At 45.7% G+C, this 1,030,842-nt stretch overlaps 1 protein-coding gene across 1 annotated transcript; it reads right to left on the bottom strand.

Moving 5' to 3' along the window:
• Nucleotides 1–46,935: 46,935 nt before the first annotated feature.
• Nucleotides 46,936–890,435, bottom strand: CDKL4 (cyclin dependent kinase like 4). The gene is made up of 10 exons (XM_078662902.1): nt 890,151–890,435; nt 754,330–754,564; nt 652,044–652,165; nt 453,225–453,297; nt 327,130–327,220; nt 236,722–236,922; nt 236,211–236,299; nt 160,091–160,147; nt 98,612–98,746; nt 46,936–49,074 (listed from the first exon to the last, which is right to left on the bottom strand). The coding sequence occupies exons 2-10, from the start codon at nt 754,495–754,497 to the stop codon at nt 48,973–48,975; spliced, it is 1,038 nt and encodes a 345-aa protein (XP_078519028.1). The 5' UTR covers nt 754,498–754,564; nt 890,151–890,435; the 3' UTR covers nt 46,936–48,972.
• Nucleotides 890,436–1,030,842: the final 140,407 nt, after the last annotated feature.

The following is a 1,030,842-nucleotide window of genomic DNA, read 5'->3' on the forward strand; positions in this document are numbered from 1 at the left end:
TCGGATGATGTGTTGCAGATCCCGGTAGTTGGCTGGGTCCCCCCAGTTGGAGAACTGTTTTGGGAGAAGATCGAAAACAAGAAAGAATTTGGTCCCTCTTATCGAGCTCCAGTTCCAGTGCTTGGTGTAAAGGGCACAAGAACAGTCATTTTACCACCACTTCCAGGTCGTAAGGAAAACAGGTATATCTCCATTGACAATGTCAAGATACACAGAGTGGCCAATTATTCTCAGTATGACACCGGCGGTCTCATGTCCTTCGATTTTGAGAAATTCTGTTTTGGTCCCGGCTTCAAATCCTGTGCCTGATATTGCCCTCGAGATGCCTGCAATTTCTAGACCTTTATTGAGTACTCTGCCTGGCACTCAACTTGATGAAACTGACTACACTTACCCAACTGACTTATCGATGCCTGATTTACAAACTCGCTTGGCCACAGAATCCAGATTTTCATTTGACACTGTTTAACACACATCAAGAAAGCCTTCAAGGATTACTGTTTATGCAAGACTGTTTAAAAAAAATTTTTTAATTCCCCCTTGGACCTATATTTGGCTGGTGCTTTTTTCGATTTACCTTTTTATGTCAATTGGTTTTGTGTTTTATTTTTTCCGTCTCGTCAATGGGCACTATGTCGAGGAGGGAACATGCATTCGACATATCAATGGAATATTGGCACCCCATTCCTCATCACACAGATTGAAGAGAGACTTGGCTTTTGTTAACATCACTGCTTGGCCTGTCCTAGATGGGATTGTATGGGATGCTGTTAAATTTCAAATCCATGGCCCCACTGAGGTTATAAATGTCCCTAATGTGCTTAGAGGTAACATGGGGGATGTAGTTAAACAAAATATACGTTCTGATGACTGGGATGTTCAGGCCGTAGAAGCATTGTTTTCTGATTTGAAATATTATGCTGCCTTTGATGCTGAAGATTTGTATTTAGAATCTGCTAATTACGGTGATTTATACTGTTACCAACATTTTGGCAATCACTATCTGCATAACACTAATAGCAGGAGATACACTGTGAATTATACACAATGGGAGCATTGTCCGGCTCCTATACAAGGCAGTTCTGCTTCCTTTTTGAAAAAGTTCACTTATTTTACTGATTTTAATCAGTCGAATCCCAATGCATTTTATTTTAAAATGACTGAAAATTCCACATCCAAAGTTAGACTTACTGATACTAAATTATTGTACTCAAAGTCCTTTCTAGACCAGCTAGCTGTTGGAGGCTACGAGTTGTGGAAGGAAACGGTTGACCTTAAATCTGTTTTGGGTTCTAAAAGTTGGCAGGTGCATGGCACTGAGGCTTTACACCGTGCATGTCTCATCCCGAATCATATGTTGTTTTTTAATTCTACAATTTCACAGACAACATGCTTTGGATTGGCTACCTCTAAAAAAATTAAATGCTTCTTCTTTCCCTGATTTGGACGAATATTCTGGTTGGGGTAATACTACAACATTTTCAATCAGAGAGTTGCAAAATCTATTGCTAAATTCTTCTTTTAACATATCCAGTTTGGATCCCAATGGCTGATTGCTCTGGCACAGGAGTGCTGACTCATGCCACCATCGTTTTCTGGGTTTGGCTCAAGGCTTTACACAGGTCAGGGTGGATCCCCGTTTTGAAAGTGACCATTCTGTGACTACTTATTCTGTAGGCAAATTGTGTCAGAATTGGCTCTAACATTCTACCTTGGCGTCAGTTAAACAGCATTTATCTAACTGACTGACGATGTTGATCTGAATGATTTCATCAGAGGCCCGGCTAGCGGTAAATCTAAAAGATGGATATATGCTGTTTATAACGAATTCTGGAAAACTTCCCAGATTTAGGCTGCTACCCGCCTTAGGGCTATAGATCAGGCTAATTTAGAAAAAGTGCTAGCAGTTGTAGATAATAGCATTAACACGCTTTCTTCCCGCATTTACACATTGGATAATATTGTGTCATCTGTTGTTGATATTGTGCAAGATGAAGTGTCTGTATTGTACCATGGTCAGAATCAATTGCGTTCTATTATGCAGTTTGCATGGACTCTAAAGACGCTTAAGGCAGGAAAAGTGCCATGGCATTACATGAATACCTCTTCCCTGTTTGCCCCGTTTAATTTGACTAACAAGCGGCGTTTACTTTCGATGAAAGATGCCTCTTTTTCCGATAAGAGAACCTTTTTTTTTCTTTTTTTCTTTTTAATTTTAAATTTTATTGCAAGCAAAGACAGATACAAAGTTCAAAATGCAAAGGAATAGATCAACATGACAAAGAGCAAAAGCGAAAGAAACAAGATAAGTTACAATTTATCATGTGCTCACATCTAAAACAAACAAAAAGGAAAGGTCTGTTTTGTTAGTATAATAAAAAGGTTGCTAATTTCTCAGTTCTTCCTGTATCCATTGATGAATTGGATCCCATATTTTCCCCCCCATTAGTCTTTTAATGCGACCTTTCACGGCATAGATTGCCTGTTCTATGTTATATATCGCTAGGAGCCGAGCCCTCCAGATGTGAAATTGTAACGGTTCTGGACTAGTCCATTCCTGAGTAATACAGGCATGATATATTGACATGCATATAAATAAGAGTTTCTTTTGATCTTCAGGAATATTGATAGAGGAGGTACCTAGCATAACAATCTCAGCTGTAAGACTAATGTTACGTTTAAAAATTAAAGACATAAAGATCTGTATCTGGTTTAGTACAGATGTGAGCCTCGGGCAGAAAAAAAACATGTGTGTTGCATCCGCAGCTTCTAACGAGCATCTCTTACATGCAATACCTGTGGATGCTCCCCATTTGAAATTTTTTTCAGGGGTATAATATAAATCATAAAGAACCATATAATGCTGAGTACGGGATCTCCCCGTAAGTAAAATAGAGTTAGCCAACGTAATGGATTCGTCTATCAATACATTTGTCGCCCCCAGTTTTTCTGCCCATCGGTCTTGAACTGTAGTTAAGTCATCTGAATATGATGTAATCAATAAGTTATAAAGGAATCCTATCTTTCTTTTAATGTAGAGGGATTCAATCAAGGGTATTTTCTGAAGCCCTAATCGTAGCTCTGGGGATAGAGTATTAAAGTAGCTGTGTAGTTAAAAGTATTTGAAGTAGTCTAGAGGCGAAATATTGAACTTGGCCTGAAGCGTCGAAAAAGAAATCATTTCATCATTATGCCAGAGATCGCTAATAGAGTTAATTCCTTGTTTACCCGATTTTAACATAATTTGATCTCTAAATATATCGGGCAATAGATGTTTAGATGAGAGGGGGGTATATCTCGAGATTTTCGGGATCCCTAGATGTCGCTTGATAATCTTCCATGCCCGATAAGCTGCTATTACAATCTTAAATTTTGTTTTCTTGAAATAACTAGGTTCAATATTTTTTAAAAAGCAACCTCGAGCTTCTGACCCTAAAGAAAATTCGTAAATGGAGGGGAAATGTGCTTCATGAATTGGAGCTTTGATGCCAATAATTAAAAGATTGATGAACTGCAAAATTGAAGCTAAATAATAAAATAAAAAATGTGGTGTGCTCCATCCTCCTCTGTCCTTGGGGAGAGTAAGTTTTTTAAAAGCACTGCGATGGCGTTTGTATCCCCATAGGAATCTTCCCGCCATTCTCTCCAGCTGTTTAAAGAATTCTATAGGAAACTCAAGGGGTATGGTTTGAAAAAGATATAAAAATCGCGGAACTATTAACATTTTTAGTACATTGTTTCTGCCATGTAATGATAGGTGTAAGTGATTTATCCGTTCCAGAGTAGCATTTGCCTTTTTAATAATAGGGATAAAATTAAGCTTGGGTATGTCAGAAATTGGAGTTGTAATTTTAATTCCTAGATATATTGCGGTGGGTACTATGTTAAGGTGTGTCGGTGGGTTTCGACCTATGAATAGAATTTGCGTTTTTGAGGAGTTTAATTTGTAGCCTGAGAAGGTACCGAACTCTTCCGCTATCTCTTCAATTTTTGGGATTGCCTTAACGATATCAGTGGTAGTCACTACCACATCATCAGCATATGCTAATGCTCTGTAAGACATCCCTGCTACCTCCACCGGTTTTATATCTACCTCTTGGTTAAGTTTATTAAGGTATATATCAATATAGATAGAAAACAATAGTGGAGATGATGGGCACCCTTGACGGGTACCATGAAAAATGGAAAATGGACTAGACTTATAGGACCCAATTTTGATGTGTGAAGATGGTGTTAAATATAAAGTTTTCAGAGCCTTAATCATTTTTGGACCAAATCCTTTCAAAGCCAATATATCCCATAGGTATGGCCAAGCCACCCTGTCGAATGCCTTCTCGGCATCCAACAGGGTGATTCCAGTAGGTACATTAGCAGTTTGGGCCCCGTCCATCAGAGCAATTAATCTTCGAACATGATCCGCAGTATCTCTGTTAGGGATAAACCCATGTTGCCATCGTGAAACGATAGAGGATATCACTGTTGACATACGGGTGGCTAATATTTTGGAAAAAACCTTGCTATCAGCATTTATTAAGGAGATCGGTCTGAAGGATGCTGGTCTCAAGGGAGGCTTATCCTTCTTAAGAAAAGCCATCAGAATGGATTGACTCCATGAAGGAGGTGGAGACCCTTTCTGAGCTTCCTGAAATGTAAGTAGTAAATCTTCTTTCATAGCGTGTCTAAACAATCTAAAAAATTCAAGAGGAATACCATCTGGGCCCATGGCTTTTCCCCTGGCCAGAGAAAGTAACGCTGATTCAATTTCATCCCATGTAATATCCTTTTCAAGAGAATTTGATTGTACATCATTTAGTTTTGTGATATTACTTTGTCCTATAAAATTTAACAATATATCGTGAGAGTATACCATATTGTCAGTTTTGTATAGTTGAGAGTAGAATTGCCGGAATACCTCAAGAATTTGATCTGGATCTTCATGGAGCTGACCTGCCTCATCTTGTATCGCATTGATAGAGTTTGAGATTTCTTTCTCCCTGGTTCTTTTAGCAAGTATCCTTCCAGAATTTTCACCCATTTCATAGATCTGAGAACGAAAGGTAGCAATTTGTTCCGCTAATTTAACTGAAAATATTTCATATACCCAGGCCTTGTGAATGTCTAGTATAGTTTTAATTTGTTCAGTATCTTGATGTTTAGAAATAGCTATAGCACGTTTTTCCTCCCATTCTCGTACTAGATTAAAGTTCTGTTCTATTTTCTCTTTGATAATTTTTTGCTTTTTAATTGAATAGGAAAGTGTTTCCCCCCGGACCCCTGCTTTAAAAGCATCCCAAACTATCTGGGTAGGAGTACTGCTTCTATTAAAACAAAGAAAGTCTTTTATCCAACTAGTCATTGTTTCTATATATGATGGATCTGCGAGTAATTTCCGATCAAATGACCAGGATCTTAGAGTTGAGGATGAGCCAGTTACTACTATCGGGACTTCTATTAGTATTGGGTTGTGATCGGAAATTATTCGTGGAAATATTTTAAATAGTGTATTATTTATAAGCCTACTATTCAGAAAAAAATAATCTATTCGTACAAATTTCTGGTGGGGATTAGAAAAAAAAGTGGATCCAGGTGAGGAAGGATCTTTCATAAATCCCACGTCTTTTAAACCATATTCTGTTATTAGCCCTTTAAGTGCATTATACGTCCTTTTTTTATGCCTGGGTATATACAGTCGGTAGATATGTCAAACCCTCCTGCAAGATGCAGGTTCAAGTCTCCGCAAAAAATAAGCGAAGCTGGCCAATCTGCTAATTCTAGACTGAGATAATCTAAAATCTCAGGATCATCTGAATTTGGGGCGTACACTGAACAAATTGTCCATAATTTAGCATTTATCTCAAGCTCGACTATTGCCCATCTTCCATACTGGTCTACTTTAGAGCGTTTTAAGAGCCCTCGTCCATATCTCATAAGGATTGCCACGCCTTTTGTGGTGGTACCTTGTTTGGTACACACTAATAGTTGCAAACCAAAATCCTTAAACATGCTTTTATCGTTCCATCTTATATGCGTTTCTTGTAGACACAGTCTGTCTATATTCATGCTCTGTAAAATCTGATTACAGATCCCCCTTTTTTTCCTGTTATTCATTCCACACACATTCCAGGAACAAATTCTAAATTTACCCATCATCATCATTTATACAGTTTTCTTTTTGGTCCACCTGTATACATCCAAGTTTTCTAAGACAGTGCTCATTTATATGCAACTTCCAATTTTTAAATTCACCCCCTTCAAAAAACATATAATAGAAAGCAATTATGGAGCCACAATCCAATAGCCTAACAATTTTTTTCACTATTTTTGCTTGCACCCGTCACCCACCCTGGTTTCCCCCCCACCCCTTTCCCCCTTGACCCCATCCCAATTTGGGCATAAGGACTAGTAGTCCCTAGTGTTGATGATGTGAGAAGCATCTCTTGTCTTGCCACCCCGCCCGTGCATCCCTCCTGTCTTAGACTCTTACTATAAGTCCTATTCAAAAGAGAAGAAGAGAGAAGAAAAATTTCTTAATTTTAGTCAGTAAATGATGAGTTATTTGGTTAAGTGCCATTCCATCAATAAAAGTATATGAGTGTTAACACAGAGAAGATAAAGTCAGATGTATTTTGCAAATATTTAAAGTCACAATGAAGCCAAGAGTTCTTTAGCAGCCCCCTCCGAGGTCAAAAAGTATGATTTTTCTTTAAAGATTTTTTTGAGTTTAGAAGGATTCAGAAGGAAGGCCTGAGCACCTTTAGCTTGAAAGGCAGGTATTAGTTGTCGAAACTGCCATCGTTGTTCTACTGTGGCATGACAGTAGTCAGTTCGAACAAAGAACTCCACTCCTCTCCCCCTTCTTTTCCTATCTGGCCTGGCCAAGTCATAAAGAGCCTCTCTTGCCAAAAAGTTGTTCAGGGATATCAGGATCGCCCTTGGCTTCAGATTAGTACCATTTCTGGTATTTTTTGAAATGGAAATCGATGTGCGCGTTGAATTTCTAGATCCCATTTCCATTGTATAAGTTCTGGGAAGGCTTCTGAAAATAAATCAATTACATATTGTCTTATATTGCCACCTTCATTTCCCTCCGGAATACCCAGTATTCGGAGGTTATTTCTGCGTGATCTGTTCTCCAAATCCACCAGTTTCCAATTTATCTCGTCTCTCAACCTTACCAATGATGAAATTTGGGTGTGTTGATTTACCATTGAATCTTCTATCGCCGAGATTCTCCCCTCAGCCTCAGTCACTCTTGTAGATGTCTCATTACAGGATTTAGCGGCTTTTCTAAGATTATTTTGAAGTCGTCGAATAGCACCCTGCGTGCGAAGGTTTTCAGCCCTTGTCTCTTCCCGATGCTGAATCATGAGCTGAGAGAGCGTATCTAATGTAGTACCGGTCGCTTGTGATTGCGTGGTATCTTGAGGGTGGGGGTTCTGTAATACGGTCAAATTTGAGTCAGAGGAAACAGAACCTGTGTGAGCTGTAATAGACATAAAATCATTGACAGCGCCGTCCAGTCTTTGTTGAGGGAGATCCTCATCCTGATCCTCAGATTGCTCTATATATTCTTCCTCTTCGCCCCCCTCCCTTCCCAGTGAATCAAATGGGTCATGCTCTGAACCCAAACTCTTGGAGCTCAAATCATCTCTCCATCCACCATCTGCCGCCTGTATGTCAGACTCTAGTGCCACTGACAAGTCAGTCATAGAATAGAAATTGCCCGCAGAATCCAATGATTCAGCATCTTCACCAATCGGTAGGGATTCTGGTGCTCCTTGTGTCTCCTGCGCTGGTTGCGCTGGTTGCGCATACTCAATTAAATCCTCAGATATCTGAAGGGATGGCGGGATTAGATTTTGACTTTCCTTTAATCCAGTTTTTGATCCCCCTTTACCACTCCCAGTGACGCTTTCTTTGTTTCGATCAGTATCAGAAAATGTCTTTAACCTCTCTTTTGCAGTTAGGGCAGTTTTCTTCGTAATGTTTTTTGAGCCAATAGTTCCCGGTTCTTGTGTTTTACTGTTATTTTTCTTCTGAGAAAACATATCCAGAATCTTGGGAATAGCCCCCTGCCTACAAGTCCCAGAATCCCCCATTAATGCGCGGGTATTATTGTTAGTGGTAATTTCAGCAGAGGGTGTTTGAGATAGTGAAACTGTAAAAGAGCAGGGCACAGAATCAGAGTTATGAAATACCTGTTGTGAGTTCTGGGGAGGAGGGGTCATAAGAGAATCAGGGTTATCAGCATTAGTACTATTCTGTGCAATCTGGGCATTATCCACCGTCTGAGCTCCATCCTGTGCTGCCGTAGTAGCCCTCGTTTTAGGCTTGTTTTGTGTTTTGAGAACCGTTGCAGGATTCTTTGGTGCCATTTCTCCGGTAGCAGCTTCGTTAATAGCGCCGTTAATGTTGCCTCTGCGCCTTCTGTGTACTCGAGAATGCGTGTGAGAGGCAATGGTTTGCTGCAGGTTAGGGCAGTCCGTGACGTTAGCTGCCGATAAGAGAACCTGATGAGAAAGTCAAGAAAGAAAAGGAAACCAGTACTCCGGTTAAACAAATCAGTTTTTCATGCTAAGTGCTACAGATGTGGAAAAGATGTACATTTGGCCAATGATAGGTTTTGTCCAGCTAGCAAAGCAGTGTGCAACAACTGTAAAGAAAAGGGGCCATTTTGCAACTGTTTATAAGGCCAGGTTGAGCAAGAAGGATGTCAAGGAAATTAATTGCATGTATTGTAACAACGATGAACTGCGAGAGAATTTGGATTGTGGACAAATTGTGTTGCAAGTCATGGGGTGCAAAACCAACACTTCTGTGAATGAAGTGGTAATTGAGGGAGGCTTTACCAATGTGTTCTTTGATTCTGGTGCTAAAATCACCATTGTTTCTAAAGAATATTTCACGAAAAATCTCTTGCGTAAAGTTAAGATCAGACCATGTGCCTATGGTGAGGAGCCCATTAAAAAGTTTGGGTACTTCTGGGGTGTTTTGGAGTATAAAGACAGATTTACTAATGCTAAAGTTTATGTTTCGCAGAAGGGTGACAGCATTCTAAGCTGGTTTCACCAGAGAGATTTGGGCGTCATATTAGATCTCAACAGTTTCCACCTAAAGGAAGATTTTCTTGGGGTCATTGAAGAGGTTGAGGGGACACAGTGGTTGGTTTCGGTTGTGACTGCCGCAAGGCGGATGGTACTCTGCGTTTGTGTGTGGATTTGAGGGAGATAAGCAAATGTATAATTGGGGACAGGTATTCGTCGGGCAAGATTTCCAACATGCTTATGTCATTGCAGGGAGCCAAAGTTTTCTCCAGCATAGACCTTAAGTCTGCATACAAAAGATAAGACTTGATGAGTCATCCAAGGATCTTACTGCGTTCACCACTCCATTCAGGGTTTTCAGATTGTTCTGACTGCCTTTTGGGTTGGTATCAGCTGCCTCTGTTTTTCAGAGGGCCTTGGAAAAGGTGTTGAAGGGACTTGATAGAGTGAGGATATACCAGGACGACGTCTTGGTCTTTGGCAAGAACTATATGATGTGAGGGTGCATCAGGTTTTAAGAAGGTTGGATGGCAGTAATCTCACCATCAGGTTAGATAAGTGCAAGTTTTGCAGAAATTCCATTGACTACCGAGGTCATACTGTTACAGGAGAAGGTGTGATGTCGGGCGGAGACTGGTGTTCCAGACAGCAGTGCCCGTTCCCCAGGAGCGAAGACGGAGCCCCTCTCTTTCCCAAAGATACAGCCTTCCCAGTGTCACCACATAACACACAAGAGGAATGCAAATATCTTCAGAAAATGAAGAAACCTAGGAGGATCATCAGAAAAAGTTCCAAAACAGCCAAAAAGGAGAAGGTCCAGTCGAGTTAGAGATGAGATCTCTATATAACAAATGACAAGAAATAAACAACCACAATTACTTTGGTTACCTACTTCTAGAACATATACAACACCCTCTAGATTCAACCAAAACCCTTCAGTTGTGGATATCCCACACTTACTTGTTTTCATGACTGGGTGATGATTATATAGATGATCCGGGAATATCTTCAATAGAAGGTCTCTTGTAAAATGAAAAATAAGGCTGATGGGATTTATCGTTCCTTAATTCAGTACACGACCAAAAATACAATTATAGAGCATACGTCTGGTCGAATTGGTAATAGGCAGTCTATTAAAGTAAAGGTAACTCTAGAAGTCGCTGAGAGGCATTTGGTAATGAGAGTAACTGAGTCTCCAAGCTCTAAACCATGTCCACGTGTAATGAAATAAAAAGGAACAGCTGGTGGTTGCGTAATGGCAGGAAGACAGCGAGCCTTGCATCAACGCGGTTTCGCGCTGATGAACACCTTCAGGAATCGGGGTTAGGGGGTACAGGCAGCAGGGAGGAAAAGGCAACGCGTCCTCGCGTTTGCAAATTAATAAATAATGCACGAGGGGTCTTAAAAGGTCAAACCAAATGCGAAAAGCTGAAATTAACATTGCAGCACGTCCTCGCGCTGATTGATACAATTAAGTCAGGAGTCAGTATGCAGAAAGAAAACCCAGTATAAGCTTAAAGTTGCAGCGCGTCCTCGCGCTGTTGAAAAAGAAAAAAGCGGAGTCAGCGGGTTAAAGAGAAAACCTGCCTAGACTTGTAGCGCTACTTCGCGCTCAGAAGTAAGCATCAATTAAGCAGGGATTAGAGAGATTCCCAGGCAGCAGGATGCTAAAGAGACAAAGCACCAAAATACAGGAATAGTCTGTAACTGGTGTATTCCAAACCAAGGAGCAGAACAGGAATAACACAAGGAAAGCCAAGCACTGAAACACAGTAGCTGGAGGCTTACGAACCTCCCCATCACCTGACCAGTCCTGGAGCAGTAAGGGACAGCACACACCCCACCTCCCTTGCTGAGCATTCTGGGATATGTAGTTTAAACACGGTACAGGTAGCTTGAGTCCTAACAGTTCTCCCCCCTAAAGACCTCCTCACAGGTCTGGGTTTGGAGCGATGTAGTGCATGAAAGTGTCTGACTAACAAAGGTGCATGAACGTTCTCGGCGGGTTCCCATGTTCTGTCCTCTGGAGCATATCCCACCCAATCTATCAGATACTGCAATCTACCTCTATGTCTTCGTGAATCAACAATACGTCTGACTTCATACTCCAACTCTCCTTCTACATTAACGTTCAGGCATGAGGGTGGATTGTAAGGTTTTAATAGAGAAGTATGGAAAACTGGGTGTATTTGCATTTCTGGTGGGAGTCTCAGTTTTATCGCCACAGGATTGACAACCTGAGTGATGGTGAAGAGGCCTAGATATCTGGGTTGTAGTTTGCGCGGCCCGTCTAGCCGGAGATTTCTGGAGGCTAACCAAACCTGATCTCCCACCTTGTAACTAGGAGCAGGGCGTCTGCGTTTGTCAGCTTGAAGCTTCATATTTTCTTTAGCTTCAAGTAATTCATGTCTGGCCTGCTCTCAAATAGATAGGAGATGTGCATGATGGTGTGCAACGGCTGGCGTGTGTGAAACAGAAGGGGGTAAATTCAAAGGGAGGAATTTGGGATGATATCCTGCCGTAAAAAAAAGGCGATATCTTGAAGGCTGAGTGTGTGGTGTTATTATATGCGAACTCGGCCAAGGGTAAGGCTTGGACCCAATCACCTGTGATGGTACTGATTAAGCATCTTAGGAAATGTTCAAGCGTCTGATTCGTTCTCTACGTTTGGCCGTCTGTTTGCGGATGCTAGGCCATAGAGAGACGATGATCTATGTGGAGGGCTTTACCTAAACCTTGCCAGAACTTGGAGATAAACTGGGGGCCCCTATCAGATACAATTATGGAGGACAATCCATGAAGATGAACGATGTTCTGTATGAATGCGTCTGTGAGTTCTATGGCTGTGGGCAGTTTTCTAAGGGGAACAAAATGAGCCATTTTTGACAACAAGTCTACCACCACTAGTATAGTGGTATACCCTCGAGTCGTGGGTAGGTCTGTAATGAAATGTAATGGATGACCAAGGGCTGTTGGGCACAGGTAAAGGTTGTAATAGGCCAGTGTAGGAAGGTGGATACCTGACTATGGTTACCCCAGATTTTTTGCCTTGTGTTTAGCTGGTTTTCGACTTAGTTGGCCTGGGATCCTGCTAATCAGGGTCCCAGGCTATCAGCTCTCTCTTTAAAATGCACTCCATGTACCCTAGGTGCATAACTAAATTGGTATTGGACACCTTATCAGCCCCTGTACAGTGTACTATAGGTACCCAGGGCATAGGTGCATCCAAGGCCTACCAGGGGCTGCAGCATATCTTTTGCCACCCCTGGCTGGCCATCCAAACTGACACAACTGGTTGATCACTCAGCTGGGGCAAGGTTGTGTAATCACCCCTTGCTTAGCTCTAGTATACCTATGTCTAAACCTATATATTGACACATATGCACCTATAAGTCACTCCTATGGCAGGCCTTAACAATCCTGGAGGCAGAGTGTTTGGTTTTATGTGAGATGGTGCTCTAGCATGAGCTGAGCCTTTCTGCAGAGTTCGGAACCATTTCTTTACTGCTGTTCCAGGGTATTGCCATACTATATACTCTTAAGTGCATTATAATCCTCGCGGTTATTGCTAACTTTGGTTTGGCTTTATCAAAACATGTCGTGTAAGGTGTCATACACTTTGGAATACTACCCCCTCGCCAGTTCTGGCGACCGGGGTAGCATTCCACCCTTCTAGAGGGAGAAGACATGTTACTTTACTTAAAACGCGGTTAATCCTAACCAGAGCCGCAGCATCACAAAATGGATGCTGCTGCCCCGACACAAGTTTGGCCTCCTGATGCTGACCGAAACCTGGCAGGGGAGGCTTGGACAAAGAGTTTCCTGTCACAGGGAGGTGCTACACCACCTTAGACAGGAGATAGTGGATTGGAGCAGGGAAGGTTGAAAGAAACAAGACACTTCCTGGGGCACACAAGGTGTCCCATGCAAAATCCAGTCAAACCGGTTCTGGGGCACTCCAGCCCCAGCTCTGGCACGAAACTGCACAAAGGGAAAGGGGTATAACCACCCCCTTCCTGGGTCCCACCCATAGGAGGGACCTAGCAGGTAATCCATCCCCTTGATTTGGAATAAAGGTAGGAGCTGTGCTAGTGCACATCAGATTATCCTGACTGAAACTTTGATACAGAACTCTGGACCCTTCGACATCCCACCCGACGTGGAAAACTGAAGAATCTCCCTTGTGGTCAAGGAGTGACCTCCCTGTGCAAACAGGCGCCATCCAGCGCCCAACGGTTTGCTTTGTTGCAGTTCCCGCCGGAACTCGAGCGACAGAGATCGACAAGACCAGCTCCCCTCAACTTTTAACAGCCCGATCCACAGTCCCAGCGAATCTGAGACCCGTGGAGGCGACGTGAAGCGTGGAGCCGGCGATCTTGGAAAAACTACGAAGTGCTGACCGTGCATCTCCCGAGGCTCCCTCAAAGCTGTGCATTGGGGTTTGAGAAGCCTCAGCCCCGAGCAGCTTTTGCACTGAAGATCTCCCCTCCACACTCACCGAGTGCTGCGTGGGGCCCTTTTGCATTTTCCTGCTCAAAGCGTTGGTCCGGTCACGTTGGCTAGTGGCCCCAATACCGACGATCCTTTGAATTTACACTGCTAGTCTGGTTGCTCCAGACTGGCCCTCGCTCCCCTGAAAAGGAGCAATCTATCTGACCTTGCTGGTCCGAACAAGAAGCGATCTACCAATCCTGCGTGGGTTGCACTTGCCAAGGCTTGTTAACTCCGATCCAGAAGCCGACACCGCCGACAGCGAGAGCCTTCGTGGGACAGCTTGTGATCCACTCCTGGACATCCTTGATGCCCCAGAGTCCACGTGGCAGCGGAGACAAACTTCCCTTCAAGCACCTGATTGCGCCCGACATTGCCTGGTTCCTTCCTGGTTCCTTCCTGGTCACTGGCTAGTGACCCAGACTCTGTCCCCTCTGCTTTCAGGTACTCTACATCTTCGATCCACCCTTGGATCCAACCGGACTCTTCTCTACTGGCCGCCTGCTGCATCTTCATCTCCAGGCTCCATAGATCTACACGACGAAACCCGACACACTTTGGCACCTATGCACCCGCTTCCTGTGGGTGAGGTAACGATCTAACACCGGTGCTCCTGTAGTGGTTTACACCTCTAGTGTCTAAGTTTAAAGTGTGGTAATTCTATTCCAGTCGGAAGACTCCTAAAACTGTAACTCGATAACTTTTACGCACCGTTGACTTTGCATTGGTGCATGCGTGTGCTTTTAGCGCTGCACCCGATTCTCGCGGACTACTCCCGTCCTAACTGCTGTTAGTCCAGTGTAGTCCCAGCGATTCCCAAGGCCCCAGGCCTTACCACAGTTCGAAAGGTGATACTTATACCACTTTTTTGATATATGGTTTGAGTGGCCACCGGCCTCATCCATGATTGTGAAACTTTCATATGTTATACTGTGCTTTTGTTTAAACGCTTGTGCTTCTATACTCATAAAGAGTACAGGGGATTATTTTAGTAATAAATACATATATTTTTATAATATATAACTTGTGTGGTGTTCTTTCATTTGATATTACAGGATTGCATATGGTAAAACAGCTGGCTTCACATGCCCTCTTGAGTTAAGCCTTTAGGCTGCTTAGTCCATGCTACCATTAGGATAGCTTGTCTTTTAAGGTTGACTTACAACCACCACCATAAGGGATTGTTTGGACTGATACAAGGTGCCCCCAGAATTGGAGACATCATACATCAGGCCAACTTCTCACATTGGGTGCAGCGGTGCGGATTTGAGCTTGCTGTTGTATTGAATGAAATGAAATGAAATGAAAGAAAACTTGTACTGCGCAACTAAAACCCGAAGGCATCAAGGCGCCTATCAAAGTAATTTATAACGAAGGCAAAACAAAAACTACAGGTAGGCTTTCTCGAATAGCCAAGTCTTCAGGGCCTTTCTATTACCATTGCAATCTTTTTATCAAATTGAAAGATCACAATAAGTACCATAGGTACATATAAACAAAGCTTACATATTTAAGTTCTACTGAACTTAGTAGTTGTAGATTAAAGGGCTTAGCACACCCTGCCTACAACTCACTAGCAAGGTACAGTAGGAAAACACTTAGTGTAGGTAAGTGCATCACGTACACCTCACTAGAGTCATGCCTGACACAGGTGAGCAACCCATTGCTCTACCTGTGGAAGGTGACCTTACCAAGGCACCCTCCAGCTATGACAAACTCAGCCATAGGGACTTGAGTGCCTTGTGCACTGCAAGGAGACTGAAAAAGGGTCACAACCCTACCATTCCTGTCCTGATAGCCATCCTAGAGAAGGATGATCTTGAGAAAGCTAGTGCAGTTCCTTCAGGTAGTTCAGGAGAAGGAGTGAATCTCCCAGATACTGAGAACACCACCCCAGAAGCAGAAGATGAGGAGGTGGACCCTGAATCAGAAGGTGAAGAGTCAGATCATGATCAAGGGGATAACCAGGTACCAATTGGGAGGCTTAGCCAAACCAACTTGGACCTACATGGAAATGGAGAGAGCCAGCATCTCCCCAGATTCCAAAGCAGAATACTCCCAGGCAATAGAAGAGAGAGATCTCCTTCCAGGGAATCTCACCTTTCTAGTGCCTCAAGGGAATCTCAAAGGGGAATGACTTCCCCCCTGAGAAAAGAGCATAAGGCCAGGATGAGAGCTGTCAAACACAGATAGAGAGGGAAGAGATAGCCCTGGCCCAAGCTAAACTTGCTTTAGCAAGGGAACAAAGACTTTGTGGGGAGATACCCACTGGTGGCAGCATAATTCCTAAAGAGAAAGACAGGTCCTTTGATAATAGAAACCTGACAAAGATTGTGCCCCCCTACAAGGAAGGGGATGACATCCACAAATGGATGACTGCTCTGGAGAGAGCATGCATGGTACAGCAGGTTCCTCAAGAACAGTGGGCAGCAATTTTATGGTACTCCTTTTCTGAGAAAGGGAGAGATAAGCTCCTCACTGTTAGACCCGAGGATGCTAAAAACTACACAGTCCTGAAGAGTGCTCTTATTGATGGGTTTGGCTTAACCACTGAGCAATACAGGTTGTTGTTCAGAGATACCCAAAAAGCTCAGACTCAGGACTGGACTGATTTTGTAGATTGTGCTACTAAGGCTCTGGAAGGTTGGCTACTTGGCAGCAAAGTACATGACTATACAGGATTGTATAATTTGATTATGAGGGAGCAGATCCTTAGTAATTTTCAAAACCAGCTTTTGCACCAGCACTTGGTGGACTCGGATCTGGCCTCTCCACAAGAATTGGGTAAGAGGGCAGACAAATGGGTCAGAACCAGGATTAGGCCTAAGAATCAGGGTAATGACCAAATGAAGGATACTTCCATGGCTCAAGAGAAAGGTGGGGATAAATCAAAAGAAAAGTCTCCCCAAGGGCCCCAAAACTCCAAGGATGGGGGTGGGTCCCAAAACACTTCCTCAATCCCAAAGAAACCTTATTGCCATGCCTGTAAACAGGCTGGCCACTGGAAAACAGATAGCTGTTGTCCAAAGAATAGCAACAAAGAAAATATACCTCCAAGTAAAGCTCCAACACCTCCTGTTACTATTAGTAGTAATCCCCCAGGTGGTGGGAGCACCCCCAAGAATTTGGCTGGGTTTACTTTTGGAACTCAGGTGGACTCTGGTCTAACCAGGTCCCCAACTATAGCTACTCTTGTCTGTGAAAATGGCATGGGGTTTGCCAACTTCACTGATTGCCCAAACACTTTGAGCAAATACAGACAGGAGCCCCTCATCAATGGTCAAAAAGTTGAGGCCTATAGAGACACAGGGGCTAGTATCACTATGGTGACTGAGAATCTAGTCCCCTCAAGGCAACTTTTACCTGGTGCCACATATCAGGTGACTAATATTGATGGAGTGCAGAAAAATCATCCCATGGCAGTAGTAAATCTCAGCTGGGGAGGTGCCACTGGCCCAAAGAGAGTGGCAGTGTCAACAAACTTGCCTGTAGATTGTCTACTTGTGAATGATTTAGAAATCTCAGCCTTGGCTGAGATAGAACAAGAAACCCATTCTAAAATGGTAAATGTCAATGGAAAGGTTAGTGGGGCTGTGATGGCCACAGCCCCAATCCAAGATGCCCTTCCTGAAAAGGTTTGTAGGGCTGTGCAAGACTCAGCCCCATCTTCAGCAGACTCCCTTCCTAAACAGATTAGCAGGGCTGTGATGGTAACAGCCCATACCCAAACTCAGTCCCTTCCTGAAAAGGTTGGTGGGGCTGTGATGGCCACCGCCCAAACTCAAACTGATTCATGTGTTGTGAAGCCTGAAACTATGGATCACTCTACACAAACAGAGAGCATTGAGGAGGAAGAGAAATCTCCCTCCCACCAGACATTAGGAAAGGATCAGCCTCCTCAGGGAACTGATCTTACCCCTTGTGAAGAAACTGCCCCAGAGGTAGTCAGGCTTAGCCTGGCAGAGCCCCTGATGTCAGTGGACCCTTCCAAGGTGGGACCCAGTCTGGAGCAGGTAACCTGCCCCTCTCTACCCTGCCTCAGTCAGCCCAGGGCTACAGAGGTCAAGGAGGTCAGTGAGCCCCAAAGGGCCCCCTGTCAAATAAAACACCCCCATCAGCAGATTAGGGACACCAAAGCTAGCAGCCCTAGCAAGGTAAAAACTTTAAAAATTCCTGAGGGATCCCCCTTACAACTAGTTAGGGACCTCCCCCAAATGGACACTGTTGGGCACAGCCAAACCTGGGACCCCAAGGCCCCAAACCTGACCTATCCCTCCAGTAAGCCAACAGAAGGGACCCAGCCTCCAGCTGTAGGTAGCCAGCAGTTGACCCTGAGAGCACAGTGCAACTCAGTCATGGAAAGAAAGGCATCCATGGTGGATAGTGATTGGAGGAAGTTGAGCCCTACATTAGTGGAGCCTCACTTCAGTACTCCATCTCAACACCAGCCTTTTACTTTGCCAAAACTTACCACAGGTAGTGATTCCCTATGGTGGAGACCCTCTGATACCCCTAGTTCAAGTTCAAGTTCAAGTTCGGGAATTTGTATAGCGCACTACTCACCCAGAGGGTCTCAAGGCGCTTGTGGGAGGGGGGTGCATTACTTATCCAAAATCCATGTTTTTAGTTGCTTTCTGAAGGAGAAGTGGTTCTGTGTGAGGCGGAGGTGGGTGGGGAGAGAATTCCAGGTTTTGGCCGCTAAGTAGGAGAAGGATTTTCCCCCCATGGTGGATCTATGGATGCGCGGAATTGCGGCGAGGGCTAGATTGGACGATCGTAGTTGGCGGGAGGGGGTGTAGAAGGACATTCGCGTGTTGAGGCATTCTGGTCCTAGGTCGTAAAGGGCTTTGTGTGCGTGGGTGAGGAGACGGAACGTTATTCTCTTGTTGACGGGGAGCCAATGGAGGTCTTTCAGGTGGCCGGAAATGTGAGCTTGCCGAGGGATGTCCAGAATGAGTCTGGCTGAGGCGTTTTGGATGCGTTGGAGTTTTTTCTGTAGTTTGGCTGTGGTTCCGGCGTAAAGGGTGTTTCCGTAGTCTAGTCGGCTTGTGACCAGTGCGTGAGTGACCGTCTTTCTTGTTTCGGTGGGGATCCATCGGAAGATTTTTTTGAGCATGCGTAGAATGTTGAAGCATGATGATGAGACGGCGTTGACTTGTCTGGTCATCGAGAGGGAGGAGTCCAGAATGAAGCCCAGGTTACGTGCGTGGTCCGTTGGTTTGGGTGCGGTTCCCAGGGCCGGTGGCCACCATGAGTCGTCCCAGGCAGAGGGGGATGGCCCTAAGATGAGGACTTCCATTTTGTCCGAGTTTAGTTTTAAACGGCTGTTCTTCATCCACTCGGCTACTTCTTTCATTCCTTCGTGTAAGTTGGTTTTGGTGGTGTTTGGGTCTTTGGTGAGGGAGAGGATCAGCTGGGTGTCGTCTGCGTAGGAGATGATGTTGAGGTTGTGTTGGCGCGCGATGGATGCGAGGGGGCTCATGTATACGTTGAAGAGGGTGGGGCTGAGTGATGATCCTTGTGGTACGCCGCAGATGACTTCGGTGGCCTCTGATCTAAAAGGGGATGCGGAATCTTTGGGTTCTTCCGGCGAGGAACGAGATGATCCAGTCTAATGCTTTTCCTTGTATTCCGACGTTGCTGAGGCGTTGTATGAGGGTGCTATGACAGACTGTGTCGAAGGCTGCGGAGAGGTCAAGTAGGATGAGGGCAGATGTTTCTCCGTTGTCCAGTAGGGTTCGAATGTCGTCTGTTGCTGCGATGAGGGCGGTTTCGGTGCTGTGTTTGGCTCGGAATCCGGACTGCGAGGGGTCGAGGGATTTGTTGGATTCAAGGAAGGCGGCGAGCTGACTATTGACGGCTTTCTCAATGACTTTAGCAGGAAATGGGAGGAGCGAGATGGGGCGGTAGTTCTTAAGTTCAGTGGGGTCTGCTGTGGGTTTCTTCAGAAGGGCGCTGAGTTCGGCATGTTTCCAGCTTTCCGGGAAGGTGGCGGAGTTGAAGGAACAGTTGATGACATCGCGGAGATGTGGTGCGATGATGGAGTCTGCTTTGTTGAAAATGTTGTGGGGGAATGGGTCGGTTGGCGATCCTGAGTGGATTGAGTTCATCAGGCGAGTGGTGTCTTTGGTGGTGATTGGGTTCCAGGTGCAAAGGTTGTTAGAGTGCGGTTTTGGTTCGGAGGTGGGTGGGGTGGACTGGTCTTAGGACTGGTTTTCAAAGCTGTTGTGTATTTCGGCGATTTTGTTGTGGAAGAATGAGGATAGAGAGTCGCAGAGGTGTTGGGAGGGGGTGATGTCGTTGGTACCGGTGGAGGGGTTGGTAAATTCTTTGACGATGTTGAATAGTTCCTTGCTGTTTTGGGCGTTGTTGTCGAGTCGATCCTTGAATGCTGATTTCTTGGTGGATCGGATCAGTTGATGGTGTTTGCGAGTGGCGTTCTTGAAGGTGGCCAGGTTGTCAGTGGTTGGGTTTTTTCTCCAGGCTTTCTCGAGAGTACGACAGAGCTTCTTGGATTTCTTAAGGTCATCGTTGAACCAGGGGGCTTTTTTGCTACCTTGCTTGATTGGATGGTTTTTCAAGGGTGCTAGTTCGTCGGCGCTGTGGGTCAACCATTGTGTGAGGTTGGTGGCTGCTTGGTTTGGGTTCGATGATTTGGTAGGGGGGTTTTGGTGAAGCGATGTGAAGAGCTGGTCGGTGGTGATATTGTTCCAATTTCTTCGAGGAATAGGTTGTGGGGGGTTGTGGGTCGTGGTCTTTTTGTAGTTGAAGTGAACGCAGCTGTGGTCCGTCCAATGGAGAGCTGTGGTGTGAAGGAAGGAGATGTGCTTGCTGGAAGTGAAGATAGGGTCGAGCGTGTGTCCTGCCAAGTGAGTGGGGGTGTCAACAAGTTGTTTGAGTCCAAGATTGGCCAGGTTGTCCAGAAGGGTGGTGGTGTTGCTGTCGTTTTTCTTTTCCAGGTGGAAGTTGAGGTCTCCCAGTAGAATGTAGTCCTCGGAGGGGAGGGCATGTGGGCTGATGAAGTCAGTAATGTCTTCGCTGAATTGTGTGCGGGGTCCTGGAGGTCTGTAGATGAGGGTGCCTCTGAGTGTGGTTTTGGGGTCGGTGTGAATCTGGAAGTGAAGGTGTTCGGCGGTAGAGAGGTGGTCGTCGGAGCTGGTCGTGATGCGGATGGTGTTCTTATGGACGATGGCGATGCCTCCTCCAGTTTGGTTGGTGCGATCTTTTCGGATTATCTTGTAGGCGTCCGGGATGGCTATGGCGATGTCGGGCGCTGATGAGGCGTTCATCCAGGTTTCTGTAAGGAAGGCGACGTCTGGCGATGTAGTGTCGAGTAGGTTCCAGAGTTCAATGGAGTGTCTGTGGACCGAGCGGGTGTTGAGCAGGATGCACTTTAGGTGGTTAGTGACGGAGTTCTGTTTGGAGTGTGTGGATTTGGTGTGGTTCCTGATGCAGTTGAACTTGCAGAAGTGGCAGGTGAAGGGTCCATGGGTGTGTCCTGGGGCAGCTTGGTAGCATTGTGGTGTGCGGCCGGGGTTAAGGGCTGAGAGGGTTGCGTCGTCGTACGTGATGCGGGTGGAGTGGGATTTGCGGGGGCCAGGGGGTCTGGCCCTGGGCGCGGTCCAGGCGCGGACGGGCATAGACGGGCTTACCTTTGGCGCACCTTCGGCGCGCATGGGGCGCGACCGCTGCGCGTGAACGCTGCGCGCAAAGGCATCTGCCATATGTGGATAGTGGAGGGGGGAGGGGGGATCAGCTGGGAGGTGGGAGCGGGGGCGGAGAGCCGGGCTGGGGGTCACAACAACAACAGCAAAATGGCTGCAAGCCAAAAGGCGACCAGGACAAGATTGGGGCACAGGTAGGGCAAATGGCGGTCAAAATACCACTGAAAACGGAACAATCAGGCACAAATCGGCAGTCAGGCACAGGCAGCAATGTGCAATTAATAATTAAACAATGCACAGATTGGCGGCACCGCGGGGCTAATCAATTGAAGGCAGAGGTAGCAATGCACAATTAATTAATAAACAACAATGCGCAGTCTCGAATTCGGTAATGGCAATGCGATGCCTCCAGGTCACAGAACAGAGACGAGTGCAGCAGTAGCAGTGTGAGCTGCGCTACGATACCAGGTCAGGGCTGGGAGCAGCATAGGGAGCAACCGCCTTCGAGGCTCTCAGGACGGTCACCTAGGGTGAGGGATTGCTTCGTGGACCATGAGACAGGGGGAACCATGCTAGTGCAGGTACGCCCTTATATGGCCACTTAGGCAATATAGGCTTACCTGGTCAAGGATAGCCTTATCTCCTTTCGTTTGGGGGGGGGTTATGTAGGAAGGTGGATACCTGACTATGGTTATGTAGGAAGGTGGATACCTGACTATGGTTACCCCAGATTTTTTGCGTTGTGTTTAGCTGGTTTTCGACTTAGTTGGCCTGGGATCCTGCTAATCAGGGCCCCAGGCTATCTGCTCTCTCTTTAAAATGGACTCCATGTACCCTAGGTGCATAACTAAATTGGTATTGGACACCTTATCAGCCCCTGTACAGTGTATTATAGGTACCTAGGGCATAGGTGCATCCAAGGCCTACCAGGGGCTGCAGCATATATTTTACCACCCCTGGCTGGCCATCCAAACTGACACAACTGGCTGATCACTCAGCTGGGGCAAGGTCGTGTAATCACCCCTTGCTTAGCTCTAGTATACCTATGTCTAAACCTATATCTGGACACATACGCACCTATAAGTCACTCCTATGGCAGGCCTTAACAAGCCTGGAGGCAGAGTGCTTGGTTTTATGTGAGATGGTGCTCTAGCATGAGCTGAGCCTGTCTGCAGATTTCGGAACCATTTCCTTACTGCTGTTTCAGGGTATTGCCATACCATATACTCTTAAGTGCATTATAATCCTCGCGGTTATTGCTAACTTTGGTTTGGCTTTATCAAAACATGTCGTGTAAGGTGTCATATACTTTGGAATACAACCCCCTCGCCAGTTCTGGCGACGGGGGTAGCATTCCACCCTTCTAGAGGGAGAAGACATGTTACTTTACTTAAAACGCGGTTAATCCTAACCAGAGCCTCAGCATCACAAAATGGATGCTGCTGCCCCGACACAAGTCTGGCCTCCTGCTGCTGACCGAAACCTGGCAGGGGAGGCTTGGACAAAGAGTTTCCTGTCACAGGGAGGTGCTACACCACCCCAGACAGGAGATAGTGGATTGGAGCAGGGAGGGTTGAAAGAAACTAGACACTGCCTGGGGCACACAAGGTGTCCAATGCAAAATCCAGTCAAACTGGTTCTGGGGTACTCCAGCCCCAGCTCTGGCGTGAAACTGGACAAAGGGAAAGGGGTGTAACCACCCCCTTCCTGGGTCCCACCCATAGGAGGGACCTAACAGGTAATCCAGCCCCTTGATTTGGAATAAAGGGAGGAGCTGTGCTAGTGCACAACAGATTATCCTGACTGAAACTTTGATACAGAACTCTGAACCCTTCCACATCCCACTCAACGTGGAAAACTGAAGAATCTCCCTTGTGGCCAAGGAGTGACCACCCTGTGCAAACAGGCACCATCCAGCGCCCAACGGTTTGCTTTGTTGCAGTTCCCGCCGAACTCAAGCAACAGAGATCAACAAGACCAGCTCCCCTCGACTTCTAACAGCCCGATCCACAGTCCCAGCGAATCTGAGACCCGTGGAGGCGACGTGAAGTGTGGAGCCGGCCATCTTGGAAAAACAATGAAGTGCTGACCGTGCAGCTCCCGAGGCTCCCTCGAAGCTGTGCATTGGGGTTTGAGAAGCCTCAGGCCGGAGCAGCTTTTGCACCGACGATCTCCTCTTCACCCTCACCGAGTGCTGCGTGGGGCCATTTTGCATTTTCCTGCTCGACGCGTTGGTCCGGTCACTTGCCCATTGACTAGTGGCCCCAATACCGACGATCCTTTGAATTTACACTGCTAGTCTGGTTGCTCCACACTGGCCCTCGCTCCCCTGAAAAGGAGCAATCTATCTGACCTTGCTGGTCCGAACAAGAAGCGATCTTCCAATCCTGCGTGGGTTGCACTTGCCAAGGCTTGTTAACTCCGATTCGGAAGCCGACACCGCCGACAGCGAGAGCCTTCGTGGGACAGCTCGTGATCCACTCCTGGACATCCTCGATGCCCCAGAGTCCACGTGGCAGCGGAGACAAACTTCCCGTCAAGCACCTGATTGCGCCCGACATTGCCTGGTTCCTTCCTGGTCACTGGCTAGTGACCCAGACTCTGTCCCCTCTGCTTTCAGGTACTCTGCATCTTCGATCCACCCTTGGATCCAACCGGACTCTTCTCTACTGGCCGCCTGCAGCATCTTCATCTCCAGGCTCCACAGATCTACACGACGAAACCCGACACACTTTGGCACCTAGGCACCCGCTTCCTGTGGGTGAGGTAACGATCTAACACCGGTGCTCCTGTAGTGGTTTACACCTCTAGTGTCTAAGTTTAAAGTGTGGTAATTCTATTCCAGTCGGAAGACTCCTAAAACTGTAACTCGATAACTTTTACGCACCATTGACTTTGCATTGGTGCATGCGGGTGCTTTTAGCGCTGCGCCAGATTCCCGCGGGCTACTCCCGTCCTAACTGCTGTTAGTCCAGTGTAGTCCCAGCGATTCCCAAGGCCCCAGGCCTTACCACAGTTCGAAAGGTGATACTTGTACCACTTTTTTGATATATGGTTTGAGTGGCCACCGGCCTCATCCGTAATTGTGCAACTTTCATATGTTATACTGTGCTTTTGTTTAGTAAAGAGTACAGGGGATTATTCTAGTAATAAATACATTTATTTTTATAATATATAACTTGTGTGGTGTCCTTTCATTTGATATTGCAGGATTGCATATGGTAAAACAGCTGGCTTCACATGCCCTCTTGAGTTAAGCCTTTAGGATGCTTAGTCCATGCTACCATTAGGATAGCTTGTCTTTTAAGGTTAACTTACAACCACCACCATAAGGGATTGTTTGGACTGATACAAGGTGCCCCCAGAATTGGAGACATCATACATCAGGCCAACTTCTCACAGCCAGCAGGAGCACAGTGTAATGTCTTCTGCCGGGCACAGGTCGGACAGGATTTGACATAATCAGCGATATCTTGGGTCATGCCTTTCCACCCGAACCATCTTTGACAAATTTGTATTATCTTCGCTTCTCCTTTCCTTATCGAACTCCAGGACGGAAATAGATCACAAAATCATACTCACAGAAAAAGGTTACCCATCTCATCTGCCTAGGTGTAAGAGCTCTGGCTGTCCTGAAATATTGTAGATTTCTATGGTCGGAATAGATGGTGATGACATGCGGTGACCCTTGACCCTTGAAAAGCCATTTTGATGGATAGGCTTTCTCTCTCCCTAATTGTGTAATTTTGTTTGGCCTGTGAAAGGGTCTTAGAAAAATAGGCTACCGGATGGAGAGTTCCAGTGTTATGGTCCCGCTGTGATAATACTCCCCCTACAGTGTATTGTGAGGCATCTGCTTCTACATAGTAGGGCTGTGTCTCATCAGCATGATGAATAATGGAGAAGGAGGCAGAGCTGTTTTTTAGGGCTTGAAAAGCTTTTTCGGCAGTTTGATCCCACTCAAACTTCACTCCTTTCCTCAGGAGTCTAGTGATAGGAGTGATAAGTTCAGAGAAATGACTGATGAACCTTCTTTAAAAGTTTGCGAATCCTAAGAACGATTGCACCTCCTTTACAGTGGTAGGACTAGCCCAGTTGGTAATGGCAGACACCTTGGCAGGATCCATATGTATTCCTTCTGGGAAGATAACAAAACCCAGAAAGGCTACCTTACGAGTATGGAAAAGACATTTATCCAATTTAGCAAACAGATGATTTTCTTGCAACCGCCTTAGTATCAAACTTACATGTTCCACATGTTCTTTCTTGTTCTGGGAGTAAATCAAGATATCGTCTATATAGACTATGACGAACACGTCCAGGTACTCTCAAGATTTCATTAATGAAGAACTGAAAGGCCGCCGGAGCGTTACATAATCCAAACGGCATGACGCAATACCCATAAAGGCCAAACTTGGTGCGAAATGCCATCTTCCACTCATCTCCTTTTCTGACTCTGATCAAGTGGTAGGCTCCTCTCAGATCAAGTTTTGTAAAATGGTGGCCTTTCTAACCTGATCTAAGAGATTGGAAATGAGAGGAAGATGGTACTTATTCTGGATGGTCACCTTGTTTAAGGCGCGATAATCCAGACATGCTCTCAGTCCTCCTTCGCTCTTGGGACTAAAATAAATAGGGGAGGAGACAGGGGAGGTAGAGTGTCTTATGAACCCCTTCTTTAACATATCTTGGAGATATTCAGACAGGTACTTGGTCTCTGGTTCCGTGAGAGAATATACTCTACTAACAGGTAGATCTGAGCCAGGCACCAGATCAATTCTGCAATCATAGGACCTGTGGGTTGGCAGGGCCATGGCTTTGACTTCGTCAAAGACCTCTGAAAACTGTTGGTATTCCTCGGGTAGCAGAGAGCTGTCAGTTGTTGAGAGGGTACAATAAACAGGAGATTGCCAGTGGGTAATTTCTCGATAACAATGAGTCATACAATAAGGAGAACGTAAAGTTTGCATCCTAGAGACCCAGTCTATTTGAGGGTTATGTCTCTGGTGCCATGGAACTCCTAGAATAGCTCAGAAAATGGGGGTATCAATCAAGTCAAATACGATAACCTCTGAATGTCCATTATCACACATCATGATAATGTCGGGAGTTTGGTACGTAATCATGCCAGGTGACAATTCCGACCCATCCGCAGCCCTTACCTTTTCAGGATATTTTTTCGGAACAAATTCTAGTCCCAGAGCCCTAGCAACGGCTATGTCTAAAACATTTCCAGTAGCTCCGGGATCTAGTTAAATAGCCATAGTTTGTCTCAGCTGAGACGGTAGAAGGAACACCACATTGATAGAAAAATGTTTTGGTACCGGAGCGAAGGTATTGGCCAAATATTGAGCGGTCTTCGAACCCAGAAGACTTGGAAGAGCGACCTCAGTACTCCCCAAGTCAGTTAGTTTTCCGACTGCACCGCCATGCCAGTTCTCCCTGTAGATATCTTCAGAGGAACCTTAGGTTTGGCAGGGCACTCTCTAGCAAAATGGCCTCCCTTACCGCAGTACAGACAGAGGTTCAATTTTCTGCGTTTTTCTCTTTCCGCACTGGACAGTGGTCCTCTAATCCCTCCTATCTGCATAGGTTCACTTGTGTCCCTAGCCTCTTTCTTTTCACTTCTGGATAGAAACAGTCGGGAGTAATCTCCTTTGGTTTTTTCTCCTTTTCTTTCAGCTAGACAGTGATCTAATTTAACTAAATCCATGAAGGCAGAGCCGCCTTCAGAGGGTTCCACGATCTGCGAGAGAATGTCTTTGAGCTCATCTTTAAGTCCCCTATAAAACAAGGAAGTCCTCTTATCTTTAGGCCAGTGGGTCTCCGTGACCAAACGATTAAAGGTAGTATTATATGTCAATAAGTCTTTGGACCCTTGTTTGAGGTTCAACAATTCATTGTCACTGGCCTGCATGTAGGAATGCCTAGCAAAAAGACTCCTCGTCCTATCCTTGAACAGAGCCAAATTGTACAAAATGGGGTCATCGTTTTCCACCAGAGGCACCGCCCAAAGAGCAGCATTGCCACTTAGATAAGAAATAATGAAAGCTACTTTTGCGGCGTCATCCAGAAACGAGGCTTCTCTGCTTAGAAACTGCAGGTGGCACTGATTCATGAACACTCCATGTCTACTACTGTCCCCATTGAATCTTTCTGGCATGGCAAGAGGGGTTTGCGGAGGTGTGACAACGGTGACATTAACAGGTGAAGAAGTAGACTCTGAGGGTACAGAAGTAGAGGCAGGGGAAGGGACCTGAAAATGTGCAGGCTGTATGTAACTACGTTTATGTTTAGGATTAGTGTCTGTGACTCTAACCTCCAATTGTTTTTGTGTCTTCAATACATTTATCTCGAATACTAGACGTTGGTTTTCGCCTCTCACCAACTTAAGTTCAGTTTGCAAATTAACCACAGCAGTAGCTAACTCCCTCATCGTGGTTTCTGTGGTCTCGGCCGAAATAGCCTCATCCATGATGGCTGTGACGGATATCCCTCTTCGCTCAGGGGGAATAATTTCCGTGGGCTTGGCTTTCTGTCCGGCGGAGACTGGTGTCCCAGACAGCAGTACCCGTTCCCCAGGAGCGAGGACGAGGCCCCTCCCTTTCTCAAAGATACAGCCTTCCGGGTGTCACTACATAACACACAAGAGGAAAGCAAATATCTTCAGAAAATGAAGAGACCTAGTAGGATCATCAGAAAGAGTTCCAAAGCAGCCAAAAAGGAGAAGGTTCAGTCGAGTTAGAGGTGAGATCTCTATATAACAAATGACAAGAAATAAACAAACACAACTACTTTGGTTACCTACTTCTAGAACATATACAACACCCTCTAGATTCAATCCAAAACCCTTCAGTTGTGTGCTATCCCACACTTACTTGTTTTCATGACAGGGTGATGATTATAAAGATAATCTGGGTATATCTTCAATAGAAGGTCTCTTGTAAAATGAAAAATAAGGCTGATGGGATTTATCGTTCCTTAATTCAGTACACGACCAAAAATACAACTATAGAGCATACGTCCGCTCGAATTGGTAATAGGCAGTCTATTAAAGTAAAGGCAACTCTGGAAGTTGCTGAGAGGCAATTGTTAATGAGAGTAACTGAGTCTTCAAGCTCTAAACCATGTCCACGTGTAATGAAATAAACAGCTGGTGGTTAGGTAATGTCAGGAAGACAGCGAGCCTTGCATCAACGTGGTTTTGCACTGATGAACACCCTTCAGGAATCAGGGTTACGGGGTACAGGCAGCAGGGAGGAAAAGACAACGCGTCCTTGCGCTTGCAAATTAATAAATAATGCACGAGGGGTCTTAAAAGGTCAAGCCAAACGCGAAAAGCTGAAATTAAAGTTGCAGCGCGTCCTCGCGCTGAGGATACAATTAAGTTAGGAGTCATAGTGCCCACACCATCAGTGCTTACTTCGCCCTGCGCGCATACACTTACATACCAAGGATACCATGAGACATATTTGTGGGAAAGCAGTGGTGCAGGTTTATTTGCGTACAACACAGGTACTGATAGGTGGGTCATCTTACAGGCGATCCAATGCAGCAGCCTCTCGCTGACCCGCATGCCCAAGGAGCCATCTTGCACGGCGAGTCGATGCTCAGACGGTGCAGTACATTATCACTTTATTTTGTTAGACTCCCGCCCCCCCTGTCAGGGCGGGAGATGAGGCACACCCCCGGTCGGTTCAGGCCCCCCGACCACCCGAAGGACTAACGGGGCGCCGACGCTGTTTCCTGGAACCCCCTCGGCTCCAGGTTCTTGGCTCGGGCACCCTACTGTGCCAGGCAGAGGTATTTAGACTGTATCCTTCTGCCGCAGAGGTACCCCTACTGTCCATCTGCTTCCAGATCGCCCTGTACTCCGCCACAGCTCTGGAGGAGGCTTCCGTCGATGACAGAGCCCCCCACCCACCTATCTACTTTATGACACTGTTTCGTGCACCTCTATCATAGTCCCCTTTTGTTTCATGCACATCTATCATAGTCCCCTTTGCCACACCACTATGGAGATATCTTAAAACGTTCTTAGGACACGCCCTTAGTTCCATAAGCCACACCTCTATTGAGGATTGCGTAGACACGCCCTTAGTCGCAGAAGCCGCACCTGAGATGTGTAGGTACAGGTAGAAAAGACACTTTTGTACACAGGGTGCTGTACTTGTTTGAGCCTCAAAGTGCCTTATTACATCTGGATACCCAGTTGTCGCATGGTAACGCCCCATCTGCACCTGCACGCACTTACTTATGCTACAAGGGTAGGTCCCACTCACACAGGACTGGTTACCACAACATTGCTCTTGCCACCTTGGGACCTGAAAAAACCCATAATCTGAATGACCCATAATCCACTGACTCAGGGCGCCCTCTTAATATGTACCTGGGCCAGGGCCCTCCACCTCTTGTGAAACCTGCAGTTTGAATTTAAGCTGTTTGGCATTAGCTGTCAATATCTACAAGAGGGGCCGCCATCCTCGCTTGGTCCCTGCTTCTCTGTTGCATTCTGCATGTTATTTGCAAGATTTTATTGGATGCTAATGGAAGACCGGTGATATTGCTCCCAGGAACCAAAGAGATGGGTATGACAGGCATAACGTTAATGCCTGCAGTGAAAAGCCATCATGTATCAACAGATGACTGATTAAATTAGTATTTGTTATAGTTTTACTTGCAGCTCATAAAGAATCCTTCTAACGTACCACCGTGGACTATGAAGGATATGGGACACCTGTACCTTGCGACCCTCGCCGTCACATGAACACTATGTATACTGCTGTGATTACCCACTTACGCAATGTATTGTACTTGTATAATGTGCATGTTACTAAAAGCGCTCTACCATCCTGTAATGGGAAGAGTAGTGCTATAAGGAATGAATAGTGCTTCATCAAACGTTATTTGGGTAAGTACAAGGACCGCGAGAGATATCTGGCAATCTTACAGTGCCTGTACTTATATGTGGGATGAACAAAGTCAAGGCATGACTATCCTAAGTCACTGCCATTTTGCTGCAGTATTATCCTTGTACCTGTGTTTAGTACTTTTTTGTAACATGTAACCGTAGTGCGGGCACGGCATGGTAGTCATCATGGCAATGCATTTCCGTCAATCCTCCTTCCCGTGTAATGTTGTAAATACGGTATAGTTGCTAGAGGCCTTTCAAGTGCCATGACCTTGCCTTCATGCGCTATCCTTCCCCTCAGGGAATATGAGGGTGTTATATCAAGATGTCATATTAGTACACCTTTCTTACTATCTGCTTAATGAACAAGCGTAAGCTGGTTACGGCCAGTGCCTATTTGCCTTACTGTATCTGGTGCTGGAAAACCCGTGATATGCGACCACGCAAGCGAAGCATTATGGAAGTCACCCTGTGATCAGGATTAATTACTTGCTGCGTGAACACAGTAGCCGAAACAATTATGACAGTGCGTGTCCTGGCTAAACACTGCAAGGTCATTACCTGAATGGTTATAGCATTGCCTGGCAGATACACCTAACAGGTGGTGGTACTCCTATCCCTTGTAACCCCTGCCGTCTCATGTAACCCCTCATGTATACTGCTGTAATTACCCACTTACGCAATGTATGTCCATGTATCGTGTGCATGTTACCTCCAAGCGCACCCCATCCTGCCTTGGAAAGAGTGGTGCAGTCCCTGTGAAGTATTTGCCATTTATTGCAGTATTATCCTTGCACCTGTGTGTGGTACTCTTTTGTATTTGGCGTGATCTGAAAGAACAAAATTTACTTGTTGTGCACACTTTGGTTTGTGTTCCAACTGCCTCGCACGTCCCTCCAACTGCCCATGCTGTTTTACATTCGTCTGTTTTCAAAGACCAACACATACATGAATTTGTGTCATTTACAATGCCAATTGCTCTAAATTTTTGCAAAGGCGGGACCGTTGCATTGTAATGCGTGTTATCTCTTCTCCTATTTGGAAGACATCAAAATTGTAACTGTTGGGTAAATCCCCCCTGATCAGCCATCCTTGCCTGAAGATTGCTTCAAAGGAGTGAATCACCATCCTCCGCTCGACCTCCCTGGAGGACAGAAAGGATGGCAGTTAAAAACCCCTTCCTATCCCCCGAGTGATTTATGCTCCGGAAACTGGACTCCGAACACGGGCACGTCACCCTGGTAGAAGTAGCCGAATGTCTACATCCCGCAGATGTCACGCGCCGCACCATACTTTCGGCTGCTGCACATTTTCCTGTTCCTTGGGCAATGTGCTTCCTAACGAACGCGACAAGGGGGAATGTCCGTCCTACTTGTTACGTTGCTTACCCGGAAATGAAAGCGTTGACACCAATCCCCATGCTTCGCTGTTCATGCTGCGTACACATCCTTTGCCAGCAGCAGGAATCAGCAGAAAACTGTGTAAAACATGGGGACCTCTACAGGATGTAAGAGGAGGGGCCGCCGGGGACTGCTAAGTACCAGACTGAAATCTGGAGTAGCTACCGCATGCTCTCGACGCCTGCTCTCATCAGATGGCACCCACATACTGGAATTCCACCAACGCAAGTTGCATTGTTGGTCCCTTTCGCATAGCGTGCTCGGACCTCCTGCATGGCCAATGCTTGTTTCTAATTCGTTCATACTGAAACTGTGTGTGCGCGCCTGGTGTCAGCAACTACGAGCGCAAGGTATTGCTCCTTCCTGAACATGGTACACATAGATGTGCTCCTAATGCCGATGTGTTATACTCCATAATATTTACAATAAGGTGTATTGGATGCCCGTCCTTTTGTTACAGAGTATCCTGACTGCTTCTACCTCATGCACTTACAGCCATCTGAAGTTTGTCACTTCACCCCTGCTACCCATCAGGCCCTACTTACAGAACTTAATGGTCGGCAGAGGTGAACCTGAGGCATTCCTGAAAACCAATCAAGATATAACATCCTTGACTATGAATGTGTTATTATTTCGTAGTGCTTGCAGCGTCTTGGCCGGGAGCAATAGACCCGCCATACTCGTATAATCAAATAACACGTGTCCCGAACGTATGCCTCCGCCACGCATTGTTTAATCTCATATCAACGATATTCTTGTGAGGGAAGAACCCCCACCCTGAACTTAGCTTAACTGTGTGCTAAGGCACATGCCGCAAAAGTACGTAGGAGAGCTGAGTAGTCGTCGCAACACACTGTTGTAGCAAGAGTGGGCACCTGATTATGAGCTGCCGAGGGATGCGTAGCGTCGAACTACTCGAGCGTTGTTCCCATTTCTCAACAAAACCTGTGCCACTTGGGGGACACAAGCCGCACTGTTTGCTACCTCATGCACGTGTTTGCATTGCTATGTGCACAATGTCAGCGCTGCTTAGTGTGGCCAGTGGGGGGCAGTGGGGGGCAGGATGCATCATGGGGAAAGCTCACTGCTTCGCGGACTGATCCAACGAAGCCCCATATAAAGGGGGCGGGGCTGCTGCCGGGGGTCTTTAAAGTGCGGACACCCTCTGGGTATGTGGTAAAAGTGCAAATCTATGTGGAGGGGTGGTAAGGGGCAGCGGCTCCACCACCCGTAAGACTGCCGAAAGTGAAAGCCCGAGTTAACATTTGCCGAGTTCGTCGTTGGACTCGGGAGCTGGACCGATGTATCGTCATCTGCTTTACCTCAGCACCAAAAGCGTTCTTGCAATGTGTTTGAGAATCGTGTCCATGCTGGCCAACGTGCATTCTTAAAATACATATTTGATCGTTGTGCATAACTGGAACCTTATAGCTCCGTCACTCTGCACATGTACAGAAGCAAGACCACCTATGACGCGGTTCGTGCTGGCTGCGTCATGACGCTTTCCTCCCCAATTTAAGCCATGTTGCACAGCGGCTTGTGCTTCCTTGCAATTTGTTTAAACACAAGACAAGGTCCGCAACGGCGGTTTTCAGTCCGACTACCGCCAGTAACAGTACGCAAGCTTTAAGAAAAGCAAAGGTGCGACTGGTGGCATGTTCCACTTTATTCCGGGAAACAGTAGTCTTTCCACAACTACTTCTCGTTTTCCGTGTAGCAATAATAATTTATTCAGGACTCCAATCCATAATTTCACTTTTATAAGCCCTTAATATAACACGTTTTATTATTCCTGTTCAAAAGACATATTGACACGAAAAGGAGCCACTCCAGGGTACAAAACTGTTGTTTTGATCCCTGCACCAGCCTAACAAAACCGCCAAAGAGAGGGGCCGGAAGGCTGCGCACGGCGTGCCGTACCTTGCGAGCGGGATTCTCGTGCTCCAATACAAATGGCTGCATCGAGCATTGCAAGTCTATGTCCGTCATTGGATTTATCCGACCGAACCTGCATCGAGCATTGCCAGTCTGTGTCTGTCCTTGGATTGATCGGACCGAGCCGCGTGAATTTCGCTTTAATGAAATAACGCTTTAAACCACTTAGTAATTTGTTGTGCGCATGCTTAGCGGCTTGTGGCACTACCTTCCTCATACCGTTCAGACCATTGATGTTGCCGCTTTCCCTCGCGACGCATAGCCTGTATATTGGTGGTGCCAAGGACGGTTGGTTAAAAAGGCATAACATTAGAACCCCTTTAACCATTCACTAATCTAATGCTGGGTGCGTGTTCCGAGCAGGTTTGCGCGAATTCATAAAGGGGTATTTCGGGGCCTTCGTGTAGGTCTTTTGAAAACCTTACATTTTCGCAAGAATTGCAGACAATTGCACATCGACCTTTCTGCTCCAAAGATGATTGCCAAATTGTACATGACATATTTCAAAAACATTAACACCGTGATCTGTCTACGATAAGCTTGACAGGAAAGAAGTCGTGCCTGATGTTCATGCCATGTTTGCATGATGTGTGCGCCGTCTCTCTTATTGCGTGATGAGTTGTGCATGAAGCTTAGAGGACGCACCATATTGCGTTGGGACTTCCAGGTTTACCCTATTAACTCCTAATTCGCTCAAACTCCGCTTCGAGGTCGACTACTCTGGCTGCGAGGCTGCACTATGTGTTCTGCAATGGGACACAAGATTACCGCGTGGGTGCAAGGTAGAGAAGCGTAACCGTTACCGCAGTGTATAGCGCCTTAACACCTAACAGCCGCCGAGGAACACTGTTGGGGCGACAATGAATGGTCTATGATGCAGTGCGTGGTAATAATGGACACGGTTCTCCTCATCTTAAATACGACGAAAGACTCTCTGATTAAACCTCTATCTAAGACTGAGGCATGTCGCAAAGAAATATTTCAATTTTACATTGCCCTACGTGCCTGCTTTGACGCACTATTTAATTTATGGACTGTTAAGTGCTTGGCGAGAAGGCAATTTAGTCCCGAGCAATTCCCGCACTGCACGCAAACCCCCCTTCGGCCCTAGGGGCACGGGGGCGCACAGGGCTCAACCTAGCACCCGCTACGGTACCTGCGGATACGCCTCCCTTACCATTAGCCACGGGGAGGTGAGTGATTTGCCCCGACCAAATATACAGCGCGCAATCACCCGCTGGGGGGAGGGTCTGTCTGGGCCTTGCAGGCCTGTGTGCATGAAACACATTCCGTTCTAGGTAGCCACTGCAACTGGAGAACAATTTATTTGCCCAGAATAACAGGAGGATTTTAACCGATGCCGAGACTCGAACCGGCTTCTCAGTTCCGAGGACGGCAGATCGGGTCGTATGCAGACGACCATCCCCGGGGAACCAAGCTGACAATAAACCGCATTTGTAAGGCGCACAATCACCCGCAAAGGGTCTCTAGGCGCTGGTGGAAGAATCTCGCAGCTCCCATCGTGGGGCTCGAACTCCCGAACCTGCTATTCAGGGTCTTGCTACGGGACACTCGATCACTACTTACCCCCGCTCTTCCCGCGCCTCATAGTCACAACCGCCCCAGGCGCCCAGACGACAATACCCGGGGGACCAAGCTGCCCATAACCCCATACGTAAAGCGCGCAATCCCGCAAAAGGTCTTTAGGCGCTGGGGGAAGAATCTATCTGGGCCTTCCAGGCCCGTGTACGTGAAACACATTTTGTTCTAGGTAGCCATGGCAACAAGCTGACAATAATAACCATATCTGTAAAGCGCACAATCCCCCGCCAAGGGGCTGGTGGAATAATCATGCCGCGCCCATCATGCCGCTCGAACTCCCGAACCTATTAAGGGTCTTGCTACGGGACACTGGATCGCTACTTAACCCCGCTCTAAGGGACACTGGATCTCTACTTCGCCCCGCTCTTCCCGCGCCTCGTGGTCACAAACCGCCCCAGACGACAATACCCGGGGACACATTCATATTTTGGGCGCGTGGAGATTCAGTCATTTGCCCGACTCATAAGATGTTGAGCCAAGACTACAAACGCGGTCCCCAGCTGCAGAGTGCGCAGCTCTGGCGATAGTGCCACGTGCTCTCCCTCTATGCGCTGTGGGAAGAATCTATCCCCGCGCTGGTGGAAGTTCGCTCGCTACCTACCCCCCCTCTTCCCGTGCCTCATTGTCGCAAACCGCCCCAGGCGCCCAGACGACAATACCAAGGGGACGAAGCCGACACTAATCATCCCATGTAGAGCGCGCAATCACCCGCCAAGGGTCTCTGGCGCTAGGGGAACAATCTATCCGCGCGCTGGTGAAAATTTTTTGTAGCGCCCATCGTGGGGCTCGAACTCCCGACCCTGTGGTTAGGAGACGACGCTTTCTTTTATCTCCATCCAATTAAGTCAAAACTAATGCCATGCAACTAAACTCCCCTTTTGCCCCGGCCCCAGCCGACAATAATACTCCACATGTAAAGCGCGCAATCACCCGCAAAGGGTCTCTAGGCGCTGGGGGGAAGAATCTATCCGCGCCCCTCGTGGGGCTCGAACTCGTGACCCTCCTATTACGAGTCTTGCTACGGGGCACTGATCGCTACACACCCCCGCTCTTCCCGCGCCTCATGGTCACAACCCACCATGACCATACCCGCGGCCCACGACCCGCCGCCGCAGCCCCCCCCCGTGGTCAACACCACAGGGCCCAATCAACCTGGGCATGTCCAGGGATCAGGCCGGGGGGAGACTAGGTGGATGCTGCCCCATACCTTAGATCCTACGGCGACGCTCGATATAGAGCTGTTACAGCGCATTAAAGCGCAGAGCAGCCACGGCGCGGGAGAGAAAGGCCGAGCCTAGCTGCTGGCCAGGTATATACCTTGGAAGCGCCCTCCCCCGTCCACAACGAGCCCTCCCCATTGGCTGATGGCCGGGGGGGGCGGCACCGGGGGGCGCGCTGCAGGCTGCGCTCGCCAGATGTGTGGGACTAGGGCGCTGTCCCCCCATACTCCCCTTCGTGTCGTGGTGCCAGCGGCAGTATGCAGAAAGAAAACCCTGTATAAGCTTAAAGTTGCAGTGCGTCCTCGCGCTGTTGAAAAAGAAAAAAGCGGAGTCAGGAGGTTAAAGAGAAAACCTGCCTAGACTCGTAGCGCTACTTCGCGCTCAAAAGTAAGCATCAATTAAGCAGGGATTAGAGAGATTCCCAGGCAGCAGGATGCTAAAGAGACAAAGCACCAAAATACAGGAATAGGCTGTAACTGGGATATGCCAAACCAAAGAGCAGAACAGGAATAACGCAGGGAAAGCCAAGCACTGAAACACAGTAGCTGGAGGCTTAAGAACCTCCCCACCACCTGACCAGTCCTGGAGCAGTATGGGACAGCACACAACCCACCTCCCTTGCTGAGCATTCTGGGATATGTAGTTTAAACACAGTACAGGTAGCTCAAGTCCTAACATGTGATTCCTAAAAAGGAGCTAGTGAACACTATACAAAATTCGAAGTCTCCGTGTAATAGGGATGAATTAACGAGGTTTCTCGGCATAGCGGAGTATTACAACAAGTTTGTGAGAGGTTTTGCTAGTTTGTGTGAGAACATGAGAAAACTTCTCAGGAAAGGAGTGCAGTTTATCTGGACAGAAGCTTCGCAAAGGCCTATCAGTTTTCATTACGGATGCTAGCATCAAGGGATTGGGTGCTGTTCTTCAACAAGAGGTTCAAGGTGATGAGAGGGTCATTTTACTTCTCTAATGCAGTCTTCGAGGTGCTGAGCTCCATTACTCTGTCATCGAGAGGGAGGCGCTTGCTATTCATTGGGCTACCAGAAAATTGAAGAATTGGTTGTGGGGCCATACATTTGAAATTCGAACAGATCACAAACCTCTATGTGATTTTTTTTTTTTAAAAAGGCATTGACTCAATGTCCAGTAGGATCACTAGGTGGGTAGTGTCCTTACAGGAGTATGATTTTGACATCAAGTACTTACTGGGTGTAAAGAATAAGATTGCTGATGCTTTATCTAGACTTGTGGAGGTGAGGAGGAAAAGATTTTCCGTTGTGAGAAGGACAAGGAAGGGGTTTGCGAGATAGAGGCCTATGGCTTTACAGAGTCTACATGGAAAGATGCTATGTGGCTCGATAAAGAAATGCAAGCAGTGTGAGAAGTTAGCCTGGCATATGATGTCCACTAGTTCTAGTGGGCACCTTGCACCAGTCTAATCGACCCTTATTGATGGTGGTTGTAAAGTCAACCTTATAGACAAGCTATTCTAGTGGTAGCATGGACCAGCAGTCATAGGCTAAGACTTCAGAGAGCATGTGAAGCAAGCTGTTTTACCAATTATAATCCCTTGAATACCAAATGAAAGGACACCACACAAAATATATATGTATTTATTCTAAACACAACCCCTCTGTACTCTTTATGAGGTCAGAGGTAAAAGCACAATACAAGTTACTTAATTAGCATAAGATAAGTTGCACAATATACAGAATGCCCTAGCGGACTCACAAACCATATACTAAAATAGTGGTATAAGAACCACAACAGAAATAGTAAGTAGGCCTAGGGAATCGCTGGGGCTACACTAAACATCCAAAGATTAGGAAATAGGAGACCCACGGGAGACGCGTGCAGTGTCTAAATACAGTCGCGAATTACCTTTGACTTATAATTGGAAACGTAAATGTTACAAAGTTACTGTTTAAGGGCACTTCCGGATGGACTACGACAAAACCCCTTTAGACTAGGACACTTCAAGAGTCAAGAGCCTCCAGAGCACCGGAGTACTCGTGTTACCTCACCCAGGGAAGCCGGGTGCATAGGTGCCTTTTGGTGTCGGGTTTCGTCAATGTTTTCTATGGAGATCTGCAAACAAGTGCTGCAGGCGACCAGAGGGAAAGGTGTCCGGGTAGATCCAAGGGTGGATTGAAGATCTGAAGAACCTGAAAGCAGAGGGGACAGAGTCTGGGTCACTAGCCAGAGACCAGGAAGGTACCAGGAAGGAACCAGGCGATGTTGTGTTGATCTCAGGTGAAAAGGTGAAGCTTGTCTCTGTAGCCACGAGGACCAGGGGGTGTCGACGACAACCAGGAGCTGGATTCGAGTTGGCCCACAAAGTATCTAGTTGACTGCAGTATCGGTATCCGGATTGGACCCAACAAGCTTTGGCAAATGCAATCCACGCAGGAAGTGAAGATTGGGTTCGGTGCAGACCAGCAAGGTCTGTGGAGCTTTTCCTTTGCAGGGAAGCTGGAGCAAACCTGGAGCAACCAGGAAAGCAGTTTGGTTTTAAAAGAAAGTCTTCAGAGGGCTCACTAGCCAACTGACTAGCAACCAGGAAGACGAGTCAAGCTGAAATGCAAGAGCAGGCCCCACGCGGTACTCGTGGAGTGTGGAGGGCTGAGCTTCAGTGCAAATGGTGCTCGGGTCTGGGGCTTCTCGTACCCCAATGCACAACTTCAAGTTACCTCAGGAGTCAATGCAGTTAGCAAAATGCAGGATGTCCAGGGTGTCCTATTCCACGTCTCTTGTGGCCGCCACGGGTCTCAGCTTTGCTGTGGATGTGGGTCGGAGTCAGAGAAGTCTGGAAGTCCAGTTTCTGTGTCGCTGAGTCTTCGGGTTCCGGCGGGAGCGTCGACAAAGCAGACCGGCAAGTTACTGGTGGTGCCTGTTTGCACAGGGTGGTCACTCCTTGACCACAAGGGAGATGTCTTCCATCTTGTAGTCAGAATAGATTGTCGAAGGTCCAAGAGTTCTTTATCAAAGTTTCGTTCCAGGATAATCTAAAGTCCTGGGGACACAGCTCCTATACTTATACTAAGCTAAGGGGCTGGATTACCTGCTAGGTCCCTCCTATGGGTGGACCTGGGAAGGGGGTATTACACCCCTTTCCCTTTGTCCAGTTTCGCGCCAGAGCGGGGCTGGAGTGCCCCAGCAACTGGTTTGAACTGGACTATGCATGGAGCACCTTGTGTGCCCCAGGCAGTGTCTGAAAAAGCATCTGTGATGCAGCTCTCCCTGCCCCAATACACATAACCCCGTCTGGGGAGGTGCTGGCACCTCCCTGGACAGGAAACCGGATGTATGTCATTACATCGCATACTAATACCATGCATGCCATTACAACGCAGGTATTACTACGCAATGTCAATGACATCGCACTCCATTACATTGCATACTTTTACCACGAGTATGCCTTTACCACGCATGCCACTACAACGCAAAGGCATGCGTGGTAAAGCTATACTCGTGGTAAAAGTATGCAAGGTAAGTGACAACCCTACCCCTACACCTACACAACACACTACTCCCACCCCTACACTACCCTAACCCAAAAACACTACCACACTACACTACCCACACTACTCCCACCCCTACACTACCCTAAACCCTAAAACACTACTACGCTACCCACACTACTCCCACCCCTACACTACCCCAACCCAAAAACACTACCACACTAATACACTACCCACACTACTCCCACCCCTACACTACCCTAAACCCTAAAACACTACTACGCTACCCACACTACTCCCACCCCTACACTACCCTAAACCCTAAAACACTACTACGCTACCCACACTACTCCCACCCCTACACTACCCCTAACCCAAAAACACTACCACACTACTCCCACCCCTACACTACCCTAAAACACTACTACGCTACCCACACTACTTCCACCCCTACACTACCCCAACCCAAAAACAATAAAACACTACTACGCTACCCACACTACTCCCACCCCTACACTAATACACTACAATAAACAAACACTACAACACTACACTACCCTAAAACCTAAATCACTACACCACATAAACATTACACTACCCTCCCTAATACACTACACTAAACAAACGCAATACCACAACACACACTAAAACGTTTAAAAAAAACACTACATTTAAACTACCCTAAACCCTAGGAAAGTAACCCCCACCCCATGCACAAACCCCCTTACCTCTCTCCTCTCCAGCATCGCCGTCGGATCCTGCTTCCTCCTTCCTGCTTGCTTTACGTCGTTGTGAGGAAACAGCCTAAGTTTCCTCACAACGACGTGGATAGCCGCCCCCGCCGCCATTACACATTACATCGCATGCATTGTAAAAGCACATGCGATGTAATGGTATGCTTGGTTTTACCACGCGTTGTAACATCGCATGCGTTGTAATGCATGCGATGTAAAAGCAACGCGTGGTAAAACCCGTGTTGTAATGGTTGTTCCCCCAGGAAACCTATTGTCCAGGCCGCCCTTGCTGGAGTTTCCCCACGCAACAGGAGGTCAAACTCGTGTGTGTGGCAGCAGCATCCATTTTGTGATGCTGATTCTCTGTTTTACTTTAACCGGGGTTAACAGTAACTACATGTCTTCTCCCTCTAGAAGGGTGGATTGCTACCCCCGCCGCCAGGACTGGTGGGGGGGGGGTTAGTATTCCAAAGTGTTTGACACCTTACACAACACGTTTTGATAAAGCCAAACCAAAGTTAGCATTAACCGCGAGGTGTATAATGCACTTAAAGAGTATATGGTATGGCTATATCATAGAACAGCTATAACGAGATGGTTCCGAAAGCTGCCGAGGGGCTCAGCTCATGCTAGGGTACCCTCTCACACAAAACCAAGCACTCTGCCTCCAGGATCAATAAGGCCTGCCATAGGAGTGACTTATAGGTTACTATGTGTCTATATATAAGGTAGATATAGATATACTATATCTAAGTAAGGGGTGATTACACCACCTTACCCAAACTGAGTGATCAGCCTGTGGTGTCAGTTTAGAGGGCCAGCCAGGGGTGGCATAATACATGCTGCAGCCCCTGGTAGGCCTTGGATGCACCTATGCCCTGGGTACCTATAGTACACTATACAGGGGCTCACAAAGGTGACTCAATACCCAATCTGGTATGTACCTAAAGTACATGGAGTTCATTTTAGAGGGAGAGCAGATAGCCTGAGGCCCTGAATAGCAGGATCCCAGGCCAACTAAGTCGAAAACCAGCAAAACACTAGGCAAAAAGTTGGGGTAACCATATAGTCAAGTATACACCTTTCTACACACAGCACTTGTGAATTTGAGTTGTGGTTGTCGATCAAGACCAAATGATGCCACTGGGAAGTATTGGCATGCGAGGAATGAATTGTCTGTGCCAAATGTTCTTTTGTTCAGGGGCACAAGATTAATTCCACCAATTTCTTTGAGAGAAGGTCTTATCAGTCTAGCACACTCAGGTCATCAAGGAATGGCTGGGCATGAACCTACAGGTGGAAAGGGAAATTAGGGAGTGCTTTCAGTGTGCTATGAGTGAGAAGACTGCCAATACCAATACGCAACCCACCGTAATTAGAGAACACCCTGTTTAGCCTTGACAAGAGGTGGCGTTAAACATTTTGGGTCCCATACATGGGGGTGGAGGAGAATCATACGTAATGGTACTCATAGACATGTTCTCTAGGTGGCCGGGGGTGAAGATTACAACGGTAATTGAGACCAAACATGTTGTGAATTTCGTGAAAGAATTGTTTGGGAGAGAGGGCCTACCCAGTGTGTTGCTGACTGTTGGACTTGGCCCTTTTTGCAGGGTCATCCCTGAACTTTTTGCCTTCCTCCTGTATTTTTCTGACCTGGTGTTGGCTCTGTGCACTTTACCACTGCTGATCAGTGCTAAAATGCATATGCTCTCCCTATTGTAAATTGATGAATGGATTAGTGATTCCATTATTGGCTTGTTTGGTTTACTTGTCAGACCCTAGTACACTGCACTGAGTGTGCCCAGGGCTTGTAAATTCAAATGCTGCTGGTGGGCTTGCAGCACTGGTTGTGCCACCCACAGAGGCAGCCTTGTAGAATGTGTCCAAGGCCTGCCATTGCAGAGCCTGTGTGCAGTCTGGGATTGCCATGTTGACTGGGCAAGTGCACCCACTTGCCAGTCCCTAAATCTCCCTTTTCTTCATACCAGACACCCATATGGTAGGCCCATGGTCAGGGTGCATTGTAAGTATAAGGTAGGACATGCCCTAGTGTGTGTGGCATGTCCTAATAGTGAATTACATTCATTTTCGTATTTCACTATTGTAAGGCTACTGTTCTCCATAGGCCAGAATGGGCAGTTAGATTATTACATCTTATAATCCTAACTGACTCAGAGAACACGTGGGAAATTCGAGTTTAGTATGCCTGAACTCAGAATGATAAAATACATCTTTTAGTGAAGTTGATTTTAACATTCTGTGTTTGAAAATACCACTTTTATAAAGTAGGTATTTTCTTGTCTAACTAGCCAAGCCTGCTTCTGCTAGGTCGTGTATTCCTTGTCTGAAGTTTGAGTGACAGGGCTGGGGGAGTCCAAGAGATAGGGTTAGTCCGCCCAGTGGTGAATAGAGAGATCTGCACCTAGATGGGAGGGAGGAGTTGCACCTGGGACCTGAATAGGACTGTGCCTGCCCCCCACAGTGCTGGCTCCACCTCCTGTGGTGCGCCTGGAGTCTCTGCCCTGCACTGTGAAAGGAAAGAAGGAGTCATGTAAACAGAGTGCTCCAGAACTGGTTTGGACTAGGCAAAGGCCCCTCTGCCCTCAGAGGACAAAGGATTTTGGGGAATAAATATTGGGAACCTGATCCGAACAGATTAGATCACTTTTGGACTACAAGAAGAAACCTCTACTGAGGAGAGGAACCTGAGGAAACTGAGGAGCGACTATTCCTAAGCTGAAGTGCTGCTTAAGGGATTGGCCTGCAGTGGTTGCCTGACTGCCAAAGAGAGGAGAAAGAACTTTGTGTGCTTTACTTTCCACTTGTGAAGGTTCTCCAAGCGCTTGGAAAAGAGCTTGCCTCCTGCTGAAGTCTCAGGGACAACAGACTTCAACCCCAGCTCCCCAGAGTTCTTTGGAAGTGCCTGCTGCTGTTTTGGGCCTTCTGAGGGACTGCGTGTTGCAAGGAGCGGGAAGCGCAACTCAACGAGGAAGAAGCGTGTCACCGTCGCTGCTGCTGCCGTCCAATCTCTGAACAAGGGTGTCGCCGCTGGAGCTGTCGTATTGCACCGTATCGAGAGAAGCGTCTTGCAACGAAGAGGAAGCGTGTCGCCGTCGCTGCTGCTGCCGTCGGATTTCTGAACTAGGGTGTCGCCGCTGTAGCTGTCGTATTGCACTGCATCGAGGGAAGTGTCTCGCAACGAGGAAGAAGCGTTTCGCCGTCGCTGCTGCTGCCATCGTATTTCTGAACAAGGGTGTCACTGCAGTAGCTGTTGTATTGTACCACATCAAGGAAAGCGCCTCGCATCCCCGGAGAAGCGCGCCGCCGTCAGAGCTGCTGACGTCGCATTTCTGAACAAGGATGTCGCCGCTGTAGTTGTCGCATCGTGGGAAGCTTCTTGCAAACGTCGGAGAAGAGTATTGCAGCTGAAGCTGCTGCCGTCGCATCGCTGAACAAGGGTGTCGCCGCTGCAGCTAATGCATCAAATCGAGACTTCTTGCATCATCGGAGAAGCATGCCGCATTGGGAAGATCTTCACGTCTTTATTTCTTTGCACCGGAACTTTGCCGCATTTTACATTACCTGTTGTGGAAGCGCAACGCATCGTAAGGTACATTGACGTAAAGTGTGACATCTTAAGAAATGAACTGAACTGAGCTAAAATTCCCATCTTAAAGTAACAGTAATATGTATTTTTGATGTTTATGGTCTTGTGGTAAATCTATATAAAGTATACTTATTTTTTATATAAAACCTTGTGTGGTGTCCATCTGTAGTGTTGTCACTGGGTTACTGTATGTGGTCACAAATGCTTTACACACTGCCTCTGAGATAAGCCTGTCTGCTTGTGCCAAGCTACCAAGGGGATGAGCAGGGGTTATTTTAGGAGTGTACCCTGACTAGAGGCAAGGGTCCCTATTTGTCACAAGTACCTACCTGTGCCAACTAGAGACCCCCAAATCTAACACTGACAGACAACGGTGTGCAATTGGTGTCAAATGAAATGGAACAGTTCTTGAAATCCAGTGGTGTGAAGCACAAAAGGTGTTCCCTTTATTACCCGGAAACCAATGGCTTGGTAGAAAGGTTTAATCGCAGTTTGAAGGAGATGGTTGCCATGGCCAAAGCTTGGGGTGTGAATAGGAGAGAGGAGGTGTACAAGAAAGTTGAGGGCTCTAGAGTCTCCCCTCATGCTGTTACTGGAAAATCTCCGTTTGAGTTATTTAAAGGGAGGCAACCCAGTACTTTGGTAGCTCCACCTTGGGTTAATGACTTGATTCCACAGCCAGTCATGGTGGATAATGGGGCAAATAGGAGACTCAAGGAGAGAAACAAAATAGAAGCTTGCAAGGAGAGTTTTGACATAAAGGAAAGTGTGAAAGTGCCTAAAGTCAAAGTGGGTGATGTGGTCCAGATAAAAAAAACCTTCTAACTTAGGTAACTCATCTGGGTTCTTGTAACCCATGAGGGGAGTGAAAGTTTTTTTGAATGCTGTAAAGACTGAGGACTCTCATATATGGAATCTAAATAGAGTGGTGGTTTTTAAGGAAAGTGTTGCGAAGAAAACAGCTGAGAACCTGGCTGCTTCAAAACTCCATTCTTGTGTGAAACCAAGGTCAGAAAGTCATTTGAGAAAGTCTTCCAGAGAGGGGAAGATTCCTGGTTATTTCAAAGACTATGTTATGATGTAATCCTCTGGGTGTGATGTAGCTTACATCTTTTGTTTTGCATACAGTGTTGTTTTGTGTATCTTTGTTTTATTATATGGAGTGGAGGTGTGTGGCATCCTGTAGGTTGCTCCATACTTAAGGCGGCTTAGGGGATGCCATGGAGATAGAATGTGAGGCATCTCACAGGACATCCTCTTAGTGACAGTTACTGTGAAGCTGCTGTCGTGGGTGGATGAGACCTTTTACTATTGTCTTCAATAAACTTCATCTTGGATTTTCCATTTGCTTTTAAGAGGTTCCCGGAATTCACTTTATTTCAAGGTGGTGCTTCAAACAAGTTCAGCCCTTCTCCCTAAAGTGGTATCCTCTTTACATTTGGACTCTGATATGGCTTTGCCTACCTTTCCCCTGGCTCCTGTGTCTGATGAAGAGGTATGCTTGAGTTCCCTTGATGTCCATTGTGCACTTTCTGTGCATTTGCAATGCACTGCTGTGTTTCACAAATCTGGGCTTTATCTCCCATGGTTTGGTGTAGAGTGGTCACTAGCCTTCTCTCTCTACTTTGTCCAGTTGGATTAAGTGGGCCATTTCTCATTCTTATTCCTTGGCTGGCTAACCTGTCCCGGAGTCTTTCCCTGGGAAGTCTAAGAGGGGTGTTTTTGCTTCCTGGGCAGTGTTTAAGGGGTCTTCAATTCAAGATGTTTGCTTTGCGGCCACTTGGTCTTGCCCCACACATTTATGACTCAATACCATTTGCAGTTGGGTGGCGATTTATCCTCTGGTTTTGGTTCTGCTGTTTTGAGTCCTGTGGGTTCCTCCTGCACTGTAATGTTTATTTGGGTCATTGCATTAAATTCACCTGTTTTTGTTTCGAAATCAGTTCTGTGGCTTGGATACGCACTCATACGTTAGGAGTGTGAAAGGAAGACGGGCGAGGAGCTAATACCCAGTTACTTACTTGAATTGTTCATTACTCTGAGTCCATGTCTTCCTCAGCACAGTCCTGAGTTCTCCCCCACCTCTCCCTGTGTTTACCTGATTTCTTTCCAGGCTTAATTATTTCAGGAAGTCCTTCCCAGGAAGTGATGTATTTGTACTCATATGTATGGGGGCCATCTTGGATTGAGAAGGAAAAGTCAAGTTTGGTAATTAGGTTCTGCATGAATTGAGATAAACTCATACATAGGGACCGTGACAATAGAAGACATGGACTCAGAAGAATAACATTTATGGTAAGTAACCAGGCATTACACCCCAAGACATTCCAGACTGAGAAAACAAGTGGCTGCACTGCTGATTATGGAACAGATCCCTAACAGAACGAAGATGTTGGAAAATGTGGTGAAACAGAAGCAAGTCAGAATCGAATGAGAGAATGCATAAACCTATCATTGAATGAGGAGAGCTACACTGAAAGCAGAATAGATGGGGACTGGAGAGAAACAATGCGTTTAATGGCTATGGGGTGCATGGGTTTACGGTGGCACAGAAAAAGTTGTATATTTGGAGAATGGGGGTGTAGTCAGTCAGGGTAATAGGGTGAAAGGTTGAAAGCAAAGCTAGGGGTGGTTTAAGAACTGATAGGGAGCAAGGGGGAAATGTGCGGAGGTGGGATAGAAATCACTATATTAATGTAAGGGGTCACTGTGTCATCTTCCCATCTGTTATACCAATTATGTTGCATTAATGCACTAGCCCTCGGAGGCGTGGTCATTGTGCCCAATTCCTTCATTGATGCTTACAAACTTTATAAACTAGCAGCGCTGTGACTGGCACATTACAGAGAAGACTTTGCAATCATTTCCATTTGAAATATTTATTGATCGAGTATCTAAGCCTTTACAGCATTGTTCGATGTATTGTTTTACAGTTTCCAACTGATATGTAGGAGGTTTGTCCAGTAGCCAGGATTGCAGATAAATAGAACTTTTGTATTCACTCTAATGTCTAGTCATACATATATATTTTTTTAAATATATGTTTTTTATTTTTAAACAAATCAAACCATCGATACTTAGGCATAAAATCACATTAGTTATGCATTTCGTTACACACATGTTTACAGTTACAGCAGTTCTTGAGTTTTTTCTATGTCTAGTCATATTTTTAATACCAGTGTTTAAATATTTCCTCTGGAATTAGTATGGATTTCCCTTACTGACTTTTTCTCTTCTAGATGATTGCAGCAAAGTGTTTTATAGAGCTATCCTGTCCCCATATGCTGCTCTTTTTTGAAGAGTAAACAAGGAGGTCCTCTTGCACATAGTGTCTCCTTACAGAACAAACATATTTAAAAAAAGAAACAAAAGAAAAGCTAACCATTCACCATTGTTACCTCGTGTGTTCGTACTGCAGCATAGATGAATATTATAATGTTGCAACATTACAATTTTCTTGGTCTCAGGTGGTAACCTTAAGGGATCAATTATTGCTACTCAGGCAAACAGTGCACAGTAACTAAAACTCACATCTACTACCCTTAATGTACAACACAACAGGGCATTTCTTTACACAGAGGACAGGTCAGCATAATCGATTGTATGTCATTTCATACCATCTACAAGGTCATGAATGTGGCAAGCAAACAAAAGGGAAATATGGAAGATGCATTTAAATACATTGGGTGTATCAGTACTGCAGATGAGGTCAATGCATTCCAATGGGGCACTCTACTTCTTGAAGAAGGGATTATTAGATGGGACTTTGTAGAGGAGGCTCAGGAGTAACGTTACATAATCCCACCAGCAGGAGCAGGGAATGCACTCTCTCTTTCCCCCTGCGCTGCAAGGTGTCTTGCTGCATTGTGTTGCGTGAAAGTGTTGCTAAATGTGGCCCCAGATGTTTTTTGTTGTATTATATGTCTTTGGAATAATAACATGATCTTTCTGACGATTAAGAAATGTCATTCACACGATTCTGTATCTGTATCTGATAATTGGGGTTATAACAATGATGGTGAAACATTTAAAGTTCAACACCTTTTTCTGAGGACTTTGCTTAAAAGAAGAGAGACGGTGGACTGTGCCAAGCACAAGCCTAGGAACAACAATTAGCAGAAGCATAAGTAGTTTCAATATCCAACAAAGTGATGATTCTTGACATCTTATGATATGTTAACAGCGATAAAAGACCAATCTGTTGGATTTAGGATGTTGATCAGTGCAAAAAGGCAGTTTAGAGGTCTGTACTGCAAGAGAAAGGGAGCAATCAATCAATACTGACCCAGTGCTGCGGGGCAAATCGTGACTAATGCTATGCTAACGTGTGACCACAGCCACAGACTTATATGAAGCCTAGTCTGTAATGGAATGTCCTTTAAAAGCATCCCAAAAAGGTTTGTGGTCCCAGGGTGGTGATTTATTTTTGAGCATGCCTGAATATGCGCTTCAACAACAGTTCTCTTTTCATTTGAAGTTCAGACATTCAGTTTTTCTGTTGCCCCCCCCCCCCCCCCATTTGACCCACTTAGCAGGTCCTTTGTTGGGGCTCTATGCTACATGTTTCTCATGACCATTTTTGCAGAACTGCATCCAATGCTAATTTTGTTCTTAGTTTTTAAATAGTTCCTAACAGATGATGTACAGCGAGGGAGCCCAGTTTCAAGTTGAAGTAGGTCTTACATAAAACATTTTTTATCTGTCCATAAATGATTCGGTTGAAGTATTAGATAAGGCCTGTTCGGTCTCCACCTTTCTGTTTTCTGGTCATGAAACAACTTCTGACTGTAGCAGTCACCACCTCGGTTTCTGCATCTGGACTGCGCATGATTCGAACATGACATTTCGGAAACATCTGAGTAAAGATCCATGAATTCCTTCTGGATGCATAATGTGCTCCCTAAATGTTTGGGAGATGATCGAACTTCTGCTGGCGGACTGGCTTCTTCCCTTCAGGTGCTGGAGAGGTGGTATTCCCCGGAAGCTGTGGCAATAGCTGATTCTAGGATACGGTTAAACACATGGTAAATACACATTTGCAACAGCATTTTTATTATCAGCAATAGCAGAGGAACACACACATAAAACAGAGATAGACGTGTAGCATTACTGTAGGCAGATTCTCAACAGCAGATCGGTGTTCCACCTTTGACATTACAGACCATGGAGACAAACACTGAACCATTGGTTGTTTCTGAGAATAAAAAAGTTTTAACACATTCCATCATCTTGACTGTTTTTCATGATAGCACTTACAAGTCATTTGTCAGAAATCTTAATGGCAAAGGATGGCAGGATTACTCTCCTGGGATGTAAACACTATTTCTGGAAGAGTGAAGAACAAATATGTCAACTCCAAAGGACATGAAATATCAGAATTTATGACTACAAAAGACCTTCAGGTTAACTTGAGTTCCCCTAATGTGTCTGAAACTTGGCTCTGCCTAAGGAGGAAAAATCCGCACTGTACAACATTGCCAAAGACCAGAAAACAATGTTTTTAAAAACACCGTGATGTTTGACCCTTGACCCGGTAACTCCACTACCGCACGGCCCCCGTGTGCCCGGATTCTGCTGCCGCTGCCTGCTTGGCCCTCTTGCTGCTGCCTCTCCTTAGGGCCCCTGCTCTCCAGGCTTGCCCTCACTCTCCCCCGCTCCGCTTTCCTGCTCTTTTCAACCCCCCCTCTGCTCCCCGCCGCTGCTCTCCTGCGGCCCCGCCCCCTTCTCCTGTCTCCCGCTCCCCATTCGCCGCCCCGCTCCCGCCTCCCAGCTGCTTCTCCCTCCCACTTCGCCATAAATGGCAGAGACTGTGCGTACGCCAAAGGCAAGCCCGTCTACGCCCGTCCACGCCTGGACCACGCCCAGCGCCAAAACCCCTGGACCCCGCCAGAGCCAGCCAACCCGACTGAGCTACGATGCTGCCACCCTCCACGCACTCAACACCGGCCGACATCCAGCCTGCTACCAAGCCACCCTGAAACACACACACGGAGCCTTCACCTGCCACGCCTGCTACTTCACCTGCACTCGGTCCTGCACCGCACCAGCCAAAACAGCCGCCAACAACAACCACCTCAAGTGCATCCTGCTCAACACCCGCTCCATCCACAGGCACGCCGTCGAACTATGGGACCTCCTTGACAAAACGGCACCAGACGTCGCCTTCTTCACGGAAACCTGGATGAACGCCTCCTCAGCCCCCGACATCGCCATTGCCATCCCGGACGGCTACAATATCATCCGGGGGAGGCATCGCCATCGCCCACAGAAACACTATCCGCATCACGACCAACACCGACGACACCCTTGCCACCGCAGAGCACCTGCACTTCCAGATTCACACCGACCCCAAGACCACTCTCAGAGTAATCCTCATCTACAGACCGCCGGGACCACGCTCACCCTTCAGCGAGGCCATCGCAGACTTCATCAGCCCGCTCGCCCTCGCCTCCCCCGACTACATCCTCCTAGGAGACCTCAACTTCCACCTGGAGAACGACCAGGACAACAACACCACCGCCCTACTAGACAACCTCGCCCACCTCAGATTCAAGCAACTGGTCAACACCCCCACCCATTACGCCGGCCACACGCTCGACCCCGTCTTCTCCTCCAGCAACCACATCTCCTTCAGCCACACCACCGAACTCCACTGGACCGACCACAGCTGCGTACACTTCAACTTCAGGAAAACAACGACCCACCACCGCCCTCAACAAACCCCCCGAAGATGCTGGAGCAAGATAACCACCGACCGACTCACCACCTCCTTGAGCCTAAACCCTCCCACCAACACCACGGACCCCAACGAAGGAGCCCGCAACCTCACACAGTGGATCACCAACTGCGCCGACACCCTTGCTCCACTGAAAAACCCTCCCAGCAACCTCAACAGCAAGAAAGCCGCGTGGTTCACCAACGATCTCAAAGACTCCAAGAAATCCTGCCGTGACCTCGAGAAAGCCTGACGCCACAACCAGTCAACGGATAACATGACAGCCCTCAAGAACGCCACCCGCAAACACCACCAGCTGATCCGCACCACCAAAAGGTCATCCTTCAGAGAACGACTGGACAACAACACCCACAACAGCAAGGAACTCTTCAACGTCGTGAAAGAGATCTCCAACCCCAACGCCAGCAACAACGACATCACGCCTTCTCAAGAACTCTGCAACTCTCTGGCCACCTTTTTTCACCGTAATATCGTCGACATACACGACAGCTTCGGCGCTCAGAACTCGTACCCCACCACCGAACCTACACCCCCCACCACCACCCTGTGCGCCTGGACTCAGGTCAGCACGGAAGATACCACCCACACGATGAACACCATCCACTCTGGCTCCCCAGCCGATCCCTGCCCACACCACATCTTCAACAAAGCTGACTCCATCATCGCACCCAAACTTCGGGACATCATCAACAACTCCTTCATATCCGCCACCTTCCCGGAGAGCTGGAAGCACGCAGAGATCAGCGCCCTCCTGAAGAAACCCACCGCAGACCCCTCAGACCTCAAGAACTTCCGCCCCATCTCGCTCCTCCCCTTCCCTGCAAAAGTCATCGAGAAAACCATCAACAAACAGCTGACAGCCTTCCTGGAGACGAACGGCTCCCTCGACCCATCGCAGTCCGGATTCCGAGCGAACCACAGCACCGAGACCGCCCTCATCGCGGCCACCGACGACATCCGGACCCTGCTGAACAACGGCGAAACCGGCGCCCTCATCCTACTCGACCTTTCGGCTGTGTTCGACACGGTCTGCCACCGCACCCTGACAACCCGCCTCCGCCACGCCGGGATCCAAGGAAATCCCTGGAATGGATCACCTCCTTCCTCTCCGACAGAACCCAAAGAGTCCGTCTCCCGCCCTTCCTCGCAGAAGCCACCAAGATCATCTGCGGCATACCTCAAGGCTCCTCGCTCAGCCCCACCCTCTTCAACATCTACATGAGCCCCCTCGCAGCCATCGCACGCAAGCACAACCTCAACATCATCTCCTACGCTGACGATACACAACTGATCCTCTCCCTCACCAACGACCCCACCTCCGCCAGAGCCAGCTTCCAGGACGGAATGAAAGACATCGCAGACTGGATGAAGCTCAGCCGCCTGAAACTGACCTCAGACAAGAAGGAAGTCCTCATCCTCGGCCCATCCATCTCCACCTGGGACGACTCCTGGTGGCCCCCTGCTCTGGGCCCCCCACCCAAGCCCACGGACCAAGCACGCAACCTGGGCTTCATCCTTGACTCCTCCCTCTCGATGGCCAGGCAAGTTAACGCCGTTACCTCCTCCTGCTTCAACACACTCCGCATGCTCCGTAAGATCTTCCGCTGGATCCCCACTGGAACCAGGAAAACGGTCACCCAGGCCCTCGTCACCAGCCGTCTGGACTACGGGAACGCCCTCTACGCTGGGACCACCGCCAAACTACAGAAAAGACTCCAGTGCATCCAGAACGCCTCAGCACGACTCGTCTTGGACATCCCCCGACACAGCCACATCTCTGCCCACCTGAGGGACCTGCACTGGCTCCCCGTCAGCAAGAGGATCAGGTTCAGACTCCTCACCCATGCACACAAGGCTCTCCACGACTTGGACCCCGAATACCTTAACAACCGCCTCACGTTCTACACGCCAACCCGCCAGCTCCGCTCCGCCAGCCTCGCCCTCGCCACCATCCCACGGATCCACAGAACCACCACCGGAGGAAGATCCTTCACCTACCAAGACCTGGAACACCCTCCCCACCCACCTACGACTCACCCAGGACCATCTCTCCTTCAGGAAGCAACTAAAGACCTGGCTTTTCGAGCAGTAGCAGCCCCCCCCCCCCCCCCCCCAGCGCCTTAAGACCCTAGCGGGTGAGTAGCGCGCTTTAAAAATTCTATAGATTGATTGATTGCATACTTTGGCACTATAAAGACACGTTTTAAATCTTGGGTCAGTTGCTCAAGGCCCTACTTTTCACAGGGACCCCTGGTAAAATTAATTGAGACAGCTCTCCAGAAAGTTATTGGCATCGATTCACCAAAGTGCTTGGGGTAGCGGAAGTAATATCATCCAAAGGTTCACTCACTGATGACATCACAGTGATATCCCATTATGTTTTGACCCTGGTGATGTTAGCGAAGGTCCTGACACATGGCCTTTAACATAATGGAATTAAGGTGGTGATACAGCTGAACAAAAAAAACAACAGTATATAAAAGAGTAAACATTAAGAGCAAGATAAATGAAATATGTAACAGGTTTCTAAAGCAGATTCAAATTATGTATATATCTATACATATATACATTATAATGACTGACAGCTCCAGCTCGTAATCACTGCCTCATTTGCATACCAGCCCGTGAACAAGAAGCATGTTAGCTTCGAAACGCGTCGGGCGTTTTTAATGGGAATTCAGGAATACTGACTTGCTGGAATAAAGGACGCTTTTAAAATACAGAGAAGTCCGGCTTGTCATTGTGTGCGTTCCAAGCAAGTGGCACACCCTTTTTTTTGAAGTATTACGGCCAGTCCATGGTCGTGGAATTGCACCGTCACAGGATGAATGTGAGCTGCCTTGAGATACCCGAACCTCAAACCGGCAGAATGACAAGACAGAACAGCTGAATTGGGTCGTCTTTCTCCCAATACCCACTGGAGGGTGAGAAGCAAAATCAGTTAAATGGATGCAAAAAAGCAGGCAGACCCAACCAGAGGGAGAAAACACACGAATAGGAACTCGAAGTTCCAGAATGCTTTTCCGCAATGCACCTGGGCAAGCCCACCAGGGGGCGGGAAAAAGCTATTATAATGACTGACGGCTCCAGCTCTTAATCACTGCCGGATTTGCATACCAGCCCGTGAACAAGAAGCATGTTAGCTTCGAAACGCGTTGGGCGTTTTTAAGGGGAATTCAGGAATGCTGACCTGCTGGAATAAAGGACGCTTTAAAAATACAGAGGAGTCCGGCTTGTCATTGTGTGCGTTCCAAGCAAGTGGCACACCCTTTTTTTGAAGTATTACGGACAGTCCATGGTCGTGGAATTGCACCGTCACAGGAAGAATGTGAGCTGCCTTGAGATACCTGAACCTCAAACTGGCAGAATGACAAGACAGAACAGCTGAATTGGGTTGTCTTTCTCCCAATACCCACTGGAGGGTGAGAAGCAAAATCAATGAAATGGATGCAAAAAAGCAGGCAGACCCAACCAGAGGGAGAAAACACACGAGTAGGAACTCGAAGTTCCAGAATGCTTTTCCACAATGCACTCGAGCAAGCCCACCAGCGGGCGGGAAAAAGCAATTATAATGACTGACGGCTCCAGCTCGTAATCACTGCCTCATTTGCATAGCAGCCCGTGAACAAGAAGCATGTTAGATTCGAAACACGTCGGGGGTTTTTAATGGGAATTCAGGAATACTCACTTGCTGGAATAAAGGACGCTTTTAATATACAGAGGAGTCCAGCTTGTAATTGTGTGCATTCCAAGCAAGTGGCACACCCTTTTTTTGAAGTATTACGGCCAGTCCATGGTCGTGGAATTGCACCGTCACAGGACGAATGTGTGCTGCCTGGAGATACCCGAACCTCAAACCGGCAGAATAACAAGACAGAACAGCTGAATTGGGTTGTCTTTCTCCCAATACCCACTGGAGGGTGAGAAGCAAAGTCAATGAAATGGATGCAAAAAAGCAGGCAGACCCAACCAGAGGGAGAAAACACACGAGTAGGAACTCGAAGTTCCAAAATGCTTTTCCACAATGCACCTGAGCAAGCCCACCAGGGGGCGGGAAAATCAATTATAATGACTGACGGCTCCAGCTCGTAATCACTGCCTCATTTGCATACCAGCCCGTGAACAAGAAGCATGTTAGCTTCGAAACGCGTCGGGCGTTTTTAATGGGAATTCAGGAATACTGACCTGCTGGAATAAAGGACGCTTTTAAAATACAGAGGAGTCCGGCTTGTCACTGTGTGCGTTCCAAGCAAGTGGCACACCCTTTTTTTTATATATATATACATATATACATATATTCACACACATTACCTACTGGCGGTCGCCAGTAGGTAGTTATAGTTAGGACCTAGCTACCATAGGAAATCCGCAACATTCTATTGGGAATAACTTTGGCGCCGGTTGAGGAATTTGCGTGTAATTTTCCAAAATTTAGGCCAGCTCTGCTCCGCTCCTTCCCTGAAAGTTTTGGGGGGATTCGTGAAGTGGGGGCCGAGAAAAAAGGGGGGTCCCAAAACGTGTTTTCCCCATGTTAATTTCCATAGGTCGAATTGACAAGGCTACAGCCCGAACCGCTGAACGGAATTACAACAAACATTGCAAAACTATAGGGACTGGTACGCAGATGTGCATTTACTATATTTGGTGAAAATTGCTCCAGTGGTTTTTTTGAAAATTAACTTCAAATACACATATATAGCTATAGGCGCGCTCCGAGCGCTCACCGGTATGTGTACCGGGGAGCGCACCCGGCGCGCTACGGGAGTGCGCGAGCGGAAAGCTGATTGGCTCTCGAATGTCTGTCAACATTCTAAACAGTCCGGAGAGTCCTCCATCTTGTGTCTCGGTAGAAGCGCTCACAGTGTCCTTCCTGCTCCCTGTGGTCTGCTGAGGGATTGAACCTCCCATAACCTGCGCATCATTTGAAGCACAAGCCTCCCCACCGCAGCGGACTCGCTGGTGTGAGCGTGTCTTGCAATCGGCAAGACTCGACATCGCTCCCAGCTGGAGTCCACTGGGTTGAGGCTTCAAGGCGGGTCATAGCGTAAAGGGCACCGACCGGGGGACTGCGAGGACCAGCATTCCTCAGTCAGCCCAGCTGGTGCCTCTTCCCCCGGCGGCCACGCCCACCGCCCACCGCCTCCCGGTTTGATTACTTTTCGCGACACCCGCTTCGCGGGTGCCGCTCACTGTGTCCTTCCTGTTCCCTGTGATCTGCTGAGGGATTGAACCTCCCATAACCTGCGCATCGTTTGAAGCACAAGCCTCCCCACCGCAGCGGACTCGCTGGTGTGAGCGTGTCTTGCAATCGGCAAGACTCGACATCGCTCCCAGCTGGAGTCCACTGGGTTGAGGCTTCAAGGCGGGTCATAGCGTAAAGGGCACCGACCGGGGGACTGCGAGGACCAGCATTCCACAGTCAGCCCAGCTGGTGCCTCTTCCCCCGGCGGCCACGCCCACCGCCTCCCGGCTTGATTACTTTTCGCGACACCCGCTTCGCGGGTGCCGCTTACAGTGTCCTTCCTGCTGCCTGTGGTCTGCTGAGGGATTGAACCTACCATAACCTGCGCATCGTTTGAAGCACAAGCCTCCCCACCGCAGCGGACTCGCTGGTGTGAGCGTGTCTTGCAATCGGCAAGACTCGACATCGCTCCCAGCTGGAGTCCACTAGGTTGAGGCTTCAAGGCGGGTCATAGCGTAAAGGGCACCGACCGGGGGACTGCGAGGACCAGCATTCCACAGTCAGCCCAGCTGGTGCCTCTTCCCCCGGCGGCCACGCCCACCGCCCACCGCCTCCCGGCTTGATTACTTTTCGCGACACCCGCTTCGCGGGTGCCGCTCACTGTGTCCTTCCTGCTCCCTGTGGTCTGCTGAGGGATTGAACCTCCCATAACCTGCGCATCGTTTGAAGCACAAGCCTCCCCACCGCAGCGGACTCGCTGGTGTGAGCGTGTCTTGCAATCGGCAAGACTCGACATCGCTCCCAGCTGGAGTCCACTGGGTTGAGGCTTCAAGGCGGGTCATAGCGTAAAGGGCACCGACCGGGGGACTGCGAGGACCAGCATTCCACAGTCAGCCCAGCTGGTGCCTCTTCCCCCGGCGGCCACGCCCACCGCCCACCGCCTCCCGGCTTGATTACTTTTCGCGACACCCGCTTCGCGGGTGCCGCTCACAGTGTCCTTCCTGCTCCCTGTGGTCTGCTGAGGGATTGAACCTCCCATAACCTGCGCATCATTTGAAGCACAAGCCTCCCCACCGCAGCGGACTCGCTGGTGTGAGCGTGTCTTGCAATCGGCAAGACTCGACATCGCTCCCAGCTGGAGCCCACTGGGTTGAGGCTTCAAGGCGGGTCATAGCGTAAAGGGCACCGACCGGGGGACTGCGAGGACCAGCATTCCACAGTCAGCCCAGCTGGTGCCTCTTCCCCCGGCGGCCACACCCACCGCCTATACGTATTTTACTGTCATCACTTCCTCCGTGACGCGGGACGCGCGCGGGACGGAGCTCGGGGCGAAGCCCGGGCAAAGGGCGGGCCCTCTACGGCCCTCAAAGGCCAGATAAGGCTCGGCTTGGCCGATCCCTGAACGTGTTCCATCTTGTACCTGGGATCAGATATACCATACGTTCTGTCTTACCGCCCCTGAAATGTCTACACCTGCTGACGACGACCTTCCATCTAGGGTAGGTGTTTCTTTTTTGGGCCCCCTGGATAAATACTTCACAAGAGCTATAGCTGAAGTTGACAGAGATTTGGCCCTGGCAGAGCGCAGAGCTGCTCGCAGGCTCTCTATTGAGCAACTCAAAAATACTGCATTAGACTCTTCTCTCAAAGTTATCCCTGACTTGCATTTGCACAACGCTTCCCGGGAAAACCCCGACGCTGATCTGTTTAACATGGAAAATATTCCCTTAATTTTTCAGGTCAGCTCGACCCCTAAAAATCATATATCCACTGCCAGCCAACTTGATTTATCCATCTCCAGCACTAATCAAACTATCGACCTCATTGACCTTGTCACCCCTAAAACTCTTAAAGCCCCTGAGCCTGCCAGTTCAAGCACCACAGAGGCACAAATGCCCCTGGATGTCGAACAGTTACTACCAACCCAAATACCTTCTTCGCAACAAAAGGGCCCAAAGATATCGACTGTAAAACATTTCCCAAAACAAAAACAGCAACTTATTCGCTCACCCCCGAAAAAACGTAGGAAAAGAGGATTGGGAAATATAGATACCTTCGCCCGCAAACAAATGCCTTCCAAGGACTTACATAGGAAAGAACTACTTCAAATAGTGGAAGGGGCACCAAACGTACCTGATAAAACACTCCCCTCTCATACCCCACCTCCCATAAAAGTTTTTGTTGATGCGATGGAGCACTTATTGAAAGCTTTACTACTCCCAATAGCTGAGAGAGTAAAGAGATTAGGCGATCAACTGGATACCCTTATTAAAGGTCCAAATGTAAAAATCACAACTAGTAAGGTTCAATTTACTTCATTAAACACAAAGGAGGTAGTGAAACCATCTGAAGAGGTTAATACTATACCCATACCTACACCAAAAATTCCCACTATACAACCCTCTTCAGCAAAATTGAACTTAGTAAACAAAATTCCTGTCGCCCCAGAAAAACTGCCTTCAAATCGACAGCCCTACTCTGTTCAAATAAATTCGCTTATGGAATCAGCCAAAAAGGGGTTTAAAAATCCCGCATGGGATAAGAAAAAGGCTGATTTCAACTCCAAAAGACCTACACGCGAAAGAAATGTGAATTTACCCCTGGCTGCTTCACACAATGTCATTGTTCTAACAGGGGTTTTGCCCTTACCATCAGGAATGTATGAACACCATACTAGTTTAAAGAATAAAGTCATTTTTTGGCTAAAAAACAACAGGCCATTGCCACCTCACATTAATGGCGACATCATTATGGTGCGAAGAACTAACTGGGTCGGTATACGTCCCAAAGATATAGAGGGGTACGTAGTAATTATTACCTTTAAAGACCCTAGAACCATCGCGCACATAAGGGACTGGTTTTCAGGCTTAAACAGAGGCCCGATTACACCTAAAGAGGTATCATACTTCTATCCTGAAGCACTAATGTCTAGAAAGCCGAATGCCCCTAAACCGCATAATGACCATTTTTCCATCCAACGGCACCGAAGATTATCTTATAACTCTTATCCTTCTAGGCATGGTATGATGGAAAACATACTTCTTCCACCTCCTAGATACGACCTTGCTGGTTATGGTCAATATCTTCCACCTAAAACTCCCACTTGGAACCTCCCTTGCTACAATTACTACGAATCGCTTGGTGGTCTGGACGAAAATGAATGACTTTCCTCATCTGGCATATCCTCCAACGTACCACCCACAAATGGATCTTTAGGGTGTAGTAAGCGAGGAGAAAGGAGGCTTGTAAGGGATGTTAGTACTACCGTCCCAACAACCATGTTTCCCCTCGTTCAACAGCCAAATACCACAATCAATTCCTCTATCCAGCTGGAAAATCAGAAACCATCTTCCAACCTACAGATACTTAGCTGGAATGTGGCTGGCATCTCCTCAAAAATTATTCAACCGGGATGGCTGGACGTGGTAACCCCCTGCTCAGTTCTGTGTTTTCAGGAAACCTGGGCGCAGACCCCGATACATCTATTGGGCTACCAGACCTTCCACTCGCCAGCGATAGAGAGCAAGCAAGGTAGACCTAGGGGGGGCTTGACTATATATGATAGTGTGAGCTTAGGATTGAGGATCCGGAAGCACCTACTTAGGGATTCCTATCAAATAATCCTCATTGAAATGGGCCCTTCCTTGAGCCTATTAATAATTAATTTCTATAATAATATGCCCCCAGAGGGGATGGAGAAAGTATTATATGACTTGTTCAATGTCATTGTTTCGATTAAAGAATGGTGTGGGGGTGAGTGTGCGACTGCTTTTATGGGTGATTTTAACTGCCATATTTGCCAAAAAACTCCAAGAGGCCTATGTGATTTTTCTCCCATACAGGAAAATGAATTTGATGATGATATCTCAAATCACTTCCTACATACCAAAACAGGGGAGGTTTTAAACAACTTTATGGCTTCTTTTAATTTAGCTTTTGCAAACGATATTTGCTCTCCACCGAGACCTTTTATACCTTCTTTCCATGGAAGAGGAGCAAATTCTATTATTGACTTTGTTCTTTTTTCAAGGACGCATGCTTCCCTAATATTTTCCTGGGATACCCTTGATCACCTATATGGTGACCATTATCCCTTGACTCTATCTATTGTGTTATCACCTCCCACATGTTCCCACAAAACTCCTCCAATAATATATGAGCAACCTATTAAAATAGGAGCATTAAATGGCTATACCCTAAAATGGGAAAAAATCAATCCATCTAGCCTTCTTAAAAATCTTCTAATGCAGAGGTGGGAGGAGGTACACACATGTTTGTCCCTGACTGAACAGCCCAAAGTGATCCTTGAAGCTTTCCTGAAAATACAGGAAAGTTTAAAAAAGCTACTCACCCGCCAGTTCAAACCAGGTCCTATTACCCCTAAAGGGTGGTTTGATAAAGCCTGCACCAGAGCACAAAAATTATTGAAGAAGGCCTTACATTCGAGCCCAAAGCTACCCATGGAGATCCGTGAGGCTAGACTTCAATATCGCCTAGCTATAAAAAACAGGAAAAGATCTCTGAAGGCGGAAGCTTGGCAGACTTTGTTGACAACCTGTGGGAACCGTGACTCCTCAGCATTTTGGAAATTTGTAAATGCCCCACTGCCATGGGTAAAAATGCCTGAGAGGAACTTGGATCTTGCCATTGATGGAGATACCTGGGCTGCCTACTTTCAAAAACTATATAGTAGACCTATTTCTCTCAATACTTTTCCATCGGATTCTATTCCTTCCTCAATTTCTACCACAATGGTCTCGAGAAAGGGCACTTCTAGCATTGTTTTTACGTGTGAGGAGGTTATGCTTGCAATAAGGGAGAGCCCCTCTGGGAAGGCACCTGGGCCAGATGCCATCCCAGCGGATGTTTTCAAGGCAGAATTAGACTTCTGGGCCCCAGTCTTAACCTCTGCCTTGAACTCACCAAATGCGTACGGCCAAATACCAACTTGGACAGAGGCCATTGTGATACCCATATACAAAAAAGGAGACAGGCATTTACCATCTTGCTATCGGCCTATCTCCTTGCTTGACTCTTTAATGAAGGTCGCGGGGCGTATAATTCTAAAACGTTTACAAAACTGGTCTGAGGAGGATGATGTTCTTTCAAGACTACAATATGGTTTTCGAACTGGAAGGGGCACAGTTGAACAGAGTCTTAATTTACATCTCCTTATGTCCAAATATGTGGAGGTAAAAAGGGGCAGCCTCTATGTAACTTATATAGATCTAACCTCCGCTTTTGATTGCGTGGTCCATGAACAGTTATGGGAAGTTCTTGAGCATCTCGGGATAAATCCATCTATCCTCGATTTTATCAAAAATTTGTACAGAGATGCGGGGGCCAGGGTGCGGTTTGGACCGAGGGGGGAGTGCTCTCCCAGGTTTACCATCACCAGAGGGGTGAGGCAGGGGTGCATCTTAGCCCCCCTGCTTTTTTCTCTCTATATAAACGCTATCGGGGATCACTTGAAAAACATCGAATGTGACTACCCGAAAGTGGGAGGACATGCCGTACCGATTTTGTTGTATGCCGACGATGCGGCTATTTTATCCCAAACAAGACTGGGGCTACAAAGAGCAGTCACCGTTTTTTCTAATTTTATGCATAAAAGGGGTCTGAAAGTAAATATTGGCAAGACTTTTTCCATGGTATGCAGTAAGGGTTCAAAGAAAATCCAATGTCCCATATTCATAGAAGGACAAAAAATAGACACAGTTGATAATTTTCCGTATTTGGGCATCTGCGTCCACAGAAAGGTGATATGGCAGTCTGCCGTTAAAGCTAGGAAACTTGCTTTTGTTAGAGCAATTGGGGCGCTTCGAGACTTTGCCAGCAAAATTGGGGGAGACCAGTAAAGCAGCTTATCATTATTTATAAAGCGAAATGTGTCTCAACAGCAATCTATGGGGCTGGTCTGTGGGGGATCGAAAACATATCATCCATCCAAGTAGTAGAAAACCATTTCTTAAGGTATTTACTAGCGATACCAAAATCAACATCTGTTTACATGACCCACACAGAGCTAGGCCTACCCTACATTTCAGATGTAATTAAAGTTGAGCCACTTCTCTTGTGGCATAAAATTTGGTCGACCACGGAGGCTGCACTAAATCGAGAAGTAATTTTGGACATTCTTAAGCTGGAAGGGGTAAAACACACGAAATGGCTGGCATACGTGAAAAGTGTGTTTTGCGAAATTGGGCGCCCAGAGTTTTATACCGACCCTATGTCTTTGGAGAACATTTCTAGGAAAACCTTGAGAAAGAACTTAATGGATCATCTGGAAGCCAAGAGGTGGGCTATTCAAAAACTAAATAAAACAACCCTGGACTTCCAAATGATTACCTTAAATAAGGGTCTCCAACTGTATCTTTCCACAGATTTTTCTTATTTTTCTAGAATGCTTCTCACCAGATTCAGATTGGGCTCCTTTTTCCGCCTAATAACATTCCCTTCTTGTAACAATTGGTCTCGAAATCTGTCCCCCTGTCCTTGTGATGACCTTTCTCCTCAATCGAACATTCATTCCATATTATTCTGTACATATTATGTAGTTCCTAGGAAATCCTTATTGAGACCTCTCCTGAAAAGTTGGGGTTTGAGGTCCTGTAGAGATGCCTTTGTTCGGTTACAACAGTTGGAGGATAAGGATGTCATTTGCACCATGGAACAGTTTTTGAAATTGCTGCTTAAATTTAGGAAATCTCTACGCTAGCCCATGTACGTTTGTGCTTTTAAATCTTTGGCTGTTTCTAACCTTTTAACGTAGTCTATATGAAAGAGGTTTTTATATTCCTGTTTTTTTATGATGACTGTGTTTTTACTTATTTGACTGCAGAGTTATTTTTAACAAAATGTAATGATTGCTTTTATGATATCCTTTGTGAATATCGAATAAAGCCTATTTGATTTGATTTGATTTGCTTATATATATGTGGTCTATTTTTTGCCAGTAGAGACAGTGAAATAGTATGAGCAGAGACACACATACTGCATGCAGAGACAGACATGGTAGATTACATGTAACATCCTGGTCATGTGCCTAAGGTCACACTGTGAGTCAAGCTCAATTTTAAATGGATCTGGGTGAATAAGTTGCTTAAATGATGTGTTTAAAAATATGGAAATACATGTTTTCTTAAAGTCAGTTAGGCTTTAGCATATGTACCAGTAGGTAATCGTAGGCAGCATGTCTGTTAGGCCTCTTACTTCACAAATAGGCTCTAAGCTGTGCAATCAAGATCCAGGGTGTGCTGTTGAAATGAAAAAGGAATGTTATGTCTTGCTTATATATATGTGGTCTATTTTTTGCCAGTAGAGACAGTGAAATACTATGAGTAGAGACACACATATTGCATGCAGAGACAGACATGGTAGATTACATGTAACATCCTGGTCATGTGCCTAAGATCACACTGTGAGTCAAGTTCGATTTTAAATGGATCTGGGTGAATAATTTGCTTAGTTGATATGTTAAAAAATATGGAAATACATGTTTTCTTAAAGTCAGTTAGGCCTTAGCATATGTACTAGTAGGGAATCTTAGGCAGCATGTCTGTTAGGCCTCTTACTTCACAAATAGGCTCTAAGTTGTGCAATCAAGATCCAGGGTGTGCCGTTGAAATGAAAAAGGAATGCTATGTCTTGCTTATATATATGTGGTCTGTTTTTTGCCAGTAGAGACAGTCAAATAGTATGAGCAGAGACACACATACTGCATGCAGAGACAGACATGGTAGATTACATGTAACATCCTGGTCATGTGCCTAAGATCACACTGTGAGTCAAGCTCGATTTTAAATGGATCTGGGTGAATAATTTGCTTAGTTGATGTGTTTAAAAATATGGAAATACATGTATTCTTAAAGTCAGTTAGGCTTTAGCATATGTACTAGTAGGGAATCTTATGCAGCATGTCTGTTAGGCCTCTTACTTCACAAATAGGCTCTAAGCTGTACAATAAAGATCCAGGGTGTGCCGTTTAAATGAAAAAGGAATGGTATGTCTTGCTTATATATATGTGGTCTGTTTTTTGCCAGTAGAGACAGTGAAATAGTATGAGCAGAGACACACATATTGCATGCAGAGACAGCCATGGTAGATTACATGTAACATCCTGGTCATGTGCCTAAGATCACACTGTGAGTCAAGCTAGATTTTAAAAGGATCTGGGTGAATAATTTGATGAGAGTTAGAGAGATGGAAACTGTGAGGAGACACAGGTGACATTATTGAAAAATGTGAAATATAATTCCTTATTTCATACAGCCACTCAGTGTGATCCTTGTCAAAAATGTTAAAGCCATACTTTTTACCATGAAACATTTACCAGAGTGAGATGAGACACATGCAAACAGACAAATGACACACAGAAAGAGAGAGAGATGGGGCAGGCACAGAGTGACATAAGACACAGGCACAGAGTGAGATGGTGCAGGCAGAGAGTAAGATTAATAATGAAACTGTACTGCACTGTTACTGTGACACAGTTGCTGTGGTATAAAGTAACTTATGTTGTAAACTAGTGTTTATATCGTTTACTTATTGTAATTGCTATGTAGTATGTTTGTAGTGGTCTATAATATGTTATTTTTTCTTTACCACAGATTGTAATCATCTATAGAAAGATAAAAGAATATGCCGTCAAAGGAAAGACGTCAAAAGAAATATAAACAGGATTTAAAGTCCAAGAAAACAGAAATACAAAACTCATCCAAAACACAATCTTCAGTGAAAAAAAATAATGCTCCTGGTAAGCAAACTAAGGACTTTTTAAGGAAATTATTGAAATGTCAAAAAAAAGGTGTTTCAAAGAAGAATAAGGCATCACTAAGTAGAAAGAAAAAACTGTGCCCCTCCAAAAATGTTAGACCTGTAGAAGGAGATGATATTGTCTATAGCAATAGAAGGAGAAATCAATTTATTGAAATGCGTAGACGAATGTTTTATAACAGAATAGTTTCAAATTTATTAAAAAATGTAAAGCTGTATCAAAAAAAGACTGCTTTTTAGAAGAAAAAAAAAGCATAGTGAAGACTGTGGATGAAGCATTTAAAGTGAAAAATAAATTATTTTGTGTAGTAATCAATAGAATTCGTACACTAGATAAGGTAATCAATGTGTTCAAATCAAAATGTAAGTGGAAAAGAGTAATTAATCGGACTAATTTTTGTGGTGTTTTTTCTGGAGAATGGAAGCATAGTTCAAGTTGTGAGCCATTTTTTAATGAAGAAAGTTACTTTCAGGATAATGATTTTGTGCATGCAGTTGACACCAGTGGTCGAGCATATGAGGTGAAGGACGGTTGTCCGGTTGAAAAAGAAAAGATTGTGCCTAGAAATACAGAAGAGGTGTTAGCTGATGAAGTTTTAGGGAGATGTCCCAAGGCTCCAGTGTATACTTGGAATTGTAGTAGAATTTGTAGTGTGCAACAGGATTCAATTGATTTGTTTCGCAGTTTCTTACGGACATATTCTAAGAAAAGTCTAAAACAAAAAATTCAAATTTTGCAAGAGTTAGATCCTTGTAGAGTGAGAGAAAAAACAGGTTTGCATGGACATTCACTGGCTTGTCTTTCAAGAAAAGTATGTCAGAGTGTTTTTCCCCATTTTAGGATGTTAGCAGTGCATCATAATAAAGTGAGGAAATTAGTGAGAAGGTTGTATTATGCAAAAAGTCCAGCACTTAAGCTAAAACAGTTAAACAGTGCTCTTTTGCATGGAACTGAATTAGATGTGAAGAACATTTGTAAAGAAATTGAGTTTTGTTACTTTGGTGAAAAAGAGGACAGTGCAGAAACTGATACAGTAATAGAAGGTAATGTGGAAGAGAATGTAGAGATTTCAAGTACAGAACAATTTGACCATGAAATTACAAAGTTTAAGGTCAATTCAAGTGAAAGGCCTAATTTTACTTGTGTGTGTTGTCGACGAACTCATTATAAGAATCAGACTAGATTAGTTGATTTATATGTAAAAAGTGAAATGGAAAATAATAATGAGTGGAAGGGTTTTGCAACTTATTTGTTGGTAGAAAATTGTTTTGATTTGGGTTCTGATCAACGTATTTGTAAATATTGTTATAATAAATTAAATGAAAACAGAATGCCTGCTAGAGCTGTTCATAATAATATGGAGTTGGTAGACATTCCTTCTAAATTGATGGATTTAAATACCTATGAGTCTATTCTGATTCAATGTGTGCATCCTTTTCAGGCTATTGTTCGCATGGAGCCTAAGACAGGGAAATTGCCTCCTTCAGATTTACAGAGAGGATTAAAGGGAAGAGTTGTTTATTTGCCTCTAGATTTTAAGAAAAATATTGATACAATTGGTGTAGAAAAAGTAGAAGAGGAACCTCTGGTTATTCTAGTTAATGGTGTTCCGACAAAGAGTAAGAACATCTGGCAAGAATTAGTGGATGTTAGGAAAGTCAAAAAGGCACCGTTGTATTTGGTAAACAATAATCACTACTACAAAAATGTATATGTAGGAGAAGAGGAAACAACTGTAGAAGAGGACAGTGATTTCTCAGCTGGGCAAATTGGAAAAGTTGATGTCTCTAGAAGTGAAGAAATTAATGAACATTATAGTGTTCATCCATTGCATTCCAAAGAAGTAATGGGGAATGCTATTGACTTGTTTCAAATGAAAGAAGCAAAAGGTAGTCCCATTAGTATATGGGAAGAAAGTTTGGAAGCTCGTTGTTTTCCACAGTTATTTCCAACAGGTCAAGGTGGACGATATGACGACCGACCTGTTCAAATTCCTGCATCTGACTACCGGACTTCAAGATTATATGCAGAAGATCCAAGGTTTTGTCAATGCATTCCATATTTGTTCCATCTACTGTTTGAGAGTGACTTGTCTGGACTTTCTTATGCAGTGAACCATATACTGACAAGTGGAGTACATCTACAAAATGTTTCGGCAAGGGACTTTATGGATAAAGTGAAACTGCAAGACAGTGTTTTGGAATCTCAGCTAATTAATCTCATGGCATGTCAGCGTGGTACTAACGAGTATTGGTACCGTCGTCATGGGGAATTGAAATGTATGCTAAGAAACTTAGGAACTCCTACATGGTTCCTCACTCTTAGCTGTGCTGAGTATGCTTGGGAAGACTTACTTCAATTTCTACGAGAGGCAAATAAAAATATTGAAAATATTGAATACAAGACACCTGGAGAACTGTGCTCTTTGGATCCAGTTAATGTATGCAGGTATTTCAATCATAGGTTTGAAGCTATGATGTCTTTTATTACAAACAAAAAAAATCCTCCGCTTGGAGAGGTTTTGGATTTCTTTTGGAGAAAGGAGTATCAAGCAAGAGGTGCTCCTCACATACATATGCTGCTATGGATTGAAGATGCACCAAAATTTGGAACAGATTCAGATGAGAAAGTGATGAGTTTCACTGAGCAGTATTCTACATGTGCGGTTCCGAAAAGTACAGAAGAAAACAATTTAAGACATCAAGTTTTACACTTTCAAACCCATCGTTGTGGAAAATACTGTCGTCAAAAATACAAATCCAAGGACAAGTTCTACACAAAATGTCGTTTTGCATTTCCACGTCCAGTAACATCGATAGGAAGAGTGAACAATTTGATGTCTTCTCTGCGACATACTGTAACAAGAAAATCACCTAAAAATACATACAACCTAAGAAGAAATGAAGAATCGAAATACATAAATGACTACAACCCAGTCATTTTGTCCATGTGGAATGCTAACATGGATATTCAATATGTTGCTGATACCTCTATTGCTGTGGCTCGATATGTGACGTCTTACATCACAAAGTCAGAAAAGACGTAACTGAAGGAAATGTGGGAGGAAATTTCACATGAAAAGAGTCTAAGCAAGAAATTATACAGTTACAGTCTGAAGATGTTGTCGCATCGAGAAATTGGAGCATATGAATGTTCTGATCGGTTATCATCAGCAAGTCTATATGCCAAATCTAGAACCATCATTTGGGTGAGTCTAGGTCTTGCTGCAACACGAAACCGAGTTTTGAAATCTGTACAAGAAATAGAGTATTTGGCGGAGAAAGAACCAAACAGTACAGATATTTTGAAGACAAACATGTTGGATACATACTATCCAAATAGAAGTATTTCAGGGAAAACAAGTGGTCCCAAGCATAAAGAAAGTAGTTTTAGCAAAATAGTATATAGACCACAATGGGCTACTATATAGTATGTAAAATCCCTTGCCCAGCCGGGCAGGGTATCTTTATTCAAGTAGTGATCTGTCTAGATGTAGGAATAAAACAGGTAACCAGAGACATCAAGGTTACTGTAAGGCACAGTCCTGTGTCATACACAAAGGAAGAAGTAAAGAGGACAGTGAGTACAGACAATATCAGGCAAACAAAGTGAGCTAGCAGGCCACTGACATAAATTGAAATCAACAGTGTAACCTGGAGTTAGACAACCATACTCTAATGCAATAAATTTCAAATATGGGACACTCTTAAAGCAGTCGACGGACGTTTCGATCCCAAGCTCAATTATAAAGGGATCATCTTCAGGACTTTTACAATTAAAGCTTGTGCCTGAATATAACCTTTTAACATAAAACCGCCAGAATTGTATCTGTTATTGAGGTTTTTCGGTCTTCAATGATTAAGGCAATAACACGATATCCATGTTTGGAGGTGGTCAGCAGGATTGACCAGAACGCGCCATCGCTGCACACGAAGCCACCGGTACCTCGAGGAGACCTTTAATTGTCGGGCCCTTAAGGAGGATACCAGAGTCGCTTTCCGAATTGCAGTATGAACTATTTCTACTGCAGCTAAACTTACCGGAATCTGTAATTTAAAAAGAGGGAGATCAGAATTTATTGTTAGTGGGTCCCAGTCAATACCCACCACACATGAACACAATTACCAACACCCTATATAGAAGCTAATTTTTTGTACAGAAAATCCACTTTAAGCGCAAAAGACCGGGACTAATGGTACAAATCCCGAGGGATTATTTTCCAAGTCCAACCCGGACTCAAAATTGGCGCCAAAACCAGAACTACATCCTTGCTGTGCGTAATTGGAGTCCAGCTCGGAATCCCACCTCCAAACATGGATATCGTGTTATTGCCTTAATCATTGAAGACCGAAAAACCTCAATAACAGATACAATTCTGGCGGTTTTATGTTAAAAGGTTATATTCAGGCACAAGCTTTAATTGTAAAAGTCCTGAAGATGATCCCTTTATAATTGAGCTTGGGATCGAAACGTCCGTCGACTGCTTTAAGAGTGTCCCATATTTGAAATTTATTGCATTAGAGTATGGTTGTCTAACTCCAGGTTACACTGTTGATTTCAATTTATGTCAGTGGCCTGCTAGCTCACTTTGTTTGCCTGATATTGTCTGTACTCACTGTCCTCTTTACTTCTTCCTTTGTGTATGGCACAGGACTGTGCCTTACAGTAACCTTGATGTCTTTGGTTACCTGTTTTATTCCTACATCTAGACAGATCACTACTTGAATAAAGATACCCTGCCCGGCTGGGCAAGGGATTTTACATACTATATAGTAGCCCATTGTGGTCTATATACTATTTTGCTAAAACTACTTTCTTTATGCTTGGGACCACTTGTTTTCCCTGAAATAATTGATACCCATGGTCCTAGGCCATTTATTGGGTTCCCCTTGTTTTCTATAAAATATCCAAATAGAAGTAGTCATCTTGAGAACATTTGTCTGTATGAAGTTCTGCAAACCTATACTTTTAAGAGGAACGTCACAGAAGATATCAATAAAGGTGTATATGCTGTAATTGGATGTGAAGGCTGTCTGGTGAAACAAAGAAAGGCCATTTGATTAATCATTGAAAATTGAGTTGTGAATCTCCAGACAAAAGAGAATTTTATTACTTAGCTCTTTTGCAACTCTTTAAGCCTTGGCGTATAGAAGAGGAACTACTTGGAGATTTTCTTACTTATGAAGATTCGTTCAATGCAACCAAGGATACCATAGAATGTCCTGTTTTTTTAAAATTATCTGCAAATGTTGAACGAGGAAATACAGCAATAAGTTACAATTGCAGCAGAGATTGCTAGAGACAGTTCTCAAGACAGTCAGAGTTCTGCTTCATTGAGTCAGGATCCACTAGGAGGACCAATTATACAAAATGAAGCTGCCACTGCCATGGATGAAGTTGAAAGAGCCATGGAACAAGCTCAGGAGGATGTAGTTAACTTAGAAGATTTGGAAAAAGAACTAAACTTTGAGCAGAGACAAATATATGACGAAGTCACAGAACAGATTGAGCATGGTTTATCTCATGAGAAAAAAGAGTGCTCATGTACATCATTTATACCTGTCCGACTGTACGTGAGTTGAGAAGCAGGAACTGGAAAAAGTTTTCTGATTAAAGCAATTGCAACTTATCTGCAGAAAAGAACGGAGTCATCGCTGTCTTGTGTTGTTACCGCTCCTACTGGGTTGGCAGCACATAACATTAAAGGGATTACTTTACATCGCTTATTGATGCTGCCAGTAGAGCATAATAATAAATTACAATACCACAAGCTAACTGGAGATGCTTGTTGTGAAGTTTCCCGAGTCTTGAAGAAAATGAAACTTCTTATCATTGATGAGGTAAGCATGGTATCAAATGTAATGCTTGCTTTTGTGCATTTAAGAGTGCAAGAAATTCTTAAAACAGAGTATGATATGTTATTTACTGCAGCTAACTCCAGTGAAAGGACAACCAGTGTTTAAAATGCTTACACATGAAGATACCAGGAAGTGCCTAGGAAGCATTGGAAATGTTAACATATGGTTAAATTTCAAATATGCAGAACTGCTACAAAATATGCGACAGGCAAAGGATGAAGATTATAAAAATATTCTACAAGATGTAAGAATTGGAAAATTAAGTGAGCATGGGAAAGCAGCTTTACATGCACGATTAATTTCAAATTTGTTTCCAAACGAAAACATTCTCCCAGAGAATATTTTTAAGAAAATTCCTGAAAACAAATCTGTCATATGCTTGATGCCAACTCTTTAGATATCGGCCGTCCATGAGGGCTAGGTCCGTGGTGCCTCATTGTTAGGGAAGCAGGGGCCGCAGCGGGGCTTAAGGGAACGGTTCCCTCGGCTCACCTGGTAGATGCAGGCCCCCACCGAGGATCAGATCGGAAGGCAAAACCGTAGGGCATGGCCCCCTGCCGTGGTGCAGCAGGATTGCCTAATCCGAAGCATGAAATGGTTTTCAGCGTCTCGAACGGGAAGACCATGCAGAGGCGGAGGGGTCTTCCGTAGATAGGCCATCAGGGGATGGCCGTCGATGGTGACGTCGTAGGTGCAGAAATACCGAGCAGGTCCAGCCCTTCCTGAAGATCGGTGATGTGACGCCGTTTGTTCTGAAGGTCAAAGTTGAGCCTGAAAGGGTAAGTCCAACGGTATCTAATGTGGTCGACCCGCAGTTTGGCAGTCACCGGCCTGAGCAGTTGCCTCCGTGCTAGCGTTGCTGGTGCCACATCCTGGAAAATGCTGCATGAGAAGTTCTGAAAGGAGACTGTGTCCTTAGCTCGTGCTGCCTGCAGGATCGCCTCTTTGGTCTTGTAGGAGTGGAATTTCGCTAAGATATCGCGGGGTCGCTTTCTCCCACCCTGCTGCTGGGGACCCACTCAGTGGACTCTGTTTAATTTAATCTTGAGAGACTGGGGGGCGAATATTTCTGAGAATAGGCCCACTATGAAGGCCTCAAGGTCCGGCCCCTCTGCCCCCTCCTCCAGGTCCCGGATGCGGAGATTCTCCCGACGGGCCCTGTTCTCAAGGTCCTCCGCCTTAAGCTGCGCCTGGGAAAGGTGCTCCTTGAGCGATTTGACATCCCCCTGTAGTTCCAGGACACGACGCTCCTCTTCACGATGGTGCTCCTCAAGGTCAAGGACCCTCGTGCCCACTGAGTCCACATCCTGTTGTAATGAGGTGAGGTGTTCCGAAAGGTCTGACCGGAGTAGGTCGATGGAGGATTTAATATCTTGAGCAATGTCTTTAGGTAGGTCCGTCTTGAACTCTTTGAACATGGACAGAAGGTCCGCTTTTGTGAGCGCCATCCTTGCCACACCAGGATCACCTTGTAGTGCTTTACTCTCGGAGGAGGAAGAAAAAAATTCTGAGACCTTGCTGGACTTCTTTGTCGTCGATTTCGTAGGAGGCATAGGGCAATGCCCCACTAGGGCGCGATTTAGGTCGCTAAAGCGCAAGAACAGGTAGTTGCTGTTGGTAGGAGCCGATGTTTGAGGTGCCAATCGCCAATCCCCACTCGGTGTCCGCCCCCCCACCTCGCTTCAAGGAAGTGGGGCGGTGAGGCCGCCGATCAGGTATGTCCCCAGGTGCCCTCACATCACAGAGGAGCCAGGTCTGCGGGGGGGACCATCATGCCCGGACCCACAGGGCAAGTTGGAAGGCGGGGGGCTTCGTAGGTGCCACAGGTGACAGCACCAGCATTAGCGTGGAAGGCAGCATCAGGCACCCTCAGGAGAAAGGTTTCGGGACATCAGCAGCGATAGCAGCCAAGCAGGGGGCAGTGCAGGAGTCTGGGCGGGCAGCCTGCTGAATCGTAGCTGTTCTCAGCGCCCAGCGCGGTGCGTCCAGAAGTTTTCCGCTGCCATGTTAGGGTCAGGCACACATGGCAGGCCGCCGTTTCAGGGTGCAGAGACTCCCTTCTCCGTTGTCCCACCTTCAATCTTGCTTTCGCCGTAGGGGCTCCCATCCGTGTCCTCAGTGTCACCGTCGGGTCTCAGGGGAGTCAGACGTAGCGAGTTCAGCTGTTAAGCGGCCGCCATTTCGGGGATAGCCGCCGGCGGGTGCTGCGCTGGAGCCGGAGTTCTGGAGGCGCTCTTCCCCTGTGTCCAGTGGGCTAGAAAGCGCACTTGTTTGTGCCGCTATGCCTCAGCCCTCCATAAATCCACCCGAGTGGTCCGTGGATGCACTGTACCGCCAGAAAGAGCCGCCAGAGTCGAGCGCAGACCGGGAGCCGACACAGATCACGTCTGTTCGGCCATCTTGCCCGGCCACGCCCCCCCACTATTCCTTTTTACCTACTACTGTCTCAGCTGTATAGCGAATTGGTAAATTATGATCCTGAACAATGAAGTATATGATGTATTGATGTCACCTGGAATTTTATGTCAAATCCAATAAAGTTTGTAAAAAAAAAAGAATGGCTTTCTAATGCTTATAGTGGTTCGGACTATAACAACGGACATTTTTTCGAGCTAGGGCCTACAAAATATTTTAATTTGTACATTTTTAAGTCTTTTAGAAATGTTTAGACTTTTTAAAAAATTTTTTTAGTTAAAGAAATGTTTATAACACTTTGTGCGTAGCAATGTCTAGTTTAGAATGTTATTACACTTATAGGTTACATATGTTGTCCAGTCGATAGAGGAGTGGGTGTTATATTCCATATAGGTACCTTATAGAGGTGCAGGTAACATCACAGCATTTCATCTATATTTTTCCCTACATTACATACATAGTGGTTCTTAGGCACTGACCTTTTACCTAGATATGACACTGCATTCAGAACGCAGGTTTTTCCCTAGTTTGAATCTCATACATTATACATGAGGCTTCTTGGAAGCACAGCAAGATAACACCAGGACTGACATCTCCTGTATAATATCTCTGTATAAATTTCAGGGCCGATGTCATCCTTTAGGCCGACACAGACCTATGGGTATATATACATCATGTCTTGCTTAGAAAGACAGAGGAGACCAAGACTTCCCGGCTGACACATTGACCAGAGACGCTGGGATTCCTGCATGCAGAAGCTAGAAAAAAGAGGCGAGATGGCAGCAAGGGATAATTAACGGCGCACTACCCGGCTGTACACTATATTTGAAAACACAAAGTCACTGTTGCCCACCTCCTAGGTCCACTGTCAATAAACCCCACCACTATATTGCAAAAAGAGAGCACAAAGAGGCAACACAAATGAAAAAAGCACAAATGCTAAGCAAAACAGATCTAGCCAGACTCTTCAATGACGATTGTCAAATCTTTTAATAGTTGCTTGAATCACAAAAGCGTAGTGCAGTGCAGATGCAGCCAGCGCGTTTCACCCTAAATAGGGCTTCCTCTGGGCAGTAAAAAACTGTACTGTACCCTGTAATGTACTCTGAGATGTACGTAGATGGTAGAGAAGTCAGTGAAAACTCAAATTGATGAAGTTATTTCCCAGATTGCGACAATCAATTTCATTTCCTGTTCGTCAAATCCAAATAAGCGATAAGGTGATCACTGTGATAAGTAGAACATCTATAGGTTTGTCATCTTAATGCAAAGTGCACCATGAGCACATTTTGAAGGACGCAGTGTCTCTCGATCCCGCCACTGAAGTAATAGCTAAAGCAGCCGCAGCATATCACACGGCTCTTTAAGATAGCCATGTGATACGCTATCTGGGAATTAACTTAATCAATTTGACAATCGTCAGTGAAGAGTCCGAATAGATCTTCTTTGCTTAGCATGTGTGCTTTTTAGGTCTCGCGACCTATCGATGCGCGCAAGCGCATCGAGCGGAGCGAGAATTCAAGTAGCCAAAATCCTCGTCAAACCAAGGGCTTTCTGCTGCGGTTTTGTTTAAGTTCACGTGAATCACGTGATCAAACAAGCACGCGCATCAGCCTCCCTCCCTCCTAATTGCATTTTTTTAACGGCCGCCGCACAGCACATCAAAGGGCTTCACCCAGCGTGCGCTCTGCGGCTTCTCGGCTTCTCCTCCCCTAATTATTCATGGCTCAGTTTCCCGGCGCACGCATTTGTTCACATTTTTTTCGCCGCTCTCCCCACTCGGCCCCCTCCCCTGCCCGCCGTGTCGCATTTCTCCTCCCCCCTCCCCTTCCCTGCCTTCCATTCCCTCTTGTTTTAATTTATGTTCCTTCGTCCACACTAATTTTTACTATTATTTATAAGTATTTAGTTTTGCAGCACAATATCATTGGTGCAACAAGGATATTGTGCTGCAAAACTAAATACTTATAAGGTCCCACAAGCGAGACCTATTGGCAATGCCAATGCTTGTTTACATTTGTGTTGCCTCTCTGTGCTCTCTTTTTACATGCAGAAGCTCCAGCTAGCAGTGGTCTTACATCCCTCGTGGGGTATCAAACTCAAGACCAGGATGGGGTCCCACATTCTCTCATTCTCAGGTAATGGGGTGGACTAAATCCTAGAGGGATTCTTGGCATAACACCTCCATAGATGCTAGGTACATTTTAGGTACATCTAGTTAGGGAGGCATCGTAGGAGTACGCACTTATTATTATGTATTCTATGTACTTTTATATATTAATGATTACTGCAAGATGGTAGAGCTATACCATCCCTTTACTTTTGTAGTATATATATTCATGATTACTGCAAGATGGTAGAGCTAAACCATCCTTTTACTTTTGTAGTATTGCTAATCATATATCTCTGCTACTGTCTAATGGTTGTTGCAGCTCATCTAGTCTACAATAGAAAAACAACTGTTCAATAAATCCTTATTGAAATGCTCATTCTGTGTATCTCTGAGACAGAACTAAGTGAGCACGAGTGACTGAGCGAAAAGTAGTATTTTGTTTCCACGATCCTGGAGGATCAGGCTTATCATGTTCTGAGGTTGCCAAGATCTATTCTCTCCTCTGTAAGAGGAGATTCTTGTGGCACTGTGAGCTAGCTAACACAAACAGGCTAACGTATCCGGTGGGGGTGCTCGGAACCAGTCTGCCACCAAACCCACAGTTTATATTATCCAAAACGTGCAGATCCTGTATAGGGTATATAGGAACTACATGAAAGTACAAGTGTACATGGAAGCCATCTGAAGTATATGTACTGGACACTGTTCATTACGAGCTCACCAGCTACATGATGACTTTACTGAAACCTGTGGTGTTTGGTATCAAACACCTGGTCTTAATAAATCGATACTGATTCCAGTGGGGGATTGTTAGATCTGGGGGTCTCTCATTGGCAGAGGTAAGTACCTTAGACCAAGTAGGGACCCTTGCTTCTGGTCAGGGTGAAGAATTACACACAGTAGATAACCCCTGCTCACCCTCTAGGTAGCTTGGCACGAGCAGACAGGCTTATCCCTAAGGCAATGTGTATAATAGTTGCACTTAACACGAACAATGACCCCCCTTCCACCACAAACTGAGACCACACAGGTAAGTATATTTATAAAAATATATATCTTTATCTAGTTTCAGCAGAAAAATAAAACAGTTGCACGATAATCACTTCTTCAGGAATATGTTGCACTTAATCTTAATGGTTGCAGTTGTCAGTAGGAAGTTTTTATATCCTAAATTGTCTCAAGTCTCTTAAATCAGCATCTAAAAATGATGCCACTGATTTATGTCCAATTGGCTCTAAAAACTAGCAAACCAAGCTATGCCAGCAGGTAAATTATCAACAAGAATCAGCCCACAAAGCCAGGGGCCCCAAGCGCTGCAAGCGCGCCTCACCGATTATGTTGGGGACTCCTTTTTGGGCCGCTTCGCACAGCCTTGCACCCCCGATGACCTCAGGCGCACCGCGCCGAGCAGAGCACACTCGTTCTCAGCCCCGGCCGGTCCCCTCTGCTCTCCCGCCCGCTCTCGACAATCCAACGAGCGGCGGGGGAGTTGGTGCAGCACACCTCGGGGGACGACCGCCAGGGGTGCGGGACACACTCGGACTCCCTCGGCGAGGACGGGTCGGACGGCTGACTCGGCTGTCGGCTCCTCGCTGGGTTTGCTTCGGCCACGGCTTCTCGGCGGCTCCAAGGCTGCGGGCCAATCCGGTCGCGGCACTTCAGTCGAGCCTCCACCAGTACCCGGGAGTCAGCCAATGGCAGTGCGGCTCCCGGGGCAGACCTACGATGACGCGACCTGGACAATCCAATCCCTGCCCTGCCTCGATGATGACGCTACGGCGCACGGGCCAATCCCGTCGCGGCGTCAGTGAGGGGGCTCGACTCGGGGGACCAATGGGAGCGCGGCGGCTTCGGTCTCCGCTACCGCAGCTCCTAATCACAAAGGCAACTTGCAGAGGATGTTTCTGGCCCCGGGCCGCGACGGTGATTTGGCAGCAAGGGATTATTGGGGCCGTAGATCGCGGGCAGCCCGTTTCCTCACCAGCAGATCGACAGGGGGGGTCCTAGACACAGGAAAACACCACGGGCCTTTCCTCACCCCTGAATCTGTGCCGATGAACACAGCGATCGTTCCACACAGCTTGGCAGTTAGAAAACACACGCTTGGGCAGACCACCACACGATCTCCTCAGCAGTTCTTGGCAAAGCTTAGGAACCTTTAACCCTGGGTTCCAAACAGGAGGCCAGCTCTTCTCAGGCCCTTGGAGATTCAGTTCAGGAGACACAGCACACAGCACAGTCTCTGTAGTTTCAAGCAGGCAGGGTCACAGCACACAGCAAAGTCCCTTTCTTCTTCTCAGCTTGCAGTTGAACAGCAGAACAGGTCAGCCCTTAGAGCACACAGCAAGGCAATCTTCCTTCAGTTCTCCAGCAGTCCTTCTTCCAGCAGAGGTTCCTCTTGATTGTAGAATCTAATTCTCTGTAGTCAGGGGTCCTTCTCTTATACCCCAAAAAGTCTTTGAAGTACTTTGAAGTCCTTTGAAGTCTTTGTGCAAGTGGGCCCTGAGCCCGGTCTAAACCAGTTCTGGGTGTTGCTGGAGCACTGGGGTTTTCCTGGCTTCCTTCTTCCTCTCAGTATCAGGGACAGAGGTGACAGTCGCCCAGCAGGGAGGTGGAGCCAGCATTGTGGTCAGGCAGGCACAGCCCTTCACTATCAGGTGCTATCTCCTCTCACTTCCCTGGCAGCAGATGCTGCCTTTCATCCACGGGCTGACTCAAGACAACCTCCTGGGTGCTCTGCAGCCCCTGTCACACTCAGGCCAGACAGTCAATCCACAAACAGGCCCAGGCACACAGAAAGGTTAGACAAGAGAACAGCCACTTTCTAAAAGTACTATTCTCAAACACAGAACTTAAGAACAACCTTTACTAAAAGATGTGTTATTAAATTCTGAGTTCAGGGATATCAATCACTTATGTCCCATCTTGTTCCTTTGAGAAGATAGGCTGGTATCCATTGGGACCAGCCTCCCCCATGTTATTCTATGGAGCAAGATAACCTTACAGCAGTGAGCACACAAAATGGCTGCTGCTCACTACCAGAGCATGTGACCTGCACTAGTACATGCTCTACCTTACCCATACACTGCACCCTGCCCAGGGGGGTACCTTGAGCCTTCCATAGGGGTGACTGATGTGCACAGACAGGGAAGGGTTAGGCCCAGCCAGTGGGGACACTGGCCAGGCGGACATGGCAGTCCACTGACTGCACACAGGTCCTGCGCTGGCAGGCCTGAGACACCATTTTAGGGCTACTCATGTGGGTGGCGCAATCTGCGCTGCAGGCCCACTAGTAGCATCTGTCATCACCAGCCCTGGCACACACAGTGCACTTTACTAGGGACTTCATGGTGAAACAAATATGCCAATCAGGTATACCCAATCAATATGACAATTTACATAGGGAGCACTTACACTCTGGCACTGATCAGCAGTGGCAGGGTGTCCAAAGCATCTAAACCAGCAAAAACAAAATCCAGCACAGCATCAAAAATACATGAGTCAGAGGCAAAAAGATGGGGGAAAACCACGCCAAGGGTGGCAGGACTAACAGGGATTTATTTAAATATGCACCCAAAGGACACCTTAGAGGTGCCCCCTGATCACCTACCAGCCTCTTAGTGTGCTGGCTGACTAGTATCCTCCAGACTGCCACCACAGACGTTTCTGATATCCTGCAAGTGAGAGCCCATGCTCTGTGAGGCCTGAAACAATGCTTGCTCCAGGGGGACGTGTTCTCACCTCCTCCAGCAGGATGGCTAGTGAAACTGCATACCAAGGCCAGGAACTGAAAAGACCTTGCCACCGTTGATACGCGACCCAGGCTGACCCAGACTTGGGAGATGCCCCCCTTGCCCTGAAGCCCATTTGGCTCCAGGACAGGTGGGAAATTCCACTATCTTGATTTTAGTGGAATAAGGAACTCTGGGATAGGGTTTTGCCCACTCCCTACCGGAAGTACATGTAAATGTAAATGTAAATTGATACTTGTATAGCGCACTACTCACCCGCAAGGGTCTCAAGGCACTTGTACGAATACCGCTGTGGAACCCATCCTGGCTTTCCCTGTGGTCATATAGGGGGCGCAGTACCATAAAGGGTATGTAGCTCATTGGCTACTACCCTTCACTCCCCTTAATACCCCAAAATATGGTATTTAGGTGGTATCTGACACCAAGAACTCAGATTCACTTGACAAAGAAGGACAAAGAGCTTGAGAGGCGAGAACTGTGGACTACCAGTGGACTTTGGTGCCAAGCCCTGCCTGCGCCTGTCCCAACAATCATGACAAACTGACTCGTCCTGCAGCTGTGCATCCTCCAAAAGCATCAGAGGGGCTCAGAATTTTGCCAAGCTGTCAGCAGCTTCCTTGAAGTGGAGGAGCCACTTTCCTGCAACCTGCAGGCAACGTTTGGTTCACCGTTCTGCTGATTACCAGCCCCTCCAATGCAGTAGCCATCAAGGAGGTCACCATGCAACACGAGCTTAGATCCATATCCATAGTGTGAAGATGCCAGGACCCCCAATAACTACCCTGCACCAATGTAATCCTTGTAACCCAATAAAGGTTGTCTGGACTGTCTACATAGTGTACCTAATTTTGGTAGGAGTAAACAGAATACCGCTGTAAGAAACTGACTCTACATATATTACACCAAAATGAGGTATAGTGTGTATAGTGTCCAAGTGTCCCCAGAGGTAGGCAGAGGTTAACGTTAGATAGAACCTTACTCTCTAATAGTGTTAGCTTGGTCGAGCAGTAAGGCAGTCTCAGAGGACAGTGTTAAGCATTTGATGTACACACTCAGTCAGCAAATGAATTCACACACTCAAGAACTGAACTCTAGGCCAATTATTTTTGTATAAAAATATACTGCTGTTTATTTTTAGAACCAAGCAAGCCTGCCACAAGTAAACAAATACTTTTCAGTAATAAGTTACTGGATATATAACAGTTTGAAAATGCAATAGAAATTGTACGTTGTTTGATTTACAGGGGAGCAGTAGTATGCAACACTTAGCAAATGCAGTACATTGAAATGAATAGGCTTTTAAAGTAAATTAAAGGTAAGTTACATTTTTATTGTTACTTTTCTAACTCAGTGCTGGATACCTAGATTAAACACTGTGACATTTCCTGAAAAAAGGTAAGAAATTATGTTTTCGTTAATAAGTGATTTTTAAAGAATATTTTCAGAATTCAAAACTCCACACTTAGAAACTTTTTGGAGCAGTACATTTAAATGAATAGGCTTTTATAGTAAATTGCAGGTAAGTTACTTTTCACATTACTCTTCCAACTCAGTGCTGGATACCTAGATTCAGCACTGGGATATTTCCTGCAAACAGGTGAGTAAATACATTTTGGGTGTCTGTGCGATTTTTAAGGAATATTTTTAGATTTCAAAACTTCACACTTAAAAACTTTTTGGAGAAAAAGTGTCAATTTTATCCTATGGAAGAAGAACAGGTTAACGGTTCACAGGTAAGTAATCGACTGTGGAAGTTAAGGTTCTGGGGTTAGACTCAGGGGTCTCCAAGGGTCTGTGATGCACTGTTGTTACACCCTCAGCGGCACTAGGGCGGCCGGGTGCAGAGTGTTGAGGCCCAATGTTATCCAATGGGGGATAGGGGGCTCTGGTTGGTGGCTGCTGGCAAGCAGGCCACTGGGTTGTGGGAGCAAAGCAACTAGGGTTAAGGTCAGGGCCAATGGGGAAACAAAGTAGTACAAAAGGTGCACCCTCAGCGGCCGGGTGCAGAGTGCTGTTTCGACATCGGGCACCCTGTTGTTTTCTATGGAGAACCTCTGGTTTGCAAAAGCACTGCAGGCAGGGAGACGAAGGACTTCTGGGTGTGACCACCACTTGGAGAGGTAAGTTGGGAAGTTAAGGGCTGGCTAGGCACCGTCGATTTGGGCACACAAGGCCATGGGGCGTTGGGTGCAGGGGTGCCTTTTTGGGTCGGATCTTCTTACCAGCTCCTGGTCGGGGTAAGGGGGGCCTTCTGGATTTGGGCCGCAGGCGTCGGCTGGAGGCTTAAGGCAGGTCAGGGGCCACCGGACCTTGGGTTAGGATCACTGGGGTTACCACCTCGTGGTGTTTTTCCACTCAAGCTCGGGCCGGGTTCAGCAGGTGCAGAGTGGGCTGGATTCGCTGACTCTGGCTGGCACCAGAAGCCTCAATTTGAACAAATCTGGTTTCAAGGAAGATGCAGTCTTTAGAAGTGAAGGCAGGCAGGGTCCTCCGTGTTTCTTGAGGTTGCTGGCTGCTGGACACACCAAGATTTCGCAGGAGCAGGTTTGAGGGCAGACAGGCCTGTAGGGCTGGGGCCAAGTCAGTGGGCATCGTCCTCTTGTTAGCTCTGCACGGCTCTTCGGTCCTTCTTCTGATCTTCTTTTCTTGTTGTTTCTGTATCTGAGGAATCAAGGTTCAGGGTGCCCCCTAAATACTAAATTTAGTGGCGTTACAGGTAGGTAAAGGGCAGGGACTAATGGGTCCCTTCCCTGGGGTGGGTACAACCCCTATTGTGCCACTCTCCAGTGGGAGGGGGGCATGAGCCTGTCCCTGGTTGGCTGTGTCCCCCATCCTCAAGATGGCAGGAACTCAAGGTTGTGCTTCACCTCGCCTACCCCACCTGAGAGGTGGAGTTGGCAGAGGTGGGCACACCTCTCTACCTCACTTGTTTTTCCCGCCAGTTCTCCTGCCCAAAGTGGGGGGTAGAACCAGTGGGGGCAAGTTGCTGAAAGCAGCACATGGTCTGGAGAGGCTCACAAAGGCGGCATGCCTTTAATCTTCTCCTCCGTGAACCCTGCCATCCAGGGGGAGGAGGCTTGGCACCTCGCCCCAGGATGTGCATTGTTTCAGGCCCCCGAGAGCAGCAGCTCTTGAACCAGGGGTCCGGAAACATGTCTGGTGGTAGCAGCCTAGGCAGCCACTGAGTCAGGTCACTAGAAGTTGGTTGAGTTACAGGGGGCATCTGTAAGATGCCCTCTGCTGTGCATTTTACATTACAACCCACTCTGGCATCAGTGTGGGTTTAATGTGCTGAGAAGTTTGATACCAAACTTCCCAGTCTTCAGTGTGGCCATTATGGTGTTGTGGAGTTCGTAATGACAAACTCCCAGCACCATATACTCTTAATGGCAACACTGCACTTACAGTGCCCAGGAATGGGCTTGGGCACTGTAGGGGTACAGGGCTCATGCACCTATACCCTCACCACTGGCATAGGCCACCCAGCTAGAGGGGTGACTGATGTATGCCAGGGCAGTGGTTTGTGGGCATGGCCCACAGGGATGTGTTTCAACATTAGTAGGGGACGGGATGCACACCAATACTTAACATTGCAACATTTTTAAACCATTATTTTCTCTGTTTCCATTTTTTAGCGTGCAGACTTCTCAAGTGCAATGCCCAAACGCACTTTTGTGAACACAACACCATTTTGGAGCGTCATTTCGCGCCAATCCGTCGCACAGTGTCATAATGCCTTCTGGTACATTTTCCAACAAGTATACCATATTTTATTCCAACTGGTCATCCTTCTTCCTTAGTCCATTACTAATCTTTCCACATATTAGCGTATTCCTCAAACGGAGTGTTCATGCCATTTGTCCAGATTTCTAATGTTCCCACTGTGTCCATCCAGACCTCTCAATGAAAACACGAATAAAGCATTCTTCGTTCAGGACAGTGTTTATTTGTTTAAAAAACCCAATGCATTTCGTGCATAATTGCACTTCTTCAGGGGGTCACTATAAATACAAAAACAGTAACAATAATCAGTTTGTGGAATTATTATCTTTACACGTGTACACAAAACAAACACTAACATCTCTTTACAACAAACTCCTCTTGATACTCTATCAGGTATCCAGTATTGGCCCCTCGATTATCAAACTGCAGGTAAACAACCCTCGCTGCCTCCTCTGAATATATACACTTTTGTGCTTGCTGGTTGCATTTTATAATCATACCATAGTTGTAACAATCATTATCATCATTTTAACTTTATTTCGGTTTGTTAATGAACCATAAAAGTACATTACAATTAGAGAAAAAATACATTTACAACTCATCCAATGCATAGTTAGATCTCATTTTGCATATTTGCAATAATCAGTTGACGTGCGGTTTATAATATGACAATTAAAAAATAACAATAAAATACAGACGCTAAAAATTTCCTTTAGGACACAATAAAAAACTAGTTATTACTAAGACAGAGCCGTCTACCCACAATAAGCGGGTTACTACAAACGGATCAGTCTTCGTCTAGTTAACCACATCGAAAACAAGAATTTAGCAATAGCAGTAACTATCAATGCATTAGTGTCGGTTTTTAAAATTCTAAAATAGTCTATGTAGTTCCTCAGTCCTAGATTGACACATAACTGTATAATCCATTTTTTCCTGCTGGCAGAATAAGCAGGGCAAAACAAGATTACATGGATTAAAGATTCATTCGGATCATTACAACCTGGACAAGGACGAGCTAAACCCGATTTCCATTTATCAGAATAGGAATAGAGGGGTAGTGTACCATATCTGAATTGGAGAAACAATTTTTTTGCTAAGACAGGTTCTATGGCATCTAATTCCTTCTCAAAACTATAAACATTTTTGAAGTCCAAAAAACTGTCAGTGAGACTAGAGGGCCTGGCTGATCGAAGGACCTCTTCAAGGTTATGATGTTTTATAGACTCAGCCAGGGTTCTCTTTGAGATAGATTTGCATGTGTCCTCCGGATTAGACCAGAGATTCTCCATGCCAATCTTGGACGCCTGCCCCCTTATAAAGGATAACCACTTTATCCTCCCTACACCCGGGCGAGCCATGACAATTTTTAGTTCTTCTCTATAACACTCAAGCTCTGGGACACTCCACAATCTACGCCAATAAATAAGCGGGCGTGAGGCAATTACTTCTGCAATTGGTCTCAGATTTGTATCCAACCTTAGTGGGACTAGGGGGGTGTTAGTAGGTAAGGAGAGCAGCTGTCTAATAAATTTATTCTCTGTTATACTAATCTCGTTCGCTGGACAATGGCCCCAGAGTTCTGCCCCATATAGGGTGGAGTATCTGGTTTGTACCTTATATATTTCCAGCGGTACACTGACTAGCTTGTGAACACAGGATTTCTGTACTTTAAAAATACCCCCCATAGACTGAGAAAGGGTTAGATTAGCCTTAGTCATTTGGGTTTCCCAACTCATTCTATCATTTAAGGTCAGGCCTAGATAGGTAAAATTATTTACCCTTTCCAGGGCTCGTCCATCCATAGTTGGACAAGGGCAATTAGTTGTAGTGCCATTAAACACCATGTACTTAGTTTTGTCTATGTTAATTACCAGATTCCTGTCCCTACAGAATTTGGTAAATTGATCTAACACCCGCTGCATCTCCATAGATGTTTTTGAGAGCAGCAGGGTGTCATCCGCAAACATGAGTGCAGGAAATTTACCACCAGCTAGGTTAGGGGCATCACTGTTTTGTACACTAGTTAAATCATCAACGAGGCCGTTTAGAAAGAGGGAAAATAGCGTAGGGGCCAGTACGCATCCCTGCCTAACTCCCTTCTCAATGGGAAAATCTCTTGTTAGCTGGCCGTTTTTGCCATAGCGAACCTTTGCATAGGTTCCATCATGGAGTCTTTTGAATTGGAGACATAGGTAGGGTGGTATCCCCATTGTTGTTAATATGCTCCAAAGTTGGTTTCTGTCCACCATGTCAAATGCGGATTTTAGGTCCACAAATGTCAGGTAGAGGGTCCCCCCTTCCATCACCACATAACAATCATTATTCTGGGCTGCCGTTTAACATTTCTCTGCTTCCCAACATTCTCGAGGGATTTGCTATAAACTTCTCATGCTGATAAACCCATTTTAAAGCATTTAATGTGTGTTGTTTTATCGCGCGTCTGCCGAGCCTTTGAACTCCATTAGTCTGCCTAAATGCTGATAACTCCCTTGTGGTCGCATGACCTCTATCATTCTGCCGAACACATTTTTTAACCAGAACTCATATCTAAAAGCATATGGTGTTAGTTATTTATCGTGCATTTGCAAACCTCTAAACTAGATTAATCAGCTCAAATCCTGGAATAATTACGCTCTGTTTCACATACCTGCGCTGAACTTTATACAAAGCACCTCCCATATCTCTGACGGCTGAAACTCTTGACGATCACTGACCCTGGATCCTCCCGCCTTAAAACCTTCCTAATTAGCCCGCCCACTACTCACTTCAATTTAGAAAGCGAGCTCTTTCTGGGCATTTAGGCAGACTAATGGAGTTCAAAGGCTCGGCAGACGCGCGATAAAACAACACACATTAAATGCTTTAAAAATGGGTTTATCAGCATGAGAAGTTTATAGCAAATCCCTCGAGAATGTTGGGAAGCAGAGAAATGTTAAACGGCAGCCCAGAATAATGATTGTTACAACTATGGTATGATTATAAAATGCAACCAGCAAGCACAAAAGTGTATATATTCAGAGGAGGCAGCGAGGGTTGTTTACCTGCAGTTTGATAATCGAGGGGCCAATACTGGATACTTGATAGAGTATCATGAGGAGTTTGTTGTAAAGAGATGTTAGTGTTTGTTTTGTGTACACGTGTAAAGATAATAATTCCACAAACTGATTATTGTTACTGTTTTTGTATTTATAGTGACCCCTGAAGAAGTGCAATTATGCACAAAATGCATTGGGTTTTTTAAACAAATAAACACTGTCCTGAACGAAGAATGCTTTATTCGTGTTTTCATTGAGAGGTCTGGATGGACACGGTGGGAACATTAGAAATCTGGACAAATGGCATGAGCACTCCGTTTGAGGAATACGCTAATATGTGGAAAGATTAGTAATGGACTAAGGAAGAAGGATGACCAGTTGGAATAAAATATGGTATACTTGTTGGAAAATGTGCCAGAAGGCATTATGACGCTGTGCGACGGATTGGCGCGAAATTACGCTCCAAAATGGTGTTGTGTTCACAAAAGTGCGTTTGGGCATTGCACTTGAGAAGTCTGCACGCTAAAAAATGGAAACAGAGAAAATAATGGTTTAAAAATGTTGACAATGTTAAGTATTGGTGTGCATCCCGTCCCCTACTAATGTTGAAACACAAATAATGTCCTACTCGGGATTGCACCCGTTTGATCTGAGACATCACCAAAAGACAAGAAAAGATCGCAGTATTCTCTCATTCGGTCTTAACATCGTGATTCAGGAAGGATAGAGTCAATTTGATTTAAACAAGAATATTTTTATAATACAAATCAAACTTGGAGGTCACGTAGTTTGCAGATTGGCAGTATATGCTTTGTGCGGCATTATGGGATGTGTAGTTCGTGAGCACAAGGGAACAGGTAGCCAGTAACCGTAACCCAGAAAGAGCGCGCTTTTTAAATTGAAGTGAGTAGTGGGCTGGCTAATTAGGAAGGTTTTAAGGTGGGAGGATCCAGGGTCAGTGATCGTCAAGAGTTTCAGCCGTCAGAGATATGGGAGGTGCTTTGTATAAAGTTCAGCGCAGGTATGTGAAACAGAGCGTAATGATTCCAGGATTTGAGCTGATTAATCTAGTTTAGAGGTTTGCAAATGCATGATAAATAACTAACACCATATGCTTTTAGATATGAGTTCTGGTTAAAAAATGTGTTCGGCAGAATGATAGAGGTCATGCGACCACAAGGGAGTTATCAGCATTTAGGCAGACTAATGGAGTTCAAAGGCTCGGCAGACGCGCGATAAAACAACACACATTAAATGCTTTACACATGGGTTTATCAGCATGAGAAGTTTATAGCAAATCCCTCGAGAATGTTGGGAAGCAGAGAAATGTTAAACGGCAGCCCAGAATAATGATTGTTACAACTATGGTATGATTATAAAATGCAACCAGCAAGCACAAAAGTGTATATATTCAGAGGAGGCAGCGAGGGTTGTTTACCTGCAGTTTGATAATCGAGGGGCCAATACTGGATACCTGATAGAGTATCAAGAGGAGTTTGTTGTAAAGAGATGTTAGTGTTTGTTTTGTGTACACGTGTAAAGATAATAATTCCACAAACTGATTATTGTTACTGTTTTTGTATTTATAGTGACCCCTGAAGAAGTGCAATTATGCACGAAATGCATTGGGTTTTTTAAACAAATAATCACTGTCCTGATCGAAGAATGCTTTATTCGTGTTTTCATTGAGAGGTCTGGATGGACACGGTGGGAACATTAGAAATCTGGACAAATGGCATGAACACTCCGTTTGAGGAATACGCTAATATGTGGAAAGATTAGTAATGGACTAAGGAAGAAGGATGACCAGTTGGAATAAAATATGGTATACTTGTTGGAAAATGTGCCAGAGGGCATTATGACGCTGTCCACAGGGATGTGTGCCATGTCGACTCTTCACTTTGTTCTGCACCAAGAGACGCAGCCTACAAAGGCAGTGTGAGAGTGTCAGGGTACAGGGCCTCTAGGGGTGGCACAATACGTGCTGCAGCCCCTAATGGTAGAGCCTGCTGCAAAGAGTAGCACCCCCAAACTGATTGGAGCATCTAACAATTGGGACAAGTGGGGTAGTGGTAAAGCAGTAGAAATGAGTGTGGGAGCTTGATGTGGCTATGGTATAGTTATGCAGTGTCCAGCATCGTGCAAACAGATGGTAGGGTCACTTTGTCTACGCAATTGTGTGTCTCAGTGTGTTGCTGCCTTGCCCCTGGTGTGGGGAGCTGCTGCTATACTGGAATGCAGGGATCTGAATACCGAGGTGAGGGAGACATCGCCTTGGGGTGTAGTACACAATGTTTTGGGCTACAGGAGGCTGCAGCTGTCTGTGACGTCACCAGTGGTGGGGTCTGGGAGCCTTTGCGTGAGGCTTCTGTCATTGTGGAGTTGTTGTCCGAGGAGAAGCTAAAAGTTCTTGTTTCCTCCTCAGAGGAACTGACACTTTCCCCCTAGGATGCCGCCATCCTCAGAGCCCGGCACTAGTCCTCAACCAGCTGTTTTATGGCCAGCGGCTGGATAGTCAGGGGCTCAGATGGGGAGCCCATCTGGGTCTTCTGCACCTCTGATGTCAATTCAGGGAAATGCGGGGGGCTCCTCTCCGTCGACACAAGAGCCTCCCCATGATGTTTAGGAACCCAGTCCCAGGTAGGCTGGTAAAGAAGAGAGATTTGCCGTCCACCAAGATTTTGAGGCGGGTTGGAAACAACAGAGAGTACTGGATACTTAGTTGAAGGGATGCTCCTTCACCACCAGGAAGAAGGCACACTGGTGCTCAAAGCTTGGGTGTAGTCCGGGAACCTTACTGTGGCATTTCACAAGCCATAGCTGCATGGCCTGTCTAGCCGCCATCAGAATGGCATTGCCATCCTTGAAGTGGAGGACTTTGGTCAGCATTTGGAGCTGTGGCGCTTCCGGGATAGAGCTGCGTGCAGGCACCATATGAGCTCTCTCCAGTGAGAAGAATTGTGTGAGGCTGAAGAACGGGTCAAAAGATTTCTAAGTATCTAAGAAGGCCAATGGGTCCCGGCCCTCTACTCTCTACAGTAGTCCCAGGATCCTAATGTTACTTCTGTGGGAGCACCCCTCCGCGTCCTCCGCTCTCACATTGAGAATCCTCACTATATCCTGGAGATCTCGAATGGTCAGGTGATTGGCAGAGGATTGTGGTTACAGTTTGGCTAGTACATTCTCTCCCTCTGTAACCCTGTTTGTGAGCTTGCAATGCTCGGCGCAAAGTAAGACCAATCGCACCATCATGGTGCTGATCCTGTTCTCTGTGGAGATTGGAATTGTTTGATAGCTGTAAGGATCTTGTCCAACTTGTCATCTGTGGGCACCGAGAAGGGTTGCGTGTCCTCAGGCACTGAAGTCTCTGGCACCAGTGTTAGTGGAATTACTGTGTCAGGCACCTGGGAGGTTGCAGCTAACCTCAAGTGACTCATTTTAGGAGGGGACAGCAGTAGTAGCTAAAATCCAGCCTGAAGGAGAGTGGATCTGTCAGTGGCTAGCCTGCCTGGTAAGGCATACCACATCAACAGCTGGATGAAACAGGCATCATGTCGCTGCCGTGGCCTTTAGTGACAGCAGAGCATGGAAGGAAAGGTAAAGTTTGCTCCATGGGTCCCATGGGCAGCAGAGATCAGGTGAGGGTAATATTGGAGATCGCCTTGCCCCGCAATTCAATGCAAGTACAGGAAGGCCAGCAGATGGAGAAACCCTGATATTCTTGGCGGAGTAATGAGTGCCCAGTGCGACACCCAACGGGTGATTTGCTTTGGCCCCCAGCATAGCCCCCCAGAGAGGGTCAGAGACAGGGTCCTCCCCCCTGCAGGGGGAATCTGAAGCCAGTGGCGGTACCCCAGCTCAGGGAGACAGGGGCACACGGGATGCTGGGAGTCTTTCACACTTTCCTCCTGGGAGGGGTGAACTCCAGCCCAGTCACATCTCCTACTTGGGTCTTAAGCTTGTGATTCCCCGTGGGGCCCAAGCTCTGCTCATTTGGGCTACTCGGTTTCAGTGGGGAGGGACAGGGTGGCGGGCATCACCTTGCCTCCAATGATGCATTCCAGGGCCAAGGCCAGGAGACACATGGTGCCTCGGGTGCTCGATATGCGGCCCGCCTGCTCAGGAGCCCTGCGAGTTCTCAGTTCTCACTCAAGGAGCAAAGATCCACATGGCCCTTGCTTTGCAGCACAAATATTTATCCCCCCCGCCTGGGAAGCGCAGTAGGTCTGCAATGCCAGCATCTCAGCCACCGTGTCTTCCGGGCCGGGACCTCTGGGCAAGCAACGGTCACAGCAGTCACCAGCTGCATCGATCTAGGCCCTCAAAAGGCCATCAGGTGGCAGGATGGTATCCCCTACCATCAAGGGTACAGCCAGCAAGGCAGCAGCTCTTGATGCCAGACTCCTGAACCCTGTTGCGTTGGATGCTCGGGTCAAAAACATGGAGCTCTAGCTAGGAGCAATCTCCATGTTAGCTGGCTGTGCCACGCTCCCCTGTACATGTAGCTTTTATAAACATAAATGGCAATGATATGTTTATCGATCCACTGAGCAAGCATATTATACTATTCCCAAACATGTTTAGGAGTTTGCTCGGGTGAGTTTAGAAGACAGTAATTTAAATACTGCGAAGGAATGGAGTGACTGGCTGTATAGTCTAACAGGGTACACTGATCTGTTTGTGTTTGTTTGTGTAAGGGTGGTTGTAGAGTACATGGGAATATGCAAGCTAAAGCTTTGATTCAGCTTCAGGGAGGAATAAACCCCTACAACCTGGTGTTCCCATATTCAGACAGGAGTGAAAGCAGATTCAAGAATACCTTTAGTCATTCATTCTGGAGAAGGCTACCTAGCAGCTAGAAATAAGGCAGAGCTGTGGAAAAAAATATTGTATACAGAGTACTGTGAAAAGTCTAGAAAACAATCTGGTAGCCTACCTGTCCCATTCTTAACCATCTTCAGCTCCAATGGCGATAGAAGCACAGCCTGATCACTGGAGTGATGAAGAATTGTTAAAGAGCTGATTTATAGAGATTTGTAGTGCTGAATGGAGGTACAGGGAGGAGGTAAGACCCTAGGGAAGTAGGGTAGCAGTCGGTCTTGCTCTCCCTGCAAGTACTGTCTGGTTATAACCCTCTCTTGTGCAGTTCTTAAGATATACATTTATCAATTATTGTTATCATACTGAGTCTCATTGTGCAAGTGCAGGTGAGCACAGTGAGCAAGCAGCAGCTAGATTCAGCCCCTAAAGCTGAAAATGGTTCAAGATACAGTTACAGTTAACAATCTGGGAGACAAAGTGAAAATATCCTACAGCTCAAAATCTAGCAATTATTTATGTTTTGAACACAGTCCAAATATTTCAAGAACAAAGTTGTAAGGCAAATGTTTGGTGAGGTGAGAGTCAGTATTCTTAGGTCTCTGCTTTTCAGGTCTGAGAGCAAGATTGAAGGTAGAGAAAACAACAAGATTTGTAAGAATTCCAATTTTTGCCCACGTTTTCTGAACTTAAAAAATGATCAAATAGAGTTTCATTGAAGCACTGATTTGGGATCTGGTCCAGAGAGAACTAGTGGGGTGTCATTCGAGCCTGACACTTATTTATCCCTTTAAAGTATTGGGGGCACCAGTCCATGCAAGATCTCTGTGACTTAAGGGCTGCATTATGCGCCAAAAGAGGGGGCCTGTAATATTTGTGATGCCTGGTGTATGTCAGTGCTGATGAATGCCCAAACTTGCAGCCTGAGTTTCTAGGATATTTGCAATCTGCAGTGGAAATTTGCTCTCTGTAGACCGAATATGTGAGATCTCTGTGATTCTTCTTTGCGGGAACTTCTCCTATGCAGTCTTTGTAATCTGAAGGATATGGCTTCTGAAAAATCATGAGACATTTAGAACATTTCTTATAGCTGTTTTGTGTGAAGTTTTAGCCTGTGTAATTCGTGTAACCTAAGGGACAGCTCTGAAGACCAGAACCTGTAAGATCTCTTAAACATTAGGGACAGTTAGCTGAGGCTGTAGGATATCTGCACCCAAAGGGAAAGTGTGTCTGTGGAACCTTAACCAATATTTGGATCTCTATAACCTTAAATATTGCTGCTCTCCAACGTTTGTGTGAGAAGTTGCCCTGGTATATGATGTCCACTATTCTAGTGGGCACCTTGCACCAGTCCAAACGACCCTTATTGATGGTAGGTTGTAAAGTCAACCTTATAGAAAGCTATCCTAGTGGTAGCTGTGGAGAGCAGCCTTCAGGCTAAGACTTAGAGGCGAGTTAAGAAGGTTTTACCAATTATAATCTCTTGAATGACCAAATGAAAGCACATCACACAAGGTATATATCAAATATTTATGTATTTAATCTAAACACAACCCCTCTGGGCGGCCAGTAGTCGGTGGTATAGGTAAGTGCTTTAAAATATATATATTTCTCACCCCTTCCCTCCGTCCCTCCCCTCACCTCACCACGCTAGCACTAGATCCACATCTGAGTTGTCGGAGTGGATGGTGGGCAACTGCTGGAGTAAGTTTCTGCCACTGTCTGGATTAATCATTTTGACAAGTGTGGAATTGACCTTTAAATTTGTGTGTGGGAATAAGGAAGCAAATAAGTGAATGGTCAGTCTAGAGTAGAGGATTTGGTGGATCACAGAAAAATTGTGAAGTGTCCGTAAACATGAGGTCTACAGTGTGGCCCATGATATTACTTGGCCCATTGACTTAACATAGACCCAATATTTCTAGATCAGAACAATAGTTGGATAGCTTCTATGTTCAGGGGGTCTTCCCCATAGTAATTAAAATCTCACAACAGTAGAAACTGTTGAGTTGAAAGTGCATGAGGTACTATGTATTTAAGTAGGCATTGGCTAAAGTTCCTTTTTGGGCCGGCAGGGCGATAGACTATCGCACCTTTCCAGCAGAGGTTGGGCGAAAACCTAATTTAAAAATACAATATGATGGCCTTTTAATTAAATCAATGAGTCTTGAAAACAATGCGGGCTATCAAGGGGAGCCAACAGAGTTTGACCTGGATGTGTGATGTTGTCATATTTCTTCAGGCCATGGATACGTTGTGTACCTGGTGCAGGATGCCCTGGTTGGGGAAGGGGCAGTGTGGAGCCTGGGAGGCTACGGGGCAGTCAAACAACTTTGTCAAAATCAGGTCTAGACCCCAATAAATGATCTATTTTACTTCGATAGGATAGTTTAAACATTCCCTGATAGCACTTTTTGATACAGTATTGACCTTTTACTTCTTGGTAAGGTGGGTATTATACATTACTCCTAAGATTTTAACCTTTATTTGAGTAACAATCTGACAATTGTATAACATAAATGACTCATAATATTTTGGTAGTTTATTTAAGGCAGCCTTGTATCACTTCTGTTCTGTTTGGATTTAATGCTTGCCAATTGTGGTCCATCCTCAGATTAGTGACCTTCTATTGGTTTTACTATGAGCTTGAAAAATAACTGTGTCATCCGTGTAATTGTGCAATCCTACACCTATGGATTTTAAATGTTTATGCAAAGATTGCATGTATAAGTATGAAAGGCTAAAGGTGATTCTGGTTTTAAACCACATGTGATTAAAATAGATTTTGCTTAGCTTGTTGGATTCGACACCTTAAAATGAAACTTTTAATGACGTGGTCAGACGGATTATGCACCTTTTGAAGTCTTTTTACTTGTATCATATCAATGGTATTGAAAGGTCTAGCATCACTACAAGCATCACTACAAGAGAGATGTGACTTTTTCAAAAGGCTCTAGAAAAGAGTGTACAAGGGATATCCTAGTATTTTGTTTGGAACAAAAGCCTGACAGGCAATCTCCTAGGCATCACATATGTTCTATTTTGGCCCTTAGTTGTAAAGATAGTACGTTTCAATATTTTTAGTGAAACATGACACCTTCGCAAAGACCTGTAACTGGCCAGATCCTCTGGATAGAGGTTATTTTTTGCAAGTGTGTACAAATCCAAACTTTTTTTAAAGGCGTTATGTATATTACTTGGTAGGAGAATACATTATTTCTTGCGTCCTAAGATTGTGACTCTTCCTTTTTGTATTCAGCTTTATATTCATCGGTAATGTTTTTCCTAATTTATTCTATTGTGTTTGCCAATTTGCGTAGGATTTTGTGTAGAATATTTGTGACATTCCTCTGCTGGGAACAATGTTCTGGCTATGGTTTATCAGGCAGTTCAACTTTATATAAAAAAATATAAATTCTTTGACATTGTGATACATTCGGAAAAGTATTATTTCTCAGTCTGTAGGATTTTTCCTTATAATTCTTCCGTCACTTTAGTCTTTTCAGTTCTGATGATGGATATTTTATGTCTTTTTTTGCCATTTTGCTAATTTCAGACTTCAACCTATAAAGTTTGAGGCTGAACCACTTCTGATAAGGTGGCTTTTTCAGAGGAGGTTTATTTTTCAAGCTAACAGCTCCTCAAATATAGTTTCTAATCTTTCAATAACTTCCTCTGTTAGCTGTTCTAAATGTTTCAGGAAAGTGTTATTGAACCACAAGAGGCAAGGTGGGAACATGAGTAAACTTATTTACACATTTTTTTGTAATATTTGATCATGGTTAATCCAGGCTGGTGTTCTCCTGGAATTCTCAGGACCATGAAATTAGAAATTATCTAACCTGTCTTGTATTGTAGAGGTAATTTTTCTCTGTACATTATTTTTCTCTAGTACTCCGACTAGAATGTGGCCACCTCGGCATGTAGGATGTGAAATCAGTTCTTTGTACTCCATAGCCTGCAGATATTTTAGAAAAGATTAGGTTAGAGCAGAAGTCTGCAAAATGTTTCGTACTGAGCCCCCTAAACAAAAAAAGTTGAAGTCAGTCCCCTACTTTATGGCAAGAGTTGGAGGAGTAATATGATCAAGGCCGAGCACAGGGGGTGGGTCTTATGAGTGATCAGAGGTACTTTTTCTATAGCTCATAATTCATATCAAATGTAAGGCTTATAAAAAGAGCACATTCATCCTATAGAAACAACCTGGCCAAAAACACTGCTCCCATAATTGGTGTGATTTTAACCTATCAGACTCCTGGGTCCTAATGCAACTGCACCTGGTGCTAATGATAGCAGCTGCTCTGAGTAGCAAGCTGTTTCCTATGCCTTTTTCACCCTTTCCCTACCATGCCTAGCTAGGGCTCCAATCTTGAAACAGGCTCTTGATCCCTTTCAGAAAACAATAGGTTCCAGTTGTTGCCCTCCTCTGTGCAAGAAGGGAGCTCTATGCCCGAATACAAGCAAGAAAAATGTGCCTCCATGCACCTTTTATAAAGTAAGACAATCATAACTGATGTAGTGGACCCCTTGGATGCCTGGGGACCAGTGCCACTGCACCTGATTCACTAATGATAGCTACTGCCTCGCAAAGTGGGCTGTTTCTGCTACTGTTAAAAATAATGGTCCCTCTATCACCTCAACTTCCTCCCACCAACTCCAAGCTAAGGTGTCTCCTCTGCTTTAATTTCCCCTCATCGTGGGTCATTGCTAGAGGCCCAAAGCAACACTTGCACAGCAAGAGTGCACTAGGCCCTGATGCAAACAAATAGGGATAGTAACACTGTCATAAATGGGATTACGATAGCCCCTCACACCACTGGGCAATGGTGCCACTGTACGTCCAGCACCAATGATCGCTACAGCCCTGTCTACTCTGCTCACTCCACTCCAATGGGCCATCACTCCTAGCTAGGCCTCAGTTCCAAAACAGGCTGTCTGCCACTTTGTGTAAATACAAAAGGGGATAAAAACACCACATTTTGCCACTGTTGCTTGGGCCCCTTTGCTGCACAGTAAGGGTGACTTGAGCCCTAATGCTTGCAAGGAAAATGTGCCCCATTTCTCTTTTTTATTGCAAATCATCTATAATTGGAGTGAACTGCCCCCTCAAACTCCTGACCCCAGTGTCACTGCTATAAATAAACAAAGAGACCGAGCTCAGAGCTGCTCTCTAGAAAACCCAGTCATCAGGATATTTGAAAAGAAGTCTCCTTGATTAGGAACCCATTTGGTTTTTAGAAAAAACATCACCCACCAACCTAGTTGGTGGCATGCTTCATCATTGGATTCCCACTGAGGAAGCCGAGTGCCTTCTAGGTGTGCTTCGACACCTGATTACAGCGGAGCTGTTTTTTCTCTGTCATTTATGTGAATAGTGAATACCGTGAATGTGGAAGGCTAAAACTACCTCTAGGGCAGTGGTTCCCAAACGTTTGACTCCTGAGGACTCCTACTGAGTCACGACTGGAAGTCAGGGACCCCAAGCAATTTGTATGATATAAATTTCAAACATTAAAACAATAATTCGAAAAAAATAAACATGTGTGCACAATAAACAAATATTCAAATTACTAAGGATTTTAGTATTTTATATTGAAAGAATTTGCAAAAAAACAAACATTTTAATGGAAAGGTTGGTGCTGCATCTCTGTGACTAACTTTTAAATGGTTGGTTTGATTTCGCAGTGCGAGGCTCCTGCTCCTGCCAGGGCCAGACTGGGAACCCAAATCAGCCTTGGCAAATATTTTCAGACCAGTCCCTATACGGTGCACACCAGGTGCAGTGAGTGGGCCTGACCACTACGAAGGGGGCTTTGGGAAGCTCTCCCCCAAGAAAATGAAGGAAACAATGGTGCATTCTACAACACATTTATCATTATAAATTGAATTGTATTAGTTTTTAAAGAATAGTAAATGATGACCTTACTATACACCAGGATACAACAATCTTTGTTGGTGTTCTTCAATGAATCCCTTATCCCCCTACAACAGTGCCTCTCGTCTCTCCATAGCCTCTCTGTCACATGTATTTCTTTAGTTTTATAGCATGTTTCATACCATTGTAAGATGTCAGAGCACTTTACATAACACATATAGAAACAATGAATCATACGTGTAAATAAGTGTATAGAAAATCTTACATTAGGCAGAGGGGACTACAAGGTGTCGGATTCACATGCCATTCATACTGGTAGGCATTTTTAAAGATTGCTTGGTCTGGAGAAGCACACACTCAGGATTCGAAACATAACACAGTGGTTAGCATTGACTTTAACAATAAAAATGTATTTCACCCAAGTAAACCTTTTTAGCTTTTTTAGCAGCATCTGGATAATGAAAGACTGGGGAAAAACATAAGTTACTACCTTGTACCATGCAGTTTGCAAGCAGGTCTTTCATGACAGTTTATAGGTCACTGTGCTAGATTACGATGGTCACTTATGAACTGCACAGTAACAAAAGACTCTCTGTGACAAAAGCAGTAACCTATGCCCATAAAATACTGTTTTTTAAAATGCATGGTACACGTTCTTTGCAGTAGGCATATTAACCCTCTGTGCTACATTAGATAACTCAAAGCTGCCACTGGACAAAATATCATCTCTCTCCAGCAGGTACATTAATCACTGGTGTTATCTTGACACTTTTATTGTTGCTCAAAAACTGCTTATCATACAAGGAACTTTGCAGTCCTTTTGAAAGTGCTGCATGAGGATCCCATGGGAATGTGTCACGGACCCCTGGGGGTCCATGGACCACAGTTTGGGAAACACTGCTCTAGGGTACCAAATTCTTTATTATACTATCCCTGGGAAAGGGTTTAACAATAGTTACTTGGACGTGAATGAGAGAATTGATCTCACGTCTCCTAAAAGGCATGTGAGAGTAGTGATTCGAGTGAGGTGGTCTACATGTTTCTGCCAATAGGTTTCAAATTGATTGGTTCAGAGTAAAACGTGATCCCATGTGAACTATGGACACAAGCTAAGGTGAGCATAGAAGTGTCAGGTGCGTGACTTACGGATTTCATAGTCAGATTTTCTATTCTTAAAACACGAGCATTTCTCCTGATATAGATCCCGGCAGGAGGTGGTACCTATTGTCACACTTGCATCAAGGTCAGCCCCATGTGGGTATACCTATTAGTACCTCTCTTCCAGGGTCTCGGTGAAAGGGACCTGCTGCAATAATGCTAATAATGGATCTAAAAAAAAAGAAAGACCCAATATATCAACCTGTTCCTCAGGCCATCACTAGGAGGAAGCTGTCTCTGTCCTTTCGTAAAGTGAAAAATTAGCTCCCACATAGTGCTCCCTCCTATGGGCCATTTCTGTGATTGTATCCATGGATCTCATTCCTTTACTTTTTTCCTGGGCCATTACTTTGAGGTCCCAGGGGTCCAGACTACGAGGGTTCTGCCTCTCAATGTGAAAAGCTAATGGTGTAAAACCGTAAATAATCAAACAAATTCCAAGTAAATCTAATTAAGAACTGCACTGAGGGCATGAACCTGTTTTGACATGTTCCATAATTTCTGTATAATGCAGCATTTTCTTGACGCTTTTTGGTGCTTCAAACATGTAGACAGTTGGTCGTTGGTTTTGGGTTATCCAATACATGAGAGCTCTGTAGCGGGTTTAGGAATTGCAAGCAAGAATATTTTGAAATAATTTCCAAGGTAGAACCTAGAATTTACCTGCAAATGTTCTTTGTTTTATTACACGTTTAACGAGGTGATATAGCTAGTCTACAAAGTCCAATAATCGCAGGAACAGCGAGGAGCACGATGCCAAAATAATATATATATTTGCATCTAAATGAGGTTTTATTAACTTTTAACATAGAAGAAAAAAAGATATAACATTCCAATTTAAGTTTACGTGCATACTTATTTTTAACGTTTCCTGTGGCAGCAGAACTAACTCTATTGTTAATTAAAATTATGGTGGTCTCACAATATTCTTGTATTTGTAACAAAATATGCTGAGGACAGATGCCAAACAGATTAGATAAGGAGGGTGTAAAAGCTAATTAATAGATGCATGGAATTTCACAGGCAATATGTGTAATATAGGTGATCGCTATGGTCCCAGAATATTTAAATAAAATTTGAATGCATTCGCCGTACCTGAAGACGTCTCCTGTTTTTCCCTTCATGCCGTGTCTTCCTTTTTTCAGGTTCATCACGATGAGCATCAAAGTAGGGGTTCTCCAGGAGTAGCTCACAGCTCGTCCGCTCATCAGGGTCCATCCTCAGACAGCCCTGAAAAGACAAATGCAGTGGGGAGAATGGTTAATGAGGTGAGTTTCCTTTCAATACTATGGCAGAACAGATCTCCCTATGCAAACCCACAGCTTTGCTGGAGGCAGAACCTTAGAAAAATGATAGTGCACAGATTAGGTCTTCTTAGTAAATCAAAGAATACCTTAGCTGCATAAGCCGAATTTTTCAAGATGGAAGGGATATTCAAAGAGATAACCAGGCACATGCATCAAAGGATTTTGCGATCGCAAACGGTGCGAATCGCAAAAATCGGCCGTTTGTGATTGCAAAATCTGGTTTTGGAATGCATGAAGGGTGAAGGCCCTCGCAATTTAAGAATTCGCAAATATTTGCGAATTCTTAAATTGCGAGGGCCTTGACCCTTCATGCATTCCAAATGAGGAATGTGCCTGATTAAGAAATCGCAATTTATTTCGCGATTTCTTGATGCATTGCATTTTGCAATTCCTTAATTGCGATTCCTTATTTTTCGCAATTAAGGAATCGCAAAATGGGGGGCGTGGCTTGGCGCCGTGGGCGATGGCGGCGCCTGAGTGAAGCTCCGACGCGGCACCGGGGGACTCACCTTACAGCACCCTCTGTTCCTGCATTGGAAGTCCGGTCCAGCCGTCTGACAGCCTACGCCATGTTCCGTGACTGATGAGGCGTTCCTGTTTTGGCGGAAAGCGGAGTTCTCCGCAGTTTTACTTCTGGGGACGCTCCGGTGCTCGCAGCCGCCATCTTGTGGATCCCGTCACGGAGCATCCTTCTCCTGCAGGCGAGTGCGCATTTCTTTAATCTCTTCACCTGCGAACCGCTACAATCCTGAATTCACTTCTGCTACCCTCATGAAGTTGCAGCCTGCTTCAATATTTCAGAGGTGATGCGCACCTAAGACTGAATATCATTTCCCACAGCGCGACCGCCATTTTGAGCACCCCAGAGTACTTTTGGCTCTATACTGATATGCTGACTCCGCTTTCCCTGCGCATTGTGGGTTTCTTGGCAAAATGTAATGTTTCTTAGCCACTTTTTGGAAGATTCTCACTTCTCTACACCATCGTTCTATTGATAAGTGGAGGCGGTAGATTACTTGCTGCCCCCATCAGCAGAGACTTTTCCATGCGACGTACTTCCACGCTGTAGAGGCTTCCTTCCTGGCTATTCTCAATTTACTGGTGATTTTGTCGCAACTTATTGCAGGCTTTGTTTTTTGGATGTTCCTCCTGCTTCAGCTGGCTGCGCTTCTTATATGACACAATTAACTATGCAACTACACCATACAAATATGTATTCTCGGTATTGGCAACATTGACTGGGCTGAATTATCCATTCAATGTTCTTATTGGATATTCCAGCTTCCACTCCTCCCTCATATTAATTGTGCTTGACGCATTATAAATGACCTGAATTACAAGCAGATATACTAGCCACACAAAGTATCTTTTTATTTCTGCTGTCACATTGCGTCTCTTGTGCGTTTCTCAGCTTCTTCGTATGGGACGACAAAAACACATGTCTCGCTTCTCCTCCAAATCTGCCACAAAGGTGGCTTTTGTAAAGAACTCTAAAGTGTTTTCAGCTCTCTCTCAATTAGAGGATTCCCTCGCACCATCGGGCTCGGAGGTAGCCATGGATTCGTCCTCTCAGCCATCCTCAGGGAAAGCAACTGTTAAACGGCTAAAGACACATCCACCTTCGCCGCCCAAGTCATCATCCCCAGTTTCTATGGATCTCTTACTGGAGGAAATCCGATCATTCCGTCCTTTTCTCGAGGAAATTAGGTCGCTACGCCCCTTCATGGAGGATACCAATGCCAAACTTCAAGTTCTAACAGACAATTGGTCCCAAATTGAAACCAGAGTTTCTTCGGTGGAGCAATCCGTCGCATCCTTTCAAGAATCTCAAACCACAGTCACACATCTGTCTTCGCAGGTGGGTGCTCTTCAGAAGCAGGTGGAGGAGTTAGAAAATAGAGGCAGGCGCAATAATCTCCGCATTTACGGCCTGGCGGAAGGTCTTGAGGGGTCTGACCCGCCTGCTTTCTTCAAATCCTTCCTCCCTAAATTGCTCCACTTGCCAGAGGATACATCCCTCAACATCCAACGCGCACACCGTCTAGGCCGCTTACCTACGTCACTCTCCATGTCACAAAGGCCAAGAGGTGTAATTCTTTACTTCTTGGAATACACTGATCTTTTGAAAGTTCTAGCAGCGGCCAAGGCTCTTCCTAAATTGACGTGGTCTGATTCTCCGTTGTTCTTCGCTCAGGACTATGCTAAAGCGACTGCTAATCGCAGGAAAGCCTTCCTAAGCATGAGAGAGGTTCTTCGCTCTATGGGTGCTCGATATGGCTTATACCATCCTTGTTTGTTCAAAGTCACCTATAACAACAAAACCACCACCTATGAAGATCCAGTGAGATTGCAAAGCTTCATTAATGCGCACCACACCTCTGCCATGGATGCCTCTGGTCCTTCGTCCTCTTCCCCTGGTTGACTTTTATTACTATTTTGATGCCTCTTTTTCTTGCTTATTTGAATGTTCCATTGTTTCGCATTGCAATGTTGCTGTTTGCTACACACCTCTGGCTGATAGCTGTTTCCATTAGCTAGCTTCGATGCCAGTCCTACGTTCTGCTATAATGATTACTCCCTTTATGTACTTCCCCGCCTGTTTTGAGTGTTTTATTCTCGTGATGTTCTCCCACAAGATGTGTTTCATGGTCCTTGTATAGATACGGTCCTATGTAACACTTTATTCTTTTTCCCCGCCTATGTTTCCGCAGGAATCCTTTGTTGTCTGATGACGTCTTCCCAGTTCCTTGCCCGGCCGACCTCAATTGTGTTGCCTTGCCTACCTGGCCCCTTCCTCCCCTCAACTCCTTCTCGTATTTCTCTTTTGTAGGTATGTTTTCCCCCTGTTTTTTGTATCTCCTTTGTTTTTTGATCTTGTCCCCTTCCCCTTCCCCGATCAATCGTTTTCCATTCCTGCATAATGATGATGATTTTCTTTTTTCAGGTTGTATTTCTTTTCTCCTCAGATTCGAGCATTTATTCTCTTCACTCTTCCATCCATCTATCTCCGATGCTTCTCTTCTCTTTGTTTTCTACCCTTTAATCATGGGTTTTTTCCTTCTTCTTGTATTTCTTTTCCTTGCATATTGCTTCTTTCTTGTTCAATTCGTTCTTCTTCTTCTCCTTACATTTCTGATTATTTCCTTTTCTTTCTCTGATTTCTTCTTCTTCTTGTTTTATATTTTGGATTTATTCATGTACCAAGTTACTGCTTTATTGTATATATTATGTCTTTGAATATCGTTTCCTGGAATGTTAAGGGTATTAACTCCCCGGTTAAAAGACAGCGCATTTTGTCTCACCTAGCCAAATTAAATATTGACATTGCATTTCTTCAAGAAACTCACCTTACAGACACGGAATCTGAGAAACCTAAGAGAGGTTGGGTAGGTGACGTCTTTTACTCACAGGGTGATGGTAAACGTAATGGTGTTGCCATCTTATGCCGCAAGTCACTCCCTCTCACACTCATTTCTCAAGCCTCAGATACTAATGGCAGATGGAATCATGTCAAATTATCACTTAGAGGTGTTCCAATCTCCCTCCTTAATGTCTATGGTCCCACAAACGGTGAACCCCTTTTTTGGGCTGAATTTTCTCCCTGTATTACCCAATTCATGGATGATAATTTCATCCTTGCAGGAGACTATAATCACCCTCTTGATCCTTTTCTGGACAGGAAATCTGATGCCTCCTATATTCCCACAAAACCACACAAACTATTTACTCAAGCCATTTTGCAACATAAACTCATTGACTCATGGCGTTTATGTAACCCGACTTTACAAGAGTTTACTTTTTATTCACCCCATCATCGCTCCCAATCGCGTCTTGATTACATTTTTGTTTCCCATGCACTCTCTCAAACGCTTCAGGCGGCAGAAATTGGTCCGATTTTGCTTTCCGACCATGCCCCTGTGGTAGTCAGTCTTGAGGTTTTACCCAAAATTGATGGCCCTAAAAGGTGGCGTTTTAATAATGCCCTCCTTCTGGACCCCAAGTTTTCCACTTCTTTCTCTAACTTTTTTGATGAATTTTCTCTTTTTAATGATATCCCACCCATTTCACGACATACCCTCTGGGACACCTTTAAAGCAGCTGCACGCGATTTTATTATCAGATTTGTTGCCAACAAACGAAAAGCTGCTCGCCATTATACCAAGAACCTCCTTCATGACATTTAAAGATTGGAACACGCCTATTTTACCTCACATTCTTCGGATAGTTTGACATCTCTGGTCGCTGCCAAAATCAAATTTAATGAAAAGTCTACTGAAGATGCTTCTCTATATTTGCTTAAATCCAGTGCTAAATTTTATGGTGGTAGGAACAAAGCTGGCAAGATTCTTGCTAATTACTTGAAAGTCAAGCATAACAAAGTGAATATTGAATCGATTTATGATGATGATGCACATTTACAACACAAGGATGCTGACATTCTTACTACTTTCTCTCATTTCTATGAGACCCTATACACCTCAGACACCTCCTCTTCTCCTCAATCTCTTGCTCACTTTTTCTCTACCATTCAAACCCCTCCCTCTTTTCCTCTTGACCTTTCTTCCTTAGAATCTGATGTTTCGCAAAACGAATTGCTCGCTGCCCTTCAACGTTTAAAACTCAACAAGGCCCCCGGCCCTGATGGTTTTACTGTTGAGTTCTATCTTCACTTTTCAAAATTACTTATTCCAAAACTCCATTTTCTTCTCCACTCCTTTGCTGAATCTGGCTCTTCTTCCGGTACTTTCTCGGATGCACATATTTGTTTAATTCCTAAACCCGGGAGAGACGCCCAGTATTGTAAGAATTACAGACCTATTTCCCTAGTCAATATAGACTACAACATTTTTGCTAAATCACTGGCGATTAGATTAGATCACTTACTTCCTGACCTTTTAGGGGATGAACAATCTGGCTTTGTTAAGGGGCGTTACATTACTGACAACACAAGACTTTTATTTAACATTTTAACAAAATCCTCCCGTCTCCAATACCCCCTCGCAGCAATAGCCTTAGACGCTGAGAAGGCGTTTGATAGGGTAGAATGGCCTTACCTCTTCCATACTCTTAATTGGTTCGGGTTTGGCCCCAAATGTATCTCCTTAATTTCCTTATTATACTCCCATCCACGAGCTGCAGTTTTTGCCAATGGCCAAACTTCTCCTTATTTTCATCTTGGTAGAGGTGTCCGTCAAGGTTGCCCTCTTTCACCTTTTTTATTCAACCTGGCCCTAGAACCCTTTTTGTCCAAACTTCGCCAAAATCCTGATATTCACGGATTTCAGACTAAGGATCTTTCCATTAAGCTTGCTGCGTATGCAGACGACATTTTACTTTTCATTTCGAACCCTACTGTTTCTATTCCCGCTTTTTTAGCGGAAGTACAGCACTATTCCTCCATATCTGGCTATAAATTAAACCATGATAAGTGTGAAATTCTGCCATTGACAAAGTTCACCTTTAAGAATGACTTCAGTGCCTCTAATTTCACCTGGAGTTCTTCTCATATCAAATATTTAGGACTGCACATTACCCCCTCCATCCCGGATACTGTTTCCTTATGCTTAACCAAATGTATTCAGAAACTATCTGACCTCACGGCTAAGTGGCACCCTCTTTATCTGTCCTGGTGGGGTCGCTTAGATACTATCAAAATGATGTTATCCCCTGTTGTTCTCTATACTCTCTCCAATATCCCCATCGCCATTCCAGCTAAGTTCATAAAAAAAAAAATTCAGTTTTATCTTCCTTTTTGTGGCATAAGAATAAACCCAGAATGTCTCTTGCCAGACTTACTCGTCCGGCTTCTGAAGGTGGTGTTAATTTTCCGAATTTCCTAGCCTATCACAGAGCTTTTTTGCTGCGTCAATCCTCCTTTTGGTTACAAGATCCTGATTCCTCTTGCCCATTGTGGACTAAGGTGGAGCGCCTTTTTCTATCACCTTTCTCTTTCGCTGAATGTATCTCCTTTTCACGTAAACCCTCCTCAATTTTCACTCCTATACATAAATTCACTCTCAAGCTTCTCTTATCCTCTCGTCCCCCTCCTCCTGTCTGTGTTACTGATTTCCTTTCTTCCACCATTTGGCATAATTAATACCTTTTAATCCGAGGCAAACCTATTTTCTGGAAATCCTGGAGAGCCAAGGGTTTGCTTTGGATCTCACAATTGTTTTCACAATCCACTTTCTTGCCTTTTCATGCTCTTCGCTCCACTTTTGACTTACCCCTCTCTTCTGCTTCCCAATATCTCCTCCTTAAAGCATCGGTTATGGAGGTCTACAATCAACTCCCCAAATCACACCCTACTCCATCTTCCCCTGATCCTACTTCTCAACTCCATTCTACTCTACTTACCCTCCCAAAAGCTTCTGTCCTATACAAACGCTTTCACACACACACTCTTCCCAGACTCAAAAGTACAGTCGAGGAGCACTGGGAAAATGACCTTTCCTTGTCTTGGCCAACTTCTTTTTGGGATAAAATCTGGACGAAGATCCGTAAAACCTCCAGAGCTGCTTCTCTGACGCAAACTATATTCTTTATTTACAATCGTTTATTGCATACTCCTTCCACCCTTCATAAACGTTTCCCTACTACACCAGACACATGTTGGTCATGCTCTTCCCCTAATGCTACTTTGTTTCACATGCTGTTTCTTTGTAAAAAGGTACATGCCTTCTGGTTACAAGTCTGGGCTCAAATTAATGTTATTTTCTCCACCAGCATTCCATTTTCACATGCACGAATCTTTCTGGGAAGTCTCTCCCCTTGTTGGGATCAGATTGACTTAAATGTCCGTATTGTTGACTTATTATTAGCAGTTGCTTTTCAACAAATTACTGTCAACTGGAAGTCTACGTCTAATATCACTTTCAAAGCTTGGTGGTATAATGTTTGCCACAACCACAGACTTGATAATGCTTTTGTTTTTCCTATACAGTTGGCAGCTAAACGTGCTGAGTTATGGCTTCCAATTACGTTATATTTGGATAATTGTAAAACCCGTGCCTCTCGTCCACGACCTGATCAGCAGGAGGTTTCTAAACCCCCTTGATACCCTTTCCATTTCCTCATGTTCGGCTAAACTGTTTTACTGCACAACTCTAATTGCATTTGTTTCTATTATTCATATACTACGATATTTACTTTTTACTTATTGATACTCATGATTAATCCATTATGTTTTGACTTGTTAATATTTTATTGCATTGTTTTCTTTCCTTCTTCCCAATTAATCATCATCTGCTCCCCTTTTCCTTCTTTTGTTTTTCCCCACAATATTATGTTCCTATTTTGAATTATTACCTTGTATTCCCTTTAATAAACTTATTTTGAACTTTAAAAAAAAGGAATCGCAAAATGCAATATTGATGCATGTGCCTGATGGAGTACTAAAATAAGACAAGAATCCCTTCAGAATTCTAGGAGGAAATTATTGCACTGTATCAGTAAGGTCAAGAAAATTCACCCAGATAGGTGCTCTCCTCGTCTACACAACAGGACATATTTTAACACAAATATAGTACAATGTTCTTGTTCACCTATTAGAGTGCTTAGGCAGCGTTAGTGATCTGTTGTGCATGCCCAGCTCTAGTGTTGCATTCACATTGCTCTTTACTGAACTAACGCTGTCCGCCACGACACTCATAATGCAGCCCACTGTATACTAGATATCAGGAATTGGGTTACTGGTTGACTGGGGTGTGGTCAAGCAGCAACCACAACCCTAGTCAGGGTAAAGTACAAGCAAACCCCAGATTAACCTGTGCTCACCCCCTGGTAGCTTGGCACAATCAGTCAGGTTTAACTTGAAGGCAACACCACACAAAAATATGTCCCACACCAGGTTTAGAAAAACAGGGTGACTTTTTAATTAATAAAACAAGACCAAAACAACAAAAATGCAATCAGTAGAACCAGAGGTATTGAATATCAAACTTTTTAAAGTAAAATAGCGTCAAGAAGCAAAAAGTGCCATTAGGGATATCTGGTCGCATTGGACCAGGACAAATTCACAAATCAAGGCCGAATCTGACAGAGAACAAGCTAGCTACAGGGACCATGTTAGGCCCACTCAACAAAGAACCTTAAATCCTGGTTGAGGAGCGTTGAGTGGATCTGAGTCAAGAAGCATTGCACAGTCAAAGCAATGTGTCGGTTTCGAGATGCGGCAAAGCTGCGGTGCCAGGTCCTGTTAGTCGTCGTTGAGGATCCTGTTGATAGGTCTTGTAATGTGAAGTCCGAACAATGAGGAGGTGGCGCACCGCAGAGGTGATGCTTTGGTTCCCAGGAGATGCGAGTCTATAATGAGTAGGCCATCGTTGTTGGTGAGCTGCTGGTGACGAGGGATGCGGAGACATGGGTCTGAGATGCGCTGCACTGGTTTCGAAGATGCGAGGTTGATGCAGACCTTCCGAGCCAGGCCGTATCCATGCAGCAGGGGCGATGCTTCGGTTCTGCTTGAAGATGAGCCACTTAGCTGAATAGATGTGTCAGTTTGGCTTAGGGATGCACCATGTTACAATGTGTAAACTTATGTATTGATCTACTTGATGTTATTCCCCTCTACTTCCTCGCTATTTATAATGGAACATTCCTCCACTATGCCCCCCCCTGTTATCTCACCATGGTATTCCACTGTTCTCTGGAGGCTACCTTAGAATGTTCAGGTGAGGCAGTTGTTGGGCTGTTGGTGGAGAAAGGAGACCGGTAATAAAGAGTTTGACTTACCTACATGAAGGTTTCATCATTTCATTACCTACATGAAGGCTTCATCATTTCATCACACCACTCAGCAGAGAAGATGCATCTGTTCAGATGGTAAGCACCTTAGTCCCACTTCCAAGGTTCCAGGGATGGAGAGGTATCACTTGAAGGGTAGACTCACCGATGGCAGAGTCCAGGTGCAATTGAAAAGTTGTTGGAAGCCTGTTATGTCCCTGAGGCTTCAGATCAGGAGACCAGCCATCTAGCCCTTGGAGTAACTCTGAGTTCTTGGTTCAGAGATGCAGATCCAGTCATTGTCACCCAGGCAAGAGAGCAGCAGGTCAGCAAAGCAGGAGTCCAGCAGTGTAGTAGTCCAGAAGAGTGGCAACCGTTTCAGCAGCACAAAAGTCTTTCTTCGTGGCAGAGTATCCACAGGCCCAGAAGTGTACTGAGGTGGTGGTGTCTGAGGTCCAGTACTGATACCCATCAATGCCTTTGAAGTAGGGGAAACTTCAAAGAGATACATTTGAAGTGCACAGATGTCCTCCCTTCCTGCCTTGGCTCCAGACTCCCTGCTCCTGAAAAACGTTTTCGCTACCATTTACAAAGGATAAGGGGTACCCTGGGGACCTCTTTCTGTTTGTGACTGTCTTACCACCTACCTGAAGTAGGTGGTAAACTGCAATTTTTTGAAACCGCATTCAGGCCGCAAAACAACAGTACATCCCCCTGTGACTCACTATTAGGAAGGGATGACATGCCCATTCCTAATAGTGAGTCGCAAACCCTATTTTGCGAGTTGGTAATAGGTTACTGACTTGCAAAATAGGGTTTGTACATAGAAACATGCATGTTATTGGTTGCAAACAGGCGAATGGGCTGTTTGAGACCTGTAAAATGAATCATACACCTGGCCCTCTGTCTCTAGTGTAGCCAGAAAACTCTCAAGCATGTCAAGTTGCACACAAATGAACTTAAGGATGTCCATTTTATTAGCCACAGAGGTGACCTACATGTAGACTCTGAAAGCTTCCCACATCATAGAGAATCTTGGGATTGACACGCTATAGACATTGATGAACACTGTGATGGACAAGCTTATTTTGAAGCTGAAACTAAAGTCCCGCAGGGCATCCAACAGGAATCATAAAGTGCAGCACCTTCTGGCAAACTCAGATATTCAATCCTCAGCACCACTGGTGAGTGGTCATTCATTGTAAAGGAGAAGCATTCAATGTCCAGCACCCATACTGCTCTATCTCTTGATATGAGCCACAAATCACTGCAAGAGTGGGAGTCGTGTGCGGTCGAGTAGTATGAAAACACGCTTTCATCACCCTTTTGAATTTTCCACACACCCACCAGCCCATCCATACTAACTCTTCTTTAAAGCACCTTTGGCACATTAGACTGGCCAGACCATGCACTGATTCATATTATCTATGGTGGGGTCTAATGCAACGTTAAAATACCCATTTCAAATGATACCACCAGTGTTATGGTCCTAACAGATATCCATAATGTGTTTAAAAGTAAAACAGCACATCGAAGACTGCATCTCTAAACCTTTTGAAGTACCTCGGAAACTTCAATCAGTTGACGTTAGCTATCATATACTGTCACAGTCACCTCTCCCTTACACATATATTGTATTAGCCTGCACATTTTACTCCACATCACTAAGAAAATATGGTTCATCTCGCTCAGTCGAGCACTGGGCTGTTTGATGCTCCTCATTCTGTTTCTTTAGTTGGTTGTGATAAACTTAGCAGCTTCCTTGGGGTTGGAGCTGAAATGCATACGTCCATCAACTTTCAGTCTTTAGTGCAATCGGCACAACATAGCATATTTAATGTTCAGGGACTGAAACTCTTTTCTATGTCCATAAAGGCATGTCTGCCTTTCTGTACGGCAGCAGTGAAACCCAGAAACAAGAATAATGTTAGTGCTTGATACTAATGTCATCCCTTCGCACTAGTCAACAGCAATTTTGGATCTCGTCTCTTTAATTGAAAAAGCAGGCAATCATGGGTCTTGATATTGCATCTAGGGGTGCAGAGGATTGACTGCCCTATGTACTCACTTACTCATGAATATTTATGAAAAAAGGGATTTTCCCATAACCTCTGCAAGCACTGCTTGAACAAAGGCCACTGGTTTACCTAGTTCTGTGATCTCAGGCAATCCAATGATTTGAATATGATTGTTAAGTGAACATGCCTCAGGTGCCTCATTCCTTGCCTGCATAACCACCCAGACCTTTGGTATGCACTGTAAAGAACTGCAGGAGAATGACTTTGACCTCTAAGGGCCTCATTATGATTTCGGGCAGAAAGCCTCCGACTGACAGTGAGATTCTCCTAGACTGTGCAGGAACCCATCCGCCTGACTCGCTCAGAAACAATTCTGACCGATTATGATGCTTGTGGTCGGAAGGGGAACCATTCGGTCATTTGATATTGGTTCCGACTGGCAATCGGAGAATCCGAGTCAGTCGGAGATGATTCGTACACCTCTACGGACCGCATTTCCGACCGATCTATTAAGATGTCGGATTCTGACAGCCTTTCCAACTTGGTCTGTCCAACACCAAAGTGCTGTTGAAAACTGACTTTTGGGGCCTCTAGCAGACCCCACTTCATCCTGAGTCCTCTGGTTTGGGGTCGAGGGGGTACCCAAGGGACCCCCTGTAAAACCATGCACTGTGTGGCAGGCACAATTGGTTGACCGCCATAGAATGCCAGGTTTTCCACAGACACCCCTTTTCCCCATAGGAGCCTGTGTTGTCGGTCGGAACACAGGATCCGATTGAAGTCAATGGGAGTCCTTCTGAATGGTGTTCGGAAGGAATGTATGTCATTACATCGCATACCAATATCACACGTGCCATTATAACGTGGGTATTACTACGCAATGTCAATGACAACGACATGCCATTACATTGCAAACTTTAACCACAACTATGCCTTTACCACGCATGCCATTACAACACAAAGGCATGCGTGGTAAAGCTGTACTTGTGTATAAAGTTTGACAGGTAAGTGACTCTACCCTAAACACTAATATAGTACCCCAGCGCAACCCTCCCCCTACCCCCAGTCCAATCCCTACAATAACACTACACTACCCTGCACGACCCCCCGACAGTACCCTAAAACACTACCCTACACAACAACACTACCCTAAACCCTAAAACACTACATTACACTACCCTAAACCCTAGAACACTACACAAACACTACAACACTACCCTAAACCCTAAAACCCTACACTACACAAACACTACCCTAAACCCTAAAACACTACACTGCACTATCCTAAACCCTAAAACACTACACTACACAAACACTATAACACTACCCTAAACCCTAAAACACTGCACAAACACTACAACACTACCCTAAACCCTAAAACACTACATTACACAAACACTACAACACTACCCTAAACCCTAAAACACTACACTACAACATTACCCTAAACCCTAAAACACTACACTACACAAACACTACAACACTACCCTAAAACACTACACTACAACACTACCCTAAACCATAAAACGCTATACTACACAAACACTACAACACTACACTAAACCCTAAAACACTACACTACAACACCACCCTAAACCCTAAAACACGACGCTACACAAACACTACAACACTACCCTAAACCACTACCCACACTACTCCCACCCCTACACCACCCCTAGACCTAAAACACTATGACACTACAAAACTACCCTAAACCCTAAAACACTACATTACACAAACACTACAAGACTACCCTAAACCCTAAAACACTACACTACAACATTACCCTAAACCCTAAAACACTACACTACACAAACACTACAACACTACCCTAAAACACTACACTACAACACTACCCTAAACCATAAAACGCTATACTACACAAACACTACAACACTACACTAAACCCTAAAACACTACACTACAACACTACCCTAAACCCTAAAACACGACGCTACACAAACACTACAACACTACCCTAAACCACTACCCACACTACTCCCACCCCTACACCACCCCTAGACCTAAAACACTATGACATTACAACACTACCCTAAACCACCCACTACCCACACTACTCCCACCCCTACACTACCCCTAACCCTAAAACACTACAACACTACCCTAAACCACCCACTACCCACACTACTCCCACCCCAAGCACAACCACCTTTACCTCTCTTTCCTCGTGGTTCCTCTCCTGCGTCGTTGTCTCTGCTCCCGGTTCCAACTTCCTGCTTCACCTTTGAGGGGCGGTGCACGTTGTTGTGAGGAAACGGAATAGCCCCAGTTTCCTCACAACGAGGTGGATCGGCATTACATCGCATGTGTTGTAACAGTGCATGCGATGTAATGGTACGCGTAGTAATGGCTACGCATAGTTACATCGCATGCGTTATACGGCATGCGATGTAATGCCACTGCGGAGTAAAATCCGTGTTGTTATTGCTGTTTCCCGTTCGGAAGCATCGTAATAGGTTGTGCGGAACCGGCAATCGCGAGTCGGTCGGAAACAAATCCGACAAGGATTCAGGTGAAAAGATTCCACCTGATATCATAATAAGGCCCTTAGTCAGTAGCAGCCTACATTTTATTCTGATCCAAGCCTATTTTCACTACACTGGATTCACTTTGTCCTTTGCAGGCTCTCTTCTGTTTAACTGTCAGCCTGTCCTGCTTCTCTTCTGTTTCCTCCATAGCGCTGCAGGTATTATAATATTTCATGGAGTGTCAGGCCAACAGCCTATACATTGCATCCTCCAATTCAGAGTATCACATGCACCATTCCCACAGTTGGAATCATGCAATTCTTAACAGTTGCAAGTGCTCACCAGCTAGCTTTATAGCATCTTTCAAGATTTCATGCAGTCTTGTCTGTCTAAAAGTACTGAGGTTCAGAATCTGCAGTTTTACTGCTCTGGGCTGCCTGACTCAGGGCTTCCATGACATATCATCGATGTAACAAATATTGTGATACGAAGCTATATAGAGAAAAATATTGAGGACCAAAAATTCTGATTTTACCTACTTGCTATTTAAAGTACGAGAATAGCATGAAGAAAAATATAATGAAAATAAATCTATATATAGTCACTGAAAAAAACTGAGGTTTCAGGGATGTTACAGTTAGGAATTCGCATTTTAAAAAACCTTAGAAATTCATAGAAAAACCAATGTCATGAGTGATGTGATATGTGACATCATCAGCAGTGCATTGCGAGGGTGCAAGTTATAGTTAGCTAGGCTAACCATAAAAGCTGGATTTCTCTGGTTTGTGCCAGTGAAATGTCAGCCTAACTATAATGTACCTGTAACCTTTGTTTTTTTCCTATGAATTTCTAAGGTTTTTTGAAAAATTTAAATTCCTAACTATAACATCCCTGAAATCTCAGTTTTTTTTCAGAGAATTTCCAAGACTTTTAAATGCTAATTCCTACCTATAACGTCCCTGACACCAAGTGAATTTCCAAGATATTTTAAACATTTGTATTTATTAAAAGAAGTTTGTAACTGTTTTTCTTTTTTTATATGATTTTCATATGTATTTCTAAAAACTTCGAAAATAACGATAATCAATTGAAAAAAATATAACATAGGTGGTTAAAAATGTATAGTGTTATTTATTTGAATAATTAACATTTTTACTAAATTGTAATATTGTTCTAATTGTTTTTTTTGAAAAATATGTTTATTGCAAAGTCATAGAAAGGCACAGGTTCTCATGGCTGTTCAGTCCACTCAGAAATAAGATCATTGACATGTAAGTTTTCAGGATAATACACAGCCATCTAGGCCCACATCCCGGGGGCTGGGCGGCGCAAAATTAGAGCATGTGTCAAGAAAAACTTTTAGCCATGTATTAAGGATACTTATACAGCATTGTATTCGCTGATTTTTACAAAGTTCTCTCCTTCCGATGTCCTTTATATAATCTCACTCCCATCTCTCTGGATAGGCATTTTTTCTCTGATGTTTATAACAAAACACTGTTTCAACATAGAACAAAAAACAAAAAACAAACCTCCCGTGCGTGGAATATTGTTCTAATTGTTACTAATTTTGTACAGTGTGATATTATATGACAGAATTATGAACAGAAAAAGAAAATGTGTATATAATATTTCTAGGTAATCTTTTTTACTGTTTTTTGTTAAATTAAGTTTTGTTTGATTGCTTTCAATAGTATAAAAGATGTTTTATTGTCTCACTATTATAAATATTTTCTATATATCTTTTTTTGTTTACAAAAAGGGTGACGCACTGATCGCAAACCTACGCGGTGGGTGCACGAATCTGTTATACGCATGTTAGTCTAAAATTAATATTTAGAACAAATTAATATATTTTTTTCACAAAAGAGGTTTATTACTGGTTGTAAAAGAATAGTATTATAGAAGTTATAAATTTGTTTTGAAATGTTTTAAACAGACTTTTAAGGACGCAACAGTATCACAAACCAATTGCGATCTTCGCATTCGGAGCACAAATCTGTTATACGAATGTAAGTCTAAAATACGTACTTACACTGAAATATTATATTTTTAAACAAAGAGGTTTATTATTGAACATAAAAAATCAGTATTGGTGTCAATTTTATGTACGTGGCACCATCGCTCACCGGTCGCGAAGAAGTCGCGAACCATGCCGACATGTATTTACGGAATCGCGTAGGGGTCGTGACTCCTGCATAATTTTAAAAATTATGAAATATCAATGTTGCAAGTTTAGATATCTGAATTGCTTAAAGACTTTCCTCTAGAATAGTTTCAAACACAAATTACTAATAGCAATTTATACTTTGAAATGAAATTTTGCACATTTTACGAGTGAGTGCCGTATTCGCGATGGGTAGGCGAATCCCACGTGACTTCATGACACATGGAAAGAAAGCTTGTTATTGGTTAAAAAGCTTTTCATTCCCTTAGAGGGAGGATCCAACACCTGTTCTATTCCTCTTATTTTGGGTGTGTCTGCATGTGTAGACTACTTTTTTGTAGGCTCTACTAAATTCTTTATATTTTTGGGTGTTTTGACTAACTAATAACCAAAAATGGCAACGTTACATCCAGAAGACCAGCAGGAGGAGATTGAATACATTGAAGAGCTGGTGAAAAAATGAAAGGAGAGCATTGTTTGGGCCTTTTCCCCCATGCCCGAGGGAGAAAAAAGGTGAATTCGCAAAAAATCACCTGAACCATATGCCACAAAGTCGTCTCCAGAGGATTAGAGAAGAAATATTATTGTGGCACATCATCAATGCGGAAATATCTAGAGATGATACACCCAACTTGTCTTGCGCAGGAAGTGATGGCTTGGGAGAAGAGGGAGAAAGCTGCAGCAGATCTTGAAAATCAACCTTCAACATTAGCTGGAGCTGTTTTTACCACTCCTCAACCCTGGATATTCCCTGAACATGCCGATGCAGGAATACACTGCAGAAAGTGTTTAACAACTCTCTGCATTGGTGAACTTTCCATTGATGCCATCATCAATCTGTTCAAAACTCACGTGTTAATGTTTTTTTGGGGGGGGGACTTTGAACCTTGTGTTTCTTTGTAGTTTAGAAACACTAAAGTTGCACTTATTAAGTTTGTTTTCACTTTTAAAAAAGTCATTAACATCACAAAAATACAAACATTGTTAGAAAATACAAAAAGCCCCTCAAAATAGTTTTTTAGAAAAAAGTTTCTTACGGAACCACCTATACTGGTTAAAAATAGAGCAATTGTGTGTGATGAATATAAGAATAGTGCCTGGATGATTGAATGACTGCATAGGTAGTATGTCTGTAAATGCATGAGTGTAAGGATACTGCCTGAGCGAATAGTTGAGTACAGGGGTATTGCATGTGTTATTGCATGAGTGCATGTATAGTACCTGGATAAATGAATGAGTGTATGGATAGTGCCTTGGTGATTGGATGAGTGCATGGGTAGTACCTGGGTGAATGAATGCACATATGGATTGTGCCAGGATGATTGAATGAGTGAATGGGTAGTTCCTGGGTGATTAGATGAGTGCATGAGTATTGTCTGAGTGAATGCATGAATGTTTGGGTACTGTGTGAGTAAATGGTTGAGTTGAAGGATATTGTCTGAGAGCCTCAATGAGTGCTTGGGTAGTTCCTGGGTGATTCAATGAGTCCATGGGTAGTGCCTGAGTTATTGGATAAGTGGAAGGGTATTGCCTGGCTCATTGGGTGAGTGCATGGATAGTGTCTGTGCGGATGAATAATGGGTACTGCCTCACTGATTGCATGACTGCATGGAAAGTGCCTGAGTGAATTGATGAGTGCATGGGTAGTTGTTGGATGATGAATGAGTGAGTGCAATGGCACTGCCTGGGTGATTCCATGAGTGCATGGATATTACCTGGGTGAATGAATGAGTGTATGGGTAGTGCCTGTGTGATTGGATGAGTGAATTCATAGTTCCTGGGAGATTGGATTCGTGCAAGATAAGTGCATGGGTGATTTAATGAGTGCATGGATAGTACCTGGATGAATGAATGAGAGTATGGGTAGTATTGCGTTTGAAAAGCTTTATTCGAGGTATATACTCATAAAAGCACAACATACATTTAAAATACATCACAATTAAATATTTGAATCACATTTATACAAGTACATATTTCTAAAACAGTTGTGCAAGCTTAATCAGTATACAAATTAACACACATTTAAAACAGGTAGTATATGGGTGATTAGATGAGTGCATGGGTAGTGCCTGGGGGATTGATGAGTGCATTAGTACTGTCTGAGTGAATGCATGAGTGCATGAGTACTGCATAAGTGAACGGTTGAGTTGAAGGATAGTGTCTAAGTGATTCAATGAGTGGATAGGTAGTGCCTGAGTGATTGGATGAGTGCATGGGTGGTGCCTGAGTGAATGAATAAGGGGAAGGGTAGTTCCTGGCATATTGGGTAGTGCATGGGTAGTATCTGTGTGATTGGATGAATGCATGGGTAGTGCCTCAATGATTGCATGATTTAATGTACAGTGCTAGAGTTGATGCATCAGTGCATGGATAGTTGCTGGATGAAAGGGTGAGTGCAATAGCAGTGCCTGGGTGATTGCGTCAGTGCATGGATAATACCTGGGTGAGTCAATTAGTGTATGGGCAGGGCCTAGGTGATTGGCTGAGTGTATACATAGTGCCAGAGAGGTTGGATGAGTGCTAGAGCAGTACCCGGGTTATTTCATGAGTGCATGGCTAGTACCTGGATGAATACATGAGAGTATGATTAGTGCCTGGGTGATTGGATGAGTGCTAGAGCAGTACCTGGGTTATTCCATGAGTGCATGGCTAGTACCTGGATGAAATCATGAGAGTATGAGTAGTTCCTGGAAGATTAGAGGAGGGCATGGGTAGTTCCTGGGAGATTAGATGAATGCCAAACTACTGCCTGAGGGAATGTATGAGTGTGTGGGTACTGCATGAGTGAATGGTTCAGTTGAATGATAGTGCCTGGGTGATTGGATAAGTGCATGGCTACTGTCTTGACAACTGTTTAAGTCCATGCACAGTGCATGAGTAAATGTATGAGTATATGGGTAGTGCCTTGGTGAATAGTTGAGTACAGGGGTATAGCTTTGGTGATTGCATGAATGTATGGATAGTTCCTGGGTGAATGAAGGAGTGTATGGGTTGTCCCTGGGTGATTGTATGAGTGCATGCATAGTGTCTGTTAAGTTGCATTAGTGCATGGGTGGTCCCTGGGTAATTCCATGAGTGCATAGGTAGTGCCTGGTTGAACAAAGCAGTGAATGGGTAATGCCTGGGTGAATGGAAAAGTGCAAGAGTAGTGTCTGGGTGAGGGAATGAGTACATTAGTAATATCTGGATAACTGGATGGCTGTATGTATAGTGACTGAATGAATACATTAGTGCAATTATAGTGTTTGAATGATTGGATAAGTGCATGGGTTGTGCTGCATACAATGCATGGGTAGTGCCTGGGTGATTGCATGAGTGCATGAGTACTGCCTGAGTGAATGCATGAGTGCATGGGTAGTGACTAAGTAAATGATTGAGTGCAAACATAGTGCCTGAGTGATGGGATGACTGCATGGGTAGTGCATGAATAAATGGATTAGTGCAAGGGTAGTGCATGGCTCATCTAGTGAGTGCATGGGTAGTGCCTGGGTGATTGGATAAGTGCATGGCTACTGTCTTGACAACTGTTTAAGTCCATGCACAGTGCATAAGTAAATGTATGAGTACATGGGTAGTGCCTTAGTGAATAGTTGAGTACAGGGGTATAGCTTTGATGATTGCATGAATGTATGGATAGTTCCTGGGTGAATGAAGGAGTGTATGGGTTGTCCCTGGGTGATTGTATGAGTGCATGCATAATGTCTGTTAAGTTGCATTAGTGCATGGGTGGTCCCTGGGTAATTCCATGAGTGCATAGGTAGTACCTGGGTGAACAGAGCAGTGAATGGGTAATGCCTGGGTGAATGGAAAAGTGCAAGAGTAGTGTCTGGGTGAGGGAATGAGTACATTAGTAATATCTGGATAACTGGATGGCTGTATGTATAGTGCCCGAATGAATAAATTAGTGCAATTATAGTGTTTGAATGATTGGATAAGTGCATGGGTTGTGCTGCATACAATAGATTCTATCCTTGTATGCTCATGATGAGCTGAGCTCGTCATGGCATACAGTGCTCGGGTGCTCATGACGAGCTCAGCTTTGCATGAGCCTCACCCACGGGGAGCGCTGGCGCTCCCCCCGTGGGTGCCCGATCTAATTCTTTTTTACGGGGAAGGCAGGGGAAGACCTTTCCCTGCCTCCCACCCCCCAAATGGGCCTGCGTCATCAATGATGTCAGCGCGCGAGGCGCGCTGATGTCATTGGCGGTTCCCTTTCTCCTCCGACGCGCAGGGAATCCATTTGCTTCCTGCGTGTCGGAGGAGAAACAGGTACGTTTGGGGGCTGGAGAGGGGGGGATTTAAACTAAAGAGGCATTGGGGGAAAGGGAAGGGTTTTCCTTTCCCTCAATGCCTCTTTTGAGCATTGCTGCTGCACGATCATGTGATCGTGCAGCAGGAATGCCCACTAGATGCCAGGGATTTTTTTTTTGGGGGGGGGGGGGAAATTGACAGTGTTTGTTTGTTCGGGGAGCTGCCCCTTGGGCAAGGGTCGCTCCGACTTTTGGGGGCAATTTCTTTGACTTTGTCTGTCCCCCGGGGGGGGGGCAGAATTTCATTAATTTTACGAAAATCGTCGCACTGGGGCAATGAGCAGGGGAGTGGCCCCTTGGGCAATGGTCACTACCCTTCTTTGGTGCATATATTTTGCCTTGCCATTTTGGTATGCCCATGATGTTAAGTTTTAGTTGGTGTAGCTCACTTCAGCACCCCAGTTCAGACATGGCCATATGCAAATTAGTCTGACCCTATGCCTCATGGGAACAGTCCAGCCCGATCTGCCAAGCCATATCTTCCCTGGCCCAGAAACAACCATAATGGGACCGGTTACTGGCTAATCAACTGTTATCAGCCAGGTTAGCTTGAGTCCAGTGGCAAAGTGAGCAAGGGACCCACGTCTGCCAACTTAGGGCAATCAAAGCGCACAGGGTCAGTCTGATTTGCATATGGCCATGTCTGAACTGGGGTGGTGAAGGAGCTAAACAATGATGATGGGTTAAACCTAGATCAGTTGACTGGGGATGAGTGTTACATTTGCTCAAGCGCTCCGTCCATCATCCCCTTTGATATCACCTTGAAGGGCAGTTCTGCTGGTTTTTTTTTTGTAGGGCCACTAGGGCACCGGGGTTTATTTTTATGTTGGGGATCTGCCCCTTGGACATGGGTTGTTCCCCTTTATGGGAGGATGATTGTGGCATTATCTGCCCTCTTTGAGTGGCAGAGTAGCAGTATGTGTTTAGTCCCATCTGTCCCTAAGGGGGGCAGAAGCCACTAGACACCAGAGTTTTTAACTTTTTGTTTTGGTGGGGGTGGCCTCAAGGGCAAGGGTTGCTCCCCTGTTAATTCTATACTGTTAGGCCCACCTACCCCTTAGCTTGGCAGGTGGACTGGTGCATTTTTTGTATATGTGATTATAATGTTTTTTTCTTCTTTTTAAATCTAGTGTAAAGCTTTTGATTCCTGTTTGCGGTTTCAACAGTGGGTGTTCTGCAGTTTTGTTTAGTTGCATTTTTTAGGTAAGAAACACATTTTTGTTGTATGTACTCCAAATGTGTAATATTGCAATGTATGAATTATTTGTTTTGTAAGTGGTGTCCTAGTGGCATTTAGTTAGTGTTTTGAGCATGACAATAGTTGTGATGTGTTTTGCATTGTCTTATGTGTATTTTGTTTTCTCTTTCTTTTTTAGTGGGATATTGTTGATCCATACTGTGTCTGTGCAGAGTATGTGGTGGTGAGTTTAGCTGCTCCTGGCAAGTGAGTGGTATTGTTTTGCAGTGTATTGGTATTTTTGATAAAGGTGAATTTTGTTCATTGCTTATGTTACATAGTGTTTGTTGTTGTTGACTTGTGCGACAAGTTACCTTTATTAGCAATCATTATGGCTAGCCGTAGAATGACTGCTCAGCAGGTGGTTGGTATGCTTCTTGAACCTTCCTCTGAGCCGGATTATGACACTGACAGTGTGTCTGAGGGAGAGGAGGGAGGGGAAGATTCTGGCAGTGAGTTTTCCCTCCACATGGAATCATCGGATGACTACTGGAAGTGCTCGACTCTGGGTTGATCCTAACATGGTGCAGCCGGTGTTGCCTGCCTTTAGCGGTGATGCAGGGTGTAGAGTGGATTGTGAAAGTTTTTAGCCTATACAGTATTTTTAGTTATTTATGGATGATGTATTTTTGGGTGAGATTGTTGAGCAGACTAATTTCTATGCTGAACAGTTTTTGAGGGACGACAGTGACAAACTTAGGCCCCACTCTAGAGCTTCTGGTGGACTCACACAAATCTGGAAGAGCTGAAGAAGTTTTTGGGTTTGACTTTATTGATGAGTTTGGTAAGGAAGCCGAACCTGGCTTCATATTGGTCTTCCAGTCCCTTGATGGCAACAGCCATATTTCCAGCTGTTATGACTCTTGATCGGTATTTACTTTTGCTAGGCATGTTGCATTTTGTGGATAATTCTTTGGCGTTGCCACGTAGTCACCCTGACTGTGACCGTCTTTTTAAGATTCGGCCTGTTCTTGATCACTTTGTTGATCAATTTTCAGAGATTTACATTCCAGGGAAAGAAATATCTATTGATGAGTCTTTGGTTTTGTTCAAGGGTCGTTTGGTTTTTAGGCAGTACATCCCTAGCAAGAGGGCACGCTATGGAATTAAACTGTATATGTTGTCTGAGAGTAAGACAGAATATGTTTTTAATTTTCGTGTGTACACTGGTAGAGATTCCACTATTGACCCCCCTGGTTGTCCATCCACTTTTGGAGTTTCAGAGAAAATTGTGTGGGATCTTGCTAGAAGACTGTTCAACAGAGGCCACCATTTGTACCTTGATAACTTCTACACTGCTGTGCAATTGTTTAAGGAATTGTTTAAAGTGGACACTTTTGCATGTGGCACAAACCGCTCTAACCGCAAAGGTTTTCCGAAAGAGCTTGTTTGCAAAAAACTTCAGAGGGGTCAGTGCAGTTCCATGCGTAGTAAAGAACTACTAGCTGTGAAATTTATGGACAGGAGGGATGAGTACATGTTGACTACCATCCATGATGAGAGTACTTCACATGTGCCTGTTTGGGGTCAGGTTGCTGATGTGCACAAACCTGTGTGCATTCTGGACTACAATAAGCACATGGGTGGTGTTGACAGAGTAGATCAGAGGTTGGAAACTTACACTGCTATTCAGAAGGCTTATGTTTGGTATAAGAAGTTGGCCATCCATTTTTTCAACTTAGCAACTTTTAATGCTTTTATTGTGTTCAAGGAGTGTTCTCCTGCGTCCAAGTTGACATTTCTTCAGTTTCATCACTCTGTGATATCTAGCCTTGTTGTTGTGGAACAAGTAAGTGTTCCTAGATTTGAAGTGGTGGAGGATGTGGCTCAATTGAAAGATTGCCACTTCCTGATTACATTCCTCTCACATCTACAAAGACTTTCCCGCTAGGAGATGTCTGTTAACGTAGAGGTTTGCGGAAGGAGACTCGTCTTTTCTGCCCTGGGTGTCCTTCTAACCGTGGGCTGTGTGTGCCTGCTTGTTATAGAGCTTACCACACACAAAATAATTTTTGGGAGCATCCATGAGTGGTAAAATGAACTGCCTGGTCTGTATTTTTTAAAATTTGTATTTTGTTTTAAGGTTGGCGTTAGTGCAATGTATTTATTTTCAGATTGTGTGTTACTAGATTTGTATCTATTTGCAAAATAGCTTTTTTTGTTTCGTAAAAAAAAAAATTCAAAATGTGATGGCGGTGTGTGTAGGCTGGCGCTTGGCTGGCGGTGTGCGTGGACTGGCGATTGGCTGGCGGTGTGTGTAAAAGAAAGTGTATGAATTCCTTTCTGCTCATAAAACAGGGAACCTGGGTACTAAATAGTCTATTTGAGAGGCTCTATAACACCTACATACATAACACATGACTGCCTGTGCAACCGAATGACAGAGCAGATTTGAGAAGATGTGTACAAGAAAGTGTATGTATTCCTTTCTGTTCATAATACAGGGCATATGGGTACAGAGTTATACAGTTTAATACGTCTGCCAACATGTCTTAATCCTCAATTTCTTTTACTACTTTTGTTAGAGACTCAGGAAATGCACATATTAGTATGCACAACCCATTTCAATCTTCATTTCAGTACTATAAAACAAACATCACATTTCTCTAATGTTTTGCTTGCTTTATAAATAATGCATTACAAACTTAAAAATGTTGGGTGGAGGGAAGCAAGATGGCGGCAGGCTAGGTTAGGATGCTGCAGCAGCTCAATGGTGTGATCCAGTGACCTCCTCCCAATGTATATGAGTGCCTACCTTTGGTGACCCTAGAGATGATTATAACTGTACTGAACCTGTTACTTGACAACAGAGAGGAAAAGATTAGCTACTGTGAAATTGTTTAGGAAGCTGCTTCGGAAACAGTGGCTTTTACCTGCTGGCAGATCAGGCGTGCTCTGAGCTCCGGGTGTAATCTGGTTGCGAGCAGAGGGGATCTTCAACTGCTCAGCTGCTAGAGCAACAGTATGGTGGTCCTGAAAGAATGAAGCCAAAGAGGGCCCGATGACCCGGGCTAAAGCAGGAGGAAAGAATTCATTAGCAGATACCCATCCATCGGGAAATGCAAGCATCATACCGGTGAAACCCCGAAGGCTGGAGGATGGTGCTGCTGAAGTGGGAGGAGGGGTGACTCGACTGCCCGGACGGCGAGGCCAGAATCCGACCCGGAAGGATCTCCCGGGAAAAGCATCGCCCCAGCATCACCCAGCCAGTCCAACTATCGTGGAGCTGCTAGTTGGAGCAAAAGAGCCGGGAGAAACAAACCAAGCAGGGAAATCCTATTGAAAGTGAAACAACAGGAGATCTAATGCAGGACGGGATGGGAGCAGCGAAAGACGATCTGCCCATGTAAGATAATCAGGTAATGAAGGTAACAGAGGCAATGGTGGTGGTAGGGGAGGATGCCTTGGCTATACCTGATGCCCCAAAAATAACGAATGGTGCCGAAACGGCAGTAATGGAGGACGTAATGGAGACAGTAGGGACCTGGGGGAACACGTTGAGAAGGGTATAATGGATGCTACAAATGCTACGGAGGGAACACACGATGAGGAGATGGGGCAAGATGGGGACGAGCAGTCCAGGGACATAAGTGACAAGCGTTATCAGTGTGATGGGAATCTCAAGCAGGTAACATTGGCTCACTCGAGCAAAGTTGATTCTAGACCAGATCAAACCATCTATAAGTTCAATAAGCTCCACGCTAAAGGGAAAAACAACACTAACAGCAGCAATGATGGGTGATCCGCCTCATGTGCGGTCCAAACAATTTGCGCGGAAAATCCATCAGGGGAAGGAAATTGACAATGAGACGACGGAATATTACTATTCACTGTCTGAGGGCACAGAATCATTGGTGGGATTGGCTCCCTCAACAAGTGGTAGTGAATTAGAAGACGAGAGTGACAGCCCTCACGATACTAGTGGAAGAGATTCCGCTGCAACGCTACGGAGGCCGGTGAAATCGGTAGTCAGCTCAGCCCGAATAAAAGGGGGAGAACAAGACCTAAACTGGGACTACTCATCCTCTAATCAATTGGTGGGAGACAAAACCGGATCTCCCTCTAATATGGAATCAGTGACCATGGCAACCTTGGATGCAATACTACAATCAGTTATGACACATCGGGGTGAGTCTAGACAGGATAATAAGCGCTCCCAAGCTGCTGTTCGGAAAACCCAAGGCTCTGTTTGCAAAATAGCCAGAGTATGCAGTGAAATTTCGGATCGCTTAACAGATCTCGAGACAAGAACTGGTAATATAGAGACTGAAATGATGGCAACGCAGCAGCAGGCCACTTCCCATGAGGCTAGACTTGTAGATATACAGTGGAAGCTTGAAGACCAGGAAAACCAACAACGAAGAAACAATCTGCGGTTCCTGGGTATCCCTGAAGACAAAGGGGATACGGATATTCAACGCTATATGGTTGACCTGTTATGTAAGGCATTCCCCGAGACTGAAGGTTGGAACTGGGCTCAGGAAGTCCAATGAGAACACCGGGTCCCAATAGCTCAGAAGCAGTAGGCAGGTGCTGATGCAAGACCTCGTGCAGTGCTCGTCTTTTTTGGAAACTATCTCCTTCGACAGATCTTTTTTGAAAAGGCCAGACCAGATCGCAAACGACAGGTGGAGGATGTTGAATTTTTTACAAGACCTGATTTATGTCATGTGACTGTTGAGAGACGATGGAGGTTATGACAGATGATTAACCCTTTTCCAGAAAAAGGAGCTCAGGCATACCTCCTGAATCTGGCAAAACTAAAAGTTATAATTGGGGATAGGGTCCGTTTTTTCACTTCAGAAATAAAGCAAAATAATTTTTGGATGAGCTAAGTAGGAAAGGTTAGGATGGCTAGGCCAGATTTAGGTACTATGTCAGGGAATGGGGTAGGGTACAGGGCTGTGGTATAAATGGTGTCTAATTCAAGAAATGGGTACAAAACTGAGATTTTTAGATTTTTTCAGGATGTATTGATTAAAAGACTGTGTAAAAATCGGGGGGGGGGACACTAGGATCATGCCAAGAGCCGTGTCATCACTACTAGACTAAGGTCTAGTGGCTTCCATGGGTGTGGTGAGGGATGGGAAGGGTGGGAGGGGGAGGATGGATGGGGGGAAGGTGAGGGCAGGGAAGAAAAGCCAATCTAGTTACATGGAATTGAGCAGAACTAGAATTAAATAAAAGGAAAGAATAAATAAAAGTTGGAATGGTAGGTTACTGAGATGGTTCATTTTGGTAGTAAAGAATGAATACATTACGGATTTGCTCAGTTAATGTTGCAGGCTTAAACGACAGAGCAAAAGTATTTGAAATCCTGCGATTTATAGCCCCGGAAATTATCTGTTTACAGGAGACTCACATTCAGTGGAATAATAGGGGTGTCCTCCAGATAACAGGATATGATCTGGCAGTGTGCTCAACATAGACTTCCATGATAAGAGGAGTAGCAATATTTATTAAACGGCAAGCGGGCATTATCGAACGGACTCTGTCAGATAATGGGGTAGATGGGCTATTATAACGTTAAGCACAGGAGTGACTATAGGGGTAATTTATGCTTCTAATCAGGACGATCCAGAGTTTTGGGATGAGCTAGAGCTGGAGCTTGCTACATGGCCAACCCCACTAATAGTATGTGGTGATTTTAATCTTCATTCTGAGAGCTCAAATGTGGTGGGGCAGAAATATAAGGGAAGAAAGCCGCGGGTCAATCGGGCTGTAAATAGTCTTAAATCTAGCCATGGCCTGGTAGATGTGTGGGCAGCCAAGAAGAGTCTAGATCCAGGGTATACTTATTTCTCATGCCCACATCAAAAATATGTTCGTTTAGACTATTTTCTGGTCTCAGCCAACCTGTTGGGGTAAGCAGAGATTAAAAAACTGCCACAAATCTTTTCAGCAAACACAACAATGATGGACAGAATGTGGATCAATGTCACACATTCACCCCAGTCCAAAGATCTGGGCCCAAATCCATCGTTTTTCCACTCCACACCACCCTGGGTTAGACAATGGCGATATGCAAATCAGCGCTGACCCTGTGCCCCATGGGAACAGTCCAGTCCGAACTACAAAAGCCATGTCCTTCCCAGAACGGAAACAAGCATCCAAGGACCGGCCCGGTTTCGAGGTAACACCTCTCATCAGCCCGGCTAGCTTGATTCCAGTGGTGTGGAGTGCCTGGGACTCACGTCTGAGCATCCCCAGTACACTTAGAGCGGTAACTGCAAACACAACAATGATGGACAGAATGTGGATCAATGTCACACATTCACCCCAGTCCAAAGATCTGGGCCCAAATCCATCGTTTTTCCACTCCACACCACCCTGGGTTAGACAATGGCGATATGCAAATCAGCGCTGACCCTGTGCCCCATGGGAACAGTCCAGTCCGAACTACAAAAGCCATGTCCTTCCCAGAACGGAAACAAGCATCCGAGGACCGGCCCGGTTTCGAGGTAACACCTCTCATCAGCCCGGCTAGCTTGATTCCAGTGGTGTGGAGTGCCTGGGACTCACGTCTGAGCATCCCCAGTACACTTGGGCCGGTCCTCGGATGCTTGTTTCCGTTCTGGGAAGGACATGGCTTTTGTAGTTCGGACTGGACTGTTCCCATGGGGCACAGGGTCAGCGCTGATTTGCATATCGCCATTGTCTAACCCAGGGTGGTGTGGAGTGGAAAAACGATGGATTTGGGCCCAGATCTTTGGACTGGGGTGAATGTGTGACATTGATCCACATTCTGTCCATCATTGTTGTGTTTGCAGTTACCGCTCTAAGTATACTGGGGATGCTCAGACGTGAGTCCCAGGCACTCCACACCACTGGAATCAAGCTAGCCGGGCTGAAGAGAGGTGTTACCTCGAAACCGGGCCGGTCCTCGGATGCTTGTTTCCGTTCTGGGAAGGACATGGCTTTTGTAGTTCGGACTGGACTGTTCCCATGGGGCACAGGGTCAGCGCTGATTTGCATATCGCCATTGTCTAACCCAGGGTGGTGTGGAGTGGAAAAACGATGGATTTGGGCCCAGATCTTTGGACTGGGGTGAATGTGTGACATTGATCCACATTCTGTCCATCATTGTTGTGTTTGCAGTTACAAATCTTTTCAGATCACAATCCACTTGTGCTCAAAATAACACGCCAGGGCCTGGAAAGCGAACCCCGCTCTTGGTAGTTCGATAGGAAATTGTTGACTGATGAAGATTTTATAAAGTATATTAAAAATTGGACTAGAGGATTTTTTTTAGATAAACCAATATAGTGCTTCCCGTACGACTGTGTGGGATACATATAAAGGATGTTTAAGGGGGAGATAATAAGCTATGTAGGCCAACAGCAGAAAATACGGAGGAATCAGCTCTCCTCCCTTATGACTCGTTTGGCACGGTTAAAGACAGAACATACTAAATTACTATCTCAGGGGGAGGGTGGTAGCTCAATGGCAGTCAAGAATAAGATAATTATTGGTAAATCAGAGATAAACAATCTTTTTCAAACGCAAGTAGCCCAGGCATACCAAACATATCGTAGAGATATATATGAATAAGGGGAAACGACGGCAGACTCTTGGCCCTTAGGACTAGACAAAAGGCTACTTAGAATAATATAACGGAAATTAAAAACTCAGAGGGGGCAAATGGAAACTTCTTCTGCCAAGATAATGGAGGTTTTCAAACCGTTTGATAGTAAGCTATATCAACATAATCCCACCGATATACGGAAGGGGAATATCCACAGTTTAGTCAATTAGATCCAGCCATATGCTTGGAGCTAGAAGAGATTACGCTGAAGGCAACTGTGTTAACTTTAAACTCACTCTCCTCAGGGAAAGCTGTTGGTCCAGATAAAATTCCACTAGAGCTATATAAAATACTTCAAAGCGATCTGGCCGTACTGCTTCAGGATCTTTTTTTAGATGTTCAATATCGAGGGATCCCGCCTAAGTCATGGAAGGAAACCGCTCTAATAATATTTCATAAGAAGGGGAAACCACTGTCACTACCAGACTCATATTGTCCCATTTCATTGATAAATTCAGATACAAAGATATATTCAATAGTTCTAGCAACTTGGCTCCAGAGAGTCATAGCCAGTTTGGTCTCACTTTGGCAGCATGGTTTTGCACCAGGTAGGGGAACAACGTTTCATACCAGATGGGTATCTTCCTGCTGGATATAGCCACGGCTGGGGGGATGGACTGGCTGTGATTCTCTTGGATGCCAAGAAGGCTTTCGATAGAGTGATGTGGCAGTATTTGTGGGGGGCCTTAGTGGAGAGAGGGTTAGGCCCTTAAATGATCACAGCAATTCAGGTGATGTATCACAAACCGTATGCTAGGTTACAGATGATGGGAATGGCATCAGACCCGGTAGAGGTGGCAAGTAGCACTAGGCAGGGATGCCCATGCTACCCAATTCTCTTCGCCTTATATCTAGATCCATTTATTAATCAGATAATTCTGAATTCTGTGATTGAACCCTATAAAACTAATGATATGAGACAAAAATACTTGCATACGCGGATTATATCGCTGTGGTTACATCAAATCCAGTAACAGCAATAATAGAAATTGAGAGAACGGCGGGGAAATTCGGGAGCAGGTCAGGCTACTGCTTAAATAAAGGAAAGACCTAGATAATTTGTACAAGACAGAGTAATCTACAAGATCAGCGTTAGACGGATACTGCAACATATTTGGGGATAAAGATAGGACCTGATCTGGATACTTTATGGGCAAATAATATTGATCTAGTGTTGTAGGAGGCTACCTCTGCGCTCGGATGGCTGGATAAATTGCATTTAAGGTTAGTGGGTAGAGTAAATGTATTAAAAATGAAGATCTTCCCTAAAATACTATACCTATTTCGAGCTATCCCCTTAGAATTACCTGCTAGCACATTTCAGAAAATGAATTCGATCTTCTCAAATTTTATTTGGAACTATCAAAAAAGAATATATGATGATACAACGCGATCATGTTGATCGCGGTATCTTACAACGCGGGTTTTACAACGCAAGTCGAGGGCGCTGGACTCAGGAACAGTATGATTTACTATTCCAACACCAGTCTATATACATTAGGGAAGGTGTTGGATAGTAAATTGTACTATTCCTTAGCTTGCAGCGCCCTCCAGCGTAAGTTGTTGAGACGACTTGCATTGTAAACCAGCTTTGTAAAGTGCCCGCGGTGAAACTCCCGCATGGTAAAGGTCATCTCCCATCAAAAAACAAGACGTACCTTGAGGATATTAACCCTGCCACAAGAGAAAGGTGGCTGGGCTGCTCCAAATTTATATTTTTATTATTTGGCAACTTTTTTGCAACAAATGGGGGACCTGTTGGGAGCGGATAGCTCTGTGAGGGAGGATGGCTTACCATCTATATATAAACTAGCTGTTGGGGAGGAAGCAGCAGGGCTCTTTCTTAGGCAGCTTGAGCCGAGCTATTATAAAAAAGTTTGCTCCAAGTGTTTGAAGGCAGCTAGAAGAGTATGGATTAAAATAAGTAAGATTATGAAAATCCGCACGTGTAATAGATATACCCCACTGTGGGGAACCTCGATTTTCCCAGCTGAGCTTTCAGATGGTATGGCCAGAGAGTGGGCGCAGGCTGGTATACATCGGGTTTTGAACCTATTCAATGATAATTCAGAAATATTGCCCTTTTCAGAACTGGTTTGAAAATTTGGGATTAATAATAGATCATATTTTAAATATATCCAAATAAGGGGGTGTTTAATGAATCTAGCTGTCAGACAGGAAAACTTCCAAGCATTACCACTAATGGACAAGGTTTATCTGGGAGATGGGAGGGTTGGGGAGTTTTATAAAATACTAATGGAAACAATACCCGATGATCTAGATAAAACTGAGATAAGATGGATGTCAAAACTAGGGGATGATGATATAGATCTAGATATGTCATTAAAACTGAGTGAGAAAATATTTCTGGCTGCAAACCTTCTAGCACAGCACTATAAAACCCTATTTAATTTGTACTATACTCCAGCACAACTTTTTGTTGGGAGAAACAAGATGATGATCAGTGCCCTAGATGTCACCATAGCCCTGCGGATGTCATTCATATGTTTTATGCGTGCAAGTCCTTGATCCCTTTAAAAAAGGGCATAGAAAAATGTCTGCAAGAATCGCTTAACTGTGCGATCGAGATCAGCTCTCCGATGATGCCATTAGGATACGATAGTCGAATTGGGCTAGTATCAGCACAACGGGACTTTGTTTTTGTTACAATAGCAGTTGCAAGATTACTAATAGCTACAGCTTGGAAAGACTCAGAACCAACGATATATACTGCCTGGCTTCATCTCCTATTGAGTATACACGCTCTGGAAATGGCTCTCTATAAGAATAAGGATCATCGGGCCAGAATGAAAGGGGATAAGATCTGGGCACCTATGACAAACTGGCTTAAAAAAAGTCACGGGGCTGCAGAACAGAATAGGAACTAGGTAATATAAGATTGTATTTGTAAGAAAAAAGGAAAATAATGTAATGTGATTGTCTTTTTTCTTTCTTTTTCTTTTAAAGTTTATTCATGAATTTTTATGGGGAAAAATGGTAATATTGTAATATAATGTAAGAAATGACTTTGGAAGTGTAAAGCGTAATTTCAATTTTTTAAACCACAGTTAACTTGCAAACCTTCACCCATTCTGCTCAGTCCTAGTTTCCATAGTAACAGTTTCTGCAACATTCAACTGTACTGGCAGGTCACAAATTCAGCACACTAGGTTACACATTTTTCTGTAACCAATCAGAAAGATTCTTTTTCTACAAAGTAACATGCATCCTATTTTTGATTACACAATGTTTATGAACACCCAATCAGTTATCTGCTTTTTAAAAAACAGCATCTTAACCACCATTTTAGATGCCTATTATTGTACCAACTGACTTACTCAGCTACAGATGTTTTTGATGCCTTCCACTCATCCCTTCAAAATCCTAACAGTATGGATTGTAGGACACAGCTATGTTGTTTTCCGGGGCAAAAGGTATGCTGAACACAGAGGTATTGACAAAGACCTAGGTTTGTAAAATTTGTATATTAAATGGTTTGCATAGAGAGGATTAAAGTGGCACTAATTGATGCCTTTAGCTAAAACCTTTTTCCATCTTGAATCCCCTGACCTCATGATTGTGCACTGTGATCGCAATGACCTAGGCCCTTTGACTGGGGTGGGATTGGAAATGATAATGAAGGATACCTTTGCACAACTGATGAAGCTTTTCCCTCACACAGTCTTCGTATGCTCTAATATATGCCAAAGACAGAAATGGAAGTCGTCAAACCAATTCTGTCCACAGATTGAGAAGGCTAGGAAGAAAGTTAATAAAGCGGTTTCTGCTTTCCTCAGAGACCATAACATTGGCTCTATCTATAACACCAATATATGTTTTGACATGCACAACATCTACAGAACTGAGGGAGTTCATTTCACAGATGAAGGGAACAGAGTCTTTCTCAACAACCTTAAGCTGTGCAACCACACTTTCATGTAGCTGCAACAAAGCCAACAAAGTCATAAATAGCTCTTCTTAGAGCCACGCTGTAACCCAACAGTTAAAGTTATATATTTGTTTTCATATATGTACTATTTTTTATTTAATTCACGAGCCCATCGCGAATCTGCAAAACAAAAGCACAAAATCCATGTACTACAATACATACATATAACCTTTCAACTTTATCTTTGAATTTAATTTTAAATATTATATCAAACTCTCATGATTTTAATGTAATTAAGAAGTTCAGTCTCACTACCTCTATAAAAAAGTCCTCAACTGTAGCACTACCTTCAGAATTAGATACTATTTAATTATTTATTTAGGATGGATCTGCGAATCCACCTCAACGTTACACATGGGGCCGCGCTGAGAGCCGCGATAGAATTGCGACTTCTACCACAAGAGAAAAAAAAAGAATACCCCCAGTTCCCTTTGGCCATTTTAACCCCATCCCCCATGACGTCCCCATTTCATTTGTAAAAACTTACATTTAAGGAGAGGGGCCATTTGGCCCCCCTCCTAAGGCCGATTATGGCCCTGAGGACCCCATCTGCTGGGACAGACCATTCCTTTAAAAAAAAGGAAAAGGGTGAGGGGCCAAGCGGCCCCCCTCCCAGCCATTTTCTGCACCGAGGACCCCATCCCTTGGGCATGGCCATCTTTAAAAGGACCGTGGAGGTGCCTGAAAGCCCCCGCTGTACAGGCCTGCTCCTACCTCCTGCAAAGGCCGGCATTGCTTTTTACCCACAGGGAGCTGCTGAGGTATAAAGCAAAGTGCTCCACTGTGAACAAGTGAGAGCAAAATGCTCTCACTTGTTCACAGTGGAGCACTTGTTTGCTAAGGGATAGCGGGAGCAGTGCTCCTGCCATCCCATAGCACGCTGCAATGTCCTGGGGGTGGGCACCATGTCACATTGCTGGAGCCCGCCCTGGGAGGTGATGTTCCCCTGTGATGTATTCCTATAGGTTCTGTATCGATCCCCCTAATCCTGACCATGTTCTGGTTAATAATTAACTAGCAGCCATCCCACGGTGCAAAAAAACGTTATCTGATTAAGCCACACCACGGCACAGGAACGCGTTATCTGATTAGGTCATAACGCTTGCCATCTAATTAGGCAAGCACTATTCCTTCAGCCCCTGATAAGGCATACGGAGTTCTCAAAACAAATCAAACCTATGACAACCTGGGAAAATCCCTGCGGCCATTGTTTTTATTTCACCAAGAACTTCAGTAAAGAATGTGCTAACGACCAGTTCGTATGACATCCTTATTGACGTATCTATGTCCATCCTTACGTCAATCTCGGCACCTTACAGGTATAAATATTACCGACATTGCCTTAAGCAAACACACGCGGTGGTGACGAGATCGGAGCAGCGAGACTTGCCGAAGAGGCCAGCACAGAGCGGACCCCGCTGGCGCTGCCCCGCCTTCCTGATGCGCTGAGAACGAGACGCTGCTTTTCTCCTGCCGAGAAATCCAGCTCCGGCGCTTCCAAGCAGCCCTCGCAGGCAGCTGGAATATCGAGACCAAAGACGAGAGATACCAGCCCTCAACCATTCTAGATCTCAGGTACAGAACTGAATAACCCCTTACAGAGAATTCTTGAATCAGTCACTTGGCAAAACAAACTTAACTTAAACTGCTACTTATCTACTCCCGCCCACGTATTAGGCTTAGGTCAGGTACACCGGGGTAGGCGTAGTTAGAAGCACCAGTTGAGTACGATTAGTCAAATGTATATATGTATGTATATATTTTATCCATTTTAAATATCTTATGGCTTAGAAACCATATCAATGCTTTTACAGTATTATTTTATACTCCTGCTTTTATTGTATGCACTTTACTTAACCATAAGTATTGCAATAATATCAATTCATTTCTCTTGTACGAGAAAAGAGACTGATCAATAAATAACATCTTTTATTGAACACGCCCGTCTCTTCCTTTTCTCTACAATCTGGTGAAACTAACAATGCACTGAACTGACTGAGTAAAATAAGTTGTCTTTTGTTTTCACACGACTCTAGAGATACACTCTTGATTAGGGGAGAGCAAAGTTGTCATGTTCTATGGTTGTCAGAAACTAAATCCCTTCTTGTCTATCCAGGGAGGTTAAACTCCTCCTTGCCTATTCGAGAAAGTTTCTAGTGAACTCTGAGCTAGCTGGCAAACCCAAAACTTTAAGTCTAATATCGTCAGTAGAAGACCTAGTTAACCTCCGTCCTAGGTCTATACTATTGAAGGTATTATTCCAATGCGCAGAGCCTATTGGGATAATAGGAACTACACTACATGGCGCCCAACGTTTGGAAAGGCGATAAAACTAACGCAAGACATTAGAGTAACTCAGTCGTGCTTTTTCACACAGAACCCCTTTTTTCCCATAATACTCCAAAGACGTCTGGAGTGGGTGAAAGGTCATATCCGCCAAACCTCGCAGGAGGAGACTCCTATGTATGGTTCTTGGTTTAGTCAACGTTGAAGGATACATTGTTCCAAAATATTGTGCATCTAATCTTTGTTTCCATAAGAAACCTGATCTGCAAACAAACGGAATAACCTTCCGGACAGTACAATGTCAGACAGTGAAGGTGAAAGAGAGGCAGCTAGAATAGCAGCTGAACTCGTAGCAGCTGATAATACTATGCAAGAAGCAGACCCGGATATAATACTCATCCCGGTCAACAAAAGGAAATCTGTAATTTTAAAACTTATAGAAAATGGACTGACACCGTCACTGCACAGTCATATTCGTAATAGAGGCACACGAATATCGGCAGACAGAGGTATTCTATTCATGGATAAACTTTCCAGCAGCTAATGCTGTAACAAAGGTCTTCCACTATTACAAAACAGAGGAACCTCCTGATGAGTACATTCCTTTCGAGGAGGTGGAAGTACCACTCAAATTCCAAGAGCACCTGCTCTTGTTTGATGGCGCCCTAAAACATAATAATCACATCACCAGGCTCGGTCCACTAGGTAGACCAGGAGCAACGTGGCCGGTCCTAGCCGGATACACACCACATCCAGACATTGAAGAAATGCCTGCAGCAGCTCTTTTAATACAATTAAAACAATTAATAAAAGTACATAGACAATTAGTCCAATATGTAATGCGGACTTCAACAATCCAACCAGCAATCAAAATTCCACAGCTGACCCCTCATCAGGGGAACACAAATAAAATTACACCACAGAACATACAGTCCTGTCTAGGTAAAGTACCCGCAAAACGGGAACAAATACCTTTCTGGCTAGCACAAAAAATCACTCAAATAGAGGCGGTGTTTCCAGACACCACCCCTGTTGAGAAACACAGGATTCTGACTATCTGTCTTCCAATGGGAATCGCACCACACGTGGAGGACTGTGATACTTGGGGTACAGTCTTTGCTTCCATCTACACAAAAACACATGGTGTACCATCCATGTCAGTAATACCAGATGTGCTAAAACAAATTCAAGATGAATATGGTCCAGAACCCGCTTTAACTCTTGGTATGAAATTACTGAAAGACTTCAAGCAGGTCTCGGCTATATTATTAGCCAACATAAAGGGAGAAGCAGCAAACGTGGCGATCCGCCAAAGGTTAAAAGAAACAGATATAGCAGACCAACCAACTGAAATTACCAGAATCATAGAAAAATCCTATGAAGAACTAGGAAGAGATAGCCTGGGTGGAATACCGGTGAAACCTCAACTAATTGAAAGTCCAGAAAAAATATTTATTAAAAATAATTTAACAACACAAAAAAAGAGCTGGGAAGGAAATAAACAATCCTATCCTAAAGAAAAAAGATTCCAGACCAGAGGAAGGTCTCCTCGGCGGAGAGAAAGATCTCCTGACCAAGGACGCAAGTCTCCCCAAATGGAGCCCTCTGTGAAAAAATACAACCTTAGAAATAGGGATAATATAAAGAAACCTGATAGATATCAAGATAATGATACACGTCCCTCTCAATCTTTTCAGACTTCCTCGCAGAAATCGGAAAGAAGAGGACGATCAGAACACAGGGAAGAGCACGTCAAGTCCAAAGACAAGGAACCTGCTCATCCAAATAAAAAATTACAATTTCCAAAAAAGAAGGTAGCCAGCATTAAAGTAATCAATAATGCCGAGAATACTGAGGACACAACTGAAAAACGGAGAATGGGCTCAGACAATGCTAGACAGCGCAGCAGAAATGAGCATAGCTCGCAAAGTCCTTATGAATCATCTGGAGACAGTGGACACAAATGAATATATTCAAGTGGAAACTGCAGACACCAGAGTTAGCAAACCTCACAAAATATATGAAATAACATTACGTATAGAGGGGGATGAGACTAGAAAAATAAGGGGTCTATTTTGGGATAATCTCTCCCAGGGCTATGACATCCTTCTAGCTGAACGAGACTGGCCACCCGAGTTTGTCAGGGAGTGCCCTCATGGCGAAGAAATAATTATGCCTGCCTTCTCAAATCATATTCCAATTCATAAAAAATATACACTTGCAAGAAAGTGGGCAGTAGCTCTAGCTCCTGCTTTATATAAAAATCATGTAGGATGGGATAAGGACTCTCCCCCTCTTAAAATCACAACCTACTGCACAGAGGCAGTACCCAATTAAGCAAGAAGCTAAAAAACAGGTAAAAGAGATCCTAGATCAACTTGAATACCAGGGGGTGATTGAAACTTGCACCTCACAAATGAACAACCCTTTGTTTCCTGTCTCCAAACCAGACAACTCATATCGCCTAGTTTTGGATAACAGACACCTTAACTCATGTTGCAAAACTTTTGCAGTGCAAAACTCGCATAGTGCTGCACTAATGAATAACATAGTGCGCAAAAAATACAAAACAACATTAGACATCTCTAATGGATTCTTTTGTCAAAATATAGCACCAGAGAGCAGATATTTGACTGCGTTCTCGGTAAATGGCTCGCAAAAAAGTTTCTGCCGTTTACCCCAGGGGCACAAGAACAGCCCAGGATTATTCTCAGCGAGAGTAACAGAATTACTACAAACATATGATGACGAGGCATTATCTTATGTCGACGACATTTACCTAACAGATGATGACTTTGATACTCACTTGAAGAGAGTGAACACCATAATACTTGGGTTCGCAGCAGAGGGTTACAAATTCAACTTTAAAAAGTCTAGAATTACCCATCTAACAGTCCTGTTTTTAGGATATGAATTATCAAGTGAAGGCAAAAGCCTGGCTGACAATTTCCTAGAGAAATGTGCTGTACTCCAAGCACCTAGAACACTAAAAAACCTACAATCAATTCTAGGCTTCCTAAATTTCGGAAGAACATACATTGCAAATTACGCAGAAAGGGTAAAACCCCTTTATGATCTAATAAAACCAGATTTTAAAAGAATCAATTGGACTCAAAAACACACAGAAATTTTGAGATCTTTACAAACAGACATGTTAATTAAAACAAAATTAGAAACACGTGATAACACACGCAATCTTGTGATTCGAGTCATCCCAGGAAGATGCGGATTCACATACCTGACCTCTAATGAGGGAGAAAAGGTACCAATTGCATATAAATCACACTTGTACACAAAAGCTGAAATGAAATTTAGTCCAACGGAAAAAATTCTGACCGCGGTACAGACTGCTGTAAGAAAAGGAGCAGGCCCTAGCACAAGGTAAACGAATAATCATCGTGACACCGATACCAGCCCTGGAGGCGGTAACAAAGGCAAGCATTCCGAATGCTAAAGCACTCCATCCAAGGTGGATACAGTGGGCTAATTCTCTTGCTGCAACAGACGTGGTATACGAATTTGATCCCAACTTAAAAACGCAAGAATTTCTCCAATACGAATTCGAATGTCCTCCGCCGACCGAAATTCTGCCTCTAGAACATTACGGCTGTATAATATATACAGACGGATCAGCACAACCCGCAGTGGGGGGTAAACAAGCTTACAGTGCTGCGCGCGCGATTGTTAAAGGTCGCTGGCACGAAGGGAAATTTAAACCAGCGGTCACTAAAACACAATCTCTAGGAGATTGTACAGCTCAGCGAGCTGAACTACTGGCATTCAAGATGGCGCTTGAAAATACCGATCGAGAATTCCCCACACTCATAGTGTGCGATTCGTATTATTGCGTTCAGTCTTACAATGAATACTTGCAGATCTGGCTTCAGAATGGTTTTAAGGATGCAAAAGGAGGCACAATCAAGCATAAAATGCTCTGGGAACAAGTAGTTCTTTTACAAAAAGAACTACCAAAGACTCACGTGATACATACACTGAGTCATTAACGTGATGGCGTTCACGTTGCAGGGAATTCATTGGCTGATGAGGCCGCGAAGGCAGCTGTGCAAACGGCTTCCGTAGCTGCCATCACACGGTCAAAAACAAAAATAGACAGCGATATATTACAAGCTGTCAGCGCTACAGAAAAAGATTCGATAGAAACACTCCCGAAAGGCTTTCCAGTGAAGTACTCATACATAACTGATGCAAACAATGTTCCGTTTGCTCGAATCCCTGGAGTGGGGGATAGGGCAATTCCAAACATGGAACATAGGTTAGGACTAATCATAGCGGCACACGAAGGGCTTGCTTCTGTACATGCTGGCGCCTCAGCCACAGTATCGTTATTAAAACAGAGATACTGGTGGCCACAAATGAGAAGACAAACACGGAACTATGTTCTAGAATGTGAAATATGTCAAAAAATGAAAGTATCAACAGTGAGACGACCAGCGCAGACGCCCCTTCTAATCTCGGATAAACCATTAGCCTGTGTTTACCTGGACCACTGTGGTCCCTTACAAAGGGATGGTAACTATAAATATATCTTGGTTGCAGTGGATTCATGCACGAGATTCATATGGATGTGGCCCCAGCGATCGGCTGACGCCAGAACTGTTATAAAAGATTTGCGAGTCTTTATCGGCACATACGCAATTGGCATGCTACATTCTGACCAGGGTCCTGCTTTTAGCTCTAGAGCTTATAAGGAGGCCATGACCAGCATGGGCATTGCATTGCGGTATTCTTGTCCATTTCATCCTGAGGGAAACGGAATTGTAGAAAGAAAAAACCGTGACATAAAGCAATCTATAACAGCGAAGGTATTAGGTTCGGGAGCTGGGTGGGTCAAACATCTAATAAGTGTCCAACGTAGTCTAAACAACCTGCCAAGAAATTCTCTGAGGGGATTCAGTCCGTACGAATTATTGTTTGGGACTAGAATGATGGTCTTAGATCTTGACAGTCAGACTTCAGTGGTTAAAGAAAAAAGCTTTGATATCAAAGATCGTTTGGCTATTTTACAGGACTTAAACGAAACAAGGAAAGACCTGAGCAACATAAAGTTGAAACAACAGCCAACAACCACTGAAGAAAAACCACCTGTCCCAGCAAGACCTGTCTGGATTCCAAAAGTCGGGGATCTAGTCAGAGAAAAGATCGCGGTAAAGAAGGAATTTGGGCCTTCTTACAGAAAAGCAGTTCCTGTCTTGTCAATCAACGGAACAAGATCAGTAGTACTACCGCCCCTTGCTGGTAAAAAGGAGAACAGACTTGTATCAATCGACCTGGTAAAACCACAATCATGTGGCCGATAACAAACAGTAGGCCAAGTGGACTCCCGATAAGTAGTAGAACACCAAGGTTTGCTACAAACACAGAGGTTCAATCTAAGAGGCTACTCACATTTGAAATGCCTACAGAACAACAACAAGGACTATGCAACAATGCTATGGAACTTAAACCTCTAAAAACCCAAATTAAAACATTTAGCAGAAACACACCAATCTACAATGAAGTAACAAATGACTATGCTGCTGCAACAAAACACACTAATAAAGCAAACAGTAATCCTGAAGCAATTGGAACAATAGACAGAACGGCATCCGGCTACTTCATCAACTTCAATGATTCATCTGAAGATCTGAGCGAATCAAAGAAACAGACATCAACAAAAACCTTTAAAGATAAAGCTAAGGAACTTTTTCAACATCTGAAAGAAACCTATCTAATTTCTCCATGGATTGAATTCTGGGTGGCCTTAGGTGCACTTATCCTCATACTTTGGCTCATCATGGTACTATGTTTGGGACATTTCATTGAGGGAAAATATGTTAAAATGGACACAGCAAGCCAGAAAATCAACTTGGTCCTCAAACCACACACAACTTCACACGTCGAGAAAAGAGAACTTTCTTCAGTCAACTTCACAGCCAATCCTATACCCGGTGGGGTAGCATGGGACAATACCGATTATGAAATCTTTGGTCCGGTTGAAATCCTGAAGTATCCACATCAAATTAAGATCTCATTGAGTGACTTTGTAAAACCAAGCACATTTGCTGATGATTGGGACTTTGAAAGTATTAATGATATGATGTCTGACCTAGTGATGTCTGCTAAATTTACAAAACATGATTATTTGCAGGGTTCGTCTAATTATGATAAGATGTTCTGCTATAATCACTTTAGTAACCATTATCTGCATAAATCTGCACAACCTAGAAATGTTTTAAATTATAATCAATGGGAACACTGTGCAACCCCTCCGAAAGGTAGCTCAAGAACTTTTTATGACAAATATTCATATTTTTCAGGGTTCAACACAAGTAATGCAGAAACATTTTATTTCAAATTGTCAAACAGGACAGGTACGAAGACCATGCTTACAAACACTAAATTGATATATTCAGACTCATTTTTTGAACAAATGAATACATTTGGGTTTGATTACTGGGACAAAAATGTTGAAGTAAAAAGTGTTTGGGGTACAAAAGAATGGCAAGTACAAGGTATAGAATCATTGTTTAGAGCCTGCATGATCCCAGAACAAATTATATTTTTAAATGACACTATTCAACAAACTACCTGTCTTGGCCTAGCCAAAATCAAAGATTTAAACAAACCGTCTATTCCAAAGCCAACAATGAACAGTAATAGCTCTACAGATGAGGAGATAGACATAAACAATATATTAAGCCAAAACAGAACACATCCTGATTGGAAACAATGGTTGATCTGGCCCACAGATACTAATAACTGTCAAGACAGATTCCTGAACAAAATACAGGGGTTCACATTGACCAGGCCAGACCCTAGATATTCCCAAAGACAACACCCAGGGATAATTACCACGTACAGTGTGGGCAAACTCTGCCTTCAATGGCTACAAACATCCACACTGGCAGAAATTAAGCAACACCTAACTTTACTTACTGATGGTGCTGACTTGCGTGATTTCATTATGGGACCGCGCAAACAGCGTCAAAAACGCTTCATAGCAGCCTCTGTATATGCAGCTTATAACGAAGCATGGAAAATAACTCAAATTGAAACATCAGAGAGAATACAGGAAATTGACCGTATTAATTTGGAAAAATCACTTTCTGTAGTGGACAATGGGTTAATGACTCTGTCCTCCAGAATATACTCTTTGGACAGCATTGTGTCTTCAGCAATCGACATAATATCGCAAGACTTACTGTTGTTACAACACGGCCAGTCCCAATTGCGTTCTATTGTACAGCTAGGCTGGACGTTACAAAATCTGCGTTCAGGCTATGTGCCTTGGCGTTTAATCAACACAACGTCACTATTCAATATCTTTAACCTTACTGATAAACAAATCAGTATGGCACAGAAGGGTGCTGATTATACAATCCTGAGCATTGAGAAACTCGAGAGATTACCATTGATAATGTCAGAACGACCTGTCAGTGAATGGATAATACATGGGATAATTATTATTCCAATGTCTACTTTCAGGTTTCAATACTGCCAAAAATATATACAGGCTGGCATGTACGAAAAATTGGGAAAAGGGTACTTTAAGTCAACATGGAACTTGCCCTATTCACATGCATGTGTCAGTAATAAAGGCCAGAAAGTGTTTCTTAGTGGCAATAATTGTGCGATGTCACTAAGCGGTACACTTCTGTGTAATGGTATTAGTTTACACGGAGCCTGTGAAGGGTCCTCAAATAACCTTTCATGCCACCAGCTAGGCACACCTGCAACACAAATAGAACCATTCTTTAGGAGACTATCGAACGGGAGTTACATTGTAATTGTAGACCGCAGATGTTGTAGTTTGCTGCCCGGAATACCTTATCTCATAACTGCGACTGCGAAGGTCATGTGCTGTGAACGAGTATTGTTCCCCAGCGCAATGCCAGACAGGGAGGCAAGGTTATGGCCGAATTTGAAAATTGCTTCTATTCGAATTGATACTTTAAGCAGAATGAAAACAGTGCTCCTTCAGACGCCGACCCAGCTCACGTCATCAAAAGAAACGTATGATCTCCAAGTTGCAAGGACAACGGCAGAGATTCATTCATTGTTATCAACTAATGCCCCCATACATTTCGCAGAAATCCTGAACGAAATCTTAAATATTTCTAATACCAGTGGAGTCTCAAATGTATTTAAGACAGTGTTTTCGGGGGCTTTAACACCATTTAAAGCCATTCTGGGTATTTTTCCAGACTTCATCCATTCCATCTTTGGTGGACTTCCTCTCCTTTTGGGACTAGTGGCAGGAATCCTATTTTTTATCCTGTTATTTCGCTATGGCAAACCGTGTCACAGACAAAACACCTGCGACAAGGGAAGAAACAATCCTAGCCATTGGATACCGGGACCGGATATCTAAAATCCTTGGACTATCCCGGCTTAGAGACCTGAACATGACTTGGTTTCTTTCTTTTAGACCAATGTGGCAAAGATGTGTTTTACCTGTATTAAGGTGCTTGCTATGCGGAGAAGAATGCGTGTTGGACACCTGTCTGACGCTACAATCGGATGCGCCAATGGATGCAGAAACTTTGTTGGGTCCGGTCACGGCTCATGCATTGTGGTGTCCCCAGCAGCTACCAATCCTGATGACGGCATTCGTGGAAACTTCACCACTACGATTGAGGGGTAGTGAGGTTCAAGATGACAGCAGCATCAATCAGGTACGACCTTCTGTCAGCTATGCTGATCAAAACATCAATGGAGGCAATCATGCTCATGAATGCATGGTGACCACTTTTTCCGAGTTAGTGGAACTTTCACAGGAAGCTGTTGACAGCTTTTTCGACAGTCTAAATGATATGATGTTCTCACCAGAGCAGAAATAATGACTTTTGAGCAAGCTAGCACGCGGCGTTCCAACCACCATGAATTTGGCCTTCAACTTTAATGATAAAGTAACATGAACAATTTTTCTCCAGTCTACGGACAGCAGATTTTTTCAAAACCCCCAAAATATTTTTATGGTTTTTCGGGACACTTATCTTCTGCTTAAAGTAGAAACTATTCTTAGAGAAATAATTTTCTATTTTAGGAACTTTAGAGACATTAGCTGTCTTCTGGCATGTTCATGGATATTTTCATTTGTGATGAAATGGTCTCGCATTTTTTCTTCTGTATTAAGAGCCATTTCATGTGTTATTTTCATATCTTATTAATAATGATGTATAAATATGCGTGATTAATTTAGCATTCCTCTACTGCTTATGTGCATATAGTGCATATGATTATATTTTTCTCGTGTATTACATAATTTCGAAATACATATGGATGTATTTTGGGGTGGTACGGTATACACATACGTCACTGTATATTTACTATGCCTAGATTTGTAAACATGGACATAGTCTGCGTGGAGTGGGTGTGATGTATTCCTATAGGTTCTGTATCGATCCCCCTAATCCTGACCATGTTCTGGTTAATAATTAACTAGCAGCCATCCCACGGTGCAAAAAACCGTTATCTGATTAAGCCACACCACGGCACAGGAACGCGTTATCTGATTAGGTCATAACGCTTGCCATCTAATTAGGCAAGCACTATTGCTTCAGCCCCTGATAAGGCATACGGAGTTCTCAAAACAAATCAAACCTATGACAACCTGGGAAAATCCCTGCGGCCATTGTTTTTATTTCACCAAGAACTTCAGTAAAGAATGTGCTAACGACCAGTTCGTATGACATCCTTATTGACGTATCTATGTCCATCCTTACGTCAATCTCGGCACCTTACAGGTATAAATATTACCGACATTGCCTTAAGCAAACACACGCGGTGGTGACGAGATCGGAGCAGCGAGACTTGCCGAAGAGGCCAGCACAGAGCGGACCCTGCTGGCGCTGCCCCGCCTTCCTGACGCGCTGAGAACGAGACACTGCTTTTCTCCTGCCGAGAAATCCAGCTCCGGCGCTTCCAAGCAGCCCTCGCAGGCAGCTGGAATATCGAGACCAAAGACGAGAGATACCAGCCCTCAACCATTCTAGATCTCAGGTACAGAACTGAATAACCCCTTACAGAGAATTCTTGAATCAGTCACTTGGCAAAACAAACTTAACTTAAACTGCTACTTATCTACTCCCGCCCACGTATTAGGCTTAGGTCAGGTACACCGGGGTAGGCGTAGTTAGAAGCACCAGTTGAGTACGATTAGTCAAATGTATATATGTATGTATCTATTTTATCCATTTTAAATATCTTATGGCTTAGAAACCATATCAATGCTTTTACAGTATTATTTTATACTCCTGCTTTTATTGTATGCACTTTACTTAACCATAAGTATTGCAATAATATCGATTCATTTCTCTTGTACGAGAAAAGAGACTGATCAATAAATAACATCTTTTATTGAACACGCCCGTCTCTTCCTTTTCTCTACAATCTGGTGAAACTAAGAATGCACTGAACTGACTGAGTAAAATAAGTTGTCTTTTGTTTTCACACGACTCTAGAGATACACTCTTGATTAGGGGAGAGAAAAGTTGTCATGTTCTATGGTTGTCAGAAACTAAATCCCTTCTTGTTTATCCAGGGAGGTTAAACTCCTCCTTGCCTATTCGAGAAAGTTTCTAGTGAACTCTGAGCTAGCTGGCAAACCCAAAACTTTAAGTCTAATATCGTCAGTAGAAGACCTAGTTAACCTCCGTCCTAGGTCTATACTATTGAAGGTATTATTCCAATGCGCAGAGCCTATTGGGATAATAGGAACTACACTACACCCCGGGGCCATTTACATCTCCATGAGCCCTCCAACACTATTAAAGCCCCGGGGAGGTGGTGGTTCCTGGGGTCAGTGGTCTGCAACAGACCCTGTTTTTAGTTAATCTGTGCCCCATGGAGGTGGTGGTCTCCAGGGTATTGTGGGGGCCTCAAGCCCCCCCACATTATATTTTAAAAGTTAGCCCTGGGAAGGTGGCGGTCTCCAGGGCTGCAGGGGTCCATCAGGCCACCACATTGAATGATGAAAGCCCTGGGGAGGTGGTGATCCTTGGGGCTGTGGAGGCCAACTCGGGCCCGCATCTTTTTCACTCATTGCCCCTGGGACCTGGCCCACCCGGGGGCTAAAATGAAATTAAGTGTGGGAGCCCGCGCTTCATTTAAAAAAAATGTTCTGTGTGATTCACGCACCCAGCGGCAATCCCGCCAAAAATTTTTACAGAATGCTTTTTTGGGCCCTGGGGGTCAGGATGTTTCTATCCTGCCCCCTTTTCTTGTTTTTAATGTTTTTTAAACCTTTTTTCTTGTGACTCGGTTCAACCAAGTCACAAGATGGCTACCACCATTTCCTGGTTGGAACTGCTGGCAACCAATCAGATGTCAATCATGAGATTGGGAGGGTTTGCTGATCCTTTGTGTCCCTAGATATACAATTTGCAATTTCTTTAAATTTCTTAGGAACTACTGAACGGATTTACACCATTTAACAAAAACAACACTTTCTGAACCAAGAGCAACCTTTTTCCTCCAAATTTAGTGTAATTCCGTTCAGCAGCTCAGGCTGTTGCCTTGTCTAAATTTTCCTATGGAAATGAACATAGAGAAAATGCGTTTTGGGACCCCCCTTTTTTCTTGCCCCCCGCTTGACGAATCACCCAGAAACTTTCAACACAGCAGCTGAAGTGAGCGGGCCATTAGTTTTGAAAATTTCTTGAAGATTCGTCACAAGGCGACAAAGATATTGGCAAATCAAAAAACGCTTTTCCTATTTAAACTAGGTCCTAACTATATCTACCTACTGCCAACAAAAAGTAGGTAACATATCTATATCTATCTATCTATCTATCTATCTATCTATCTATCTATCTATCTATCTATCTATCTATCTATCTATCTATCTATCTATACATAGCAAGGGGACAGCGTTCCCCGTAACTGGAAATAATATCTTGGTCTATTTGAATTTCCTAAGAGAGCGTGTTTACTTGGTTTATGCAGCAAAAAAAAACGATATATATATATATATATTCTCGGGCACAAGATTTTAAATAAATAACATCTTGCCTGATACTGCGGGGTCTGTGTCTCCTTCATCGGAGGGTGCGGTAGCTCGAGTCTTCTTGATATATATATATATTCACTGAAAAAAGTATAGGTTTCAAGCAGGTTATAGTTAGGAATTATCATTTAAAAAACCTTATAAATTCACTAAAAAAACATAGGTTTCAGGCACGTTATAGTTAGGAATTAGCATTTAAAAAACCTTAGAAATTCACTGAAAAAAACATAGGTTTCAGGGGTGTTATAGTTAGCTGGACATTTCTCTCATACAAAACCATTGAAATTACCCCGTTATAGTTAGTTCAGCTAACTATAACTTGCGCGCTCGCAATGCACTGCTGATGACGTCCCATATTACATCACTCATGACATGGTCAGTCACATTACTCATGACATCACTGATTACATCTCAAATGACATCACTGATGACTGATTACAATATTTTGAGTACAGACTGCTCGAACCACGCATCGTCGCAGGGTGAGCACACGCTGAGCACCACACGTACCACTTACTCAGTGCACTATAAATAATCGCCACGTAGCCTTATTAAGGCAAAATTCAGTTGCCAAAAGACATTCTTACCAGTCTGTTCTGCCTGAACTACGCATCATCGCAGGCTCTACACAAACCGCCCCTACCTCAGTGTACCATAACTCATAAACCCTTTACAATAGAATCTTCTGTGTATTATTTCACATATAGTGCTCCTACTTTTGTACAGCAGAAGTCATAAACCGTTTACGATTGAATATCTGTGTATCATATCATGGCTACTAATCTACTTGTTACCAACAGCAACGTAATAAAATGGAGTCGAGCACACGTGCCCGTACCCACTTCAACTATCTATCTGTGTCTGTGTATTTATTATGTTTATAAAATTCTGCTCCTGTGCCCTACCACATTATATTGTGCTATAAATAGCGTATGCAACCATCTTACCTTTGACAGTAAGTGTGGGCTATTCCTCCTTTTTTTAATTTTTTATTTTTAGCATATTTATATAGTGCAAAATCAACCCAAAACTATATCAGCAATTTACATGAGCACCGTATTTACAGTACATTTTCAGGCACGCGTAGATTACGTCATTACAATAACAGGATGTCGACGCAACTCCAAGCCTCGAACACTGATTTGCAGCACCAAGTTCGACAGTATACCTAAATGACTATATACGTATATATATTATCTGCCTTTCATGTGCCAAAAACTGCAACTGAAACCTTTAACAGCCCTTTATTACTACAGCTACAACACTCCACTGAATGTACAACAAAACTTCATAATCGCAGAAATGCGTCATGTCCACCATCTTTTGTGTATGCAACTATGAATGAATATAGAGTCAGTGATACCCCGTACCTTCCATGTTGGCCATGTTGTGGAACTTTACAGATATAATGACATATTTGCGTTTAAGACCCGGGACCTCGCGCAGCACTGCCATATGTCAGTCCAACCCATTCCGCTTACGCTTCCAGGAAACCACAACAACGCTACATGGCCCAGATTTACATTGTACTGATTTCTTAGTTCCAGGTCTAGTTGTCAGCACGGCACACACACACTCCCTCATGCCTGGTATAAACCCACACCACACCCATCCAGCACATGCGTCACTACACACGTGACCCTACCAATAAAAAAGATGGGGCGCACATGCTCTACGCCGTTTTGGAGTTGCTCCCATCGCAATCGCTGTGATGGCCCATCCTAGTGGTTCGGACACCTCATGTGAGCCTGAATCACCGAGTACAAGGACCCACCACTACGTGCGTGGCCTCTTTGGTCACTGAGTTAGTGGTACCGCAAAGACTGAGCGGGTGAGGAACCTGTGATGAAGATAGGTGCATGAGCATGTCCTTTCCCATAATGATATCAAGACTCGGCACCATATGTCAGACTTCTTAGTGGCAGAGCGGAACTGGATGTTGTAGAAGGTGTCCTGTCCAAAAAAGGTGAGCAATGAGGCCTGGGTGTGCATCGGAGGGAGTCGATGGGGTGCAGCAGACTGAATACAAAAAGGTGACGCAGCGATTTAGGCATACGCAGTCCTATATACCATATCTTATTGCATTTGTATATTTTTTTCCAATAGCAGGAACGTTTTTATAATCGGTCAAATGTCCAACGCTCGTGATCATCGAATCCACGTTTATCACTTTGCACCACTTGCTTTCACAACAGAATAAAAACATAACTACTATAGTAATTTTTCAAAAATCGAAGCCTATTAAACAAGTTGGAACTGTACAAATAGTTGTATTTTTAATGCAGGAGGGAAGGTGTGTGAAAGGGTGATGTAATTCTACTCCATATTAAGATAGTAACAATTACCAATCATAACATCTTTCTTTTACTATCTTTTAGATATAGAGCCCAGGGTGCATTATGTCCCGACACGTGGTGAAAAACACACTGGTGACAAAAAGGTAAGCTGCGAATATTCTTTTCAGTTACTCTCTCACTTCCTCTCTCCTGTGATAAAGAAATGACATACAATGTTAACTTTCTTTTTATCTTACAAGTTGTGTTTCACAAATTAGCGTCCCCCACCCCCCAAACACCTCCAAAGCTCAACGTTCGTGCATTCTGCGATGATGCGTGGCCATCGTAACAACGTCTAAGAAGGCTGCTTTGACACGTGGTGCACCCTCTTTGAATCACGCCAATGGCACAAGGTGAGCAAAGAAGCTTGTTTCCGAAACAATGACAAGTCATCTGTGGACACAGAGAGTGAGTAGTGTGCCGCTTCACTGCGTAGGAATGTACAATTACCTCCGAGCAGTGAGAATAGATAGGTTACAACAGTCTGAGGGGCAGAATTACAAGCCCCTTGCGCCACTTTTGTGTCACTTTTAACATGGGAAAAGTGGCGTGAGGAGCTTGTAAATCTGCCCCTGAGTGCGCAAGAAAAAGCACTCACCTCCGAACTCTGGGAGTCAATGGGGTGCAACAGTCTGGGTACAAAGTATTGAGAACTTGCCGCTATGCAGTGGGAGTGCATGGGATATAGTACTTTGAAAGAAAAACAGCACACAGACACCTCATTACAGTAAAAGTTGATGAAATACAGTATCCTGTCTTTACAAAGACATAAAGTAAAATTATACGTGTGCATTTGTAAATACTCTACCATTACTAATTCTATACTATCTTTCAGATCACTAAACTAGAGGGTGCACTATTAACTGGCACGTTCTTGGACACACAACGGAGGCAAAAAGGTGAGCTACGAAGATCTTCTCCAGTAGTAACTGCTTCACCTATAACTTTCTCTCTCTCACAGTTTTAATGTCGTTTTTCTCTCTTTTTCTCCCTCACTCTCACTCACATTGTTTCTCTTTCTCTTTTAAAGTTATAGACACTGCTGTCCACTCTGCTGATGAAAAAATCAAGGCTGAATTAAAGTCTGCAGTGCAGAACCAAAGCTGAGTTCAAGTTGTGAACTCTGTTGGTCACAGTGTTTACACAAGGTAAGCAGAGCGGCCTAGATACACAATGCCTCCAATTAAATGCTTTAGAAATAAAGGGGCTTATTTACAAGCCCCTTGCGCCACTTTTGCGTCACTTTTAACATGGGAAAAGTAATGAAAAAGTGGCGCAAGGGGCTTGTAAATAAGCCCCAAAGAATATTGTCCTGCATAATGACTTGATCTCTCACCTAATTCTATCTCATCTCTGAATCATTTTAAAGACCTGTTGGTCCATACTGTAAATCTGACGCAGTAGGCACTTCCGTACAGACACCTCTTGAACCGGGCCTATAAGAGAGGTGGAATGTATCAGGCACACTGCAGACGTGCAAATTTACAAATATTGCCAAGTATTACCTTAACTTGTAATCTTTGACCTCCTTCAGTCACATCGATCGAATTTTAAAAACTTTTTTTCATTTTTGTTTTGCAGATTACCTACCCTACTTCTATTGGAGTTCATTTCACATTTTGTTTATTATATTGTTATCTTAAAGTTACGTTTCTAGTTATTTATTGTTGTTTTAATAAAAGTTAATAAAAAAAAGTATATACGTATGATATTTATAACTAGAAGTATAATACTGAGGCTAACTCTTTACCAGCTCTTTACCACAGTCTATAGCTACGACTAACGGTTCCTATGGAAAACTTTTAAAACTCCAGCACAGTAACTGTTACGATTAGCAACATTGTGTGTTGAACTTCTAACCTCTGTGCTCACTTAAGTGTTCCATGAACTGTTACTATGGTAACAGGTAGTAAGCAGTTTGGGGGTAGGGTTGAAAGGTACTGGCTGTACAGAAATCATTATATTTACCCAGGATCCTCTACATGACAGAAAGGAAAGCAAACTAAGACAGAACACTGTGTAGCAGATTTACAAGCCCCTTGCACCACTTTTGTGTCACTTTCCCCATCTTAAAAGTGACTCAATAGTAACGCAATGAACTTGTAAATCTGCCCCTATGCACATTACGAGCAAAAGAAGTACATAACTCTTTCAATTCTTTATCGATCACAATTAGACAGTGTTGCTTCACGATTCACAATGCACTTCAATAAATACTTCGTGCCTATTTAAATGGGAGACGGGATTGTCGACATTACAAAACTCATGAGCATATTTACAAAGACGGCGTTAAAAGTCTTGTCGCTTTAAAGGCAGCAAAACACAACAAAAACGGCGAAAATGGACTTCAAAATCCTTTGTTATCTTACCGAAGATTTTTTCAACATTGCTGTTTGCTATGCAAGAGTGAAAGCCACCCACGGGGCTATAAAATAAATGGTTGGGGGGCTCCAAGGCCCCCCCTTGCAAAATTAGACATGGGGGCCTCAATGACCCCCCCAAGCCCTGGGGATCACCACCCCCGTTGCTTTCTGTATTGTGGGAGGGGGGCTGCGTGGCCCCCCCACCAGCAGCCCTCGAGGGCCCTGGAGACCGCCACCCCGCAGGGCTGCCTCCTGCACTGTCCTGTGGTGCCTACCCCCCGAACATTGCTGTTTGCTATCAGAGGGCGGGAGTCTCGCGGCTCCCGCCCTCCCATAGCAAACTTGGTTTGGATTTTGAAAGAGAGAGCAGGGAAATATGTTCTCTCTTTCAAAATCCAAACTAGATTGCTTTTCCACATGCATGTTTGCAGCTCCCCATGTGGAAAAGCAATGCCGGCTCCCGAAGGACGTCGGAGGATGGGGTCCCCTGGGATATTAGAAATTACTGATAGGGGCTATTTTTTTACGGTAAAATTAGAAGTCACGCGCGCAGCGCTCAGTGCGGCTCCCAGGTGTGCATGCGTTGGATGCACGACTCATAATCTGTAGGGTGCGCAACTCCAGCGCGTTTGGTACACAACGTCTACACGTTTGGGAGCCGGCATTGCTTTTCCACATGGGTAGCTGCTAACATGCAGCTCCCCATGTGGAAAAGAAATCTAGTTTGGATTTCAGAGAGCAGGTTTCCCTGCTCTCTCTTTTGAAATCCAAACCAATTTTGCTATGGGAGGGCCCTCCCATTGCAAACAGCAGTGTCCCGGGAGTGCGCACCCCGGGACACTGCAGGAGCCGGCTCTGGGGGGTGGCGGTCCCCAGGGCCCTCGAGTGCTCCAGGAGGGGGGCCTCGCAGCCCCCCTCCCACAATACATAAAGCCCCGGGGGACGGTGGTCCCTGGGGCTTAAGGGCCTTGGAGCCCCCCCAACCTATTTTTTTGTAGCCCGGGGGTGACAGTCCCCGAGGCTGGGGGGCCCCTCTGGGCCCCCCATAAAATTTAATAATTTTGCCCCCAGGATTTGGGTCCTCGGGGCTAATTATAAAAAAAGCTCAGTTTTATTAACTTTTTATTTTTACGGCAGAGTCCGCGCACACTCCGCGCATCTGCCAGGTTTAAAAAGCAGGTCTAGAGGGTCCAAGTATTTCTACCCTGCACCCTTACTACGTGTTCCACACTTGTTCCACTGACTTCTTCAGCCTCGCTTCTACACAAAATGCCGCGAGGCTCCCGCCCTACCATAGCAAACAGCAGTGTCCCGGGGGTGGGCACCCCGGGACACTGCAGGAGCCGGCCCTGGGGGGTGGCGGTCCCCAGGGCCTCTACAAGGCTCCAAGAAGGGGGCCGTGCGGCCCCTCTCCAACATTTGTAAAAAGCCCCGGGGGTGGTGGTCCCCGGGGCTGGGGGGGCCAGAGAGCCCCCCACCCATTTTGAAATAGCCCCGGGGGTGGCAGTCCCTGGGGCTGGGGGGGCCTGAGAGCCCCCCAACCTATTAAAGTAAGCCCCGGGGGATGGCGGTCTCTGGGGCTGGGGGGGGCCTCAGAGCCCCCCACCCATTTTGAAATAGCCCCGGGGGTGGTGGTCCCCGGGGCTGGGGGGCCTCAGAGCCCCCCTTTACAAAAAGTCCATTTCCCCCATGATTGGGCCCCCGGGGCAAAAAAAATGCTATTTATTTTTATCGGCAGGGTACGCGTACCATGCGTGCACCCAGCGTCCTTGTGGGACCCCCTGAGCAGGCCTAGGGGTTCAGGGTGTTTCTACCCTGCCCCCTATGCGCCTTTTGCGCACTTGTTTTTCAGTTTACTTGTGCCTCGGTTCTACCGAGGCACAAGATGGCTGCTAACACTTCCTGGTTTGGTGTGTTGACAGACAGTTAACAGCCAATTGGCATGCAGCTCGTGCTCATAATGGTACGCGTATAATCCTCGGACGGTACGCCTACGGTACAACTTCGCAAATTTCTCTATGATTTTACTTTTGATTTTTTCAGGAACTACTGAACAGATTTACACCATTTAACAAAAAGCACAATCTACGAACCAAAATCTATGGAAAAGTATTTAACAAAAAAGGAATGAACTTTAAAAAAAATCATGTTTAGAGAAATATATAAGCTAAAAAAGGTAAATATATTTAATAACTAAAAATAAAAGGGATATATAACTTCAATTAAATTAAATATTAAAACAAATATAAATATACTAATGAAAAAAGATATACTATCAATCAATCAATCAATAAAACCTTGAGAGGCTTAGTTAGTTAGTTATTTAATTTGTAATGCGCAACAGCTAACCACAATAGGGTTTCCCGGCGCAAGGTATAGAGATGTTGGAGGTTTACAGATAGTCATGATGGTTATTTATTGAAAAGCCAGATTTTTAAAGCTTTTCAAACTGTACGTAGTTTGGTTCGTTGCGCAGAGTTGTGGGTATTTGATTCCATGTTGTGGGCCTAAGTGGGAAAAAGCTTTGCCCCCCCATCCTAACTCGTTTGACTTTCGGTACGATGAATCTCCCGTGGGTGCTGGAGCGGAGATTGCGAGAAGGTATGTATGGGTTGACGAGGTGTTGAAGATAACGGGGAGCACAATTGTTCTTGATTTTGTGCATGAAGCACAGAGCTTTGAATTTGATTCTGTTCTCTATTTTGAGCCAATGTAGTTTATGTCTGTGAATTGTGATAGAGGAGGTTCTACGGACTTTACTCAGGAGTCTGATTGCAGCGTTTTGAACTAATTGCAGTCTATGGATGGCAGATTTATGTGCTCCTAGGTATAGGCTGTTTCCATAGTCAAGTCTGGGTGTTATTAGTGCATTGACTACTGTTTTTCTGGTAGACTCAGGTAGCATCCAGCAGATTTTTTTTAACCATTTGATAATGGTGAAACAGGTAGCTGCAACTTTGATGGATTGTGGGCGCATGCTGAGTGAGTCGTCAATTAGAAAGCCTAGATTTTTAACTTGGGATGCTGGGGTGGGGAGGCAGCCCAATTCAGGGGGCCAATGTGTGGGGTTCCACAATTCTTTTTCTTTTCCTAGGACTAAGACCTCAGTTTTTTTGCCGTTAAATTTAAGGAACTTTTTGCTGCATCCAGTGAGCTATGTTGGTGAGCCCAGTTTTAAGGTTTGAGGGGTCGTTGTTGTGAGAGGATAGTGAAAAAATGATTTGGGAATCATCGGCGAATGAGAAGAGAGAGAGTCCTGACTTTTCTGCGACTTCTGCCAAAGGGGTGACATATAGGTTGAACAGTAGGGGGCTCAGGATAGAGCCCTGAAGAACTCCATGGTTAAAAGAAAGTGTTTCTGAATAGACAGAGTGTGAAAAAACTTGAAAGGTACGTTGATCAAGGAAGGAGGTGAGCCAATGGAGAGTGGAATCCCTAATGCCTAGAGAGTTTAGTGTGTTTAGGAGGACTACATGGGATATGGTATCAAAAGCAGCACTCAAGTCTAACAAAATGAGCGCTACAGTGTAAAACATACATATTTAATCAAAATAAATTAAAAACAATAAAATATAATTAATAGGTTATTCAAATTAAATAAAAATGCATTACTAAAACTAATAGTTCTTAAAAAGGAAAACACAAAGGAAACAAAAAAATATTAAATTAAAATAAATACAAACTTTGAAACAAATTACCAAATATATTTGAAAATCGTAAAACATACAGGTTTAAAAGAATCTTATAGGGAAGACAAACAATATTCACAAAAATATATAAATAAAACCATACAAACAGAAATAGAAATGCATGCAACTTGAAAACAAAGTGAAACATACATACAATTATAACTCCAAGCTAATAAACAATTTTTTTTTTTTTTAAATACCATTATAACTTGATTCAAACAAAAATGTAAAAAATACACACATCAAAGAATGTAAAACGTACTACTCAGAATCCACCCTAAGCAACTGTAAGAAATAAAATTTGCTTTTGGACGGTCCACTTTTATATTCCCACTCCTATCTAGGCAACAGTAGAAAAGTTTTGGACTTTGAAAGGGTCAGATTTACTATTCCCACTCCAAGTTGACCAACACTAATAAAAGTGTTGGAACTTTGGAGGGATCATACTGACTACTGCAACTCTAAGTTTGTAACAGTAGGAAAAATGGCATACTTTGGATGGAGCAGATTTACCATTTCTACTCCAAAATGAGCAAACAGTAGGGAAAGTGTTGTTCTGAGAATCTTGCACTCATTGGCCATGCTGTACCTGTTTTCGTTAGTGAATCAGAAAAAAAATCATCAATATAAAAACTATCTGTTATGTCAGTTTTTGTTTTAGATTCTTTTTGGTGGGTGGGCCCTAAGACTGAGGTTAAGTGAAATGTTGCTTGTACAATATATATGTTCTTTGCTGTGAGGAAATACCAGAGTAGTGGTGAGTTGCAGGAGATACATGTGGCATGTTAGCTTGCCCTTAGTAGACAGCTGAGGGGGCAAAAGAGGGCACAAAGTGCATATTCAAAATAAAACTAGGAATAATAAAGGTATAATACAATCATGTTTTCCACCACTCGTTGTTACCATGACTTGTAAGTTGTAATGACTACACAAGGAGAGAGTCACCTGAAAACGAAATGGAAAAAATTATGTTTATTTGGATGCAGAGCTGCAGGGGGGTACTGCAACACAGCCATAGGTAAACTGCCAACTGATGCCGAACAGAATGGTAGAACCATTACAATATACTGCATTCTACATTCCAACAGCAATCTCGATCCCAGCACACGCTCACGCTAGGACCTGAGGAGATTACTGTTGGATGCTACATTTACCTTTTCCTAAAACAAGCTATATTAAAAACTGTAAACAAGTCAAACTATAATTCAAAACAATATACTCCAGAACAATTAACAGAAACTAAAATAAATTGTACAGTGAACTGTATGATATAAAAAAATGAAGAGAAGATGAGACACCATAAGAACAGAATAACAACAATATGAGTCATTCCCTGAACCTTACAGGCAACCTTAAACATCGCCCACTCCTATGAAGTACACTTTCAGCCTTCTCGTCCACACCCTCACATATTTTTCCCTTTCTTTCATCAGAATACTATGTCCAGGACTCCATATAACTGGAGTTCTCACAGGAACACTTGAACTCTTTTGAGTCAGATCCATGAATAGATTTGACCAAACCTTCCCATATGGCACCACTTACCTTCACAGTGTTGCCACATACTTTATCCACCAAATATGGTCCATTGAACTTACTACCACTTCTGTGTACAAAAATAGCTTTCTTAATGAAAACAGCTTCACTACCATGCATTTACTTAACACGATTGCGACAATCAAAATGCATTTTTTGTTTTAACCTCTCCGCTTCTACATTGCCTCTTGCTTCAGCATCACACACACTGGTATCTATTCCAAACTTGACCCATTTGCTCATCCACCCCAGGCAAATATTTGTGGCTGGCTTCCTCCCTCTCAACATCTCAAAAAGAGAAACCTGGGTAGTGGACTGCAGAGTAATACGGTAAAACCACAACATAAATCTTACTGCATTCACCACAACACACTTGTTGTTAACAGCCCAAGGGACACAATGGACAAGCACATGGTTCATTTGTTCCACTTGGCCATTGGTTTGAGGGTGATACAGGGCATCTTTAAATGTTTAACATCACTAGATTTAAAAAAAACTTTAACCACATCATTGGTAAATTGAATGCCATTGTCAGAGATCAATATCGAGGGACACCTTCCTTGAGAAAAAGCTCTCTGAGAAAATCCACTACTGCATTGACACTGGGTTCAGAAACAAATTTAACTTCAGGCCTCTTCCAGTACAAATCGACTGCTACCAAAACAAAGCAGAATCGGCTCAGCAATCTGTTAACGGGATCTACTAGATTAACGTCTATCTTCTCCCAAGCCCTTTCAGGATACTCAATGTGTTGTAAAGGCGGTTTCCTCACCACCAATATTTTGTCAGAAGACAAACACACCACACAAATACCCACAAATGATTCAACATCTTTATCCATAGAGGGCCACCATAGAGTTTGTTTCAAAAGTTTCATAGTGAAGGTGACGCCCATATTTCCTCATGACCCATTTTAATGAACTTCAACATCAATCAGACAGATGGTAATAACTTATCACTCCTAAGAAGAAATCCATCATCAATCGATAGCTCATCAGCCACTTTCTAAAATGGTTGACACATACTGGAAACTGATTTTTCTCTAGGCCAACCCTTTGAAACCCAACCAATGACAGTTTTCATGACTTCACCCAAAGCCATTTCATCTCTCCATTCATGCTCCATCACAGCACACATTCCTTCCAAATCCGAAGAAGCAATAAAATAATTCTCTTCAGTATCATCTACACCATCCATATCATCATCTGTAATAGCAAACCATGACAAAAAATCAGCATGTACATTCATGCCCCCTTTGATATAGACAATGTCAAAATGAAACTGTAACAATTTGGAAGATAGTCTGGAAATTCTAGGTGTCTGTTCTTTAATCTTTTCTCCAGACAAAATTGGCCACAAGCGATTTATGATCAGTTTTCATAGTAAACTTTGTACCCCATACATGGGTGGATGGACCACCAACATGCTAATAACTCTTTTTCTATTGTAGAATACTGCATTTTAGTCTCCCTCAATACTCTAGATGCATAACTGACCGTATATTCTACTGCCATTTTTGCTGAGTTAGTACAGCACCTAAACCATAACCGCATGCATCCACCATGATACAACACAGTAACTTGGGATCAAACGGTTTCAACACCTTTGAACCGGCAAACTGTTTTTTAACCTTTTCAAAAGCATTGAGACACGAGTCAGCCCAAACAAAAACAACACTTTTTTTAGCAATTTTTTAAAGGTGCAATGTGAGAAGCATATTCAGGAAAACAATTCACACATTCCCATAAAAGATTTAAGAACACCTTTATCCTTGGGAGCTTGTACTTCATTATAGCGTTGACCAGACCAGGTCTAGACTCAATGCCTTAACCAGAGATGACATGTCCCAAATATTCAATTCTATTTTTGCAAAACTTACATTTGTCAATCTTAAGTATAATGCCCTATTCTTGAAGAATCAACAACACCCGCTCCAGAATAGTCACATGTTCTTCTTTAGTTTTACTGTTTACTAGAACGTCGTCTTGGAAGACGACTCCAACATTTCTAAACAATTGGTACATTATTCTTTGGAAGACAGAAGCTGCCGATGCAAGTCCGAACGGGATTCTGCAATATTGAAAAGTGCCCATTGGTGATACAAAAGCTGTGTAATGTCTAGAGTCAGGATCTAATACTACTTGGGGGTAAGCTGATGCAAGATTCAACTTGCTGAACCAGTTAGCACCTGACACAGCAGCCAACAAATCAGAAATTTTTGGAAGAGTATGTGAGTCAATCCAAATGGCTCTGTTTAGGTTGCGTAAGTCTACACAGACCCTGAGTTCACCATTTTTCGTGCGAGCTATCACAAGAGTGGACAACCATAAGGAAGATTCAATTGGTTTGATTATTCCAGAGTCACACAAAGTTTTATTAGTTCCTTATCCAAATCGAGAATCCTGCGTATTTTGTGTTTCACAGGAATTGACCACTCCTTCCCTTTGATCTTATGTTGAAAACCCTGGATTAACCTAATTCCTCCAGAGAACAATCTAGGAAATTTAGTGCATAGATTTTCAATCATACTACAATCATCAGTGATACTACCAACATCTACTATAGAAACTTGTTCACTGGTACCTGGATTCAAAATCATCTTAAATAGACCCTGGTGAAACCATCCCAGGATACACTGATCTTTAACTGTAACATGCACCTTCCCAAAAATCTTCCTTCCCTTGAAGATTAATACATCTTCAAAAAACCCAGACAGGTCAATGTGGTGTACTTCATATGACACGGGGGCACGGTCAGGTGGTCCAAGCGAGGCCACAACTCATTGAATAATTCCTTTGTCAGCATGATTATTCATGCCCCTGAATCAATCAGTAGTTTAATTGATTTATCACCAATTGATATGTCGCATAGGGATCCACACAAAGCGACGGATCTCCTGATGCAACCATATCATTGCTAACTACTAATACGATGTCCTGTAAATCTTCTTGTAGTTTTTCGAAATGATATTTTCAATATTTTCATCTCTTAAATTGGCTACGACAGAATTATTTCTATTATACTGTCTTCCTTCACTCTGACACACCTTGGCAAAATGCCCTAATTTGTTGCAAATTCTATATGTAACATTTTTTGCTGGACATAGTTTCCCACTCCTAAAATGTGACATAGTACCACATCTAAAGCATATATTAGATTGTTTAAAAAACTTGTCGGATCTCATGTTTTCTTTAAATTGTGAATTGCTAGAGATTTTGGACTTTTGTTGAACTACATTCACAGTTTCAGTTTTCCATACTTCCAATTCCTTCACGGATAACTGCAAAGTTTCTATGCTTTTAGCAATGCGTAACATTTCCTTGAGTGACTGGTTGGCCAATTACAAAAAATGTTGCTGAATAGTCTTGTTGGAGCAATGACAAATAAATTGGTATCTAACCAACTGATCAGTAAAATTTTCAAAGTGACATTCTGCAACCAATCTCCTTGGAGCAGATACATAAATATCAACACTTTCTCCTGACATTTCCTTTCTCATGAGAAATGTGTGTCACAACAAGACAATGCAAGGTTGCACTTCAAAACGTTTTTCTAATTTTTAAACACATTTTGTGTAATCTTCCAGCTGTTTGCCTTGTAAATGTTCAATGTTTGGTAAATGCTTGAAAATGGCATGACCCTCAAATCCCAAAGAATGCAATAACAAAAAGGTTTTCAGGTCAGGTCAGGACAAAATCTTGAGGCTCCAATGGTCCCTAAATATGTTTTAAATGCGTCAAACAGTTTTTTATTTAACACACTGGTGGTTTGCACAGAGATTCTAAAAATGAAGGAAGATTCACAGACTGCATATTTTTGACTGGCACATGCAAATATTGAACAAAATACAACACAATGCTAAATATTACTATGATAACAGAGTCACACAAGATGTTAAAAACAAAAAATAAATATAGTCTATTGTACAATGGTCATAAGCTGTGAACATCGGCGTGACTTTGTGAAAGACACAGGAAACAGGCAGCATCAGAGGATACTGCACGATGTGATCTTTAAAATGTTTATAAGCCGTGCACATCAGCGTGACTTTGTGCGCAGAAAAATGTGGCAAGCAGAATAATGCTGAGTTGGAAAACAAAGCAACCTACAGCTGTGTGCATTGACAAAATAACAGCTGAGGGGGCAAAAGAGGGCACAAAGTGCATATTCAAAATAAAACTAGGAGTAATAAAGGAATAATACTATCATGTTTTCCACCACTCTTTCTTAACATGACTTATAAGTGACTCCACAAGGAGAGAAAACTAAGTGGAGAAAATTATGTTTATTGGGATACAGAGCTGCCGGGGGAACTGCAACCCAGCCGAAGGCAAACAGCCAACTGCTGCCGAACAGAATGGTAGACCCATTACAATATTCTGCATTCTACATTCCAACAGCAATCTCAGTTCCAACACATACTCATACTAGGACCGGATGGGAATACTGTTGAGATGCTACATAACTCTAAGCATTCCAGTTGTCCACACCTCCCTAATGTACAAAATATTTTTGTGGGAAAGGTAGGATGCACGAAAAAAATGATTTCTTGAACTCTTCCTCTTCCTTACCTTCATGAAATTCATTGCCGTTGACTGCACATTCGGGAACTTTTCTTCTAGTGTCTCCTACAAAAAAACACAAATAATGCCTTCTTCATAATAACTCCACTTGCATTGATAACACATATAGAGCAGACCACAAACTGAATTACATTAGTCTTGGGAAGTAGAAGGGGCTTCAGTCACTCAAGTCAAGTGCAGAAGGATAAAAGTGGAGTTTGCCCCTAAACTCTCTTTCTCTTTTCCCTTTCCATCCATTCCAGTATTTTCTTGTCACTCATTTTCTCTCCTGTCTCACCCCACTACATTACATGCCCATTTTACTCACCTGTGTATCCACTATGAATGGAACAATGTTTTTTTTTCTGAATATGAATGAATTGGAAAATTGTTCACACCTCCTACTCTTTAGCAACACTGTCAAAATATCACTGTGGCCAAGAATAGACCCCTTCCTTTTTGAACGGATAACCCTTTCATGAGATTGCAGAGGGACAAAGCGAGGAACTGCATTTAAAACTCATAAATGTTTGAACCATGGCTTTTCCGTGGTCACTCCCTGATATCTTCCATACACAGAAAGAAAGTCATAAATCCTGTCCTAAGACCAGGGCTGGCTTCAAATTGTGAAGATAAGGTCCTGCCCAGGATGGATGCATCCACAATCTATTGGCACCTTTTATGTTGCTCCCTGGATCCTGGCCTAATCCATAGCTGAAACGGAGATACAAAAAAAGTAGCTAGCATGGCCCAGGAAGTTCTGAAGCAGGGGTTTTCACCTCCTTTATTTTGATGCTAACATCATCACACTGAATAAACGAAACATCCCCTCCAGGGAGGGGAGAAACCATGACCTACAACACAGCACACAAAGGCACAACAGTACTGAACATGCCAATATTTTTGAAGAGGAAAGTGGGAGCTATTGAAACAACTATTTGCAATGAAATAGGTCTGGCATTTGCGAGATTTACAGATATTGGGGTTGTAAACATAAAAGCGGCACCATGCTGAAACATAAATCGAAGCACCTGTGTATATAAAAGTTATACACATAGCGGCCCTTGAAGCGGGTGCCATGGTGATAAAGATATAAACATGACAGAGGGCGCCATGCTAAAACATGAAGCACGTTGCCCTTGCACAGAAAAGTTATGCATGTGTGGCCAGTTAAGCGGGTGGCGTAGTGAATCACTAGCAGGAAATACAAAAAGTAGTCCCTAAAGTATCATATAAACAGTTAGGGCTTGATTCTGAGTTTTGGTGGTCCTGGTGGGGGTGGCACGCCACCAACCCACTCCAGGACTGCCAACACTCACCAATGCCAGCCAGATTACAAGTAATTTTATGGTCTGGCAGGCGGGCAGCAAGGGGGTCCTGTTTAAAAGCTCATTGTGAGCCTTAAACAGCACTGCGGTGTGACCTCCAGTGCAAGTTCCTGCACATGAAGGAATGCACCACGTTGTGTATTCCTTCCTGTGCAATGGCAGTCCGACCACCAAAGTCCTAATCGGGTGGTCGGACTGCCGGTACGGTGGTGGCTGGACTGCCACCACAGCGCCCTGCGAGTCTCATAATTAGAGCCTTAACAATGTAAGTAAATTGTAGTTGGTCTGTGCTCCTCAGCATGAAACTGAAATGATGTATCGTGAGTACCAACCAATAAAGAGCCACAAAAGAAGAGCAATGCAGGAGGGAACCAATGGCAAGCAGCAGGCGGTATTATACTCCGTATAGTGATTACAGTAGGTCTAGAAGACACCGCATGCGTGCTGCCTAGGATTGACCTAAAAAAGGGGGTACTAGATGTGCAGAGCTCTTGGGATTACACATCTCTGGAGCAAGACACTCTTGCATTGGTGTCTCTTTTATCTGGTCAGTGTAAATCGCCTTTTGTCACATGAAAGGTTCCTGATCTGGATTTTTTTTGAGTCCTGACAATTTTAATTTTTTTTAATCTGATGCAGTGAACATATAAAAATGATTGCTCTTACCATCAAATGCATCTCTAAGATGAAGTATTTAATGTGTGATGATCAAGTGTACTTTTAAAATGTAAGACAATCCCTCTTGAACTACAGGGCGAGCACTCCATAGGAGGAATAATACACAAAAAAACAACAGTATGAGGTGAGGGAGTGGTACTTTATGGGGGTGGAGACAAAGCCCACTTTACGTAAATGTTAAAGGATTGGAAATAATGGATTCCAGACAACTAGACTGTCAAGGCAGACCTACAAAAAACAAAACCAAGGCCGGAGTAGGCTGATAACACCATGTACAGGTGCGTTGAGAAATCTAAAACTGTTGTTATTGTGGAAATTATATAACTGAACTGCATTCTGTGGCCTATCATCCCGCACCCTTAAGCAGAGAGCCCAACAACAAAGCACCTCCCTGCTTCCTGGACCATTGAGTATTTAGGTAATATCTAACTAAGACTTACAGCGTCATACAGTTAATGCAATTGCATGTTTCTCTGGAGTTTTAGTTTAACACTGGTATCATCTGGCTGTTTCCATGCTCCCCGCCCAACCCCGACCCCCCTGTGCACCCCAGAAGATGATGATCGGAGTCACCGTTTTGAAAACAAGGCTGCCCAGCAGGAAACAATCAATTTGCATTGCAGGGGGGCACTAAAAGGTGAGGAGGCAAGAGGGGTCGAGGGAAAGAATTGGAAGTTCTTCTGATTTATGGGCAGCTGCTTAGCCTCTGAGATGGGTAGGGTCAGGAACCCCTGGGACACTCATGAGGCTAAACCGAATACTAGCAACAAAACAGGGGGTGAACACACAGAAAACCGAACGTACCCAGAAAATTACATTAAAGTTGAAGATGAAATACCTAATGCAGCAGCTAACCTCGGGCCACTTGTACTGCTTGCCCGACATGCTGGGGGCTTAGGAGGCTCCCGCCCCTGGGCTGGCATCAGTGGTTGAGAAGGAAAGGTGTGCTGAGGCCTGGCAGGGGGTCCTCCAGGCCAGACCTGCTCACACACACTGGGCGCCCGGCAGTGGGATGAGGTGCTTGATGACAGGGAAAGGGATGATCATGACAGAGTAGATCCCGGCTCCGCCATCCAACTGCTGACACACAGAGGGCGGGATACTCCTGGCTCACAACTTGCTCCTCCTCTGGGATAGGGCAAGCAGAGACATGAGGAGCCAAGGACGAGCAGACCCTGTTACAGACGGGGAAGGAAAGCAGGCACACTCCTCGAAGCCGGTCATTCTGGGGACACAGGCTTTCCACCTGCAGTGATGAGAGAAGTACCTCGAAAATTCTTATTACGAGAGACTTTTCTGGGTAAACAAGCAGGTTTTCAGGGTTTTCAGTGACACTTCTGAAAAGCCATGAAACATTGTAACTATGAAAGTGGGCGCCATGCTAAAATATTAAGCGTGCGCCCGCGCACATAAATGTTATTCACATGGTGGTCCATGAAGCGGGCGCCATGGTAATAAAAAAATAATCATGAAAGCGGCCAACGTGCTAATAAATCAAGCACGGGGGCTGTGTATATTAAAGTTATGCTCATGACGGCCCGTGAAGTGGGCGAAATGGCTAGCAGGAAATACAAGAAGTAGTCCCTAAAAGACCATATCAACACTTACATTGTAAGTAAACTGAAGTTGGTCAGTTCTCTATGGTTTAAAACGGATATGATGTATCAGGAGCACCAACCGATGAGGAGCCATGAAAGAAGAGCAATGCAGGAGTGAACCAATGGGAAGGAGCAGGCGGGATTACACTCCGTATAGTGATTACAGCAGGTCTTGCAGACAGCTCATATGTGCTGCCTAGGCTCGGCCTCAAAGAAATAGAGAGAATGTATCGTCCCTATTGACTTCTATTGAAATAGAGGCAATTGCAGGTGGGAGGAAGTTAAAATAAACCCTTTTGGCTTAAAAAACTGTGAGTCTCTTGACTGCATCCAGTCTATCACATCCCTCCGAAAGTTAGGGGTGAGGCAATGTGAGACGGCAAGTGCTGTTGTCTCAGATATAGTGTGAGATATGCTCAATGCTGTAGGGCTACAGAATGGCAGATGGCATGCTAGGCAGGCAAAATAGTCTATAATTGGCACAGAGAGTTAAAGGAGGTTGTGCGTGTTTGGGCTGGAAGGAATAACTTACAGGAGAAAGCGCAGTTATGCAGTAGAAAGAAAATTAGCACTCCACACACTTGAGAAGAGTATAGATAAGTTATGTCTGGATTTTTTCATACTAAGTTCTCTTTGATTGCAGCAGGTGTCTATTCATATGGGCTCACAAATAGATCCTGTAGAAGCTGAGTGGTGAGGTAATAGCAGACAATTGTGCATAGGCACACACACAACTAGTTCAATGGCCAGTGCATAGACTGTCAACACCAAAGCTTATGCAGCAATGTGCAGAGATCAAGGGTGGTTTTTGCACTTCCGCCTGTCATGACACTGCCAACTCCTGCCGGCAGTGAGGTTTGGCACAGGAGGTCATGGCGAGCACAGGTAGGGTGATCAAGCAAGCTAGTGGAGCCTTGCAAGGTAAGATACATGAGGGCTGTGGCCACCTCATTTCCAGTATTACATCCTTCCCCCGGTATTCACTCCTAAATACGTTTAGGGTAATGTTTTGTGCTTAGAGAGTAATTTGGAGTCCAGGGAACAAAAAGCAAAGTCATAATACTAATTTTTATACACAATCTAAATGCACTATTTTGTACTGCCTCCTTATGATACCTGTTAAATGATGCAATGCCAGGACCAAGCACAACTGGTCAAAGCTTTGATCCACTTAACATTTCCTTTGTGGTCATCATCATGCTAACAGTGGTCTCCTAAAATTACGTCTGTTTCTCATGGAGGTCCTGCGGTGCAACAAAAGCTCATCGTACAATGATTAAAAAACTGGATAGAGCTAGAATAAGGTTATCACAATGTAGAGCGCGAGAGACAGTGAGACAAGTTGCACTCTACCAGCTTCAGTAGTTACACACAAAATCAACAGGAATTAACAATAAGATAGAACGAAGAAAGAAATTGTATCCAATCATAGGAGGGGATGTTCTGCCTCAACCTCTTGGCTATCCAGAGATATTGGATTAGATGTCTCAGTCACTTATCATGACATGCTTCATCAGTCAGTCAAAAAATACTTTATTCGGTTTCAAACATAAACCACAAAAGTATACAAAAAACATGCAAATTGGTCCAAGAAAGCAACAGATTATATAATTAAAAAGGACCAAGGATTGACAATAAACAATACACAAGGTCAAGTTAAAAGTGATATAAATATGTTTTTACATTAAAAAAAAAAACATTTCATAATTAAATTTTAATAACAATCATATCTATACAACCTGTTAAAAAAAAAAAAGTTGCGTGCATTATGATGTTACTTTGCCCAATTAATTTTTTTGCTTAATCTTGTTACAATTGTCAAAAATTTAGCAATATTGTAAATTTCCCAGACACTTGGTAATAACTAAGGGCGGTGAAGTGTTTACAAAAGAACATAAAATGGGCAGTGTCCATAAGGGAAAGCCCGTCACAATTACATAGCCCCAGATCATTTGAGTTTGTCCAGCCAGGGCGGCCACTGATCAGTAGGTGGATTTTATTCAGCCGGAATTTAGTTAGAAGAAATCTGTGGTTTGAGATGTTTAGCACTTTTAAGTAGAGTTCCAGCTGACACCCTGACGTCACAATCAACTGGTGCGTTCTTACTGTGGGCTTTACCAATTCCAAATATTCTCTGTCCATGCTTCATCATTGGCACCTATCCATACCCTGGTAGGATGATACCACCAGGGCAGACTCAACCAAAGATGAAATGGGAGTTCATTAGTTAAATAAAACTGGTTAAGCAGGGATCCAGAAGAAATGTATATGGTTAATAATACCTACAGGTATACCCAAGAGATTTTCTTTATTTATAGGGTAACTGGGGTATGGATAGAAAGTTTTTTTTTATTATTGAAAGAAAATAATTGTTCAATTAAACCGCCTGTGTCGGCAGCGGTCTGCAAGACAACACTAGGTATTCCCATGGTGCTCGTTCTTTGAGGAAATCAAAAATACAGGAAACCGGTCAGGAAGAAGACAGAGACAGGTGAGAGCCTTAGGCCTCATGAGTGTGCATGGTGTGCATACGTAGAAATGCAGGAATACATATAACAAGCCCTGACAAAGGCCCCAGGCACAGGGGGTTTAATACCAACTAACAGAGATCAAATGGGGAGAGAGGTACAAACACAAGTAGCAATTTATTCTCCAGTGAGAACAAAACATAATTCTTCCTCTGACAGAACTGCATCCTGACGGAACTGAGCACTAAGCTTGTGTTCCTCAGAAGTGACTGGAAGCTGGCCCTAAACGTGTTACTAGATCACAGTGGCCCAACAGATAAAGCCAACCATGCTGATAAGGCGGTCATGAGACATGCTTTCAGACCAAGTATTGCTGGATGACTGGCGCCTTCTCAATCCAATGGAGAAGACATACCTGTCTTTCCCCTGTGCACACCACCCAATCCAGGCTCAACTATTTCCTCATCTCCCAATACCCCCACTGGTTGAGGATGCTACTATTCTCAAAAGTGCACTCTCAGACCACTCTCTTACAAGCTTACTGATTAACCTGGGACTGACACATCCAATCGGTAAGCCCTGGTGCCTTAATACCTCCTACTACAAAATGCCAGAGAAGAAAACACTCCTCCATCTCAAATTCTAACTAGACCCTAATGCGAGATCAGTCGCATTTGCACAGATGCTGTGGGCAGCGGCAAAACCACCAATTAGGGGGCAAATAATCAGGCGTGATAAAACTCAACATAACAAACAGAGGGTAATCCAACATACTTCCCTTGAACTGTTGATTCACCCTTCCGATGCCACAGGGAGATGTCTGAAAAAGGTGAAAGAGGACCTCAATGCTCTCTTCACCTCCATAGCGGAGTACGTGCTACACAGACTTAGGTACCGCCATTACTAAAAGGGTGAGAAAGCCGTACGGTTGCTCTCAGTGCAACTCAGACAGCAGGAAGCAGCGACAGCGAGCCCAGCCATTAGGAACCAGGCTGACCAAATCATCAGACACCTCCAGGTGATAGAGGACAAGTTTGCAAAGTACTATAAAGACCTCTACGCCATTAATATCCCCAATGATGAGGGTCAAATAAACATGTTCTTCCGAGGCCTTCATCGCCCCCACATCTTAGTGAGCAAGGCCGGTCACTTCTCTCTGGCAAGATCACCAAGGAAGAGTGTGCGCAAGCTATCTCTAACTCACTTTACCACAAGGTACTGGGGAAGATGACTTCCCTGCAGAGTTCTACAAATGGGCAAAACCCGACATAGTAGACTACCTATAAGAAAGCAAACCAGCTGGGTGGTCTGGGGCAGATTGCTAATAAAGCCCAAATTACGGTATTCCCCAAATGAAATTAAATTAAATGAATTTGTACTTGTAAAGCGCACTGCTGCCCCAGCAACGGGGCGTCCTGGCGCTGTACTCATACCGCTGTGGAACCCTTCCTGGTTTTTCCCAGTGAAATATCCACTCCTGGGCACCCCCAAGGTGAAGCCAGGCATCCCAGCGCTGTTGGGGCTGTTGTGGAGATTAAGCAAGCTATTGCCCAGAGTTGCAGAGTGGGACCCATGATTAGAATGGGCACCGAGGCGAGAATTATCAGGTCCGGGGAAATGGAGCTCAAGACCCGCCGAGGAGGGAATTGAACCCTGGTCCCGGGCCAGACCTCTGCATCAGGGTCTGCCGCTCTAACCATTGAGCCACACTTCTCCAGTTAAGGATCCAATGTTCTGTGGCAGCTACCAGCCACCCTCCCTCCTTAACCGAGACATCAAGATTCTGGCCAGCATGCTCAAGACCCACCTTAAACAGGTTATCCCTATACTCATCCAACCTATGTAGGTGAGGTTTGTCTCGGAACAAATGTCCTGTAAATATCTCAACTGTCTGGCCCACATTCTTTGGCTCGCCAAAGACATGCTGAAAAAGGCCCTGTCCTTCCACGCCAAAAAGATGTCCAACTTCATAAAATGGGGATACCTCATTGTGGCCCTCAGCAAATTCAGTCTGGGAGACGGCTTCATCACCAGGGTACAGTCTTAGTGTGACTCCCCTACAGCGCAAGTGAACTGTGCGGGCTTCCTATTAGCCCTATTCCGGTGAGGTGCAGGAAATGATAGGGGTACCATGTTTCCCCGCAACTCCTACTTTCTCTCGAGGCCTTAGCCTCAGCCATACATAAATAGGTGAACATAACAGGTATACCCACGCCGGGAGGCCCTTTATACATGTTCCTTGACATGGACGGCATCTTGCCCTTTATACCTGTTCCTTTACATGGACAGCATCTTGCTGACAATTACTGTTCTCCACAGCTCCCTCCCAGCTCTTCTGAGACTTTTTGCAGAGTTTGGAGCAATAGCAAGTTACAAGGTCAACTGGTGCAAGAGTGAAGCCCTACCTCTCTCCAAGATCACGATGAAAGATGCCATGCAGGGTGATCAGGTTCACTGGAAGCCGTCCCATCTCAAATACCAGCATGTCTATGTCACCAGGGGCATGGAACGCTTGACACTTGATAATCTTGAACCCCTCATTGAGTGTGCTTGGGCAGATTATGCTAAATGGATAAACCTCAATCTCTTGCTTTGGGGAAGGAGTGAACTGTCAAAATGGTAACCCTCCCCAGATTCACATATATTTTGAGTATGCTTCCGCTTCCTATCCCCTCTCACTATTACATTTTATGGATAAAGACAACAAAGGCTTAATATGGGGCACCACAAAACTGTGGCAATGTACGTACTGATTGCCCACAGGAAAAACAGCAGTCTTAGCCTCCCTTTACTCGAACACTACATCTTAGCACTACACCTTGCACAACTTACCTACAAGTAGCAGCACAGTCCCTCCCCTCCCCTCTGGGTCCTGATTCAAAGGTATTTCTCCGGTATCCCATCAGGGCTGCAGATGCTCTATGCACATGGTGTGACCCTGACACGACTGCGAAACCTATGATCCAGGCAATGGTTTTCTACTGGAAGCATTGCCACCAGCCCCTCTAAAAAATGCTTACTTACACAATGGACCACCCCCTTTGACAGAACGCCAGCATCCACACTGGAGGAGCTTTGCCCGTCTGGCTGCTATGGTGACAGGCAGACATCATGTCTCTCTCCAAGGCATTGCCCACGACTCCTTAAATTCTTAGTGGAACTGAGAGAGGAATTTGACCTCACTCTCAGTCAGAAATGGAGATCAATCAATCAGTCAGAGATTTGTAGAGCACTGTTAGAAATGGGGGTCTCTAATTGGCAGTGGCTGGCCACAGTCCAAGTAGGGACCCTTCTTCCTAAGTTGGAGTAAGGGGGCTAAACCCGTTGATAACCCCTGCTCAACCCTGTGGTAACGTAGCACGAGCAGCTAGGCTTATCTCAGAGGCAGTGTGTACAGCATTTATGATCATACACAGTAACACAGTGAAGGACACTACAAAGGGACACCACACAAGTAGTTATAAAAAATAAGTATCTTTATATATAGACTTAACACAAGACCAATAACGGTAAAAAGCCACAATACTGAAAAATGGGGGGACTCTTGAAAAGCTGGAAAAAGAGTTCAAAGGGTTTAAATAGGAGTTCAGTTCAAAGCAGGGGTCTCTGTGACCCTTTTACATACAAAGTACCTGGATTTCGTAGCAAAACAGACAAAATGTCGCAAACAAGCTGTAGCGATGATTTTCCCCATGCTAGGCCGGCAATGCATTGAATCCTTGCCGCAAGGGAGGATGATGCACTGGGCTGCTGGTGCGTGCGGGACAAAGCGACAGATTTCTTCTCGCTAGGCCAGCGATGCGTTGAATCCTTGCCGCAAGGGAGGATGATGCGCTGATCCTGTTGCGTGTGCGATTTTGTTGTGAAGAAAGAAAATGGCACCCCGCGAGGGAGCGATGATCCGGGTGCGATGCGAGGAAAATGGCAGCCGCCTGGCGGCCGCTCTGCGATGTCGTGATGCGATCATCTCGATGCGATGATCCGGGGTTAGCGAGCCTTCGAAAAGCCCGCAAACGTCCGATGCGATGATCTCCGGGGATAGCGAGCACTTTGTGGCCCGCAAGCGTGCGATGCGATGATTGTTGGTTTGCGAGTGCTCGGCGGCAGCAGCGCTTGGATTTTTCTTACGTTCTTCAGCTGCGGTGGCTCGCAAACAGCGTTAGCGACGATTTTCTCTTCTCTGTAGTAGAACTAGAGGCCCTGGAACTCACAGGGGCTTCACCTGCAGATAGAAATCCTCGCTGGGAGGAATCAGGAGGCTGGTGGGGGAGTCAGATGTGCCTGTGACTCCAGCAGGAGGCTAGCTCTCTTCTAGCCCTTGGGTGATTGCTTAGCAAAAATAAAATTCTCTCAAAGTCCGTTTCCCTCTTCTTCCAAGTCCAAGGGGAATTACTGCAGGCCAATCCAAGAAATAGCGCACAAGGACAGTCCTGCAGATTCCTTCAGTAACACGGCTAGAGGTTCTTCTTCACATCCAGGAGCAATACAAAGATCAGGGGGTTGGGCACAGATATTTATACTCCAAAAGTCTTTGTTCTCAAAAGTCTCTAGTCACTGAACCCAGCCAGAACCAGTTCTGCTCAGGCCTGGAGCACTTTGTTTACCAGTCTGCATCCTTCCTTTCAGAAAGAGGGGGTCTGCCATCAGACGCACAGTAGGAGGTGGAGCCAGCATTCACCTTGCCAGGCACAGCCCTATTCATGTCAAGGAGCTACCCCTCCCCAGTACTCAATGCAGATCTCTCTATTCAAGCCAGGTCTGACTTAGCCTGCCTTGCCCCTCTAAACCCAGACAGTCAATACACATAACAGCGGAGCAAACTGGAAGGCTTAGGCAAGAAAATACCTACTTTCTAAAAGTGGTATTTTCAAACACAGAATATTAATACCAACTTTGCTAAAAGATGTATTTTATTATTCTGAGCTCAGGCATACTAAACTCGAATTCCTACCATGTTCCCTGAGTCAGATAGGACTATAAGATGTAATAGTCAGTCTGCCCATTCTAGCCTATGGAGAACAGGTAGCCTTGCAGCAGTGAAAAACAAAATGAAGGGTAATTCACTACCAGGACATGCCACACATATCAAGCCATGTCCTGCCTTACACACACAATGCACCTACCATAGGGGTGACTGACATGATGCTAAGGGAAGGTTCAGGGGCTGGGAAGTGTGGGCACTTCACAGCCAAGATGGCAGTTCTGGACTGCACGCAGGCACCGCAGTGGCAGGTCTGAGGTACACTTTACAAGCGGCTTCTGTGGGTGGCGCAAACCAGCGCTGCAAGCCCACCAGCAGCATTTGGGTTACCAGCGCTGGGCACACACAGGCCACACTACTAGGGACTAACAGGTAAACCAAATAAGCCAATCAGGGATATACCAATTCACAGTCATATTTACACAGGGAGCATTTGCGCTGTGGCACTGAATGGCAGTGGCACAGTGCCCAGAGCATCTAACACCAGCAAAAACAGAGGAGACAACAGCGAAAAATGGAAGGGAGACCAACGCCAATTGTGCCAGGTCTAACAAGCACGCTAATCACCCCTAGGGGTATCCAGGCACTAGTGTGAGGATGGTCTATTCGAGATATTTGTACCTCTGCCACTACAAGGTGGGTGAGACCATATGGGTCCTGTCGGCCTCCCCAATAGTTTACTACATCCACTATTGGGGCCATTAAGGGGTAATGTCTCCTTTACAACATGTTAATTTGGTAGAAGTACTCCTTGCCCCAGATGCAGAGACTGTGAACCACATAGCAGGAGAGGATTGCAGATTGACTAGTCAGAGGGTGACTAGGTCAAGGATTTGGAGAATCTGGACTGCAGGGTGAGGGAGTCCAGGATGAAGTTCTGTCTTTTCAAGACAGTTCATGAATGGTCCTGGACTCCAGTGCAACTGGAATGAGTGGGGCTATTGCACCACTCATGGTGTTGGTGAAGCCGACAACCTGGTTGTGACACATTGCACGTCCTATATGACAGTCCAGAAATCTTGCACCTCTGAGCCATGGTAGGAGACACACTAAGCAAGAAAGTCTCTCTCCCTTCCCTGATGTCCCATTAAGTAATATTGCTGCATGACACTTCTGACATCCCTATGCTAACACACCACAATCACCGATTCCTCATTACAGCACTGACCACAGCCAAACTTTGCATCCTCCGCCACTGGCATTTCCTGCACACACCCACATATGAGGAATGGTTAACGAAGATGTTTAAAATGCCCTCGTACAAAAGGCTCATCTACACACCGTCAGATCAACTTGAGACCTACCTGAAGGTGTGGCTCCAGTTCCTGAATGCCAACCCATGTCTCAATCCGCACATGAGGGGCCCATCCCCATATCAGCACCACACTGCGACATCCCCCTCTGTGATTTTTTCTTACGCTCTTCACCTGCGGCGGCTCGCAAACGGCATTAGCGACGATTTTCAGCTCTCTCTTCTCTGTAGTAGAACTAGAGGCCCTGGAACACACAGGGGCTCACCTGCAGATAGAAATCCTCGCTGGGAGGAATCAGGAGGCTGGTGGGGGAGTCAGATGTGCCTGTGATTCCAGCAAGAGTCTAGCTCTCTTCTAGCCCTTGGGTGATTGCTTAGCAAAACAAAAGTCTCTAAAAAGTCCCTTTCCCTCTTCTTCCAAGTCCAAGGGGAACTACTGCAGGCCAATCCAAGAAACAGCACACAAACACAAGGACAGTCCTCTCCTGCAGATTCCTTCAGTAACACGGACAGAGCTTCTTCTTGACATCCAGGAGCAATACCAATTGTAGGGGTTTGAGCACAGATATTTATACCCCAAAAGTCATTGTTCTCAAAAGTCTCTAGTCACTGAAACCAGCCAGAACCAGTTCTGCTCAGGCCTGGAGCACTTTGTTTACCAGGCTGCATCCTTCCTTTCAGAAAGAGGGGGTCTGACATCAGACGTACAGTAGGAGGTGAAGCCAGCATTCACCTTGCCAGGCACAGCCCTATTCAGGTCAAGGAGCTACCCCTCCCCAGTACTCAATGCAGATCTCTCTATTCAACCCAGGTCTGACTCAGCCTGCCTTGCCCCTCTAAACCCAGACAGTCAATACACATAACAGCAGAGCACACTGGAAGGCTTAGGCAAGAAAATACCTACTTTCTAAAAGTGGAATTTTTAAACACAGAATATTAAAACCAGCTTTGCTAAAAGATGTATTTTATTATTCTGAGCTCAGGCATACCAAACTTGAATTTCTACAATTTTCCCTGTGACAGTTAGGACTATAAGAGGTAATAGCCAGTCTGCCCATTCTAGCCTATGTAGAACAGATAGCCTTGCAGCAGTGAAAAACAAAATGGAGGGTAATTCGCTACCAGGACATGCTACACATATCAAGCCATGTCCTGCCTTACACACACAATGCACCTACCATAGGGGTGACTGACATGATGCTAAGGGAAGGTTCAGGGGCTGGGCAGGTCTGAGGTACACTTTACAAGCTGCTTCTGTGGGTGGCGCAAACCAGTGCTGCAGGCCCACCAGCAGCATTTGGGTTAACAGCCCATGGCACACACAGGCCACACAACTAGGGACTTACAGGTAACCCAAATAAGCCAATCAGGGATATACCAATTCACAATCATATTTACACAGGGAGCATTTGTGCTGTGGCACTGAATGGCAGTGGCACAGCGCCCAGAGCATCTAATGCCAGTAAAAACAGAGGAGACAACAGCGAAAAATGGAAGGGAGACCCACGCCAATGGTGCCAGGTCTAACACTCTGGAGGCCCCATATATCTAAAATGCTTTTGAACCATAAACATGTGACCAGAGTAGTAAGCAGAGAACATCTCTCCTCGTATAGTAGGCCAGTTGCCCCTGTGCTTGCAGTTTATGAAGCAAAGGCAGTTAGCTCGGCCATGTATGGAGCCGAGCTATGGGGGTTTGAAAATGTGGATGAAATAAGTAGGTCTGAGCACATATTTCTGAGGGATTTGGTAATGCTTCCCCGCAACACCCCTTTAACACCATTAATGTATGACATGGGTAGGTATCCGTTTAGAGCTATTGCCAGGTTACGACCATTGCTTTTTTGGGCTCGCCTGCGGCGCACTGAAGAGCTTATCTACTATGCTGCAGCTCTAACAGAGGCAATACATCTGGATGTAAACTATAAGGTCAAGTGGCTATCATAAGTGAAGAAAGCTATGATGCAACTTGACCTTAGAGGCTCATGGGACAGCCAGACTCCCCCTAGTAAAGTGGAACTCAAGAGATATTATTGGGATTGGATTGACAGGCAAGAACTATGCAAGCCAATGTTGGGCAGACTGACAGAGGAGTTCTTCCTGTTTAAACAAACTAGAAGCTTGGAGCGCTACCTAGATGTGATCCAGGTCCCACGAGCTAGGTCTCTTTATATCCAGTTTAGATACGGCACGCTTCCTGTTAACACCCGAAAGGCAAAGTGGCGTACAGCCGAGAACATGACAGAGAGTCGCCCGTGCTGTGGAGGTCCAATGGAGTGTGTTGCCCATGTCTTGTTTGCTTGCCCTGCTTATAACAAATGTAGGAGGAAATGGTTAAAACCAATATGTAGTGACATGGGCACCCGCGATTACCGTTCTGCCATGCGTATTTTAAAATCGGATTCCAGTGTCCTTTTTTCATGCGGAGTGGCAAAGTTTCTAGGCCAAGCCTTGCAAATCAGGATCAGAGCCCTACGAGGTGTGATTTTAATGTAGATATTTATGACTCATTACTTGCGACTAAAATCATATACCATCTAAACACTGTCAACTATATAGATAGCACTTGTACTTTATACATTGTTTACTGAGATGGATTACGCCCCATTATGTATATAGTGTCCCAGACTTAAGCTTTTTATGAAATTTGTTTTATGTTTTTAAATCAAATATGTTGCTATTCATTTTATGTCAAGATTTTTAACGACCATCTGCACAGTACTGCAAGATTTTATCCTAAAATTTAGCAAATATTGTTTTATTGCATAGATGCAATTTGAAGCTTTTATGATCATAAAAGCTACATGCTGACGAATAAAGCTATTTGAAGTGGCTGCAAATCAAGGCGGCCTGTTTCCGGCGTGAGGAATTTTGATATTATGGCAGTGGCAGCACGGACCTGGGGCTCACTGGAGGGCCGAGATGTTAATGCAAGGAGAATTATGGCGAAGTAATAAAGTTGAACATGGGACCCATCGAAGGGGAGGAATTGAGGACTGCCGCTACCAGCATGCTGTTCACTGGAGAACACATGATTTAGAAGGGCAAAAGAAGCGAGAGTCCAACCCGGATGTCACAACTTGCCATTCCCTAGGAATAAGGTGCAGGTGTGCACCGAAACGCGTCAGGGACATAAATTGCGGGCCCGTGACGCCACTGCATTGCCAATAAAGTTCTGTGAACAACTTCCCCACGGAGTGCGTTTTTTAAAGCTCGGAGGCTTTGGGAAACATATATATATATATATATATATATATTTGCAAAGTGATCCTTCACCACAATGCGCTCAGCTGCGGGTGCTCTACAAAGGGGTCGGATCCTGGCCCATTCGAACAAGTTTTCCAATCATGCGGCACACAGGTAAGGTCGTTTTTCACAAATTGTCTTTATTTACTCCTCGCTCAGACCAACGCGTTTCAGTCTAGCATAGGCTTTGTTCACGGTGAGTGAGCTTACTTCTATGTCTACTATTTATCCCAGTTAACCATTAGGAAGCCTCCTGGGAATGGTAGTTAGTCAGTTTGTATATTACATAATACATGATTTCTAATACATTTAGAACGCCACTGATAAAATTAATCAACTGTGTAAGATGTTTACGTTTCACAGATTACTTTACAGATTGATTTTGTCAAATTATCAAGTGCTACTTAGCTCGCGCTGCCTCATGTCGAATGCATAAATATCGCTTGAACTAATCGTTATGAGCTTAACAATCACTATAATGAGGGTGATATCTGGGTATAGTACCCGTAGGAAATCAATCTATGTACCATCATTAATTCATGCCCACATTTGAAGCGCTTCGTTACATTGATATAGCACCCCAAAATGAATTGCAGCAAATTGTTACAGTTCACAGTTTAAAGGTATAGTACCCTTTTAAGTTCATAATCACCTACTCAATTGTATTCAGTTCAATTCAGTTCAGCTCATTTGCAATAAATGTTTATGTTATTCAAGATGTACGTAAAGTTCCTCATCAAAGTTCATCCCCCTCGGTACCTTCGTTTTGAGTCTGATAATGAGTTTAGATTCAATTTGCCGTAGTTTCCGCAGTCTGTTCCCTCCTCGTTCATCTACATCAAGTATGAAGATGCCATAATATGACATCACTCTCCAATCGCTGTTTTGACAACTGGCCATGTGCTTGGCGGTAGCATATGACATGTCTTTATTTTTCACCGCTCGTATATGTTCTAGAATCCGCTTCTTGAGCGCACATGTTGTGCTTCCAATATATTTGGATCCACATTTGCATTGTACAACATACACGACATGAGTTGATGCACATGATATTTTTCCTACTATTGTCGTTTGTTTTCCATTTGGTTCTTCATAAGAGGTTTTATTTAGGCCAAATTTACATGCCTTGCAGACATTACACCGGTGGAATCCATTTCGTTGATCTGTCAGCCAATTGTTCTTGTTAATCAATTGTTTCCCTTTAAAATGGCTCTGTACTAAGCAATTTTTTAGTGATGTTGTTTTTCTATAACTAATCAGTGGTCCTTTTCCTGCCAACTTCCCTATATCTGGGTCCCCTGATATAAGATGCCAGTACTTTTGGATTTTGTTTCTTATAATGCCACTCTCCTTGCTGTACGTCATGACAAAACGGGGTGGTCCTTGACTCTCGTCCTCTTTCACTTGTGGGGCTAGTGTCATTGTTCTAGTTCTTAAGTCCACTCTCTTTTTGCAATTCTTCAATGTTTTCTCACTGTACCCTCTAGATTTTAAACGTGCTGTTGTCTCCATGATTTTTGTTTCTGCATCACTTTCTTTAGTGCAGTTTTGTTTCATGCGAATGAACTCGCCATATGGTATGCTGGACATGAGGGGTTGAGGATGAAAGCTAGTACCATGCAATATACTGTTGGTTGCTGTTTTTTTTGTTTTTTATTTTTCCTTTTCCTAAAGAGGGTGGTTTGTATTTGATCATCTTCGATAAATATTGTGAGGTCCAAAAAGTCAATTTTCTTTTTGTTGATGGTATGTGTAAACTGCAAGCCCACGTTATTGCTGTTAAGTCTGGAGAAATAAGTGTTGAATTCCAATTTTGTTCCATTCCAAATTACAAATAGGTCGTCGATATAACGAACCCATAAGATAATTTTGTCAAGATCTTCATGATTGATGGGATCCCAGGCTATTGTCTTCTCCCACCAACCCATGGTGATATTGGCGTAATTTGGTGAAAATGACATGCCCATAGATGTACCGCACTCTTGCTTATACAGTTGATGATTGAATATAAAAACGTTATTAGTGAGACACAAATTGATCATTTGCAGTAGCATTTCCGTGTGTTTTTTCTCCTCTACATTCCGTTGCTTAAGGAAGTAAGAACATGCTTTGAGTCCTATATTGTGTCTTATAGACGTGTATAATGACACGGCATCAATTGTTATCAATAGATAGTTATTGTTCCATGCGATGTTTTGCAAAATTCTCAAGAAATCTCCAGAATCTTTAATGTAGGAGCTCATGCTTTTAGCAATTGGTGCAAGAAAAACGTCTACATATAATGAAACATTTTCATATAAGCTTTCACATGAGGAGACAATCGGCCTCCCAGGTGGATCAATTAATGTTTTGTGAATTTTGGGCATAAAATAAATAGTTGGAATTAATGGAAAATCAGTTTTCAGAAATTTTTTCTCTTCTTCACTTAGTAATCCTTCCATTTGCCATGTATCGATTAACCGATTTAGTTGTAACGTCATCTGGTTTATTGGATCTGTCTGTAGTTTGCTGTAATTCATAGTATTTTCTGACTGACGATTTGCCTCTTTTAGATAGTCCTCTGTATTCATTAGGACAATATTCCCGACCTTGTCAGCTGGCTTGATAATTAAGTTGCTATCTTCATTCAATGTTTTAATAGCATTGCGTTCTCCTGTAGTCAGATTTTCCCTGCATCGTTCTTTAGTTTTTACATTGGTTAATTTTTCCAATTCTTCAATTACTGCTTCCGAGAACATCTCGATGCGATTGCCAGGTGATAGGGTGGGACAGAATCTTGATTTCTTTTTTAATCCGCTGTTAACCCTTTTGTCAGTCTTTATTTCTAGATCTTCTGGTAGTTGAGTTCCAGATGTTTCCGCTGTCGCTGGTTCGTACAATAGTCCATATATTTGCCAATTCGATTTACTTCCAGATGATTCGTCGGTTTCCAATCTCGGGACTTGTTTGGTTTGTCGAGCATGAAATTTAGCCAGTTTGTGCTTGCGTATATATTTATACAAATCAATTCTCACTTCAGTAGGGTTGAAGTGTTTCTCAGGACAGAATGATAGACCTTTATTAAGCAATGATTGTTCTTCTTTTGTTAGAACATGATTGGAGAGATTGATTATCAGGTTTTCTATTTTCTTTTCCTTAGGTAGTATGCTCCTTTTTTCTTTTTCCTTTTTTCTTTTTTAAATGTATTAGAAATCATGTATTATGTAATATACAAACTGACGAACTACCATTCCCAGGAGGCTTCCTAATGGTTAACTGGGATAAATAGTAGACATAGAAGTAAGCTCACTCACCGTGAACAAAGCCTATGCTAGGCTGAAACGCGTTGGTCTGAGCGAGGAGTAAATAAAGACAATTTGTGAAAAACTACCTTACCTGTGTTCCGCATCCTTTAAAAAAAAAAAAAATATATATATATATATATATATATATATATATATATATTACCTACTGGCGGTCGCCAGTAGGTATATATAGTTAGGATTTTTTCTCTATGGGATTTTTGAAAATTCTATGTCTAATAACTTTGGCGTTTGTGGACGGAATTGGCTGAAATTTTCAGGAAAATGGCACATTTTGTTTCTGAGCAGCCCCTGAAAATTGGGGGGGGGTTCGTCCAGGGGGGGTCGAGAAAAAAGGGGGGTCCCAAAACGTGTTTTTAACATTGAGTTTTCCATAGGGCGGTTGGCCTCACTTTTAGCCCGAACGGCTGAATGGATTTGCACGAAACTTGGCAAAATTGTAGGGACTGGTAGCCCGATGTGCCTTTTGTAGGTCTCAATATATGTGCTACAGTGGATTTTGAGAAATTAACGTTTAAAAAAAGATATATATCTGTAACAGCGGACCGGGCAGCGCTCCAGTACGCGTACTTTTCGCGCAACGGAGCTTTGTGAAGCGAAGCTGATTGGTTCTCCGGCGTCTGTAAACATTCCAAACAGTCCGTAGCGGGCGCCATCTTGTCTCTCGGTAGGATCGAGAGACAAGAGGAGGCCAAAGCGAAGGGGCAAATGACCATAAGGGGGCATAGTAGATCCTCGCTGACCCCCTAGGTTTGATGTGGAGGTTTTAAAAGGGCCCCGCGGGGCAAAAAAAAAAATAATAATAATAATCGAACGGCTGAATGGATTTGCACGAAACTTGATAAAATATTAGGGACTGGTAGCCCGATGTGCCTTTGCTAGGTCTCAATATATGTGCTCCAGTGGATTTTGAGAAATTAACGTTCAAAAAAAGATATATATCTGTAACAGCGCTCCGCTTCGCGTAACGGAGGTTTGCGAAGCTGATTGGTCATTCTGTCACTGGGCTATAGTTGGGCTACATCTGGCTGATATTTGGGCTACATTTGTTTTTTTTGTCTCTGGCGGCCATCTTTGGGCTACATTGGGCTACATTGGGCTTCATTGGGCTTCATTGGGCTACATTGGGCTACATTTGGGCTCCAACATATATATAGGCCAATGTAGCCCAATATATATTTTTCAAAGTTAATTTTCGTAAAAACCACTGGAGCATATATCTTGAGACATAGCAAAGGCACATCGGGCTACCAGTCCCTACAATTTTGCCAAGTTTCGTGGAAATCCATTCAGCCGTTCGAGCTAAAAGTGAGTCCAACCGCCCTATGGAAATGAAGGAAATGAATGGGTAATTTGTAATTAGCAAATAGCTCATCGCAAACTAGGAATGGTAAAGAATCGCTATTTATTCCTTAAAGTTCGCTATTTAGGAAATGCAAAAAACTTTGATGATACATATGGCGGTTCATCTCTAACAAGATAAGAAGCATAGGGATAGATTTATGATGACTGGCGCATCACCAGGGATGTGTTAGTCATTCTGTGCCGCTGTTCCGTCACCTATGGTGTGCTGCATTTACAATGCGGCGCATCATGGGGCAAAAACAGCACAGATGCGTGATGTATCTGTGCCGTAAAGGTGGCGCATTGCTGGAGTTGTATCGCAAGTGTGATGAAGCTCCAGCAAGTGTCGGGGGTGCCCCTGTCGCAGGGTTTCTGTTCTCACACAGAACTGTGGACAGAGGATTGGAACCTCGGCGAATTAGGGTGTCCCAAAACTCACCTTAGTAATCAAAAACCCCTTAGAAAGCTAGGTACAGTGTCACATTGGATATAACAAACTCTCAATGTTTAGACAATCCAGAATATGAACTTATAGTACCTCAGGATACGTGGAACTCATGAACAGTCGGTCGTTATATATTTCTTAGAAACCAGAACATGGAGTTAAGAAGAACACATGTGTATTTGAAATGTTTATTTACTAATGCCGTCTTCTCAGGCGTAGTATCTTAGATAATACAAGTACACATATTATCAGTAGCAAAATTACCAGCATAGTTACTAGTACATAAAAAGCGAATGGTGACAGTATGTTAACATGCTGTAAATGAATAAGAGTTAGCAACACTTATAAGCAGCCACGGGCCGTGGAGGGAGTTACGGTGGGGCAGGGAGGGGGGAGGGGGAGGGGCAGGGTGGAGAGGGCTCCACCCTGCTCCTCCCCCTCCCCGCCTCCCTGCCGCACCGTAACTCCCTCCACGGCCCGCGGCTGCTTATATCTCACCCTCCCTAATACACATATTATATTATTTGCTAAGAAGGTCTGTTTGTGTTGGTTTAGGGCGTGCCCATACTTTAGTGTCTTAGATTTGAAGGAATCACATCAGCATACACCAGCTCTCTCTTCATGTGAACCGCATCAACTGTTGTGTATGTGTGTTCGGCAAAGCAATATAAAACCCGCCTCATGCCCAGAATTGGCAGAAGCTGCACTTATGTTATGAGTATGAAGTCGTGGAGATCAGACCTCATAACAATTCTGTATCGTGTTGTTCTTGAAACTTCAGCACTCGCTGTACAGATATAGTTTAACAAGCAAAGCAGATAGTAGAGCAATAACATATTATTCTCATGTAAACCACGATGAACTACTAGGTTGAAAGCTAAAGCAACAACTAAGTGTCGTGTGCAGAAGTTGCAAAAAAGGAAAAATGGCGTTTAAACCGGTAATGAGCCCATGCTAACTTAACACGGTGTAAAGATATCCAGGACCTAGATGACACCTCCCCATGATCCGGAAACGAACTGAATAAGATAATAGAAGTGCCATCTCATGAGAGCAGATTGCAACTTTATATGTGGACGGTCCGCAAGGTAAAACATTAAAAACTAGGAAAATTTAATGCTAAAGAAAAATAAAACAGCCAAGTACTTTATCGAGTCTTAAGCCAATAGGCAAGCTAAATAATAAAAACTTGACAAATAAGTCAATGAATTGTCAATGAAATGCTAGTACTCAGCATATCAAACATGAAAAAGGTCTATGACATAACTGTGTATGCAAAATAAGCTGCAACAGCCTCCAATAGGAAGTCACCGTCTTCATCCGAAAAGAGTTCAGCTATCCAATTTAAAAGCGGAAAAGAACATACGTGCCCTCCCAGCACCGGATCCTCTATCACCATCAGAGGACAGCTCGGTGGGTTTTCAAGAAAGCTCTGTTCCAAGAAAGACTGTGTTGCCGCCAGTAAATTCCAGGGACCAATTAGTCCATGCATCAATGCCACAGCCATAATCCTTTCGCCAGGACAAACCAACTCGTGAGTAATGATAGGAGTCATCAGCTGATTAAAGTCGACGTCAGGAGAAACCGGTCCGCAGAGACACAAATCAATGGCCCAATCGAAATCACAGGTCAGGCAGTGAAATACAGGCTGGACACAGGTGAAGTAGGAGAATCGAAAAGATAATCCATATGCCGTGCTTAATATCGCCAACGGCATTGTGCCATAATATTCTAGCATGCGATTGCGGAACAGTGTCAGCAGCTGCAGGGCGGGAGCTTGCACAGGAGGGACATCCATATTTAAAAATGTAAAAAAGCACAAGAGCGTCCGCTGGTAATGCAAGTAAAAATGGGAATCCACGAAGCAGAGTGGAAAAAATAGAATGAAAGAAAGCAGGGATGACTCCAAAGATTTTCTCAAATGAAGTCACGAGACCACTGGTAACAACTTTAAAAAAGTGCGCCAGGGCCTTTGTGGAGGACGCGTCAAAGATAGTCCGAACCATGTCGCAGAAATGCAAAGGCGAATCAGTATTTAAAAGGGTCTGCACCTCTGTACGGGTGTTCGCTATGTGAAGCACGAAAGTTTCACGGGCCGAACTCAAGGCCACCTCTCTCTGAGACAAAAGAGCTCTTATTCTTGCCATGCCGTTGAAATGTGCTCCCAAGGTTGGTATTTGTGGCCAGATTGAAAACTCCCTATGTTCATGTGTGGGAGGAAATAGAACATTTCTGCAGCAAATAACCCGTTCACTTACTGTTACGATAAAAGGAATACTTTTAATTAACCCAGAACAATCTTCATTATTGAGCATCAAATAACTACCATTTTCCAACAACTTGAACGTGGGGATGATAGCAGGAACTGGCGTGCCTTGCAACACGCAAGCCATATTTGGTCGGTGTTTGTTGCATGAACCGTGTAACTGTATGTGCCTACACATTAGTGAATGATCTGGCGTCTCAGTGCATTCCTCTCCATTCAGATAAACTTCTTGATCATCTTTGAAACATCTGTATGTGTATGGAAGCGACCAGACCTCATGAAGAAAAGCACTACCTAAAGGTTCATAACGACCTATTGGTATATATTTCATACAATTTGAAAACTTATATAAAGCAAAAGGCAGCGTTATTAAACCGTGGATAAGGCACGTTGCCAAAAAACCCGCAATCCTCTGCTGATGATGTCACTGAGCATGTCATGAATGATGTAATATGTGACATCATCAGCAGTGGATTACGGGTAATAGTATCTCTAGTTTACTCCCCTATAGCTGTCTTTCTTTTAACATAAGTGTCTGTTTCCTTCCCTTATACTTACTGTTTTTAAAAAAAAAAAAAAATTTTTGGTTCACTTCCGGTTCGCGTACCGGCGAGCGAACTGGGAAGCGAACTACGAGAAATAGAGGTTGGCACAGTTCCAAATATTGTACCAATTTTTTAATACCGGGGAGGTAGTTCTGAAAAGAACTTTTTTTTTAATTGTTTTTGTTGTTTTATATTTTTTTTATTATTTTTCTGAACATTTTTTTACTTTTTTTGAATTTTTCTGAACAGTTTTATATTTTTTGGGGTTTTTCTTGCAGGGGGCAATGAAAACGATTCATTGTAAAGGGCTCAACAGGAGCAACAAAACAAAAAAAAAGTATTTATTATTTGGGGCGTTTCGTACAAACTTGCATATGATAGTCAATAGCTCTGTTGATCAGAGTGATGCTTCTTTCTCCGTAGCAAATGAATCCATTGCAATGTACGCAGACGTGTTTTACTTCATGAAATCTCGTTTGAATATTTGGCACCATCTCCCTGCCCTCTGGTCCCGTTACTTCCGGTACAACAGATCTTCTGGCCATAATAGGGAGATTATCTAGGTCGTTACGAAACTGTGCAGCACTGTAGTTGTTAGGATGCCACCTAGTCATATGGCGATGCATTGTGGAGTTTCCGAAACTGTATTTTTTGTCGGTCCCTCTGGACAGTCTATCTTGACATATAAGGCAAGTTACGTATCTTGCATTTACTTTTTTCTGACCTTTGGGAATTTTAAAAAATTGCCAAATGAAGTTTTCTTTCCGGTGAGACGTCCTGGGCTCCTCAGGCAAAAAGTGCCTCTCTTCGTGCTCGTCGTCCTGTTCTTCTTCTTCCTCTTCTTGCTGAATTATAACTTGAGCAGGTGGTCCACTCTTCCTTGGATGTGGTGGAGGTGGTGGGGAAGCACCAGCTGAAGCTACTAAAGAAGCCATTGCTCACTGGTAACAAAGGGTCTTTCTCTCACAAAGATGAAAGTCAGAGTGAGGAAAGAAGGAGGGGTTTTCATCATTTGGGAAAAACAATAGTTCTCAACCAATGAAAAGTGTTCATTTTAGATTATATGACCTAGTCTTACATCATTAGGAAACCAAAAGCGAAATGAACCAATGAAAAGTGTTATTACCAAGTCACATGACCTGCTGTGTTTACGTTAAGCGCTTTGCAGGGCCTCCAGGTTTGCTTCCAGAAACCTGTGCTTTGTGACTCGGTAAGCGTACCAGTTCGCTAACGTAGCACGTCATATGACGTATCACGCGACAACGCGAAACGTCATGCGGACGGGAGGCGTCACGATGTTGTTTTCTAACGCGGCAGTTGCGGTAAAGAAACGTTTACCGGCTCGCGGTCTATTTCGCGGCATCAAGGTCAGCTAACGGGAAGCTTCCCGATTCGCGAAGCGGGAACGAAGAAAAAAAAATATTAAATTTTTTTTTATTAATAAACATATAAAATATATTTTTGGATTTAAAGAAGAATACATTTTACAGCTACAGATATTAGCTGTTAAAAAACTAATGAAATTCACTGAAAAAACCATAGGTTATAGACCATATATAGTTAGGAATTAGCATTTACAAAACCTTGAAAATTCACTGAAAAAACCATAGGTTATAGACCATATATAGTTAGGAATTAGCATTTAGAAAACCTTATTTTACTCACACAAAACCATTGAAATTCCATATATAGTTAGTTGCACTAACTATATATCGCGCACCCGCAATCCACTGCTGATGATGTCACATATTACATCATTCATGACATGGTCAGTGACATCACTGATGACATCACTGATGACATCTCAAATGACATCACTGATGACATCACTGATGACATCTCAAATGACATCACTGATGACATCATGACACACCAATACCAGTTACTACATACGCACTCACTGATTCCTACGTCTACACACACATTCACTCATTCACCCATACAATCACTCATACATACAGTCACTCATTATTACAACACTATCATATGCACTCATACACCTATGCAGACAGTCACACACTGCCACTCATCCATGGAGTTACTCACACACCAAGTCAGTCCTGTAAAGAATCAATCACACTTCCATTTCTTCATCTATACAGTTAAACACAGAACACCATACTTCAGTGACATCACTGATGACATCACTAATGACATCACTGATGACATCATGACACACCAATACCAGTTACTACATACGCACTCACTGATTCGTACGTCTACACACACATTCACTCATTCACCCATACAATTACTCATACATACAGTCAGTTATTATTAGAACACTATCATATGCACTCATACACCTAGTCAGTCCTGTGAAGAATCAATCACACTTCGATTTCCTCATCTATAGTTAAACACAGAACACCATACTTTTCACACATATACTAACACATACTTACTCTCTTATACAATCACTGATACAAGTACACATTGATATGCACAGCGTCACACACCTCCCAGCCAGCCACACACACTCAGTCTTCCATCCATCCAGTCATTCTTCAATATGTAAAACGTATTTAAACTTTACAAAAACACACAGACACTAGATGATGTCATCAGTGATGTCATCAGTGATGTCACTGACCATGTCATGAATGATGTAATATGTGACATCATCAGCAGTGGATTGCGGGTGCGCGATATATAGTTAGCGCAACTAACTATATATGGAATTTCAATGGTTTTGTGTGAGTAAAATAAGGTTTTCTAAATGCTAATTCCTAACTATATATGGTCTATAACCTATGGTTTTTTCAGTGAATATATATATATATATATATATATATATGTTAGAATCGGCTGGTCTCTAGTTGGCAGAGGTATACACTTCTGACAAATAGGGACCCACCTCCTCTAGTCAGGGCAAGGGGATCGCACCTCAGATAACCCCTGCTCACCCCCTTGGTAGCTTGGCAGAGCAGACAGGCTTATCTCAGAGGCAGTGTGTTAAGCATTTATGACCACATACAGTAATAAAGTGAATACACCACAAAGGGACACAACACAGAAGGTATTATAAAAATAAGGATGTTTATATAAGGCTTAGCACAAGACTAAATCATGACAAAAATATACCACAATCTCAATAAATACTCTTTGGAAGGAAAAATAATAGTTCAGGTAAAGTCTCTTCTTAGTGAACAGTTCTTTAGCAACAAAAGTAACTCTTCTTCTTTAAAGTACAGTTCTTGGCAACGATGTAACCCCAACAGGAGTCACACGACGTCGAGGCAAAGCTAATCCAAAGGTTTGGCGTCGACCGCGAGGAGCGCTATGTCGAGCCCGGAGTCGAAACAGACCCCCCCAAACACAGTACCTTGGAAAATGAAGAAAACAATGATCCACGGAGTCGAGATGTACCGGCGTCGAGTCGTCGGCGTCGATCCGGCCTCGGAGTCGGGGCGATCTGCAGCGGCGTCGACAGGTGTCAAACTGGAGCAGCGCTCACGGTGACGAAGCAGGATACGGCATCGTCGTCGATGTCGTTGTTGCAAGAGTGAGCAGCGCTCACGGCGTTGAGAAGGGCTGCGACGTCGAGGCGATCAGCAGCGGCGTCGCTACTGGCGTCGATCGGGCCCAGCGGCTGGCGTCGGAGGTGCGGGACACTGGAGCCGTTACTCACGATGTCGAGCTGGAATCGGCAGCGTCCGACGACGTCGAGATTGCTGGTTTCTTTCAGATGCGCTGGACTCCCAAGTTCCAGCAGCAGGCAACTTTAGCAGATGATGAAGTCCTTTAACCCTGTGACGTCAACAGGAGGCTGTACAAAAGGGGGTGGTGATGGACGGAGCATCTGAACCAATCAAACACTCACACCCAGTCAAAAGATCTGGGTTTGGTCCATCACCGTTCTTTAGCCCACACTGCCACCCCAGTTCAGACATGGCTATATGCAAATCAGTCTGACCATGTGCCTCATGGGAACAGTCCAGCCCGAACTGCCAAGCCATGCCTTCCCTGGACCGGAAACAAGCTTCCGAGGACCGGTTTCTGGCATTCCAGCCGTCTTCAGCCCGGCTTGCTTGAATCCAGTGGCAAAGTGAGCAAGGGACTCACGTCTGAGCATACCCTGCCACACTTATGGCGGCCAAAGCAGTACAAAAGGGGGTGGTGATGGATGGAGCATCTGAACCAAAGTGCCGAAAGGGGGATCCCAAAACGGGTTTTCCCCATGTTAATTTCCATAGGGACCTTTAGACACGGCTACAGCCCGAACGGCTGAATGGAATTACACCAAACTTGGCAAAATGGTAGGGCCTGGTATGCAGATGTGCCTTTGCTATGTTTGGTGAGAATCCCTCCAGTAGTTCTTGAGAAAATTTAAGTTGAAATTTTTCAAATGGCATTTTCTGTCAGGATCTGTCAAGTTCCTTGACCTTTTCCTAGTACCTCCCCTGGCCTTGGTGTACTTTGCTGATTCATATTGGCCCTTACTATTGCTAGTTCATGCCATATTGCATTAATGTATGCACCTTTGTTTTCTGAGAACAATGCATGCAATCCTATTGACACTGGTATGCTATTCATGTATTGACCAATGCTTGTTTTGTATCTGGTTTGCTCGTTCATTCATTTGGGCCAATGCATGTTTTGAGTTTAATGCTGCTAAGAACCTTTTGTTCCTTCGCAGCCACCGTAGTTGCTTTTGGGCCTATAAAAAGGGCCACACCCTAGGAACCTTGCAGATTATTCTGGAGTGTTCTGAAGACTTGACTTCTCCCTGCGCTGCTCCTCGAGGCGCCGGTCATCTGCTGTGGACTTCGTTTCCTGTTTCCTGCAATTTGGTGGTTTCCTACCACAGAGTTTCATAAAAAGAAGTCACAGGTAGGATCCATCCTTTTTTCTTTCGCCCGCATCGAGGAAGAAGGAAGAGGCCTTTAACCTGCGTGTTTTGGTGCAGGCTCGATTTCCGAAGACTTTCATTTGGCGTGTTTTGGTGCAAGGATTCAGTCCTTGCTGGCACTTGGTTAAGAGCGGATGTCTTTCAGCTGAAAGCTCCGAGTTTGGTCATATTTCATTTGTTAAACTGTCAAAGAATTACGAGGCTCATTTCAGCTCCGAGTTTGGTCATATTTCATGTGTTAAACTGTCAAAGAATTACGAGGCACGTTTTAATCGCAAATGACTAGAGATTTTCCTTTTGAGAGCGATTACTGAAGCAATGCATTTGTGAACATTCATTTATCGAGCTTTCATCTGGCAATAGCGAAGTTCTTGTTTTACTGATATTCATTCCCTACGAATAATCTTGGCACTCAGAGTTGGGCAAAGGGTAATTTTACGAGAAGTACTTTTTGTGACAAATTATCCAAATACAGAATAAATTATCTTTTAGGGTCTTTCTGTAATTAGAGTCATTAGAATACTAACTACAATTGTTATGTGATATATTTAATTATGTGTAGTAGATCTGATAATCTATATAGTAGATCTGAATTGCAAGAGTCTACTTTGAATGCTTTTCCTCTTAATTCTGAATAGAAGAATATCACTAGGAAAAGAATATATATTCTTATGTTTAACCAAAACTTTTATTTCAGGTATTCAGAGTTTAGTGTCAAGAATCCCAACATAGTCATAACAGTGGATTGTCGCTCCTGAGTTCCAGTTTTTTGTGTTTATCTCGTTCCAGATCTCCCTCCCCGCAGTACCCTTCCTTACCTCCCCTCGTCTAGCCACTTCGATCCCCTGCGGAACTCATAGTGCAGGGTGGGAGCTGCTGGAAGGTGGGCTTTTGGGTACTGCTCCTGAGGAACAAAAAAACTGCGAACCTTAAGATTAGGTTCCTGACAGAATAATGCGCCCAAGAATTCAGTTCCTCCCGAGCAGTACTCAAAAAATGGCCACCATGAATGATCTTTGTGCAATGATGACAAATCTCCAGAAGGAGCTTACGGCTAGCCGTCAAGAAACTGCAGCCTTAGCTGGTAAAGTTATCCAATTACAAACACGATTGGATTCTGGTCATACCACAAATCCTTCTCAAACTAACGTAACAGGTTCCTCTTCGTCAATTTCTGTATCTGTACCTACACCTGTTCCCCTTGCCCCACCTGAGAGATTTGCTGGGGAACCAAATAAATTCCAGACCTTTTTGACGCAAGTACAATTGCATTTTATGGTTAAACCAGCTTCTTTTCCTGATGCTCAATCTCGTATAGCTATCCTAATTTCCTATCTTAGTGGGGATGCAGCAATGTGGGCAGTCATTTGGTTCAAGCTGATGATCCTTTGCTTTATAATTGGACCAACTTTAAACGTGAATTTGAGAAGATTTTTTATAGAAGAACTATTACTGGATCTGCTGATAGAGAATTACTTGAGCTGAAACAGGGGAATAAAGATCTTGTTCATTATCTCACTCAATTTAACCGCCTGGTAGCAGAAACTGATTGGCCCGAGGAAAAAAGGGGGCATTATACTATCAAGGTCTTAGGGATGAACTTAAGGATCTCATTGCTCCTATAGATCCTCAACCCCGGTCTTGCGCAGATTTAATAGCCCTTAGTTTACGATTGGATCACCGGGTTGCGGATCGCAAGGGTGATAAAAGAAAAACTGATGTTAGGATTTTTACAAGAGCAAAAGAAAAATCACACCAAGACGGTGGAGAACCCATGGAAGTTGGTAGTTTAAGGAAACCGTTAACCACAGAGGAAAAGGACAATAGAAGAAAAAGCGGTCTATGCCTTTATTGTGGGAAAAAAGGTCACTTTGTCAGAGACTGTCTTCTTAAGCCAAAAGGTTCCTGGCCCCGCGATAAAGCTGTTAATAAATCGGAAAACTAGGAAATTTGAGATTGGATCAGGAGGCTTTTTCGAGTTCTTTTTTCTCTCCTGCACAGTCAATTGCTAATACTTTACAGTTAACTGTACCACACTTAATTCTTAACGTTCAGATCAAGTTAACTGAACAGAAAAGTCTGTTTGTAGCGGCCATGATAGACTCAGGGGCTACCGGGAATTTTATTGATACCCAGTTTGCTAAAGAAAGAGACATACCGGTTCTAGAAAAAACTAAACCTGAACTAGTGTATGCTGTTGATGGGACTCAATTAACATCAGGAATGATAACCCACTGCACTAGTACTCTTCTTATGACTTGTGACACGAATGGCAAAAAACATCAAGAAAGTATTTCTTTTGAAGTGATTGACGCACCGCAATTTGGAATAATTCTGGGTATACCCTGGTTAAACTTACACAACCCGACAATAGACTGGGTAAACCGAGCTGTCGATTTCTCTTCTCTGTGGTGCCAACAGGAGTGTTTTTGTTCAAACAAAATATCTAGAGATACTCCAAGTGCCTTATTACATAGTGCTTCAGCTCTTTTTGTATCCACTGCTGCTGAAAAAGATATCGAGTTACCATCTATTTATGAATCCTTTGCTGATGTCTTCAGCGAGCAGAGCGCTGAAAGTCTACCTCCTCATAGGGATTATGACTGTGCTATCGATCTAGTACCTGGGGCTAAGATTCCTTGCAGCAGGATTTACGCTCTTACCGAACAAGAAAACCAACATCTCCGAGAATATTTGGATACGTTTTAAAAAAATGGTTTTATTAGACCCTCCAAGTCTCCAGCTGCCTCGCCTCTTTTTTTGTGCCAAAAAGTAGTGGAGAATTACGCACTTGCATAGACTACCGAGCGCTCAATAATATCACCATTAAGAATCGGTATCCACTACCGTTAATACCTGCTCTTTTGGACCAAGTAAGATCAGCCACTATCTATACCAAACTTGACTTGCGAGGAGCCTACCACTTAGTCCGCATAAGATCTGGCGATGAGTGGAAGACGGCCTTTCGAACTCGTTTTGGCTTGTTCGAATATTGTGTAATGCCCTTTGGCTTATGCAATGCCCCAGCCGCTTTTCAATTTTTCATAAATGACGTCCTCAGAGATTATCTAGATAGATTTGTCATTGCTTATATTGATGATCTTCTAATTTTTTCATCTTCTACGGAAGAGCATGTACAACATGTTAAAACCATTTTATCTACTCTAAGAACACATGGTTTATTTTGCAAACTGTCAAAATGTGAGTTTCATACTAAAAAGGTGGAATTTCTGGGTTTCATTCTTTCACCAACTGGTATGACTATGGCTCCCAGAAAGATCCAAGCAGTAATGGAGTGGCCCACTCCATCTTCCGTGAAAGACATCCAACGATTCCTAGGATTTGCTCATTTTTACCGCCGATTCATTAAAGACTTTTCTACCTTGGCTACTCCCTTAACCCATCTTTTGAGGAAGAATGTGAAGTTCACTTGGACTCCGGAAGCAGAACAATCGTTCCAAAATCTTAAAAGAACTTTTACACAAGCTCCCGTCCTATGACACCCTGACACTGAAAAACCCTTCATAGTAGAAGCCGATGCTTCTGACTATGCCATTGGAGCAATTTTGTCGCAAAAATACGTAGTAAGCAACGAGTTACATCCGATTGCTTTTCTTTTAAAGAAATTTCTACCTGCAGAAGTCAATTATACAGTAGCTGAAAAAGAACTCCTAGCTATTCGGCACGCTTTCAAAGAATGGCGTCATTATTTACTTGGGGCTAAGCATACTATAACTGTTTATACGGACCATCGGAATTTACAATTTTTACACTGCGCAAAAGCTTTGACTCCCAGACAACTTCGCTGGACAATGTTTTTCGCAGAATTCGATTTTGTGATTACCTTTAGACCAGGGATCAAGAACAATAAAGCTGACTCATTATCACGGTGCGACATAAAACCTGATGAAACACCTCTTACCCTCAGACCTACGAACATGCTATCTAGTAACCAGGTTGTTGGGGCCACTATGTCTGATATTTTCTTTGAACAAATAAGAAAAGCTATGCCAATACCAAAATTGTTGTCATGGGTACAGGAAGAGCCTAATAGATCCATCCATCAACATTTGCCCTTTCACTCAAATTTACTATATGTACCAACTAAACATCTAAAAACGCAGGTTTTGCAGTGGTGTCATACAAGGCAATTAGCTGGCCATCCAGGAATTGCAAAAACCAAAGAATTAGTACGAAGGAATTTCTGGTGGCCAACCTGGAGAAAAGATGTAACCTCTTTTATACAACTGTGTGACATTTGTGCCCAAGCTAAAACGGAACATGGAGGTAGAAAGGGTTTGTTACTTCCCCTTCCTACTCCAGCCGAGGTTTAAGAAGACATAGCTATGGATTTTATCACCGATTTACCAGAAGATCAGGGAATGACAACTGTTTTAGTTGTAGTCGATCGTCTATCTAAGATGGCACACTTTATAGCTTGTAAAAAACTTCCTACTGCTTCTCAACTCATACAAATCCTTTTACATCATGTAGTACGATTACACGGTTTACCACGATCTATTACTACAGATCGTGGACCACAGTTTATCGCACAAGTGTGGAAGAACTGGTGTGTTTCCTTGAATATCAAAAGCAATACATCCACAAGTTTCCATCCCGAAACAGATGGACAAACGAACAGGTTAACCAAATTCTGAAACAGTATTTAAGGTGTTACCTTTTCAAGAAACAAGGTTCCTGGACGAGTTTCTTATGGGAAGCAGAATTTGCATACAACAACTTGCAAAACTCATCAACAGGAATGTCCCCGTTTTTTGCTGTCTATGGTCGACACCCACATTTCTCACCTCTATTACTGACTCAATCAAAAATAAACACACCTTCTTTGGATACACATTTCCAGGAAATGAGAAGGGTCACAAAACCTTTACAGAAAAACTTAATGAAAGCCAAAGCTTCGTATAAGAAATTTGCGGATAGAAAAAGAAAGAAAGCCCCAGAGTATCAACCAGGAGACATGGTTTGGCTTTCTACCAAAAACTTTCAGTTTAGGAGAAGTTATAAATTCCACCCAAAGTTCATCGGACCTTATAAAATAGAACTATGTGTAAATCCAGTAACTTATAAATTGCGTCTTCCAAAGACTATGAGAATCTATCCAGTGTTTCATACCTCTCTCTTGAAACCTGCGTCCTCCAAAAAGAGACCTCTTCCACCTGCAATACTCGTGAACAATCAAGAAGAGTTCGAGGTTCGCTGCATTAAGGATAGCAAACGAATCAGAGGGAAGTTATGGTACCTTTTGTCCTGGAAACGCTATGGACCTGAGGAAGACTCTTGGGTTTCTCAGGAAAACGTTCATGCTCCCCGTTTAATACGACAATTTCATGCACGTCACCCAGATGCCATGACTTAAATGCTCCTTGAGAGGGGTGTCTCCATTTTTGTTGGGGGGTACTGTCAGGATCTGTCCAGTTCCATGTCCTTTTCCTAGTACCTCCTCTGGCCTTGGTGTACTTTGCTGATTCATATTGGGCCTTACTATTGCTAGTTCATGCCATATTGCATTAATGTATGCACCTTTGTTTTCTGAGAACAATGCATGCAATCCTATTGACACTGGTACGCTATTCATGTATTGACCAATGCTTGTTTTGTATCTGGTTTGCTCGTTCATTCATTTGGGCCAATGCTTGTTTTGAGTTTAATGCTGCTAAGAACCTTGTGTTCCTTCGCAGCCACCGTAGTTGCTTTTGGGCCTATAAAAAGGGCCACACCCTAGGAACCTTGCGGATTATTCTGGAGTGTTCTGAAGACTTGACTTCTCCCTGCGCTGCTCCTCGAGGCTCCGGTCATCTGCTGTGGACTTCGTTTCCTGTTTCCTGCAATTTGGTGGTTTCCTACCACAGAGTTTCGTAAAAAGAAGTCACAGGTAGGATCCATCCTTTTTTCTTTCGCCCGCATCGAGGAAGAAGGAAGAGGCCTTTAACCTGCGTGTTTTGGTGCAGGCTCGATTTCCGAAGACTTTCATATGGCGTGTTTTGGTGCAAGGAATCAGTCCTTGCTGGTGCTTGGTTAAGAGCGGATGTCTTTCAGCTGGAAGCTCCGAGTTTGGTCATATTTCATTTGTTAAACTGTCAAAGAATTACGAGGCTCATTTCAGCTCCGAGTTTGGTCATATTTCATGTGTTAAACTGTCAAAGAATTACGAAGCACATTTTAATCGCAAATGACTAGAGATTTTCCTTATGAGAGAGATTACTGAAGCAATGCATTTGTGAACATTCATTTATCGAGCTTTCATCTGGCAATAGCTAAGTTCTTGTTTTACTGATATTCATTCCCTACGAATAATCTTGGCACTCAGAGTTGGGCAAAGGTTCATTTTACGAAAGTACTTTTTGTGACAAATGATCCAAATACAGAACAAATTATCTTTTAGGTTCTTTCTGTAATTAGAGTTATTAGAATTCTAACTACAATTGTTATGTGATATATTTAATTATGTGTAGTAGATCTGATAATCTATATAGTAGATCTTAATTGCAAGAGTCTACTTTGAATACTTTTCCTCTTAATTCTGAATAGAAGAATATCACTAGGAAAAGAATATATATTCTTATGTTTAACCAAAACGTTTATTTCAGGTATTCAGAGTTTAGTGTCAAGAATCCCAACATAGTCATAACAGTGGATCGTCGCTCCTGAGTTCCAGTTTTTTGTGTTTATCTCGTTCCAGATCTCCCTCCCCGCAGTACCCTCCCTTACCTCCCCTTGTCTAGCCACTTCAATCCCTGCGGAACTCATAGTGCAGGGTCGGAGCTGCTGGAAGGTGGGCTTTTGGGTACTGCTCCTGAGGAACAAAAAAACTGCGAACCTTAAGATTAGGTTCCTGACATTTTCTATGGGACCTTTAGACACTGCTACAGCCTGAACGGCTGAACAGAAGTACACCAAACTTGGCAAAATGGTAGGGACAGGTATGCAGTAGTGCCTTTTCTATATTTGGTGAAAATCCCTCCAGTAGTTGTTGAGAAAATTGAATTTGAGCAAATTATATATCTATATGCGCTCACCGTACGCGCACTGTACGCGTACGGTATGCGTACCGTACGCATACGTGCGCGTACCCTTACGTGCGCGAGCGAGTTTCTGATTGGCTGGCAGTGGACTGTCAACATTCTAAACTGTCCAAACCAGGAAGTGTTGGCCACCATCTTGTTTTTCAGGAGAACTGAGGCACAAGAGAGCCCAAAACAAGAGTGGAAAACACGGAAAGGGGGCATGGTAGAGACCCCCCAACCCTCTAGCCCTTCTCAGGGGGTCCCAAAAGGACCCCAAAGGGCAAAAAAAAAACCCCCCGAAAAAATCGCGGGGTACACGCACCGTACGCGTACGGTACGCGTACCGTGCGCGTACACCGCGATTTTAAAAAAATATAAATTTTGCACTTGGTGGTCCTTCTGGGACCCCCTGAGAATGGCTAGGGGGTCAGGGGGTCTCTACCCTGCCCCCTTTTCGCGTTTTCCACTCTTGTTTTGTGCTCTCTCTTCTCCTGAGAAACAAGATGGCTGCTCAGGTGGTCCCAGAAGGATAATAACATATATAAACGATATCCGCTAATAGAATTAGCATTTACAAAACCTTTGAAATTTATTGAAAAAAAATATAGGTTTCACGCCTGATATAGTTAGGAATTAGCATTTAAAAAACCTTGCAAATTCACTGAAAAAAACATAGGTTTCAGGCCTTATATAGTTAGGAATTAGCATGTAAAAAAACTTGCAAATTCACTTAAAAAACCATAGGTTTCAGGCCTTATAGAGTTAGGAATTAGCATTTAAAAAACCATTGAAATTGCTTGAAAAAAAATATAGGTTTCACGCCTGATATAGTTAGGAATTAGCATTTAAAAAACCTTGCAAATTCACTGAAAAAACCATATGTTTCAGGCCGTATATAGTTAGGAATTAGCATTTAAAAAACCTTGCAAATTCACTTAAAAAAAACATAGGTTTCAGGCCTTATATAGTTAGGAATTAGCATTTTAAAAACCTTGCAAATTCACTTAAAAAACCATAGGTTTCAGGCCTTATAGAGTTAGGAATTAGCATTTAAAAAACCATTGAAATTGCTCCAATATAGTTAGTTGTACTAACTATATTTCGCGCACCCGCAATCCACTGCTGATGATGTCACTTTTTACATCATTCATGACATGGTCAGTGACATCACTGATGACATCACTGATGACATCTTAAATGACATCACTGATGATATCACTGATGACATCTCATTTGACATCACTGATCACATCACTGATGATATCATTCATGTGATAATACGATGCACCTCCTCACACTCTAATATAACCTTTGATACACCCAGTGGTAAATACAGACTACCATTCTTGAAACCATTGACACACCAATACCAGTTACTACATACGCACTCACTGATTCCTAGGTCTACAAACACATTCACTCATTCACCCATAGAATCACTCATACATACAGTCACTCATCAATACAACACTATCATATGCACTCATACACCTATACAGACACTCACACACTGCCACTCATCCATGGAGTTACTCATACACCTAGTCAGTCATGCAAAGAATCAATCACACTTCCATTTCCTCAGCTATACAGTTATACACACAACACCTTACTTATTCAAACATATACTAACACATACTTACTCTCTTATACAATCCCTGATACAAGTACACAATTATCCATACAGCCAGTCGCACATTCACTGGCTCTCATGTATAGTCATTTATATATGCCAACTCTCACATGCACTGTGTTTTACATATGTACTTACTTGAACATGTAGCACTGAGATATCCATTCACTCACCAACACACCCATGCACACAGTGAACCACCCATGTAGCTGTTTCTACATGCACTCTTGAACTCACACACCTAGTGAATCAACTGCTCACACATCTATGCACAGAGTCACACACCTCCCAGCTACCCACACACACACTCAGTCTCCCATTCAAATACTTGGGCAACCAATCAATAACCCATATAGCCACTCATATAGCTACTGATCAACACACGCAGCAGCTTACACAACAACAGACATACTGATGCACACATTCAGACAGTTTAGTCACTAACCCATGCATTTAGTAAGACACATTTAATCACTCACTCATACAGTCAGTCACGCACCTACTAAATCCTTCATCCAGACACTTATACATCCACTCATTCTTCAATATGTAAAACATATTTAAACTTTACAGAAACACACAGTCATTGGATGATGTCATCAGTGATGTCATCAGTGATGTCAAATGAGATGTCATCAGTGATGTCATCAGTGATGTCATTTGAGATGTCATCAGTGATGTCATCAGTGATGTCACTGACCATGTCATGAATGATGTAATATGTGACATCATCAGCAGTGGATTGCGGGTGCGCGAAATATAGTTAGTACAACTAACTATATAGGAGCAATTTCAATGGTTTTTTAAATGCTAATTCCTAACTATATAAGGCCTGAAACCTATGGTTTTTTAAGTAAATATATATATATGTGTATATATTACCTACTGGCGGTCGCCAGTAGGTAGTTATAGTTAGGACCTATTATCCATAGGAAATCCGCAACATTCTATTTGGAATAACTTTGGCGCCGGTTGATGAATCTGCGTGAAATTTTCCAAACTTTTGGCCAGCTCAGTTCTGCTTCTTCCCTGAATGTTTGGGGGTGATTGGTCAAGCGGGGGGCCGAGAAAAAAGGGGGTCCCAAAATGTGTTTTCCCCATGCCATTTCCCGTAGGACCTTTAGCCGCAGCTACAGCCCGAACTGCTGAACGGATTTATACCAAATTTGGCAAAGAGGTAGTCCTTGGTTCAGACTCGTGCCTTTTGCTTATTTGGTGGTAATCCGTTCACTAGTTCCTGAGAAAATGACAGTTAAAGTCATTTATTTATCTATGGGCGCGGTGGATCCGTGGATAGTCCACGTACCCTAAGCACAGCCTGCACACACCCTGCCGTGCACGAGCTGCATGCTGATTTGCTGTCAACAGCCAAAATCAGAAAGTGTTGTCAGCCATCTTGTGCCTCGGTAGAACCGAGGCACAATAAACCCAAAACAAACACCGCAAAATGCAAAAAGGGGGCAGGGTAGACACACCCTGACACCTTAGGCCTGCTCAGGTGTTCCACAAGGACCCCCAGAGCCCCCCCCCAAAACAAAATTCAAAAAATTGCGGGATGCGCGTAGGATCCGCGCATCCTAGCGATATAAAAAAAAAGAAACAAAGTCTCCCGTGGTAAATATGTTAATTTGCCCCCGGGGGGCCAAATCCCGGGGGCAATATTGAAAACATAGTGTGGGGGGGCCCAATCCCCCCACGCCACCCCGGGGACCGCCACCCCCTGGGGCTCTAATTTAATATATGTGGGGGGCTCACGGGCCACCCCGCAGCCCCAGTGACAGCCACGCCCCGGGGCTTCTTCAAAATGGGTGGGGGTCTCTCAGGCCCCCAGCCCTGGGGACCACCCCCCGGGGCTTGATTATAATGTATGTGGGGGCTCACGGGGCAGCCACAGTTCCAGGGACCGCCACCCCCGGGGCTCGATTATAATGTATGCGGGGGGCTCACGGGGCCCCCCCAGCCCCAGGGACCACCACCCCCGGGGCTATTTTGAAATGGGTGGGGGGCTCTCAGACCCCCCGCCCCGGGGACCGCCACCCCCAGGACAAGAATTTACGCGGCCCCCTTCCCATAAAAATTTTGAAAAAATGTGTATTTGGGGGTCAGGCCCTGGGGGATTGGGTCCCCAGGGCCCAAAAAAAGTATAAGGAAGGGGGGCCACATAGCCCCCGTTTCAATTTTTTTTTTTTTAAAAGACGCGATCGTCCCTAGGCTTCGCCCCCTCCTTGCAACACTCTGCAAACGCGCCCCCTGGCGCTTTTGCAGAGTGGGAACGAACTCCCCTTGAATACTGGGAGTCCCTGGGGGACAATTAGCCCACCAGGAACCTCCAGAATGCGCATGGGGGCTGTGTTGCAGAGAGGTGTCCTGAGGCCACGCCCCTTTTTACACCTCTCTGCAACGCAGCTCTGTGGCGCTTACTGGAGCTGCCTGGTGGGCTAGTTGGCCGCCAGGGTACCTCAGGATTCAAGGGGACTTAATCCCCCAGCTTAAAACGTGCCACGGGGTGCGTTTGCACAGTGGTGAAGGTAGGGGGCAGGGCCTGAGGTGGTATGTGTGCAAACACGCCCTGTGGTGCGTTTTAAGTTGGGGAAATAATTAATCTTCAATCCAGAGGTCCCCTGGGGGCCAGCTAGCCCACCAGGTACCTCCACTAAGCACCAAGGAGCTGTGTTGCAGAGTGTTGTAAAAAGGGGCATGGCCTCTGAACACCTCTCTGCAACGCAGCTCCCTGGCGCATACTGGAGGTACCTGATGGGCTTGTAAAACTGAGTACGCGGTGTATGTGCTGGAGTGTCCCTGTGGTTTACGCTACATTGGTAGTACGAAATTACCAGTACACAAGAGGAAGGATACTCCAGCACTTGAGGGCCATTACCAACGGCGACACCGCGTACCCACTGGCCAGGCATTTCGAGGAAGTGCATAACCAGAATCCCGAGGGCTTGAGGTATTTTGCAATCAACACAGTTCCTCCGTTGAGGAGAGGGGGTGACCGTGAGGCACTCATACGCAAACTGGAGACAAGACACATAATACTGTTCGATTGCAAAATCCCCAATGGTATGAACTCAAGTGAAGACTATTTTACCTGTTTATAGCTGTTGTGGTTGTTGTTTTATAACATATCAATATATTGCTGCTCTTCCAACCTATTTAATGTTTTTTTAATACCTTTTTTTACACTTTATGAATTATTTCTGACACTTTTTTATACACTTGGTTATTTTTAGTGTGCTGACATGTATTTATAAGTATTTATTTGCGGAGTTTGCACAGTTAAGTGTATTTAAATTACGGTTTGCATATTGAATTAAGCCCACTTGGGCTATATTTTCCCAGTAATTTGCAATAATATGGATGGTTAGGACTTAGCAATTGTTTAAGGATAACAATATCCAAATGGGTCCCCTTGCAATTGATTTTTGGCCTTTCACCAAATCCGATAGGTGAGCAAGAATTATGTTTAGTTAATGACCGATTTGAAATGATTAGGGCATGTACATAGAAAGAATGTTTTTGTAAAAATCAATATTTCTACATTTACTAATTTTTAAACATAGGTTTTGTACATGCTTTTACACATTTTTTATGGTCTTAATATTCTTGCACCTTGACACTGGTTAACATTGTATTTTTCATGTATGATGAAATTGTTCTATACTGTGTATTCAAATGGGAAAGATTGTTTTAACCGCAAATAGGGAGACGATAGTCTGTCCTCTATGCTCATGATTACTTTTCAGCACGCTGGCACTTTAAAAAGGTCACCTTACCTTCTTAGCGTTTGTCATGTGATCAAGGCCCTTCGCGGGCTGAAACGCGTCATGGTTGACTTGGTGTTTGGGCTTTAATAAATAACACTTGCACCAGTACTGGGTTCGTCTCGTCTCTGCTGAATTGCACCATTGAAGACGTTGTATGCCTCATATATATATATATATATATATATATATATATATATATATATATATATATATATGTATAGATAAAATACTTATTTAAATATCAAACCAAACCACATTCACTGAATGATGTCATGAGTGATGTCACCAGTGATGTCATTTGAGATGTCATCAGGGATGTCACTGACCATGTCATGAATAATGTAATATGTGACATCATCAGCAGTGGATTGCGGGCGCGCAAGTTATAGTTAGTACAACTAACTATAACGGGGGAATTTCAATGGTTTTGTACGAGTGAAATGTCCAACTAACTATAACACCCCTAAAACCTTTGGTTTTTTCAGTGAATATATATATATATATATATATTGAGATCAGGCATCCTAGATTTGTCAGGACAGTCCCATCTTTTCACCACTGGTCTAGGCAAATTTTTGTAAATTTAGCTCATAACCTGGTTTTCAGAGAGGATCCCCTGAGGCAAGTTCTAATGTCTTCCAGTGCAGAATTAATTAACATCCCTTGTCAGAGAGCAATTTAACACAAACGCCTAAGCAGAACACTAATTGTAAAGTAGCAAACAGAGCAGAAGCACTGGGCAATATTTAATACATTTGTTAGACCTGTCCATCTCAGGGTGGTCTTCCCTTAACATTTTTGCGGGCCTTAGGAGTCTGAGCACTTTACAACTGCTAATCAGTGATAAAGTGCATGTGCTTCTTCCCTAAACATGTGTATAATTGGTGAATATCTGATTGATCTATTTAATGTACTTGTAAGTCCCTTGTAAGGTGGTATACCATAATCCCAGGGCCTGTAAACAAAATGCTACTAGTGGGCAGCACTGAATGTGCCACCCACAGAAGTAGCCTTTGAAACCGGTCTCAGGCCTGCCACTCTAGGGCCTGTGTGTGCAGTTTACTGCCATTTCAACTTGGCATTTAAAACTACCTCCCGAGCCTCAAACTCACCCCTAAGGTAGGCTGTAGGTAGCCGTAGGGTAGGGTGCTATATAAGTTAAAGGCAGGATGAGTACTTTTTGCATGTCCTGATAGTGACAAACAGCCTTTATGCTGTAATTCCTGATCAGAGAGGAGTAGCTTTTTCATATGTTTGGGGTGGTATTGATAAATCCTATTTACTGGTAAAGTTGGAGTTAATATTACCATTTTAAAAATGCCACTTTTAGAAGGCAGACACCCACAATACAGGAAGGATAGGTGTGTCTTACTACCCATCTCCATGCATCTGCATTCAGATGGCATTGCCTGGGCAGGTTGAAGGGGAGGTGCTAACAGTTTACTTGAATAGGTAGTGTCCTGTCCCTACACAAAGGGCTGATTTACTGCACAAAGATAGCCTGGCAGACATGACTGGGCTGAAAGGGGAACCTGTGTACTTCAAAGAAGTTACCTCCTACATCAAAGGCTCTTTCGTGTAAAAGTACTGGCTCTCTGTCCCCTAAAATAAGATAACTGCTGGACCTTGAACTGAACCTCTGTCAGAGGGACTTCTATGCTGCTTAAAGGTCTCATCTTTGGACTGCAGACTTGGAAGGCCTGCTTTTCTCTTGTGTTGCCCTGTTGCCTCCTGCTCTCTGACTCTGCTGAAGGAAATCTGGACTCTGGTTTCACTCCAAGTGATCTCCAAGGGCTTTGTGGCTGAGTTTTAAGCAACAGGAGGTTGCTTGAGACTCAGGGAAATCAAAGTCTCTACACCTGCTCCTGTGCCTGGCTCACTGGAAGCGGCCCAGATACTTACAACACAGATTTTGATGCATCTCCTGTCTGAGTGTAGCAGAACCAGTTCATCGACCTGGTGCTGGAGTAAAATCTGCTCATTGCATAGAAACCAGTGCTTTGCCTCCAGGGATTGATGCATCAGACAGCATATTGCCACAGCTGCAGCTTGGTGAGATCAACAAACCCCCTCGACTGCGTGGCAGAAAGCGGAGCATCACTCTACTGTTCTCACCTCCTGCACCCTTCTTTGGAACTGACGCATCACCCTCACTGCGTGGAAATCAACACATCTTGCTGGTTGTGGCCAGTAAAGGTACTTTGTTCACCGGGACCTGCATGGGATCTGTATCTGTCCTGTGCTTCCACGAGGTCGGTCTGACTTTTCCCTGGTCCAGCACAACCTAAAGTAACCTTTTTAGCACTACTTGCTTCTAAGCACTTTACTGTATTTATTCTTTTACAATTCAACATATCAACTTCCATACATTTGATTTTTGTCATTTTGATCCTGCTTTGTTTATAACAAGGGTCTTCAAAGTCAGTCCCGGAGGGCTGGATCCATGACAGATTTTTAAGACAACTTCATTTATCTAAATGTGGGTATGCAAAAACTCTATGCAATCAACGGGAGAGTAAGGGTTTAAGAGGCCACTCTTCTACCCCTGTTTAACAAATTACAACAACAAAAGAGTGCCTATTAATGTGAATTCACAAGTGACAGTGTCCCTACCTACTGGAAAACACAATATGGAAAGAAATATGCTTATGTATAAGGTCAACAGACTGAAAAAGGAGGAAAGAAAAAACTAATTTCTTAGAAGAACCCTCACTCACCCTAGTGGTGTCACTACTAGGGTGAGTGAGGGTTCTTCTAAGAAATGAGTTTATTGTGTTTTCCAGTAGGTAGGGACACTGTCACTTGTGAATTCACATTAATAGACACTCTGGCATGTATCTGGCCCTCCAGGACCGACTTTGGAGAACTGTGGTTTATAATATAATTATCTATTTTTATAAACCTGTGTGGAGTCTTTTTGTGTTGTAGTCATTGTGTTACTGTGTGTTTGTGTGTGTTGCACAAATACTTTACACATTGCCTCTTTAGATAAGCCCGACTGCTCTGTGCCAAGCTACCAGAGGGTGAGCACAGGTTATATTTTACTGTGTATCTAGCTCACCCTGCCTAGGATTGTGGCTTCTTTTTGGACAGGGTCCATACCTTTGAAAAACAGAAACCCAATTTCTAACAAAAATGGAAAGACAGGCCAGGTCCTATAGGGGTGTGTGTATCAGGTGGATATTGCATGTGGCCTCTTACCAGCTTCCCACACTGTGTACTGTTTACTCTCTCTCTCAAGCAGTTGTGTTCCTATTATCTTCCTTAAGCTCTGGCATTGGCCAGAGAAACATCAATTTCTCTGAATGAAAGCACTGTGAATAGTGGGGATTCACAAGCACAGTGACCTACCACAGAACATGTATTTCCATTGCATCAGCAGAAACCTTCTTCATTCTTACCAGGGGTTACAGCTATGGCACATGCCAAGAAGAGTAAAAGCAAGGCTCTCCTCAAAGTCAGCTTCATGAAACCCAAGGATTAACATGAAATAAATCAAAACTTTACAATTGGACACTATACCGCTGCTGCAACCTTGGTTGTGTTGCTGTATTGCAGGAGGACCCAGGACTCCATTGGGGAGTGGGAAGGGGTGTACTATGACAACTCTCCATGAGTCTGGTGGCTTCTCACATGGGTGCTGACACTGTCCCACCCTAGATGTTTACTCTGTGTCTCCAGCCTGCCCTAATGGTCCCTTCTCAGCAGGTGCCATGAAATCCCCTTGTCTTCACATACTGTCTACTTGACTTGTGGATCCTGGCATTTCTTTTACTGCGGCACAGGCTATTGCTACAAACAAGCAATTCATAGGAACAATGAAAAGTGATTTACTTTTAGGAAGATGTTCAAATACATTTATATAAATATCAAATTTGGTTTTTGTGCACAATTCAAATGTTAAGTCCATTTTTGTTGTATGGTGGACTTGACGCTTAAGCCTTCATAACTTTTTCCCACTAGATATCCAGGCCAAAGTTGTGCCCTTTTTCCCCCTCACTTGGTATTTTAAAAGTATCCAGGGTTTGTGGATTCTCCTGGAGGACACTGAAAAACAGCAAAAATATAGGAAAGTTTGCGTTTTTTTTTAAATGGGAAAAAAGGACTGTGCAGAAAATTTTATTTTTTTCTAAATATGGTATCACCAAACGCTTTGATGTGATAAGATCCCCATCTTCCCAGCGTTCATGGATAAGCAGAGTTGTAAACGAAAAACTGTGTTTTTACCACAGATTTTGCATTCCTATTTTTTGTGGTTTCAACCTACTTAAGGCTAGTTTCATCTCTTTTAAGAGTGAGGCCACTAGATCACCAATGTCGCCCTTCAAGGGGGTGTCTATATCTCGATCCATAACCTGTTCCCTGGTAGGGTTACTTTGTTGAGGTTGGCTCACAGATTGTGGGGACTCCTCTATTATATCACCTACTATAATCTCTTCCTCCTCGCCTGCATCTTTTGACATGAGAATCAGATATTTATTTGGTGATTACAATTTCTTTAGCGATGATGAAGACATTTCTTTGAGCGAACCGGCCTCCAGGACAGGCTTCTCTTGGATTTTGAAAAAAGTGCGCAGTGAGGGATAACCTTTAGATTTGAACCCTTCTTTTGCTGCTCTTTTTTTGCCATTTTTGCAGCTCTAATAGAAACAACCGCTGCAATAGCTGCTGTGGGTTTCTGTGCTCTCTGTTTCCTACTGCTGTGTTTAGCTGTTCCACTAACCTGCGATGTACCCAAATCCTCTTCTTGCTCCTGATAAGATTCAGCAGCTTCGCCTGACTGAGCAGTGACCTGATCCCCTAGGGGTGCCAAGACCGACTTCTGGGCGCTTTTAAGGACACTTGACGTCCCAACTTGATCGTGATCGATATAGTTATAGCTTCTATTTTCACAGGGCAACGGTGATGTGGGTAGCTTCGGGATTGATTGACCCCTTCTCTTGCCTCAACCCTTTTTCTTGCTTGAATTCATGCATGCAGTGACTCTTACCACATTATCACAGTTTATAGGCAGTCTGAAAGAATCGATATGATAATTGTTGTTCAGTGTGAGAGACCTTAGAACCCCATGCAGACAAGATAGTTTAGAGGGTCTATGGGGGGTCCCATAAAGCTTTGTCTAGTTGTGGCCCCACGTAGTTGTTTAAAATTACATGGTTTCTGCCCAAAAATCCCCTAAATTGGAACTTACTTGTCTAATGCCACCTCCACTAAGAGGATACTTTGGAGCTTCGCCCTCCTTGGGCTGATTCACCCTGTCCTGTAGCAGCTTTTTATGTTTTCCTTGCTTTCTGTGCTACTGCTTGCTTGCCAGTGAGAGCGTGCAGTAACCTTCAGCCGCCACAGAGCTTGCCAGCTTGCCCACAGTCTCCCCGTAGTATCCGCCCAGAAGCTCAATGTTGAGCTCAGCCACCACAGCCGCGGCAGCCCAGCAGGGGCTCCTCCTTACACTCCTCCACTGCGGACCTCGCTGATGCCGAAGTCGGCGTCGTATTCCTGCGGCAGTTTCCACCGCTGTAACCGCCCTTGTCTCCCCGGTATGTAGAGAACCGAAAGCCCGTATAAACTACTCGAAAATGATCCGTTGCAGTGCTGTGCTGCAAAACGATTGCGGCGCCCGCAACCTAGTCGTTCAGTCCGACTGCCATTTTCTCCCCCCGTTTGCAAAGTCAGAGAAAAATCAGGAAAAAATCCAGGCAACCTGTGAGGCCCTAGAAACTAAGTTTAATGCATTAATAGACAGAGTGGTGGTGGTTGAAGATGCCCTGGAACAAATCAGGGATGAAGTCTGGCTATGCCAAGGGGATATAGACAAGGTATCACTCTCGGAGAGATACCTTAGAGATAAAATGGAGACCTTAGAAAATAATTCTAGGAGAAATAACTTACTACTATTAAATATTCCCGAAGCTCAAGAAGGCCAGAATATAAAGTCCTTCGTAGTTAATCTCCTGAAAGGCTTTGTCCCTGACATGGATGAAATAGATTTGGATGAAGACATCCAAAGTATCCCTAGAGACCCATTCAGGCTCAATAGAGACAGGAACAATCCCTGCAGAGTTTTTGTTAACTTTAAATCTTACTCAATAAAGAATGTACTTTGATAAGGCTCTGAGCTCTGGAACTTTAACAATAGATAGATATAACTACAAAATCCGTTCAGATATATCTAAAGCAACAGCTGCTAGGCAATGGGCCTTAGGAAAATTCTTGCAAGACCTCAGGGCCGAAGGGGCAACTGTTCAGATGACGTTCCCAGCCCTCTTACGCATATTGTGGTGTAACACAACTTACAACATCAGAGACCCGTAAGAAGTGGAACTACTCCTGAAACGTATGAAAACACAGGGATAAGTAGCACTATGGGGCCTAGCTGCGTTAACTACATTTTTTCTACGATTGAGGTTCTCAAAATGGGCAACTAGGATTGCCCAAATGACATTGGGGAGGGTTCTCCAGGGTGGGGGTAAACACAACGCTGTTTTTCTTTTTTTAAATGCACACTGTAGTTTTTTTTGGGTGGGGAGCATTTAGGAAAAATTAAAAAAAATATATATATATTTGTCCGATATGTAAATGGTATAGCAAACAGGGCTAGAGCAAAAAATAGGAGAAAAGAATACAGGTCTAACGGGTGATTTAAAAACAGTTTAATGGAACGTGAACAGGTTAAGAACTAGGGCGAGGCGTCACAAAATGTTCGAGTACCTCAAATGGTTGAACAGTGATATAATTATATTACAAGAAACTCATCTCCTCAGTGATGAGTGGTTTGAGGTTATAAAATATCAGAAATGGATTGGAGAGACAGTATGCTATACTATGACTGTTTCGGATTCCGGATGATGTATATGCTTTTATGATGTAAGAATCGAATAAAGCTTTATGAAACGGACAGTATGCACAAACCAAACTTGTAACATTAAGGGTGTCTCTCTTATAATAAAAAAATCTCCCCATCTTACCTTGGTAGGACAAACCGTAGATATAAGAGGAAGATGGGTTATAGCAAATATAAAAGTTAGAGATGTGGCATTGTCCGTGGTGGGATATTATGGCCCCAACACAGATGACCCTGTACCGCTCCAATCCTTGTATTCGCTTTTACTATTATTATCTACACCAATTTCACTAGGCGGTGAATTCAATAATTTGTTAGACCCCAAACAAGATAGACATCCTCCTGGCAGAGTTTTAAATCTCCCTAGAATGCGAGAATGTCTGAATAGGCTTAAAGATGACTTGGGCCTAGTTGATATTTGGAAAGTTAGAGGAGATCAAATCAATAAATTCATCTATAGGAACAATAAATATGGTCACGTGTCAAGAATAGATTTTTTCTTAGTTGATAAACTTTTAAGCAATAAAACTAGGAGCGTTCATCATCAGCCGGCTCACCTCTCAGATCATTAGCTGGTCCAACTAAATATAGGGCTGGAGCCAGTGCAGGGAGAGAAAAGGTGGACTTTAGATCAAACACTCCTGCTGGATCAACAAATTATTGATAACATAAGATTAATGACAGAAAATTATTTTAAAGAAAATGGTGAGGGGGAGACCTCTATTACGGTAGTGTGGGATGCATATAAAGCGGTTCTTAAACTTACACTAACTAGTATAGCGATAGGAATAAACAAACAGGAAAGGCTTAAAATTTCAGAATTAGAGGCTGAATTATTAAGAATACAACTGAGGCTAGATGCTACAACCCTAGAAAAAGACCAAAAGACTCTAAAATGCGACATTTTGAAAAAGAAACAAGAGTTGACTTTAGACTTGGAGGAAAAGATAAGAAAGAGATGGCAAACCAGCTCCCTAGCGAATTACGAATTTGGTGAGAATAGCGGTAAACTCCTAGCTTGGAAACATAAAACCGAGGGTAATAGAAACAAAATAACAGCTATCCACAAGGGCGATAGTGGACAGATAGTAAAAGACAGAGCAGGCATGGAAGAAGCTTTCAAACTTTTTTCCAGTCACTGTATGAGCAGGATCTATCACCCTCACCTATAGCTGTGGATTCTTACTTAAATAAGTCACAACTTCTGAAGCTAGATGTAGACTCTTGCAGAACATTAAATGCAGCTATCACTCTGAAGGAGGTAATGAAGGTAATTAACACCTTTGCCGTGGTGCTAATTCCCCCGCAGCGCTGGGGGGAGGGGGGCACGTGCAGCGCCACGGTGCTCGTGACGGGCTCGGCTCATCACGCTGCACGATGGTGACCACGCCCATTTAATGGAACGCTCAGCACAGCGGGTGAATTAGCCCTGCGTGCGAGCGCTGCGTGTGTCATGACGTGCTCAGCTCATCATGAGCACACGGCCACCGTGCCTCATGAGGAGCTGAGCTCGTCATGGTCACGGAAGGGGTTAATAACTTGAAAAGAAGTAAGGCAGCTGGGCCTGATGTGCTCTAATGAGCTCTGCTTAGCCCTGAAAGACCACTTAGCACCTAAACTAACTAATCTTTTCAACTCCATTTTTCTGAAGGGCTGTTCAATCCCCAAATCTTGGAATGACGCTATGATCAGCCTGATCTTAAAACCTGGCAAAGATCTTCTTACTGTGAGTCATATAGGCTAATCTCCCTTCTCAACACATGCCACAAAGATCTTTTCTCAAATTCTAGCAAAAAGACTTGGCTCCCTTTCTGGCAAACTTATACATGACGATCAGAAGGGCTTTATTAGGGGTAGACAGTTACACGATCTTACCCATCAACTGATCGGAGCCATTGACATTGCAGCCCATGACAAGGTCCCCCTGGTGATATTTACCTTTGACGCAGCCAAAGCTTTTGACCGCGTTACTTGGTCATACCTACAAAAAGTTATTCTACATAGTAACTTAGGTCAACATTTTTCTAGGGTAATTAAAAATATCTACTCTGCTTCTTCGGGTGAAATACTCATCAATTGAAGCACATCTAACAGCTTTCAAATTAAAAGATATATATCAGAAACAATGGTTCCCGTGGCACATTAGTTGTATAATTAATCAATACAACAATCGTTAATCAATAACATATAAGGAGGGTTCTGAAGAGGATGTCCAAAAGTGAAAGAAACTCTACACAATAAGATATTTAATCAGCATTTATATTTCATTTGTTTCAAACCATCATTTGAACTTTTTCAATCAAAATTGCATTTATGCACATATAGGGGCCGAATCTGATCCTGGATTTTTATTTTCTATACAAATAGGATTTGTATTTTTTTCCATACAAATTGTAAAAGTCCCTTCCAACCCGTGTAGTACGATTCGTACGGGAAAAATACATACAGATCAGCCCGATCCTTACAAATCGGATCGGGAAAAGCTGTACGACACGGACTTGTAGAAAAGACCATACAATTTGTAAAAAGGCTGTCCAACCCGTCAAGTACGATTCGTACCGGGTTGTCAGCATACAATTTGTATGGAAAATGGCCTGTATATGGGGAATGACTCGTACCGAGCAACAAAGCAAACCCCTATACGCTTCGTACCCTGGTATGACTCGTTCTGGGGGTATGACTCATACCGGGGTACAGGTCGTATAGGGGTATGAGGCGTATAGGGGTCCCCCCACATGCGAGGCGTGTGTATGGTGCGTACTCCAACATCGCGCATGCACGCACCGTACGTACGCGATTTTGGGGTACGGTGTGTACGTGCGCGATTTTGGGGTACGGTGCGTACATACGTGATTTTGGGGTACATACACGATTTTGGGGTACGGTGCATAAGTATGCGATTTTGGGGTACATACGTGATTTTGGGGTATGGTGCGTACATACGCGATTTTGGGGTACATACGTGATTTTGGGGTACGGTGCATACATACGCGATTTTGGGGTACATACGCGATTTTGGGGTACGGTGCGTACATACGCGATTTTGGGGTCCGTGCTTATACGGTGCGTACACGACCAGTACCCCTTCATCACGAATGTACGCACCGTACCCCACTTTCCGTGTCATCCATACACACCGTACATACGCACCGTACCCCTGTATTCATGGGGTGTACGACGCGTACATGAGGGGTCTGTCTCGTACTGTTTTCGGGGCGTACAAGGTTTTTCCGGCACTTTTTGGCTCTTGTAAAAAAAGAGCCGTACCGAGTGCCGTTTGTACGAATCGTACTTGCCGGGTTGTAAACTGCTGCCGGAAATACATGGGAAAGTCGCGTACAGAGCAATCCGAATCGGAATCGCTTGTATATACGAGTTGTATGGTCTTTTTTACAATTTGTATGGAGTGCGTCTATTTGTACGGATCGTACTTCCTAGGTTGTAGGGGCCTTCTTACAAGTACGAGTTGTATGGGGAAAACGCTCCATACCACGATTTGTACAGCGTTTTTCCAGGATCGGAATTGGCCCCATAGTGTTTTGAGTACAAAAGTGCAGAAGTGACCCAAAGTGTATCAGAAGAACCAAACAACAACATAAATTAACATTTACAAAGTGAATTATATAGGGTTTCTAAGGGGATTATTATACAAGGAAATTAGAAAACGACCATTTATTAGATGAAAATGACAAGAATATATGTCCCAGTGACTATCATGAATCCTAGCCGCTGTTTGTAGGGTTCGTTTTCTAGGGGTGTCGACGGCGTTTCGACCCAGTTAGTATGGTGGGTCTCGTCAGGACTATATAAAACACTATATGTGCATAAATGCAATTTTGATTGAAAAAGTTCAAATGATGGTTTGAAAAAAATGAAATATAAATGCTGATTAAATATCTTATTGTGTAGAGTTTCTTTCACTTTTGGACATCCTCTTCAAAACCCTCCTTATATGTTATTGATTAACGATTGTTATATTGATTAATTATACAACTAATGTGCCACGGGAACCATTGTTTCTGATATATAGTGTATGCCCTGGTTCTCTTGTGAGTAGGGTCTCCTTGTCTCTGTTATGGTTCAAATTAAAAGAGGCACCAGACAGGGGTGCCACTCTCCCCCCACCTCTTCTATATATAGAGCCTCTGGCAAATGTGATCAGGTCCACTAGAGAAATTTCCCCCTTCAGTTTTAACAGTTGGAATTTAAAAGTGGCACTATATGCTGACAATTTAATGATCTATTCTAGTAATTTAGATGAGTCATTTAACATTATAGTCAGCTTACTAACTTAGGGGCCGATTAGGATTGCGGTTTTTCTGCATCCTCCGGGCCGGCGGAAGTGTCCGCTGGCCCAGAGGATGCGGAAAAACCGCTGCGGAGTCTTCAAAGATTAGGATGGCTGGGGGGTCAGGAAGTCCGTCTGCAGCTTTTCGTCCGTCCGACCGCGGCGGAAAAGCTCTAACATGGCTGGCGGTGTCTATCAGACACCGCCAGGCATATTAGGATGGTGTTAAAAACATGCTTTTCCGCGGCGGCTTTTCCACCGTGGAAAAGCATACAGACTTTCACTTCGGGGGCCCGTTGCGGGCCCTCTGGCTGAAGGGGGGGTGGGGGGTGCACATGGGGGGTACCTATGGTACTCCCCTGCATTTGCGTGCACACAGCAGCAGGCACTGCGCGGTGCCTGCCGCTTTGTGCATGCAAATGCGATGCATGCATTTTTAACCTTGCGGCGGGTGCAGCTTGAAGCTGCACCCGCCGCAATGTTAAAGATAGAGGATGTGACCGCCACCCTGGCGGTCACATCCTAATCTGCTCGGAGGGAACGCCGCAGCCCCTGCGGACGTTCCCTCCTCCTCAGGGGTCGCGGACGGACTCAAGTCCGTCCGCGATCCTAATCGGCCCCATAATTTGGGGAAATCTCTGGCTATCAAATAAACCAGCCAAAAACTGAGGTTATGCATTGGAATATACGGAAATCGCCCAGGTAAATTTAGAGCTAAAAGCTACAGAGATGAGGAAACTACTAAAGTCATGTAACTGTCTATCCCTCACTTTTTTGGGAGAGCTAATGTGGTAAAAATGGCCATCCTACCAAAGTTCACTTTTGTTTTTAATACGATCCCTCTGGAGTTCAGTTCGCATGACATAAAAAGGATACAGAGTGAAATAAATAATTTTATTTGGTAGTCTAAAAGTCCTAGGATAGGCTGGAAGAAACTAAGCTAGAAGAACGTCCGAGGAGGGATAGCAAGTCGGATCTCATGATGTATTATAAAGCATTTCATTTTAAAAACATAAGACATCTTTTTAGAGCTCATGAGTTTTATCCCGCCTATTGGAAAGCAGTACCTATTCAGGATCACTGCCTCTACAAGTTCGGCCACCAAAAGTACTTCAAAAAAATTAGATTAATGGTGCCAAGATCTGCATTTAAACTGTGGTCAGAGATAAGGAAACAATGGTGGTTTCCGTATTATAGCCCCCAAGCACCGATATGGAATTCCCCAGGTACCCCTGAATGTCTGAAAGACTCATTAGCACTTCCGCTGAAAAGGGTTGGTATCGCCAAGTGGGGGGATCTCTTGGACAATGGTAATTTAAAATCATGGGACGAGTTACTGGAAAGAACCAAGAATGCAATATCCAGGTTCAAATTTGACCAGCTGACCAACTGGTCAAAAGGTCAAACGTTATGGCCAGACTACACTGGGAAGTTAGAGGGTGAATTTCAGAAAAATCCTATGTGGAAGGAAGTTGCACCCCGGAAAGTATTTGGAAGAAGACCTTTTAGGCTCAAGACCTGCAACAATCTTGGCTAGTATCCTGCACTTGTTTATGGCACATTATAATTTCTACACCTCTCAGGAAAAATCATTTGTTTACTTTGCACAGATCGTACTGGACGTCTGAAAAGTTGTCAAAAATGAATAGGCAGATGACGAAAAAATGTCCTAAATGTGGTGAGAGGGAAGCAAATGATATCCACATGTTTTACTCATGCCATCACCTTGATATATTTTGGGGCGAAATTGGTAAGATCATTGACAAATGTTTAAACACATCTATCAAAGTAAGCGCTTTTATTATTATCTTTGGCTCTTTGGATATCGAATAATCCAGCATAATCTTAACAAAATATCAGAAATATCTCCTATTTACTCTAGTATTGCTAGCTAGACGCAAGATTTGTATAAATTGGATTCTTCCTTCTGCCCCTTTGGTAGACGACTGGGTTCGATCAGTAGATACATTTAGGAATATGGATAGATCTGGAGGGGAATGTAAGCGCACAAAGCACTGGGATCTTTGGGAAAAATATAGGTGGTAGGGTAGGAAGGGACGTCCAATTATTTAACCAAGGCGATTTCAATCCAAACGAGTTTCATCTGGGGTGGAACAGTGTTACCTTAACTCATGGATATTGTTGGCTAATGCATGGCTCTCACCTCATCTCCGAGAGTGTCTGCTCTGAGGTGACCCTGTTGCTAAACAACAAAGTTAGCATAAATGAGAAAAAACAAAAAAACTACTTGAGGCTATAATTTTCTGAAAACTAGACAAAATTCTGAAACAGTAACAGGCCATTTGTGTCATGGTTTTCCCAGATAAGCTACTCGTTTGAATAAAAAAAAAAATAAGATAAGTAGGAGTAAATACTAAATTGTAGACAAAGTTTTGATCTGTAGTTTTTTGCCCTACTGGAGTTACAAAAGTGATATACCCTTAGGTCCATTAGAACCTTCTGGTTCTAGGTCGCGCCAGGACGCCCCTTTGCTGGGGCAGCTGTGCGCGTAATAAATCCGGTTAACAGGTATGTATAGTGTTTGCTGGTTGTCCCAAAATATTTGATACCCAAAGCCAAAATCTGAGTTGCAGCTTGTAATGACTTTTCATTGTGTGCTAACCATGCAGAAATTAATATTTTAAATTAACTGAATTTAATGAAAAATGGGTATGAAGGAAAAATAGGCGTCTTGGAATATGCAGAAGATACAGAGATTAGGAACAGCAGTTATCTGTACGCTTCTAAATTTGGAGTTACCTATACAATTCTGATTTCTCAAATGTGTTCTTTCTTGCACTCTGACTTATATGTGGAAGCCAAAAATGGAAAGAAATCCAATTGACAAAAACAAATGTTCTACTATTCTGTGTCCCCACACCTGGAATAACCTACCCCTGCACATCAGAGCTTCCGCCTCAGTTATTGATTTCTGCTAGAAACCTAAGAACTGCTCTTCACCTTGCCCCAAAATTGGCTCAGCCCATACAGCTCCTGTCTCACCACCAGGATACATTAATGGGCGACTTGAGCGCTACACAAATACACTTAACATAATATACCTTCTCCTGATAGAAACCAGCGCCCCACTTGTGTGGTGGGCCTAGCAACCACTACACAAAAACACCGAAATTAGGACATGAAGACATAACATTTTCGGCATAAATAATTACCATTTTTGGTGTTGTGTGTACCTGAAGAAATTGGACACAGGCTTGGCCAGCACCCAGAGAAACCTACCATTTCTGAAAAGTAGACACCTAAGGTAGTCCAGGGTGATGTGGCTTACATGGCTCTCCGTATCATTCCATAACCACAATGCCATTCAAATATGAACTTTATCTAAATTCACACTTTTTTTCTCTCACATTTCTATGATGGAAAGTTCCAGACTCTGTGGGATCTACATAATTCCTACCTTCCAGCATTCCCACACTTGAATGAATAAATTGTTATATGTAAATGACTACATTTATGATACTGGAACCTAGAAGTGAGTCAAACCGCTCCTTCTCAGTGAAAAGCGATCTCTTAGAACAAGTAAACTATTTTGATTACTTGGGAATCCATTTTGATAAAAAAAATGTCATGGACATAGCATAGGGAAAGAGCGGCCGCAATTCTGAATCAGGAAGCCATCGCAGTTATTAGGTGCAAACAAAGAATGGGGGGGGAAGACTCTTTGCATTATGCATGTGTATAGAGAAACAGCTGTTACAGCCGCGATATATGGAGTTGAAATTTGGGGCTACACAGATTTCTCTGCTATTCAAAAAAATTGAGAACAGAATCAAATGTTATTGCCCGAATCCCAGTTATTTACTGCGTACGCCTACAGAAAAATAGTTTAGCTGGCATATAATTGGCCACTATAAGGGAGGTGCTCATTACCCAGGCCTGCCTCAAATTCCTTGGTGGAAGCATTTTTGTAGTACCTCAAAGCAGCTGAATCTTGACATTATTTGTGAGGATCCCACAGTGATTAGTGGGGAAACAATAAATAAGGTAAAGGATGCCTATTAGCAATTAAGAATCAAGTGATGCTTGAGTTAAGTAAGAAGAGGATCCTGGTAGAGAGGAATCTAAAGCATAAATCTAATGTTGGTTTTGAACCCTATTTGGATGACATCTACCCTGTGACACAGTGTTCTTTATAAAATAACATTCCACATGGGGATCTTCACTTTGAAGCACCAGGGGATTGATGCAGTAGGTGATTGTGATGAAATTGAGACCATTACCCACTATATTCTATTTTGTCCAAATATAGTGAGTATGTGCATGTAATAGCTTGCTCCTTTATTTTATACTTATTACGTTTCCAATTAAATGGGCACCTTAGTTCTCTATTACAGAACGGATTACCCAGGGATTTACCATGCAGTTTTTGTGTCCATTGGAGGGCTCAGATATTGGCTGGGAAATGAGATTGTGACTGAATTTATATGCATAGTGTTATAAGTACCTTGTATCAATTGTGTATGTATTTTAATGTCTTTGTTAGGGCAAATGGTGAGTACAATAAGTAATGAATGAATAGTGAATTATTTGTAAAGCGCACAGGTGCTTCCGAAGAAGTGCCAAGTCACTGCTACCCGATAATAAAAGTATCCCACTTCTGTGGCTGGGCCTAGTGCTGGAGACAGGAACAGATCAAACCAGGACCATTTGAGGACCATATTGGCCCACTGACATACACCACACAATGAAGTTAGTGCAGTGCATGTCAACTGGTTTTCCACCGCACTATAGTGGTTACGCTGTATCTATCTCAGTTTCACTTTGTTCCTCATGCACCAGTAAAATCCAGTGGTAGTTTACTTTTATTAGTATCCCTTTGATCAGCATGTACAATACACAGAATGTGTTTTGAACACTAAAGCCTTACACATAATGTCTCTGCATGGCATACGCTGGATCATAAGGTTAAAGAATGGGGAAGAAATAATGGCATATGTTGAGGCCCTGTTGGGCAGTCTGCTTGACTGAAGTAAAATCAGTCGCATCAGATTGGTGCCTCTGAAAGGTGGTGGTCTTGATCAGAGTGTGTTACATGCTGGTCTCAACTCTGATTCCCACGTAAGATGAGTATTTGTGAGTGGCATTTGGGCAAAGGACCCTGAAAGAACAGCGGTGCAAACGTCCAGTCAAACTGGTTGTTGATTTTTAGAATGATGAGAAATTAAATTAATTTGTTGACGCAATAATACACATATAACACAACCTGTTAACAAAAGGTTTACATTGTGTTCACCAACAAATTGCTACGGCACGAAGTGCACTATATTTTAGAATGTTTTGTTAGTCGGTTATTCTGGATTGCTGATAATACCGCAAATAGCAGTGCGTGTTCACGCGTGCACTGTGCAAAGTGTTCCAGCATCAAATGTCCTTGGGGACACCCCCTTAAGGTGCTATAGCTGTGAAGTGACATGGAGTAATGTGTGACTTACACATTTGGCTGTTATGTTTTTTGCCAAAAACACTTTGTATTCTGGAAATTGCAGTTGGACGTTCGCCATTTTATGCCTAGATTTAAAAGTTGAAAAAATAACAAAATAATAGTCTATAAACAAGGCACTGGGAGAAGGCGGCACTCATGACTTAGGGTCATTTCGTAAGGACTGAGGTGCACGTCATAATCGCAAACGTTCTGCATGGGAGCCTGCTGCCTCCATAGCAATATTACCTCTTTAAACCTTTCTAAACAAGCACACTTGAGCCCTACTACCTCTTTAATCCACCCCAGTCAGGCAAATCACAACCACACTCACAGCAACAGCAGAATTGCCTCAAAGCTTTCACTACCACACACCAGTGCCATCTTCACATCACTACCTCATGAATGCACACCAGTTAAACATATTCATATTACACGTACACAACATACAAAATAAGAAAAACAAAATTACAGCATACCAATTACAACACTAACACAACATAGCAACAACACACCACACAATACAACAAAACATTGCAATCAGATGACTACACAAAACACAACAATAACTACACTACAACACACAACAGTAAAAAAACTACAACAGTAACACACCACAACACTAAGAACATAAAAAACATCCAACACCCCAACTCCTAACAGTAACAATGTGTGCACCCAGGTGTTGCAGTGTCTAGCAGTCTTGAGTAGGTGTAAGGCCTTCCGTGCTGTCCCGGTCTTTAAATAGATTAAGTTATTTCTCCTCAATGCTGTTTCCAGATTGGCTGGATCCCTCAATCTCATCTGTACATCTAGATAAAGAAGGCAGCATTCCTGCCTATGCAGGGCTGGCAAACGTGGATGTGTAATGACCGGTTACTTACCAGTAATATTCATTTATTCATTACTCCGAGTCGTAGACCTCCCCGTCACAGTCCTTAATGCATGAGCAGTAGCTCATCCCATAGAACTTCCAAGCAAAACTCCCATAGCCCATCCCTACCCTCCAGGCCACTCCCACATTCTGTGGCTCATAACCCCTGAACCACTGTACAGCATCCTGTACCCCCAAGCACAAGAAGCCGAACAGGGAGGGGGGGTGGGAACCAGGACTATGACGGGGAGGTCTATGACTCGGAGTAAGTCGTTAGACCTCCCCGTCACATTCCTTAATGCTTGAGCAGATACCAAAGCAAGGATCGGCTTCACCATAGAGCAGGAAACAGACTTTAACAGCATGAGCAGAAAGTCACCCCACCTGAACAGAATGCAACACAGCGTCGACGATAACGGAACATAAAGGTATGCTGACACCAAGTAGCAGCCCTGCAGGTCTCAGTCAGACACGGCCCCTGAAAACAAGCCCAGGATGGAGCCACACCCAGAGTGGATCCCCCTTGCAACGACCCAGGCACCAGCACCCCACTAGCCACACATGCTGCCCCCAGGGCTCACCCCAGCCCCCGACTGAGAGTCACACCGGAAGGCATCAGACCCTGGCCCGCCAGGCAAAAGGCCACAAAAAGAGAAGCCACCACACGAAAAGGTGTAGTACGAACCAAGGACACCTCAAGAGCCCGCTCAACATCCAAAGAGTGCAGTCGCACCTCATCCCTGAAAGAGGAGCAGGACAGAACTCAGGCAGAACCAGATCCTCCAAGTAGTCAAACCAGGAGGGACCTTAGGAACAAAGCAAGGATCAGACCGGAGAATGACCCGATCCATAAAGAAATGCCAAAAAAGTGCTAAGAACAAGCAAGGAGCCCTAAACCCCAACCCTCCGGGCTGAGGTAATGGCAACAAGAAATACCACCTTGATCGGCAGAAACCGCAGAGGCAACTCCGCCAGAGGTTCAAAGGGAGCAGACCGTAGAGGCCTCAGCACCAAAGGAAGATCCCAACCTGGACTAAAGTACTTAATCTGGGGACTCAATGAGGAAACAACACCGCAACAACTGGGACACCAAAGGAACAACAGGCTCAAAGGCCAGACCCCGAAAGGCCCACACCGCCACACACTGAGCCCGCAAGGAGGACACAGCTAGACCAAAGTCAAAGCAAACCTTCAGGAATCAAAGACACGCACAGGATCCACCACCATGGCAGACCATCCCCTATCCATGCACCAACCCTGAAAGACACCCAATGCCGAGCACAGGACACAAGAGTCGAAGGGCGTTGTGACTGCTGGAGAACAGAGCCACATCAGGAGAACACACCAGAGCCACGAGGTTCATCCTCTCAAAAGCCAACCCTCCAGATGCAAGCATACTAGACAATCCCTGGACAGAGGAGGATACGACAGGGGACCAGGAACCACTGGAAACGGCCAGCCAGGGCCCACCGCCAACCTCAACAACAGAGGGGACCAAGGCCTCCGGCTGCAAGCAAGCGCCACCGGGATTACAGAAGCCCAGCCCGAAGTGACCTCCAGGAGGACACTCGGAATCAAGGCAATCGGAGGAAAGGCATACAGCAAGCCACCCCACCAAAAGGACAGTGCATCCACTCTCCAAACTGAGTCCGACCGAACCAGAGAGCAAAACCTCACCATCATCCCCCAAACACCACCGGCGTCAAGCACATGACTGACCGGAAGGGAAAAACCCCGCGTTAGGCGACCGGCCGCTGATGTCAAACCCACGGGCAGATGCAACGCCCACAGAGACAGCAAGTTCAACTCCCCCCACCGGCAAAGCAGACGCCCCAATAAGATGAGGGAGGCCACGTTCGCACTCCCACGGCGGTTGACATACCACACTACCACCATGTCGTCCGACCACACCAGCATATAACGCTGTAGGACCCAAGGAAGAAAAAGAATCCAGGACAACTGAACCACCATCAATCCTCACGAAGTGGAAGTCAACCCTGCCTCCCGGACTGACCAGATCCCTCAAACAGACTCCTGGGCCAACACAGCCCCCAGCCCAGCACGCAGGCACCTGTAGGCAGCACCAACTACTCCTGGGACACAAAGGGAGAGCCCTGCAAGAGGGACTGAAGCACCAGCCACCACAACAATTCCTGGGAAATCTCCACACCCCCGGATACAACAGTTTGTATGTCTGAGACCCCAGACTTCAAAGCCCCTGAACATGAGTCACCAGAGGGTACAAGTGCAACTGGGCCATGGGAACAATCAACACAGTAGCAGACATCAACCCCAAAACCCGTAACCACTGCGAGCCTTGGAAGAAGGGGAGACCAACACCCTCCCCAGCTCGCGCACCAGGGACAGTCAGCGAGGCTCTGACAGGAAAGCCTTGCCAGCCAGGTGGTGAAAACCCGCCACAATGACCATCAGTTCCCGAGAGGGGCACAGATGGGACTTCACCAAGGTCAGAGACCACCCGAACAGCTACAAGAGGAGGCAGACGTCCATGGTATGTGAACGAGCCTTAAGAGATCAACCAGCCATCGAAGTAAGGAACACCTGGATCCCCCGAGCATGCAACAACCCCACCAAAGAAGCCAAAACCGTTGTAAACACTCGAGGCGAGAAAACAAAGGGCAAGACCAGGAACTGGTAATGAGCGACGTCCACACAAAACCGCAGAAACCTCTGGGACGCTTCGAGCACCGGCACATGAAGTAGGCACCCTTAAGTGTCAGAGAAGCCAGGCAATCCCCTACGGACAGCAATGGTAGAATCACTCAAAGAAACACCATTTCGAAGGACCGATTACGAATGCACCAAGACACAGTCTACAGATCCAGAACAGGATCGAAGCCCCCGTAGGGTTATTTTATCAGAAACAGGATCGAGTAAACCCCCCGACCCAGTCGATCCACAAGCACCCACACCATGGGCCCATTGAAAACCAGGACCTGAACCCCCTCTAAAAGAGCCCAACACTGGACTGGAGATCTGTGAACAGGGGAAGCCCGGAACACTTCCCACGGTGGCACACCAAAATCTATTCGATTTCCCAGGGGACAATCTGGAGGGCCCATTGACCCTCGCCAAACACCTCCCAGACCGGAAAAAGAGCCGAGGTGACTCCCAATTGGAGCCCACCAAACCCCTCCCATAGCCACGAATAGGAAGGAAATGAAGAACAGGAGGCACCCCGCTGACCCCGGGATTTGCAGATGGAAGGGACACCCTGGCCACGTCCCCCACCACAAAAGGGCAGGGCCGCTGTCTTCTATTGAAATGCCTGCCCAAAGCCCGATGATAACCAGCAAACAACCCAGACTGCGATGAGCTGACCGGAGCCAACAACCCATTGGCCACCGCTGTCCATTTAACGAAAGTCACCAAAGGCAACCCAAATAGGTTGGATCCCTTAAAAGGAATTCACATGAGAGCAGCCTGCTGTGCAGCTATTGTTTACCAAGGTGTAAGCCACAACTGTCTCCTAGCCGCCACCGAGGCAGCGGGCACCAAGGCACCAAGTGAAAAAAAGAAGAAGTCAGCCAGAAAATACAACTGCTGCCCCAACATGTCATTGCCTTTAGCCGAGACTGCACCAGATAGCTAATGTAACCAGCAGATAAAACTGCAAAACCCGAAGCCGCAAAGGACCATTCTAAAGCCCAAGAAGGAAACCCCTCAAAGAACCCCTGCAAAGGACATCTTTGAGCCCAAAAACCGGAGAAAGGTATGCTTGACAACATCCTTCTATTCCTCCTCCAGCACATACCTGTCTGACTCATGACTAAGAGGCACTCAGGCTCCCTTCGCTGACAATTGGCAACAAATCCCATGACTCATCACCTTCCGAGGGCTCAGGGAACCCCAAATTGTCCCGCACATGTTGAAGTTGAACTATACAGTGAAGGGCAGCCCCTTGGACAAACCGACGATTCACCAACTCATCCGACATCATCAGGATCAGGGACAGCCGGGGCACCAACTTTTTTCCCCATTAGGCCTTTGGATGCCCTAGCCAGAAAGGCTACAAACATTTTCAGTACAACAGACAAGGCAGGCGCAGGTGAAGGCCGAGCAACCAGCCCCTCCTCCTCCAGGGTCTTAATCAACACTGACCTGCTCCCATCTTCGATGAGCAATGGGCAAAGGAGCACAGACTACCTATATATAAATATACTTTTGCACGTTTTTTGCACATGGTGTAAAAAGGAATACATTTTGATAATAGAACAAATACCTGTTGTTGTGCCGTGACTTCCGCCATGAGGAAAAGGAGGCAAGAGGGATCGAAGTAATATATATATATATGTATGTATGTATATATTATATATATATCCAACCCACAACAGAGCCAGCAATGGCTAATCCGTGGCAGTCCATAGAAAGTAGGAAAAACCAAAGGAAATGATGGACGGAGCGTTGACAATACAAGCACTCACCCCCAGTCAACTGATCTGGGTTTAATCCATCACCATTCTTTAGCCCACTCTGCCACCCCAGTTCAGACATGGCCATATGCAAATCAGTCTGACCCTGTGCCTCATGGGAACAGTCCAGCCCGAACTGCCAAGCCATGTCTTTCCTGGACCGGAAACAAGCTACCGAGGACCGGTTTCTGGCATTTTGTTTCGCCCTAAGTTGGCAGGGTATGCTCAGACGTGAGTCCCTTGCTCACTTTGCCACTGGAGTCAAGCAAGCCCGGCTGAAGACAGCTGTAATGCCAGAAACCGGTCCTGGGAAGCTTGATTCCGGTCCAGGGAAGACATGGCTTGGCAGTTGGGGCTGGACTGTTCCCATGAGGCACAGGGTCAGACTGATTTGCATATGGCCATGTCTGAACTGGGGTGGCGGAGTGAGCTAAAGAACGGTGATGGATTAAACCCAGATCAGTTGACTGGGGGTGAGTGTTTGTATTGTCAATGCTCCGTCCATCACCACCTTTGGTTTTTCTTTGTTTGCCCTAAGTTGGCAGGGTATGCTCAGATGTGAGTCCCTTGCTCACTTTGCCACTGGAGTCAAGCAAGCCCGGCTGAAGACGGCTGTAATGCCAGAAACCGGTCCTGTGAAGCTTGATTCCGGTCCAGGGAAGACATGGCTTGGCAGTTGGGGCTGGACTGTTCCCATTAGGCACAGGGTCAGACTGATTTGCATATGGCCATGTCTGAACTGGGGTGGCGGAGTGAGCTAAAGAACGGTGATGGATTAAACCCAGATCAGTTGACTGGGGGTGAGTGTTTGTATTGTCAATGCTCCGTCCATCACCACCTTTGATTTTTCTTTGTTCGCCCTAAATTGGCAGGGTAAGCTCAGACGTGAGTCCCTTGCTCACTTTGCCACTGGAGTCAAGCAAGCCCGGCTGAAGACGGCTGTAATGCCAGAAACCGGTCCTGGGAAGCTTGATTCCGGTCCAGGGAAGACATGGCTTGGCAGTTGGGGCTGGACTGTTCCCATGAGGCACAGGGTCAGACTGATTTGCATATGGCCATGTCTGAACTGGGGTGGCGGAGTGAGCTAAAGAACGGTGATGGATTAAACCCAGATCACTTGACTGGGGGTGAGTGTTTGTATTGTCAATGCTCCGTCCATCACCACCTTTGGTTTTCCTTAGTCCATAGAAAGTAGCCAACCCCAACAGGTTAGTGGGCTAACCCCCGAAGACAGCCAACCAGAGCAGTCCATACCAAAGGAAAACCAACAATAGAACCAGGACCAGACCCTAAGTGCCCGAGGCAGAGCACTAGATGGAATACAAATGGGAACCACCCGCAAGGTAGACCGGAGCTACTATTAAGCAACCCGGCCCACCGAATCCAACCACTAGGAGCAATAGCTCCACCCACAACTAACACCAGGCAAGTGGGAAACTCAAACTGCACCAGCCATCCCGCAAGCCCGAGCCAGCACCACCACTCCCGCAGACCGGCCCCTAGAGATCGGCCGTGCCCAATGGAAACCAGCACACTGGTGCCCGCGTCCTCCAAGGAGCCGGCTCCAAGACAACCGTCGCTGAGACACCAATCACACCAAAATGAGACAACGGAACCCTGCACCTGATGGGACCCACGCCCCCCCAAAAAAGTCCAATGCAGAGCGCACCCCCTCCCCCGAGGAGGGGGCCTCCCGCCACCCTCAGGCATGCTGGGAAAGTGCAGCCGCAATCGTTGTTCGAGCCCGTAAGGAGGCTCGTAACCCACAAACTCCCCCAGGCGGTCCCGTTAAAGCAGGAACCATACCCGGAAGGAGGGAACCCACCAGAAGGGGTCCGGGCAGGCAACAATGAGGGCAACAGGCAGCCCAACAAAGAAAGCAGAATCCCTCTATAGCAGGTACTAGAAGCCCAAACCCCACATAACAGCCGCTATAGCAGACCGCAACACACTCACCTGAAAACAGGAACTGAAGGCAGCAATCATCTCCAGGGGATAGTCTTGCACAGACCAGACTGCGGAACAAGCATTTAAAATGCAATAGGTCTCGGGTTAATTAAGTTTGAGCTATTGGCATTGCTAAATATTGCAACACCAACTGCAAAAAAGGTCTATAAATTGTAGGCCAAAAAAATGTGTATTTATTTTTGTAGCAATGATGGCATGCTGCACTTTAGATGAATATGTTTAAAAGTAAAGTGCGCCATACTGCGATTGCTACAATAGTTAATTGTGGATGCGTTAACAAATGATGTGTGCACTGATGGCTGGTGGTGTGTGTGCCTGGTGGAAGTGTGCACTGACGGCTGGTGGTGTGAGTGCCTGGTGAAAGCGTGCACTGACGGCTTGTGGTGTGTGTGCCTGGTGAAAGCGTGCACTGACGTCTGGTGGTGTGAGCCTGGTGGAAGCGTGCACTGACGTCTGGTGGTGTTTGTGCCCGGTGAAAGCATGCAGTGACGGCTGGTGGTGTTGGTGCCCAGTGAAAGCGTGCACTGACAACTGGTTGTGTGTATGTCTGGTGAAAGCGTGCAGTGACGGATAGTGGTGTGTGCCTGGTGAAAGTGTGCACTGACGGATGGAGGAATGTGCCTGCTGAAAACATGCACCGCCTACAGCACCACTCAACCCCCAACGCCTACATCACCAATCAATCCCCACCGCATACAGCACCACTCAACCCGCAATGCCTACAGCACCACTCAATCCCCACCGTGTACAGCACCACTCAATCCCCACCGCCTATGTCACCACTCAACCCGCAACACCTACATCACCATTAAACCCGCAACGCCTACATCACCACTCAACCTGAAACGCCTACAGCACCACTCAATCCCCACCGCATACAGCACCACTCAATCCCCACCGCGTACAGCACCACTCAACCCGCAATGCCTACATCACCATTCAACCCGCAACGCCTACATCACCACTCAACCCGCAACACCTACTTCACCACTCAACCCGCAACGCCTACAGTACCACTCAATCACCACCGCGTACAGCACCACTCAATCCCCACCAACTACGTCACCACTCAACCCGCAACGCCGACATCACCACTCAACCCGCAACGCCTACATCACCACTCAACCCGCAATGCCTACATCACCACTCAACCCACAACGCCTACAGCACCACTCAATCCCCACCGCGTACAGCACCACTCAACCCGCAACGCCTACATCACCACTCAACCCGCAACGCCTACATCACCACTCAACCTGCAACACCTACAGCACCACTCAACCCGCAACTCCTACATCACCACTCAACCCGCAATGCACAGCACCACTCAATCCCCACATCGTACAGCAGCACTCAACCCGCAACGCCTACATCACCACTCAACCTGCAACGCCTACATCACCTCTCAACCCGCAACGCCTACAGCACCACTCAATCCCCACCGTGTACAGCACCACTCAACCCGCAATGCCTACATCACCACTCAACCCGCAACGCCTACATCACCACTCAACCTGCAACACCTACAGCACCACTCAACCCGCAACTCCTACATCACCACTCAACCCGCAATGCACAGCACCACTCAATCCCCATCGCGTACAGCACCACTCAACCCGCAACGCCTACATCACCACTCAACCCGCAATGCCTACATCACCACTCAACCCGCAACGCCTACATCACCACTCAACCTGCAACACCTACAGCACCACTCAACCTGCAACTCCTACATCACCACTCAACCCTCAATGCACAGCACCACTCAATCCCCACCGTGTACAGCAGCACTCAACCCGCAACGCCTACATCACCACTGAACCCGCAATGCCTACATCACCACTCAACCCCCAATGCTTACAGCACCACTCAATACCCACCGCGTACAGCACCACTCAATCCCCACCACGTACAGCACCACTCAACCCGCAATGCCTACATCACCACTCAACCCGCAACACCTACAGCACCACTCAACCCGCAATGCCTAGAGCACCACTCAATCCCCACCGGGTACAGCACCACTCAACCCGCAATGCCTACATCACCACTCAATCCCCACCGCGTACAGCACCACTCAACCCGCAACGCCTACATCACCACTCAACCCGCAACCCCTACATCACCACTCAACCCGCAACACCCACAGCACCACCACTCAATCCCCACCGCGTACAGCACCCCTCAACCCGCAATGCCTTCATCACCACTCAACCCTCAGCGCCTAAATCACCACTCAACCCGCAACGCCTACAACACCACTCAATCCCCACCGCGTACAGCACCACTCAACCCGCAACACCTACATCACCACTCAACCTGCAACGCCTACATCACCACTCAACCCGCAACATCTACAGCACCACTCAATCCCCACTGCGTACAGCACCACTCAACCTGCAACGCCTACAGTCCCACTCAATCCCCACCATGTACAGCACCACTCAACCCACAACTCCTACATTACCACTCAAGCCGCAACGCCTACAGCACCACTAAATCCCCACCGCGTACTGCACCACTCAACCCGCAACACCTACATCACCACTCAACCTGCAATGCCTACATCACCACTCAACCCGCAACGCCTACAGCACCACTCAATCCCCACCGCGTACAGCACCACTCAGCCCCCAACGCCTACAGAACCACTCAATCCCCACTGCGTACAGCACCACTCAACCCACAACACCTACATCACCACTCAACCCGCAACGCCTACTGCACCACTCAATCCCCACAGTGTACAGTACCACTCAACCCGCAACGCCTACAGCACCACTCAACCCACCACGCCTACAGCACCACTCAACCCGCAACGCCTGCATCACCACTCAACCCCCAATGCCTACATCACCACTCTACCCCCAACGCCTACAGCACCACTCAACCCGCAAAGCCTACAGCACTACACAACCCGCAACGCCTACATCACCACTCAACCCGCAACGCCTACATCACCACTCAACCCACAACGCCTACAGCACCACTCAATCCCCACCGCGTACAGCACCACTCAACCCGCAACGCCTACATCACCACTCAACCCGCAACGCCTACAGCACCACTCAACCCGTAGCATCACCACTCAACTTGCAACCACTGCTTTACTGTTATATATATGAGACCGACAAATGTGTGCTGGTCTCATAAAAGGTAAACGTTTATACTGTATGCGACATTGTCGTGCGCCATGTTTCAGAGTTATTGGTCATTCGTAAAAACAATACCGGATTTTACTGTTTATGGGCATTTGGAATCAGCTGTGCGAAATAGGCCAATGTGAAAATTGCAGTCTGCTTTACGCATATGCCAACGAACTTCCGGTAATTAGTGCACAATTATAGCATTTAATTGATTGCTTAATATGAACATGTTCATATATTTAATTAGTGCAATCATTGGCCAAGTGCTGACACAACACCAGGACAGGCAGGTAACCCCAAAGGGCGGCAGACTGTATGAAGTTAAAGAAAAAGGGGTAACCCTGTGTCCCTCAGAACCTGGATAGTTAATGGTTAACCAAAGGCACTGTCGTCTAAGATTTCTCCTTTCAGGTTGGCTATCTCCTTTGTAAGCTTTTTACACAGTTTCCACCCCTAGCATCATCCAGTGCCTAGAGCAGTTGTTGGCCCCAAAACTGAAACGTTCTCTGAACTTAGGTACATCAATAAAGATGGCAGGCTCGTTCCCGACTTGTAGTCCGTTTGGGATTATGTTGGCTGTGAGGTATTTATTTAATACGTGTCCATGAAGGCGTGATCTTTTAAATTCTTTTCTAGCCATTCAATCTTAAATAACTTTTCATTAAGCGTGGTCAAATTATCTGTGGAGAAGATTGACTGAATCAAAACTACTTCTAGCGCATGTGCGAGCATTCACAGTGAAAAGAGCACTAGGTCTGGGGAACTAACTGATGGGTAGGGAGTGAGTTTAAAACACACGGAATCTATGTGCCGTCGCTGGAAATATGATTGTGGTGGAGTTACAGTGTGGAAGCGATCAGGGTGCACCTTACAAATGGCATCAACGCTTACTAGCCTATAAGGCCGAGTGATTTGACTGTGGTGGTTAAACATATGGTGTACGGTTGTATCAAACTACTGTGGTTGTATCTAACAACTGCCTGATGTCCTATATAACTTTGGGCATAGTTCGTTATCCCTCTCAGACAACCGTGTTGCTGTGTTGCCCGGTGAGTATGCCTTCAGAGGTGAAGTTATAGCGGGTGCGAGAGGTTAGGCGCGCATGCCGTCCGAGTTGTGTGAAGTTTAAACCATAGTGCAATATTACTAAAAGCGCAAGCATTGTTGGAAAGGCACGGAAGGCGCCCGCCAAAGCTCGGAGGGATTGCGGGGCGATCGCGGTGAAAGTGCAGCTAATGCAGTGGTAATTGTATGCGGAAGCGATTTAGTGCTTACCCGTGAGTGTAAGTTATCTGGAAATCGGTAAGAGGAGGATGGTGCGGAGTCCCATCGGTCAGCTGCAATCAGTCAGCGAGGCCGGCTCGTTGTGTCTATTCCTTTTTCAACAAGTGCCGCGAGGACGCTGGCATGTCAGTTGGTGGGAGCGGTTACCTAGCGACGACTTGGAGTCCTCTAGGGTAACACACGCTGCGCATGAGCTAGATGACGTCAGGACCCCGTGTAATGCTGAGTCTGGCCAAGGTGCTGTGCTTGGAGTTCGAGCCTTGTGGAGACAGGGCAAGTGGGTCCCGGGTGCTGATTCTATCCTATTATGCGTTGTGGCAGATAAAAGACCTTATACCGGCGAGGGGGGTTCAGAATCTAAGTAGAACCTCTTTGTGACTAGGCAAACCACGGGTGTGGTCACTGCCTAACTGGTGGTGTGAACACTAAAATGGGCAACTTGAAATACAGTCAATGGAGCAAAATAAATGTAGCAAAGTCATCACACATTATGTTGGAATAAGTTTAAGCAAATGACATGGACCCTGGTCTACTGACAATGTCGTGAGAGGGGTCAAACATATCCTATGATTAATTTGTTGAATAAAAATGAGGTTGAATTAAGATCAAAAACAACATTAGAAGGTCAAACGGATTTCGTGATTAGTTCATTTTGTCAGAGTAGAGATACATTTTGTAATTGGAGCAAAGGCATCTAAACAATTGGCAACCAATCACCCATTTGTAAATAGACATTCCAAAGAACAATCAACTAAGTAGACAGCATGCGAATATGGCTGGTGGAAAAATCAATAAAAGCAGGCGTAAGTTATTAATTGAGCCCTTGTGTTGGGACACATAAACATGTGGGTGGGATAGCCAGTGGAGTGGCACTACAGGGGCACATGTTAAAGATGCATTACAAGGAGGGTATGACTGGTACTTCTGTGGTATTATAGAACATGGCATGGGTGTATTCAGGTGTTTGCGTAATACTTTGACCAATGGAAACACATGGAGTGGACAAGAAAGTTAGGTCACAATTGTATGCCATGTGTGTTTTGGACGAATATTCAAATGGCTGGTAAGAGGCAACTGCATGCATGCTACTTGTAGATGTGTGCTATATGTGACATATATCTAATCTGTCTTATTATAGCAAACCCATTTGTTTGGCTATCTCCTCATTGTCATTCAAGCTGGTGGCCACCGAGTTTAGAATGTGTATCCATTTACATGTTTTCCGATTTAGGGCAGAAGACATGGAGCCGCCTCTTGGGTTTGCATTAATCTTTTCCACCACCCTCCATCTCAGGCTTTCTGGTGTGTGGTTGAAACTTAAGAAGTGCTCTACCAGTAGCGCTCCCTGTACTTTACATCTGATCTTGCTCATATGTTGCAAGATTCTCATTTTGATTTTCTGGGTGGTCTGACCAATGTATGGTGTGTTGCATGGACACAGAATGATGTAAATGCCTTTTGTGGTGTTGCAATTCGTCAAGGATGGTAATTTGTATGTTTTGTTGCTGTGCACTAGTGTCTGACCTTCCACGCAAAGAGGACAGACTATGCATGTGCCACATCTGAAATGTCCCAGAATGGGTGGGAGTCCTAGTTGGTCTCGCAGGTCCGGTAGCTTCCGAGGTTCAAGGTAAGCTTTAACAACACTGTCCTTTATGTTGCGTCCTCTCTTGAAGGCGAATAGAGGGCTTTCTTCTGTGTTAAGCTCCGGTGCGACCAGACTCCAATACTTCATGACAATTTTCTTTATGTTATTGCTTTTTGAGTGAAATGTTGTAACGCACACTATGTTGTCAGTGGCCAGTTTCTTTTCTTTTGGGGTTAGGAGCTGGTCTCTGGGGTAGTACCAAGCCCTTTTCTTTGCTTGTTTCAGTAGGCCCAACGGGTAACCACGTTCACGTAGACGTTCAGTCAGTACATCCGTCTCTCTAAAGAAATCTTCCCTTTTGGTACAATTTCTCCTCATTCTCAGATATTGCCCGTAGGGCAGATTGTCTCGCAGGTTGCGAGAGTGGTGTGATTCGTATTTTAACAGTGTGTTCCTCTCAGTGGGCTTTCTATAGAGGTCGCAGTAAATCAAGCCATTGTCCACTTTGAATGTTAGGTCCAGAAAGTCTATGGTGTGGCAGTTGTAGGTTATTGTAAATTGGATATCTTCGCTTCTCTCATTCGGCCATCTGAAGAAGCCTTGTAGATGGGATTCTGTGCCAGACAAGATCATGATCACATCATCTATATATGTCTTCCAGACAGCTATGGAATTGATGAATGGGTTTTCGTGTGAGTACAGATGTTCCTATTCATAGCTGTCCATATAGATGTTTGCCAGATTCGGCGCATATGTTGCACCCATGGCCACTCCTTTGCATTGGAAGTATAATTGTTGCTTGAATACAAAGTAGTTCTTTTTCATGGCGATTTCTAGTAAGTTATTCAAGAAGATGGTAGGTTTCCATTGCGGTGCTGGACGTCTATCAAGTGTTGCACGGATGACTTCTATTGCTTTGCTTTGGGGTATGGAGGTGTAGAGTGAGCAGACATCCAATGTTACCATGAATTGTGTAGTACTGTCGAAGGGCTGATCTTCCAGCAGCTGTATGATGTGCATGGAATCCCTCACATAGGACTTGGTTTGTGGAACCAGGGGCTGTAAGAAGTAGTCTATGAATTGATTAGCCGGTTCCAATACTGTACCACAGCCAGATATGATGAGTCTTCCGGGTGGTTTCTCCAAGCGCGTGTGCACTTTAGGTAAAGTGTATATGGTGGGTATGCGCGGTTCCTTGTTAATCAGGAATTCCTTCTTCAGGTATACTATGAGGGACTTGATACTTGCCGTGGGGTCCCTCGGCGTTGTTAGGTAACTTTCTCGTACCATGAGCTGCTGTTCAATTTCATCGGTGTAGTCACGGGTATTTCGTACCACCACAGCTCCACCCTTGTCAGCGGCTTTTACTACAATGGAATGGTTCTCACACAGTTCCTTCAATGCAAGTTTTTCTTCTTTGGTCACATTGTGTCTGATGTATTGTCTTTCTTCCAGTGTGGCCATCACTTCTTGCATCACAACCTGCTCAAAGGCCAGCATTCGTTGGCTCATGCAGTGGGAACCTGGCGTGAATGTGGAGGGTGGTTTGAAAGGTGTCGCTGTTGATCTTGGTGTGTATGTATTTCTGCCAAAATAATATTTCAATCTTACTTTGCAGTAGAATTTTTGTAGCTCCAGTTTAGTGGTGAAAGAGTCTGGTCGGCTAGTTGGAAGAAAGGAGAGACCCTTACTCAGCACTTCTCTCTCAGCCGTTGTTATTATATGGTCCGAAAGGTTGATGATAGGGTCTGTGAGATTCTCATTGGTTTTACGAGGCACTGCAGAGCTAGTGGACTCATCCGCAACGGTCTGCTGGTCCATCACACCCAGTATGTTGATCTATAGGTCATCCATAGTTGCCGCTTCTGTTACTGTTGGCAAAGTGGCATCTGTTACCACCGGTACGTTTGTCTCCGTGTGGAAATCTCCCCATGTCCCTCTGACAGAAAGTACCTCACACGCGTGTTCCCTCTCTGGGATCCTCTTCCTCTGTTCCAGCTCTTCTGGGGGCCCCAACCTTGTTCGGCAGTTCCACCTGGGTTGGCGGTAGCCTTGATCTAAAAAATGCTGTTGCTGTGGTGCCTGGAATCTCTGTCTGCTTGTTGAAGGGCTGTCCAATTCAGATTTTGAGCCACTGCCAGCGGAGGAGTCAGAGAATGTATTGAAGTGTCTTGGTTCTTGTCTACTTTTGTTTGTGAAGAAACCTTGCTGGTCTTGCTGGTAATATTCGTCAACCAGATATGGGTATGTGTATTTCTTATTGTAATTTCTGATATCTTTGGCGAGTTTATCAAGCTTCCTGCTAAGAGTTACAGTGTTGAATTCCAATAGTGCTTTTTCCGCCCGTTCAAGGGCCTCTTTTGCGTTGGTCAAGGCACTGTCTTCTAAGATTTCTCCTTTCAGGTTGGCTATCTCCTTTGTAAGTTTTTTACACAGTTTCCACCCCTAGCACCATCCAGTGCCTAGAGCAGTTGTTGGCCCCAAAACTGAAACCTTCTCTAAACTTAGGTACATCAATAAAGATGGCAGGCTCGTTCCTGACTTGTAGGCCTTTTGGGATTATTTTGGCTGTGAGGTATTTATTTAATACGTGTCCATGAAGGCGTGACCGTATTAATTTCTTTTCTAGCCGTTCTATCTTAAGTAGCTTTTCATTAAGCGTGGTATCGACAGAGGTGTGATCTGCCTCTAGTAAGAAATTAGAAGCGCCTTGATCCTGTATTAGTCTGGCAATATAATCCTCACTGTAAGAGAGAGTCTCTCTGTCTGACATATTAAACCTTCTAGGATATGTGTATCATTCAGTATACAAAAAATTATTTAGATACAAACAATTTTCATACATAAACACAAACAAATGAAGGTAAAATACCCTCGCAGGTCAGCACATGCCAATTTGATAATTAAAGAAAAAGGGGTAACCCTCTGTCCCTCAGAACCTGGGTAGTTAATGGTTAAACAAAGATTGGTTCTGTCGGGTAGGACAAAAGTGATTTGGCGATGCTCTTAATGCAATCCAAGAAGAAAAGAAAGCTCTCTAACAAACTGTATGAAGTGCTGTCAAAGTAAATGTAAATGTACTTTTTAGATAATAGCTCTAGATCTGAATAGTCCTAAAATCGCAACTTTTTTTTACTTTGCTCATCTTGTAGCAAGCATATCTATAGTTCTGGAAACTAAAGGCCACTGTGGAAGAAACCACTAGGCTAGTCCCCTGGAAACTGCAGATGTTAATTCGGTGGTTGCACTGTCTTAATTTTTTGTGTCCGTTAAGGAAAGGTGAATTTAACAAAATATAATGGTTGCAGTTTTAAGGTATTTTTATAAAGTGTTGATGCGCATATTTTTGCAGTTGCACAAATTTTTGCAGTTGGGTGGTTGGCTTCACAGTGCAGGGGGTATATATAAGCTGCGCCTCGACGAGCACTGGGATTTCTTTAGATCTTCCCTGGTTGAACAGTGTCTAAATCTGTGTGTGGGTGTTGTATTCTCTGTACTGTACGTCATCGGCATTGCAAATTTGATGCAAGCCTGTGTGAAGTTACAATGCTTTCTTATGCAAACTTCCCTTAGTCCAATGAATAATACCTTTGCTACGGATAGGTCACACAGTTCTCCACATGTGAGTTTAAGTTTTGGACAAAGAATCAAAATGGTTGGAAAGTTAACTCGCAAGGATCCACATACATTTTTTGCACTTACTAGCACTGGTGAGGAAATATTGCCAGTTTTAAGGGAAAAATATGCAAGCTTGTTGATGTTGGAAAAGTGGAAAACTCTGCAAACTATAGATAGGACAATAACCAGGATCTTTGATATACATATTGAAAATGTTATCCCTCGTTTAATAGTGGGGCCTTGTTGCAGTTGGGTTGATTAACGGATCAAGACACCACATATTTGCCATGTGGCGAAAACTGCGCTTATGAATTGGTACAATGTTGTGATGTCTCAGCAGGCTCGACATATGCATAGCAAACAACGTAGATACGTGAATATGCGCTCTCCATATATAACATTGCAACCACTCCATAGTCTTGGAATCCAAAAATCAACTGCATCACGGCCCTTGGCTTATACCCCAGTACAGTGTGTGTTTTATATGCAGCTTACATTCACAAAGTTCTAAAAATACATTGGAGGCTGTAGAGACCGAGGGGGAGGAAGAGTGGGAGGAGGGACTCGAGTTAAGTTCAGGAGCAGAACAGGATTGCAAAACAGTGGGGTGGGGCGGGAGGGAACCTGGCCATGGGCCCAGTTCAGGAAGTCCAACATTAGCAACGACAGCAACAACCGAAACAAGCAGCAGTGAAAGCGATCTCTTTTGCGATCGCTATTGTAAAAAAAAAAAAAAGCCAGAGAGTGGTGCGCGTGCGCGCGACACTGCAAAGCATATGTCTTCAATTATCGCGCCCGTGTCTGGGCACCATAATTGAAGACATATGGGCTTTGGTGCACGTAACAGACACCAATAGGACATGGGCGGAGCTACGAGACCGCCCGTGGCCTATTGCGTGTTCTGATAAAAAACTACATGCATGCAAAGCCCAATGAAAATGGACCATAGAAAATGAACACGCACGAGCGCTGTCATGTTCTAGGTCCAGTTTCAAAACCCCCAGAAAAGGACTCTGGCTACGCGAACACTACTGTGCAGTGTACGTTAGGCCGACACCTAAAAAAAAGAACAGGATGTGCTACAGTGGGTAAGGGGTTATGAGCCACAGGATGTGGGAGTGGCCTGGAGGGTAGGGATGGGCTAAGGGAGTTTTGCTTGGAAAGTCTTTGGGAGGAGCTACTGCTCATGCGTTAAGGACTGTGACGGGGAGGTCTGACGAGGAGGTAATGACATATGGGCAGGATGGGAGTAGGCTGTTGTGTGATGAGGACACTAGCCCCATTCCTTCAACTCGACAGCATAGGTACGGGTTCAGCTGCCTCTGAGAGTCCTGCATCTGATAAGAGCAGATATCATTCACCATAAGCTGTTCTCAGGCCCACACAGAGCTTAGCAGAGATATTGGGAGTATCAGCCTCATGAGCTTTTATAGGAACGTTTCGATGGTGATCCTGCTAGAAAGGGGAGATGTCTTATGTTGCATAAAAAAGTTCAGAAGTGTGCAGCTCTTTTAAAGCTAATATAATCCACTTGAGTGCGCAAATGGAGTCATGGATGAAATGTAACTTACTATGTGGACTTCGTGATTGATTTTATTTGCTATAAAATATCACTTAAAGCATCATAGATAAGGTATTCAAATGTACACATAAGCACGCAAACAACGTGGAAATCCCACACACAAACAAACTGAAAACATGGCAGCTACAAATGGAGGGAACCTATGGGAGGGAAAGCCCACTTAGGTTAATTAGTGATGGGTCCTCCACGAGATGAGACTAGATTTTGGCAGTAGTGGCTGCACGTGCGCCTTCACATTCCTCTAACAAATACAGAAACACAAGTTACCTCAGCAGGTTTATATGGACAATTTTCATCAACCGAAGACATAAAAGGACACTGAAACATGCAATATTCACCACGTCCTCAGCTTCAGGTTCTGGTATGCTGGCGCCCTGGAAAAACTGGTTGCTTCTGAAGATGTACTGATGCCTTGGAATCAGCTTCCCTGGGGAAGGTAAAATCTTGTCAGAATCTGAGTTGATCTCACTTCCAGTCGAGACTCAGTTCGAGGCAGGGAGACATTTTAGACAAAGAAGTTCTAGGTGACTGCCTAGGTTGTCTAGGTCGTGGGGATGCCCGATTGCCGTTACAGGCAACAATTATGGCCAAAATTCCTGGGAAATTGACAGGAACGTGTCATTTCCCATCAGGTGGCAAACGTTCTAAGCCAGCTTTGGCTTACTCGAGTAGAAGAAATAGGACTTTCTCGGCCCTACTCTACCGACCTTGTGAGGCATGTTGCTCTCTGGGAAATCTCACCATTCCTCCGGAGCCCAGTCATTCTCTGACTTCATCCTTCTTGCTGGTAGTCTCTACCACCCAACCTTTCTACTACAAACTGTCAGACAAGCTAAAAGGGTCTCTTACCCAGCGTCCGGATGATCAGGTACAATTGGTCCATGTCAGATTTGCCCGGCCACAGTGGCTGTCCTGAGAGCAGCTCTGCAAAGACACAGCCAATGGCCCAGACGTCGACTGCTGCTCCATACTGCGTGTCACCGACGAGGAGCTCGGGGGCTCGGTACCATCGAGTGGCCACATAATCAGTGTAGTCATCACCGGGTCGGGCTGCAGGGAAAGCAAAGGATGTTTCTGATTAAAAGGGGCAGTAAAGAAATCATTTTGACGAAGTAGAGTAAAATATTACTTGCCATTCACTGCTGGCTGCTGAACACGGGTGAATATAGCCACCATCACCTTGTTTCATAGAAAGCCTCCCCTACACCCACACTCATGGAAATGCTGGCAACAATCGACCTCAACTTCATGGAACTTCAACGTCATTATGTATACACGTTTGAGAAATGAAATGGAATGCTAAGAAGCCCAAAACACGAGCACCAGAGCAGTCTGAGACAAGAATGGCTTCTATCACAAAGCGGATGAATCAACTCCATCAGGCATATCTAGAACCGATAACACCCCATCCCCAGAGCACGTGAGGCCTTGTGGTGCACAGGTCAGAGAGAGAGCAAAAGCAGAAGCCCGAGTCTTAAGAGGGAAGAGAATAGTAACGATCTAGAATAATCTCCATAAGGAGTGTGAATTTACGCATAAATGAACGAGGACAATGAAACAGATCCTGAAATTGTGGAAAGGATCTGGGGGCAACACCATCAAAAAGATCATTAACCCAAATTATGTCCCTCGATCTCCAAGAATTCCAATAAATGGGTCTATTATGAAAAAGTATAAGGGAATTATACCAGATAGGAGAGTGTAAAAAGGCTTCCCGGGTAGTAGCATGCACGCCTAGTAGAGGTTTTAAAATAGAGGAAATATGTCTAAACAGAGGAAGAGATGTATAAGGGTTCTTAGAGGAAAAATCCAAAACCTCCTTGAACGAAAAAGGAAGCAACAAGTTCCGCTCGATATCAAGCCAGAGAGGAGAAAAGGGGGAAGGATCGGATAAAAGCCATCGAGAAGCCTGACGGAGGGAAAATGATTTATGATAAAGACAGAAATCAGGAAAGTTAACTCCTCCATTCGATTTGTGACTGCGAAGGGAAGTAAGAGATATTCTAGCTTTTTTGTTCTTCCAGAGAAATTTGGATATAGAAGAATCGATGCGCTTAAAGTAAAGAGCAGGAATATGAACCGGTAACATAGAAAGAGTATAAATAAGGATAGGAGCAACCATCATCTTGATAGAATCAAGGCGACCCCACCAGGAAAGGAAGAGGGGATTCCAAGAGGAGAATAAATGTTCAATTCGAGATAAAACTGCAGACATATTCTTTTTTTCTTTTTTTTTAAAAGTTTTTATTGAGATCACGTTATAGTCACACAGCGTCATGCCAACAACCCTGAGGCCGGCCGCTATTAAGCAACAGATCGACGTTAAGGACATATCATAGTTCACAGTATGCAATATGCGAACAGTGGCAGCGTCTCGGGTACATCAACAATGAGCATATGCAACAGCAAGAAACAAACATTAACGGTTATAAGTGTCCGGTAGATAGGCATGCAGCACTCCGTAGGTAATGAAACAGGAGTACAGGGTGACTGTATATGTACGAATATCATAAGAGCAGAAAGCAGCACAGTCCAAATCTAGTAACGTCTATCTACCATGTATTCCCCCCACCCTCCCTCCCCCTCCCTCCTTCTAAAAAAGGAAAACAGGAACAAAACCAAACTCTGGTGCGGGGATAAAACTACTAACGGGCAGCAGATCAGGTATAAGGAAGTATTGATGTCTTGGGGCGGGGTGACACAGAGTATACATGTCGGTGGAAGCAGAAGTCTATGCAGTAGAGGGGGGGCATGGAAGCGCAGAGGATGGAGAGGAGTGCACTCGTGTGGGGGGGGGGGGGGAGAAGGTCCAGTGCCTGGGAAAGGCAGACCACCTCTTGGCCACTCACAGGCGCAAAGCCACACGCATGACCTCAACATAAATGGAAAACTCACATGTAATGCAGTTTTTTCCCCAAGGCGCGCCATCTCAGCTGAGTGCAGCTGCAGGGACAGAGGGATCATCCCATATCATCTGATATTTCTCCTGGTATCGATTGTGTGGAGGCAGGAGAGGAATGACGTTCATGTGTCCACAGCACAAATGGCTTCCAGATGTCGTTAGGCCTGGAGGCGGAAGGCATCAGCTCCCAGTAGCATTCAAGCTGTGCGTTACCGTATGTCACATCCCGAACCCATGCAGCAAATGTAGGAGTCGCTCGCCTGCCCCAGTTAACCGTCACCTGCCTCTTAGCATAAAGGAGCAATAGCGCGTGCAACTTTCTGTGTGCGGGCAATGTGCCATGAACCCAGCCTAGTAGTCCCAGTAGTGGGGACGGTGCGTCTGACCTATGGAGTATCTGGTTGATAGCAGTGAAGATGTCTAGCCAGTATTGCTCCAGTACAGGGCAACTCCATGCCACATGTAGAAAAGAGGCATTCTCGCGGCCGCATTTCCAACATTCAGTGTCATCTTTAAGGCCCATGCGATGTAGCGAGATCGGTGTGCGGTAATATCTGTGCAGAAACTTAAAATGTACTAGTCTCAGCCTGTAATTGGGCGACAACATAGCAAGTTGTCCGCAACAGAATTCCCACTGCTCATCTGTAAGGGGCACATCCAGTTCCGCACTCCAGGCCTGCATGGAAGAAGGCACCATGACGGGGGACTGGTCCTGCATACAGTTGTACAGTCGGGACACAAGCTTTCTGGGGGAGGGTTTCGAGAGCAGATTCTGAAGAGCCACTAGTTGCGTCAGTTCCTCAGGGAACTGGGGCCACATCGCCTTACAGGTCTCCTTCAATGAGTGGTATAGAAGCAAGTCCGAAAAAGATTCCGGGTGCCCCTCCTCGCATGCACCCAGGTCTCGAAAGGTGCCTCCCGGGTAGAGATCAGCAAACGTATGCAGTGTCTGCCCTCGAAGCCTAAGCGCGCCTCCGCCCATACATAAACAGGGTAACATAGGGTTTCCACGTAGCGGGATCGCCGGTGCATATAACAGGGGTAGCTTGGCCCGGTTTCGCAATTCACGCCATGTCCAGCGAAGCATATCCACCGTGTCCACGTCCGTCGCAGGGCGAGACACCTTTCCATATAGCGCTACAGTAAGGGGGGATGGGGCCGCCACATCCATCTCCACCGCAACATGCGGTTGATAAGGGGTAGAAAAAGCCCAGAAGTGCAGGAACTGCGCCTGTGCACATAATGAATATAATTTCATGTCCGGAGCTCCCAGGCCTCCCTGCCGCAGCGGAAGCGTGAGTAGTGCCCAAGACGCTCTCGCCTGTCCGCCTGCCCACACAAGTGTCAGAAGTAGCGATCTTACTCTAGCGTGAAAGTGCGCCGTTAGTGGTATGGGAAGATTAACAAATAAATACAGGAATTTGGGGAGGACAACCATCTTCGCTAGAGCTATTCTTGCTACCAGTGATAAGGGTAGTTTGTTCCACATTTCCACCTTGCCCTCAAGCCAGTTCACTGCTCTCCCAAAGTTAAGAGACCACAGTTCCTGCAAATCACGGCTCACCCAAACTCCCAGGTATTTTACAGCATCAACTTCCCAGCGCAAAGGGTAATCAGAGGGCGTCTCGCGTGTGGCTTCAGTTAGAGGGAAGACTACGGACTTAGACCAGTTTATGGATATCCCAGCTAACCCTTCAAACCGGACAAATTCGCGCAGTAGGGGGTTCAGGTTCTCCAAGGGATCGAGAACGTACAGCGTGACGTCATCTGCGTACATGGATATAAGCAGGCTTCGCGAACTGAATCTTATCCCTCTCGCTGTGTGGTGTTGACGAATTCGAGCGGCCAGGGGCTCCATTGCTATTGCAAATAGTAGCGGGGATAAAGGACAGCCCTGTCTGGTCCCGCGGGATATGGCAAATGATTCCGAGACAAGCCCATTTATGCTTACTCTAGCTCTAGGCGCGACGTATAGCAACTTAATCAAGTTTATAAAGAGTGGGCTGAATCCCATTCTTGCAAGAATCCTAAAAAGGAATGGCCACTCTAGTGAATCAAATGCTTTGGTAGTATCCAGAAACACCACCGCAGCCTGCGTAGAAGGGTGCAAGTAATGAAGAACTGAGAAAATCGTCCTGAGGTTGTGGGACGTCGCTCTACCAGGGACAAAGCCAGATTGATCAGGCAGTGCCACCATCGGCAGCAAGGGCTGCAACCTGTCCGCAATGATCTTGGCATAGATCTTCGCGTCCACATTGATTAAGGAAAGAGGGCGGTATGAATCAAGGTTCAAGCCGTCCTTATCTGGTTTGAGCAACGCTATAATCAAGGCCTCTCGCATTGTCTCGGGTAGGGCACCCAGCTCTAGAGCTTCAACAAAGACAGAATGCAGCTTAGGCGCCAATTCCTCGGCATATGTCTTGTAGAAGGCCGCAGTCAGACCGTCTGGGCCCGGGGCCTTGCTTGCAGGCATGCTCTTAATCACCTGGGCTATGTCTTGGACAGAAATGGGGACATCCATGTACTGGCGGTGGAAGTCATTGAACCAGACAATGGCGATGGAGTCTAGAAAGCCATCAAGTGACTCAGGGACCGTGGGCTGCCTGGAGGTGTATAAAGATTCGTAAAATGCGGCGAACGTTTCCAGCACTTCCTCCTGGCCAACAACCATAGTTCCATCCCCCCTTCTGATGGAGTGTATGAAGTTTGATTGAGAGCTAGGAGCTATCATTCGCGCCAGTGTTCTGCTCGGTCTGTCCCCCTCACCATATCTGCGGGCCTCTGCATGTTTGCCCAGGAAGGCTATCTCTCGCTGTGCTTCCTCATTATAGGCGAGCAATTTTTCCTTCATCCGACCCGCCGTTTCCGGAGACGGATCGCGGCAGAACTTCAGATCTAGTTCCCGCAGTTCCGATTCGAGGTTAGCCAGCGAAAGACGTATAGATCGTAACACTCCAGCCTGCCTAGCAATACACTGTCCACGGATAACCGCCTTGAAGGCGTCCCATACCGTAGCCACCGTGGCCGCCGATCCCTCATTTTCTACAAAATAATTCACAATGTCTTCACGTATCTCCTCTGTGAATACAGTGTCAGTTAGGGCATACGGGGGTAGTCGCCAAGTAAACGCCCGTTTAGGTACCCCGGGTATGCTCAATTCCAATTGGCAGGGGGCATGATCTGAGAGGGATCTAGCCTGTATGGAAGTGTCTATCGTCCACGATGCCACGGCCGGGGACACCGGCCAGTAATCTAGTCGGGACCAGGCTGCATGGTGACCAGTAATACATGTACCCACAGTGTCAGCTGGGTGTCTAGCTCTCCACACGTCAGACAGCGCCCCCTCTTCCATCACATCGAGAATGGCCTGTCTGGCCCCAGTGTGTGTGGGCCTGCCCATCCCCCTACGGTCCAAATCATCATTAAGTGTAACATTAAAGTCCCCCCCGAGGACAATATGTGGACAATCCAATAGCATTATCCGGGCCCAGACATTTCTGAAAAACTCCGGGTCATCCACATTTGGGCCATAGATGGCAGCAAATACCAGAGGTCTGCCCTGCAGAGAACCATGCACAATGACATATCTGCCCTCCCCATCCAGTACAATATCATGTTCTCGCCAATCCAGGCCTCTGCGAATTAGCACAGCTACACCCCTGGCGTAATTTGAATAAATCGCAGAATACACCTGTGCCCATCTCGAGTGTTGCAATCTGGATGAAGGGGTAGAATTTACATGAGTCTCCTGCAAAAAACATATATCGACTTTGTGTCTAGCCAGCATGCCATGCATCAATCTGGCCTTCTTGTGGTCCCCCAGCCCTCTAATGTTCCAAGTCCACATTTTAACACTTCCCATGTTTCTCCACAAATAGCACAGCAATTGTCGGGCCAGTGTCAGCGCCCTCTGCATCAAACCTCCCCGCCCAAATCAGATGTAGTAATTCAGTATTCGTGTCAGCAGTATGATCGTATCCTGTAAAGCACCAACTTTGAACAGTTAACAAACAAATCAACCCCCCCCTCCACCCCCCACCCTCACCAACCCCCCAATCAGGTCGTGACAAAGCCCATCTTCCAAAACCCATGTCGTGTCGCAAACTAGACACTCAAACAGTGGGATACACCCCGTGAGGCGCGGCGCTCCAGGTTTACACCCCTGTTGACACAGGGTGGCTACATACAATTAGAAATCTCCATGTCACTAATAGCTATCAGTGCATAGGGTCGCATCAGGATAGTACATCTAAACACTAAAAACATCATGCGTCCCATAAGGCTCTTCAGCGCTGTAGGGTAGCTATTCGGATTCCTCCATCCCCCTCAGGCGAGATGCCCAGAATATCAGATTGGAAAAGGGGGGCCTATGGCAGTAAGGCAAAATTAGAGAATTTAGATATCAAGCACAGTACTATATCAATGCCAGCATATTAATCATTGTCACTCAGTCGGTCAGAATCAGTTTCAAGTCTAGGTGACTTTCGCCTCGCACCAGGCCCGCTAATGTGCTTAGCAAATTTGAGTGCTGATTTCGCGTCAGTGAAAAAGTGCGAGGTATGCTCATGAATTACCCTCAACTTGGCTGGGTACAGCAGGGCGTATTTGATGTTAGCTTGCAGAAGAATTTTCTTCGCTGGCATGAATTCCTTTTGCGCAGCTTGGACCAGGGGGGTAAAGTCCGGGTAAAATGAAATGTTATTACCTTTATGTATAATCTTACCCTTCATCCTCGCGAGACGTAGGATGAGGTCTCTATCTTGGAAATTAAGCAATTTGGCAAGAATAGGCCGAGGCGGGGTGCCCAGTGCCGGAACCTTCCCAAGCGACCTGTGTGCTCGCTCGACTGTGAAGACCTGCGAGAGGTGCGGGTCGAAGAGTTCATGGAGGAGCTCCGTTACAAACATCTCCATCTTGCCCGTATTGTCCGTCTCAGGAATTCCCGTGATGCGGATATTCGACCTCCTGGAGCGCGCCTCCAAATCATCTGCCTTGGCTCGTAGGGCTTCTAGTTCTTTTTCGACGCTAGCAGCATGCTGTTTGGTGTGTTGTTGAAATTCACTGCATTCAGTTTGCCTGTTCTCCAAGCAGTCTAGTCTAGTTTCGTGGGTGTCCACTTTGGCTTTTACAGATTCTAGCTGAGCGGCCATCGCATCCAGTTTGGCGTCGATGCTCTTGAGGCTCGTACAAACCTCCAGCATCAGTGTATTAAAGTCAAAGCCCGCACCTGAACTTTGGGGTAGTGGAGCGATCTCGGCTTGGTCCGCTGGAATCTGTTTATCAGGGCTTTTTTGCTCAAAAGTAATCTTGGGCTGTTTGGCGTCGTTTTTCCCCATGGTGCAGCTAAGTTAGTGGCCCTCGAGATGTTATATAGTGGAACAACCTTTGTGTTGGCTCTCTCAGTGAAGATCAGGGCAGCTTTAGGCGTATGTTTCCGTAAGTTTGTGTCGCATTCAGCCCAGTTAGGCCTCCCAGCCTATATACGAGCGTTCACTGATAGTGCAGGTAGGCGGGGGGTGAAAGAGTCGCAGCTTTGGCCCCGGCGGGCGCCTCAAGCTCCCAATGTGTCGGCAATAGGAAGGTCTCCGCACTCACCAGTAGGTGCGAGGCCCACAGCAATGCCTCGCAACTAGGGCTCCGCTCCGGTGAACCAGCAGGCTCAGGTCGGCTGTCCCGATAGCCGGGAGAAGGTCCCGTCGTGGCAGGAGCGGGCTCTATCTGCAGCTAGGGGTGTATTAATCCGGACCAGGGGGCCTTTTCCAGGGGCCTCCCCGGTACCAGCAATGTCCCAATATCGCAGCCCTCCGGACACGGGAGTCAGTCCAGGTCGCAGCCGCCTCGCAAATTAATGTAACAGAGCGCCTTCAAAATGGCGGGCTCACCTCAAGATCGCGCCCTCTGTCCACACCGGGACCCTCAGCAACAGTCCAACCCGGGTCCCAGGGACACTCTCGGCTCCCGGTCGCGCTCCAGCTCTGCTGCAATCCAGCGGTTGACCGCACATGCGGCGGCGCAGGCTCACCGCGGACCCCGCAGCAATCACGCTCGGGTTCCGGAGGGCCCTCCAAGCCACGGTCTGTAGTCGGAAGTCCAGGCCAGCGGCAGCTCCGTAGCGGTGAGGTCCGGAATGGAGTGCGGATCGCCGTAAGTTCGGGAGGTTGCACCCGTGGTCCGCGGTCACCAGCACACACCAATTTCGGGTCGGAGGTGGAGGTAAGTGTCTTCCACCACAGCGCTGTTGTACCAAGGCAATTCTGTGACCAGGAGAAGGATTATTCAGGATTTATCTTTGTAGCCGGCGGAGCACGCTTACAGAGCGGCCATTTCGCTGCCTGGTTGGCCACGCCCCCCAAACTGCAGACATATTCAATGAAATAGAGGAAGAGATAGTTCTAGAGAACAAAATACCAAGGTATTTGGTTTTCGTACTATTCCAAGCAAAACCAGTGGAGGAGAACATATGAGGAAGACAGGTATTGGTCAAAGGGAGGATTTCAGTTTTATCCGAGTTAATCTTATAACCGCAAACAGAGGAAAAATCATCAAAAGAGGATAATAAGGGAGGAAGAGATGATTCTGGGTCGGAGACAAATAAGAGAATGTCATCTGCGTAAGCAGAGAGCTTCAACTGCTCAGAACCATAGGGAAATCCGGTAATACAGTCATTATGTCGAATAGAGGTGAGAAACGGTTCGAGAGCCAAAATAAAGAGGAGAGGGGAAAGAAGACACCCCTGGCGAACGCCTTGTTGGAGAGAGAAAGAGGAAGATAGCTGACCATTCACAAGAACTGAAGCTTTGGGGGCAGAGTATAACAAAGAAACAAGAGAAATAAAAGAAGGGCCGAACCCATGCCAATGCAATGATGCAAACAAGAAAGACCAGTCCACTCTATCAAAAGCTTTCTCCGCATCAACAGAAATAGCGGCTAAGGGAACCGAGAGAGAGGAAGATTTATTTAAGACATTAAGAAAGAGACGAGAGTTATCAGAAGTGAGCCTGCCCTTAACAAAACCACACTGCTCCTTACCAATAAGGTGAGGCAACAGGGGATCTAGGCGTAAAGCAAGTAACTTAGCAAAAAGTTTATAGTCAACATTGACTAAGGATATTGGACGATAGTTTTTGCAGAACTTGGGATCTCGGCCTTCTTTTGGAATTAAACAAATGGTCGCATCTTGAAAAGAGCCTTCAGCTGTGCCAGAGGATAAAAAATGTTGGAAGAGAGAAAGAAGTTTCGGCAACAAGAGATCAGTGAAATGTAGATAAAATTCGACAGGAAAACCATCAGGACCTGGAGTTTTACCTTTAGTGAGGGAAGATAAAGCCGCAGAAAGTTCATGTAACGAAAGATCAAGTTCAAGAGCAGAGAAATCTAGATGTGAAGTGGAAGGTTTGGGAAGTTTCTCAAAATAAGAATGAATAGCAGAGGGAGCAGGAGGAGATTCTGGAGTGTAAAGCTGTTGATAAAACAAACAGAATTGATCCAATATGTCCTTATCCTTATGGAGAAGGACATTCTCAGGAGAATAAATGGAGTCAATAAGAGTGCGTTCCTTGCGAGATTTTAAATAATTGGCTAAAAGTTTACCTGATTTGTTGCGACCCCCATAATAGCGAGCGCTACTACGGAGAAGAATAGTAGACGCATTGTCAGTAGAAAGTTTGTTAAAACTTAGTTTGGCTCTAAGAAGATCTGGCGACATACCTTTATCCGAGAAAGTATAAAATTGGTGTTCTAATTGTTTGATTCGAGCAAGGGAGAGCCTCTGCTTTTGAAGAAACTGTTTTTTCCTCTTGGAAACAAAATCAATGATGAACCCCCTTGCGGGTAGCCTTAAAAGAATCCCAAAGAATAGAGAGAGAAATAGTAGGATCAGAGTTAAGTTGGAAAAAATCATTAGTAAAAGAGCGAAATGAGGAAGAGAAATTAGGGTCAGAAAGAAGAGCACAGTTAAAACGCCAACGAGAGGACTTGGGATGAGGTGGGAGTAAGTCAAGATCAGTTACAATGGGAGCATGATCAGAAATAACAATAGGTTCAATCGAAGAGGACAGTAAAGACTGAGATAACGATTGAGAAAGGAAGATATAGTCAAGACGAGAAAAAGACGCATGAGGAGGAGAAAAAAAAGAATAGTCTAAAGTATCGGGATGTAGGAGCCTCCAAGAGTCAGTGAGATGTGTCTGTGAAATAGTGTGAAGGAATTGTTTGTGCAGAAATCGAACTGAGGACTTGCGATCCATTATCTCCACATTCTTCTCTTCTTACTATTCTCTCTACCCTTCCTAAAGCATCTTTAATCTATAAATTCTACTCTTCTCCCAATCCTGAACGCAGCAAGACTAAAGTAGAACTTTCTTGGGAAAAGGATTTAGATTGCATTTGGCCTATCACTTTATGGGACTCTATATGGGCTAGATCCTTAAAGATTTCTCGTTCAGCTTCTCTTACTCAATCTTTATTCTTTCTTTATCACAGGCTTTATCTTTCCCCTCTCTCTCTCTCTCTCTCGTTTTTCCTCTACCTCAGACTCCAAATGTTGGACGTGTGGTTTTTTGGATGCTGACCTCTTCCACCTATTTTTTCTCTGTCCTGCTGTGTCTTCCTTTTGGAAAACAGTTTGGTCCTATATTTCTCGTATTTTCACACTTTCTATTCCATTCTCACTTCCCGTCCTCTTTCTGGGTAGTCTCTCTGACTCTTTGGCTCTTCCTTCACACTCACATGGTCTTTTTGATCTTATGTTAGCACTTGCTTTCCAACATATTTCTTCTAATTGGAAAACCCTTTCAAATATCTCTACACGACACTGGTGGAACTCTTTATGTCATTTCCATAGGCTTGATGTTGCCTTTGCTTCTTCTTGCACACCAAGCCGTAATGTAGACCTTTATTGGTTGCCCCTCACCACTTACCTGGATCATTTAACTCGTAATTTGCCTCGTCACACCACCTCAGAAAATTTTAAACCGCCTTGAAGGATTTTTACTCTCCTATAGTTTCTTTAATGTTCCTTTTTGCAATTTTTATAATATAATACCTTTTTACATAGTATTGTATTGTATGGTTAATTACTCTTTTTGTAGTGCCGTTTTTTCCTGTATGACATTATTAAGTTGTAGCATCCTCTTTTTCTCCCTTTCCTCCCCTTTCCCCCTCCCTTAGAATCTGAAAATCTCATAAAATGCTTTATTTCCCTGTTTAGACATTAGTACTGACTTGTATCAGAATTGATATTTTGAATTTTCTCTCTGCTGATGTCTATTATTGTTTACCATTTTTATTTGTTAATAAAGTTTTCAAACTAAAAAAAAAAAAAAAAGAAGCCCGAGTCTTGACCAACTGCCTAGCAGCTCTTCAACTCTGCCTCAGCCTCCGAACGCTGATCACAGCTCAGGTTGCTTGGAACACGGCTCTACTGTAAGATGAGCATGTGCCAAGTTCGTAGCCTATGGCCATCCCACTTCCTGCCACTACTGCCACAGATTGTTGATAAACTGTCTAACTAGCTCGTTGATACGAACTCTGGGATATGAAGTAAGCCACTTATGGTAATCAAGTTCTCTATAAATCACTATTACATATCAATCTGCATACATCATTAATTCAGTCACCGGTCACAAATAAATATTTATTATTCACTTTTGCATTCTTCAGATTTCCACAATTGCTCATCTGTTGGTACTAATAAAGTACTCAATTACCTCATGTATGATATATATTGGTTTATATTAACCGTAAGATAAACATAGCAACTATATTGGTTTATATGTGAAACATACACTTAGGGGCCGATAAAGGTGCGGCCCGAAAGGCTCCAACCCATGGTCGGAGCCTTTCCAGGCCACATCTTGGTTTACTTTCCGACTGCAGCATTACAATGAGTCTGCCGGCCAGTCGGAGGCCGGCCCGTAGTCTCAAAGGATGGTCTTTCCACCCATGGGATTACGATGCACGGTTTCCAGCAGGGTTTGCATGCCAGCCTTTCAAGCATGGAAACATTGTCAGAAAGTATGTTTGGGACCACCTAACAAGGCCCCTTTTGTGCGAGCCCTCTGGTTGGGCGCTGAGGGGGCACCTATGGGGCCCATTGGTTATTCTCTACACTTGTTGACAGGCACCTTGTGGTGCCTGCTACCGGGTGCAGGGATTAACATCACCTCCCCTTTCCCTATGGGAGAATGTACAACGGCAGCTGGTCACAATACATGCTCCCATAGGGAAATGTTGGAATGCAAGCAAACAGTGTTCACGACCTAATCAGGAGGTCGGGATCGCTGATCAGAGGTCGGTTGTCCCAGTTCGGAGATGGTGTTGGGCAGGCACAAGGCCGCCCAACATCGGAATAGGTCCCTCAGCATGCTGCAGTGGCTCACACAGTTTAAATCCATTTAGATGTCCTGTGTCGAGGACTCAGCAAGCCGAGAATGTTGTTAAAGTGCCACTAATGACCAATATTATGCCACTGCAAGCCTTATCCCAGGGCTGAGCACCTCTGTCCACAAAATACCGGTAATATATTAAGAATAACCACCACTATGGAAGTGCTTAGGAGTGTGTATCATCGTGCCAGAGATGACAAAAGTACGTGAACTATTTCTGCCATTAATCTGTGCCCAGCACTTTGCTCATAGTGGGCACAAACATGCCACGGATTCCCATATTCTTTTAAGAAGTATGACCTTTATGCTAAGATTTGCCACCATAATGCCAGGACCAATATTATTGCCGAGCGGGTATTAAGATTTCACATTTGTCCATAGAGTGCCAGGGCCCACATTTTGAGGAGATTGGCCAGAATCATGCCCTGGAGTTCCCATATTAGGCAAACATGAATAGCTCATACATCAGTACCTGTCGCATTCAAATATACATGTATGTAAAGAATCCCCAGCTCATCATAAACAAAAACAGAGCGCACCCACCATAAGATCAATGAAGCATAGCATACTCAAGAGTACACATTGCCAGCGCTCTTCCTTTCTAAATGCACATAAAAGATTGCAAAGACATAGCAATGCTTTTCAACAAAGAGGAGGCGATTTTCAACACCTTTTAAAAATGTAGGACAACACAGAAATTCACAATGCAGGGGAGCCCACATTGTCACTGTTAAGAGTTGTGGTGTTGGGTATTTTTGTTGTGTTCTTAGTGTTGTGGTGTGTTACTAGTACTTTTGGTTTTACTGTGGTGTGTAACAGTGTTGTTATTATTGTGTTTTGTGTAGTCATTTGATTGCAATATTTCTTTGCACTGTGTGATGTGTTGTTGCTATGTTGTGTTAGTGTTGTTATTGGTATGTTGTAATTTTGTTTCGGTTATTTTGTATGTTGTGTATGTGTAATATGATTATGTATTACTCGTGTGCATACATGATTTAGTAGTGTGAAGATGCTATTGGTTTGCATATAGATGTGTGATATTGAACGGTGTGTGACAATGCTGCTGTATGTAGACACTGTGCTATGAGTGTGGTTGTGGTTTGCTTGCCTGGAGTGGATTACAGGTGTAGTAAGGCTCAGGGTGCTTGCTTAAAACGGTTTAAATCGGTAATAGTGCTATGGTGTGCAGGAATTCAGTGAGAATAGTGCTAAGGGGCAGTGCTGAGGATTCGGATGAGGGAGGGTGAGCAGAGCCAAGCCATTGATCATATGAGCTGTTTTTCAGTCTTAAGCTCACCACCACCCATCCTTTTCAGCAATGAGAATGAGAGAGTATTGCAGCAACTCCTTCCTTTCTGCCCACCCTGCTTCTACTTCTCTGGACCCTAGTCACAAACTGCATTTTGTAGTACATTTAGTAGTACTAGAATAGTACTGATAAAGTATTACAAAATCCTATTCACAAGACTAAGGGCCAGATGTAGGAGCCTAAATACCGGTCGGTAAGAATTGGCATGTAGGGGCATAATTTTACAGAATCGGTAAATTTACCGATTCGGTAAATTTACCGATTCTGTAAAATACCGAATCAGTATTTTTACCGATTCGGTAAATCCCAGATATAGGTGGGACTCTTCTGAGTCCCAAAGGCCCTACAAATTCGGTATTTTACCACCCAATCCAATTGGGTGTTAAAATACCGAATCCAGGTGTGCATGCACACCTAGCCATGTGACAGACAGACATGCACTTAGGGCATGTCTGTGTGCCACATGGCGCACATGCCTATTTTTGAGGTGCCAGAGGGTGTTAAAGTGACACCCCCTGCACCCTTGCTGGAATCGGTATTTACCGATTCGGTAATTACCAAATCGGTATTTCCCATAGATTCCTATGGGCTTCACAGCCCATAGGAATCAATAGGAAATACCGATTCGGTATTTACTGAATCGGTAAATACCGAATATTAACGAATCGGTATTTCAACATCTGGAAATACCTACATCTCCCCCCTTCATATTTACAGATTCATAAATACCAAATCGGTACAATTCGGCATTTACGAATCGGCAAATAACATTTACCTACATCTAGCCCTAAGGGCCAGATGTATGAAGCGTAATTCCGGTCGGTAACGGCCGAAATTACCGAATTTCGGCCGTTACCGACCGGAATTAGGCTTTTCATATGTAGGTGGCTTCATTTCAGATTCGGTAATTTACCGAATCGGTATTTAAGAATTCGGTAAATTACCGATTCTTAAAAATACCGAATCGGTAAATTACAGAATCTGAAATGTAGGAAGCGCTCAAATGAGTGCTTTTCCCATCTTAGGATTCGTTATTTACCACCAATTAGAAGTTGGTGGTAAATAATGAAAACCTTAGAAAAAGCTTTTTTTTTGCTTTTTCAACAGTGCCATGTTGCAGACATATATGCCCTTAGGGCATGTATGTCTGCAACATGTGCACCCATACACATTTGAGGGGTGCAACAGGGTGTCAAAGTGACACTCTGCCACCCTTCAATGTTTCCCCCATTTACCGAATCGGTATTCACCGATTCGGTATTTGACATTCATTCCTATGGGCCACCAGGCCCATAGGAATGAATGGCAATTACCGAATTGATAAATACCGACACTTACCGATTCGGTAATTATTTAAGAAAAATTACCTACATCCCATTTACCTGTTCTTAAATACCGAATCGGTATGATTCGGTATTTAAGAATCGGTAATCTGGGATTACCTACATCGGGCCCTAGGAGTGTAAATCTCTATCTCACTCTCTCCTATCTTTTTTATGTGGAGAGCTGCACACATGTAAGTTTACTACTTTATAGTATATGCGTGAAGGACTAGGGCTGGAAAAAGCAACATACTTACTAGTAAATGGGAAGCGTTTAGGGGGGAGTAGCGAGGAGTTTACAGAAGGACAGACACCCTCCCCAAAAGTATGCCCATTGCTAATTACAAACTGCGCTTCTAAAGTAACTACAGCCAAAAAAGATCCAAACAATAGTGAATTACTCTATCATTGTGCTGGAGTAAGTCTAGCACCACATATAGCCAACCATTTGTATTACAAAAACCTTCCATAGAAATCAGTGGAGGTAGAGACTTAGAATAGAAACACATTGCAAATAATGTTAAATTAAATTTAAGTAGTTAAAATCGTTACAAATATAATTAAATATAATATAATATTATAAACATATAAAAACCAATACTTTTTATTGTAACATTTTTTTATTTGAATATTAATGTAACAAAGTTTTATTAAAATGTAATTAAATTAATTTTCATGAATTCTACAATAACTTTTAGGAATTATAACTACATTGTAGGTGGGAATGTTTTTCATTTAAAGTTAAAAAAAATAATTTGAATTTCATTTAAAATATTCATAATAATTACATTTTAAATTCAAATAAATGTATTAATTCTGCCAAAAATATTTTAATCTACATATAAAATAAATATAAAAAACAATTCACATTAGTATTGAATGTAAAACTATTTTTACAATTTGTTTTCAAGAATAATAACATTTTTAATTTTTCCCTTTACTTTATTAAAGGGAGATCACCACTGGGGATGGAGATCTCCCTATGATAAAGTATAGGGAAAAGTTCTCTACATAATGCACATTAATATTAAATGACAATTTTATTTTCAAGTTAATAAATGTTTTTACTGTTCCCTATAAGTTACCAAAAAGAGGCCTGGAGCAGGGGGGGGGGTGGAATCTGCTTATGGTAGAGTAGAGGGAAAAGTTCTTTATATTTTGCCAATTTTCCAGCAGGAAATCTCTGCTCTGGTGATTGAAATCTCCTTAAGGTAAAGGATAAGGAAAATTTTTAAAAGGTTTATTAAATTTGGAAAAAGTTAGTAGAATATGTTTTGTTAAATATTATTGTAAATTAATTTTAAATATCTATTTTAAATGCAGAACGAAATAAGAAATGCTAGAGAATTATTAACTTCATTTCGAATCAAATCCTTGATTTCATTTCCATTTATTAAATTAAAATAAAAGTTCCGTATAAAGGAAGCAACACATTTGTATTATGCATAAAAATTATGAAATGTGATATACAGAATTATTTAAATTAATCTATTTATTAAAATGTAATCTAATACTTTAACAATTCAAAAAAGCCTGCTGAAATATTATATATTTAAATGATGAATGGATATTTTTTAAATCTTTTTTAAACACTAAGGGGTTGATTAGGATGGCGGATGGATCGCCAGCTCCGGGCCAACGGTGGCGATCTGCCGCCATCGCAACGTGATTTACCCCCACGGACTTAGCCGGGCAGACTTGGGCCACAATATGGTGGCGGTGCCTAGCATGCACCGCCACGGAAAGGCTGGCGTGGATTTACTTTGAGGGTCCATTGCGGGGCCCCCGGGGGTGGGGAGATGGGGGACTGCACTTGGGGGGTACATTGCCACGCAAAAGGTGGCAGGCACCGCGCGGTGCCTGCCACCTTGTACATGGCAAAGCTCAACATGGCATTTCACCATTGTGGCGGGTGCTGCAGCCAGCAACACCCAATGCAATGTTGAAATGCCTGATGCAACCGCTGCAGTGGTGGTCACAGCATGATTGAGGTGGTTGGACCGCCACATGGTTGACGGGTGGTCCCGTTACTGCTAGGTTGTCCGCCTGCCATCATAATCACCCCTTTAATGTATTTATTTATATTTGTAACTATTTTAAATAATTGTAATTTAAAATTATTTTCTATGGCGTGTGTTTTTTAAGCCTCTACTGCCATTATTGTCTTTGCAAGGGTGCTGCTGTATAAGAGGTTGGCCATGAGTGGTGCTGGGCGTACTACTGTTCAAGTTTAAAGTTGTATTTATTCATAATCATGGAACTCCGAGAAGGTCAACATAAATCATAAAATCTAAAAGGTCCTTTTCAGGCCTTTTAAGACTACTTACCTAAGTTTTATCCAGGAACTGTCTTCCTCCTCATTTCTTAACCTGACCTTCAACTGGTTCCACCTTCTTCCTAATAACAATACTTCAGAATGTCTTTCAGGGGTATGATTCAAATATTGTTCCCTGACTAGAGCATTTATTTCATGATTTAACTGGATAAGGGATTGGGGAACCCCTTTCAAACTTTTCCTTGGGTTCACTTGTTTTACAGTTTTCAGCTAATTGCTGCTTAAGAGTATTAAGGGCCCGATGTAGGTCGGCAATTACCGGTCGGTAACTGCCGATTTTGGCAGTTACCGACCGGTATTTGGGTTTTGCTATGTAGGGGGCTGAAAATTACAGAATCGGTATATTTACCGATTCGGTAAATTACCGAATCATTAAATATACCGATTCTGTAATTCCAAATGTAGGTGGCACAGTTTACAGGGCCACAGGCCCTTAGAAATTCGTTATTTATTTACCATGTAATACTGTTGCAGGGTAAATTACGAATTTCTGTGTACATGCACATCTGTGCATGTACACCTGTGCAATGTGGCACACATACATGCCCTAAGGGCATGTATGAGTGTCACATTGCACACAAGGCAAAAACTGGGGTGCTACAGGGTGTCAAAGTGACACCCTGTCCCCCTTGGCAATTCGGTATTTTTACCGATTCTGTAATTACAGAATCGGTATTTGCCAGTGATTCCTATGGGCTTCAAGGCCCATAGGAATCAATGGCAAATACCGATTCTGTAATTACAGAATCTGTAAATACCGAATCATACCAATTTGGTATTTTTTACCGAATGAATACCTACATCAGATTTACCGATTCATGAATACGGAATCGGTTTTTATGAAGCGGTAAACCTGATATACCTACATCTAGCCCCTAAAACTTTCCAAATAATTTCCTATCCAATGGCACAACCTATCCAAGGTAGTCTCTGGATTACCCTTGAGGCCTAAGATTACCTTATAATCCCAATGGCTTCTCCCTGTTTTCTTAACAAAACTAGCAGACTGGCCATCCAACAGCCAAGGGCTAGTGGGAGACATATTCAAATTTACAAAGAGAGTTGGGGAGGCGCTAGGGGGCGCACAGCGGAATGGCTGCCTGAACCGCAGCTCCGCCGGGCGATCTTCAGCTAGGTGGTCGATGTCCGCCCTCACCCCGTTATTCCGCTCTCCAAGGCCACCATCACTCATGGGAAGTAGAGGTGCATCGGCGACGAGGGGATGCTTCAACTAAATCCCCGGTATTAACGACTTTTTCACAGTATTGGATGCGGAGCTCGCTGGCTTGCCTGACAATATGGCCGCCGCCGGACGGCGGATCCCGGTGACAGGACGCGACCCGGCTTAGTCTTGCCCTCCTGTGCTGATCATCGCAAGCGGAGGTGAGCATAAGCGTTCAGGAACTGTGGAGATGTGTGGCGTTGCCATTCACTTCGTCTACCTGCCACACAGTTTGCTGATGTCCTGACGCCACTGCCTGACAATATGGCGGCGGGCGGCTCCGGAGCGCCGAGTCTACTGCCTTCGCGCCTAAACGCGCTATAGCTGCTGCACGGACCTGGGTCCTCTGTAATAGCGCTAACACACTGCAGACTGCTGTATGCTCATAGGGGCGGTCTGACCTGGCCAATGTTGCTACCTTCACCAACACTGCCCCGTGAGCGCCTGCCAGACCGGCCAGGACACGCGACCCAGACACGGTGGGGCACACGCGGGGGGAGACGATCCCGCGTCTTGCAGCCTGTTGCAGGGCCCAGGACGGGGCTACAGACGGTCGCTTGCAACGCCAGAACACGCCGAGGGCGGATTACGCGAGCCGCGCCCCCCCACTAGAACTGTGCGGTCTGATGAGGTGAGCCCGTGCTCTGGGGCGCTGACACGAGTGATCGCTACACGTCTGCACGGAGACATCACGGCGGCGGCAGCGAGGGCCACGAGGGCATCTGGGGCTATCCTCAGGAGGGTGACTTCCCCCTCCACCACCATGGGGAAACCTGATAAACAACAGTCAAAGATCTCATTCGACTCCAAAAAAGCGACGAGACTGATAGACGGGGCGGTGGAAGAGGGCGGTGCGGCCGACCCACCACCCGGGACCAATATGGAGAAGATATTGCTAGCGATACAGTCAAATCTGCAGGATATTAACGGTAAGCTTGATAACCTCACATGCAGAATGGATAGTATAACCGCACGTCAGGAGAAACATGGTGAACGGCTGGATGAGGCGGAGACCAGGATTTCCGCAGTCGAGGACGAGGCAAGGGCCTCCACCACAAAATGCACGGGAATGGAACGGCTCCTAGAGGTGATCAAGGCTAAGGAGGAGGATTTGGAAGCGCGCTCGAGGCGCAATAACGTCAGAATAGCGGGCCTGCCGGAGACGACCAACACTGGGAGGATGGAGCAATTTGTTGAAAACCTATGCAAAGATCTCTTTGGAGCGGAGGCCCTGTCATCGGTCTTCATAGTGGAACGTGCCCATAGATCACTAGTCCCCAGACCGCCACCTGGCGCCACACCGAGACCTATTGTGGCGAGGATTCTCAACTATCGAGACAGGGACACGATCCTCAGGCTTGCGCGGGAAAAGGGCAAAATCACCCATCAGGGCAACTCCCTGGAGTTTTACCCGGATCACACGGTCGCGGTACAGCAGGCACGTAAGGAATACTCCTCCGTGAAGGCCAAGCTGCGGGAAATGAACGTTGTTTACTCCATGCTTTATCCAGCGCGGCTTCGAGTGATGTGGAAGGAGAAACCAATCGTGCTGACATCACCGAGGGCGGCCCAGGACTTTATTAAAAGAGCGCAGCGTGAATCGAGAGAAGACTCGCAACGGGACCAGAATGGGGACTCGGATTAATGCCATTGAAGCGGGCTATCATCAGGCAGCGGTGAGTTTTGTTATACTGTTCAACGACGTGTACGACCACTGGCCCGCTTTTGGTGGTGTTGGCCGGCTCTGTCCGGGGTCATCCTCCGTGGGGAGGTCAATGTAGCTATCCCACACTTGCACTTTATCACTAGGGCAGGCGTCCGTTGACGCGTTGGGGGCTGCAGTGCAACTCTGTTTTTCATTTTTTTCCTCTTGTTGACTACTTCGCCTGTGGCCACCCCATGCTATATTTTCCAACCCACGATGCATTAAGCCACGAGGCCGGAATGGGCTGCTGATGTAGCGGACAGCTGTGTGGGGCTGACGGGCTCTCACCTCATGCATTACCAATAACTTCTAACACTGCGGAGTAACAAGGCCGCTGGAAGAGTGCAAGACTCTCACGAATGCGGTTGCACTGCCTTGCGGCACAGACTCCAGCGGTTGGCATCGCATTCCATTGTAACATTGGCGAAGGTGCCCTCTGGCCGCGCCGCACTTAGTCGGGGTGGCATAGGGTACAGGGGGCAGATGGACCTTGTTGTTAGCAGCGAACATCGATGAGTGCAGTGATATCGCGATGTTGCTCTTGTGGCACTGGGACCCGTTGTAACGTGTGGCCGAAGTATTGGGGGGGTGAGGGGTGGGGGCGGGGGGTTCGATCACTTGTCTTATGTATATATCCAGTTGCTAGCAGTATCGCCGGAACCCGACCACCGGGTGTAGAGTTGTGCTCCTAGTGGACCTCCATAAGGGTATTACCCACGAAGTGTTCTAATTATGGGCAATGTTTTGATGGTTCTATGGTTGTGGGAAATGTGCTCTGAGGGGACATGGCTTCGGCAGGTTGGGGTTGCTGGAGTGGGAGGGGTTCAGGGTGGGGGTATGTTTGCCAGTTTACTAAGACCGACAACCTGGTATATGTACTGCTTGTTGTTTTCCTCATTATACTATGCTATCATTGAAGTGATCGTTCTTTACATTACTGGAGGGTGGATACCACCTGAGGGAGGGACGTATGTAGAGATGGTGTTTGTTATGTTTGCAGGTATCCATGGGTTCTGGGAAGGAGGGTAGATTGGGCTTGAACGTTCTTACATGGAATATCAGGGGGTTCTCTAGGCCTCAAAAGGTCAGGCAGGTTTTTGCTAGTCTTAACAGATGGAACGTGGATGTGGCGTTCATACAGGAAACACATCTTGCACCACACACTCATGCACAATTGGGGGGGAGATGGGCCGAATCAGTGTATAAAGCCTCGTATTCTTCATACTCACGCGGGGTGATTATTTTGATCAAGAAAGGGGTACACTTTGTGGAGCGACATGTTCTTTGTGATCCGGATGGCAGATATGTATTGGTGACAGGCACACTGAGAGGCCAAAAACTGACGCTCCTGAACGTCTATGGGCCAAATACTGATGCTCCCGAATTTTTCCGGGAAATATGGGGACACTTGCAAACACATGCTAGCGCACACATACTCTGTGGGGGGGATTGGAACGTCACGTTGCAGGATGGGCTGGACCGCTCCTCCCAATCGCTAGAACAACACAAGCAATCAAGACAAATGGTGGGTCACATGATGAATGATCTGGCCTTAGCAGATCTATGGAGGTTACAGCACACTGATATGCCGGGCGCTACTCACATCACATCATCACACAATAGTTGGTCCAGGCTGGACTACTGGCTAGGCTCTAGAGACATGGCGCTTTGGGTTCGTAAATTGCAGGTGCTACCCCGAACACTATCAGACCACAATCCTGTACTACTGCGGGTTGAGTTGCCCCGATACTCACCTCCCCCATTCCAGTGGAGATTCAATGCCCGTGCCCTATCGGACACAGTCTATGTTGACACAATAACGAAAGCTATCAAAGACTACTTTGATGATAATGCGCAATCGACGGATGACCCGTGCCTTCTCTGGGAGGCGTTCAAAGCTACGATCAGGGGAGTCTGCCTAAGCACCACCGTGGGGATACTCAGGGACATCAGGGGCCAAATTAGTCGTTGTGAGAAGAACATGAGGGACTTGGAACTGTTGTACGAGACCACGCAGGATGTTTCACACTTACAAGGCTTGCGTGCACTACATACGGAGCATGCAGACTTTTTGGAGTCCGAAATAAAGTACTTAGATCGCCCGCAAGTGGCCAGAGCTTTCGGGGAGGGAGGTAGGCCAGGGGGGGTGCTGGCGCGTAAAATCTGTGAGGGACGGGGACAAAAAGCGATACTTAAGGTTCACTCTAAAGAGGGTATACCACAAACGAACTCTGACGACGTCTTGAAATGTTTTGTTGACACCTTTGGCACACTGTACAGGTCGCAACCCACTGCCCCAGCGGAGGACACATATGACTATTTGCGCAATGTAGCGATTGGCTGGCTATCGGATGCACAAAGGGAATACTTGGCCAGGCCTATCACAGTTGAGGAGGTGAAGGAAGTGATCGCCTCGCTTCCGAATGGCAAGTCGCCCGGCCCTGACGGGTACACCTCTGAATTCTACAAACACTTTGTGGATATTCTCGCACCCTATTTGGTAGCCATGTACGGCGCTGCCTTCGAGGATTCGTTGCTCCCCCCCACTCTGCGAGAAGCCATGATCATTGCGCTCCTGAAGCCGTCCAAAGATCCGGAGGACTGTGACTCCTACAGACCGCTCTCCCTAATCAATGTAGACTCGAAAATCCTGGCTAAGCTGATAGCTTGTCGCCTGTCTCCGTTGATGACTAGTCTGGTCCTTCCGGATCAGGCGGGCTTTGTACCCACCAGATCCACGTCACACAATACTAGATCCTTGTTCGCTCTTGCACACTATCTCCAACCATCGATTAAAGCGGCTGCGGTCATGCTCGACGCCGCGAAGGCGTTCGATTCCATTGAGTGGCGATATATGATCATTGTCCTACACCGGATGGGTTTCCCTAAACGGTTTGTACAGTGGGTCACTTTGCTCTACACAGAACCGCGCGCTAGGGTTCGGATAAATGGCTACATATCGGATCCGTTTGACATTGAGCGTGGTACCAGACAAGGTTGCCCACTCTCCCCTTTGTTGTTCGCACTGGCTCTAGAGCCCCTGGCGTGTATAATTCGGCAGAACTACAAAGAGTCGGCGCTGCAGTTTGCAGCCAGGCCTCTTCACATATCACTCTACGCGGACGATATGCTTTTATACGTCCGCGACCCTGAAACCCATCTGAACCCACTGCTCAGAGAATACATCCGCTTCGGCGGACATTCAGGGCTGGCGATTAACTGGTCCAAGTCATCCATAATACCTCTGACCGACGCCACCATGCCCTTCGACGTGGATTTTCCATTGGACTGGCAGAGGGACCCGATCCGATACTTAGGGGTCATGTTCCACAGGGATCCGGAGGAGGTCCTACGGGCCAATTACGGGGTGGCACTCTCTAAGCTTGAAGATAAGATACAACGTTGGATTCGTTTGCCACTATCATTGGCCGACAGAATCGCAATTGTAAAGATGAACGTGTTGCCCAAGCTCTTGTACCTGTTTAACAACGTTCCGATAACACCGACACGTGAGATCTTCCGCCGTATAAAATCCATGGTGCGGACATTGATATGGGCGGGCAAACAGGCTCGGATTGATCTACAGACCCTAACGCTTCCATTCGCGAAAGGCGGCTTTGGTGTGCCTGATTTTCTCCTCTATTACCTTTGCGCACAGGCGCAATATGCGGCGTATTGGTACCACGATGTCCCATATCTCGCACATACGGCCGTTGAGGAGGGTGATGCTCATCCCATCCCCCTATCTGCGATAATATCACACACGAGGCCACCGCTGCATGCAATGGACATCAACACGGTGGACACCACGGTCAAAGCATGGCACAGGCTTGGACAGCTGACCCATAAGACTCCCCTATACGCTCCGGACATGCCTTTACAGCATCACCAGGCGCTGTCAGTCACTGGTGAGAAGGTCGGGATGTCCTTGCTGAGTAGGGCAGGCATTGACAAGCTGGGGGATATGTTTCGTGAAGGTATGTTTGTGAGCCTGGACCAATTGAATTACATCCAAAACCAGACTCCCATGTTTCGCTTCACGTACTATAGACTAACTGGGGCGTTGAGGGACCACTACCCAACGTTCCCGGCAGAACCAGACTGTCTTGCAACACTACAAATCCTGATTACCACTACTGATCTTTCACATCTAGTGTCTAGATTATACTCAGCGGCACAAACAGAGCTAGCGGGACACACTCAAAAAGCTAAGGGGCGGTGGGATGCACTTCTAGAGAATCCTCTAACAGATGAAGAATGGAACTCCACTTGCGCGTTAACACAGATCTTAACGCCTAATGGTAACTTAAGAATAATACATTTTAAGTTTATACACCAGATTTACTACACACCAACCAAGCTGCGAAGGTTTGGCTTACAGGAGGAAGACAGATGCAAGAGGTGCAATAGGGAGGGGGCGGATTTTGCACATCTGGCTTGGGGTTGTGCGAAAGTGGCGGGATATTGGGGGGAGGTGACTACCGCCCTTGCTGGTATGTTAGGGGAAGAGATACAATGCACACCTAAGATTTGCTTACTGGGCATAGTTCCTCAATTCCGTGCATTGAAGCGTAAGTTTTGTGCAATTGCTTTATTGCTGGCGAAGAGACAGGTGGCGCAATGTTGGCATAGCCGAAAGGTACCGACGAAGAAAACATGGCTGCATGATATGTCCATCTGCCGGGACAGACTACAAACATACGAGGAGCAATTACCGATGAGATCCAGACCAAGGGATATGTGGTGTTTTTTGACAGACTTCCTTACTTCCCTGCAGGGCAGTGAGGAGGATTAGTTACCCAAATGTTTCACCTCTGGGGTGGGTTGATTAAGGCACGGGTACAGACGGGCCGAGGTGTACGTAGGGAGAACACTGAAGTGGTGGAGGAATAGATATCTAGGTCATATGAAAGGAGAATGTCAGGTCTTCAGTTGGGGAATGTTTTTTTGTTTACCTTGTTTTCATCTATATCACAAGTTAAAATGTAAGACTCACTACGCTTGACAGAAATGAGCCATATATAAGATGATGAGGGTGGTAGTACTGACAGATTACACGCTTTGCTTCATATACCACTTGATGACTACACTCTGTTTCCATTGTGATAGCGAACCGGCCTCAGGGTTGTAGGTTCATGCTGTGTACTCTGCTTTATGTCAATAAAGGTCTTACAAAAAAAAAAAAATAAAAAAAAAAAAAAAATAAAATGTACAAAGAGAGTTAATAGCTTATGATCTCTGAGAAAGGAGTCCGAGACCTTTAAGTCACCCAGTAAAAAGAAGGAGGCACAACACAACTACCATATAGTCCAAAATTGACTCTCACCCTGTAATGTTATGTGTAAAAGCTGCAGGGGGGTCGGATGGTAACCTCCCATTCGGTATGACTCCAGCAGCCTTTCTCAACTCAGCCACTAACATTTGCCTTCTCTTATTCAGTTCCTATTTTTGGGCGAACAAGAGTTGTGGTATCCGTATGGCTTCCTCTTTCTTTCTCCAGTAACCGATCTAGAGTAAAATTAGATTTTTACAATTGAAATCCCCCACTAAAATTATATGTGGGGGTAATTCTTTATCTTAAACTTTAATATAGTAGAAGACCTCATGTAAAAGAGCATCATACAGGACTTCTGTTGGAATATAAGCATTTATCAACATTAGTGGGGGTGTTCTCAGGTTTCCATCAGAATTTAATAGAGTTATTGCCAAAAATAAATTACTTGGATCTTTATAACATTCATATCTCCACTGGATCTTGTTAGACAATAGACAAGCCACTCCCCCCTTTGCATGTCCCCTCCTTGAAGGTATTTCTTTGCAATCTAAAATTAAAAAGCCATATCAAATCAATTAACCTGTGCAGCAGATCTCCTAGAGACATATCATGTCAGTCTCTAAATAATTCAAGTAATGCAATTTCTCCCTACTATTTCTTATTCCTGCTATGTTCCAGGATACGATTTTTAGTTAATTGCTAATAGGATGGACATTGCAGGGGGTTACTGTGAGAAACACTTGTTAGTGTTCCGGGTAGCCAATTCCATGTGAGGGTCTCATCTTTAGAGTTTCCCTGAAATGAAAAAGTGTGCGGGGGGTTTGTCTGATTGATACTTGTCTACCATATTTATCTAAATGGATTTGTATTCCCTTTGCATCAGTCATTGACTCCCCCCACCAGTAGACAGAGATTGGGATGACCAAGACCTTATATCCGCATTAGAGTATCCATCCTCTTCCAAAATTGGAACAAAATCAATCCCCTACTTTGTAAACCTGCAGACAATCTGAATACCAAATTTACAATCATTTTAGAATAAAAAGTTACCCTTGATTTAAAACCAGCCTCAGAGGGTAAAAGGGAAACTCGATTTATACCACTACCTTAAATAAGCTTCAGATTCTCAATCTCTGAAAAAAACATTTAAGCAGTGAGGGCCTGTTTAATATTAAACCTCCTTCAAACAGGGGAATACAATCTGACCTACAAGTATCCACATTGCACCAGTAAGGTTCTACCCCTATAGCTCTAAAAGGTCTCTCATTTTACCAGAATCAAGGAAAGAAACAGTCATAGGATTTAATACAGTTGGAATATGAACAGAGGTCGCCCTTTGATCTAGCACTGGTGACGCTGCAAGCCCCTCAACTAGAGCATTATCATAACCGGTTTCAAGAGTCATTTGGTTTAATGGAGGTCATATAAAGAGGAGAGCGCCTCATATAACACCATTGACTCCACTGTTGATTTCTCATACGGTGAATTTGCAACACCCCTTTCTGGCTCAATACCTTGAGGACATACTTGGGAAGATTGAATAAAAGCCTCCGTACTAGATATGGCTGATATAGTTTCTCTAAAACGATGTCTCCTCCGTCTTTTTTTACATATCAACGCATGGGTTTTTTCTTTTTCCCTCTTTGCTTTTCCTTCTTCTCTTTCTCCTTTGATTGTGGGACCCCTAAATGACCCCAAAAAATCCACAGTTTAGCAGTGTTTTAAAAATAGGAAACACTTCCTGTTCTACCCTTCTAGATGTACCATTCAGGTTATTCATATTAGGAGTAGTGTCTGAAATAGATTGTATATATTCTAATGTATGTTCAGGTAGACTCTCTGGAGTAGAAACATTTTTAACCAGCTTTTTACATTGTGTCTGAGTATTAAAATCAGTTTAAGAACAAATACCAATTGCACACCAAATTACAGTAAAGAAAGAGATGCCTCAATGGACATAAAGGTACAATTAACAGTGGTCGAAGCAGAGGAAAATGGTTGTTGGATGAATCCTCTTTTATTGCATGAATGGCCAGCCGACACGTGTTTCGTCGTCAAGCGGTAACAGTGCTTGCACGACTCATCAGGGCTGGGGAGGATACAAAGTACAGAATGGAATCCGATGTCTACACGGTATTACGTAAACATGTTTGAATAAGTTCAGGTGATTGATTAACTAGTGCGCGGGTGAGTGCTGGTGGGAGACGTGTAACAGTTTAATTACTTCAGATTCGTTGCAAATAGCAAGGTGGAAACACACTGTGCCACACATGGTGATGGTGAGAAAACTGTATGTAGGAGACCAGGAGTGGCTATATGGTGGTGCGTGATGAAGTGCGGAGAAGTAAATACCATGCGCCAAGTGTGTGTAGCTTTCACTGGGGAATGGCGGTGAGAGTATCCCGTGAGAAAATCGAGTAAATTCTTATTAAAATAATTGTATGGGGGCGGTGGGTTTATCCCTTAAGTATCTACGTCAAATGGTGGGTAACTGCCTGGAAGGGCTGCAGGTGAACAGTAGATTAAGGCTAGTGAAAAAACAAGCTATCTGCTTGACAGGGGCGGCGGGATACTCAGCGTTTCCTACCTGTGACGAGAAGAAGAAGGACCACAGGTCTACAACATGGGCAGGAAGAAGGAAACAAAAGGGCAAACAACGTATCATGACCAGTACCATCATATAATAGAGCACTGCACACCCATGATAGGGTACAGATACAAGGAAATGATAAGAGGTGGACACAACAAGAGTGAAGACTCACCGCTTAGCCGTGATACTTCCGACCCGGCCCTCGCTCGGGACCAGGCTAAAGGTGGGTAAATGGATGTAGCTCCAGATCCAGTGGACGGATGTGATGAAGGGAATGCTGGAAAGGGAGCATAATAAAAGTACTGTATATGTGGACCAAAAGTACTGAGGAGAAGTTTGACTACAATGCACACTGAATCAGGGCGGCGGTTTGGAGGGGTAAAAAAGCCGCTCCAAGTAAATTAATTAGGCAAGTGTGGAAGAGTCTCACCTCAACGAAGGAGGCAGTGCTCCAAAGGCCTGAAGTTCGTGGTGCCACCGGTGAGTCTTCACTCTTGTTGTGTCCACCTCTTATCATTTTGTTTCCTTCTTCCTGCCCATGTTGTAGACCTGTGGTCCTTCTTCTTCTCGTCACAGGTAGGAAACGCTGAGTATCCCGCCGCCCCTGTCAAGCAGATAGCTTGTTTTTTCACTAGCCTTAATCTACTGTTCACCTGCAGCCCTTCCAGGCAGTTACCCACCATTTGACGTAGATACTTAAGGGATAAACCCACCGCCCCCATACAATTATTTTAATAAGAATTTACTCGATTTTCTCACGGGATACTCTCACCGCCATTCCCCAGTGAAAGCTACACACACTTGGCGCATGGTATTCACTTCTCCGCACTTCATCACGCACCACCATATAGCCACTCCTGGTCTCCTACATACAGTTTTCTCACCATCACCATGTGTGGCACAGTGTGTTTCCACCTTGCTATTTGCAACGAATCTGAAGTAATTAAACTGTTACACGTCTCCCACCAGCACTCACCCGCGCACTAGTTAATCAATCACCTGAATTTATTCAAACATGTTTACGTAATACCGTGTGGACATCGGATTCCATTCTGTACTTTGTATCCTCCCCAGCCCTGATGAGTCGTGCAAGCACTGTTACCGCTTGACGACGAAACATGTGTCGGCTGGCCATTCATGCAATAAAAGAGGATTCATCCAACAACCATTTTCCTCTGCTTCGACCACTGTTAATTGTATCTTTATGTCCATTGAGGCATCTCTTTCTTTACTGTAATTTGGTGTGCAATTGGTATTTGTTCTTGCTTTGTATTGCGTGTGCTCTGCACACACTTGGAGGGGTTTAGGGCCTTTGTCCCCTCACCTACTTGCACCCGGACCTACCCATCCTGTACACTATCGTGTGCTGTGCGCCTAGTATTTCCCTGTACCCCAAAAAAAACCCTTCTCTCCATAGCCATTAAAATCAGTTTGACAACCAACGTCTACATTAGTAGACCCCTTACAACTTTCTCAAAAACCCCTTCTATTCCTACTTGTTGAATGAGATCTGTTTCCTTTTCCTTTTCCTTTTTAATTCTTGTTACTCACACAAGATATAGGGTGGCAATATGCAACTACGAAAGAGGCTGTGATAGGGGGAGGGGACAACTGTGTTTTGGACGAAAACCCTCACTCACCCAAGGGTGACATGCTTCATCATTGGGTACCTCCAACACACTGGGACCACAAGGTACCCAGTGTGGGACACGACTTACCCAAAAGGGAAGGAACAGGAGTGTTATGTATAAAGCACGTACGATTTCAATACCTCAAGGGGGCAGTGAGGGGCAGAGTGCAACAAAAAATATATGTATATGTGTATTAAAACTATTTCCATAGGGGCAACAACTTTATTCTTCCGTCCTACGGGATAGAAAATAAATGCATTGCGATACAGGGTTATGGATGTATACCCCGGTGTGTGGTCAACATGTTTCTGCCTATGTGACAGTTATGTTCAAGGCATTCATCATTACCAGGGTCTTTTTTCACTCTGCTCAAATATAATGCAAAGAATTATATATAAAACAAAGTTGGTACGCAGGCCTCAATTCTTGACCAACAATCCGTTGCAATGACAGTCAATGTGATAGGTCAGAGGGACCTGCGAAAAAGTAGTAAAACAGCATATCCACAAAGGTGTATCATAACACCAACGTGCACCATCACCCTTGATTCTGGTGAAATGCATTTTCAGACAGGATTTAAAGATCTTACCGAAGATCAGTGTGTATGGTCGAACTCAACCATCTACAGAGTCTCCCACCAAGCCGATTCCTCTAATTTGAGGAACAAATAAAAATTCAAAGGTTGATTATAATGGTGTGGACAGGCCAAAATACAGACAGAACTAAGACATTGAAAGATAAGCTAAAGATGTCACATATGGGAGTATGTGTGTCCATGTATAGTTCTGAAAAATTAGGACCATACCCATTAACTGTGCATCCTAAATAGACTATGAGTCATGCCTTCATAGAACACTGGTAGAGGGTACACGGAGTGCCCATAACAGTTTGAAATATTATAAAATATTGTATCTGATCCCCACAGACGGTAAAAAGGTAGTGTATGTGGGCAAAATTAAATTGAAACTCTATGGTATAAACCCGTAAAACATGAAACACCCAGCCAAAGCAGAAAAAGACGAGAGTTAAATGTAACACACCAAACTGTCAAGGGTTAGTTAGGCACTGCACTCCATCTAAATAAAACGAAATGTGGCTCGACGAAGATCGACACAAACATACTAATATATTTGGAAAGAAAGGGTGCTCACCTTAGACTTATGGTGGTGCTCCTTCATGGACCCTGGAGAGAGTGAGGGGCTGAGCGTCCAGTGTGCCTAATATACGGAAGTGAATTCCATGTAGATTATAGAACCAGATGCATCATGCGTATGCGCGCGACGTAATGACGTCCGCACGTCTGGTAGTCAGGGCAACAAAAAAGGAATAAAAAGATCTATCCCTGAAACATCCCTATCTTAAGTTTACTGCCCTCCCCATTCTGGTTTTCCATACTTCTATAGGTTGCCAGATCTTTACGCCTAGTGTTCTTGCTCTCCGCCCCTACCTACCATATATTGCACGTTCCAAATTATAGGTAGAGAGTAATCTAGCTAGCCAGGTTTGAAAGGTTGGCGGAGCTCTATCCAACCAGGCTTTAGCTATGCAGATCCGTAATACTGCCATGGCGACAAACATGAACTCTATGTGATGTCCCTCTCCCTCCATCGTCAGCCCAAGCAGTATCAAATTTGGAGACATTGCCACTGGAATCCCTAATGTGCCTCCCACAAATGACTTTATTGCCGCTATTAATGAATAGAGTTGTGGACATTCCGCAAACATATGGACTATATCCGCATTAGCTGAGTCGCATCGCGGGCAGGTTATTCCCGAAGTGCCCCCCTATTGTGCTATTCTAGCAGGGGTATAATAAAGTGAAAACAGCGTTTTGTAGTGTTGCGCCTGAAGCGAGGCTGAGCATAACACCGTGCAGCCTAAGTCTATTGAATCCTGGAAGTTCTCTTGCGATGAACCTATTTTCTCCCCCCATTTTGCGGCGTACTTTCCCCTGTCATCTTCTTTCAATATATACAGTTCTGCATACAGCTGCCGAATCGTGCAGTGCTGGCCACGCTCCACATACTCCATCATTTTGCACTGCCCAAATCCCTATGTGCCACCCTGCTTGTTCATGAAGGAGCTTCTCAGCTGCAGGTACTTAAAGAAACTCCTTCCGTCTAATTTGTACTTTGTTTGTAACTCCTGAAACAGAAGAATGCCTCCCTGATAACAGAGATCCCCTATTTTCCTAATGCCCTTTTCCTCCCATTCTCTCATAACTAGATCCCTGAATATATCCCCAGGTAGTGAGAGATTTGTATACAATCGGGTGTATCTCCCCAATCCTAGTTTTTGGCCACTGCTGTCCACACCTTGTAGGCTGCTTTCAAAGTCTTGAACCTCGTGTGCTTAAAGTAACTGAAATCAACTGTGTTTAGAAAGGCATTCTTCGCATCCCCATCAGTGCAGTATATACATTCGTGAAATAACTTCCAGTGCCCCCTTGATCTTAATCTTGACCCCCTCCGATGCGGGGCAGCCCTGCCGGGTTCCTCGCCCTTTCCTTACCATTTCCGTATATCCTTTATTAATCCTGATCCTTGCCGTGGGTCCCGTATACAAGGCCTGGATTGCTTTAATAAACCCCTGGCCAATCCCAGACCAGGCCATCACCCTTCACAGATAGTTCCAGGAAACCCTGTTGAAGGCCTTCTCTGCGTCGAGAAAAAAAGCCGCGACAGGGTCTCCCGCAACTCCCGCGGCATCAATTATCGTGATCATTTGGCGTGTATATTGAGTAGTTCCCTTCCCTGGGATAAACCCATGCTGTGTATCGCTCACCAAGCTCTCAATAACCCTGCTCAGCCTTTGTGCCAGTGATTTGGAGAAAATTTTAGCGTCCGCATTCATGAGCGTGATTGGTCTATAGGACCCTGGTTCTAGAGGAGGCTTATCTTTTATCTCATCCATAGCCAAGCTTTGCCTTGCTCTGATTGCCAGCAAATGCCCAATCCTCTTGCTGTACTCATAGCATTTTTCTTTATTGGCAAGATACCTGCAGGCAGCCTTCCTCGTAATATTCTCGGTTGCTTCTGTCTTAGCTACTTCCATCTTTAATAAGATTTCCGCTATCGGGTCTTGCTTTACTGTAGCCTCAATATGGAGTTCTTCTAGATCTGCCAGTTCTTTAATCTTTTCCTCTACCTTACTCCTTTCCTGCCTACAGTGTATTGCTCAGGGTTTCCCCCCTCACTGCGGCTTTGAACGCATCCCAAGTTATGCCCAATGAAGCTGTTCCCCTATTTATCTTCCAAAATACAGCTATCCACTTTTGCATATGCTCAAGATAGCCTTCCTCTCTAAGAAGCCCTCTCTCAAAGGTCCATGTGCTCTCCTTCCTGCTTTTGTTCTTGTGGGCTAGTGATAGAATAAGTGGGTTGTGGTCTGATAGTATTCTTGGGGTCCTTTCCAGCTGGCTGTCACTTACTGATGAACTAGAAACAAAGAAATAATCTAACCTGGCCACCGTCCTATGGGGTGCAGAGTAGTATGTGCTGCCTGTACCTGGTAAATTCTTCTGAGCCCATAGGTCTACTAATGCATTATTCCTTGCAAAGTTAACAATAGCCTGTGAAGTCTTCTTCTTCCTCCTCGTGTATGGGCTCCCACCCGTTAAACCTATTCCATCCATGCCGTTTATATTAAAGTCCCCACAGCAAATTATAGGTTCGGGCCAAATCGCCAGTTCTGTATCTAGAAATTGGAAGATATCTGGTTCATCGTCCGTGGAGCCATACAGCGAGGCAAGTGTGCATCTCCCCGCCTCTGTTTCCCCCTCCACCATCACCCATCGTCCCCATTGATCCTCTTTTTTCCTCAGGACCCTAACCCCCCCTTTTTTTGCTAGTATGGCCACCCCTCTTGTTTTGGTGCCTTGTTTCGTGTATGCAAGTACCTCGAATCCTAGCTGGTTCAGTATTTGGCTATTATTCCCTTCCAAATGAGTCTCCTGAAGGCAAATTATGTCTAATTTGAGAGCTCTCAACATGGCAGCCACTTTCATCCTTTTGCCTCCCTCATTCAAGCCACAGATATTTATCGAGGCTATTCTTACTAACATGGAAGCTTCCTAGTGATTTCCAGCTTTTTTACTCCTATATTCCTGTGTGTCTTAGTCATCCCAAAAAAAGTGTATCTCTGTGTCCTATTGTCTTTGGGCTGTAGAGTACCTTCCGCGATCCCCCAACCACCTCCTACCCCCGCAAGCCCTCCTCCCCTGTGGAACCCTCCCCCCTTTTACAGGCAAGTAGGTCAAGCATGACCTACGTGTGGCTGTAGTGGATTGTAGTGTCGCTACCCTCTCCTGCCTTACCCAAAATCGTATTTGCTGTGTTGCCCCTAAGGTGCCTGAGGTGGTCTTTTACCTCTGCTACCTTGACCCCTTCCAGTGTCTGTAAGTTCCTCTAAAAACTGGTTAGCCTTTATTTCCGAAAAAAACATCCTGACCTGCCCCCTCGTTATGACCTTAAGTCTAGCTGGGAACAGCACATAGGCTTCTGAGCCCAGACCCTGGAAGGGGGCAATTAATTGCCTGAGCTCCCACCTCCTCTCCACCGTAATGTGGCAGAAGTCTGGTCTTGAGAAGAAGGTGACCCCCTCGGCTGTTATCTCGGAGTTAGGTCTAGCTTTATCCATTATCTCTTGCGTTGCCAACAAATTTCCTAGGAACACCCGCATAGCCCTGGGTAGGTTATCCTGACTGCCATCCCTTCTTTTCTTAAGTGTAAGAGGGAAGCGGTGGGCCCTTTGGACCTCCGTCTCCCAGTGCCAGTGTGACTCAGGAAAGGCGGCCTTCAGCAATTTGACAACATAACCCCTTGGATCTTGCCCTTCAACCCCTTCCGCCAAACCGAGAAGTCTAATGTTGTTCCGCCTCTGGCGGTTTTCAAAATCCTCCATCTTCCACTGGAGATCTTCCACCATCTTCACTTGATCCGCTTTAAAAGTCTGCCAGTCAGCTACGTCATCTTCTAATCTGCCCGTTCTTTCTTCCACCTGGGTCACTCTTTCATCCATTTCATCAAACTTCCTATTCATCTTCCCTAGGGAGCCTTGGATTTTTTTCGTTGCATGCCTAGCCCTCCGGCTCTCTGCTCTGGCTTCCCCCTGCATCTGCTTTAGCGTGTTAAACATTAAGTCAAGTGTGGCATGCTGCGGGGGGGACCTGGTGCTGCTCCCTGCGGCTGCTGCCCGGTCCCCGAAGTTAGCTTCTTGATACACACTAGTAGTGGCTGAATAGTCCCACAATAATATTTTATTCATACTATCAGGGGAGGCACCTCCTGCCTGCTCTCGCACCGGCCTCCTTTTTTTCCTTTGCGTGCTTTTCCCTCCAGAGTGGTTAGAGCTAAAGTTCGAGTCTGAGGTACCCCCGAAGGCACTTCCTGTCTCATTTGAGGAGAGCGAGTCTGATTCCTCATTAACCGAGTAGAACTTGTCCAGTTCTGGTGAGCCACCACCTCTGGCCCCTTTATTCTCCTCCTTTTCTCTTTGTGAGTCTATGCTTGCCAAGCTGCCCCACTTATTTGCTCCTTCCACCCTCCTGTTGTTGAGACCTGCCTCGACCTGCAACAGCGCGTCCAGCATGTCAGTGTTGGTGTTAGTAATAGTGAGATTCACTGCGGGGTGCGCCATCCCCTGTATCACATTATCGCAGACTCCCCCCCCCCCTCTGCACCCCCTCCGCTCACCTCCAGATTGCTGTCCGTGTGAGCTTCTGCTAGCGTGCTTTCGGCGGGAGGCGCATTTTCCAAGCCTGACTCCGGCTCTTGCGGTTGCCTGGTAACCATGACGCTTACGTCCTCGAGGACGGCTTTCCCCGGATCAGCGTCCACCGGCAGCAGTTACTGTCTCCGATTAGGTCCGGCTGATGATGATTTCACAGAGAATGCTTCCGTTAAGGTAGGCTGCCTTAATGCCGTTTCGCTGCTGTCACCGGCATTCTGCGTTGTCTTCCGTTCCGAGCCCCTTCCTTTGTCTAGTTTTTTGAGCTGTGCCTTAGTTGCCGTGCTAGTAGTTGCTGCCGATCGCGTTGTGCTGTTGGGCTTCCTTACGTTGATTGCCGGTCCCGGGGTGTCGCGCTGCCCCATCGGCTTCGTCATATTAAGTTGAGCAGATAGTAGCTTTTCTTTCTCGAGTCTCGAGCGTTGTGCCATTTCTCCCACTGCAGCGAAATGAGTAGCACCACAATAGAGTTTTTTCCACCAGGCTCTCACTAATAGAAGTAACGAGCAGAGCCCCTGGTTTAATCGCTGATCTAGGCGTACGGCTGCCTTCTCCTTTATCTGGGGTTCAGAGCTCCACAGCATGCCCGTATTTCTCGACCATCAGCATCCCGCACAGGAGAGGGTATAGATGCGACTGCCTTCTACAATCCTCTAGCGGCCATCTTGCCTACAATCTATGAGTCAGGATTCTATAGTAAAATGCAGCAGTCATATATATATAGAATGTGTTTAGTCACCTTACCGTTTCTAGACTAGTAAATGTGTTTTTGTAAAATGCAAGGTTTCATATTTTTTGTCTAGAATCACATTGTGAGTCTGTGTGCATTTAGGAATCATTGTGAGAGAAGCGCTTTTGCAATATGCAAGTAGTAGTGTAACCAAATTCACACTTGTGTTTAAGGCCTACATTTCCATAGTCAGTATCTATGCAGTCTATTTATAAGAAATACTGTTATTTGTCTAGAATCACAGTGTGAGTCAGTGTACATTTGAGAAACTTGAGAGAGAATGATTTGGTTGGTTGATGTGTTTGCAGATATATAAGTACATGTACTGTTGCAGTGAGCCAGTCTTTAGGGCATGCAGTGCTTGAAACTCTTATGCACTATGCAAGTAGTAGTGTAACCATCTTCACATTTGTGTTTCAGGCCTATATTTCCCCAGTCAGTATCTATACACTCCATTTATAAGAAATACTGTTATTTGTCTAGAATCACACTATGAATCAGTGTCTATTTGGGAAAATTGAGAGAGAATGATTTGGTTGGTTGCTGTGTTTGCAGACATATAAGTACATGTACTGTTGCCATGAGCCAAGCTTTAGGGCAGGTAGTGCTTGTAACTGTTATGTACTATGCAAGTAGTAGTGTAATCACCATCACACTTCTCTTTCGGGCCTACATTTCCCCAGTCAGTATCTATAAACTCCATTTATAAAAAATACTGGTATTTGTCTAGATATACACTGTGAGTCAGTTATGTTGACCCATTCAGCAGTATGTGCTTATCCATTCACTGCACTAAAACTCAAGCACTTATAAATTCAGTCGGGGACTGTGCTTGCAGAACTGTAATCATTCAGTCAGTACCCAAGTACTCATGCAGCGAAGTAGGCCTTAGGGCATGAACTGCTTCAAAGCGCTATCCACTATGCTTGTAGTCTTCTATCTACCTGCACACTTGTCTTTTATACCTTCAATTCCCTAGTCTATATCCTTATACTTCCACCAAGCAGTCTGTCACTGCTGTTGCACTGTTGTAGTGACCCATTCAGCAGTTTGTTCTAGTTCATTCATTGCACTAAAACTCAAGCACTTATAAATTCAGCCAGGCACTGTCCTTGCTGAACTGTAATCATTCAGTCAGTACCCAAGTACTCATGCAGTGAAGTAGGCCTTAGGGAATGAACTGCTTCAAACCGCTATGCACTATGCTTGTAGTCTTCTATCTACCTGCACACTTGTCTTTTATACCTTCAATTCCCTAGTCTGTATCCTTGCACTTCCACGAAGCAGTCTGTCACTGCTGTTGCACTGCTGTAGTGACCCATTCAGCAGTTTGTTCTAGTCCATTCACTGTACTAAAACTCAAGCACTTATAAATTTAGTCAGGCACTGTCCTTACAGAACTGTAATCATTCAGTCAGTAACCAAGTACTCATGCAGCGAAGTAGGCCTTAGGGCATGAATGCTTCTTCAAACTGCTATGCACTATGTTTGTACTCTTCTATCTACCTGCACACTTATCTTTTATACCTTCAATTCCCTAGTCTGTATCGTTACACTTCCACGAAGCAGTCTGTCACTGCTGTTGCACTGTTGAAGTGACCCATTCAGCAGTTTGTTCTAATCCACTCACAATACTAAAACTCAAGCATATATAAATTCAGTCAGGCACTTTCCTTACAGAACTGTAAGCATTCAGTCAGTACCCAAGTACTCATGTAGTGAAGTACGCCCTAAATATGGACTGCTTGAAACTCCTATGCACTGTAGGGCATATTATCAAGCCCCTTATCGTCGCGTTATCAGCACTATTCTGCCGATAACTTCGGCGATATTTGCATCGACCTATTATCAATGCTGCGTTAAGTCAATTAAAATGTCTTAAAGTAACGTTAATTGACTTAAAGTTGCCTTGGTACTAGGGCCCCTTTCACGATAAACTCATCGTGAAAGGCGGCGTGCAGTGGGTGGCGTTCCACTGCAACACCCATTCACTTCGACGCTGCCCCTATTATCAAGAGAGGCGATAATATGTGGCAGCGCTGAATTTAAGAACAGGCAAGACCTGTTCTTAAGGTGGCGAAATGAGGAGAAATGCTTAATTTCTCCTCATTTTTGCTTTTTCCATGTGTGCTGCCTTGTGCACCACACATGGAAAAAGCTAAATGCCAAGGTTTCTTTATGTACAGGAAGGTGTTCCTTCCTGTACATAAACAAACCTCTTTTTAAAAATGCTAATTTGTAACTTACATGTGTGCTGCATGAAGCATGTAAGTTACAAAATGGCATTTAAGCTTTGTTTATGTTGAGGAAGGAACACCTTCCTGTACATAAAGAAACCTTATGTTACATTCATGTGCTTCGGAAGTACTACAGTATACTGCAAGTAAACACCTTATAGAGTTATGCTGTAGCACATCCTTATAGTTCTGCATTTTTACATTCACCATACACTACTAATGTATTCTTTCATTCATTTATGCACTACACATTCATTCAAAAAACTTTTACACACTATCATACTAATATAGCTCTTTTTTTGACCAGTGAAGTTAGTTCTTAAAAGAACTTTTTTTTGTCTTTTTTGTAGTTTTGTATTTTTTGAACAGTTTTTTTTTTCCCAAAGAAAAAAAGGAACTGCGAAACAAAACAGTCTGCAATGGGAACAAATAAACAAAAAAAATTAACGGCGGGAGCAACGGTGCTCCTGTTTGCGCCTGCAAATCAAATCAATAGACTGTTCACCATAACATAATGTCTGTTTACAAAATTTACAAAGAATAATAGGGTCTCCAAAATAGGGACGGATGTCCGGATGCAGACTAGATGGTGCTGTAGATGTGCTGGCTACAGCTGGTGGAGGGTCTTCCCGCAGCCTGTCACATGAAGCTCTCGCATAATTGCGAGGATGAAGAATCTTCACATGTCGTACCATGCTGGCGGTTCCAAATGAATGTTTTTTATTCGGATCACCTCTAGAAAGCGTGGTCCCACACACCTTGCAAGTGACCTTGGCTGCATTTACTTTCTTTTCTCCTTCTGGAAATGTAAAAAACTTCCAGATCAAAGCTTCCTCCCTTTTTGGCTGTGCATCCTCAGCAAGAAATTCTTCTTCTGAAGAGTGTTCAGATGTATCTTCCTCCTGGTGTGCAGCCATATTAAAGAAGTTAAAAAAGAATGATTAAAATGGGTGGGGTCCTTCAACAGTTAGAATAGGAAGTATTATGAACCAATCAATTCAATTCAATTCAAAGATGCTTTATTCGATATGTAAGAATACAACCATATAGCAACAAACATAAAATTAGATACAACATACATATGTGTCCGTTTGATTTGCCAAATGCCTTGGTTGCTTGAATACATTATACATTTAGCCACACATATCCGACAATCTTTAGAGTACTTTTTGGTACATTTGTCTACTACTGTATGTGCAAATTTAGCAGTATCAAAGTGCAAGATTGATTATATCATCCTTTCAAATGTATTGGTTACATTAGGACATACTTCTACTAATACATATACATTTGTCTACTAATGTATGTGCAAATTTAGCAATTTTAAAATACAAAAATAATTATATCATCCTTACAGGTGCATAGCTACCCGTAAAGCATACTTCAATTAATACATGTGCAAAATGGCAAGATAAAGTGCAAAGCAACTATACCGTTCTTTCAGTATACAATATACAATAGCAGCACTTGTCCGGTATTAATAGATGTGCAATTTAGCATAATAAAGTGCGAAGTGGCTATACCATCCTTCCTAAAGTGCAGTGTGCATTTAGCAGCACAAACCTGAATACTTTAGGAATGTATCTCACTACGTGCTACTAGCATAATTGGTTGAATTCATACAATAATTGATTTTCGTACAGAAATACATTTTAAAATATAAGTGGCCACATGGAAACATACATCTGGGGTCTCTAAATTAAACATCAGTTGCATCGCTGTTTGTGTACTACGCGTATTGTATTTTAAAAAGATGGGTTTCAGATAAAATTTCCTAAAAGAAGTATAAAAGTTACAAAATAGCAAAAAGTGACAAGTGCTCTGTTTGGATTCGTCATCACAGGGACAAAGACAGGTACCGGGTTTCTTTGTTACAGGGAATGCCACTAGGTGATGCACAATTCCCAACCGGAGATGAGTCAATACAAAACGGTGGGAGCTGATACTAACAACAGTAAGGTAAGTTTGGAAGCCTTCAGTGATGTTATATTCCAGATAGAGATTAAACGTACTTTGTTTTACATATCTTTCCATTCTAATCCCATCTGTATATTTAAGGAATGAGACTTAAAGCTCCCGCTTTGACAATACAGACCCCATTGTTAGATCTTTAAAGATGTTTAAACCATACAGTGTCTTATACCAATGTTGTATGTGGCTTAACCAGGGAATATTTAATCGGCGATCGAGCTTAATACAGTCAGTAATTACATCCTGTGTAAATTTTGTCTCTTCCTTTGCCCAGATTGAGCGCCATAGGGACAAAGGTCGTAAAACAATTAGATCGTTAACATAATTTATATCAAATTCCCTATGTACTATCTCAATTGAGGCCGTAGCCGGGGCACAAATTAGTCGTTTTAAAAACACGTTCTCCTCGCGCTGGATCAAATTAGCACTCTGGGCATTATATCCCCATATCCCGGCCCCGTATATGGCTGATGTTATAAATCTTGCATTATATATGGACAACATTTCATGAATTCTGCGGCACCCTAATTTGGCAGCAAATCTAAAAACGCAACTTGTATTCCTAGCCATTTTAAAAAGGACACTTTTTAGTTCACTGGCCCATCTCCCGTCTCCTGAAACAGTGATGCCTAAATGGCAGAAACTCCTGACAGATTCTAATCTCTCCCCATCTAAAAAAAAAGGGCTTGCATTTTCTTGGTTTCTTACCACATATCATTGTAACCGTCTTTCCTTTATTAATTTTCAACTTCCTGCTTTCGATAAATATGTGGAACTGATTAATTAGATGTTGCAATCCATTTTGAGTCCTGGAAAGAAGGACCGCGTCATCCGCGTAAAAAAGGATTGGGATTGGGTTACCATTAATAATAGGTGCATCTGAATTAGTCTGTCTTAAAATTTGATCTACTTGATTTATAAAAAGGGAAAACAGGAGAGGGGCAAGTACACATCCTTGTCGGATACCTCTCTTAATTCTAAAAAGGGGGGTGCACTCTCCATCTGTTCCAAATCTAACTTTGCTGGACAGGTTATTGTACAGCCTGGCAAGCAGATGGATAATTTCAATAGGGGCACCCATCGCCAGCAGGATAGGCCAGAGCAGTGCGTGTTCCACCAGATCGAATGCTGAACTCAAGTCAGCAAAGCACAAGAAAAGATTACCATCTTTAGCTTTAGTATACTTGCTGACTATAAGTTCCAGGTTCACGCACTGCTCCATTGTTCCCATCCCCCTGCGGAACCCGTACTGCACTGGGGATAAGATGTTGTTTTCCTCAACCCAGGCTTCCAATCTCACTAATAGGACTCGACTAAGAATTTTAACTGTCGAGTCCAGAAGTGAAATGGGACGATAGTTTCGGGCTTCGGACCTGGATCCTTTTTTGTAGAGTGGTGCAATAATTGACTGCCCCCACGTTAATGGTAAGTTATCTTCCACGGCCGCGTTAAAATAGCGTGTCAATATTGGTGCCCATAGAGTAATTTTGTGTTTATAAAAGTCCATGGGTACCCCATCAGGCCCAGGTGCTTTGCCACCCTTACTATTTTTGATTGCATCTGTGACTTCATTTAAAGTTAAAAATAACTGCATTTTCTGCCATTTAAGGCATGGTACTGTATCAACATTTAAAATGGACCAATCAAATCTCTTGTTTTGAAGTCACATGTGGTGCCCGTACAGTGCTCTTACGATGCGTGTATGTACGACGTACACCCCGATTTGCGTAATTTTTATTTTAAAAATAATATACGCTTATTAAAAGTAAATACATACTATTTTCATGATTATCTCAGATAATGTCTTGCCTTAATATTTACATTAAATACATAGATATATCTTTTTAAACATTAAGAAACTTTCGCGGAGTACGCGTACGGTGCATTTACAGATACAAAGGATGGTGCGAGGACGCTACGCGTATCGTACGTTTACCACAAAAAAATGCTGAAAAAATATAGAAATTAATTTCAATATATTTAAAAAAAAATGTTTTTAAAATCATTTTTGAATTTTGTTTCTTTATTATTTTACATTAAAAATATTCAATGTAATTTAAAAAATAAAATAACTAAAAATAATTATTATATAAAATGTAGGAAATTAGTATAAAAAATAAATATAACAATTAATACATTTAAAATTTGGCATTTACAAAACCTATGAAATTCACTGAAAAAAATGTAGGTTTTAGGCACGTTATAGTTAGGAATTAGCATTTAAAAAACCTTGCAAATTCACTGAAAACACCATAGGTTTCACACATGTTATAGTTAGGAATTAGCATTTAAAAAACCTTAGAAATTCACTGAAAAAACCATAGGTTTCACCCGTTATAGTTAGCTGGACATTTCACTCATACAAAACCATAGTAATGCCTCCGTTATAGTTAGTTGTACTAACTATAACTCGCGCACCCGCAATCCACTGCTGACGATGTCACATTTTACATCATTCATAGGGGCGCTAGAGGGCGCACGGCAAGATGGCCGCATTCCGGTGAAGCTCTGCCTGATGGAACAACTATCCGCCAAAAATCCGCTGCATCACACAATATCTGGGCTTTCTGAGAGTCTACGCTGACTCCTACTCACCCGTGGGCCCTGTTGTCTGTGCTAGAGTTTCTGCTCACCCTCGCCATTCTATTGTGGAGGTCGCGTGGTTTCGGCACTGGGCCGCAGCTAATGGCGGCCGTTGTGGAGCTGTGTTCATCCCCCCAGAGCAGAGGAGCCTCACTGTCCACATTGTCTCTCCGTGAGTGCCCCCTTATACAGCATTGGGGGCTGCGCTTGCGGGAGGGGCCATCTTGTCCCGGGATCCCCCAGCGACCGTGAGCCGGAGAGAAGAGAGATCGGCGGTGGCAGATCGCAAGGCAGGCAGCCTTGCCGGGTGGAGAGGCGGAGTCAGTGTGCAGCGCTGGAGGAGTGCACCGGTGGCTGGAGAGCGATCTGCTGGCGAGGCGCCCTTGCTGGACTGGACTGCCAGACTGGTACCTGTCGGTACTGGCTGTGGTGAGTGGGGCGACGGTATAGCTGAGGCCCGGGTCGCGGAGTTGGGTTCGGGCCTTGGTGTGGGCTGCATCCCGCGCACTGCGGCCGGTGCGGGGCCTAGTTTGCAGGCGGGCACATCGGGAGCGCTGCTGACGTCTAGACACTCAGCGGAATTGGTTGCCTCTACACAGACATACTAGCGGCGTAGAGGGGGCGATAAGGGGGCAAGGAATTTCGGGCCATCACTGTACAAGTCAGAACGAAGCTGTGACCAGATGCGAAGACAGTGGGGCCGGGGCGGCGCTCGTCTTGCCTAATGTATTGCAATAACTGAGCTCCCATAGGATTATGTCACTGGGACTCCAACGATAGCGTTCCTTGGACTGCCTGATTTTTGTGTGATTTCTGCCCCTTAAGCATTGAATTACAGAGGAGAAACAACGCTGATCACTGTGGGAACCTGTTGTGCAGGGGGGCGGTCTGAACTGCCCGGTGCCCGGGATTGCTGGACTTAGTTAAATTGGACAGACTGTCGTCTCTTAGCCCAGTAAACTTGGTCAGGGGGCTGGTTATCTGGGGTGTGACCACCGCCTATTGCGCGCCTGCACCTATTCACTGACCTGGCGGGAGGGTCTGCTTGACAGAGGTTTTCCATAACTGGAGATACTGCTGGAGAGGTACTGTGTTACTTTGCCACCGCGAAATATTTAGGACCTGCAGCAGCAGATACTCACTGGATTAGTTACCTCACAGCGTGGGTTACCGACTTCACCAGTACACTTCACTAGCAGCACTTTCTGCACACCATGGGGAGGACGGACAAGTCACAACCGCTCCTCAATTTTGAATTGTGCAAGACCCTTAAGACCCCACAGAAAGCGGCGTCAGACTCTGAGGCGGATGCACAGGTGGATGGCCCCCGATGCTGGAAAATACACTTCTGGCCATGCAGCGCATGCTGCAGTCAATTGAGGGCACAATGGCTGCATTGAACGATAGACTAGACCATATGTCATCGCAGTTAGAGAAGCAAATGGCGCGAGTGGGGGAGGTGGAGCAGAGGGTGTCAGCTGCTTATGATGGTCTAAGCACAGTCGTGGATAAAACCCTCAATATGGAAAAGGTCCTCGCTGTCATTCAATCCAAAAATGAGGATTTGGAAACGCGCTCTCGCGCAATAATCTACGAATTACTGGCGTGCCGGAATCGACCAATGTGGGCAAAATGGCGTCCTATGTTGAGCGCTTGATCTCGGAAATTTTTGGTATCGAACAATTGTCCACCATGTTCATCATTGAACGAGCACACCACTCTCTGGCAGCCAGGCCAGTGCCAGGAGCCCCCCCCGACCAATAATAGCCAGGGTCTTAAATTAACGGGACAGGGACACTATACTACGCCTGGCTAGAGAAAAGGGTACTATTGTTCATCAGGGCAACACGATAGCCTTCTTTCCTGACTTCACGGTCGCAGTACAGGTGGCTAGGAGAGAGTTTAACAACGTGAAACAGTTTCTGAGATCTGAAGGGGTACCATATGCAATGTTATACCCTGCCGGGCTCAGGGTGGGCACAGTTAATGATGGTAACATTTTCTCATCACCGAAGGCCGCTTTGGAACACGCCAGGCACCTGAAGCGTAAGAAGAGAGACTCCGCAGCTGCGCCTGATGAGGACGAGTAGTGAAGCCTTGGGCTGGGAGGCATGTACTACATGCTATCTACATTTTCTGCCTTCTAGTGAAGAGGTTATGCTCTTCATCTGTGTTTGGTTCGAGATATAATGCCAGCCTGTGCTGTGACTCACTAGTATCTGTTAAGGTTGTGGTACTCTTGTCTGGCAATGTTTATTCTCAGTGAAATCTGACTCGCAAAGAACAATTAGAAGCCTAATAGCAAAGGGGCTGGGACTTCATGGCAGAGTCTGTGTTTGCTGGGCTGTATTGACTTTATACTTTCATTCATGTTGGATGTTGGCAAAGACACATAATGTTTAAATAGTTCTGATGTTAACATGACGGCTTATTACCCTGCAGAATACAACTGTCTGTTGGTATGGAGGGGCAGATACTGCCTTACTTAGGCCTTATGGAGTGGGTGGATTGATGACACGCTTAGAGCTCCACGTCATGTGGCTATGGAGTGAAGGTTACTAAAGCCATTTTGGGCCTGTAAACAATGGTATGATGATACCCTAGACTCAGCTGTTTCCTCTGCCGTCACGTTCGGCCCTGCATTACAGATGTGCATGTGACTTTTGATTTTGTGATGCAATGTTCCATATCTAGCGCTCGGTCACCTCCCACTATGTGGGAGGGTTTTGACTCTACGCCCCCTACTTATGGGTATACCCCGAGTTCGCTTTGCTATACATGGGAGGTGGGTTGTTGGGATGGCTTTGGCATGGTTGGGGTGCTGAAGTGGAAGGGGGTTGGGGGGGTTGTATTGGGGGAGTGGGGTGGTGGTGGGGTTGTTGGGGTTGTTCTGGATGGAGTCTTGGTTCTGGGATCGCAAAAAGGGACTTGTTTTGCAGTTGTTTTTATTGTGCAGAGGTGTTAAATGTGTTAGCAGTCTACTGTCTTCAAATTTTGGTAAGGTGAACTTTGATCAATGCATGCAGAATTACTTCAGACAGATGAAAGATGTGAGGGGTGGGTAAACTTACTTGGTGAACTTGGAATGTCAGGGGGTTAAATAACTAAAAAAAAAATAGGCAGGCACTGGCATATCTAGACCATCACAATGTCCAAATTGCACTCCTTCAGGAGACTCATCTTACGGATCACACTGCATCTACCGTAGCCAAAAAATGGGCAGGTGTCCGTCTTGCATCGTCATACTCAACATATGCAAGAGGAGTGATGCTGTTAATTAAGCGAAATATCCCATTTATCAGCACGCACGAGGAGGTTGACAAGGACGGCCGGTATATTATACTGCAGGGGAGGTTATGTGGTACCTTGATAACATTGATAAATGTCTATGGCCCTAAGATAGATGACCCGGAGTTTTATAAAATGCTATGGAACAAAGTGTAGAAGCTGCTGGCATCTGCTATCCTTTGTGGGGGAGATTTTAATACAGTACTGGACCACGACATGGATCGACATTCGACAGTCAGTACTGGTGTTAAAAGGGTCGCACAAGCGGTGCGGGAGGGTATGTGTGATCTGGGACTTACTGATGTATGGAGGTTGCGACACCCAGGGGCGCGGGAGGGGACATGCTACTCATACACACATAACACATGGTCCCGCTTAGATTTTTGGTTGGCGATACATGATGTAAATGCTTGGGTCTTGCGGGTGTTGCATCTACCCCACACACTGTCGGATCATGCGCCTGTTTTACTTTACATACAACTGCCTGCTTACGCTCCGGCTCCATTCAAATGGAAGCTGCAGCCATCGGCTTTGCTAGACACTGTGTTTAAAGAAGGAATACGAGGCTATCCAGAATTATTTTGTTGACAATGTTGGATCGGTGCAAAATATGGGCACCATCTGGGAAGCATTTAAAGTGACTATCCGGGGGCGTGCATAGGACTTCAGGCAGGGGTGCTAAAGTCTTTGCGCACCTCAATGAAGAGAGTGGAGTGTGAATTGGAAAGGCTAGAGAGGCAATATAAGGAGGTGCGGGATGGGGCTAATTTAGCTGACATAAGGCCACATTTGACAGAATATAATGATCTGGCAGATTAAGAAGTAACAATAGGTTGGAACCGCTGCACTCCTGGGTAAATAAAGTTAATCGCAATAGTAAATAAGTACAAGCATTCTAGGTGCTCAGGGGGGTCACCTTCTGGATCCAAAAGATGCTTTAGAATAATGGAATAGAACAAGCCTTACAGGGGGTAAGGACTGTCCCTGGGCACTCTTAAATGCACAGGAGTGCGTAATAAAATGTAGGTAGGTACTCCAGGGGTACTTGCAATCATAATAGTCTTTATTCAGTTCAAATTTCAGTTTATGCAAACTTTTTACATTTCAATCATATTACGTCATATGATGATGTTATTATGCATATGATATATCAATCATAAATCCAAGGTCATACAGATAGTATACTCCAAAGGTTTTAATAATCCCCGATGCATTTCGTGCAAAACTGCACTTCTTCAGGGGGAATCTGTGTGGAAAAGAAAAATGTCTGTAGAACGCTACAATATTCAGGAGTCTAAGAAGCAGTAAGCCTATGATGACATTTGTGAGGTTAGTGTCTGTGAAATATGACTACGGAAAGAACAACGGTGAAGTGCTTCAAAATTAGGCACTAGCGTTTTAAAGAATAAAATGCAGGGTGACCGGAAAAAGGAAAGAAAAAGAAACCGATTTGTAATTAATGATAAACAACAGGATTTTATGGCGTGTCTCGACAAGACCCAGAGGTGACTATGTGGGTGTTAATTAGTGCGGTCTAGGGGAAAGAGACGTGAGTTATAGCACGAACATATCACGCAAATGAGTGAATATAGCGGTGGATATAACGAAATGAGCAACGAACAGTCATGCGGAGCAAATGAAAATACTAATGAAAGCAGATGGAACTAGAAATTCGGTCACTTACCGACCAAAGGTGCTGGGGTTAAACCGACGAAATTCTAGCGGTAAGGTCCGGTCCGTGTCTACGGAAACCCGGAAGACGCTGAGCATGCGTACATGCTCCTTAATGTGAGTGAAAAAGTGTGTTCATAGAAAGCGGACTAAGTGTTAACGGAGTTACTGTGGAAAGTTAATGGAACACGAAGGTGAAGGACTGTGGGGGGGGGTGGTTAAGAACAAAAACTGTCCCTGAGTGAAAAACAAGAAAACATTACAGATGGTAAGGGTAACAAGTACCAATTCACAATATAATATAAATGTAAAACATCTAAGGGGATGGTAGTATGAAAAAAGAAGATAGAAAAAAGATGCCAATGTGAGAACGAGAGGAATGGAAAGTAAAGAAAAAATACAGATAAGGAGTAAACAGATGAAGCAAGTAAACGCCAGTGGAATAAGAATAAGATCAAATTACTGAAGGGGTGAGTAGACATAAGAGAGATCAAACAGATACAAGGCAAATTATTATAAGTGACAACTATATTCCAATCTGTCAGTGAGTCCTTTCGGGTGCAAGGACTGAAGGCGGTATATCCAATATAGTTCACGTTGGAGCAGGTTTTTGTTATTGTCTCTGTGAATGTATTTATCCACTACTTCAAGGACTAGGAAACGTATTTGACTTGGGTTATGAGAATGTTGGACAAAGTGAGCAGCTACACAGGACTTCAAGTTCTTCGTGCGAATGTTACTGCGGTGTTCGGTCAGTCTTGTTTTGATTTTACGTTCTGTTTTTCCCACATATGGGAGGCCACAAGGGCACCTTAACATGTATATAACATTCATGGAATCGCAGGTGGCATTGACTCGAAGGGGTATAGGTGTTCCTTGAGTGGGGTGAGATAGTGAGTTACCTGGAATGATGCTACTGCAATGTCCACAGTTGTGGCATGGTAGCGTGCCTTTGAAAGTCTTGTTATCAATGGTTGGTGATTGCTTCAATATAGATTGTATGTTTTTTGAACCTTGGTGAGCGAAGATGGGTGGTTTGTCGAACACTTTGTTGAAGTCTGTGTCTAATTGAAGTAACGGCCAGTGCTTGCGAATAGAATCTTTGATTTTTGTGGATTGCGTTCAAAATTTAGATACAAAAACAGAACGTGTGTCTTTGTCTGGAGACTTCTCTCTGAGTTTTAGGAGGTCTTGTCTTTGTCTGTCTAACACTCTGTCTTCTGCAGCTTGAGTAAGTTCTCTGGGGTAACCTCGTTGGTGACATTTCTTGATAATAGTTATACTGTCCTGGGCATACAGGTCAGTTGTAGATGCAATCCTTTTGGCACGGAGAAGTTGTGAATATGGTAAATGGCGTTTTAGACTTGGTTGGTGGAAGCTGCGATAATGAAGATAATTGTTGCGGTCGGTGGCCTTAGTATATATTGATGTGACAAATTGGTTATTGGATAATGAAATTTGTACATCCAGAAAAGGTATGGTTGTTGTATTGAAACTGTGTGTGAATTGGATGCGGTCATTTACGCGATTAAGAGAATCAATGGCGTTGGTTAGCTGAATTTCATTACCTTTCCAAACGAGGAAAATGTCATCAATATATCGATAGTAGGCGCATAAAAATGGTTGCCAATATGGATGGTTCAAAATATGCTGTTTCTCAAATAAGTACAGGAATAGATTCGCGTATGCTGGAGCAGCACAATTGCCCATGGCGACTCCAGATAGCTGAAGATAATGTTTGTTTTTGGGAGATTTGAAGTAACTGTGATGGAGCGTGAATTGCATTAATTCAAGGATAAAGATCTGCAAGTTTGTGGGTTTGTCAGTCTGTACCAAGGCAGATTCCAAGGCTTCTAATCCCAAATTATGGGGAATTGATGTATACAGAGAATTTACATCTATGGTGCATAAGATGATGGATTGATCTGAAGGAAGAGTGATGTTGTGAAGCTTAATCCAGAAATCCGTGGTGTCTTGGATGAATGTCAACATACTTTTAACACAAGCTTGTAAATGTTTATCAATGTACTTTCCAGTAGGTTCGTGGATGGAGTCACAGGTACTGACGATGGGTCTGAAAGGTGGCTTAGTGGCGTGTTTATAAATTTTTGGCACTAAGTAAATGTATGGTACCTGAGGATGTTCTTTTATGAGGTATCTTTTGTCTCTTTCTGTGATCGTGTTGGTGGAAACAGCAGAATTGACAGTGGTAACCAGTATTTCTTTGAAGTTGTTGGTTGGATCAGAATTCAAGCGCATGTAAAGATCAAGGTTATTAAGATGAGCATCTAAGTTTTGAGTATAGTAGCTAGTGTCTAAGGCTACAAGCGCCCCTCCTTTATCCGCTTTACAGATTTTTAAGTCAATGTTTGAGGAAAGTTGTCGCAACGCTTGATATTCACAAGTAGACAGATTGGAACAATGTTTTTTGGGAGTTCTGAAAATTGTATGTAAATCCTGTTGAACAGCTATTTAAAACGTATCCAAAACTTTGTGGCTGATGGGTGGTATGAAAGTACTTTTCGGTCTTAAATCCATGAGTGTCCCTGGTTCTTGAGTGTTTTGGGGAGGACAAATGTTGGTAAAAAAATGTCTCAATCGTAAAGTTCTCATGAATTTGTAGAAGGATATGGTGGCATCCAGTTCATTGGTGTGGTGCATGGGTACAAAATTCATGACCTTTTGGAGAACTCGTTGTTGGGTGATAGTTAAAGGAGTCTGTGAGATGTTAATAATTAAATTCTGTGACTCCTGGTCGATTTGGCTGGTGGTGGCAAGTCGGTGGGTCCTGCGGGACCTCCTGGGTCTACGGTTGGAACTTGGCCTGTCTCTAAAAAATATTCTGATGGTGTAGTGGTGTTAAAACTAATTCTTGATTCACTAGATGTTCCCGAGGTTGATGGTTGTTCAAATCTTTTGGGACCAGCTGAGAAAGGTTGTTGTCTGGGTGGTCCTCTGGTAAATCCTTTACGTGACGCGTCTTCTGACGATGATGTATCGCCGTCAGTTGATCTGTTTTTTCTGGGTGCGATTTTGTCTTCTGGCAGCGTAGATTTCAGCCCAGTTATACACTTCACCCAATTTATAATCAACTGTATCTCGTTAAAATTTTCGTAACTTCCTCTCGTTAATTTCTTTCACATATTTATCCAGTTGGTTATTAATTTCTTCAAGAGATGTAGAAAGTTCAAGAAGTAAGACATCTGGCACGGAGATGCAAGGCCCGATATTATGGTGAGGGCAGTAGGCCGGGGTGTGCGTTGGCCGAAAGAATTTCGGAACCATGGGCAAAGTATTGCAACGTGCAGGGAATCACGGAAGGAGAGTGTGAGAAGTTGGCCTGATATGTGATGTCCACTATTCTAGTGGGCACCCTGTATCAGTCCAAACAACCCTTATGGTGATGGTTGTAAAGTCAACCTTATAGACCAGCTATCCTAGTGGTAGCATGGACAAAGCAGTCTTAGGCTAATACTTCAGAGAGCATGTGAGCCAATTGTTTTACCAACAATAATCCCTTGAATACCAAATGAAAGGACAACACACAAGGTATATATCAAATATATATGTATTTATTACTAACACAACCCCTCTGCACTCTTTATGAGGTCAGAGTTCGAGATACAGCACAGGTTACTCAATAAGCATACTATAAGTTGCACAAATACAATTCTGCCCTAGGGGCCTCACGAACCATATACTAAGTAAGTGGTATAAGAGCCACTTCAGGAAAGGTGAGTAGGCCTAGGGCCTAGGAAATCGTTGGGGCTACACTGAATAACCAAAGGTTAGGAAGCAGGAGTCCCACAGGATGCGTGTGCAGTGTCTAAACACACACGCAGGTTACCCTAGACTTTCAATGGGAACGTAAAGTTTACAAAGTAGTTGATTTCGGACACTTCCGGGTGGACTACGTGAAAACCCAGTTAAACTAGGACACTTGGATAGTTGTTACCCACGGGAGCCCCGGAGTACTCGAGTTACCTCACCCAGGGAAGCCGGGTTCATAGGTGTTCTTTCGTGTCGGGTTTCGACGTCGAATCCTATGGGGAGCTGCAAGAAAATGCTGCAGGCAACCAGGAGGAAGATGTCCGGGTGGATCCAAGTGTGGATACGGACTGTCCCGCGAAGGATCTAGGTGTCGGCCATGTTGGTATCTGGATTGGACCCAACAAGCCTTGGCTAAGGCAATCCACGCAGGAAGGGAAGATCGGCTTCTGTTCAGACCAGTAAGGTCCGGGGAGCTTCCCCTTTACAGGAAAGCAGGAGAAAGTCCAGAGCAACCAGCCAAGTGGTGTTGATTCAAAAGGATGTCTTCAGGAGGGCCACTAGCCATTGGGCTAGCAACCGCGAAGATGCATCAAGGAGAAATGCAGGCGCAGGCCCCACACGGCACTCGTGGAGTGTGGAGGGCTGAGCTTCGGTGCACTTACTGCTCGGGGTTGGAGCTTCTCAAACCTCAATGCACAACTTCGAGGATACCTCAGAAGCCGCACAGTTAGCAAAAAGTAGGTACTGCAGGATGTCCAGTCCCACGTCTCTCGTGTCTGCCATGGGTCTCAGCTTTGCTGTGGATGTGGGTTGGAGTCAGAGAAGTCTGGAAGTCCAGAGGCTGCTTCGCTAAGTCTTCGGGTTCCAGTGGGAGCATCGACAAAGCAAACTGGCAAGTCACTGATGGTGCCTGTTTGCACAGGGTGGTCACTCCTTGACCACAAGAGAGATGTCTTCAGTCTTCCAGTCGAAATGGAACATCTAAGGTCCAAGAGTTCATTTCAGAGTTTCTTTCCAGGATAATCTAATGTCTCTAGACACAGCTCCTAGCGTTATACTAATCTAAGGGTCTGGATTATCTGCTAGGTCCCTCCTATGGGTGGAACCTGGGAAGGGGGTGGTTACACCCCTTTCCCTTTGTCCAGTTTCGCACCAGAGCTGAGTCTGGAGTGCCCCAGCAACTGGTTTGAACCGGGCTATGCATGGAGCACCTTGTGTGCCCCAGGCAGTGTCTCATTTCTTTCAACCCACCCTGCCCCAATACACTATAGCCTGTCTGGGGAGGTGCTCGCATCTCCCAAGGCAGGAAACCTATTGTCCAGGCCTCCCCTGCCGGAGTTTCGTCCAGCAGCAGGAGGTCAGACTCCTGTCTGTGGCAGCAGTAGCCATTTTGTGATGCTGAGGCTCTGATAACTTTAACCGGGTAAATCTACAACTACATGTCATCTCCCTCTAGAAGGGTGGAATGCTACCCCCGCTGCCAGAACTGGCAGGGGGGGGTAGTATTCCAAAGCGTATGACACCTTACACGACATGTTTTGATACAGCCAAACCAAAGTTAGCATTAACCGCGAGGATTATAATGCACTTAAGAGTATATGGTATGGCTATATCATAGAACAGCTATAAGGACATGGTTCCGAAAGCTGCAGACAGGCTCAGATCATGCTAGAGCACCATCTCACATAAAACCAAGCACTCTAACCTTCATGATTGTCAAGGCCTGCCATAGGAGCGACTTATAGGTATATATGTGTCTATATATAATGGTAGGTATAGGAATACTATACCTAAGCAAGGGGCGATTCCACGACCTTGCCCCAGCTGAGTGATCAGCCAGTGGTGTCAGTTTGGATGGCCAGCCAGGGGTGGCATAATACATGCTGCAGCCCCTGGTAGGCCTTGGATGCGCCTATGGCCTGGGTACCTATGGTACACTATACAGGGGCTCACAAGGTGACCGAATACCCAATTGGATATGTACCTAAAGTACATGGAGTCCATTTTACAGTGAGAGCAGATAGTCTGGAGCCCTGAATAGCAGGATCCCAGGCCAACTAAGTCAAAAACCAGCTAAACACTAGGCAAAAATGTGGGGTAACCATATAGTCAGATTTCCACCTTCCTACACAGAGGTCTCAGTGTCGGACACTGCTGGTATACTGGGACAATTTGTCCGTCTCTATAAGAAGATGTATGGGAGTAGACGGACGACTAATGAGGAAGAAACAGCACAATATCAGGATGATGTGGCCCTGGTGTGGCTGTCTAAAGGTCAGCAAGACTTTCGGATGCACCCATTGACTGCCGAGGAAATTAAAGATGCTATAACTGCATTGCCTAATGGTAAAGCGGAGGGGACTGATGGGCTTCCCTCTGAATTTTATAAGGAATATGCAGATGAACTACTTCCACATTTAGCGGCCATGTATACGGAGGCGTTCCAACAGTAGCGCCTGCCTGTCTCACTCAGAGAAGCGTTGCTTGTCGCACTACTGAAGCCGGGCAAGCCGCCGGATAGGTGTGTGTCGTATAGGCCGTTATCACTCATGAACACTGTTGTAAAAATACTTGCGAAAGTGTTGGCAACGCGGCTGCGTTTGCTCCTCAATGTAATGGTACTTCCGGATCAATTGGGATTTATTCCCGCGCGCTCCACGGCCCACAATCTGAGAGCACTATTTGCGGTCATGCATCTTTTAAAACCCGACTTGCCGGCAGTTGCGGTTCTTCTCCACGCTGTAAAGTCGTTCGATTCGATTGCGTGGTCGTACATATTTGCTGTCTTACATAGAATGGGGGTGCCGTTTTTCTTCACCAGTTGGATTAAATTACTGTACACCGATCTGGTAGCTCGGGTGCGTATAAATGGGCATGTCTTGGAGGCGTGCACGATCAAGCGTGGCACCAGACAAGGCTGCCCGCTGTCGCCCTTGATATTTGCGCTCGTGCTGGAGCCGCTCGCATGTATACTACGTCAAAGGCATGCCAACTCTGCGCTGCGATTTTATCAAAGACCATTGGCAGTGTCCATGTATGCTGATGACATGGACCTGTACGTGAGGAAACCTGTACAATATCTAGAGCAGGTTATCCGAGAATATGTTCGTTTTGAATGGTACTCGGGGTTAGCTATTAATTGGAGTAAGTCGATAGTATTTCCTCTCACAAAGTGTACTGTGCCTTTTATGTTGAATTATCCCTTGGAGTGGGCTACTGATCCTGTCCGGTATCTCGGTATATGGATACATCAGGACCCGCAAGAGGTCATTAGAGCTAATTATGGTGTGGCGATCTTAAGGCTCGAAGATCAGGTGGCTCGGTGGGTCTGTCTACCGCTGTCTTATGCGGACAGGGTCGCACTGATCAAAATGGTGGTGCTCCCAAAGTTTCAATATTTATTTGTAAATGTACCGATTCCTCTAACACAGCATTTTTTTTAGCACGTTGAGGTCACTGTTTTAAAAAAAAAAAACATTTTAAACAAATTTTTATTGATTTTGCACAAACAACATACAGCCATGCATCGCTGGTATCACCAGCGTCTCGATACTTATCAATATTACATCTAATACACCCCACAATTTCAATGCCCTAACCATCTCACTCCCCCCACCCCCACTACCCCCACCCCCCATGTCAGTGTGCCTTGATTGTCATTCCTACAGCTCATCATAAATCTCCATGAAATAGCGTGCAACTTCTCCCCAGTCTCTAACTGTGACTCCCCAGCCTAGAAGAGGTCCAAAGGCTACCCAGAACAGTGCACGCCACCCATTCCATCTCCCACAGCCCTCGGCATAAGCATTCAAATCCTCGCCTGTTACTGGTTACGCAGTCCTAGCATACCTCTTCCCCGGCCAATGTCCCCGCGCTCCCCGCCCCTGTCGCCTCTTCCTGGCTCGCCTGCGCTCCCACCTCACTTCCCTCAGCGATTTCTGACATTGATTGTAATTCTACCACTAGCGCACTCCATGCCCCAGCTGTTTCTAGCGCTTTATCATTAGCGGTGCGTCTGGCTAATTGTAATCTAAGAGTCCCTTCACTAGCCGCCCATTGCTGAAAACACCCCCGCCACCTCAGGAAGCTGGGGCCCCCCCTAGATTTCCAATGTAGCGTGAGCTCCCTCTTGGCCAGGATTAACCCCAAATCGATAAATTTACTGGTAATCTTCGTAGTTGGGGTGTGTGGAAACCAGAGTAAGAGGCAAGCCCCCATGTCCGTGTCAACGTGGCGTCCTGTAACCTCATTCAAGCAAATCATAACAACAGCCCAGTACGAGCCAAGCCCTGCGCAGGACCAGAACATGTGCCCAAAGTCAGAACCCTCCGAATTACAACGGGGACACGTCGATTGCGCCCCTCCGAAGACCGGTTGGATTTTGGCTGGCGTCCAATACGCCCTATGTAGAGTGAAGTATTGGACCAGTTGAAACCGAGCATTGCGCGTGCCCTTCCAGGCCCGACGCACAAGCTGGGGCCAGGTCGTCTCCGGTATCTGCCGGCCGAGGTCCGCCTCCCAGCGCTCCCGCAACCTATCTAGAGGGGGAGGGCCATCTAGCGCCAGTCTCCTGTATAGACAGGTGATAGCTTTGAAGGTGCCAGCGGCCATCACGATGTACTGGCAGCCCAACAACGTGGGGGGTTTCACCAGACCCATCCTCCAGCGTTTCTGAATCCCAGACACTAGAGCCGCGTGGAGCAAGAAGTCACCCCTCGGCAGATCGAATGCCTCTTGTAGGTCGTGAAACGACAGCAAACACCGTCCCTATACAAGTCTCCTAACATGTGGACCCCACGGTCCTCCCAAGTGGCCAGCCCTGACCAGTCCCCACCATGCGGGAGGGCAGTGCACATGCCCAAGGGGATATCCGGCGCATAAGGAGTATGAAAACCCGCCCGCTTCTGACTACGAAGCCAGCATTGGCGAAGGGTGCGCTCCTCCAAAGTCAGCTGGTCCAACCGAAGTCCCTGCTGGAGCACTATGAAAGACAGGACATGTCGCTGTATAATCCTGCCCTGTGAGCCGTCTGGGCCCCTAAACTCCCGCGCCACAGCCTGCGTGAGCCATTGTAGCTGCGCTGCCAGATAATACCATTCAAAATCCGGCACTGCCAGGCCTCCTTCCTCCCGCGATATAAGCAGAGTGTTTAAAGCTACACGCCTCCTGCCAGAGCCCTATACAAACCCTATCACCATCGACCGCAATGTTCGAAAGAAAGAGAGCGGAATCCACACCGGTGGTGTGCGAAAAAAATTAAGTAAGCGTGGGAGGACCACCATCTTCAGCAGTGCTATTTGTCCGGCCACAGACAACGGAAGAGTGCGCCAAAACCCCATACTGCCTCTGATGCCTCTCAGCGCCCTGCCCACAATTCCCTCATACAGGGACAAGTGGCTATGATAAATGTTAACCCCGAGGTACGGTAGACACTCCGACTCCCAACGTAGTTCCCCAAGCTCCGCGGGCTGGGCATAGCGGGGGGTCAGGGGGAACAAGCAGGTCTTGGACCAGTTAACTCGTTATCCCGACAGTTCGCCAAACTCTCGGAGCAAGGCCCGCGCGCTCCGCACCGAAGTCTCCACATCAGCCAGGTACAACAGGAGGTCGTCAGCATATAGGGAAATATAGTGCTGAACACCGCGGAGTAGCACCCCCTCATAATGCCGCCCCTGTCGAGCCTGTGCCGTCAGAGGTTCAATCGCCAAAGCAAAGAGGAGCGGGGACAGGGAGCAACCCTGTCTGGTGCCTCTTTCCACCGAGCACGCCGCGGACATCGAACGGCCCGTACGGACCCTAGCAGTAGCAGAAGCATACAACAGCTGCGTCCAGCAGACGAAACCGTCCCCCAACCCGAACCGATGGAGCACGCAGAACAGATACGGCCACTCCACACTATCGAACGCCTTTTGGATATCCACCGAGAGCACAGCCGCGCCCGGGAGGCCCTCTCCCTCAACTTCCATGACCCGTATCAAGCGCCGTATGCACGTCGAGGTGTTCCGCGTGGGGATGAAACCCGACTGGTCCGGGTGTTCCAGAGAGCACATATGGGCAGATAACCGCGTGGCCAAGATCCTGCTCAGCACCTTATAGTCCACAGTGAGCATCGAGAGCGGACGGTACGCCGTCCTTGCCGTGGGAAGGCCGCCCTTCTTCAATAACGGCACTATAATCGCCTCCCTCGCCGACGCTGGTAACCTGCCCAGTTCCCATGCCTCTTCATAGACCTGAAGCAGTTGAGGTGCCAGGAGGTCAATGAATGCGGCATAGAACTCCACCGGTAGTCCATCCCCCCCTGGCGTCTTCTTTCTGGCCATGTGTTTAACCGCTGCTCTAATCTCCCCTAGGGTAATAGCAGCACCCAGGGCAATTCCCTGCTCCGAGTCCAACCGCGGCAGCTGAGCCTCATCCAGGAAGGCATCCAAGCCAGCCGGGAGCACAGACAGTCTGCTCCGATAGAGCTCCGAGTAGTAAGCCAGGAACTGACCATTAATTTCCTGTTGGGAATGAACCAGCTCCCCGGCAGGCATTGTCAGTGACAGAATCGGTGTGCCCCCAGAGTGGGGGTTGGCCAGCCACGCCAGCAACGAACCGGCACGATCCCTCTCGGCGTGGGCCCGGACCATGTACTCCCGGTAGTCATGGCAGCGAAGCCTCTCCACTTGGGTGGCTACTCGCTCCCTAGCCGCCAACACTTCCTCCCCATTGCCCCCCTCCGTGTGGCTAGCCTTCTCCACCTGCCGAAGTGAGGTCTCCTCCCGCTCCACATCAGCCAGCAGGGTCCTACGTACCCCCGCCGAGGATGAAAGGCACGCGCCTCGTACCACCACCTTGAAGGCGTCCCATTCGATCGCCCTGGCAGTTGCAGTACCCGTGTTCTCCCGAAAATAGCGCTCAATGCACTCCTGCAACTCCGCGTGAAATATCGGGTCTTCCAGCACCAGTGGATTCAGCTGCCACGTAGGGATCGGCTGCCGCTGTCTGGACCAGAGGACCGTAAGTAAGCAAGGGTTGTGATCCGAGATAGTCCTCGCTAGGTATTCGCTGCTGCGCGCGAGTTCCTGTGCCCCAGATGTACAGAGAATAGTGTTGAGGCGTACGTGGAGATCATGAGGCGCAGAGTAAAACGAATAGTCCCTGTCGACGGGGAAAGCGTCCGCCAGGCGTCCCAGAGGCCCCATTGCTCCTGCCAGTTCCTCCGGGCCTTGGCCACCCTGCGCACCACCGACTGATCCAGTGGTGGATGAGAAAGATCTATTTCCACATCCACCACCGAATTAAAGTCCCCCCCATAACACCGTCCCCACCAACATAGACGCCAACCTCTTCGACAGCGCCGAGAAGAACGCGGCCTGATCAAAATTAGGAACATAAACACTGCAAAGCGTAACATCTCGGCCATCCAGACGCCCTAGTACTGCCACAAACCTCCCATCTGAATCCACCCTCGTCGTCATGGGCTGGAAGGGAACACCCGCTCGAACCCAAATCAACGTTCCTCTAGCATGAGCGGAATAGGTAGTATAGAAGAGTTGCCCCCTCCATCGCCGCTGCAGCGCTTGCCCCTCAGCCAGAGTTAAGTGCGTTTCCTGCAGAAAGGCTACCTGAACCCCCCTGCGCACCAGGTATGCATGCACCTTATGTCTCTTCCTCATGGAGTTGAGCCCCCGCACATTCCATGTAACACATTTCAGTTCCAGTCTAGCCGCCATCTATAGGTCTATAGCGGAGACCAGTTCCTGACAACCCCATCGGCACACTGACAAACCCCTGCAACATGAAACAACCCCAACCAACCCCCAACCCACCCACCCCCAGAACAGGCGCCAAACAGTTGTTACCCATCCAAACTTTTACCCCCGTAATTGGGGGAAACTCTGGAAACCACCAGAGACTCACAAGTTATGTGAGACAGAGGGGGTAGCTCTACACCCGCCGGGCCGGACAACAAGAGACCCACCACCCCGTGATAGGCCGATCCCGACTAAGAGAAGGCTTCTCCCCCCCCCAGCAGCACCCCCGCCCAATTGAATTCACAGTTCCCTAGGGCCCTCGCGTGTGCCGGCAACACCCCGGCAAAACAGGGGAAGGGGCCACACCCAGCGTCCCGGATAACAGGACTCCACCATCCCCGGTAATGTCATCCCCATAGGCTGAGCACACCCTCTTACTGTTCCTCGCTCAGCTTCCTGGATATCACTCGTCCATCAGTCCATCGGCCGTTTGTGGGGTAACCTGTGGCAGCTCCCCAGGGTCCTTCTCCGAGCCCCCATCCGAGCCGCCCAGTTCCGCCTCATCAGAGCCCAATCGGGAGCCCGAGTCCAATACCAGGGCCTCCGTCGCCACTCCAGAAATGATGGACACAGCCTGCAGGGCGGCCTGCCTCTCCAGCTCCGTCTGCGACGCCGATGGGGACCGCCTGTTCTGCTCTCGCTTCCGGTTGCGTCTGTTTCTACGTGGTTTTGGTCGGTCCTCCGTAGCCTCCGTCCATGTACCTGTGCCATCCTTGCCCGCTCTGTACCGTTCCAACCACTGCCAAGCATCGTCCGGTGTGTCGCAGAACATCGCCACTCCATCCACCAGCACCTTCAGGCGCGCCGGGAACAGCAGAGAGTACTGCACCCCCTCGTCGCGGAGAGCCCTCTTGACAGCGACGAAGGAGAAGCGGCTGCGCTGGACCTCCTGGGAGTAGTCGGGAAAAAGAGACACAGATGCATTGTCCACCTTGTACGGGCCAGCTGACCTAGCTTGCCGCAGGATAATGTCCCGGTCTCTGAAATGCAGCAGCCGAGCTATCACTGGCCGGGGGGACGGCCCGGGGCCAGCGGTCGGGCCGGTACCCTGTGAGCCCTCTCCAACGTGTAGAAGTGCGTCAGGCCCTCAGGGACCACCACATCCCGTAACCAGTTTTCAAGGTAGGAGACCATATCACCCCCTTCGACATTTTCGGGCAAACCCACCACTCGGATGTTATTGCGCCTGTTGCGCCCTTCTGCATCAGCCGCCCTTCTTTTCAGTTACTGCACCCTGCGCGCTAGGTCCCCCAGTGTGGCGTACGTCGCTTTCTGGGCCAGTTCTAGCATCTCCAGCGTCAGCTCCGCAGACTTGACTCGGTCAGCGAGCTTGTCGTGGTTCGCCTTCAATAGGCTGAGGCCCGTGGAGACCTGTGCAATGTCCTGGCGCAGCGCTTCTCTCGTGTCCCCTATGGCTTTGAGGATCTGGTCCATCTGTTGCTGTTGCAGTCCTGTGGCCTGGCCGTCCGCCGGGCGCTGGTCGTGGGCTTCAAGGGAGTCCTCAGCCTGATCTGTCGGAGCCGTGCCCGCACCCTTCCGTGGTTTCCCCATGGTGCACCACCCAAACTCGTAATTACGCCAAGCGCCAGGAGTCTGTCCCGTGGTGCATCCCGGGCTGGCGCAGCAGGCCCACAAGCGCTCGGTGCTCAACTGGGAGTCCCACTCTCTAGCCCCCTCGTCCGCTGACGTGGATCGCCAGTGATGCCAGGCCGCCCCGGACCCCTGATGAACGCTGGGAAATCCAGAGGACAGGTCCCACGTCCGGGGGAGCTCCAATGAGACCCCGGGCCCTCGTCCGTGTGCACTGGGGTCCACGACAAGAAGTTCGTGCCAGGGAGACCACCCCCGTTGATGCAGGGCGGCCAGGGGTCTCCTATGTTCCGGGTCCTGTGACGCAGATGCCAATGCGCCACTGCCCGCGTCCACACCGGGCCAGGGACACAGCCCCCGCAGTGCAATATCAGGCCCTCCGAGTGCTCACCGATCCTCAGCCCTCCAGCACAAAAAACCGGGCCCTCAGCAGGCCAAGCGCCGTCCCCCGCTCCTAGCTCCAGGGAGGCTCCACTCCTAGGTCGGGGGCCTCGGGCCCGGTGCTCCGGACAGTCGGCCACAGAGCAAGACAGCACCTCTCAGGGCCTGCTCCGCCGGGTCCGCCGTGGGCGATGGTCCCCTCCGGAGTACACCACACCGCTGTCTGGACGTAGTGACGCCCCAGCTTTCCCCCGCCCGGGTCCTCCGTCCGTGGTTGCCGGCCAGTTGTCGCAATCGGCACGCGGGCACTAGCGTTGGATGCCCGCGTCTACCTCCGCCAGAGGGCCGTTATCCGAGCCATACCGGCTCCCGCACATCCGCGGGGGGTCAGGTCTCTCGGCGGCCCCTTCCAAATCGAGGCCGGGATCCAAAAGCGGCAGTAGGCCCTCGGCAAAATGGCCGGCCGTCGGAGCCCAGGCTCCCCGTCAGCCACCAATTTCAAGGCAGCCGCTGGACCTTTCAGACGCCCAGCCGGCGGCGAGGTGCCCCTCGTCCTCCGGGAACTACGCTGGGCCGGCGGTGCCGCCGGAGGGGGAATCAACCAGGATAAATGCCGAGATCGGCCCGGAGCTCGGGGCTCAGGTGACCATGCTCGGCGGAGTCCAAGCCACGCCCGAGGTCACTGTTAATCATGCTCACGTGGGAGGGCAAGAAACCCCAAATTTGTTGGGGCACTTTGACCAAATCATATGCGATGGGTGGATTCTCGGTACCGAACATGCGCTTGTATTATTTATGTACTCAGGCACAATTTGCATATTACTGGCAAAATGCACTGCCATTTATGCCCCATGTTGCGGTCAAAGCAGGTGCGGTACATCCACTGCCTTTAAATGCGATAATTGTCAATTCATATTCCGTGTTTGAGCGAGGTGTAGTGGATACGGTAAGGTGTATGACTCGGGCTTGGAAGGAGTTGGGACGGCAGGCACGACGTCTGCCGTTGTACGCACCGGCAATGCCTCTATTGCACCACTCTGCGATCTCCGTGACGGGGAGGTTGGCGCTCTTAAGGTCCTGCATACCACTGGGGTGTCTGTCATGGGTGACGCCTTTGCAGGTGAGAGGTTTCTTTCACTGCAGGAGTTTTTGAAGGAGGGGATGAATGAGACAATGGCCACGTTCATATATACTAGGCTTCGCTCTGCACTACGCAGTTTGTACCCCGTCTTCCCGGAAGAGCCTCCCATTTTGGGGGCTTTGTAGTTGCTATATACAGCGCAGAGCAAGGCCAAGTTAATCACACAACTGTATTGTGCATCTCAACTAGATGAGGGAGCGGTGCAAAACAGCTCAAGGGCCAAATGGTATAAATATATACTACAGCCACTGACAGATGAGGAGTGGGAAGAAAGCTGTCGTATGACTGAGAGTTTTGCAGTCAATGGTAATTTTAAACTAATTCATTATAAATACCTTAATCAATTGTATTATACCCCTTCTCAATGGCATAAGTATGGGCTGCGGGAGTCACACTGTTGTAGGAGATGTGGAGCGGACTACGCTGACTTTATACACCTGGCATGGGGCTGCCCGAGAATATCCACATTTTGGGCCGAAGTTTTTTTTGGTGTTTTTTTAATATAATTTTTTATTGTACAATGGAAACAGTTACACAGCTTCTTGCCTACAACCCTGGGTCCGGCAGCATAGACAGTGTAATCTTCAGTTAGTGAACACGGCTGTAATGCCGACATCCCGGGGGACCGGCAGCGAATACGGATGTTATTACTGTAGCATGCATATTTATGAAGAACAATATAGGTATATTTATGAACCTATAGCTACCGTCCCAATCCGTACAAACAATATAAATACCTACCCTCCTCCCCCCCGCCTGCCTTGTCTAATACAAAAAAAGGAAGAAAAAGTAATAGTACCAGATCAACAATAGCTACATGCATGGGTGCCTAGCATGTGTCCTCATGGGCTGTCTAATGATCTGCCATCGCCAATGTGACCCTTCAAGTTCTACGTCGTAGCAACGCTCCCACCACCTCTGCTTCATCTAGATGACCCCAGTCTCGTGTCACCTCCCAGCCTGAATACCTCACTCTGGGCACCCGCCTCGCAGGTCTTCACCCCCCGATCCCAACCAGGCCTCAAGAGGCCCCCAAATGTCTAGCGGTCTGGATCTGCTTGGCATGAACTCCCAATAATTTGTCAATTGGTTTTTACAATAAGTGGCTGCTTTTAGCCACCCCGCTATTGTTGGGGGATGTCGAGCCTTCCAGTGAATGGCCACCTGGCGTTTAGCCAGCAGTAGCAGCATAGCAGTTAGTTTGCGGGTACCCTTTGGAATATCCTTCACGAAGCCCAGAAGTGCCATTAATGGTGTAAGTTGTAGTGGGTTTTCTATGATTCGCCCAGTATGTCTACCCACTTCCTCCCAAAATTGTGCTACTGGCCTGCAGTACCATGCCAGATGAATAAAAGACACATCTTGTGCTCCGCATCTCCAGCATCTAGTATCAGGGTGGATGTCCATGCGATGTAATTGAGCCGGTGTTCGGTACGTGCTGTGTAAAAAGCCTCAATCTATAATTTGGTGAAAGATGCTTCAGTTGTGAACAACAGAAGTGCCACTGCGCATCAGTTATTGAAATGGCGAGTTCACTTTCCCAGTGTGCTTTTGACATGCTGGTGACAATGGGGGACGTTTCTTGTGTAATGTTATAGATGCGTGTTATCAATTTACGAGGGGACGGGTTTGCCAATATATTCTCCAATGCTGGCAAAGTGGGCGGCACCTGAGGGAAGTTGGCCTATCTCGCTTTGCATGGTGCTCTGAGTTGGTAATACAGCAACATATCTGATGCCGATGGCGTCCGCTTTTCGCACAATTTTTGAAGGGTGATAAATGTGTCGTCAGGGTACAAATTGCAGCCTTTCGTCAAAATATGCGCCTGTGCTCTAAGTGTTGTGGCCTTATCCTTCAGCGGAGCCAGAATTGGATTCCCCCCTAGTGGAATGGATGGTGCATATAGCTCACTGTGACCTGCCCTTTTAGCTATATTTCTCCATGCCCATCTTGTGGCTTCTACCGTATCTATCTCCAAGTGTGATCTCTTATAAGACAGGTATACGGTGTTGTGGCCTTATCCTTCAGCGGAGCCAGAAGTGGACTCCCCCCTAGTGGCATGGATGGTGCATATAGCTCACTGTGACCTGCCTTTTTAGCTATATTTCTCCATGCCCATCTTGTGGCTTCTACCGTATCTATCTCCAAGTGTGGTCTCTTATAAGGCAGGTATACTGCCGCGTTGAGCCGTATAGGTGCGACTCTGTCGATTTCTATCGCCACATGGGGCTGAAATGGTGTTGGGTGATGCCAGAAGTGCAGGTATTGTGCCTGCACACTGAATGCGTAGAGCTCGATGTCTGGGACCCCTAAGCCGCCCTGAGCATATGGCAAAGTCAGTAATTTACAGGATACCCTGGGCTGTCTGCCAGCCCAAACCAGTTCTAGGATACACGTGCGGATACGTTTGAAAAAATGAGAGTTCAGTGGCATTGGTATGTTTACAAAAAAATATATGAGTTTAGGCAGGATAACCGTTTTTGTAATAGCTATGCGCCCTGTCAGGGACAGCGGAAGCTGTTTCCAGCGCTTGATCTTGCTATCAATCCAGTCGACAACTTTCCCATAATTGCCTAACCATATTTCTTGGGTGGACCTACTAATCCAAATGCCCAGATAGTGAACCTCGCCCGAAGCCCATCGTATAGGATACTCAGTTTCACATGGGGGAGTGTCATCCGTGAGTGACAGCAATGTGAATTTCGTCCAATTTATTTGTATCCCTGTTAAGCCTCCAAATCTAACCAATTCCCTCATGATTATGTCAAGGTTATCTCTGGGATCAGTTAGATATATGGTCATATCATCGGCATACAAGGAAATAAGAAGACCCCTAGAGGTGAATCCTATGCTACGTTGTGTATGATGTTGACAGAGCCTGGCCGCCAATGGCTCAGTGGCAACTGCAAACAACTGCGGTGACAATGGGCATCCCTGCCTCATCCCTCTCGCAAATACAAATGGCTCTGACACCCTCCCATTTACTCTCACTCTAGCCAAGGGGGTATTATAAATTAACTGCATTTGTTTAATGAACAGCGGACTGAGCCCTATACGGGTCAGCAGGGTAAATAGAAACTTCCATTCCAAAGAGGCGAACGCTTTTGTTGCGTCTAACAATGCTGCCACCGTTTTAACATGTGGAGCTAAATAATGTAGTAGTCCAATTACTGTTCTCAGATTATGGGCGGTAGATCTGCCTGGAATAAACCCAGATTGATCTGGTAACGCAATTTGAGGCAACATAGGTTGTAGCCTGTTGGCCAGGAGATTAGCATAGATCTTTGCGTCCAAATTTATTAGCGACAGTGGCCTATAGGAATCCGGTTTAGTGGGGTCTTTATCTGGCTTTAAGAGAGTGATTATGGTGGCTTCCCTTAGTGTGGGTGGTAAAATACCTGTTTCCATCGCCTCCAGGTAAACTTGTAGGAGACGGGGGCAAGTATATTGGCATATTCTTTATAAAAGGCTGCGGTCAACCCATCCGCTCCCGGGGACTTGTCTGCCAGCATGCTGCTTATCACTTGACGAACATCCTATATCATGATCGGCAGATCCACATATTCATGGGTACCTCTGATGAACCACGCCAGCACAACAGTGTCCAAGTAGTCCGTTATGTCTGATTGGGCCGGATCAACGTGGGAAGTATATAGTGTTTGGTAAAAGTGGGACATTATGTGGAGAATTTTGCCCGGGTTCGTAGCCACCTCTCCATTCTCCTTTTGCAATTCAGTTATGTAGTTTGACCCCCTCAGAGTTCTGAGCAGTCCCGCTAATGTTCTTGCAGCCCGTTCACCATCCCCGTATCGTCTCGCTTGCGTATATTTGTACATATATTTTGTCTCCCTCTCTGCCTCTGTTTGGAAGTCAATCAGTTTGGACCGAAGCTGGGCCATGAAATCTGCGGACTGAGCGACTTGGAGCAATCGCTCGAGCTCTCTGATCTCTCGTCCCAACCTGTGGAGGGTGTTACGTATGTCTCTAAGTACTCCAGTCTTCAGCGCTATACAAGCGCCCCTGGCAACCACTTTAAACGCTTCCCACAGCGTACCGGGTGAATCCACCGACCCCTCATTCAATGTGAAATATTCAATAATCTTTTCCCGTAATTCCTCTCTGAAAACCTGGTCTAACAAAGCTCCGCCTGGAAAGTGCCAGGTGAAAGGTTGCCTATACGGTGGTGGGATTTGTAATTTTATCTGCGTGGGCGCGTGATCAGAGAAGGTGCGCGAGCAGTGTTTTGCCTCCAACACCTAAGTGTGCAGGTCTCTAGAGACCAGCCAGTAGTCCAGTCTGGACCATGCATTACTGTGATGTGTCATGCACGTCCCTTCCTGACCGCCGGATTAAGCATTCTCCAGGTATCTAGGAGATCGAGTTCCTCAATTATGCCAGTAAGCATTGCAGCTGCCCTTGGGTGATGGTCGCATGATGTACCCTGCCTATCCGTAAGTGACAGCACAACATTGATGTCCCCCCACATAATTGCTCTATCACCTAATGTTTGGAGTTTCTGCCATAGATGCTGTAAAAATGCTGGGCCGTCCGTGTTTGGGCCATATGTGTTCACAATCGCCACAGGAGTGTTATATAACAAATCTTGTAATATGATGTACCAACCTTCACTATCTAGTATTTTGTGATGTGTTTTCCATTGTAGCCCTCTGCGAATAAGGATTGCAACCCCCCTCGCAAAATTCAAGTAACCTGCTTCTATCACTTCACCCCATCTATTATGTCTAAGCGTGTTAACAGCTGCAGCCGTTAAGCGAGTCTCCTGAAGCAGGCAGATGTCTACTTCGTGTCTTATGAGGTAGGAGTGTACCAATCTGGCCTTCCTGCGGTCGTTTAGGCCTCTAATATTCCAAGAGAGACATGTAAGTTCCGACACTAGGGCCATCAGTAGTACAGATATATATGGGTCAACGCAATCTCATCGGAAAGCCATGCAAGGGTGAGCGTGAGTACTGTAGAGACAGTGAGCCAGAGAACGGGTCTGTGTTTCGAGATCACCCGGAAAAATGCCCTAGCATGTATCAAACAGATCTGTCGTGTGATTTGTAGTTTTCGACAAGGCAGAACAGGTAAACAACACCCCTCCTTCCCCCCTCCCACACCAACCCCCCAAACATGTTATGACTCTTCCATCCCCCATAACTGCAAACATATGGTCCACAGTAGTGAACCCAAGGGAGTCACCCCAATGGGGTACGCGAGTTCGCCGGAAATCTACCCTGCACTCATGGCAGGGTGGCCGAGATCGCAACACGTCATCACGGTCCCAGGTACCGGTCAATACCAGGCATCCACAGCCGATCGCCTATTCCTGTAAATCAACATGGAGAGCAGCCCTTAGTTCAACTATAGGTAACATCACTGAATAGCATCAAGTTACATCCCCACAGCAATTGCCACATTGCACTTATCTGCATATCCAGCATATGGGCACATGTTCTTCAATCAGCATCTCTCAAGTCGTTCACAGCTTGTGATGTATCGCTCAATATCTGTTTTTTTCTGTTCCTTCGCCATCTGTTTCGCATAATTCAGTGCTGCTTTAGCGTCCGTGAAAAAGGTAGGCTTTCCGTGACCATGGACCCTTAATTTAGCAGGATAGATTAGGGAATATTTGGTCCCGAGTTATTGAAAGATTTTCTTGGCAGGAACGAACTCCCTCTGGGCTGCCTGTACCTGGAGTGTAAAATCCGGGTATAGCGCTATGTTATTTCCTTTGTATTGGATGTCTCCTTTCTCTCTGGCCATCCGTAGAATTGTGTCGCGATCTCTGTAATTCAGGACTCTTGCCAGAATTGGCTGTGCCGGGGCTCCGGGCGAGGGTCGTGTGCCCAACGTGCGGTGTGCCCTCTCAATAAGAAACATGGCTGATAGCCCCGAGCCGAAGAGGTCCGTCATCATCGTTTCTACGTACTTTTCCATATTTTGTATGTCTGTAGTTTCCGCAATTCCTGTAATACGTATGTTATTTCTTCGTGACCTGGCTTCCAAATCTTTATTCTTTTGTTGTACAGCATATAGTACGCCATCCATGGCCCACAGCTTCTTATCCATTTCTGTTTGACCCTCCTCCGTCTCCGTGACTCTTGTTTCCAATACACTTACGCGGCCTTCTTGTCCATGCGTTGTGTAATTCTATCCATCCTCTCAGCCAGTGAGTCAGTCTTAGTGTCTAGGCCTTGTAGACTTGATTTTAGGTCTTCAAACATAGCTCGGATATCTTCTGCTGGTGGAAGGCTCGCAGTTGCCTCATCTGACTGCTCCTGTTGACTGGAGTCACCTTCCGCACCTTTAGCTGTCTTCTTGTCAAAGTTTATTTTCAGTTGACGTGTGTCCGGTTTGCCCATTGTTGCCCGTAGTAACTCCGCCGCCTATTTCACAATGTCGTCAATGCCGCAGGTCAGAGTTTTCAAGTCTTGGTCCGGTTGGCACATACAATCGCCGCCTATTTGAGGGCCACTCCCCCACTGCCCTCACTGGTCTCCGAGTGAGCATCAGACAAACTGCGCAGCTTGTGGCATCCGTCTCCGTGAACCTCTGTCTCAGTTTCAGGAAGAAGGGGGGGCTATCCCACCTCACCCACACTTCTGCCAGGCGCCCTGGGTAATCGCACTTCTCTCGCCTTAAACCAGGATGATCCACTATACTAGATGCCTCCACTTCATTTGTTTGTTATGCTTGCTTAGTTGTTCTACCTCACTGGTGGCATCGACTTCCCAGCAGTAATAGGCCAGGTATGCGCCCCCTCACTTGGTAATGTTTCTCCCATCTGGAGCGAGGCACCTCCACCAAGCTGCGGCCTTTCTCCCAATGTTGTATGTAGCCCAGTGGATTTGTTCAAGTATTATAAGAGGCGAGGCGTTACAGTCTTGGGCACCTGTCTCAGTCAAGTACATCTGGCGCTCTGCTCAGGCTCGGTGGGAAATGCTGGTTCACTTTAACTCCAGTAGCGCCTATGTCATCAAACAGCCCGGCTCTCCCCCACTGATGATCCCGGTGCTTTAGTATTGGGTTGCTGTCATTTCCCCTCACTCCCCAGCACCTCGCAGGATAAGGGAGACCCACCTCCGCCGAAACAAACCCCCAGCGTGCCTCTACCTCAAGTCCGCTCCACGACTAGTCCACTCCAATGTTTACGGAACTCCCGAAATGGCCGCGCAACTTTTACTTTCCTGTCCGGAGTGTTCCAGAGTTCTCGGCCTCTGCTCCTCCTCCACAGGGCCTCACAGTCCCAAATGCCCACTGCCTCTTGCAGTCCACTTACCGAAAAAAAGCCGATTTCGGGCACTACGATCTCCTCCTCATTTCCGATGTCGCCTGGCAATCACCTCGCTTACAGGCTCTGATACCTTGCAGCTCTGCTTGCCTTTGCTTTCGGTCACTGGGGTCGCAGCTTCACGCCAGGTAGGGCTTCTCATTTGTACACTTTACAATGTCCTCAATGCAATCTCTGCTGTTGTCCGTCGATGGGGCGTCCGCTGTTTGCCTTCTCTCTGGCGCCCTCCCTTAGTGCCTGCGGGCAGCGCCAAACTCCAGGTCCAGGCTTCACCCCACAGTCCGGCACCAGGCCTCAGCTCTTGCAAGCAACACTCCGTCTCCAGCACATCGGAGCTTCAAAACTGAAGTTGTCCTGGGCTGCTCCTCTAGTCGTGTGGCGGTTTCCTATGGTCAGACTGTGGTTTAAGGTGTTTTGGTCGGATCCTCGGCGGATTAATTCAACTTGGCCGGCGGAGCCGCTCTAATGTGTGACCATTCCACTGCTCGGCTAAGCACGCCCCCATTTTGGGCCGAAGTTACAGCAACACTGACGGCTATGGTGGGTGTTCAAATTCCAGGGGATGTTAAATTATGTCTATTGGGTATTGCATCTCAGGTTCCGGCTAATGTCCGTAAGTTGGTGGTTCTATCTCTGCAGCTGGCAAAATGTAGAGTTGCTATCTGTTGGGATAGTCGGCCGGCACCCACACTCAAACAATGGCTACAAGATATTGCATATTCTCGTGACCAACTTACTTGCTATGCGGAGGAATTGCCGAGGGCATTCAAACTTCGGGATATATGGGGGCCGTACACTATATATATGCTTGCACAATCTGCGGATGAATAATTACAAATTGAATGTATAACCCACTATGAATGTATTGCCGTTACCCCTTGACTAATGCCTCTCAATCTGTGTACTTTAAACTGATCAAAGTATGGTGACATGTTTTTCCACTGTATAAGAAATGGATTTGGGACATGGAGAATTGCTGCACTGTGTTTATGTATGCAAAATGATAAATAAAATTTTAGAAAAAGAAAAAAAAACATCATTCATGACATGGTCAGTGACATCACTGAAGACATCTCAAATGACATCACTGATGACATCACTGATGACATCATCCATGTGACAAACTAATACACCTCATCATACAGTAGCATAACCATTCAACACTCATTATAAAATATGAAGTACCATATTTGAAACCATTGACACACCAGTACAAGTTTCTAGAAAACCCACTCAGTAATCCCTACATCTAAACACTTACCTACAGATTCGCTCATACATGCTAACAAAGATCAATAGAACACTATTAAATATACTTATACACCTATATCAACATTACACACCAGCACATATCCTATTCATTTATGCAGACATCCTACTCATTTATGCAAACAATTGATCATACTAATATTTACTAAGCTACTCACTTAAACAAACACCACTTTATTTATTCATATAGATAGTAACTCATACTTAATGTGTTATTAAATCAGTATTACAAGTATACATTATCCATACATTAATCAAACATTTATGTATACTTATTTATATACAATAACTGTCACATACACTGCCTTTTATATTTTTAGTTTGTTGGACATATATCATTGAGAAATATATTTACTCATCACCACACCCATAAAGAGATTCACTCTCCCGAACAGCTGTTTCCAAATATAGTCTTAACCTCATATACTTACTAAATCAACTATTTACACATCTTTCCACAGTCACACACGTCCCACCCAACCACACACACATTCATTCACTATCCCATACAAATACTCATTTAACTAATTAATAACTAATGTAGACTTTCACATAGGTAGTAACCAACTTATGTAGTAGTTTACACAACAAGATATAGTGATACAGGTATTCATACAGTTTAATCACTATCCCATATATTTAGTGAGACACTTAAAATTCCTCACTTAGACAGTCAATCACATTGATACTAGATCCTCCATTCACACCGTTATACATGCACTCAGTCATCAAGGCAGATTGCAATATATACATAATACATATTTAAATGTATGTATGTATGTATGTATAAAATATTTTATTACGCGCTCTGCTACTACAGAGTATCCTGGCACGATATGTGAGCTAAAACAGAACCGAACCAAGGGAGAAGGGAAGCAACTAGATACTGAGATTAAAAAGGTGGGTTTTTAACCCCTTCTTAAATTCTGTCAGTGTGGCTGACGCTCGCAAAGAGAGCGGCAGGGCATTCCAGGATCGAGCTGCTTGGACCGAAATAGACTGACCACCCAATCTCACATATCTGATTTTAGGCGTGAACATCAGAAGGAGATTAGCTGATCGGAGTGCACGGCGAGGGGTATAAAACGTGAACCTCTTGTGCAAATAGTGTGGTCCTTGTTGGTGCAGGGCACGAAATGCCAGGACCAGAGATTTGAACACAATACGATGGGCCACTGGAAGCCAATGGAGCTTTCGGAGATGAGCAGATGCGCTAGTTCTTCTCGGGAGATGGAATAGAAGTCGAACCGCCGCATTCTGAATAATCTGCATTCGGTTGATGAGATATTTAGGGAGACCGCTAAAGAGGGCATTGGAATAATCCAGCCTTGATAGAATCAGAGCACGCAGAACCGTCTCTTTTGCTTCCCTATGGAGCAGTGGAAGGAACCTTTTTAGTGACTTGAGGATCGAAAAACAGGTCGCCGTAAGTTTTTTTAGATGTACTTCAAACTTAAGATCCTGTCCGAACCAGACCCCCAAGTTTTTGGCCGGGCCTCCAAGAGAGCTGGGACAAGCAAAATCAGGCGGCCAAATGAGATCCTTAAAATTGGCCGGAAAGTTGCCATAAAACAACAGCTCTGTCTTGTCCTCGTTGCATTTAAGTTGGGCTGAAAGGAGCCACCGAAAGACGTTGGATAGGCAGGAGCAGACGACACTAGCATCTAGGCAATTCTTAGGCCAGGTAAACAACAGCTGAGTGTCGTCGGCATACGCCATTATTTTGGCTCCCCACTGCTCGGCCAGATGGATCAGCGGGGTCATATAAACGTTAAACAACAGGGGGCTTAACGTCGACCCCTGAGGGACCCCTGTGCTGAGCTTCTTGGGAGACGAGGCGTAAGGAGGCATCCAAACTTGCTGCGTCCGTTCCGACAGAAACGAGGACAGCCAAGCCAGAACCGCGCCTGACAGTCCCACCTCGCCAACCGATTCAGCAGCAGAGCATGGGGTACCGTATCGAAGGCGGCAGATAAGTCCAGCAAAACCAGGACCGCTCTGCCGCCTCCGTCCAGACACTCCCTGATGGCCTCCGAAACTTCCACCAGAGCCGTCTCGGTGCTGAAAGCCGCCCTGAAACCCGATTGAGCCGGGTGCAGGGCCTGAGTGGACTCAATAAAATTATTCAACTGCCTAAAGACAACCTTTTCACAGACCTTCGCCAGTGCCGGGAGCAGCGATATCGGACGATAGCTGGACGTGGCTAGAGGGTCCAGGCCAGGCTTCTTAAGGAGGGGAAGCAATTTCGCCTGTTTCCAGCAAGGGGGCACAGAGGCAGAGGCCAGAGACAGATTGACCACCTGAGTGGCCTCCTGGTATACCCAGCTCGCAGCTCCCCCCAGAACCCTGGCGGGGCACGGGTCAGAGGGTGAACCCGACTTTAGTGACTCCAAGATGGCCAGCACGTCCGCTTGCAAAGCTGGCTCAAAGGTGGAAAATTGGCTGGTAGATTGCTTCCCCCCAGAACTGGCGAAGGGTGACAAGGGCTGAAGAAGACCACAGGAATTTTGAAGCTCCTCTTGGATTTTGATGATTTTATTATCAAAAAAACAGGACAGTTCTTCACACCAGAGATCAGAGGCCGGAAGAACTGGGAAGGCAGCACAGGGAGAAAGAAAGCTCTGAACAATGGCAAAGACTTCTTTGCCATTGTTGTCCGCCTTCTCTATCCTTTCTGAGAAGTACCTACTTTTGGCAGCTTTAATTTCAGCATAGTAAACCTTCTGCGCCCTCCGCAGATCGCTCTTCAGATCAGGGCGGAACTCACGGCGCCAGGCTCGCTCCAGTTTTTTGCAGCCGGATTTAAGTTCCCTGAGAGCGTGGGAGAACCAGGGTTTAGAGGGCGATGACCTGACCCGTTTACTGCCACCTTTATTGGTGGGCACAACGGCGCTTTGTTTAACCCAAGCATTGAATAAATCCACTGCAGACTCTAGGTTAGACGGCAACATTGGCCGGTTAGCCAAAAGCGACTCTGAGAAGGTGGTTACATTTATTCTCTGGGCGTGAGCTTGAGGGGCAGGCAAATCCCTCAGCACTTTAGAACCTAAGGGCCATGTGAACAAAATTAAGGCATGGTCCGACCAGGTAACCTTCATAGGGGGTGTCATAGTGATCTCAAAGTTAGAGCAGACCAAATCTAACCAGTGACCAGCCTTATGAGTGGGAAAGTTCACCCATTGTGTCAGGTTCGCCAGCGCAAGGACATCAGCCAAACCCCTTGATTCAGGCAGATCCCCAGTGTCCATATGGATGTTAAAGTCACCCAGCAGGAGATAGCGGGAAAAATTAAGGGCACGTGGAACAATAACCTCCTGAATATTGCCCACGAAACTACCGGCATAGCCGGGGGGGCGGTAGAGTAGGGTGCCTCCCAAAGTGAAGTGGGGGGAAAGGACCACAGCAAAGTGTAGCATTTCAGAATCGCCAAGTAAATCTGGCGGTTCACTCACCACTGCCCAGTGGTCATGATAGATTACAGCCACACCGCCGCCCCTGCCAGATGGTTGATCCATCCTCGCGATCCTAAATCCACGTGGAATAGCAAGTTCGATCACCGGCATGCAAGACTCGGTGAGCCAAGTTTCGGTAATGAAAAGGAGATCAAACTCCTGGCCATCGAGCAGCTCAAAAATATCGGCCGCGTGGCTGACCATAGATCTTGAATTAATCAGTCCAGCTTTGATATTATCTAAATTGGTCCTGGGTATAGTAGCTGGGGAAGGTTGGTGTATAAAACGGAACCCGCATGCCGGACAACAATGCAGCGTAGTCTCAAGCACCTCCCAGTGTTTAGTGGCATCGCAGCTGAAAGTATTGAGGGCAACTAGCTCCTCAGAAGTATATTTCAGAGAGCCAGCACGTAAACAACATGGTGAATAAGGAGGTGGCAGGGCCCTGGGCCCGTCCGGGACACGGACGGGCACAGACGGGCCCTCCTTTGGCGCTCCTTTGGCGCGCAGACGGCGCGCCCGCAGCGCGCGACCGCTGCGCGCTCGACGCATTGACGCGTTAAATAGGGGTGGGCGATTCAGGAAACTAGAGCGCCAACCCCGGTGCAATGCGGTCCCGCCTCACTTCCGGGAACCGCTGGGGCCGAGCGCTGAGGGCGGGAGTGACCGGAAATGTGCAAATACGCAAAATTCAAAAGTGCACAGTGCAGAGCAGCGTTACACTAAAGGTAGGCAAAATTAATGAGGGTTCGCGCTAAGCGCCAGAGCAGCAGTTAAAGATAAAAGCAGATTAAAACGAGCGCGATTGAAGGGTCATTAAAATAGCAGTGCGAGTTAGAGGCTCAGTAGTAGTCACATAGACCGTCCCTCGCCTACCTGCTCCGATTAAATAGGGGCGGGCGATTCAGGAAACTAGAGCGCCAACCCCGGTGCAATGCGGTCCCGCCTCACTTCCGGGAACCGCTGGGGCTGAGCGCTGAGGGCGGGAGTGACCGGAAATGTGCAAATACGCAAAATTCAAAAGTGCACAGTGCAGAGCAGCGTTACACTAAAGGTAGGCAAAATTAATGAGGGTTCGCGCTAAGCGCCAGAGCAGCAGTTAAAGATAAAAGCAGATTAAAACGAGCGCGATTGAAGGGTCATTAAAATAGCAGTGCGAGTTAGAGGCTCAGTAGAAGTAGTCAAATAACGAACCAAACCACTTTCACTGGATGATGTCATCAGTGATGTAATTTGAGATGTCATTAGTGATGTCAGGGTAAGAATAGACACAAACTGGAATAGTATTTATGTCCTTTGTCCAGCCGGACAGGAATTTATTTGGCGATGCACACAATCAGAAAGTAATGTCAAGGGGGCACAGCCCGTGACCCACAGTGAACAAGACAAAACAAGTATAGGCAAGAGCGAGCAAATCGGTCTGTATACTTATAATCAGTGAACAGACTTGATTGTAGTTTGAGTGACCATTGTACATAGTATTCACAAGCATATTCAGTACATATGATCCTATTGTGTCGACGACGTTTCGATGCCGAAAAATAAGATAAATGGCATCATCTTCAGGACAAATATATAAATCATGTTTGTCTTGGAATTATAAACAATTGCCTTTCATGCAAGACAGATCCTTAGGCGGGGAGGTAGTACAGGTCGAGAGAAGTGGATAGATTTGGACCAATGATAGCGCGTATTTCAGAATATCCCGCTTTAGAGTCAATTAGACCGTCCAGATCACGGCTCGAGTTGTGCCGGTTGCAGAATCGCAGGACGCGGCATCTCCTGCGATTGTGGTCGCCACTGGGGAAGCCTGGTCTCCACTGGGGGCATTCAAGGACGGGCCTGCAGCGTTCATGGAGCTCTGTCTAAGCCCCTGCTGGGACACTTGCGGCCCCTTGCTTTTATCCACCCAGGTTGTCAGTTTTTTTAGCTTTAAAGGGATTAAACGCCCCTTCTGCATGTGAAAATAACTGGTGCCTGGCTCTTACGTTTCGCAGCTATTTCCAACGAACTGCTCATTCAGTCCGACTATTTTTATTGACATTTTGGCCATGTTTAGCTCATTACTAAACAAAGACTATGAGGCCCAGAATGCAGAGGAGAACAAGGGACTATTTTAGCTACTCACAGATTTACCTGGCAGCATTAAGAGCAGCGTGGGAGCATCTTTAATTTTGGCGTGAAAAGAAAATTCATAGAGGTTAAAAAGATTAAGCCAAGAAGAAGACAGCACAGACCAGGTGGGATCAAAATGGAGCAAATGAACTGCCTGCAAGGTGATTTTCATGCAGTCTTGTCTTTTTCAACCATCACCCCGCAGTAAGCATGCTGTGACTTGTGTAACTACTTTTTCTCCATTATAAACATGGTTTAACTCAGGATGCTCGGTGATATTAGTTTCCATTCCGCCTGCCCCCACTCCTCCTGGTCATCCACTCTTCCTCCAACTCCACTCCCCCCTCTCTCCTGCCACCTCCATACCCTCTCTCCTGCACCTCCACTCTCCCCTCCACTCCCCCCTCTCTCCTGCCACCTCCACTCCCCCTTTCTCCCTCCACCTCCACTCCTCCCCTCTCTGCACCTCCACTTACACCTCCCTACCTCCACTCCCCCTCTCTCCCTCCATCCCCACTCCCACCTCCACTCCACCTCCCTCTACCTCCACTCCCCCTCTCTTCTTCCACATCCACTCCCCCCTCTCTCCTGCCACTTCACTCTCTCCTCCAGTCCCCTCGCCTCCCCTCTTCCCCCTCCTCCCACTCCCCCTCTACCCCCTCCTCCCACTCTCCCCCAATCCCCCTCCTCCCCCTCCCATTCCCCCACCTCCCACTCCCCCACTCCCTCTCCTCCCACTCCCCCTCTCTCCTGCCACCTCCATTCTGCCCCTCTCTCCCACCACCTCCACTACCCCTCTCTTCCTCCACCTCCACTCCCCCTCTCTCCCAGCACCTCCATTACCCCTCTCTTCCTCCACCTCCACTCCACCCTCTCTTCCTCCACCTCCACTCCGCCCCTCTCTCCACTTCCACTCACACCTCCCTATCTCCACTCCCCTCTCTCTCTCCATCACCATTCCCACATCTCTCCACTCCACCTTCCTCCCTCTACCTCCACCTCCAATCCCCCTCCATCTCCTTCCCCCTTCCTCCCTGCACCTCCACTCCCGCCTCCCTGCACCTCTGCTCCCCTCCCTACACCTCCACTCCCCCTCCCACCCCCACCTCCAACTCCACTCCCTCCTCCCTCCTCCCTCCACATCCACTCCCCCTCCCTGCACCTCCACTCCCCCCTCCCTGCACCTCCACTCCCTCCTCCCTGCACCTCCACTACCTCCTCCCTGAACCTTTACTCCCCTCTGCCTCCACTCACACCCTCCACCTCTACCCCCTCCACCTCCACTCCCCTATCCCTTCCATCCACCTCCACTCCACTCCCCTCTCCCTGGATCTCCACTCCCACCTCCCTGCACCTCTACTCCAACCTCCCTCCACCTCTCTACACCTCTACTCCCAACCTCTACCTCTACCTCTTCTTTTTTTTTTTTTTTTTTTTTTGTGTCCTCATAACCACCATATAGACTAAGTGCCAAAAGGAATTTCCGAAAACAGCTGTCTCAGTTTATCTTGTAAACTGGAAGGGAAACGAGTCTTCTAGGGGCCATTTTTCCCTCAGCTGTCATCTGTATTCCCAGTAGGCACGAGGTCAGTGATTTACCATTTTGTGGCAAACCTTGGGGTAATTTAGCAGCCAAATGGGGCCGGGCATGAACCGGTTAGCGGCTGTTCCATAGGCACAAAATATTTAAGTACCATAGGAGATCAATCATAGGACCCGGGAAAAAAAAAGAAAAAAAAAAAAAAAAAAACCCGGATGAATCAATGGAGCCAAGAAAGCAGATACCAAAACGCCCTTTTGCTATGATTGCCAGATCTAGCCAAATCCATACGGGAGGTCTGCAAGACTGAGAGTTGCCAATCCCTAAATGTAGGGGGAGAAGAGTCTTTCCATTTTCTGCATATCTCCCTTCTTGCGAGCAGCATAGCATAGAATACTAAACACTTAGCTGGGTTTTGTAGACCTTCAGATACCCCAAATATCACTAAAGGCAGATCTATGGTAACCGGGCTACCCAGTGATTCTGTAAGATAGTTTCTGATGTCCTCCCAGTATGTAGTTAATAGTGGGCATTCAAAACATATATGTGTGTCTGATGCAGCAGTCAATCCACATCTAGCACAAGACACTAGCTCTCCTCCTACAAACTTAGATAACCTGAGAGGGGAGTAATATGCCCTATAGAGGGTAAAGATATGGTTTCTGCGAAGCCAAGATGGTTTAACAATCTTCCACAGAAGTTCAAAAGAAGTTATCCAAAGATTTTGTAGGTTGTAATTCATCAAAACTGAGCCCCATGTTGACTCCGGTAGAATAAAGTCCCCATCCGACTCCACCAAAATAAGATTATACCATTTAGATACTTCTTTTTTTGCTGGCTCGCAGACTACCAGATCAGAAACAAATTGACTGTGCCCTCCAAGTTTAGCTTTGTTCCTGTTGGCGGTGGAGGTTTTATAGGCCACAGTCCAACTATAAATCTGTAGGTATTTAAATCTTGAAAGATTAGGGCCGACCCTAGCTTGCAAATGTTCCCATGAAAGTAAATTCCCCTCGAAGAAGAGGTCTCCCCAGACTTCAAGACCTGCCCGTCTGAGGGGGATGGCTAAGGTATCGTCGAGCCAGGTAGGATTTTCGGGCAGCCCCCACAACGGTGTTTTTTCACAAAAATAATTTAGATTTATAACTTTCGTGACTTCAGCCCAAGTTTTAGCCAGACCTTGTAGAATCTTCAGTTTAATCTTTTTAAAAAACTTAGGGTTACCAAACTTAAAAAGAAAACCAGAACGATTAATTTTTTCCCCATCCAGCATAGCCGCATACATATGGCTTACCCCAGAACCCAGAGGGACCTTCAGCAACATTCGTGAATGGGACAATTGAAAGGCCCATGCATAAATTTTTAGATCTGGTGCCGCTAATCCACCCTTGTCGCGTCGCCGTCTTAATTTTTTCCAGGCAATGCGTGGAAGATGGTTATTCCAAATAAAGGATGAGATGTTGGATTGGAATTTAGTTAAGATAGTATGATCAAAATATAAAGGAATAGTGTTAAATAAAAAAGAAATTTTAGGAAGGATGGACATTTTTATGAGATTAACTCTGCCAAGTAATGAAAGGGGCAAATGTGACCATGATTGTAGAAGCTTACGGCACTCTTTAAGAACTGAAGATAGATTTACATGGACAAGTTTATTGATATCCTTGACTATCGTCAAGCCTAGATATCGCAGTGAATTGCCTACTTGCAACTCGGTTACAGCATTCTCATCGTTCCATATAAGCATTTCCGTCTTCGCGGCATTAATCTCATAGCCCGAGATTTGTCCAAATGCGTTAGCTAGTTTCAAAATTGCCGGAAGAGCAGTGGAGACCTCGGATGTTAATATAAGCACGTCATCGGCATATAAAGCTACCTTTCTCATCCAGCCTTGATAGTAAAATGGTTTAATGGCAGTCTCCTCCCTTAGATGCTGAGCAAAGGGCTCGATGTAGAAATCAAAGAGCAAGGGAGAGAGCGGGCACCCCTGCCGGGTGCCCCTAGAGATAGAAAAAGGGCTCGACAGGTCACCATTAATGAGGAGACAGGCAGATGGATTACCATAGACGAGACCTATCGCCGTACGGAACCTCTCCCCCACACCAAACTTAGCCAAGGCCTCCGACAGGTATCCCCAATTAACCCTGTCGAAAGCCTTGGTCGCGTCTAGCGTAAGGGCGGCCAATGGTAGGTTGTTTGTTGTTGCGATATCTATGGCTCCAATCAGGTCATAAGTTAGTTCGTAAAGTTGTCTCCCTTTCAAAAAACCCTTTTGATCCGTATGAAGAACCAAAGGGGCGATAGAGGCCAGTCTAGTTGATAAAACTGTGGTAAAGATTTTATAATCCACATTCAAAATGGAAATTGGCCTGTAAGAGCCACAAGCCTCTTTAGGTTTACCAGGTTTTAAAATGAGGGTAATTGAAGCATTATCCCATGATGACGGAGGGGATACGCCTTCTACAAGGATTTGATTGAACAAAATCGTGAGGAAGGGAACAATTTCCGATTCCAAGATTTTATATAATTCGGATGGCAAACCATCCGGTCCGGAAGCCTTCCCTTTCTTACCCTTCCTAATGGCTGATCTCACCTCTTCTTCTGTGATGGGCTTATCCAAATATTGTGATTGCTCCAGAGAAAAAGAGGGTAAAGTGATGTTATTCAACCAGCTCTTAATGGCCTCAGATGGAATAACCTTATCTTCCTGATATATCTCTTGGAAGAATTCCCTAAAAGCTGTCCTAATTTCATCATCTGTGGAGAAGATGTTATCTCCTACTTTTATGGATGCTATATTGTTCCGGACCTGATCTACTTTGGTTTTCCAAGCCAGTAATCTACCCGCCCCTTCGCTATATTCAAAATGGGCCAGCTTACTGGCTTCCCATCTTTGTTGAACTCTCAGGTTTAAGGTTGATGCAAGGTCTCCTCTTAGAATCAGGAGTTGATTTAAAAGAGAATCTAAAGTGGACCCCGAGGCTATGCTGTTGATATCAATATCGTGTTGGACACGAGCCATTTCTGCTTCAATAGAGGAAATTTTTCCATTGTAACTTTTCCTACGATAGGCAACTTTAGCAGTTATAAGCCCTCTTAAGGTGGCCTTATAAGAGTCCCAGATAGTTCTGTGTGAAGCTGAGCCATTATTTGAAAGGAAAAAATTCTGTGTCTCCAATTTGAGATATAAAATATCTTCGTCATTGGTGAGGAAGGAACGATCAAAAGACCATGTATTCGATGATGTCTTAGAGCGAAGACTTAATTCCAATTTAATCGCCGAATGGTCAGAGAGATGGGACGGAAGATAGTCTATTGTATTGACCGAATCAGCCAGTCGTTGAGTTATTAAAATAAAGTCTATCCTTGACTTGTGATGATATTTGAGATTTCGAAAAGAAACCCCTTGTTGTTGGCCCGACCTTTGTCGCCAGATATCAATAAAACCATATTGCCTCATAGCATCCAGTAAAAAGGATCTAGTCTTAGACAGGACCAGAGATCTGTTATTGGAAGACTTGTCCAGAACAGGATCCAACCCTATATTAAAGTCGCCGGCCAATATTATTGGTCCTGAGACATTTAATAACTGTGAAAAGACAGTTTCCAAGCTAGATGGATCGTCTTGGTTCGGACCATAATAACCGACGATGGTGGCTGAAAATCCAGCCATGAGGATTGAGGCCATGGCCCATCTACCAGCAGGATCAACAGCCTGCCAGGTCAGCTTGGCTTTAGCTTTTTTCTTAAAGATAATTGCCACCCCTCTAGTGTGAGTTGTCTGAGTAGTGGTAACAACAAAGTCAATCCATCTGTTCTTTTTGGTCAATGTGATCAGTTCGCTATGTGTTAAATGGGTTTCCTGCAAGACAATAATCCGCGCATCCAAATCTCTCAAATATTGTAAGATTTTATTGGCACGAGGGTTGGTGCGCAGGCCATTGACATTCCAGGAAAAAAGACCAATACTACTCATCCAAATTCCAAAATTCCAAAGCAAGTGAAAACACTATTCCGTTCAAGAATATTTGAGATCCCCATCTTACCTTCCTTACATGAGTTATAAATAATATAGAGATTACCATTCCCAAGAATACTAATTAGGTTATTGAGGACTTTTTTATATTTTTGCCACCCCTTTGCACTCACCCCCCCCATGGTGCGTGCCTCTCCCCCCGTGAAGAACCCTTGCAATATCTAACCGGAACAATGTCCAGTAGATAGTGCCCCTTCGGTTGACCTCCAGCAGGAAAAATCAGCCACGTAATTTAAAGTGAAAAAAAAAAAAAAAAAAAGGAAAAGTAAAGAATATTACAAAGAAGAGAAAATAGAATAGCTAAGAATATAATCTCTACCTCTACATGCTATACCTCCACTGCCCTTTCCCTTCCCTTCACCTCACTCCCCCCTCTCCACCTCCACTCCCCCACCACCTCCACTCCCTCCACTCCCCTCCCAGAACCTCCACTCCCCCTCCCTGCACCTTTACTCCCCTCTCCCTCTACTCCCACCCTCCACCTCTACCCCCTCCACCTCCACCCCTTCCACCTCCACTCCCCTTTCCCTTCCATCCACCTCCACTCTCCCCTCCCTGTACCTCCACTCCAATCTCCCTTCACCTCTCTACACCTCTACTCCCCCTCCACCTCTACCCCTCCACCTCCACTCCCCTTTCCCTTCCCTCCACCCCCACTCCCCCCTTTCCACCACCACTCCCCCACCACCTCCACTCCCTCCACTCCCCCACCACCTCCACTCCCCCCACACCTTTACTCCCACCTCCACCTCCATTCCCTTCTCCATCCCTGCACCTCCTCTCCCCCTCACTCCCACCTCCCTCCTCCTCCACTCCCTCCTCCCTCCACCTTCACTCCCCCCTCACTCCCTCCACCTCACTCACTCAGCCCCTCCCTCAACCTCCACTCCCCCACCCCCTCCCTCTGTGCACCTCCACTCACCCTCCTCCCACCCCCTCCCTGCCTGCACCTTCACTCCACTCCTCCCCTCCCCCACCCCTCCCTCCCTGCACCTCCACTCCCCTTCCTCCCACCCCCTCACTGCCTGCACCTTCACTCCACTCCTCCCCTCCCCCACCCCCTCCCTCCCTGCATCTCCACTCCCCCCCACTGCCCCCTTCCTTGCATAAAACAACAAGCATTGGCAATAGGTCTCACCTTTGGGACCTTATAAGCATTTAGCCATGCAACAGTTGATGTTATTGCACCAAGGATATTGTGCTGCATAACTAAATACTTATAATGTCCCAAAAGCGAGACCGATTGGCTATGCCAATGCTTGTTTCAATTTGGTTACTCTGGTTTTTAAGACGCCAGTGTCTAATAGGTGCTTGACGGTGACTCAAGTGCAGCTATTTCATAGGGTTTACTTGCAGCCAATCACACGCTGCCCTGCAAGTTTAAGCCTGCTGTAGCCAATCAGTAGAACATACAACCATCAAATGCATCAGTCCGTGCTTTAGGGAATAGTCATGAGCTCGTCTGTCGTGTCTTCTAACAAGAAGAGGCAGACACGATGGTATTTATACGGAGCTTTATTGCACACCTCTTATCGCCAGCTTGTCCCTACTCTAACTGCCCCTTTCCTGTGTCCGCTCCTCCCCTTCCTCTGGCCCCCTCGCTCCACCCTCTCCCAGCTACTAGAATGCATCCCACCATTACATCGTCCTCTCCTGCAAACCCTAATCCCTCCCCCTGTGCAACTCGGCTTCATGTCCTCCTATAGCAAAGATGTACTGACGCTTCTGGTTCATAAATGCCAGGCCCACTTTATAATGCACTGAAGTGCGACTGACATCTCTCACTCCTGTGATCCCACAGCGCTTCGAAGTGACCATGGGTGACATACCAACACGGAACCGCAGCAACCGGCCCGACCCCCCCTCCAACCATCTGAGGGCACTGCATCCTCGTTACCCTCCTTGCCACATCCCACCATGTTCTGCCACGGTCACCTTGGTGCCACAGCCGCAGCACAACACCAGCTGGGAAACTAAACATTATGCCCAGCACCAATTCATCATGGCGGCACATCATCCACTTGAAAACGTTACGCTGCAAGCCGAAATCGCTTCATCCGCACCCCCCACATCAGTGCACCACCACAATTGCAGGCACGTGAGGGCACTGCTCTCCTCGATGAATGGCCAACCCTCCCATAGATCGACTTTAAAAAAGAAAAAAAACATTGTCATTTACAATTTCAATAACTCTTACTAATTTCATTGCGAGACCTATTGTATTGCAAATGCTTGTTCTATTTGTGCTGTAGAATACAGCACACATAGAAAGAGGAAGTAACAAGGAGAAATTGAGATATTTGACCTCTTTATGCCTCACTATAGAAGGCCTATCTTTTTGGCGCATTCCCAGGTCTACCAGTTCTGTACTTACTTAAAAACCATGGAAGTTACGTGGGAACACCCACACACGCCCATGGAATGTCTTCCCAGAGCAGAGTAAGGCAACGCAGTGATTTGCGCTGCGTTGCCTAACTTCAGATTTATGAAGCCATTCAGGGTCAGGCAAAGTGGCCCTGCATGGCTTCATAAATCACATGTAAGGTTTGCGCCGATCTAACACCATGTTGCGCGATACATGAGAGATGCAAACCGGCTCATAAATGGGCCCCTTATAGATTGGCGGAGAGGGTACTCCATATTCACCAAGAAGAAGGTCCGCCCATCTCATTTAGAGACAAGTGGACCTTCAGTATGTCAACGGCGATTAGTGATGGCAATGTGCAGGTGTGCGCAGATCGTAACGTCTGTGATATCATCCCCTCAGGGTGGTAGTAGTAGCAAATTCTCAACCGTTACAGGTGAGGAAATAAGAGTGGGAAAGCCAAGGTGAAAGGACATGGAGGTCATATCTTTAGTAAAATGGGGGCAGAACTTAGGACCTGACCTCCACGGCCTAAGCAATGGAGGATTGAAACCCACCATGTTCAAAACTTGCCAAACTTAGAAGCAAATGTTGCATAACTACCTTGTGAAATATTAGACCTAGAGAAAGACAAAGAAATTTTTGTTATTGATACATAGGACAAAACTTTTTTTTATCACAGAAGCAACTTACAAGAGCAAATAACTCACAATTTTTAGGTGAGGTTCATTTCAGAAGGGCTAATAAGTCTTTGTTGAGGATTACTGAGCATTTCCCTAAATAGTACTGAAGAATCAAAAAGTAAGTGGGACTTACTAAGGAGGTAGTTTACAAAAAGCAGTAATGGTACATCCATCAAAAACCTGGCCGCCTCTCATTTCCATTGCCTTATTTGGAGGTGGGGGGATTGCAATTTTTCAAAAGGGGAAGCCAATGCCAGTTTTGTTATTGGGAAAATACTTCAGGCAGAACGGCTGCACTGCTTAGGGGTAGTCCTTCTCACATCACTCTCGCCAACATTCTTTCAGTACCTGTATGCCATGTCAGCCATGGTGGCCCCAGACAGAAAAAAACCAGAAATGTCCCCTCTCTGCTAGGAAATAGCTCCGATCTTGGAAGGTGCCTCTGTTATATATTTTTGAAGAAAGGCTCCCACTTTGGGGCAGTCTGTCTTTTGAAACAATATAAGTAGGCTGTTCGGTTTTAGGTTTAAACCTAGAATAACTGATAAAACGCCACTGAAAGGGAAATAGCCCTCACCAGTGTAAACTTATACACACTGAAAAAACACCTGCACAGCCACAAACTAAATGTCATTCAAAGAATGAAAAGGAGAGTGAAAGAGTAATTTTTTTTCTTACTGAAGAGGCCAATACAATGTAACTATAAACTGTAACTGTAAATCAGCAAGAAAGCCTGTCATGCCTGCCTAGTATCACGCATCAAGTGTGACACTCAGCAATTTCAGTGTGGTGATCTGCATCACCGACTGAAATGAATTGTCACTCATTTAATGCCACTCTATAACTCTGGCTACGCAGGGTGCCAGTGCAGGCTCTGCCAGCGCTGTGCGCCGGTTCTGCTCAGTGCTCCCCGCAGACGTGTTGCCAGCAGCTGGGCTCAGTAAGTTAATATTTAAATGTCAAGACTGTCTGCTCTCAGGTCTGGAGTGGCTGAGAGTGCTACAGTGTAACAATATCTGCCCGGCAGCCTGACCGTGCCTGGCTGCATATTTCCTGCGGCCCACGGCGCCGCGCAGCTTTCAGACGCACCACACTGACACTGACTAGGGGGCCCGGGGTTAAATCCGGATGTGACCATCGTTGTGCCTTGCGCGTCCTGAAGGAAGAGGAAGTGAGGTAGGTCAGAAGCAGTGGGGTACACTTCCCTCTCCTGATGGTGTCCAGTTTGGTTTCACTTTAATTAGTGCAGAGGCTCGTGTGTTCTCTGTGTATTTGTAAGCAATGGCTGGGACCCGGCCTCTCCCCTCAGGTGCTGTTTTTCAGAAATAAAAAACACCTTCTGCTGAATCCCTGTCAGCTGTTATTAATTTTACCCCTACCGGCTAGTACCGAATGCAGACGATTTGGAGAAGTGATGACCCCGGGATATCAGCGCAAAGCGTCTGCCAGGAGAGTATCACTGGGAGGTTCCTCACTGAACTTTCACGACAGTGGCAGCCCAATCACTGTGTGGGGGTCGCGGGCCAGGCGGCAAATGGTCCCGGAATGACGGCCTCGCCTGAGCTCAGCCTGCAGTGCTGCAGCCAGCCAATAGCAGGCCGGAGTGAGGTGCTGCCTAGAAGTGCCACCCATCTGCAGCCTCCCGGACACACAAACATTAGGACTCATCTGCGACCGGGCAGCGACCAAGTGAAGTAGGTATCATGTCGATATTTCTGGTCCTGGTTTTCCATTTCCCTGATGCTCCATTATTGCCCTCTATGATGCCCAGTACCTGTGTATTGCCCTCGCTGGTGCCATATTATTGTCATGTCTGGTTACCCTCACAGACGCCTTGCCATTGTTCTCTTTTAGGCCTTATTAGCCCCTTTGATGACAACTCTGAATTGTTTTGCCCTCTCCATTGTCTAATTAATGCCTCCTCTGATGTCTAATTATTGTCCCCTCTGATGCGTTGTTATTGCCGCTCTACTCCCTATTAATGCTTCCTTTGATGCCTTCTTATTGCCCTCTCCAATGTTGTTATTGCCCTGTCTTAGGTCCTATTATTTCCTCCTCTGACGCCCTGTTATTGACCCTCCCTGGCTCCGTTTCTCTGCCCTGTCCCTGGTATGTTTATTTTGAGGCCTCTGGGCAGACATTTCAGGGATGGGGGGGCAAGAGAGCAGTAAGGATTTTTTAAGGTTGTTAATGATGATGGGGCAGTTAGTTGTTGCAATGAATGAAATAGATTTTAAATGTAATTAAAATTAGAGGAACCACAGTACTATGGAACCTGGTGCACACCAGCTTTAGAAATCCGAAACTCTCCTATGGTGGAATTAGTGATCTAATTTAGGTGTTTCAATACATGGACGATGATTTGGTATTTTTTCCCATATACGCTTTCTTTCTAACTTCTCATGATAAAATGTTATTAAAAGTGTCACACATGATAGACATAAATACCACTAATAAGTAGAGTATAAACATAAAAATGTAACTGGTATGCATGCTAAAGACTTGGCAGCTGTGTGCGTTAGTCCAACTCTTGATGCGTTGTACTTAGCAGGGCTGGTGTAATTTCTGATATTGATATCTTCCCTGCGTCTTCAATGATTGATTTTGCTCATTAGAAAGTGTCACTCATAGTCGTTAATATGTCACTCATAATTACACTGAAATTATGAAAATGGCACACATGGCAATTTGAATCCTTGGCAGCTATGTTCTGGGCTAACATTATTATGCTTGAGTTTTGTTGTTTAGGGATGTCAAGAAAATATTGATTCTTCTTTCTTTTGCTTTTTTCAGTTTTGTGGTCTTTGGTTTAAAGATGCACGGTTTAGAAGCATGTTTTAGGGCTTGTTTAATTATTTTATAAACTGTAGAGAATCAAGAAATGTCAAGATCTCATTAGATATTTTGACTACGATTGATTCTTCCACTGATAGGTAAAATGGCTGGTTTCATAAGAACCTTTCCCAATATGCGCCATCACATTTACCCACAGAGCGTAAGTAAAAACCCAGGATATATCAGCCTCCAGTTTCTAGCGAGTCAGTACTGATAGTAGGTGAATTGCCAACACCTCAGGCTTTAAACATTCAAAGCAAGGTGTATGTGAAAAGAATGCTGTCACCAAGCATCTGGGATAGTGGTGAAAACATGACACCAGACTCTTGGAAAACATGGAACGCAGTGTCACTTGGAATGCTTCTACTAAAAGGTTATTTCCAAGTTCAACAAAGATTGGAGTGATAGTGTTTGTATTTGTAGTGATTTAGGTATGTATATGAAAATGTTGCGTGATGACCTTTTAAAATCGATACCTGAGCTGAAGTGCTTTTCTGTAAGAGATCCTTGCCACTTGTTAGATGGTATGCTGAAAGCATCTTTACAATCTTCAGAGTTAATGAAGAATGCTATTGACTTTTTCGTCCATTCTAGTAAACTGTTTTGTTATGCGCGGGGACCAAAAGGCAAATATTTCTAATTTTGTGCTTTGTGTGGCATCAAAGAAAGAGTCATCGCAACTGTGCCGCTTAGCTAGTGGTTCGTATACTGTCTATATACCATGCACTATTGGTGCAGAAAGCAAGAAATAATAAAATAAAAACTTACCATAATCACGGAAAAACACTGCTTCTGTTGTTTTGAATGGCACAAAAATGTTTAACCACTGATAACCACTATTTTTTCAAGGTATTGAAATCACTTGAAAACACTGGAAAAAAAACCCCACCAGAATTTACCAAAAATAGAAACTGAAAACAGGAAAGCTTAAATATAAGTGATAAGAGGTCACTGAACTAGCTCCTACCATGGCCACAGGAGGCACTTTGGAGAAAAATATACACATAAAGTGCAGACTTCTCTAGATTCTGCACTCTACCACCCTTACAGATGCCAACCCACTATACATTAAATGGGGAACTTCCTGATGGCTGGCTACAAGAAATCCACCAATCTGCTGAGGAAATGGTAAGTCGTTCATTGCAGGATCTTCCACTGATGGAGAACCATCAAACAGACATATGACAGAGGCAAAGTGGTAAAATGATTTCCCGCTGGCAGGGAATTATCTATATCCTCGCAAAGATGACTAATTTCTTCTACATATGAGTGGTTTTAGAGTTCCCTTCTAAATTAGTACCTTGAAGTGGGAAACCTACTAGACTTTATGACGAGGTTCACATTTTGTATCACACTATGAAAGGTAATGCAAACAGTAAGATGCTACAGCATAAGAGTAGATGAAACATTTTTAAAGGGAGCTGTAGGGTCAGAATACAGACACAGGGTATCTTGATATTAGTAATACCAGTTTTTTATGGGTAACTTCAAATGTTCAAAGAAAGACATTTAGAGTGAGGCAACAGAGTATGCCTGAAATCTGATTCATTGTGCACACACGCAATTGTGTTAGGCATACATACCAGCTTTTGGTTTACATACACCAATCCAAAATAAGCACACAAGTGTACTGTTGATATAATTCAGTTTATTGCTATCATAAACCAATGTGCAGTATTTAAAAATCACACTAATTAAAACATTTAGTTTCTCAAATAAGCCAATAGACTTGATGTGCCTGCCAGTGGTTTACCTATGATTCATGAATATTTTGGCCCCTCATATTGTGCTGACTGCTGCCACAGTAGGTAGCCTACTAATCACAGCGGCCAGTGGGAGCAACTGTCGTCATTTTATGGGGAGCCAAAAAATCGATGCAATGATGTTGGGTCCTCCATACACTTGTGGCCCATCCTATTTAAGAACTGGCAGCACAATTGGAGAGGCCTACCATAGGGATGCACAAAGGCAGACAGCCAAGAATATTCCCTCCAAGAGCCTTTATAACATTTAAAATATTACAATGGTAGATCTTCTTAGACACAGACCCCATTTCTGGCACAGTGGGTGCAGTAACTACATGGTGCTGGGCATGTGCCCACTTACTGAGAATTCGTGCAAAGCCAAAGTCACATAGCTTGATGATGCCCTGCTTTGTGAGGAGGATATTCTCTGGTTTTACATCCCTGTGAATACACTGAAAAATAGAACAAAAGCCTGGTGAGTCCACCTGCAATGATCAAAAGACTTGTAATAACATTACATTTCTCACACTGCCTTTGACTGCATTCACACAACTGTCATTGTACTCGCTGCTCATTATTGCAGTGCTATCAAAGTTATACTTCACAACTACATATTACTGTTGGGACACTATTCTCCACATGCTGCTCATCATTTTATCAATCTTCTTCTCTGTCCTTACTTCCAAGGTTAAGACTATCTCTGGGTAGAGACAACCTCTTTTGTCCCATCAAATAAATCCCCTCTTTTAACTTCTCCCCCACCAAGATAAGTAGCATCTCCCCTCAATTCCTTATAATATGTTTTGTGTGTTTCCAAAAGGCAGCTGAACAAGTTACTTACCTTCAGTAACACTATTTCTGATGGATGATATATCTAAGTGCAAATTCCCCACCTGGTGTATACCCCCAGGTGCTAGACTGGATCTAGATCTTTTTTTTCAGCATTGCCTACAGCAGGTGGATTCATGCAACTCCGTATCGACTCTGTAATGCCCCTGAAGTAACACCGGAGCCACATATAAGCGCCACATCTGCACACTGATGTAAGTTTCTTTCTTGACTGTCCATGCCTTTGAAAGGAGAGTTTGATAGGTAATAAAATATGACACTGCAGATCACTAAATTGGGACCTTTCTACATATGGAGACAATAGTACATTCCATCAAATTTGGGGGGGCATGAGGAATCTTCAGTTAGATCCACCAGAAGAAGAGTTACCAAAGGTAAGTAAGTTGTTCTGCTGATGGTTACTTCTGACAGTAGATTCCTCCCCTTGTGAACACACACACAGGTTGAACATGCCAAGGTGGTAAGTATGTTGAATGGCTGTGACCAAAAATCCCTTCAGGACTGTTCAGGCAAGGTACCCTTCCTAGCATACCTGGCTATCAAGACAACGGTGCTTCGTGAAGATGTGGATTGACACCCATGTCACATCCTGACAGGTTTAAAGAATGGCCCTTCCACATGTTAACCCAGTTGTAACTCCCTTGGCTCTGGTCGAAAGAGCCCTCAGACCTTCCAGGCCAGTGCCTCTTTGCCAGTGAGTCACAGATTTTAATACAGAAGACTAACCACCTTGATATTATCCTTTTCTGCACTGCCTTACCTTTCTTTGCCTCAGAGAACATATCAAGAGCTGCTCATACACCAGATGCTCCTTGGTATGATCAATGTATAAGCTCAGAGTTCTTTTGGGGCCCAAGCGGCGGAGTCTCTCTTGTCTTTCGAGAAATGACGTGAAACAAAGAATGCCGGAAAGGTGATGCATTGTCTGACATGAAAAGGCATCACAACCTTGAGCCAGAATGTGGCCTTAGTCAGCAACACCAGTTTGCAGGGGAAAAGATGGTATACAGTGAATGAACAGGCAGAGCTTGAAGCCCACCCACACAATGAGCTGAAGTTAAAGCTAAGAGAAACGCTGTTTTGAGAGTCAGTAAACACAAAGAGCAGCTGTGCATTGCATCAGACCAAATGGGGTACAAATAATGAAAGTGAGAACCAAATTAGGAACCCACTGTGGCATCACAAAAGGCTGGGGTAGAAACATTTGAGCCAGATCATTAGGAAAACTCGTTAGAACAGGTGATTTAAGTAAGGACAGTTGGTCCAGCAAATACAAAACGGTCAACAAATAACTTTTAACAGTGCCCCCAGCAAGTCCTTTTTTTCCAAACTTTATTTATCATTATTCCAACATATACAGTAAATGCTATCTTAGCAGGTGTTCCTGATGAAATATATTAACAGTCCCACGCAATTAGTGCTATCATAAACTGTGCCACACAAAAATAAAAGGGAAATCTACAAGGTTACAATATATGACCAACGCAAGTTAAATTATCTCTTGACACATCATCTCATAACAAGCAATCTCCCTCCCATCCGATTTACATGATATCGTGAAAATAACACTGACCCCTGTGCAGGCTGTTCAACCCACGCCCGTCGGGACGATACCATCAGTAGTTTGGGTAGGGGCACCAGGGTCCAAGTTCTGCAAATATATCTTGAGCGGGCTCCAGATATCTTTTGGTCAGGACTAGGGTGGAACCAATGTGGCATATAATTCACAATTTGTGTTGCAAAAAGTAAGACTGGCAAGCCATGCACTCTTTGTAGAAGTTAATTTGTTGCCCCATCGAAGTGCTTTCTCTCGTTTAGCCAAAAGCAGCGCTAGAGCAATGAATTTCTGTAATTCATGGGCATGGTATGGACATATCCTAAAAGTGAAACCTCTGGGAGGGTACTATTACCAGCTGTGTTATTTGCGATAGTGTTTCAAAGACGGCTACCCATAACTCCGCAATTTTGGGGCTGGACCATGTCAAATGGGGGAAGTCGGCGTAATGGCTTTTGCATTTCCTACAGTTGTACAGCCTGGAAGGGTCAATCGCATAAAATTTAGCAGGGGTCATGTATGCCTAAGTATTTGAAGTTTATTAACTTATGCCTGCTGTTGAGGGAGATGCCCCTGGTTTGTGCACAGCAGTAGGCCCATTGGTCGTCAAGGATACGATGCCCTAAATCCTTCTCTCAGGCAGCCTGGCTCTTAGTGTTGTGGCACGGGATCAGATTTATGCAAGCCATATATAATTTCGATATCAATCGAGTCCCATCAGGGTTTGTAATAATGAGAGACAGCGGTCCAAAGGACTGCGGCTCAAGCAGGTATTCTGATATTTTGAAACGCAGAGGCCTGCGTACCCTGGTCAAAATAAACTGGTCCATAAAGGTCAGGCACCCTGTCTCTACCAGCATTGTCAAAGACATGCCCATCCGGGAACAAGGCGCCAAACCTTACCATGGAATGGGATTTAAGTACTCGCAGAACCAGGTTCTCTTCTGGGATAGGAAGTCATGGGTTGTGTTATATAGGGATGTCAGAGGAATACAGGGAGCCATGTCCTATGATCAGTGAGAGTTTGCGCCACACGCAGCTTGTGGTAGATACAGTCTGAATATCCCTGGGGTCACAAGGAAAGCCCTGGGGTATAAGGGCGGAAAGCAAAGTCGGAAGTGCCAAATCAGACTCAGGTCTCCCATAGGGAATGCGCACATCTGGATGGTACCAAGAGTGGGCAAAGCTGGCCTACTCAACCAGATAATACAATATGAAGTCCAGGGCCCCCAGTCCCTCCTTTTGTATGGCAGGGTCATGGTGTCCCAGCAGATCCTGGGTCGCTTGCCCCCCAAGCAAGCCGGATGAGGTGTGATGGGAGGGTCTTGAAGAAGCTGTCTGGGAGCGGGATGGGAATATTGTGAAACATTTATAAAAACTTTGGGAGAGCTACCATCTTCATGAGTGCAATTCTGCCGGACATAGAGAGTGGAAATTTTAACCAGCGTTCTATCTGCGTTTCAAGGTTATGTATAGCTAAACCGTAAATTAGCCGTAACATCTGATCCGTTTCTCTATGTACTTGTATACCTAAATACCTAGACGAGTCATGACACCATATCAGCGGGAATTTGCATTCCCATTCAATGGTGCAAGTGATCAAAGGGAACAGTTAGGACTTACTCCAATTAACACCCAGTCCAGAGTATCCACCAAAACAAAGAATCTCTCGGATCAGTGGATCTAGATTGGTTTGGTGCAGCAGACACACAAAACATTGTCGTTGGCATAGAGTGACAGGAGGAGGGGGCCCGTTTTGAACTGTATACCTCTCTGGAGATGCTTCTCCTGAAAGTGGCAGACTAAGGGGTCTAATGCCAATATAAAAAGTAAAGGAGACAACGGGCATCCTTGCCTGGTGCCATGTGTGAGACTAAAAGGGGGAAGATAAAGTACCATTCATGCGGAGTCTGCGGTGGGAGAGGCACACAACAACCCTGTATGGTCTATGAAACCCTTGGGAATGCCTAGTTTCCTCATTACCGCCCATATAAAAGGCCATCCCAGCTAATCAATTGCTTTTTCGGAGTCCAACAGGACCGCCGCAGCCAGGAGCTCTGGAGTGAGTCTATGTAGTACTGCAAACAATGTACAAAAATGCAGAGCGGTGGACCGATGGGGATCGAAACCAGATTGCACTGGTGATATGATGCGATCCAAGGGTAACGCAAGGCTCAATGCAATCATTTTGGCCAGGATTTTGCAGGTTGTGCAAATTACGTGTGAAAGACAGAGCGGGACCCCTTATAAATCTCAAGGGAAATGAGGTACTTACAACCAAAAAAAGAGATAATCCCCTTGCTCAAACAGTCTAGTCAGTGCACAATGATTAACTGTACATAAATTAATAATGACCACCTAATTCAATTCATACATATTACAGTTTTTATTAAAAAACACAGTTAAAAAATAATTTTGTTTCCCTGGTTGCATGCTGTGGAATTTAAGGTAGGACGGAGCAGGGCAGCGGACAAGGGGTGAACCGTTTATCTTAACGCGCCTTACGTTCTTTGCCCTGAAACTAGGTCAACATTTAAGAAGAGGACGGAAAACCTCAACGGTCAGCTGTAGTTTTAATTCATCTGCAAGTTGAACCCAATACCAATTTGTGAATAAGTTAAAACAAAGAGGGAAGGGGCTATGTTAATCTGTAGAAATGCATGCCTTTAAAATGGGAGGTAACATTGTGTTGTATATATACTTTTCGCAGATTTGAGGGGAGCACAGTGTCTTATCAATAGAGAAGTGTGAGGCACAGAATATACGCAATGGTGACATTTATACATGAACGACAGCCACGAACATGCTCTCATTTCAACGATTGAGGTAAGGGAGTTGAGTTCAATATAACTATTATGAGTCCAAGCCAAACTGAAAAACAGGGAACTTTTTTTTGTATCTATAAAGTGGCTCACTTGCTGATTCTGCATTTCGTTATTACCCCCTGGTCCCTCCATCCTCGACAGCTTCATTAACAAAGTGAGATATTCCATCTCGCTGACAGAAAAAAAGAAGATGAAGGAATGCTGGACCTACCCTCCCCCTCCCGCTGGGAGTACATAAGCATACAGGTCCCAGCATTCCCTCTGTTCTTTTTTTCTGTCATTCTGACAGGATGTGTTGAAGTGCGAGAACCGTGAGCGCTCCTTCGCTGGACTTACTTCTGGGGGTTTCGTTCCCTCGGATGGATTGCCTCTCCCTCCCTGCCGGGCGTGGGGGAGTGGTGCGGGCTGCACTGGACGCTTCTTGGGCCGCGCGTGGATGTTTGGACCGCGTGGGCCCATCGTTTGCCCGATGGCCACCCCTCCTGGTCTGCCGGACTTACTGGGGGGCGTGGCCTCCTTCGTGGCTCCGGATTGGCTGGACTTCGTGACGCCTTCCGGTTTTGCAGCTGCCTGTCTGCCGTCTTGAGGCGGGTCAGGCGCTTCTGTCCCGACGGTTTCTCGGAGGTTTAAAAGTGGGTGAGTACTGCATAGCGGTTTTGGTGTTCTTTTGGTGCTTACTTATTTGCCGAGTGTGCTATTCATCGTGTGCCTTCTTCTTCGTGATGGGGAAAAGTTCTAGGAAGAGGCGGCATAGGGTGAGGTCCTCTTCCTCTTCTTCCAGTGACTCTCGCTCTCCGTCTCCTGCTGGTCCAGGCGCCGCGGTGGGGGTAGGGATGCACGCTTGAAGCGCTTGATCAGGGAGACCATTACGGAGATGGGTGATGGTGGGGCCCGCTGCAAAGGGCCAGCTGCGCCTCTGGACTCCTCTGTGTCTTCTGGGGATGAGTCTACCTGGGCGGGGACTCTGACCTGAAGGGGAAGTACATTGACAAGGACGCCCTGCATGGCATCTTGAAACATGTGAAGGAGAACATGGGATTCACCGATGAGGCTGCTCCCAGTACCTCTGGGGGTCCTTTGCTGCGGCAGTTCCAGAGTTCTGCCATGGTTGATGTCTCAGTGCATCCCTTTACTAAAGATGTCCTGAAGAGGGAGTGGGCTGATCCGGATCACATTTTGGTTCCGCGATTTATGGCTCGCCTTTATCCCCTGCAGGAGATGGCTACTGAACTCCCGGATTCGATCCCCATTGACTCTTTTGTGGCTAGTTTGGGGGTTGCACTTCATTGGTGGAGGACGCTGTGCTGAAGGATCCTGTGGATAAGAAGGCTGATGTTGCTCTCCGCAAGGTTTATTCTGGTTTCCACCTGGCCTTGAGGGCCGGTGTTTATGGGACTTATGTTTCGCAGTCTCTGCTGTCTGACATTAAATCTCTCTATCAATTGACGGATGGTGCCACTGACTGTTCCGGTCTTCTTGAGCACATTGAGCGTCAGGTGGAGCTTCTGTCTGATGTCTATTTTGACGTCGTGCGTGCGACTGCACTTTCCGGTGGGGCTTGTGTGGCAGCTCGTCGCAGTCTTGTGCTTAAGGACTGGAAGACAGACTCTGCGCAGAAAGCTTGTGCCTTGCGTTTGCCCTTCCAGGGTTCTATGCTGTTTGGGGGGGGAGTTGGAGACCAAATTGCATAAGCTGTTTAAGGAGAAGAAACACTCTTCTTCTTTTAGAAGGTTCTTCTGCTGCTGCTGCTGCTGCTGCTGTCCCTTCTAAGGCTAAATCTATCTTTTGTCCTTCCTATCGTATGCAGTTTGGGAAGGGCCAGGGGAGGTTTGCTTCTGGCCGGGGTCGGGATCATAAAGCCAGGTCCCCTCCTCCCGCTAAACCTCGCTCCTGACTCTTTGGCTGTTGTTCCTGGGTTGTTGGTAGGAGGGCGACTGCACTTCTTTCTGGATGCCTCGGTTCAGTCCTGTTACGACGCCTGGGTGTTGGATGTTCTTCGAGTGGGGTACGTGGTGGAGTTTTCTGTTTGCCCTCCAGATTCCGGCCTCCGCCCGACTCCCTGGCCTGCTTGCCATTCCAAGAGGGCTCATCTCTCTCAAGGGGTGGCAGATCTTCTTCTGAAGGGTGCCGTTCAGGAGGTTCCTCCTTCGGAGGTGGGGTTGGGCTTCTATTCCCTGATCTTTCTGGTGCCTAAGATTACGGGGTGTTTCCGCCTGGTTCTGGATTTGAAGGTTATGAACCGTTGGGTGTTGCGGATTCTCTTTCGCATAGAGACCTTGCAGAGGGTGATTCCTTTGGTGCTTCCAGGTCACTTCATGTGTATCCTGGATCTTCAGGACGCGTATTACCATGTCCCGGTGCATCCTCGGTCCCGTCGCTTCCTGAGGTTTTGTGTTCAGGGGCGTCACTATCAGTTCCGGGTTTTGCCCTTCGGTCTTCGTTCTGCCCCGAGGGTCTTTACGAAGGTGGTGGCTCCCTTGGTCGCCTGGCTCCATCTTCAGGGGGTGATGGTGTATCCCTACATAGACGATTGGTTGTTGGAGGCCAGGGAGTTGGTGTGTTCTGCGTTGCATCAGCACGGGTTTCTGTTCAACTTGCCCAAGTGCCAGCTAACTCCATCTCAAGACCTGGTGTTCATTGGGGCTCGGTTTCGCACGGATCTCAACTGTGTGTTCTGGCCCGATCCTCGGATTGTGACCCTGGTGTCTCTTGCTCGGCGTTTCCGGGGCACCTCTGGTTGCGTCTTATGGGTCTGCTGGCAGCGACTGTCTTTACGGTGGCCTGGGCTCGTTTTCACCTGCGCCCCATGTGGGGGTACCTTCTGTCTCACTGGAATCCGTTGTACCGCGATTTGGAGTTTCTTCTGCCGGTGTCTCCTGTGATCCTCCCGTCTCTTCTTTGGTGGTCGGCGCGGGTCCATCTGTCTCAGGGTCTCCCTTTGCAGCCTTCTCCTTCGCTGGTCTTGACGACAGATGCCAGCTCCTTGGGGTGGGGTGCGACCTTGGGGTCCCGGTTCCTTCAGGGTCATTGGTTCCTCCTGGAGAGCCGCCGGTCTTCCAACTGGCGGGAGTTGACTGCTGTGTCCCGTGCTGGGATGGGGTTTCGGGACCGGTTGCTCGGTAGGAATGTTTTGGTGAGGTTGGACAATATGGTGACGGTGGCCTATCTCAATCTTCAAGGGGGTTCGTTCAGCCTCCTTGAACGCGGTGGTCATTCCCCTATTCTGTTGGGCGGAGGGTCATCTGCTGTCTCTGACTGCGATTCATCTCAGGGGAGTGGACGACTGTGTGGCGGATGTCCTGAGTCGCTGCTTTCCGGGTCCTCTGGAGTTGTCGTTCACCCGGGTTGTGTTTCGGCTTGTGTGCGGGAGGTTTGGGCATCCCTTTCTCGACCTCTTTGCCTCCCGGCGCAATGCGTAGATTCCCTGCTTCTGCTCCCGGTTTCTGCAGGAGGGTTGTTGGGGGGTGGATGCCCTGTCGGTTACTTGGCCATCCCGCCTTCTCTATGCCTTTCCTCCGCTGGCGCTGATTCCCCGGTTTCTGTCCCGCCTGTGTCTGGAAGATCAGGAGGTGGTAGTGGTTCTGCCCTTTTGGCCTCGGAGGTCGTGGTTTCCGATGGTTCGTCTTTTGGCAGTGCGGGGCCCTTGGTTTCTCCCCCTGTCCCTGTCTCCCCTGCGGTCCTCCCCGTCCCTGTCTCTTCTCCGGTTGCGGCTGTCGGTGTGGAGGTTGAGAGGCAGGGGTGGTGGCGGCGAGGTTTCCCGGAACATTTAGCGGTGGCTCTTCAGGGTTGCCGTCTGCCTTCTACCCTCAGGTCTTATGATCAGCATTGGGGTAACTTCAGTTGTTGGTGTTCGGCGTTGAGGCTTTGCCCTTTGCACTGTTCTTTGCAGGCTTTGCTTCAGTTTTTGTGGGAAGGTTTCGAGAAGGGCTGGGCTGTGTCCACTTTGCGTGCTCAGTGGGTGGCTGTTCGGGCGTTTCGTTCCCCGTGGGGTAACCTTTCGGATGGTGAGGACTAACCCTGGGTGTAGTGTGCGGAGTGGGGCTCCGCGGAGCTACGCGAAGTGGGCACACAACTACGCCCACCCGCGCACTCCGCGTAGCCCCACTCCGCGCCGCCCGCCTCCCTCCCGCCCTCCCTAAATACATAAATAAAAGTATAAAAAGCATTTAAAAACACTGCGCATTAGGATCCGAAATGGCGGCGCGAATCGCGGGACGGCGAGAGGGAGCCCCGGGGACGCGGCAGACAAGGTAAGTGTTTTTAAAAGCTTTCTATACTGTTTATTTATGTATTTAGGGAGGGCGGGAGGGAGGCGGGTGGCGGCCGGCTACGCACCGTCTGCGGAGCGCGCGTAGTGCCGCCTGGCTACGCCCGCTACGCAAATTGCGTAGGAGACGGCACTCCGTGCACTCCGTGCACGGAGCGTAGCTGGCCGCCCAGGGTTAGTGAGGACTTGGTTTCTCGTCTGCTCCGCAGCTTTTCTCTTTCTCGTCCCGTATCCCGGCCTTCCTTTCCCCTGTGGGATTTGCCCTTGGTCCTTCGGGCTTTGATTGGTCCTCCTTTTGAGCCTTTGTCGGAGGTGGATTTGAAGTTTGTTACCTTGAAGGTTGTGTTTCTGGTGGCCATCACCTCTGCTCCTCGCCTTGCGGTTTGGGGGCCTTGTTGGCGCATGAGCCTTTCTTATCCTTTTCCGAGGGTGGGGTGGTGTTTCGCCTTGATTCGTCCTTCGTGCCTAAGGTCGCTTCTCAGTTTCACAGGTGCCAGGAGTTGGTCTTGCCTGCGTTGGGCTCTGTTCTGGAGTCCCCTGGTGGTCCCTGTTGGTCCTTGTTGGATGTGTGCAGGGCTTTGCACGTTTATCTTGAGCGCACGGCGGCCTTTCGTGTGACTGATTCCCTGTTTGTCTCCTTTGGGGCTGCTTCCCGTGGGCGTAGGGCTTCCTCTGTGTCTATAGGTCGCTGGCTGAAACAGGTTATTTCCTTGGCCTACTCTCTTTCTGGGTCCCCTCCTCCGGTGGGTGTTCAGGGTCGTTCTATGATGGGGGTGGCGGCCTCTTGGGCTGAGGTCCGCGGTGTCCCTCTCTCTGAGATTTGTAGGGCGGCCACTTGGGCTTCTTCCAATACTTTCATCAGGCATTACCGCCTTCTCAATTTGCTGGGTGATGAGGGCAGTTTTGCTTTGGGGGTGTTAAGTTGTGTTCGCCCTTGATTTCTGTTTTCTCAGTAAATCTCTGGGTTTCCTTGCTGTCCTGGTGGTTTGTTGTGTTTTTTTCTGGATGAATGCCGGGGTCTGCTTTGGTATTTCTCACTTTGTTAATGAAGGTGTCGAGGATGAAGGGACCTGGGGGTAATGTCCTATTACTTACCGGTAATCTTCATTACTCGGGGTCCCGTAGTCCTCGACACCTTCATGAGTTCCCTCCCTCCCTCCTGAACTCCCGGCCTTCATCCTTGGCTTGGTATTTCAGAGGGAATGCTGGGACCTGTACACCAATGTACTCCCGGCGGGAGGGGGAGGGTAGGTCCAGCATTCCTTCTTCTTCTTTTTTTCTGTCAGCGAGATGGGGTATCTCACTTTGTTAATGAAGGTGTCGAGGACTACGGGACCCGGAGTAATGAAGATTACCGTAAGTAATAGGACATTATTCAATATAGGAATCGTCACACATAGCAAAGGGAGTTTTAAAGTGAAGAACAAGCAAAGGCAAAGTGACTCTGAATTTAAGGTAACTACGACCCATGTGTTGGGCAATGATAAATAGAGATAAAATGACCCGATGGGGCGGAAGGGGAGTCACCATACCAGGAGACATATATTTCAGTTTGTTTTTCCTGATGATGAAATAGTAATTGGACTGCCCCTGAATAGAAGGGAAACTGATAAGAATAAAAGTATCATTGGAGAACAGTAGCATGCTGACTGTAATATGGGGAGGGCGGCATCCCTAGTAGCTGAGGTTATAAAAAAATTATGTAAAATATACAAATAAAGAGAGAACGACAGAGAATAGATATTGTTCATGATAGGAATAAGTAGACTGATATGCAATGAAACTGTTTGTACAAAAATGTGCATAGTGAAAGGTTCAGTCTATAAATCTGCTTCAAGCAGGGGGATTGATCAAATATTGTATAACACAGGAAAAAGTAGATTGATATGCAGCAAAATTGTATGAATAAAAATGCGCATATTGAAATATGTATTATATACATTTTCTTTACACAGGGAATTGAAAACCAGGATTGACAGGAGAGAACGTTATCATTGGGTCTTGATAAAGGTGGAATTATATAATTGTATACCATCGAAACGCGTTGACGCTTCTGCACGCACAATCTAAGGATTAATACAAATGTGTAGATACTGATTGAATCAATGTATCACGAGTTGTGTTTGATAATATTAGTTCTATAAGATGTGCAAACGTAAATGATAAGGTGCTTTGTCTTACATATTGTGTTGTCTCTGTTATGCTGGTCATAACTGTATTTTTCATTTGAGTTGATTTATTTCCTGTGTATTATATGCAATGTATTTGGAAAATATTTTTTATTGAGTTATAACTGAGATGGTATAGGTTTTTAACAAAAATATTTTCTAACTGTGTTTTTTTTAATAACTGTGATATGTATGAATTGAATTAGGTTGTCATTATTAATTTATGTACAGTTAATCATTGTGCACTGACTAGACTGTTTGAGCAAGGGGATTATCTCTTTTTCAGGATTATGCAGTCCAAATTTAGAAGTGATAGCGGCCTATAAGACCCACAGCTCAATGGATCTTTGCCAGGCTTAGGTATTAAAACAATTACAGCTTTGGGCAGTGTTAGGGGCAATGATTTATTTTCCAGGCCTTCGTTGTATACCTGGACAAGATAAGGTGCCAGTATATCTTTATAATGTTTATAAAAAACGCCGGTGAAGCCATCTAGTCCAGGTGCTGTAGTGCCATTTAACGCATCAATGGCACTGACAATTTCCTCCTTAGAGAAGGGCTCCGCTAAGAACTTTTGCATATAATCCTCAAGCCATGCCACAGCAATCTCATCTAAATAGGCCCTGCAGTTGTCCTCATCCGGGTGCGCATTCGTAGTGTATAAAGTTGTGTAATATCGACAAAACTCATCCCTGATCTCTGCTGTGTCTGTGTGAAGCTGTCCATCCTCCGAACGAATGCTTGCTATGTAAGTCTTCCCCACACAAGGCTGCAACAACTGAGAAAGCGTATGACCCGGCCTGTCCCCCTCACCGTATCGCCTGGCAGTTGCATATTTCCCCAGGAAGATAGTTTTGCTCTCCGCCATCTCCCAGAATTCTGCAGTAGCAACAGGCGACTGGCCTGCTTAATCGGGTCCGAGTGTACAAGTAGGTCCGTGTCTAAAACTTTCTGCCAGTCCTCTAAGCGAGGCAGTGTGCCCCTCAATGACTTCAAAACCCCAGAGTGCTTCAAAATACATTCCCCCCCTTATGAACGCTTTAAATGACTCCCAAAAAGTCTCCCATGTGCTAACAGTGCCCACATTGAGATCAAAGTAAGTAATTATGGACTCTCGGATTTTGGTCGAGAATACTGCATCGTTCACGGCTTGCTCCGGGAACTTTCACTGCCTCTCAACTCCCTCTGGCCTGGGGATCTGGATATGCATACAGACCGGTGAGTGGTCAGAATACGTTCTAGGCAGATGGGTCATATTGCGAAACCAAGGAACCATGGTACGGGAGACAAGCCAAAAGTCCAGCTGAGTCCAAGTGTCATGGGGGTTGAGTAATGCATGTAAGCAGAGTTGTCAGGGCTGCGCATGCGCCATATGTCGATAAGACCAATGAAGTCTCAGATGTCCCTAAGTACCCTGTTGGCTCAGGGGTTCACGGCAGGGGAAGGCGCTGTACTGTCTAGGGTGGGTTGTAGAAGTAGGTTAAAATCTCCCCCTAAGCAAACATGATCAGCATCCAAGGGGAGCAATAAGGCATGCAGAGAGTGAAAGAATTCAGGCTCACCCACATTCGGTGCATAAATGCACATTAAAGCAAGGTTATATCCCATCAACCTCCTTGTCACCAATGTGTAATGACCCGTTCTATCAGTGATCAATTTATACAATTGGAAGGGTAGACGTGTGTGTATAAGTATGGCAGTTCCCCTGGAGAATGTGCTACAGTTTGCAAAATAGCGGTGCGTACCCCAACCACAGGCAAATTATGTAGGAGAGGAGGTGGACAAGTGTGTTTCCTGCAGAAAAACAATATCTGCTTCATAGCGCTGCAAATAATTCAATACATGTTTACCTTTCCTAGTGTTGTTCAAACCCCGCACATTCCGTGTAACAAAATTTACAACAGAAATGGTGGAAAGCTTACCCGCCATCATCACAAGTGGCCACAGCTATAAAGGGCATGAATGTGTTGACCAATGCACGCGGAACACCATAACAAAGCAATCTAGACAGGAACAAGTGAGACCATTGATCCTAATAGAACCCTACCCCCCAGCCACCCACCCATCCCCAACCCCCAGCAAGTCCTTGCTGGACTAATGACCACACAATAAGCAAAATAACTGACAACTTTGCCTGTAATGGGTCTGTATGGCAGGAATTACACCAGGTCACAAACTTACCCCAGCGTCTGGTCGACACCTGGCCGCTAAAATGACACCCACTACTTCAAGATGTTGGTTGAAGGCAGTCAACTGTTGCTACTCAAACTGCACACATGGAGGTGTAGATTGTGCAGGCCAGGGTGCAAACAATGCACTGCTGCTCAGATAGAAGATCCTCCTTAAGCAGCAGCATGTTCAGAGGTCAGATGGTCACGCCCAGATGCAATGGCTATCACATTTTCCTGGCTCAACAAAGAGCCACTAGGATGACTTGGGCATGTTCGTTCCTGATCTTCTTCAGAACTCTGGGCAGGAGAGTCAGATGCGTCAAAGCATGAAAAAGCTCAGAGCTCCTTTACAGGTGGAATGAGTCCCAGAGAGTAACTATTTGAGAACAGCAATGGGCAAAAGTGTTAACATTTCATGCTCTCTGAAATGGTGAATAGACTGAGCCAGGTTTCTCCTAATTGCTGTCAAAATGACAGCTACACTCGAGGTAGCACAGAGCGTCGCTGCCATTTGCGACTTACTAGGTGTCACAAGTTGAGTTTGTCTGCCCTAGCATTTAAAGACCCTGCTTGGTGGTTCACACCCAACGAGATGCCCTCTTGACAAAGGACCGAGGACCCAGTCCGCACTGCTTGTTTTAGTACCACAGGGCAGTGGTGTTGTCTGTGAGGACCTGACCAGCCTTCCTTTCATGGATGGTAGGAATGGGAAGGCAAAGTTTTCTGTCCTGCATGGAATCCATTTTGTCTTGCTAAATTTTATGATACTCAATGAAGAATGAGGCATGTGCAATGAAAATTCATGACCGTTGATAAAGTATTGTTTTGTTATAGTCAACAAGCTTGAAACACAATAATGCAAGGCTTGGTCAACGGACAGCACTCGTGATTATTACAGCTCGCTAGCTCGGTGAGAACATACTATTTGTACTAATCAAAAGGGGAAGGATCACTAGTCCTGCACAACCTTAGGTATGCAGGAGAAACGTGGGGTGTCCCAGTTAAAAAGACCCTCATGCACGTGATGGGTATGGTGGTAACTTAGCGGTATAGCTTGGTTCTCCGCTATCTAATCACGTGTGTGCATAATCATCAGGTCGATTAGGTTATGCAGCCTCCACCGGGAGGTTCTTACCTAAGGTTGATACAGTAGTGAGCCAGTGTGTTTAAAAAGCCCGGAAAACCAGATAGAAAAAATTATTAAGTCTGGGTTCGGGTCTGGTAAACTCTTGAATAGTGCATATCGTGGACTTATTAAGAGTAACAGATGCACTCAGAGTATAGGAATCAAGAATAGTGGGGGGGGGTTTAAAAATTGGTCGACATGTTTCTGCCTCAATTGCCTGAATTAGGACTTACGGGCGTTCATCAGGACCACTGGGTGAATAATGTGAAGAAAATTATAGATATAAGGTGCTCTAAAAACAGTGGTGAGAAATAGGGAAATTATCAACCTGTTTCTTTGCAATGGAGGTCTCAATGTACCTATGGAGAAAAATAAACACAAGTTTTTTTTTACTCAACATACAAGGGATGGGGGTACAGTGGGACACGTACTTAGCAGAAATCTGCTAGACATCGTCTATTTAGTGATGGACTACATAACAACTACAAAATGGCAATACTTCATAGACCAACAAAAGTATATGGCAATGTCAACTCTCTCTTTTTCTCTCTCAAATCATGCAGAGGGCTATAGCATGCTTAGAATGGGTGATGCATGCATGTTTTACATGTGTAAGAATGTCGTACAAACATATCCCAAGGCGTGAATTAATCCAGAGGTTCGTGTTTATCTATTCAACATTCGGAGGCAATGCGTGATGTCGTTTTTTACTGTGCTCACTAACCATCAGAACAAACGTATGGTAACGTGCCAATTTACGGTAAATACATTCGGTTGGTTTGCGCCGAATTAGACTTAAATAATGCTCTTTTATATTCATTATCTAAAAACCAGTCGGGCTGTTGGTCATATATATAAGTGATTACTCGTGGTCCGTTCGTGACAGAATAGGAAAACTTATTTTACCTCACGCGTGTAACTAACGCGCTTCAATCGGGTGGCCGAGCTCCAGGCGGACTATAAGGAGAAAGAGCTTTTGGTCAAATAAATGGGCAGCATGATACTTGCGATTATGATGTTCTCGCTTCTCCGGCATTGCTACCTTCTGTGTCCGTTGCTGGCGTCCTGTGTGTACGCGCTGTTCGTGCCGACCCAGAAACGAAGAGTTGCGTTTCAATGTCATTATTAAGGGGAGGGAGATCTTATTATAAAGTGATCCCATTGGTTGTTGCCCTCATGTGTGTTTCCATGGGAACCCAAAGTATCTACAATAGCGTTTTATCAAGCAAAAACGTTGCGGGCTAGTTGGATACCTCTATGTTAATTGGTTAGTGCTTCTTTGATAGACATGAATAGATAGGTCCAGTGGTTACCACTGTGCTTAACGTTGAGTGATGTAACAAACATTAGTATGTATACTGATGGGCTCATGCTCTTTTGTCTTTAGTCCTATGTTTAGACTGTAACATCTACGGTGTGACAGCTGTACATAGTTCTATTGAAAACGGAACAGCACACTGTAGAAATCGAGGGGCATAGTTTACATAATTATTATTATTTTCTCTATCTCCTGTTGTGAGACTGAATGTGAAAACGTGGAAAGTAACATGTTTTTCAGTTGGATCTGTACAGATGGTATCTTGGGCACTGTGATTAGTAGTGTTGTATAAGCATACTCTATGGAAGGGCATTATTTCTGATATCCTCTTGTGCCATGTAGCAACTCTGGTATTCGTTTTTTAGATTCAGTTCTGGTGCCTCTTAATAGGTCATGGGTTACTTTAGTCAGGTGGTGTTTAATCACTGTCTCGCAAGGCTGAGCCACGGGATATTATCGTTCAGGCCTTCATTGTCCGTTCTCAACCTATGCACCCACCTTTGCTCTTTTTCAAAGAGAATCTTCTCAGCGTTTCTGTCTTTGTTAGGTAATGTCTCAAGGATGACCCAGTGTAGTTCGTCTACTGTGTGGCCCATCTCTAGATAATGGTTCACCATTTTCGTAGTGCTCCTTTTGCACTTAACATTGCTACGGTGCTCACACACTCTTTGTTTAATCTTCCTGCACGTCATGCCGATATATCTCAGACTGCATGGGCAGGTTATCATGTAGACCACGTGGCTGGTATTGCAATTTGTGTGGGTTCTCAGGGTCCATTTGAAATCTGGTAATAACTGTAGTTCTTTAGTTGGTCTTGTTAAGCTGCATACGGAACATGAGCCACATGGATAGTGTCCTGTGACCTGGGGTTTGCCCCATGGGTTGGTAATTCCTCTGGGTATTCTCGGGGCAGGTCTGGTATGAACTAGAATGTCCTTCAAATTGCGACTCCTCTTATTTGCGAACCTTGGTTTGGGCCAAGACAGGTTGCCAGATGTCAATATTTGCCCATTTTTGTTAATGATCTTTTTTACACTGTTCGTCATTGGACTGTAGATGGTCACACAGGTCAGAATATCTTCTGGGGGTACTCTTTGGACAGTTTCGAAGAGTGCCTCTCTATTTTGGTTTCGGGCACGTTTTTTGCATTTATTGATCACCCTCCTGGGGTAGTCCCAGGCTTCCAGTTTCTTGCAGAGGTCGTCGGCCTGTGATTTATACTCAGTCGTATTACTGCAATTACGCCGCAATCTGAGGAACTGGCTGTATGGTAAATTTTCTCTCAGATGGCAAAATTGGCAAATATTGACATCTGGGAACCTGTCTTGGCCCAAACCAAGGTTCGCAAATAAGAGGAGTCGCAATTTGAAAGACATTCTAGTTCATACTAGACCTGCCCTGAGAATACCCAGAGGAATTACCAACCCATGGGGCAACCCCCAGGTCACAGGACACTATCCATATGGCTCATGTTCCGTATGCAGCTTAACAAGACCAACTAAAGAACTACAGTTATTACCAGATTTCAAATGGACCCTGAGAACCCACACAAATTGCAATACCAGCCACGTGGTCTACATGATCACCTGCCCATGCAGTCTGAGCTATATATCGGCATGACGTGCAGGAAGATTAAACAAAGAGTGTGTGAGCACCGTAGCAATGTTAAGTGCAAAAGGAGCACTACGAAAATGGCGAACCATTATCTAGAGATGGGCCACACAGTAGAAGAACTACACTGGGTCATCCTTGAGACATTACCTAACAAAGACGGAAACGCTGAGAAGATTCTCTTTGAAAAAGAGCAAAGGTGGGTGCATAGGTTGAGAACGGACAATGAAGGCCTGAACGATAATATCCCGTGGCTCAGCCTTGCGAGACAGTGATTAAACACCACCTGACTAAAGTAACCCATGACCTATTAAGAGGCACCAGAACTGAATCTAAAAAACGAATACCAGAGTTGCTACATGGCACAAGAGGATATCAGAAATAATGCCCTTCCATAGAGTATGCTTATACAACACTACTAATCACAGTGCCCAAGATACCATCTGTACAGATCCAACTGAAAAACATGTTACTTTCCACGTTTTCACATTCAGTCTCACAACAGGAGATAGAGAAAATAATAATAATTATGTAAACTATGCCCCTCGATTTCTACAGTGTGCTGTTCCGTTTTCAATAGAACTATGTACAGCTGTCACACCGTAGATGTTACAGTCTAAACATAGGACTAAAGACAAAAGAGCATGAGCCCATCAGTATACATACTAATGTTTGTTACATCACTCAACGTTAAGCACAGTGGTAACCACTGGACCTATCTATTCATGTCTATCAAAGAAGCACTAACCAATTAACATAGAGGTATCCAACTAGCCCGCAACGTTTTTGCTTGATAAAACGCTATTGTAGATACTTTGGGTTCCCATGGAAACACACATGAGGGCAACAACCAATGGGATCACTTTATAATAAGATCTCCCTCCCCTTAATAATGACATTGAAACGCAACTCTTCGTTTCTGGGTCGGCACGAACAGCGCGTACACACAGGACGCCAGCAACGGACACAGAAGGTAGCAATGCCGGAGAAGCGAGAACATCATAATCGCAAGTATCATGCTGCCCATTTATTTGACCAAAAGCTCTTTCTCCTTATAGTCCGCCTGGAGCTCGGCCACCCGATTGAAGCGCGTTAGTTACACGCGTGAGGTAAAATAAGTTTTCCTATTCTGTCACGAACGGACCACGAGTAATCACTTATATATATGACCAACAGCCCGACTGGTTTTTAGATAATGAATATAAAAGAGCATTATTTAAGTCTAATTCGGCGCAAACCAACCGAATGTATTTACCGTAAATTGTCACATGTTACCATACGTTTGTTCTGTTGGTTAGTGAGCACAGTAAAAAAACGACATCACGCATTGCCTCCGAATGTTGAATAGATAAACACGAACCTCTGGATTAATTCACGCCTTGGGATATGTTTGTACGACATTCTTACACATGTAAAACATGCATGCATCACCAATTCTAAGCATGCTATAGCCCTCTGCATGATTTGAGAGAGAAAAAGAGAGAGTTGACATTGCCATATACTTTTGTTGGTCTATGAAGTATTGCCATTTTGTAGTTGTTATGTAGTCTATCACTAAATAGACGATGTCTAGCAGATTTCTGCTAAGTACGTGTCCCACTGTACCTCCATCCCTTGTATGTTGAGTAAAAAAACACTTGTGTTTATTTTTCTCCATAGGTACATTGAGACCTCCATTGCAAAGAAACAGGTTGATAATTTCCCTATTTCTCACCACTGTTTTTAGAGCACCTTATATCTATAATTTTCTTCAAATTATTCACCCAGTGGTCCTGATGAACGCCCGTAAGTCCTAATTCAGGCAATTGCGGCAGAAACATGTCGACCAATTTTTAATCACCCCCCCACTATTCTTGATTCCTATACTCTGAGTGCATCTGTTACTCTTAATACGTCCACGATATGCACTATTCAAGAGTTTACCAGACCCGAACCCAGACTTAATAAATTTTTCTATCTGGTTTTCCGGGCTTTTTAAATACTCCCTTTCCTCACTGGCTCACTACTGTATCAACCTTGGGTAAGAACCTCCCGGTGGAGGCTGCATAACCTAATCGACCTGATGATTATGCACACACGTGATTAGATAGCGGAGAACCAAGATATACCGCTAAGTTACCACCATACCCATCACATGCATGAGGGTCTTTTTAACTGGGATACCCCACGTTTCTCCTGCATACCTAAGGTTGTGCAGGACTAGTGATCCTTCCCCTTTTGATTACTATATTTACTCAGGAAACTGAATGGATCAGTTTTTCACCTCCCCCCTCTGATCAGAGAACATACTATTTGTGCCTAACAAAAATGAATGTGTCCATCTGTAATGCAACTGCCGCTCGTGTTAAGAGCTCTGATACCTTCAGGTCTAGTGTGCGCAGTATAAAAGTCCCCAGAAAAAAGAAATAATAATAAGGGGCACCTGTTATTTGCTATTGTGTTTCTCGATCTCAGAATTACCCATCTGTCACACGATAAGTCACATCGGTCCCCCTTTTGTATTTGCTAATCATGCACTCTTGATCACCCCAAGGAGCAAGAGGGGCGGCGCCAAGAAGTAAATCAAGACTCTGTTGTTATCCTGTCACAAAGGCATCTTACAGATATCAAAATCCGAGCCCTACAAAGAGGACTCACTTTCTGCCCAACAACAGAATGGGACTATGCTCAATCACGCATCGATATATATATCAATATGTCAAGAAAGTGAAACTAAAGAAGATCTTCACTCAGCATCCCAGACCAATCGGTAATGATATAGTATCATTGTTGTTCCCCCCTGATATTATTACAGGAAATGACTATGAAACATTACAGATCTTGCATGAACTGCAGGACTCACAACCAGATGTAATATCGAGAGACATTGTCAGCGAAATTGAGACATCTGAACCTTTCGGAATTGAACAATCCAGCGGTAGAAGCCAATTTAAACCAAAATCAAAATTTATCCTAAAGACTCCCTTTGACACTATTGATTGTTTTCATGAGGCGATGATTAAAGACTTGGGCGGATTATGAACTGCGCCCATCCAACCAACAACCAGGAGAAATGGAATGTGGTCAGATCTCTCAAAGAAGACAACACGATTGTTATTAAACAATCAGATAAGGGGGAAATGTTGTGGTCTTATCGCAAACGTTTTACAAGGAGGAAGCTTTACGCGTCATAGGTGTCACTCACAGTTATAAGAAGATTAACAGGGAGGATTATAACACCAGTTTCTTATCTTTCAATGAGTTGCAAAACAACTGAAAGGATAAAGGCATTTTAGAAGAGGATGAGTACCAATATATGAAGGTGGATCATCCAGTTCTTCCCACGTTCTATCACCTTCCGAAGATACACAAGGACATGAGGAGACCTCCCGGTCATCCAATAGTGTCCAGTAAAGGCAGTCTGCTAGAGAAAGAATCCATCTATGCAGACTCTTTCCGTTGGTGAAGGATTTAAGTTCCTTCATCCAAGATGCCACTGATTTTATTAGGCTAACACAGAACATCCGCTGGGAGGATGACTTCCTTTTGATCATTCTTGACATTACGAGTCTTTACACTTGTATTGCTCACTCACAAGGTCTTTTTGCACTTGAATCATTCATAAAAATGAGACCATTGAAATTTCAAATGCACAGTCAAATGATACTCCAAATTGTGGAGTTTTGTTTAGATAACAACATCTTTCTGATTGCTGGCCAGTTATACCGGCAAGTACAAGGTACCACCATGGGCACGTAGTTCGCCCCCAGCTACGCAAACCTTTTTGTGGGCTGGCGGGAGTAGCACGGGGCATGGCCGGATGAATGTGAAAAAATGGCTAGAGAAGATAGAGCTTAGGGCGAGATATATCAATGATCTCTTTATTGTATGGAGAGGAACATCAGCCGAAGCTGGAGAATACATCAGAATAACAGGGAATTTCATTTGAAATTTACTAGTAATATCAATAAGGAAGAGATTGCCTTCTTAGATTTGCTGATTTTCAAGTCTGAAGATCAACTTTGTACCAAATTCTACTGTAAACCTACTTCCGGTAATAGAGTTTTACATTCACAAAGCCAGCACCCACGCAGTTTAATCAACAGCAACCCCTATGGGGAACTGTTGAGGTTGAAACGTAACTTTTCACTCGCTGGGGACTATGCAGAGGCCAAAAATTGATCTATTGTAAGATTCAGGGCCAGGGGGTCTAAATAGAATGTTTTGAAAAGTGCAATAGGCAAGGCCCATTTGAAAGATAGACAGGAATTAATAACTAAGAGGCCTGACAATGAGTTAGAGACAGAGGAGAATGCAGCAACAGTAAGGTTAATTCTTGCCTACTCAGCAGAATCACCGAAGATCAGGGATCTGGTCCAAAAAACTGGGGGATTCTGCAAACAGATAGCATAATCGGGCACCTGATATCGGATTGGCCAAATATAGCACACATGCAGAATGCCTCACTAAAAGATATTTTAGTTCACAGTCATTACGTAGAAGAACCTGTCAGCAAAAGAATGTCAATCACAGGATTTTTTCCTTGTACTAGGTGCAAGGCTTGTAATAACAGCACCAAGGTGAAGGACTATTCAGTCCCGGGAAAGAAAGCAAAGCAATGTATCAGCAAATTACTTAACTGTAATTCCAGTTTTGTTGTGTAGTGTTTGGTGTGTATCGTGTGGTCTCCAGTACATTGGCAGTACCATCCATCCGGCCAAAAATCGTGTACTGAGCACACACGGGCAATTACTAACAAAGGTACCTTGTACCCGGTAGCCAGACATTTCTCTAAATTCCACAACGCACGTAGTGATAAATTAAGCTACTTCAGTTTAGATCAGATTCTTCTAACAGAGAGGGGGGTGACAGAGTGAAGCTCTTGAGACAGCTAGAATCGAGGTATATAGTTAAATTAAGAACCCGCACACCTTTTGGTCTCAACACTGAGGAAGAATTCTAGTCCTATGTAGGATAATTGTTAATCCTCTTTCCTTTGTCTATTTCCATATTTCTCCAAAATGTATATAGTTTTAATACACCATGGGTTGTGTCTAGATGATAAATTGCCCATTCAGGGCGTGATTTTTTTAAATGGATTTATCGGAAAGTTGAACGAAAAAATGGTATATGATATAATATAAATAGTATTAACCGCTATAGTCTTGAGCCAATTTGAGCTATATTTCTTTTTGGTGGAAAACTTGTGCAGAAATAAATTCACACAGTTCCACAACTGGTTAATACTAGAAAAGGAAAGATAATAATGAAATATGTCATGATTATTCTACACCGTATTTAGTTTAAATATACCGATACATATTGATGTTTTAACCCCTTAGCTGCGGCGGCTATTCCGCCGCAGCGCTAAGGGGGAGGCGAGGCCGCGCGGCGCTCCGGTACTTATGACGGAACCGATCTGTCACGGCCCTCGGGTGAGCTGTGCTTGTGACGGAACGGTTCTGTCACGGCCCCGGCCGCTCTTTAGAATGCTCAGCGCAGGCGCGGAATTCGTGCCGCGCAGGCGCGGCGAGCGGGCCGTGACGGAACCGTTCTGTCACCAGCACAGCCCACCCGAGGCTCGTGACGGAACGGTTCCATCACGAGCACGCAACGGGTTAATTTGGTTCTTTTGTAAATAAGAATAATCCACATGACAGACACTCCAAGATGGCCAAAATATATTTGGTATTATCAAACTTGGGTCCTTTCATGGTGTTGATTGTTTCGATAGCTAGCCCGATCCAATGAAATCTCATGTTAATATGAGGCCCAATGTGGCGAGCAGTCACTGACACAGATGAAGGCCAGGTGGCTGAAATGCGTTTGTCAGTTTTTCATTTTACCGAGGGTCATGGAAAAATAAATCTTTGAAAATATAAAGGAGCCTGAGTGTGCAGCGTTGTTCTTTGAACTGTTGGTATCATTAATTACATGGGATCGCCCCCGTGAGCTGTGACACCCGCCGTGTGGAGAGCGGCAACCTTTGGGCGGTAAACGTGCTTTGGGATATATATATATATGCAAACAAATCCTGATGCCAAAGTCCACTTTCCCCAAAGGGCAGGAAAAACAAACAGGTACAGACCACAAGTTGCTCGATGAAGTGTATGCTTTTATTTCATAACGACCTCTTCAGCATGACGCGTTTTGTCTGGGTCTCCCCGGTCTTGATCATATGACGTGCAAACATAGAGGCGTGTCTTAAGTAGTGCTATACAAAGATGGTCACTCCTCTATGACCAATTGACATGGAAAACATACTGCTTAATAAAGACATGTACAGCGGTGAAAAAATGCATATGTTAAATAATAATGCATATATCCAACAATTCTTCCCCTCAATATCAAATTGCTGATCTTTACAACATGATGATAGTAATATAGTGTGGCCAAGTGGCCAGAAAATTAATGGGGTTATAGCATGTATTTCTAGGCTCACGTACAACTTGTTATAAAAGCAAATAATGAGAACCAACAGTCAATCTTCGAGGAAATGGCAAAAAAGTGTGAGTGCTGATAAAGTGCAGAACATGACACGTGCAATATGATAAAATTCAATGGGACGTGCTCTATGGGGGAGAACTGTGAAAAAAAGCCATATACAAGATCGGATTGATAAATCTATCCCTGAGGATGTCAGCAATGAAAGGGGTACTGCCAGGATTTACTGTAAAAGATTAATCTGTAATCCCAGATATGTGCAAAATAAGCTAACTGGAGTTGTAGGGTCAGTCCCCCAAAGTAGCAGCACAGGAATAGAAATAAGAAAACACACTGATACATGGATGAATCCATAATGTGCAAAATCGCCAGAAAACAGGAGAGTATAGGGTATAGCAGCATTCTGATTGGAATGAAACTTGTAAACAGCCTATGCCTTAAATGAAATTCAATTCATTAATGTTCATATTATAAAAATGTACCATTGTATATCTAAATAAATAAATAAATATGCATAGAAATCTATAAATGTATAAATACATGAATATAAAAATACATAAACAATGAATACATCAAAAACCCTTATTTTTAAAGTACAGTTTCCAATCGATCTCCCAAATAAACCAATTAAAACCGGAATGACTAAAACCCTTCTTCACAGTAAAAACCATAAAAATTGCTAAAAACTGTAAAATCCGGGATAGAAAACACGGTTTAAAATGTTTGGATAAAAGGGGTTCTATATGAAAACAGCACTTAAAAAGTAGGTATGATAGACATTATCAGGCAATATCACAAGATTGTAACTCATAGGCGAGAATAGCCACTAAGAGTAGATGCACAAAACTACAATAAAACCTAATCATGAATATTGATAAGTTTATAAGAAATTGCGCAAATCTTCACATACCATTGGGCATCTTACTGTCAAGTGTCAGGATGTACTGCGATTCAAGCTGACAAAGCCTCCTCTCTCTATTGCCCCCTCCAGGCAGCTTGGGAACCGCATCGATGACATAGAGGGTTAGGTCTTTAAGATTATATTACTATGTACCAAATTGAAATGGCAGGCCACTGGATAGTTGTGGTCTGGGTTTATAATGGCCCGCAGGTGTTGTAAGATGCGGTTAAACACCTGAAGCTTAATGCTTCCCACATACCTGAGATGGCAGGTACACTCAAGTACGTAGACAGCACATTCCGTGCGACAACTGTATTGGCCCTTAATGGGAATGGGTTGAGAATGAAATGCATCAGTATATTGAGTTTTATTAATGCCAAATGTACAGGCCCTGCATGTGTTGCTCTCATAAAAACCATTCTTAAGGGACAACCAAGTTGTAGGTGTCTCAACAATTTCAGGGCTTGTTCTTACCAAATTGTCGCGCATGGAAGGTGCCCTTCTAAATGTAATAGAGGGGGTGTCTGGAAGTATCTGTGAGAGGGTCAAGTCAGTTTTGACAATATGCCAATTGTTAAGTATTATCTTTCTGACTTGGTGTTCCTGATCACTGTAAGTGGTAATCAATCTTACCGTGCTGGATTCTGCGGAATTCATACCCAAGGTAACCGGCTCAGAGTAATTGATAGTGGCCACAGATCTTTCAATGGAGTAGGCCTTTGTAAGTGCTGATAAAAGGTCCTTACTGTTGTAACCTCTCTCAAAGGCCTCTGTCTGGCAGACTTTGCGATCAGTATCTAAGCTGCAAATTCTGTTAATCCTAAGGGGATCCTAGGTCCTAGGGGATGCTCCTGAAAAGGTATCTAGGGTGTGACTACTGAGGGCATGTAGAGTGGGATTACCAGCTGTTGCCGTCCTAATTAATTTGGTTTGGATGGTATTGTTGCAGATGTAAATTTCCACATCTAAAAACTGGACCCTCTGGTTACTAATGTGTGCTGTAAATTGAAGATTTGAGTCATTGTTGTTAATAATATCAACAAATCTCTCAGCTGATTGTAAGGAGCCCTGCCTAATGATACAGATGTCGTCAATAAAATGCCACCATTCAACAATGTGTGCACCGAACAACTGCCCATGGGAGCGCCTAAGGACATGCTCCTCCCACCAGCCAACATGTAAACATGCGTAGCTGGGGGAGAAGCTCACTCCCATGGCAACCCCGCGCAGCTGGCGGTACACCTCCTTGTTGAAAACAAAAAGGTTATTGTTCAAGCAGAGCTCTATCATTTTTAACAACATGACATTATGTTTGTAACAGTGGACACCCCTAGAATCAAAAAAGTATTTCACAGCTGTAAGTCCATCAATATGCCGAATACTAGTGTATAATGAACAAATATCCATCAATATCAATAAATAATCCTTTTGCCAACAAACTGTATTCAATTTAGACAGAAAATGTCCAGTGTTCAATATCAAAGATGTATCAAGGTGGATAGATGGAGAAATTGTATAATTATCCATGATGGGTAAACTCCGAATATGTTCCTGGAATGTCTGCGGTTTAAATAACAAAAAAAAGGGGGATATGTAATCAGATCATCCAGAGTATGCAATTAGATATTGTGTGTCTGCAAGAAACACATATCAGATGGAGTGACAGACATATGTTTAAAGATCTTGGCTTGCAGCTACTAACCTGTACACGACAAGGTACCACTACAAAAGGGGTGGCTATTTTTATGAGACATGGACGGGGACGGTTAAAACGTACTAAAGCTGACCAATATGGGAGATGGGCAACAATCGAGCTTCAGATAGATACAAAGTTATGGACAATATGTACAGTCTACGCTCCAAATTCAGATGATCCCGAGATTATGAATTATCTAAGCTTAGAATTAGCAGACTGGCCGTCCCCTATTGTTTTATGTGGAGATCTGAATCTACATCTTGAAGGAGGTCTAGATATATCCAGTGATACTAAATATTCAGGATTAAAAAAGAAGACATATAATGCAGTTAAAGGCTTAATAACCGAATTTGGTTTAAGAGATGTGGGGTATGCAAAAAACCCTCCCTCACCTGACTTTACCTTCTTTTCAAATCCCCATCAGAAATTTGTTCGAATAGATTACTTTTTTGTGAACTCTGGATTAATCAATAGTAGTGTATTTGAAATCTTCCCCCGTATAAACTCCGATCATAACCCAATAGTAATAGAGGTAATGACAGAAAACAGCTTCTCCCCATTGATAAGATCATGGTCATTTGATCGGAAATTACTAGCAGACCCCCTCTATATAGAAATCATGAAGAAATGGATTAAAGAGTTTTTTTTTTAATAGAGGTACTACATCGATTCAAAATGTGTGGGATGCTTTCAAAGCTAGGATTCGGGGAGAAACACTTTCCTATTCAATTAAGAAACAAAAAAAAAACTAAAGAGAAAACAGACCATAATTTTAATTTAGTGCTGGAATGGGAGAAAAAACTAGCCACAGCTATCTCTAATCATCAAGATACTGAACAAATTAAGACTACACTGGACATCCATAAGGCCAATCTCTATGAGACATTTGCAGTCAAACTTGCAGAACAACTTGCGACATATAGATCTCTGTTTTATGAAATAGGAGAAAATTCAGGAAAGATATTAGCAAAAAGAACTAGAGAGCAAGACATTCTGAATTCTATAAATGAGATTCAAGATGAGACTGGTCAGGTTTATAATCAGCCAACACAAATTTTGGAGGTATTCCGGCAATTGTATTCCCAGCTTTATAAAAACGAGAAGGAGGCTTATTCTTCGGATATGCTGCTAAACTTCATGGGAGAAAACAATTTTACAAAACTGAATGATTTACAATCTAGTTCCCTGGAAGCTGATATTACCTGGGAGGAGATTGAATCAGCATTGCTTTCATTGGCTGCAGGGAAGGCCATGGGTCCTGATGGCATTCCTCTTGAGTTGTTCAGGATCTTTAGAAATGTTATAAAAGAAGACCTATTGACTACATTCCGGGAGGCTCAGAGAGGGATGCCACCGGTATCATGGAGTCAATCTATACTGATGACGTTTCTTAAAAAGGACAAACCCCCTCTAAATCCGGCGTCATTTAGACCAATATCCTTGATAAATGCGGATAGTAAAATATTTTCAAAAATACTTGCCACCCGTATGTCAGCAGTAATATCCTCTATTGTTTCAAGGTGGCAACATGGGTTTATACCTAATAGGGACACTGCTGATCATGTTCGAAGAGTCATTGCTATGAGGGACTGGGCGCAGGCCACTAACACATCCATCGGAATCACCCTGTTGGATGCCGAGAAGGCATTCGACAGGGTGGCATGGCCTTATTTATGGGATGTCTTGGCTTTGAAAGGCTTCGGACCTAAAATGATCGTTGCACTGAAAGCCCTCTACCAATCACCGATGTCATGTATAAAATTAGGTTCCTGTAATTCCAGCCCGTTTTCTATCTTTCGGGGAACCTGACAAGGGTGCCCGTCATCACCACTGCTTTTCTCTATATACATAGATATTTATTTAAACCAACTAAATAGAGAGTAGGAGATAAACCTGGTGGAGATTGCGGGGGTCACATATAGGGCACTGGCATACGCTGACGATGTGGTGGTTGTTACCACAGACATTATAAGGGCAATGCCAAAGATTGAAGCGGTTGCGGAGAATTTTGGTGCATTTTCAGGGTATAAATTAAACGCTTCAAAAACCCACATTTTATTTGTAGGGCCTAACCCACCCACACATCTGATTATAGTCTCTACGGCAACATATCTGGGAATTAAGATTACAATCCCGATTTCTGATATCCCTAAAATTAATTTCATCCCTATACTTAAGAAAGCATATACTACTCTGGAACGCATTACTCATTTGCATCTGTCCCTACACGGTAGAAATAATGTATTAAAAATGCTCATAGTTTCTCGATTCCTGTATCTTTTTTGCACCATTCCGCTTGAATTCCCAATAGAATTTTTTAAACAACTGGAGAGAATGGCAGGAAATTTTCTATGGGGATATAAACGCCACCGTAGAGCTTTTAAAAAGCTTACACTTCCAAAAGATAGAGGAGGATGGAGCACACCACATTTTTTGTTCTATTATTTAGCATCAATATTTCAGTTTATTAACCCTATAATTATTGGTATCAAAGCCCCAATAATTGAATCACATTCCCACTCCATCTATGAATTTTCATTAGGGGCAGAGGTTCGTGGATGTTTTTTTAAAAATATAGAACCGAGCTACTACAAGAAAATTAAATTTAAGACTGTAATATCAGCATACAGAGCATGGAGGATTATTAAGCGACATCTAAGGATTCCAAAAATTCTAAGATATACCCCCTTGTCATCTAAATATACTCTCCCTGCTATTTTTAGGGACCATATCATGATGAAATGGAATAAACAAGGAATTAACTGTATAGGTGATCTTTGGAATGACGACAAAATGATTTCTTTTTTGTCTCTCCAGACTAAATTCAATATTTCAACTCTGGATTATTTTAAATATTTTCAAGTGTATAGTTACTTTAATACTCTATCACCTGATCAACGTTTTGGACTTTTGAAAATACCCTTGATTGAATCCTTATACTCTAAGAGAAGGATTGTTTTTTTTTTATAATTTATTGATTTCATCCTATCCAGATGATTTATCATTAGTACAAGAGCGATGGATAACGAAGTTGGGGAAGGCAAATCTATCGATAGAAGATTCTATCTCGATGGCTAAATCCATCTTGATGACAGGACGTTCTCGTACTCAGCATTATATGGTCCTTTTTGATTTATATCATACTCCGGAAAAAATTGCTAAATGGGGCTCGCTTTCAGGTACTACCTGTAAGAGATGTTTATTCGAAGCCGCAGACGTAGTTCATATGTTCTGGCTATGTCCGCAGCTATCAACCGTATTCTATGATATACAGATTTTTCTGACATTAATATTTGGTTTTACTGTTACCATAACAGCAGAGATGGTCTTGTTAGGTATAACCTTGGATAACATTCCGGAGGATAAAAAAAAACGGATTTTTATTTGTATGTCCGTTTTCCGTGCTTGTGTTACTCAAGATTGGATAAGCCCGGATCCACCATTATTTAATTCCTGGAGAGCCCGGCTGTTAGCTAAATACAATTTAGAACAAGCTATATATGCTGTTAAAGGCCGCGCTAGAAGATTAGCGGGGGAAAAAATATGGGCTCCAATCCAACAATGGATTGAGGCAGAACTGAGGGGTTAAAATGATAAAATGATAGAATGTTAAAAGGATGATATACATCTAATGTGCAATTACAAGATTTTTTTTGTGTTTGTTAAGAGCATTTGCAATTATATGTTTTCTTTTTTCTTTTTTCTTTTTGCGCCTTTATTTATTATTTATTTCTTTTTCCTTTCTCGCTGTATTTTTTATTACGTATGAATTTTGTATCTGACTTGCTTGCAATAAAAAATAAAAACCAAAAAATGTAAAAAAAAAATAAAAAGAAAATGTCCAGTGTCCTTGATATAAGATGGTAGCAGTTCCAAAAAACCTTGTAAAAAGAAATCCACGTATTTACTTGTTACCTCAAGCAAACTGTTTTGTGCCGATATGATCGGGTGACCTGGTACCGGAATTTCGTTCTTGTGGATTTTGGGAATCAAGAAAAACACTGGAGTGATAGGATGATCATTTTTTTAAGAATGTATGTTCATTTTAACTCATTAATCCTTCCCTCCTCCACTCTGCCAATGTTCCATGTACTAATTCATTGGTATAAATAATGGCTTTATTAGATACTTTGATGTAACAAGCTGAATCCAATAAATGGCGTTTTGCTTCCATCATATAGATCTGCCTTGGCCATAAGACAATATTTCCACCTTTGTCTGCAGTATTTATGATGACATTTTTGGCTTGTTTTAGTTTGCGCATAAGGTTGAAATATTGAATTTCTGTGTATTTCTTGTGTCTGTTCTTACCCAAGGTTTTCTTGTTGAGAGATTTTAACACCGTAGTTACAACATCATGAAATGTGTCAATGCAATCTTTGGGCATCATTGGAATAAAAGTTGAAGGTGGACGGAGAGGACTACTTATGGCACTGTTACATGGAATGCCCATTTGTTGGAGCTATGCTTGAGTGTCAAGAATGGAATCATCAGGATCAGAGCTGAGTGTGTGTACCGTCTTCAAAGTGGGAATATCTGAGACCAGGAACTTGGTGCTGGGTTGGTTGGCATTGTCAATGGTGGAGGATGATTCCGCAGCAGTATTCAGTTTGAAATGTTTCATCAATTTTAATTTGCCGATAAACTTGAAGACATCAATACGCGTTTGAGCATATTTTAAGCTGTTATTAGGGCAGTAAGATAAACCTAAAGAAAGTAGTTGGAGTTCTGCTTTGTCAAGATTGATGTCCGATAAGTTGATGACTGTGTTGTCAGTGAATTTCGTGGTTGCTAAGTCACCAGCCTATTAATTCTTGAGGTAGGCTTTGTCTCTCCTGTTTCTCTTGTTTGCGCCTGAGTTTGCGCCTTTGTTTGCGACGTTGGTTTCTCCTTGTTCGGGTTTCTTTTGTGGTAGTCTTGGCCGCAATGTTTGGCGACGGTCCTCTACTAAGAAACCCAGCTCTTCAGAAGGATTGTAACTTGTGGGTTCAAGAGATTGCAAGTTTGTTTAAACACTGTCTTCAAAATCCGAACTACTAGGTATTGAACTAAAGTCTGTATTAGAACCATCCTGATCGGCATTATTAACCAGCATCAGTTTATCTGATTGCGTTGGCATTGCCTTTCTTTTGACAGTGTCAAATTTGCGAGAGAACGTAAAGATTCTACCTGTTTCGTAGTCTTGTTTGTCCCTGGCAAATTTAAATAGTTTTCTTGTCTTGATGATATCTTCATGTTTGCTAAGTCTGACATCAATTTCATCTCTGCCTTTTTTAATCGCTTCTGTTTGATCCAGCGCCTCCAATTCTTCATTGACTGCCTCTTTTTGCTTCAGTATTTCAACTCTGTCTATAGCAGCGTATTTGACAAGGATTTTGACCATATTCATCGAGGCCTCTAAATTATTAGAGGCCCATTCCTTGAGCATAGCAGGATTAGGATTTTCAAATGACGGAGATATTAATATTCGTAATCCCCTAGGCACTCTATATACATGTGTATAAGGGCATGGTGTAATTTTGATGGAATCCTACTGAATTTGTGACGTATTTGTCCATAACTGCCAAAGAATTGTCATGTACTTGATATTTTACTGGACACTTATTGTAACACCTAGGTACGCCCTTCTGCGGTTTGAGAAAATATACATTGTGATTAACTTCTTCTTTTGGGCACTTGGTAGAACACTTCAGCAGTCAACTGTCCCCATTATGGTCTGATGGTTTTTGTCTTTGATTCAGTTTAGGCTTCCACAGGTAGGCCTTCATCACCAAATGAATGGCCCGCAACTCAGACAGACTGATGTAGAGGTGGGTCTCTGCCGGGGACCAGAGTTCTCTGATATTTACCTCTCCAAGGTGACCTCTCCAACCCAACAGCAATATGTCTGGCACCACTTTCAGCTATGGGTGGGGTAGGGAGAGGGGCTGCTTGTCCAATTGCAGTCAAACAGCCACAACTGCTTGCCTTTCGCAGACTCCTCCAAAGCATGGATAACATCTTACAGGCTCCTTTGGTTCTGAGCTCACTAAGACTTCAGATGCAGAGCCCGCATGAGCGACCCGGTGTAGTCCATGAACAGGATGTGGGAGGCCAAGGCGCCTCGGAACCACTCACACTGGGCCCACAACCATGATTGAAACATCAGGGTCATAGCCCGAATGTCCTGGTCTTGTTGAACCAGAGGAAAAGCTTGAAACTGCACCTATCTGACATTCTTCCAACAAAAGGGAGCTTTAGTGAAGGAGTCAGGTGTGACTGCCGCAAGTTGATGTAGAACCCCAAAGATATTGGAAGGGAGGACAATGTCTGAAGGTGGTCTGCAACTAAATGTGATAAGCCCGTCTTCAACTACAAGTCTTTGAGGTAAGGGAAGACTGGTATCTCCAAACTCCAAAGACATGCTGAAACCACCTCCATCACTTTCATGAACATCCAAGGAGCACTGCCAAGGCCAATGGAGAGCAAGAAAAACTGAAAATAAATTCTATCAGTGATTGCTTGTTGTCTCGTGGTACCAAATATACAGTGAAATTGTTTCAGATTACCGCAGAAGCACAGTGTTTTACAGTGATTGATTTGTGTCAAGCATTTTTCGTAATACCTCCTCATGAGGATAGTCAATATCTCTTTGTTTTCAGATTTGGCAGTAGAAATTTGGTTTGATGTAGGTTTCCAGAAGGATATATAAAAAGTCCTTCAATTTTCTCCCAAATACTTAAAAAGGATCTGGAAAGTTTAAATATGACCTCTGTCTCAGTGATAGTTCAATATAGATATGGTCTGTAACTCGCAGATAAAATAAGAGAGGACTGTAACCTTGATGCCACTGCCTTGCTAAACCACCTAGCTGAAAAGGGGTATAAAGTGTTTCCTATAAAATTACAGTATTGTCAGGAAGCAGTGATTTATTTGTGATACCAGATTGAGACAAGAGTAAGGAAGCTGTCAAAAGAATGCATTTCTGTGATTCTAACAGTTAGCCCACCAAAAACACAGAGGATCTTTTTAGGGATTGTTGGCAACTGTTGTCAGGGGATTCCAAAGTTTACTCTGACTGCAACGCCTTTTCACAGGCTAACTCACAGTGAAGTGAGGGTTCTGCTGTTTTAGGGAAATTAATGTTTGGGAGCTATCATTGAGTTAAGTCACAGCTTGTGTAGCCCGCTGTAGAAAAGTAGGATCTGCGTTCATGGTTATCCCCACTTTTTGCTTGATGTCAATTTGTTTTGACCATGGTAAATACTTATGTACATTCACAATTTACTACTGTGTACCCTTGTAAGTCCCTAGTATATGGTACTAAGGTACCCATGGCATCGGTACACCAAGGGGCTACTATGGGCTGCAGCATGTATTGTGCCACCCATTGAAGTCCACTGAAACTGTTACTGCAGGCCTGACATTGCAGTCTGTGCAAGTTGGTGCTAGCACCTCTCACAACAGATATACGTTTTCTTATATCTGAGGTCACTGTACTTTAAACCTATACGTCACCCTTATGGCAGTCTCTTCTGTCTTGACGGAAGGGTGCTTGGTTACAAGTATGAGGGTGCTACTGCATGAGCAGGACACCCCTACAAACCCCGGAGTAAATTATCCAGCCTTTGTAAGTGTGGTTAGTCATTTTGATACATATAGTGTACATCAGGCATTACGAGATGTCTAACTATATAGTTTGGGTATCCAACATGTTGGAATCATACCCAATACCAATTCCAGTGTTGGAAGTCTGATCCCCTGTACCTGGGGGGCTCCCTAGGGTACCACCATGTACTCCCAATAACAGCCTTTCAGGTTCTGACAGCAAGCTAATGCTGCTGCCGACCACAGACATGCTTCTGCCCTCCTGCTGTTAAGCCAAGCTCGAGCACGGAAATGTGGTACAATAGGTTTCCTTTTACAGGGAGGTGTCACCACCTCCCAGGCAGGACTTAGTGTATTTGGCTGGGGTGGGGGAACTTGCCAGTGGCACTAGACTGCTTTGAAGGGCACATTTGGTACCCTCCGTGCATACCCCAGTTTGAGCCAGTTCAGGGAGCCCCTGACTCCTGCTCTGGCGTGAAACTGGACAAAGGACATATGAGTATCCTCCACTCTGTCCAGGCCCTTCTCTGGGAGGGAATCCCAAGTTATCCCAACCCTTTCCTTAGGGTATTTAAGGGCTTACCTGTGGTTGGTTCCTCAGATTCATCTTGGGACAAGACTCAACCCTGAAACCACGTCTGGACACTTGGGCGTCATTGGCTTTTGTCTAGAACCCAAACCACTCCAAGGAAGACTCCTGCTGCTCCTAGTCTCGCTGTTCTCCAGAGATCTTCAGGCTACATTAAGCTCCAGCCTCCAGCATTCATTCCCTCCAAGATCAGCGGCCACACTGCATCCTCTGTACTATGGGCCTTCATCTTAAGTGAGCTGCTTGAGGTCCTCTTGCAACTCCTGTGCCTTCTGCCTGCGGGTCCTCCTGAGGGTCTTCTACTGTTTCAGTGGGCACCCCAACTTGCTCAGGGCCTGCTTTGAATCTGCTACTGTTAGTGTGTCCCATGGACTTAGCTGGTCCCAAAGTTGCTCTTCCTTCGCTTTCCACACCAGTTGCAGCAACTAAGGCTTGTTGGTGCTCCTGCCAGACACTGACCTCCTAGCCACCGACATTCAATGTGCGACAGCTTGTGCACGGCTCCTTGGCTTCTTCAGCATTGCCTGACCCTCATGGCTGCAGTGACAAGGTCACCCAGAACTCTTCAGAACCTCCGACATCGGTAGGCATTGTGTCTTCGTGCCTCCTGGTCACATTCAAGTGGCACAGGCTCTGTCCCCTCTGCTTACAAGTTCATCTCCTCCCAAATCCACCCTTGGATTCCATCAGAATTTTTTCTGAACTTCTCCAAAAGGCCTTTACTTCCTAATCTCCCAGTGTTGTCTAAGGAGGTTTCCAACGTCTCTTCATTCCTATGCACCTGGCTTCCCTGATGTCGGTAACCTGGTTCCTGGGGCAGTCACGTCCTCAAAGGAAACTCATTAGGGTCCTCTGGGAAGGGTCCTTCTTCTTGAAAACTGCAACCACAACTTCAACGTTGACTTACTTAGGACACACGGCTATGTTTCCATACTGCATCCAGCCTCCGTGGGGTTCCGGGGTACATACATTGGGTGGGTCCTTGTGTCCCCAGTTCCTCTCAGTATCAGTCTCATGGTCCTAGTCCCATTCTTTTTTTTAATACCTTTTTATTGGCATTTTCAAGACAGAACATGTCCAAAATAAACAATTATATAGACCATCATGTTACCGCATCACGCATCCAAGTACAGCAATTCTTTGCATTTATAATACAGATAAGATACTACTCATTACGTATAAGCAGATAAAGACAGTAAATAGAAAACAGTGCAATTCATCAAGAAGCCAGTGGATTAGTTCGTAAGTATTCGACCAAGTATGTCCAATAGTTTTGTGGGCGCGATCCTGCTGGTAGCTCCTCTTCATAGGTGGTGAGTGTTTAATGATAGTAGGCCATATCTCTAAGCCATTGGCGAGTGGTGGGTGTGTTTTTACTATCCCAACATAGTGAGACTCTACGTTTAGCGAGAAGCAAAGCAATCATACAATACTTGCGCTTTAAAGCCCGGACATTGTGTAACAGCCCCAGAAGGCAGGCGTGGCTGGAGCAAGGAATCAACACTCCTACCATATCACTCAATATTTGTGTAACTTTTACCCAATAATCCTGTACCAACAAACAGCTCCATGCAAGATGCAGAAAGTCTGCAGACTCAATGCCACATCGTTTACACCCTGTATCCGGTCAAAGCCCATATTTGTGGAGCCTGGCCGGCGTATAGTATGTTTGATGCAAATATTTATAATGTAAGATTCTTAGATTGCCGTTAGGTGTTAGCATTTCTGTTACAGAGCAGGTGATTCTCCACTCCTCTTCCGTGAGGGGAGTGTCAAGCATCCCATTCCACCTCTCCCATGCCCTATGTGTTGTGTCAGCAATTTCCTCTTGAATGGTGGTGTATAGTCAAGATATTAACCGTTTATTACTAGGGGAGGTTATAATCAGTTGAAGGGCTCGCAACTGCGGCGGTTCCGCCGGGTATGTAGGGTAGTGCTGTTTGATCGCCCGCTGGAGTCTGTGGTATGTAAAACGGAAGAGCATTGTTTGGTTGCTAATACAATCAAATCCCCTATGTGCTGAAACATTCCATCGGCATAAAGATCACCTATAGTGGCCATCCCCACTTGTTTCAACAGCCCCATCCCCACCTCTTCTTGTGTGACAGATAGATTTGGGTGGTGATGTAATGGAAAGGCAGGGGCATACAATGGTACTTTATTTGTTAATCTACCTATGTGACGCCATGCAGCGTTGGTGGTGTCTACCGTATTAATATCTTTGGCGTGCAATGGGGGTCTTTGGTGAGTTATTATGGCAGTCAGCGTGATAGGTAACGCGTAGGGAGTTGGATGATACCAGTGGTGCGCATACTGCGCTTGAGCACAGAGATAATAGAGAAAGAAATCTGGGACTTTAAAGCCACCCCGTGAGTATGGTAGAGATAAAACTTGTAATTCAATTCTGGCCTGTTTGCCAGCCCAAATAAGTTTGGTCACTAAGGAGGATAGCTGACGAAAAACTGCCGAAGGAGGCATAACGGGGATGTTGTTAAAGAGATACAGGAATTTTGGCAGTACCGCCATTTTTACTATAGCTAATCTGTCAGCCAGGGAGAGAGGCAATTGAATCCAGCGGTTAATCTTATCAGTCATAGTACTTATTGCTCGACCATAATTGGTACGGATGACGATTTCTGCTTCCCGATGGTACCATACGTCTAAATACCTTACTGGGTCAAATTGCCACTCTAGGGGAAATTCTGTGGTGTGCGGGTATGTGGAGTCTCTAAGGGGGATAATGATAGATTTGTCCCAATTAATTTGGAGGCCCGAATGTCTTCCGAATTTGATATATTCCCTTAACAGGGGGGCTAAATGAATCTCCGGGTCACGCACATATAATAACATGTCATCTGCGTACATGGAAATATCTAACGGTCTCTGTGGGAATTGTAAAGCAGAATAGTGATGACTCTGTCGTATCTTACAATCTAAAGGCTCGAGCGCCAACGCAAATAACAATGGGGATAAGGGACATCCCTGCCTAGTCCCACAGGCTATGGTTATACTATCTGAGATGTAATTATTAATGCGAATACAGGCCACGGGCTTTGTATATAGGAGCCAAACCCATTGTATAAAAACTGGCGGAAATCCCATCCTCTGGAGCATGGTCATGAGATAGGGCCACGCTATTGAATCGAAGGCTTTGGCCGTGTCCAACATAACTGCCGCTGTTTTGTGTTAGGTACCAGGTAGTGAGAGAGTGCAAACAGAGTACGAGTATTGTGTGCTGTAGACCTCATCGGAATAAATACGGATTGGTCCGGTAGGACCAAGTTAGTCATAAGGGGCTGCAATCTTACTGCCAGTAGTTTGGCCAGTATTTTAGAGTCCACATTTATGAGTGACAACGGCCTATATGATTCATAACGATCGGAGTCTTTTGCAGGTTTTAGAAGGGCGATCAGGACAGCTTCACGTAAGGATGGGGGAAGAATCACTTTTTCAAAGGCGTCACCATACATGGCAACCAAATGGGGTGCCAGCAAATCTACAAAGGTCTTACAGAATTCTCCAGTAAACCCGTCCGGGCCTGGAGCTTTCCCGTTAGGGAGGGATTTAATAATTTCTGTGACTTCTTCTACCGTGACTGGTAGGGAGAGATACTCCAGTTGTGTATCAGAGAGCCAGGCAATGGTCACGTCCTCCAGATACTGCAGAACCTCAACTCGTGGGGCAGTGCTACGTGATTCATATAATGCACCATATGTTTGCCTAAACTCTTATAATATACCAGGCACAGTAGTCTGCACTTTCCCAGTGTCATCGCGAATCTGTAAGACAGTTTGTGGGGCATGGCCTGCATAGATTTTAGATGCCATCATACTCCCAGGTCTGCCTCCTTCACCAAAGGCCCTGGCCCTACCTCGTTTTGTTCTGTAACGCAGCTCATCTTCAGCTAATGTTTGATATTCAGACAGAGCCGCACTGATGTCTCCCAATCTCTGCGGATTCTGCGTTTGTTCATAAACACGATCTAGGGATGTCAGCCTATTTTCACATCGAGATAATTGCCCGCGAATATCTTTCAAGATACCTGCCGTGGTACTGATACATACACCACGCAACGTGGCTTTAAAAGCCTCCCACAGCAGGCAAGGATCATCTGTTGTTGGTTCATTAAAAAGGAAAAAGTCCGAGATGGCTGTGGCAATTGCGTCTGTGTATACCGAGTCGGACAAGGCCTTTGCATTAAAGTGCCAGCTATAAGGGGCCGGTATATAATGCAGTATTGTTACAGTCAGAAGTACAGGGTTATGATCGGACATCATCGGTGTAAGATGTTTGCTAGCATTAGTCCAAAGCAGGACATCTTGTGTACCTAACCAATAATCAAGTCGGGACCAGCTATTATGCGCCGCAGACGCGTGTGTTGCTTCCCTACATGTTGGATGTTGAGTCCGCCAAATGTCATGCAACTTCAGTTCTGACATAAGGTCGTTTAATAGTAAATTAAGATCCCCTCCCCATAACAGTGTTCTATCTGCCACATTAAGTAGTAATTGCCATACCTCATGAAAACTCAGGGGCATCCACATTCGGACCATATGTGTTTATAAGCACCAGCCGCTGCCCACGAAGGCTGCCTACAACAATGACATACCGCCCCAACGGGTCTATCATGGTGGTGTCAACAGAAAAATGTGTACCTTTTTTGATCAAAAGAGTAACCCCCTGGAATATGAAGAATACGTTGAACTGTAAACTGTTTCAGCCCATTTGTGCCCCAGTTTGTGACCAGAATGAGGGGCAATGTGTGTTTCCTGAAGCATTGCAATATCGACATGCAAACGGTCAAAGTAGGCAAACACATGTCGTATTTTCTTAGGATTATTAAGGCCCCGAATATTCCATGTGATCAAATTTAGCGATGCAGGTCTTAATCTATCGTGCACCATAGCACTTTGTAACTCACATATCCCAGCAGCACATAATAGCCAATAATTGCACCATCTCCTGAGGAAATAATATGTTGTGAGTATCATCTGTCATGCATAGTATAACACATATAGCATGGAGTGCGGCGTTCCATCTCAAACACTTTGGACCGCATAACAAAAACCTACCCGCACCCTCCCTCCCCCACTCACTTTAGCATCCCCAACATGCCAAAGACAAGCCCCCTCATAACATCCCAAATAAACCATTAACAGTCTGGGGAACCCCTGCTTGAAGGCCCGCCAGAGGCACACAACACCATCCACAGTAGTGGATGTGATCAGGTTGACAATATGAAAGCAGTGTAATAATATTCAAACATTAAAGGAAAAGACTTGGCTGAAGTTCAGACAAATGGAAGCAATACATAGATTATAACTACAGTCATCGGTCTTCATATGTTTAGAGCCACGAGTATAACAGGTAGGTCCCATAAGGTCCGACATTCCCTGTCAATCAGTTCAATGTTTACGGGCAGTCATTTTGGGATACTGGCAATGGTCCCGCAACTTATAGTACGATGAGCCCCTGCAGTGGTCAGACACCTATACAGGGCGTATGGAGAACATAACAGTTAACCCGCAGCAGGTCAAACTTACAGACAACAACAAGCTCAATCCTAACTCTCCAACCAAGTAGGACCAACACCATCACACAGGTCACCTGATATTGTGGATTCCACTCCATACCCGGAAGCAGCATCAGGGCAAAAGTCCCATGAAGGAGAGTCAGAGAGGTCTCCTCTTTAACTGCTGGAGCTCTACAAAGTCCACCCCACCGCAGAACCTTGAGAGGGCAGTGCACTACAGAACCAAATCTCGATGGGCAGAGTTCATGTTTCAATGTCTTTGCAACAAAAAAAAAAAAGTTTTGCAAATAGCTCCTGCCTGGACCTTTCCATCCATCTACTCCATGCAGTATGTTGACATCCTATTCAGAGTCCTGGGATTGCTCACCTCGCCTATTGTCCCTGCGTTTTGAAGTCAGCTACTTGATGAATTCCTGAGCAGCTTTAGGTGTCTGTAGGATCACTGTGCGTCCGTCCCACGTTACCTTCAGCCTAGCGGGTTAGAGCATCGCATATTGGACATTGAGTTCCCGCAGTTTTGATTTGGCCTGGGCAAATTCTCGACGAGCTTGTTGAACCGCCATGGTAAAAGCATGATAAAATTCCAGCTTATTACCTTGGTATGTTACTTGCTGTTTCTCCCTTGCCAGTCTTCAGGCAGTATCTCTGTCCCTATAGTTCAATATTCGAGCTACAATAGGGCGTGGGGCTGGCCCTGGAGGCGGACGTGGTGCAAGGGACCAATGCGCATGTTCCACAATGAGGACTGCTGAGAAATGTTCTACTCCAAAAACGGACCGAAGCATTTCCTCCATATACGTCTCCAGTCGGCCAGTATTGATGGTCTCTGGAACGCCTGCGATTCGAATGTTATTCCGGCGCAATCGAGCTTCGAGGTACTCCGCCTTATTCTTTATAACATCTAACACCTTTTGCAAGCCAGCGCATTTACTGGTGGTCGCATGCGCATCATCTTCAACAGCTGTGATGCGAGTTTCCGCGTTGTCAAGTCGCTCTCCTTGTTTATCTAATTTTGAAGCCATATGATCCACTCTCTGGGCAAGGTGGTCCAACTTCCCATTAATATCCTGCAAGCTGGACTGAATTGATTTAAGTACAGCCTCCATTGCTCCACCAGCTGGCGAGTCCGCCTCCAACTCAGTGTCTGAGTGAGATGTCATGCCCTTTTGTTGCTTTTTGGATTCAAAAGTGAGCTTGGGTTGCTGTTTATCCGGTTTACCCATGGTTTCGCTATTGAATATAAAGCAGCCTCTGAGTCGCAATGCACTAGTCAATACTAGCTTTCTCACAGTGGAACCTAATGCACCCTTCAATGCTTGACGCTATGGAGATAGATGCTCGAATGCATCTATGGCAAAAGCAAAGAGAAGGGTACAACAAGAGTCTCTGAGACAAATAATGAGGTTATGGGTTCCAGGGATCCATGCAGCAACATGCGAGAACAACAGCAGAGTATTGTGAATGACCGCAGTCAGCAAAACCACCTTCCACGTCTACGGCCTGCTTTGGAAAAGTCCCTCCTCATCTATGCACCCAAGAGAGAACAAGTGCTTAACGGGATCACCACAGATGACAGCAGACATCAAAAGCACCTCAGCAGGCACAGCACTATTATGATCCCTCACAAGAATTGCGCCACAGTGGTCTCCTCCATGCTGCGCGCGGGAATGGTGCGAGCGGATCTTTGTAAATTGCAAGCACGCTGGTATAGATCCAAAATTCCTACCCGCTGTAATTTAAGGAATGACCAGCACATTGCGGGCAAGCGGGATCGCTTTGTGTTGCCTCACGATAGCACTCATACAAGACAGCCAGCCCTCTCTATATTAGCTGACGATGCCGCCATTTTATGCGATCTTCCCGGCATTACCGCTGCTCCAGAATTGTCCCAGGCCTCGGTGGCGAAAGCAACAGGCTGCTGGTGTAGCGTGCTGCACCTCGAGCCCAGCGCTCCCACCCGCCGCTTCCTACCGCAACAGGGCCGCCGCTCGTCCTGGCATCAGGATGACGATCACCCGGCAAATCCACACGGCAGCGGCACACATACCCCTTGGTTCTCACTCACCGGTCCAAAGTGAAGGGGGATCTCCGGCGCCAGACCGCTGCAAATGCAATGCAGGTGATCCAGTGCAGTTAGTCGCGGCTCCCGAATGACCCACCAGACAGTGCCTCTGGGAGCCGTTACCTGGCGGCCGCCATGTTGTGAACGACCGCGATGTCAGGGCCAGTGAAAACAAGAGGCGATTACACCGCTTTTCGCATTGTAAATCTGCCTCCGATCACACTCCAGCTGGGCACCACCTCGTCCAACGTTTACTTCAGGCAAAAATCATTAGGGTACGAAACTGCTAACGCTCCCGCTCCATTAAGGCCAAATCCTTCACCTGACCAGCGGAGCTGTCCTAGCAGGCAGCCACCTCGCACTGTGCCCTCTAGCGCCACCCCCCTAATCCCATTCTTAGTTGCAGTTTGCATCACTCTTTTAGGTATATGGTTTGGTCTCCTCTGGAGACCACTGTATTTTGTGCTTATTTACCTGATTGCATTTGAAATATTTTGTGTATTGTGTTGATATCACTGGGTAGGAATATAGCAATGTGTTAGTGAGTGTTGTGTAATAAATAGAATTATTTTTATATAACCACTGTATGGTTCTTTTTCTTTTAAATTACACCCTAAGAATAAACTGATGATATAAGCATGCTTAACAGGCCTTCAAGATAAGCCTAAAGATTACTCTCCACAGGTGCTACTTTGGGAGCTTTCTATCGTTATTAAACACCACTAAAATCACCAAAAGGGTCGCCTGGATTAGTGCAAGGTGCACCATTTGAATAAGTGTGCACCATATACTATGCCTGCCTCCTACACACACCTTTTCTAGGAACGCCAAATTAGGAGAATTGATTTTATTTATTCTGTCATGAGAGAGACAGAATAAATGAGAGAGATGGGTGCACATGCTTAGTGCTCACAAAGAATCACGGGGGGGCATACCCCATTGCATATTTGTCTGCTACACTGAATGTAGTGTCCACTGCACTCATGGGGTGAATGAAAAGCATTGCAGCTACTTGATTGTCAACTATGCACAGTGAGACTATTGTGAAGGGAAACACACTTGTGCTGGTTTCACAATCAGTTGAGACATTGCTGCCTCATACACACACTGAGCACCTAACAAATAGTTGTTTGACTAAATATGACAAGATTATACTGACAGCAGAATACATTTCAATCAAACACTGCAGTACTTACATTCAGAAAGAGTGATGAAAGTTACCATGATTGCATTGATGTGATAGAAATATGCACCAAACCAAGACCAGAAATTAAAGATGTACCAATTGAATAAATTCAATCTGATTTTATTTGTTGATGGTTACTGTCACAGAGACGATTATGGAACTCTCAAAGCAGCATATGAAGTTTGCACAATATCGTATACTGTGGAAGCATCAGACTTGTGTAATGTAAATTTAGCACAAGTGGCAGAATTAATTGCAATTACCAAGCTGAATAGTCAATGGATTGAACTGTACAACCTATACAAATAACCAATACGGTTTTAGAGTGGTCTATGATTTTGGTAAATTCCGGTCATAAACAGGTTCCTTGACATCCCCTATCATCCCCATTAACGTGGGCCACATGTTCTAGTTTTGTTAGAAAATTGCAGTTTCCAGAGAAGGTTGCTGTTGTTAAATGATTTACACACAAGAGTAGAGAGAACATGGTTTCAGCAAGAAATAATATTGCAGAAGCAGTGAAAAAGTACTCAGATCTTGGGTCTTGTACATGTGGAATACATTAAAACGACTGTGCAATATATATTGTGAATAATGTCTTGTATATATCAGCTCAGTTACTTGAGGAGTTGAGGGAACAGCAGAACGGGGTGCTAGAGAATGAAAAGAAAGGATGAGAAAAGCAGGTTGTTCAACAGATGTTAATGAGGTCTAGACTTCCATGGATAAAAATAGTTTTACATGATTTCATGTTGTTACAATCGGTAAGGTATCTTCCTGGATCTACACATGTAGGACATGGATCACTGACTAAATATCGACGGACACATTATAGACTACCCAAAATATCGACGCCAAAATATCGACGGACAAAATATCGAATTCCTATCTACAAACAGGTAAGTACCAAAATATCGAATCCAAAATATCGTTTATATATATATATATATATGAATGCTCCGATTGTGCCGAAAAACGGGGCTCAGGCGGTGGGTGCCGCTGCACGGTCGACGCACCGTGTAATATCGATGCTCCAGCAACCCCTCTCCCAGCCGAGAGAGAGGTAGAAAAGCAGCACTCACGGGGTGGGTTTCAGAGTTTCTTTATTTTTAGTGCAGACGCGTTTCGGGCAAAGCCCTTTGTCAATGTGATTACAAAACGCTAGCAGGAAGACATTTTATGCAGCGCGTTATTACTGATGGAAACTGAAAATGGACTACCCGACTCAGAACTGCGGGCGCCATATTGGAATGTGCAAAGTAACGCAGTTACAGTGATCAAAGGGCAACGCAATAACTTTTCTCAACATGATTCATTTAGTTATTAAGCTGTGGATCAGCATACATTTAGAATTCAGTTAATAATTATTGTGACAAAAACTATGAGCAAAAACAGGTACATTTTAGATATGCTAAATATTGCATGCAGATTCCATCCGTCCTTTTTCTTATTTACTGTACACGGTTACTCATTTAGTCACAGGAAAGTGAATATAAATGCCCACTCGATCAAACATTCCATTCTTATCTTGCCGTGGATCGGCTTAGGCGGCTCCTATTACTAGAAACCGCAAATCATAACCCGGGGCACCCCCCAGGTCAAAACAGATTCCATCAGATTTGAGTGAGACAGCAGGCTGTTGACTGATGCAGTTTATTTGCCCAGATGGATGGCTAATTCCTCGCCACTGTTCAGACCGTTTGGAATTTTGGTCTGTAGATCAATGATATAACGAGACTCCAGTAAGTCCTTAATGGACTTCGTTTTTCTGAAAGTTACAAGTGGGTTATTAGGGATATCAACCCCAATTATGGGATCAGTCTTTAGGATGTGCCAGCTGTGGCGTAAGATTCCTTTGAGTTGGTTGGAATTGTTGCTATAAGATGTTATTAAGCGGAATTTGCCCTCATCCGTTTTGTTCGAGTTTATTTTATCTTTCAACAATTCAGCTCTGTCAGGTTCGTTGGGTGTGCGCTTTCAGCGTGCAAGACGTCTTGCACGCTGAAAGCGCACACCCAACGAACCTGAAACGAAGTATTCCTTACGGGGAGCTCTTACGTCTTAAACGGAATTGCTCACGTGAGGAGGACTTCCAGGAAGCAGCAAAAGACAGTTTGGCCAGGTTCAAACAAAGAGGTTACAACCAGGCTCTCTTGACCGAAACTCTGAAAAGAGTGTCCGGGATAGACAGAGCTGAATTGTTGAAAGATAAAATAAACTCCAACATTAAGGACTTACTGGTACATAGCCACCTAGAGACTCCAGTTGCTAGGACGAATACCTTGGCTGAAATGAAAGGATTCTATCCTTGTGGCAAATGCAAGGCCTGCGCTTATAGCAAAAGGGTCTTGGGTTATGAAATCCCTGGGGTCACAAGGAAGAAAAACATAGGGTCCTTCATTACATGTCAAACACCGTACGTGGTGTATTGCCTAGTATGTCCCTGCAACCTTAAGTATATAGGGAGCACTATAAAAAGCGTGAAGTTAAGAATCCTCGAACATATGAGGGCGATAGCCAACAAGGATCTGACTTCTCCTGTTGCCAAACACTTTGCCATTAAACATCGGAGCAACAGAGATTTGCTACAATACTTCGGGGTGGACCAAGTTCCGGAAAATGAAAGGGGTGGGAACAGACTTTTGAAGCTGAGACGTTTGGAGTCTCGTTATATCATTGATCTACAGACCAAAATTCCAAACGGTCTGAACAGTGGCGAGGAATTAGCCATCCATCTGGGCAAATAAACTGCATCAGTCAACAGCCTGCTGTCTCACTCAAATCTGATGGAATCTGTTTTGACCTGGGGGGTGCCCCGGGTTATGATTTGCGGTTTCTAGTAATAGGAGCCGGCTAAGCCGATCCACGGCAAGATAAGAATGGAATGTTTGATCGAGTGGGCATTTATATTCACTTTCCTGTGACTAAATGAGTAACCGTGTACAGTAAATAAGAAAAAGGACGGATGGAATCTGCATGCAATATTTAGCATATCTAAAATGTACCTGTTTTTGCTCATAGTTTTTGTCACAATAATTATTAACTGAATTCTAAATGTATGCTGATCCACAGCTTAATAACTAAATGAATCATGTTGAGAAAAGTTATTGCGTTGCCCTTTGATCACTGTAACTGCGTTACTTTGCACATTCCAATATGGCGCCCGCAGTTCTGAGTCGGGTAGTCCATTTTCAGTTTCCATCAGTAATAACGCGCTGCATAAAATGTCTTCCTGCTAGCGTTTTGTAATCACATTGACAAAGGGCTTTGCCCGAAACGCGTCTGCACTAAAAATAAAGAAACTCTGAAACCCACCCCGTGAGTGCTGCTTTTCTACCTCTCTCTCGGCTGGGAGAGGGGTTGCTGGAGCATCGATATATATATATTATATATACATTGTAAAAATATCGAATTTGTTAAAAATAATGTAAAATTAAAAAAATATTAAAAATAAATAGCTAAAATATACTTAAAAATACTTAAATTACCTTAAAATTATTAAATAATTATTTTAACTTATAAAAAAAATACAATCATATCTGTTAAAACATATATATATATAAACATAATATTACTAAAAAATACACAATATTATTACGGTAGGATAGCGGGGGTGTAAAAATTACTATTCCCACTCCTGGAAGTGCAACAGTAAGGAAAGCGTTGGATAGCGTAGGGGTAAAAATTACTATTCCCAGTCCAAAGAGTGCAACATTAGGGGAAGCGTTGGATAGCGTAGGGGTAAAAATTACTATTCCCACTCCAGAGAGTGCAACAGTAGGGAAAGTGTTGGATAGCGTAGGGGTAAAAATTACTATTCCCACTCCAGAGAGTGCAACAGTAGGGGAAAGCGTTGGATAGCGTAGGGGTAAAAATTACTATTCCCACTCCAGTGAGTGCAACAGTAGGGAAAGCGTTGGATAGCGTAGGGGTAAAAATTACTATTCCCACTCCAGTGAGTGCAACAGTAGGGAAAGCGTTGGACAGCGTAGAGGTAAAAATTACTATTCCCACTCCAGAGAGTGCAACAGTAGGGAAAGCGTTGGATAGCGTAGGGGTAAAAATTACTATTCCCACTCCAGTGAGTGCAACAGTAGGGAAAGCATTGGATAGCGTAGGGGTAAAAATTGCTATTCCCACTCCAGAGAGTGCAACAGTAGAGAAAGTGTTGGATAGCGTAGGGGTAAAAATTACTATTCCCACTCCAGAGAGTGCAACAGTAGGGAAAGTGTTGGATAGCATAGGGGTAAATTTTACTATCCCCACTCTAGTGAAAATAAATTCATATACATCACATAATTATAAATTAAACAATTAATAAATTTTAATTAGCAATTAAGATTTAATTAATTACCAATCAAAAATTAACTAACAATTTATTCAAAATAAATACCAATTAATTAATTAACATGTTTAATTAATTATAATTAAATTACTTCCACCCTATTCCCCTATAGACCCACAACCCGCTACTAAAAATAAAATAATATTATTCACATAATTATCAATTAATCAATTAATAAAAATTAGTTATCAATTAACAATTAATTAATTATCAATTAAAAATGAATTAACAATTTATTCAAAATAAATACCAATTAATTAATTAGCATATTTAATTAATTATAATTAAATTTCTTCCCACCCTATTCCCCTATAAACCCACAACCCACTACAGAATTAAATTACGCAAAAATTAAATAACATAAAATTAATTACTTACAATAAATTACAAATAAATATACACTTTTCACACATATACTAACATAAAAAACACTTAAAAAATTCTATATTATTAAAAAGTCAATATTTTTAATAACCTACATTATGTACTTTGATATTTTGACTGTCTATATTATTTAATTCGATATTACAGTACTTACCTTCAAAACGATATTTTGGATGTCTATATTCTGTCCAGTCGATATTTTGTCCATTCTATATTTTGGACTCGATATTTAGGTTACTCGACATTTTGGAATCGATATTTAGCCCATTTACCGTAGGCCATGACAGTCTGTAGTCACAGTTTAAGAAATGTTGGTTTAATCCACAATTCAGAGTTGTTTGCAGATGGACTTTGTCAACAGTGTATTACCTGCCAGAAGATCAATGTTGGGAGGACGCCAAAAGTTATCATGAGTCATATAAGGAATTAAGAAGAACTTCACAAGATTACAGATACATTTTGTTGTGATGATACCATGTAATGAACTAGGATATGCCTTAGGGCCTGATTTCGGTGGACAGGTTACTCCCCAATGGGATTTATATTTCGGCGGCTGGGATATCCGTCACCATTTTGACAGAATAACCCATCCCCGAAATCTAAATCAGGCCCTTAATAATTGTCTGTTTGTTTAGCAAGTGGGTTAAAAAATACTAAACCAGGACATGTGATGCACTCACTGTAGCTAAACATTTGTTGAGGAATTGATCCATATTTTCAGTTTGCCAAATTCTTTAGAATCAGATAGGGAAAGTAATTTTAAGAAGGAGGTTATGAGGGTTCTTTGCATGGCACTAAAGGTGGTACAGAAGTTTCATTGTGGATATTACCCAGAAGCATCAGGAGTTCCGGAGATAGCCAATGGTACCTTGAAAGCAGAGTTAGCAAAGGTATGCGCATCAATGATATAAAAATGGCCAGATGCCCTTCCCTTGGTGATGTCGAGTATGAAGAGTGTCCCACCAAGACTACCAACTTACCTAATCTTGAGATTCAGATGTATTGTGCAATTTGGATTCCTGGTGTCTTTTCAGCTGCACTAGTGAATATAACTAACAATTTAGTTCTGGATTACAGAAAGAGTTTGAGTGATCTAGTACACTCTATCTCATGCCAGGAGAAATGTGGCTGCACCATCAGCAGGTGGAGAATCACGCCATGTCTTAGAGCCTGGAGACTGGGTAGTGGTCAGATAGAACTACCTGGATTGAAGGGGCCTTAACAAATAATTTTGGTGAAAAATACTGCTGGGAAGTATAGAGGCTTGTCACAATGGTCCCACACATCTCACATAAAGAGAATGAAGTCTACAGATGAAGAGGTGGTGATACAAACCAATAATTCCCAGAGTCAAGCTCTAGTTCGCTACATGGATCCAGAGGGGGCAGAACAGAGAGGAGAATAAGAACAAGATGAACAATAGAAAGAAAATAAGAAAATCGATCCTTAGAAATTAGAATTATAAAAACGTCAACGTGGTGTTCGAGTTGCAAATTGTGCAAATCATAAGACACATGAAGATGAAAATGAAACAAATCTGACTGAACCTGATTGGTCTGAAGGTGTGAGAGAAAGAAGAATAGCACTACAGAAAGTAACAGATCTGAGGGATGAAGACTCTAAAAAGTCTAATATCAGAAGATCAACAAGAGTAAGAGTACCAAGCAAGAAGTACACTGCACCTGAATGGATATGCTTGATGAAAAGTTAACCAGAGGAAAGAGACATTTACCTGAGAGACTATTGATTTCTGTTAAAGAACATCCATGAATAGTTGTTAACTAAGAATGATAGTGATCTAAACTGAATAATTTCCTGATGAATTAAAGAAACTGAATTTTTGAATCAGTGAGATTATAGATTTTTAGATTTTTGACATTGTAATGTTTCCATAGCGTGCCAGCACAATTTCCTTAGACTGAGAAACTATGTTAAAAGGTTTTTGTGAAGCTGGCACCTCCTTGAAGAAGTTTGATCTTATACTTTAGGTATCCTGCTGAAAAAAGGTTTGTGTCTTCATTGAACCCTATCAATTGAACTCCTGAATGAAATGCCTGCATCATCTTATACTGATCCATGTGTGAACGTAATATAAGTTTTTGAAGAAATTGTTTGAAAAAAATATTGCACCTTGCAATAGGATCTAGTTTTTGTTTTTGAGCTTTTTTTTAATAAGAAAATGGCTACCTATAACAAATTGTTTGTATTTGGTTCTAAACATAGTTTTTATGATTTTATTATATTAATTTTAATTGGTATTTTAGTGCTCTTATATGTCCCTGTTTGGTATGCTTCTAAAGATAATAAAGAAGCCCTATCATAGTAATGCAACAAAAAATAGCAGAGTAGATCACACAGGTGTTTCTGATGCAAGTTGTAAGGAGAATACTTATGTTATTTTACTTTTGGAGTATGAAAATATTATGAATGTCTCTAAATGTTACGTATCTACATATGTACCTACTTCTGTTGTAGAGGGGGTTACATATCTACAACTCCCATTGAGCTACTTATTGTCAAGTAGTGTTGATTCTTCAATTTCATTGGAACAAGATTAATTGGTATAGCTTAAGATGCACTACAAATTTCCATTTGAGAAGTTGTTTAATATTAAGAATGTGGTTCACATTAACAATGATATTAGACCTATAATCCAACTGACTCAACTCTCTAACACAACTAACACAAATTTGTGTAAGTTGACTGCCAATGGGAGTAAAAATTTGCAGAAGTGCTGTAGAAGCAAGAGAGATTCCATTAGAAGAAGCTGAGGAGATATTTAGGAATTCAAAGATGCATCCCAGACTTAGAATTAATCAAAAGAAGATGATGTGTGAGAAACAGGAGAATTGAGAAGCTTAGTAAATGAGGGGAACAAGTGAGTGCAGTCATAGTTATTAGTTAGCAAAGAATAAATAGTTGCTTGTGAGCCTATATTTAGCAGAATCTACCATGTTTGTGGTAAAATAGTTTATTTTAACATTCTGAGTAACTGGTTTCTGCTACTTAGCATTTGTCTTTCTGAGAGTATAGTATATGAAAGGAATTAATTAAATGAGATTTAAGAGTGTCAAATGTGGTTATGGACATATTTGCTATGTTAATTCCTCCTATTGGTGTGACTTTGAATGATGTGAAAATCATAACGTTCTCAACCATTATAGATTGACTGACTACTAATAATGCAGGTGCATTAACTAGTATTAATGAAGAAAGGATTGCCACCTGTGCGAGGGTTTTCCAAAACCGAATGGCTTTGGATATTTAACTTCTTCAAGATGGTCGTAGTGCCATGTAATAAAGGTCCAGCAGTCATGCACGTCTGTGCCTGATAATAGCTTGCAAATTAGTGATTATACGAATAACATAACTGATGGTTCACGTAAAGCTAATACTACAAAAGAAGCTTTTGCTTGGGAAGTGATTAGATTATAGTTTAGTACAATTGGAGAAGGAACATCAAGTATTGGTTACTGGTTTGGTAATGATGGTAGTGATTTAATGAAAAAGATAATAACAACCATGATTATAGTTATTCTTTGTCTTATTGGTCTATTAGTTTTACTAAAACCTCTTGAAGTTCTCTGCTTAAAAGATACATTTAAGTGTGGCTGTGAAAAGAAAACGAAGAACAGAAAAAGGAAACGAGAAGATATAGAATAGGATGAGATAAAATCCAGAATGTGCAACAAATGAAAGGCCTTTGTAGAAAATGAAGATGCTGAAGCTGAAATTAATGATTAGTCTATTGTAAAGTAGTGTAGTATGTTTGCAAGGATTTTAAAAATCATTGGTGGGATGATTGTGGAGAAGTGTGGCTCACTGGTTAGAGTCGGCAGACCCTGAAGCAGAGGTCAGGCCCGGGACCAGGGTTCAAGACCCGATGCGGCAGGATCTTGGGCTCAGTGTCCGTGGACTCGATAATTCTCGCCTAGGGGCCTACTCTAATCATGGGTCCCACTCTGCAACTCTGGGCAACAGCTTGCTTAATCTCCACAACGGCCCCAACAACGCTGGGATGCTTGGCCTCACCTTGGGGGTGCCTAGGAGTGGGCACTTCACAGGGAAAACCAGGATGGGTTCCACAGCGGTATGCGTACCAGCGCTTTGAGACCCCCCTGGGGGTGATATGTGTGCTATACAAATATTAATATAAATATATAGAGCAAATTTATTAATAAAGATTAATGTTCATTTTTGATTGGTTAAGTTAGTACACTAGGCCATAAAGACTAATTTACTGGACCTTTTGGTGTTGCACTGACAGCTAAGCAACACGTCTTTTAAAAGCTGCACTGCATGCATCATTCCTCTCTCTTTCTGTGTTTTTCCTTTTTTTTATAAAATAGTCAAAAATTTGAGGTTTTCATGGTATTGTTCACTTTCTGGTAATGTGTTTTGAAGGAAGTGTGCCAGAGGTGTTTTTGTAATGTTGAAAGTGTTCAAGGCTGATACGGTTGGCTGGTTCAACAGTGTTCCTATTAATTATTTAATAATGTCTTGTTTAATAATAGAATGCTATTTCCCCTTGCATGTAGGTTAAAGAGGATACTTGTTTATTAATTTAGGTGGGTTCCTAGGTGAGCCTGTTTTATGTAACACATTTTTTTCAATGTTGATAGATTTCTGTCATTGTAACTTTGGTGCCATGGTGCATACAGAGAGTGTGGTTTTCTACTCCCCTGAACCCATAAAATGTGCTACTTTTGTATTGTGTGCAAGACCTTTACTTACTTTCATACCAAGCAGTCTCTATGTCAGACTGTCTTTAAATTCTGTACTTAGAATATTTTGGACAGAGCTTTTTCGCTTTTCTCCAGAAGCAGACTTTATGTCAGTCCTCTTGCTGCTGGATGTGTGCATGTTTCACTGGGTGTCATTTCATTCATATTTTTCTATTCATACTTTTACTTAGTGTCACGATTCGCTCCCTGTGCTCTCGTGCCCACCACCAGGGGGCCGAATTGTGGGGCGTTCCAGTGTTCTAATATGCCTCCAGACACTCACCTGTATGCATATCCTGACTTCCAGGCATTTGGACACTTATTGGGAATTGACATCATTGACGTCCTTGCCTGTTTTGATCCTGGTCTCCCGCCCCTAAACGGGAAACTGGTGAAATTCCTGAAACTAGTAGATCGGAAACAAAAAACCCAGGTACTTGGCTGAGAGGAAACCTCGGGATAGGACCAAGCAGCCTCGGACAATATACCAGTACCATATTTTTATTGTTTTTATCCTTGCTATCTTTTAGCCATGAAATCCTGTCTTAATGCTTTCTTTTAATCACTCTTGAGGAGACTGTTTTCAATGTATCCTTTTGTAACGGTTTTTATTAACCTAAAACAATAAATATTACTTACTTACATCCATTCCCAATCCATGCCGGGTTTTGTGAAAGCCAGCCTGCTTATACATGAAGCCAGCATGCCTGAAACTCCATTACCCAGAATTCCCTGTTCACTGCTTTGTCTCCACCCCTGCAGGCCAAGGATGGGTGGAGGAATTCAGCTCACCTGTGGCTGGCTGCTGCTAGCCTGCCCACACCTGATGCAAATGATTACTGTGAGCTCTTTTAAGCCCCAGCTCCCTTCAGACCCAGGTTGGTCATTGTAGCTGTTTACCGGTGAGACCAAGCCTTGTTTCCAGAGTTCCCTGAGCTTTAGCTATTCTTGTTTCCAGTGTTTTCTGAGCTTTAATTATGCCTTGTTCCTGACCTGCTGCTGTTTTCCCTGTTCCTGAATTAGCACTGCCTGCAGTGCTACCCTGACCCCATAGCCTTAGTATACCTTGTTCCTGAACTACAGAAGTTTCCCTTCTCCTGAATTAGCACTGCTTGCAGTGCTACCTTGTTTCCTGATTCCTGAGCTATAGTTAATCCTTGTTCCTTGAATCCTGAGCTATAGCTAATCCTTGTGCCTCAATTAGCACTGCCTACAGTGCTACCTTGTTTCCTGAGTTCATGAGCTATAGCTATTCCTTGTACCTGAATTAGCACAGCCTGCAGTGCTACCTTGTTTCCCGAGTTCCAGAGCTATAGTTGTTGTTTGTTCTTGTTCCTGGGCTTAGCTATTTCTTGTTACTGATTTGCACTGCTTGCAGGGCTCTCTTGACTCCTTGTTTCCTGAGCTGTAGCTATGTCCTGTTTCCTTGAACTAGTATTGCCTGCAGTGCTACCTTGACTCCTAAGCTCTAGTAATTTCCCTGTTCCTGAACTAGCACTGCCTGCAGTGCTACCTTGAATCCTGAAGCTTTGGTAGTTCCCTGTTCCTGAACCAGCACTGTCTGCAGTGCTGCCTTGACTCCTGAGCCTTAGCTCACTTCTTGTTCCTGCCCCAGCACTGCCTTCTATGCTACTTTGTTTTCTTGATTCCTTAACATGCACTATTCTAGTATACCCTTGTAGCCTCCCCTTCTGTATATCCATTTCCAGTCCCTGCCTTGCTTCCCATTTCCTTGGTTCCAGTTCTAGTTTGCTGCCTTTCTATTCGGCTGTCTTACTTCTGTTACCTTGTATGTTTGTTAGCTGCTTTCTGCCAAGTGTGCCCTGTCATTTCCTTCCTTTCCTGTTAAGTACTCCTCCTTGCTAGCTCCTTGTCTATTGTGCTTGTGTTTAGTTCTACCCCTTTGCTGTTACTGCCTTGCACGTGCCTGTTTGTCCGCCAGGATCCGTGGGCACAGCTGACTACCTAGGTGGTGTTTCTTGTTCACTGTGAGTATTGTCTTTGAGTTGCATTTATAACATCACCATAGGTATAAGCTCCACAGACCCTGCCTTTGCATGCATATCCTATATGTGGGTATTTGCAGTCAATATCTGTAACAGCAATTGTGGGTAAGAAACTTACTGAGCTTCAGTCTTCCCGTGTGGAGCTCCTGAGTGCTTTACCCCACTCCCCCCCCTTTATTGTTAATGTTGTTTCATATATATGTCTTGCACATTCGTCCTGGGTGTAGTTTTACTGAATGCTAAATTGCTTTGTGAGTGCCCTTCCTTTCTAAGTCTTACCCATCTTGTTCACTTGTACAGGCTTCCCCTTTGGATCCTTCTTTCTCCTCTGACTCTCTGTATGATCCTAAGCAGCGCTGTACTCCTCATCCTGTGTACGTTTTCTACCCAGTGCCCAGTCATTGCCCAAGTCCCTGACTGTGTTCCCCACATAGTCCCGGACAGTCCCTGACAGAATGACCAAACCACATTTCCAGGATCACTTGTGAAGTTTCTTTGCATTCAGTTAGCAAACTTGTTTAAACCCACCCTGTCAGTTCTTGTCAAGATTTTTAGCATCAGAACCAGAAAGTCTGCATATGATGGCAGACATCCATTGCCAAGGCAGCGCAGTTCTATACAACCTAGTAAAAAGTCCTTAGACTCTAGAGATCGATTCATTGAACATAACAGACTCTTACGGGCTGAATATTATTCCCTGTGGTTGGCTGATCCTTCTATGTTAGATTTTCATTCCATCTGTAACCCTGAACGTCACCTGATGTCAGCCTGTGACCTACTGGATGAAAACAAATTTCTGCAAACCTTGTTAGCAGCAGAAAGACAATATAGCAATTTAGAGAGTGGTACTATTAGAGAGTGGTACTATTGGGGGACATTTTCCTAAAGCTTGTAACTCAGAGACCCCCTGTCAAGACAATGTTTTCTTTGAAGACAATTTCCAGACACAGTATTTTTCAGCATCTTACCAAACTGGTAGTTCAATGACCCCAGTTAAAGCATGTTTAACCACACAGCAGCCAAAGAAAGAGCAGATTCATTATATAACCTCTGTTCTCCATTCAAATGATGTTACGCAGTCTTGTAGGCCAGTAAAGATCACAGTCCCGGATAATAAAGGAACCTTGTTAAATACTACTTTCAAAGTAAACTGTGATCAGTTTATCAAAAGAGAGAGAAGACCTATTAAAACACAGACCACTAGTAGCAAGTTTAAACAAAATCCAAGGTTTAGTTCTGTTGATTGTTGTGAAGTTTCAAAGTCTACCGCTGTCCTTGTAGAAAAAGATCTTCAATCTTCACAGGATATATTTGAAGCGAAGATTTTGGAATTACAAATGGAGAATAAAATGTTTCAGACTCTGTTAAAAAATTATAACCCAGAGTTCAAGTGGGAATCTAAAACCCTGGTACAAGACTACTTTTCAGCTTCCATGTTAGCCTCCTTAGAAATGGAGAATGAAACCTTGCGCGCTCTTTTGCGGTCCCCTCAAAGCTGGTCTAGTAATTGTGTAAATAATCCTGTGGCTAATCACTCAAATTCCACTCAGGACAGCCATAGTAACATGTCTCAAAGTGCAGTTAAGGAAAGTATTTGTTGGAATCCTGACTTTTCTAACTCCTCTGTTTTGTCTTCTAGTGCTAAATTAAATCTAGGTGCTACATCTGAGATGTGTCCCTCCAGTTTTGAGGAACCCCAAATTTCAGGCAAGACCCAAAACATCTCCTTGCTTTCTTTTTCTGGTAAGGCCAGTTCAATCTCAGAGATAACGCATAGACAGGCCAGTAACATACAGACAAAGCATGAACCAGTGCCCCACATAATCCCTGATGTGACAATGTTCATGCTCTTGATTTAATGGCTGTGACAGAAGTCAACCTCCTTGCTGAAAAGGAACAAAATCCTGACCCCTTCTTTGCTGTTTTGCCTTCAAGCACACCACATATTGAAAAGGCAGGAAATGATAGTACTGTATGCTCTGATGCACCTGTACCACCTTCTAATGCAGAAGAAAATGAGAACATTTCCAAAGACCAAGTGATCTCTTACTTGTTTCCTCTGACTAAGACATGTGAACTGCCAAATGGTAAAGGAAGTCTGGTCATCAGAGACTCTAAGAAAAGCACTATTCTGAGCCATCCCAAAGAAAGAACATCAGTGTGTTTTAAAGAGCTAAGGAACTGTGAAGATGTCACTATTGACATCAGGGATGTTCATTGGCAATGGCCATTCCCAGAATTTAAAATCTGTCATCCATGTGCCTCTCTGCCAACAGCTAGTCTCCTTGCAGAGTCTCCAGAGTCCTCAGCTGGCATGCTGCTTTCAGAGTCTCCAGAGTCCTCAACCGGTCTGCTGTTTTTGGAACTTTAGTCTGCAGCCTGCCTCCATCTGAGCATGAGCCTGCAGCCTGCCTGCCATTAGTACCGGAGCCTCCAGACTGCCTGCATTCAGAGCCCAAGCCCACAGCTCACCTGCCTACTAAGCCAGAGCTTCCAGGCTCCCTGCCTTCTGCACCAGAGCTTCCAGGCTCCCTGCCTTCTGCACCAGAGCTTCCAGGCTCCCTGCCTTCTGGCCTTGACCCTCTATCTTGCCTACTTTTTGACCCTGTGCTTCCAGTTTGCCAGATTCCAGAGGTCTCAGCACATATACATTCAGAGACTGAATCTCCAGCATCAGAGAAAAAACTCTCAACATGTAAGCCTCCAGAGCCTGGGTCTCCTGCATACCTGCTTCCAAAGACACCTGCATGTGAGTCTTCTGTGTGTCTTCATCCAGGGCCAGAGCCTCAGGTCTGCTTCTCGTTGCCTCCTTTGTCTTCAGCCACTTTGCCTTTGACCTCTGTCTCTCCTGCCACGCCATTGTCTGCTTTTGACCCTACAGTCAATCTTAATTTGTTTTCAGAGTGCTACTCTCGCCTGCCATCATCAGGACTTCAAACACCTTTAATTCAGGCTTCTAAGCCCCTGTTTCTGGATTTGGACTCTTCAGATCTACATTCTATTCTGCCTCCTGCATCAGAGTGCTTCCTGCCTCAAAGTTCTACTTTGGATGTTACTGCTTATTTTCAGACAATTATAAAACCCTCCAGAACATCAAAATGTACCTTCAGTCCTCTGATATCATGCACTGCATCTATGATGGAAATGGACTTAATTCTTATGAGCAAAGGCTTTGGATCTAGTTCCAGACTCCGGGAGACGGTCTTTAGAGGGGAGTACTGTCACGATTCGCTCCCTGTGCTCTCGTGCCCACCACCAGGGGGCCGAATTGTGGGGCGTTCCAGTGTTCTAATATGCCTCCAGACACTCACCTGTATGCATATCCTGACTTCCAGGCATTTGGACACTTATTGGGAATTGACATCCATTCCCAATCCAATGCCGGGTTTTGTGAAAGCCAGCCTGCTTATACATGAAGCCAGCCTATTCATGCCTGAAACTCCATTACCCAGAATTCCCTGTTCACTGCTTTGTCTCCACCCCTGCAGGCCCAGGATGGGTGGAGGAATTCAGCTCACCTGTGGCTGGCTGCTGCTAGCCTGCTCACACCTGATGCATATGATTACTGTGAGCTCTTTTAAGCCCCAGCTCCCTTCAGACCCAGGTTGGTCATTGTAGCTGTTTACCGGTGAGACCAAGCCTTGTTTCCAAAGTTCCCTGAGCTTTAGCTATTCTTGTTTCCAGGGTTTCCTGAGCTTTAATTATGCCTTGTTCCTGACCTGCTGCTGTTTTCCCTGTTCCTGAATTAGCACTGCCTGCAGTGCTACCCTGACCCCATAGCCTTAGTATACCTTGTTCCTGAACTACAGCAGTTTCCCCTCTCCTGAATTAGCACTGCTTGCAGTGCTACCTTGTTTCCTGATTCCTGAGCTATAGTTAATCCTTGTTCCTTGAATCCTGAGCTATAGCTAATCCTTGTGCCTCAATTAGCACTGCCTACAGTGCTACCTTGTTTCCTGAGTTCCTGAGCTATAGCTATTCCTTGTACCTAAATTAGCACTGCCTGCAGTGCTACCTTGTTTCCTGAGTTCCAGAGCTATAGTTATTGTTTGTTCTTGTTCTTGGGCTTAGCTATTTCTTGTTCCTGATTTGCACTGCTTGCAGGGCTCTCTTGACTCCTTGTTTCCTGAGCTGTAGCTATGTCCTGTTTCATTGAACCAGTATTGCCTGCAGTGCTACCTTGACTCCTAAGCTCTAGTAATTTCCCTGTTCCTGAACTAGCACTGCCTGCAGTGCTACCTTGACTCCTGAAGCTTTGGTAGTTCCCTGTTCCTGAACCAGCACTATCTGCAGTGCTGCCTTGACCCCTGAGCCTTAGCTCACTTCTTGTTCCTGCCCCAGCACTGCCTTCTATGCTACTTTGTTTTCTTGATTCCTTAACCTGCACTATTCTAGTATACCCTTGTAGCCTCCCCTTCTGTATATCCGTTTCCAGTCCCTGCCTTGCTTCCTATTTTCTTGGTTCCAGTTCTAGTTTACTGCCTTTCTGTTCTGCTGTCTTACTTCTGTTACCTTGTATGTTTGTTACCTGCTTTCTGCCAAGTGTGCCCTATCATTTCCTTCCTTTCCTATTAAGCACTCCTCCTTGCTAGCTCCTTGTCTATTGTGCTTGTGTTTAGTTCTACCCCTTTGCTGTTACTGCCTTGCGCGTTCCTGTTTGATCGCCAGGATCCGTGGGCACAGCTGACTACCTAGGTGGTGATTCTTGTTCACTGTGAGTATTGTCTTTGAGTTGCATTTATAACATCACCTTAGGTATAAGCTCCACAGACCCTGCCTTTGCATGCATATCCTATATGTGGGTATTTGCAGTCAGTATCTGTAACAGCAATTGTGGGTAACAAACTTACTGAGCTTCAATCTTCCCGTGTGGAGCTCCTGAGTGCTTTACCCCCCCCCCCTTTATTGTTAATGTTGTTTCATATATATGTCTTGCACATTCGTCCTGGGTGTAGGTTTACTGAATGCTAAATTGCTTTGTGAGTGCCCTTCCTTTCTAAGTCTTACCCATCTTGTTCACTTGTACAGGCTTCCCCTTTGGATCCTTCTTTCTCCTCTGACTCTCTGTATGATCCTGAGCAGCGCTGTACTCCTCATCCTGTGTACGTTTTCTACCCAGTGCCCAGTCATTGCCCAAGTCCCTGACTGTGTTCCCCACATAGTCCCGGACAGTCCCTGACACTTAGGATATCTTTGGGATATTCTGATTGCTTTTTCAGTCTAAGCGGCTCATTATGATGTTGGTCGGAAAGGCTCCGAACGGGAGTCCATTTTTCCTCACCCGTGTCGAAGCCTATTTTTCCGACCGTCTCGGAAACATTTACGACCGATTACAATGGAAAGGTAAACGTTCGGTCTTTTCGACTCAGTTCCGACAGGCATTCAGAGACTCTGAGTTGGATGGAGCCGAATCGTAAAGCCGATTCGGACAGCCTTTCCAAATTAGTCTGTCTGACATGAAACGGCTGTCGGAAACTGACTTTGGGTGCCCATAGCAGGCCCCCTTCACCCGGAGACCTCAGGTTGGGGCCGTGCTAAGAGTATTGATTGTAAGAACCTGAAAGAATGTACCCGCTATTCAATGGTATTTTACCAAAATAATATGTTGGGCAAAAAACAATGTGTATCACTTCATGGAGAGCGTTTGGCAATTTGGCCATCTGTAAGAAATGCCAAATCACAGAGACATGGTCATTCATAACCTCCTGGTTACTCAAGTATATCAGTTTACATTAGACTAAATCTCAGGGCCAGAGAAGTTGGACTTACGTACTAATCATGAGTACAACCATTACTTCCAGACTGCATCCCCAGTAGGTCCAACTTCATGTGCCCTTGATCACTTCTCAGTAAGTTTGGCGACATGTTTGTTAGATAGGACACACTACACTTTTACCATGTCCGGTAATTCTATATCAAATAAAAAAATAAGGGCTCAACATATTGTTTGCACGGTTACCACATTCTCAAGTTCAACGGAACGTATTGTTGTCTCAGTTAATGGGCTGATAGACCCCTGTTAATGGCTAACTACCACATCCATAACCATTGAGAAACACCAAATTATAATACTATCTCATGAAAGCAAGCACCTTCAGACCCTTCAAAGTAATTCAATACTGAAGATATCATAATTACTGGGACACCAACGTCCTAAAAGGACTACCTTCAAAACCAAAAGCTAAGACAGAGTTAGTTCACAGGGAAAATCGGGATTTGTATATATAAATAAATGTGTCAAATTCCACACATATAAGACAAATTCCTCAGGAAAATTGGGGATTATGTACTGCGAGCACGTATGTCAAAAGCTGAAAACGTACAAGACATTCCAAGTCAAAACAGAACTTAGATGCTAGTCATGTTAAACATCATTGTCCTATTATATGAGGCATATGAAAGTAGATTCCCCTTCACCATTGTCCCAAAAGTATCCATGTTCAAAACCTAGGATACGCGTGTAGATCACCACGTGCAATGCTATTTCAGGCAGGCAATTTCCAAGCCAGATAGACAAAAACACCTATCAAGGCATAAGAAGAGGGGGAGGGAAGGGGAGAGAGAAAAAAAACACGGAGGATTGCTAAATTGTATCACGTCTTACCCGGTTACATAGTCAAGCGTCTCTGTATGTTACGGGCATCTAAGGTCAGAAGAGCTGAGTGAGGGATATTCAATATCTTAAACAGTGGAGAGTCCTTCACTATCACGTCTCTAATATGTTGCCTCCCGGAAGTACTGTGTTAGCCCCACGTCCCACTTACATCACGCAAAAGATAAAAAAGACTAGAACATCATTCAAAGTGCAGGCCAGACTACTTCTCTTGACGAACCTATTATGTGTCATTGCCTGATTGAGTGACAATGTTTCTCATACTATTCTGAGTTCTAAAGCACAAGACCTACGGTAGTAGAGTTTCGACCAAACTAAGCACATCGTAACCACACCGTAAAACATAGTCAAATACTAGAAATGCCACAGGTACACAATTAGCTACACATTTTACACTTTAGAACAAATCTAAAAAGTATATGTAATAGCCATAACGCTGTTGGAATCATGAATTACCAGATGACGACCCATCATGTATACATGCCTGTGACGGGATAGTTTGTAAAACTTAATACCATACTATCACTTGAAGTTAGGAACATACAATTATAGAATTAGAACAAATTTTAAAGAATCATAATAGATTCAGCTTCATCAGTATCAAGAATCACATGGTATGCATGATGACATTAGAGCCACTCTTCACTAATAGTCTGTGGGGCCGGTGTGACCATCCAGAAAAGATGTTAGTATGTTGTTACGATGGGCGAGATATGAGTGTTGATGTATTAAAACAAAATGTTGATGTTGAGTCAGACCTGTTAAGATGGGGTGATTATGATTGATAAGAAGTTAGACAGAATACTATATATTTTAAACATTTCAATCACAGTTGACCAACAGACAGCACTGATTACATGTGAGCTGCATGATAAATTCATGTGGCAAAAAGCCCTTTCCAGAGTCAAATCATTACCCATACTATGTGGATTTTTCACAGGAACTATGTCCCAAATCTCATCTCATAAGTAAAGTAATATATGAAATAGATAACAATAAAGCTATGAAAAGTCATGGCCAAAGTACACAGATGTCCACAGTTAGTGCTGATAAGCTCATCAATGGTGTTGAGTATACATATTAAATCAGGCATTCATCCTTATTAAACATGTATATGGCTAACCTCACTATAGAAAGTAATGAAATTCATGATCCGAATTAAGTCTATTTGAACCACTCGTAAATTGCAAATCCACTTTGCTTCACACTTCCGCAGCCACAGTTGTCTATCTCCCCCCCATCGGTCGAAGCCAACTACCTCAATACTGTGGAAGTTGGCCCTGTTGGTCCCCATTTTGCAATCATGTGTTACTAGTGAGTTTGACAAATCCTCTGTGACACAGGCTCTGCGATGTTCTTGTATGTGTACCCTCAACTGTTGTGTGGTGCTCACTACATATATTTTTGAGAAACCACGAATGATTACATATACCACAAAAGTGGGTTAGTAATTGCTTGTGTTGTATTCAAAAGTTTTTCTCGTATTCAATCCCAAATCCCAGATATTACATTCTCTACATTTATTTTATGGATTAATTCCTCAAACCTTTAGTTACAAATCTCACATAGTTTATCCAGGATAATAGCGATATCCTCAACAAATTTGAGGATTTGATATGGGAAGAATCAATGTGGTTAGTAACCCTAGACATTGAATCCTTTTAAACTTGTATAGTCAAGGATTTTGGACACATTGCTGTGGACCATTCCTTAAGTACAAGAAGAGCGAATTATCTAGAACCCAATACGATGCTACTTGACATGATTGATCTACTTCGTACTAATAACTTCTTCTTGTACAAAAAGGAATGGTTTCAGCAACTTCAAGGTATAGCAATGGGCTCCAAATTTGCACCGTCATACGCAAACCTCTTCATGGGATGGGTAGAACAGATACACATCCGCCATGCACAAAGTGCACAATCCCTTATGGGTAAAGGATCAGAATGTACAGGAATTGTAGTGAGGACCAAGAATTTGAGCAACACTTGGGATTAACAATCAATAGACTGAGAACTAGAGGGTACAATAGATAAGATCTGACAAAAGCAGCAAATAAGGCATGATCTGTAAAAAGAAGTGACACACTAAGGCCCAAACCCAGACCAGGAAGTGCTGAAAGATACTCATTCATAACCACATACTCGAAGGTCAACCATGAGGTATTTAACATTTTACAAAGGCACTGGCAACTCCTGAAGGGTGTCCCAGGAGTAGGAACACTGATTACAAATAAACTGTAGGTGACATTCAAAAAAGAGCAAAATTCCCAGAGGACTTTTATGCCCCAGTTATAAGGCACCGAAAATAGAGTTCAACAACATGGTTAAAACGCCCGAAAAGTTTCCATTCATGTTGAGAATGTGATATCTGCCATTTGAGTTTGAATAGGAACAATACTTTTACATACAACACAAGCAATTGCTATAGCATTAGAGATTTCATCAATTGCCAATCCACTTTTGTGGTATATGTGATCATTTGTGGTTGCTCAAAAATAGATGTAGGGAGCACCACACAACAGTTGAGGGTACAAATACAAGAACATCCCAGAGCCTGTGTCAGATGGGATTTGTCAAGCACGCTACTAACACATAATTTCAAAATGGAGACCAACAGGGCCAACTTCCACTTTAATGGTATTGCGGTCGTTGGTATTTACCCAAAGGGATGAGATAGAGAACTGCAGCTGCGGAACTGTGAAGCAAAATCGATTTGCAATTTACAAGCAGTTCAAACGGGACATAGGGGCCGATTACAATGGAGGATGGACTTGAGTCTGTCTGCCATCGATGCGGGCACTGGAACCGCCCGCGTGTAAGGTGGTGGTTCCCAACCCCCGATTACGATGCGACCGCCACCGCGGTGGTCGCATCGTGCAAGTTTAACATTTCGGCGGCTGCTGCTGGCTGCAGCACCCGTCGCAATGCTAAAAAGCATGTCATGCGTTTCACTGCACTACTTGGCAGGTACCACTTGGTGCCTGCCACCTGGTGCAGTGAAATGTCACCCCAGTGCACAACCACTTCCCCCAACATAAGGAAGGCCTGCAATGGGGCCCAAATGCAATCCCCGTCAGCCTTTCCATGGCGGTTTCACCGCCATGGAAAGGCTGGCACGAGCCTGCATTGTAATTTGGCGTGCCGTGCATGCTAGGCACGGCCACCATTTTGGAGATGCAGGCAGGCTCCGCCAGGCAATTGGAATGATTGCCTGTGGTGGACCCGTGGCAGATGGACTTTGCGTCCGTCAGCACACTGCCCTCCATCAACATAAGGCAGGCTGATAAATGCTTCCCGATGGCAGTTTCACCACCATCGTAATTGGCCCCTAAATGCGAATCATGAATTTCATTACTTTCTATAGTGAGGTTAGCATATACGTATTTAATAAGGATGAATGTTTGAATTAATAGGTATACTCAACACCATTGATGACCTTATCAGCACTAACTATGGACATCTGTGTACTTTGGCCATACTTTTTCGCTGCTTTATTGTTTTTTATTTCATGTTTTATCAAGAGAACTAACTATTGACATCTGTGCACTTTGCCCATAACTTTTCATAGTTTTATTAATATCTATTTCATGTGTTACTAAGAGACTTATGAGCTGAAACAGGAGGTTATGAATGACCCTGTCTCTGTTATTTGGCGTTTCTTCCAGATGACCAATTTGACGATCGCTCTCCATTAAGTAATACACTTCTAATTGTTTTTTGCCACACATATGATTTCGGTAAGGTATCCTCCAATAGTGAGTACATTCTTTCAGTCTCACATTCAATACTTTTAGCATGAACCTTTGTGGCTCACCTACGGATTTCTCTTCTCCTTTTTCTTTCATTTACTTGTCACTGGTATTTCCATCTCTCCTTCTACACTCTTGTGCACACCAATATGTAGAGATCTCATTTAATTCACTTATTCTACAAATTGGATCACTCTTAGGCCCTTTATGTGTACGAATATTAGACACATTAGACTCTTTAATCTGATGTATCTAGTCCTTTTGGATTTGTGAGAGTATTATACTATATACCGAGTTTTGACTATCACAAGTGTTTAAGATACTATTGCTTGACATCCAGTATTTAAAAGTTGCTTGCAAAACTCTTCCTGCTGTTTCTAACATGAGTCGCTTGTAAGATCTGGCGAGCCATAATAAGTAGAAATATTTTTTCTGTTATTGCTCTAGAATCTAGGTTATGTTATGATGATGGGTCGTGATTGTCTTTTATACATGTCAATGTTGTGGTACATTTTGTGACACGTGTCAAAGCTTAAATATCAAATTCAAAAGCTTAAATATCTCTACGTGTGTTGTTTTTAATAATTGCAGCCCTGATGAAGCCTTGTTAGTTGAAATGCGTTGGCTGCGCTTCTTTTGAAAAGCACAAAATAAAGCACCAGACTGAATTGGAATAATGAAGAAGAACCACGAAAATTGATTCAGTGTGATGAATTAATTGATGAATTTGATGTATTTTTTATATCTATGGTGCCTCTCAAAAACTTGTTCAGCTATCCAAATGTGGCTTCCTGAAGAAGGTGCTCTGTGCCGAAACACACGTGGATGATGATTGAAGATAACCAATTGCTGAACTGTGCATTGTCTTCCTCAAGGAAAAAACATTGTATCTAATGCCCAGAAGCACCAAATGTATGGTGCTTTTCAAAGAAGTGTTTTTCTGGGGGGGCGTGGCCAAGGTAGCCAGCATGGCGGACGCAGCCTAGACAAGCTCCGTCCCGCCGGCCGCAGAAATATCCTTTCCCTCCCCACCCTGAGGCACCCTGGTGAGGGAGTGTGGTGACGGGAGGTTTTGCTGGCCCCCATTGAACATTTGGCGGACGGGGTGCCCTGGGGACCGCACACCGAGATCAGACGTGGTGAGGCCTGGGCCGCGGTGGGACGCCGGCGTCCTCGAGTTTCGCGGACCCGGCGGCGGAGGAGCGGATGGTGGGCAGCGGCCGCTGCCGGACCTGAGGCGGTGATCACGGAGCCTTGGTGACGCGGACCGGCCCCAAGGTTCAGTGGAGAGTAGTGTGCTGCTGTGGCGGGGGTCTGGTCCTAGAAGCGGCACAGCGGTGGGCCTAGGCGGCCATTTGGAGCCAGGGTCTCGATTTTGGAGACCTGGAAGCCGGGATTTGTGCAGTGTTTGGCCCCTCACTGGGCTGGCCCTGAGGGGGTCCCTGCTCTCCGCAGCGATCTGAGGAGCGGGACAAGTGGAGTGGTCAGCGGCTGCGCCCGGGGCCTGGAGCGGAGAGGCCTGCGGGGGCGAAGCTAAGCAGCTTATTGAACCGGCAGTTGGCTATCACCTGGGCAGGCCCACCTGTGGTGTTTTGCTAGAACAGACCGGGCACATAATCCGGACCTATCGTGCAACCTTGAGTGCTGCCTTCTCTCGGTGGCGCCGGACTGGACAGACTTGGACGAGAGCACAAGCGGCCAGCGATGACACGAGGCGCTGGTGGTAGGGGGGGCCCAAGCATGGTCCAATTGACAAATTCATGGGGCCGGGGGGCAGCGCGGGGGCCTCCGGAGGACCGCAGGAGGCTGGGCCTGACAATGCGACACTTATGGCGGCCATCACTCAATCCCAAGATGTGCTAGATGCAAAGATAGGGGCTGTGGGATCTGATGTTACGCTCCTACGCCAAGACTTGCGGAATGCAGTCTCCCGCATAACTGAGGCTGAGACGCGTATCTCTGGGGCAGAAGACGATATCGTGACTCTTAAAAGCAGGGTGGCCAGCCTAGAATCTGTCCAGAAAGTATTGGCACTCCGTGTGGAGGATGCAGAAGGGCGCGCCAGGCGCAACAACCTCCGCTTTGTGGGTCTGCCGGAGGGCTGTGAGAAGGGTGACATGGAGGGCTTCCTGGTGCGGTGGCTCGAGGGCTGGCTTCCGCCTGACACTCTGTCCCGTTGCTTTGTCATCGAGCGGGCACATAGGGCCCTAATGCAAAAACCACCGGAAGGGGCACGGCCGCGGCCGGTAATTGCTAAGCTCCTCAACTATCACGATAGAGACATGATCCTGAAACAGGCCAGAGCGAAGGAACCACTGTGGTATGAAAATCATACTATCCTGATCTTCCCGGATTATACGCGCATGGTCCAACAACAACGCCAGTCTTTTACTGCGGCCAAAGCCCGACTGCGTGATTTGAAAATACAGTATGCTCTTCTATACCCGGCCCGTCTAAGGGTCGTGTTTCAGTCCCGCACACACTTCTTTGACTCCCCGGAGGAGGTGTTCACATGGACAGATGAAATTAGGCCGCTGAAGGTGAACGCGCCCCCGGGACGGGACTCCGACTCCTCACAAGATGGGTCACAGGCGAGGTCCTCTCGTGAAGCGCGGCGCAAAGACAATTGGAGATCCAGATCAAGGCAGCGATCAGTGTCGGGCACGGCCTCTGAGAAAGAGACGGGGGCCGCCGAGAAGCAGAAGAAGGGCACGTGAAGACTCCAAGAAACTTGCTGTTGACATATTACTGTAGCTCTCAGTGGTTAAAGGTTTGCCCGGGAGGGTGGAGTGAGTCGAAAGCATATGGGGGTCACGGGGGTGGCTGGGGTTGGCGGGGGATGCATACGGACGGGGAAGGGTCCCCCAGTAGTGGGTTGGTAGGTGTGGGTACTTGGGGAGTTGGGTAGCATTATGGGGATCCATTGGTGGGGAGGGTCATCGACCTCGCGTTGGGGGTGGAGACCCTGCTACACCGCGACAGGTACTTCATTGTTCCTTGAGGTATGGGGTGGGGGGAGGGGATCCGGGGGAATGTTTGAAGTTGAATTGGGGGGGACTTGGGGGGGCGGCGGGGCGGTTGTTACAGCACGGTTCATCAGGTTCTACTAGGCACATATATACGGTTGCAATCCCTGACGCCCAGACACTTGGTGCTTCAACCAATAGATGGCGGTTAAAGGTCCCGGGCGGGAGCTCCCCAGGGCGGTGCTGCGGATTGTGAGCTGGAATGTAAGGGGTATGCTGGATAAAATAAAAAGGGGCGCTGTCCTGCGACAAGGGAAGAAAGAGAGGGCGGATATCCTGCTGCTACAGGAGACACACCTCCTGGTCACCAAAACCCTTAGTCTGCAGCGATATGGATATCAACAGGTGTACCATGCTGGTTTTGTTAGGGTCTCCCGGGGAGTGGCTGTGTTGATTCACCGCAGGGTGTCCTATGTCCACTCGACATAATGGGTGGATGCACAGGGTAGATATATATTTGTCAAAGGAATGATTGGAGACGAACCTGTCGTTTTCGGAAGTGTGTATGCCCCTCCCCCGCTGCAGTGATCGCTTGTTGAAAAACTGTTTACTGTATGGGCTGAGATCCCTGACGTGATGGCTGTGATTGGAGGTGACTGGAATGATGTTATGAACAGTCGGACGGATCGCCACAGGCCCGGGGGTGAGCAGGTGGTAGACACCCCAACTAAATTGAGTGATATGGTGAGAGGCATGGGCTGGGTAGATACATGGCGCCATCAACACACGCACAACCGGGAATACACATATGTTTCTACGGTGCACAAATCCTTCTCAAGGTTAGACTACCTCTTTGTTCCCCACGCCCGGATTGGGAGAGTGAACTCGACGTCTATACTGCCACGAGGTCTCTCAGACCACTCCCCAATTACTATTGACCTTCTCCTAGACGGAAGGCGGCAACCGTTTCGATGGCGTCTCTCCACATGGCACCTACAACAAGACGATTACCAGTCTCACATGAGGGAAGCCATAGCCCACTATTGGGAAGACAACGATGGGTCGGAGAAGGACGACGTGACCCTCTGGGAGGCTCTGAAGCCCACACTCTGAGGAGTGGACATAGCCTGGTGTGCGGCGGCTCGTAGGGCGCGTAGGGAAGGAGTCGCGGCAGATATGGCTAGCTACACAGAGCAGAATATACCAATGGAGGGATAAATCCAGCACGATGCTATATAAGCTCTGCCAGAGCACGTTCCAGGCGCAGCCCCTGCCGGGCCTTTGGAATGAGACCGGAGATTCTTTGTCAGCCCCCGAGGAGCTAGCAGACAGCTTTGCACGTTATTATGCGTCGCAGTATGCCCCTCGGGAATCCCTCCCAGCAGAGGCTATTGATAAATTCCTTGCAGACCTTCCTCCGCGAGCGCTATCGGATGATGTGCGGGATCGTCTCGAACTCCCGCTATCAGCTGAGGAGTTGGGGACGGCCCTTGGGGAATTGAATGCAGGGAAGGCCTTCGGACCCAACAGATTCCCTTGCAAATTCTTTAGGAAATATCACCTCCAGTTGGGGGCGTATTATAAGAGGGCACTAGAGGCGGCCAGGGAGTGTGGCCGCTTGCCGGCAGATTGGAGACATGCTGAAATCGTGGTCTTTTGCAAGCCCGGGAGGCCCCCCGAACGTCACGAATCATACAGACCCATATTGCTTCTAAATGTAGAGGCGAAGATCTTAGCTAAGGCTCTTGCCAATCGCCTCCTTCCATACATCACCGACTTGGTCCATCCGGACCAAGCGGGATTTATGCCTCACAGAGCGACGAGACACAACATTAGGCGTCCTCAGGTGGCGGTGGAGATGATGCGGGCCACGGGAACCCAAGCGGCACTTCTGCTGGCTGACATCGATAGAGCCTTCGACTAGTTGAGTTGGGTTTACTTGCATGCGCTCCTGCCTCGCCTGAATCTTGGGCCCCTGTTTTTATCGTACTTAAAGTTGCTATATACCGATCTAACAGCAGCAGTGAGAGTAGCTGGGGCTGTGTCAGGTGCCTTCCCTGTTGGACGGGGCACTAGGCAGGGGTGTCCCCTCTCGCCGTACCTGTTCGCCCTTGCCATGGAACCCTTGGCGGCGTGGGTACGCATAGACGCACAGCTGCGGGGCTTCGAATGGGAGGCGGGACCCTCAGATACAATCGCGCTATACGCCAATGATGTTCTTTTCTTCCTCACGGAACTCAATAGGTCAGGACCGAGGGTTCTAGAAATTATGTGGGTGTTCGGGGAGGTATCAGGGCTCAACCTAAATTTGCGGAAGTCCACACTGTGGACACTGGGAGACCATACGGCGCTGAGAGCCTGGGCGTTGGCATTACAGGAGACGGCCGGGGGCCTTAAGTATCTTAGGGTATTCCTGACAGACATACCTGGGGTCTCGTGGGAGCGCAATGCCGTTCCTGTCTGGGACCGGGTCCGGTCGGAGATGAAAACATGGTCCCGTATGCCCCTGAACCTCTATAGCCGCTCGGCCATTTTTAAGATGGTGGCCTTCCCGCATCTACTTTATCAACTACAGAACCACCCCTACCCTATTTCGCCGCGGTGGTTTCGCCAGGTCAATTCGGCGCTGGGTCAATTCCTCTGGGCCGGAGGTGCGGTGAGAGTGGCACTCCGTACCTGTTTCCTCTCCACATATTGCAGTGGATTGGCATCATCGGATGTCTTGTCCTATTATCAGGCATCCCACCTGGTGATATTGAAGGAGTGGTGGTGTGGGGACCGGAGTGATCCGGCGTACGCCCTGGAGAGATATCTGATGGAGCCGGACACTCTGCATACGATATTGTATTCGGGCAGAAAGAGGAAGAGGCTTTCAGTGGTTACGCAAGTGGTCTTCCAGATTTGGCGACAGGTACTTCGTCGCATGGGCTGGTGGAACAAACTGACAGAGGAAACCCCACTGTGGCAGAATGGTCGGTTGCCGGCTCTGACGTCCTTACAGGGGTTCCGTGGCTGGGATGCAATAGGAATCTCGGCGTTGGGCCACGTAATGAAAGGCACGACCCTAAAATCGTTCCAGGAGCTGAGAGACGAATATGACATGCTGCAAACCCAGTTCTTTAAATATTTGCAGTTCTGACATGCCATCTCCCCTACCCTGGAGGGCCTAGACTCCTTACCTGAATTCAGCCCCCTGGAAGCCAAGGTGTTCATGGGAGAATTGGAGGACAAAAAGATATCCCGCATATACCAATCGCTGGTTACACACTGCTCCCCCTCGCTCGACAAGCTGCGGACCACGTGGGAGGGAGATGTGGGTAGGCTAGAAGAAGAGGATTGGAGAGAGGCTCTTGCCGCCCCCAGGGAAGCGGCCATTGCTGAGCGCCTACGATTTATCCAATTCAAATACCTACATAGAGCTTATTATACTAGAGAGAGGCTATGGCGAGCCGGCTTGATTGCGTCCCCTGAATGCTTGAGATGTGGTCGGGAAGTGGGCACTTTCCTGCATACAGTATGGTCCTGTGGAGCACTGGAGAGATTCTGGACTGGTGTTTGGGACTGTTTGTCTGAAGTATTGGGTTGGGAGCTCCCTCGTACGCCGCAGCTGGGCCTTCTCCATGTAATGCAACAAGTGGGAGGTAACATCTACAAACGACATTTACTACTCCTCGGCCTTACCGTGGCCAAGAGAGATGTGGCTAGAGCCTGGAAAGATCCCAGGGCCCCCCGGGTGGGAGTGTGGAAAAAGGGCTTGGACTACATATGGGGCTGGAGCGTCCAGTATTTGAGGCCCGCGGCTGCCCTAGGAAACACTACAAAATTTGGAAGAGATGGGCAGACTACAGGGGTTTGTGGCTGGAGCCGCCGGCGCAATGCGAATTGGACGCAGGACAGATGTGCTTAGATCCTGGGTGAGGGGGAGTATACATTACTTATTTCATAATTGTTTTCTTCTTAGGCCTGTGTGGACATCGTGCGAAGGGATAGGGTGGGATCCGGGAGGGGGTAGTTAGTGGGGGGGCAGGAGGGTGGGAGAGTTGTGGTAACGATGCTTCATTGAATTATTGTATTGATTGCTATTCAGTGCTTTTTGCCTATATGCTCACGGCTCCTCCGGTGTTCGGAGTACCGTGATTTTCTTGCAATCTCTCACGGAAACAATACAATTTTGTTCTGAAAAAAAGAAGTGTTTTTCTGTGTACCTTACCTTTAGAGTGTGGATGGAACTAGTGTGATTGAAGACAAGCATAAAGTGTGGATGTGAAATTATGAAATAATATCTTCTTTTTGTTAGCTTTTATTCTATATTTGAAAAAATTAAATAGTTTTGTCCATATTCTTTGTCTTTGTTATACCATGGTGAATACAAATTATTGAGAGTTGCCCTACGTCATTGGTCGCTTATTGCATTTCCCTGCTTAGTGGAACTCACACACAGTTGTAGGGGGGCCTTTTCTGTACATTTAATTACCCGCATCCTGTCTGCATGGAGGTTGATTTTTTTACCAGTTAGTATTTCTACAGCTTGCACATGTTTTGTAGTCTCTTAGGCTGAACCTGCGGTGTTTCATTCTGTAGTTTAATATTCTTTCTGGTTCTCTCACCCTTTCTGTATTTTTTACATAGGTTGGGTGTACCTTCTGTATTGACATGGAGAACATTTGGTTTTACAGTAGGCCTGGGCGGAGTTCTGAGTTCTGCGGAGTGACCCAAAAACCCACGACGCTACGGAGAGTTCCGCAAGGGGTGGAGTGCTATAGGTAGTGCAGTTCGCGCTTCTATTTAGCTCTGGGTGTTTGTCCCGCACTGGAAAATCAGCACAAACGGCACCAGCTGCATCGGAAGAGGGCGCTGCTTCTTTCTGTTGCTCTCATCCATTTTCTACTTGAACGGCAGCTTCCTCAACGCGAACAGATTGTTTTTCAACATGAGCAGTCGAGACTATCTGCGGCTGCCCACGCTGAGAAAACTCTCTGGGAGGTGGCCTAGCATTGGATATTTGTCGCACGCGCTCGTCAACTTGCGTGCGCTAACAAGGAAAAGAATCTGCTTCATTTAAAAAATATATCTTTATTGCATTTTTCAAATACTTTTTGCCAGAGTTACAAGTAATTACACACATATGTAGTAGGGAACAATGCAGTTCACATTACAGAATATCAGTTTTCATGTTTTTCGCCACGTTAAATATCTTTAGCCTAATGTTAATTCCAAATATCAGTAAATACAGCTATGCCATGTTCTGTGCATATGTCGTTCAGTTAAAGACTCTGCTTCATGGAGTTGAGTTTTTCGAAACTCTGCATGCTCTGCCGAGCGCAGAAAACTCCACAAACTCCGCAAACGTAGTGGAGTTCACCTCCCAGGCCTAGTGGTAAGGTATTTTTTAGGGATTAGGTTGGATATGGGTCTTTAAGCGGCAGGTGAATTTTTAAGGCTTAGGTTGGGTATGGGTGTTTGGGTAGTAAGGGATTTTTTTGCGTTTAGAGTGGGTATGAGTTGTTGGGGCAAGTGCATTTTTAGGGTTTAGGGTATGTGTTTTTGGGTGGCAAGGAAATATTTAGGGTTTAGGTTGGGTATGAGGTTTAGGGTGGCAAGGTAATCTTTAGGACTTAGGATGGGTATGGGTTTTTGGTTGGGAAAGGGATTTTTTTAGGGGTTTGGTGTGGGTATGGGTTTTTGGGTGGCAATGGAATTTTTATGGCTTCGGGTGGGGATGGAGTTGTGGGTGGTTAAGTGTTTTTAGGGAATAGGGTGAGTGTGGATTTTTTAGTTGAAAGGGATATTTTAGGATTTAGAGAGGGTATGGATATGGGGTTTTGGGTGGCAAGGGGATTTTATAGTTTAGAGTGGGTTTGGGGTTTTTGGGTGTAAGGGATTTTTTTAAGGGGTTAGGGTGGGAATGGGTATTGGGGTGGCAAGGGAATTTTTATGTTTTAGGTTGGTTATGAGTTTTTAGGACGTACTGTACTGTATAGGATTTAGGGTGTGTGTGTTTGTTTCTGCATGGCTAGGGATTTTTTAAGTTTTAGGGTGGGTATGAGTTTTTGGGAGGCAAGGGAATTTTTATGGTTATTGGTGGCTATGGGCATTTAGGAGGTAAGGTATTTTGTTATGGCTTAGGGTGAGTATGGGGTTTTGAGAGGCAATGGAATCTTTAAGGTTTAGCATAGGTATGGGCTTTTGGTTGGTAAGAGATTGTTTAGAGTTTAGGGTGGGTTTGGGTTTTTGGGTGGCAAGGGATTTGTTGAGTTTAGGGTGGTATTGTTTTTTGGGTAGTCAGGAATTTTTTAGGGTTAAGGTTGGGTATGTGTTTTAGAGTGGCAATGGAATTTTGAAGGTTTAGGGTGGGTATGTGTTTGTGGGTGGTAAGGTATTTTGGGGGGATTGGGAACATTATGGGCTTTTGGTTGGTTGGTGAATCAATTTTTAGGTAATAGGGCGGGTGTGGGCTTTTTGGAGGTAAGGAATTTTGTAAGTAATTAGGATGGGGATTGAAATATTAAGGTGGCAATGGCATTTTTAGTATGGATTTTTGGGTGACTGGGGAATGTTTAGGGTCCAGGGTAGGTGTGGGATTTTGGGTGGTAAGGGATTTTTTAGGTTTTAGGGTGGGTGTGAGTTTTTGAGTGGCAAAGGGATTTTTAGGGTTCCGTGCGGGGCTGCTTCCCCCTGCTGTGCTGGGGGAGCGGGGGCGCGCACGGCGCCCCAGGGCTAATGACGATCTCAGCTCGTCATGAGCCACGGCGCTCCGGTGCTCATGACGAGCTCAGCTCGTCATGACCACGCCCGTTCCAATGGAACGCTCAGCACAGCAGGGGAATAAGCCCAGCATGCGAGCGTTCCATCTAACGGGCGCAGGTAGGTGTGGGTTTTTTGGTTAGCAAAGGATTTGTTGAGGTTTAGGGTGGGCGTGGGTTTGTGAGTGATAAGGGATTTTTTAGGGTTTAGAGTGGATATGGGTTTTAGGTGGCAAGGGGATTTTTAGGGATCAGTCTGGGTATTGTTTTTTGGGTAGTCTGGGATTTTTCAGGGTGGGTATGTGTTTTTGGGGGTAAGGGATGTTTTAGGAATTAGGGCGGGTATGGATTTTTGGGTGGCAATGGGATTTTTAGGGTTTAGGGTATGGATTTTTGTGTGGCAAGGGAAGTCTTAGGATTTAGGATGGGGTGGGTTTTTGAGTTGCAACTGAATTTTTAGGGTATGGTTTTTAGGGGTTAAGGGATTTTTTGAAGTTTTCAGGTAAACATTGGTTTTTGGGTGGGAAAGTATTTTTTAGGGTTTAGGAAAGGTATGGATTTTTTGGGGGGCAAAGGAATTTTTAGGGTTTAGATGGGTTTGAGTTTTTGAGTGGTAAGGTATTTTTCTTAGGGTTTAGGGTGGCTGTGGGTCTTATGATGTAAGGTACTTTTTAGGGTTTAGGGTGGGTGTTGGTTTTTGAGTGGTAAGGGATTGTTTAGGGTGGTAATGAGTTTTTGGGTGGCAAGGAGATTTTTAGGGTGTGTACATGTTTTTGGGTAGCAAGGTCATTTTTAAGGTTTGTGGTGGGTATGGGTTTTGGGTGGCAAGGGAATTTTTAGAGTCAAGAGTGGCTATAGCGTTTTATGAATTAAGGTACTTTTTAGGGTTTAGGGTGGGTGTGGGTTTTTGAGTGGTAACAGATTGTTTAAGATTTAGGATGGTTATGTGTTTTTGGGTGGCTAGGGAATTTTAGGTTTGTTGGTGAGGTTTGTTTTTTGACTAGTAAGGTTTTTTTGGTGTTTAGGGTATGTATCGGTTTTTGGGTGGCAAGGGCATTTCTAGGGTCTAGGGTGGGTATGGGTTATTGGGTGGCAAACGAAATGTTAGAGTGAAAGGTGGGTATGGGGTTTTGGGCAGCCAGGGAATCTTTAGGGTTTAGGGTGGCATGGGGTTTTGGGTTGCAAGGGAATTTTTAGGGTTCAGGATGGGTATGAGTTTTTGGGAGGCAAGGGAATTTTGAAGGTTTAGGTTGGATATGATGTTTTGGGTGGCAAGGTAATTTTTTGTGGGTGGCAATGGAATTTTTATGGTTTAGGGTGGCGATGGAGTTTTGGTGGTAAAGTATTTTAAGGGTTTAGGGTGGGTGTGGGTTTTTAAGTTAAGAGGGATATTTTAGGGTTTAGGGTGGGTATGGGTATGGGTTTTTGGGTGGCAAGGGAATTTTTATAGTTTAGAGTGGGTTTGGGTTTTTGGGTGTGAGGGATTTTTTTAAGGTTTAGGGTGGGAATGGGTATTGGGGTGGCAAGGCACTTTTTATGTTTTAGGTTGGCTATGGGTTTTTAGGATGTACTGTACTGTATAAGATTTAGGGTGTGTGTTTCTGCATGGTTAGGGATTTTTTAGGTTTTAGGGTGGGTATGAGTTTTGGGTGGCAAGGAAATGTTTATCGTTGTTGGAGGCTATGGGTATTTAGGAGGTAAGGTAGTTTTTTACTGTTTAGGGTGGGTATGGAATTTTGAGAGGCAAGGTTTTTTTTGGGTTTAGCATTGTATGGGTTTTTGGCTAGTAAGTGAGTTTTTTAGAGTTTAGGGAGGGTGTGAGTTTTGAGTGATAAGGTTTTTTTTAGAGTTTAGGGTGGATATGTGTTTTTGGGTGGCAAGGGAATAGTTAGGGTTTAGCGTAGGTGTGGGGTTTTGGGTAGAAGTCTAAAGAAAAATCCCCTTTGGGTAAATGTCACACACCAAGCATCAATTCGCCACAGATACTCTTTACACACCAGTAAGATGAACAAAGAGGAAATGTAAAAACACAAAACTTAAAAAATATACAATTTATTCAGAAAATCATTAAAAACATATCAGACACAGTATCTAATGTGGTCATTAGGTCCTTGTGATCTTTCCCTATCAGAAATACAGTTCTAATCATTAAAAAACAATTACAATATCAAGCAAAAAGATTTAATTAATATAGCATGCACAGAGACATCATACAAAAACAAACACAATTGGAAATACAATAAGGGCGAAATGGTTCCTATTTATGGAGAGAAACTACAGTGGTCAAACAGGGATCAATTATGATTTATATTCCAATCTTCATTCAGACTAAATGTCTCCTCAGACCTAAAGTAGTTTCCACTCTCAAAAGCATCAACGCGTTTCGGTGGGGAAATAATCTACAGCCCATGCCTTCTTCAGGAAAATATTATTAATTTCCAATTACCACACTATAATCTGTCAGTCCTAGGGCTAAAAAGGCCTCCAGAAATCGAAATTACTTGAAGATAAAAATGTCAACATCTCTATTGTGCTAGCTATTCTCGCAACGTTTTCCCATAGGAAGGTCTCACAATATTCTACATGCTGACAACTTTTAGGTTCTGTTAAAATCTGAAACTTGTAGTGCAATGATGTGCGAAAGAACGCGCGGTCCAACTCACTTCCGCGTCTGTCTAAAGGCACATAGATTGTCTCAGAGAATCCTGCGTGTAAGAAAAACAGTGCCGCCAGCGGTCTGTATCTCTCGTGGTCGAGGTCACTGGGCATACGCCTCCGAAACTATTCGGAACAAAAGCAAGACTTTGGGTAGCAAGGGATTTGTTAGGTTTAGGGTGGGTGTGGGTTTTGAGTAATAAGGTTTTTTTTAGGGCATAGGGTGGATATGTGTTTTTGGGTGGCAAGGGAATTTTTAGGGTTTAGAGTTGGTATTGGTTTTTGGGTAGTCAGGAACCTTCTAGGGTTTAGGTTGGGTAAGTGTTTTTGGGTGGCAATGGAAATTTGAAGGTTTAGGGTGGGTATGTGTTTAAGGGTGATAAGGTACTTTTTAGGGTTTAGGAAGATTATGGGCTTTTGGGTAGTGAGTGAATTTTTAGGGACTAGGGCGGGTATGATTTTTTTGGTGGTAAGGGATGTTTTAGCAGTTAGGATGGGGATTGAAATATTGGGTGGCAATGGCATTTGTAGGCTGTAGGGTGGGTATGGGTTTTTGGCTGACTGGGGAATTTTTAGGGTTTCGGGTAGGTGTGGGATTTTGGGTGGTAAGGGATTTTTTAGGTTTTAGGGTGGGTGTGAGTTTTTGAGTGGCAAGGGGATTTTTAGAGTTTGAATCTGGATATTTGAGTGTCAAAGAAAGTATTAGGGTTTAGGGTGGGTATGGGTTTTTGGGTGGCAATGGATGTGTGAGGGTTTAGGTGGGTGTGAGTTTTTTGGTGTCAAAAGAATTTTTAGGGTTTAGGGACGTTATGAGGTTTTGGGTAGTTAGGGTTTTTTAAGGGTGGGTAAATGTTTTCGGGACAAAATTGAATTTTTAGAGTTTACAGTGGGTATGGATTTTTGGGTGACAAGGACATTTTTAGCATTGAGGGTGGGGAAGGGTTTTTGCGAATTAAGGTTTTTTTAGTGTTTAGGGTGGGTATGGGTTATTGGGTTGAGAGGTATTTTTCTAGGGTTTGGGATAGGTGTGGGTTTTTTGGTTAGCAAAACATTTGTTGAGGTTTAGGGTGGGTGTTCATTTTTGAGTGATGAGGGATTTTTTAAGGGTTAGGTTGGGTATGGGTTTGTGGGTGGCAAGGGTTTTTTTAACAGTTAGGGTGGATATTGTTTTTTGGGTAGTCTGGGATTTCTTAAGGTTTAGGGTGGGTATGTGTTTTTGGAGGTAAGGGACTTTTTAGGGTTTAGGGTGGGTATGGATTTTTGGGTGGAAATGGAATTTGTAGGCTTGAGGGTGGGTATGGATTTCTAAGTGGCAAGGGAATTTTTAGGATTTAGGGCGGGTGGGTTTTTGCGTTGCAAAGACATTTTTAGGGTAGGTATAGGGTTTTAGAGGTTAAGGGATTATTTTAATGTTTAGGGTGAGCATTGGTTTTTGGGGGGCAAAGAAATTTTTAGGGTTTAGATGGGTTTGGGTTTTGAGTGGTAAGGTATTTTTCTTAGGGTTTAGGGTGGCTGTGGGTCTTATGATGTAAGGTACTTTTTAGGGTTTAGGGTGGGTGTTAGTTTTTGAGTGGTAAGGGATTGTTTAGGGTGGTTATGAGTTTTTGGGTGGCAAGGAGATTTTTAGGGTGTGTACATGTTTTTGGGTAGCAAGGTCATTTTTAAGGTTTGTGGTGGGTATGGGTTTTGGGTGGCAAGGGCATTTTTAGAGTCAAGAGTGGCTATAGCGTTTTATGAATTAAGGTACTTTTTAGGGTTTAGGGTGGGTGGGGGTTTTTGAGTGGTAACAGATTGTTTAAGATTTAGGATGGTTATGTGTTTTTGGGTGGCTAGGGAATTTTAGGTGTGTTGGTGAGGTTTGTTTTTTGACTAGTAAGGTTTTTTTTGGTGTTTAGGGTATGTATCGGTTTTTGGGTGGCAAGGGCATTTCTAGGGTCTAGGGTGGGTATGGGTTATTGGGTGGCAAACGAAATGTTGGAGTGAAAGGTGGGTATGGGGTTTTGGGCAGCCAGGGAATCTTTAGGGTTTAGGGTGGCATGGGTTTTCGGGTTGCAAGGGAATTTTTAGGGTTCAGGATGGGTATGAGTTTTTGGGAGGCAAGGGAATTTCGAAGGTTTCGGTTGGTTATGATGTTTTGGGTGGCAAGGTAATTTTTTGTGGGTCGGAAATGGAATTTTTATGGTTTAGGGTGGCGATGGAGTTTTGGTGGTAAAGTATTTTAAGGGTTTAGGGTGGGTGTGGGTTTTTAAGTTAAGAGGGATATTTTAGGGTTTAGGGTGTGTATGGGTATGGGTTTTTGGGTGGCAAGGGAATTTTTATAGTTTAGAGTGGGTTTGGGTTTTTGGGTGTGAGGGATTTTTTTAAGGTTTAGGGTGGGAATGGGTATTGGGGTGGCAAGGCACTTTTTATGTTTTAGGTTGGCTATGGGTTTTTAGGATGTACTGTACTGTATAAGATTTAGGGTGTGTGTTTCTGCATGGTTAGGGATTTTTTAGGTTTTAGGGTGGGTATGAGTTTTGGGTGGCAAGGAAATGTTTATCGTTGTTGGAGGCTATGGGTATTTAGGAGGTAAGGTAGTTTTTTACTGTTTAGGGTGGGTATGGAATTTTGAGAGGCAAGTTTTTTTTTGGGTTTAGCATATGTATGGGTTTTTGGCTAGTAAGTGAGTTTTTTAGAGTTTAGGGAGGGTGTGAGTTTTGAGTGATAAGGTTTTTTTTAGAGTTTAGGGTGGATATGTGTTTTTGGGTGGCAATGGATGTGTGAGGGTTTAGGTGGGTGTGAGTTTTTTGGTGTCAAAAGAATTTTTAGGGATTAGGGACGTTATGAGGTTTTGTGTAGTTAGGGTTTTTTAAGGGTGGGTAAATGTTTTCGGGACACAATTGAATTTTTAGAGTTTACGGTGGGTATGGATTTTTGGGTGACAAGGACATTTTTAGCATTGAGGGTGGGGAAGGGTTTTTGCGAATTAAGTTTTTTTTAGTGTTTAGGGTGGGTATGGGTTATTGGGTGGTGAGGTATTTTTCTAGGGTTTGGGATAGGTGTGGGTTTTTTGGTTAGCAAAACATTTGTTGAGGTTTAGGGTGGCTGTTCATTTTTGAGTGATGAGGGACTTTTTAGGGTTTAGGGTGGGTATGGATTTTTGGGTGGAAATGGAATTTGTAGGCTTGAGGGTGGGTATGGATTTCTAAGTGGCAAGGGAATTTTTAGGATTTAGGGCGGGTGGGTTTTTGCGTTGCAAAGACATTTTTAGGGTAGGTATAGGGTTTTAGAGCTTAAGGGATTATTTTAATGTTTAGGGTGAGCATTGGTTTTTGGGGGGCAAAGGAATTTTTAGAGTTTAGATGGGTTTGGGTTTTGAGTGGTAAGGTGTTTTTTAAGGTTTAGGGTGGCTATGGGTTTTCTGATGTGAGGTACTTCTTAGGGTTTACGGTAGGTGCGGGTTTTTGATTGGTAAGGGATTGTTTAGGGTTTAGGTGGTTATGAGTGTTTGGGTGGCAAGGAGATTTTTAGGGTGTGTGTATATATTTTTGGGTAGCTAAGGTAATTTTTAAGGTTTCGGGTGGGTATGGGTTTTGGGTGGCAAGGGAATTTTTAGAGTTAAGAGTGGCGTTGGAGTTTTTTATGATGTAAGGTGTTTTTGAGTGGCAAGGGAATTTTAGGGTTGTTGGTGAGCTTTGGTTTTTGAGTGGTAAGGTATATTTTACAGTTTGGGGTGGGTATACATTTTTGGGTGGCAAGGACATTTTTAGGGTTTAGGTTGGGTATGGGTATGGCTATGGCTTTTTTGGTATTAAGGTCTTTTTTTAGGGTTTCGGTGGGTATTGGCTTTTGGGTGGAAGTACATTTTAAGGGTTTTGCATGGGCATGATTTTTTGGGTGGCAAATGGATTTTTTAGGGTTTAGAATGAGTGTGGGTGTTTGAGTGGTAAGGTAAGTTTTAGGGTTTAGTGTGGGTGTGGGTTTTTGAGTTGCAAGGGATTTTTTAACGTTTAGGTTAGGTATGGGCTTTGGGTAGCAAGGGAATTTTTAGGGTTCAGGGTGACTATGGGGTTTTACTACGTAAGGTACCTTTTAGGGTTTAGGGTGGGTGTGGGTTTTTGAGTGGAAAGGGATTTTGTTTGGTTTTTAGGGTTGGTATGATTTTTTTGTGGCAATGGAATTTTTAGGGTTTTTGGTGGCTGTTTTAGCATGTCAGGTATTATTTATAGTTTGGGGTGGGTGTGGGTTTTTGAGTAGTAAGGGACTTTTTAGTGTTTAGGGTTAATATGGGTTTTTGCATAGCAAGAGAATCTTTAGCGTTCAGGTGTTTAGGGTTGATATGGGTTTTTGGGTGGCAAGGGATTTGTTATGGTTCATGGTGGACATGGGTTTTTGATTGGTGAGGGTAGGTCTAGCCTTTTGGATGGCAAGGGGACATTTTAGGGTTTCAGGTGGGTATGGGTTTTCAGTTAGTATGGGACTTTTTAGGGTTTAGGGTGGGAATGGGTTTTTCTATGGTAAGGGATTTGTTAGGGATTAGGTTGGCAAGGGATTTTCTAGAGTTTAGGGTGGGTATATGCTTTTAGTTGGTAAGGGATATTTTAGAATTTAAGGTAGGTAAGGGTTTTTGGGTGGCAAGTTAATTATTAGCATTTTTTTACTTGACTATATCTTTGGTGCCGGTTGCTGATGCTTCTCGACATTTTCCAAAAACATGTGCTGGTGAGTCTAGTTAAGCAATTTAAAGTTTCACGGGGGAGACGTCAAGCAGGGGCCAAGAAAACAGTGGAGTGTCAACAAAAGGCTGAACCACCGGACGGAATTACACCAAACGTGGCAGAAAGGTACATTTTGTTCTGGAGGTCATGTTTTTTTGTTATTTGGTGTACATCCATTCAGTAGTCTTGGAAATTATAAAAGAACACTAAATGTGTATATGTGGGCTTCTGTTGTACTTTTGTAGTACCTTAGTATACGTGTTTAACAACACATAAATATTTAGAAAACACTATGACTGGATGATATCATCAGTAATGTCATGAGTGGTGTCATTGATCATGTCTTGAGTGATGTAATAAGTGAGGTCATAAGCAGTGCATTGCCGGGGTAAAAGTTATAATTAGCTCCGGTAATTATAACTTCTGGATTTCTATGATTTTGTACGTGTGAATTCTGAGCCTAACTATAATATCCCTGTAACCTTTGTTTTTTTAGGTGACTTTTTACATTTTTTTATGTTTATTTTTAACTATAACTTCTCTGTAACCTTTGGTTTTTCATTGAATTTCTAAGGTTTTGAAACATTTGTACTTTTGTAACTAAAACTTGTAACCTTAGAGGATGGGGTTGTGAGTGGCTGTATGTGTCGTAGAGTGAGTTTGAGTGGCTATGTGAGAGGGTGGGTATGTGATTTGCTGTATGAGTGGGTGTGCAGTGGTTCTGTGGCTATGTGACTGTGTGGGTGAGTGGCTCTATTGGTGAGTGTATGAATGGGTGTGCAAGTGGCTGTATGGGTTTGTGGATTGGTGTGAGTGATCTTATAAGTGTATTAGTGGGTGTGTGAGTGCTAGTTTGTGGAGCTTGCACGTTGATTTGTGCATTAGTTTTTCTTATAGTAATTTAAATAAAACCATGTACTCTCACGTCACCAGGAGAGAAGTAGAAATATCCCAGAGAGCAAAGTGATTACAGATAGGATGCATTAACCCACTTCACAGATTTCGGATTGTTTTTTAAGTTGCAATTCTCTGAAAAACACACTTGCCTTACTTACCTTTGCCAAGTGTATAAGGGAAATCTTAACCTAACTATAACCTTTGCTTCTTCCTGTGAATTCTGAAGGTTTGTTTAATTCTATTTCTGAATTATAATGCCCCTGTAACCTATGTTTTTTTCAGGGAAATTCGAAGTTAAAAAAAAAAATTAAGTAAGATGCCCATTGCAAGACACAGTGGGGGGACGGGGTTAAATGCAGGGCTTGGCAGTGTGCTGCCCCACCCAAGCTTGCTGCTCCTGCCCCCTTAATCCTAGCCACCCATTGTCAAAATCCATTACCCTGCTTCCTCATTACAGCAGTGTGTGGCTATTGTTTGGCCACTGCCCTTCCTGCCTGCCCTAAACCGTTTTATTGCTGTCCCTTCTACCTTCTCCCTACGCTCTGTTGTTTTAGTCCATGCATCAGCCCCTCCCTCCTGCCCTGCATGGTCCAATGTGCTGTCTCTGCCCTCCATTTAGCTTGATGTCTCTACCCACTCCTACCGCCTGCTGTCACCCATTTCTATGACCCATCATTGTCCTCTTGCTCAGCCTCTGCGCTTAGCTTGCTGCTCCTACTGTCCTGCTACCTGCATCCAATGTCTGTGTGCATGCCCCTGCTCCCTCTTTTCTGCTCATCATACTTCATGGAACTGCCACCTTCCTATCTACTCTGAGAACTCTGCTCAGCTGCCACTGCCCCTTCTACCTGCCCAGCATGGTCAGATGGCTGCTGCCTGTCCCTGCACCTTCACCCTGCCTGTCCAAGTTCCATGCCTCGTCAACTCCCTCCTGTCCCTCATGGTCCATTTTGCTGCCACTCCCTTCTGCCCTCCATGCTCTGCTGTGCTGCAACTGTTCCTCTTGTCTGCCCGGGGTGGTTTGTTGTGAAGCCACTTGCCCTGCTCTCCTTTGCCTGTGTCTAGCCCCCTTCTGTCCTCCATCGTCCTTGGTACATGCCCCATACCCCTCCCTCTAACCCACCATGGCTGTTGTGCTGTTACTAACCCACCCAATTGCCATGCATGGTCTTCTGTGCTGCCACAGCGCTGGGATGCCCCATGGGTAGTTACGTGCTTAACAAATGCTGTTTCATTCATTCATTCACATCCGCCCCAACTGCCTTGTGTGGTCAGCTTGCTGCCCATGATCCCCTCCCACCTACCCTCTGTTGTCTAAGTGTAGTCTCATTGTTGCCTTCTATGGTGTGTTGTGCTTCCAGTGTCCATCCCGCCTGCCCTCCATGGCCATCTTGCTACTGCTGACCCATGCCATCTGGCCTCTGTTTTCCATGGGCATACCACTATCCCTTTTCTCTTGCCTGGTCTGGTTTTCTGTCGTGCCCCCACCCCGTCCCCCTGCCATTATTCATCCGCTTTGCTGCAACTGTCCCTCGTGTATGTCCAGCATGGTCAGTAGCTGCTCTTGCGTCTTTCCTCTCTGCTTTCATTTGTCCAGGTCCATGGCCCTGTCCCCTCCCCATTGCTTTCCATGCTCCGTTGTGCTGCACTGCCATTCTGCTTGCCCTTTGTGGTGTATTGCGCTGCCGTGATCCCTGGTGCCTGCCCTTTTGGGTCAGTTTGGTGCCCCTGCCCATCTCCCTCCGCCAAATCTTATCCGATCCATGTTTCTACCCCTTTCCTCCTGCCCTCCGTGATCCAATGTACCTTACATGCCAACATTTTGAACTTGGTAAGGGACATGTTGGAAAAAAACAAGGGGAATTAATTTTCTTCATTGCTTTAAAAAAAGGGGATTTTAGACAGGAGACAGATAAAATAATGCCCTTTTGGGTTTAAAAACATCTGGAGCCCCCAATGTGAATCTGGTCTGTTGGCATGTATAGTTGTACTGCCACTGCCTCTTCCTTCTGCCCTCAATGGTCTTTTATATTGCCACAGCCTCCCTTGCCTGTCTGCAGGGTTGGTTTGTTGCCCCTGCCCCCTTTCTACTGCCCTCCATGGTTAGTTGTGCTGCAACTGCCCCTCCCACCTGCACAGCGTGGTTAACTTGTTGCCTCTGCACTTTCCTCCATGAGAGGGTCCTATTCCTATAGATATTATGGTTAGTGTTCTATATAACTAAAATGAGGACATATTTTCTGAGTTCTCAAATAGTGACAAAGCACATTTAAATAATTTGCTATTCATGTTTTTTTATCCAGTTGATCACTTGATTATATATTACACTTAAGAGAGAAGATGTGGCATTACGTATGCCACACCATGCAGGAAGGTGCAGTCAGCACCCTCAGACCAGCCGTCTGCATGTCAGGCTCTTCAATAAGACTACAGAACGCCCCTGTCAGACCACCGCATGACCGCCCGCCAGACTGAAATTTGACTCCTAATCTGGCAGGCGGTCGCACCACGAGTTTCCCAGTTCTATAGCGGATGCCATGTTGCACCGGCTGCTTTGGGACAAACAAGCTCATAATCAGGCCCTATGTGTTTTGCACACTTCTGTCATTGGGCTATACTTGGGCTACATATCAGTGATATTTGTGCTATATTTGGACTCTTTTTTCTGAGGTGGCCATCTTGGGAGACTTATTTGTTATGAAGCTCCCTAATTCAGTCATCTACTGCAGTATCCTCAGTCGAAAATCCTGTTAGCTTTCTACTTAGATTCCATAAAGATGGCATTCAGATGTGCCACACTTTTGGCATAAATTCAGAATGTTAGCACTCTATCTGCTCATTGGAACACTGGTGTAAAGCTGATGATCAGCAGGGAGTTAACTGCCAGCCTGCTGCTGGAGTTGAAAGTGCATGTTTGAGTCTACATGTCAAGATGGTTTAATGAAATAGAAGAGGAAGATATTTGAGAACTCACTTTAAATGTGTCCTGATTTTTCTTTCTACAGCACTAACCATAATTTCTATGACAAACTAAACCCCCTCAAATTGTTTCTTTCTAAATAAAATGTTTATGTTTTACCAGTTTGATTCAATCAACATGGCTTCAGGTGTGCCATCCTTTTTCATAAGTAACACTGTAAGCGCGCTAGTTGGAGGCTAAAATAGAACACAATGCACTCAATTGACATGATACATGAAATCCTAGCAGAAGGCTTTTCTCCAGGGTAAAATTAACTTAGTATACACCACAATTCCTAAAATGAGTATGATAGCATCAACAAATGATTTATATTGTATCTAAAACCTGTTATCACCCTTTACACATTCTCCTTATTGTGACCCTCAAAACCTGCCATTCACTACATTGCATTTCAATGAGGTGATGATATGTATATTGGTCTCAAGATCGCTGCCAACGCTTCCTGATTGAAGTGTTGGCTGCCAATCAGTTCCCACCATGAGATCTGTGCATAGGCTCCGTCCAGATATACAAATTAGTTTTTTCTTAATATGTCCAAAACTGCTGAAATTATTTACACCAAATAACAAGAAAAAGCATGATATCGGGAACAAAATCTACCTTTCTGCCAAATTTGGTGTAATTCCGTCCAGCGGTTCAGGCTGCAGGCTAGTCTAAAGACTCTATGGGAATAAACATGTCAAGTCCCACAGCTTTCCCCTATTGACGTGGTCAAATGCTGCTGCCAAATCCATGAATCCCATATAAATAGGTTCATCATTGGCCAGAGTATATTTGGCAGTCAGCATATAAAGGTTCAGGCATTGGTCACTAGTGGACCTCCCTGTCCTAAACCCATATTGAGTGTCCGAGAAGATGTTATTCTCATCGGTCCACTCGGACAGTCTGTTAAGGATTGCCCTACCCAAAAGTTTGGCCGATACGTCAATCAGGGAAATCGGCCGATAACACACACACTCAGTCTCCCATACAAATACTTGGGCAACCAATCAATAACCCATATAGTTAGTCATATAGCTAATGATCAACACATGCAGCAGATTACAGAACAACAGACACAATGATGCACAAATTAAAACAGTTTAGTCACTAACCCATGCACTCAGTGAGACACATTTAATCACTCACTCATACAGTCAGTCATGCACCTACTAAATCCTTCATCCAGACACTTATACATCCACTCATTCTTCAATATGTAAGACATATTTTAACTTTACAGAAACATACAGTCACTGGATGTTGTCATCAGCGATGTCATCAGTGATGTCTTTTTAGATGTCATCAGTGATGTCATCAGTGATGTCACTGACCATGTCATGAATGATGTAATATGTGACATCATCAGCAGTTAGTGCAACTAACTATATATAGAATTTCAATGGTTTTGTGTGAGTAAAATAAGGTTTTGTAAATGCTAATTCCTAACTATATATGGTCTATAACCCATGGTTTTTTCAGTGAATTTTCAAGGTTTTGTAAATGCTAATTCCTAACTATATATGGTCTATAACCTATGGTTTTTTCAGTGAATTTCAATGGTTTTTTATTAGCAAATATCAAAAGCTTTAAAACGTCAAGTACGTGGTAGGTAAAAACATTTTCGTGTTTATGCACGCTGATGTGCTTTGAACGCTGCCCCCTCCCCTCTTTTCTTTTAGGAGTATTCTCTCTTTGCAGATAGTGAAGGGTAGGTAACGCAGGCCTTTGCCCCCGTTGTAATCCGTCGTGCCTGCTTCCCTCTCCATTTGATTGATTGTTATCCAAGCATTTACTGTTTTGGAATTGCTTCTCTTTGGTTCATTCTCTATTTACAAACAAGCACATAGTCGCAATACTCTGTTTAGTCTTTGCAGATAGTGAAAAATCGTTAGAAAAAACAAAAGGAATCAAGCAAAATCAGTAGGCCACTAATGGGATCTCTTTTTGACCTCGCTAAAATAGAAACATTAGGAACAACCCCTCATGAGAAATATGAAACTAGTGAGAGGAACCGAGCTCGACGCCATGATGGCTGCAAGACAGCTCGGCTCCGCCGCCCACCCCGCCCAAAATAACGACAAACCCTATGCAAATATTATAAATATATACAACACACCAGCAAAGTAACAGGGTAAAACGTTTTATTAAATAACTATTTACATGGCAGCCTGCTGCAACATCGATCCAAATACATGCTGCCGTTCCCGGGATTTCTCCCCGACTACTCTGCGGCCTACGAGATGGAGAGGCCGGGGCGTTGACTATGCGGGGCCTCCGGCCGCAACCACAGCACCAACGATCGCTGCTGACGGAGGGGAGCCTTGCCGGTGAGACCACTGATCTGAAGAACCGCTGCCTGCGGTGCCTCCCTGAGCCGCTTGACGGAGGCCCCCGAGGGGCGGTGTGGTGGCGCGGACTCGGAAGGGGCGCTTGGCTCCTGCCCCCTCCCCAAGTCTTGTTGCCCTGCTGTGGCTTGAGATCGCCCCCGACATAGGCGGCCGGCTCCCGGGGTCCGGCGGAACTTTTTGTCTTTTGGTGACTCTTCCATTCTGGACCTTGTCCCAAAATCCGTTTGACCTGAAGACACGTCCTGCGGTGCCCTGGTCCGACCATCACATATACCTGCGCCAGGAGACGGCGTGGGGTGCACTGGAAGGAAGAGGCGGCGCGAACGAGCCTCCCCCACCTCCCCAGGTGGAGGTTTCTCAGATGCACCCCAGCGCTTAACTCGGCATCTGAGTTACGCCCACTCTTCCGGCACAGTGCCTACCTGCGCCACGAAACGGCGTGGGGTGCACCGGAAGGGAGAGGAGGCGTGAACGAGCCTCCCCCACCTCCCCAGGTGGAGGTTTCTCAGCTGCACCCCAGCGCTTCACTCGGCAGCTGAGTTACGCCCACTCTTGCGGCACAGTGCCTCTCTCGGCCAGCTGAGTTGCGCCTGCTCTTGCTATTACAGCATCTCACCCGCCATCCGGCTGAATTGCACCCACTCTTGCGGTACAGCGACAGGCGGCTGCCACGGAGCTCACGAAATGGCGGTCGGCTCCACAGACTTGGGCCTGGCCTGCAAGGATGGCTCTGGGCAACCCTGGAACTCGGACGCTTGACTGCTAGGGCATGGGCCCCATTCCCAAAAGCGTCCCCTCAGCCTTGAAGATTCTACAAGAGTCACCGGGGCCCCCGACTCCCGCAGACTTCCGGTGGGGAGCGACTGCCATGATTGCTCGCGGAACGGTCACGACGTAGCCACGGGGTGCTCTCATGCTGACGCCAGCTTCAGTCTGAAACATCCAGAAACACTGTAGTATCGCGTTGTCGCGTAATGCGTCATATGACGCGCCGCGTAAGCGCACCCGATGCGCGAAGCGCAGCTTCCCGGAAACGATCTGGGGCGCGGCGCGGAGCGCGTAACGTAAGCATAACAGGTCATGTGACTTGTTAATAAAAATTTTCATTGGTTCATTTCACTTTTGGTTTCCTAATGATGTAAGGCTAGGTCATGTGACCTAAAAATGACACTTTTCATTGGTTTAGAACTATTTTTTTTGTCCCAAATGATGAAAACCCCTCCTTGTTTCCTCACTCTGACTTTCATCTTTGTGAGAGGAAGACCTACAGTGCCTCGCTCGGCCACCTGAGTTACGCCCGCTCTTGCGGCACAGTGCCTCGCTCGGACTGCTGAGTTCCGCCCACTGTTGCTGCACAGTGCCTCGCTCGGCCAGCTGAGTTCCGCCCACTCTTGCGGTACAGTGCCTCGCTCGGCCAGCTGAGTTCCGCCCGCTCTTGTGGCACAGTGCCTCACTCGGCCAGCTGAGTTCCGCCCACTCTTGCGGCACAGTGCCTCGCTTGGCCAGCTGAGTTCCGCCCGCTCTTGCGGCACAGTGCCTCACTCGGCCGGTTGAGTTTCACCTACTCTTGCGGCTACAGCGTCTCACCCGCCATCCAGCTGAGTTGCGCCCACTCTTGCGGCCTACGACATGGAGAGGCCGGAGCATTGACTAGGCGGGGCCTCCGGCCGCAACCACAGCGCCAACGATCGCTGCTGACGGAGGGGAGCCTTGCCGGTGAGAGCCACTGATCTGAAGAACCGCTGCCTGCGGTGCCTCCCTGAACCGCTTGACGGAGGCCCCCGAGGGGCGGTGTGGTGGCGCGGACTGGGAGGGGGCGCTTGGCTCCTGCCCCCTCCCCAAGTCTTGTTGCCCTGGTGTGGCCTGAGATCGGCCCCGACATAGGCGGCCGCCTCCCGGGGTCCGGCGGAACTTTTTGCCTTTTGTTAACTCTTCATTCTGGACCTTGTCCCACAATCCGTTTGACCTGAAGACACGTCTTGCGGTGCCCTCGCAATGCGGCCTGGTCCCTGAATGTGTGCAGGTGGACAGTATTGATTGGATCAAGATGGCGGCTTCACACAAAGCTGACTCAAGTGTTGCTGCTGATGCTATGCAGACAAAAACTGGTTTTCAGTTTGTACATTCTTCAGGATTTTTCCAGCCAAGGCTGGTTGAGAGTTTGTAGAACGATGGCTTCAGATTTTCAACATACTACTCTTCAACATTCTTCATAAATGTAACAATGTGAGACTCACTAGGAGAACGGCCGTTTATCTTTCCTTTCAAAATGCTGCCAACAATATTTTCTGAATGGAAGACACCATCTTGTAGCATAAAGGGCTGCGTCAAGGGTGGTATTGCCCAGAATGTCTTGTTTTCTAGTGCTCGTAATGACGAAGCCAGAACTGCCGAAAGGGATTCTGGTCCTGCCGCTACTTATTGGAGACATTGAACTATACTCTGGACCTGCCTGCCTCGACCAAAATGGCGCCAGTATGGGAGCGACTTGCAACTCCTTATGACGTTCTAGTTACTTAGCCTTGACGTTATGGGGGATGTATGCGGTCTTTGTGCACATGGCGGGCGGGGAAGGGTACTGACTGGGAATACGGACAACCCTATTGATGTCGATTTTTCATTATTGTTTATTGTATTAATAAAGCTAGAGATAAGTCAAGTACGTGGTAGATCAAAATATTTTCGTGTTTATGCACGCTGATGTGCTTTGAACGCTGCCCCCCCCCCCCCCCCCCCATCATTTAGATTACCACCACCCATTCCACAAAAGCGTACCGGGCGCTCCCCACGCAAAAAAAACGATTTTATTTTATTTTTATTTTTTTTGCCCCGCGGGGCCCTTTTAAAGCCTCCACATCAATGCCCCCTTATGGTCATTTCCCCCTTTGTTTTGGCCTCCTCTTGTCTCTCGATCCTACCGAGAGACAAGATGGCGGCCGCTCCGGACTGTTTAGAATGTTGACAGACACCGGAGAGCCAATCAGCTTCGCTTCGCGAAGTTCCGTTACGCGTCAAGTACGCGAACCGGAGCGCTACCCGGAGCGCTGTTACAGATATATATATTTTTTTGAACGTTAATTTATCAAAATCCACTGGAGCACATATATTGAGACCTAGCAAAGGCACATCGGGCTAACAGTCCCTACAATTTTGCCAAGTTTCATGCAAATCCATTCAGCCGTTCGGGCTAAAAGTGAGGCCAACCGCCCTATGGAAATTAACATGGGAAAAACACGTTTTGGGACCCCCCTTTTTTCTCGGCCCCCCCTTGACGAACCCCCCCAAATTTTCAGGGGCTGCTCAGAAACAAAATGTTCCATTTTCCTGAAATGTTCAGCCAATTCCGTCCACAAACGCCAAAGTTATTAGACATAGAATTTTCAAAAATCCCATAGAGAAAAAATCCTAACTATATATACCTACTAGGTAGGTAATATATATATATATATATATATATATATATATATATATATATATATATATATATATATATATATATATATGAAAAAACAAGGGTTGCCCTCTTTGGAAAGGCCACACACGGGGGGTTTGTACCTCCATCGTGAGGACAGCAGTGGAGCCAGCCTCTACCTATATATATATATATATATATATATATATATATATATATATATATATTACCTACTGGCGGTCGCCAGTAGGTATATATAGTTAGGATTTTTTCTCTATGGGTTTTTTGAAAATTCTATGTCTAATAACTTTGGCGTTTGTGGACGGAATTGGCTGAAATTTTCAGGAAAATGGCACATTTTGTTTCTGAGCAGCCCTTGAAAATTTGGGGGGGGTTCGTCAAGGGGGGGCCGAGAAAAAAGGGGGGTCCCAAAACGTGTTTTTAACATTGAGTTTTCCATAGGGCGGTTGGCCTCACTTTTAGCCCGAACGGCTGAATGGATTTGCACGAAACTTGGCAAAATTGTAGGGACTGGTAGCCCGATGTGCCTTTTGTAGGTCTCAATATATGTGCTCCAGTGGATTTTGAGAAATTAACGTTTAAAAAAAGATATATATCTGTAACAGCGGACCGGGCAGCGTCCTAGGACGCGTACTTTTCGCGCAACGGAGCTTTGTGAAGCGAAGCTGATTGGTTCTCCGGCGTCTGTCAACATTCCAAACAGTCCGTAGCGGCCGCCATCTTGTCTCTCGGTAGGATCGAGAGACAAGAGGAGGCCAAAGCGAAGGGGCAAATGACCATAAGGGGGAATAGTAGATCCTCGCTGACCCCCTAGGTTTGATGTGGAGGTTTTAAAAGGGCCCCGCGGGGCAAAAAAAAATAATAATAATAATAATCGAACACCTGAATGGATTTGCACGAAACTTGGCAAAATATTAGGGACTGGTAGCCCGATGTGCCTTTGCTAGGTCTCAATATATGTGCTCCAGTGGATTTTGAGAAATTAACGTTCAAAAAAAGATATATATCTGTAACAGCGCTCCGCTTCGCGTACTTTTCGCGTTACGGAGCTTTGCGAAGCTGATTGGTTCTCCGGCGTCTGTCAACATTCCAAACAGTCCGTAGCGGCCGCCATCTTGTCTCTCGGTAGGATTGAGAGACAAGAGGAGGCCAAAGCGAAGGGGGAAATGACCATAAGGGGGCATAGTAGATCCTTCCTGACCTCTTAGGTTTGATGTACCATTTTGCCAAGTTTGGTGTAATTCCGTTCAGCCATTCAGGCTGTAGACGTATGTAAATGTCCTATGGAAAATTGCATGGGGAAAACACATTTGAAAGTGTTGAAATTTAGAACCAATTAAAATGTTACTTTGGTTTTGTATTTGTGTGTGATGAAAGTTAATTGGTTATGTATATATGTCAAATGAGAGGAAACCACAGCCATTTTGTGATACTACTGTCTGAGGTACATTTGTGAGGAATTTTTGGTGGTGAATTTCTGGTGTTTGATTTACACAGTACTAACACTTCTGCTACTTTTAAAAAGGTGAGTTGTTAATTTGTAAGGGGAACTATGTTGTACACTTGAAGATAATTTGAAAAATGTTTTCTGTTATTTATTTGCAGTCCTTCTGTTATACTAAATACTTGATGAAGTTAGTTTTATATTATGTATTACTAAAAACGATAAATGAAAGTGATTATTTTTTTCTGCAATTTACAGCAAGCAATTTCAAAATAAAATGGCTCACAATGAAGAGACCGTGGCAATTTCTTTTGAATTGTCCACTACATTGATTGAAATTGAGAGCACCAATAATGAAATATTGTCACAAGGAGGACATGACTTGTATGATTCCATTAGATTGATTAAGGAGATGACTTGAATGATTCCACTACATTGATTGAAATTGAGAGCACCAATAATGAAATATTGTCACAAGGAGGAGATGGCTTGTATGATTCCATTAGATTGATTGAAATGGACAGGACCAATAATGAAATATTGTCACAAGGAGGAGATGACTTGAATGATTCCACTACATTGATTGAAATTGAGAGCACCAATAATGAAATATTGTCACGAGGAGATGACTTGAATGATTCCACTACATTGATTGAAATGGACAGCACCAATAATGAAATATTGTCAGAAGGAGGAGATGACTTGAATGATTTTTTTGATCAATCTCTTGATGGCGAATTTATCGAGTGTTTGGAGACCATAGAGTTACAAGAATCATCATTGCAGACTTTTAATGAGGAGATTCCAGATGAGATGATTGAAGAGGAAATTACTGATGAGGACATGTTACTAGTTGTTTCAAATTTAGAAAATTTTGAAGAATAAATTTATATTTAGAAATCAAAAATTGTTTGAGACATTATTTATTTTTATTTTTAATTTATGAGGTTGTAGCGAAGTGATTGTAGTATAAAATGAGACTTATAGTATAGAGTGCAACATTTTTATGTTACATGGTAAGTTTACTCATATTTACTTCCCTTCTGCCACTATATTATCTCCAATGTGTATTTGACATGTCTTCTTCATCTCCGGCCTCCTTTCTCTCACTGTGTGTCTCCGATGCATCTTATCGCTGGTATTTTGTGTAATTACAGAAGAGAGTAAAATAAAATAGTTCGGAACGTGAAAAGGGGGCAAAGTAGAGTACTCCTCACCCCCTAGGCCTTTTTAGGCGGTCCCAAAAGGATCAGTTTCTGCTTTCCTGAGAGATTATGGTATGAGTTCCATATACCACAATAACTTGCATTACAACATGCAAGATATCTATCTCCTATTACCAACTTTTGGAGATATTCGCGCTAAGCGCGAATATCTCCAAAAAGTAACACCTGCCCTGAGCAGTTCTTAGCCATGTTATCCAATGGGAGGTGGATAACATGGCTAAGAGTATTAGCTCGGTAATGCATGAATATCGCTGAGTTTTTAGCGATATTCATGCATTGCGGCCGTTTATTATCGCATTTGCGATAAACCTTGATAATAGTAAGGTTTATCTTCGATAATTTCTGACGATGCTTAGTGGTAAAAAATTGGTTGGTAAGCATCGTTAGCGATAAATATCGCTTAACTTTGGTAATATGCCCCAACGTCTGTTAACGTTCGATTCGAAGGAAATGAGGAAGTGTTGAAAAACATTGTCTGCGCCATCTTGCCTTTTTTGAAATGCCACACTTTTGTCGTGCACGGCAGCCATTTTAGATGTCTTGACCAGACCCACTCTCTGCACGCTGTCGATTCGTAGCATGGCTCCTCACCCTCGCAAGCATCTTCCCCAGGCACTGGTCACCCCCGCTCTCTGTCTTATGCATGGGCAATAAACCTCCCCCCATCTGCGCTGCTCTTCCCTGAGAATCACACTGTGCCCGCCCGACACCTCCCTTTCGCCCTATTCACTACCGCACCCTCTGACACTCCTCTTCCTCTGTGTCCGATTGTCCAGGCTATCAGCTAGCCCTGCAGATGTAGTTTATGGCCCCAGCTGTAAAGAATCACCCCTCTTCAAAGGAGTTATAGTAGATCAAGGCCCACACCCGATGAGATCCGTCACACCACACGTGTTCCTACTATCTGAAAACTATCCTGTATTGTGATTGGGGAGGGGACCGAGCCTGAAGCGGAAGATTCCAGGAATGACTCTTTGTACATCAAAGTTTTTACAATTATGTGTCACATAAAAAATATATAGCACTCCAACAAAGTAGTAGGAATATAAAACTTTAATAACATATAAATATATACAACAAAACAAAAACAGTAATAGATTTATTGAAATTGACAGCACCAATAATGAAATATTCTTGTCAGTAGCGGTCTGTTGTGCGAATAGTTCCAAGGCAGCAGAACGCGCTGAAATCTGGATGTCACGAAGGTGATGTCTAGCAAGTTGCCGCCCAGCAAATAACGGCGTGGGGCGCCGCGGGGGTGAGTGAGTCCAGTAGGCACCACAGCTATTCTTACCGGCATTGCAGAATTACTGCTGGGGACAATGCCTGTGCTGGAGCAGGGTCACAGCAGAAACAAAAAGGATTCTGTTGAAGATGTTGTTGGTTTTCAATTTGAAAACAGTTCTGGTGTCAACTGCTATGCTAATGTAGTGGTTAATGTTTTGTTTTCTCTAGAAAATGTAAAAGAGGGGGAGGCAGTCCAAAGTTCCGTTAAAAGGGCAAAGGAAAGGATCGGTGGTTTGAACTATCAGTCAAAAAGGGGAGGGGGTGCAACAATTTTTCCTACCGGGTCACACTGTGCTTTCACCGGAAGTGAGGTCTGCAGGATTCTAGTAATTCAAAGTGAGGCTGGCGCCGACGTCCCGCGGATACAGTTTCGTCACTCCACGGGTGATCATGGCAGTCATTCCCCATCGGGGGTGGGAGACTCCCGCGGCTCCTCTAGAATCTTCAAGGTCGTGGAGGACTACGGTGGTGGAGTCAACCAGTGACCGGGCCATTTCTTTATGCTGGGCCCGCTCTTGCCAGGTCGACCGCCATTTTGAGAGTTCGGTAGCTACTGGCGATCGCGGGGTCAAATGAACGGACGGGCTCCACCCTGCCGGGCGAGACGTTGCAGCATGGCCACAGTGGAAGAACTCTTTTCCGGGCGCCTGGACCGCTGAGGGTGCAGCTGGGAAGCCTACACTGGGGAGGCGGGAGAGGCCTGTTCGCACCGTCTCTCCCTCCCAGTGCACCCCACGGCGTCTCGCTTGAGATTTGTTATGGCCGGACCAGGCGATGAGGACGAGGGGGGGGTCGGAGGCATGTGCAAGACATCCCCCCCCAGTGTTGTCGCAGCCATTATAAAAGAAAGAAGTGTCCCGTCCGTCTTCGGGCCGGGCTTCCGGTGGATGTCGGCCGGACGCCCCTGGCTCTGGCCCCATGAACGGGTTTCTTGGTTTATCGGCTGCAGCCGGATTCCGTCGGCCTCGGCCCCCCGACCGTTGGTGGCCGGACCGGAAGAGCATGTGGCGGGACTACCTGCAACTCTCAAGGGCCACCGCGGCCGGACTGGGAGAGAGAGGGGAGGGTCGAGGAGACATTCCCCCCCCCTGCAACTGTTCAGCGTTGTAAAGGCAATCCCCTGGCCGGGTCCCGCTGGTCTCGGCCTCTCCTCCGGCTACACCCTACGTTAGGATCTCCTGGCCGAGGCGTGGCAGCAGGACCTGCCTTATATGGGCTGCTCCCGGCTGGGCGTAGCCGGAACCCTGCCCCACCTTGGAAGTTTCCAGAGTGGGGGCGGATGTTCTACTGACTTGCATTTTCCCTAGTCTATCGATTTTTTTGGCGTGGCAGGCGGTGGGACAGCGAGGGGTGATTTGGTTTCTCTTACTGTTTTTCTGGTCTCTCACCACTGGCATATTTTAACGTTTTCTTGTTTCTAGGACATTAATAGGTTTTATCATTACGTTATGTTATCGTTTCTTTGTTCGTTGTTTAATAAAAGTTCATGTTCATCAGTGGCCTACTGATTTTCGTTTTCCTATTCTTTTCTTTCCAGGTTGTTTCATGCTAAAGTTTCTGTTAACAGGATACAGTGATCACTTCGTTATTATTGCATATGTCCTTTTCACTAGGGGTGCTCTCTGGTCGGGCCAGATGACGTATGTCTAGTAAATGGTCCGGGTGAAACAGGTGCATCAATCAGTGGGGATAGGCATGATAGATTACAACGGGGGAGAAAGGTCCGCATTACGTACCCTTTCACTACTTGCAAAGATTTTCCTACGTTTATTTGCAAACAGGGAATACCTCCAAAAAGAACTAATTCTCAAACAGTCAATGTTCGGACAATCAATCAATCAATGAGGAATGAAATAGGTACGACGTGTTAAAGGCTTGCGTTACCTACCCTTCACTATCTGCAAAGGGAGAGAGAATATTCCTATTCTTCCTCGTTTGCAGGTAGAGAAGATCCTTAAGAGAATTAACATCGAACAATTCAATGCTCGATTGAAACAATCAACAAGGGGTACTGTGAACACAAATGAACGCCGCTTATGTACATACGCATTGCTATTTTCAACAGGTTGTTCCTAATGTTTCTATTTTAGCGAGGTCAAAAAGAGATCCCATTAGTGGCCTACTGATTTTGCTCGATTCCTTTTGTTTTTTTACACGATTTTTCGCTATCTGCAAAGACTAAACAGAGTATTGCGACTCTGTGCTTGTTTGTAAATAGAGAATGAACCAAAGAGAACAATCAATCAAATGGAGAGAGAAGCAGGCACGACGGATTACAAAGGGGGAAAGGGCTGCGTTAACTACCCTTCACTATCTGCAAAGAGAGAGTACTCCTAATAGAAATGAGGGGTGGGGGGCAGCAATCAAAGCAGATCAGTGTGCATAAACACGAAAAAAAAAATTCTTACCACGTACTTGACATTCGACAGCTTATGATATTTGCTATTAAAAAACCATTGAAATTCACTGAAAAAACCATAGGTTATAGACCATATATAGTTAGGAATTAGCATTTACAAAACCTTGAAAATTCACTGAAAAAACCATAGGTTATAGACCATATATAGTTAGGAATTAGCATTTAAAAAACCTTATTTTACTCACACAAAACCATTGAAATTCCATATATAGTTAGTTGCACTAACTATATATTGCGCACCCGCAATCCACTGCTGATGATGTCACATATTACATCATTCATGACATGGTCAGTGACATCACTGATGACATCACTGATGACATCTCAAATGACATCACTGATGACATCTCATTTGACATCAATGACCACATCACTGATGATATCATTCATGTGACAATACAATGCATCTCCTCACATTTTAATATAACCTCTGTTTCACCCAGTGTTAAAAACAGAGTATAATTTTTGAAACCATTGACACACCAATACTAGTTACTACATACGTACTCACTGATTCCTACGTCTACACACACATTCACTCATTCACCCATACAATCATTCATACATACAATCACTCATGTTTACAACACAATCATATGCACTCATACACCTATACAGACACTCACACTCTGCCACTCATCCATGGAGTTACTCACACACCTAGTCAGTCCTGTAAAGAATCAATCACACTTCCATTTTCTACTCTATACAGTTAAACATAGAGCACCTTACGTTTTCAACCATATACTAACACATACTTACTCTCTTATACAATCATTGATACAAGTACACATTGATCTGTACAGAGTCACACACCTCCCATCCAGCCACACACACACTCAGTCTCCCATGCAAATACTTGGGCAATCAATCAATAACCCATATAGTTACTCATATAGCTACTGATCAACACATGCAGCAGTTTACAGAATAACAGACATAATGATGCACAAATTAAGACAGTTTAGTCACTAACCCATGCACTCAGTGAGACACATTTAATCACTCACTCATACATTCAGTCATGCACCTACTAAATCCTTCGTCCAGACACTTATACATCCACTCATTCTTCAATATGTAAGACATATTTTAACTTTACAGAAACATAGTCACTGGATGTTGTCATCAGTGATGTCACTGACCATGTCATGAATGATGTAATATGTGACATCATCAGCAGTGGATTGCGGGTGCGCAATATATAGTTAGTGCAACTAACTATATATGGAATTTCAATGGTTTTGTGTGAGTAAAATAAGGTTTTTTAAATGCTAATTCCTAACTATATATGGTCTATAACCTATGGTTTTTTCAGTGAATATATATATATATATATATATATATATATATATATATATATATATATAATTATTATTTTTTTGAGAGGGGAGGGAACTGGGTGAAAAAACTACGAACTCTAGAATCTAGGTTCATCATCCAGCTCCAGACTAAGAGCCCAGGAGGGATGAACAACGAAGAAGAAATGTGGACACATATCTGAAGCGTTGTCATCTCTAATCTTTTGGCAAACTAGAATAGATAACTTGAGGAGAATATTTTATCCCCAAGACTAATGTATCTGCCCAACCATAGTGAAAATGAAAAAAAGGAAACTTTGTTATCTGATAAATGTTGTAATGAAATATGACAAAACATGTGGAAATAGCCCATTCAGGTCTTGATCGGAAAAAATAACAAAAATCATAATCAGTTTATAAATTTATTTAAAAAAAACACAATCAATTTATAATTAAAAATGATCCCTGTGTCACAAATCCGTGAATTACTCGACAATGTTCCCAACAGGATCGTTGGGAGCTTTGCGAGTCAACGGCACCAGTAGACAATAATAGGCGACCAACTATATGTTGAAAATATCACAAATGCATATCGAAAACATTGTATATAAATAGATGTACATACCTATAAAAATGAAGCATATAAATGCTTGATAATGATAATGAAATGCTTTGAAGTGACATTCTGTGATTGACTGCTCACATTATTTATCACTATAAGATGGCCGCCATGATTAATGCTTAAATTACATGAATTGTGCCGTTTTTTTACGTTTATTTTTAAAGCACGTGACAGGAAGTCACAATGAACTTTATTTAAATCACAACAAAAAAATATGCTGGTTTACACTGATGAACGCGGCAACTCTGAAACGCGTTTGTAACCTTGCTAAACTGCAAACTCTGGAATAAAACATGGCAAACCACGCTCGAGCGACTCTGAGTGCTCTTTTTTGAAGTCAGTCCCGAGGATTGAGGAACGTTGTGTTGAGAGAGTATATATATATATATATATATATATATATATATATATATAAACGGAAATCTTCCCCAACAGCAGCAAGAAGTGGAAACCACACAGAGGATTCTTTGGAGGGGTTTTAATGCCACGAACACCAGCAATAGGGCGAATGCATTTCGGCATAGTTCAGCCTTCGTCAGCGCCATGAGGTGTTTGCATGGAGGAGGCAAACAAAATGGTTGAAATACCTTCTCCTTTCCAGTCAGGTGAGAGTTAGCTCCGCCCCTCGGTTAGACAGCATGGAATATGATTCGCTGTCTGTGTTGTCTGTAGGATGCCCAGTGCGTCTGTACTACAGGTACCAGAATGCTGTGCATTGGTCCAGCACAGCCACGTGGGTGATGACATAGCGCGGGCCACTTCAACCTAACTTCTGCGTGGCGACTCCCTCCTCAGCTCCCCATACTGCACCAACCCCCAAACACAGCAGTCCATTTAGCAGGGGTCAAACCGGGGCTCCGGTTCACCCAATGTGGGGAACAATGTCTCCAACACTGCCGGGTGTCTTGAAGTGTCCAAGGGTGGGATTCGGTCAACCCAGTACCCTGGGAAAAGTCACAAACTGCGAAGCAGAAGCCAGCTTTGACCGGGACCCTCGAGGGTGCAGGGGTTTCCAAAGCGCGTAACTGGCAATCGCGCTGAAATATAAACGAAAATCTTCCCCAACAGCAGCAAGAAGTGGAAACCACACAGAGGATTCTTTGGAGGGGTTTTAATGCCACGAACACCAGCAATAGGGCGAATGCATTTCGGCATAGTTCAGCCTTCGTCAGGGCCATGAGGTGTTTGCATGGAGGAGGCAAACAAAATGGTTGAAATACCTTCTCCTTTCCAGTCAGGTGAGAGTTAGCTCCACCCCTCGGTTAGACAGCATGGAATATGATTCACTGTCTGTGTTGTCTGTAGGACGCCCAGTGCGTCTGTACTACAGGTACCAGAATGCTGTGCATTGGTCCAGCACAGCCACAGGGGTGATGACATAGCGCGGGCCACTTCAACCTAACTTCTGCGTGGCGACTCCCTCCTCAGCTCCCCATACTGCATATATATATATATATATATATATTCCATATGCACCTGCTCACAGCTAGAAGACACCACACCCAACGTGTTACTTGACCCTCTTTTATTCGGCAGGCAAACAGCAGGATGCACCCCTCCCTTACAGCGAAGTCTTGCGCCAAGTTTACACCATACGCGTTTTGGGAGAATGTTCCCTTCTTTATTGGTTTGGCATTCAGGGGAAAGGAAACAGCGTGCCTGGCTCTTGCAGGTGTTTTAAATACTTGATCTTGCCTCAGTGGGCGTGTACTCACAAGGCATGCTGGATGTTGTAGTCCAGGTACAATGAATGTCTTTAGTAGAGGTTGCTGTGCCCTCTCCTCCTCAATTAAAATCCATTGGGTCGTTGAAGGGGGCAAGGACAGCCCGCTGTTTATTCTTGCACCACACCAAACGAGTCCGTTGTTCCACACTGTGTCACGTTCCTGACACATGGACCTGCTCTTCCGCAGTGGGGTGTCTTCGTGGTCAGAGCGAACCACTGTATATTCCATATGCAACTGCTCGCAGCTAGAAGACACCACACCCAACGTGTTACTTGACCCTCTTTTATTCGGCAGGCAAACAGAAGGATGCACCCCTCCCTTACAGCGAAGTCTTGCGCCAAGTTTACACCATACGCGTTTTGGGAGAATGTTCCCTTCTTTATTTGTTTGGTGTTCAGGGTAAAGGAAACAGCGTGCCTGGCTCTTGCAGGTGTTTTAAATACTTGATCTTGCCTCAGTGGGCGTGTACTCACAAGGAATGCTGGATGTTGTAGTCCAGGTACAATTAATGTCTTTAGTAGAGGTCGCTGTGCCCTCTTCTCCTCAATTAAAATCGATCGGGTCGTTGAAGGGGGCAAGGACAGCCCGCTGTTTATTCTTGCCCCACACCAAACGAGTCCGTTGTTCCACACTGTGTCACGTTCCTGACACATGGACCTGCTCTTCCGCAGTGGGGTGTCTTCGTGGTCAGAGCGGACCACTGTATATTCCATATGCAACTACTCGCAGCTAGAAGACACCACACCCAACACCCAACGTGTTACTTGACCCTCTTTTATTCGGCAGGCAAACAGCAGGATGCACCTCTCCCTTACAATGAAGTCTTGCGCCAAGTTTACACCATACGTGTTTCGGGAGAATGTTCCCTTCATCATTGGTACTTCATCAGGAGGTCGTTTTTCACTGTTTGGAATCAAGAGGTCCGTGCCTGCATGCTGTTTGCTGCTGTTCCAGGATGGGGACGGGCAGGATTTGTTATATATATATATATATATATATATATATATATATATATATATATATATATATATATATATATATATATATATATATATATATATATATATATATATATATATATATATCCAAGCTCCTAAGTATCCAAGGGATTTACTCCATAAAGATAGTAGCACTCACAGGGGGTAGTTCCATCAATGATTTATTTCGGGAACTGCACAGCAACGACGCGTTTCGCCATAGGGCTTCATCAAATTGTGCAAATAGCCGCGGCGCCTGTCTGCCTATAAAGACGTCATACATTACATCAAAAGCAAGAAACGACTATCTTACATATCTACAGAAGGCCGCCATCTTAACATGAAGTGACGAAAATTCGGGTGTTCAATACCCAGATAGTTGGCACATCCATATACAGATTGTACATATATACATATATACATAAACGATTTAAATAATCCTAATGTGCATAAGGCCCCTGATGGGCTGAGATAGTCCTTATCTTCGCAAATGATACAAATACGCCTATTATGAGTTGGTCTTAGGCAGAATCATTATATCAAAACCATTCATCTCGCCCTGGATACTTAGGAGCTTGGACATTACAACGGGCACACCCCCGTTTTGTGTGCACCCGCTCACGTGTGCATCTGGCTGGTGTTTGGAAGCGGAGGATATATATATATATATATATATATATATATATATATATATATATATATATATATATATATATATATACAGTTCAAAAAGAAGGTTAGAACGCTCACTCAGAAGAAAGGATGCTCATGATAAGTTTAATCAGATAACCGCTACGCGTTTCGACGCGTGTAGTGCCTTGATCACACGATTTTTACATTACACCAAGACGTGCATAAATAATACATAGACATAGAAGAGGCACAAGGTCTCCACCCTATCTTGCATCAACTTTGGCAGACATGTTGGAAAGGTGAATTTCACATTCCACAAAACTCGCACAAAATGTCAACTTTGGAATGAAAACAATGTATCACATAACGCAAGTAAGTTAGTAAGTTCTCTGGTCACTACCTCATGAAAGGTATCGATTGAATCATGTGGCAGCGTGGGGAAGAAAATAGATTTGGGTCATGCAGCTTTATCAGTACTGGTTCCATTAATACCCACACCTTGAATATCATCATCACCCTCTTGCGCAATCCTTCCTAGGTTGTAAACAGTTTGTAACAGGTTAGCATCCCCCACATTTAACTCATGCATCATTTCTTCATTACCATTACTGGAATTAGCTATCTCAGGGGGTCTATTACTCATCAATGTATGCCATTTGGTTAACTTCAATTTACGTATGAACTTAAAGATGTCCACCCTTGTGTTGGCATAATTGAAGAGTTCGGCTGGACAGAAAGTGAGCCCCAAACATAACGTTCTTTTTTCGGATTCTGAAGGAGGAAGATACCGCCCTGGGTGCGAGGAGACCGTTCCACACATTCCAGACTTTTAAGAAGAATCCCATTGTGGATGACAACAGGCCAAATCGGTATTCCCTCGCGAAGTGCCTAAAGACTAATTTAATGGTCTTGTATGAGACTATTCCCAGTGGTCTACTATATAAAACGGTGGCACCCAGAGAAGGTCTTTTATATTTTAGTTCCTTCACTTAAGGGTATTAACCCTGGATATATAGATATTAAATTCGGGACATTTTATCCCTGTTTTATCCTGTCAACATTTATGAAAATTGAAAGCCGATACCAGATCTAGCCTTCTGTCTAAGATAGAAAACTGTCCTGAAGAAGGTGAATATCGTAGACAATCACGGAAACGCAGCGTCGACTCCTGTTTTCTTGAACCTTGAACTGTAAAAAAAATGTTTTGATTGTTGCATATGATATGTTTTTAATGTATGAAATATTTTTATAACCAAGTGATGTAATAAATTGTTATATTTTATTTTTTTAGTCATTGGTAATCTTTGCAGTCATTATTACTTGTTGTTTGGTTGATCCTTCTAAATATATAGCATTGTAATGTAACACTGTTAGTAGATAACAGACCCCTTGTCTTGCCCAGAACTCACCAATATCGATATACTAGCTATGATTAAGATATGCCTTACGAATAACATCTTTATGTTTGATGGTGATCTTTACAGACAGGTGCGAGGCACGGCTATGGGATCGTGCTTCGCACCGAGCTTTGCTAACCTTTTCATGGGCAAATGGGAAGAAGAAATTCAGGAGGATGAAAATCTCAAGACAGAGTTTGAATTTGTTAAAGTTTGGATTAGGTACATAGACAACCTTTTCATTGTGTGGGGAGGCACAGAAATCCAAGCTACTAACTTTATCAGCAAACTGAACAAAAATCTTTACAACATCTATCTTACATCCAATATTAGCAAAAAGAAGATTGAGTTTCTTGACACTGAAATTACCATCAGAGACGGTACTATTGTATCCAGGCTTCATAGGAAGGAGGCTGGAGGTAATAGTCTACTTCATGCCCTCAGTGCTCATCCTGAACCTTTGAAATGGAGTATTCCGTTCGGAGAGTTACTGAGGGCACGAAGAAACAGCAGTACTGATGACAGCTTTGTGACTGAACAGGAAAAGATGCTCTGTAGATTTAGAGAACGGGGTTATCCAGAATGGGTTTTAAAGAAGGCAGTGAACAAGGTCAATGAGACACCCAGATCCAACACTTTGATGCCCAAAGACAAAGTGAAGAATGAGAATGGACCTACTAGAGTCATTACTACATTCAATCATGAATCACAAAAATTGGCAGATAACTGGAAAATCCTTAAAGCTGACAACATCGTTGGTCCATGATAGGCCTCTTGTTACTTATAGAAGAGGTAGAAGTCTGAGGGATATCTTAGTGAGAGGAGATATCACTGAGACTCGTAATAATCACATTCATAACCTGAAAGGTTTCTATCCCTGCGGACACTGCACAGCATGCAAGACTAGCTGTATGGTTAAAGATTTTGAAATACCAGGCCGAAGTCAACACAGAACCATCAACCAGCTTTTGACTTGCAGCACTAATTTTGCCATATATGTCCTTGAGTGCCCTTGCAAACGCAGGTATGTAGGCAGCACTACGTGTATGGTGAAAAAGCGCATTCAGGAACATCTTCGTGCTACAACCATTGTCGATCTGCACTCCCCATTGCACGCCATTTCCAGGACACACAACAATCTAACAATTCCCTCTTAAGATTTTTTGTGGTTGAACAGGTGAATCTGAGAAAGAGGGGAGGAATTCGGGAACTGGCATTGAGGAAAAAAGAATCCAACTGGATCATGGAGCTTGAAACCAGGTTTCCGGGAGGGCATAATTTGGACGAAGAATTACCCACTCACTTATATGAAGATTGATATATTTGGTGTTGCCATTTTACCTTCATGTGACTCTATTAATTTACCTTATTGAATTTTCTGAGGTACTTTGAAGCTCTTATTTTTTAACTTGATTTTAACTTAGTCTCTTGTCTTATTATTTCACAGGGAGGAAGGAAGGGACCCATCACTTTTTTCAAGCACTGCACAGGTTCCCTAACCTTTTCTTCAGAAGGAGCTGGTCTGCACTTTCACTGAGATAAGCGACTTTTTATCACACTTGAGCACTTTTTCGTAATTTCAGATATAGTCTTCCTTCAGTTGAAAGGAGAATTTGTGTTTTATGTTTTGTTTTTCAGCTGTTTTTTCACTCTATTTCACAATTAGACTGCAAAAAGCTTGTGATTTGTTATAAGAGCTGCTTGGTGGAGTTAAAACCAGTTTCAACCAGCTGTTCTTTGTTTGAGTGCGAAACGGTTCTATGCCACCTTTTTTCTGTAAAAATGTAATTCTCCGTGGTGAACCACATATTAAATAAATTGTTGCTGCAATTTAATTTATTTTACAGGAAAGCTCCTTATTCACAGGATTCTTTGCCATCATTTTCTTCTTTTTAGGAGGCATACTAGCTCTCTGTATACTAAGATCCGCTTCTGATATTTTTACCTCCTATTCATGATTTGGATTTTCTTAATTTTCTTTACTCTGATATCTAAAAGAGATAATTTTCTTATTGATATGGGTAATGGTACGTGAGTTTCAGTAAATACGGTTGCGTTTTGAGTCTAAAAGAGCAGTACCATTACCCACCTCCAACATCCACTCTGACTGTAGGTGAGGTTGGAGATCCATTAGTGTTCTCAAAGTTGCATGGTCACACCCTAGGAAGAAATTAACAGAAAGTTGTGAAGATGTTTCAAACAAATCAAGAATAGAGATGATATAGTTGATAATTGAGGAACCAGTTTCTCCTTTTCTTGTGAATAATGTGGGAGTGTCCCTATGTATTCTTCCATTCAAAATCACCCTGTTAATGCCTGATACTACATCAAGGAATAACCTAACACTACTTTCAGCTTTTTTTTTAATTGGAAAAATAGATTCAGGATTATACCACCCATCTTCTCGGTCTTTATTTTTAGAGGCATTTAGTGTGGCATTTGATACCTTAACAGTGAAATCGCCTATCATAAGCATATAGAAATTCTGTACATGCTCAATTATCGATTCTAGATCATGAAATATATTGATTAACCAGCATCATGTTGAGAGCTTGGGGAGTATAAATATTTAACAAAAGAAGGGTGTTTATGGCGGATCTTTCTGTCTTTGGTAATTTGATTCAAATACCTTGCACACTTTTAGATAAAAGAAAGAGAATATCACACTCCACATCAAAATCCATGGAAAATAAAATGAATAAGCTATATTTGGCATGCCCTTTACTTACTGGCAGTGCTGTGACATTGATTACATAATGGAAGTCCGTAACCAATTTTGCAGTTTGTCAGGTGTTCTGAGGGATTTAAATTGGCTAAGGTATTATGTTTTTCATTTCCTAAGCCAGCTAGGTGCCAAGAAACTAAAAGCATTATATTACTAAAAAAGCATAATTGGTGATTTTATTTACTTTATTTACATTTAATTTCTCAGCAAACCAAGAGCAAAAGGCCTCACTAAATGGGGGTATGGAGAAATTCTGATCATAATTTGCAATGTGCCTGCCCTTAGAATCAACATGTATCGAAAAAAAGTTGACAGCTCCTTTATAGAGTCTGCTGTCAGAGGAGTTGATTTTAGTAGACCTACGGTTTGGTACAAAAGCAGTCTAACTACTATTCAATCAAGCTTTATTCGATTACTTGTTTAAAATAATCATAAAAGCACAATAAAATTTCAACATGATTATCAGTCCATAAAAATTATTAAAATACGGTTGTGACATGGTTACAAACATACAAAATAAAACCAATTGCCTAATCATACATAGCAATGAACTCACATCATAATAGGATGTCTACATTTAAAAACATTTCTTAAAAAGGCGGTAACGGACGTAGTAACAAGTTCACTTTCTAAGGATTTTAAGACCAGAAATGCAGGACGACATTGTCTCAGCCTGAGTGATGTTGATACTGGGAGAATCCACCTCCTTCTCTGGACAGAGTAAAATTTACAAAAGAATAGTACATGCAGGGTCGACTGTGCAGATATATCATCGCACGGACACTTACTCAGCAATCTCGACTGGTCATTTGGTTCCGGGAAGCTTATTGATCTATGTAAGATGCCCAGTCTGAAATGCATTAACAAGAATCTTTCATAGTCGCCTGTAATCATCTTTATGTATGGCTGTATTTTAAGTGTGGTCAAGGTAAGGTGGTGCGCTTGGACAGACAATTTTGGCATTTCAGCAATAGTTTTAATGCCATCCAATAAGCGCAAGCAGCTACCTTTAAGAGCCTTCAATGTCACAGTGTACATGGTACTGGGATCGTTATAATATTCTGGGTGGCCTAAGTTTGATACGAAAATGTTTACGTATTCTAGCCACCTAATATGCAAATCCCCGTCTAGCCCTCGACTATCATTCAAAATGTGGCGGTTAAGAACTGTCTTGTCAGTGGTCCAAATCCTGTGCCACAATAGAACTGGCTGGATTTTTATGATATCCTTTAGATATGGCATGCCCAGTTCCATGTGGCAAATATAAATCGAGGTACTCTCTGGGACAGTGAACAGAAACCTGAAAAACATATTCTCAGTGATCTGTAGGGAGTTCACATCAGCATATCCCCAAATACCCATTCCATAGGAGGCAATTTTGCTACACATTTTGCCTTATATATTTGTAACAGTTCGGCCGGAGGCCGTCTATCAAGTTTTTTACAAAAATGTAATAAAGCAGTCAGTGCCTTAATGAACAGCAACCTCCTGGCCTTGACTGCCTTGGTCAAAACGTTTTTGAACATTTGATCCGATTTGCGTCAATAAAGAAAGCTCTACTTCTATTAATACCTGCCCCACATTTCATTACAAAAGTATTTGAGGTATTAATGGTAAGAGCCAATTTAGGCATAAAATTAGCAAAGCTAGAGACTACCCTTTGAAGGTACAATTGGGTGCGTGCCATAAGAACTGCATCATCCATGTATATAAGCTGGGGTACGGGACGTTTATCTACTAGCGGTAAGTCCTGGCACTCATGAACCAATATGTTTCCTAGATCGTTAATATATAACGTAAAAAGGAAAGGTGCCAGTACTCAACCTTGTTGCACTCCTCTCATTACTCTAAAATATTTTGTGCACTCCCCCCCAACCCCATAACCGACACTGGGCTTTGCCCCTGAGTAAAGCTGCCTCAGGAAGGATATTAATAAAACATCCACCTCCAGTCCCTCTAAAATCATCCACAGCTTATCCTGAATGATGCAGCCAAACGCCGCAGTTAAGTCCACGAATGCCAGGAATAGCCTGCCCCTTTTTTGTCTTAGTATATTTGCCTATCAGGATATTTAAATTAAGGGACCGTTCCCAAGCCCTGGCGAAAGCCATATTGTACATCTCTAATGATCGAGTGATCCGCCGCCCAGTCCTGCAGTCTAGTCAACAGAACTCGCCCTATGACTTTAACCGTGGAGTCCAGCAGCGAGATTGGCCTGTAGCATGCTGGATTTGCCCTGTCCCCTTTTTTAAAGATGGGCACCAATATCAATTCAAACGAAGTTGGTTAGAATCCGATTGTACAACATGCATTGATTACTTGCGTCAAAAGCGCGCCCCATACAGAGACAATCGTTTTGAAAGGGTCCACAGGGATACTGTCAGGCCCAGGAGCCTTGCCTCGCATACTTGAAGTAATAGCCTAATTAACCCTGCTAAGGTCAAAATGTAAGTCGATCAGTAGGCTTGTTAGCAGTTGCTCAGGCTCTTCTCCGCGGGCCTCCGGCAGTGGTTTATTGTACAGCTTTGAATAATGACCTACCCATTCTGCCTCACTTATAGCTACCTCTATTGTTGCCATTTCTTTATCAACCAGGAAGGGCGCATTAACTGCTTTCCAAAAAGAAGAAGAATCTCTCATTTCCGATGCAGCATGTGAAGCACGGCAGGCATCTTCTTTTAATGCTTTTCTCTTTTCTTTTAATACACTTTTGTACTCCTTTCTTACCTCTTTAATGTCATCCTTATTTTTTTACTACATTATGTAAGGTGTGTTTAAGCATCGAGTAGGCCTTAGTACATTTAGAATCAGGCCACCCAAGTTTTTTGGTGGCTTTTTTATCGGTTTTCACAAACAAGTTATTTCTAATATAGTCAGATATAGTGGCAAAAACTTGTATAATATCTTTATGAGAGGTCCTTTCATCCAGGCAGGTAAGAAGACATCTTTACAGTTTAACACAACCTGTCTCATAAATTCATCTGGACCCAAATTAGTCCAACAAAGAGCATACCCATTGTGTCTACTCAGAGTTATGTTATCAACAATAGGGGTTTGGTTATTTCTCATAGTTCCCTTAGTACAGGAAACCAACACGCCCACACTTAGAGCGAAATGATCACTCAGAGAGATCTCATGGGTATAAAAGTCCTTAACTCTGGAAGAATGTCTACACGATGTTAAAATAAAGTCAACGGTTGAAAATGTGCCCCGACTATTAAAAGTGGGGCTAAAGGAGACTGGCAGGGAACATAGCTTGTTAGCAAATCCTAGATCAGCTAAAAACATAGTTTCATTTAGGAGATCTCCATAAGTTGTATGTGGGAAGTGCGAACAGCTAGTACCTTTGTCATATGAGATACCACAGACCCCCCCTTGTCTCACGCTGGCATAGAGCGGAGTTAAAATCCCCCCCCCCAATAGTAATTAGATCCTTAGTTGTGAAGACCTGTACATTTTGTAAATAATAACTTCAATATCCCCTCAATCAAATCATGTGGAACATTATTGTAAAAATTCACTAAAACAATACAAAATGATTTATCAACAGCAAGGACAGTGATTTGAAAATACCGATCAGCAGTATTCAATACGATTTTTCTTATATCAAGGCAGAGGTCTTCAAACTTTTTTCCTTTGAGGCCCCCAAAGCAAAATATTTAAAATTGCCCCCCCCCCCTTCAAAACTCTATGGCACGTACTGAGGAGCGGAGGGCAGGGTTGAACACAGGGGGTCGGGTTTATGAGATATTTTCATGGATACTTTTTCAGTAGTTCGTAATCCACAGGGAGAGATGTGGCGCCGCGGCTAGGGTGACTGACTCCGGAATCTGGGGATCGCGGTTCGATCCCCGGCACCAGCGGCAGATTAGCCCAGCACCATGTGACTCTGGGCAATAGCTTGCGTAATCTTCCCGATGGCCCCCAGCGCCTAGAGACCCTTACGGGTGATTATGCGCTTTATAAATGTGGATTATTATTACAATAAATCTGAAAGCTACAAGAGCAAATTCCTCAAACAGAAAGTGACTAAGAAAATCTGCTCCCCATAATCGGTGACTTGTGTTCTCCTTGCACACCTGGCGCCAATGCAACTACACCTGTTGCACTAGTGATAGATAGCAGTGGCCCTGAGTAGAAGGATATCTCCTCTGTCTCTATCACCCCTCTCCCACCAATGCCTGATAATCACTACCGTTTTGAAACAGGCTGTGTACCTTTTGTTTTTTGGGAGTTCTATTCAGCACAAATTCGGCCCAAGGTCATTGCAGCGCTCCCTTACATGAGCACCAGTTACATTACACAGGGTCAGATCTTTTTTTTAAAAAACATTTCTTTATTGAGGTGTTTTTACAACAAAACGTCCCTCCCCCTCGATCCCACCCCCCCTACCCCCCACCGATCCGGTCACATTTTTCACAGGGTCAGATTTTTTGTTGTGTTTTTAGGCACATGAAGATTAAGTGATTGCGCCAGTAAAGGCTTGAACTAATGTAGCCACTTATAGCTCCACAAAGGCTTTTTATTATTGAGAGGTAACGTGAGGGTGTCACCAGTTGAGTTCTTGATCTTTTTAATGAGCATTCATGAAAATGTTTCTAGGTGTAGTCTTTTACTTATTACTAAAATATATAGATAACATTATGACTTACATACATTGTTTTCTGTCACAGGCTTGAACTTTTTAGCACTATATGTACACATGCCGCTATTCCCCACTGCGCCAATCAGGATTCGGTTTTGTGATTTTCTGGCAGGACCACTGAACGTATGCGATTCTGCTGCATTTTCCATATAAATATGGATTTTGACGCATTTGCCACTCAATCAGTCTTCTGTGGCATAAACTGCAAATTTTAAGATTTTTTTTCTAGTTCAAAAGGGTTAAAAGGTATTAGAAATGTAGCAGAGTGTTGCCACACAGTGGACTGCCCTTCACAGAAGGTGATTAGTCACCTTTCAGTTGCTCCTTTGGGTATTTCAGATGGTAAACTGTGACCAACTAAATGAAATCTTTGCCCAGCCAGTATTTACATGTGTACAAATGGACACACAATGAAATACTATCATGAAATGTGCCACATTGCATTTTCTTGCAACATAATTTATTTAACAGTGCCGCATAACTTTGGTTCTTTCCTGCTGCATACTTCTGTTGGTGCTGCTTTCTGGCCACAAACATACATCTGCCTTAATTGGAAACTGAGGTTTCGTAGTAAAATTGATTCATTTAACTTCCATTTATTTTCTATTTAACAAGTGCCCATTGTTGTTCACCCAGTTACTTGAACGTTAGGAAAATAACAAACCTGTTACAGAATATTTTTCTCTTTTTAACCACATTCTTGACCCTAACACCCCTCTCACTGACCCCCGCCCAGGGATTCCACGATCACAGTTAATTTTCTCTGTTAAAGCCCTTCAGCTGCTGTATAGAAATCAAGATTGCCTGGAAACACACCCAATGAATAAAGTTGCGCTTCCAGGACTTCCTTATTTGCAAGCACTTGAAGAGTCATTTGCGCCCCCCTGGGAATGCAGCCACAGCCCCCCAGGGGGGCGCGCCCCACAGTTTGAATAATTAATAATTAAGGTGATTTGAAAAATATGTACATAAACCCTCCTTTGATCTTCCATGAGATTATGTAACTGCTGGTATATGAGAAGTTTTGTATCCGTTGATATGAATTGGCTCTTCCACTCAAGTTTCCTGAAGGCTGACAATATCAAATTTCCTCACAAAGTCAATCCACAGCTGGTTGGTTACCTTAGTTTTTAGACCTGCTACATTCCAAAACATAATCTGGTATATATCCATTCCCTTTCTTACTTCGCGTATCTCAAACTTAGCTGCAGCTGCAAATTCTATAGAGGTGACACATGAGGTGGGGGATGGCAAGGAAGCAGTGTGTATAGTGGAGAGTGTGAGATTGACCTTATCCACCTCAGTCGCTACTGAAATAAAGTGGGGATCATAAGCCCCACAAATCTTTAAAGATGATTTCACTAGGGGGAGTCGATCACTATTTAAAACATTTATTGTTTCACATTGCTGTATTTCCAGATATTTTTCTGGTAGGAAAATCCATGACCTCCCCCAAGTCTCAGCCGATCTAGTGGCTTCTGAAAGTAGTCAGTCAACTTCTTCAAGGTTAGGGAGTATGCCAAATCGGTTATGGACAGGTATATTAAACCAGGGCCTGCCATTTGCTTTTTGGGGATCATTGGTTGCATTAGTACAGTTGTTGCAGGTAGGTTGGTAAAAATATTCCAAAGGGGCTAAGTTAATGCTTTGCAATTAGATATTATGATTTCCTGCCCTACTTAATATCATTCATGTGAGCTGCAGGGTTTTAAAAGTTAGCACCACACAATCGCCAAACAAGTTCTTATGCCCTCTCCCTACCCAGCCCACTCTTTTGGGCATTTTAAATTCAGCAAAAAAGCCTCTCAGTTAGGCCCGTTTTAGAGCCCAACTAAAATAGAGACTTATTTTTCAATATGTCCCAAGACTTAGCCACCCCAGTAGGTAATCTTGGGACATTTGCTAACACAACCGCGTACGGGGTCACAGCTGGGGGTAAAGCCAAATATGTAATCACAGGCTCTAACTCATGATTGTTTGCGGGTATAAATAAGTTAGGACTATTAGCAGCTGAGGTGTGTATGGGTCCGACCTGGGATAAGGAAGTTACAGGGTGGAGAGTCGATGGCTCTAATGATCGAGGTGTGTCGATCCCTATTATGAGCAGCCACTGCCGGATTCATTTGAATAGCAGGAGCAAGCTCTCCGGTTTGAATATGTAAACGCGTCTTGCCCCCTGGGTAGTCCAGGCCGCTCTTACGATTATTAGCTAATTCTGAGATTCTTGACTGGCATTTTTCCAGGCATTTAGTTAACGACTCTTCCATTGCACCTATTCTACTAGTTAGGCTAATTTGTGTTTCTCTAAGGTAGATGTCTAGTGCATCTAGTTTGGTTTTTAACTTCGCGACGTCAGTCTGCGTACACAAATTGGCACAGAATATAGTTAAGGACAACAGCTTTACCTGGACATATAAATCATTCAAATGTTTAGGCAGTCTATGTTTTAATAACATTAAAGAAACCATTCAAAGAAATTTAGAACAAGTAAAATTAAGATTTCCAATATGTCACTAGCTTGGTCCCCTCTTTTTTTATCTTCGTGGGGGAGACTAGCTATGATTAAAATGATGATGTTAGCAATAATTAATTTCTATTCTTCCATGCTTCCAGTCAAACTCCCTCTTACATTTTTGAAGTCTGTTAATCGTTTACTAGTATCTTTTTTATGGAATAAACACAAATCGAGAATAATATCTCTTTCTTGGCTCCAACAGGCTAGGAATAATGGAGGGGTCAATTTTCCTGCTATTAGTAGATACCATCAAGCTTGTTCTCTAAAGCAGATTTGGACCTCCCTTTCTGTTTCTTCGCTGGAAGAATGTACAGTCTGGAGCCAACTGGAGCAAGCAAGCTTTTTCACTTACAGAAATGGCCAACTTATACCAAGCTCCAAGCAATCTCCTTTCACCCCTACTTACACACTCTTTCTCGGTTGTCACACCTCTTCCCCTTAAGTCTAATTCTCTACTAGAATTCTTTTTACAAACCACGATATGGTACAACAAGCACATTAAATGAAACAATCGGGCTATTTACTGGAAGGAATGGATAGATAAAGAAATAGTAATATTTGGTAATATAATTTCCAATGATTGTTGTGTTCAAATTTAGAGACATCCAGCTTAAATACGATATTTCATCATTTTATTCACTTCAGTTTAACATTACTAGACCCACTATTCTGCAGTTTTATTCTCAATCTTCCTCTTCATCAAGTCTCCTATTGTCTCCTTTTCCCTCCATTTATTTATCCTCAAAGGTGAAAGCTTCGTATACATACAACCTTTATGTCTCCCACATAAGAGTAGATTCAAGTCTAAAATTGAATTGTGATGGGAATTGGATTTTAATGAAGAATTCTCTCATCACACCTGGGAAAATATTTGAGCCAAGATACACTCAACTTCTCGCTCTGCTGCTACCACCCAAACTCTATTCTATTTCTATAATAGACTATGTTACACTCCCACTCATTTATATAAGTTTCATCTAATCAATGACACCAAATGTTGGTCATGTACCCAAGAAAACTGTGACTTTTTGCTTATGGTTTTTGAATGTTCCCAAGTTCGAAGTTTTTGGTTGTTAATATGGGATAAGCTTAATAACATTTTGTCTACGCATTATACATTTAACACCGTACATCTGTTTTTGGGTAGTGTGTCCATTCTACAGCAATCTTCCAAGGTGACTGAGAAGTTTATTGACTTGACGATAGCCCTTGCTTTACAAATTATCACATCCAATTGGAAAGACACTTCAAAAATCATCTTCATTGCCTGGTGAAACTCACTATGCCATCATCACAGATTAGACAGAGCATTCACTACCTCAATACCACTAATGATTAAAAGAGATCTGTTCTAGCTTCCTCTAACGTCATATTTATCCAGAACCATTACCCCTGCTAGACATGTGAGCACCTTTTTGGACTCTCATACGTAGCCCTTAGCTTGCTTTTGGTTAGTTTGGTTACAACAAATGATTGCTACTTATGTTATTTTAACCTTGTTCTAGATTTTCTTCATTTTCTTCCTTCCTATTTCTTCTTCCTTTCTCTCTTCTCGCTCTTTTATTCTTTCATCTTTTTTCTTATTTTTAATATTTTTTAGAACATGCTACAGTTTTGTATTAATATTGTTTTTTCGACTCTAGAAATATATTTTCCCGTGGTATTTTTTTCTTAATTATTAATCCCTTTTAGCTACGATATTTTCACTGCTTCATATATTATTTTTACATAATGCTTGAGCACATGTATCTCAATTTACTATGTATTGTTCTACCATTTCATTCAATAAAGCATCTTTAACAAAAAATGTGATTACCCAAGTGTAGACAAGTTACCTGAATGGGAGGCTAGGATTGAAAACAGTGTTTCCTGGTTCCACCTTTCCAGCTAGTCCACACATTGAATGACATTGTTTCAGATGACAAGGCCAAGTGGCTGTCCTTCCTCTGGAAATATCACTGTGTTGTGGGCCCTACACAGCTTTAAAATAAAGTGCTAATTTCCATCATATTTAGGTGATTTAGGTGAGGTGGTAAAGCTGAGATTAGATGTCAAATATCCTAATGCTATGGCAAAAACAATCACTGGAACAGATCCTGTGGCAGAGAGTAGTTACTGAGCGGTATGCGTGACAGATATTGATATTTACAACTGTTGCTTTAAAGCTTATGCCCATTTCATTCTATTTGAATACCAAAGTTGTTCATGTTCTAAACCGGTCTCTCAAAATTTGCAATAGCAAGCAGTCAAGGCTTACTCCAGGAGGTGGTGAATGGATTAGAACTCAAATGCAGTGTGAATAGTATTCAGGGTTATATGAAATCAATCTACAGCCAGGTTATCTTTTAAGATGGCCATATTTAAAGGAGGTGGATGTAGACTGAAACCTCAAAAATGTGTCATGCACTTTATAGACCCCTGCACTTCAACAAACATATTCTGATATCCTGCAAATTCAATGTGTTTCAGCATGCACAACGTCCTAGGAAGCACAAATGGAACATTGGCCACCCTACCTGGCGCTCGCAGAGCTAGGCCATGGTTGTAGACCAAGGGGACTGGGGCCCTCTCCCATGGGCCATGCATCACTATCCACAGCTGATAGACCCAGGGGATGGGACAACTGTCTTGTGGGACTCTGAGTGCTAGACAATAGCTGGGGGGCTTAGGGAAGTGTGGGCCCTTCTACTAGACCCAAAGAGCTAGACAACCGATTAAGTGCTAGACAATAGATGTAAGGCCCAAGGGAAAGTGCCTCCCTCCCCTGGGCTTCACAGCTCTCATGTAGCATGTCCCAGGGGATTGGACTCCCCTCTCCTGGGCTTGCAGTGCTAGACCACTGCTGCGAGGCCCAGGGTAGAGAATTCACAAGGCTTGGGCCTCACAGTGCGATGGCCTTGGAAAGGGTGACCCCACTCCCAGTCCTATTGAATGTACTTCACAGGGCTTTACCATCATTATGTACATAGGCCTATGTCAGGGAGATATTCGTCAGTGGTGCAGCAGACATTGGCGGCTGGTGAAATTTGATAGTGGTAGGGCAGATTCTGTTTTCATCTGTGAGTGGATTTCCCATTAAAGCCTGAAATACAGCAGTGCAACTGCACTTTTGGTTTCATGTTTCCATATCTTCCTAACTTTGTCAAAACAGTAACCTCGGTCAAAACCGTTACACCCTATTTTCCCATCATTAATGTGAGCTCACAACACAGTTGAAAAACAAAAACAGAATGAGTGAGAGGCATGAATGCATGTTTTCCATTTAAATTACGGGACAGCAGCAACAACAAAACATCAATCAACTGGTGGATGTTGTTGCTGAAGTCACGAGTGGTTTACTTTTACTGAACTAGCAGTACTTTATTCGGGCACTTGCTGTGTTATCTTAATAAATCTATCTTGTAACCTGAAGACGTGTCCTGCTACCTACCTAATCTACTTACACAATTGTGGCTACTTACAACACAATCCATCGCTCAAAAACAAAAAACAAAAAACAATCTAGGCTTAAACATCATGGGCATCTGGTAGCTCACTGTGCTCGAATTTCCTCCTCCTCCTCCTCCATGATGGCAGGGTAACCCCCATCACACCCTTAGGCACTGGTCATCCATGGCAGCAGGCGCAGGGCCCCCGAGAATTATAAGGTACCCAATTTACCCAAATGATGACTATAGTTCACTGTGCAGCAATCAGACATGAGTGTAGAAATGCTTTTACTTTGAACAAAGTTCCATGTCACCGCAAGATGCCACTTGACTCTCTTACATGGCCCACACAGCCATGGGTGGGCACTCAGGGGAATGAGGTTATGGACCCAACAAACCCAAATTATGGCTGCATTTTACTCTATAGTCAGTGGTCAGTTGGGGAGGAGGAAGATGAACAGCAACTTGCCTTGCTTGTAACAGTGCCTAGTGTGCCATTATTACACCACTGGCTCCCATCTCCTGGGCTTCACATTCATGGCCCTCCACTGCGAGTCTTCCCAACAAATGACCAGGGCCAGACTGGCCATAGCGGGCACCGGGCAATCCCCCGATGCACCGCACGGGTGGGGGGCGGTTTTGGGCCCCTGGGGGCCGTTTTTGTTACAGGGCCGTTTTTAAATCGACCCTATACCAAAATCGGCAGAAAACAGGCCCCGGCAAAGAGCTCGGCGGCACCTACAACCCTCCGAGTGGGGGGGCGGCTGAGCACTTTGCCAGGGCCGGTTGTGGTTCCGAGTCCAGCCCTGCAAATGACCCCTTCTCCATGGCACAGGGGTTAAGGACCCTCTCAGGGGCATCACTATCAAATAGTTAAGCTATAAGAAGTCTTATTGGCCCAATTTACCTAAATTATGGCTGTATTTTACTGCCTAGACAGCGGATAGAGAACTAAGGGGCAAGAGAGATCAACTTACCTTGCTTTCACCAGAGTCAATGGAACTTTTGTGATGCCGCTGGCCCCTCTCCCAAGGGCCTCACAGCTCTGGCCAGCACTATAACATCTAGTGTAGGCTTGAGGGTGCAGGATTGTTCCTCATCTCAGTTGTTTGTTCTGCATCCTGCAGTGAGCGCATGAAGGACCCCAAATGTCCAATGTTTTTTGTTTGCCAGGCAATTAATGCAAGAAGTCAGGCTAATCAATAAAGGATATACAATAAACAAGTCACCTGCAAAGCCCAGGGTTAACCAGTCCAGCAGGATATCCCAGCACTAACTCTGGTAACAACCACCATGTAGCAGTGCAAGGGCTCGCATTTTTAACATGATAACTGGGAGGGAGGATATGTAACACCGGAGGCGATCTACATAAGACAATTTATTAAAATGGTTACCTTTAAAGATGCTAAAAAGGAGGAATGTAAAAACTGAGACTGGAATAGCCATAAACAGGCATGCACCCACCCTAAAATCCTTACTTTAAGAAGATGGCCAGTCAACCCATGAGATAACGACAACTACGGAGAAAAAAAGGCAGAGGAAGAACATGATTTGCCCAAGATCAAATCATTTGGTAAAGTAGAACCAAGAGTGAAAGAATGTTTTTTCAAGACACATAACTTTATAATTATACCACATGCTTTATCTGTTAAAGATTTAAGTCACCTCATTTAGGACACTTGAACTTATTGAGTTATTCTTTTTTTTGGGCAATACCCATATAAAAATCTTCTTGGTGAAACCACAAATGTGTTAAGAATCCTGAGAAGTGATAATGGAAAGTTGGCTTTTGTACTAGGAAGGGGGCTCTATGCACAGAACAGAGTGGGTGTTGGTGGTACCTGCACTTCAATTTTAGAAGTCGGGCTGGACTACTGAGGTGAGCCTCAGGGGAGGGGCTTACCTTTCTTGGGCCTCACAGACATGGTTAAGCGCGGCAAGACTCGAGGGAAGGCCACATCCTGGCCTTGCATCACAGAACCATCGTTGCAAACCCCAGGGGAGGGCTCCTCCCTTGGAACTTGCAGCCTTGGTTAAGCACTATGAGGTCCAGCGAAAGGGGTCCTACATGTTCTTGACAAAAGGGAAAGTAGTTTCATGAATTTAGCCGGGCATAAACTGGTAGGATGACAACTTGTAACGATAGTATCAAGATGGGCCCCATCAATCGTTACGAAAGACTTTAAAGTAATCACAGTTTGGATATTTGTAATTTGTCACAGTAAGATTATTATGTGTAGGAATTTGTTCTGCCTGGATGTTGTCACGTATTTGTTCACTCTTATCGTAGAAATATTGTGCAAGATTATTATATAGTTGTTTGGAGGGTGGTAAGGTAGCTGAAGTAACTGATGGACATTGCTATTCTAATAAAACATGGACAAATGATTTCAACAGGGTCAAATCCAATCAGAGAAGTGGGTTTTCCTGGCGTTGCTGATTTAAAATTCATAGGAGATAGTGACGTTGATAGATTCTATTCTGTTTTGTATCAAAGATTTAGCAATAAAAATACTGGCCATGTTGGTGGACTGCTGACCAGATGGAAACTCTAGAGATCTAATCCCCCTCCCCTCTACCTTACAGCCATACTGCAACACTGTGAGACCCAAGGAAACAGGCCCCTGTGGAGCCAGAATCATAGCATCATTCAATTGCATTTGTATATGTGCTTTCTATGTGTGCTACAAAATTAGGCAAAATCATTGTATGCAGGTGAAAGGAGTTATATCGCAAAACTGTTAACTGGATTGCCACTGTTCTAAATTACAAATGAAATGCTCTCGGAAACCTCCTATGCGTATACTAATCATTAGTATCAGAACTTTAAAAGGCTGCAGAAGGCGTGATGCCATTATAGCTTATATGACCTTCAAGGATGGTGGTTATCTGACTGTTACAACCACTTGCGTTTTTCTCCCCTACACTGTATCCATAAGTATTATGTCTTTGCTTATATCTTTATGCATCCTCATGTCCTGCGATGTGATACCATTTTTTTCTTTTCCTCTGTGTATGTAAAGCGCTCTGATACTCACGGGTCTAGCTATCGCTATATAAACTTTATGAACAAATAAATAAATATATAAATAGCATTGCATTCTGGTAGTTTCGGGTATTTTACAGTGACTTGAGTGATGCCTTTAATAGACTTCAATATTATCAACTGTTTTGTTTTCATTCATGTCTTTCGTGCTCAAAATTATTCTGTGCCATAGACCTTATCTTGCAGTGGATATGTGGGAAACCATCATGACTAGTGCCCCAGCCTTCTTGGATGATAAGTTTTCCATCTCCAGTAGTTGTCCCCACACCCACAGCAAAGGACACCTTCAAACAGAGGATGAAGTGCACCGATGGAGTTACATGGTTTAACTATAGGGGAGATGGGCCGTGGATTCCCTCCTTGGTCCTCACCTACCCAGTCTGTCTTTAGACAGACTTCTTTTCGTCTCTCCGTATTGTGTCTTCCCTTATCCTCCCTTTCTCAACTCCCCTGCCCCCTCCACTACTTTTCTCTCTCCTTTCTCTCCTCTCCTAATTATATTGCCTATTTCTTTGGGATTTATTGTGTAAGTGTTGAACTTTTTCTGTTACATTGTTGATTCTCATGTAAAGCGCTCTGATACCTCCGGGTCTAGCTAGCGCTATATAAAACTCTTTAAATAAAATAAATAAATAAATAAAAAGGAAAAATAAAACAAGGAAAAATGCCTTCCCCACCTATGCACCAAGGATCTCCAAAGACATCTAGATGAACAGCGCCAACCCAGCTCGAACTTAGGAAATAGTTAAACGCTCAACTCTTTCAAGAAAACTGTATCATGATGAAGTCACACATTGACTGTCTCCTCGGCTCTGATCATGTAAAGCGCTCCACTGCCTTTGGGCTGATTTTCACTATCTAAATCCCATATACATAATGCCTTAATGTTGCGCTAAACCGGAAATAATTTGTTAACATTTGATGAAATATATGAGTTTTAGGAAGACCTAGGCCAAAAATTAGTTCAAAGAACATATGCCTTTATTTTATTAGGGTTATTTTGTATTTTGTTATAGTTGTACTTATATCTATGCTAGGAAAATTGCTCTTGCAAAGTGGCACCAAGATGCCAATGGACTAAAAGTCAATTGATGGCACTTTCTGGAATTTCATGTCCTGGGTTGTCAAGTGGTGTGCAAATTAAAGGGGCCTTGCCCATTCCCTCTTTACCCCGGCCCCCACAAACCCTAGAACCGACTCTGGAAGTAGGGGCTCCAATCAGGACGATGTATGCAAGTGTAAAAGCCTTAACTAGTTGCAAAAGGTGGTGCTGCATTGTACTAACTGCTGATTATTGCCTTGGCAGAATAATTAAAGAGCCATATACATGTTATATAGTGTATGAGGCATCAGGCTGCTAATGGATGCAGTAACACCAACATCAAACTGGCCATGTACAATTTCACCTCATACACTGTTCTCACCTGGAACTGTTCAGTAAAAGAAAATGTATCCCTTAGGGTATATATTGTATTTTTTTATATATAAGCTCCAGCAGCACACGGAACTTCTCTCCATGCAATTACAACCACCACTCTTAGTGCACTACAGTGAAACACTTGCAAAAGAAATTATACATTCAAATCTATCAAAGATATACTATTTATTTTTGAAAATGTTAAAAACACATAAAAAAAGACATGTACATGAAATTAATTTAAAAAATGTTAAAAAACATATCACAATACAGTAATTTTGGAGAAATCACAAAAAAAGACACTCAAATCTGTCTTGTATTAAGTCAATTCAGGACATTTTTGGTACAACATAAGGGTTGGAACCAGTTCCTAATTCCCTCATCAATGTTGACCACTCCAAATTTAACTTTCAATAAAAGCGTCGACGCGTTTCGGCGGTGTTGGATTATTATAACCACCTTCTTCAGGACAATTACATACGACTTCTCCTTTTAATCAGCATATCTCATACTGTCGGACATAAGTCACGGTGTATGGAGGTAGGTATCCTCGTATTTCTTTATCGGGAACCCAGTCTCCCTATTAAAATTCAATAACTTCACTGGGTATTCTCAACTACTTTTATATGTTTCCTTCACTTATATAAGTTCTGGATTTTACTGCTCCTTCTGGTGTCTTGATTTCACTTTGCTTCTTTTTTTCTTTTTTTCCCCCTTTTTTTCTAGCGTTGTTTTGTTCTCCTCTGATTGGAGTATTGACTTAAGTAATTTTTGCCGGTGTCCCGCATTCGGGTCTCCACTCTATAGTATTTTACTATTTTGAAACGGGACTAAACAGACGTCGGGACCGAACACGCCACACGGGGAAACGCATTGCATTAACCATAAGCAACGAGCGAACAGTACCCAGAGTGGAGACCCGAATGCGGGACACCGGCAAAAATTACTTAAGTCAATACTCCAATCCGAGGAGAACAAAACAACGCTAGAAAAAAAGGGGGAAAAAAAGAAAAAAAGAAGCAAAGCGAAATCAAGACACCAGAAGGAGCAGTAAAATCCAGAACTTATATAAGTGAAGGAAACATATAAAAGTAGTTGAGAATACCCAGTGAAGTTATTGAATTTTAATAGGGAGACTGGGTTCCCGATAAAGAAATACGAGGATACCTACCTCCATACACCGTGACTTATGTCCGACAGTATGGGATATGCTGATTAAAAGGAGAAGTCGTATGTAATTGTCCTGAAGAAGGTGTTTATAATAATCCAACACCGCCGAAACGCGTCGACGCTTTTATTGAAAGTTAAATTTGGAGTGGTCAACATTGATGAGGGAATTAGGAACTGGTTCCAAACCTTATGTTGTACCAAAAATGTCCTGAATTGACTTAATACAAGACAGATTTGAGTGTCTTTTTTTGTGATTTCTCCAAAATTACTGTATTAATTGTGATATGTTTTTAACATGTTTTTTAATTAATTTCATGTACATGTCTTTTTTTATGTGTTTTTAACATTTTCAAAAATAAATAGTATATCTTTGATAGATTTGAATGTATAATTTCTTTTGCAAGTGTTTCACTGTAGTGCACTAAGAGTGGTGGTTGTAATTGCATGGAGAGACGTTCTGTGTGCTGCTGGAGCTTATATATAAAAAAGTACAATATATACCCTAAGGGATACATTTTCTTTTACTGAACGTATTGGTGCTCCATTCCCTTTGGGGTCGAGAGGGAGCAACTCTCATTTTGTTTTGAGACTCACCTGGAACTGTACAGTAATTGCACTGCATACACCAATGATTACTGCACTAGTACTAGCTAGATCAGACAGTTTGCTCCTTACTGCAGCAACACTACACGTGCATTTCATTACTGGGGTGACATGAATTACACAGCAGCAACAATAAAATCACACTAGATCCACTGCCAGAGAGCATTTGATTAATGTAGAGACATGAAATACACAGCAGCAACACTAAAATCACACAAAATTACACTGCAAGTGCAGTTGATTACAGTAGTGACATGAATTACACAGCAGCAACACTAAAATCACACAAAATTACACTGCAAGTGCAGTTGATTACAGTAGTGACATGAATTACACAGTACTTTAGTGGCACTGTTACCGCATCGGATATACAGCCATTTACTGCAATGACACTATAACTAGAATCCCTAGTCTGGCTAGAAATCTCCCAGAAAAACCCAGGAGGAACGTTTGGTCGCCTCTTCAAGGACTATATCCAACAAATGTCAGCAGGAGACCTATGGGCTCTTAACCCCAGTCAGACAGCATTTAAAACTGCCATCAGAAAATGTGTAAGAATGAGATCACTCATTGCAGACAAAGGACTCTTTTCAAAACTGAGCCATTCTTGGGCCCTTGTAAACTCCTATAGTCGGCTAGTTCCTGCCGCTTATCTCTCCTGCACATACCCACTGTTTCTAAAACGTAGCTTTATAGCCATTAGAATGGGTGACTGGCGGTTTCTGCAAGACTTACCCCCCTGGAGACGCACGGCGGAAGATCTAACATGCAGAGGGTGCGGTACAACAGCCGAAACACTGTTACACGTGGTTTGCCTTTGCCCAGCCTTCAACTCCCAACGCAGGTGCAAACTAAAAGCAAAATGGAACAGGCTGGGCGCTTGAACCTGCAGGCAAGCCATTATTGTGGCCTTGAACCCTGAAAACACTGACTTAAATATAAGACTAACAAGGTTCCTTCGGCAAGCATATTGCAATTTTAAGTTAATGAGGTCCTGTTAAATCCTCCCTCTTATTTTCTTTCTCTTTTACCACTTAACGATCGTTATGATACACGCCAAATTTCTAGAGGGATGAATTGAAAAGAATACGAGCAGTACCTCTAGGAAACTTGGGTCGTCTTTTAAATGTATGATATAGAAGTAAGTGAGAGTAAAGAAAAAGGAGTGAAGTTCCTTGTATACCAGGTTTTAACTTTTGTACTACTTTTTTCTTGGTTTTTATCTTTCTTTTATTATTCTTACTATGGCTGGCTTACCGACTGTTTTGCTGTCTTCATTTTTAACAAGTTGCATATGAAGTTTATTATGTAACCCTCTTTTAAAGATATCTGTGTTATATCTAAATAAAGAATTTTCTATCTAGCAATGACACTATAATTGCACTGCACACATTACCGATTTTTAAAATGACGCTGCATTCACGTGTTCAATAGGCTACTGTCCATCTCTTAAACACAGGTAGGTAAATACAGCATTTCTTACCTTGTGCTTATGGCAGAAGTTCACAGCTTGGAGTATTTGCCAAACAATGCTTTTAATCATATGTTCGGGAACTCTGCAATAAAAGAAAAATTGCATAGGAAGGAGAATACGCGATAAAAGAAACATCGCACAAGAAGGAGAGAACGCAATAAAATAAACATCACATAGGAATAAGAATACTAATAAAAGAAACATCACATAGGAATGAGAATATCAATAAAAGAAACATCCAAGGAGAGTACTTCCTTGCGGTTCAAGCTTTGCTACTAAGACTGATTGTATGCCTCACTAGTTTAGCAAAACAGCTGACTGAACAGTACGTTTAGTCAAGACAGAGTGTACTTATATATTTTTTTAAGCATATTTTATAGTTACTGAGAGCAAAATAAACAAGCATTTGTAATGCAATAGGTCTCGCATTTGCGAGAGTTAGAGCTACTGGCATTGTAAATGCACATGTTTTTTACTTATGTGTTATGCAGTGTAGTGGATGTATGTGGTGTGTAGTGGAATGGTGTGTTCACGTTAATGCTGTGTTTGTTTGGGCACAAAACAATCCAGTACATGTTTTGAAATATCCGTATGGTGGGTCTTAGTGTTTACATTTACAAATTAATGAAATGTGTTATTTAAAGGGAATATTGCATACACAGATGAGCCTAAAGTTGCACTGACATGAAATCCACAACCGTTAAGCAGTCACACCTCTTTGTTTAAAAAAGTAGAGCTGTTACAGGATGTAAACAGTCCTGCTATGCTAAACTAGATAGAGGAGTTAAAGGCTATGTCTGTTTAGCATGCTGTTTTGCATACAAATTAGCAATCACACTTGTAGCCAATGTTAAGTTGTTAAAGTTGCCAGCAAGTAAAATAAGCATCACTGCAGTAAACAAAATGTGTTTGAGATGTAAAACATTTGTTTGTTTTTGAAATGTATGGGAACGGCTGGTATGTGTGTGCTTTATAACAAAGAAAGAACAACCCTGCACCAACAGTGTTTGTATTAATCATCTGCATGCTTCGAACGTGCGGGAGCTGTCCGACGCTATAATGTTCATGTGCGTCGGACGGCACCTGCGTGTCCAACAACATGGCACTGGAAATCCGTCTGGTGAGGGAACGAGAGGGATTTCCTTTCAACTAAAACAGCCCCGGGAGATGGGAAGTAGCTTCCCCAGTTCCGAGGCTGTTCTGTTTGTTTCAGAGAACTGAAGATCAGCCCATGTGGCAAGGTGACGCAATTTCATTGAATACGGAACTGAAATGAGCCAATTGGCTTGTTTCAGTTTCATTGCCTATGTGCTTGTGGGGCTATCTTGCTCCCCGAGCACAAAGACAGACCGGAGAGGTATCGTTGGAAAGGGGAGAATCTCCCCTTTCCAATGGTATCCCTCCCTAGTGGATCCCTTCTTGGGGATCATTTCAGGAGGGCGCTCCCCAAGCAGGGATCCCCCACTAGACACCAGGGAGGGGGGAGCAGTTCCTTGGGAAAGGGCTTTTGCTACCCCCAACGTTTCCATAAATATTCTGTCTTTCTGCCCTCTCTGGTGGTCAGAAAGTCCACTAGTAAGTAAGGGACTCGCTTTTTTCATAGTTCACCCCCAAATGAAAATTGCCACAGTCTTTCTGACCCCACCCCCCCGGCCCCCCAGGAGTCAGATAGGGGCAATATCCCCTCATCTTCCACCCGGTGGAGCAGAAAGCCCATTAGGCACCAGGGATTCTTTATATTATACATAGGGGTGGGGCTGCCCAGAATGGGCATGCCGATGCCCCCACCACCCACAACAATTAGCCACAGTCTTTCTACCTCCCCCGGGAGGAGGATGGGGGAAGTAGCTCCTGATCTGCTGCCTCAGTGGGGCAGAAAGCCCACTAAGCACCAGGGATTATATTGCTTTTTATATACGTAGGGATGGCAGCTGCCCAGAACGGGCATGCCAATGCCCCATCCCACATAAAATGGCTAAATTCTTTTGGCTAACCTCGGGAAGCAGATGGGGGTAATAGCCCCTGATCTGCCCCCCCCCCCCCGGGGGGCAGAGAGACCACTAGGCACCAGGGATTTTGTTTAAACATGGGGGTGGGGGCTGTCCAGAATGGGCATGACAATGCACCCACCCCTAAACACAAATGGGACAGTCTTGGTGGGGGTTATTACCCCTGATCTGCCCCCTTGGGGCAGAAAGCATAGGGATTATTGTAAGCGGCTCTCACCAGGTTCTGTAACCTAGAATCCCTTGGAAACATCAAACTTTGTAAATACAAAACACATTATCCTCACATTTCTATAATGGAAAGTTCTGGAATCTGCGGGGAGCCGCAAACATCCACCCACCCAGCATTCCCCCAATTCTACCAATAAAAATGGTACCTTACTTGCGCGGGTGGCCTAGTGCATTTTTCCAGTAAAAACGGACAATTTTTTCACAATGTGCCTAGCAGTGGATTTTGGACCTTAGCTTTGCCAGCACCATAGGAAACCTAGCAAACCTGCATATTTTTGCAAACTAGATACCCAAGGGATGACAGGATGGTGTCACTTGTGTAGATCTCTCACATTTTTGTGTGAGAAAATTGTGGGATCACCGGGCCGGCACAAATCTCCTATGACCCAGCATTCCTCCAGATAAAAATTGTGCCTCACTTGTGTGGGTGGGCCAAGTACCTGCAGCAGCGATTGGCCCAATTCGTATTGTGGAGAGATCAAAATTATCTATCACAAAACAACATGGTTTTGTAAGGGGGCCACCTGTGTTTTTGATCCTAGGCTGGACGGATATCTAGGGAAACCTACCACATCCAGATATTTCTGAAAACTAGACACCCAAGGGAGTCCAGGGACGTGTGGTTTGCATGGATCCCCTAACTTTTTCCTACCCGAATCCCCTGCGAACCTCAAATTTAGCTTAAACCCCCCCTCATTGTTTTACATTTCAGCATGGGATCACTGTGTCAGCACAGTTATTGCTTTCATGCCTATGTCTACCAATAACTGGAAGGAGGTTGAAAGCACAAAAAGTAGGACAAATATGCTATGTAAAAATGCCAAAACTGTGAGGAAAATTTTGCTGTCCTGACTAAAGTCTGCCTGTTCCTAAACGCTGGGAGGATGGTGATTTTAGTACCACAAAAACTTTTTTGAAACCCCTTTGCAGGAAAAAAATCAGACACTTTCTCTACAGAACTTTTTTCCAATTTTTGGACCCCCCCCCAAAAAAAATGTTGCTGTATTTTAGCTAATTTCTCAGTCTCCTCCAGAGAAATCCACAGGGGCCTAAGTGCAAACTTCCCCGAATAGGCAAAAAAAGCATTAGCATGGGGGTGGGGGTGGGTGGGAAAGGAGTAGCAGTGAAGGGGTTCAATCTAAGTGCATGTATGTTTAAAAAAGAGATATCAGTTACATTGTAGTTAATTTTAAATTTAGAATACCATAATGGCATGCTGTTCCAAAAGAAGCCAGTGGTTTAAAAAAAACATCAAAGTATACAAACATGAGTGCAAATGTTTTTCACAAAACTAGTTTATTCAAAGCTTGTGAAACAAAAAAGAAACGGGTATTATGTGCACATGTGTTTTGCACAGAGATATAGGTTTTAGTTTTATTTCTATAAATTTTAGAAAATGTAAACTTCCCTGACAGATTGCAACTGTAACAAAGGAAGCAATATAGTTGGGTGAAATGAACCATTTGCTGGTTTTGTGCGGAATCTTTAGTCAGGGCAAGTCATAAATCACATTGTTATCGCTTTCTTTGATCAGGGGGAGCTGAAGCATCATAATGTACTTGGGAGCCTGCAGACTGCAGAATTTGTCAGAGGAAAGAGTGCATGACTGAAAGTGAACTGCATTTCAAAAAGCTGTTTTGTCATGTACTATTCTTGCATTTTGCCCAGGGCTGGGGAAGGTTTCTCCAGTCAGGTGGAAAAGAGATGTCAAGCATTTGCAGAGAATTTACAGATGCTTTACACACAAAACGAAATATTAATTTTCAAACAAACACATGTTTATTTTTCACACAGAAATTGATCTAAAATATATATAAAAAAGTACTAAGGAGGAAAAGGTAACTTTTTCAAAAGACGGGAGAGAGGCTAAGAGAAACCAGAAAGAAAGGTTTCCAAAAGACGTGCTAAACGAAACCAAAACAAGGTCACACATACGAGTTTCCAAAAGACTGGAGCGAAAACTAAACAAAACAAACTAGTTCAGAAAACAGATGCTATAAAACTAACTTGAGGAGTAATATTGCACTTGGTCACTGCTGCCAGGGGAGGGGGGACAAAAGAGACATGACAAATGCATGCATTGAATAGAAAGAAAGAATGGACGAATGACAATGCAGACAGCTAATAGAAAGAAGGGGGTGGACTGAAAGCCTACATAGTGGTTTCAGCAGGTCTCGAAGATACAGCGCATGTTCTGCCTAGGGTCAACCTAATAACAGACCCTCCTTCTACTAGTTCTGCCCAGAAGTCCTGCATCGTTTCAGTGAGACTCACCTGGAACTTTGCTATTTTGTATATATGTACGGATATTAGTAGCATTGTATAAAAAATGAAAAGTGCACGCATCTCCGGAAATGTAAAGTATGAACTATATTAGCCTCATCAAGAACACAGTGTAACTCACTGTAAAAATAATTAAATGTGCATTGAAAACACAAAACATTTTGGTTTTTGAAGTTGAAAGATTTTAAGAAGCTCGAGTGAAACACAGATGTAGAAGGATAACGTTGGATAATGTTATTTTCCACAGTGAGCGCTCCTGCACTAATAACTGTCCAAACTGTATTGCAGAACATGCAATGTTATTTCATGTACTTTAACTGACCTTTGAGCCAATTCCGAGTGGCCTGCATAGGGTTGATTGCACCTTTTTAAATATAAACACCACAGGATTTGAGGTGAACATCTTGAATTCAGAATTTTCCTTATGGAAATGAGGAATTATAATGCAAATGTGTTGCTCTGTGCACCAAAGTAAACATGTATTGGAATTTACCATATGTGTTCACCCGGTAATTTTGGAAAATATGACCTGTCAAATTTACTCGGGGAAAATTTCAGGTGGTGCAGTATTTATCATGCACCTTATTCCGTTTTCTGAGCAAACCGAGATTTGTATGGTGGATTGGAATTTACAGGCCCACTCAGATTCTGGGCCTTAGTGTTAGATACGTTTGCAATGTTACTCTCCATGCTGTGCCCATTTTGTATTTTCATGAAATTAGGTGAACACATTTTTTGTGGTTTGACTAGCATCTGAATTTTCAGGCCCACTAGGAACTGTTGCCTTTGATAGGGAGGTTTGCACTCCTACTCTCCATGCTGTAACTGTTTTTTATTTTCATTAAATTAAGTTTGCACCTTTTCATTATACAAAAGTCATACTGATTACTACTATCAGGGCAGGGCACAAGCTGGGAATGAATGTTGGCGAATAGAGTGTCCCCAGATTTTAGAAAGCGTACAGTCGGAGGCAAAAAGATCGTTGGAGGCATCCTTTTTACTGTGAAGTTATAGACAAGGCCTCACATCTCATGTGCCCCAGTAGCATAGCTCTTTGCCATTGCATACATTTGCAATATGGCCTGGGAGGTGTTTTCTAACAACACAGGCAACATTCCACTCTTTGCGAATGGCCTTGAAGTAGGTTATCTACGCTGCTCGTAAATGAAAAAGAAACTGCCCACCATTGACCCTTTCAGCTCTTACTGACGTGGAAATATGACATTGTGCCTTCGACACTTGTTGAAGACCTCACCAGAAAACGTACGCATTAATACCAGTCACTTAACTATTTTAAAAAAACATCAAGCACATTTTTTAACTATGATAAACTATGTTTTGTAAGTCACGCCTACAATCCACTAGCTGTTGTCAACAGAGCTATTACTTTAAAATATACTTAGAGTAGGTTTTGGATCAACCCACTCAAACCACTGGAATTAAGTGTTATTCCTCTTACAGCTATGGGCTTGAGACACTGTTGATAACCTCATAGGTTTGCCCATAGATAAGTGACTGTCTTGCCTCAATCTGTTGAGTGTTTCTGTATCCTTCTGCCTTTTATCGTGTCTCTGCAGTTCAGTGCTTGATCGACTATTTTTTTCATGACTCTAATGCTTATCACTGCTCTTCCCCCTGTCGCTCTCTTTCCCTGCTTGCCCATTGTTCTCCTGCCACTTTCCCCTGTCCCCTGCTAAATTGGCTTTTTACATTTTGTTTTTAGCAATGGCCAGCAGCTGCACACTGCTTCTGGCTGTCCTTTTCAATTTACTGGCCTGATTCACAAAGCCAACATATGTAAGGTAAGCGAAAGGTACGAGTGCTGCGTCTCCGCTGCAGAGCGTGTGTAGTGTCGAGATTCCAGCCCAAGTGCGGAGACTCAGCACTCATAATGTTACTACACATAAGTTACCTTCATGAATCAGGCTCTTTGTGCACAGCATCCTGTGGATATTTCACATTTTATTACTGTTTCCAACTGGCCCTCAGCCATCTTGAAATAGTAATTGTAAGACCGGTCAGCATTAGGGTGGTCCCCCCCAAACGTTTTGTCTACTGCACTCATATTTATTGCTAAATTTCCTTTGTGGACTTATGACTCTGTGCACTTTACCACTGCATACCAGTTCTAAAGTGTGCATGCTCCCTCCCTAAAACATGGTCATATTTGCTTCCACTGTTCTGTTTCATACAGGTACCCCGATATTGGCTAAGGTAGTACCCAAACCTTTCACCTATATCTCACCTGCCATTACACTTCATAACGATTCTCGGTATTGACATTTTACCTAGTGACGGTACTGCTTAAATGACGTGGGGTTTTCTCCGAAAACTGGCCTCATTCATTATGCATGAGGATTCTTGGAATCTCAGCAGGGCTACCATCTACTGCATAATAACTATGCATAAGGGTCATCCCTTCCGTCATCCTAGTCCAACATGACACAGCCAGGTAGATCCCCTGAGGGTACCACTTTGGTATAATAAACACCATATCATTGCTGAATCAAGAGAGGAGAAAAAGGACTTCCATGCTGACACACTGACGCAAGACGCTGAGGTTCCTGCATGCAGACACTCCAGCTCTGAGTGGTCTGACATCAGTCGTGGGGTGTCCATCTAGAGACCAAGGGCCAGATTCCGATCTCGTGGGAAGAGCTCCTGACGGGATACGAAACAATCAAATCCAATTCGGAGCCACTGTTTCCGTCTGCATTGTCCTCCATTCTGAATGACCAAGTACGATGCGTAGATCTTGTCCATGACGACTGAATCTTTCCAGACCCGAATCTCTCCATACGACTTGCCCGAGCCGAATCGTGTAGCGCAATGGACCCGGCTTCTGTACTAGTGAGTACGATGCACAATTCTGTCAGCCGTATCGACTCGGTCTCAGCGAGACAAAATGGCTTTTGGAATCCAACTTCGGGGGGCCAGAGCAGATCCCCTTCACCAGGAGTCCTCTGAATCGGTAGTGGGGGGTGCATATGGGTCCCACTGATCCAAGCATGCACTGTGTGGCAGGCAACATGGGGTGCCCACCAGAGGGTGTACGTTTTTCCCCACCCACCCCTTGTTTGCAATGGGAGCCTGTGCGCGCGTCAGTATACAGGCTCCCATAGAGTTCAATGGGTGGTCCAGCAAACCGAGTCCATCAGCATGCGGCTGCATCATACTCGTTTGGTCGGACTCACACAGCACGATTTGCTCGGAAAGCCCTCCGGATCCGATTCTTATGGAAGGCTTCGCTAGCAAGATCGGATTCAGGCCCCAAGATGGGGTCCCACAGTCTCTCACATCAGGTAATAAAGTTGGCTTTATCTTAGGGGGATTCTTGGCTCTACACCTACATACATGCTAGTTACACTTAGGTACATCTAGTTATACTTGCATCGTAAAAGTACGCCTTATTACTGTTATGTATTTTTATACCTGCCTGTATTCATTGTATTAGCACTGATGCAGCGGTAAGGGGCAACGAAGTTTAACACCTTGTAGTCCCTTTCATGCTGCATGAGTTTAAAACAACCTACCAATTTCTATTATCTATGTGGTCCTCTCTCTCTCCGATGAATCTTGTAGAGTTTTCATGGATTGGCAAAGATAGACAGAATCCTAACTTTATGAGGACCTAAACAAAGAAAATAATTCATACACTATAACCAATGATAATAATAATGACAGACTCTGGTTACTTATCAACTTGCTTTTATCTAATAAAAAAAAATGTGAATACTCATCAGGCACAATGCAGCTCGAATTACAGATCCTCAGACAAGTGAAACAAAAATACACTTGAGCCATCATAAAATCCAAAAATCTGATTGTCATCAGATTTCACTGCCTAGAAAGCAGTAGTTTTCTTCTGTTTCAACATAACTTCATCTATTTATTTTACTATTTCACAGTAATTTCCTCTTCTGTCCTCCAACTCTATTTCTTCTCTCTTCTCTCTTTCTCTTTCTTGCTTTTTGTTTGGTCTCTAATGTTTGTTTCTTGCACTCACAACCTTTATATATTAATACCAGCGTTAATATCCCTTGGCAATAGCAATTATTGGTGTTAGTATTTTTCCTAGTAAGCTATTACCAAAACCAGTCACCCACTGAAGAGAAACCCTTAACAAGTTTCTCCCACACAACATCAACCTTCAGTTCAGTACAATCTACCCATAAATGCGTAATATTAGTAATATATACCTCCAGGTTCTTAGTTTTGTCAGGGATATATGTACAGCACTGTTGTATTTTCAACATGTTAGCATCTCCGCCCTCTTTTGCCAATAATAACGTCAAGAGCAAGCCTATTTTGTAGAACTATAGATCTTCTAGCCACCATTTCAGTATCAATCATTAAGAACCCAACAGTAGTGTCTGTTGATAAATGATCAACCACTGTGGACAAATTTCTAGATTTATAGAAAAAATCAAAATTACTCCAACTGAAGGTATCAATGCTCCAACAATATCTCCCACAATTTCCGCAGCACTAATTCCCTTTTTATTTCGTGTTAGTCCACTTTTCTTTTCATTGGTTCCATGACTTTTCTCCATATGATAAAGCTTGGGAAAAACAATTCCAACATAACACCCATACCCACGTGCGGGCAACCTATAATAGGCATTCTTACCAATCACATAATACAGCCCAGGAAAAACAGGATCCGTCCCAACTTTTATTCCACAACCCCCTGTAATCAGGAAAGTATGGTCACATTAACTAGAACCAATGAAATTATTATTATAATCAGTTTTCTGTCTAAGTAAGTAAAGCTTTCCTCTATGATGCCAATCCAGAGTCATTGCAGCATATGTCTCACTCTTTTTGTAATTTCCTTCTCTAGAAGCCGAACGAGGAATGGGCGTGGCTACGATGGCGGAGTGAATAGACGCTCTGCTCTGGAGCTCCCACCGCAGCATATTTTAGCACAGGCATATTGGCCGTATTTACAACAGTCGGCACACATTCCTGGAGCGGTCCGGCTCCGGTTCTGCCGGGGACACCTTTGAAGCGGTGGACGAGACCTGAGGGGCTGTTCTTGGCCACGGGAGGGTGGTGGCCGGGAGCGAGCACTGATGACGACTGGCGGGACGCGTGGGCTGTGAGGCGGCGCGGCCCGGTCCCTGCTTTCCTGGACGGGCGCCTTTGGGAGCGGAAGGACGGCGCCGAGCAACTACCACTGTGGGGGTAAGGTGTGGAGGAGGTTCCCTTCCACGCGTGCACACGAAGCCAGCGGTGCTGCGGTGGGCCTGAACTGACCGCCAGCTTGGGCTGGATCGGCGGAGTTGGACTGCGCCACGGCGAGCGAGGGCCGTTGCAGAGGCGCCGAGGTGTGTCACGTTCCAAGACTCAGTGACCTGTCGATGCGATCGGCCGCCTAGGCGAAGCAGCGCCGACACCGTCTGGAAGGTGCCATTTGGTGGAGGGGAGAGGGACAGTGGCGGCCGCCATTTTGAAAGCAGCCGCCGGAGTCTGGCGAGGACTAACACTGAGGCAGCTCCGAGAGCCGCTACAGGAGCGGAGGAGACCGGGAGTTGCTGGGATCTGCCCAGACTTAGGTGAGGAGGGATCCAAGCCTGTGGTGGAGATCGAATGCGGGGGAGCCTTGCCCGGGCTGGTGCGAAGAGATACCACTGAGTGACTTCGGAAGGCTGGACGGCGCAATCACCCCTGGGGACAGCCGGAGGCTGTGTCTTGCGGTCTGCGCACTGCCAGTGAGCTTTGGCGCTGAAGGTGCATTTGACCCCCTCCTGTTCTGAGTGGACTGTGGCACTGCAGGGGCTTCGCGGGAGCCACGGCTGAGAGTGCTGATGCCCTGTGGGGGCTGGTGGAGGCTGCGGGAGGCCGGCGAGAGTGATGCGGAGTACGCTGCCCCTTGAGCAGGGAGACTGTTGGTGGCTTTTGGGAGGCCAGTCGGGCCCGAAACTGCCCATGGGGTCATAGAGTGTGGACGGCAGCGGCACAATAGCGTCCCTGGGAGGTTGCGAGAGGCCAAGAGGGGTGTCGCAAAGAGGAGGTGGGGATAAACGGCGGCAGCCGGGATTCCCTGGGTGAACGAAGAGTGTCCCCAAGCTTGAGTATAGGGTTGCGAGGCCGAGGGCCACAAGGAGAGGCGCAACGTGGGCCGAGCACGCCAGAGTCACTGGGGGCGTGGGCAGGTTTGCGGTGAGCCATTGTCCTGACTTCTGGCTGACACTGTGGTGGCCCCTTGGGCTGGATAGCGGTACGTGGCGCCTGCAGCTTGAAACATAGGTGCCCCGTTTGCCTGGTGGGGGACTACGACGGGCCTTGGCGAGGAGCTGCAGCCGGTGGAGTGTGCGGGTCCGGTGGGGGCTTTCACGGGCCTCGGAACGTCGGCGGACGTGGTCGCCGACTCCATGGATCTTCAGGGCAGACATATCCACGGCGAGAGGTCGGAAGGACAAGTCGGTCAAGGACCTCTTCGCCAAGGCGCAGGCAAATCAACAGGCCAAGGATATGGCTGTGAACGCTACCCACTCTGCTGCGGGGCAAACGGAGGGCACGGAACCGATCACCAAGGCATTTTAGGAATCGCTCTTTACCACCTTACGGGACGATATTCACACCCTGCAGAAAGAATTCGCAGATGAGATAAAGGAGGTGCGTAGGGATGTGGATGGCATTGGGGAGCGTGTGGCAGACTTGGAGACCAAGAGTGATAGTCGTGATCCCGAGATGGAGGCACTGCGACAAGAAATAGTGAGGATCCATGACCAACAGGTCGATCTACAGTCGCATATGGAAGATCTCTAAAACCGCTCCCGCCGCCATAACGTCCGCATACGGGGGTCACGCTATCTGAGGCCACCAAGGATCTGCTGGGCTTTACTGGAGATCTTTTCAACCACATATTGGGGCGTCCGGTGGGGTCGGAGTTGCGGATCGACAGAGTTCACAGAGTGGGACCCCCGAGACTGCCATCAGCCCCCCCCAGACATTCTGGCCTGCGTGCAGGACTTTCACACGAAGGAAGAAATTCTGCAAAAGGCGAGGCAGCAGCACCCTCTCTCTTTTAGGAGGCAGTCCCCCGTGTTGTATCAGGACTTGTCTGCACTCACACTACAAAAGCACAGGACATTCCAGCCGGTCACAGCCTATCTACGACAGCACAATATTTCCTATCATTGGGGTCACCCGTTCCGCCTTATCTTCAAGAAGGGCAATAAACTCCACCAGCTCCGGTCATTGACAGAACCCTGCCGCCTGTTGGGCTAGGATCCCCCTGCGGATGCTACTGAAGAAGAGGTGCCCATAGCTGATTCAGAGGACGGCAGGCTGCGCTGGCGGCAGCAGACCAGACGTCGTCGGGTCAAGAAGCCCCCTGCGGAGGAGATTCCAGATGGCCAACGGGCGCCGGTGGTGGCAGTCTCCTCGGGAGCTGAAGTGCCACATCCCAGCTGAACTCCGAGTGACCTTGATTACTGGCTATGTCTCTGAGCTTCTTTTGTATAATGCTGTTGGCGGGAGGGAGAGTTTTTCCTTTTCTGCAGAGAGCAGCTTACCCCATTGCTGTATTTTACCAATCATCTACGGATGATGGACACTTCGTACTTTTTGAAATGTTGGGTGCTTTTTGGTTTTCTAGTTTGGGGGTTGAGGTGGGGGTGTGTGGGGGAAGGGGGGGTTCCAGGTCCATGTGTTCCGTCAGGGGGATTGCAGACCCACATTACTGTTTGTGAGTGGAGAGTTCGATTCCCGGTGTAGCTGGGGGGTGGCCGGTGTCTCCAGGCTAGGCTGAGACGAGTGGAGGGCATCCCTTGGCAGTAGAGGGTGTTGACTGGGAGGAGACTGATGCCTGCAGCTGAACTACGGATCCTCACGCTGAATGTGCAGGAACTTAACAATCCTGTGAAGAGGAAGGCTGTCCTCTACTTTTTGGAGCATTCTAGGGCGGATATATGCCTTTTACAAGAGACGCACCTCTTGCAAAAAGATTGTCAGAGGATGAGGTCCCGCTGCTTCCCACTCCAATTTTTTTCATCCGCTCCTACTAAAATTGCAAGGGTAGCAATTTTGGTAGCCCAGCGCATCAGGGGAAGGTTCTACAGAAGGGGGTAGAGATCAAAGGGAGGTTGTTGTCCTATAGATTCTCTCTGGGGGGGTCAGTTTTCACGGTTTGCTCCAGCTATGCCCCCAATGAAGGCCAGAAAAAAGTTATTTCATCTGGCGCTAAGCGACGTGGCCACCTCCCCCGATAGACACATTCTGGTGGGTGGGGACTTGAATTTGGTGTTCGACAATCTTCAGGACAGGTCAGGTCAGCGCTCGTCTCAGGCGGGGACTCTTTCGGGGGGAGGTCTGGCCAGACTGGGTGAGATGGGAATGGTGGATCTTTGGCGCAGCTTCCATCCAGGTGCCCGAGAATACACTTACTACTCTAATGCCCATAAAACCTATGCGCAATTGGATTATTTCTTGGCCTCCATGTCCCTTCAAGCACTCACGACAGAGATAGATATAGGTGCCGCAGCCCTTTCTGACCATGCGCCCCTAACCGCTGTTTTCTCCTTTCCGCCAGTGCAACGAGCCACTCGCTGTTGGAGGCTGCGCGATTCCCTGCTGTACCGTATGGAAGTAGTAGAGAAAATCACGGCGACCATTAGGGACTACCTAGCGCATAATAGCACTGCAGACACGTCCTTAGCAACGCACTGGGCAGCACTTAAAGCGGTACTGCGTGGCGAGTTTATTGCAATCTCGGCGGCCGAAAATACAGAAAGGGCGCGTAAGAGAGATGAGCTTACACAACAGAAGAGGGAATTAGAGCACATGCACCAACAGACCGGGGCGCCGAGGGTATGGAAACAACTGCGCCTGGTACGGCCACAGCTGGCCACGTTAGACCGGGACCGGGAGGAATATGCGGCCTTGAGGGTGCGGCATATGTATTATAATGGTGGAGATAGATGCGGGCGTCTACTAGGTCGTGCACTCCGGGAAGCTCAGCGCCGTCACACGGTTCAGGAGATTGGGACACAAGGCGGGGGGGTGGTGGTCACGGAGGACCCCGACATTGCGGCAGCATTTAGTGATTTTTACACTTCCTTGTATACTGGCTCTTCGCTTGACTTGACATTCCTGGCGTCGGTTCCCCTCCCGGCCCTGACGTCGGAACAGGCGGACCTGCTAGAATGACCTATTAGGCCGGAGGAGGTAATCACAGCTATCTCGCCCCTTAAATTAGCAAAAGCACCGGGGCCAGATGGCTTTTCGGCCACCTTTTACAAGACGTTCTGCATGCAGGTGGCTCAGTTGTTGACCGCCCTCTTTAACTCATTCCCGGCACCGGGAGCGATCCCTAAGGACCTCCTTGACGCCACTATTACAGTCATCCCCAAGCCAGGGCAGGATCATTCGAGATGCGAGGCCTACCACCCTATATCTCTTCTTAATGTCGATCTTAAGCTCTACACCAGCATTTTATCGGCTTGGCTTGCTCCGTTGATGCCGGGACTCATCGATCCGGATCAGGCAGGATTTATACCGGAACACCAAACAACCGACAACACTAAAAGGGTGTTACATCTGATAGAGAAGGCTACGCGGACTGCCGGAGAGTATATGACCGAGTCCATTGGCCGTATCTGGAGCAGGTTTTGGTGAAGGCGGGGTTGGGAGTGAAGTTCCGCACTTGGGTCCTGAACTGCTACACCTTCCCTACGGCGATGGTCAGGGTCAATGGCTGCACCTCGCCCCGCTTCCCCATCGAGCGGGGTACGAGACAGGGGTGCCCTCTGTCGCCCCTGCTCTTTGCTCTGTATATGGAGCCGTTGGCGCAGGCGATGAGACTCGACCCGAGGGTCTGCGGGGTTAAGTTTGGGGCCTACATACATACCATCAGTATTTACGCAGATGATGTTCTGCTATCCTTATCTTCGCCCAGAGACTTGCTACCTGCTTGTATTGATATCACGGACGCGTTCTCTCAGGTGTCAGGATTCAAGGTCAACATGACCAAATCGGTGGCTTTGGACCTTTCCCTTGGGGAGCACACACGGGCCTACCTTCAGGACCATTTTCCATTTTGTTGGGCTTCAGAGGCCGTCCCGTACCTGGGGATTCAGTTGGCGCCTACGCTGCAAGACACGGTCCGCATCAATTATGCGCAACTTCGCCACACGATCCGACTTGAGCTGGGTAGATGGAGGCACCTCCCGCTGTCATGGTTGGGTCAGGTAGCTGCCATAAAAATGACAATCCTGCCGCAGATTCTCTGTCTATTCCGTGCCATACCGTTGCGGCCCCCAGATGGCTGGATCCGCCAGACTCAATCTGAACTTGCCCATTACATATGGAACGGGAGAAGGCCTCGGATGAAGCTCAGGCTGGCGACACTGCCCCCTGAGAAGGGAGCACTAGGTTTACCGGACCTGCTTCTATATTATCAGGCAGCCCAACTGCGGACCCTCGTGGAGTGAAGCAGGTGGGAGCCCGAAAAGCATTGGCTCTTTCAGGACCAGGCTGTTGCGGGCCGTCCGCTCCAGGAGGTCCCCTTCCTTCGCAGAAAGCATCGACCCCCTAATCTCTATGCCTCGCATATAACGAGAGTGCCGCTGGAAGTGTGGGATAGCACCAACCTGAAGCATGAGTTGACCACCTTTCCATCCCCCCTTACACCCTTGCTCGAGAACCCGGATTTTAGCCCCGGGCAGGATATCTTGGCTTTTGCGCAGTGGTGTCTGGCGGGCTGTAGGTTCCTGTTCAATCTCTACACGCGGGAGGGGATCCGTCCGTTCGTGGATTTCCGGCAGGAATATGGCTTGCCGGAATCTGAACGACTTCGGTACCTCCAGGCCCAGCACTGGGCGCTCAGTGACCGGGTTCGAGAGGGGGCGGATCGCCGACTACAGCCTTATGAGTACTGGCTAATAAAAAACTCATATCGGACCTGTACCGCATGCTCGTAGACCGCTACACACATATCTACAACTCCGGGAGGGCGCGATGGGAAAGGGACTTGGGGCGTACATTTAGCAATAAAGATTGGGAGGGTATCTATTACCGAGCGCTGCAGTCCGCATACCATATGGGCCTGACGGACACCCTCACAAAAATTGTGTCCTACTGGTATTACACTCCAGAGAAACTTCACGAAATGGATCATACTAAAGAGGCGACTTGTTGGCGTGGGTGCGGCGAGAGGGGCACACTGGTACATCTATTGTGGGAATGCGCCCAGCTTCAGGGGTACTGGAGGTTGGTCCTTGATGAGGTAGATGCACATTCTGATACAGAGATCCCGAGGTTTCCCTCCTACGTACTATTGGGTTTGCCTAATCCCATTACCTATCCGTTGAGGTCCCACAGGGGTCGTCTGATTGCAATTGCCCTAGGGTCAGCACTTCCGAACATCTTATCCCTTTGGCACACCCCACATGTCCCCACATTTCAGGGGTGGGTGCACCGTCTTTGGAATGTTTTGGGCATGGAAAAACTGTCTCTTATTAAAGCCGGAGAGGGTGCTAAATATGTGGAACTGTGGCAGCCTTTTCTATCTCTACTAGCCACAGAATTTAGAGAGGTCACCTGCCCCAGATATCTTTGATTGCTGCGTTTGTCCTAGGATGAAGGTTGAGGTGCTTTAGAGTGGCCAGTTGTGTTGCTACAAGAGGGTTGGACCTGGAACGGGGGTGGTCGGGGGGGAAGTTGGGCTGGTGGGGGGCGGAGGGGGGATTTCTATTTTTTGCTGGTTTTGTATAATTGTTCATTTAGGCAGCTGTCTCAGCAGGGGCATTGGCCCATTACTTCTGTATGGCCCAACAGTCACTATGGTCAGTCTCTTTATTGCATTACTTTTGAACCGCTATGTGGCCAAGGCCTTGTGGATATGTACTATTGCTGTCTGTGACTTTATTTGTTTATAAACAGATTTAATACTAAAACCAAAGGAGGTATATGGGACTTTTGCTCAGCAGCTTTTTCTTCAAAACTCTGTCTACTATCTTCCACTAGATTTATAAATGTAATCTCTTCCTGATGCATACTACAGGGCAAATTATTACGATGTGCAAACACGGTATCTATTGTTTTAGTAGTATGGAAAAACTCCCGAAAACATTCACCATTTTTCGCACTGCCCACCATATTCATATTCTCTGTAATGGTTACTTCAGAAAACAATAAATCATAAATTGATTAATAATACTGCAAATAATATTTTTCATAGAACAAACTTGTCAGTACACTACACACAATTCCATGTGTTAAAGGTAAGTGATGATAGGTCACTCCCTCGGACACAGATGACAATAATTGCATGCACACATAACAATCTCTTACATCCATAATATCCACATACTCATACAACAACTTGGAAAAAACATTTAACAAGAAATCATTAATGGAATTATCCTAATGCAAAATATTACCGGTTAATCTCTTAATATTAGTTTGTGGATCTTCTTTAGGATTTTCCACTCCTATTTTCTCACTCACCAACTCATTAGTAATATTATTCTTAGTAGGATACATAAAGTAAGGCCAAAACAATTTGTGTTAACCAAACAAACAGCATTAGTAAAACACTTATAAAGCAAGCATTCATACATCTATGTTTAAACCCTTGATTTTGATACCCGGTCTCTTGTAATCCTGCCCTTGCCATTTTCTCTCAGAACTAAAACAAAATCAAATACTAAACTAAATAAAAATATAAAAAACTAGAGAAAAAATGTGTAGTGTATCCAAACACTTCTTAAGCCTTTTTGCTTCTCCCCTCTCTTTTTTTGATATTTGTCTCTGCAGCCTTTAATTGAGTTCCAGCTTTATTTTATGTACTTTTCAGAACAGCTTTTCAGTCTTCTGCACCCTAATTTTTGACACAGTCCATTTAGGGTGGCTTGTAACAGTTTCTGTGGCGTAATCCTGCAACTGTCTTTTCCTTACAATGATATGTAGGTTCAACTGCTTCAGCCACCACATATGTTCATTCAGGTGCTGTGTATTTCTTGTTCGGAATTCTTGCTCTCTTTGTTCTCCGAACTATATCTTCTTCTGAGTCACTTTGTTCTGTTTAGCTTGATACTTCAAATATTGTATTTGGAACTTTTTTATTCTGAGTGTATTTCAGTCTTTTCACTCCTTTAGGCCATATATCTATTTTCCATGCCCTTTTTAACTTGCACAGAATCACCAGATTCAATACTTCTTTTGTTTGATTCCTTTCTTTCTTTTTTTCTTGTTTGCTCTTGCATCAAACTCTCTCCTGCATCGGCATTGACAACAGTGTCAAGAGATCTAGTAGCTGGTGCCCACTTTACTCGATTCTGCACTTGATATAGCCCATGCCAAAGTGGTTCCAAACATGACTTTCTCATGTGTTTCTTCACCAAGACCCACTCTCCTGGGCTTAGGTCATGTTCTTGTTCTTGCTGTGTTGTGGTTGCAACTTCTCTAACCTGATGAAACACAGAATGCACCACATCAGCCAATCCTTTGCAATAATCGAGCACTAGATCATCAGTTATATTCATCAGGTGGTTTGCTGGAACTAATGGCTATCTCATTGCTCTGCCCATAATGACTTCATGGGGTGATAATCCAGTCTTTGTAGCAGGGCTACTTCTCAAACTCATCAGAACTAGAGGTAAAGCATCTGGCTATTTTAATGCTGTGGATGCACACACTTTAAAAAGTCTTTACTTAATTGTACCATTTATTTGCTCGAACACACCTAAGTCTTCTGGTCGATAGGCACAATGTAACTTTTGTTAAATTTGCAATGCTGCACAAATCATCCAAATTACTTAATTATTAAAATGTGTACCTCTATCAGTTTCTAAAGAGACTGGAAATTCAAACTGTGGAATTAGTTCTCTGAGTAGCAATTTAGCAACAGTGAGGCTATCGCTTTGTCTCGTTGGGCAAGCTTCCACCCATCAAGAGAACAGGCAAACCAACACATATTTTAATCGATTACATGGAGGCAGTCCTATAAAATCAGCCTGCAATTAGGTAAATGAGCCTGCTGCTTTTCCAATTGGGCCCCAACCAACAACAGTCTTTCTCCCTGCATTCTGCTGCTGACAAGTCATGCTCCTCTGGCAAAGAATTTCTGCAATGACCCTGAATTTAGGGCTGTACCATGCTTGTTTACATATCCTAATTATTGCGACTCTCCCTAAATGTGTTAGACCATGGTACATTCTAGCCATTTGTGACAACAGGCTGACTGCCATTATCGGTCTTCCATCAGTAGAGACCCATAATTCATCTTCAGCCCTACGTGAACAACCTGCCTTGATCCAAGTTCCCTTTTCTTCCTCACTAGCTTCTTCGTACAGCTGCCTAATCATTTCCCATGTCTCCAAAGGAGAAAACATCATATGACAATTCTCATCAGATTTCTGCATACTTTTGTGAATTGAAATTGAATTTTGAGCACAAAATCGAGCAACTTGGCCCTCATCATGATTTCCACTTGTTATGTAATTATTTCCAGATGTATGTGCTGAATAATTTACAATTCCAATCTCTGTGGGCAAATGTAGTGCAACCAATAATTCTTTTACATAATTTCCATTCCAAATCGGTGAACCTTATGATGTTAAAAATCCACATTACAACCACACTTGTCTAAAATCATGGACAACTCCAAAACCATATTGACTATCAGTGAATATGGTTATTCCCAAATTTGTGCCAATGATGCGTGCTCTGGTCAATGCAACCAGCTCCAAAATGTGGGCAGAACTGAGTCCTTTTAAGCATGTAGCTTCAAGGACCATGGTCACTGTATAGACTGCATATGAAGCGCACAAGGTACCTCTATCACCCCTCAAGCACGATCCATCCACAAACATCACACTATCTGATTCAGACAACAGTGTATCTTTTATATCAGGCCTTGGTTTTGTACATAGCTCAGTCACATCCAAGCAATCATGTTCAGCTTCATCTACCACTTCCTCACTACTTGGACTTGGTAACAAAGTAGCTGGATTCAAATTTGTGCATCTTGTCACAGTCGCATTCTCAGCTCCCAAAATCAGGCTCTCATATTTTGTCAATCGACTTCTCATAAGGTGCTGTGTTCGAGTTTGTGTAAGCAAGATCTCAACAAAATGTGGCACATACACTCTCAATGATGGCCCATCACAATCGACTCACTCTGTTCCAAACTCACACAAGCAGCAGCTACTGCTTTCAAACATCCTGGTAACGCTGCAGCCATGGAATCTAGTGTTGCAGAAAAATATGCCACAGGATGACGTATTGTTCCATGCATTTGTGTTAGAAATGAAAGTGCACAACCGTATCTTTCACAGCAAAACAAAGCAAAATCCTTGTTAAAATCTGGCATTCCCAATGCGGGTGCTCGACAAAGGCCGTCTCGCAACTCCATAAATGCCCTCATGCATTCCTCATATAGTTCGATAGGATCAATCACATCTTTATGTGTCAATCTCTGTAATGGCTTGGCTGTCAGTGAAAAACCAATGATCCATTGTCTGCAGTATACAACCAGACCCAAAGACATTTGAACTTCTTTATATGTTCTGGGTGGATTCATTGCAAGATTGCAGTTATTCGATCTTGTGATACTTTCCTGACTCCTTTCTCAATTTTGTGTCCCAAATAGAAAACTTATTTTTGACAGAATTGCAGCTTTGCTGGTGACACTTTATGCCCTCCTACTGCCAAATGATTCAGTAGAGCAATAGTAACATCACACATGCTTCTCTAGTCCTGATGCAACCAGCAAATCATCGATATATTGCACCAAGACTGAGTCTTCAGTCAATACCAATGACTCTAAGCACCTCTTCAAAATATGATTGAAGATTGAGGGGCTCTCTGTATACCCTTGAGAAACTCAGCACCATGCCAAAACACAGTCTCTGAACCGGAATGCAAACAAATATTGACTATCTGGATGCAGGGGTATGGGGAAAAATGCTTAACATAAATCAATCACAGTGAACTATTCCACATCACATGGAATTTGGTAAAGGATTACTGTGGGGTTTGGCACTATCTTATTAATTTTCCTTAAATCCTGAACTATCCTGTACTCACTACTCGGTTTTTCAATCCCCATAATAGGTGAATTACATGCACTCCCTGGTATCTCTCTCAAAGTGCTCTATTCAATGATCAATATGATCACAGGTTTTACTCCTGGAATGGTCGCAGGACCCATCTTGTATTGTGGCGTTTTTACAAATTCTGCACCTTGTGTGACTGAAATGTGAATAGGATCAACTCCTTTTTTCATTAGTCCAATGTTTTTCCCTGAAAAATCCCACACATCAGTCAACACTGTGTCTCTCAGCTCAACTGGCAAATCCTTCGCTGTAAATAAAGGATACTAATCATTCACTTCTGTCCCTTGCCTCACCATCATCATTTTGCAAACCACATCCTCATCCTGTGTATAAAATGCTATTCCATCTGGTGTACAACAGATGGCGCACTTCATCTTGCACAGCAAGTCCCTACCTAACAGGTTAACTAGACTTGTATCACACACCACAAAACCATGTGAGTCTCGAAAGTCTCCAATTTGTACCTTCATTTGTTTTGTCTCTGGAGTTCTAATCGATTGATTTGAAACACCTACAACTTGGATAGTATCTTGTGAGAGGGATAGGTTAGGGATTTCCGCAGTCTCACAGTGGAACGGGTAGCACCAGTGTCTACAAGGAATGTAATCACATTGCCTTCGATTTCTCCATCCACAAAAGGACCACACTGATCTACCTCTAGAGATGCGCCAAACATGCACTCCTCCCCCACCCCCTCAGGCACTGTAATCATGATGTATCTGAATCACTCTCCTTGCGCTGCAACCAGTATTGTGGAGCCCTTTGCACATTCTGATTATGATTAACTGATTCACCCGCATGAAAACCCAAATTTGTACTGTATCTTTGTACCTGAGCATTCTCATTTTCATTTGGCACTGGGGCTTGTGGTATTTGAACCTGTGTTATTACCTGTTGCTGTTGTGATGTATTTCTATTCATTTCAACTTGCATCTGCTGATTAAAATTCTAATTCATCTCATTATTCCCTAAGAAAGCCTTACACTTACGTTTCCAATGTCCCAAATTGCCACATGCATAACACAGAAATAGTTTTTCATCTCCTCTCATTACCTCTACCTCTTCCTTGAGTAGATACACCACCATTTACCATGACACCTCCCATAGTAGAAATCTGTCCAGCCTGAACATTCTGATTCTGGCCCTTTCCTTGGAAACCTATTTGAGAGAAGTCTACAAAATTACCACCTTTCTGTACTACATTAATTTCTCTTTCAACTTCTTGTGTCTTATTTCAATATCATTACTACAATACTTTACGTACAGCAAAATCTCATCTATGCCTTTGTTCTGCCAACAAATCAAATGCTGCTGAATCATGGTACTAATCTCCGGTTTCAATCCAAACACAATCCTATAAACAAAATGTCCCGTATCCTTGTCAGTGATGTTCCTAATGCCACTGTACTGTTTAAACACTTGTAGAAACCTTTCATAGTGAGCATGCACTGTTTCTTTCGTCTCTTGGGTCGTTCTATCTATTTTTATCCAATCTGTTTCCTTTAGTGAAATCTTTGTCTTCTAATAGGTAATGACTTGATTGTATTTTTTCATCACTTCATCTGACAGTGTTTCAGTCTTTGCATCTCTGGGATATTATTCTTTTGCCCAATTTATTGCAATTTTACACTCCACCCACAAATCAGCTGGAACCACAATATCAAATAAACCATCCAAGTCCTTCCATAAGACCTTTGAAACCTTCACAAACCTCTCTACTTGTTTGTACAATTCAACTGGTTTTTCTCTCAATTTGGGAAACTCATTCGTAAAAGACAGTATATCCTGCCTTGACCAAGGGACATAAACATATCCACCTCCTGGTACCTCTTTCATTGGATATATCATTTCAGTCATTATTGTTGTCTCTGTACCGGTCTCTCTTGTTGGTGATCCCACTTGTTGGTGATCGCGAATAGAGGGAGGGTTCCATATCTGAACTGCAAGAACAGTTTCTTGGCTAGGGTCGGTTGAATAGCGTCCAAAGCCATTTCAAATTCATAATTGCTCTTAAAATCTAAAAATCTATGTTAGGCTTGAAGGGTTAGCTAGCTGATATATCTGTGTCAATTTATATTCCTTTAGCACCTTCACCAAGGATTTCTGAGAGATAGCAGGACAAGATGTTTCGGGATTTATCCATAACTTTTCCATACCAATGGTCTTAAAAGAAGATTTTATATAAGAGAACCATGGTAGATTGCACGCCCTCAAAAATGGACAGCACAGTTTTAAGCTCCTCTTTATAACTGGCCAACTCTGGAGTACTCCACAGTCGCCGCCAGTATAAAAGTGGTCGGTTGGAGATAATATCCGCAACAGGGATAATATTTAGGTCCAGCCTTAATGGAACGAGGGGTGTGTTTTTAGGCAGAGTCAGAAGCTGCCTTAAGAAATTATTTTCGGTAACCTTGAGGTCCTTATAAAACTTATGCCCCCACCGTTCTGCCCCATAAAGGGAAGCTGATCTTGCTTGGACCCTATATATTTCCAATGGAGGGCTAATGTTTTTTAAAGCACAGTTCTTGTGGACTTTTAAAATACCCCCAACTGACTGGGTAAGTCTAAGATTGGCCTTGACCATCTGGGGTCCCATCCCATTTTTTCTGTCAATGTAAGGCCAAGATAATCAAAGATCGCGACCCTTTCAAGGACTCCCTCATCTAGCAGGGGTTGTGGACAATTAATGGATCTAGCATTAAAAATCATGTATTTAGTTTTTTTAATGTTGATCACGAGATTCCGTTTCTTACAGAACTGAGCAAATTGATTGAGAACACGCTGCATTCCCTGTGCAGATTTTGACAACAACAAGGTGTCGTCGGCAAACATCAGAGCGGGAAAGCGGGTTTGGAACAATTTGGGGGAGTCTATATCCTTGATCGCTAGTAGGTCATCTATCAGGCCGTTTAAAAAGAGGGAGAACAGGGTGGGTGATTTGATTTGATTTGATTTGATTTTGGATTTGTAGAGCGCGTAGCTACCCAAGGGCGTCCCAGCGCTGTCGTATCAGCATGAAATGCTCCTGGGGGGAATTATTGGGGGAAGAGCCAGATCTTCAATTGCCTGCGGAATGGCAGCAGGTTGGTTTCTTTATGGATGCTGAGGGGGAGGCTATTCCAGAGCTTAGGGGTGTTGTATGCGAAGCGGCGCCCACCCATGCGCGCTCTTCTTATTCTGGGGATGCTGGCAAGGAAAAGGGAATCTGACCTAAGCTGTCTAGTGGATTTGTGGGGTTTGATGAGTGGTTTTAGTATGGAAGGGCCTTTACCCTGTAGGATTTTGTGGGAGATGCACAGGGTTTTAAAGGCGATGCGCTCCTGAATGGGGAGCCAGTGGAGAGCTTTGAGGGAGGGTTTAGCCGAGCATCTGGATTTCGTCCCCTTGAGGAGTCTTGCTGCGGTATTGTGAGCGTGCTGGAGTTTTTTGATGACAGCTACTGGGGCGCCCAGGTACAGGGCGTTCCCGTAATCCAATCTAGAGATAATGAGGCCCTGGATGAGAATTTTTCTAGACTGGGGGGGGGGATAAGAGGGAGGATCTTCCGGGCAGTTCGCATGAGACCAAAGCATGTGCCGGCTGTCTTTCTGGCTTGGGCTCTCAAGCTGAGGTCCTGGTCAAGCCATATGCCTAAGCTCTTGATTTCATTTTTTGGTATAGGGGGGGAGCCCATGCTGGGTGGCCAGGCGAGAGACTTGGGGATTTTGTGCGGGTCACCTAGGAGCATAATCTCAGAATTCTCGCCATTGAGTTTGAGGCGGGAGTCGCCCATTTAGATATGCTCTGCAGGCAGGAGACCAGATTCTCCATGGACTGGTCGGACTGATTGATGGAGACGACTAGTTGGGTGTCGTCGGCGTACATGACCACCTTTATGCCGAATGGTGAGACTATGTTGTCTAAGGGGGCCATGTAAACATTAAAGAGCATGGGGCTCAGGGACGATCCCTGGGGAACTCCACATTGAAGGGGAAGGGCTTTGGAATGACCGTGACTATCGGCCACTTGGAAGGTCCTATGCTCTAAGAACGATTTTAACCAGGCCAGGGCGGTCCCAGTGATTCCAGTTTTGTGAAGACGGTGGAGGAGGATGGTATGGTCCACCGTATCAAAGGCGGCGCTCAGGTCCAGGAGGATCACTTCCACTGATCCCCCTGCGTCCAAGATGGATCTAGTCTCCTCTGTCACGGCCAGGAGGGCAGTGTCGGTCCCCTGCCAACACACATCCCTGCCTCACCCCCTTTTCAACGGGGAACGGATCTGTCAATTGGCCGTTCCTACCATATCTAACTTTGGCAAAGGTACCTTCGTGAAGTTGTTTAAATAAAAAGCATAGGTACGGAGGAACCCCCATAGTCAGCAAGATGGTCCACAGCTGGCTACGGTCCACCGTATCAAATGCGGATTTTAAGTCAACAAAGGTTAAATATAGGCTCCCACCTTCCAACACAACGTGCTTCCAGTAAATTAACTGGAGCCGAAATAGTTGGTCTATGGTAGAAATGTTGGCCCTATAACCCGCTTGCAGGGGGTGAGACTGTCGTGATCACTGATCCAATCCTGCAGACGTTGCAAAAGTACCCTGGCGTAGAGTTTTTGGCAAACATCAATAAGGCTAATTGGCCTATAGTTTGCTGGGTCCATAGGCAAACCTTTTTTAAAAATGGGTATGATCTCTGCCCCAAGCCAGGTACTAGGTATTTCGAGTCCCTGGAAAATTGCATTAAAAAAGAATAGAGATAGGGAACCCACACTCCTAATTCACTTTTGTACAGGTCACATGGGATCCTATCTAGGCCTGGGGCTTTATTCAATTGGAGCTTACTCAGTGCCAGCTTTACCTCATCCACTGTACAAGGAGGGATCATCAAAGTAGGGTAAGGTGCTAAAAGTACTACAGGCGGCACATACTTCTCTTTTTCGGGTACAGTATAAAGATCTTTAAAATAAAGGCACCAAGATTCCTCCGAGATATTCGGTTCCACACCAGTTTTGCCCTCCAAATTCCCTGTGTGGACCAAATTCCAGAAAGCCCTGGGATTTTTTTCGTTAAGCACAGTTTTTATATCTAACCATCTATATGTTTCCCATTCTGATTTGGCAATACTAGTAACTTTTTTAAAATCGGCCCTTGCTGCCGTAATAGTTACAGGGTCCCCGCCCTTCAAAGAAGCTAAGAGTGATTGTTTAGCAACCCTACAGCCCTTGTTAAACCATGGGTTTTTATCGCCTCGTGGTTTCAGGTTGTTTAATTGGGGGCGGTATTATCACTAATAGGCTGTTGCGCAAGGGACACCTTTTCCAGAAGAGGGATAATGGCGTTATACATATTTGCCACTGAGTCAGGGGATTGAACAATTTTTGCCCAGCGGACACGCCCCCCTCCTTTAACTATTCTAAGGTTAGACCTAGGCGAAATAGATGTACCTTGGTCAGAGTTACCGTGTTGAAATTCCAGCATAATAGTGAGTGGATTGTGGTCACTTTCCAAGCGCTCCAGGACCTTAAAATCCATCACTCTATACGAATTAAAAAGAAATTGATTATAGTCGCTTGGTCAAATCTTTTAAAAGTTGGGAACCCTGGGTTATCATTCTTAAAACGCCCATTACACTCCCGTACAGAGGAGGATAGTGTAAGTGAGGTCAGTTGGAGCACTAGTGGGGTATATCTTTTTACCACATAGGTGTTAGAAGGTGGGATTCCCCAGATTTCATCTTCTTCTGCGGTAATAGATTGTGGCAGTTCAAAAAAAGGTTCATAATGGCAATTAAAATCCCCACCAATGACATAAGGGATGTCTCCAGGTAGTGATTTAATGAGAATGTCTAATTTAACCAAAGTCGGGGATGTGCCACTATACTGGACAGGCCTAAAATATGTATTGATTAAAGCCAATTTTTGGCGGTTTTTAGAAGTCAGAAGAATACAGATTATATCTGGTAAAAAGGTATTAATTCTTTTTACCTCACATTCAAGGTGAGTTCCCACCCAGATACACATAGCCCCTGAAGGTCTACCTCTGGGGCCCTTAGTGGCGGGTTCACAATAAGTCATAAAGCCCACTCGATGGAGAGGACTAGGTGCCCAGGTTTCTTGAAAAAGGCAGATCCCAAAGGAATCTATAAGAGCTCCCCAGTCTGGCAGGTCTAGTTTAGCCATTAGGCCTGCGATATTCCATGTCAATAAACTAAGACTCCCAACATTTCCAACCATCCCCCCATTTATCTCTGCAGTGTCAGGTAACAGATCTCCCTGTAGATCTAAATTCCCCATACCCTGTACTCGGGTATTATTTTTAACATTCTGGTCAACTTGGGGTGGAGTCAGATGTCCCTGTAGATCTAAAGTCCCCAAACCCTGTACTGGGGTATTATTTTTAGCGTTTTGGTCAACTTGGGGTGGAGTCAGCGATGGGCAGGTTGGTGGCAGTCAATCAACCTCGTCAAGTGGGTTAAACCTGTTGCTAACTGGGAAACCCCATAGAGATTGGTTCCCACCCCTATTTTCCACAGGATCCAGTGATACATGTTGGTCTACCCTTCCCCAATAATTGTCATTTGGGCTGTTTGTAGGAGGGGGATGAAAACAATTTAAGCTCAGACGGCGGATTTTGGAAGGGGCCGGTGTTGCACGACTCATACATATGTGTTCCACCATCCTTCTATCTTTAAAATTTATGACAATACAGTCCCCCTCTGTTTCTTTAGCTCTACTTCCAACCCATCCCACTCTCCTAGCAAATAAAACCTGGCAATGCACATTCCTAGGCAACGGTCTGAAAGTGTTCAACCAATGGATACATTTGTTTTTTAACTCATGGTATGTTTCAGTTCCTTTTCCAGCCAATTGTGAGACTCCAGTCAAAACAACCACATATGGCACACTTTCCGGAGGGAGATCGATTGAGGGTGCGCTACAATGTGGGCCATTGACTGTCATCTTCTGTTTTGTCGGACCACTGGCAACTCTCCGGTCATCACCTCCCATCTGTTTATAGACATTTATGTTTTGGACAGGAGCTGTTGGCCTTGTGATATCCTTAGTTGAATTAGTGTCAGATACAGCAATTGGCCTTTTCTCAAGGGAGGGGGGGGTTAGTTGGTAGTAGGTTTGATCCTAACAAAGTCCCTTCTCCCGAATCAACTGGTCTAAATAAAGCGGTTTGGTCCTTATTGGCCTTCAGGGCCTCAATGCTACCTTCAATTTTTGTCAGCCTCAGCTCAATCTGTAATAATCTCCCCTCCAGAGGCTGCAAGGACATTTTCCAGGAGTGCGCCCAGTTTCGTTAGCAAAGTATCCTCAATTGGGCATAAAACTTGAGAGTTTGTTGGCTCAATACGATCAATTAGCTTCCTTGGGTTGGCCACTTACTTGAATGTTCGGTGCCAACGTGTTAGGGATAGTAGTTTCAGTCAATTTAGGGAGCTTAGACTTCTTCCCACGACTCGGTCCACCTCCTCACTTCCTTTTGGGGACTGCTCCTTTCCGGCGCCCAGGTGAATGTCTAGAGTTCTGTGCTTCTGCACCAGATGCCACAATATTAGATTCGGATAGTGACACGATTCATCGCTCCTATCATTGCTCCTATCTTCCTGGGGCGGGTGTTCCCCGATTGGGGGTAGTTTCCCCCCACCCTCGACAGTCTGCGGGCTACGGGCAATCGTACTCCCTTCAGAGATAGAGATTAGTGGTGTGATATGATGTGCTCAGGTGAACGAGCACCAGCCAAATCCCCCAAAGACGATCTTTTACCAAATGCCGTATCCAAAGAGAGCCGTCGCTCCGTGAGGATAATTTCCTTTTCCAAGACACTTGTGGCCTTGTAATAAATGTATCCAGTGTCCCAGCCACATATCCCCCTGTAGTAGATTTCTTGCTTCGCCTATCTCTGCCCGCCATTATCCCACACAATTTAGATAGACAGTAAGTACTCACGAAATTGGGAGATAGTCTTCGTGGAGCCTAATTGGAGCTGTAAGGGGGGTTGCCCGGTCCAGTCTCCTCCGGGCTGCAACGGGCTTGCCCTTGGCCCGGGTTTCGCCCGGTGCGCGATCCGCGACGCGGGAAATGCGGAGCAAGAAATAGGGCGTGTAGGGAGGGGGTGGGAAGAGGAACCAGCCTCAGGGCTGCTGGTCCTCGCAGTCCCACACCAGTCCAGGGAACGTCCACAAACCGCCACAGACCACCAACACAACTCCGAGCGGCACCCTGAATAGACATTTTCTGCTCCCTTAATATAACCTTTTGGGCGATCAGCAGTCCACAGATACCATGTAATGCAAGTCCAAAAACACCATTAAGCCTGGGTGCATGTACTTTTAAAATACTCTGATCTTCACTATATAAAGGAACTATGGGACCAAAAGTCACGGGAACTGATAAAGTCTCTGCATTCAAATTCCTTGAGTAATCTTTCCTGTTAAATTATCTTTCACCTGGCTCACTACATTTGTTTTTTTCATTTGTGAATACTGAGGAATTTCTACTTAAATCAATGGAGCACATGGGGTATTTCTTTCTTGTTCTTCCTGATATGGTGGCGGTCTATTGAACAATAATCCTCCCAACAACTTATCATCAACTTCATTTAGATCTGGACATAGACATTCAACATTTTTCTTTTTCTCTTTACACTTTCCTCCTTCCGGATTCTCCACTACAACAACTGGATATAATCCTTCGCCTACTGCGAGCACATCTCTCCTCCACTTCTCCATTTTAGCATCCCACTTTGCCTCTGAGTATCTACACACAGTATTTCGGTATTTATTCTCAGACCTATCTCTTTCTCTCTTGTGAGAATCATGTTCCCATTCCTCAAGCGCTTCATACTGCATAGGTCTAGGATTTGGTCTCTATCATTCGTTTCTAAAATCCTCACATTAAAAGTACCATTCTCTGGAAACGCCATATTCCTATCCCCTTCTGTATACTTCAACCAATTCTCCAACCATGTACATGTGTGATATCCCCCTTTCTTATAACATAAAAGAAGCAGGCCTACCCTCGGGTGGTACACAAATTCCCTGTCTAATGAGTATAGACTCATCCTTCCTAAACAAAGTATTCATCAATTTCAATAACTTCATTTTGTTTTCGTTCTCTACATTAAACTCAAACAAGAACAGAGAAAAGACTCTTCTGTATTTCCACAAATGCTATTCGTTCACACTGACCAATATCAGCGCGACTCACACCAACCAACCAATGGCAACACAGCACTCTTTTGTGACAATCCACACTAGCTGACCAATGTCAGCACGGCTCTCTGTGATGTCAGTAAAACTCCTGCGACTGACCCTCCCTTTACAAAATAATCAGCAGTAAATTACAAAGATTTCTCAAAAGACAAACAAAATTAGAACAGCATATAAACAAACCTGCTTGTCTGCTCCACTAAAAATGGATTCAATCACTCAAAGAATTCTCTCGCTACCAGCAAAATCTCAACCAGCGTTATTCTACCCTCAATCAAGTGAAAATCCTAGGGACTTCTTCAGCTGAGCATTCTAAAGATACCCAAATAAATCCCCACTATACTAACTTCAAAGTTACCTGTGCAATACTAACAACGCAACTATTGTTCAGTACCACATCAACATCAGACAATGCAATACCACTTAGTGTATGCCACACTAAGACATGTCCCTCAGGCTAAAGATCCTACGATCTTAGGCCACTCCTGAACCATTACTCCATTAAGGCTAACAACAGACCACAACATATAACAACAACAACAAAAAATACACAACAATCTTATTAATAACAATAATCAATTCCGTCCTAATCAATTGCCAATTTAGTCAATCTAACCATCCAGTCCACTACCAAACACTGATGCAGCGGAAAGGGGCTCTGCCAAATTTTACCATCAGTAACCAATTTTAACACCTTGCAGTCCCTTTCACGCTGTGTGAGTTTAACACAAGCTACCAATTTCTATTATCTATGTGGTCCTCTCTCTCCGATGAATCTTGCAGAGTTGTCAGGGATTGGCAAAGATAGACAGAATCCTAACCTTATGAGGATCTAAACAAAGAAAAATAATTCATACACTATAACCAATGATAATAATAATGACAGACTCTCGTTACTTATCAACTTGCTTTTATCTAATTGTTAAGAAAATGTGAAAACTCATCAGGCACAATAAAGCTTGAATCTCAGATCATCAGATAAGTGAAACAAAAATACAGTAATTCATAAAACATCTTTCAATGTGCCTTGACTGAGTGGATAGGTGAAGAAAGAAAGGCATAGGAACATTTGCAAATAAGATATATGCAAATTAAGAATATAATACCAACCTATGAAATAACTACGATTCATAAAGGGGGTGGTGATGGACAGAGTATCTGAATTAAGCAGAACACTCCTACCCAGTCAAAAGATCAGGGCTTGATCCATCACCGTTTTTTAGCTCACTGCACCATCCCAGTTCAGAACCTGGCTACATGCAAATTAGTCTGTCCCTGGCCCAGTGCATCATGGGAACAGGGCAGACCAAACTACCAAGCCAATTCTTTACTGGAAAGGAAACAAACTTCCGGGGACCGGTTTCTGGCATTACAGCCGTCTTCGGCCCGGCTTGCTTGAATCCTGATGGTGCAGTGAGCAAGGGACTCACATCTGAGTATACCCTTCCACACTTGTGGTGGCCAAAACGATTCATAAAGGGGGTGGTGATGGACAGAGTATCTGAATTAAGCAGAACACTCCTACCCAGTCAAAAGATCAGGGCTTGATCCATCACCGTTTTTTAGCTCACTGCACCATCCCAGTTCAGAACCTGGCTACATGCAAATTAGTCTGTCCCTGGCCCAGTGCATCATGGGAACAGGGCAGACCAAACTACCAAGCCAATTCTTTACTGGAAAGGAAACAAGCTTCCGGGGACCGGTTTCTGGCATTGCAGCCGTCTTCGGCCCGGCTTGCTTGAATCCTGATGGTGCAGTGAGCAAGGGACTCACATCTGAGTATACCCTTCCACACTTGTGGTGGCCAAAACGATTCATAAAGGGGGTGGTGATGGACAGAGTATCTGAATTAAGCAGAACACTCCTACCCAGTCAAAAGATCAGGGCTTGATCCATCACCGTTTTTTAGCTCACTGCACCATCCCAGTTCAGAACCTGGCTACATGCAAATTAGTCTGGCCCTGGCCCAGTGCATCATGGGAACAGGGCAGACCAAACTACCAAGCCAATTCTTTACTGGAAAGGAAACAAGCTTCCGGGGACTGGTTTCTGGCATTACAGCCGTCTTTGGCCCGGCTTGCTTGAATCCTGATGGTGCAGTGAGCAAGGGACTCACATCTGAGTATACCCTTCCACACTTGTAGTGGCCAAAACGATTCATAAAGGGGGTGGTGATGGACAGAGTATCTGAATTAAGCAGAACACTCCTACCCAGTCAAAAGATCAGGGCTTGATCCATCACCGTTTTTTAGCTCACTGCACCATCCCAGTTCAGGACCTGGCTACATGCAAATTAGTCTGTCCCTGGCCCAGTGCATCATGGGAACAGGGCAGACCAGGGCCGACGACGGCTGAAATGCCAGAAACCGGTCCCCGGAAGCTTGTCTCCTTTCTGGTGAAGAATTGGCTTGGTAGTTTGGTCTGCCCTGTTCCCATGATGCACTGGGCCAGGGACAGACTAATTTGCATATAGCCAGGTTCTGAGCTGGGATGGGGCAGTGAGCTAAATAATGGTGATGGATCAAGCCCTGATCTTTGGACTGGGTAAGAGTGGTCTGCTTAATTCAGACACTCTGTTCATCACCACCCCCTTTTCTGAATCGTTTTTGGCCACTATAGGTGTGGCAGGGTATACTCAGACATGAGTCCCTTGCTCACTGCTCCATCAGGATTCAAGCAAGCCGGGCCGACGACAGCTGAAATGTCAGAAACCGGTCCCCGGAAGCTTGTCTCCTTTCTGGTGAAGAATTGGCTTGGTAGTTTGGTCTGCCCTGTTCCCATGATGCACTGGGCCAGGGACAGACTAATTTGCATATAGCCAGGTTCTGAGCTGGGATGGGGCAGTGAGCTAAATAACGGTGATGGATCAAGCCCTGATCTTTGGACTGGGTAAGAGTGGTCTGCTTAATTCAGACACTCTGTTCATCACCACCCCCTTTTCTGAATCGTTTTTGGCCACTATAGGTGTGGTAGGGTATACTCAGACATGAGTCCCTTGCTCACTGCTCCATCAGGATTCAAGCAAGCCGGGCCGACGACAGCTGAAATGCCAGAAACCGGTCCCCGGAAGCTTGTCTCCTTTCTGGTGAAGAATTGGCTTGGTAGTTTGGCCTGCCCTGTTCCCATGATGCACTGGGCCAGGGACAGACTAATTTGCATATAGCCAGGTTCTGAGCTGGGATGGGGCAGTGAGCTAAATAACGGTGATGGATCAAGCCCTGATCTTTGGACTGGGTAAGAGTGGTCTGCTTAATTCAGACACTCTGTTCATCACCACCCCCTTTTCTGAATCGTTTTTGGCCACTATAGGTGTGGCAGGGTATACTCAGACATGAGTCCCTTGCTCACTGCTCCATCAGGATTCAAGCAAGCCGGGCCGACGACGGCTGAAATGCCAGAAACAGGTCCCCGGAAGCTTGTCTCCTTTCTGGTGAAGAATTGGCTTGGTAGTTTGGTCTGCCCTGTTCCCATGATGCACTGGGCCAGGGACAGACTAATTTGCATATAGCCAGTTTCTGAGCTGGGATGGGGCAGTGAGCTAAATAACGGTGATGGATCAAGCCCTGATCTTTGGACTGGGTAAGAGTGGTCTGCTTAATTCAGACACTCTGTTCATCACCACCCCCTTTTCTGAATCGTTTTTGGCCACTATAGGTGTGGCAGGGTATACTCAGACATGAGTCCCTTGCTCACTGCTCCATCAGGATTCAAGCAAGCCGGGCCGACGACGGCTGAAATGCCAGAAACCGGTCCCCGGAAGCTTGTCTCCTTTCTGGTGAAGAATTGGCTTGGTAGTTTGGTCTGCACTGTTCCCATGATGCACTGGGCCAGGGACAGACTAATTTGCATATAGCCAGGTTCTGAGCTGGGATGGGGCAGTGAGCTAAATAACGGTGATGGATCAAGCCCTGATCTTTGGACTGGGTAAGAGTGGTCTGCTTAATTAAGACACTCTGTTCATCACCACCCCCTTTTCTGAATCGTATGAAATAACTACAGCACAAAATGCTAATAGTCAGGAAAGCTACTCTCCGGCCGGAAGAATAAGCTGCTGCTCCCTCACAAAGGTATGAAGAGCAAAGTTAAGGAGTTAGAATCAGCAGAACAACAGCCAGCCAAATTAAGTAGGAAACATCAACACAGCTCTCTTTTAGCAAAGTCTCCCTTCTCATACTAAAATTCCGTCACTAGTAATTATACCCTAATTCACTAAAGATCCAACCCCCCATGCATGAAAACTCAAAAGTCCACGATTTTGATTGGACTAGGTCAGGCGGTGTCTGATCACTCTAGTTCCAGGGCACCTCACTTTCAACAGTTCCTTTGTCTTTTGGAAACCAGAAGTTAACCCACTAGAGGGTTCAAGCATTACCAATAATGTGAATACATTGATGTATCTTGGCGGTACAATGCCGAAGAGTATAACCAAGCAGAAGCCAACCTACTAGAGGGTTTAAGCATTACGATAATGTGAATAAATGTATGTATCTTGGCGGAACATAAGACTAAATGTATTATGAACTCACATGAGATTATTGCAAGAAATAATCAGTTTCTATGTGGAAACTATAAAAACGTGGGCTTGCTTCCCTTTAAAACTATGTTTTTAACACAATTATCACTTACTTCACGTTATTTAGCTTTAAACTCCTATTGCAACGACATCTCCCAAAATGCTAAGTGTTGGTCAACAGGAAATGATGAGGAAGTTTGTAATGAACTTTAATGCATATAATTGGTTGAAGTGTATGGCTAGCCTTACCGTGAACAAGGTCTCAGCAAGACAGAAATGCATTGGTTGTTGTTGTCGGTTGAATTAATTTTGTTGACCGAAAGTAAAAAAAAATTAACATACCCATGAGTGTGAACCAGTTCTTTATCATTGGAGAAGAGTATTGTGTGTATATATATTACTATATAGTACTTTTTAGTATTCACAAAGGTAAACTTAGACCAAAAGCCCACCTTTACTAGTAGTAACTTACCTTTGTGAACACTGAACAGTAGTAAAGTCAGACTTAAATCTAAGTTTACCTTTGTGAATATCAGAAAGTATTAAACTTACACAAAAGTTTAAATTTACCTTTGTGAATCGGGCCTTTGGTTCCTAGGGTTGCTTTGTAATACAGAAGTACCTTTTATGTTTTGCCGTTATCCTACATCTCGGTTCTTCTGGAGGGTCACTGATCAGATTTTCGTTTGATCTGGGCCAGATCGTGTTGGATATCCCGAATAATCTCAATACACAGATGTCGCCACAGACTAAAGGGGCAAGACCCAAGCACTATGAATAAAAGCTTCTCATCATTTACTTTTAATTCCGATGTGGGGAAGGTTGCCGAGATCCATTTTGTGCTCACATGTTTGAGACCTGCTATTGCTACCATTTTGCACAAAAATATTTTGTCACTCAAGTAAAGGTTGAGAACATTTTAATATGCTTTATTAGTAGTACCTGAATGATATGGGATGTTTGTTACGCTTCCCTAGTGGCAAAAACTGCATTTTAATGAATGACTTTGTTCTTTTTTTAGCTCAAATATCTTAATTACTTTAGTTAAAAAGAAATATCCTGAGAGATCCTGTTTCTTGTGGGTATGTCACTAACCCGTCACAAAATAAATGTCGTAACGAAATCCACGCAGGAAGGATGAAATTCAGGAAGCTTTATTGAAGATAGTTACATGTACAGCAGGTATTTAGGTTCAGTAGAGCAGGTAGTAAAGCTCTGTGAAGCAGCCCCACCAGGAGCAGCCTGCATGCTGCTCAGCCCATTCTCAACTGTCACTTCCAACCTCTCAGGTGCCCAACATTCCAAACGCATCATCACTCCTACATTTCGAGAGCACACACACAAACACACTGGCTGAGCAGGGGATATTAAAGGCATAACAAGAACATGAGTAGGATACTTCAAAATACTTTTGAATACATTAGGAAAACGTTTATTTTAATATCAATTTGTATTTTAACATTTCTATGTATTGCATGCAATTATGTTTATAATATTCATTTTTGTCATTTCACCATGGATTTCATCTATTTATTGCTGATTTACTCAAACACAAAAGTATACAGAGAGTATTTTGTCTCTCTCTATACTCTAGTTGCAATCACACGTGTGGGCACTGAGCACTTTAAAAATAGTAATGTGACTCCGAAAGTGCGTCATGTGATCAAGGCCGTCTCAGGCCGAAACGCGTCATGGAAGTCATAGTGGTTTGAAGGCAACAAAATAAAAATACGAACTGAGCACTGAATCTGGGTTCACATCCTTTCTTTCCTGCGGAAGGGAAGCACAAAGATATGATTGTACTGGAGATATTTGTATTGAGAAGGCTTCCTCAGTAACAGTGAACCCCCTCCCTGCTTTGGGGCAAGTAGCAGGAAGCTGTGTCCGGCATCCTCTGAGCATCTTCACAAAACTTGCATAGAGGAAGCTACAGCAGCCCCCGGCTAGCAAGAAGGACTTCCACCAACAGTGCAAGGACGGGAAAAAGGTCAGAGGACACAGGGAAAGTTCATCACACAGGAGGTAGGACTAGCAGGAAATTTCTGGAGGGGAGGTGTGCATATTTTCGAGCACCGGTACTATACCACATGGTCACTTGAACTGCCAAAACTTAGATTTCCACCATGACGCTTACGCGCTGCAGAGTAGGGAGGCAGCGGCAGATTTAATGTTTGATGACTCCATAAGTTCATCGCAACAAGAGATGGCCCCGGCAGGTCCATCAACTAGGGAAACACAAACATAAGGGATATGGTCAAGAAATTGGAAAAATTAATGAAAATGGAACAGTCAAATTGGTGGGAGCACAGATCCCTGCAGAGATATTTGCAAGTTGGACGGATTCCTAGGGGCTTGCGAATTATGATTGCCCAAGCTATGAGAATCCGGGCCCGCAAATGGTATGTGAGTGGGCAGAATGTAATCTCGAGTCCTCAAAAAAACTGCTGGGAGATTTTTGTCCAATACGCCGAAAGTGATAGATCGGCATTACAAAAGCAAATCAACGATTTGAATTGCAAAGCTGGACGTCAACGATGCCATAACCAAATCTAGAGGCGAGATGTTGACCAGGCTCCAGAAGGAGGAAGAAATTATTATAAAACGTAAAACCTATAAGTTCCAATGTGATAAGCAAGCTTATGAGAACGGGCAAGTGTTCACATTTGCCAAGAAACATGACTCCTTAAAGGCAGGAGGGAAAGCAACCCCCCCTGAGGTGATCAACAAAGCGGCAGCAGGTCTTCGGTTATGTCAGCAACCTCCGCCTCAGACAGGAGTTCAGCAGTGGAAAGTGAATCGGAAACCAAACAAATACGAGTTACAACTCAGTTGGGGTTTCAGAAGCTCACCCTGGCAGAAGAAGTAAACTGCCTGAGGCAAGACAGAAGACAAATGCTTCGCCCACGCAATCGGGCACCACAATTAAACAAAGATGCAACCAAAAGCGGAGGGAGAGGCTCAAATGCTTCTGGAGGTGACAACACCAACAAAAAGATGGAAGCGCAAAGAAAGAGCCCTGATTGCAATATTAACACAATTGTGAACCTTTCTCCTATGCAGCTTAATGAAGCTGAAATTCAACTCTTGACACTAGGCCAATCGTACTGCCCAGAAAGCAACTTCGAATACAAAGAGACCAGGATTGATGGTCATAAATTTATTCGAAAACTAAAACTCAACAAAAACCTTCTAACAAGCCAAATGAACAAAACAAACACCAATAGCGCGGATGGTGATACCATTAGCTCGGGGGATCCAAATGATTTGATGGCAGCAGATGCTGAATTACTCATGGATCTACAACAGTTGGAACACGAAGGAACTGAGGTTGGAAGTCCAACAAGTATCACCTTTGGCACAATACAGACAAACTTCTACATTCCTACCACTTGCACTTAGAGACTCACTTGATATCTTCAACGAACTGGTAACCACAGATATCAAGAAATTGAAATACCAAACAACGAGGTCACACCAAAAATTCAATTACCAACTATCAGAATACAATCAGCTAATCAAAAAACTGCAAAAAAATTATCTAATCATCATTAGGAACTCCTATAAGGGAGGAAATATTGTCATATGGCCACAACAAGACTACATGCAGGAGGCAGCTCAACAACTAAATGACTGCATTTGATATAAAAGAAGCAGTGTCCAAATAGCTCGAGCTTCGTGGACATATATTTAATCCCAAAAGTCCATAAAAATGCGACAAAACCAACTGGCAGGCCGATAATCTCGGCAAGGGGCAGTCTATTGGAAAACACATCAAAATACATAGACTTCTTGCTACAAGAATTTGATTTGTCAACATCTTTTATTCAGAACACCGGAGATTTTCTAAGACATTTGAGCAAATATAAGTGGGAACCAGATTATCTGTTAATATCTCTAGACATGACATCCCTTTATACAAGTATTCATCACAAAGATGGCATATAGGCAGTAGAACACTACTTAGGAACCAGGCTAATGTATCTCATTCATCATAACAGAATGATGGTTACTATGATAATGTACTGTCTAGAGCACAACTACTTCTTATTTTAGACCCAAACTTTCCAACAAATAAGAGGGGTGGCAATGGGGGCATGTTTTTCTCCTAGCTACTCTTGCCTCCACATGGGATGGTGGGAGGAGATGGTTCTAAATAAAGAATACAAAGAAGTAGTCGACAACCATGTCAAAGCCTGGCTAAGGTACATAGACGATTTATTCGTGATCTGGCATGGGACAGAGGCAACAGCTCAGGATTCTGTTAAAGAAATCAACAATAACAACCTGAATTTACATTTTACAGCCACTATTAGTAGCCAGGCAGTATGCTTTCCGGATGTAGAAGTCTTTATTAAGAATCAGAAAATTGAGACTAGACTTCACCGTAAGCCCACAGCAGGCAATAGCGTATTACACGCCACGAGCCAGCATCCTCAGCACCTCAAAACAGTATCCCCTATGGGGAAATGCTGGGGATTAGGCATATATGCAGCACTGATGTGGACTTAACGGTTGTCTAGACGCAAAGCAAGGCCAGATTTATTTCAAGGGGTTACAAAGAGAATACCGTCAATTGTGCCATTAAGAAAGCCAATGAATCAGATAGAACAGAGTTACTATCAAAGACAACAGCCAAAGCAGCAAAGAAGTGAAGGGATATCAGATTTGCAAACTAGATTGATACTAACGTATAGTAAACAACAAAATACTCTACGTAAAAGCATTCATAAAAATTGGGCAGTGGTTCGCAGTGATCGTATAATTGGCAAAACATTACCTAAAAAGCCCAGCATCATATTCAGAAGTCAATGAAGGATGCTTTGGTCAGCAGTAGCCCCGAGGTTAAACCTAGTACGAATTGGTTGACCGTTCGTAAGGGATTTGTGAAGTGTAACAACTGTCGGGCCTTTAGATATGGGATCAGCAAAACTACATACAATACTCCATTCAGTGATCCCATAAAAATTACTAAGTTTCTCACTTGGCGCACAGATTTTGTGGTCTATGTGTTGGAGTGCACTTCTGGGCTGCAGTATGTGGGTAGTACCAGCTGCAGGCCCACAAGAGGATACTGCAACACATGAGAGCAATCACCAATTCGGACCCAACGTATCCATGACAATAATTTGGAACACCTAAAATACTTCTTAATTGATGCCATTCCAGTATTAAGAAGAGGTGGCACCAGTGAGGCAAAACTCCGAAAACTTGAAACAAAATTCATTTTTAACCTAGACACCAAGGGGCTCATTAGGATAGCGTGCGGAAAATCACCCCGACCGCCATGGAGGCAGAAAACAACCGCCCGCCTGGACCGCAGATAAACCGGCGGTCAAATTAGGATCAACCGCCCAAAAAGACCGACCAAGGCAGTATTGGGTAAACAAAAACCGTCCGACGCGTGCGGTGACGTCTAAAAACCGTCCGCTGCGGTTGAAAAAGCAGCGGAAAAGCAACACCCCGCCGCAAGCATAGCGGAGACACCGCACAGGAAAATAGGATTTCCCCGAAGGTCCCACGGTACGAACTGCTGTTTCCGACTGCCGCGGTCGCACACTGCAGTGAATGGGAGAGACAGAGGAAGAGCTGCAGCATTGCCACCGCTGCGGATGGTACATGAAAAACATGGCGGACAAAGCAAAAACACCGCAACGATGCCTAACTGAGCACAAATCAAAGCCATGCCACACAAATAAACAAAACACATACCAATGTAAAATAAATTTTAAAAAAATAACAAACTCCCAGGACAACACCCACAATACACCTCACAGCAAAGGCCCAATTGGACACACCCACACAGCTGAGTATAAATACAGTCCCTTTACTGACCACAATCCTTTGCAACACACCAGAAGAGAAGGCCAAACACCACATCTGACAGGAGAGGTAAAACAACACAACACAAACACCACTACCAACACCATCACAACAGTACCAACAATCCCCCAGCACACAACACACCTCACACCTCAACACCACACCCACCCCCCCCACCCCTGCACCCACAAACACTGCAAACACCAGCCACCATGGCAGCACAGAAAATGCCAAAATTCACAAAGGGTGAGTTGACAGTCATGGTCAATGAGATAGTGAGAGTGGAACCACAACTGTTTGGTAGCCTGGTCCAACAGACACCATTAGCCACAAGGACACAAATGTGGGAAAGGATAGTCCAAAGGGTCAATGCAGTAGGGACCACCCCGTGATCCAAGAAGGAGATTATGAAGCGGTGGCATGATCTGAAGAGGGTTGTCAAGGAGAAGAGGAGCAAGAACTGGGAGCTGGGGAACGTGACTGGCAGTGGCCCTCCCATCCCAAAGAAAACATTCACACCATGGGATGAGAAGGTGCTTGCCATACTGCATCCTGAGAGTCTCACAGGAGTATCCGGGGAAACGGAGGCTGGTAAGTACAAACAAATGCCAAACAACACACTGATAAGTACTTCCTTTCACAACCCAAACACCATTGCACTGTTCTGCCTCACCTAACAGGTAGTCAGCCATCTTCACTGTGAGGCCTGTTTGTGGGAGTGAGGCCTGCACTACTACTCCCAGCATGCCCCCTGTCCCACACCTCAGCAGCATGGAGGCCCCCAACCCAGGAGCATGTGTCAGCCATTGCACTGTTCACCATCACCTACCAGGTAGCTAGCCATCTTGTAATGGAGGACTGTTTGGGGGTAAGAGGCCTGTATCACTACTCCCAGCATGCCCCCTGTCACACACTCCAGCAGCATGAAGGCCCCCCAACCCAGGAGCATGTGTCAGCCATTGCACTGTTCACCATCAACTACCAGGTAGGTAGCAATCTTGTATTGGAGGACTGTTTGGGGTGGGAGGACTGTATTACTACTCCCAGCATGCCCCCTGTCACACACCCCAGCAGCATGAAGGCCCCCCAAACCAGGAGCATGTGTCAGCCATTGCACTGTTTAACAAACAGACTCTCTGGTAGGTAGCCATCTTGTAATGAAGGACTGTTTGGGGGTGGGAGGCCTGTATTACTACTCTCAGCATGCCCCCTGTCACTCATACCAGCAGCATGGAGGCCCCCCAACCCAGGAGCATGTGTCAGCCATTGCACTGTTCACCCTCACCTACCAGGTAGCTAGCCATCTTGTAATGGAGGACTGTTTAGGGGTGGAAGGCCTGTATCACTACTCCCAGCATGCCCCCTGTCACATACACCAGCAGCATGGAGGCCCCCCAACCCAGGAGCATGTTTCAGCCATTGCACTGTTCACCATCAACTACCAGGTAGGTAGCCACCTTGTATTGGAGGACTGTTTGGCAGTGGGTGGACTGTATTACTACTCCCAGCATGCCCCCTGTCACACACCCCAGAAGCATGGAGGCCCCCCAACCCAGGAGCATGGGTCAGCCATTGCACTGTCCACCCTCACCTAACAGGTAGGTAGCCATCCTCACAGCTGTAGCTGTTTATGTCTGGGAGACCTGCAACACTACACAGAGCACCAATTGCATGCAATGCATTGACACAGGAAATGTATGAGTCCATGATGTTGGCATGCACCATGTAATAACAGCCAGTATTGCCTGTAGCAAGAATACAAACATTTTCTCAATTGTGTAGTGTACAGACAGCAGATGACATGCAGCTAACACAATCCCTGCACATCGCCCAACTCTGACCATTTTCCATATAATCCACAGGTGATGAAGATCTTGCTGCTGCGGACAACATCAACCAGCAGAGCCAGTCTCCACCCCCGGTACATGGACTCTCGGATGTAGACTCCCAGGACAGTTTGGACAATGAGCTCCAGGCCGGCCCATCTGGTGTGCCAAGGCCCAACCGGGCCCAGGACCCCATCTTCCCCACCACCATGTCTGCTGCAACAACATCTGCACAGCAGACCTCTGCAGTCACGGCCTATGCCTCCACCGCTGCCTCCTCGGACACCACCACCACCACATCCACCACCAGCACCCTCCCTGTCCAAGGGGACGAGCAGGACACACCACCAACTGTGGCGGGCAGGGGGAGTGTGCGAGGACCCACCGTGGCAAGGCAACATGTCTGTGGCAGCAGGGCAGGTGGGAGGGCCAGGGTCTCCCCCAGACACCAGGAGGTTGGCACACCATCCCTGGATCACTTCACCCGAGTCATCGGTGCATATGAACAGGTCCAGGGACAAAGTGGCCGGTCGGTCGAACGATTAAGTGAGCTCATACTGCTGATGAGGTCCATTGACAGATGTATGGGTCAAATGGTGGACCTCATGGCCCAGCAAGTGGCGTTGCAGAGGGACAGGCCTGTGTCCCAACCAACACCTCTGCCCCCTCCTGTTGTGCCACAGGATGACAGTGCACCATCCTCCCCTGTGCCAACAGAGAGGGGTGAGTCCCCTGACGCCGCTGACCAGTCAGCAGACCCCCCCACTGCCAAAAAGATGAAGGGGGTGTACAAAGAAGAGCCTGGGAGTTTCCGGAGGCAAAGAACCTGCCACAAGCCAATCACGGAGCCAGCCCTGATGGCAACCCTCTTCCCCACTGCATTGACTGTTTGGACTGTCTTTCCCCACATTTCCTTGGCAATGGCACTTGTCTGTTGGACTGGGTCACCACATCCATGTGGTGTCTACTCTTGCATCTCAACAACCATGACTGTCAACTCACTGCTCATTCCCCACATTCATGTACATATTCACGCACAAATCACATGTCCACTTTCCAAGTAAAATACCTGATGTACCGGATTTTGTGCAGTATTGTCTTTAGTGCAATATTTACAGTGTTGACAATGTCCATGATGTGTCCAAAATATGTACAGTATGTAGGGCTGGATTATTTTGAAGCACCTAGGGAGACACAACAGAACAACAGTCACTGGGGTCATCGTGGCAGCAGAGACAGAACACTACACAAAACATACACAAGAGACTACTGGCATACAAGACAATGGGCTTCAGGTGTGAGCAAATAGAGTCCAGCATACGTCCCCATATGGAACCTCAATGTCACATGTACCACACACAGGTGACGGAACATGTGCCTGTCTCTACCATCCGCAGATAGCCCTGCACAACAACTACCAACACAACAGATAATGTACAAGTTGAACATCTGTATACACCTTAAAGTGAAGTAGCGGTTGATGAGCTGTTGACGAATGTCAACTCCTTCCTCCTCTCCACTGTCCTCATCACTGGACTCAGGTCCTTGGGCAGGTGCAGTCCTTGGTTCCTCTACATCATCCAGGAGCAGGGGAATCCTCTTGTGAATGGCCAAATTGTGCAGCATACAGCATGCCACAACGATCTTGCAGACCTTCCCAGGCGAGTATGCCAGTGCTCCTCCAGTCCGGTCAAGGCAACGGAATCTTGACTTGAGTAGCCCAAAAGTCCGCTCAATGACACGTCAGGTCCTGCCATGTGCCTCATTGTACCTGACGTCAGCCGGGGTCCTAGGATTCGCACTGGACTCAGCAGCCAGGGTCGACTGGGATATGCTGAGTCACCTAGGAAATAAGAACACACATTGCAATGTCGCACAGGCTGAGAGCAGCAGGTCACAAACACACCTTACGCCATATCACAGGTCATACTTACCCACAATGCTAGCATGATCAGGATGCACGTTAGCCATCATACGGGACACCATGCTGTTCCTCATGACGTAGGAATCATGGGCAGAGCCGGGGAATTTTGCACACACCTGCGAAATTGTCATGTCCGCAAGGCACATAACCTGCACATTTATAGAATGATAATGTTTCCAATTCCTAAACATATGTTCATTGGCCTGTGGCTCCACCAGACCTACATGGGTGCAATTGATGGCACCTACTACATGTGGTATATGCCCAAGGGCATAGAAGTCACCCTTCACTCCTGGCAATTCAGCTCCCCTAGGGAAATGTATGTATTGATTTTTATATAACATCATGGCTGCAAGAACATCCCTCAGCACCATGCTGAACATGGACTGCGACATCCCTGCAGCAGCGGCCACGGTCTCCTGGAAGGAACCAATAGCAAAAAAGTGGAGGGCTGCCATCACCTTGTATGTGGGTGTGAAGGCAGTTGGGTAGTGGCGACGAGGCTGCAGGTGGTGCTCCAACTGGTTACAAAGGGTCTTGAGGCTCGCACGGTCGAGGCGGAACTTCCGGATTATCGCAACATCTTCCATGTCCCCCAGCACTGTCAGGTGGCGTATGAGATTTGGCCTCCTCCTAGGTGTGATGTACATGGACACATGTCAATGACAACCATCAAGAAGTTGACCCAGAACATACCGTGGATCATGTTACACAAAACATTATAAATTCCATGGGAGATGCGTGACACACAAGGTTACATGTGTATAAATTGATGACACACCAATCCATTTACTTAAAACATGTCCCACAGACATAACAGAATATCAATGTAAAAAGCACAGTTTGTGTACTGGACATTCAACATGTGCATGACTCACCCAGTAACATCCACAAAAGTGTGTGAGATGACCATGAATGCCTCACACACATCTGCTTTACCCGTCACACCTCAATGCATCATGTGAAGCTGGCGCACATCAAGAGCACAAGGATCACAGTTGATGTTAAACTTGTGTCCATGGGCTTATATGGCAGCACAAGTATGGAAGGACAACATACAGTGAGACATGTCTTGATAAGGTCAGCACAGACACACAGCATCACAGCACAGTGCTTGGTTACACATAATTGAGACAAGCTTAACACTGTCAGCCATCAACAACCATCAAATGCATCAGTGACAAGGCAGGAACACAGAGCAATGTGCGTCACACATACCATGCAACCACCTGTGCCTAATACCAAGAGATGCAATTGTGTGTACAATGATGTGCCCTTAAACCTGTAGCTGCTGGGTACTGATGCTGAGTTCACGGTTCAAATTCACATTGCATGTGACCTAATTTGCGGAAACTACCGCCTGTCCACGGCGGTGTGAGGCCAGCACCACCCCCGTCCACAAGTGCGGTAGCTATTGGCATGGCTTGTTGGCGTTGGGCAGGCTGCGCCACACATATGGTGGTAGCATCCGCCATATGTGTGGCCCTGTTGCTCTGCTGTGTTGTACTCTCACCTGTGCCATGGACACTGGCCCTGTTGCTCTGCTATGTTGGAGTCTCACCTGTGCCATGCCCACTGGCCCTGTTGCTCTGCTGTGTTGTACTCTCACCTGTGCCATGCCCACTGGCCCTGTTGCTCTGCTGTGTTGGAGTCTCTCATGTGCAGATTCTCATGTACTTGCTGGACCACCTGCCCTGGACACTGACCCTGTTGCTCTGCTGTGTTGGAGTCACCCCTGTGCAGCCTCTCAGGTACTTGCTGGGCCACCTACCCTGGACACTGGCCCTGTTGCTCTGCTGTGTTGGAGTCTCACCTGTGCCATGCCCACTGGCCTCATTGCTCTGCTGTGTTGTACTCTCACCTGTGCCATGCCCACTGGCCCTGTTGCTCTGCTGTGTTGGAGTCTCCCCTGTGCAGCCTCTCATGTACTTGCTGGGCCACCTGCCCTGGACACTGACCCTGTTGCTCTGCTGTGTTGGAGTCTCCCCTGTGCAGCCTCCCATGTACTTGCTGGGCCACCTGCCCTGGACACTGACCCTGTTGCTCTGCTGTGTTGGAGTCTCACCTGTGCCATGGACACTGACCCTGTTGCTCTGCTGTGTTGTACTCTCACCTGTGCCATGGACACCTACCCTGTTGCTCTGCTGTGTTGGAGTTTCACCTGTGCCATGGACACTGACCCTGTTGCTCTGCTGTGTTGTACTCTCACCTGTGCCATGGACACTGACACGGTTGCTCTGCTGGGTTGTACTCTCACCTGTGCCATGGACACTGACCCTGTTGCTCTGCTGTGTTGGAGTCTCACCTGTGCCATGGACACTGGCCTTCCTGTTTATACTTTGCCTGTGCAGGATATATTGCTTTTGTTCTGCTTTTTGTACCTTGATGTTGTGTACAGTTGTTATACTTTCACATCTGTGCAATATGTGAATAAAGACAGTTACTCCTGTTGTGTCTTTTGTCGGTGTCCTTGCTGATTAAAGTTCTTTTTGTGTGTACATTTAGTTGACTGGGCCACATGTTCTATGTATCACTTCGACATTGCTAAGCTCTTTGTCCGCATCACATTTATAGACAGGGGTGACAGGGACTTCAGTCCATTCTGACACTGATACTTGTGTTACCTGTGTTGGCTCTTTTAGCTGTCATGCTGTTATGTTTTGAGTGGTTTTCTGTTGTTGGCTACGTGGTTGCCATGTCAGTTTGGGGTACAGTGCCAGCACAGGGTGTGATTCTGTGCCCAGATTAGCATGCTGGCTGCGCACTGTCAAGATGTATATGTGTTATTCCTGTATATATGCCCAGCTGTGTATGTGTATGGACATCCTGTGTTGGCCCGTAGTCCTGGTCTCATGGAATACATGTAATGTGTGCTCTTGGGTGGTGAGGAGGTGTGCAGTGTGAAGGGTGTGATTTTGTATTTGTTGTGTATGTGTGTGTGCCCCTGGATTGTGCTAGACACACATGTGTCAGCCAGGAGTTGTGTGTCTGTGTATTTGATTGTCCTGCCCTGTGTAAATGATTTGATGCTCTTGTGTGAGTTGTCTGTTGTGCACTGTGCAGTGTGTTGGTGTGTCCATGCAGTTCTGTGTGACTCCTCCTTGTTGTATTTGTCACTTATGTGTGTGCAAAGTGTGTTACTTGCACATCAGTGTTGTGGTTGTTTGCTTATCAATGTGTGTTGTGTATGTTTGTGTGGACTGTGTGACCCTGCTGGTCATCACTGGCATTGTCTGTGACTTTATCTAGCACTGCAGGCACATGGTGCATTTTCTCTTCCTGTAAGGCATGGTGTGTGGTGTGATGCCATCCCCGGTGTGTGCCACTTGTGCGTCGACATTGTGGGTCTGCATTCACTCTATTTGGGTATTGGACACACCTCACATGTCTGATACTGACATGCAAATCAGTTGATTTTGATGTCAGCTGCCCCCTTTGTTTCCATGTCTATGTGCCTCCCCATCTCTTCATTTGTGAGACTGTGCCTAGTGGTGGATTTTTTCGGCCAAGTGTGCTGTTCCACTCTGGACATCTCTCCATTGTTTTATGTGTGATGTTCTTGTGGTATTCATCAGTGTTGCTTGCCCTTGTGCATTTGGGCTGTGTGTGCTGCCCAGTGCTCTGGTATTGCTGGGTCTGCTGTTGTATTCCAGAGTGGTGCATCCTGTTGTTGTTGTGTTGGGTGTCTGTGTGTTGGCTGTGGTGTAGCTTCACTTCTTGGCTGTGCTGTTTTTTTGTGCTGTGCTGCTTTGTGGTGTGTGTTGTGGTTGTGCCAGTCATGTCTGTGTGTATCTGTTGTGCTTGTTGTGCACACACTGCCTGCTGTGCATATAGTGTTGTGTGTCTGTGTGCTTGGCATTGGCTGATGTGCATCCCCTGATGTCCTGTGGTGTTTGTGTATAGTTTTATGCAGGCATCTGTTCAGGCTAACCTGTGTGTGTGTGTTCTGTTTGTGGTTACACCCAGGTTGTGTGTATGTGCTGGGAAGTATTGTCAGCCTTGAGTGTGTGTGGCACTGGTGTAGTGTGTTCCTTGTCAGCTACTCCTGCAGTGGCAGTCTTGCTGGTTGTCTTTTGTGTGGTGCATGGTGTGTATTGTGCTTGCTTGTACCTCTGTTTGTTACTGTGCATGGGGGTGTACAGGATGTGCACCTGGCCTGTGACTTGATGGTGTGTGCTGATGTGTGGTTGGGGGTGGTGTGTCCCTGTGGTGTTAGTGCCCTGCCCATGCCTTGGACTGGCCCTGCCTTTTGCATTGTGCGCATGTGTAGTCCGTGGCGGTGACTTGACCGGGAGGGGGACGATGCTGCTAGTTCGCGGTCGATGTGTTTCCCGGATGCAGAGGGGTGACTTGTTGGCAGGTGGGTAATAGAGGGGTGCCCTTGTAGATGTGTTGTGACCCCAAGCAGGGTGTCTGTGGTGGAATTGGACCCGGTGTCGGGCCGTGTGTTATGTGTTGTATAGGTGTATTTGCGTACCTGCGTCGTCGTCCGCGGGGGCCCTGTTGATGGTAGTGCAGTAGCAGGTACATGACCGGATACATGTGGAGGGCTGGGTCCATGACGTTCAAGGCCAGATCTCGGCTATAGTGCTCCGCTATCAACTTTCCGCTGGCTCTGGTTATGCGGTGTCTCCGCTGCGGTGCGTCTGCCTGTTTGGACCATCCTAATTTGTGGAGCGGTGCAGACGTCATTCCGCAGGGCGGTGAGTCTCGATTGGCTCACACCGCAGCGGTGGCGGGCGCACTTTGATGGCGGTGCGCGTCGCTCCACGGCGGACCGGAAATGACCTAGGTTTTGCTATACTAATGTGGCGGACGTGAGTTCCGCAGCTCGCGGGTGGAAAAAGGCGTTTTTCCGCCCCGCCAGCACCGCGGTAGTGCCACCGCCCGACATCCTAATGGACCCCCCAAGACACTGAATGGACATAATTCCAGTGAGGACTTTTTCACATGTCTGTAAATAGGTTATATATTTAGCAGGTATTTAGAGACCTAAAGAAGATAGAATTGGTCAGTGTCTGAGTATTCCTTTTAATATCTGCTTGACGCTGCTTGAAGCATTAAGCTGCAATTTAATGATTATTTAATCAACAAGATTGTTTACATGTACACTTGGCACTTTATGAACAACTAATTCAAATGGTAGCACTCTAGCACTTTATACACTTAGCACTTTTTATGACAGAGAGCTGACAGTATGGTTGTTAGCCCACAGGGGCCAAATTGTCTGAAATTATAAATACTGAATGAAACAAATCAGCTATATACACATATTTGATAAATGACTCAATTGTATAATTGGAGGCATCTTTTACAACAAGATGCAGCACAAGTTAATAGAGTAGAGGGAAGCCGGACTGTATTTTACAGATACTATGATGTCGAAATTACGACTCGTAGCCCAACATGGTATTTTAACATCAATTTGTATTTTAAAATTTTATGTATTGAATGCAATTATGTTTATAATATTCGTTCTTTACATTTTACCATGGATGTTATCTATTTATTGCATATTTGCACAAATACAAAAGTATACGGAAAGTATTTTGTCTCTGTCTTCACTCTTGTTGCAATCACGGGTGCAGGCACTGAGCACTTTAAAAATAGTAATATGACTCCAAAAGCGTGTCATGTGATCAAGACCGTCTCAGGTCAACACGCGTCATAGCAGTCTTGGTGGTTTGAAGGCAACAAAATAAAAATACGAACTGAGCACTGAATCTGGGTTCACATCCGTTCCTTTCTTTCTCGCGGAAGGGAAGCACAAAGATACAGTTGTACTGGAGATATATATATACATATATATATCTATACTAATATAATAAAGAGAGAACCCAAACCTTTAAGGCAGGTAATCTCAGGAACCACAGCACCAATCACAACACCCAATACAGCGTTGGAAAGGGCAGTTGCAGCAGAAGGACATAGGCTATGCAGACGCCCACCATATACATTTAAAAGGTAAAAGAACCGTGCCAGCAAAGTAGTCCCTTGTGGGCGTGTCTGCATTGTGCTGTGGGCGTGACAAACGCTGGGGGCGTGTGGTACCTTCCGCCCTTCATGCCTTGTCTCATATCGTGTGCTAATCCCACCCTGCTCCCTCTAAATACCCCTGCACCCCATAGTCATAACCCACCCTTACTCCTTAAAATACCCCAACACCCTTAAACACTAACCCATCTTAACTTTATAAATATAACCTGTACCCCAAAACCCAAACCTATCCCTAAACCCTAAAAATACCCCTGTACCCCAAAACCCAAACCTAGCCCTGAACCCTATAAATACCCCTGTACCTCAAAACCCAAACCTACCCCTGAACCCTAAAAATACCCATGTACCCCAAATCCCAAACCTAGCCCTGAACCCTAAAAATACCACTGTACCCCAATCCACCCCTGAACCCTAAAATACCCCTGTACCCCAAAACCCAAACCTAGCCCTGAACCCTCAAAATACCCCTGTACCCCAAAACCCAAACCTACCCCTGAACCCTAAAAATACCCCTGTACCCCAAAACCCAAACCTAGCCCTGAACCCTAAAAATACCACTGTACCCCCAAACCACCCCTGAACCCTAAAATACCCCTGTACCCCAAAACCCAAACCTAGCCCTGAACCCTCAAAATACCCCTGTACCCCAAAACCCAGACCTACCCCTGAACACTATAAATACCCCTGTACCTCAAAACCCAAACCTACCCCTGAACCCTAAAAATACCCCTGTACCCTAATCCCAAACCTAGCCCTGAACCCTAAAAATACCACTGTACCCCAAAACCCCCCCATAACCCTAAAATACCCCTGTACCCCAAAACCCAGACCTACCCCTGAACACTATAAATACCCCTGTACCTCAAAACCCAAACCTACCCCTGAACCCTAAAAATACCCCTGTACCCTAAACCCAAACCTAGCCCTGAACCCTAAAAATACCACTGTACCCCCAAACCACCCCTGAACCCTAAAATACCCCTGTACCCCAAAACCCAAACCTAGCCCTGAACCCTCAAAATACCCCTGTACCCCAAAACCCAGACCTACCCCTGAACACTATAAATACCCCTGTACCTCAAAACCCAAACCTACCCCTGAACCCTAAAAATACCCCTGTACCCTAATCCCAAACCTAGCCCTGAACCCTAAAAATACCACTGTACCCCAAAACCCCCCCATAACCCTAAAATACCCCTGTACCCCAAAACCCAAACCTAGCCCTGAACCCTTAAACTACCCCTGTACCCCAAAACCCAAACCTACCCCTGAACCCTAAAAATACCCCTGTTCCCCAAAACCCAAACCTAGCCCTGAACCCTAAAAATAACCCTGTACCCCCAAACCTACCCCTGAACCCTAAAATACCCCTGTACCCCAAAACCCAAACCTAGCCCTGAACCCTTAAAATACCCCTGTACCCCAAAACCCAAACCTACCCCTGAACCCTAAAAATACCCCTATACCCCAAAACCCAAACCTAGCCCTGAACCCTAAAAATACCTCTGTACCCCAAAACCCATATCTATCCCTAAACCCTAAAACTACCCCTGTACCCATAACCCAAAACTATATCTGAACCCTTAAAATAGCCAAACACCCCAAGACATATACCTCAGTACCCCAAAACATACACCCCTATACCCATACTTACCTTATCCAAACATAAAAAAACATGTTTTTACCATTCATGCATTTACAACGAATTTCGTTGTAAACGTATGCCTGGTAAAAGCATATAAAATGTAATGCATTGCGTTATAATGGCATTGCGGAGTCATGGTACTTTCGTAATGAAAGTATGCGGAGTGATGGTATGCGGAAAGAAAGTTGCGGAATAATGGGTGTTTACCCTCCCCCGGTAAGTACATTGGTGGCACGGCAGCCCACATCTCCAGCAACATACTCATATTTTTTCACCACCCATTTGAAAAATGCACAGGTCTTTCTCATTGATGGCCAGCACCGACATACACTTTTAGACACACCTCCCGCCACAAGTTCTAGAATTGCGAACTTTAGAGCTGGGGGGCTACGTTTGAATCTCGGCATCAGCTCAACATCCTGTGATTCCAGGCAAATCGCTTTGTCTCCCCGTGCCTACCACAAATGAATGTGTTCTTCTGTAATGTAAATTGTGCTCATGCCATGTTGTCGAGTTCGCGCTATATAATATTGCAAGGAAAAATAAAGTAGGGAAACTCGAGTTCACACACTACTGAACGCGCACTCTTAAGTGTATCAGCAGTGCACTGTGAATCGGACCGTTTCACAGGCCTGTCACAGATAAGAAATGCTATCAAAACGAAATCCTACAAAACAATATACTACTGGCCGGCAGCAATTCATACCCGGACAACGTCGGGACGAGCTGCTAGTATATATATATATATATATATATATATTACCTACTGGCGATAGCCAGTAGGTATATATAGTTAGGATTTTTTTCCTATGGGATTTTTGAAAATTCTATGTCGAATAACTTTGGCGTTTGAGGACAGAATTGGCTGACATTTTCAGGAAAATTGAACATTTTGTTTCTGAGCAGCCCCTGAAAATTTGGGGGGGTTTCGTGAAGGGGGGGCCGAGAAAAAAGGGGGGTCCCAAAACGTGTTTTTCCCATGCAATTTTCCATAGGGCGGTTGGCCTCACTTTTAGCCTGAACGGCTGAATGGATTTACACCAAACTTGGCAAAATTGTAAGGACTGGTAGACCGATGTGCCTTTGCTATGTCTCAAGATATAGGCTCCAGTGGTTTTTACGAAAATTAACTTTGAAAAATATATATTGGGCTACATTGGGCTATATATATGTTGGAGCCCAAATGTAGCCCAATGTAGCCCAATGTAGCCCAATGTAGCCCAATGTAGCCCAAAGATGGCCACCAGAGACAAAAAAAAACAAATGTAGCCCAAATATCAGCCAGATGTAGCCCAACTATAGCCCAATGACAGAATGTCCCAGAGTGTTCTAAAGAACAACTAGAGTGCTAACAGTCCTACTTATTACAAAGGTATGGCACACCTGAAGCCATCTTGATTGGAATAAAGTGGTAACTCTTAAAACATTTAATTTAAAAAGGAACAAAATGAGGGGGTTAATTTTGCCATAGAAAGTATGATTAGCGAATATATGACGAAATCCCGCATACCATCAGTCCGCAAAAAAAATCCCGCATGTACTATTAGGCCGCAAATTTAAATAACGAAAACTTTTAGAACGAATATGCCTTTAGCATACACTAAACAACTAAACTACCCTAAACCCTAAAACACTACCCCCAGCATGACCCTACACTACACAAACAGTACAACACTACCCTAAACCCTAAAACACTACCCCCAGCATGACCCTACACTACACAAACACTACAAAACTAAAACACTACCCCCAGCATGACCCTACACTACGCAAACACTACAACACTACCCTAAACCCTAAAACACTACCCCCAGCATGACCCTACACTACACAAACACTACAACATTACCCAAAACCCTAAAACACTACACCCCAGCATGACCCTACACTACGCAAACACTACACTACCCTAAACCCTAAAACACTACCCCCAGCATGACCCTACACTACACAAACACTACAACACAACCCTAAACCCTAAAACACTACCCCCAGCATGACCCTACACTACGCAAACACTACAACACAACCCTAAACCCTAAAACACTACCCCCAGCATGACCCTACACTACGCAAACACTACAACACTACCCTAAACCCTAAAACACTACCCCCAGCATGACCCTACACTACGCAAACACTACAACACTACCCAAAACCCTAAAACACTACACCCCAGCATGACCCTACACTACGCAAACACTACAACACTACCCTAAACCCTAAAACACTACCCCCAGCATGACCCTACACTACGCAAACACTACAACACTACCCAAAACCCTAAAACACTACACCCCAGCATGACCCTACAATACGCAAACACTACAACACTACCCTAAACCCTAAAACACTACCCCCAGCATGACCCTACACTACGCAAACACTACAACACTACCCTAAACCCTAAAACACTACCCCCAGCATGACCCTACACTACGCAAACACTACAACACTACCCTAAACCCTAAAACACTACCCCCAGCATGACCCTACACTACGCAAACACTACAACACTACCCTAAACCCTAAAACACTACCCCCAGCATGACCCTACACTATGCAAACACTACAACACTACCCAAAACCCTAAAACACTACCCCCAGCATGACCCTACACTACGCAAACACTACAACACTACCCAAAACCCTAAAACACTACCCCCCAGCATGACCCTACACTACGCAAACACTACAACACTACCCAAAACCCTAAAACACTACCCCCAGCATGACCCTACACTACGCAAACACTACAACACTACCCAAAACCCTAAAACACTACCCCCAGCATGACCCTACACTACGCAAACACTACAACACTACCCAAAACCCTAAAACACTACACCCCAGCATGACCCTACACTACGCAAACACTACAACACTACCCAAAACCCTAAAACACTACACCCCAGCATGACCCTACACTACGCAAACACTACAACACTACCCAAAACCCTAAAACACTACCCCCAGCATGACCCTACACTACGCAAACACTACAACACTACCCAAAACCCTAAAACACTACCCCCAGCATGACCCTACACTACGCAAACACTACAACACTACCCTAAACCCTAAAATACTACACCCCAGCATGACCCTACACTACGCAAACACTACAACACTACCCAAAACCCTAAAACACTACCCCCAGCATGACCCTACACTACGCAAACACTACAACACTATCCTAAACCCTAAAACACTACGCCCAGCATGACCCTACACTACGCAAACACTACAACACTACCCTAAACCCTAAAACACTAGCCCCAGCATGACCCTACACTACGCAAACACTACAACACAACCCTAAACCCTAAAACACTACCCCCAGCATGACCCTACACTACGCAAACACTACAACACTACCCTAAACCCTAAAACACTACCCCCAGCATGACCCTACACTACGCAAACACTACAACACAACCCTAAACCCTAAAACACTACCCCCAGCATGACCCTACACTAAACAACCACCACAACTCTACACTACACTAACACAACACTACACTACACAACACTACACTACACTACACAATCACTAACCCACGAAAAAATTAACACAAACCCACTTACCTCTCTCGTCATCTTGGTTTTCACAACGCAAATGCATTTACCATACATGCCTTTAAAACGTAATTCTTTGTAAAGGCATGCGCGATAAATGCACATGCGTTTTGAAAAAATGCGGGATAATGGTATGCGAGGTCAATGACCTTGCGGGATAATGGTATGCGGACTGAAAGTCTGCGGGATAAAAAATGCGGGAAAATGGCTGCAAACCATGATTAGCAGCAGACTTCCCTGGTGAGCACTAGCTTTACTACAGTGATCTAATGATCAACTAGTGTGCTAACATTCAGAATTTATGGCAAATGTGTGACACATCTGAATGCCTTCTTGATAGAACCAAAGTAAACAAGCATTGAAAATGCAATAGATCTCGCCCTCGTTTAAGTTAAAGCCATTCTGTTTGTAATGAGGTGGCTTTTTAGCTTTGCTTTTATTAGTGTTTTTAAAACTTTCATGTAAATAACATGCATATGTATGCATATATGTATATGTATGCATGCATTTATATTTATATAGATATGCAGATTATATATGTTTATATATGTATATTACCTACTGGCGATAGCCAGTGGGTATATATAGTTAGGATTTTTTCTCTATGGGATTTCTGAAAATTCTATGTCTAATAACTTTGGCGTTTGTGGACGGAATTGGCTGAAATATTCAGGAAAATGGCACATTTTGTTTCTGAGCAGCCCCTGAAACTTTGGGGGGGGTTTCGTCAAGGGGGGGCCGAGAAAAAAGGGGGGTCCCAAAACGCGTTTTTCCCATTCATTTTTCCATAGGGCGGTTGGACTCACTTTTAGCTCGAACGGCTGAATAGATTTGCATGAAACTTGGCAAAATTGTAGATATGGTTTGCCCGACGTGCCTTTGCTATGTCTCAATATATGTGCTCCAGTGGATTTTGAGAAATGAACGTTTAAAAAAATATATATATGTGTGACAGCGCTCCGGTTAGCGCCCCGGTTCGCGTACCTGACGCGTAACGGAACTTCGCGAAGCGAAGCTGATTGGCTCTCCGGTGTCTGTCAACATTCTAAACAGTCCGGAGCGGCCGCCATCTTGTCTCTCGGTACGATCGAGAGACAAGATGTGGTGAAAAACGAAGGGGGAAATGAAGGAAAGGGGGCAAGGTAGACCACTCCTGACCCCCTAGGATTGATGAGGGGGATATTAAAGTGCCCCGCGGGGCAAAAAATAAAAAATAATTTTTTTTTTCGATTTTACGCCGTAGAGGCGCGTCCCGGTACGCGAACCGGGCAGCTCACCGGGCAGCTCACCGGGCAGCTAACCGGGCAGCTAACCGGCAGCGTAGCTGTCAACATTGTAAACAGTCCGGAGCGGCCGCCATCTTGTCTCTCGGTAGGTTCGAGAGACAAGATGTGGTGAAAAAAGAAGGGGGAAATGAAGGAAAGGGGGCAAGGTAAACCCCTCCTGACCCCCTAGGATTGATGAGGGGGATATTAAAGTCCCCCGCGATTTTTCGCGGTAGAGGCGCTTCCCGGTACGCGAACCGGGCAGCTAACCGGCAGCGTAACGGGAGTCCGCCATCTTGTGTTTTTGGAGCGTCCGGTTCGCGTACCGGGTAGCGTCCCAGTAAGCGTAACAAGGGGAAAACCAAGAGAAACAGTAAAAAAAAAATTAAGGGAATAGATTTCCAGCAAACTTGGCAAAATTGTAGGGACTGTTTGTTTGATGTGCCTTTGCAAGGCCTCAAGATATGTGCACGTGTGGATTTTGTCTAATTAAGGTTAAAAAAAATATATATATCTGTAAGCGTGCTCCGGCACGCTTACGTTACGGGTTTTGTTTGCGCTGCAGAGCCGATACGTCACGGTTATGCGACGCGTCATGAGGCGTCTCACGTGGCTACATGATACGTCACGTAATAAAGAATATATTTTACAGCTATAGATATTAGCTTTTAAAAAAACCAATGAAATTCACTGAAAAAACCATAGGTTATAGACCATATATAGTTAGGAATTTGCATTTACAAAACCTTGAAAATTCACTGAAAAAACCATAGGTTAGAGACCATATATAGTTAGCTGGACATTTTATTGACATAAAACCAATGAAATTCCATATATAGTTAGTTGCACTAACTATATATCGCGCACCCGCAATCCACTGCTGATGATGTCACATATTACATCATTCATGACATGGTCAGTGACATCACTGATGACATCACTGATGACATCTCAAATGACATCACTGATGACATCACTGATGACATCTCAAATGACATCACTGATGACATCATGACACACCAATACCAGTTACTACATACGCACTCACTGATTCCTACGTCTACACACACATTCACTCATTCACCCATACATTCACTCATACATACAGTCACTCATTATTACAACACTATCATATGCACTCATACACCTATGCAGACACTCACACACTGCCACTCATCCATGGAGTTACTCACACACCTAGTCAGTCCTGTAAAGAATCAATCACACTTCCATTTCCTCATCTATACAGTTAAACACAGAACACCATACTTCAGTGACATCACTGATGACATCACTGATGACATCTCAAATGACATCACTGATGACATCTCAAATGACATCACTGATGACATCATGACACACCAATACCAGTTACTACATACGCACTCACTGATTCCTACGTCTACACACACATTCACTCATTCACCCATACAATCACTCATACATACAGTCACTCATTATTACAACACTATCATATGCACTCATGCACCTAGTCAGTCCTGTGAAGAATCAATCACACTTCGATTTCCTCATCTATACAGTTAAACACAGAACACCATACTTTTCACACATATACTAACACATACTTACTCTCTTATACAATCACTGATACAAGTACACATTGATATGCACAGAGTCACACACCTCCCAGCCAGCCACAAACACACTCAGTCTTCCATACATCCACTCATTCTTCAATATGTAAAACATATTTAAACTTTACAAAAACACACAGACACTAGATGATGTCATCAGTGATGTCATTTGAGATGTCATCAGTGATGTCATCAGTGATGTCATTTGAGATGTCATCAGTGATGTCATCAGTGATGTCACTGACCATGTCATGAATGATGTAATATGTGACATCATCAGCAGTGGATTGCGGGTGCGCGATATATAGTTAGTGCAACTAACTATATATGGAATTTCATTGGTTTTATGTCAATAAAATGTCCAGCTAACTATATATGGTCTCTAACCTATGGTTTTTTCAGTGAATATATATATATATATATGAAGAAAGCAGTCCAGGTTCCGAATAGATGTCGGAATCAACGGTCGGGACCTCAAAATGCCTCGTAACCAGCAGTAAACACAGCCTCAAGGAAAATAAATCCACCAGTGGAAACAGGGAAGACGTAGTTTTATTTAGGGTGACGCGTTTCACTCTACAAGAGAGCTTGTTCACACAGCGCGCCAGAAACAAAAATAGTGTTTATATAGTAAGCAAAAACAAGGGACTCAAATGAAAAACACCAATGCTACACGCCTTCTCAGAGTAATAGGCATAAATGATGGACTGCAAAAGAAAACGTAATGGGGAAACAAAGTAACAAAGAACATATCCAGTAAAATACTGAAAAGCTCACGGTCACAAATATTTACACGATGTTTAAACATACTAGAATGTAGCAAGTATTAATATTATATACACAGGAGTAATTTACAAAAGGGAACAATGTATTTACAATACATAATGACGGCCAATGCCATAATGACCCTTTCTGAGGCAAGGCTGTTCAAATATACAAGAACAAGAAAATAATGACATAGTGCCAAAATAACCTTGCCAAACTGAACTAAAAATAAGCAGCTAAGAAAAAGATCCTGTGCAAAGAATTACGAACATACTACAAGAGTGTAAATGGGACCACAGCAAAAATAAGAAAAATGAATAATAAACCAAAATCAAATAAGCAATGAAATGAGAGAAAGCAGAAAAACAAAAAATGGAATAATAAATGGGTGATAGTAAAAAAGACAATATATACAAGATATATATAATGAGCTACAGCTTAGAGGAGAATGCTTGACAGGACCCCACATAATTACATTGCATACAATATTTTGCAAATAGATGTCAAATATAACAAGAAAAATCATTTCAATATCAGAAAAAACCACCTAAATCAAGTATATACAAATGAAGGTTAACCAGCCGGCCAACCACTTTGTGATAATCTACGTCACATCAGAAAACATGAATCAAAGTAAGAATGATTTTATATATCAAGACCTGTCACCATACAGTTTACAAGAAATTGCTCAAATCTTCGGTCAAGTTTAAACCATTTGGGGCCTTGGTATCTAAGGCAAGAATTAAATGAGATTCTTTCTGCCGAAGAAGTTTCATCCTGTCCCCTCCCCGTCCGGGTTGAGGTACAGAGCACAAAACTGTATATTCGAGATCCCTTAATTTTTTATCGTGGACAGCTCGAAAATGTCTCGCGACAGGATAGTTATTGTCGCTATTAACAATAGCACGGATGTGTTGCAGGATCCGTTGGTGTACCGGAAGTTTAGTACTTCCGATGTACTCCAAGTTGCATGTGCATCTGAGTTTGTACACAACATATTCCGATCTGCATGTAAGGTGTTCACGAATAGGGACAGGTGTGGAGCAAAATGCGGTGCGATAGTAGGTACTATTTTTGGCAAAAGTGCAGGCTCGGCACGAAGAGCATCGGAAGAACCCAGTTTTCATGGTCAAACTCTTTTTAGGCGGAACCTCCGGCATGGCTCTGTCAAGAGCATCTCGCATGCTGGGAGCTCTTCTAAATGTAATGTTAGGTCTAGTGGGCAATATAGGTCCAAGAATGACATCCGTGAGGATTATAGGCCATTCTGAAGTAATAATACCCCTAATTTTGTGTTCTTGAGTGCTATAGTTGGTAATAAGGCGCACAGTGCTATCAGCAGTGGAGACCTTTGGAGCCTTGGGCATCAACAATGTTTTACGTTCAAAACTGCAAGCTTTGTGGAGAGCCTTATCAAGAATGGAATCAGAGTAACCCCTATGAATGAAACGTTGTCTAGATTCATTGAGACATTTTTCCAGGGAGTCATTTTCACTGCATATTCTGCAGATACGAATGAACTCCCCATAGGGGATGCTCTGAATTGTGTGGCCAGGGTGAGAACTGTGAGCATGTAAAATTGAGTTGCCTGCAGTGGCCTTTCTGTGTAGGCAAGTTTCAATTTGGTTGTTTTTGATGAAAATGTTTACATCAAGAAATTCAGCTGAATCAGTCGTGATGGTAGAGGTGAACTTGAGATTAAAAGAATTCATATTGACCTCTCTAACAAACATTTCAGCTTCGTTCACTGATCCCTGCCAGATGATACAGACGTCATCTATAAAACGCCAATAGTGTTTGATGTGAGGTAACCATCGGCGGTGTGTGGATTTGAGCTCGTGCTCCTCCCACCAGCCCACATGCAAACATGAGTAGCTGGGGGAGAAACACAAGCCCATCGCCACACCGCGAAGTTGTTGATATATCTGACCCTGGAACTTAAAAAAGTTAGTAGTTAAGCAGATATTTAACATTTCCATCAACATAATGTTATGCTCACGAAAACAAATGTCTCTTCTGTCCAAAAAATATTTACATGCTTGCATGCCATGTTGATGGTGTATCGACGTGTACAACGATTCGATATCCATTACCAAAAATAGTAGATTCGCATTCCATTCCACTTCCATAAGTTTAATAAGAAAATCCGTAGTGTCCTTAACAAAAGATGGAAGATTCTGCATATGTGTCTGCAGAAAAAAGTCTATATATTTGGAGAGGTTTTCATTGTTGCTTCCAATAGCAGCTATAATAGGACGACCTGGAGTAGGTGTAACTTGTTTGTGAATTTTCGGTAGAAAATACAATACCGGTGTGATGGGATGATCTTTTACCAGAAAATTATATTCGTCTTTAGTGAGTAAACCTTTCCGCTTCCATGTGTGGATTTGTTTGCGTGTAGACTCATTACATTTGTTCATCGCAAACTGGGAAGTTAAATGATAGCAGGAGGAATCATTAAGGTGTCTCTGGGCTTCAGTGATGTAGTCCTTAGTCGACCATAGCACAGTATTTCCTCCCTTATCAGCATTTTTAATTATAATGTCTTTGTTCTTTTGAAGTTTACTCACCAGTCTATGGTATTGCTTGTCATTGTATTTAGATTGATTCTTCTGACTCAGAATATTCCTGTTTAGTGCTTTCAATTCAACAATCACTCTGTCACTGAAAACATCCACCGAATCACGGGGCATGATTGGTAGAAAAGTAGATTTTGGACGAAAAGGAGTGTTTGCTGAGCAGCTTGTCACAATACTTTGACTCACAGTAGGAGTGGGTTGTGAATCATTCTTAAAAGCTAGATCCAGCAAGTTTTGTAGCCCCGCTACATCTTGGACTTTCAATCCCGGTGTCATCATATTAACTTCGGTTGTAGACTCAGTTTGATTCCTTTTGGCTTCGAGTCTAAAGTATTTAATTAGTTTGATCTTACGGATAAACTTATAAATGTCAATCCTAGTCTGGTTATATGAAAACCTGTTCGGTGGACAATATGACAACCCCAGAGAGAGCAGTTGTTGTTCTTTTATAGTCAGAGGAAAATCAGTAAGATTGATGACAGTATTCTCTACCGTGGTCGTTAACTTCTCCAGTTCTTTTTTGCTTTTCCGCGTGTGGTATTTATGTTTGAAGAGGACCCTCCTTATATATATATATATATATATGAAGAAATTCTTTTTCGTAGAAAAAGAACAGAGACCGCAAGAGGGATTCAGGTTAAACACAGCTTTAATTCTATAGTCCCAGCTCTGGCGAATGCATTTCGGCGGTTGTGCCTTCTTCAGCGCCGTCAGCTGTTAACAGCGAACTCCAATTCCCAGCATGCCACTTCATGGTCTCCCGGGCTGGTGGTGTGGAAGAGTGGACTCGGTATTTGCAGTGCAGGCTTCAGGTGAGTCGAGTGGGTCACGGAGCCACAGAGACAGGCCGTGTCCTTGCCAAGTCCCCTTGGATACTGCAGCAGCCAGATGCGCTTGGAAGATATATGAGAAGGGGCTGTCAAATGCGAGACAGATCGCCCTCTTAAGGTAGAATACCCAGTTCCTCTCACTGTCCCCTGACGATCATGGCGGAGCCCGAAGATACCAGTCCCCTGGTTAATGGATGTGCTGCAAGCAGCGGTGTGCCAGTTTAATCCTCGGGTTCACTTGCGCTGCAGGGCCATCTGGACAGAGCTGCTGGCTAGCTCAGAAAATATGAAGAAATTATTTTTCGTAGAAAAAGAACAGAGGCCGCAAGAGGGATTCAGGTTAAACACAGCTTTAATTCTATAGTCCCAGCTCTGGCGAATGCATTTCGGCGGTTGTGCCTTCTTCAGCGCCGTCAGCTGTTAAGGTCCGTTCTAATGATCTCAATCTGTTTAAAATAATTGCCGGCACTTGTGTCCCTTCTTCCTCGCGGTCTGCGCACCAATCAGAGCCCGCGGGTGTTAACAGCGAACTCCAATTCCTAGCATGCCACTTCATGGTCTCCCGGGCTGGTGGTGTGGAAGAGTGGACTCGGTATTTGCAGTGCAGGCTTCAGGTGAGTCGAGTGGGTCACGGAGCCACAGAGACAGGCCGTGTCCTTGCCGAATCCCCTTGGATACTGCAGCAGCCAGATGCGCTTGGAAGATATATGAGAAGGGGCTGTCAAATGCGAGACAGATCGCCCTCTTAAGGTAGAATACCCAGTTCCTCTCACTGTCCCCTGACGATCATGGCGGAGCCCGAAGATACCAGTCCCCTGGTTAATGGATGTGCTGCAAGCAGCGGTGTGCCAGTTTAATCCTCGGGTTCACTTGCGCTGCAGGGCCATCTGGACTGAGCTGCTGGCTAGCTCAGAAAATATGAAGAAATTATTTTTCGTAGAAAAAGAACAGAAGCCGCAAGAGGGATTCAGGTTAAACACAGCTTTAATTCTATAGTCCCAGCTCCGGCGAATGCATTTCGGCGGTTGTGCCTTCTTCAGCGCCGTCAGCTGTTAAGGTCCGTTCTAATGATCTCTGACTGTTTAAAATAATTGCCGGCACTTGTGTCCCTCCTTCCTCGCGGTCTGCGCACCAATCAGAGCCCGCGGGTGTTAACAGCGAACTCCAATTCCCAGCATGCCACTTCATGGTCTCCCGGGCTGGTGGTGTGGAAGAGTGGACTCGGTATTTGCAGTGCAGGCTTCAGGTGAGTCGAGTGGGTCACGGAGCCACAGAGACAGGCCGTGTCCTTGCCGAATCCCCTTGGATACTGCAGCAGCCAGATGCGCTTGGAAGATATATGAGAAGGGGCTGTCAAATGCGAGACAGATCGCCCTCTTAAGGTAGAATACCCAGTTACTCTCACTGTCCCCTGACGATCATGGCGGAACCCGAAGAAACCAGTCCCCTGGTTAATGGATGTGCTGCAAGCAGCGGTGTGCCAGTTTAATCCTCGGGTTCACTTGCGCTGCAGGGCCATCTGGACTGAGCTGCTGGCTAGCTCGGAAAATATGAAGAAATTCTTTTTCGTAGAAAAAGAACAGAGGCCGCAAGAGGGATTCAGGTTAAACACAGCTTTAATTCTATAGTCCCAGCTCTGGCGAATGCATTTCGGCGGTTGTGCCTTCTTCAGCGCCGTCAGCTGTTAAGGTCCGTTCTAATGATCTCAGTCTGTTTAAAATAATTGCCGGCACTTGTGTCCCTTCTTCCTCGTGGTCTGCGCACCAATCAGAGCCCGCGGGTGTTAACAGCGAACTCCAATTCCCAGCATGCCACTTCATGGTCTCCCGGGCTGGTGGTGTGGAAGAGTGGACTCGGTATTTGCAGTGCAGGCTTCAGGTGAGTCGAGTGGGTCACGGAGCCACAGAGACAGGCCGTGTCCTTGCCGAATCCCCTTGGATACTGCAGCAGCCAGATGCGCTTGGAAGATATATGAGAAGGGGCTGTCAAATGCGAGACAGATCGCCCTCTTAAGGTAGAATACCCAGTTCCTCTCACTGTCCCCTGACGATCATGGCGGAGCCCGAAGATACCAGTCCCCTGGTTAATGGATGTGCTGCAAGCAGCGGTGTGCCAGTTTATTCCTCTGGTTCACTTGCGCTGCAGGGCCATCTGGACTGAGCTGCTGGCTAGCTCAGAAAATATGAAGAAATTCTTTTTTGTAGAAAAAGAACAGAGGCCGCAAGAGGGATTCAGGTTAAACACAGCTTTAATTCTATAGTCCCAGCTCTAGCGAATGCATTTCGGCGGTTGTGCCTTCTTCAGCGCCGTCAGCTGTTAAGGTCCGTTCTAATGATCTCAGTATGTTTAAAATATTTGCCGGCACTTGTGTCCCTCCTTCCTCGCGGTCTGAGCACCAATCAGAGCCCGCGGGTGTTAACAGCGAACTCCAATTCCCAGCATGCCACTTCATGGTCTCCCGGGCTGGTGGTGTGGAAGAGTGGACTCGGTATTTGCAGTGCAGGCTTCACGTGAGTCGAGTGGGTCACGGAGCCACAGAGACAGGCCGTGTCCTTGCCGAATCCCCTTGGATACTGCAGCAGCCAGATGCGCTTGGAAGATATATGAGAAGGGGCTGTCAAATGCGAGACAGATCGCCCTCTTAAGGTAGAATACCCAGTTCCTCTCACTGTCCCCTGACGATCATGGCGGAGCCCGAAGAAACCAGTCCCCTGGTTAATGGATGTGCTGCAAGCAGCGGTGTGCCAGTTTAATCCTCGGGTTCACTTGGGCTGCAGGGCCATCTGGACTGAGCTGCTGGCTAGCTCAGAAAATATGAAGAAATTATTTTTCGTAGAAAAAGAACAGAGGCCGCAAGAGGGATTCAGGTTAAACACAGCTTTAATTCTATAGTCCCAGCTCTGGCGAATGCATTTCGGCGGTTGTGCCTTCTTCAGCGCCGTCAGCTGTTAAGGTCCGTTCTAATGATCTCAGTCTGTTTAAAATAATTGCCGGCACTTGTGTCCCTCCTTCCTCGCGGTCTGCGCACCAATCAGAGCCCGCGGGTGTTAACAGCGAACTCCAATTCCCAGCATGCCACTTCATGGTCTCCCGGGCTGGTGGTGTGGAAGAGCGGACTCGGTATTTGCAGTGCAGGCTTCAGGTGAGTCGAGTGGGTCACGGAGCCACAGAGACAGGCCGTGTCCTTGCCGAATCCCCTTGGATACTGCAGCAGCCAGATGCGCTTGGAAGATATATGAGAAGGGGCTGTCAAATGCGAGACAGATCGCCCGCTTAAGGTAGAATACCCAGTTCCTCTCACTGTCCCCTGACGATCATGGCGGAGCCCGAAGATACCAGTCCCCTGGTTAATGGATGTGCTGCAAGCAGCGGTGTGCCAGTTTAATCCTCGGGTTCACTTGCACTGCAGGGCCATCTGGACTGAGCTGCTGGCTAGCTCAGAAAATATGAAGAAATTCTTTTTCGTAGAAAAAGAACAGAGGCCGCAAGAGGCATTCAAACATCTCCTCCATTCCGGATTCGAAATGACAGGACACAGCGGGCTTCGTTTTAAAGTTTTAATATCAGGCTAGCATGACCGATTTGGGCGAGATGCCTTTTTCAAATGCTTTTAGTCCCAACATCATGTCTGCCACTTTTAAATCTTCGTTGATAGGCTCCTCCTTACCCAGTGGTGGTTGGCTCCCCTGCACCTCATGCTTTTCACTTGCGAATAACAAGGGACTACCAGTCCCATAATGCCGCAAGGTGATGCCTCAGTGCAGTGTAATTGGGAAACATGATGCAAATTATAAAAAATCTTCGTGCCCCTTACTTTCATCCACCGACCTCTGTACTTGAAACAGTTCCTAGAGGCGCAACTCGAGTGACGGCGTCTCTGACCTTGATGAAAGTCCGTTGTTGGCAGTCATTGAGTGACTCATCAGAGGGTGTGGTGGAGGGCCAGGAAAATAATCTACTACTACGGCTACAATCAGAGAATATCCCATGTTTCCGTGGCCACAAATTGGAAAGGGTCCTGCATGCGCGCCATAGGGAACGCGGTAACATCCATTCAAACATCTCTTCCATTCCGGATTCGAAATTACAGGAGACAGCGGGGCTTCGTTTTAAAGTTTTAATATCAGGCTAGCATGACCAGTTTCGGCGAGATGCCTTTTTCAAATGCTTTTAGTCCCAACATCATGTCTCCCACTTTTAAATCTTCGTTGATAGGCTCCTCCTTACCCAGTGGTGGTTGGCTCCCCTGCATCTCATGCTTTTCACTTGCGAATAACAAGGGACTACCAGTCCCATAATGCCGTAAGGTGATGCCTCAGTGCAGTGTAATTGGGAAACATGATGCAAATTAAAAAAAATCTTCGTGCCCCTTACTTTCATCCACCGACCTCTGTACTTGAAACAGTTCCTAGAGGCGCAACACGAGTGACGGCGTCTCTGACCTTGATGAAAGTTCGTTGTTGGCAGTCATTGAGTGACTCATCAGAGGGTGTGGTGGAGGGCCAGGAAAATAATCAGCTACTACGGCTACAATCAGAGAAAATCCCATGTTTCCGTGGCCACAAATTGGAAAGGGTCCTGCATGCGCGCCATAGGGAACGCGGTAACATCCATTCAAACATCTCCTCCATTCCGGATTCGAAATGACAAGACACAGCGGGGCTTCGTTTTAAAGTTTTAATATCAGGCTAGCATGACCGGTTTCAGCGAGATGCCTTTTTGCAAATGCTTTTAGTCCCAACATCATGTCTCCCACTTTTAAATCTTCGTTGATAGGCTCCTTACTTTCATCCACCGACCTCTGTACTTGAAACAGTTCCTAGAGGTGCAACTCGAGTGACGGCGTCTCTATATATATATATATATGTATATATGTTTCAAAAATTGTCCAAAGAGACGAGAACGCACTCAGCAGCAGTTGTTCACAGAACTTTAATGGTAGGGGAACCGGGATTGCAGTCCTGATTACATATTCCGCCGACGGGTTTCGGAGCCCCCTGCTCCTTCATCAAAGGAGAGACTGCATTCCGCAGGTTATTTAAAGCGCCCCTTTAAAGCCTGCATGCACCTTGATTAATTGATTGCCCTTCGGTGGGTCGCTCCAGTGCGCTATTTGTACCAATGCATGCGGGGCCTTGTAGTTGGCCTGAAGTTAATAATTTCCTTCGGTGGGTCCTGCGTGAAAACATTGTTTTGTCACATATTTTACTGCCCTCTGGTGGGCCTCAGGGCCGCTAATGCACAGCCCAAAATTGGCTTCCCTGCTGTTCCACGCTTAGGTTTGCTTCAATACACGCCCTGTGGTCCGTAAAGGGCGGTGCGATTCTGCACCGCTTGGACTGCCGTGTAAAAATATTTCAAAAGTTGTCCAAAGACACTAGAACGCACTCAGCAGCAGTTGTTCACAGAACTTTAATGGTAGGGGAACCGCCATTGCAGTCCTGATTACATATTCCGCCGACCGGTTTCGGAGCCCCCTGGTCCTTCATCAAAGGCGAGACTGCATTCCGCAGATAATTTCAAGCGTCCCTTTAAAGTCCGCATGCGCCTTGGTTAATTGATTGCCCTTCGGTGAGTCGCTCCAGTGCGCTATATATATATATATATGAATACCCAGTCCTGCTCCCAAAGAAGAAGGCACGCACACGAAGCTGTCAGGATATGGCTTATTTATTGCATGGGTCTCCCTCGACCCCGAACTCAGAGAAACGCGTTTCGCCATCGCAGAAGGCTTTCTCAATCTAATTGGCGCCAAAAATGCATAGGTATTTAAAGCCCTTCCCATCAAGCGCAGGCTTCAACATAGAAAAAATACTCTTGCGAAGAAATCTTTACATTAAGATATATATATATATTACCTACTGGCGGTTGCTAGTAGGTAGTTATAGTTAGGACCTAGTTTCCATAGGAAATCTGCAACATTTTATTTGGAATAACTTTGGTGCCGGTCGACGAATTTTCGCAAAATTCACCAAGAAGATGGCCTGCTCTACTCTGGTCCTTCCCTGAAAGTTTGGGGGTGAATCAGGAAGCGGGGCCAAGAAAAATGGGGGGTCCCAAAACGTGTTTGCCCCATGCAATTTTCCATTGGGACCTTTAATACGGGCTACAGCCCGAACTGCTGAACGGAATTACACCAAATTTGGCAAGAAGGTAGAGTTTGGTTCGCAGATGACGCTTTTTGTTAAATGGTGTAAATCTGTGCAGTAGTTCCTGAGAAAATCAAAAGTAAATTCATAGATTTTACTATATATATATATTTTTTAATGTATTTATTGGCATTTCAAAAAAGAAACAGAGAAGAACAAAATACAGGCACAGACACTAGAAGCATGAATCATCGACAATGCAGTATATACATACAAGTCAAGTAGAATGACAGCATTTCCGAAACAAAAATCATGGGTTAAAACAAAATGAACATATACACCCTTATCACATCCTGGCAATGACCACTGAGGGAATATCAAACGGGATCCCAAAAACCTGTCGGGAGCCCCCATGACCAGTAAGCACCTACTCTCCAGTGTGGGGGGGGGGGGCGATTCAATCAGCGACCTCCCCTCCATCAAAGTCGTGTTAGGCTCATGTGTATTTGAAATGTCTGGATCGGGTCTTTTTTCCAGAAACAGTGCCCAGACGTTTTTGGGCCTGTTGCAGGGAGGTAGTAAGCCATTATATAACTCAGTTTGTGTGCAGCAGTAAAGCATTTCTTTATTCCACTGGGAAAGCGTCTGCACTGGGCCATGCATCCAGGAAAGTGCCACGCACCTCTTGGCCACCAGGAAGGACATGTCAACCAGTCGTCTATGTTCTGTCTTAATGGTCTTTGAGTAACCCAGAATAGCTAGCAGGGGAGTAGGGAGTAGTGAAAGTCCCGTAATTCTATTTACTTCCTCATAGACTGCGCACCAAAAGGCAAATACTCTAGGCAGGAACAGGACACGTGTAAAAAATCAGTCAGCTGCACTCCGCATCTCTCACAACATGGGCTCTCCCGAAGTCCGTATCGATAGAGCCGTTCTGGGGTGTAATAAACCCTGTTTAAGTACTTGAAATGCAGCAGCCGGTGACGACCGTTGAGTGATTTTTTTTGGTATTAGAGCAACAGTAGTGCCACGTTTCATCAGGTAGTTCCACAGCCAAGTCAGTCTGCCACGCCAAACGAGGCTTAACGTAGTCCGTTATTCTCTCAGAGAGAGCAATACGATATAGGTTTTTTATTAGCTTAGTCGACGTCTTGGCATTAATAATATTATCATATGTCGTGACCACCAGGGGTTCCGCCATGTCCTCCCCTAGCAGGTCTCTAAGTGCGTGTCGGACTCTATGAAATTGAAAGCGGGGAAGGAGGGAGCGAGTGTTGTCCCCCGACTCAAGTTCGTCCCAGGAGCGAGCCCTACGATCCGAGAGTGAATCACCCATGTGAATTATGTCCAGAGCAGCAAACGCTGCCAGCACACCTTTGTCCTTGCATGGGGTGAGCCACGAACACCAGGCCAAGGGGGCCTTCAGGGCATATAAGAGCTTGCAGGCCTGTGCATCCATCATGTGATGCCAGGCGTGGGTAACTACGTTCAGGGAGTCCAGGAACCCCGTCCGACGGTCGCGAGGGCATAACATCAGCACGGTAAGAGGATCCGGAGCAGCAACAATCGACTCTTTACGTATGTTCGGAATATCCGCAGGGCCGTATATATAATGATATGCATGTGCGATTTGCGCGGCTCGATAATATAACTCAAGGTCCAGAGTATTCAGACCTCCCTCAGCGTAAGGACGGATAAGGATTTTCCACACAACTCTGGGTTGCTTGCCGGTCCATGCCAGTCGAATTATAAGTGAGTATAGTTGTTGAAAAAACAGGCTAGATAGGACCATGGGTATGTTGCTGAACAGGGGCAGCACAATCATTTTCATGCAGGAAATGCGGCCCATCAAGGACAAAGGGAGGCCAATCCACTTGATAATATCGTCTTCGAGCTTAGAGACAGCCACCCCGTAGTTCTCCCTGAAAACCACCTCAGAATCTGTGTGTAGCCGGATCCCTAAATACCGTATCTGTGGTCCACTGAATGGGATATTCCGGTTCAAATCTCTTGGTGGCGGGAGTGAGCGGGAACATGAGTGATTTGTCCCAATTTACGTGGATACCCGAAAGGGAGCTGAATAATACCACTTCGCGTAGCACCGCAGGTAGGTTTACCTCTGGGTCGCGGACATATAATAGCGTGTCATCTGCATATGTGGACACAATCAAATTATATGTGGGGAACCGTATACCCCGATGTGCATGGTATTCGCGTAGAGCACGCGCAAGAGGTTCTGCCACTAGAGCGTAGAGTATAGGGGAAAGGGGGCACCCCTGCCTTGTGCCTGATATTGATGGGGTCCATGGTAAGAGACCCAATACGAACGTGGGCCGTAGGGGACGCGTAGAGTGTGTTCAGGAGTTGGAGGAAGAGGTCCCACCCCCCCATGCTGCTCAAGACTTGTCTCAGGAAAGGCCACTCGACAGAATCGAAGGCCTTTTCCATGTCTAAAAAGACTGCGACAGCGGAGACATCTGGGCGGATGTTGGAATGCCGCAAACACAGTCCACAAATTGTAAGTGAGGTTACGGCTGGGAACGAAGCCTGCCTGTTCAGGGGTGACCAAGGAGGTAACCAGTGGGAGGAGGTGGTTAGAGATTATTTTTGCAAATATCTTCGCGTCAACATTTATTAACGATAGCGAGCGGTACGAAGAACAGTCTCCCGGGGGGTTCCCAGGTTTGAGGATTGCAATATGTATTGCTTCTCGCATCGAGGAAGGGCATTTCACCTGACTCAGCCATGTTCTCAAAGAGCGCCAATAGCCGAGGGATCAAGAGGTCGGAATATGTCTTGTAGAATGACTCCGTTAATCCGTCACAACCTGGCGCACTCCCAGCTCTCATTGCCGACAGGGCCAAAACAATTTCCTCAAGTTCGAAGGGTCAAACCAGGAATTTGCAATGCAAATTAGACAGCCAGGGCAGTTCGATATGCGTCAAGTAGTCAAGAATGTGTTCCTCCGGGATAGGGCCTCTAGAGGCGTATAGAGATGTATAATACTCCCGAAAGCAATGAGCGATCTGCACATTCGATAGGGGTTCGTCTGTCTGTGGAGATCTCATATCGGGAATCACAGTACCACTCCTATGCCGTTTGGTCAGCTGCGCAAAAAAATCGACCCAGGGAGCTCTCCCTCCCCATAGGATCGCGCAGTGGCATACTTTCCCAGGTGCTTGATCTCGGATCAGCCTCCTCATGGTACTCGCGCAGCATTTGAGCGAGTTCCTGAGTTAGGACTTCGCCATCGCCCCGTAGGCGACGTGCCTCAATGTCCTTAAGCCTGTTCACCAGAAGCGTCAGTCGACCCCGGATGGATTTAAGGACCCCCGCATGTTTAGAGATGGCGACTCCCCGTATGAGCGTTTTAAAGGCCTCCCACACCGTCAAGAACGAGTCGACAGAGCCAACATTTGTGTTAAAAAATTCCTCAATGGCAGTGGCTAGCTCTTCCCTGAAGGCGTCGTCCAACAGGGAGTAAGGAGGAAAGCGCCAGGCGAATGGTGGGATACGTTTCACCGGCACGTTAAATGTGATAATCGCTGTACTGGAAAAAAATGGAATAGGCGGAAACGCGCTGCAATGGATTAGATCATTCCTGAGTCATCGGACCTTTCAAATATCATCGGCAGCGGCATGCTCGGGAACTTTCAATTCCCCTCATGGAGTACCGCAGGGCTCCATCCTTAGCCGCTCTTTTTCAACTTATATCTCAGACCCCTAGCGGATCTAGTGGAAAAAGCGGGTCTAACCTTCATGTCGTATGCCGACGATTCTCAGATTGTGTTCTCACTATCTGAACCCCAAACTTCTTCTCCATCTCTCCTTAAAACTGGCCTGTTATCCATTTTCAACTGGATGTCAACAAACCAGTTGAAATTAAATGGAGATAAGACGGAGATTCTCCTTCTGGGTAGACAACCAGAGCTTTGGAACTCATTACATTGGCCTGCCCAGATGGGAAATCTCCCGACACCAGTGCCACAGGCTAGAAATTTGGGGGTAATCCTGGACAATTCTTTGTCCATGAAACAGCAAGTCAACAAAGTAGTGAGCATCTGTTTTACCATCTTGAGATGGCTCAAGAAGATCCTGTGGATGCTGCCTAGCCCTATGCAGAAAACGGTGGTCAATGCTTTAATTACATCTCGGCTTGACTACGGGAACATCCTGTATCTAGGTGCAAACAAAGCAGTCACAAAAAGACTGCAGATTGTTCAAAATGCGGCTGCTCGTCTACTTTGTGGCATACCTAAAAACAGCAGCGTGTCCCCTTACCTGCGTGAACTGCACTGGTTGAGGGTGGAGAATCGCATTAGGTTCAAAGCACTAAACTATATGTTTAAAATCAAAGCACGTACCGCTCCTAAATATTTGCAGGCTCTAGCTTCCCCTTACATCCCCAATAGGAATTTACGATCTAAAGCAGCAGAAAAATTCTGTGTCCCCAGATTTAAGCTGGCCAGGATAGGAGGCAAATCCTTCGCCTACCTGGGTCCTGTCATGTGGAATACACTCCCATTTCAAATACGCAAAGAGCAAAACCCTCTCAGGTTTCGAAAGGAGATAAAAACCTGGTTGTTTAATCAGTAATCTGATCCCTTTGATGTCTTCACGTTCTACCAGGCTGTGGTAGGCGCCGGGAAACCCTTTTTGGGTAGCTGTCGCGCCTTATAAATTGATAAAATAAATAAATAAATAAATAAATAAACAGGGGAGTGATCCTAAAAGGTGCGAGGAAGGATCGTATACGCCCGAACCAGGGAAAGAAGATGGGAAGTGGTCAACCAATAGTCGATCCGAGTATGAATGTCGTGCGGAGCTGAATAGTGTGTGTATACCCCCTGAGTTGGATGTCGAGATCTCCATATAACGTGCAACCCCAGTCTCATAATTTCCACGTCTAACACCCTGGCAGAGGCCGAGGGGCGGCGATCGGGACCGTCCGATCTGTCCAGTGAGGGCTGTCTAGTCATATTAAAGTCACCCCCCCATATGTGTCCTTCACAGTGTTCTCGTACCCTAGCAGCTAGATCAGTGTAAAAAGTGAGGTGGTCATAGTTAGGACCATAAGTATTCACTATATGGAACGCCGGACCCTTTCCCGTGCATTTCGTGATCGTGTACCGTCCCTCACTGTCCGTTGCTACTGGGGTGAATTTCAGTGATGCTTTAGGGTTCACCCGCGTTAAAACTCCCCTAGCGTGTGAAGTGAATCCCGCCGCGTGTGCATTATTCAAGAATCCTCTGCATAGCAGCGTCGGGCTGTCTGGACGCAGGTGGGTCTCTTGTAATAGCGCTACATCAATTCCATGTCTCAGGAGATAGTGTAGGACTCGTCTAACTTTGCGGTGGTCATTAATACCCCTGATTTTCCATGTCAGTAATGTGACAGTATCTAAAGTGTTGCTCGGTCGTGCCATCCTGGGAAAAGCAGTAGGCATAAATGGCAGTGTGGTGTAGCCCATGCATATATCAGCAGTACATGTTGTTCAGTGTCTGTGCAAAAAGGTCCATAAAGCACACATAAAACCTGTAAACATTCCCCCCCAATCCCAACAACTTCCAGAAACAACCAAACCCCCCCACCTGAAACCCACCCACGCCTGCCCTACCCCAACTAGGCCGCGATCATCCCCCAACACACCAGTCCCCGCTTGTAGTCCCACCATATGTCTCAAGAGCCCTCACCTCCCCAAAAAAGGTGAAAAACAAAAAGAAACCCTACTCTAGGAAGCGTAATTCACACGGGGCGAGGGTAGCCGGCAGTACAGGAAATAGAGACAACTAGTCCAAATGCATCGTGCTGCCATTCGGGGCCCCCAGTCCCCTAAACAAAAAGGTAGAAAGCATGTGGTTTCAGCTATCGCCCAGTCACTCTCATGATACAACAGGATCTCGTGCCCTCCCAAGGAACCCCCCATCCAGTTATCACAGCTAGAGATCTATGTTCCCAACTTCAGAGCACATGCAAGCGTCCAAGCGATTGTCATTGTAACAGGAGAAAGGGCTTTTTGGCAGGACCGGGAGGCAAAGTCAGCAACAACGTTAATGGCACCCCTCAACTGGAGGCAGCAAATAATGCAGCTCAGGCATCGACTTAAGAAATCCCCCTCACACCCTATCCGACAGGAAAGTTAGAAGAGAACAGGAGGCACTGCACGAGCCAGAGGTGGTCCCTGAAAAAGCCCCCCACATCAAACTCTAATAACTCTCCCTCTCTAGCATTCGGCAACAGAAGTTTGTCATGTACCGCTCAACGAGCGATTTCGCAGTTCAGTCCTGTCATCCAGGGAGCCTTCTGTAGCATCAGCTTGTTGTTCGTGGACCGGGGATTGCTTCCTTTCCCTGCGCCATTCCTTAAGAGCCTTCTGGAGAGCCCTGGGGTCAGTAAAGATCATGGACCTCCCCTGCCTGTTGACCCGCAGCTTAGCAGGGTATAGCATTGCATAGTCTGCGCCCATTTCCCGAAGCTGGCGTTTGATTGGCACAAACTGTCTCCGCACCTCCTGCACCTTTGCAGTGAAATCAGGAAAGAGGGAGATTGTCGAGCCCTCATAGGTCAGTGGTTGCTTCTCTTTGGCAATTCTCAGTGCCGCATCACGGTCTCTATAATTTAGCAGTTTAGCAATTATTGGGTGCGGGGGGGCCCCTGGTTTTGCCCTTGGGCCCACGGATCGGTGCGCTCTCTCAACGACAAACATCCCTGAGAAGGCAGCGTCTCCCAGTAGTGATTTTAGGAGCTTTTCGATGAATATCTTCATATTCCCGGTCTGTGTGGATTCAGGCAAACCCGTAATGCGAAGATTGCATCTCTGGGAACGGGCCTATAAGTCCTCAGTTTTGTCTTTCAGGAGTTGGATCACTCTGCCCAGTTGTTTGTGTTCTGTATCAAGAGACGTCTGAGCTTCCTCCACCTCGCCATCTTGGTTGCGAGCTAGCTCCGCCCCCCCTCATAGATATATCTATGGACGAAGTACTGTCCGAGGATTATACGCGTACCCTTACGAGCACGAGCTGCATGCTAATTGGCTGTCAACTGTTTGTCAACACTCAAAACCAGGAAGTGTAGGCAGCCATATTGTGTCTCGGTAGAACCGAGGCATAAGAAAACTGAAAAACAAGTGCGCAAAAGACGCAAAGGGGGCAGGGTAGAAATACCCTGACCCCCCTAGGCTTGAGAAGTCCCGGGGGTAATGTAGTTTATTATAATGGTTAGGGTGGGGCTGTAAGGTGTCCAAAGCCCCGGGACCACCACTCCCCGGGGCTTTATGTATTGTGGGGGGGCCAGTTCCTGCAGTCTCCTGGGGTGTCTATCCCGCCCTTCCATAGCAAGGAAATCTGTTCTCTCTTTCAATATCTGAATGACATTGATTTTCTACATGGAGATCTGCATGTTAGTAGCTCGCTATGTGGAAAAGCAACAGTGGCTCCCAAACGCGTAGAAGTTGTGCATCAAAGGCGCTGGATTCGTGCACCCTGCAGATTATGAGTCGTGCATCCAGCACGTGCACAGCAGGGGTAGATTTACAAGTTCATTGCGTTACTATTGCATCACTTTTAAGATGGGCAAAGTGACGCGAAAGTGATGCAAGGGTGTTGTAAATCTGGTTTGGATTTTGAAAGAGAGAGTAGAGTGCATCAGTAGAGTAAGTGCAGGTTAGTGTAGGGGTAACAATTACTATTCTAAGTCAAGTGGGGTGCATCTGTAGGGTAAGTTCATGTCAGTGTAGGGGTAACAATTATTATTCTAACACCAGGGGGGTGCATCTGTACGGAATGTGTTGGATAGTGTATCACTAAAAAAAATATTCTAACCCCAAGGTGGTGTATCTGTAGGGTATGTGCTGGATAGTGTATGAGTAACAATTACTATTGCAAATCCAGGGGGTTGCATCTGTGGGGTATTTGCGGGAGAGTGTATGAGTAACAATTACTATGAAAAAGAAAGGAGTTAAAGGAGAAGGGACACGCACTTTCACGGTGAACGTGGAAGAAGAGAAAGTGACGAGAGATGATTTGTGACGTGTTTAGGCTTGAGAGCCTGGATAATAATTAAATGGGGTCTGGCAGTGAAGTGCACACTTATTCTGGAAGAAGCCTTTCAGATCTTGCGAAAGCAAGTCATCTTTAATAATTGCCTCTCGCTTCGTGTACTTGCAAGGTTATCTGATTTGCTCGTATGTTAAAAACAGAAACTTTCTACACCTCTTTTATTGGCTGTTGTGTGGTTAAGTCTACCTTCCTGATCCTAATGTTGATTGGCGTGTTTGTTCAATGTGACATTACGATACACTCACCATGTACGTAGCCCATTTTGTGACGCACTTTATTTTACTATGCGTTTAAAAAACTAGTTGTGGTAGGTAGGGTGTTACATAAACTGTGTACTGTGCTTATGAGTTTGTTGACTGTAAAGGTATTTAAAAATATTATTCTATTTTCTATTCTATATTAATTTTGCTGACTTTTCTCCTTTAGCGTGGAGTACTATGTTTTTTTATAAAATGTATAATCCTTGAAAGAAAAATGCTCATGTTTTCAAAATATTTTTATTGAGTCTTTTATATTCATCATATGGGTGAAATGCAAAATTCTTTTACATTCATTGGTAACACGCGTTGGACCGAATTTATTTTATTTTATCATAAGCACTCATTCCTTATGTTTACATTATATAAGTGTTGTCCCATCATCTTTTTATAAATGTTTGGGCTTGTTTTACTTTTAAATAAAGTAAAATAGAAGTGCTACGATAAACACTCCCTCACTACTTCATCTTTCTTTTTTTATGTACATTTCATGTCATTATTACCTTTAATAATCATTTTTTAAATTGGAAAGAATTATTAATATTTGAAGTCACAATTGTATTACTTTTTTTCAAAAAAAGTGCTTGCGAAGATAATCCTCCTGTTCTTCACGAGTGAAAATTGGGAAAAGCACTACTCAATATAAATACTTTTAGTCCATTTTCACTCTAGAAGATAAAGAGTATTCTTTTTTATTCCAAAGTATTTCGTCGATAGTTTATTTGTAGTATATTTTTCAATCATTTATAAATACTTGCACATTTGTAACTTTAAAGCTCCGGTGAGCAGTGGGCTGACGACCCTGGGATCCCGCACCTACGCGCCTGAGTGGTACTATACCTGGCAGATATTGGCAGCCATCGGCAACCCCAGTACACGGCCTATCCCTGCTGACGAGGGGCGATACCCCGAAACACGTGTCCAGGGATGGCGAAGACAGCGAAGATAGCAGAAGATCAAAAGATGATGCATTGCGAACACTTTACTACATTGACCAGAGTCCTTAGGGGCGACACCGCCAGTGTGTGAGTAGTGTGCGACCCCACCCCATTTGTAACTTTAAAGCTCCCGTGCGTGAGCAGTGGACTGACGAGCCTGGGATCCCGCACCTACGCGCCTGAGTGGTACTATACCTGACAGATATTGCCAGCCATCGGCAACCCCAGTACACGGCCTATCCCTGCTGACGAGGGGTGATACCCCGAAACACGTGTCCAGGGATGGCGAACACAGCGAAGATAGCAGAAGATCAGAAGATGATGCATCGCGAACACTTTACTACATTGACCAGAGTCCTCAGGGGCGACACCGCCGGTGTGTGATTAGTGTGCGACCCCACCCCCATTTGTAACTTTTAAGCTCCCGTGAGCAGTGGGCTGACGAGCCTGGGATCCCGCACCTACGCGCTTGAGTGGTACTATACCTGGTAGATATTGGCAGCCATCGGCAACCCCAGTACACGGCCTATCCCTGCTGACGAGGGGTGATACCCCGAAACACGTGTCCAGGGATGGCGAAGACAGCGAAGATAGCAGAAGATCAAAAGATGATGCATCGCGAACACTTTACTACATTGACCAGAGTCCCTGGGGCGACACCGCCGGTGTGTGAGTATTGTGCGACCCCACCCCCATTTGTAACTTTAAAGCTCCCGTGAGCAGTGGGCTGATGAGCCTGGGATCCCGCACCTACGCGCCTGAGTGGTACTATACCTGGCAGATATTGGCAGCCATCGGCAACCCCAGTACACGGCCTATCCCTGCTGACGAGGGGTGATACCCCGAAACACGTGTCCAGGGATGGCGAAGACAGCGGAGATAGCAGAAGATCAAAAGATGATGCACCGCGAACACTTTACTAAATTGACCAGAGTCCTTAGGGGCGACACCGCCGGTGTGTGAGTAGTGTGCGACCCCACCCCCATTTGTAACTTTAAAGCTCCCGTGAGCAGTGGGCTGACGAGCCTGGGATCCCGCACCTACGCGCCTGAGTGGTACTATACCTGGCAGATATTGGCAGCCATCGGTAACCCCAGTACACGGCCTATGCCTGCTGACGAGGGGTGATACCCCGAAACACGTGTCCAGGGATGGCGAAGACAGCTAAGATAGCAGAAGATCAAAAGATGATGCATCGGGAACACTTTACTACATTGACCAGAGTCCTTAGGGGCGACACCGCCGGTGTGTGAGTAGTGTGCGACCCCACCCCCATTTGTAACTTTAAAGCTCCCGTGAGCAGTGGGCTGACGAGCCTGGGATCCCGCACCTACGCGCCTGAGTGGTACTATACCTGGCAGATATTGGCAGCCATCGGCAACCCCAGTACACGGCCTATCCCTGCTGACGAGGGGTGATACCCCAAAACACGTGTCCAGGGATGGCGAAGACAGCGAAGATAGCAGAAGATCAAAAGATGATGCATCGGGAACACTTTACTACATTGACCAGAGTCCTTAGGGGCGACACCGCCGGTGTGTGAGTAGTGTGCGACCCCACCCCCATTTGTAACTTTAAAGCTCCCGTGAGCAGTGGGCTGACGAGCCTGGGATCCCACACCTACGCGCCTGAGTGGTACTATACCTGGCAGATATTGGCAGCCATCGGCAACCCCAGTACACGGCCTATCCCTGCTGACGAGTGGTGATACCCCGAAACACGTGTCCAGGGATGGCGAAGACAGCGAAGATAGCAGAAGATCAAAAGATGATGCATCACGAACACTTTACTACATTGACCAGAGTCCTTAGGGGCGACACCGCCGGTGTGTGAGTAGTGTGCGACCCCACCCCCATTTGTAACTTTAAAGCTCCCGTGAGCAGTGGGCTGACGAGCCTGGGATCCCGCACCTACGCGCCTGAGTGGTACTATACCTGGCAGATATTGGCAGCCATCGGCAACCCCAGTACACGGCCTATCCCTGCTGACGAGGGGTGATACCACGAAACACGTGTCCAGGGATGGCGTAGACAGCGAAGATAGCAGAAGATCAAAAGATGATGCATCGCGAACACTTTACTACATTGACCAGAGTCCTTAGGGGCGACACCGCCGGTGTGTGAGTAGTGTGCGACCCCACCCCCATTTGTAACTTTAAAGCTCCCGTGAGCAGTGGGCTGACGAGCCTGGGATCCAGCACCTACGCGCCTGAGTGGTACTATACCTGGCAGATATTGGCAGCCATCGGCAACCCCAGTACACGGCCTATCCCTGCTGACGAGGGGTGATACCCCAAAACACGTGTCCAGGGATGGCGAAGACAGCGAAGATAGCAGAAGATCAAAAGATGATGCATCGGGAACACTTTACTACATTGACCAGAGTCCTTAGGGGCGACACCGCCGGTGTGTGAGTAGTGTGCGACCCCACCCCCATTTGTAACTTTAAAGCTCCCGTGAGCAGTGGGCTGACGAGCCTGGGATCCCTCACCTACGCGCCTGAGTGGTACTATACCTGGCAGATATTGGCAGCCATCGGCAACCCCAGTACACGGCCTATCCCTGCTGACGAGTGGTGATACCCCGAAACACGTGTCCAGGGATGGCGAAGACAGCGAAGATAGCAGAAGATCAAAAGATGATGCATCACGAACACTTTACTACATTGACCAGAGTCCTTAGGGGCGACACCGCCGGTGTGTGAGTAGTGTGCGACCCCACCCCCATTTGTAACTTTAAAGCTCCCGTGAGCAGTGGGCTGACGAGCCTGGGATCCCGCACCTACGCGCCTGAGTGGTACTATACCTGGCAGATATTGGCAGCCATCGGCAACCCCAGTACACGGCCTATCCCTGCTGACGAGGGGTGATACCACGAAACACGTGTCCAGGGATGGCGTAGACAGCGAAGATAGCAGAAGATCAAAAGATGATGCATCGCGAACACTTTACTACATTGACCAGAGTCCTTAGGGGCGACACCGCCGGTGTGTGAGTAGTGTGCGACCCCACCCCCATTTGTAACTTTAAAGCTCCCGTGAGCAGTGGGCTGACGAGCCTGGGATCCAGCACCTACGCGCCTGAGTGGTACTATACCTGGCAGATATTGGCAGCCATCGGCAACCCCAGTACACGGCCTATCCCTGCTGACGAGGGGTGATACCCCGAAACACGTGTCCAGGGATGGCGAAGACAGCGAAGATAGCAGAAGATCAAAAGATGATGCATCTCGAACACTTTACTACATTGACCAGAGTCCTTAGGGGCGACACCGCCGGTGTGTGAGTAGTGTGCGACCCCACCCCCATTTGTAACTTTAAATCTCCTGTGAGCAGTGGGCTGACGAGCCTGGGATCCCGCACCTACGCGCCTGAGTGGTACTATACCTGGCAGATATTGGCAGCCATCGGCAACCCCAGTACACGGCCTATCCCTGCTGACGAGGGGTGATACCCCGAAACACGTGTCCAGGGATGGCGAAGACAGCGAAGATAGCAGAAGATCAAAAGATGATGCATCGCGAACACTTTACTACATTGACCAGAGTCCTTAGGGGCGACACCGCCGGTGTGTGAGTAGTGTGCGACCCCACCCCCATTTGTAACTTTAAATCTCCTGTGAGCAGTGGGCTGACGAGCCTGGGATCCCGCACCTACACGCCTGAGTGGTACTATACCGGGCAGATATTGGCAGCCATCGGCAACCCCAGTACACGGCCTATCCCTGCTGACGAGGGGTGATACCCCGAAACACGTGTCCAGGGATGGCGAAGACAGCGAAGATAGCAGAAGATCAAAAGATGATGCATCGCGAACACTTTACTACATTGACAAGAGTCCTTAGGGGCGACACCGCCGGTGTGTGAGTAGTGTGCGACCCCACCCCCATTTGTAACTTTAAAGCTCCCGTGAGCAGTGGGCTGACGAGCCTGGGATCCCGCACCTACGCGCCTGAGTGGTACTATACCTGGCAGATATTGGCAGCCATCGGCAACCCCAGTACACGGCCTATCCCTGCTGACGAGGGGTGATACCCCGAAACACGTGTCCAGGGATGGCGAAGACAGCGAAGATAGCAGAAGATCAAAAGATGATGCATCGGGAACACTTTACTACATTGACCAGAGTCCTTAGGGGCGACACCGCCGGTGTGTGAGTAGTGTGCGACCCCACCCCCATTTGTAACTTTAAAGCTCCCGTGAGCAGTGGGCTGACGAGCCTGGGATCCCACACCTACGCGCCTGAGTGGTACTATACCTGGCAGATATTGGCAGCCATCGGCAACCCCAGTACACGGCCTATCCCTGCTGACGAGTGGTGATACCCCGAAACACGTGTCCAGGGATGGCGAAGACAGCGAAGATAGCAGAAGATCAAAAGATGATGCATCACGAACACTTTACTACATTGACCAGAGTCCTTAGGGGCGACACCGCCGGTGTGTGAGTAGTGTGCGACCCCACCCCCATTTGTAACTTTAAAGCTCCCGTGAGCAGTGGGCTGACGAGCCTGGGATCCCGCACCTACGCGCCTGAGTGGTACTATACCTGGCAGATATTGGCAGCCATCGGCAACCCCAGTACACGGCCTATCCCTGCTGACGAGGGGTGATACCACGAAACACGTGTCCAGGGATGGCGTAGACAGCGAAGATAGCAGAAGATCAAAAGATGATGCATCGCGAACACTTTACTACATTGACCAGAGTCCTTAGGGGCGACACCGCCGGTGTGTGAGTAGTGTGCGACCCCACCCCCATTTGTAACTTTAAAGCTCCCGTGAGCAGTGGGCTGACGAGCCTGGGATCCAGCACCTACGCGCCTGAGTGGTACTATACCTGGCAGATATTGGCAGCCATCGGCAACCCCAGTACACGGCCTATCCCTGCTGACGAGGGGTGATACCCCAAAACACGTGTCCAGGGATGGCGAAGACAGCGAAGATAGCAGAAGATCAAAAGATGATGCATCGGGAACACTTTACTACATTGACCAGAGTCCTTAGGGGCGACACCGCCGGTGTGTGAGTAGTGTGCGACCCCACCCCCATTTGTAACTTTAAAGCTCCCGTGAGCAGTGGGCTGACGAGCCTGGGATCCCTCACCTACGCGCCTGAGTGGTACTATACCTGGCAGATATTGGCAGCCATCGGCAACCCCAGTACACGGCCTATCCCTGCTGACGAGTGGTGATACCCCGAAACACGTGTCCAGGGATGGCGAAGACAGCGAAGATAGCAGAAGATCAAAAGATGATGCATCACGAACACTTTACTACATTGACCAGAGTCCTTAGGGGCGACACCGCCGGTGTGTGAGTAGTGTGCGACCCCACCCCCATTTGTAACTTTAAAGCTCCCGTGAGCAGTGGGCTGACGAGCCTGGGATCCCGCACCTACGCGCCTGAGTGGTACTATACCTGGCAGATATTGGCAGCCATCGGCAACCCCAGTACACGGCCTATCCCTGCTGACGAGGGGTGATACCACGAAACACGTGTCCAGGGATGGCGTAGACAGCGAAGATAGCAGAAGATCAAAAGATGATGCATCGCGAACACTTTACTACATTGACCAGAGTCCTTAGGGGCGACACCGCCGGTGTGTGAGTAGTGTGCGACCCCACCCCCATTTGTAACTTTAAAGCTCCCGTGAGCAGTGGGCTGACGAGCCTGGGATCCAGCACCTACGCGCCTGAGTGGTACTATACCTGGCAGATATTGGCAGCCATCGGCAACCCCAGTACACGGCCTATCCCTGCTGACGAGGGGTGATACCCCGAAACACGTGTCCAGGGATGGCGAAGACAGCGAAGATAGCAGAAGATCAAAAGATGATGCATCTCGAACACTTTACTACATTGACCAGAGTCCTTAGGGGCGACACCGCCGGTGTGTGAGTAGTGTGCGACCCCACCCCCATTTGTAACTTTAAATCTCCTGTGAGCAGTGGGCTGACGAGCCTGGGATCCCGCACCTACGCGCCTGAGTGGTACTATACCTGGCAGATATTGGCAGCCATCGGCAACCCCAGTACACGGCCTATCCCTGCTGACGAGGGGTGATACCCCGAAACACGTGTCCAGGGATGGCGAAGACAGCGAAGATAGCAGAAGATCAAAAGATGATGCATCGCGAACACTTTACTACATTGACCAGAGTCCTTAGGGGCGACACCGCCGGTGTGTGAGTAGTGTGCGACCCCACCCCCATTTGTAACTTTAAATCTCCTGTGAGCAGTGGGCTGACGAGCCTGGGATCCCGCACCTACACGCCTGAGTGGTACTATACCGGGCAGATATTGGCAGCCATCGGCAACCCCAGTACACGGCCTATCCCTGCTGACGAGGGGTGATACCCCGAAACACGTGTCCAGGGATGGCGAAGACAGCGAAGATAGCAGAAGATCAAAAGATGATGCATCGCGAACACTTTACTACATTGACAAGAGTCCTTAGGGGCGACACCGCCGGTGTGTGAGTAGTGTGCGACCCCACCCCCATTTGTAACTTTAAAGCTCCCGTGAGCAGTGGGCTGACGAGCCTGGGATCCCGCACCTACGCGCCTGAGTGGTACTATACCTGGCAGATATTGGCAGCCATCGGCAACCCCAGTACACGGCCTATCCCTGCTGACGAGGGGTGATACCCCGAAACACGTGTCCAGGGATGGGGAAGACAGCGAAGATAGCAGAAGATCAAAAGATGATGCATCGCAAACACTTTACTACATTGACCAGAGTCCTTAGGGGCGACACTGCCGGTGTGTGAGTAGTGTGCGACCCCACCCCCATTTGTAACTTTAAATCTCCTGTGAGCAGTGGGCTGACGAGCCTGGGATCCCGCACCTACGCGCCTGAGTGGTACTATACCTGGCAGATATTGGCAGCCATCGGCAACCCCAGTACACGGCCTATCCCTGCTGACGAGGGGTGATACCCCGAAACACGTGTCCAGGGATGGCGAAGACAGCGAAGATAGCAGAAGATCAAAAGATGATGCATCGCGAACACTTTACTACATTGACCAGAGTCCTTAGGGGCGACACCGCCGGTGTGTGAGTAGTGTGCGACCCCACCCCCATTTGTAACTTTAAAGCTCCCGTGAGCAGTGGGCTGACGAGCCTGGGATCCCGCACCTACGCGCCTGAGTGGTACTATACCTGGCAGATATTGGCAGCCATCGGCAACCCCAGTACACGGCCTATCCCTGCTGATGAGGGGTGATACCCCGAAACACGTGTCCAGGGATGGCGAACACAGCGAAGATAGCAGAAGATCAGAAGATGATGCATCGCGAACACTTTACTACATTGACCAGAGTCCTCAGGGGCGACACCGCCGGTGTGTGATTAGTGTGCGACCCCACCCCCATTTGTAACTTTTAAGCTCCCGTGAGCAGTGGGCTGACGAGCCTGGGATCCCGCACCTACGCGCTTGAGTGGTACTATACCTGGTAGATATTGGCAGCCATCGGCAACCCCAGTACACGGCCTATCCCTGCTGACGAGGGGTGATACCCCGAAACACGTGTCCAGGGATGGCGAAGACAGCGAAGATAGCAGAAGATCAAAAGATGATGCATCGCGAACACTTTACTACATTGACCAGAGTCCCTAGGGGCGACACCGCCGGTGTGTGAGTATTGTGCAACCCCACCCCCATTTGTAACTTTAAAGCTCCCGTGAGCAGTGGGCTGATGAGCCTGGGATCCCGCACCTACGCGCCTGAGTGGTACTATACCTGGCAGATATTGGCAGCCATCGGCAACCCCAGTACACGGCCTATCCCTGCTGACGAGGGGTGATACCCCGAAGCACGTGTCCAGGGATGGCGAAGACAGCGAAGATAGCAGAAGATCAAAAGATGATGCACCGCGAACACTTTACTACATTGACCAGAGTCCTTAGGGGCGACACCGCCGGTGTGTGAGTAGTGTGCGACCCCACCCCCATTTGTAACTTTAAAGCTCCCGTGAGCAGTGGGCTGACGAGCCTGGGATCCCGCACCTACGCGCCTGAGTGGTACTATACCTGGCAGATATTGGCAGCCATCGGTAACCCCAGTACACGGCCTATGCCTGCTGACGAGGGGTGATACCCCGAAACACGTGTCCAGGGATGGCGAAGACAGCTAAGATAGCAGAAGATCAAAAGATGATGCATCGGGATCACTTTACTACATTGACCAGAGTCCTTAGGGGCGACACCGCCGGTGTGTGAGTAGTGTGCGACCCCACCCCCATTTGTAACTTTAAAGATCCCGTGAGCAGTGGGCTGACGAGCCTGGGATCCCGCACCTACGCGCCTGAGTGGTACTATACCTGGCAGATATTGGCAGCCATCGGCAACCCCAGTACACGGCCTATCCCTGCTGACGAGGGGTGATACCCCAAAACACGTGTCCAGGGATGGCGAAGACAGCGAAGATAGCAGAAGATCAAAAGATGATGCATCGCGAATACTTTACTACATTGACCAGAGTCCTCAGGGGCGACACCGCCGGTGTGTGATTAGTGTGCGACCCCACCCCCATTTGTAACTTTAAAGCTCCCGTGAGCAGTGGGCTGACGAGCCTGGGATCCCGCACCTACGCGCCTGAGTGGTACTATACCTGGCAGATATTGGCAGCCATCGGCAACCCCAGTACACGGCCTATCCCTGCTGATGAGGGGTGATACCCCGAAACACGTGTCCAGGGATGGCGAAGACAACGAAGATAGCAGAAGATTAAAAGATGATGCACCAAAAAACACTTTACTACATTGACCATAGTCCTTAGGGGCGACACCGCCGGTGTGTGAGTAGTGTGCGACCCCACCCCCATTTGTAACTTTAAAGCTCCCGTGAGCAGTGGGCTGACGAGCCTGGGATCCCGCACCTACGCGCCTGAGTGGTACTATACCTGGCAGATATTGGCAGCCATCGGTAACCCCAGTACACGGCCTATCCCTGCTGACGAGGGGTGACACCCCGAAAAACGTGTCCAGGAATGGCGAAGACAGCTAAGATAGCAGTAGATCAAAAGATGATGCATCGGGAACAATTTACTACATTGACCAGAGTCCTTAGGGGCGACACCGCCGGTGTATGAGTAGTGTGCGACCCCACCCCCATTTGTAACTTTAAAGCTCCCGTGAGCAGTGGGCTGACGAGCCTGGGATCCCACACCTACGCGCCTGAGTGGTACTATACCTGGCAGATATTGGCAGCCATCGGCAACCCCAGTACACGGCCTATCCCTGCTGACGAGGGGTGATACCCCGAAACACGTGTCCAGGGATGGCGAAGACAGCGAAGATAGCAGAAGATCAAAAGATGATGCATCACGAACACTTTACTACATTGACCAGAGTCCTTAGGGGCGACACCGCCGGTGTGTTAGTGTGCGACCCCACCCCCATTTGTAACTTTAAAGCTCCCGAGAGCAGTGGGCTGACGAGCCTGGGATCCCGCACCTACGCGCCTGAGTGGTACTATACCTGGCAGATATTGGCAGCCATCGGCAACCCCAGTACACGGCCTATCCCTGCTGACGAGGGGTGATACCACGAAACACGTGTCCAGGGATGGCGTAGACAGGGAAGATAGCAGAAGATCAAAAGATGATGCATCGCGAACACTTTACTACATTGACCAGAGTCCTTAGGGGCGACACCGCCGGTGTGTGAGTAGTGTGCGACCCCACCCCCATTTGTAACTTTAAAGCTCCCGTGAGCAGTGGGCTGACGAGCCTGGGATCCAGCACCTACGCGCCTGAGTGGTACTATACCTGGCAGATATTGGCAGCCATCGGCAACCCCAGTACACGGCCTATCCCTGCTGACGAGGGGTGATACCCCGAAACACGTGTCCAGGGATGGCGAAGACAGCGAAGATAGCAGAAGATCAAAAGATGATGCATCGCGAACACTTTACTACATTGACCAGAGTCTTTAGGGGCGACACCGCCGATGTGTGAGTAGTGTGCGACCCCACCCCCATTTGTAACTTTAAATCTCCTGTGAGCAGTGGGCTGACGAGCCTGGGATCCCGCACCTACGCGCCTGAGTGGTACTATACCTGGCAGATATTGGCAGCCATCGGCAACCCCAGTACACGGCCTATCCCTGCTGACGAGGGGTGATACCCCGAAACACGTGTCCAGGGATGGCGAAGACAGCGAAGATAGCAGAAGATCAAAAGATGATGCATCGCGAACACTTTACTACATTGACCAGAGTCCTTAGGTGCGACACCGCCGGTGTGTGAGTAGTGTGCGACCCCACCCCCATTTGTAACTTTAAAGCTCCCGTGAGCAGTGGGCTGACGAGCCTGGGATCCCGCACCTACGCGCCTGAGTGGTACTATACCTGGCAGATATTGGCAGCCATCGGCAACCCCAGTACACGGCCTATCCCTGCTGACGAGGGGTGATACCCCGAAACACGTGTCCAGGACTGGCGAAGACAGCGAAGATAGCAGAAGATCAAAAGATGATGCATCACAAACACTTTACTACATTGACCAGAGTCCTTAGGGGCGACACCGCCGGTGTGTGAGTAGTGTGCGACCCCACCCCCATTTGTAACTTTAAAGCTCCCGTGAGCAGTGGGCTGACGAGCCTGGGATCCCGCACCTACGCGCCTGAGTGGTACTATACCTGGCAGATATTGGCAGCCATCGGCAACCCCAGTACACGGCCTATCCCTGCTGACGAGGGGTGATACCCCAAAACACGTGTCCAGGGATGGCGAAGATAGCAGAAGATCAAAAGATGATGCATCGCGAATACTTTACTACATTGACCAGAGTCCTCAGGGGCGACACCGCCGGTGTGTGATTAGTGTGCGACCCCACCCCCATTTGTAACTTTAAAGCTCCCGTGAGCAGTGGGCTGACGAGCCTGGGATCCCGCACCTACGCGCCTGAGTGGTACTATACCTGGCAGATATTGGCAGCCATCGGCAACCCCAGTACACGGCCTATCCCTGCTGATGAGGGGTGATACCCCGAAACACGTGTCCAGGGATGGCGAAGACAACGAAGATAGCAGAAGATTAAAAGATGATGCACCAAAAAACACTTTACTACATTGACCATAGTCCTTAGGGGCGACACCGCCGGTGTGTGAGTAGTGTGCGACCCCACCCCCATTTGTAACTTTAAAGCTCCCGTGAGCAGTGGGCTGACGAGCCTGGGATCCCGCACCTACGCGCCTGAGTGGTACTATACCTGGCAGATATTGGCAGCCATCGGTAACCCCAGTACACGGCCTATCCCTGCTGACACCCCGAAAAACGTGTCCAGGAATGGCGAAGACAGCTAAGATAGCAGAAGATCAAAAGATGATGCATCGGGAACAATTTACTACATTGACCAGAGTCCTTAGGGGCGACACCGCCGGTGTGTGAGTAGTGTGCGACCCCACCCCCATTTGTAACTTTAAAGCTCCCGTGAGCAGTGGGCTGACGAGCCTGGGATCCCACACCTACGCGCCTGAGTGGTACTATACCTGGCAGATATTGGCAGCCATCTGCAACCCCAGTACACGGCCTATCCCTGCTGACGAGGGGTGATACCCCGAAACACGTGTCCAGGGATGGCGAAGACAGCGAAGATAGCAGAAGATCAAAAGATGATGCATCACGAACACTTTACTACATTGACCAGAGTCCTTAGGGGCGACACCGCCGGTGTGTTAGTGTGCGACCCCACCCCCATTTGTAACTTTAAAGCTCCCGAGAGCAGTGGGCTGACGAGCCTGGGATCCCGCACCTACGCGCCTGAGTGGTACTATACCTGGCAGATATTGGCAGCCATCGGCAACCCCAGTACACGGCCTATCCCTATTGACGAGGGGTGATACCACGAAACACGTGTCCAGGGATGGCGTAGACAGGGAAGATAGCAGAAGATCAAAAGATGATGCATCGCGAACACTTTACTACATTGACCAGAGTCCTTAGGGGCGACACCGCCGGTGTGTGAGTAGTGTGCGACCCCACCCCCATTTGTAACTTTAAAGCTCCCGTGAGCAGTGGGCTGATGAGCCTGGGATCCAGCACCTACGCGCCTGAGTGGTACTATACCTGGCAGATATTGGCAGCCATCGGCAACCCCAGTACACGGCCTATCCCTGCTGACGAGGGGTGATACCCCGAAAAACGTGTCCAGGAATGGCGAAGACAGCTAAGATAGCAGAAGATCAAAAGATGATGCATCGGGAACAATTTACTACATTGACCAGAGTCCTTAGGGGCGACACCGCCGGTGTGTGAGTAGTGTGCGACCCCACCCCCATTTGTAACTTTAAAGCTCCCGTGAGCAGTGGGCTGACGAGCCTGGGATCCCACACCTACGCGCCTGAGTGGTACTATACCTGGCAGATATTGGCAGCCATCGGCAACCCCAGTACACGGCCTATCCCTGCTGACGAGGGGTGATACCCCGAAACACGTGTCCAGGGATGGCGAAGACAGCGAAGATAGCAGAAGATCAAAAGATGATGCATCACGAACACTTTACTACATTGACCAGAGTCCTTAGGGGCGACACCGCCGGTGTGTTAGTGTGCGACCCCACCCCCATTTGTAACTTTAAAGCTCCCGAGAGCAGTGGGCTGACGAGCCTGGGATCCCGCACCTACGCGCCTGAGTGGTACTATACCTGGCAGATATTGGCAGCCATCGGCAACCCCAGTACACGGCCTATCCCTGCTGACGAGGGGTGATACCACGAAACACGTGTCCAGGGATGGCGTAGACAGGGAAGATAGCAGAAGATCAAAAGATGATGCATCGCGAACACTTTACTACATTGACCAGAGTCCTTAGGGGCGACACCGCCGGTGTGTGAGTAGTGTGCGACCCCACCCCCATTTGTAACTTTAAAGCTCCCGTGAGCAGTGGGCTGACGAGCCTGGGATCCAGCACCTACGCGCCTGAGTGGTACTATACCTGGCAGATATTGGCAGCCATCGGCAACCCCAGTACACGGCCTATCCCTGCTGACGAGGGGTGATACCCCGAAACACGTGTCCAGGGATGGCGAAGACAGCGAAGATAGCAGAAGATCAAAAGATGATGCATCGCGAACACTTTACTACATTGACCAGAGTCCTTAGGGGCGACACCGCCGATGTGTGAGTAGTGTGCGACCCCACCCCCATTTGTAACTTTAAATCTCCTGTGAGCAGTGGGCTGACGAGCCTGGGATCCCGCACCTACGCGCCTGAGTGGTACTATACCTGGCAGATATTGGCAGCCATCGGCAACCCCAGTACACGGCCTATCCCTGCTGACGAGGGGTGATACCCCGAAACACGTGTCCAGGGATGGCGAAGACAGCGAAGATAGCAGAAGATCAAAAGATGATGCATCGCGAACACTTTACTACATTGACCAGAGTCCTTAGGTGCGACACCGCCGGTGTGTGAGTAGTGTGCGACCCCACCCCCATTTGTAACTTTAAAGCTCCCGTGAGCAGTGGGCTGACGAGCCTGGGATCCCGCACCTACGCGCCTGAGTGGTACTATACCTGGCAGATATTGGCAGCCATCGGCAACCCCAGTACACGGCCTATCCCTGCTGACGAGGGGTGATACCCCGAAACACGTGTCCAGGACTGGCGAAGACAGCGAAGATAGCAGAAGATCAAAAGATGATGCATCACAAACACTTTACTACATTGACCAGAGTCCTTAGGGGCGACACCGCCGGTGTGTGAGTAGTGTGCGACCCCACCCCCATTTGTAACTTTAAAGCTCCCGTGAGCAGTGGGCTGACGAGCCTGGGATCCCGCACCTACGCGCCTGAGTGGTACTATACCTGGCAGATATTGGCAGCCATCGGCAACCCCAGTACACGGCCTATCCCTGCTGACGAGGGGTGATACCCCAAAACACGTGTCCAGGGATGGCGAAGATAGCAGAAGATCAAAAGATGATGCATCGCGAATACTTTACTACATTGACCAGAGTCCTCAGGGGCGACACCGCCGGTGTGTGATTAGTGTGCGACCCCACCCCCATTTGTAACTTTAAAGCTCCCGTGAGCAGTGGGCTGACGAGCCTGGGATCCCGCACCTACGCGCCTGAGTGGTACTATACCTGGCAGATATTGGCAGCCATCGGCAACCCCAGTACACGGCCTATCCCTGCTGATGAGGGGTGATACCCCGAAACACGTGTCCAGGGATGGCAAAGACAACGAAGATAGCAGAAGATTAAAAGATGATGCACCAAAAAACACTTTACTACATTGACCATAGTCCTTAGGGGCGACACCGCCGGTGTGTGAGTAGTGTGCGACCCCACCCCCATTTGTAACTTTAAAGCTCCCGTGAGCAGTGGGCTGACGAGCCTGGGATCCCGCACCTACGCGCCTGAGTGGTACTATACCTGGCAGATATTGGCAGCCATCGGTAACCCCAGTACACGGCCTATCCCTGCTGACGAGGGGTGACACCCCGAAAAACGTGTCCAGGAATGGCGAAGACAGCTAAGATAGCAGAAGATCAAAAGATGATGCATCAGGAACAATTTACTACATTGACCAGAGTCCTTAGGGGCGACACCGCCGATGTGTGAGTAGTGTGCGACCCCACCCCCATTTGTAACTTTAAAGCTCCCGTGAGCAGTGGGCTGACGAGCCTGGGATCCCACACCTACGCGCCTGAGTGGTACTATACCTGGCAGATATTGGCAGCCATCGGCAACCCCAGTACACGGCCTATCCCTGCTGACGAGGGGTGATACCCCGAAACACGTGTCCAGGGATGGCGAAGACAGCGAAGATAGCAGAAGATCAAAAGATGATGCATCACGAACACTTTACTACATTGACCAGAGTCCTTAGGGGCGACACCGCCGGTGTGTTAGTGTGCGACCCCACCCCCATTTGTAACTTTAAAGCTCCCGAGAGCAGTGGGCTGACGAGCCTGGGATCCCGCACCTACGCGCCTGAGTGGTACTATACCTGGCAGATATTGGCAGCCATCGGCAACCCCAGTACACGGCCTATCCCTGCTGACGAGGGGTGATACCACGAAACACGTGTCCAGGGATGGCGTAGACAGGGAAGATAGCAGAAGATCAAAAGATGATGCATCGCGAACACTTTACTACATTGACCAGAGTCCTTAGGGGCGACACCGCCGGTGTGTGAGTAGTGTGCGACCCCACCCCCATTTGTAACTTTAAAGCTCCCGTGAGCAGTGGGCTGACGAGCCTGGGATCCAGCACCTACGCGCCTGAGTGGTACTATACCTGGCAGATATTGGCAGCCATCGGCAACCCCAGTACACGGCCTATCCCTGCTGACGAGGGGTGATACCCCGAAACACGTGTCCAGGGATGGCGAAGACAGCGAAGATAGCAGAAGATCAAAAGATGATGCATCGCGAACACTTTACTACATTGACCAGAGTCCTTAGGGGCGACACCGCCGATGTGTGAGTAGTGTGCGACCCCACCCCCATTTGTAACTTTAAATCTCCTGTGAGCAGTGGGCTGACGAGCCTGGGATCCCGCACCTACGCGCCTGAGTGGTACTATACCTGGCAGATATTGGCAGCCATCGGCAACCCCAGTACACGGCCTATCCCTGCTGACGAGGGGTGATACCCCGAAACACGTGTCCAGGGATGGCGAAGACAGCGAAGATAGCAGAAGATCAAAAGATGATGCATCGCGAACACTTTACTACATTGACCAGAGTCCTTAGGTGCGACACCGCCGGTGTGTGAGTAGTGTGCGATCCCACCCCCATTTGTAACTTTAAAGCTCCCGTGAGCAGTGGGCTGACGAGCCTGGGATCCCGCACCTACGCGCCTGAGTGGTACTATACCTGGCAGATATTGGCAGCCATCGGCAACCCCAGTACACGGCCTATCCCTGCTGACGAGGGGTGATACCCCGAAACACGTGTCCAGGAATGGCGAAGACAGCGAAGATAGCAGAAGATCAAAAGATGATGCATCGCGAACACTTTACTACATTGACCAGAGTCCTTAGGGGCGACACCGCCGGTGTGTGAGTAGTGTGCGACCCCACCCCCATTTGTAACTTTAAAGCTCCCGTGAGCAGTGGGCTGACGAGCCTGGGATCCCGCACCTACGCGCCTGAGTGGTACTATACCTGGCAGATATTGGCAGCCATCGGCAACCCCAGTACACGGCCTATCCCTGCTGACGAGGGGTGATACCCCGAAACACGTGTCCAGGGATGGCGAAGACAGCGAAGATAGCAGAAGATCAAAAGATGATGCATCGCGAACACTTTACTACATTGACCAGAGTCCCTAGGGGGGACACTGCCGGTGTGTGAGTAGTGTGCGACCCCACCCCCATTTGTAACTTTAAAGCTCCCGTGAGCAGCGGGCTGACTGTGGTATATAAATAAATATTACCGGATCTATTTTTGGATGAATGAATGAATAACAGATAGCTCAATAAAATAAGAGTCAAGATTCGAGGTAGTAGGAGTATCTGCAGGTTTATTACAGCATAAGGACAGGATCAGGACAACCTGCATAGGATGACCCAGCAGCTGCTGGGGCTTGGTCTGGGATGAGCGCGCTAACTTTTAATAACAATACATTAACTTATATACATAGCGCAAACACATAGCATTACATTGCAGTAGGTGTAGCAGTGGGTGGAGCAGAAGGCGTGACGCGTGGCAGTCGCGAAAGATAACAGTAAAAAGAGGTGTAACTGGGAGTATACATAGACATGTGATGCAAACGTAACAGAATATGTCATGAAATGGGGCGGAAACATAGGAGGGGGCTACCTAAGGAGCCGGGACCTCTAACCTAATGGTGCGCGAAAACTGGCAATGACGTATTACTAGGAGAAGCTGGGGGCTACGAACTCTGTGCTAGGAGCAGAGACTAGAGTCTGGAGGGTCGGAGCGACATGTACCTAAACCCTATCTAGTATCTGATGTTTAGGGAACATGTTGATATAAACTAGAAGTCATGAGGGGAAAAGCTAACTCGACTCTAAGACTGGACCATGCATTATTCTACATGTAGTGCGTGATGGAGAATATTAAATGACCATTAATACAGTATTTCTCTAACATGGAGACGAATAGGCTAGACAATGACGGAAACTATTGATGCAGTTCAGTAGCTTAGGAATGCAGAAGAGGAGGACTGAACTGATAACTGGAACTATAACATACTTTTGGCAGACTCAGAGGCAGAGCCAAGCTGCACCGGGCACTGCGAGGCAGGAAGTAAGTGAAAGGTCGAGGATACAGGTGGGGGCTGTATCGCTCCTCAGCGAGGCTTTCAGGAGACAGGAGCTGAATCTGTGGTCCGGGCCCTGTTGAGGCCTAGAAACGGGGACTTTACAATGGAATAACGTGCACACTAAGAAACGTGGCAACATAACGTTACATAGGCCTGATATTCGTAGTATTCACGAGGACTGGAAAATGACATATCAGAGGTGGACACAACTGTAATTGCGTCAGTAATCAGACATGGGGAATAACATATGCATATTGGTCATGCACACATAACATATGATGGATGAGGCGTAGGGACACAGAACATGGCAAAATTTACTTTTCCACATTCCCTCCTTGTCACTACGTTTCCATCAGGAAACATCAATTTTCATGATACCATCTATCATTTCATACAGTACCATTTGCTCGTCTCGAATTGTCTTGGAACGAGATTTAGAACGGGGCTTGGGACTAGGAATACAAGAGGTAGCACACATGCTGCAAATCGCAGGGCCACATTGTATACAGAGGCAGCAGCTAAATATGATCGCTACTGCAATACCTAGAAAGGACAGGACTTTCCATCCCCATGCGGAAATTATATTCCAGAACCAACCGGACCATGTCCAGGTGCCTGGATCTTGGTGTAACAGATGGGCAATTTTATGGAGTCTGGTTATAGCTGAATAAACAGACGGCGCGTTATTTGGAATGAAAATGCAGCAACTAGATCCGATGACTCTACAGGCCCCGCCCCTATCGGCCAGTATGACGTCAAGGACGAGACGATTTTGCAAAACGACAAATCTCATAGCAGATTGTTCTTCGGTTAGGTTACCTAGAGCAGAGGCAGTCTCATTTACTACAGCTTCAAGGGTTCTTGTTAACCTACGGATCAGTTTACTATTCTGGACAGGTCCTACAAAGAAGAAGAAACCTTTATTGAAATCGGTATACTGTTCTAGAGTAGTTTCAGTATAATCGACAATTGGGGACTCCCTTCTATGTCTAATGTGTACTAGATGTGTGTTTCTGTGATAATCAGATGGGGCTAGAAAAACAGGTGGCAGTAGGAAGGCAATGTAACAGGTTCCCTCCCAATCGAGGGGCAGACGGACATATGCGGTCTGACCACAAATAAAATAAGAATGACGTGAAGCTTTGAAAACAGATTTCCCACTGTCACTATACTTGACAATAGTAGTACATTCACTATGACCTACATGTATGGAACCATAACTACGGACACATAATTCGCCTTTGACAGGTAGTACTGAAATAGCAGGTAAGTCTGGAGTAGTATCAGACTGAACATTCAGGACCATGAAATTCGACGAATAGTTACCTAAATTATAAACTTCATTTTCTAGATCTAGACCTGTTCTGTGGGGGAAACCTTGCTTGTCTGAAAAACATGTACTGTTAAGAAAAGACATATCGGTTGAGGATGACGTTAACGTGGACCATGCTCCACACGAACCATTGTGTGAGAATGGATAAGGAAACAGTGGCAGAACTCCCTTCGGTGTCTGGAAAGGGGGGAGTCGACCACACACCCAACAATTAGTGGCATTGCTGGTCTGGTGTGAGTAATGCAACATACGGATAAATGTGTTGTTGCGCATAGCGAGGCGGTAAGAGAGTTCATGAGGAGGCAGATCACTAAACGTGTGCTCTACTGTAGCATTAACAGACATATTTACATGAGGAACTGGGAAATACAGATAGAACGCATAGCTGGTGCAGGAAATCATTATGCTGATGAATAATATGAAACTCAGAAAAACGATACATCTGATTGAACTTTGACTGACTCTCTCACTATGGGGGTCTATTTTATACATGTCAGAAACAGTCTAACCGTTTCACCTAGGGGAGGACTTATACAATCAAACTGACTGACTTATTTTACTAGACCTGAGCTTTAACTTATACTCCTGCTGCGGAGTTTTCTCTAACAAGGGAGGGGTTGTAATAATGTCTTGTGCGGGACAGTCCTTAAGAGCAATATTCGGGCAATGTTTCAAATCCTGGGAAATGTTTTTGGAAACGGATTTCAGTCCTTTAAAAAGTTTAACATGAGACAGGTGGATCCATCCTTTTCTGCCTTCCAACTTGACGGCGGTACGGGTGGTGAGGAGGACCTGACGTGGCTCTTTCCAACGTGGTTCCAGCGGACTTGATCTGTCAAAATTTCTGATCATCACCAAGGAGCCTGGAACGATCTCGTGCGGTGCCACCTCGGTATTGTCTGGAAATGCGGCAGCAACCTGTGAACGACATGAGTTGAGGGCAGACATCAAGGAAGCTAGGTAATCTGTCAACATATTACATGAAACATCGGTAATACTTCGGGGTCTAGGAGTACCCCACATGTTAGGGGGGCGGCCGAATACGACCTCATACGGGGACAGACCTGATCTGGAATGTGCGACCATGCGCATGTAAAACAAAGCGACTGGCAGAGCTACTAGCCAGTCCACACCTTTTTCTTTACAGACTTTGGCAATACGGATTTTCAGGGTCTGATTATGTCTCTCTACGAGACCGGCTGCTTCAGGATGGCGTACACAATGGAACTTCCACTGGTACCCTAACAAAAGGGAAACGTGCTTCATGAGTTCGGATGAGAATGGCTGACCGTTATCAGAATATACGACTCTAGGGAGTCCATATCTAGGGAAGAATTCACGAACCAACTGCTTGGCAGTGGTCGCGGCTGTGTAATCTGGGACTGGATATGCTTCTGTCCACCTGGACAAAGCGCATACAACTACAAGGACATACTTGAAACCTCGACATCGCTCCATCTGAATATAATCCATCTGGAGGACCTCAAAAGGGTGGTCAGGGGGCTGGAAACCACCTTGTTCCACCGGGACACTTTTACCTGGATTAAACTGACAACATATCATACAGGTGCGGACTTTCTGCTTGGCTGCAGCTCGTAAATGCTTGTTGAACCAAATGTTCTGGATACTGTCTAACATAGCTTTTTCTCCTAAATGGGCTGGACTATGTGCGGTATTGATGATGACTTGAACCATAGAGTCGGGGAGAAACCATGTGGCTCTACCCTTCGTTAACCACCCTTGATCTGTCTGGACCCCTCCTTGTTCATACCATTTCTTGATTTCATCGGGAGTAGCATGTAACTGGATATCTATGACATCTTGTGTAGGGTCCTTAACTGTCATGCATGTAATCGGATCTGGAGTATGTGTCATGTTACCTGGAATGTCTGGAGTCTGTGCTGTAAGCTTGGCTGTGCGATCTGCTAGATCATTACCTTGGGAAATAATGTCAGTAACTTTCGTATGTGCTTTACATTTCATGATAGCAATGGATGTCGGTAAATGTATGGCATCTAACAGGGCTTGAATAAGGAGACCATGCTGAATCTTGGTTCCATGAGAAGTCATGAAACCTCTCTCCTGCCAGAGCACTCCGAAGTCGTGTACAACTCCGAATGCGTAACGTGAATCTGTGTAAACATTAACTTTCAGGTTCTTGGCGTGTATACAGGCTTGTGTCAGAGCGACTAGCTCTGCTGCTTGAGCGGACAGGGTATCAATACGGTGTGTTTCAATAACTTCAGTGTCAGTAGTCACTGCATACGCGGCGACTAGTTCTCCTGTACTAGTTCTCATACATGAACCATCCACATAAAGTGTCAGGTCGGGATCTGGTAACGGAATGTCTGTCAGGTCTTGTCTTGGCTTAGTCGTAATATTAACTACTTCCACACAGTCGTGTGGGTCTGGATTTGAATTAACTGATGGTAACAGTGTAGCAGGATTCAGAACGTTGCAGCGTCTAATTTCTATGTGTGGCTGGAACAGTGTCAATTCATAACCTGTTAAACGTGCAATTGTCAAGTGCTGTGTTTGTGTTCGGTTTAAAAGAACTTCCACTGAATGTGGGACTTGTACTGTCAGAGTATGTCCTAAAACTATGGAATCACTTTGTCTGATAGCTAGTGCTGTGGCTGCAACTGACTTGAGGCACGCAGGCAACGCCTGGGCGACTGGATCTAATGTGCTCGAAAAATAAGCACAGGGCTTGTATTGTCCTGCTTGATCTTGTGTGAGAACAGATAATGCAGTACCTTCACGTTCAGTAACGAAAAGTGTAAAAGGCTTACTGTAGTTCGGTGTAGCTAGAACTGGAGCTTGACATAGGGCTTTCTTTAACTCGTTGAAACTAAGTGTATGTTCAGATGTCCAAGGGAGGACAGTCGATACGGCTGCCTCCTGTGTCGTTAACTGTATCAGTGGCTTGGCTAGAAATGCATACTGGGGAATCCATTGTCTACAATAAGATGTAAGGCCGATAAAAGCACGTACCTCCTTCTGGGTTCTGGGCTGGGGAAGACTCGCTATTAACTGGATACGGTCTGGTGTCAACTGCCTACCCCTCTTGGACAGCAAGTGTCCTAAGTATACCACTTGCTGGACACAGAATTGAAGCTTCGAAGGTGACACCTTGTGCCCCATCTCGGCTAGAAAATACAGGACTGTAAGTGATGCTCGCTCGCAAGCGCGTTCAGAACGGGCTGTGATCAGGAGATCATCGACATACTGGAGCAGGGCAGTGTCAGTTGGCATGTGAATGTTGTCTAGTTGTCTCTTGAGTGCTTGACTGTAAATACTAGGGCTTTCTGTGAAACCTTGAGGAGCGCGTGTAAACATATAGCTCCTTCCATTTAAACAAAATCCGAAAAGAAACTGGCTGTCTGGATGAATTGGAACACTAAAAAATGCATTCTTGAGGTCAATGACAGTGAAAAACATGGCTTCGGAATCAATGGCTGTTAACAGGGATGAGATGTCTGGGACAACTGGGTACTGAGGAATAATACACTTATTAAGCTCTCGTAAATCAATCACTAATCGATATACTGGGGGTGCATTCGGATCAGTACGTTTCATGACTGGAATGATCGGAGAATTACATACATTGGAGTCAGTTTCTACAACTACTCCTTGAGCCATGAGCTCGTCAATAATTTTGGATAAGGCTGCTACAGCCTCAGGTGGCAATCTGTACTGTCTGATTCGGGGTAACACTACGCCTGGCTTGAGAGTCACACGATGGGGTGTGATTTGCATGTAACCTACATCAGTTGGACCTTGCGCCCATAAGTGCTGCGGAACATTAGACAATCTCGAATCAAAATCTCGTAATACATAGTGACCCTTAAAGTCACGTAGGAACAGACGTATTCCCTCTGGGGAACAGCAAATAACTGCACCTAACTCTTTCAGTGTCTTAATGCCTAATAGGTTTTCTGGACATGACTTAGTAAGTAACAGATCAGTAGTACGGGACAATGGACCTACTTCTAGAGTGACTGGCTTTGACATCTCATTAACTATTGGCTTTCCTGAAAATCCAAGGGAAACATTTCTTGAGCCTGAGAGCGGAGCCCCTGGAACTTCGGCATGACTAATTGTGGTCCTACTTGCCCCTGTATCGATCAAAAACTTTCTGTCTTTCCCTAATACTTGACTGTGAACATAGGGACCTTCTTGATCTACAGGTATCTCGATGAGAGGCAAGCCTACCTCCCTCTCTAGGCTGTTTCATGAATATGACTGGTACTCTGGATACTCAGACTGCGCATACTGGTACATCTGTGATGTGACATGCTGTGTCGCAGCAATAGGCTGCGGTGCTGTAACTGTCTGTGGTGCATTCTGTGACTGAGGAGTCTGTGAAACTTGTTCTTGCCTAGGCGGACGTGGTCTTTCTTTAGTCTTACCAGTAGCTATGTTATGTTTCAGAACTGCACACTCGTTTATAAAGTGACCTGGCTGTTTACAATAATTGCAGTTCCCTTTAACGGGAGCTGCAGGATAACTGGCTTGATTCGGACCCCTCTTCTGACTGTCTTGAGGAACAGATTGTGCAACTAGCACTTTCATTTTCGTGTCTTTCATACGTTTTCTCTCGTGTTCTTGCTCTTCTCTAATTCTATTCTGGTGATACTGGAGCATCTGGAGCATCTGGGACGGAGTATTTGCTTGCCAGGTGCTTTCGACTTTCAAAACTCGATTTTTAATTTGTGGACTTGAATTCTCGACTAATTTAGTAACGAAAAGATGAGGGTATGACTCACTACTTGTCTTGAGACCACTGTTGATACTGAAACATTTTTCAAATCTAGAATAAAAATCACTAATATCTTCATCTTGTTTCTGTTTACAGGCTGAGATTGCATCCCAGTCTTCCTTCCTTGTTGTCAATAATCTGGGTAAAACTTGAATCAATAATTCTGGTAATTCTTTACATTTATCTCCAAGACCGGTACCTGGTACTCGTGCCTTGTCTTCAGCTTCTAGAGCTGTCCAATCGATCTTTTTCTCTCCCACCTCCCATTCTTTTTCTTTTAACTTTTCATATACCCCTGCGGGTAACAGGACCTTTAACATTTTAATGATATCTGGGTAAGTGTATTCTCCCATACGGAGCATGTCTTTTAATTCTCTATGGAACCCTGCTGGATCTTTGTCATGACAGGGAATTAATTTCTTCAGTTCCATCTTTGAAATCGGAGTGTATACAAACACTCGTTGCATTACGCCACCCGCCCCTTGGACTGGGTGGACTTCTCGTAACGGATTCTGTCTGTCTATGTAGAATGATTTACTTTCTGGGGGTGAGACATGAACAAAATGCGGGTTCAGGAACGTTCTATATTTGTGACGCTGTTCTAGAATGACACTAATTAAATCGGTACCTAGACCTCTCCATCTATACTGAAGTAACTCGTTCAGGACATCGTGTAACGGGCCTGGGTCAGAATGTTGACCCTCATACAGAGTAATGAGGTGCTGAATCATATACATACCCACCAGTCGTTGCTCGGCTGGGGGCAGTTTCAGAAACATTTGTGCCACTATTTCGTCTGGAAAAGTGGTAGAATCAGTAATCCATCGGACTGCTGATCGGGCTAGTTCTTGTTCATGCATGGTACTTAATTCACTGTAACCGACTCGTGATTTCAGAATGTGATCGGTAACTTGAAATACTTGTTCTAGAGAACCTTGTTCTGGTGCTTGATGATGAAAAATAGACTTGTGTTCTAGGCGTAAATGGCGATCTGGAAATCCAGATTTTCCTACATACGCTATTCTGGCGGAATTCTCATCTTCCTCTTCAGGATCAGAGATGCTTTCTTTCTCGCTTACTTGTGCTGCTTTACGCTGTTCGTGTAACCTTATTATTTCTTTACGAATTTTCTTGTACATACTCTCCATGGCACCGACGGTCTTGTGCTTACCCTCGGCTATATTATCACTCCATCTTGTCAGGATTCTCATTTCGGCGGGATCTTTAGACGGATAATCTTGTTCTCTTATTAGACAATTGATCAGGAACTTTAATATCATGAGCTGAATCTCGGCTTTCCTTTGAGACATAATCTCGCCAATACTTTCTGGATCATCCCCTGTACGGATGAAACGATATATTCTGTCTAGATCTTCTTTCATATTCGGTAAGGTGACTAGATACTCGGTCACTCTCCTTACACGTACGGAATATAAAACCATATTATACTCGCCTGGGACTGGATCATAGACACATTCGCCAAGGGCTTGTCTGATTTCTGTGACAGACTTATTACTTTTAGGAGTACGCTGTGATGCTTGAGCATGTAATTCGAGTGCTGATAAACGCTTGTATGGCGGCGGGGTTTGGGGAAGACCTCCTCCTGCGGCCCCTAGACTAGAATCGTCGACTGACATTCTTCGTCCTGGCAGGGTCGGTAATTGTAACGTGGGCTGGACTTGTATGGCGGACTGGGCCGGGGGAGCTGTTAAGGGCACCCCGGTGTCTGGAGGAGCGGGAAGTACCTGATTTGCAGGGACTGGTGGAGCGCGAACAGAATGTGCATATTCGGGGACTGTGTCGTCCAGATAGGACGAAATAAAAATATCCGCTGCGGTCGGTTTGTGACGTAGCTTGGTCGGAATTAATGGTGGCGGGAAATTACTGGATGCCTCTGGGGTCGCTTTTGGCAAACCTTCGGCAAGGAGAGGATACATACCCTTAATAAGGGCATGCCTCTGTCTGTCTGACTGTTCGGCTTTGACTTGTTCACCTATCTCGATTAATTCTCTTTCTTGGGCTCGTTCTTGGGATTCTCTACTTAACTCTGACTTTCTGACTTCTTTTTCCGTTCTTCTATGCGCCTCTTTACGCCATAACTCGATGGCATCTTTCTGTGACTGTCTGGCTTTCTTTTTCCATAATGCTTCTTCTACTCGCATGATACATTCGGCATCCCATGTACCCGATACGGGCCATCTATACTTTTCTTCTAACTGTTTGGTATACTCTACCCATAAATCTAGATACATTATGGCGCTTATGCCATGTTTCTGATACATAAAGTGACCTGGACTGTCCCTAGGCGGGACAGGAACTGCTTCCTCTAACAGACCCTTTCTAGTTTTTAACTGACGTAACTTGAAAAAGAGCGGCATGACTGAACTGTAATCTGGACACAATACAATACACAATGAAACACGAAATCACATCACACTCATACCACAACATTAAAATACATAAAGAACATTATGAAATAACAGTTTGAACAGAATATTACCTGGAATACTGAGAACAGAAATACAAGACTTTTCTCGAGAACGGAACAGACTAGAGTTACTGGATGCACTGCTGTAACAGTACGGAACATACCGGTCCCATAAAGGGACGCATCAAGACCCGTATCCACCTAGGTGAACACTTCGTTTGTGAGTCTGGGCACCACCAACCCACGGACCAGGAGTCAATTTAGATTGGTCCTGTCTAGATACTACCCCAGCAATGGTACTCACCGGGCAGCACGGAACGGAAGGCCTCGGACGGGACTGGACTGCTACGACAACGAACTTCGGACTTCAGTTACGGGTGGGCCTCCGGATACCTCGGACCTTGGACTCTCGGCTTGGGCTCTGGTCGGGACTCGCCGCGTTCCTCCACCGTCTCGTTCGGATGCTGGACCGCCTCCTCCGTCTCCTCCGTGGGCCTGAGGGATACTTGAAGCAGAAATATCTGCACGTGGCCGGTATGGTTCCGTCACGGCTGCAGAGGGTCAGGGGGTCGGCGTGGCTTCACCGACGCGTGGGGAAAGGGCAAGTCCCTATTCGGGCGCCATTATGTGGTATATAAATAAATAATACCGGATCTATTTTTGGATGAATGAATGAATAACAGATAGCTCAATAAAATAAGAGTCAAGATTCGAGGTAGTAGGAGTATCTGCAGGTTTATTACAGCATAAGGACAGGATCAGGACAACCTGCATAGGATGACCCAGCAGCTGCTGGGGCTTGGTCTGGGATGAGCGCGCTAACTTTTAATAACAATACATTAACTTATATACATAGCGCAAACACATAGCATTACATTGCAGTAGGTGTAGCAGTGGGTGGAGCAGAAGGCGTGACGCGTGGCAGTCGCGAAAGATAACAGTAAAAAGAGGTGTAACTGGGAGTATACATAGACATGTGATGCAAACGTAACAGAATATGTCATGAAATGGGGCGGAAACATAGGAGGGGGCTACCTAAGGAGCCGGGACCTCTAACCTAATGGTGCGCGAAAACTGGCAATGACGTATTACTAGGAGAAGCTGGGGGCTACGAACTCTGTGCTAGGAGCAGAGACTAGAGTCTGGAGGGTCGGAGCGACATGTACCTAAACCCTATCTAGTATCTGATGTTTAGGGAACATGTTGATATAAACTAGAAGTCATGAGGGGAAAAGCTAACTCGACTCTAAGACTGGACCATGCATTATTCTACATGTAGTGCGTGATGGAGAATATTAAATGACCATTAATACAGTATTTCTCTAACGTGGAGACGAATAGGCTAGACAATGACGGAAACTATTGATGCAGTTCAGTAGCTTAGGAATGCAGAAGAGGAGGACTGAACTGATAACTGGAACTATAACATACTTTTGGCAGACTCAGAGGCAGAGCCAAGCTGCACCGGGCACTGCGAGGCAGGAAGTAAGTGAAAGGTCGAGGATACAGGTGGGGGCTGTATCGCTCCTCAGCGAGGCTTTCAGGAGACAGGAGCTGAATCTGTGGTCCGGGCCCTGTTGAGGCCTAGAAACGGGGACTTTACAATGGAATAACGTGCACACTAAGAAACGTGGCAACATAACGTTACATAGGCCTGATATTCGTAGTATTCACGAGGACTGGAAAATGACATATCAGAGGTGGACACAACTGTAATTGCGTCAGTAATCAGACATGGGGAATAACATATGCATATTGGTCATGCACACATAACATATGATGGATGAGGCGTAGGGACACAGAACATGGCAAAATTTACTTTTCCACATGACGAGCCTGGGATCCAGCACCTACGCGCCTGAGTGGTACTATACCTGGCAGATATTGGCAGCCATCGGTAACCCCAGTACACGGCCTATCCCTGCTGACGAGGGGTGACACCCCGAAAAACGTGTCCAGGGATGGCGAAGACAGCTAAGATAGCAGAAGATCAAAAGATGATGCATCGGGAACACTTTACTACATTGACCAGAGTCCTTAGGGGCGACACCGCCGGTGTGTGAGTAGTGTGCGACCCCACCCCCATTTGTAACTTTAAAGCTCCCGTGAGCAGTGGGCTGACGAGCCTGGGATCCCACACCTACGCGCCTGAGTGGTACTATACCTGGCAGATATTGGCAGCCATCGGCAACCCCAGTACACGGCCTATCCCTGCTGACGAGGGGTGATACCCCGAAACACGTGTCCAGGGATGGCGAAGACAGCGAAGATAGCAGAAGATCAAAAGATGATGCATCACAAACACTTTACTACATTGACCAGAGTCCTTAGGGGCGACACCGCCGGTGTGTGAGTAGTGTGCGACCCGACCCCCATTTGTAACTTTAAAGCTCCCGTGAGCAGTGGGCTGACGAGCCTGGGATCCCGCACCTACGCGCCTGAGTGGTACTATACCTGGCAGATATTGGCAGCCATCGGCAACCCCAGTACAGGGCCTATCCCTGCTGACGAGGGGTGATACCACAAAACACGTGTCCAGGGATGGCGTAGACAGCGAAGATAGCGGAAGATCAAAAGATGATGCATCGCGAACACTTTACTACATTGACCAGAGTCCTTAGGGGCGACACCGCCGGTGTGTGAGTAGTGTGCGACCCCACCCCCATTTGTAACTTTAAAGCTCCCGTGAGCAGTGGGCTGACGAGCCTGGGATCCAGCACCTACGCGCCTGAGTGGTACTATACCTGGCAGATATTGGCAGCCATCGGCAACCCCAGTACACGGCCTATCCCTGCTGACGAGGGGTGATACCCCGAAACACGTGTCCAGGGATGGCGAAGACAGCGAAGATAGCAGAAGATCAAAAGATGATGCATCGCGAACACTTTACTACATTGACCAGAGTCCTTAGGGGCGACACCGCCGGTGTGTGAGTAGTGTGCGACCCCACCCCCATTTGTAACTTTAAATCTCCTGTGAGCAGTGGGATGACGAGCCTGGGATCCCGCACCTACGCGCCTGAGTGGTACTATACCTGGCAGATATTGGCAGCCATCGGCAACCCCAGTACACGGCCTATCCCTGCTGACGAGGGGTGATACCCCGAAACACGTGTCCAGGGATGGCGAAGACAGCGAAGATAGCAGAAGATCAAAATATGATGCATCGCGAACACTTTACTACATTGACCAGAGTCCTTAGGGGCGACACCGCCGGTGTGTGAGTAGTGTGCGACCCCACCCCCATTTGTAACTTTAAAGCTCCCGTGAGCAGTGGGCTGACGAGCCTGGGATCCCGCACCTACGCGCCTGAGTGGTACTATACCTGGCAGATATTGGCAGCCATCGGCAACCCCAGTACACGGCCTATCCCTGCTGACGAGGGGTGATACCCCGAAACACGTGTCCAGGGATGGCGAAGACAGCGAAGATAGCAGAAGATCAAAAGATGATGCATCGCGAACACTTTACTACATTGACCAGAGTCCTTAGGGGCGACACCGCCGGTGTGTGAGTAGTGTGCGACCCCACCCCCATTTGTAACTTTAAAGCTCCCGTGAGCAGTGGGCTGACGAGCCTGGGATCCCGCACCTACGCGCCTGAGTGGTACTATACCTGGCAGATATTGGCAGCCATCGGCAACCCCAGTACACGGCCTATCCCTGCTGACGAGGGGTGATACCCCGAAACACGTGTCCAGGGATGGCGAAGACAGCGAAGATAGCAGAAGATCAAAAGATGATGCATCGCAAACACTTTACTACATTGACCAGAGTCCCTAGGGGCGACACCGCCGGTGTGTGAGTAGTGTGCGACCCCACCCCCATTTGTAACTTTAAAGCTCCCGTGAGCAGTGGGCTGACGAGCCTGGGATCCCGCACCTACGCGCCTGAGTGGTACTATACCTGGCAGATATTGGCAGCCATCGGCAACCCCAGTACACGGCCTATCCCTGCTGACGAGGGGTGATACCCCGAAACACGTGTCCATGGATGGCGAAGACAGCAAAGATAGCAGAAGATCAAAAGATGATGCATCGCGAACACTTTACTACATTGACCAGAGTCCTTAGGGGCGACACTGCCGGTGTGTGAGTAGTGTGCGACCCCACTCCCATTTGTAACTTTAAATCTCCTGTGAGCAGTGGGCTGACGAGCCTGGGATCCCGCACCTACGCGCCTGAGTGGTACTATACCTGGCAGATATTGGCAGCCATCGGCAACCCCAGTACACGGCCTATCCCTGCTGACGAGGGGTGATACCCCGAAACACGTGTCCAGGGATGGCGAAGACAGCGAAGATAGCAGAAGATCAAAAGATGATGCATCGCGAACACTTTACTACATTGACCAGAGTCCTTAGGGGCGACACCGCCGGTGTGTGTGAGTAGTGTGCGACCCCACCCCCATTTGTAACTTTAAAGCTCCCGAGAGCAGTGGGCTGACGAGCCTGGGATCCCGCACCTACGCGCCTGAGTGGTACTATACCTGGCAGATATTGGCAGCCATCGGCAACCCCAGTACACGGCCTATCCCTGCTGACGAGGGGTGATACCACGAAACACGTGTCCAGGGATGGCGTAGACAGGGAAGATAGCAGAAGATCAAAAGATGATGCATCGCGAACACTTTACTACATTGACCAGAGTCCTTAGGGGCGACACCGCCGGTGTGTGAGTAGTGTGCGACCCCACCCCCATTTGTAACTTTAAAGCTCCCGTGAGCAGTGGGCTGACGAGCCTGGGATCCAGCACCTACGCGCCTGAGTGGTACTATACCTGGCAGATATTGGCAGCCATCGGCAACCCCAGTACACGGCCTATCCCTGCTGACGAGGGGTGATACCCCGAAACACGTGTCCAGGGATGGCGAAGACAGCGAAGATAGCAGAAGATCAAAAGATGATGCATCGCGCACACTTTACTACATTGACCAGAGTCCTTAGGGGCGACACCGCCGGTGTGTGAGTAGTGTGCGACCCCACCCCCATTTGTAACTTTAAATCTCCTGTGAGCAGTGGGCTGACGAGCCTGGGATCCCGCACCTACGTGCCTGAGTGGTACTATACCTGGCAGATATTGGCAGCCATCGGCAACCCCAGTACACGGCCTATCCCTGCTGACGAGGGGTGATACCCCGAAACACGTGTCCAGGGATGGCGAAGACAGCGAAGATAGCAGAAGATCAAAAGATGATGCATCGCGAACACTTTACTACATTGACCAGAGTCCTTAGGGGCGACACCGCCGGTGTGTGAGTAGTGTGCGACCCGACCCCCATTTGTAACTTTAAAGCTCCCGTGAGCAGTGGGCTGACGAGCCTGGGATCCCGCACCTACGCGCCTGAGTGGTACTATACCTGGCAGATATTGGCAGCCATCGGCAACCCCAGTACACGGCCTATCCCTGCTGACGAGGGGTGATACCCCGAAACACGTGTCCAGGGATGGCGAAGACAGCAAAGATAGCAGAAGATCAAAAGATGATGCATCGCGAACACTTTACTACATTGACCAGAGTCCTTAGGGGCGACACCGCCGGTGTGTGAGTAGTGTGCGACCCCACCCCCATTTGTAACTTTAAAGCTCCCGTGAGCAGTGGGCTGACGAGCCTGGGATCCCGCACCTACGCGCCTGAGTGGTACTATACCTGGCAGATATTGGCAGCCATCGGCAACCCCAGTACACGGCCTATCCCTGCTGACGAGGGGTGATACCCCGAAACACGTGTCCAGGGATGGCGAAGACAGCGAAGATAGCAGAAGATCAAAAGATGATGCATCGCGAACACTTTACTACATTGACCAGAGTCCCTAGGGGCGACACCGCCGGTGTGTGAGTAGTGTGCGACCCCACCCCCATTTGTAACTTTAAAGCTCCCGTGAGCAGTGGGCTGACGAGCCTGGGATCCCACACCTACGCGCCTGGGTGGTACTATACCTGGCAGATATTGGCAGCCATCGGCAACCCCAGTACAGGGCCTATCCCTGCTGACGAGGGGTGATACCCCGAAACACGTGTCCATGGATGGCGAAGACAGCGAAGATAGCAGAAGATCAAAAGATGATGCATCGCGAACACTTTACTACATTGACCAGAGTCCTTAGGGGCGACACTGCCGGTGTATGAGTAGTGTGCGACCCCACCCCCATTTGTAACTTTAAAGCTCCCGTGAGCAGTGGGCTGACGAGCCTGGGATCCAGCACCTACGCGCATGAGTGGTACTATACCTGGTAGATATTGGCAGCCATCGGCAATCCCAGTACACGGCCTATCCCTGCTGACGAGGGGTGATACCCCGAAACACGTGTCCAGGGATGGCGAAGACAGCGAAGATAGCAGAAGATCAAAAGATGATGCATCGCGAACACTTTACTACATTGACCAGAGTCCCTAGGGGCGACACCGCCGGTGTGTGAGTATTGTGCGACCCCACCCCCATTTGTAACTTTAAAGCTCCCGTGAGCAGTGGGCTGATGAGCCTGGGATCCCGCACCTACGCGCCTGAGTGGTACTATACCTGGCAGATATTGGCAGCCATCGGCAACCCCAGTACACGGCCTATCCCTGCTGACGAGGGGTGATACCCCGAAACACGTGTCCAGGGATGGCGAAGACAGCGAAGATAGCAGAAGATCAAAAGATGATGCACCGCGAACACTTTACTACATTGACCAGAGTCCTTAGGGGCGACACCGCCGGTGTGTGAGTAGTGTGCGACCCCACCCCCATTTGTAACTTTAAAGCTCCCGTGAGCAGTGGGCTGACGAGCCTGGGATCCCGCACCTACGCGCCTGAGTGGTACTATACCTGGCAGATATTGGCAGCCATCGGTAACCCCAGTACACGGCCTATGCCTGCTGACGAGGGGTGATACCCCGAAACACGTGTCCAGGGATGGCGAAGACAGCTAAGATAGCAGAAGATCAAAAGATGATGCATCGGGAACACTTTACTACATTGACCAGAGTCCTTAGGGGCGACACCGCCGGTGTGTGAGTAGTGTGCAACCCCACCCCCATTTGTAACTTTAAAGCTCCCGTGAGCAGTGGGCTGACGAGCCTGGGATCCCGCACCTACGCGCCTGAGTGGTACTATACCTGGCAGATATTGGCAGCCATCGGCAACCCCAGTACACGGCCTATCCCTGCTGACGAGGGGTGATACCCCAAAACACGTGTCCAGGGATGGCGAAGACAGCGAAGATAGCAGAAGATCAAAAGATGATGCATCGCGAACACTTTACTACATTGACCAGAGTCCTCAGGGGCGACACCGCCGGTGTGTGATTAGTGTGCGACCCCACCCCCATTTGTAACTTTAAAGCTCCCGTGAGCAGTGGGCTGACGAGCCTGGGATCCCGCACCTACGCGCCTGAGTGGTACTATACCTGGCAGATATTGGCAGCCATCGGCAACCCCAGTACACGGCCTATCCCTGCTGATGAGGGGTGATACCCCGAAACACGTGTCCAGGGATGGCGAAGACAACGAAGATAGCAGAAGATCAAAAGATGATGCACCAAAAAACACTTTACTACATTGACCATAGTCCTTAGGGGCGACACCGCCGGTGTGTGAGTAGTGTGCGACCCCACCCCCATTTGTAACTTTAAAGCTCCCGTGAGCAGTGGGCTGACGAGCCTGGGATCCCGCACCTACGCGCCTGAGTGGTACTATACCTGGCAGATATTGGCAGCCATCGGTAACCCCAGTACACGGCCTATCCCTGCTGACGAGGGGTGACACCCCGAAAAACGTGTCCAGGGATGGCGAAGACAGCTAAGATAGCAGAAGATCAAAAGATGATGCATCGGGAACACTTTACTACATTGACCAGAGTCCTTAGGGGCGACACCGCCGGTGTGTGAGTAGTGTGCGACCCCACCCCCATTTGTAACTTTAAAGCTCCCGTGAGCAGTGGGCTGACGAGCCTGGGATCCCACACCTACGCGCCTGAGTGGTACTATACCTGGCAGATATTGGCAGCCATCGGCAACCCCAGTACACGGCCTATCCCTGCTGACGAGGGGTGATACCCCGAAACACGTGTCCATGGATGGCGAAGACAGCGAAGATAGCAGAAGATCAAAAGATGATGCATCGCGAACACTTTACTACATTGACCAGAGTCCTTAGGGGCGACACTGCCGGTGTATGAGTAGTGTGCGACCCCACCCCCATTTGTAACTTTAAAGCTCCCGTGAGCAGTGGGCTGACGAGCCTGGGATCCAGCACCTACGCGCCTGAGTGGTACTATACCTGGTAGATATTGGCAGCCATCGGCAATCCCAGTACACGGCCTATCCCTGCTGACGAGGGGTGATACCCCGAAACACGTGTCCAGGGATGGCGAAGACAGCGAAGATAGCAGAAGATCAAAAGATGATGCATCGCGAACACTTTACTACATTGACCAGAGTCCCTAGGGGCGACACCGCCGGTGTGTGAGTATTGTGCGACCCCACCCCCATTTGTAACTTTAAAGCTCCCGTGAGCAGTGGGCTGATGAGCCTGGGATCCCGCACCTACGCGCCTGAGTGGTACTATACCTGGCAGATATTGGCAGCCATCGGCAACCCCAGTACACGGCCTATCCCTGCTGACGAGGGGTGATACCCCGAAACGCGTGTCCAGGGATGGCGAAGACAGCGAAGATAGCAGAAGATCAAAAGATGATGCACCGCGAACACTTTACTACATTGACCAGAGTCCTTAGGGGCGACACCGCCGGTGTGTGAGTAGTGTGCGACCCCACCCCCATTTGTAACTTTAAAGCTCCCGTGAGCAGTGGGCTGACGAGCCTGGGATCCCGCACCTACGCGCCTGAGTGGTACTATACCTGGCAGATATTGGCAGCCATCGGTAACCCCAGTACACGGCCTATGCCTGCTGACGAGGGGTGATACCCCGAAACACGTGTCCAGGGATGGCGAAGACAGCTAAGATAGCAGAAGATCAAAAGATGATGCATCGGGAACACTTTACTACATTGACCAGAGTCCTTAGGGGCGACACCGCCGGTGTGTGAGTAGTGTGCAACCCCACCCCCATTTGTAACTTTAAAGCTCCCGTGAGCAGTGGGCTGACGAGCCTGGGATCCCGCACCTACGCGCCTGAGTGGTACTATACCTGGCAGATATTGGCAGCCATCGGCAACCCCAGTACACGGCCTATCCCTGCTGACGAGGGGTGATACCCCAAAACACGTGTCCAGGGATGGCGAAGACAGCGAAGATAGCAGAAGATCAAAAGATGATGCATCGCGAACACTTTACTACATTGACCAGAGTCCTCAGGGGCGACACCGCCGGTGTGTGATTAGTGTGCGACCCCACCCCCATTTGTAACTTTAAAGCTCCCGTGAGCAGTGGGCTGACGAGCCTGGGATCCCGCACCTACGCGCCTGAGTGGTACTATACCTGGCAGATATTGGCAGCCATCGGCAACCCCAGTACACGGCCTATCCCTGCTGATGAGGGGTGATACCCCGAAACACGTGTCCAGGGATGGCGAAGACAACGAAGATAGCAGAAGATCAAAAGATGATGCACCAAAAAACACTTTACTACATTGACCATAGTCCTTAGGGGCGACACCGCCGGTGTGTGAGTAGTGTGCGACCCCACCCCCATTTGTAACTTTAAAGCTCCCGTGAGCAGTGGGCTGACGAGCCTGGGATCCCGCACCTACGCGCCTGAGTGGTACTATACCTGGCAGATATTGGCAGCCATCGGTAACCCCAGTACACGGCCTATCCCTGCTGACGAGGGGTGACACCCCGAAAAACGTGTCCAGGGATGGCGAAGACAGCTAAGATAGCAGAAGATCAAAAGATGATGCATCGGGAACACTTTACTACATTGACCAGAGTCCTTAGGGGCGACACCGCCGGTGTGTGAGTAGTGTGCGACCCCACCCCCATTTGTAACTTTAAAGCTCCCGTGAGCAGTGGGCTGACGAGCCTGGGATCCCACACCTACGCGCCTGAGTGGTACTATACCTGGCAGATATTGGCAGCCATCGGCAACCCCAGTACACGGCCTATCCCTGCTGACGAGGGGTGATACCCCGAAACACGTGTCCAGGGATGGCGAAGACAGCGAAGATAGCAGAAGATCAAAAGATGATGCATCACGAACACTTTACTACATTGACCAGAGTCCTTAGGGGCGACACCGCCGGTGTGTGAGTAGTGTGCGACCCCACCCCCATTTGTAACTTTAAAGCTCCCGTGAGCAGTGGGCTGACGAGCCTGGGATCCCGCACCTACGCGCCTGAGTGGTACTATACCTGGTAGATATTGGCAGCCATCGGCAACCCCAGTACACGGCCTATCCCTGCTGACGAGGGGTGATACCATGAAACACGTGTCCAGGGATGGCGTAGACAGCGAAGATAGCAGAAGATCAAAAGATGATGCATCGCGAACACTTTACTACATTGACCAGAGTCCTTAGGGGCGACACCGCCGGTGTGTGAGTAGTGTGCAACCCCACCCCCATTTGTAACTTTAAAGCTCCCGTGAGCAGTGGGCTGACGAGCCTGGGATCCAGCACCTACGCGCCTGAGTGGTACTATACCTGGCAGATATTGGCAGCCATCGGCAACCCCAGTACACGGCCTATCCCTGCTGACGAGGGGTGATACCCCGAAACACGTGTCCAGGGATGGCGAAGACAGCGAAGATAGCAGAAGATCAAAAGATGATGCATCGCGAGCACTTTACTACATTGACCAGAGTCCTTAGGGGTGACACCGCCGGTGTGTGAGTAGTGTGCGACCCCACCCCCATTTGTAACTTTAAATCTCCTGTGAGCAGTGGGCTGACGAGCCTGGGATCCCGCACCTACGCGCCTGAGTGGTACTATACCTGGCAGATATTGGCAGCCATCGGCAACCCCAGTACACGGCCTATCCCTGCTGACGAGGGGTGATACCCCGAAACACGTGTCCAGGGATGGCGAAGACAGCGAAGATAGCAGAAGATCAAAAGATGATGCATCGCGAACACTTTACTACATTGACCAGAGTCCTTAGGGGCGACACCGCCGGTGTGTGAGTAGTGTGCGACCCCACCCGCATTTGTAACTTTAAAGCTCCCGTGAGCAGTGGGCTGACGAGCCTGGGATCCCGCACCTACGCGCCTGAGTGGTACTATACCTGGCAGATATTGGCAGCCATCGGCAACCCCAGTACACGGCCTATCCCTGCTGACGAGGGGTGATACCCCGAAACACGTGTCCAGGGATGGCGAAGACAGCGAAGATAGCAGAAGATCAAAAGATGATGCATCGCGAACACTTTACTACATTGACCAGAGTCCTTAGGGGCGACACCGCCGGTGTGTGAGTAGTGTGCGACCCCACCCCCATTTGTAACTTTAGAGCTCCCGTGAGCAGTGGGCTGACGAGCCTGGGATCCCGCACCTACGCGCCTGAGTGGTACTATACCTGGCAGATATTGGCAGCCATCGGCAACCCCAGTACACGGCCTATCCCTGCTGACGAGGGGTGATACCCCGAAACACGTGTCCAGGGATGGCGAAGACAGCGAAGATAGCAGAAGATCAAAAGATGATGCATCGCGAACACTTTACTACATTGACCAGAGTCCCTAGAGGCGACACCGCCGGTGTGTGAGTAGTGTGCGACCCCACCCCCATTTGTAACTTTAAAGCTCCCGTGAGCAGTGGGCTGACGAGCCTGGGATCCCGCACCTACGCGCCTGAGTGGTACTATACCTGGCAGATATTGGCAGCCATCGGCAACCCCAGTACACGGCCTATCCCTGCTGACGAGGGGTGATACCCCGAAACACGTGTCCATGGATGGCGAAGACAGCGAAGATAGCAGAAGATCAAAAGATGATGCATCGCGAACACTTTACTACATTGACCAGAGTCCTTAGGGGCGACACTGCCGGTGTGTGAGTAGTGTGCGACCCCACCCCCATTTGTAACTTTAAATCTCCTGTGAGCAGTGGGCTGACGAGCCAGGGATCCCGCACCTACGCGCCTGAGTGGTACTATACCTGGCAGATATTGGCAGCCATCGGTAACCCCAGTACACGGCCTATCCCTGCTGACGAGGGGTGACACCCCGAAAAACGTGTCCAGGGATGGCGAAGACAGCTAAGATAGCAGAAGATCAAAAGATGATGCATCGGGAACACTTTACTACATTGACCAGAGTCCTTAGGGGCGACACCGCCGGTGTGTGAGTAGTGTGCGACCCCACCCCCATTTGTAACTTTAAAGCTCCCGTGAGCAGTGGGCTGACGAGCCTGGGATCCCACACCTACGCGCCTGAGTGGTACTATACCTGGCAGATATTGGCAGCCATCGGCAACCCCAGTACACGGCCTATCCCTGCTGACGAGGGGTGATACCCCGAAACACGTGTCCAGGGATGGCGAAGACAGCGAAGATAGCAGAAGATCAAAAGATGATGCATCACGAACACTTTACTACATTGACCAGAGTCCTTAGGGGCGACACCGCCGGTGTGTGAGTAGTGTGCGACCCCACCCCCATTTGTAACTTTAAAGCTCCCGTGAGCAGTGGGCTGACGAGCCTGGGATCCCGCACCTACGCGCCTGAGTGGTACTATACCTGGTAGATATTGGCAGCCATCGGCAACCCCAGTACACGGCCTATCCCTGCTGACGAGGGGTGATACCATGAAACACGTGTCCAGGGATGGCGTAGACAGCGAAGATAGCAGAAGATCAAAAGATGATGCATCGCGAACACTTTACTACATTGACCAGAGTCCTTAGGGGCGACACCGCCGGTGTGTGAGTAGTGTGCAACCCCACCCCCATTTGTAACTTTAAAGCTCCCGTGAGCAGTGGGCTGACGAGCCTGGGATCCAGCACCTACGCGCCTGAGTGGTACTATACCTGGCAGATATTGGCAGCCATCGGCAACCCCAGTACACGGCCTATCCCTGCTGACGAGGGGTGATACCCCGAAACACGTGTCCAGGGATGGCGAAGACAGCGAAGATAGCAGAAGATCAAAAGATGATGCATCGCGAGCACTTTACTACATTGACCAGAGTCCTTAGGGGTGACACCGCCGGTGTGTGAGTAGTGTGCGACCCCACCCCCATTTGTAACTTTAAATCTCCTGTGAGCAGTGGGCTGACGAGCCTGGGATCCCGCACCTACGCGCCTGAGTGGTACTATACCTGGCAGATATTGGCAGCCATCGGCAACCCCAGTACACGGCCTATCCCTGCTGACGAGGGGTGATACCCCGAAACACGTGTCCAGGGATGGCGAAGACAGCGAAGATAGCAGAAGATCAAAAGATGATGCATCGCGAACACTTTACTACATTGACCAGAGTCCTTAGGGGCGACACCGCCGGTGTGTGAGTAGTGTGCGACCCCACCCGCATTTGTAACTTTAAAGCTCCCGTGAGCAGTGGGCTGACGAGCCTGGGATCCCGCACCTACGCGCCTGAGTGGTACTATACCTGGCAGATATTGGCAGCCATCGGCAACCCCAGTACACGGCCTATCCCTGCTGACGAGGGGTGATACCCCGAAACACGTGTCCAGGGATGGCGAAGACAGCGAAGATAGCAGAAGATCAAAAGATGATGCATCGCGAACACTTTACTACATTGACCAGAGTCCTTAGGGGCGACACCGCCGGTGTGTGAGTAGTGTGCGACCCCACCCCCATTTGTAACTTTAGAGCTCCCGTGAGCAGTGGGCTGACGAGCCTGGGATCCCGCACCTACGCGCCTGAGTGGTACTATACCTGGCAGATATTGGCAGCCATCGGCAACCCCAGTACACGGCCTATCCCTGCTGACGAGGGGTGATACCCCGAAACACGTGTCCAGGGATGGCGAAGACAGCGAAGATAGCAGAAGATCAAAAGATGATGCATCGCGAACACTTTACTACATTGACCAGAGTCCCTAGAGGCGACACCGCCGGTGTGTGAGTAGTGTGCGACCCCACCCCCATTTGTAACTTTAAAGCTCCCGTGAGCAGTGGGCTGACGAGCCTGGGATCCCGCACCTACGCGCCTGAGTGGTACTATACCTGGCAGATATTGGCAGCCATCGGCAACCCCAGTACACGGCCTATCCCTGCTGACGAGGGGTGATACCCCGAAACACGTGTCCATGGATGGCGAAGACAGCGAAGATAGCAGAAGATCAAAAGATGATGCATCGCGAACACTTTACTACATTGACCAGAGTCCTTAGGGGCGACACTGCCGGTGTGTGAGTAGTGTGCGACCCCACCCCCATTTGTAACTTTAAATCTCCTGTGAGCAGTGGGCTGACGAGCCAGGGATCCCGCACCTACGCGCCTGAGTGGTACTATACCTGGCAGATATTGGCAGCCATCGGCAACCCCAGTACACGGCCTATCCCTGCTGACGAGGGGTGATACCCCGAAACACGTGTCCAGGGATGGCGAAGACAGCGAAGATAGCAGAAGATCAAAAGATGATGCATCGCGAACACTTTAGTACATTGACCAGAGTCCTTAGGGGCGACACCGCCGGTGTGTGAGTAGTGTGCGACCCCACCCCCATTTGTAACTTTAAAGCTCCCATGAGCAGTGGGCTGACGAGCCTGGGATCCCGCACCTACGCGCCTGAGTGGTACTATACCTGGCAGATATTGGCAGCCATCGGCAACCCCAGTACACGGCCTATCCCTGCTGATGAGGGGTGATACCCCGAAACACGTGTCCAGGGATGGCGAACACAGCGAAGATAGCAGAAGATCAGAAGATAATGCATCGCGAACACTTTACTACATTGACCAGAGTCCTCAGGGGCGACACCGCCGGTGTGTGATTAGTGTGCGACCCCACCCCCATTTGTAACTTTTAAGCTCCCGTGAGCAGTGGGCTGACGAGCCTGGGATCCCGCACCTACGTGCTTGAGTGGTACTATACCTGGTAGATATTGGCAGCCATCGGCAACCCCAGTACACGGCCTATCCCTGCTGACGAGGGGTGATACCCCGAAACACGTGTCCAGGGATGGCGAAGACAGCGAAGATAGCAGAAGATCAAAAGATGATGCATCGCGAACACTTTACTACATTGACCAGAGTCCCTAGGGGCGACACCGCCGGTGTGTGAGTATTGTGCGACCCCACCCCCATTTGTAACTTTAAAGCTCCCGTGAGCAGTGGGCTGATGAGCCTGGGATCCCGCACCTACGCGCCTGAGTGGTACTATACCTGGCAGATATTGGCAGCCATCGGCAACCCCAGTACACGGCCTATCCCTGCTGACGAGGGGTGATACCCCGAAACACGTGTCCAGGGATGGCGAAGACAGCGAAGATAGCAGAAGATCAAAAGATGATGCACCGCGAACACTTTACTACATTGACCAGAGTCCTTAGGGGCGACACCGCCGGTGTGTGAGTAGTGTGCGACCCCACCCCCATTTGTAACTTTAAAGCTCCCGTGAGCAGTGGGCTGACGAGCCTGGGATCCCGCACCTACGCGCCTGAGTGGTACTATACCTGGCAGATATTGGCAGCCATCGGTAACCCCAGTACACGGCCTATCCCTGCTGACGAGGGGTGATACCCCGAAACACGTGTCCAGGGATGGCGAAGACAGCGAAGATAGCAGAAGATCAAAAGATGATGCATCGCGAACACTTTACTACATTGACCAGAGTCCTTAGGGGCGACACCGCCGGTGTGTGATTAGTGTGCGACCCCACCCCCATTTGTAACTTTAAAGCTCCCGTGAGCAGTGGGCTGACGAGCCTGGGATCCCGCACCTACGCGCCTGAGTGGTACTATACCTGGCAGATATTGGCAGCCATCGGCAACCCCAGTACACGGCCTATCCCTGCTGATGAGGGGTGATACCCCGAAACACGTGTCCAGGGATGGCGAAGACAACGAAGATAGCAGAAGATCAAAAGATGATGCACCAAAAAACACTTTACTACATTGACCATAGTCCTTAGGGGCGACACCGCCGGTGTGTGAGTAGTGTGCGACCCCACCCCCATTTGTAACTTCAAAGCTCCCGTGAGCAGTGGGCTGACGAGCCTGGGATCCCGCACCTACGCGCCTGAGTGGTACTATACCTGGCAGATATTGGCAGCCATCGGTAACCCCAGTACACGGCCTATCCCTGCTGACGAGGGGTGACACCCCGAAAAACGTGTCCAGGGATGGCGAAGACAGCTAAGATAGCAGAAGATCAAAAGATGATGCATCGGGAACACTTTACTACATTGACCAGAGTCCTTAGGGGCGACACCGCCGGTGTGTGAGTAGTGTGCGACCCCACCCCCATTTGTAACTTTAAAGCTCCCGTGAGCAGTGGGCTGACGAGCCTGGGATCCCACACCTACGCGCCTGAGTAGTACTATACCTGGCAGATATTGGCAGCCATCGGCAACCCCAGTACACGGCCTATCCCTGCTGACGAGGGGTGATACCCCGAAACACGTGTCCAGGGATGGCGAAGACAGCGAAGATAGCAGAAGATCAAAAGATGATGCATCACGAACACTTTACTACATTGACCAGAGTCCTTAGGGGCGACACCGCCGGTGTGTGAGTAGTGTGCGACCCCACCCCCATTTGTAACTTTAAAGCTCCCGTGAGCAGTGGGCTGACGAGCCTGGGATCCCGCACCTACGCGCCTGAGTGGTACTATACCTGGCAGATATTGGCAGCCATCGGCAACCCCAGTACACGGCCTATCCCTGCTGACGAGGGGTGATTCCACAAAACACGTGTCCAGGGATGGCGTAGACAGCGAAGATAGCAGAAGATCAAAAGATGATGCATCGCGAACACTTTACTACATTGACCAGAGTCCTTAGGGGCGACACCGCCGGTGTGTGAGTAGTGTGCGACCCCACCCCCATTTGTAACTTTAAAGCTCCCGTGAGCAGTGGGCTGACGAGCCTGGGATCCAGCACCTACGCGCCTGAGTGGTACTATACCTGGCAGATATTGGCAGCCATCGGTAACCCCAGTACACGGCCTATCCCTGCTGACGAGGGGTGATACCCCGAAACACGTGTCCAGGGATGGCGAAGACAGCGAAGAAAGCAGAAGATCAAAAGATGATGCATCGCGAACACTTTACTACATTGACCAGAGTCCTTAGGGGCGACACCGCCGGTGTGTGAGTAGTGTGCGACCCCACCCCCATTTGTAACTTTAAATCTCCTGTGAGCAGTGGGCTGACGAGCCTGGGATCCCGCACCTACGCGCCTGAGTGGTACTATACCTGGCAGATATTGGCAGCCATCGGCAACCCCAGTACACGGCCTATCCCTGCTGCCGAGGGGTGATACCCCGAAACACGTGTCCAGGGATGGCGAAGACAGCGAAGATAGCAGAAGATCAAAAGATGATGCATCGCGAACACTTTACTACATTGACCAGAGTCCTTAGGGGCGACACCGCCGGTGTGTGAGTAGTGTGCGACCCCACCCCCATTTGTAACTTTAAAGCTCCCGTGAGCAGTGGGCTGACGAGCCTGGGATCCCACACCTACGCGCCTGAGTGGTACTATACCTGGCAGATATTGGCAGCCATCGGCAACCCCAGTACACGGCCTATCCCTGCTGACGAGGGGTGATACCCCGAAACACGTGTCCAGGGATGGCGAAGACAGCGAAGATAGCAGAAGATCAAAAGATGATGCATCACGAACACTTTACTACATTGACCAGAGTCCTTAGGGGCGACACCGCCGGTGTGTGAGTAGTGTGCGACCCCACCCCCATTTGTAACTTTAAAGCTCCCGTGAGCAGTGGGCTGACGAGCCTGGGATCCCGCACCTACGCGCCTGAGTGGTACTATACCTGGCAGATATTGGCAGCCATCGGCAACCCCAGTACACGGCCTATCCCTGCTGACGAGGGGTGATACCACGAAACACGTGTCCAGGGATGGCGTAGACAGCGAAGATAGCAGAAGATCAAAAGATGATGCATCGCGAACACTTTACTACATTGACCAGAGTCCTTAGGGGCGACACCGCCGGTGTGTGAGTAGTGTGCGACCCCACCCCCATTTGTAACTTTAAAGCTCCCGTGAGCAGTGGGCTGACGAGCCTGGGATCCAGCACCTACGCGCCTGAGTGGTACTATACCTGGCAGATATTGGCAGCCATCGGTAACCCCAGTACACGGCCTATCCCTGCTGACGAGGGGTGATACCCCGAAACACGTGTCCAGGGATGGCGAAGACAGCGAAGAAAGCAGAAGATCAAAAGATGATGCATCACGAACACTTTACTACATTGACCAGAGTCCTTAGGGGCGACACCGCCGGTGTGTGAGTAGTGTGCGACCCCACCCCCATTTGTAACTTTAAATCTCCTGTGAGCAGTGGGCTGACGAGCCTGGGATCCCGCACCTACGCGCCTGAGTGGTACTATACCTGGCAGATATTGGCAGCCATCGGCAACCCCAGTACACGGCCTATCCCTGCTGACGAGGGGTGATACCCCGAAACACGTGTCCAGGGATGGCGAAGACAGCGAAGATAGCAGAAGATCAAAAGATGATGCATCGCGAACACTTTACTACATTGACCAGAGTCCTTAGGGGCGACACCGCCGGTGTGTGAGTAGTGTGCGACCCCACCCGCATTTGTAACTTTAAAGCTCCCGTGAGCAGTGGGCTGACGAGCCTGGGATCCAGCACCTACGCGCCTGAGTGGTACTATACCTGGCAGATATTGGCAGCCATCGGCAACCCCAGTACACGGCCTATCCCTGCTGACGAGGGGTGATACCCCGAAACACGTGTCCAGGGATGGCGAAGACAGCGAAGATAGCAGAAGATCAAAAGATGATGCATCGCGAACACTTTACTACATTGACCAGAGTCCTTAGGGGCGACACCGCCGGTGTGTGAGTAGTGTGCGACCCCACCCCCATTTGTAACTTTAAATCTCCTGTGAGCAGTGGGCTGACGAGCCTGGGATCCCGCACCTACGCGCCTGAGTGGTACTATACCTGGCAGATATTGGCAGCCATCGGCAACCCCAGTACACGGCCTATCCCTGCTGACGAGGGGTGATACCCCGAAACACGTGTCCAGGGATGGCGAAGACAGCGAAGATAGCAGAAGATCAAAAGATGATGCATCGCGAACACTTTACTACATTGACCAGAGTCCTTAGGGGCGACACCGCCGGTGTGTGAGTAGTGTGCGACCCGACCCCCATTTGTAACTTTAAAGCTCCCGTGAGCAGTGGGCTGACGAGCCTGGGATCCCGCACCTACGCGCCTGAGTGGTACTATACCTGGCAGATATTGGCAGCCATCGGCAACCCCAGTACACGGCCTATCCCTGCTGACGAGGGGTGATACCCCGAAACACGTGTCCAGGGATGGCGAAGACAGCAAAGATAGCAGAAGATCAAAAGATGATGCATCGCGAACACTTTACTACATTGACCAGAGTCCTTAGGGGCGACACCGCCGGTGTGTGAGTAGTGTGCGACCCCACCCCCATTTGTAACTTTAAAGCTCCCGTGAGCAGTGGGCTGACGAGCCTGGGATCCCGCACCTACGCGCCTGAGTGGTACTATACCTGGCAGATATTGGCAGCCATCGGCAACCCCAGTACACGGCCTATCCCTGCTGACGAGGGGTGATACCCCGAAACACGTGTCCAGGGATGGCGAAGACAGCGAAGATAGCAGAAGATCAAAAGATGATGCATCGCGAACACTTTACTACATTGACCAGAGTCCCTAGGGGCGACACCGCCGGTGTGTGAGTAGTGTGCGACCCCACCCCCATTTGTAACTTTAAAGCTCCCGTGAGCAGTGGGCTGACGAGCCTGGGATCCCACACCTACGCGCCTGGGTGGTACTATACCTGGCAGATATTGGCAGCCATCGGCAACCCCAGTACAGGGCCTATCCCTGCTGACGAGGGGTGATACCCCGAAACACGTGTCCATGGATGGCGAAGACAGCGAAGATAGCAGAAGATCAAAAGATGATGCATCGCGAACACTTTACTACATTGACCAGAGTCCTTAGGGGCGACACTGCCGGTGTATGAGTAGTGTGCGACCCCACCCCCATTTGTAACTTTAAAGCTCCCGTGAGCAGTGGGCTGACGAGCCTGGGATCCAGCACCTACGCGCCTGAGTGGTACTATACCTGGTAGATATTGGCAGCCATCGGCAATCCCAGTACACGGCCTATCCCTGCTGACGAGGGGTGATACCCCGAAACACGTGTCCAGGGATGGCGAAGACAGCGAAGATAGCAGAAGATCAAAAGATGATGCATCGCGAACACTTTACTACATTGACCAGAGTCCCTAGGGGCGACACCGCCGGTGTGTGAGTATTGTGCGACCCCACCCCCATTTGTAACTTTAAAGCTCCCGTGAGCAGTGGGCTGATGAGCCTGGGATCCCGCACCTACGCGCCTGAGTGGTACTATACCTGGCAGATATTGGCAGCCATCGGCAACCCCAGTACACGGCCTATCCCTGCTGACGAGGGGTGATACCCCGAAACACGTGTCCAGGGATGGCGAAGACAGCGAAGATAGCAGAAGATCAAAAGATGATGCACCGTGAACACTTTACTACATTGACCAGAGTCCTTAGGGGCGACACCGCCGGTGTGTGAGTAGTGTGCGACCCCACCCCCATTTGTAACTTTAAAGCTCCCGTGAGCAGTGGGCTGACGAGCCTGGGATCCCGCACCTACGCGCCTGAGTGGTACTATACCTGGCAGATATTGGCAGCCATCGGTAACCCCAGTACACGGCCTATGCCTGCTGACGAGGGGTGATACCCCGAAACACGTGTCCAGGGATGGCGAAGACAGCTAAGATAGCAGAAGATCAAAAGATGATGCATCGGGAACACTTTACTACATTGACCAGAGTCCTTAGGGGCGACACCGCCGGTGTGTGAGTAGTGTGCAACCCCACCCCCATTTGTAACTTTAAAGCTCCCGTGAGCAGTGGGCTGACGAGCCTGGGATCCCGCACCTACGCGCCTGAGTGGTACTATACCTGGCAGATATTGGCAGCCATCGGCAACCCCAGTACACGGCCTATCCCTGCTGACGAGGGGTGATACCCCAAAACACGTGTCCAGGGATGGCGAAGACAGCGAAGATAGCAGAAGATCAAAAGATGATGCACCAAAAAACACTTTACTACATTGACCATAGTCCTTAGGGGCGACACCGCCGGTGTGTGAGTAGTGTGCGACCCCCCCCCCATTTGTAACTTTAAAGCTCCCGTGAGCAGTGGGCTGACGAGCCTGGGATCCCGCACCTACGCGCCTGAGTGGTACTATACCTGGCAGATATTGGCAGCCATCGGTAACCCCAGTACACGGCCTATCCCTGCTGACGAGGGGTGACACCCCGAAAAACGTGTCCAGGGATGGCGAAGACAGCTAAGATAGCAGAAGATCAAAAGATGATGCATCGGGAACACTTTACTACATTGACCAGAGTCCTTAGGGGCGACACCGCCGGTGTGTGAGTAGTGTGCGACCCCACCCCCATTTGTAACTTTAAAGCTCCCGTGAGCAGTGGGCTGACGAGCCTGGGATCCCACACCTACGCGCCTGAGTGGTACTATACCTGGCAGATATTGGCAGCCATCGGCAACCCCAGTACACGGCCTATCCCTGCTGACGAGGGGTGATACCCCGAAACACGTGTCCAGGGATGGCGAAGACAGCGAAGATAGCAGAAGATCAAAAGATGATGCATCACGAACACTTTACTACATTGACCAGAGTCCTTAGGGGCGACACCGCCGGTGTGTGAGTAGTGTGCGACCCCACCCCCATTTGTAACTTTAAAGCTCCCGTGAGCAGTGGGCTGACGAGCCTGGGATCCCGCACCTACGCGCCTGAGTGGTACTATACCTGGTAGATATTGGCAGCCATCGGCAACCCCAGTACACGGCCTATCCCTGCTGACGAGGGGTGATACCATGAAACACGTGTCCAGGGATGGCGTAGACAGCGAAGATAGCAGAAGATCAAAAGATGATGCATCGCGAACACTTTACTACATTGACCAGAGTCCTTAGGGGCGACACCGCCGGTGTGTGAGTAGTGTGCGACCCCACCCCCATTTGTAACTTTAAAGCTCCCGTGAGCAGTGGGCTGACGAGCCTGGGATCCAGCACCTACGCGCCTGAGTGGTACTATACCTGGCAGATATTGGCAGCCATCGGCAACCCCAGTACACGGCCTATCCCTGCTGACGAGGGGTGATACCCCGAAACACGTGTCCAGGGATGGCGAAGACAGCGAAGATAGCAGAAGATCAAAAGATGATGCATCGCGAGCACTTTACTACATTGACCAGAGTCCTTAGGGGCGACACCGCCGGTGTGTGAGTAGTGTGCGACCCCACCCCCATTTGTAACTTTAAATCTCCTGTGAGCAGTGGGCTGACGAGCCTGGGATCCCGCACCTACGCGCCTGAGTGGTACTATACCTGGCAGATATTGGCAGCCATCGGCAACCCCAGTACACGGCCTATCCCTGCTGACGAGGGGTGATACCCCGAAACACGTGTCCAGGGATGGCGAAGACAGCGAAGATAGCAGAAGATCAAAAGATGATGCATCGCGAACACTTTACTACATTGACCAGAGTCCTTAGGGGCGACACCGCCGGTGTGTGAGTAGTGTGCGACCCCACCCGCATTTGTAACTTTAAAGCTCCCGTGAGCAGTGGGCTGACGAGCCTGGGATCCCGCACCTACGCGCCTGAGTGGTACTATACCTGGCAGATATTGGCAGCCATCGGCAACCCCAGTACACGGCCTATCCCTGCTGACGAGGGGTGATACCCCGAAACACGTGTCCAGGGATGGCGAAGACAGCGAAGATAGCAGAAGATCAAAAGATGATGCATCGCGAACACTTTACTACATTGACCAGAGTCCTTAGGGGCGACACCGCCGGTGTGTGAGTAGTGTGCGACCCCACCCCCATTTGTAACTTTAGAGCTCCCGTGAGCAGTGGGCTGACGAGCCTGGGATCCCGCACCTACGCGCCTGAGTGGTACTATACCTGGCAGATATTGGCAGCCATCGGCAACCCCAATACACAGCCTATCCCTGCTGACGAGGGGTGATACCCCGAAACACGTGTCCAGGGATGGCGAAGACAGCGAAGATAGCAGAAGATCAAAAGATGATGCATCGCGAACACTTTACTACATTGACCAGAGTCCCTAGAGGCGACACCGCCGGTGTGTGAGTAGTGTGCGACCCCACCCCCATTTGTAACTTTAAAGCTCCCGTGAGCAGTGGGCTGACGAGCCTGGGATCCCGCACCTACGCGCCTGAGTGGTACTATACCTGGCAGATATTGGCAGCCATCGGCAACCCCAGTACACGGCCTATCCCTGCTGACGAGGGGTGATACCCCGAAACACGTGTCCATGGATGGCGAAGACAGCGAAGATAGCAGAAGATCAAAAGATGATGCATCGCGAACACTTTACTACATTGACCAGAGTCCTTAGGGGCGACACTGCCGGTGTGTGAGTAGTGTGCGACCCCACCCCCATTTGTAACTTTAAATCTCCTGTGAGCAGTGGGCTGACGAGCCAGGGATCCCGCACCTACGCGCCTGAGTGGTACTATACCTGGCAGATATTGGCAGCCATCGGCAACCCCAGTACACGGCCTATCCCTGCTGACGAGGGGTGATACCCCGAAACACGTGTCCAGGGATGGCGAAGACAGCGAAGATAGCAGAAGATCAAAAGATGATGCATCGCGAACACTTTAGTACATTGACCAGAGTCCTTAGGGGCGACACCGCCGGTGTGTGAGTAGTGTGCGACCCCACCCCCATTTGTAACTTTAAAGCTCCCATGAGCAGTGGGCTGACGAGCCTGGGATCCCGCACCTACGCGCCTGAGTGGTACTATACCTGGCAGATATTGGCAGCCATCGGCAACCCCAGTACACGGCCTATCCCTGCTGATGAGGGGTGATACCCCGAAACACGTGTCCAGGGATGGCGAACACAGCGAAGATAGCAGAAGATCAGAAGATAATGCATCGCGAACACTTTACTACATTGACCAGAGTCCTCAGGGGCGACACCGCCGGTGTGTGATTAGTGTGCGACCCCACCCCCATTTGTAACTTTTAAGCTCCCGTGAGCAGTGGGCTGACGAGCCTGGGATCCCGCACCTACGCGCTTGAGTGGTACTATACCTGGTAGATATTGGCAGCCATCGGCAACCCCAGTACACGGCCTATCCCTGCTGACGAGGGGTGATACCCCGAAACACGTGTCCAGGGATGGCGAAGACAGCGAAGATAGCAGAAGATCAAAAGATGATGCATCGCGAACACTTTACTACATTGACCAGAGTCCCTAGGGGCGACACCGCCGGTGTGTGAGTATTGTGCGACCCCACCCCCATTTGTAACTTTAAAGCTCCCGTGAGCAGTGGGCTGATGAGCCTGGGTCCCGCACCTACGCGCCTGAGTGGTACTATACCTGGCAGATATTGGCAGCCATCGGCAACCCCAGTACACGGCCTATCCCTGCTGACGAGGGGTGATACCCCGAAACACGTGTCCAGGGATGGCGAAGACAACGAAGATAGCAGAAGATCAAAAGATGATGCACCAAAAAACACTTTACTACATTGACCATAGTCCTTAGGGGCGACACCGCCGGTGTGTGAGTAGTGTGCGACCCCACCCCCATTTGTAACTTTAAAGCTCCCGTGAGCAGTGGGCTGACGAGCCTGGGATCCCGCACCTACGCGCCTGAGTGGTACTATACCTGGCAGATATTGGCAGCCATCGGTAACCCCAGTACACGGCCTATCCCTGCTGACGAGGGGTGACACCCCGAAAAACGTGTCCAGGGATGGCGAAGACAGCGAAGATAGCAGAAGATCAAAAGATGATGCATCGGGAACACTTTACTACATTGACCAGAGTCCTTAGGGGCGACACCGCCGGTGTGTGAGTAGTGTGCGACCCCACCCCCATTTGTAACTTTAAAGCTCCCGTGAGCAGTGGGCTGACGAGCCTGGGATCCCACACCTACGCGCCTGAGTGGTACTATACCTGGCAGATATTGGCAGCCATCGGCAACCCCAGTACACGGCCTATCCCTGCTAACGAGGGGTGATACCCCGAAACACGTGTCCAGGGATGGCGAAGACAGCGAAGATAGCAGAAGATCAAAAGATGATGCATCACGAACACTTTACTACATTGACCAGAGTCCTTAGGGGCGACACCGCCGGTGTGTGAGTAGTGTGCGACCCCACCCCCATTTGTAACTTTAAAGCTCCCGTGAGCAGTGGGCTGACGAGCCTGGGATCCCGCACCTACGCGCCTGAGTGGTACTATACCTGGCAGATATTGGCAGCCATCGGCAACCCCAGTACACGGCCTATCCCTGCTGACGAGGGGTGATACCACGAAACACGTGTCCAGGGATGGGGTAGACAGCGAAGATAGCAGAAGATCAAAAGATGATGCATCGCGAACACTTTACTACATTGACCAGAGTCCTTAGGGGCGACACCGCCGGTGTGTGAGTAGTGTGCGACCCCACCCCCATTTGTAACTTTAAAGCTCCCGTGAGCAGTGGGCTGACGAGCCTGGGATCCAGCACCTACGCGCCTGAGTGGTACTATACCTGGCAGATATTGGCAGCCATCGGTAACCCCAGTACACGGCCTATCGCTGCTGACGAGGGGTGATACCCCGAAACACGTGTCCAGGGATGACGAAGACAGCGAAGATAGCAGAAGATCAAAAGATGATGCACCGCGAACACTTTACTACATTGACCAGAGTCCTTAGGGGCGACACCGCCGGTGTGTGAGTAGTGTGCGACCCCACCCCCATTTGTAACTTTAAAGCTCCCGTGAGCAGTGGGCTGACGAGCCTGGGATCCCGCACCTACGCGCCTGAGTGGTACTATACCTGGCAGATATTGGCAGCCATCGGTAACCCCAGTACACGGCCTATCCCTGCTGACGAGGGGTGATACCCCGAAACACGTGTCCAGGGATGGCGAAGACAGCGAAGATAGCAGAAGATCAAAAGATGATGCATCGCGAACACTTTACTACATTGACCAGAGTCCTTAGGGGCGACACCGCCGGTGTGTGATTAGTGTGCGACCCCACCCCCATTTGTAACTTTAAAGCTCCCGTGAGCAGTGGGCTGACGAGCCTGGGATCCCGCACCTACGCGCCTGAGTGGTACTATACCTGGCAGATATTGGCAGCCATCGGCAACCCCAGTACACGGCCTATCCCTGCTGACGAGGGGTGATACCCCGAAACACGTGTCCAGGGATGGCGAAGACAACGAAGATAGCAGAAGATCAAAAGATGATGCACCAAAAAACACTTTACTACATTGACCATAGTCCTTAGGGGCGACACCGCCGGTGTGTGAGTAGTGTGCGACCCCACCCCCATTTGTAACTTTAAAGCTCCCGTGAGCAGTGGGCTGACGAGCCTGGGATCCCGCACCTACGCGCCTGAGTGGTACTATACCTGGCAGATATTGGCAGCCATCGGTAACCCCAGTACACGGCCTATCCCTGCTGACGAGGGGTGACACCCCGAAAAACGTGTCCAGGGATGGCGAAGACAGCTAAGATAGCAGAAGATCAAAAGATGATGCATCGGGAACACTTTACTACATTGACCAGAGTCCTTAGGGGCGACACCGCCGGTGTGTGAGTAGTGTGCGACCCCACCCCCATTTGTAACTTTAAAGCTCCCGTGAGCAGTGGGCTGACGAGCCTGGGATCCCACACCTACGCGCCTGAGTGGTACTATACCTGGCAGATATTGGCAGCCATCGGCAACCCCAGTACACGGCCTATCCCTGCTGACGAGGGGTGATACCCCGAAACACGTGTCCAGGGATGGCGAAGACAGCGAAGATAGCAGAAGATCAAAAGATGATGCATCACGAACACTTTACTACATTGACCAGAGTCCTTAGGGGCGACACCGCCGGTGTGTGAGTAGTGTGCGACCCCACCCCCATTTGTAACTTTAAAGCTCCCGTGAGCAGTGGGCTGACGAGCCTGGGATCCCGCACCTACGCGCCTGAGTGGTACTATACCTGGCAGATATTGGCAGCCATCGGCAACCCCAGTACACGGCCTATCCCTGCTGACGAGGGGTGATACCACGAAACACGTGTCCAGGGATGGCGTAGACAGCGAAGATAGCAGAAGATCAAAAGATGATGCATCGCGAACACTTTACTACATTGACCAGAGTCCTTAGGGGCGACACCGCCGGTGTGTGAGTAGTGTGCGACCCCACCCCCATTTGTAACTTTAAAGCTCCCGTGAGCAGTGGGCTGACGAGCCTGGGATCCAGCACCTACGCGCCTGAGTGGTACTATACCTGGCAGATATTGGCAGCCATCGGTAACCCCAGTACACGGCCAATCCCTGCTGACGAGGGGTGATACCCCGAAACACGTGTCCAGGGATGGCGAAGACAGCGAAGAAAGCAGAAGATCAAAAGATGATGCATCGCGAACACTTTACTACATTGACCAGAGTCCTTAGGGGCGACACCGCCGGTGTGTGAGTAGTGTGCGACCCCACCCCCATTTGTAACTTTAAATCTCCTGTGAGCAGTGGGCTGACGAGCCTGGGATCCCGCACCTACGCGCCTGAGTGGTACTATACCTGGCAGATATTGGCAGCCATCGGCAACCCCAGTACACGGCCTATCCCTGCTGCCGAGGGGTGATACCCCGAAACACGTGTCCAGGGATGGCGAAGACAGCGAAGATAGCAGAAGATCAAAAGATGATGCATCGCGAACACTTTACTACATTGACCAGAGTCCTTAGGGGCGACACCGCCGGTGTGTGAGTAGTGTGCGACCCCACCCCCATTTGTAACTTTAAAGCTCCCGTGAGCAGTGGGCTGACGAGCCTGGGATCCCACACCTACGCGCCTGAGTGGTACTATACCTGGCAGATATTGGCAGCCATCGGCAACCCCAGTACACGGTCTATCCCTGCTGACGAGGGGTGATACCCCGAAACACGTGTCCAGGGATGGCGAAGACAGCGAAGATAGCAGAAGATCAAAAGATGATGCATCACAAACACTTTACTACATTGACCAGAGTCCTTAGGGGCGACACCGCCGGTGTGTGAGTAGTGTGCGACCCCACCCCCATTTGTAACTTTAAAGCTCCCGTGAGCAGTGGGCTGACGAGCCTGGGATCCCGCACCTACGCGCCTGAGTGGTACTATACCTGGCAGATATTGGCAGCCATCGGCAACCCCAGTACACGGCCTATCCCTGCTGACGAGGGGTGATACCACGAAACACGTGTCCAAGGATGGCGTAGACAGCGAAGATAGCAGAAGATCAAAAGATGATGCATCGCGAACACTTTACTACATTGACCAGAGTCCTTAGGGGCGACACCGCCGGTGTGTGAGTAGTGTGCGACCCCACCCCCATTTGTAACTTTAAAGCTCCCGTGAGCAGTGGGCTGACGAGCCTGGGATCCAGCACCTACGCGCCTGAGTGGTACTATACCTGGCAGATATTGGCAGCCATCGGTAACCCCAGTACACGGCCTATCCCTGCTGACGAGGGGTGATACCCCGAAACACGTGTCCAGGTATGGCGAAGACAGCGAAGAAAGCAGAAGATCAAAAGATGATGCATCACGAACACTTTACTACATTGACCAGAGTCCTTAGGGGCGACACCGCCGGTGTGTGAGTAGTGTGCGACCCCACCCCCATTTGTAACTTTAAATCTCCTGTGAGCAGTGGGCTGACGAGCCTGGGATCCCGCACCTACGCGCCTGAGTGGTACTATACCTGGCAGATATTGGCAGCCATCGGCAACCCCAGTACACGGCCTATCCCTGCTGACGAGGGGTGATACCCCGAAACACGTGTCCAGGGATGGCGAAGACAGCGAAGATAGCAGAAGATCAAAAGATGATGCATCGCGAACACTTTACTACATTGACCAGAGTCCTTAGGGGCGACACCGCCGGTGTGTGAGTAGTGTGCGACCCCACCCGCATTTGTAACTTTAAAGCTCCCGTGAGCAGTGGGCTGACGAGCCTGGGATCCCGCACCTACGCGCCTGAGTGGTACTATACCTGGCAGATATTGGCAGCCATCGGCAACCCCAGTACACGGCCTATCCCTGCTGACGAGGGGTGATACCTCGAACCACGTGTCCAGGGATGGCGAAGACAGCGAAGATAGCAGAAGATCAAAAGATGATGCATCGCGAACACTTTACTACATTGACCAGAGTCCTTAGGGGCGACACCGCCGGTGTGTGAGTAGTGTGCGACCCCACCCCCATTTGTAACTTTAAAGCTCCCGTGAGCAGTGGGCTGACGAGCCTGGGATCCCGCACCTACGCGCCTGAGTGGTACTATACCTGGCAGATATTGGCAGCCATCGGCAACCCCAGTACACGGCCTATCCCTGCTGACGAGGGGTGATACCCCGAAACACGTGTCCAGGGATGGCGAAGACAGCGAAGATAGCAGAAGATGAAAAGATGATGCATCGCGAACACTTTACTACATTGACCAGAGTCCCTAGGGGCGACACCGCCGGTGTGTGAGTAGTGTGCGACCCCACCCCCATTTGTAACTTTAAAGCTCCCGTGAGCAGTGGGCTGACGAGCCTGGGATCCCACACCTACGCGCCTGAGTGGTACTATACCTGGCAGATATTGGCAGCCATCGGCAACCCCAGTACACGGCCTATCCCTGCTGACGAGGGGTGATACCCTGAAACACGTGTCCATGGATGGCGAAGACAGCTAAGATAGCAGAAGATCAAAATATGATGCATCGCGAACACTTTACTACATTGACCAGAGTCCTTAGGGGCGACACTGCCGGTGTGTGAGTAGTGTGCGACCCCACCCCCATTTGTAACTTTAAATCTCCTGTGAGCAGTGGGCTGACGAGCCTGGGATCCTGCACCTACGCGCCTGAGTGGTACTATACCTGGCAGATATTGGCAGCCATCGGCAACCCCAGTACACGGCCTATCCCTGCTGACGAGGGGTGATACCCCGAAACACGTGTCCAGGGATGGCGAACACAGCGAAGACAGCAGAAGATCAGAAGATAATGCATCGCGAACACTTTACTACATTGACCAGAGTCCTCAGGGGCGACACCGCCGGTGTGTGATAAGTGTGCGACCCCACCCCCATTTGTAACTTTTAAGCTCCCGTGAGCAGTGGGCTGACGAGCCTGGGATCGCGCACCTACGCGCTTGAGTGGTACTATACCTGGTAGATATTGGCAGCCATCGGCAACCCCAGTACACGGCCTATCCCTGCTGACGAGGGGTGATACCCCGAAACACGTGTCCAGGGATGGCGAAGACAGCGAAGATAGCAGAAGATCAAAAGATGATGCATCGCGAACACTTTACGACATTGACCAGAGTCCCTAGGGGCGACACCGCCGGTGTGTGAGTATTGTGCGACCCCACCCCCATTTGTAACTTTAAAGCTCCCGTGAGCAGTGGGCTGATGAGCCTGGGATCCCGCACCTACGCGCCTGAGTGGTACTATACCTGGCAGATATTGGCAGCCATCGGCAACCCCAGTACACGGCCTATCCCTGCTGACGAGGGGTGATACCCCGAAACACGTGTCCAGGGATGGCGAAGACAGCGAAGATAGCAGAAGATCAAAAGATGATGCATCGCGAACACTTTAGTACATTGACCAGAGTCCTTAGGGGCGACACCGCCGGTGTGTGAGTAGTGTGCGACCCCACCCCCATTTGTAACTTTAAAGCTCCCATGAGCAGTGGGCTGACGAGCCTGGGATCCCGCACCTACGCGCCTGAGTGGTACTATACCTGGCAGATATTGGCAGCCATCGGCAACCCCAGTACACGGCCTATCCCTGCTGATGAGGGGTGATACCCCGAAACACGTGTCCAGGGATGGCGAACACAGCGAAGATAGCAGAAGATCAGAAGATAATGCATCGCGAACACTTTACTACATTGACCAGAGTCCTCAGGGGCGACACCGCCGGTGTGTGATTAGTGTGCGACCCCACCCCCATTTGTAACTTTTAAGCTCCCGTGAGCAGTGGGCTGACGAGCCTGGGATCCCGCACCTACGCGCTTGAGTGGTACTATACCTGGTAGATATTGGCAGCCATCGGCAACCCCAGTACACGGCCTATCCCTGCTGACGAGGGGTGATACCCCGAAACACGTGTCCAGGGATGGCGAAGACAGCGAAGATAGCAGAAGATCAAAAGATGATGCATCGCGAACACTTTACTACATTGACCAGAGTCCCTAGGGGCGACACCGCCGGTGTGTGAGTATTGTGCGACCCCACCCCCATTTGTAACTTTAAAGCTCCCGTGAGCAGTGGGCTGATGAGCCTGGGATCCCGCACCTACGCGCCTGAGTGGTACTATACCTGGCAGATATTGGCAGCCATCGGCAACCCCAGTACACGGCCTATCCCTGCTGACGAGGGGTGATACCCCGAAACACGTGTCCAGGGATGACGAAGACAGCGAAGATAGCAGAAGATCAAAAGATGATGCACCGCGAACACTTTACTACATTGACCAGAGTCCTTAGGGGCGACACCGCCGGTGTGTGAGTAGTGTGCGACCCCACCCCCATTTGTAACTTTAAAGCTCCCGTGAGCAGTGGGCTGACAAGCCTGGGATCCCGCACCTACGCGCCTGAGTGGTACTATACCTGGCAGATATTGGCAGCCATCGGTAACCCCAGTACACGTCCTATCCCTGCTGACGAGGGGTGATACCCCGAAACACGTGTCCAGGGATGGCGAAGACAGCGAAGATAGCAGAAGATCAAAAGATGATGCATCGCGAACACTTTACTACATTGACCAGAGTCCTTAGGGGCGACACCGCCGGTGTGTGATTAGTGTGCGACCCCACCCCCATTTGTAACTTTAAAGCTCCCGTGAGCAGTGGGCTGACGAGCCTGGGATCCCGCACCTACGCGCCTGAGTGGTACTATACCTGGCAGATATTGGCAGCCATCGGCAACCCCAGTACACGGCCTATCCCTGCTGATGAGGGGTGATACCCCGAAACACGTGTCCAGGGATGGCGAAGACAACGAAGATAGCAGAAAATCAAAAGATGATGCACCAAAAAACACTTTACTACATTGACCATAGTCCTTAGGGGCGACACCGCCGGTGTGTGAGTAGTGTGCGACCCCACCCCCATTTGTAACTTTAAAGCTCCCGTGAGCAGTGGGCTGACGAGCCTGGGATCCCGCACCTACGCGCCTGAGTGGTACTATACCTGGCAGATATTGGCAGCCATCGGTAACCCCAGTACACGGCCTATCCCTGCTGACGAGGGGTGACACCCCGAAAAACGTGTCCAGGGATGGCGAAGACAGCTAAGATAGCAGAAGATCAAAAGATGATGCATCGGGAACACTTTACTACATTGACCAGAGTCCTTAGGGGCGACACCGCCGGTGTGTGAGTAGTGTGCGACCCCACCCCCATTTGTAACTTTAAAGCTCCCGTGAGCAGTGGGCTGACGAGCCTGGGATCCCACACCTACGCGCCTGAGTGGTACTATACCTGGCAGATATTGGCAGCCATCGGCAACCCCAGTACACGGCCTATCCCTGCTGACGAGGGGTGATACCCCGAAACACGTGTCCAGGGATGGCGAAGACAGCGAAGATAGCAGAAGATCAAAAGATGATGCATCACGAACACTTTACTACATTGACCAGAGTCCTTAGGGGCGACACCGCCGGTGTGTGAGTAGTGTGCGACCCCACCCCCATTTGTAACTTTAAAGCTCCCGTGAGCAGTGGGCTGACGAGCCTGGGATCCCGCACCTACGCGCCTGAGTGGTACTATACCTGGCAGATATTGGCAGCCATCGGCAACCCCAGTACACGGCCTATCCCTGCTGACGAGGGGTGATACCACGAAACACGTGTCCAGGGATGGCGTAGACAGCGAAGATAGCAGAAGATCAAAAGATGATGCATCGCGAACACTTTACTACATTGACCAGAGTCCTTAGGGGCGACACCGCCGGTGTGTGAGTAGTGTGCGACCCCACCCCCATTTGTAACTTTAAAGCTCCCGTGAGCAGTGGGCTGACGAGCCTGGGATCCAGCACCTACGCGCCTGAGTGGTACTATACCTGGCAGATATTGGCAGCCATCGGTAACCCCAGTACACGGCCTATCCCTGCTGACGAGGGGTGATACCCCGAAACACGTGTCCAGGGATGGCGAAGACAGCGAAGAAAGCAGAAGATCAAAAGATGATGCATCGCGAACACTTTACTACATTGACCAGAGTCCTTAGGGGCGACACCGCCGGTGTGTGAGTAGTGTGCGACCCCACCCCCATTTGTAACTTTAAATCTCCTGTGAGCAGTGGGCTGACGAGCCTGGGATCCCGCACCTACGCGCCTGAGTGGTACTATACCTGGCAGATATTGGCAGCCATCGGCAACCCCAGTACACGGCCTATCCCTGCTGCCGAGGGGTGATACCCCGAAACACGTGTCCAGGGATGGCGAAGACAGCGAAGATAGCAGAAGATCAAAAGATGATGCATCGCAAACACTTTACTACATTGACCAGAGTCCTTAGGGGCGACACCGCCGGTGTGTGAGTAGTGTGCGACCCCACCCCCATTTGTAACTTTAAAGCTCCCGTGAGCAGTGGGCTGACGAGCCTGGGATCCCACACCTACGCGCCTGAGTGGTACTATACCTGGCAGATATTGGCAGCCATCGGCAACCCCAGTACACGGCCTATCCCTGCTGACGAGGGGTGATACCCCGAAACACGTGTCCAGGGATGGCGAAGACAGCGAAGATAGCAGAAGATCAAAAGATGATGCATCGCGAACACTTTACTACATTGACCAGAGTCCCTAGAGGCGACACCGCCGGTGTGTGAGTAGTGTGCGACCCCACCCCCATTTGTAACTTTAAAGCTCCCGTGAGCAGTGGGCTGACGAGCCTGGGATCCCGCACCTACGCGCCTGAGTGGTACTATACCTGGCAGATATTGGCAGCCATCGGCAACCCCAGTACACGGCCTATCCCTGCTGACGAGGGGTGATACCCCGAAACACGTGTCCATGGATGGCGAAGACAGCGAAGATAGCAGAAGATCAAAAGATGATGCATCGCGAACACTTTACTACATTGACCAGAGTCCTTAGGGGCGACACTGCCGGTGTGTGAGTAGTGTGCGACCCCACCCCCATTTGTAACTTTAAATCTCCTGTGAGCAGTGGGCTGACGAGCCAGGGATCCCGCACCTACGCGCCTGAGTGGTACTATACCTGGCAGATATTGGCAGCCATCGGCAACCCCAGTACACGGCCTATCCCTGCTGACGAGGGGTGATACCCCGAAACACGTGTCCAGGGATGGCGAAGACAGCGAAGATAGCAGAAGATCAAAAGATGATGCATCGCGAACACTTTAGTACATTGACCAGAGTCCTTAGGGGCGACACCGCCGGTGTGTGAGTAGTGTGCGACCCCACCCCCATTTGTAACTTTAAAGCTCCCATGAGCAGTGGGCTGACGAGCCTGGGATCCCGCACCTACGCGCCTGAGTGGTACTATACCTGGCAGATATTGGCAGCCATCGGCAACCCCAGTACACGGCCTATCCCTGCTGATGAGGGGTGATACCCCGAAACACGTGTCCAGGGATGGCGAACACAGCGAAGATAGCAGAAGATCAGAAGATAATGCATCGCGAACACTTTACTACATTGACCAGAGTCCTCAGGGGCGACACCGCCGGTGTGTGATTAGTGTGCGACCCCACCCCCATTTGTAACTTTTAAGCTCCCGTGAGCAGTGGGCTGACGAGCCTGGGATCCCGCACCTACGCGCTTGAGTGGTACTATACCTGGTAGATATTGGCAGCCATCGGCAACCCCAGTACACGGCCTATCCCTGCTGACGAGGGGTGATACCCCGAAACACGTGTCCAGGGATGGCGAAGACAGCGAAGATAGCAGAAGATCAAAAGATGATGCATCGCGAACACTTTACTACATTGACCAGAGTCCCTAGGGGCGACACCGCCGGTGTGTGAGTATTGTGCGACCCCACCCCCATTTGTAACTTTAAAGCTCCCGTGAGCAGTGGGCTGATGAGCCTGGGTCCCGCACCTACGCGCCTGAGTGGTACTATACCTGGCAGATATTGGCAGCCATCGGCAACCCCAGTACACGGCCTATCCCTGCTGACGAGGGGTGATACCCCGAAACACGTGTCCAGGGATGGCGAAGACAACGAAGATAGCAGAAGATCAAAAGATGATGCACCAAAAAACACTTTACTACATTGACCATAGTCCTTAGGGGCGACACCGCCGGTGTGTGAGTAGTGTGCGACCCCACCCCCATTTGTAACTTTAAAGCTCCCGTGAGCAGTGGGCTGACGAGCCTGGGATCCCGCACCTACGCGCCTGAGTGGTACTATACCTGGCAGATATTGGCAGCCATCGGTAACCCCAGTACACGGCCTATCCCTGCTGACGAGGGGTGACACCCCGAAAAACGTGTCCAGGGATGGCGAAGACAGCTAAGATAGCAGAAGATCAAAAGATGATGCATCGGGAACACTTTACTACATTGACCAGAGTCCTTAGGGGCGACACCGCCGGTGTGTGAGTAGTGTGCGACCCCACCCCCATTTGTAACTTTAAAGCTCCCGTGAGCAGTGGGCTGACGAGCCTGGGATCCCACACCTACGCGCCTGAGTGGTACTATACCTGGCAGATATTGGCAGCCATCGGCAACCCCAGTACACGGCCTATCCCTGCTAACGAGGGGTGATACCCCGAAACACGTGTCCAGGGATGGCGAAGACAGCGAAGATAGCAGAAGATCAAAAGATGATGCATCACGAACACTTTACTACATTGACCAGAGTCCTTAGGGGCGACACCGCCGGTGTGTGAGTAGTGTGCGACCCCACCCCCATTTGTAACTTTAAAGCTCCCGTGAGCAGTGGGCTGACGAGCCTGGGATCCCGCACCTACGCGCCTGAGTGGTACTATACCTGGCAGATATTGGCAGCCATCGGCAACCCCAGTACACGGCCTATCCCTGCTGACGAGGGGTGATACCACGAAACACGTGTCCAGGGATGGGGTAGACAGCGAAGATAGCAGAAGATCAAAAGATGATGCATCGCGAACACTTTACTACATTGACCAGAGTCCTTAGGGGCGACACCGCCGGTGTGTGAGTAGTGTGCGACCCCACCCCCATTTGTAACTTTAAAGCTCCCGTGAGCAGTGGGCTGACGAGCCTGGGATCCAGCACCTACGCGCCTGAGTGGTACTATACCTGGCAGATATTGGCAGCCATCGGTAACCCCAGTACACGGCCTATCGCTGCTGACGAGGGGTGATACCCCGAAACACGTGTCCAGGGATGACGAAGACAGCGAAGATAGCAGAAGATCAAAAGATGATGCACCGCGAACACTTTACTACATTGACCAGAGTCCTTAGGGGCGACACCGCCGGTGTGTGAGTAGTGTGCGACCCCACCCCCATTTGTAACTTTAAAGCTCCCGTGAGCAGTGGGCTGACGAGCCTGGGATCCCGCACCTACGCGCCTGAGTGGTACTATACCTGGCAGATATTGGCAGCCATCGGTAACCCCAGTACACGGCCTATCCCTGCTGACGAGGGGTGATACCCCGAAACACGTGTCCAGGGATGGCGAAGACAGCGAAGATAGCAGAAGATCAAAAGATGATGCATCGCGAACACTTTACTACATTGACCAGAGTCCTTAGGGGCGACACCGCCGGTGTGTGATTAGTGTGCGACCCCACCCCCATTTGTAACTTTAAAGCTCCCGTGAGCAGTGGGCTGACGAGCCTGGGATCCCGCACCTACGCGCCTGAGTGGTACTATACCTGGCAGATATTGGCAGCCATCGGCAACCCCAGTACACGGCCTATCCCTGCTGACGAGGGGTGATACCCCGAAACACGTGTCCAGGGATGGCGAAGACAACGAAGATAGCAGAAGATCAAAAGATGATGCACCAAAAAACACTTTACTACATTGACCATAGTCCTTAGGGGCGACACCGCCGGTGTGCGAGTAGTGTGCGACCCCACCCCCATTTGTAACTTTAAAGCTCCCGTGAGCAGTGGGCTGACGAGCCTGGGATCCCGCACCTACGCGCCTGAGTGGTACTATACCTGGCAGATATTGGCAGCCATCGGTAACCCCAGTACACGGCCTATCCCTGCTGACGAGGGGTGACACCCCGAAAAACGTGTCCAGGGATGGCGAAGACAGCTAAGATAGCAGAAGATCAAAAGATGATGCATCGGGAACACTTTACTACATTGACCAGAGTCCTTAGGGGCGACACCGCCGGTGTGTGAGTAGTGTGCGACCCCACCCCCATTTGTAACTTTAAAGCTCCCGTGAGCAGTGGGCTGACGAGCCTGGGATCCCACACCTACGCGCCTGAGTGGTACTATACCTGGCAGATATTGGCAGCCATCGGCAACCCCAGTACACGGCCTATCCCTGCTGACGAGGGGTGATACCCCGAAACACGTGTCCAGGGATGGCGAAGACAGCGAAGATAGCAGAAGATCAAAAGATGATGCATCACGAACACTTTACTACATTGACCAGAGTCCTTAGGGGCGACACCGCCGGTGTGTGAGTAGTGTGCGACCCCACCCCCATTTGTAACTTTAAAGCTCCCGTGAGCAGTGGGCTGACGAGCCTGGGATCCCGCACCTACGCGCCTGAGTGGTACTATACCTGGCAGATATTGGCAGCCATCGGCAACCCCAGTACACGGCCTATCCCTGCTGACGAGGGGTGATACCACGAAACACGTGTCCAGGGATGGCGTAGACAGCGAAGATAGCAGAAGATCAAAAGATGATGCATCGCGAACACTTTACTACATTGACCAGAGTCCTTAGGGGCGACACCGCCGGTGTGTGAGTAGTGTGCGACCCCACCCCCATTTGTAACTTTAAAGCTCCCGTGAGCAGTGGGCTGACGAGCCTGGGATCCAGCACCTACGCGCCTGAGTGGTACTATACCTGGCAGATATTGGCAGCCATCGGTAACCCCAGTACACGGCCAATCCCTGCTGACGAGGGGTGATACCCCGAAACACGTGTCCAGGGATGGCGAAGACAGCGAAGAAAGCAGAAGATCAAAAGATGATGCATCGCGAACACTTTACTACATTGACCAGAGTCCTTAGGGGCGACACCGCCGGTGTGTGAGTAGTGTGCGACCCCACCCCCATTTGTAACTTTAAATCTCCTGTGAGCAGTGGGCTGACGAGCCTGGGATCCCGCACCTACGCGCCTGAGTGGTACTATACCTGGCAGATATTGGCAGCCATCGGCAACCCCAGTACACGGCCTATCCCTGCTGCCGAGGGGTGATACCCCGAAACACGTGTCCAGGGATGGCGAAGACAGCGAAGATAGCAGAAGATCAAAAGATGATGCATCGCGAACACTTTACTACATTGACCAGAGTCCTTAGGGGCGACACCGCCGGTGTGTGAGTAGTGTGCGACCCCACCCCCATTTGTAACTTTAAAGCTCCCGTGAGCAGTGGGCTGACGAGCCTGGGATCCCACACCTACGCGCCTGAGTGGTACTATACCTGGCAGATATTGGCAGCCATCGGCAACCCCAGTACACGGTCTATCCCTGCTGACGAGGGGTGATACCCCGAAACACGTGTCCAGGGATGGCGAAGACAGCGAAGATAGCAGAAGATCAAAAGATGATGCATCACAAACACTTTACTACATTGACCAGAGTCCTTAGGGGCGACACCGCCGGTGTGTGAGTAGTGTGCGACCCCACCCCCATTTGTAACTTTAAAGCTCCCGTGAGCAGTGGGCTGACGAGCCTGGGATCCCGCACCTACGCGCCTGAGTGGTACTATACCTGGCAGATATTGGCAGCCATCGGCAACCCCAGTACACGGCCTATCCCTGCTGACGAGGGGTGATACCACGAAACACGTGTCCAAGGATGGCGTAGACAGCGAAGATAGCAGAAGATCAAAAGATGATGCATCGCGAACACTTTACTACATTGACCAGAGTCCTTAGGGGCGACACCGCCGGTGTGTGAGTAGTGTGCGACCCCACCCCCATTTGTAACTTTAAAGCTCCCGTGAGCAGTGGGCTGACGAGCCTGGGATCCAGCACCTACGCGCCTGAGTGGTACTATACCTGGCAGATATTGGCAGCCATCGGTAACCCCAGTACACGGCCTATCCCTGCTGACGAGGGGTGATACCCCGAAACACGTGTCCAGGGATGGCGAAGACAGCGAAGAAAGCAGAAGATCAAAAGATGATGCATCACGAACACTTTACTACATTGACCAGAGTCCTTAGGGGCGACACCGCCGGTGTGTGAGTAGTGTGCGACCCCACCCCCATTTGTAACTTTAAATCTCCTGTGAGCAGTGGGCTGACGAGCCTGGGATCCCGCACCTACGCGCCTGAGTGGTACTATACCTGGCAGATATTGGCAGCCATCGGCAACCCCAGTACACGGCCTATCCCTGCTGACGAGGGGTGATACCCCGAAACACGTGTCCAGGGATGGCGAAGACAGCGAAGATAGCAGAAGATCAAAAGATGATGCATCGCGAACACTTTACTACATTGACCAGAGTCCTTAGGGGCGACACCGCCGGTGTGTGAGTAGTGTGCGACCCCACCCGCATTTGTAACTTTAAAGCTCCCGTGAGCAGTGGGCTGACGAGCCTGGGATCCCGCACCTACGCGCCTGAGTGGTACTATACCTGGCAGATATTGGCAGCCATCGGCAACCCCAGTACACGGCCTATCCCTGCTGACGAGGGGTGATACCTCGAACCACGTGTCCAGGGATGGCGAAGACAGCGAAGATAGCAGAAGATCAAAAGATGATGCATCGCGAACACTTTACTACATTGACCAGAGTCCTTAGGGGCGACACCGCCGGTGTGTGAGTAGTGTGCGACCCCACCCCCATTTGTAACTTTAAAGCTCCCGTGAGCAGTGGGCTGACGAGCCTGGGATCCCGCACCTACGCGCCTGAGTGGTACTATACCTGGCAGATATTGGCAGCCATCGGCAACCCCAGTACACGGCCTATCCCTGCTGACGAGGGGTGATACCCCGAAACACGTGTCCAGGGATGGCGAAGACAGCGAAGATAGCAGAAGATGAAAAGATGATGCATCGCGAACACTTTACTACATTGACCAGAGTCCCTAGGGGCGACACCGCCGGTGTGTGAGTAGTGTGCGACCCCACCCCCATTTGTAACTTTAAAGCTCCCGTGAGCAGTGGGCTGACGAGCCTGGGATCCCACACCTACGCGCCTGAGTGGTACTATACCTGGCAGATATTGGCAGCCATCGGCAACCCCAGTACACGGCCTATCCCTGCTGACGAGGGGTGATACCCTGAAACACGTGTCCATGGATGGCGAAGACAGCTAAGATAGCAGAAGATCAAAATATGATGCATCGCGAACACTTTACTACATTGACCAGAGTCCTTAGGGGCGACACTGCCGGTGTGTGAGTAGTGTGCGACCCCACCCCCATTTGTAACTTTAAATCTCCTGTGAGCAGTGGGCTGACGAGCCTGGGATCCTGCACCTACGCGCCTGAGTGGTACTATACCTGGCAGATATTGGCAGCCATCGGCAACCCCAGTACACGGCCTATCCCTGCTGACGAGGGGTGATACCCCGAAACACGTGTCCAGGGATGGCGAACACAGCGAAGACAGCAGAAGATCAGAAGATAATGCATCGCGAACACTTTACTACATTGACCAGAGTCCTCAGGGGCGACACCGCCGGTGTGTGATAAGTGTGCGACCCCACCCCCATTTGTAACTTTTAAGCTCCCGTGAGCAGTGGGCTGACGAGCCTGGGATCGCGCACCTACGCGCTTGAGTGGTACTATACCTGGTAGATATTGGCAGCCATCGGCAACCCCAGTACACGGCCTATCCCTGCTGACGAGGGGTGATACCCCGAAACACGTGTCCAGGGATGGCGAAGACAGCGAAGATAGCAGAAGATCAAAAGATGATGCATCGCGAACACTTTACGACATTGACCAGAGTCCCTAGGGGCGACACCGCCGGTGTGTGAGTATTGTGCGACCCCACCCCCATTTGTAACTTTAAAGCTCCCGTGAGCAGTGGGCTGATGAGCCTGGGATCCCGCACCTACGCGCCTGAGTGGTACTATACCTGGCAGATATTGGCAGCCATCGGCAACCCCAGTACACGGCCTATCCCTGCTGACGAGGGGTGATACCCCGAAACACGTGTCCAGGGATGGCGAAGACAGCGAAGATAGCAGAAGATCAAAAGATGATGCATCGCGAACACTTTAGTACATTGACCAGAGTCCTTAGGGGCGACACCGCCGGTGTGTGAGTAGTGTGCGACCCCACCCCCATTTGTAACTTTAAAGCTCCCATGAGCAGTGGGCTGACGAGCCTGGGATCCCGCACCTACGCGCCTGAGTGGTACTATACCTGGCAGATATTGGCAGCCATCGGCAACCCCAGTACACGGCCTATCCCTGCTGATGAGGGGTGATACCCCGAAACACGTGTCCAGGGATGGCGAACACAGCGAAGATAGCAGAAGATCAGAAGATAATGCATCGCGAACACTTTACTACATTGACCAGAGTCCTCAGGGGCGACACCGCCGGTGTGTGATTAGTGTGCGACCCCACCCCCATTTGTAACTTTTAAGCTCCCGTGAGCAGTGGGCTGACGAGCCTGGGATCCCGCACCTACGCGCTTGAGTGGTACTATACCTGGTAGATATTGGCAGCCATCGGCAACCCCAGTACACGGCCTATCCCTGCTGACGAGGGGTGATACCCCGAAACACGTGTCCAGGGATGGCGAAGACAGCGAAGATAGCAGAAGATCAAAAGATGATGCATCGCGAACACTTTACTACATTGACCAGAGTCCCTAGGGGCGACACCGCCGGTGTGTGAGTATTGTGCGACCCCACCCCCATTTGTAACTTTAAAGCTCCCGTGAGCAGTGGGCTGATGAGCCTGGGATCCCGCACCTACGCGCCTGAGTGGTACTATACCTGGCAGATATTGGCAGCCATCGGCAACCCCAGTACACGGCCTATCCCTGCTGACGAGGGGTGATACCCCGAAACACGTGTCCAGGGATGACGAAGACAGCGAAGATAGCAGAAGATCAAAAGATGATGCACCGCGAACACTTTACTACATTGACCAGAGTCCTTAGGGGCGACACCGCCGGTGTGTGAGTAGTGTGCGACCCCACCCCCATTTGTAACTTTAAAGCTCCCGTGAGCAGTGGGCTGACAAGCCTGGGATCCCGCACCTACGCGCCTGAGTGGTACTATACCTGGCAGATATTGGCAGCCATCGGTAACCCCAGTACACGTCCTATCCCTGCTGACGAGGGGTGATACCCCGAAACACGTGTCCAGGGATGGCGAAGACAGCGAAGATAGCAGAAGATCAAAAGATGATGCATCGCGAACACTTTACTACATTGACCAGAGTCCTTAGGGGCGACACCGCCGGTGTGTGATTAGTGTGCGACCCCACCCCCATTTGTAACTTTAAAGCTCCCGTGAGCAGTGGGCTGACGAGCCTGGGATCCCGCACCTACGCGCCTGAGTGGTACTATACCTGGCAGATATTGGCAGCCATCGGCAACCCCAGTACACGGCCTATCCCTGCTGATGAGGGGTGATACCCCGAAACACGTGTCCAGGGATGGCGAAGACAACGAAGATAGCAGAAAATCAAAAGATGATGCACCAAAAAACACTTTACTACATTGACCATAGTCCTTAGGGGCGACACCGCCGGTGTGTGAGTAGTGTGCGACCCCACCCCCATTTGTAACTTTAAAGCTCCCGTGAGCAGTGGGCTGACGAGCCTGGGATCCCGCACCTACGCGCCTGAGTGGTACTATACCTGGCAGATATTGGCAGCCATCGGTAACCCCAGTACACGGCCTATCCCTGCTGACGAGGGGTGACACCCCGAAAAACGTGTCCAGGGATGGCGAAGACAGCTAAGATAGCAGAAGATCAAAAGATGATGCATCGGGAACACTTTACTACATTGACCAGAGTCCTTAGGGGCGACACCGCCGGTGTGTGAGTAGTGTGCGACCCCACCCCCATTTGTAACTTTAAAGCTCCCGTGAGCAGTGGGCTGACGAGCCTGGGATCCCACACCTACGCGCCTGAGTGGTACTATACCTGGCAGATATTGGCAGCCATCGGCAACCCCAGTACACGGCCTATCCCTGCTGACGAGGGGTGATACCCCGAAACACGTGTCCAGGGATGGCGAAGACAGCGAAGATAGCAGAAGATCAAAAGATGATGCATCACGAACACTTTACTACATTGACCAGAGTCCTTAGGGGCGACACCGCCGGTGTGTGAGTAGTGTGCGACCCCACCCCCATTTGTAACTTTAAAGCTCCCGTGAGCAGTGGGCTGACGAGCCTGGGATCCCGCACCTACGCGCCTGAGTGGTACTATACCTGGCAGATATTGGCAGCCATCGGCAACCCCAGTACACGGCCTATCCCTGCTGACGAGGGGTGATACCACGAAACACGTGTCCAGGGATGGCGTAGACAGCGAAGATAGCAGAAGATCAAAAGATGATGCATCGCGAACACTTTACTACATTGACCAGAGTCCTTAGGGGCGACACCGCCGGTGTGTGAGTAGTGTGCGACCCCACCCCCATTTGTAACTTTAAAGCTCCCGTGAGCAGTGGGCTGACGAGCCTGGGATCCAGCACCTACGCGCCTGAGTGGTACTATACCTGGCAGATATTGGCAGCCATCGGTAACCCCAGTACACGGCCTATCCCTGCTGACGAGGGGTGATACCCCGAAACACGTGTCCAGGGATGGCGAAGACAGCGAAGAAAGCAGAAGATCAAAAGATGATGCATCGCGAACACTTTACTACATTGACCAGAGTCCTTAGGGGCGACACCGCCGGTGTGTGAGTAGTGTGCGACCCCACCCCCATTTGTAACTTTAAATCTCCTGTGAGCAGTGGGCTGACGAGCCTGGGATCCCGCACCTACGCGCCTGAGTGGTACTATACCTGGCAGATATTGGCAGCCATCGGCAACCCCAGTACACGGCCTATCCCTGCTGCCGAGGGGTGATACCCCGAAACACGTGTCCAGGGATGGCGAAGACAGCGAAGATAGCAGAAGATCAAAAGATGATGCATCGCAAACACTTTACTACATTGACCAGAGTCCTTAGGGGCGACACCGCCGGTGTGTGAGTAGTGTGCGACCCCACCCCCATTTGTAACTTTAAAGCTCCCGTGAGCAGTGGGCTGACGAGCCTGGGATCCCACACCTACGCGCCTGAGTGGTACTATACCTGGCAGATATTGGCAGCCATCGGCAACCCCAGTACACGGCCTATCCCTGCTGACGAGGGGTGATACCCCGAAACACGTGTCCAGGGATGGCGAAGACAGCGAAGATAGCAGAAGATCAAAAGATGATGCATCACGAACACTTTACTACATTGACCAGAGTCCTTAGGGGCGACACCGCCGGTGGGTGAGTAGTGTGCGACCCCACCCCCATTTGTAACTTTAAAGCTCCCGTGAGCAGTGGGCTGACGAGCCTGGGATCCCGCACCTACGCGCCTGAGTGGTACTATACTAGGCAGATATTGGCAGCCATCGGCAACCCCAGTACACGGCCTATCCCTGCTGACGAGGGGTGATACCACGAAACACGTGTCCAGGGATGGCGTAGACAGCGAAGATAGCAGAAGATCAAAAGATGATGCATCGCGAACACTTTACTACATTGACCAGAGTCCTTAGGGGCGACACCGCCGGTGTGTGAGTAGTGTGCGACCCCACCCCCATTTGTAACTTTAAAGCTCCCATGAGCAGTGGGCTGACGAGCCTGGGATCCAGCACCTACGCGCCTGAGTGGTACTATACCTGGCAGATATTGGCAGCCATCGGTAACCCCAGTACACGGCCTATCCCTGCTGACGAGGGGTGATACCCCGAAACACGTGTCCAGGGATGGCGAAGACAGCGAAGAAAGCAGAAGATCAAAAGATGATGCATCACGAACACTTTACTACATTGACCAGAGTCCTTAGGGGCGACACCGCCGGTGTGTGAGTAGTGTGCGACCCCACCCCCATTTGTAACTTTAAATCTCCTGTGAGCAGTGGGCTGACGAGCCTGGGATCCCGCACCTACGCGCCTGAGTGGTACTATACCTGGCAGATATTGGCAGCCATCGGCAACCCCAGTACACGGCCTATCCCTGCTGACGAGGGGTGATACCCCGAAACACGTGTCCAGGGATGGCGAAGACAGCGAAGATAGCAGAAGATCAAAAGATGATGCATCGCGAACACTTTACTACATTGACCAGAGTCCTTAGGGGCGACACCGCCGGTGTGTGAGTAGTGTGCGACCCCACCCGCATTTGTAACTTTAAAGCTCCCGTGAGCAGTGGGCTGACGAGCCTGGGATCCCGCACCTACGCGCCTGAGTGGTACTATACCTGGCAGATATTGGCAGCCATCGGCAACCCCAGTACACGGCCTATCCCTGCTGACGAGGGGTGATACCTCGAACCACGTGTCCAGGGATGGCGAAGACAGCGAAGATAGCAGAAGATCAAAAGATGATGCATCGCGAACACTTTACTACATTGACCAGAGTCCTTAGGGGCGACACCGCCGGTGTGTGAGTAGTGTGCGACCCCACCCCCATTTGTAACTTTAAAGCTCCCGTGAGCAGTGGGCTGACGAGCCTGGGATCCCGCACCTACGCGCCTGAGTGGTACTATACCTGGCAGATATTGGCAGCCATCGGCAACCCCAGTACACGGCCTATCCCTGCTGACGAGGGGTGATACCCCGAAACACGTGTCCAGGGATGGCGAAGACAGCGAAGATAGCAGAAGATGAAAAGATGATGCATCGCGAACACTTTACTACATTGACCAGAGTCCCTAGGGGCGACACCGCCGGTGTGTGAGTAGTGTGCGACCCCACCCCCATTTGTAACTTTAAAGCTCCCGTGAGCAGTGGGCTGACGAGCCTGGGATCCCGCACCTATGCGCCTGAGTGGTACTATACCTGGCAGATATTGGCAGCCATCGGCAACCCCAGTACACGGCCTATCCCTGCTGACGAGGGGTGATACCCCGAAACACGTGTCCATGGATGGCGAAGACAGCTAAGATAGCAGAAGATCAAAATATGATGCATCGCGAACACTTTACTACATTGACCAGAGTCCTTAGGGGCGACACTGCCGGTGTGTGAGTAGTGTGCGACCCCACCCCCATTTGTAACTTTAAATCTCCTGTGAGCAGTGGGCTGACGAGCCTGGGATCCTGCACCTACGCGCCTGAGTGGTACTATACCTGGCAGATATTGGCAGCCATCGGCAACCCCAGTACACGGCCTATCCCTGCTGACGAGGGGTGATACCCCGAAACACGTGTCCAGGGATGGCGAACACAGCGAAGATAGCAGAAGATCAGAAGATAATGCATCGCGAACACTTTACTACATTGACCAGAGTCCTCAGGGGCGACACCGCCGGTGTGTGATAAGTGTGCGACCCCACCCCCATTTGTAACTTTTAAGCTCCCGTGAGCAGTGGGCTGACGAGCCTGGGATCGCGCACCTACGCGCCTGAGTGGTACTATACCTGGCAGATATTGGCAGCCATCGGCAACCCCAGTACACGGCCTATCCCTGCTGACGAGGGGTGATACCCCGAAACACGTGTCCAGGGATGGCGAAGACAGCGAAGATAGCAGAAGATCAAAAGATGATGCACCGCGAACACTTTACTACATTGACCAGAGTCCTTAGGGGCGACACCGCCGGTGTGTGAGTAGTGTGCGACCCCACCCCCATTTGTAACTTTAAAGCTCCCGTGAGCAGTGGGCTGACGAGCCTGGGATCCCGCACCTACGCGCCTGAGTGGTACTATACCTGGCAGATATTGGCAGCCATCGGTAACCCCAGTACACGGCCTATGCCTGCTGACGAGGGGTGATACCCCGAAACACGTGTCCAGGGATGGCGAAGACAGCTAAGATAGCAGAAGATCAAAAGATGATGCATCGGGAACACTTTACTACATTCACCAGAGTCCTTAGGGGCGACACCGCCGGTGTGTGAGTAGTGTGCGACCCCACCCCCATTTGTAACTTTAAAGCTCCCGTGAGCAGTGGGCTGACGAGCCTGGGATCCCGCACCTACGCGCCTGAGTGGTACTATACCTGGCAGATATTGGCAGCCATCGGCAACCCCAGTACACGGCCTATCCCTGCTGACGAGGGGTGATACCCCAAAACACGTGTCCAGGGATGGCGAAGACAGCGAAGATAGCAGAAGATCAAAAGATGATGCATCGCGAACACTTTACTACATTGACCAGAGTCCTCAGGGGCGACACCGCCGGTGTGTGATTAGTGTGCGACCCCACCCCCATTTGTAAATTTAAAGCTCCCGTGAGCAGTCGGCTGACGAGCCTGGGATCCCGCACCTACGCGCCTGAGTGGTACTATACCTGGCAGATATTGGCAGCCATCGGCAACCCCAGTACACGGCCTATCCCTGCTGATGAGGGGTGATACCCCGAAACACGTGTCCAGGGATGGCAAAGACAACGAAGATAGCAGAAGATTAAAAGATGATGCACCAAAAAACACTTTACTACATTGACCATAGTCCTTAGGGGCGACACCGCCGGTGTGTGAGTAGTGTGCGACCCCACCCCCATTTGTAACTTTAAAGCTCCCGTGAACAGTGGGCTGACGAGCCTGGGATCCCGCACCTACGCGCCTGAGTGGTACTATACCTGGCAGATATTGGCAGCCATCGGTAACCCCAGTACACGGCCTATCCCTGCTGACGAGGGGTGACACCCCGAAAAACGTGTCCAGGGATGGCGAAGACAGCTAAGATAGCAGAAGATCAAAAGATGATGCATCGGGAACACTTTACTACATTGACCAGATTCCTTAGGGGCGACACCGCCGGTGTGTGAGTAGTGTGCGACCCCACCCCCATTTGTAACTTTAAAGCTCCCGTGAGCAGTGGGCTGACGAGCCTGGGATCCCACACCTACGCGCCTGAGTGGTACTATACCTGGCAGATATTGGCAGCCATCGGCAACCCCAGTACACGGCCTATCCCTGCTGACGAGGGGTGATACCCCGAAACACGTGTCCAGGGATGGCGAAGACAGCGAAGATAGCAGAAGATCAAAAGATGATGCATCACGAACACTTTACTACATTGACCAGAGTCCTTAGGGGCGACACCGCCGGTGTGTGAGTAGTGTGCGACCCCACCCCCATTTGTAACTTTAAAGCTCCCGAGAGCAGTGGGCTGACGAGCCTGGGATCCCGCACCTACGTTCCTGAGTGGTACTATACCTGGCAGATATTGGCAGCCATCGGCAACCCCAGTACACGGCCTATCCCTGCTGACGAGGGGTGATACCACGAAACACGTGTCCAGGGATGGCGTAGACAGGGAAGATAGCAGAAGATCAAAAGATGATGCATCGCGAACACTTTACTACATTGACCAGAGTCCTTAGGGGCGACACCGCCGGTGTGTGAGTAGTGTGCGACCCCACCCCCATTTGTAACTTTAAAGCTCCCGTGAGCAGTGGGCTGACGAGCCTGGGATCCAGCACCTACGCGCCTGAGTGGTACTATACCTGGCAGATATTGGCAGCCATCGGCAACCCCAGTACACGGCCTATCCCTGCTGACGAGGGGTGATACCCCGAAACACGTGTCCAGGGATGGCGAAGACAGCGAAGATAGCAGAAGATCAAAAGATGATCCATCGCGAACACTTTACTACATTGACCAGAGTCCTTAGGGGCGACACCGCCGGTGTGTGAGTAGTGTGCGACCCCACCCCCATTTGTAACTTTAAAGCTCCCGTGAGCAGTGGGCTGACGAGCCTGGGATCCCGCACCTACGCGCCTGAGTGGTACTATACCTGGCAGATATTGGCAGCCATCGGCAACCCCAGCACACAGCCTATCCCTGCTGACGAGGGGTGATACCCCGAAACACGTGTCCAGGGATGGCGAAGACAGCGAAGATAGCAGAAGATCAAAAGATGATGCATCGCGAACACTTTACTACATTGACCAGAGTCCTTAGGGGCGACACCGCCGGTGTGTGAGTAGTGTGCGACCCCACCCCCATTTGTAACTTTAAAGCTCCCGTGAGCAGTGGGCTGACGAGCCTGGGATCCCGCACCTACGCGCCTGAGTGGTACTATACCTGGCAGATATTGGCAGCCATCGGCAACCCCAGTACACGGCCTATCCCTGCTGACGAGGGGTGATACCCCGAAACACGTGTCCAGGGATGGCGAAGACAGCGAAGATAGCAGAAGATCAAAAGATGATGCATCGCGAACACTTTACTACATTGACCAGAGTCCTTAGGGGCGACACCGCCGGTGTGTGAGTAGTGTGCGACCCCACCCCCATTTGTAACTTTAAAGCTCCCGTGAGTAGTGGGCTGACGAGCCTGGGATCCCGCACCTACGCGCCTGAGTGGTACTATACCTGGCAGATATTGGCAGCCATCGGCAACCCCAGTACACGGCCTATCCCTGCTGACGAGGGGTGATACCCCGAAACACGTGTCCAGGGATGGCGAAGACAGCGAAGATAGCAGAAGATCAAAAGATGATGCATCGCGAACACTTTACTACATTGACCAGAGTCCTTAGGGGCGACACCGCCGGTGTGTGAGTAGTGTGCGACCCCACCACCATTTGTAACTTTAAAGCTCCCGTGAGCAGTGGGCTGACGAGCCTGGGATCCCGCACCTACGCGCCTGAGTGGTACTATACCTGGCAGATATTGGCAGCCATCGGCAACCCCAGTACACGGCCTATCCCTGCTGACGAGGGGTGATACCCCGAAACACGTGTCCAGGGATGGCGAAGACAGCGAAGATAGCAGAAGATCAAAAGATGATGCATCGCGAACACTTTACTACATTGACCAGAGTCCCTAGGGGCGACACCGCCGGTGTGTGAGTAGTGTGCGACCCCACCCCCATTTGTAACTTTAAAGCTCCCGTGAGCAGTGGGCTGACGAGCCTGGGATCCCGCACCTACGCGCCTGAGTGGTACTATACCTGGCAGATATTGGCAGCCATCGGCAACCCCAGTACACGGCCTATCCCTGCTGACGAGGGGTGATACCCCGAAACACGTGTCCATGGATGGCGAAGACAGCGAAGATAGCAGAAGATCAAAAGATGATGCATCGCGAACACTTTACTACATTGACCAGAGTCCTTAGGGGCGACACTGCCGGTGTGTGAGTAGTGTGCGACCCCACCCCCATTTGTAACTTTAAAGCTCCCGTGAGCAGTGGGCTGACGAGCCTGGGATCCAGCACCTACGCGCCTGAGTGGTACTATACCTGGCAGATATTGGCAGCCATCGGCAACCCCAGGACACGGCCTATCCCTGCTGACGAGGGGTGATACCCCAAAACACGTGTCCAGGGATGGCGAAGACAGCGAAGATAGCAGAAGATCAAAAGATGATGCATCGCGAATACTTTACTACATTGACCAGAGTCCTTAGGGGCGACACCGCCGGTGTGTGAGTAGTGTGCGACCCCACCCCCATTTGTAACTTTAAAGCTTCCGTGAGCAGTGTGCTGACGAGCCTGGGATCCCGCACCTACGCGCCTGAGTGGTACTATACCTGGCAGATATTGGCAGCCATCGGCAACCCCAGTACACGGCCTATCCCTGCTGACATGGGGTGATACCCCGAAACACGTGTCCAGGGATGGCGAAAACAGCGAAGATAGCAGAAGATCAAAAGATGATGCATCGCGAACACTTTACTACATTGACCAGAGTCCTTAGGGGCGACACCGCCGGTGTGTGAGTAGTGTGTGACCCCACCCCCATTTGTAAAATTAAGAAATACTTGCACACTTGGTCATTCGATAAAGGCAGGTGTTATGGTTGTTCCTGAATGCTTTTAGTGTGGGGGTTCATCTGATGCTGAGGGGGAGTTCTTTCCAGGTCTTAGCAATGATGTACGAGAAGCGTGTGCCTCCTGTCTGGTTATGTGAATACAGAGGATTTCGGCCAAGGCCTGGTCAGAGGAGTCGAGGTTTCTTCTGTGGGTTTAGAAGGAGATTGAGGTATTAGAGTCCGGTGTTGTGGAGGACTTTATAGGTGTGTGTGAGCAGCTTGAAGATCACTGTTTTTTGACGAGGAGCAAGTGCAGTGCACATTTATGCTGGGTAATGTGGTCTTGTCGTGGGATCCTGAGGATGAGTCTGGCTGCGCAACTTTTAATTTTACCATAAAAAAATAGCCCCTATCAGTAATTTGTAATATCCCCGGAGACCCTATCCCCTGGGTCTTATTAAAATTGTTGGGGACCATGGGGGGAGCCACAATGCCCCCACGGTCCTGCCGGCTCCCCGCGTCCTTCGGGAGCCGGCAAAGCTTTTACACATGGGGAGATGCTAACTTGCATGTGGAAATGCAATCTTGTTTGGATTTTGAAAGTGAGAACAGATTTCACTGCTCTGTCTTTCAAAATTCAAACCAAGTTTGCTATGGGAGGGCGGAAGCCGCAAGACTCCCGCCTTCTCATAGCAAACATAATCTCTGGGAAAATGGCCTACACCTCACTGTTATTCTCAAAAAATCTTTTATACTAAAAGACAAACACCTTGCTTCTGTTTATCTCGGTATATTTATTTATACCCTTTTTACTTTATATAATTTGTTTTTAATCTCATACATTAGTGTGCAGAGAATGAAAAAACATCAATATTTCACAACAATATCCCAAAACATTTCATTATCCATTTCAAAGCTAAAATCAAAAAAATAAAGTGACCGTGCTCTAAAGGACAATATCCTAAACCATACAAACAATAATTGTGAATAAATATTGTCATCAAACAAAACTAATAATTTTTCAAATCTCAAATTGCACTATTCAATCCAAACAAGAAAAACATTTATCTTTTAAATCCATTGATTGTACAGTAATTCCTTTGAAATAATCAATAAAATTTGAACAAGGAAAACATTTTTCTTTTGAATCCCTTTATTGTACAGTGGAAAAAAATCAAATTCAATGTCTTAGCCTATTTAGCCAATATGCCGACGCTTTTCGAGTACTGGTGTTTCCTCTTAGGACTCTCATCATGTCTGTATCATTCTTATCTGTAATGGATTGTTTATGATAAAATTAAATATTAGAAACGATCTCACTTTGCACATTCTCCATCTCTACATGCCTAAATGCGAGTTGTTGTACCTGAAATAACATGGACACGCTTTCTCAGACTGCAGCTTCTTACTTATGTGGTATAGATCCTGAGGACCTCCCCGTTTCCTAAAGGCAATAATGAGAGTCAACTTTATTGATTTAATACGAGTAAATGACAACTATGACGCTCTATTTACAGAGTCCTACCTTCCTGGACGATATGTATTGCAGTGCTTGTGTAAGCCTTATGCAGCCGTAAATGCCCCTGTAAAGGAAGCATGCCATTGCTTAGTTTGTTTTTCTTTTCTTTTAATGAGGAATACGTGCACCATTGGCTTTAAGTCGTGCGGTAAATACCTGTGTTTGAATGCGCTATATCCAGCCGGATTAGCTTCTCAAAGATCTTTCGATGAATACATTTGTGTCTCTTTCCTACAACAAAAAAGAAGCGACAATGTAGCATTTGTGAAAACGGGACCGCAACATTGTTGCTCGAGGTCTCCGTAGAAGCATACCTTGCTCTGACGGCGTTTTCAAACCTCCGCTCATTCGTACTTTGTGTTTCTTTTCTTTGAGCCTCAGTTGTCTGAAAATATGTATGTATCGATTATTAGGCTACTATTCTTAAATTATGTGTGGGGAAATATTAATTCCTTCCTAAACCCGGTGTTCACCCGGCAAAAAGTCGCGGCACGTCTCGATCCTTACAAACACCAACCGTTGGTCACCATTTTCTTGGAAGACCTCCGCGTGATGGACCCAAAGTATATGGGCGTGTTTACTTGCAACCCCCAATCATGTGTATGTATCTTTGCAGGTCTGGTCTAGTGTATTGTGGGAGTTGATGTTCCTTGCTCAAAAGCATACCTTTCTCTGCTGGCGTTTTCAAACCGCCGCCCATTCATTCTTCGCACTTTTTTTAGGCTTCAGTTCTTAAATCTGGCCACCATTTTCTTGGAAAAAATCAGCGGGATGGACCCAAAATATAAGGGCGTATTCACTTTCGACAGCCGGTCACATGTGTGTATCTTTGTAGGCCCAATGCATTGTGGGAGTTAATGTTCCTTGCTCAAATGTGATTACTCTGGAGGTGTAGTTAAACAAGATTTTACTTAAAAAGTAAAATGCAATTCATGTGCCCATCGTCTTAATATGTATCGCACCACGACATCACTTTGAAGCATACATTTTCATATCCTATTAAGCTCACTCATGCTATTTAACCCAATGTTTGTGCTGTTAAATTTCATAATCAGGTAAGCTTCCTTCTGTAATAGGGCACTTTCTACGTCAATAGATCTATTCGTGACATTTATTGTCGCAAGGACAGTCCATTTAAACTCATTCTCTCCATGAGAGTTTTTGATAAAGTGCTCAACCATTGGTGCTGTAGTCACCTTCCTTTTTATTCTAGACTTATGTTGTGTCATTCTAGCGTTCACTTGTTGAGTAGTTTTGCCTATATACAATTTTTGTCAAGGACACATTATTGCATAAATGAATTCAAAACCCTCAATAGTGTTTTCGCAGGCAACGCAGTTGCCACATCTATGGTGACCCTGTATTGGTTTTAAGTTCCATTTAGATAAAAGGTCACTTTTTGGTTTCGGTAAAGAGGTATCAGCTCGAATTATCTGTTGGCCAATACTTGGATTTTTTTCTCATGGCAAAGATAGGCTTTTGAAAAGGATATTCAAGATTTTCGAGGAGATGCCATTTTTAAAAAATAATCTGTCTGACTTTGTTTGTTTCCGGGCCAAATGTGGTAACGCACACCAATTTATCCAATTCTTTCTTTTCTTTAACCTCTAAAAGGTTCTCCCGTGGTGTGAATCTAGCTCTTTTTGAGGAGTGCCTCAGTAATTTATTTGTGGAACCCTTCTCATCATTTCCTTACAGAATGTATCTGCATGCTCGTCATAATCTGATATCTCCGAGCAGTTCCTCCTGATCCTTAGTAGGTGTCCATATGGAAGGTTCTCTTTTAGACTCTGAGGATGTGCACTTTTGTAATGCAAAATTGTGTTCTTATCCGTTTCTGTCTTATACAGCGATGTTTTCAGCCTCTTGTTGTCTATACTAATCTCAACATCTAGGAAAGTCATTTTCATTTTGCTGGACTCAATCGAGAACTTAATGTCTATGTGGCGTGCATTCAACCAATCATAGAAAGCATTCAACTCCATCTGGCTCCCCTGCCACAGATGTCGTCAATGTATCTCAACCACTGTTTGATGTTGCTCTTGAAGGGATTGTTGTTTAAAACAAACCGTTCCTCATATTGGGCCATGTATAATACAGCCATTTCCGGTGCATATGGACATCCCATAGCTGTACCCTTTACTTGTACAAAAAACTGGTCTTCAAACTTAAAAAAATTAGTTTTGACGGCCACCTCAGCCAGTTGTAAAATAAAGGAGGTTGGAACACTGTGTGGTTGTTCTCTTTGTTCCAAATAAAGTTCCATGACTTCCAGTGCCTCATCCTGCGGAATCTGAGTATAACGCGATGTGACATCAAGTGTCACCATCATCTGGATTTCATCATCAAACAGAGTGCCTTCAATTTTTGTTATAAAGTCTGTTGTGTCACCTAGATAGGACTCAACTTCCTTCAAAAAGGGCTTGAGGAAAAAATCAACATATTTGGAAATAGATTCCAAAGCAGAGTCGCACCCAGAGATGATAGGTCTTCCTTGGGGCCTCTTGCTGTTTTTCTGAATGTTTGGCAGGAAATATAGAACAGGAGTTCTTGGAAACTTCTAATTAAGAAATTCATGTTCTTTTGAACCCAAGAAGCCCTCTTCGAGGCCCAATTGAGTGATTTCTGAAATTTTGGCTTGTATTAACTGGACTGGATCTTCTTTAACCATTCTATACCAAGTTTGGTTATTCACATGTGCATGTCTTTCTTCTAAGTACATTTCACGTGGCCAGATCACTACTGCCCTGCCTTTGTCGGCCTGCTTAATAATCACTGATGTATCTGCCTTTAGGGTATTTATCGCTTTCTGTTGACCCGGAGTTATGTTGTTAGGAACATATTTTTGGGCTTTTTGAAGTTTGCTAATTGAGGATAGTACTGCTTGCTCAAAAACATAAACTTGTTTTGGTATATTCTGTGTAGGAATTAACTTAGATTTATTTCTAAGTCCAGTTGTTTCTCTACTTCTACCACTGGTTCCACATTCGAGAAAAAGGACTTAAGCTTTATTGTCCTGCTGAATTCAACTGTATCCAACTTAAGTTTGGTATAATCAGTTCGTCTGCCAGGAACAAATTTTAGTCCTAGGCTCAAAACTGTCTCCTCATCTTTCGATAATTGTCGCTGCGATAAATTGACTATGGCTGATGTATCTAATTTTTTTAGAACCGACTGCGTGTTCTCATTTCCCTTGGTTGTTTGAATCTGCCTCTTTGTTGACCGCCCTTGTCTAAAAAAAAAAGACACCTGTTTTTTAGAATTCCCTTCTCTAGAGTCAAAGGCCCTGCCTAACCCTCGTACCCTTTGGGCCTAACTCCCCTTGCTTCTTTTCTCATAGCAAACAGCAGTGTCCCGGGGGTAGGCTCCCCGGGACACTGCAGGAACCGGCTCTGGGTGTGGCGGTCTCCAGAGCTCTCGAGGGCACCAGGTGGAGGGCGACGCAGCCCCTCTCACACAATACAGAAACCTCCGGGGGGTGGTTGTTCCCGGGGTTTGAGGGGCATCATTGAGGCCCACACACTTTTAATTTTGTAGGGGGGGGGGCCTTGGACGCAAAAGTGGTGCAAGGGGGTTGTAAATCTGGAACACAGTGTTTTGTTTTACTTTGCTTTCCTTTCTGTCTTGTAGAGGATGCAGGGTAAATATAACGTTTTTTGTACAGCTAGTACCTTTTAACTCTACCCCCAAATGGCTTTCTGCCTGTTACCATAGTAACAGTTCACGGAACAGTTTAGTGAGCACAGAGGTTAGAAGTTCACCGCACTATGTTGCTAATAGAAATAGTTATTGTGCTGGAGTTTCAATTTTTTTCCATAGGAACCATTAGTCGTAGAAGAAGTCAGTGGAAAATATAATAACAATAATAGCAGGGGTTCGCTGGGGCCCTCACAGTCCCGGGGCTTCACTCATGTTAGAAGGGGGGTGCAGTAGGCTGTGGAAATTATATCTGGAAAACAACAATGCGGCTTATTGCATCTTTTCTTTAACATAATGTGGAATAATGTTTATTTATTAGGCAGTGTTTACTTTTGTTACAGATGAGGATGAAAACGGGAAAACAGGATCAGCCCCATGGTACAGCCCGGAACTCAAAACTCTCCGCAAAGAATGCAAAAAAGCAGAGCGACTTTGGAGAAAAGACTGGCTTTATGCCAGTAAGGACGCCTACCGTAGGTCGGTGAGAACCTATAAATCCACCCTTAAGCTCGCTAAAGCCTCTCACTACGACTCCAGAATAAAAAATTCCACCAATTCGGCGAGAGAATCCTACCTCATCGCCAAAGAACTTTTGAAAATACCAGCGCCCCCCTCTTCCAACATATCCCCTCCGGACAGAAGTGATGAACTGGCAACCTACTTTGACTCCAAAATCGCCCGGATCCTAGCCTCCCTCCCACCGCCCAGTCTGTCTAACCATACGGACAAGGATGCACCTCCTAACCATACAGGCAACATCCCACACCTACAGTTGACCGCATTCAGGGCAGTATCTTTGGACGAAGTAGGAACGACTCTGGCCAAGATGAAAAGCGGCTCCCCCCTTGACCCCGCCCCCATCAGATTCCTGAAAACAGTGGCCCCTGCCATTGTGCCCACTATCACGGAGCTGATCAACATCTCGCTATCCCAAGGCTCTGTCCCTCCGAGTTGGAAGAGTGCTGTAGTCAAAGCTCTTCTTAAGAAACCTCAACTGGACCCCTCTGATCTGGCTAATTACAGGCCGATCTCGCTTCTCCCAAGCATTAGCAAAATGGCCGAGAAACTGGTCAATGTACAACTGTCCCAGTTCCTCGAATCCAACAACCTTCTGCGTCGGTCCCAAACTGGGTTCCGTCCCGGCCACGGCACGGACACCGCCCTCCTCGCTGTCATCGAGGAGGCAAGGTACATTCTGGATTCAGGAGGGTCAGTGGCAGTGATCCTCCTGGACCTCAGTGCAGCCTTTGACACGGTGAACCCCCGTGTCCTACTCCACCGGTTGGCCGTGGCAGGACTCGCGGGCACCGTGCTCGCATGGATAGAATCCTTTCTATCAGACCGTTCGTTCCAGGTATGGGACGGCAACTCCCACTCAGCCCCTCTCCCCCTCTCTAGCGGAGTTCCCCAGGGGTCTTCGCTAAGCCCCACTTTGTTTAACGCATACATGGCCCCTCTCGAGGATGTCGTCGCCCCATTCGGGATCAAGATAGTGAGCTACGCGGACGACACGCAACTGGTCGTCTCACTCTCACATCTTGACAACCACCCAGACAATCTGTTGAACTGCCTCCAGGAAATCCACCACTGGATGTGCGAGTCATCACTTAAGCTCAACGGATCGAAGACCGAAGTCATGCTCATGGGTAAGAAATGGACCACCATCCCCCCCATCGGTCTGGCCAGACGTCTTTGGCGAGGTGCCCACCCCGAAAAAAGAAATCAAGACTTTGGGAGTTTGGCTTGAACCTGAGCTGTCGATGAAGATCCAGGCAGCCAAAACAGCAGGAACATGCTTCGGACTCATGCGTTCCATCCGCAAGATTCTTCCTCTACTCCCTCCCCTATCAAGGAAACTCCTGGTTCAAGGTCTGATCCTTGCTCGGCTAGACTATAGCAACACTCTCTATCTTGGAGCCCCTGAATCTACCCTGGCAAAACTTCAGCGCACTCAAAATGCGGCTGCCCGGCTCCTTATGAGTCTCCCCTCCAGAGCCTCTGCCAGACCAGCGCTCAAGGCCTTACACTGGCTTCCAGTGCGTCAGAGGATAGAATTTAAGGCTCTGTGTACCGCCCACAAACTCCTCAACGGTCTAGGCCCTTCTATCTTGCGAGACATGGTCACCCCATACAAGGCCCCCAGACTCCTGCGCTCGGATTACGAGCGCTTGGCAAATGTCCCTAGATTTAGGAAGGCACGCACCGGTGGTCGACGCTTTGCAGTAAAAGCGTCCTCAGGATGGAACTCACTCCCCCTCTGCCTGCGGCTGGAACCCTGCCACTTTCTCTTTCGTAAAAAATTGAAAACTCTTCTTTTCCCCAAATAGTACCCCTTCCCTCCCTGGTCTCTACAAGTTTTATAGCGCGGGGATGCCTCCGGGTCACCAGGCGCTCTATAAATCGTTAAATAAATAAATAAATAATACAGTCACTTTGTTACAGGCAATTTTCTGTAATTCACTTGTGCTCCGGAGAGTTGCAAGGACATCTAATTGGCTTAAATGTTGAATGGAGGACTTTCCTGAGCTTTATGTTGGTTGGTTGCGAACTATTGAAAGTAGAAGTGTTGTCAGCCACTCATTTCTGCTCTGCGGAGTAGGAGGGACATCTGATTGGCTGACGTGTTCCAAGGAGGACTTTCCTAAGCTTAATGTTGATTGGTTGTAAACTGTTGAAAGTGAAAGTGTTGTTAGCAATTCCTTCCTGTTCGCAGAGTATTAGGGTAGCGTGTTCCAAGCGGGACCTTACGAGGCTTAATGTTCATTGGCTCTGAAGTATTAAAAGTAGAAGTTTTGGCAGTCATTCCCTCCTCCTCTGCGGAACAACATGGACATTTTATTGGCTAAAGTGTTCCGAGCACAAGTTTGCTCCTTATTGGGTGGGAATGGTTCACTATTGTCAGTGATTTTGTGACGCACTTCCAAAAGAGTATGGGAAAAGAAAGTAGTAGAGGGCAGGTTAGGAACACTATTAACTCTGTACAGTGCTCATAAGGTAGTGGAGAGGGATTATGAGGGAAAAAATAGTTTTTATATGTTTCAAGGGCCATTTATATAATTGCCGTGTGGTGTATAAATCACGGCGGAAAAATGACAGTGTCTTGCGCTGTTTTTTTATTCAAGTTTGTGGGTGACATACTTCTTAGGAGTACTATTTACTTATAATGTGGTGTTTACTTTTCCGATGGGGAGGTGTGGTTGCGCAGCAAATAATTCAGTCTAGGTTTGAAACAGTTTTTAGTAAGCAAATACAAATAAACTTTCTTCAGAAATTGCCGCTGTATATATGAAAGGGGTGACAATTAAAAATGAAATTTCATAAAATATCAGTTAAGCGTGGCTATATCCTTCTTTTTTCTGCTACAGTTTGGAAAAGTGTTGCCCCATATTCTTGATAATGTAAGAGGGCATCAGTTACTTTTAGATAAAGTAGAATAGAAGTGCTACAGCAAACACTCCCGCACTACATTATCTGAGGTCAAGAGAAAAAGTAAAAAACTGTTAAATACAAGTGACTTCATATTACATAGAAATGTATGTATTATTATTTTTCAAATTTGTATTCTGTAGAAATCAGGAACGTTCTGTCGTAGTGCTTAGAGGTTGCACACTGTTCTGCTAACAAATCACATAGGGCCAGATGTAGGTAATCCCAATTTACCGATTCTAAAATACCGAATTTTACCGAATCGGTATTTTAGAATCGGTAAATGGGATGTAGATAAAAATTCGTTAAATAATACCGAATCGGTAAAAATCGGAATCGGACAATCGGTATTTACCGAATCGGTATTTTCCGATTCGGTATTTACCGAATCGGTATTACCCATTCATTCCTATAGGCCTTTTGGCCCATAGGAATGAATAGGAAATACCGAATCGGGAAATACCGATTCGGTAAATACAGAATCGGAAAGCAAACAAAAGTGAAACTTAAGTGGGCAGCCAATCAGGTGCTACCACCCTCCCCCTCCCTACCAGGAAGTTGCTACACAGGCAGCTGCAACTAAGTAAAAGCTTTTGGAGAGGCAGTTGGAAGCTGAGCTGAGTCCCTGAGCAGCAGAAAGGGTTTTGTGCACTTTTAAAACTGCAAAATGGCAAGCAGCAAAGATAAAGAGCAGCCAGAGAGGAGAAGGAACATGAAATTCAGCAGCATGGAGCTGCAGGTCCTTGTTGAGGAAGTGGTGAAGGTACACCAAAAACTATTTGGCAGGCAGTCCCTCACTGTGGCAGAATCTGCCAAAAGGAAACTCTGGCTGGACATACTTGACAAAGTGAATGCAGTCGGAGTGACAACCAGAGACACAGAGGACCTGAAAAAGAGATTCTACGACCTTAGGAGCCACACTAAAAAGAAATTGGCTGAATTCCACAAGCAGGCAACCAAAACTGGTGGAGGCAAGAACCCAGCACCCCCCCTTACTGACCTGGAGGAGATGGTGGCCTCAACCATTGAACCGGACAGCGTCTGCGGACTGGAAGAAGTGGACAGCTCAGTCAGAGCTGCAAGCAGAAAAGGTAAGCCGCATGCACAGCGTTCCCACCCCGTTCCATCATCCTTACCTTTACCCTTTGTGGCCAAGTGAACCCCAGTGCAGTAATGCTAGCACTATGCAGGAGCAATGCATCATGGTACAAGTAGTTAGGAAATGTAAGACCATGTCATACAGCACAGCAACCAGCAAGTTAGGGAAATGATTGAAGAGAGAAGAAAGCTGAACTCAGAAATATTTAATTGTAGTGACTGTGAGACAGTAGCACTTAGCTAATGTACGCTCATATGTCCACAGGTGAGACTTCTCGCAGGCGTTCTCAGGCGACAGAAGGGACAGCACCAGAGAGGGAGGAGAGTCAGGCTCCAGGTCCAAGTACACAGAACGTCTCACAGGACACAGGTGCACCAAGAAGCCATCCTCCTGCACAAGACGCAGAAATGGCTCTAGAGTTGCAGGCGTCCCCTGACCAATCACAATCCCCACTGTAGCTGTCATCCCCAGAAATGCCAGCATCACAGCATGAGACAACACCTACATCATAACCAAGCAGGAGGCATGTTGTGGCCCCACTTTTAGAAATGGAGTCATCAGCAGGTGACATGGAGGGGAAGAAACACACACCTTGCCTGTTGATGGTAGCTCTGCCACACTGCAGAGCATACTGGTGCAAGATGCCGCAGAGTCCAGGAAAGCAGTGCATCTGCACGTGTGGAGGGTCCAACTGTGTTCCGTGGCCTGGAGGGGAGCATGGTAAGAATCCAGACGATGCAGGGAAAAGCCATCTTGTCATGCCAACGCCAAATGAGGTCCCTGAACAACAACATGGGAGACATAGGAAAGGGCATCAGGGAACTAGTAGATGTAAACAAAGACGTGTGTGCAGGGATACGCGAAATGACCCAATCGGTGCATCTGCTATGCACCAAACTGGACAACAAATTAGCATCAAGGCGCAAGGAAAGGCAGCGTGTTCATGAACAAAACAAAGCAATCAACCGCCTGGCCACAGCAACATCCCTGCTATGCAGGAGAAGCATTAACATGCAGGAGGCTGTAACCCAAAACAGCAATGAGGTCACTAGGGGCATGGGCAGGATGACCAGTGCTCTTGAGTCGCTGTTAAATGCCCAAACAGCACAAACTGCTGCTCTGGATGTGCCCGAGAGTGAAGAGAGCACAAGCAGGAGCAGCATGGCAAGCTCCCTTGTTCCAGAGACAAGGAGGAGCAGCAGGAGCCACGCTGAGTCCACAGGCCAGCAAGAAAGTGAGCGCAGTGAGCACCAGACAACTAACAGTGGGAAGCCAGGACGCAAATGACTGTTACAGTTCATGGGGAAGTGAACCAGGACTCACATCATCAAAGTTAAAAAAAATTGTTGCACATTTGTGCTTTAGAAACCTACGTCATGACACAATTAAACTACATTGGGTCCATACTCCACCTGTCTGTGTCTCTTTACTTACTTAAAAAAAGTTGCGTGTGATCTCTTCTCGTCTGTGTCTGCCATCAGTTGGTGTTGCAACTCCAGATGTGTGTGGTTCAGGAACGGCTTGCTCATCATCATGGTCCTCATAATCAGAGATGTCCACTTCGGTGCCCTTCTTAACCGCAAGGTTGTGCAGCATTGCACAGGCTGCAATCATCTTGCAGCAGGTGATTGGTGTGTACTGGCGGGCCCCTCCACTTTTGTGGAGGCAGCGAAACCTGCTCTTCCACATACCAAAGGTGGGCTCCACAATGTTTCGGGTAGATTTGTGTGCCCTGTTGTATCTCCTCTGGCTGGGTGTTGAAGGGGTTAGGTAGGGTGTGAGGATGAAGGAACAGAGGGCATATGCACTGTCCCCTATTTGTAGGAGGAAAAAACATTACTCACATGCACACACACACATCCATCTGCAATACTTATCAGGGGAGTTTCACACAGTGTGTTACCTAGCAAGTATCCTTCGCCGAATTCCCCCGCTGTCAGGCGTGCGTAGATCCCACTGTTTTGGAAGATCTAAGAGTCGTGGGTACTCCCGGGAAATTTGGCTACTATGTCAGTGATCATGTACTTGGAATCACAGATCACCTGTACATTTATAGTGTGGGTGGACTTCCTGTTCCGATAAATGAACTCTGTGGCAGCAGGTGGACATATTGGTATGTGGGTACCATCAATACAGCCAATGATGTTTGGGAAATGCGCCATCTGATAAAAGTCTGTCTTTGTCCTGAGCAGTTCTGCATGCGTGGCAGGGAAGCTGATGTATTTATGCATTCTCTGCAACATGGCGTCTAGGAATTTCTTAAAGAAATGGGACAGACAGCTCTGGAACTCCCCACCTACCGCAGCAACCACACTCTGATAACTCCCAGATGCAAGCAGGTGTAGGCTGCACAGCACCTGCACATGGGGTGGGATGGCATGCGCCCTTGGGGTTGGATGGCCCAACAGTGGTCCCTGATAAGGTCCAGGATAGTTTGGGGGTCCAGCCTGTACCTTTGTAGGATCTCTGGCTCAGTTAGCTGGAATAGGGTGATCCTCTGCCTCCTTCTGCCTGTAGCTGTAGCCCCCTCGCAATGACATAGAATGCCGCCATTCTGGTGAAACTGTTGCATTTTGGGGGCTTTTTTATAGCCTGCACCTGGTTACCACCTGATTTCAATCCATGGTAAATACCGACTCTTAAATACCGAATTTCATGCAAATTCGGTATTTAAGAGGTTACCTACATCTCAAAATTAATTTTTTCCATTTCTTAATTTCCGAATCGGTAAATTTACCGAATCGGTAAAGTTTCCGAGTCAGTAATTTTTCCGAATCTGTAAATTTACCGGTTCGGTAACGTTTCCGAATCGGAAACTTTACCGAATCGGAAAATTATCCGAATCGGTAAATTTACCGATTCGGAAACTTTACCGATTCAGTAAATTTACCGATTTGGAAAATTTACCGATTCTGATGATTTTGGGTCCCCTACATCTCAAAGGCCAAATACAGGTCGATAAAGGCCGAAAATCGGTATTTTCGGCCTTTACCGACTGGTATTGGACCACCTACATCTGGCCCATACTCACTTAAGAATATATAGGATGGTACTCTTATAATATACAGTACTGGTCCTATATATTCTTTAGGGAGAATGTGAATAGGTACTGCAAATAAGAATAGAAATTAGAAAATAACATTCAGAAATGTAGGGTTTATTAAATATTTAAAGTAACAAAGTATGCATGATAGCTATATTTTTTATTCTGCAATTTCGTAAAATATGTTTCTTGAAAAAAATATATATAGATATATATTACAGATGGCTCTGAAAAATCTCCTATTCCTCTTCTGTAACAATAGGGCAATCTATTACAATATAACGATTGATACCATTGTTACAGTAAAAAGAAAAGGAAAATAAAGTTATCTATAACAGAACATCCATAATGAAATACTTTTGAGCTGTAATTATTTACTGAACTTCTTTTCTCTGGGAGGTGAAAAAGTTTTATCTTCATGGCGACGGGTCATAAACTCCTCTGAGATCATGACTGTGAGAATTATAATATATATATATATTTTCACAGTATATGATCACAATGGGGGAACAGACTAAACACAAGAAGCCGGTGACGTTGCTTATATATCTTTACTCTTTGTGCCAACGTGGCATGAGATCAGCATAACTGTTAATGTTATAATATACATATTAACAGTATATGATCTCTAGGGCAAAACACAGTAACAACTGGAAGATGGTGACGTTGATTGTAAATGTTTAGGGTTTGCGCCGACGGGTCACCAACACCTCTCAAGCGAAGTACAGTGTCAATATTATAATATAGAAATTCACAATATATAAACTGAAAGGAGCCAGAAAAGGAGCAATGTTTGTTGTAATCTATCTGTTTCTGAAAACAAGCTGCTGATGTTACAGAGAAAATGCTAAAAACATGCAATAAAATTTTTTTCTAGATATAAATGTTTAAATATTGAAAAATAGCCACAAATTATAACTAAGTACTATGCCTATGCGATATTGAAACAACTTACAACTCCGGAATACGTTTGTTGACGCAAAAGAAGAATCCAATGCTAGAAAAGGGAACCTGCATCACAGATTGGCGACTCAGAAATAACTTGTGAAAACAAAACTAATTGCACAGTAGATGTGGTTTATATAGCTTTTGGTTGTTTAATAGTCTATGGAAGGAAGATTTGCTCCACCTATGTAGATGTCACGTTTTACAGTTTACACATGCTCACTTTTTAACTGTTTTACTTCTGCACGTGTTGGGAAAAGTTACAAACTGTGAAGCTGTAAAGGTTTAGATTTCTATAGTAACACGTATAAGGTCATTAATATCTACATACGTTGCAGAGTTTAAAAAGTGTTACTCGGTAAACTGTGTTCTTTGCATTCTCATGATTAAAAATATCTAAATAGAAGACATTAAAAAAATATTGTTTACAATAGAAGAAAAAAAGGATTAATATTTGTTATTAATGTGCTTCATAATTAAAAAAATGCTAGCATTTGTAAATCGTAAAGCTACCCTCAGAAAGGTGTGCTGGCGCTTAGGGCGTTGGGAAGATTAAGCAAGGTATTACTTACAGTGAGATAGTGGTAGGCCAAGATGTCATAGTGTGTAAAATGGGACATGGCTTGAGAACAGGTCTCTGCAACGCACCTGTATGGTATTGAATAGAAATACATGCTTGGCTAGTAGAGACCAGGGACTTTCAGGTTTAAAGAGACCAAATTGCTCAACATAAAATACGTCACAGAGTGTGTTTTCAAATACTCTTTCATATTTAGAAGGACAGGATAAGTTACTGTGTGTAGCTTTTCTTCTCTATGTAAATATGTGCTCATCATACACAATACTTTGTGTTGAAGGGGCGTTCTATAGCTGTTGCTGTGAGTATTTTCAACTTATATAAGCAATTTCTAGTTTCTAATTATGTTAAAAGGTGAGTACTGGATAGGTGTTTAAGGATTGATGTGTGTGAAAACACATGAAGTATTCAAAAACTAGTGTGAGAATGGTACCTAAATACAAACAGATTCACAGTGTTATTCTAGACAACCAACAGTATCCCTTGCACTTTACTAAAACACATTTACTAGTTTGGAAGGGGTAAGGTGAATAGACATATTCTACATTTTTTAGTACTGCATTTTAGTATAAGAGCCTGAGTCATTTTCCATAGTCATAAGCAGTGACTAGTTTCGAATTTTACGAAAACTTAAGAACAGGATATGTTTTTAAGCAATTATATGTATATAACCTTATTAACTACTAAAACTCTACTGTTGGAAAGTTTATTAGACAATGGTATTTACATAATATTTTTTGGGGGCCAAAATAGTTCATACACCTACTTTATGTACTAAGAAAACTGTTAAAGTGAAGTGTTTATGTTTTTGTGCAAGGACCTAGAACGTAACAGATTTGTTATGGATAAAGAGGAGAATATTACCGAAGACACATTGAAAATGAGCAACAGTTTAATTGAAGTACAAAATCTACCTATAACAGGCAGCGAGACTGAATTAGAGGACATCAGTACTGCAGATATCACCTGTGATTTTTAAAATGAAAGCAATGGTGCTAATTTGTTTGGAAGCACTGGATCACGTAGAGTTACTGGAAGCTATAAACTCTGAAATGGCAAACCAGCAGTTTCATCTCGAAGAAGTACCAGATAAACTCCTTTTAGAAGCTGTGTTAAAATATGAGATGTCTGAAGAATAATTTTATTGTTTAGTAATAATAAAGCATTAAACACTATGTACTAATTCATTCACTGTACTAAAACTCAAGCACTTATAGATTCATTCAGACACTCTCTTTACAGTATTCTATTGATTCAGTCAGTAGCCAGTACTTATGCAGCGAAGTAGGCCTTAGGGCATGAACTGCTTCAAATCCCTATACACTATGCATGCAGTCTTCTATCCACCTGCAAACTTGTTTTTCATATCTTCAATACCCCACTCTGTATCCTTACACTTCCAACAAACACTCTGTCAATGCCGTTGCACTATTGTAGTGCCCCATTCAGCAGTATGAGCTTATCCATTCACTGCGTTAAAACTCAAGCACTTATAAATTCAGTCAGGTTCCGTCCTTGCAGAACTGTAATCATTCAGTCAGTGCCCAAGTACTCATGCAGCAAAGTAGGCCTTACGGCATGAACTTCTTCAAACCGCTATGCACTAAGCTTGTAGTCTTCTATCTACCTGCAAACTTGTCTTTTATACCTTCAATTCCCTAGTCTGTATCCTTACACTTCCACCAAGTACTCTGTCACTGCTGTTGCACTGTTGTAGTGATCCATTCAGCAGTATGTACTAATCCATTTATTGTGCTAAAACAGAAGCACTTATAACTTCAGTCAGGCACTCTCCTTGCACAACTGTAATCATTCAATCATTACCTAAGTACTAATGCAGCAAAGGAGGCCTTAGGACATGGACTGCTTGAAACCCTTATACAGTATACATGCAGTCTTCTATCCACGTGCACACTTGTCTTTTATACCTTCAATTCCCCAGTCTGTATCCTTACACTTCCACCAAACACTCTGTCACTGCTGTTGCACTGTTGTAGTGACCCATTCAGCAGTATGTGCTTATCCATTTACTGTGCTAAAACTCAAGCACTTATAAATTCAGTCAGGCACTCTCCTTGCAGAACTGTAATCGTTCAGGCAATATCCAAGTACTCATGCAGCAAAGTAGGCCTTAGGGCATAGACTACTTCAAATCACTATGCACTATGCATGCAGTCTTGTATCTACCTGCACACTTGTCTTTTATACCTTCAATTCTCCAGTCTGTATCCTTACACCTTTACCAAACACTCTGTCACTGATGTTGCAGTATTGTAGTGACCCATTCAGCAGTGTGTGCTAATTCATTCACTGCATTAAAACACTAACACTTACAAATTCACCCAGGCAGTTTCACCAGAAGTGCAGAGGGAAGAATTGACTTGTAACATATATATGTACATATGTTGCATTTATGTGCGTCGGAAGTACTACAGTATACTGTAAGTAAACACCTTATAGAGTTATGCTGTATCACTTCCTTATAGTTCTGCACTTTCACGTTCACCATACACTACTAATGTATTCTTTCATTCATTAATGCACTACACATTCATTCAAAAAACTTTTACACACTATCATATTAATATAGCTCTTTTTTTGAACAGTGAAGTTAGTTCTTAAAATAACTATTTTTTTCTTTTTGTAGTTTTGTATTTTTTTTCTTTTTTAACAGTTTTTTAAAAAAAATTGAAAGAAAAAAAGGGAATTGCGCAAACAAAACAGTGTGCAACTGGAACAAATAAACAAAAAAAATTAACGGCGGGAGCAACGGTGCTCTTGTTTGCGCCTGCAAATCAAATCAATGGATTGTTCGCCATAACATAATGTCTCTTTACAAAATTTGCAAAGAATGATAGGGTCTCCAAAATCGGGACGGATGTCCGTTTGCGGACTCGATGGTGCTGTGGAAGTGCTGGCTACAGCTGGTGGAGGGTGTTCCCGCAGCCTGTCGCATGCAGCTCTGGGGATGAACAGTCTTCACATGTCTCACCATGCTGGCGGTTCCAAATTAATATTTTTTATTCGGATCACCTTTAGAAAGAATGGTCCCACACATGGTGACCTTGGCAGCATTCACTTTCTTTTCTCCTTCTGGAAAGGATTTTTTTTCCAGATTAATGCCTCCTTCCTCTTCGGGGCTGGGTCTTCCTGCACAAATTCTTCTTCTGAAGAGTGTTCAGATAAACTTTCATTCTGCTGTTCAGCCTTATTAAAGATGTTTTCGAAAACACAGGAACTTCTCAAAACAGATGGTTCTTCAGTGAAGGTCAAAGAAGAATGATTAAAATGGGTGGGGTACTTCAACAGTTAGAATAGGAAGTATTATGAATCAATCAAATCTCTTGTTTTGAAGTCCCGTAGGGTGCGCTTACGTTGCGAGTACGTACGACGTACCCTGTGCTTTGCGTAATTGCCTTTAAAAGTAATTTACACTTATTAAAACTAAATGAATACTATTTTTATGATAACCTCAGATAATGGCTTGCCTTAAAATTTACATTAAATACATAAATATATCTTTTTAAGCATTAAAAAAAAAATCACGGGGTATGCGTAGCGTACGCCATAGAAACGCACATAACGTCACGCGGAATCGCCGATGCGACGTGTAACGTCAAAACATATTCGCAATGTATGCGCTGGAAAGCGTACATACGATTACAGCTGCAAATGATGATTTGAGGATAGTACGTGTACCATACGTTGACCACGAAAAAAATGCAAAAATATATATATAGAAATAAATTTTAGTATATTAAAAAAAAAATACATTTTGTTTTTTTATTATTTTACATTAAAAATATGTAATGTAATTTAAAAAATAAAATAGCTATAAATAATTATTGTAAAAAATGTACTAAATTAGTATCGAAAAATAAATATAACAATTAATACATATAAACATTGGCATTTATCAAACCTATGAAATTCACTGAAAAACCCATAGATTTCAGCCACGTTATAGTTAGGAATTAACATTTAAAAAACCTTAAAAATTCACTGAAAAAAACATAGGTTTCAGCCACATTATAGTTAGGAATTAGCATTTAAAAAACCTCAGAGATTCACTGAAAAAACCATAGGTTTCACACATGTTATAGTTAGCTGGACATTTCACTCATACAAAACTATTGAAATTCCCCCGTTATAGTTAGTTCAGCTAACTATAACTCGCATGCCCGCAATGCACTGCTGATGACATCACATATTACATCAATCATGACATGGTCAGTGACATCACTCATGACATCACTGATGACATCATCCTTGTGAAAGAGTGGCAGACCTCCTCTCAGCGTAATATAACCTTTGATACACACCTTATTTTACTCACACAAAACCATTGAAATTCGCATATATAGTTAGTTGCACTAACTATATATCGCGCACCCGCAATCCACTGCTGATCATGTCACATATTACATCATTCATGACATGGTCAGTGACATCACTGATGACATCACTGATGACATCACAAATGACATCACTGATGACATCACTGATGACAACATCCAGTGACTGTATGTTTCTATAAAGTTAAAATATGTCTTACATATTGAAGAATGAGTGGATGTATAAGTGTCTGGATGAAGGATTTAGTAGGTGCATGACTGACTGTATGAGTGAGTGATTAAATGTAAAGTAAAGTAAAGTCCACATTTGTAAAGCGCACAATCACCCGTAAGGGTCTCTAGGCACTGGGGGGCCGTCGTGAAGATTAAGCGAGCTATTGCCCAGAGTCACATGGTGCTGGGCTAACCTGCCGCCGGAGCCGGGGATCGAACCGTGGTCCCCAGATTCCAGCGTCAGTCGCCCTGGCCGCGGCGCCACACCTCTTCCACAATGTGTCTCACTGAGTGCATGGGTTAGTGACTAAACTGTCTTAATTTGTGCATCATTATGTCTGTTGTTCTGTAAACTGCTGCATGTGTTGATCAGTAGCTATATGAGTAACTATATGGGTTATTGATTGGTTGCCCAAGTATTTGTATGGGAGACTGAGTGTGTGTGTGGGTGGCTGGGAGGTGTATGACTCTGTGCATAGATGTGTGAGCAGTTGATTCACTAGATGTATGGGTTCAAAAGTGCATGTGGAAACAGCTGTATGGGCGGTTGACTGTGTGCATGAGTGTATTGGTGAGTGAATGGATATCTCAGTGCTACATGTCAAAGTAAGTACATATGTAAAACACAGTACATGTGAGAGTTGACATATATAAATAACTGTGCATAAGAGCCAGTGAATGTGTGAGTGGCTGTATGGATCAGTGTGAACTTGTATCAGGGATTGTATAAGAGAGTAAATATGTGTTAGTATATGTTTGAATAAGTAAGGTGTGTATAACTGTATAGGTGAGGAAATGGAGGTGTGATTGATTCTTTGCATGACTGACTAGGTGTGTGAGTAACTCCATGGATGAGTGACAGTCTGTGAGTGTCTGTTTACACTGAGTGTATCTAAGGTTATATTAGAGTCTGAAGAGGTTCATCGTATTATCACATGAATGATGTCATCAGTGATGTGATCAGTAATGTCAAATGAGATGTCATCAGTGATGTCATCAGTGATGTCATTTGAGATGTCATCAGTGATGTCATCAGTGATGTCATCAGTGATGTCATTTGAGATGTCATCAGTGATGTCATCAGTGATGTCATCAGTGATGTCATCAGTGATGTCATTTGAGATGTCATCAGTGATGTCATCAGTGATATCACTGACCATGTCATGAATGATGTAATATGTGACATGATCAGCAGTGGATTGCGGGTGCGCGATATATAGTTAGTGCATCTAACTATATATGCGAATTTCAATGGTTTTGTGTGAGTAAAATAAGGTTTTGTAAATGCTAATTGCTAACTATATATGGTCTATAACCTATGGTTTTTTCAGTGAATTTTCAAGGTTTTGTAAATGCTAATTCCTAACTATATATGGTCTATAACCTATGGTTTTTTCAGTGATATATATATTACCTACTGGCGGTCGCCAGTAGGTATATATAGTTAGGATTTTTTCCCTATGGGATTTTTGAAAATTCTATGTCTAATAACTTTGGCGTTTGTGGACGGAATTGGCTGAAATTTTCTGGAAAATGGAACATTTTGTTTCTGAGCAGCCCCTGGAAATTTGGGGGGGTTCGTCAAGGGGGGGCCGAGAAAAAAGGGGGGTCCCAAAACGTGTTTTTAACATTGAGTTTTCCATAGGGCGGTTGGCCTCACTTTTAGCCCGAACGGCTGAATGGATTTCCACGAAACTTGGCAAAATTGTAGGGACTGGTAGCCCGATGTGCCTTTGCTAGGTCTCAATATATGTGCTTCAGTGGATTTTGAGAAATTAATGTTCAAAAAAAGATATATATCTGTAACAGCGGACCGGGCAGCGCTCCGGTTCGCGGACTTTACGCGTACCGGAACTTCGCGTAGCAAAGCTGATTGGCTCTCCGGTGTCTGTCAACATTCTAAACAGTCCCGAGCGGCCGCCATCTTGTCTCTCGGTAGGATTGAGAGACAAGAGGAGGCCAAAACAAAGGGGGAAATGACCATAAGGGGGCATAGTATATCCTCCCTGACCCCCTAGGTTTAATGTGGAGGCTTTAAAAGGGCCCCGCGGGGCAAAAAAAAAAAAAGCGTTCTGGGCAGCGTACTATAATGAAAAATGAATGATAGACTTTTCAAATACTGTATGTTAATTGATTGTTGGTTTTGTTGATTATTTTTTATTTTTTTTATTTTTTAAGCAATTATTTATTATTGTGATTGTGTTTCAAAATTTAATAACATTTCTAACATTTAACTAGTTTATGAATTACATATAAAAATGATTAAAGACTCAAACAATTTTTTTATTTTACATACAATTTTATTTTTCAGATTGTTTTTCAAAATTTAATAGAACGTCTAGCATTTGACTGTCCGATATGTCCTCTTGTTGAGTGAACATAAGTTCCCACATTTGACCGTCATCATAATGGAGTAAATGATCGACAGATTCTACACATTGAAGTAATTCATAGTCCCGTGACTCATCCATGAATTCTAAGTCATCAATGGGTTCCATAACTTGTTCATTGTTGCTGTCCAGAACAATTTCGAAGGAAACATTCTGCTCACCTTCCATTTTATTGCTGTAATTTGCATAAAAAATAAATATATCAGTAGTGATAGGACACTGTTGGGTTTAAGTTCAGACAGGTACTTGTGAGTTTATAACAGAGAAGTAATCTATTGGCACTGTATGGTTTCAGGCGTGAAGTAGTACTATTAAAAAGTGCCTGTGAAGAAGCCTAAGTAAATTCATAATTATACCACAGAAACCTAAATCAATCCATAATTATAATAAAGAAGCCTTTCTCAGTGTCTAACTCTTACAGAGGGATAGTATATAACTATCTGAAAATGTTTTCAAATTTATAAAATAATATCTCACCTTCTAAAAACAAGTTTAAGTTGTGAGTGAAAATGATCTTGCAATGTAATTCAGGAAGTAGTAGTCAAAATGGCTGTGTTTCTCTCTCTTTCTTTATATATATTCAGGTACATAACCAATCAAATGTCAGGTAAAAAAAGTAGAAAATGAAAGTAACATTTTCATTGGTTGTCAATTCCAACACTTCAGATGTGTTTTGAGAAGTAATTTACCTCAGGGTATTTAGAGAGGTCTACAGGCTAAATGGTTAAATGGAATTCCAATCAAATTTGTGAAAATGGTAGGGATTGGTATGTAGTATGAGCTAATCTATATTTGGTGAAATTGTCTCCAGTGGCTTTTCTGTAAACTACTTTCCCACCTTTTTTGATGGTGCGCTTCCCAGGGAGCGACCCGGTACGCGAACTGTTGAGCGCCCCGGTTCGCGAACCTTAAGCCTTACGGGAGTCCACCATTTTGTGTTTCGGTCGAATTAAGATACAAGATGGAGGGCAAATAATGTTCAGAATGGGTAGAAGGGGGCACGGTAGACTTATCTTGACCCCCTAGGTTTTCTGAGGGTGGCTGAGGAGGCCCATATGTGCGAAAAAAAAACATTTTTTAAAAAATTTAGCGAGGTTAGCTCCCGGTTCGCGTACCGGGTAGCGCCCCAGGGAGCGTACTTTTTTGAAAATTAGTGAAAAATGTTAGAGTAAAATAATAATTGTGAGTGATCAGATGTAGGGTAGCTCTGAGAAGAGCTTTTGGGTTTATGGTACATTTAGGTACTTATAAGTAGGTACCAATGCACAGTCTTAAATTCAGAATGAAAATTCTGTTGCCCTCATCTAAAAAGTGAACTCCATCTCCTCTGTAGATATCTTGCATGTAGTAACGCAAGTTATTGTTGTACAGGGAGCCCATTCCATGGTCTCTCATGTAAGCTGAAACAGATTTGTTTACATGCTTCCTCGACTTCTCAATTTGTGGACAAAATTGGTTTGACCACCTCCATTTCTGTCTTTGGCATATATTTGAATATACCAAGGCAGTCTGAGGAAAAAGTGCCATCAATTGCTCAAAGGTGTCCTTTAAAAGCATTTCCAGACCTACCCCAGTCAAAGTGCCCAAATCATTACCTCCACAGTGCACAATTAACAGGTCAGGTTTTGGCAAATGCATAAAGGTTTTCACCAATGGTATCAATTGGTGACATTTTAATCCTCTGTGGCCAAACCACTTAATTTCCACATCTTGTAAATTGAGGTTAGGTAAATTTCTGTTCTTAGCATACCTGTGAGCCCAGTGGATATAACTATGTCCAACAATCCAGACAGAAAACATGGTGAGAGAAGGTTCTGCTGCAGTCAGATGAAGTGTGGCAATGAAATGGCAGTTGAAAAAATGAGAGTTTAAAATGAAAAAAACTGTGGAGTTTCTGTGTTAATGAAGCAGTAACAGTGATTGGTGGATTTTGATTGCTGAAAACAGAAAGTTAGGGTGCATGGATGAGTTCTTTGAAAGATGTATTTTGAATGGTCAATAAAAAATCATTAAATGAAAGATTGCAGTGGATACGCAGGTGCACTGAGAGTTCAGAGTTCAATTGCAACATTGTTGTGTGAACTTGCAAACACCAGAGGTCTTCCAAGAGGTGGTTGCCATGCAGAAAAGGCATGCAATGGCAGAGGGGGGAAGGGTTTTCATTTGAAAAAAAGTGAGGGAAGAGTTTTGATTGGGTGACATGAGAGATATGTGTGAAGAATTACAGCATTTCTGTGCTTTTGATAGCTGCAGACTCTGGAGTGCATACCTTTTGCTCTGCTGAAGACAAATTGGTGTGTTTCTGAGACTGTTTTCAAACTCAAAGTATTTGCTAAGGTGAGAAAATATTTCTTTAATTTAGATAGAGAATAGTGTGCTTTAAGGAGAAAATTATGAAGAAAGTTGTGTTTTTCAAATGTTGCTTTGTCTCAAGTGTTTTACAAATAGATTTTGTTTCTTTGAGAAAATGTAATTGGAGAAAATGTGAAGTATTAGTACTGACAGGGTGTTTTTCTGCATAGGAGCTGTGGAGTCTTTTCAAATTATGACTAGAAAATCGTTTTTGAGGAAAATTAATGGTTATAATATTTCTGACAAGAACATAATGGTGTATGCTTCTTTATAATGCAATTGACTGTCTCTGATGTTATTTTTCCCATTTTAATGTAAGACCTTTCTCTGTGGCGCAAATTGCTTGTAAATATGCTCCCACCTGTGCATGGCAAATTTAGATTTTGAATGTTTGTGTTACATAGCCATGTTAAAAGTGATACAAACATGCTGCAAAGGCAATCAAAAAACGCTTTTATGTGTCTTAAGGACATTTTAAGTAATTTTCCCATGTGCAGTGTTTTGAAATTATGATTTGAAAATCGTTTTTGGGGAAAAGGAATTGTTTTTAAATTTATGACAAGGACATAATGGTGTATGCTTCTTTATAAGGCAATTGACTGTCTCTGATGTTATTTTTCCCATTTCAATGTAAGACCTTTCTCTGTGGCGCAAATTGCTTGTAAATATGCTCCCACCTGTGCATGGCAAATTTAGATTTTGAATGTTTGTGTTACATAGCCATGTTAAAAGTGATACAAACATGCTGCAAAGGCAATCAAAAAACGCTTTTATGTGTCTTAAGGACATTTTATGTCATTTTTCCCATATTACATTAAAAGACCTTTCTCCGTGGGGCACATTCCTTGTAAATATGGTTACACTTGTGCATGGTAAATTTAGATTTTGACTGTTTGAGTTACATAACCATGTTAAAAGTGACCCAAAAAAATTGCAAAGGCTTTCAAAAAACACTTTCATGTGTCTTAAGGACATTTTAAGTCATTTCCCTGTGGGCAGTGTTTTCAAATTATGACTTGAAAATCGTTTTTGAGGTAAAGGAATGTTGTTAATTTTTTGTGCGCCATATGCCCCCAAATTTCTTTTTCAGGGGTGCAGCAGGGTGTTCTTGAGACACCCCTGCACCTTTGGAAAAATTCCTAATTTGCGATGAGCTAATTGCTAATCGCAAATTGCACCTTCATTCCTATGGGCATCCTGGCCCATGGAAATGAATGGGTAATTTGCAATTAGCAATTTGCTCATCGCAAATTAGGAATGGTAAAGAATCGCTATTTATTCTTTAAAATTCGCTATTTTGGAAATGCAAAATAGTTTGATGATACATATGGCGGTTGATCTCTAACAAGATAAGAAGCTTAGGGATACATTTATGATGACTGGCGCAATGAAGTGGACATCACTTACTTCATTGGTAGAGCTTTACATGTATTATCTCCTCTGTATTCTTCATCAAGCGTAACTTTAATCTGCAATCCTGAGTAGGCCTCACCTTAAACAAACCTCTGGATAGGCCACACCTTATCGTCATCATGAATTAATCATTTAAAATGCTAGGGACAGATTTATGATAGGTGTATGCCTCTTTTGCGCCACTTACAAAACACTGCCCATGGGGAAATGACTTAAAATGTCCTTAAGACACATGAAAGTGTTTTTTTAAAGCCTTTGCAATTTTTTTGGGTCACTTTTAACATGGCTATGTGACTCAAACAGTCAAAATCTAAATTCACCATGCACAGGTGGGAGCATATTTACAAGGAATGTGCTCCATGGGGAAAGGTCTTATAATGTAATATGGGAAAAATGACATCAGAGACAGTGAAATGCCTTATAAAGAAGCATACACCATTATGTCCTTGTCATAAATTTACAAACCATTCCTTTTCCCTAAAAACGATTTTCAAATCAAAATTTGAAAACACTGCACATGTGGAAATGACTTAAAATGTCCTTAATTCAAAATTTGCTATTCCTTATTTTGCGATTGCACTGAAGGATTTGCAAATTTTGCGATTCCTTAAATGCAATGTATCAAACAAAAAATATGTAAAAAATGACATTAAGGATTTGGAAACTACCACCAACTTCTAGTTTGTGGTAATTTGCGAATTCTTTTCAAAAAGCTTTTTTTCCAAAAAACAAAAGGTGCCATATGACGCCAATACATGCCCTTAGGGCATGTATGTGCGCCATATGCCCCCAAATTTCTTTTTCAGGGGTGCAGCAGGGTGTTCTTGAGACACCCCTGCACCCTTGAAAAAATTCCTAATTTGCGATGAGCTAATTGCTAATCACAAATTGCACCTTCATTCCTATGAGCCTCCTAGCCCATGGAAATGAATGGGTAATTTGCAATTAGCAATTTGCTCATTGCAAATTAGGAATGGTAAAGAATTGCTATTTATTCCTTAAAATTCGCTATTTAGGAAATGCAAAATAGTTTGATGATACATATGGCGGTTCATCTGTAACAAGATAAGAAGCTTAGGGATACATTTATGATGACTGGCGCAATAAAGTGGACATTACTTACTTCATTGGTAGGCCTTTACATGTATTATCTCCTCTGTATTCTTCATCAAGCGTAACTTTAATCTGCAATCCTGAGTAGGCCTCACCTTAAACAAACCTCTGGATAGGCCACACCTTATCGTCATCCTGGATTAATCATTTAAAATGCTAGGGACAGATTTATGATAGGTGTATGCCTCTTTTGCGCCACTGTGCGTCACTTTTATGATGCAGCGGCGGTGCAAAAGATTTGCTATGAGGCGACAAAATTACAAATTGATGCATTTAGGCAGATGTGTCATGGTGTAAAAAAAACGTGCCACATGAAACTGATGCAGCAGTGATGCAAAAGATGCACCATGTTGCAAGACAGGCCTCACTTGGGACATAAGTATCAAGCTAATTAGCATTCGCAAAGATCAAAATTCTGCAAATTTCGGCCTTTGCGAATGCTAATTAGACAAATGGTATGTATCAAACAAGTTTGATGCAAAATAAGGAATAGCAATATTTGCTATTCCTTATTTTGCGATTGCACTGAAGGATTTGCAAATTTTGCGATTCCTTAAATGCAATGTATCAAACAAAAAATATGCAAAAAATGCCATTAAGGATTTGCAAATTACCACCAACTTCTAGTTGGTGGTAATTTGCGAATTCTTTTCAAAAAGCTTTTTTTCCAAAAAACAAAAGGTGCCATATGACGACCATACATGCCCTTAGGGCATGTATGTGCGCCATATGCCCCCAAATTTCTTTTTCAGGGGGTGCAGCAGGGTGTTCTTGAGACACCCCTGCACCCTTGAAAAAATTCCTAATTTGCGATGAGCTAATTGCTAATCGCAAATTGCACCTTCATTCCTATGGGCCTCCTGGCCCATGGAAATGAATGGGTAATTTGCAATTAGCAATTTGCTCATTGCAAATTAGGAATGGTAAAGAATTGCTATTTATTCCTTAAAATTCGCTATTTAGGAAATGCAAAATAGTTTGATGATACATATGGCGGTTCATCTGTAACAAGATAAGAAGCTTAGGGATAGATTTATGATGACTGGCGCATCACCAGGGATGTGCCAGTCATCCTGCGCCGCTGTTCCGCCACCCATGGTGTGCTGCATTTACAATGCGGCGCAGCATGGGGCAAAAATGGCACAGATGCGTGACGTATCTGTGCTGTAAAGGTGGCGCATTGCTGGAGTTGTATTGCAAGTGTGATGCAGCTCCAGCAAGGCTCAGAGGTGCCCCATCTCCACAATGTTGCGTCAAGACCTATGCCTGCTTAAAGCAGGCGCAGGGTTTTGACGCAGCTTTCTCCTATCTGATTGTAAATGCGGCACACCATGGGTGGCAGAGCAGCGGTGCACGTTAACTGGTGCATGCCTGGGGATGTGCCATTTAACATAAATCTGCCCCTTTACATTTAAGTATGTGCAGGGGACACAGAGTCGGTGAGGCTTATCCAAGGTTAAGAAGAGATGAGTCCTGTTCACTGAAAAATTAGACATAGGCTTCACCTGCTCAGCATCGCTGGACATGGCTAAATAATATCTGCAAAATGTTACTCTTGTTAAACAATTTTACTATTATAATCTCTGAGATTTGTCTCTTACTCTGCAACATCTCATTGTTGTTATCTTTCTTTAAAGATAAAGACAACATCAACATGAGCGATAATCTGCAATCAGTTGATTTTGACCTCATCATTGAACTTGTAATTGAAACATCAGTGGATGTTGATCCCTTGGATAATTTAAATCCTGAAGATGAAGAAGAACGTGATGAGGATGCAGATTTGTCCGAATTATATGACATAGGGTGGGAAGCTGACCTGCTTGAGCCTATGGAACTATAAACATTTATTTTAAAAATTTATAATAAAAAAAAGTAAAAATGTAAACCGTTTAATTTAAAAATAAAGACACCTTCAAAAACAGGTTATGTGTAGTGTCTTCAATAAAATATTAAAATATGCTCATAAAATTAGATCAGATTCACATATAAGATAGCACAGGTAACATGATTATAAATTCCATTTCTTTTCTGCTATTTCTGTATTCTAAAATTGCCATGCACTAAAAAATCTTATATGTAAAAATGTAAAGTAGTGTTTTAAGTTTTTGATTACTGTTATTGATGTACTGTTGGGTAATAGTGGTTAATAACATGTTTTAATATATTTTACCACAGATTCAACTGCAGATCATTTCAACATTTCACCATGCCAACGAAAGAAAGACTGAGAAAGGCTGCAAAACGTCAAAGACAGCAGGTGATTGAAAAAAAGCAGCAGTCCTCTAACAAAAAGATTTGTCAAGTCAACAAGAAAGCACCGGGTAAGAGTACAAAAAAATTCATAAGAAATATTTGCAGTAAAAAAAATATTACTACAGAAAATGTTTCAGTCCAGAAAAAGAGAAACAATTCAAATGGAAAGGAAAGGCCAATCAAAAATGTTACTGCTAGAGCAAGAGATAACTCTGTGCATGATAGTAGAAGGAAACAACAGTTTAGGGACATTCGTAAACGAATGTTCCGCAACAGGATAATCGGCAATTTGTTAAAAAATATTAAGAAAGGTCAACAGAAAGTGGTTTTTTTATAAGAGAAAAAAAAAGTTGAGAAAGTTATTGATCAGGCATTTGAAATTAAACGTAAGTTATTTATTTTGATAATCAATAGAATTAGGAAGCTAAACAAGGCAATTTATGATTTCAAAAGAAATAGTAGATGGAAGAGAATAGTTAATCGTAGTAATTTTTGTGAAGTTTTTTCTGGAGAATGGATGCATAGTTCAAGCTGTGAGGCATTTTTTAATGAGGAGAGGTATTTCCAGGATAATGATTTGGTGCATGCAGTTGACACCAGTGGTCGTGCTTATGAAGTGAAAGATGGTTGTCCAGTTGAAAAAGAAAAACTTGTGACAACAGAGGCAGAAGAGGTGTTAGGTAATGAGGTTTTAGGAAGACGTGCTAAGGGTCCTGTGTACACCTGGAAGTGTAGTAGTATTTGCAGTGTGCGACAGGATTCCATCAATTTGCTTTGTGATTTTGTACGGTCATTTAATAAGAAAAGTTTGAAGCAGAAAATAAGGTTGTTGCAAGAATTAGATCCTTGCAGAGTGAGAGAAGTGACAGGTTTGCATGGTCATTCACTGGCTTGTCTTTCCAGGAGAGTATGCCAGAGTGTTTTTCATCATTTCAGGATGCTAGCAGTGCATCATAATAAAGTGAGGAAATTAGTTAGAATGTTGTATTATGCTAAGAGTCCAGCAATTATGCTTAAAAAATTATGTGCTGCTCTTTTGCATGGTTCTGAAATAGATGTGAAGAATATATGTGAAGAAATTGAGTTTTGTTACTTTGGAAGTAAAGAGGAGAATGTTGAAATTGACCAAGAAGAAGCGGGTAATGTGGAAGATAGTGTACAGGTTTCCAGTACAGATAATTTCCAGAGGGAAATTACCACGTTTCAGGTCAAATCAAGTGAGAGGCCCAATTTCACTTGTGTGTGTTGTCGACGCACTTATTATAAGAATCAGACTAAGTTAGTGGATTTATATGCAAAAAGTGAAAGGGAAAATAATAGTGAATGGAAGGATTTCGCAACATACTTGATGGTAGAAAATTGTTTTGATTTGGGATTGGATCAACGTGTGTGTACTTATTGTTGTTGCAAATTAAATCAAAACCAGATGCCTGCTAGAGCAGTTCATAATAATCTGGAATTGGTTGAGATTCCTTCTGAATTGAAGGATTTAAATACTTATGAATCTATTTTGATTCAAAGTATCCATCCCTTTCAGGCTATTGTAAGAATGGAGCCAAAGACAGGGAAATTGCCTCCATCAGATTTACAGAGAGGATTAAAGGGAAGAGTTGTTTATTTGCCTCTAGATTTGAAGAAAAACATTAACACAATTGGAGTAGAAAAAGTGGACGAGGAACCTCTGGTTATCTTAGTTAATGGGGTTCCGACAAAGAATAAGAAAATATGGCAAGATTTAGTAGATGTTAGGAAAGTTAAAAAGGCAACATTGTATTTGAAAAAAAATAATAAATACTATAAGAATGTATATGTTGCAGAAGAGGAAGTAAGTGAGGAAGAGGATAGCGATTTGTGTGCTGGTCAAATTGAGAAAGTAGAAACTTCTACTAGTGAAGAAATATATGAACATTATAGTGTTCATCCTTTGCATTCCAAGGAAGTCATGGGGAATGCTATTGAGTTGTTTCAAATGAAACAAGCCAAAGGGAGTCCCATTAGTGTTTGGGAGGAAAGTTTGGAAGCTCGGTGTTTCCCACAGCTTTTTCCAACAGGTCAGGGAGGAAGATATGATGAGCGACCTCATCAAATTCCTGCTTCTGAATACCGGACTTTGCGATTGTATGCAGGAGATGCTAGGTTTCGACAATGCATTCCTTATTTGTTTCATCTCCTGTTTGAAAGCGATCTGTCTGGACTGTCATATGCAGTGAACCACATCTTGAAAAGTGGTATACACATGCAAAACATCTCGGCAAGTGACTTTATGGATAAAGTCAATGTCCAAGACAGTATTTTGGATTCTCACCTGATTAATCTCATGGCGTGTCAGCGTGGTACTAATGAGTACTGGTACCGTCGTCATGGTGATTTAAAATGTATGCTGAGGAACTTAGGTACTCCCACATGGTTCCTCACTCTGAGCTGTGCCGAGTATGGCTGGGAAGACTTACTTGAATTTCTACGAGAGGCAAATGCTAACGTAGAAAACATCGAATTCAAGACACCCGGAGAACTGTGCTCTTTGGATCCAGTCAATGTATGTAGGTACTTCAATCATAGATTTGAAGCTATGATGTCTTTCATCATGAATAAGAAGAATCCACCTCTTGGAGAGGTGTTGGATTTCTTCTGGAGAAAGGAGTACCAAGCAAGAGGTGCTCCTCATATACATATGTTGCTGTGGATCAAGGATGCACCTAAATTTGGAACGGATCCAGAAGACTCAGTGATGAGTTTTATACAACAGTATTCTACGTGTGCTGTTCCAAACGCAAAGGAGAAGAAAAGCCTAAGAGAAAAAGTTCTGCGTTTCCAAAGCCATCGATGTGGAAAGTACTGTCGTCGTAAATTCCGAAACAAGGACAAGTTCTACACCAAATGTCGTTTCGGTTTTCCACGACCGGTGATTTCTAAAGGAAGAGTAAACAGTTTGATGTCTTCGCTGCGACATAATGTGATGAAGAAATCACCTAAAAACACATACAATTTGAAGAGGAACGAAGAGTCCAAGTACATCAACGACTACAACCCGGTGATTTTGTCCATGTGGAATGCTAACATGGATATACAGTTTGTGGCTGATAACTGTATGGCTGTGGCTCGGTATGTGACGTCTTACATCACCAAAAAAGAGAAGACAGAATTGAAGGATATGTGGGAGGACATTTCCCATGAAAAGAGCCTCAGCAAGAAGTTGTACAGTTTCAGTCTGAAGATGTTGTCGCATCGAGAAATCGGAGCGTACGAATGTTCTGACCGGTTGTCTTCAGCAAGTCTCTATGCCAAGTCCAGGAGTATCATTTGGGCGAGTCTTGGTCTTGCTGCAACGCGTAATCGAGTTCTCAAACCTGTGCGGGAAATTGAGTATTTGGCGGAAAAGGAGCCAAACAGTACCGACATTTTGAAGACCAACATGTCGGATACATATTATCCAAATCGAAGCAGTCACCTCGAGAATGTTTGTCTATATGAGGTTCTGCAAAATTACATATTCAAGAGGAACATCAAAGAAGATACTGAGAAAGGAGTGCATGCTGTAATAGGAAGTGAGGGATGTCTGGTCAAGCAAAGAAAATGCCACTTGGTAAACCATCGAAAATTGAGTGGCGAATCTCCTGAAAAAAAAGGAGTTTTTCTATTTAGCACTTTTGCAACTTTTCAAGCCTTGGCGTGCAGAAGAGGAACTGCTTGGAGATTTTCTCTGTTACGAAGACTCTTTCAATGCCGCCAAGGAGACCATAGAATGTCCTGCTTTTCCCAAATATGTACAAATGTTGAATGCGGAAATTGAGCAGGAAGCAATGATTGCAGCCGAGATTGCCAGAGACAGTTCTCAGGACAGTCAGAGTTCTGCTTCATTGAGTCAGGATCCACTAGGAGGACCTGTTATCGAAAATGAAGCTGCCACTGCTATGAATGAAGTGGAAAGAGCCATGGCACATGCTCAGGAGGATGCGGTTAACTTAGAAGAGTTGGAAAGACAGCTCAACGTTGAGCAGAGGAAAATATATGACGAAGTTACCATGCAAATTGATCATGGATTAAGTCATGACAAGAAAGAGTGCTCATGTACGTCGTTGAAGCCTGTCCGACTGTACGTGAGTGGAGAAGCGGGAACTGGAAAAAGTTTCCTCATTAAAGCAATTTCATGCTATTTGCAGGAAAGGACAGAGTCATCACTGTCTTGTGTTGTCACCGCTCCAACTGGACTGGCAGCACATAACATTAAAGGGATTACTTTACATAGTTTACTGATGCTGCCAGTGGAGCATGACAACAAATTACAATATCACAAGCTATCTGGAGATGCTTGTTTTGAAGTTTCAAGAATCTTGAGGAAAATGAAACTTCTTATCATTGACGAAGTAAGCATGGTTTCCAATGTCATGCTTGCCTTTGTGAATTTGAGAATGCAAGAAGTTCTCAAAACAGAGTATGATGTGTTATTTGGTGGCAAACACATCATTGTTTTCGGAGATCTTCTGCAGCTGACACCAGTGAAAGGGCAACCTGTGTTCAAAATGCTCACGCATGAAGATACCAGGAAGTGCCTAGGCAGCATTGGCAACGTCAATATATGGTTAAACTTCAATTATGCTGAACTGCATGAAAATATGCGTCAGGCGAAGGATGAAGTTTACAAGACTATTATACAAGATGTTAGAATTGGAAAAGTGACCGAGCATGGGAAAGAAGCTTTACATGCACGATTACTGTCAAATTTATATCCAGAACAAGATGTTGTGCCTGAGAATATTTTTCAGAAAATTACTGAGAAGAAATCTGGAATATGTTTGATGCCAACTCTTGCAGAATGTGCCAAATTCAACAACAAAATGTTGCATTTAGAAAAGCAAGAGATTGTGAAACTGGAAGCTATTGACAGAGTAGAGCATATGGGATCAACAATTATTTTGTCTGAGAATCTGAAAACAAAATTGGATTCATTAGAGAAGAGTATATCTAAAACTGCAGGTTTTGAAAAGACTCTGAATGTGTGCTTGAACTGCCGTATAATTTTAAGAAGGAATTTACATGTTGAAAGAGGTCTGGTAAATGGATCAATGGGTAATGTTGTTGATTTTGTAAAATACAGAAATAGAGATGGAATTGAATTTTTAAAAATTAAATTTGATGGCATTGAGGAAGTACAGCTAATTGGTTGTTGCTCTGCTAGATTTTTGCTTTTAAAAGACTTATATGTTCGCCGTAAGCAGTTTCCTGTTTGCTTGGCATATGCGGTGACAATCCATAAATCGCAAGGTTTAAGTGTAGACAGTGCATTGGTGAATATTGGCAGTTCTGTGTTCAAGGAGGGTATGGCATATGTGGCATTGTCACGAGTTAGAACTTTATCGGGATTGTACTTGATTGAGTGTGATGTCACAAGCATTTGTGCGGATCTAGATTGTGTTAAGGAATACAATAGGTTAAGAAGAGAGTATGCGCCACATTTGCCTCAATATCCTTTGTTTGAGAAACGTGTGGTAGGCCGGAAACGAAGAAATGTAACCAATACTGGGGAGGTTGTAGCAAAAAGACGAAAAGTCGATGAACCTGAAATTATAAGCAGAAACAAAAAGAATTCTGTTGAAGATGTTGTTGGTTTTCAATTTGAAAACAGTTCTGGTGTCAACTGCTATGCTAATGTAGTGGTTAATGTTTTGTTTTCTTTAGAAAATGTAAAAGAAGAGATTGTGGTCAATTCTGATCAAAGATTTTGCAGTTTGTTAAATTCTGTGTTAGAGAAATGTAGCACTGATAGAACAAACATAGAAAGTGTGTCTGAAATTCGAAATCTGTTAGACAGATGTTCAGGCCAAACACAATTCTCTCAAAATATTCAGCAAGATTGTCAGGAGTTTTTAATGTATATGCTTGATGTATTGCATGCTGAAGGTGTAGATGTAGATCAGCTGTTTGGGCTTTCTTATCAATGGCAGCATGACTGCGAGAACTGTATGGTATCAAGTACTACTAGTGTAGACTCAGAAAGATTTATATATTTAACTTTGCCAGACAGTAAATCAGTCTCCTTTAATAAGCTAGTAAAAGCAGCTGATCACAACATGGAGTGTAGCCAATGTAAATCTGAAATGATGTCCACATTATTTATACGAACATATGACCAGTATGTCATTTTAATGTTCGAACGATGTAGGCCTGATGGAACACAATTGACAACTTTAATTAAAAATTTTGTGGCTTTGCAGTTGTCAATATCAGGAAGGACTTTTGTAACTGCAGCAATTATATATCATGACGGTCCTTCAATAACATCAGGACATTACACAGCTTATTTAAAGTCTAGAAATGGCTGGTCATTTTGCAATGATTCTGTTTTAATTTTCAAAAAAAAATTGCCGTATGACCGTAAAAACTCTTACCTGGTGTTTTTAAAACCAAAATTTTAGGGAAAGAATCTCGGGATGTGCTCTGTGGAATTTCAAGAAGTTCTAATGGCTCCTACACGATTTGGCCTTGAGGATAAGTGTAGTTCAGAGACATAACTTCTAACCATAAGACTGGACGTCATGGAGAAATAAGTGCACTTTGAATGAGTTCAGAAAAACTATTTCTTTTTATAAGCTAATTGAAGCAGCCAATCAAAACATAGAGTAGAGGGAATGTAAGTCTGCAATGCTGTCTACTGTTTTACATTGCTTTGTGATTAAAAGTGATGTAGAGAATTAAATAATTGTAGTAGTCATAGAGGTAGTGTACGTCTGCTTCATAGTAAGCAGTATCAGTGTCATAGGAAATGTAGAACATGACTGAGCAAGAAGGGGAAGATATTACTATTCCAGGATTGTGAAAATGATCTTCAACATTTTAATTCTGAAAGTTGCAGAAATGCCAAATGACGGGATTGGCTTACAAGAAATCCAAGAGTTATAAATGGCTCTGACAAGATTTGGCTTTGTGGAAACTTGTGGTAGAGAGCAAGAAGTCATTTATTGCATGTAACATGTTTTTAAAAACGATGGAGGTTTTCTTTCAGAAAGTGGCGGGCTGAAAGTAATAACAGCACAACAGAGTGTAAGCTGTTCATAGGACATCCTTTGACGTCATGGAAAGTAAGTTAACTTTAAGGAGTTCTGAATTCTGATTTGTTATGTTGTATGGGTTTTTTAAACACAATCATTTTGATTGTGTTTTTTTTTCCCCGCTGTTATATGATGAATACCTTCAAGTCACTGTTTTTAGTGAATTTTGATACATTCTGAGAACAGCAAAAATAAACCATTTAACATGTATAATTAATTCTGTACTGTTTGCATTTATGATGTATATGTAGAACTGTGTAGGACGCATGGAGAAGGTGAGGCTTCTGTAAGTGTCAAAGTTATTGCATGCAGTGCTGCACTTCTGCGTACTCTTTCATATGCTGGACTACATCTGCACAATGAGATACCTAAGCAAAGGAAACACAAGTGATGTGATTGTGAAATGAGCAAAAGAAATTGCACGTATTTCAATTACATCACCTGTGTTTCCTATCATTACGAATCACATTGTGCAGATCAAGTTTAGGTCTGTCCAGGGAAACATAGGAGGTTTGGACTTTGTTCAAGAGTGCAGTGGACATGACTCACTTCATTGGTAGACCTTCACATGTATTATGTCCTCTATTCTCTTCAACAACTCGAAATTTCATCTGCAACCCTGAGTAGGCCTCACCTCAAACAAACCTCTGGATAGGACACATCTTATTGGCATCCTGAAGCAATCATTTAAAATTTTAGTGTCTTGCGACACTTTTCTGAGACAACAGCAATGCAAAAGATGCACCATGTTTTAAGATAGGCCTCACTTCATCTGCATCAAGATACTGTTAGTTTAAAATGTATATCTTTAGGACTGTGTAGGGGGCCTGGAGAAGCAGAAGCTTCTGTAAGTGTCAAAGTTGTTGAAAAACTGTTTGTCCTTCAATCTTTTCCCTTGTCTTTTGTAATTTTTAAATACATGTTTTAATATTTTTCAAATGTTTGTTCTCTCTTTCACAGATTGAAAGTATAAAAACAAAAAGTGAGTAATTTAACGACAATTATAAGGTAAATGTTTTGTACTCTTTTCGTTACATTTCTATCACATTTAACTTCTATTAGTTCCACTGCTTCATTTCTTTAACCCTCAGTTTCCTGCCTTTGCTACTTCCCTCATTCCTTTCTCTATTACCTACTTACTCAACTCCTTCCACTCTTTTTCTCAGTCTCTCTCTTCTCATAGTTCCTCACTCTTGTTCACTCACTCCGTCTCTATTACTCTTAGTGTCTTTGACTGATCACTCTATCACTATTTGTTCATAATGCTTTCTCTGTGTAGTTGAAGCACACTAAGGGGCATATTATGAACACAGCCAATAAAATTATTGCTGTTTTTATTGGCAGAAAACTGGTGCAAAAGTGGTTTTAGCGGCAGTTTTCTGCCGCAAAAGCGGCTTTAGCGACACATTTCTGCCAATAAAAGCTGCAAAACTTTTATTGCCTATGTTGATGATATGGCTCTATGTTACTTACATTTCTTTGCTGTTTCAATTAATCTTTTTCTGTTATTTTTTGTTTTCTGTTTTCTATTTTTTCTCTCTGTTATTCCCCATGTTTTAATCTTATTTTGAACATTCACTCACATTCTCCAAGAAACTCTTCTTTGTTAATGTTATACTCTCTTTTTTTTTCTATCACTTCCTTATCTATTTTGTTTTTCACAATTATACCCTCTTCCGTCTTTTCTTCGGTAAATAGATCTATTAAACAGTATCTCTTCTTTACTCCCTATAGCTGTCTTTCTTTAAAATCACTCTCTGTTTACTTTCCTTATACTTACTCTTTTAAAAAAAAAAAAAATGTTGGTTAGCTCCCGGTCCGCGTACCGAGAAGCTAACCGGGAAGCGAACCAAAAGAAATAGAGCTTGCCAGAGTGCTAAACATTCTAGCAATTTTTTTTGAAAGGGGAGGTAGTTCTGAAAAGAACTTTTTTTTTTATATTTTTGTTGTTATATATATTTTTTTTGTTGTTGTTTTTTTTGTATTTTTTGAACGATTTTATATTTTTTTTGTTTTTTTGGGGGGGGGGGAAACAACAAAAAACAGGCATTGAAAAGGGCTCAACAGGAGCAAAAAAAAAATTACTGGGGGCGGTTAGGGCAATTATGATGTTCATAAGCCAGGTTGATAGCATTTATACTCATATTACCACATGCTATCAACGCACCACAGTGCATACAAGTATGTTTCATGTGGCCAAAATTCTCTTGTATGTTTGGCACAGTTTCCCGTGCCTCTGCTGGTGTCAATGAAATTGACGATCTTGATCTGGCCACAGGAGTTGATGTTGGATTTTCCTCCAAATCCCGTATTTCCGCCCGGCTGTAATTAAGTGGATGCTTCCTGGTCATGTGCCTATGCATAGTATAGTTCCCATAACTATAATTCTTATCCGTCCCTCTTGATAATTTATCTTTGCAGATGAGGCAGGTGACATACCTCGCATTCACTTTTTTTTGGCCAGGAGGGATTGAATAAAACTGCCAGATGAAACTGGGTTTCTTATGGGAAACCCGGGGCAACTCTTCTAAGAACTGTGGTTCTTCTCCCTCCTCTTCCTCCATTTCTTCCTCTTCCTCCTCTGTGTTGGTCATGACCTGGGGAGGTGGTCCTCTCTTCCCATGAGGAGGTGGAGGTGGTGGTGGGGGTGCACCAGCTGAAGCAACTACTGAAGCCATTTCTGAAGTATTAATAAAGGTCTTCCTCTCACAATGATGAAAGTCAGAGTGAGGAAAGAAGGAGGGGTTTTCATCATTTGGGAAAAACAATAGTTCTCAACCAATGAAAAGTGTTATTTTTAGGTCACCTGACCTAGCCTTACATGATTATGAAACCAAAAGTGAAATGAACCAATGAAAAGTTTTATTAACAAGTCACATGACCTCTCACGCTCATGTTACGCGCTGCGGAACGCGCCCCGGTTAGCTTCCGGGTCGCTGCGCTTCGCGCCTCGGTCCGCGCCCCGGAGCACTTCCGGGTGCGCTAACGCGGTACGTCACAAGACGCATTACGCGGCAACGCGATACGTCGCGCTTTCGCGACGCACCGCGGATCGCTTCCGGGGAGCTGCGTTTCGCGCCTCGGTCCGCGCCCCGGGGCACTTCCGGGTGCGCTAACGCGGTACGTCATAAGACGCATTACGCGGCAACGCGATACGTCGCGCTTTCGCGACGCGTCACGATGTTGATTTCTTACCGGTTCGCGGACCGGGTTGCGGCATCAATTTGAGCAAACGGAAAGCTTTCCGGTTCGCGGACCGGGAGCGAAACCAAAAAAATATTTAAAAAAAAATTATTAATAAACATATAAAATATATTTTTGGATTTAAAGAAGAATACATTTTACAGCTATAGATATTAGCTTTTAAAAAACCAATGAAATTCACTGAAAAAACCATAGGTTATAGACCATATATAGTTAGGAATTAGCATTTACAAAACCTTGAAAATTCACTGAAAAAACCATAGGTTATACACCATATATAGTTAGGAATTAGCATTTAAAAAACCTTATTTTACTCACACAAAACCATTGAAATTCCATATATAGTTAGTTGTACTAACTATATATCGCGCACCCGCAATCCACTGCTGATCATGTCACATATTACATCATTCATGACATGGTCAGTGACATCACTGATGACATCACTGATGACATCTCAAATGACATCACTGATGACATCACTGATGACATCTCAAATGACATCACTGGTGACATCACTGATGACATCTCATTTGACATTACTGATCACATCACTGATGACATCATTCATGTGATAATACGATGAAGCTCTTCAGACTCTAATATAACCTTAGATACACTCAGTGTAAACAGACACTCACAGACTGTCACTCATCCATGGAGTTACTCACACACCTAGTCAGTCATGCAAAGAATCAATCACACCTCCATTTCCTCAACTATACAGTTATACACACCTTACTTATTCAAACATATACTAACACATATTTACTCTCTTATACAATCCCTGATACAAGTTCACAATGATCCATACAGCCACACATACATTCACTGGCTCTTTTGCACAGTTATTTATATATGTCAACTCTCACATGTACTGTGTTTTACATATGTACTTACTTTGACATGTAGCACTGAGATATCCATTCACTCACCAATACACTCATGCACACAGTCAACCGCCCATACAGCTGTTTCCACATGCACTTTTGAACCCATACATCTAGTGAATCAACTGCTCACACATCTATGCACAGAGTCATACACCTCCCAGCCACCCATACACACTCTCAGTCTCCCATACAAATACTTGGGCAACCAATCAATAACCCATATAGTTAATCATATAGCTAATGATCAACACATGCAGCAGTTTATAGAACAACAGACATAATGATGCACAAATTGAGACAGTTTAGTCACTAACCCATGCACTCAGTGAGACACATTTAATCACTCACTCATACAGTCAGTCATGCACCTACTAAATCCTTCATCCAGACATTTATACATCCACTCATTCTTAAATATGTAAGACATATTTTAACTTTACAGAAAAATACAGTCACTGGATGTTGCCATCAGTGATGTCATTTGAGATGTCATCAGTGATGTCATCAGTGATGTCATTTGAGATGTCATCAGTGATGTCATCAGTGATGTCACTGACCATGTCATGAATGATGTAATATGTGACATGATCAGCAGTGGATTGCGGGTGCGCGATATATAGTTAGTACAACTAACTATATATGGAATTTCAATGGTTTTGTGTGAGTAAAATAAGGTTTTTTAAATGCTAATTCCTAACTATATATGGTGTATAACCTATGGTTTTTTCAGTGAATATATATATATATATATATATAACATTTCTATGGCAAAATGAAACCCCTCATTTTGTTCCTTTTCAAATTAAATGTATTAAGTGTTACCACTTTATTCCAATCAAGATGACTTCAGGTGTGCCATACTTTTGTCATAAGTAAGACTGTTAGCGTTCTAGTGGTTCTTTAGAACACTCTGGGACATTCTGTCATTGGGCTATAGTTGGGCTACATCTGGCTGATATTTGGGCTACATTTGGGCTCTTTTGTCTCTGGTGGCCATCTTGGGAGACTGCATATCACAATTTTTTTAATGAAATATAAGAGGATTTGAGAAGTCACTCAAAATGTGCCCTAATTTTTCTTTCTTCAGCACTAATCATAATTTCTATGGCAAAATGAACCCCCTCATGTTGTTCCTTTGCAAATTAAATGTTTTAAGTGTTAACACTTTATTCCAATCAAGATGACTTCAGGTGTGCCATACTTTTGTCATAAGTAAGACTGTTAGCGCTCTAGTTGTTCTTTAGAACACTCTGGGACATTCTGTCACTGGGCTATAGTTGGGCTACATCTGGCTGATATTTGGGCTACATTTGGTTTTTTTTGTCTCTGGTGGCCATCTTTGGGCTACATTGGGCTACATTGGGCTACATTGGGCTACATTTGGGCTCTAACATATATATAGCCCAATGCAGCCCAATATATATTTTTCAAAGTTAATTTTCGTAAAAACCACTGGAGCATATATCTTGAGACATAGCAAAGGCACATCGGGCTACCAGTCCCTACAATTTTGCCAAGTTTTGTGGAAATCCATTCAGCCGTTCGAGCTAAAAGTAAGTCCAACCGCCCTATGGAAAACTCAATGTTAAAAACACGTTTTGGGACCCCCCTTTTTTCTCGGCCCCCGCTTGACGAAATCCCCACAAACCTTCAGGGGACGCTCAGAAACAAAATGTGCCATTTCCCTGAAAATTTCAGCCAATTCCGTCCATCAACGCCAAAGTTATTCAACATAGAATTTTGAGAAATCCCTATTCAAAAAAATCCTAACTATATATACCTACTGGCGACTGCTGTTGGTCTCTTCACTGGATCTTGGGATGTGGTGTGGAATGTTTATATTTCAGCGCGCTTGCCAGTAAACGCGCCAAGAGACCCCCGCCTCATGAAGTTGACTCTGCAACTACTGGAAAAAGGAATTCTCCGGGGTACCGGAATCATCAGAGTCCCCCTGGCTGTTCGGGACTTCGGCGGTGTATGGGCTTTCACATAAGCCTAACGTCGGGTGAGGTGTTGATGTCAGCCTCACTCCCGCCCACAGGAATCCCGGTGACATCAGGGTGAAGCGGTATGGGGTAAATGGAGACGGCGTGATCCTATGCGCATGGGTTAAGAAGGACGCCCCACAGCAATCAAGTTCCGCTCCACGCAGCAACCTACAGCCGGATAACAAACATGTCTAATACATGCTGGGACTGGTAGGCGGTCGTCACTAATCACGTCCTACCTAAGGTTGTATGCGCTGGTATACACCTTTAAGAAGCGGGGCTGCAAGCTACCTATCAGGAGGGGGCAGGTATTTAACCTATGAAACGCGACCCTCCCTGTTTCATCCACTACCCTGGCGCTGAAGAAGGCAGACAACGTGCCGAAATGCATTCGCCCATTGAGGGGTTATGGGACTGTCACTCGCCTGTGCCGATGGATTAAAGCTGTTCTCCATACCTACCCTGCTGTTGGTCTCTTCACTGGATCTTGGGATGTGGTGTGGAATGTTTATATTTCAGCGCGCTTGCCAGTAAACGCGCCAAGAGACCCCCGCCTCATGAAGTTGACTCTGCAACTACTGGAAAAAGGAATTCTCCGGGGTACCGGAATCATCAGAGTCCCCCTGGCTGTTCGGGACTTCGGCGGTGTATGGGCTTTCACATAAGCCTAACGTCGGGTGAGGTGTTGATGTCAGCCTCACTCCCGCCCACATGAATCCCGGTGACATCAGGGTGAAGCGGTATGGGGTAAATGGAGACGGCGTGATCCTATGCGCATGGGTTAAGAAGGACGCCCCACAGCAATCAAGTTCCGCTCCACGCAGCAACCTACAGCCGGATAACAAACATGTCTAATGCATGCTGGGACTGGTAGGCGGTCGTCACTAATCACGTCCTACCTAAGGTTGTATGCGCTGGTATACACCTTTAAGAAGCGGGGCTGCAAGCTACCTATCAGGAGGGGGCAGGTATTTAACCTATGAAACGCGACCCTCCCTGTTTCATCCACTACCCTGGCGCTGAAGAAGGCAGACAACGTGCCGAAATGCATTCGCCCATTGAGGGGTTATGGGACTGTCACTCGCCTGTGCCGATGGATTAAAGCTGTTCTCCATACCTACCCTGCTGTTGGTCTCTTCACTGGATCTTGGGATGTGGTGTGGAATGTTTATATTTCAGCGCGCTTGCCAGTAAACGCGCCAAGAGACCCCCGCCTCATGAAGTTGACTCTGCAACTACTGGAAAAAGGAATTCTCCGGGGTACCGGAATCATCAGAGTCCCCCTGGCTGTTCGGGACTTCGGCGGTGTATGGGCTTTCACATAAGCCTAACGTCGGGTGAGGTGTTGATGTCAGCCTCACTCCCGCCCACAGGAATCCCGGTGACATCAGGGTGAAGCGGTATGGGGTAAATGGAGACGGCGTGATCCTATGCGCATGGGTTAAGAAGGACGCCCCACAGCAATCAAGTTCCGCTCCACGCAGCAACCTACAGCCGGATAACAAACATGTCTAATGCATGCTGGGACTGGTAGGCGGTCGTCACTAATCACGTCCTACCTAAGGTTGTATGCGCTGGTATACACCTTTAAGAAGCGGGGCTGCAAGCTACCTATCAGGAGGGGGCAGGTATTTAACCTATGAAACGCGACCCTCCCTGTTTCATCCACTACCCTGGCGCTGAAGAAGGCAGACAACCTGCGGAAATGCATTCGCCCATTGAGGGGTTATGGGACTGTCACTCGCCTGTGCCGATGGATTAAAGCTGTTCTCCATACCTACCCTGCTGTTGGTCTCTTCACTGGATCTTGGGATGTGGTGTGGAATGTTTATATATATATATATATATATATATATATATATAAAATCTTCCCCAAACTTGTGATGTCAGAGCATAAAGTCTAACTTTACTCCTTTTTAGTATATTCACAAAGGTAAATTTAGACCAAAAGTCCACCTTTACTAGTAGTAACTTACCTTTGTGAACACTGAACAGTAGTAAAGTCAGACTTAAATCTTAGTTTACTTTTGTGAATATCAAAAAATATTAAACTTACACAAAAGTTTGTTTACCTTTGTGAATCAGGCCCTTGGTTCCTAGGTTTGCTTTGTAATACAGAAGCACCTTTTATGGTTTGCCGTTATCCTACATCTTGGTTCTTCTGGAGGGTCGCTGAGCAGATTTCTTTTTGATCTGGGCCATATTGTGTTGGATATCCTGATTAAGCTCAATATACAGAAGCCGCCACAGACTAAAGATGCAAGACTCAAGCACCGTGAATAAAAGTTCCCCATCATTTACTTTTAATTCGAATGTGGGGAAGGTTGTCAAGATCCATTTAGTACTCACGTTTGAGACCTGCTATTGCTATCATTTTGCAAAAAAATATTTTGTCACTCTAGTAAAGATTGAGAACATTTTAATATGCTTTATTAGTAGTACCTGAATAATTTGGGATGTATGTTACGCTTCCCTAGTGGCAGAATCTACGTTTTAATGAATGACTTTGTGCTTTTTTTAGTTCAAATATCTTTATTACTTTAGTTAAAAAGAAATACTTTTGCAATACATTAGGAAAACATAAAAATCATAAGCAAATATATAATAGGGAAAATTAAAAAGGACTATTTAACAAAGAACATCTGGACTGGGATAAAAAGATATCAAAGTTATCATATAAAGGTCATCAGATATATTTTTCTTTCGAGTCTTTGGGGTCCATTAGGATGGCGAGCGGACTTTTCCCGCCCGCCATCCTGTCGTTGAAATGGACTGCCCGCCATAAGGGCGGGGGTCCCGTGGGCAGCATTAGGATGCGCCCGCCACAGTGGCCCCGCCCGCCATCCTAATGGGCCCCATAGTTCGACTTTTCCCTGGACGCCAAGGTTGCTGCACTTTTAGCCGAAAGTGCTGCTAGGGAATGAGCTTAGGGCTGGAATTTATTCAGGACTGTGTACTCACCCAATAGGGTTCTTCTCTAGCTCGTTCAGGACGGTGTGATCACAGAACTCGAACACCAAGTGCAATTTTCTCTTCCTCCTAAATACTTCCAGAAGGTTCACAAGGTTATTGTGCTTCAATTGCTGAAAAACACGAGGAAGACAGTGGGTTATTGTTCTCATGTATAGAAACCTTGATCCTACTTTTTCATAAACCATATTATTACATTTGTTAGTTTGAAAATATTTCCACTCCTTCTTATTGACTAACGGAAAACCAGATTGAAACTTAAAGTTGGGTTGACAGTAAAATTCTGAATAATCAGGTTTTCTATTTGTGATTTTCGTGTGCTGTAAAATCCTCAGCACATTTTTGTTCTGCATGAGCAGATGATCACGGAGAGAGATAAGTTTGTGGCGACATCAGTGACTTTTTTTCTGTATACGTTTTTGAGATCATTTGTTTTGATTTAAGAAGTATTTGGACCAGAGGCTGTGTTCTGAATAAATGGCACCTAGTCCATGTAGATGTTAGGTTGGTTTATTTTGGATGGATGTTATCACCTAGAGCACTCACACACCAACATTCCACCACCACAGTCACACTGGCTGAGAAGCAGGTATAACAGGCTGCCGGCTCGTAATCTAAGAAAGTGGTGGGGCCTAAATACCTTCATAATTTTTCCATGAGAGAGCACGGTTAGCTTTCTGAAACTGCTTTATGGGTGAAATGGGGAATGTTGCTACCATCAAAAAGTCATTCGATAATACAAAATAAGAATTTATATAGAATATTTAATTGATATAATATATATGTATATATACATATATATATACAGGTGTACCCTGTGAAGCTGCATTGACAGAAGTTTACAGTGAAAGCCCAATTAAAATATTGGCAAACTAATTTTCAAAGTAGTCAGCAGCATGTCGGCGGACGCGCTTAAAGACAGGGATGCAGCAGCGGTGGAATTGTTCGATGACACGAAGGCACCAAGCTGCGTAGCACCGTTTCATAGAGCGTTGCCAGGCAACAGTAACAACAGCCTCAAAGACAAGGACATTAGAAAGGCTGAAAAAAGCGGAACAAAGTAAGTGGTGGGAAAACAAATCCCGACAAAGATATTTAGATGTGGGGAGGATACCACGTGGGCTAAGGATACTTACGGCCCCAGCTATGAGAATCCAGATATTGCTATGATGAAAGAGTGGGCGGAGACCAATTTGGAGTCTTCAAGGAAATTAGTTGTCATATTGGTGAAATTTGCGGAAAAAGACAGATGAAAACTACAAGAAAAAATTGAGGAAAAAGAAAAAGAACTGAGTTTATTAGGACAGAATCCAGAGGTGGAGATGAGATGATTAAACGGTTACTCAAGGAAGAGGAACACATTCGGGAGAGAAAAGTATTTAAGTTCCATAGAGATAAAATGGACTACATTTGCCCGAAAATATGACACACTGAAAGTATCCAAATTCGGAGGGGCAAAAGCCACAACATCAAGCAACCAAAGTACCAGGGAAGGGAATGTTAACACGTCCAATTCTGACCTAAGCTCAGTGTTGGAGAGCGAGGCTGAACAAGAATCACACCATGCAGGGGCCGCAACCATTCCATCTAAAATATCATTACTTGAAGTACTGGATTTGTGGAGTAGCGCAGACAAACACTGCGCCCAAGAACTCAAACAAACCAAACAAAAGTGGTTCCAGGAAACCGAGAGAAAGGACAAAAGTGTAACAAAAGCGCAAACAACACCAACAGGAAACCGAACAACCGCAGATGGAAAAAAAATTAACAGATAACGGCACCGATGACAAAACAATCATCAATCTTGCCAAAGTAGACCTAAACAAAGCAGAGGAACAATTATTATCTTTGGGTATATCGTACTGCCCCGAAAGTACTTTTAATTATGCTACTACACGCATGGACAATTTCAAAAGCATACGTAAATTAATACTCAAAACATACCATTTGTTGCAAAACAAATCATCCGAAACAACACAGGGATAGGAAAAATCAGCCTTGCAATCACCTCTCCTAAACCTATCAACACTTACAGATCTACAGGAGCTAGGTAGAGAAAGTGAAACAGCAAACACAAAAAGTTACAACACAGGATAACAAAGAACCAACAACTGAGACAAGGACATTGGCACATGAAGAAGCTAAAACACCATTCAAACCCAGATCAACATTCAATCTAATCACTCCAAGAGATGCTATCGATATATTTCATGAAAACGTGACTATAGAAATTAAACAACTAAATCATAAAGTGCAGGATGTTCAAAGAAGAAACAAATCTAAATACAACTTGCAACATTAGCGATATAATCAATTGATAACAAAATTGAAGAACAACCCGCAAATTATAATACGCAACTCAGACAAGGGTGGAAATTTGGTTATCTGGGGCAAGGAGGCATATGTGGAAGAAGCCATGAGCCAGTTACAAGACAAAGCATGCTACAAGAAAACAGACATTTTATCATTAAAAACCATGTATCATGAATATTAAAGCAAGCTCCTGGCATGGAAAAGCGCAGGTTTAATATCTATGCAGGAATACAAGTCTTTAAAGAATGAAAATCCAAGTGTCACTGTAATATATTTTATACCTAAAATCCACAAAAATCCGATCCAGCCACCAGGGCAACCGATAATATCAGTACGCAAAAGTCTGTTAGAACCTTCGTCACAATTTGCGTATTTCTTTTTACAAGAACATCTTCACCAACTACCGTCATACGTTAGAGACACTAGCGACTTTCTGAATAAAATACAGGATTTCATATGCCAGGAAGATTATCTTCCAATTACACTTGACGTTTCCGCCTTGTATACAAGTATCAACCATCATGACGGTCTAAGGTCATTGCAACATTATTTAAATATCAGACCAGCACACTTGAATACTCACAGCAAAATGTTATTACGTTTGGTGGAATTTTGCCTCTATAATAATATATTAATGTTCCAAAACACTTTATTCCAGCAGTTGTGTGTAGTAGCTTTGGGTGCCAGCTTCTCCCCCAGCTACGTGTGTCTGCACATGGGCTGGTGGGAGGAGCTGGTACTAAAAAAATGATATGTAAATGAATACAATGGAAATGTGAAACTCTGGCTACGTTTTATCGATGATCTCTTTGTGATTTGATCGGGCGCAAGGGAGTTCATTGATAGAATTAACACAGATGAGATCAACCTAAAATTTACCGCAAACATTAGCACTGAAGTGGTGAGCTTCTTAGATGTACAGATCTAAGTTGGAAAATAAGGCCTATAGAAAGGAAACAGCTGGGAACGCAGTATTACAAATGTCAAGCTCACACCCTTGACATCTCATACAAAGTATACCTTATGGTGAGATGTTGCGACTAAAAAGAACATGCAGTACTGGGGATGACCTCAAAAAAGTGCAACAGGCAATCACATTCAGGTTCTTACAAAGGGGCTATTCCCACAAATGCATTAACAGGGCAATTAAGAAAAGCAATCTAGCCAACAGATCTGACATATTAACAAAATCTAAAACACAGGGACATGAAACAGATACAAGAGATGAAAATAAGAGTAACAACACAAGGGAGTTTAGACCAGTGGTCTTCAAACTGGGGGGCGCAACTAACCCTGGGCGTAGTGGGCGTAGTGGGGTTACGTGAAGCATCACGAAGTGGGGGGAATCTACGCACACCCACACACTTCGCGTAGCCCCACTACGCGCCACCCGCCCTCTTCTAAATGCCCTTAAAATCATTAAAAACATTATAAAACGAATGAAAACAACTTACCTGAGATGAGGCGTCCCGGGGCTCCCTCTTCCTGGTTTATCGCCGACTTCTTCCACACAAATGCGCAGGAGAGGGCGGGAGGGAGGCGGGTGGCAGGCAACTTCGCTCCTCCATAGCGTGTGCGTAGTCTGTCTACTACGCCTACTTTGTGAATCGCGAAGTAGGCAACACTACGCACACTCCCTGGACGGACCGGAGCACTACGCCCCCCCTTAGGCGCGACCCCCAGGGGGGGCGTGGAGTGATACAAAGGGGGTCGCGCATTACCAATCAAACTTCTGCCCAGGCCCAAGGCACTACAAGGGCACGTCTGTGTCTCAGCCCAGGCTGCTGCAGTGCAGCTCGAGCTGCTGTGGGCTGGGCAGTGTCTGGAGTCTTAGCTCCGGCACACCCGAGTTTTTGACAGGTCGTTAAAGACCATTTGCATATTTACATGCCTTTGTAAACTGGTTACAGAGGCTTCTTTTTTTCTGGCTCCGATACCCCCTGGGCCCCCACTCTACCTATTCCTTACATTTAAACAGTTTTATCAAGCAGCAGCTGTGAATAAAACTCCAGGAAGTTAAGAATGTCACAGGTCAACAACAAATTAAATTAACCAAGAACAGAAAAGACATTCATACATCTTGAAAGGTTTTTTTCTGTACACCAAGGGGCGGCTTTACAAGCCCCTTGCGCCACTTTTGCATCACTTTTCCCATGTTAAAAGTGATGCAAAAGTGACGCAAAGGGCTTGTAAATCTGCCCCAAAATGTTTTTCACTTTTGCCAATTTCTATTATAAGAATAATTTACCTTATAAAAACAATTTATACAAGTCTCATTGCATCTTGGCACTCGTGAGAATTTGGTCCTGTGGATGTGCTGGAGTTGTAAAAATGTTAAAGCACGTTAGGGCAGATTTACAACAAGTAACGCAGCAAGGTGCGTTAAGTCATTTTGCTGCGCCGTGCTCCGTTAGTTTGGAAAGCACAGAGATGCGACATTTTACAAGAATATGTCGCATCTCTGTCCTTCCCCCGCGCTGGCGCACAAGCTTCAGCCATGCGCCGGCACAGGAACCCTTGCACCATGGTGCAAGGATGCCTGTGTCGTGGGGAGATTGTTTTTGTGCAGGAAGGGGCACCTTCCTGCACAAAAACAATCACTACAGGCATTTTCCCCTTTCTTTTTTTTTTCTTTTTTAATTGAGAATATTCTGGTACAAAAAAGAGAATCAAATACATAGATAATTCATTTTCATACTGTTATATCAATCGAAAACTCAAATAGAGAAAATCTTCGTGCATTTATACAATGTAGGAAAACAATTTTTTAACATTAATTAAATAATAAACCAGTCTGCGGTACAGTGTTTGTGCCTATATGCATACAGTGATTAAGGTAATTAGAATCTATTTTCGAATTAATTTGTAGGTCCCTCCAGTTCTTTAATGGGGCCCAGATCTTAAAGCCAATCTCACGCATTCTCCAGCCCTTACCCTCATACAGGGAGGATTCAATGTTATGTATCCCTAGAAGCGTAGTCCGCCATTCCAGCATGGACGGAGCAGATGCGTCCTTCCAGCCCAAAGACATAAGGATACGTAGAACTGAAGTACATATAAACACAAAAGCTTCAATCTCTTTCTGAAGCTTCAGCTTACTGTCGGAACCTAGTATCATTAGTGTAGGGGATATTTTAATCTTCAGAGCTAGTAGTTCTTACAGAAACATCTCAATTTCCGTAAAAACTGGATTTAATTTTTCACAATCGTAAAACATATGTAGTAGATTGGCTGGTCCTTGCATACACCTTGGGCAATTGTTGTCATCCCTTTTGCCCCATTTAAACAGTTTATCTAGCGTATAATAAAGATTAAATAACGTTTTATAGTGTTGGGCCCTTAAATTTGAGGCTCGGAGTACTTTTTTATCTAGGTGCAGCGCTTTATCCAGATCCACGTCTGGGTTTCCCAGTTTCTGGGCTCAGGAGACCTCGCATTTCTCAAAATCATCCTGTATACTACTCATTAAGATCCCATAGATCTCTTTGACCCTTCTGCCTCCCTTTAATAAGTGGTCCAATAGGCTGCTTTTGTTCCCAAGGCATATCCGAGGTCTAATGGCCTTTAGTGTCTGAGATACCTGTGTATATTTAAACCTCTGATTATCAGATATGCCAAATTTCTGTTGCATTAACTCAAAGCTGAGTACTGCACTATCCTCCATAATATCTCCTACAGTTCTAATGCCCAACTGCTCACAGTGTCTCCACATACCATCACTACTGATTTGTGAGAAAGTGCCAGATTGCCAAAGTGGTGTATAGTGATTGATTTTCCGAATTGCCCATAACTTTTGCACCATTTTCCAAACCTCCCAAGCACTGCGTTTAAATATATATCTGCTCTTCTTGAAATAGCGCCACTCTGTTTTCCTAACTAATACCCCAAACGCCACCCTGCCCAGTAATAGTTCATATATAGAGGGGGGGTTTTGATTCCTTCTGGGCCTATTGGCCCCTCCAGTACATGAGTCGTATAATACTGCCATCTGGGAAAGCAAGCAAGCCCAATGGTAATATCTAAGATTAGGAATTCCCATCCCACCCTGTTCCTGGGGTAGAGACATAAATTTTATAGCCCTCCTAGTCTTGCCGTATTGCCATAGAAAATTCATAAAAATTGTTTCCATTGATTTAATCACAGCTTCCTCGATAAAGAACGGTATAGCTCGGAGGATGTACAAAATCTTTGGAAACATCGTCATTTTTAAAACATTTGCTCTACCTATGAGGGACAGATGTAATACGTCAATTCTTTTGAGATCAGCGGCAATTGTTTTTAGCAGTGGTGTAAAGTTGTCTCCAATAATTGATTCAGTGGCTGTATTAATTATAACTCCAAGATAGACCGCAGACTCGACATATCTGATATCGGTTTTAATAATATTGTTGGTGCAAATTATCTGGGTTTTACCCTCATTCAAACGGTATCCTGAAAATCCACCATACTCACCAGTAATCTTGACAATTGCTCGCATTGCCGCGATGGGTTCAGGGGTAATCACTGCTAGATCGTCCGCATAGGCTAAAAGTTTGGTGTCAAACCCATTAATAGTTACCGGCTTGATGTCCCTACATCCCAATAACGGTCGCACCAGTGGATCTATATACAGTGCAAACAGTATAAGTGAGCAGGGACAGCCCTGGTGTGTCCCCCTTGTGATAGCTATCTTTTCCGAGCTCTTACCCATTAGCTGCACCCTAGCCGTTGGATAGCTATACATAGCTTTAAGAGCATTCAGAATTTTTGGGCCAAACCCCCTCCGGACCAACACTCCCCACAGATATTCCCACCTTACGCGGTCAAATGCCTTTTCCGCGTCAAGGAGGATCATGGCCATCCGCCCCCCCCCCCGTGGCAGCATGGGAGTCAAACAAAGTGATGGCACGTCTTATGTGATCAGTTGTTCCTCGGCCTGGAATGAATCCATGCTGCCAAGGGGAGACCAGAACGCTGATGACCCTCCCTAGCCTCTTGGCTAGAATCTTGGCATAGACCTTAGTATCCGCATTCATAAGAGATATCGGTCTGTATGACCCAGGGTTTTCTTTGGGTTTGTCTTTTTTGTGGAATACGACTATATTAGTCTCTTTCCATGTATCAGGGATTCAACCAGTACATATTATTCCATTAAATAAGTCTAAAAGTATTGGGGCTAATTCATTTGAGAGATTCTTATAGGCGTCCAGTGGAATACTATCTGCCCTGCTGCCTTACAATTTGCTAGCTCTTGCAATGCCTCATAGATTAAACATATATAGTGCTACCAGCAATTTTGGAGCCTCCTTATGTAGGGCACACCTTGATTGGACTCCACTCGATTTTATATGAATTCATTTATTTCTTCAAAATTAATGTATTAAAAGATTGTGTTATTTGGTTTTATGTCATATTTCCCACTTGGTTGTAACAAATTCAAATTTCTTCTCATTTTATATGTGGCGCCAATGCATTTCGGGCATTTTTGCCCTTCTTCCGGGAGCTCCATAAACACAAGGATATAGCATAGGTATATAGTGTCAAAACATCATACAATACATACATTTGTTCTAAACTATTGTGGTGCTATCGTGTCTGGTACATCGTGTCTGTGTGTGAACAAACACCCGTTATGTGAAAAAACCTTAACCTGATAGGTCCAGTATTCGGGAAAAATGCTTACATGTTTGTAGGTTGTCTCATGCATCTAATGTGCAATCTGTAAAAAATATAAAACGTGTGAGGGACTGCATCGGTTTGCAGTACGATTATAGCGGAACACGTTTAAAATGCAGTGTCTTGCTGACTTACTTGAGAATCCTGTGATAATCTCTTAAGCGTGGGTTCCGTGACTCGCCATTACCGCGGCTGGGTTAGGTTGTATTGCGAGACGCGCCCCTTAATAAACGTAGATGGCGGGCTAAAATCAAGTGTGTGGTGTGGAGCTAAACAACGGACTGTGTTCTGTTACTCGCGCTAGTGATAAAGTGAAGGAGCGGCTCTACGGGTCATTCAGAAAATCCTTGACTCCAGGCCCAGACCCCATAGAGTACCGACACTATTCATACTCCAGATATTGGAATTGTGTCTTTGATGGGGTATTCTACCAGCAGATAAAGGGTACATCTATGGGGGCTATTTTTGCCCCCCACCTGGCAATTCTGTTTATGGACGCGCTCGAGACAGGCACGATCCTTTCGGATTTCAATCCATTCCGCTCTGGGATCGCCATCTGGCGACGATACATAGATGATATTTTTCTAATTTGGAATCTGGATGAGAAGACCTTAGAGTCCTTCTTACACTGGCTAAATAATAACTGTGATGACCTACAGTTCACCCTCTCCCATCATAAAACAGAGATCCCTTTCCTCGATTTGACAATTTACCATGAGGAAGGTGAATTACTAACCCGACTGTACAGGAAACCAACCGAACGCAACACACTGTTGAGGTATGATAGTAATCATCCTAAAGCCCTTAAAGATTCTCTCCCTACTCACAATTCCTCCGTATAAGACGCAACTGCTCATCAAAACTGGACTACTTCAGAGAGGCAGATGTTCTGTCATCCAAACTTAAAGCGCGGGGATACCCAAAAAGATTAGTCAGGAATGCTGCTAAAAGAGCTTGGTACTGCCCCCGAGACGTCTTACTTGAACCAAAGAGTAGGGAGAGATCTGATAGAATTGCCTGTGTAACCACTTTCTCCCCAGTTTCGAATCAAATTCGCAAGACAATCCTTCAGCATTGGTCAATCCTGAACACAGGCCAATTAAATTTTGAAAAGCCATTGTTTGCGTTCAAAAAAAGTAAAAATATAAAAGACCATCTTGTTAGGGCGGCCCTACCTACAACACCTATAAGTAACACGATTGAGTCCAACTGGGGCTTACCACCTGTGACAGGGCATGTAAAATGCGGACAATGTATTGTGTGTGATTTGACACTGGAGGGGCGCACGTTCAGTCACAATAATGTCACGAATGAAATGAAAACCTTAACAAACTGTAACAGTTGCAATGTAATTTATGCGGTCTTATGCCCCTGTCCAAAAATGTATGTGGGACAAACCACACAGAAGGTGAAGACACGCATAAGCCAACACCGGAGCCGCATAAGATGTGGGACTCTCAATGCCCCACTAGTGGAACATTTCTCATCCATGAAACACACGGCTGACGATTTGAGATGGACAGTCTTGAAATCAGTAAAATTACCACAAAGAGGCGGCAATCTGCAACAAATTCTGAATCGTGAGGAATTGAAATCTATTATACAGTTCAACACCATCCACACTGGATTGAACCGAAGTGAGGACTGGACCACTCTATTGTGAATATACAATACTGAATTATGGAACTTCAAAGCAAAGAGACTCAGTGCTCCCATCTATTAGTTTTTTACTAGTTTTTAATGAACATATATATGTATCACAAATGCTTCACTGTTATGCATGCAATCCCTTCACTTCACACATCACCCCTGCAATTGTTTAAATGTTGGACTACCCCGGTAGCAGACCTCAAACTCGCTTGACTCTAGGCTCTTTACCAAGCAGTTCCATTGCCAAGCAATCTGCGCTACCTAATTCTCCGCAATTTGATCCCATTTCTAAACTCCAGATCATGGGGGAATGGCTTTTTAACTTTAAAAGTTCATCCCAACTCCGGGACACTTCAAAATGGCGCCCGTGTTAGCGCCCAAGCACTCTTTCATTGTTCACAGCCAGTCATGACGGGAACACCGTTCCAAGATGGCGCCCAAAGTCACTTCCACGTGACCAGACGCTATTCTAGGATAAACGAGCCTGCGAACATCAGCGGTAACCGGCATTGATACTGGACACCCCGACCAAGCGCGAGTTTTATCCATCTTCGGTAAGTGGCTCCTCTTCGGTGGCTGCAGCCTGACTCTGACTCAATTTCACGAATTGGGCGCCTTGCAAACCTCTCTCTTTACTTGTATTGCAGTATTGACGACATTGTTTGTATATTGAGTGCACATCTACTGATCCTTTACCAGTGGCCACCGAGCCCCTAAGGCACCCTCCAAGAACGAATAACAAGGTAAAATGCCCCTCACCATGGCCCAATTAGACTTCCCAAGCTTAATTTTGGCAAACCCAAACCTGTAATATTATTTATTTCAGCACGCTTAAATCGGCACTTTCTACTATTGAGCCATCAAGATTCGGTTGGAAACCTACACGTTTCAAAACGAGCCCACAATGGGTAGGTATCTTGACTAGCTTACCTGGTCACTGTCCCACCCTATCCACGGATACTGAAACAAATATTTTTCCCACAGCCCGACTTAAAACCGCGATGGGAAATAATTAAAGTCCTCGACCAGGACAAGTTATCGAACCCCTGGATGCTTCCCCTAGGCGCCCCTAGCAAGGTTGACGCCTCATTCAAAACCTCTTCCAAACATAGAGGTATGTGCTGAAATGACCAATAGTGCCTGTAATGCCCAATATCATAATAAAACCAAACGTGCATGTGCCCCGGCTCTAACACCAGTTCACTGAGCCATAAGGATCCCATATTCACTATACACACCATTGCACAATCCCCACAGTCACTCGTTGTGCACAAACTTCCAGCGTTTTCTGCACTTGAATCACTGCGATTCCGAGTATCAGTATGTAAATAAAATGTTAAAATAAAAATATAAATTACGAACCTGATTGTTTGCTTCACAAAGGCACATTCACTCAGCACATGTCACAATTTGCGATCGCAGTTGTAAAAAGGTATTTTAAGGCATGCGTTTACTGCTCTCTTAAAATTTCTCTAAAGATTTCTCTTTGTGCTTGTTTTTCTTATCTTCTCAACAGGCTTTGTTATATTCAGGCAACCCTATTTATTAAGTCCTGATGATGATCCCAATTAAATAATTGAGCGAAGGGATCGAAACGTCGACACCTATGAGTGTACATACATGTAGCATTTCATAATTTGAGATTGTTTGTTTCACTCCAGGCGACACTGTCACTATTTCTTTTCAATTATAAAGTGCCCTATTTTGCTCTTTTTCCTTGCCTGAAGACACCCCTTTCACCTTTTCTCTATTTTCTCCTCTTCTAAGTACGGCACAGGCTTGTGTCATACTAATTGTTTGAAAATATTGTGTCAAAATTGACATTGTTTGAAAAAATAAACTTCCGGCCCGGCTGGGCAGGAACAAGTTATCGTATAGTAGTCCATTGTGTGCTATATTGTATTGTTAAAAATTTAAATAAGCTAGGAACCTTTGTTTCTATAACTTAGTGATAAAGTGAATGACGGACTAAAATCGGATGTGTGGTGTGAAGCTAAACAACGGACTGTGTTCAGTAGTTAGCGTTTCTGTGTGGGAATAAAGTTGAACAATGTCGATTGTAAGAAATGTTAGTATGTCATGTTTAAGTGAATTACCCACAAGCATTCATTTACAGATGCATCATAATCCAAACTGGGTTAAACAATTACAGCTAGCAAGCATATTCCATCCTGTCATTCAATCCAAACGGCTTCATCAAATTGAGTCTGTAAATCCAGTTGTTTTCCCTTTGTAGCATGAATTTGGTATTGTCTCTTCCTTCCTTCTTGATTATGGTTTCCAAAATGATAAACTTCATTTGAGAAATGTGATGTTGGTGATCATTGAAATGTACGGCAATCGATGATTTAATGTTTTTTGTTCTTATGTTAGACTTGTGCTCATTGTTCCGAGTTTTGATCTTTCTTTCGGTTTTGCCGACATATACCTGGCCACATGGGCATTTGATCATATAAATAACGTTCATAGTATCACATGTTGCGTTAACTTTTAACTTGATGTTAAATCCTTTCATCGGATGGGTAATCATATTTCCTTTCATCACGTTATTGCAGTTATTACAATTGGCACATGGGCGAGTTCCCTTGTATTCCTGTGTTTCCTCTGTTTTTGTCGTCAAGATTTCTCTGATGTTTTTATTCCTGGTATATGCGAAGATAGGTGGGTCCTTAAAGATTGAGTTAAAATCTGGGGAAATGGTCAGGATAGGCCAATGTCTAAGGATGATCCTTTTAAAGTTAGAACTCAACGTGGAGTATTTCGATACTAGCACCATCCTAGTGTTTTCACGTCTTTCTGTTTGCTTTAATAAATTCTCCTTGGGAATCTTCATCATTCAATCCTGTGTTTGTTCAATCAAAGGTATGGGATATCCTCTCTGGGCAAATCTGTGACCCATCTCTTTAACTCGCATGGTTGCTTGTGTATCATTGAATACTATTCGTTTAGCTCGCACCATTTGTGAGTATGGCAAAAATCTTTTGAGTGAAGGTTGGCGAAAACTTGAGAAATGAAGGGTGTTGTTTCTATCAGTTTGTTTACGGAATAAATCTGTTTCAATGCCAGTGGGAGTCAATGTGATCTGTACATCCAGAAAGGTGATTTGTTTGTCTTGAATGTCCCACGTGAATTGGATGTGGTCGTTTGTCCTGTTCAATTTTTCTAGAGCTGTTTGTAGCTTATCTTTCGTGTTGTTCTATATGATAAATACATCGTCTACGTACCGTACCATGATTTCAATGTTATTCATCCATTCTGAATCTGTGTAAATGTTATCCTCTTCATATTGCTTCATGTAAACATTCGCATATGTAGGTGCGGCGCAATTGCCCATCGAGGTCCCCGATAGTTGCAGGTACCATGTTTGGTTGTACTCAAAATAACTGTGGTATAGTGTGTAAATTATCAGTTCCATGAGAAATTTCTGCATAGATGGATCAATGTCTGAATTCAATATCGCGGTTTCCATCGCTTCTATCCCCCCGGCGTGTGGGATAGAGGTGTATAATGCTTGTACATCCGCCGTGCATAATAGAAACTCCTTAGTGCCGTCCAATTGTATGGACGATAGTTTTAACAAAAAGTCGGTAGTGTCTTTTATGTAGCTCGTCATAGTTTTTACCATAGGCTGTAGGTATTTGTCCAAAAATGTTCCTACTGTTTCATGTAGGGATCCTCTGGTGGATACAATTGGTCTGTATGGAGGGTCTACCGCGTTTTTATGTATTTTTGGCACCAAATATATGGTGGGACTTTTCGGGTTTTCTTTTAGTTCTATCATTGACAGTTCCTTCTTCTACAGCTGTGTTCACTATATCCGCAAGCTTTTGTTTAAATATAGTGGTGGGGTTGCCTTCTAATTTCATATATGTTTCAGTATCATTGATGTGTTCCAACACCTTTTTGTCGTACGTTTCTGAGTTGACGATTACTAGGGCTCCTCCCTTGTCAGCTTTTATGCATTTTATTCTTTCATTGTTGGCCAACCTTTTAAGGGTATCCAAATCTCTATGTGTGACATTCCTTCTGTGTTGTTTACGGAAGTTCAATTTGGACAAATCCTGTTTGACCAGGTTTTCAAACATATCAATGCTCTTGTGGCTTACAGGCGCTTGGTAGCTGCTTTGAGGTCCTAGACCCCTTAATTGATCCGATTTAATTTCCATGGAGGGTGGCTGTATGTTATCAAAAAATGCCTAAGTCTTAGTTTTCTAGTGAATTTAAAAGTGTTAACTTTCATTTCTAATAGATTGGTGTTGCTTGTGGGTATGAACGATGTTCCTTTCTCTAATAGTTTCATCTCATGGGGCATGAGGTCATAGTTTGATATGTTGATGACTAGGTGTTCTTCTTCTTTTTCTGAACCGTGGTACTCCTCGTGTTTTGGCTTGGTTGTTCCTTCTCTTTTTCTTTTTCTTTGGTTGTTACCCCTCCTGGGTCTGCTGTGTCGTCTTGGCCATGCTCTAAAAAAGGTGCCGCTGTGGTTGTATTGTTAGATAAAGATCCAGTTTGCGACAGTAGTTCCAATGATCTGGAGGATGAACTTGGTAAGTTGACGTTGAGTTGTTTTTGGAGTCTGGTTGATGTATCACTCACAGAAGATGATGTGTCCGTTTGTTGATTTTATGGTTTGTTGCATCTACGTTGGGCGTAAACGTCCGCCCATGTATACACCTCCCCAAGTTGTAGTCCAAGGTATCACGCTTGAACTTGCGCATCTTCCTTTCATTTATCTCTTTTGAATGTCTGTCTAGTTGTATCTTAATGTCCTCTAGTGTTTTGGACCATTCCTCAGCTGTGACCATTTCATTGAGTTCCTTTTCAGTTTCTTTGATTTCTATATTCAATTCGGCCAAGATTGCGGACAATTCTTCCACTATGAGTAGTATGAGATCCAGGCTACATTTATTTCAAATGGCGTACCATTTCTCTTGGAATGCCTTGGAGTTCTTGCAAAGAGAGGGTTTTAACGCTATCCGTAGACCTCTAGGGATGCGCGAAGCTGGATGATATTTAACCAGTGTGCTGGCATGAAGTTTTTGGTTTGTTTCTCTTTTGGAAAGGTAAAGTAGTTGTTTGATGCACTGTTCCTTAGTGCGTGTGGGTGAGCTTTGAGCTAAATCCTCGTGAATTAGGGCATATATTCGAGAAGCCTCATTTTCGTCTTAGGCAAAAGTATTCGCTTTAGCATCATTAGATTTCGTAATGTCCTCGTATGGCATGGTTTAATTAGCGTGCTCCCCTCCTATGAGGCAGATCTATTAATTGATTATAAGCAAGTGAGCAGTGGGTGCACAGCCTGTGGTGTTTGTTTAGTATTTGGTTAGCTGACGTTTAACTGGTTTGGGTGCTCCTTTAAAGTGACGTGTCCGTCCCTTCACGTCGATGTGAAATGAAACATATATAGTGCTACCAGCAATTTGGGAGCCTCCTTATGTAGGGCACACTTTATTCACACACAGAAACGCTAACTACTGAACACAGTCCGTTGTTAAGCTTCACACCACACATCCGATTTTAGTCCGTCATTCACTTTATCACTAGCGCGAGTAACAGAACACAGCCTGTTGTTTAGCTCCACACCACACACTTGATTTTAGCCCGTTATCTACGTTTATTAAGGGGCGCGTCCCGCAATACAACCTAACCCAGCCGCGGTAATGGCGAGTCACGGAACCCACGCTTAAGAGATTATCACAGAATTCTCAAGTAAGTCGGCAAGACGCTGCATTTTAAACGTGTTCCGCTATAATCGTACTGCAAACCGATGCAGTCCCTCACACGTTTTATATTTTTTACAGATTGCACATTAGATGCATGAGACGACCTATAAACATGTAAGCGTTTTTCCCGAATACTGGACCTATCGGGTTAAGGTTTTTTCACATAACGGGTGTTTGTTCACACACAGACACGATGTACCAGACACGATAGCACCACACTAGTTTAGAACAAATGTATGTATTGTATGATGTTTTGACACTATATACCTATGCTATATCCTTGTGTTTACAGAGCTCCCGGAAGAAGGGCAAAAATGCCCGAAATGCATTGGAGCCACATATAAAATGAGAAGAAATTTGAATTTGTTACATCCAAGTGGGAAATATGACATAAAAACGAATAACACAATCTTCTAATAAATTCATTATGAAGAAATAAATGAATTCATATAAAATCGAGTGGAGTCCAATCATTGGAACCAAAGGTGTGCCCTACATAAGGAGGCTCCCAAATTGCTGGTAGCACTATATAGTTTAATTTCACATCGACGTGCAGGGACGGACACGTCACTTTAAAGGAGCACCCAAACCAGTTAAACGTCAGCTAACCAAATACTAAACAAACACCACAGGCTGTGCACCCACCGCTCACTTGCTTATAATGCCTCATAGATCTCATTCATGGACACATCATGCTCCAAGGACTCCTTATCAACATCATCAAGTGCAGGACCTACTTCCTCACAATATCCATTTGACCCATCTGACACTCCCTCTTCCTGATACAGCACCTGATAAAAGTTTTTAAATACTCTCAGGATATCTGTTGGTTCCCCATAGTCGCAGCCATTCTCCTGTATATTCACTATTATATTTCTATTGGCTCTTTGTCTAATATGCAGCGCCATTGCTCTTCCTGCTCGCTCTCCTGTTTCGTACCTATTGCACCTGTAGACACGATATTCACTGGCTGCCTTCTTTGCCATTCATTTATTAATCTCTGCCTTAATGAAGCTAATTTTCTGTTGACTCACTTTACCATCCCTCTCATGTTCCTCCTCTGCAGCTACCAGTAGACCTAACATCCTATTGTTCTCAGATGTTTCTTGTTTCCGCAGCCGGGCAGCATAGCTCACTGTTTCACCTCTCAGGGCGGCCTTAAAGGCATACCAAACATTATTTCTCAATGTGCTATAACAATTTTCATTAAAGAATGCCACAGTCCATTTCCTCATATGATCTAAGTACCCATTGTCCACTAACAACTTTCTATTAAAGGTCCATCTAGGTTACTTTGCCACCGTTGTGCCAATATCATAACTCATTATAAGAGGACTATGATCGGAGATTACTTTAGGTAGTTTCCTTATACTGACTTTCCTCAGCTCTGATAAAGATATAAAAAAATAGTCCAATTTTGTGTAGCTTTGATAAGGATATGAAAAATAAGTGAACCATCGGTTATTAGGCATTTTATTACCCCAGACGTCCCCTAATCCATGTGAACTGATCAGGGAGCTCAGAGCTTTAAAAACCCGAGGTTCCTGACCTGTATACGGAGCTTTGTTAATAAAATCGGCGGAGATATTTAAATCCCCACAAATAACGATGGGAGTGGGCCGATTGGTTAGTTCATTCTCTAATGTATTAAATACCTCTGGGTCATCTTGGCTGGAACCATAGATCCTTCCTAGTGAGTCAGCCTTGTTCCGCTTTATACCTCCTAGTGAGCTTTTGCCCAGGATTGCCACCCCTCTGATTGTCGAAGTCTGGGGGGAGCAGGCCAGAATCTCAAACCCTCTAATATTCAGCCACTGCCTTTTCCCCCATGGCAAGTGTGTCTCCTGTAGACATAGAATGTCTATCCGTGTTGACCTTACAAACTGTGCCAATCTTTGCCTTTTTTTCCAATCGTTCAATCCCCCAACGTTAAAGGAACATATATTAAGATTTGCCATTTTTCATAGTACCTTTTCTAGTTTGATTGCTCCTTACCAACACCAAGTGTGTACGCTTAAAAGATCTCACACTGAGTAAAGTAAACAAAACATAGTACCATATACTCTCCTTTTCTTCTGATTTCCTCCCCCTCCCTGCACTTTCCCTCGCCTCCCCCCCACCCCGCTCCCCCCTCCCATTACCCTCTGAGAACCCTCAGACCGTGGTCTGTGCATGTGATGGACAGAGCAGTGGTAGACTGGGTCATTTTACAAGGCATGACAATATACCCTCCAGAACCCATACGTTATTAGTTTACGCAAAGTACAATAAAAATCAAATAAGCATCAAGAAAAGTTCACCCCACCATGTGAGCGGTCCCCCTCATAATAAGACACTACATCAGCTTATCTTAATCTTAAGCAGAGCCTATAAATGCTCCTTGGGGGGAAAAAGCATGAACAAAGTCATAATGTCCCCAAAAAGTCTTTGGTTTTGATTTCCGAAAAGAAGTGATGGGTCCGACCATCATGGATCACTTTTATTTGTGCTGGATTGATAAGGAACGCCTGAGCTTTCTTCTCCAGAAAGGGCCTGATTAACTGTCTTAACCTCCATCACCTCTCCACCGTTGCATGGCAGAAGTCGGGGCGAACGAAAAATGAAACCCCCCCACTTGACCTCTTGGACTCGGGTCTAGCCTTCTCTGCGATTGCCTGACGCAATAAAAAGTTGCCTAGACATATCAAGATAGCCCATGGCTTTCCGTCCCCCCTTGCAGTGTCTCGTACTTTGAACGGGGTGCGGTGTGCTCTTTGCACCTCAACAGCCCAATTCCAGTCAGATATCTCGGGAAAGGCAGATTTAAACAATTCGATGATGAAGGCCCTAGTATCTGATCCTTCTGCCCCTTCCTGAATACCCAAGACTCTGAGATTGTTCCTCCTCTGCCTGTTTTCAAAGTCCTCCAGCTTCCACTGGATGTCACTGATTTGGGCACTATGAGCTTCTGCTTGATGAGAGGCATTGGACGCCTCTGCCTCTGTTGAAACAATCCTTTCTTGCAGATTGGTCACCCTTTCTCCGATGTGGGTACAGGCCTTGGATAGCTTCCTCACCACCCCCTGCATCGTCCTCATTGCTGCCTGTGTCTTCCTACTGTCCTGGCGTGTCTCCTCCCTGTGGGAGAGGATGGCCTGATGTATAACATCTAATGTAGTTGTAGGAGTAGGAGTAAGGGCATCCAAAGGAGTTTTACCAGCTAGAGGCGTTGCTGAGGAATAGTCCCATTTTAAGTTCTTTCTATTGCGGGTTGGTGGGTTTACCAGGAGATCTGACTTCTTTGTAGTATATGGGGTGTCCGTGTCACTCCCTTCAGGGTCTGAGTCTAAGTCACTGCTTCCTGGAGATGAACTCAGGTCATCAGACCATTCTCCCCCCTCAGAAAGCGGCAGGAAACAGTCGCTGGGTTCATTTACCTTGTCTTTAACCGACTCTATTTTAGCCCCTGGTGGACAAATCGTGCCATCCGTTGTTATCGCGGCCATTGCCTTAGCCGACATGAGAGATGCCCTTATTTCTGTGGTTACAGCCAGATCAGGAGCCATTACAATGCCGGTGTTTTCAGTGCTGCTTTCACCCCCTGCTACATTATTTCTTTCCAGCGTGAGTTCACCTATGGGAGTTCCCCTCATTGCGAGATTATCACCTGATACAGGTGGGCCCTCTGAAAATATGTCAGACTCATCTGGTAAAATGCCTGAGTTAGCGGAGGCCATTTCCTTTTTTGATTGTAATTCATGGGTTAGCCTCTAGATCTTGCTTATTTTCAGGGGTCGTTGTGATAACTGACACTGCCTCCTCGCAGCGAGTGATTTTAAACAGTCCAGATTGCTCTTTCCCCCGCCTAAGCATATCTACCCCTGTTTGCTCGCTCGCCCAATTTTTAGGGATGGTGCCCCCCTTGACCTTTGTCACCGGGTCCGTGATTGATGTCCGCCGGGGCTCCGCGAGAGTCTCTGCCGATCTCCGCTCTGCTGTAGCTTCACCCCATAGTCTGCGCGCGGCAGCAGCCGCTGCCGCCGCTGCCTTCGGCCCGGTACTCGCTACCTGCTTCGGAGCCATTCCAGATTCTGCCAGACAGTTCAGCAGGTGGGAGAGTCGATCACTGACTGCCCGCTTGCTATCTTCGAACAGACAGCCCAGAGCCTATACTGTGGTCGGGAGATTGCGCTTTCTTCTTCTTTCTTTCCTGCTTTCGTTATCCTTATTCTCCCGCACTAAGAGATCCGTTTTGAATCACCGTGGGTTTAAATTGTAAAAGAGACTTGGTCCAGTCTCACCAGTGCTGCTTACGACCTACTGCTCAGTCGCCATCTTGGTTCTTGTACCTCCTTGTGGATCACATCAGCATATTCCCCTTTCAATGCCTGCTGTAGAATGCAGCACACATTGAAAGAGGGAAAACATTTCTCCTCGTTGCGCCTTGCTACACCACCTCTAGGGTGGCATAGCATTCACACACATCTCCACATTTACGATTTCTGGTAAATATGGAGATGTATCTTGTTCAATGGGTGTTGCCTCGGAACACCCACAGCAACACCCATGGAAATCCCCTTCCACGCACAGTTCTGCATGTGAAGGGGTCATATTTACGAGGAGAGGAAAAGTCACGCAGGGTGGCTTTTCCTCTCCCTGTAAATATGGAGGGGCCCCCTGTGCCACCAATACATCACAAAAAGTGACGCAGTGGTGGCGCAGCGGGCTTGTACATCTGCCCCTGAGTATGTAGGCTTAGGAAACCGTTTGTTAACCTGCGGAACAGGCAGAGCCATGAATCCAGGCTTTTTGACCACACCTGCTCTGGGACCAAAACTTGTGCTGCCTGGACCAGAGCTGGAGTTTTATGCACGTGCAGATTCTGGAAATTTTTGTCATGAGGGGACCTTACACCTGAAAATGTTGACATGGGGGGTCGCGGCATCCAAAAGTTTGAAGACCTCTGGTTTAGACTGATTTTACAATACAGCGCTCAAGAGAAGGCCATTAAACAAATTATCAAAAGGATTTGGCCTGTTGTTCTTAATGACCCCACGATAGGCCACCTACTACCAAGAAATCCATCCATTACATACAGTAGGGCACGGGCCATGCGAGATAGTCTGGTAAAAACAATTTGGAAACCCAAAAAGGCACATCATGGCTTGTGCAACGCAAGGGATTCTTTCGTTGCAAGCTTTGCAAAGCATGCCAATATGGCCTAAATAAGGCATCATACAAAACTCCATTTGGGGATCAGGTCAGAACAAGTATGAAGTCACTCACATGCAAGACAGATCATGTCATATATGTGCTGGAGTGTCCATGTGGCCTACGCTATATAGGGAGTACTATACTCCAAGGTCACAAACGGATACTCCAGCACATAAGGGCCATCAAAAATGAAGACATCACATACCCTGTGGCACACCACTTCACTGAACACCATGACTCCGATCCTACGGATTTAAAATATTATTTGATTGACTCCATAGTACCCAGCAAAAGTGGGGGAAAGAGGGAACGGATGTTGCGCAAACTAGAAACAAAATACATCCTTGACCTGGATTCCAAACACCCTGGTGGTCTAGACGCCACGGAAGATTTAGATACCTGTTTATAAACATCATGGAGAAGGGCGGGAACTGAAAATTAAGGTACCACTACAAAAAACAGGTATTAATACCAATACACAAAAACATTGTAGAAACAGCACGAGCCAAGAAAGCCCAAAACCTCCCCCTTCCGATCTTTAGAATTTCAATTTTTTTTAGCTATCACAAATCACACATTTTAATCATTAGGCACATGCACTCAATAAAGGTTTGCACTAAATACTTAGCACTTTCTTAGGCAGTCAGAATGTGTACATACACTTTGTTTACAGACCGAATTAGCAAATCTGCACAGTACCAACTGAATAGAATTTTAGCATTAGTTTGAAGAGGGTGGATCAATCCACAAACTCGAGTCCCTCAACTTTTCGCGATCTTAAAGCATAGCAACAAATTTGTCTGATTTTATGTATTTAAACATGGATGTTGATAAATCATGATGATTTTACATGTGAAGCAAAACGATTGGAAAACTATGTCATATGTTTGAAATTTAAAAACTATGAGTTCCAAAAAGAAGGAAAGAACACAAGCAGAGTCTGTTTTCCATGCCTATGACTGCAAGTTAGTAGCACTTAGCACTTTAAGAAAAAGAGAAAAAAACTACATAAAAAGCGGTAGCACAGCTGTGGGTGTGTCATGTGATCAAGACCCTTCGGGCTGAAACGCGTCATGGCAGATAGCTGCTGACGAAAATAAAATAATTTTTGCACTCTAAATGGTGTCCATAATCCTGTCTCAGTGTGGATGAACTGCAAGGATATATATATTAATTAGCTACTGGTGGTCGCCAGTAGGTATTATATCTAGGACCCAGTTTCCATAGAAAGAGAGTTTTTGTTTTGCTAATAACTTTGGCGCCATTTGACGTATCCTCACAAAACTTTCAAAACTAGTTTGCCATTCACTTCAGCTGCCGTCTTGAAAGTTTTGGGGTGATCCGTCAAGCGCGGACCAAGAATAAGGAGGTTTTTAAAACATGTTTTCCTTTTCCTTATGTTAATTCCCATAGAGATTTTAGACACAGCTACAGCCCAAACCGATGAACGGAATTACACCACATGTGACAGAAAGGTACATATTGGTCCAGAGAAGTGTTTTTTTCTTATTTGGTGTAAATCCATTCAGTAGTTGTAGAGTTATTAAAAGAAATTCAAATTTGTAATTATAGGGACGCCAAATCTCCGTGAAACCTCCTGATCTCATGCTCAGATCTGATTGGATGCCAATTCTTCAAACCAGGAAGTGTTGTCAACAACCTTGGGACTCGGCTTGAGCAGAGTCCCACATAATACATAAAAAAGAGAGGGGGCAGGGTAGGAATACCCTGACCCCTAGACCTCTTGAGGGGATCCAAGAGGGACCCCGCCAAGGCCCAAAAAAATTCCAACTAAATTTGCATGGAGTCGCAGCTCCTGCTAAAAAATAAAGTAGTGCATGCTCCCGCGGATCTCTGTTATTTAGCCCCCGGGTGGCCCAGGTCTTGGGGGTATGCAAGCTTAAATGAAATAATGTAGACTGGGGTGCATGAGCCCACTTCCTTGTGCCCTGGAGACAGCCACCTGCCAGGGCTTATTGAAAAGAAATGTGGGGTTTCGTGGACCCATGCCCCGGGTACCACCACCTTCCCAGGTCTATTGTGAAATAAATCGGGGGAACCTCCTGACCCCCCATGCCACAGGGACCACCGCCTTCCTAGGTCTATTTTATGTGTAATGGGGACATTACGGAACCCCTGGGGACCACCACTCCCCCAAGGCCAAATAGTTTTTTTAAAAATGGGAGGGGCCCATTTCTGGACTGTTCTCAGCCCCGGGGACTACCACCTTCCCAGGGCAGGCCCTACAGAGTCAAAGAAGGGGAGCCTGCCGCCCCCCTCTTGGAGTCATAGATGGCCTTGGGCACCGCCACACTCCAGGGCTGGATTCTGCTATGTCACAGGGTGCCCACCCCTGGGACATAGCTGTTTGCTGTGTCTATGTGGGAGCTTTAACCGCTCCTGCAAAGCCACCACAATCACTCCGCTTTTAGCAAGCGAGAGCAGTGAAAATGCTCATGATTCCCTGAAGCAGAGCAATTGTCTGTTTCCCTGCTCACTGTCAGTCAAGCTAACAGGGAAACAGACAAATTGCTTTCAGACAGAGGGAGCTACATGTTTAGCAGTTCCCTGTGTGTGAAAGCGATGCTGGCTCCCTCAGGAGAAGAGGAGCTGGCAGTGAACGTGGGGTCCTTCAGGATACCACAGCAGTTTCAGTGCAGACTTGGTACTCTGAAGGGCACCCAGGACGATTGGATGGGCCCTGGGAATGGGGTCTCAGGGGCCAAAATAAGCTGGGGAGGAGTGCCGCGGGCCCCCTCCCTTTTAGAAATAAGTTTATTTTAAAGGCTGGGACCTGGTGGATGGGGTCCCTGGGGCTGAAATCAACCTGGGGAGGTGGTCATGCTGCCCTATCACCCCATTAATGTAATTTTTGAAAAAGGATCCACCCTCAGAAGATGGGGTCCCTTGGGTCCAAAATTTGCATGGGGAAGGGGGGGGTTAACCTGCCACCCCTCCCGAGACTGGAGTTCATGTTCTAAAGTTTTAAAAACTGAAAGTGTATAAACTTCCCTAGAAATCCCGCCTGTTTTGCCCTGCCTCATATACATTAGCGGTATGCTACATCATCCCACCACTTTCCCAGGATGATTAACAGCTTACTAAAAGGCTCCCCGGAGAGGGTTCCCGACGATTTTGGAGGCGGAGGCTTGATGCCTAGATATATGAGAACACCTGCACCAAACAAAGAAGCCCATACCTCTGTAAAGTACAAATCATACAAGTGTGTTTTCTTTGCAGTTCCACTTTCGAAAATTATCTGGTGAAGAGGCTAAAGGAACAGTCACATTGGCAAAGTTACAGACACGCATGGTCACTGGAGACATTTCCTCTGCATCTTTTACTTAGCTGTTGTGTAGAAGACACACTAAACATTTACCCAATTAGGTAGGAATTACTAATTAGTCAGTTAAAAGTACACCTCTTGGGTAAAGGTGTTGCACAAAATGGTGATCTCTTCTTGGAAAAACACGCATGGCAGGATTGATTGTGGCACAATGCTCATTCAATAGAAATAAACCTCAACGGGAAGAACTTACAGATATGAACAAAGCAGGTGCCCGAGTTGAAGTGCCACTTCTGTAAAGTACTAACCATCCTAACTTTGTGCGCATGGCCAAGCCAAAGCAAGTGTGTTTTCCACCATGAAAAGTTATCTGTAATCCATGATGGAGGTGTCTGCATCTTTGCTTTTTTAATCACAATATCTCACAATATCGCATGTAGTTACTGTGACAAGGGGATTCTTTCTTGTCATCTGCTGCTGAAAGCAGAGTCAGTGGCTCTCCCTTTTAAATGCCTCCTGTAATGCCCAAAATCCATAGCTCCACTCACACACTCACTCACAGACACACAGGCACTCACACACACACTCACAGACCCATACAGCCACTCACATGCCCACTCATAGACCTATAGTACCACTCACAGACCCAGTCAGAGACCCATACAGGCACTCGCACAACAACTCACAGACCCACACAGGCACATCACACACACACACAAAGGCACTCACAGACCCACACAGCCACTTACATGCCCACTCACAGACCCATAGTATCACTCACAAACCCATCACAGACCCACACAGGCACTCCCACAACCACTCACAGACCCACATAGGCACTCACACACCCATACAGCCACACACACACTCACTCATACACCCACTCAGGCACTCACATACTCACACAGGCACTCACACACCCACTCATACAGCCACTCACAGACCAACTCATGTACTCATAGACCCACTCACAGACCAACTCAGATACTCATATACCCACTAATGGACCCACACAGACTGGCGCACCCACACAGGCACTCACACATCCACTCTCTATGGTTACATTAGAAATACAATAAAAAAAAAACCTTAGAAATACACAGAAAAAACAAAGGTTACATGGACGTTATAGTTAGGCTCGGATTTCACTCGTACTAAACCCGTGAAATTCAGCAGTTATAGTTATTTCCGCTAACTGTAACTTATTCTGCCACAATGGACTGCTTATGACCTCACATATCACATTACTCATGAAACTGTCAGTGACATCACCTATAAGATCTTAAATGACATCACAGATGACATCACTGATGACATCATCCACAGAAACAATCACACACCCACTCACACCCTCGTACAACCTCTTATACACCTACTCACGCACCAACACAACCACTCAGACCCATTCACAGACTCATACAAGTACTCACACAACCACTCACTCATTCATAGAGCAACCCAAATACTCACTCCCTCACTCATAAAGCCTGATCATTCAACCAGTCACTTACCCATACAGCTACTGACACACCCAGTTATTCACCTATACAGCCACTCACACACCCACTCACTCACCCAAACAGCCTCTTGAGAGAGCTACTCTTTCACCCATACAACCACTCACATACTCACTCATGTACACACAACGACATACCCATTCACACATCCATACAACCACTCACACAGCCACTCACTCACCCATACATCCAATCACACAGATACTAACTCTTCAATTTAGCCACTCACACACTAACTCACTTAACCAACCACTCACCCAAATGGCCACTCATTCACGAATACAGTGAATTATATACCCAGTCACTCACTCTTATAGCCATTCAGACACCTACTCAGTTACCGATACAGTCATTGACACACACACTCACCAACCCATACAGCCACACACACACCCATCCATGGATGTATGACGTTACTACGCATACTTTTACATCGCATGCCTTTACAACGCGGTTTTTACATCGCATACCATTACAAGGCATAATGCTTTTAGGCGCTGGATAGTGATTTATTTAATTTACTATTCCAACTCCAGTCCCCGTGGATAGTAGGGAAGGTGTTGGATAGTATATTAAATACATTCCCTATCCTAGAGCGCCCCCCAGCGCTATGCGTTGTAATGGTTTGCGTTGTAAAAGTTGCGTCGTAATGGTAGTGCGTTGTAAAAGTTTCGTTGTAATGGATGTTTCCCCCATCCATCCATCCACTCACACACCCACTCACTCACTCACTAATACCGCCACTCACATAGCCAATAAGTCGCCCACACAGCTACTCAGACACCCACCTATACACCTATACAGCCACTCATACAACTGTACAGTCATCAAGATACCCACTCACACACGCATACAAACAGTAACTCACAAACTATGTTAAATAAAGAAATCACTCATTAAAGGTACACAAAGTATACTAATTTACCTTTCGTGGTACCTTAGAACATAGGTTTAACACACAAAAACTTTTAGAAAACACTCACAATCACTGGATGATGTCATCAGTGATGTCATTTGAGATCTCATCACTGATGTCATCGGTGATGTCACTGACCACGTCATGAGTGATGTAATGTGTGAGGTCATAAGCAGTGCAGTTAAAGTTAGCTCAGGTAAATATAACTGCTGAATTTCACTGGTTCGGTACAAGTGAAATCTGAGCCTAACAATAACGTTCTGTCACCTTTGTTTTCTTCAGTGAATACACACACACACACACACACACATATATATATATATATGTATATATACACACACACACACATAAATATATATAACTTGTGCCTCAACTGAAACGTCCTCTAAATTGCACACCTCCGGACAGTGTTGTGAACTTACTAGCCACACTTCATTAACTATAACTCAGCACTCTACCATGCACAGTGATTTCATAAATGATTTTATCAGACATGTCATGAGTTTTGCATGGCACGCTATCATTTAACATGCTATAAGTGATATAATATTAAAGGATATAAGTAGGACATGAATAAGGTGCAAGTTATAGTTAATGTAGTCTGGCTAGCAAGTTCACAACACTGTGTACGGAGGTGCGTGGCTTATAGGACAATTCTGATGGGGCATAAGTTAGAACTGTAAGTTATAACTATAACTTTAGCATTTCTAAGGTTTGTCTAGTTTAAGTTGGCTTTGTATAGAAAGAATAAATACCTTTTTCCCAATGATCACTAAGCTTTAACCTTTGTTTTGTTTATTGAATTTCATTTTTGTAAAATAAAAATGTGTTGCAAGTTGTAGGATGAAATGTTGTCGAGTGGAGTATCGCCTGGTGAGGTGTCATAGCGTGGAGTGTAGTCAAGTCAAAAGTTGGTGAGTATAGTGTCATAGAGTGGCATGGAGTGGAGGACAGTGCTGTAGAGTGCAATGGCAAAAAGTGGAGTAGAGTGTTGTTCAGTGGAGCGTCGTCGAGTGGCGTGTTGTACAGTAGAGTGAAGGAGAAAATAGTACATTGTTGTGTAATATAGTGGAGTATTGTGCAGTGGCGCGGCATACTTTGGTGTGTTGTAGAGTGTGGTAGAGTGGAATAGAGTGGAGTGGAGTGGAGTGGCGTTCAGTAGATGGACAAAGAGTTGAGTTGAGTCTTCTAGAGTGGAGTTGCATACAGTAAAGTGGCATGTCATTGAGTACAGTGGAGTAGAGTGTTGTAGGGTGGAGTAGAGTGGCATTCAGTGGAGGAGCATACAGTGGAGTTGAGTTGTCTAGACTGGAGTGGCGTAGAGAGAAGTAGCATGTCGTAGAGTACAGTGGAGTATCAGAGTGGAGTGGAGCAGTGTATTGTAGAGTGAAGGTTCAAACAGTGGAGTATTTTGCAGTGGAATGTCATTGAGTGGAGTGTTGTTTAGTAGAGTGTCATCAAGTGGAGTGTCATTAAGTAGAGTAGAGTGGTGTAGAGCATGAAAAGCATAGATTCTGGGAACTCCAAGGACCCTTGCCCGCACAACTTTCAGGGAGCAGCCACCTCCATCGCCCAGAGCTTTGCCGCACCATCAACTGCTCCATCGAGAGTGACACCTTCCCTGACTGGAAACATGTCGAGATCAACCCCCTACTGAAGAAGCCATCCACCAACTCAACAGACCTCAAGAACTTCAGACCCATCTCCTTGCTCCCATTGTCAGCCAAGGTCATCGAGAAAGCCATCAATGCTCAACAGTTCATCGAAGTGAACCATGTCCTGGCCATCTTGCAATCCGTCTACTGAAGCAAGCACAGCACTTAGACTGCATCCTCGCACCCACCAACAACATTCATGCCCTTCTCGACCAGGACCAAACTACAGCTCATATCCTACTGGACCTCTCGGTTGCCTCTGATACAGTCTCACACCAGCCCTGTAATCACAAAACTCCATGTCGCTGGCATCCGCGACAAGGTCCTGGGCTGCATCCACTCCTTCCTCTCCAACAAAACACAGCGATTCAGACTACCACTGTTCCTCTCAGAACCCACAGAGATCAGCTATGGAGTGCCCCAGGGCTACTCCCTGAGACAGACCCTCTTCAATGTCTATGAGGCTCCCCACGTTGCCACTGTCAGGAACCACAGACTCAACATCTTCTACGCCGATGACACCCAGAAGATTCTCCCCTCACCAACAAACTCACAACAGCCAGAAACACCTTCCACAACTGGATGAAGGCCGTTGCCTCCTGGATGAAAGACAACTGCCTCAAGCTCAACTCGGACAAGACCGAAGTATCCTTTCTAGAACCCACCCCTTAGCCTGGAATGACTCCTAGTGGCCTACCGTACTGGGTATCTCCACCACGGACCACTTTGGCAAACTTGGCATCATAGTGGACCCTCGCTCATAATGAACCACCAGATCAGCGCTGTATCTTTTTATTTTATTTTTATTGTCCTCATATGTCTGATTAGTATATAACTGGAGATAAAAGAGATTTCCAACTTAGTCTCTTGCCGTCCGTCCGAGGTGATACCCAGACACTCCACTGGGGAGGGGTTGGATACCATCCCGGGATCCCTCTCTGCGAGGTCGACTGACTCTTCTCCAAAGTCACAGGATTTATATAGGCTCCCTTTCCAGGGATACGAATCCGTCTTGGTAAAGCCCCTGAACTCTCGAGAACAGCCTGTTTTTACTGATGCTTAATCATTGGATTAGTGTTAGCCAGTGGTTCAAATGATAAATGTAGTTTTAAGTAAAGGACACCAAGACTAGTGAAAAGGAAGGAGTGAATAGAAAAAATGGAAAAAGGGATAGAATTTTCAGTAAGAACCATTTGATAAGAAGGTAGGAAGGTATATCTACTTCTAGGAACATACTCTCTTAACCCAATTGTCCCAAATACTCCAAAATGTTGTTATCTTAATAGACCGCATTGCCCTGTCCATTTTAGCTAGTCTATGAATCGAGTTTACCCATTCATATTCAAGGGGAGCAATAGATGAAATCCACTTAATACACAACTCCCTACGTGCTAGTAAGATTAGAATGAAAATAAGTGCCATAAGAGGTTTAGAAATACAACCAATAGAGCCCTCCTCCGGAATTACCCCAAAGATTACCAAAGCGAGACTCACCTCCACTTCTTGACCCACCACATCTGACAAAGTTTTGCACACTTTCTGCCAAAAGGATTGGATGGAGGGACACCACCGGAACAGGTGCGCTTCATCTGCATTGATTTCTCCGCACTTTTGGCACTTCCTCACCGTTTGCAGGCCCATCTATGCCAGTCTTTGAGTCATCCAGTAGGCCTTATGAATGGTAAAGAGATGTTTTTCTTTAAAGAGCAATACCACAAAAGAGATATAGATACTTGCCATAGTGCCTCTAGCTCGTACTCCGGCAGTTCCCTCCTCCAGATCACCGTATGCTATGAGAATGGGTCTTCTGAAGATTGAACCAGCGACCAGTACCATACTGATACCTCTTTTTGTATCGCGGGTCGCAGGGCTATTTTGGCTTCATCGAGTTAGTTTTGCTTTCCCCCCTGTCTCAAAGTCTTTACCCAGCTTAATAAGCGACAGTACTTACATCGGGAGACAGAGCCTTCTGTGATCTCCTGGAAGGTTTGCCAAGATTTTAGCTCCGTTCCTTACAGCAGCTGGCCCCATCTGCAGATTCCCTTTTCCCTTAACGGAGTTGCTAAGGAGTCTTGCAGACAGGCTGGAGTTGCAGGAGATCTCCATATAGGGGCATAATGACTATAGTATGGAATCTGTAGTGTTACCCTGATTTGATACCACAGTTTACAAGCCCACTGAAGAGTCTTTAGTCTTATTTTTTTTTTATTTGGGGTCTCTGAACTTATAAAGGAAGAAGCTGGATAAGTCTAGCAGGCCAAACGGTAGGGCCATGGAACAGCAGTGAGAAATTGGGAGAGTCTTTTAACAGCTGCCAAAAAACTTTCAGGTGGAAGGCTCTCTGGTATTGAAAAAGATCTGGACTCGCTATACCCCCATTTTCCTTCTTTTCCCTGCATTTCTTCCATGCAATTCTGTGCCTTTTCTTCCCCCAGATAAAACTGGAGAAATAACCTTGTACTTTTTTTTATCTATTCCTTCTTGAATTCCAATGGGATTGAGGTGAATGTGAATGTATATTTGGGTAAGATGGACATTTTTAACAGGTTTGACTTACCCAAAAAGGATAAAGGCAGAGAGTACCACTGTTGTAGTTGCTTCTTAATTTTTGAGGTGACCAGATCGAAATTCACTTTTGCTAGTAGATCTAAGTTTTGAACCACTTCAATCCCCAAGTATCTAATCCCCTTTTTAATAAGATCACTCTGGAAACTTGTGTTTCACTACATAATCTCTGTTTTGGATGGGTTAACGGCGTACCCTGACATTCTACCGAAACTCACTGGATTTTCCCTGATAGCAGAAATTACTGGCTGTAGATGGCCTGTAAATATCATTAAATCTTCGTCATAAAGCCCAATATTATTTTCCCACTCATTGCAAGAAAATGGGATGATATTTTTACATGCTCTTTGCTTGATGGCCAGTGGCTCAATATATAGGTTAAATAAGAGGGTGGAGTGTGGACACCCCTGTCTAGAGCCCCTTCTAATTTTAACTTGCTCAGATAAGATCCCTTTTACTAATATCCAGGCAGTAGGGTTTTTGTACAGGGCCTTAATTGCTAACTCAAAAACTTCCCCCATGTTAAAATGCTGGATCACTTCATAGAGAAAGGGCCAGCTGACCCCGTCGAAGGCTTTCGCAGCATCACAAGTTATTACAGTCAAGGGTCTATCATATTCTATGGCTAGATCTTTTGTACCTATTAACTCATGGGTCAGGTTCTGTAAGTGCCTCCCCCTCATAAAACCCTGCGGATCATTGTGAATTATAGTGCCTGCCATCCGCTCCAACCTTTTGGTCAAAATCTGTGTATATAATTTATAGTCGCTGTTAAGCAATGATATCGGCCTTTATGATTCGCATACTCTAGGATTCTTGTTGGGTTTAAGGAGGATTATTAAAGTGGCTAAGTCCCAGGACGGAGGGAGCACCTGCCTTAAAATATAGGCTGAATTAAAAAGATTAAGCAGAATCTGGGCTAATTCTTCCCTCAGCAGGACATATAATTAATTTGGAATAACATCTGGCCCTGCAGCCTTACCCTTTTTCAGCTTCATAATTGTGTTGTGAACTACTGCCATTGTAAAAGGAGCCGATAATTCCTCTCTATTTTCACCACTTAACAGCAGGAGATCTATGTCCCGAAAAAAAGCGGCTCTTTGGTCATTATTTATGTCTATATCATCTGTATATAGTTCTTGAAAAAAATGAATGAATTCCTGTTCAATGGCCCCGTCCTCTGGAATAATATCCCCAGTTGATTGAATTTTCAGGTCCTTGATGTTGTTTCTAATCCAGTCAGCCTTGGCGTTCAAGTCCAAGAGCTTGCCTCTACCCTCCCCATATTCATAGTTAGCAAGCTTACTGGCTTCCTATCTCTGCTTTACTCTGAGTTCCAAGTAGCCTGCTGGATTTGTCTTTGTCTTGGCAAGATCCGGGGAAACATGGCGGCCGTGAGGTAGTTTTGGTTGCGAGCTCTCGTACACTGGGGGGGGGGATGTAACTTACAACGAGCTAGGAGTGCTTGCTTATCGTAAAAAAAAAATTGATTTCATAAGATGCAACAACTGGGAAACTGAGGAGTACCTTTTCACAGCTTTTTCTCCATTTTTCCAGGAATTCCGACGACTGGCGACTCTTTGGGAGATTTTGCCAGAACTACTGGGAGTAGCACTGGGAGGAGTCTGGATGGAGACTGCGGCGCGGCTCAGCTGGATCCGTCACGTCGCTGCAAGGATCAGTTTCCCATGGAAAGGCAGCGGTGAATTCCAGTACGTTGGGCATACGAACACTGGAGGACGTATCGTAAAAACTCTGCAGAAACAGGACAATGCTGGCAGGGAACCATAGATTACCCTGGTAAGGAGGAGGGCGCAGGTTTTGCTGGAGCAGTGTGGTGACCCTGCGGAAAGCTCTGACAAAGGGCAGAAAGAGGCATGCTCTGTAGCTAAGGGAAAGAGGGGGAGACAGGGCCTCACAATAAGAACAGTGAGGGAGATTAACAGATATACTCTATGGAGCAGAGGGGTTTGGGGTAAAGAGGAGCCTGGCGTCTCCTCTGATAAAAGCTCCTCTGTTAAAAGCTCTCTCATTTAAGGTCCGATAGCTTCTCAATCAAAACAGTCAGCACTGTGTGCAAATAACCCGACGGTCATGAAACTAAATAAAAGAGCAACATAACCCACAAGTGTTAGGTCAAACACAAAGAGACAGACAAAGAAGATACCGGAAAAAATAAAAGTTAACCCATCGCTCCACTCATATTTTAAAGTGAAAGCCCAGGGCCCAACGGCCACGGCAGACACATGCACAACATTCTCCGAATCCAAGCAGGAGAAGCAACATATTCAAGGGGGGATGGCATGCGGTAACATGGAAGGCATGTCAAAACAGATTGTTTTAAAAAAAATAGATGACCCCTTGCTCAGCATCGATGAAAATACTATCTCCTCACCTGAAGACTATAGTCCTACCGATAATCAAAATCCTCGCACTCTCTCTGAGCAACAGATAGCGCCAACTGCTCTCTTACAGGGCAATAACAGAACTAATTCAGTTGGACTTGAAAATACAATGTCGGGAATGTTAACAGAGGTGAGAGAGAGGTTTGGGACATCTGAACTTAATCAGCAGAAAATCCAAGGGTATTGCGAGACCATGGAAGAAAAAATCAATAGCTTGGTAGATAGAGTAGGGGCGATAGAATTGGTGCATAATGAGATCTCTAAAAATGTGAACACTAATCAAGAAGAGATACAGAAACTTAAGAAAAATTAAAGAGAGCTCAGAGATAAACTAGAGTCTCTCGAAAATAATACGAGAAGAAATAACATCAGAATTTTAAATGTGCCCAAGGGTCTCGAAGGAGGAGACATCAAGGTTTTCATACCTACTCTCCTAAAAGAGTATATTATGAATTTGGATCTAGATGTATTAGAACAAGATGTACAAAGAGTCCACCGAGATCCTTTTGTGGCCCGTCCTGGAAGGATAACCGAGATCCTTTTGTGCCCTGTCCTGGAAGGAAAACAACAAGAAAGATTTGAGTGAATTTCAAAACTTATTGACTGAAAGAAAGCATCCTTGGTTTGGCACTAAAAGTAGGAACATATAAGAAAGATGACTGGTCTTTTCGTATTCGTTCAGATGTCTCACGAGAAACGTTAGAGAGGCAATGGAAGCTCGGGAAATTTATACAAGACTTAAGAGACCTAGGAGCCACGGCAAATATCCATTTCCCTGTCTTGCTGAAGGTTATGAGAAATAATAAAATGCACACCTACAGGGACCCTAATGATGTGAAAACTTTCATAGAGCAGATTAAGGCACAGTCAATATAATAGATAGTCAAACCACCAGGAGGTAAGAGAGCTCATAGGAGGTGTTAATATACCTTGTGTTAGTAGGGAGGTTTCCCCGGGGAGGGGGGTCACTAGTAAGAATTTAGAGTTTAGAGAATCACACAAGGCACAAGGGGTGGAGGAACAAGCAGGTGAAAATACAAAAAAAAACTCCTACTATGTCTGGTTCAGTTGGTTTTGTTTTGTTTTTTACCTTTTTTTTGTTTTTCCTCTTTTTGGACACTACCAGTTCAGGAGAGGTTATGTTCTCAAGTCATTTCAAGATATACCATTTTGGTTTCTTTATATACTTCATGGCAGGTCTAGATAATATTAAATTACTAAAAGTGTTATCATGGAATGTTAATGTCTTGAGAGTGATTCCAAGGAGAAGGAAGATAATGGAATATTTGAAGATGAGGGAGGTAGACGGTATTTTTATCCAAGAATCCCATTTACTAAAAGAAGAATGGCTGGAAATCGTACAATCCCAAACAATGATAGTCCATTGTATATGCACATCACAAACAGTTACAGTCAAGGGGGTGGCTATAATATTTAAAAAATCAGCTCAATGTATTATGGCTGAAGCTAAGGTTGACCCTCAAGTAGATGGGTGATTGTTAAGGCAAGGATTCAGGGCACATGGTTAGTTTTTGTGTCATACTATGGTCCTAATCTGGATGATCCCTTGCCCGTACGTACTTTATTGCCTCATTTACTTGAATTTAATGATCCAGTTATTATGGTGGTGACTTTAATGTAATCCTTGACCCAGTCCAAGATACTACTTCTAAGAAGGCCGCTGCAGTAACTTTAAAAATGAGAATCGCGGGGGGCGTGGCCTGACCTGCGATGTGCTGAGACGTGTTCGGGAGGAGCTCCCGGTGCCTGCCACCTACATAGGCTATTGCAGCGGAGCAGGGGGGCCCTACTTGCCACCTGGGGTGTGTCTGTCCAGTGCTGACACCTGGGCTGCGAGCGGTGAGGTGGCCTGGTTCCCTAAGGCGGCGCAGCGGGCAGAAGATCGGGACGGAGCGGAGACCCCAAGATCACGGCCGCCATCTTGAGTCCTTTGTGCCGGGACTCTCCCCGGCGTGCAGCGGATGGTGTGAGAAGCCTGGGGGCTATGGTCTGCCGCCTGTGAGGTGCCTGCTTGCTGCGGACAGCTGGATCGTTGGCGGCGAGGAGATTTGGCCATCTTCGGCGGCGGAGCGGACGGCCGGCCGGGACTGCCCTGAGGCCTCGGAAGAGTGCCGCCATTTTCTCCCGCCCGCGCTGAGAGGTGACTGCGACCTTCCGGACGCGGCATGCCTAGGGCCACCTGGGGCTGCGGACTCTCCGGTGCTGCGGAGGGCCCTTGCTGGGTCAAACAGACGGGTATTGGTGCGGCCCTCTGGTGACAGTGGAGTGAGAGCTCCGGGGCCTGCGGCGGAGGGGGCCCCGGCCTGTCCCGCGGAGGCCTCGTGTGGTGTGGCTGTCCTGCTTCCCCCCTCGCAAGCGGTAGCTGCGGCGGAGAGGGGGCCCATCCTGGCGACATCCTCCTCGACTGACGCTCTACAGGCTGTGCAACCCTCGTGTCTGGCCCCGTGGAGCAGTGGATCTGGCGCAGAGCGGCTGCCGGAGGGTAAGAGGAGCTACTGTTGTGGGGCGGACTTGGCTTAGAGAGGCGGCGGGGCCTGGAGGTATCTGCGGCGGCTTCCAGGGGTAGGCGCTGGTTTTGAACGCGCGCTCCCCCCGCCGCTTGGACTGTCAGTATTCTTGCCTCTCTGCAGATGGGACGCCCCCGCCATTTTGCCCCACTGCTCTGGACATCTGGGGTCGTCGGGCCGTTGCCTCCCCCGCTCCTGAGAGGCCTGGCGCCCTGCATTGCTTTGCCCTATCACCTGGGGGCCCCTTCCGCTACTGTGGGCTGCCTGCTGCGTTGATCCTGAGGTGAGCGAAGCGCTGCGTCCTGCAGCCCACTCGGCGTACCTGCACCTGGAGGTCTGCACCTGAGCCTTGGCCCCTTGTCCTGCCTCGCCCCCCTACTGCGAGACCGGCGGCAGCAGTCGGCCATTACGTGGTGTCTGGGGTGACGAGGGAACAGCACCAGCCGCCATTTTGGGCCTGCGGCCTGGTGGTGCTAGCTGCCGGTCCTACATCTGGCCCAGCGCCGCGGTTGGCAAGGTGGGTCTGGAAGGCCTTCCCCTGCGGCGTGGGTTGTGAAGTGGTCCTTGCTGGGGGCAGCATGAATGTTTGATTTGGGCAACGGAGGTCTTCGCCCATACTCCAGCACTGGCATCTGGGACTGTGACTGCCGGGTGCCATGCTCTCTAGTGAGACCTAAGGTAACATACAGAAAGGGTCAGAACCTGCGGAGCATATTATGCCCCAGTTACGTAACTACACCCAAATCTCAAACGTGGTTAACAACATCTACCAAGGGCTTTTTCACATGCAATGAGTGTAAAATGTGTAAGTTTGGTAGAAATAGGACAACAACTTTCTGTTATAACACTAGACGAACGCATTCGATTAACCATCTGATCAATTGTAAATCTAAATTTGTGACATACGTACTGGGCTGCCCATGTGACAAAATCTACGTGGGCAGAACCAAGAGACCGTTAGAAATTAGGATTCAAGAGCACTTACGTGCACTTCGCAACAGAGATCTTCGATACACGTTAACATTTCATATGCAGGAAAAACATGAAGGTTCTGATGTGCTCTGGTTTATGGGTATAGACCATACCCCAGCCCACCCTAGAGGAGGCAATAGATAATTAGCCCTGGGGAAAAATGAGGCAGGATGGTTTAGTAAATTACGAGGTGTGGAACTGGGGCACAACAGTGATGATGAGTTGCACTATTTTTTGTGAAAAAACTGAGGCCCTCCCCCTTTGGGGCTTCCATTCTATTTATGAGTCATTTGTCATAGAGAAATGAGTTCACTGTGTCTTATAGAACATAAGAAAACAATTTGATTGAACTAGCTGCATTTGAATAAGGGTAGTACTCTCTAATGTTAAAGTAAAACATATTTTGTTTTGAGGTTGGCTTGAGACTTAACATTGTTAATTTTGTGAAATTGAAGGCTAGCCATATTGCAGCAATGCTGGTCGGGTATTCCCTATGATAATTCACCATTTATTGGCAATACTATTTGACTGATACCTTTACTCATTTTGTTTGTGTAAATATGATTCCGTTACTGTTTGGATTGCCATCATGACCATTTATAAAATGTTATAAGCACCACTCGATGGCGTTTTCCCTTTTTTTAAGGTCACCGATTTTATATATCCACCTCCTCTTTCTCTCGTTGCAGCTGCATCTCCGGTTGACTATGTCTATATTCTTCTGTAGGATGGTCATCTCCCATTTATTTGCAGTCAACCATTAGTTGCCTTTGCCCATTGCAGACCAGGACTTAAAGCGGAATGTGTTATTTCCCAACGCTTTTGCTTAGCTATCTGTATCTGGGATATGATTACAGTGCTAAGATGGCCGCCAAACTTTAGGTCACATCCTTCGATACTGAGTGTTGTTATAAATAATGAGGTCTCAACAAAGGTATTGATGGACCCTAAATGAGTTGGTGTCTATGTCAGGTTTTGTTTGTTCAAGTTTACGGGGCTCCGTCAAGAAGATTGTGTAGAACTATTTTTCTCTCGTGGTTCCATTCTTTTCTTTGGCGCATGAGGGTCACTCTAGTATTAATTGGTTTAACTATTATACATTGTGGTTATCTTTTCCTTCTCACTTTGATAAGGATTTCGATAGTGTTGATCTTTTTATTTTCCCGTAAGGTTGGTTTCTTTTCTGGTCCCCTCAAGATTCACTTGAGATTATGCGGCTTTACTTGTAAACTACTCCACTATAAGATGGCCACCAATTTGGGGCGGCGTGTCAGAGCATGTGCAGATTGAGATGACTCCCAGGTGTTGCTGCTTTTTCTTCATTACCACGAGTATTTAAAACGAACTGTGGACGCGGCAGGCTGTACTTTTCTTTGGCCACATTGCCTGATATTTTCTCTTGACGAATACCGAAAGGCCCGTCTGACAGCATACTTTCGGTAAGCCGGGGAAAGGGGGAATTCTTCTACCAACTCCGTAGGGGACTTGGTCAGGTAGCGGGTTCTTTTTTATTAACTTTGCACACTGGAGGTAATCTGCCTTTGATGGATGCGATATTATGCATTTATTATTAGAGTCTTTTGTTTCCACTATTATTTAAGTTCTATGGATAAAGTGGAATATGGGGTACATCTTCTTCAATTGATTTAGGATGTACGGATATATTGAAAATCATTTTTTACATACACCCTGGGAGTGAGGTAATATATAGCACTGTTTTCGCCTCCTTGGAACTTGGCCAAGGTTTTGTTTTCGATTTATAAATGGACTGAAGGAGATTTTTAGGCTTTCTTCATTGGTGCCCCATCAGGATTTACCTTTTTTTAAACGTCTAACTAGTTAACCCAGAATTCGGGTCCTCAGTGTGGTTTTTTTTAACTGAAGGACAAGTCTGTAGCTTCTTATCTGTTCCGCTACACAAATTGTGACTTACATGCTTTACACATTTTGGTGATTGTACCTCTTATGGATTCAGGTTAGGGGGTGGATCAGCCCGCGACGAGTAACACGTTGCTTCAGGGGATATTGCTTTACAACACGGACCCGGTTTTTATGCCTGCTTATCTCTTACTTTATTTACAGTCTGCGGGCCTAATTATTGACGATGTCTTGCCCCTCTTATACATGAGGCACACGGTCGGGTGCGATGGATCGGTCGTTGCACACAGTGTAAGTACGAAAGGGCGTTCTTTTGTGGTGGGTAATTTTGCCCAATAATTATTAGTGCTAAGGACCTCTCACATATATCCCATTCTGTCGATACATTACTTAAATATGAGGCACTTTCAAACAGACTTCCGTGCAGAATCAGTTTTCGATATAACATTTTCCCTTTGTAATTTATATTGATGTTGGTTATCATCATTGGTTCTGGCCGTACATAATTGTTTTTTTTTCTTATTTCTTAGAACACTACGATTGAGCTTGACAGGTTAAACGTTGGGAGGAAGTGCCATCAAGTCATAATTCGTTTGCTTCAGACTAAGAACTTGCGGTCTGGCACTTAACCCAGTGAGTACATTTGCGATGTAGATTATTTTCTATGTTTTTTATATACTTTGTAGGGGCTTCTATTCTTGAGTATATGTACCCTTCATATATATATATATATATATTTTTTCTTAGATCTAATAGTAGACTTTTCTGTGGATTGCTAGCAGTTGGATACTCAGGATTGAACCTTGGCTGTTATTGGCACCTTATGATTGGATCCACATATTGGCCAAATCTATTTACCCCTTTTATTATTAGGGGAACTACTTATAGTAAGTAGTTTGGGGTACCATTACAAACTTGTGTTAGGTATACGTTTGCGTTTCCAACATTTTGGTTAGGGTCGGAATTTACTTTGAATTTCTGGCTTCTATTTTTACTTCTTAGATGATGTCCTTAATATATTTTTGTAAAGCGCCTATTAAGTCAACTATATAGATCAGTGTTTTGGTATGTGTACAACATCGCACATTTTTCCAACTTTGAGGTATTGTCTTCCTTCTGCGGTAAGAATAGGGCGTATACAGCATAATGTTATTCCATGCTCATGATGAAATAATCTCTTGTGGTTTCGCTTTCTTTTGCCTGGCCAATAGCTTTGGATGGGTGGCAAATTTATGGGGGATGTTGGCCTTCTTATTGTTCTCCTTATTATTTTTTCTGCATTCACTTCTTTCTCTTTCTGTGTCCTTTTCATGCCATATTCACTACATGAATATAGGCTTCATAAATGTTGTGAATAGTTGTAATGAGATATTGATCTTAGGTTTGGAATTTGTATCTCACATTTGATGATACTACAATAATGTCTGTCTTTAACAATCCTCTGTTTAAGAATTTGTTTTATGTGCTTTGCATGACTGTCTTGGATTTTTTTTAAAAGAGAGTCCCTAAATGTTTTTTTAAATTGTTATATTGTGTGTATATAATGAATTATTGTGTATCTGTATAGTTATGTGTATTTATATGTATATTTATGTGTTTGGCATCTACAGCCCTGAAGAAGTCCGCTTCGGCTGTGCCACTTTCAACAAGTGATGCTTATGACTCTGCTTTTACAAACCCCTTTTTGATATTTGAATAAAAGAAATTTTGTATGATACTGTTGTTTGGGAATAGATTATATAACTGTCTGTTCTTGGTTATTGAGAATTGGTGCACCTGTGCTTTAGTTTTAAAAACATACAGTAAAACAGTTAAAACACTACAAATGGAAACTACACAGGTTGTATAAAAATAAGTATTCTTTATATAGACTTGACACAAGACCACAAATGACAAAAATCCACAATACTGTACTCAAAATAGACTTAAAGATGGTAGAAGTAACTTAGTTCAAGTGATGATAAATGGGACACATTTCTCACTAAAGTACCTGGATGCATAACGCAAAACAAACCAAAGGTTTGCAGGGAGGGAGATGTGTTGGTTCCTTGCTTCGGGGAGGCAATGTGTCACTCCTCCATGCTTGTGCAGAGTAGGGGATGCGTCGTGTTTCTTACAGGAGAGGAGGTGATGTGTAAATTCTCGTTCTGCGTTCCGGTTACAATGAGGCAAGATGGCGCCTCGATGGAATGCGACAATACAGTGCGATGCGATAAGATGGCACCCGCGATGCGATATGATGACGTGAAGCCAATGGGTGCACGCTCGGTGGCCGTGCGGCGAACTCTGTAACTTTGGAGCCACGACAGGCCCTGCAACATGCTTTTCCAGGGATGCGACGATGACCCTCGTAGTTGCGACACGCTTCTCCCGTGATGCGTCGGTAAACAGCTGCGACAAAGGCACGCTTCTCTGGTGATGCAGCGGCGACATGCTTCTCCGGCGATGCAACGGCAACCGCGGCGACTGCGACGCACTTCTTCTTGTTGAGTTGTGCTTCCAGCTCCCAGTGGCATGCAGGCTTCTGCAGGCAGACTTTCCAGCGAGGAAACTTAGAGGGGAGCTGGTGGTGAAGTCTTTTGTCCCGGAGACTTCAGCAGGAGGCAAGCACAAGTTCAAGCCCTTGGAGAAATATTCTACAAGATGACGAATGTTCTTTAAAAGGTCCTTTTCCTTTCCTTGTCAATGAAGAAACCACTGCAGGCCAACTCAGCAACACAGCATACTGGCAGGGGGACAGTCCAAACTCCTGCAGCTTCCTTCGTTCTTCTCCTTGGCAAAGGTTTGTCTTATTGTTCCAGAAGTGATCTAAAGTCTTGGGGTCTGGGTCCCCATATTTATACTACTATTCTCTTTGTTCTCTGAAGGCAAAGGGTCCTGTACCTAGTCCAAACAAGTTCTGGGTGTATTCTGCCACACACCTTCTTCCTTTGTCAGTGTGGACCAGGGTCCTCAGACACACCACAGGAGGTGGAGCCAGCATTGTGGAAGGCAGGCACTGCCCTATTCAGACCCTGGGGCTATTCCTCCCACTACTCTACATGCAGATAGGTCTATTCAGCCCTGTGCTTACTCACCCTGTCTCCTGGAGTCTCACATACCCTGTCACTCACAAAACCAGACATACAATACCCAAGCTACCAGAGGCCGGCTGGATGGTTAGGCACGAAAATACATAACTTTCTAAAAATGGTATTTTCAAACACAGAATGTTAAAACCAACTTCACTAAAAGATGCATTTTATCATTCTGAGTTCAGGCATACTAAATGTGTTTTTCTACCATGTTCCCTGGGTCATTTAGGATTATAAGATGTTACGATCAAACTGGCCATTATGACCTACTGGGACAGGTAGCCTTGCAATCGTGAAAAACAAAAATGGCTGTAATTCACTATCAGGACATGCCACACACATCAGGGCATGTCCTACCTTTTACATACCCTAGGTGTGTCTGCTATGTAGAAAAGGGAAGGTTTAGGGACTGGCAGGTGGGTGCACTTACCAAGTTGACTAGACTGCAAAAACACAGTTGATGGACAGAATGTAGAACAATGTCATACATTCATCCCAGTACAAGGATCTGGGCCTAAATCCATCGTTTTTTGCACTCCACACCACCCTGGGTTAGACACTGGCTATATGCAAATCAGCTCTGACCCTGTGCCTCATGGGAACAGTCCAGTCCGAACTACCAAGCCATGTCTTTCCCAGACCGGAATCAAGCATCCAAGGACCGGTTTCTGGCTATCAGCCTTCATCAGCCTGGATAGCTTGACTCCAGTGGTGTGGAGAGCATGGGACTCACGTCTGAGCATACCCAGCCCACTCTGGGTGAAAATTGCAGAAAACACAGTTGATGGACAGAATGTAGAACAATGTCATACATTCATCCCAGTACAAGGATCTGGGCCTAAATCCATCGTTTTTGTGCACTCCACACCACCCTGGGTTAGACACTGGCTATATGCAAATCAGCTCTGACCCTGTGCCTCATGGGAACAGTCCAGTCCGAACTACCAAGCCATGTCTTTCCCAGACTGGAATCAAGCATCCAAGGACCGGTTTCTGGCTATCAGCCTTCATCATCCTGGATAGCTTGACTCCAGTGGTGTGGAGAGCATGGGACTCACGTCTGAGCATACCCAGCCCACTCGGGGTGAAAATTGCAAAAAACACAGTTGATGGACAGAATGTAGAACAATGTCATACATTCATCCCAGTACAAGGATCTGGGCCTAAATCCATCATTTATTTGCACTCCACACCACCCTGGGTTAGACACTGGCTATATGTAAATCAGCTCTGACCCTGTGCCTCATGGGAACAGTCCAGTCCGAACTACCAAGCCATGTCTTTCCCAGACCGGAATCAAGCATCCAAGGACCGGTTTCTGGCTATCAGCCTTCATCAGCCTGGATAGTTTGACTCCAATGGTGTGGAGAGCATGGGACTCACGTCTGAGCATACCCAGCCCACTCGGGGTGAAAATGGCAAAAAACACAGTTTACTAGACTGCACACAGGCTCTGCAATGGCAGGCCTGAGACACACTTTACAAGCTGCTTCTGTGGGTGGCACAATCTGTGCCGCAAGCCCAGCAGCAGCATTTGATATACAGGCCCATGGCACACATGGTGCACTATACTAAGGTCTGATAAGTAAATCAAATAAGCCAATCATGGAGTCACTAATCAATACATCAATTAAACATAGGTAGCACTTGCACTGTGGCACTGAATAGCAGTGGCACAGTGCCCAAAGCATCTAGCCAGCAAAACATTTAAAAAACAGAGGAGGTAATCAGTAAAAAATGGGACTCACGCCAATAGTACCAGGTCTAACAGCCAGTGAAAGTGAGGGACAAGCCTGTCCCAAGTCTTATTTTGGCACAGGTGTCTTGACAAGGGAATGTCATGTGGCACGGTGAGTAGGAAGCCCCTGAACCTCAGAGGTATGACCAACCTCTTGGTGGCACCAGGCTTGGGGTCTCTATCCTCTGAGTATAGGAGCCCCTCATCCCAATAGATCTTGTGAGATCTACTGACACTCCCATCAGCCTCAGCAGCAGCTTGCTGTCTGAGGGGTTTAAGAGAGGGGCAGGTATGCTGCTCTAAACTCAAGTCTGCCCTGGAAAGTCCCCCTGTCCTCACGAACTCAATCTGATCAGTTTCCAGTTCATCTGAGACAGTTCTGTCACAGGTACCGAGATCATCTCCCTCAAGGGATTGATCCTCACTCTGAGTCTGGGGGAAGACACAGCCTTACCCTTCCTGCTCCATCTCTTGGAAGGCCCTTGGTCCATTATTCCAGGATCCAAGGCCGGTTCAGGTAAGCCAGCTTGGCCTGTGACTTGGTGACAGCAAACACATCTGCAATGATGCCCAACATTGTTGCAGGAGTCCTTAACTGTACTTCAGCCTAAGCTGAAGTCTCCAAATCAATGCCCCACAAACACTCCACTGGAAGGTCTGAGCTAACCTCAACTTTCTTAGGGCCAGAAAATCCTCTCCAGCTGAAATTAACAACTGCCAAAGAATGATTAGTCCTGACATTGTTAGCATTGGTCACTTGGTACATCTCTCTGAGTATGATTTGGTCAGGGCCCACAAGATTCTCTGTCACCATAGTGACACTTGCACCTGTGTCGCTGTATGCCATGGCCTCCTTACCATTGATCAAAGGCTGTTTTTTGTATTGGCCCAGGTTACTGGGACTGACAAATAAGATGGCAAAATCCATGCCACCATCACAGACTAGTACAGCCTGAGCTGGAGTTCTGACTAGGCCAGAACCCATCTCAGAGCCCAAGGTTAACCCTACTAATCCCATGTTCCATGTGCCACCACCTGCATTTGTACTAGGGGGCCCATGGTGGTAGGAGGATTGTCCTTGCCTTTTGGACCATCAACATTTTTTGTCCAATGGGTCTTTACTTTACCCAAGTAACACCAAGGTTTTTTTTGCCTTTACCTTTGTTGGATTGCGACTCCCCCCCCCCCCCCAGATGCAGGTTTTGGGGCCCTGATGAAGACTTCTGATATTTACCCTTGTCCCCACCCTTATCTGGGGTTTAGCATCTTGCTTCTTTTGGTCACCACCATTGTTCTGTTTTTCTGCTTCGCCCTGGTTCTGACCTACTTGTCTGGCTTATTTCCCAATTCTTGTGGAAAAGACAGAGCAGAGTCAACCAGGAGCTGATGTAACAACTGATTTTGGCAATTATTAAGCATCTGATCCCTCATAATAAATTGTACAATCCCTTGAAATCATTCACTTTGCTGCACTTTGCAGGACAGAAATGTGTCTATGGTCGGCAGCAACCCTTTTGGGCTGCCCAGGACTAGAAGGCTAGTACCGGGAACACCAGCAACCTCAAAAAGGTTGTTTCTGAGGGGTGGAATCATGCCTCCTACATCAGTTACCAGTGTGGGGGTATGATTCCACAATGTTTGATACCAAACACAATAGGGTTACTTTCAGCCGTTTTATAGTTGGTCATCACTTGGTCGCATAATGCCACTCTATATGTCGTAAATGGCTGCAGCACTTACAACCCGGGAGAATGGACACTGTAGGCTGCAGGGGTGTCCTGCTCATGCCATGGCACCCTATCACTTAGAACTCAGCATCCTGCCTTCAGGATTGTCACAGCCTGCAATAGGGGTGACTTATAGGTTCTAAGTATAGTGACACTTAGATATAGTGAACATATATGGCTGCAATGGCTGTCCTGTGCATCCTTTTTGCATGGCCTCTCATGGGTGACATAATACATACTTCAGCCCATGGGAGACCTCTGAGGTACCTATGCCCTAGTTACATGGGTACCATGTACTAGGGTCTGACAAGGGTACACCATTATCCTATCTGGAGTGTACCTAAGTACATGATATAACATTTTAGGCAGAAAGCAGATAGACTGGGTTCCTGATTAGCAGGATCCCAGTCAGACTAGTCAAAAACAGTGTAACACGAAGCAAAAAGTTGGGGTAACCATAAGAAGCAGATCCTACTTTCCTACAATGGACTTTTGCTTCTCTATGCAAAACTCCAACGCCCACCGCTAAGGAGCTTTTATCCATAGGGCTGTTCTCGTCCTTCTCTTGTGTTTATAAATGCATCTACTTCCTGCATGCCTTCAGCTGGAGTGTCTGCAGGGTGAAAACTCATGAGAGCAGTTGGTTTTGGCTGGTTCAGACTTAGTTTCAACTTTCAACAGTGTTGCTGCTCGGCAGCAGCATTTGTGCTTCATCTGCGAAGTGCTGGTGGCAAGTGCAGGAACCGTGCTGCAACGAAAAGACAAGGGTTTTAAAGCTCCTGTGTGTGCTCTATTTGGAGCAACTAGGTGACGCGTATCATTTTTAGAGGGTAATTTGGGGCCATAGGTTCTCCAACCCCAGTGGCCTGCCACCATGACCGGGCGGTGGGTGTGGCAGAATTGCAGCTGTGCTGATAATTAGAGATGGGTAGATGCTGTGTGCATGGGCTTCATCTCTGTGTTGGAGGACAATATCACTGTGTCCGAGGCGCAATTTATGGAGAACAGTGCGGGTGGCCCCTCAGTTGTGGGACAGTTCATATCACAGGACAGTGACCGGCAATGGGACAGCTTGTATCATCAGACGGTGAGTGCCGAAGTCCTATAAGAGGGGCATGACCTAATTCAAGGGATCGTAGCACCCTTTCATATACACGTTAATCAGCTGCACACAGTTAAGACACATGAAGGGTCTGCATGTATGTAAATGGTGATAAGCAAATATGATATGTCCAGCTCTCAATTTGGGGCACCGGTCAATGGTGCTTTGCTGCTAGCGTAGTAGTAGGCATCAGCTGCGGAGGGTTCTCTTGCTTGATTTGGCCCATGATTCAGGAGAGAGTGAAACCACTATTTGCTGCCTGCAACGTCGGTCTGATTATGGTCATCATCATTGGAGGTGGCCGAGGAAATGAGAAATCTGTCAAAGAGCACACAGCCCCATCTTTTAAAAACCGAACAGTATTGCTGGGCCTGGTGTGACCGGACAACAGAGAAGTGTGTGCTCCCACCACCCGCAGCATGTGGGGAGGTCAGCAGGTGATCAGATATATGAGTTCCTTTGGGTGACAGGTGGACCTTGTCCCCCAACATGGTGACACTGGTCACAAAAGTGATCCTCCAGTGGCCATCATATTAATTGTTTGCCAAATAGAACATTTCAGGTGGCCCCCAGTAACAATTCCTGCTTCAGTCCTGATGGCTAGTATTCTGTGAGGTGCCAAATCGGCGTGACGTCTGTCACACTTGAAGAAAAAGTGACACTTTTACTCCAGCAGTGGTGATGTGCACCAAGAAAAAGAAAACTTTAAACTGCTGCCCACTATCAGAGTGTCTGACTCTGGGCCAATCACCTTGCTTGGTCATAGTAGGCAAGCACCCTTCGGATCCATGTGGTGCACTGGCTGTGAATAGAACAGTACTGACTGGCAGCCACACGCTGACAAGACACAGAATCAGACAGAAAAGATTGATCAGTTATATGATTTGCCTGCACAGCGCCGGCGAGTAAGAGTTCATCACACACACATGGGCTGAGAGAGTCCAGATTAGAAATTAATTAGGGTAGGCGAAACTCTATGGCATTTCACTGAGTTTTCATGTGACTCCACATAATTTAGGAGAGTAAAACTCTGCAGGTTCCACCCACCCCTAACATAGCAGATGGGCATGGAGTGGAGTGGTCTTTTGTGGAGTGGCGTAGGTGCACTGACATTTTATACAGTAGAGCAGCGTGGCATGTCATAGAGAGGATTATCATACAGCATCTTAGAGTGCAGCAGCATGGAGTGAAGTGGGATTTTGTAGAGTGGAGTAGCGTAGAGTGGAGTGGCATGCTGTAGAATGGAGTGGCGTGCCCCATGGTAGAGTGGAGTGGCATGGAGTGTCAGAGTGGAGTGGCATAGAGTGTTGTAGAGTGGAGAAGAGTATCGCAAAGTGGCATACATTGGAGTAGAGTGTTGTACAGTGTCATAGACTGGAGTAGAATGTTGTACAGTGCCATGTCATAGAGTGTCATATCATAGAGTATTGTGGCATACAATGTCATGGCATAGAGTGATGTGGTGTAGATTTGAGTGACGTCCACTGTCATAGCATAGCGTGCTGTGGCATAGAGAGTCATAGCATTCAGTGTCATGGCATACAGTGGAGTGACATAGAATGGAGTGGCATAAAGTGGAGAGGCATAGAGTGGAGCAGCCTAGAGTGGAATAGAGTATAGTGGAGGGGTGTACAGTGGAGTGGTATAGAGTGGATTGGCCTGTCATGGAGCACAGTTGTGTGGCATAGATTGCAGTAGTGTAGAGTGGAGTGGTGTAGAGTTGAGTTGTGTAAACTAGAGTAGCGTAGAGTGGAGTGGAGTGGCGGAGAGCGGAGAGGCATAGAGTGGAATAGCACAGAGTGGAGTGACATGTCGTAGAGTGGAGTGGAGTGCTATAGAGTGGCATGTCGTATAGTGACCTATAGTACAGGGGTGTAGAGTGGAGGGGCGTACAGTGGAATAGCATACAATGGAGTGGTATACAGTGTCCTGTCAGAGTATTGTGGCATACAGTATCAGGATGTAGAGTGTCTTGGCATACAGTGTTGTGGCATATAGTGTCATTACGTACCGCTGAGAGACAGAGTGAAGTGGCATAAAGTGGAGGTAGGATACAGTGTTGTAGAATATAGTAGAGTGTTGCAGAAAGTTATACTGTGGATCAGAGTGTCAGAGAGTGAAGGAAAGGCGCAGAGTAGATTGGCACACAATGTTGAGGCATAGAGTGTCATGTCGCACAGTGTCTTGGCGTAGAGTGTATTGGAGTGGTATACAGCGGAGTGGCATGTCGTAGAGTGTAAAGTACAGTACAGTGATATAGAGTGGAGTGAAGTAGAGTGGTGTAGAGTGGAGTTGTGTAGAGTGGAATAGCATAGAGTGGAATGGCGCAGAGTGGACTGGTGAAGAAGAGTGGTGTAGAGTGGAGTAGTGTTGAAAATCAAGACCTGTTTGCAGTGTCCCCTCACTTTTTGCCCCATTTGAGACGCTTAGATGCTGGTTTTATGACTCAGACTCAGACCCAGAGCCAGTGCTATGTTGAAAACAACCAGTGAAAACCCACACTTGCCTTAGGATACACTATGTTTTAGGGTACACCTATGATTGGCATGACCTACCCTTTAAGCCCCTAGTAGATAATAGGACAGGGGGAGTAAAAAAACCTTTACGTCCCTAGTACATAATAGGGCATGACAGTTTAGAGGCTATCAGCCTTTGTTGCACTTGCATGTGTGCACTGCTGAGAGCCTGAGGTCATTTTACAAGTAGCACTGTGTTGCAGCACTGCTTTTAAATGTAAATTGTGCTCAAACTCGACTTTGGTGGTAGGGGCACTTAAAAAGTTATAAACTACAATATTTTGGCATTTGAGGTACCCCCTAGGTTCTCCCCAGGTGTCCCAGAGGTCATGTCATTATAAGGAGGGCCCTTATAAAATATGTTTTATATGACTTGCAGATAGAAAAAATGCACATTTCACTTTCCCCATCATAGTAACATGCCTCTCAAAATCTACTTTGATGCTAGGAGCAATTTATGCATATTCAGGACCCCTGAAGTCTCCCTTAAGTGGCCCAGAGGTAGGGCCTTGTAACTATAAGCAGGGGCCTTATAGAGTATGTTTTATATGCCCTGATTTTGGAGAAATTTCACATTGAAGTTTCCAGATTGTAGATGCCCAGTCTGATATGATAACATGAGTGCATAACCATTGCTAGGAATTACATAAATACCATTCAAGGACTTAGGAGAATGGTAGTAATAAATCCAACAATATGCCATGGTTGGATTTATCCTAAAGTATACAGAAAATAAGTTAATAGACGTCCTTGTCTGTAAGCACAAATATTCAGCCGTTGTTCCCTCTTCCCTGATTAGCCTGGCTGCTTTGATGAAGTGATAAGTGGCTCTCCCAGGGAGAGGCTATCTGGTAGTGAGAGCTATACTACAGAGGAATGCCAGAGCAAGCGGGACGCTTGTAAAGCACAAAGCTTCTGAGGGGGATAGGACAGGCAGGGAAGGCTAGGCCCGTCTACCCACCAACCCTCTGGCCCAGCCAGATGGCAGGCTTAAGGCAACAATTTGCAGATGGTAGGAGGAGGAGGGCTATGGAAATGAATCATGCTGGAGGTTGGTTTAACTAGTTCTTGCTCCTCTGCTGAGATTTCAGCCATACTGAATTTTGAAAAAATAATGCTTTCTGGGAGAAGAATATGCCACACTTTGGAGGAAGTGGTCATGCTCTGGGGTGTTGCCCTGCATCGCATGGGCCAGGGGTGCTCTCCTGCTTGACACCTGAGAACACTGAATGAATATGTGTGAGGTGCAAAGCCTCTCAGATCTGCTGCTTGAAGTTAAGGATTACCGTACTGGAAACAGGCACTGCATACTTATTGACAGTGCTTGCCGTACAATCTGAATCTAAAGCCCTGTGGAGGTACCTTGCTTCAAAGATTTAAAGAGTGGACTCCCTGCAAGCTACAGGTTAGGAGAGCTCACCTGCATCAACTCCATCAAGATTCGCCTGCCTGGAGCGCATCAAGTGGACTTTTAAGGATTTTGGCCAGGTGCATCGTAGGAATTGTGGCCTCAAAATTTCCAGGACCATCTTGTAGTTCCCAGACATTGTGGTTTGAACTATCTGAACCCTCAAGAGGAACTTCAGGAAGAAGTTCCAGAATTTTGGAGAAACTGTGGGGAAAAAACTTCATAGGGTGACTAGGTTCTAGAAAGTGTTTATTCTTTAAAAAATCCTATCTCAAGTTCCCTGCAATAGATTTTTGTCATTTTGGTGACATATTAAAAAACAATATTTTCAATTTTTATAAATTGGTGTGAGATTTTTATTGTGTGTTGTGTCTTAATTATTTACTGAACTGTTTTTTTTCAAATGCTTTACATACCGCGCTCCCACGTTAAGCCAAGCTACCCAGGGTGGAGCATGGGAATAATGTATTGAGACTTATACTGAGCCCTAGACCGTATTGGTGGCTTTATTGCCAGTAGTAGATGCATATGTACCACTACTAAGGTCCAACTTTCAAACAAGTGGGGTAGAGAGAAGTGGCAAAGAGTAGAACACTGTAGAGTGGAGTGGTGTAGAGTGGCGTGGCCTGTTGTAGAGTCGAGTGGAAGGCATAAAGTGGAGTGCCATTTCATGTATTACAGTGTCGTGTCATGCTATAGAGTGGTGAGGCATATGGTGCCTTACAGTAGAGGGAAGTAGAGTGGATTGGCTTGGAAGGGAGAGACGTGGTTTAGAATAGCAAAGAGCAGAATGTCCTGTCATAGAGTGTTGTGGCCTACAGTGTCATGACAGAGAGTGTCGCGACATGCAGTGTTGTGGCGTACAATGTCATAGCATAAAGTGGAGTGTCAAAAAGTGGAGTGGTCTAGAGTGGAGTGGAGTGGAGTGGTGTGTCTTAAAGTGGAATAAAGTGTTGTAGAGTGGAGTGGCTGCCATACAGTGGAATGGCATGTCATATAGTGGAATAAATTGGTGTACAGTGAAGGGGGATAGAGTTGAGTAGTGTGCTGTGGAGTGTAGTACAGTGTAGTGGTTTGGGGTATAGTTAGTGAAGTGTTGTGGGAAACTGGGTTCTTGTTGCAGTACCACAATACTTTGTGCTTTTTTTATGCAGCTTTGACTGCGGTGTACTGGGTCCCTGCTAACGAGGATTCCAGTACCAGTGTTCGTTCCCTAAAAACTGTACCACAATTGGCACAACTTCAGCAACCCCTGTAAGCCTCTAGTAAATGGTCCCCCTGGTACCCAGGGCATTGGCAATAAAGAGGGCAAAATAAGCCTGCAGCACCAATTGTGCCCCCCTAGGGACCCCTCATTTAATTTAATTTAATTTAATTGCGGGTTTATATAGCGCTAGGAATCGACTCCCGGAGGAGTATCTCCACGCTTCGACTGCTGGGGAACCCGTCCTGGCTCACCCTGAGAGATGGTCCCTGATGGGTATCTCTAAGGTGCAACCAAGCATCCCCGGCAGTCTGGGGGGGCCGTTGTGAAGATGAGGCAAGCTGATGCCCAGAGTTGCCGAGTGTGGTTTCTGACTAGAGTAGGCACCGAGGCGAGAATTATCGAGTCCGCTGACCCTGGTCCACGACCCTGCCGCGTCGGGAATCGAACCCTGGTCCCGGGCCGTTCTCTGCTTACGGGTCTGCCGCCTCTAACCAGTGAGCCGCACTTCTCCACAAGACTATGCAAACTGTCACTGCAGGCTGCATGCCTTGGTGCAGATGACACAGCCACCTATACTGCAGGCCTTACAGCCCTAAGGCAGGGTGCACTATATCCCATGTGTGGACATATCTGCATGAGAAGATATGAATCTATAATATCTAAGCACATTCTTGGATATTGTAAGTGCACAGGGAAGCCATAAAGAGCACACGGCAAAACCAATGGGGATGATGGACGGAGTGTTGAACATTGCAAGCACTCACCCCCAGTCAACTGATCTGGGTTTAATCCATCATCATTCTTTAGCTCACTCCGCCACCCCAGTTCAGACATGGCCATATGCAAATCAGTCTGACCCTGTACCTCATGGGAACAGTCCAGCCCGAACTGCCAGGCCATGTCTTCTCTGGAGCGCAAACAAGCATCCTGGGACCGGTTTCTGGCTAATCAGCCGTCATCAGCCATGCTAGCTTGAATCCAGTGGCAAAGTGAGCAAGGGACCCACGTCTGCGCATACTCTGCCAACTTAGGGCGAACAAAGCAAAACCAAAGGGGAGGATGGACGAAGTGTTGAAAATTGCAAGCACTCACCCCCAGTCAACTGATCTGGGTTTAATACATCATCATTCTTTTGCTCACTCCGCCACCCAGTTCATGAATGAATGTAAGACATTGTTCGGCATTCTGTCCATCAATTGTTCTTTTTGCCATTGTGACCCCGAGTGGGACAGGTATGCTCAGATGTAAGTCCAGTGCTCTCCATGCCACTGGAGTCAAGCTATCCTGGCTGATGAGGGCTGAAAGCCCGAAACCGGTCCTAGGATGCTTGTTTCCAGTCCAGGGAGGGTCTGGCCTGGCAGTTCGGGCTGGACTGTTCCCATTGGGTGCAGGGTCAAGACTGATTTGCATATGGCTGGGTCCAAACTGGAATGGCATAGTGAGCAAAAAAACAATGGATTTAGGCCCAGATCTCTGTACTGGGCGAATGTATGACATTGTTCTGCATTCTGTCCATCAATTGTTCTTTCTGCATTTGTCACCCCGAGTGGGACGGGTATGCTCAGACGTGAGTCCAGTGCTCTCCATGCTACTGGAGTCGAGCTATCCTGGCTGATGAGAGCTGAAAGTAAAGGTGGGCGTAGTTCGCGAAGTAGCGCTACGCAAAGCTACGCGAAGTGCACTTCACACTACGCGAACTTCACGTAGCACTATACGAGCTGCGTAGTAGCATGTTTGCACTGTGCAAGATGCATTTTCAATGATTGCACAGTGCGATCAAGCATCCGGCACTGTGCAATTATTGAAAACGGCATCTTGCACAGTGCGAGCGGTAGTTTTCTGCCGCTCGAGTAGATTTTTACTCGAGCGGCAGCTTTCTCAACGCGAACTGGTAGTTTCTCATCGCGAGCATGCACGACCACTCGCAATGAGAAACCTGACCTCCCCGCGTTGAGAGTCTCGCCCGGATGTCATTTTGCTTGCTCGCGGTCGCGAACATGACATTGAGGACCGCGAACAAGCAAAAAATGACCGCTGCACTACGCTACGCTGCGCTACGCGTGTTCGCACTGTGCTACGTGCAGCTTGCAAAGTTGCACAAACTTCGCAAACTACGCGAGCGTAGCATAGTGCTTCGCCCAGGGTTAGCTGAAAGCCCAAAATCGGCCCTAGGATGCTTGTTTCCAGTCCAGGGAGGACCTGGCCCGGCAGTTCGGGCTGGACTGTTCCCATTGGGCGCAGGGTCAAGACTGATTTGCATATGGCTGGGTCCAAACTGGAATGGCATGGTGAGCAAAAAAACAATGGATTTAGGCCCAGAACTATGTACTGGGTTGAATGTATGACATTGTTCTGCATTCTGTCCATCAATTGTTCTTTTTGCATGGAGAGTACATGGGCTGGATACTTCCCATCAAGAGTTTATTAGCTCCATGATGGCTTCACTGTACCCCAAAATGTTTGTTACTAAACACCTTGTCTTAATAAATCCTCACTGATGCCAGTGTTGGATTTGTTAATACACGCACATAAAGAGACATCTTAGAGGGTCCCCTGAAAACCTGCCATGCACTGGTGTGGTCTCTGACTAGTCTTAGACAGCCTGGCACCACCAGACATGTTTCTGACCCCAAGGGGTGAGAACCTGCACTCTCAGAGGCCAGGAGCAAAGCCTGCTGTGGGTTGAGGTGCTTCACACCTCCTCGAGACCAAGGTGATCTTCCAAGTCAGAAATATTCAAAGGTGATGCTGCCTTTGAAATGCGCCACAGGTAGCTCCAGCTAGTGGAGTATGCCAACCCCCAGTCCTTCTTCATATTTGTCTGGAGGACAGGCAGGGAAATTAGTTGAATTATGAGGTGGTTCATTTAGTTAGCACCACTCCTATGGTGGGGCAGGTGACATGGAACCCACTTTTCATTTCACTCCATATTGGTTTGAGAGGCAATTAGCCAATTAGGGTCAGGGAGTGTCCCTTCCCCGAGAAAGTAGTCACTTAGATGGTGTAGATACCCTAAAAGTAGGTACCCATTGACTACTACCTGTCACCCTCTTTAACACCCCTAAATTGTGAATTTTGGTGGCATTCCTAGACTATGAACTTTAGATTCAATGGACACAGAGAAGATAAGACAACGAAGAGCTGCTGGCCTGAGGACTGAAGCCCTGCTGCAGAACATTGGTGCCAAGCACTGCTTGCTGCCTTAACCCCTTGGCTGCGGCGGTAATTCCGCCGCAGCGCTCGGGGGGAGGGGGGCCGTGCGGCACCACCATGCTCATGACGGAACCACTCCATCACGAGCCTCGGACGCGCTGTGCTTATGACGGAGTGGTTCCGTCACGGCCCCGCCTGCTCAATAGAACGCGCCGCACAGGCGCGAAATCAGCTCTGTGCAGGCGCGGCGGGCGGGCCGGGATGGAACCACTCCGTCACAAGCACAGCGCGTCCGTGGCTGGTGACGGAGTTGTTCCGTCACCAGCATCGATGGTGTTAAGGACTCAACAAGTGTGGTGTGCTGTCTCATCCTGCAACTGTGAGGCCTCCAAGAATCCTGTAGCACCTCCAGCCTTTGACAAATTGCATAAGAATTTCCTTGGAATAGAAGTACTACTCTCCTGCAGTCCGCAGACACTGAACCCACGGAATCCGGTTTCCCGACTTGCTGCTCCCCAGCGACTCCAGCGCAGCACCCAACATGGTGCATCAGCCTCAGAGGAGCAAATCTGTTTCCCCTCCAAGTGTGGCGATACCAGTATCTACAGGAGCTGTGCTGCATCAATACCTGGGGCACCAGACCATCTGCAGAGTTCACCGAGACGAAGAGTCCAATCCGGACTCCAACTGCCCAAGAAGCAAAAGCACCCATTGAAGGACATTGAAACCTCTGAGCCCCACTTTGTGAGTGGCACAGCTATCTGCAATCGCTCCTACAAGCTACCTGCCCCTGACTGCAAGGGCATCTTGATGCAAGCCACCTTGGTGACCTATCTGCTCTGCACCTAGCCCGCCCGGCCTGGGTACTGATGAACCAGGTGTGCTCCTGAGGCCCCTGCAACCTGCTCCCTTGAGTGGGACTCCTCGGACTTACCTTTAAGTCCCCTTGTGCAGTGTGTTTTCAGGTGGTCTCCATTCTTCGTAGTGCACAAGCTACCAACAACTTCAACACCCTGCTGCCGGCCGTATCCAGGACGCTCCTGAGAATCCCCATGTGGAAAAATAGGCCTGGCCTTGCTTCTTACCTAAATCCCAAAGGTGAACCTCGACCTCCAACTGTATAGTTTTATATGCTTTTTTCTATTTTCCTACTATTGACTTCGCTGGTGCATAATTGCGCACTAAAGTGATCTATTCAGCGAATTCGAAAAATTCATATCTTGAAAAACACTTGCTGAGACCAAAGTTCTTGGTCTGAAAAGTTTTATAAATCCATGTTATTTTTGTAAATTGTTCTCGGATTTATTCTTGATTGTGTGTATAATATATTGCCTCTGTGAGTACAACAAATGCTTAGCACTACCCTATGATAAGCCTAACTGCTCACCTACTTTATCACAAATAGAGCGTTAGTATCATCTACTTTTGCCTCTGTATACTAATCTGGGTCTCACTGGACTCTCTACATAGTGTACTTCATTTTAGTGCAGTATATAGAGAGCCAGCTTCCTACAGCTGTCATAGAGTGGTGTGTTACACAGTGACTTAACGTGAAGTGCCGTAGATTGAAGTGGCGTAGAGTGATGTGATGTTGTAGAGTGGAGTGGCGTAGAGTGGAGTGACGTAGAGTGGAGAGGCAAGTCGTAGAGTGGAGTAGCATGGCGTGTGGTAGAGTGGAGTGTCAAGGAGTGGAGTGGCGTGGCGTGACGTGACTCAAGTGTAGTGGCGTGTGGTAGACTTGAGTGGCATGAGTGGAGCGGTGTGTCGTAGAGTGGAGCGACTTTTAAAAGAGTGGAGTGGTGCAGCATGTTGTTGAGTGTTGTTTAAACAGAAGTCGCAGAAAAATGGCTAAACAGATCTAGATGAAAGTTTCAAGAAAAATAGAATATGGGGTGTAAAGGGACCTTTTTGGTAGCAGCTCTAAATTGGTTCATTAGTTTTCTAGTTAGAGGGCCTGATTCATAAAGGAATTCTACGAGTAGCATCTTTACGACTGATGGAGCAAGGTTTCACACGTACAGAAACTTGCTTGTATTCAACCCTCCCAAAATAACCTGTAATATATTAATCAACATGTTTTGTCAACTAATATTTGCATTACATGACATATTCAGCAAGCTGGGGAAGCTTGTCTATGTGCTTTTACTAACAGTAACCCAAGTGTCTCAATATGGCCGCCGAAAACGCGGGAACCTTACTGCACATGCGTCTGCCACATCTACGTGGTATGACGTCCTTTGCATTTTGGTGGGAACTTCTTGGTTCTGCGCACTAGTGCCAAAATGGCTCCTCCATGTTTACTCATTCTTATGCACATGCTGCTGCTTGTACTAAACTTTGTTCGTTCTGCTTAACTATTAAGGCAAAAGTTAAAATAAAGTAATGGGATTAGAGTAGAGATAAGTGGTATACAGTGCATTCATTTATTTTTGTATTCTAATGTGTCTTTCTTTGACTTTGTTACTAGCTCGTATTTGGGTCTGACGTTGATGCGAAACCCCATATTGAAAGAGCTGCACCTGCGCAGAGAAACCCTGAAAGTCGTGCAGTCATTGAATGGCTGCCAACACCCTTCTTACCCACGATGTTCCTGGGAACCTGCTCAACTGACCTCTACAGAGGAAGCAAAAAGATTGAAACATATACAATGTATATCATTTGTATGCCAATAATGCTGGGTGGAATAAAATTGTGTGAAAATAAATTATGGGTGGGAACTGGATCAATATAAGTCAATTGAAATAATCTCTTCTTAGTATAGTGTGATGACCTTTCCTCGTCTTTCCGACCAATCACTGAAGGGGTACACATAGATTTGCAACATTTAGGGGTGGTACATCGCCCTGGAAATGGTATAACTAAGGTAGGCTTAGATAGAGAAATTGTCCTACTGGTCCGAGTAGCTGACCTGTCACTGACCCAACGCATGCTATAGGAGATCGAGAGCAGAGGTGCTGGTGGAGCACTCTTTCCGAAGAATCGAGGTGTTTGTGAGGAAATTATCAATTACCCAATCGGGGTACAAATTGGCCTAAAAGAGAGAGGTGTGTGATGCAGGCGTTGCACTTAGCCACCTGTCCTGAACTGCACCTGTCTTGTCCCGTGGGCACCTGATTAGTCAGGAGCCTTGTCTTTTGCCCCAGTCTGTGACCAGGATTGGTCCTTGCACCATTCTAGGTAAATATAATCCATGTGGTATGTCCTTGTGTTATTTCCCTTTCTCACCCTTCCCAGGTACCAATGTCCAACGGTGTTACTGTGATTTCTTGCAAACTTTATATTTTATTAATCATATTCTTACTTATGAAATTCATGATTTACAGGTATAAGTCCTAAAAGTACTCAAAGTACTGATAGACTAATAATAGTAAAGAAAGCAGGACTACTAGTTTAAAGAGTGAATGTTTTATGGGCCCAGGTGAGTATGGTAAAATTGAGTTAGTGGTCCAGCGCCCTATCAGTATACATTTTCTGGTAGCAGTAGTATGGTTAGGGATTAGTTAAAAATAGTTAGTTAATTGTGTATTGATTATTGATTTTATTGATTTTATGTATTAACCAAACCCCGTTCGTATTGTTAAATGTCTGGAAAATCCCGGGATATTGAATAGCGGTTGGTAAATGAAGCCACACTGCTGTGAGGTTACTTGCCTAGATGTAATAGGTGCGGAAAGTTACGTAAGACTTAAAGCACTAGTTAAGGATTATTTTTCTAGCATAAATGTGAGAGTGATTGATAGCAAAGGAGTTTGCAGGTGAAACTGTGGTCTTATATCACCTAGAAAGGGTAATTCCGAAGGAGTAGAAGGTTCTTTTTGTTTAAGTGAAGAGTGAACGGAAGGTTGTTTTACTCACAGTGTATGAAGAGTAGATGGAATTGGGTTTGCTCGTTGTGAAAGAAAATGTCTTTTCTTTTGAATTTAGTCAATCAGGCACAGTAGCAAATGTTTTTATGTTTTCAAATAATTAAATGTGTAAATGAAATTTGAAAAAAAAAATTGAGTTGTCGTATTAACTTGCAAAGGAGGGAGTCAGTCGCGGGTGCTGCACTAACTTCATAGAGAGCTGCGCTGGGATTGGTAGAAACAGCGGGTGTGTAACCATGAGAAAGTTGTAAAGGAGGGGTGAATGCAGAGAGTGAGATTCACGTCACACGAAAGCCGCGCAACATTGGTTAACGCTGTTTTTAAGTCAAAACCTTATTGGTTGTTGAAAATAAGAAACGCGCTGGTATTTGAGAAATATTTCTGCAAAGTAAACAAATCAAAATAATTGAATTTAATTGAAAAATCATAGAAAATAGTGGTATATGTGGCATTTAACAATTGCTAGAAATCGCCCAGATAGAAGACATTTAGGTTTCACCAGAGAACAAGATATTAGAGGAAGACCATATAACATGTACGGAGAGAAAAGAAACATGTCATGTATGCAGAAAATCAAGAATTACTTTAAAAAAGATAAACCAGTGAAAACGAGAGAAGGAATCATTATTCCACCACCAAAAACGCCCGCATCATACATGATGGTAGAAAGGGGCTATCACACTTGTGTGTGGTTAGAAAATTGGATAGAATATACCAAAGACGATGGCGTATTAGCATTTCCCAAACATGGTACATTTAATAGTAGAATATTGCACAATTTGAGAATTTGCATGAATGAATTAGACCCAAGACCAAGATTAACCCAATATGAAACCCTAGAAGAATGGGAGACAGAGGCTTTTGAGCACGAGAGATCTCGAGATGACAGAAGTTTTAGCAGATTTTACTCCAGATTTCCAAAGGATACTCGAGATAAATAAATGAAACAACTGACAGGAAGTAAAAGTACAGAAAAGCCAAGACATTTAATGATTGGTGGTGGGGACACGGATGATGACTATTTAGATTATTTATTAATGAAAAAAACACCACCTTGCCAAGAAGAAACCCATAGAGTTACTCCTAGTGCTCCGTTTTTGCAACCACCTTTAGTTCCACAGATCATACATGAAACCTCATTGGAAAAGGTATTCCAAGAAAGAGAAAAAATCATTAAACAAACAGCGTAGTGATTTAATTCAGATAATCTCCCAAATAAATACAAGTCCTGATGTCCTGACAATACCAGTAACTATAGGTCCCCTAAATGGAGATAAGCAAACTAGTCCTAAAACTCCCGTTCTGACTACACCCATAGTACAGCCTAGGAAAGAAACCTTGATAGTTGATGATCAAGCAAGTGAATGTGAATCAGTAATTTCTCTGATGGATTCACCTATACGAGAACCAGTGGGTGACTCGATCAGAAAAGTTACTCCCAGATGTGCAAAGGAAATACAGATTGAGACATCCTCAGAGACGAGAAGTGCAACGGTAGTGAGCCCAGAGGATACAGATCGATGGACCAGAGAAATAGAGAAACCAAAATCACGGCCAAAAGTATTGGAAATATTCAAATTAAGGGTAGAAATAGAAGAAATAGTAGCAGGAAATGTGGATTTGGACAGACTAAATTCATTCAATGAAGATGAATTGTTATTTATATGCAGTATTACACAAAATGCAAAAATATACCATGAAAATTTAATGCATTTGGCTTCTGAAATGGCAATTGATAGTGGCAAATCAAAGGTGTTACAGAAACCGTATAGAGCTGAATTTTCTGACAAAGATTTAGAAAACATTAATGTGTCAGGACGTAAATTGCAGATAAAAGAACTGTTGTTGTTGTTACAAAAGTGAGGAGATTTAGACAAATGGAAAGCTAGAGGGGCAAAGAAAAAGGAAGAGGCACAGGCAAATAAAACTACATCTGAATATTTACTAAAAGAAGCAGAAAAAGTCGAAAGGTTGTGTCCGATGAGAGAAGTGCCAGGAGGAGGTTATGTACATGTCCCATGGTCCAGACAAGATATTTTATTATTTACTAATGATTTTCTGAAGCTTAGAAAAAAACCTGTTGCATGGTACCAGCAAGTTGAAAGGTTTGTGAAAGTGTCAAAGGTACTGTTAAAATATTTGGATGTTTTTTTGACATTGTTGTTCCAGTTGATTTGTAAACCGAGTGTAAAATTACAGTGGATTGGTCTAATGATGAAAACCCTAGAGACCCAAAAACAGGAGCCCCGTCAGAAGATGTAATGAAGAAATACAATCGGATGATAACTTACTTAAAAGGAAAGATTCCTCCAAAAGAAACAGATTGGACTAAAATAGACAGAACCACACAGAATAAAGATGAAGCTGTACATGCATAATATGAACGCCTCTTGCAGGTATTTAAACAGTACAGTGGTTTAGAAAACATTGATAATAAGGACATGACACATTTTATTTATCGGTTTGTGTCCGGATTAAAACCAGAAATTTCACAAACGATTAAAGAACATAAATGATTTTGGCAAGTGAAGCCTGTCGATGAAATTCTCAAGTATTCAAAATACTGGGAGGATGAAATTAATAATAAACTAAAGACATTAGAAGAAAAAGTAATGTGGGCTCAAGTAAAAATGGCAGAGCAACAGGAACTTCAGCTAAGTCAGCAAGCAAATAATCAGAAAAGAGGGGAAGGCCAAAGTGATGGGAGTGGAGGTAAACCCAGAGGGAAAATGAGTAAAGAAGAGGCAAAGAAAAAGTTTCCTTGTCATGGGTGCGGAAACTTAGGGCATTGGAGAAATAAGTGTAAATTAATACAGAAAAATAATATCGTAAATCAAAAAATTTAAATCCATAGACGCAGAATGAGGTGTCAATGAGACAGCCTCAACAAGTAACACAGAATCAGTTACCTCAATCCCCTATGCCAGATTTTGTGAGTCATCCCAAATACAGTGGGGACACCGGATTTCAGGAGGGAAGGGGTAAGAAAAATACGGTAACACCACAGTTTCTTTTACAGGACACATTTCTTGAGGACGAGTCCTTCTGACGGTGCCTGAGAGGGGGGGGTAGAGGATTGTGTACTTGGTGCATCCTTATCGGCAGATCAGTCAGGTCCTTACATTGAGGGAAAAGTAGAGGGAAATGATGTTACCTTTTTGTTGGACACTGGTGCTTCCCGTTCTACTGTGAGAACAGCAGACATCCCAAACCTACCCCTCTGGGGAGAAGCGATCCAAGTAGTGGACGTTTCTAATAAACAAATTAGGACCCCTGTTATAGAACCTATGGAAGTTTGTTTCAGTAACTTTAAAGAAATGCATAAGTTTGTAGTGTGCGACTCTAGCCCTGTAAACTTGCTAGGGAGGGATCTGCTGTGCAAGATGAATTTCACAATCTTTTGCACACCAAAATCTTGTGGAAATACAGACCCCAGATGAAGTTGGAGTGTACAAAATTATGCTAGCGAGACAAGAAACAGAAGTTAAAAAGATGTGCCTAGAAGATTTACCCAGAGAACAAAAAACCTTTGTTAATCCTGATGTGTGGGATTTTTCAGGGAAAGAAGTAGGCTTAATGGCAGATGTCGATCCCATAAACGTGACAGCGAAAGAAGGTGCAGTTTACCCAAATATTCGACAGTACAAAATGAGTCCCAAAATAAAGGCAGGAGTTGCAAAAGAAATAGAGCGTTTGGTTAAACAAGGCATTCTAGAAGAAATAATGAGCAGTCCTTGCAATTCACCTATAATTGGCATAAAGAAACCAAATGGAAAGTTCAGGGTGGTCCAAGAACTCTGTAAGATTAATAAAATTGTTGTTCCATGTTGCCCAGTAGTACTTAATCCAGCTGTGATTCTGTATCAAATACCATGGGGAGCGGGAAGGTTCACTGTAATTGATTTATTCCATGCCTTCTTTCCCATCCCACTGCATCCAGATAACAAATTTTTATTTTTGTTCAAATTTGACGAGCATGTTTATATTTGGAATCACGTTCCACAAGGGTACACGGAAAGCCCATCCATTTTTAATCAAATCCTGAAAAGGGGCCTTGAATCACTGTTGCTGCCTGGACAATCAGTTCTGGTGCAGTATATCAATGACCGGTTATTGGCATCGAGAACTCGAAATGACAGTATGATTGATTCCATTGCATTGTTTTTTTTAGTTTTTTTTATGGGCATTTGTAAACTTTACAATGACAACTGTAAGGAAACACACAGACCATTGCTCAACAGGATCCATAGTCCAGTATTGTTCGTATTACATTATACTTGATCTTTACATATTGTACAATATAGTTCGTACATGTATTTCATTAGTTTGTTACGGTCTTTAAATATGCAATTCAATATTTCCAATAATCCCACGGTCTGGAGTCCATAGGTAATTCTTCTTCATAAGTTAGTAGTGTGTCTTTATAATAAGTTAGGTCTAGGAGCCATTGTTTGGTATTCAGAGCTCGTCTGCTATTCCAGCCTAGTGATATTCTCCTCTTAGCCAGAAGCAGTGCAATCATACAGTATTTACGCTTGGCGGCGCGGACATCAGGCACCAGACCCAGTAGACATGTGCGCACTGTGCATTCAATGGGGACATCTACCATTGCGCTTAATATTTCTATCACCTGTACCCAGTATTCTGCCACTTTTAGGCAATGCCACGCTAGGTGTATGAAGTCAGCCTCTTCAGCATGACATCTAGTGCATTTCGAATCTGCCCGTAAGCCATATCTATGGAGTCATTCTTGTGTATAGTAAGTCTGGTGTAGGTATTTATAATGTAGGATACAGAGGTTCCCATTCGGTGTCAGTAATCCTGTGAGTGTGCATGTTATGGCCCATTCCTCCGTCGTTAGTGGGGTATCTAAACTGGCGTTCCATTTTGCTAGTGCATTCAGTTTAGTGTCTGCTGTGTCCCCTTGCAGTTGAGCATATAATCTGGATACTATGTGTTTCGCTGTGGGGGTAGTGAGTAATAGTTCTAGAGAGGACAACTGTTGTAGTTCAGCTGGATAGGTTGAATACAGCTTTTTTACAGCCCCTTGTAATCTATGATACGTGAATCTAAAAATAAGTGTTTGATTACTTATGAAGGAGAGGTCATCCAAAGTCCTAAACCTGCCATCCTGATATAAGTCACCCATTGAATCTATACCGACTTGCTTGAGTAATCCCATTCCCACCTTTTCCTGAGTTACCGATAATTCCAGTGAATGAGAAAACACAATTTCCTCATAATTGGGGGTTGGAGACTAAAAGGGGGAACTGATCCAGTATTTCCTGGAGTCTATTATATTTGTGGGGACAAAGCTTACTTTAAGCCGCCTGATCATTGGTATGGGAGTTGCTATTTCGGAATAGTATTACCTAAAGTATACCATGTAAAAAGAATCACTGGAAACAATGAACACGAAAATGTACTAACACGTTATAAAAGAGTTAGTTTTGCAGAAATTGGAGGTGATATATTTAGTGCATTGATACCTTCAGTGGGAGAAGTTCTGAATACTCAAGGAATTTGCAAATGGTCTACAGTAGTGGTCGACTGACAATGCTGGGGGATTTCTATTGATCAATACCGAATTGGTTGCGATCAGATCGATGGTTTTATAAAATTGACTTGCTCTCGACATATTATTGGCAAAAGAGGGTGGAGTCTTTATAATGTTGAAGGCGCAACATTGTTGCACTTACATACCTGATAAAAGTGTTGAAATTGGAAGCTATGTAGGAAATATTACTCATTTGGAAGATGAATTGAAACCACTGGAGGTTGATAGTGCATGGAAGAGACTAACTGATGGTCTCTCTTCAGTAGGTAGTTGGCTTTCTAATATTGGTAGAAGCATTGTAGGTAAAGTACTGTTGCCAATAATGGGAATATCACTAATACTTTTGGTGATAATGATTTGGTGCAAATGCTGCAGAAATAGAAAAAGGTATACTGGAAGAGTTAAAGGGGGATAAATATAAAAGAATGAACGTTTATCTGAATAAAGGTGAAAAGAAAACTCCCCAAGTAATTGATGAAATTGAACTGAGAGAGTGTTAAAGTTGGCATCTGGTTCCGTAATGTGTGATGATGTAAGAGGGGATTGATGGAGCAAGGTTTCACACGTACAGAAACTTGCTTGTATTCAAACCTCTCAAAATAACCTGTAATATATTAATCAACATGTTTTGTCAACTAATATTTGCATTACACGACATATTCAGCAAGCTGGGGAAGCTTGTCTATGTGCTTTTACTAACATTAACCCGAGTGTCCTAATATGGTCACCGAAATGTAGGAACCTTACTGTGCATGCATCTGCCACATCTATGTGGTATGACGTCCTTTGCTTGCTGGTGGGAACTTCTTGCTTCTGCGCACTAATGCCAAGATGGCTGCTCCATGCTTACTCAAAACTATGCACATGCTGCTGCTTGTACTAAACTTTGTTCATTCTGCTTAACTATTAATGCAAAAGTTAAAATAAAGTCATGGGTTAGAGAAGAGATAAGTGGTATACAGTGCATTCATTTATTTTTGTATTCTAATGTGTCTTTCTTTGACTTTGTTACTAGCTCGTATTTGGGCCTGACATTGATGCGAAACCCCATATTGAAAGAGCTGCGCCTGCGCAGAGAAACCCTGAAAGTCGTGCAGTCATTGTCATTGAATGGCTGCCAACACCCTTCTTACCCACGAAGTTCCTGGGAACCTGCGCAACTGACCTCTACATAGGAAGCAAAAAGATTGAAACAAACACACTGTATATAATTTGTATGCCAATATCGATGGGTGGAATCAAAACATGAGGAAATAAATTATGGGCGGGAACTGGATCAATATAAGTCAATGCATGACAGACCCAACACATATAGGAGGCCAACCCAGTCAGTGTTCTGGCCTGCAGCTTTGGGGGGGCATATACTGAAACCAGAGTGACCCGCTGTCTCCCCCATGTCCCTGTCACCCCCACATATGTTCCCTGCGGGTCTAACCAGGTCCGAGTCACAGCACAGGGTGGGGATTTTTTAATGAGGATAGCTACCCCCCTGGACCCGGATGTGTATCCCGCGTGTGCTAGGACTTTGTAGACCCCTCTCGCTAGAAATCCACACTTCGTGCCCTTAAGTTGGGTCTCCTGCAGGCATACTATGTCCGGGCGTAACCGTTTAATCTGTGCCATCACCAGCCACGCTTTATCTTATCCCCCAGACCGTGATAATCTATCCTTGACTTCCAAAAAGTGTCGCAGAGATTCAGATAATCTGTTCTTGCATGACCATCCTTCGGTTAACATCTTACTAACTTGACAAAGCACAGTGTCTTTTGATTGCTCAGTAAGCCATTCCTCCTTAGAAATAGCATGAAATTTCTCAGCTACTCTTGCTATGCATGGCTCTTCAACCACAGGTTTTTTTTTGTCTTGGTCAGCTAACTCAACAGGAATTCTGCTTAAGAAATCTGCCTCAACGTTTTTTTACTCCTGGGACGTATTGAATGGTGTAAATGTAATCGAATAAGCGCACGGATAATCTCGCCAGTCTTGGTGACGCAGCATACAGACCTTTAGTGTTGAATACCTTTGTTAGGGGTTTGTGGTCTATGCATAAGGTGACCCTGTTACCCCACACAAATAGTCTAAAGTGTTCAAGGGCCCACATGCATGCGAGTGCTTCATGCTCTATGCGTCCGTGGTGACAATGTTCATCAGTAACGGGTCAAAACCCTGCAATAGTAATGCGGAACACATTTCTTTTTTTTAAAAGCTGAAGGCATGATGACACTCTTCTGTCCATTCGAACTTGTTTTTAAGTTTGAGCGACTAAACCTAAAAAGGATCGCAATCTGTCCTTGCTGCTTGCCACTGGCGCATTTTTGATGGCTTGCAGCAGTTCCTTTTTTGGGCTGATTCCATCACCAGTGGTTATGTGTCCCAGGTAGATAAATGAATTGCATGCGAACTTGCAATTTTCATGTTCAGCTGTCTACCCCTTCGCATTAAGAATTTCTAATTTTTGGTTGACCCTGTTGTCGTTAAAGAAGCAAGGAAATGTTTGGATGTCAGTGGAATGGGCGCACTGCTGGGGATCAAAGCGCATGAGTTTACAAGTCACAACTGTGATTAGGTGGTGCAACTGGGTGAATGGAAAACCTGTGAAACCATTCAGTAGTCTACCCAGCAAGCTGGTGAGACCCAACTCATAAAACAGCAACCCTATGCACACACATTAAAGAGTACAAGTAAATATCATATCGTAGGATTAGAGCAGAGTAACACAAGGTAAGGTAGCAGAAAGACGAAGAAGTCTTGTGTGTGCTGAAATCTTCAGTTCTTTATTTCCATCACAAAGAGACAGCAGCCAGCCGACAGGTGTTTCATCGCTCACGCGAATCTTCAGGGCTCAGACGCTACTGAATATACAGAGGAGGTTGCTCTGCCGGTGATACTTCCGACCCGGTGGGGCCCTTGACCAATATAAGAAATGTCGAGAATGTGAGGAAGGTCACCTCCAATTCGGTTGCATCGGATAGGGATGTAGAGAGGTAGTTACGGGCTGAGGACCGGGATGTCCTATGCATACAAAGTGAACCCACTGTCCAATGTCGTGAGTTATATTCACTCAATCTCGTGCTTGAATTGATTTAAAGTCTCCAGTAGTAACATGTAAAGTGAGATGAGATATAGCCGCGAAGTGCACGGTAACATCAGAAAATCCCGGGTCAGTGTTCCTGGTCTCGGACTCTTTGTGATGGAAATAAAGAACTGAAGATTTCAGCACACACAAGATTTCTTCGTCTTTCTGCTACCTTACCTTGTGTTACTCTGTTCTAATCCTACGATATGATATTTACTTGTACTCTTTAATGTGTGTGCATAGGGTTGCTGTTTTATGACCCTGTTGTCGTGTTCTTCCCTAGATCTGCCCATCACGAGGATATCATCCTGGAAGATAAGTATGCCAGATACCCCCTTAAAGATGTTGTGCATAAGTCTCAGAAACATTGCAGCCGCAGAAGCCAGCCCAAAGGGTACCCTGGTAAACCTGTAACACCCAAAAGGCGTGATAAAGGTGGTTAGCTTCTTGCTGTCTCGATGTAGGGGCACCTGGTGGTAAGCCGACTTCAAGTCAATGGTTGAGAACCACTTAACCCCCTTAGTGGTAGCTAACCTTTCACTTATTCTTGGGAGAGGAAACTGCTCTACAACTAAGTTTTCAATTAAGTTGTGTAGGTTTACACACAGTTTCAATTTCCTGTTGGGTCGTTTGGCCACGAACAATGGTGCAACCCACTCCGAAGCTTCCACTTGTTCGATGATACCATCCTCTAGAAGCTTCTCCAGCTGTGTTTTCACTTTGTCCTTGATGGAGAATGGCAGATGTCTTGCTTTGTGCACTACAGGAATGTTGTAAGGTTTTACCTTGATTCTGTGTTGGTACCCTTTTAGGGCACCCACCTCGCCACTAAAAACTTTCGGGTACTTTTTCAGCAAGGACTTGCTGTACTCATCATGGGCTTTGAACAACTAAGACAGGGTCCTTTTTGCTTGGGTCGGGTATAATTCCGAGGTTACCCTGGTCCATCCACCCAAGCACTGAGGGACCTACAGCAGATACGTACAATTTTCCCATTGACTCCCTTCCCTTGAAATCGATATTTAGCTTTCTGAAACCACACAAGTCTATGGGGTTGCCCATAAATGACCTGATTGTAATGTCAGCTTTATCAAGGTGCTCACCAATGCTGGCTTAAACTTCTGTTCCCAGACTTTATTGTTGACGATAGTGTATGGTAAACCTGAGTCAGCAACTATGCTTATTTCAACTCCTCCAATGGTCATATTGCAGACTGGTTTCTTAGATTTGGTTGCGCTTGCTTCAGTAATTTTATCCACCTGCTCGTCGTCTATGTTTAGGACAAACATGTTGACGTCGTCTTCATCAGACGTGTGTCTTGATTGTATGCTTCTTCCTCGTCAACTAGTTTGACTGACCATGTGTTTTTCTTGCGGCAGGCCTTCATAAAGTGCCCAATTACTCCACAATAGGAGCACCTTACGTTGTGAGCAGGACACTTCACGTCATCTGCCATATGGGAGCTATTTCCAAACATGTAGCAACGCCTCTTGCTGCTACTCTGTAGTTTGTTGTATGCAGGTTTTGAGCCCTTTTTGTCCCATGTCTGTTTGGGGGTGCGCTTGTAATCTGTTACTTTACTCACAGTATCCCCCTCTTTTTTTCTTTGTTCTCCAAAAGATCGGCTTTGGCGCAGCGACCTATTTGCTCTGCTTTTCTTGCAACGCCAATAATGTTTTGCAGTGGGTATTCGCCTTTGGCCCATAGACTGTCCTGAATGTTGGAATTAAACCCATCATGTAAGCCCCCATAGCGACAATTGATGGCTACGTTTTTAGGTGCAGACACATAATCATCAATAGATTCCTACTTCCCTTGTTTTCTATGGAAGAACCTATACCTGTCCACACCCACGCAAACCGTTGGTTTGTAATAAGTATTGAGGTCATCAATGGCATTCACAAAGACATCACCCTCATTCTCAGCTCTTATTTTTTTGTTGCTGCTATTGTACACCTTGATTCCACCAGCGCCGAGACAGTGCAGCAGCATCTTGTATTTTTGCTCTGCTTTTAGGTCTTCCACATCATCAATAGTGGAAATGTAATTTATAAAATACTCTCGCCACTCTTCCCACTTTAGTAAGGGTTCACCGCCAGTAGGCAAGAATGATTGAGGAGGCAAAAGATTCCACAGGTATCCGGCTGCCATGTCTGGGTGATATGGGTGCGTAGTGTCACTAGCGTGGGACTGGAGTGTGTATGAGGAAGGTGCAGGAATTTACTAAAACTGTGTAAACCTGCTTGTATAAGTTATCACTTGTAGTTTAAATCAGCACAAGACGTATCTTTATGGAACCTGCTTGTGTAAGTAGACACCTGTAGAGTAAGTCAGTGTAAAACGGGTCTTTACGGTGCACCAGTGAAAGTTTTGTCCAGGTACTTTGTGGATATAGTCTCTATAGACATTAAATGATAGTAAGCGTATGCATAATGTGGTGTGCACATGCATCGCTTCACAACAGTACCTGTAACTTGTTTGTCACCTTGGTGATACTGCAGGAATTCGTTGAGTGCTGTTACGGCGTCCACTAAGTACCGGCTGTGAGGTGAATAAATTGTTTTCTTAAATTAAAGATGGAGCCACACAGACGTGCGTGACGCGTCACCGTGTTGACTAGAATGCTGACTCCCTCGTTATAAGCTGATCTCCACAGCGTATGCGAGAGTTCGTCATGCCCGTTTGCTAAAGTTGTTTCAGCTGTTGATGATGTAGTTATGCGGCTTGTAGTCGGTTGAAAACGTTGGAAGTTCGTTAATCTGCCGGTGAGTGAAACCGTTGTTACTTAGCTTGTACACTGTTGACCAGTAGCTCTGATGAAACGGTAAATTAGTCTGGTGAAAGTAGATTCTTCGTGGCTCAATATAATAAGAGTTCTTGTTTGATTATGTGCTTTAACCCCTTCGCTGCGGCGGCAATTCCGCCGCAGCGCTAGGGGGAAGGGGGGCCGAGCGGCGCTCGCATGCTCATGACGGAGCCGCTCCGTCATGAGCCTCGGTTGAGCTGTGCTCATGACGGAGCGGTTCCGTCATGGCCCCGCCCGCTCAATGGAATGTCCAGCGCAGGCGCGGAATTCGCGCCGCGCAGGCGCGCTGAGCGGGCCATGACGGAACCGCTCCGTCATGAGCACAGCTCAACCGAGGCTCATGACGGAGCGGCTCCGTCATGAGCATGGAAGGAGTTAAGTCATTTCCATTGTTTCTTCTGCACATACACAAATACGTTTTTACGCCCACAAGTTATTAATCATATTATTAAATTATTTCACCAGTATAGTTTTTTAGGTCGAGCCTGTCAATGCGCTTGCGCATTGAGCTTGCGAGACATATTGGGGCTTAACCAGAGCTTAACCATCGGTGGCGATTTGATGCTGTGCCCGTGAAAAAAGCGCGTGCACAATGCACATCAAAGCCACCATCCTCCCTCCCACAAGCTTCCCCCAGCGTACGTTCTGCTCCGGCATTTCTCCTCCCCTAATTTATTCACTGCCCACAGCCGGGCGGCCGTACTTTCACTTTCACGGCCACTAGGCTGTGTCTCGCGTTTCCACTTCTCTTTCTTTCTTTCCATCTTTTCTCGCACCCTCTTTCTTCCTCTCAACTTCTCTTGCCTTCACCCTTTTCACTCCATGTCTTCGTTCTCCCTTCTCTCCCTTTCTCTACCCTTTCTCTCATCTCCTTTTCTCTACCCCTTCTCTGTTCCTTCTCTGTTCCTGCTTACATCGTGCCTCTTCTGTTGTCCGCGCTTTAAGTAAGTACTTGTTTTTAATAGCTTTTATGCGGTTTTGAAGGTTTTGTTGCAGTAACTATTATATGCGCACTATTCAAGTTCTGTTATTGCGCCTATTTAGAACCATCCATGCTTCAGCCTTTGCAATGTTATCTCAGCCGAAACATTACTTAACAGCCACATACACCATGAGTCCCACGCTGCACCCTTTCACAAAGCGTCATCCTCCCTGCATCTGTTGATGTCAAAAATACGGTACGCAGACATAATATCGAACTTTTAATATCGAAGTGACATAATATTGAAGTTTAAATATCGATGATGAAAAATATCAGAATCACAAATATCGATTACAAAAATATCGTAATAAGTATGTGTGCTGAAATATCGATAACAAAAATATCTAAGTAAAAATATCGTTGTAAAGAAATATCGATAAATAGTAAAAATATCGAAATAAAATATATAGTAATAATTATGTAGTAATATGTGTTATTGTTGTGTAATAATTAATAATATTTAGAATTTATTAATAGTAATGTGTACCTATAAAATATAATAAAAAAAATAAAAAAAACATATATAAATTTAGGAGCGGGATGTTGGGTTAATAGGGGATAAGGGTGGGGAGTGTATTAAAAATGTATATATTATAAATATAAAATTGCAGAATTTTCATTTTAATTAGAAAATATTAAAAAAAAATGTAAATATAAATTTTTTATAAAAATTAATTAATTGATATATAAATTTAGGAGCGGGATGTTGGGTTTATAGGAGATAAGGGTGGGGAGTGTATTAAAAATGTATATATTAAAATGATAAAATAGCAGAAATTTTATTTTAAATTGGAAATTTTTTAAAAATTTAAATGTAATAATTTTTTTAAATAAAAATAAATTTATTGATATAAAAATTTTGGAGCGGGATGTTGGGTTTATAGGGGATAAGGGTGGGGAGTGTTTTTAATTTTTTTTATTTTTTATTTTTTTTGTAAAAATATAATAAAATTACAAAAATATTTTGAAATTAATAATTTATAATTTACAAAACAAATTTTTATTTAAAATATATGTTTTCAAATATATTTTTTACAAATTTAGATTTTTGAAATAGATGTTATTTTTACAAAATTATTTTAAATTAATATAATATAAACAATGTTTATAAATAAATATATTTAAATAGGAGAAAAAAATTAAAATGGTTAAATAATTCTGCATAAAAAAAGTGTTTTACATTGTAAATTTATTAGGAAAAAATTACATAAATACTTCAAAATATTTTTATTTAAAATATATATTTTTTATTAAAAAAATTATAAAATATCTAAAAACATTTATTAAACAAATATGTAATTTAAATAAAAATTAAAAATTTCGATTTTCGAATTTTTTTTTAAATAAATTGCGCATTTTTTACCAACTCAGGTACCTTTACAACGCATACCATTACAACGTAAGTATTGGTAAGTTTTTTTTAAAGGGATATTTTTAAGGGTCCAGGGTCAGTTTTCAGTTTTTGGGTAAAGGGGTATTTTTAGGGTTCAGGGTCAGTTTTCAGTTTTTGGGTAAAGGGGTATTTTTAGGGTTCAGGCTCAGTTTAAGGTTTTTGGGTAAAGGGGTATATTTTGGGTTCAGGGTCAGTTTTCTGTTTTTGGGTAAAGGGGTATTTTTAGGGTTCAGGGTCAGTTTTGGGTTTTTGGCTAAAGGAGTATTGTTAGGGTTCTGGGTCAGTTTTGGGTTTTTGGGTAAAGGGGTATTTTTAGGTTTCAGGGTCAGTTTTGGGTTTTGGGGTTTTGGGTAAAAGGGTATTTTTAGGGTTTAGGGTCAGTTTTGGGTTTGTGGGGTACAGGGGTACAGGGTTAAAATAAAATTTAATTTACATTATTTTCATTAAATTAAATTAAATTACATTAAATTAAATTAAATTATATTATTTTCAATTCATTTTAATTAATAAAATTATTATATATTTACCAATACTTACGTTGTAATAGTATGCGTTGTAAAAGTATGAGTTGTAACGTCATACATCCAAATAAAATATACTGTTTGAAAAATACATATACAATGTATATATTCAAATACATGTTGTTAGTAAACCATAGTTTAGTATTTATATTAATATAAATATATTAATATTACATTTTGTAACAAACTTTTTAATTGAAGAAAATATTGTAGAATAGATTTATATATATAAATTTTGTTAAACATTTTGTTAATTGTTTTTTACACCATTTCAACATTTTTACAATTATCAAAGTCAAAAGTATCTTTATTCGACTCATTTACAAGTCATGCAAAGCTTTAAAAAACATTTCATACACAAATTTAAAACATTTCATATATATTGACGATTAACACTAAAAAACCTTTTTCATTGCAGTGAGTCTAGGCATACAGGAAATAAGAGAAAAATGGGACTAATTTAGATTCTTTTTTATCCTTGCAGCTGCTACCAAGAAATTGGCCATGCAGAAGGTAGAATATATGTTGGATAAAGATTGTAGAAAGAGCCGGCCTTACTTGTGTAAAGCCACTCGCCTTCAAGAGTGGTACCAAATATTTTTTCCTTGGCTCTGCATAAAACCGACAAAACATGACAAAGTGCATGGTATCTTGCACTGCAAGATCATCGCAGCTGCATGGAGTTGCTAGTTCCGGCTTTTCCCATTTGATAAAAGTGCCTAGATAAAAGTGTAACAAATTGAACCTCAGTTTGATCAAAAGGAACCTATGAAACGGGATTGTAACGCAACCAAGGTAAGGTGCCAAAGAGGGAGAATTAATAAGTAAATAATGGCACCTCACTGACGGTTTCATTAGTTCCTTCTCTTCATGAAGCACGCTTGCCCTTTCCATAAAATTGGTTTTGACCAGATCAACATCCTGTGCCTTGATATCTTGATGTGAGCTAAAGAGCTCTGGTCGTCCCAAATCTGAAAACGCCTTCTGCAGGTAGGCCAACCACGGGATCTTTTTGGAGTGGTCCAAGGATAAGACATCCAACAAGATCCCGTGGTTAAGGGGCAGATCTTCATTAAGCCATGTCTTTAGCCAAAAGATCAGGGGGGCCATATTTAGCCCGTCAGTAAGGTAGTCTAGGCCAACCTCCCTATGTATTGAGTAGGTAGGCGTGGACTGTGGCAAAGAAAGGAGTGACCTTATAAATCTGTTCTCGGCTCGCTGGATAGGTTCCAAGTTTACATAACCCCAGAGAGGTGAACCATATGACGCGAGAGAAACAGATTTACTCCTATATATTTTTAATAGTGCTTCCATAGGCCTAGCACCTAGCCTACCCGCAAAGGCCATGAGGGCAGATGACGATCGCGAAACCGCCAACTTCTTTGCCCTCACCTGAGGGCCCCAAGTTCCTCTTTGGTCGAATAGGACCCCGAGGTAGGGAAAAGTAGAAACCTTAGATACTATGTCCCCTCTGCAGCTAAAGGTTTTTGTTCTCTTTTTACGGCTTTCTTTGCCCACTACCATTGTGTGTGACTTGCTGACGTTAATTTTCAGATCGAGCTGATCCATAAATTGGCCAAAGGCGTTTAAGAGGCGTTGGAGACCAGTACCCGTGCGGGCGATTAGCACGGCATCATCCACGTACAGGAGTGCTGGGATTTTAACTGCTCCTGCACGCGGGATGTCAACTTCCTTCTCTTCCAAATAGGTGCCCAAGCCGTTGATATAAATGGTAAAAAGCAATGGAGCCAATATGCAGCCCTGTCTTACACCTTTCAAGGATCTAAAACGAGACGTACACCTGCCCTCGTTTGTGACCCGCACGGCCGCAAAAAGTTCTTGATGTAGAGAGGCCACGAACTTTACCAGGGACTCCTCAATCCCCATCTCCAACAGAATTTTCCATAGCTTGGACCTGTTAACCAGGTCGAACGCCGAGGAGAGGTCCATAAATGCTAAATACAGGGACCCCCCCTTGGCCACCGTGTATTTTGAAATAAGCAGATGTAAATTGGAGCATTGTTCGATGGTGCCTCTCCTTTCTCTGAACCCATACTGGATTTCAGACAGCCCTCCGCAGCTCTCTACACTATCCCTCAACCTGGACAGAAGCACTCTACCTAAAATTTTAACGGAGGAGTCCAAGAGGGATATGGGCCTGTAGCACCCGGGATCGTCCCGCTGACCCTTTTTAAAGATAGGCACGATGGTTGAGATGTCCCAGGAAGATGGTGCATAGTTACTGTTTACAGCAGTAAATACATTGACCAATACCTTTGCCCACAATTTAGGGGAATGTATGAAGAAGTCGGCTGGCACCCCATCAGGCCCTGGGGCCTTATGCTTGGTTGTGGCTATGATAGCTTTCTCCACTTCAAGACTAGTAAATTGTAGTGGGGTAGCTTCTAAAAAGGCCGGCAACGTATCTTTGCTTGCCCCGTCATTTTCCCCATACACGTTTTTAAAGTGGGTAAGCCACTTGTCGTCAGGGATGACACAATCCATGACCTCATTCTTTTGGTCGGAAAATAGAGGATGTTTAATTATTTCCCAAAATTTGTGACTGTCCTTTCGGACTGCCACAGAAAGGAGGTTTTCCCAGGCATCCCTTTTAATTGATTCTTTTCTAATTCTGATTGCTAACTTATAATTTTTCCTTAGGCTAGCAATTTCGTCCTTTACCCTAGGTTTTTTTTTCAGGGCGACCATCAAAGATCTATGTGCCTTTGAACATGCGTTGTCAAACCAGCGCATCATTTTCTGTGACCCCTTTTTAGGTTTGGTCATGAGATCCTGTGCTACCTGACTACAGATTGCCTCAAAAGCCCCTATAACTTCCTTTCCTGGGGCACTAGGGTTCTGACAAACCTCCACCTGATCCATAATTTTAGGGAATACTACTGCATAGAAGTTATCTGGTGCCACCTTAACCCACTTGAGTCTCCTGCCCTGGTCGGAGGTACGCAAGATATGGTGGGGCCTCACTTTCCCCGGGGCTGGACCCATATGGTCTCCCCATGCGACTTCCAGCAGAACGGGATTGTGGTCACTAAAGTGGGATGGTATAGTGCGATAGGCCGTCGCTCTATTCAGGATGCCCTGTGACAAAAAGATGTAATCTATTATAGTTCCCGGTTTGGTGCCGGTAAAGGTAACTGTTCTTAAGCCACCCTCTAGTTCATACAGGTTGAAATCTGCCAGGAGATCTTCCAGCTCTTCGCCATCTATTGTATGTTCAAAATGTGGGAGCTCAGGGCCCTCTCCCCAAACCTGGTTAATTGGACTACAGGCTAGCTTACAGGGATGAATATTAAAGTCACCTAATAATATATATTCTGTGTCACACTGTAAATTCTGACTGCCTGACCTTAGTAAAGCATCTAAAATAGCAATATTACTGCCACTGTCCTCCCTTTTCTGTGAGTTGTAAAAGTTAATATATAAGGACCTTGTGGCACAGTTAATGACTCTCTCTATTATGAGGATGTTTTGAGATCCACTACTGATCACTTGTAGAGTACCCTTCAAAGCCAAGGAGAACAGCATCAACAGGCCGCCCCTAGGTCTGCCAGTACGGCTAGGAGTCGCCGCCAATGCGAAACTACTATAACCGTCCAACCAGTAACCTGTAGTTATGTCCCAGGTTTCCTGGAGGGCAATAATATTATGGCCCGAAACAAAACTTACCCACTCCTTATCGTCCCTTTTGGCATTTAGGCCAGCTACGTTCCAACTTAGTATTTTACAAGTATCCGTAGTGTTCTTCACTACGGGATTGATTAATGACACTCCTTCTCCTAGTTGCACATGCGGTGTTTCTATAGCCAAACGGATACTTTCTGGTTCTATAATCGTAGACTCGGCATAGGCATTGTCACTTCCATTTACGTTTTCTAAGTAGGAATCTTCATTGGCCTCGACCTGTACTTGGTCACAAATAGTTTCCCTTTCCAGGCAAATTGGTGTATCGCGGTCAGCCAGACTATATGGCTCATGCCTATTTAGTCCTTTCAAAGTGCCAAAGCCCCTGTCCCTAGGCTTCATTTGTGGACGAGAGAGTCTTGGGCCATCATATAGCATATCTATACCCCCCCTGCGTCAGTCGCAGTCATTTAGATTGGCCAGTACCCCGTACCTATTCTCAGTTCCAAACCCCCAGGCCTGTGGTGTAGCCCCTAATCCCCGCCCAAACACAGCTGTGTCCCACCTGGGTAAGGGTGTATTAGGACGTATTGGGAACTGCTCTTCTCCTAACCAGGCTCCATACCTATTTCCACAATTCCCCCAATCTGTCCCCATGCCACCCAAACCCCCCAATCCCCGCCTGTTCTGGATGTTCCATAGGGGTCTAGGGTTTTTAAAAGATGTCATGTTCTGTTGGTAATTGTAAAACCCTGGACCAAATCTGTCTGACGGACCAAGGCCATTCCCATCGTATATTGATCTAAAGCCATCCCCCCTTCTGTTACAACTTGTTGCCCCCCCCAATCTTGAGGTGTTTGGGTGATCCGCGTGTTGTCGCTCGTTATAAAAAATTTTTAATGTGAGGGGGATAATGGATCCACTTCTGCGTTGGGGTGGGAGTATATTCTGTAGGACATTCGGGAGTACTGATGCATTTGCAAAATTTATCACTATGCAATCCCCCTTAAACTTTTTTTGCTTTTTCCCAATCCAGGACATCCTCCTTGTTAATACAATATCCTCGGCCAACTGTTCTTTCCCATGCTGTGCCATATGCATATTGCTTGATAGCCAGTGTAGGGCCTTGCTTGTCAGGGATGTGGTGGATTCCGTTTGACCAGGGGAGAAGGTGGGGGCATTTGCTAGAACCAGTACCACCGGTGAAGCCTCGACTATGAATTGTTGGGAGTCGTCCTCTAATGATGTCAGTGTTGATGTGGTTGGTATAGGGGGTGGTAATGTAGAGTCCTCCCTCGCCACCTCTCCACCAGTACCCTCGGCTGGTACTTGTACTAGCCGAGAGGGGTCCGGTAGGCCTTCAACTGCTACACTGCCTCCCCTGGTGATGTTATTTTCATTCACTGGGTCTGTTGGTTTGGAAACAATGGATACTATGTTCTCAATTTCTTCAGCTAGTTTACCTTGCAAACCACCCCACTTTTTCACCTCAGCGGTTAACCCATCGATTTTCCCAATCATCGGTTTAATAATTGTTTTTATTTTCTGATCTATCATGTCTGATATCCTACAAAAAATTTCGTCATCTATAGCTTGTCTAGCATTCATATCCTCAGACTCTGATCTATTTCCCTTTAATTTTGGGGGTGTATTGACCCTTTTCCTTCCCGCCCGTGCCCCCTCTCTTTTAGGTTGAATTCGTCTGCATGTTCTCACCACCCTATTAGTAACCACAGGAGATAATAATTCATCAACTAAAGGGTCCATGTGAAGCTCTGGATCAGGAGCTACGTTTGTCTCTAAATCAACCAATAAATCTGAGCCTTGATCGATGCATACAGTATCAGGGGGGTTAATCTCAAGAAGATTTATACTTTGGTCTAACTCTGAATCCTCACAAGTATGTACACTCGGCACGGGGCTCCCTATGTCAAGCACAGGGGATTGACTCAGACCTAGCGATTGCCTTCTTTCGGTGTTTATTTTGTGTATCACTTGGACCAAGTAATTGTCAAGAGTATTACGTGGTTCTGGTGCTACGGGGGCATTTTTCCTAGGCATGGTGACCGATAGTACAATGGAACCAACAGTCTTATACCAACAAATATCAGTTAGTCCAAGTAAAACACAGGGTACAAGGCCCAGGAACACAGTTTCTGTTTTACGGTGAATGTTACACTCTAGCAATAGGTAGTTTACATACGAGAATAATTGGGCCGGGTGGATCCCGTGACGCTCAACCAGGGGATCTTGCCCAGTCCAGTCACTTCAGGTCACTGAGGGCCACAGAGGGCCCGCCCTTTGCCCGGGCTTAGCCCCGGGCGCTCCCGCGCGCTCCCGCGCAGCGTTGTACTCCTAAATTTATAGGCCAAAGGCTATTGGGCCGGATTGTTGGAGATGGGGCGGGGCGGTCAGGGAGAGCGGGGCCAGGTGACTCGGCCTCTAACACCGGGACTCCTGGGAAGGCGAGTCCCGGTATGCGCTCGCAGCCCTGCAGCCTCAAACAGACCCCACAGGCACAGCTACAACAAGGGATTCAGCAGAGTTAGGTAGGTGGAAAACGAAGCGGGACCCGCGGAGCGGGTACCGCGAGGTGTAGGTTTAAAAAGCCTTGCTTCCTTAAAAATTACAGCAGCGTCGGTCTCAGGTCCGGAAAAGCCTTGCTACTTAAAATGACTGCAGCGTCGATCTCAAATCCGGCAAGAGTGTCCCACGTCACAGAATGGCCTTACCCCTTTTCAGGTGCTGGAGGTGGGGTGGGGCGGTCAGGGAGAGCGGGGCCAGGTGACTCGGCCTCTAACACCGGGACTCCTGGGAAGGCGAGTCCCGGTATGCGCTCGCAGCCCTGCAGCCTCAAACAGACCCCACAGGCACAGCTACAACAAGGGATTCAGCAGAGTCAGGTAGGTGGAAAACGAAGCGGGACCCGCGGAGCGGGTACCGCGAGGTGTAGGTTTAAAAAGCCTTGCTTCCTTAAAAATTACAGCAGCGTCGGTCTCAGGTCCGGAAAAGCCTTGCTACTTAAAATGACTGCAGCGTCGATCTCAAATCCGGCAAGAGTGTCCCACGTAACAGAATGGCCTTACCCCTTTTCAGGTGCTGGAGGTGGGGCGGGGCGGTCAGGGAGAGCGGGGCCAGGTGACTCGGCCTCTAACACCGGGACTCCTGGGAAGGCGAGTCCCGGTATGCGCTCGCAGCCCTGCAGCCTCAAACAGACCCCACAGGCACAGCTACAACAAGGGATTCAGCAGAGTCAGGTAGGTGGAAAACGAAGCGGGACCCGCGGAGCGGGTACCGCGAGGTGTAGGTTTATAAAGCCTTGCTTCCTTAAAAATTACAGCAGCGTCGGTCTCAGGTCCGGAAAAGCCTTGCTACTTAAAATGACTGCAGCGTCGATCTCAAATCCGGCAAGAGTGTCCCACGTAACAGAATGGCCTTACCCCTTTTCAGGTGCTGGAGGTGGGGCGGGGCGGTCAGGGAGAGCGGGGCCAGGTGACTCGGCCTCTAACACCGGGACTCCTGGGAAGGCGAGTCCCGGTATGCGCTCGCAGCCCTGCAGCCTCAAACAGACCCCACAGGCACAGCTACAACAAGGGATTCAGCAGAGTCAGGTAGGTGGAAAACGAAGCGGGACCCGCGGAGCGGGTACCGCGAGGTGTAGGTTTAAAAAGCCTTGCTTCCTTAAAAATTACAGCAGCGTCGGTCTCAGGTCCGGAAAAGCCTTGCTACTTAAAATGACTGCAGCGTCGATCTCAAATCCGGCAATTATTTTTATAATTTTACAAATTGTGTACATTTTTCTAAGTAATTTAATACAAATAAAAAATTACTATTTTTTCATAGTATTTCTTGGTTTTTTAAATTGACAAATACTTTGCTTGCATTAAATAATAAGTGTGTAATTTCTATCATTTTCTTTACTTTTGGGTCCTTTATTTTGTAACCGGTTTAGGTCGTTTTGTGTCATTTTGAGGAAGTTCAGCTAGCGGTTGGGAAACACTTCACGTCTCTGAAGGTAAGGTTTATTTCATATGTTTTAACTGTGTTTTACATTAATTTTGAGAGTAGTTTGGTCGTATTTAGTGTTGTTAGAAGTAAATGTGTTGTATTGGAGATTATGATATGTTGTGTTTGCGGATGTACATGTAACGTACTTTTTAGTGTTGTATTGGCTTGTGTGTAGAGTTAGTGTTTCGATGTTTAAGTTTATTATTCGAAATATTATGTTGCTATTACTTTTAGTAGGACTGTATGTGTTATTTTATGTGGGTGGGAATATTTCTTTTATGTCTTTCACTTGCAGGAGTTCCTGATGTCCGAAGGAAGCGTTTTTTTTTGGGGAGAAGTGTTCGTTAGTTTTATTAACTAATAGTTTGTAGACACTTCTTCACATTTTTCGGTTTTCCTGGAGCGTTTTTTCTACATTTTTACATTTTTCGGGTTTTTTATGGTATTTCGAAAGAGCTTCGTGGAATGGATTTATCTATTTTGGGACACGTGTATTTTTTCTTTTTTTTTTTTTGGGTAACTGGTATTCGAAACTGGATTATTTTGGTGGAAATGGATTCTACATCATTTGGAATATCTTTGGTAAGTTATTTTAATTTTTTAGATTTGTGGGTGGGTAATGTTTTCTTGATTATTGTTTAGTTTTATTTATTTCAAAAATAATTAATGTGTGTATATATATTTAATTATATAATATATATTCCATACATTAATTTTTTCCGAAATAAATTATATGAATGTAATCTTATTGTATTACAACATTTTTCTATTGAGATTGTTTTTGGATTACAGTAGTTTACAGTAGTGTTTTGGCTATTATATTGAGGTATTCCATGCCTGTTGTGCTAGGGTACAGCTTTACTTGTTGCTCTAGGTATTTGTGCATTTGTTTTGTTTGTTTGGATGTTTTTGGAGTTAGTTCAGTAATGGATTGCTCCATTCTGAATTCCTGATAACTTTGCTCTTTTTGGAGGCATGTAATGAATTTTTCTAATGTTGGTTTAGTTCGGCCTGTTGATTGGAGGAAGGCATTGTGCCAACCTTCAACTGCGTTGTTTGTTTTAGATTCTCCATTTAAGGTGGTTCTGTAAACATTCCACCAGGGTATTAAGATTTTAGGATTTCTCCTGTGGCCAGATCTATGGAGTCTACCTATCCAAGTGTCCTCAAAGTAGTCTAAGAGAGGACTTAACTTTGCTTCATTTTGTTTGTAAAATTGGCTGTCTATTAAAAGGTTGTAGTGTTCGGCCACATCTGTTTCAGGGACGTAAGCTAGTGCTATCAGTTTTTTTATTTGATATGCAAAAGATGAGCTTGTAGCATATTCTATGCTTAGAGTAGTTTTTTGTAAATGCCTCCAAAGACACTGATTAAAATGATAATATCAGCCTTGGATACAAGTATGGGGGTGTATTTTTAAAATAGCTGAGAGCATTGCTTGTTCAAAATCCAGTATAATTTTTTCAGGGGAATAGTCATTTGTTTTTTGTTTGATAATGTTTAATAAATCCATATATGTTGAATTAGTTTTATTTGGAAGCAGTGCATATAGTAGAGGTATGTTACAGTTTTGATATAAGCCATGTATTGTGTAAAGTTGGTAGAAAGGTCTGGGACAGATGTTAAAAGTACCGTCCATCATCCAAATTTGGCATTGTTGGAGTTTTATTAAATTTATAGCAGTACCAAAGATTATCATTCTTTTCTCATTGTTTTTATTGTCGTAAATTATAAAAGGTATTTTGTTTAAAGTTATAGTTTGGCCATGAGTTAAATTTATATCACTATATGTTTTAGGTGGTGGAGTGGTAGTAGTTGTTGCTTTTTTGGTACGTGATATTGTTCTTTTGAGAGAAATTATATTAGGCATTTGGGTAGTGGCTGTTTTTGGGATTTGTGGAATTTGTTCTTTTAAAATTAGGCTTGTAGGTTTTTGGGAACCTGTACTAGCTTCTTTAATGTTTTCTAATGCTGTTCTGACTTCTATTTCTATTACATTTGGAGGGTGGTTGTGTTCCCTGGTGTAAAGGACAGTTGCTTCTCTAGTTGTTGCTCTTCCATAACATTTGTTAGAGTAATATTTGCAACATTTCCAATTTACTTTCATCCCAAATTGTTTCTCTTGGGTATAAGTATAACCCATGTAGCAGAGTAATAGTTTCCCTTTTTGACTGGTAACAAATTCAGCTCCTTCTGTCATTTTCTCCTTTTTAAATCTATAAGAAATATATGGTATAGTTATTATAGTTCTAGTTATATGTATTTTAAGTGGGAATTATCAATATTTATCTTGTGCATGCTTACCTTTGGTTGAAGTTTAGTCTGTGATTTTGATGTTCTTTACTCTTTTCCTTGTGGTCTGTCTTTTCTGGTGTTTCTTTGCTTGAAAAAAAACATTTATATGTGTTAATTGTTTACTTATATTTTTTTGGGTAGCTTTTACATGTTTTCCTATAAGTTAAAGCTTTTACTTATTTTATCTTTTGGAAAAGTTTTTGGATATACTTACTTTGGTAGTTGTATCTTTGTTTCTTGAATTCTGTTCTCAGATATTTGTTGTTAGTGGATGTTGTAGTGGTGCTAGAAAAAAATAAGGATATATGCATAAATTATTACAATATGTTAGCAATTTTTAATTCTTTAGGAGTTACTGTTTGTCACATCATTTAATTGACTTACTTTGTATTAGTTGCTTGTTATGCTGAGTTTTAATGCTGTTGTAGGTGTAAGGCAATCTGTTCACTTTTCTGGTGTGGCCTGTATTTTCTTTGATGTCTTTATCTGTAAAAGAAATATATAAACATTAAAATCCATATTTAGAAACATATTTTTGGTAGCAGGTCTGTTTGCTGTTTTAATGTTAAAGCTTCAATTAATTAATGTTGTTCGAGAAAAAATAGAAAATAATTACTTTGTTAGTAGTTTCGTACTTTTCTTCTTAGGTTTTTCTGTTCTTTAGTGGATGGATAGGTTTTTATATAGCGCAATATCACCACCAGGTCTCAAAGCGCTTTGCATTGGGAACCCGTCCTGGTTTTTCCCTGTGAGATAGCCCCTACTGGGTATCCCCAAGGTGAAAGCCAGGCATCCCGCCGCGGGGGGCCGTAGTGGAGATTAAGCAAGCTATTGCCCAGAGTTGCAGAGTGTGAACCTGTGATTCGAGTAGGCACCGGAGCGAGAATTGCCGAGTCCGTGGACATTTTGGGCTCAAGACCCTGCCGCGTCGGGAATTGAACCCTGGTCCCGGGTCTGATCTCAGCGTCCAGGTCTGCCTCCTCTAACCAGTGAGCCACACTTCTCCACTTAGTAGTGAAGATTTCTGTAGTGGTAGGAGATAATATACAATACATATGTATGAGTAATTAGTCCTTTTTACTAACTGTGTAATTTTAGCAGTTCTTTTAATTACGTTACATTTTGTTACTTACTTTCAATCCTCTTAATGGTAGGTTGAATCTTAGTTTTCTTGTAGGCGTCCTCAAATGTATCCACAGTATTCTTTCCTGTCTTCTACTTTTCTCAGGTAATTTGTTTGTTGGATGTAATTGTTTATATAGTGTTTTGGAGTTAGTAATTAGTTAGCTATTGGTGAGTTTATGTTTGTACTGTTTTGATTCGTTGGTTTGTATTTTTGAAAAACTGTTGGTGTAATTAATTACCATATATGGTAAACGCTAATTAATGTTGAGCATACATACCTTTATATAATATGTTAAAGAAATAATTTATAAATGTGTAAATCATTTATGTTACAATGTGAAAATATTTTTATTTATAAATTGTTGTAAAATGTTAGTTCTAGTGCTAATAGTAATTTTTTAATGTTTAACAGTGTTATAGAATAATAATTAAAAAGTTCGATATTGCTTAAATAACGATATTATTGTAGTCGATATTTTTACTCTCGATATTTTTAACGTACTGTTTATAAATTTTAATTATCGATATTTAAATATTGCGATATATATGTGCTCGATATAATTGATATCGATGTTTATGTATTGCGATATTTTAATTTCGATATTTGTGTATGTGTTTAAATAAGTATAGGATGACGATATATTTGATGTCGATATTTTTGTGTCGATAATTTTGTACTACGATAATGTGTGTTCCGATATTATGTCATAGATTCCAAAAATACACAGCAAGTAGACAAACATTCCGCCTGTGTGCAATGAGAGACTTGCACCATGAATTAAATGCTTCGGAATGACAGTAATTTTTTACTTTTGCTGCCAGATCCAAAAGGCTCATTTACCCACTGATTTGTTTCAACTCAAAGGATAAAGTAAGTAAACACATGGAAAAATGCACAGGGATGTGTGACAGCGATCAATCAGCATCGCCTTGCATATTTCTTTATTTGTAAACGGCAACGCTTTGACTTTTAGAGTGCCTTTAATTGTTTAAGATCGGAGTCGCTTTCACTACATATTTGCATTTCTTTATTTCACACGGGCAAACCAATTGATTTGCTTTTCCAAAGGTGTTGAACCAACAGCCAGTTCTCCCGTACCCAAATTACCCCCCTCCCGCTGATCACTGTTAATCCAACTTGCTCTCCTGTCCCAGCCTCTCATTTCCCCACCCCAAACCACTTCCCTTGTCGCAGTCTCCTGAGCACTGATCGCTGGATTTACAACCTCAATAGTGTAACTCTAATTTCCTAGGAAAAAAAATCAAATCCAAACTGCAAACAAAATATCATATGTAAAAACATTACCATTTACAACACCAGTAGCTCTAACTTTCATAAATACAACACTGATTGCATTGCAAATTCTTGTATCTCAAGCATTCAGTCTCTCCTGACACAGCCCACCAGTACTACAAGGCTGTCTCCCCCCCTCTCCTTGACACCCAGAGGCTCTCTGTTTCTCACCCCCTCACTCATATCATCTCAGTCTTACAGTCTCTCCTTGTGGCACACCCCACCAGTATTTCACAGCTATCTCTCCTGTCTCCTTGTTACCCTGTCCCTCCAATCATCAGTCTTTTTCTTTCTTACTCGATTACTCATTTCATCTGTCATTCGCTCAGTCCTTGTGGTATCCCCCCGCACGGTACTTCACAGCTGTCTCTCCGCTCTCCTGGTCATCCTGCCCCTTCCTTCACTAGAGTCTCTGCTTCTTGCCGGACTCCTCCTTTCACCTCAGCCTTTCAGTCTCTCCGCTCTCCTGGTCATCCTGCACGTTCCTTCACTAGAGTCTCTGCTTTTTGCTGGACTCCTACTTTCACCTCGGCCTTTCAGTCTCTCCGCTCTCCTGGTCATCCTGCCCCTTCCTTCACTAGAGTCTCTGCTTTTTGCTGGACTCCTACTTTCACCCCAGCCTTTCAGTCTCTCCTAATGGCATGGGCTGCCTCTCTGTGTCTTCTGTCCCTCCTTTACCCACAGGTTCTCAGTTTTTTTTCACCCGTTCCCTCTTTCATCCAAGTCTTTTCACTCTCCTCCATCTCATCCATTCCTTATCATTACGGCTCTCCCACCGGTACTTCACTGCTATCTCTCCGCTCTCCTGGTCACACTGTCCCTCCTTTCACCAGAGGCTTGCGACTTCTTACTGGACTCCTCCTTTCACCAGGGTCTCTGCTTTCACTGTCTTCTAATAGCCCCCCACCCTCCCCTCCGGTACTTACACGCCACACAATTATATGCTACATATTTACACTGAGCTCAACGCAACATACACTCCAAATACCACTCAGTGCCACATAATTACACGCCACATAATTACACTGCACTCAATGCAACATACCCTCCAAATACCACTCAGTGCCACATAGTTACACACCACATAATTACACTCTATCTATCGCATCACCACAGCATCACTCAGGGGCACCACAACATCACTATGCGCTACCACTGCATCACTGAACGCCACAGCATCACTCGTCGCAACCAATACATCACTCAGCGCCACCACAGCATCAATCTGTGCAACCATTCAACAACAACTGGTTCAAATATGTTCTCTCAATGTTTCAAGCTTTATTACAAATATCACAAAAAGATGTTAATATTTCATTTCTGTTCTTGGATCTTCACAAAAGTTATTTACAAAAGTTTAAGCTATTGCCATTATAAATTACAAAACCTTATTTAGGTATTAATTATTAGAAAACATAAAAGCAATTGTTATTTGTAATATCAATACATCTAAGTCACGTAAATATAACACATATTGCATTATAAATGCTATAGGTGTCACATTTGCGAAAGCTAAAAGTATTGGCATTGTAAATAACAACGCTATTAATTTCGCTATTTTCAAAACCAACACATAAATAAAAAATTGGTCATTTACAAGACCAATAGCTCAAACTTTCTAATGCGAGACCTATTGCATTGCAAATGCTTGTTAATAGTTCAGTACTCTAATTGTCACGTTTTCCTTCCGTCTGTTCCGACAATTTTTTAAGTATTCACGCAGTTTATTTTTTCCTTATAATTGACTGACTTTAATGCTTTTGTTCCTTCGAGCATATATACTTTTCTTTGCTTGAGTTGCTGAATTCTCGCAGTGTAGTACTTGTAGATTTTCCGTCGCTTATATTAACGCTTGACAAGTTCTTCAAATTTTTGCTCATGGAACTTTTAAAGGTGGGTTTTTGTGTTGGTGCTCTCTGGAGACATGCGCGTGGATGTAGATTGAGTTCTTTATTACATACACCAACACAGGCTCCACAGGAGGAGGAGCGCAAGGTACGCGGCTACAGCGTGGGTCATCAGCTGTCAACTGTCAAAGACCAACTGAAAGCTGGTGACAGCAACAGGTTCGGTAGCCGTGACGAGAGGTCGCTACCGGCTCCGCACTTATGTTTTTTTTTTCCCCTCTCCTCATTTTTGGGATTGCTCTCTTGACCTGCTGACTAGCCTGGCTGGCGCAATTTCTCCAAGAGTGCTTGAATGTCGCCTGGTGCCTTGTGTCTGGGAGTCTGAATATCGGAATGGCAGTGCTTGGATGACTCTGACTTTCGAGTGCATCTCCCACCATCTCCGCCCGCTCATGACTTTGTGCCCGTATCACCGTTTTGAGCGGTCAGCAAATTTTTCCCTGCCCAGCTATTTGTTTTCTCTGAAGACACTGCTTGGTGGGAAATCTGCAGTTGTACACCCCCTAGTCCTGTTGTTGGTTATTTTCGAGACACTGCTGATTCAATGTTTTACTTGACCTAAAATGGTGGCGCAGTTAAGACAATCTAATTTGCCTGCAGTGCCTGACTTTAAAATGGCGGCTCATATTCTTTACCTTCCTCAATTATTTTTTTATAGATCCTTCAGGTCTGTAAATAATGTGGTTTTGTCTATAACATCATCAACTTATTTTAATTGGTCCATCTCATCCCCATTTCTATTGCTGACACCTCAGAACTGACTCAAACCCTTGGACTTTATATGAATATACATGTGTCTATGGCTCAGATGTAGGTAAATCTGATTTACCGACTCTAGAATACCGAATTTTACCGATTCGGTATTCTAGATTCGGTAAATCAGATGTAGGTAAAAATTCGGTAATTTTTGCCGAATCTGTATGATTCGGTAATTACCGAATCGATATTTACCGATTCGGTAATTGCCATTGATTCCTATGGGCCTACAGGCCTTCTCAATACTGCGCAGCCCATGGAGATGCCTGTGAACAAGGAGTCTTTACTCTGAAATGCGTTAGGCTTTTGAATCTTTTCTGAAATAAAGAAATGCTGCCTGCTTTCACTAAATCTGCGCCTGGTGTGCCCTTCGAACCGGGAAACTTTGCTTTGCATCTAAATTAACGGCATCTCAGCCGTGAAGAGGCACCACCCTGACACATGGGCCACAGACATCGAACCATCGAGTCTTTGGGAAGGAACAGACACGCAAAATTATCAGCATTCTTGCTTTCAGAGGCCCACTGGAGGGCAAATGACACAAATAATAATTATCGTGTGGAAGCGCAGAACTTACTAAAGGACAAACTTTGAAAATGAGGGCATTTTGGACTGAAAGTACTATACATCCCAGCATGCAATATAATGAACTCACCTGTCAAAAGAGCATGCTGGGACAATGCCTTCTCAATACTGCGCAGCCCATGGAGATGCCTGTGAACAAGGAGTCTTTACTCTGAAACGCGTTAGGCTTTTGAATCTTTTCTGAAATAAAGAAATGCTGCCTGCTTTCACTAAATGTGCGCCTGGTGTGCCCTTCGAACCGGGAAACTTTGCTTCGCATATATATATATATATATATATTTTTTATGATATCTCTTAAGATAAGCTTTTGAAATGGAGTTAAGTCCAGATCCTAACTGTAACGACGCCTTTCTCATCAACTACCCAGCCACCCTAACCAAGAACGCAGCAAAAAATTTCAAACATCGAATCCTCAAGGCTAGCCCAGAAACTCTAGGTTCAGACCCCTATTTCTGTACTAAGATGGGTAACAAGGTGAATGACCTTATATTCTAAAGAAGGAAACAAGCTTGTTGGCGCAAAGTGCTCTACTCTAAGCTGCGAATATCTGGTTCTTAGAAAACTCCTCATGGTCTCAAGTTGACAACGTCTCCCTCGACCTTGCTCAAAGCCACCACCACTATCACCCTCTACAATAATGGGATCATCCTAATACAAGCCTCCAATGTCAACCTCTGTAAGGTGGCCTTAATCTACCCCTCCCTTAAGAAATTGGTACACAGCAACTCCACTGACCCCTAACTAGTCACCACTTCTCTGCTGGGTTTAACTAGTTCCTCTCCTCTCTTAATCCTAATCCCTGAATCCCTCCCCCTCTCGCAATTTCAGACCCTCCTCGCCCTCGGTTAATCATCAACCGTCTAGATCATCACCTCAGGTATATGATGATTTTGTGGTCTCACTCGCCCTGCCGATTGTCAACCCAACACTGGGTGACCCTCATGATGGGTTGATTCCTCAAACCAATTTATCCCAGCGATTAACCGTTGATTCCCTTCCCTCCTCCCCTCTAACTTTGCCCCCAACCAGGCCTGTCTCTGGGCAACGATCACCTTTGGATTCTTTTCAAACCAACCCTCGGATTAACGACCTCCCATAGTGGACCCCACAGTTCTTCTACCAGACCAGCTATCACCTTCAGTCTCTCCTACACCGCCCTCCTCCTCTGACCATTACTCATTTTTGGAGGCACGCCTTAATGAGATATCTTTACAATTGTTAAATCTATCAACTGAGTTACAAGATGTGAAGTCTCTCTCCAAAGATCTTTTCACCATGTTCAGTAGTAAAAATTGGTCCAGAGCCTCTACAGGAATTAGTGACCATAAAGGGCAGTTTTTAGCCCCCACCATTGCGAAACCTATTCCCCCTCCAATCTCGCCACCTTGCCCCAGACACCTGAAGCCCGGCCTTGCAGCACCTGTTCCTCAAGACCATCTCTCTTCCTGCTCTCCTTGGTCCAACACTATCGTGACCCCTCCGAGGCAAACACACTCCATCCTTCCCAACCCAAACAGAGACCTTTCATGCAATCTGAGATGCAGCATTCCTGACAACCTCACTAGGGTGAACATCACCCAGACATCTTCCCCCTCAAATCCGCCTCGCATCAAGTGTGTATTACTAAATTGCAGATCAGCCAGTAAACACACCGCTGATATCTTTGACCTCATCCAACATAACGACTTAGATATTATTTTCCTCCCTGAAACTTGGCTACATCGCGCTTCAACTCCTATTTTAGACCTCCTAGTACCTCCCACTCACGATATAGTCAAGCTTGACAGAAATCTGAAAATGGGTGGTGGTCTTGCTTATATTTACAGGAATACTCTCTCGATCTCTCAGGTGCAGTCCTCTCTCCCCTCCTCCTGCGAATATCTTTGTCTGAGCATTACTAATAAGGACCTACCAATCTGTAAACTTCACACATTTTATCACCCACCGGGTGATCATCTCCCTTTCATTGAGCACTTAATGGATATCATCTCTAGCAATGTTGACTCTGCAATACCCCAAATCTTCCTAGGGGACTTCAATCTACACTGGTCCAAACACAATGACCCAGCAGTTTCCTGCCTTAAATCTTTTCTAAATGATCTTGATCTGGCAGAGCATTATGATCATCCTACCCACGCGAAAGGGGAAATCCTTGATCTCATCATTTCCAAGGAATAGACCATCTCCTTAGACTCCATATCTCCTTGTGATTGGTCTGATCATCACAGCATCCTATTCCGTATTAACAGGGAGGTGAAATTGAAGACGGCTCAACCGCTTAAATCAAAGATTTTGAAAAGAGATCTCTGATCAATAAATCATGACAAACTAGCTGCTCAATTTAAATCAGTCCTTGCCTCCCAAGCTGACTTGTTTGAGGTTCAATCTCTCATGGACCACTATAGTTCGAGCAGCACCAAACTCATGGATGACATTGCTCCACTCAAGCTTAAAAATACCTCATCAAAAATTTCCAAACTGTGGTACAACGAAAACTTAAATAATGAACGTCGCAATCTTAGAGCAGCTGACAGATCCTGGCGTTCCAATCCCTCTTCGGATCAATTAAAACTTCTGAGAGATGTCAGAGGCCTCTACAACAAACAGATCAAGAAAGCTACGGTTGGAGGAGGAGCTTGGCGGGCATCCGAGATGGCCGCGTGAGCACAGCGCTCCCCGGACCCCCGCCACTCCCGGCATAATATCCTGAATAAATCCTGATTCTTCACGGGGATTTGTATAGAGGACGTTGGGCTGATCTACCTGGACCTTTCAGACATTTATTTCGACACCGGGTGCCGGAGTTACGGTGATTCGAACTTTTGGGCTCCGCCCTTGAGGTGCGCCCGGGACTGGGTGAGGTTCAGTGGCCGTCTTGGAGTTGAACAACAACGGCAGGGGGATTGGACTTGTGGGTCCCCCTCTTAAGTTTCGGTTTCGATTCTGCCTCAGACTGAGACATCGGCGAGAGAGTCGGGCCAGAGCTGGGTCCGGGGCACGAGTCGGCTGTCGGGCCTTTGGCTGGACTATTCTCCTACTTGGCTGTCCCTATCCTAGTGGTACCCCTGTTGCGGTCCTTTGGTCCTGAGGCCTCCCTTGCTGGTGCCCGGGCCGTTGACCCTGGTGAATCTCCTTGTGACGCATCTCCAAAATGGCGGGCAGAGGGGACCGGGAGACACGGAAGACGAAGACACCTCTGCGCGGGGGTCCGGTCCAATCTAACGTCATGGACCGTTATACCCACTCTAAGGGGTCCCCCGGAACTGTCCTGCCCGGTCCCAGCGCGTCTGATCACATCGTGGATGCGTCGACGGAGCCTTCCTTACAGGACGTCATGGGCGCCATTTCTGGCATGAGGGAGTCGATAGGCCAACAGTATGAAACCTTGGCCCACAAAATTGACACCGTGGCCATTGAAGTGAACTTAATTCGAGCCGATCTATCGAAAACCAATGAGAAGGTGAAATCATTGGACATCAAATCATCCAGCCTCACGGCAGACGTCTCTGAAATACAGACGGAGATTGGCAATCTCCGTAGGGTGAACGATTTCATGACCCGGCGCTTGGAAGATTTTGAGAACAGGGCACGTCGCTGTAATGTTCGCGTGGTTGGTGTTCCGGAGAATCCAGAATCCCACTCGGTTGATCTCCTGGTTGAAGACCTGATCCAAAACCACCTCTCTCCATCTGGACTGAGTAAATTTTTCACAGTGGAGCGTGCACATCGTGTTCCGGGGGGCCAGGGTAAGCCAGGCGCCCCGCCGAGGCCTATTGTTGCAAAACTTTTCCACTATAGGGATCGGGACGCAATCCTGCAAGCATCACGTGTGAAGGGCCCGGTGGCCTTTGAGAATGCCACGGTGAACTTTTATCCGGACTTTTCCCAACAGGTCCAGAAGCAGCGAATGGGATTTCGTGGTGCCAAGAAGCGTCTTAGGGACATGGGGATGCGCTACGCTATGCTTTTTCCGACCAGGCTGCGGGTTGAGTACAATGACCGAATTTTTTTCTTTGATCGGCCGGATGCTGTGAATGACTGGCTGGACTCCTTGCCTGACCGACCTCCTGAGACTGAGTCCGATGCCCACCCGGGCGGTGCTGAAGGTGGTGTAGAGAGCTGAACATTTCGTCTTCACCTGGTGCCTTGTTTTGAATAACTCTTTCCAGGAGTGTATGCCTAAGTTCCCTTACTGCTTATGTGATTTGATGTAATTTTTTTCTTTTTTCTCGTTATTGGTCATGATCGGGGTGGCGGGTGGGACGGAGCCTTTCCTCCTCCGGGGTCTTTGTGTAGAATGGGGGTTCTTGGGCGACAGGCACACTGCATGTTGGGGTGGCTTTTTAGCTTTTTGCAGGGGTGCAGGGTGGGGGGTGTTCTCTTGTTAGTTGGGGGGTGGGCGGTTGGGAAGTTCGTTGTTTGTGTGTTCTGTTCTTTAGGCGACTCTATCCTGTATTTGATGATGTTTCTTGTGTCATGCTCATTGGTGGGGGGTTTTGGCGTTGCTGGGTGGGATGGGGGGTAGCGGGTTGAGATTTGTTTCGTGGAACGTTAACGGTCTGGGGGATCGTATCAAACGGAGTGTGGTGTTGAAATGTATACGACGTTTATCTCCAGATATTGTTTTCCTGCAGGAGACTCATTTGGTGGGCAATATTTGTCATGCAATGAATAGGTGGGGCTATCGCCTCGTAGCACATTCGGGGTTCACCTCGGGTTCTAGGGGTGTGGGTATCCTTGTTCGGGCTTCCCTCCCCCTAGCTATTGATGATGTTATTCTGGATGATCGGGGGCGATATGCTGTCCTTGTGGGTCGCTATGAGGGTCGTGCCCTCTCCTTATTTACGGTGTACGTGCCCCCCGGCCTGCAGACTTCTAACTTTTCCGATTTGGGCCGTGTGTTGTTGGACCTCCCTGATAGTACTCTATTTATGGCTGGTGATTTTAATTCGGTGTTCTCCGGTCTACACGATCGCCACCCCCCTAGAGATACTCCTGCGGCCCAACAGTGGTTGGGTGGGTTTTTGGATACATTTGGCTTGGTGGATTGCTGGAGGCTTTTGCATCCTGCTCAGCTTCAATACACCTTTCACTCTGGGGCCCATGGGAGTCTGTCTAGACTGGATTATTTCCTGATGCCTGCGGCTCAGTCGCCAGCGGTGCGTGAGATTGTACACCTACCCAGGGGCATTTCCGACCACTCTCCGCTCTGGCTCCGTTTTGAGGTTGGAGTGGAGGCGGTGGGCCGGGTGGCTCCTATCAACCCGTGGTACCTTACCTCCCCCGAGACCCGCAGCCTCTTGCTTAAGTCTTTGGACGCATATTTTCTGGATAACGAGGGGTCGGTTTCCTCTGCGGTGTCCCTGTGGGAGGCCTTTAAGACGGTGATTCGTGGGCAGGCCCTTTCCCTTATTGTTGAAGCTAAGAAGGCAAGGAATCGGGAGGTGGTGGACCTTGAGGGAGAGATTTCTGCATTGGAGGCTGCTTTGGAATCGGGTGTCACGTCTGCGAAACTCCACGCCCTGGGTCTGAAACAATTTGCTTATAAATCTATGGTCACGGATGCTGCTAAATTGATGTTTCGGGAGCAACAGGGTCGTTTGTATGATGTGGGGGACAAAGCGGGTAAATTGCTGGCATGGTTGGATAAGAAGGAGAGAGCTAATCGTGTGGTGCCCGTGATTCAGTCCTCGAGTGGTGCGAGTGTGACGGACCCGATTGGAATAGTCGACTGTTTTGCTGAGTACTTTCGCGTGGTTTATACCCCTGTGTCTGTGAGGGATGTGGCTGACTCTCGCCTTCTGTTGCGTGATATAGCTCTGCCCAGTGTTTCCGATTTGGATCGTGTAGCGTTGGATTCCCCCTTTACTGTTGATGAGATAGCTACTGCCATCCGTTCACTCCGTTCGGGCAAAGCTTTGGGCCCGAACGGGTTGCCAATTGAACTGTACAAGCTACGTCCCGACAGAGTGGCGCCATATCTTCGCGCCATGTTTCTGGAGTCCCGGGAACGGGGTATTCTCCCATATGATCAGCGTCTGGCCACGATAGTTGTCATCCCCAAGGATGGTAAACCGCGGGACCTTTGTTCATCCTATAGACCTATATCCCTGCTGAATGTTGAGCCCAAGGTATTGGCGAAACTCCTGGCGACCCGCCTCCTGACGGTCATTAGTGACTTGGTCCATCCAGATCAATCCGGATTTATCCCGCATCGCAACACGGCTCTTAACTTACGTCGTCTACACGGTGCGATTGCGAGGGCGGGGCTTCTGACGGAGCCGGCCATTTTGGCATCGTTGGATGCCTCGATGGCTTTTGACACTGTGGAATGGCCTTATCTTTGGGCGGCTCTTGAGAAGTTTGGTTTCGGGCCTGAGTTTATTGGTTGGGTCAAGTTATTATATGCTGAGCCCCTAGCACAAGTAGTGGTAAACGGTAGAGTTTCGACCCCTTTCGACCTTGGCAGGGGAACCCGTCAGGGTTGCCCCTTGTCTCCATTGCTTTTTGCACTTGCCTTGGAACCGTTAGCTGCATGGCTTAGGTGGGAGCCTTCGCTTAAAGGGATTCGCTGGTCACCGGACTTTGAGGACCGCGTCTCACTTTACGCGGACGACATTCTTTTATATCTCACCTCCCCGCGTAAATCTCTGACTGTTTTATTTGATGTTCTTACTTCATTTGGTGCCAACTCAGGCCTCGTTATTAACTGGGCCAAGTCCTGCGTGTATGTTCTTTTGGGTGTTTTACCCCCATTGCCAGGCAGACTTCCTATCCAGGTGGTCCAGTCGGGCTTCAAATATTTGGGGATCTTCATTACGTTGGACTCCTCGCTCCGATTTGAGCGTAATCTCCTCCCCCCGTTGCTTAGATTGCGACTGGATGTGGCTCGTTGGCGTAAGCTCCCTTTGTCTCCTCTGGGCAGGGCGGCTCTGTTTAAAATGATGTCCTTGCCGCGGTTCCTTTATGCGCTCCAGAATTCCTTTGACGACATCCCCAAGACCTATTTCCAAGAGATCGAGAGTCTTCAAAGACAATTGATTTGGGGCGGGCGTCCACGTATTGCCCTCGCGAAACTCACCATCCCTTGGTACGACGGGGGCATGGCGCTCCCCGACATCAAGGGATATTATTGGGCTTCCCAGTTGTCTGCTATTAATCACGTGATGTTTTCACCGGGTCGAAATCCTGCATTTGAGATGGATAGACTCCAGCTGCCGGGTGGGGACTTTAATAGAGCGCTTTATTCTCGATCGGCCGGGCGCCATCTTGTGGGTCAGTCCAGGATTGCAGTCACTGTGTGGCGAGCCGCGAATGTGAGTCTGGGATGGGAGGATCGAATGACACTGGCGACGCCGCTTTATGCCTCTGAACGTTTGGGGTGCCTCTGGTCTACTAAGGGCTTTGACCGCTGGGATATGATTGGGATATGTAAGGTGGGTGATGTCTGTTCGAAAGGTACTGTGAAGTCGTTCCAGGCCCTCCAGGCGGAATACGGTTTGAATGGTAGAGAATTTTTTCGTTATCTGCAGGTCCGACACGCCCTCGCTTCGGTCCTGACTCCTGATGGGACCCTGCCCGAGTCTTCACCCCTAGAAGATCGTGTCCTTGATGGCCCCCTGCCTGATAGCACTATTTCCCTGATCTATAAGAAGCTGATCAATAATCGGGCAGACTTATTGGTCCGACTTCGGGAGGTTTGGGTCGGCGATGGGTTGAAACTGGACGACGAGGATTGGCAATCGGCCCTCTCTTCTCCGAAAGAGGTGGCCATCCCTGCCCGTCTCCGTTTGGTTCAACTTAAAATCCTTCATCGAGTGTATGTCACGGGTCCGCGTCTGGTGACAATGGGCTTTTCCCCGGATGGGTTGTGTAAGCGTGGTTGTGGGTCGAGTGCTACTTTTTTACATATTCTCTGGGAGTGCCCAGTGGTGGCAGCCTACTGGACTGCTGTGCTTGAGGTGATGACTGCTGTGACTGGTGTTGCCCTGCGGCCGGAGACGCGACGGTGTCTGTTGAATGTGTGGGAACCCACTGACTACACTGTAGCCCAGACCAGATGGGCTACCTTGGGTTACATGATTGCAAAACGGGATATTGCGCAACTCTGGGGCGCATCCAGACCCCCTGAGGTTTCGAAATGGGAGGACAACATGGACTGGTCCATGTTTCGTGAAAAGACTGTATATGTGGCCAGGGGCAGACCCAGGGCGTGGACGAAGATTTGGGGCCAGTGGAATGAATATCGTGGGGATATCTGTACCCCTCCCCTTGTTGGCACTACTGATGTTATCCTATCCCCCTAGGCGAGCGTTCCCGGAACCTTTTCATACTGTTTTGTGAATTTCCGGTTCTCCCCGCTGCTCCCCCCCCGATCTTATTAGAGTCTCAGGGCTCTTGTTATGTTCTCCTGATTGTTGACCATCCCCTCCGTTTTTTGGGCTGGCCTTGATTATTATGCATTCGCCTTTTTTAGTGTTTGTTGTTTTTATGTATAAAACAGAAAATCAATATGCTCTGTGATATGTTTGGAGTAATGCTTGGTACTTGATTTGTGCCTGACCACGGGAGTACATTTCTACTTCTTTCCTTGTGCCTCGTTATTAGCGGCCAGCCCGTGAGGTTGTAGGCCCATTCTTGTATTTTTCTATGCTTGCTCAAATAAAGGTTTTTGAAAAAAAAAAAAAAAAAAGAAAGCTACGGTTGACTACTTCAGAGTACAACTAGATCAAGCAGCCAATCGCCCCAAGAAACTCTTCAAACTGGTCAAACAGCAATATATTTCCACGCCAATCCTTTCTGACTCGAATGGTAATCCTCCCTCCTGCGATGATTTTGCCACTTTCTTCATGGAGAAATCTCGACTCATCTCCTCCGACCTCGCTGCTAAGAAGACCCTTTTGCCCCCTTCAATAGCTGCCTCGCTCCCCGACCTGCCTGAAAAGTGTATCCCGACCGTCGCTGGCGCTAAGAACAATGCTTCATGGGGCTCCTTCTACTCTTTTAGTGAAAAATACATTGAAATTATTCTCAAGACTATCAAACCGTCTAACCACTTCGGTGACCCGCTGCCACCCGCCATCTTCAAAGAGATCAAGAGCGCTCTCATCCCCACCTGGACCAAGATTGTAAATGCCTCCTTATCTCAAGGCTTGATCCCCGATTGCCTAAAAGCAGCTCAGGTTTCGCCTATTCTAAAAAAAACTCAATGCCGACAAATCGGATCTCAATAACTTCCATCCCATCTCCAACATCTCCACCCTAGCGAAACTTCTCGAAAAATGTGTCCAATCCCAGCTCTGTGCTCACATTGAGAATTACCAACTCTTAGACCATCATCAATCTGGTTTCAGGAGGGGCCACAGCACTGAATCAGCCCTCATACACATTGTTGATGACATCCTGATAATGCTTGACAAAAACGAATCCTGCCTCTTGATCCTCCTTGACCTATCCTCTGCTTTCGATATGGTCTCTCATGACATTCTCCTATCCATCCTACAAAACAGAATGGGTTTCTCGGACCTGGTGCTCCGCTGGTTCTCATCCTTCCTTCTCCACAGATCTCACAGATTAAAGTCAAATCACTCTCTCTCTTAGCCTTCCCCAGTACTCATGGGAGTCCCCCAAGGATCCGCCCTCTCTTCTATCCTCTTCAATCTTTTCTTGGAACCTCTCACTAACCTACTTAACTCTATGAATATTCTCTTCCACATGTATGCAGACGACACACAACTCTATCTGACATTTCATCCCCAGACAACATCATCTCACTAACTTCTATCCTCACTTCGACCCCAAATTGGTTAACAGAGAATCATCTCCTGCTCAACACTTCTAAAACGGAATTCTTGCTCATCTCCCCGCTGAAACACACTCCCAAGATCGATCTCTGGCTACATCACCTCACGACGCTCAACTGCACTCCGATCATCATAGATACAGCCAAATCACTTGGAGTCACAGTGGACAAGCACCAGAGTATGAATGCTCATATCAGCAACGTTTGTAAGGGAGCAAACCACCTGATGAGGACACTCAGAATGATCAAACCCTTCTTGCCACAAAAGGAGTCACTGGGGCAGTCTAATGATAGAGAATCAAAGGGTGGCTACAAATAGATTTTACTGTTTTCTCCACAGCTATGAGGTCCTGATGAGAACTCCCAACCCACTTGGAGTTCGAAACGTGTAGACTGTTAGTTTACACGCCATAAGATCTCAAAATATTTGCATTTTTGTTCAAAAATATAAACATAAAAAAAGTATTGTTTATGGTGTTCTGTATATGGATTATTGAATGTTTTATGTAAATAGGCAATTTTTTCTATGAGTGTGAGAGCGACCGGCTGAATGTGGAATGTGTGGATTGATTGGGAATAATGAATGTTTTGGAATGTGTACAGTTTTACTTATTGTCCATTGAATATAATGTTTTTGATCATAGGAATGTAAAAATTTGTGTAAGTTGCATAAAGTAATTGACAAATGCATTTCAAGTGAATGAAATAAACAATGATTTATTCAGACTGAATTACTAGTCTTAGAACTCATGTTTGGTTTCATTCCAATGTGCTGTGATGAATAAGAGGAACTTAGGATAACAGTATCGGCAATTATTTTGTTTATTACAAAAGGATTTCAAGCAGGTGGTACAAGCACTTGTCTTATCAAGGTTAGACTATGGCAGTGCAACTCTCTGTGGCCTTCCTAAATATGCCTTGGCTCCACTTAGGGCCTCGCTGAACTCTGCAGCAAGATTGACTACAGGTTCCAAACGAAACGAGCACATCTCCCCAGTCCTGAAATCTCTCAACTGGCTACCCTTTGAAGCACGAATCCAGCTAAAGATTGCAATCCTGACGCACAACGCACTGCACTTCAATACTCCCACTTATCTAGCGCAAAAACTTGAATTATCCTGCTGGGAGAGGGCTTCCAGAAGTGCCTCTACTCCCCTCCTGAAACCTATCATCCTTAGCAAAATAAGAACCTGTCACCGAGCCTTCTCTGGTGCTGCCCCTAAAATATGGAACTCTCTTCCTCCGGATGTACGCAGACTCGCCTCGACGACAGCTTTCAAACTGGAAGCCAAGAGATTCTTAATGAGCAAATTCCTACCATAAGGGGCTGTGATACTCATAAGGTGGCTATCTCTTGGTCCCTAGCTCCAGAGCACAACTAACAGTTACGGTCCATATCGTCTGCTTAGTGTTGGACCCTTTATGTGTACCATTGTTTATTGTTTATCATTGTGTTTTTTTTCCTCTCACAATTGCTGTGTATATTTTATGTTGTCCTCTCCACCAACTTATTGAAAAGCACTCTGATATCCTTCGGGATCTTGTTCGCGCTATATAAAACTTTATACATAAAATAAAAAATAAAACAGTTCCTAATAGCAAGTTAAAAGATCTGCAAAATTTCAATTACATTTTTCCTCACCAGCTCCATTAAAAAAGCAATGTTTTCCACAGCCACAAAGTAGACTTGAAAAAAAGTGACTCTATTCGAAAATGACTGAAAGCACGTCATTGACTCCCCATCAGCCAAAGAATTTAACTTAAAGCACTTTTAATCACCTTCAGAGCTGTGAATTTGACAGGCATGTGCTCCATTTAGAACACAGTGACAAGATATCAACACCACAAAAAGTTACTGTCTGTCCACCAAAATCTTTTAGCCATTCCAAGAATATATAAACTCGGAGCTATAGAAAGGAACTTCTGCTATCTGGCAGCTAAATTGTGGAACCTGCTTCCTGACATGGCTTGGCAGTTCGGGCTGAACTGTTCCCATGAGGCACAGGGTCAGACTGATTTGCATATAGCCATGTCTGAACTGGGGTGGCAGAGTGGGCTAAAGAACGGTGATGGATTAAACCCAGATCTTTTGACTGGGTGTGAGTGTTTGATTGATTCAGATGCTCCATCCATCACCACCCCCCTTTTGTGCCGCTTTTGGCCGCCATAAGTGTGGCAGGGTATGCTCAGACGTGAGTCCCTTGCTCACTTTGCCACCGGATTCAAGCAAGCCGGGCTAAAGACGGCTGGAATGCCAGAAACCGGTCCTCGGAAGCTTGTTTCCGGTCCAGGGAAGACCTGGTTTGACAGTTTGGGTTGGACTGTTCCCATGAGGCACAGGGTCAGACTGATTTGCATATAGCCATGTCTGAACTGGGGTGGCAGAGTGGGCTAAAGAACGGTGATGGATTAAACCCAGATCTTTTGACTGGGTGTGAGTGTTTGATTGATTCAGATGCTCTGTCCATCACCACCCCCCTTTTGTACCGTCCTGATTATCTTAGGCATATACTGACAGAGACAATGTTCACCGCCCAGTTAAAAACTAATTTCTTTAAAGTACTGTGAATGCGCCCCCGTCTCCCTCTTAGACAGTATACCTAGTTCCTCTGTTTACGTTTACCTGCAACTAGAACAGGGACACCCCTGGAGCAGCTGTTGTTCTTTATAAAACCACACCAATCATTCATTCAATCTTTCATCAATGTAGGTTACAAATTCATCAATAAGACACTTAAAGCCGAAGTGTTCAAAAAAGGACAACAGCATTATCTGTTTATCAGAGAGCTGCTGTGTGGAGTTTTATTTAGGAATTGGCATATCTTTGCCTAATAAAGATAGATGATTATTTAGGTCATTATTATGTGATAAAAACAAACCTGCTGCCAGCATGCATGCTTGGCAGACTCCCAGTTGTAACTCAAACATATCAGCACACTCTCCTTGGATCCATACCAACTCAAGCCCCAGAGTCCACATCAAGGGCTGTAAGAAAATCTATGAAGTCTGATTCCAAGCTCCTCTCTGCAAGGCATTCCCAAAGCTTAGACCGGTTTCTCTGGTCAAAGGGGGAATTCAAATTCATAAAGGAAAGATGTAGCACTCCCTTCTTGGCTACTGTATACTTACTAATAGGCAACATAAGATTAAGGCACTGCTTCTGAGTGACTAGGCCCTCCCTAAAGCCATATTGGAAGGGAGACATTAAGTTGGAAGCCCCAGTCCACGCCAAGATCTCCTGCAGGGCTATAAGTCCAACGTTTTTAACTGCAGAGTCCAACACGGAGATTGGACGATAACATTGGGGGTCCGGCCTATTTCCTTTCTGGTATACTGCAACAGTAACAGCCATCTGCCATGTAGTCAGAAGCTTAAACAATACTGCAGAGTTTAGGGCATTCATCATTACAGGCACCCAAAATTCAAACTTGGACTTGTACAGGTACCTCTGACTATAATGTTTCTCCATCTATAATAAGAATCTAGGCCAGAATTAGGATTTACTAAGAAAATATGTTTTTCTTAGTTCACTAATGGCATTATCGTTGGTGGGTGAGCCATGAATGTTTCTAAAAACTACAACTTTCAATAAAAGTTTGTATGTTCACACAGTAATATATTCATATTTAGACTTGGAATGGAGACCTGCACCGATTTAACAACCAGGCATCTTGTAACAGAGATGAAAAAGAGTACATCAGTGAAAATACATTCAAAATAAATGATCAGGCTATTTTGACCATGAACATACCATGAGTTCCCATCGAGAACTGCCAGGCCCACGTGCAAAGAGCAGGGGCGTAGCTTCAGTAGGGCTGTTTATGATGTGACACCTCTCAAAGGCATTCTTGGTCTGGTAGTTGGGTCTGGTGGCCCTGAATCTGGTCTGCTATGTCTGTGTCACTTTGACTTGTTGGTCTAAGAGGTTTTAAATTGGATCTGGATCTTAATTCTATGATGTGCCCGGTTTACCAAAAAAGTAGTAAATCTGCACCCATAGACCTACTCCTTGACTGGTTGCGAATTTTCCTCTGTTTGGAATTCACAAACATTGACAGTGGTAGGCTTGGAAAGCTGCACCAGTCTCATTTCCAGGCACAATACTGGCAAAAAAAAAAAAGGTGATGGGACGAATGCTTGTAAATAGTCTAGCCAGCAGCAATCTCTCTGGGTAGCAGTCTAACCCACTATTCTTCACCCACTGAGCAGCTCTAGACATATGCCTACCTAGTGGAAACTGATCCTGTTCCTCATGGAAACAGTCGATCATGAATGTTGTTCATCCATGCCTTTTTAGATGGAAAATTTGAGATTCACATCTCAACTCTCACTGAGTAAGCTATGCCCCTAAAGATGCGGAGTCTCGAGGAGCAACAATGGGCAAATCATATGTACCAGGTCGTCTTTTTCAGGAATCACTTTCTGTGAATGCCTTTTTTATGTAAAGAGGGGTGCTTGCTTATGTAGAGTTCTATAATTACCTTCAACATGCGGATTTCTCGTAAGGCAATTTTCTTAATGACCGGGTCATCTTCTGACTCCAGAAACTTCTTTATTGCAACGACTTGGCCACTGTCTTTGTTCCGACACTTGAACACTACACCGTATGAGCCTTCCCCAATCTTAGCCAGTTTCTCATACTTCTCCATTGAGTATCTTCCAAACGCAGCTGGTGGAAACTTGAGTTGTAAGGTTTAGAAATATCCAGGAATCCAGCTTTTGGGAGTAAAAGGAAAAAAAGAAGGTAGATATCATTTAATGACTCTAGTGATCATGTCTCCGGCTGTATGAGTATTTGGGGATGACAAAACAAAACTGGAACGATTTTGCATGTGTGTGTTAATCCCTACAAGTGGAAATACAGTCCAATATTGCACAAGCTTTAAAGATTGATATGCGACATAATGAAGCTGGAGTTTTATGTTGCTATTTTGAGCACGTCCCAATTGTGACATTGGCATGATCTGAAAACCAAAACAGCCCACCAACACAAGGGTCTCAGCTCAACCTGCCATCAGTAATTACATTTTTTCCTCCCCCATTTCCACTGAGCGATCATTCTATGCATTTGTTTCTGTGAAACACCCATTCTAAGGTTAATCCTGAGCAATCTATTCAGTACTCTGTTGAGGACCTCTGGCTCTAGAAACAGTCCTATGAGAAAAAATACTTCCTCTTGTGTTATGTTTTTGTTATCTTTACTCTTCTTCAATATACTCTGCTTACTTTCTTCACGTGCATGCATGTTTTAGTTATGGAGGCTTGCAATTTATACCAATAATTATCCCAGAAGATTTCCTCTGAACAGTCTTCCATCTGTCTTTCTTGTTCTGAAAATATGACTTTCATGAACCTTTACTGCAAATGTAGAACCCAAAAGTAGAAGACTTCACCATGGAGGTATCAGAAGGACATTATGGGCCAGCGGCCTTCGTTATGCAAACTGAGTGCTGCCCGAAAATTCCCCGCCAGCACTTCAGCACATGGTGTTACAGTAAGATAGAGGCAGGTGAGGAATATTTTTAAAAAGAAGGGTATCGTAGAGGAGGTGCACCTCCCTCTGCCAAAAAAGGGAAAATAAAAGAGGGGCACAACGGGACCCCAATAATGCAAAAAAATTAAAGGGTATGAATCGAACAGCTTTCTCTACTCTGCATTTTACCACTTGGTAGTTTATGTTATCAGCATTTATATTGTGCATTTCAATTAATTTAAAAATGTTTTATCAATCAAACAACATTTGTAGAGCGCACTACATACCCGTGAGGGTCTCAAGGTGCGGGGGAGCCGCTACCGATCGAACAGCCAGGTCTAGTAGCCTCCTGAAGGTCAGCAGGTCTTGGGTCTGTCGTAGGTTCAGTGGGAGGGTGTTCCAGGTCTTGGCGGCGAGGTGGGAGAAGAACCTCCCGCCGGTAGTTGTTCTTCGGATGCGCAGGACGGTGGCGAGTGCGAGGTCAGTGGAGCGGAGCTAGCGGTTGGGGGTGTAGAAGGAAAGTCGTTTGTTGAGGAAGGCTGGGCCGGTCTGTGGAGTGCCTTATGTGCATGGATGAGGAGCCTGAAGGATATCCTCTTGTTGACGGGCCGCCAGTGCAGGTTTCTCAGGTGGGGGGTGATGTGGCCGTTGCATGGTTCGTCGAGGATCAGTCGTGCCGAGGCATTTTGGATGCGTTGCCATCGTTTGATGAGCTTGGTCGGGGCTCCCGCATAGAGGGCGTTTCTGTAGTCAAGTCTGCTGCTGGCGAGAGCGACTGTTCTTCTTGTGTCTGTCGGGATCCACCTGTAGATCTTGCGGAGCATGCGGAGGGTGTTGAAGCAGGAGGAGGAGATGGCGTTGACTTGCTTGGTCATGGAGAGCTTTGAATCGAGGATGATTCCCAGGTGCGTGCGTGGTCGGTGGGTGTCGGGGCTGCCCCTAGTGCCGTCGGCCACCAGGAGTCGTCCCAGGCTGAAGGCTTGTAGCCGAGGATGAGCACCTCCGTTTTGTCCATGTTCAGCTTCAGTCGGCTGGTCTTCATCAAGTCGGCAACAGCCTTCATTCCTCTGTGGAGGTTGGCTTTGGCGGTGATGGGTCCTTGGTGAGGGAGAGGATCAGTTGGGTGTCGCCAGCGTAGGAGATTATGTTGAGGTCGTGTTGTCGGGCGACGTGTGTGAGCAGGGCCATGTAAATGTGTTGGGCTGACGGAGGAACCCTGGGGTACGCCGCAGATAATCTCGGAGGCTTCAGATCGGAATGGGGGAGGCGGACGCTCTGGGTACTGCGGGAGAGGAAGGAGATGGTCCATTCCAGGGCTACGTCTCAGATCCCTACGGCTTGGAGACGTGCGCGTAGTGTGCGATGGCAAACAATGTCGAAGGTTTTGGTACTTTGTCCACTCTTCGGCCTCCGTGGGCAGCCTTGTGGGCTTTCCGTTTTTCGCTGTTTGCCGGTTGGGTTTCCTTGGTGGCCGGGTCACTGTGATTTCCTTTACTGCAGCCTCCTGGGTCTGTTTTGCCTTGTCCCTGCCAAGGCTCTCTCAATCCCGAATAAACAAGAAAGGAAGTTCAACGATACCCTTCACCATGCAGCTACTCCTTGCGGAACCCCCTCGGCCGACAATACCGAGCGATCACCAGGGACCAACCGTCCTCCGCATGAGCACCAGTCCTGGCTACTCGCTAATGGAGGACACCGTGCTAAGCAGCGGCCGAAAATACCGCTCGAGTTCCGCTTGCTGTGGTGGGGTGTGAGCAACTTGTGGCAGGTGTACCTGCCCGCTGGTCTGTGTGGTGTGTCTGGTCGGTACTCCGTTACATCAAGGCTCCAAATAGCCGGTTCGAACACCATTGAGTGCTGGCAACCTCCGGAGAAACCCTTAGCGTGCGCGATAGTTCGCTCTGATGTCGGGAACAACGACCTCTCTGTGACTGAAGGAGACAAGCGCCAAGCCTAGCGCTTCTCTCGGGGAACTCGGACATCCGACGGTGTCCGGCTCAATATCCGACGCCGCTCTGAGCCGCGGCCGCCATTCATGGCCGGGGTGGCCTGCGCATGCTCCGCGCATGGTCTGCTGGGTTGTGTAGTTCATAGTCGGCGGCTCCCACGGACTTAGCTGTGCGCTTCGCCGCATTCGTACCCAGGGAACGAGGGGGAGGGGGGGAGCGAACCTGACACTGTCGTTGGTTTTGGGCCTGCTTCTGGTTGGACTACAGGTCTCGAGGGTCCGGGTTCTCGGCCCTTCCGGTATCGCTCTTTCCCAGGCTGGTTCTTCCTGCTCATGGTTGCCCCTCTCTTGGGTGTTTTTTTCCACTCGTCCGTGTTTTTGGGTTTGCCCTCTTTCGTGAGCATCCCATTCTGGTCCGTTGGTTTCTTGTGAGTTTCTATCAAGCAGCTTGGCTTTGGTATGTGCTCACTTTGTTAGTCATGTGGCGAGCAAGACTTATGAGGAGGTAATGCCCTGGTTACTTACCAGTAATCTTCATTACTCCGAGTATAGTCTTCCTCGCCACATGAGTTCCCATTCCTCCCTCCCTGTCTGGCTATCGGCTTCAAGTTTATGCTTGGTAGTTTCAGGCTGAAGGGTTGGGCCAGCCTGCCTCCTATAGAGGTCAAGGGTGTAATGGGTCGGCCATATTGGGAAGGGATGGGAGGCTGACATTTTTGCTTTGGAGGGTTCTGGTGTGGAGCTGAAGCTCACTTTGTTAGTCATGTGGCAAGGAAGACTATACTCGGAGTAATGAAGATTACCGGTAATTATTTTTTATGGCAAATAAACACACCCAGGCAACTCACAAATGCTGGCAAAGTTCAAGTAACAAAATAATAAAATAATAAAGCACTGAATTAGCACAAAGACTTCAATTTAATGGATTTGATAAAAGTGTCATGAAAATGATCATAGGCATAATGATTAAGTAAAAAGTACAATAAAAAGATTTCTTTCAACAAATATGCAACAGATATACGTTATTTGTATACATAATGTTCCCAATGATCTAGAGGGGAGATGGTTTCCGTCTACGCGTTTCGACACATTGACAGTGTCTTCATCAGGACACTACCATCTTGTTTCTAAAAATAAATAAACAGCATTTTTTTTTAAATTGTTTTTTTTGTCTCTATGCCAAACAGTGCATAATAATCAATAACTTTTTCTTGAACGTTAAAGCCAGCAATCTGGTAACATAACATGATATACCGCTTTACTACAGTTCATTGTTTTTTCATGTCTGAAGAAAAACTGTTAACAAGATGTAATACAGTTTCAACATACATTTATCGTCTCATCAAGAAAAGACATAATGAAAACAGAAGAAAATTCACAAAGATCAAAGGAAGAGTTAAATGAGTACATAGATTATTAACAGAAAAAAGGTTGATGTTGCTCCAAGCGTTGTTATAAACATATGCGTACCTCTTTAAATTTGTAAGGGATTGTATTCTGGCCTATTTAGAATGTATCTTAAATGACTACCCTAGGAATATTTTAAAGCAGAAATTCTGGGGGTTTAGCTAATACCAGGAAAATTCCATGTAAGTTAACTCTATTATGTGGCAAAGAATGAATATAAAGTGCTTACCAAAAGTTATGTCTTCGGATAATGAAGAAAACAAACCGCGATAATAGGTCCAGATAAGGTCTATAGATAGGACCTCTTTATCTGTATGCAGCTATACAAAGAAACCAAAAACAAACTATACGGTAAAATAGGGTTACAGTTAACGACAGCTGAACAATGTGCATGATGAATGCATCAAAAAGTCCATTACTTTAAATGTCTCCGATCACTAGTTGTAGCTGTGATTTGACAGAGAAATCGGTCGTACACATGATTGTACAGGCATGGATTAAACTTGTATGCAGAGACCGACTTATGTATGGGAGGCGCCTGACTGCGCTAAAGAAATTTACCAGTGTAGGTGCTATGGTGTATTCATTAGATATTGGCCATTATTTGATGCAAAATACCTGAAATTCGGTTAATGAACGATGGTATCACTCCTTGTGCCGAAATGTAGAATCGGCGTTTACCGCGGTAGGCCAGATTATAATAAGAACATCTTCAGTCGCTAGAAGGACAAAGATAAGTGTTATTAGATTGATAGTTCCCTTAATAATATACGGTGCGAGCATGGACTGTTTTAAAAAACATGTTTGGCATGTACCTGGTTTCAAGTTGAATCCGGTTGCCAATTAAAAACATTCCACACATCGAATTAACAGGGTCGGAACTGAACGTTCTGTGACGGAATAAGGATTTTGAATGTGTTCAGATGCTGGGGACAAATGCATGTATTGTATTAATACTAACATTATTAAGCAAGGAGCTAATTGCGTTCTGACCTAATTACAAGAGCAGGAGGAAAGAATTATCCCCATTACCTGACAATGCGTTTCAAACAAATCAGCTATTCGTGGTGCGTTTGTAATATTGATGGCCAGTCGAAGTAAAGAAGGATCTGGTTACCGACTGTCTAAAGATAAAGAACAGAATCGGTATAAAACAATACAACTAACTCATACATCGAGTTTCTATGGTTTTTTCACGTAAAAAGATAAACGCGCGGCCGTTACCTGTATTTTAAACCTGCGTTGCTGACCGGAGTGGCGTCTAGTACCTCGTTAGGTTGATCGAATCCGATACAGCGAAAATGATTCGTTTATATACTCCGCAATGTTATAGGTCACAAGGCCTGTCGGCTCTACCTCTTAAAGTAGTATACGGTTGCTGTGCAGGATTCGAAAAAAACGGCATGCCTATAGGGGAAGTTTTCGTATATGGCCGAGAGATGTTCAACAAACAGAAACCATTATTATTTTACATGAGGGACTTGGTTCTTATGTTAAGTGTTTAGATAGAGCATTGCAGCCGGATAACTTTCTACAGTTAAAATAAAAGATCCACATAATTCATGGCTTTATACGATAGCATTTTCCCAGGGTAATTCGTTATTTAACCCATGGGTAAAGGTACCTAGGGAAAATATCCAGAATACCTCTTTTTTCTTTCGGATTTTGTCTCCACCATTGCTGTTTGGAATGTGAATTTTCTCCAAAATCCGCCATTTTATATCGAAGGGAGAATGTTTAAATTCAGAGAAATGGCTAACCAATGGAGCTGTATGTTTTAGCGTTCTAATGGCCGACCTATGCTCCGTTAGCCACGTTTTCATTGCTCTTGAGGTTTCCCCTACATAGCCCAAATTACATGGACATATAATTAAATATACTAAGTTACGTGTATTACACATCCATAGTTCTTTGGCTTGAATATTGAATTGATTAAAGACAAAAGAGTCTCCTATGAGAATGCTGTCACACGACTGACATGAGCCACAGCGAGAGGTGCCTCTTACATGGTTGGTCTCATCTATTGATTTCTGTATGAATGGGGGGTTGTTTGTAGGTGTAGTATAGCGCGATCGCACTATCAGATCTTTCAAATTCTTATTTCGGCGGTGTGCAAACATTGGTTTTCCTAGCTTTTTTTGTGTCTGATCTACATTTACAAGGTGCCAGTTGGCATTGATGACTTGTCTGACAGTAGCATCCAATGTGGAATGCTTAGTTATGCACACCAACTTGGGTTACTGCTTTTCTTTTTGAGACTTGAATAGTGCGTCTCGATCGTAAAACCGTGCTCTTTTGTATGCTACCCTGACGAGGCGATGTGGATAGCCTCGTTCAAGGAATTTCTTCTTCATTACAGCAGATTGTGTATCATAGTCTCTCAAATTGGTGCAGTTCCGTCTCACCCTAAGGAACTGAGAGAACGGAATACTGTCCTTCTGACTCCTCGGATGGTAACTTTTAAAGTGTAGGAGATTATTCCTCGCCGTCGGTTTGGTGTATAAATCTACTTCAAGCATGTTGGAATTATGTCTGATGTAGATATCCAAGAATTCAACTTGTGATGAATTAATATGGGCAGTAAAGCGAAGGTTGGTATCTGCAAGATTGAGCCAGATGAGAAATTCTTGTAAGGTCTGTTCCCCATTGGTCCAAACAAAAAAGATGTCATCAATGTAACGGTACCAATGGGAAACAGACTCGAAAAAAGGGGCCGATCATTTAAAATATGTTTGGATTCGAACAATGCCATATATATGTTCGCTATTGACGGAGCCATGGCTGCCCCCATGCTCACGCCCTTCGTTTGTAAATACATATGGTTGCCAAACTCAAAGACGTTCTCTCTGAGGACCAATGAAAGACATTCCCGAACGAACGGTTTGGAGCAGGGTATGCAATATTCATCTATGAACCACATAGTCGCATCTATGGCTTCTAGTTGAGGGATGTTGCTATACAATGATTCAACGTCTAAAGTGACTAAAATGTCACTATATTGATTGAAAGGGAGATTTTCTACCTTAGTTATTATATCCCCTGTGTCCTTGATTACCGGTAAGTAACCGGGGCATTTGTGGAAGCCTAGCATTACAAGAGATTTTTCTAGGGCATTCAAGGAACTTATCCAAGTCTTTGCCACTGAGAAGGTGATCTTCTCCTAGTGAAGTTTCAGATTAATTGGAGGGGCGTAAATAGAGTCAGCAGTGATCTGAGTAACCATGTGATAAGCTTGCAGGCTGGGCCCATGTTAAAAAGAGTCTGTGTGTAGCTGTGTGAATGGGGTTCTGTGTTAGTGATGTGCTCAAGAGTATGCCTCAGTGCTAGGCCTATCATGTGGGCCAGGAACATGCCAGGCAGGAGTTGTGATCCAGCGAATAATGCTTCAAAGGGGATAAAAGTTCCATTCTCAAAAAGGTCTCCGATTGTGGTAAGTCCTGCTTGTTCCCATTGAGCTTCAACAATACTTTCCTTTATTTGTAATTGAGCAAATGGCAGTGAAAGTGGTAAAGTAGCATTATTGGAAGACTAAGAATGAGTGTCCGTTGCACGTTGTTGGATTCTCTAATGGCAATATTAGTCCACTCTTATGAGGCGGGTGAAGTGTTCCGTTATCTAGACAGCCGCAGGACCAATTGAGCCAACTGTGTGCTTTTTAGGTTGAGCCTAGGCAGCGTGCATGCTGTCTGGAAGACCTGAAGTAAACACAATACGGGGTGTAATCCCGCCTGCTGCTTGTGATTGGTTCACTGCAGTGTCTCTCTTGGTTGCAGCATCCTAAGTGGTCACATAACGGAACGTCACTTCCGTTTTCGGCAGAGCAGCACTGCCTAACTTCAGTTTCATTTCACTGCAATTCATGATGTGTTGTTTCAGAGAACTACTTTTCTTCAAATATGGCGATGTGCCTTGCTCTTGTCGTGCATGGCAAGGCTTGTATTCAAAAACACTTTCACTGGGGGGCGTGGCTAGCAGTCAGCCAAGATGGCCGCAATCTAGCGTAGCTCCGTGACCGGAGAGCCCCTTTCCTAAAAATCTGTCCACTTATCCGCTTTTTTGCAGTCAGCACACAGCAGAACCTGAAGCAGCATAACCTCCAGAGCACATAGCACTAATCAGTGGCAAGAAATCTCCAAAATTTGTGAAGCGGCAGCGGCAAGTGGACTGAGGCCTCTTTGTGAATCGGAAGCCGGGGACTGTAGTGCGGCGGGGGATGGCGAGACTCGCTTTCCCCGACGGGACTGCCGCACGGACTCGGATGACTGCCGGTGGGAGGCGCTGATCCGGACAGCACATCCTCGGCAGTAAAGACCTGACAACGAAGGAGTGAACCCCCGCCTGAAGCTGGGGGCCGAGGGGCGCAGACACGCTCTGGAGAACAACCGGTAAGGAACTGCGGGACTCCTCAGGGCGGGGAACATCGATCGGCTGCACCAGCCGCGGCCCGCGCTAGACGTCACCCACCTGCAGCACACGCACCCAGGGTCCCATAGGACTGTAACACTGCCGGATAAAATTTGGGCGAGGAGACCGGTATAAACTCACGATTTGCCCCCCCCCGCCCCTCCATTTCCCTCCGGACCTGCGGAGAGGCGACGGGCTATCTTGCGAGGGCCCACACTCCACACAAGGGCTGAGGCAATCAGGAGAACGGGCAAATCAGACGAAAGCGGCCCTATTAATTAAGCGTGAACACTGTGACTCTGGCCAGTTGGGCAGTGCGGGGTGTGCTGGTGTGGCGGTTGGGCAACCCGCATTACACTGAACTTCACGGGGCACAATATACTTCCTGGCACCTATCCTGAGTGGCAGAGGCCTGAAAGGGCAACACGCCCCTAAACTGGATAAATTTGCTTATCGCAAGGGGATGCAGGACAACACAAGAGATGAACTACAACAGACGCCACCCCGGCCAAACGGTGCGTCCACTACTGCAGAGAAAGTCACTTTGCAGGATGTAATGGAGGCGCTGAAAACAATGCAAACATCCATGGGCACGATATCTACAGACATATCATTGATAAGAGCAGACTTCGGGAAACTGTCTGATCGACTCCTGGAAGTAGAAAAATCGACAACAGGGCTATTGGGAGAGACTACGGACCTGCAACATAAAGTTAAAAGACTCGAGGATGATAACGCCATGCTTAAGGCAAAGCTCGACGACCAGGAAGGCCGCTCACGGCGCAATATTGTACGCCTTATAGGTGTGCCGGAATCGTGGGGGGCCCGGCACTTGATCTGTATGTAGAAGACCTTATTCACAATCAGCTCCAACCGAAAGGACTATCCAATTTCTTCTCGGTGGAACGAGCCCATCGTGTGCCTGGTGGAAAACCTAAGCCGGGCGCACCCCCATGCCCTATTCTGGCGCGAACCTTCAACTTCAGGGACCGAGACGCCATTTTGCAGGCGGCACGGGTTCGCACACCGCTACGTATCGACAACGCGGAAATCAACTTCTATCCTGACTACACTGCAGCGGTGGCGCAACAACGACGAGGCTTCCTAGAGGTAAAAAAAGAACTCCAGGCTCGAGAGCTCAAGTATTCAATGATTTACCCTGCGAAATTGCATGTGGAATCGGAAGGAAAAACGTGGTTTTTTGAAGCACCGCGGGATGCACAAGATTGGCTGGAAGGGTGTAGACCTGCAAAGGGACCCAAGCACCGAGTCAAGCAACGACATAACGGAGGAGGAAGCCCACTAGCGCATGAAGAGATTGAATGAAATACGACCAGTGTCACTACAGACCGAGTTAAGAGTATCTTGTAACAGCCACACAGGGCAAAGTAAACTGGGCCAGAGTGGGGCCACGAGGACTCGGAACTGAGAAAGCCACTACCGGCAACAATGAACAAGTGCCCAGGGTGTGACACTGGACCGGGGGGGAAAAAAGAACTCCTGAAGGTAGGACATGCTGAACTGTTTGACACTGCATAGACAGTCTTACGGGGAGGGGCTTGAGAACGGACACGGACGTCTCACCCCCATAATCAATACACTTAAGTTGGGATACTAAGCGCTCTGCTCAGTTGGGGAGGTGGACGGTTCTTGATCTGCCGGGCAGGGAGGCAGGGAGGGGGTTAGGGGTTATGACAGTAATGTTATTTCTTAATTCTTGGTTTCTGTGGGGAGGGTGGAAAGTTCTGGATCCACCGGGAGAGGGAATGGGGTGGGTGGTACAAGTTCTACGTGCCAGACGCGCTCCACGGCTCTGGTTTCTGTTGTTGAATTTAGACTTTTTCCATAGTAGCTCCTGCTGGGTTTCTTGGACACTAGTTCCGCGTACACAAGCATCTTTCTTGACTCATGGGCCTTTCCCACCATACCATCTAGTCGATCCAGGGATCTTCTGCTTCCCGTCGACCGTTATGGAAGGCGAATTACGCACCTACATTAGACACTATGACAGACATGCACGGTAGCAAGTCCCAAGCGCCACGACTGGCCTCCCCTCCCTTACACTTGTCTGATGGAACGTAAATGGGTTGGGGCACAAAATTAAAAGGGGGATGGTCCTGCAATATCTCAAGCGACGAAACCCTACAGTAGTATTGCTCCAGGAAACACACCTAACGGGATCGTCCTGTAAAGCACTGAACCGCTGGGGGTTCAAAATGGCTCTCCACGCGGAATTCTCCTCAGGGTCACGCGGGGTTGGGGTCCTCATACACAAAAGCTCACCCTTAATAATTAAGCGCACATGGGCAGATGATCAAGGGCGCTTCGCCGCAATCGCCTGTCAGTGGGAGGGTCATAGCCTCAATATAGTATCTGTATATGTGCCCCCTACACTGCATCAGGGAACCTTCCAGGACCTTGGGGCGCTACTGCTTGAGCTCCCGGAGGGAGAATTACTTATCGGGGGGATTTGAATGCAGTCATGAATGCCACTATAGACCGAAATCCTCCCAGGGAACCAACCAGGACTACACAGGCTTTCAAGGAGTTTGTAGACGCCATTGGTCTATTAGATATTTGGAGGCTCAAACATCCAGGGGCGCACCATTATACTTTCCACTCAGGAGCACACAACAGCCTCTCCCGCATAGATCATATATTGACACAATCGGTGCCCCCAGAGAAAATAACAACAATAGACAACCTACCAAGAGGTATTTCAGACCACTCCCCGATCCAACTTGCCTACACTACGCATCTCCCTCGACGACATCGACTGTACCCGATATACCCGGGTTATCTGCAAAATCATACAATAGCGAAAGCATTACAAACCTCCACAGACTTCTATTTTGTTGAGAATGTAGATTCGGTAACATCACCCTCCGTTCTTTGGGAGGCATACAAAACGGTCATTAGAGGGCAAGCTATATCCACAATAACTAAGTATAAGAAGGAATAAAGGGAACAACACGATTCGCTTGAGTCAGCGGTCCATGAGGCAGAGTTAGCCCATGAGCTCGGCCCCGCGGAAGACACCGCCCACACTTTGAAACTAGCAGCACAGGAATACAGGGCACACGTGGAGGAAGCAGCACGGACTAGACACACGGGTACATTACATAGGATTTATGAATTAGGGGATAAAACTGGGAAAATGCTAGCTTGGATAGAGAGGAAGGATAAAGCGGACAGATGGATAGCTCAGCTCACACGGGAAGACGGGTCCATCATTACAGAACCCCCACACATAGTGGACGATCTAGCAGCGTACTATGAGGACATATACACATCTAGGAGTGTGGTCACGGAGGAGGACTGCTTGCGGCACCTCAATGACATTCCATTGAACACACTCTCAGTAGAAGACTCGCAAGATCTAGAGAACGATTTGACGATGGCTGAAATTGGAAAAGCACTGGCTGCCCTTAACCCCTTGCATGCTGATGACGGCCCCCAGCCGTCATGCACTACAGTGCTCGTGTGCTGATGACGGCTGGGGGCCGTCATGACCGCACCCGCGCTGAAATCTTCAGCACAGGAGCAAAATCGCGGCAGCATGGAAGGGGTTAATACCGGGAAAGCGCTTGGCCCAAATGGCCTACCAGTGGAACTCTACAAAAAACTAGCCCAAAAACTTACCCCCCACATGCTCCCCATGTTTAACGAATGCTTGGCGCAAGGTGCGATGTCCCCGGATCAAAGATTGGCCACCATCGTGGCCATTCATAAACCGGGTAAACCCCCGGATCGGGTGTCCTCCTACCGCCCAATATCCTTGATGAACGCAGACGCGAAAGTACTGGCAAAACTCCTGGCCCTCCGTCGGCAGCCCCACCTCCGGACGCTGGTCCACCCGGATCAGTCCGGCTTCATGCCAGGACGAAACACCTCTCTTAACCTCAGGTGTCTTTTTGGAGTGCTTCACCGCATCCCGATGTTGCGGGAGAATGCCGCCATCCTCTCTTTAGACGCCACCATGGCGTTTGACCTGGTAGAGTGGCCCTTTCTATTTGCAGTGCTCCAGAAAATGGGTTTCGGCCCTAAGTTTTGTAGTTGGATCAGACTGCTATACACAGCGCCTATGGCCCAAGTGGTTGCTAACGGGCATATCTCGAGAGAATTTGCGCTGAGGAGTGGAACCCGTCAGGGATGTCCCCTATCTCCGCTTTTATTTGCACTTATTTTGGAACCATTGGCAACAAAAGTGCGTGCAGACACGCTAATTCGTGGAATCACGTGGGGGGAGGGCTGCGGATGACGTACTCATATATCTAATGTCACCCAAAGACTCGTTGTTGGAACTGATGCACTTAATTGAAGCATATAGCAACTTCTCCGGCTATACCATAAACTGGGCGAAATCACAGCTGTACGTCTTGAGTGGGCAATCTCCTCAACTCCCTCAGGGGTGTGAGCTACAAATGGCGTCAGGAGGCTTTAAATACTTAGGTATATATGTCACCCGCAAGAGTCTGTGTTCATGGATGAAAACCTACAGAAGCCCCTGCGGAGGCTCAAGTCAGATGTCTCCCACTGGAGATCCCTCCCGCTGACGCTTTTGGGCAGGGCAGCGCTCTTTAAAATGCTGGCGCTCCCACGGTTTCTTTACGTACTTCATAACACCCCGTTACCGGTCCTACTTTCCTACTTCAAGGCAATCGAGGCAGAGGTCTCCTTGCTGCTAAGGGACGGGAAACCGGCCCGAATAGCACATACCAAGCTGGTTCGCAGATAGTATGATGGTGGTATAGCTTTACCGAGTATTAAACTATACCATTGGGTGGCACATTTAACAACGGTGAACCAATGGCTTCACACACCACATGACGAACCAGCCTACAGGCTAGACAGGCAGATACTACCAGTGGACCAACTGATGAAGGCCCTCTACACGAACAAACGGCGTCAGACCCTCACAGGCCCCACAGCCCACACGGTTAAAATCTGGCACGCAGCACAAAGGACACTGGGGTGGGAAGGAGTACTTACACTGGCCACACCACTCTGGGACACACGCCGCCTGGGCACGCTAGCTAACACCAAGGGGTTCAGGCAGTGGGACCTTATTGGCATTACAAAGATAGGGGACTTATGGGCTAAGGGAAATGTCCTATCATTTACGACACTGAAAGAGAAATATGGAATGTCAGACACAGAGAGATACCGATATCTGCAAATTAGGCATGCACTGCAAAGCGCCATTCCGACAGGCACCGACCTGGTAGAGTCTTCTCCCCTAGAGGACAGGCTTCTTACCGAACACTTGGGGAAAAAGGCTATCTCGCAAACATATCGCAAACTAGTAAATAATCTCCCAGACCCAATGGCCGTACTCCGCAGCAAGTGGGAGGTGGAGTTAGGAGATATAGATGACACGAACTGGATGCATGCATTGGCATCGGCCAGAGACGCGGCCATTCCATCGCGCCTTAAACTAATCCAGCTCAAAATACTACACAGAGTGTACTACCCACGCACTCTCCTGCACAGGCTTGGCCATGTCCCTGATCCGGTTGGTTTACGAGGGTGCGGACAAAGAGAAACATTTTACCACATCCTCTGGGAATGTCCTGTCATACAAATATACTGGGAACGAGTACTAACTGAGATCTCAGAGGTGGGCGAGGCCGAGATTCGGCTAGAACTGGGGTGTTGCCTCCTTAACATCTGGAAGCCTACGAACCTCAACCGGGCTCTACAAACTTGGGCCACACTGGGATTAGCAGTTGCAAAAAGGAATATAGCAAGAAACTGGGGGTCTGGCATAGCCCCCACATGAACGCAATGGGAAAATGACATGGACATAGCGATGGTAGCGGAAAGGGCGGTCTATTTACATAGAGGCTGCCCCAGAAAGTGGTCTAGGATATGGGGAAATGGAACGAATCACGTGGAACAATTTGTGAACCACCACAGTCCACAGAGGAACCCGAAAGTGACCCATAGTCACATGTAATGTAAGTGTATGTGTTGTGCAGTCTACGCCCAGAAACAACCATGGGACGAGGTGGGGATTGGGTGATGAGGACACAGGGAGGCCGAGGCACAAAGAGGACAGTATGTAGTGAACTTGGCACGGATACATAGTTTAATACCATTAAAGGATGGATGTTGGGGGGCATAAAGTGATTAAGCTGGCTGGGATGTACAATGAGAGTGAGGGAGGTGGGAAGGGGAAAACGGAAATGAAGTCCCAAGCATGATGATACAATGATGTGATGTAAGGGCGGAGATCCAATTAGTAATAATGATAACCAGCAAGGAGAAGGTATTTGTTTAAATTTGTTTATTGAACTGCTGAATGTACCATTCTGATATAATTCCGAATAAAGGTTTAAAAAAAAACACTTTCACTCTTGTGACAGGAAGAGTAATGTTGTAAGACGGATTCAGCCACAGCAACTTCAGGGGCTCCTTTATCGGCTTGACACTGAGCTCCCTCAGCCCGCCTATAGACTTGCCTACATCTGCATGGGGCGCAGAGTCCCACTACTTCACCAGCCCAAGATATGGGTTTCAAAAAGCGAACACACTCAATCAGCACCTCCACACTGCCTCCCGCCGGCCAACAGCAACCCCCATACCCGACCTGCACCAATGGCTACACTTCTGTGACACAGTTCTGCTGTCTGCCTGCCTTCTGGCCCCCACACTGTTACCTGACGGAGCTCGCAGTACAACAGATATGTGCTCTTAAGACCAGGCGTGGTGCCCACAGAGCCCGGTGATTACATGCAGATGAGCCCCACCAGCCTGAATGCCTTGCAACATATCCTGAGAGCTCGCCGGCCCACTCCAACCCCAGCAGCTATATGATGTTATCATCTCATGACAGTTGCTCCCCCAATGGCTGCAGTGCACAACTATTCTTGAAAATAGTGATCCCAAGCTGCCCTGAGGGGACTATATACACATGAGCCTGGTCATCAACTCGAGCACCAGCACCCCGCCAAACGGCTGCTTGCCCGCCAGCATGGCCAGTCAACCATCCTGCGCCTACTACTCCCTTCGGTGCTGCTTAAACCATCTACACCTCCCTGGCGGTGAAGACTCTACGTCCTGCGCCAGCAGCAACAGCCAGCGGCAGTGACAGGGCAGATCTAATTTCCTGTAAGGTGCGGATTTCCAGCCAATTGTTTATCCGTGCTCGTTCTGGGGGTGATGTTTCTCCCAGATTACTCATGTGGCTGCTAGCAACAAGTCAAGTCAAGTCAAGAATTTGTATAGCGCACTACTCACCCAGAGGGTCTCAAGGCGCTTGAGGGAGAGGGGTTCATTACTGATCAAACAACCAAGTCTTGAGTTGCTTTCTGAAGGAGAGGTGGTTCTGTGTAAGGCGGAGGTGGGTGGGGAGGGAGTTCCAGGTTTTTGCCGCTAAGTAGGAGAAGGATCTTCCTCCCATGGTGGCTCTCCGGATGCGTGGAATCGTGGCGAGGGCTTGGTTGGACGATCGTAGTTGACGGGTAGGGGTGTAAAAGGTCAGGCGGGTGTTGAGGTAACTTGGTCCTAGGTCGTGGAGGGTCTTATGTGCCTGGGTGAGGAGACGGAACGTGATTCTCTTGTTGACGGGGAGCCAGTGTAGGTCTCTCAGGTGGGCGGATATGTGGTTGTGGCGGGGTATGTCTAGGATGAGTCGAGCGGAGGCGTTCTGAATGCGTTGAAGTCTTTTCTGCAGTTTGGTAGTGGTTCCGGCGTAGAGGGTGTTTCCGTAGTCCAGTCGGCTTGTGACAAGTGCTTGGGTGACCGTCTTCCTTGTTTCGGTGGGGATCCATCGGAAGATTTTTCAGAGCATGCGTAGGATGCTAAAACATGATTTGATTTGATTTGATTTGAGATTTCTAAAGCGCGTAGCTACCCTCGGGCGTCCCAGCGCTAAGTAAAGACTGACAGTGTTCCTAGGGGTGGATTCATTGGGGAAACAACCAGGTCTTCAGCATTCTGCGGAATGAGAGGAGATTATTTTCTTTGCGGATGTTGAGGGGGAGGCTGTTCCAAAGCTTGGGAGCGTTATAGGAGAAGCGTCGGCCGCCCGGGCGAGCTTTCCTTATTCTGGGTATGCTAGCCAGGAACAGGTCGTCTGATCTGAGGTGTCGGGTTGATTTGTGTGACTTGATGAGAGGTCTCAGGATTGGAGGGCCCTTTCCTTGTAAGATTTTATGGACGATGCACAGGGCCTTAAAAGAGATGCGTTCCTGGATGGGGAGCCAGTGAAGCGTCTTGAGGGAGGGCTTGGCTGAGCATCTGGATCTCGTTCCCGTTAGTAACCTTGCTGCAGCATTCTGGGCATGCTGGAGTTTTTTTGTTACAGCTGTGGGAGCGCCTAAGTATAGGGCGTTTCCGTAGTCCAGTCTTGATAAAATGAGGCCCTGAATCAAGATTTTCCTGGACTGAGGGGGGATCAGTGGAAGGATCTTCCGGGCGGCTCGCATGAGTCCAAAGCAGGTTCCTGCTGTCTTTCTTGCCTGGGCTCTGAAGCTGAGGTCTTGGTCAAGCCAGACGCCCAGGCTTTTGATTTCTTGTTTGGGTATGGGGGGGGTGCCCATACTGGTTGGCCAGGTAATGGTTTTTGGAAGTTTATTGGGGTTACCTAGGAGCATGACTTCCGATTTGTCTCCATTGAGTTTAAGCCTAGAGTTGCCCATCCAGATATATATGTTATGTAGGCAAGAAACTAGGTTCTCCATGGATTGATCGGTCTGGTTGATTGAGACGACTAATTGCGTGTCGTCGGCGTACATGACCACCTTTATGCCGAATTGGGAGGCGATGTCGTCCAGAGGGTCCATGTAGACATTAAAAAGCGTGGGGCTCAGGGAGGAGCCCTGAGGAACGCCACAGTTCAGAGGGAGAGATTTGGAATGACCGTGACTGTCAGCCACTCGGAAGGTCCTGTGTTCCAGAAAAGATTTTAGCCATGCTAGGGCGGTGCCCGAGATGCCCGATTGTTGGAGACGGTGGATCAAGATGGTGTGATCCACCGTATCAAAGGCAGCGCTCAGGTCCAGGAGGATCACTGCCACTGATCCCCCTGAGTCCAGAATGGATCTTGTCTCCTCTGTTACGGCCAGGAGGGCGGTGTCGGTCCCCTGTCCGGGTCTGAACCCTGTCTGCGAATGGCGGAGGAGGCTATTGCTTTCCAAAAATGCTGAAAGCTGCTCATTAACTATCCTCTCTGTCACCTTGCTGATGCCTGGGAGGAGGGAGATAGGTCGGAAATTTGAGAGGTCATGGGGATCTAGGTGGGGTTTCTTTAGAAGGGCCCGCACTGTTGCATTTTTCCAGTTGGGAGGAACTATTCCACTGGAGAGGGAGGCATTTATCAACTTTGTAAGAAGTGGGGATATAGTGGGGGCCACTAGTTTGAGTTTGTTCATAGGGGCGGGGTCATCTGGAGAGCCACTCTTCACTCGGTTGAGCGTGTCTAGTTGTTGTTCTATGGAGATGCAGAGGAAGGCATTCAGAGTTGGTGCATCGGGGGGGGCCTCAGTCGGGGGGTTGAGTGAGGGGCGGTTGGTGGGGAGGGTCATGATGATTTTTTGTATTTTGGAGGAGAAAAACTCTGCAAGTTGAGTACATCTTGTGCCTGTGGAATCAGTGACCGGCTGTGGATCGGGGATTTTCATGAGACTTTTTACAATGCGGTAGGTTTCCTTGAAGGAGTTGGAGGCAGCCATGATTTTTTCTTCATAGTAAGAGGCTTGTGTGGTTTTGATTAATGTTTTATGTTGTTTAATGGCCGATTTATAGAGTTCTTTGTCGTTGGGATTCCAGTCTTTCCTCCAGGTCCGTTCTAATCTTTTGCATTTTTCCGGAGGTCTCGCAATTCCGACGTGAACCAGGGGGATTTGTATGAGTTTCTCTTACTAGGGAGCTGTTTAACGGGGAGAACCGCGTCCAGGGACGTTTCAATCCAATCGCGAAATTGGATGTCGGCAAGTGAGGGATCCGGATTCAGGGTGGGGGCGGAAGCTCTGAGCTGATGGGTCCATGCGTCGGTGTCAAGTTTGCTCCATGGACGCGAGGGTGCTTGGGTTGGAGGACAGGGGAAGCTGGGGCTGGTTATGGGGATTTTGAGTATGGTCAGGTGATGATCTGTCCAAGGAATAGGAAGGGGGGGACTGTGGAGAGTTCTTGAATGTTAGAGAAGACTGGGTCCAAGAGATGGCCCTTTTTGTGAGTGGGCCAGGGGTTCTTCAGGGAAAGGTTGAGGACGAAGAGATCTTCTTTGATGTCTCCCGCTATGACACTCTCTGGATCATCAAAGTGGATGTTGAGGTCTCCTAATATTGTGAAGTTGGGTGATAAACAGGCCAGGGAGGTGGCCGTTTCCACGAGGGAGTTAGGGAACTGTCCAAGTTGTCCCGGGGGTCTGTATATGAGTAGGCCCGACAGGGTTTTTTCCGGGGAGAGGTGTAGAGAAAAATGAACATTTTCACAGTTAAGGACTGGGCTGTCCTTAAAGTGGCAGGTGATGTGGGCTTTCATGATGATTGCTAAACCGCCTCCTACTCCTTGCAATCTGTCCAGATGTTTAATAGTATAGCCTGAAGGAAGGGCCTGGACTATGTCTGGATCAGATGCTGGGTTAATCCAAGTTTCTGTAAGGAACAGCACTTCGATTTCGAAGTTCTGGATGAGTAAGTTGATTTCCGTGCTGTGTTTGGGGAGTGATCTGCAGTTAAGCAGAGCTATTTTGATTGTCTGAGCTTTGGAGGGCGGTTGCACACAGAGATTAAATGTACAGCTGTTGCATTTGAGATGGTGTTGATCAGGAGGGATGGAGTGAAGACAGGGTGCAGGAGTGTTTATTGCCAGATTGCGTAGAGTGACTGGCGAATAAATAATGGGGGAAGGAGAGGAAGAGACAGGGGAAGTGGGCCCTGGGCACGTACTGGCGCGGACGGGCGCAGACGGGCTTGCCTTTGGCGCGCCTTCGGCGCGCTGACGGCGCGTCCGCTGCGCGCGTCCGGCCCTGGCACATTTCATGGAAGGGCGAGAGGGGGCGTGGCCTCTGGCCGGTGGGCGTGTCCTCGCGGCCCTGCTGATGGCGGCAAGCAGTTTGTTTGATTGCACCCCGCGGCAGCGTTTAACTCGGCTGCGCGGAGGTATCGGCGCTTGAAAGGAGGGGGGAGTGCACAGGATGAGTGGTGCCATAGGTAAATACACAAAGTTATCCAAATTACAATTTTTAAAAAGGGAGTGCTATTTCTCCCGGCTTTCCGCCTCAGGAGCTTCTGACAGCCTTACAACGAGCTTTCTGATTCAGCGCGGTTTAAGTAGGGCGGGGGGCGTGGCCTCTGGCCGGTGGGCGTGTTCTCGCGGCCCTGCTGATGGCGGCAAGCAGTTTGTTGGATTGCACCCCGCGGCAGCGTTTAACTCGGCTGCGCGGAGGTATCGGCGCTTGAAAGGAGGGGGGAGTGCACAGGATGAGTGGTGCCACAGGTAAATACACAAAGTTATCCAAATTACAATTTTTAAAAAGCGAGTGCTATTTCTCCCGGCTTTCCGCCTCAGGAGCTTCTGACAGCCTTACAACGAGCTTTCTGATTCAGCGCGGTTTAAGTAGGGCGGGGGGCGTGGCCTCTGGCCGGTGGGCGTGTCCTCGCGGCCCTGCTGATGGCGGCAAGCAGTATGTTTGATTGTACCCCGCGGCAGCGTTTAACTCGGCTGCGCGGAGGTATCGGCGCTTGAAAGGAGGGGGGAGTGCACAGGATGAGTGGTGCCACAGGTAAATACACAAAGTTATCCAAATTACAATTTCTAAAAAGCGAGTGCTATTTCTCCCGGCTTTCCGCCTCAGGAGCTTCTGACAGCCTTACAACGAGCTTTCTGATTCAGCGCGGTTTAAGTAGGGCGGGGGCGTGGCCTCTGGCCGGTGGGCGTGTCCTCGCGGCCCTGCTGATGGCGGCAAGCAGTTTGTTTGATTGCACCCCACGGCAGCGTTTAACTCGGCTGCGCGGAGGTATCGGCGCTTGAAAGGGGGGGGAGTGCACAGGATGAGTGGTGCCACAGGTAAATACACAAAGTTATCCAAATTACAATTTTTAAAAAGCGAGTGCTATTTCTCCCGGCTTTCCGCCTCAGGAGCTTCTGACAGCCTTACAACATGATGATGAGACGGCGTTGACTTGTCTGGTCATCGAGAGGGAGGAGTCTAGGATGAATCCCAAGTTGCGAGCATGGTCCGTTGGTTTGGGTGCGCTGCCTAGGGTCGGGGGCCACCATGAGTCATCCCAGGCAGAGGGGGATGACCCTAGGATGAGGACTTCCGTCTTGTCTGAATTCAGTTTTAGGCGGCTGTTCTTCATCCATTCGGCTACGTCTTTCATCCCTTCGTGTAGGTTGGTTTTGGCGGTGTTTGGGTCTTAGGTGAGGGAGAGGATCAGCTGTGTGTCGTCTGCGTAGGAGATGATGTTGAGGTTGTGCTGGCGTGCGATGGATGCGAGGGGATTCATGTAGACTTTGAAGAGGGTGGGGCTGAGCGAGGATCCTTGTGGTACGCCGCAGATGACTTCGTGGCCTTTGATGTGAAAGGGGGGAGGCGAACTCTCTGGGTTCTTCCGGCGAGGAACGAGATGATCCAATCCAATGCTTTATCTTGTATTCCAATGTTGCTGAGGGGTTGTACAAGGGTACGGTGGCAGACCGTGTCGAACGCTGCGGAGAGGTCCAGGAGGATGAGGGCCGCTGTTTCCCCGTTGTCGAGCAGAGTCTGGATGTTGTCTGTGGCTGCAATGAGGGCGGTCTCGGTGCTGTGATTGGCTCGGAAGCCGGACTGTGAGGGGTCGAGGGAGCCATTAGACTCGAGAAAAGCGGCGAGCTGACTGTTGACGGTCTTTTCTATGACTTTGGCGGGGAATGGGAGGAGCGAGATGGGGCGGTAGTTCTTAAGTTCGGTGGGGTTAGCTGTAGGTTTTTTCAGGAGGGCACTGAGTATCGCATGTTTCCAGCTTTCTGGGAAGGTAGCGGTGTTGAGGGAGCAGTTGATGATGTCCCGGAGTTGGGGTGCGATGACGGAGTCGGCCTTGTTGAAGATGTGATGGGGGCATGGGTCGGTTGGAGATCCGGAGTGGATGGAGTTCATCAAGCGGATGGTGTCTTCGGTGCTGATCGGGGTCCAGGCACGAAGGGTGGTGGTGGGGGACTTCAATTCAGTGGTGAGGGGAGTGGACTGGTTGCCGAAGCTGTTATGTATGTCAGCGATCTTGCTTTGGAAGAATGAGGCTAGAGAGTCGCAGAGGTCTTGAAAGGGAGTGATGTCGTTGTTGCCGGCGCTGGGATTGGTGAGTTCTTTGACAATGCTGAAGAGTTCCTTGTTGTTGTGGGCGTTGTTGTCTAGTCGATCCTTGAATGCTGATTTCTTGGTGGTGCGGATCAGCTGGTGGTGTTTGCGGGTGGCGTTCTTGAGGGCGGTCATGTTGTCTGTGGTTGGGTTTCTTCGCCAGGTTTTCTCGAGGGTGCGGCAGTTCTTTTTGGAGTTCTTGAGGTCGTCAGTGAACCAGGAGGCTTTTTTGCCTCCGGGCTTGTAGGGATGGTTTTTCATGGGTGCTAATTCGTCAGCACAGTGGATCCACTGTGCGAGATTGATGGCTGCTTGATTTGGGTCCGTTGATCTGGCGGGAGGGTTTTGGTTCAGTGATGTGGTGAGCTGGTCGGTGGCAACAGGCTTTGTGTGTTTATTTTAATATGTGTTTTTATATAGCATGAACTTTACCCTAAGGTGTTCCAGCGCTTTACACTTTTACCTCTCCTAGGCGGCTGGGGAGAAGTGTGCAGGAATCAGACATTGTTTAAGCCCATACTGGCATTCCGTGCTGCGGGGAAATCACGTGGGTCCAGCCCCTTGTGTCCTACACGCATTCCGGAAGCATATCCAGCATGATCTGTACAGTTATCAAGTGCCGCAAACCCTAGGGCTTCAGGCTCCTCTGGGGATCAACTTCCACCAGCATCTCACCATTTCTTGGTTAAGTGCAAGGCTTGAGTCGGGGTAACACGCGGGTGGACGGCATCCCCCCACTTAATTTACCAGGAGCTCGATAACTGGAGTAAATGGAGCCAAACATTCACATTTCATATTTTTTCTAGTGTTGTGTGACCAAAAGACTGACTAAAAGATGTTACATAGCTCAAAGAAGCCCTTGGGAGGTAGCGCTTCTAAGGGGTGAGCGTGGGGAGGCATCAATGAGTCTGATGGTGCAAGCCACCTTTCGTGATGTCACTTCCTGTCGTGACGTCAGCGCCCCCCCACTTCTTTTTTTAGGACTTGTGCCCTGGGTAAGTGCACAATACACCCATTCTCCTAAGAGCGGCGTGCCCAGCCTTTGCTCCCATTCATATCTCTGCTTTACAGACTCTTGTTAAATTCCCAACTTTTTGAAAAAACAGAATTTGCTTCCCACGGCAAGGTTTCTGCTGCTGGATGCTTCAAAATATTCAAAGTATTCAAAATATTCAAAGTATCCGACTAAAGTGTGCGAACGAGGGGTATGCAAACCCAAGAAAAAATACCTTCTGCCACTTCTTTACTAGCTTGTTGCTTCCTGCTCCTGAGTGCCTAAAAATGCTGCTTATGAGTGGTCTGTCGCCACACCTATCATCTATCTCTCTAATAAACCAATGTTTACCGGAAGCAGGAGGCTTTCCCCCACCTTTAACTTACAAACCCATCCTCAAAAGTTCCAAATGAATATACGAGTAGACGCCATAACTCCAACAGGGCCACTGCTCTTTAACTTAAAAGCTAAAATGCTTTTGTTATCCACTGGTTAATGTGCAATTTATGGTGTGTAGGGTGTTTTCATACAAATCGCAAAGGATCTGTGGCCCAAGTACACAGTTGCAGGAGCCCTGCCCCTGCATGTTTGAAATCTGTGCCAATGCGTATAAACAACTCGCAGTTAACAAGCTGAGTCCACAGGCTTTGCTGCACCTGCTGTTTCTGTACTTGCCGACTAATATGCGGTGTGTTCTTTTGGAAATTGACCACCGGTCTAAGAACTACAGTGTTTTACTGACTTTATTGTTGTTAAAAGCCTCCTGTGCCTGGATTCTCATGTGTATTCGTTGCTAGAATTCCCAAACCACACACTGTGAAAATGTTTTGCAAAATGGCGCTCCTGCAAAAGGTCTACCTGTGCCACATCCCCGTGATTCCCACAATGTTTGGTGAGTCTTGAAACACCACGTGGCTGCTGATGTCCCTGGTATCAACTGGTTATGCTGTGCTGAGGATGTTACCAAACTCCACTGCATGGCAGCAATATGGTTTTGTGCTTGTTTGTCTTTATATTTCAAAAGACATCTGCTTCCTGTATGCCTTTTTATTTTATTTTTAGAGCAGTATTTGCAATGCAATAGGTCTCGCATTTACGCGAGTTTGAGCTATTGGCATTGCAAATAACAATGTGTTTTATTTTTCGTTTCGTTTTTAAAACATAAATAAAAGGCCTTGTCATTTACAATGCCAATAGCTTAAACTCGTGTAAATGCGAGACCTATTGCGTTGCAACTGCTTGTTTATTAGACCGTATCTTAGGCATCAGCATTCAGTAGAAGAGAAAGGCTAGGGATAAAAGAGGAAAAAGAAAGAAAGGCTAGATATTAAAGAGGAAGAAGGCCAAGCGTTATGGACTCTATTGGTACTCAATTCTAGATGGTCAAAGTTTTTAGTGGTCAAAAGGGCCATGGTCCTAAATGAAAAGAGGAAAAGTGTTTGGGGGAATAGGAGAGCTATGTGACGAGGTAAGGTATACTTCGGAAAGGAGTAAACAGAAGGATCTCATTAATTGACTGTTGGTCACACTCAGGGTGTATAAAATATACCAGATGAGAGTATCACGCAGTGAAGTGTTGAGGCAGTGCAGAAGGCTCATGGAAGTTTCACATTCATGGTGTATAAGTCTAGTTTATCCCATACAGGCCGTTTGGGATACCTCCCAGGAGTCTGTCGGAGAGTAATATAGTCAGCCTCTCTGATGAAGGAGAGCGAGTCTCTACAGGTATTAACCCCTTCGTCATGAGGTATACCTCTAGGGTGCTCATGACGAGCTGAGCTCGTCATGAACAATGGGAATCAATAAGGTTCAGAACAGGGGAAAAATCTGGGAAACACCCAAGGTGTTAAAGGAGACCGTATTCAAGGTGACACAAGGGCAAAGCAATCTTTAAGTCCCATTTACCAAGCCACACAAGGCCACCTTGCATGGCCTGGTTAATCTGGAGTAATGCAAGGCGGCGACTCGCCTCGCATTCCTCTGCCCTGGTACAACGTTATATGGGTGGAGCGTGGGTGTTCCCATGCATCCATTCATGAATTTTGGTGTATTCCCAGATTTACCAAGACTGGTAAACCTGGGAATGCATCAAAATTGGGCACCTTCCTGATAGAAGTGCAAGAAGAAGAATTATATTTCTTTTTCTTTTTCCTTGTTGTTTCTTCTTTCTAAATCAAGAGGAAAGAACCTCTAAGGATTGCCTTTGTGCAGGAAGGTGTTCCTTCCTGTACCATAACAATCCTGACTGCAACGCAGGCCCCCTACCACCATGGCACAAGGGTACCTGTGTTTGCGCTAGGCAGACTCCAGTGGGCTAGTGAAAGGAGAGAGCAGAAATTTACCATATTGTGATAGATATGGCACATTCCTGCCCTCTTCATTTGACGCAGCACGGCGAGTTTTCTTGCTGCATTGCACTGCATCAAATTCTGATAAATATGGCCCTGTGAGTCTACCTTTATAGAGTTCATGAATAAGTGAAAGGATCACGGTTTCTGGTCTAAAGCTACTATTTTACTCAGGGAGGCTTTTAATTTCAGACATTTTGTATCATTCTGAGTTATTACGGTCACATTTATGTTGCACATTTGCAACAGCTAGCTTTCTTTACGAGAACCAAGGAGTTTTATTTTAAGAATACCTTTGGAAGCCCATACGTGCCAGTCAGGAGAATCGCCATCTATTTTTATTTATTTTCTGTTTCGCCACATTGAAGCTAAGTTGGAGCTGTTAATTTGATATCAAGTTTTAAATCTATGTTTTAGAATGTGAGTCTTAGTTTTTCAAGAGATATTCTGGATCATTTATTTTCCAAGGTAAGAAATTAGGGGCCAAATATACTAATATTAGGATTAGCGATTTCCTAATTATGATTGTATCCAAATCACAATAAGACAATTGCTATTTCGAATGTAGAAACATTTTTATTTTAAAATAGTTATTCCTAGTGGGTCGCAAATTGAGCTACATCATGAATATGAATGAGTTAGGTTGCAATTTGTGACCCACTATGAATTGCCGCTTGGGCCAGTAAACCACCGTGTCTGCAATTGCTTTTTAATAATGCTATTTCTTTTAAATGCAGCTGATTTTCCTTAAGGAAAAAGTCAATGCTTCCAAAAAAAGAAAATGAAATGTGTATGTTTCATTTTTTAAGAGTAGGCAGGTGTCCATGGGACCACTGCCTGCTCTTAAAAAGTTTTTTCTTGGTAACATTCTCCAAGGGAAGGGGCCCCCATGAGGATCCCTTCCCATTTGCGAATTTGTAAAAAAATAAGTGCCAGCACCCTCTTCAAGAGCCCACTGCAACTTACACTATGGATTGCCCCTGCCAGTGCTGCCAATGAGAGTACCAACACAACTACTTACCATCTAATTCCTACATGTGTGACAATTCAGACTATTTCAGGCTCCCACAGCTATAAGAATGGCTTGGGCAGCAGGTATTAGCCATTTTAATGTATATTGGATTCATAAATACAAGTCTGCAGTCTTCTGCTGGGGTGGGACTTGGTCCCCCAGCCTTAACCTGTGCTGTGAGTGGGAGGAGCCTCACTCCCCTCACAACCCACACCACTCTCCCGCAGCGTGGGACACTAAAACGGGCTGTGTATAGCCTTCAACGCCAAGTCTGCAGTCTTCTGCTGGGGAGGGACTCAGTCCTCCAGCTTGCACCTGTGCTCCTGTGAGTGGGAGGGGCCTCACATCCCTCAAAACCTATGCTGCTCTCCCTCAGCGCAGGACGCTAAAACAGGCTGTATATAGCCCGCAACGCCAAATCTGCAGTCCTCTGCTGGGGTGGGACTGAGTCCCCCAGCCTGTACCTGTGCTTCTGTGAGTGGGAGGGGCTTGACTCCACTCAAAACCGACGCCGCTATCCTGTAGCGTGGGACGCGTACAGGCCCGTCTGCGGCCGTCAGCGTCTGGAGGCGGCTGGGCTCGGCCCACTCTCTTGGTTTTTCCATTTTTATCTCCCTACAACTGAACTTGGACTGATCATCTGTGAAGAAGTGCTCCCAGACTTGCAAAGTTTCTTTAAGGTAAATCTGTTGCGACCCTAAGATGGAAAATTCAAGGAAAAGCTATTTGACTTCTGTTATGGGTGCCACTGAAAGCAAGTTCAACAGGGTTGAGGTAAGTATGGACTCAGTAATAAAAAAGACTGGTTTTACTGTCTACACATGAGGATCAAATTGAATCTATGCAGAAAGGCTTTGTCAGTCAGATCACGTCCAATTCTTTAAAGAGCGCGGATTCACTACCTTTCGAAGAGACCTCCGAACGCACTCCTCGCTTAATTTTCTAACCCTTGTGCGGTCACAGATATGCAAACGTTATCTGCACTTGAAGTCATATCTCGGTTGGACAGCCCCCCATGCAAGAAAAGTAGACAAGACTTGAATAAAGATGAACCACAAAAGCTCATCCACCCTGAACCTAATTCCCAATCTCTGCCCATACAAGGCTTAAATAAAAGAAAAATCCAGGGGAAAAACATAGAAGAAGGACTCTCAACGGTGATCCTAATATAAAGATAGGGCATGAATTGTTCAGTTAAGGTTTGATCAACTGGGTGAATAGCTAAATTCTATAATCAAATTATGTTCTGGGACAATTGAAAAATTAACCCTTAGAGGGAAAGATTGACAACGTAATATTGGCTCAAGAAAGGCTATAAATAGATTAGCTGCCTTGGAAGAATAGGGGAACTCTCAAGTACCTCGAAAGGCAAACACTTGTCCTTTAAATAAAGAGCATGTCACCGGACAAAGAGAAAAATCAAGGCATATGCAAGTCCCAAGCTCTGAAACCCCTTTCCCATCCATGCAGCCCTAATTTAAACAAGTGGTACGAGAATCACAGGATACTAACCATGTACTACATTGTGTCAATCAACCTGATCCAAAGGATATACAAACCCATATTCCACAGGCATGTACCCCTTACATAATAGTATCGGAGAATGTTCGCTTGCTCTGGCAGGCACAGTATGAATTCCAAGGATCCTTAGTGAATAAAGTCTCCTTCTGGCTGAAGAGAAACTCTAACTGGCCAAGTGATCTTTCCAGGGAAATTATCTCAACAAGAAGAGTTAACTGGGTGGGTATAGCCCCAAAGTCATCCCATGGGGATTGTTGTGTAGGTGTAAATTTCAGGAATCAGAGTCTGGTTACATCGTCTCCCAAAATAACTTACTTTTTCTGAGGGTGTCAGAGCACAACCCCTAGGATATTTTTATCAGCCGAGAGCCTGTGTACCGACAGAAAACTTAAATAGACCACCACAATTAAGCCCTAAAACAGATTACATTGTTTTTTATCAAGATCACAAAACGGCCTGCCCCTGTCAAATAGATTTGAGGTTTTGTCTACCTTGGAAATACAAGATTGACAGCCACTGGAACTGCCAGGCATAATTACAAAAACACTAAGTAATACCATCTTCACCACTCCACTCTGCGTCTAATCCGGGAAAAACCCAGGAGGAGGCTTTTAGTATAATATCATGGAACATTGCGGTTCTTCGCTCCAAGCTTGACAACATGGACTGGAAAACGCTGGTAGAGCAACAGACAATTATCTGCTGCCAAGAGACTTGGCTACTAGACTCACCCTATATAGATGGATGTGCCTCCTATTGTGTCCCAGCAACTCCGTCAAGATCAGGCCGAGCTAAGGGAGGCCTGATTACTTTTATATCAATGACTTTGATACACATTACTGTTAGAGAACTTTGCACATCCCAGCATTTTCAGTTGTTTCTAATTATTCAGCAAAAGTCATTTGGTTTGCTTTTAATTAACTATTACTTAATGTATTTGATCCAACTGTGGCCAACATTATAGATGGCCTAGAGGATGCAATATCTCAAGCCCAATATGATCATTCCAAGGATCTTCAAATAATCTGGGCCGGGGATTTTAATATAGGAATTTGTGACCCCAGAGTTTAGGCATCTTGTGGTATCTGTGATGAGAGGGATCAGCCCCTGATGCATTTCAAACACACGCCATATGGGGACTCACTGAATAGAGTTGATTTTGTTAAGAACTTGATATCTGCTCAAGATCTGGACACGACCATCTTACTCCACATTCCATATATGGGTGCCACATCCAACTCAATTATTGAATTATCGATTACATTTCAATCGGTGAAGATCTATCAAATTTCTCTAAAGGATGCGTGGTAATGGTTAGGTGTATAAGCGATCACAATCCCATTATATTACCTCTAAACTTAACCCTGAATAATAAGAGGGATATGAAATTCCAAAATAGGGCCATGTATAATGAAAATAAGGGTGTGAATATTAAATGGGAGAAAATCGACAAGGTGGCCTTGCTTAGAGATTTTTTGGCAAATAATCAGGCATAAATTGAGATTGTGCTCTCAGATTCTGCTACCCCCGAAAGATATTATACTGGATTTTACAACCTTTAATGGCGTTATAGCAAATAAATTACCTAAATGTGGCAGTAGAACACCTGATACCCCAAGATGGTTTAAAAGTCCTTTTTCAACAGCTCATAACACACTAATGTGTGCTTTGAAAAAATCCAGAGGAACAAGGATGAAGTAGCAAAAGCTAGGAATTGCTAAAAGAGATAACAAGGAAAAGCAAAATATATCTGAAGGATAAGGCCTGGGAAGATTTAAAAACTGCCTCTATTTTAAAAGACTCGCTTTCTGGGAGGATGTAAATTCTACTTCTTTGCTTGGCGATGAAATGCTGAAACTAGACACCAGAGTAGTAGATAGAGATTGGGTAGAACACTTTTCGAAAATATTTTCTCATAACCCTAAGCTGGTAAACGTGGTTTCGGCCTCAAAAACTCCCTTAGATACAAGAGCAGCCCATGCCCTGGGTAACTCAATTGAGGTAAGTGATGTACTCCTAGCAATAGAGAATAGCCATCCAGAGAAAGCCCCAGGACTAGACAGAAAATCCTGTTGATCTGTATAAATATCTACCAGATTTTTGGGCCCGATGAATTAACTAACGTCATAAAAGCTGCTATAGTGGGACCCTTAGTTAAGACATGACAGGTAGCCATTATAGTCCCAATTTTTTAAAAGAGGGATAAAAGTCAGCCTCATTGTTATTGCCCAATTTCCCTGCTGGATGGTTCAGATAAAATCTTGGGCAGGTTTTTTTTTTACTAAATTAGAATTGTGGGCGCTTGAATCCCAAGCGCTCTCAATCTATCAGTTTGGATTTCGGACAGGACTTGGAACCGTTGAGCAGACACTAAATCTTGCACTCATTGTCCAAAAATATATAAAGGCACAAAAGGGTTGTGTACACTTAGCCTTTATGGACTTAACACATGCCTTTGATACAGTGGACCGTTCTAAATTATGGCCTATAATGGCACAGTTAGGGAGCGATGGAGCAATTATTACCTTGCTTAGTAGGCTCCACGAATACACATCAGCCTCAAAACTGTATAATAGCAAGGGTGATCTAACAGAAGAATTCCCCTCTGATACGAGGGTTAGGCAGGGGTGTGTTTGGCCCCATTTATTTTCTTAGTATATAATAATGGACTAGGAGAGCATTTATGTAAAGTGGGGATGGACACCCCGAGGACCAACTCATACAGAATTACTGTATTACTATATGCAGACGATGCTGACCCGATAGCCTAGACAGCTAACGGCTTACAAATTTTGCTGTAGGAGAGTAGGATCTGCTTACTATGGTTACCCCCACTTTTAGCTGGTGTTTCACTGTTTCTCGACTTTAGTCTGGCTGGGGCCCTGCTATCCAGGACCCCAGCCTAGCTGCTTCCTCTCTAAAATGATTGTATGTAATTTAGGTACACTCCAGATTGGTTACTGGGGTACCCTTGTGAGTCCCTAGTATATGGTACCCTTATACTAAGGGCATAGCTACCTCAGAGCCCTACCAGGGGCTGCAGCATGTATTATGTCACCCCCGGGAAGCCTTCCAAAATGGCACCACAGGACTGCTACTGCAGCCTGGGTAAGGTGGTGCATGCACCCCTTACTAAGATATAGGTTACCTATATCTACCTTTTATCACTGACACATATAAACCTAGCAGTCACTCCTATGGCAGGCCTTATCAATCCTGAAGGTAGAGTGCTTGGTGTTGTGTGTGAGGGTGCCCATGCATGAGCAGGACCCCTCTGCAGCTTTCGGAATCTATTCTGTGAAGCTGTTCTGTGATGCAGCCAGACCATATACTCTTAAGTGCATTATAACCTTGCGGTAAAGGCTAACTTTGGAATGGCTGCATGGAAACATCTTATGTTTGGTGTCAAACACTTTGGAATCCTACCCCCCACCACCAGTCTTGGCAGCAGGGGTAGAATTCCACCCTTCTAGAGGGAGAGACATGTACACACTGGTCTGACCGGTAATAGTTTTTTTTTTCACAACCGTGTTTATTAGAAGTTTAAGCAGATCATATGTACAGTTCTCCAAAATCAGGAGAGCACGTCAGTGGTCTACACACAAAAGAGTACATGCATAGCTTAAACGTTTAACTGGCCCCCTCCCACCCCCCTGTCCCACCCAACAACCCCAAAATCCCCCACTACCCACCCCTTATCCCGCCCTAGCCCAATGCACGTGATCACTATCAGCTGCAGTATACAGATTAAAGCAAAAATAGGCATCTTGGAGCCACCTAGGCCCCGAGGTCTCCGTCTGTAGGCAGTCCATCATCCATGTCAATGGGAGGCTCCAAGGTCAGGTCCCTGTAATCTGCCCACCGCTTCCAGATCTTATAATGTTTTCGGGGGCAGCCCCTGGCCTCAAACACTGGTAACTCCAACCCCATGAGGAAATCCAAGCCCGCCCTCCAGGCGCCAAGCGGGGGAGCGCGGTCACTTTTCCAAGCCCTCGCCAAATCCCTCTTGGCCACGACGAGGCCCAGCATAAGGAGATGACGCTTATAGATGTTACCACCTACTTGATCTAGGATATGAAGAAGACCCAATCTGGGCGTACGAGGCAGATCCCACCCCAGCACCTCCGATAAGCAGTTCCATACCCCATTCCAGAACCGGGCTAGACCCACACACAACCACACAGTATGCACCAATGTGCCTCTCTCAGTCCCGCAACGCAGGCAGTCTGGGGTAGCAATAAGGCCAGCCTTCCACAGTCTCTCTCTGGTGTAATAGGCCCGATGCAGGTACTTGTATTGTATGAACCGTAGTCTCACAGCTATTGCCGCTCCACGGGGGGACTCTAGTGCCTCCCTCCAGTCATCTTCATCCAACGGCCCAACATCCATCTCCCAGGAGGCCTTCAACGACATAAGGGACGAGGAGCAATGAGTGACCAGCGTTTGATAAATTTTGGAGACTTTTTTATCCCCCAGATCTCCCATGAAGAGCTTAGCTTCCACGGGGCTAAACTCTGGAAGCCGGTCCAACCCTACTAGGCTCGGCGCAAGAGCATGACGGAGCTGTAAGTATTTAAAAAATTGGGTCTTGGGCATATCAAATTCAGTGCTGAGAGCTTGAAAGGATTTGAGGGTAGTTCCGGTAAGGACATGACCAAGTGACGAGATCCCTATGGAGTCCCAGCCACCAAACCCCTGCAACGAGGCCAGCGCAGGGAGCTGTCCGTTATTCCAAAGTGGAGTTTCGGCCGTCAGCCGACCCCACCAGCCCATGCGGCGCAGTACTTGTCTCCAAATCAGGAAGACTACCTGAGTAGCCTGCGGCAGTTTTTTCCGCTGCCCGGCTGAATACAAGAGTGTATGCAGCGTGGCGTCCCCCATAAGAAAGTGCTCTAGGGCGTATGCCGGATCGCCATGTCCACCGTACCACCACTCGTTTAGAACCAACAAATGGGAGGCTTGGTAGTAGGATAGGATGTCCGACGTTGCGAGACCTCCACAATACGTGGACAAAAAACAAGTCCGCAGCGCCACTCTGGAAGCGCCCCCAGCCCATAAAAATCAGCCTAGCAGAGAATTCACACGACAGAACCACTGCGGGTCCACCCTGTGTGGATGGTTTTGCAGTTGGTATAATAGTCTAGGAAGGGCGACCATCTTGAAAATGGCAGACCTGCCATAAATATTAAGGGGCATGCGCGACCAAGTTTTGACGTCCGATTGAACCTTGTACCACACCGGTTGTATGTTACGCTCCCATGCAATGGCAGCAGACTCCGACAGGAAAACTCCCAGATATTTCAGTCCACCGATCGCCACTTGTAGAGCCGAGGCCCAAGGAGATACCTCGGATCTTCCCCCCAGTACCCAAAGAGTCGATTTGCGCGGGTTGAGGAAGAGTCCCGAAACGTCACCAAAAATGCGCAGTATTTCCAAGATTCGAGGGCCTGAACGATCAAGGTCCGTCAAAAAGAAAAGGACATCATCCGCATATAGCGCGATCCTGTCTGAGAGTCCCACTCCCCATACAAAGCCGCGAAGCTGTGCATCAATGCGCACCCACGCAGCCAGTGGCTCCATGACCAACGCAAAGAGATAAGGGGACAGGGGGCACCCCTGCCGGGTCCCCCTAGCAACCGGAAATCTCTCCGATATGGCTCCTGCAATACGCACCGAGGCGGTGATGTCTGTGTACAGCAATCTGACGTATGAGACAAAAACCGGACCCAGATTGAGGCGCGGTAAAAGAGCGAAGAGGTAAGTCCAGCTGACAGAGTCGAACGCTCTGTCAATGTCCGCAAGCAGGAGCGCCGCCCGCTCCCCAGTCGCCCCCATCGCGTCCACCGCCACCTGTGCACGTCTGATATTGTGTCTTGTCGCTCTACCCGGCATAAAGCCCGCCTGATCCGGGTGGACCAAGTCCACTATATATGGGAGGAGACGATTCGCCAACGCTTTAGCCAGCAATTTGGCTTCAAAATTAATTAGAGATATGGGGCGATACGACTCGTGTCTGTCGGGAGGCCTGCCCGGTTTCTGGAAAACTACGATCTCAGCCTGACGCCAGTCCACCGGCAAGCTACCACACTCCCGCGCTGCTTCCAAAGCCCGCCGATAGTGCGGTCCCAGCTGCAAGTGAAATTTCTTGTAGAATTCACTGGGAAATCCACTCGGTCCGGGCGCCTTACCAGTGTTAAGTTGTCCCAGCGCATCACCTAGTTCCTCCGCTGTCAAGGGAAGGTCTAGGGCCGTCCTGGCTTCGTCCGATATCGCACGGGGGGAAGGTCAGCTATGAACTTGTCAATCGCCTCTGGTGGGAGACCGTCCCTTGGGGCGTATTGTACCGCATAGTAGCCAGCAAAGCTTGCCGCCAGGGCAGCAGGATCTGTCATAGCAATCCCCTCTCCGTCCGTGAGGCCCGGCAGAGTAATCGGCTGTAGAGTTTGTTGACACAACCTGTGGAGCATGGTGCAGGACTTGTCGCCCCATTGGTAAACCCTGCTCCGCGTGGCCAGCCAGGCTTGTCGAGCTTCGTCCAGTAGGACCGAGGCGTAGGATTGCTGCGCCTGCAGGAGCAGTCTTAGCGCTACATCGCCATCGTCCTCCCGACACCGATTCTCCAGTTCTCCCACCTTAGCCGCCGCTGCCACCGCGGCCTCCTGACGTCTTCGACGGGCAGCAGTACACCAGGCGATATCCACGCCCCTCAACGTGGGCTTCATGGCCTCCCAGACCGTCATACTATCCACTCCCTCTGTCAAGTTCTCCTGCCAGTATTGGGCAATCGCTCCGCGCATGTATGTCGTATAACCCGCCTGCTGGAGATGTCACGAGGACATCCGCCACCGGAACGGCTGGTGCGACTTGCGCAGCCCGATCCTTACCACGACCGGGGAGTGGTCTGACAGCCCACGAGGCTGAATCACGGCCTGCTTCACCCTATCGAGGAAGGCCCCAGGGACAAACACACAGTCCAGCCGGGAGAAGGAGCCATGCACAGCAGACACATACGTGTATTCACGCGTCCTGACATGCAAATGTCTCCAGACGTCCACCCAGCCCAACCCATCAATCATTGCCTTCAGACGTGTAGGGGAGGTTGCCCCCGTGGCTCCTTGTAATCTCTTTCTGTCCAGGCCCACATCCACCACATCGTTCCAGTCGCCACCTATCACAGCCAAGCAATCCGGGATCTCAGCCCACAATTCAAACAGACGCTCTGCCAGAGACCATTGTAGAGGTGGGGGAGCATACACACTGCCAAACACCACAGGTTCCGCACCAATCATACCCTTAACAAACACATATCGACCCTGGGGATCAAGCCAATGACGCTCATGAGTATATGACAGTCGTCGATGAATGAGGATGGCTACCCCCCTCGATCCCCTGGTAAAACCTGCATGAAACACCTGGGTATAACCAAACCGTTGTAGACTCAGTACCTTCGTCCCCAACATATGCGTCTCCTGTAATAGCATGACATCCGCTGAGTCCCTCTTACCCCAGCGCAGCACTGCCCCACGCTTAATTTTGTCCAGCATTCCCCTGACATTCCAACTTAGGATTCGCATGGAACCACTAGCCAGCGCCTTCTCCGGGAAATCACCCATAGTCTCGATGGGAAAGTCCCTGAAAACCCCAGGACCCAGCCCAAGCGCCTTGTACTACGTAAATCATTGCAGCAAAAATCACGTGCATCCCCGTCAAACCTCCCCTTACCCCCCCCTCCCTGCCCACCAACACAACCCCCCCAACTACCCAACCTCCGCCTATCCCCCCTCCCCCACCCCTATACCTCATGGAACACTGAAGTATCTGTCGCGGCATGAGGAGCTTCAGGCCCAAAACAGAGCGCCCAAAGCCACCCATACCAATGGATCCCACTACTCTCCCCAACTAACAGTACCTCCCCTTAGGGCCCCCCCTCGAACGTGAGAGGACTAGGCTGCCCATGGGTCAGTACCCCGAGCCCCATTGAACCACTTGTGTCCCACCGCTCAAACGGAGCGAGGCAGTCTTACAACTCTCAGAACGCCTCTCCTGTGTCAAGCCATGTCCCAGATCTCACCACACCAGGTGCCGGGCCAGCTATCAGTGTGGCAACCACTCAGGGCCACCTGCAGAGACCAGTGACGAAGAGTTGCCAGGGAAGCAAGAAAGAGGTTTCACGGCCTTCAATTTCCAGTCTCGGATTGAGTAGTGTCAGACTGTGCACCATCCAGAGGGCCACCCCCGGATCGGGAGCGTCGCCGTGAACGAGATTTCCTGTGTCTTTTACCCCTGATGGAAGATCCACTCCTCTCCTGCGACGACCCACGCGAAGAGCCGGGGTTCAAGCCCGGCTGGGCATTCGGTCGGATCCTGACCGTCTCATCAGTCCAGCTAAACACTGCCTCTGGGGTATCAAAAAAGTGGGTCTTGGATTGAAAGACAACTCGGAGACGAGCCGGGTACAACAGTGAATATTGAATTTTCAGACCACGCAATTTGGCCTTCGCATCCTGGAAGGATCGGCGTTGCTGTTGCACCAGCTTAGTATAGTCTGGGAAAATCATAATCCTGTGACCGTCGAACAGCAAAGTCTCCTTGGCCCTCGCTTCCCGGAGTATAGTGTCTCTGTCGTGGAAGTTGAGGATTTTAGCAATGACCGGACGCAGCCTCTCTCCCACCGGCGGTTTCTGCATCAGGGCCCTATGAGCGCGCTCCACTACAAAGCAGCGCGACAGGACGCCCGGGGGAAGACAGCTCTCCAACCACTGCGTCAGGAACGCATCCATGGGCCCCTTCTCGCAGTCCTCTGGAAAGCCCACGAAGCGCAGATTGTTCCTGCGCGCTCGCCCTTCCGCATCCTCGACGCGAAGTGCCAGCCCCTTTTGGATCCTGGCCATGTCCTCCACCTTCTTCTTCAGGGTAACTACATCATCTTCCACCCCCGTAATCCGGGTTTCGGTTTCTGTGATGCGAGCAACAGCATTACGGAGGTCCTGACGCAGTAGCATAACATCGGCTCCAACCGCACCTATCTTGGCATCAAGCGTGTCTCTGGATTGTGTAATGGCGGCCATCAGAGCCGCGTTATCAGGACCCGTGCCCTGGCCGCCCCCCGAGGCCCCGGATCCCCCACTGGGCCCAGTGAATTTATCGATCGGTCCTTGCTTGGTGGAACCAGCGCCACCCCCACCTCTCGTCATGGTTAGCAGGAATTGAGCAGGCTGCTCCGCACCTACGGTAGGCCCTTCCCCCACTGCAACCCAACAGTAGATCCCACTCGGGGGGCCCAAGGTGACCACAAGCACAGCCCGGAAGCCGTCTCCAGCGAGCACCCCTAGATACTGGGCAACACAGCTAAGCTCCTGGCGGCAAGCCCCGGCAGAATACGTCTGTCCCCACCAGACGTGCAAAATAGAGCTGTCTCTTCTCTTGCTCAGGGTCTCCAATGTCTAGGTCCGGACCTCCACCAAGACCTGCGAACCAGGGCGCGCACAGTATAGTCCCGAATCACAGGGAAGCCAAGTCACGCCGGTCCTCCAGGCCCCCCCAGACCCCGCTCGGGTCCCAGTGCAGCATATGTAGGGCAGGCACCCAGCTCCTCCGGCTGAATAGCGCAGACCACCCCTCGGGCCACAAGTCTCTTCACTGCACCTCACAAGCAGGCACACTAGCGTGGAGGGGGGGGGGCACTCACAATTCGTCGTGGGCTATCCTCGGATCAGCTCCCGGTCGCTACCAGGGCAGCAGGTGTGTCTCTCCAGGCGCGGAGAAGGGCCCCTCCGGACAGCACTATATATCGCTGAGCCACCGCTCCATCCAGTACAGCTACAGCAGTCCCAGCTCTCCAATCTGGAAGTGGCGCTCGACTCCCCAGCACCCCTGGCTGCACAGTGCTCGCTTCCCTGTCCAGGAGTCAATGAAGATGTAGCCGGGCGGGGATCGTGAAACTCGAGGCCCCGGCGTCTCCAGGGCCAGGCAGGCCGCAGTCCCCCACCGATGTCCCCAGGGTCCGAAGCAGAATCCAGCAGAGATGTCCCCCGTTGCGCTAACGGTTCCAGGCAGCCGCGGGTCCAGGCAAAGGGAAGCACGCCTCAGGGCTCATGCCACCAGCAAAGTCTAGCCCACCGGGCAGTCGGGCTCCAGCTGTGATCCACCCCTCCGGGCTCCCCCTGCACGTGTCCAGCGGCCTCCGGGCACTGCAACTGCCCCACCAACACCAGGGGTGATCCGCGGCGACCCACTGCAACCCGGGCCCGGGCCAGCCCGGGGTCGCGAAACTCGAGGCCCCGGCTGCTCGGGGTCCGCACAGGCCGCAGCGCCTTCGCGCCGTCTTGGGGTCGCCTCGATGCTCTAGGCCGCTCCACAGGGCCCCACAGTGGTTCCTCTGAGCTCCGGTGCCGCTGTCCCCGGCCAGGGAGTCGCCCGACCGGCCCGACCACCGGCCGTCGGCTACCGACCCCGAAAATCGAGGTCCCGGCTCCGCCCGCGGACTCCAGGCCGCACCTCGCTGCGGATGATCTTGGGTCACCGGAGTGGCAAAGGGAGCGAGTCGGCACACCGGAGAGATCTGGGTGCCACCAGGAACACTCTCCGCACAGGCAGGGCAGTTAGCGGGCTCGGGGGCCAGGATAAGTAAACAGATTATGTTTGGGCCGGCGGGAGCTCCTCTAAGCTGCGACCGCCATCTTCGCCCTCCAAGCCACGCCCCTGACCGGTAATAGTTTAAAAGAAACCTAGCATCACAAAATGGATGCTGCAGCCACAGACACGGGTCTGACCTCCTGCTGTTGGACAAAACTCCGGCAGGGGAGGCTTGGACAATAGGTTTCCTGTCACGGGGAGGTGTAACCACCTCCCAGACAGGCTTTAGTGTATTGGGGCTGGGTGGCAGCACTCAGAGAGTGCTTTTCAGACAGTGCTGGGAGCACACTTGGTGTCCCTGTGCATACCCCAGTTCAAACCAGTTACAGGGGCACTCAGCCCCTGCTCTGGCATGTAACTGGACAAAGGGAAAGGGGTGTAACCACCCCTTTACCCAGATCCTCCCATAGGTGGGTCCCAGAGTATGTCCAACCCCTTTCTTGAGTGTAAGTAAGGGACTCCTGGCAACAGGACTTTAGATTATGCCTGGATGAAACTCTGAGGCTGAATCCTGGAACTTCGACACACTACTAACGACTAGAGAACTGAAGAATCTCCCTTGGGGTCACAGAATGACTCCCCTGTTCAAACAGGCACCAAAGAAGCATCTTGCCGGTCTGCATTTTCAAAGCTCTTGTGGGACGATGAAGTATTTGCAACTCAGGACATAGACTTCCAGAGTTCTCAAAGGCCGCCACAAGATCCCGGCAAAACTGAGACCCGCAGCCCTCACGAACGACGTGGAACCAGAACTCCTGGACACCGTGCACATTTGCCAGTGCACCAACTTCCCGAGCTTTCCCGAAGTTGTGCATTGGGCTACTTGTAGTATAAGCCTCGAGCACCATCTGCACTGAAGATTGTGGGCCTACACTCCAGGAGTGTTCCGTGAGCAAGCTTATAGCAATCCTGCTTGAGGCCCCTTCGCGATCCCTGGTCAGTCGACTGTTGGGTCCCCACAAAAGTAACTCTACTTTCCTTTGTGCTTCCCTGGTTGCTTCAGACGTGCCCTGACACTCCACCGAGTGGTGAGGCCCTCCGACCTTGCTGGTCTGCGCCGAAGCCCATCTCTGCTTTCTGCGTGGGTTGCTGTTGCCAAGGCTTGTTTGGTCCAATCCAGAAACCGACACCAAAGCACTTGACATCCTTTGTGGGACTACTGGAATCCAGCACCTGGTTGTCGTCGACACCTTCTGGCTGAAGAGTCAAGCTTCTCCTTCTTCACCTGAAATCACCCGACGTCGGTGGGCATCCGCTCATTGCCTTCCTGGTCACTGGCAAGTGACCCAGACTCTGTTCCCTCTGCTTTCAGGTTCTTCTCATCCTTGATCCAGGCTTAGATCCACCCGGACACTTTCCACTTGGACGCCAGCAGCACTTTGCAGCAGATCGCTATTGAAAACGACGACGAGACCAACACGAAAAGACACCTATGCACCCGGCTTCCCTGGGTGAGGTACCTTGAGTACTTCAGTGCTCCTGTGGGTGTTGACTCTAGAACCTCCTAGTTCTAAAGGGGTTTCCTCCAAGTCCTCTTCTAAGTGTCCTTAATCTTTAAAATTACAACCGCAACTTCCCCATAGAAGTTAATGGTGATTCACAGCTGTGTTCAGACACTGCACGCGTCCCCTGTGGGTCACCTGTGTCACTACCTTGGGTGGTTCCTGGTGGCCCCAGCGGTTCTACAGGCTCTAGGTCTGGTCTCTATGTCAGTCGTGGTTCTTTTACCACTTTTTTAATATATGGTTTGGTACGCCCCTAGGGCTCAACGTATATTGTGCTAATATACTGTGTGTTAATTGAGTTTACTGAATGTACTTTTGCCTCTAGCCTCATAACGACACTAGAGGGATGGGTTTAGAATAAATACATCTATTATATATATATATATATATATATATATATATATATATATATATATATATATATATATATATATATATATATATATATATATATATATATATATATATATATATATATATATATACCCGGTGTGGTTCTCCTTGCATTTGGTCATTCACAAGATTATAGTCTGATAAAACAAGCTGCTTTACATTCCTTCAAGACTTAGCCTGAAGGCTGCTCTCCACAGCTACCACTAGGATAGGTTTCTATAAAGGTTGTCTTTAACCTACCATCAATAAGGGTCATTTGGACTAGTGCAAGGTGCCCACTAGAATAGTGGACAGCATATGCCAGGCCAACTTCTCACATTGGTGTGCAGCGTTTGGGATTCCAGCTTGCCATGGTTTTACCAGATAATCTCAAGTGACTGATCATTTGAAAACCACTAAAGGTACCAGAGGTACATATAATACAAGCTTAAATACAGTAAGTTCTACTGAACTTAGAGTTGTGTGTTAAGGGCTTAGCACACCCTTTTTACAACTCAAGAGAGTTTAGTATGTAACAACTAGAGTAGGTAGTGCATACACCACACCTCACTAGTAATGTCTTCAGGGCCAGGAACCAGTGTGTCCCTGCCAGATGTCAGCACATTGCAGACATCCAAGTATGTACATTCCCTTCCTCTAAGTTAAGGGCTCTGTGTACTATGAGGAAACTGAAGACAGGCAAAGGTGCCACCACACAACACCTCAGAGAGGTATTACTGTTAGATGACCAGAGCCTGAAAGGGAAGGCAGTGGGGTGGGAGCAGCAGAAGAGGTAGAGCCCAGTGGTCCAATCCCACAGGAATCAGACGCTGATGCTGACAAGGAAGATGACAATGACCTTGACCTGGATAAAGCAGCTCCATCTGGAGATGGAGGCTCGGTGGGACTCGTCTTTGTCCCCCCAAGGTAGAGTTGGAGGTGTGCCTAGAAGGCCAAGATCCCCTTCACAGGAATATAACCATTCTGACACATCTATAGGGACTTCTGTTTCTTCTCATAGAAGGGACACCTCCCAGGAGTAGAGAGAGAGACAGCTGAGGCTTGAAGAAGCTCAACTGAGAATAAGGAGAAAAAAAGTAGCCCGAGAAAGGGAGTCCATAGAGCTTGAAAAAGCTAGAAAAAAGATGGGACTAGAGTCCCATGGCGGCAGCAACTTTCCTAATGGTAGGGAAAGGTCGTATGACCATAGAAATTTAAATAAGATTGTCCCTCCCTACCAGAGTGGGGATGACATCCACAAATGGATAACTGCACTGGAAAGGGCCTGCAAAGTTCAGAAGGTCCCCCAGGAGCAGCAGTGGGCAGCTATCTTGTGGCTCTCCTTTGCAGGCAAAGGGAGAGACAAGCTCCTCACTGTAAGAGAAGAGGATGCCCATAATTATACAGTCCTGAAGAGTGCTCCGATTGATGGGTTTGGCCTAACTACTGAGCAGTATAGAATATAGTTCAGAGATACCCAAAAGGCTCGGATTTGGGACTGGGTTGACTTTGTAGATTGTGCTACTAAGGCTCTGGAGGGCTGGTTACTGGACAGTAAAGTGTGTGATTATACAGGATTATACAACTTGATTATGAGGGAGCAAATCCTTAATAACTGTCAGAATTAGGTGTTGCATCAGCACCTGGTAGACTCTGATCTGACTTCTCCCCAAGAATTGGAAAAGAAGGCAGACAAATGGGTCAGAACCAGGGTGAAGCAGAAGGTACAGAACCAAGGTGGTGACCAGGAGAAGCCAGATCCTAATAAGGGTGGGGAGAAGGGTAAATACCAGAAGTCTTCACAAGGCCCCCAAAAGTCTTTTAATGGTGGAGATTCCCAATGTTCCAAAAAGAAAGGCTAAAAGAAACCACGGTGTAAAGTCTGTAAACAGAACAGCTATTGGACTAGTGATTGCACTAGAAGTAAACACTCAACTCCAGCCACCATTTCCCCTAAGGCAACTGTTCTTCCTAGTTCAGCTCCAAGTGGTGTTACTCAGCAGAAGGGTGTAGTAGGGTTAACCCTGGGTTCTGAGATGGACTCTGGCCTAGCCAGAGTTCCAACTCAGGCTGTACTGGTCTGTGATGGAGGCATGGAGATGTCCTCCTTTGTGAGTCCCAGTAACTTGGGCAAATATAGACAGCAGCCTTTGATAAATGGAAAAGAGGCTATGGCCTACAGGATATAGGGACAAGTGTCACACTGGTGTCACAAGACCTTGTGGAATGTTTAGAAAAAAGAGCACAGCACTGGGTTATGTGCATACATTTAAAAACTGCCCATACGTTGAACACTTCTAATTAAAACATAGAAACTTTCTATGAAAAAATATTCTCTTTATTGATCTCTATATAAATATATTTTCTTCCTTTCTTTTTTCTTTTCCTTTTAAAATGATTATTTTGCGCATTTTTTTATTTTATCCTTTAACAGTCTCATAAATGTTGACGAATTTGCAATTATTTACATATATGTTCTTTCAACCAACAATTAAATATAGTGTAATTTCAGTTACAGTCACAAATGATATTATACAGAACCAATCAATCCAATCAACGCGTTTCGGCGAATGCCTTCCTCAGGAGTTCCGTATAGCTCCAGTAATTACTGTAATCACTCTTGGTAGTGTGGCCTCACATAACATTCATGTATGGCATCTATAGGTGTATCTCAGTTAGATGATATTTAAGTGTAGTACCACGGAGTCCCACGATTTCTTTAATATCAAATAAGTATAAGGGGTATGCCTTAGGTGGGTCCTTTTGTAGTTCGGTTGATTATGTAGGATAAGATGGATCCCACAACGTCCCGATATTTATCCGCCCATATGTGTCAGTTTGGTTCTTTATTTTGATGCTGCACTTAGGCTCTGTATTTATGACGATGGTCAAACTTGGGTAAAAGTTAAAACTGGATGGCCTTTGAGCACGGTTTCCTGCAGGATCCTCAAGTAGGGTTTCAATTCCGACGTGCGTCCGAACGAGACTCTCCGGCGTAGTGATACACGACCTTGTGGACACTGGACAGATCATACTTGGTGAACTTTACCAAGTGACCAATGCTAGCAATGTCAGGACAAACCAAGCCCTGGCAGTTGTTAATTTCTCCTGGGGAGGGGTAACTGGCCTCAAGAAAGTTGTGGTAAGTGCAGACCTCCCAGTTGAATGCTTGCTTGGCAATGATTTAGAGACTTCAGCCTAGTCTGAAGTGGAGTTAAGGACCCATGCAGAAATGTTAAGGATCCCTGCACATGTGTTTGCTGTGACTAGGTCACAGGTCAAAATGTCTAAAACTGAACAGGCCCTGGATTCTGGAATAATGGACCAGGTGCCTTCCAAGAAAAGGAGCAGTAGGGTTAAGGCAGTGCCTTTCCCCCTGACTCAGACTGAAGATCAGTCTCTTGAGGGAGATAATTGTTCTCCTGAAGAAGGAACCATCCCAGATGAGCTTGAGCCTGATCAGGTTGAGTTCTTGGGGACAGGGGGCCCTTCCAGGGCAGATCTGAGTCAGGAGCAACTGAGTTGCCCTTCTCTTGAACCCATCAGACAGAAGGTTGCTGCAGAGGCTGCTGGGAATGCAAGGTGCACCCATAAGATTTATTGGGATGATGGACTCCTGTATTCAGAGAGTAGAGACCCCAAGCCTGGTGCAGCCAGGAGGTTGGTTATACCTTTGAAATTCAGGAGCTTCCTATGGACGCTAGCCCATGATATTCCTTTGGCAGGACACCTGGGCCAAAACAAGAATTGGAACAGAATTGTTCCTCACTTTCATTGGCCCCACATGTCTGAAGACACAAAGGGGTTTTGTCGGTCCTGTGTCACCTGTCAAACCAGTGGCAAAGCAGGTGGTATAACAAAGGCCCCCCTAATACCTGTGGTGGGGGTTCCCTTTGAGAGGGTAGGGATTGACATTGTTGGTCCCATGGATCCTCAAAAAGAATCCATCTGGGCACAGGTTTATCCTAGTGGTGGTGGACCATGCCACTAGGTACCCAGGGGCAAGTCCCCTTAGGACCACTACAGCACCTGTAGTGGCAAGAGCCCTCTTGGGAGTGTTCTCAGGAGTGGGTTTCCCTAAGGGTGTAGTATCTGACAGAGGTGCAACATTTATGTCTAGCTACTTGACTGCAATGTGGAAGGAGTGTGGAGTGAATTATATATTCACCACACCCTATCACCCACAATGCAATGGTTTAGTTGAAAGGTTCAACAAAACCTTAAAGGGTATGATTAAGGGTCTCCTAGAAAAGCTTAGGCGGAGATGGGACATCCTACTACTCTGCTTTTTATTTGCATACAGGGAGGTTCCTCAGAAGGGGGTTGGCTACAGCCCATTTGAACTTCTCTTTGGGCATCCTGTCATAGTACCATTGTGTCTGGTGGAGGAGGGATGGAAGTTACCTCTCAAACCCCCTAAACAGGACATAGTGGACTATGTAATTGTTCTACGCTCCAGGATGGCTGAGTACAACAAAAAGGCAACTAAAAACCTTCAGGCTAGCCAGGAATTACAGAAAATCCTGGCATGACCAAAAGGCTGTACTGACTGTTTACCAGCCAGGGCAGAAAGTGTGGGTGTTGGAGCCTCTGGCCCCAGCAGCCCTCCGAGACAAGTGGAGTGGTCCTCATACAATTGTTGGACAGAATATAGAGGTTACATATTTGGTACACCTTGGAACTCCCAGTAGCCCCCATAGCGTGGTTCATGTCAACAGAATGAATCCCTATGTTGACAGGGCAGACATGGGCTTGCTCATGGCTACTGAGGAGGGACAGTAGGAAGAGAGTGGTCCACTCCCTGACTTGCTCTCACAGAACCCTGATGATGGGTCAGTAGATGGTGTAGCCTTGGCAGGCAGCCTCACTGACCAGCAGCAAACTGATTGCAGACAGGTGCTCAATCAGTTTAGACATATGTTTTCTCTGACTCCAAGTCAGACTACCTGGTTCACCCATGAAGTGGACACTGGGGACAGTCTACCTGTTAAAAGTAAGATTTACAGGCAACCTGATCATGTCAGGGACCATATCAGGACTGAAGTCCAGAAAAGGTTGGATTTTGGAGTTATTGAACCCTCAGATAGCCCTTGGGCTAGTCCAGTGGTCTTGGTACCTAAACCTCACACCCAGGGTGGTAAGAGAGATGATGTTTTGTGTTGACTAAAGGGGTCTCAATGCAGTCACTAGGACTGATACCCATCCAATCCCAAGAGAAGATGAGCTTATAGATATGTTGGCCTCAGCCACATTTCTGAGCACATTTGATCTTACAGCTGGCTACTGGCAGATCAGATTAGCTGACGATGCAAAGTCAAAGACATTATTTTCTACACCTAGTGGGCACTATTCATTTGTGGTAATGCCCTTTGGTTTGAAAAATGCACCTGCCACTTTTCAAAGGTTGGGGAAAAAAGTCCTACAGGCCTGGAAGACTATAGTACAGCATATCTGCGGTCTTTAGCTCCACCTGGGAAGATCACCTGGTCCACTTGAGAAATGTTTTGGAGGCCCTGCAAAAGGCAGGCCTAACTATCAAGGCTACTAAGTGCCAGATAGGGCAGAGTCAGGTTGCGTACCTGGGCCACCTTGTAGGAGGAGGCCAAGTTCAACCTTTACAGAGCAACATCCAGACCATCATGGAATGGGTTGTTCCAACTACCCAGACTCAGGTCAGAACTTTCTTGGGTCTAACTGGGTACTACAGAAGATTTGTCAAGGGTTATGGTTCCATTGTGTCACCCCTGAATGACTTAACTTCTAAAAGAATGCCAAAGAAAGTTTAGTGGACAGTTAGCTGACAAAAGGCATTTGATGACCTGAAGCAGACCATGTGCATGGCACCAATTCTGCAAATTCCTAACCACTCCAAAGAATTCATTGTCCAAACAGATGCATCTGAGTTGGGGGTAGGGGCTGTGCTGTCACAATTGAATGATGAAGGTCAGGACCAGCCAGTAGCTTTTATTAGCAGAAGGCTGACCCTTAGAGAGAAACGTTGGTCAGCTATTGAGAGGGAGGCCTTTGCTGTGGTTTGGGCTCTGAATAATCTGAGGCCATACTTGTTTGGCACTCACTTCACTGTTCAGACTGACCATTACCCCCTCTTATGGCTAAAACAGATGAATGGTGAAAACCCCAAGCTTTTGAGGTGGTCCATTTCCCTACAGGGGATGGACTATACAGTGAACATTGGCCTGGGAGTAACCATGCCAATGCAGATGGACTCCCAAGATATTTCTACTTAGAACATGAAGACTCAACTGGTCACGGTTAGTTTAATATCCCTGCGTTGGGGGGGGGGGTTGTGTAGGAGAGTAGGATCTGCTTACTATGGTTACCCCACTTTTTGGTGGTGTTTCACTGTTTCTCGACTTTAGTCTGGCTGGGGCCCTGCTATCCAGGACCCCAGCCTAGCTGCTTCCTCTCTAAAATCATTGCATGTACTTTAGGTACACTCCAGATTGCTTACTGGGGTACCCTTGTGAGTCCCTAGTATATGGTACCTTAGGTACTAAGGGCATAGGTACCCCAGAGTCCTACCAGGGGCTGCAGCATGTATTATGCCAACCCTGGGAATCCTTCCACAATGGCACCACAAGACTGCTACTGCAGCCTGGGTAAGGTGGTGCATGCACCCCTTACTTAGATATAGGTTAACTATATCTACCTTTAACAACTGACACATATAAACCTATCAGCCACTCCTTTGGCAGGCCTTATCAATCCTGAAGGCAGAGTGCTTGGTTTTGTTGAGAAGGTGCCCATGCATGAGCAGGACCCTTCAGCAGCTTTTGGAATCTATTCTCTGAAGCTGTTCTGTGATGCAGCCAGACCATATACTCTTAAGTGCATTATAACCTCGCAGTAAATGCTAACTTTGGAATGGCTGCATGGAAACATGTCGTGTTTGGTGTCAAACACATTGGAATCCTACCCCCCCCCCCCTGCCAGTCCTGGCGGCGGGGGTAGAATTCCTCCCTTCTAGAGGGAGAGACATATGCACACTGGTCTGACCGGTAATAGTTTAAAAGAACCCTGGCATCACAAAATGGATGCCACAGACATGGGTCTGACCTCCTGCTTCTGGACGAAACTCCGTCAGGGAAGGCTTGGACAATAGGTTTCCTGTCACAAGGAGATGTAACCACCTCCCAGACAGGCTTTAGTGTATTGGGGCCGGATGGAAGCATTCAGAGAGTGCTTTTCAGACAGTGCTGGGGGCACACTTGGTGTCCCTGTGCATACCCCAGTTCAAACCGGTTGCAGGGGCATTCAGCCCCTGCTCTGGTGGGGAACTGGACAAAGGGAAAGGGGTGTAACCACCCCTCTCCCCAGACCCTCCCACAGGTGGGTCCACAGAGTTTGCCCAACCCCTTTCTTGAGTATAAGTAAGGGACCCCTGGCAACAGGACTTTAGATTATACCTGGACGAAACTCTGAAGCTGAATCCTGGAACTTCGACACACTACTAAATACTAGAGGACTGAAGAATCTCCCTTGGGGTCAAGGAGTGACTCCCCTGTTCACACAGGCACCAAAGAAGCATCTTGTCGGTCTACATTTCCAAAGCTCCCGTCGGAAGCCAAAGTATTTTCGACTCAGGACACAGACTTCCAGACTTCTCAGAGGCCAACACAAGATCCCAGCAAAGATGAGACCTGCAGCCCTCACGAATGACGTGGAACCAGAACTCCTGGACACGGTGCATATTTGCAAGTACATCAACTTCCCGAGTTTTTCAGAAGTTGTGCATTGGGCTACTTGTAGTACAAGCCCCAAGCACCATCTGCACTGAAGATTGTGGGCCTACACTCCAGGAGTGTTCCATGAGCCCGCTTCCAGCATTTCCGCTTGAGGTCCTTTTGCGATTCTTGGTCCATCAACTGGTGGGTCCCCACGAAGGTAACTCTACTTTCCTTTGGGCTTCCCTGGTTGCTGCAGACGTGCCCTGACCGAGTGGTGAGTCCCTCAGACCTTGCTGGTCTGCACCTTTGCCAATCTCTGCTTTCTGCGTGGGTTGCTGTTGCCAAGGCTTGTTGGGTCCAATCCGGAACCCGACACCGCAGCACTGGACATCCTTTGTGGGACAGCTCGAATCCAGCACCGGGCTGTCGTCGACACCTCCTGGTCCTCGTGGCTGAAGAGTCAAGCTTCACCTTCTGCACCTTCGGTGAGCATCCGCTCATCGACTTCCTGGTCACTGGCAAGTGACCCAGACTCTGTCCCCTCTTCTTTCAGGTTGTTCTCATCCTTGATCCACTTTCAACTTGGACGCCAGCAGCACTTTGCAGCAGATCGCCATTGAAAACGACAACGAAACCCGACACAAAAAGACACCTATGAACGCGGCTTCCCTGGGTGATGTAACTAGAATACTCCAGTGTTTCCGTGGGTGTTGACTCCAGAACCTCCTAGTTCTAAAGGGGTTTGCGCCAAGTCCTCTTCTAAGTGTCCTTTATCTTTGAATTTTCAATCGCAACTTTCCCCATTGAAGTTAATGATCATTCGTGGCTGTGTTTAGACACTGCACGCATCCCCCGAGGGTCCCCTGTGTCACTACCTTGGCTGGGTCCTGGTGGCCCCAGCGGTTCTAAAGGCTCTAGGCCTTGTATCTATGTCAGTCGTGGTTCTTTTACCACTTTCCTAATATATGGTTTGGTACGCCCCTAGGGCTCAACGTATATTGGGCTAATTTAATGTGTGCTATTCAGTTTACTGAATGTACTTTTGACTCTAGCCTCATAAAGAGACTAGAGCGATGTGTTTAGAATAAATACATATATTTGATATATATACCTGGTGTGGTTCTCCTTTCAGTTGGCAATTCACAAGATTACAGACTGGTAAAACAAGCTGCTTTACATTCCTTCAAGACTTAGCCTGAAGGCTGCTCTCCACAGTTACCATAAGGATAGCTTTCTATTAAGGTTGTCTTTACCCTACCATCAATAAGGGTCAATGGGACTGGTGCAAGGTGCCCACTAGAATAGTGGACAGCATATGCCAGTCCAACTTTTCACATTGTGGTGGTGCTGAGTGATGCTGTGGTGGTGCTGAGTGATGCTGTGGTGGTGTTAAGTGATGCTGTGGTGGCCCTGAGTGATGCTGTGGTGGTGCTGAGTGATGTTTTGGTGGCCTTGAGTGATGGTGTTGTGGTGCTGAGTGATGCTGTGGTGGCACTGAGTGATGCTGTGGTGGTGTTAAGTGATTCTGTGGTGGCGTTGCTACCCTGGTACAAAAAATTAAAAACGTAGTACAGGATTAATCTTGAATGCATTTGTAAATATATTTAACCAATTTTGAATTGCACAATTTCATGTGTTCACATATGCGGTTTTTGGCACTGTATGTTCTCCTCGATATCATGTATGATTACCAGCATGTACAAGAAGATATGATTTAGTAACATTATGCATGTAACATCTTTTTAAAGTAAAAAAAACAAAAGAATAAGTTTGTTGATAAAAATGATTTGAGAAAAAAATGAAGTAAAAAAGTATTGATGACTATAAAAAAGTTTTCTGCATGTTTCTATCTGTACATCTTGAAAAAGGTTTTGCACGTTAAAACTCAGATCTAATATGCATTAATGAATGTTAGTTTACTATTGGAACAGAGACTAGGGCAAAAGTACATTGTTCCTAGCCTTTAAAAATAATAATGATTGATGGCCCAAGAGGTATTCTTCTTTTTTGAAAAGTACAAATGTATCCAATCATTATTCAGTCCTGAAGAAGGTGGTTATGAAATATTATATATCACTGAAACGTGCTTCGACTAATTATGTCTCCAGTCTGGTGCCATTACACCAGAAAAAGAGAATTATAGAGACCTCGATGGTGTACTTTAGGAAGTTTTGTTTTGTTTTACTGGATTGGTGTATGACGAATTAGTGCTTTGTAGTGTGATTGGTATGTTAGTGGAGTGTGTGACATAGGAGGTGTAGTAGAGGAGAAGTGTTTTTGTAGTTTGAGTATTTTACATTTTTGGATGAATTTGTGAATTGTGTTAAAATTGAAAAGTGTATGCAATGAAGAAACGTATAAACATCTGCTTTGTAATAAACAATGAATAATAGATTTATTTGTAAAGAATGAAAAAAATGTATACCAAAAAATATATAAATACATGTTTTATGGCAAAGTAACATGCCATTACAAAATTGCAGTGTGGCCTAGTTCTGTTGGATTGAACATAATAAAGCAATATAGGAAGGTAGGACCTCTTTTGTGAAAATATTGTTTTCTCTTCCCCTTGGTCCTGTGCCTTTCATACATTTTTAAAGGAGGCCCTAGAGTATATTCTGGCTTTGCTGGGAAGCCTGTGGGGCTTAACCAGCCAGTGGACTCAGGCCTTGCGATGCTTGGAACGGAGGGACACCTTATGTCCTCTTCTCCAAGGCCCAGGGCCAACGGGTGCAAAGTTGTCTTTAGCAGTCCAGTTTTTCCTTACCCGAGGAGTCGCGGTAGAGGGGAAGTGAAACCACAATGGACTCGAGCTCTGGAGGGCTGGGGAACCTCGTTGGCACTGCTGGCCCACTTTAACTCGAGCCGGAGGTAACAGGTGCAGTCACTGCTTCATGTGTCGGGTTTTGGTGGTTATGGGGACCTCAAAATCTTCTTTTTGGAGTTTCTGCTGAACAGGACCGCTGTTCAAGGGAGGACTTGAGTGTTTTTTGGAGACAGGCAGTCCTCCCAAGTTTCTGGAGTCACAGCTGCAGGATGAGGCAACTTTGACACCGTTTTTGATGAGGGCTGTTGAGAGCCCGGCAGGGCTGGGGCCAAGTCAGGTGCTGTCTTCAGTCTTCTCTGCTCTGCTCTGCTTTTGTGGCTCTTCAGTGTCCTCTCTCTTCTTAGGTCATCAAGATCTGGTTCTTTGGTGCCAAAGAATCTCCTAAATACTGAAATTAGGGGTGTTATGGGAGTTTAGTATTGGAGCCCACGGGCTACTGACCTCAAGGGTCACTACACCCCTTATATGACTACTTCCTGTGGGGAATGGGCATAACCCTGTCACAGAATTCCTATATATGCAATCAAAAATATGGCTATCTCTCATAATTCGTGTTCACCTCGAAGTTTTCCCACCTTAGGACTGGTACTAACCTGGGGGTGGCCCACCTACCTGACTAGCTAATTTTCCTGCCTAACCAGGTGCCAAGTGGGCTCTGGAGAGGGGAGGGGTGTCTTCCTCCCCTGTGAGGGGAGCAAGATTTGCTTTCCAAAGGTGGCGGCCCCTTTGAAGCTCGCCAGCCCAAAGAGGCCATCCTGTGTAGTGTAGCTCCTATCGTCCCAATAGGCTCTGCGCATTGGAATAGTACCTACAGCAGTAAAGGCCTAGGCCAGACGTTAACTAGGTCTACTACTGTCGATGCTAGACTTAATTTTTGGGTTTGCCAGCTAAGCTCAGAGTTCGCTAGAAACTTTCTCGAATGTTCAAGGAAGGAATTAACTCCCCTGATTAGACAAGAAGGGATTTAGTTTCTGACAACCATAGAACATGACAACTTTGCTCTCCCCTAATCAAGAGTCAATCTCAAGAGTCGTGTGAGCACAAGGCAATTATTTTACTCAGTCAGTACGTGCATTCTTAGTCTCATCAGAATGTAGAGAAAAGGAAGAGACGGGCGTGTTCAATAAAAGATGTTATTTATTGATCAGTCTCTTTTCTCGTACAAGAGAAATGGATCGATATTATTGCAATACTTATAGTTAAGTAAAGTGCATACATTAGAAGCAATAGTATAAAATAATACTGTAAAAACATTGATATGGTTTCTGAGCCATATGATGTTTAAAAATGATTAAAATATATTTACATACACATATACATTTGACTAAACGTACTCAACTGGTGTTTCTAAATACGCCTACCCCGTGTACCTGACCTAAGTCTAATGCGTGGGCGGGAATAGAAAGTTACAGTTTAAGTTAAGTTTGTTTTTGCCAAGTGAATAACTAAAGAATTCTCTGTGAGGGGTTATTCAGTTCTGTACCTGGAATTTAGGATGGATGAGGAATGGTATCTCTTTCTCTGCTCTCGATATTCCAGGCTGCCTGCGAGGGCTGCCCAGAAACGCCGGTGCTGGGTCTCTCGGCTTGAGATAGCAGCGCGTCTCTCAGCGCGTCAGGAAGGCGGGGCTGCTGCCAGCGGGGTCTGCTTCTGCTCTCGGCTTCGGCAAGTATGGCTGCTCCGTCTTGTCACCACGCGTGTGTTTGCATAGGGCAAGGTCGGCAATATTTATACCTTAAAGGTGCCGAGATTGACGTAAGGATGGACATAGGTACGTCAATAAAGATGTCATACGACTTGCTCGTTAGCACATTCTTTTGCAAAAGTTCTCTGTGAAATCAAAACAATGGCCGCACGGATTATCCAGGTTGTCATAGGTTTGATTTGTTATGAGAACGTCGTATGCCTTATCAGGGGCTGGAGGAATGTCGCTTGTCTAATTAGATCTCAAGCGTTATGACCTAATCAGATAACACGTTCCTGTGCCGTAGTGTGACTGCGTCAGATAACGGTATCTGCATCATGGGGGATTTCTTGCCTCATGGGCTGACTGTTAGTTAACTTGATAGTTAGTTTAACCAGAATAGGGTCAGGAATAGGGGGACTGATTCAGAACCTATAGAAATACACGACACCCACTCCACGCTAACTATGGACATATCTACTAATCTATGCATAGTATAACATAGTACAACATACTATAGAGTATAGTGTATACCTTACCACCCCAAAATACATAAATGCATTTCGAAATTTTCAAATATACTGAAAAATTGCAGTCATATATATTGTATGCACTTAAGCTATGAATTAAATGCAAAAGTAAACACGCATTGTTATGCATTATTGCTTTTTGGTATATGAGAATACACATGAAATGGCTCTTAATATGGCTATACAGAAAGGAAGTCCGAGACCATTTCATCACATAATAAAATATTTGTGAACCTACCAGCGGGCAGCTAAAGTCTATAAAGTATCTAAAAATAGAAATCTTATTTCTCTAGGAATAGTTTCTTACTTTAAGCAGAAGATCAGTGTCCCGGGAAAAAATATGTAGAAAAATATTTTAAGGGGCATGCTGAAAAAATTGCTGTCCGTGAACTGGATGGTAATTGTTCATGTGACTTTATTTTTAAAGTTGAAGGCCGAATTCAGGGAACGCCGTGTTCGAGTTTACTCAAAAGTCTCTATTTCTGTTCCGGAGAGAACATCATATCATTCAGGCTTTCCGAAAAACTGTCAACAGCTTCATGGGAAAGTTCCACTAAGTCGGAAATAGGGGTAACCATGCATTCATGCGCATGATTGTCTCCATTGACATTCTGATTTGCATTGCTGACAGAAGGTCGTACCTGTTCGATGTTGCTTTCATCTTGAACTTCACTACTCTTCAATCGTAGTTACACCCTCATCCCAGACAGGCTTTTGTTTCTGACCTCCTGAGAGCAAAGGACTCTCACCCTAGGTGATCAGAAGCTTGTCTCGGGTGGCAGGTTGGCAGTAGTCTGTGGGACCACTGCCTGATCTCAAAATAAATTTCGCAACCATTCCCAAAGTAGACCCATTTCTATTTGCAAATGGATTACCATCAACTTGAAATTGGTGGTAAAATGTGATTTTTTTTGCGATTGCATTCACGGTCCTAAAAACATTCATACATACCGTTATGATTTGGTATTTTAAAGGGCTGCCCTAAACACACCCCTTCAAAATACCGAATCGCAAACCCATTTTGCGATTATGTAGCAGGTTTCTGAATCGTAAAATAGGGTTTGATAGATGAGAAAAGCCTTTTTTACAAATCGGCCTGTTTGTGCATACAAAATTCATTGATACAGGTGGGCCTATATATTTAATACATAACGATGGGAAAGATCCTGGGAGATGTTCATCCTATAGACCAACAGCTTTTTTAAACATTGACCCTCCGAATTTTACAAAGATTTAGAACAAATATGGAGAATGTCCTCCCCTATCTCATACACCCAGATGATTCATGTTTCATAAAGTATTGCCAGACACACAATAATATCAGAACAGCTGTGCATCTTTTTGAAAAAGAAAAGTAACTGTAGTGGCACTAGATGCAGAAAAAGCATCTGAACGGGTAGATTGGCATTTCCCATATAGGTGTAGGGCTGAACAAGGCAAGAAATGCCTTGGACAATGTTGGACAGACTTTTTATTAAGTTGGTAAACAGTGAGGCTGTGGACTAAAGGATAGTTTGGTAAACTTTCCATCCAGGATGTGGTTAGAATCTCCTGTTAGGGAAGGGGGAGCCTTGGATAAGCCCCTCACCTTTAGAGGGAGTGGCTGACTACTTGAGGTAAGGAGACTTAGGTTAATTCACAGCTTAACAAAGGGAGGTGGTTGAGCGATCTATAACAAAGAAGGAAGAAATCATAAAGATTTACAAAGGCGCCTGACCCAGGTTGGTACACGGTACCATTTTATTAAATGTATTTATTAAATTTTCTGGGGGTTTGGCCAAGACAGCAGCAGGGCAGGTTGCGTTTCACGCTCCTCCATCAACCATCCTGTGTGACCCTGCGGGCTCTTCTGTTTGACTGCTAGAAACTCCCGGAGTGGCCCGAACAGCCTTCAAAATGGCAGCCACCTGAGCTTGACAGCCCCGCCTGCATAAATAGGCCCCTTCACTCCGGATCTGGGGTGCTACAAGGCCCATCCTCAGCCCTACCTCAGCTATGCAGGCTCCCTCATGACCCCTCTACTCACCAGGGGAAGTGGCATGGGCACCTTACTAGAGGACAGTATCCCAAGCCTGGCAGCCCCTGTACAGAACAGCTAAGCCCCCTAAAGCTGATCCTGGGCACAACAGCGACACCACTAGCCCTACATCAGAGGCCCATCAGGCCAATTGGAACTGCTCTGCCCCTAAGACCGTGGGCCGCTGCAGCAGGGGCGGAGAAGCTGGCTACTGGCATGTGCCTGCAACACAGAGAGAACACTTACAGCACAAAGCTTTCAGGCACTGGTCCCTGTAGCAGCACATGGGGTTTGACCCTGCCCCCCACCCATCTAGCCCTGGGGAGCATTTGGGGCCACTGTTATGATCACCACCCTCCACAGAGACTGAGGCGGTGGCTTGGGACCCCCTGGGTTTCCCTCAGGTGTGGATGCCAACCCAGTGTCAGTGCACCTGGTAGCTGCTACTGGACATCTGAACTATGCATGCTAACTAGGAGGTGAGTGTGGTCCCAATGAGCTTGCAAGACCTGTCACAGCGGATCCGGTGAAAAGGGGGGATCCTCAACTTAAACAGACCTTCCCTTAGAGCACTCTGTGGAGACCATAGGGAAGGAGAGAGAGGCCTGCGCGGCGCTCTGCCATCCAAGTTACCTGGGGGGCCCATGGCGCTCCATATCCTCGCTTGCGGCAACGCACAATGCTGCACCTTCCTCTGCGTGGTGATCCTGGGCCAAACACTGCCACACGAGGGCCCACTGGCATTTATTTATTTAGCCCGATCAGCAACCATGATTAGAGGCTTAGACCCTTCATCAGTGATCTATGACCCAGACCTGAACACCCAGACCCTGCTTCGCAGTGAAGTGCCTAATCAGGGCTTCAGCCAAGCACAAGCGTGACCAGACAGTGAGGGAGATGTTCACCTGCTCTACTTCAGCCCCGGCTTCAGATGCCATCTCCAAAACGGGAAACAACCTTTACAACGCAACTTTTACAACGCGCTACCATTACAACAAAACTTTTACAACGCAAGATCCATTACAACGCATGCCATTACAACGCAACCATTACAACGCATGACACTACAACGCATACCACTACAACGCATACCATCACACTGCATAGTACCCTTACACTATCCAACACTTACCCTACTGTTGCACCCCCCGGAGTAAGAATAGTAATTTTTACCCCTACACTATCCAACACTTACCCTACTGTTGCACCGCCTGGAGTTAGAATAGTAATTTTACCCCTACACTATCCAACACTTACCCTACTGTTGTACCCCCCTGGAGTTAGAATAGTAATTTTTACCCCTACACTATCCATACATGCAATGCAATGGTATGCGTTGTAATGGTATGCGTTGTAAAGGTAGTATGCGTTGCAATGGATTGTGTTGTAAAGGTCGTTTTTAAAAATTCGTTGTAATGGCATGCGCTGGAATGGAATGTGTTGTAATGAATGTTGCGTTGTAAAAAATGCGTTGTAAAGGTATGCGTTGTAAAAGTATGCGTTGTAACATCATACATCCCTCCAAAACATGATCTCTTTAACAGGAAGTTGACAAAGACACGATCTCTTTAAAGAGAAGATGACAAAGAGACCTGCCACTCGGACCAGGCTCCAGTGACCCGTGCATTTTTGGCCTCCATCTTTGATGCTCTAAAAACTGACATCCAAGCCCTTAAGAAAGATCTCGCTCCGGAACTGCGAGACCTGCGGCACGACCTTAACTCTGTGGGCGAGTTGCTACCCTGGAAGACAATGAAACCGCAAAGGAAAAGAAAGTGGAGATGCTGTGCCAGGTGATTATCCACCTTAATGAAGAACAGGTTGATCTTAAAACCCAGGTGGAAGACCTTGAGAACCAATCAGGCAACAATAACATCCACCTTCAAAGGCCCCTAATGGGTTCTGAGGGCTCGGACATATGGAAGTACACTCAGGCACTGTTCCATTACATATTGGAATGGGAAGATGATGTCTCTCTCCAGCTAGACAGAGAACACAGGGCGGGTCAACGAGGAGGCCCCAATGCTAAACTTTCTGATATCCTAGCCTGTGTACATGATTTCCAAACTCAAGGAAGACATCCTGCGGAAAGCGAGAGCCAAGCAACCAATCCAGTTCCGGGACCAATCAATCAGTCTCTTCCAAGACATGTCCTTTCTCACTCTCCAGCACTAAAGGGACCTCAAACCTATACCTGACTAGCTGCACTCCAAAGATATTTATGATAGCTTTGGGGTACCCCATTTGACTGGTTTTCTGGTGGGAGGGATGGCTTCATAAAATCAAATCGCTTCCAGAGACCCGTCGGGTGCTTGCCATCTCTTAACTCTAGACCCAGCTCTCCTCAATGGCGCCTCCCAGGACATTGACTTGGAGGAAGGTGGGTAAGCGTTCAAAAACTCCACGCCCTCGTGATGAGGAGTGGGCCCATTAACGTTAGGCGGTGATAGCTAAATTTACCTTGGGCACCAGAGGGCCTGCCTCATGAAACTTGCCTTACCTGCGATTCACTTTGGAGTAACTTGTACCAGTCTGGGCCACCTCTATTCAATTCAATTGATCTTTATTTCGGCACTACTTGGCCATAAAAGATTTACATGACATGTACATTTCATTAATAAAATGCATATTAGATCCACTAAATAGACCAATTTATTGTTATTATCAATAAAATCAGTGTAAATTTAAAAATGACAAATGTGAAAAAATGGTACATGCCTAGCTTATAAGCAATGTGATACGGAGCCGAGAAATTTTACAATATGAATACATACATTTAGACCATTAAACAAATAAAACCGAGTGAACATGTGGTTAGTGATTTCGACCTTATAGCTTTAGGCCTTTTTTCCTGCGCACAATGTAGATGGAATACATAAAACGTCTGACACTGAATACAGTTACTTGGGTTGTATCTGATTTGATCATTCTCAATGCCACCATGCATGACCTTATTCCCAACAGGTTACATAAAGGTTTGATCCATTTCCTTCTGGCCAACATGTAGGCTGGACAGAAGAATAGGATGTGCTGGTCATCCTCCTTGTGGTTACCCTCACACAAGGTACATATTTCGCTAGTCGTGGGGTCCTCAACAATATTACCCCTTCTAGACCAGCGTGCCAAGGTTGTGTTAGTCATAAGGTTCCCATATCTAAATTTCAAAAAGAGGGTTTTAGCTAGCGGGGGCTCTACTTCATCTAAAAAGTTCTCAAAGAATGGTTCGTCCTTGAACTTTAAGAAGTTATTTACTAATGTCCCACCGCTATTTACATTAAACATTTGATTATTAATGAAACCCCAAAAGGCCATTTTCACCATTTTTTTTTAGCCGTATGGCAACCTTTCCGGATTCTCCCAAAATTGTAAAAGGCCTATCTTAGTTAACCACATCCTAACATGTTTTAACCAAACATTAGAATTTGATCCATCCATATCCATTACCTCTTTAATCCCATTTTTGTAATCAAGCAGTTCTGGTGTTTGCCAAAGTCTTACCCAGAACATTAGCGGTCGGATAACAGAATAGTGGTCAGTTCTTCTAACATTTAGGACCAACTGAAGTGGTACTAGGGGAGTGCCTTTTGGAACCCTTCCAAGACTTCTCATAAGTTTGTTATCGGAAGTCATAAACACGTCCTTTGACATTGGCCCCCAAATCTCAGCACCATAAAGGGCAGCAGGTTGAACTTTAAATTTAAACAGTTCGAGTGCTGGTGACACGGCTTTGCTGGTACTTGCACCCTGCTTCTTCAAGATGGGTATGGTGTTCTGGATGAATAATAATTTACTTTTCTCAATTTGGGGTCTTCACGTGAATTTGGAGTCGAGTGTAACCCCCAAGTAGGAAAAGTTTTCAACAAATTCTAGTCTTTGACCATTTAATGATAAGTGACCTTTATCCGGTTTAATGGGATTTAGGACCATACATTTAGTTTTTTGGGTATTAATTTCCAACCCTTTTTTGTTGCAATACTCACTAAAAGAATGTAATAGTGTATGTAAGCCTTTCTTAGTTTGGGAAATTAAAATGGTATAATCCACGAATAATAGCGCGGGTACCCTTTCCCCATTTAATTTTGGTGAGTCGTTTATACAACCCTCCAAGTGGGCAGGAATGTCATTCACAAAGATGGAAAATAAAGTGGGGGCCAAAACGCAGCCTTGGCTCACCCCACGCTCAATGGGTATATTCTGGGTCAGTTCCCCATTTGGTCCCCATCTTACTTGGGCGAAGTTCTTGGCGTGTAGCCCAATTATCTGAACTAACAGACTGTTGGGTAGCCCTGCCTTATGAAGTGCCCTCCATAAAAGATCTCGTGGCACTAGATCGAAAGTTGCCCTGAGGTCAACAAAGGCGACATACAAATGTCCCTTTTTAATATGAACGTATTTCCAATAAAGGCAGCAGAATCTAAAGACTTGGTCAATGGTGCTTACTTTATTCCTAAACCCAGCTTGGAACTTGGTAAGGACCGAGTTATCTTCCAACCACAGGTTAACACGGATTAAAATATGCCTAGAATAGATTTTCTGTAGGATATCCATTAGGCTGATTGGTCGGTAATTAGAGGGTTCCGACCTGTCACCCTTTTTAAAAATTAAAACAATCTCAGCTCCCCTCCAGCTTTCAGGGAATTCTACACTACAAGACAGTGTGTTACACAAATGATTAATGTAAGGTGCCCGACAACGGAGAAACAGCGGCCCTCATCCTCCTAGACCTCTCTGCGGCCTTCGACACTGTCTGCCACCGCACCCTAGTGCAGCGCCTCAGCAACGTCGGAATCCAGGAGAAGGCACTGGAGTGGATCATCTCCTTCCTCGCCGGAAGGACACAGAGAGTCCGCCTCCCCCCGTTCAGATCAGAAGCCACCAAAGTCATCTGCGGCGTTCCTCAAGGCTCCTCGCTCAGCCCAACCCTCTTCAACGTCTACATGAGCCCCCTCGCAGCCATCGCTCGCCAACACAACCTCAACATCATCTCCTACGCCGACGACACCCAGCTGATCCTCTCCCTCACCAACGACCCCACCACCGCCAGAGCCAACCTACACGAAGGGATGACAGACGTTGCCAAGTGGATGATGAACAGTTGCCTGAAACTGAACTCGGACAAGACGGAAGTCCTCATCCTGGGATCTTCACCCTCCGCCTGGGACGACTCCTGGTGGCCCCCCGCCCTGGGCAGCGCACCCAAACCAACAGACCACGCACGCAACCTGGGCTACATCCTGGACTCCTCCCTCTCCATGACCAGACAAATCAACGCCGTCTCCTCGTCATGCTTCAACATCCTGCGCATGCTACGTAAGATCTTCCGGTGGATCCCCACCGAGACCAGGAAGACGGACACCCAGGCCCTCGTCACCAGCCGTCTGGACTACGGCAGCTCTCTCTACGCCGGTACCACCGCCAAACTCCAGAAGAGACTCCAGCGGATCCAGAACGCCTCAGCACGACTCATCCTGGACATCCCCCGTCGCAGCCACATCTTCGGACACCTGAGAGACCTGCACTGGCTCCCGGTCAACAAGAGAATCACCTTCCGTCTCCTCACCCACGCACACAAAGCCCTACACAACCAAGGCCCAGGATACCTCAACAGCCGCCTCAACTTCTACGCTCCCACACGCCAGCTTCGATCGACCGGCCACGCCCTCGCCGCCGTCCCCCGCTTCCGAAGAGCCACCAGAGGGGGAAGGTCCTTCTCCTATCAGGCCGCCAAGACTTGGAACTCCCTCCCGACCCACCTCCGCCTGACCCAGGACCACCTCGCCTTCAGGAAGCAGCTCAAGACCTGGCTGTTCGAGCAGTAGCGGACCCCCCCCTCCCCTAGCGCCTTGAGACCCTCCGGGTGAGTAGTGCGCTATATAAATGCAGTGATTGATTGATTGATTGATGTTTGTATAGATCCCCAGGGATTTTGTCTAAGCCAGGTGATTTAACATTTTTCACAGAATTGATAGCTGCCACAGTTTCCTCTAAAGTAAAGTCCATACTATCGCCAGAAGGTGTAGACCATGGGTACTCACAAACTTTCTCTCGGGGGCCAAATTTACAGTGTGGTTTGTGTCCGAGGGCCGCACTGGTGGGGGCGGGGTCAGGGGGAGGGGGCGGGGCTAGAGCAAAAAAAACTGTGACCATGAGGTTGAACACAGGTCCCTGCAGCGGACGCCTTCGTCCACTGAGCCACCAGTCTCGACACACACACACACGCCTCTTTCTCTCTCTCTCACCCACCCTCTGTCACCCTCAGTCTGACTGTCTCCCTCTGTCTCCCTCCCTCTGTCTCCCTCCCTCTGTCTCCCTCCCTCTGTCTGTCTCCCTCTGTCTGTCTCCCTCTGTCTGTCTCCCTCTGTCTGTCTGTCTCCCTATGTCTGTCTGTCTCCCTCCCTCGGTCTGCCTCCCTCCCTCGGTCTGCCTCCCTCCCTCGGTCTGCCTCCCTCCCTCTGTCTGTCTCCCTCCCTCTGTCTCCCTCCTTCCCTCTGTCTCCCTCTCTCCCTCGGTCTCCCTCTTTCCCTCTGTCTCCCTCTGTCTCCTTCTCTCTGCCACCCTCCTCTCTCTGTCTCCCTCCCTCTGTCTGTCTCCCTCCCTCCGTTTCCCTCCCTCTCTCTGTCTCCCTCCCTCCCTCTGTCTCCCTCCCTCTGTCTCACTCTCCCTCTGTCTCACTCTCCCTCTGTCTCCTTCCCTCTGTCACCCTCCTCTCTCTCTCTATCTCCCTCCCTCTCTCTCCCTCCCTCTGTTTCCCTCCCTCTCTCTCCCCCTCCCTCCCTCTGCCCTTCCCTCCACCTGTCTCCCCCTACCTCCCTGTCTCCCTCCCTCCCTGTCTCCCTCCCTCTGTCTCCCTCTACCTGTCTACCTTTGTCTCCCTCTGTCTCCTTCCCTCTGTCTGTCTCCGTCTGTCTCCCTCCCTCTGTCACCCTCCCTCTGTCACCCTCCCTCTGTCACCCTCCCTCTGTCACCCTCCCTCAGTCACCCTCCTCCCTCTGTCTCTCCCTCCCTCTCTCTGTCTCCCTCCCTCTGTCTCCTCTGTCTGCCACCATCTGTATCCCTCCCTCTGTCTCCCCCTCCCTCCGTCTGTCTCCCTCCCTCTGTCTGCCTCACTCTCTGTCTCTCTCTCCCTCCCTCTGTCTGCCTCTCTCTCCCTCTGTCTCCCTCCCACCTCTGTCTCCCTCCCTCCATCCCCTTCCCTCTGTCTCCTTCCCTCCCTCTGTTGGTTGGGCTGGATACCACTCCTGCCTGCTTTAAAATGCTGTAGTGTGGTCTAGTCCTTCTACTCCTGTTATTATTATTATTATTATTTATTTTTGTAGAGCGCATAGTCACCATAAGGTATCCCAGCGCTAGGCACCCTATCTCTTTGGTTTGGGCCAGTTCAGGACGGTTAAAAAAGGAAAGGGGGGGGCAGGGGGTCAATGTTTAGAGTGGGCGTGAATCATTGGGGAAAAAGATGAGTTTTAAGCCGCTTCCTGAAGTGAAGATACCGTGTTTCTAGTCTCAGGTCGCGGGGGAGCGAGTTCCAAAGACGTGCGGTTTGGACTGAAAAGCGTCTTCCGCCTGAGCGGGTTTTCTTAAATCTGGGGGTGGTGATGAGGTTTTCTGTGTCCGACCGGAGTAATTATGGATTCACTCCAAGGGGCTCATGTCTGTATGTTAATTATATACAATAACATGTTTCTATCTGTCCTGCGTCCAGTCTTCGAAGTTCTTTCTCCATGGTTTCTAATCCAACTCCATCAGTTGGAGCGGAGACACTCTGGAGGAAGGACTGGCGGGAAGTGGACTCCTTACTTGGAATAAAGATACCTTCTTCACGACATCTGCTGCTCCTGACTCTTTTCTGTGTGTACAGCTACCCGCTACCCGCATGCACAAACCCACTGAATTAGTTACTAGCTTGGCCTTATTTCTGAGAGCTGCTTCTAGGGTGCTGAGGAGCTGCCAGTAGCTCCTTAGTTAAATGATGGAGACTACTGGGCTCGAAGGAAAGGATGAAATAAGGCACAGAGATTGAGAGGGTGGAACAGAGAAGAGTGGAGGGGAATGAGGGGTGGTTAAAGGGATAAAGCCAAAAATGAAAAAAAGGGACAGCAAGAAAGAACGGGATTGAAGGGAAGGACAGTAAGAGAATGTGTGAGAGAAGACCGGAGTGGGCCCAGAGACAATTTAATAGAGGGGGGGAAAAAGGGAGGGAGCAAAAAAGATGGAAATTAGGGGAGTGGTCAGAGAGACAGGGTGGGATAAAGGAGATGGAATTGAACAAAAAGAGAGGTTGAGAGCGAAACAATGTGATAGAGAAGATGGTGGGGACAGAGAGAGAGAATGGAATCAAGGGGAGGACGGGAAGGGGGACACTGCAAGTTAGGATGGGATAGAGTGATTGTGCCCGAAAGAGGATGGGTGGGGGAAGAGGCATTGACAGAAAAGAGAGAGTAAGGGACAGATCAGAGAGGTCAGTGAGTGAGAGAAAGGAAGGGAGAGATGGAGGGATTGCATAGAGGGGAGGGGAGAGATGGGGGGGCGGTGTGAGCAAGGATGGGACAGAGGGAAAAGCAGAGGGAGGGAGGTAGAAAGAGGAAACAGTTAGAGAAGATGATATAGAATAGAGGAAAATACGGAGTAGGGGCATGGAAAGAAGAACTGGGCAGAGCAAGAGAGTGGATAGATGAGAGATTGGTGGAAGATGAGTCATGGCTGGAATATATGATAAGGGAGAAGAAACAAGGAGAGATGGTGAAAGAGTCAGCTAGAGAAAGAAGCAGAAGCGAGAAAGGGAGAAAGAGAATTGAATTTATGGAAAGATTGAGGAGAGTGGAGAAAGGAATAGATACAGAAAAGGATATGTGGACAAGTGAGAGGGAAAGAGAAAGAAGAAGAGAGCATGGCATCAAGAAAAACAATGAGAAAGATGGAGCTGACACAAGGGTGTTAGTTAGCCTGTTTAAGGGGGATTGAAGGACTCCAGACGACAGTTTGTCAGCCCCTGCAACCAGAGTTCCATTCTTCATAAATAGCTCTGATAGCACTGATAGTAGTAGTTTACGAGGTAAATATTATTAAATCGGTTTTTGACCATCGTATTACTATAACCTAGCCGTTTCATTTGGATAAACAACTAAAAAAGGCTACAGCTTCCTCAAATAGTCCCCACATTTTCTTTGTAATTTACAGTGGATATTTTCAAACACATTTTTAGGCCTTGATATTGCCAGAGACGAGGCAGCTGGTGGTGGCCAGTATTTAAATGTACCGACTGCACGTCTACACCCGAAAACTGATCTCACTAGTGTGCTTTAGTCTGATATCCTGGAACTACTTAGTCACCCACCTTAAAGTGTTGTGGTGCACGGGGGTGGTGTGATTCAGCAGGGGAAGACAGCGCTAAGCTTCTGCATATTTCTGCAACACCACTGGTCTATTGTAGAAGTTTGGATCCAAGAAGGTACCAGAGGAACAAATCTGAGTGGGAAAATCAGATTGGGCACCAAGCTCCTAAGTATCAATACTCAACCTAAAGTCTGAGCGATCTTGATATTACTCATGGTTTTAAGTGAACAATGCTAAAACATGAGTAATGCAGAGGACTTCATTAAGCTTGAATTTCACGAAACCTAAAAATATCTGCTTGTGTGTTCAGAAAAAATAACCGGGCGGTTTGCCGTAATGGGATATAGAAATACAAAATCGGTACCCTAAATACATACCGAAAGTGTTAAAATGTAATACTTTCACTATGAAATATTCTATTTTATAAACACAAAGGCACGGGTTTGTGTTTGGCTTAGGTTTAGCATTGGTTCAAGACATGTTTTAATGCATTTCATATTACTCTTTTAGAATTATAGTAACAGAAATCGTTACTGTTGTTCAGGTATGGAAATGTCATTTTCAATAAAATTGTTTTTAGGCTATATATTTACGTTTTTGTCCACTTAATTAATGTGCACATCTAGCATTTGGGAAATATTAGCTTTCCTAACATCTTAAATTGTGTTAAGTTGAGACAGGAAGGCGGAAGAGCATTGTAAAGCTCACTAATTCAATGCAATTGGTATTTTAAATACTTGGATTATGACGAGGAAATGCCAACCTATTGTAAAGCGCTCTGATATCCTTCGGGATCTTGTTCGCGCTATATAAAACTTTACAAATAAAAAAAAAAAAAACTAAAACCCATGTTTATTTTCTGCTTTTTTACTTCTTGCCTTTGTCACTCAGCAATAAATGTGAGGTTATTGATGGGAAAAGGATGCAACAAGCAGGCAACCCTGTGTCTCCCTCCCTCTGTCACCTAACCTGGCGTGCGTGTGTGTCACTGGAGAGAACAGGGACACAATGAGAAAGATCTAAGATGGGTTATCTTAGAAAGAATCAGGGAACAAACTAGACTAGGGGATAGTAGAAAAAGGAGGAAACAGCAAGAACAATGGTTCATGATTAAGTTCAATACCATCAAAAGTGGTTTGAATTCTAGAGAAGAGTGGGAAACCTTGATATAAGCAATTCCTCGGCGGGAAACAGAAAAGAGATACAACCTGTGACAAATATCAAACAAGTTAAACAGAATAATACGTGCCTGAAATGATGTCCCAATAACAGTAAATCCACTAAAATAGGATTGCGATAAGACAATCAATATGAAGTAGAGCAACGAGGAATAGGTTTATACACCAAACAAATAAATATTCAAATGAAAAGGGAAAGACGAGGCGATAGTATCCAGAAGATAATAGAATGATAAATTTAGGTGGACCACATACTATTATAATAAATGTCTAAACTGGTCCGTACTTGATCAATACGGACAACAGTTTAAGCTCCATGCGCTAAAATCCTATATAGAGTAAATCCAATGGTAACGTATATGACCATCAATGGAGAAAATTAGAAATATCCCGGACATAGCGGAAATCAAAAATAGATCTTTAATGCAGGACAAATCTTGAATAGAATAAATAAATAATAGGTATCTATCAATGATAAACCTATGCACCTGAATCCCTAATACTTAGGAGAATAGCGGTTTTTCCCCCAAAAAATCACCACTCCAAGATGGCGACCGAATAAACGAATGACTGGAGTGAGAACGCGCACGCGCAGGCATCAGCTGAATACAATTGTCAGAATTAAAATGGGTTTAAATATAGCGCGCCCGGCACCTCAAAATAGAAACGGGACGAGGACGAGGCAGAAACGCTACCGGCAAAGAGACGAGGTAAGAGTAAGGGATTGTCCAATGTAGATAGGGAGTCGGGACCCTTGCCCACAAGTAGAAAGAAATAATGAACGCCTAACGTTAGACTTATGGTTTATGTCACGCACTAGAAACAGGCACAGGACACAAAAGCGGAGGGGGGATGGCTCCGGTCTATATGGTGAGATATGCTCCATCCAACAGTAATCGGTAGTTTACTGGGAAAAAGCCGCTAATAATATCGATAACCTGCTACCAGCGAGTAAATAACTGGCTCCACCCATCAGTAACCCCCCGGTATCAGGTACGATTTAGTCATGGATTAGAGGCTGTCTGTAATATCCCGGCCAAGCCGTTAGCGAGTAAAATAATAGTTTAAAAGTGGTGAAAGGGCTTAAAGCGGGATGTAAAAACTAAGATAGAGAAATGATTAACCGATATACAAGCGGGTGCGTATACACATATATATATATTTTGTTTCTCCAACAGAACATATCAAGTTGACTCACGGAAAAACGCGGATATTATGCCCGTCCACGAGAAATTTTAAAACGTTTTTAGGTAAGAGAATGATAAATGTGGTTGAAAATGTAAAAAAGTAAGAGACAGAAACCCCTTTAGGAGGGTAGAGAGGTCATTTTATACGATAGTTATATCTTGATAATTATAATTCCTCACTTAGATAGAAAAAGAGACAGACGAAAAAGAAGCGCCTCAATAAAGCCACAGGGATGTGGAAAAGAACCCTTAAACATTCGGACTCATCTGAGCAAGAAGGTAATCGATCCCCTCTCTAATGATATTAACAGAAGGGAGAGGGGGCAAAATACAAAGATACTTACGAGTCCTTATATCACTGTATTAGGAAGAAGTTCACCTCGAATGGGAAGTGTGGAACTGAGGGGATAAATCTAAGAAATACCCGAAGGTGTACTCTCTAATTCCCAGTAGGTAAGAGCATGCATGAATGAAACAAGGAATTGTTCGCAGGTCAAGTGAACCCATATCATGTAAGAATATAGCCCCACAGATGGCCTATTTTTCCACACTAAAGAAGAAACGGAGGAATAGAAAAACCTAGAAAAAATGTCCTAAATTTCTTCCTTTGTGATGTATGTACTAGATATATGATCAGCATTGATGGTAATCATATGCCTTGGGAGAATAAGGGTTCCCGCATTATGAAAGACGAAAAAAACATAATAGCCCTTGATCTCCAAATATAATTGGAAGCAGAGGTTAGAGATATACTGAAATGCTGATAATGAATTAAATAAAAGTCCCATGGTACCAAAGGGATACGGGGATGAGATCAACTAGAATAAAAACTGTGTCACATTTTATCACAGAATAGTGATACCCTGTTTTTCTCCCCATATATCCAGAGCGAGGGTGTTAATCAATATTTTCTAGATGCCGGTGACCCCAAAGAAACGGCAGTCCTGAAGAAGGTGCTACAGAATCAAGTGTCCACAGCACCGAAACGCGTCGACGCATTAATATTTCCTTGTAGAATCCAAGGAGGGTCTAGGGAGCAATAGATATCCACATGCTGCCGATACTATTGACTGTACCGTGTATATACATAATAAGGACCATTGGATCTAATTAAAATTGTGGCAAAGGAATCTATAGGCCATAGTATAAAGGGGTTTTTTCTTGTATCAAATTTTGTTGAGTGTCATAATTGCTTTTCAAGTTGTTTGTGATGTATTTAGTTAGATAAATGAAATGGTATTTGTCTTTATGTCTATGATGAATTTTTTATGATATTTTACGAATTGCCATGAATAATTGTTTTTTTATTGTACTTGTTCAAAGTTTCTTTGAATTTTTAAATCATTTCTGTGTAAACTTTAAGTTTTATTAAAAAGATTGTGAACGTTCAATTTTAGTGTGGAAATTTAGCATTTATTAAATTCTTATGAGTGACTGGCCTGTAATCGCAGGAGTGAGTGTTTACCCAGGGATTCCCTTTTGACTGGGTGCGTGTGTGTCAGCCGGGGCTGAGACAAGACAGCTTCCAGGCCGCACCCGAGTACTTCACAGGTCTTTAAAAGACCACTTACTCGTTAATGAGGCTTTGATATGTTTCACCTCTTGGCGCCCCTGCATCTCCGCTCTGACCTTGCTTGGATTCGCCCAGCCGCATAGAGCGCTCCTGCCACCGGCAGTGTTTGCGGACACAGGACACTCTTTCAAAAAAAAAATTAAAAAAGACACAGGTAGGATGGCTGCAAGGTCCGCGGGCCGCCAAGGAAGGCTTGCCGGGCCGCTGGCGGCCTGCGGGCCGTACTATGAGTACCCCTGGTGTAGACCATGGAACCTCCTCACTGGTTACATTAGTGGTATCATCATATTTTTTATAGAGAGTAGTAAAATGATTGACCCACGTCACTTCATCAAGATAAACATCTTTGACAATTCTCCCTTCATGGTTCCCATTGGCAACTAACCTCCAGTAGCCTATGTTATCCTTGGCCTTTACGGCTACCAGCAGTCCGCCCAATTTTTCTCCTCCCAAGTTTTCCTTGAAGCGACCTGCACCTCTTTGTATGCTTTCCTTGCCAACCTGACATGGTCCGAAGATTTAGTTTTGATCGCCAATAGGAGACTTGCTTTATGCTGTCTACATGTTTTATCAAACCAAGTTTTACCATGAGACAGATTCTGAGATTTCTGGTAGTTCTTTTTTGGTAATTTAGTGACTAGGAGTTTCAGGGTTTTGAAAAGCTCGTTATGGAGAGCAATAAAACGACCAGGGTTAGCTGCCTTGGATGGTGAATTTAGGAAAGTCGACAATGCACTTGCAAAATGTCGGTAAATTTCTGCAAGAGTATCGCCATGTTCCAGTATGTGGGACCATTTTAGAGCTCGTCTGTTGTTACTAACGAAAATCTCATCACATTGGCCGCTATGTGAATCGGTTGTCTTTACACTCCCAGCCCCTACTACCAAACGTGCTTCTAGATGTAGTTCCAAGGGATAATGGTCGCTCTCTATCCTGTCCTTCACCTCTAGGTCAATCATATTTTGCCAGATTGACAATGAAACAATTACAAAGACTAGGTTGCTTTTGCAACTGTTCCTATGAAATGTGGCTTTTTTTATCGCATCAGACGGGAGACGACCATTACAGGCCCTTAGACCATGTTCCGCGGACAACTTTGCTAATTGGACTGCCAAGACTGTGCAGTGTAGAGTCATTGTTGTCCAGCGATGGAATATTATTTGCCTGGTCTTCTTCGTCAAAAACATCACTCAGCCCTGGGATTGGTTCATAATTGCAGTTTAGGTCACCAGCTAAAATGATCGGTTCCTTATCAACTGTTCTACTTAAAAAGGAATCCAGCTTTGTCAGAGTTAGTGGTTCCTTGTAGGCTGGGGCAGGTCTATTATAGACATTGATTAGATAGAGTGATTTACGCTCACTAGTTGTGATTTTTAGTGCCAGTATATCCAGTGAGCTAGTGTCTATAATTTCTACCTTAATCCTTAGCGTTACTCTACCCCAGGTGATTAAACCGCCTGATGTTCTTCCCCTTGTAGAAGGGGTAGCACCAATTCCAAAAGACTTGTAGCCTACCCTATGTGGCGTATAAAGTGCCCATGATTCTTGGAGAAGGCAAAAATCAACAGAATCAATGTACTTAGCCCAATCGGGATCCCTCAAATTCTTTGTTACACCGGCTATGTTCCATGATATTAATTTCAGGGTCTCGTCATTGCTGTTTCTCATGGGTGACAGTCCCAAATTTGATGCCCTAGTGCCTTGAGTTATGATTCCCACAGAGGGCTCCCCCAAGGGGATCTGTCCTTCCAGGGGTTCTATTCGCTCTTCCTGTATGGATGCACAATTTAAGTGTTCCGATGCGTGTATGTGTGGGTTCTGTAGTCCCTTCCCCTGGCCACTAGCTGCCGTGGCTTCTCCCTCACTTCTAAGGGCACTAAGATCTTCTATGTATCCTTTCCCATGGTCGTGATTGGGCATGGGGCTCAAAGTATATGATCTGCCTTTGGTACTAGATGCACAACCCATGGCTGACTTCAGTCAATAAACTGCATCTAAACAGCTGAATCTATTAAAGGTAGGTGCCCCTGCCCATTGGTTTGGGTTAGTCAGGCCCCTATCCAGTGTCCCACTCCTAGCATGATAATGGACCCTAGTCCAGCTTCCGCCGCCATCAGGATGCATCCTGGGAGGATAAAAGAACGAAAGAGGTCTAGTTTCAATTGAGGAGTTCCCTCCTTCGGAATCCCATAGGCACAGTTCTTGGGTCTTCAAAGTTGATTACCACACAGTCACCACTTACTGTTTTTCTTGTGGGCCCTATCCAGGGAACCCTTCGTACCATTAAAATTTTGCTTTTTATATGTGTGGGAAGGGGCCTGTTTTCGTTTAGCCAATAAGATACTTTATTTTAAAGTGTCCAAAAGCATTCTTCATGTTGGCTACCTAGCTCAGGGACCCCTGTCAGAACAATTACGTAGTTGCTGACATCTGGTGGGAGATTAATGTAACCTCCCCTTGGTTTTCTCTCAATCAGATGCCCTTTCTGGTCCTGCTGGTTGGTTTTGTTATCTTTGTTGTTCTGTGCTGGGATTTCTTTAGCTATTACGTCAGACCTTGCTGGATTTACCACAGAAGCATTTTTCTTATTTTTACTAGTACCCTGTGTAGCGGGTTGGGGTATAGTCATATCAGATGTTGGTACTATTGGTGCAGTGCCCTCGGGAGGTTTCAAGGGTAAGCCAACTATACTGAGGCTTGCCAGAGTTATAATACTTTTCTCTACCTCTAGTAGTTGATTTTCTATCCGTGTCAGTCTCGTTTCCAATGGGGTTAGGAATTTTTTAAACATTTCCTCCATGTTCTTTAGCAGGTTTACAGTCCCCTCATCTATCAACCCAGCTCTACTGTCTCCCCGCTCATCTCAAAGTAGAGAGTCCTGGGTTTCTTCTGTTATATCTAGATTGACAACGGTTGGGACGTCAGCCTCGTTATGCCCGCTTTGTGCTGCCTGTAGTGTTACACCTAGTTCCTCCCCCTTTTTATTTGCAGTGTCCCTATTCTCCTGTGCTTTGGTAACTTTAGCTTTTTTACTAATATGGGCCGGTGCAGGTGCTGTCGGGCGTTTCCGTTTCGATATAGCGCCCTCCCGTCTCCTACGTAATTGTCTTTTATTGGCCTTGTCTCCCTGGTCCTCCCGCTCCAAGATTTCAGTTAGGTTTTCGTCCCCCACAACTGGCCCTGAAAGGCTTGTAGAGTCATTGGGTTGATACGTTGGTGCTTGTGCAACATTAGATATCTCGGAATGTGAGCTAGGAGTGTGGTGCACATCTGCAATTAATACAATAGGGACTGGGCGGTCAGTGTGGTCCGGGGTTCTGGCAGAAGCTATTTGGCCCAGGGATGATCTTTTGGTCATTGCAGGGTCCTGTGACATTCTTCTGGCTGCTTCTAGATCCAAGGACACTCTTTTTTCCATCAAAATTATACCTTGATCTATTACAGAGTTGGCTCTAGTAATGAAGTTATCAAGAGTACCTGTTAACTGTCTCCCCCCCTTTGCGGCCTTACTCCTGCTTTCACGAGTGGCCATCCTATTAGCACTAGCTCAACAATGGGACTCAACACACGTAATCAATAGGACATTTTACAGTACATACAGTTTTTGTGTCCCACCGGAGTTAATACGCAAGAGGGGCCCGCCCGCGCGCGTTCCGCGTTCGCGGAAGGGGAGGGGTCTAAATAACAGAAGGAAGGGCGGGAAGAGGACCAGCTGCGGCCGATCACCAGCTGCTCAGCATGCTGGTCCTCGCAGTCCCGCAATAGGCGTAGGGTTCCAAAGTCCAGAGGCTTTACAATCCACAAGCCTCCCTGCACGAGCGGCTCCCGCGCAGCGGGGGCCGCGAGAAGTGATGGGTTTTCCGGCAGGATTTTCCGCAATAACTGGCTCTCCCCTTTGGTATTAATGCAACACCCACTGCAGCGTTTCACCAGAAGCTTTATCCGGACAGAAGGAAGGAAGGGCGGGAAGAGGACCAGCTGCGGCCGATCACCAGCCGCTCAGCATGCTGGTCCTCACAGTCCCGCAATAGGCGTAGGGTTCCAAAGTCCAGAGGCTTTACAATCCACATGCCTCCCTGCACGAGCGGCTCCCGTGCAGCGGGGGCCGCGAGAAGTGATGGGTTTTCCGGCAGGATTTTCCGCAATAACTGGCTCTCCCCTTCGGTATTAATGCAGCACCCACTGCAGCGTTTCACCAGAAGCTTTATCCGGACAGAAGGAAGGAAGGGCGGGAAGAGGACCAGCTGCGGCCGATCACCAGACGCTCAGCATGCTGGTCCTCGCAGACCCGCAATAGGCGTAGGGTTCCAAAGTCCAGAGGCTTTACAATCCACAAGCCTCCCTGCACGAGCGGCTCCCGCGCAGCGGGGGCCGCGAGAAGTGATGGGTTTTCCGGCAGGATTTTCCGCAATAACTGGCTCTCCCCTTCGGTATTAATGCAGCACCCACTGCAGCGTTTCACCAGAAGCTTTATCCGGACAGAAGGAAGGAAGGGCGGGAAGAGGACCAGCTGTGGCCAATCACCAGCTGCTCAGCATGCTGGTCCTCGCAGTCCCGCAATAGGCGTAGGGTTCCAAAGTCCAGAGGCTTTACAATCCACAAGCCTCCCTGCACGAGCGGCTCCCGCGCAGCGGGTGCCGCGAGAAGTGATGGGTTTTCCGGCAGGATTTTCTGCAATAACTGGCTCTCCCCTTTGGTATTAATGCAGCACCCACTGCAGCGTTTCACCAGAAGCTTTATCCGGACAGAAGGAAGGAAGGGCGGGAAGAGGACCAGCTGCGGCCGATCACCAGCCGCTCAGCATGCTGCTCCTCACAGTCCCGCAATAGGCGTAGGGTTCCAAAGTCCAGAGGCTTTACAATCCACAAGCCTCCCTGCACGAGCGGCTCCCCCCCAACGGGGGCCGCGAGAAGTGATGGGTTTTCCGGCAGGATTTTCCGCAATAACTGGCTCTCCCCTTCGGTATTAATGCAGCACTCTATTCCCTTACGGCCTATGGTGGCAGAGGGCTACTAGCTCCCATATGACTTTGTGTGGCCACCTCAAGACAGCTGTCTACGCTCAACATTTTATCTACCATAGATAATGGAGTTGCTAAGATTGTCATTTTTGTTAATATTGTTTTTTAGGGATGCTTTATGTTAGTGTTCACTCTTTTGCACATCCAGCATTTTTGCTGGTGCCATGGGGCTCTAGAGAGCGGACCGCCCCATCCTAACGCGCCCACCAGCTACACTGCTATTGCTTCGATGAGGGATGTCCCACTAAGTGTCACCTCCCCAACTAACTTTCCTGGAACTAAAGGGAACAAGCCTCAATGTTCACAGCCAGTATAATCCCACTAAAAGGGTGGCTGCCTTGTCCCTCTTGGAGAAATCAGGCAGTGACATTAGTCTACTGCAAGAGACCAATTCGCTTTTCGAAGATATACCTAGAATGCAATCTTGATGGTTTCCAAGCCAGTTGTGGTCTTCTGGCCCCTCCAAACGGGGCAGAGTGGTGATCCTTTTATCTAACAGATTTAAATGAGAGTTCCTGTATGACCGAAACCCCGCAAATCCACAGAGCAGGCGGAAGATCATTGTCCCACATCGCGGCCAAGACATGGAACGAACTGCCGGCAGACATCAGGCACGCCCCCTCCCTGAACACTTTCAGGAAGACTCTCAAGACCTGGCTCTTCGGCTGAACTGATCTGCTGCCCTCCCCCCTCAGCAGCTTTAAACCCTCACAGGTGAGTAGTGCACTTTACAAACCCTGATTGATTGATTGACCATGCCCCACTATCCGTGGTATTACACCTGACTGCCGACCAAACCAGGTCACCTTGCTGGTGACTCAGGGACACCCTTCTCCAAACACCGCCCGTGGTGGATTTGCTCCGCAAAGTGATAGCCGAATATTTCCATAACATTGATACAGGGGAGACTTCCTTAGCCTCTCTATGCGGGGCTTTGAAACTGGTATTGCTGGGGGAGCTTACAACTATATCAGCAGACAACTGCAGCCGGAAAGTGAATACGCAACAGTACGTTTAAAACACATGTTCTATCTCTGGAGCAATCGATGCAGACGCTTGCTGGCTCACCGCCTTCGGACTAGAATCCACTCTAGTTTGGTCCAAATCATTTGATCTAGCCCGTTGACGGGGGTGCATACCGATGCACAAATAACAACTGCGTTTCAAACCTTTTATGGCACTCTCTAGGCAGCCTCTGAGAGGCCTGGGGTGGACTCTTTCATTACCTTGATGCTGTCTCACTCACCTCTCTCCCAGTCTAGGAGTCCACAAGCCTGGAGAGTCCCATTTGGATCAAGGAGATGATCGCGGCCATTGCTCGTCTTAAATCTATTAAATCCCCAGTGCCTGAAGGCTTTATGCCACAATTGTATAAGCTCTTTTGCTAAGAGCTAGCTTCCCTGCTTACACACCTTTACAACTCTTATGCAGACACTAGGTTGCTCACGGACTCTATGCTTGAAGCCTTTAACATCCCAAAACCTAACAAGGATTTGGCCTTATGCTGGTCCTATAGGCCCATCCCGCTTCTGAACGTTGATGCAAAATTGTTCACCATCCCCACAGCCCACTGCCTCAATCCCCTGATGCCTGGCCTCATCGAACCGGACCTGGCAGATTTTATTCCGATGCAGCGATAATACCAAATGCATCCTGCACTTAATAAATAAGATTCATAGGTCCAATGCTGAGGCCCTTCTTGGCTGTCAACACTGGAAATGCATCTTATCGAGACCGTTGGCTCTACCCATTTGAAAAGCTGAAACGATTTGGCTTCAGTGAAAGGTTTTGCAGTTGGGCCTGCTGCACCTATAGTGCTCCCAGGGCCTCAGTACGAGTCAATGGCGGTAACCTCCCACCTTCCCTAATTTTTACCTTATTTATGGATCCTCTGGCTCAAAAGCTGTGGGCGAACACAAATAAATCTGGGATTCCCTTCGGCGGAGTCTGCCACCTCATCAGACTCCATGCAGATAGTGTGATTTTATCTGTCACTGAATCATTGTCATCTCTCCCGGAACTCCAGGCATCTGGGGATATCTCGGGATTTATGGTGAACATGCAAAAGTCCCACATTTGAAACATTTTGATCTCACCGCTTAAAGAAGCGCACTTACACTCATGGGTTCCTTTCGACTCGGCAGCGGACTCCATACCGTATCTCAGTATTATACTAGCCAAGTCTGTTATTAAAACCTTATCCATTAACTATGCAACCCTCACTTCCCAAACTCAGGCGGACTTAGCCTCCTGGGGCAGGCTCCGCCTCTCATGGCTGGGCAGAATATCTGATATCAACTGACGATTCTGCCTCACATCCTCTACTTATTCCAGACCCTCCCACTGATTCCTCCAAAAAATGCTCTACGCTCCTTACAATGAACCATCAATAAATTCATGTGGGATGGGAAGAAACCCCACTTACACAAAATGTTGCTATATTGCATGACGCGAGATGGCTGATTAGCGGTGCCCATGCTACTACGCTATTACCCTGCCTCTCAGCTTTGCTATCTAGTAGACTGGAACTGACCTCTCTACGAAAAACACTGAAGTTTTATGGACCAAACTACAGCGGGCTCACACATATGGAAGGAGCCCTGGATGAGGGAGAGGTGTGGCGCCGCGGCCAGAGCGGCTGACCCTGGAATCTGGGGATCACGTTTCGATCCCTGGCTCCGGGGACAGATTAGCCCAGCACCATGTGACTCTGGGCAATAGCTTGCTTAATCTTCCCGACGGCCCCCAGCGCCTAGAGACCCTTACGGGTGATTGTTCGCGCTTTACAAATGTGGATTATTATTATTATTATTATTATTCCCGTAAACATCTGACGTGGGTACTTAATTCATCACCAATGACTAACTCCTTCTTTAAAGTGTAGGATGCTATAGCAGTCAAAGCTGGCCTGACCACCTTCCCTCCACTATGAACTCAATCCTGTCCAATCCAGCTTTCACACCGGGGTTAAAGCAAGAGGGGTTCAGGCAATAGAAGGAGAGAGACTGTAAGGGAATAGGATGCCTGTTCTATTCCCATGGGATTATCCCATTTGAACAATTAAAGGCTGACTATGCCCTAGAAGAAACAGATGATATTCAAAATCTCCAGGTGCAACACTAGATAACACATCTCGGTATTAAACTACAGGGAGGGAGGACACTGGCCCCCTTCGAGAAATACGCCTTAAAAAAGATGATAAATGCCTCATCACAGAGCTCTATGCCCTGCTGGGCAGGCCGTGCCACAGTCTAAACTTCAGGGCAGATCAAATGGGAGGCAGGACTCCGTAGAACCCTCACTGCAAGGGAGTGGGAGACCATCCACTGCAGGGCCCGGCAAGCAGCGGACAATATGGCCAGCACTGAAACAGCATATAAGATAGCCTCGAATTGGTATTTGATCCCAGCTAGAATACACATGTGCAATCCAGTGTATGAAAGAATGCTAGAGAGGATGTGGAGGCAAAGGCACCTTACTACACCTCATGTGGCATTGCCCTAAACTCAATCGTTTTTGGGACCACATACTGACTGACATAAATCAAGTCTTTAACACTTCAATCTCGAGCTTCCCAACTTACACCATATTGGCGCACCCTAATGGGTAAACAACCTTTACAACGCAACTTTTACCACGCAGTGCCTTTACAACGCAACTTTTACAATGCAAACCATTACAACGCATTGCGCTGGGGGGCGCTCTAGGATAGGGAATAGGTTTAATGTACTATCCAACACCTTCCCTACTATCCACGGGGACTGGAGTTGGAATAGCAAATTAAACAATTCACTATCCCGCGCCTAATAGCACTATGCGTTGTAATGGTATGCGTTGTAAAAACCACGTTGTAAAAGCATGCGATGTAATAGCATGCGTTGTAATGTCATACATCCTCCCTAATGAAATTACTTACCCGCTTCACTCTATGAGAGGGAAGCAGATGGCTTTCAATTGGGAGCAACCCACTAGGTGATCTTCTGGCTGTGGGGCACCAATAAGATCCCTGATTATGTTGCTTGGCTTCGTAAGCTATGGTTTATATTAGTAATGGAGCAGTTATTACTTGTGGCTGATCAGAAGTGCAATGCCTATCCAGAGCTACTGGGGGTGAGTGGTTGAAAAGTTTCAGCACTCCGTCCATCATCTTGTCATGTTTGCCATGTTCAACCTAATTGGCCAAGGGGATGACCAGACGTGGGTCTCTTGCTTGCTGTACCACTGGATTCAAGCTAGCCTCGTTGATGAGGGGTAAAACACCGAAACCGGTCCCAGGAAGCTTGTGGGAGGACCTGGACTGGCAGTTGGGGCTGGACTGTTCCCATGAGTAGCAGGGTCAAGACTGATTTGCATATGGCTGGGCCTAAACTGGAGTGGCATAGTAAGCAAATGAACTATGGATTAAATCCAGATCTGTGACTGGAGGTGAGTGGTTGAAACGTTTCAGCACTCCGTCCATCATCATGTTTTGTTTGCTATCCAGAGCTATGGGCTCCATTTATCCATATTCTTTCCTCCGAATTCCACGAGTTGACATGCTACTTCCTCTCCTTAAGGAGACTGCAACAGTGACTGACTCAGTTCCTTCCTGACTTTCCTGGGCACCATAATCATGCATACACCTTTCCTTGTCTTTATGTGCTGCTACCACACGCCACTTAGCCTCGCTTTCAGAAAGAGATGGGGGAGGAGTATTATTTGGGTTGTTATGGTTTAATTTCTAAATGCCTTATGACGCTGCTGGCCTCAGGGTTGTAGGCAGACAGCTGAGTTAATCGAAAAACATCTTACTTCTTTGACGCTGCCGGCCACATGGATTGTAGGTAAACAAATGTGTATGTTCAAGATCATCCAAGGCAACAATAAACAGAATAGATTCATAAAATGTTCTGGTCCAGAATTATTGACTTAATGTCCAGACTGTTCAACTCTTTCAAAACATTGAACAAAAGTATGCCAACTATGACAGAGGCAAGAATTTCAGTCTTGCTTAAGCCTGGGTAAGACTGTGAATCGTACCTGCCCATTTTACTCCTTGATTTAGATGTGAACATTTTTGCAAATGTTCTGACCACTAGAATGTGAGGTCTTGCCCCAGCACATAAAACAACACCAATCAGGATTTGGTGAAGTGAAGACAACTAGTGTGGTCTCCGGCTACAACATTTACCTGACCAAGTTAGAGAGCTTAAATTTAAATGGAACACTTGACTTCCTCAGCACTGTACAGAGAAGAATACCTCTATATTGGGACAATAAATCAATCAGATACCTGAGCACTAACAGCACTCCTCATAGCCCAGAACGTTTCAAGGCTAATAATTCACCTCTGTTTGAACTGATAAACAATGACTTGTAGAGATGGCATACTTAACACCTGTTGTGGCTAGGGTGCATAGCAACCCTCAAGATGATGACTCTGCTGAGGATTCTCTCTCTCATTAAGGCTTTGCTAGTCCTAGTTCTCACAGTATTCACAGATAAGGTTTGAAAGGGCCTCTTTCAACTATGTAGAATGAAGAAAGAAAATGAGTGTGAGCTGCAAACAGTGTCTTTTCTGTCCACTTGACGGAGGTTGGGAATTGCAGATTTTGGTCTCATACCTAGAGTGGCGCCATAGTGCAGTCTGTGGAAATGTCTGAGAACTAGTTTAGAGAGGCCACCTAGACCACACACTGACTGCATGGTCCCTTTGAGAGATCCCATTGATTAAACATGATGATAGGTCAGCAACAGTACATAACAATGGTTTTGAGAGCAGCCATGCACATCAGGGAAGTAGTAAAGGATAAGCTACGGCTGAGGAGTTACCCATTCCTGTTTACCATCCTCTTTGTGTACTGCTAATTTACACCTGAGCTACATATGGGAGCCTCACAGAGATGGGAGATTAACAGGGGACTGAAACTGAGAGACGTATTTAAAGGCAGAACAATCGGGGGCGTGGCTACCATGCTGAGCAAGATGGTGGCTCTCACCTGAGCTCCGCTGCCTAGCAGAGCATCGGAATAGGATTTTGACCGCACTTAGACCTTGCCCTGCAGTCACCTGGCAGTGTACACCTCCTGCTTCATGGAGGCTCGCGTTTGCTGCATTCTGTAAGAGCGATTCAGAAAAGGGGGTGGTGATGAACAGAGTGTCTGAATTAAGCAGACCACTCTTACCCAGTCCAAAGATCAGGGCTTGATCCATCACCGTTATTTAGCTCACTGCCCCATCCCAGCTCAGAACCTGGCTATATGCAAATTAGTCTGTCCCTGGCCCAGTGCATCATGGGAACAGGGCAGACCAAACTACCAAGCCAATTCTTCACCAGAAAGGAGACAAGCTACCAGGGACCGGTTTCTGGCATTTCAGCCTCGTCGGCCCGGCTTGCTTGAATCCTGATGGAGCAGTGAGCAAGGGACTCATGTCTGAGTATACCCTGCCACACCTATAGTGGCCAAAAACGATTCAGAAAAGGGGGTGGTGATGAACAGAGTGTCTGAATTAAGCAGGCCACTCTTACCCAGTCCAAAGATCAGGGCTTGATCCATCACCGTTATTTAGCTCACTGCCCCATCCCAGTTCAGAACCTGGCTATATGCAAATTAGTCTGTCCCTGGCCCAGTGCATCATGGGAACAGGGCAGACCAAACTACCAAGCCAATTCTTCACCAGAAAGGAGACAAGCTACCGGGGACCGGTTTCTGGCATTTCAGCCTCGTCGGCCCGGCTTGCTTGAATCCTGATGGAGCAGTGAGCAAGGGACTCATGTCTGAGTATACCCTGCCACACCTATAGTGGCCAAAAACGATTCAGACAAGGGGGTGGTGATGAACAGAGTGTCTGAATTAAGCAGACCACTCTTACCCAGTCCAAAGATCAGGGCTTGATCCATCACCATTATTTAGCTCACTGCCCCATCCCAGCTCAGAACCTGGCTATATGCAAATTAGTCTGTCCCTGGCCCAGTGCATCATGGGAACAGGGCAGACCAAACTACCAAGCCAATTCTTCACCAGAAAGGAGACAAGCTACCGGGGACCGGTTTCTGGCATTTCAGCCTCGTCGGCCCGGCTTGCTTGAATCCTGATGGAGCAGTGAGCAAGGGACTCATGTCTGAGTATACCCTGCCACACCTATAGTGGCCAAAAACGATTCAGAAAAGGGGGTGGTGATGAACAGAGTGTCTGAATTAAGCAGACCACTCTTACCCAGTCCAAAGATCAGGGCTTGATCCATCACCGTTATTTAGCTCACTGCCCCATCCCAGCTCAGAACCTGGCTATATGCAAATTAGTCTGTCCCTGGCCCAGTGCATCATGGGAACAGGGCAGACCAAACTACCAAGCCAATTCTTCACCAGAAAGGAGACAAGCTACCGGGGACCGGTTTCTGGCATTTCAGCCTCGTCGGCCCGGCTTGCTTGAATCCCGATGGAGCAGTGAGCAAGGGACTCATGCCTGAGTATACCCTGCCACACCTATAGTGGCCAAAAACGATTCAGAAAAGGGGGTGGTGATGAACAGAGTGTCTGAATTAAGCAGACCACTCTTACCCAGTCCAAAGATCAGGGCTTGATCCATCACCGTTATTTAGCTCACTGCCCCATCCCAGCTCAGAACCTGGCTATATGCAAATTAGTCTGTCCCTGGCCCAGTGCATCATGGGAACAGGGCAGACCAAACTACCAAGCCAATTCTTCACCAGAAAGGAGACAAGCTACCGGGGACCGGTTTCTGGCATTTCAGCCTCGTCGGCCCGGCTTGCTTGAATCCTGATGGAGCAGTGAGCAAGGGACTCATGTCTGAGTATACCCTGCCACACCTATAGTGGCCAAAAACGATTCAGAAAAGGGGGTGGTGATGAACAGAGTATCTGAATTAAGCAGACCACTCTTACCCAGTCCAAAGATCAGGGCTTGATCCATCACCGTTATTTAGCTCACTGCCCCATCCCAGCTCAGAACCTGGCTATATGCAAATTAGTCTGTCCCTGGCCCAGTGCATCATGGGAACAGGGCAGACCAAACTACCAAGCCAATTCTTCACCAGAAAGGAGACAAGCTACCGGGGACCGGTTTCTGGCATTTCAGCCTCGTCGGCCCGGCTTGCTTGAATCCCGATGGAGCAGTGAGCAAGGGACTCATGCCTGAGTATACCCTGCCACACCTATAGTGGCCAAAAACGATTCAGAAAAGGGGGTGGTGATGAACAGAGTGTCTGAATTAAGCAGACCACTCTTACCCAGTCCAAAGATCAGGGCTTGATCCATCACCGTTATTTAGCTCACTGCCCCCATCCCAGCTCAGAACCTGGCTATATGCAAATTAGTCTGTCCCTGGCCCAGTGCATCATGGGAACAGGGCAGACCAAACTACCAAGCCAATTCTTCACCAGAAAGGAGACAAGCTACCGGGGACCGGTTTCTGGCATTTCAGCCTCGTCGGCCCGGCTTGCTTGAATCCTGATGGAGCAGTGAGCAAGGGACTCATGTCTGAGTATACCCTGCCACACCTATAGTGGCCAAAAACGATTCAGAAAAGGGGGTGGTGATGAACAGAGTGTCTGAATTAAGCAGACCACTCTTACCCAGTCCAAAGATCAGGGCTTGATCCATCACCGTTATTTAGCTCACTGCCCCTTGGTTTTCCTGATGCGGGCGGCAGCCATTTTGTATGTACGGCACCCATGTCTTCTGAGGAGAAAACCATCACGCTGAAACAAGTTGCTGCTGTTGTTATGGCGACTTGGTAATTATGCCACAAATACCATACCCCTCTCTGCTGCTACACAGTGATTGTGGAATGGGGGATAGCTTTAAATAGTAAAAGCATCTCTAAGCAAGCCCAGACCTTGCACTCTTCATGCCTTTACCTCAACATTGTCATACTTTGTTCATTCAGGAAACTGTTTTGCTTCTGAGCCTCTTGCCTTTACTGCCAACTGAACCTGCTATGTTTTCTCCTGCTCATGTGACTCTGTGATCAACTTTGAGTGTGGGGATTTCCCTGTATAGGTCAGTCTTCCGGCTGTCATGGTGTGAGGGCACGGAGGATACCGCCAACTCATCTCTCCTTGACGTAACAGGTATTTGGTGCTGTTGCATTTCCTGTGGATTGGTGTTGTTGATCTTATCCGTATGTTGCCTCCACTTCTATTGTCTGGTTTCTGCTGGAGCTGATTGACCTCGAATTTTCTCCATTATCTGGTTTTGCCTGTTATCCACATCAATACTGTGTGTGAAATAGCTTCATTGCCTTGTTGTTTCTTACAATATTGAGAATCTTATTTATGAGAAGGATCTCTACTTTTTTAAATCATCCTCATTGTCAAGTTTATCTTGTCAAAATGGCCAACAACTCCATTTCTCTCACCAAGTCATCTTCATCAGGCACCAAACCAAATAGAGACAAAAATGATCCTCCATTTCCAAGTCAGTCTTAATCCAATCATGTCTTATATTCTACCTTGGATGAACTACAAGCTTTAAAACTGTTCATGAATACCACCAATGAAACATGACAACTGACTGAAGACAGATGGATCAATATGGAAGGTGAAATGTCCAACATGGAACAACGTATAAGTAATCTTCAAGATGTGACTACTAAAATACCGTTGCTGGAACAAGTAATCCATAAATGTATACTCCACACTGAAGACTTAGAAAACCGTAACGGAAGGAACAATCTTCGACTTTATGGTCTACCCGAAAATATCGAAGGTCTGCATCTCCTTTCTGTTTTGAAGAAATTCTTGGCTGACCTCCTCAATCTTCAGTCTTCGAATCCCCTCAACATCCAACGAGCTCATCCTCTTGGTCGACCTCAACCTGATTCTAACAAGCCACGTGGCATAATTATGCTTTTTCTGGAATTCACTGACCTGATGCATGTTCTAAAAATTGCCAGAGAAAAATGTTGTCTTGTTAGGTCAGGACATAACATCTTAATCTCACAGGATCTTTCTAATGCTACCAATGCTAGGCATAAAGAATTCCTAGCCCTCCGACCACAAATGAGATCTATGAATATCCATTGTGGCATCTTACCCTTGTCTTTGTAAAATCACCCATAAAGGTATATCTGTATCAAGGAGTAAAGTGGGCGGATACGATTCATGGTCCTTCCCAGACTTAAGCAAGACTGAAATTCTTGCCTCTGTCATAGTTGGCATCATTGTGTTTGATGTTTTGAAAGAGTTGAATAGTCTGGACATTAAGTCAATAATTCTCGACCAGAATATTTTATAAATCAATTCTGGTTATTGTTGTCTTGGATGATCTTGAACATACACATCTGTTTGCCTACAACCCAAGTAAGATGTTTCTCTTTTGAAGATCCTATCAAGTTAAAATAGTGTTTGCATTCTATCACTAGAATTCCTATGGACACAAATGTTCAATGTCCTTGAAAACTTCTATGCTTTTGTATGATTAGACTGTTGCTGTTTTTAATCTATTTATGATGTTTTAAGCGGTCTAAATAGTTTCTCTTGTAATATTTTATTTTCTCTATATTTCATATTGTCTTCTTTTCTATACTCTTCTTATGCTCTTCATCTCCTCCTTTCTCCATTGTCTATCTTGTCCATGAGTGCGGACATGCCCGTTTCTTGTCTCTTTCTCTGCATATTACAGATCTGGGTTCCTGTCCTTGATCTGTCTCTTTTTCCTTTTATTACTCTTTTTTCACTTCTCCCTGTTTTGCTTCTTTTCCTTCATTTTCCCTCTCTTCGCTTATCTTCCCTTCCTTCTTCCTACATTTATATGAGTATTTCTTTTCTGTGCTTTTGTTCAATCTTCTTAATTTTATCCTGTTGTCTGATGTTTATGATCAATGTTTTTCATTTTTATTGTTGTTTCTTGCAGTTCGTCACCATTGTGAGTATCCCTTGTTTCTTAAACATTAACATGTTTAATGTTGTATCCTGTAACATTCGTGGTCTGGGTCATCCTGTTAAGCGTCAAAAGGTACTTTCTCATTTATCAAAACTTAACTCTCGGATTGTTTTTTTTTTTACAGGAAACTCATTGTAATGCTGTTGAATCTCTCAAACTCAGGTGTCAATGGGTAGGCCAGGTTGTTTTCTCCCCTACTGTTAACTGAAAGGGTGGTGTTGCCATTCTTTGCCATAAATCTTTGAACTTACAAATTGTATCTACTGAAAATGATATGAGTGGACGATGGGTTATACTTCAAGCGACTGTTTATAATAAACGTGTTACTTTTTTTAACATTTATGAGCTGGTTAAATCTGACCCTGATTTTTTTAACAGTATTAAATACAAATGATCTTCAATTACTAACCCTAATATTATTTTTGCTGGTGATTTCAATAATTGGCTCGACCCTTTTTCTGACAGGAAATCTGATTATAAATTTAAACCTGATAAATCTCATAAAGCATTTCAATCTGCTATTGCCTCTCTCCCACTCCTTGATGCTTGGAAGACTAGTAAGCCTGATGATTGAGAATTCATGTTGTATTTTAATGTTCATCACACTATGTCCCGTATTGATTATGTTTTGATTTCGAAACCTTTACTTCCCTCGTTCCAATCCTCTGAGATTGGCTCCATTTTTATTTCTGACCGTGCTCCTGTTTCAGTTTCTATTGATTTATCCCTTACCACTTCCAAACATGCTTGATGATCAAGGCTAAATCTGATATAAACAAGTTGGCTTCCATTGATGCCTGTAACATTCTACTTAAAATCAAATCTAAATATCATGGGGGACAAAACAAAGCTAGATGAATGTTGGCCAATTATTTAAAAGTCAAATCAGAAAGAAAAATCATTGGTCCCATTCGCAACACCCTTAATAACACTCTACTACAGTCCGATCCTGACATAGTTTCAGCATTTCAGACTTTTTATCATATACTATATACGAAAAATACCCATCCTACTGCAAGTGATACTCAATTATTTTTGCATGGGCTCCCTTCTCCTTGCCCTATTCCGGATGCTATGGCCCTCCTGGAAAAGGATATTACTCTTCAGGGAATATAGTCAAACACTGAATTTGCTCCACGGCCTATAAAAGTGGGGGCCCTTTCCAGTCCCTCCCCCTGCCTGGTTCTAATAGATTCATATTGGAAAGGGCTTCCTCGAGAGCTTCCCCCTGTTTGCTATGCTCAAAATGAGGAGCCCCCCCCCATTCATTGACCACTCCTGATCCTCTCCGTAACAGTCCCAAGGACATGGATGTATATTAAAATCTCCAAGAAGTAAAACTTCTGGTACACAAATCTGATCTAACTTAAAGACTGACAAAAATTCATCCAAGGAGCTAAAGTGCTCCATCTGGTGTGAGCCTTCCTTGGAATCATATAAGTTAATTAGCAAATATTTCTGCTGATCGGGGGCAATCCATTCGATTATAAGAAAATTAGTCGAAACCGCATCAAGTTTTTTAAAAGTGCCAGCTAAATTTAACGAAATAAGAAAAAGCAAACCCCCCTTTGGTCTCCCTGCCGTTCCTGATACAGCTGGGATAATAAAACTAAGGTAACCATGTAAAACTAAGGTAACCATTCATCCAGTCATTTCGTAAAACTATTTTTTTTTCCGGTCTTGGTGAAAAGGAGGGAAGATGTCCCATCTTAGCAAATACTGTAATAATAAGCCATCATATGAAATATTGAGAATATACTGCTTAGAATATTCAGTATGGAATGTGGGTTAACGGGTGTTCTGCAGTTGCCATTTGATCTTAAGAAGGAAATGGTGTGCAGTGTGCCTTTCTACAATCGTAATGAACTTGAAGATGTAGTTTACATTAGTGGGTCCCACTCAAGTCATTTTGATTATGTCAGCAAACTCACATATAGCTCAGGCCAAAGTACTCCTGGTATTCCAACAAAAGACCGGACTAACAACTAGTACACAGCCAAAGATTGTCTAGTGTATTAGCAAAAGTGTGTGTCATGGAACTGGTCAAAAAGAAATCAATTTTTAGGACGAGAACCCTCACTCACCCGAGGGTGACATGCTTCATCATAGGGTTTCCTCCTCACACCTGGACTGTAAAGTCCACGGTGTGGGCTACAACTCTCCAATTCGGGAGGAGCAGAGGCGTTTTGATGAGTGATGGAGTGGGGTCAGTGAGGTACAGAGTGCAATAATTGCATATTAGCACTTTATAGTTAAATGATGCACTTTATTATCACTTTAAAATGATGGTTAAGGCAATAAATGTACATTAGAGCGTTGAAATTTAATTTCTGTATGAAATGTACCTGAGAACATTTTGGTCTCACGGATTTTTTGGGATATGTGTATGGAAAAGTATGCCATATACTAACTACGTTACTTTTAAAATATAAAATGTGCAATATAATTTTGTAATTATTGATGCTATGTGAATGGATCTTAACCTTTTGATAAGTTTTAAAATTGTATATATGGGATAGTTTTTATAATATCTGCTGGGAATATGTCTTTGTAAAGGAATTTTTAATGATTAATCTAGTTATTATGATTGCAATGTGAAGTTGTTGTGATTGCAATGATTTTAAGTAATCAAGCAATAAAGATTTATTATAGATGTCTCAGTGGCACATGTCCAAGTAACTACATATGTAAAAGGCAGTGTATGTGAGAGTTGGAGTATATAAATGAGTGAAACACCAAAGTCCTGTGAAACTCCAAAATGCTGCAACACATAACCAGCGGCGTTTTCAAACCAGGAACGGACCACAACTCAAGTTCAGTTCAAATAAAGTGCAAATTTACTTCCTTCTCTCCAACATGACGCGTTTCGACCGGGTCACCCCTGTCTTGATCACATGACATGCCCGAAGTCCCGCATTTCTTAAATACTTAATTTTCTCATCACAGTCCCTCCCAGAAAGCTCATAGAATTAAAAGACAGACTAAGGGGGTGAAAACATTGAGCCACTCAAATTTTCAACAAATAATATTTTGTTAAAAAACAGGGCGAAGATTATATAAATAAATGTACAATCAAGGGCAAGTGCCCAAAATCAAAAAACCCCACACAAACAGTCATAAAATTTTCAAAATTCCACGAGGGAAAATGAAGACTAAAGTATATTCACCCAAGTGCAAAAAGGTGTATCATACTGCATTGTAAACCTCAGCAGTACAGAAAATTTCTAATTTCATTTTCATGATTTAGACGAATGCAAAAAGAATGTTTACAATTACGAAAAGATGCCATAAAGTTAAATTTGATGTATATACATGTAAAGAGATTGGTACGTTTAAATATATTTTCTATGTTCTGCAGATGCTTGAGAATTCATCAATGTGGACAATTTGAAAGTTTATATATTATGTATTAACAAATAGTGTGCAAATACATAATTCATACATTAATTCTACAGCTACACCAGTACCAGATATAAACCTGTAAAACTAGGAACCTAGTTAAACCAATAAATTCACAGTAAAAAGTGCAGCTAAAAATCTCATAATGATCCCATTTACTCACACTTAAAATTCATTGATAAATAAATATATATACACCTACTTTACACTAAATTTCATTTTTGTAAAGAAAAAAGAATCCAAAAATGACCAAAATTATAAGTCATATATAAAATTTCAGTTTTTAAATATAGCAGCAAGAATTCGAAGATACATAGGGTGTTCAAAACTACAGAAATGAAACATCAATATCCATATTAGTATCATCACTTTTTAAGAAATATAATACCGTGTGATGGACATATATTACAAGAAGTTAGCAAGGTCCTCCCCTGTATTGAGCCCATTGGGCATTTTACTGGCAGATGCATCAAAGAAAATACCGGGAGCAAACGGGCAGATTCTCAGAATCTGGCCGTTTGCTCCCGGTATTTTTGCATTTGGGATGCATCATCCCAAATGCAGAAATCGCAATTTAAGGAATCTCTAAATAGCGATTCCTTAAATTGCTCTTGCATTTAAGGAATCCCAAAATGAGATTCCTTAAATGCAATTCATGAAACCCAAAAAAATAGCGAATTCGCTAATAGGGGGAGCAAATTACCATGAAGTTGAACTTCGTGGTAATTTGCTAAAACTTTGAAAAATGCACTTTTGTGCATTTTTCAAAGTTACATGTTGCGCACACACATGCCCTTAGGGCATGTGTGTGTGTAACATTTGTGCACAGGTCCATTTCAGGGGTGCAACAGGGTGTACTTTGGACACCCTGGCACCCTTGAAATAGCGGAACATTAGCGATTCGGTAATAGCTAATCGCTAATAAGGAATGGCTTTCCCATTCATTCCTATGGGCCTAAAGGCCCATACATGCATCCCGTTTTGCGAGTCTTTAATAGCGATTCCTTAAAATTCGCTATTAAGGACTCGCAAAACATAACTTTGATGCATCTGCCAGTTTGTGTCTAACCGTATAATGTATTGACTCTCCAATTGGCGCAATTTTTTCTCTCTGTTCCCGCCTCTAATAGATTTGGGAACTGCGTCAATTACAATATAACTTATATCTTGAAGATTATTGTGATGCACCAATTTAAAATGACGAGCAACTGGATACACGGGATCCAAATTCACAATTGATCGCAGGTGCTGTAAAATACGGTTAAAAACAGGGAGCTGAGTAGACGTTTGGGTCAGAGGCTCCCCGTCCTAACCTCCCTTGGCGCCCCTTTCTATAACTGATTGACCCACCCAAGCACCTTGAAGCCTGGCTACCTTGACGGGGCGTTTCGTAATTGCCCCGGTGTGCCCAGGATTCGACCAGCAGGACCTAAGGACTCCTTCCAAGCCGCGGGAGACTCACCCGGACAGTGGAGGAAGGAAATGGCGGCCGGTCCCGCCGAGTGATAGTGGCCGACCAGATCCCCTGCTGCAGGCCACCCGCTATCTTCGCCCGCTTGATCAGAGGCAGAGGCGAGTGTGGGCGGCGGGCGGAGTGAGCGGCCGCCGCCGCGACATCCTCAGCAGCGGGAGAAGGAGCCGGCCGGGAGGAGCAAAATCGAGGCCCCGGCTTCGGGCCTGCACGGGGGCCGCCGCGCGAGCCCTCAAGCAACTCGGAGGGCAGAGGACTGTGGAAACCGGGTCCGGGTAGCACGTGGGAGAGACGGTCGAGCTGCGGCCCCCCAAGGCCCCCATAGAGGTGAGGAGTGTGGCGCAAGGCTGGTGGGAGCTGACAGCTCGAGAGGCATAATCGAGCCCCCGGCGTTGGGCCTAGTGGGGCCTATCAACCACACAACTTCAGCGCGGGCATAGAGAGGCATCGCAGAGCAGGGGAGACATAAATACCATCACGCCCTGGGAAGGAAACGACTGCACGGTGGCGCAGGGGGCCACAGACAGCGGGCCCCAACGAGACAACCATCAGACGGCCGCTGAGACGGAGCAGGGGCGCAACGTGGGCCTGCGCGGGAGGGCCTTGTGGAGCCAGGTCAACAAACGCGGGGGGTCCACATCGAAGACGGCAGTAGGCGAAAGAGAGCCCGCGTGACGAGGCCCCTCACCGGGGGTCCGGAACCAGGGCCACAGACCCTGCAGCAGGTCATCGCCACGTGTGTAGCTCTTAGCAGTAGAGGCCAAGGGGTGAACAGAGCTCCACACACGCGAGTCCTGACCGGGCCCCGGCACCCATAACAAACAGGAAGACCTACGGCCCACCCACCCGCCAGGCTAGAGGCAAGAGCAGAGCTAGGGGGATGTCTGGGGAGGGCCTGCACACGGTCTGAGGGGTGCACAATGGGGGGCCAACGTAAGGAAGGGGACCGCACACTCCCAGAGATGCTTGCGAAGGGCCAGACAAGGACTGTAAGGGGGCCACCCACGCCTGAGTCCACGAAATCGCAGCCTAGCCCACCCGGAGCAGAAATGCCGATCACCAAGTCCTTCCTGGTATCGCTTTTCAACTCGCTCATGGATGACTTTAAAACGTTGCAACAGGAAGTGGCGGGAGAGGTCAAGGAGATCAGACGAGACATGGACGGCCTCGGAGAATGAGTGATGGCCATCGAAGAGACGGACCAGGCTAGGAGCGAGGAGATAGACCAACTACAACAGGAGGTCATCCGCTTGAGGGACCAACAATTGGACCTTCCGGCACATGCGGAGGACTTGGAAAACCGGTCCCGTCGAAACAACATACGGGTCCGGGGGGTCCCTTTGAAGGAGGAAGGGACGGACATCACAACCTATTTACAAGCTCTCTTCCGCGACGTCTTGGGGGAACCATAAGACTTTGAGATCAGGATTGACAGAGCGCACAGAGTAGGACCCCATAGACGTCCGCCTGCACCTCCACCAGACATCTTGGCTTTCTTGCCGGACTTCCCCCTTAAGGAAAGGATCCTCAAGGAAGCAAGACGGAAGCAGCCACTCCAATTCCGTAACTGTCCTATAGCACTATATCAAGACCTGTCGGCCATTACTCTGCAGAAGCGGAAATCATTCAAGTCAGCTACGGACTTCCTACGAAAGGAGGAGATTCCATACTCCTGTGGCCACCCATTCAGATTGATTTTTAAATGGAACGGGTGCCTTGCAGCAACTTCGCTCACTGCAGGACACTTGCGCACTTCTGGGCATAGAGCAACCGGAGGACCAGATGCCAATGCTACAGTCCCAGGGGCAAGCCCCCGGGGGATGGCGGAGAGTGGGACGCAGACGATCACCCAAGCTCCAATCTAAGCCAGAGGCCCAGTTCATCTCGCAAGAAAGGGCCACCGCCATTCGAGAAGTGGCCAAAGAAATGTTGCAAACTGAATGAGTTCCTACAGGGGGGGGACAACTCATTGCTTCTACTTTGCAGGTGCGGGGGGCGGCTGTGGGGGCCACGCTGGCCGTCACTTGGATACGCTCCACTAGGTCACGTTACCACAGCCCTGCGATGGACTGGCAAGGCTGGGACACTAAAGTATCACAGTTTGGGTGTTGGGAGGGGGGGATTGTTGCTGGGGTGTCCTGAGAGTGGGAGGGGGGATGGGGGGCTCGGGGAGGGCGGGGAGTTGGGACAAGGGGGATGTTAGCAGGTTGAGGGGGGGCTCCGGTGTGGTGCAATACGGGAAGCGCGGGATTGGTTGTCCGATCAGTGATGGCCGGAAGTGAGGGGGACTCTGCTTATGGTGCCCGAACGACTGAACCCACACTGCAAATTGTTTCCCTTAATGTCAAGGGGCTCAACAACCCAATCAAACGTAGAGCTGTCTTATCATTCCTAGAGAACACCAGGGTGGAAGTATGCCTTTTGCAGGAAACGCATCTACTACCTAGAGACTGGCACAATATGCGTTACAGGGCATTCCCAACACAATACTATTCTTCCACAGCCGAGAAGAAAGCAGGGGTGGCCATTCTATTTGCATTTCAAGGGATAGGTGGGAGACAAAGTCGCGGACATCAAGGGGAGGCTCCTGGCTTATAAAGTACAACTGGGAGGGTAGTCCGCTGTCGTTGGGCCAATTCATGCACCCAACACCAAACAAGAACCCTTTCTCATAGGGGCTCTGGCGGACACGCTGTCCCACGACATCAATTCAACGCTAGTGGGGGGGCGACATTAACCTTGTGATGGACTCCACAAAAGACAGGTCAGGCCGAAGGTTTGTTGACACGGGGCGATATCTAAGGAAGGGGAGCAATGGTTGGAGAGCAGAGGGTTTGTGGATCTTTCGAGGAGGACGCACCCCGCCACCCCGGGATACACCTTCTACTCACACGTACACCACACATACGCATGCTTGGACCATTTCCTGGGGTCCTCGGAAGTGGCAACCCTGACCACAGACATGGAAGTCATACCTGCAGCACTCTCAGACCACGCCGCAATCGCAATACACATACGAGTTCCTAGAACTAAGACACGGAGGGGCAGGTGGCGCCTTAGGGAAACTCTTTTGCAGCGCAAGGGGGTCACACAGCAGCTCAGCACAAGCATCACAGATTATTTAACCACAAACGATATGGCAGACGTTACACTGACAGCATTGTGGGGGGCTTTGAAGGTGGTTGTGCGTGGAGAACTGATCGCAATAGCGGCAGCTGAAGCTAGGGAACGCAGAGATAAAAGACAGACGCTGTCTGACCAAGTGCTCGAACTGGAGTGGGTCCATAGCAGAACAGGGGCCCCCAGGATATGGCACAGCTTAAAGCGGCAAGGGCCCAGCTGGCGAGCCTTTATTTGGACAGAGCGAAATATGCGGCGCTGAGATTGCGCCATGCATATTATGTGGGCGGAGACAGAACAGGCCACCTGCTCACCAGTAAACTCAAGGCTAAGGTTCTACAATCCAAGATCACGACCATCCAGGACAGCGATGGGCGGGAGCTGCGGGAAGATGAGCAGATCGCTGAATCGCTTCGGGCATTTTACGCATCGCTATACGCGGCGGAGCCCAACCTGGACAAAGGGGAAGCAGACTTGTACCTGCGAACGTCGAAGGTCACAGCCCTTAACGAGGCGAACGCGCGTTCTCTTGATGCACCGATCAGAACGGACGAGGTAATCACGGCAATAGCGCGTCTGAAGCCGCCCAAGGTGCCAGGCCCGGACGGCTTTTTGGCGGGCTTCTTAAAACATTTTGCCATCTTCTAGCCCCATTGCTGACTAGATTATTTAACTCTTTTCAGGGCCCAGGCTCCATTCCGTGCGACATGCTAGACGCTGACGTCATTGTACTGCCAAAACCGGGGAAAGACAAGACCAACTGCGCAGCCTACAGACCCATATCGCTACTTAACCTGGACCTGAAGCTGTTCACAGGCATACTGGCCGCAAGGTTGGGCCCCTGCCTGCCGGGCGTCATTGAACCTGACCAAGCGGGATTTATCCCGAATAGGCAATGTGCGGACAACACAAAACGTCTGCTGCATGTTATTGACAAGACCCACTTCAATGACTCGGATGCGGCCCTCGTCTCCGTCGACACGCAAAAGGCGTTTCACCGGGTTAACTGGGGGTACCTGGACTCCACCCTAGCGCGCTTTGGGGTGGGAGAACGCTTCCGTACATGGGTTGCCAGCTGCTACGCTGTTAGGTCCTCTAGAAGGGAATAGCAAGTTACACTACAAGTCCCATAATTCGTACACGGGAAGGAGCGGTGTGATGTCCCAGACTACCCTGAATCAGGTCACATGATCCTGGTGGGAGTGATTTAACCACCTAGCGCGGTAACAATGGCGCTTGGCTTTCCTTCCCGATCCAGTTCGTCTGAGGATTCCCTTCGTGTCAAGCCCCCTTTTTTGCGATACCCTCCATCTCCCCTTCTGTTGCTGATTGTGCCCGCTTTACTTCCAAACCTTATCGGGAGTGGTGTCTGCGGGAATCGTTCTGTTTCAAGTTCGTGAGTTGCAGAGACGCCCTTCACGGACTAATACTTGCTTCCCTTTGAAACCATCTCGTCCGGTTAGTAATAGTAATTTTACCCCTTCACTATCCAAACCATCTCGCGAGGCGGTTATTTGCAACCTTGTCCCGTTTCTTGGACAACATCGCCAAAGGCTTCTAGTGATTCCCCGTGTAGTTAACGGGTAGACACTGTTCTGGTGGTGTTTCTTTTTTGCTTTACTAACTTTATTTTTGAGCACACCCGATTTACCCTGATCTGCGGGAGGGACGCTATTCTCCTCTTTCCGGACGTTGGAGTCACGTGTGCTGCACATAGAGAAGACGCTTCTCCTTCTACGTGCAAAGCAGAACTACGGTTCGGAGGAATCAAATCACAGACTACAAAAACTTTATTAACAATTGCCAACAGTAGTGGTCCTAAGGAAGGATCGTTTATCGCTGGATATTTTTGGATTTTCCCTGGTTCTGCTTTCACAGGATTTCGTGTGAAATTATCGCTTTCTCATTGGATACTCTGGGACCAGTTATTTTTTTTTGTTGGAGACCAAGTTGCCTACTTTTCTGGTACCGTTGTTTTTGTCCTGAGCTGTATACCTTGTGGGTAAGTTTGGAACATCACATACACCGGGTCCTTTTTAGCTGGGGTAAAAGGTTGGTTGCATTCGAGAGTAACTTGTTGTTATCTTTTCTTCTTGTTTCCACTGCAGTTATTGCCTTCCTGTCCCATCGAACCTTCCTTCAGCGGTTAGACCTTTTTGACTTGGTCTCTTCTTTTTCTGGGCTAACCTGTTCACACTGTCTGTTCTTTAGAACGCAGGGCGGCGGTACTCCTAGGGAAAGTAGAGGCATCAGCTTCACTCCTGAGGCATTGGATATCTGCCTGGAAACCCCTGGGGACCCGACATACGCTGCCCCACAAGCGGTCATTCGGGTTAACGGGGTGCGTTCCAAACCATTCGACATCCAACGTGGGACCAGACAGGGGTGCCCACTCTCCCCATTGCTTTTCGCTCTTTACATCGAGCCGTTCGCACAAAAGGTCAGGGACAACCCAGCGATTGCCGGAGTCACATTTGGGGGGGAAGCAGAGACCATAAGCCTTTATGCAGATGACATCCTCGTGGCTGTGGAGGACCCTTTCAAATCAATCCTAGCGTTCTTAAAAGAAATGGAGGAGTTCGGGAAAGTCTCGGGATTTAAAATGAACATCGGGAAGTCTTTGGTACTCCCACTGGGGCGTAATGCCCGCGCGTCTAGCACACTACCTCACAACCTCGGGGGGCTCGCCTTCAGCTTATCGGTGCCCTACCTGGGCATATCCCTGACACCCAGCACTGTGCAGACAGTGGAACAGAACTACACGGATCTCCTAGGTCGGCTCCTAGGCAACCTGACAAAATGGCGCCAGCACTCACTATCGTGGTTGGGGCATGTGGCGGCGGTAAAAATGTCCTTGCTGCCGAGGGTCCTATATTTATTCCAGACACTGCCAGTCACACCCCCACTGGGCCTGCTTAAAAAGCTACAGGATGCCATCCGTCAGTTTGTCTGGGCTGGGAAAAGACCACGGCTTCGTAGAGACCTCACTGGACAGGCTACGTCGGCCGGCGGACTGGGTGTCCCAGACCAACAGAGATATTTTCAGGCTGCGCAACTCAGATATCTACTGGAATGGCACCGCCCCGAATCTGAAAAGAGGTGGCTGTTCCAAGACCGCGCAATGGCCCTAATGTCACTGTGTAGAGTCCCTTTCCTGAGGCGTCAAGACCGCCCAGCATACATGAAGAAATCTCCTATCACCCGCACTATTTTGCAGGTGTGGGACGGGGTGGCCGTGTCTAGGGGTCTCACTACATATCCTTCACCGATGACACCTCTGTTTGACAACCCGGCGTTTGCGCCGGGCACGGTCCGAGGCTCCTTCCCTCAATGGAGGTCTTCGGACTGCAGGTCAGCTGGTCACCTTTTTGACCTGGAAGGATTTATGCCGATGCAAATCCTGCAGGAGACATATGCGCTCCCACAGCTCCCACGCTTCCAATATTTCCAAATCCGTCACTGGCTCACGAGCAAAGACGTGTTACCGCAGGTCAGTAGGCAACTCACACCTTTTGAAAAATGGCTTCACACCAAGAAGACAGATAAGCAAGCAATAACAGATCTGTACAAAATGCAATGCCCGCCGCTTCCCGACTCATGTTCAGCAGGTCAAAACAGATGGGAACGGGAACTAGGTCGATCCCTTACCGACAAGGAGTGGCAAGATATTTATTATAGGGCCCACCACACCGCGAGGAACGTGGCTAGCAAGGAATTGGCGGTCAAGGTTGCTTACTATTGGCACTTGACGGCAGCACGGCTTCATCAAAGTAACCCTCGCCGTGATCCTCAGTGTTGGAGGGGCTGCGGACAAATAGGCACCTTAACCCACATACTTTGGGATTGCGCAGAGGTACAGGAATTTTGGGAGCAAGTATTAAGGGACACAGATAAATACTTTGATACAGAAATACCTAGCTTCCCAACTTATACACTGCCGGGCCTAACTAACAAAATCACCTTTCCGTTCAAAACCCTCAGGGGTAAACAAATGGAGCTGGCGATGGGGGCGGCGACACAACACATTCTTTCGCTATGGGGCACCACACGGAAACCCACACACACGGGGTGGCTTCACAGGCTTTGGTACACTATGGGCATGGAAAGGATACAGGCCACCCTCACCCAAACACAAGACACGTTCCTTGACACCTGGCAACCCCTAGTAGACCGTTTATCCGAGGAATTCAATGAGTTAACCTGCCCTAAATACCTCAAGGTTCTCCGCCTCGCTGACGATTTTCACAGACCAGCTGCCTCATCCACCTAGAGCTTTTAGAGTCACTGATGATCACAATGTCCATCAGCGTGCTGCCCACACCGGAGGGGGGGATCCAGTGGGGGAGAGGGGGGACACGGGGGAGAGGGGACTGTTCAGTGGGGTTTGTTCGAGGCACTGTCACTCAGCACCGAGCCCATGCCTGCTCGCACGGACACATTTCCTGCTCCCGTTCGCACTTTGATTAGCCGAGGGGCGGGGGGGGGGATCGGAGACCGGGGGTGCTCCCCGAGATTTGCAGTCTGCCTTGTTTTGTGTTTTATTTCTTGAAATGCAATAAAAAGGATTTAAAACAAAAAAACAACAAAAAAACAGGGAGCTTGGTGCTACCAACATATTGGAGTTGACAAGTGCATTTGAGTACATAAACTGCAAAATCAGTTTTGCAGGTATAATAGCCTTGAATTTTATATAGCATAGTTGAAAAAGGATCCTCAAAAACCTCTCTATTTACACCAAACTTGAAGGATCTACACAAACTACATTAAAAAAAAACTTTCTATTGGTCTACCAATTCACAGAATTGCTAACTTCAGGGCTAGTCCTTACTAGAGCATCCCTCATAGATGGAGCTCTTCTAAAAGTGATTGTGGGTTGTGATTCCAATTCCGGAGCCAAGGTCATGTCTGTCATAAGAATAGGCCAATGTTTACTTACAATCTTTCTTACTTGTTTTTCTTGGCTACTAAAAGTGGTGATAAGCTTAACCACTGGTTTAGATGTTTCAACCGAATGCTCGATCTTATTGACGTCATTACTAATGCCAGCAATAATTGCCTGATCCTGTATCCTTGCCAAGGCTGATTGTAAATCCCTCGAGTCATATCCTCGAGCCATAAACCTACACATAGACTCAGACAAACATTTTTCCAAGTCTTCTTTCTTGCTGCATATTCTTTTAATGCGTAAAAACTCCCCATAGGGGATGCTTTTAATAAGGTGCCTAGGATGGGCACTGCTGGCATGCAATATTGAATTTCCAGCAGTGGCCTTTCTGTGTAATTTGGTACAGATGCAATTGTCCTCCACATAAATCTCCACATCCAGAAATTCCACTTTCAAACTACTGATTTGGGCTGTAAAATGGAGGTTCAAGATATTGTCATTTATTTTAGCAACAAACTCCATTGCAGATTCCTTTGAGCCTTTCCACACAACACAAACATCATCAATAAACCTCCACCATTTGATGACATGCCTAGAGACCTCATCAGCATGGGCGTGAGTGAGGATGTGCTTCTCCCACCAGCCAACATGCAAGCATGCATAGCTGGGGGAGAAGCACACCCCCATCGCCACACCCCTCAATTGCTGGTATAATTCCTTATTAAAAAGAAAAAAATTATTGGTCAGGCACAGTTCTGTCATTCTTAGCAACATTTTATTATGTTCATAGAAACAAACATCCCTATCTGACAGGAAGTGTCTGATGGCATTCAGGCCATCCTGGTGGTTAATACTAGTGTATAAGGAACAGAGGTCCATTACTAAAAAGCAATTTCCATCCTCCCATTTAACATCTTTTAGTTTATCCATCAAATGGCCAGTATCCCTAATGAACGAAGGGAGGTTTCTAACGTATTCATGAAGAAAAAAATCCACATATTTGGACATAGCCTCTAATAAACTACCCTGGGCAGAAATTATAGGACGTCCAGGAATAGGAGTAACTTGTTTGTGAACTTTGGGAAATAAGTACAGGGTGGGAGTACTTGGAAAATCTGTTCTCAAAAAATTATACTCATCTTTGTTGATAAGACTCTCCCTTTTCCACTGAGCTAATTCCCTGAAAATCTGTTCTTTGACCTGGATTAAAATAGGGAAGGCTACTTTCTTATAACAACCAACGTCGTTTAGTTGCTTCATAGCTTCCTCCACATACATTGATCACGGCCAAAGAACTATATTTCATCCTTTGTCAGCTTTGTTTATGATAATATTATTATCGTTACTGATTTTTTTCATAAGGCGTGAATATTGCTGTTCTATGTATCGCCTGTGTTTATTTTTCAACAAACAAGTTTTATGAAGATTCTTGAAATCCACAATGATACAGTCCCCAAAAATATCAAAAGCATCTTTCGCCATTATCGGTACAAAAGTAGATGGGGGACGGAAATGAGTGGGGGCTGCTCTAGTAGTGGAAATGCCCAAGCCCAAAAGATCTTCTTGGGTGCTTTGAGGTACAGTATCATTTACATCAGCAAGTTCATTTACCATTCTTAGTACAGGAACATCAGACGCTTGAAACTGCGCACTAGGTTGGTTTTCTTCATTAATAGACATAGCTTTAGTGTTTGCATTTTTAAGCTTGTGAAATTTTACTAGTTTTAACTTCCTAATAAATTTAAATACATCAACACGTGATTGAATGTACTTGAAACTAGTTTTTGGACAATATGAAAGTCAACAATTGTAATTCTGCAACATTTAATTCTAGATCAGTCATATTGATGACAGTATTGGCAGCCACTGTACTGTTCAATCCACAGTCCAATTCCTCCTTTTTCATTTCTTTTTGTTGTATCCGCCGTGCTTTGCGCCTCCCTTTGCGTTGTTGGTCCCTTCTGCGGCATTTTGAGTTTGGGGTAATCTCGACCTGAGTGTTTGCCAGCGGTCCTCTATGATAAACCCCAACTCCTCTGAGGGACTATAGTTAAGGGGCTCATGTTGTGGCTGGTTTAAATCATTTATATTAGATTCGGTACTACTGATAAGTGAACTTGCATCAGAATCAGAGGACAACACAGTGCCTGGATTGATGATCACTTGTGGTTGCTGGGTCTTACTATTCATTGCTTGTTTTTAACACCATCAAATGGCTTGGCAAACGTGAATATACGCCCAGTTTCATAGTCGCGTTTGTCGCGAGCAAATTTCGTCACCTTTCTATTCATTATCACGTTCTCGTGTTTCTCCAGGCGTTTTTTTATTTCATCCCTGCCCTTGTTAACAGTGTCTTTTAAGTCAGGGGCATCCAATTCCAAATTCAATTGATCAATTTGGGCCACGATATCATGTCTATCGATCTCGGCATTTTTAATCAAAATACAGACCATGGTCATTGATGCCTCTAGATTATTTGTGGCCCACTCTTGCAGCATTAGGGGGTTAGGGTTCTCAAAAGATGGTGCTATGAGAACTCGTAACCCCCTTGGTACTCTCACAGCCTCCTTGTATTTCTCCAGGGATTTCTTCTCCCATCATTTGGTAAGCTCATTGCGCTGCAATTTCTCCAATCTCGTTAACATACTTTTAACATCTTTGCTGTCATTATTAAGCACCATATTCTGCTGGCCAGTACTTGGCAATACCGGCACATTTGCAAACAGTGCATCCGCCACTTCCTCGCGGTTCCGTAGCACGTCTGTTGCGGACGCCATAGCGTAAAATTAAGGAATTTGATATGCACAGTTCTATCTTTTTACAAACACCCCGTAAATAAAATAAGCACAGTGCGTGATTTAGGGGCTTGTATTTCCTGAAATCTTCACACCCGCCTGCAATTAACAAAGGATTTCCGCTCCCCTCGCTTCCTTTTAAGACGGCTCACCTCTTGTGAAATAACCGCGTAGGTCCCAGAATCTTCCGACGCCAGAGCACCAACTCGGTATTCACTCCCGGCTTCACCGTCCTCGAGCGCGGCTTCGAGCTTCCTGATTGTTGCAGTGCGGGGGGCTGGGATACAAAACCACTTCCGGGTCAAATGCAAAATCGCAGAACTATAAATGACTATATGTGAGAGTCAGTGACTGTGAGAGTGGCTGTATGGATGAGTGTATACTTGTATTAGTGATTATATAAGAGAGTAAGTATGCATTACTATCTGTATGAATAAATGAGGTGGGGTGTGTATAACTGTGTAGATGAGTAAATGGAACTATGATTCATTCTTTCCATGTCTGACTACGATGAGTGCATGAGTGAGTAGTATGAATGGTGGTGTGTCAGTGTCTGAATAGCTGTATGAGTGCATATGATAGTGTTGTATTGATCAGTGCCTACATGTATGAATCGTTGTATGGGTGAATGAGTGCCTGTGAGTGTAGGTCTAGGAATTAGTGAGTGTGTTTGTAGTAACTGGTTTTGGTGTCTCAATGGTTTTGAAAATGGAACTCTGCATTTTACAGGGGTTGTATAAAAAAGGTTATATTAGGGTGTGAGGAGGTGCATCAGATTGTCATGTGATGTCATCAGTGATGTCATTTGAGATGTCATCAGTTATGTAAGCAGTGATGTCACTGACCATGTCATGAATGATGTAATATGTGATGTCATCAGCAGTGCATTGTAGGGGCGCGAGTTATAGTTAGCTGCACTAACTATAACAGGGGAATTTATATGGTTTTGTACGAGTGAAATGTCCAACTAACTATAACATGCCTCAAAACCATGGTTTTTTCAGTGAATTTCTAAGGTTTTTTTAAATGCTAATTTCTAACTATAACGTGCCTGAAACCTATGTTTTTTTCAGTGAATTTCAAAGGTTTTTTAAATGGTAATTTCTATGTATAACGTGCCTGAAACCTATGTTTTTTTCATTGAATTTCAATGATTTTTTATGCTAACTTAAAATTATAAATGTTAATTTAACCTATAGTTTTTTCCGACACCCAAGAAGGACACAACACCCACTGCCACAACCGTTAGCACCTCCCCCCATACGAAGGCAGTGCAGAACAGGACAGCCAACCCTCCAAAAACTGCATGGTCCATCAGCCATATAATAGCTCAATGTTGGGAAATGTGGCAATCGTTTTTTCAGTGAATTTGAATTTTTTTTTAAATACTAATTTTTTACTTCAATGTTCCTGAGAACTATTTTTTGTGAATTTCAAAGGTTATTTAAGTACTAAATTCTAATTATAAAGCTCAAAAAACCTATGCCTTTCTCAGTAATTTTGAAAAAAAATTATATTTTGGAACTTTGATATCTTAAAAATAGTTTTTGTATTTTTTGTATTTGTTATTTAAACTATATAATGTCTTCTTGTTTTTTTAAAATATTAAACAACTACATACAGTATGAAAGGGAGCCCAGCCCAGAACCACATCTGAAGACCAACACATGTCATAGACCTACTGATCAAGCAGCTCCAACACCCACGAACGCCACAACACCCACCACCACCCCCATGACTCCCCTCCCTCTAACACCGAGGCAGCGCAGAACAAGACAACAAACTTTACAAAAACGGCATGGCCCCTCAGCCACACAATAGCTGAATATTGGGACAGGTGTGAACAAACTATATGTGAAGGAAGCAATTTACCCATGAATAACAATGCAAAGTGTAGCGGTGATGTGCTGGACACATCTCAGTATGCACAACACACACCTCTCCATGTGCACAAATACTACTGGTGCTTGTAGTGTTGTGGACAGTGGACCCAACCATGTTACGTCAAACACTAGGGAAGATCTCAGTCATGTCGCTGTGTCGTTCCCCCGTAAGCATAAGCGGAACCGGAGTGGGCTGGTCCGACGTACGCCACTTCAGCGTAAGAGTGTGAATAAATAGGCCAGAGCTCTGGGCGTGGTTCACTTGTGGGGAAGCCAAAGCGTTTGCCAGGGCGGCGCCCCTCACCCTGCCACGAGTCCACCGTCGTGACCGCCAGCTTCATCAGCCGATTGCGGGCTTCCGGCGCACAAGCCCCCAGCAGCACAGCACCGTGGACTTATGTCTGGACAAACTACTGCCTTCGATATACACTGTGGACAGCAAGACTCACAAATCAGATTGAGTCGCGATTGCAGATGACGCAGTCTAGTAGGCAACAGACATTGCGCAAGTCAACAACACGTGGCTGTGGGCCCTTCCTCACCACTGCCTCCGGCCTACACTGCGGTCAGTAGGGCTCACAATTCAGATTGAGTCGCGATTCAAAATGACGCAGTCCAGTACGCAACAGACATTGCTTAAATCAACACAACGTGCCTGTGTGCTCTTCCTGACCGCTGCCTCCAGCCTACACTGCGGTGAGTAGGGCTCACAATACAGATCGAGTTGCGATTGCAAATGATGCAGTCCAGTAAGCAACAGACTTTTCTCAAGTCAACGCCTCGTGCCTGTGGGCCCTTCCTCGCCGCTGCCTCCTTCCTCCACTGCAGTGTGTAGGGCTCACAATTCAGAGCGACTCCCAATTGCAAATGACTCAGTCCAGTAGGCAACAGACATTGTTACCAGTACGGCCTGCCCAGACAACGCATCATCGGCACAGTAGATCCCACATGTGCAACTGTGTCCTGAGTCCTGAATGGCAGTGACCCCCAAGTCCGTGGCAGCGACCACAGCACCAGACTCCCTTCGATCAGTGAGGTATATTTCCATATGCAAAGCCGGCGACACATGGTGCCACTAACCCTGTACAACACAAGGCGCGACACGTGGTGCCAGTAGCCCCGTTCAACACAACCCGATCCCACATGTGGAACTGTGTCATGAGTCCTGAATGGCAGTGAACCCAATTTCGTGGCAGCGACCACAGCACCAGACTCCCTTTGATCAGTGAGGCATATTTCCATATGCAAGGTCGGCGACACATGGTGCCACTATTATTAACGCAGAATTCAATAGACAAAAGACATTGCTCCGAGTGAGGCCTCCTCTGGACCACGAATCATCGCAGGGTACGTACACACTGAGCACCAAAGGTACTGCTAACTCAGTGCACCATAACTCATTGCAAGGAAGAGTGAACAGTTTTATGTCAGCAGTGAGACATACTATCACTCGAAATTCACCCCAAAATACCTATAATATAAAAAAGAACAGAACAGTTGAAGAATATTAATGATTACAATACGTTGATTTAGAAGATGTGCAATGCAAATATGGACATACAATATGTTGCAGATAACTGAATTGCTGTTTCTCCCTATGTCACGTCATATATTACCAAGTCTGAGAAGACAGAATTGAAAGAAATTTGGGAAAAAAATTCACAGGAGAAGACACTTAGGAAAAAATTGTACAGCTTTAACTTAAAGATGCTTTCACATAAAAAAACTAGATATTACGAATGTTTGCGTCGATAGACATCTGCAAGTTTATAGACAAAGTCAAGAGGAATCATCTGGATAAGTCTAGGTCTTGATGCGGCACAAAATGGAGTTTTAATATAAATGATATCAAACAAGTTGTGATGATATAGCTTTAGGTTTCTTTGGTAGTCAAGAGAAGTGTACAGAAAATAACAGTTTGATAAGTGTACATGTTGAAGAAGAGATGGAAGATAATAGTGAAGAGACGTTTCTTAAAGAAATAACAAAGTTTAAAGTGTTTCTGGTGAAAACCCCAACTAGTATAACGTCCCTCAAATCTACACAATATCCTTTTAGTATCCTTGCTTCAAGAACTTGTCTTATATCATGTAGTGCCACTGAACCTGAACTACGCAAGTCGGTGGGGCCACCAACCTATGCACGTGGCTGTGGGCCCTTGCTCGCCACTACCTCTGGCCTACACTGCGGTCAGCAGGGCTCACAATTCAGATAGAGTTGCGATTGCAGATGACGCAATCCAGTAGACAAGAGACATTGCTCCAGTGCGCCCCGTCTGCACCAAGCATCATCACAGGCTCATACAGTCTCAATGCTTCTGGTGCCACTAACTGTGCACCTCAACTCAACGCCACGTAACTATCACAGGCCTAAAACCTACATAATAGCCTTTTAGTATCCTTGCTTCAAGAACTTTTTTTATATCAGTTATAGCTTTAGTACAATCACCAAATTCATCTTCAAGTGCAAACAAACACTCAATACAAGTCTACACTGCAGGCAGCAGAGCTCGCAATTTGAATTTTAGACACGTGGTGCCAGTAACCCTGTTCAACACAACCCGATCCCACATGTGGATCTTTGTCCTGAGTCCTGAATGGCAGTGACCCCAACTTCGTGGCAACGACCACAGCACCAGACTCCCTTCGATCAGTGAGGCATATTTCTATATGCAAGGCCGGGGACACATGGTGCCACTAACCCTGTACAACACAAGGCGCGACACGTGGTGCCAGTTACCCTGTTCAACGCAACCCGATCCTACATGTGGAACTGTGTCTTGAGTCCTGAATGGCAGTGACCCCAACTTCATGGCAGCGACCACAGCACCAGACTCCCTTCGAATAGTGAGGCGTATTTGCATATGGAAGTCGTCGATGTAGAAAGTATTGCCGACGGAAATATAAGTCAAATGATTCATTTTACACAAAATGTCGATTTGGCCTTCCACGTCCAGTAATTTCCAAAGGAAGGTGAACAGTTTTATGTCAGCAGTGAGGCATACCATTACTCGAAAACCACCCCAAAATACTTACAATTTAAAAAGAAAAGAGGAATTGAAGTACATTAATGATTACAATCCGGTGATTCTGAAGATGTGCAATGCAAATATGGACATACAATATGTTGCAGATAACTCAATTCCTGTTGCTCGCTATGTCACGTCATATATTACCAACTCTGAAAAGACAGAATTGAAAGAAATGTGGGAGGATATTTCACAAGAGAGGACACTTAAGAAAAAAATGTACAGCTTCAGCTTGAAGATGCTTTCACATGGAGAAATTGGAGCCTACGAATGTTCGTATAGATTGACATCTGCAAGTTTATATTCAAAGTCAAGAGGGATCATCTAGATAAGTCTTGGTCTTCCTGCAGCACGAAATTGAGTTTTGAAATCTGTACAAGAAATTGAATACTTGGCACTGAATGAACCGGAAAGTCCAGATATTCTGAAAGCAAATATGTTGGATACGTACTATTCAAATAGAAGTCCATAACTGGAAAACATATGTCTATATGAAATACTGCAACATGTTATGTTATGTTATGTTATAACGAATTTCTTGAGCGCACTGTCACCATGGGTTTCCTGGCGCTAGTCGGATTTGGAGGAAAAGGAAGAAAAAGCGGAGAGGAAGATTTAGTGAGGGAGGGGGAAGAGTAGTGTTTTTAGGGATTTCCTAAAAGAAGAGAGGGAGCAGGAAGACTTGAGTGAGAGAGGGAGGGAGTTCCACAGCTTGGGGGCCAGACAAGAGAAGCTGCGGCCGCCCGATCTAGAGAGTTTGAAGCGAGGGACGACTAGGAGCTGGAGGTGGATGGACCTCAAAGTGTGAGTAGGACAGTAGGGGGTGATTAGGGACTTGAGAAAAGCAGGGGAAGGACCAGTGAGGGCTTTGAAGACCAGGCAGTGAACCTTGAAAATTATTCTTTCACTGACTGGTAGCCAGTGGAGGTGACGTAGTAGGGGTTGAGCCGACTGCCATTTAAGGATTTTGAAAACAAGCCGAGCAGCCTGGTTTTGGACGATCTGTAGCCTGGACAGCTGAGATTTAGGGAGACCGTAATAGATTGAGTTGGAGAAGTCCAGCCGGGACATCACCAGGGCTATTAAGACTTGTAACAAGGCTTCAGGCGACAGGAGGTGAGCGACTTTCCGTATCCTGTAAAGCTGGAACATACAGGAAGATGTTACTGTGCTCACTTGTGCCTTGAGAGTGAGCCCGGAATCGATCAGGACCCGAGGCTCTTTACACATCCAGCAGGAGAAGGGGGGGTTCTGTGGTAAATAAATAAATAATACCTCTATTTTTGACTAGATATAACAATAACAGATAGCTCAATAAATAAGAGTCAAGATTCGAGGTAGTAGGAGTTTGCAGGTTTAATACAGCATAAAGGACAGGAACAGGACAACCTGCACGGGCATAGGATGGCAGGGCCCGGCAGCTGCCGGGCAGGATCTGGAATGAGCGCGCTGGCTTTTAATAACAATACACAAGTATATATACTAAAACAATTGCATTACAATACATACAGTAGGCGTAACAGTGGGTGGGGCCTGTAACAGTCGCGAAAGATAAGGGTGAAAGTAGGTGTAACAAGAGGCGTGTACATAGACATGTGATGTAAACGTAACGGAATATGTCATAAATGGGGTGGAAACATGGAGGGGGCTACCTAAGGAGCCGGGACCTCTAACCTAGTGGTGCGCGCAAGCTGACAATGACGTGTTACTAGGGGAAGCTGGGGGCTATGACTTCTGAGCTAGAAGGTGAGACGAAAGTCTGGAGAGTCAGAGCGACATGTACCTAAACACTATCCGGTATCTGATGTTTAGAGAACATGTTGATAGAATCCAAAAGTTATCAGGGTAAAGGCTAACAGACACTAAGACTGGTGCATGCATTATTCTACATGTAGTGTGTGTTGAGGAATATTAAATGACCATAAATACAGTATTTCTCTTACATGGAGACGTAAAGGCTAGACGATGACTGAAACTATTGATGCGATTCAGTAGCTTAGGAATGCAGAGAAGGAGAGCTGGACTGATAAATAGAATCATAACATACTCTTGGCAGACTGGAGGCAGAGTCAGGCCGAGCCGGGCACTGTGAGGCAGGAAGTAAGTGAAGGGTCAGGGATACAGGTGGGGGCTGTATCGCTCCTCAGCGAGGGTTCAGGAGACAGGAGCTGAATCTGAGTCCGGGCCCTTTTGAGGCCTAGAAAACAGGGACTTTACAATGAAATAACGTGCACACTGAGAAACGTGGCAACGTAGCTTTACATAGGCCTAATACTCGTAGCTTTCACGAGAACTGGAAACTGGCATACTAGTGATGGACACAACTGTAATTGCGTCTTTAATCGATCATGGGGAATACATATGCATATTAATCATGCACATACAACATAAGATGGGGAACACGTAGGGACACAGAACATGGCAAAATTTACTTTTCCACATTCCCTCCTTGTCACTACGTTTCCATCAGGAAACATCAATATTCATGATACCATCTATCATTTCATACAGTATCATTTGCTCGTCTCGAATTTTCTTGGAACGGGATTTAGGACGGGACTTGGGACTAGGAATACAAGAGGTAGCACAAATGCCGCAAATCGCAGGGCCACATTGTATACAGAGGCAGCAACTGAATATGATCGCTACTGCAATACCTAGAAATGACAATATTTTCCATCCCCAGGCAGAAATAATACTCCAAAACCAACCGGACCATGTCCAGGTGCCTGGATTCTGGTGTAACTGATGGGCAATTTTATGAAGTCTGGTTATAGCTGAATAAACAGACGGCGCGTTATTTGGAATGAAAATGCAGCAACTAGATCCGATGACTCTACATGCTCCTCCTCTATCGGCCAGTATGACGTCAAGAACGAGACGATTTTGGAGCACGACAAATCTCATAGCAGATTGCTCTTCGGTTAAGTTACCTAGGGCAGAAGCAGTCTCATTCACTACTGCTTCAAGGGTTCTGGTCAATCTACGTATTAACTTACTATTCTGGATAGGTCCTATAAAGAAAAAGAATCCTTTATTGAAATCTGTATACTGTTCTAGAGCAGTTTCAGTTTGGTCGACAATCGGGGACTCGATCTCCCTTCTATGTCTAATGTGTACTAGATGTGTGTTTCTATGATAATCAGATGGGGCTAGGAAAACTGGTGGCAGTAGGAAGGCAATGTAACAGGTTCCCTCCCAATCGAGGGGCAGACGAACATATGCGGTCTGACCACAAACAAAATAAGAATGACGTGAAGCTTTGAAAATAGATTTCCCACTGTCACTATACTTGACAATAGTAGTACAATCACTATGTCCTACATGTACGGAACCATTATTTCTGACACATAATTCGCCTTTGACTGGTAATACTGAAATAGCGGGTAAGTCTGGAGTAGGATCAGACTGAACATTCAGGACCATGAATTTCGAAGAATAATTACCTAAATTATAAACTTCATTTTCTAGATCTAACCCTGTTCTGTGGGGAAGACCTTGCTTGTCTGGAAAACATGTACTATTCAGAAAAGACATATCTGTTGTGGATGACGTTAACATGGACCAGGCTCCACATGAGCCATTATGTGAAAACGGATAAGGAAACAGTGGCAGGACTCCCTTCGGTGTCTGGAAAGGGGGGAGTCGACCACACACCCAACAATTAGTGGCATTGCTGGTCTGGTGTGAATAGTGTAACATACGGATAAATGAATTGTTGCGCATAGCAAGACGATAGGATAGTTCGTGAGGAGGTAGATCACTAAACGTGTGCTCTACTGTAGCATTAGAATACTTATTTACATGAGAAATTGGAAAACATAAATGAAATGCATAGCTCGTGCAGGTAACCATTAAGCTTAAAAACAATATAAAACTTAGAAAAACGATACATCGGATTGAGTTTTGACTAACTCTCTCACTATGGGGGTCTATTTCATACATGTCAGATACCTGTCTAACCGTTTCACCTAAGGGAGGACTTAGACTAAAACTGGCTGACTTATTTTACTAGACCGTAGCTTACTTTTATACTCCTGCTGCGGAGTTTTCTCTAACAGGGGAGGTTTGATATCAATGTCATTTGCGGGACAGTCCTTAAGAATAGTATCTTGGCAGTCTTTAAAATCTTGACAATCCTTGGAAAAGTTCTTGGAAACAGTTTGTAGTCCGTGAAATTTCTTGACGTGTGACAGATGCACCCACCCCTTCCTGCCTTCCAACTTGACGGCAGTACGGGTGGTCAAAAGGACCAACTTCGGCTCCTTCCAGCGAGGCTCCAGCGGACTTGAACGATCAAAATTGCGGACGAGGACCAGGGTGCCGGGAAGGATCTCGTGTGGCTTGACTTCAGTATTGTCGGGAAATGCAGCGGCAACCTGTGAACGACAAGAGTGTAGGGCAGACATCAAGGAAGCTAGGTAATCTGTCAGCATATTACTGGAAACATCTGTAATACTTCGGGGTCTGGGTGTACCCCACACGTTCGGGGGGCGGCCGAATACGACCTCATAAGGGGACAGACCTGATCTGGAATGTGCGACCATGCGCATATAGAACAGAGCGACTGGCAGGGCAACTAACCAGTCTACACCTTTTTCTTGACAGATTTTGGCAATGCGGATTTTCAAGGTTTGATTATGTCTCTCTACGAGACCGGCTGCTTCTGGATGGCGTACACAATGGAACTTCCACTGGTACCCTAGTAAAAGGGAAACGTGCTTCATTAATTCAGATGAGAATGGCTGGCCGTTATCAGAATACACGACCCTAGGGAGTCCATAACGGGGGAAATATTCACGAACCAACTGCTTGGCAGTGGTCGCGGCTGTGTAATCTGGGACTGGATATGCTTCTGTCCACCTGGACAAAGCGCATACAACTACAAGGACATACTTGAAACCTCCACATCGCTCCATCTGAATATAATCCATCTGGAGGACTTCAAAAGGGTGGTCAGGGGGTTGGAACCCACCTTGTTCCACCGGGACACTTTTACCTGGATTGAACTGGCAACATATCATACAGGTACGGACTTTCTGCTTGGCTGCAGCTCGTAAATGCTTGTTAAACCAAATGTTCTGGATACTGTCTATCATGGCTTTTTCTCCTAAGTGTGCTGGACTATGTGCGGTATTGATAATGACTTGAACCATTGAATCGGGGAGAAACCATGTGGCTCTACCCTTCGTCACCCATCCCTGATCTGTCTGGACCCCTCCTTGTTCGGACCATTTCTTAATTTCCTCGGGGGTAGCATGTAACTGGATATCTATGACATCTTGAGTAGGGTCCTTAACTGTCATACAAGTAGTCTGTTCTAGAGTGGATGTCGGTGTCTTGTTAACTGGTATGTCTGGTGACTGTGCTGTAAGCTTGGCTGTTCGATCTGCTAGATCATTACCTTGGGAAATAATGTCAGTAACTTTCGTATGTGCTTTGCATTTCATGATAGCGATAGCTGTTGGTAAATGTATTGCATCTAACAGAGCTTGAATAAGGAGACCATGCTGAATCTTGGTTCCATGAGAAGTCATGAAACCTCTCTCCTGCCAGAGCACTCCAAAGTCGTGTACAACTCTGAATGCGTAGCGTGAATCTGTGTAAATATTAACTGTCAGGTTCTTGGCGTGTATGCAGGCTTGAGTCAGAGCAACTAGCTCTGCTGCTTGAGCAGACAGGGTGTCAATACGATGTGTTTCAATAACTTCAGTGTCAGTAGTCACTGCATACGCGGCTACTAGTTCTCCTGTACTTGTTCTCATACATGAACCATCCACATAAAGTGTCAGGTCAGGATCTGGTAATGGAATATCTGTCAGATCTTGTCTTGGCTTAGTCATAGTGTTAACTACTTCCACACAATCATGTGTGACAGGATTTGAAGTAACTGACGGTAACAGTGTAGCAGGATTTAGAACGTTGCAGCGTCTGATTTCTATGTGTGGCTGGAACAGTGTCAGTTCATAACCTGTCAAACGTGCAATTGTCAAGTGCTGAGTCTGTGTTCGGTTTAAAAGAACTTCCACGGAGTGTGGAACTTGTACTGTCAGGGAGTGTCCTAATACTATAGAATCACTTTGTCTGATAGCTAGTGCTGTGGCTGCAACTGACTTGAGGCACGCAGGCAGAGCCTGGGCTACTGGATCTAGTGTGCTCGAAAAATAAGCACAGGGCTTGTATTGTCCTGCTTGATCTTGTGTAAGAACAGATAATGCTGTACCATCACGTTCTGTGACAAAAAGTGTAAAAGGCTTATTGTAGTTCGGTGTAGCTAGGACAGGAGCTTGGCATAAGGCTTTCTTTAACTCATTGAAACTAAGTGTATGTTCAGATGTCCAAGGGAGAACAGTCGATACGGCTGCCTCCTGTGTCGTTAACTGTATCAGTGGCTTGGCTAGAAATGCATACTGAGGAATCCATTGTCTGCAATAGGAAGTAAGGCCGATAAAAGCACGTACCTCCTTCTGTGTCTTGGGCTGAGGAAGACTCGCTATTAACTGGATACGATCGGGTGTCAACTGCCTACCCCACTTGGACAGTAAGTGGCCTAAGTAGATCACTTGCTGGACACAGAATTGAAGCTTTGAAGGGGACACCTTGTGCCCCATCTCGGCTAGGAAATACAGGACTGTAAGTGATGCTCGCTCGCAAGCATGTTCAGAACGGGCTGTGATCAGTAGATCATCGACATACTGGAGCAGGGCAGTGTCAGTTGGCATGTGAATGTTGTCGTGTTGTCTCTTAAGTGCTTGACTGTAAATACTAGGACTTTCTGTGAAACCTTGAGGAGCTCGTGTGAATTTATAGCTCCTTCCATTTAAACAAAAACCGAAAAGGTACTGGCTGTCTGGATGAATGGGGACACTGAAAAATGCGTTTTTGAGGTCTATGACTGTGAAAAATGTAGCCTCAGAATCAATGGCTGTCAATAGAGATGAGATATCTGGAACAACTGGGTATTGGGGAATGATACATTTATTGAGTTCTCGAAGATCAATCACTAATCGATATACTGGGGGTGCATTTGGATCAGTACGTTTCATGACTGGAATGATAGGAGAATTACATACATTGGAGTCAGTTTCTACAACTACTCCTTGAGCAATGAGCTCGTCAATAATTTTGGATAAGGCTGCTACAGCCTCAGGTGGCAATCTGTACTGTCTGATTCGTGGCAAGACTATACCTTGCTTGAGAGTCACACGATGGGGTGTGATTTGCATGAAGCCAACATCAGTTGGACCTTGCGCCCATAGATGCTGCGGAACATTAGACAATCTCGGATCAAAATCTCGTAAAACATAGTGACCCTTGAAGTCACGTAAAAACAAACGTATTCCCTCTGGGGAACAGCAAATAACTGCACCTAATTCTTTCAGTGTCTTAATGCCTAACAAATTTTCTGGACATGACTTCGTAAGCAGTAGATCAGTAGTTCGGGACAATGGACCTACTTCTAGAGTAACTGGCTTTGATATCTCGTTTACAATAGGCTTTCCTGAAAATCCAAGGGAAACATTTCTAGAGCCTGAGAGCGGAGCCCCTGGAACCTCGTCATGACTAATAGTCGTCCTACTTGCCCCTGTATCAATCAGAAACTTTCTGTCTTTCCCTAATACTTGACTATGTACATAGGGACCTTCTTGATCTACAGGAATCTCGATGAGAGGCAAGCCTACCTCCCTCTCTAGGCTGTTTCATGAATACGCTTGATACTCTGGATACTCTGTCTGTGCATACTGGTACATCTGCTGTGTAACATGCTGTGTTGCAGCAATAGGCTGCGGTGCTGGAACTGTCTGTTGTGCATTCTGTGGCTGAGAAGTCTGTGAAACTTGTTCTTGTCTAGGCGGACGTGGTCTTTCTTTAGTTTTACCAGTGGCTATATTGTGTTTCAGAACTGCACACTCGTTTATAAAATGACCTGGCTGTTTACAATAATTGCATGTCCCTTTAACGGGAGCTGCAGGATGACTGGCTTGATTCGGACCCCTCTTCTGACTGTCTTGTGGAACAGATTGTGCAACTAGTACTTTCATTTTCGTGTCTTTCATACGTCTCCTTTCGTGTTCTTGCTCTTCTCTGATTCTATTCTGGTGATACTGGAGCATCTGGAGCATTTGGGACGGGGTACTAGCTTGCCAAGTACTTTCAATTTTCAAAACTCGATTTTTAACTTGTGGATTTGAATTCTCGACTAGTTTAGTAACAAAAAGATGAGGGTATGACTCACTACTCGTCTTCAAACCACTGTTGATGCTAAAACATTTCTCAAATCTGGAATAAAAATCACTAGTGTCTTCGTCTTGTTTCTGTTTACAGGCTGAGATTGCATCCCAGTCTTCCTTTTTAGTGGCTAATAATCTAGGTAAAACTTGTATTAATAATTCTGGTAATTCTTTACATTTATCTCCAAGACCGGTACCTGGTACTCGTATCTTATCTTCAGCTTCTAGAGCTGTCCAATCGATCTTTTTCTCTCCCACCTCCCAATCCTTTTCCTTGAGTTTTTCGTATATGCCCGCAGGCAACAGGACTTTTAACATTTTAATAATATCTGGATACGTGTATTCTCCCATACGGAGCATGTCTTTTAATTCACGGTGGAACCCTGCTGGATCTTTGTCGTGACAGGGAATTAATTTCTTCATCTCTAAGAGTTCCATCTTTGTAACTGGGGTGTAAACAAATACTCGTTGCATTTCACCATCTGGTGTCCTAACTGGGTGTACTTCTCGTAACGGATGCTGTCTGTCTATGTAAAACGGTTTACTTTCTGGAGGTGAGACATGAACAAAATGCGGATTCAGAAACGTTCTATATTTGTGGCGCTGTTCTAGAATGACACTAATTAAATCGGTACCTAAACCTTTCCATCTATACTGGAGTAGCTCGTTCAGGATATCATGTAACGGACCTGGATCAGAATGTTGACCCTCATACAGTGTAATGAGGTGTTGGATCATATACATACCCACCAGTCGCTGCTCGGCTGGGGGCAGTTTCAGAAACATTTGTGCCACTATTTCGTCTGGAAAAGTGGCAGAATCAGTAATCCATCGGACTGCTGATCGGGCTAGTTCTTGTTCATGCACCTAGTTCACTATAACCGATTCGTGATTTCAGAATTTGATCGGTAGCTTGAAATACTTGTTCTAGAGAACCTTGTTCCGGTGCTGGAAGATGAAAGACTTTCTTGTGTTCTAGGCGTAAATGTCGGTCTGGAATTCTAGATTTACCCACATACGCTATTCTGGCGGGATTCTCGTCGTCTACCTCTTCAGTAGAAGAGTCATTTTCTTTCTCGCTTACTTGTGCTTCTTTGCGTTGTTCGTGTAACCTTATTATTTCTTTACGTATTTTCTTGTACATACTCTCAATACTATTGAGTGTCTTGTGCTTACCCTCGGCTATATTATCACTCCACCTTGTCAGAACTTTCATTTCGGTCGGATCTTTAGTCGGGGAATCTTGTTCCCGTATTAAACAATTGATCAGAAACTTTAACAGCATGAACTGGATCTCAGATTTTCTGAGAGACATGACTTCAGCAATACTTTCTGGATCGTCTCCTGTACGAATGAAACGATACATTCTGTCTAGATCTTCTTTCATATTCGGTAGGGTGACCAAATACTCGGACACCTGTCTTATACGTACGGAATATATAACCATACTATCCTCGCCTGGGACTGGATCATAACAGCATTCAGTAAGAAGTCGCCTGATTTCTGCAATAGTCTTATATTTGGGCGTACGCTGTAACGCACGTTCATGTAACTCGACTGCTCCTAAACGTTTACTTGGCGGCGGGGTACCAGGAGGACCTCCTCCCGCGGCCCCTATACTGGAATCGTCGACTGATACTCTTCGTGCTGGCAGAGTGACTGATGTGGCGGGAATTTGTACTACGGGCTGGACCGGGGGTACCGTAACAGGTGTTGTAACAGGTGCCCCGGTGGCTGGAGGACCATGAATTACATTATTTACAGGAGCTGGTGGAACAGGATTTGCATATTCTGGGACTGTGTCGTCCAAATAGGACGAGAGAAAAATATCAGCTGCGGTCGGTTTGTGACGTAGCTTGGTCGGAACTAAGGGTGGCGGAAAATTACATGGTGCTTCCGGGGTTGCTTTTGGCAAGCCCTCGGCAAGAAGAGGATACATACCCTTAATGAGGGCATTCCTCTGTCTGTCTGACTGTTCGGTTTTAACTCGTTCACCTATTTCGATTAGTTCCCTTTCTTGGGCTCTTTCTAAGGATTCTCTACTTAATTCTGACTTTCTGATTTCTTTTTCGGTTCTTTTATGAGATTCTTTGCGCCATAACTCGATGGCATCTTTCTGTGACTGTCTGGCTTTCTTTTTCCATAATACTTCTTCTACTCGCATGATGCACTCGGCATCCCATGTACCCGATACGGGCCATCTGTACTTTTCTTCTAACTGTTTGGTGTACTCCACCCATAAATCTAGATATAATATGGCACTTATGCCATGCTTTTGATACATAAAATGACCTGGACTGTCCCTAGACGGGACAGGAACTGCTTCTTCTAACAAACCTTTCCTAGTTTTTAACTGACGTAGTTTTGAGAGCAGCGGCATGACTGAACTGTAGTCTAGACACAATACAATACACAATGAACACGATAATTACACCACTTTCATACCACGACATTGAAATACATGAATGACATTTAAAATAACAGTTCGGACAGAATACTACCTGGAATACTGAAAACAGAATACATGAATTTCTCGAGAACAGAACGGACTAGAACAGAAACTAGATGCACTGCTAAAACAGTACAAAACTTACCGGTCTCATAAAGAGACACGTCAGGACCCGCATCCACCTAAGTGGACACTTCGTGTTGGATCTGCGTACCCAAACCCACGGACCAGAGACAATGCAATTGACCCTGTCTAGATACTACCCCAGCAACGGTACTCACCGGGCAGCAAGAACGGAAGGCCTCGGACTGGACTGGACTGCTACGACGCCGGACGGACGAACTTCGGACTTCTGTTACGGGTGGGCCTCCGGATACCTCGGACCTTGGACTCTCGGCTTGGGCTCTGGTCGGGACTCGCCGCGTTCCTCCACCGCCTCGTCTGGATGCTGGACCGCAACCTCCGTTTCCTCCGTGGGCCTGAGGGATACTTGAAGCAGAAATATCTGCACGTGCACGGTATGGTTCCGTCACGGCTGCAGAGGATCAGGGGGCTTGCGTGGCTTCACCGGCACGTGGGGAAAGGGCAAGTCCCTGTTCGGGCGCCATTATGTGGTAAATAAATAAATAATACCTCTATTTTTGACTAGATATAACAATAACAGATAGCTCAATAAATAAGAGTCAAGATTCGAGGTAGTAGGAGTTTGCAGGTTTAATACAGCATAAAGGACAGGAACAGGACAACCTGCACGGGCATAGGATGGCAGGGCCCGGCAGCTGCCGGGCAGGATCTGGAATGAGCGCGCTGGCTTTTAATAACAATACACAAGTATATATACTAAAACAATTGCATTACAATACATACAGTAGGCGTAACAGTGGGTGGGGCCTGTAACAGTCGCGAAAGATAAGGGTGAAAGTAGGTGTAACAAGAGGCGTGTACATAGACATGTGATGTAAACGTAACGGAATATGTCATAAATGGGGTGGAAACATGGAGGGGGCTACCTAAGGAGCCGGGACCTCTAACCTAGTGGTGCGCGCAAGCTGACAATGACGTGTTACTAGGGGAAGCTGGGGGCTATGACTTCTGAGCTAGAAGGTGAGACGAAAGTCTGGAGAGTCAGAGCGACATGTACCTAAACACTATCTGGTATCTGATGTTTAGAGAACATGTTGATAGAATCCAAAAGTTATCAGGGTAAAGGCTAACAGACACTAAGACTGGTGCATGCATTATTCTACATGTAGTGTGTGTTGAGGAATATTAAATGACCATAAATACAGTATTTCTCTTACATGGAGACGTAAAGGCTAGACGATGACTGAAACTATTGATGCGATTCAGTAGCTTAGGAATGCAGAGAAGGAGAGCTGGACTGATAACTAGAATCATAACATACTCTTGGCAGACTGGAGGCAGAGTCAGGCCGAGCCGGGCACTGTGAGGCAGGAAGTAAGTGAAGGGTCAGGGATACAGGTGGGGGCTGTATCGCTCCTCAGCGAGGGTTCAGGAGACAGGAGCTGAATCTGAGTCCGGGCCCTTTTGAGGCCTAGAAAACAGGGACTTTACAATGAAATAACGTGCACACTGAGAAACGTGGCAACGTAGCTTTACATAGGCCTAATACTCGTAGCTTTCACGAGAACTGGAAACTGGCATACTAGTGATGGACACAACTGTAATTGCGTCTTTAATCGATCATGGGGAATACATATGCATATTAATCATGCACATACAACATAAGATGGGGAACACGTAGGGACACAGAACATGGCAAAATTTACTTTTCCACAGTTCCGAGCTCAATAGGCCAGTACTGAGGGCCCCAAAAAGGGGCACTTCTCCCAGGGAGAAGGAGCTCAGTCCTGCCTGGATTGAGCTTGAGTTGGTTTTGATTCATCCAATGCTGGATGTGTGTCAAGGCTGTCTGAAAGTTAGTGACAGCGTCAGGGGAGGTGAGGGGGAAAATAATTTGTAAATCATCCGCGTAGTTAAACACGGTGATATCCCACTTACCTAAGGAGTGAAGGAGGGGTTGAAGGTACATCATAGTTTTTAAAAAAATTCACAGAAAATATAAATGAAGGAAAATATGCTGTAATTGGATCTGAAGGATGTTTGGTAAAGCATGACAAAGGAAATCTGATTAATCACAGGAAATGAAGTTGTGATACTCCAGATAAAAGAGAGTTTTTCTATTTAGCTCTTCTGCAACTCTTCAAACCTTGGCGGACTGAAATGGAATTACTTGGACATTGTGACTGCTATGAGGATTCTTTCAATGCATGTAAAGATAGCATTGAATGTACAATGTTTCCAAATTATCTCCAATTGTTGAACAAAGAGATTAATCAAGAAAGAACTATTGCAGCTGAAATAGCTAGAGATAGTTCTCAAGATAGTCAAAGGTCACATGACACACAATCTTATCTTGCTTTTTATCTAACAGGCTGTGAATTAAAAATCAACGTTCACCCCCCAACACCACCAGAGCTGAACGCGCGAAAAATCTGCGATGATGTGTGGCCATCCTAACAATTAACACCCAACCTGAATTGTGAGTTCAGCTGGACCGCATGTACGCAACGACTGAGGAGGTTGCTTTGGCACGGGGTGGACACTCTTACACACACGCCGGTAGCGGAAGGTGAGCAGAGAGACATCTTTCCACAGCAGCGGCCAGTCACCTCTAGGAGGTGGGAGTGGATAGTGTGTAGAAGTCTGTGCGCACAAGAGCGCACAGACACCTCCAAGCAGTGGGAATGGATGGGGCGCACCACCCTTATTGAGCATTACCAAAAAAAAAGAATTACACGTGTGCAGTTGTATGTACTCTTCAATTACTAATTCTATACTATCTTTCAGATCACTAAACTTGAGGGCTGCACTATCTCCCGGCACGTGGTTGGAGACACACCAGTAGCACAAAGGTGAGCTGCAAAGATTTTTTCCAGTTTCAATACTCCCTCTTCATCTCTTCCTTTCTCTCTCTCACACTTTCTCTTTTTCTCTGTCTCATTCTTTCTTTCTCTCCTCCTCTCTCTCACTCTTTATCTCTCTCTTCCTCTCTCTCACACTGTTCTCTCATTATCTCTCTCTTCCTGTCTCTCACACTGTTTCTCTCGCTGTCTTCCTCTCTGTCTAACTCTTTCTCTCTTTGACTGGCTTCCTCTCTCTCACTCTTTCTCTCTTCCTCTCTCACTCGCTCTCTCTTTCTTTCCCTCTCTCTTCCTCTCTCTCATTCTTTATCTCTCTGTCTTCCTCTCTCTAACACTGTTTCTCTTTCTTTTATCTTACTTTTTCTCGTTCTCACTCTTTCCCTCTTTATCTTTCAGATCACTAAACTTGAGGGCTGCACTATCTCCCGGCACGTGGTTGGAGACACAGCAGAGGCCCAAAGGTGAGCTGCAAAGATTTTTCCAGTCTCAACACTCTATCTGTTCCACTCTCCATCTGTTCTTTTCTCTCTATCACACTTTCTCTTTTTCTCTGTCTCATTCTTTCTATTTCTCCTCCACTCTCTCACTCTTTATCTCTCTCTTCCTCTCTCTCACACTGTTTCTCTCTTTCTTTCTCTCTTCCTGTCTCTCACACTGTTTCTCTTGTCGTATTCCTCTCTGTCTCACTCTTTCTCTCTTTGGCTGGCTTCCTCTCTCACTTTCTCTCTTCCTCTCTCACTCTTTCTCTCTCTCTCTTCCTCTCTCTCACTCTTTCCTTTTCTCTTCCTCTCTCTCAGTCTCTCTCACTCTTTCTCTCTTCCTCTCTCACTCTTTTTCTCTCTCTCTTTCTCTCTCTCTTCCTCTCGCTCACTCTTTCTCTCTCTCTTCCTCTCTCTCACTCTTTCTATCTTCTTCTCTCTCACTATTTCTCTCTCTTCCTCTCACGTGTTCTCTCTCTCTCTTCCTCTCTCTCAATCCTTCTCTCTTCCTCTCTCTCAATCTTTCTCTCTTCCTCTCTTTCTGTCTCTCTCTCTTCTTCTCTCTCACTCTTTCCATCTCTCTTCCTCTCTCTCACTTTTAATCTCTGTCTTCCTCTCTCTCACACTGTTACTCTTTCTCTCTTCCTTGTATCTTACTCTTTCTCCCTTTATCTTTCAGATCACTAAACTTGAGGTCTGCACTATCTCTCGGCACATGGTTGGAGACACAGCGGAGGCACAAAGATGAGCTGCAAAGATTTTTCCAGTCGCAACACTCCCTCTCCAACTGTTCCTTTCTCTCTCACACTTTCTCTTTTTCTTTGTCTCATTCTTTCTTTCTCTCCTCCTCGCTCTCACTCTTTATCTCTCTCTCTTCCTCTCTCTTACACCGTATCTATCTTTATCTCTCTTTTCCTGTCTCTGCGACTGTTTCTCCTGTTGTCTTCTTCTCTGTCTCACTCTTAGTCTCTTTGGCTGGCTTCCTCTCTCTCACTCACTCTTTCTCTCTTCCTCTCTCACTTTCTCTCTCTCTCTCTTCCTCTCTCTCACTTTTTCTCTCTTCCTCTCTCTCACACTGATTTTCTCTTTCTCTCTTCCTCGTATCTCATTCTTTCTCTCTTTCTCTATCTTTCTCTATCTTCCTCTCTCTCACACTGTTTCTCTCTTCCTTGTAGCTCACTCTTTCTCTCTTCTTCTCTTTCACTCTTTCTCTCTCTCTGTGTTCCTTTCTCTCACACGGTTTCTCTTCCTCTCTTCCTTGTATCTTACTCTTTCTCCCTCTCACTCTTTTCACGTGAAAAAAGCCTAGAGTGGCTGAAACGCATTGGTGGGGGAAAGCTTATCAATAAAATAAGCTAAAAAGCCATTCTAGAGTGCCACATCTTTTGTGGAAAATTAATTAATTGGACCAGGATCCGGTCCCTATGCAGAGCACCGGCTGTTGAGCGCCCCTGGAGCAGAGGGTCACTTTGAAGGCAATATATATATATATATATATCCAAACACCAATCTTTGGCGTGTCCAAGCATCTCGTGACGGCTGGCACTCGGCGGGGTCGCCAACCCCTAAAATTCCACAAAACTCCTGGTAATAACTCCTTACGTTTGAGAAAAACCAGAGCCGAGGCCTCTATTAGTGCTCAGTGTGATTTATTGGCACAAAAGGGAAACACCCGACGAGCTTCGAAGTTTCCTCACTTCTTTCTCACAAGTGAGGTTTACTTTGCGGCCATTATTTTTTTAAAGGTACAGACATTTCATGACGTGCATGTGATAAAAAAACATAAAAGAGTTACACTGTTGCGTTGCCTGTTTGTTGTTACTTTGTCAATAAAGATTGAGGTATTTATCATTTCAAAGGTGCAATCTTAATGAAAATACTTTCGACTTGTTTGTACATTTTCATCAACTTAAATGTGAACTAAAAAAACCTTTTTGTTTTCTTGTTTTAGAGAAATTAGATTAAATATGCCACTGCATTATTTCCAAAATATTTCTCTAGTATAGAATAAAGCCCAAGTCGACAAAATGCCATACCGAAATAAATACAAACTAACAATTAAGCCCCAGTGGACATATTTTACACAACATGTCATTTGTTATTATTTACAGTGCTACGTATTGCTGCACATTCTACGAAATAATGCCCAAGTGGGCAATCATCTTCCGAGGTAAATACATCTTTCTTTCTTCATATCTAGAAATAGAAAAAAGGGGGCAACATTTTAATAACTACATCATTTTAGGTTCTATTAACAATAAAAACATTTAAAATCAAGGAATGTAATTCCTTGAGCAGAGACAGCCTACTTCATATTGCATCCATATACTGGTGCTTTACAGGTGAACTGAAAGCTCCTCATCCAGATTTAGACCAAATGGGTGTGTGGTGTTGTATTTAATAATACATTTGGATTCAAGTTTTCTCAACTCCAACATTCTGTTGCCTCCCCTTTCATTGTGTGGAGTGTGGTCGAGTACATAGAATTTTAAAAGGTTTGGATTTTGATTGTGTGTGGCTGCAAAGTGGCATGCAATCGGATATTGTTGATTTAGATTTTCGATTGCCCTCAAATGTTTGAGTACTCCGAGTTTGGCCTTTTTTATTGTACTGCCTATATAAAACTTATTACATGGGCATTTCAGTGCGTAAACAACATTCTCTGTGTTGCACCCCACGTGTTTCATTATTTTGTGTGGTGCTAATTCTGCTAAGATTTTCAAGCTCTTGCAGTTTGCGCTGTTCTTGCAAGCTTTGCACTTATTGCAAATAAAAAATCCCTGAATCTGATTGTTTTTTGCCTTTTCTTTGGTCAGACAAATACTCAGTGTATCCTTCAATGATCTTGCTTTCCTAAAGGTCAGAGAGGGATTTTCACCTACCACTTCTGTAAAAGCTTAATCCATAGTAAGGATATTCCAAAATGTATTTAAACTCCTCCTGACTTCCCATGAATGACAACTGTAATCTGTGATACATCTAATCTGCTCTTTAGGTTCCCTCTGTTTAGGAATCAGCAGGTCATTCCTTATCAACTGCTCTACTTTCAACTCTGCCTGTTTAATCACATTTTTACTGTATCCTCTTTCGAGAAATCTTTGTGTCATTACTTCCTTTTCAGTTTCATATCCTGATTGTGAACTACAATTTATTTTCGCTCTTATGAGTTCACCTGGGGGAATGCTGCGGATTAAATCTTAACATTTGGGAAGAGATTTGATCTGCTACGCAGCACTAAAATAAAGAAACAAAAACCCAAGGGGAGTGCGCAACAAATCAGGACATACAACAAGAGACCATTGGGGATGAAGTAGCACTCACAGAAACAATTGATAGTGACACTTCGGAAAGTGATGTTTCTGAACAAGCAGAACCTCTTAATGTAAATGCCCGAATTTTAACAAATTTGCCCTCAAGGCGATGGGACGCCAAACAGGAACACCCCATAGAGGTCGTGGACGAGGAGGAAGAGGAGGCAAAAAAGCAAGAGCAGACAAAGCCGAAACCAGCACAACAAGCCCAGTGAGAGTCCTAACAAGGGGCAGAAAAGCACAAAAATGAAGAATGATATGTCTGTGGTAAATCTTTCTAAACGTACTTTAACTACAAATCAGTTAGAGCTTTTATCTCGGGGTTTAACATTTTGTCCTTCAGCCAAGTTTGATTTTACCAATACACAAATTGATCTGTTTCGCTTTACCAGAAAGCTCAAATTGGGGAAATGGTATGCTACCAAACCAAAACAAAGTTGTAAAGAAACCAGGGGAAAAGCTAGTAGTTTTACGGTTAACGATATTGAAACCTTACATACTATTCATTAATTAGCTGATTATGTGGCGTTTATTGATGATCCATTTCTGAATTTGGTCAATACTGACATAAATATTGGATTGAGCAGCGAATGTGGGTTTAAGCCGAAATCAATATTTGTTCCACAGATTACCAATAGCAGCATTGATTGTTTTGAAATAGGCATGATTGAAGAGCTAAGAAAAATTGAGAAGCGTAAACCCAAACTGAACTTGAATTTGAATAAATTGCAATTTCAAGCCCTCAGGGAATTAGAAGGGTATACCGATGTGCTCATAAAGAACTCCGATAAAGGGAGCAATGTTGTTGTGTGGCCTTTAGACATGTACATAGCTGAAGGGCTTAGACAATTAGATAACAAAGACAAATATACTCTTGCAACTAGGCAACAATATGATGAAGCTAAACAGGAATATTTTGGCAAATTTATTGACTGGAAAGATCAGGGCATTTTGGAAGATGAAGAATATAGTTACCTTTTATGTAAACATCCACAAATTTCAGCACGGTATCTATTACTCAAGTTGCATAAGAATCTTGAAGTTCCACCTGGCAGGCCCATAGTGTCTTCAAGAGGAAGTCTTTTAGAAAACACCTCCCGGTATATTGATTACTTTCTGCAACCTTTTGTTCAGTTGCTACCTTCCTTTGTAAGGGATACCTCAGATTTTTTGACGATCATTAATGAAGTGATATGGGATCCCAATTATTTGTTACTAAGCTTTGATGTAACAAGCTTATACACGTGTATCCCACAAGATCTGGGGATAGATGTGTGTAAATATTTCCTGAAGGGCAGATCTCTTTCATTCCTGATGGATACCAATATGATCCTGGACATGATCTCGATCTGTTTTAGGAATAATGTTTTCATTTTCAACAGCAACTGTGCAGGCAGACCCAGGGGACGGCGAGGGGAACTTGCTTTGCCCCCAGTTTCGCAGGTTTATATCTGGGCTGGTGGGAGAAGCAAGTGGTGAATTACATCTCCCACTTTAATGACCACAACGTCCTCTGGGTTAGCTACATTGACTACATTTTCTGCATCTGGAACGGTACAGAAGAGCAAGCGAGGGAATTTGAAATCATTCTCAATGATAACTCACTGAATTTACAGTTTACGAGTCACATGGACAGGAAAAGTTTAGACTTCCTTGATCTCATATTGACTATAGTAGAGAATAAATTGAAAAGTGTTCTGTTCCGGAAAGAAACGAGAAGGCAATAGCCTGTTGCATGCGGGTAGTTGCCATCCAGCCAATTTAATCTGCAGCATTCCCCTAGGTGAACTCATAAGAGGGAAAAGAAATTGTAGTTCACAATCAGGGTATGAAACTGAAAAGGAAGTAATGACAGGAAGATTTCTCGAAAGAGGATACAGTGAAAATGTGATTAAACAGGCAGAGTTGAAAGTAGAGCAGTTTTTTAAGGAATGACCTGCTGATTCCTAAACAGAGGGAACCTAAAGAACAGATTAGATTTATCACAGATTACAGTTGTCAATTATGGGAAGTCAGGAGGAGTTTAAAGAAATGTTGGAATATCCTTACTATGGGTAAAGATTTTACAGAAGTGGTAGGTGAAAATCCCTAGCTGACCTTTAGGAACGCAAGATCACTGAAGGATACACTGAGTACTTGTCTGATCAAAGAGAAGGCAAAAAACAATCAGATTCAGGGATTTTTTATTTTCAATAAGTGCAAAGCTTGCAAGAACAGCACAAAATGCAAGAGCTTGAAAATCTTAGCAGAATTAGCACCACACAAAATAATGAAACACATGGGGTGCAACACAGAGTATGTTGTTTATGCACTGAAATGCCCATGTAATAAGTTTTATATAGGCAGCACAATAAAAAAGGCCAAACTCAGAGTACTCGAACATTTGAGGGCAATCAAAAATCTAAATCAACAATATCCAATTGCACGCCACTTTGCAGCCACACACAATCAAAATTCAAACCTGTTAAAATTCTATGTACTCGACCACATTCCACACAATGAAAGGGGAGGCAACAGAATGTTGAAGTTGAGAAAACTTGAATCCAAATTTATTATTAAATACAACACCACACACCCATTTGGTCTAAATCTCGATGAGGAGCTTTCAGTTCACCTGTAAAGCACCAGTATATGGATGCAATATGAAGTAGGCTGTCTCTGCTCAAGGATTACATTCTTTGATTTTAAATGTTTTTATTGTTAATAGCACTTAAAATGATGTAGTTATTAAAATGTTGCCCCCTTTTTTCTATTTCTAGATATGAAGAAAGAAAGATGTATTTACCTCAGAAGATGATTGCCCACTTGGGCGTTATTTCGTAGAATGTGCAGCAATACGTAGCTCGGTGTAGCACTGTAAATAATAACAAATGACATGTGTAAAATATGCCCACTGGGGATTAATTGTTGGTTTGTATTTATTTGGGTATGGCATTTTGCCCACTTGGGCTTTATTCTATAATAGAGAAATATTTTGGAAAAAATGCAGTGGCATATTTAATCTAATTTCTCTAAAACAAGAAAACAAAAAGTTTTTTTTCGTTCACATTTAAGTTGATGAAAATGTACAAACATGTCGAAAGTATTTTCATTAAGATTGCCCCTTTGAAATGATAAATACCTCAATCTTTATTGACAATGTAACAACAAACAGGCAACGCAACAGTGTAACTCTTTTATGTTTGTTTATCACGTGTACGTCATGAAATGTCTGTACCTTTAAAAAAAGAATGGCCGCAAAGTAAACCTCACCTGTGAGAAAGAAGTGAGGAAACTTCGAAACGCGTAGGGTGTTTCCCTTTTGTGCCAATAAATCACACTGAGCACTAATAGAGGCTCCCGCTCTGGTTTTTCTCAAACGTAAGGAGTTATTACCAGGAGTTTTGTGGAATATATATACATATATATATTTCACCGGATCGCTGCCTCAGCAGTCCCCTTCCTGAAGCATTGGCGCCGCTCGTGGTAGCAGCAACCATTTAATGTTCGCAAATTCCTTAATCCACAACTCGTTTGGCTATAAATGAAGAGGCGGCACACCAGGAAACGGCACAACAGTTGATTGTGCACTAAAAATCCAAGTCCTTGGCACAACAGTTTATTGTGCACTGAAAATTTTTGTGCACAATAAACTGTTGTGCCGTTTCCTGGTGTGCCGTCTCTTCATTCATAGCCAAACTAGTTGTGGATTAAGTGATTTGCGAATATATATATATATACATATATATATATATATACACCGAATCCTCTCCAACGGGCAAGAAGAAGAGGCCACACCGGGGAGACTGTGGAGGAATCTTTATTGCTGATTAAAACCAAAGTTCGGGCGAATGCATTTCGGCATAGTTTTAGCCTTCCTCAGCGCCTAGTGGTTTCAGCAGGGTGTCGGGGAAAAATGCCGGTAAAGTACCATGTTCCCTCCTGCCAGGTGCAAGCAGGCTCCGCCCCCCGGACAGCTCGAGATGTGATTCGCTGATATCAAGTGTAGTGGGATGCCCAGTGCGTCCATACTACAAGTCCCAGAAAGCTGTGGGCTGGTCTGGCACTGAACCGGGGGTAGGTAGAATATGCGGGCAAATGTCACCTGTGTGTCGGCAATGCAGAAACCTCCTCTGCTCCCCATATATATATATGCGCAAAAAAAGGAAGCTAGGGACTCTGGATAGTTCCCAAGTTTAGGTGAAGAGCAGCTTCTTAATATCGAGCGCCGTACAACACCACCAACACTCTAAATCTGCTCACCTCAAATGTCTGTTTCTCTAGCATAGCAGAGTTTTTATGCATAGGATTAACACAGTGCCATGCACGATGAGCTAGAGAGAGACAAAGCCTTTTGCCATTTTTAGCCAGTCTTTATGTATAGGACTAGCAAGTGCCATCTACACCAAGCTGAAAAATTACAAAAGCCTTTTACCTCTCTAGGCACAATATTACAGCTTTGGATTGGTAAAATAGCATCCAAGCCAACCAGCAATGAATACAAGCAATCCCTACTGCGTTTTCTTCTAATTAGGGCTCATCAGAGAGCTATAGGTTCATCCAGACTCAAGAGGGCATTCATTATTAATCAAGACAATGCTCTTTCAGGATTAGAGTGTTGCAAAGATTATGAAAAAAGGACGTAAGGAACTCTGGGTAGTTCCTAAGGTTAGATGGAGAGCAGCTTCTTTATATGAACCACCCTAAAATGCCACTGACATTCTGTGAGAAATCAGAGCTGGTGCTAGGAATGGGCAGTATGGGCAGCTGCCCAGAGCCCCACACTATTGCATTACAGCCAGGCCATGGCACACTGGTCCTCTCCTGACCTCTGCTCATCTAATTTGAGAGCAAGGTGCCTCCTTCCAATTGTGTTCAAGGGAGGGGGTCCCCTCCTCTGTGCCTCACAACGATGGTACCTTGAGGCGAGACCAGTGGGCCCCTCCTATGGACCCAGTTGTGGCTGCTACCAGACTCAGGTGTGCGGTGTGGAGGGCGGCGGAGGAAATTAGGTTGGGGAAATTAAAAGGGAAAAAAAATCAGATAAAACACTTACCTGACTATGGCTGGTGTTGCTGCCGACTCTCCTCTGATCCGCTGCATCTTCTTGTCTTCTTCCTGCCTGGAGGTCAGCAGCAGGAAGCACCTGGATCCCAAGCTCCCTGACCAATCACAATGCTGCAATGTAGCGAATTGATTGATCCGAGCGCAGTAATTTAGCGCTCAGACCAAGCTTAGGAGCCTGGGGCATGTTCTCCACCCATGCTGTAATGCAGCCTGAATGGAGAACATGTCAAGTACGTGTGACTGTTTTGGGTGGCCCGAGAGTGCTGGCCAAAATGTCATGCACACTTGGCGTGCCACCACTCCTTCCCCTGCAGTGCTCTGGGTCACGGGGCCTACCCCGTCTCCAGGAAAAAACTGACCCATTGCAGAAGGAAAAAGAAAATGATAATAACAATACATTATTATCATTTTTTGTTTCCTTTTAACCACAGCTTTGAGAGCAGAGTGTGATGCTCCTCCGCCTTAATGGTGGAGCCGCCAATGGGAGTTGCAAAGAGATACATTCTGCAGGATTGTCTGGCAATCAGGCCTTCTGTCCTGCTGTCCATTCACAGGCACTATGGGACGCCCATTGCATTGCAGTTTAAACCCTTTCTGCTCTCACATTTAGACCTTTATGATCTGCAAGAGGGGCTTGTAGGTGGCTGGGGGATGCAGCTCAGGAGCAGTGCTTAATTTGTGCCGGTGCTTTCTGGTGCTCAGCACCGCACTTATTTTACAGAGCCGGGTCTATAAGATTGTTTTTTCCCTGGGCGGCAGGCCCGGTAATTATTAACAAAAATGTACCTGTCTTCCTTGGCCTCTGCTTGATACGTCTTCGCACGCTGGCCCACCCTGGTCCAGGCATGTTGAAAGTGCATCATCATCACGTTCGTGAGGTCAGCAGTGCATGCCTGCCATTCACGTGCCATTTCTATTGGATAATCGTAGCTGAGGGAGGGCTCATGGCTGAGGTGGGCTGAGGCAGGCTGGGAAAGTTCAGAACAAACTTTCCACAATGTCGTAGAGCAGATTAGAAGTGCATAGCAGCCTTTCTTTAATGACCTCGCACTGAACTGAAATCCTGCATTTAGAGCGCTCGTGGTCAGGGCCACTACGAACTCCAGTCATTGTCAGATGCAGGTGTGGACGTGTTCCTCTGTACACTTAAAAAACAGCCAGCCCTCTAATAGTTGTGCTGCATGAGTGTGGCAGCATTACTGGGAGCAGCTGGGCCGGAGGCAGCAGCGGTGCGTCCATTGGGGCGTAGGGCCGTAGCCCCTCTAAGCCCTGGACGCACCGTGGCACTGCTAAACAAACACATACCATGACGAATTCCTCAAATTAGCGCAGCACTGGAGGGATCACAGATGGTCATGTTGATTGTTGATGCCTGTAATTTGGCGGTCCGGAGTGCGCAGGGGGTGGGGGGTGGGGGGGCGGGTCTGCTGGTCTGCTGCAGCTGCGCATGAGGATCCCGGGCTGAGACTTGCCCGCGCATGCGCCTTTGTGCAAAAAACACTTTTCCATAGAGAAGGGGCCGGGGGTGCGGCTTCAGCCCGGCCGGGTCTCCAAGGCTGCCCAGGGCGAGTACACAGGGTGACCCCCTAGCCAATCCTGGTGCGGATTGGCTAGGGGGGCGCGGTGTGGGTGGGGGCAGAGTGGCGCGACCCCGGGCAGGAGCAGAAGCAGACGGCGGTGAGACGAGAGCCCCTCATCTGGTCCATGGTAAGGTAAGGTCATGCAGATTATTTATTACCTACCTCTGCAAGTAGCACATGTTACCTCCCTGCATGGTGGAGGCGGTGGGAAGGAGTGTCACTTCACCTAGGGCGGCGGCGATATTCCTTGGGGTCAGACAGTAACTCGAGGAGGCGGGCTGCACAGACAGATAGAAGTCAGGCGCTGTACGGGTGCCCAGAATCATTAAAACGGCAATAAAAGCTCCGATTTGGGAAGATGGCTGGTATACTACGCGTTGTATTTCCATTTTTAGTCAAAATCGCGCATCTCTGATTGCACAGACATCAACATGAATTGTTGCTCAAATTAAGAGCCTCGTGGACAGCGGGAAGAATTGTATTTTAAGGAAAGAACACGGTTTTGTTTTCGACAGGATTCTAGATAAACAGTTAGGGCCCAATTCGCAAAGCTGTCAGAGCATTTAAATCCAGTGTGAACAAGTATGGGGGTGGGGGTGGACTCAAAAATTGTGACATGGCACTTGTAAATCCTTTTTCTGAAGCACAGTGCTGCATGGAATGCTACTGGGGGTGAGTTCATCCCACTCAGGGGGAGAGGAGTGCACAGTCCAGGATGAGGTTTCCCTGGCAAGTTTGGAACAACCACGCTCTCTACGGTGTGCTCATAGTCTCCCCCTTTCTACCACCCGTCCCCTCTCTGAATGGGGGGAGATGTATTCCTCAAGAGGCAGGAGTAAAATAAATCTACTTCCAGCGTGGGAAAGGAACAGGAACAGTCGCAAAATTGGTGATATGGGAAGGGAGCAGCTTCTCCACAGGCAAAACTATTTCACATTTGGAGAAAGAAAAAAATGTCATTGCACAAACCTGAAGGCCTAGGCAATTATACACTATTTACAATTAACCACTGGTGGCTCGTGGATTTTGGAAGTGGCTGGGCCCTCAAAGCCCAGAAGCACTCTCTAGCGCCCGACCATGGGCCCTGCCACACCCCCAGCCTATTAATTAGGCGGTGGGAAGGAGTGTCACTTCACCTAGGGCGGCGGCGATATTCCTTGGGCTCAGACAGTAACTCGAGGAGGCGGGAGAGGCGGGCTGCACAGACATATCTGGCATCTGGAGGACTCCGTGTTTTTAAAACCGACTGAACACGCCGCTTCTTCTGCAGATAATGTGCACTCAGCCTCGCTGCTCTCCTGTTGTCATTTCTCTGTGATTGGCCCGCCCCTCGCTGTTCTGCTTCTTTCTTCTCCCTTCCCTTTCATGCACTCACTTCTCCTCTCCTGTCCGCTTACATCTCCATCACCTGCCTTGTTGTTTACCATCTTGTCTCCATTTGCCACGTCTCCTATACCTGAGTGTCGACTTACCTTCTGTATCTGTTTAGTACAATGTATTTGAGTTGCTTAACGTAGCGTCCGAAGACCCGTTCTAGGCACTACGGCGCTTCAGATGAAGCCGACTTGTCCACCAAGTGGCAGAATGGCCATTTCGAACTAAATAAAGTGCCTGCAGGAGCACTGGGATGAGGAGGGCAAAGTGCAGGGGAGAAGTGTTGAAATGCGAGGACATGGTAATGATATAGTGGACTAAGTCCAAAAGCTAAGCCCCATTTTTCTAATCTTAGAGAGTTCCACCCCTTCTCGTTGTTCATGCTAAGACACATCGCCTCCCCAACACTCTGTACAAGGCAGAGAGATTTTCATTGAAGACATAAACGCACACACACAACTGCGCACTTTGTTTACATTTGCTGCCAGTGATCCTCACACACTCCACATGTCTGAAGGGCTGTCCATCACTCACACTGCACACCCACAGAGCTCTCCACCCCCTACATACTGCACATGTCCAAAGAGCTCTGCGCGCGTTGAGAGAGCTCTCAACCCTCACATACTACATATGTTCATTTTTTCGTCCACCACACACTGCACATGTTCAGAGCTCCCCATCCCACACACTGCACTTCTTCACATAGATATCCACCCCCACACACAGGTAATGTCAATAGAGCTACCCAAATATCAAAATAACTCACCCCTCACTGCACATTGTAATAGATCTCTCCTTCTCCCCCACACTGCGCATGTCCACAGAACCTACATACTACATATGTTCACAGAGCTCACAATCCCATACACTGCACATGTTTGCAGAGCTCTGTACCCCCACACAATGCAGATGTTCATAGATATCACCATCTCTCACAGAGTGCACAGGTCCACAAAGCTCTCTACTATATGCACTATCTATGCACTATACATATCAACATACCTGTCCAACCCTCACACTCAGTACATGTCCAATGAGCTTTCCATTCCTCGCAAACTGCACATGATCACAAAGCTCTCCATCGGTCATGAAGTGCACGTGATCACGAAGCTCTTTATCTCCCACACACTGCGGACACTATTTGCATTACAACACCTTCTGTCAGGGGGTGATATCTTTGAAGCACACCACAGTTCTTCACTTTGATTCAAAGAGGCAGTGCGCAATCCAACCCTTGTTTTTGTGTTTTAAAGATGCCATGACTGGCAGAGATTTCACAATCTGCTGTATGTGTACATGTCTATATATTTACACACACACGTGTCCTTTAACACAAATGTCCCTTAACACAAACCTGAACTTTACACGCATGGTGCCTGATAACTTTAAGATTGCCCGATTTATTGCTGAAGAGGGAAGGCTGTGTCCTTCTTAGAAGGGGATTCCTAGCGCGAGGGATGAGACCCCCCACGGGCGCCCTTGGCTTTATTGGCTCTCCCACCTCGATACCATGCTCCTGGGCTGATGCCACAACAGGTATACCCCAGGACTCGGCTGCCCGTACATGCCACCTCATCGCACAGACAATACCACTGACTGAATAGGAGCCCAGTGGCCGCGTCCTGCTCATGTTTTAATTGCTGATCGACCTCTTTGCTCTGTATAAATTATGCTTACTTATGCTACTTTCTGTTGCAGAGATACCACGTACTGCTTTTCTTTGCTATTTGCTCACATTGTGCGAAACACTTCCTAATGGGCTCATTTGAGATATACCGAAAATTTCAATAAAATATGTGTTAAAAAACTTGCCATTCCAGCTTGACTGCTAAATTTCTGCAGCCCGGTGATCCTTTAATTGTGTCAGCACCCTGGTTAAATACTCAGAGTATTTTTTGGCAAATGATTCTTTTTCTATTTTGCCAATTAATTGAATTCATTGCTCTTGCATTCAACAAGCCCTTCTCTAGTCCTGATGACTCTGACATTATATGAGGTAGAAATGTCGTCGACGATCATGAACATAAAATCTCATTCAGAGCTCCTCACTTCTTCCACCCATTGTATATCTAGGCTACAATGTGCTGAGGGAAATTGAGACAGGCCCTTTGAGGTCTTCCTAAACCATAGTATCACCAGAGTAGAATCCTCCTTAGGTGCCTTTTGCCCGTGGAATCATTTAATGAAGAACAGCCATGTAACTGTATCTATTGTTTGTGCATTCTTGTGAAAACGTATTCCAAGAAGCACTCCAACTTGTGTCGTACCAAACCTCTCTCCGATGCAACAATTAGGAGCCGAATCAATCACCCGTACAAGTATGTCATTGGGAGGACTCATAGGCTTTTAAGATTGTAAGTAAAGAAACACTGCATCAACAGGTAGCCATTCAAGCATTCGCAAAGGAAATAAATGGGTCCGTATATTTGTTGTAAATAGCAGTTGGAGAACTGCCAGGGCCTTCGGCTCAGTTGGGAATTGTAGGCATAGTGTGCAGAGTGCTGCACGTAGTCTGCTGTACGTGAAGTGAAGCATGGGGGAAGATAGTGTCCACTGTATGGAGTGCAGAGGTACATGTGCAGTTTGTGTGCGAGCAGGGTGCTTAGATATATCAAAGTCAAAGACCTGGTAAAATAAAGTGACATGTCACACATATATTCCTCATTGCTTCCCCTGACTTCCCAGCCAAAAGACAACTGGATCCCCTTCCAGCAGTATCTGAGTCTGAAATGTGTCTCTGTTATGTAATGCTCACCTTAAATTTAGCCTTTACTACTCACATCAGTGGCACCTCCTGTTGTGGTTGTGGGCAAAGTTTTCATAATTGGGTAGCTCATGACTAATAGGTGGGACAGATGCTACTCTATAAGCGATCCTTGTGGATGGTCTGAGAACGGTTCAATACATTTTACTCCTCCGCATGTGCCATTGTTGCTTGCTTGGCATCAGTCATGGGTCATTGACATCCCATTCTAGTTGCTAAATATTCTAATTTAAAGCTGTGAAAACACAAGGAATCTATTTACTCCACATCAAAAACTGTTTATTGGTAATGGGGTACAGGCAGTACCATTCAGGACTGTTCAGGTAAATGCAGTTGGCTTGTCAGCACTTGTCCGTCACCAATGCTTTGTGAAGCCTGTTTCCCAACTGCTGTGCAACTTCTTCTACTCTTAGAGCTGAGATTTTCATGAAAATCTTATAGTCTGAATTCAGCACCTGAGCGTAATAGGACGGAATGTATGAAGCTCTGTGGTTATACTGAATAAGCAGCTACCTATGTTATGCCATCTATTAATGTAATAACTGCACTTTCACAATTGCTTTATTAACCTTCCTGCTTTCTCAAATTTGCTTGAAAATGCACGATTTTTCTTCTTTTTTTTCAAAATTTTCTTGGGGGGGAGTTATCCCCCCAAACCCCCCTTGTGGGGTTCGGGCTCGCTCGCTGCGCTCGCTCGCTACGCTGCTGTATGGAAATCACTTTGCGCCCCACCACTTTCAAATGTCACCCACCGCCCTTGGCCGGAGGTACTGCAGGGCATTCTGAACTGCAACCTCCAGCCTGTCCTGCACAAGCTAATTGGAGCACCCATCCGGTGGCCCACTGTGGCCAGCAATCACCCTCATGGATCAGGTAAGTGGAGGAAATCATTATTGGCGTTGGGAGGAAGGGGGTGGGGTGGATGTGTGTGTCATATATATGCATGTGTTATATTGCCTTGGCCTTGAAAAGATGACTGTGCATTTTTGTAGTGTTTTTGTTTCTTTGCGCCTTTTACCAGTTCACACTGTCTGCTGATCTCATGTGGAGAAACAGGATTGCAAGGGTACAAGATCACATTTATTAGAAGAAATAGCCAAAAGGAATAGAAGATATCTGTATGAGAAGGCCGCTTCTAATGTTCCAGTTGTTTTTAACTTTATTGAAGTGACGAGACGGGCTGATGGGGGTGATGAGAACCAGAAAAAAAAGAAGAGTTTTTAAAAATGGCACCCACCATCCAGAAAGAAATGGAAACACTTTTTAATTTAAATGGGCTGAAGGAGGTTAGCTAATAGCAGAAAAGTATTTTTGCATATGAATTCCACATAGTTGCTGCATTGTCTCTGCAGAATCAATTAATGTTTAAAATATAAAAATCTATGTGAGCCACAACAGATGGATATCCGAATAAATTCAACTTTCACAAACGTTTGTTATTGCAAATGAGTCTGTGTACTTTTTCTGCTTAAATTGTGCAAGGGTGTTTTTTTTTCTTAATTTTTTCAAAGCTCGTGTCACATGCCCACACAAAACAAAGTGAGTTTTCAGGAGAGGTGATCACGTGACCTAGTGACTGCAGCTGCCCACCATGAATCACAGGGAACCCGGTAAGAATCCCTGGGCTCAAGACATTGTGAATCCAATAAATCTCTCTTTGCAAGAAAACAAGTATAATGTAGATTCAATTGTTGAGCAGTGCTTTTCTGCTCTCATTACGGATCTCATCGCACCAAGTAAAGCTGCCAGAAATAAAATATGTATTCTGCTTGTCACCTCTGCTTAATCATATGCGATATGAACTAAGGAAAAAGCATTAAGACGATGTCAGAAAGAGATGCTGATCTAATCATTTTGACGTAATGGCACAGTGTGAAACCTGAGAGTCACCTGAGGTCAAACACAGCTGCCTTGCTTGCCCAAATCATTTGATCATAGATTAGCTTTATTTCACCACACAACCTTTTTGTCAAAATGGTGCTACATATGAACTTTTTGCTTTAATTTCCCCCCAAAATGTAATCAGGGTGAGAACCTCCTTTACTTTAGGAAGGTTCACTAACAGAAATTCCGATCAGGTATTACACCTGGTGTTCAGCTGTGCCAGTTGCAGATGTGGTGGAGCCACTGGAGGAAATGGGAGGGGCCGGGGAAGTGGGTGTGGCCTCCTAAGAAAAATTGTGAGCACCTGCACCTATTATTTTACAAATTAAGCACTGCTCAGGAGGGGTCTGCACATAGCAGCTTCAGGAGCAGAGTCCACTGTAGAGAGCTAAACAGACCTGAACGTGGCAGCTTGTAAGGAAATTGAAGGGGGCTAGAACATTCCCTTTCTACCCATGGCCGCCAAAATCCTAAAACCGTGCCTGAGAGAAATGTAAAACATTTTACGCGGAGTCGGAGATTATCAAAATGCACACTCCCTGTTCAATAAAGTGAAACACAATTGCCTTGCGTATACACGGTCAACGTCTTCAGAGAGACAAAGCTAAAAAACTGATATTTGCGCTGGAAGAAGAAAGCTAATACAATGATATTTGCGCCGGAAAACATAAATACCTCCCTAAATATTAATTTAAAAAACACGCCCCGCCCCGCTTCTAATTCGACGTCCAGGTGTGGCCCAGCAGGGCTCTGCAATGACCTCGCTTACTCCTAAACGTGTTTTGTCCGAGGCACCGAATTGTAAGAGACAGTACTGGCAATTTAAAAGCACTCACCTGCTTGCCACTGTCCCAAATGGAGCCTCCTTTATACACAGAATCTCGGACGGCCTCTCTTGCAGGAGGAGTATTGCTGCTAAAAAGCTCCCTTCCGAAGGACCCCTGTTTATTCCACCTCACTGCAGGTGACAGGTATGACCTTCCCACACAAATTGGTTTTTCTGCTCTAGTAAGATGGCGGCGTTGCTGAGGAAACCGGACGCCCAGACTGGGGGAGGTGGGGTGAGAAGGCCAGTGAGACATGAGACGGACGTATACACCAGCATCATTTCAACAAGTTGCTTAGAATGGACTTTGTTTCCAAAGTCAGCAAGACAAGCAAACAAAGCGGTTTCCATAGCCACAGGCCTGCATGGGCATGGAGCCAGTGGGAGGGAGGGAGGGAGGCGGAGGGCAAGCCGTATGCTGTAACCTCCCGAGCAGCAGCAAAGGCGTGCTTGCAACACTGTCAGTTCCTCTCAATCGGCTCAAAACGTAGAGATCTCAAGTTGTTTCATATCAGCTAGGAGTAGTTTATCAAGTCGCGTTATTTTGGCACATCCTTCAACGGTGGTTGCATTTTTGCTGCTTGCGACAGACACCATTCATTGCTTTATTTGTACTTTGACCTTTTCTTTCACATTCTCTTACACTGCAATTACTAGAATGCAACAGCAAATACGCACTGGCAAAGCCCATAGGTTTGGCTTGTATTTTAGGTTAAACGTCACCCGCAATGTTTTGTCATTGCTGGTTAGAAATGCATCCGTTTGTCAGATTGAAAAGGATGCACGTAACCCAATCGAATTGGCAGTGTCAGGGCCACTGGAATTATGTGTCAGGGGAGAGCCAGATTATGCGGCGGTTTGAATAAATTATGTGGCAAGACAAGGCAAATTATGCGGCACATTTTGTGATTGTATTACTTCATTATGTCGTCATTTTTCCATTCCATTTCCAAGCTTTATTTCGATCATTGTAGACCATAAAAGCAAAAAATAAAATTGCATACATCACTGAATTTAGACAATAGGAATATCAGTAAACATTACAGAATAAAGCCATGCACAATCAATTGGACACATTTCATAGCAGTTAAAAAAGCATTGAAATTTAAAAAGCAGTTAAAACAGTGATTTCATGAGTTAATAAGGTCGAAAGCAGTAGTAAATGGGAACATTTACTGTGTACATGGGGACTTTAAAAACTTACAGCGCCTAAGCCGTAACATAAAGTTAAGGAAACGGGACACAGCAAAAACGATCGGGGGATGAGTGTCAGTTCTCAAAACTCTAAAGGCCTCCTGTGTCTGTCTATACCCAGGTTCCTGCATATTCGTAAGAGACAACACCTCCTGGGTACATTATATACTGGACAAAAGAAAAAAACATGAATGAGTGACTCTTCCTGGTTGTTACAGGCAGGACATCCAACAGAGGGGGCTTTTGACCATTTGTTTGTAAATGCATGGACTAGCAGGCAACCCCATCTAATTTGGGCATTGAGTTTCCTTGCCAAGGACGGAAGAACAGCATCAAGGAAGGCCTCAAATAAATACTGATCTTTAAAATTAAGGAAATCAGAAGTTAGAAGAACAGGGGCCAGATGTAGGTAGCCCAATACCGGTCGGTAACGTCCGAATTTACCGAATTTCGGCTGTTACCGACCGGTATTGGGCATTCGGGATGTAGGGGACCCAAAGTCATCCGAATCAGTAAATTTACCGAATCGGTAAAGTTTCCGAATTGGAAAATTTACCGAATCGGAATAATTACCGAATCAGTACATTTTCCGAATCGGAAACTTTACCGATTCGGTAAATTTACCGATTCGGTAAATAAGAAATGGTAAAATTGAATTTTGAGATGTAGGTAACCTCTCAAATACCGAATTTGCATAAAATTTGGTATTTCAGAGTCGGTATTTACCATGGATTGAAATCAGGTAGTAACCAGGTGCAGGCTATAAAAAAGCCCCCAAAATGCAACAGTTTCACCAGAATGGTGGCATTCTATGTCATTGCGAGGCGGCTACGGCTACAGGCAGAAGGAGAGAGGGTCTGGAGGAGGGAGGAGCAGGTGTACAGGCAGAGGATCACTCTATTCCAGCTAACTGAGCCAGAGATCCTACAAAGGTACAGATTGGCTCCCCAAACTATCCTGGACCTTATCAGGGACCTCCACACACTGTTGGACCATCCAACCCCAAGGGCATACGCCATCCCACCCCTATGTGCAGGTGCTGTGCAGCCTACACCTGCTTGCATCTGGGAGTTACCAGAGTGTGGTTGCTGCGGTAGGTGGGGTGTCCCAGAGCTGTCTGTCCCGTTTCTTAAAAAAATTCCTTGATGCGATGTTGCAGAGAATGCATCACTATATCAGCTTCCCTGCAACGCATGCTGAACTGCTCAGGACAAAGACAGACTTTTATCAGATGGCGCATTTCCCAAACATCATTGGCTGTATTGATGGTACCCACATACCAACATGCCCACCTGCTGCCACAGAGTACATTTATCGGAACCGGAAGTCCACCCACACCATAAATGTACAGGTGATCTGTGATTCCAAATACATGATCACTGACATAGTAGACAAATTCCCCGGGAGTACCCATGACTCCTACATCTTCCAAAACAGTGGTATCTACCCACGCTTGACAGCGGGGGAATTCGGGGAAGGATACTTGCTAGGTAACACACTGTGAAAAACATGCTTGATACTTATTGCAGGTGGATGTGTGTGTGTGCATGTGAGTAATGTTTTTTCTTCTTACAATTAGGGGACAGTGCATATGCCCTCCGGTCCTTCATCCTCACACCCTACCTCAACCCAACCACACCAAGCCAGAGGAGACACAACAGGGCACACAAGACAACCCGAAACATTGTGGAGCACACTTTTGGTATGTGGAAGAACAGGTTTCGCTGCCTCCATAAGAGCGGAGGGGCCCGCCAGTACACACCTATCACCTGCTGCAAGATGATTGCAGCTTGTGCAATGCTGCACAACCTTGCGGTCAAGAAGGGCACCGAAGTGGATATCTCTGATTTTGAGGACCATGATGACGAGCAAGCACTGCTGAACCACACACATCTGAAGTTGCAACACCAAGGGATGGCAGACACAGGCGGGAAGAGGTCACGCGCAACTTCTTTTAAGTAAGTAAAGAGACACAGACAGGTGGAGTATGCACCCAATGTATTTTAATTGTGTCATGAAATATGTTTTTAAAGCACAAATGTGCAACAACAAGTAGTTAACTTTAATGATGTCAGTCCTGGTTCACTTCACCATGAACTGTAATAGTCATTTACGTCCTCGCTTCCCAGTGCCACTTGTCTGATGCTCACTCTGCTCACTCTCTTGCTGGCCTGTGGCCTCAGCGTGGCGCCTGCTGCTCCTCCTTGTCTCTGTGACAAGGGAGCTTGCAATGCTGCTCCTGCTTGTGCTCTCCTCACTCACAGGCACATCCAGAGCAGCTATCTGTGCAGTTTGAGCATTTAACAACACCTCAAGAGCACTGGTCATCCTTCCCATGCCCCTAGTGACCTCATTGGTGTTTTGGGTCATGGCCTCCTGCATGTTACTGCTCCTCCTGCATAGCACATTTTAGGCCCATATCCCTGCTGCCTGCATGCTCTAAAATTTTAGAACGACATGTGAACACCCAGCTTAATTCGTTTGTCGACAATGTGGGATATCTCCATCCGTCCCAATCCGGGTTTCGCGCACATTATTCCACTGAATCCGCACTCCTTGGGGTGACGGAGAGGCTTCGGCACGGTATCGATCGCGGGGAGACCTTTGCACTCATCCTTTTGGATTTGAGTGCAGCGTTCGATACCGTGTCTCCTTCCATCCTTCTTGACTCTCTCCGCTCCCTTGGTGTTGCTGGATCTGCGCTGGCCTTGAGGTACTGGGTTTTTAAGAACCGGCACAGAACTGGCAACCCAGCGGTGTCAGGGTACACCCAGAGACCTTGAGTTCTTCCTGATTTAGACCACAGAAACTCAGAGTCTTCTAGGTGAAGTCAAGGATCGATTTTATTGGCTGCAACCAAGGTAACAAGTGTCCTAGAAGTACAACACACGGGGAAGTATATTCTCAGGAGACTGCTCGAATTTACAAAGTCAGGCTTCTCTCTTTATACAGAATATTCAGCTTCAGGCAAACATTCTTCGAATTCGTAGTATGTCATTTACAGTTACTGGTTACAAAAGAAAAGCAGAGTCATGATGACATGTACATATTTCACGTCGTGCTGCCCATAACAAATCACCCGGCAAGGCCCAACACTTCATCAGATATCGGTGGACCCCCAATAAAACAGGCACCTCCCCACCATAAAGTAAGTGAAGCAAAAGAGTAGAGACAGATGTGAGCAAGATACGGCAGGTGTGCGCGCTGAAATGGTTTTATGGCTTGTTGAGCCTTGATGCTATCTTGCTCGGCCACTGGGCGGGGAACTGACCTAACGAGTTCGGGCTGGGGCAATGGTTCCAACTTGCACAGGTCATGGAAAAGTCGATTAAGGAGTATGTTTCCTTGTGGAATTGAATTCAGCTGGATTAAGGCCTATGTAAAGGGCAACACATAAATGGGAGCCAAGGGTTCAGAACGAAAATGACGATTTCGAGGTGAAATCGTCACTCGAATATGCTGGAAATATATGTACATGGTGTGCTCGTCATTCTCGGTCTTTTGATACCGAATTCGTCATGTTTCGACGAAGTTTTAATTCTCGAGTCCAGAACGATTACACGAATCCAGAATTTTCAGAACCACAAACCCTCCTTTTGCCCTTACATAGGCAATTAATCTATCCTCATGTTAATCTGAGTCCAGATCTATATTCCTAAAGTCATTGAGATGTTGCTGTAACATCATTCTAGTACTTAGTTCATCTCTTGACACAGGCTTCCTTACACATGATGTAACACAGAGGCCACATATTGCAGGAGCACACTGTATGCATAGACAGAACAGGAAAAGAATGGCTAAGACCATCCCAATGACCATTAGAATTTTCCATCCCCAGGTGGATATCAGTTCCCAGAACCATCCCATTAGCGACCAATCTCCTTTATCCACATGAATAGATTCGGAAATCTTATGTAGTTTGGAGATGGCCTGGTACACTGTTGGAGCGTTATCAGGGATGAAGATACAGCAACTAGATTGGATCAATCTGCATAACCCACCTCGGTCTGCAAGTATGACATCTAAAGCGGCCCTGTTTTGAAGGGTCATAAGTCGATCCGACTGGAGCTCAGCAGTCAAGTTACTAAGGGCACCAGCAGTTTCAATCACGGTGGACTCAACTACCCTTGTCAATTGCCTTATGTTCCTGCTGTTAGCCATGGATCCCCAGAACGGCAGAAAACCCTTTGCAAAGTCTCCAAATTCTTGACCTGCAGTGTCCTCTTCACTCAAGACACCTCTAACTATCCTTGTCCTGTGGTAGTCTGCTGCTGCTGTGTAGGTGGGAGGCAACAGGAAGGAAACAAAACAGGAGCCCGAAAAGTCAGGGGGCAACCATGTATAGGCTCTATCATGGCAGATGAAATAGGTACCCTTAGCTGCTAAAAACGCAGGGGAAGTCTGAGATCCAAACACATACGTTTCAGTACAGACACTCTTCCCTAACTGAGCCCTGGGATTCGTGCCATTACCTTGCAGACACAGATGACCCTGATGGGGTACAATCCAAATCGGGGACGGTCTCTTAGCTTGCTGTTTCTCACTCAGAGTAGCTCCATATCCAGTCATGTTCCATCCCATGTAGACTAGTGTCTCATCTCTAGGGATAGTCTCATAAGAAATACCTTCCTTAATCATGTCGACTATACCCTTGACTAGAGCACTTTTTCTAGGATTGTCTGTTACAGAACGTAGGGGGTAGATTTCGTGTGCATATATGAACATTGTCCTATATGCCCATACAGAACCATTGTGACTGAATGGCAGGACCAGATAAGGGATACCTTTATCCGTTGTGTGAGGCATAAGACCACGCACCCAACAGTTAGTCGTGTTCATTACAAATTGGTGTTGGTGTAATAACTGAACAAAGGAGTTATTGGTGAACTCCAATCTCCTATTTGATTCGTGGTCAGGCAGAGGGTGGAAAGAATGAGAGGAAACAGTAGGAGGAGGTATGGGTGATGCAGTGGGTGCAAATGTTACACGAAAAGAGAATAAAACATAACTTATCAAAAATATCATTACGCTGAATAGCATAAAAATACACAATATTATAAAACTTTTCTCTGTCATCACGTTACACAATCTGTGCTTTAAGTTTGTTTGTTTGGCAGGTCTCTCCACATCGGGAAACTCCATCCTCTCTAAAGTGCTGCCCGCGGTGGTAGATTGCCTCTGCTAAGGGATGCTTCTGTCAGTCCAGGGCAACTCCCTTGGACCAACCAGAACTACCGACCTAACGTCGTCAGCTGCACCCCAAAGACTTTAATCAACCGCGGCCCTAGCAGCGGAACCCGGATGGCAGTTTCTTAGATGGGAGAGCTGCACTTTCAAAAATAGTACTTGGGAGGAAAAAATAAATATTTGTTTATTTGTCCATGGATCTCGGTCTCAAAAATTGCAAAGGAAATTGCTTTATTAGTTTGTTTTTCTCGGTCTCAAACTATATCGCTGTTTTCCAGGTATTGTCTGATCCTGGAACAAAAGGGCAGGCTCTGTTGTAGTGTTCACTCGCTTGGATGGTGGCACAGCCTTGTGCAAAATGTTTTCGTTTTCTTGTTCAGAGTCAGTTCCTTTTACATGCAAATCATTAAAAGGGACGGCATGTGGCACGGTATCAGGTTTTGGGTCAGCGACACCCTTCTGGACCCACTGGTCATAAGGCAGAGGAAAAGGGATTTTCTTACAATGGATCCCGTGGACCCAGTTGGCCTTCCCCTCCACCCGAACGGCTGATCTTGTAGAAAGAAGGACGAGGTGAGGCCCGGTCCACCTGGGCTGGTCGTTCTTTGTCCTTTGAAAGTTTCTCACAAGAATCCAGGAACCAGGGTCAATGGCGTGACCCGGAGTCTCAGAGACCGGAGGCAGGGTGTTGTGGACCTGTTGATGCAAAACACGCAATTTAGTCGTCAATTCATACAGATAGTTAAGCAAAATAGGGTGTTCAAGCTCGCTGAACTTAGTGGGTCTAGGCACTCCCCATATGTTGGCTGGCCGGCCAAAGACTATCTCATATGGACTAAGTTTCACTCGTGAATGCACAGTCATTCTAGTGGACAGGAGTGCTAAGGGTAGAGCGTCGGGCCATTTAAGACCTGTGCTCGCTTGGATTTTGGCCAGTTTAAGTTTTAAAGTGCCGTTGTAGCATTCTACTAATCCAGCTGATTGGGGGTGATTTGCAGCGTGGAACTTCTGCCGTATACCTAGCCCTTCACACACTCTCTTCATCACACGACCCACAAATTCACTTCCATTATCAGACCAGACCATTCTAGGCATTCCAAATCTGGGGAAGTACTCTTTCACAAGGGCTTTTGCTGTGGACAAGGCAGTATTGTCTTTTAGGGGATAGGCTTCTACCCATCTTGAGAAAGCACAAACAACAACGAGTACGTATTTTAAGTTGTTGCACCTCTCCATGTGGATGAAATCTAGCTGTAAAACCTCGAACGGATACGTAGGAGGCGCAAAATGACCAGCTGGAGTTGGGGTTCCCCTACCAGGATTGTGCTTCAGACATACCATGCAATTCTTGACAACATTCTCTGCACACTTGGGAATCCCTGAATTCTTCCACACTGGGGCCAACAACTCGCAAATCCCTTTCACGCTGATATGAGCCATTCCATGAGCCATTGTAACCACTGCAAGCACATATGCATCGGGTAACAACCATCTCTGATGCTCTGTCAATTCAATCCAACAACCATTTGCATCCATTCTACCTGTACTTTCACTCCACGTGCTCAACTCTTTCTCTGTGGCCTCAGCTTGGATGGACTTAACACTTTCTACCGTGTCCTCACATGTTCCAACATCACCAGTCCATCTTGCAGGGCCTGCAACATACATCCGGCTCATTACATTCTTTGCCGTCTCTTTCGCGATCTCATCAGCAAATGCATTTCCACGACCAACATCATCAGTCACCTTCTTGTGAGCACTGCATTTCACAAACGCCATTTGCAGAGGCAAGGTCAGTGATTCAAGAAGCTCATTCACCAACTGACCATGCTGAATCTTAGCTCCATGCGAAGTCAGAAACCCACGTTCTCTCCACAATCGTCCAAAACTGTGAGCCACTCCGAACGCATACTGACTATCAGTGTACACAGTCACTTTCATTCCTTTAGACAACACACATGCTCTCGTGAGTGCAATTAATTCTGCTGCTTGGGCTGAACCATGTGGCACTCGTGCAGTTTCAACAACTGTGTGCAAAGTAGTGACAGCATAGGCTGCAGTCACGTTACTATTCGGGAGCTTGAAGCATGAACCATCCACCCATAATATACCATCACATTCAGCAAGAGGAGTGTCGGATAGATCTACTCTCCCTTTTGTCTCTTCCTCCGTTCTGAGAAAACAATCGTGCTGTTCTGAAGCATCTGATTCCTCTACAATTGGCAACAACGTAGCTAGATTTAAGGTACTGCACCTTTTTATGTGCACATGACTTGCTAACAGCGTCAATTCGTAACTTGACAACCGAGCACTAGTTAAGTGCTGTGTCTTAGTTCTATTTAACAACGTGTCTACTGCATGTGGGACCATCACGACCAGTGTATTATTCATTACTAGTCCAGCAGACTATCGAATAGAAAGAGCTGCTGCTGCTGTGGCTCTTAAACAACTTGGCAATGCTTTAGCTACCAGATCCAAAGTCGACGAAAAATAGGCGCATGGGCGCTGCCTACATCCAAATAACTGAGTCAACACAGACAATGCACAGCCCTCCTTCTCGTGGACATACAATGTGAAAGGCTTACTGTAGTTGGGGGTACCTAACACAGGAGCCGAACATAATGCTGTGCGCAATTCGAGAAAACTTTTCTGACACTCTTCAGACCAAGGAATGGGATTGGGTGTATTTTTACACGTTAATGCCACCAAGGGTTTGGCCAATAACGAAAAATTTGGAATCCACTGTCTACAGTACGATGTAATGCCCAGGAAAGCACGCACTTCTCTCTGAGTTCTTGGCACACTTAATTTCGCTATTGCCTGAATTCTTCCTGGGGTCAGTTTCCTTCCCTCCTTCGATAAGAGGTGACCTAGGTAGGTCACTTCTTGTCGGCAATATTGCAGTTTGGAAAGTGACACCTTGTGATGTAACTCACACAGATGAAGCAATAATGACAATGTGGCCGTTTTACAAATTTCCTCAGTATCTGCAGCAATGAGCAAATCATCCACATACTGCACAAGAGTAGCACCTTTAGGTAAAACGATCGTATCAAGCTGTGTTTTTAGAGCTTGACTGTATATTGATGGACTTTCACAGTAGCCCTGAGGAGCGCGTTTAAAGCGGAAGCTGCGACCTCCTAAACTGAAGGAAAAAATATCCCTGCTCTCCTTAGCAATCGGGATACTGAAGAAAGCATTCTTCAGGTCAATCACCGAAAACCAAGAGGCAGAAGCTGGAATCATAGTCAATAATGTGGTAATGTCGGGGACAACTGGAAATGGTGGCACAACTATTTTATTCACCTCTCTAAGGTCAATCACGAATCTGTACACAGGTGGCTGAGAAGGGTCAGTTTGTTTTAAAATCGGCAGAACAGGACTATTGCAAACATTGCCTCGTGTTTCTTCAATCACATCCTTTTTAATCAATTCGTAAACGATCGCTAGCAAAGCTTTTTCACCCTCACTAGATATCCTATATTGTGGAATTCGTGGCATTTGAACATTGGCTTTCAATGTTACCACATATGGTGCTATTTCTAAAAGGCCCACATCATTAGGACCAGTAGCCTAAAGAATATCTCGAAGAAGCGACAATTCTGCTGGAAGTTTATCCCTCGACAAATACATGGGAGAAATCACTTTCTTGCCTAAAGTAAGCTGTACTCCTGAAGGAGAACAGTACAAAGTCACATACAATCTTTTTAACAAATCCAATCCTAGCAAGTTTTCGCCAAACCTGTTGTCAGAATGAGGGGTGCTTCTAATTCACAAGGACCAACAGAAAGGGACAAAGGGTCAGAAATTGGATTTTTAACTGGGGCGCCAGAAAAACCTACAGAAACGTTCATTTCGCCAGACAAAGGTGCGCCAGGGAGTTTGGAGTGCATAATAGAACTCTTTGTAGCACCAGTATCCAACAGAAAAGGTTCTGACACACCTGATGTAATCACCTCAACGTATGGTCCACTCTGATCTACTGGAACTGAAACAACTCCCTCTCTTTGTCTATGGCTGTCCTAGCAATGATTACCCTCCAAATACTCGTCTTCTGTATAGTAATCGTCAACATAGTATTGAGCTGTCCTATCAGATGCATTGTTCTGTTGATCGAACCTATTCATAGAATTTTGTGGTGGAAGGGGACGTGCGTTCTGGGGGACGTTTCCACGTCCTCTACCTCTAGGAGCTTGCTGAACACCACGACCTCTTACACCAGAAGCACCATTTGCACGCTGTAATAAAATAGGACAACTATACTTGAAATGACCCTCTTCTTTGCAATATGAACACTGGTTGGGGCCTACAGGGACACGTGGCTGAGTGTACTCGACTCTTTGCGAGTTCCTCTGATACTGTTGAGGCTGCTGGAAATTATTCTGATAGTGATTCTGGCTACCATTATTCTGATTACCACCACCACGTGGCGGATATGCTTGCTGTAGCAAAACCTTCGTGTTCAATTCTTTAGTTTTCTTTTCTACTCTATCTTTCTCGTCCTTGTCTCTATTTTCGTAATATTGTGCAGTAGCCAATATCTGGGCTGAAGATGAGACTGCCCATGAACTTTCCGAATCCTTTAACTTTTTACACAATTCTGAAAGCAGATTGTGCACGAATTTATCGACAAACAGTCTCTGACCACCTTCTGTGGTCATATCTTGACCGCTGTGGTCAACAAATGTTTCTTCGAACCTGGTGAAGAAATCTGAAACAGTTTCTTCTTTCTTCTGCTTGCATGCAGACAACTTATCCCAATTTACACGTATTGCAGGCATTATCGTTTTCATGTAATCTACTATTTTACCAGGGAGTTCTGCTATCGAAGGCTCAGGCTTAGCACCACCAACTTGTCGGGCGTCTGCAGCGGCAATATTAGCCCACGAGTCACCTAACTCCTGATCATGATCTATATGACGAATTTTACCCCATAAAGGCTGTGGAACAACATTCCCAAATAGCATATCGATATCGGCTAAATTCATTATACATGACCCAGCAGTTTGCGACAACTCTTTGTAATACCCTGCAGGATTTTTACGCGGATCAGGTAATGTCTGTTTGAGTGTTAAAACTTCAGCTCGTTTCCATGGGACATGTACCCATACACGCTGAAAATGTGGCAGAATAGGTGGGACAGCAGTTGTGTCACCCTCTCTCCATTGTGGGGGAACTTCTCTCATAGGGTATTGTCGCGCCTTTTTCCTACTAGATGTACCAGGCTCAGATTGTGACCCAGAACTGCTCCCCTTACTCCGATATGATAACAATATTTCAACCGCTTTCTCTACATCAGGACCTACAATCATGCCTTCTCCAAATTTAAACCGTACACAACACAACTCTTGCGGGTTGCTTTCCAGATCATTGTCTTCCAAATCCTCACAAAGAAAAACACACATCTGTTCGAAAACATATCTCTGTGTTGGTGCTTCCCATTGATGGAAGACTTCCATGACAGACTTTACATCATATTTTACAGTGTCCATGACCCATTTCCGTGCTAAACTATTCAGTGAGTCTCTCTCTTGATAGTCAGGCAGTCGACTTCGCAACTGTCTTCTTCCCATGTTAGGGGTCGTAGTAGGCGACCCGAAAAGAGGTAAAAGAAGGTTAGTAACAGTGCTGGCCATTTTCTGCCGAATGGAAGGTGAAACTGAAGGAAGAACAGGTGGAAAAACGGGGTGAGATAAGCCAGGGGCAGAGATAATAGCAGAGGAGGCATCAGGGAAAATAGAAGGAGCACTAGGCAAAATCGTAGAGGGAGCATTAGAAGTAGTAGAAAGTACATTAGGCAAAATCGTAAAAAGCACAGGTGAAGCAGAGGTGGTCGGTGAGCCTGGAGGAGGCTGCACCGAAGGAGTAGGAGCCAGGTGAAGAACAGCTGGTGGGTGCTGTGGAGGAACAGGGGGCGTAGGTTGCACAACTAAAGGTTGCGGGGATGCCGTGGCATTTTGCGCATAGGGAGGTGGCGAACTTAGTAAATGCGACATTAATGGGTCTTTTTCACGCTCTTTTGCTGCCTCTTGCTGAAGAGACGGCAAAACTGGATAGCATTTGTCCATTGCCATTTTACGTTGCCTGTGCAACTGCTCACTCATCTGCTCTTCTTCATTGTCTTTAAACTGCATAGCAGCTTGCATTACTGAAAGTCCCCCTTCTCTCTTATTTTTCTTAGCTAATTTGATTTCTTTTTGTTTGGCTTCTTTACGCCATAAGCGGAAAGAGTCAAACATCGCCGGCCGGGATTTCTTTTTAAAGAGTTTCACTTCAAGGTTGTCTAAGATTTCGGTATCAAAGCTACCATATTGGGGCCATTTTAAAACACCATCTTTCCTGGTGTATTTAATCCACACTTCGTTGTAGGTGATGGGGCCTACCCCATGTTTCACATATAGCTCGTAAGTCGGAGTTCCAACCGGAGGAACCGGACATGAGTCCTCCAATCGGGAGTCCCTATTATTATAACCAAGACAAAACAAATTTCCAAGTCTAAGACTAGGCATCTTCGCTCTCTAGTCTAGTTCCAAACTTCAAAGGATTATCGATTACGATATTTCTCGTGAATACACGAGTCCTTCGGTTTTGGTGCTTGCAAGTACCAACAAATTATCCCAAAGGATACCCAAGACTAAGACCAACTAAAGACTGGGAGACGCTCCACTTATACTTAACTGAGATATCGATGACGTCACCAAAAGACTCGTCTTAGTGTTTCGCTCTACCAAACTTCAAGGGTCCAAATCAGGGCGATAGCCAGGGCAGCAGTCCTCTGTAGCCGTTGGGAAGCGGGGAACCTCGCAGCAAAGACCTTCGGACCACGTCGACATGCAGGGGTCGATGAGGTGGTTGGTCGTCCTCCGGAATTTTCACACGAAGCTCCTCACAAACCTCTGGCTGGGCTGGTACCACTGGAATCGCCCCAAACATTGGGCGCCAGCTGAGGTACTGGGTTTTTAAGAACCGGCACAGAACCGGCAACCCAGCGGTGTCAGGGTACACCCAGAGACCTCGAGTTCTTCCTGATTTAGACCACAGAAACTCAGAGTCTTCTAGGTGAAGTCAAGGATCGATTTTATTGGCTGCAACCAAGGTAACAAGTGTCCTAGAAGTACAACACACGGGGAAGTATATTCTCAGGAGACTGCTCGAATTTACAAAGTCAGGCTTCTCTCTTTATACAGAATATTCAGCTTCAGGCAAACATTCTTCGAATTCGTAGTATGTCATTTACAGTTACTGGTTACAAAAGAAAAGCAGAGTCATGATGACATGTACATATTTCACGTCGTGCTGCCCATAACAAATCACCCGGCAAGGCCCAACACTTCATCAGATATCGGTGGACCCCCAATAAAACAGGCACCTCCCCACCATAAAGTAAGTGAAGCAAAAGAGTAGAGACAGATGTGAGCAAGATACGGCAGGTGTGCGCGCTGAAATGGTTTTATGGCTTGTTGAGCCTTGATGCTATCTTGCTCGGCCACTGGGTGGGGAACTGACCTAACGAGTTCGGCCTGGGGCAATGGTTCCAACTTGCACAGGTCATGGAAAAGTCTATTAAGGAGTATGTGTCCTTGTGGAATTGAATTCAGCTGGATTAAGGCCTATGTAAAGGGCAACACATAAATGGGAGCCAAGGGTTCAGAACGAAAATGACGATTTCGAGGTGAAATCGTCACTCAAATATGCTGGAAATATATGTACATGGTGTGCTCGTCATTCTCGGTCTTTTGATACCGAATTCGTCATGTTTCGACGAAGTTTTAATTCTCGAGTCCAGAACGATTACACGAATCCAGAATTTTCAGAACCACAGCCTGGATTGCCTCCTTTTTAAGCGGACGCACCTTTCAGGTATTTTCGACAGAAGCTGAATCTGCTGTCTACTCATCAGCATACGGCGTCCCCCAGGGGTCGATTCTCAGCCCTTTGCTGTTTAATATCTACATCACACCCCTTGCCACCATCGTGGAGGACGCCGGCCTAACAATCTATTTGTATGCTGACGACACGCAGATAGTGTTCTCTCTCTCTAGCAGTGAGGGCCATGAGGTCTCTGCTTTGAAGTCTGGCCTATCACGCGTTGCTGCCTGGATGCACGACCATCCGCTCAAGCTCAATGGTGATAAGACCGAGGTTGTTATTTTGGGCAAAAATAAAGATCTGTGGGGCACTCGACATTGGCCCTGCGATATGGGTCCTCTGCCGAATCCAACCACCGTAGCCCGCAACCTCGGCTTTCTTATTGACGATAAGCTCTCAATGAGACAGCAGGTAACAAAGGTCGCTGCAATCTGTTTCTCCATCTTAAGATGGTTGCAGAAGATCTTATGGATGTTACCTTGCTCTACTCGGAGAACTGTCGTCCAGGCTCTTGTGATCTCCCGCATCGACTATGGGAATGTGCTTTATCTTGGGGCCGATAAGGCCACAATAAACAAACTCCAGGTGGTGCAAAATTCATCAGCTCGTTTATTGTGTAATGTACCCCGGAGATCTTCTGCAGCCAAGGCTCTGTGTGACCTTCATTGGCTTAAGGTCCCGAACCGCGTACAATTTAAAACCTTATGTCTTCTTTTTAAAATTCGGCAGGGCTCTGCTCCTAAATACCTGCAGAACTTGGTTCAAGTCTATGAGCCTGGTCGTACTTTAAGATCCTCCACCAGTGGCAATCTCTTGGTCCCTAGAATTAAATTGGCAAAAATGGGCGGCCGCTCGTTTTCTTATCTTGGTCCAAGGATGTGGAAGGCTCTTCCGCCGGCTCTCAAAGCCGAGACTGATCTCCTCTCATTTCGGAAAAAATTGAAGACTCTTTTGTTTAATTGATCCTTCTGCACTATTTGTTTCTGTTTGGGCTTTTTGCTTGCTTTCTTCTCTTGTCTGTCTCTGGCGCCGGGAAACCCATTGAGGGTAGCTGTGCGCAATACAAGTTTAGATAAATAAATAAATAGCAGGGATGTGGCTGTGGCCAGGCGATTGATAGCTTTATTTTGCCCATGAGCGCGCTGCCTTTCCTTGCGCCTTGCCGCAGATTCAGTGTCCAGTTTGGTGCATAGCAGCTGCACCGATTGGCTCATTTCGTGCATCCCTACTGCCATCTCTTTGTTCACCTCTACAAGCTCCCTGATGCCCTTTCCAATGTCTCCTATGTTACTGTTCAGGGATCTCATTTGGCGTTGGCATGCCTGGATGGCTCTTCCCTGCAACCTCTGTATTCTCACCATGCTCCCCTCCAGCCCACGGAACACACTTGGACCCTCCACAGGTGCATCTGCTGGTCTTTCTAGGACTCTGCGGCGTCTTGCACCACTATGGCCCACCCCTGCAATGGAGTGCATTGTGCCAGAGCTGACTTCCACAGGCAAGTTGTGCCTTTCTTCACCCTCCATGTCAGCTGCTGCTGACTCCATTTCTAGAAGTGGGGCCACAACATGCCTCCTGCTTGGTTGTGATGCAGGTGTTGTGTCATGCTGTGATGCAGGTATTTCTGGTGATGACAGCAACAGAGGGGATTGAGATCTGTGAGGGGACGCCTGCAACTCTGGAGCCATTTCTGAGTCTTGTGCTGGAGGATGGCTACTTGGTGCACCTGTGTCCTGTTGTACGTCTTGGGTAGATGGACCTGGCTCCTGACTCTCCTCCCTCTCTGGTGGTGTGCCTTCAGTCTCCTGCGAACGCCTGCGAGACGTTTCACCTGTGGACATATGAGCGTACATTAGCTAAGCGCTACTGTCTCACAGTCACTACAATTAAATATTTCTCACTTTAGCTTTATTCTCTCTGCAATTATTTCCCTAACTTGGTGGTTGCTGTGCTGTATGACATGTTATTACATTTCCTGACTACATGTACCATGATGCATTGCCCCTGTATAGTGCTAGCAGTACTAGACTGGGGTTCACTTGGCCACAAAGGGTACAGGTAAGGATGATGGTATGGGAGGGAATGCTGTGCATGTCTCTTACCTTTCTTTCTTGCAGCTCTGGCTGAGCTGTCCACTTCTCCCAGTCCGCAGACGCTGTCTGGTTCAATGGTTGAGGCCACCATCTCCTCCAGGTCAGTAAGGGGGGTGCTGGGTTCTTGCCTCCGCCAGTTTTTGTTGCCTGCTTGTGGTGTTCAGCCAATTTTTTCTTGGTTTGGCTCCTGAGGTCGTAGAATCACTTTTTAAGGTCCTCTGTGTCTCTGGTAGTCACCCCCACTGCATTAACTTTGTCCAGTATGTCCAGACAGATTTTCCTTTTGGCAGATTCTGTCACAGTGAGGGACTGCCTGCCAAACAGTTTTTGGTGCACCTTCACCACCTCCTCCACAAGAACCTGCAGCTCCATGCTGCTGAATTTGAGTTTCCTTTTCCTCTCTGTCTGCTCTTTTTCTTTGCTGCTTGCCATTTTGCAGTTTTAAAAGTGCTCAAAACCCGTTCTGCTGCTCAGGGACTCAGCTCAGCTCCAACTGCCTTTCCAGAAGCTTCTAATTAGTTGCAGCTGCCTCTGTAGCCACTTCCTGGTAGGGAGGGGGAGGGTGGTAGCACCTGATTGGCTGCCTACTTAAGTTTCACTTTTGTTTGCTTTCCGATTCGGTATTTACCGATTCGGTATTTACCGAATCGGTATTTACCAAATCGGTATCCCCCATTCATTCATATGGGCCAAAAGGCCCATAGGAATGAATAGGGAATACCGATTCGGTAAATACCGATTCGGTAAATACCGATTCGGTAAAATCCGATTGTCCAATTCCGAATTTTACCGAATCGGTATTTTTTTACAGATTTTTTTCTCCATCCCATTTACCGATTCTAAAATACCGATTTGGTAAAATTCGGTATTTAGAATCGGTAAAATCGCATTACCTACATCTGGCCCCTGGTTTTGTGCTCCCTTGAATTTTAGCCAGTCTAAACAGTCTGTAAGTTTTAACCAGTTCAAGCCGCAATATTGTCGGGGACACTTCCTCAGGGTGGGTCCATAGGTTTGGCCGGCCTAATTTGAGGCACAGGTCTATTATGTGTGAGAAACAAGATAGTTTTCCCGCCCCTGGGAGCCCCAAAATCGCCTTCAGTTCTGACTGATAGGCTGTTAGTTCGGGAGTCATCCAAAGTCGGCGCCAGATATTCAAGGTTCGCAGCCCAATCTCCTCATCTATGGGTCTAATCCCGAGATCCATACGTAGGGGGATGAGAGGAGTGCTTGGCGGTAGGCCCAAGAGCTGTCTCATAAACTTGTTCTCAGATTTGACCATTCCACCTACTGGAAGATGATCCCAAAGTTCTGCCCCATACATAATAGAACTCCTGATTTGGACTTTGTAAATCTCGGTCAACAGACCTGGTTGTCTAGATGTTCCTGCATAATTGTGCTGGTCCCCCAGCCATCTGTGCTAACCTCAAGCCTGCCTTTTCTTGTTGCGGGCCACACTCAAAGGTTTCCATCAACGTAACACACAGGTAGTCAAAAACAACCACCCTTGCTAGCTGTGTACCATTTAGGGTAGGGTTAGGGCGATATATTTTACTAGGATTAAATACCATGTACTTGGTTTTTAGTGTATTAATCTCTAAGCCTCTGTTCTTGCAAAATAAAGAGAAGGTGTCAAGAGTCCTTTGGATGCCCATGGCCGATTTAGATAGTTACAAGGTGTCGTCCGCAAACATAATTGCTGGCACCTTGTCATGAGCAAGCTTTGGGGCATCGATGTAGGCTACCTCGTTTAGTTGGTCCACCAGAGCATTAATGAAGAGACAGAACAGTGTGGGGGCCAGAACACACCCCTGCCTTACACCCCTATTCACTGGGAAGCGTGGATCAATTCCCCATATTTTCCGTATCTCACCTGGGCAAAATTTCCAGTATGCAGTCGCTTGATCAAAGAGAGCAAATAGGGCGGAATGCCCAATTGCTCTAGAACTGCCCAAAGTTTGACACAAGGTTCCAAATCGAAGGCTGATTTAAGATCAACGAATATCAAATAGAGCATGGGTACTCACAAACTTTCTCTCGGGGGCCAAATTTACAGTGTGGTTTGTTTCGGAGGGCTGCACCAGTGGGGGCGGGGTCAGTGGTGGAGGGGGCGGGGCTAGAGCAACAAAAAAAACTGTGACCATGAGGTTGATCACAGGTCCCTGCAGCGGATGCCTTCGTCCACTGAGCCACCAGACCCCGCATACACACATCTCTCTCTCTCTCTCTCTCTCTTTCTTTATTTATCTCTATCTCGCTCTATCTCTCTCTCTATATCACTCTCTCTGTCTCCCTCCCTCTCTCTAGCTCTCTCTACCTCCCTCTCTCCCTGTCTCCCTCTGTCTCACTCACTCTGACTGTCTCACTCCCTCTCTCTCCTTCTGTCTCACTCTGACTGTCTCACTCCCTCTCTGTCTCACTCACTCTGACTGTCTCACTCACTCCCTCTCCCTCTGTCTCACTCACTCTGACTGTCTCACTCCTTCCCTCTCCCTCTCTGTCTCCCTCTGTCTATCTCTGTCTCCCCCTCTCTCTCTGTCTCCCTCTCTCTGTCTCCCTCTCTCTGTCTCCCTCTTTCTCTCTCTCTCTGTCTCCCTCCCTCCCCCTCTCTCTGTCTCCCTCCGTCTCCCTCTTCCTCCCTACATCGGTCTGTCTCCCTCTCTCCATCTGTCTGTCTCCCTCTGTCTGTCTCCCTCTGTCACCCTCTGTCTCCCTCCCTCTGTCTTCCTCCCTGTCTCTCACACTCACTGTAGATGTGTCCACCTAACATCTTAGGATAGCACATCCACCATCGTACAGCCGCCCACTAAAAGTTATATATGACCACTCAAGTTCCATTATGTGCTACTAGCCACAAGTATACGCCCACTCCCACCCTTCAGACAACCACTTTCATATACTCACAAACATATCCATACACACACCTGCGAATGCCGACACATCCAGCCTCATCATAAACGCACACACTCATCATCATATGCCAGTACAATGATGTCCAGCATGTTCCTGTACAGTTTTTATTTACCAGTGCTGACGCCTTACCTCTCTGAGACCGCAGTCAAACAATCATACATTCTTTTACAAATGTCAAACACGTCTCATTTTAAGGTTTCTCGAATAATATAACACGTGGAAGTTAAGACTGAATTAGTACAACGGGCCATGACACCCCTAGTGCTCTTGCAATCTTCTTTCTAAAAATGATTTTGCTTCCTCTGTTGGGATGCCCGATGTAAAACGTCTGTAGAAATGCAAAGTGTGCCTTTAGTTTATGCCACGTGGGAAGTCCCACTACCTCCCTCTGTCACCCTCTTCACCTCACCCTGCGTGTGTCAGCCTGGGCTGAGACAGCCTCCTGGCACACAAAGCCCCACCCGAGCACTTCACAGGTTTTTAGAAAGACCATTTGTATGTTAATGAGGCCTTGCTGTACTTAACCTCTTCTTAGGCCCCTGCAGCTCCACCATCATTGGAATCACCCAGCGGCGGCCCCCACAGAGCAGCAGAGTCTCTTAGACTCGCGCTGCAGAAACCAGCAGTGTTTGAAGACACGATTTCCTTTTTTTTAAAAATACAACACAGGTACGATGTCCGGAAGGTCCGCGGGCCGCCAGGGAAGGCTTGCCGGGCCGCCCTTGGCCCGCGGGCCGTACTATGAGTACCCGTGAAATAGAGGCTCCGACCCTCTATTGTCACCATTTTCCAATATAATAATTGGAGCCTAAAGATTTGGTCGATGGTAGAAATATTTTTACGAAAGCCTGCCTGATACGCACTCAGAATCTTGCGCTCATCCACCCAGGACTGGAGGGGCTCCAGGACAATCCTGGCAAACAGCTTCTGAGTTACGTCAATCAGGCTTATTGGCCTGTAATTTGTGGGCAGGAGGGGAGAGCCCTTCTTGCAGACTGGAAAGATTTTGGCCCCTAACCAGATATCCGGGATTTTCATGCCGTTTAATATGGCATTAAATATTACACATAAATATGGGCCCCAGATGTTGGGATGTTCCCGAAATAGATCCCCAGGAACCTTATCTAATCCAGGGGCCTTTCCAAAGGGAAGCTTCCCAATTGCACTCAGCACCTCAGTCAGAGTGAACCCTACATCATCTTCAAGGGGATTCCCCACAACAGTTGGCCGGATTCCCTCTATGAGCTCTGTGATGTCCTGAGTGGAGTACAATGATTGGAAATGAAGTTTCCAAGCGTCTGCAGCATTGTTCCGCTCAATAGGTGTGCTCTCTGAGGAACTAATTGTTTGAATCAGGGTCCAGAACACCCTCATATCTCTGTTAGTTAGAGCCTGTTTGATCGCATCCCATTTTTCGGACTCCCACTCCATTTGGCTGCATTTAAACTATTACTATACAGGGCCCTCCTAGTTTTTATCAGACATCCATCTTTAGATTTTATGGCATCAATGCAGGCACCCATTGCCATTCGGCAGGAGTTATTAAACCAAGTGGATTTAAGGGGCCTCTTGCCTTTAGAATGCATCAGGGGATTAAAGATGTTAGTCAGGCTAGTGGTCAGATCCACATGGATAGCCGTAAGTTGAGTGATAGCATCAGGAGTGTTAAGGGTCTGGACAGCCTTTTCCTTTGCCAATAAAGGGGGAATAATTAGGGAATAAAGGCAGCATCCTTGCCTGGTGACTGCCTCAGGGGTTCCCACCTAATTCTTCTTCTATTATTGTCCAAAGATAGGTTGGTACCAGAAAAGGGGCTAGAGGTTGGGGGACTGTGAAGTTCCAGGAGCTGAAGGTCAAGTACCAAGGCATTATGGTCGCTGTCATGTCTTGGCCAGACAGCGAAGTCAACTACCCAATGCCTTATGCTTGCTTCCACTAGAATATAGTCCAATAAAGATGATTGCCCTGGTCTATTAAAAGTAGGTTTTCCTGGTTGGTCTGACTTGGCGCGACCATTACATGCCCTCAGTGCATGAGTTAGTGTTACTGCATTGATCTGTAAAACCAAGGGTGTCCATGCTCTTACCGGGGTAATTTGTGGTGCAGGAATTAACCAAAGGGAATCCTCGGCAGCAAGCGAAGAGTCAGTAGGAAGGCTAGTGGCTCAAATTGACAATTAAAATCACCTCCTATCACCATCCTAGTATTCGGGGGATCTATCTTAATAAATGTGGTGAGCAGGTCTATGGTCGGGGATTCCTGTGCAAAAGTTACCGGACGGGAATAGATGTTAATAAATGCAACCTTATTCATAGCATTAAAAGTAAGGAGGGTACACTGGATATCATCTGACGAAGTGTTCAACTGTTCAACAGTACAGTCCAGATGCGTAGCAACACATGTGCCTAGCCCACCCGATGGTCTACCTCTACCACCCGTAGTTGCGAGCACCTTAAAAGTTGCAAAGGCCCTCATAACAGTCATTTTTCCACCTGTTAGCATTTCCTGGCCATTAGTTGTACCTCATTAGTATCAGTTTAACACCCAAATATAGCAATAAACCACAGAAAGGTGACCAGTCACTCTTTCCAAAGGACCTTTCACAGCGCACCACATGTTTTGCTGTGTTCTTGCTAACGTTTGAACTGTTGGATCTAGAAATATTTTTGTTTGTTAAAATCAGCAGATTATGCAGCAGATGATGAATCAATAAGGAAAGAAGAAAACTCCGACTATCTGAAAGGCCATGGAGGCAACACCCATCTCACTCTCATCTTGCCCTCCTCAGATCGGCAAAAGCAACCTATAAGAAGCACATTTTCAATGAAAAGGCTTCTTTCTTTTGCACACAACTTGATTGTGCCAAAAATAGTCCAGAGAACTCTTCAATATTGTCAGAAAACAAACATCATTTATCCCCCCAGAGCTGACAGCCTCAAGTGAAAGATGAGAGGAAATTGCCAATTTCTTTTTGGAAAAAATTATCAAAATTGATCAATCCTTCATTCAGCTCGGTGAAATCCCTAGGCTTCATTCTTGACCAAAATTTGACTCGGATTGACGGATATAAATAACTCGGCCAAAGGAGCACTGTTCACTCTCAGGCACTTCACGAAAATCAAACCCTTTATCCCTCGAGATGACTTTAAATGGGTCGTACAATCACTAGTCCTCTCCAAACTTGACTATGGCAATGCTATCCTTACGGGAACCCCTAAAGTCCACCTAGCCCTCCTTAGAGGCGTGCTCAACTTGGTGGCCAGGCTAATTACTGACTGTAAACGTTTTGACCACATCACACCTGCCCTCACATCCCTCAATTGGCTGCCAATCGAAGGGAGATGCCTTTACAACACTGCCTGCATTACGCATAAAGCTCTCCAACAACAATCCCCCTCATGCCTAACTAACAAACTCAAAAAAGCCGGCTGGTCCAGATTGATGAGAAGCTCTACAGTGCTCCTCCTCGTCCCCCGTTACTAAAAAAGAAATCCACTCAAACCCGCTCCTTGTCTGGGAATGCTCCGAACATCTAGAATGCCCTACCGAGAGATGTGTGCTGCAACCCCTCTTACCTTAGCTTTAAAAAAGAACTAAAATATCACCTTCTCAACAAATATTGTAATTTTTAATTGGCCCTGCTGTCCTTGTTCTTGCGTTTCCCCTTCATTGGTTATCTTTCCACATACCTGGCTCTCTTTTCAATTTACTTTTCACTCTTCCTTTTATGTATCCTAACACTAGCTCGCCCTGGCTTGCTGCTACCCTAACTGCTCCATATTTCCACGCTGTTTAGCAGTTTGTTGGGCACTCACAATTGTCTTCACCCCCTTTCCTACCCCTGCCCCATACCTCTTTAATTTGTTCTTCCCTGTTGACTCTCTTCTTGTGATCTGTGTCGTTCTCCAACATTGCATTAGTCAGATGTTTTTTAACCTATTTTGTGCTCTATCGTTTTCTCGAACATTGCGTTATTCAGATGTTTTTAACCTATGAATCCCTCGGAACTCTGCTGCCCTTGACTTTTGGACTGTTGTGCTTCCCTTGATTGTTATTTTTTGCTCTGAATTAATGCTTTCTTTTTCTGGTTTTGTTCCTGTACTTGTAAAGCGTTCTGATGCCTCTGGGTCTAGCCAGTGCTATATAAAACCTTACGAATAAATAAAAGAAATAAATAAATATGTTGCAAATGTGGCAAATCTCAAATTATGCGAAAATCGCCACAGCCGCACAATCGCATAATTCCAATAGCCCTGTGTATAACTAGCAAGTTAAGCAATCATGTTGTCACCAGCTTGTATAAGCAGCACAGTGCTTTTACAGTCTCTGCTCCGAAGGCCACATGCATACACTCCTTACACTCCTAGCAACAAGTACACCCTAACACACCCATTTAAGTTCTCACCAATTACCCACTTACACGGAGAAGTGTGGCTCAGGGGTTAGAGGCAGCAGACCCGGAAGCTGAGATCGGTCCTGGACCAGGGTTCAATTCCCCGCCTCGGCGGGTCTTGGGCTAAAAATTCCACGGACTCAATAATTCTCGCTCCGGTGCCTCCTCGACTCACGGGTTCACACTCTGCGACTCTGGGCAATAGCTTGCTTAATCTCCACAACGGCCCCTCGCGGCGGGATGCCTGACTTTCACCTTGTGGATACCCTGCTATCTCACAGGGGAATACCAGGAAGGGTTCCCTAAGCAAGCGCCGGGACACCCACTGTGGGTAGCTGTGCGCTATATAAGCTCAACTACATTTACACCAGCACATGCATTTACTTACTGTATACCCACTCATACAGCACGCACATGACCGTGACTGATGCACTCACATCAAACACTCATGTATTCACCCATTTTTTCAACAAGCATCCACACACACTTCACATGTGATACAAACTCAATGTACTTGCTGACACCACTGCACTGTTGTATCCTCTTGCTGTATCAACATGCACACACTAGCCCATACATGACTTTTGATCTTGTAATCACTCATAGCAATGCTACGTGATGTGAGCAACGCTCACATCAGCTCACCAAGAACTCTCACTTATACACGCATTCAAACAAATTCACTCATGCATTCATGCATTCACTTACTGCCTCACCAAGCATCCATTCACACCTATTCATTCATGACAACCACTCTTGCACTCATATCAGTGCACTCATACATTTATTATCTGTTTCACAGAGCACCTACTTACACCAGCTTGCCCTTGGCACTCACTCCCTTATGTACTCGCTGGGACCAAAGCACTCTTAGCTTCACTCTATGAGTTATTATGCACACACACACAGTAATGCAAGCATGACCCTAGTGCATGCACTCACTCATTATCTCACCAAGCACCCATTCACACCCGCTTAAACAAGACATCAGCTTCATGCAGGCATTTCAGTCAACACCTGAATGCAGCCACTCACTGTCTCACCAAACACCCATCCATACACCCTCACTCATGCAATCATTCACACTAATGCACTCAGGCAGATGAAAAACAAACTGAAAGAGGCCTGCTGGCCAGACGTGATGTGTGAAGAGGAGCTGCAAGTTTGAAGGCAGTGGTGTAGCTTAATCAGTGAGTTTCAGGGGGGTACGAATCTCAAATTTCCCAACTAATAAAAGGAGTGGGCTGCAGGGTGAATGGACAAGATAACCAGGGTTCGGGCTGACTGGACCAGGGTCAGTACTTTTTTGCATTTGGTGGGTCTCTGGGGCTGATTTAGAGGTTGTCAGAATCGGTACACAGTTGGAAAGGCAATGCAGTACCATATCTGCCAACTCAAGGTCGGTGTGCCTGCTTTTGAGTTAAGCACAACACACGTTTTATGCGGTTTATGGGTGTAAAACTACCTCTGATGGCCCAATGAAGTTGGGGCAATCAGAGGTATGGCATCCAATCATCCAATCTATTTCAAGTGGACAGTTGGATAGTTATTGTTTTTTTAACTGTCTGCCCCTACCAGTTGTATCCTGGCGGTAAGGGATAGAAAAATGATCACTATAACATGGAAGAAAACTCCAATTGTGTACAGATTATTTGTTTTTAATATTTAAAAACAAACTCTTGCTTTCAGAGTTCGTTTTTGAAAAATAAAAAAAGTTTGGAAAAGTTTGGCAGCGCCAGCCACCAAGCTTTACATACACTGACAGGAACCACCATGACGGTGGTTCCAATCATTGTATAGAGATGTCTGCCGGGTCAGCAGACATCTCTAAATTTGACAGGCGGAATAATGGCAGAATGGCTGACTTAAAGGCCTCCGCCACCTTGTCTGCCTTTGGTCCATCCAGCAAACCCTAAACCAGGCCCTCTGCCTAGAGTAGCAGAGTGGTGAAAAATGATGGTTGGGAATGCTACACCAAGTGACTGCCAGTGATTAGACAATTTGCATATATTTGCTCCATCACCTTTTGCATGTTTCATTGCCAGTAGTATGGTCAGAGGCCTGAGACTAGTGCAACGCTCCAAGCCTACTACTGCCAATGTTTGTGAATTCCAAAAAGTAGAAAATGTGCACCATTCAAGCAGTACTTCTATGGGTGCAGATTTACTCCTTTTTTGTTAAACCATCACAATTTATATTTAGGTTTCTGATCCCAAAAAAGAACAAGGTAAAACCACTTAGTGACGTAGTACCTTGTCTGTCTAACTCAAGGTCCACCTACCCAAGTTTGAGTCAGGTGCATTGCACGGTTTACGCCAAAGGAGTATTTATTCTATCAGTGTAAAACTACCTCCGATGACCTGATGGAGTAGGGGACATCATAGGTAAGCCATCCAACCATCTGCCCTATTTAGAATGGACCGTTATATGGGGTTTTTGTAACTGTCCATCACTGCCAGGTACATCCTGGCAGTGAGAACATTTAAAACAAAAAAGATCACCACACCATTGCAGACAAATCCCATGGTTTGGAGGTCATTCTTTTTTGTTTTATTTTTCATGCTTTAGGAGTTTCTGTTTGGAAAATAAAAAACTGCTAGCCAGTCGGTATGTTTGATGGAGCCTTCCGATAAAGCTTTCCTGCACTGAAAGTAACCATCATGATGGAAGTCCCTGCCAATGTATAGATATGTCTACAATAGTGATGGACATCTCTATATTTGGTGAGAGGAGTAAAGGCCGGATGGTTGACCTTACGTCCTCCGCTACCTTGTTTTTCTTTACTCCGTCCACCAAACTCTAGATCAGACCCTTTGTTTAGAGCGAAACAGTAGGTGAAAACTGGTTTGGGATGCTGTGCTGAGTGATTGTCAGTGATGAGACTATTTGCAAGCATTCATCTTATCATCTTTTGCATGTTTGATTGCTAGAAGTAGGCTTGGATATCTGAGGCTAGTGCAGCATTCTAAGCCTACTACAGCCAATGTTTGTTAATTCCAAAAATTAGTACATTTGCATCCATTCAAAAAGTACTTCCATGGATACAGATTTACTACTTTTTTTGTAAACAAGTCTCTAGATAGATTTAGGTTCCTGATACAAAAAATGAACAAGTTAAAACCTCTTAGTGAAATCAGGAGAATGAAAAAAAACAATACTGACATAGCAGACCTAACTCAGAGCCCCCAGACCCAACTACCAAGCCAAGCCAAGCCAAATAAGCATTTATTTGAGGGGTATCACACCCCATACACCTCGCGAAGCTATGCCCCTGCATGAAGGAGCGAGCAAGGAGGGCGGACGGGGCAACACGCTGTTGGAAGGAGGAAGCGGGTGGAGTAGCAGGAGGTGGGATTGTAGCCAAGTAGAGTGGTGGAGGCATTCAGAGGTATTTAGGATGGAGTGGGGGAGCTCCATTTGATGCAAAGGACCAAGAGAGCACAGCAGCAATAGGCAGGAGGAAGGGGTAGCAACAGGAGGTGAATGTAAAGGACTGAGTAGAAGAAACAGCAGCAGGTGCCAAGGAGCAGAACTAGGGGACAGCACAAGATGTGAAGTAGCTGACTGCGGGCAGCTGTTCGGCTGCCAAGATACAGCTTAATCATTCGCACCAACTCAATCATCACCATCTCTCGTACTCACTCACACTGATGCACCCATGCATTCAATCAGCTGTCTCACCCTCACTTACAGCAGCTCATCTAAGAGACTCACTCATGTAAAAACAGAAATGTGCTCACTGTGCAACCACTCACCAGTTCATCCATGACTCTCAGACATGTACTTACTGACACCAGTGCTCTCTTTCATTCACTCACTGTCTCAACATTCACACACTGACACAAACTCCAACTTTGCTTATGCACTCACTCGCAGCAATGCTCCCATGAAATCTCACCAAACACCCACTTACAGCAGCTAATCCAAAGCCCTCCCTGATACATTTATTGACATCAATGCACTTATGCATTTACTCACTGTCTCACCAAGTACCAGCTGACACATAAGCCTCACTCACTCACTGAATTGATATAAACATCAAACAGGCCTCGCAGGAGACATGCACATGCCTTTTCTGGAAATCATGATGGGCGTGTACTAGGCTTCCTGTGCCAACTCCCCATACCTCTGGGCCCAGCAGAGGAATGAGCAGAAGCACCCAGCCTTCTTGAACACAGTCATAGGAAGATTGGGTTAGCCCCACATGTTACAGTACCACCACCTATAACTAGAGGTAGTGTTCATGCACCTCTAGCAGGAGAAAGTCTACCTAAAGAGACAGATGCAGTGGCAGTGAACAGCATCAACTACAGAAATCTGTACACGCGAGGAGATGGAGCAACCATTATTGACTCTCTTATAGTCAAGTCACAATGACTTACCTTGGGTCAGGAGAGAGAGATACTGCAAGACACATAAGTGACCCCGGGGGATGAAGACAAGGGCACTGTAATCCTGGGGCTTACCAAGCCTGGACTGGGGTACTGCAGTGCTAGCACAGTGCCTTTACTGGGACTGGGATGGAATGAGAGACACTGTTAGCAAAACGCAGTGCATGTACACCTACAGTTCTTTATGCACCGCACAATCTTTAAACATAGAAACAAATTTCATGAGGAGGCGTCGCTTACGTGCCGATGTAAGATGGTGGCAGACTGCTAAGCTCCGCTATGCCTACAGAGATTCATCTTTGTTTGTAGCCTTACTGCGATATGCCGTGCTTCTCCTGGTGCTGACTCCAGCTGCCAAAACTTCAAGCATCCTCCTGCGCCGAAAATGGATTGTCGGAGGTATGTTTTTGTACCTCTGGTGCCGCGCGGCGGTGATTTCTCCTCATATATGCGAGCGACAATTTCATAATGTGCTGCTTGTGTCTTAATCTCTCTGCCTCCACAGACTTCGCTTGAGAGCCACAGTACGTACCACACAAGATCTGGTGAAGGGTATTTTAACTCCTAGAACTGTGGCAATGATTTATTCTTTTTGCATTCAAGCCACTGGTCTTCTAACGTTCTCAGGTTGTAAGTAACAACCAATCTCAGAATGATTTTCTTGGAATGTAACCCCAGTATATAATGCCAGCCCTCTACATACGCTCACAAGAATTATAATAAGTCTGTGATATATATGGTATTACTTTGCTTGATATATTCTTATATATATCAATTTTGTGTCTCATTTTTGGTGCTTCTATAATTCCCCAGATCACGCTCTTCTGTGTACGGGCAGGACTCAGCCCTTGCATCAGCTCATGAAACGTTCAATTAATTTTATCAAGATGGGCAGTGAGTTACATACGTCTTCCAAGCCATCATCTTATGGTACAAAGTCAAAAAGAGCAAAAAATGACCCTCCTTCTTTGATTCTATCATCTTATAATCATGTGAGAAGTTGGCCTGATATATGATGTTTCCAATTCTGGAACCACCTTGTATCAGTCCAAACAATCCCTTATGGTGTCTGGTTGTAAGTCAACCTTGTTAGACACGCTATCCTAGGGGTAGCATGGACTAAGCAGCCTAAAGGCTTAACTTAAGAGGTCGTGTTAAGCGAGCTGTTTTACCAATCACAATCCTGTAATATCAAATGAAAGGACACCACACAAGTATATATTATAAAAATATATGTATTTATTACTAAAAACAATCCGCAGTATTCTTTATGAACAAAGGGGCACAAGCGTTAAATCAAAAGCACAGTATAACATACAAAGTTGCACAATTTTGGATGAGGGCGAGGGGCCACTCAAACCATATACTAAAAAAGTGGTATAAGAGATACCAATCGATCAGTGGTTAGGCCTAGGGCCTAGGGAATCACTGAGAGCAGTCGGGACAAGCAATGCTGAAGTCGGGAAAAGCCCGCGGGATTCGGGTGCAGTGCTGAAAGCACAAGCATGTACCAATGTTAACCAATGGTGCGTAAAAGTTACACAAATAGAGTTTAAGGACACTTCCGCTGAACCTAGGAAGACAAAACTTTAGACACAGACCCTAGAGGTGTGTACCAGTGTGGGAACACCGGCGTTGCAATGTTACCTCACCCACAGGAAGCGGGTGCACAGGGTCGAAGTTGAGTCGGGTTTCGTCACGCAGGTTCTTGGTGCTTGAAGCTGAAAGGGCTGCAGGCGAGGTGAAGGAGAAGTGTCCGGTGGGGTCCAAGGGTGGACCCAAGTCGAAAAGTACCTGAAATCAGAGGGGACAGTGTCTGGGTCACTCAGCAGTGACCAGGGTGGAACCAGGACGGAACCAGGCAATGTCGGGCGCAATCAGGTGGTTGTCAAGGAGCTTCTCTCCGCTGTCACGTGGGCTCTGGGGCATCTACGACGTCCAGGAGCAGGTCACAATCTGTCCCACGCAGGTTCTCGCCGTTGGCGCTGTCGGCTTTAAGATTGGAGCAAACAACACTTGGCAAAAGCAATCCACGCGGAACTGGAAGATTGCTTCTCACTCGGTCCAGGAGGGTCAGAGTGGGGGCTCCTTTTCAGGGGAGCGGGTGCAAATCTTGAGCAACCAGAATCACAAGCCGTATTTCAAGTTTCGTCGGCACAGGGGCCACAAGCCAGCTGGCAAGGGACCGGGCCAACGCGTTGAGCCAAAAGAAGAAGAAGGGCCCCACGCAGCACTCGTCAAGTGTGGAGGGCTGAACTTCGGTGCAAGAGTGGCTCAGGATTAGGGCTTCTCAAACCCCATTGTACAGCTTCGAGGGTCACTCGTGGGCTGCACGGTCAGCGTCTCGTGGTCTTTTCAAGATGGCGTGCCCCGCGCTTCCGGTCGCCTCCACGGGTCTCAGCTCTGCAGGGACTGTGGATCGGGCTGTTGGAAGGCAGGCAAGCTTGATCTCGTTGATCTCTGTCACTCGAGTTCCGGCGAGAACTGCAACAAAGCAGACGTCGAGGTGCTGGATGGTGCCTGTTTGCACAGGGTGGTCACTCCTAGACCACAAGGGAGATTCTTCAGTCTTCTACGTTGAGTAGGATGTCGAAGGGTCCAGAGTTTCATTTCTTAAGTTTCATCAGGATAATCTGAAGTGCATTGGCACTGCTCCCACCCTTAGTCGAATCTGGGGGGCTGGATTACCTGCTAGGTCCCCTCCTATGGGTGGGACCCAGAAAGGGGGTGGATACACCCCTTTCCTTTGATCCAGGCCGCGCTGGGACTGGGGCTGGTGTGCCCCAGAACCGGTTTGGCCGGATTATGCAAGGGGCAGCCTTGTGCGCCCCCAGCACTGTCTGGTTTCTTTCAAACCTCCCTGCTACAATCCACTATCTCCTGTCTGGGGGGGTGTGACACCTCCCTGCGACAGGAAACCCTTTGTCCAGGCCCCTTTGGCTGAGTTTCGGTCAGCTTCAGGGGGTCAGACTTGTGTCTGTGGCAGAAGCATCCATTTTGTGGATCTGAGGCTCTTTTAGAAATTAACCGCATTTCAGTAAAGTAACATGTCTTCTCCCTCTAGAGGGGTGGAATGCTATCCCCGTCGCCAGGACTGGCGAGGGGATAGTATTCCAAATCGTATGACACCTTACACGACATGTTTTGATAAAGCCAAACCAAAGTTGCTATATAACCGCGAGGATTATAATGCACTTAATAGTATATGGTATGGCATTCTCCTGAAACAGCTTAGGGAGTTGTTCCCGACAGCTGCAGACTGGCTCAGCTCATGCTAGAGCTCCATCTCACATTAAACCACGCACTCTGCCTCCAGGATTGATGATGCCTTCCATAGGAGTGGCTCACAGGTTTATATGTGTCCAGATATAGGTTTAGATATAGGTATACTATACCTAAGCAAGAGGTGATTACACCAACTTGCCCCAGCTGAGTGATCAGCCAGTTGTGTCAATTTAAGAACCAGCCAGGGGTGGCAAAAGATATGCTGCAGCCCCTGGTAGGCCTTGGTGGTACCTATGCCCTGAGCACCTATAGTGCATGGTACAGGGGCTAACAAGGAGTCCATTTCCAATTGTGGTATGTACCTATAGCACATGTATTCCATTTTACAGAGAGAGCAGATGGTCTAGGGCCCTGATTAGCAGGGAACCAGGCCAACTAAGTCGAAAACCAGCTAAACACAAGGCAAAAAATCTGGGGTAACCATAGTCAGGTAGCCACCTTCCTACAATCCTGTATTGGATTCTATTCTGGATGAGGTGCACAGCCTTCCACCTTTCATGAGTGCAACTAACAAAAAAAATCACAAAAAATTGAAGATTGTTGGATTGTGATGGAAAGTAAGATGCCTGAGTTGGAACAGCATATCAGTGATCTACAAGACATGTCTACCAAAATACCTTTATTGGGACAAGAAATTCAAAATCTCAAATTGCACACCAAAGACCTTGAAAATCGAAACAGAAGGAACAATCTCCGCATTTATGGCCTACCAGAGAATCTGGAAGGGCCTGATCTTTTGACCTTTCTGAAGCGGTTTCTACCTGATCTTGAACTTTAAAATGCAAGCACATTGTTTGTCACCCTTAACCCCACTCCACTAAACCACGCTGCATCATAATGCTTTTTCTGGAATTCACTGACTTGAAGAGCGTCTTGAGTACAGCTAAGGAAAAACATCAACTGGTCTGGTCCGGTCATAATATATTCATCTCTCAAGGCATTTCCAACGCATCCAATGCTCATCGAAAATAATTCCTAGCACTTCGACCCCGGATGAGACAATTGAACATTCGCTATGGCATTCTACATCCATGCCTCTGTAAAATCACCCATGTTTGTGTGTCATGATCTTTTGAGCATCTGGTTAAACTAAAAACTTTATTGCTGAATATTACAAGTCGGAATTTGGAGGCTGTTGCATGATGTCACTAAATATTCCCAATTTTACGCATGGGTATGTCTTAGTCTACTATTTTGTTTCTAAGTTCTCTTTAAGCCTGTGGCTACACTTTATAAATTTTCCAGTCTCCATCTCTGCAGCCGTCTTACTCTTGGCACAACATGCCCATCGCTTACCCTTTAACCTCTTCACTTCATATCAGGATTTTTATCCTGGATCTATCTTACATTGCTCTTTCTCTTCTTTCTTTCCCCTCATTTCTCTCTTTCTCTTATTTGGCTTTCTTCTTTCTTGTCTCCTCTTCGTACTTCTCTAGATTTTACATGAGTGTTTTCTTAACCCTTATTTTTATTTTCCCAATAATTGTCTACTTTTATTATTTCATGTTTGACAAACGGTGTCTTTCTATCATTTTTATATGACTTGCAGCCCATTGTGCCTGTTCCTGTATGCTTTTCCTCACCCCACAGCATGTTTAATGTTATCTCGTGCAATGTCCGTGGCCTGGGTCATCCCATCAAGGGTCAAAAGGTAGTTTCTCATCTATCAAAACTTAATGCACACGTTGCTTTTTGCAGACAATGCAATGTAATGATGTTGAATCACTTAAACTTAAGCGTCAATGGGTTAGTCAGGTTGTCTTTTCTCCTGCGGTTAACCGAAAAGGTGGTGTAGCCATTCTATTCCACAAGTCATTGAATATTCAGATTCTATCAACTGAATGTGATACGAATGGGCGATGGGTTTTGGTTGACGGTATTATATTTCAAAAGCAAGTTACTCGCCTTAATATTTATGGTCCTGTTAAATATGACCCTGATTATTGGCAAAATGTGAAATTAAAACTTTTTTCTATTTCTAATCTTAATATCATTGTTGCTGGTGATTTTAATGACTGGTTAGACCCGTTTACTAACAGAAAGTCTACTTGTAAATATCAACCTGATAAATCTCACAAAGCATTCCAATCCGCCATTACCTCTCGTCCATTCTTTGATTTATGGAAAACGTGTAACCCTAACATATATGAATTCACATTCTTTTCAATGTGCTTCACACTATGTCTCGTATTAATTATATTTTAGTCGCCAAATCTTTACTGCCCCCTGTTCAATCATGAAGAATTGGTTCTTTTTTTATTTCTGAGCATGCCCCTGTTTTGTCTTCTTTTGATATGTCTTTCAATATTTCTAAAGGAGGATGTTGACGTTTTAATCATTCATTACTATCTGACCAAACCTTTATTTTGGAAGCAACGTCTTTTATTAATCAATTTTTTCAATTCAATCTATCTAAAAATATCTCTGTTCATAAAAATTGGGGCGCTTTTAAGGCTTCCTTCAGGACCTTTACTATTGCCTACTCAGCCAAAAAGAAAAAGGGATTGGATTCTAAATACCTCTCAGCTCTCCAACGTATTAAAGTTCTTGAACATACCTACTTCACCTCCAAATCCTCCTCCAGACTACAGGAACTGATTAAAGCCAAGTCTACCCTGAATAAGATTTCTACAGTTGACGCTTGCATTGTCCTTCTTAACCCCTTCGCAGCTGGGGGGATTCCCCCGCTGTGCTGGGGGGCGCGTACAGCACCCCCATGCTCATGACGAGGTCAGCTCGTCATGAGCTACGGCGCTCCGGTGCTCATGACGAGCTGAGCTCGTCATGACCGCGCCCGTTCCAATGGAACGTTCAGCACAGCAGGGAAATCAGCCCAACGTGCGAGCGTTCTACGGAACGGGCGCGGGTGCGGGCATGACGAGCTCAGCTTGTCATGAGCACCGGAGCGCCGTCGCTCATGACGAGCTGAGCTCGTCATGAGCATCCAAGAGGTTAAAATTACATCCAAATACCATGGAGGCCAAAATAAAGCTGGTAAAATGTTGGCCAATTATTTAAAAATCAAATTTGAACGGAAAACTATTGGCCCTATTCATAGTGACACAATAAAAATATGATGGCCTTGACTCTGACATTATTAATACCTTTCAATCCTATTATGAACTACTATATACAGAAGATGCAACTCCTTCTGAGTGTGATATCACAACTTCTTTCATGGCCTCCCTAACCATCCTTCCACTCCTGCTTTTAACTCTTGAAAAAGATATTACTCTTCAAGAAATTATAGATGCTATTAAGTCCTTCTTTTCCTCTATGTTTGCTTCTAAATTACTAGAACTTCTTAATTTTTTTTTGTCCAGCTCTAAATCCAGTTGTTCCTTTTTGGATGCCCTTATTGTCATCATCCCTAAACCAGATAAGGATCCCACCCTCTGTAAAAATTATCATTCAATTTTGTTAATCAACTACGATTGTAAAATTTTAGCATCTTGTTTGAAGAATATTATTCCCATTCTTATTAAACCTGACAAGGCTGCTTTTATTAAGGGTAGGCTTGCATCTGATAATGCTAGAATGTGTTTCTAACATTCTTGCCCATGGAAAAATATATTCCTCTCCCCTTGCAGCCCTGTCAAATGATGCTGAAAAAGCTTTTGATCGTATAAATTGGCAATTTTTACTCTCTACTCTTCGCTGGTTTGGTTTTGGCCCAAAATGTATCTCTTTTATCAAATTATTATAAGTTGAACCACATGCTTGTGTATTTGTTATTGGTCATTTCTCCCCTCGCTTTAATTTGCATAGAGGCACCAGACAATGTAGTCCTCTTTCACCTTTGCTTTTCCTCTTTGTTTAGAACCCTATCTTGAACGTATCAGATGTAATCTCCGTATAACTGGTTTTAAATCCAATTCCATACAAATCAAACTCTCTGCCTATGCAGATGATATTCTGGTCTATAAATCTAATTCATCCACTTCCCTGTAACCTTTCTTACAAGAGATAGGTTTGTATTCTAATGTTTCTGGTTACAAACTAAATTTCTCTAAAAGTGAGATTTTACCATTGAACTCCTCCCATTATTGTTATATATGTTTGATAATATTAATTTTACATGGTGTCCCTCTAAGATTAAATAGCTGGGGGTTTGGTTCCCCCCCTCACAATATCCAATACACTTGCTCATAATTTTACTGCTTTAAAACTTAAACTTCAAATTCGATTATCTTCCTGGTGACCTCTTTTAAAAAAAATCTTGGTGGGGTAGAGTTGATCCCATTAAAATGATGATTGTCCCTCATGCTCTTTTTATGCTCTCAATGTTACCCTTTAAAATCTCTAATTACTTTTCTCAAGTCACTTCTATCTATATGTACTAAATTTCTTTGGAATAACAAAAGTGTCTGTATTGCTTTATCAAAGCTAATTCGGCCAAAGACTGCAGGTGGTGTATGCTTTCCTGATTGTAAGTTGTATTTTACTGCCTTTTTAATTCAACAATGTTATGCTTTGACCAAAGAAAACCATGATTCTCTCATACCAACATGAACTATTTTTTAACGCTCTTTATTGCATGTATTTTCTTTTCATGATGTTGTTTTTATGTCTAATTTTACATTCATATAAAAAAACTATTTTAAAATACTCCCAACATCTATTACATACATTATTTACCCAAGAATATGATGTTTGTCAATCTTTCCTTGCATCTTCTATTTGGAACAATAGATTTATTCCATTTCGTCATAAATAATTTTATTTCAAACAATGGAAGGAAAAGGGTATTTTTTATTTTTATCATTTGGTCTCTCAAAATTCCATTCTATCTTTGCCTCAGTTGCAAGAACAATATAACCTACCCGATTCCTGCCTGCAACAATATAACCAACTATTTACTGTGCTTCAGTCCTTTTTACTAAACAACAACTTTACATCTGACTGTATCCCATTCACTTCTATGACACCGTTAAACAATATTATTAATGATTCTATCCCCAAAGCATCTTTTATATATAAATCTCTGTCTTCCCCTATCCGCAAGAGGAATAAATCCTCTGTCGAACTTTTATGGGAGACAGAGCTATCGCATCTGTTCACCAATGGGATCAATTGTGCCGTAACATTTTTAGTATACCTCCAAAGCTGCCAATATTACACAGTGTGTACTTTTTGTATACAATAGAGCTGTTAATACTCCTTCCCTTCTTCATAAAAGGATTTCTCTATCTCTCCCTTATGCTGGTCATGTCTTTTCTCTGATGGTACTTTGACTCATCTACTTTATTATTGTTCTAAAGTGAATGCTTTTTGGAAGTCCATATGGTCAAAATGTTTATAGAGTTTTTCGTGCAATGTTCCAATATCTATTTAAAATGTTTTCTTGGGATTATCAGGTAGATTCATTATGGTCCCGATTTGCGAGTCCTTAATAGCGATTATTAAGGAATTGCTATTAAGGACTCTCAAATCGGGATTCATGTAGAAATTGCAAAATAAATTGCGATTCCTACAGCCTCCTTATTTGGGATTAGCAAATGCTAATCGCAAATAAGGAATAACTCCCCATTCATTCCTATGGGCCTAAAGGCCCATAGGAATGAATGGGGAGTCAATCCTCATTTGCGATTAGCAATTTGCTAATCGCAAATAAGAATGCGATTTCAAGGGTGCCAGGGGTGTCCAAAGGACACCCTGTAGCACCCCTGAAATGGAAATGTAGCCTGATGTTGCGCACACACATGTCCAAATGACATGTGTGTGTGTAACATACTACTTAGAAAAATGCACTAAAGTGCATTTTTCTAAGTTTTCGCTATTTACCACGAAGTCACACTTCGCGGTAAATAGCGGCCGGAAATTGCGAATTCGCATATTTTTAAAGTTTCATGAATTGCATTTAAGGAATCTCAAATAGAGATTCCTTAAATGTTATTCCACGCTAAAATGCGAATTCTGTTATAGCGAATATTGCATTTGGGATGATGAATCCCAAATGCAAAAATTGCGCTCGCAAAGGGCCAGATTCTCAGAATCTGGCCCTTTTCGAGCGCAATTTCCCTTGATGAATCTGGCTGTATATCTACTGATTTTAATAATAATTCTTCAAACCTGCAATATTTGATCTTTTTATTGCACTTGCTTTTAAAGTTATACTAACTGGTCGGAAAGATAACTCTAAATTATGTATATTGGTTTGGTGGGATCTTATTTGTGATGAACATAGAATATCTACTGTCTCATCTTCTTCGATATCTCAAAAAATTCAATCTGATTTAATTTGGTTACCTTATACCACTTTTCTATCTTCATACTCATCACTTTCCTAAAACCCATGGATTTCTTTTTACGTCTTTTTACTTTCCCTTTTTTTTCTTTCTAACTTTTCCTTTTCTCTTTCTTCCTTTTGTAAAAAAACTCATCATAAAACATAGATAAAGATAATGGTTCATTTTGCTAGTTCGTGTTCCTAGATTTGTATTTCATATTATTTTGTTTTTTAAGGGATTCTTAATCCAAATGAGTTTTTTAACTTTGTACTTAGTTTATTTCATTATATTTTACTAAACTATTGTACTGTTTACTACTTTTAACTTTCAAAAAAAGAAATATAAAAAAATAAAAAAAAACTTCAAAGACTGTATCACCAGTGATGGTCAGCAGATCAGTGGTTCCTTTGCATTTTGAATCTTGTGCAACAACAAACATGGTGTGGACCTTTTGTGGATCCTGTGACTACACTATGGAAAGACGATAGGAGCAACTCAGAAAGTTCCCCTTTTCAGTAAAAGCCCAATAACTAGCATCTTCATCAATCACCTGGCCATTTTTCCCATTTGCAGGTTTTAGATTGTCACCATCAGGGGATTTCACCAGTCAGTCACATGGCTTTTAAAGCTCACTGAGGAGTTCCTTTCTGCAGAATGTGCACCCTGCTATGTAAGTGATGCAATGTACATTTACATTTTCCACACACATGGACATGTCAGTATTTTTTTTTTGTCCTCATCTCACCTTTTAAGCCTCTGCGGATCTTATGAAGCCGCTATTTCGATCTGTGGGCCTCCCTTTTACCGCACTCGCTTTGGTCACCCGACCAATCCCCCTTTGTTGAGGGAAAACGGTGTAATCATAGGACCAGTTATACCAGATGTAAATTATACGACCCCAACTCATCAAAGGATACCAAATATTCAATGGCTTATCCTCAGCACCTTCATACTCCAATCTTGCCATATTAAACGATGCTCTGAGCCAGTCCTCCCTTTTTGGCGGGCGAGGATCTTTCCATTTCTTACAGATCTCTCTCCAAGCCAACAAAACCAGGTACAAAAGAAGACCTCTCTGCAGCTGTGGGGGCGTCTGACAGAATACACCATCATCTCCAAGAGGACTAATGAGAGATTAAGATCAATATCAGCTTTAAAAATATTTCGGAGTTAATCACCAACCTCTTTCCAAAAGGTTCCCAATTCTGGACACTCGATGAAAACATGCAGATCATTAGCCAGAGGGGAGAGGCATCTTGGACACTTAGGAGATGGTTCTGGGGCAAACTTGGCAATCTTTGCAGGAGTATAATACAGTCTGTTTATGAAAAAAAGTGATTCTTTATATACTTGTATAGTATCTTTAATGAAGGCTCGAAAAGGGACTCTATTGAGGGTCCAAGAGAAGTTAGGTTCCACACCGACTCCCAGGAAGGAATCTCAAGATCTTCAGCTTCTAGTAAATGGTGATACCATACTGAGATTTCCTTCCTTATTGGGAGGGAGGATTGACACAGCCTTTTGATCTCATCATTCCCTCTTGCTTCCCTTCTTTCAGCATCATACCAAGACACTAACGGCAGATATTTAAATCTTGATAACCCTGTACCTAGCTTGGCTCTCAAATATTCCCAGGGGTGCACCCCCTCTGAATCCACCAGTTCGGACCAAGTAGTTTTACCCGCCCTCTTTATAGGCAGCGCCAAACTGTCTCTCAGACAGTCCGGAGTCCCTGGTCAATCCCAAACGGGTGCGAGGTCCGAATAATAGCCTATCCCCCAGCTGAGTCTCACACTGTGCCACAACTCCAAGGCTGCCCTCAGGACCTTCAGACGCACCCGCTTAAAAAATCTTGGAGTCCCAAACTTGTATAAAAAGGCCTCCCCACCGCCTCCTCTTTCCACTCTCGCCATCTCTCCCAGCAACCTGCCCCATGCTGACCCCTCTGGTTTCACAAGTAGCATCCGAATGCTTTTAAACTGGAATGCAGCTGCGTATAAACCAATATCCGGGAGGGCCATCCCTCCTTTAATTAGTCTACGTCTGAGTTTCTTCCAGGCCAGTTGAACCCCCTTATCTCCCCACACAAAACTCCCTATCTTGCTCTGCACCTTGCTGATGCTCTTTTTTGCAAAGGTTAAAGGTATTGTGGTAAAAAGATAGGAGAGCTTGGGGAGAATGACCATCTTTACCAGGTTGATCTTCCCGTAAATAGTTAAGGGGAGATTCCTCCATCTACTAAAAAGACGATCTATATCTTTAATCACTCTATTGAGGTTAATCTGGGGAATTTTATCTAGATCTTTTACAATATAAACCCCCAGATATCTAAACTCTGAACTAACGGTACCTGTCCACTGGTCCAGGTTCTAGCACATTACCTCCGTCTTTGATTTATTAACTGAGTAGCCCTACAAGGACCCAAATCCAACCAACACCCTCTCTACCCGGGGAATCACCCTCTCGGGATCACTGGTATATAGTATCAAGTCATCCGCGTAGAGGGCAATTTTAGACCAATATTGATCGGAACTAAATGGATAGATCAAATCAAACAATATTAGGGCTTGTGCCAGGGGTTCTATATAAATATTGAACAGGAGCGGCGAAATCGGACACGCCTGGCTGGTTCCTCTCTGAATATCACTGGACATGTCAGTATTGACCCAACACCTTCCTTACATAGGAACCTATTTGGTCATTTTCCCATCTGCAGGTTATATTTTACCAGCAGGGGGCTTCTCCAGTTTCTCCCTGCTTAACAAGCCCACTATTCGAATCCACCGGTCAGTGACAATGTCATCTAAACTCACTGAAGGGTTCCCTTTCTTCAGCATCTGCACCCTGCTGAGTAACTGACATCATGTACACATATATTCTGCAGATACATAGACATTTAGGGGCAGATTTACTTACATTTCATGCAACGCAGTGCAGCAAGCCAGGTTGCTTTGCTGCATTGTGTGAAATGAAGACAGCAGAAATGCGCCATACCTATTAAGAAATGGTCCATTTCTGTGCTCTTTGCACTGACAAGCTGGGAGCAGGCATGCACCGGCGCAGGCACTATTGCACCATGGTGTAAGGGTTTCTGTGCTACAGGCATGATTGGTTTTGTACTTCCTGCACAAAAACAACCCTTAGATGCATATTCCTCTTTCTATGTGTGCTGCAGGATGCAGGGTTAGCTGTTCCATAGAAAAGCATTAGCATATAAATAGTTAGCCACGCTTAGAAAACATCTAGAAAGTTCATTCTTGGACATTTTAAAATATTTTTTAAAAACCCAATTCATTGGTAATCTTGGATTTGTTCTGAATATTTTTTTTTTAAAGTTCTTTTAAAAAGTCATATTTTGCCTTCCTAAAGCCTCTAGAAGTTCACTTGCCTGAGTTTCCGAATGTCACCCAGGAGCTGAATGGCACATTTGATGAAGCATAAATTTGCTCCAAGAACCGTGACAAAGACCTTGGATGTAAGGAGGTGTTCTAGTCCTTTTGAAAGGATGACTATCTATGCTGTGGCCAGGACTTGAATTAACTTCAAAGATGCCAAACCCTGTCACAGGCAGGTGAGGCTAATGCCTGAGCCTGTCCCTCCTTTATCCTATAGTCAGCCAGGCACCAATCCCAGTGGGAGAGAAGCTGCCCCAAAACCGGTTTTGAGTGACCTGAGCAGCGGGTTTACTCATTTCCTTGACCACGCCTGTAGGTTGGGCACAGGAGCTGTAGACAGTGAAAGAAAGGCTCTCTCCTGTTGGATTGGTTGGATTTAGGTAGAGAGGTTCACTGTGGAACTGTTTGCAGTAGGGAGCACAGGAATGTCTGCAAAAGTGGGTATGGTTACTCTGAGAATTTTTCCCTATTGGTTAGGGAGGTACCAGGAGTCACTCCAACACAGAGGCTATTGCTAAACATAAATGTGTCACCCTCGGCACCCTATTTTGAACACCACTGGGCCTGTGGTAGACAGAAAAAGGACTGGACCTGCTGTTGAGACCTTGAGGAGACTTTAAAAACTGGACCTGCTCCCACTTGAACTTAGTACAATGGGGTGAGCCCCAAAGGCCACTTGGCTGCTTTCCTGTTAAGCTACAGGCACACAATATGGTGCTAGAAGTCACTTTCCTGGAGAGCCCAGCTGACCAGTTCCAACCGGACCTGCCCTGGACCTTGCTGGTAGCTTGTGCTAGAAAGAGTCTTGGGCTGTATCAAAATGTACTCCTCCTAACATCCTGAAAAACCTGAGGCTTAGAACCATTTTGGCTCCAAAGACCGGAGGAGGACTAGAGTAAACCTGCCAAGTCAATTTGACAAAGGTGGGTTGCCACTGGTCCAAAGATTCATGTTGCTGCACCTCAGAACAAATCTGTATTAGCAGAATGTCAAGGAGGGTCTATCTGTCCTTGAATAGCCCTGTTATGCTACAGCTTTCAGTCTTGACCCGCTGGAGGAATCTAAGCTCCAGAAAAGTGACTAAGTTCGAAGATAAAAATCTTCACCATGCAAAGACACCAAAAGTATCCAGCCAGCATGGGACTTTTCTTGGGTTTGAATTTAGAATTTCTCCTGCTCTGAGCTTTCTCGCCAAAAGTCATTGGCTTCAACCGGACTTTCTTTAATGGTTATTCGGCATTGGGGAGCCCATCTTGGCCAACAACTGCTGCCTTGTCCCGCTGAGAAGTTTTGCCTTCATTCCAGAGACCAGATCAGAAGGTAACACTTCCAACCAGGACAAACATGATTTCTGTATCTGAACCATGCTCTATCATATTCGTCCCTAAATGCGCCTAGGCCTGGTAAAGCACAACCAGATGACTGCGTGTTGTGCTTAATGCTTTTTGGGAACCAGAGAAATTAAAATAAGGGCTAACAAATGAGTAAATGGACAGCAAAATTACAAGAATTGGAATTGGTGAAATGAGCAAAAGCAATGTATTTTTTTTCTTCAAACATGCTCCCTACTGCTGTTGTGATTTTGACTTTTTATACTTTGAACTACATGATTTACACATTTTCTTAAGTTAAGCCTGTCTGCTGTGGATATGTGAGAGATAACTTATAATTGAAATAAGGTCTAACAAATTAGCAAATGGACAGTAAAAGGACACTAAATGGTATTTGTGAAATGAGCAGAAGCCATTTATCTTTGTTTCAGATTTTTAAAAATCAAGCAAACTGCTTAATGTGGAAAATATATACCTTTCCATGATGTTAGTTTTTGCTGCAGAAAGAGAGCCCCTCTGTGAGCTTAGAAAGCCATAACACCAATTGTTAGAGGCAACCACCCAGTGGTTCCTGTTATTTGACTTTTGTCTTTTTGGGTCACTTTTTGTTCATTAAAATATTCTTAGGGGCGTGGCCAAGATGGCAGCGGAGTAAGATGTGCGTCCACTCCTCTGCCATGCAGGTCATCTACGGCAGCAGATATTGCTGTCACGAAGCCGGCATTCTCCACACAGCCTTTCTTCCATGTTGCAGTGAATGCTGGGCCCCCATTGATGCGCTGTTTTTGGCTCTGAAGGAGATCTGATTGCAGCACGGCGGTCTGAACGCCTGACAGCGAGGCAAGCAATATGGCGGCCAAGGGAATTGCGTAGCCACCGACCTAAGTGTGCTGCCTCTCCCAGCAGTTATGGTGCCTTGAGGCCCAGTTGTTCCACGAGGCACTTCTGGGTTCTGCCAGTGAGCCTGCAACCTTGATTTACCCCCCCCCCCCCACCGGCACTTATAGACAATGCAGGGCGGCCTTGAATGGGAGGAGATGGTGCCTGCTTAATCGGGGGAACTGGTGCCTCGCTGCATTGCACCTTTCTATGCCAGTGCCCGACCTCCCGGGTGGAAGACTGAGGCAGATTAGTGGGACTGAGAGGGGGCCTGGGAGCAAAGTGACCTGCGCTAGCTGCCTTGATCCCAGACCTACAGAGACTTTAAGAAAGCCATCCTGCCCCGTGGGGGCTGAGTGGGCCCAAGAGATTCTGTGGGGCAGTTGATGCTGGGATCCCGGTGCTGGGCTTGAGGCCCGAGCCAGGCAGCCAAGCTGCCATTGGACTACTGGGTTTTCTTGTCCAACAGCATTCCTTGTGGCCCACATGGGTGTGGGATCCCCCGGTGACAGTGGCATCGTTCCTTGGGTTCATTCTCGCCAACCATGGGCAGACCTCTGTCGGCTGAGCCCGACACAATGAGTACTGAGACAGGGGGAAGGCAAGGAGTGCCCATCAATGTGCCGCTCTGTAGCAGAACAGGCAGAATTGGTGTGCATCTAATATGCCCTACCGCTCCCACGCTCCAGTGTTGGGCTCTGGCCACACAGACGGAACACCTGGCGAAAGTGGATATAATCCACACTGGGATTCTCTCCCTCTAAAGAGACCACAGGCAGGTGGTTTTGACATTGAGGAGGCCTACAGGGTGGCAAACTGCGCACGATACTGTAGTGCGGAGAGTAGAGCTCTGTAACTCACATCCAATTCAACTGGCCATGGCAGCAACGAAGGCAAACATGAACAGCCAGTGGGGGACATGTTCACCAGCTCTATACTAGCCACCTACAGAGAATCTGTATTGGGTCACAGCAGCCTCCCCAGATGGACAAGGATGGAGCCCCCGACCATGAGCAGACCCCGGTCACCCGGGCCTTCCTGGCTTCCTTGTTCAACTCTCTCAAGGTGGACATTCAAGAGGGACCTCTCCCAAGACCTGAGCAAAATAAGATAGGACCTGACATCAGTGGGTGAGCAGGTCTCTTCACTAGAGGACAACAAAGTGACAAAGGGTGAAGAAATGGAGATTCTGCAACAAGAGGTATTCAGTCTTCATGGGCAATACAACGAGCTCTGGGCACAGGTGGAAGACCTTGAGAACAGATCCCGCAGTAACAATATCCGCCTCCGGGGAGTCCTAGTGGTCTCCGAAAGCTCCAATGTTCGAGGTTATGTACAGGCGTTGTTATGGAAATCAGTAATCTCCTTGTGTTTACTTTGTTCGTCCTAAGTTGGCAAGGTGTGCCCAGACGTGGGTCCCTTGCTTACTTTGTCACTGGATTCAAACTAACCTGGCTGATGAGGGGTGTTACCCCGAAACTGGTCCCAGGAAGCTGGTTTCTGGTCGTGGGAAGACCTGGCTTGGAAGTTCAGGCTGGACTGTTTCCATGAGCAACATGGTCAAGACTGATCTGCATACGGCTGGGTCTGAACTGGAGTGGCCAAGTGAGCTAAAGAACAATGATGGATTCAACACAGATCTGTGACTGCGGGTGAGTGTCTGTGAAAAGTTTCAGCGCTCCGTCCATCATCTACTTGTGTTTGATTTGTTTGCCCTAAGTTGACAGGGCAGGTTCAGTATGTCAAAATATCTCTTGGAATCCATTATGTATACATTGTTTTTTTATAGTTTTAGATTCTACAATACTGTTTGTTCTGTCCTGAATAAGGTGGCGTAAACCAGCACTATCCCACTGAAAGGCCACGCTGACAACTTCTGTTTTTGAGTATTGTTTTTAACATTCTGTAATTGTATTGGCATTACATATTTTAACTTATACATGCACATGAATTGTATTTGGACAACAAGAATATAGAAAGCTATGTGATGTACCATCTTCGTCATCTTTAATGTGGATAGACATAGATGAATTAAATGTATGTGTGCTCTTTCCATTCATGGTACAGCATGTTTTTAGATGAAAGTGTATTGTGTTTTTAATATTGTGTAGAATGAAATAATACATTTGCTAAAACTTTTTGCAATTAAAGAAAGAGTTATTTTTATATTTCTGACAAGGTCATTCATTTAGGATTTTATTATTATTTACATACTGGGATACAGTGGTGTGAATGAGGATGTATGAATGAGGACTGTCTAATGAGATAAGAAGTCCAAAGGGAACAGCCCATTGTTAGTTGTCTAAACCCAGTTCCTTTTGTTGTTATTGAAGGGTCTTTGTTTGAATACTGTTCCAATGAGGAACATGGTCAAGACTGATTTGGGGGGGCGTGGCTTGAGCGCCGAGGGAGATGGCGGCGTGAGCTCGGAGCTCCGTGCCTCTTCCCCACCAGAATCCTGAAATAAGGGCCGGAGAGCCCGTGTGTGCCCCGGCGCCGATAGATTGACCGGCGGAGACCACCTGGACGAGGTTTGGGCGGCCGGCGGCATCACATCGCCGAGAACGGCAGCCGATCGTTGTGGCCGCTGGAGAGGAGGGGAGGACGGCGCCGCGCAAGATGGCTGCCGCGACGGAGCACTGACGGTCGGAGGGCTGTGCCGCGGGACACACTGCCGGCGCGCACAGGGGAGGCGCGGTCTCCGCCAGCGACGAACCCCACACAGCGGGGGACGATCCTTGGACCCCGGCGGCGGTGAGCAGCGGCCGCGGAGGCGAGAGGTAAAGGCCACCCGGGTGCGCCGCTGCGGGAGAGCCTCACGGCCAGACTCCATTGCCGCGAGGGTTGGATCCGGGGCTTCGACCCAGGCCGGAGCGCCACACGAGCCAACTGGTGGGCGGGGGCCGCCTGGAGAGGGGGTTCACGGGGGACGGTGCACGGCGCTGGGCAGCTTGCCCCCCCCCCCCCCCTCGCCCCCACAGCGGAGGCCTGAGAAGCACAAGGGGGCAAAACGAAGGAGCCCATGGGCCGGTGGAGGGTCTTTGGCGGCATCAGACTTCCGGTAGAGCGTCCAACCTACCGCGCCGATCAGGGGGAGTGAGAACAATCCTCCACAGCACCCGGGGATTGTACGACACGGCGGACGCCACCTCTGATGCGCAGTGTTCGAACAGCGAGGCCCCATAGCGCGCAGGAGCTAGCCACGTAGCGGAGGCCCGGAGACAGCAGACGGCCGAATAAGGCGAGGACGGCGAGGCCGGCTACTATGGGGAAGCCAAGAGCTAAGGCGGAGGAGGCGGCGACGTCAGATGTGGCAGAGGGGGGCCCCGCTGAACCGACAGAACTACAGCGATTGCAGGATCGAATATTGGACGCCATAACGGCCACTAGAGACACGCTACATAACGATATAGCGCAGGTGGCGTCGGGGCTGGGCTTGCTCCGGGCGGACCACGACAAACTAAAGGACAGGGTCAAGGATGCTGAAGCGGTGCTCAATGACCTGGCGCCGGCTCACAAGGTGATGGAGAGTAAGCTAACGGAGGCCCTGGACCGCATCCGCACCCTGGAACGGCGAGCGGAGGATGCAGAAAATAGGAGCCGACGCAGTAATGTGCGGGTCGTAGGCGTGCCAGAGACGGAGGGGACGGGGGACATGATTGCCTACATGGAGGAATGGCTGAAGACCGTGGTGGCGCCGGAAGGGCTTTCGCCATTCTTCACCCTGGAGCGTGCTCATAGAGTCCCCTCGGGACCTCCCAAGCCCGGGCTCCCACCCAGACCGATCATAGCCAAGTTACTCCACCACAAGGACAGAGATCTACTCCTGCAGAAAGCTCGAGAGGATGGCCCTTACCAGATAGCGAACAGCAGAGTCACACTTTTCCCAGACTTCACTTTCGAGACGCAGAAGCAACGGGCCTCCTTCCTCACAATCAAGAAGGAGCTACGAAATGAAGGAATTGCCTACTCCTTGCTTTTCCCAGCCAGGCTAAGAGTGGTAGTGGACGACAAGGCGATCTTTTTTGCAACGTCAGCGGAAGCCTGGGACTGGTGGGAGACATACAAGGCCGGGACTGACGGCGCCAAGGCAAGAGAAGAGCGGGAGAAGGAGCGGGAACGCTCGCCCAAACGGCTGCGGAAATCGAGGAGACTATGGAAACGAGGGCGGGGGAAACTGGGACCGACGGCCTCCCAGACTGAAGCGGAACGGCAGGCCGCGCTGCTAGAAGTGGAGAAGCTCGGACGGGCGGAAGGCACCGGATCTACAGGGGCCATGGACTCGGACACTCATGTATCGGCCTCTGGCTCGGAGTCGGATCTGTCGGAGATCCACCGCACTGAGGGACCGCTAGTGACGCCGCAGACGGCGGACGAGATCCTGAATGTTTGAACTGCTGGCATTGCTAAGTGGGTAATGTTTGAGGGGCTGGGTGGGGAACCATTGCCTATGCACATAGCGGGGGTCGGGGCACACCAAGGGGTTCGGGGCGAGGTGGTTGTGGGGAATTGGGGAGGAGGCGAGGAGCTGGGCGGCGCAGCCCCCCACTGGACGAAGCCGCGCTCCGTAGGCCCTTAAGGCACCCACAGCTACGGCTGTGTAGTTGAGACCTGGGTCATCAGGTGTGGGAGTTTGGATGGGGACTGATATCTCGATATTGGGGCCTGTTCTGGGGGAGGGGGGGGGCTCCGCAGTTGGGGATTGTTTACCTTTTTTGAAGTTGTTGACCCTGGGTGTACCAAGGGATGGGCTGTTGAGAAGTTTTGTTTTGTTCTGGGGGGGCACCACCACCGTCGAAGGGCTGGAGCTGGAGGGAGTGTTTCGTCCGGATTACTGGGACAATGGCTAATGTGAATGGGTTGACCTGTATTACTTGGAATGTCCGGGGCCTACACACTATGCAGCGCAGACACAAAGTACATGCCTATTTAGTGCGCAGGGGAGTACACATCGCGATGCTACAGGAGACGCATCTTACACGACAAGAGGGGGCAGCGCTACAGAGGCGATGGCGGGGACAGGTTTTTCACACCAGCTACTCGGCCTATGCGCGGGGAGTACTTATATGGGTTAGAGCAGGCACGCCTTTCCAACTCACGCGCCAATGGGTAGACCAGGATGGGAGGTATGTGGTGGCAGAGGGGAAGCTAGAAGGTAGAGATATTGTGTTAGCTAGTATATATGCCCCAAACACAGACCAGTTGGCTTTCCTCGCGACGCTTTCAGGGACGCTGGCCCACTCCCTGGCGGGCCCGGTCCTGCTGGGGGGCGACTTTAATTCCATTGCCGACCCCTTGCTGGATAGGTCCCACCCCCCTCTACGTGACTCCCCAGTTCACAGGCTATCCAGAGGTAGGAGGGAATGGCAGGAGCGCTGGGAACTTGTAGATGTCTGGAGAGGGCAACATCCGACTGACAGGGATTACTCATTTTTCTCTGGACTGCATGATTTGCATGTCCGGTTGGACACGATACTCTGCTCCCGGGGGGTGCTACCATGCGTCACTGGATCGGAGTACCTGTCAAGGACAATCTCGGACCATAACCCACTCCTGGTTCGGCTAGCGTGGATAGCAGTGAAGCCCAGGGTTCCGCTCTGGAAACTGCGGCCTGAGACCCTGGAGGACCCCCTCTTCGGGGAGGCCCTTGCGGAAGGAGTGGCCTTATATTTCACGGAAAATGAAGGGACGGTGGACTCTAGAGCGACGGAATGGGACGCCTTTAAGGTAGTGGTGAGGGGTATCTGTATCAAGGATGTAGGCGTGCGGAAAGTGTTGCTGGGCGACTTGGCTAAGGCGGATGCTAAGCTGAGGGAGGCGGAGAGGGGGCGGCCTGGACACCCAGAACTCCAGGAGACACTTTGTTCGGCCAGGGAGGCGGTAGCCGTTGAAGTGGAGAGGCTACGAGCCTTTGACTACAAGCGATATGTGCTGCGCTCCCATGTTGAAGGCGATAAGGCGGGCACCCTCCTGGCATGGCTCTCGAACCCCACAAGACGATGCGCTCCCATACTTCAACTGAAGGATAAGGCGGGCGTGGTACAACACACTCAGCTGGGCATAGTCGCCGGCTTCCAGAACTATTACGAGGGCCTGTACAAGAGTACCCCGGGAGACAGGAGGGGGCTGGTGGAACCCTTCCTGGCTGATCTACCCCTGCACCGGCTGGAAGCAGAGCAGGCGAAAGACTTAGGGTCGGACATTGACGCGGGAGAGATACGATCGGCGGTGCGGCGCATGGCAAGGAACAAAGCGCCGGGAATAGATGGGCTCCCCATAGAATTCTATAGCAAATATTTAGACGTACTGGCACCACGACTCCTGACCGTATATAAGGAGGCCAAGGCGACGGGCCGACTACCGCAGTCGATGCGGGAAGCATTGGTGGTCCCGCTACTGAAGCCGGGCAGAGAGGGTAATGACCCAGCGTCCTATCGACCACTCTCTATGCTCACCGCGGACTATAAGATCCTGAGCTCCATACTAGCGGCGAGGCTTCTGCCTCACATGACGGGGCTTGTGCACGACGACCAGAACGGTTTTATACCACAGCGCAACACCACAATAAATATCAGAAGGCTTGTCCGTCTCATGAACGGGCTGGACGGCGGGGCAGGGACGGAACTGGTTCTCTCGGTCGATATTGAAAAGGCCTTCGACAGTCTCGAGTGGGACTATCTATATGTTGTCATGGAGCGCTTTGGGCTGGGAGCTGGTTATATTCGTTGGACGAAGGTCCTTTATGCGGGGGCGATAGCAAGGGTGAGGGTGGGACCGACGGTGTCCCTCCGCTACCCAGTGGAGCGGGGCACTCGACAGGGCTGTCCCCTGTCGCCGCTTCTGTTTGCGCTGGCTATTGAGCCGCTGGCGGCTGCGGCCAGAACGGGGCGGCACGTCCGCGGAGTGCGGGCCCGAGACGGGCAACATTTCATCTCGCTATATGCCGATGACCTACTACTGTTCCTCTGCGACGGGGGTGAGGACTTGCAGAGAGCGGAAGCCCTACTGGAGAGCTTCGGAGAGATGTCGGGCCTAAGGGTTAACTGGCCCAAGACGAGTTTGTTCCCACTGTTGGAGGGCGCTGCCCAGCCGCACCACCGGTCGGAGGTGGCCTGGAACCCTACCTGTATTAAATACCTGGGGGTCCATATTTACCATAAGCCGGAGGACCTGCTTGAGGGCAACCTGGGGCGATGCATACGCGGACTGAAGGGCTGCATGGCCTTCTGGGCCACGCTGCCACTATCGGTAGCGGGCCGGATTTCCCTGCTGAAGATGGTCGCCCTACCGAGATTATTGTATTATTTCCGGACGCTCCCAATCTGGCTACCTAGCTCCTTCTTTAGACTCTTTAAATCTCAAATTACGACGTTCATTTGGGGAACGGGACGATGCAGAGTAGCGCTGGCCACGCTTTCTCGCCCGAAAGATGAGGGGGGTCTGGCGGTGCCGGACTTTGAGCTTTATTACCTTGCGGCCCAACTGCAAGTCTTCACGCAGGAGGTAGCGAGGGTGTTTCGGGGCCCTGAGAACGACAGCTTGCGAGGGACGCCCAGACACGTCCTGGCATATATAGTCCTCCGGCAACGGCTGGACAGTCGGGATCTGTCGCTGGAGCAGTGCACGTATCGTCAATGTTGGAATCGGGCCCAGAAGAGGGCGGGTATCCAGCGCCCATATGCGCCTGAGATTCCCCTGGGCATGCTAACGGCCTTGCCACATGGCGGCGACTGGTCGCGCCTACAGGAGTGGGAGGAAGCAGGAATACAGGTGGTTGGAGACCTCTTTGAGAACGGCGCACTGCTCCCGTTCCAGGAGTTAATAGAACGCTTTGGCATACCGAGAGGGGGATTTCTACTTCATGCAGCGGTAACCAGGGCAATGCAAGCCCACTGGGGTACGGGACTTGAGGAACCTGGGACGGCAGCGGCGTGCCAGTACACCATGATGGCGGCGGGCACGATCAAGGCGGTGACGTGCCTCTATAATCGAATGATTAGGGAGAATATCCCTCCTCTCACAGCCCTGAAAGCCAAGTGGGAGGCGGACCTGGGTAGGGACGTACCTGACACGACGTGGGCACAGCTGGTCCGTAGGGCTCGCAACAGCACGAGAAACGCTAGGTTTCAACTGATCCACTACTATGTGTTGCATAGGGCGTACATGACCCCGGGTAGAATCAGGCGGTATTTTGGAGATGGGACAGTGACCTGTCCCCGATGTCCGGAAGAGGGGGCCGAGCTAGTGCACATGTTGTGGGCATGCCCGGCCCTGCGGGACTATTGGCAGGACGTTGGGGAGGTGCTGAATGAGGTGACTGAAAGATCAATAGAATATGGGCCAGCGGAATGTCTTTTGCACTGGTTTCCCCATACCCCCAAAAATAAACTCACGAGTAAGTTTATCGACATGGGACTGATGGTGGCTAAGAGGGAGATCACTAGAAACTGGAAGTCGAGAGTGGGGCCAACTCCGCGGAGGTGGCGGCAGGAATTTCTAAAATGGGCTACGGCTGACAGCACGCATAGGTACCAGCTTGCGCGCAGGTCCCCCAGCCAAACAACAGCTGACACTGCGACCTCATGGGAAGTAATGGTGCAGGCACTTAGGGACAGCGAGGCTGAAGACGAGGAGGGGGTCCCCGGGGCGGAAGGGGCGGAGGAGGCAAGCTGAGGCCCTAGGAGCAGCAGGTATGCAGGGGGGTTGATGCCAGCAATCCAGACATAATCGCAACGTGGCCTTAGACGGGGGGTGGTGTGAGGGACGGGATAGGGGGGGAGTTTTAGTTTTGCGCAGGGAATGGGAGTTGGGGATTAGCGCGTAGGTTAGTAGGACTATAAAAGTAGTCATGCACATAATCCGGACACTATCCACTCCTCAATATTGAACGTCAGGCAAGGATGAGCAGAGATAACAACGCCGCCCAACCCCCGGGTTGTGGGCATGACGGCTGTGTACTGCTTGACGAAGCATATTGTGTATCTGCTAAATTTTATGGTGCTACTTTTATATGTAATGACCTGCACAGGCATGACTGCAATAAAAATTATTTACAAAAAAAAAAAAAAAATGGTCAAGACTGATTTGCATATAGCTGAATCTGAACTGGGGTGATGAACGGAGCTAAAGAACAATGATGGATTCAACCCGGATCTGTGACTGGGCGTGAGTGGCTGAAAAAGTTCAGCGCTCCGTCCAACATCTCCTTGAGTTTTAATTTATTCACCCCAAGTTGAAAGGGTATGCACAGACGTGGGTTCCTTGCTCACTTTGCCACTGGATTCAAGCTAACCTAGCTGATGAGGGTTGTTACCCCAAAACCGGACCCAGGATGCTTGTTTCTGGTCCAGTGAAGACCTGTCTAGGCAGTTTGGCCTGGACTGTTCCCATGAGGAACATGGTCAAGACTGATTTCCATATGAATGGATCTAAACTGGGATGGCGAAGTGAGCTAAAGAACGATGAGTGATTCAACCCAGATCTTTAACTGGGGTGAGTGTCTGAAAAGTTTTAGCGCTCCGTCCATCATCTCCTTGTGTTTGCATTGTTTGCCCTACGTTGGCAAGGGATGCCACGGCTTTGGTCCCTTGCTAACTTTGCCACTGGATTCAAGCTAACCTGGCTGATGAGGGGTGTTACCCCAAAACCATTCTCAGGATGCTTGTTTCCGGTCCAGGGAAGACCTGGCTTGGCAGTTCAGGTGGACTGTTCCCATGAGAAACATCACCACAACTGATTTGCAGATGGCTGGGTCTGAAGTGGGGTGGCAAAGTGAGCTAAAGAACGATGATGGATTCAACCTAGATATGTGACTGGGGTGAGTGTTTGTGAAAAGTTTCAGCACTCTGTCCATCATCTCCTTGTGCTTGCCTTGTTCGCCCTAAGTTGGCAGGGTATGCTCAGAAATTGGTCCCTTGTTCAATTTGACTCTGGATTCAAGCTAACCTGGTTAATGCTTAGGTTTATTTATTTTTTATTTTTTTTTAAACCTGGTTGATGCTTGTTACAGGTCTAGGGTAGACCTGGCTTGGCAGTTCAGGCGGACTGTTCCCACGAGGAACATGGTCACAACTGATTTGCATATGGCTGGGTCTGAACTGGGGTTGCAAAGTGAACGAAAGAAAAATGATGGATTCAACCCAGGTCTGCCGCCTTGTGTTTTGATTTGTTCGCCCTAAGTTGAAAGGGTATGCGCAGACGTGGGTCCCTTGCTCAATTTGCCACTGGATTCTAGCTAACCTGGTTGATGCTTGTTTTCGGTCTAGGGAAGACCTGGCATGGCAGTTCAGGTGGACTGTTCCCATGAGGAACATGGTCACAACTTATTTGCATATGGCTGGGTCTGAACTGGGGTTGCGAAGTGAACGAAAGAACAATGATGGATTCGACCCAGATCTGTGACTCGGGGTGAGTGTCTGAAAAGTGTCAGCGCTCCGTCCAGCATCTTCTTGTGTATGCTTTGTTAACCTTAAGTTGGCAGGGTATGCTCAGATGTGGGACCCTTACTCACTTTGCCACTGGATTCAAGCTATCCTGGCTGATATGGGGTGTTACCCCCAACTCGGGCCCAGGATGCTTGTTTCTGGTCCAGTGAAGAGCTGTCTTGGCAGTTCAGGCTGGACTGTTCCCATGAGGAACATGGTCAAGACTGATTTGCATATGGCTGGGTCTGAACTGGGGAGGCGAAGTGAGTTAAAGAACGATGATGGATTCAGCCCATATCTGTGACTGGGGGTGAGTGTCTGAAAAGGTTCAGCACTCTGTCTATCATCTCCTTGTGTTTGCTTTGTTCACCCTAAATTGGCAGGGTATGCCTGGACGTGGGCCCCTTGCTCACTTGGCCACTGGGTTCTTGCTCACCTGGCTGATGAAGGGTGTTACCCGAAGCCAGTCCCAGGATGCTTGTTTCCAGTCCAGGGAAGACCTGGCTTGGCAGTTCAGGCTGGACTGTTCCTGAAAAGTTTCAGCACTCAGTCCATAATCTCCTTGTGTTTGCTAAAACCCATAAAGATACTGTCAAAATGTTACGTACCAACTCGGGCACCATAGTCCACGGAGACGCTCACACTCTTCCATGTGTGACTCTTACAGACCTACATCTTTCCTAAATATAGATGCAAAACTATTCATCAACATCCTGACCAACCTCCTCAATCCCCTCAAGTCCGGCCTGATCAGCCCTGATCAGGCAGGCTTTATACCCAACCATCAGTGTGGGAACAATACTAAATGCATTCTCTACTTAATGGGCATGATCCACCAATCCCAGAGGAAGGCTCTTCTTCTTTCCATTACCTCCAAAAAAGCGTCAAATAGGGTACAATGGCCCTATCTCTTTGAGACTCTGAAACAATTTGGTCTGAGAGATAGATTCCGAAGATGGGTCCGCAGCGTCGGTGAGAGTCAACAGCATTTTATCCCAACCCTTCCCCGTCCAGAAAGACACATGGCAGGGGTGCCCACTCTCCCTTCTCTTGTTTGTCCTATACATGGAGCCTCTGGAGCAAAGAATTAGAGCCAGTTCAGCTATCACAGGAATTCTTTTTGCAGGCGATCGTCATCTTATCAGCCTATAAGCAGATTTTCTGATTCTTGCCCTCGCCAACCCAGTGTCATCCCTTCCTGCCCTTGTGGCCGAACTTCATTCATTTGGGCAAGTGTCTGGGTTTAAGGTTAATATGCAGAAATCTCACATTTTTAACCTTTTGCTTTCCCAATCCCAGGAAGACACTTACGCTTGTTGTTCCTTTTTGACTGGGCAGGAGAGTATATACCTTATCTCAGTATTAAGCTGGCTTGCTCTGTGGCTTAGACCATAACACTTAACTTCATTGCCTTTGCCTCTCAAGTCGTTAGACCTGTCTCAATGGCGTTGCCTACAACTGTCCTGGCTTGGTAGGACAGAGGCTTTCAAAATGACAATTCTCCATCGGATCCTCTCCATCTTTAAGGCCTTTTGCTGACTCCACCAGACACATGCTTTTATCCCTGCTGCTAGGTATCAACAAGTTTATCTGGGACAGGAAGAAACTGTATCTCACAGGCAGTTACTCTGTTGCACAGCACATGAAGGGGGACTAGCAGTTCCTATGATTGTTTGTTATTACCAAGCCTCTCAACTATGCATTCTAGTGGAATGGAGCCGGCTGGCCTCCAAGAAGCACTAGTGATTTATGGACCAGGACTTGGTGGGCTCCCACACATGGAAAGAGCCATGGCTCCCCTAAAACCATCTAGTGTGGGGTCTCTATTCCTATTTAGTGACTGGCTCTGCATTCAGGGCCTGGTACGCAGTGGCGCCCTGGGCTGGATTGACCTCTTTCTTTTCTGCTATGAAGCCAATCTTAGCTAACCTAGAAGTTGCCCCAGGGATGCACCAAGAAGGGTTCTGCCACTGGTGGGAGAAAGGCTGCATGCGCATAGGCGGCCTGTTCGACATGCAAGGGATAATCCTGTTTGATCAATTGAAGACCGAATATAACCTGGAAGAGGCAGGCTGCATTCAATATTTGAAAATTTGACACTGGGTGCTGCAGCCCATAAGACCAGGAGGGTTGGGGCAGTCCCCTTTCTCACCACACCTCCCAAAACTGATATTATAACCAACTGGGCAACTCTGTCTCCGGGCTGGATTGTTAAATCCAGATCACCCCTGTTCAACAAAATAATTTTGATTTCACCTTGGTAATCAGAATCAATCACGCCACCCAGCACCTGGATGCCTTTTAGTGCTAGTCCAGAGCGTGGGACAATTAAACCAAAGTGTCCTGTTGGTATTTGGACACCAATTCCAGTTTCAATAAGAACAATGTTCCTTGGCTTCAAAGTATGCTGCTTCACAGTGTGTAAATCCAGACCAGCAGCTTCAGGAGTCTCTCTATGTGGAGCCAAGGCTCCGGGAGTCATTTCCCAATAGACAATCGTAGCCACTGCCGTATGAGGCTGAACATTCACGGATGGAGTTAACATTCTCATTAGGGGCGTTTCAGCATTTGTTAAAGGATGATTATTCAAAATTTACAAAGCATCAAATAAATTATGTCTCCAATTTTTCAAAGAACCATCAGAAAGTTTTTTCAATTGATCTTTTAAAAGACCATTCATGCGCACAATTAAGCCTGCAGCTTGTAGATAATAAGTAATATGAAAAATCCACTCAATATTATGTCGTGCACAATACTCCTTTACCATTCTCCCTTTAAAATGTGAACCGTTATGATTGAATCTGCAAAGGAATTCCATAGTATAAAATCAACTAATCTAAAGTTTTAAGCATATTCATCTGAGTAGCACGTTTGTATGGGGATGCAATCAAATATCCAGAATAGGTATCTACGATGGTGCATATGTATTGACAACCTCTACACATTGGTAAGGGACCTATATAATCTATCTGCCAGATCTGTGCTGGTAACTTACCTCTATTTAACTGACCTCTTACTATCTGCGGTATTACTCGTCGTCGGGAATGATGGCAAATGGGACATTGCAAAATTACTGTTTTAACCACATCATAGGGAAGGTGTATCCCTCTATCTGCTGTCCTTCTGCTAGTGATTTGTTCTCCAAAATGTCCACACTTCTGATGTGCCCACCTCGCCAATCCAACCAGGTCAGAATTCTGCGTCTCCACCTCTGCCTCAGAGATTTTAGCATTTTCATCTGCAATGAGGTTAAACCACCTATCAAGTGAATCAATTGAACAGTGAACGTCAACATGGTACACCGTTACAGTACTTTGGGGAAGCATATCCCACACTTCTTTCCACAATTCTTTTCCCCATACCTCCTTTGAATTAATTAACCATTTGTGAGCATGCCATGTGGGGAGCCATGTAGCTAACCCATTAGCAGCTGACCATGAATCAGTATAGACATGAGAAACTCCTGGTAATTCTTGTTTTAAAGCTTGGTAAACAGTATAAAGTCCTGCAAACTGACTGCTCTTTCCTTCACCAGTCGTGCTCAACAATTTCTGGGTAACAGGGTTGTATGACACGGCTTTCCATTGTCTCTTTGCTCCAACATTACTGGCTGAACCATCCATAAACCACACATGCTTTCTATCCTCCGCGGAAAGATTGCTAAATGGTCTACCCCATTTAACAGGAGATTCCTGTACTATAGGTACGTTATAATCCACATCTGTCTCCTCTATTGGCGCCTGCGCCACCTGCTCATGTAACAACGCCGTGCCTTTAGGACCCACCCGAGCCCTATCCTGTATATACCATTTCGATTTAATCACACTGGCTTCCTGTGCATGTCCGATTCTGTGTGTTTTAGGGGAGCTTATAACCCATTGCATAATTGGAATCTCAGGTCTCAAAACAACATCATGTCCCAAAGTCAATTGTTCTGTATCCATCAAAGCCCAGTAACATGCAAACAACTGTTTTTCAAAAGGTGTATAACGCTCGCCAGCGTCTGGCAACTTTTTCGTCCAGAATCCTAAGGGTACTTTTGTCTTACCTTGCTTTTGCCATAAACTCCAATTTGCATATGGACCCTGCACAGTCACATTCAAATCAACATCACCATCTCACACCGGCCACAAATCCAAAGCATGCTGAGTAGCCTCTTGCGCCAGTTCAAACGCGGTCTCCTGTGTCTCACCCAACTCAAATGCATTATTCGAGTGACTTTATACAAAGGGGCCAAAATCTGACTTAAATGGGGAATATTAATAAAACAATTTGGTAGTGGTGTTTGCCAAATGAGAGTAACCGCACCTTCACTTGTTATTGTTCAAAGAAATTCTAATGGACTTGCAATAGGATGTGATACATCAAGTTCAGACGGAGTGCTACGCAGACCACTGTCACTCACTACCAAGGGTGACTGTTACCAATCTAAACGTTGGCAAATCTACACATACAAACAAAGGGGTCAAAAGAAGCACAATCCTAAGTACATGTAAAACAAAAAACTTATTAATCACAAAATATATATAGAAAAAATGGCAAAGTCCAGTTCATAGCATCAATGAATCTTCTTTTTTGGACAGGATACAAAAGCAAAAAAAGTCCAAGTATGCTTATTTTTCTGTTTATTCAAAAGGCTTCATAGAAGATAATCAAAGCATCAACAGAAACAGCCAACACGTGTTTCGTCGGTACAACAAGTCCGTACCATGACTTTTTCAAGGCTAGATGGATGATTGAAATCGTGATAAATCGAGGCCTTGCTTATGGAACAGAATTCGAGATATCTTGTCTTGGACCTATATTGTATTGTATATGAGCACTGAAAAGTAGTCTTCAAGGTAAAGATTTTTAGAAGTAGATAATATAGCTCTCTTGCAGGAGGACGGTTCCAACCCAGCCAATGAGAACCACTAGGCTGTCATTATGGAGTGGTCATAATCCACAAACATATCTAGTGAACAAATCTTAATGGACGGTAAATGGTAAAAGCAGGAAGATATGTATAGTATAAGCCACGACAAGTAAGTAACGCAACAATCCCAAGTAGACGAATGGCGTCAGAGAAAGCAAGCCCTGGAGTCAATAGTAGATGGCCAAGCCACAAGGTTTCTAAGGGCTGGGTACGAGCATGGAGGTCCGCATGATAACGCAACGTTACTTGTCGGGGCTTATACTATACATATCTTCTTGCTTTTACCATTTACCGTCCATTAAGATTTGCTCACTAAATATGTTTGTGGATTACGACCCCTCCATAATGACACCCTGGTGGTTCTCATTGGCTGGGTTGGAACCGTCCTCCTGCAAGAGAGCTATATTACCTACTTCTAAAAATCTTTACCTTGAAGACTACTTTTCAGTGCTCATATACAATACAATATAGGTCCAAGACAAGATATCTCAAATTCTGTTCCATAAGCAAGGCCTCGATTTATCACGATTTCAATCATCCATCTAGCCTTGAAAAAGTCATGGTACGGACTTGTTGTACCGACGAAACACGTGTTGGCTGTTTCTGTTGATGCTTTGATTATCTTCTATGAAGCCTTTTGAATAAACAGAAAAATAAGCATACTTGGACTTTTTTTGCTTTTGTATCCTGTCCAAAAAAGAAGATTCATTGATGCTATGAACTGGACTTTGCCATTTTTTCTATATAAATTTTGTGATTAATAAGTCATTTGCATTACATGTACTTAGGATTGTGCTCCTTTTGACCCCTTTGTTTGTTAAATGGGGAATATGCTGTCTCCAAAATCCAAACAAACCAATGAATCTCTAAGCCTCTCTTCTATTTCGGGGTACTGCAAATTCTTTAATTTTCTGTCTTACTTGAGGAACCACTTCACGATTCCCCTGATGCCATTAAATGCCTAAAAATGTTATACTTTGTGCTGGACCTTGCAATTTGTCAGGATTAATTTCCCATCCTTTGCCTTGTAAATAGGTTACGATTTGATCTAATTGAACTTGGACTTGCTCATGAGTCTCACCTTGGATCATTATATCGTCAATATAATGATAAAGCTGCACTCCAGGAATTATCGGTACCTCATCTAAATGCTCTGCCACCAGCCGGTGACATATCGTCGGACTATGCAAATAGCCCTGGGGCAAACTTCGAAATGTCATTTGTCTGCCACCCCATGAGAAACTGAATTGTTCCTGACATTCGGGAAATATAGGAATTGAAAAGAAAGCATTGGCACTATCAATAGTTGCATACCAAGTCCCTGTATGTCTCTGAATTCTTTCCATCAAAGTAACAGTATCAGGAACTGCAACAGTCAAAGATGGTGTATGTTTATTCAGTTCGCGATAATCCACCGTCATGCGCCATGAATTGTCACTTTTGCGCACCGGCCATACGGCATTGTTCCACACAGTTGTGATTGGAACCACTACCCCTGCATCCATCAAGTCTTGAATTGTGGCACTCATTTCATCATGTCCACCAGGAATTCTGTACTGTTTCATAGAAACCACCTAAGTCGCCTGAGGCACCTTCACAGGAGGAATTTTCACACAACCTACTCTCACTACATTAGCTGAAATATAGCGGTTTGTTCCAAACTGATAGTGCCCGTCATCTAAACACAAAGTCATTCCTTTTAAAATGTCAATTTCAATGATATATTCAGAAAGAGGCACAACTAATACACTATATTCTCTTTTTGGTATTCTTCCAATTTTTAATTTAACATTAGTTTGCACTGCTGGGGTCTCTGTACCACCTAAACCTGTAATTGTAAAATACTGTCCTCCTAATTTCTTGAGAGTTCCATATATTAAAGTGGCCTCCGCTCCTGTATCTACTAGGGCTCGGGCCCATTGTACATTACGATGTTTCCAGAAAATCTCTATATCCACATAGGGTCTATTATCTTTGTGAGCCCAATTCTGTACCGCAGCTTGACCTATTTCCTAGTAATCTTTGCTCTTGTCCCGCGCCCAAGACAAATCAGAGTAAAGACTTTCATATCGTTTAGGAAGCACATTTTCCTCGCACACTCTCTCTTCATAATATGAATTTCTCGTATTTCTGTCACTTTGCGTTCTTCGATTTGGGGATCTCCCTCGTTCGTTTCTCATTCTCTGTTCTGGGGATCTACCGCTTTCATTTCTAACTCTGCGATCTAAAGATTCTTCCCTCTCATGTTGTGTTCTATATTTTGGAGATTCTTCTCTTCTCCCCTGATATGACTCATCACCACTTCCATCTGAGTATCTCCGCTCATGATTCTGTTTATTAACTCTTCTGCTCCCTTCTTTCCTGTCTAAACCCCTTTTCCGAAACATGATCCATAACCTCGGAGTAGGTTCCCCATCTATTTCCTCTTTCCTCACCCCATCCTTCATTAAAGCTGTAAACAAATCTCATCTAGTCAATTTGTTATTATCTGTGCGAGTTTCAGGTCTAGAAGGTCTTTCTAATTTTATCCACTCTCCCAGTTCGCTCAACTCACGAACTGCCTCGATCACTTGTGCTAAAGTATTTCCAGTCTGATTTATCAACAGTGTCATCATCACCTGTTTATAAGCAGGAGGAGTAGTACGAATAATCTTATTTCGCACAGAAGTTTTAAGCAATCCTTCCATTAATTTATTTGCTTGATCTAGAAAAATAGAGGTTTTCATCACCTCTTCCTTCAGTCTCTGTGTCGCATCTCTCAAAGTATAAAAAAGGTTTCTCGTTAATCTGATTCAGTTGGGTATTTGTGACTACATCCAGCTACAGCTAAATGTAGTAAGCTAATCTGATCATTAAGTGCAGTTTCCAAAATGTTCTTAAACTGTCTGGTCTGTACTTAATGTACAAAATATCACTGCATCACCTTGGTCTAAATCACGTCTGCAGCACCCAAATCATAGATGCGAACCATCCATGTAAGTAAATGTTCACCAGGTTTCTGCCGAAACCTGTCCAAGATGTCATTAATCTCTTGTTGCGTAAAATCCTCCAAGCTATCTAAAGCTACCTCCTGGGGGTATTATAGACCACCCTGCAACTTTCTCCGATGTATCAGCTGCGCCTGCACCTCTCTACACCCTTCTGATTTATTCTCTTTCTCAGTCTTAATAGGCTCCACTTTCTTGTTATCTTCCTCACCCGAGCCTGAAAACTCTGAAGAATCCCAGATATTTCCATCCCACTCCTCGGGATCCCAGTGAAGTCCTGCCTTTGCAATTGCTCAGTGTATTTTCCTCCTATTTATTCTCCCTCTCTTGTTCCTATATTTATACTTTGCAAAGCTCACCGCAGCCCTTTCCGCAGCGGCCTGGTAAGTCTCCATCTTGTCCAACAATAATTTATTCTGACATGTTAACAACGTAGTTTCATTTTTTGCTTCAACATTCTGTTCTTCAAATCCTTTACACTCACGCTGCAACTGTACATATTTCTCATGTGTTATTCTGTGGGCATTTAATAAAACCCATCCTCTCCTTCCTAATATGGGAAGCTCTTCTCCTCTCCTTACATGCACTTTTTATAGACATGCAACCACCCGAGTCGGGTCGGCTTCTAACAAACACGCATTCCAGTTTTCACTCAAACCAGCACTATTAGCCCACTCATGGGCCAGTACTCCATACGGAGTCGACTCCCATCCGGGAATTTCTATTGACAACTGAGAGTCAACCTTTGCTTTCCTAGAAAACATAATCCTCTTTTCTCCCCTTAAAATCCACCCCTTCGATCCTGTGAGTCACGACGCCAAGATGTAATGGCCTGAAAATTCTGCCAATAATCAGGATTTACAAGCTTATCCCTCTTGGGACCCAAAAGATACAACACTCCACAATACTTACCCAAGAAAGGAACACCAACACTAAGTATAAATCTATAGCTCTTGCCGAGAGGCTTTCGCAAACAACAACAAAATATCACAAACCTCATGGTGAAAGGCGGTGGGCGGGAGGCTATTTACCGCTCCTCTCCGGTCACAGAATACTCACCCAGGTAGGACTACATATATACAACCCATACCTCTCCTAATAAGGCTGGGGGTGGAAGAATTGGAATTTTGCTCCTTGCTGGGAGCAGGCTAACCTTCTGTATCAACAATTACCCATTGGAAGGGAACTTACCCATCCTTCCATAAGCATTTGGCCAAAAGGGGCCCGTCCTCCCTCCAGAAGGAATACAGGCAAATAATCATATACTCTGGGGTTTCTTTTATTACATAATGAAAGAATAATTCACGGTAGGCCTTCTTCACACTTACACCTGAGCAATTGCTAAAAGCGATCAGTAAAGCATATATAGAACTTATATGTATATAAATGTATAGAACCTGAAAACAGAAGAAGATAGTTAGGCAAGATCAGTAGGAATATAAGAATTAGTGAAACACCTCACCAACTGTCTGTTCATTCTGCTTCCACTTTGCCAGAGGAGAGTCCGTTTCTCCGGCCGAATCAGGAGAAAGGGTGACACCATTCGCCCCACCATCACAGCTGCACGTCTGCACTGTGTCGAACTTCCAACGAGCAAAGCCCAGACACCTCCTTTAGTACCAGTGGAAACGTAGGACGAAGCTCCTGTGAGCCACACCCCCTTTTCCCATCAGATTCTGTACCACTCCGTACCAAGGCCACAGCTTCAGCTGGTCAGGCGTCTGTTATGACTTCGGAACAGAGCGAGTACATTCCTCAGACAAGAACCAGTTTCTAACAGTATACGAAGCGCAGAAAACAAGTGAAAAGTATAACATGGCTTCACACGTAGAAAGGCTAAGAAGATAGCGACAGCTTAGAAAATTGAGTCGATTAGGCATAGGCCACTATTGCCATAAATGAGCTAAATTAGTATGCGAGGCGGCATAAGAGTATGCCAAAGCCAATAGGCAAGAACTGCCATGAAGCAAGATAAAGTCGGAAACAGAAAAGGCATAATCAAGCCCTACTTTGTAGCTTATTCATTGTAAGGTGATAGAGCTGGGGACCCGTATTAACACCCCTAACATACCTGTGGGTAGGCCCGTCGTACAAAGAGGTCCAGAAAGGTTCCATGCACGCCGATTTCCACTACAGGGGAAATCGCCGTTCCAGCCAGCTATACCCACCTCTCATATCTTCCTACAGCAGGACGAGAGGGCGGAAGGAAGAGGAGCTGACCCCGGAACCAGTGAGCCCGAACAGTTGAAAAGAAACGCCACCCAAGGAGGAGTGTCTTTGACCAGGAAAGGAGTAGCAAACCCGGAAGACAAGGAGAGTAGCAGAGACGCCGAACGGACCCAGGAAGAAGACGCCGGTCGGAGCCAGGACGAGGAAGCTGGTCGGGACCAGGACGGAGATGCTGAGGAAACCGAAGGACCGGAAGACTGCTGGAGCGAAGAGTGGTGGTGTCCCCCGGAGGAGGCTGTCAAGCGGCCGCAACTCAAGGAGAGTTGCGGCAGGGTCGGTGAGTGATGGGGTTCTGGGGGAAGTTCGGGACGGGAGCTGGGAGGAGGGTGAATAGGGGGAGGACACGGGCAGGTCACTCGGGAATACGGGCTCATTGTTTTGCATTGCTATCCCTGCACTGATATCCCGGCACATATTCCCCGACCCCCGGCACGTATTTCCCGACCCCCTCCTGTGTGCAATTATTCCCACACGTCAGTTTACGGAAATGAAGTAAACCGTTTTCACAAACACTCTCGTGGCTGCAAACCTTTGTGCTATAATCACGACCCTACGAGAAGTGTCTTTGGTTTTTTTTGGTTGTTTCCCTTGTAGTCACACTGGTGAGGTGAAGGGTAGCCTAACGCCTATTAGATTAACAAGTACCTATTACTTACGGCCCCTTTCTCCCTCTCTTTCTGAGCCTTCAGGAGGAACCAACCACGGTGGAGGATTCCAGATTGACCCCGTTGAGCACCAGCTCAGAAGAAGACGAGGAACCCCAGGGACAACTAACTACCCTAGCCAGAAACGGAGAAACCCTATCAGGGAAACCAGAGACTCTCCCAGTGGTGACACCCAAAATTCTCCTTTCTGATACAAAAGTAAACACCCTTGGAAAATATATACAGCCTCCGCGTCTGCATATCCGACCCGCCCTCCCACATTCATACTATGCAGGCCTCCACATCACTATATTAGATCTAAATATACTGAGATGGTGATGGGCAACGGTCATAATCGGGCCATTCAACCATGATATGGCACATTCATTACAGTATTAAACATCATAACCGTTGTCTTGGAAATAGTCACTTCCAGAACAGGAAGGTCGCAAAATTCAGAAAATCTATTAAGGAGATTCTGCAAACCTGTTGGAGTGTGGGAAACCAAAAGGGTATCATCCACAGATAGTAAAGCAGGTACAGAGGTCCCCCCCATTTTGGGAGAGTCATGGATGTAGGTACTGAGGGGGCTTATGATATTTAAATAAAGCGATTATAGGGTGGGGACCAGAACATAGCCTTACTGCACACCATGTTCAACAAGGATGCTATCTGTGATAGGCTAGAGCATGACAAAGTATTGGAGAAGGTTTTGGAATTCCAAGAAGAAAAAGGGTTAACTGTTGAGCATTCTAAGTGCACGTTTACAGTGCAGTCTGTAATTTATCTTGGTCATGTGCTGTGTGGTGAAGGAGTGGCAACAAAATCGAAGTTAGTGGAAGCTATCCTGAATTTCTCACATCCCTCGAACAAGAATGAAGTCCGGTCATTTCTGGGCCTGGTTAAGTTTTATTCTAAATTTGTAAAGGGATTTACTAACAGGGTGTATAATATAAGGAAATTGTTGGAGAACAGGGTGAAATTTGTGCGGTCAGAAGAATGGAAGTTGGAATTCGTAGACATATAGAAGAAGCCTCAGTGTTAAATGCTTTGACCCTTAATTTGATAATGTGGTCACCTTGGATTCCAGCAACAATGTGTTTTGTCACAGATTGATGGGGATGGCAATGAGCACATAACTGCTTACGCCTCTTGTGTTTTATCTCCAATGGAAGAGAAATTCTCAGTTATTGAGAATGAAACCCTCGCCTGTGTGTGGGCCCTGGAACACTTCTGAAATTTTGTTGGGGGCAAACTGTGCGGAGAGACTACAACCCCCTTGTAAAACTGTTAACCACTGAAAGTGTATACATTGCATCTGCTAGAATAGTTACAAGACTTCATATACAAGGTGGTATAAGTACAAGGCACAAGCAATGTCTTAACTGTTTTTTATCTCACATGCTAAAGGACATACAAGAGTGTGAGAAGAATGAATGGGATGAGTTACAAATTGCTTTAATTCATGAACAAACATCCCCAGAGTAAAAGAAGAGAAATGGACAAGAGAATATTCTAAAGAAGGTGATTTGAAAAGCTCATTAAGTGGATGGAACAAGGTTGGCCAAAGAAATCCTTTGTTTCAAATGAATTGAGACACTTTTGGGCAATCAAGAGTGAATTGTCAGTGATTCATGGAAATGTAATAAGGGGTCGTAGAGCCATTCCACTATCCACGCTTGGAGGTAATACGTGAAATTGTGCCACAAAGGTAATTGTGGCATTGTTAAGACCAAACAGAGAGTAAAGAAAAGGTACTGGTGGCCTGGTATGGACATTTGTGCAAAATGACTGGTGAGAAACCGTATGTGGGGTGCTAATTCCGACAAATCATTAAGGATATTGAGTCCTAATACGAGTGAGCCAATTATTCCTGAGAGACCTTGGCACAATGTATCTATTGATATCAGCATACCATCAACATATATCCTTGCCATGATTGATGTGTTCTTCAGGTGGCCTGTGATCAAAGTGGTAGAGAAAATAACCTCAGTGGAAGTGCTAATGTTTACTGACAAGACTTTTGTGGACGAAGGGTTACCTTTCCAAATCATCAGTAATAATGGTGTACAATTTTGTCAAATTTAGCCATGAATTATTTTGAGAAACTTGGGGCGCGGGGCACACGGTGCTGTGGGAGAGCGTCCAGGGACAAGGGGGTCTCCTGGGCGCTCCCCACCTCTTTATTCTCCAGGGGCCAAGCGGGGAGGGGGCACGCCCCCCCCCCCAGCCCGCCCCTCCTATAGCCCGCCCCCCCTGACCCGGACCTTTTACCTGGCATCCGGGTCAGGGAGGCCGCCGGCCAATCGGTGGTGGGTCGCGCCCCCCAGGGCCCGCCCCCACCACCGAGAGACAACCAAGGAGAATGGGGGGGAGACGGTCGCCGCGCCGCCATGCGTGCGGGGGGGCCGAGGGCCCCCCCTTTTCATTTTTAACTGTATTCACCCTTTTGATCCTGCCCTTTCTTGTCTCCACCTTTGGGCCTCTGGTGCTGATCCCAGGTCTCTCTCCTCCCTCTCACCTCCCATCCGCTTACAGTAAAGTACTCGGATTTCACTTATATTGTTTTTAAGATGTGTAAAGTAACTTTTATGGTTTGTATTGTAAACCGAATAAAGTTTTCTCTTCATTGATTTTTTGCTCTGATTTCTTTTGTCATGGACTTCTTGGGCCCCTCCCTTCACACATTGCTTGTCGTCTGTGCTTGATGTTTCGGTCTCAACCAAGTCTACATCAAATCCCTTACTTTCCTTGTGGGCCCCTGTTGCTTTCATTTTCACCAGCCTCTAATTTCTAAACCAGTCCCTGAACTATGCTATTTTCTCCCCCCTATGGCTCTGCATTTATTCCTTTACAAGCACCCAAGAATCGGAGGCCAGAAAAGAAAACAGAAGGGGCAAGGCAGAGTTTGCCAGAAGGCAGGATTGCAGTGATATATTTACTGCTAATTAAAAACCTAAGCCGTGCTGTCTGCGATACGATGTCACCAAAGTCTTTGCACTTGAAACTATGAGAGGCTTTATATGCTGTTCTATGCAGTGCCAAGCATGAATAAAAAGCAGCACTGGGGCGCTAGACTGAGGGTGATTTCTTTAAGTCAGGACAAAAGCCTCACGCAGTCACAGTGGACCTGACCAGGGCCACTGGAATTATGTGATTGAACGTCGGCGGCGATTTTAACATAATTATAGATTTGCCGCATTTGCCACATAATCCTTCGTCTGCTGCATAATACCCAAATTTTAACAAAAACAAAATTTGTTTCTAGCTAAAACTGCGGCGATGCGTTTTGCTGCGCAATGGAAGCCTCTTTGCAAAGCTGGACTGGTCACCTTTCTGTTGCTTATTGATGTATTTGGATGTTCAACCTATACTAATGAGTTGCAACCAATGCCCACAGGGTGTTACCAAGTTTAAAAATGATGAAATAATGAACTAATACTATTACAAAATGTGCTGCATTAGGTTACATAAATTAGCTTTTTCTTGCTGCATAATTTACTCAACCATGCCACATAATTGTGTCCTCTCTTGCCACATAATTCCAGTGGCCCTGGCTATAGCTCTGGTCTGACTGACAACAGGGGTGCCAACAGCCATTTCTATATCCCACATTTTACCTAATTTAGAACAATAACAGGGAAATCTCTGAAAGCTCTTCTTGTCCCTAATACCCCCTGCAAACACTATTAAAGTTAGGGTTAATACCAGTGCTCATGTACTGTTTAGCAACTTACTGTTGTATTAGGTAGCTCTTATTAAAATGAGTTAGCCTTTAAGGGAGCACTACTAATCTTGCAAGATTAGGATATGGAGGACCAGAAAAATAAAACACTTGCCTAAGTGGTGGTGAGTCTAGGTTAGAGGCTCAGTACCCTTATTTGGAAGCTGATAAGCCACATTCCTACAAGAGCCTGGTGTACTGCACGCTAAGATAAGAAAGGTATATGGAATGGTTACCTCAAATGTACCGGGAGGGGGAAATAAATATAGGTGCACATATGTCTGGAGAGTGTGTTTTATATGGTGCATTGAAATGGGCTTTTTAAAAGTGTACAGAGTAAAGCGAACATAGTAATGTAAATGTGTCCAAATAAATCCTGCTTAGAGTAGATAGGTTGGTGAGGCCTTCTGTTGCTTCTCAACAGCAAGACTTGTGACTTTCAGGCTGTAAATTCCTCTCTGGGCCTAGAAGTCTGTCCGTTGTGTTGTGCTGGTCTTCTCTACCCTATGCCCTGGATTGTATATTACTGCTACATCTTGCAAGGGAGCAGTGCTTGAGATGGCACCACAGAGATAAGGTCTGTACCCAGAGGCAGTGAGGAAGGCTTGTTTTTTTGCTGTTTGAAAGTAATCACATGTAAAGCAAGTGAATACACTACATGTAGAACGTCCTATAGAAGCTGAGAACTCAGAAAGAGCTAATGTTACAAACCTCTCCGGATATGCAGCAGAACAAGTGAAATTGTTCTTATGCGGTGTGCTTTATATCAGAAATCACAAAATGCCAACTACAAGGTGTTCCTGTCAAGCTGCTGCAGACTATTTATTTAGGGTGCCTAGATAGACGTCTCTGTTGCAGTAAGGATTCAGGCTAAGTGATTTTTCCACATGCACCAAAGGACACTTCATTCCCTAATAATGCTTCTAGGACTGCCTGTGTAATGTTGGCAAGACTTCTACAGGATACCCCAATCTTGCCGTTATGTATCACAATGCCACAGATTGAGTCATCCAAATGAAAACCTTACGCACTTTCAGAGATGATGCTCTGATCTAACTGGGACTGAAATCTGAAGACCCGTCCCTTAGGAAAAAAGGAATTGTCTCCTACCCTTACCAGGACTGTACACAATTGGCCCAAGGGGGGGGTGCATGTATCGCCTTCTCTGTTCTCTGGCCTAGGGTGCTCGGGAGCGAGCATCAGCGTCATCAGTTTCCAATTATCGCGCCCGTTAATTGGAAACCGATGGCGGTCGCGCTGGCCCTGGTGCACTTTAAACGCGGCGCTTTCACTTTCGTGCTTTCCACATGCTGTCTTTCTCCTCTCAGATTTCTTAACATTCTCATTCTTGCCCTCTGCAAATTATCTCTCATTCTGTCCATTTTGTTTCATTTTCATCCTTTCTCCTTGACTCTCTCTGTCATTGTACTTGGCAGCCTTTAGCCTTCACTCCTCAGCTATGCCAAGTTATTACCATGGTGTGATCTGTGCTTCATTCTGACTGCATGCAGACAGGAAAGGCATACATTGAGGGTGTTCATGACACAACTGAGCATGCACAAGTAAACATGAAGATCTTAGAAGCTGACGCACCTCAACCGAGACCTCTTCAAAGGATAACATTCATAACACTTTTAGGAGGCGTTAGGACTAGTTTATATTGGAGTGATTAGAGATCTCGCCGGGCAAGAGCGCTATATGAAAGTTTCATTAGACTGACGCATTCTGCCGCTAAATGGAAAGCAAACGTATACGTCATTCTCCGTTCCCGTGTTCCTCTCTTTCTTCATAATTGTATAATGTGACTCCAGGGGATGTCTCCTCTCAGAATCCCAACAACAATAACTTCTCGCAATGCTGATGACGGTGCGTGCAGTAGTTTAATCAAAAACGTACCACTTCGGTGAGGCGGGGTTCTAGAGGCGACTGTTTGGGAAATACAAGGGTTGCTATGGACATAGATCCGCAAAGTCAAACCAATGTCATTCTCCAAAGGTGTAACTGTCGCCATAAATGTTTGCTTGATGGAAACGAATGAGGATTGCGCGGTGAAATCCACTTGGCGACGGTGAGGCAGATATAATGATCAATACGAGAGAAGGCACAGTTCAGTGGCTGGTATGTCAGCTCCCTGCCAGCAGAGGATGTGGCGCAAGACAATGCGAAACTCAGAGGCTATCAGAAATGATGCATTCGTAAAAGTCACCCTTGACGAACACTTGATTTATTTAATTTTTGTGATTTTGTGCTACATAAACCCGCCTCTATCCTAAATGTACCCAAGCTGTAACATTTGGTTTGAAATTAACATCACGCATTTGAATAGCTTTTTCTACAGTATGAAAACCCCAAGTATTTATTTATTGGCTAACGTAACACTCTTACAATGCAGCGAAGATGCGCGGAAGACCTTTTGGAGAACAGGGCATTGGGCAAGGGAAAGTTATAGCGGCATTAGACCACAGAGAGCTGGTGCTTTTTGGGTCTCGCCTGAGCCAGCGCGCATGCGTGGCAGGTACAAAATCCAGGGCATCTAAGTTCATGCTCCCCATGTACTGCTTCAAAGAGACTCCATGGCGGCGGCAATCGCAGCCTCTTCTCCGCAGGGCGGTGGCAGGAAGGTGCTCACCCACACACTGTGGCACAGATCAATACAGAATTTGTTACCCAGGTACACGCTTCTTCTCCAGACCACTTTTAAAAAAGTGCTTATGTTACAATCTCACTAAGCATCAGTTTTGAGTAAGGACTCCTATAAAACATACACAGCACATAAGCGACACTCCAATACTGACAAGTTACATGTAGTAAGAATTATGCACTTCAAGCCACCTAGGATATCAAATAGGAGCTGGATAGCAAAAAGAGGTGCCCTGTGTCTATAAGGAACAGGCATGGGTGTGTTGTGCGAATGGTGCCCAAATCCCCACGGTCAGAGGTAGTTGAGAGATAATGCTTGCATCTTCAAGTTGACAGATGCCATGTGGGCGAAGGTTAATAGATGTGCTTCAAATATCATGCACAAGTTTTACCAAAGATAACTCAAAGTTATTGAGAAGTTCGAACTCCCAGAGTTAATGTAGTTGTGCTTAAGACCACTATGTGTTCGTCTACCTCTTCCCTACCCTCCACGAGTAGAGTACCTGAGCGCACTGCCCCAGTCCTCTCCGATCCTCGCTGCATGACTAACCACTTCTAAGGTCCCAGAGGCGAGACCGATTGGCTATGCCAATGCTTGTTAACTCTGGCAGATTGTTCAAATACTTGATTAGACAGAGAAACACTGGATGAGTTGTTAGGTGGGAATCCACCAAAAAGCATAACAATCCAAAATCATCAGACACCCATAAGCAATATAAGCCTAAATCCCAGGAAGCACTGATTAGCCCCATGTATGCTTTGAGCACAGACTAATGGTTTGGGCTGGGAAAACCTGTAGCAAGAAGGTGTTAGTTAAATAGAAAAGGAGGCGGGCAGAATGAGGACAGTGATTTGGGCGAAGGGACAAAGATTCTGGCCCTAGGCCGTCTAGTACTGGATGCTAGCAGCTAAGTTACCAGACTTTGGTCGTAATTAAGTGTCATGAAGGGAAAAAGTGGGTGGCGTGATACTTATTTGTTTGATAGATGATTTGGGTTTAAACAGCGAGAAGGCCACAGGAAGAAACCCTAAACCTTGCTGCTGTACACCTAGGCACCCAGAATAGATGCCTTGGGAGGAAAGATTAAGTATACAGTACCGAGGTGGGAGGACTCCTGAGTAACAATGCATGTCACATGACCTTGCCAAGCCTCCCACATAGCTAGCTGTGGTGAAGGAGGAAATAGCAGCCAAAAAACAACACACAAAACACATCAAGAGCAACAAGCCATGGCAAAGCCAACAGTTCTGGCCTTTAATGTCAACAACACAGACCTATTAGTTTGCCAATGTACTCTGCATTGATGAAGGAATTTGAAACTGGAGGCAAAAAATTAAGCTGGTATCCTTAGTTTGATTTTGTAGAAGTACAGCAAACAGAATCTAGTGTGGACTATTGGTGGCCTCAAATGAAACACTTGTATGCACTTCAAAAAAGAAAGCAAGTATTAGGAGCAACAAAAGAAGCCAAAGTGATATGTTAGGGGACACCGCCATAGCCATCACCGCTGCTGTTGCTGCACACCCGGAACCGCACTGGGCACTCCAACATCCACAGTGTCTTGCTTCTCTCAGGAGGGAGGGGCCTGGAGACGCACTCTTAAGTGACGCAGCTTCACTTTGGCACAGGGTGCTGCCATAGCCATCACTGCTGCTGTTGCTGCACATCAGGGACAGCACTGGGCACTCCAACATCCACAGTGCCTTGCTTCTCCCAGGAGGGAGGGGCCTGGAGATGCACTATTAAGCGCCGCAGCTTCACCGGGGTGCGGGACGTGCCCGGGCAAAGCCCGGGTTAAGGGCGGGCCCGTCATTGCCAGGAAGAGGCAGGGCAGGGCCATCACCTTGGCTTTAATCTTTTAGCGGTCTTATCCAGGTAAGACTTTTCTGGACCCTCAAACTAACTCTGTACACCCTGCATTTCCCCACCGTTTTGTATAGTTGCCAACATTCTCCCTTTATCTACCATTGGGAGCTGGTGGTGGAGCCTGGAAACTGTAACCCAGTGACCCTTAAGTACAATTTGTGAAATCCATCTAAGCTTTGTATTACCCGGGGCAGCAGCTGAGACATCTTCATCGTGTCCACTGACTCCTTGACTCCCTCTTTCTAATTCTTAATTTGTGTTTTTCTTAACTGGCCTATTTGTGGTATTATAGCCCTTCTTGATTTGAACATGGGAAAGCGTGCTTGTGCAGCAAAAAACACACCCTAATGTGCCCATTCCTGCTCCTCTGCCCATTCCTGCTCCTCTGCCCCAAACTTCAATTGATAGGAAACTCCAGAGGGCTATAGGGGTGGTAATGACCGAAATAGAGTTGACGGAGACGCGCCTGTCTATAACTCCAGATATTGTCTGTCAGATGCCCGTGCCATTTACCTCCCAAGCTATAACCCCTGGGTCTGCATCTAGGGTAGTAGAATCTATATCCGGGCCAATAGAGTCCCTTCCAGGGGCGCTGTCTGTACTTTGACGAGTGTTGTACATAGCTTTTCCCTATCTGTCCTCTCCCTGCATGCTCTGGCTCCAACCTTCTAGACTGCTTGCATAGTTCTCTCTGTGTCACTGTCTGCCATTCCATTCTGTGGCAGTTACTACCTGGCCAGATGAGGTTACGGTCCTGTTACTTTTCTGTCTGCTGTATTAAACTGCTTACCTGCAATCTTACCGGATTTGGAGTCTTCTTTCGTTATACAACATTTTGGCGACTTCAGGATGGGAGCATCTGGCCAAATGTTTGCTACAGCCTAAGAAAAGATTATCCTACAACAGCGATCCGTTCCTCGACGAATCCACGAGTGTCAGCGCTTTGAGTTCTCGATGTCTTCTCCTTCTGCAACCGTCTGATGTCGAGATTTTATGGATTCAACTTCCTAAAACAGCGTTTTTGTTCTTTGCCTCCGTGGTTGCTACCCACAGCGTCACAAGCCTGAGGTGCGTAGCAACGGAGTTGAACGTCACTTGTGTGTGTCCCGCGTGGCCATAGCAACGGTCTTGCTGGATCTGCTTCCACGAGCGGAGTCTCGAGCTGAGTCTCGCGCATTGACTGCGCACTACTGCACGGACCTCCGGTTGTTGCGTGGTGTCTACGCAAGGTCATTAACGTGACCTTCGTGACAACATACGCTGGCGGCCATCTTTGTTTACTTCCTCAGTCCGATCTGTGCAGTTCATCAGTCCGATGCGAGCAGTTCGTTCATTTCAAGTTAAAGTCGTTGGCACGCAACGTTTCCACACAAGTAAGCACGTTATTCATTAACATTAATGCTAGGAAGTGCAGCGCCGAACATTTTTACTGGTCAAAGTTCATAAGAATGATACGATATTTATTAACATTTGGTGATTACTCCTAACGCTAGGAAGTGCAGCGCTGAATCTTTTTACTAGTCAAAGTCCAAAAGAATTGTACTTTCGTTGCGACACTGAACTCCCTGTGCTTGGTATTCATATTGTTTTGGCTGCTGGTCTGTAATGGCGCAATCTATAAACATCGCTCTTCCTCCTCAGTTTCTAACTGAACCTGGCAGTCCTTCCACTCCTTGGGAAGACTGGGTCATTATGTTTAATGACTACATTGAAGCCTTGGATGGTGAGGGCTTCTCTGCCAAACGTAAGAAGGCCATCCTGATGACCACATTAGGCAAGGAAGGGCAAAGACTTTTTAAATATTTACCTCAAGTTCTTTCCGCCACGTCACAACCTTTGGATGAATTTGAAGAGGCCATTGCCAGACTGGAGAACAGATTTGGAAGGGAAGAAAACCTAATTCTTCAACGTTATAGGTTTTACAAAAATAAACAACTTGAGGGCGAAAGTATTGATGACTTTGTTGCTCGCCTTCGTGAGTTGTCAGTCAAATGCAACTTCGGTCAAATGGCTGACGAGCATATTAGGGATCAGTTGGTGGTACAGGTCAACAATAGAAAAATTCAGGAGCGCTTGTGGGCCGCTAAGAACCCTACTCTGAAGGTAGCAATCGATCTTGCTAAGGTGGTCGAGGAGAGCGAAAAATGTATTAAAGAGTTATCAAAATCTAGTTCGGATACCAAGGTTGCGGAAGTATCTTATAAATTAACTAATAGCGATATCAGTGATGATGAAACTGCTGCTGTTGCGATTGTCAGAAAGAAAGGTTATGTATTACAAAAGAAAAATATGTCTCAACAGCCATTCAGTAGATCACAGTCGCAACCTAGTAACAAGTTTGTGTCTAAAATGTGCTCTAGATGTGGGAGTTATTCTCATTCTTCTGATGCAAAATTTTGTTTCGCTAATAACAAAGAATGTTTAAAATGTGGTAAAATAGGCCACTTTGCAAAAGTGTGTAAGAATAGAGCCAATCAGAGGGTTACTGTGGTGTGTGATTACAATGAACTGAAGCGTGATGTCAACAAAATACTGATTTTGTATGATTCAGTGTGCGCGTGTGATGAGAAGAGGGAGCGTATTATTAAAGCAAAGGTCTTAGTTGATGGAAAAAACGTTGACTTGATGGTTGACACTGGGTCCAAGTGGACTATCATTCCCTCGTCTATGTTGTATGAGGTTTGGGGTAACAAACATTTGGAGGTCTGTGACATCTTTCCATCCGGTTACCAAGGGGAAAAAATTAACCTCCTTGGTTACTTCAATGCAATGATTGTTTTCAAGAACAGGTCAACCCAGGGCAAGATTTATGTGTCTGTGGATGGTCCCGCAATACTGGGTCGTTCTCACCAGTATGATCTACACATTATTGTCAATCCCAGAGCTGATGATCCCGTTCTTGTTGTGGATGATTGTTACGTGGATGACATACTTGCCAGTCACAGTCAGGTTTTTCGTGAGGAACTGGGTGAGCTACAGGGGTACACACACAGGATACTGTTAAAAGAGGGCAGTATTCCCGTACAGCACAAAGCGCGGCGTGTTCCTTTTGCCTTGCGGGCTGAGGTCAAGGCTGTTTTAGATGAGATGTTACAGGGGGGTATTATCGAACCGATTGAAGCCTCCCCATGGGTTTCTCCTGTTGTCATCTCGCTCAAACCTGACAACAAGATTCGTTTCTGTGTGGATCTACGCTCCTTGAACAGATGTGTGGTGGCCGATATATTCCCTTTACCTAATATAGGCGAATTAGTTTCCACCCTTAAGGGAGCTAGGTTTTTCAGCAAGCTAGACCTCAAGCATGCCTATCACCAGATTCGTCTGGATGATGCCTCAAAGCATCTTACGGCTTTTATCACGGGTGAGGGAACTTTCCAGTTTACTCGCTTACCGTTTGGTCTAATCTCTGCTGCCAGTGTTTTCCAGCGCATGGTTTCTGAAGTGTTCAAGGGGCTAGATAAAATTATCTTCTTCCAAGATGACATCCTCATCTTTGGCAATACCTTGGAGGAGCACAATGATGTTTTACGCAATGCCTTAGGTAGAATTGTGGATGCGGGTCTCACGTTGCGCCGAGAGAAGTGTGCGTTCTTGGTTGAAGAGGTTGAATATCTGGGTTTCTGTCTCTCTGCTGAGGGTGTAAGGCCTAAGAAAAATCTCTTAGAAGCGATAGAGCTGGCTCCTCCTCCTGTAGATAAAGAACAACTCAGGTCCTTCATGGGGCTAATTGAGTTTTATTCTAAGTTTATCAAAGATTTTTCCTCAAAGACTGCTCCCTTAAGAGTTTTACTAAAGAAAGGGGTCAAGTTCTCTTGGACGAGTGAGCAAGAGTTTTGCTTTAACTGTATCAAAACTGAACTTAAGTCTTCAGGTGTTCTCACACCCTTTGACATTAGACGTCCTTCTATTTTGATGGTTGATGCCAGTGGTGTTGGTCTCGGAGCTGTTCTCCTCCAGAAACATAAGTGTGGTGAGAAAACTGTCGCTTTTGCCTCGAGGCCTCTGTCGACCTCTGAGGTCAACTATTCTGTTATTGAGCGAGAGGCTCTTGCGGCTGCATGGGGCGTTAACTACTTTAGAACATATCTATGGGGTTCTCGGTTTGTTCTTCGCACGGATCACAAACCCCTAGTAAATGTTTTGGCACCTGGTGGTACAGGCAAGGGCTCCCCTAGGCTGGCCAGGTTAGCTTCTCGCCTTCAGGATTACCAGTTTGAAGTTGAATTTGTTCACGGCTGGAGGAATGTACAAGCCGACTGTTTATCGCGTCTCCCGGTTTCTTTTCCCAACCCCGGGGATTCCTTGTGTGAACAGGGCGATGACAAGGCTGTTGCCTCCTTACATGATGTCGTGTCTTTGTGTGAGAGTTCCTTTTCAGCTGAGGAGTGGTCCAAAGGCATGGATGATGATCATGTTTTGAAAGCTGTAGTTGATCTTGTTCTCAAGGGGGCGAGAAGAGAAAGTGCCGTGGAACCAGCTGTCAGACCCTTTCTTAAGGTTGTCAATGAGTTGTCTGTGTGTGGGAAAAATGTTCTCATGAGGGGCGATCGTTATGTTCCTCCAAGCTCTTTGAGGGGCAGGATTCTTGGTTTAGCTCATGAGGGCCATTTGGGTCAAACTTTTACTCAGCGGCGTGTAAAAGAAAATTTCTGGTGGCCCTCAATCAACAGTGATGCTGTGGAGTGTGTTGTCAAATGCTCCTTGTGCATGGAAGGAGAGAAGCGTCTCAAGGTCATTGGTTCTCAATCTGTTGGCAGCATTTCCTTTAAAAGCTTGCCTTGGCACACAATATGTTTAGATTTCATTGGCCCTATGTGCGAATTGCCCGTAAATCAACGTTTTGCGGTGGTTGTTGTTGACTGTTTCTCTAAGTGGTTGACTGTACGTTTCATGAAGGAGATTACAACTGACTCCACCATTCTTTTCCTCAAGTCTGTTTTTGTGAATGAGGGTTATCCTTCAGTTCTCATTACAGATAACGGCACCCAGCTCACCTCTACCAAAATGGCTTGTTTCTTGCGTGAATGTGGTATATCTCATCACCGCACCTGTCTTTATAATCCCGAAAGCAATGGTCTGTGTGAAAGGGTCAACCGACTAGTCAAGGGTGTTATACAGATGTCAGTTGCTAGTGGGTGTTTTTCTGATGAGCGTGTACAAGAGCTGGTTTGGGCTTACCGCTCAACACCCCATGGGCAGGCTGGAAAATCCCCTTTTGAACTGATGCGAGGGCGTTCCCCTGTGTCCAAGCTAACTCCTTCCTGGTTGAGGGATGATAACAAGCTTTCTTCCCCTTCAGATATTTCCCCTCTTCCCATCTCCACTGGCGATTTGGTCAAGGTTAAGCCGGGTCGCTGCTCCAAGGGCCTTTCTAAGTTCACTGGTCCCTTCCGGGTTAAGAAAGCTTTTCCCCATTTTGTTCTTCTTGAGAATGGTGCTAAGTGGAACTACAGAAGGGTTGCCTTATATCAGAAGGAGGTCTCCAATACCCATGATTCCGATCTTATTCCTTCTGAGACAGGCTGCAGTGGCTATATGTTGTCTGCTCGACAAGACTCCGAGTCGCGTGACTCACCTGCTGTACGGGGGGAGGTGGGTGGTGGCGATGCTCCTTCGTCTGCGTGTGATGATATGCATGAGTGTTCTGATACTACCTCTGGTGTTTCTTCTTCCAATGTCTCCTCAAGGTGTCCACGTTCCCGTCATCCTCCAGCTTACTTGAGTGACTATGTTCATTAACAGCTGTTATTGTTATTTTGCTCTTTCTTTCCCTTGTTTTCATTTTGTTCCCAAAGGAGGGAGATGTGTTGTACATAGCTTTTCCCTATCTGTCCTCTCCCTGCATGCTCTGGCTCCAACCTTCTAGACTGCTTGCATAGTTCTCTCTGTGTCACTGTCTGCCATTCCATTCTGTGGCAGTTACTACCTGGCCAGATGAGGTTACGGTCCTGTTACTTTTCTGTCTGCTGTATTAAACTGCTTACCTGCAATCTTACCGGATTTGGAGTCTTCTTTCGTTATACAACAACGAGCATTTGAGGGATGCTCATTAAACCTACTTGTGCAGGTGGAACCTGCAGTCACTCCCGGTCTCCCTCCCGACTCCGCAGCCTGAGACCCAACGGCCGTCGAGAGGAGGGCGACTACATCTCCCAGCCTGCTTTGCTTCACGGCGGAAGCCGCCACCGCCACTACCTCCTCAGAGAATACAAGGCTCGGGGCAATACCAAAGCAGAAGAAGGCAGGGGCAACGAAAAAGGGAAGGCAAGCCAAGAATTTATTAGCTGTTAGCAACGATCCTACACCGGTTACCAAATCCACTGCTGATATACATATTCCTGGACCTGATTTAAATCCCGCAAATACAACAGCATGCTCTTTCGTACCCTTGGAGTAAAGTTTTTCGGCAAAAATGAGCGAGATCTTGACACTGTCTATGAGACCAATTAATAATAGATTAAAGCACATGGAGGAGCGTTTAAAAAAACTTGAGCAGCTGTCTCTAAGTAATCTTGAGTTAAATAAAAAATCTAATTCAGTAAATCTATCAGTGATTAAGGAGAGAATTGTTGCTCCCAAAGACTTAAGAAAACCAAAGACCAATTCGACAACATCCAATTCTCCAGGTTGTGATTTGACAGCAAGCCCACCACAATCGAGGCCGGAAAGCGCCCACAGCATATTGCCTGTTGTAAATACACCTGTGATAAAAAACACTAGACATACGACGGGCGGGGGTCATTTGAAAGCTATATCTAAGCAGGGAAGCTGTACTGGTATAGCCGACGTAGAACGCTGTTTATTTCCAGTCATAGACTTCCCCCAGAATCTACGCCCTACGTTGTTGTTTTGACTGGAGTACCGGAACTGAGGCAGGGTAATATAGAGTCCTTTACTGAACTAAAAAATAAGACTGAATCATTTCTCTCTCGTTAGAGTTTCCCCACAAAAGGAAACAACATAACATTGGAAAGGCCTATATAGGCCAAACAGAGAGGAAATTGAAGATCCGACTGAACGAACACAAAAGCAACATAAGGACTAAGATGATGAAATCCACTATAGCTACCCACTTTATAGAAGCTCAACACGAAATAAGCCAATTAAGGGCATGTAGCATAGAAACAGTGGAAAAGAAGGAAGGCACGGACAATAAGAAAACGCTGTTGAAAAGAGAAAACTACTGGATATATTATCTAAACACTATGAAACCGAACGGACTTAAAGACAGAGTTGAATTTTTATGTTACCTATAATTTTTATGTTACTTATGATTATTATCTAGATATCTGTGACAAGCTATATTCACTGTCCAAGGAAAATTGAAGGTTAGATCATTTTACACATTCACACGACAAAGGGCTCATACACTCATTAGCTACAAGACCACAACTTCCCTTAAAGCTAAGCAGGGTAGACCCCGGCCAGGCTCTGGATGGGAGACCTAGCCGCACCACCATTGATTAACATCATTTTAACATCCCAGTGATTAGTTTATACGCAAACGGTTTTTAATATTCATCATAGCAACGAGAGCGCACACAATTAGTCAGTTAACCAGAATCACACGATCCATTATTACGTATTACTATTTAAACATCCTATTTAAACATCCTATGCAATAAGGTAGATTGGAACTCCATTCCCGTGATTTTTTGTTAACTTTATTGAATACACCCAACAACACGGAAGTAGGACTCACACCTGTTATTAATCAACAGCGTCAGCACGCACGCACCTATACTTCAGCATAGCGCGCGAACCCAGAGAGACTAAAGCAGACCGCGCGAACCAAGAGAGACGAGAGCAGCACACGCTGTCCACAAACAGACTATACGGTAAGATGAATAAGCATACGCAATGTCCAACTGGATTATTATCTTAAGGCGCCCAAAGGACATATCAACGTAATCATTTTTAATGCGCTTTCAGGAAATAACTGTGTGCAATATTAGTTATACGTGAGAGCAGAGATCAGGTATACGTGATGTAGAATCCAAAAGGCTTAGATAGGCAGGGACACTCACTGATAACAATTAAAGCATGAGTTAAATTCACATTACACGGAGACATAGGAGAGGCTATAATAGACCGTAAGGATTAGCGCAAGGGCGCAAAGCGGGCGGGTGGAGCCAATTCAAGTAAAATATTTGAATATATGCTATTTACTTTACAGATTCTCCCCGGATGAAGGCATATAGATGCCGAAATGCATTGGGAATGAAGGGGAATGGTAAAGAAGTAAAGAATAATGTAATTGATTGAAATGCATCAATGGCATGGATAAAAGAAACATAACCAATGTGAGATGAAACACTGGTGAAAAACAATGGAATAAAGTTCTTTGGAAACTCTAACGAGAAAGAAATGAATGATTTATTTGGATTAAAAAACTTTGCAGGATATACAGCCAACCAACTAGTGCCCTAGGTGACAGGTCAATAACATTTGAACTGCAACACAGGATTATTTGGTACACACTCTGGAGTGGGGAGTGATTCCTAGGCAGCACAGTAAAATTGAATAACGTTCATTGAACTACAGAAGTGCATACGTATCACTTGTACTAAAAAATAAGACAACATACTGGCTCAATATTAATAGGCCTCTACCCTCACATACCAGTAGTAAGATTTTGTTTGTACGGAGGGTTAGCTGGGTGGGGAGCAGCAGGAAAAATATCCCGGGGGACTGCATTATCTTAAATTTTAGAGACAGGCAAGCCCCTAGATATATATGTGATGAGTGGCACCATACGCCAGGTACCAGGATCCAGCCGCATGACCTAACATATTTCTATCACCGAATAACAGGCGCACCTAACTATTCTGCTCAGGGAAACTACCGGGCGGAGAATCTAGGCATTAGATACCCTTTAAATGAAAAAGTTTGTGATGACCTAGCCCAGGTGATGGGCTTCCCAACTAGTAACAGATTCAGTACACTCGAAATGGTGGACTGACTGCCCATAATCACTGTTACTCCTAATGAGCTAGGTATAACAGGTACCGAGATTTATGATAAGACCCCTGTGAGTCATCTCCCTGAGAATAGCATTCAAAATATCAGCATTAGGGACGGGCTGGAAATGTCATCTGTAGATCCAAAGACCGCCGAGGTAGGAAACGAAGGAATCCTTGCTGACACTACCATGCGGAGAATAGATAGACCATCTAATAAAAAGGTAGAAACGACAGAAAGCTTAAGCCTTATGTCATGGAATATAGCGGGTTGTCGGTTAAGATTGATGACACGGACTGCATAACCCTCTTCCTAAAACACACAATTATAAGTCTGCAGGAAACCTGGGCATTGGACTCAATTCACATAAATGGCTTCCGCACATTCCATACACCAGCAATCCACACGACAAGAGGCAGGAATAAGGGTGGTCTGTGCACTTATATATCAAATCTCCTAGATGGCATAACCGTAAAATTCGAACCAACGTCTGAATATTATCAGATATTGTCGTTGATTGATGGTAGAAAACAAAAAATTGTCCGGGCAAATTTTTATAACAACATTTCTAAACCAGACATCTCAAGGATTCTAGAGGATCTATCTCAAACCCTGATAAGTATTGTTGAAGTAGATCAGATAGGTGACATATGTGTCATATTGGTCGGGGATTTTTTGTGTCATATTGGTCGGGGATTTCAACTCCCCCCTATGTCCACACAGCCACTTCAACATCTGTGGCTTGGGTTCAAACAGAGAGGACGGCAGCGCACATTTTCCCCATACTATTTTGGGCAATTATTTTAATAACATCATTTCTGAATTGGATTTGGGGTTCATAAATGAATTGTGCCCCATACCGGTTGTGCCCCATACCGGTCCCTTTTAAGCCAACTTTTATTGGGAGAGGTTGCCAATCTATTATAGACTATGCCCTTATTTCTAAGCGACATTCTGGCCGCATTATGGCCGCATTATTAATTACAGCCTAAGCGAAGTAGCCATGAGTGACCATCATCCATGTAGTTTATCCCTTCTCTTCGCAGAGGCGCGGGGTAAAACAAACACCCTGACTTAGAACCTGTATAGCTATAAATTAACTCTGGCAAAGAAAAATGGCTATTCCATGAAATGGAACAAAATAGAACCAGTAGCCTTTTTCACAAACCTTATTAACAATAGGCACAGCGAGTTTGCGACTTGTCTCTCTGAGGATAAAGCAGACTCTCAACTCTGTGAGGCCTTTCTTAAAATCACAGAAGAAATTCAAAAAAAAGGCCACAAAGATCGGATAAGAGTATGGAAAAAAGGTGGTTTAACAGCGAGTGCAGCAAAACGCACACACACCTAATGTTATCCTTAAAAACTTCTCCACGTAACCAAACAGCTATAAGATCTGCTAGAACTGCCTATTACCAGGCAGTAAAAAACCGTAAGAGAGAGTTCAAGCAAGAAGCCTGGGAGGCGCTACATAAAGCCTGCCTGACAAAAGACAACACAGGATTTTGGAAGGCTGTGAATGCACCCTTCTTCACAGATAAAGCTTCAAACACTGTAGAAGTAGCAATCACAGAGAATACTTGGGTAACACATTTCAGTGAGCTGTATAAGAAAGACACCCTAAATGAGATTGAGAGCAGTGAGCAAACATCTGGAACTCAGGATACTGTCCAAAAAACCTTTCCGTTAAACGTAAAATTTTCTCTCTTAGAGGTACAACAGGCCATCAATAATAGCGCCGCCAGGAAAGCCCCGGGACCGGATGGGGTACCAATAGATGTATATAAATCTAATTTAGAACTATGGGCCCCACTTTTAACAAACGTCCTAAACAGCTGTAATAACAATGGGTTTTTTAATACTTGGCAAGAGGCCATTGTTATTCCAATTTTTAAAAAATGGCGACCGTGGTGATCCAAAATGTTATAGACCCATATCTTCATTGGATTCACTAATGAAGGTCGCGGGTAGAGTCATACTTAACAGACTGCAGTTATGGGTGAAAGATCAAGGTGTCTTCTCACAATTTCAATATGGGTTCAGGGCTGGACTCGGCACTACAGAACAAGGCTTGAACTTAGCATTAATTATTTCTAAGTATACTATGGCCAAAAAGGAAAACTTATATTTATGTTTTGTAGACCTAAGCTCGGCCTTCGATTGCCTGAACCACGAAAAATTGTGGTCCATATTAGCGCAATTAGGAGTTGAACCAGAACTGCTAGTCTTCATAAGGGAATTATATAGGGGAGCTGGGGCTAGAGTGAGGTACGGAATAAAGGGCGAATGTACCGCCAAATTTCACATCCAAAAAGGGGTTAGGCAGGGATGCATACTAGCACTCTTTCTTTTCAATCTTTACATAAATAGTGAAGCATCCCACCTCACGGAAGAGCAGTATGACTATCCAAGGATTAAAAATTCCCCAGTACCAATACTTTTATATGCAGACGATGCAGTTATTATGGCTAGAACTCAAATGGGCCTACAAAGAGCTGTGAATAAATTCTCCACATGTGCTGCACTACAAGGAAGACCTCAAAATGCAAGATCTTCCTCTTAGGCTCTAAATTAGAATCGGCAGAGACATTCTCATATCTGGGAATTAATTTTAACAAAAAGGGGACTCGGACCTCGGCAAAAGAGACAAGGAACATGATATTTTGTAGATCAGTCGGGGCAGTTCGATGCTTTGCCAATAAACTGGGAGGACGCCCAATTCCTGTACTCCTGGACATATTTAAAGCAAAATGTGTGTCCACTGCGACCTATGGAGCAGGCCTCTGGGGAATAAACGATCCTAATATAATACAGCTCGGAGAAAATACATTTCTTCATTATTTATTAGCTGTCCCCCGTAACACCTCAACTTTTGTGTGCCATCAAGAACTTGGCATACATTATATCTCTGACTTAATCAAAGTTGACCTCATTTTATTATGGCACAAAGTGTGGTCAACTGAGGAGAAAGGTCTGAATATGGATGTAATATTGGATTGCTTAGACCTAGAGGGGGTTAGCAGAATTCCCTGGCTTAATTATGTTAAGGGATTCTTGACTGACATTGGGCACTCAGAATATTTTGACTCCCCTGAGTGCTTAATTTCAGTCCCAGGGAAGAAACTAAAGCATACATGCCTGCACTTTTTTGAGAGCAAACGCTGGTTAACTGAGAAAAACAAAACATCAGTGATGGAGAATCATCTGATTCTCCAAGGGCAGGGCATACAGCAATACCTGATCAAGGTGCAAAACTGTTATGCACGTATGTTACTGACCAGATTCAGGGGGGGCACTTTCTTCAGATTGATAACATTCCCTGAGAACATTTTTTGGTCTAGAGACATGGTTCTATGTCCCTGTGACAATGTGTCAAAACAGTCTATTTTACATTGTACACTTTTTTGTAAATTTTATACTCTGCCAAGAAAGAGATTTTTGATCCCGCTCTTAAAATATTGGGGCCTAAGGCAATGCAGGACCGCTCTGATGAAATTACAAGTGCTAGAAGATGAATTAATTATGCACCTTGTTTCATCATTCCTAAAGTCTGTAATTAAATCTAGGAATACTATGAATTAATTGTATGTAACTATGTAAATATTATTCTGACTTCTCCTTTTTAGATGTTTTTTTTTATGTACTTTTGTAATTTAATTGTGCTTTCATGATTGTTTTTATCAAAATCGAATAAAGCTGTTTTTGACTTTGACTTTGAGTCCCTTCCACCTTCACCTGAAAAACTGCAGGTGAAGCCGGTAACTTGTAAAGGCGGTACCACCGCTAGTTTATCTAAGAACGGGAGACGTGAAATTGGAACTGGGGCAGGAGCTAAGAGAAAGAATAATATTGAGCTAATTTCCAGCGAAAACGAAATAGCTAGCACTGGGAGAGTGATAGAAAATCCTATTAACCCTCAGTTCCTAACTATCCTTCTTGGGTGAGTGTTGAGTAAATATGTCCAGAATCTGAATACTTCCATGAATTATTTATTGAAGTAATTAGCAATACAGGCCAACACCGTAGCAGCTGATCAACACAGCTGCTGCAACAAGTCCACCGCTGCTTCAAGTGATCCCTGATGACTCATAGAGTTCTATGTGTCATCAGTGATATGCCACAAGACAGCTCAAGGTATTTACAGTGACACACATAAATACAACACATCTCCTTCCTTATGCAAATTAAAGATACAAATATACTTACTATACAATTTGTTCAACATATAAAAACAACAGATCTCCTATCAATTTATTCTAATCAAAATATAAACATATCTAAAATACATTTTCAAATAAAATAGTACTAAACAGAATTCCAAAATAAAAATTCTATTCTATCATTTTCTACTCTGCAAACTTATACAAGTAAATATAAATCTCTGAATAATCAATTCTTTGCTAAATAATCATTTAAATAAACAGGAGTTTTAATGACTCTCCCAAAACTGCTCACAGAAATGTTTTCTGAACAAGAACCTTGATCATGGATATCGACATTAACTGGATCAATCAACTATGTTCTTCCAAAATCAGGAGAAGTCTCATCCCTCCCTTGTTCTTGATCCAGCCAATGGAAACTCATAGAGCTTTGATGATTCTGAGTTTCTACTTCGTCATCTAAAATGTTCTTACGTTTTACAATCCTTCCTAGATGCCACACCTTTCCATCAGACAATCTGGCCGAATTCTTGAAAATCTTAATCACCTTTAAAGGTATAGAAAATGTATTCTGACCTTTTCTTACTTTGAACGGTAACTTTACTCTGACTCTATCTCCTACCTCCAAAACAACCACTTTCGTGTTATGTTTGGAGTCGTACTGTCTCTTATATTTTTCTTGATGTAACTTAATGTTTTCCTCCACTAGTGTTGGAGACCACTCCAATAACCTTGAGTGTTTCATCCAACACTGGTTATCTTTGGTAAATGGTACTCGCCCCTTCATTATAGTAAAAGGGCTAAATCCTGTGACAGTAGGTGTGATGTGATACATCCAAACCATTTTCTTAATTCCAATGTTCCAATCCTGCCCTCTCAAATTAGCTAATTGAAGGGAGTCTTTAATAACACGGTTGAACCTCTCAACCTCTCCATTCTCGCTAGGATGATAAATAGACGTGACCTTGTGAGTAATACCATTCCGTTTCAAATACTCTTCCTTTCTATGGCATTTAAATTGAACACCATTATCTGTAATAATATTTTTAGGTAAACCCTCTCTTTGGAATAATTCATCCATGAACTCCAAAACACAATCTGAATTTGCTCTGTCCACAACCTTAAATTCCGGCCATTTAGAAAAGTAGTCTACAGCGACCAAGATATACATGTTACATTCATCTTTTAAAATAGGTCCTGTAATATCAAAATCTAAAGTTTCCCATGGCATTTCAGGACACTGAATGGGACTCAAAGGAGGAGTACTAATTTGATGGGATTTATCAGAATTTAAACAAGCAGAACATGCTCTAACAGTTCTTTCAACTTCTGAATCAATCCCTGGCCACCAATACAATTCTCTTAGACTTTTTTTGTCTTTACAATACCAAGGTGTCCTTCATGACACAACTGAATAACTCTTGCTCTTAAATCCTTTGGTGGAATGATCTTTTCTCCATGCAAAATATTGCAATCCACCAGATACAATTCATCACGTACCTCCCAGTATTGCCTTAATTCTTCACTCAATGTACTTTTGCTTGGCCAACCATTTACAATGCACTCCTTTACCTTTACAAGTAGTTCATCCTTAACTACACTCTCTTCCCATTCTTGCGGACTCAAGGACTTATGGTCATGTTTTAAATCAATAGCTGCGACTTGTAAATCATCCCAATTTTCAGTTGAGGATACTAATGGCAATGGTAACCTGCTTAGACAGTCAGCTACTTGATTCTTTACTCCCGGAATGTAAGAAATAGTGTACCTATAATCTAGCAAACTTACTGTCATCCTAGCAATTCTAGGGGTGGCATTTAACAACCCTTCTGGAGAAAGGACTTTTACTAAAGGTTTGTGATCACACCTCACATCCACATGCAAACCCCATATAAAACTCCTAAAATGTTCCAAACCCCATACAACAGCCAATGTCTCCCCTTTCGATTACAGAGTATCTCTCCTCAGCTGGAGAAAGGGCCCTTGAGGCATAAGCAACTGCCAATTCTTTCCCATTCAACTCTCTTTGGGCTAACACAGCACATACATTCTTATTACTCGCATCAGTGGTGATAATACATGGTAAACTAGGATCAAAACAAACTAACTCCTTCGCATTACACAACTCATTGTTGAGCTGAATAAAATCACTATTTAAGTCAGTTGTCCACAAAAATGTTGACTTATTTTCCAGTAACTGATGCATGTTGAATGTTTTCTCAGAATTGTTTTTAACAAACTTACTGTAAAATTCTATCAGGCCTAAAAAAGATCTCAACTCATCTTTATTCATGGGCACAGGAGCTTCCCTAATGGCCTTAACAAGGTTCTTTTTTGGTTTAATACCATTAACTGAGATCTTATGTCCGAGGTAATCCAAAGAATTAACCCCAAATTTGCATTTAGATATTTCTGCTGTTAGCCCTCTGTCTTTAAGTATGTTTAACACCATAGGAATAGTACTCCAGGTAGTTCATGAAACAATTTAAACATAAGCTTTTGAAACACAGCTGCCGCAAGGCCAAACGGCATGCGTAAAAAACGAAAACATCCTTGGGGAGTCATGAAAGTTGTTAAACTTCTACTTACTTCATGCAGTACAACTTGATGGTACGCTGATGTTAAGTCGATAACAGAAAACAATTTCATGCCCTTAGTAAGAGATATTAATTCATTAATTTTGGGCAATGGAAATCTCTCAACAACAATATTCTCGTTGAGAGACCTTAAATAAATATAGAGACGAACCTTGCCATTGGCCTTACGGGCTACAACTAAAGGTGCAACCCAATTAGAAGCCTCAACTTCCTCAATGATGCCATCATCCAAAAGAAGTTTCAGTTCTGCATTGACTTCATCCCTAACAGCCCAAGGAACATGCCGGGCCTTATGAACGACAGGTTTTGTATCATCTTTAAGAATGATTTTATGAACAAAACCATTCAATTGGCCAACCTTTTTTGAAAACACTTCAGGATATTTCTTCTCTAATTCGATATGATATTCTTTGTTAGAGTTTAGAACCATTACTTGTTCAACACCATTAGGATTAAGAATTATTTCCAAATTCCTTTGGCCAATCCACCCTAATACTGGAGGACCATCTACTGCAACATACAATTTACCAGTTGAAGATCTATTCTTTTACTCAAAAGTAAGTTTTCTATAACCTATTAAGTCAATTTTTTCACCTGTAAAACGTTCGGGAGAAATATCAGGAGGAAGTAGGTTAGTTCCTAAAACTTTAACAAAATCTTTTTCCCACAGTGTTTTTTCAATGATAGCGTACGGAGACCCTGAATCTGCTACAATCAGTGTTTCAACACCTCCAATAGTCACCTGACACACAGGTTTTGATCTTGACTTCATGTCAAGAGCATTAACAGAATCAGAAATTCCCAAAACACAATCTACACTTCTATTAGAATTATCATCACATGACGAAGTAGAGGAAGAATCGTTTTACTCTCTAACAAGAATAACCCTTTTCTTCTTTATAACACTCCGCTGACAAGCTTTGGTGAAATTGCCAATAAGGCCACACTGAAGGCATTTCTGCTTTCTGCCAGGACAGTTTTTAAAATGAGCCAAGTGACTTTTGCTACCACACCTGAAGCATTTCAAATCCTTATTGGCACTCTCTTTAGCTGTAGGTGTCGTAACAGACTTAGCTTTAGTCTTAGACGAAACCTTACTTACAGTAGATTTATCTACATCCTTAGGAGATTCAACAATTGCTTTGGCACACTTATTGGTAATTTCAGTTTTTTTTACTAAAGCAACTACATCAGATAGTGTAGAATCACCATGCACCCAAAGACGTTCCTGCACATGTTCATTGTTCACATACATTATTATTTGATCACGGATAAGTTCTTCCTCCAATGATCCATATCTGCAGGTCACTGCTAGCTTTTTTAAATCAGATTCAAAATCTTCTATTGACTCCTCCTTTCCTTGTTTCCTCCCAAAAAATGTATGACGATCAATAGCTATACATACAGAAGTTGAATAATACTTGTCTAGATCCTCTAAAACATGTAGAAATACGTTAGGATCATCAGCAGGGTGTTCTTTTTTTTCATTGACTTGTAAACATTTAACCCTTGTGGACCAAGTGAGTGAAGCAAGATTTTCTTCTTCCTCTTTTGTGATAATTCCTCTTCACCATCCTCTAAAGCGTCAATATAGTTCAAGAAATATTCCCTCCATTCAAGCCATTTAATAGGAGGCTCTCCTTTGGTTGGCAAGAACGACTGTGGAGGAGTAAGTGAAAATGTCTGTGTAGCATACATTCCCAAAAACCTCGATTCTAATTTTACTTTTCCTAAAGTGATAAACTAAAAATGAAATCTTCAAAAGCTGTGTAATCTGTAATAAAAATAACTTATTAAATGTAAAATTGATAATATCAACTTGTTTAATAAAGTACCTCCAAAAATCAATAGTGTGCGTATCACAGGAAAAGAGGCAACACGCTGGTTTGAAGGCTTAAATTCGAAACGGTGTGCATATCACCGAATATTGTACCATATCACGCCAGCTTGAAGACTTCAATCCAAAATGGTGTGCGTATTACCGAAAATTGTACCGGAGTTAAAATGAGGCAAAACACACACCGATAGGTATGCGCATCACCACATGTTACCCGATGAGTGACACGCACTATGTTGCTGTCGGCAAATTGCGGAAGTGAAAATGTACTAATCCAAGATGGCTCCGCGTAAAACGTGGGTACGTAGCACTCTAGGTCAAAAGTCAAATGCGTGCTTAAGAATTCACCTGCGTTGTACATCCTTGGTGGCGTCACACAGTAGGAAGAATACCGGGGTGCTCGACTTCCAAGCAGGTACGTTATAGAATCTCGCCGCTTTAAATGATGCAGAGTTAATAAAATAAATTATATTAATAATCCTCGGTGTTGGCCTTATAAAATTAAAGTTATTTAAAGATTGTACTCACAGGCGTTTACCGACAGACATCTTGTCTAACAAGAATTTGAGTATTTCTTCGTCGATTAGCCTGCGGGCCCGATTCTTGATTCCTGATATTTACTTGAAATTAGTTTCCATTCGTTCTTCCCGTCGTCGCCAAGTTTGTTGAGTAAATATGTCCAGAATCTGAATACTTCCATGAATTATTTATTGAAGTAATTAGCAATACAGGCCAACACCGTAGCAGCTGCTCAACACAGCTGCTGCAACAAGTCCACCGCTGCTTCAAGTGATCCCTGATGACTCATAGAGTTCTATGTGTCATCAGTGATATGCCACGAGACAGCTCAAGGTATTTAAAGTGACACACATAAATACAATAGTGAGGAATTTTATTGCAGATTTAGTGACCTAGCTGAGAGCTATTGTAAAGGAAGAGCTTGCTCATTTACTCAACCATATAGGCGCAGGACATCTAATTGGTCATAGTAGTCATGCCAGATCTTATGATAGCACTACCCAAGTTCTAGGAAAGAGGAAAGACTGTAGCTCCCAGACAGATAGTGTAGGCCAATCCTCCCCAGATTAGTGCGGTCCCCTGAGGGCTGTACTCCCCAGTGTGCCAATGTGTGCCAGTAGGGCAGGGAGATTATAATACAGAGACAGCTGAAACTATTCTGTCTCACTCAGTAAGGCCAACACATTCAGCTGACCCAAGATAAGAGGACAGCAAGTGTCCCCAGGAGCCTTACCAATGTGAAAGGGAGCCACAACCCTGTTTACAACAAGTAGGACTTAAACAGAAGAAGGCCCACCAGTATAGGGCACAGGGCAGGCCGGGAAAGGGTGGACCTAGAAGTGATAGATGAGAGAGGATTAGGAGTATTGACTCCCCCGACTATAAATTCACCCCCAGCCTAAATTACTTATGTTATTAGATTAAAAATGGTCAGAAGGAAGCGCAGCTGGACCTAAGGAATACGTGGCTCTTTTGGCTGGCTAGGCACAAGCAGTTCTCCCTCTATAGCGCAGGAGAAATTCTAATGGTTCGTAGAGTTGGCTGGGTGGGTAAGAAACCAAAATTAATGCAAGGGGACTGTATATGTTATCAATTTTAGTAATCCCCTGCCCGTTCATATCCTAGCAGGCCAGACCTCGGGTCCCTATGTACCACATACAGGGGTCAGAGCTCATACTCGGGACTACTTTTCTACCCATACCCACAACCAACCTAGGACCCTCAACCCCAGGGCCCCAGTTAACTGGTTCCAAGAACAAGCAATTGCAGATCTACCCCTTAGACCTCTACTATTTAACATTCCAGTAGCAAACAGATTTGGGGCCCTTGAAGAGGTGGCCTGACTTGTGCTGAAAGGTGGCCATCTAGGGGGTCTGTCAAGGAACCAGGGGAAAGCAACAGTGGGCAGCCAAGCCAGAATAACCTCTGTGGCAATGGGGATGATTCTGGGGGTCAACAATTCAAAATCCATCTGGGAGCCTCAGATCTTGATAGTACATATGAAATCTGATTATTGAACCAGTTCTCACTTCTTTCGACTTCTTAACTTCTAGTCCAATTAGGAGTGGTCCCCCATTGGAAGTTTCAGAAGTAGTCCCCATCGCCCAGCTGGAGACCTCCCAAAGTCTTAACCCTAACAGCTGTAATGCCCTAGGTGACAACTCTCACGCCAGCCACGTCCTGAGGGTGTTATCCTGGAACATTGCAGGTAGGGCAGGGAACTAATCAACAGATCTCTCCAGTCGTCAGTAATTCCCAAATCCTGGAAGCATGCTAAGGTAGCTCCTTTATTGAAAAAGCCATCATTGGATGCTTCTCTACCAGAGAATTTCCGGCCAATCTCCCTACTTTCCTACTTGGTCAAAGTCATGGAATCTCATGTCAATTTCATCCTGACCAAGTATCTGGAAGATAATGTGATTTTGGACAGGTCACAAAAAGGGTTCCGGCCTAAACATAGTAAGGAATCCGCCTTGTTGGCAGTCACAGAGCAGCTGAGGGCATCGCTGGACGAGGGCAACACCTCAGCACTGATCTTACTCGATCTGAGTTCGGCCTTCAACACGGTCTCTCACGATATTCTGCTCCAGCGATTCAGGGAGTTCGGGGTCAGTGGTAAGGCCTGGGCCTGGTTTGCATCTTTTCTATCTCATTGCTCCTTTCAGATCCACGCCCCATCTTGCATGTCCAGTTCTTATCCCCTCAGCAGCGGTATCCCTCAGGGCTCTGCTCTGAGCCCCACGTTGTTTAACATGTACGTACGCCCTTTGGCCCTTCTGGCCAAAGGCCGGAAGATCAAGATGATTTCATACGCGGACGACACGCAATTGCTATTCACTTTCACCAACAAACCAGCCCACGACCAACTGAAGTTTCGTGAAGATATCTCTGATTGGTTGGCGGAATATTACCTCCAACTTAACTCCTCAAAAACAGAGGTGCTTCTGGATGGCCGGGACCCCCACAAATGGGACGACCAGTGGTGGCCCGCTGAGCTGGGTATTCCACCCCAACCAAAAAGCGCAGTGAAGAACTTAGGGGTCCTGTTGTACAGCTCCCTCTCATTCGAACTCCATGCCAAAAAATTGGAAGGTACATGCTTTGGCCACCTACGCAGTCCCATCCTGGGTTTCTTTGATGCTTCTACCCAACAGGTGATCATTCAATCGGTGGTACTGTCACGTCTCGACTACTGTACCGGACTGCTACTGGGCGTCAATAAAACTGTCATGAAGAGACTCCAAAGGGCTCAGAATGCGGCTGCTCACATTCTTTTTTCCCTCCCTAAGCACTGTCACACCTCCCATCTCCTGTATCACCTGCACTGGCTTCCTATTGAACAGAGAATTCAGTCCAAGACTCTTTGCACCACTCACAAGATCCTACATGGCCAGGGCCCTCAGATACTGCAGGGGCTTTGCACTTCATATGCCCCAACGCGTGCACTGAGCTCCGCAAATCTGCACCAGGCTTGCACTCCTAGGGTACGCAGGAGCAGAGCGGGGGGTCGCACATTTAGATCCCTGGCCCCAGCCCTTTGGAATTCTATGCCAATAACGACGCGCAGAATACAAGATCATTGGACATTCAGAAAATAGATCAAAACCTGGCTGTTTTCATCCATCTAGCTCATGCTGAACGGACTTGCTGTGTGCAGGTCCCCTGAGTCTCTAGAAACAGATATTCCATGGCTGTCTCTCCATCTGGCTAGTAATACTCACCTTGGCCACCCGTCTGCGAGCACTGGGATGCCCCGTTGCTGGGGTAGCCACGTGCTATATAAGCACCACTAACATAACATAACATAAAAAGCAAACTGCACTGCCCAGATTGGGGCCAATTTGTAGGCAAACATGATGTGTGTATGTTTCAGGAAACATGGGCAAGCGAAGACATTGTGAGGGTGGGTTATGCAACTTTCAATGTGTTGGCTGTGATGGGGGAAGAGGCAGACCATCGGGGGCTTATGCACCTGGGTTGCCACCGATTTGGACTGTACTGTGGAGCAGTTGAATACTATGTCTAATGACATCCAGGGTAGTGTACTCACCTTTTCTTCTAGTTTTCAAATTGCTTTTATCAATATTTATTCCAGCCCAGTAAGCATTAGCCAGGAATCCCAGACCATAGACCTACTGAACACTTTCTTCGATTCAGCCCCCCTGAATGCAAGGCTGGTGGTGGGGGCAGATTTTAATTGCCAATTTGAACCCCTCGCTGCCCCCACTGATGCTTCTTCTATTGACAAGGATAGTCTTTGGCTAATCCCAGGCCCCCAAATTCCACCAATTAAAGCCTGGACTCCATTGGCACTCTAGATTAATGCCGTAACACTAACCCATTCCCCGAGAGAGTGTAACGGCTGCACAAAGTCTGCTCAGCCGGGGAAGCTAACTTTTAATTGAGCAGGACAATCCTCCCTGTTGGATTACATCCTAGTTGAAACAAGGTTATGGCAGTGGGTTGTTGACTTCACCGTCATGCCGAGACATGACAGTGATCAGAATGCCCTGACTTTGGAGCTTGAGGTTCCAGGCCATCCTAATCCTATGGTCACTAGTACCCCTGCAAATAGCAACCTAATAGATGCCAATAATAGAAGGAGAATTAGATGGGAGACACTCAAGCAGTCACCAGATAAGGTAGGCACAGTGTATTCTCTGACTATTCTGCCTCTAATGAAATTGGAGGAGGCTGTCATGGTACTGGACTCTCCCCAAACTATCAGCAGAATAGAGGCACTGCACGTAGACTTGACAACTGACCTGACTTATATTTTTAACGCTCCGACACACTCAAAGGCGAATAAGGGTGCCAAACAGACCTAGTTTAATGATATTTACCGTAAGGCAAAGAGAGCCCTCATACTTGCCATCAAAAACAAGGACAGACTCCTAATTAAACATATGAGGGCCCTTTATCGAGATAGTACCAAGTTAGCAAAGAAGAACTAGGAGCTAGAAAGATGGGATGACATCAGAACAGCACTATCTAAAAGGGATATGAAGGCGTTCTGGCTATTAGTGAGCACAGATAGTAGAGAAGAGGAGCCAACCCCAGGGCAGAACATTGCTGCAGTTGCATGGAAGTCTCAATTCCAAGCTCTATATTCCACTGAGGAAGTTACAGATCCAAAAGATGAAACATTTCTAGCAATTCCAGGGATTGTTCTTGAAGAGGTCCAAGGGTTTACTTTAACAAAAGTTTTAAATGCAATTTGGAAGCTTCCCCCTGCCAAAGCCCCCTGATTAGACAAGATTCCAGGGAATCTATTTTGGGATGAACCAAATATATGGGGACCCTACCTTTGTGAAATATTTAATGATATCATGAGTGGTATGAAGGTCCCGGATACCTGGTTAGGGGCTGAAATGTTCCCAGTTTTCAAGAAGGGTTCACCATTCCTGCCGACTAACTATAGGCTGATCAGCTTAATTGATGTCACCCAGAAACTGTTTGCACAGATCCACCTCAATCGCCTCCATTTGTGGATGGAAGAGTGTGAAATTTTGAGTGCGTATCAAGCCGGTTTCCGGAAAAACATCTCCGCTATTGACCACATTTTTAGGCTCAAAATATTATATTGGAAGACGGTGTCAATAGAGGGTGGCAGCCTCTATTTGATGTTCCTCAATTTGAAAACGGCCTTTGATTTGGTCCCCCGAGATAAACTGTGGGAAGTTCTTAAGCAACTGGGAATCCCCCCCTACCTTCTGTCATTGATTATCAAACTGCATGCTGACAATTTCGCCCAAGTAAGATACGGGAAACAGGGGGAATTGACCCCTCGTTTTCCAGTCAACAGAGGAGTTAGGCCGGGGTGTGTTCTTGCCCCTACTCTGTTTTGTCTGTTTATCAACGCTCTGGTGGCCCAATTAAATCAGGTGGAGGAGAATGATGCCCCAAAGCTGGTAAACTATAAGGTGCCAGCAATGATGTTTGCAGATGACACTTTGCTGTTATCTAAGTCGCCTAAGGGCATCCAGAGGACTCTTGATAGTTTTTGAACATTTTGTAAACACAGGGGGCTGGAGATCAATACATCAAAGACCAAATGAATAGTCTTTAACCCTGAACCCTCTTAAAATGGCACTTTGCTATAGTGAGTGACTATTATTTTTTACTATCTTGGAGTCACGTTGTCCAAAACATTTGAATGGGGCCTGCAACTAGCCAAAGGAAGCTTGAAGCTAGCTCAGACGTTAACTAACTGCTGACTTTCTTAATATTGAAGCGGAGTACCTTTTTGAGTCTTTTTTGGATGATATACAACCTTCCAAGCCAAGGAAGCTATACATCCAGTTTAGAATAGGGACCTTGCCACTTAGTGCATTCACAAATAAATGGTTTAAAGCTCCTTCCCTTGGTTGCCCTGCTTGCAATTGCATAGATGAGTCCGACATTCATGTCCTCTTTTTTTGCCCTGGCTATAAAGCAGTCAGACGGCGTTGGCTTGTACCACTTTGTAGAAATGTGGGTGCAGGCAGTGTTTGGAGACATACAGAATATTGAGAACTGATCCCCACCCACCCATAGTCTTCGCTGTGTCCCGGTGTGGAAGGGGAGCGCCTCTCACCTCGACAGGGCGGCGCCCGAGCAGGGATTTCATGACCACTGACCCTCCCGCGTCCCTGACGACCAGGACTCCTCCTCTCTCTCTTTCCCTGCAGGAAACGGAACAACCAGCGGGGTCGCGCAACGAACCGGAAGTGAACTCCTGTGACCCCGGAAGTCCCGCCCCCATCATCAGCCCGACACACAGAAAAGCCGACGACGAAGAGAGGAGAGCGTTCAAGGCGGCGGACTCGTGGCAGGAGACAGCGTGCGGAGAACCTGAGACGGAGAGCGGAAGGAGCAGGAGTGGAAGCGAAGAGGAGGAGGACGTCTGGACCGAAGATTGGTGGAGTCCTCAGGAGGTTGCTGGAGAGCGGCCGCAACTCACTGGAGAGTTGCGGTGGGCACGTGAGTACATTGTTATCTTTTCTCCGTGTCTCCCTGTAGTTATTTGTATGTTAGCTGTACATAGATCCCCTCAGGGACAGTACACTGCTGCACTGTATATACGTAGTCGTTTCACTGCACTGAGCCCGTTGTATCATAGCCCCTGCACACCCCCCCCTCACCGCAGCACGCTCTTCCCACTCCTCTCTCTCGTCTAACCCCTTCCTTGAAACCTCCCTTTTTGCCCTCACCCGCACGTTCTCTTTGGCCCCCTTACAACCCGGTGGTTGGTGACAGTACTCCGACGGTCCACAAGCAGAAAAGGACTAACTGCCCCTTCTCTCTCTTTCCCCTCCGAGGCGAAACCGGATCCCGGCCTGAGACCCAAAGCCAACCCGAAGACCTCCTCACCCGGACGGACGAGAACGGACTTCAAGCCATCCAGCCTCACCTTCTTGCAAACCCCTCTTGTTTACCGTGCTTGGGAACAATAAAAACAGCTGTAATAGCGCAATACATCCGGCCTCCACGCCTGTTATTCCGGTCCGCCCGTACCCCTAGTCCACACCCGGTTCCTGGATTCCATGTGACATAGTCGTAGGGTGCTGATCAACTCACCACTGCAAGCATAAACATCTCTCTTCGTACACTGTCACTTTTTACTTATTTTTAACTTTTTAACTCATTTTTAACTGGATTTTATTTTTATTTTTTTACTATCCAAAAACTTGTGTGTGCTTGTGCATGTCTGTGCGTGTGATGGTGTGTGCACTCTGGATTTGTTATTCTCTGGCGGCCGCTCTCCTGGATATTGACTTTAACTGCCAGATGCCTGACCTTAGGATGGCCACCAGTGTACCAGTGTACAGTACAGTCCCCTGCCTGACCCCAAGATGGCTTCCATAGGGGCCCCTTACACGTTGTTTTACTTCCCTGAGACAACAGTTGGACATTGACCAGACCTTGAACCTATCCCCTAACCTGCCTACACCTCAGGACTTGGAACCTGCGGAACTTAACCCAGACTGTGGAGACTTAGCGATTTGGCTGATGTCCGGTGGAGCTACCATATAGCTAAAGAGGAGATTGGTTGTGGACTCCCCCCCCCACTACCGTCACCTACCCAGCCGGACCTTGGGCAGATTTTCCCCTCATCTCTATGTCCTATCTTCCTCCTATCCCTTTACCCTATCCCCTTACCCTTCCTTGCTCCATTCACCTTGTCCCCTATGTTCTTTAAATGCTTTTCTTGATACTTATGTATATTTTTAACTGATGTAAATTGCAACATTACTCCTCATGTAAGGCGCTCTGATTCCTTCGGGTCTAGCCATCGATATATAATAACTCATTAATTATATTTGTTCCCATTTAGTACTCTTTCTCTACCTCCCATCCCCTCTCCCTGATTCTCTCATCTTGCTTGCTAGTCTGCCTAGCCCCCTGTCCTTTGTGCCCTGTGACTAAGCACTCCTTCTCCCCTTGTTGGGGAAAGATCCAATATTAATACTCTGGAGTCTCAGCCAACCCGCTGAGAGAGTCCACTGCGCCAAGGGAGCCACTCACAGCTGAGGTATGATATGGCACCCCTTGCCAAAGCACTCCCTCTCCCCTTTTTGGGGTAGGATCCAGTATGTAGGCCTTGGAGTCTCAGAGACCCCTCCGAGAGAGTCCACTGCGTAAAGGGAGCCTCCCGCAACTGAGATAGGGAAGTGATACCACTTCCCCTGGGATCACTGCTTACTGGACTTTGGACGTTGCTTTGACTCATCTACTGGTTTGTGCCCCCGTCGCCCTTCCCCTCCTCTTTCCATGTGGTGTCCTTCACCCTCCCCTCCTCTTTCTCCCCTTCATTACCTGTCTACTTCCCCAGCTCCTTCCCCCTCCCCTGAATTTGTCCCCCTGCCTGCTTTTCCCCTTAGTATTTGTGCTTATTGTTTATCTCGACCTTACAAGTAACTATGTTGCTATGCTCTAATAACTGTGTAAACTTTGTAACAATGTAACCTGTAACTATGATCTGATGCTCATGTAAAGCGCTCTGATACCTCCGGGTCTAGCCAGCGCTATATAAAACCTTTAAAATAAAATAAATAAATACATTGATGACATTATATTTGATTAATCCAAGATGAAATGTGGCTTCCATTTTCTTTCTTTATGATTGTGTCCCTAACTAGGATAATTGCTATGGTAGTTGCTTAAGGTTGAGAAGAAGTTTCCATTTCCAGTTCAACCCTGCTTTCAATGAAATTTTCAATAACATAACATAATTTATCCTTGAGGAATCATTTAACTTTCAAGTTCAAGTTCAAATAATCTTTATTTGGAAATAATATGCATAAAAGCACAGATCATCACCACCAATAGAAATATGAATATACAATATCATCCAACATATATACAGTTACATTAAAAAGAATAAGAAATAAGGAAACCTATAAAATCTAGTATCACTAATAGCATAGTGCAAATACAAAGGTTTTAGACCCAGGTAGAAAGATTGGTAATAAAGTGCAAATAAAGTGCAATATCTATGTTCAAATGGGCAGCAACTTTCAATAATGCTTATAATGTCACAGCAGTGAACACAATTTGACAGAACTCACAAGATTTATATCAAAAGCAACTTCTTTATGTGATAGAATTAATCAATTATCACAATCAAATTGCTACAACACTACTTTTGTATATATGCTTTACAATGGATGTTTACTGAATGGAATGAAAATTGAAGAATTGAATATTATATATGGCAAATGCTATATATGGTCCATATTTGAACAATAGGTGTCTGAAACCACTGTACATATGAGAAGAAATTAAACAGCGGCCATTTTGTTGCTATGTATGATGATGATTGATGAATACTGTTCTATGTCCATTGGAAAATGATTTGATTGTGATAATTGATTAATCGCTTCGTCTTTTAGGGGATAAAATGGAAATTAAAATGGCAATTTTTGAGTTTGTGAATTAAATAAAATACTTTCATATGGTGTGTTGGAGGCATAGGCTACGTGGGCTCCCTCACCGCCTGCGCCTGAAAGACCTAGCAGCACCAGCAGCAGTTGATACCCAAGGGGACGCTTTGGAATAGAGTGCTCGCAGCCAGATACAACCTGCCTCTTGTTCAAAACGCTGCATTTCTCCCCAGAGAGTGACATGGACTCGCTGATCCTAGCCGACCTCTCCTTCCCCGAGAGCCTAAAGTATTGCAGAAAAGTCCTGGTATCCTGGTTTACCACTGGTATGGCCTTTCTGGCATGGTTGTACACCACTAAAGAAACCTGTACTAAATCGACATCCTGACATCCCTGAGGAGGAGGTGGACATACAGACTGGCCACACCTGGATATTGTCTGCTGCCAACGGTCAAGTGCATGCCGGCCCAGAATGGCATCCGGGAAACCGACAAGGCAGCTACTCATCATAGAGGAGGTCTCCCAAGCTAAACCTTCATCCCCTCTGCAAGGACCTTCGGAGACCACAATGGACCTGATCCTCAAAGAGGTCATAAGCTGAAGGTGATGGATGTAAAAATGATGGACCGCACCACCGAAAAAATGTTGATCCATGTTGAGATCTCTGGTTTCCATGACAAGGTGAAGATGCTGGACCCCCACTTGTCCTCTCTCGAATTCAGAGTCAAGCTCCTGACAGACAGAGACCTGTAACTTCGAGCGACCAAATTGTGGACTTTGAAGATCGAAGCTGCAGGAATAATGTACGCTTCTTCTGGGTCCCTGAGAAAGCAGAAGGCACAGTTGTCAAAGGCTTTCTTTGAGACTTTTTGCAAACCCTCCTTGGGATTGCCTTTTCACCTCTGCTTTAGATGCAAAGAGAGCATAAAATAAGGCCCCAGTTGACCTTGCCCTCATCTGGTTTGAGACCTATTATCACCTGCTTCCTCCGTCATGAGCAGGTACACAAGATCCTGAAAGCGGCAAGGGCTCATGGGCCCTGTGATTTTGATGGTCACAAGATCCAGGTGTCAGCAGACTTTTCCAAAGAGACAAGCAATTGTGGAAAGGCTTTCTTCTCCCTCCAGCCACTCCTCCACAAATAGGACATCAAATTTGGCTTTATTGAGCCTCCACGCAGGTGGATTACCATGGACGGCCAATCCAAGAACTTTTTTGAACCAGGGAATTGCAGTCCTTTTTAGATGGACTGCATAAAGGGGCCAGGGACACTTCCCAGGGCCCTCCCAATCTCCCTGCACTGGAGGCGGATCCTCTTTTCCAGAGGAGCTCTGAAACCCATCCACAGAACCTTCAGCACCAGGACAAAAATCATTGCATGCAACATTACAAGGAGAAGATATTAAAAGTGGTGGCAGGACAGAAGGAGTGACCAATTCCACTCACCACGTAAGCCGAGCCTGCTTGCAGTCTGACGGCTGAAGTATTGGATGCAAATATTGATCACCCTGCACTCCCCCTGGCCTGTAAACTGAACATAGTAGACTGCATGTTTGTTATTTACTTTCTCTCAGACTCACTTGTTCTCAAGCCAGCCCGTTGGTGGTTTGGTAAAAACAAACATCCACTTCCCTTTCACCTCCAGTCACGCAGAATATCATACTATGTTATGCTCCACTTGGTCACACTTTTCACAGATTATGATACAAAAACCCAGCAGACACGCCTTCCCTACACCCCCAAAAAGTACACCCTATAGGGTTATGGTCCACAGGGCAGCACCCCCCACCCCCGGTGCACCTAGTGCTGGCACAGTGTGTCCTGTCTTCTCATGATTTGTCCTTCCACTCAGCTCATCTGCATTGGAGGAGACCTTTCTCTTTCATGCCATTGCTCACCCACCCTATGTTCTTTGCCATTGTCCTGAATTTATTTTTTGGACCCGGTCCCCACCACCCACGTTTATTCTCCACAACTGGGCACAGGGGCCTTCTGGATGCAATGGCCCCTCAGGTGCAGAGCTGCCGACTATAGTTGATAGGACATGTAGTGCACTTTATTGCTGGTTGGTTTTAGGGTTTGCATAACATGGTCTTTATTTGTGCACTGTTCTTTTCTTCCCCCCAGTATTTGTTTTTAACATCTTTCTTGGGTATCTAGTTAGCATTAGCCCTTTCAACATCCTATAAACTGCCTGAGGGATCCAAGTTCCCTGCTCGCCCAACATTGTTTATGACCCAAGGACTCTCCCTTTGGTTCTCAAGATCTTCAGGTCTGCGCACAAGTCCTTACCCATTCTTTCCTGGAACGTTAATGGTCTTACACATTGCATCAAGTGTATAAAAGTGCTCTCCTATCTCAATTCCAAATGTGCCAACATAGCTCTCCTCCAGAAGACGCACCTGAGAAGCTCAGCGGGATTGGGTGGGCAAAGAGATACACAGTTGCTGTCCTATGTGAGCAGCGGATGACTTGCCGGTACCCTGGAAACATGGCATAGCCATTTTGATTCGTAAAACCTTGCCCCATGTAGTGCTTATGACCTGGTTTGATCCAGAGGGTCCCTATGTTTTCTCCAAACTAAAGATTAATGGGAAGTACTATGTGTAGGTTCAGTGTATGTGGCCAAGGGTCCGAAGAGCACCTTCATTCTTTTTTTTTTTAAATATATTTTTTTATTTTGGGAAGAAAAAAAACAAAGAAAAACAGCGGTGAACCCGCACATCATCCCACACAGGGGTATAAGCAATGGCAGTAGTGACGACAGTCTATATCAACAAAATTGCAAACGGGCAGGTAGCAGATCGATGCCACAAGGTAGTGGAGCGAGAGCAGAGTGTTAGAAGTCCACCTGCGTAGAGTGCAGCCATAGATGAACAGATGCTGGCGCCCAAGAAGTTTATCTCGTCCAAATGAAAAAGCTTCGGCCCTCCACATGGGCTCCGCAATAAACAGGTAACAAAACCCTACAGCCCCCCCCCCGCCCCCCCTCCCCTCGCACCCCCTCCCCTCGCACCCCCCCAGTGGTGGTGACCTCCTCAAAACCATTCACACTTGTGGAACCCTTACTAAACTTGAAAGAGGTGGAGCGAGCGCAAGGAAGATGGGCAGACCGCAGAGGGCAGGCCTTTGGATAGAAAGCGAACCAAGGGACCCCAGCAGAATAGGAAGTTTTTAAAATTACCCAGGAATATGTCCGCCACTCTCTCCATGCTAAGCAGTTTCCATAGCCTTGCGTGCCATAAAGAGATTGCCAGTGCCTCCGGTTTCTTCCAGGCGGCGGCTAGAGTGAGTTTGGCAGCTCCAAGACAGAGCCACAAAATCCGCTTGTCCGCGCGCTTCTGATACTCAAGGACTGGATCTCGGAGACCCAACAGAACATAGGCCATATTGTCCTCTACCGGGTAGCCAAGTATTTCCTTGATGTGGGAGAGGATCTCCTCCCAATACGGTCGGATAACCGGGCAGTCCCACCAAATATGGCGAAAGTCCCCAAGCAGGCCACAGCCCCTCCAGCACCTATCAGATGTAGCCGGAAATATGCGATGCAGTCTGGCCGGGTACAGATACCAGTCCATGAGCGTCTTAAGGTGAGCCTCCCTCAGATCCAACGAGTGGTTATACGTAGCAATATCACGCCACAGTGCCGACCATTCCTTGTCCAAGATATCCCGCCCCAGAAGCTCCTCCCACTGTCCCATGTAGCGGGGACGAGGCGACACCGCCGAGGCAAGCAGGAGCTGGTAAAGAAAGGAGATGACTCTCTTCATAGCCGAGGTCCGTAGTATGAAGGCCTCAAAGGGGGAAGGAGGCCTCGTAGCTGCATCGAGAACCTCAGGTGACGTGGCCCAATGGAGCAACTGGACGTGGTGATACCGCTCTGATGGCGGGACCCCATAGTCCCTCATGCAATTGTCAAAGGAGAGGGGAGCATGGCCGTGAAACAGGTGAGTCAAAGCTCTGCATCCCCCTTCCCTCCAGACCTTGAAGGGGCCCTCCTGCAGCGCCGGCAAAAAAGCCGGATTGAAGTGTAAGGGCGTGAACGGGGAGGGAAACGTAGTCCAACGGTCATCAGCAGCCAGTGAATCCCAGACCTTCAAAGTAGTACTAGTTGGAGTACTAATGTAGGCGTTCTGAGGCCTGTCTCTCTTGGGTTTCCAGGCCAGGTCCCAGATTGACCTGCCTGCGACACATCTGTCCATGTGTAACCAGTGTTTCTCTGAGGTTTGTTGGGACCACTCCACCAGTACTCTCAATTGTGCTGCCTTGTAATACAGATGTAAATCAGGAAGGCCTCCCCCCCCCCTCCCCCCGGGGTCGTCGCAAGACCGTGAAGGAGAATCGCGCTCGGCCTCCCTGCCAGATAAACCGGAGCAGCTGAGTCTTAAGTCGTCGAAATAAATCCCCGTCTATAGGAATAGGGAGTGCCTGGAAGAGGTACAGATATTTAGGGAGGAGAACCATCTTAATGGCATGGATTCTGCCCAACCACGACAAGTATTTAGGCTTCCACCGATCCAAGTCTGCTCGAGACTTTGCTAATAACGGCGGGAAGTTTGCAGAGAATAATTTCCCAATCGTGGGCGTCAGGTGAACCCCCAGGTAAACGATGGAGGTGGAGGCCCAGGCCAACGGAGTTAAGAGCCGTACCCGCTCCACCTCTGCAGATGGAAGCGTAAGATTCAATACATATGATTTGTCATAATTGACCTTGAATCCGGCCACTTCCTCAAAGCGCGACAGGACTTCCCGGACATATGGCAAGGAGTGTGCTGGATCCCTGATAGAAAGCAGGACATCATCCGCAAAAAGCGTGATTTTATGCTGCTCCCCTGGAGAAGGGAAGGCCCCGTATCCCTTCGTGCTCCCGGACCGCAATTGCCAGTGGCTCGATGCTCAAGGCAAAGAGCAGGGGGGAGAGAGGGCAGCCCTGCCTGGTGCCGCGGGAAGAACGGCGACAGGTGGCCGTTCACCCTAGAGCGGGGACTGAAATAGTTCGCTTTCACCATGGAGATGAATTTGCCCGAGAAGCCGAAGGCCTCCAGGGTAGTGAACATGAATCCCCAGTCCACGCGATCGAAAGCTTTTTCAGCATCCAGGCCCACGAGGACCGCCGGGATTCGAAACCTATCAGCCTTTTCGATCAAGTGGACAACCCGCCTAGTATTGTCATAAGTCTGACGTCCCTTGATAAACCCAGACTGGTCCGGGTGTATGAGTGCTGGCATCAAGTCCTGCAACCTGCGCGCAATGATTGCTGAGTATAGCTTGGCGTCTATGTTGAGAAGGGCTATCGGGCGATAGGAGGAGCAGAGGGCGGGGTCCTTCCCCGGTTTAGGAAAGATCAAAATCACAGCCTCAGCGAGGGAGCCGGTCGCGGCACCGGAGCCAGCCATGTCATTAAAAAGGGAGACTAAAAAGTCGCATACCTCAGTAGCATATGTCTTGTAAAAAAGAGCGGAGTAGCCATCCGGACCGGGTGCCTTGTGAAGTTTCAGGTCTTTAATGGCATCAAGCACCTCGCCACTAGTAATCGGGGCCTCCAGCAGCTCGTTCCATTCTTTGGACACCTGTGGGATAGGCAGCTCCCGCAAGTATTCCTGCTGGTCCCCAGCATCAAGAGACTCCCCCGCATAGAGTTCCGCATAGAAGCGACCAAAGATATCAGCCTTGGTCTCGTCACGGTACTGCAGATCCCCCGCTGAGTCACGAACCCCTCCCACATACTCCCGTTCCCTTTTGTCTCGCAGTTGGCGCGCCAAGTGTCTCCCCACCTTATTCCCATGGGAATATGATAGGCGTCGCAACCTCAACAACGTAAACTCCGCCCTGTTGTTGTAGTGGGCCCTCAATTTCCCCCGCACCGCCGTCAATGGACGAAGGGTCAGCCACGAAGGATTAAGCTTGTGGGCCTGCTCAAGTGCCGCCAGTTCTGTCTCCAACTCCTCCCGCTCCCGGCGACGCATCTTATTGAGGCGAGCATTAAGAGCCAGGCAAGTGCCCCTGATTGACGCCTTAAAGGCGTCCCAGGTGATGGAGATCGATGTATCAGACGCCGGGTTAAGAACGAAAAAGTCCCTGATAGCCTTCCGCAACTCCTTATTGGATGGGTCGTCCCGGACCACCGACGCCGGGAAATACCACTTCCGTTGGCCATCGCCGGCTGACGACCAGCGCAGATTGAGCACGAGCAGACTATGGTCGGAAACTGATAGCGGGAATATTCTAGAGTCGAGGACATCCCCCCTGAGAGCTTGACTTAGAAAAATGTGGTCTAGGCGCGAGTAGGAGTGGTGAACATGGGAAAAAAAGGTGTAATCACGGGACAGGGGGTGAATAGGGCGCCAGCCATCGATTAAACCCAGCTCCCCAACCAACCGCTGCGTTTCAGCAGAGAACAAACCTGTATCGGCCCTGTGGGAACCTGAGCTATCCATCTCTTTACTCCACACCAAATTAAAATCCCCCATCAGAAACAGGTGCCCCTCAGCAAAGTCCCCCACCCTCTGCAGTAGGCCCTGGATAAAGCTATTCTGACCAGTATTGGGGGCATACACCACCACGAAAGTGCTTAATTTCCCATGGACAAGACCCTTCACCATCAACCAGCGGCCATCCCTATCACTGTTAACATCCAAAGGCTGAAAATGCAAGGCTGCACAAAAAGAAGTGCCACCCCCCTATGTTTCGTGGAGGCAGATGATCTGTATATGAGGGGAAAGAGTTTGTGCCGGAGGCGCAGCTCATCCTTACGCGCCATGTGGGTCTCCTGGAGACCAACAATGTCCAGCTGGTGATCCACTACATACTTCCACACCTTCTGACGCTTTTGCGGGGAGTTCAAACCTTTAACATTCCACGTCCCTATACTAAAAGGCATCAGTAAACAGCAGGACCGTTCCAGCTACAATCGCTCCACACCTCTCCCCAACCTCGCCCCCACCTCCAACAACCACAGATAGTGCAGGACGGCATCCCCGACGGCCCACCCAGAAGCTCACATCCAAATAGAACCTATCTAGGGACCTCCAGGCGAGCCGCACCCCACCTGTACACCCAGCAAGCACACGCCGGAATACCTGACTCACAGACGGCCACATATCCCAGTCACCACCACCACCCCTGCCACCCCCTCCCCCCCACAAGCCCCCAACAAACCCCCTTAGTGCTACCCCCCCCAAAGGACCCCCAACTTAACCCCCAAACCAACATAACGAAGAACATGGAGGAGGGTATCGAAGACATTGGACCCCCCCACACCCATTCCCCTCCCCGTAGGACATAGAAAGGTTGCCAGAGTGGGGAGAAAGATGAGGAGGGACAAGATGCTGAACAATCCCAGATCATAAAAGTCTGTAGAGTCCTCCATGGAGTGGGGAAGGGGTACCACAGAGAGTGCCCCATGAGTCACGTACCGGGGTGTCTTCCCAAAAAGTACAAATGTACCCACGGTACCTGAATAACGTGTCCCTCCGGCGCCAAGAGGCCTGCGGATCAGAGCTCAGGCCGCTCTGGAACCATGCTGGGAAGACGCCTCCGTGACCGAGGCCACAGAGGCCACTGCATCCCCCCTCTCCTGCAGGCTGGTCGTACGATCGGGCCGTGCCCGATCCATCTCCCGACCCACTCTCTGCCATGAGGAAGACCGCCGCCGTCTTCGCGACTGGGAACTGCCGCTTTCCGGGGAGGGGGACGTGTCATCAAGGCCCAGGAGGTCCTTCGCAACTTGAAGAGAACGGATCTGAGCCAGCCTGTTCTGCCATTTGAAAACAATGCGGAAGGGGTGGCCCCAAGAATAAGAGATGTTGTGTTCCCGCAGAAAGGCAGTCACCGGTCGAAATTCCCTTCTCTTTTGAAGTGTCGACGCCGCCAAGTCCTGGTACAGTTGGGGACGATGCTAGCTGAACTGTAGTGACGGGATGTCTTGCGCTTTCCGAAGGATGCGCTCCTTCAACTGAAATTCGTGCACGCAGACCAAAATGTCGGGCGGCGGGCCCCCTCCACGTCTAGGTAGGCCGACCCTGTGGACCCTGTCCATCTTGATGTCATGCAGGCCGTCGTCCTCCAGCAAGAAGAGCGCCAGCACATAGCCCCGCAGGTCACCTGCTTCCCCATCCCAGGGCACCGCCCGTATGCGGATGTTGTTCCGGCGGGAGCGGTTCTCCAAATCTTCTGCATGTGCTTGGAGGTCTAAGTTCTGCTCCGTGAGCCGAATGACATCCTGCTGCAGTTTGTGTACATCGTTCGCCTCGTTGAGATCGTGATCTTCCAGAGTAGCCACCCGCTCTCCAATACCATCCACATCCCACCTCACCTCGCGGAGGTCGGAGGCCAGCTGAGACCGGAGATCCGAGATGTCCTCCTTAATGGAAGCGAAGAGTTCCATCATAAAGGCTTTGGTAGCAGGAGCCTCATCATCGTTCTGCTTGGGTGACACGCTAGGCCCCGGGGAGGCCGGCTGTTGGGATCCCTTCGAAGGGCCATCCTTGCCGGGCTTCCCCTTACGCAGCGAGGAGGACATATCTCGCCGTTACTCGGTCGGGTATTCAGGGCGAAAGTCCGCTGTCCACTGCCATGTGGCGCCACAGGCCTGATGCTTCCCTTCACTGTTCAGACCTCCAAATGGGAGCAAAAAGTGCGCTTCGGCGGCCCCCTGGCAGGTGTTGCGCTACCCACTCGGTATATGCTCACTCCTACCGTCCGTCTGTGGGGGAACACTAGCCAGACCCAGCCGGGCCGTCGGGCATCACCGCAATAGTCCCTGCGCAACGCCTGCTGGACTAGGCCCACTGCCGGCACTCAGGGGGCTCACAGTATGCAATGTCACCACCACAGCAGCCCCGGGGGAAGAGCACCACTCCAACATGTCCCCATGCACCAATCGCCTCACCTCCTGCCTTGTGGGCCTCCAGATGCAACCGGTCCGGTTCCAGCCGCTGCGGGCCCCCAACCCACCGGCTCAGTGCGGACTCTGGCGGACTCTCAACGCTGCGATCACCCGAGGCCCCGGAGTTCAAGCGTCACCCCTTCGAGGAAGGATCTCGTCACCGCCGTCCGGATGGGCCGGGAGCACAGTTCCAACCCTCGTAGGCCCCCAAATGTCGCAGGAGCAGCTCACCACCGCAGTAGGCCCGCGCTCCCCAGGCTCGATTTCGGCTCCGGCGTCCCATGCTGCAGGTCACACCCAGGCTCCAGGGGGCCCCAACACCACACCGCCAGGGAGGTCACCTTCAGTCCGACCTCGCCAGCCTATCCCCCTTTTAGCAGCAGCGGGGGGCGGGGGTCAATCCAGGGGGGTCGAACGGGCCGCCAGCTGCCGTCGATGTGGGCCGGGAATCCCCGTACCTGAGGCCCACGCAACCGGCCGGTGCTCCACTCCTCCGCCCTGTGCTCCCGGCGTGCTCTCGCCCCCAACAGCCTCCTCACAGCTCACACGAGCCAAGCGTTAGGGCAGATCTCCCTCCGGCAGCAACCTCTGCGAGGCCCAGGCCCCAAGCCTCGGTACTGCGTGGATCGCAGAGCAAGAGGCGCGCTCCGCCCGGGCCGAGCCCCCGGGACTCCTCTCAGGCACCGCTACCGGACCCAGGACAGCCTTGCTTCAGGTTGGACAGCGTCAGGACCTCTCGAAGCTCCGCCTCAGCGCGCAGCCCCTCCAAGCCGGATCACGGCCTCAATCGGCAGCTTTCCGCCGCGGCCGGATGACTCGGGCCGCCCGCTCCGGTTCCGGCAGTCAGCGCTCTTCGCCCTCCAAACTCCTCGGCGGACCAGCGGAGAGGCAGTAGCGGGGGACGGGCCTCCAGTGAGTGCAAGAAAACACGGAGGGGGGGTAAACGAGGCCGGAGCAGGGTGCTATAACAAAGCTATAGAAGGCCAGGCGCCGGAGGGACCTAGAAGCACGTCTTGCTCCGTCGCCATCTTGGCCACGCCCTCCTTTTTTTTTTTTAACCTTTATTTATAGGTTTTCAAGTTTAACAAAACTTTAGCAGTATAAAGAGACATGCATCGTGACATATATAGCGATATAGCTGTGTGACATGAATATCAATCTACTATAGTACATTTCCAAATTTCATACATGGTACAGGAAGCATCTTTCGATCTTTGCGTTGCAGGTTAAATGGGAGATCCTGTGGAACATTTAGGTACGACATGTTCATGTATAATTACACCCCCAAATACAGGTGCATGTAATCTAAACCAGTTTCATTCGTGTTACAGACAATAGAAATATACATCCACATGTTCCAGTTACAACAATAATAACAACTATGATACCTATGGGCCAAAAGTATGATTGTAGGGCAGAGGCAGGCAGCACAATGCACATCACATCATCAGTCATCTGACATCGGTCCCTGTGCAGCGTCTTCTGCACTAACACTCAGTAGATAGTCTCTTACCAGCCCCCATATATCCTTAGACCTAGAGGCTAGTGGCATCAGTTCAGCGTGAATTGAGGTCTGCTCCTGACAGTATAGGGCATCGTGTAGCCAATCCTTGAATTTTGGGGCTCTTCCCCTCCCCAAACGGCAAGCTACTCTGCGTTTTGCTAGTAGAAATAACACATCCAGTAGTTTCCTATGGCCCTTAGGGATATGCACTGTATACCCCAAAAGCAGGATCAGGGGGTCTTTTTCTAAAGCAATGCCCAACATGCTGGCTATGGCGTCATGCACCTGTGACCAATATTCATACACCCCCGGGCAGTCCCATGCTCAGTGAATGAACCCCGCTCCAGGTGCACCACATCTCTCGCATCTGTCGTTATCAGATAAGTTATATTTTAACTTTTTTACTGGGGTACAGTAGAGGCGTTGCAGAAAGCGGTAACAAATGACTTTGAATCTACAACTAGCAGATATCGAGCCCGTAAGGTCACAACAGAATTGCCACTGATCATCTGTACTATCTCGCCCAATATCGACACTCCAGTGGTTACGAGCAGAGCTCACTGTCCCCTGACGCTGTGCTCGGATACTTCTATAGACACCGAAACCAAATGCTTCCCATCTGAGGAGCAAAGAAGGTAATGCAGTGGGGCAAAGGGTTCTGGTTCATGTGGAAAGTCCGGTATCAATGCCCTCATTCCCTGCCTCAATCGTATATAGAGAAAAACATCTAGTGGCGTGTGACGTATGCCGTTAAAGAGGTGTTCCATGAGGCGAAATTGACCATTATCGAATAAGTCCCCCCATGTGGTTAGCCGCATCCGCATACAAAAAGCCCAGAATCCCTTTTCCTGAAATAATACCATTTGGGCATGGTTTGCAAGCGGGGGTCTTGGGGAGTATAACAGCTGACATTTTAGCATGTGGGCCATGCGCCTCCAAGCGTCTACTGTACAAACCACAGTCGTGAAGGGTGGGTCCAGGCTGTTCGCAGATCCATGTATGAGGCCGGCTAGCGGGATGGGGTGTGCCAGCCAGTCTTCGACCGCCAGCTGTGGCATAAAGGGTGTGGGAACCATCCAGTGGTAGGCATAGTGCGCCCGTGCGCTGAGATAATAGGCCTCAAAATCAGGGATATTAAAGCCCCCCTGTGAGTATGGTTGCGTCAACACTGCCCAAGATAGACGCGATCGCTTGCCTCCCCAAACAAATCTGAATAATTCCGTGCGAAGCGACTTGAAGAAAAATGCACCTGGATAATAAGGAATATTAAGAAAAAGATATAAGAATTGGGGTAGGACCACCATCTTTATTAGGGACGCTCGCCCAGCCAAAGATATCGGCAGGGATATCCATCGCGATACATTATCAGTTAACCTCATGATCGCCGTGCCATAATTCAGGCGTAGCGTTTCCTCCCTGTCTCTCGACACCTGTATACCCAAATATTTAAGTTCCGAATCGCACCATTCGAGGGGGAAATCCAGGGAAAACTGCGTCACCGCTTGTGTGAGGGGGAAGAGTTGCGTCTTACTCCAATTTATATTAATTCCCGATAGCTGGCCAAACACTAAAAATTCCCTCAGCATGGGATTAAGATTCTGCTGGGGGTCTCTTATATACAAAGTGATGTCATCAGCGTACAACGATATCAGTACTTGTCGCTGAAAACACCGAAACGCTCTTTCCCGATGGTGTTGCCTCAGTCTAGCCGCTAGGGGCTCTACAACAATGGCAAAAAGTAACGGAGATAACGGGCAGCCTTGTCGGGTGCCCCTCGTAATGGGGATGGCTCCAGACAAATGCCCATTTATTAACACTTTGGCTGTGTGTATAACAACCGCACCCAGGATATGAAGAGTTCCGGGATTCCCATCCTTTGGAGGACTTTGAATAGATAGCTCCACTCCACGGAGTCAAATTCCTTAGAGGCATCTAGGAAAACCGCCGCTAGTTCAAACTCAGGAGCCACCGTTTGTATCAATGAAAAAAGTGTGCGTAGGTTATGTGACGTGGCCCTTCCAGGAACAAATCCAGACTGATCTGGGAGAACAATGAACTTCATGAGTAATGTTAACTGCGTCGCTAGTACCTTCGCCAGGATTTTAGTATCGCAATTAATAAGCGTTAACGGTCTATATGAATCGCAGTGTTGCGAAGGTTTGCGGGCTTGAGAAAGGATGTGATAACAACCTCTCGCATCGTAGTGGGAAGGGTCCCATGAGCCAATGACTCTTCAAACACCTCCCGTAAAACAGGTGCAAGAATATCTATGTAACATTTATAGAATTCTACTGGTAAACCATCAAGTCCGCTCGCCTTGCCATTGTGTAGTGACATTATAGCATCCCGAATTTCGTCTAGTTCAAAAGGAGCACTGAGGAACTTTCTGTGGACATCACTCAGCCAGCATAAGGCTACATCTCCCAAGAACTCCTCCAAATTCACCTCCCCAGTTCGCTGAGTAGTGTACAAAGTTTGATAATGTGATACGAAGGTCTCTAAGATGGCCGCCGTATCCTGACACAGTCCTCCCTTCCGAGGTCTCTATTTCCAAGACACTCGTGCGAAACCGCGGAGTGCTCGTGATCTTGGCTAAAACCTTTCCCGGGCGTTCCCCCTCCCCATACCGGCCCGCCGCCCAATATTTCCCTTTAAATCGGGCTTCCCTTGCAGCTTCTTCTTCATAGTCCGATATCTTAGAGCGAAATTCTTCTTGAATCTTCCCCGTGTCTCCCCTTTGCAGTCTCTCCTCTAGCCCTTTCAAATCCTGCTCTATCTGCGCTATGGTGCGTTGTATATCTTTCAGCACCCCATGACTTTTGGAAATATAGTGTCCTCGCATGGTGACTTTAAAGGCATCCCATATGAGCGCTACACTATCCACTGACCCTTTATTACGTTGGAAGAAATCCCAAATTTCCTCCTCTAGTTCTGTTCTGAATACTAGATCTAATAGCGCAGTTGGTTGGAGTCGCCACGTAGGCCTGGGGCTACAGCATCCAGGAATTTCAAGCGTATGTTTGATCGGGCAGTGATCAGAATATGTCCTTGCGAGATGCCTTACATCCCGTATCCATGTAATTAGTCCTCTAGATAAGAGAAAGTAATCCAGTCTCGCCCACGCCCCTGTATACAATGTGAAATGCGTCCCTTCTCTGCGTGTGGGGATGTAAGTATCTCCAGCCATCCAGAAGCCCACCTTCCGCCATTATGCCAGCCACCGTTGCACATGCTTTGGCATTATATTGTGTATTGGTTCCTGACCTGTCCTGCGCTGGTTCCAGGGCCACATTAAAATCTCCCCCCCATAAAATATGTGTGGATCCGATATCTAAGATCTTACCCCACAGTGTTGTAAAGAAGTCATGTGTATCCACGTTAGGTGCACAACAATTAGCAATTGTTACAGAGTCTCTTCCCAATCTCCCCCACACAATTACATATCTGCCTTGGGGATCTGACAAAGTACCAGCAGGCGCAAAGGGGACGCGGGATTTAATTAGTATAGCTGTTCCCCGGGCATATGATGAATATGAAGAAAAAGCTCTAAAACCCGCCCATCTGGTCGCAAATGTATTACGTGAGTGCGGATGGATGTGTGTCTCTTGTAAGAGTGCTATCTGCACTTGCTGCCAATCCAGGTAAGCCAGGACTTGTCTACTTTTCCGGGCATCATTCAACCCCCTTATATTCCAGGACAGTATCCGTAAGGCTAAATCATCTCGCCTTCCAGATCCCTCGCCCATCATATCTCAAATGTATCCATAACCTTCCAACATGCTCCCTTGTACCTGTAATATGGATCTTTGCGGTCACAAGCGTAAGATTCCTGACCATGTCTTCAATGCTTTCAACTTCAAATCCCATCCCAACCCCTCACACTGAAACATCCCAATCATGCCAGATTCTTGTAGCCCTCCCCCCTCCTCTTAAATGCTAACCAAGAACAAGACATTTGCCTCATAAGCAACTCTGTGTAAGAGAAAACAATCTTATACATCTCGCTTTCCCATTCTCTGGTTACATTCATACAAAATAAAAAACATTAGAATCAAAATGGGGTATTCCCTAGTGGGTGGCATAACTAGGTGGCACATTAACCCCTCACTCCAGACCCTTCTATCTGCTGTCCACACGTGTCCCGTAGGGTCTAGATCGAGGGTGACCAGCGGTACACTTCTCCAACCTACCTTCAACCATGTAAGTCATTCAGAGGATAACCAACTGCAGCATCAACACCTACATCAGGTAAATCTTTTGAGCACCATTCATGTTATTACCTGCACCAGTTTGTGTGAGTTCAAGCCTCTTTCCAATATCTCCGTCATTCACCCTCCGGGGACATCGATCCTTGCGAGTCCTCTTGGTCATTCCTCACTCGATTCCGTTTCTTATGCTGCTTTAAATACTCCTCCACGTGTTGCGGATTAACAAAGAAATGCTGCTTCCCCTGGTGGGTATTCCATAAGCGAGCAGGATAAAGCAGGGCATAGTCTATCTGCGCCTTCCGATGTTTCTGCTTCACCCCCAGAAATTTCCGTCGCGCCTCCTGTACCTGAGTCGTAAAATCCGGGTACATCGTAAATGTCAGGCCATCATAAGTTAGTTGTTTTTCACGGGCAACTCGTAGTGCTACATCTCTGTCCCGGTAATTCAGGAGACGCGCAATTATAGGCCTGGGAGGCCCGCCTGGAGGGGGACGCTGTCCTAACGACCTGTGGGTTCGTTCTACTACGAATTGGGAGGATAAGAGGTCGGTACCAACCACCTCCCGTAGCATCTTTTCGATATAGACCTCCATACGCCCCGTACTAGTACTCTCCGGAATCCCAAGGATTCTGACGTTATTCCTGCGACTACGAGCTTTGATGTCCTCATTCTTGTCCGCTATTATTTTAAGGCGTCTATCCATCTGCGCCGATGCCTTTTTTAGTTTATCCGTGGTATCCTCAACCTGAGAGACGCGTTGCTCTGCTTCTTTGAGCCTTGTCTCATGCCCTTTTATGGTGCGCACTATTGCGTCCATCCTTGTCGTCACTGTGTCTATCTTATCCGCCATAGTGGCGAATCCTTGACGGAGTTCCGTGAGGAGAGATTTAAGGTCCTCGTTTGCTGCATTTGTAGTGCTCTGTTGGGAGGCATCCGTCACAGCGCTGTCCTCTGTTTGTTGTTGCTTGGGGGCTTTTTTATTCTCAAAGGATATTTTGGGTTGCCGCGTATCCGGTCGCCTCATTTCAGTACTCATATGTAGTTCTAGGGATGCGCAGAAGTCGCAATCCAGGAAGCACTCTACCGTGCAATACTTCTCTTGCTAATAAGCATTGTCTATGGCACCACTATTATCACTGTGTGCTAGTGCCCAATTCGTGCCCAGCGCGTTGCGCCTATCGACTCGCACAGCACATCCAATACTGTTCAATGCGCTTGTATGCGGAGTTATCTCCCTACAATTCCTTCCCTGCAGTCCTCAGTCACTCCTGCGCGCTGTCACGTAGTCAGCGTTCAATATGGCACACTCGTCAGCAGCGCTGCTCCGCGCTATGTGCACTACACCTTCACAGCGATTCAGTTAGGAGCATGCAGGGTGTTCAAGCAAACTCAGTGTACCCTCTGTTCGGGTCCCAGCAGGACAAAATGGCGGGCCAGCACTTACTGCACTTATAATAGTATGGAAATCCACTGTTCGCGCTTCTGTGCTGTCTCTCAAGGTGCTCACAGCAGCAAGGAATCTGCCCCCATTATTTCCCGGTATTACAGTTCTCCAGGCAGAGCTACCGCAGCCTCATACAGCCGCCGATGTAATCCTTGCAGTACCTCAAGATGGCCGTTCACCCTCTGTCTCAGCCGCTCTTAAACTTTTATCAGCCGCTTCCCGCCCGGTCGGTAGCTCATCTACGGAGCTCCGATTATCTGCAGGCGGTCATCAGAGTCAGGGGCCACGTTGCTCATCAGCGTGTTTCAGGCTCACAGAAGTCGCGGCATACAGCGCCTTACCGCAGCACAGGTCCAGCCCACATGCCTCGTGTCAGTCCGGGGAGTTGCGTAGTCGGGCTCCTCGCACCGTCGTTCCAGGGTAATGCAGTCAGCAGTCCGCTCACAGAAGTGCCCCTCTGCTTTCTGGATGCCGCAGCTGTCCTCGGCAAATCTCAGCACTCCTCCGGTATCCGGACACCTCCAGCCGTCCGGGCGGCCTCTTCTAGATATACATGTGCGGTAGTTGGTAGAATAAGTGAAGGATAATGTCGCCGGTCGACGGGAGCCTCACCTCTCGGCGGCCATTCCGTTCATGCGCCACCAAGAGCACCTTCATTCTTCAACTCACCTGTGTATTGACAGAGTTAGATACTGCTAACATCCTGATAGGTGGGGATTGGAATATGGCCCTGGATGCGGTCTTGGACCACACCAGTCAAATTGACGCATCCAATAATGCAGACAGAGCCCTTCAGGGAGATTTTGAGGCTGATCACTGAATTTGCGGACTTATGGCGTCTCTTGCATCTGACGGACCAGGAATACATATACTTGCCCCAGGTTCATGGCACGCAATCATGGTTGAATTTTTCTAGATGGCCCACTCCTTACTTTCTGTTCTCTGCAAGACTTCAATACTAGAGGGCGTACTTTCGGACCACTCCTCTATTGCCCTGCAGTCTGATCCGGGTCTGTCACAGCCAATGCGCAAGCCCATGCATCTCAACAATCCCGCTACAACCACCTGGTGGGCAAGAACCAGCTTAAACCCACATGCATATCTACTGGTAGCACAATGGCATCTACGTTGACTCTGCCTTCACATTGTGGGTGAAGGCATCCATCAGGGAGCAGCTGATGAGGGATGCTCCCCTGTCAAATAGGCAGAGGTAGGAGCGTAAGAAGGCGCTGGAAGAGGATATAGCCCACCTCACGCACGCTTACAAAGCCCATCCTTCCTCAATTAGGCACAGCCTTGAGAAAGCACGCATGGACCTCAGTACCCTCTTTACCACCAAAGCCAAGTATGTGCTTCAGAGGTCGAAATACCGGCACTATGAGCAGGGAGAGAATGCGGGACATCTACTGGTGGTGCAGCTCAGGCAGAAGGAAGCGAGAATGGCCATTCCCGCTATTATCACTGATTCTGGGAGCTGGCCACCAAGCCACAGGAAACTGCAGATGCATTCACATCTTACTACAGTGTCCTCTTAACTGGAAATTGTCCAGGGACCAACGCAGATGATGCCTTCTTAGATGGTATTCACTTACTGTTCCTCTCAGAGGATGGCAAACAGCTGCTTCAGGGCACGATCCCTAAGGAGGAGATATAACAGGCCATCTTGGATCTACCCTATCAAAAAGTGCCAGGTGAGGATGGCATACCGGCAAAGTGCTACATGAGGATCAAATCCGAAGTGGTGGATCGTCTCCATGAGGACTTCGCAGAGGCTGATTGTTCTGGCTCCCTGGCTTTACTATCCAGCAGGGCGCTGATTTCGGTCTTCTCCAAACCAGGAAAGGACTCTCTCCTTTGTGGCAGTTATCGCCCTGTATCCCTGTTCTATGAGGATGTATTCTAGTTGACCACCTCAAGCGAGTCCTCCCCTCTCTTTTTTTTTTTTTTTTTTGAAAACCTTTATTGTCAATCGCAGTATTACATTTGCGGGCCTACAACCACGGGGGCCGGCCGTCGCCAAAACGAAACAGAAACTTAATATACCACACACACACAGCTATTCAGCCGACAGCCCGGATGCCCGGCAGCAATTCAGCATATTGTCCTTACGATTCATATGTCGCAGTGCAGGAGAAGGCCAAGGATTTACTGTTTAAAACATACAAACAAACAATAAAACAATCTAAACTAACTAAACAAAGAGGCAATGCAATATATGTCCGCTCCATGGGAAGAGCCGTATCAGCCACCGTGCGTTGACAATAATGGAAGGAGAGGTGGGACGGGGGGGGGCAGGGAGAATGATCATGTTCTGCAAAAAATCCGTACCGTACAAGGAACGTCAGGCTATGGGGACTGCGGTATCTCCAGTTCATCTACAAACGGAGGGGTACAAATCTCCCCACGGTATGAATTCCATTAGTTCCAAATTCTGCCCCACTTCTTAGGCTTGCCACGTGCAACATATACAGTTTTTTCCCTGAACATGCACCAGTCCATGTTTTCTTCCCAAGCAGAAATCGTAGGTGCTCTGTGGGACCCCCACAATTGTGCTATATCCCTTTTAGCCACCATGTTCCCAAGGGTAACCCATTGCGTCTGTGCCACTGAATAGTCGTTCGGCTCCACACATTCAGTAAACAGCGTCGAGCTTCAGGCAGCAACGAGACTCCCGTGACCTCTTCCATGACCACATGCACACGGTTCCAGAACACAACCACCGCAGGGCACTCCCATATAATATGAAGGAAGGAACCAAGTGAACCACAGCCACGCTTACACATACCGTCTACAGAAAAACCCATACGCATCAGACAGGGACCCGTTATATAGATACGATGTAAAATCTTTATTTGCACCAGCCGGAGACGGGCCAGCATCGCGACTTCCTTGGGAGAGGATATCGCAGCCTGCCAGTCTTCATCATCCAATTCCAGTCCATCCCCGGTCCAAGCCTCTCGGAGCTGCAATAGTAAATCCGTTCGATCGTTAATCAGCTTTTTATATATTAGGGATATAGTGCTATCCGGAACATGGCCATCAAGCACCCTATCTTCAAGGGGAGAGGATTCCGGAATAACGGTTCCAGCCTGGAAGACCGAGTGAAGTGCGTGGCGGATCTGCATATAACAGAAATGTTCCCTATCACTAAGCGCATATTCCAACTGTAGCTCAGCAAAGGACTTTATCCTATCTTTGACCCAGAGGTCCCCCACCCTGCTGATGCGAATGAGGTCCCACTTCTCGAAACCTTTTGTTGTCCAGAGGCTTCCCAATCTCTCGGCTGCGTAGAGCGGGGTCGCCCTGGTCAATCTGTCCGACCACCCCATGGCGGCGTTTGCACTACCCCATACCCGTACTGCCACTCCAGTGGGTCCGGGTAGACCCCTGCTACCCGATTTGGAGTACAACGCCCTGTTATAGTTCCCTCCCGGCAACAGCCATTTGTCCATTTCAAATGCGGGATTTGGCATTGGGCCATACATGGCATGATTAATTGCGCTCAATTGGGACGCCCAGTAATAACGCCTGATATCCGGCAGTGCGATGCCCCCGTCGTACCAGGGCAGAGTCAGTTTCGCTAAGGCGATGCGAGGACGCCCGCCCCATACTAGCTGCCTCTGCAGGCTCTCTATCTCCCGAAAGTATCTGGCTGGTACGAGATCGAGCGTATTCTGAAGGGCGTACAGGAATCGGGGTAGGGACATTATCTTGAAAAGAGCCGCCCTCCCAATCGGGGACAACGGCAGGCTACCCCAGGCTGCTACGTTAGATTTAAGCCAAAGAAGCGGAGGGAGCAGGTTGCGTTCATATCGCACCTTGGGGTCTAATGATATAAAAATCCCCAGATATTTAAATCCAATCTGCGATATCTGTATCGGGCATATGCGCGGTAAGGGGGGTACGTCACCAGTAAGAGCATAGACACTGGATTTAGCCCAATTAATCACCAGACCGGAGTTTTTCCCAAACGAGCCAAGGACATCAAACAACACTCCCAACGACTTCCGTGGGGAAGTGAGGTACAGCAGGATATCATCCGCATATAACGATATACGGTCCTCAAAGTCGGGGGTCCACCTGATACCCTTAAGCGATGGTTCCCATCGCAGCCAAGCCGCCAGGGGTTCTAAAGCAAGTGCGAAGAGCAGAGGAGACAACGGGCATCCCTGTCGCGTACCCCTCCCGAGAACAAAGGACTTCGAGACCCTGCCGTTGACCACCACCTGGGCCAGCGGTGCCTCATAAAGGAGTTTAACCCACCCAATGAATCCAGGGCCAAAGCCAAACTTCACGAGGGAAGCCCACATTCCACCGTATCGAAAGCCATCGTGGCATCCAAGGACACCAAGATGGCCGGTTCACGCAAGGACTCCGCCCTCGCCAAGACGCCATGAAGACGACGCAGGTTGAGCGCGGTGTTGCGGTGAGGAATAAACCCAGACTGATCCGGGTGTATCAGGTCGCCGATCACCTTTATCAGTCAGTTCGCCAATAATTTCGCCAAGATTTTGGGCTCGGCGTTCAAAAGTGACATTGGTCTGTAAGATGTACATAGATCCCGGGGTTTCCCCTCCTTATGGATCACAACAATAGACGCAAGTCGCTGGTCTCGGGGAAGTGATCCGACCTCACGCGCTTCCAGGAACATCTCGGGGAGATATGGCGCCATTTTGTCCGGGCGTAACTTGTACAGCTCAATGGGGATACCATTTGGGCCTCCGGCCTTTCCCGAGCGGATGGAGCGGATAGCGAGCGCTACTTCATCGTCGGAAAACTCCGACTCCATAAGCTCTTTGTCCGAGTTCGACAAACAAGGCAGAGCGATATCTCTAAGCAACAAATGCGAGTCCTCCTCCGGTCTGTCTGAGACTGGCGCATAAACTTTTTGGAAATGACACGCAAAACCATCCACTATCTCCACCGGGTCCACCACTCGCATTCCATCAGCAATTTCTATCACAGGCACAACACGAGTCAATCTTTCCTTCTTATCTAACCAAGCAATCAACTTCCCCGCTTTATTTCCCACATCATACAGCCGCCCCTGTTGCTCACGACTCAAAGCCTTGGCAGCGTCAGTCACCAAAGCTCGGTAATCAGACTGGTTGAGGTTCAGTGCATGCCGTCTATCCTGTGTGGCACCAGACTCCAACTCTCTCTCTAATTCAATCATTTCAGCCTCCAGCCGTACCACCTCCTCATTCTTCCGCTTCTTTGCATCATCGATCAACGACAAAGCTTGACCACGGATCAGTCTTGAAGGCATCCCATAACGAAATGGAGGAGGAGACCGACCCCACATTTTCCGTGAAGTAATAATCAATAGACTTAACCACACCTGCCCGGGTTTTAGGGTTGCGAAGGTGCCAGGGATTAATCGGGGCCACACGACCCTCCGCCCCCAGCTGAATATCAATGGAGAGCCACAGTGGGGAGTGATCCGAAATACCCCTGGCTAGGTGTTTAACCTCCCTCACCGAGACGGCCTGTGCCGCCGGCATAAGAACATAGTCAAGTCTGGCGAGGCTCCCGTGCGCCCCGAGTGAAAGGTGTATTGTGCCTGTCCAGGGTGCATCATCCTCCAACAATCCACAAGACCTAGTGTCTCCAGGAAGGTGCTCAGCCAAGATTGCGACCTTAAAAGGTCCCTAGGGGGGTTACGGTCTTCTCTACCACAAACCACCGAGTTGAAGTCTCCACCCATTACTAAAATACCCTCGGGGAGACCTAACGCTACTTCCCCCAGGTCAGCAAATGTGGCAGTTTGCAAGCCAGGCGGGACATACACAAAAAGTATGGAAATCGTCTTCCCCTCCCATCTGCCCGTGATAGCTGCATATCGCCTCCTGCCATCTAGAGTCGTTCCATCTATTTCCAACGGGAGGGAGTTCCTAATTAGAATCCCCGCCCCCCTCGAACCAGTAGTGAATCCAGAGTGCGCAATCAGACGATACCCTCGTCTATTCATTGCGTGGAATGTGTTCCCTATTAGATGAGTTTCCTGCAACAACACTACATCAGGGGAGAGACGTTTCAAAAACTGCAATACTATACCCCGTTTTATCCTGTCCCCCAGACCATTGACATTCCAACTTAATACCCTCAACCCCCTACCCCCCATCCCAAAGTTGAAGGCGCCCCCCCCCCCCCAGCGAACCGGACATCAAGATCAGAATATTTCGTAAAACATTGCCTCTAAACCAAACAAAAACAAACAAAGTTCCCCCCTCCCCCCAGGAAAGCCCTTCAAACACATCCCCCCACCCTGCACCCCTGCGTTAGACCAAAAAGCAACCCCAACTTGCAGTGTGCCTGTCGCCCCATTATGAAACTAGTCTACAAAAAGAAAGAAAACCCCTGAAGGAGGGAGAGTCCCGTCTCCCCTGCCGCCTCTGGGTATAACAAATAGATGCAGAAACATAAGAAAGTCATCAAACCACTGCTGCGAAGTCCATATACTGCATGTGCCGGTCGTCACTCCTCACTCCTGTTCTTGCAGGCCACCTTCTGCACCCCTCGAGTGCTCCGTGCGATCTCGCTGTGTCGGCAAAGTTACAAGTCATTCGCAGACGACCTCAGGTCGGTCAAAGAAAAGCGTCCGATCGTTGTATTCGATGCGAAGTCGGGCAGGAAAAAGCATAGAATATTTCATTCCAATGTCTCGCATTCTCCGCTTGACCCCCATAAATCCCATCCTCTGCTTCTGCACGGCTTGAGTGAAGTCTGGGTAAAAGCCAATCGTAGCGTTCTCAAATTTCGTGGGGCCAGTAGTCCGTGATGCCTGCTGGATAGCGTCCCTATCCCTAAAATTAAAAATTCTGGCTATTATGGGTCGTGGCGGAGCGCCAGGCTTATGTTCCCCACCCGGAACTCTGTGGGCGCGTTCGACCGCAAAAAAGTTACTGAGGCCCTTGGGGGCCAGATGATTCAATATCAGGTCCTCCACAAGGAGATCCGTGGTCATCTCGGAGGACTTCTCCGGAACCCCGATGATACGGACGTTGTTAAGACTTGCCCGACCCTCGAAGTCTTCCAGCCGGCGGGCGAACAAGTCGGTAGAGGAGCGTAGATTACGGACCTCGGTTTGGAGATCGGACACATCGGTTGTGAGACTGGCAATTTTGATGTCCAAAGACTTGACCCGTTCATTGGTCTTCGCCAGTTCGGTCCGGATCAAATTAACATCGATAGCCACCATGTCCAGCTTCAAAGCCAATGTCTCATATTGCTGGCCCATAGAAGTCTTCACCTCTGCAATGGCGCTCATGACGTCTCGTAAGGTCAACTCTTCCGTCGTCGCAGAGCCATCGCCGGCCTCGTCCAGTGTTTTGCCAGCGCCGCCGGGGGTACCTTTAGGGCGAGTGTAACGGTCCATACTATTTGATTGAATGGCGCCCCCGCGATGCGTGACTTTGATCATCCGTTTCTCAATTTCAGGCTTGCCCGCCATACTGAGCGACGCGCCCCTGAGGGCCCTCTGAGACCTGGTATGAATGGCTTCTCACAAGACAATCTCAAGAGAGCCTAAACACGGGGCGCACTGGGCAAGCGTATGAGCCAGAAGCAGACCATGGGCCACCGGAGTCAGATGGAGACTGGTTTCAGTAGAGAAGGTCCAAAAACGAAACCGAAAGTACCTCAAGGGCTTAGGACAACCCCCACTGGCCGTTGTTGTTCGATTACCACCCGGGTACCTCGGGGACTTGAGTCCCAGGTTGTTCCTCGGTTTAGGCCGTCAACTTTCAGAGCGGAGTGAGTCCGGTTCCCGGCATCCAAATCGAATTCCTAAAAGAGCTTTTATGTCAGCAGGGTCGCGTCCTTAATAACCCATCTTCTGTAACAGGATTAGTGGCAGGATATATGCGGGAGGCGGCAAGGGTCTCGGGAGCCCAATGCTCACGCGACCATCTTGGATGCGTGCTAAGCTCCTCCCTGTCCTCCCCTCTCTTATTCATCATTTGTAAGTGAGGTTTGTCCCAGGTCTCTCGTCACACAACCATCTTCGCACGTTAGCTCATGCGGTCTAGCTGGCAGCAGACATTCCAGGTATGGCCTTAGCACTGTCTTTAGATGCTGAGAAGGCCTCTGACAGAATAGAATTGGACTACCTGTTTACCACACTCTGGAAACATGGTGGTGATGACTTCCTCTCCAGAGTGAGATGGCTCAATGATTTCCAAATCGCACAGGTCAGTTGTGGAGGCTTTCTTTCAGACCTCTTTCCGGTCTTCAGAGTTACCCGTCAGGGTTGCCCATTCTTCCCCCTATTTCTCCTTGCGATGGAGCCTTTAGTGGCATTCCTGTGTTGATCAGATCATAGGTATTCTCATGCCCAGAGGTCCCTCTACACTATATTTCTACGCAGATGACATCTTACTAACCTTATTGGCCTCACCCGCCTCCATCCCCATGGTACTGGAGACCATTGATGCTTTTGAGACAATATCCAGCTGCAAGGTGAACTGTGGAAAGAGCTAAGCCATGCGTCTATCACAGATCACCACATGTACTGCTATCGCCGGTAACCCAGTCAAGTGGAAGAATTCCCACCTTAGGTATCTGGGCATTTTAGTTCACAGGGGCCTGGAGCACATGGTGGCAGATGACAAGGACCCACTTATAGAGCAAATGTGATTGGACTTCGCTAAATGGTCCCACCTGAATCGCTCTCTCTCTGAGGATTGACTCTAGAGATGAAAATGGTTACTCTTCCCCGATTCATGTTAGTGTTGTGCATGCTTCCCCAATTATTATCCATCTGGACTCTCCATCAGATAAAAAAATACCATAGAGGCCGTCATCTGGGGTTTAGCGAGACCTCGCCTGGCAATTCTGAAGCTCATCACTCATAAATCAGCAGGGGGACTGGGCCTGCCTTCTGTGGAGCGTTACTGTCTAACCCTACATTTGGCACACATGGTGTACATGGAGCCCCAGGTCCAAGACCTCTCGCTATGGGTCACAATTGAAGGCAGACTACAGGAGGCCTCGTTGGGACTGCAGGCCCTCTATCTTTCTGTCCCGCCACCGCCGGGTCTTCCAACCCCATGCTGTAAGTCACCTGGAAGAAAGCTCAATCTCTTTTCAGTGGATGTGCATCTCCATGACAAAACTCCCCTCTGGAACAATACTGGTATCCGCATGGGGGGTCATGGTTGATAGGGGCCTGTGATGCAGAATTGGGATCCTGACTCGTACACACCTGATGTATGGCGGCAAACTCAAGTCCTTTGAGATGCAACAAGACAAATTTGGGCTGCTGCATACTCAACAGTGGCGCTATACACAACTATATCATTGCCTACGGAGCAAACTTTGTCCCCAACCCTGGATCATCCCTTGTTCCCCGGTGCTCTCTTACCTTAATACTTGGGGTCAGGTTAAAGTCGTGATGTTCAGATTCTATAATCTGATTAGCCACCTCTACTCCCAGCCACAATTGGCTAGCCTCAGGGTGACCTGGAAGGCTCGCCTGTAGGTGGAATATGATGAGGCGGATAGGACAGAACTTTTGGATGCCCAGGAATGGGGACTCCAGAAGGCACATGTGAAGCTCAGCCTTTTTAAAATCCTTCAGGGCTGGAACTGGACACTGGCACGGCTTCAGGTTGCAGGGTTGCTCCCTCACTCTGCCTGCTGGTGATGCGATCACGCGGCCTAAAATATTGTTCATATCTTACTGGATTGTTCTGCCATTCGCCCCTTCTGGATAGCAGTGAGGTGTACGCACCAGGAATCTACGGATTTGCCCTCGCCACTTCTGGACCCCCTTATTCTCCTACATGACTTAACAGATCTTTCCGAGCTGACCCGCCATGTCCATCGATTGCTTGTCACTGCCCTTACAGCTGCCAAGATCCGTATTCTGCAACACTTGCATTCTCCACAAATGCCGTCGCATGAGTAATGGCTCACAGATATGTACAAAACTGATGCCTATGAAAAGGTAATTAACAATTAAGTGGACAGAGCAGATGTTTTTCTTCTCACATGGTCCCCCATTCTTCAGGATGCCCTTCCCCTAATTCGCATTGAATCCGGATTCTTTCTCATTACTATCACTGCACCCCGCCCCCTTTTGTCTTGCATTACTATACATGGCCTTCTCCTGACCGGCCTTCTCTTCCATGCTTTTTAGTTTTATCTTCCTTCCCTCCTTTTCTTTCTGCCCTTCTGCTCTTTACTTTCTTCTTTTTCGATCTTATTTTCTTATCCTAGTCTTTAATTTCTCCCTTTCCCATGTATTAGGATTGTTTATTATTAATGATTTTTCTCGCAATCAACATTTGTATCTCAATATGGGTCCATGCTGGACTTGCATGTCACTGTATTTGATGTTATTTTCCATTACTTGATTTATGCCAATAAAAATTGCTACACATATTGTGTGTATTTGTTTGACATATACTTTTTTTTTTTAATTTTTCAAAAACCTTTATTGGTATCAGCTGTTATCATACACAGCTCGTAGCCTACAACCCGGAGGCCGGCAGCAGACAAGTCTCAAGTCAGTAACAATTTGATCTCAAAATACACAGCCATATAGCCGACATCCCGGGGGTCCGGCTGGGAATGGAACGTCTGTGTTCAAGCAATGAGTAGCAAATAATGCTAAACCCGGATACCAAATTCTTAATCGTCCCCTGTATTTTAAGACCCGGTTGCCATCGCCTAGTGTCAGCACTATCTCGAACCTAGTCCCAGGCGGCTGCCTATCTCCTACGAATATAAGACCTCGTCGAAATGAACAAACTCTACACATCCCCCACCCCCCAGCCAAGCACACATCTAGCACCCCCCTCCTGGTCCTCTCCTGTGTATATGCATACCTTGCCGTTAGTCTCTGCCTCCTGCATGAGTTAATGTAGTCTACCAAGGCGCCACATCTGGATATATAACAGCTGTGCCAAGTGACCACATGTGGCCTTTGAGAGGGGTCATCGGGGAACCTGCAGTGTGTTGTTATGTGTTCGTCCTGTTTTCCCCCCCTACTCCACCCCTCACTCGCACTCTCATCAGGACTCACCCAACGCGTCTGCACGCTGTGCTACCGTATTCAGTCATCCCCTGTCGGCTCCAGGAAGTCTGGTTATATGTCCTCCCCACTCGTTTCCCCAACAGCTTCATTCTCTGTGCCTCTAGCTCGAAGATGTGTTTGGTATGGACTCCAAAATTTCTTCGGGCGACTTGTGGGCAGGAGCAGCTCGCTATAGTGTTCCGATTGTGTGCAGCAGTACAGCATATCATGCGCCCATCTTTTGGCTGTCGGTAGTGGGCCTCTCATCCAACAGAGAGCTATTACTCGCCTGGCCATTAGCATTCCCATATCCGCCAAGCGTCTGATCGCACCCGGCAGCCCTCTAGTGCAACCCAATAGTGCAAGCGCCGGATCTGGGGCCAGCTCAACTTCCAGTAGCCTGCTCATTTCCGTGAATATACTGTCCCAAAACCTCTGGATGCCCGGGCACCACCATGCAAGATGCATGAAATCTGCTGCCGGTTCGTGGCAACGTTCGCATTCCGCAGACTGCCTAAGGCCATACCGGTGGAGTCTCTCCGGGGTGTAATACACTCTGTGGAGAAATTTGAAGTGTATCACCCTATGCCTTCCGTTCAAAGGCAGTTTTTTAGTATTTGAGCAGCAATATCGCCACATACTGTTGTCTATCGTCACCTGCAGGTCTCTGCCACTCCGTTCTAGCTTTCATGAGCTGTAGCTCTCTATGCATCATAGCCATCTTGTACAAGTTTGTGATCAGTTTACAGGGGGCGTCCGTTTTGATCACTTGCGTGAGTTCTGTGATCTCCGGTGGTTCCTCCATTTCTGGACCTCGAAGGTCCCGCAACGCGCTGCGCACTCTGTGATATTGGAAGCGGAGCAGCAATGGTGCTACGCCATGTTCCGGCGCCACCTGATCCCACGTTTTCGCTTTGCCTCCCGCAAATAAGTCCCCTGCGCTATCGATGCCCAGGCTGCGCAGTGCTTGAGTAATCCCTCTTTCTGCAATTTGCGTTAACCATAACTTCCAGTCAATGGGCATTTTAGGGGATTATAAAAGAACACAGTTTTGCACCTGAAGAAGAGAGTGCCATGCGTGGTTCGTGGCAGTGATAGAGTCTAAGATGCCAGTTCTGCGATCCACCGGACGAAATACCGTGGCCGGGAGCGGAAGTGGGTCTGCGACTAGACGTTCCATGCATATGTGGGGGATCTGTTTATCACTGTGTATCCATGTATGTAAATGCGCAGCCTGAGCTACCCTATAGTACAGTTCCAAGTCTGGAGCCCCAAATCCACCCATCTCAAACGGTAGCGTTAGGAGGTTCCATTTCACTCTGGGTTGTTTACCTCCCCACGCCAGCTTTATCATGAGTTGTGTTAGAGTTTTGAAGAAAACTTTGGATAATACCATCAGTATGGCGCTGAACAGGAATAAAAATCTGGGCAGTCCGATCATTTTCATAATGGCTATGCGGCCCATCAGGGATAGTGGTAGCTTGCACCATACTTCTACATCGTCCTCCAGCCTACTGTATGCCACCCCGTAGTTCTCTCTAAGCAGGACTTCAGGGTCTGTGTGTATTCTGATACCCAGATACCGTACCGACTCTAAAGACCATTGTAACGGGTATTCCATGTCAAACTGTCTTGTTGATGGGGTCAGGGGAAAGGCCACCGACTTCGCCCAGTTTATCCTCAAGCCTGAGAGAGCTCCAAATCGAACCACTTCTCTGAGCACCGATGTCAGATTAGCCTTCGGATCACAAACGTAAAGCAGAGTGTCATCTACATATGTCGAAATAACGATCTTATACATTGGAAAGTTGACACCTTCATTGCTATGGTACTCTCGCAGTGCACATGCCAGTGGTTCAGCCACTAGTGCATAAAGCAGCGGCGAGAGCGGGCAGCCTTGTCTGGTACCTCTGCTGATCGGAAAAGGGTCGGTCACTAGGTCTCCCATACAGAGTCTAGCTGTTGGTTGATGATATAAAGCGCCAATCATTTGCAGGAATGGCTCACCTAACCCCAGTCTCCACAATACTCGTACCATGAAGGGCCACTCGACGGAGTCCAAGGCCTTCTCCATATCGAGAAACACTGCTATTGCTTTCGTATCTTGTCTGACATGTTGTATGGTGCCTAGCAACGTACGAATATTATAGGTGAGATTTCTGTTAGGAATAAACCCTGCCTGTTCTGGTGCAACCAACTGTGGAGCAAGCAGCGCAAGACGTGTCGCCAGCACTTTTGCATACAACTTCGCATCCACATTAAGTAGTGATAAGGGTCTGTACAAGCTGCAGTCGTTATGGGGCTTGCCTGGTTTAAGTATGGTAACTATTAGCGCCTCTCTCATAGACTGCGGCATGCTACCTTCCACACAGACATCGTCAAATAGAGTGGACAAGTGCGGGATTAATTTATCTCGAAACGCTTTGGAGAATCCCACCGTAAGTCCGTCTGCCCCGGGGGCGCTGCCTGATCGCATGCTCGTCAGTGCCTCTAAGATTTCATCTTTACTTATGGGTTGCATTAGAAATTCACGCTGCGCGTTCGTGAGCATAGGCAGGTTGATATGTTCCAGATAATCCATTATGTCATCTTCGCTTCCCCCAGACCTAGTGGAGTACAGTTCTGAGTAGTAGCCCCTGAACTCCTGTGCTATCTCAACCTCATCCGTGACTATCTCGCCAGTGGCAATCTTTAGCTCTGAGACTCGAGTCTTCCCTCTAGTTCCTTTGAGTACCCTGGCTAGGAGCGAAATAGGTCGTTCCCCCTCACCATAAGTCCGAGCTGTTGCGTATTTCCCCATGTGTTGGATTTCCCTGTCTGCCTCTTCGTTATATTCTGTTATCAGTATTTTGATATCTTCTGCAACTGCAGAGTCAAGATCAGTGTGTTGACGTCTTTCCAACTCGGCTAGCTGTTTTTCTAGTTGCAGCAGCCGTTGGCGAATAGATTTAAGAACGCTCGAGTGTTTGGACATTGCATTGCCTCTTATGAAGACTTTGAATGCCTCCCATACTGTTTGGAAACTGTCCACAGAGCCTAGATTGGTCTCGAAGAATACATCTATCTCTTTCGCGAGCTCCCCCCGGAATCTCTCATCTAATAGCGAGTATGGAGGAAAACGCCATGTAAATGGTGGGATCATTTTTGTCGGAGCCTCGAGCACTAGCAGTAGCGGCGAATGGTCTGAGAGAGTACGCGCAAGTACTGAGCAGGCCCTGATGCGTCCCATTATGGAGGGCGTCGCAAACCAATAACCAATTCTGGTGTGTATATCGTGATATGCAGAGTAATGTGTGTACCCTCCCTGTGCCGTGTGTCTGTGTCTCCATATATCATCTAAATCTAGGGTTAGAAGCTCTGCGTGCAATGTCAGCGCAGCCGAGGTAGATCTGCGTGGCGGGCCTGCTGATCTATCCAAAGCTGGGTTCATTACTAAGTTAAAGTCCCCCCCCCCCCCCATAGCACCTGTGGTGTTGTGTAAGCGCTGCATATTTGGGCCAGGTTACTATAAAAGGAAGGTGAGTCATAGTTCGGACCATAAACATTGACGACAATGAGATCATTACCTTTCCCAGTACATTTAGATATCTCGAAACGACCTTCAGGGTCTGCCCAAAGCAATGTCAACGTGAGCTTGGATCGTGGGTTAACCCATGTCAGGACTCCCCTGGAATGTGTCGTGAACCCTGAATTCGTGCTATTGCCCACCAGACCTATGCTAAGTAACAATCGGCTTGTGTGTGGCAGATGAGTTTCCTGCAGGAGGGCTAAGTCTACCTTCGGACGTTGTAAATAGCTTAGAACCTTTCTGAGTTTACGATGGTCATTTAAGCCCCTCACGTTCCATGTGAGGGCTCTAAGGACCTCGGTTTCTACTCTAGAACTCTCTTGGTTGGCGCTAGACCTCTCTGCGAATCACTTGTTGATCCTGTGGCAGATCCTAACTCGGATTTCTCTCGGGCTATGTGTGCAAGCAGTGTGCGAAAACCTTCCCCCCCCTCCACTACATTGTGAAGCAAATAAACAATGAAACTTCCCCCTCCCCCCATCCCACAGCAGACCACCCCCATCCTGGCCTTTCAGAGCCACATCCCACCCCTTTTCCCAACCCACAACGTGGTCAATGTTAACTCCGGTGTGCATTGAGCGCGGAGGCCAAGGTCACCAGGCTGCTTGTGAGCTCTTGTGATGCACATTTCGCTAGTCCGGCCCCTACCCTGCCACCGCCATGCCCCGTGGTATGCATCATTAGAGCGTCAGCACATTAGTGTTATTCACATTCAAGTTTCGCCATCTCCAGCCCCCCCTCCCCCAGGCATTAGCTACATCCCCAAACGACCACCGAGAGGGGAACTACTGTGTGTCTATATTCCAGGTAGGGTTCATGTGGCAGCAGTGCTCTTGTCATCTCACCCAGGCTCTCAGCCCCCTACTCCAAGCAGCTGTCCGGCAACATCCAGAGTCCCATCTATCCTGGCATTAGACCCAGTCGTGTCACCCAGGGCAACAGCGCAGAGGGGAAAGACCAAACGCCATTGGCGAGTCCTACCATGCAGTTGCGGGTCAAGTTCAGTCCTGCTTCTCCAGCTGACTGCAGCCTGCGCCATCTTCCAGCGATCTGTTGTTGCCATTGGCCTGTTCCTTCGTCCAGCGTTTCAGTGCTTGCTGCAGGGCCTGTGGGTAGGTAAATATGTGCTTGTGTCCCTGCCGGTTTACCCGCAGTTTAGCTGGGTACAACATTGCATAGTCCAGTCCCAGTTCTCTGAGTCGTTGCTTATGGGGAACAAAATGTTTACGCGCCTCCTGAACCATGGCAGTGAAGTCCGGGTAGAGCGATATCGCCGAACCCTCATATTGGAGCGATGTTTTAGCTCTGGACAACCGGAGGGCAGTGTCTCTGTCTCGATAATTAAGTAGCTTGGCGATGATAGGGCGAGGCGGAGCACCGGGGCGCGGGCGCTCCCCCAACGATCGATGCGCTCGCTCCACCACAAACATCGCCGAAAACACCCCCTCTCCCAGGAGGGTGGTAAGGAGCTTCTCCACAAATATCTCCATAGTGCCCGTTTGCGTGGTTTCTGGCAGGCCCGTGATTCGAAGGTTACAGCGCCGAGAGCGGGCCTCCAAGTCTTCTGTCTTATCTTGCAAAGTTTGCATCATCTTCTCCATATTCTTGTGCAACTTGTCCAACTCCGTCTGGGCTTCTTCCACTTCCGTCATTCTCCTTTCGGCCATGTCGTGCCTTTCAGCGTGTTTGTCGAGGCGCTCCGCCATGCGGTCCATCCTGTACGTGAGTGCATCTATTTTGGCGCCTAGGGAGGTCATGCTGGTTTGCAGGCTTTTTTCCATGGACAGCAGCATAGTCTTGATGTCCGATCCGCCAGTTTGCTCGTCCTCCGGCCGAGTGACCATCCTGTCCTCCGCAGGGGCGCCCTCTGACTGCGATCTCCTCTGCGAAAAGGGCAATTTACTTTGTGTTTTGTCGCCTTTCACCATCCTGTGGACTCTTCTGTAGCTCCAACTGTGGTGTTCCTTGACGTGTCCACGCTCAGGGAGGTAGCAACGCACCATTGTCTAGCACTCACTTGCCTGTGGGTCCGCAGCGCAAGTCCCACGTCGTCAAATCGCCTCTTCAGCTCTCCTCAGAATGTTCTCCATGCGTCTCTCCTTTAAACTGTGGAGTTTAGGTATCCGAGGCGCTATGCGAGTCGTGCTGTGTGTTTATCTGGACCTACATTCCACCTCAGACGCTGTCCATCGGACCATGGACCCGACCTCCTGCGAGGCTGATGCACTGCGCACTCCGCTGTAGGTAGCACTCACCAGTATTGCGGCGATTTTGTTGGTAAATGACGTCTAAAAGTCACTAGGTCAGGGCCTTGGCTCGCAGCCCACTCCACTTGGCGCCTAGTCTCGCACATGGGCTCCTTCTATGCCAACCTTCATTCATAGGGGAGCACCCGGGGTGTCCGTGTGCACTTGTGGACCCCCCTCCTCACATGGTGAAGCAGTTATGTAAGCCTCCTCCGGGACTCAGGGCTGCACCGTGGAGTACCGCGATGTCCCCGCCCACAGCCACCGCACGTCGTAGCACGTCTTTCGGCCTTATGTTGCACTGGGGACTGCGGCGCACAAGCCTTCTGGCGCGCGGTCCGAACCTTCGCGTCACTCAGTTCTGGGGCGACCGAGACCCCAGTGCCAGGGCTCCGCCAGCTGCCCGGGCAGACTTCCGTCTCGGGGGTGTGTGGGGGGGGGTTCCGGATACGCAAGTCAGTGGCTCTAATGCAGGATAAATCAAGGATTATGGGCTATGCACAGCGGAGCTACAATCTCAGGCGGCCATCGAGTTTGCCTGCAAGCTCCGCCCCCCTTTTGTTTGACATATACTTGTTTCATTATTTTTGAGTATTGTTTTCAGGTTTAAACAGAAAAAGATTAGGCCAGGGAACATGGCTTCAAGTAATGATTTGGGGGGTCAGGCCAGACAAAAGGTTAAGAACTTGTAGATTTAATGTAGAATACAATCCTGTTTGTATTATGGTTTACAAAAACCCATTTTATCCTATCGGTTTTATGTGCAAAAAAAAAAGAAAGACACTACAAACAGAAAGACGTCAAAAAGGTATGTCCAAAATCAGTCTTTATTGTCCGTAACAGCAGAACCCTGTGCAAAGATTAACAATATAACACTACAGAGAAGGTTAAACATAGGATACAAAGTTCTGACACTATTAAATCGTATATTGCATAAATAGGCCCTGAGCATTTATAAGTGTTTCCAAACACAAGCCAAGCGGAAGTTCAGCGCATTAACAGCTCCAGTTCAAATTGTGGGAACTATTCAATAAATGAGGGGAGGGGAGAAATTGCACTCTAGCTGGAAACCATAAGCACAGAGCCTGAAGCCACTTACCACCAGAATAGAGTCTTGTGGTTTGAAAGTATCTGAATGCCATCTTGTGACTGGACACTTTCAGGCAAATGTTAATAGATAAAAATCACTAGGACATTGTAATGTAGAAATGAACTGTCAACAGTTTCCTGGACAGAAACTGCCAGGACAGTTCCTTTGGTAAGAAGCTGCCAAGATATAACTTTGTAGCAGAAGCCATCAGAAAAGTACCTTGTGGCCAGAACCCGTCAGCTTATATAAAAAAAGATTTACTCTTATTGTTCTTCTGGCCAAAAACCAACACGTTTGATGATTTGCGGCCCACCACCATCTCATTGTAATCAGGAAGAGTAGAAGCCATTCAAATACTTTCATGTAGCTGAAAATCTAACACATTGTCTTTAGGTCTAAAAACAATCACAAAACCATCAATGCGATGCCCTGGAGCTAAAAACCAAAGGAACAGTTTCTTGTCATCCTGACTATAAGTGGTGCATGCTATACCTGGTCATGCAATGAGGAAAGCCCAGAGGTAGCACTGCTCACAATAAAAACCCAACGTAAAAATGTCAAAATATTGGGACATCAAACATAGCCAGCTATAGAAAACCAGATGGGCACACAGGTAAGCCAGCAGGTTTTCTAATGCAGAGTTTATGGAGGCATATTTCTGGAGTATGATGGGAAGGCTCCCAGCTGGTAGGACCACAATTAAGCCCCCGACAAAAACACATGTGGATCCGCTAGGCGTCAGAAGCAGAAAACCCATCCATAGTAGGTGCTGTGGAGAGTTTTGGGTCTTATTGATCAGTTCACTGAAGGCTGAAAGACACCAGCGAACACAACCAGCATAAAACTAGGAAGGCGAAGCTCTTCGTGGGTTTGATTTTTATACTTGGGCTTTCAACACAGTTATTACATAGGAACCGTCAGGTGGAATTTTAATTTATGAACCAAAGTTCAATTATTTCCACTGTTGAATATTTGTATTTGTTTACTTCAAAATGCTGAGTTACTGCGAGTTATTTTGTTATTGAACACTGAACCTTAAGGATCTGTAACAGTTACACAGAGAAGTACACCAGACACGAGTTGAAATTGAGAAGAGTGGAGAAAAAAAAACTAGAACAGGAAATGGAGGTGGTGGGGACAAAAGAGAGAATGCTTCATGAAAAGATTGGCAGAAAGGTCTGGAAAACAGTAGAGTGCTAGAAAGGAAAAGGGAGACAGAGTGTTACAGGGGAAGCAGGAAAGAACAGAACAAACACTGACAATAGGTCTGGCTTTAAAGAAATGTTGATTTGTGCTGCATTACAAATAGGATGGGAATAGATATGTATTTGTGTGGAAGCAAAGAACTGTAGAATAATATAGGTGTAGGTTTAAAGGTAAGGTGACAGTTGCACTGCCAAGTCAGACCTAAAAATCCGTGTAGGTTAATGACTGTCCTACTCCAATTTGTGCTGCCACCAGAGAAAAACAAAATAAATTATCAAGTTATTTAAGATACTTTAATTGCATTCCAATGTCATGTGTATGTCCTTTGATTTTCAAGCTTAGGCAGCTGGATAAAAAACAACCTGTACACTGTGGTTCTCCAGTATTGATATCTTGTATAGATTCACATGCTTGAATCTTGCCCGTCATCATGGTGGGAGTATCACGTTAACATAAGAAATAGCAGTAATACAACATCACTATAGATCTCCATAGAACAGAAAACTCACTTAAGTAACTTTTCATCCTCATTTTAAAACATCCAAACTACAGCCAATCACAGCGTTGTCATCAGATTTCCCTTCCCCACTGAGTAACCATACCTCAGATTTCGAGCACAAGTGTATAGGTATCCAAAAACTGTGAGGTGATTGGTGAGCCTAATCAGGGAGAAGGGAGGGTCACATGTGAATCTATAAAAGATATAGCAGTACTGGTGAACCACAGTGTATAGGTAAGTAACTTGTTTTTCTCCAGTATTGAATCTTTTATAGATTCACATGCTTGAATCAGACTAGTAAGCAGTAAAAAACATAATAAGAGAAAAAGAAAGGTAGTGGGCAGGCGAACCATCCCACCATGACGTAAACTTGTAACATCAGAAACCAAGAAGAGAATCATAAGCATACAAATTTACAAACAGCATATTAAGAACATAGAAGGTTAAAAGCCGCCTACCTAAAGCAAAGAGACGTCGGAATGTAGCTTGTCCCACCGCGATATCTGCCTTTTTCCAACCATCAAGGCAATAATGCTTTGTGAATGTGTGGGCGTTCGCCCACATTGTCGCCCTGCAAATGTCAGGGAGAGATGCTCCCGCAAACATGGCAGAGGAAGTCACCACTTTCCTAGTAGAGTGAGCTTGTGCTTTCGCAAGAAGTGGACGGCCAGCTTTTTCATGACAGAAGATATTCGTGGAGGTGACCCAACGAGCAATGCTGGCCCGTGTCAAGGCTTGTCCTTTCCAGGGTGCTGAGAAAGAGATCAGTAGCTGAGAGCATTTACAGAAGGTCTCCATTCTTTGCAGATAATGTAAACATTGTTTAATGTCCAGATAATGCAACACCCTTTTTGCTGCTGAGGATGGATTAGGAAAGAAAGTTGGTAAAACAATTGGTTCATTGAGGTGGTAAGTTGAAGGCACCTTAGGTATAAAAGAAGGGTTAGTGCATAGGATAACCCTGTCCGGCAAAAACTGCAGATATGGTTCCTTTAAAGTGAGAGCTTGGATTTCACTGATACGTCTGGCTGATGTGATGGCCAAAAGGAAAGCCACTTTAAAGGAGAGGAACTTTAATTTGCATTTGTGTATTGGCTCAAAGGGAGGACACTTCAGTTATGACAGAACGATGTTTACTTGCCACAAAATTGTAGGAGGCTTAACAGGCAGAAAAAGCTCTAAAAAGTCCCTTAATAAATTCTTTGACAAGTCAGTGAGACCACAGAGAAGTTTGATTTGAACGTCTTCTATACCTAGAAATCGAAGCAAGGTGAACTTTTATGGAGGAGTGAGAAAGTCCTGATTTTGCGAAGTGCAAGAGATAAGGAAGCACCTGCTCCGGAGATTAAGAGAATGGGTGCAATGCTTGCGAGATACACCAAGCACAGAATCGCTTCCATTTAGCTGTGTAACATTTCAATGTATTTGGAGCTCGAGACTTCTGTAGTATCTTAGTACACTCCTTGAAAAGCTTCAAATTCCCAAATTCAGCGTGGTGAAGAGCCAAAAAGACAAATGAAGAGAGGAAATCTGTGGATGGACCACTTGGCCATCGTTCATGTAGAGAAAATCCTCCTTTGGAGGGAAGAGAATCGGAGCACACTGATAGGCGATTCAGCTCGGTGTACCAGAGCGGTCTTGCCCAACCTGGAGCAATGAGAATGATCCGACAAGGCTCTTGCTGAACTTTTTGCAGTACTCGAGGAATGAGTGGAAACAGGGGAAATGCGTAGGCCAACATCCCCGTCCAAGGAAACTAGAAGGCATCTCGCCATGAATTTTAAAGAGGATGTCTACTTGCAAAAAGAGGACAATTTTTGTTGAGGAACATACCGAACAGATCTAATGTTGGGTAATCCCAGGATTGAAAAACCTCCTTCAAATGTTGGTCGTAGAGTTCCCATTCACAGCACTATTTGGAAGCCCTGCTGAGAGAGTCCGCCTTCTCATTGTGAATCGTTGGAACGTGCTCCACTCGCAAGGAGATGTGGTTGACAAGGAGCCATTCCCATATCTGTTGAGCAAGAAGGGAAAGCGCTCAAGATCTCGTTCCGCCTTGCTTTCGGAGATAAAACTTTGTCGTAGTGTTGTCCGTCCTGATGAGCACTGATGCACCTTTGAGCCGAAGCAGGAAGGCCTTCAGACCTAAAAACACTGCTTTGAGCTCCGGAATATTTATATGACACTTCGATTCCTGTTTCAACCACTTCACGTGAACCTATAATTCTTGAAGCTCAGCCCCCCATCCATCCATCGACGCATTCAAGGTCATCACCAGTTGCGGTACAAAGTGAATGAAAGAGACCTTGTAACAGGTTGTCCTTGACCATCCACAAAGCCATAGTGGCATCATTGATGCTGACAAGGCTCTTGCTTCATTATTTGCAGTACTCGAGGAATGAGTGGAAACTGGGGAATGCGTAGGCCAAAATCCCCATCCAAGGAAACTGGAAGGCATCTCCCCATGAATTTTGATGAGGATGTCTGCTTGAAAAAAGAGACCCTTTTTGTTGAGGAACGCAGCAAACAGATCTAATGTTGGGTAACCCCATGATTGAAAAACCTCCTTCAAATGTTGGTCGTTGCGTTCCCATTCGTGGCACTGTTTGGAAGCCCAGCTGAGAGAGTCGGCCTTCTCGTCGTGAATCCATGGCACGAGCTACACTCACAAGGAGATGTGGTTGACAAGGAGCCATTCCCATATCTGTTAAGCAAGAAGGAAAAGTGCTCGAGATCTCGTTCCGCCTTGCTTTCGGAGGTAAAACATTGTTGTAGTGTTGTCCGTCCTGATGAGCACTGATGCACCTTTGATCCGAGGCAGGAAGGACTTCAGAGCTTAAAACAATGCTTTGAGCTCCAGAATGTTTATATGACACTCCGATTCCTGTTTGGACCACTTGCCATGAACCAGTAATTCTTGAAGGTGAGCCCTCCATCCATCCATCGACGCATCAGAGTTCATCACCAGTTGTGGTACAGAGTGAATGAACGAGACCTTGCGACATGTTGTCCTTGACCATCCACTAGGCCATAGTGGCCATCATTGATGCTGAAATGCGAACCTTTTGCTGGTTGAGGGGTACTTCCTCTATGGCCTGCTTGATAAGAAGCAAATGTACTTCCTTCTTGAGATCTGGAAGGTGACGGAGCAGAACTTTGCGTGGCGGAACATTTGGAGGATGCTGAATGAATTCTAGTGTGTGACCATGTTGGAAGATGTCTAGAACCCATCTGTCTGAAGAAATGGAATTCCATTACTGAAAGGATGTGGAGAAGACGTGATCGTGGTGTGGGAATAATCGTAGCAGGGTCCTAAGGAGATTCATTGTCTCCTATTGGAGTCTTGGGACTTTAGAGCAGATTGCTGCCTCTTGCGTCCGGTTTTGGACCTGGAAGGATCGGTTGTATGGCTGGTAGGAACTCTGCGGATATGGCTGGTAGCGCTGCTGAAATTGTAGACAGGTTAAAAATTGCCCCGTCCTCTAGTCCGAAAGGACTGAAAGCGGCGCTGCTGGAGATTGCCTAAGGCTTTGACTGTATCAGTGTCCTCCTTGTTAGGTTGTAGTTCCTCGTCTATGTGCTTACCAAACAAGCACTCGCCATCAAAAGGCATGTCTAAAACCTTGGTTGCTTTAAGCCATCCCCGGCGACGATGAACCGCCACTCTAGCCATCTGTCGAAATGCAGTGGATGAAACGTCCATAGCTATCTCAATGAACTCTGAAGATGCTCTATTTCCCTCCAAAAGAATATCTTTTGCCTTTTTATTTTTCTCCTCTAGAAGATACTCCAACAGAGTAGAGCTGTACGACGATATCCTCCAGTCATATCTCCCCAAAATGGCCATGACATTAGTGGCCCTAATGGACGTAGCCACCCGAGCCGAGAACCTCTTCCCAATATTGTCGAGGAGACGACCCTCTTTGTCCGGTGGGGCAGTGCAGGGAGATGCTGGATTCTTGGCTCTTCTCTATGCTGCTTGCATGATCACAGAGTCCAGCCTCGGGTGACTATTAGGCATGCAGTCGAGTCATTAGGAGCCTTGTATGTTCGTCCAGTTTTAGAATACCAGCTGGAACGGCGGCAGGTGTTTTCATTAACTTTAGCCATTCTTGCCATAGAAAGTCAATTGTTGGGATTCCTCTCACTGAACGTTGAGTGCCTGGTTTAAAATCATATAGAAAACACTCAGTCTGTTTAGTTGGCATTGGCAAATCAAAACGTTTGGAAGCACGCTCTTGAAGATCATGAAATCCTTCGATATCTGCCGTAGGGGAATCGGCAGCAGGAGGATTAGGAGATTGTGGCTTAGGGGCTATGTAGTCATCCCATTCATCATGGGCATCTGGGTCTGTTTGTATCTCACCTTCTTCTGTCTGACCATTCTCAGTGTCCTCCGTGATGACTACAGGAGGAGGAAGGGTCGTCTCCCTCGCTGGATTTGGGAGTACTTTGGCCTGGAAGAATAGTGGGCTCCTCTTGCGGAGGTAAAGGCCTCTGAAGAGCATTTGCGTCTGGAAAACACATGTAATAGTCATTAAGGATGTGACGGATATCAGACAGAGGCACTGGACAGTTCATTGATGCTTCCCTGAACTGATGACGCTCCACCTCTCTGTCATTGTAAGGATAACATTCCTGGAAGGAATCCTGCCTCTGCATGACAGATGTGTCTCTTTCCGCAAAAGAAAATTCCCCTGCCAGATAAGAAGATGGATCACTGCTCTCAATGTTCTCATCATCAGAAGTTTGGTACTTGACCCTGAACTGCAATGGACTGTATGCAAGGCCAAACATACCTTCATCCTCTGACTCTTGGAAGTCCAGAAGGCGAGCAGGAGGTAAGGGAGATATTTTGGAGAAATCCTGAATTTGCTTGGGCTGAAAGAGACAGATTTTTCCCTCCGTAGACGGTCCCCCCGACGGTGCAACCGCCGATGCAATCGTCTGTGGTACCGTCGACAGTGCTTGGAAGGCCTTCGTCTGCTGGAGATGTCGTC

The sequence above is a fragment of the Lissotriton helveticus genome, chromosome 10 (assembly GCF_964261635.1).
Source record: "Lissotriton helveticus chromosome 10, aLisHel1.1, whole genome shotgun sequence".
NCBI classification, from domain to species: domain Eukaryota; kingdom Metazoa; phylum Chordata; class Amphibia; order Caudata; family Salamandridae; genus Lissotriton; species Lissotriton helveticus.

Coding starts and splice junctions, on each gene's coding strand:
- CDKL4 (XM_078662902.1), bottom strand. CDS start 754,497: ATGGAGAAGTATGAGAAACTGGCTAAGATTGGGGAAGGCTCATACGGT. Junction 652,166..754,329: donor GAGAAATCCGCATGTTGAAG/GTAATTATAGAA, acceptor CGTGTTTTTCAG/CAATTGAAGCACAATAACCT. Junction 236,300..236,721: donor CCTGATCATCCGGACGCTGG/GTAAGAGACCCT, acceptor TACCTTCCCCAG/GGAAGCTGATTCCAAGGCAT.